The sequence below is a fragment of the Poecile atricapillus genome, chromosome W (genome assembly GCF_030490865.1).
Source record: "Poecile atricapillus isolate bPoeAtr1 chromosome W, bPoeAtr1.hap1, whole genome shotgun sequence".
Lineage (NCBI taxonomy): Eukaryota > Metazoa > Chordata > Aves > Passeriformes > Paridae > Poecile > Poecile atricapillus.
In genome coordinates, this window is record NC_081288.1 from 99744158 (window position 1) to 100731261 (window position 987104).

At 43.3% G+C, this 987104-nt stretch overlaps 2 protein-coding genes across 7 annotated transcripts in view; one reads left to right on the forward strand and one right to left on the reverse strand.

The window, feature by feature from the left end:
- LOC131591637 (splicing regulatory glutamine/lysine-rich protein 1-like) overlaps positions 1–48534 on the forward strand; it is a 73968-nt gene extending 25434 nt beyond the window's left edge. For 3 of the 6 annotated variants that reach the window (XM_058862540.1, XM_058862543.1, XM_058862544.1), the window contains exons 4-13: positions 3644–3808; positions 4787–4965; positions 5571–5701; positions 7161–7275; positions 18441–18560; positions 29355–29876; positions 44765–44797; positions 45605–45691; positions 46337–46466; positions 47840–48534. In XM_058862540.1, the coding sequence (XP_058718523.1) occupies positions 3644–3808; positions 4787–4965; positions 5571–5701; positions 7161–7275; positions 18441–18560; positions 29355–29876; positions 44765–44797; positions 45605–45691; positions 46337–46466; positions 47840–47992 (1635 nt within the window). In that variant the 3' untranslated portion in view covers positions 47993–48534. The remainder of the gene's footprint in view (positions 1–3643; positions 3809–4786; positions 4966–5570; positions 5702–7160; positions 7276–18440; positions 18561–29354; positions 29877–44764; positions 44798–45604; positions 45692–46336; positions 46467–47839) is intronic. The other 3 variants (XM_058862542.1, XM_058862541.1, XM_058862545.1) reach the window with 3 other exon arrangements.
- Positions 48535–248987: 200453 nt separating this feature from the next.
- LOC131591640 (BDNF/NT-3 growth factors receptor-like) lies at positions 248988–909071 on the reverse strand. Its single transcript, XM_058862552.1, has 18 exons — positions 906314–909071; positions 905822–906210; positions 858956–859030; positions 858669–858740; positions 838796–838864; positions 833175–833329; positions 785868–786004; positions 782749–782881; positions 781002–781301; positions 776421–776453; positions 759689–759789; positions 729873–729969; positions 540837–541025; positions 385549–385679; positions 296546–296718; positions 264496–264730; positions 250053–250211; positions 248988–249224 (listed from the first exon to the last, which is right to left on the reverse strand). Exons 2-18 carry the CDS (start codon positions 906142–906144, stop codon positions 249039–249041), a joined length of 2568 nt encoding a protein of 855 aa, XP_058718535.1. The 5' UTR covers positions 906145–906210; positions 906314–909071; the 3' UTR covers positions 248988–249038.
- Between the last annotated feature and the right edge of the window lie 78033 nt (positions 909072–987104).

Sequence of the window (987104 nt, forward strand, 5' to 3'; positions counted from 1 at the left end):
TCTTCCTTCCTTCCTTCCTTCCTTCCTTCCTTCCTTCCTTCCTCCTTCCCTCTCCTTCCTTCCTTCCTTCCTTCCTTCCTTCCTTCCTTCCCTTCCCTCCCCCTTTCCTTCCTTCCTTCCTTCCTTCCTTCCTTCCTTCCTTCCTTCCTTCCTTCCTTTCCTTCCTTCCTTCCTTCCTTCCTTCCTTCCTTCCTTCCTTCCTTCCTTCCTTCCTTCCTTCCTTCCTTCCTCCTTCCTTCCTTCTTTCCTTCCTTCCTTCCTTCCTTCCTTCCTTCCTTCCTTCCTTCCTTCCTTCCTTCCTTCCTTCCTTCCTCCTTCCTTCCTTCCTCCTTCCTTCCCCCTTTCCTTCCTTCCTTCCTTCCTTCCTTCCTTCCTTCCTTCCTTCCTTCCTTCCTTCCTTCCTTCCTTCCTTCCTTCCTTCCTTCTTCTTCCTTCCTTCCTTCCTTCCTTCCTTCCTTCCTTCCTTCCTTCCTTCCTTCTTCCTTCCTTCCTTCCTTCCTTCTTCCTTCCTTCCTTCCTCCTTCCTCCCTTCCTCCTTCCTTCCTTCCTCCCTTCCTTCCTCCCTACCTTCCTCCCTACCTTCCTCCCTACCTTCCTCCCTTCCCTCCTCCCTTCCCTCCTCCCTTCCCTCCTCCCTTCCTACCTTCCGTCCTCCCTTCCCTCCTCCCTTCCCTCCCCCCTTCCCACCCTCCTTCCCTCCATCCTTCCTTCCTTCCTTCCTTCCTTCCTTCCTTCCTTCCTTCCTCCCTTCCTTCCTTCCTTCCTCCCTTCCTTCCTCCCTTCCTTCCTCCCTACCTTCCTCCCTACCTTCCTCCCTTCCCTCTCCCTTTCCTCCTCCCTTCCCTCCTCCCTTCCCTCCTGCCTCCCTTCCTCCCTCCCTTCCTCCCTTCCCTCCACCCTTCCCTCCTCCCTTCCCTCCTCCCTTCCCTCCTCCCTTCCCTCCTCCCTTCCCTCCTTCCCTCCTCCCTTCCCTCCTCCCTTCTCTCCCCCCTTTTCTCCCTTTTTCCCCTCCTCCCCTTCTCTCCCCCCTTCCCTCCCTTTTTCCCTCCCTCCCTTCCCTCCTCCCTTCCCTCCTTCCTTCCCTCCTTCCTTCCTTCCTTCCTTCCTTCCTTCCTTCCTTCCTTCCTTCCTTCCTTCCTTCCGTCCTTCCTTCCTTCCTTCCTTCCTTCCTTCCTTCCTTCCTTCCTTCCTTCCTTCCTTCCTTCCTTCCTTCCTTCCTTCCTTCCTTCCTTCTTCCTTCCTTCCTTCCTTCCTTCCTTCCTTCCTTCCTTCCTTCCTTCCTTCCTTCCTTCCTTCCTTCCATTTGCCCTAAACCAGGACAGGTGACTATCCGTTTTAAAGGTTGTGGTCCAAGAGCTGTTTTAAAGTGTGCAAGTTATATAATACAACAGTGTATCGAAGTTGTCAGTTAGAGGTTTAGGCTATTTCTGTTTATGATTCATACTTGTCGTTGTATGAGAGAATCTGGATGACTTTGTAAATAATTTTTAGTTCACAAGAATTTTGGCATTTTTTTGTCTTAAAATATGTGAAGTAATAGTTTAGGTATTTCATTAAGAAACTGCGCCTCCTCAAGTTTCCACTGCATAATTGTTGGTAACAAACCCTAAATAATCCTGGAATCATTTAGTTTAGAAAAGATCTCAAAGATCATCAAGTTCAACTGTAATCTTAACACTGCCAAGTCCACCACTAAACCATGTCCCAAGTGTCATGTTTACACCTCTTTTACATAGCTCCACAGATGGTGACTCATCTGCTTCCCTGGGCAGCCTGTTCCATTGCTTGACAACCATTTGGTGAAGAAATGTTTTTTAATATCCAATCTAAACCTCCCCTGGTACAACTTGAGGCTGTTTCCTCTCATCCTATCACTTACTCGAGAGAAGTGACTGATACCCACTTCACTGTAACCTCCCTTCAGGTAGTTGTAGAGAGTGATAAGGGCCCCCCTGAGCCTCCTTTTCTCCAGGGTAAATAAACCAGTTCCCTCAGCCACTCCTCATAAAAGACTTGTGCTCCAGCCCCTTCACCAGCTCTGTTGCTCTTTTTTGGATGTACTCCAGCATCTCAGTGTCTTGTCATGACGGGCCTGAACCTGAACACAGTATTAGAGGTGTGGCCTCAACAGTGCCGAGTACAGGGGAAGAATCACTTCCTAGTCCTGCTGATCACACTATTGATGATACAAGCCAGGATGCCATTGGTCTTCTTAGCTACCTGGGCATGGGCTGGCTCATGTTCAGCCAGCTGTTGACTAACATCCCCAGATCCATTTTTGCCAGGCAGCTTTCCAGCCACCCTTCCTCAAGGCAGTAGTGTTTCATGTGGTTGTTGTGACCCAAGTGCAGTACTCCGCACTTCACCTTGATGAATCTCATACAGTTGGCCTTGGCCCATCAATCCAGCCTGTCCATATCCCTCTGTAGTATATTCCTACACTCCAGCAGATCAACACTCCCACCCATCTTGGTGTCGTCAAATTTGCTAAGGATGAACTTGATCCCCTCATCCAGAGCATTGATGAAGATTGATATATTAAACAGGACTGGTGTAATAGTGGTGTTTAGAGACATTTGTTTCTAAGCTAACCATATAAGGTAAATTCACTTTGTTTTTAAATACATATTTAATAAATTATCTGTGAATTTTAGAAAATCAAAGAGGAAGTCAAGCTGTAGAACATTAATGGGTTGACCTTGGCTGTGTGCCAGGTGCCCACCAAGCTGCTCTACCACTCCCCAGCTGTACAGGGGAGAGGAATTAAGAACTTGTAAGTTGAGATAAGGCAGTTTACTAAAGCAAAAGTGAAAGTTTGCATGTAAACAAGCAAAAAGAAAAAAAAATTATTCTCTACTTCCCATCAGTGAGCGATGTTCAGCTGCTTCCCAGAAAACAGGGCTCCAGAACATGTGGCAGTTGCTCTGGAAGGCAAACATTGTAAATAACAAATGCACCCCCTTCCTCCTCCTTTACTTAGCTTTATATCTGATCTGACATATGGTATGGAATATCCCTTTGGTTAATTTGGGTCAGCTGGCCTGGTTGTATCCTCTCACAAGATCTTGCCCACTCTCAGCCCATTGATGGGGGGAATGTTGAGAGACAGCATTGATACTGTGCCAGTGCTGCTCAGCAGTAGCCAAAACACTGGTGTGTTCTCAAAACCTTTCTAGCTACCAATGCAAAGCACAACACTGGGGGCTGCTATGAGAACATGAACTCCAGCTCAGCCACACCCAGTACAATAACCCTTTGTTTAATAATGAAAGGATGATTTCAAATAAAGATAGTAGTTTTGTTACATAAAAAACCAAAAAAAACTACTGGTGACTCGTTGAGAATTTCTAACACTTGTTAGAAACTTCATTTGCTGGAAAGGAAGTTGTTTTTTGGATGGAGAAAAAATTCAAACCAGCAACTCAGCAGACCAATTTAGTAATCATTTTAAAGTGACTTTTTTTTTATAATATTCCCCAGGAGAAATTTCAATTCCCAATTCAGGGACCTTACATTTTAAAGTCTTACCTATATTAATTAAGTTTATTTTTACAGAAATGCACAAGGAAGGCAAGTATTAAAAGGTGAAGTATCTCCTTCCTGTGCTTGGTTGCAAAGCATATCCTATTTTTATATTTTCCAGCTTGGTGTATCACTTGGCACTTTGGGGGCTATACCAGCAGCAGCACTGGACCCTAACATTACAACACTGGGAGAAATACCACAGCCACCAATTATGGGGAATGTGGACCCATCCAAGATTGATGAAATTAGAAGAACAGTCTACGTTGGAAACTTGAATTCACAGGTAGCTTTTTTTGGTTTTGTTTGCTATAATAATGGAAGATACAGAATTGTTAATTTGTGAATTACAATCTTACATTTTAAGAGTTTTCATTAGTTGATGCCAATAGAAGTTTACTAGAGATATTTCAAATTCTTGAATGTTCTTTTGCTAATCAGAGTAGACCGGACTGTTGACATCAATTCTAGCAGGAAACCAAAGAAATCACACTCTATCTGAATTCAAGAAACATTTATGATTGTGGGTGTTAATCAAATGTCCAGCTGGGTTATATTAGCTGAACAATGCCTCAGAATTTGTGAGAGGATGGTAGCTGTCCCCTATAACACTCTGCAGTTGCTTAAGTACAGTAAGAAGAAATTATTTGTCCTAGTAGAAGTTGCAAAATTAACATAAATATATTTGAGTTGCTCTGACAGGAAAGTTGGGGCTGTCAAAAATTTCTTTTTCAGCAATTGATTGAATTGATTGAAAAACAATTTGATTTTGACTGATGGAAATATAAGTATTTGATTTTTGTGGTTTTTGACTATCAAAGTAGCTACTAGAGTATAAAACTATTATTAATCACAATAAAATAAAACAAGCTTGAAACTAGTAGAAAAACAGATAAAAGTGAAGTCTTGTAATACTGCTTGGATTTTTTTTAGTTGATCAGAAATCACAATCAGTATCTTGAACATAGGTGTATCATTATTATTTCAAATAAGTTGTCTGAAACTGCAAAATCCTGTACAAGTGCTTTTTAACCTAGATGTAGGACTTCAGGGCTCATGGTTATACTATTTTAAATTGTAATATATTTTTTAGATTAATGGAAGAAAAAAATACCTTTCTCTCTTAAAGTGTAACATTACCAAATTCATGTCACTTGTGTAATGATATGTCTTTCCAAAATCTGTAGCTGTTCGATTATTTAATATGTTGAATAAGTGGTTTTCATTATGTGTTTTACTTCAGCTGAGCTCTTTGACTTTCTAGACTACAACAGCAGATCAGCTGCTTGAATTTTTTAAGCAAGTTGGAGAAGTCAAATTTGTGCGAATGGCAGGTGATGAGACACAACCAACACGATTTGCTTTTGTGGAATTTGCAGACCAAAATTCTGTACCTCGAGCTCTTGCTTTTAATGGAGTTATGTTTGGAGACAGGCCACTGAAGTAAGAAATTAATTATCCATATGAATATTGAATGAGAGATGTCTTAGTATCCTTATACATTTATGACTCTTATGTGCAGGAAACTGCTATGATTAATATTTTTTCAATGTAAAGACCTATTGTTAGTAAACTGGAATGTTTTTATGAATTCAAATTTCAAGGTTGGACATAACTTTGTTTCCAGGAAGAATATGGTTGGCACTGAATAAGATATTTCTACATACAATCTTGAATTGGTGAAAGCCATAACAGTGAGAGAATCTGCAAAGTCCTTTGTACTAATTAAGCTTTATATGTGATGTGTATGTAATTAGTAGGTATTAATGTAGAAATTTGATCTGAAATAGATTTATAGACTTCTACTAGAAAAAAATTTAACACAGAAATATTGTACCAAAATTATTTAAAAGTCATAGGATTTGAAAGCAATAAAAACCAGACATTTCAGATACTTAGAAAAGATGAGTGTTAGAGGAAAAATTTGTAGTTATGCTGAACTTTGAAGTTTTTAGTCATACATGGAAGCTGAGGTGCTTTCATTCTTTTTTTTATTTTTCCTTTTCAAGAGTTTGGAAGTTAAAGTTTTTATTTTTGTCTTAATTTAGAATAAATCACTCCAATAATGCAATAGTGAAGCCTCCTGAAATGACACCACAAGCTGCTGCCAAGGAACTGGAAGAAGTGATGAAGAGAGTAAGGGAAGCCCAATCTTTTATATCTGCTGCTATTGAGCCCGGTAGGTATATCATGTTCATTACCTAACAGACATGTTCTGTGTGTACCTTGACACGTGCTTTTAAGAGCACTTTCAAACACAGGAAAAGGGTACTCAAAGGTGAGCAACATGTATGTGGGAAAACAAAAGAAAATCAAAATTGTTTTCATGCAACAGTGGAATGAAGCTTTTTATTTCATCATGTCTTCTTTTCAGATACGTGCTCACTGAATGTTTAAAAAAATGCAAAGTCAATACTAAATTAATATTTAATGTTGGTGCTTTTAAAGTTCAAAGTACTTGCAAAGTTAAAAAATACTTTATATTTTGTTTTCTCTTCTAGCACCAATTAATACCATAGTTTCATGATCAGAGTGAGCTAGTGTGCTGCTGAAAGCAGCAATATTATGCTTTTCTTTGTCAGGTTAATTTTATCACTGTGCTATGCTCTTTTTCATACTGCCTTAAGACTATATGCATCCTCATAGCTAATGGGATCAGACAATGAATGTAGCATAAAACATAACATTGTAACAGACGTTTTTTCATTCGGTTTGGTTCCCTGATTCCTGTTAACACTGAAATGCCAGGTCAAGGAGGAAGGTGTCAGTGGCTTGAGTGGTTAAGCAGACACTTCAGTGCTGATTTATGCTGACTTAAAGTGATTGCAACACCACAATGTAAAAGATTCTAAACTTGTTAAACTTGCAGTTGAAATCCTCCTTTTTCTTTTCATCAGCAAGATTTTGTCTTTCTTCTTACTAAAAACCCCACACATTAGCTCATGTAGGTTAGATAGTGAAGGGTCTTGAGGTTTTTTTCAGGGGGGACAGGAATAGAATACTTTCTTTTTTGAGGGTCGTGAGAAAAATAGTTCTAACATTTTCTCAGTGTTAAGGAGCAGAATGATAATCTTTTAGAGTCTGAACCAAAGTCTGCAGAGGTCACTGGTAAGTTTTCTGTTGACTTCCTGGCCTTTGGATCAAACTTTTTACTCCTTTCTCTCCATCCCTTCCTCCCCAAAACAGCATTTGAGGAGTAGAACTTCAATATTTGTACAGTGGTTGGAATATTTAAAAGTATAAAAAGTACTAATTATTATTTGCATTTTATGCTTGTTTTCAAAACTGCCCTCTAAATTTATTCTTCTGATGTTATTTAAAATGTAAGTAAATTAAATAATATACCAGAGGACAACCTGTTGTAATCTTGTGCATTGTGGCAGCAACATAAATCCCATTCCTAACAGAGCTAGCTGTTTATAATTATCTGGTTTATGTGTACTGCTGCAGGGTGGCTGCACTCAACGAGTATATGCAATGACTTTATTGGATGTTTCTCAAGGATATTAGCAAAACAGGAAGATGTGCAAAGCATGGGCCCCTTGCACTATATGTGTGGTACATTACATTTGTGCCAGATTGTTGACTGGGATCTTTCAATGTTCTGAGCTTACATTGCAGTGTTTACTTCCTTTCAGAGTCTGGAAAGAGCAGTGAAAGAAAAGGTGGTCGATCTCGTTCCCATTCTCGTTCAGAATCCAGGTCTAGCTCAAAATCCCAATCTAGAAGGAAAAGATCTCACTCAAAACACAGGTAGGTATATTTATTATTTTGGACTAAGAATTCATACTGGGCTTTTTTTGAGTGGTGGTGGTTACTGAAATTTCCTACTGAGCTGTGAGACAAGTTTGCCTGTAGAGAAGATTAGTAACTTAAACTGACCTAGACAGAATTACTAGGAACTTCGTCTCTGAACAAATACTCTTTCCCTCTAAATGCTGCATGTTTTCAGTATTACTTTCAGGTAAAACACACTAGAAGGTACTTTTTGTGCCAGGTAGCAGAACCATTTTCATGATTTCATGGTACATTTTGTGCCATGTAGCATAATTTCATTTTGTAACCTTTGTATGTTAAAAAGAAATAGTTACCTCTGTTTTGTGGATGGAACATTTAGTTTACTGTTAATACCCTAAACAGACAGGCTGGCTGGTTTTGCTAGTAGAAAGTTGCTGCTGTCCTGAGCTTCTAAACATCTAGTTAACAAATGCTCTATTTTTATTAACTGTACTGTAAATGCAAAGCTGTATTTTTTAAAAGCCAGAAGAAAAAAGGCTTTAAGGGTAGATTTTAATTCTTCAGAATTTTTTTGTTTTGCTAATTTCTTAAGTTGTAAAACAGGCTTTGAAATATAAAAGAAATAAAATTACTAGATCATCCATAAAGTTTACCCATTAAGATTTTTTTCCAAGAATGAGACAGTCTTTCTATGTAAGATTTATAAACACTTCCTGAAATGGTACAATGTCAGGAATGTCTTTTGATCATTTACATAATCAGTCTAAAGATATTTGACTCCATTAAGTATAAAAAAACCCCAACAAAACCTCAGTGTATTTGATAGCTTGCACTCTAAAAAGGTGTTTTCAGTGTTGCAGCAACAGCACTATCCCATTCTTTCATCCATTGCTTTTTTAACAGGGCACCTAGAGTTCTTTCACATACAGAAAAGCTGGCCAGAGGGAATATACCACATCAGTTATACCACCAAACAAGATATAAGTGTGCAGGCTTCAGATTTCATAAAATCATAGAATAGTTTGGGTTGGAAGGGACCTTAGAGATCATCTAGTTCCAAACCCCCTGCCATGGGCAGGGACACCTTCCATTAGACCAGGTTCCTCAAAGCCCCATCCAACCTGGCCTTGAACACTTCCAGGGATGGGGCATCCACACCTTCTCTGGGGAACCTGTTTCAGTGCCTCACTGTCGCCCTGAGAATTAAGCCTTCTGATCTTGTTTTCATAGTTTCTAGCCACTTTCCTAGGAAAGTAACTGTAAACATAAATGTTTATACATTCCATTAAAGAAATGTCTTTTGATGGACGTTTCTCACAACCAGTGTGGTTGGGAAGGTGGTAACCGAACTATCCAATCCCTGGTCGTTGTCGAGAATCTATAAATACTGAAACGACAGAATAAATTGCTCTCTTTTTTCTATCACACATTGAGCTGTGTCTGTGTGAATCATTTCGTGTCCAACAGTGACACCTCACCACCCTCACAGTAAAGAATTTCTTCGTAATAGCTAATCTAAACCTACCTTCTTTCATTTTAAAGCCATTCCACCTTGTTCTATCACCATATGCCCTTGTAAAAAATTCCTCCCCAGCTTTCTTGTAGGCTCCCTTTAGGTACCAGAAGGCTGCTATAAGGTCACCCTGGAGACTTCTCTTTTGCAGGCTGAACAGCCCAGCCTCAGCTCTCTCAGCCTGTCTTCATAAGAGAGGTGTTCCAGTCCTCTGATCACCTTCATGGTCCTCCTCTGGACTGTCTTCAACAGGCCTATGTCCTTCCTCTGCTGGGGACCCCAGAGCTGGATGCAGTGCTCCAGGTGGGGTCTCACAAGAGCAGAGTAGAGGGGGAGAATCACCTCCCTCACCCTGCTGGCCATGCTCATTTTGATGCAGCCTTTGATGCAGATTATTTTTTATATGGTTGGCTGTCTGGGCTGCAAGCACACATTGCTGAGATGTGGTTTGACACTGGCCTAATGCCAGGCACCCACGAGAGTCACTCGCTTACACTCCCCTGCCACAGCTGGGCAGAGGAGGGAAAAAAAAATATCAAACACTTCATGAGGGAGATGGGGACCAGGAGAAATATTTCAAGGGCAAAACAGGCTCAACTCAAATTGCAAAGTGAATCTTATTACTAACAGAATCAGAAGAGGATAATGAGAAGTAAAATAAGCCCTTAAAACACCATTTCTCCCCCCAGCTCTTCCCTCCTTCACACTGACAGCACAGAGAAACAGGGCATGGGGGTTTTGGTCAATTCATCACTGAGATTTTCTTCTGCTGCTCTAGGAGAGGAGTCCTTCCCCTGTGAGACTGTGCGATCTCTCCCATGGGAGACAGTTCTCCATTAACTTCTCTGGCGTAGGTCCACTCTCAAGAGCAGCAGCCATACCACACCTGCTGCAACGTGAACCCCCCCCATGGGCAACCAGTCCTCCCAAAACTGCTGCAATGTGGCTCTCTTTCTATGGGATACAGTCCTTCAAGGACAGGCTGCTCCAGCCTGGAAGAAGGGGCTCTCTCTCTCCACCAGGTCTCCCACTGGATCACAGCCTCCTCTAGGCCTCCACCCACTCCTGCATGGGCACCTCCCCCATGAGCTGTAGGTGGATCTCTGCATCCCCCGGGGACCCATGAGCTGCAGGGGGACAACCTGCTTCACCATGGTCTTCACCACAGCCTGCAGAGGAATCTCGGCTCCGGTGCCTGGAGCACCTCCTCTCCCTTCTCCACTGACCTTGGTGTCTCCATGTTGTTTTCCCTCACATGTTCTCACCTCCTCCTCTAACTACAAGCAAAAACTTGTGACTTTTGTTTTGATTTTCTTCTTAAATATGTAATCACAGAGGCATTACCAACCTCTCTCATTGGCCCAGTTTTGGCCAGCAGCATGTCCATCTTCAGAGCCATCAGCCATTGGTTCTGTCAGATATGGTGGGAAGCTTCTAGCAGCTTCTCACAGGAGCCATCTTTGTGGCCCCCCTGCTGCCAAAAACCAGGCTGTGCCAAACAAATACAGACATATCAAGCTTCTTGTCCACCAACACCCCCAAGTCCTTCCCAGGGCTGCTCTCAATCCATTCTCCACTCAGCCTTTACTTGTGCTTGGGATTGTCCCAACCCAGGTGCAGGACCTTCCACTTGGCCTTGTTGAACTTAATGAGATTTTTACAAGGTCACCTCTCAAGCCTATCAAGGTCCCCCTGGCTGGCATCCCTTCCATCCAGTGTGTTGACTGCACCACACAGTTTGCTGTTGTCATCAAATTTGCTAAGGGTGCACTCGATCTCACTGTCCATGTCACCAACAAAGATGTTAAACAGTGCCAGTCCCAATACTGACTCCTGAGGATCACCACTGGTCACTGCTTTTCACTTGGACATTGAGCTGTTGACTGCAACTCTGAATGTGATCATCCAGCCAATTCCTTATCCATCAAGTGGTCCATCATCACATCACAGAATCACAAAATCACAGAATCTGCTGAGTTGGAAATGACCCACAAGGCAAAGATCACTGAGTCCAACTCCCAGCCCTGCACAGCACCATCTCCCAGAACCACACCATGTGCCTGAGAGTATTGTCCAAAAGCTTCTTGTCCAAACTCTGTCAGGCTTGGGGCTGTGACCACTTCCTTGGGGAACCTGTTCCAGTGTCCAACCACCCTTTGGGTGAAGAACCTTTTCCTAATATACAACCTAAACCTCCCCTGGCACAACTTCAAGCCATTCCCTTGGGTCCTGTCACTGGTCACCACAGAGGAGAGGGCAGTGTCTGCCCCTCCTCTTCCCCTCACAAGGAAGTTGTAGACTGTGATGAGATCGCCCCTCAGTCTTCTCCAGGCTGAACAGACCAAGTGACCTCAGCCACTCCTCATAGAGCTTCCCCACAAGTCCCTTCACTATCTTTGTTGCCCTTCTTTGGATGCTCTCTAATAGCTTAGTCTTTCTTGTATTGTGGTGACCAAAACTGCACACAATATTCAAGGTGAGGCCGCAGCAGTACTAAGCAGAGTGGGAAAATCACCTCCCTTGACTGGCTGGTGATGCTTTGCCTGATGCTCCCCAGGACACAGTTGGCCCTCCTGGCTGCCAGGGCACACTGCTGACATATTCAACTAAACGTTGACCAGGACCCCCAAGTCCCTATCCCTTGCACTGCTTTTCAGCATCTCATTCCCCAGTCTGTACATAAATCCAGGGTTGCCCCATCCCAGGTGCAGAATCCATCACTTTCCCTTGTTAAGCTTCATGCATTTGGTGATTGCTCAGTCCTTTAATTTGTCAAGGTCTCTCTGCAGGGCCTCCCCACCTTTGAAAGAGTCAACAACTCCTCCCAGTTTTGTATTATCTGCAAACTTACTTAGTATCCCTTTGAGTCCTGCTTTCAAGTAATTTATGAAGGTGCTGAAGAACATAGGGCTAAGATGGAGCCCTGAGGAATCCCACTAGTGAGAGGTTGCCAGTTTGATGTCACCCTATTCATTATAACTCTTTGTGCCCAACCTGTGAGACAGTTGCTCACCCATCACATGACGTATTTATCCAGCTGTGTGCTGGACATTTTTTCCAGAAGGAATCTGTGAGAGACAGTATCAAAAGCTCTACTGAAATCCAACAAGATTACATCAACTGGCTTCCCTTGATCAGTGAGGTGGGTTACCTTGTCAAAAAAGGAAATCAAGTTTGATAAGCAGGACTTTCCTGTCATGAGACCATGCTGTCTGTGACCAATGACTGCTTTGTCTTTTGGGTGTTTTTCAGTACCTCCCAGAATAATCTTCCTAACTTTACCAGTCACTGAAGTGAGACTAACAGGCCTGTAGTTTCTGTGGTCCTTCTTCTTGCCCTTGATAATTGGGACAATGTTCAGCAGCTTTCAGACAGCTGGGACCTCTCCAAATTCCCAAGACTACTCAAAAATCATTGAGAGAGGTTTTGTGATATCAGCCAGTTCCTTGAAGATTCTTGGATGAATCCCATCAGGCCCCATAGATTTGTAGGGATCCAGCTGGAGCAGCAGATTGCACGCAATTTCAGGGTTGACTAGGAGATCATTCTTGCACTCATGGTCCTCCAGCTCAGGACACTGAGACTCCCTTGGTCCATCATCTGTGTTGATGACATAGGCAAAGAATGCATTAAACACCTCTGCCTTGTCCATGTCCCTGTTTGTGAGGTGACCATTCTCATTGTGTAACAGGCTGATATTATTTTTACACTGCCTATTGCTATTATTATATTTGAAAAAACTCTTTTTATCATCCCCCACAGTTCTGGCAGCTTCAACTCCAGTTGAGCTTTACCATACAGATTTTTTCCTTACAGTGCTGAGCAGCATCTCTGTATTCTTCCCATGTCACTTGACCTTGCTTCCACCCAGCATACACCTTCCTTTTTTGCCTTATTTTCAAGAGAAGATTCCTGTTCAGCCAAGTTGCCCTTCTGTCTGGCCTGCTTGACTTCTGACATTTAGGAATTGCCTGCTCCTGTGACCTTAGGAGGTGATGTTTAAAAAGTGACCAGCACTGATGGACCCCAGCACCTACAAAAACATTTTCCCAAGGGACCTTTGCACAAGTCCAGGTAGATGACATCAGTCACTCTTCCTTCATCCACCACTGCTGTAACCCCATCGTAGAAGGCCACTAAATTTGTCAGGCACAATCTGCTCTGGCTGTCAGAAATCATCTCCTTATTTTCCAGTGCCTGTGTTTTGTAATAATGTTACACAGTAAGTGTTATATAATGACATTGAAACATTGGGTATCTTTGTAATGCAAGAAGAATAATTTGTTTAATTATTTATTGCTTGTTTATCTTCTCTAACTCAGGACATAACTGAAAAACAGTCTTTGTGTAATTGCAGTATATCAGTGCTATTTTGTACTGACGCAAATCTAATGATTTTTAGGAGATAAATTTAGATTTCTTTTTCTTGCAGAAAATCTGTGCTTTAAACAATTGTTCATAATTATATATATATATACACACATATATTTAAGTGATTTTACCACTGTTACTGTCAGTTTTGAGAACATGCTGTGTTGTGGTTTAACCCCAGGCAGCAACTAAGTACTATGCAACCACTTGTCCGCTTCTACCCCTCCCTCCCTGGTGGGATGGGGAGTAGAATCAGAAAAAGATAAAACCCATGGCTGAGATAAAAACAGTTTAATAAGAGAAAAATAAAAAAGTAAAATGTAATAATAATACTAACAAAACCAACAATAATTAAAAAATGTAATTACAATAAGAGGGAAGGAGACAGAGGAATAAAACCCAAGAGAAGTGATGCACAATACAATTGCTCACCAACTGCTGACTGATGCCCAGCCTGTCCCCAAGCACTGATTGGTGGCTCATGACCAACTCCCCCCAGTTTATATACTGAACATGATGTTCCATGGTATGGAAAATCCCTTTGGCCAGTTCAGGTCATCTGTCCCAGCTATGCTCCCTCATGGTTTATTGTGCACCTCCTCACTGGCAGAGCATGAGACACTGAAGAAGCCCTTGTCTTAGGGCAAGCACTACTTAGCAACAACCAAAACATCAGTGTGTTATCAACATTATTCTCATACTTAATCCAAACCACAGCACTGTACCAGCTACTGAGAAGAAAATTAACTCTGTCCCACCTGAAACCAGAACTGTATCAACCCCTTATTCCACACTATGTCATGCGAGGTCCCTGGTACAAATGGAGATTAGAGTTTAGACAAGTCCTGCCTTTGACTCAGATTTCTGGCAGTAGCTCTTTTTGAGGCAGCCTGCACCCCAAATGGTTCTCGCTCCCAAGTTCTTAAGAATGGCCAATTAAGTCTATTTTAAAATTAATTATTTATTGAATAGACACAAGATTAACAGTCTTAAGACTTTAAACAGACTACTTACTACACAGGATAAAACAAAAAGAACTACTAGTAGATAAAATACAGTGCGCAAAAAAAGGTACCTATATTACAGCTAGCGAAGAAATAGTATAGATTAGGAGTCAATGTAGCTTACCACCGAATTGATGATGGAGTACACATAGAATCCTTTCACTCAATTCCTGGGAAAGTAACCACAAAGTTTGCCTCCAAACTTCAGAGAGAAGTTCTACATGTTTCCAGGGTGTGTGTAGGTGACTTCTGACTTTGTGAAAGTTTGTGTAGCTTTTATAGTTTGTAAAGTGAATTGTCTGTCAGTCAAAAATTCCAGCTTATCTCCCTACATCCTGCTCTCAAGGCAAGATGTTTATTGTATCCCATCTGGTATCAGAGATAACTCCTTACTGGACAAGCCTGGGTTATCTTACCAATTCATGTGATGGGAGAATACCTGGAACTACTGCACCGGCTGATGGATAGAACATATAAACTCGTCTGTGGTAGGGGGGAAGACTTATGTACATTCAGGTTAATCAGGTGGTCATGAACCTGATCTTCTCTTACAGTGGGAGGGACTTTGCTCCCCCAGTCCCCATTCTGCTGTCCATCCACTCAAGAGGTGTGGGAAGAGAGTTTGCCATTGAAGACTGAGGCAAAGAAGTTGTCGAGTACCTCAGCCTTCTCCTCATCTGTTGTTACCAGTTTACCAGTGTTGTTTATCGGGGGGTTACACATTCTTTGACCTTCCTTTTCTGGTTGACATACCTGTAGAAGCCCTTTCTGTTGTTCTTTGTGTCCTTTGCCAGGTTCAGTTCCAGCTTCACCTTGGTCTTCCTCGCCCTATCCCTACACAACTGTACTTTGTCTCTATATTCTTCCCAGGTCACCTGTCCTAGCTTCAACTGTCTATGCATTTACTTCTTTCCCTTTAGTTAGACCAGCAGTTCCCCACTCAGCCATGCTGGTCTTTTGCCTTCCTTGCCTGACTTCTTTTTTCCTGGGGATAACTAGCTCTTGCACTCTATGGATGGCTTCTTTAAATGTCTGCCAGGTCTGTTCCACTCCCTTGTGCCTGAGGACAGTTTCCCAGGAGATCCCACTGACTCTCTCCCTGAAGAGCTGGAAGTTTGTTTTCCTAAAGTTCAGGGGCCTAACTGCTCCTTACCTGACCCATATTACTCAGGACTATGAACTCCACCAGTGCATGATCACTGAAGCCCTGGCTGCCTCTAATGTTGATATCCCCAATTAGCTCAGTTACACTGGTGACCAACAGATCCAGTATTGCATCCCCTCTGGTAGGGCTATTACCTGGCTCAAGAAGTTATCCTCCGTGCATTCCAGGAGTCTCCTGGATTGCCTACAGCTTGCTGTGCTACTTTCCCAGCAGATGTTGATGTCACAGGTGGAGTGGGAGCTTCAGACAAAGTTTACTAGAGAAGCCTTCGCACTGAGTCACAAGGTGCAGAAATGACCTCCTTGCTTTCTAAATTCTTTCTCAGAGAGGAGCCTGAGTGTGGCTAGATCCAATCTTAGCCCCAGACTTTGTCAACGGTTTAAGTCTAAAGAATTATAAAGGTGTAATTGAACCTGTGTACAACTTTATCCTGTGGGATTAAGGATGGCAAACCATATATATATATGAATGATTTATTATGATAAATGATTAGACAAAAAGATATTAATCAGAATTATTTACTACAGAGTATAGAAGCTAAAACTACTAGTATAGTATAGTGTACTGTATTGAAGCATTTATATTAATGCTACCAAACCCACCCAGTTTTTAAGTAGAGATTCATGTTACTCACACATACCAACAACTCTGGCCTCTTTCTTTCAGCCTCGAGGAGCAACCCTGAGGGGCGTCCTCACCCAAGGGCGGAATCTTCATACACACTCCAAGAAAGGGTGTGTTAGAAGAACCTGCCATTTGAAAGTGGGACTGAACTTTTTATACTATAAAAGTGATTGACTGTCAGTCATATGTCTCCAGGTAAACTGTGCCAGCTTAGCATTTTTAGCTAAGGATACTTTACCATATCTGCCACATCTTCACCTCCCTATCAGAATGTTTAACTTTGGGAATGATGAGTCAGATTGACTGTAGCATAATTCAACACCAAAAGCAGCATAATACCCCCTCTTAGTTCACCACTGATAGCTTTTCAAAATAGGGCATTGTTTGAGTTGTTTTACCTGCTCATGGCTGTCCTTCAGAGAGAACTCTTCACACTCAATCTGCTTCTTGATGTAGAAGCCAACCCATCTGCCTCTCCTTCCTTCCCTGTCTCTTCTGAACAGCCTTTAGCCATAGATAGCCGCACTCCAGTCATGGGATTCATCCTACCAAGATTCAGTAATGGCAACAAGGTCATAGCTTTCTGGCAGCATGGTGGCTTCTAATGCCTCATGTTTGTTGCCCATGCTGTGTTCATTGGTGTAGAGGCACCTCAGCTGGGCTGTTAGGTATGTTGCCTTCCTAGAGGAAGATCCCTTAATTAATTTGAGATAATTTTCTGGTGTTTCCCTCTTGGCTTTTATTAGCTTAGGAGTCCGTGGTTCATCCCTGTAAGACTGCAAGCGTGTTCCAGTGTGGCCAGCACACTTCAGAGCCAGGGAGGTCTAGATGCACTACAGCTGGGCTATTGATTTCACCAACACTTTCATGACACCCCTTAACTCATCTCTACCAAGCCTGTTTTTTTCCCTTCTCTCCTTCAAACCTAGTTTAAAGCCCTCTCAATCAGCCCTGCCAACTCACAGACTAGAACCCTTTTGCCCTTGCTAGACAGGTGATCCCCATCTGTTTCCAGCAGGCCTGGTTGTGGGAACTAACAATGATCAAATAAGAGATTTTTAAGCTCCAGGCATTAGCTTGAGCCTGTGTGAAACTAAGTCTCACTCTGGCCTGGGAAATCATAAGGAGGAATCCAAACAGTCCTTGGAGAAGGACAACAACCTTTGCAGGTGTTGTTTGGATCCTTGTTGTTTTCTTGAAAGAAAAGGTCAAGGGGTGGTGTACCAAATTGATCAATGATGGTGATGTGTTGGTTTAATGACCAATGAGAGTTTTGCCTCTCAGACATTCTCAGACCTGTCTATAAAAGAAGACCTGGAATAATAAAACTTGCTCTATTGTGCAACCCAGAAGACAGTCCGTGTCGTGCTTTGCCATTCCTAATATAGTGTGACACCTGGTGTTGTTTAAACCACCTCATGATTGAAAAAGATGAAATTCTACTGGTGGCACTGATCTTTGAGACACGCGTTGACCAAGTAGGTTCTCCTGTTCTTTGTCATTCTTCCCTGCTACTGAAGGAATTGAGGAAAACACCAACTGTGCTCCTGTCCCTTCAACCAGTTGCCCCAATGCTTTGAAGTCCTTTTTGATTGCCCTAGGACTTTTCTCATCAACCTCGTCGCTGCCAACCTGGGCAGCCAGCAGTGGGGAATAATCAGAGGGCTGAATCAGTCCAAGGAGTCTTCTGGTAATATCACTTACCTGGGCCCCAGGGAGGCAGTAAACTTCCCTGTGGGATAGGTCCAGTTGGCATACCAGGTCCTCAGTTCCCTTCAGAAGGGAGTTACTCACTACAGTTACCCTTCTTTCTTTCTTAACACCTGTAGTTGTGATCCATCTTGTTGACTGACATTCTGGTCAGCCCCCCAGATAGATCTTCATCTCCACTATCATCTGCCTGATCCTCGAGTTTCAGAGCCTCATACCTATTCTGTAAGGACACCTGGGAAGGCAAGGGAGGATGGAAGGGGATTCTCCTACTTCCTGAGCAGAGACCTGTTTCCATTCCCCCCCATCTTTTAGGTCTCCTTCTGCCTGATGGTGAGAGGGTCAGGGCTTCTCCAACTCTTGCTGAGCTTCCATCCACTGCATTTTTTCCAGGGATGGAAGGGTGTGACTCTACCAATCTATTTCTCTCTCACACTCCCTGATACTCTTCAGCCTCTCCACTTCCTCTTTAAGCTCTGCCACCAGGCTGAGCAGATCATCCACCTGGTCACATAGCACTTAGGTGTTGTCTCTGTTGTCATCGATATTATTACCAGGAGTACATGAGTATTACTTAAATGGTGCATTGTTTCAAAGGAGAGCATATGCACCTGGTGAAGCTTAAAGTATCCATTTTTACAAAAATGTTGATAGGCAGTATATTACTGAGGTGTAACTATATAATTTTATGTAGTGAGGCAAGATTTATGTGGGGTTTTTTTCCTTCTTGGTTGATCTAATTTTTATGAAGTCTCAATATTAAAGTATTTTTCTTCTGGCGTTATTCATATAGAAGTAGATCTGGCAATAGATCACTCTCAAGACATAAGGACAGACGCAGATCCAGAAGTCCCCTGAAAAAGCGGTCTAGATCTAGGGAAAGATGGAGATCAAGAAGTCGCTCTCATTCTCGGTGAGTTCCCTTCCTTAGAAATTATACTGTTCATCTTAGCACATAGTACAAAGTTTTTGAAAAAAATCTAGCAAACCTATGTGATGGCAAAGGATGGAATCTAAATGCTTTAGCCTGTCCCAAGGCTTTGTTTGTGGAACAAAAGAATAGAAAGTACAGGGTTTTTGTGCTCAGTGTACTGGTTTTGTCTGTGATATAGTTAATTTTTTTCATAGTAGTTCATATGGTGCCTACAGGGGTTAAACCAGAACCCTGAGGTACCTAAACTTTGATACCAAAGTCTAGTCTGCATTTATACCAACATCAAGCTGATTGAAAGTAGGTAACTTGACTGTCAGACTTTAACCAATGAATTAGGTATGTTCTGCGTAGCCTGTGCTACAAAAAAAGTGAATGATGCTTCTTCAACTTTGTGGACAGTTATACTTTGGATTCAAGCTGAACTTGATCCTGTATTCTGAGAACATGTATTAAGTTTTTGTGTACGAGATTTTATTTTTGCCTATGGCTATTTCATATTGGCCATACACTGCTGTAAGCACAAATGTATATGTCTATTATGTAACATATTTTCATTTCAGCATCTAACACACCTATATTTTGCCTAGTCCATTAATTTTTAAGTCTGATTATCTAATTATTGAACTGTGAAATTCCAACAAAATAATTCCTTTATCTCCTTGGATGATAATGTAACTTTCTGAGGGGTAAAATAGTGAATATTCACAAAACAAAAGTGACTGTAAAAGTAGCTTAATGAATAGAAGCCTTGGTACTTTTCTTTCTGTTTCATCTCCTTAATTCCCAACTCATTTAAAGGGAGCTTCATACTTAGGTTGTGCAGTTGTTTTCTGAGGAGAAAAGTTTTGTGGGAAATAGAACTGCAGATCTGTGGACCTCAGTGAGAACAGTTAGGAGGTAGGCTATATAGCTGGGCTTCATTGATGGATCCTTTTGACTCTGTTGCTGTTTTCTGGAGCTTCTTGAGATATATGCTCAGTGGAAGGTCCAAATCCAATGAAATCTCTGTGATAAATTACTAGAAGGTGCTTCTTGGATTATTGTGAAACCCCTTGCTATTGCTGGGACTGTGTGCTGTTTCATCTTTATGATCTTACATTTTGTTTGTGAGACCTCCAAACAGGTATTTGCCAAAACTTGATGGGAACCAAGGTCTTCAGGTCACAGACCATGAAACAAGCTTACTATTTATTAGTAGACAAACACTTGTTCCAATGAGAAAAGGTGGGGGCTGTATGTATAAATATCCTAGATGCAGGTCTAGGAGTCATGTGTTGCTGTTGGACACAAAATGATTCACATGGACACAGCTCGAGGTGTGGTGAAAGAAGGGTTTATTTGTTCTTTCAGTATTTATAGGTTTCCAACCACGACCAGGGATTGGATAGTCAGGTTACCACCTTCCCAACCGCACTGGCTGTGAGACACGTCCATCAAAAGGCATATCTTTAATGGAATGTATAAACACCTATGTTTATAGTTACTTTCTTGGGAAAGTGGCTAGAACTTGTGAAAAACAATATCAAAAGGCCTGATTCTCAGGGCGACATCTCACCCTGTCTTTTTTAAAATGAAAAAAAGAAAAGAAAAATGAACAGAGAAAATGAACAATATCTTAAACACTCAAAGAAAATTAACAGAGAAAGACAAACAATGTTCCAAACAATATCAGAAGGCTTTTAGATTCAGGGTGATATCTCACCCCTCTCGTTACAAAAAATGAAAACGTGTCTGGCATCAATATCTGTGGATGGGCCATCGCAGTGATCACTCACATCATCTGCATCTGAGTCATCATCCGATGGCCCATCCATCGGATGGCTTTCAATCTGGTCACAGTCTCCAACCCGCTCGTCAGCCAGATGCTGCCTTTGCGGTCGCAGGTCAGGGCAAATGCATTTTGCAGGTACCCAGTGTACCCCAGTATCTGTGGATACACACGCATACCCACGCCCCTAAGTGATATGGTCAAAAGGACCTTCCCACTGCTTGGTGACCAAATTCCTCACTCGAACCTTTGCTCGAGGCTGATGCAGCTCATCTGAAGCCCGCAATGAAAGGTCATGATTCAACATGACCGGGTTATCAGAGTCCTGTGGCACCGTGAGGTGATTGAGGGCATACAAAGCTTTTTCCAACTGACTGTGCGAGGTCCCACCCTGCATTCCCTATTTTTGCTTCTGTAGAACTTGTTTTAGTGTACCATGAGCATGTTCCACAATAGTCTGACCTGTCAGAGAATGAGGGATACCAAACTTGTGTGACACACCCCACAACTGCAGGTACTGCCACACCTTCTGAGAGGCGTAAGCAGGACCATTATCGGTCTTCACAGCAGAAGGTATGCCTAAAACAGTAAAAGCCTGCCTCCAATGGGCAATGACATCATGGGTCTTTTCTCCTGTGTGAGCAGAAGCCCACATTGGAGAGGAGAAAGTGTCCACACTGACGTGCACGTACCAGAGCCGACTGAACTCAGCAACTTGGGTGACATCTGTCTGCCAAAGCTCCAAGGCCCTTAGGCCCCTGGGGTTTACCCCTGCCGGCAAAGGCGCAGCAAGCGCATGACAGTCGTCACAGGACTCAACAACGTCATGGGCCTCAGCAGACATCAACTGAAACTGCTTCCTCAAAGTATATGCGTTCTGGTGGAAAAACCCATGCAATGCTTTAGCCTGCTGGAGCGTGTCAGGCTGAGGTGCAACCCATGCAGGGTTAGCTAACTTGTCAGCCCTCACGTTACCTTCTGCAATGAACCCTGGTAAATTGGTATGACTCCTCACATGCAGAACGTAGTATGGATGCACCCAGGCCTGAATGGCACACCACAGGGTCTTCAGTAAATGAAACAAGGCAGGATTGCTGACTCCCTTCAAAACCGAATGACCCAACCGCTGGGCTATGTCGGCCATATAGGCAGAATCCGTGACCAGATTGAAAGCTTCCTAGGAAAACTTCTGAAACGCCATGACGGCAGCCCATAATTCCACCAATTGGGCCGACCCATCCTCATGACTCTCCAGAACCTGCCACTCTATCCATCCTTCCAGGTAGCAATGGCCTTCCCAGTCCTCCCTGAACTGTCAGTAAAGATGGTGGGGCCTTGCACATGTTCCTGACTATTCTTGGGCTGCAAAGAAATTTCGGTGAATTTCACCACCTGCAGAAGCTGATGGCTGGGCAGATGATAAGTGATCTGCCTGGAAAAGTTCTCCAGAGCACTCTGCAGAGAAATACTGTTTGCAAAGCTCCAGTCAAAGTCCTCCCACGGTACCAGGAGCACAATCTTTGCGGGATCCTCACCTATCAATTGCAAACACCGTTGCCAGCATTTGACAACCAAGTGAGCTATCAGATCAAACAATGCAGTTGCCGTTTTCTGCGGCTGATGGGGCAGGAAGACCCATTCCAGGACATGCAAGGGATCGGACCATTCATCATTCCACTGGCCAATGATACCTGTGGGATGCAAATCTGGAGTGGTAATGAAAACAGCGACATCAATGGAAGGATCAATGTGATAAACCTGATGATCAGAAACTGCCTGCTGAATCTCCTCCAGCACCTGCTGTGCCTCCAGGGTCAGCGTCCGAGGTGACTTCGAATCAGAGTCTCCCTTCTGTTGCCACTGAAGATGAATAGATCACACGGATACAGGTCGAGGTGTGGTGAAAAGAAGAGAACGTTTATTTTTCCCCCCAGGATTTATAGGCTTTTGGCCATGGCCAGGGATTGGATGGCCAGAATAACACTTTCTTACTGCACTGGCCATGAGAGATGCCCATCACAAGAGGTGTAACAGAAAGGATGTACACATATCTATGTTTACAGTTACTGTCCTGGGAAAGTCTTTAGAAAACCATGTCAGCAAGCTCAGAAGCTGAGTTTTCAGGGCGACACCCTTCAACAGATCAAACAAGGGAGACAGCTGTGCTGTGGTCAGTTCCAAATAGGGATGCAACCAAGTGACGACACCCACCAACTTTTGGACATCATTCAGCGTCCTCACTGAATGCACAAACTGCACCTCTTGATGTTGGACTGTCTGCTCCAAAATTTTGACCCCCAAATGCTTCCAAGGAGGCTGGCGCTGAACCTTTTCTGGAGCCACTTGCAGCCCATGAGAATGCAGGGCACTGAGCAGCCGAGGCTGAATCTCCAGCAGTTCATCCTGTGTGGGCTCAGCCACCAAGATGTCATCCATATAATGATAGAGATGAGCATCAGGAAACTGCCGGTCAACTCCAGACAGGGATTGAGCCACATACCATTGGCAAATGGCAGGTGAATTCCGCATGCCCTGTGGCAAAACCTTCCATTGATATCTCTGTGTGGGCTCAGCATTGTTGACAGCTGGCACCGAGAAGGCAAATTTCAATCTGTCATCGGGATGCAAAGGAATTGTAAAGAAACAATCCTTCAGATCCACGATGAGGACTGGCCAACCAGCGGGAAGCATGGTGGGTGATGGCATACCAACCTGCAATGTCCCCATGCTTTCCATCACAGCATTAACTTTCTGGAGGTCTTGTAGCAACCTCCATTTCCCAGACTTCTTGATACAGAAAACAGGAGTGTTCCAGGGACTGGTCGAAGGCTTCAGATGACCCTGGTCCAACTGTTCTTGCACCAATTAACGGAGGGCGACTAGTTTATCATGAGGGAGGGGCCACTGATTCTCCCAAACAGGTTTTTCCACCAGCCAGCATATGGGAGACGTAGGACAGTCTGCACCCTTCAACACAGTGGCCCCTATCAAAAATCCGTCCTGATACGCACACCCCATGCAGCCAGAACATCCCTCCCCCAGAGAGTTATCCGTGAGTCCTTCATAATGTACAGCCAAACCATGGCTGTGTCTCCCTCGGGGTTCGTGATGAACATGGGCCTCCGGCTCACATAGCATTGTGCTGCTCCTGCCAACCCTGCAACAGACGTCCGCACCGGTTCCAAGGGCCACGCCAGGGGCCAGTCAGCAAACCTGACAATCGTGATATCTGCGCCAGTGTCAAGAAGCCCACGGAGGCTAACTTCTGAGGGTGTCTCACCAGGGATGGACAGGGTGCAGACCCGTTCAGGATGATCCTTGGCCATCAGGACAGCAGTCCAGTGAACCTGAGGAGGCCCAGTGGACCCGAAGTTGCCATCTCCTCGCAGCCGGTTCTCAGTTTTGCGAACACAAGATTTAAAGGGCACAAGTTGAGCAAGTCTGGTTCCCTCAGGGATAGTAACAGGGGGGTGAGCATGGAAACCATGGTGTAAATCCTCCCCATGAAGTCCGAATCAATGATTCCTAGGTGCACAATGATGCCCTGAGCAGTGGTACTAGACCTCCTCACAAGAAGAGCACTCATGCCCTCACCCACTGGGCCAAAAGCATCCAAAGGAACCCTGTACATCCTGCAAGAGTCCAAGACAACTGTGTCTGCTGAGCCAGAGGTGCTGGCTATGAACTGGCCAAGCAGACCTCCATCGGCTCCGGGGTGTGAAGAGAGGCTTGTGTCTGAGCACGTCTCCCCGTCGCCCTTGGTTTCCTGTTTCCTGAGCCCAGCAGAGGCTGACCTTTGGCATGGACCATTGGCTTGCACACATTCGCCACATGATTCGGCCTACCACACCGGGCACAGTAAAACAGAGGAGCCAAGACCCCCTGCACCTTTTTTTTCTGCTTCTTGCTGCCCTGAGCAGTCCCCCGTTGCCGCTGCCCACCCTGCGGCTTCACTCAAGTTGGCTGCAGAGCAGCAGCCACAGTAGGGGGCTCCTCAGCAGTGACACCTGCCTCTACACAAGCCTGTGCCATCTGCATCAGCGAGGGATCACCAGGGAGCATCCCAATGATACTTCGGCACACGGCATTACAATTCGACCTCGCGAGACTCTTGAGCACAAGCTGCCTCACCACACTATCTTGCACCTGCCTCTCCACAGAAGCAGACAGCCGATTCACAAAGTGCAGAAAAGACTTGTCAGCCCGCTGGACAACAGCCGCAAAAGGCTCCTTTGGGGCAGCCAGTTCTATGGTTCACACCAATGCTGCCATGCCCGTCTCCTTGCATTGCTCAAGCAGAGTAGGGTCAAGGCCAACCTGCCTACCAATGTCAGCAAAGCCGTCCTTGCCCAGCAGAGCATCAGAGCTGATCACCCGCCTGGGATCCTGTTGACCCAAGGCAGTATTCTGCTGCACCACTTGACAGGCTATCTGAGCCCATTCCACCTCAAAAATGCCATACTCCACCAGCTGAAAAAGAACACGGGCTATACTCCGGATATCATAAGGCACCAGGACACCACCCACAAGGCCCTGAAGGGCCTCCATAACCTCATTTGACCCTAACCCATGTTTTTCAGCCGTCTCCCAGAGATTTGCCAGGGCCTTCCAGGATAGCAGCTGATGAGTCCTCTGAGTCACATCCTGAAGCACAGGGAATGCCTGATACCCATCCAGAGGAGTGACCTCGCCTGCTATGTCCTGTCTCACAGAGTCCCCCAAGACAGGGCCAGGCACCTGGCCGGAAGACACCACAACAGCGTCCGGTGCCACAGCCATCGTAACACCAGCAGAACCAGAGGAGCCATCCCCGCTGTCTAGGGGGCTGCGCTCAGAATCATAGCCAGCTATCTCATCAGCCTTAGCTTTCACAGCGTCCCAAAATCGTGCCTGATCCTGCAGCCGCACAGTCATCTGGCAGGAGGGCAAAGTCCACAGGCCAGCCGAAGAAGCTCCGGCAGCCCGGGACCTCTTGCCCATGGGGGCCACCGGCTTCGCCCCAGCGGCATCACTACCCGAGCCAATAGTAAACAATGCAGGACCCCAATCTGCTGCGGCCGTAGGAGGTGGCAGGGGTGTCCCCTCTCCAGCCACAGGCTCGGGCAATGCCCAGGAACCCAAGGCGGGGCAGAGTGGAGCCAGCTTGGCTCGGCCCACCCTTAGCACTGGGGGGACCCAGGCGCAGGTAGAGACACGGCCCGTGGAGCTATGGCACCATCCCGCTCCGCTGCCAGGGTGCATCCCGGGCTTGCAGGAGAGGAAACTCTCACCAGAGAGCCGGCAGAAGCCGGCCTGGCATTCACATTACTTGCAGCACCCATCCCCACGCCCCACAAATCTGGCACGGGAGGAGCAGCACTCAGAATTGCCCCTAACAGCGTCTCCTTAGGGGCGCAAAACCCAAGAATCGGTGTCGGCTGCTCTGTGTGGAGTGGTGCCGGGCCCTCCATTGGAACAGGGTGCGCATGCACGGCCACCAGCGCGGAGCCTGGTCCCGTCCTGTCCCCCACCGCAGGTTAGGGCACAACCCAGCCGCAACAGGGACATGGGACCATTCCTGACGCCGCCCCCAGGGGTGGCACCACCCCCCGTTCAGGCAGCTCCCCGTCAGCCTGCGCCAGGAAGGCACACAAAGGAGGCAACCCTGCCCCAGGCTTATGCTGCTGGGGCGCCGGGCGAGGCAAGGTCATGCCCACCAGCTCCGCAGCGCCCCCGACGGCCCGCTGACAGGGACCCAACCTGCCAGGGGCCCCAGCAACCCCAGGGGAGTCGACCTCAAAACCCAAGACACAGCTGCCCCCCAGCTCCGCTTCACAGGGGAAAGAGGGAGAGCTCCACCCCGCTCCCACAACTGGAGTCAGAGCTGTCCCTCTCATCCAGGTCAGAGAAAGCAGCTACCGACCCGGCAGAAGAGGACGCGCAGCTGTTCAGAGTGCAGTCACACTGCTGCCAGATCAGCAGAAGCTGGACCAGGTGGCGATCGTATGCTACAGACATCGCCCAGATCAGGGAATTGCCTAATGTGTCCCAAGCCAGCTTCAAAAAAACCACCTAAACCACAGGAAAAACCCCTTCAGCTCTCCCATAAGCATACAACCACTGAAAGTCAGCATCTGAAACATCAATCCGGTTCTGATCAAAAACAGCTCTCCAAACCCCCACAACCAGGGCTTCCGTAGGAGAAAACCCAAAGGCAGCCATGGCCCCAGGGCTAGACAGTACCCTGCAACCATCACCTGCAATACACATCACGATCACCAGATGTCACTGTTGGACATGAAATGATTCACACGGACGCAGCTCGAGGTGTGGTGAAAGAAAAAGAAGCATTTATTTGTTTGTTCAGTATTTATAAGTTTCCAACCATGACCAGGGATTGGATAGTCAGGTTATCACCTTCCCAACCACACTGGCTGTGAGACACGTCCATCAAAAGGCATATCTTTAATGGAATGTATAAACACCTATGTTTATAGTTACTTTCTTGGGAAAGTGGCTAGAACTTGTGAAAAACAATATCAAAAGGCCTGATTCTCAGGGCAACAGTCATGTGTCTCCTTTGTTAGAAATATGGTTTAGGGTCTCATGCTTCCAAATAATACTTTATCAAAATGTAATCTTCCAGTGTCTTGGTTTGAAAGACAAGTGTCTGCCAAGGAAAGTGAGAACCTCCCTTGGAATGGAAAATATGACCCCCTTCCCTCCGAATTATTATAACTTTGAAATTAAGGGGCTTTCAGGCAAAGATATGGGAAAAGGAATAACAGTTCTTTACTAGTATGTGTATGTATAACAAGACAAACAACAGCAACAGCAGCAACAACAAACAAAACCAGAAATCCAGTAACCATCTTCTCTCAGCTGTTGAGCACTTTCCCCTTAGGTGTAGTTATGGTCACAGCCAGCAGGGACGCTGTTGGCTCCTGGCTGGGCAGGGCAGGTGTGAGGATTCCCTCGTGACTGCAGGGGGTGCTGTGGCGTGAGTTCAGCTGCATCTCTCACATGGTGATGGTGGGCATGCAGATGGTGAAATGGGCTGCAGCAGGAACCTCGAAGCAGCAGCTGGAACAGCAGGGGCTGCCTCACTCGGGGGTAGCAAGCAAAACGTAGCAGAGACTGAAACTGCGGGGTGTTCAGGTGTTGGTTTACAGTGTAGCAAGAAGTCTTGAAGCAGTGGCAGAGAGCAGCAGGACTGGGTGGGGGATCTCTCCCTTGGGTAGCTCACTGGACATGGCTGGTCCCTGGGTCAGACTGTGTGGGGGGGGGGGGGCAGCCCCCAGCAGGGAATGGGGTGATCCCGGGTCCCAGCTCCCAGCACGGCACGTACTGGCTCTGGGTTCCCAAACAGCAGAGAAGCAGAGAAGCAAGCCAGTAAGCTCCAGTCACAGTGCCAAAAGGAAAAGAAAAAAAAATGGGCAAAAGCCAAACAGCAACCGTATCTCTCCTCAGAGAGATCCCACCACGTGACATTGGAGACCAAATCACCCCACCAGAAGAGGAAGCAACTACCCCTCGCCCCCTACCCCCCCAACTCTTGCAGGAAATTCTGGGCTGGCTCTCACCCATCGTGATACTCCCGGAGCCGGGGTGTGGCAGCTACCACCCTGGATGCAAAACAAAAAACAAAATAAAAAATGGATATGGGATAAAACAAACATCCCCGAGACATCCAGCCAAAGCTGTGATCTAACTGTGTGCACTTTTGGGCTCCATAATGTAAAAATATATATAAACTTATTGGAGAGCATTCAAAGGAGGGCTATGAAGATGATGAAGGGTCTAGAGGGGAAGGCATACAAGGAGCAGCTGAGGTCATTTGGCTTGTTCAGCCTGGAGAAGAAGAGACTGAGGGAAGACTTCATCACAATCTACAGTTTGTTCACAAAGTGGAGGGGCAGGCACTGATCTTTTATCTCTGGTGACCTGTGACAGGACCCAAGGGAACAGCATGAAGCTGTGTCAGGGGAGGTTTAGGTTAGATATTAGGAAAATTTTCTTCACCCAGAGGGTGGTTGGGCACTGGAACAAGGTCCCCAGAGAAGTAGTCACAAGCACCAAGCCTGTCAGAGTTCAAGAAGCATTTGGACAATGCTCTCAGGCACATGGTGTGATTCTTGGGGATGGTGCTGTGCAGGGCCAGGAGCTGGATTATGATAATTCTTGTGGATCTCTTCCAACTCAACATATTCTATAATTTTATGATTAATAAATTTTTATTTGGCTTGTCTACTAGAACATCCAGTGGATTTTTTTCTCACTGTTTTCCAGTGGACTTTTTCTTGCTGTTATGAATAGGTATCATCCTGCCTATCACAAAGAAGCTGACTTGTTCTGTTACCTTGCTTCTGTTTTTATGGTCTTACTGATTTTTCAATAATTTTCTAATTCATAATGGCATTACAGATAGTTGAATTGTCTTGGTTGAGTTTTTACTTTACATTTACCTTTTGAGGGAATGTGGTGAAATTTTATCCCATTTTTTTTGTTTCTGTATATTAACTGATGTTGGATTTCCAAGCAGTTAAAAGATATTTATGTGAGAGAATACCATAGAATAAAGACTTCAGTGCAGTCAGTTGTCATTATTCACATGGGGGTAGTTAATCTGCAGTCCATTTTACATGTTTGCATATTTAGTAAAGAATGGATTTGCAAATTGTAGTTTGTCTCACTTCTGATAAAATGTAGAAAATTTATGTATATATGATAACATAGCTGTGAGGTGAAAAGACATTCTTTCAAAGTGTAATGATGTCACTTTGACAATCACATTTTTATGTGATTTTTGCCTCCTCTTCCCCAATTTGGTTTCCAAATTTTTCCCATCTATATAGCCTCTCCCACATGGTGAACAGGGGTGACAAATGAAAATTTTGAATTATTACTATTTTTCAACAGAAACATATATTTTGTCTTGAACAATTAATGTATGCTCAAGAGTTAGTTGTAATTTTTATTGGAAAGTTCAAATATTAATTAATGGATTTGTGTTTGGCTTTTCACAGGGACAAGAAAAGAGACAAAGAAAAGGTCAAGGAAAAAGAAAAAACCAAAGAAAAGGAGAGAGACCAAGACAAAGAGAAGGAGAGAAACCGGGACAGAGACAAAGAAAAAGAAAGAGAGCGAGATAAAGATAAAAACAGGGATAAGGACAAGGAGAAGGACCAGGAGAGAGAGAAAGAGCAGCATAAAGATCGAGAGAGAGTTAGAGACAAGGATAGGGATAGACACAGGGACAAAGACACGGAAAAGAACAAGGAGGAGAAGGAAGACAGAGAAGAGGTAGACCAGAAGAAGGAAAAAGATGATGTTATGAAAGAGAGGGAGAAGGATAGTGAGAAGATTAAGGACAAGGAGAGAGATAAGGACAGAGGGGAAAAAGAGGACAAAGAAAAGGAGAAAGATGAGAAGAAAGAGAAGGAGCAAGAAAGAGAAAAAGAGAGAGATGATAAAAAAAAGAAAGAGAAGAGATCCAGAACACCCCCAAGAAGCTATAGCTCTTCAAGAAGATCTTGTAGCTCCAGCAGGTTTGTTTAGAATTTTTTAATGCTTTTTTTGGACTTGTCAGTACAGTGATCCACCATGTAAAATGCACATCCTAATTTTTATGTATTGGTATCACCATGCCACTTACTAATTCAATTTGTATTCTTTCTGTTTTTTTAAATTTCCCTATAAAATAAAATCTATTACAAAGAGCTCTATATGATGCTTGATGGAAAATAGTTTCTTGCTGAGCAACTGATACTTGCCTTTCACATAACTGTATATTATAGTCCTTGAGGACAGTAAGTAGATGGTTCTTATGCCATTTCACTGTGTTGGAGCCATCCAAAAGTTATTATAGAGGGACTTTAAACACCATCTTTGTCCTAATGAAAGTTTGTGTCACGGGTACATAGTTTCTTCATTACTTACATACTGTACAGTGTTGGTCTGTAACAGAATTTGTTGGGTTTATTAACAGTTGGGTGGTAGTATTTGCTACTTGGCCACCTTAAGGATAGCAGTCAATGAATTTTCTTGGCTGGATGGCTGAAGAGCAGGAAGCAAGCATGCCATTTGGCTGACTAACCATTCAGAAAGTCAATGTATGTATCTTAGTTGAAAAATAAGGATACCTTGTTTAGTTGATTAAATGTCCAGATACAAGTAAAAATGAACACTTCTTAACCATGCTAATAGAAAATAAGAAAGCAGTCAAGGTTAATCTAGCTGTTGATTTTTCCTGTGAGGGAGGGTAAACTGGGTGGAAGTCTGGGTAAATTCAATCTAGCAAAAGGAGACTGTGAGATTTATTATAAGCTCTGTAACTGGACTAACTCAAGCATATTCAAAAGCATAGCAGCTAACTTATGTTCAGAAGCTTTCCAAATATCTCAGCAATTATGGAGTTCAATAATATCATGTGACAAATTTAGAAAGTTTTATTTGTTACCTTGAGCGAATGAAATGCTGGATGAGTTGGGAAAAGTTCTACATATAATAATCACTTCCCAGGACAAAAGCAAAATTTTCATAGCCCTCAAAATTCAGGAGTTCATGGTTCATATAATGCAGAAAAGGCTGTAATTGTTTCTGAACATTCTGTTTGGGTTATATGAAATGTCCATGATGTTCTGGAGGTTTATGGGCAAAATACTGTGGCTTCTTTAAACATATACAGCTTCCTATTTTAATGTATTGTTAACATTATTTCATGGGTTGAATACTTGCACAGAGTAGAGGTAGTTCTGTTAGCTTTGAAAACAACAATTTCTGCATGTATGTATCAGGAGTCCTGAATAAGATAATTAATTGTGCTAGATTGACCTAGGTTGAATGCCAGGTGCTCGCTAAGCAACTGTATTATTCCTTCTCCTCAGCTGAATGGGGAAGAAAAATACCATGAGTTGAGATAAAAAAGGGAAGAGATCACTCACCAATTACCATTATGGGTGTGGTGGATTGACCTTGGCTGGATGCCATGTGCCCACTAAGGTGCTCTGTCACTCCCCTTTCTAAGCTGGACAGGGGAGAGAGAATAAGATGGAAAACAACTCATAGGTTGAGACAAGGCAGTTTACTAAAGCAAAAGTGAAAGTATGTGTGTGTGCAAGCAAAGAGAAAAAAAATAATTTTATTCTCTACTTCCCATCCAGCCACTTCCTGGGAAGCAGGGCACATGTAGCGATTGCTCTGGAAGGCTGTCATGTGAAAAGGGGAGATTTCCTCAACCCTTGGTGTGGAGACATTTATTGTTTAATTTGTCTCTAAGTGCCCCAGGAAAGGTGAGACCCTGGTGCCCAACCAGTCTGTCAGCATCCTGTTAGGGGGACCCTTCACTGAACAGTCCAAGTGGATTGGAGGGTGACTCAGCTGACTTAGGGAAACACACCAACAGCATAAGGGAGACCCCTCAGCAGGTCTTCCCCTTTATTTGAGTATGTTACCCACTGCCAGTGCCCGTGAAGGACTCACACTAACAGTTTATGGAATAACACTATTAATATAAAATTGTGACAGGCTAAGGTTCAAGGATTGTCAGTGATAGTATCTAACTGCAAAAATATATTCAAAGCAATACACAGACAAGGTCTAATCCCCAATAAAAGTATTCAGCATGCAGAGTACAGTTCTTACCCAGTAGGTGTCCCTATAGGGAAGAAGACAGGTTCAGCCCGTTAACTGATCCCAACAATTACAATGGAGTCTTCCCTAACTTTTCTCCCATTCTCCACTTACTTTTACATTATTTCTTTATGTTTAGGTGAAGCTCAAGTTACTCTAGTCATACATACCTTTGTTACTGATTGGTGTAAAATTCTGTCACTTTGCTTTTAAAGATACAGTCAAAAAAATATAGAGCACATGCCCAGTGAGGTGTGGTTGTACCTTGGAGTCAGGTAGCTGTGGGATGACGGTACGCATTAATATTACAATTAGGCTATAATGAAGCAAGTTCATCTGAGGAGAGCAATTTCAACACAGTTGATGGCTCAGCAGCAGGACATCTATCTTCCTTGGTTGACATGTGCTATTTGGTTTATCAGCTGCAAAGTACCATTGAGTTCCCCTCCCTGTAAGGATTTCAACAGAACCTGGCTGCAGTGTCTCCATTCTGTTCCACCCTCTATTCCATCCCCTTTAGCAGGTGTTATGGTTGCAGATTGTGGGTGTAGGGAACTATTGTAGAATAGGTCTCGAACATGCCAACCACATTCTATCCAGGGAGTGGCAACTGTATTTTAGCCTATAATTTCCATACTGTTTATAACTTCTGTCAGGATGTGAATATAACTTCTCAGTTTCCTCTAATTTTATCCCCAGCCATCTTTCCACAAACATTGTAAATAAGGAATGTTCTCCCTTCTTCCCCATTTTCTTAGCTTTTATATCTGAGCTGATATCATATGATATGGAATATCCCTTTGGTCAATTCAGGTCAGCTGTCCTAGTTGTGTCCCCTCTGTCATGGTTTAGGAATGCTATTTCCCAATTTAGTGTTTCCACTGAAACACTCCAAACCACATGCTGCTTCCTCACTCCCCCCTCCCCCTCCCTCCTGCATCGGGCTGGAGAGTAGAACTGAAGGCACAAAAGGCAAAGATCATGTGTCTAGATAAGAACAGTTTACTGGAAACAGCAATGAGATAAGAAAACTAACAGTAACAGCAACAATACTAATAACAATGTACAAGAAAGAGGCAAATGAGATTCACTGATTCACTCTCAATTACTCACCATGGAACCCAGTAATAGGGGGAACCTCCACCATTATACCCTCTAAGGAGACCTCTTTCCCCTGCCCCTGGCAATGAGGTGGTATAAACTAACCACCCCTCCTGGCTACTGCAGAAATTAACCCTATCCTGGCTGGAATCAGGACATTATCCACCCCTTAATCTATACCATATACTCATGCCCAAATCCTATACCTTCTAACTATATATATATATATATATATATATATATATATATATATAAAATATACACAAGCACGAATATCATTTCCATAGTCAATGGCCATCCCTCCAAGATGTCTGTTGAGTTCATTTATCCATGACTGGGTTCTATTCATCCTAGATGTCTTCCAGGGCACGAGAACTGGTGTGCTGTTGGCTGATTGCAAGTTGCATCAGGAACTCATGACTGGTGTATCTGGAGCAGTCCATCCTTATTGTCCATGGTAGTTATGGCATACAGTAAAAGTGTCATTCAGCAACCAGCATTATACAGTTCAACATTACAGACTGTTCTCATCCAAAAATCAAATCCCCTTGAGGTATGCATCGTGTTTCTCCATCCCTCTGCATTACCCACAAGATACACCCAGATCCCTGAGCAAAAACAATCCCATGGATGGGTTTGCCTTTGCTTGAGGCAGGACTAATCCAAACTGTCTTCTCTAACACATTTCTCATATGCACCATGGGGACTTTAACTCCTACATTATGTGGAGGTTTTGATTGGGCAGGGCCAGCTTGATTGGTAGAGCCTTGGGTGTTAACTAACGTGGTTGCCTTCGCTAGATGTAGATCCCAATGTTTGAAGGTCCCACCACCCATTACTTTCAATGTGGTTTTTAACAGTCCATTGTGCCGTTAAATTTTCCCAGAGGCTGGTGCACAATAGGGAATATGATACACCCACTCAATACCATACTCTCTGGCCAAGGTGTCTATGAGGCTATTTTTGAAATAAGTCCCATCATCTGACTCAATTCTTTCTGAGGTGCCATGTCACCACAGGACTTGCTTTTCAAGGTCCAAGACGGTATTCCAGGCAGTGGCGTAAGTCACAGAGTATATCTCCAGTCATCCAATGGTTGTTTCCACCATTGTAAGCACATAGTGCTTGCTTTGATGGGTCTGTGGGACTGTGATGTAATCAATTTGCCAGGCCTCCCCATATTTTTATTTTGACCATTGTCCACCAGGGGCTTTACCTGCTTGGCCTGCTTGATCACAGCGCATGTTTCACAGTTATGGATAACCTGGGGGATAGTGTCCATGGTTAAGTCCACCCCTCGGTCATGAGCTCATCTGTATGTTGTATCTCTTCCCTGATGACCTGAGGTGTCATGGGCCCACCAAACCAGAAATAATTCACCCTTATGCTGCCAGTCCAGATCCACGTGAGATGCTTTAATCTTGGCAGCCTGATCACCTGTCCATTGCTGCAATGTTCTTCTGTAGCCTGACTCTTGGGTACGTGTGCATTTATATGATGTACTTTTACTGCCAACTCTCTATCCAGGCAGCAATGTCTTACCACAGTTCTGCAACCCAGATGGGTTTACCTCTGCACTGACAATTGGTCTTTTTCCATTGATCCAGCCACCCCTACAGAACATTTTTTACCATCCACAAGTCAGTGCAGAGGTAGAGTGCTGGCCATTTCTCTTATTCACTGATATCTAAAGCCAGATAGACATCTTTCATGTCTGCAACCTGACTTGATCCACCTTGTCCCTCAATAGCTTCCACAACTATGTGTAGGACTCCATATGGCAGCTTTCCATTTTTAACGTATCCCTGCAATATGGCAGGAACCGTCATTAAAGAGTGTATTGCTTTTCATTTTCTGATAGCTGATTATATGGTGGGGCCTGCTGATTTTGGGAATCGAGACTTGACAACCGAAATTTCAGAGATATGTTTTATTGCCAGCTGGGACACATGGAGAAATATCTCCTCCAAACCATGCATACTTGGTCAAGACAGGTTCTAGGTATAAATACACATTGATCCCACAAGCCCACACCTCCCTGCCTGCCTATTCTCCACCTTCTCTTGCTTTGTATTATAATTAGCTGCCATGCCTCCTGGTGGTCATGGGCTAGGGTCTTTGGGATGAAGGCTGTATCTCTTCCTCTGCTTCTGGGCAGGTGCAGTGGAGGTTTGGCTTTCCTTCAGGTCAGCTTGTCTCGCTCAACACCACCTGTCTGGTCCTGGCTGGTTTCTGGAGCCACAGGTTTCTGCTTTGTCAGATTTTCACAATACCTGGGTCTTGCTTTGCTAAGTCTTTGCAATATAGCTTATCTTAATGGTTTTTCCTAGCGACTAAGTTCCTATGCAGTTTGTTACAAACTGTTTCTGCTATGTGTTCTATTTCTCCTCCACCTGCATAAGCATATTATGGGGTTCTAAAATTCTGAATTTTCAAAACCATATATTGTTCTCTTTTTACTGCTCTGTACGTTTTACCTTCTTCTCCTTTTCTGATGATAGTCCCAAATTTTCATCTTTGGGCCAGTTCATGATGAATTACAAGATCCCTGGGTGATTGGGGTTTCCTATTCAAGCTCGCTGTGTCATCAGAGCAATCCACTTACTCCGGATAGCATCAGTGGCATGGTGTGTTGCAGGGACTTTGAGCATCCAGCCTAGAACTGGTAGTCAGGGTGTCAGGAGGAGCTGTGCTTCAATGCCAATCACTTATGAAGCAGCTCCAACCCCCTGCTGCCAGTATCTCTTTTTCAGCTGGGGTGTAACAGGCCTTGGATCCTTTGTGTCCTTGACTCCAAAACCCTAGGAGTCATCCTCAAGTCTTCTCAGGTACTTTTTTCTAAAGGCTTCAGGAAAGACCAGTCTCCCCAAATGCAGTGTAGAGCACATTTTTCACATCTTGTCCTGTCCTGACTGGCACAAGGGCTACTGCATGAACAATCTTGTTTAGTTTGTTCAAAAGCTTCTTGTTGTTCAGCACCCAACTTGTCAGAATGTAGAGAGGACTTACAGTCTGACTGTATTCTGGAATATGCATCCTCCAAAAACTCACAGTGCCTAGGAAAGCTTGTGTTTCCTTCTTGCTGGTTGGTAGGAACATTGCTGCTATTTTGTTGACCACATCCACTGGAGTCTGATGATGTCCATCTTGCCATTTTATTCCTTAAAACTGAATTTCCTGAGCAGGTCCCTTGGCCTTACTCTGCTTTATGGCAAAACTGGACTTCAGCAGAATCTGGAATATCTTCTCCCCTTTCTCAAAAACTTCTTTTGCTGTGTTGCCCCACATGGTGATATCATCAATGTGTTGCAAATGTTCTGGAGCCTCACCCTTTTCCAGTGCAGCTTGTATCAGTCCATGGCAAATGGAAGGGCTGTGTTTCCACCCCTGGGGAAGTTGATTTCGTGTGTACTGGACACCCTTCCAGGTGAATGCAAACTGTAACCTGCACTCTGCTGCCAGAGGAATGGAGAAAAACACATTAGTAATGTTGATGGTGACACCACTTTACTGCCTTGGAGTCCAGTTGATACTGCATGTCTGTCACAGCAGTACTCAGTGGTGGTGTGATTTTGTTCAGGCCACAATAGTCTACTGTCAGTCTTCATTCTCCATTAGACTTATGCACTGGCCATAGAGGACTATTAAAGGGTGAGTGAGTCTTGCTGACCACTCCCTGGCTTTCCAGTTCACGAATCATCTCATGGATGGGGCCATGGAGTCCCAGTTAGTGTGGTATTGCTGATGGTGCACTGTTGTGGTAGGGATCAGTACCTGTTATTCTTCAACCCTCATCAGTCCCACAGCAGAAGGGTCCTATGAGAGACCAGGCAAGGTGTTCAGCTGTTTAATTTCCACTGTCTCCACAGCAGCTATCCCAAAATCACAATGATGCCCTTTTGGATCATTGAAATACCCTCTCCTCAGGTAATCTGTGTGAGGGATGCACGGGGCCTCTGGACCAGTCACAATGGGGTGTTTTTGCCATTTGCTGTCAGGCTCACTTCAGCTACCAGTACAGTCAGCTGTTGGGATACCCCTGTCACCCCAGAAATAGAGATGGATTCTTCCCCTAAATATCTTGATGGCACCAGGGTACATTGTGCACCAATGTCAACTAATGCCTTATACTCTTGTGGGTGGGTCTGATGTGCCAGGCCATCAGATCCTTACAGTCTAATAGATTTAATTGTCCCTTTCCTCCACCTGGCTGGAGGCAGGGCCCCTCTAGTTCTGGTCATAGTACTCACATTGCTCACTTCTGGTAAATATGACCTGGAGATCCCTTCAAGAGTATCAGAAGTAATAACATCCCTTCTATTCTGTCTGAGGACTTGCTCACTGGAAACTAGAGCAACGTTTATCCTTGAAGAATTTCCTGCAGTAGTTGTCCTTCCTCTCAACTCACGTATCTGTGCTGCTAGGGCAGAGGTGGATTTTCCATCCCATTTCTTCATGTCCTCTCCATGGTCACACAAGTAAAATCACGTTACCTCGTGGTGTGTACTCTCTCTCAAGCAGGAGGGTGCTTGTTCCCAATAGCAGACTCTGGTCCATACTGGTGGGGCATGGGACATTTCCTCTCTGACTCTCTCAAGTCTTTCAAATCTGTCTGCTGTCTTGGACAGTCTTTCCACAGCAGAGGTACCACAACCATGCAAACAGACCAAGCAACATTGTGACCAGTGGCTCCATACCTAATATAACAAATGCTTGTGGATGCCCCACTTGACTCCCTACACAAAATCATAGACTCGTTAGGGTCGGAAGTGTTCTCTGGAGATCATCTAGTCCAACCCTCCTGCCAAAGCAGGGTGTATTGGATCTGACTGAGATAATTTTTCTTTAGCAGCCCTCATAGTGATGTGCTTAGCATTGGTAGCTGGAAGTGTGTTGATAACATACCAGTGTTTTAGCTACTGCTGAGCAGCGCTGTCCCTCAACATTCCTTCCCCCCATCAAGGGGCTGGGAGTGGGCAAGATCCTGGGAGGGGACACAACCAGGCCAGATGACCCAAATTAACCAGCAGGTATTCCACACCATATGATGTCAGCTCAGATATAAAAGCTAAGGGAGAGAGCAGGAATAGGGGGCATTTGTTATTCTACATTTGCCTTCCAGAGCAACCACTACTTGTGCTGAAGCCCTGCTTCCCGGGAAATGTCTGAATTTCACTCACTGATGGGAAGTAGAGGTTAACTTTCCCCTTTCCTTATGCACATGCAAACTTTTGCTTGTTTTTTTACTTTGCTTTAGTAAACTGCCTTATCTCAACCTGCTAGCTGTTTTCCATCTTATTGTCTCCCCTGTCCCACTGGGGAGTGATAGAGCAGCTTACTGGGCATCTGTCAGCCAGACAAGGTCAAACCACTACAGTCCTTTTGGCACCCAAATGTGGGATAGGATAAAGGCAGTTATACATACATATATATATATATATATTGCATGCTATAATAAATGGTAAATAGTAGTTATCAAGTAGCAAGCTCCTATGCGGGACACAGTGTTTGTCATCTGCACTACTTATCACTTTGTTTTGCTGAGTTTGGGAACATGTTAAGACAATGACCATGAGTGGATACAGCTCCTTCTCCCTGCTCAGGGTGGATGTGAATGTTTTTATACTGCAGACTTCCATGGTCTTTGCTCATCTTTATGTAAGCTGTTTAATACTATTAATAATATTAGCTAATGCTGTTGGTATGCTATGAAATTCATGCAATCTGTCATCATCCTGGTGTAAGAGAAAACAACCTTTAGGTGAGGAGCTATTGAAATTTGCCCTGAGGCATCCAGTTCCTGGGTGGCAGGGTTCCTGAAAGAATTTGGGCAGGCTCCTAGGGTAGTTATCACCTCCCATTGCCTGGGACTTTACACCCAAACAGGTAAACAACCCTAATGAACTGACCTGTCAACTGATAGAAGGGTGCCTTGTTTACCCTCACCAAAACCAACAGCTTCTTGTCCTGTACTAGAGCCTGGCCTGTGCCTACCGAGCCACTGTTCAATATTCTCACAGGACTATAGTTGAGGCAGGAATCCAAATTGCATTTGAGGACACTATGGTTGAGACAGGGACTCAAACCACAGCAACTAAAGTAATTGCCCCAGTAGTGAAAACAAAAAAAATGGACAAGGCAAGTTGCAGGCCCGTACTACTGATTAGTAAAGGAGGAAGAAGTAACAGTAGGAAAGGAGGGATTAGATCAAGAGGCAGGCCCTTCAACAAATAAATGGAAAGGAGTGAGGCAAATCAAATGGGAAACTGAAGTTACTTGGTCCCTGACCTCATCATAACTTCGAGACTTGCAAAAAGATTACAGCTTCCAGCAAGGTGAACAGATTTCTGCCTGGCTGCTTTGGTGCTGGGATAACAGGGTCAACAGTCAGTAGTTAGAAGGTCATAAAGTCAAACAGCTGGGATCCCTTGCTAAAGATCAGGAAATTGAAAGAGAAATTGTAAAGCAACTAGCAATTTGCAGCCTTTGGAAATGGCTTCTCTCAAATTTGAGGGCAAGATATCCATTTAAGGAAGATCTTGTGAACTCCCCAGGGAAGTGGACCACTACAGACAAAGGTATCCAGTACTTAAGAGAAGTGCTGGAAATTGTCTTTAGTGATCTAAAAAGTGACAGAGTCCCTAAAGATCCAGAGGATGTCCCTTGCACAATGGCCATCTGGAGGAAGGTGTTTCAAAGCGCCCCTGCATCATATTCCAGCAGCTTGGTGTTATAAATGGGATGGCAAAATGAGGTTAAATAAAAAACAATTTATTATAAAGCAATTTCAATAAAACAAACAACAAAAGGAAAAACCACAATAAAATATATCAGCGCAGCGCTGGGTGGACAGGGGTCTATACTCAAAGGTACAGATTTTCCCAAATCCACGCTGTATGTGTTGCAGTCTGGGGTTCTTATAGGGGTTTTGTGCCCTGAGGCCAAAACTCCGAGCAGTCACTGTTCAACAAAGAGTCTTGATGGTTGGTTGAATGGATTTCCTGGAACCAGCGAACTGAATCAATAGACAGTTGGGCAGAGTCTCTTTGCATGTAGAAAGGTTCTGAGTGTCTCTTGATTTCATCTTGGGTTGGGCTATCAGGACGGAGTGGTTGGGTCCGGGTTGGAGCCGATGAATATCTCGGCTGGGCTTCTCTCTTTGTCCAGTTTGATTGCTTCTCCAACTGTGGTTTGCAGGGTGGGGCGTTTAGGTCCGGTGATGGGTATCTCGTCCGGGCTCGTTTCTTTGTCCAGGGCTCATTTCTTTGTCCAGCCTGATGGCCCGTGTCCTGCTCATTCTCTTAGGTTGATGGGCGCCGGCTAGAGTCGTTATCTGAGTGCCGGCTAGAGTCTTTATCTCTTGAATGGGTATTTGCTGCTGGGTCTGGAGAGGAATCCTTGGGCCACACTATACTTTATATTTTCTTATATCATTATAAATACAGATATATTTATTTAGGCTTTCACGAATTTTTATTCATAGATACATTTATCACAGTGGTATCATTGTATTATCCACAAATGGATACACCAACTGTAGAGATGGCATCCTCCTGGCTCTGAAATGTAGAAGAAACTCTGGGTACTTCCTCATCCCTATAAGCCAGCACCCCAGCTTTTAGGGGCAGCCCAAGAGATCAGTCCTCTCCTGCTCTGGTCAGAGGGAAGGGAAATCCCAAGCTCAGGCCATGTGGTGAACTCTGGTTCTTTCTGCATGACCAGAGGGAGGGAATGAGGAAGTGGGATGGTGAACCCACCTTTAAGCTGGAAGGCCATGTCCATGAACTGAGAGGGAAGAGGGCTGTTAGGAAAGAGTCATCCAAAATGACTCTGTGTAGTTGCTGCAGAGAGACAAGAAGGCAATCAATGATCTCCCAGACATAAAAGAACTGAAAACACTTCCTTTAACCCCGGTGAGGACACTTCTGATATGACATCCCAAAGGTCAGACAGTGAATACCCTGACCAGGAACAGAGGGTCCCTGACTTCAGCCAGGAGGAAAGGGATGATGGGGTATACTGGACTGTGTGTATTCAATGGCCTGGCACATCAGATCCACAGAAATATAAAGCTTTAGTAGATACTGGTGCACAGTGTGCACTTATTCCATCAAGGTACAGGAGTATGGAATCTCTGGAGTGACAGGGGGAGGCCAGGAGTTGTCTGTATTAGAGGCTGAGGTGAGTTTAACAGGAGACAAATGGGAAAAGCACCCCATTGTGACTGGCCCTGAGGTGCCTTGTATCTTTGGCATCAACTACCTCAGGAGAGGGTACTTCAATGATCCAAAAGGGTATTTATGTGCTTTTGGTGTAGCTACTGTGAATACAGAAAAGATCAGTTATCCACCCTGCCTGGCCTCTCAGAAGATCCCTTCATTGTAAGATTGCTTCAGGTTGAAGACCAGCATATACCAATTGCTACCAGGACAGTGCATTGACAGCAATATCACACCAATCGAGACTCTGTAACTCCCATCCATGAACTAATTTGTTGACTGGAGAGCCAAGGAATGATCAGCAGCAGTCACTCACCCTTTAACAGCCCTATATGGCCAGTGTGTAAGTCTAATGGGGAATGGAGGCTGACAGTAGACTATTGTGGCCTGAATGAAGTCACACCACCTCTGCTGTACCAGATATGTTGGAACTTCAATATGAGCTGGAATCAAAAGCAGCCAAATGGTGCCACAATTGATATCACTAATGCATTTTCCTCAATCCCTTTGGTGGCAGAGTGCAGGCCACAGTTTGCTTTCACTTGGGGGGCGTCCAATACACCTGGAACCAACTGCCCCAGGGGTGGAAACACAGCCCCACAATCTGCTGTGGATTGATCTAGACTGCATTGGAACACAGGGTCACCTAGAGCAGGTTACACAGAAATATGTCCAGGTGAGTTTTGAATGTCTCCTGAGAGGGAGAATCCACAACCTCCCTGGGCAACCTGTTTCAGTGCTCTCCCACCCACAACATAGTTTTTCCTCATGTTGAGATGGAACTTCTTGTATTTTAGTTTATGGCCATTGCTCCTGGTTCTGTCACTGGGTACCACTGAAAAGAGTCTGGCACCATTCTCTTGGCACCCACCTTTGAGATCTTTATATGTAGTAATGATATCTTCTCTGAGTCTTCTCTTCTCTAGACTAGAGGCTCAGCTCCCACAGTATCTCCTCATAAGAGAGATGCTCCAGACCTCCCCATCATCTTAGTGTCCCTTCACTGGACCCACTCCAGTAACTCTTTGTCTTTCTTGTACTGAGGAGCCCAGAACTGGACACAGCACTCCAGATGTGGCTTCAGTGGGGCTGAATAGAGGGGGAAGATCACCTCCCTTGACCTGCTGACCACACTCTTCCCAATGCACCCCAGTATATCATTTGCCCTCCTGGCCACAAGGGCACACTGCTGGCTCATGGTCAACTTGTCATCCACCAAGACTTCCAGGTCCTTCTCTGCAGAGCTGCTTTCTAGTAGGTCAGCCCCAGCCTGTACTGGTCCTTGGGGTTATTCCTCCCCAGGTGCAGGACCCTACACTTACCCTTGTTGAACCTCATTAGGTTTCTGTCTGCCCAACTCTCCAACCTGTCAAGGTCTTGATGAATGGCAACAGCCTTCAGGTGTATCAGCCACTCCCCCCAGTTTTGTATTATCAGCTTACTGAGGGTACATTCTATCACTTTGTCCAGGTTGTTGATAAGCAAGTTTATTGTATTTTTTACACATCCCACTCTCATACGGTTTCGTTACTGGCTCAACCCCAGGTTTCCCATAGCAGTCTCAGACATCTGATTCCTTAAAACAATTTAGTCATGGTGCAGTAACACAGAAACAGCTCAAGCTGGTGCCTCCAAGGAGGGACCCTGAGCAACCGAATCGTTGGGCTTTTATATCCTTCCAATCTATCTGCACAATAGTCTGGGGTCTTCCTGCTGAGTCCTCAGCTCCTGCTGTGTCTCTGGCTGGTCACCTGGCTGGTGCTACAGGTCCCTGTGCTCTTTGTTGTGCAAAAAGTCAGTGCCAGTTTCCCACCACCCAGAGTTTAATCTGCAGCTCGCACTGCAGCTGCACACTGAGCTACCTGCACAGGATGTATTACTCAACACTGACGAGAGTGGAGTAGAGGGGGAGTTATTCCACACTACCACCATTCATCCAAGTACTACTAGTTGGAGACAGGTGTTGTGAAATGTCTCTGCCTCAAAGCTTCTGTCTCTCAGAATTCAAAAAATTCTAGCACCACTAGACCTGATGTTGGTCTAAGGCAAATCTTGGAGTGATTTCTAGTGAACTTTATTTAAATCAACAGGAAGTTGGCTCATCATTACCCTGTGAAATTTTTCCTTTGAGACAAGAATGTTACTTCTGTGTATGGTTTAGAGTCACAAAATCAATATCAAACTTTTCAAACTATTTTTCCTTAAATTTTGCTATGTTAGTTTTCCTTAAGAGTGTCAATAAAAACAGGCACATAAAAATCTTTTTACAGACAAATGTAACATAGAGGTAGAAATGGTGTCAGACACAGCTATAGTTCAACTTGAAATATGAAAAGCAGAAACTGAAAATTAGATTTAATGAATAAACAGTTTCTAGTTGGAACACAATTACTAGGGTGCTTACTTGGTTGCTCACAGATATGTATGCAGGAATGTGAGAATTCCAAACATAGAAAGCTCTCAAGATCTTGTAAATGCAAGCTTAGATATAGACTTGGACACAGGGTTTGACCTGAGACCTTGGAGAAAGCTTCCAATCATAAGTAAGAATATGAGTTTAAATAGAAAGACATTAGATTAAGTTGTAAGAAGTTTTAAGGTTTTAAAGTTAAGATATAGAAGTAATTATAAAAGTAATGGGAAGTTTACAGTATAACAAGTAGTTTTGTGTGTCACTATATGATTGGTTAAAAAAGTCCACACTGCAGTGGAGATGTATAAAACAAAATAATTGGTTATTGGTGTGAAAGTAAAAACATTCTTTTGTGGCATTAGTTTATTGGCTAAATAACCTTTAAAAGACCTTGTGACCTGTAGTCTTGTGACCACTGACCAAGAATATCCGTTGAATAAGATGAAGACGTACTTGCTCTTTCATGAGTCTGTAGAAGAAAAATAATAACTTATGCTTTGAAATGTCTTTAAGTGGTCCCATGTCTCTCGCAAAATCCCGATACAGGAAAACTAAATAAAGGGGATGTACTCAATGTAGACCAAGTGGGAGCACTGTCAGAACAATATATTAATTTCCAATGTCTCCATTTGAAAAAAGGTGATGATAAATGTGAGGATGTTCAAAATGACGTGCATGTTAACCAGTGAACAGCTGATCAATGATTGTGGGGGTTCTTTCCATGATTTTGAGGCCACTATATTTTTGTTTACCAAAAATTTAATCAAGAACTTGCTGGTAAAAAGTTATGAACTTTTGTCCTGTGCAGCATCAGATCAAGCTAGACGATACTATCAGAGTATGAATCCAAATAGTGATACTAGGTATATCTTAATATATGCTTTTGTAATTTATCTAATAACTGTTGTTTTCTTGGCCTTCCTAAATGTTGAAGAAAATCAGTGGGAATTGCAAAAGCTGGTACGCATAAGTGTAACTTTTATGTTGTATCTTAAAATGCCCTGGCAATTAATTTTTAACTTCCCTGTTGTCTTTGTTGGTTCTTCCTGTCTGCTTTTCCTGCCCTATGAAGAGGTGATAGGAAAGAGTCGTCTTTGACAGATAGGTAGTATGTTTATGTTGAATGAAGCTTTTACTTGCTCAATTTTTATTTTAACATGTGCCTCAGTATGTTTGCAACCAGTTATTTAATGTTCTGTTCTATTTGAGATCAAACTCCATAAGAGAACCTTCATCAAATTTCATACCTCTGTATAAAACAGCTGTTTTGTAAAATACTAAGAGCTCTTCAGTGTGTTATAGAATAACGCATAGGTTTGCTGAGCATGGACTGCTAGGAAAACAATAGATATTAACATTTTCATTTTGATTTTGACAACAGCTTGAGATTAATTTTGCACTGCTTGCTAATAAACCAATACAAATGCTAGCTTATGTATTCAGGAATTAAATTTCAATCATGCTGAACTGGAATTCCAGTGATCTTAAGCTTGAAATGTTAATTTTTGGAGTTTGTATTGCTCAAGTTTGTGCCTTTTGTCTTAATGTGTCTTTTCATTCAATTGTATTATTTTCCTAAGTGAAGAAACTTACTTAGTACAGGATTAGTGAATTCAGTGTTTCCATTGTTATCACATATAAGTACAATCATGTGAGGATAAGCATAAAACTAAAATCTGAAAGGAAGGGCACAACTTTTTTTTCCTCCTCACTTCCATTCTCTCCCATCAAATTGAAACATGATTTTTTTTTGTTTGTTTTTATGGTTCATATATTATTGGTCATAGATAATGTTAAATTCAGGGATATTTACTTAGTTGTGTCAGATCATTTTAAGAGCTTTCTGGTTTTATCCAGTTGCTGAGTTTATTATTTTTCTTCTTTGGTGATCTTCAATTTCTTGGTCCTCCAGAGAAAGGCGTAAAAGGAAGAGTAGAAGTCTCTCCACGTCTCCTAAAATGACCAAAAAAAAGTCTTCACAAACTCCTTCTCCAAGAAGGTCAGTTTTCCATAAACATAAAAGTTAATGAGCAGTAAAGGAGGAAGAAGTCATAGTATTTTTGTTAAATTGAAATGTGATATAGAGATCAGTGTTATGAAAGAAGCTAACTCAATTTGTGTTTCTTCTGGTTTTGGGTTTTTTTGTTGGGAAGAAGCTCTTTAGTAATTTTCATTTCTAAGGAAAAGGTCTATTTTTCAATAAACAGAACACTTGAAAGTAGATGCAGATACATATATTGAAAACAATTTGGGAAGTATTTTCATTGATTTACTGCCTTTTCATTAGTTATCTCAGATAATTTCAGTTGGTCAGTATGATTCAGTTCTAAGTTAAAACAGACCAAAAAGCCCTTTATGGATTTGATCATTGGTATGCTTTCAGCTGAAGAGTTTTAAATCTGTTAGCTCTTTGCAAATACAATGTATACTGAACACATGCATTCTTTAGCTCTCTTCCCTTGTCTTTGTGAAGGAATTTTTGTTATGTTTGAGTGACTGAACCTTTCTGAAAGAAAGAAAACCAGGATACCAACATTCATAGTTATTGTACAATTTACTGTACAGTACAGTCAGAGTATGCATTGGTAGTACATTTGTTGCTGTGGAATCAAATTCTGATTTGAGGAAAAATTTTCTTAAACAGAAACAAAAAAGAGAAAAAAAGAGAAAGAGATACAAATAATGAAAGAAGAGAAAGGGAATACTTCAAGAAAAAAATTAGTAAAGAAAAAGAGGGAAAAGAGAAAACTGACAAAAGCACCACTACTTTGAAGGTAAGCTGTGTGACCAGGTGATAAACAGAGTGGAGTGCTGCAAGTGGAATAATTATTGGAATTTCCTCCCTTCTTTAGCTTTCTTTTCCTCACCTTTTCCCCCTGTTTTCTTTATCAAGGTATTGCCACTTGATGGAGCTTGTGTGAATAGGTTACTGAAGCACTTTGTTTTGGTTTCTCTCTTTTCTGTTCTGTGCCACATGCTAGGAGTTGGCTGGCTGCCTATCTGTATGGGCAGGCATAAAGGAGATTGTATAACTAAGCAGCAGGGTTCAGGGTTAGTTTGCCTGTGTCGTGGTTTAACCCTGGCCAACAACTAAGCACCACACAGCTGCTCTCTCACCCACTCCTCTCTGATAGGATGAGAGAGAAAATCAGAAGACTAAAAGGGAGAAAACTCATGGGTTGAGATGAAAGATTAATAGGGAAAACAAATGCTGCACACACAAGCAAAGTAAAACAAGGAATTCATTCACCCCTTCCCATGGGCAGGCAGGTATTCAGCCATCTCCATGAGAGCAGGGCCCCATCATGTGTAGCAGTTACTTGGAAAGACAAACACCATTGCTCAGAATTCCCCCCCCTCCTCCTTTCCCCCTCTTTTAATTCCTATGAAGAAAAATAGCTCTATCCCAGACAAAGCCAGCACAGGCTTTTGATCTGAAAAGATTTTTAATAAACTTTCATTCTGCAGTTCAGCCTCTCCCTGGTTGCTTTGGTCCTGGACTGAATATTTGACTCTGCAGGAATAAAGCTGAAGATTTGAGGAAAGAGTAGTATAGGGTTTTTCCTTTGCAAAATAGAAAGTGGTGTGATTAAGAAAAACATGTTCAAATGTTTAATCTTATAATTTAAAACCCAGCATGCTTCTAAAGGGTAGTTTGTCGTACTCAGAATTATTCAACTGTTATAAAACAGCTGATTTAAGTGACTGTCCACATGCTTAAGTAATTGTCTTAGCCAAGAACTCTCTTAAAATTTATCAGGTACCTGACAAAAAATAGAAAAGAAAAATTGCAATTCTGTTTTACTTTTAAAATATGTCGAAGTCCTAATTTCTGGAGCTTTTTCTCATAGGTTCCATGATACTGCTTGTTCTGTATTAGCTGAATATTGATCATAAAGACAGATCCCTTTATGACAATGATTTCTTGGGTGCCAGCTTATTATGAGTGCCTAACTTCAGCCAATTAAAAAAAAATACTTAAAGAAATTTTTTAAATTTAAAAATTTTTAAAACCAATACCTCTATTCTGAAAATTGCTGAAAAAAGGCATGTAAAAATTGATGCAATCAAAATAGCAGTAATTGGTTGGAAGTCATATCTTGTAATGTTAAGAGAATTTTTTTTTTAACAATTTTATCTTTGGTAGGACAAAGATCACACTGAAGAGGATCAGAATTCAGAAACTGACAAGGAAGTAGTCAATAGAGATACAGAAAGGATTGGTGAAATCAAACTACAACAGAATGGGAACTGTCAACCAAATGATGAAAACCTCACAATTAAAATGGAAGAGGTTTAAAGCAAAAAATGGACCTCTGACTCAACTAAGGAATGAAAGCTGAAGCTTTTTATTTTCCAGAACAAGGAAGAAAATATCAAAGTAATCAACCTGAACATGGTGATAGTACTAGTAGCTCTTCCAATTCTACTGACAGCTTTGTCAATTTCTTGCTGTAAAGCAAGAGAGCACAGTCCAGTAGTTATACTCTGAAAAGGCAGATGCCATCAGAACTATTCATGTCTGAAAATCTATGGATCTCCATGATGGCTGTACTTTCTTGTAAAATGATTTATGTTAAGTTTTACCATTTTCTGTTACAAATAAGTAGAAACTGAAAGATATAAACCTGTACTATCAAAAAAAAAAAGCTGAATATATGCATCAGATTGTTTAAAGTTCTGCTTGTTCGTGAATCATGCATTGCTTTACTTTTTGGGTTAAAAATCCACAAAACCTTCAATGTGTACTGTTTGATGTGCTTCATAATGGTGCATAAATATACACATTTTCTTCTGTTATAAATGAAAATTATTTTAAAACATAAACATAATTTTATGGTTATGATAAATGCCCACTGGCTAGTTTGTTTTTCATTTGCTTACTGCTTGAAGTTCTTGAGTTTTATTTAAAACAATTTCTTACTGTTATGCTTAAAATAATTATTTCTTTTAAAGTACTTGAACAATGCATGATACTTTTCTGTTCCAAAAAGGAACATTGCTATGTTATAGATAATAGGTCAGCTTACTGGGTTATTTTGGAGTTGTTTTGGTTTTTTGATTATTTTTGTCCTTCCAGAAGTGAGCACATTTATATGATATTATTATAACTTACAGCTTTGTTTTGAACCGTACTTCAGTGCATCTGTTTAGTTGCAAATAGTACAGGTGCCATTATGAAAATATTTTTTTCTTATTTGTTAAAAAAATGATGGAAGCATGAGCAGACGCTTTAGTGCCTTCTTAAAATAATGTGGTATTTTCCAGAAATGATTGTGCTATTACTTATTTTCATCTAAATCTTACATTATCTCTATTGCTATTTGCCACCACTAATGGAAAACCGCTCAGACTACTCAGAGTCCTCATAGAGGTATAGTGAAGTTTGCTTTATTTCTATCTTTAACACACTTTTATAGGGTCCTTCAGGGTTCACGCGGCTTAACAAGCTACTATTGGTTAATACATTTTGTTTAACATTCTTTTTCTTAAAAACAATGCCATTGTTTTTCTTCATTCTCGCTGTTCCAGGAGAGCTTCAAGGACACTGTCCTTAGAATTGTCACCTGGATTGAAAGCTGGGTTGTGCAGACAGGCTTTGACTAAAATATCATGCCCTTGCTCTGTTAAAATGTTTTCCTACACACTACAATTCCCCCTTTTTCTTTTTGCACAACCGAGGCTCTGGACGCGATTCGTTTCAGACCTTTACAGATGCAGGATAACATGCAGCTTTTAATAACTACCTCTATTAATACTATAACAAGAATTTGTCTTTCTTCTAATACAGGAGATTTTAACTACTCAGTAATGTCTCAATTGGTTAACCAACTAATGGGGTTATCATCTTTTTTCAGGGCATGTAACCTGTTTTGCAGCTGTTTTAGTTGTTCATGGATAGAGACTGAGTGGTTAGAAAGATTTATACAACACATTCTTTCAAATCTTAAAACAGGGAATGACTGAAGAAAATTGGTAGAGACACAACATTATGATGATAACATAAGACTTCTGTTGGCAAACTGTCTGTAGTTTTGAGACATAACTGTGTCTTGACAGCTCCACTTCTGATCTTGTTTGGAGTATTAAGGCTGTACGCTGACTTCTCTGTTTACTGGGTCTCGTGTTTTCAGAGGCAGTCAGTCTGGTCAGACGAATAGGTGATCTTTTTGAACCTGTCAACAAAACATAGGCACTTTCCCATTGAAGTTAATGAATCATTTTAGCTTAGCTGTGGTACACTTAATTGTGAATTCAGATTATATGATATTTTCTAAATTTTTGATGTAAATATTTCATTATTCAAAATTAATTGTGGTCTAAATTTCTAATGCACATAGTACACTAATTGAATGCTTTCAGGGTACCAATTCTTTTTGTTTTTAAAAGTGAGATGTACTTTTATAATGCATATTAATATCAACACAAAACTATACACATAATAAATGAAAATCCTACAGAGGTCAGAAATCAGTCAGGTAATAAATATTATTAATAACATATATGATATAGAATTACTATTAACTACTAAAACACTGCACTAGCATCCCATAGTCTGCAAACACACAACAAAATCAGTGAAAGATTGGATAACTGATAGTAAAAGGTTTTAAAATCATAGAAAATTCGGGGACTTAGAAAGAAAGTTAAGCTTGGAAAGTCCTAGGAAAAGTAGGCCCTGGGAAATGTTAGGCCTTGTGCTTGCTAAAGATCAGGTGAAACTGCACCTGTGTAGTCAGCATATGATAAATGATACAATTGTTAGATGTGATTAGATATAATTATTGTTTAAAGAACATGAGGAACAACGTTAGGGGGTTGAGGGGGATCACGAGAAATCCATGCTTGGGTAAAAACAATGCATACAATAGAACAATGTAAGTTTAATAATTAATATGTAAGTTATATAACGATAGAGTATAAAAACATGTTCAACTCAAAACCAAGTCAGGTCAGATTTGGGTATGTGTACCCCTGACACCCAGAGCTCTTCAATAAAGCACCTTCATATAATCATTCATGATTATGTGTGTTCCTGAACGCTAACATTTTGGCGACCCAGATGGGACCTTGTGAGTGCTGCTGAGCGAGCTCGCGACCCGATCACACTCCATCCGGCACCAAGAGATTCTCGGGGAGCCCATCAGCCGCGACCGTCTCAGCTGCTCACAACGTCCCTGGGAGAGAAAGGTAAGGTGCTTTACTTTGGTTTTGGTGCCTGCAAATAAGACACAGCGAAAGCTGCGCTTGGTTGGGCTAAAGGAATTCCTGTTGGTATTGCCTAGGCGCCATCCGTCAGACTGTGAAAGCGTCGCAGGTTTGGCATTTGTGGTGTATTGTAGTTGTAATATGGAGAAGATTAAAGGGGTTTAGAGCAGCAATGCTCCCATACTGGGTACTTCTCCTTTGGGGTGCTTATTAGCACATTGGAAACAAAGTAACTTTGGGGTAGAATTACATAAGGCTAAATTAATTTCGGTGAGATCTCCCCACGGAAGAAAACCCCAGCGACCCCGTCTCGTCCATTGGTAGCTATAACCCCCCTCTTCTCTCTCTACTTTGTTTTCTTTATCTCTCCTTCTCTCTCTTCCTCTCCTCTATCGCATAACCCTTGTTGTTGGCACTAAAATAAAGATTCATTATTGTTGTTGTGATTTAAACTGAAATCCCTTTGTGTCCTTTTTGCACTCTGAGATCAAACAAACTTCTCACGGCTCCCACTCGCGTCAGTGAATTGTGACATTTAAACTGGAGTCATGGACAGGATTTCTGACAGACAGAAGGGGCTGCAGGTTTGTTGTGCAGTCTGTATTAGGGGAAGGACGTTTTGTTCCAGCCGCACCTAGCCTGACACTCCCAAAAGAGTGAGTGGTGTCTAGAAAGCAAGGAGGGTGACTCGAATTTCCCGCAAACTGCACACGCCAAGGTGAAAAGCACCCCACACTCGCTTGAGGGCTCTGTCTGCAGAATTTCACAAAAATCTCTTAGTGCAAAAGGCAGGGACTGTTGTTTTTTGTTGTTGTGTGTATGAACTTTGACTGCTTGGTGTAGCAGAGAGACAACCGGAATTTTAAAGTGAAAGAGTGCCTCCCAAGCAGATTTGGTCTTTTTACCCATACAGGGAAGCAAAAAGTTGTGTGTGTGTGTGTATAATTTGATACCTCCCTGTAGTAGTTTTCCTTTCGTAAAATGACATAAAACAGCAGTGCAGAAATTAAAGCTTCATTTTATGCTCTGTTAGCAAAACACAATGCCGGACCTTATTGAGAGACCGCCAGCTATTCACCACTCTTCACAGAAGTAATCGTGAACGCAGTTTATTTCTATATTTAGCACACCTTTTATAGGGTTTTAAAGGGTCTATGGGCAGAGCAAGCTACTATTGGCTAGCACACACAAGTTTACATTTTTTCCCTTGTACACAAGAATATTGTTTTGCTTTACTCTCTCTTCTGCAGGCAAGTTTCAAGGATTTTAGCCCTTAATATTACGACTTATTTCAAAGGCTGGTTTGTGCACACAGGCCTTTACTAATATATAAAATATATCAACAATTCCCCCTTTCTCTTTTTGCACAAACCAGGCTTTGGATGTGACTCTTTCTATACTCTTATGAAGACAAGATAACACACAACTTAGACTGTCATCCCGATTAACATTATAAGTAAAGTCCATCCCCCTTCTAGCACAAGAGACCTCAACCATCCAGTGATGCCCCAGCTGGCGAACCAACTTCTAATGGGGTCACTATCTTCTTTCAGGGCATGTAACACATCCTGTAGCTGTTGTAGTTGCTTATGGATGGAAGCTGAATGATCAGTAAGATCCAAGCAGCACATGCCTTCAAACTCCACACCACCATGGCCTTGTGCTAAGAGCAAAAAGTCAATTGCAGCTCGATTTTGTAATACTGCTAGACGTACACTACTCACATTGGCTGAAAGCTCACCTAACATTGTGGATGTTAAGTTTAATTCTTTCTTAGTCTAACAAGTGAGCCTTTTTGGAGTTGCTAGGCCTTAATTCATTTAGGCTTTGCTTTGACTGTTTGATACTTTTCATTTTGCTAGCTACATTCAGCAATTGGTCTAAACTTGGATGGAAACAAAGTAAGTTTCCCAAGGTAACAGGGTCTTCTATGTGGACTAGCAGGAATTTCATTCCATGCTCTATCTCCACAGATTAGGAATATGGAACTAGGTAATCTCTTCGGTAATTGTTCTGTGAGATTGCAGTGTGAGTAAAAAGCTTTACTCTCAGTGGCAGTAATGAGATCAACTATGGGGTTGACTGTAGCCCAGCGCTGTGTTACTTTGTCAGGATGACTTTTCGTCGGGGGCTCAAAAATCATCCATCCACCTGAGGTATTGGTGGAACTTAACAAATCTAATTCTTCTGAAGGCTGTATGGTAACATTGAGAACTTTGGTAATTTTTGCTTGCCAACAGGCTTCAAGTTGTCTTAATGTGAAGCCAACAGTGCGATTGCACTCTTGCAACATTGCCAATCGATTCAGTCAAGTCTCATTACTAATCAAACCCTTAAATGCTTGAGGATCCCATTCAGGGACTCCTATGAGACAGGTGCGAAAGGATCTCCAGGGGTGGCTAGGCTTAGACACATTGACCTTTGGCCAGCTCAGTGTGCCAGAGTGACCCATATGTTCTGTCACTTTTGATGTTAGTTAGCAGACAGTTGGTCACGACTATGCACAGCACAATTACTATAAGCAGTTTGTTCCATGTAAATGATACCATAATTGCAAACTCGCAGCTAAAACTTCAATTGTTAAATGAACTTTCAAAGATGCTTACACTAGCTCTTGAAGGGGGAATACTTATACTTTATACTAATATAACAATTACAACACAGGCTAAACTCTTTATCTTAAACTATTATCTAACCACCTTTAACACACGTGCTCTGGTATATATGCAGTCTAAGCGTGAAAGCAATTTGCTAAAAGGGTAAAAACACAACTACAATTTGCTTTATATACAGTTAGATGGAGTCTCTACACTTTTCTTAGATCTTCTACAGAATTTCTCTAACACGATTCAGTCCTGGAACGTTCACTACTCCCGTGATGTCAGCTGGCAGCTGATCGGTGACTGAGGGCTTTGATGTTCAAGTTGTTCTTCAGATCCTTCTAAATCTTAAAACAAAGGATAACTGAAAAATCGATAGAGACACAACATCATAATAACAACATAAAAGTTCTGTTGGTAAACTCTCTGTGTAGTGTTCAAATGCAACTGTGTCCTGACAGGTCCACTTTTGATCCATGTCTGGAGTACCAAGGCTGTGTGGTGACTTCTCTGTTCACTGGATCTCATGTGTTCAGAGGCACACAGTCTGGTCAGATGAACAGGTGACCTTTCTGAATCTGTCAACAAAACACAGGCACTTCTCTCCTTTAAGTTAATGAATTACACTAATTAAATGCTTGTGGGACATCCATTTTTCCCGTTTTTCTTAAAAAAAAATAAAAATGAGATGTACTTCTGTTATAAACATCCACACAAAACCATATACACAATGAATAAGAACCTATACCAGTTAAGAATGAATTAAATCATAAACATTATTAATAAGATATATAATATAAAACTACTATTAATTACTAAAACACTGCACCAGCATCCCATAGTTTGAAAACAAACAGAAACAAAAATTCATCAGTGAAGGACTGGGTAATCACCTCCGGAAATGATTCTCCAAGCTCACTTCAAAATTGATCCAGCTGTCGTGTTAATAGGGTCAGATTGCTGAGTCAAAAAGTGACTCAAATACTGATTTGGTACAGAAAACCTCTGGATCTGTTTGGCAAACGTTCCGTCCAGGTAAAGTCAGGGCTTGGCCAGGGCCTTAGACTTTAAACTGGAAAGATGCCTTTTAACATATTTCTGGAACAAGGTTCTCAATAGTAGCAGCTATGAGATGCTTACAGCACAGCAAACTGTTAAAATGCATTTGTACAAAGCAAATTATCAGGAGCCTCAGGTACCAGACCAATTAAATCATTCAGCAGTTGGTTTAATCTGAGGCCTCTCCCATTGCAGCTGATCCTCAGCAATGGTACATCTTCTTAAAATTCTGGAAACACTGAAAAATAAGAAACCTATAACAAACAAAAACTGCAGAGATTGCAGCAACCAATAGAACTCCTGATGAGGTCAAGGGTGTCACAGACTGCATTCACTTCTATCCACAGGCAGGTGTTTATCAGTGTTCTATCACAGCTGTCTCAGTTGTGGCTATCTTTATTTCTCTAGAAAAATAACTATACTTTGCAGTTTAAACAAGTGTCTCCAATAAAACATAAAACAATTTAAATTAAACAATATTTAAACCTAACAATAATTATTTATGACAAAAGGAAATAACAAACTTAACCTTAAAAGAATATCTAAGTTAGAAAACTTAACTTAAAAACATTCAAGCCTAAACATTATAAAACTTGACTAGCCTTAATTCTATTTACACTTAATCTATATTAAATAAAACCACAACTTAATCTTATTCTGTTACTACAAAAATCAACTAGAAGTTTGATATATACCTTTTAAACACAATATAACAGTAACATGGATTCACTATTAAGATTATAAAAATATAACAAATACATCAAAATTCTATGTCATCTAGCTTTGAGAATAACCCACAATAACTGCAAATGTTACTAAAAATACTCATTCATAACAGGAATTTGCCTAGTATATGCTTAAATTGGTTAGAATTTTAAAGTGCAGTATTTCTAGAGAAAAACCACAACAACACAGGATTTGGCAAGTTGCCATCCAGCTTTTGTAGCACTTTTCAGAAACATTACGTCCAATTTTTAAACTAAAATCCAAAATCCAAATTGGTATATATGCAGCTATATGTGTTTTATATAACAAAAGGACTCACATTGAAATTACCTTATTAAAATTGTGGAAAAAACAAGCAAATAGATAATATATGCTCTAACTTTGTCTTGTACGATAAAGTTCTCTTAACTAATTATTTTTTAAACCACAAATCTCTTCTGTAGATAACATTAATTGGAAGTTTTTCTTAAAAGCTGTAAATCATACCATGTTTTACCATGTTTTAACCTTAGGTTCTAAAACCAATTATTGCAAGGCAACTTCTGTTAAACACTTTTTCTCTTTTTTTTTTTTTTTTTTTTTTAACTTTCAAAAAACCACAATAATTTCTCCAGTAAAACTCTAAAAACTGCAATTGCATAAACTCATAATTACTTAAAACACAAACTTAAAAACATTTTGAAAACCCAATAAATTTTGACTTTGTTACAAACTGGGTATTATCCTAGTGCTTTTTCTTAGAGAGGGAGCGGGGGGGTGAGCTGCCCACTCTGCTGCTGCTGCAGCTCTGCTGTTATCTTTCTTCACATTCTCTACTTACTCTCGCAGAGAGGAAAAATGGAGAGAATGAAAAAAAACCTCACAAAGTTAACTTTAACAAATGCATTTTTTTCTCTCAATCTCTCTTGTTCTCCGATAGAGGAAAAAAGGGCATGATTTTACAAAAGCAGGCGATGTTACACGAAAAGTCTCTCACGGCCAGGTGCTAACAACGGTGATCATTGCAGCTTATCAGCTTGGCCTTGGAACTTTTCTTGCACTGCTTTTACCCCCAGGGTGCCTTTGTTCTCTGCGCCCCCCTCAGTGCTCCCCCATGTCCCCCTGGTTCGGGTGGAAACCAATCTAAATTTGGCTTCTTTTCTTCCAGGGTGGTAAAGATGGAACTTAAATAGAATTGTAGTGCTAAAAGTGACTCCAAAAATGAAGCAAATATTTCTGGATGTATCACATCCTGCCATAACTGAACAGATTCTGTTCGTTGTTTCAGCGTTCGCTGTGGAATTTCTTTCTTATTATTTTCTTCTCTCTGACTCTGCCTCCCTCTCTCCAAGGGCAGCATAGATAGGAGTGCTTGCCCAGCAGTGGGAGGTAAAGGCATCTGCCGCTGTGATGCAGGTAGAATTACGGGGCTCACAGCCTCAGCATATCCCGCTTTTCTGTTTTTTAAGGTATTAATTACAATCTGCCAAGTTCGACCGAGAGACACAGTGTCCTTGCTCTTTTCCGTAATTGCCGTTTCCCATATCAGAGCCGATATATCAGTCCATTCTTGCACCGCAAAAAGCAGTGAGGGCACTGCAAAATGCCCATGACAATTAGCCCATATAATGAGCATATCCAGGTCCTTTTCCCTGGCTGCTTCGCCTCGTTTAACGAGGATGCAGAGAAGCAGTTTATCCGCCGCCGCACATTCCGCTTCCATGCTAGCGGCAAACTGTGAGAGGGAAGGTTGCGACCCTTCTACTACGACCCTGCCTCTCGGTCCCCCCCAGCAGCCTGAATTTCCACATCCTACTACACCGCGTCTCACCGCACTCAGGCTGCCTATCCGGTACCGATCCAAGCCCGCGACATCTAACGCCCTGATCCACTCCGCTGACTCCAAAGCCCCTCTGCCCACAGGGGTGTCCCTGTTCCGGCGCCAGATCTTGAAGGACCCCCCAGCTATTCACCAGTCTTCACAGAAGTAATTGTGAAGGCTGTTTATTTCTATCTTTAGCACATCTTTTATAGCGTTCTACAGTGTCTGCAGGCAGAGCAAGCTACTATTGGCTAACACACACAGTTTACATTTTTTCTCCTACACACAAGGATATTGTTTTGCTTTACTCTCTCTTCTGCATGAAGGTTTCAAGGACTTTAGCCCTTAATATTACGACTTATTTCAAAGGCTGGTTTGTGCATACAGGCCTTTACTAATATATAAAATATAGCAACAGCCTTAGGCAACAGACCAATTAAACCATTTAGCAGTTGGTTTAGTCTGAAGTTTCTCTTGTGGCAGCTGACTTTCAGCAATGATACATTTGTTTTTGGAATTGTGGAAGCACTGAAAAATAATAAAGCTACACTGGATTAGACAAAAGCAATTCTTCTTAAGCAAAGGAAGGAGTAAAAAACCAAGAAAAACTCTGTATAGGAACAGCTATATAGCTTGTTTACAAAGCTGCATCTGTAGTTAAAAAACTAAAATATCTCAAATGACACATAAAAGGTAATTACACAGAGAGATGTTAAAATATATAAGAAGCCAGCTATAAATACGACACCCTATAGATAATGCTCATCATAAAAAATCCATAAATTCACATTATACAATGAATATGTCAGCAGTAAGTGTCTGAGAAAATGAAGATAATATTTTTAGAACATTCACGTCTTAATGACCAAAAATGAAATAAGGTAAAAAACTTCTAAATTTCCTAGTAAATAACAGTCACTATTCTTTTGTGTTACTTATTGAAAATAAAAACAACAGAGACTGTAACAAATAAATGAAACCTTTGATGAAATGAAGGATGCAACAAACTGTATCTTCTATCTATAAGCAGGTGTTTATCAGTGTTTCATCACAGCTGTTTCAGTCATAGTCATCTTCATCTCTCCAGGAAGATAACTATACTTTGCAGTTTAGACAAGTGTCTTTCAACAAAATGTGAGACAATTTAAATTAAGCAATATTCCAACCTGGTATAAATTAATTATTACAGAAGGAAATAAAAAAACTTAACCTCAAAAGAATACCAAAGTAATAAAACCTAACTTAAGAACACTCAGACTTAAACATAGTGAAACTTAACTTCACTTAATTCTATCAATACTTAATTTGTATCAAATGAAAACATAACTTCCTCTATTATTACAAAAAAAGGCATCTGAAAGTTTGGTATATACCTTTTGAACACAATAAAACAGCAACATGGATTTACTATAGAGATTATAAAGATGTAACAAATACATTATGATTTATATAATTTGGCTTTGGAAATAACTCAATAACTACAGATGTTACTGAAAATACTTATTTGTAGCAGGAATTTGCCTGGTGTATGCTTAAGTTTGTTAGGATTTTTAAAGTGCAGTTTTATTAGAGAAAAAACACAACAATGCAGGATTTGGCAAGTTGACATTCAGCTTTTGTAGCACTTTTTAGAAACATCAAGTCTAACTTTTAAATAAAATCTGAAGTCCAAATCGGTATATATGTTGTTACACCTGTTTTTTATAGCAAAAAGACTCATATTGAAATTGCCTTATTAAAATTGTGGAAAAAACAAGCAAATGGGTAATATATGGTTAACTTTGTCTTGTACAGTGAAGTTCCCATAGCTAATTATTTTTTAAACCATGAATATTTTCTGTAGATAACATTAATTGGAAGGTCGTTTTATTAGTAGCTGTAAATCATTCAATATTTTGACATTAGGTTCTAAAACTAATTATTGCAATGTAACTTTTTACTTCTGTTAATATTTACTCTAAACATTTCTAAAGAGGGGTTTTTTGAATTTTCTAAAGGGTCGCAATTATTTCTCCAGTAACTCTCTGTTGAGGGTTAGGTGGGAATTTTTACCCATTATGTGCTGGGAAGCCTAACTACCGGTACTTAAGGGTGCTCACGAAGGACAAAGAGTAGCCGGGCCCAGAGTGGCGGAGAAGGGGGCAGAAAAAGAGGGTGGGGACAGTTTTTGGCTGTCTTTTTTTCCTCGGCTTCGGGGAAGAAGGACGTTCGTGCGCTGGGTCGCGGAGCTGCTGCCTCTCCTTCTCCCCTCTTTAGTTGGTGGCCTCGCACCCCCTGTCCTGCCAGGCATCGCCGTGGAGCTGCTGATACACCTCATCCACCAGCCCAGGATCGCAGCTCGTCCCTGCTGTCCCAGCTGACTGTTTCCTCGGAGCCCTGCAGGAGCACCGGGACTGACTGCCCGAGGGGTTTGTGAAAACAAAGCCTCTCCTCCATCCCGTCTCAGCCGAGAAAGCTGTCCCGGGGTCCCTGGTTCTGTTTTCTTGTTATTGCTGTAGTTATTGTTTGTTTGTTTACCTGGTTATACTAGTAAAGAACTGTTATTCCTATCCCCAGATCGCTGCCTGAAAACCCTTTAATTTCAAAATTATAATAATTCGGAGGGAGGGGGTCTACATTCTTTCATCCCAAGGGAGGCTCCTGCTCTCCCTAGCAGACACCTGTCTTCTAGAACCAAGACACTCTCTAAAACTGCAAGAACTCATAATTAATTAAATACACAAAATTAACTCAAAAAGGGTATATAAAGACATTCTAAGAAAACAATGAATCATGACTTTTTAACCAACTGGGTACTATCCCAGCGCTTCTTCTTGGAAAGGGAGTGGGGAGGACGAATGCACCGCTCTGCTATCTCTAGAAGGTTTGAGTGAAGTCTTCATCATCCCTCACATACACTCGCAGAGGGGGAAAATGGAGAGAAAAAAACCGACAAAGTTAACTTTAACAAATGCAGTTCTTTCTCTCAATATTTCTCTCATTGTTCACAGACAGAGGGAAAAGGACATAATTTTACAAAAACAATGTTAGTCAAAGAACTTCTCAGGGCCAGGTGGTAGCAGCAGTGACCATTGCAACTTATCAACCTTTAATTACAGTAATGAATTTCAAACTAGATACCATATAGTTAGCAATTTTTTGACTATTTTGTCTCCCTTTGAAGCTGCTTGAGCTACCCTGGCTCTGCCCAACTGTTTCTGTAATTGCTGATATTTGTCCCACGTGGCCTTGGAGCTTCTTCTCCAGTGCCTCTGCCATGGGGCTGCCCTTGTTCTCTGCGCATGCTTCAGTGCTTCCCCATACCCCCCAGGGTCAGGTGGAAACCAATCTAAATCTGGCTTCTCTTCAAAGGCAGAGTTAATATTTTGCTCCTGTATGTCCACAACCACTTTAAAAACATTGGACACCTCCTTGTTTTTTTCTCTCTGACTCTCACCTCCTCTCTGCAAGGGCGTCACTGCCAAGAATGTTTGCCCAGCAGTGGGACATAAAGATGGCTGCTGCTGTGGGGCTGCTTTTTATTGGTGACGCTGAGCTCCACTTGTACTTAACGTCTGCTCAATACAAGTTTGCAGTTGTTGCACAAGTTTTCCTATTTGTTGTTGCCACTCTGATAGATCTTTTTTTGATGCATCATTACAATCTATTGGTTCTTCTCCTGCTGGTGGTCACCCGTCTTCCGAATGCATCCATACATAGTCTGGAGGGTGTTGGGGATTAGGTGCCCTTTTGGTTTTTTTTTAGTTCTAGCTTGCCCGTGGAATTTTTACCCATTAGTTGCAGGGACAACCTAACTGTGGGTACTTGGTGGCTGCTTGACAAAAGACAAAGAGTTCAGCCAGGCCCAGGGGGGGAAGGGGTCAGGAAAAAAGGAGGGTGGGGACAGTTTGGTGGGCTTCTTCAGCTCCAGAAAAGGACACTTTGGGCGCAGAGCTGTTGTGATGGGGAGAAGGGAATTTCGCCATCACCCAGACGGAGCTGCTGCTGCTGCTTCTTCTTCCCTCTTCGTTGGTGGCCTCGCACCCCCTGTCCTGCCTGGATGTGTGGCAGTACAGCCACCGCCGCGGAGCTGCTGATGCACCTCAGCCACTGGCCCAGGATCTCAGCTCATCCCTGCTGTTCCAGCCGACTGTTCCTCAGAGGCCTGCAGGAGCACCGGGACTGACTGCCCGAGGGAGTTTGTGAAGCAAAGCCTCTCCTCCATCCCTTCCCATCTCAGCCGAGAAAGCTTTCACGGGGCCCCTGGTTCTGTTTACTTGCTAATGCTGTAGTTGTTGTTTGTTTTCCTTGTTATAAATACTAGTAAAGAACTGTTATTCCTATCCCCAGATGTCTGCCTGAAAGCCCCTTGATTTCAGAATTATAATAATTTGGAGGGAGGGGGTCTACATTCTTTCATTTCACCGGAGGGTCCTGCCCTCCCTAGCAGACACCTGTCTTCTAAAACCGAGACAGAGGGAGAGGAACGTCTTGCGGTTTTCCCCAGTGAACAGAAGATAGCAGCGATGGATAGATTTTTGGCTTGCAATCAGGGGCTCTTATTTCCACTAACGTTCGGGGCTCCGCCTGGCTGAGGCTGGCACCGTCTCCTTCCAGAGACCCCACCATTTCTACATCCGCATTTGGTGGGGCAACTTCCCGGCTTGACTCCACCAGCGAGGACCCACCCATCCCGGTGCTTTTTTGAGTTTTTAAAAGTTTTGAGACTGAGCTACATTGCTTTCCTGTGAGCTCCTTTCCAATCTGAACATGCCCAACCGCAAAGAAAGCACCCAGACAGCTGATTAATGTCACAGCAGGTAACTGCAACACATTTTTCTCAGACCGAGTCATGGCTTGCAAAGCAGCAGCAGCGACAGGTAGACTCCACTTTCATGTCTTTTAAGGTATTTATTATAACCCGCCAGATCGGACCAAGAGACAGAGTGTCTTTGCTTTTCCCCTTAATGGATTTTTCCCACAACTGATCTCCTATGTCTTTCCATTCTTCCACTGCAAAAAGCAGTGGAAGCACTTTCAAGCACCCATTTTCTCTAGCCCATACAACGAGCTTTTCAAGGTCTTTATCCTTGACTGCTTCCCCTCATTTAACGATAATGCTTTGAAGCAGTTTTCGTGCTGCTGCAAACTCTATATCCATGCTAGCAGCCCAGGATGTGGGGAGGTTCATGACGACTCCTCCCTGAGTGCTGATGTGTACTTGCCTTCGGCCTTCTGTTTCAGGCCCCTCCGTCCCCGGTTTTCCCCAGCTTAGGTTCACTGTTCCACATCCAACCACTGCCTGAACCCGCCACTCAGCTCTGATCTGTGCTTTCCACGTCCAACCGCTGTGTGAATCTGCTCCCTCAGCCCCAATCCACTTTCCACGTCCAACTGCTGTGCAGACCTGCTGAGCTGGTACCCTTTGCCTGCAGAGGATCCCTGTTCAGAGCGCCAGGTAATGGAAAACCGCTCAGAATATTCACTGAGTCCTCATAGAAGTATAGTGAACTTTGCTTTATTTCTATCTTTAGCACACTTTTATAGGGTCCTACAGGGTTCACGTGGCTTAACAAGCTACTATTGGTTAATACATTTTGTTTAACATTCTTTTTCTTAAAAACAATGCCATTGTTTTTCTTCATTCTCTCTGTTCCAGGAGAGCTTCAAGGACACTGTCCTTAGAATTGTCGCCTGGATTGAAAGCTGGGTTGTGCAGACAGGCTTTGACTAAAATTGCTCTGTTAAAATGTTTTCCTACACACCACAATACTGTAGACAAGAATGCAAGTTATTTCTCAGAAGGATTTTTTGATTCACTTGTTTAAATACTAAAACTCTATTTTTACTTTTTTTTATTACTAGAAGAGATTTACAGGTAAAAGCAAAGATGCATTTTGGGTACCACCACTGTACAAAAGCAGTAGCTGAATACAAAGCATTTTCTGATCACCTGCATCAAAGACAGTTTTTTAGAAATTTAATCTACATTTTGATGGCCTTAATTGTTACCTCCCAATTGTCATCTCTCATACTTGTTGGGTGATATAAAAGGAATTGTATGCAAAGCTGAGGGGATAAATAATTTTGGAGAAAATTCTAATTTGCACAGGAGTTATACAGTAGAGACTTTTTTTTTCATTTTTTAAAGAAAAAGCATGTAGGAAGAGAATGACAAACCAAATATTTTTGTCAAGCTAGAACTCTGAGTACTTGAGTACCTTGAGTACTGTGTCCAGTTCTGGGCCCCTCAGTTTAGGAAGGACATTGAGACGCTTGAATGCGTCCAGAGGAGGGCAACAAGGCTAGTGAAGGGCTTGGAACACAAACCCTATGAAGAACTGAGACTGAGGGAGCTGGGGCTGTTTAGCCTGGAAAAAAGGAGGCTCAAGGGAGACCTTATCACTCTCTACAACTACCTGAAAGGTGGTTGTAGTCAGCTGGGGTTCAGTGTCTTCTTCCAGGCAGCCATTGCTACACAAAGGGAAGTTTAAGTTAGATGTTAGAGAAAAATTCTTCACTGAAAGAGTGATTATGCAATGGAGTTGTCTGCCCAGGGAGGCAGTGTATTACATTAGGGGTCATTGGTTGGAGACAGAGACGACGCGAACTCACGGAGGGTCCTCAACAAACAACATGTTTTATTGTTTGGAACTTTCTTATATAGTGCATTCAAAACACCCGGGTCTAGACAACTGATTGGTCAAGGTTTTAGCACCACTCAGCTCTTTGACCAGTGATATGTCTGCTTTCTGGATTGAACATGATTGGCTGAGGTCTCTGCTTGAGTTTGAATCCAACCCATCCCTGCCCCATCTGGGGATTTGTTTTACTTCTAGGCTGGTTGAGTTTGGAGGTCCAGTATGGCCAAATGTATTTGGAAGCTACAGGCTAGCTGCAACCATGACAGTGGTAGAGTCGCTGTTCCTGGGCGTGTTTAAAAAAAGACTGGACATGGCACTCAGTGCCATGGTTTAGTTGATGAGGAGGTGTTAGGCCATAGTTTGACTTGATCATTTCAAAGGTCTTTTCCAACCTAGTTCATTCTGTGTTTCCATGATTCTGTAACATGTCTTGTGCTCTCTGAACTAATTTAATCAGTTTCATCATTGTGAGATTTCTTAAGAGTCATACCTTTAAAATTTATGCCTAAAATCAAGTAGATTATTTTTAAAACAACTTAATACAATCAAATTACTTGCCTTACTTCATGGGAAGTTATTTCCTTCACTTAAAAGAAATACCATATTAACTATTTGCTTTCAATTTGTTATTTTTTTTGGCATAAGTAATTCTTATCACAAAAACAAAAAAAGAAAAAGAAAAGCATATTACAGAGAATGTAAAATAGCCCAATTTGATTGTAAGATGCTTAATCACTCTTTTTAAATAGTATTTTATGTTCTTAAGACTGTACATTTAAGACTATAGAAAATGCTTTACCATGTAAAGTATAAGCACTCATTTTTGTGATGTTTAAGCCACATGCTGTTGATTGGTAAGCATCTTATTTTGAGAAGAAAGAATGAGAAATCTGTATGCTTATAGAAAGATTGTGAAGGACTGTGTCTTACAACAACTGTCTTATTTATGATGTGTAAGTAGCATAGAGCAAAGAAATTCTTTGTATACTTGTCCTTGGTACCATTTCATTAATAAAATTAAGTATTTTATAGGGAAGTTTTTGCTTTTACATACATTCAGTTGATCTGATGCTGACTGGATGCCAGGCACCCACCAAAGCCTCTCTATGCCTCCCCTCCACAGCTGGACAGGGGAGAGAAAATATAACAAAGGGTTCATGGGTTGAGATAAGGATCAGGAGAGATCACTCATCAAATACCATCATGGGCAAAACAGGCTCAAATTAGAGATATGAATTGAATTTATTACTAACAAAATCAGAGAAGGATCATGAGAAGTAAAATAAAACCTTAAAAACACCTCCCTCCTTCCCAGCTCTACCTCCTACCACAGTGGTGCAGGGAGACAGGGAATGGGGGTTACAGTCAGTTCATGACACACAGTTTCTCCTGCTGCTCAGGGAGACGAGTCCTTCCCCTGTTCCAGTGTGGGGTCCTTCCTATGAGAAACAGTTCTCCATGAACTTCTCCAATTTAAGTCCAACTCACAAGCAACAGATCTCTGTGAACTGCTGCAACGGGAGTCCATTCCATGGGCAACAGTCCTCCCCAAACTGCTGCAATGTCGGTCACTTTTTCACGGGGTGCAATCCTCCAAGAACAGGCTGCTCAGGCATGAGGTCCTCTCTCCACAGGCTTCCCACGGGGTCACAGCCTCCTCCCAAGCATCCACCTGCTCCAGTGTGGGTCTCCTCCACAGGCTGCAGGTGGATCTACGCGTCCCCATGGATCTCCATGGGCTGCAGGGGAACAGCTTGCTTCACCATGGTCTTCACCATGGGCTGCAGAGGACTCTCAGTTCTGGTGCCTGGAGCACCTCCTCCCTGTCCTTCTCCACTGACTTTGGTGTCTGCAGAGTTGTCCTTTTCGCATATTCTCACCCTACTCTTCTCTAGCCACAATTACAACTGTGCCAGAACGTTTTGGGTTTTTTTCTTATTTTTAAATATGTTATCACGGAGGCATTACCACCATTTCTAATTGGCCGAGCCTTGACCAGTGTCACATCTGTCTTCGAAACTACCAAGGATTGGCTCTGCTGGACATTGAGAAAGCTTCTGGCAGCTTCTCACAGAAACCACCCTGGTGGCCCCCACGGTACCAAATCTTGGCCATGCAAACCCACTACATTCAGGCAGCTTCTCTGATTTGAAATGGGGATACAAATGAAAATAATGCCTTTGAAAAGCTAAGTTTCTCCTTTGGGAGAAATTAGAATTCTGGCAGTGTGTCACATTTCAGCTGAGATTAGTTTGATTTCCTGAGTTTTGTTATCATGAAATGGCATAGCTCTATTATATAGCAGTTACAGAATATGCAAAGGATTGTGTACAGTTAGCAAAGAAACATGCCTTTGAAAATTAATAGTTTTGGATGGAAGCCTTACTAGCTAATGCATCACATGTGTAAGTCAATATGCAGCACATTGTTATATCATATGTGAATTAATGGTTCCCTTACAAAAAGTTTTAGATTTTTTAATAAAAAAGGCAAACAAACAAAAACAAATCAGCCAAGCACATAAATTCCCTCCCGACCCAGGGTCATATTTTATTACAAATTCTATATTTTTTTCTTTTGCTTTGTAAATACTATGCAGATCTGTGAAGTAGTTAAGTTATATCTACTCCTATTAGGTGATTTTTGGTTCCCCTCTTCCTAAAAAGCCACCACTAGAGAGCTATTATTCTGTAAAATGCCTGTCTCTGCAGAAGGTAGCTAATTTTTTAAACCAGTAGCATAGCACAGTAATGAAGTTCCTGCTTTCTCTGCCAGGATTGTGTGCATCATCCATTAAACATGTACCTCTTCCACTGAAAGTTCATTGCCTTCATCTGTTGACACTTCAATGGGCATTCAAGGAGTTTTCCAGGTCTCAAGGAGACATGAGCAGTTGTTGGTTACTAGAAAGATATTTATTGAATAAAAGTATCAGCCTCAAACGTAAAGAGTTCAGAGAGTTAAAGTCCTTGCTAAAAGCTTTTGGCATAAAGTCCCGAATTCTGAGCAGCAGCTCTCTGGTGTAAAGTCCTGATGTCCTGGGCAGCAGCTTCTCAGTGTGAAGTTCTGTTGTCCTGGGCCACAGAAGCACTTAGTGATGACGATGGTGCTTCTGTTCTTCTTCTTTGGGTGTGTGTGTGAGTGTGCATGTGTCTGTGTGTGTCTGAGAGAGATCCCCAATACAGAGGATTAAATTTGTAAATCATCCAATCAGCTAAAAACACGATTCTAAAAAAAAACTTTCTACACCAATCCAAGCTTAATTCTAACATGCGAAAGCAGTGTTCTCTTTCCCTAAATCCTAGGTAGAGGGCATTATCTGTTTATGTGAATATTCCTATCTGTTCTACCTAGAAATGTAAGCTATATTTTCATTATGTCTAGAGCTAAGTTGAATCTGTGAAGGGTATTATCACTGAACTTTAAACTGGGTAATAAGGCTTTTCACTAGCTAACACAGACTCTTAAGACACTTCGGCTATATTTTTACCTACTTAAAACTAAAACTTACACTCTATATCTATGGCTTAATATATTTTAATTCTTTTCTCTCTCTGAGGGATTCAGAGAGGCTTTTATTTGGGATTCCAACATCCATCGTTAATATGTTTGCATGCTGCCTTGCCATGTCAGGTTATTTGCATTTGCACTTTATAAATGAGATGAAACTGGGTGGATGTCGCCCTGAAAACTCAGCTTCTGAGCTTGCTGACATGGTTTTCTAAGGACTTTCCCAGGACAGTAACTATAAACATAGATATGTGTACATCCTTTCTGTTACACCTCTTGTGATGGGCATCTCTCATGGCCAGTGCAGTGAGAAAGTGTTATCCTGACCATCCAATCCCTGGCCGTGGTAAGAAGCCTATAAATCCTGGGAGGAAAAATAAACTCTGCTCTTCTTTTCACCACACCTTGACCTATGTCCGTGTGATCTATTCATCTTCAGCGGTAACAGGTGGAGGTTTTGAGAACAGTGTAGGCCATTATAGTTGTATTGTTTTAAATGTAATTTCATTTGAATCAGCCTTTATTTGAAAATGTTGTGATTTGTAATTGCTCAGAAAACTGATGATATGCTGCTGTTTTGCTAAGATCAATGTAAAGCATTTATGTGGAAGCTCTCATTAGCGACCACAGTTATTTCACAATTGTGTTTCTGGAAAGCTGTCATTGTCGGACACAAAATGATTTACACAGACACCGCTCGAGGTGTGGTAGAGGAAGAAGCAACTTTATTCTGTCATTTCAGTATTTATAGATTCTCGACAATGACCATGGATTGGATAGTTAGGTTACCACCTTCCCAACCACACTGGTCGTAAGAAACATCCATCAAAAGACATATCTTTAATGGAATGTATAAACATCTATGTGATGTGCGGAATAAAAGGAACCCTATAACTCGCAGAGTAGTTATAAGAGCAGGTATGAATTTATTCAGCGCTGAGGTGCATGGGGATATCTCCTCCAAAAAGCATGCACACTTTTTTGATTGGGTTTTCCCTTTTTATCCTTTAAGACTAGGTTTACACGATACGCCTAATACATATTAATTTCCTAACCCCGCCTGTCTTCACTTCATATTACAATTAGCTCCGTGCCCCTTTCAGTCCTTTGGCCGCTTTTTTGGGACTTTAAATCCGTTTCTTCCAGCTTAGGGTTCGAGGAATCTCCTTTATCCTGTGGTGCCTTTGTCTTTGCATCTTGTTTGTGTATTCCAGCTCCTTATCTCATCTTGCAGTCTGACTCTTTTTCCTGTTCTTGTGGATTAGGGTGTCAGGGTCTGTTTTTTGTCAGACACCCCTTTTAGTCAAGCATTTTTTCTAATTCTTAATTTCTTTGTTTCATATGTTTATAGTTACTTTCCTAGGAAAGTGTTTAGAAACTATGAAAACAATGTCAGAAAACTTGATTTTCAGGGCAACAGAAAGCAGATAGGATTTTAATTTGGATTTTAAGAAGAAGGTAGCAGAAGACAACTGCTGGTGAATGAAGCAGGATTCCAAGATCAAAATAGAGGTGGCTATGGCTTAGATAAATTCATTGAAGTAAATGGTAAACCCAGATGTGACGGATGAAATTTTGTTTGCAAACACTGTTAGTAGTATGGTGTGCAAAAAAATCTTACTTTTCAGGTTTCAGAATCAGAACTAAGAGGGGAAAAAAGCACCTAAGTTGGAAACTAGAAACATTAGTGTGGTAGTGCACATTCCTGGACGTTCCTTAGTTTCTGTGTAAGCCCTCCCTGCAGCTGTGACGTGTTTTTCCCTTCCCCTCCCTGTCCCTGAAATGTTATTCTGTTGGTTGGTGTTATATGCCTCCACGCCCCTCTCCCGAGGTTTGAAAATACCTGGGAAATGTTTCCTCCTTCTCTTTTTTCCTCCTGGATCCCAGCCTGAATAAACATCCAACTTATCCCGGAGGGAAAAGCAGCCCTTTGGTCTTTTATCTTGGTCGTGAAGAACCTCCCTGCCCTCCCCTCGACATAGCTAGCCAGGATTAACCGGGAGGTACAAAGGGGGGTTACTTCACATTAGAACAATGCTTGAGAAACTGGTGACACATGAGTTATGCCTACTCATTATTTGCCTGCTAATTTCTTTGATTGCAATTTCAGATAGTTCAGTGTCTTGGTTCTAGAAGACAGGTGTCTGCTAGGGAGAGCAGGAGCCTCCCTTGGGATGAAAGAATGTAGACCCCCTCCCTCCGAATTATTATAATTTTGAAATCAAGGGGGCTTTCAGGCAGAGATCTGGGGATAGGAATAACAGTTCTTTACTAGTATAACCAGGTAAACAAACAAACAATAACTACAGCAATAACAAGAAAACAGAACCAGGGACCCCGGGACAGCTTTCTCGGCTGAGACGGGATGGAGGAGAGGCTTTGTTTTCACAAACCCCTCGGGCAGTCAGTCCCGGTGCTCCTGCAGGGCTCCGAGGAAACAGTCAGCTGGGACAGCAGGGACGAGCTGAGATCCTGGGCTGGTGGATGAGGTGTATCAGCAGCTCCGCGGCGATGCCTGGCAGGACAGGGGGTGCGAGGCCACCAACCAAGAGGGGAGAAGGAGAAGAAGCAGCTCCGCGACCCAGCGCACGAACGTCCTTCCCCAAAGCCGAGGAAAAAGCCAGCTAAAAACTGTCCCCACCCTCCTTTTTCTGCCCCCTTCCCCCCCCACCCTGGGCCCGGCCACTCTTTGTCCTTTGTGAGCACCCCTAAGTACCGGTAGTTAGGTTGTCCCAGCACATAATGGGTAAAAATTCCCACCTAACCCTCAACATTCAGATATATCTATCCTTAAATTATCTGTCTAGCAGTGGCAACCTTCATAAAGCTTGGACTCTGAAACAAGCTGACCATTTAAGTACATTTACTCTGCTGCTAAGAAGGTAAACTCTTCAGTCTGAAGCATGCTTGTATTGCTTGATAATATTCTCCAGCTCAGGTAAATCTAAGGCAATACCTGAAATTAATTTGAAGCTGCAAATCTATTTGTTACATGGTGGCTTATCTGTGTTGCCATTAGTTTGAACTAGTATTTTGTAATAGTTTGTAGATTTAGGGATTTCTATGTTTTTTCTTTTGGACTGAGGAAGAGATAGTAAGTAAAGGCTAGTTTATATGATAAAAATTCTTATATACTGCATACTTATCCTTCTTAAAAATGAGATTCACTTAATAAATTATAAAAAGAATTTAATACAAATAAAAAGACAATTAGGAGACAAAAGAAATAAAGCAAAGGGTTAAAATGGCCGGGTGCCCTGGCGAGTTGCCAGGAACACACCTGGTATCCCAGGAACACTCTTTTTATCCCCCCCTGCTGTGAGGGGTTAATGCATATCCAAAGCATGTCTCCTCCCTGGTTCTGCCTTTTTAGATCATGCTTTTGTACAATTTTTACTTTCTGCTGGTCAGCATATTTTTTGCTGGTCATCATTATTCTAGCTGGTCAGCATTATTTGAAGTTTGGTTTCCTTTCTTTTGCAAAATGGTCACTGTTGATAACCATCTGGGCCTCTCATCCTTCCTTTTGAGGGTAGCTGGGCTTCACATTTTCTGCTGATAACAGTTTGGGCTCTATTGTTCTTCTCCTGATAACAGCTTGGGCCCCACTGTCTTTGCCCTCTGGGGTTTCCTTGCCTTGTACCTAGGAAATTCTTTTAAGCTTAAGACTTGTTAGCAAGAAAAAGTACATACATAGCTAAAAAGTATTTAACATATAAGATTCAATATCACAATACAAATTTATAACATCCTTATTACTGTGACCAGTTATTTTTTTAATTCATGTGTAGGACTGTTGCAAGGAGTAATGACATAATGATGTCTTTATCTTCTACTATTCGGTCTGAAGAATCTCTGTTTCACTGTCATGTTAGTTTGTAATGAATTTTTTGTTATTAGTTTGGAAATTGCATTATAATGGTAAACCAAATAGTTTTAAATACGTGAATTCTAAACTATGAAGTATTGCAAATAGCATATTATGGGTCCCACCTGCCACTTGATACTTTCAGTTTTATAGAAGTGGATTATGGCCTTTGGTGTTGTCATAATTTTAAAAGTGAGAATTTGATTTAGTGAAACAAATGCTGGGATTTGCAAATAGTAAAAATAATGTAAATCAGTAGGGGCTCACTTCAAAGGGACATAGTTTTCTCACCAGAGAATGGAGTGTGGACAGTTGAAATTTGTAGTGTTATTACCTTGTTGGGGGTTAGGTGTCCTTTTTTGTTCTGGCTTGCCCGTGGAATTTTTACCCATTAGTTGCGGGGACAACCTAACTGTGGGTACTTAGTGGATGCTCGACAAAGGACAAAGAGTGGCCGGGTCCAGGGGGGGAAAGGGGCAGGAAAGGAGGGTGGGTGTCTCTTTACGGACTTTTTGATTTGGGTTCTTTTTCCCTTTGAACTGAAGATTGATGAGAGGGAGGCAAGTTTTTTCTCTCGTTCGGTCTCAGTTGTTTATTTTTTCTTATCAGCATTACAAGGTACAAGGAGCTATGTGCACTATGATAGAAAAGAGGTAAAATGGCTAACAAAGATCTTCTTCAAGGTCTTTTATATGTCCATTTACCTAATTAACAGATGCCAACTAAGCTATTTTTCTTAGTGACCCAATGACCTAACACCTGTGTGCTGCACTGTGACATTTTCTACCTAATCACTTATTACTACCCAAACACCCCTAGGAGAAGAACATGAAGGAGAAAGAAGAAGGACAAGAGACAACACCCTAAATCCTCCATCTTGTCTCCTGTTTTCTAAACTACTTTTTCACCCAGTGATTTAAGAAACTTTCTAATCTACACATTTACACATTTCCTATCTAACTTTAACATTTGTTTTCATGTATCACCATGAAAACATGCACATGAATTTCATATTATATGAAATTCAGTGTTTCTTTGAATCTTGGAACTAAATATTAAAAGCAAGGGCACACAGTCTGTATCTCAGACTCCAACATCTGCCCCTCTCTTTTTAAAAAAAAAATTAAAAAAAATCAACCTAAATCTTTCTTTGGATTACTTTTCAAGAAGGGTTATTTTTCCTTCACTCCTGTTTTAACAAATGAGGCTTTACAATATTAATTTTCCCACTTTTTCACTTGAAACCCAAAGTCCATTGTTCTTGCATGTGGGATCCAAGCTGTTCTGCTGTCAACTGTGGTCTTGATACAGTTCACATCAGCATGCTCGCTCTTCTGCTCTTTGGGCTGTCTGCTTGTCTCTGCAGCTGATGAGTTTCCAGGTTCTTCTCTAGGAAGTTACTTCTGCTTTAAACCTGTGAATACACAAACATAGACTTTCCTCCAAATTATTAATTGAAATGAATTTTTTAATCTTGTTTCTGAACTTTTGACTAGACGCAAAGAATTCTCTCTTAACTTTGCTTGAGTACTTGTTAGAACAATACCTGGTAATTGATGGAATTGGCTTTGTAAAAGACTTGTTTAAAAAGGACTGTTCAAGAATTATTTGCAATAGATATAAGATCTTTACACTTTTTCCAAAAATTTAAGATATATAAGGTTTTTATACTTCCGAGGCATAGCCTTGGTCCCCCCCTTTTTCTTTATATAATTAAGTAAGGTATTTGTTTTTTTGTTATGAAAATGAAAAACCATCAAATTAAAACACTTGCACATGTATACACATAGGAAATAACGCTTTTACAGAAATCAAAACTTATTAAGAAGATGCATAATTAATATTATGCGATATTAAACTTATCTAAATAATCTATAATATGAATTGCTGAATGTACTAAATATATACTCTCATCCCAGAGTCTGCCACAGCTGATAAATCAGTGGAAGATTGGAAAATCATGTCCGGATAACAATTTTCCAAGCTCACTGTAAAATCCAGCTGCTATATTAATTCACTAATTGCCAAGTCAAATTGACCTGAATATTGTTTTGATGCAGAAAACTTCTGGGTTTATTGGTAAATTCTCCATCCAGGTAAAGTCAAGGCTTGGCCAGAGCCTTAGGCTTCATCTGGAAAGATGTCTCCTAACTCATTTTCAAAGCAAGGGGTTTAAAAATAATAGCTATACGATGGTTAAAACACAGCAAACTTTTAAAAAGCATTTGTATAAAACAATGATCAGATGTCTTAGGCAATCGACCAATCAAACCATTCAGTAGTCAATTCAATCTGAAGTTTCTTTCATAACCCTTGACTTTCAACCATGACACATCTTCTTAGAATTTTGGAAACTAAAATAATAAAGATACATTGGATTAGGCAAATGCAAATCTTTTTAAACAAGGAAAAGAGTAAAAACCAAGACAAAAAAACTCTGTATAGAGCAGCTGCATAACTTATTTACCAAGATGCATCTGTAGTGAGAAAACAAAAAAATCTCAAATGACACGTGTCTAAAAGGCAATTACACAAAGATATATTAAAATATGTATAAAGCTGCCTGTAAATACAGTGACACTTTATACATAATGCTCATCATAGAAATCTATAAATTTACATTATAGAATGAATATGTCATCAGTGAGTGTCTGAGGAAATCAGGATAATAAATTGAAAATATTTGTAATTATCTTTATCTCGATAGGAAAATAACTATGCAGTTTAAACAAATGTCTTCAATAAGACATGAAGCAATTTAAATTTAAACCTGTTAGAAATTAATTATGATAAAAGGAAGTAATAAAACTTAACGTCAAAAAATACTAAAGTTATAACTTAAGTAAAAAACACTTAAACTTAAACATAGTGAAATTTAACTTTGCTTAATCTTATTAACACAATCTATATTAGATGAAAACACAACTTAATCTTACTCTGTTATTATAAAAAAAGGCAATTAAAAGTTTGGTATACACTTCTTTGAACACAATATAACAGGAATATTGATTCACTATAGAGATTATAGGGATGCAACAAATTTATCACCATTCTATGCTATCTGGTTTTGAGAATAACTTATAATAACTGCACATGTTATTAAAAATACCATTCGTAACAAGAATTTGCTTGGTATATGCTTAAATTTGTTAGGATTTTTAGAATGCAGTTTTACTAGAGAAAAAAATACAACACCACAGATTTGGTAATTTGCGATTCAGCTTTTGTAGTACTTTTCAGAAACATTAAGTTTAACTTTTTTAACTAAAATCTAAATTGGTATATATGCTGTTATACAGGTTTGGTTTTGGTTTTTTTTTTTGTTTTTTTTTTTTGTTTTTTTGTTTTTTTTTTTTATAACAAAAGGACTCACATTAAAATTTCTTTATTAAAACTGTAAAAAATACCAAGCAAATGGGTAATATATGGTTAATATAACTTTGAGATTACTGAAAACTGTATTGAACTAAATCTACAATACACTTATTCAGATGAAAGGTTAAAAATGAAAGAAACCTGTCATTAAATCCTTTTTCTGTAGGATTAATCATATGATTTTTCAACTTAATTTTAAAGAAATGCATCTTGTAGAAACTGACTGTAACTACAGTAATACTGCTTGATCACTCTATATCATACAATACTACATTATCAGTAGATATATAGAGAAGATAACATTTTCAAAGCTTTCATGTATTGAGAATACTGAAACTGAAGAAAAATCTTTTAAATTTCTTGGGATGCATAAATATCATGTTTTTCTACATTATTCTGTAAAAACAAAATCAACAGATATCATTAGAAATACAACATCCATATGCATTCTATTATGCAACATTTTTAAACTTTTTGATCCATTTTTGAAGGCACTTTAATAAGGGCTTCTTTCTGAAGCTTGTGACTGCTCTAATTTGCAGATCAGCCAGCAATGCATCTTACAATGCTTTTGATTTTTGCCTTTCGGCTATTTTTCTGAAACCATTCGAGAGATGCTGGACTTTGTATTGACATGTCCCGTAACCCTGTGTCCATGTCTGTGGGAGGATTTGTAGATTGAAAGAACTGTGCATTACCACGGCTATGCTCAAAAGACTCTTGGCTTTGTGTGGTGTCCAGTGAAACTATCTGCGGTGGTGAAGCTGTTGTTTTTTCCAGCTGTTGTTGCTCTGCCGCAGCTGTATTGTAAAGCGAATTCAATTTTAAAACTGCCGCTGCCGCGCTTGGTGCAGGCCGAGGCTCGGTTTCTCCACCCGCCTGTGCCCCGGCTCCGGGCTGGGCACGCAGGGACGGGACCACGCCTCCCTGTGACGTCATGGGCGCCCCTGATGGGGACTGGCCTGGGGGCGGTGCCGCAGGCGGGGTCTGGAGCTGCGGCTGTGGTTGCGTCACTGCTGACGTCACGCTGACTGACAGCTGTGGCTCCAAGCCCACCCCTGGCAGGCGGGGCACAGGGACCGCCGTGCCCGTGGAGGTCCCGGACCGCTCTGGGTCGGGCCGAACCCTCCCGTACCCTCCCAGGGGGGACAGGGCTGTGCCCTCCACCCCCCTAGGGCCGGAAAGGGACTCGGCTGCTGGCACACAGGCGGCCAAGGAAGTTTCCCCTCCCTCTTCTGCCGGCACCAGCATACCGGGTGCTGGAACAGCTCCAAGAGAACCCAGACACTCTTGCGAAAGCTCTAAGACCCCTTTTTGCAAATTCTGCCCGCATTTTTGAATTGCCTCCTCGTCTCTGTATAGTTGTTTCTCTGGGCTTTTGACAGGCTTAGACATTCCTGAGGTAGATTTCAGGAAGTCTAATACAGACTTTACAGCGTGCGGTAACAAGCATTCCGCATCTGGCTGAAACAAACCCTTCTGTTTTTCTGGACCCATAGTGTCCTTTGCCTGAGTTTCAGAGTCCCATATACTGGCGATGACTTCATAAGTCACTGCAGAAGCTGTTAGAAGTTCAGCTGCTACCTCGTCTCTAAGAGTGGTTTTTTCATATACTCTTACGTTTATCTTCTCCCACAGGCTTGGGGTAAAAATATTCTCTGAATTCACATTAGGGAATTCTACTCGTACCCAGGATAAAAGGCTTTTAAACTCATCCGTGGATACAGAGAGTGGGTGCTCCTTTACCATAGCTTCCAAGGTAGCCAAAACCTCCCCCTCAGGTTTGGACATGTTTCTCATATTTTTGCTCCCTTTTGACGGCTTACCTGACCTCAGGGTCAGCTTTGTCTCAGCTCCTCTATCCGTGATCCGTTCCACAGCTCACAGACGTCTGGCTTGGCTTGTCTGCTCTCACCAGCACCGGGATTACTGAGATCTTCTTTTTCCCCTTTCCAGGGAGTTTTCCAGCTTTCCGCTGTCTTCTCCTTTTTTCCAGCTTTTCGCTGTCTTCTCTTTTTTTTTGTTTGTTTGTTTGTTTTTTTTCTGAACAGGAGCCTTCAGTTCAAAGTGCCCCACGTTGGGCTCCATTTGTCTCTTTATGGACTTTTTGATTTGGGTTCTTTTTCCCTTTGAACTGAAGATTGATGAGAGGGAGGCAGGTTTTTTCTCTCATTCGGTCTCAGTTGTTTATTTTTTCTTATCAGCATTACAAGGTACAAGGAGCTATGTGCACTATGATAGAAAAGAGGTAAAATGGCTAACAAAGATCTTCTTCAAGGTCTTTTATATGTCCATTTACCTAATTAACAGATGCCAACTAAGCTATTTTTCTTAGTGACCCAATGACCTAACACCTGTGTGCTGCACTGTGACATTTTCTACCTAATCACTTATTACTACCCAAACACCCCTAGGAGAAGAACATGAAGGAGAAAGAAGAAGGACAAGAGACAACACCCTAAATCCTCCATCTTGTCTCCTGTTTTCTAAACTACTTTTTCACCCAGTGATTTAAGAAACTTTCTAATCTACACATTTACACATTTCCTATCTAACTTTAACATTTGTTTTCATGTATCACCATGAAAACATGCACATGAATTTCATATTATATGAAATTCAGTGTTTCTTTGAATCTTGGAACTAAATATTAAAAGCAAGGGCACACAGTCTGTATCTCAGACTCCAACAGGTGGGGACAGTTTTTGGTTGGCTTTCTTCGGCTCCAGGGAGAGGCATTCTTTTTTTTGGGGCGCGGAGCTGCTGCGGTAGAGAGAAGGGAATTTCGCCATCACCCAGGCGGAGCTGCTGCTTCTTCTCCTTCTTCCCTCTTCGTTGGTTGGCTTCACACCCCCTGTCCTGCCAGGACGTGTGGCAGTGCCAGGCACGGCCGCGGAGCTGCTGATACACCTCATCCACCAGCCCAGGATCTCAGCTCATCCTTGCTGTTCCAGCCGACTGTTCCTCAGAGCCCCGCAGGAGCACCGGGACTGACTGCCCGAGGGCTTTGTGAAAACAAAGCCTCTCCTTCATCCCGTCTCAGCCGAAAAAGCTGTCCCGGGGTCCCTGGTTCTGTTTTCTTGTTAATGCTGTAGTTATTGTTGTTTGTTTGCCTGGTTATACTAGTAAAGAACTGTTATTCCTATCCCCAGATCTCTGCCTGAGAACCCCTTGATTTCAAAATTATAATAATTTGGAGGGAGGGGGGCCTACATTCTTTCATCCCAAGGGAGGCTCCTGCCCTCCCTAGCAGACACCTGTCTTCTAGAACCAAGACATACCTAAAGAGAACTTAAAACTTAATTTTATTTACTATTATATGTTGAGAAATATAATTAAAATAATATTGAAAACTAAAAGCACTGTATAAAAGGGATTTTTTATTAATGTAAGAGAGATATGCTTTCAGTTCTGTTTAATTTTAAACTTCTAAAAATGTTTCTTCATGAGGTATTTATTTTTATTTCAAATTCAAGAATGATTCATTTGTAGGTAAGTCTTATTGCAGGATCTGAGCATGTTAGCAATGGGTTTTTTTCTGTATTCTCCTCAATATAGAACAGCTTAAACTTGTCTGATAATATGTGGAGGGAGCTGTTGCATATAGGTAAAACCTTATTTTATAAGGGCCTTGTCACCCTTGTAAAATCATGGCTCAGGCCTGCTACTTTGGCTAAGTAGCAGAGGACTATCGGAAAGTGACTCAGCTGAATTAGAGGTAGAAAAATAAATTATATAACCTTTATGTGGTTGATTGAATCACATTTGTTATTCTAAAATGGAATGTAGCTGATAACGGGCTAACTGCTTAAAAAGCCTGGTTGTTGCAATAAAGTGGCTCTCCTTTGCACCTGCCTGAGGACTCTGTGTTGCTCTTCTTTAACAGTTAGGTACTTTTCCCCTAGTTTGAGGAGGAGTAAAAGACAGAAGATTCTCTCATCTGTCTCACAACCATCTCAAGGACAGAGACTGCGACCCTGAATATCACAAGGGACTTGGTTTGGGGGTTTGGGCCTAGCTGAGGTGGATGTTTGCTAAGTGATTGTTTGCACATGGTTGCACGGTACACTGCTCTCATTCCTGCTGGTGAGCAGAGGCTTGTGCATGGTAACCTGCGCAATGGGTTTTCCACCACACATTGCCCTCATTCCTGCTGGTGAGCAAAGACTTGCAAGACGTGGTTTGCTCTGTACCCTACACCTGCCCCCCGCGCAGTGGAATTCATCACAGTGCTCATCAGTCTCCTCTGTTTTTGGCCCTGCGCCCCTCGCTTTGCAAAAGGCTATAAAATTATACCCCAAACTTACCTTCCTGTGAGATCTCCCGAACGGACAGAAGACTCTGCGTCATTGGACAGCTGAGTGGACTTTGACGTTGGTAGCTATAATCCCCTTACTCTCTTTTTTTTATGCTTTGCTTTCTCCTCTTTTCCCTCTATCGCATATTAGTGCTGATAAGCACTCAATAAAGTGTGTTTTGCTGTTTTAGTCCTTGGTTTGCTGATAATCTTTTGTACTCTAAGACCGACTAAAAGAACCACATCACGAATCCCACCTTGTGGATCGTGAAAGGAGGCAAAGCTATAACTTCAATTCTGTATTATTTAAGTAAAGAGTACAATTGAGAAGATATCTATGGACTTCAGTTTTCACAATGTTTTCTAAAACCATGAATTCTTACTACCCAAGAGGGAAAAAAAATTGTCATGACAGTTTTATGATTGTTGATGGTAATACAGGAGGACACTGACAACAAAAATGAAGTTTTACTGTTGATATATAATTTTCTGGAAAGTTCCATCTTACAGCTATTTTTTTATTAGCCGCATTGTTTCCATTAATCTAGTGCTAAATAACTGTTCACTAAACATTAGAGATGGTGATTGAAAATTGACTTAAAAAGTGACACTCTTTAAAAATAGTTGTTGCCCTGAAAACTCAGCTTCTGAGCTTGCTGACATGGTTTTCTAAGGACTTTCCCAGGACAGTAACTGTAAACATAGATATGTGTACATTCTTTCTGTTGCACGTCTTGTGATGGGCATCTCTCGTGGCCAGTGCAGTGAGAAAGTGTTATCCTGACCATCCAATCCCTGGCCGTGGTAAGAAGCCTATAAATCCTGGGAGGAAAAATAAACACTCTCTTCTTTTCACCACACCTCCACCTGTGTCCGTGTGATCTATTCATCTTCAGTGGCGACAAATAGTTTTGTTTTATTTTTTGCATACATGTCTTGTTTGCCAATGTATTTAAAAAAAACCAAGCAGACATGAGTGTTGGTATTAGTCTTTCCTTGATTATGCTGCTTCAGTTTCAGACCTGGAAAGACTCCATGCTTCTCCTTCTCATCTGTTGTTCTCTCTATAAATCTTACTTTTTTTTTTAAATTAAAGCCTTAAAAAAGCATTAATTTTAAAATAATATTTTAAAGCATTGATTCAAATTCCTGGATTTAGAAGTTCAAAGCAAATGTATAAGGATCTGCTTTTATCAGATTTCTGTATTATAGTGGAGACCAAGCATTTTCCATAACTGCTACTCTAGTTTGTTCAACTTTACGGAGATACTATTATTTTACTAAGACTCATTTAATAAATCTTTTGATCTGTTGTGTTTTAACCCCAGGCAATAACTAAGTGTCAGGATGTGACACTGGTGATTGGGTTCTTTTCCCCAGGACTGAGATTGACAAGAGAGAGGCTGCTTTCTATTGTTCGAACTTGGTAGTTTATTCTTTCCTTATCTATATTACATATATACAAAGTACAAGGAGCTACATACACTAAGATAGAGAGGTGAAAAATGGCTAATGAAGAAACTCTTCAAGGTCTTTTATATGTTAAATGTTAAATGCCAAGTAAATTATTTTTCTTAGTGACCCAATGACCCGACACCAGTGTGCTACTCTATGGCATTTTCTATCCAATCACTCATTATTACCCAAAACCCCTTAGAAGAAGATGAAGAAGGAGAAAGGGACAACACCCTAAGTCCTCCATCTTGTCTCTTGTTTTCTAAAATGGCTTAAACTCTCTCCCCCAGTGACTTAAGAAAACTCTAACCTACACACTCACATTCCCAGTTTCTCTACTTAACTTTAACAGTTGTCTCCATGGTGTTATGTGAAATTCAGTGCTGTCTTGGGTGTCAGAGCCAGGCACCACAGATAAGGGCCCATATTCTGTACCTCTGACCCCAACAAGTACTATGCAACCGCTTGTTCGCTTCTACCCCTCCTTCCCTGGTGGGATGGGGAGTAGAATCAGAAAAAGATAAAACCCATGGCTGAGATAAAAACAGTCTAATAAGATAAAAATAAAATTAAAATGTAATAATAATACTAACAAAACCAACAATAATTAAAAAATGTAATTACAATAAGAGGGAAGGAGACAGAGGAATAAAACCCAAGAGAAGTGATGCACAATACAATTGCTCACCAACTGCTGACTGATGCCCAGCCTGTCCCCAAGCACTGATTGGTGGCTCATGACCAACTCCCCCCAGTTTATATACTGAACATGATGTTCCATGGTATGGAAAATCCCTTTGGCCAGTTCAGGTCATCTGTCCCAGCTATGCTCCCTCATGGTTTATTGTGCACCTCCTCACTGGCAGAGCATGAGACACTGAAGAAGCCCTTGTCTTAGGGCAAGCATTACTTAGCAACAACCAAAACATCAGTGTGTTATCAACATTATTCTCATACTTAATCCAAACCACAGCACTGTACCAGCTACTGAGAAGAAAATTAACTCTGTCCCACTTGAAACCAGAACTGTATCAACCCCTTATTCCACACTATTTATGTCATGCCAGGTCCCCCACTTTCCAACACACCATCACCTTTCCTGTCTTTTGATAGATATACACACAGATATTGTTCCCTTAGTCTATGGACCATTTCTATAGAAGTCCATCGAGTTAATTTAGTCCACGACCTAGGTCTCCATCTGACATAACAGTCTTTCAGGGCAGGAAAGATGAAAGATGGTGTGTGGTGTTGTCACATGTTAAAGCCAGTTCAGATTTCATCACTGCTGTGCTTATCCAGTTTTATTGGAGTTCATTCTTCATTAATGTGGTGATCAAAGGGGAGTCGGATTCACATCCCCAAATCTGCAGTGGCAAAGATGGGCATTGCAAGATGCCAAATGTGGTGATGAGCATGTTATGAATGAGAGGGGAGAGCTTAGACGAGTCCCTGCCTTTGCCCAGGTTTCTGGAAGTAGACAGCAGTTTTATTGAGGCAGCCAGCACCCCAAAACCCACTCTTGCTCGCAAATCCTTAATAATGACCCACCAAGTCTGTCTCGGTTTTTGGAGACAGGTGTCTGCTAGGGACGGCAGGAGCCTACCTTGGAATAAAAAATGTAGACCCCCTCCCTCCAAATTATGATAATCCTGAAATCAAGGGGTTCTCAGGCAAAGATCTGGAGATAAGAATAACAGTTCTTTACTAATATTTATAATAAGGTAAACAAACAACAATAACTACAGCGTTAGCAAGAAAACAGAACCAGGGACCCCATGACAGCCTTCTCGGCTGAGACGGAAAGGGATGGAGGAGAGGCTTTGCTTCACAAACTCCTTTGGGCAGTCAGTCCTGGTGCTCCTGCAGGCCTCTGAGGAACAGCCGGCTGGAACAGCAGGGATGAGCTGAGATCCTGGGCCGGTGGCTGAGGTGTATCAGCAGCTCCGCGGTGGTGGCTGTACTGCCACACGTCCCGGCAGGACAGGGGATGCGAGGCCCAGAAACGAAGAGGGGAGAAGCAGCAGCAGCAGCTCCGTCTGGGTGATGGCGAGATTCCCTTCTCCCCACCGCAGCAGCTCTGCGCCCAAAGTGTTCTTTTCTGAAGCTGAAGAAGCCCTCTAAACTGTCCCCACCCTCCTTTTTTCCTGCCCCCTTACCCCCCTGGGCCCGGCTGAACTCTTTGTGCTTTCTCAAGCACCCACTAAGTACCTGCAGTTAGGTTCCCCCCCCCCCCCGCCGCAACAACTATTGGGTAAAAATTCCACAGGCAAGCCAGAACTAAAAGTCTATTACAACATGGATTATTTATTGAATAGACACAAGGAAAAGACAGACATGAGACTTTAACAGGTTTACTTACTACACAGGATAAACCAAAAGGAACTATTAGTAGAAAAAAAACCGCAGTGCACTATAATACAGGTACCTATGTTACAGCTAGCAAAGAAATAGTATAGATTAGGACCCAATGTCACCAACAAATGACAGTGGTGTGCAGTGTCCTAATTTATCTCAGTCCCCAGAGGAAGTAACTCAAGGTGAATATCCTTACTTTTGAGGAGTCCTCTCCACATATTCAGAGACTATGTAAGAGATTTCTGATTTTATGAAAATTATAGCCCTCTTTTATAGTTTGTAAAAGTGCTTGTCTGTCTGTCACAAATTTTTGCTTATCCTTTCCCATGCATTCAAGGCAGGATGTTTATTGCTGGCTGAGGATGTTTTCAGCCAAGATAATTCATCACAAGACAAACCATTCCAGCCTGACTTAGCAATATGGGCTGGAGAAATAAACTTTTGCTGTGTCAGGGAGTGAAACGTCCTGTCGCAGAATATACCCACCATGGAAGTGATCATACACAGTATTATATAGCAATTAGCATAATACAAATTTATTGATTGGCTACTCTCACCCAAAATGAAATCCCCTTGACGCACACGCTGGATTTCCTTATCCTCCTTCATTACCCACCAAGTACACCCAGGTCCTTGAGCAAAAGCAATTCCACAAATGGGTTTGCCTTTGCCTGAGGCAGGAATAACCCAGACTGTTCTTTCTAGTATATTTTTAATGTGCACTACAGAAACTTTATCCTCTTCTACAGGATATAAAAATTTTGATTGGGCAGGGCCAGCCCAATTGGCATATTCCTTGGTGTTAACTAAGCAGGTGGCCTTTGTTAAATGTGTATCCCAATGTTTGAAGGTCCTACCACACACTGTTCTCACTGTAGACCTTAACGAGCCATTGAATCATTCAATTTTTCTGGAGGCTGGTGCATGATAGGGTGTCACTGTTGGACACGAAATGATTCACACAGACACAGCTTGAAGTGTGATGAAAGAAGAAGAAAGTTTATTTTGTTCTTTCAGTATTTATAGGTTTTCGACAACGACCAGGGATTGTATAGTCAGGTTACCACCTTCCCAACCACACTGGCCATGAGAGACATCCATCAAAAGGCATATCTTTAATGGAATGTATAAACATCTATATTTATCTATATCTATAGTTACTTTCCTGGGAAAGTGGCTAGAAATTATGAAAACAATATCGAAAGGCCTGATTCTCAGGGCGACAATAGGGAATGTGATATACATACTCAATGTCATATTCTTTTGCACAAGAGTCTGAGGCTGCTCCAGAAATGACTCCTATTGTCTGATTCAATTATTTCTGGGGTGCAAGGCTCCATAAGACTTTCTTTTAGAGGTCTAGGATAGTATTCTGAGCAGTGGCTTGGAGCATGGAATATGTTTCTAGCCATTAGGTGGTTGTTTCAACTAATGTAAGCACATGGCGCTTGCCTTGGCAGATTTGTGGGAGTGTGATATAGTCAATCTTCCAAGCCTCCCCATGTAACGCAGCAGTTGTGGGTAGGGAGATTGTTGCAGTCAGCAACCTCAGGATCTTGTCCAGGGAAGCAGCAGGATTTTGGGGACCAGCATGAAACACCAACAAGACGGGCTCCCGGTTCATGAAACCATTTATTCAGCATGAGAACAAGCTCAGGTCCAGAACAGAGAGCCCTGAACAGAGGCACAGCAGGGGTTTTTGAGGGACAGAACCCCTGAGGGTTTCCACCTTTGAGGGTGGAGTTCAGGGTCAGGAACCATTAGAAACACACCAAGGGAGAACCCTCCAGGGACTCAAACCCAATCAGAACACCTGGGCCGCCCTTCACAAGGGGTTTGGGGTGGGACAGTGTTAACTCTTTGTCGTCCCTGAGGCACACTGCCACAGGAGATGAAAATCCACAACTCGTGCTCCGGGTGCTCATGAGACAAACAGCCTCATTTATTATTCAGAACTCAAATATTCAATTCAAATCTCCCTGGCTAGACAGCCTTTGGCTGAGATCTCTCTCCCTGCCCAGATTCCTGGCCACTGGTGTGCTTACTTCTCAGCTTGGATGGGGCTGGCCGAGGGTTCTCTGTAACTTATCCAGGGACATGTTCAGACGTGAACTAGGCTAGTTGAATTGGATTTGTGTTATGGTCAGATTTACTTTGTCCAGTCCTGGCCAGCTGTACTGTGACAATATTGTGACACTCCATATTTATATTTCAGCCATCATCCTCTATACCACAGAGGCTTTAACTCCTTGGTTTGCTTAATTGCAGTGCATGTTTCACATCCACAGTTAATCCGTGTTTTAATATGTGTGGTCAAGTCCACCCCTTGACCACAAGACTGCCTATATATTACATCTCTTCCTTGATGGACCAAGGTGCCATGGGCCCAACAAACTAGAAATAATTCACCCTTATGTTGCCAATCCATATCCCCCTCAGCTACTTCAATTCTAGCATCCTGATCCACCTGTTCTGATGTTCTTCAGTGGTCCAACTCTTGGGTACATGAACATCCGTGTGACTGTGTTGGTTTTCCATGGCCTAGTTTTTGGTGGGGGATGGGGGGGGCACAAAGGTGGCTTCTGTGAAAAGCTGCTAGAAGATTCCATCATGTTTGGCAGAGCCAATGGCTGATGGCTCTGAAGATGGACATCCTGCTGGCCAAGCCTGGGACAATTAGAGAGGCTGGTTAAAGGAAAACAGCTCAGAATATTCACGGAGTCCTCATAGAGGTAAAAGTGAACTTTGTTTATTGAATAACTCAGTACATTCTTATAGGGTTTTTTCCAGGGTTCACGCGGCGTAAGCAAAACTGCTATTGGCTAGTGCATCCTGCTTATCATCTTCTTCATTTACATTCTTCACAACGACTTCAAGGTCACTGTAAGCTGTAAGCTGGGCTGTAAGCTGTACCCTGGGTTGTACAAATGGGCTTTAAATAAAATATTGTGTCTACAGTTGGTAATGCCTCTGTGATTACATATTTAAGAAGAAAATCAAAACAAAGTGGACACATTTTTTTCTACACAGAGAAGAGAAGGAGGTGAAAAAGTGAGGGTAGCAACATGGAGACACTACGGTCAGTGGAGAAGGAAGGGGAGGAGGTGCTCCAGGCACTGGAGCCAAGATTCCTCTGCAGGCTGTGGTGAGGACCATGGTGAATAAGGTTGTCCCCCTGCAGCCCATGGTGCGTCAGAGGGGATGCAGAGATCCACCCGCAGCCAGTGGAGGAGGTGCTGACACCGGAGCAAGTGGATGACTGGAGGAGTCTGTGATCCAGTGGGAGACCCAGTGGAGAAAGAGTGACTTGTGGAAAGACTACAAAACTGTAGTGGTTTTAGAGTAGGTATGCTTTATTGGCAGGCCCGGGCACACAGGGGATTAGTCCTCCAAAAACATGCTCGAAAATCACAAGGTTTACGTTCTCTATTTATACTCTAAGTTATTACATATGCATAGGATTGCACAATTTTCTTCATGCATATTCATTTCTTGATCCCACCCATCCCCGCTTTGTATGGTAATCAGCTCCATGCCCCTCTGGTCATGTGCAGTTTATTCTGGTGGTCGCAGGTGGTCATCAGAGGATGAAGGTTTGAAATCCTCCATGCATTGAACTTTTCACTTGTTTCACGCATGCGCTGTCGTTCTTTGGTAACTGTCTAAACCACCAGACCAGCTCTATCTGGTTTAGGAGTCTGAGGGTCCCTCTTATCCAGGTCTTCTGCATTCCTGGCCCTATATGTTTAGGTTATTTTCTTTCCTTATCACACAAGAGGACAGGAAGCTTAAATTATTGCAAGCACAGTAGAAGCTTACATGGGGATAGTAAAAGGTTACAGACAGTATGTGATTTCTATTGAGCTTAATACATTCTAAAAGGCAATATACATTTTCAGGTTAACTATCTCCTTAATTAATTAAATCCTAAACCCTCTAAACCCCATGTCTCAAGGGAGCCCCAGCTTCCAGGCTAGAGCAGTCTGTCCTTGGAGGACTGCACCTGTGGAAGAGTGACCCATGCCACAGCAGTTTTGGGAGGACTGTGTGCCCATAGGAGGGACTCACATTGCAGCAGTTTTGGGAAGACTCTGCTCATGAGATTTGGAGCCATGCTGAAGAAGTTCACAGAGAACTGTCTCCCGTGGGAAGGACCCACAGTGAAGCAGGGTAAGGACTCGTCTCCCTGAGCAGCAGAAGAAAACCTCAGGTGATGAACTGACCAAAACCCCCATGCCCAGTCTGCCTGCACTTCCAGTGGGAAGGAGGGAGAGGCTGGGGGGAAGAAAAGGTGGTTTTGAGGGCCTATTTTACTTCTCATTATCCTCCTTTGATTCTGTTAGTAATACATTTACTTAGTACCTCTAAACTGAGTCTGTTTTGCCCTTGGAGTGTATTTTCCCGGTCCTTATCTCACCTCATGAACCCTTCGTTAATTTTTTCTCTCCTCTGCCCAACTGTGGCGGAGGGGGGGAGGGGGGAGGGAGTGGCTTTCGTGGGTGCCTGGTGTTATAAATCCATATTGTGATATTGGCTTTCGCAAGTATTAGGATGAATATTATATGTTAAATGCTTTTTGGCTATGTCTGTACTTTTTCTCTTGCTAGCAAGTTTTAGGAGTAGAAGAATTTTGAACTTAGAGTGATGTCCCTCTGTACAAAGCAAGAAAACCCCAGAGGGCGAAGACAGTGGGGCCCAAGCGGTTATCAGTGGAAAGACAATGGAGCCCAGACTGTTATCAGCAGCAGGGCATGGAGACCAGGTTGTTATCAGCAGCCAGGACCAGACCATTGACAGAAAAAGGACATGAAGCCCAGCTGTCATCAGCGGCAGGACGAGGGGCCCAGACCGGTATCAGCACTGACCGCTTGCAGAGAAAGGAAATCAAGCTCAAATAAAATGATGAGCAGCAAAAATAAAAACCGTACGGAGCATGCTCTAAAAAGGCGGAACCAGGGAGTGGCCATGCAAAATACTTCTTGAAAAAGTTTGAATATGCAATAAACCTTCACAGCAGGATGGGATAAAAAGGGTATTTCAAAGATACCAGGGGTGTTCCTGGCAACGCGCCAGGGCACGTGGCCGTTTTAACCCTTTGCTCTATTTTCTTTGTCTCCTAATTATCTTTTTGTTTATATTAAGCTTTTTATGATTTATTAAGAAAGTGAACCTCATTTTTCACAGTTTGAGGGCTCTGTCCAGGATAAGCAACTCACCACTAGGACCACCGTAGATCCAGAATGGGGAAACAGGCACGCCCCTGCTGAGTTCAGCAGACCCCGCTTCGTTTCTCCTAGAGTGGACCGGCGGCTGCAGGTGAAAACCCCGAGGACAAGAAGGAGAAAAATAAAGCAAAGGAAAGGGAAAAGGCTCCCTAAACCGCAGTATTTGGCTCCATAATACTTGTACACGAAGACCCAAAGAAGAAAAAGGATTGTAAATTGAAACATAAGTAATCTTTGGGGGAGCGGGAAGGGGGGTTGCAAGATACCCCTGGGGTTACTGGGACTGGGTCTCAGGGGAGGGGTTAGCCCCTCGGAAAAGGGAGCCGAAGGTTTTCCTGGCTCAATCCACTGGGAAAACAGGGTAAAATGTGGATTCTCTAAAACTTTGTCAAGTTGAGGATTAAATCCAAGAAATTTGGATTTAAAACAGCCAAATTGAGGAATAATCCAAGAAACCTGGAATATATGAGATATTACAATGCCCATGGGTGGATATTAACAAGTAACTAGGAAGTAAAGAGCACCTTATTGTCTTGCTCTGACTGAGTGAAGTTGAATGGAACAGATGTGAGAATGAGTTAATAGATATGTGTGATTGTTGCTTTAAAGTTTGTTTTCTGGGAAAAAGTGAATTGTATTGTGTTATTAAAGAGGAAAGATTTTCTGTGCTGTGCTGGAGTGAGAGTGAACACGAGTTGACTCTTCCACGAGGACTGCGTCATGGTGGGGACAAGTGGAGTGGTTATCTTCCTCCCTGCGAACTCCTGTCTTGGAGCCCTGGAGTGGCAAACCGGAGCTGGGACTTGTAGTCCAGGAGCTGCGGGAGTGTTGCTTCAAGTCGGTTCTCAGTGAAATAGCAGCTCTGGTCTCAGAGCAGAGTCAAGGTTGTCTTCAGTGGTGATACCCTTCCCCCCTGCACCTTTCCTCTCCCCCGGGCAACGGGAGCTGCTTGTGGGGGAGGGGTCGCTTTGGTGAGCTGCTATGTGACTCAGCGTTTGAAGATTTTTTTTAGGAGTTTTTTTTGCCCCACTGTGGCGGCGGTGAAAGGTTTTTTCTGGGAGATAGTGCTACCAGGGCTACTCTCTGTTGAGATATTGAGACTGAGTGGCAGGTCAGCCTCAGGAATCCAGGGGAACTCCTGGAAGCTCTGGCTAGCGGTGAGTCGGGCTGGACTCTGATGACGTCAGGGCACGGAGGGTGCCCGGGGGAATGAGTTCAGCTTGTCCCTCCTGAGTGGGGCAAGAGCAGGGGCTGTCTAGGTCTTGGTGCCCCTGGATTGTTTAAACTCATTTGGAGTTCTCTCAAGCAGCAGAGCTGTGTTTAAGTTGTTCCAGTGTCTGCAAGCAGGCTGGATTGAACCCTGGATGCTGCTCCGGGTTCCCTGCTCCAGGCGCAGGGGGATCAGAGGAGCTCTCAGTGACTCCTGGAACCTTCCTGAAGCTGTGAAACAGGCCGGGAACATGCCCAATGATGAGGGAATTGGGTCAGTCCCTCTAAGACCCAAGTTTTCTATGCCGGGGTCTTATGAAACCTCGGGCACATTAAGTTCTGTGATTCCAGGAATGAGGACTGGTGTGAGACTGTCTCAGAGACCTTTTTCTTAGCCAGATGTGTGAGTGAGATATGGAGCAGTACTGGCATTCGTTATCAGCTACAGACCGAGGGCTGCAGCTGCAAGCTCTTGTTTTCCCGGGTTCTGAGAGAATTCCCTATGTGATTGTGCTGTGGGCTTCTGCAGCAGTAGGCTGTGTCTGTGCTTAAAATTTGGGATTTCAGGAAGAGCAGCGAAGTTTGGAGAGGGGCTTGGAAGGATTCCAAGAAATGCATCCTGGGAGAAAGTGGAAAAAGAAGTAAGCTCTGTTTGTTTTTTCTTGAGTGAGTGCAATATTTGTTTTGTAGAGAAACAAACCCATTTCTCAGCATGCTTTCCAATTCCTTCACTTTAGTGAATATCATAGAATTCTGTGGTTGATTTTATATTTAGAGGCAGGTTACAGTACTCTGCATAGTAGTCACTCCTTGAAGTGAAAACTTATCAGTCTGTCAATAAGTGTTAGAGCTGTTAACCCCAATGTTGTTTGTATCACGTGCTGACAGGCACAGCCCATGGTTCTTAACATCAGAACCTGGTGCCAGCATGCTGTAATGCATTTAGAAAAGATGGTATGACTCAAAGAATGTACCCCCGAAAATGTAGAGTTGTAAGTTTCTTTCCCTTATCTCTTTGTCCCCAGTTCCCCTTATTGGTTGTGTGAATGTAATCCACCCTCTTCCCCCTGACTTCAAAAAGGGGCGCTTATCAATACCTCTTCCTCTTTCCCTCCTGCTCTTGTCCACAGGATCCTAAGAAATAAAGCTGCACTTCCATCTCAGCTAAGGGAAAGGGCCTCGTTTTTAAGTTCTTCTTTTCTATGCTATACTATCTCCCCTGTTTCCCTGGCTGCAGCTGGGTGGACAGTGGTAACAGAGAAACAGGGGACATAGAAATTATAGCAGTTGGTGCCCATAGGTGTGGCTCTAAGAGACCCCCAAAAGCAGCTGGAAGCACACGTGTGTGTTTCGCAAGCCTGGACACGTCAACTACCTTGAAAAGCTAAAATGCAAATATAGCCTACAGGGGAGAAATCGGTAGCTTTCTCAAGCCCAGAGAAAGTCAATTCACAAAGAAGAAGTTTTTACTGCTTGGCAACATAAGAGTAGTGAGTCACACCAGCCGGCGGCAGTGGGGAACGCGAAACCGGGGCAGAGCGGGTCCCCGGTGTCAGGGAACGCGAAACCGGGGCGAAGCGGGTCCCAGGCACGGCCTGCACAGCAGCGTGCACGAGCTGAGCCAGGATCAGCTGGGCGTGTGCCCGAGCCAGTGGCCGTGAGAACCACAGGCTGCGGGAACGGCAGGGGTGTCCCCGCGGGTGGCGGGGAATGGCCGGTGTAGCGAGCGCAGAGGCGGGGCGGAGTCACTGACGGCAGGGCCGGTGGCAGCGGCGATGGGGCTGCCCCAGACCATGTGATCAGTGGCCACAGCACGGAGGCCCTTCCCCGCGCGGCGAGGGGATCGAGCCGCGGGGTCCACGCGGAGCCAGCCGCAGCACGTTAGATGTGACAGCCACACAGCGCGGGCGCGCGGCAACCGCAGAACAGCTGAGCTTATCTTACCCCAGTGTGTGTGGGGGGGTGGCAAGCTGAGAGAAAAAGGAAAAAAAAAAAAAAAGCCTGCCTCTGCTTGCTTAGTTGCTTTTGCAGTAAAACAAGATAAAAACAAGTTGTGCTAACTCACTGTTAATAGCAGAAATGGGGTCCAAACTGTCTATACCCCAACCAAATTTAGAATTCAAATTGCAAGAATTTTTAAGTACTATAAATGTTAAAATTTCTAGAAAAAAGTTAAAACGCTTCATCTCATGGTTATCTCATAACATTCCACAGCTTGATTTGTCAGAAGTAAATTCTATCTCTGCATGGGATAAAATTGGCAATTTTTTAACACTTAAAGTAGAAAATGGAGACAAAAATGATTCAAAATATCTCCCAGTTTTTCTTATAATTTGAAAAGAAGTAATTAACAGAGAAAAAGACATAAAAAACCAGCCACTGCAGTTTCCATCAGTTTCTCTTACTTCTTCTTCCATACCCTCTGCCCCTGACCTGAAAAAGATACATGGAACACATCTAGAAACTCAGGAAATGTACTGTAATAATGCCATTTCTGGATCCACATGTCTCATTCAGCCCCCCATCTCTGAAAGTGTTGGGCAAGCTATCAGAGACCTTCCCCTGCACCTCCATATCCCGACTATTAAACCCCCCTACCCCCACGTGGCTGGATTCCAAGATGGAGCTGGCCATGTGCCAGATAGCCATGTGGAGAAACCACCCTTGTATCTCCCTCCCTCTTCCCATGACTCTTTCCACCCACCTCTCTCTGCCCAGTTCCCCTAGTCCTCCCATAACCCCTCCCCTCTCTCACACATTTCCCTTCCTCCTACCATACCCTGCCCAGGCATGACATCACCTTGCAACCCCACCTCCAAATGTTGCAACTTTGCTCTCCACGCCCCCGCCCCCTGTCCCCACGGGGAGGGGGGGAGTGAGAGGGGTGGCCCTACCCCCTGCTCCCATGGGAGGGTGGGGCAAGAGGTGTCCTGGCCCTGCCCCCGGGGGGGAGATGTGTCCCTGCCCAGCCCCTGTGGGGGTGTGGGTGGGTCCCTCCACCCACCCTGGGGTGAGGCAAGGCCCCCTGGGCTTGCTGCAGGCAGGGATGAGTTTCCTCATCCATCCTGTGGGGAAGCAAGGTCTCCAAGGCCTGGTGGGGGTGGGGCTAAACAGGGAAACCCCAGAGATACAGACTCTGGGGAAGATAGGGATATGCCCACAACTGAACCTGTGATATTTATTGGTAAAAAAAGAACTAATAGACAATATCAGCCTTTCTCTTACCATGATATCCGAGAAATATGCAAAATACAACGTGAATTTGGCAAAAATAGTGAAATACTAAAAAGAATGATTAAAGCTACTTTAAAATCTCAGGAATTAGTTCCTGCTGACCTCAAGGACTTCTTCAGGTGCCTCCTAACCCCCACTGAGTTTGATTTTTGCGAAAATTCCTGGAAAAGGTCATTAAAAGACCTCCTAGATGAACTCAAGCAAAGCATGCAGGATGCAAAAGATGCAGAAAATAATGAAATTACTTTTGAGCATTTCTGTGGAGAAGGGAGGTGGGCCAAGCGTGAAGATCAGGTGCAGGTTCTAACAAAACCTATTTTAGGTAAGATCTGTGATGTAGCAGAAAAAGCTTACAATAAAATACCTACACTTGAAACCCAAGTCAGTTATGTTAATATTAAACAATTTTCAACAGAAAGTTTTTTGCAGTTTGTCGACCGACTTAGAACACATGTACAACAACAGGTACAAGAACCAGTAGCACAAGCAGAACTGATTTACGAAATGGCTCAAAGAAATGCCAACGAAGCCTGCCGCAAAGTGATTTTAAATCTGCCCATCCATCCTCCACCCACCATAGAAGACATGATTCAAGCCTGTCCCAAGAAAGCAGATCTGTACAGTGCACACCACAAGAAACCAGGACCATTCAACCCAAGGACTGTAGCAGCAGTAACACCAGGGATGAACAAGCTACAGATGTCACCAGAACAGCTGCAGCACATCATCTGCTTCCAGTGCAAGAGGCCAAGACATTTTGCAAGGAACTGTCCTCAAAACCAGCAACAAGGGAAACACCAGAAAGAAGCTGTAACCAATTGACAAAAAAAACTGAAGTCAAAGCACTTTTCTGTCAAGTGCAGAGACACAAAAATGACAGATCTGAAACAGGATAAAGACTCTATTTTAATGAGAAAGGGGGAGGAAAGGGGAGCGGGGTGAGAGACTGCAGAAATATAATTGTGGGGAACGCATGCCTAATAAGATCTGGCAACAGCAAAAGCGATTCAGGCTTGTAACTGCTAAAGCTTTTTGTTTCAGATCTGATCGTTGGACTGTCATTGGAGTGGACCTGCAGGACAATTCACAAGACCTGGCTGGACTGGATAGTAGGTATTTTGTTACTGGAGACACAGCACACACCCCGATAGAGATTGAGGTAGCTCGCATGACAATTAAGGGAGACGTGACACACCTCATTCTCTTGGCAAGATGTCCTCAACCACCCTTCTATGTAACCAAAGGGCAGATAATAGCCCAAGTGATCCCTGTTCCAACAGAAGTCCCAGTAGATGACAAAGCACCAGGAGTCTACTGGGCGGAAGTGGTGGGTGAAGACAAACCCATTATGGGGTGTAACCTGACACATAAATCAGAACATCTTCATGTAGAAGGGTTGATTGACACTGGGGCAGATGCGAGTATCATACCTGAAACGGTGTAGCCTTCACATTGGGAACTGCAACCCGTGGCAGGCAAAATACAGGGTTTCGGAGGGGTGAAACCGGCGAAAATCTCTAAAGCTATTGTTCAGATTGAAGGCCCGGATGGAAGATTGGCTAGTATCTGTCCGTTTGTCACTGATTACAAGTGCCCCCTGTGGGGAAGAGACATCATGTCTCAGTGGGAAGTGAAATTAACAATTTCTGAGACCCCCCAGGATTTTTAGAAGAGGCCACTGTAGAGCGTCCTACCCAAAATCTAACTTGGCTAGATGATAATCCAATTTGGGTGAATCAGTGGCCTCTCAGCAAACAGAAACTTGGCACGCTAGAAAAATTGGTAAAAAAAGAATTGGTCAAGGGACACATAGTAGAAACAACCAGACCTTGTGTCCTGGGTTGATTATGATGTTAAATTGTATCCCCATTCGTCTACCTAGCTCAGACACAGGTTTTGTATTCTTAAAATTTCATCTAAGAGTAAAAGTGAGTGGAAAAGAAGCACCGAGTCTGTTTTCAGAGACTGTACTTCCTCCCCCCACATCCCGGGACGGGGTTTTGTCTACAACACAGACAGACAACAAGAGACAGATCGCCTTGGCTTTCCAACTAGCCGAAGCAGAGAGGTCTTCCTGGACTGTTTTCTTTCCCTTTTTTTTGAAACGAATCGAACCTGTTCTGGACTGGGGACTTGAGGGAGCACCGGGAGCTTGCACCCTTGGACTACCAGGAGCCCACCCTGGGCAGCAGCATTTTCCAGCGCCAGAGGGACTGATAACAGAGCGAACACCCACAGGAAAGAGACCCTCTGAATTTTGTCATCTCTCAAGATTGCCGAGAGGTTTTGTAATTTGATATTGTTCATTCTTGTGCTGGGTAGTTCTGTGCCGGTGAAATAAACAGGTTTTTTCCACTTCTTTCAGAGAAATCTCTTCCCGAACCGGTTGGGGGGTGGGAGAAAGGGGCCATGTGGGTTTGCTTCCCGGGGAGAGGACAGGCCCATTGGAGGTTTTCTCCCAAATTTGCCCTAAACCAGGACACCTTGGAATTCCCAGGTATTTGTAATAAAAAAGCCAGGGAAAGATAAGTGGCACCTCCTTCAGGATTTGAGAGAAATAAACAGAAAAATAGAGGACATGGGGTGTCTTCAACCAGGTATGTCATCCCCGACCATGTTACCACAAAATTGGCAATTACAAGTGCTAGATATTAAAGACTGTTTTTTCCAAATTCCCCTGCACCCAGAAGATACACCACGGTTTGCTTTTTCCATTCCCACAATTAACCGGGAAGCTCCAATGAAACGGTACCACCGGACGGTACTACCTCAGGGGATGAAAGCGAGCCCCTTCATTTGCCAGTACTATGTGGGGTCATTATTATCCCCTGTTTGCGCTGAAAAAAGAGAAGCCATCATCTTGCATTACATGGATGACACGTTAATGTGCTGTCACAATAACAACATGCTGCAATACACACTTGACCTAGTGGTTAAAGTTTTAACCTCTGCTGGATTCCAATTGCAGGAAGACAAAGTTCAAAAGATGCCACCTTGAAAATACCTGGGCCTGGAGATCACTGCATGGACTGTTGTTCGGCAAAAATTAGAAATCATGAGTAATCCTAAAACCCTAGCAGATCTTCACTCCCTGTGCGGGTCACTAAACTGGGTCAGACCCTGTCTAGGTCTCACTAATGAAGACCTGAGCCCCCTGCTCAATTTATTGAAAGGGGAGAGTGAGTTGCTGTCCCCCAGGGAGCTTACTCCAGAAGCAAAAACTGTGATTGAAAAGGCACAAAATGCCTAGACAGAAAGACAGGCGTATCGCTTCAAACCTGAGCTGCCTTTCAAATTTATTGTCCTGGGGAAACTACCACACTTATATGGGTTAATATTCCAGTGGGCCGAGGGGCAGACAGATGCACACTTAATCATAGAGTAGGTCTTCCTCTCCCATCAAAGACCCAAAACTATCACCAAGCCACAAGAGCTGATGGCTCACCTGATCCAAAAAGCCAGGGAAAGGCAGCTGGAACTGGCAGGTTGTTGAGGGTTTGGTGTCCTTTTTTGTTTTGTTTTGTTGTTCTGGCCTGCCCGTGGAATTTTTACCCATTAGCTGCAGAGACAACCTAACTGTGGGTATTTAGTGGGTGCTCGAGAAAGGACAAAGAGTGGCCGGGCCCAGGGGGGGAAGTGGGGCAGGAAAGGAGGGTGGGGACAGTTTTTGGTTGGTTTTTTTTCTTCGGCTTCGGGGAAAGACATTCGTTTGCTGGGTCGCGGAGCTGATGCGGTGAGAGAGAAGGGAATTTCGCCATCACCCAGGCGGAGCTGCTGCTTCTTCTCCTTCTTCCCTCTTCGTTGGTTGGCCTCACACCCCCTGTCCTGCCAGGACGTGTGGCAGTGCCAGGCACGGCCGCGGAGCTGCTGATACACCTCATCCACCAGCCCAGGATCTCAGCTCATCCTTGCTGTTCCAGCCGACTGTTCCTCAGAGCCCCGCAGGAGCACTGGGACTGCCCGCCCGAGGGGGTTTGTGAAAACAAAGCCTCTCCTTCATCCCGTCTCAGCCGAGAAAGCTGTCCCGGGGTCCCTGGTTCTGTTTTCTTGTTAATGCTGTAGTTATTGTTGTTTGTTTGCCTGGTTATACTAGTAAAGAACTGTTATTCCTATCCCCAGATCTCTGCCTGAAAGCCCCTTGATTTCAAAATTATAATAATTCGGAAGGAGGGGGGTCTACATTCTTTCATCTCAAGGGAAGCTCCTGCTCTCCCTAGCAGACACCTGTCTTCTAGAACCAAGACACAGGTGTAAGAGACGGTCCGAAGATTCCCTCATCTGTCTCACATCCATCTCAAGGACAGAAACTGAGACCCTGAATATCACAAGGGACTTGGTTTGGAGGCTTGGGCCTAGCTGAGGTGGATGTTTGCTAAGTGATTGTTTGCAGGTGGTTGCACGGTACACTGCTCTCCTTCCTGCTGGTGAGCAGAGGCTTGTGCGTGGTACCCTGTGCAACGGGTTTTCCATCACACATTGCCCTCGTTCCTGCTGGTGAGCAAAGACTTGCATGACATGGATCGCTCTGTACCCTACACCTGCCACCTGCGCAATGGAATTCATCACAATGATCATCAATCTCTGTTTTTGGCCCTGCACCCCTCGCTTTGCAAAAGACAATAAAATTATACCCCAAACTTACCTTCCTGTGAGATCTCCCCAACGGACAGAAGACTCTGCGTCATTGGACAGCTGAGTGGACTTTGACGTTGGTAGCTATAATCCCCTTACTCTCTTTTCCTTATGCTTTGTTTTTTCCTCTTTTCCCTCTATCGCATATTAGTGCTGATGAGCACTCAATAAAGTGTGTTTTGCTGTTTTAGTCCTTGGTTTGCTGATAATCTTTTATACTCTAAGACCGACTAAAAGAACCACATCACGAATCCCACCTTACGGATCGTGACATAAATTGGCGTCACGGACAGGATTCTGAGAGACGGAAGGGGTTGCAGGTTGTTGTGCACTCTGTATCAGGGGAAAGACATTTCGCTTCAGCCGTCCCTAGCCTGCCACGCTGGTGAGCAGTGTCTAGAAAGCAAGGGAGGCTACTCGAATTTCTCGCGAACTGCACACGCCCAGGTGAAAAGCACCCCTACACCCATTTGAGGGCTCTGTCTTCAGAATTTTACAAGGGATCTTTGAGTACAAAAGTTGGGACTTCCTGATTTTCTATATATATGTTGACTGCTTGGTGTAGTGGAGAGACAACCTGAATTTTAAGATAAAGGGGTGCCTCCCAAGCAGATTTGGTCTCTCCACCCACGGCAGGGGGGAACGCAGCGTTGGCTACGTCTGATGTAGTGTGACTGAGTTTTACCTCCCTGTAGTGGTTCTGTGTACTGTTATGTGTTTTTGATGAATTTTGACTGCTTGGTGTAGTGAAGAGACAACTTGAATTTTAAGATAAAGGGGTGCCTCCCAAGCAGATTTGGTCTCTTCATCCATACAGGGACGCGAAGGGTGACATGGCAAAGGCTGCATTTGTGCGTAACTTAAGTCTTACTTCCCTGTAGTGGTACTGGGCCCTTCACACACAAAGATGAGTGAACACTGAAAACTCTAGTATAAAAGATAAAGCTGCATTCATTGCTTTGTTAGCAAAACACAATGCTAAGCCCTCCCCAGCCGGGGAAGAATGGGCTCAAAATAATTGGTTCAACCTGGAAAATGTAACTGATAGAATTTGCTCCCTGCAACATGAGGCAAAGTTCAAATTTGGCCGTAATAAAACCATAATTTGTTCTGTATTGGGAGCTTGCCTTACGTCAGCTGTAGAGGCTCGCACGAGACGAAGGCAGGAAGAGAATGTAATTATACAATCCCTACAAAATTTAGTTGAAAGTTTGCAAAATGAAATTCATTTCTTACGAACTGCTCTGAGTGAGGAGTGTGCCAAAAATTCACAGTCTGCTGATTCCTTTAAGGAGTCACTGGAAAAAGAAACTCCTCAGATAAATCACATATATCCTCAAGCAGAGTTAGATTTGGTAAAAAATTGTGGTGAAAACTGTTGCTCCCAAATAAGACCTTTGATTAAAACAGAACATAACTATATCAATGATGAAGATCTTGATCCACATATAACCACTAAAGAAATCCCGTACACTGCTACTGAATTGGCTAAGTTAAAAAAGGAGTATGGGCGTCTCCCTCACAAGTCAGAGACAGAATACGTATTCCGAGTGTCTCTCACAGGGGGAGATCAAATTCGATTAACAGAACAAGAAGCAAGTGGTTACTGGGGACATGGTGTTTTCTTAACAACAGGAGATAACGCAACCCATGGTCCCTAACACAGCGAGCTGCATATTGGGCAGGGGGACTTAGCCCTCTGGAAAGGGGAGATCCTGTAGCTCTAACCAGCTCCCCAGACCAAATTCTAGAAAACATTCATAAGGCAGCTTGTCTACAACTGATTCATGAAAGAAAATTAATTGTTGGTTCTGAATGTTGTTACCCGTGAAGGCTGAAATTATGACCCCTTTAATTCGTGGCCTTCTGGAATCACTTAAACCCACTGCTATCCTTCTCCAGAAAATAATAGCTGCCATAAGCCAAATAGAATGACTAGACAGGCTCCTGTAAAACCCAAATAGTAAAAATAGATCTGTTGATCCTGGGTTTTCTCCGTACACGAATCCTTCACCACATACGAACTCACAACTCAATTTAGTTGCTGAAAATCACAAAATTTGGACATGGAGTGAAGTTGCAGAAGAGTTACTAAACTATAACAGAAAATATGGTCCTGTAAAAACCCCAGAGGAAAAGCTAGAAAGAACAAAGGATGTTAGGCACATTGCCCCTTCCAATATAAAAACAGAAAAGGGTAGGCAAATTTCTAGCCGACAGTATTGGTGGAACTTGGGGCTGAAAAAAGGAATACCGAAGGGGTTAATGGATAACCTACCATTTGAAAAATTAAGTAAACTGGTTTCTCAGTGGCAGGATTCCAGCCCCATTGTACCAAGCGCTCCACCTTCCCCTCAGCCTACTCCAGGCAGTGAGCCAACACTGCCTTATGCACAGTATCTGGGTAGTGGGCCAAAGCAACATCACTCACTGGTTCTGGACAGTGAGCAGAAACAATCACAGTTTCTGAGCAGTGGGTCAAAGCAAAATCACTCACAAGCTCTGGATAGGGAGCAGAAACAACCCCAAAGTTTAGCAATGGAATTGAAACATTTTCAGAGGCAGGGAAACTTGAACACCCGTCTCTAATTGAAGGTGAGCATAGAGATGGGGGGGGCAATTGGATATATCTTAGACAGCTCACCCGTAATCGACAAACTGGAGATTTATTAATAACAGCAATAGTTGGTCCCAAACGAACACTGGTCACTTTTGTAATAGACACTGGAGTCCAAATTTCTGCATTAACAAATACAACTGCCCAAAAATGTGGAATTGTTCCAATAAAGAAAAGGTATTGTGTCCTGAATGCTTTGGGAACTTCAGAAGCTATGAAAATAGCTTTTGTAAAAATTTTATTACCTGGAGAGGAAGAACAATTAACTATCAAAGTAGTGCTTGGAGATATCCCAAATGATTTGTTGGGCATGGATGTTTTGGCTGCAAGGTAGTGGGAAGATCAGGACGGCCTATTGTGGTCTTTTGGCACATCACGTCTTAACATTAACTTGCTCCAAGTAGCACCTTCCCTGCCGCACAGCAAAATCACTAATGTTAAACAATATCCTCTCCCTTCTGGTGCCAAGGAAGGTATCAAAACTGTAATTCAGGATTTACGAGATCAAGGGGTAATAGTTAACCTCATTCCCCTTTTAACTCTCCAGTGTGGCCAGTGCGGAAACCTAATGGAAAGTGGAGACTTACCATCGACTTTCGCAGGCTTAATGCCAACACAGATCCCCTCACTGCAGCGGTTCCAAACTTAGCTGAATTAATAATATCAATTCAAGAAAAGGCTCACCCATTCATGGCAACTATAGATGTCAAAGACATGTTCTTTATGATACCTATACAGCCAGAAAACATGAACCGTTTCGCTTTTACTTGGGACGGTCAGCAATACACCTTCACCAGATCACCACAAGGGTACAAACATTCTCCCACCTTAGCTCACCATGCTTTGGCACAAGAATTAGAAAAGATATCCAAACCTGAGGATATAGCTGTTTATCAATACATCGATGACATTCTTGTGGGGGGAGAAGAAAAGGAAGTAGTGGGGGAGGTTCAGCAAAAAATAATATCTCACCTAGAAAGCCTTGACCTACAAATCCCCTCAGAAAAAATTCAGAAACCATCACAAGAAGTGAAGTTTTTGGGAATCTGGTGGAAGGGAGGTATGACATGTATACCACCTGATACCCTAACCACTCTAGATCAGATTAAAATGCCTGAATCCAAGAAAGAACTACAACAAGCTTTAGGCTTGTTAGTGTTTTGGAGAAAACACATCCCAGATTTTTCAATAATTGCCAGACCCCTTTATGATTTGTTAAGAAAAGGGATGCAATGGGAATGGACCCCTTCCCAAGAAGAGGCATTGCAATTATTAATCTTTGAAGCAATAGCCTATCAAGCACTGGGCCCCATACATCCCACAGATCCTTTCCAAGTAGAATGGGGTTTTGCTGCTTCAGCGCTGTCAGTTCACATATGGCAACGGGGTCCAGAAGGCCCTACAAGACCTGTTGGGTTTTTCTCCTGTGGCTTTAAAGATGCTGAGAAGAGATACACCACCTGGGAAAAGGGACTGTTTGTGGTTAGCATAGCTCTCATAGAAGTGGAGAAAATTACATGACAACAACCCATAGTGCTGAGAGGCCCTTTTAAAGTTATAAAAACAGTCACTGCTGGGACTCCCCCCCCGACAGGGTGGCACAGAGGGCTTCAGTGAGAAAATGGTATGCCCAGATCAAGCATTTTTGTAACATCTTTTTAATAACTGAAGGAGCTATAAAAAATCTGGCCATACAAGAAACTGAGAGCTTGGCTGATGGCCACGAAAAACCTGTTTCTGTAATTAAGGTAGCCCCTCCTTTCTCCCCTGAAAAATCAACAAACTCTTGGTTCACTGATGCTTCTGCCAAGCGAGAAGGGAAGGTATGGAAGTACCGAGCAGTAGCTCTCCACACTTCCTCAGGTGAACAAATAGTTACTGAAGGAGAAGGTAGTGCTCAAGTGGGTGAATTAATAGCTGTTTGGAGCATTTTCAAACGTGAGGCACAGAATACCTCTGTAGTTTATATTTACACTGACTCCTATGCTGTGTTTAGGGGGTGTACAAAGTGGCTCTTTTTGGCAACAAAATGATTGGGAAGTAAATAGGATTCCAGTGTGGCAGAAGGAAAAATGGCAAGAAATTCTAATATTGCAACCCAAGGAAATTTTGCTGTAGGATGGGTGGCTTCACATCAAACAAATAGAGATTTAGCTGGTAACCTGAACAATGCAGTTGATGAACTAGCAAGAATAAGTCCTCTAAAGGAGGAACTTGTTACAGATGACTGGGATCACTTATTAGAGTGGCTGCATGTAAAAAGACAACACACAGGTGTAAAGGATTTGTATAAAGAAGCTTTTGCCCATGGGTGGCCTGTTACCAGAGAAATGTGCAAAACATGTATATCAGCCTGTGAGCAATGCCACAAACGGCTGGAAAGACACCCTCTGAAAGATGACTCTTTGCATTTAAGAACAGGCAAAGGACTTTGGGATGCATGGCAAGTCGATTATATCGGCCCTTTCAAACAGTCAAGAGGTAAACACTTTGTGCTGGTAGGGGTAGAAATTGTGTCCGGGTTAGTTCAGGCTGATGCTTTTAACAGAGCCACTGGTGACAACACTGTTAAAGCTTTGCAGGGATGGTTTGGAACTTTTCCAAAACCACAGGAAATTCAATCTGATAATGGTTCTCACTTCACTGCTAAAGCTGTGCAAGATTGGGCAAAGGGTGAGGGAATTAAATGGACCTTTCACACCCCTTACTACCCTCAAGCTAACGGGATTGTAGAAAGAACCAATGGTCTCCTTAAGCGACTCCTGAAACCACATGAAGGGAATTGGGATGTTCGATTATGGAAAGCTGTCAAAACTGTAAATGATAGATGGGGGGTGAATGGGTGTCTTAAAATCACTGCCTTTTGCCCAAAAGCTCCTAGCATCATCCCTGCATCATGGGGGCCAGATGATTCTAAGAATCCAGCACACTACCCTGGTCAGCCAGTTTTGGTGGACCTCCCCACAGTAGGGGAAGTGCCATTGATACTGAAAGTTCCCTTGAATAAGTATGTGTGGGTAGCATCTGATGCCCTGGAGAAGGAGCATCGGATAAACACACGCTGGATAATTCCTTCATTTTAATCTCCTGCCCCAATGTGGCAGAACCTGTTGTTTCTTTTACTTTCACAGAAGAACTCCGAGGGACATGAAAATTGAATAAACCATGATAACACTACTAATCCTTCTTTTCATCCTGCCACAATATCATGGCCAAAACTCGACTGAGTGGCCGTGGTCCGAAGCAGTCACCAGCAACTATGCCATAGGACATCACCCTGGAGACCATCAGCAAAATCTAGCAATTGTAGTACTGCGTAACTCTGAAGTGTATCGCCTGGGTGACTGGGAGTGGGATCAAAAGGATTGGGTTAGGATGCTAACAGGAACAATTGGTGAGGAAATTAAGATAGGATGTAGGAAAATAGAAAAATCTCGTTATGAGAAAGCCTCCACCATTACAATTGCCGGTAACCTTCTTGAACCGAATTTAACAAGCAGTTTGCACCCTAATATTTCAGCAGAACTTTGTTCCACAGAAGATTGGAAATGCGACAAATATGATCCCCTCATATTGTGTTGCCGCCAGAAAAACATTGGAAACTACACACTAGATCCTAGCACCAACAATGTTGAAAGCACGAAGCTCTGTAGAAGGGAACCCAATGACTGCTGGTACAATTTCACCTTAACCAGACCAGTTTATGTGACCTGCAATTGGCAAAATAACCCAGCTGGCCAATCAGGATTTACAGGTTTAATTCACAGGTTTAAGATAAATGCTGTGGCAAGGCCTATATTAAGTGTGATAATCACATACCATGGTGTGAATACTCTTTTTGTGCTGAATGGCAAAACTAACGTTTTCCCTTCTTTTCTGTTAACTCATGGTGATGATGTTTCAATACGCTGCAGACCAAGTATCAGATCCCACACTGAACCTGTACACAGTCATGTCACTGGATTTCATGGCCAGGTTATATCCTGTTGTCATGGGGAAGCTTTACCTTTAAGACAGCTTGGAAAAAGGGGAAGTTGAAGCTGCTGGTGGCTGATGGGAGTTTTTCCTCCTGACCAATTATCAGTCATTTCCAAGAATTGACAGCAGTTCTGACCATTAAAAAGTGAATTCAACTTGTAAACACCCCCTTAATGAGTACAGTCAGAGCTCTCTGGCCCTCTTTGGTTTCTGGCTTCTGACGAGGTAACAAGGCTCTGTCTTGGCCTTCCCTCCCTCCCCTTCCAGGCCGACAAGGCCGTGGGGGGGGGGGGGGGGAAGCAGAGCCGGTTAGCCGAGCTTGGTTTTCAGTTTCTGCTGCTAGACTGAAACCTGATACTATGAACTCTTGCAGCTTTCTAAAGCTTTTAATCATTTTACTACCTGAATAAATGTACAGACTACTCTTTTTTCTCAGAAAGACAGAGAAAGAGAGACAATCAACATGCAAAAAACATCATAAAACCACCAAAAACAGTGAGGGAAAGAGTTAAGTTTAAATAAGAAAGAGGGAATAAGAAGATGCTTAGACTGAAATCTCTTTCTATTACAGCTATGGAGATGGACAATAGTAGTTTAAAAGACTCCTTTAATTCATGACTAGAGTATGGGAGGAATAGAGTGTTCAAAGTGTGGACTTTGGAGAGGGAGAGAGAGTGGTTGTGATACTGTGGGTTGCTGGAAATGGGTAAAGTGAAGATTCTGAAGCCTTGAGGGGGCAAGAGGAAAGCTGTTTTCCAGGAAGGCTCACAGAAACAGATGAAGAGGACTTCTACCTTTGAATAACTTATCCTTAAAATAGCATCCCTAGACTCATTGACCCATGCACACCTCGGAGTAATGTGAAATGGGAGGAGTGAACTCTAAAAACTCCATGAATTAGCAGAAAGAGACTTCTGTTTCCCTGCAAGGACTGATGAAAAGACTCTAGCAAGGAATTAAGACTGTTTTTGACCACCAAGGTTCTAAAGTTTTTGTCTCTATGTTATCATGTGTGCAAAAAATGGTCAAGTAGTGAAAGATAAAAGGGTTTTCTGAAAGTTTATTCTTATGTTCTTATTCTTGTAGTTTGTTAATAAACTGTCTTTATTCCTTTTAAGTTTTAAGCCTGTTTTGCTCTTATTCTAATCCATATCTCACAGCAAAAAAATAAGCAATTTTTAGTTACTGGTTTAAAACCACGACACCTGTGAAACTTGGAATCAAGATTGTTGGCTGAATTTAACAGCTGTACAATTGTCCTCTAAAGTTGTGTATGGTAAAACAATACTAAAATACTGGGGAGAACTTGATGTTAATATTGTAACACCTATACCTATCACCACCCACCCACCGGTTATACTGAACCCAAAAATTTTTTGAAATTGGACCCTATACAATCAGGAAAACTGGCCAACAACAAATGCTATTTAATCCAGCATGGTCTGTCAAACAAGTCAAATTGCTAATGCAAAACAATGTCTCAGAGATTCAGCCAGCTTGTTCACCTTTTTTGCAAACTTCCTTTGAGGGGTGGACAACCTGGTTGCAAAAGCGAAATTCTTTTCACAAACGAATGACAAGAGATATAACCAGTGCTGTGGGATCAGGACTAGGAATTTTGAATAGTATTGATTCAGAAGTATTAATGAATAAATTGGCTGTTGCAACTAAAGATTTGACCAAAATACAACAACCACTGAGGTCATCTTTAACTGCTTTGGGAACCCAACAGTGGTTGCTATCAAAGATATTACCAAATTGGGAAATGGTAAATGTAAATGATCACAAATTAATTATTGATGCACTCAGTGCTACCCAAAACAATGTTTCTCTGTCTCTTAGCTGTATTCAGGCCCAATTGTGGATGCAGTCAGTTGCTGCATCAATTATCAGAGAGGGTGAAGAAGGCACCTTTCCCACTGAAATTCGGAAAATAGTCTGGGACAATGCCAATGATTTTGAAAAATAATTTCAGTCTTGGTGGAATTTGGTGAATTTCACCCACGATCCCACCACAAACACAGCCACAGCTTTTGTGTTGACAATACATAATGCTTCAGTACATTCAATCTTTCTTATCATTGCATTGGGGCTGAATCATGACGGAGCTGTTCTCTATCCTTTAGAGCATAGGGAATGGGTCCGTCAGATTGGTGGGAAATGGCAAACTGTTGGTTTAGAAAATTGTATTGTCCGGGAACAATGAGGGTTTATCTGTGAAAGTAATGCAATCAAAGCTCAAGACATTTGTTTAGACACAGAACAGAATATCTGTCATTTTGAAATCCATCCTAATGACACTTCTGAAACAGTGCTTGTGTATGTAGGCAATGGATGTGTATGCTTGAGAACTGCTTGTGATAGTATGCTTGTAGAAAACACAGTAGTGTGTCGCTCTATTAGGAACGGCTGGGAAGAATGACACAGACTGTCTATGGAGTCGATTAAGAGAATGTCTCGTAGTTTATTACTTCAGCTCTGTTTTATAGACTGATACGTGGAAAGTACAGAAAGGAAACTCTTATTGGTTAGCAAACTACTACATTACCATCATTGGTCAGTGGGGCACACACCCCCTGACCTCCTGCAAAGAAAACAAGGGACAGACAAACAGCACCTGGCAAGGCTGTTTTCTGTCTGTGAGGATTGTTTTAAATCCTCCTTAAAACTTCCCAGGCCACTTTCTCAGGCTGGACTGAGAAAGCTACGTGGCCTGCAATTTCTACAGGCTCTCTGCTGCCTGCTCCAGAGCTAGCATCCACAGTAGTGGATACTAAGAATCATTCAAATTTTTGTGTATGCAATTTTACTGAGATTATAGGATGTGACTTTTCTTATTTAGCTCCAGTTACTTCATATTATCTTTTGCAGTATAATTACACTTTGATTCATCATTTAGTGCCTGCTCCAATTAGAATGAACTTTACTCTGGTGAGGCAATTGTTGCTTCACCAGGATGTAATCGAAATTTTGGAAAAGATCAAAAAGGATGGACAAAAGACCTTAATTACGGTTCACCACAATGTGAAAGGAATACATCATGTTTTGGAAAGAGTAAAGAAAGATGCTGAACATGAGTGGTGGGACACTCTTTTTGGGTGGTCACCAACTGCTACAGGTGTTTTGAACAAATTGTGTCATCCCAACATCGTCCTCTTGGTTTTAGTTTTACTTGGTTTTGTTCTATCAGCAATCTTGTACATCCTGAATTGGAGAATGATGAAGCGGTTGACACAACTGACTTCCATAATGGATGCACACAACATGATTGGTACTTTACATGTTGCTGATACCCCTAAGGTTATCGATACTCGATGAATTATGCAGGCACTACAATAAATAATTTGCCATTGTGACTATGAGGTTAATCATTTTATCATGTTGTATTTTAGAATAAAATTTATTGTTTGTTTTAAGAAACCAATATGTAAGCCTTAGTTGAAATTATATATATGGATTAGTTTTTCTTTGAAATTAATATATTGATTTTCTTATTGTTTTGTTTTCTCTTTTTCCTTTTTCTGTCCCTTATCTTTTCCTTACTACCTGTCTCTGTTTTTTCCGGGATATGCTACCAACTGTAACGAGTCCTGAAGACTTCAACGAAGAATTCTGCAGCAGCACTACAACATCGTGCAGAAAGACCTCGACGATTGTGAGCCACGGGGTGGTGTAAGAGACGGTCCGAAGATTCCCTCATCTGTCTCACAACCGTCTCAAGGACAGAGACTGAGACCCTGAATATCACAAGGGACTTGGTTTGGAGGCTTGGGCCTAGCTGAGGTGGATGTTTGCTAAGTGATTGTTTGCAGGTGGTTGCACGGTACACTGCTCTCGTTCCTGCTGGTGAGCAGAGGCTTGGTAACCTGCGAAACAGGTTTTCCACGACTCATGGCTCTCGTTCCTGCTGGTGAGCAGAGGCTTGTGCGTGGTACCCTGTGCAATGGGTTTTCCACCACACATTGCCCTCATTCCTGCTGGTGAGCAAAGACTTGCATGACATGGATCGCTCTGTACCCTACACCTGCCACCTGCGCAATGGAATTCATCACGATGATCATCAATCTCTGTTTTTGGCCCTGCACCCCTCGCTTTGCAAAAGACAATAAAATTATACCCCAAACTTACCTTCCTGTGAGATCTCCCCAACGGACAGAAGACTCTGCGTCATTGGACAGCTGAGTGGACTTTGACGTTGGTAGCTATAATCCCCTTACTCTCTTTTCCTTATGCTTTGTTTTCTCCTCTTTTCCCTCTATCGCATATTAGTGCTGATGAGCACTCAATAAAGTGTGTTTTGCTGTTTTAGTCCTTGGTTTGCTGATAATCTTTTGTACTCTAAGACCGACTAAAAGAACCACATCACGAATCCCACCTTGTGGATCGTGACAGCAGGTTGTCACTTTGTGTGTATTCACCTTCCGGTCGAACTCTCTGGAAAAGGCAAAAACTCCCCTGAGAGACTGACCAAGGAGATGTTTGAGCACCTGCTGCAGAGCAATGCTAACCTCCAGTTAGCTCCAGACAGCTACAGTGGGCAAATATCGGTCCATGCACCGTCACACAAATTGTCTCATGAGGAATTCCACCTCATTCCTTGTGAGAAAAGGAGCTGAAGGCCACTCAAAGCTCTTACAGTGTTCACTGATGCATCTGGAACATCTCACAAGTTGGTAATGACTTGGAGAAACCACAGACTCAGCTTTGGGTAGCTGATGTTGAGTTTGTTGAGTTGTATCTGGGACCACCCCAGATAGCTGAACTGGCTGCAGCCGTAAGAGCCTTTGATAAGTTTTCAGAACTGATTAACTTGGTTACTGATTCAGCCTACGTAGCGGAATTGGTGTCCAGAGCAGAGCAGGCAGTTCTCAAGGACATTGAGAATGAACATCTCTTTAGATTGCTCTCAAAACTGATTTATTTGGTTTCAACTTGAGAACATCCTTTCTATGTGATGCACATAAGATTGCATACCGATTTACCAGGTGAAATCGCTGAGGGGAACCAGAAAGCTGATTCCCTTGCCGCTCCAGCTGAAAAGGAATGTCTCCCAAATGTGTTCCAACTAGCTAAATTAAGTCATCAGCAATACCATCAAAATGTGCTAGGACTGATCCGTCAGTTCCAGGTGACAAGGGGTCAGGCTAAAGACATTGTGGCCATCTGTCCCAATTCCCAGCTTCAGGCAGTGCCATCATTAGGCGTCAAGGTTGTCATGGGGTGACTTTACCTTTAAGATAGCTTTGGGAGCTAAGGAAGTTGAAGCTGCTGGTGGATGATGGGAGTTTTTTCTCCTGACCAATTATCGGTCATTTCTAAGAATTGACAGCAGTTTTGACCACTGAAAAGTGAGATCAACTTGTGAACCCCACCTTAAGATGTAAAGCCAGAGTTCTCTTGCTCTCTTTGGTTTCCGGCTTCTGAAAAGGTAACAAGGCTCTGTCTCGGCCTCCTCCCCCCGCCCCTACAGGCCAGACAAGGCCGCAGAGGGCGGAGGGGGGGGGAGAGGAACAGAGCCGGCCGGCCTGGCTTAGTTTGTAGTTTCTGGTGGTGGACTGAAACCTGACACCATGAACACTTGCGGCTTTTCCAAGACTTTAATTCTTTTACTACCTAGATAAAACATACAGATTACTCCTTTTTCCCAGAGAGACACAGAGAAAGAGACAATCAACATGAAGAAGACATCATAAAATCATCAAAGACAGTGAAGAAAAGAGTTAAGTTTTAGATGGAGAAGAGAGAATAAGGAGATGCTTTATAAGCTGAAATATTTTTCTGTTAAAGCTATGGAGATGGACAATAATGTTCTGAAAAAGCTCCTTTAATTCATGACAGAGTATATTGGGAGGAATGGAGTGTTCAAAGTGTGGATTTTGAGCAAACATGGGAGCAATTGTAATACAGTGAGGTGCTAGAACAGAAGGGGGAGAAGTAATAGTTGAACATTTGAGGCCGCTTGAGGCAAAGAGAAAACTTCTGTTTCCAGGGAGGCTCACAGTGATAGATGAAGAGAACTTTTGCCTTTGAATAACTCATCCTTAAAAATGACATCCCTAGACTCATTTGTCCTATAACACACCTCAGAGTGATATGAAATGGGAGGAGTGAACTGATGGCAGGATTTCGGGGCAGCTGGCATCAGAGAAATAGAAAGCTATAGCAGAAATAGTTTTCTTGTGAGAAACTCCATAGATTAGCAGAAGAAGACTTCTGTTTCTCTACAAAGACTGATGAAAAGACTCTAGTAGGAATTGGGACTGTTTTAAACACCAAAGTTCCAAAGTTTTTTGGTCTTTATGTTGTCATGTGAACAAGGGAATGGTGGGTAGTAGGGGATAAAAGGGTTTTCTGGAGGCTTATTCTGGTGTTTTTATTCTTGTAGTTTTGTAATAAATAAACTTTCTTTATTCCTTTTAAGTTTTAAGCCTGTTTTGCTCTTGTTCTAATCCATATCTCACAGCAAAAAATAAGTAAGTTTTCTAGTAATTTTTTTAGTTACTGCTTTAAAACCACGACATTTATTTGGTGCATTGGCTGGGAAAACAAAATTGGCAAATCTAAACCACTACAGGGTTAATCCCCGAGGCCTTGGAAGCTGTGAGGTGTGGCAAACAGATATCACTCACATTCCCAGTTTTGGTTGCCTTAAGTATGTACACGTGAGTATTGCTACATACTCAGGAGCAGTGTATGCCTATGCTCATGCGGGAGAGAAATCTGTACATGCCAAACAACACTTAGTACAAGCCTTTTCATTGCTGGGGACCCCTAGGCAAATTAAAACAGATAATGGCCCAGCATATAAATCCAAGGAATTCCTGGAATTTGTCCAGCACTAGGGAGTGGACCACAAAACTGGCATCCTCCACTTCCCCACAGGTCAAGCTGTCATTGAGCGTACCCACCAGACGCTCAAATGTTGATATATTTTATATATTAGTAAGGGCCTGTCTGCACAAACCAGTCTTTGAAATAAGTCGTGATATTAAATGCTAAAGTCCTTGAAATCTTCCTGCAGAAGAGAGAGTAAAGCAAAACAATATCCTTGTGTACAGGAGAAAAACTAAACCTGTGGGTATTAGCGAATGGTAATTTGCTTAGCCCGCAGACCCTGTAGAACCCTATAAAAGGTGTGCTAAAGATAGAAATAAACGGCGTTCACATTTACTTCTGTGAAGAGTGCTGAATAGCTGGCGGACTCTCAGTATTTGGCACTCGAACGGGACACCCTGCGGGCAGGGGGGCTTCAGTGGGTCCACGTACGGTGGGACGGAGCCTTGTACTGAGGTTGGTGGAGCTGATCTGAGCGCAGATAGACGCTGCCTTGGATCGGTACCGGATAGGCAACCTGAGCGGGGTGAGACGCGGTGCGGTTAGACATGGAAATTCAGGTTGCTGTGGGAGTTTGACGTGCGGGGGCGTAGTAGAGGGGTCACGACCTTCCCCCCCATCGTTTGCCGCTAGCATGGAAGTGGAATTTGCTGCGGTGAAAAAACTGCTTCTTTGTATTCTCGTTAAATGAGGCGAAGCAGCCTGGGAAAAAGACCTGGATATGCTCATTATATGTGTGGGTGTGGAGGAGCCCGCTGAGCCCGAGATCCTGGCTCTCTCCTGGAGACAAGATACTTCTCTGTAAGAGAGACACAATGTATCGCTCCCAGGGCTCTTTGAGTTAGTTATGTTAAACTGTTGTGCCCCGTTGGTGTTCCCCCCTGCTGTCCCACCCCGATACAGGTATCTCGGGCTCCCCCCCACTCCTCTCCTCCCCTATAAATATCCCAAGGTTTCCCCTGTTCGGGAGATTAGCTGTTGCTAGCTCCCTTCGCCAAAGCTCTGCCTGAATAAAGGTTTGTGCTTAGCGGAACGCTGGACCAGCTTTCTCGTCCCTGCTTCCCGTGTCGCCTGCCTGCCGCTGCTGAGCCGAGCTGGAATCACTCGCCTGCCCGAAGTCGCTCACACACGCTTCGGCCCAGCCCTTTTCAGGGCTGCTTCTCTAGAGAAGTCACGGCACTCCGGGCTTACTGTCACCGTGGCAACTGGCGTCTCAACGTGGGGCCTTTGAAGGAACCCTGAAGAAGCGTCCGCCTGCAGTTTTAACTGTGAGGCTCTCCGCCGCTCAAGCCACCACCCCTCGAAGAACCTTCCTTGCATTTTAGCAAGAGGCGATCGAAGAGGCTGCGACCGGGACCCTCGCTGACCATCTGGGGCAAGGACAAGAGCCCCTGAGGACCGGCCGCCCAGGTGACCACCCACCCAGCAGCTTTTCTTTGCCTGCCTGCATCTGCCGAAGAGAAATTATAAGTTGATCCCGTGAAGGGTTTTTTCGGGCTTTTTTCTTTTTCTTTGCTGTTTTACTGCTGGGCGGGGAGTGAAAAAGGATGGGGAACCAGTCCTCTGGATCGAGGCTGACCCCACCTGAGAGGGACTTTTATATCCAAGTTGTAAATACCCTAAAAGCGGGAAATTTTAAGTTTTCTAAAGGGGATTTAAAGAGATTTATTCATTGGGTTTTTAAACATTTTAAGATTAATTCAGATTCTCCTAGATCGGGAATTTTTTTGGGATAATGTGGGAAGAAAGTTATATACAGTTCAAGCTAAGGGAGATTTTTCTGTTGCAAAATTTTTCCTGTGTTTCAAAAGATTATTTTCTCATTGGAAAAAGAGGGAAAAAAAGAAGAGGGAGTTTTGGGTCCCCAGTTGAACCCCCCAACCCTTTCTACCTCTCCAAGTGTCCCTACACCCTCTTCCCTATCTGAGAGCCAGTTGGTGGGTGGATGTTGCCCCCGGGCACAGGGCTGCTGCCGTCTCCCTGACACCTCCCCACTGTCTCTCTACCCTTACCAGGGTGGCAATGGCCATGCCACTTTGGGTCTTTCCTCTAACCTTTCTCCCATGCCTTCACACCCGGTTGTGTCCCCCCCAGTTCCTAGTGTTAGCACAGATGGCGCCGGCAGTGTGGCCAGCCCCGCCATTTTGTCCCACTCCCACCCCGGTTTTCCCGCCCTCGATGCCCAAAATGGCTACTTTCCCGCCTGTACCCCTTCTCTTCCTGCCACATCCTGTTCCTCCTCCCCCACTGTGTCGTTGGGTGTAACCGCGTCAGGCCCCGCCCCATCCATCAAGAAACCACTCCCCGTCGCAAACCCCAGTCCTGCCTCTTTGTGCCAGGGCCCCGCCCCTGGCGGCACACCAGCTCCAGGGTCACAGTGCCCCGGAGGTCAGGACGGCTCCGGCCGCAGCAGGCCCATCTCAGCTTCCCCACCCGGCCACAAAAGGGCCAGCTCTAGGCACCCGAGTCGGCCCCGCGCTGTCACCAAGTGCCCCCTATCTCCACTAGGAGATGAGAGCAGTGAATCTTATTCAGATTCTGAGTATGAAGACCACTGGGCTGAGGTGCAGAGGGAAGCCACACGAGTGGGGAACTCATCTCTGTCCCTGAAAATACTTGCCTTTCCTGCAATAATGAGGAGAGACAGGGCAGGGGCACAAGTTGCCACATGGGAATCCCTTCACTATAGGGAACTGCAGGAACTTTGTAAAGCTGCCGAGGAACATGGCAGAGGTTCACATTTTTTTAAACACTTGCTGGAAGCCTCCTTCTCTGCCCACATCATGGTCCTGCATGACATCAAAAATATTAGGAACTGCCTTGTCTCCCCAGCAGAGTACATGTTATGGGAGAGGCAGTGGAAAAAACATTTAAAGCAATTGACCGATGTTTATGCTAAAGATGCTAACAGACCTAATTTTACTTTAGAGCAATTAGCAGGAGAAGATTTCCAAAAGCCCCGAGATCAGGCCCAGGATCTGCTTGAAGCAGCCTTACAGGATATAGCTAATGCTGCTAAGATATCTCTTTTTACCACCCCTGATGATAAAGTGCCAACACAGTGCTTCACCAATATTAAGCAAGGGGCAACTGAGTCTTTTATTAAGTATATTGATAAGTTAAAAGTGGCCATTGAAAAGCAGATAGAGAGCCCTCAGGAGCAAAAGGAATTATTAGTAAAAATAGCAATGGCCAATGCTAATCAGGAGTGCAAAGCAGTTTTGCCAGCCCTCCCTCTGGACCCCGAACCAACCATAGATCAGATGGTTGAAGGCTGCACCAAACACTCCTCCCCCTCAAGTGAGAATACAGTGGCACTTGCAGTGGCTAAGGGAGTGGCAGAAGGGATATCTGGAGCTTATGCTGCAGACCCCAATACAAGTCGTTTTAATTGTGGCGAGCCTGGACATTTTTTCAAAGACTGTCCGGAGGGACATTCTATACAACCACCTGCTCACCAACGGTTACCCAGACAAAACTGGCGTTCGGGAAACTTCAAGCAGAGCGCAGAACGGCCCTGAACTTCGACATCAAATCAAATGCCGCACTGCTCCACCCCTCCTGCCAAACCCACCATCCTGCCTCCACGGGGACCCCAATATCAAACCCAGCAGGTGGAGCGCTTCAGATGGGAACCCGGTGTCAACTGGTAACTAGACTCTCTTTACATATGAAGGGTGACTGTATTTACAAAATCCCCACAGGGAAATGTGGACCTCCAACATCTTAATACTTGGGGATCCAACCAACTCTCCAGGGTAAATTCATAGTGTTCCTGAGGTTCAGACTATATACCCTGGAGATGAAATTTCCATCTCTCTGACCTGCATAGACCCTCCTTATTATTTAAAGGAACAGACTCCCCTGGCACAGGCCTTTTTATTTCCTAGTGACTGCCCAGAACAGATTCCTCTCAACCCCAGCGCTATGTGGACTCAGGTTGTGGGCTCCAGCAAACCCATCATGGACTGCAGCCTGTTTTGTTATGGGGAAAGGATTCAGCGTCCAGGAATGATAGACACTGGAGCAGATGTTACCATCATCGCCCGCTCCCAGTAGACAGACAATTGGGAATTACAAACTGTGGCAAGCATGATTTCAGGAATTGGAGGGATGACAGCTTCCATGAGGACCAAACGGAATATTGTCACTGAAGGCACCGGAGGGACAAATGGCAACCATCAGGCCATTTGTGGTGAGAGCACCAATTACCCTCTGGGGACGGGATCTCCTGTCCCAATGGAGGGCTTCTCTGCGGATTCCCAGCAGAGATTTTTAGTCGGGGTCACTGAGAAGAGTGCCACGCCTACCATCTCCCAGCTCACCTGGAAACAGCACCATCCAGTGTGGGTTGATCAGTGGCCCCTATCTGAGACCAAACTGCGTGCCCTGGAGGCCCTCATAGAAGAGCAGCTTGCCAAGGGCCACATCACTGAGTCCAATAGCCCTTGGAACTCCCCTGTCTTTGTCCTACGCAAACCAGGCAAGGACAGGTGGAGACTCCTTCATGACCTCTGGAAGATCAACGATGTCATTGAAGACATGGGATCCTTCCAGCCTGGGATGCCCTCCCCTTCAATGCTCCCTCGGGATTGGAAGCTGGCTGTCATTGACATAAAGGACTGTTTTTTCAACATACCCCTCCATCCTCGGGACACCCCCAGATTTGCATTCTCAGTTCCTTCCCCAAACAGACAATCACCTTTAAAAAGATACCATTGGCTAGTCCTTCCCCAAGGGATGAAAAATTCTCCTACCATCTGCCAATGGTACATGGCCCGCATCCTGTCACCTGTGAGGACCCTGTTCCCAGATGCCGTCATCCTCCACTACATGGATGACATCCTGGTTTGTGCTGCTGACGACGACTATCTGCACCGGACTTTACAAAAAACTATCCAGACAATTGAGGACGCTGGATTTGAGATATGCGAAGACAAGATCCAGCACACCTGCCCTTGGACCTACCTAGGACTCCGGATCTGTCAGTGGACCATCGTGCCCCAGCAGCTGACCATCAGAGACGACCCCAAGACCCTGTGGGACTTACATCAGCTCTGCGGGTCCATCAACTGGATACGCCCTCTGCTTGGGGTAACGACGGAAGTCCTTGCGCCCCTCTTCAACCTGCTCCGTGGCAGCGAGGACCTCGATTCACCGCGCTCCCTCAAGCCGGAGGCCCAGGAATCCATCACCAAGGTCCAGGAGGCCCTGTCTTCACGGCAAGCCCACCGGTATGAACCCAGCCTGCCCTTCCAACTGGTTATCCTGGGTAAGGCCCCGTGCTTACACGTGCTCATTTTTCAATGGGACATGGCATTGAAAGATCCACTCCTTATCATTGAGTGGATTTTTGCACATAACCAGCCCACTAAGACTATTACCACTCCACAGGAAATCATGGCTGAACTCATTAAAAGAGCTAGAGTCCGTCTCCACACTCTTGCGGGGTGTGAGTTCACATGCATCTTCCTCCCATTAGCAACTGGAAGTTTGGAGCCTTTGCTCCAAACCAATGAGAGCCTTCAGTTCGCTCTCGATAGCTATTCAGGCCAAATTTCTATACACCCACCTGGCCACAGACTTTTCAAAACCACATTTAATTTGGTCCCCAAATCATTTCAGATCAAAACACCACTCAAGGCTCTGACAGTTTTCACAAATGGCTCAGGGAAATCCCACAAGTCAGTCATGACTTGGAAGGACCCCAAGACACAGAAATGGGAGTCTGATGTCCAAGTGGTAGAGGGATCACCACAGATTGCTGAATTAGCAGCCGTCGTCAGAGCTTTCGAGAAATTCCAAGAACCTTTCAATCTGGTGACTGATTTGGCTTATGTGGCTGGAATAGCTATGAGAGCAGAACATGCATTTCTGAAAGAGGTCTCTAACCCAAATTTATACAAATTGCTTTCTGAATTAGTATATCTTATCTCCCACAGAAAGCAACCTTACTATGTCATGCATGTGAGGGCGCACACTGACCTCCCAGGTGCCATTGCTGAAGGAAACAGGAGGGCAGACGCCTTAGCCATGCCTGCTGGAGCAGCCAATGTCCCTGACATTTTCGCACAAGCAAAATTGTCCCACCAGTTCTTCCACCAAAACGTGCTTGCACTGATGAGAATGTTCAGACTACCCAGAGACCAGGCTAGAGCAATAGTTGCCACCTGTCCTAATTGTCAATCTTTCCAAATACCGGTCGTTAACTCTGGGGTTAGCCCCCGAGGACTTAACAGCTGCCAGATATGGCAAACCGATGTCACTCACGTCCTGTCCTTCGGGAGAGTCAAATACGTACATGTCTCCGTAGAAACCTTCTCTGGTGCAGTGTTTGCCTCAGCCCATGCAGGAGAAAATGCCAAGCACACCATCCGACATTTTCTCCTTGCTTTTGCTACCCTGGGAGTCCCAGAACAAATTAAAACAGACAATGGACCTGCTTACACCTCTCACAAATTAAGACACTTTTTCAATGAGTGGGGAGTGAAACACACCACGGGCATTCCTCATTCCCCCTCAGGGCAATCAATAGTAGAGAGAACCCACCAAAACCTAAAAAGAGTCCTTGATCACCAGCGAGGAGGAACAGAAATTATTCCTCCCATTGAGTGGCTCTGTAAGGCTCTATATGTCATGAACTTTCTAAATTGCTCGTCTACAGAGCCTGACCCCCCTGTAATACGGCACTTCTCTATTTCAACCCATGCCAAATTCACAAAGAAGCCGCCGGTGCTGATCAAGGATCCTGAATCACAATGGACATCAGGACCTTTCCCGTTGATTACCTGGGGGAGAGGGTATGCGTGTGTGTCCACACCATCAGGACCTAAGTGGCTCCCGGGGAAAAATGTAAAACCTTATTTAGGCCCTACAAACCCTGCACCAGATTCAGAACTTTCAAAGTCTCCTGAGACCCACACAGGTCCAGAAAAACAGCAATCCACTGCAGCCTGGAAACGGAGACGTCGTCGGAGTCCACTGAACCGACCTGCCACCAGACCAACAACCAGACAGAGGCCAAACCGTCCTGCTACCAGGGCCGCAACGAGACGACTGCCAACGTCACGCCTGACACCGTGACAGTACACAAGTCTTCTTAACTCCCTTCCCCTTCCCCTTCTGGCCCTCGTTGCCTAGCCCAAATTGCCAGTTTACATCAAAATGCACGTCTGTGCTGCTGCTGGTGTCGGGTCATGTGTCCCCAATACACAGAATAACCTTGCTTATAATTGTTTTCTTTAAAGAGAGGAGAGACGGGAGAGAAAAGGAAAAAAGAAAATAGCCCCCCCCTCCAAAAATCAGAGCTAATTTTTTATGTCCTGTTATAGAAAATGGAGAGCAAAACTGTGATAAATAGTGACCCTTTTGTTCGCCTAAACATGTAGATACGATGCTTTGCAGAACTGTGCTTTGCGAAATCAGGATGAGGTTGAAGGCTGCTCTGCTGACGCTTGTATAATCATTTACGGCCTTGCGAGCTTTCTTGAATTCCAGGAAGTTACCAAGATAAGCCTTAAAAGGAAACAGTGAAGGAAGGTCAAAAGGATAGGACTGAGGAAGACTCTTGATCTTCATCCCGCGACCACCAGAAGGCAGAAAACGACCCCCTAGCAACTGGAGACACATGCGCAGAGACACCCGAGAAAGGACACGTAACCCGGAAGCCGAACCACTTAAAAGGGGGAACACAGAAATTAGAAGTGCGGCAGTTGGCGGAGCGGGGACTCTCCTGTCGCCCAGCGCTGATTTTTGCTTATTGCTTGCTTGCTGTAATTAATAAAATTTTCTTTGATTGAATCATATCACTCTCTTGAGTGCATTCATAACAAAAACCATCCTTGAGTTCCTGATGTTCCCAATTATCTGGATGCTTCTGAAAACATCAGCTGTAGAGGCCTGGCTAGTAGCACAGCCCCAGGAGAACGTGTGGATCACCCTCGCAAAGACGCTCCAACAAGAACACATGTGCTTGTCCATGGGCAGTGCCGCCAACCCTCTGTCATCCTGCCTGGTAGGGATTCCTTTAAAGCCCCATGGATATCCTTTCACAGGGAAAGAACCCAACCCCGTAGACATTTGGGATGAGTGGACAAAGATCTTGCCCCATGCACCAGAGGAATCCCAGGAATTGGAGCTTTTGGGATCCTCCAAATCTACCTATTGCATAAATTTTAATTATCACCCAGTAGCCAATGCATGGCCTGCCTCAAAATACCAAAGGGCAATTAAATCAAGGAAAAATGTGACTCCCAACAGTAAAATTTACAATCAGTCCAAATGGTGCAATTAAACCAGCAGCGCACGATCCATCTCCTCTCACTATCCCAGAGTGCTGCCCCGGGGAGTGTTCTTGATCTGTGGGGATAGAGTGTGGGCAGGAATCCCTTCCCAACTCTGGGGAGATCCTTGCACGCTTGGACAGCTTACCATCCTCACTCCAACTCTAATACATAATTGGCTGAAAAAGAATGAATTGGCCCGCCAAAAGAAAGATCTCACCCAATTATATGAAAATTGCGATAGCCAAATTAAAGATCAGTCCTACACAAAGAGGGTGGTGATGTCAGCATTTTTGCCGTGGGCAGCTGCTGCTAAAGCCCTTGGTGAGCCTTCTCACCTGGAGTGTTGGCTTGGTAAGCAGGCCAACCGGACCTCCTCTGTCCTGAGTGACCTCCTGACAGATGAAGAGACTGTTAGGCATGCCACGCTACAAAACCGAGCTGCCATAGACTTTTTGCTCCTGGCCCATGGACACGGCTGCCAGGAATTGGACGGTTTGTGCTGCTTTAACTTCTCCAGCCCCAGCGAAGGCATCCACGCCCGCATCCAGAGACTCCAGACTGAAAAAGAGCCCCAGTGGCTTGAAGACCTTTTTGTGAGCTGGGGACTCGAGAGATGGGTTGCCTCCCTCCTCAAAAATATTTTTTCGGTTTTCCTAATTGTTATTATCTTCCTAAGTATGTTTTCATGTTTTAAGAAGCTATTAGCTAACTCTCTAGGAGATGCCTTTTTGATAAGTAAAGAAGGGGGAGTTGTGGGTGCGGAGGAGCCCGCCGAGCCCGAGATCCTGGCTCTCCCCTGGAGACAAGATACTTCTCTGTAAGAGAGAGACAATGTATTGCTCCCAGGGGTCTTTGAGTTAGATATGTTAAACTGTTGTGCCCCGTTGGTGTTCCCCACTGCTGTCCCACCCCGATACAGGTATCTCAGGCTCCCCCTGGCCCCTCTCCTCCCCTATAAATATCCCTGGTTTTCTCCTGTTTGGGAGATTAGCTGTTGCTAGCTCCCTTCGCCAAAGCTCTCCCTGAATAAAGGTTTGTGCTTAGCGGAACGCTGGACCAGCTTTCTCGTCCCTGCTTCCCATGTCGCCTGCCTGCCACCGCTGAGCCGAGCTGGAATCACTCGCCTGCCCGAAGTCTCTCACACGCGCTTCGGCCCAGCCCTTTTCAGGGCTGCTTCTCTAGAGAAGTCACGGCGCTCCGGCCTTTCCGTTGCCACGGCATATATGGGCTAATTATCATGGGCATTTAGTAGTGCCACCACTGCTCTTTGCAGTGAAGGAACGGACGGATTTAAGGGCTCTGATATAGGAAACAGCAATCACGGAAAAGAGCAAGGACACTGTGTCTCTCGGTTGATCTTGGAAGATTGTAATTAATAACTTAAAAAATACCTTAAAAACCAGAAAAGCGGGATATGCTGAGGCTGTGAGCCCCGTAATTCTACCTGCGTCACAGCGGCAGAAGCCTTTACGTCCCACTGCTGGGCAAGCACTCCTATCTATGCTGCCCATGGAAAGAGGGAGGCAGAGTCAGAGAGAAGAAAATAATAAGAAAGAAATTCCACAGCAAACGCTGAAACAACTAGCAGAATCTGTTCGGTTACGGCAGGATGTGATACATCCGGAACTATTTGCTTCACTTTTGGAGTCACTCTTAACACTACTGTCCTGGTTTAGGGCAAATTTAGGAGAAAACCTCCAGTGGGGCTTCCCCCCCCGGGAAGCAAACTCACGTGGTTCTTTTCCCCCACTCCCCAACTGGTTCGGGAAGAGATTTCTCTGAGAGAAGTGGAAAAAACCTGTTTATTTCACAGGCACAGCACCACCCAGCACAAAAATGAATGATATCAAATTACAAAACCTCTCGCCGTTCAGAAGAGATGACAAACTTTAGAGGGTCTCTTTCCTGTGGGTGTTTGCTCTGTTATCAGTCTTTCTGGCACTGGAAAATGCCGCTGCCCAGGCTGGGCTCTCGGTAGTCTACGGGTGCAAGCTCCCGGTGCTCCCCCGAGTCTCCAGTCCAAAGCAGGTTCGATTTGTTTCAGAAAAAGGGAAAGAAAACAGTCCAGGAAGACCTCTCTGCTCCGGCTAGTTGGAAAGCCAAGGCGATCTGTCTCTTGTTGTCTGTCTGTGCTGTAGTCAAAACTCCCGATGTGGGGGGAGCAAGTACAGTCTCTGATAACAGACTCGGTGCTTCTTTTCCACTCACTTTTAGTCTCAGATGGAATTTTAAGAATATAAAACCTGTCTCTGGGTTAGGTGGACGAATGGGGATACAATTTAACATCATAATCAACCCAGGACAATCTTATTTAAGTTCCATCTTTACTACCCTGGAAGAAAAGAAGCCAAATTTAGACTGGTTTCCACCCAAACCAGGGGGACATGGGGGAGCACTAAGGTGTGCGCAGGGAACAAAGGCACCCTCGGGACAAAGGCATCCTGGCCGGAATGTTTGCCAACAGATCCAGATGTTTTCTGTACCAAATCAGTATTTGAGTCAACTTTTGACTCAGCAATTTGACCCTATTAATATGACAGCTGGATCAATTTTGAAGTGGGCTTGGAGAATCATTTCCAGAGGTGATTATCCAATCCTTCACTGATGATTTTTTCTTTCTGTTTGTTTGCAAACTATGGGATGCTGGTGCAGTGTTTTATTAATTAATAGTAGTTTTATATTACATATGTTATTAATAATGTTTATGATTTGATTGATTTTTAACTGCTATAGGTTCCTTTTGTGTATATGGTTTTGTGTTCATGTTGATGTTTATAACAGAAGTATATCTCATTTTTATTTTTTTTTTAAGAAAATGGGGGAAATTGATGCCCTAAAAGCATTTGATTAGTGTAATTCATTAACTTCTAGGGGAGAAGTGTCGGTGTTTTGTTGGCAGTTTCAAAAAGGTCACCTGTCCATCTGACCAGACTGTGTGCCTCTGAACACATGAGATCCAGTGAACAGAGAAGTCATCACACAGCCTTGGTACTTGTGGTTTTAAACCAGTAACTAAAAAATTACTTATTTCTTGCTGTGAGATATGGATTAGAACAAGAGCAAAACAGGCTTAAAACTTAAAAGGAATAATGACAGTTTATTAACAAACTACAAGAATAAGAACACCAGAATAAACTTCCAGAAAACCCTTTTATCTCTCACTACTTGACCATTTCTTTGTACACATGACAACATAGAGACAAAAAAACTTTAGAACTTTGGTGGTTAAAAACAGTCCCAATTCTTGCTACAGTCTTTTTATCAGTCTTTGTAGAGAAACAGAAGTCTCTTTCTGCTAACCTATGGAGTTTCTCACAAGAAAACTATTTCTGTTATAGTTTTCTATTGCTCTGATGTCAGCTGCCTGGAAATCTGTCATCAGTTCTTCTCCTCCCATTTCACATCACTCTAAGGTGTGTATGGGCCATGAGTTTAGGGATGTCATTTTAAGGATGTCATTCAAGGGCAAAAGTCTTCTTTATCTGTCTCTGTGAGCTTTCCTGGAAAACAGTTTTCTCATTGCCCCCAAGGCTTCAAAATCTTCGCTCTACTCAGTTCCAGCAACTCACTGTATAACAAGTACTCTCTCTTTTGCTCAAAATCCACACTTTGAGAACTCTATTCCTCCCAATACTCTGTCATGAATTAAAGGAGTCTTTTTAAACTACTATTGTCCATCTCCATAGCTTTAACAGAAAGATATTTCAGCTGTAAAGCATCTCCTTATTCTCTCTTTCCTTATTTAAAACTTAACTCTTTTCTTCACTGTTTTTGGTGGTTTTATGATGTCTCCTTCATGTTGATTGTCTCTCTCTTTCTCTGTCTTTCTGGGAAAAAGGAGTAATCTGTATGTTTTATGCAGGTAGTAAAAGAATTAAAAGCTTTAGAAAAGCTGCAAGAGTTCATGGTGTCAGGTTTCAGTCCAGCAGCAGCAGAAACTGAAAACTAAACCAGGCTGGGCAGCTCTGCTTTCTTTTCCTCACCCCCCCCCCCCCCCCCACCCCCGTCCTCTGCAGTTTTATCCTGCCTGGGGGGGGGGGGGGGGGGGGAAGAGGAGGCCACGACAGAGCCTTGTTACCTTCTCAAAAGCCGGAAACAAAAGAGGACCAGAGTGCTCTGACTTTACATCTTAAGGAGGTGTTCACAAGTTGATCCTACTTTCTAATGGTCAAAACTGCTGCCAATTCTCAGAAATGACGGACAATTGGTCAGGAGGAAAGACTCCCATCAGCCACCAGCAGTTTCAACTTCCTTAGCTCTCAAAGCTATCTTAAAGGTAAAGCCACCCCATGACAGTACTCCAGACATGGATCAGAAGTGGACCTGTGTCGTGGTTTTGAACCAGTAATTAACAAAAAGGGGAAAAAAGAATTATTTATTTCTTGCTGTGAGATATGGATTAAGATAAGAGCAAACCAGGTATAAAACTTAAAAGGAATAAAGAAAAGTTTATTGACAAACTACAAGAATAAGAACACCAGAATAAACTTTTAGAAAAACCTTTTCATTTCTCACTGCTCACTATTCTTTCGTTCACATGACAACAGAGACAAAACTTTATAATTTTGATGGTTTAAACAGTTCTAATTTTCTTATAGTCTTTTCCTCAGTTTCTGTAGAGAAACAGAAGTTCTTTTCTGTTAATTTATGGAGTTTGTCAGAAGAAAACTATTTTTGTTATAGCTTCTCGTTTCTCTGATATCAGCTGCTCAGAGCTACTGTTATTAAAGCCCACCCTTCCCATTCCACATCACTCTGAAAATGTGTTATGGGTCATGAGTTTGAAGATAGCATTTTTAAGGATAAGTTAGTCAAAGGCAAAAAAGTATTCTTCATCTGCTTCTGTGAGCTTCACTAAGAAACAGTTTTTCTCATTGCCTCTCAAGGCTTCAAATTTCTCAGCACTTCACTATACCACAATTACTTCACTTTTTACTCAAATTTACACTTTGAACACCTTATTCTTCTCTATACTCTATTATGAATTAAAGGGGTTTTTCTCAGGACTTCATTGTCCATCTCCATAGTTTTAACAGAAAGATATTTCAGCTTAATTAAAGCATCTCCTTAATTCTCTACCTTTCTTGAAGTCTCTTTTCTTTCTTGCCACTAGTAGTTTATAAAGTCTCTTTTCATGTTGATTACTCTCCTTTTCTCTCTCTGGATGAAAAGATTAATCCGCAAGTTTCATCTGGATAAGAAAGAGTTAAAATCTTGCCCAGGCTTTTGTAGATGGTTCTGTGATCTCTGCCGGAGCAGCAGCTGGAGCTGTCTTCGATAGAAGATTCTTCATGGCTGCTCTGCAGTGTGGTTGCTGTCTCAGCCTGCCGCAGGTCCAGAGCTTTTTTCCTTTCTTTACTCGGCAGTCTCTGGTGAATTCAGTCACAGCAAAAACTGCAGCCGAGCTAGGGACCGGCCCGGCCCGCCCAGAGCCCGGGACAAGCCCCGCAGGCCCCATCTCCCGGCCGGAAGCCGCTGGGCCCAGCCCAGCCCCCGCCTGGGCCGCATGGCCTGGGCAGGGAACGGGAGGCCAGCTGGAGCTCTGTTACCTTTCACAGCCAGGAAACAAAGAGCCACTACAGACTTCTGGGTGTACACTTTAAGGTGGGGTTCACAAGTTGATTCTACTTTTCAATGGCTAAAACTGCTGTCAATTCTCAGCAATGACCGATAATTGGTGAGGAGAAAAGACTCCCAGGAGACCCCAGCAACTTTAACTTTCTTAAAGGTAAAGGAACTCCATGACAACCTGTCAGGACACAGTTGTGTCTGAACACTACACAGACAGTTGCCAACAGAAATTTTAAGTTGTTATTATGATGTTGTGTCTCTACCAATTTTTCAGTTATTCTTCTGTTTTAAAATTTAAAAGGATGTGAAGAACAACTTGAACATCAAAGCCCTCAGTCACCGATCTGTCGCCCTGAAAACTCAGCTTCTGAGCTTGCTGACATGGTTTTCTAAGGACTTTCCCAGGACAGTAACTGTAAACATAGATATGTGTACATTCTTTCTGTTACACGTCTTGTGATGGACATCTCTCATGGCCAGTGCTGTGAGAAAGTGTTATCCTGACCACCCAATCCCTGGCTGTGGTCAGGAGCCTATAAATCCTGGAGGGAAAAATAAACCTCGCTCTTTCCTTCACCACACCTCGACCTGTGTCCGTGTGATCTGTTCATCTTCAGCGGCAACATCTGGTGAACCCCTACGTGTCTTGCACGTGTGTTACAGGGTACTGTCTAGCCTGTGGCTATGGATGGTTTTGGGCTTCCTCTTACGGAGGGCCTGGTTTTGGAGATATGGCGTGCAGTGCATGATCAGAGAGGAATTGATGTTTCCTATGCTGACTTTCAGCAATTGTGTGAGTATAGGAGAACTGAAGGGTTTTTCCCTGTGGTTGAAGCGATTTTTTCGCAGTCAGCTTGGGACGCTTTAGGCGATTCCCTGATCGAGGCTCTGCTGGTCGGTTATGAGCCCCGGCTGCTCCGGTTGCTGGGGATCTGGCGAAGGTGCGGCTATCTGAGGTCGGGTCCCGAGGTCGGCTCCCCTGGGATCGCTGGGGCCGGGTTGAACGGGGCTGCCGCGGGACCGGTGGGCGTGACCCCGCCTCGGCCGGTGCCCCGGCGGTGTAGGCCCGGGGCGGGGTTGGATCCCTGCCGGCAGGCTGTCCGGGGCGCCGCGGACCCCGGGGCTGTAACCCCTCCTCGGCCCGCGCCCCGGCGGTGTAGGCCTGAGGCGGGGTTGGATCCCTGCCGGCAGGCTGTCCGGGGAGCCGCGGACCCGGGGGGTGTAACGCGGCCTCGGCCCGCGCCGCGGCGGTGGAAGCCCGGGGCGGGGTCGCCGCCTCCGCGTGCCCTCCCGGCACAGACCGATGAGGGGGTGCTTGAACGGGGGGTGGCGCCGGCCCTGGGGGATGCCTCGGGGTCCGTCCCATGTCCCTGCTGCGGCTGGGCCGTGCCCTGCCCCGCGGTGGGGGACGGGCCGGGCCCGGGCCCCGTGCCGGATTCGTGGGGCGGGGGCACGAGTGCTGCGGGTGCTGCGGACGCCGGGCCGGGTTCTGCCGGCCCCGTGCTGCCGGATTTCTCCCCTGCGAGCCCGGATTGTCCCCTGGCAGCAGAGCAGGACAATGCCGCGGCTCTGCCGGCTGTGCCTTTACCAGCGCCCCGGTTCCCCCCCGCGCCGAGAGCGGGCTGTGCCGAACTGCCTCCAGCCCCCCCCGCCTCGGGTTCCCGGGCATGGCCCGAGCCTGCAGCTGGAGCCGGGCCTCCCCCGCCGCCTCCTGCGGCTGTGGCAGACCAAGGTCCTGCGCTGTTTACCACTGGCTCCAGTGGTGCTGCCGCGGGGGAGAAGCCGGTGGCCTTGACGGGCCAGGGGTCCCAGGCTGCTGGAGCCTTTTCGGCTGGCCTGTGGACCTTGTCCTCTTGTCAAATGACTGTGCAGCTGAGCATATCAGGCATTCCATGTGCTTCCAAATGCTTTGATCCAGTGGGTGAGGCCGTGAGTGCTCTTCTTGTGGCATGGTTGAACACCACTGCTCAGGGCACCATTGTTCACCTAGGGGATGTTGATTCAGATTTCCTGGGGTGCATTTCTGCCATGGGTTTCACACTCACCCCTCCTGTTCCTGGATTTGCTCACCTTGTGCCTTTTGAGTCTTGTGTTCGCAGCGCTGAGAACCAGCTGCGGGGAGATGGTGGCTTCGGGTTCCCTGGACCTCCCTGGGCTCACGGACTGCTGTTCTGACAGCCAGGGATCATCCTGAATGGGTCTGCACCCAGTCCATCCTTGGTGAGATGCTGTCAGAGATTAGCTTCTGTGGGTTTTGACACTGGCATGGACATCACGATTGTCTGGTTTGCTGATGGACCCTTGGACCCGATGCTGAGACATTCAACACAAAGAAGAACTTGAGACTGACTCTTTGTTCAGCAGATTCTGTTTTCTTTTCTCATGATAGACTAGTCACCCTCTGTGACTGATGCAAGAACAGTTGGATCACAGTGATCTGGAGTTTCAACCAGTCTCTGGGACATTCCTGTTTTCTGTATCAAGAAGAAGTCTGGGAAATGGAGGTTGCTACACCTCCAGAAAGTTACTGCTATGATGGAAAGCATGGGGATGTTGCAGGCTAGCATGCCTTCACCTGCCATGCTTCCTGCTGATTGGCTAGTCCTCATTGTGGATCTGAAGGATTGTTCTTTGCAATTCCTTTGCATCCCGATGACAGACCGAAATTTGTTTTTCTGGTGCCAGCTATCAATAATGCTGAGCCCACACAGAGATATCAATGGAGGTTTTGCCATTTCACGAGGCTTGTGAAAATTTGCCGGCATTTGCCGATGATATGGGGCTCTAGCCCTCTCTGGAGTTTGCAAGCAGTTTCCTGTTGCTCGTCTCTACAACCTCCCTGAAATTATTTGAGGGGTCAAAATAATTTTGGGACAAACAGTCCCGCATTTGGAGGTGCAATTATTTATTTTTTAATTCAGTGCAGACACTGCATGAATGATGTCCAAATATTAATGGACTTTTACATGGTTGTGTCCTTATATGGGACTGACCACGACACAACTGTCTCCCTTGTTTGGTCTATTAAAGGGGGACTCTGATTTTAAAGTCACCTCTGACACTGACCCCACAGGCACAGTAGGTGCTGGAGGAGGTTCTGTGAGCAGTTTCTGCTCCTCAAGTTTATTACATTAATCTTTGCTCCTCAAGTTTATTACATTAATCTTTCCATTGATGTCGCTGTTTTGTTTTTTGGTTTTTTTTTAGAGAGTCATGAGGCTGGATCAGCCCAATTGATGGAATTACAGGCTGCTGTCATAGCATTTCATAAGTTTTCCCAGGCACCTTTCAGTTTGGCCATGGCTTTTGCTTCCGTGACCAAATTGAGAGCCATCCACAAGCAGGTGTTGATGTTGGACATTTGTTTAATTTAATTTTTTTTGAGTTTTGTTGTTTTTCTGTTTTTTTTTTTTAAAAAAAAAAAAAAAAGAGTTTTTTTTTGTAATAACGAAAGGGTGAGATATCACCCTGAAATTACAGCCTTCTGATTGTATGGAGTATTGTATTTTTCTATTATTTATTATTTTGATTGTTTATAATGTTGCTAGTTTCTTTGTTCATTTTTCTTTTTTCTTTTTCTTTTATTAAACCGAAAAGGGTGAGATGTCACCCTGAAAACTCAGCTTCTGAGCTTGCTGACATGGTTTTCTAAGGACTTTCCCAGGACAGTAACTGTAAACATAGATATGTGTACATTCTTTCTGTTACACGTCTTGTGATGGACATCTCTCATGGCCAGTGCTGTGAGAAAGTGTTATCCTGACCACCCAATCCCTGGCTGTGGTCAGGAGCCTATAAATCCTGGAGGGAAAAATAAACCTCGCTCTTTCCTTCACCACACCTCGACCTGTGTCCGTGTGATCTGTTCATCTTCAGCGGCAACACTGATCAGCTGCCAGCTGACATCACGGGAGCAGTGAACGTTCCAAGACTGAATCGTGTTAAATCATAGTCTGTTTGTGAGGGAAATTCTGTAGAAGATCTATGAAAAGTGTAGAGACTCCATCTAACTGTATATAAAGCAAATTGTAGTTGTGTGCTTACCCTTTCAGCAAATTGCTTTCACGCTTAGACTGCATATAGACCAGACCACGTGTGTTAGAAGTGGCTAGATAATAGTTTAAGATAAAGAGTTTAGCCTGTGTAGTAATTGTTATATTAGTATAAAATATAAGTATTCCCTCTTCAAGAGGTAGTGTAAGCATCTTTGAAAGTTCATTTAACGTTAAAGTTTTAGCTGTGAGTTTGCAAGTATGGTGTCATTTACATGGTAAACTGCTTATGGTAATTGTGTTGTGTATAGTCCCGACCGTCTGCTAACTAACATCCAAAAGCAACAGAACATATGGGTCACTCCAGCACACTGAACTAGACAAAAATCAATGTGTCTGAGCCTAGCCACCCCTGGAGATCCTTTTAGCACCTGTCTCGTAGGAGTCCCTGAATGGGATCCTCAAGCATTTAAAAGTTTAGTTAGTAATGAGACTCGACTGAATCGAATGGCAATGTTGCAAGAGTGCAGTCGCACTGTTGGCTTCACATTAAGACAACTTGAAGCCTGCTGGCAAGCGAAAATTATCGAAGTTCTCAATGCTACCATAGAGCCCCCAGAAGAATTAGATTTGTTAAGTCCCACCAATACCTCAGGTGGATGGATAATGTTTGAACCCCCAACAAAAGCCATTCTAACAAAGTAATGCGGCACCGGGCTGCAGTCAACCCTATAGCTGATCTCGTTACTACCACTGTAAGTAAAGCCTTTATTCGTGGTGCAATCTCACAGGACAATTACCAAAGTGATTACCTAGTTCCATATTCCTAATCTGTGGAGACAGGGCATGGAATGAGATTTCTGCTAATCTACATAGAGGACCCTGTTATCTTGGGAAACTTACTTTGTATCCATCCAAGCTTACACCAATTGCTGAATGTAGCTGACAAAATAAAAAACATCAAACAGTCAAAGCAAAGCCTGAATGAATTAAGGCTTAGCAACTCTAAAAAGGCTCGCTTGTTAGACTAAGAAAGAATTGAACTTAATATCCACAATGTTAAGTGAGCTTTCAGCTGATGTGAGTAGTGTACATCATGCAGTTTTGCAAAATCAAGCTGCAATTGACTTTTTGCTCTTAGCACAAGGCCATGGTGGTGAGGAGTTTGAAGGCATGTGCTGCTTGGATCTTACTGATCATTCAGCTTTCATCCATAAGCAACTACAACAGCTACAGGATGGGTTACATGCCCTGAAAGAAGATAGTGACCCCATTAGAAGTTGGTTCGCCAGCTGGGGCATCACTGGATGGTTGAGGTCTCTTGTGCTAGAAGGGGGACGGACTTTACTTATAAAGTTAATTGGGATGACAGTTTAACTTGTATGTTATCTTGTCTTCATAAAAGCATAGAATGAGTCACATCCAAAGCCTGGTTTGTGCAAAAAGAGAAAGGGGGAATTGTTCATATATTTTATATATTAGTAAGGGCCTGTCTGCACAAACCAGTCTTTGAAATAAGTCGTGATATTAAAGGCTAAAGTCCTTGAAACCTTCCTGCAGAAGAGAGAGTTAAGCAAAACAATATCCTTGTGTACAGGAGAAAAAAATGTAAACCTGTGTGTATTAGTCAATGGTAATTTGCTTAGCCAGCAGACCCTGTAGAACCCTATAAAAGGTGTGCTAAAGATAGAAATAAACAGCGTTCACATTTACTTCTGTGAAGAGTGGTGAATAGCTGGCAGACTCTCAGTACTCAAACAAGTCCTAGCCAGGCAAAGTAGTGGGACAGTGTGGATGTCTCCACAACAAAAGCTTTTCAAAGCTATGTTTACCATGAAATTTCCTGAACTGTTCATTTGAAAACATGAATCCTCCAGTCACTCAGCATTTTAACAGTGGTGGTCAGTTTAAATTGTCACGGCATCCACCGGTTTTAATCAGGGACCGTGAAACTTGGCAAACCAAGGGCCCCTATGAACTTGTCACCTGGGGGCATGGTTACGTGTGTGTATCCACCCCTACAGGTCCCCAATGGATACCTCAAAAATGGATAAAGCCTTTTGTTCCCAAAAACCCAGCCCCAGCAGAAGAAGAGGAGAGACAAGTGGCAGTTGCTTCCAAAAGAAGACGCCGCCAGGAAAAACAAGAAGAAACCTTCCTAACCTCTGGTTACTCTCTGATCTGCACACATTGAACTACCTTAGAGATCAACCACATAGAACTAGTGGACCAGAAGCAATTTAATCCACCCGCCAATCACGAGTGGTGGACAAACTCGTGACCGGTATCAAGATAATCTCATAACCCTTCAAAAATTTTATATAATAAAAAAGGGTGAGATGTTGTAATGCATTTAGAAAAGATGGTATGACCCAAAGAATGTACCCCCGAAAATGTAGAGTTGTAAGTTTCTTTCCCTTATCTCTTTGTCCCCAGTTCCCCTTATTGGTTGTTTAATTGTGATCCACCCTCTTCCCCCTGACTTCAAAAAGGGGCGCTTATCGATACCTCTTCCTCTTTCCCTCCTGCTCTTGTCCACAGGATCCCAAGAAATAAAGCTGCACTTCCATCTCAGCTAAGGGAAAGGGCCTTGTTTTTAAGTTCTTCTTTTCTATGCTATACTATCTCCCCTGTTTCTCTGGCTGCAGCTGGGTGGACAGTGGTAACAGAGAAACAGGGGACATAGAAATTATAGTACCAGCATTAAAAGAAAAATCCTGTGGATTATTGTAAACCTCTTTACTGCTGCTGAAAATTATTGTGTCTCTCTTTTCACAATATGAAATACTGATCATCTCTGATGATTGCTAAAGAATTATTGTGATGGTGTGTTTAGCTGAGGATCATGCTCAGAACTGCCATGATTTCTTGTTCTCTTGAATTTGCCAAGAGAATGCACGTTTCTGAAAGTCCTTGTGTTGTTTTGTAGCTGTGCTTATTACAGAAGCAGAAGTGGACCCAGTTGAAAGATTAGAATTGGGATTGTTGATGTTTTGATTTGGGAACAGAATTGTGGAGACTCTAAACTTGGTCTATTTTAATAAATACATGTGTTCATTTAGAGATGAGTCTTACTTTGTGAGAGTTTGAAAACAGTTGTAGGGCTGGTTCTTGCTATAGATTGCTCATTGTATATAAGCTGCAAGTACTGTTGAAACATAAATGTATTGTCAGAAACTTGTCAATGTATCTAAATGCCTGTAAGAATAAAAGACTTGATCATATCTTGTCATGAGAAAAGTTACACTAGAGATCATTCAAGTTAGGCAGCTGTGTGAGGATGGACTCCTTTGTACTTGTAGAGGTAAAATTTGGAGAATAATGATGACTAACCTGTGTCTTCATTTCTAGCTTAACTAAGATTCTGTTCAAAAGAACGGAAATGTTAACTGCAGGTGTGTTTTGGTTAATAAAAGTAACTGACTGGTTAAGTAGTCTCTCCAGCCTTTCTGCAAGAATCATCTGCTCTACATTGAGTGAGAGTTGTATCTAGAGCCTTTAAAAACTTTGGGGGAAGGTGCCCAAAAGGAAATGTTAAAATTTGTATTTAATTCTGACGCAGAAAAATTTATGTGGTGGGGATTCTAGAAGGATGTGATGGTCACAGTGGCACAGTGAAGGTAGCAGGGAGAAGGAAGTTTGCAATCCCTTTAGTTGGAGCTGTGGAGGTTGGAGGAGGAGCAGGAGGTGTCTTGTTGACTCCAAGAACGGGCATTGGCTTGTGAGAAGAGAACTTTGAAATGCGGTTAGAGATGAAGGTTGTGCCGGAGAGGGAGGATATCGGGAATATCTGGAGATGCCGAGTTGAGAGTTGCTGGGTTTAGGAGTTGTTTGCTTTTGTACAGCACGGCTTTAGCAGGACCTGGTCCATGTGAGTGGCAGGCGGCAGGGCCTGGCGTGGCAGTTTCCGGTCCTCTCCCACCCGATGTGAAGGGTGCGGGGTGAGAATCGTGAGGGGCGCTGCTGGAGTGGGACCCGCCATGTCTGTGCCAGGGTCTCGAGGGGCGCCGGGTTGCCAGAAGCGCTTGCCAGCCCGGCAGCGGCACTGGGTGAGGTTTGCAACTGAGGAGTGAGCCAGCCCAGCAGCTGAGCCCCAGACCGGAGCACTGTGGTCTCCGGGTGCTGTAAGAGATGGTCCGAAGATTCTCCCGTCTGTCTCACGACTGCCACAAGGAAAGACCCTGAACATCACAAAGGACTCGGTACAGGGGCTCTGTCCTGGTTGAGGTGGATGCTTGCCAAGTGATTGTTTGCAGGTGTGCTTGCTGTGCTGCCATGGTACACTGCCCTCGTTCCTGCTGGCGAGTAGAGACTTGTACCCCACACCTGCCCCCCTGAGCAATGGGCCTCATCACAATGGTCATCAGTCTCCTCTGGTTTTGGCCTTGTGCCCCTCGCTTTGTAAAAGACTATAAAATACACCCCAAAACTTACTTTCATTTGAGATCTCCCTAATGGACAGAAGACTCTGCGTCATTGGACAGCTGAGTGGACTTCAACGCTGGTAGCTATAATCCCCTTACTCCCTTTTCCTTATGCTTTGCTTTCTCCTCTTTTCCCTCTATCGCATATTAGTGCTGATGAGCACTCAATAAAGTGTGTTTTGCTGTTTAAGTCCTTGGTTTGCTGATAATCTTTTGTACTCTAAGATCGAATAAAAGGACCACATCACGAATCCCACCTTGCGGATCGTGACATAAATTGGCATCACGAACAGGATTCTGAGAGACAGAAGGGGTTGCATGTTTGTTGTGCAGTCTGTATCAGGAGAAGGACATAGTGGGGACAAAGGGGGTTATCTGGAGGTTTGTTCTGGTGTTCTTATTCTTGTAGTTTTGTTAACAAACTTTGTTTATTCCTTTTAAGTTTTAAGCCTGTTTTGCTCTTGTTCTAATCCATAACACACAGCAAGAAATAAGTAAGTTTTCTAGTAATTTTTTTAGTTACTGCTTTAAAACCACAACAATTACATTTGGTAAAAAATTGTGGTGAAAACTGTTGCTCCCAAATAAGACGTTTGATTAAAACAGAATATAACTATATCAATGATGAAGATCTTGATCCACATATAACCACTAAAGAAATCCCGTACACTGCTACTGAATTGGCTAAGTTAAAAAAGAAGTATGGGCGTCTCCCTCATGAGTCAGGGACAGAATACATATTTCGAGTGTCTCTCACAGGGGGAGATCAAATTCGATTAACAGAACAAGAAGCAAGTGGTTATTGGGGACATGGTGTTTTCTTAACAACAGGAGATAACGCAACCCACGGTCCCTAACCCAGAGAGCTGTATATTGGGCAGGGGGACTTAACCCCCTGGAAAGGGGAGGTCCTGTAGCTCTGACCAGCTCCCCAGACCAAATTCTAGAAAATATTCATAAGGCAGCTTTTTTGCAACTGATTCAAGAAAGAAAATTAATTGCTGGTTATGAATCACCAATGTTGTTACATGTGAAAGCTAAAATTATGACCCCTTTAACTTCTGGTCTTCCAGAATTGCTTAAACCCACCACTATCCTTCTCCAGAAAACAATATCTGCCATGAGCCCAGTAGATAGACTAGATAGATTTTTGGGAAACCCAAATAATAGAAGTGGATCTGTTGATCCTGGTTTTTTTTCCGTACATAAATCCTTCACCACACGCACAACACAATTCAGTTGTTGGAGAACACAAAATTTGGACATGAAGTTGCAGAAGAATTACTAAATTATAATAGATAATATGGTCCTGTAAAAACCCCAGAAGCAAAACGAGAAAAAATAAAGGGTGTTAGGTACATTGCCCCTCCTAACATAAAACCAGAAAAGAGTAGGCAAATTTCTAGCCAACAGTATTGGTGGAACTTGGGGGTAAAGAAAAGGGTACCAAAGGGTTTAATAGATAAACTGTCGCTTGAAAAATTAAGTAAACTGGTCTCTCAGTGGCAGGATTCCAGCCCCATTGTACCAAGTGCTCCACCTCACTCTCAGCTGACTTTAGACTGTGGACCAAGCAACATCACTCACAGGTTCTGGACAGTGAGCAAAAACAGTCAGCAAATTCTTGTTTCGCTGATGCCTCTGCCAAACGAGAGGGAAAGGTGTGGAGATGCAGGGCAGTAGCCCTCCACCTTTCCTCTGGTGAAAGAATTATTACTGAGGGAGAAGGCAGCGCTCAGGCTGTGGAGCTGATAGCTGTTTGGAGTGTTTTCCAACATGAGGTACAGAATACCTCTCCTGTCTGTACCTACACTAACTCCTATGCTATGTTCAAGGGATATACCGAGTGGCTTCCTTTTTGGCAACAGAAGGATTGGGAAGTAAACAGAATTCCAGTATGTCAAAAGGAAGAGTGGCAAGAAATTCTATGCTTTGTGCTGGTAAGAGTGGGGATTATATTTTGGTTAGTCCAAGCTGAAGCTTTTAAGAGAACTACAGGAGAATATGTATGGGTAGCCTCCGATGCCTTGGGGAAAGAGCATCGGATAAACACCTGCTGGATAATTCCATCGTTTTAATCTCCTGCCCCTATGTGGCAGACTCTGTTTTGTTTATTTTCTACAGAAGAACACGGAGGGACATGAAGATCAGATAAACCATGAACTTATAGATTTAAAATAAATGCTGTAGCAAGGCCTATATTAAGTATAATAATCACATACCATGGTGTGAATACCCCTTTTTGTGCTAAATGACAAAACTAATGTTTTCCCTTCTTTTATGTTCGCCCAAGGTGATGATGTTTCAACACACTGCAGACTGAGTACCAGATCCCACACTGAACCTGTACAAAGTCATGTCACCGGATCTCATGGCCAGGTTATATCTTGTGAAACTCAAAATCAAGATTGTTGGCTGCATTTAACAGCTGTACAATTGTCCTCTAAAGTTGTGCATGGTGAAACAATACCAAAATACTGGGGAGAACTTGATTTTAATATTGTAACACCTATACCTATCACCACCCAACCACCAGTTATACTGAACCCAAAATTTTTTGAAATTGGACCCCATATAATCAGGAAAACTGGCCAACAACAAATGCTATTTAATCCAGCATGGTCTGTCAAACAAGTCAAATTGCTAATGCAAAACAATGTCTCAGAGATTCAGCCAGCTTGTTCACCTTTTTTGCAAACTTCTTTTGAGGGGTGGACAACCTGGTTGCAAAAGAGCAATTCTTTTCACAAACGGATGACAAGAGATATAACCAGCTGATAACAGTCTGAGACCCTCATTCTGCCACTGATGACAGCTAGACTTCGTGTCCTTCTGCTGTCAATGGTCTGGTCCCGGCTACTGATAACAGCCTGGTCTCCATGCCCTGCTGCTGATAGCAGTCTGGGCTCCATTGTCTTTCCACTGATAACCGCTTGGGCCCCACTGTTTCCACCCTCTGGGGTTTTCTTGCTTTGTACAGAGGGACATCACTCTAACATTCAAAATTCATCCACGCCTAAAACTTGCTATCAAAAGAAAAAGTACAGACATAGCCAAAAAGCATTTAACATATAATATTCATCCTAATACTTGCGAAAGCCAATATCACAATATGGATTTATAACAATTTCTCATCTTCTTTTTTTATACATCATTTGGCTTGAGCAATAATTCTTGTTTTCTAGCTTCTAGTACTTGTTCATTCTTTTCACAAATCAATTTAGCTTCTTTCTAAGGGTCTTACACATTATTTCATTTTCTTAATCCCATTAATTTTTTTTTTTTTTGTTTGTAGCCATTTGCTATGCCCTGAGCTATATTGGTGATTAGCCAAATTAAACAGGGGATTAAACAAGGATGAAATAGTAAACCAGCTGTAGCACATAGGGGAAGAAACCTAGCTGCTTCTACTATTCTATCCCCAATACGTTATCCCATCGGTTGGTGGTCATCACTGATTTTCATTTTTGGACCGGCACATGGGCTATTTTCTGATATTCTTGGCAATATCTTGTTGAAGGACCCCCGAGCTATTCACCAGTCTTCACAGAAGTAATCGTGAACGCCGTTTATTTCTATCTTTAGCACACCTTTTATAGGGTTTTACAGGGTTTGCAGGCAGACCAAGCTACTATTAGCTAACACACACAGGTTTACATTTTTTCTCCTACACACAAGGATATTGTTTTGCTTTACTCTCTCTTCTGCATGAAGGTTTCAAGGACTTTAGCCCTTAATATTACAACTTATGTCAAAGGCTGGTTTGTGCATACAGACCTTTACTAATATATAAAATATATCAACAATATCTAGAACAGCTTTTTCATTGTCATTGAAAACAACAATCTGATGTTTTAAATTTCTCACAGAATACCCCTTCTTTTAGCCAATAAATAGTCCTAAGCCAGCCTATTCTGATATATTGCAGCACTGGCTTTGCATCGCTGACTGGCTATTAATTCCATAGCCCCAGCTGTTTCATTGGTTATGATTTCTACAACAGCTTGGAGTCCCATAATGCGATTTAGCATGTAAATTGGGGTTCGATATCACCAACTTCCATCTTGTGCCCAAGTAGCTGGCCCATATGTTTCCAATATGCGTTCAGGGGCCATTCCTCATCTCCCCATTTCTGAGATCCTCCAAACCATTCCGTTTTATTTCTTTCTAGGTCCTCATAAACTGACACTCCCAATTTTCTAGGTCCTCATAAACTGACACTCCCAATTGATCTCTGTCTGGTCCTGACAAAAGGAAAAATCCTGGTTGAATCATTCCCAGAGTACAACTCCCTTCAGAACTCATTACAGTTGGTCGTATATCCTGTAAAAAACAGAGACAGGTAGTAGGTGTTGGAGTCTGGAATACAGAGTGTGTGCCCTTGTTTCTGATACTTAGTTATAAGATCCAGAAAAACACTAAATTTCATATAATATGAAATTCATGAGCATGTTTTCATGGTGATACATGAAAACAAATGTTGAAGTTAGATAGAAAAAGCTAAAAGTGTAAGTGTGTAGATTAGAAAGTTTTTTAAATCACTGGGCGAAAAAGTTAGTTTAGAGAACAGGAGACAACATGGAGGATTTAGGGTGTTGTCCCTTGTCCCTTCTTCTTTCTTCTTCATGTTCTTCTCCTAGAGGTTTTTGGGTAATAGTAAGTGATTGGATAGAAAATGCCACACTGCATCACAGAGGTGATGGGTCATTGGGTCATTACGAAAAATAATATATGTGTCTATTGTTAATTGGATAAAAATAGGTATAAAGATAAAAGAACTGCGTAGTTCGGGGCCATTTTGTGCATCAGACACGAAGTATGCCACAAGGCCTTGTTTGTACCATCAGAAGAAAGAAATGTGCCAAATTGCAAAGATTAACCTTGTGACCAGCCTGGAGAGATCTGTTAAGTTTTGTGACCACCTGTTAATAAACACGAGAAACAAGATTCTAATGAGCTCGGGAGTTTTCTTCTAATGAGAAGAACTGAGATAAGTGGGACTCCCCACGAAGCAGGATCCCAGAGGAATTCAGCCCAAAGGAGGCTGAGAGCCTAGAGAAAAGTTATATCCACAGAGAATTGAGCCCATAGGAGGCAAGGAGAGAGAAATTACAGCAGGGAAAAGATAAGGGACAGAAAAAAGGAAAAAGAAAAACAAAACAACAAGAAAATCAACACATTGATTTAGAAACAAAAGGAATCAATATACGTAATTTCAGTTAAGGCTTACATATTGATTTCTTATCACAAAGCAATCAATTTCATTCTAAAATACAACATAATAAAATAATTTACCTCATAATCACAATGGTCAATTACTTATTAATATAGTGCCTGCGTAGTTTGTCGAGTGTCAATAACCTTAGGGGCATCAATAACACGTGACACACTGACCATGTTATGTGCATTCATTATGCAAGTCAATTGTGTCAACCTCCTCATCATCCTCCAATTAATGATGTACAAAATTGATGATAAAACAAAACCAAGTAAAATTAAAACCAAGAGGACAATGATGGGATGACACAATTTGTTCAAAACACCAGTAGCAGTCGGTGGCCACCCAAAAAGAGTGTCCCACCATTTTGTTCAGCATCTTTCTTTACTCTTTCTAAAACATGATGTATTTCTTTCACATTGTGGTGAACTGTAACTAAGGTCTTTTGTCCATCCTTTTTGATCTTTTTCAACATTTCAATTAAATTCTGGTGAAGTAACAATTGCCTCACCAGAGTAAAGTTCATTCCAATTGGAGCAGGCACTAAATGATGAATCAAAGTGTAATTAAACTGCAAAAGATAATATGATATAACTAGAGCCAAATAAGAAAATTCACATCAAATAATTTCAGTAAAATTACATACACAAAAATTTGAATGATTTTTAGTATCCACCATGTTTTCTACAAGCATACTATCACACGCAGATCTCAAGCATGCACATCCATTGCCTACATACACAAGCACTGTTTCAGAAGTGTCATTAGGATGGATTTCAAAGTGACAGATGTTCTGTTCTGTGTCTAAACAAATGTCTTGAGTTTTGATTGCATTACTTTCACAGATAAACCCTCATTGTTCCCGGACAATACAATTTTCTAAACCAACAGTTTGCCATTTCCCACCAGCCTGACGGGCACATTCCCTATGCTCTAAAGGATAGAGAATAGCTCCGTCATGATTCAGCCCCAATGCAATGATAGGAAATATTGAATGTACTGAAGCATTACGTATTGTCAACACAAAAGCTGTGGCTGTATTTGTGGTGGGGTCATAGGTGAAATTCACCAAATTCCACCAAGATTGAAATTTTCTTTCAAAATCATTGACATTGTCCCAGACTATTTTCCGAATTTCAATGGGAAAGGTTCCTTCCTCGCCCTCTCTGATAATTGATGCAGCAACTGACTGCATCCACAATTGGGCTTGAACACAGCTAAGAGCCAGAGAGATGTTATTTTGTGTAGCACCAAGGGCGTCAGTTATCAGTTTGTGATCATTTACATTCACCATTACCCAATTTGGCAATATGTTTGACTGCAACCACTGTTGGGTTCTCAAAGCTGATAAGGATAACTGTAGTGGTTGTTGTATCTTGATCAAATCTTTAGTTGCAACAGCCAATTTATTCATTAATGCTTCTGAATCAATACTATTCAAAATTCCTAGTCCTAATCCCACAGCACTGGTTATATCTCTTGTCATCCGTTTGTGAAAAGAATTGCTCTTTCTCAACCAGGTTGTCCACCCCTCAATAGAAGTCTGCAAAAAAGGTGAACAAGCTGGCTGAATCTCTGAGACATTGTTTTGCATTAGCAATTTGACTTGTTTGAGAGACCATGCCGGATAAAATAATATCTTCTGTTGGCACGTTTTCCTGATTATATATGATCCAATCTTAAAAATCTTTGGTGCCAATTTAATCGGTGGTGGGGTAGTAGGTATTACAATATGAACAGTAAGCTCTACCCAGTGTTTGGTATTGTTTTTACCACACGCAACTTTAGAGGACAATTGTACAGCTGTCAAATTCAGCCAACAGTCTGAATGTGAAGAAAGATAAGAGCAGAGCTGCAGCAGCAGCAGAGTGGGCAGTCCACCCCCCCGCTCCCTCTCTAAGAAAAAGCACCAGGATAGTACCCAGTTTGTTAAAAAGTCATGATTTACTGGGTTTTCAAAATGTTTTTAATTTTTTGTTTTAAGTAATTATGAGTCTATGCAGTTGCAGTTTTTAGAGTTTTACTAGAGAAATTATTGTGATTCTTTGAAAGTTAAAAAAAAAAAAAAAAAGGTGTTTAAACTGTTTAACAGAAGTTGCCTTGCAATAATTGGTTTTAGAACCTAAGGTTAAAACATGGTGTGATTTACAGCTTGTAGGAAAACCTTCCAATTAATGTTATCTACAGAAGAGATTTGTGGTTTAAAAAATAATTAGTTAAGAGAACTTTACTATACAAGACAAAGTTAAGTTAGAGCATATATTATCTATTTGCTTGTTTTTTCCACAATTTTAATAAGGTAATTTTAATGTGAGTTCTTTTGTTATATAAAACACATATAACTGCATATATACCAATTTGGATTTTGGATTTTAGTTTAAGAATTGGACTTAATGTTTCTGAAAAAATGTAAATGCAGTACTTTTGAAAAGTGCTACAAAAGCTGGATGGCAACTTGACAAATCTTGTGTTGTTGTGGTTTTTCTTTAGAAAAATTGCACTTTAAAAATCCTAACCAATTTAAACATATACTAGGCAAATTCCTGTTATGAATAAGTATTTTTAGTAACATTTGCAGTTATTGTGGGTTATTTTCAAAGCTAGATGACATAGAATTGTATGGATTTGTTACATTTTTATAATCTCTATAGTGAATCCATGTTACTGTTATATTGTGTTTAAAAGGTGCATATCAAACTTTTAGTTGCTTTTTGTAGTAACAGAATAAGATTAAATTATGTTTTCATTTAATATAGATTAAGTGTTAATAGAATTAAGGATAGTCAAGTTTTATAATGTTTAGGCTTGAATGTTTTTAAGTTTTCTAACTTAGATATTCTTTTAAGGTTAAGTTTGTTATTTCCTTTTGTTATATACAATTATTGTTTGGTTTAGATATTGTTTGATTGAAATTGTTTTGTGTTTTGTTAGAGACACTTGTTTAAACTGCAAAGTATAGTTGTTTTCCTAGAGAGAGGAGGATGGCCACAGCTGAGACAGCTGTGATGGAACACTGGCGAACACCTGCTTGTGGATAGAAGTGAATGCAGTCTGTGACACCCTGGACTTCATCGGGAGTTCTACTGGTTGTTGCAATCTCTGCAGTTTTTGTTTGTTATAGCTTTCTTATTTTTCAGTGTTTCCAGAATTTTAAGAAGATGTGCCATTGCTGAGGATCAGCTGTCATAGGAGAGGCTTCAGATTAAACCAACTGCTGCATGGTTTAATTGGTCTGGTACCTGAGGCTTCTGGTCATTTGCTTTGCACAAATGCATTTTAACAGTTTGCTGTGCTGTAAGCATCTCATAGCTGCTACTATTGAGAACCTTGTTCTAGAAATATGTTAAGAGGCATCTTTCCAGTTTAAAGCCAGGCCCTGGCCTAGCCTTGACTTTACCTGGACAGAATGTTTGTCAACAGATCCAGATATTTTCTGTACCAAAAGAGTATTTGAGTCAGTTTTTGACTCAGCAATTCGGCCCTATTGATATGACAGCTGGATCAATTTTGAAGTGGCTTGGAGAATCATTTCCAGAGGTGATTTTCCAATCCTTCACTGATTTTTTTTTTTGTTTTGTTTCTGTTTGTTTACAAACTATGGGATGCTGGTGCAGTGTTTTAGTAATTATTAGTAGTTTTATATTACATATGTTATTAATAATGTCTATGATTTAATTGATTTTTAACTGGTATAAGTTCTTATTAATTGTGTATATGGTTTTGTGTTGATGTTGATGTTTATAACAGAAGTACATCTCATTTTATTTTTTTTTAGAAAAACGGGGGAAATGGATGCCCTACAAGCATTTAATTAGTGTAATTCATTAACTTCAAGGAGAGAAGTGTCTGTGTTTTGTTGGCAGGTTCAAAAAGGTCACCTGTCCATCTGACCAGACTGTGTGCCTCTGAACACACGAGATCCAGTGAACAGAGAAGTCACCACACAGCCTTGGTACTCCAGACACGGATCAGAAGTGGACCTGTCAGGACACAGTTGCGTCTGAACACTACACAGAGAGTTTACCAACAGAAATTTTATGTTGTTATTATGATGTTGTGTCTCTACCAATTTTTCAGGAATCCTTTGTTTTAAGATTTAGAAGGATCTGAAGAACAACTTGAACATCAAAGCCCTCAGTCACCGATCAGCTGCCAGTTGACATCACAGGAGCAGTGAACATTCCAGGACTGAATCGTGCTGGAGAAATTCTGTAGAAGACCTAAGAAAAGTGTAGAGACTCCATCTGACTGTATATAAAGCAAAGTGTAGTTGTGTGTTTACCCTTTCAGCAAATTGCTTTCACGCTTAGACTACATATATACCAGAGCACGTGTGTTAAAAGTAGTTAGATAATAGTTTAAGATAAAGTGTTTAGCCTGTGTAGTAATTGCTATGTTAGTATAGACTTTTTGCTCTTAGCACAAGGACATGGTTCTGAGGAGTTTGAAGGCATGTGCTGCTTAGATCTTACTGATCATTCAGCTTCCATCCATAAGCAACTACATCAGCTACAGGATGGGTTACATGCCCTGAAGGAGGATAGTGACCCCATTGGAAGTTGGTTCGCCAGCTGGGGCATCACTGGATGGTTGAGGTCTCTTGTGCTAGAAGGAGGACGGACTTTACTTATAGTGTTAATTGGGATGACAGTCTAAGTTGTATGTTATCTTATCCAAAGCCTGGTTTGTGCAAAAAGAGAAAGGGGGAATTGTTGATATATTTTATATATTAGTAAAGGTCTGTATGCACAAACCAGCCTTTGACATAAGTTGTAATATTAAGGGCTAAAGTCCTTGAAACCTTCATGCAGAAGAGAGAGTAAAGCAAAACAATATCCTTGTGTGTAGGAGAAAAAATGTAAACCTGTGTGTGTTAGCTAATAGTAGCTTGGTCTGCCTGCAAACCCTGTAAAACCCTATAAAAGGTGTGCTAAAGATAGAAATAAACGGCGTTCACAATTACTTCTGTGAAGACTGGTGAATAGCTCGGGGGTCCTTCAACAAGATATTGCCAAGAATATCAGAAAATAGCCCATGTGCCGGTCCAAAAATGAAAATCAGTGATGACCACCAACCGATGGGATAACGTATTGGGGATAGAATAGTAGAAGCAGCTAGGTTTCTTCCCCTATGTGCTACAGCTGGTTTACTATTTCATCCTTGTTTAATCCCCTGTTTAATTTGGCTAATCACCAATATAGCTCAGGGCATAGCAAATGGCTACAAACAAAAAAAAAAAAAATTAATGGGATTAAGAAAATGAAATAATGTGTAAGACCCTTAGAAAGAAGCTAAATTGATTTGTGAAAAGAATGAACAAGTACTAGAAGCTAGAAAACAAGAATTATTGCTCAAGCCAAATGATGTATAAAAAAAGAAGATGAGAAATTGTTATAAATCCATATTGTGATATTGGCTTTCGCAAGTATTAGGATGAATATTATATGTTAAATGCTTTTTGGCTATGTCTGTACTTTTTCTTTTGATAGCAAGTTTTAGGCGTGGATGAATTTTGAATGTTAGAGTGATGTCCCTCTGTACAAAGCAAGAAAACCCCAGAGGGTGGAAACAGTGGGGCCCAAGCGGTTATCAGTGGAAAGACAATGGAGCCCAGACTGCTATCAGCAGCAGGGCATGGAGACCAGGCTGTTATCAGTAGCCGGGACCAGACCATTGACAGCAGAAGGACACGAAGTCTAGCTGTCATCAGTGGCAGAATGAGGGTCTCAGACTGTTATCAGCACTGACTGCTTGAAGAGAAAGGAAATCAAGCTCAAATAAAATGATGATCAGCAAAAATAAAAACCGTACGGAGCATGCTCTAAAAAGGCGGAACCAGGGAGTGGCCATGCAAAATACTTCTTGAAAAAGTTTGAATATGCAATAAACCCTCACAGCAGGATGGGATAAAAAGGGTGTTTCAAAGATACCAGGGGTGTTCCTGGCAACGTGCCAGGGCACCCAGCCGTTTTAACCCTTTGCTCTATTTTCTTTGTCTCCTAATTGTCTTTTTGTTTATATTAAACTTTTTATAATTTATTAAGAAAGTGAACCTCTTTTTTCACACTGGCATTTGGCCAGTGTCAAACCACAACAGTGACATACCTGCACAACTAGGTTCTCCACCTGGGCAGCAATATCTTGCCACAGTTCAACAGCCCAGATGGGTTTACCCCTATACTGCCAGTTATTGTTTCCATTGCTGCAACCACCCTCACGGGACATTTTCTGCCATCCATGAATCAGTACAAAGTATTGGCCATTTCTCTCAGTCAGCAATGTCTAGAGAAAGATGGATGGATTTCACCTCTGCAAGTTGACTCAATTTGTGTTCTGTTTCAGCCGTTTCTGCAACTTTTAGAGGTGAAACAAAGGGCTGAAACAAGGGGTTTAAGACTACACAGCCATAGTCTGTGGGGTGAACATGCCTAATAATAACTCTGGCCAGCAGTTGGGGACATATGGGTATTTATTCACCAAGAATATCCAAGGAAACAGATTCACTATGTTGGAAGTTAGGATTTTTCATTTTTGTTTTTTCTTTCTCTCAGGGAATTTTGTCCCATTTGTTGCCTAAGAGGTGATAATGATGGGTAGGTAAGTTACAAAAGAAGTGACCAAGGAGGAGGGGAAGGGTACAACTGGCTACTCTCTTAGCTGGGGGGATTTTCTCTTGGGAAAGGAAGAGATACTGTGAGATTTTGGCTGGGGGGTGAGGAGCTAGGCTCAGCTCCTCACTCACTCACTCACTCACTCACTCACTCACTCACTCACTCACTCTCTCTCAGATCGTAAGGAAATGGTAGAGTTTGTTATAGATACATATTATATTATTGGCTTTTTGCAAATATTAAAATGAATGTTATATGTATAATGTTGAAAAACTTTGCTGTATTAATGTTTTATTTATTTTATTGAAAAAAAAACTTTAAAAATGATGTATAATACATATATATATTTTAGACTGTAGCATGATATTAAAATAAAGACTGTTTTTTTCATATAACCCAGAGACTGAAAAGATAGTCAGAAACATCCCCCCCGCCCCCCCCCCCCCCCCCCCCCCACATTCTTAGATTATCTTATCCAGATGAAGACAGCAGTGACCGAAAGCTCCAAAGGAAGAATTTATTGAACTTCTGTTATCTGGGAGTGTGAGACTCAACCGAGCCAAGATTGATCTATTGGGGAGGGGAGAGTTGAAGCTAAACAAAGGAACATCTAAAACTTAAGAGGACTGTTTGAATTATGCATAAGCATTTATGAATATGCAAAAGATTTCTCTTTTTTAAGGGACAATCCTTTGTGAGAGGAATGATGGATTTGTCCTTACAAACAAGCTGTGAGTCTGCAGATAGATGAAACTAGCACTGGGAGATGAAAGAAACAATGGGATGGATTCCACTGATTGATGAATGGAAAAAGATATTTGCCTTTACAAACAAACTGTAGGTTTGCTGATAAATGAAATTGGATATTGAAAGATGAAAGAGACAATGGGGAAACACCATAAATTCCATAAGAATTAAAAATTAAGAGGGAGGGTTATACATTAGAGGGGAATCTTAAGTATCAGGCACTCCGGGAAGTCTGTACCTCTCAAGTACCTCAGCCAATGGGGAAAGAGAGAGGGACATGCAGCCGGGAAATTAGGATAAAAAGGAGGCTGCATCCTCCAAAAATCGAGAGATGCCAGGGGAATGCCCCATGGCCTCTCCCTTTATTCAAATAAAGTAAAAGGACTCCTCTGTCTCCTTTTTGGACATAAACCTCTGGTGTTTGTCGATTAATTTTCCTGGCATTTATTAGGAAAGTATGTTCTTGGCTGAATGCTGAGGCACCTGGCCATATTTGTTCATTTTGCCTTATTTCTGTCTCCTACTTGTCTTTCTATTAAACTTTTTAAATTTCATATAAAAAAAAATGTGAACCTCATTTTTCACAAGTTGCTGCTTCTGTGGTGAGAATTTGCTGCCACCATGGAGTCCAACCCTTCACTGCTTTTTCTTTATTGTGGGTGACCCTTTGCTCCTTAGAGTGGCTGTTGAACTGGGACCTTATTAACACCCGATCACTCTGGAAAGGACCCTCACCATCTACTTGGGTGCCTTAGGGGAAAACCTGGGACCCCAAACCTCTCCCCCTTCCTGAAGGGCATCTCCTGGCTGCATGCAGCAGCTGCTTGCAGAAGCCCGGCTGAAGCTGCCAAGCCCCGCTGTCTTCTGCTGATGCTTCAGGGCTTCTTGCTACATTTTAACTCAACCCCCAGGCACCCTGCAACTTCTGGCATGGCCCCAGAGTTTCTGCTACATTTTGTTTGCCACCCTCAGGTGTGCCTGCCTCTGCCATTCCAGCTTCCTGCTTCTAAGATTCCTGCTACAGCCCATTTTGCCATTTAGAGGAGCACTGGGACTGGCTGCCCCTGTGGGTTTGTAAAGGAAGCCCCTTTTCTATCTCTTCCACTGGCTCGAATGCCATTACCATCATGCAAAAAGGCAGTGTCAGCCTATGGTTCATCATGTGCCAGTGCTGTTGTCTTGATGCTTCTTTCTGCCACCCAATGAACTCCACTGGTGTCAGTGCTGCTGTTTCTGAGCCGTTGGTGTGTTGGGGTGGAGAAAGTCTTCCCAACTGATATGCAGAAATAAAACTCTATAACCCACAGAGTAAATTATAAGAGTAGGTATGTATTTATTCAGCACTGAGGTGAATGGGAGATAGCTCCTCTAAAGACATGTACACCCTGGAGACTTGCCCCTCTCTTTTTATTCTCTACAAAGTAGCGTTACACAATACACCTAATACCTATTCATTTCTTAACACTGCCTGTCCCCGCTTCATATTAAAATTAGCTCCACGCCTCTTTGCGATTGTGCACTGCTCCTTGTTGGTCACTCTGGTGGTCGTCTGAGGGTCTTTGGAATGAAGTCAGCAATTTTCTTCTGAGTTGAACTTCTCGCCTTGTCTCCTTGCACATGCTCCTTTTAGTCCTTTGACCATCTTTCGGACTTCGATACCATTTCTCCTGGCTTAGGGAGCCAAAGAATCCCGTTATCCTGTGGTGCCTTTGTCTTTGCATCCTGTTTGCGCATTCTAGCTCTTTATCTTGTAGTCTTGTTCCTTTCCTGCTCTTGTGGGAGCAGTAAGCATTTCATATGGTTTTGTCAGCCCCCTATTTTAGTCAAAGCATTTCTTGATGCTTGATTCCCAATTCTTAATTTCTTTGTTTCACAGCCACTGAAAATGGCACCCCCTTGCCCCCATTGGCTCTGGCCCCTGTGCTGCCAACTGGTGTTGCAAAATGCATGCTGAAGCAGTTTCTTGAGTTGCTACTGTTGCAAGCCTGGAAACCCACCCGAAACAACCCCCTCTGGAGGCCAGAGAGAAGCAAAAAACCAAACTAAAACAGAACCATGAAGGGAAGCCTGTACTGCCTCAGCTCTACTGGAGAGAGACAGGGAAAGGCAAAAGTTAAGAGAGAAACAACAAAAAAAACCCCATGAAGCAGAATTTCTGACTTGAGCAAATGCCACGAGGGAAGAGTGGGTCTGCCTGAGAGACCCTTGACTTTTAAAAAGACCCTGGCAACCTCCAGCCCTGGGGGTTCCATTGCTGGCCACACTGCCAGGTCTTAAAGAGACAGTAACAATTTTTGGACACAAATAGATATGGAATACAATAACACTTTGTGGTACCCAGGATACCTATGCAGGTCTCTTGCACTTCCTTTGTTTTACTGCAAAACCATCTTTCAGAAGGATTTGGACTATTTTCTTCCATTTATCAAAAACTTCTGCTGTATTGCTCCACCCGATCATACCAATGTATTTCAGGCGTTCTGGAGCTTCACTCTGTTCCAGTGTAGTCTGGATCATTGTGAGTCAGGCAGGAGTAGGGTGGAGCTTTCTTCATTCATCATTGTTGAGTGCGTGATTATAAGAGGCCTCAGGGAGCATGGTGACCGGGAGTGCGGCAAACAGGGGCATGGCACATCTCTGTGGGTGTGGCACGGCAGTTTGCACAGCAGTTTGCACAGGCAGGGCAAGCAGGTAGGGCTGCAGGTTTTCTTTCTAGTAAGGTTCTTGATTTTTTGGGTTTTTTTTTGAGGTTGTTTTGTTTTTGTTTTTGTTTTTTTTTCTCTGTGCTTCTGTTGGTTGGTTGGTTTTGGGGTCTCTGTTAGTAATAGTTTTTACACGATCGAAAACTGTAGTTAGTACAGGTGTATGTAACCAAATGGAATCCTCCAAAAAGGATGCATCTGTAGAGACCCATTCCTGCCTGGAGTGTTTGAGCATATCAGTGGTGTCAGGGGGTGTTGCGGAGGAAACCTGCCTGTGGTGTGAACAGGTGAATGATATCCTTTCGCTGGTGGCTGAGCTGAGGGAGGAAGTTGAAAGATTAAGGAGTATTAGGGAAAGTGAAAAGGAAATAGACGTGTGGAGTTCAGCCCTTTCATCCTTGAGAGAGGTCCACCAAGAGTCAGAGGACTCCTATGCCTTCCCCTGTAAGGCAATAGAAGAGCACCTGGTAGATGAAGGGGAGTGGAAATGGGTCCCTGCTCAGGGATTGAATGTACTGAAGCATTACGTATTGTCAACACAAAAGCTGTGGCTGTGTTTGTGGTGGGATCATGGGTGAAATTCACCAAATTCCACCAAGACTGAAATTATTTTTCAAAATCATTGGCATTGTCCCAGACTATTTTCCGAATTTCAGTGGGAAAGGTGCCTTCTTCACCCTCTCTGATAATTGATGCAGCAACTGACTGCATCCACAATTGGGCCTGAATACAGCTAAGAGACAGAGAAACATTGTTTTGGGTAGCACTGAGTGCATCAATAATTAATTTGTGATCATTTACATTTACCATTTCCCAATTTGGTAATATCTTTGATAGCAACCACTGTTGGGTTCCCAAAGCAGTTAAAGATGACCTCAGTGGTTGTTGTATTTTGGTCAAATCTTTAGTTGCAACAGCCAATTTATTCATTAATACTTCTGAATCAATACTATTCAAAATTCCTAGTCCTGATCCCACAGCACTGGTTATATCTCTTGTCATCTGTTATAAATGCAAAGGCAATTTTGGGATAAAATCAAAGAGAAATTTATTAATAAACAACATAGAAAAAAACAGAGAGAAAAACCACAATAAAAATGATCAGCGCAGCGCTGGGTGGACAGGACCTACACCCGAGGTGTAGGTTTCCCAAGTCCACGTCTGAGCGCTCTCAGGCTTGGGGTTTTATAGGATTTTTAAGTCCTCAGGCTAAAATTCCAAGCAGGCTCTATTCACCAAGTGTTCTTGATTGTTTGGTGAATAGATTTCCTGGCTTGGAAGAATAGACCTAACTTGTGTCCGGACAGAGTCTCCTCATATGTAAAGAGACTCTGTATGTATTTTAATTTTGGGTTATCAAGGCAGAAGTGGTGTGATCCGGGGTTGGTGCCGATGGAAATCTCGGCGGAGTCTCCCCCTTTGTTTCCAGTGATTGTATCTCCAACACTGGTCTGGCAGGTGGGCGATTCAGGACTAGCAGCGGATACTTTTTCTGAGGCTTGTCTTTGTCGACTTTGATTGTTTCACAACCGAGGTCTGCAGAGACGTTGGTCAGGTCCGGAGTTGGGTTCCTCCCCCGAGCTAGTCCTTTTGTTGTCTTTGATGGCTCCCATCCTGCTTATTTTCCGAGTTAATGTTTCTTATCTGGGTGTTGGCTACAATCCTTTTTCTTTCGGAGAAGAGCTCCCAGCCAGGTTTGGGAGGAAAGTTTCTTTCTTTTTACATACACATCTTTGGTTTTTATTATTTTAACATATACATCTTATTTATATATTTTTACGAATTTTTATTTACACATAATTTATTACAGTCATCCGTTTGTGAAAAGAATTGCTCTTTTGCAACCAGGTTGTCCACCCCTCAAAAGAAGTTTGCAAAAAAGGTGAACAAGCTGGCTGAATCTCTGAGACATTGTTTTGCATTAGCAATTTGACTTGTTTGACAGACCATGCTGGATTAAATAGCATTTGTTGTTGGCCAGTTTTCCTGATTATATGGGGTCCAATTTCAAAAAATTTTGGGTTCAGTATAACTGGTGGTTGGGTGGTGATAGGTATAGGTGTTACAATATTAAAATCAAGTTCTCCCCAGTATTTTGGTATTGTTTCACCATGCACAACTTTAGAGGACAATTGTACAGCTGTTAAATGCAGCCAACAATCTTGATTTTGAGTTTCACAAGATATAACCTGGCCATGAGATCCGGTGACATGACTTTGTACAGGTTCAGTGTGGGATCTGGTACTCAGTCTGCAGTGTGTTGAAACATCATCACCTTGGGCGAACATAAAAGAAGGGAAAACATTAGTTTTGTCATTTAGCACAAAAAGGGGTATTCACACCATGGTATGTGATTATTATACTTAATATAGGCCTTGCTACAGCATTTATTTTAAATCTATAAGTTCATGGTTTATCTGATCTTCATGTCCCTCCGTGTTCTTCTGTAGAAAATAAACAAAACAGAGTCTGCCACATAGGGGCAGGAGATTAAAACGATGGAATTATCCAGCAGGTGTTTATCCGATGCTCTTTCCCCAAGGCATCGGAGGCTACCCATACATATTCTCCTGTAGTTCTCTTAAAAGCTTCAGCTTGGACTAACCAAAATATAATCCCCACTCTTACCAGCACAAAGCATAGAATTTCTTGCCACTCTTCCTTTTGACATACTGGAATTCTGTTTACTTCCCAATCCTTCTGTTGCCAAAAAGGAAGCCACTCGGTATATCCCTTGAACATAGCATAGGAGTTAGTGTAGGTACAGACAGGAGAGGTATTCTGTACCTCATGTTGGAAAACACTCCAAACAGCTATCAGCTCCACAGCCTGAGCGCTGCCTTCTCCCTCAGTAATAATTCTTTCACCAGAGGAAAGGTGGAGGGCTACTGCCCTGCATCTCCACACCTTTCCCTCTCGTTTGGCAGAGGCATCAGCGAAACAAGAATTTGCTGACTGTTTTTGCTCACTGTCCAGAACCTGTGAGTGATGTTGCTTGGTCCACAGTCTAAAGTCAGCTGAGAGTGAGGTGGAGCACTTGGTACAATGGGGCTGGAATCCTGCCACTGAGAGACCAGTTTACTTAATTTTTCAAGCGACAGTTTATCTATTAAACCCTTTGGTACCCTTTTCTTTACCCCCAAGTTCCACCAATACTGTTGGCTAGAAATTTGCCTACTCTTTTCTGGTTTTATGTTAGGAGGGGCAATGTACCTAACACCCTTTATTTTTTCTCGTTTTGCTTCTGGGGTTTTTACAGGACCATATTATCTATTATAATTTAGTAATTCTTCTGCAACTTCATGTCCAAATTTTGTGTTCTCCAACAACTGAATTGTGTTGTGCGTGTGGTGAAGGATTTATGTACGGAAAAAAAACCAGGATCAACAGATCCACTTCTATTATTTGGGTTTCCCAAAAATCTATCTAGTCTATCTACTGGGCTCATGGCAGATATTGTTTTCTGGAGAAGGATAGTGGTGGGTTTAAGCAATTCTGGAAGACCAGAAGTTAAAGGGGTCATAATTTTAGCTTTCACATGTAACAACATTGGTGATTCATAACCAGCAATTAATTTTCTTTCTTGAATCAGTTGCAAAAAAGCTGCCTTATGAATATTTTCTAGAATTTGGTCTGGGGAGCTGGTCAGAGCTACAGGACCTCCCCTTTCCAGGGGGTTAAGTCCCCCTGCCCAATATACAGCTCTCTGGGTTAGGGACCGTGGGTTGCGTTATCTCCTGTTGTTAAGAAAACACCATGTCCCCAATAACCACTTGCTTCTTGTTCTGTTAATCGAATTTGATCTCCCCCTGTGAGAGACACTCGAAATATGTATTCTGTCCCTGACTCATGAGGGAGACGCCCATACTCCTTTTTTAACTTAGCCAATTCAGTAGCAGTGTACGGGATTTCTTTAGTGGTTATATGTGGATCAAGATCTTCATCATTGATATAGTTATATTCTGTTTTAATCAAACGTCTTATTTGGGAGCAACAGTTTTCACCACAATTTTTTACCAAATGTAATTCTGCTTGAGAATATATGTGATTTATCTGAGAAGTTTCTTTTTCCAGCGACTCCTTAAAGGAATCAGCACACCGTGAATTTTTGGCACACTCCTCACTCAGAGCAATTAGTAAGAAATTAATTTCATTTTCCAAACTTTCAACTAAATTTTGTAGAAATTGTATAATTACATTCTCTTCCTGCCTTCGTCTCGTGCGAGCCTCTACAGCTGACGTAAGGCAAGCTCCCAATACAGAACAAATTATGGTTTTATTACGGCCAAATTTGAACTTTGCCTCATGTTGCAGGGAACAAATTCTATCAGTTACATTTTCCAGGTTGAACCAATTATTTTAAGCCCATTCTTCCCTGGCTGGGGAGGGCTTAGCATTGTGCTTTGTGTTGGAGTCTGGAATACAGAGTGTGTGCCCTTGTTTCTGATACTTAGTTATAAGATCTAGAAAAACACTAAATTTCATATAATATAAAATTCATGAGCATGTTTTCATGGTGATACATGAAAACAAATGTTAAAGTTAGATGAGAAAAAGCTAAAAGTGTAAGTGTGTAGATAAGAAAGTTTTTTTAAATCACTGGGTGAAAAAGTTAGTTTAGAGAACAGGAGACAACATGGAGGATTTAGGGTGTTGTCTCTTGTCCCTTCTTCTTTCTTCTTCATGTTCTTCTCCTAGAGGTTTTTGGGTAATAGTAAGTGATTGGACAGAAAATGTCACAGTGCAGCACATAGATGAAGGGTCATTGGGTCATTAAGAAAAATAATATATGTGTCTATTGTTAATTGGGTAAAAATAAGTATAAAGATAAAAGAACTGCATACTTCGAAGCCATTTTGTGCATCAGACATGAAGTGTGCCACAAGGCCTTGTTGTACCATCAGAAGAAAGAAATGTACCAGATTGCAAAGATTAACCTTGTGTAGCCAGCCTAGAAAGACCTGTGAAGTTTTGTGATGACCTTTTAATAAACACGAGAAACAAGATTCTAACGAGCTCAGGAGTTTTCTTCAAAATATAATAACTGAGATAAGCAGAGCTCTCCATGAGGAAGGATCCCAAAAGAATTCAGTCCAAAGGAGGCTGAGAAATCAAGGAAGAAAAAGAAAAATACAGAAGAGATGCAGCAGAAACAGAGACACAGAAAAAGGGTATTTTAGAGAAAAGTTACAGTCAGCTGCCATGGGAGAGGTTTCAGATTAAACCAACTGCTGAATTGTTTAATAGGTCTGTTACCTAAGGCTTCTGATCAATTGCTTTGTACAAATGTATTTCAACAGTTTGCTGTGCTTTAAGCATATCATAGCTGCTATTATTAAGAACCTTGTTTTAGAAATTAGTAAAGAGACATCTTTCCAGTTTAAAGCCTAAGGCCCTGTCCAAGCCTTGACTTTACCTGGACAGAATGTTTGCCAACAGATCCAGATATTTTCTCCACCAACTCAGAATTTGAGTCACCTTTTGACTTGGCAATTTGACCCTATTAATATGAAAACTGGATCAATTTTGAAGTGGGCTTGGAGAATCATTTCTGGAGGTGGTTATCCAATCCTTCACTGATTTTGTTGTGTGTTTGCAGACTATGGGATGCTGGTGCAGTGTTTTAGTAGTTAATAGCAGTTTTATATCACATATGTTATTAGTAATGGTTATTATTAGATTGATTTTTAACTGCTATAGGTTTTATATTCATTGTGTATATGGTTTTGTATTGATATTGATGTACATGACAGAAGTACATCTCATTTTTTAAAAACAGGGGGAAATTGATGCCCTAAAATCATTTGATTAGTGTAATATGTGTATTAGAAATTTAGATCACAATAATGAAATATTTACATCAAACATTTAAAAAGATCATATAAGCTGAATTTATAATTAAGTGTACCACAGCTAAGTCAAAATGATTTATTAACTTCAAGGGGAGAAGTGCCTGTGTTTTGTTGACAGGTTCAAAAAGGTCACTTATTCATCTGACCAGACTGTCTGTCTCTGAAAACACGAGACCCAGTGAACGGAGAAGTCACCACACAGCCTTAGTACTACAAACAAGAAGGATGTGAAGAACAATTCAAACATCGATGCCCTCATTCAGCCAATTATCGGCTGACATCACAGGAGCAGAGGATGTTCCAAGACTGAATCGTGTTAAATCATAGTCTGTTTCTAAGAAGAATTTTGTAGAAGATCTAAAAGAGTATAGAGACTCCATCTGACTGTATATAAAAGCAAAATTGTAACTGTATGTTTACCCTTTAAGCAAATTGCTTTCACACTTAAATTGCATAAATACCAGAGCATGTGTGTTAAAAGCAGTTAGATAATAGTTTAAGATAAAAAGTTTTAACTTGTGTGATAATTGTTATTTGTAGGTTATTGATAATTTAAGAGAAAATATTAGTATAAGGCGTAAGTATTCCCCGTTCAAGAGTTAAGGTGAGCATATTTGAAAGTTCATTTAACTTTAAACCTTAAAAGAATTAATTTAACAAATTACAAAAGCCTGATTAGCTGTGATTCTGAAAGCATGGTGTCATTTGTGTGGAACAAACTGCTTATAGAAATTGTGTTATATATAGTCCCGACCAACTCTCTGCTAACATCCAAAAGCAACAGAACATATGGGTCACTCTGGCACACTTGACAGGCCAAAAATCAATGTGCTTGAGCCTAGCCACATCTGGAGATCCTTTTCGCACCTGTCTCATAGGAGTCCCTGAATGGGATCCTCAAGCATTTAAAAGTTTAGTTAGCAATGAAACTCAACTGAATCAATTGGCAATGTTACAAGAGTGCAATCACATTGTTGGCTTCACATCAAGAACACTTGAAGCCTGCTAGCAAGCAAAAATTATCAAAGTTCTTAATGTTACCATAGGGCCCCCAGAAGAATTAGACTTGTTATGCTCCACCAATACCTCAGGTGGATAGATAATGTTTAAGCCCCTGTCAAAAAGACACTCCAACAAAGTGATGCAACACTGGGCTACAGTTAACCCTATAGTTGATTTTATCACTAACACTGAAAGTAAAGCTTTTTATTCACGGTGCAATCTCACAAGACGATTACCAAAGCGATTACCTAGTGCAATATTCTTAATCTGTGGAGACAGAACATGGAATGGGATTTCTGCTAGCCCACACAGAGGACCCTGTTACCTTCGGAAACTTACTTTGTTCCATCCAAATTTACACCAATTGCTGAATATATCTGGTAAAATAAAAAACATTAAACGGTCAAAGCGAAGCCTGAATTAATTACAATGTGATGATGTTAGAGACCCAGTCTTTTGGAGTCATGGTATAATATGGGCAGCCTCCTTTTTTACTCCAGGAGCAGCTGCTGCTAAAGGCTTGTCATCTCTAAAAAAGCTAGCTTGTTGGACCAGGAAAGAACTGAATTTGACATCAACAATGTTAAGTGAACTTTCAGCTGATGTAAGTAGTGTACGTCACACCATATTACAAAATCATGCTGCAATTCATTTCTTGCTCTTAGCACAAGGACATGGTTGTGAGGAGTTTAAAGGTATGTGCTGTTTGAATCTTACTAATCATTCAGTTTCCATCCATAAACAACTAGAACAGCTACAGGATGGGTTACATGCCTTGAAAGAAGATAGTGACCCCATTGGAAGTTGGTTCACCAGCTGGGGTATCACTGGATGGTTGAGGTCTCTTGTGCTAGAAGGGGGACAGATTTTACTTATAGTGTTAATTGGGATGGTGGTTTTAAGTTGTATGTTATCTTGTCTTCATAAAAGTGTAGAACGAGTCGCATCCAAAGCCTGGCTTGTGCAAAAAGAGAAAGGGGGAATTGTAGTAAAACATTTTAACAGAGTAAAATCACGACATTTTAGTAAAAGCCTGTCTGCACAAGACAGCCTTTAATCCAGGCGACAATATTAAAGGCAGTGTCCTTGAAACTCTCCTGGAGCAGCGAGAATAAAGAAAAACAATAGCCTTGTGTACTGGGGAAAATAATGTAAACCATATGTATTAACCAATAGTAACTTGCTAAGGCCATGTACCCTGTCGGAGGTATAAAAGTGTGCTAAAAATAGAAATAAACGACATTCACCATATTTCTGTGAAGACTCGGTGAATAGTTCTGAGAGGTCCGAAGATTCTCTCATCTGTCTCACAACCGTCTCAAGGACAGAGACTGAGACCCTGAATATAACAAGGGACTTGGTTTGGGGATTTGGGCCTAGCTGAGGTGGATGTTTGCTAAGTGATTGTTTGCACATGGTTGCACGGTACACTGCTCTCGTTCCTGCTGGTGAGCAGAGGCTTGTGTGTGGTACCCTGTGCAACGGGTTTTCCACGGCACATTGCCCTCATTCCTGCTGGTGAGCAAAGACTTGCAAGATGTGGTTTGCTCTGTACCCTACACCTGCCCCCCGTGCAATGGAATTCATCACAATGATCATCAATCTCCTCTATTTTTGGCCCTGCGCCCCTCGCTTTGCAAAAGGCTATAAAATTATACCCCAAACTTACCTTCTTTTGAGATCTCCCCAACGGAGAGAAGACTCTGCGTCGTTGGACGGCTGAGTGGACTTCGACGTTGGTAGCTATAATCCCCTTACTCTCTTTTCCTTATGCTTTGCTTTCTCCTCTTTTCCCTCTATCGCATATTAGTGCTGATGAGCACTCAATAAAGTGTGTTTTGCTGTTTAAGTCCTTGGTTTGCTGATAATCTTTTATACTCTAAGACCGACTAAAAGAACCACATCACGAATCCCACCTTGCGGATCGTGACAGAGGGACATTCTGCGGCTTTCCCCAGTGAACAGTAGATGGGGACTGGCAGTCTGGGGCTCTGATTTCTGCTGACGTGTGTGGCCCTGCCTGGCTAGGGCTGGCGCCATCTCCTTTTGGAGACACCGTCATTTCTACATCCGCATTTGGTGGAGTAACTTCGGCTTGGGCTCCGCTGACGCGGTCTCGCCTGCCCTGGCACACTCCTGAGTTCTTAAAAGTTCTGAGACCGAGCTACATTGCTTCCCCGTGAGCCCTTTCACTGGCCGAACGTGCCCAACTCCAAAGAAGGCACCCTGATGGCTGATTTTCTCCGTGATCGCTTTTTTCCACAACAAATCTCCTATGTCTTTCCATTCTTCCGCTGCAAGAGGCAGCAGCGGGACCTGGGGGCGCCCGCGCGTATTATCTCTAGCCCATAGAACGAGCTTTCCAAGGTCCATATCCTTGACTGCTTCACTTTGTTTAACAATAATGTTTAGAAGCAGTTTCCATGCTGCCGCAAACCCATGCATGTTAGCAGCCCTGGGCGGGCGGAGGGGAGCGACCCCTCCTCAACTCTTCCACCCCTGGTTTCCCCCAGCTGCCAGCGTCCACGTCTCCCCGCGCATGGACTCGCCTACCCGGTACTGATCCGCGACCGCATCTCCTCGCACACAGATCCGCTCCGCCGGCCTGCGTTCGCGTCTCTCCGCGTACGGACCTGCCTAATCCCTTTGCCCGCAAAAGGTTCCTGTTTGGAGCACCAGATATTGAAAAACCGCTCAGACTATTCACCAAGTCTTCACAGAAGTATGGCGAACGTCACTTATTTCTATCTTTAGCACACTTTTATAGCGTCCGACAGGGTCTGTGGGCTTATTAAGTTACTGTTGGTTAATACATATTGTTTACATTCTTTTTTCAATACACAAGGCTATTGCTTTTCTTTATTCTCGCTGCTCCAGGAGTTTCAAGGACACTGCCTTTAATATTGTCGCCTGGATTAAAGGCTGTCTTGTGCAGACAGGCTTTTACTAAAATGTCATGCTTTTACTCTGTTAAAATGTTTCTCTACAGGCAACTTTTATGGCATCTGCCCTACTAGAACCAGATGGGCTCCATCTCTCTGTTAAGGGCAAAAGATTTTTAGCTCATGAACTGGAAAACTTCGTTGAGAGGGCTTTAAACTAGGTTTGAAGGGGGAAGGGGATGCAGCTGGGCTGTCTGGAAGCAGGCCCAAGGGTGGTAATCCTGAGTTAGGGGTGAAATCAGTAGCCCAGCTGAGGTGCATGTATACCAATGCATGCTGCATGAGTAACAAACAAGAAGAGCTGGAGGCCATGATGCAACAGCAAAGCTATGATGTAGTTGCCATCACAGAAACGTGGTGGGAAGACTCACATAGCTGGAGCACTGCACTGGATGGCTTCAAGCTCTTCAGAAGAGACAGGAAAGAGAGAAGAGGTGGAGGGGTGGCCCTTCATATTAGGGAGGCTTTTGATGCCACAGGTATTGAAACTAGCGATGATGAAGTTGAATGTCTATGGGTAAGAATTCAGGGGAAGGCCAACAAGGCTGACATCCTACTAGGAGTCTGTTATCGTCCGCCCGATCAGGAAGAACTGGACAACTTATTCTATAAGCAGCTGGAGAATATCTCAGGATCACCAGCCCTTGTGCTTGTAGGTGACTTCAACCTGCCAGACTTCTGCTGGGAACTTAATGCAGCAGAAAAAAGGTAGTCCAGGAGATTTTAAGAGTGCATGGAGGACAATTTTTTTGTTGCAGCTGGTGGGTGAGCCCACCAGGGAAGGGGCTATGTTAGGTCTATTGTTTGGAAATAGAGATGGGGTAGTGGGAAAAGTGGTGGCTGGAGGTTGCTTGGGGCACAGTGATCATGAAATTACAGAATTCTTGATATTTAGTGAAATCAGGAGGAACATCAGTAAGACTTCTACACTGGACTTCGCGAGGGCAGACTTTGGCCTATTTGGGAGACTTATTCAGAGAGTTCCTTAGGAAGCAGCCCTTAAAAACAAAGGAGTCCAGGAAAGGTGGACGTGCTTCAAAACAGAGATCTTGAGGGCATAGGAACAGACTATCCCTGTATGTTGAAAGACAAGTTGACAAGGCAAACATCCAGCCTGGATGGGCAAGGAGATTTTGGAGTAACTTAGGAACAAAAAAGGATGTATCATCTTTGGAAGGAGGGCCAGATCTCTCAGAAAGTATTTAAGGGGGCTGCTAGAGCATGTAGGAAAAAAATTAGAGATGCCAAAGCTCAGTTTGAACTTAAAATGGCGACTTCTGTAAAAGACAATAAAAAATGCTTTTACAAATTTATTAATGGTAAAAGAAAGGGTAAGATCAACCTTTGTTCTTTACTGGATAAGGGAGGGAACTTAGTAACTGCAGATGGGGAGAAGGCAGAAGTGCTTAATGCCTTCTTTGCATCAGTCTTTAGTGGGAAAGCAACTTGCCTTCAGGACAACTGTCCTCCTGGGTTGGTAGATGGTGGCAGGGAGCAGAATGGTCCCCCTGTTATCCAAGAGGAGGCAGTCAGAGAACTGCTGAGTGGCTTGGATGTTCACAAATCTATGGGCCCAGATGGGATCTATCCCAGGGTGATGAGGGAACTGGCAGATGAGCTTGCAAAGCTGCTCTCCATCATTTACCAACAGTCCTGGCTCACTGGTGATGTTCCAGATGACTGGAAGCTGGCCAATGTGACACCCATTCACAAAAAGGGTGGGAAGGAGGATCCTAGTAATTCTAAGCCAGTCAGCCTAACCTCAGTACCTGGTAAGGTTATGGAACAGTTTATATTGAGTGTCATCATGTAGCATGTACTGGAAGGCCAGGGTATCAGACCCAGCCAGAATGGGTTTAGGAGGAGTAGGTTGTGTTTGAACAACCTGATCTCCTTTTATGACCAGGTGACTCACCTGGTGGATGCAGGAAAGGCTGTGGATGTTGTCTATTTGAACTTCAGCAAGGCCTTTGACACTGTCTCCCACAGCGTACTCCTGGAAAAGCTGGCAGCCCACAGCTTGGACGGGAGGACCTTGTGCTGGGTTAAGAGCTGGCTGGATGGTTGGGCCCAGAGTGGTGGTGAACGGTGCTGCATCCAGCTGGTGGCCAGTCACCAGTGGTGTCCCTCAGGGGTCTGGGCTGGGGCCAGTCCTGTTCAATATTTTTATTGATGACATGGATGAGGGTATTGAGTCTTTCATTAGTAAATTTGCAGACGACACTAAGCTGGGAGCGTGTGTCAATCTGTTGGAAGGGAGGAGGGCTCTGCAGAGAGACCTGGAACATTTACATGAATGGACAAAGTCCAATGGGATGAAGTTTAATAAGTCCAAGTGCCGAGTCCTGCATTTTGGCCACAATAACCTCCTGTAACATTATAGGCTGGGGACGGTGTGGCTGGACAGAGCCCAGGTGGAAAGGGAACTGGGGGTTACTGGTCAACAGCTGGCTGAACGAGCCAGCAGTGTGCCCTGGTGGCCAAGAAGGACAACAGCATCCTGGCCTATATCAGGAATAGTGTGGCCAGCAGGAGCAGGGAGGTCATTCTTCCCCTGTACTCGGCACTGGTGAAGCCACACCTGGAGTACTGTGTCCAGTTCAGGGCCCCTCAGTTTAGGAAGGACACAGATCCGGAAGAGGGCAATGAGGCTGGTGAGGAGCTTGGAACACAAGCCCTATGAAGAACAGATGAGGGAGCTGGGGTTGTTTAGCCTGGAGAAAAGGAGACTCAGAGGTGACCTTATCACTCTCTCCAACTTCCTGAAAGGAGGTTGCAGTCAGGTGGGGGTCAGTCTTTTTCACCAGGCATCAACTAACAGAACGAGAGGACACAGTCTCAAGCTGTGTGAAGGGAAATTTATGTTGGACATTAGGAAAAAGTTCTTCACGGAAAGAGTGATAAAATACTGGAATGGTCTGTCTGGGGAGGTGGTGGAGTCACCATCCCTGGACGTGTTTATAAAAAGACTGGATATGGCACTCAGTGCCAAGGTTTAGTTGAGGTGTTGGGGCATGGGTTGGACTCAATGATCTTGAAGGTCTCTTCCAACCTAGTCATTCTGTGATTCCATGGCAGATGGCAGGGCTGTGTTACTACCCCTGGAGCAGTCAATTCCAGGTGTACTGGATGGCTCTCCAGGTGCAAGTGCACTGTAGCCTGCACTCTGCTGCCAAAAGGATTGAGAAAAACTTATTAATGATGTCACTTGTGTCACCACCACTTGGCTGCCTTTGACTCCTGTTCATATTGAAGTTCCAACATGCTCTGCACAGCAGCACTCAGAGGTGGTGTGACTTAATCCAGGCCACAATAATTTACTGTTAGTCTCCATTCCCCATTAGACTTTCACATTGGCCATTTGGGACTACTAATGGGTAAGCAAGTCCTGCTGATCACTCCTTGGCTCTCCAGTTGATGAATCAGCTTATGGATGGGAATTGGGGCATCTCGGTTGATGCAATATTGCTGCTGGTGAACTTTGTGGTAGTGATTCCCACCGGTTGTTCTTTGATCTTCAGCATCTCATAACAGAAGGTTCTCCTGAGAGACTGGGAAAGGTAGACAGCTGCTTAATTTCCTCCATCTCCAAGGCAGTTAAACCGAAATCCCACCGGTACCCTTTTGGGTTTTTGAAATACCCTCTCCTGTTCTAGAATCATGCAGTATTCTGAGTTGGAAGGGACTCTCAAGGGTCATCAAGTCCAACTTCTGGCCCTGCACTGGACAACTCCAAGAATCACACCAATGATGAACAGAGCCTCTGGGCCAGTCACAATGGGGTGTTTTTGACACTCATTCCCAGTCAGGCTGATTTCAGCCTGCAATACAGTCAGCTCTTGTGATGCCTTTTTCTGAGCCCTAAAATCACAAGCCAAACATAGGTGATAAAATGTGGTTACCTTTTTTTGAAGGGTCCCTTCAGGTGCACAACATACCAAAATACACATCAAAAAATGTGCTGAATGTGCACATGACATAGAGTGTGTGCAATTTTATATGTTTAGCAAATTAGCATAATTGACAAGAATCCCCAATTAGAAACACAGGTGATGAGGTAATTCCTACTCTTGGTTCGACCCCCTTCTGAGGTCCCCCTTTTTGCTACTAGCTAAACTTTTTTTATAACAAAGTACCTCGAGAAGTTGGTTCAGCCTTGGATCTCAGAAGAAGGAAGATGGGATAGTGCTATATATCCCCTACTCCCACCCCGGGAAAGGTGCCCACCCACACTGCAGTCCACTGGCGGGGGGGGAGAGTTTTTAGCAAGGACAAGAGATAAAAGACAAGGAGGCTCTCTTCTTTCCAGGACAGTGTCCCAGCTTTAATCTGAACGGTTCCGGGTCAGAAAAGAGGAAGGGTCTGGATCACGCTGGTTTTTTGAATGGAAGGAAAGGAGGTGGGGAAAGGCAGGTTACAACCAATCAAGAGAAACCAAAGTGAAGGAGGCGGGGGGAAGGAACTAACACACCACAGATCAGAGGGGGAGCATCAGGAATAAACCATGTGACATAATGCAATACAACAGGATAGGGGTCTAGGAATGTGTTTTGTCTTCCTGTCTAACAGGGTAGGTGAAATGCTAGCTATGAATCTATATAGTTATATAATAATAGGCTAAAGAGCTACAAATATATATATGAAGAATATATAAAGAATATGTAAAAGGAAAAAAAAAAATCAAAAATCAGTTTGGCATCAAATGGGATCCCTCTTTCACTCCAGAAATATGAATGGGTTCTGTCCCTGCATAGCTTGATGGCATTATGGTACACTGTGCACCAGTATCTATGTCTTAATTTGAGACAATTTAAGGGGGCAGACACTCCAAAATGAGTAACCTCTCCTTTTAATTTTAATCACTCCCTTTTCACCAATGAGAGACAAATATGGGTAGATATAAGTAAAAGAATATCAGTTTATTAAAAAAAAACAGCAACAGGGAAAAAATTACAGTCATAATTACTAGTTACAGAGTTGCTGAGTCTTGCAGATTCCCCAGGAACAGAGAAACAAAATGGCAGAGAAACTCCTCCCCCAAGATGGTGCCCTCCCTTGATGGCATTGTGGTCCAAGAAACAAAGGGGAAATGGTGAGCAAGCCCTGTTGCAGTAGTATAATAGTGCAGCTGGTCTGGACTGGACAGGGTGGGTCTAGACATAACACGGATCTGGTCTAGCTATAACACAAATCTAATTTAGCTAGCCTAATTCATGTCTGAACCACTGCACACCACTGGCCAGGACACCGGGCAGGAAGAGAAGTATCAGCCAATGGCTGTCTAGCCCGAGAAATTTGAATTGAGTATTTAAGTGAGTTCTGAATAATAAACGAGGCTGTTTTGTCTGATGAGCACTAGAGCACGAGTTGTGGATCTTTGTCTCCCACCCACGACCGGCACGTTTACAAATGGTGACCCCGCGTGTGAAGACACAACCTTTCCTGTGAGTAGAGCAGGGGGGAAGACAGGGACAGAGCTTAAAAAGCCTGTCCAAGACAGCGAAAAGCTGGGAAAAGACAGGTAAAATAGCCTGAGATACAGCAAAAAGCTGGGAAAGTCAGAGGCGATTAGAGCCCAAAACTACAGCGAAAAGCTGAAGTAAGAGGCGGAAAAACCATACAAAAAATTTACAGCGAAGAAAGCTGTTTGCAGCAAAAAATCGCTAAAAATCCATAATAGTTTCTGGACATATCCATACAAATAGAAGAAAATACTCATCAGAGCTATGGGAGGCTGGATATCCATTCAACCACCTCCACTTCTGAAGGTGTGATCACTCTTTTTACAAGAAATGGGATTAGAATATGACAAAAAAGCATTATTAACTTTAATAACGTGGGCAAAGAACTGTCATGAATAAAATCTCTCAAGAAATTCACCTCGGTTAAAATACTGTGTTTAGTTATGTACAGTTAATGTTCTTATCCCATTTGTAAACCTTGTACCCCTTGTTTACTCCTGTTATAAATCTGTATTGAGATATTGGCTTTCGCAAGTATTAGGATGAATATTATATGTTAAATGCTTTTTGGCTATGTATGTACTTTTCCTCTTGCTAACAAGTTTTAAGCTTAAAGGAATTTCATAGTACAAGGCAAGATAACTCCAACAGGCAAGACAATGGGAGGACCAAGCTGTTTTCAAGTGGAAGGACAGTGGAAACCAGGCTGTTATCAGCAGCAGGAAATAGAGACCAAGCTGTTATCAGCAGCCAGGACCAGGCCGTTAGCAGCAGGGGAAGGATATGAAGCCCAGCTGCCCTCAGCGGAAGGATGAGAGGCCCAGACTATTATCAACACTGACCATTTGCAGAAGAAAGGAAACCAAACTCAAAAATAATGATGATCAGCAAAAATATTGATAATCAGCAAAAATAATGATGATCAGCAAAAATAAAAACCATACAGGGTATGTTCTAAATAGGTGGAACCAGGGAGGGGACATGCTAAATACTTCTTGAAAAAGTTTGAATATGCATTAAACCCTCACAGCAGGATGGGATAAAAAGGATGTTCCCAAGATACCAGGTGTGTTCCTGGCAATGCTCCAGGGCACCCAGCCGTTTTAACCCTTTGCTTTATTTCCTTTGTCTCCTAATTGTCTTTTTGTTTATATTAATTTTTTTTATAATTTATTAAGTGAATCTTGTTTTTCACACTCCGATGGTTATTAGTAATGTTAATTACTTACCAGTTTCTGAAGTGTTTTAAAGGTTCTTATGAGACATTCCTGTACCCTTTCCCTTACTTCCTTGCTACTATGTTACAAAGCTGCTCCCATGGGGGCTGGGTCACACTAACAATAGCTACCCATTAGAAAGGTATGCCACAGAACGAGGCAACTCCCATGGACCCTGTGCCACACTAGAACAGCTGTGCCACACTAGAACAAAGAAAGTCCCATGAAGCTGTGCAACCGAGTAATATGCAAACTAAGGCATGCAGGACACCAAAACAACGAGCTAACAGAGGAGTAAAAGGACAAGGAAACATTCCAGCAAGCTATGATGAAAGATCATTTCCCTACATCACCTAAGCCTGCTTAGAAACCATCTTCCTGCATCACCATGACCTAAAAAGGACTGGAAAGGACTGCCCCCCCTAGACAACGAGCCAGAACAACAGGCCTCCTGGCTACTCTCATGAGGACGGAAGCCCCAGCTCTGCAGTGTGTGCTGCAAAGCTGAATTGTGCCTCCTCCTTGGAGCTGCCAGTGTGGGAACAGCTGTGGTGCAAGCAACTCCTTGGGCCTACCGCAAGAGCTGAATCCTAATAAAGGCATCAAACAGGAGTCTTGTCCCATGGCCAATTTCTTTCAATTATTATTGATAAATTTGGCTCTATTGCATTTATAACATTGTTCTCTCTCTCTTAGCTTATTAGTGTGTTATTAGGTTGCTTCGCTTTATTTCTCTGATCTTTCCTGTTAATAAGCATAGACAATGGGCTGAAACTCAAATATCCAAAAATTCGCCTTTGAGCTTAGTATTAGAAAACTGGCAAAAACTGACTCGAAAACATCAATTCCTTAAAAAACCTGAACTGATTAGGCTATCTACACTAATATGGCCAATTTATAAATTAAACAACAATCAGAGGTGGCCTAGGTTTTAAAGCTTAGATGAAGAGTTAATATTGAATTTGATATCTTGCCTTTGTCAAGAACAGTTTCTTAGAACTTGACTATGTGAGGCTTTTATAGTTATATCACAGAATTAAAAGCTACAAAGACATAAGAAAGAACATATACAGCTTCTAAAGAAAAAAAAGGGAAAAGGATGTGTGAAAAACGAGATTCACTTAATAAATTATAAAAAAAATTAATATAAACAAAAAGACAATTAGGAGACAAAGGAAATAAAGCAAAGGGTTAAAACAGCCGGGTGCCCTGGAGCGTTGCCAGGAACACCCCTGGTATCTTGAGAACACCCTTTTTATCCCATCCTGCTGTGAGGGTTTAATGCATATTCAAACTTTTTCAAGAAATATTTAGCATGTCCCCTCCCTGGTTCTGCCTATTTAGAACATGCTCTGTATGGTTTTTATTTTTGCTGATCATCAATATTTTTGCTGATTATCAATATTTTTGTTGATCATCATTATTTTTGAGTTTGGTTTCCTTTCTTCTGCAAATGGTCAGTGTTGATAACAGTCTGGGCCCCTTCCCTCTGCCACCAGTGACAGCTGGGCTTCACGTCTGTCCTTCCCTTGCCAGCAGCCTGGTCCTAGCTGCTGATAACAGCCTGGTCTCCATTGTTCTTCCGCTGATGACAGCTTGGGCCCCACTGTCTTTGCCCTCTGGGGTTTCCTTGCTTTGTACTACAAAATTCCTTTAAGCTTAAAACTTGTTAGCAAGAAAAAAAGTACATACATAGCCAAAAAGTATTTAACATATAATATTCATCTTAATACTTGCGAAAGCCAATATCTCAATACAGATTTATAACAGATGGGAAGAGAGAGCCCACGTTAGATCCAATGTGGGGGGACAGGGAGGAGGCAGAGGTGGACCTAGTGGCCCCTGTTATAAATGCAAAGGCAATTTTGGGATAAAATCAAAGAGAAATTTATTAATAAACAATAATAAACAGAAACAGCGATAAAAACCCACAATAAAAAGAACAGCGCAGCGCTGGGTGGACAGGGGTCTACACCGGAGGTATAGGTTTCCCAAATCCACGTCTGAGCAGCCTCAGGATTGGGGTTTTATAGGATTTTTAAGTCCTCAGGCCAAAATTCCAGGCAAGTTCCATTCACCAAGTGTCCTTGATTGTCCAGTGAATGGATTTCCTGCCCTAGAATGATGATATTATTTTTGTGTCCGGCCAGAGTCTCCTCTCATGCAAAGGAGACTCTGTGTGTTGCAAAGTTAAAGTTTTCATGACAGGGTGGTGGAATCCGGGCTGGTGCCGATGAATATCTTGGCCGGGTTTCCTCCTTTGTTTTCCCTGATTGCTTCTTCGACACAGAGATGTTTGAGTCTGGCGAAGCTTTTCTTTTGGAACTTGTCTTTTTCGATTGATCAGTTTCTCTACCCACTGGAATCCGCAGGGCGTTGCTTGGATCCGGAGGTAGATAATTTCCCGAGCCAGTGTCATTGTTTTCCTGATGGTCCGTGTCCTGTGTGTTTGTTTGGGTTGATGGGCCAGTTTTGGTTAGTTATCTTGGGCGTTGCTGGTAATCAGCAACCTCTCGGCAGAAAGCCTCATCCCACTTGGGGGGAGAGGCTTTTCCATGCTTTATATTTAGTTTTGTTTCTACAAAACATATCTTTCTTATATACTCCGAATTTTTAATACAACCATAATTTATTACAGTCCCCCACCTAATAATTTATCACATTTAAAAATTCGTTATTTTTACACTCCTTTTAAAGAAAAGTATCCTTTTCTTATTCTTTTTCCATCATCATTTTTCTTTGTCTAATTGTCAATTTTGGTGGTCAGCATATGTTCGTTTTCAAATTTTTCTAAGGCCCTTAATGCCTTATTACTCTCTTTCTCTTCTTCTAAAACCAGCAATTTAGAAAGAAGGGCACTTTTATCTTGTGTTTTTTCTGGATCTATTGGGAGGGCGGCAATTTGCATTCCTTGCACTACAGATTGTATTAGCCTAATCAGGCAAGGAATTAAACAAGGTAAAAAGATGATTCCGGCTATTGAACATCCTATAAAGAATACTAGCTTTTTCCACCAAGCCCCTTGACCGAAAATTTGATCCCACCAAGAGGCTTGTAGAATAGAATTCCATTTTTGAACGGGCACATGTGCCACTTTCTTGATTTCTGCAGCTAGTCCCTTTATAGTTTCGCCATAATCATCTATTTCCATGCAACACTCCGATTCATTGAATCTCCCGCACACCCCTCCCTCCTCAGCTAGCAAGTAATCGAGGGCTAGTCTGTTCTGGTAAACAAAGGCCCTCATTTGAGAATGTTGCCTTGCTAGGAGTTCCAGGGCTTCTGAGGTGTGATTGGAAACTACCTCCATTACCGCTTGCAGTCGAATGAGCCGATTCAGAAGATAAATGGGGGTTCTATAACCCCAACTGCCATCATTCGCCCAGGTGGCCGGACCATAGTATTGTATGATTCTCTCGGCCGGCCATTCTTCCTCGTTCCATTTCTGGCTCCCTCCTGCTATCGGTAATATCTTTTTTAGATCCCTCTTTTGTCGGGCTAAAGTTTCAAAGAGGGGAGCCCCTAGGGATTTACTCTCATCTTTTGGTAGGGTGAAGAAAAACGGCCGAATTAGTCCCAGTGTGCATGACCCTTTCCACTTCCGAGGTAATTCACTGTATGCCTTTTTCCCGCATATCCAGTAAATTCCATCGGGAGCTTCCCAGTTTTTATTAGTTTTTGCCGGATCCTCCCAATAATCCCTCAGGCCTATGAAAACATGGAAGGGATTGGCCCCCGGTTTCTTGTTCCAACACAATCCAATAGTCTCTACCCATTCACAATTGTTTTCCCGATAGGAGATCCAATATCCTTCGGGCGATTCCGGGTGCCAGATTTTTGTTTTCTTTTCTGAGTTTACCGTGAGTGTATTTACACACGGAGTGTATCCTACCAAATCGGTAAACTCTTTTCCCTCCCGGCTAATGCAAAACGTTCCAATTATTCGGTCATCTATGACCCATCCCTCTGGCCTCCGGGTAGTTTTTGAGAATTTTAATTCTGTCCCTTTTAATATTTGTTCCGGGGTCAATCCCTCTCCTTTCCATGGCCACCTCTCTGCTGATTTTAAACCACCGCCTATCCAGCAGTTGGATATACCTAATTCAGTGGCTATTTCCTGCATTAAGTCAACAAACAAGTTTTGGTTAGGGCTGGGTAATTTCCAATTATCGTATTGTTTCTCTAATAATTCATATTGTTCGCTGAGAGAGTTTAACCTCTCTTGCTCCAGCCTTTTCTTTTTATTTTCCATTTCTTTCCGTTTTAGATCTATAGCTATTTGCTTTATTTTACTTTCTGGATCCAATCCCTTTTCATCCTTTGAAAAGCAAAACACTGGGTCGAATTGAAGACACGAGTTCTCATCGTCTGACTTCAATAATTCCAAAATTATAGGTTCATTATTGAATGTCAGCCTTGTCTCGTGTTTTACATTTTTCCCTTCCCAGTACAGCTTTCCCCCCATCATGCACGGTTTTAAGCTTGCTTCATTGTAGCAGGTAGGGTTAACTCGGTGGTATGCCAAAAACGTCGAATGCTTCTTTCCCCCAATCCAGACAGTCTTATTACACTGTCCACAGACCTCGATTGGGGGAATTCCCTTTATTTCTCTTTTGTTTCGGAAGTGGGTCTCAGCAGCCCCTATTCCTTCCAGGTTCCGAATAGGTTTTTCCTTGATACTTGCTCCCGAGTTTGAGCACCAGATTTTCCTTTCTGATTTACATAATTCAAGCTGAGTGCCGTTTAACCAACAAATACCTGCCTGTAGTTCCGAAGGGCACTTGGTCATGAGCTCGCTTTCTGGGGCAGTCTGACACTGCTCACACTTCCCCTGGGGAGCCTCCCCTAGGGGGGCCTCGGCCTCTATTTTCTTGATCGAGTACATGACTAGGCTCAGGGACATCAGGATTCCCCACAATTGCATCCCTCTGCCATTCCCTCCGCCCGTACAAAAGTATACGGCGGGGATAACCATCTTCCCGGCAGCAAGGACTGTCTTCAGGGGCCCTTGATGTCCTGATGGCAAACCTCCGCTTGAAGGTTGCCCACCGAGAGGCTTTAACTGGTTCAAATCTACAAGGTACTTTTATGGTCCTTCGGCACTCAATTTCCAAGGGGTCTGCTTTGCAATCAAGCTGACCCCTTAATCCTTTTTGGTAAAACAGGAACCACTCCGGAGAGTCAAGTTCCAAAAGGCCCGCTCGAGTCGCAAGTATCAGGAATCGATTGGTCTGGTCTAGCTCTTTTTCGTAGCACCTAGTGCACAATCCCCTTGGTTTATAACCCCTTATGCAATGAGTTACCCAAATCTGCTTACAATAAGCGCACTTAAAATGTATAAACGGGAAACAATAACAATCGTGGATATTACAACTTATCTTCTCGCTATTGTTCATTTGTTGTGCCTTCGGAGCTTGATTTTCAAATCTCCTGGCGGGGTGGTGATCTTCCACTCGGGGGCTTGGCAATCCGGAACCTTCTTGGCCCGAGAAAAGTGTGTCCACCCTTTCTCGGCCGTTCGTACAGCAGTGTCCGTGGTCAGGAGAACGAGGAAGGGACCTTCCCAATGCGGACTGAGGGGAAGTTCCCTCCACACTTTAATCAATACTTTGTCGCCCGGCTGGATTTTGTGAACTGGAAATCCCAATGTTGTGCTCTGAGGAATCAATCCCTTTTTCCGGAGTTCCTGTAGATTTTTATTTATAGAAATGAGATAAGGTTGTAATTGCACATCCTCTATTTGAGGGTGTGCCACCGGCATCCCATGCCTATATGGCATTCCATATAGCATTTCAAAAGGGGATAAACCGGTTTCAGAATGAGGCATGGTCCGGATGTTTAACAAAGCTAAAGGAAGACATCGGATCCAAGTCATTTTTGTTTCGATTATTAATTTGGATAATTGTGACTTTAAGGTTTGATTCATCCTCTCCACTTGTCCCGAGCTTTGAGGGTGCCAGGGGGTGTGATATTGCCATCTGATTCCCAATGCATCTGACAGTTGTTTGATGATTTTGGAAGTGAAGTGAGTCCCTTGATCAGAATCGATATGGTCTACTATCCCATATCTAGGAATTATTTCCTCTAGTAGAATTTTAGATACGGTTTGGGCCGTAGCCTTTGCTCTGGGAAATGCCTCGACCCAATGTGTCAGTTTATCCACTATTACTAATAAATATCTATTTCTCCCAATCTTCGGTAGTTCCGTGAAATCTACCTGGATTCTCTCGAATGGCCTATACGAAAGTGGCCGGCCACCCCAATTTGTTTGTTTTGAATTGGCACGATTTACTTTCTGGCATATCACGCACCCCTGTACCTCTTGCTTGGCAAGTTCAAAAATTCCTTTACATCCGAAAAATTTTAAAAATTGTTCAGCCAGTGCCCGGGTTCCCCAGTGGGTTTGTTCATGCAATCTCCTGAGTATTCCTCTCGCTATACTTTTTGGAACCAGCTCCCTCCCGTCTGGCAACCACCATTTATTTTCTTTAAAATATCCACCTACCTTCTGGAAATCTTCTTGCTCCTTCTCTGAAGGAAGCACGGACACTTCTGGGGTTTCTTTGGGACTGATCTCGGGAATACTTACCGCCAGTAACGCAGCTCGTTTCGCCTCTTTGTCCGCTAGATTGTTTCCCCTGGTGTGAAACCGCCACCCAGTTTGGTGTCCTTTTACATGGACTACTGATATCTCCTGGGGCTCCCTGATAGCTTCTAAGATTTGTTTAATTATTTCTCCATGTATTAATCTTTTTCCCTTGGTGTTTATTAAACCTCTTTCTTCCCATATTTTTCCAAAAGTATGCACTACCCCAAATGCATACTTCGAATCGGTGAAAATAGTTCCCCTTTTTCCCTTCAGGCCTTTGAGGGCTCTTAAGAGTGCAAACAGTTCACAGGCTTGAGCCGACCAACATGCTTGCAAAGGACCTGATTCTATGATTTGTCCGGTCTTACCATTTATGATGGCATAACCTGACTTTCTTTTTCCTTCTACCATTTTTGATGAACCATCAATAAACCATTTTTCTCCCCCCTCTAACTCTTGATCTTCCAGATCTGGTCTTACCTTAGTTTGCAATTCCACTGCTTCAATGCAATTATGCAACAGCTCACCTGTTGGTTCCCCAAACAAAAATTGCGCCGGGTTTTGGACAGTAGTTGTCCTCAACTCGAGGCCCGGCGAACTAATTAGCATGGCTTCATATTTCAGAAGCCTCGAATCAGTTAGCCATTTCTCGGCTTTTTGTTGTAAGATAGTTCTTACATCGTGTGGGGTGTAGACTGTCAAAGAGGCTCCAAAAGTTATCTTTTTTGCTTCCCCGACTAACAGAGCTACTGCAACAATTGCTTGCAAGCAAGTGGGCCACCCTCGACTGACTGGATCTAGGATTTTTGATAAAAATCCTATGGGCTTCTTCTTTTCTGCCCACTCCTGGGTCAGAACTCCTTGGGCTGTTTGTCCACTTACATCAACAAATAGCTGGAATTCTTTATTTGTGTCTGGCAAGGTTAGAACAGGAGCAGTTATAAGTGCAGTTTTCAATTCCTGAAACTTGCTTTCATCCTGTGTGGTCCATTTTACTCTATCTGTGTTTAATCTTTCATACAAAAATTTTACTTTTTCACTGTATCCTTCAATCCACTGTCTGCAATATCCCAGGAGCCCTAAAAATTGCCTGATTTGTCTTTTCGTTTTTGGGGCTGGGAGCACCAAAATCCCGGCCACTCTGTCAGGATCTAGCATCTTTTTCCCCTGAGAAATCCAATGTCCCAGATATTTTACCTCGGGCTCCGTGAACTGCAGTTTGGATTTTGATACTTTCAACCCCTTTTTCCCCAGAAAATTCAATAATGAAATTGTACTTTTTCTGACCTTTTCCTCCATGGTTCCAGCAATTAATAAATCATCTACATATTGTAAGAGCTTTGTCCCTTCTTCTGGAATGAATTCAGTAAGTAATTGTTCCAATGCCTGTCCAAATAAATTGGGTGATTCCACAAACCCCTGTGGGAGGACCGTCCACCTTAACTGTTGATTTCTGTTTGTGTCCGGATCCTCCCATTGAAAGGCAAAGAAGTTCCTACTCCCTTCATCCAAAGGACAAGTCCAAAATGCGTCTTTTAAATCAATTACACTGTACCATACATCCTCGGGTGAGAGTCTGTTAAGTAAAGTATAAGGATTTGCCACTACCGGAAACCTGGTTCGGGTCCTAGCATTTACTGCCCTGAGATCCTGCACCAGTCGGAAGCTCCCATCCGCTTTTTTCACTGCCAGGATGGGGGTGTTATGTTGAGACATGCAGGGTTCGAGGGTACCTCCTCTAAGGAGGTCATCAATTACTAGTTTCAGACCCCTTTTCCCTTCTATCGGGATGGGGTATTGTTTTACCCTTATCGGGTCCTCTGGGTTTTCTATTTCAATTTTGATGGGGGTAATATCTAATTTCCCCACCTCCCCTTTTGAATGCCACACTTTGGGATCGATTTCCTTTTCATCTTTTGGAGTCAAATGGAATATCTTTATTACTAATTCAGAATTCTTTACGACAATGTTTATACCCAATGAGACAATCATATCTCTACCTAACAAATTGTAATCGGCTTCTTCTACTAATAACAAATTTCCTAGGCATATTTTATTTTCAGACTCTATTTCCACATTTTTAATTACAGAAACTTTGAAGGGATCTCCCTTCGCACCGATTACCACTACCTTTTCCTTACTTACCACGCATCCCCGTGGTAATTTTTGCAGGGTGCTTCTCTCAGCTCCCGTGTCAACCAAAAATTCTATTTCCTCGCGATGGGGACCTACTTTTAATTTTATCAAGGGCTCTTTTGCTGTTATCATCCCCATCTGAAAGAGCCCAAGACCTCCCTAATCTTCTTGAAATACCTTTTCATCTTTCATTTTCTGGTGGCAATTCCTTTGTATGTGTCCTACTTTCTTACAGTAAAAACATTCTGGGGGATCTCTCCGCGGGGCGGAGCCATTCTTCTGTGGCTCCTGCGGCTTTTTCGGCGCTGTTTTAAACTTGCCGTGTGCCTGTTCTTGTTTCTGAGCTTCTTTTACTGCGGCCACCAGTATTTTGGCCTGAAGTTTCTGTTTCTCGTCTTCTCTCCTCATGTAAATCTTTTGAGCTTCCCTCAGAAGCTCTTGGAGACCTTTCTCCTGCCACCCTTCAATCTTTTCCAATTTCTTTCTAATATCCTCCCATGATTTCGCCACGAACTGTGTTTTAAGTAACACTTCTCCTACCGGAGAACTAGGGTCCGTCCCAGAATAGATCTGCAGACTTCGCCGTAATCTTTCCAACCACTCGGTGGGGGATTCCTCTTTCCCTTGACATTCCCCAAACACCTTACTAATATTTTGGCCCCGGGGAACCGCTTCCCTTATTCCTTGCACAATTATATTCCTTAAATCATTCATGCTCCTTCTACCATCCTCTGTTTGGGCGTTCCAACTCGGGCTTACGCTCGGCCACTTTTGAGTGCCTGGCGTTCCCTGAGGGTTTCGCCGCTCCCACTCCCTGATACCAGCTTGTTTAATCATTTCTCTTTCCTCTTGACTAAACAGAGATCTCAAGATAGCCATGAGATCTTCATAGGTATAAATGCTACTGCCTAAAAATTCATCCAACCTTTCTGCCACTCCAAACGGATCATCCAACAATCTTCCCATCTCTTTCTTAAATGCCCGCACATCCCCTGAATTTAGGGGTACATTCACAAATCCAATCACTCCTGGAGCAGTAGGCACTTCCCTGAGAGGGAACATTCTGTGCCTACTCTCATTCTCTTCCCATTCCTCACTCATCTGTCTAGACTTAAACCGAGTCCTGCTTGAGGGGGGGGAATAGGGGTTTTTGAGAGTTTGTTCCTTTATTGCTGATGAAAAATCAGTTGCCGCTAGGTTATTATGAAGGATCCCCCTTTCCAAAGTTGGGGGATCTGGCTGGGGCAACGGGACGGGCAATGGGGGATACGGAGATCCCCTATTTTGCGCTACCATGGTTTCTTGGGAAACCGCGGCGGTCGCGGTTCCCACAGGAGGAGCCAGGGGAGGGGCCACCGGAACCACTGCTGGCGCCGGTTCCCCTGTTCGCGATGTGTGTGCTTCACTTGGTTGTGCCAGCTGGCTCGTGGGAGCTGATGGCACCACTTGGTCCACCACGGGAGACCCTGCAGGCCCGTGGTATGGAGGAGGTAAATGATCCAGGGGCTCCCAGGTTTCTGTTTTTGTTTCATCTTTTAGTTTGATCGGAAATAGTCCTACTCTGGCCTTTAGCCAGAGTCGGGCATATTCCGGTTCCTCGGAGTCCGAGGGGACCTTGCTCTCTACATACGAGAGTAACTCATTGCACGTCCACTTTTCAAATGTTCCTAATATTGGCCAAGTGAGATGGGGCCTCAGTTTCTGTCCACCCCAAACCTCGGCACAATAGTAGATCATTTTTGCCTTGGACTTCCTTTTCCTTTCAGGGCAATTTTCCCACTCTTTTAACAACCAACCCAAAGGACTTTCTGGTGGGATGTCTAACAATTCCTTCGTTTCTATGGAAGGGTTTCTCGTGTCTACTGGTTTTTGCACTTTACTCTTTTTCTGTCCCATGGTGAAGGAAAAAAAACAAAAGTCTTACCTAGTATTCTGCGTTGTGTTTGTAGTTTGAGAGTCAAAAAGTCTGCTAATACTCACCTTCTCGGATTGCTGTTCCGGGGTTTTTCTTAGCGCTTTGATCTCTCCTCCGGACCTCTCCTGGGTCCTGATTGCTAGAAGAGTTTACTCTTTCCCGAGCTCTACTGGACGTCCTCTTCCTCTTCCAGCCCTTCGTGACCAGTCCCCCAGAGCACCCCTTTGGCCCCAGGCTTTACAAACGTGTAGAGAGAGTCCTCTCACCCCGACTCGCTTCCTCCGTGGCCGGCCAATTCCCTCGCGGGAGGATGGAACCGCGGCTTTGGAGTCCGCTCTCGCTCCGTGATCAGATCACGTCTCACACACGCTTGCCCAATCACTCCGCTCAACCTTGCAGTACTTACAGCAATTTTCCTGCGAGGATGTCTTCGTGCACAACTGACTTTTTATGAGCTACCAAGCCGCGGCTTCTTTTCCCGAGCTCTTCCTGGATCCGTATTTCTCTTTTATTGTGGTTTTTACCTCAGCCTAAATTTGGTTCGGGTGTCGGAGTGAACTGCGGAGGTTCTCGGCTTCCCAGGCCGCTGAAATCAGCGGGGGTACCCCCCTGGATAGCGAGGTTCTCCCACAGTTTTTCCGATCCGAGTCACGGCACCAATCTGTTATAAATGCAAAGGCAATTTTGGGATAAAATCAAAGAGAAATTTATTAATAAACAATAATAAACAGAAACAGCGATAAAAACCCACAATAAAAAGAACAGCGCAGCGCTGGGTGGACAGGGGTCTACACCGGAGGTATAGGTTTCCCAAATCCACGTCTGAGCAGCCTCAGGATTGGGGTTTTATAGGATTTTTAAGTCCTCAGGCCAAAATTCCAGGCAAGTTCCATTCACCAAGTGTCCTTGATTGTCCAGTGAATGGATTTCCTGCCCTAGAATGATGATATTATTTTTGTGTCCGGCCAGAGTCTCCTCTCATGCAAAGGAGACTCTGTGTGTTGCAAAGTTAAAGTTTTCATGACAGGGTGGTGGAATCCGGGCTGGTGCCGATGAATATCTTGGCCGGGTTTCCTCCTTTGTTTTCCCTGATTGCTTCTTCGACACAGAGATGTTTGAGTCTGGCGAAGCTTTTCTTTTGGAACTTGTCTTTTTCGATTGATCAGTTTCTCTACCCACTGGAATCCGCAGGGCGTTGCTTGGATCCGGAGGTAGATAATTTCTAGAGCCAGTGTCATTGTTTTCCTGATGGTCCGTGTCCTGTGTGTTTGTTTGGGTTGATGGGCCAGTTTTGGTTAGTTATCTTGGGCGTTGCTGGTAATCAGCAACCTCTCGGCAGAAAGCCTCATCCCACTTGGGGGGAGAGGCTTTTCCATGCTTTATATTTAGTTTTGTTTCTACAAAACATATCTTTCTTATATACTCCGAATTTTTAATACAACCATAATTTATTACACCCCCACTCTGAGACCTGGGCTGCCCACAGCTCCGGCTGTAGCTGCGTCCCCTCCCTCACCACTGCTGCCGCTGTAACCATGGGCAGGGACGGCTGGGGGGGGAGGAGGTGGCTTTGGCAAAGCCCCTGCCCATAAGAGAAGAAGGGGTGGCCAGGAGGGGGACGCATCTTTGGCAAAACCCGTGCCAATAAAAGAAAGGGGGGGAGGGGGAGGGCTGGCCCTGGTTGCCAGGGATGACGCAGGCATTCTCGTCAGCTTCCATTTGCACACACTTCCTGTTTCCATCACCCCGCCCTCCTCCAGACCCTTCCTGGTGGGGAGGAGTGAAGGAAGGAGACAGCCAGCTTGCGCAGCCAAGAGCACTACCCATAGAGGTGAAGCCGGAGGGCAGAGCCTTCCACTGAGAGGGAGGAGAGGGGACCTCACACCAAGGGAGTGTGGAAAAATGTTGGGGTTTAGGTGTCCTTTTAGTTCTGGCTCACCTGTAGAATTGTTACCCATTAATTGTGGGGAAAACCTGATTGCTGGTACTTAGTGGGTGCTTTAGAAAACACAAAGAGTTCGGCTGGGCCCTGGAGGGCAGGAAGAAAGGGAGGGCGGGGGCACTTTGCTGGTTTCTTCAGCTTCAGAGAAAGACACTTTGCTGGGAGCTGTTGCTGCAGAGAGAAGGGCATTCTCCATCACCCAGACAGAGCTGCTGCTTCTCCTTCTTCCTTCTTCGTTAGTGCACCTCGCACCCCTTGTCATGCTGGAACGTACCAGTGCTAGACTGCTGCGGAGCTGTTGATACACCTCAGCCACCAGCCCGGGATCTCTGCTCATTCCTGCCGTTCTGTCATGAATATAATCTCTCAAGAAATCCACCCTGCTTAAAATACTGTGTTTGGCTGTTTACAGTTAATGTTCTTGTCCCATTTGTAAACCTTGTTTGTTGTACCCCTTGTTTACCCCGATAGTTGTTAGTAATGTTAATTACTTACTGATTGTTGAAGTGTTTTAAGAGTTCTCTTATAAGATGTACCTCTACCCCCTTTCCCTTATGTGATAAATAGAGACCCTTTTGTTCGCCTAAACATGTAGATACGATGCTTTGCAAAACTGTGCTTTGTGGAATCAGGATGAGGTTGAAGGCTGCTGAGCTGCTGATGCTTGCATAATCATTAACGGCCTTGCGAGCTCTCTTGAATTCCAGGACGTTACCAAGATAAGCCTTAAAAGGAAACAGTGAAGGAAGGTCAAAAGGATAGGACTGAGGAAGACTCTTGATCTTCATCCCGCGACCACCAGAAAGCAGAAAACAACCCCCTAGCAACTGGAGACACATGCGCAGAGACACCCGAGAAAGGACACATAACCCGGAAGCCGCACCACTTAAAAGGGGGAACACGGAAATCAGAAGCGTGGCAGTTGGCAGAGCGGGGACTCCCCGACTCCCCTGTCGCCCAGCGCTGATTTTTTGCTTATTGCTTGCTTGCTGTAATTAATAAAATTTTCTTTGATTGAATCATATCACTCTCTTGAGTGCATTCATAACACCTTACTTCCCTGTTACTATGTAACAACTTTGCTCCCTACACTCCTACCTTCCTTCCCCCATCAGGAATCACTGCTGCTGCTCCCAGGGGGCTGTGCACCCCGAGTTATATGCAAACTAAGGCACGCCAGACACCAAAACAATGAGCTAACAAAGGAATAAAAGGTCAAAGAAACATATCCTAGCAAGCTACGATAGAAGACAGTCTTCCTGCATCACCTGAGCCTGCTTAAAAGTGGTCACCATGGCCTAAAGAGGACTGGAAAAGAGTGACCCCCCCTGGACAGTGAGCCAGAACAACAGGCCTCCTGGCAACTCCTGTGAGGACGGAAGCCCCAGCTCTGCAGTGTGTGCTGCAAAGCTGAATTGTGCCTCCTCCTTGGAGTCTGCCAGTGTGGGAGCAGCGGCGGTGCAAGAGACCCTTTGGGCCCCCACCCCAAGGCTAAGTCCTAATAAAGGCATAAAACAGGAGTCTGTCTCCCGACCAATTTATTTCAGTTCCAGCTAAGTGTTCCTCAGAGCCCTGCAGGAGCACCGGGACTGACTGCCCGAGGGGGTTTGTGAAGCAAAGCCTGTCCTTCATCCTTTTCCGTCTCGGCCAAGAAGGCTGTCACTGGGACGCTGGTTCTGTTTTGTTGTTAATGCTGTAGTTTTTCCCCCTGAAAACTCAGTTTTTCGATCTTGTTGACACAGTTTCTAAAAACTTTCCCAGGACAGTGACTGTAAACATAGATATGTATACATTCTTTCTGATACACGTCTTTTGATGGACGTCTCGCACGACCAATGAGATTGGAAAGGTGGCAACCTAACTATCCAATCCCTGGTCATTGCTGAAAATCTATAAACACTGAAGTTGTAAAAATAAAACCAGTTTTTTCCCTGTTATATGGGAGCTGTTTCTGTGTGTCATTGCGTGTCCTACAGCTACAGTAGTTATTGTTGTTTGTTTGCCTTGTTATACATACTAGTAAAGAACTGTTATTCCTATCCCCAAATCTCTGCCTGAGAGCCCCTTGATTTCAAAATTATAATTCAGAAAGAAGAGGTCTACATTTTCATTCCAAAAGAAGCTCTTGCCCTCCCTAGCAGACACCCGTCTTCCAAAACCAAGACAAAAAGACAAGAACTAGAAGGAGTTATTCTTCAAGATGTGGATGACATCTTGATTGCAGCTAAAACCAGAGATGACTGTATACAACTCATCATAAGTTTATTAAACTTTTTGGGGCTGAGTATGCAGAGAGTTTCTAAAAACAAGGCACAGATTGCCAAAGAAATAGTAGTTTATTTGGGGCACGAGATCTTTTGTGGATACTGACAGCTCAGCAAAGAATGGAAAGAAGCCATCTGCCGACTTCCAGAGCCCCATATCGTGAAAGAGATGCAAGCTTTCCTGGGAATGGTAGGTTGGTGTCATTTGTGGATAGCAAATTATGGACTGCTGGTAAAACATCTATATGGAGCACTAAAAGCAGCTGAAAAGAGGATTATCATATGGGCTGAGAGCACAAGGGCTGCTTTTAAACAGCTGAAACACTCTGTAATGTCAGCTCCAGCATTGGGATTGCCAGACTTAACTAAACCTTTTGAACTTTTCCTTCCCCAAATATCAATCACTGTCAAACTACCACACACATATAAGAGACTGATTGTGGCTTTGGGGGTACTAGCGCAGTGCCTTGGAAACCAATGGACGGCTGTGGCTTGCTTTTCCAAACAGCTAGATAATGTTGCCCAAGGCTGGCCAGGGTGATTGAAGGCCGTGGGGGCTACTGCCATTTTAATCCAAGAGGCCTTAAAACTCACCCTTGGGCAACACATTGTAGTGTATGTACCCCATGCCATAGCAGCTGTAGTCGAGCAAAAGGGAGAACATTGTCCAGAAACTGGATGCCTAAATACTAATCACTAGAACAGGATGATGTTACCTTGAAAACAGCTTCTGTTGTTAACCTTGCCATGTTTTTGTCCTCCACCTTAATTGACAATGAGCATGAACATGACTGTTTGAAGACAGTTGAAGAGGTCTATTCCAGCCAACCAGACCTGAAGGATGTATGTCCTAGAAATTCCAGATTGAGAGCTTTTTCACAGGTGGGAGAAGCTTCACAAGAAATGGTAAGCAGATGACAGTTATGCACTAACAATCCAGGACAAAGTGATTGAAGCAAAGACCCTGCCAGAAGATGTGTCATCACAGAAACCTGAACTGATTGCATTGACAAGGGCCCTAGACCTGAGTGAAGGAGAAGGTAAATATATAGACTGACACTAAATATGCATTTAGTATTGTCCATGCCCATGGAGCCATCTGGAAGGACAGAGGACTTCTGAACGCTCAAGTTAATCAAATCAAACATGCTGAATAGACACTCGCCCTTTTAGAGAGTATTAAAAAACCTGCAGAAGTAGCTATCATGCATTGTAGAGGTCACCAAAAAGAGAAAACCCTCCAGAACTGGGAAATTGCTTTGCTGATAAAGCAGCAAGAGGAATTGCAGAAAAAGGTATTCTTGCAGTAATTCCACAAAAAGAAATTGATTTGTCAGGTTTCACCCCAAAATATGACCAAGCAGACCACAAACAAATTAAATTTCTTGAAGCTGAAATCACAGAAAATGCATGGGCTGTTACACCAATGAATCAGGTTGTAGTCCCACTTCTGATCCTTCAGGAGCTAGATCAAAGAGAACATGAATGCTGATGCTTCAATGGGGATTTGAGGGATTTTCCAGGTCTCAAAGAGACATGAGCTGTTGATGGTTGCTAGAGAGGTATTTATTGTATAAAAGCATCAGTCTCAAAGGCAAAGAGTTCAGAGAGTTAAAGTCCTTGTTAAAAGCTTTTGGCATAATGTCCTGAATTCTGAGCAGCAGATTCTCAGCATGGTATTCTGTTGTCCTGGGCCACAGAAGCAGTTAGTGATGAGATGGTGCCGCTGTTCTTCTTTGGGTGTCTGTCTGCCTGTGATCCCCAATACAGGGGATTAAATCCATAAATCATCCAATCAACTAAAATCACGCTTCTAAAACAATACTTTCTACACCAATCTGAACTTAATTCCAACATACAAAAGCAATGTTCTTTTTACCTAAATCTTATGTATAGGGTATTATCTGATTACGTGAATAATCCTATCTGTTCTATCCAAGAATGCAAGCCATATTTTTATTGTCTAGAGCTTAGTTGGATCTGTGAAGGGTATTATCACTGAACTTTAAACTGAATAATAAGGCTTTTCACTAGCTAACACAGACTTTTAGGGCACTTAAGCTATATTTTTAACTACTTAAAACTAAAACCTACACTTTTACTGTATATCTATGTTTTAATATATTTTAATTATTTTCTCTCTAAGCAGCTCAGAGAGGCTTTTATTTTGGATTCCAACACATAAAAACACACATTTTGGGATTGAAAATTTTTTGAAACATCTAAAAAAGGTAGTAATAGGAAAGGGAATGACTGACATTGTACAATCAGTAGTGAGCAAATGTGAAATCTGCTGTATAAACAACCCTGACACAAGGAAAAGAGTTGTGTTAGGAGTAACAAAGGCAGGGGATCTTCCTGGATATTACCGGCAAATAGACTTTGTGGAGTTACCACGCAAAGAGGTATACAGGTACATACTAGTATTAGTTGACACCTTCACTGGATGGCTGGAGGCTTACCCCTGTCACACAAACACAGCCAAGGAAGTGGCGAAAGTTTTGCTCAATCATATAATTCCAAGGTTTGGGGTTCCCTTGGGGATATCATCACATAGGGGACCACACTTTGTTGCAACAGTGGTTAAGGAAGTTAGTCAGCTTTTGGGAATTACTTGGTATCTGCATACACCTTATAGACCCCAAGCGAGTGGTAAAGTTGAACTTATGAATGGAACCCTTAAAACACAAATTAGCAAATTTTGTCAAGAGACATCCATGACATGGTTTCAGGTCTTGCCTATAGCTTTACTGAGGATCTGTGTTGGAGTCTGAGATACAGACTGTGTGCCCTTGCTTCTAATAGTTCTAGGATTCAAAGAAACACTGAATTTCATATAATATGAAATTCATGTGCATGTTTTCATGGTGATACATGAAAACAAATGCTAAAGTTAGATAGGAAAAGTGTAAATGTGTAGATTAGAAAGTTTCTTAAATCACTGGGTGAAAAAGTAGTTTAGAGAACAGGAGACAAGATGGAGGATTAAGGGTGTTGTCTCTTGTCCTTCTTCTTTCTTCTTCATGTTCTTCTCCTAGGGGTGTTTGGGTAGTAGTAGGTGATTGGGTAGAAAATGTCGCAGTGCAGCACACAGGTGTTGGGTCATTGGGTCACTAAGAAAAATAGCTTAGTTGGCACCTGTTAATTGGGTAAATGGACATATAAAAGACCTTGAAGAAGATCTTTGTTAGCCATTTTACGCCTTTTCTATCATAGTGCACATAGCTCCTTGTACCTTGTAATACTGATAAGAAAAAATAAACAACTGAGACCGAATGAGAGAAAACAGCCTCCCTCTCATCAATCTTCAGTTCAAAGGGAAAAAGAACCCAAAGCCAAAAGTCCTTAATGAGACAGATCTGTGTTGAGAGACCGCCAGCTCTTCACCAGTCTTCACAGAAGTAATTGTGAATGCCAGTTTATTTCTATCTTTAGCACACTTTTATAGGGTTCTACAGGGTCTGCAGGCAGAACAAGCTACTATTGGCTAACACACACAGTTTACATTTTTTCTCTTACACACAGGGATATTGTTTTGCTTTACTCCCTCTTCTGCATGAAGGTTTCAAGGACTTTAGCCCTTAATATCACGACTTAGTTCAAAGGCTGGTTTGTGCACACAGGCCTTTACTAATATATAAAATATAGCAACAAATCCCCCTTTCTCTTTTTGCACAAACCAGGCTTTGGATAAGATAACATATAACTTAGACTGTCGTCCCAATTAACATTATAAGTAAAGTCCGTCCCCCTTCTAGCACAAGAGACCTCAACCATCCAGTGATGCCTCAGCTGGCGAACCAACTTCCAATGGGATCACTATCTTCCTTCAGGGCATGCAACCCATCCTGTAGCTGTTGTAGTTGCTTATGGATGGAAGCTGAATGATCATTAAGATCCAAGCAGCACATGCCTTCAAACTCTCCACAACCATGTCCTTGTGCTAAGAGCAAAAGGTCAATTGCAACTTGATTTCATAGTACTGCAAGATATACACTACTCACATCGGCTGAAAGCTCACTTAACATTGTGGATGTTAAGTTTAATTCTTTCCTAGTCCAGCAAGCGAGCCTTTTTAGAGTGGCTAAACTTTAATTCATTCAGGCTTCGCCTTGACTGTTTGATGTTCTTCATTTTGCTAGCTATATTCAACAATTGATGTAAGCTTGGGTGGAACAAAGTGAGTTTCCCAAGATAACAGGGTCTTCCATGTGGATTAGCAGGAATCTAATTCCATGCTCTATCTCCACAGATTAGGAATATGGAACTAGGTGATCGTTTTGGTAATTGTTCTGTGAGATTGCACCACAAATAAAGGCTTTATTTACAGTGGTAGTAACGAGATCAGCTATAGGGTTGACTGCAACCCAGTGCTGCATTACTTTGTTAGAATGACTTTTTGTCGGGGGTTCAAACATTATTCATCCACCTGAGGTATTGGTGGAACATAACAAATCCAATTCTTCTGAGGGTTGTAACATTAAGAACTTTGGTAATTTTTGCTTGCTAACAGGCTTCAGGTTGTCTTAATGTGAAGCCAGCAGTGTGACTGCACTCTTGCAACACTGCCAATCGATTCAGTCGAGTCTCATTACTAATTAAACTTTAAATGCTGGAGGATCCCATTCAGGGATTCCTACGAGACAGGTGCGAAAGGATCTCCAGGGGTGGCTAAGCTCAGACACATTGACCTTTGGCCAGTTCAATGTGCCAGAGTGACCCATATGTTCTGTCACTTTTGGATGTTAGTTAGCAGACAGTTGGTCAGGACTATACACAACACAATTACCATAAGCATTTTACCATGTAAATGACACCATATTTGCAAACTCACAGCTAGAACTTCAATCGTTAAATGAACTTTCAAAGATGCTTACACTACCTCTTGAAGAGGGAATACTTATACTTTATACTAACATAACAATTACTACACAAGCTAAACACTTAAACTATTGTCTAACTACCTTTAACACAGGTGCTCTGGTATATATGTAGTCTAAGCGTGAAAGCAATTTGCTGAAAGGGTAAACACACAACTACAGTTTGCTTTATATACAGTTAAATGGAGTCTCTACACTTCTTAGATCTTCTACAGAATTTCTCCAGAATGATTCAGTCCTGGAATGTTCACTGCTCCTGTGATGTCAGCTGGCAGTTGATCGGTGACTGAGGGCTTTGATGTTCAAGTTGTTCTTCAGATCCTTCTAAATCTTAAAACAAAGGATACCTGAAAATTGGTAGAGACACAACATCATAATAACAACACAAAATTTCTGTTGGCAACTGTCTATATAGTGTTCAGACACAACTGTGTCCTGACAGGTCCACTTCTGATCCATGTCTGGAGTACAACGGCTGTGTGGAGACTTCTCTGTTCACTGGATCTCGTGTGTTCAGAGGCACACAGTCTGGTCAGATGGACAGGTGACCTTTCTGAACCTGCCAACAAAACACAGACACTTCTCTCCTTGAAGTTACTAAATTACACTAATTAAATGCTTTTAGGGCATCCACCTCCCCCGTTTTCTTAAAAAAAATAAAAATGAGATGTACTTCTATTATAAACATCAACAACAACACAAAACCTTATGCACAATTAATAAGAACTTATACTAGTTAAAAATCAATTAAATCTTAAACATTATTAATAGGGTATATAATATAGAACTGCTATTAATTGCTAAAACACTGCACTAGCATCCCATAGTTAGCAAACAAACAGAAACAAAAATCAGTGAAGGACTGGGTAATCACCTCCGGAAATGATTCTCCAAGCCCACTTCAAAATTGATCCAGCTGTCATATTAATAGGGTCAAATTGCTGAGTCAAAAAGTGACTCAAATATTCTTTTGGTACAGAAAATATCTGGATCTGTTGGCAAACATTCTGTCCAGGTAAAGTCAAGGCTTGGCCAGGGCCTGGCTTTAAACTGGAAAGATGCCTCTTAACTCATTTCTAAAACAAGGTTCTCAATAGTAGCAGCTATGAGATGCTTACAGTACAGCAAACTGTTAAAATGCATTTGTACAAAGCAAATGATCAGGAGCCTCAGGTACCAGACCAATTAAACCATGCAGCAGTTGGTTTAATCTGAAGCCTCTCCCTATGGCATTTGACCTTCAGCAATGGTACATCTTCTTAAAATTCTGGAAACACTGAAAATAAGAAAGCTATGACAAACAAAACTGCAGAGATTGCAACAATCAATAGAACTCCTAATGGAGTCAAGGGTGTCACAGACTGCATTCACTTCTATCCACAAGCAGGTGTTCACCAGTGCTCCATCACAGCTGTCTCAGCTGTGGCCGTCCTCCTCTCTCTAGGAAAACAACTATACTTTGCAGTTTAAACAAGTGTCTCCAAGAAAACACAAAACAATTTCAATCAAACAATATCTAAACTCAACAATAATTATATATGACAAAAGGAAATAACAAACTTAACCTTAAAAGAATATCTAAGTTAGAAAACTTAACTTAAAAGCATTCAAGCCTAAACATTATGAAACTTGACTATCCTTAATTCTATTAACACTTAATCTATATTAAATGAAAACATAACTTAATCTTATTCTGTTACTACAAAAAAGCAGCTAAAAGCTTAATATATACCTTTTAAACACAATATAACAATAACATGGATCCACTATAAAGATTATAAAGATGTAGCAAACACATCACAATTCTATGTCATCTAGCTTTGAGAATAACCCACAATAACTGCAAATGTTACTAAAAATACTTATTCATAACAGGAATTTGCCTAGTATATGCTTAAATTGGTTAGGATGTTAAAGTGCAGTTTTTCTGAAGAAAAACCACCACAACAACATGGGATTTGGCAAGTTGCCATCCAGCTTTTGTAGCACTTTTCAAAAACATTAAGTCCAATTTTTAAACTAAAATCTGAAATCCAAATTGGTATATATGCAGTTATATGTGTTTTATAACAAAAAACTCACATTAAAATTCCCTTATTAAAATTGTGGAAAAAACAAGCAAATAGATAATATATAGTTTAACTTAGCTTTGTCTTATACAGTAAAATTCTCTTAACTAATTATTGTTTAAACCACAAATCTCTTCTGTAGATAACATTAATTGGAAGGTTTTCCTAGAAGTTGTAAATCACACCATATTTTAACCTTGGGTTCTAAAACCAATTATTGCAAGGCAACTTCTGTTAGTATTCACCTTAAACACTTTTCTTTTTTTTTTTTTTTTTTTTTTTTCTTAACTTTTAAAAAACCACAATAATTTCTATAGTAAAATCCTAAAAACTGCAATTGCATAAACTCATAATTACTTAAAACACAAAATTAACTCTACAATGGTATATAAAAACATTTTGAAAACCCAATAAATCACGACTCTGCAACAAACCAGGCACCATCCCAGTGCCCCCCCCCAGAGAGGGAGCGGGGGGGTGTGGACGAAAAACGGAGAGAAAGAAAAAAAAACCTCACAAAGTTAACTTTAACAAATGCAGTTTTTCTCTCAATCTCTCTTGTTGTTTGCTGATAGAGGAAAAAGGCATAATTTTGCAAAAGCAGATTTTACACGAAAAGTCTCTCACGGCCAGGTGCTAACAACGGTGATCATTGCAGTTTATCAGCTTCTAATTACAAGGATGAATTTTGAACTAGATACCATATAGTTTGAGATTTTTTTGACTAGTTTGTCTCTCTTTGAAGCTGTCTGAGCCACCTGTTTCTGTTCAGTTGTTTCTGTAATTGCTCAGAGTGGCCTTGGAACTTTTCTTGCGCTGCTTCTACCCCCAGGATGCCTTTGTTCTCTGCGCTCATCTCGCTGCTCCCCCATATCTTCCTGGTTCGGGTGGAAACCAGTCTAAATCTGGCTTCTTTTCTTCCAGGGCGGTAAAGATGGAACTTAAATAAGGTTGTAGTGCTAAAAGTGACTCCAAAAATGAAGCAAATAGTTCTGGATGTATCACATCCTGCCATAACTGAACAGATTCTGTTCGTTGTTTCAGCGTTTCCTGTGGAACTTTTTTTTCTCATTATTTTCTTCTCCCTAACTCTCCCTCCCTCTCTCCAAGGGCAGCACGATAGGAGTGCTTCCCCAGCAGTGGGAGGTAAAGGCATCTGCCGCTGTGACGCAGGTAGAATTACGGGCTCACAGCTTCAGCATATCTCATTTTTCTGTTTTTTAAGGTATTAATTACAATCTGCCAAGTTCGACCGAGAAACAGTGTCCTTGCTCTTTTCCGTAATTGCCGTTTCCCATATCAGAGCCGATATATCAGTCCGTTCTTGCCCCGCAAGAAGCAGTGAGCACTGCAAATGCCCAAGACAATTAGCCCATATAATGAGCATATTCAGGTCCTTTTCCCTGGCTGCTCCGCCTCGTTTAATGAGGATGCAGAGAAGCAGTTTTTCTGCCGCCCCAAATGCCATGCTAGCGGCTCGGCGGCAGGGGGGAAGGTTGCGAGCCTTCTACCGCGCCCCTGCCTTCGGACTCCCCCAGCGACTCACCCCCGTTGATTCGCAAGCCGCCTATCTGGTACCGATCCAAGGCAGCATCTATCTGCACTCAGATCCGCTCCACCAACCTCGGTCCAAGGCTCCGTCCCACCGTGTGTGGATCCACTGAAGCCCCCCTGCCCGCAGGGTGTCCCTGTTCGGGCGCCAAATGTTGAGAGACCGCCAGCTCTTCACCAGTCTTCACAGAAGTAATTGTGAATGCCAGTTTATTTCTATCTTTAGCACACTTTTATAGGGTTCTACAGGGTCTGCAGGCAGAACAAGCTACTATTGGCTAACACACACAGTTTACATTTTTTCTCTTACACACAGGGATATTGTTTTGCTTTACTCCCTCTTCTGCATGAAGGTTTCAAGGACTTTAGCCCTTAATATCACGACTTAGTTCAAAGGCTGGTTTGTGCACACAGGCCTTTACTAATATATAAAATATAGCAACAGATCTGCATACAACTGACACAGAAGGATAACATCAGTCCATATGAAACATTGCATGGCAGGCCAAATCAGATTCCACATGTTCCAGGTGAAATTCATATGAGGGGGAAACTTGATTTACAGAGATATCTAATGGCTTTGAGTTCCACTTTGCAGAAGCTCCAGAATTACACTGTGCTATCCAGACCCATAGGACTGGACACACCTGCACATCCCTTCCAACCTGGAGACTGAGTCTATGTTATATGGTGGGGCAGTGATCCTCTGCAAGTCAAGTGTAGAGGATGATTCCAAGTCCTGCTGACAACCCTCACTGCAGTCAAAGTCACTGTCAAAGGACCTTGGATTCACTACTCCAGTGTTAAGAAGGCTTCTGCTCCTGAATCAACTGGGAAACTGAGAATGATAGAAACAAGGTTAATGTGATTTAAATGGTTCTTCTTCTCTGCTTCAAGAACTGTTCATAATAGTGGCAATCAGAATTTTTTTTTGCATGATAGCCGACTGTATAAACACCACTGTTGTTAAATATATACTGCTGTTAGATACATATTGCAGTTAGATACATACTCCTTTTAGATACATACCATTAATAGATATTTAGAATAGAAACTCAACAAGGTAGAGGCCTTGTCAAGCCTCTAATGTAGCAGTGTATCTGAACAACTTAGGCCATAATGTGCTCCCAGCCAAACCGTCTGTAGAATTTCTTATCAGACCCTCTGGAATTTGTCAAGGTTGCTGAGACATAAATTGTTCTAAAATAAAAAAGGAGAGGCTGAGAAAGAGAAAAACAAGACCACAAGAACCAGATAACAGAGGGCGGTCTGTTGTATTGTATTAAGAAACATGGTATATCCCTGGGACCTACCCCCTGGTCTATAGAATGTTAGTTCCTTTCCCCCGCCAGACTCCTCCGTTTTAGTTTTTTCCTATTGGTTGTAACCTGTTCTCCCTTCCCCCTCACCCTCAGTTCAAAGATGAACTCAGGAAATGATTTTTCCTCTTTTCCTGCCCTGGACATCTGATTAAATCCAGGACTCCATCCCACCAGAAAAGAGCCTCAATGTATCCCTATTCCTTGCTATATTAACTCCCCCCTTCTCTGGACCACGGCTAGGCAGACTGCAGTCTCAGGGGAGCAGGGGGATTTTAAAATAAACGTTGGCGCTGAAAGCTGGGGCTTTTAGAGGCCCCCTCAAGAACGGCTGGAAGCCCATGTGTAGGTTTTGCAAGTCTTGAGGCCAGTCAACTACCTTGGGAGCCATACACTGTTTTCTACACAGCCGGAAAGCTCACAAGGGACGAGCCAGTAGCTCTTCTAAGCCCAGAAGAGTTGACTCCAGGACACAGGGATCTTCTTGCATCGCCCAAAACACCAGGGGACAAAGGAAATGGTGGGCAGCAGCGTGCAGATGCTGGCGAACGGGTCTGGGGCTGGAGCAGAGCGGCCCAGGACCATGCATGCAGGTGAATGGGGCCAGACCAGAGTGGTGCCAGGCACCCGGGCGGGTGGCTGTGCGTGGCGGTGACCTGCGCAGGCCGGAGCAGCTTGGGACTGCGCAAGCGCGGCTGGGGCCGAAGTGGAGCAGCCTGGGACCGCACATGAGGGAGAGCGAGGCCTGACCGGAGTGGTGCTGGGCGCCCAGGTGGGTGAATCTACGCTGCAGCAGCCCACTGGGGCCAAGGCACTCAAGCGCGTGAGTACGCAAGTGCCAGAGCCGAGGCAGGGCTGGCCTGAGTGCACGCCTGGGACGGTGGCAGCGGCGGCAATGCCCCACTGCGTGTCACAACCCGGTGGCCACGGTGTATGCGTTCCCGAAAGCCGTGGGTTGCCCGGCTTGATCGCAGCCACCATGGGAAAAACCCGGCCCGGTGCTGGGGAGGAGCGTTCCCCCCGCCCCCTGCGTGGCTGACAGCCGAAATTTAAAGGAACCACGAGTTTCTATCAGGCAGTTAAGACTGCTGCTGCTGGCTGTCCCCCTTTCCGCAGTCAAAGAAGATAGACGAGTTGTGCTAATAGCTTTTTTAATATCAAAAATGGGCTCACAGCTATCAACACCCCAGAGGAGTCTTAAATCCAAACTCCAGGACCTTTTAAGCACTACAAATGTTAAGACTTCCAGAAATAAGTTTAAACAGTTTGTCTCGTGGCCATCTCATCACCTACCCCAGCTTGACATGCTAGATGTAGATCCTGTCCCAGCATGGGACAGAATCAAAAACTTATCAACCCTTGAAGTAAAACAGGAAACAAATATGCTTCAAAATATCTCCCATTGTTCCTTTTAATTTGGAAAGAACTGGTTAACAGGGAAAAGGAGGAGAAGAGACAGCCACCGTAGTTTCCACCGGTTTCCCCTAACCCTCCTTCCAAACCCTCTGCTCCTGAGCTGAAAAAGATACATGGAACAACCCAAGAAATGCAGGAAACCCAGCTTGACAATGCCATTCCTGGTTCCATGTGTCTTCTTCAGCCCCCTATCTCTGATAGTGCTGCTCAGGCTAGCAGAGATCTTTCCCTGCACCCTCCTACTGAAGTAAGCCCCTTTTTGTCCCTCCCGAAATAATCCTGGCTAGCTATGTCGAGGGGAGGGCAGAGGGGATTCTTCATGACCAAGATAAAAGACCAAAGGGCTGCTTTTCCCTCTGGGATAACGTCAGATGTTTATTCAGGCTGGGATCCAGGAGGAAAAAAGAGAGAGAGGACACAACTCCCGGGCATTTTCAAACCTCGGGAGAGGGGCAGGGAGATATATAACACCAACCAATGGGATAACATTTCAGAGACAGGGAGGGGAAGGGAAGAACACGTCACAGCTGTGGGGAGGGCTTACACAGAAACCAAGTAACTCCCAGAAATGTGCACTACCACATCTCCCCTTATTTTGTTATATAATAATTAATGAAAGGCATCGAGCTTATATGACTTACTGACCTGAAGTGGCCCACCAATTCCCATTTGCTGGCCGGTGAGGGTTACTCTGGTCTGCCAACTCTATATGGTTGACATCAGAGGTAGCTGAGATTAGCTTAATTATGCTTTTGTACAGTATTCTGCTTAACACTCCGAACACTAACACCGTGTCCCAGGGAAATGCCCCGTCCCCACCAACTGGTCCGGGAAAGGTAGCTCAGCTTGCTCAGGTTCTTATCAGTCCCTCCGGCGCTGGAAAGTGCCGAGGCCCAGGCCCCGGTGGGGCCACAGGTGTGAGCTCTTGGGGTTTGACTGGGTGTTCAGTCCAGAGCAGGCTTGCACAGATCCAAGAAAAAAGGAAAAAAAACAAAGGTCCAGGGAACTCCTCTGCCTCAGCTAGCTAAAACTAACTAAAAACCAGAGAGAAGCTCTGTCCCGCTGTCTGTCCGTGCTGCAGACACCACAGTCCAGGAGCGAGATGTGTGGGAGTGATGTTTTTCTTTAACACAAACTGCGCGCTTCTTCTTCCTCTTTTCTTGCTTTCAAAGCCAGTCTTAAAGGTGCAGAACTTATATATAACATAAACCAGACGATTGGGGATACCAGTATCATAAAGTCACTCCAGGACACACCTTTAGCAAAATAATGACTAGCAGCAACAGAATAGTTTTCACTACTGAAGCCCACCACCCCGAGAGTCCCCAGTTTTTAAACAGTCCATTGAACCAGTCATCTGCTTCTTGCTTGACTTGTCCGATCATGCTTTTCATCTCTCGGAGTGTGGCATAGATGTTAGGAGCTTTCGATGTCAGATCCATGCAGCAGAGACCCTCGAACTCCTGGCACTCGTGCCCGTGGAGCAATAGGAGAAAGTCTATCACTGCATGATTTTAGAGTGTTGCCTGCCTGGTAACTTCCTCATCTTCTAGGAGGGCACTTATGGCGTTAGATGTTAAATTTGCTTGTTTTACCACCCAGCATTCTAGGTGTCCCAATTCACCTAGGGCCTTGGCTGCAGCCACCCAAGGAAGGAAAATGGATGCAGCAATTCTTTTTGATTTGGACCAATGGAAAATCTCTGAATCACAATTTTCATCTAAATTTGTAACACTTCTCTTTTGAATTTTTCTAGTCAAATTGTTTTTATGGGTCCATTTGCCAATTAATGTTTGATTGGGTGCTAACAGTGATAGATGCCCTATGGTACACGGCCCTCCGAGGAGACGGGATGGAATTCCTGCCCATGCATGGTCCCCACAAATGAGGAACAGTCCTTTGGGGAGGCTTTTGGGATGTGTATGAGCTGAGGAGTGCACTTTGATGTAGCTTAGCACACGGCACCACCTTTTTGCTGTGAATTATTCTCGATGTTGCACTATATTGTGGAAGGTATCTTTATGAATTGGAGGACTGACCCTAAAGTGTACACAGTATAATGCTGGAGAGGAACCCAGTAGCTCTAACTCCTGGGGTTCCTGGATTGCCTTAGGAAAATGTGTCAGCCACTCTTCAATGGGGATTTTTAACTCTGCTTCTATTTGAGTGCTGTGTAATTTATTACCTGGTTCAGGTGTCAGTGTATTAAAGCTGTGTGTGAATTCATCATGCTGCAAAGGGATTCCTACCAGGCAGGTAGACATAGGATTTTTTGCTGCTGCAGTAGATAGACATATGTTTTCTTGCTGAAGTGTTTGTGCCAGGGTCACCCAGATGTTCTGGCGTGGCTGTGGGACGATCCAGGCCACTGTCAGGCTGCTCAGTGTGAGCAGGATTGCAGCAGGGTTAAGGCTCATCTTGGATTTGAGTAAGAGGTAGGTTATTTCTAAAAAAAAAGGAAACAGACATTTTTAAAACATATTTACAGTTACAGTATTCAGGTCAGAGGCTAGAGAGGTTTCTTCTTGCTCTCTTCAGCGGCGTCTTCTCTTGGAAGTAACAGCCACTTGCTTCTCCTTTTTTCTTGCTGGTGCTGGATTCTTTGGAACAAAAGGTTTTACCCATTTCTGAGGAATCCATGGGGGGCCTGCAGGGGTGGATACACACCCGTAGCCACGCCCCCAGGTGAAAAGTTCATAGGGACCCTTGGTTTGCCAAGTTTCAGGGTCCCTGATTAAAACCGGTGGACGCTGTGACAATTTAAACTTATCACGACTGTTAAAATGCCGAGTCACAGGAGGATTCATGTTTTCAAATGAGCAGTTTAGGAAGTTAATGGTAAACAGAGCTTTACAGAGTTTCTGTTGTGGAGACATCCACACTGCTTCACTGCCTTGCCTGGCTAGAACTTGTTTGAGCGTCTGGTGGGTACGCTCGATTACAGCCTGACCTGTGGGGGAGTGGGGGATGCCAGTTTTATGTTCCACTCCCCACTGCTGGACAAATTCCAGGAACTCCTTGGATTTCTACGCTGGGCCATTATCTGTTTTAATTTCCCTAGGGATTCCCAATACAGAAAAGGCCTGTACTAAGTGTTGTTTGGCATGTACAGATTTTTCTCCTGCATGAGCAGAGGCATACACTGCTCCAGAGTATGTATCAATACTCACATGTACATACTTAAGGCGACCAAAACTGGGGATGAGAGTGATATCTGTTTGCCACACCTCACAGCTTCCAAGGCCTTGGGGATTAACCCCGATGCCTAATGATGGCACTGCCTGGAGATGACAATTGGGACAGGAAGCCACAATGGCTTTAGCCTGATCCCATGTCCGCTGGAACTGACAAATCAGTCCTGGCACATTTTGATGGTATTGCTGGTGACTTTGCCTGTTGGAACACATCTGGGAGACATACCTTTTCAGCTGGGGCAGCAAGGGAATCAGCCTTCCGGTTTCCCTCAGCAATTTCACCTGGCAACGGGGTATGTGATCTTATATGCATCACATAAAAAAGTTGTTCTCTATTTGAAACCAAGTAAATCAGTTTTGAAAGCAATCTAAGGAGATGTTCGTTCTCAATGTCCTTGAGAACTGCCTGCTCTGCTCTGGACACCACCCCTGACACATAGGCTGAGTAACCAAATTAATCAGTTCTGAAAACTTCTCAAAGGCTCTTACGACCGCAGCCTGATCAGCTATCTGGGGTAACCCCTCTACAAACTCAACATCAGCTTCCCAAAGCTGAGTCTGTGGATTTCTCCAAGTCATCACCGACTTGTGGGATGTCCCAGATGCACCAGTGAACACTGTGAGAGCTTTGAGTGGCCTTCGGCTCCTTTTCTCACCAGGAATGAGGTGGAATTCCTCATGAAACAATTTGTGTGATGGTGCATGAACTGAAATTTGCCCACTGTAGCTGTCTGGAGCTAACTGGAGGTTAGCATTGCTCTGCAGCAGATGCTCAAACATCTCTTTGGTCAGTCTCTCAGGGGAGTTTTTGCCTTTTCCAGAGAGCCTGACTGGGAGGTGAATACACATAAAGTCACAACCTGCCAGTTCCCACAGCCTTACCCTGGCCTTTTGGATCAGTTGAGCCATCAGCTCTTGTGGCTTGGTGATAATTTTGGGTCTTTGATGGGAGAGGAAAACCCATTCTATTATTGAGTGGATCTCTCAGACCCTCGGCCCACTGGAATATTAATCCATGTACATGTGGCAATTTCCCCAGGACAATAAATTTGAAAGGCAGCTCAGGTTTGAAGCGATGTGCCCGCCTTTCTGTCAAGGCCTTTTGTGCCTTTTCAATTACAGTTTTTGTTTTTGGAATCAGCTCCCTGGGAGACAGCAGCTCTCTCTCCCCTTTCAATAATTTGAGCAGGAGGCTCATGTCTTCATTAGTGAGACCTAGCCAGGGTCTGACCCAGTTTAGTGACCCACATAAGGAATGGAGATCTGCTAGTTTTAGGATTACCAATAATTTCCAATTTTTGTGGGACAACACTCTGTGCAGTAATTTCCAGGCCCAGGTATTTCCAAGGTGGCATAATTTGAACCTTGTCTTCCTGCAATTGTAATCCAGCAGAGGTTAAAACTTTAACCACTAGGTCAAGTGTGTCCTGCAGCATGTTGTTATTGGGACAGAATACTAACACATCATCCATGTAGTGCAAAATGATGGCATCTCTTTTTTCAGCATGCACTGAGGACAGCAATGACCCCACATACCACTGGCAGATGAAGGGGCTGGCTTTCATCCCCTGAGGTAGTACTGTCCAGTGGTACCGTTTCACTGGAGCTTCTCGGTTAATTGTGGGAATGGAAAAGGCAAATCTTAGTGCATCAGCTGGGTGCAGGGGAATTTGGAAAAACCAGTCTTTAATATCCAGCACTGCTAGTAGCCAATTTTGTGGTAACATAGTCGGGGATGGCATACCTGGTTGAAGAGACCCCATGTCCTCTATTTTTCTGTTTATTTCTCTCAAATCCTGAAGGAGGCGCCACTTATCCTTCCCTGGCTTTTTTATTACAAACACTGGGGAATTCTAAGGGCTGGTTGTTTCTACTATGTGTCCTTTGGCCAATTCTTCTTCTACTAATTTTTCTAGCGCCCCAAATTTTTGTCTGCTGAGAGGCCACTGGTTCACCCAAATTGGATTATTATCTACCCAAGATAGCTTTTGGACTGGACGCTCTACAGTGGCCTCCATCAAAAATCCTGGGGGGTCTCAGGAATTGTTAATTTCACTCCCCACTGGGACATGGCGTCTCTTCCCCACAGGGGGCACTTGTAGTCAATAACAAAAGGTCAGACACTAGCTATCCTACCCTCTGGACCTTCAATCTGGACAATATCTTTAGAGATTTTAGCCAGTTTCATTCCTCCAACACCCTGTATTTTTCCTGCCATGGGTTGCAGTTTCCAATGTGAGGGCCACACCCTTTCCGGTATGATAGTCACATCTGCCCCCATGTCAATCAACCCTTCCACATGGAGATTATCTGATCCATGGGTTAGGTTACATCCCATGATGGGTTTATCCTCACGAACCACTTCTGCCCAGTAGACTCCTGGTGCTTTGTCATCTACTGGGACCTCTGCTGGAACAGGGATCACGTGGGCTATGATTTCTCCCTTGGTCAAACAGAAGAGTGGCTGAGGACAACGCACCAAGAGAGTGAGGTGTGTTAGGTCTCCCTTAATTTTCATGGGAGCCACCTCAATCTCTATGGGTGTGTATGCTGTGTCTCCAATAACAAAATACCTACTATCCAGTCCTGCCATGTCTCATGAATTGTCCTGCCGGTCCACTCTAATGGCTGTCCAGCGAGTAGACCTGAAAAGAAAAGCTTTAGCAGTTACAAGTCTGAATCGCTTTTGCGGTTGCCAGACCTTATTAGGCAAACGTTTTTCACAATTATATTTCTGCAGTTTCCCACCTCGCTCCCCCTTTTTTATTAAAGGACAGAGATTGGTCCCCAGTTCATTTATGTCTGCGCACAGGGCGGGAAAGCGCTGTCACCCAAGTTTTTTGGCAAGCTGGTATCAGTGTGTTTCCATTGTTTTAAAGGACAGTTTTTAGCAAAATGTCCCGGTTTTCTGCAGTGAAAACAAACTCGCTGTTGCTGGTTAGACGTCATCTGTTCACTCCTTGTTTCAGATGAAACCGCAGCAACAGTTCTTTGGTTGGTCCAAGGAGGTCTCTTTTCCTGTGAAAACATCTCTGCTTTCCTCGCACAGGCTTCTGCCATCTGTGCAACTGTCGGAGGGGGATCCATTGGCAAGCCCAGAATGACCCTACGGCAAGACTCAGCATTTCTCTGAGAAATTTCTTTGATTAATTCTGCCTGCACAACGGGGTCTTTGTTCTACCTGCCAGGAGACTTGTTCTCTTAAGCAGTCTAAGAATTGCAGAAATCCTTCTGAAGGCACCTGTTTTACATTAATATAACTACCCTTAGTCTCAGCTGTTGGTAGCTAGGTAAAAGCTTTCTCTGCAGCTGCAGTGATTTTGTCTAGCACAGCTTGTGGTAAAGCCATTGTTTGGTCATCAGGTTTTTCCCATACTCCTTCACCACATAAATGATCAAAAGTAATAGCATTATTTAACAAATCAACATTTAGGTGATTGGTTTTTAATAATTCTACCAGTAGGTTTTTTAGAAACCATTTCCATGTTTTCTCCCATAAATCAAATTCAGAGGGTGCAAGCAAACACCTGAAAAGATCTTTAATATCTGTGGGAACTAAATCATTTGAAGTTAATGTCGTTTTAATTATGCTTTTAAATATTTCACTGTTACGACCGAATTCTCTTTGAACTTTGCAAATTTATTTTTTGTCCTGATATGAGAAGGGCTTGTAATGCCGATTTTGCCGTCTTGCTCCAGTAAAAATTACTGGTGCAACAGTAGGGAATGAAACTGTGTCCCAATTTCCAGGTTCCTCATTCCCGGGGGTTGTATTAAACCGGCAGGTGAGAGAGGCTTGTCCTGCCTGGGAACTGGGAAGGCTAGCATTTCCTCATCCCCCAGGGGCACCGCGTGACTCTACAGTGGGAGGAGGCTGAGGGGATCCACCCTCCCATCCCCCATGAAGGCCGAGCACAGCAGCACAACCACACCCGCCATTGGAATGTGGTGAGGAAATCTCACCTCCCTGCTCAGACCGAGGGAACTGGGAGGGGCTCCACCCCTCACCCCCAGCCTGGCCCAGCCCCCAGCCCGAACTCCCACCCCGTTCCCAGCCCCTGCCCTGTTCCCGCCCCCCGCTCCGACTCCCGACCCCTAAGAAGCAGGTAGTGGGGAGGGGTTATAGGGTGACATCACGCAGGGCAGGCACTCAGAGAGAGCAAGAACTTGAGGACGAGAGGGGTTATGGGCAGAAAGAGGCTTGGGGGTGGGAACTTGTGGGAGGAAGGGGTTATGAGATGGGTGGGGCAGGGGAGGAGAGCATGTGGTCGGCGCCATGATGGCCTGACACATGTTGCTGTGTAATTTCAGCCGTGCTTCTCCCTCCTTGCAGGGAGGATTTTAAGCTATGATTTTCAGGATTCTCTGCGGGGAGGGAAGGGTATGGGAAGGAGCTTTTGTCTGCCTGCACAAGGCAGATGGGGTCAGTACGCTCGGGGGAGTGTCCAAGCCCTGGGAGGCAAGCACTCGGAACTCCCACAGAATATGCCTCAGACATACCCTCTGACCGGGGAGCTGAGGGAGGGAGAGAAGGTAAGGGAACCAAGGATTTTTCTAGCCTTTTCTCGTGCCTTTGTAGAATTGCTTTCCGAATTAAAAGGAACAGTGGGATGTATTTACCAGCTGAGCCCTCTCTGTGTTCAATCTGCATAGTGAGTTTTTGTCCAATTTTGTCCCATTCAGAGACGGAATCAATATTTAAATCAGGAAAATGCAAAAATACCCATTTTGCAAATTTTTTCAGTTTATTTTTTGAGAAAGTGATATTTGCAGCCTTTAAGATATTCTTAATATGGGAATAGTTTAACCTTTGCTGTGTAGAAAAATGAAAACCCATGGCTGATATTAAGGCTTTGCTACACAGACTGGTCTATCCTTTTTTACCACCGACAAAAAGCAGAAAAAAGACCCAAACTGCGGTCAGAGTTTAAAAACTGCCACGGAGCCTGGGTTGCGCCACCGGTACCCCCTCCCAAACCGCGTGTGCTGCCACGTGGGCTCCCCCGGTCCCGATACCAGGGGAAGGCTCGTTTGGCACCGGCACCACCACCACCATGACCCACTAAACCCCGTTACAACCACCGGATCTCCTGTGCCCCCGCGCCCCCCCCAGTACCTGTTTCCTGAAGGACGCAGCGGTGTTTCAAAAAGGTTCTTGATCTGAGTTGACTCGTGTTCTCTGCGAGCTACCAACCCGGTCCCCTTCAGTAAGACGGCAGGGTAGATGATGTTCCCAAGGCTTATTAAAACACCAGTGGGGTGTTTTCCAGCCATCCCGTGGGGTCCTGAAACCCCCACGATGGGCGCCACCTGAAGCAAGCCCCCTTATGTCCCTCCCGAAGTAATCCTGGCTAGCTATGTCGAGGGGAGGGCAGGGAGGGTTCTTCATGACCAAGATAAAAGACCAAAGGGCTGCTTTTCCCTCCAGGATAACGTCGGATGTTTATTCAGGCTGGGATCCAGGAGGAAAAAAGAGAGAGAGGACACATCTCCCAGGCATTTTCAAACCTCGGGAGAGGGGCGGGGAGACATATAACACCAACCAATGGGATAACATTTCAGGGACAGGGAGGGGAAGGGAAAAACACATCACAGCTGCGGGGAGGGCTTACACAGAAACTAAGGAACGCCCAGGAATGCGCACTACCACATCCTACCCCAGTTGTTAAATGTAATGACTCCCCCTATCCCCATGTGGCTGGAGTCCAAGATCCACTGGCTATGTGCCAGCAGGCCACATGGTGGGACCCCATTGTACTCCCCTTCTCCTTCCCATAACCCCCTCCACCCACCTGTCCCTGCCCACAACCCTTACCCTGCCCACAACCTCTTCCTTCCCTCGCACATTCCCCCACCTCCACCATGCTTCCACCCTACACGATGTCACCCTGCGACCCTGCCTCCAAATATTGCAGTCCTGGTTCCCATGCCCCCTGCATCTGTACCCCTGTGGGAGGGTGGAGGTGAGGGAGATGGCTCTGCCCCCTTCTCCCGCAGGGGGACAGGGGGAGGGGTGTCCTGGCCCTGCCCCCCGGGGGGGAATGGGTCCCCGCTTTTTGGAGTCTGGGATACAGAGTGTGTGCCCTTGTTTCTGATACTTAGTTATAAGATCCAGAAAAACACTGAATTTCATGTAATATGAAATTCATGAGCATGTTTTCATGGTGATACATGAGAACAAATGTTAAAGTTAGATAGAAAAAGCTAAAAGTGTGTGTAGATTAGAGAGTTTTTTTAAATCACTGGGTGAAAAAGTTAGTTTAGAGAACAGAAGACAAGATGGAGGATTTAGGGTGTTGTCTCTTGTCCCTTCTTTCTTCTTCATGTTCTTCTCCTAGAGGTTTTTGGGTAATAGTAAGTGATTGGACAGAAAATGGTGCAGAGCAGCAGAGAGGTGATGAGTCATTGGGTCATTAAGAAAAATAATATACGTGTCTATTGTTAATTGGGTAAAAATAGGTATAAAGATAAAAGAACTGCGTAGTTCGGGGCCATTTTGTGCATCAGACACGAAGTGAGCCACAAGGCCTTGTTGTACCATCAGAAGAAAGAAATGAACCGGATTGCAAAGATATAACCTTGTGCAGTTAGTCTGGAGAGACCTGCCAAGTTTTGTGATGATCTTCTAATAAACATGAGAAACAAGATTCTAACGAGCCCGGGAGTTTTCTTCAAATCATAAACACTGAGATAAGCAGGGCTCCCCACAAGGGAGGATTCCAAAATAATTCAGTCCAAAGGAGGCTGAGAAATCCAGGAAGAGAAAGAAAAATAAAGAAGAAATGCAGCAGAATCAGAGAAAGAAAAAAAGGATATTTTAGAGAAAAGTTATACCCGCCCAGCTCCTGCTGGAGTGGGGCTGGGCCCCTCCCCTAACCCAGTGGTGGGGCGGGGCCCCCTGGCCCCAGTGGGGGTGGGGGTGGGCAGGGAAACCCAGGGGATACAGGCCCTGGGAAGGATGAAGATATGCTTTCAGCTGCTCCTGTAATATATATTGGTAAAAGAAGAATTAATAGACATTACCAACTCTTCTCTTACCAAAATATAAAAGAAATTTGCAAAGCCCAAAGAGAATTTCGTAGAGATAGTGAAGTACTGAAAGAAATGGTAAGGGCTACATTAAAATCTCTGAGTTAGTTCCTGCTGATCTCAAGACCTCTTCCGGTGTCTCCTAATCCCCTCCAAGTTTGATCTTTGGGAAAGCTCATGGAAAAGGTCCTTAAAAAACCTCCTGGTGGAGCTCAAGCAAAGCACCCAGGATGCAGAAGATGCAGAGAATAATGAAATCACTTTGGAACATCTATGCAAGGAGGGGGTGTGGGCTAAACCTGATGACCAGGCGCGGGTACTAAAAAAATCTATTTTAGATAAGATCTGTGGTGTAACAGAAAAGGTTTTTAACCAATTGCCAACAGTTGAAACCCAAGTCAGCTATGTTAATATTAAACAGTTTCCATCAGAAAGTTTTTTGCAGTTTGTCAACAGGATTAGAGTGCAAATACAAAGGCAGGTGGAAGGACCAGTGGCACAGGCAGAACTGATCAAGGAGATGGCTCAGAAAAATGCCAAGGAAGCCTGCCGCAGAGTGATACTGGGACTGCCCATTAATCCTCCACCCACTATAGCAGAGATGATAGAGGTGTGTACCAAGAAGGCAGAGCTGTCTGGTGCACAAGACAGGAGGCCGGGCCTGACAAACCCAAGGACTGTAGCAGCAGCAACACCAGGAATGAAAAAGCCACAAATGTCATTGGAGCAGCTCCAGCATATCATCTGCTTACACTGCCAAAGGCCAGGACTCTTTACCAGAGACTGTCCTCAAAGCCAGCACCAAACGAAACACCAAAAAGAAGCAGTAGCCAACCAACAAAAAAAATAGAACTAGACCGCAGCCCCGCCCAGTGCAAGGATATAAATGCAGCAGGCCCTAGAATGAAGAAAGCCTCTATTTTAATTGAAAAGGGGGAGAAGGGGAAGCAGGGTGTGGGACTGCGGAAAAGTAATTGTGGGGAACGCATGCCTAACAAAGTCTGGCAGCCTCAAAAGCGATCCAGACTTGTAACTGCTAAAGCTTTTCTTTTCAGGTCTACTCGCTGGACAGCCATTAGAGTGGACCGGCAGGACAATTCATGAGACATGGCAGGACTGGATAGTAGGTATTTTGTTATTGGAGACACAGCATACACACCCATAGAGATTGAGGTGGCTCCCATGAAAATTAAGGGAGACCTAACACACCTCACTCTCTTGGTGCGTTGTCCTCAGCCACTCTTCTGTTTGACCAAGGGAGAAATCATAGCCCACGTGATCCCTGTTCCAGCAGAGGTCCCAGTAGATGACAAAGCACCAGGAGTCTACTGGGCAGAAGTGGTTCGTGAGGATAAACCCATCATGGGATGTAACCTAACCCATGGATCAGATAATCTCCATGTGGAAGGGTTGATTGACATGGGGGCAGATGTGACTATCATACCGGAAAGGGTGTGGCCTTCACATTGGGACTTGCAACCTGTGGCAGGCAAGATACAATGTGTGGGAGGGGTAAATTTGGAAAAAGTCTCTAAGAGCATTGTTCAGATCCAGGGCCCGGATGGAAGACTGGCTAGTGTCTGTCCGTTTGTCACTGACTACAAGTGCCCCCTGCAGGAGAAAGACACCATGTCCCAATGGGGAGTCAAACTAACCATCCCTGAGATTTCCCAGGATTTTTAGAAGCGGCCACTGTTGAGCGCTCCACCCAAAAGTTAACGTGGCTGGATGATAATCCAGTCTGGGTAAATCAGTGGCCACTCAGTAAAGAAAATCACCGTGTTGCCCTGAAAACTCAGCTTCTGAGCTTGCTGACATGGTTTTATAAAGACTTTCCCAGGACAGTAGCTGTAAACATAGATATGTGTACATCCTTTCTGTTACACGTCTTGTGATGGGCATCTCTCATGGCCAGTGCAGTGAGAAAGTGTTATCCTGACCATCCAATCCCTGGCCGTGGTCAGAAGCCTATAAATCCTGGGAGGAAAAATAAACTCTCTCTTCTCTTCCTTTCACCACACCTCGACCTGTGTCCGTATGATCTATTCATCTTCAGCAGCAACATCACAGGGTGCTTGAAGAGCTTGTGGAGAAACAATTAGCCAAAGGCCACATAGAAGAAACAACTAGCCCTTGGAATTCCCCAGTCTTTGTAATAAAGAAGCCAGAAAATGATAAGTGGTGCCTCCTTCAGGATTTGAGGGAGATAAACAAAGTCATTGAGGACATGGGGTCACCCCAACCTGGCATGCCCTCGATGACAATGCTCCCACGAAATTGGCAATTGGCAGTGCTAGACATTAAAGACTGTTTCTTCCAAATTCCCCTACACCCAGCAGATGCAACACTGTTTGCTTTCTCTGTCCCCACGGTCAACTGAGAGGTCCCAATGAGACGGTACCACTGGACGGTACTACCACAGGGGATGAAATGCAGCCCTTCTATCTGCCAGTGGTATCTAGCTTCATTGCTGTCCCCTGTATGTGCTGAAAAAAGAGAAGCCATCATCTTACACTACATGGATGATGTGCTTGTGTGCAGCCACAGTGACACTATACTCCAACACACACTTGACCTAATGGTTAAAGTTTTAACCTCTGCTGGATTCCAACTGCAGAAAGACAAAGTTCAAAGGATACCACCTTGGAAGTACCTGGGCTTGGAGGTCACTGCACGGACCGTTGTTCTGCAGAAATTGGAAATTGTTTGTGATCCTAAAACCCGAGCGGATCTCCATTCCCTGTGTGGGTCTTTGAACTGGGTGAGATGCTGGCTGGGTCTCAGAAACGAGGACCTGGATCCCCTGCTCACTTTATTGGAGGGGGAGAGAAAGCTGCTTTCTCCCAGGGAACTGACCCCAGAGGCAAAAACCACAATTGAAAAAGCACAAAGGGCTTTAACAGAGAGACAGGCGCACCACTATAAGCCTGAGCTGCCTTTCAAATTCATTGTCCTAGGGAAACTACCACACTTAGATGGGTTGATATTCCAATGGGCTGAAGGGCAGAGAGATGCACTCTTAATCATAGAGTGGGTCATCCTCTCCCATCAAAGACTCAAAACCATCACCAAGCCACAAGAGCTGATGGCTCAGCTTATCCAAAAGGCCAGGGTGAGGCTGCGGGAACTGGCTGGTTGTGACTTTGTGTGTATTCAACTCCCAGTCAAACTTTCTGAGGAGGGAAAGCACTCTCCTGAGAAACTGACCAAGGAGATGTTTGAGCACCTACTGCAGAGCAATGCTAACCTCCAGTTTGCTCTGGACAGCTACATTGGACAAATATCTGTTCATGCACCATCACACAAATTGTTTCATGAGGAATTCCACCTCATTCCTCGTGAGAAAAGGAGCCGTAGGCCGCTCAAAGCTCTTACAGTGTTCACTGATGCATCCAGGGCATCCCAGAAGTCGGTGATGACTTGGAGAGATCCTCAGACTCAGCATTGGGAAGGTGATGTTGAGTTTGTGGAGGGGTCACTCCAGGTAGCCGAACTGGCTGTGGCCGTGAGATCCTTTGAGACGTTTTCAGAGTCAATCAATTTGGTTACCAACTCGGCCTACATAGCAGGGATGCTGTCCAGAGCAGAGCAGGCAGTTCTCAAAGACATCGAGAACGAGCATCTCATTAGGTTGCTCTCAAAACTTATTTATTTAGTTTCAACTTGACAGCATCCTTTCTATGTGATGCATGTGAGGTCACATACAGATTTGCCAGGCAAAATCGCAGAAGGGAACTGGAAAGCTAATTCCCTTGCCGCTCCAGCCGAAAAGGTTGAGCCACCGGCAATACCATCAAAATGTGCCAGGACTGATCCAACAGTTCCAGCTGACAAGGGGTCAGGCTAAAGCCATTGTGGCCACCTGTCCCAGTTGCCAGCTCCAGGCTGTGCCATCACTGGGTATCAGGGTTAACCCCCGAGGCCTTGGGAGCTGTGAAGTGTGGCGGACAGACATCACACTCATTCCCAATTTTGGTCACATCAAGTGTGTACATGTGAGCATTGACATATACTCAGGGGCAGTGTATGCCTCTGCTCCTTGAAAGATCCTTGAAAGAATACTTTTCCCTTCCACTTGACAGAAGTCACCTCCAGAAAATGAGTTTCTGTCCTCTTCCCAATCACTTTGTCAATGCCACCATTTCAGGACTAGGATCCCAGTTACTTGGCTTCACTACCATCTAGTTTCATGTCATGGGCTGCAATATCCCAGCATCAGTGCAGCCAAGTCACTAGGGGCTCACCTGACTGGCAGCTGAAATATTTTCACATATCTCACAGCTCACTTGGGGACAAGGATCAGATTATTATCTCTGGCCCTGCCTCTTCCTTCTGTTGTGAGGGCCCCGATTCCTCTTCATCCTTCACTATGTGAACTGATTTTGTCTTGGATTTCTTCTGTATATAGGCGACTGCTAACAGCATGGGTTGTTGCCCTGAAAACTAAGACTTTTGATCTTGTTTACATAATTTCTAAGAACTTTCCCAGGACAGTGACTGTAAACATAGATATGTATACATTCTTTTTGATACATATCTTTTGATGGACGTCTCGCACAACCAGTGTGATTGGAAAGGTGGTAACCTAACTATCCAATCCTTGGTCATTGCCGAGAATCGATAAATACTGAAGTTGTAAAAATAAAACCAGCTTTTTCCCTGTCATATGGGAGCCATGTCTGTGTGAATCATTGTGTGTCCTACAGTGAAAGGTTGTTCCTCTGGTTCAGCTGAAATTTGAGTGGCCACAGTGCCTGTTGGTCTGCTTTCATCCTCCTCCCCCTGAGGGTGCTGTCTAGTATTGAACTGTGTCTAGTAAAGAGCAGCCAAGACCCATCATACTGCAATAAGTTTCTCTTCTCTGGAGTTGCCACAGCATTCTCCTAGCAAATATTCTGCCACTTTATCAGGTTCATATAGTTGTTCAGGGGTGAACTTCCAAACCACTGAAGCAGAGAATATCCCCCCAAAATGGCCCATTTTCTCACACATTACATTCCACTCATGACTAACAACTCTTGGGGCAGATTGCTGAACGACCTTCCTAGAAATCTCTTTCTTGACTCTAAACATGATGTGGACTGCACTGAGGAGACCTGGCAGGTTTAGCAACAAGAACATGCGTTCCTTAACATCCAAAGGGAATTCAAAATTCTGAAAAGCTGTTGTTACACGCTGGAAGGAGGAAAAGGGGGTCAAGGACTAGGGAAAATCATCCTCCCCTGTTTCTCCCATAGACTGGATACAATTATTAATGGACTCCCAGAGGTAGCACTCAAGGTGAGGGCAGGACAGTGACACTGAATACACATCCCAAATGACTCTCATTTCCCTTGACATTATCATGTCATAAACTGCTTTCACACAGTACAGCAACAAAGCAATCTTAATCCCTCTCCCTCTGAAAAAGAGCAAAGAGCACATACTGATGTCCAAAAATGTTTGCTTTGTTGTAGTTAAGGCCTTGCGCTGCGGAAGAACTCGGGATGTAACGGGAAAGTTAGAAACCCACCCCTCTCTATTAGGATAGCAGGGCCCCCCTGCAATTAGCCAATAGCACCTAACTGTGAGGTAAGCAGATGGGAGTAACACAGTGAACCCAGGCTATAAAATGTCAAGTTTCCCTGCAATAAATCGCCATATTCGCCATCCATCACATTGATGTCGTGAGATGTGGACCGCGCGGCTGGGATAGCCACCTGTGCTGTAGCTGATCGGGGTGCTCTTCTTGCTCGAAACCCAACATCTGGTGCCGAAAACCCGGGAAGAAGAAATCCAAAAAGCAAGAATATCCTGAATCGGCTGGCAGCGGCCAAGATAGCTGGACTGTTCTTGGCGTGAGGATCCTGGGCCCAGAGGAAAATGGATTCACGTATAAAGGTCGTATCTGAATTATATAAGCAGTGGGAAGTAGATTGTAAATCTAAGGATTTTTTGCTTGCTGTCACACAGCTTTTACAGATGGGTGTTATAGAGCAGCCAGTGGATATTCTTTACCCTGAGGTGTGGGAGAAATGTACCAGAGCCCTGGCTAATGAAACTGTAGATTCTGGTAATATGAAATATTTTAAGTCATGGGGTAAAGTTCTTAAGGCTTTGAAAAAAGTTAGACAAAAGCAAGAAGCCTGGACGACAGCAAAAAGCTGTCTGTTGGTTAGCCCAAAACTAGAAATGAGTGCTACAACACCAACTTTAGAGCCTCCAAAAGAGAGCAACTCGGCTGAGCACAAGGGGACACAGGAGGGCGATATGCCTCCAAAAACCCCAAATCCTGAGCTGCCCTCAGAGGCACAACAGAAAGCAAGAGATTTTTGGAAAAATTTAACAGAAGAAGCTAAAAATGTAGCAAAGATAGTGAGAGGGAAAACATCCCCTGAGAGGCTTAAAGATGGCGCAGAGAAAAAAGTTATAGAGCGGGAAAAGTATGCCTCTAACAAAGAAAAAAAGCTGGCCTTGGAGGATGAGCATGGCTGGGGGGATGGGAAAGATAAGAAATGTGTGAAGGACAGCGGGGGATGGGTGAAGAATGAATGGAATGCAAATGGAGGGGAAGGAGCCGGGAGCAGAGAGCAGAGCGAAGTCCGGAGTGGGGGGCAGGATGGAAGGCGGAGTGGAGGGAGGAACGAAAGGCGTGGAGAGCCAAGGGGGAGGGAACAGCCCGCCCACAGGGGCGGTAGGAGGGGCCGGAGCCTAAGAAAAAGGCACGGCAAAGAGGAAGCAGCCAGCCAGTCGAGTTCCGGCTCTGATCGGGATACGAGTGACAAAGAGTCAGAACCCGACTCCTCTGAAGAGGAAACAATAAAGATAAACAAGAACACCCCCCCCCACATTAAAAAAGAACTGAGAGAGGACACCCCTCTCACAGACTGGGGACAAATAAGAGCAGAATGTGCCACCTGGGTTGCCCCAGATGCATTAGTATTCCCAGTCAGGGTGTCTGAGGGGGGGCAAAGGGTTTATTCACCAATAAATCCTAAAGAAGTTAAAACGCTTGTTAAAGCAGTTTCAGAAAAAGGGCTTAATTCAGCCATGGTCACCTCCCTTATTGATGGTCTTCTTGGAGGTGATGACCTGCTCCCTTTTGATATAAAGCACACTTGCAGAATGTTTTTTGATGGAGCAGGAATGATTGTTTTTAAACAAGAATGGGAAGACAATTGTGCCAGATACCTAGCCCAAGTGAATGGGGCAGATCATCCACTACACGGTTCCAGCCTGCCACGGTTAATGGGCACAGACCCAGCCATGGCTACCCCTCAGGCACAAGCCCAGGGTATGCGGGCCCATGAAGTTATGATAACCACTCGTGCGGCCAGAGAAGCTATTCGCACGGCCTCTAGAGTTATTGCCAAGCCATCACCGTGGGCTACCATAAAGCAAAAAGAGAGTGAGAGCTTTACACAATTTGTAGACCGCCTTCAGGCAGCTGTTGACTCCTCTTCCCTGCCCCCAGAGGCAAAAGGCCCAGTCATGGCAGACTGCTTGCGTCAGCAATGCAATTCAACAACCAAGGAAATCCTTCGATCACTACCGGCAGGGGCAAATATTGCAGAGATGATTAAACATGTGGCAAGAGAGGAACAGGCAGTTCCGATTCAAACTGCAATCTGTACAGCAGTTGCTAATGTGATGGCATGTTTCAAGTGTGGTCAGGCAGGTCATGTTGCTGTAAATTGCAGAAAAGGGGGAGCCTTGGCAGGGCCCACCTCACAGCAGAACCAGTCTAAAGGACCATGCTGGGCTTGTGGAAGAAGGGGGCACCTCGCTAGAGAATGCAGAACCAAGGTTCAGGGAAACGGGAGGGGGAGAGGACAGCAGGGCCGCATCCAGTTCTCTCCCACTTGGGATGCAAGGCGGCCCAGCTATGCCAGTCCAGCAAGAACCGAGCTGCTCCCGAATCCATTACCCCCCCGAGAGGCAACCACTTTCATAACTCAGCCGGTTGCTCAGCCAGCCCAGCCGTATCCGCCTCAGGGACAGCAGGGATCACACCTGGGGGACAGGACCCCAGGGTGGCCCTGGCAGTAAGGTGTGACAACCCGCCGGTCGTATGGGGGATCTGCACTCTTTATGACACCTCAGGTGATCAAAGTATCCCCTCCGGGTCCATCAGTGTTCCTTTTCTAATTGATACTGGGGCGGATGTCACAGTCATACCAGAAACAAATTGGCCTCCTCTCTGGAAATTAGAGGAAGCCCCCATGGTGGGCGGGGTTGGAGGGCTGTCACGAGCTCGGAGAAGCGCACAGCTAATAGCCATTACACTCCAAACGGAAAAAGGGCCAGAGAAAACTATTGCCCTCTTCCCGTATGTCATGACAGGAATCCCAGCATTGCTGGGGAGGGACGCCCTAGCCTTGCTAAAAGCCAGGGTGACAAATTTACCCTAAGGGCCGCTGCTGTGCACCCACTGCCACCAATCAAGCTTTCTTGGAAATCATCAGACCCGGTGTGGGTCGAGCAGTGGCCCTTGTCCAAGCCTCGATTGGATGCCCTCCTTGAGTTAGTTAACCGTGAATTACAACAAGGTCACATAGAGCCATCTACTAGCCCGTGGAATACTCCTGTTTTTGTAATCCCTAAGCGATCCAGAGAAGGGTTTCGCCTCCTCCATGATTTACGTGAAGTGAATAAGAAAATCCAACCCATGGGACCTGTTCAAACATTGTTACCTATGAACTCTATGGTGCCAGAGGGCCAACCCTGTGCTGTTCTTGATATCAAAGACTGTTTCTTTTCTATACCCTTACATGAAGAAGACAGGGAGCGGTTTGCTTTTTCAGTAGTGTTCCCAAACAGCCAACGCCCCAACCTACGCTTCCAGTGGAAAGTGCTGCCTCAGGGGATGGTCAACTCACCTACAATCTGCCAAATCACAGTCGATCGAGCGCTAGCACCGATCCGTCATAGCAACTCGACTGCGACCATCATCCAGTACATGGACGACATCCTGATTGCCGCACCCTCGGGTCTAAAAATCTTGGTACCTCCCAAGGGTAAAACTCACCTCTGGGTTGTGTAATGTTAGTTCCTACCTGAGAATCTTTCCCTTCCCCCTTCCCATTGGCTGTGACCTCCCTGCATCCCCTAATCACCCCTGCCCCCTGGTATAAGAGATAAGACCCTGGGCATTTCGGTCTCTCTCTTGCCCCAGATGGAACACGGACAATAAACCCGGGATTATTCCAGCAAGTTTGAGCCTCCTGTGTCTAGATACTTTGAGTCCGTGTTGTATCCACTCCAGGACCCCTCCCGCCGCCTGTGCCTTGAGACGAGCTGGCTCGCACCACGGGGGGTGGGACAGAGGGGTCCCACCGAGGAGAGGGATAGCAACAGAGTGGCGCCCAAACGGGGGCTGCACAAGCCCACGTAAAGGCTTATCGGAGCCAGGGTGAGCCGTTCTTTGGAGACTTTGGATGCGGTTTAAAACAGCAAAAAAAGTTTCCGAAAAGGAGTCGAAAATCCTCCAGCACCAGAGGACCGATTCCAGGGCAACAAGTGTCTTTCCACTGCCAGAAAACGACAGAAAAAGGTAAGATTGAACTCCGACACCGGGCTGGGAGGGGTGGAGAGTGAAACAGACCCCGGGGGTCTGTGTTCTGTGTAACTCCTTCCCAGCGGCAGCAGCCCCGAGCGTGTGGGGCTCCCCCAGCCGTGGGCAGAGACGGTGGGGGGGGGGGGGAGAGGGATTCTCCCCGCTGCCTGTATAGTGCGAGTTCAATTGTAAATCCTTTTGGTGCGACTTTGTTTTCTGTGGTAGGGAAAATAGACAGATTGTGTGCAGAGCTGCTGTGACCTCCAAAATGGGAGCCCGGCTATGCACACAAGAAAGGAGTCATACACAAAAAATACAGACATTTTTAAGAACCACAAATGTAAAAATTTCAAAACATAAGATAAAACAGTTTGTATCATATTTGACTCAGCAAAGTGAACAGATCGAATTGTTGAAATTAGATTCAGTAACTGCCTGGGATAAAATTGGAAATTTATTAACCTTAAAAAATAGAAGGAGGAGACAAATTGGCCCTAAAATTCCTCCCGGTTTTTCTTTTAATTCGAAAAGAATTAGTTAACAGAGAAATAAAAACGGAAGACAAACAAGCACCAAAGTATCCATCTAACTTCCCTAACTTTTCCCCCAAAACCTCTATTCCCCCAATAGAAAAGATACCCGAGACAAACAATACAAGTTCTAGTCCGGTGTGTCTCTCTCAGTCACCCAGTCCTGCCTCACAAGCCGTCAAGGCTCCCTCCCTATACCCTGTCAGTGTTACAGAAAATGTATCTTCCTCTCCCCACATGGCTGAGAGCCAAAATGGCACTGGCCACGTGTTACCTGGCCACATGGTGAATCCCCCTGTGTATTCCCTTTCTCCTACCCATGATCCCTCCCAGCCCTGCTTGGCCCCACCCTATGACCCTGCCCCCCGAGGCTGTAACCCTATACCCTATCCCTCCGGCCCCTGTCCCGTGGGGAGGAGGGGCGGGGAGGGAGGGAGTTACAACCCTTGCTCCTGCAGAGGGGCAGGGGGAGGGGTGTCCCGGCCCTGCCCGCCGATGATGGGGTGCCTGCCTGCCGAGCCTGGAGAGGTGGAGCATGGACACTCTCCCAGCTCCAGCGGGGGTGGGGCTGAGTCCCTCCACAAGCCCGATGAGGGAATGGGAACCCCGGGACGCGGTGGGGGGGGATCCGGACCCCCGGAGCCCGGCGTGAGGGGATTTGGACCCCCGGAGCCCGGCGGGGGTGGGGGCAGAGCCCCGGAGCCTGGTGTGCGGGGGGGCGGCCCCCCGCCCGGCTCCTGCGGGGAAGGAGCTGTGTCTCTCCACAGGTGTGGGGAAGGAACAGGCACCCCGGAGCCCGGCGAGGGCGAGCAAAAAAGCCCAGGGAATGGCAGCCCTGGAGAAAATGAAGTTATAGTAACAGCAGCCCCTGTTGTATACAATCACAACAGAGGAGCAATGAGATTACAACATCAGCCTTTCAATTACCAAGTAATCAAAGATATTTGTAAAATTAAAAATGATTTTGGTCGTGATAGTGAAATCTTAAGGGGAATGATAAGAACTACATTGAAATCACTGGATTTAATTCCTGCAGATATTAAAAATTTATTTCGGTGTTTGCTAACTCCCTCTGAATATGATCTTTGGGAAAGTTTATGGAAAAGATCGTTAACAAAACTCGCAGCTGAACTCAAACAAAGTAATCAAAATGCACATGATACAGAGAACAATGAAATCACTTTAGACCATTTATGTGGGGAGGGAAATTGGATCAACCCTGCCGATCAAGTGAGAATATTAACAAGGTTTGTTGCAGATAAAGTTTGTGATGTAGCTGAAAACATTTTTTACCAATTACCAACAGCTGATATTCAAGTCAATTATGTTAATATTAACCAGTTTCCATGTGAGAGTTTCTTACAGTTTGTAGATCGTCTGAGACTACAGATACAGAGACAAGTTAAAGAACCAGTGGCCCAGATGGAACTGCTTAAAGAAATAGCCCAAAGAAATGCCAACAAGGCTTGTCGTCAAGTAATTCTGAGTCTACCTATTAATCCTCCACCCACCATAGCAGATATGATTGAAGCGTGTGCCCAGAAAGCAGACTTGTACAGTGTACACGACAAGAAACCGGGCAACCCAGAGACAGTGGCAGCAGTGACAACAGGAATGAACAAGCCACAGATGCCACCAGGACAGCTACAGCACATCATCTGTTTCCAGTGCAAGAGGCCAGGACATTTTGCAAGGAACTGTCCTCAAACCCAGCAACAAGGGAAACAGCAGAAAAAGGACTCTGTTTTAATGGGAAAAGGGGAGGAAAGGGAGCGGGGTGGGAGACTGCAGAAATATAATTGTGAGGAATGTTTGCCTAATAAGGTCCGGCAACCACAAAAGCGATTCAGACTTGTAACTTCTAAAGCTTTTTGTTTCAGATCTGACCGCTGGGTTGTTGTTGAAGTAGATTTGCAGGAAAATTCACAAGACCTGGCTGGACTGGATAGTAGGTATTTTGTTATTGGAGACACAGCACACACACCAATAGAGATTGAGGTGGCTCCCATGACAATTATGGGAGACCTAACACATCTCATTCTCTTAGCTAGGTGCCCTCAACCACCTTTCTATATAGACAAAGGGCAGGTAATAGCCCAGGTGATCCCTGTTCCAACAGAAGTCCCAGCAGATGACAAAGCACCAGGAGTCTACTGGGCAGAAGTTGTGGGTGAAGATAAGCCCATTATGGGGTGTAATCTAACACATAAATCAGAACATCTCCATGTAGAAGGGTTAATTGATACTGGGGCAGATGTGACCATCATACCGGAGAAGGTGTGGCCCTCACATTGGGAATTACAACCGGTGGCAGGAAAAATACAAGGTGTTGGAGGAATGAAACTGGCAAAAGTTGCTAAAGATATTGTCCAGATCGAAGGTCCGGATGGTAGAATAGCTAGTGTCCGACCTTTTGTAATTGACTACAAGTGTCCCTTGTGGGGGAGAGATACCATGTCGCAATGGGGGGTCAAATTAACAATTCCTGAGACACCTCAGGATTTTTGATAGAGGCCACTGCAGAGCGTCCGGTCCAAAAGTTATCTTGGCTAGATAATGATCCAATTTGGGTGAACCAGTGGCCTCTCAGCAAACAAAAACTTGGGGCGCTAGAAAAATTAGTAGAAGAAGAATTGGCTAAAGGACACATAGTAGAAACAACCAGCCCTTGGAATTCCCCGGTGTTTGTAATAAAAAAGCCAGGGAAAGATAAATGGCGTCTCCTTCAAGATTTAAGAGAAATAAACAAAAAAATACAAGATATGGGATCTCTCCAACCAGGAATGCCATCTCCCACCATGCTACCACAGAATTGGCTACTAGCAGTAATTGATATTAAAGATTGTTTTTTTCAAATTCCCCTGCACCCAGAGGATGCACCAAGGTTTGCCTTTTCCATTCCTACAATTAACAGGGAAGCTCCAATGAAGCGGTACCACTGGACTGTATTACCTCAGGGGATGAAAGCCAGCCCCTTCATCTGCCAGTGGTATGTGGGGTCATTGCTGTCCTCAGTACGTGCTGAAAAGAGAGAAGCTATCATTTTGCATTACATGGATGATATTCTAATTTCATGTCCCAATAACAACATACTGAAAGACACCCTTGACCTAGTGGTTAAAGTTTTAACCTCTGCTGGATTTCAGTTGCAGGAAGACAAAGTTCAAAGGATGCCACCTTGGAAATACCTGGGCCTGGAAATTACTGCACGGACTGTTGTTCCACAAAAATTGGAAATTATTGGTAATCCTAAAACTCTAGCAGATCTCCATTCTCTATGTGGGTCACTAAACTGGGTCAGACCATGGCTAGGTCTCACAAATGAGGACCTGAGTCCCCTACTCAATTTATTGAAAGGGGAGAGAGAGTTACTGTCTCCCAGGGAGCTGACTCCAGAAGCAAAAACTGTAATTGAAAAGGCACAAAAGGCCTTGACAGAAAGACAGGCACACTGCTTCAAACCTGAGCTGCCTTTCAAATTTATTGTCCTGGGGAAGTTACCACACCTGCATGGGTTAATATTCCAGTGGGCCGAGGGGCAGAGAGATGCACTCTTAATCATAGAGTGGGTCTTCCTCTCTCATCAAAGGCCCAAAACTATCACCAAGCCACAAGAGCTGATGGCTCAGCTGATTCAAAAGGCCAGGGTAAGGCTGCGAGAACTAGCAGGTTGTGACTTTATGTGTATTCACCTCCCAGTCAGGCTCTCTGGAGAAGGCAAACATTCCCCTGAGAGACTGACCAAAGAGATGTTTGAGCATCTGCTGCAGAGCAATGCTAACCTCCAGTTAGCTCTGGACAGCTATAGTGGGCAGATTTCAGTTCATGCACCATCACACAAATTGTTTCATGAGGAATTCCATCTCATTCCTCGTGAGAAAAGGAGCCGAAGGCCACTCAAGGCGCTCACAGTGTTCACTGATGCATCTGGGACATCCCACAAGTCGGTGATGACTTGGAGAAATCCACAGACTCAGCTTTGGGAAGCTGATGTTGAGTTTGTAGAGGGGTCACCCCAGACAGCTGAACTAGCTGCAGTCGTGAGAGCCTTTGAGAAATTTTCAGAACCAATTAATTTAGTTACTGACTCAGCCTACATAGCAGGAGTGGTGTCCAGAGCGGAACAGGCAGTTCTCAAGGACATTGAGAACGAATATCTCTTTAGATTGCTTTCAAAACTGATTTACTTGGTCTCGAATAGAGAACAACCTTTCTATGTGATGCATATAAGGGCGCATACACCGTTGCCAGGTGAAATTGCTGAGGGAAACCGGAAGGCTGATTCCCTTGCTGCCCCAGCGGAGAAGGTATGTCTCCCTGATGTGTTTCAGCAGGCAAAAATAAGTCACCAGCAATACCATCAAAATGTGCCAGGACTGATTCATCAGTTCCAGCTGACACGGGATCAGGCTAAAGCCATCGTGGCTACCTGTCCCAATTGTCAGCTCCAAGCAATGCCATCATTAGGCATCGGGGGTTAATCCCCGAGGCCTTAAGAGCTGTGAGGTGTGGCAAACAGATATCACTCACGTCCCCAGTTTTGGCCGCCTTAAGTATGTACATGTGAGTATTGATACATACTCAGGAGCGGTGTATGCCTCTGCTCACGCAGGAGAAAAGTCTGTGCATGCTAAACAACATTTAGTACAGGCCTTTTCTGTATTGGGAATCCCTAAAGAAATTAAAACAGATAATGGCCCAGCGTATAAATCCAAGGAGTTCCTGGAATTTGTCCAGCAGTGGGGAGTGGAACATAAAACTGGCATCCCCCACTCCCCCACAGGTCAGGCTGTAATCGAGCGTACCCACCAGACGCTCAAACAAGTTCTAGCCAGGCAAGGCAGTGAAGCAGTGTGGATGTCTCCACAACAGAAACTCTGTAAAGCTCTGTTTACCATTAATTTCCTAAACTGCTCATTTGAAAACATGAATCCTCCTGTAACTCGGCATTTTAACAATGGTGGTCAGTTTAAATTGTCACAGCATCCACCGGTGTTAATCAGAGACCCTGAAACCAAGGGTCCCTATGAACTTGTCACCTGGGGGCGTGGTTACGCGTGTGTATCCACCCCCACAGGCCCCCGATGGATTCCTCAAAAATTTGTAAAACCTTTTGTTCCAAAGAATCCAGCACCAGCAAGAAAAAAGGAGAAGCAAGTGGCTGTTGCTTCCAAGAGAAGACGCCGCTGAAGAGAGCAAGAAGAAACCTCTCTAGCCTCTGACCTGCATACTTTAGCTGTGAATATGTTTTAAAAAATTTCTGTTCCTTTTTTTTTTTTTGTAGAAATAACCTACCTCTTACTCAAATCCATGTTTTTCATTTTTATATAACAGAAAAAGGTGAGGTGTTGTGGTGCATCTAAAAATCTTGGTACCTCCCAAGGGTAAAACTCACCTCTGGGTTGTGTAATGTTAGTTCCTACCTGAGAATCTTTCCCTTCCCCCTTCCCATTGGCTGTGACCTCCCTGCATCCCCTAATCACCCCTGCCCCCTGGTATAAGAGATAAGACCCTGGGCATTTCGGTCTCTCTCTTGCCCCGGATGGAACACAGACAATAAACCCGGGATTATTCCAGCAAGTTTGAGCCTCCTGTGTCTAGATACTTTGAGTCTGTGTTGTATCCACTCCAGGACCCCTCCCGCCACCTGTGCCTTGAGACGAGCTGGCTCGCACGACGGGGGGTGGGACAGAGGGGTCCCACCGAGGACAGGGATAGCAACACTCGGGAGGTCAGGTAGACCAGTTAGTGTCAACAATCACAGAGACTCTAAAAGCAAATGGCTTTGAAATCGCGAGTGCTAAAATAAAAAAGGGGCCATGTGTAACCTTTTTGGGGGTGGGGATCACAGACTCTTACATATCCCCTCCCCAGATAAAGATCCGTCGGGACATCAAAACGCTCCATGACGTGCAGCAGCTGGTGGGATCCCTGCAATGGCTCCGCAACATCGTCCTAATCCCACCCGAGAAGATGACCCCCCTGTATGATCTCCTGAGAGGGAAAAATCCATGGGAACACTAAGCCCTGACAGCAGAAGCAATGGACTCTCTTGACTTTATCGAACAGCAGGTATCTTTAAGTTCCCTCGCCAGGTGGAAACCCCAGGTTCCACTCGATCTGTATGTGCACTTCACAAAGGGAGGGGGAGTAGGAGCACTGGCTCAAGGCCCCCCAGAAAAAGCTCACCCAATACAGTGGATAGTCCTGGGAAAACAGACACATGCATTTTCCCCAGGAGCTGAATATATCAGCAGCCTCATTATGAAAGGCAGAAAGCTCGCCCTGAAATATCTTGGCATTGAACCAGCCAAAATATTTCTGCCTTTTCGCAAGCAACTCTCTACACAGTCAACAGTGATGTCAGAATACCTGGCGACAGCCCTGGTTGGATTCGGCGGAGAGATTCAGTATTCTGCAAAGCCCCCTTGGACTCAGATGCTAGCTGTTGTCGACATGGACCTACCACAAAAGGTCATGGATCGGCCCCAGCCAGGACCGACAGTCTTCACAGATGCATCCTCGACAACCTCCACTGCGGCTGCAGTGTGGCAATCAGAGGACGAGTGGCACTGTGTCAAAGCGACTGATCGTACACTCTCAGTCCAGCAACTGGAAGTAGCAGCTGTGGTACTGGCATGTGGACTGTTCCAAACAGAGCATCTTAACATTGTAACTGATTCAATGTTTGTAGCCAAGCTTTGCCTGGCTATGTCAGGACCCGGCATATCAACATCTACAGCAGCTCTGATGCTAGAAGAAGCGCTCTCCTCTCAAAAAGGTACCATATCAGTCATCCATGTTAACAGCCACAATCCGATCAAAGGGTTCTTCCAAGTTGGCAACGATAAAGCAGATGCCGCCGCGAAAGGATTGTGGACCCTACAAGAAGCTCGTCAGCTACACGAAACCCTGCACATCGGAGCCAAAGCACTAGCAAAGAGATGTGAAATCTCAGTTGCTGATGCAAAACATGTAGTAGCTTCCTGCCCCCACTGCCAAAAAGCACCGCTGTGGTCCTGTGGAATCAACCCCAGAGGCCTAAAAGCCTCAGAGATATGGCAAACAGACTTTACACTGTGCCAGCTGTTGAAACCCCGAGCATGGCTTGCAGTAACAGTAGACACGTACAGCGGAATGATTGTAGCCACGCAACACCTGAAAACCAACTCCAAAGCAACTATCCAACACTGGCTAACAGCTATGGCTTGGCTTGGCATTCCCAAGCAAATCAAAACGGACAATGGTACAAATTTTATCTCAAAGCCGAGCCAGGAATTTGCCTCCAAATGGGGTATCACGCTAGTGCAAGGCATCCCGTACAATAGCACAGGACAAGCCATCATTGACCTAGCAAACCAAACCTTGAAAGCCAAGCTAGAAGTGCTAGCAAAATCAGAAAGCTTTACCAATTCCATTCCCCAGGCAGACCAGGCGCGCTTGCTAGCAACTGCATTGTTAGCACTGAACCAATTCCCTAGGGGAGATGAAATAAACAGTCCCTCCCAAAAACACTGGGCCGCTCGAGCTCTAGAAGAGGGCCCACAGGTCATAATCAGAAATGAGTTAGGGGAGTGGGAGCAAGGTTGGAGATTAGTACTCTCAGGGAGAGGGTACGCTGCAGTGAAAAGAGATGGTAAAGTGGTGTCCACTTAAGTCAATAAAACCAGACCTTAAAAATGAAACTGACAAGAACTCTGAAGTTTTGTTTGCAGGACCTGATCATTGGGCGCCCACGTGATGCATATGCTCCACTGCCAGAAGGAGGCGATGAACTACCAGACAACCCGAAGGCGCCCAAAACTCCTGAGCCTGTGAAACCCAAGCGACAACAACTTTTGTGTGTAATCTTGCTTTTAGCACTTGTTAACAGCGAGCAGGTTGGTGCAGAATATAACCCCCATCAACCATTCAGGTGGATCTTACGCCGTGCCTCAAATGAAGTGATCAAAGAGTTAGTCACAGCAAGTACCCCAAGGTTCTCTGTGCTCATCCGAGACATTTTCCCTGGTATAGTAACTCATAACATCCACCCTCGCTTCGAGCTGTACCAGTCATACTGGTGCCCAGCCACCAACCCAGGCAAAGACTACTGCCACCAACCAGGGTATTGGTTCTGTGGCTACTGGGGATGCGAGACAGTAGTCCTGAGTAACAGATGGGCACCACCTAAAGCAGATGAGTTTCTGCAAGTAACCTGGGGTCCGGCAGGCTGTATGCGTCCTAGTTTCAACTCTATAGGGCAAGTGTTCTATGGCTTTCATGATGACCCATCTAAAGTTTGTCATCAAATGATCATGCAGGTTCTGCAGCCAGCAGATGTGGGTTGGACCACCGGGAGAATGTGGTCAGTATTCTTGCACAAGCCTGGTAAAAATCCCGGTGAAGTAGTACAAATTATCCGGCTCCCAGTTATAATGCCTGAAGCAGTTGGCCCCAACCTTGTAGTACAGGCTGAGAACCCACGATCTAGTAGTCTGTACCCGCTGCATAAGCAACAAGCTTCTCCCCAAAGATCTGAAGCCGCTGCTTTCGATTCGCTCTATCGAATGTTAGATGCCACTTTCCTACCCCTGAATCAATCCAACCCTAATGCCACAGAATCCTGCTGGCTGTGTTATGACACACAGCCCCCTTACTATGAGGCTGTGGCCCTTAATAACCGGCCACTGTGGGTCAATGCAGAAGCCCCAGTCCAGTGCCGCAGTGAGTCACCTTCTCACAGAATCACCATTAGCCACATGACAGGGCAAGGGTTTTGTGTGGGCGAAGCCACTGTTGTGGATAAAAAAGTCTGTGCGACCACCGTGCGAGTGGACCGGTCCAAGAGATGGGCAATTGCCCCTCTGTCTGGCACGTGGGTTTGCAACCGCAGTGGGCTAAGCCCTTGCATTTACACCCAAAGCTTTAATTCCTCTGTTGACTTTTGTGTGTTAGCCATTATCATCCCCAGAGTCCTATACCGCTCCAAAGAAGAAGTGAACCAGTACCTTGAACAAGCAGGCCGCCTTCAGAAAAGAGAGCTGTTGACAGGACTGTCAATAGCAATGCTGCTCGGCTTGGGAGCAACTGGAGCAGCCACGGGTGTCTCTGCTCTGGTAACTCAGAGTCAGAGTCTCTCTCAGCTACAGATGACTGTAGATGAAGATCTACAGAGAATTGAGAAATCCATATCCTTTCTAGAAAAGTCAGTCTCTTCACTCTCTGAAGTTGTTTTACAGAACAGGCGAGGTCTCGACCTTCTATTCATGCAGCAAGGAGGCCTCTGCATCGCCCTGAACGAAGAATGCTGCTTCTACGCTGACTACACCGGAATAGTGAGAGACACGATGGCAGAGCTACGAGACAGGCTGTCTCAACGGAAAGCAGAGAGAGAAGCTCAGCAAAACTGGTTCCAGTCCTGGTTTGACCAATCCCCGTGGCTGACCACCCTGGTGTCTACCCTGATTGGACCAGTTGTGATGATTTTACTTGTGTTAATCTTCGGGCCATGTATTTTGAATAGGCTCGTGTCCTTTGTTAAAAGCCGATTAGAAAAAGTTAACATCTTGTTTATAGAAAGGCAACAGATGCTTTAAAGCATATTTAGTTATTGCATGTGTCTTATATTTACCAATGGAAGTTGTAGTATCTATTTTGTAAGTTTTTAGTTTTTAGCTAAGTATAATGTATCCTATATTTTACTCAATTTTATATTACTCATTTTTTAAAAACTTTTATAATATAGATAAGTTAGATGAAGTGTTAAAAATACGTATATAACAAATAACATTAGAATTTTTGAGACTAATATACCTTATGTTTTAGCAAATTAGTTATTCATAGAGAGAGGGGATATGTTGTAGTTAAGGCCTTGCGCTGCGGAAGAACTCGGGATGTAACGGGAAAGTTAGAAACCCACCCCTCTCTATTAGGATAGCAGGGCCCCCCTGCAATTAGCCAATAGCACCTAACTGTGAGGTAAGCAGATGGGAGTAACACAGTGAACCCAGGCTATAAAATGTCAAGTTTCCCTGCAATAAATCGCCATATTCTTCATCCATCACATTGATGTCGTGAGATGTGGACCGCGCGGCCGGGATAGCCGCCTGTGCTGTAGCTGATCGGGGTGCTCTTTTTGCTCAAAACCCAACAGAAACTGAATGATCAGTAAGGTTCAAACAGCACATATCTTCAAATTCCTCACAACCATGTCCTTGCGCCAAGAGCAAGAAATCAATTGCAGCTCAATTTTGTAGTACTACATGACGTACACTGCTTACATCGGCTGAAAGTTCACTTAACATTGTTGATGTTAAGTTCAATTCTTTTCTAGTACAGCAAGCGAACCTTTTTAGAGTAGCTAAACTTTTAACGGCAGCTGCTCCTGGAATGAAAAAGGAGGTTGCCCATATTAGACCACAATTCAAAAAATCTGGGTTTCTAACATCATCACATTGTAATTCATTTAGGCTTTGCTTTGACCATCTGATATTTTTCATTTTGCTAGCTACATTTAGCAATTGATGTAAGCTTGGGTGGAACAAAGTAAGTTTCCCAAGATAACAGAGTCCTCCATGTGGACTAGCAGGAATTCCATTCCATGCTCTATCCCCACAGATTAGGAATATGGAACTAGGTAATCGCTTTGGTAATCGTCCTGTGAGATCACACTGTGAGTAAAAAGCTTTACTCTCAGTGGCAGTAAAGAGATCAAATATGGGGTTGACTGTAGCCCAGCGCTATGTTACTTTGTCAGGATGACTTTTTGTTGGGGGTTAAAATATCATCCATCCACCTGAGGTATTGGTGGAACTTAACAAATCTAATTCTTCTGGGGGCTCCATGGTAACATTAAGAACTTTGATAATTTTTGCTTGCCAGCAGGCTTCAAGCTGTCTAGATGTGAAGCCAATGGTGCGATTGCACTCTTGCAGCATTGCCAGTCAATTAAGTCAAGTCTCGTTACTAACTAAACCTTTAGATGCTTGAGGATCCCATTCAGGGACTCCTATGAGACAGGTGCAAAAAGGATCTCCAGGTGTGGCTAGGCTTAAACACATTGATTTTTGACCTGTGTGGTGTGCTAAAGTGACCCATATGTTCTGTTGCTTTTGGATGTTAGTCAGCAGACAGTTGATTGGGACTACACACAATACAATTACCATAAGCAGTTTGTTCCATGTAAATGACATCATACTTGCAAACTCACAGCTAAAACTTTAACGTTAAATGAACTTTCAAAGATGCTTACACTACCTCTTGAAGGGGGAATACTTATACTTTACACTAATATAACAATTACTACACAAGCTAAACTCTTTATCTTAAACTATTATCTAACTACTTTTAACACACGTGCTCTGGTATATATGTTGTCTAAGCATGAAAGCAATTTGCTGAAAGGGTAAACACACAACTACAATTTGTTTTGTATACAATTAGATGGAGTCTACACTTTTCTTAGATCTTCTACAGAATTTCTCTCACAAACAGACTATGACTTGACATGATTCAGTCTTGAAACTTCTGTTGCTCTTATGATGTCAGCTGGCAGCCGATCAGAGACTGACTGAGGGCATCAAGGTTCGATTGTTCTTCAGATCCTTTGTGGCTGGTTTGGTCCATCGGCTAGGCACCCATAGCAGTCCAGCATCTGTGGAAACACAACTGTAACCACGCCCGTTAAATAGCAATGGACTTGGTCCCTCCCAGATACCTGCCTTTGGGTCCTTATAATATAACTTAACTTCTGGAGTAGCTTGCATCTTTACTTGACTCTTATGAATTACCACAGGGGGTTGCTCTAAATCTCCAACTAAACTGAGGAAATTTAGAGTGAATAACACTTGTTGCAATCGAATGGTAGGGTCTAATTGTTCAGGTCTTTTTTGTTTACTTAAATACTCTTTTAGGGTCCTATGGGCTCTTTCTACAATGGCCTGTCCAGTTGACACATGGGGAATTCCAGTTACATGTTTGATTCCCCATTTTTGTAAGAACCGAGAAACTCGTTTTCCTACATATGCAGGCCCATTGTCTGTCTTTAGTTCTTTTGGAACTCCCATTACAGCAAAGCACGCTACCAAATGTCAGATTACATGTATGCTTTTTTCTCCAACTTGTTCAGTGGCCCAAACCATTTTTGAAAATGTATCTACTGTGACATGTACGTATTTGAGGCGACCAAATCAGGCACATATGTTACATCCATTTGCCAGATTTCACAGGCTTGAAGACCTCTAGGGTTAACACCAAAGCCTAGAGTGGTTCCATATTGACTGCATTGTGGACAGGATTTTACAATGCCTTGTGCATCTATTGAGCTGATATTAAATTGTCTCTGTAAGGCTTTTGCGGCTTGATGAAAGAGAGCATGACTCTCTCTTGCAGCTGCGAAAGAGTGTCTTGGTGCTGCAACAACAGGACTGACAAGCGTATCAGCTTTTGCATTGCCTTCTCCGAGACCTAATTCTGTTTGATGACTGCGAACGTGAATGATGCAACAGGGCTCGTTTCTGTCCTCTATAGCTCTTTTGATTTGAAAAAATAGTTGACAGTCTCTTATTAGCTGGTGGTTTGATGAGAGCATCTTCAATATGTTGTACCACTCCTACCACATACAATGAATCTGATACAATGTTCAGCTTACTGTCTCACCAATGAGACAGTGCCCATGCGACAGCTGTAAGTTCTAATGTCTGCTGTGAGTCATGTGCATCTCCATCTATGGTTTTGCTTCTCCAACTCGAGCCTTCTCGCCAGGTACAGGCTGCTTTTTTCTGCCGACTTCCTGCGTCAGTATATACTGTAAGGCCTTTTACTGGCTGCTTCACAACTTTGGGCTGTTAACCACCACTGCTTTAAGATGATCTGCAGGCGTGGATCTTTAGGTTGCCTGTTGCGTACAGTTCCTGGATAGTTGAGCAGCGCTAATTGAATTGGTTCTGTCTCAGCATCCACTCAAAGTTTTCTACTTTTATTGGTAGACTGATATGTTCCAGCTCAGCACCACTAATTTCCACAATTTGCATTCTCGCTTTTTTGATGAGATAAGCAATTGCTTCTGTCCTCTCCCAAATACTCAGTGGTGGCATATGCGGTGTAAAAATCCACTCAAGGGTCGCTAAAGGCTCTGCACATTTCTTCACTGATTGCACTAACTGTAGCTTCTTGGCAGGCTGCTTGGCATCTCGACTGCTCTCAGGTGGGCCTTCTCCCCCTTTCTCTTTTTGCCAAGCAGGCCACTGAAATATGATAGCACATGGGGCAATAGGGTGGTTACAAATCAGAAGTCCCAAAGGCACATCTGGCAATCTTCTGTCTGCTAGTGTTGAAAGCAGTTTCTTCCCTAGGTATTGGAGACATTTGCTCTGTCTAGCAGAAAGGGTAATTGGAGTTTGCAGGTCTGTGCCTTTTAAAAGGCTCATTAAAGGTGTCATCTCATCATTTCGGATACCAGTGATGGATCGTACCCATTGCAGATCTCAAATAAGTTTTTGTGCATCATTAAGGCTGCTGATCTCAGTGGTTAATTTCAGTTTTTGTGGGTGGACTGACGAAGATGTCAGAATCCACCCTAGATACTTCCATGGAGCTAGTTTTCAAATTTTTTCTGGGGCAGCCACTAAGCCTTTTGCTGCAAGCTGGGCGGTGATAAATGTGAGATCTTCATCTTGGAATGGATCACGTTGACAAAACAAGATGTCATCCATGTAGTGATAAATAATTGACTGGGAGAGCTTCGCACGCACAGGTGTCAGTGCCCAGTGCACAAACAGTTGGCACATTGTTGGAGAATTTTTCATCCCTCATGGAAGGACCACCTGTTACCTCTGAAGATGAATAGATCACACGGACATAGGTCGAGGTGTGGTGAAAGGAAGAGCAGTGTTTATTTTTCCTCCCAGGATTTATAGGCTTCTTACCACAGCCAGGGATTGGATGGTCAGGATAACACTTTCTCACTGCACTGGCCATGAGAGATGCCCATCACAAGACGTTGAAGGAAACCCTTCCTTAGCCCCTCGACGTAATCCAGGCCAGCTCTGTCGATGTAGGGGTTCAGGGGGTCCTTCGTGACCGAGAAAAAGACCCAAAGGAAGCTACTTTTTCCCCCCGGAGTATCGGGGGATGTTTATTCTGGCTGGGCTCCAGGGGAAAAAAGAGGCCGGGTTTCACCTTCCCGGGCTCTTTCAAACCTCGGGAGAGGGGCGGGGGGACATATAACACCAACCAATGGGATCATGTTTCAGGGACAGGGAGGGGAGGGGAAAAACACGTCACAGCTGCTTAGAAAGTCCATACAGAAACTAGGAAACACCCAGAAATATGCATTACCACAAGACGTGTAACAGAAAGAATGTACACATATCTATGTTTACAGTTGCTATCCTGGGAAAGTCCTTAGAAAACTATGTCAGCAAGCTCAGAAGCTGAGTTTTCAGGGTGACATCTCACCCTTTTTGGTTTAACAAAAAGAAAGGAAAAAAAAAATGAACAAAGAAACTAGCAACATTATAAACAATCAACAGGATAAATAATAGGAAAATACAATACTCCATACAATCAGAAGGCTGTAATTTCAGGGTGATATCTCACCCTTTCGTTATTACAAAAAAAACCAAAAAAACAAAAAAAAACCAGAAAAACAACAGAAACCCCAAAAAATAAATGAAACAAATGTCCAACATCAAGACCTGCTTGTGGATGGCTCTCAATTTGCTCACGGAGGCAGAATCCGTGGCCAAATTGAAAGGTGCCTGGGAAAACCTATGAGATGCTATGACAGCAGCCTGTAATTCCATCAATTGGGCTGATCCAGCCTCATGACTCTCTATGAAAATCCAAAAAAAAAACAAAACAGCGACATCAATGGAAAGATTAATGTAATAAACTTGAGGAGCAGAAACTGCTCGCAGAACCTCCTCCAGCATCTACTGTACCTGTGGGGTTAGTGTCAGAGGTGACTTTAAAATCAGAGTCCCCCTTTAATAGACCAAACAAGGGAGAAAGTTCTGTTGTGGTCAGTCCCATATAGGGACACAACCATGTGAAAGTCCAGTACAATCTGGACATCATTCATTTAGTGTCTGCACTGAATGCAAAAATAATAATTGCACCTCCAAATGTGGGACTGTTCGTCCCAAAAATTATTTTTGACCCTCAAATAATTTCGGGGAGGTTGTACAGATGAGCAGCAGGAAACTGCTTGCAAACTCCAGAGAGGACTAGAGCCCCATATCATCGGCAAATGCCGGAAAATTTTGCATGCCTTATGGCAAAATCTCCATTGATATCTCTCTGTGGGCTCAGCATTAATGATAGCTGGCACCAAAAGACAAATTTCGGTCTGTCATCGGGATGCAAAGGAATCGTAAAAAGCAATCCTTCAGATCCACGATGAGGAGTAGACAATCAGCAGGAAGCATGGCAGGTGAAGGCATGCTAGCCTGCCAAATCCCCATGCTTTCCATCATAGCAGTAACTTTCTGGAGGTGTTGTAGCAACCTCCATTTCCCAGACTTCTTCTTGATACAGAAAACAGGAATGTCCCAGGGACTGGTTGAAACTCCAGATCACTGTGATCCAACTGTTCTTGCATCAAGTCACGGAGGGTGACTAGTCTATCATGAGAGAGGACAACAGAAAATGATGAACAAAGAGTCAGTCTCAATTTCTTCTTTGCGTTGAATGTGTCAGCATTGGGTCCAAGGGTCACTCTGGGGCCCATCAGCAAACCTGACAATCGTGATGTCCATGCCAGTGTCAAGAACCCGTGGAAGCTAATCTCTGACAGCATCTCACCAAGGATGGACAGGGTGCAGACCCATTCAGGATGATCCCTGGCTGTCAGAACAGCAGTCCAGTGACCCAGGGAGGTCCAGGGAACCCGAAGCCACCATCTCCCCACAGCTGATTCTCAGCTCTGTGAACACAAGACTCAAAAGGCACAAGGTGAGCAAATCCAGGTCCCGCAGGGATAGGAACAGGAGGGGTGAGTGTTGCCGCTGAAGATTAATAGATCACACGGACATAGGTCGAGGTGTGGTGAAAGAAATAGAACGTTTATTTTTCCTCCCAGGATTTATAGGCTTCTGACCATGGCCAGGGATTGGATGGTCAGGATAACACTTTCTCACTGCACTGGCCATGAGAGATGTCCATCACAAGACGTGTAACAGAAAGAATGTACACATATCTATGTTTATAGTTACTGTCCTGGGAAAATCTTTAGAAAACCATGTCAGCAAGCTCAGAAGCTGAGTTTTCAGGGTGACATCTCACCCTTTTTGGTTCAATAAAAAGAAAGAAAAAAAGGAAAATGAACAAAAAAACTAACAACATTATAAACAATCAAAATAATAAATAACGGGAAAATACAATACTCCATACAATCAGAAGGCTGTAATTTCCGAGTGATAGGTGAGCGTGGAACCCATGGCCGAAATGCACCCCAGGAAATCTGAATCAACGTCTTCTAGGTAAGCAATGATGCCCTGAGCAGTGGAATTCAACCACGCCACAAGAAGAGCACTCATGCACTCACCCACCGGACCAAAGCATTCGGAAGCACATGGAATGCCTGATACGCTCAGCTGCACAGTCATTTGACAAGAGGACAAGGTCTATAGGCCAGACGAAGAAGCTCCAGCAGCCTGGGACCCCTGGCCTGTCAAGGCCACCGGCTTCTGTCCCACGGCAGCACCACTGGAGCCAGTGGTAAACAGCGCAGGACCTTGGTCTGCCGCGGCCGCAGGAGGCGACGGGGGAGGGCCGGCTCCAGCCACAGGCTCGGGCGATGCCCGGGAACCCGAGGCGGGGTGGGTCGGAGGCAGCTCGGCACGGCCCGCCTCCAGCGCCGGGAAGAACCGAGGTGCCGGTAGAGGGACAGACTGCGAATCCAGGGCACCGTCCTGCTCTGCCGCCAGGGAACAACCCGGGCTCCCAGGAGGGGAATCTAGCAGCATGGGGCCGGCAGAACTCACCCCCAAATCCGGCGCGGCGGGGGCAGCACTCGGAACCGCCCCTAACAGCGTTTCTCCAGGGGCAAAAGGTCCAAGTAGCGGTGTCGGCTGCTCCTGCACTGGAGCAGCGTGCGCGGCCCACCGCGGGGCTGGGCACGGCCCAGCCGCAGCAGGGACATCGGACCAACCCTGAGGTATCCCCCAGGGCTGGCGCTGCCCCCCGTTCAAGCCCCCCCCCATCGGTCTGTGCCGGGAGGGCACACAGAGGAGGCAACCCCGCCCCGGGCTTCCACCGCCAGTGCGCCGGCCAAGGCGGGGTTACACCCCCCGTTCCGCAGCGCCCGTGACGGCTCGCTGGCAAGGATCCAACCCCTCCTCAGGCCTACACCGTCGGGGCGCTGGCCCAGGCGGGGTCACGCCCACCGGTCCCGCGGCACCCCCATTCAACCCGCCGGGGGCCCCGGCGATCCTGGGGGAGCCGACCTCGGGACCCGACCTCAGAACACCACCGCAACTTCGCCAGATCCCCAGCAGCCAGAGCACCCGGGGCTCATAACTGACCAGCAGAGCCTCGATCAGGGAATCGCCTAAAGCTTCCCAAGCCGACTGAGAAAAAATCGCTTCAACCACAGGGAAAAACCCCTCCATTCTTCCATACTCACACAATCACTGAAAGTCAGCATACGAAACATCAATCCCTCTCTGATCATGCACCGCATGCCATATTTCCATAACCAGGCCCTCAGTAGGAAAGAGCCCAAAACCAGCCATAGCCACAGGCTAGATAGTACCCTGTAACAGTCACGTGCAAGACACGTCGGGATCCACCAGATGTTACCGCTGAAGATTAATAGATCACACGGACATAGGTCGAGGTGTGGTGAAAGGAAGAGCAGTGTTTATTTTTCCTCCCAGGATTTATAGGCTTCTGACCACGGCCAGGGATTGGATGGTCAGGATAACACTTTCTCACTGCACTAGCCATGAGAGATGCCCATCACAAGACGTGTAACAGAAAGAATGTACACATATCTATGTTTACAGTTACTATCCTGGGAAAGTCCTTAGAAAACTATGTTAGCAGGCTCAAAAGCTGAGTTTTCAGGGCAACAACCACCCACTCAAATCTCTAAGATGGACTTTCTTTGTTGATTGATGGTAAGGTGAAGGCAAATCGCACTGTGTCTTCTTTTTGCTGGGGTATTGTGAAGAAACAGTCTTTCAAATCTATAACTAGAAGATGCCATTCTTGTGGCAGCATTGTGGGAGAGGACATCCCTGGTTGTAATGCTCCCATTGCCCACATCTGGTCATTTACCTTGCGCAGATCATGCAGCAGTCGCCATTTCCCGGATTTCTTTGGGATGACAAGGATTGGAGTATTCCATGGGCTGAGAGATGGTTGGATATGCTTTGCTTGTAGCTGTTCCTTGACAAGTTCATGTGAAATTGCCAGCCGTTCATGAGAGAGAGGCCACTGCTCAACCCACACAAGCTCATTAGATTTCCACTGAATCCTTGGGGTTGGCGGCCTGTCAGCAGTGGTGACTACTGAAAAAGCGATTGATTGGGAAGAGTTAGTGTTGCCCCGAGCTGGCTTAGAACATCTCGACCAACGAGCCCTCCAAGGCTCCCAGGCAAAGGCATGACATATGGACATAAGGTGGTAGTCTGTCCTTCAGGAAATTGAAACTGAATTGGATGTACACTTCTCAGCAGCGTGGAGTATCCTCCTACACCTTGTACTGAGCTTAAGGGTCGTTGGAGAGGCCATACTCTTGGCCATCAAACTCGGCTAACGATGGTGACATCAGCTCCTGTGTCTAACATCATCTTGACTCTTTGCTGTTTTGATCTGTGGCACAGGGTGATTTCAACTACTGACCAATGGTTCATTTGTTGAACGAGATTCACCACTGTGTCTCCTGTTGACCCAAATCCTCTGGCTCCACGTCTAGGAGCACTTCAAAAAACGTCTTTCTCAGTTGCCACCTTTTGAAATAACACTAATTGAGCAATTCTTGTTCCTTTTTTGATTGTAAGTGGAGGAGCTAAGGTGTAGGCACAAACTTGGATTTCACCAGTATAATCAGCATCAGTGACTCCTGGGAGAACAATAAGTCCTGCAATTCCAGCAGATGATCTCCCAATTACCAAAGCACCAAGTGCACTGGTGACAGAATAAATAGGTCCTGTAACTCCAGTCGGGATCTTATGGATGGTGCTGTTGATGAGAGTGACATCTACTGAGGATGCCAAATCGATTCCCAGGCTTCCCCTGGTGGCTGGTGGGTTGAGCTGCTGAATAGAGTTGGGCCAGCAACTTGTGTCCCCGCGCGGTGGCTCTTCGCACTCTTGTACATGTTTTTTGTGAACTGGCAGGCAGCAGTGGCATGACTGTCTATTTGGCATTGGTCACACCACACAGGAACTCGACAGAATTTTCGAAAGTGTCCTTTGTCGCCACATCGGTAACAGATGATTGAAGGTGTGGTGGAAAGTTTGCGTCCACTTCCCAGTTTACTGACTGCAGCAGCAAGCAGGCTTGTAGTTGGCTTGATGGCTTCTGCAACTGCATTGGCTACTAGTTGTCCTTGTTGCGTCTGATTAACTCGCAGGGCAATAACTAGCATGTCTCCCACATCTGCTTGTTTTGGGAGTGTGGCAAGGATAGGCTTTATTTTTGAATTAGCATTCTCAAAAGCTAATAGCTTAAACATGCTCTGTTTTGCCTCCTCAGTCATTTCATTTTGAGCTTTCAGAGCTGCTGACAGAAGGTCGATGAAATGAAGATATGGTTCCGTAAGGCCTTGCCGTACTGTTGTGAAGGAAGGATGAGGTTTTGAATCAGGCACAGCATTGAAGGCTTGACAAGCGAGCTGTGCAGACAAATGATGCATTGCGAGAGGGTAGTTTAACTGTACAGCCATATGACTGTAAATTCCTGAACCAGTGAGCATGTCAGGATTAAGTCCATATAATACATCATTTTGATCTCGAGGTCGATTGGCTTCTAAAACTGCTAACCTTTTCCATTCCTTCTTCCACACCATAAGCTGTGATGGAGTTAAAAGCAGACATGCGAGATTTTGGCTGTCTATGGGACTATTAACATCAGAGGTGAACAACCAATCCAATGCAGTGTTTGCAGCTTCAGATTTAATGCCATGCTCAGTAACTGTCTTTTTGGCTTGCTGCAAGATCTTCCAGTCATGTTGTTCATAGCTTGGATTTTGCTGATCATATAAAATGGGACAAGCAACTGCCCCTGCTGCATGCCATTCTCCTTCAAGGATTGCATCTCAAATGATGCCAGACCACCTTTGCTGTGCTCTGTGCTTTCTGTTCTCTTCCTCCAAGGTGGTAGAGCTAGAACAAGGTTGTGGTGTTGACAGCATTTCCAAAGGTGGAGCAGATGGTTCAGAATGCAGCATATCCTGCAGTTGTTGAACTGACTCTGCCCGCTGTCTCGGTGTTTGCTGCAGAGCTGTTTTCTTCTGTTGAGGCTGTGCTCTGTTTGCACGTAGGGTTTGTTCAATCTGAGCTTGCAGCTGTTGCACGAGCTGCTCTATTTGTTGTTGCCATTCCAGTAGCTCTTTCTGGGATGTATCGTTGTCATTAATTGGCTCTGCTCCTGCTGGAGGCCGTCCGTCATCGGAGTGCATAGAGATATCATCATCGGAGGGGAGAGGGATGTCTTGCGGTCTTCCCCAGGGAACAGTAGATGGCATCAAAGGATAGATCTTTGGTTTGCACTCTGTGGCTCTTGTTTCTGCTGACATATCAGGCCCCGCCTGGCTGGAGCTGGAGCCCGCTCCTTCCGGGGGAGCCGTCATTTCTACATCCACGTTCAGCAGGGTAACTTCTGGCTTAGACTCTGCTGGTGCGGCCAGAGCCTGAGAGGGCTTCGCTGACACGGATGCAGCCACGTCGGAGCACCCCTGAGATTTTAAAAGTTTCGACACGGTGCTACACTGCCTCCCTGTGAGCCCCTTTGCTGGCCGAATGTGTCCAACCTTGAAAAATGCACCCAGATGGCTAATGGATTTGGCAGGAGGTGACTGCGGCGCATCTGTCTCAGGCAGCGCTATGGCTTCTAAAGCAGCGGCTGCTACCGAGGACTCTGCCTTCATATCCCTTAAGGTATTTAACACAATTTTCCATACTGAACCAAGCTCTATTATGATTTTACTCTTTCCAGTGATTGCCATTTCCCACATCAGATTCCCAATATCCGTCCATTCCTCTACCGCAAAGAGCAGTGAGGGCACTACTAAATGCCCGTGATTTCTCGCCCATATAATGAGCTTATCCAGGTCCTTTTCCCTGGCTGCTTCACCTCATTTAACGAGAATACTCAGAAGCAGGTTTTTAGCTGCTGCAAACTCCATTTCCATTTTCCACACGGCCGTGGGAGGGGGGGAGGGTCGTGACCCCTCACTTACTCCTCCACCTTTCTGACTCCCCCAGATACTCGCCCCCCTTTTTCCGTGGGTCGCCTATCCAGTACCGATCCAAGGCAGCGTCTATATGCGCTCAGATATGCTCCACCAACCTCAGTCCAAGGCCTCGTCCCAACGTGCGTGGATCTGCCGAAGCCCCCCTGTTCACAGGGTCCCTGTTCGGGCACCAGATATTGAGAGACCGCCAGCTATCCACAACCCTTCACAGAAGTAAACGTGAACGCCGTTTATTTCTATCTTTAACACACTTTTTATAGGGTTCTACAGGGTCCGTGGGAAAAGCAAGCTACTATTGACTAATACACACAAGTTTACATTTTTTCCCTTGTACACAATAATATTGTTTTGCTTTACTCTCTCTTCTGCAGGAAAGTTTCAAGGATTTTAGCCTTTAATATCACGACTTATTCCAGAGGCTGGTTTGTGCAGACAGGCTTTTACTAATATATCATGTCCACCTTCTGCTAAAAAACTCTCTATAGAAATCCCTTAGCTCCCAGCCCCGGGAAATTGCCTACTAGCTGCAGTCCACCGGGAGTGGGAAGCAGATTCAGCAAGGGCAAAAGTAAAAGACCAAGGAGGCTCTCTGTTCCTGAGACACTGTCCCCAGTTTATTCCAGAATGAACTCCAGGGAAAAAAAGAGACCAAGCAGGAAGTGGTGGTGACTTTTATACTGGGAGGAAGGGAACGGGGGAGAGTAGAATTACAACCAATGAGATAAGGCGTGGGGCGAGGGGAAGGAACCAATATCACAAAACTGAGAGGAGCACAGGGAAAAACCATTTTGGGTAAACATTTTTGTGCAACACAACAATAAATCTTTGCTGCAATAATTTTTAAGATACTGATAGCCCATACAGGTTTAATCAATAATGTGATTTTAAGAATAAAATATCAGCATGAAAGGTTTACCTTGAATTAACTGTGCCATTCAGTGCCTTCAATAATACCCCAAGGAACAGAATAGCCAGAAAGATGAACATAGAACCAATTGCACTTTGCTAACTTTTGCTCTTCTCACTTAATACCACCAGTGTATATAACAGCATTACTATCATTTCAAGGTACTGCTACAGACTGTCATTTTAAGCATTTTTGGTGTGTCCCTGGCTTGATTTCATAGTCCTATATGAGAATATCTAACCTATCTGCCCCCAATTCCCTTCTCATTATACCTGTTTCCCCAGCCAACCATAGATTTTGATCTCTGAAAAGCAAAACAACAGTAGCAGGGTTTGATCCCTGCAGCAAGGTCACAGGAGACATCCTGTGTCCCACAGTTTCAGCTCATTCAAGATTTATGAGCCTTACTGCGTCCAACTCTGCAGTTGTCTGCTACTAGTTTTTGTGAGGCCCTAGGGTGGGCTTATCAGTGCTTCAGACTTGAAAGTAAGAATTGTAATATGCATTCATTGAGTTTCCAGCTTTTAAACAAAACTTTGTTCAACATGTCTTGACAGCCACATTTGCTTCTGGCTCAAAAAAAACATTATTGAACCCTTTCCTGAGCCCCATTCACGAGTAGATGTTTTAGCATTACCTCTAGTTTGAAAGGAACCTCTAAGCAATACATAGGCTATTATGAAACTGCTAGAGGATTTTGCGCAACCTGGGAAAACAATGCTACCTGTGATTCATATTGCTAACTTCACCAATCCCTTCCTGGTTGCCTAACACTGAGGTCCATGACGTTGTATGAGCCAAAAAGAGCACTGGAACAGATTGCCAAGAGGTTAACTCTTGCTCAAGTAATTAGTCCCTGTCCTGGGGTGACTTTATGATGCTTGTATCCCCAATCGTCTGTTCTGTTTATGCTGGATATTAAGTTCTGCATCTTTAAGACTGGTTCCGAGAGCAAAGGGGGAGAAAGAAGAAGCGCACAGTTTGTTTTCAGGAACAGCACTCACTCCCCCTCATGCTTTGCCAGACTGTGTTGTCTGCAGCACAGACAGACAGGAGGACAGAGATCTCCTTTGCTTTTAGATACTTTTTAACTAGCTGAGGCAGAAAAATTCCCCAGACTGTTTTTTTTTTTTCCTTTTTTCTTAGATCTGTTCAAACTTGCTGTAGCCTGAAAACCCAGAGAAACACCGAGAGCTCATGCCTGTGGCCCACCGGGGCCTGGGCCTTGGCACTTTCCAGCACTGGAGGGACTGATAAGAGACTGAGTGAGCCAAACTACACCCCACGACAAAGACTTTCTAAATTTGCCATGTCTTCAACCAGCAAATAGTTTTATTGTAAATATTATTCAATTTTTATACTCGTAGATACTTTGCTTGTTAAAGAAACAGTTTTTTCCACTTTTCTCCAAGGAAATCTTTCTGAACCAGTTGGGGACGTGCTGCTTAAATTTGCTTTCTAGAAAAACCCCATTCAGAAGTTTTCTCCCAAATTTGCTCTAAATCAGAACAAATATATTTATTGGCACCCAATGTGTGAGAAATCAGGTTGTGATTCATGTCAATTGAATAGCACCCACCTATGTATGTGTGTCTGCAGGCAATGCAGACGTAGACCATGGGATTATTATAAAGAAAAGTTTTAAGAATCAGCCAAAGTAAGGCATGGAAGTAAGGTTTAACAAGGTAACTATATAACAGTAAACTTTCAGCTAACAGTTTGTTTTAAAAACAAAACTGTAATTATCTACAAGTAATTAATATAAGTTTCAAACTATCTTTTGTACAAGCTATAAATTAGGATTTTTTTTGAGTATAGAAGAATTTCTAATCACTTAAAAAGGAGAAGTAAGACTAACATGAGCTGAGAGGCTCTACAAAGGCATTTTTGAAACATGCTGACTTTAAGCTTTGTAATAACTGAGGAAGAGGCCCTATGAAGACATTTTTTAGACATGCTAGCTGTAAATTGTGAAATGTCTGAAAGAGGGCTTGCAAAATGTATGCTGACTAACAGAATATATATACTTGCCTAGACAAACTGTATAACCAAAATAATGCTAGTGGGAAAAAATATATTTAAAAAAAGTCTGGGAGGCTGGAGAGATATCAGAAGACCATCTTGGACCACCTCCCCAACAGATCTTCAAAAACCACAACTGCTGATTATGAAGAAAAGCAAGTAGAAAATAACTGAAAATTTGAGGAAGTGAAGTGCCTAGAATGGTATAAGAGACTACCGTTTGAGACCTGAATTTGTGTGTTGCTTAGGGTGGAGACCCTCAATGCACGCAGCGCGTTGTAAAATTTGCTGACCTTTTATTGAACAAATTAATAAATTGGCTATATCGCTTGATGTATTGGCAAGTCTAGCATTTCATTTATTGTAACTTTTCTCTAAAAAATTCTTTTTCTCTTTCTCTGATTCTGCTGCTCTTCTGTAATTTTCTTTCTCCTGGATTTCTCAGTCTCCTCTGAGCTGAGGTCCTTTCGGGATGCCCCCTCGTGGGGAGTCCCACTTATCTCTGTTCTCTAGATTTGAAGAAAACTCCCAAGCTTGTTAGAATCTTGTTTCTCATGTTTATTAGAAGGTCATTACAAAACCTGGCAGGTCTCTCCAGACTAGCTGCACAAACTTAATTCTTTGCAATCTGGTACATTTCTTTCTTCTGATGGTACAACAAGGCCTTGTGGCTCACTTTGTGTCTGAAAGCACAAAATGGCCCTGAACAATGCCGTTTATTTATCTTTATACTTATTCTTACCCAATTAACAATAGATACATATATTATTTTTCTTAATGACCCAATCTGTATGCTGCACTGAGGCATTTTCTGTCCAATCACTTACTATTATCCAAAAACCTCTAGAAGAAGATGAAGAAGAAAGAAGAAGGGACAAGAGACAACACCCTAAATCCTCCATCTTGTCTTCTGTTGTCTAAACTAACTTTCACCCAGTGACTTAAGAAAACTCTCTAATCTACACACTTACACTTTTAGCTTTTTCTATCTAACTTTAACAGTTTTTTCATGTATCACCATGAAAACATGGTCATGAATTCCATATTATATGAAATTCAGTGTTTTTTTGGATCTTAGAACTAAGTATCAGAAACAAGGGCACACACTCTGTGTCTCAGACTCCATAAGAGAATTTTATAGATTTTTAATATCCTTTGATGAGCCTTGAAACCAAACTGGTCTTTTTCTTCAGAGACAGCATGTTGTTGCATATGGTTCAGGTCTTCTTTAAGGTGAGACAAATAATTGAGAACATTACCCAGAGATCTTCCCAAAAGCCAGATAGTTTGGCATGATGGGGTGTGCATGTATGGGCAAGTACCGAGGGCAGTGGGTGTTGCACTATTGGGAACAGCGAGGCAGTATGACACGGACTCTCTTGTGAGTTGAACAGGAGAGCAAGGTTTATTACCTCAGATATTCTTTTATAAACGGATACATAAAAGTCCAGAAAAGTAAAACTCTTATTGGTCAGTGAACTAACACATCACCATCATTAGTCAGTGGGGTACACCACCCCTCGACCTTCTCTTGCAAGAAAACAAGAAACTGACAAACAACACCTGCAAGGCTGTCTTCTATCTCTGAGAATTGTTTTGATTCCTCCTTATGATTTCCCAGGCCGCTTTCTCAGGAGAGTCTGAGAAAGTTATGCGGCCTGCTTTTCCACAAGCACTGTGCTCCCTGCTTGATGCTCACATTTAGCATCCATAAGTGGGCACCTCCAATGTGTTTGTACCTCACCTCTGAACAAGCGCAGAACCCAAAAAAACTAGTGAAATATTTAAAAAATATGTATTTTTGCCCTGGCACCCCAGAGAGGACCCAAATCACTGCAACAAGCTGGGGCCTGGCCCAGGCCTATCAAACCCTGTCCAACACTTCTCAGTTCCCTCAGGGGAAAAGAAGGTCTCTGGATCTGACAATGAGACGACAACAGGCCCTGCAGCTGCTCCAACCACTGTGACAGACACTGTGGCTGCTCCAACCCTAGCAATAGGCACTGTCACTGAAACCACTGAAACAGAGAATAAACATGTGCTTGTGTCAGTGGCCCCTGTACAGAAGCAGAAGAAATGTACATTAAAGACACCCAGTAAAAAAAGCTTCACCAGCACAGTCATGGAGGACAAGGAGATCAGAGAAGGCAGAAAGGATGAAGGAGGACCATCACAAGGGACATTTTCAGTGCCATTATCAAGGCCATCACAGGGACTGGAAAAGGACATGAGACAACCATGACTCAATCGCTATCCTTGAGCGAGCTGCAGGAGATATGAAAAGATTTCAGCTGTCATCCATGTGAGTGTATTTTGTGTTTGTAAGAATACCGATTTCTTAAAGATTAGAAATGAAAGTACAAAGGCAGTTGGTATTCCTCTGTTGCCTTTGGTCTTATGTTCAAATTAGTAATATGAATCTTATTCTACAATTAATCCAGTCTTTTGTGAGAATACAACAAGGTTTTGGATTTTCCTTAACAGGTTGGTTCTGTAGCCTACTTCAAGTTGTGATATATGTTTTATCATAGTGATTTTGTGTATCACTTTGAGCTGTGTGAAACAATTGATTGTACACACAAGAACTGGAAGCTATAAAATGCTATTAAAAGACATAGTGAATCTTATGAGCCTTACCTAAATGGTAACACACATAAGTTTAAAGGCAGAAATGACATCTCAAAGCCCAGAAATAGCTAACAATTCACCTAGAGTTACAGAGAATGAGAAGAGGGTTGTGAAACAGGCCTCATAGCTTCAAAAGAAGGACCCTGAACAAAGGACCACCTTGACTTTTATACCCTTCATGGGTAGTCTGTGGTCTTCCTGCTGAGTCCTCGGCTCCTGTTGTGTCTCTTGTCACCTGGCTGGAGCCACAGATCCCCATGTCCTTTGTAATGCAAGGGATTGGAGCCAGTTTTTGTCTTGGGGATCCCACCACCCAGAGCTCAATCTGCAATTTGCACACTGAGCCAACTGGGTTTAAGGTAATTCTGGAAGTGGGAGATTGGGACCACTGACTCAAGAAGCCCACTGACTCAAAAGAAGAGAAAGATGGAGCATGTATGATATGCAGATAGAAAAAGAACTTTATAACTCACAGAATAGTTATGAGTAGGTATGAATTTATTCAGCGCTGAGGTGCATGGGGGATATCTCCTCCGAAAACCATGCACCCCTTTTTAGGTTTGCCTTTCTCTTTTTATCCTTTACAAACTAGGGTTGCACAATATGCCTAATACATATTCATTTCTTAACCCTGCCTGTCCTCACTTCATATTACAATTAGGTCCACGCCCCTTTGCAGCTGTGCACTGGTGGTTTTTGGTCAGTTCGGTGGTCGTCTGGGGGGGTCTTTGGGATGAGGTCAGCAATTTTCTCCTTAGCTTTTCTTTTTGTGCATGCCTCTTTCAGTCCTTTGACCACCTTTTGGGACTTTAAATCCGTTCCTTCCGGCTTAGGGGTCCAAGGAATCCCCCTTATCCTGTGGTGCCTTTGTCCTTGCATCTTGTTTGTGTATTCTAGCTCTTTATCTTATCTTGCAGTCTGACCCTTTTCCTGGTCTTGTGGAGAAGGGTATCAGGCTATATTTTTGTCAACCCCCCCTTTTTAGTCAAGGATTTCTTTATGTTTAATTCTGTTATAAATGCAAAGGCAAATTTGGGATAAAATCAAAGAGAAATTTATTAATAAACAACATAGAAAAAAAACAGAGAGAAAAACCACAATAAAAATGGTCAGCGCAGCGCTGGGTGGACAGGGTCTACACCCGAGGTGTAGGGTTCCCAAATCCACGTCTGAGCGCTCTCAGGCTTGGGGTTTTATAGGATTTTTAAGTCCTCAGGCTAAAATTCCGAGCAGGCTCCATTCACCAAGTGTTTCTGATTGTTTGGTGAATAGATTTCCTGGCTTGGAAGAATAGACCTAACTTGTGTCCGGACAGAGTCTCCTCATATGCAAAGAGACTCTGTATGTATTTTAATTCTGAGTTATCAAGAATGAAGTGATGTGATCCGGGGTTGGTGCCGATGGAAATCTCGGCGGAGTCTTCCCCTTTGTTTCCAATGATTGCTTTTGCAACACCGGGATGTTCAGGTCTGGCAAGGCCTATCTTTTGGAGCTTGTCTTTCTTTCGTCGATCAGATTGTTCCCTACAGGAATCTGCAGGGCGTTGCTTGGGTCCGGAGGCAGGTAATTTCCCCGAGCCAGCTCCATTGTCGTCTTGATGATCCGTGTCCTGTCTGTTTGTCCGAGTTGATGGGCCTGCCTGAGTTCGTTATCTGGGTGTTGGTGGCAATCAGTGGTTTTCCGGAGAGAATCCCGTTCCCCCCCCCCGCAAGGAGAGGCTTTTTACATTTCATATTTTTATGTCATTGCAAACACATTTGTCTTAGTTATAACCTTCGAATTTTTAATACAAACAATAATTTATTACAATTCCTAATTCTTAATTTCTCTGTTTCATGTGGACTAATTAGCATGAGAAGTCAGAGAATCATTCAACCAATAGAAGGCAGAATACTAATTAATAAGAGAACTAGGTAACTTATAGCAAATTAACCACGATTTATTTGTTTGCTAAAATGTATATAAATGTATATATAAATGTATATATAGTGTAAAATTCTGAGAATCGGTGTATGTGGTGGTGCCTTCCCCCCCTCCTCCTTTCTAGGCTGCAGTGTTGTAAAAAACGAGGTTCACTTGCCTGATAAATTTTCAAAGGTTTAATATAAACAAAAAGACAATAGGAGACAAAGATAATAAAGCAAAGGGTTAAAACGGCCGGGTGCTTGGCTCTCTGTCAAGACCACACCTGGTGCTTTGGAAACACCCTTTATATATCATTGGTACAGTATGGACAGTATACATATTCAAACTTTTCCAGGAACTGTTTTTCATGGCCATTCCTTGGGTCCACCTTTTAAAGTTTAATTTCCCTTTTATCATCTTTTTATTTGGGCTGGGGTTCTTTTTTCTACAGGAGGTCAGTGTTGATAGCAGCCTGGGCCCCATCATCTGTTCACTGGAGGTTATTTTGCTTTGTACAGGCAGGACCTAACCCTAATGTCCAAAATTCTTCTTGACCTATGCCTAAAACTTTTAGCTACTAGCAGGAGAAAAAGAAAAAGACGTAGCAAAAAGCTATTCTAACATATAACATATAATATTCATCTTAATACTTGTGAAAAGCCAATATCACAATATGTATTTATAACAGTGTGATCTGGGAAATGCTTGTGAGGCCTTGGCCTTGAAAACAGCACCTGGGTTTAGCTCTTCCCGAGCTTATCAGAAACAGTCTTGCTCCCAGGAACTGCTATTGTCTAACTAGCTTCTGTTTTTCTTATGACCACCCTTGGAAAATATTCCTTTTCCCTGAATGGCATAACATTCCTGTTCTCATAGTTTCAAAGAAAGTGCTAGCCCAAACTCTGGCCAGGGTGCAACATTGTTATGACTAAAGCCCACACTCTTGCAACCCTATAAATAGCTGTCAAAAATGAGACTGTTTTGAGCTCTCCTGGAACCACAGCCAATTTCGACCAAGTGTCCCTCTGAGTAGGATGCCTCTCAGAGCTAGAAAACTCTCAGGTTTGCTATACTTGGAGGATCACTGAAAAACTTGTCCTGGGCTGATACCCTCACTCTTTGAGGCCCAATCCTTCACCCATCAGGAGATGTAAAAGCATCCGAAAGTGAGTATTTCACTGACCTCTGAGTGGAATTTTTCACAGGTACCTTGCTTGAACTGTTTCCGTCTGTGTGCATGGAATAGCAAATTTGAGAGAAATACTGCTTTCTTAGATGTTTAAGTACCTTAAATACCTAAGTAAGTTAGTGTCATGGGTTAGCTTTACTTTTAAGACCGAGTAAAAAAAGGGGAAGTTAAAGCTACTGGTGACTGATGGGAGTTTTTCTTCCTGACCAATTATCAGTCATTTTCAAGAATTGACAGCAGATCTGACCATTAAAAAGTAAATTCAACTTGTAAACACCCCCTTAAGAAGTACACTCAGAGCTGTCTCGTTCTCTTTTTGTTTCCGGTTTTGGAGAGGTAACAAGCTCCGTCTTGGCTTTCCCCCCCCCCCCCCTCCCAGGCCCGGGACAAGGCTGCAGGGAGGGGGGGGAAGGAGAGAAAAGCAGTTTAGCAGTTTAGTTTAGTTTTCAAGGTCTGCTGCTAGACTGAAACCGGACACTATGAACTTTTGTAGCTTTCTTCTTTTAATTCCTTTACTACTTAAATAAACAACAGATTACTCCTTTTTCTTAGAACAGACAGAGAAAGAGAGACAATTAACATGTAAGACATCATAAAACTACCAAAAACAGTGAAGAAAAGAGTTAAGTTTAAATAAGAAAGAGAGAAAAAAGAAGATGCTTGTTGCTGAAAAGTCTTTCTGTTACAGCTATAGAGATGGACAGTAGTTTAAAGACTCCTTTAATTCATGACTAGAGTATGGGAGGAATAGAGTATTCAAAGTGTGGACTTTAAAGAAAAGGAGGATGGTTGTAATGCTGTGAGTTGCTGGAACTTGCGAGTAAAGTGAAGATTTTAAAGCCATAAAAGAGCCAAAGAGATGGCTGTTTTCCAGTAAGGCTCACAGAAACAACTGAAGAAGATTTTTACCTTTGAATCACTTATCCTTAAAAATAACATCCCTAGATTCAATTTAACCCATTGCACACCTCAGAATAGTGTGAGATGGGAGGAGTAGACTCTAGAAACTCCATGGATTAGCAGGAAGAGACTTCTGTTTCTCTACAGGGACTGATGAGAAAACTCTAGAAATTGAGACTGTTTTTGACCACCAAGATTGTAAAACTTTTTTTTTTTTTGTCTCTATGTTGTTATGTGTACAAAAAAATAGTCAATTAGTGAAAAGAAAAAGAGTTTTCTGAAAGTTTATTTTAGTATTCTTATTCTAATAGTTTGTTAATAAACTGTCTTTATTCCTTTTAAGTTTTAAGCCTGTTTTGCTCTTATTTTAATCCATATCTCACAACAGAAAATAAGTAATTTTTGTTACTAGTTTAAAACCACAACAGTTAGGCCTGTAAGGAAGGTTAAATTACCGTTATAAACTTACTTAAATGCTTCTGTGTTGTTCTTTTGCTAAGTTGTTAACCATAAGTTATAAGCTAAGTGTTGCTAAGTGTTGTTCTGCTGAGTTGCTAAGTATAACTATGAAGTTATGTTAGGTTAAATGTTAAGTGTTATTCCTGTTAGACTGTTAAAGTTAAGCTATAAACAAAGTTTAAGTTAAGTGTTTTTCCTATGTTAAATTGTTAGGCTTAAGGTATAATTTTAGTTAAAGTACTGTTGAGTGTTGTTAAACTTTCAGGTGGTGTTCCTTTTTATCCTTTCTTTCACTGTTTTTTGTCACACACACCTAAACACACACACACACACACACACACACCCCTAGATAGTTCAAAGTTAATTTCTGTTTTGATTGACTGGATTTTGTTTGGTTTGCTGTTGCTTGTTTTCCTTGTTGTGCCTTAGCTGTCCTGTAAGTAGTAGAGTGAATCTTGCCAACAAACATGTCATGCTTTGTCACTTAATATTAAATCTGACTTTTGCTCATAACCATGCCAGTGATTTTTTTAAGCAATCTCAAACACTCATTAGTAACAGTGTGCTAGCACCCATCTTTGTGCAAATATGAAATAAATATCTCGGCTCTGTGTGTGATTGGCTTACTGCACACTGGTTGACAAATCCCGCTTATAGGGACAACAGTCCTTCACAAACTTCCAGTGTGCATTCTTCAAGAACTGCTCCAGCATGGGTCATTTCCACAGGGTACAGTACTTCAGGAGTGGACTGCTTCAGGATGAGTATTGCAAGAGAACCTGCTTTTCACAGGCCAGTTCCTGACAGGAGCCTGCTCTGGCATGGGCTGTCCACAGGCTGCAGTGTGGATATCTCCTCCACCATTGTCCTCCACTGGCTGGTTCAGTGCCCAGAGCATGTCCTCCCCATCCTTCTTCACTGACCTTGCATACATGCAGGGTTGTTTTCTCACATTTCCTCACTTCTTTATGTCACAGCTGTTGCACAGCATTTTTTAAGCTTTCTTACATATATTAGCACAGAGGTACTACCAAAGTCACTGATTGGCTCAGCTTCGGCCAGTGGCAGGTGGGTCTTGGAGCTGGCTAAAACTGGGTCTGTCAGACATGGGGGCAGCTTCTGGTGTCTTCTCACAGAAACCACCCCTGGAGCCCTCCCCCCCATCCCCCTCCCCCTGCAAAAGCTTGCCATATAAACCCAACACACATAGTAATTAATTGGTTTGTATATGCACATATAAGCCAATTCCCAAAGCCAGAAGCATGCCTGTGAACTGAGGTATCAAAGGTAGGAGGGAATGGTTTTGCATCTCTTCACATGTTCCTGGCACCAGCCAACGTGGTTCCCTGAGATAAATGAGAGAAAGGTGATGTGAATGTCTATGTCTCCAAGAAGCATTTAAATAGTCTCTGGAACAATGCAGATTGACTCTTCTTTCATGAGAAGATTTAATCAGTGCAATAAACCCAGGACAGATATTTCAGTGTTTTAATTTCAAGATCATTAAAACAATAAAACTATGTCACTGGGTGAATTATTAGTTGCCACGTCAAGCAAAGGTTAGATGGTTTCTATCAGAGAGGAGGCAAGTGGCAGGGTCTAAGGGGGTTAAACCCAGTCCTGGCTCCTGTTACTAGGCCACCTGGCTGGGGACAAGATGAGCAGTTGCACAAGGCATCTGGAAAAGGGCCAAGAAGAAGATATGAGGCAGCCTAAACATCAGCCCTCTGGCTACCAAAGATGGGCTACTGGAAGCAGTGATGAGCTGCACCTACCAGAGAATGGATCCACCCACCCCATTAAAAAGACTTATTCATCACAAAATCAAATTTGAAAGTTTGTCGAGCCTTAGTAAAAGCAGGAGCAGGACTTGACTTGAATACCCTCTATGGGCCTTTTTAGTGTTTCATAGGTCTCTATGGATTTTATGCAAAAGATGCAGGAGAAGCTGATAGGGCTTTGTTATTAGACTGTAGAAGGCCCTGTTGTTGAATGGCAAAGGGGACTATGCTTGGATTGTGCAGGTTTTACACACTAAAGAAAAACCAAATGGCCTGAAACAAGCTATTTGTAAAGCCAGCTCTCCAAATGAACTGGTATTCAAATAGGACCTTCATTTTGGAGAAAAAAAAAATTAAAAAGCCAAATATTACATTAATATTAGACAGTTATTGTTATTATTATTATTATTATTATACTCTTCTTACCTAGGAATTCAGTGATCTCATTTTTATTCAGGGTTTTAGAGTGCAAATATATCACGCTTCTAAATATATTAAACTATATTATCCTTTTCAAAAGGAATGGAAGTAAACAAAGACATTAAAATTTAAGGTAAAAATTGCATATTTTTCTTTGGATGACACTTTATTGTAAGACATCAATTTTAATAAATACACTATATCACAAAAGACTACATGTCATGTTGAGACAAGCTGGTCACATGATTCACAAACAAAACTTTTAACACTGATATGTAGGTATTACTTTAAAATCAGCTTTGCTATAGCAAGCTGCAAAACAAGAGCCACTAAATATTTGCACAAAGAAATCACATTAAGAAAAGAAAAAAAAAAGAAAGATAACACATCAGTTTGGTGGCAGTATAGACATCTATATATGTAGATTATCTATCTATCTATCTCAAGTGACAAAGCAAGAGATCTAGAATTATATGTATTTACATAAACCATATGTGAGGAGCAGGACTGAGACAAATATTTTATAATGGCTTCTATCTCTACTGGTGATGCAATTAAACATCATTACTTAATTAAATTGCTTGTATATAAAACATTCTTAGCTGCTATTTTTTAAGTTACAAAATGATGCATATAAACTGCAAGATATAGACCTCTGTAAAGATTTATTTTGATCTCTGTTTTCTTACATATTTCTATCAAACAGCCCCACTACTAGCAGCCTCTATTATCCTTGCCCAAAATATTCAGTGCTAATAAAATACCAGCTGGTTGTCACTCATAGCCTTTTACAAGGAAAAAAAAAAGCCCACATAGACCTGGTCTAAAATGCACAGAAGGTAAAATAATGTACACAGAATTTCCTTTTTTTTCTGAGATATATGCTTTAAAGATGGCAAAATAGTCACTTTGTTGCTGTTGTGAAATTCAGTGTTTTCCCTGAAACATGCAAAATTTTTATTTTTTCTTCACATTTGTAATCAATTATAGTAACACCACCCTCCCACAAAAAACCCCAACTCACACATGTTTTAACTAAGGCTCTTCAAGGACCTCTTCATTCAAAGCATCACTTCATCCCAGCCCTGACAACAAAAAAATACAACCTTCCTTTTGCTATCAAAATCTTCATGTTTAATTGAAAACCCTGATGTGTTCCCCTGTCTTTCCCCACTTCCCTCTCTCACATTTTATTGCAGTATTTCAATTAATTGTCAGGCTGCAGCAACCCAGAGATAGCCTTGGTCTAACACATCCCCATTGTACCTTCTAATGAAACTGCTGTTATTCTAGGACAAAAACGCAACAGCACAAACCCAGAAATGACGGTTAATCAAACTGCTTTTGGACCTTAGTTCATTTCCTTGTGAGCAGTCAGCAAGATGAGAATGGAAGAAATGTTTTTAAGCACTCATTTGGGGGAAAAAGTGCACATTGTTCTATCTCTGGCATTCTAGAATTTCCTTTGCTGCATACCACTTAAGTTGAATTTCACAAACATAGAAAAACAAATATAAATAAAAAAATTTGTCACTCACCAGACTTTGTTAATTCCTTAATTGCACTAATTATAATTTGTGGTGATGTAGATGTACATAATTTTATACATATATATTACCTCTTCATGAAAAAATGTAAAATATGTATAACTACAGTTTGTCTACTCTATACCTTTTATGCATGATCAAGAAGAGTAATGATATAGCTTATGGTTATCCATACTGGTAGCTTTGTAGACCATTTGGTCTTTTAGAAGTTTAACATACTGCTATGGTAATGCACAATGCATTGCAACACTATCTGTTCTCCAAAATTGTCTTACTAGTATGTGGAGAGGGCCCACAGCGGGCTGAGGGTCAGACCAAAGAATTGACAGAAAGAAGAAGCCAGCAGGATTCCTGTGTGTCCATGAGAAGAAGAGAAAGAAGATAAAGGTAGAAGAAAACAAAGAACAGCTCTGCTGCGAAAAACACCATGGAAAAACAGGATTTATCTGTATTTTGGATTTTTGGAGATGCTTTCTCAAAACAGTGCTTCCACAAATGGATTTGAGGGGTGGTGTGATGAAGGACAATGGCATGGGGTGCACTATGGGGTCAGAAGGGTATAAAAATGCTATGTATGGGCACAATAAAAAAAACTTGGATAAAGTTTCTTAAGGATCTGCTTTGTGTCGTGTCTGCTCCAACAACGAAACTAGTAAATAAAAAATAAAATGACACTAAGTACAATTTCAGGAGTTTGGTCTGGTTTTTGTTGGGTTTTTTTGAAGGATACATTTTTTTCAGTGTTTAAAAAGATATGTGTTTGCTTTCAGGCTGGAGTCTGTTGCAACAGAAGCATCTCAGGTGCCTTTTTCTTAAGCTCATAAGAAACTAAGACAGAATAGAGCAGGCAGAAATTTAACACCTCCCTTCTACTGCCTGCAACCCTTTCCCACTGCACAGTATCAGCAGGCACTGACACCTTCCTTCTCCACTGCTGTTATGTCAAAAATTATTTGCAAATTCCTTTAAAACACTAAAATAAGATTTTCAAGAGAATGGGTTTCACTGGATGGTCAGGCTTTATCTAGCTTTATATGTGAATTTCTAAGACAGTCTAATAAAATTTTAAGGCACATTTTGCAGTAGTCTTCCTTAGACTTTTTGGGTGTTTCCAGTTCAGTACTGATTTAAGAAATAACATCTAGTTTGCTAAAGAAAAACCAGGTATGGCTTTATAGTTATATTCTCATGTTTATCTGTAATACTGCATTTTCAATGAGATTGAGAAGGGTAAAAATCCACCACTGTCCAGTGAAGTGTTTTCTTTTGAAAATGTTCAAAATATCTCTAAAAACTTTTGAAGAAAAAATCTGAAGTGCTTTAATAAATAATATATGCAAACAAATTATATATTAAGAATATTATGGGAACACTTGCAACTTCATGGCATGGAGCTGTATCAGGGAAGCTTTAGCTGGATATTAGGAAAAGGTTCTTCCTCCAGAGGGTGGTGGGGCACTGGAACAGGCTCCCCAGGGCAGTGGTCACAACACCAAGCCTGGCAGAGTTCAAGGAGTGTTTGGACAACCCTCTCAGGCACAATGTGGGATTGTTGGGGTGTCCTGTGCAGGGACAGGAGCTGGACTTAATGATCCTTGTGATTTCCTTCCAACTCAGGATATTCTATGATTCTCTAATTTTAAAAATAAAATGTTTAATTTATTAAATGCAATACTCCCAACACGAAGATGAAGGACTATTTTGATCTGACTCATGTCAATAAGAAAAAAAAAAGAAAAATAAAGGAAAAATCACTCTTTTTTTTGCAACAATGCCCCCTCATAGAGGGAGGCAAAAGTCTTGAAGACTAGGTAAGGTAGTTTTTAATTTGTAAGAATTCATATTAAAAATAATACTACCTTGTCTTGGGTTGCAAGACATACCACTAAATTTGAAATCTTCGACTTCTGATTTGAAAAACAACAGATATAGCCATGCATTCATCATCAACACAGTGGCCATGCAAATACTGTAGAGGTACAGTGCCTATCCAAATAATTTTTTAAAAAGTGGATGTTGGCAATGACAGCACTAGCATTGACATAAATGATTTTGTACAAGGGTGTACTATAAATTGAGAGATTGATTTCTGCACAAAGGACATTAATCAACAAACACCATGCACAGTTTTGATTGCACAGTTAAAAGAAAAAGCATTGAGGAATGAAGGAATATGGTGCTGGACAAGCACCGTATAAGATACATCTGTTCCAACATCTGTATCTTGCCCTATCTTAGCAAAATCCTTAGTTTTAACACTTGAGCCTGAAATTAATCCTGTACATTAATAAGCCTAGTTTCAGCCTTTATTGCCAAGGACTAGCTGAACATTTTTACCAGTGGCATGCCAATATCCTACAAGAAGAAAAAACAAGGGCATATGCTTTGTTCATAATTTGGCAACGTAGTTTTATGCAGCACTGACAATATCTTTTTCCCTTTTACCATAGCCTTTATCCTTTATCTCACAGTGAAAAATGCTGGCCATGCACCTCCTTAAACAATCCCTTTACTCCTCAAAAAGACTGTTGAAGGAAAGTGTTAAACCACCTCTTGCCTTCCATTAAACTCTCAGTGTTTTTAGTGGGGTTGGATGCCATCTGATCCCATAGTTCCTTCAGATAATGAAGCTGATAAGTGCTGTTTTCATTTCATCTAGCTTTGTCTCTGCAAGAAATATGGTATATATAGAGAACATTAGTCTTTTTCCACCTATATGCTGAAGCAAAAAATTTGAGGTGAATGCAAGATGACTCACAATATCTATACAGCAGAAATCACAAAGTACAAGTCAAATATATTTTTCCCTTTTTTCATCCATATGAAATGTACAAATACAACAAGACATTGTTAATTGTGGTGGGCAAACTGGAGAGTCTCCTGGTATAATAGATCAAGTTTTTAAGGCCTTTGTCTATGTAGACTTACAATAATGCAGAAGCCAAATAGATTAGAGAGAAAAAAATAAAGAAACTGAGGAAGAGCGAAGATGTGTTTCAGTAATATCTAAACAGTCAATATTGTGTCTATAAATGGAGAAGTACACATTGTTTGCCCTTTGAAAGCATCTCCATATCTTTCTCATTAATACTGTAAAGTTAAGAACACATTTTAATGGAGTTCAGTGGCAATTGAGCACATTCATTCATGCAGACCATAAGAAGAAATGATAGGATATTTAGCCTAGAATATCCAGGTAGTCTGGAGATGCTTTAGCCAAGTTCTGGAGGAGGGAATGGATTTCTTTGATGTTGAGCCTCATGTGAGGCTCCCTTTGCCAGCAGCCCAGCATCAGCTCATATATTTCCTTGGGGCACGTGCGAGGTCGCTGCAGCACTCGGCCCTGAGTGATGCACTCAATCACCTGCAAGAAATCACAAGCAAAGGATCAATATAGCCATTCCAATTAGGTAGACCTCACCCATGGAAGAGCTAGGTGTTAATAGCCACAGCAGTCTCATTGGGGGAAATCACCCGGCCACCTTTGCCAAAATGCTGCATTTCTAGGTAGGTGTATGGGCAGATATGATCCAGAAAAATGACTGTAATGTAGGATGCCTTGACTGATGCGATGTGATGTTAATCCATGTTATGCCTTCCATTCATGAGGGAATGGTGGTAGGGAAGCAATCCCATATCTCTCGTACCTATCAATCTCACCTTGTCTCAGAAGGAAGCTATTTCAATCATCTCACACAGAGCACCTCTCCCTCCCTCCTTACAATTTATGAGTACCACCATGGCTAATCTCTAAAAAGGGATTACTTTTGATTTCCCATGTATGAAGATATCTCCAGATTCCTTCCATCTATTAAAAAACTGTGTTAGGAGAACCACTTAATGACAATGACATTTCCTGATATGCAACTGAAATCACCCAGTGCCAGTCTGGGAGACAGGTAAGCTTCTTTTTATTGCCTCATGATCTTTCTTAACACCCAGAGCAGACTACCCTATATAAAGGAAGAAACTACATCCCAACTTGGTATAGTCCAACTTGGATAACTTCCATCCACCTTGGGGAGAAAAAGGTGAAAAAGAAAAACTTCAACCACAAAGTTGGTGACAATACCATAAATACACGATATCAAGGATATTGCTTTTATTAAATAAATTTGCTATTGTCATTTCCCCAGAGAAGCCATACCATCAGTCAAAATGCCACCCTCCTTTGAAAATATAATATACATACCTCATTGTTTGAGAGCTGATACCATGGCTGTTTGCCATAGGTAAAGATTTCCCACAATACAACTCCCAGGCTCCAGACATCACTTTCTGTGGTGAACTTCCTGTACATAATACTTTCTGGAGGCATCCAACGAATAGGCAGCATTGTGTGATCTCCAACCTGAGGAAAAAAGAAATGAAAGATTTAGAAATAATTCCTCTAGACCTCCAGAGGTCTGAGATGCTAAACTAGTGTCTTGGGGTGACTTTATGATACTGTATCCCCTATTGTCTGCTTTATGCCCAGACATGGGTCCTGTAACTTTAAGCTATGTCTGAGAGAGGGTGGGGGAGGAAGCCAAGGGAATTCTTTCGGAGCGGTTTTCACACATCCTCCTCCAGGTTCACTCAGCTGTGTATTCAGCACAGACAGAGGGAGTACATCTTTGCTTTTTAGCTAGCTTCTTGTTTGTTTGCTGAGGCAATAAGTTTTCCTGGGACTTTGTCTTCTTCTTCTGGAACTGTTCAGCTTTGGTCTGGTCCAAAAACCAGACCATCACCAGGAGCCCCATGCCGCAGCCTGGAGGGGGGGAAGCTTCAGGGATGCCACATCCCTGGCTCCGGACCTCGGGAGAAGCCAGCAGGAATCTAAAATCCAACAGTTTTTCTCCACAGTGAGAAGGTTTCATTATCTACTATTATTAATTCTTTTCCCCATGCCTGTGTGCACTCTACTTGTTAAATAAACAGTTTTTTTTGCACTTTCCTCCAAGAAATTATTTTTGAACCAGTGGGGGTGGAGAAGCTGCCAAAACCTACCTTTATTTAGAGGACACACCCTTTCAGGACATTTCCTCTTAATTTGTCTCAAACCAAGACACAGGGAAATCCACATTTTCTTTTTTCCCATCTGCTGTCATTCACTTTAAAGAGCTCATAAGAACTAGGGAGCTGTGATCCAATCTCCTCTCTCCTGAATCAAAAATTACTACCATGATAGATTTCTCAGAATCTCCAAAGAAATTGTTTCTGAAGTATAAATTCACCATCTACATCTATTTTGCAACCCCTATATAAAGGAATTGAATGATTTATAAAATTAAGAGTTAACTAAACCTATTAACCAATTATAAATTAGGCCAGTATTACTCTCCATTTTAAGACTGAGAAAACTGTAAAAGATTCATGCAATGAAATCTCAGATATCAACTGAGATCCATGAAGACAGTGACTGCATGACACAGAAGGATCAAGAGTATATGGTTTAATCAATCTATTATGAATGAATTAAAGCAACGCTAATGTCTGTGAATAGTTTCCAAAGTTAATGAATGCATCAAATAATTTTGTTTAAAAATTATCTATGAGGTTCTATACAGCTTTCCAAATTTTCAGTCCTTTGGTTATATACACTTGATAATAAATAACTTGCAAGCTATGGACTCTGTGTCCCAGATTTCCCAGGAATCTTTTCCTTAATTAATGCCTGTCTGAAAGCCTTTAACACATTTTTTGTTTTCCCCAAAATGCTATATATTTTTAAAACTGAGTTACTTAAGCTGAATGTAAATAATAAAAAAACCCTCTTGCTTTTTATTCTACTTTCCAAACAATTTACTGTTCATAATGTCAGACTGTGACTGGATCACATCAATGAATAAATCCATTCAAGTACTTTTAAAATAGCCTAACCAGATGAGTTTATTGGTTTTGCACAGCCTGGTTTTTGGCAGTTGGGGGGGGCTACAGGGGTGGCTTCTGTGAGAAGCTCCTAGATATTTCTTCCATGTCCAGCAGAGCCAATCCGTAGTGGCTCCAAAGATGGATGTACTGCTGGCCAAGGCTGGGACAATTAGAAATTATGTTAATGTCCCTGCAGTAACATATTTAAGAAGAAAGGTAAACAAAAAGTTGTTGCACAGTTTTAACTGCAGACCGTGAAGAGTCCACAGGGAAGGACCACTGAAAACCTCACCGGTGAGTAAAATGGGATCTTTGGGGGGCAAGCCTGGGAGGGCACCCAGGGAGGGTAGCACAGGCAAGCCTGGGAGGGCACCCATGGAGGGTAGCACAGGTCAAACAGGGCACCCATGGAGGGTTGCAAGGGTACAGCCGGGAAGGGGTCCTGGCAAAAGGGATGACGATCCCACAATACCCCCGGAGAGTCCCTTGGGGAGAATGCTGAGATCTTGGGACAGATTATGCATTCACCCAGAAGTAACTATGGAGATGATGGTAAAATATTGTTATTATGTATGGCCAGAGTATAAGTTGCCAAATGGACTTATATGGCCATCTTATGGAACAGATAGAATTCATTTGTGTCGAATTCTGTGGAGGTATCTAGAGGAGAATTGGAAAGGATGGATTGAAAGGGAATGTGGATTGATATGGTTTAAACAGGCAACAGGAGAAATCTATGTGTTAAGAAAAAAAGGAGAAGAAGAAAAAATGGGGGAAGAGGAAAACGGTGAAGACTGGGATGTTTTTCAGCACCTTCACCCGTCTTGTCCTCCGGTGTTACCAGCTGACCCAAGGCCAGCTGAAGATGCCCTGTATCCTCACCTTCCAGGGCAAAGGGATCAGGGAAATGCTGTTCCTACAGCTCCACCTGAGAATAACAATGGTGTGTGTGGGGGGGAGCAGCATATCATATCACCCCCTAGGACTAGAAGGGGAACTCAGTTTAGAGCATCAGAAGCCCCCCGGACCCAAGAGACAGGGGTACACCAAATGCCACTCCGCCAAGTCCCTTTGGGAGGTCAAGGCGGAGGATTTGGGTTTGTAATTGTACCACTTACTACCCAGGATATAAGAGGACTGAAAAAAGAATTACCCCCATACTTGGATGATCCCATAGGGGTGGGGGAAAAGATAGAAGAATATTTGGGAAATGCAGATTATACCTGGAAAGATTGGGATTTTCTTTTGGGGATTTTGTTTGGGCCATCAGAGAAACGAATGATTTTGCAAAAAGCTCGGCAGCTGTGGGAGGATGAACATCCACAAGCAGTGGGGGGGGCTGGACCTAATGTACCTATAGTGGATGATGCCATCCCACAGGTGGACCCCCAGTGGGATCCAAATAACCAGGCCAGCCTGGCTCGCTTCCGTGATTACCGTGCTTATTTGATTAGGGCAATCAAATCAGCAGCTCCTAGAACTAACAACATAGCTAAGGCTATGTCATTAGAACAGGAGAAGCATGAAAGCCCCTCTCATTGGCTAGAGAGAATTAGGGATGCCTTGCGTAAGCATGGGGGAATGGACCCTGAAGGGCAAGCCTTTGACACATTGTTGAAAGTACAATTTGTTACTAAGGCTTGGCCTGACATAAGGAAAGGAGTACAAAAAGATCAAGAGTGGCAGAATAAGCCTCTAGAAGAATTGGTGAGAAAAACACAGCAAATATATGTAAGAAGGGATGAAGAAAAAGTAAGAGCTAAGGCAAAGATGATGGCAGAGTTTTTGCAGCCACAAAAGAATAAACCACAAGGTCCAAGGGGTCCACCAGGGCAGAGGGGACGGGGTCGGCCACAAAGAGGTGTCCAGGGCATTCCCTCCTCGACAGGGGAGAACCGACCCAAACAGCGGCTGGGGAGGAACCAATGTGCCATCTGCAGGGAAGAAGGGCATTGGAAAAGGGAATGCCCACAGAAAGAGCTGGACCCACAAGAGGAAGAAGTCCAGAGGATAATGGAAATGGATTGTTAGGGATGTCAGGGGCTTCCATTATACCGGGGACCCACCACTGAGGAGCCCTTGATAACTTTTAAGGTGGGTCCGGATCGAGAGGAGGTGTGTTTTCTAGTAGACACAGGTGCCTCTCGATCCACCTTAAATTTTATACCTAAAGGAGGAAAACTGTCAAAAAGGTCATTGGTTATTCAAGGAGTAAGCGGAAAAGATGAGCGAGTGCATTTTATTCAACCGCTGTTAATAGATGTGGGGGACAAGTTTGAAATGCATGAGTTCCTGTTTGTTCCTAATTGTGATTGTAATTTACTGGGAAGAGATTTGATGGCAAAAATGGGAGTGCAAATCAGTATTATAAAAAATGACACTGAGTCCAGCACTGTAATATCTTTGTGTAAAATGTCTGAGAGAGCTTATGCTGAAATAGATCCGTAAGTGTGGGCAGCCCCGGGGAAATATGGAAAATTAGACATAGAGCCTCTCCAAATTACTTTGAAGCAACCAGGACAAGTTGTGTCAAAAAAACAATACCCTCTTTCAAGGGAGGGAAGGAAGGGGTTACAGCCTGTCATTGAGTCCCTGCTAAAGGCAGGTCTGTTGGAACTGTGCATGTCTCCTTATAACACCCCTATCCTGCTAGTTAAGAAACCAGATGGAACCTACAGAATGGTGCAAGATTTAAGAATAATAAATAAAATTGTCAAATCAAGGCATCCCACAGTTATGGATCCCTATACAATCCTGAACCAGGTCCCTTCCTCACACCAGTACTATTCAGTACTGGATTTAAAGGATGCTTTCTGGGGGTGTCCGATTACAGAAGAGAGTAAACAGTATTTTGCCTTTGAGTGGGAACAAGAGGAAGGAAGTAAAATGGTAAAGCTGCAATTGACTTGGACAGTCCTCCCACAGGGTTATACAGAGTCACCTGTTTTGTTTGGACAAGCTTTGCAAAAAATACTAAGAGAGTTTACTCCACCCTCTGGGGTTAAGTTGTTGCAGTATGTGGATGATTTGCTGTTATCAGGAGAACAGGAGGAGATGGTTGAAAGAGCTACTGTGAAACTGCTTAATTTTCTTGCTAAAAAAGGACTTAGAGTGTCTGAAAAGAAAGCAAAGTTGGTAGAGAAACAGGTCAAATATTTGGGGCATATTTTAACTGGAGGGTTACGGTGTATTGATCCAGAAAGAATACAAGGAATTCTACAAGTACCATTACCCCAAACAAAAAGGGAATTACGGCAGTTTTTAGGGTTGGTGGGATACTGCCGAGTGTGGATAGAAGACTTTTCTGTTGTGGCCAGACCTTTATATGGCTTTTTAACACAAGACAGTCCCAATGTTGTGGTATGGACACCAGAAGGAGAACAAAGTTTTAAAAAATTAAAAGACAAATTGGTTAATGCCCCAGTCCTAGCTCTTCCAGATACAGAAAAAGAATTTGAATTATATGTAGATATTAAACAGGGTCATGCAAAAGGAATTTTGGTTCAGGAGCATGGGGGAACACAGAGACCTGTTGCCTATTTTTCTAAAATGTTAGACCCGGTGGCCAGAGGCTGGCCCCATTGTCTGCAGAACTGTGCAGCCACAGCTCTGATGGTGGCTGAAGCCCGAAAGCTGACAAGGGGGGGTTATCTGATTGTTAAAGTTTCACACCAGATTAAAGCTTTGTTAACTGAAAGAACCTCTAAGTGGATGACCAGCTCTCGGCTGTTGCAATATGAGTCTTGTTTATTAGAACAGGAGGATTTAGAATTTAAAAGCAGGGAAGGTTTTAACCCAGCCTCCTGTTTCAATGGCCCTGAAGAGAGGAGCCAAGGCAAATTCCATGATTGTATTAAAGTAATAGATCTGTAAACTAGGGCAAAGAATGATTTGAGACATCCCATGGCCTGAGGGGGAAAACGTGTTTATTGATGGGTCTTCAAGGGTGATAGAAGGAAGATGATTTACAGGATACTCTGTCGTGAATGGAAAGCAATTAAAGGAAGGGGGGAGGTTACCGCCCACCTGGTCAGCTCAGACTGCCGAACTGTATGCACTTGTGAGAGCCTGCGAGTTATACCGAGACAAGACAGTAAATGTTTTTACTGATTCTAAATATACATATGGTGTGTTACATGCATTTGGGAAACTGTGGGAAGAGAGAAGTTTATTAACCTGCAGAGGAAAAACGTTGGCTCATGAGAACTTAATCTCCCGCCTATTAGAGGTGGTGAATTTACCAAAAAAGGTAGCAATAATACACATCAAGGGACACCAGGCAGGGTGCTCGGAAGAGGCAATAGGAAACAGACTGGCTGATGAAGAAGCTCGGAAAGCTGCATTGTTGCCAGAAATCTCTAAGTTACTTCCCTTGCTCCCAGTAACTGCCCCCTTGCCAGAGAAGCTGTCTTTTCCACTGGAAGACCTTGAGATAGTTGTGGAGAGTGGGGCAGAGGGAAAGGGAGGTGGTGAGTTTGCAAGGGATGGTGAGCGGATGCTGAGAGTTCTGACCTTGCAGTTGTTAAAGCAACTTCATGGGGGAGGTGCCGAGGCTCCCGAGGGATGGCAGAGACCTTCCTCAAAATGTATGCTGCTGTGAGTCTTTTTGCTCTAGCAAAACGAGCTGTTGAAAGTTGTTTGATTTGTGCTAAGACAAATAACAAAGTTACAAAGAAACTTGCCAGGGGGGGAAAGCCTTGGGCTGTACCTCCCTTCCAGAGATGCCAAGTGGATTTTACTGAGATGCCCCGGGTGAGGAAATTTAAATATCTTTTGGTAATAGTATGTCAGTTAACAGGGTGGCCAAAAGCATTCCCAGCTGTTCCTAACTACAGAGTCAGTTATTAAAGTATTTTTGGAACAAATAATTCCGAGATATGGAATGGTGGAAGCAATAGACTCAGATAGAGGAACTCATTTTACTAGAAAAATTCTTAGAGTAATGACTGCTTTAGGGATACAATGGAACCTCCACACTCCCTGGCATCCCCAAAGCTCAGGCCAGGTTGAAAGGATGAATGGAGAAATAAGAAAAACATCTTCTGAAGCTAGTGATAGAAACAAAAATGCCATGGCTGCGGCTCTTACCACTGGCTCTAGCAAGAATAAGGGCCAGACACAGGGAAGATATTCAACTATCTCCTTTTGAATTGATGTTTGGAATTCCTTATCCTTGTAATTCTCAGCCTGGGGCGGGGGTAGAGATAAGTGATGTATATCTAAAACAGTATGTGGCTCGGATACTGTCTCTTGTGAAATCTCTTCGACAGGAAACTCAGCTGGCACAGACCCTGCCTTTGAACAAGTGAGAACCAAGAGACTGAGTCCTAGTTAAAGAGTGGAAAGAAACACCACTGGTGGCTAAGTGGCGTGGACCTTTCCAGGTGTTGCTGACCACAGAAACAGCCATCAAGACAGCTGAACACGGGTGGACCCATCACACTCGAGTCAAGGTCTCTAAAGCTCCAGAGATTTGGACATCTCAACTGGAGGAGAAGGATGGGAAGCCGCGACTGACACTCCGCAGGAGTGGACTGGAGCAGTAGCTGGTGCGTCGACATCAGGGAAAGCCCTGAGTGCCTACCCACAGACTGCCTGCTGAAATAGTCTGTGTGAACTTCCCTACTCTCAAATCTCCAGACACTGAGAGCCAATCCATGCTGTCAATTCTTTCTTTATGCTAAGCTGTTTCTGTGCTTTCACTTGCCACAGGTGGTGTAGAAGACAACGTGAAATTGAAAATTAGAAATTAGATTATAACACTATTAGAATGTTTCTCTTAATAATTTTACCTTTATATTTTCAGTTAAGTTGGGGTCTAAAGTGGGAAAATAATTTTTTTACTTTAGGAAAACAAGTAGCAAAGACCTTTAACCTTAGGAACTGTTGGGTCTGCGGAGGGCCAGGAGAATCTGAAAGCTGGCCATGGGTGGCCAGACCGGTCGAGCCTAAATGGTGGGTTAGCACCCCGAGTGAAGTCCATAATGGAACAGGATTTTGGGACAAAGAAGGAAGTCCATGGCAGCTTCATTCTTCTGAAAGAGGCATTTATTGCCTAAACAGAACAGGAAGCACATATGTGGGAAAGAGCGTTTGTGACTGAACTTTATCTTTGGGTTTAGATTGTTGGACCCCCAACTGCCCTCCTTATGACTGTTCCAGATATCAAGGCAGATGGAATCAAACGCATGTTAAGCTCACTAATGGTAGCTGGGTAAGGTGTTCCTTCCATAATTACCAAAAAGATTTTGAAGGCTGTAAAGCAGTGGGGAAGGATAAGTTTTTTGACCCTTTATTTTTAAGCTGCCCCCGGGATAATTCCACAAGTCCGACACATGTTGTCCGAGACTATCAGTGGAAATGGCAACACCGGAATGGAACTCGAACCCTTTTCAGTAAGTTCTGGTCCAGATCTAATAAAACAGATCTGGGATGTAATTGCAAGTGGAAACCTCATGTAAGAGCTTAGAAATGTAAATATTGTGATTCTTATGGCGAGGCAACTATTGTTGGTGGACCACTAGGCCCTGGAAGCAAGCTGTATTTTGACCCACCAGTTGATGATGAAAATTGGAAAGGTCCCTTCGCTAATAGGACCTGGGCTCTAAAGGGGCATTACTGGATTTGTGGCCAAAATACTTACCGCAAGCTACCCCCAAACTGGTCAGGGATATGTTATGTGGGGTATATTAGACCATTGTTCTTTCTGCTACCACAAGTTCAAGGAAATCAGTTAGGAGTCAAAGTATATGATGATCTAATTAGAGAAAAGCGGTCCATTGATACATCCCTGGTTGGAAAGAGCACCCAAAAGTGAGGAAAAGATGAATGGCCACCTGAACGAATCATACAACACTATGGACCGGCTACCTGGAAACCAAATGAATTAATATCAGGTGCCAGAGAACCCATTTATAATCTAAATTGGATAATTAGGTTGCAAGCTGTCTTTGAAATAATAATCAACCAGACAGCTACAGCTCTTGATCTTCTTGCTGACCAGTCTACTCAGATGAGAAATACAATATTTCAACATTGGATGGTATTAGACTACTTATTAGCAGAAGAAGGGGGGGTGTGTGGAAAATTTAATGACTCAAACTGGTGTTTGCAAATAGATGACAATGGAAAAGTGGTAAAACAAATAACAAAAGGAATAAGAAAGTTAGCTCATGTACCGGTCCAAACATGGAAAGGATGGGAATGGGACATGTTTTCATGGTTACCTGGTGGCCTATGGGTCAAACATGCTTTTTTTCCTCTTATGTGTTGTAGCAACTCTAATCTTTTTACCATGCATTATCCCTTGCTTAACTCATTCAACATGTGATCAAAAGAATGCAGGTAGTAGCCGTGCCTACTGACCCAGAGATAGCTACAAAAGGGCAGAAAGCAATGCCACTGCAAATAGTTGCAAAGCTAAAAAGGACCCAAGAACAAGAAATTAAGTCAATGATAACTAAAGTTTGTAAAGACAATTACTAACAAAAATTAAAAGAGGAGGGATTGAGAGGAATGATGAGCTTGTCTTTACAAACAAGCTGTGGGTCAGTTGATAAGATGTAGCTATCAGTGAGAGACGACGGAAACAATGGGATGGATTCCAGTAGAAGATCAAAGAGGCACTGAAAGAACACTATGAATTCCATAAAAGTTAAGAAGGGATTATGCATTGGGGGTGGGGGGGGAAGGTATCGCCGCCGGTATCAGGCGTTCCGGGAAGCCTGTACCTCTCAAGTACTTCAGCCTATGGGGAAAGAGAGAAGGGACAAGCGGCCGGGAATTAGGATAAAAAGGAGGCTGCGCCCTCCAAAAATTTGAGAGACTCCAGGGGAATGCCCCATGGCCTCTCCCTTTATTCGAATAAAGTAAAAGGACTCCTCTGTCTCCTTTTTGGACATAAACCTCTGGTGTTTGTGGATTAATTTTCCTGACAGGATCAACTGCCCACAGGGGGTTTGTGAAACAAAGCCTCTCCTCCATCCTTTCCCATCTCGGCCGAGAAGGCTGTCATGGGGTCCCTGGATCTGTTTTGTTATTAATGCCATAGTTATTGTTGTTTGTTTGCCTTGTTATACATACTAGTAAAGAACTGCTATTCCTATCCCCATATCTTTGCCTGAGAGACCCTTAATTTCAAAATTATAAAAATTCAGAGGGAGGAGGTTTGCATTTTTCATTCCAAGGGAGGCTCCTGCCTTCCCTAGCAGACACCTGTCTTCCAAACCAAGACAGCCACTCTCCATCATATTTGAAAAGTCATGTCAGACCAAGTCCCCAGTGACTGGAGAAAGGGGAAATATCCTATTCATTTTAAAAGGGTAAAAAGGTGGACCCTAGGAGCTACCAATCTGTCAGCCTCACCTTCATGCCTGGTAAAATCATGGAGCAGATCCTCCTGGAAGACATGGAAACATGGAACACAGAGGGGTGATTAGAGACAGCCGACAGGGCTTCACCAAGGACTTTGACACAGTCCTCCACAACATTCTTGTCACTAAATCAGAGAGATATGTATTTGATGGCTGGACTGTTAGTTGAATAAGAATGGATGGCTGTGTCCAAAGAGTCAACAGCTCAATGTCCAAGTAGTAGCAATTAGGTCATAGCATTCTAGCTGCACAGTGGCTTCCAGCTCCTCCTGTTTGTTACCCATGTTGTGTGCATTGGTAGAGGCACTTCATCTGGTCTATTGACCATGATATCTTTTTAGAGGAACAACTTCAATTCCTTTAAAGCATTTCACATCTGCTTCCCTGTTGGTTCCTAATACATCAGCACTGCCTAGCTCTTCTCTGTTGCTCAAAATGCCATCCCTTTCCTTCCTGAATCTAGTTTAAAGCTCTCCTTATAATTCTGGCCAGCTTCTTGGCAAAGACACTCTTGCCTCACTTGGTCACGTGAATCCCATCAGCTCCCAATAGGCCTGGTTTCTCAAAAGTAGATCCATGGTCATAGAAGCCAAAACCTTGAGTATGTCATCAGCCATGAAGCCAGGTATTAGTCTATTCAATTTGTCTCCTTCCTGAAATCCTTCCTCTGATTGGGATGATAGAGGAGAATACTATTTGTGCTCCAGGTCCTTTTAATATTGCCCTGAGGGACATATAATCTTTTTTGATGGTTCTAAGTTGCCTCTTCGCAGTATCATTAGACCCTACCTGGAATAGTTGAGTGGATGATAATCTGTAGGGTTCACAAGGCTCAGCAGTCTCTCAGTGATGTCATGAATATGAGCTCCCATTAGGCAGCAGATTTCTCCAGAGAAATTGTCTGAACAGCAAATGGGTGACTTGGTACCTCTCAGTAAGCAATCTCCAATTACTAATATTCCACATACTTTTCTGGTGGCATTGGTTCTAATGCAGGTGGGTGACTGGATCAACTTTTCATGCATGTCTTCCCCTGGATTCTGTCCATTATTCATGTGCTTTTCATTCTTCACCCCCTGAGCACAGTATCTGTTACATAGAGGCACTTTATGGAAAGGGGGACGATTCTTCTGTTTGCCCTGAGCAGAGACAAGGGTCCAGTCTCCTTCATCTCCTTAGTTATTTGTGTCAGTCAGGTTGTTGTTGAAATCAGGTTTATCTTCTTGCATAACTGTAAAACAGGGTTGTCATTCAGCCTGAGACAGCACAATACCATGTATTGATCTTCCATTCACATTCCCAAATACTGCACTGCCTGTTGAGCTCCTCTTTCAACATAGTTACTTGTTTGTAGAATTCTTTTAGTTAGACATACTTGTTATGACAGCCATTGCTATGTTCAGGTGCCAAGGGGACTTCCAGGTGCTGTAGCTTCATGCAATCTAAGGTCTGGACAGCTATTTTAGTCCTTGGGAAGTTTGTTTGGGTGGAGATGTGACAACAGTCATAGGTAGGCTGTAGTGCTCCTGTTTGGGTTTCAGCCTCAGCCTTGCAGTTGCAGCAAGTGGATAATATTTTCTTTCAGCAGGTCACAGATTCCTTGTAATTCTCAGAAAAAAAAAATGGTTCACTTATAAAATGGTAATTCTTTTGAAAGATGCCATCTTTAATTCCAGTTCCCAGGAGACCTCAAGCTTCCAAGTAGTCTTGCACAGCCACCAGCTAGCTGGTCTGATCATTGTGAATGCAGTCTAATAAAGCAGGCAGCAGCCCAATAACTGACAGAGCATGCTTCCCTTCCCTTGCCATCAGTGTTCAAAATAGATACCACTCCTTTGGGCACCCTGTTCGCGGGTGCTTCTTAGAGGCAAATTATATGTGGCTTCTCTTGGTTTGAAGTGGCTGTGGGGAATGCTGGCACTGATCAACTCTCACCCATCCCTCTCACAAGATATGTTGTCTGCTGGCTGGTCCTTCCACACACACAGCCCAAGAGTGTCAGAGGCCTAGAAACCCCCTCAGACACCTCCTTGGGAACCTCACAAGCCTCACACTCCTCACAGCATGCAGCAACAACTGCTGCTGCTGTCACTGCTCAAAGTAATTTCAATGGTTTCCTGCAATTTATATCCCTATGTGGGACTATCTTTAAGAATTATATAGTTTTATGTATGTAATTTTTAAAGGACCTTTAAAGTTAGTGAACATCTGTGCTAAGAGTTTTTTTAACAGAAAAACTTGTGTCAGCTGTGGGTGATGTTGACTGCAGACTTCATGGTATTTTATATGCATGCATATGGAACCTAAGGCTCTTTAACCAAATTGGTTACAAATACTAGTAAATTATCAAAGGTTTTAACAGAAAAAGACAATAGGAAGAATTCTATTTTAAAATTTCCAAAAAGATTTTTAAGCTTTTGACTGAAGTATAATCAGAACTTTTAGCTATATTGTGGATCAATGAGAGGTCTGCATTTCCTAGCAGCTCTTTCTGGGTGCTGCTTCCATTCTGAAGGTGAACTGGCTTTTAGTGACTATTCTTGATATCCTTCATGAGAATCGTGTTGGTGTATGTCTTGTGGGGGAGTTTTTAAAAGGAATAAAACCACACCCAAATTCAATGGATTATCAAGTAATTGGTCACAGAAGCAAGTCCACTTTGCTCTAGATTTTGTTTTTACCCTAGTCATTAGATTTTCCCTTTCATCCCTCTACATAGTTTCTCATTTCACAGACTGAAGCTAAATGTGATCCAGACGCCAGAGCAGATATTCCCCTGCAGCCTGTGGAAGAGACCATGGTAGAACAAGTATTCCCCCTGTAGAAACAGCCATGCTGGAGCAGATATCCACACTCCATGGAGGGCCTCATGCTGGAACAGCTTTATCCTGAAGGACTGAAGCCTGTGAGAAGGACCCATGATGGAGTAGGGGAAAAGTATGAGAAGGAACAACTATAAGAGCAGAACTGGTATGTACTGACTACAACCACCCATTACCCACACCCCCTGCCCTGCTCAGGGTTTTGGGAGGAGGTAGAGGAATTGGAAATGAAGGAGTGAAGTTGAGCCTCAGAAAAAAAGGAGTGTAAGGAAGATTTTTTCATTTTTTGTCTTTCTTTCCTACAATCCTGATCTATTTTTACTTGTCAATAAATAAAATTAATTTTCCCCAAGTTGATTCTGTTTTACCCATGACTGTAATTGGTAAGGGACCTCCCTGTCTTTATTTTGAGCTGTAACCTTTTTCATCTTATTCTCTCCCTCATCCTGTTGAGAAAGGGGAGTGAGAGTGACTGTGTGGGTGTCTGACAGCTAGCCAAGGTCAACCCACCACAAAAGATGATCTCTTTTCAGGCATCACAGAAACACTGGTGCCAAGGGGACACTGTTCTTTGATAGACACAGCAGTCCAATTAAGATGGCTAAGGAATGGGCTTTATCTATAAGGAGTTCATTAGTAACAAGTGATGTGGGAAGCAGGTACAGAGAATGTGTTTAAAGATTCTGAATAGCTTATGTTACAGGATACAGCTCTAGCACTTATAAACTAATAGCTTGGTCATGGATTGCCTCCCCCATGCTACAAAAAACCTGATAGCTGCCACTATTACTCCAGTTCCAATCATGAAGATGGACACATGGTATCGAACAGCAAATACTGTAAACAACATGATTTGCCACATAGTACAAAGCAAACATTAGCAACAATAAGCAGTGTACACAATCCTATCTATCCCAGAGATCCTAGAAGCCCTTTGTAAATTGTACAGATCATTTTATGACAACTGAGCTCAGGGAAAATGGCCAGGGCCAGAATATGAACAAGCATCATGGTTTTACCCACTACTGAGTTACAGCCCTCACCAGAGTGACACAAACAGTGCCATAAACAGTAAGACTAAAGAATTGGCTTAAAGCAAGAGATGCTTACATTCAGCAAGTAAAATAACTGTTCTGTCCAGTGCTTCTGACTATTATATCTATTTAGGTAAACTGAAACATTAAACAATAATCAAATTACAATATATATTTGTTTTAGAAATTTGTAAGAAGATATTTTAAATCTGAGAGTTGAGAGAAATTTGAGTACCTTTTTTTCTCCTGCCTCTTTACTATAGCCAAACATGCCAAATTTCTGCCCAGAGACTGTTGTATGATTTATTAATAAAAAAGAAAACTAACACATAAACAACAGGATATGCCAATCTTATCCTGATTAACTCCAAATTTACCAAAACTAATACCAAACTGAGTTAAATACCATTGGTGTTTACTCAGAACCAGCTTCTTCATATGCCAGCCCCTAAATCATCTCATAGAGACTATCCAGTGTAGAAGTAGAATTAGTTACATGAATGCAGTAAAATGAACTAAATCTCCATTATTACTGATTATAGCAGTTCACTTACCCTATAGTAGTCTCTGCTGTACACATATCTAGACATCCCAAAATCCCCAATCTTCACTAGCAGGTTCTCAGCAACCAGACAATTCCTGGTAGCAAGATCCCGATGCACGAAGTGCTGTGATGCCAAGTAAACCATACCAGCTGCAATTTGCTGGGCAATGTGAATCATCTGAGATTGAGTCAGCTCAGCAGGATGGTGGCCTTCTGTCATCAGTACTGCATCTGGTCCATGTACCCTGCACCAAAATACAAGCCAATGAGGTAATAGGCCACTTGTAAGCTAGAAAAGTGAAAGGCATTAGTGGGCTCAAAAACCACAAAATTGTCTCACTCAAGTATAATGAGAATAAGGGCTATAAATTAATTGGTGAAATAGTGGAGAATTTTCCTCTTGAATTTTTTTCCTTTACTGTTTTCTTTCATGGTGTCCTGGGGTGACTTTATGATACTGGTATCCCCAGTTGTCTGGTTTATGTTATATATTAAGTTCTGCACCTTTAAGACTGGCTCTGAGAGCGAAAGCGGGGGGAAGAAGAAGCACGCAGTTTGTGTTGAAGAAAAACATCACTCCCACACATCTCGCTCCTGGACTGTGGTGTCTGCAGCACGGACAGACAACGGGACAGAGCTTCTCTCTGGCTTTTAGTTAGTTTTAGCTAGTTGAGGCAGAGAAGTTCCCTGGACTTTTGTTTTTTCTCTTTTTTCCTGGATCTGTGCAAACCTGCTCTGGACTGAACACCCAGACAAACCCCGGGAGCTCACGCCTGTGGCCCACCAGGGCCTGGGCCTCGGCACTTTCCAGCGCTGAAAGGACTGATAAGAACCTGAGTGAGCCGAGCTACACCACATGAAAAGGACTTTTCTTCCTAGATCCCATCGAACAGCGAGAGGTTTTATTATTTAATATTATTCAATTCCTGTTAAATAAACAGCTTTTTCCACTTCTCTCCAAGGAATTTTTTTTTCCTTTCCCGGACCAGTTGGGGGGGGGGGGAGGGGTCATTTGAATTTTTTTTTTTTTACCTGGGGAAACCCCCATTTGGAGTTTTTCTCCCAAATTTGCCCTAAACTAGGACACATGGTGAGAAAGACAGTTGATTTAAAAAATGTTACACAATGGGTAAAATTGCTTAGGAAAATAAGGCAAGTGGTTTATAACAATATATCTCCATCCTAAACCACCACCTTTCTCCTGTTCTGTTCCAGTAACTTCCTTCTCAGGTGCTGTACTAGTTTGAAAACAAACCAGTGGGAGATCACAAGTCAGATCTACAATTTCATAGGAAAATTAAAATAAAGGCAGAAAACACTGGCTTAAAATGACAGTCAGGATACAACCTGACATTCTGTCAGTCAGGGTGGTGGTAGCAGTCTGATTAAATGGTGGCTGCAGTCCTGTTGAAGTGATAGATGTGTTTCTGTTGAAGCAGTGATCCTGTAGAAAGGGTCTGGTCTTCCTCTGAAGGTCTAGTAGTGGTTATGTAGCTCTTGTCCTCTGGAAATCCAGCAGGTAAGACTGCTCCTGGTGTTCCAAAACCTCAGATTATATCCAGGTAGGAATGCTTGGTTCCTCCCCCTGGGTGGAGCATTTCACAATGGGATGATGTAATTTTATGAGTCATGCAGTGAGGCTTGATGGCCCATTAGCAGAAGATAGCCCCTGGAGATAGTTATCAGGGATGAGTCATGGAAGAGATAAAGAACATTGCCCTACCTGTTTTAAAAGCTTATATAGATGGTGTAGTGGTTTAGATTTGCCAATTTGAGTTTCCCAGCCAATGCACCAAATAATGTGGTGGGTTTTAGTGCTGGCTAAAATCACCAGGGCACTTAGTCATTTCTTGCTTTGAGATATTGATTAGGAGAAAGGAAAAACAGGCTTAAAACTTAAAAGGAATAAAGAAACTTTAATAGCAGGACTACAAGAATAAGAAACCAGAATAAAACCTCCAGAAACCTTTCCTCCCCTGCCCAACTTTTTCTTTTCCCAACTGACAACATAGAGACAAAACCTGGGATGTTAAAACAGCACCAACTATACAATAGTATTTCATCAGTCCTTGTAGGGAGAGGATATTTCTCTTGACATGCCATGGAGACTTCTCCACAAGAAACAGTTTTCTTGTGGCTTTTCATTTCCATGAATAGCAGCCACCCAGGCAAAAAGTTCTGCACTGTGAAATTCCTCCCATTTTCACAGCCTTCCTAGAGGTGTGTCCATTGGCCATGAACTCATGGGGTATTATTTTAAGGATGAGTTGTTCAAAGGCAAAGGTTCTCTTCATCTGTCTCTGTGATCATCTCTGGGAACAGAGGTTTTCTTCTTTTCCTGGGGGCAAAGGGTCTTCATCACTCTCATCTCTGTTCAAGCGTCTCATAGGATCACAGCTACTCTAACATCTGCTTTGCTTCATCAATGGATGCCTTTGCTCAGATCTACAGCTTGAATACTTCATTCCCCCAATACTCTTTCATGAATTAAAGGAGATATTTTCAGTATATCAATGTCCATCTCCACGGCCCTACCAAAAGAATATTTCAGCCCCATTCAGCATCTTCTCATTCCTCTTCCATCTGAGGCTTAACTCTTTCTTTTCTAACCTTGATGTTTTCATGTTGTCTTTCTACATGTCGATCACTCTTTTCTCTCCCTTGAGAGAGAAACAAGGTCTGCAGGTCTCATCTATGTAGTGAAAGGGTTAAATCTTGCCCAAGCCGTGGCAGTCACGGTGATGGATTTCAGGCTGTTCTGGTGCCTCCCTCAGCCCAGCAGCCGCTGGAAGGGGCAGGCGGTCCTCGGCCTGGAGCCATCCATGCGGGCCTGGGGGGAGGGGCATCCGTGAGATGTCACCAGCTATGGCCCAGCCCAGCCTGGGGCTGGGCACCCCCCCCCCCGACCTCCATCCCCGACCCGGGAGCTGCTGGGGTCTGGCCTGGCCCCCCTCCAGGCCACACAGGCTGCAGGGGAGCAGGGCAGTCCTCATCAGAGCTCTGCTACCTTTCAAGGCCAGAAACAAAAGAGGAAGAAGTTCCCAGACTTGTGGGTTTTAAAAGGTGCAATTCACAGAGGTGAACCTAATTTCTAAATGGTGAAAAATGCTGTCAGTTCTCAGAACTGGACAGCTATTGGCCTGTCTCAGGCACAGAGAAAGCTCACAGCAGCTTCTCTCAAATCACTTCTGTGGGTGTTTCTTACTTCTTTCCCTAAATATCAGTCAATGTCAAACTACCACAGATGGTAATAGAATACATATTTTTGGTTACATCTCACATTGTAAACTAAGGTAGGTGCCATCAGAGAAACAAGTGCAGTAATTTTAGATTTAGAAGTCTAATTTTCCATTCATATACACAGCACAACATTGTTTTACTGATTTTACTGCTGAGGACAAATTCTGTCCAACAGGATTTCTTGTCAATGGGAAGAAGACACAAAACAGTTGTTGGAAAACTAAAAATCTTCAAAAAGAGGAGTTTTTCAAGATTTAGCTGTCGCCCTGAAAACTCAGCTTCTGAGCTTGCTAACATAGTTTTCTAAAGACTTTCCCAGGACAGTAACTGTAAACATAGATATGTGTACATTCTTTCTGTTAGATGTCTTGTGATGGACATCTCTCATGGCCAGTGCAGTGAGAAAGTGTTATCCTGACCATCCAATCCCTGGCTGTGGTCAGGAGCCTATAAATCCTGGGGGGAAAAATAAACTTTTTCTTCTCTTCACCACACCTCGACCTGTGTCCGTGTGATCTATTCATCTTCAGCGGTAACATTTAGCAATCCCTTTAAAGAGATGCTCATCAACTGACTCATGAGAATTCTAGGGCAAAGGAAACCCTTCTGCATTTGTAAAACCCATCAAAGCACTATAACGTGCTTTATTTATCTTAACAGTATAACACCAATGACATTGATGTCTCACAACACTGTCACATACATATGTCACATCGTGGTACCTTGAGGGTACAGATATCAGCATGCCTATATGTACCATTTTATGACAAGCATTACTATCCAGTACTTAGCCAATTAAAGAGGTTATCTGATGGTTATTCCTCATTTGATACACCCTATAATATTCTGAATATCCCTTTTTATTCACTCTGTTCCTCTAATTTTACAGAAGCCTTTTTGTTTATTCCATTCCCACACACTAATTTTTCAGTGACCACCTCTGCATGAACTTTTAAAAATAAATATGCTAGAACTGATTTTTAATTTTTCTCAAAAGTCTTTTCTTCCTATAAAGAGGAGATTCAGAGTGCCTTTCGAATTAATTTCTGTAAAAATTATTTCCATGGGTGGCTTTTTCTCTCCTCACCAAATATCAATTAATACAAAACCAGCACACTAAGATATGATAACTACCAATACTTAAGAGACAAAAGAAATGGCCAAGGTGGGGGGAAGGGGGCAGCTGGCTAGTCTCCTACCTGAGGGGCTTTCTTTTGGGAATGAGAGGAATGACGGGTTTGTCTTTACAAACAAGTTGTGGGTCTGCTGATAAGATGCAGCTCTTAAAAACGAGATTCACTTAATAAATTATAAAAAGAATTTAATATAAATAAAAAGACAATTAGGAGACAAAAGAAATAAAGCAAAGGGTTAAAACGGCCGGGTGCCCTGGTGAGTTGCCAGGAACACACCTGGTATCTCAGGAACACTCTTTTTATCCCCCATGCTGTGAGGGGTTAATGCATATTCAAAGCGTGTCCCCTCCCTGGTTCTGCCTTCTTAGATCATGCTTTTGCACAACTTATTTTTCTGCTGGTCAGCACTATTTCTTGCTGATGAGCATTATTTTGGAGTTTGGTTTCCTTTTTCTTGCAAATGGTCATTGTTGATAACAGTGGACACCCGTCATCCTTCCTCTGAGGGTATCTGGGCTTCGTATCTTTCGCTGATAACAGTTTGGGCTCTATTGTTCTCCTGATAACAGCTTGGGCCCCACTGTCCTTGACCTCTGGGGTTTCCTTGCCTTGTACCTAGGAAATTCTTTTAAGCTTAAGACTTGTTAGTAAGAAAAAAGTACATACATAGCTAAAAGTATTTAACATATAAGATTCATCTGCGAAAGCCAATATCACAATACAAATTTATAACAAACCCCTCCTCTTCTTTTTTTTATAAATCATTTGGCTTGAGCAATAATTCTTGTTTTCTAGCTTCTAGCACTCATTCATTTTTTTTTTTCACAAATCAATTTAGCTTCTTCCAACGGATCTTTCACATTATTTTGTTTTCTTAATACCATGATTTTTTTGTTTTTGCCATTCCAGATGTAGCCAATTTCAAGTCTGTAGGCATTTGCTATGCCCTAAAATATACTGGTGATCAGCCAATTTAAACAGGGGATTAAACAAAGAAGAAATATTAAACCAGCTGTAGCACTGCTACAAGGGGAAGAAACTTAGCTTCTTCTACTACTTTATCCCCAATACATTATCTCACTAATTAGTGGTCATTACTGATTGTCATTTTTGGACTGGCACATGGGCCATTTTTCTGATACCCTTGGCGATATCTAGAATGGCATTTTTATTGTCATTGAAAACAACAATCTTATGTATTAATTTTCTCACAGAACACCCCTTCTTTTAGCCAATAAATAGTCTAAAGCCAGCTTACTCTGATATATTGCAGCTCTGGCTTTTCATCTCTGAATGGCTATTAGTTCCATAGCCCCAGCTGTTTTATTGGTTATGATTTCTGCAACAGCTTGGAGTTTCATAATGCAAAAATTGGGGTTCGATATCCCCAACTTCCATCTTGTGCCCAAGAATGTTTCCAATATGTGTTCAGGGGCCATTTCTCATCTCCCCATTTTTGAGGTGCTCAAAACCATTCTCTTTTATTTCTTTTTAGGACCTCAAAAACCAACACCCCCAATTGATTTGTCTCGTCCTGACAAAAGGAAAAATCCTGGTTGAATCATTCCCAGAGTACAATTCCCCTTCCATTGCGAAGGGAGCTTTGGGTATGCCCTTTTCTCACATATCCCAAAATAAGTCATCTGGTGCTTTCTAATGGTCATTTTTCTGTTGATTTTTATTTCCCCAAAATTTGGCTATTTCTGGGATTCCAGAGTAAGGATTTTTCCCTGTACTATTACACTGGGAGAATCTGGTTCTATTACCATGTACACAATTTTTTCTTTTACTTTCCTTTGGGTCTAATACAGAGTTGGTTTCTCTGGAACTTACTATGTACAAGTTTTATTACCAACTTTATAGTTTTTACCAGGAGTATTTCTCACTTCATGAAGAAATTTTCTCCATTTAATTGCTGTTTGAGCTTTGCTTACAGGTCCTGATATGAGGTTAATACAGGTCTAGGTTGCTGTGTTGGCTTTATCTTTTCACTTACCATTTGCTCTCTTACCAAATCTTGGTTATTTCTCCTGGCAACAACTGTGAAGCAAATCCATCTTTTTCTCCTTTTGGGCAGTTGTTTTCTAGTCTGTTACTACTTGTTCCTAGATTTTCTGTGGTCTAATATTTTCCCTTTTATTCGTACAGGTACTTAATTTGGATGGGTTATAGCAGTGATTATTGATACTGGTGTGGGTAATAAGAAAGAAACCCCGGTGTCTTTCCATGTAAAGCTTTCGATAGCATTTGTAACATGGCTTTGCTGGCGTCTCAAAAGGGAAAAGGATAAGTGACAGAAGAAGGAATAATAGGGGTCCAGTATGGCTTACACCCCCACCAATCCTGCCTATGAGGTTGCAGCTCACAGCAGGTGTTTATATTCTTCTCGGTGGCGAGTTGTAATGGTCAGTCTGGTCTTGCCCCCTATTTCCTTGTCACTTCCTCTTTTGTAATTTCCAAGCAAATTTCTTTTGACACCTTTTAACAGCAGTTTCCCACAGTTCCTCAGGTATTTCCTACAGTTCCTCAGGTATTTCCCACTGAACACGCACTAGTAATTTCCCATCTGTAAAAAAAAGTTATCATTTAAGTTATTTTTAACAGATTTGGCACCTAACACTTCCTGCAATGAGAGGCTTAACTTTGTGAATCACAATACCTATTATTCTTTAATTTAAACACTTATATTTAATCCAGATAGCATGTCTCGTATTGGGATGATTTAGACAAGGTATATGATGTGGTACTGATGGAAGTTGTGGTTCTCCCCCCTACTTTATACAAATCACAGGCAAAAGCAAAAATATATGAGGATTTCCCGACCAAAACAGCCCCAGTCCTCCTGTTTGGAGTGGGAGTTTTCCTCCCACCAAGGTGGATATCGAAAGTGTCCCAGAACTTGTCCAGGCAGCACTTGAAACTACTGATACAGGCTTGGTCTTACTTCCCAGTTAGGCGTGATTCTTAGCTCATTCCTTGGATTATTTGGATTGTCTCAGTTCATTACCACCGGCCTCTGCTCAAGAGTCCATTTGGTATCACTGGGTTTGGGTGTTACAGTCCAGACCTCAGGTCTTTTGATCTTATTGGTGTGAATCCAACTTCACTCTTTGGTCCAGATTGCAGCTTCTCTGCCTTAATTATCAGTAGTACCTGAAAACGATTTCTTAATAACACAGGGAGAGTGAAAACATCACATCAAAATTTTCCATCAGTATTCTTTAAAATTCTTGGGTTAAAATGAAATTTAACATTAAACTTAGGAGCAAATCTCTTTCTGTGCGTTCAAATTAGTTAAACAAGAAAGGCTAGGTTAGTCTTAACTTCAAATAAATTACATTTATTACCTTTTTATTCTTTGGTTAATATTTACTTGTTTAGCTTCACAAACTTTTTTTTTTTATCAGTTTCTTAGAACAAACCCCTTCTTTTTAACAACAAGAGTAAAAGAAAGGAAGGGAAAAAAATAAGAGAAAAAAAAAGAGATCTTATTTCAAGAAATTAAACACCTTGATGAGGTTTTCAGAACCTAACAAGCAAGACTGTTTTTGCTTTGGTCCTATCACACCGGTTTGTTTCTCGGCTTTTGTTCTGTTCCTTCTTTCTCATTTACAGCAGTTTTTCAGGCCATTTCTCTCCCCCTCTGCTGCCGCAGCTCTGGGCCGAGCAGGCTCTATTCAGCCGCTCGCTCTGCAGGGACCCACTTGCGTCCTTGCCAGTCACTTGCGTGCTGACCCTGGGGCAAAGCCCATGTCCCCTTTCCCCACTGCGCCGTCCCTTCACACACAGGACTGGCATGTTCAAACACACTCAGCTCTCACCACAGCCGAGGGGCAGAGCCCGGAGTCCACAGCGCTCTGGTGTGAGGCTCCTCTGCTGGGCCAGCTCGCTCCTCAGCAGCAATCCTCACCCAGCACCGCTGCTGGGCCGGCAAGCGCTGCTGGCACCCCGCACCCCTCGAGACCCCGGCACAGACACGGCGGGTCCCGCTCCAGCAGCGCCCCTCACGAACCGCGCTCTGCACCCTTCACATCGGGTGGGAGAGGACCGGGAACCATCGCTCCGGGCCCCGCTGTTCGCCACTCACAGGGACCGGGTCCTGCTACAGCCGCTTTACATAAAAGCAATAAAACAACACCTAAACCCAGCGCTCCAGATGCTCCTAACATCTTTTATTTCGAGCACAATTCTCACCTCTAATCGCACTTGAAAGTTTCTCTCCTCACAAGCCAGTGCTCACTCTTTGGAGCCAACAAGACACTTTTCGCTCTCTTTCTAAAAATCTTTATAACTCTAATGAAAGGGATCGCAGAGCTCTCTCTCTCTCTGCCACTATCATCTTGCCACTCTTTACTCCACATCCCTCCACAATCTCCACTACACAAATTACTCTGCTTCAGAATCAACTATAAATTCCAACACCTCCTTTTGGGGACCCTCCCCAAAGCCATCAAAGGCGCTAGACACAGAGACCAGTCAGCTAGCCAGCTACCTTTACTTACTAAAACAAACCTGCAGTTACTATTTCCATTCCCTTGAACTGATCTTCAGTCAAGCTAGAAATGAAGACACAGACATCATTCTTCTCTAAATTTTCTTCTACAAGTACAAAGGAGTCTATTCTCACACAGCTGCTTAATGTGAATAATCTCTAGTGTAACTTTTCTCATGACAAGATATGATCAGGTCTTTTATTTTTACAGGCATTTAGATACATTGACAAGTTTCTGACAATACCTTTATGTTTCAACAGTACTTGCAGCTTATATACTATGAACCATCTATAGCAAGAACCAGTCTTACAATTGTTTTCAAACTCTTCTTTCACAAAATAAGACTCATTTTTAAATTAACACATGTATTTATTAAAATAGACCAAGTTTAGAGTCTTTACAACTCTCTTCTCAATTCAAAACACCAACAATCTTAATTCTAATCTTTTAACTGGGTCTACTTCTGCTTCTGTAATAAGCACAGCTACAAAACAACACAAGAACTCCTAGAGACATGTGCACTCTCTTGGCAAATTCAAAAGAACAAGAAATCATGGCAGTTCTGAGCCTGATCTTCAACTAAACACACCATCACAAGAACTCTTTAGAAATCATCAGAGAGATGATCAGCATTTCATATTGTGAAAAGAGAGACAAAATAATTTTCAGCAGCAGTAAAAAGATTTACAACAACCTACAGGATTTTGCTTTTAGGCTGGCACCAGGTTCTGCTGTTAAGAACCATGGGCTGTGCCCATCAGCATGGGACACAAACAACATTAGGGTTAACAGCTCTAACACTTAATGACAAACTGGTAAGTTTCCACCTCAAGGAGTGAGTACTATGCAAATTACTGTAACTTGTCTTTAAAATTAAAATAAACCATGAAATTCTACGATATTCACTAAAGTAAAGAAATTGGAAGGCATACTAAGAAATGGGTTTGTTTCTCTACAAAATAAATATTGCAGTCACTCAAGAAAAAAACAAACAGAGCTTACTTCTTTTTCTATTTTCTCCCAGGATGCATTTCTTGGAATTCTTCTAAGCCCCCCTCCAAACGTCTCTGTTTTTCCTGAAATTTCAAATTTTAAGCACCGACACAGCTTACTGCTGTAGAAGCCCACCGCACAATCACACACGGAATTCTCTCAGAACCCGGGAAAACAAAGGCTTGCAACTTGCGGCTCCCTTGGTTTGGAGCTGATACCATACGCCAGTACTGCTCCATATCTCACTCACACATCTGGCTAAGAAAAAGCTCTCTGAGACAGTTTGACACCAGTTTTTACTCCCGGAATCACAGAACTTAATGTGCCCGAGGTCTCATAAGACCCCGGCCTAGAAAACCTGGGTCCCAGAGGGACTCACTCAGCTCTCTCACCATTGGGCATGTTCCCGGCCTGTTTCACAGCTTCAGGAGGTTCCAGGAGTCACTGAGAGCTCCTCCAATCCCCTTGTGCCTGGAGCAGGGAACCCGAACCAGCATCTGTGGTTCAATCCAGCCTGCCTGCAGTCACCAGAACAACCTAAACACAGCTCTGCGGCTTGAGAGCTCCAAAATAAGTTTAAACAATCCAGGGGCACCAAGACCTAGACGGCCTTTGCTCTTTCCTTACTCAAAAGGGACGAGCTGAACTCATCCCCTCAGAGCACCCTCCGTGCTCGGATCTTATCAGGGTTCGGCCCGACTCACTGCCGGCCGGAGCTGCAGGAGTTCCCCTGCACTCCTGAGGCTGACCCGCCACTCCGTCTCAATAGCTCGACGGGGAATAGCTCTGGGAGCACGGTCTCCCAGAAAAACCTTTCACCGCCGCCACAGTGGGGCAAAAAAAAAAAACTTCTCAAAAAAACCCCCAAAAAACCAAAAAACAAACAACTCCAAACGCTGAATCACATACCAGCTCACCAAAGCGACCTTCCCCCACAAGCAGCTCTTGTTGCCCAGGGGGAGGAAAGGCGCGGAGGGAACATCACCACTAAAGATAACCTTGGCTCTGCTCTGAGACCAGAGCCGCTATCCTGCTGAGAACAGATTTGATACAACACCCCCGCGGCCCCTGGGTTACAAGCCCCAGTTCTGGTTTGCCACCCTGGGGGCTCCAAGACAGGAGCTCGCAGGGAGGAAGCGAATCACTCCATGTGTCCCCACCGTGATCCAGTCCCTGTGGAAACATCGACTCGTGTTCACTCTTACTCCAGCACAGCACAGAAAACCTTTCCTCTTTAGCAACACAATTCCAAAAAAAAACCCCAAACTTTAACGCAACACTCACACCTATTTACGCATTCTCACATCTGTTCATTCAACTCCACCCAGTCACAGCAAGACAATAAGGTGCTCTGCTCTTCCCAGTTACTTGTTAATATCCACCCATGGGCACTGTAATATGTCAAATATCTCAAGTTTCTTGGATTATTCCTCAATTTGGCAGTTTTAAGTCCAAATTTCTTGGATTTAATCCTCAACTTGACAAAGTCTTAGAAAATCCACATTTTACTCTGTTTTCCCAGTGGATTGTGCCAGGAAAACCTTCGGCTCCCTTTCCCGAGGGGCTAACCCCTCCCCTGAGACCCAGTCCCAGTAACCCCAGGGGTATCTTGCAACCCCTGCTTCCCGCTCCCCCAAAGATTACTTACAATCCGTTTTCTTCTTTGAGTCTTCGTGCACAAGAATTATGGAGCAAAAATACCGCGGTTTAGGGAGCCTTTTCCCCTTTCCTTTGCTTTATTTCTTCTCCTTCTTGTCCTCGGGGTTTTGACCTGCAGCCGCCTGGCCCACGCTAGGAGAAACGGAGCGGGGTCTGCTGAACTCAGCAGGGGCGAGCCTGTTTCCCCGTTCTGGATCTCCGGTGGTCCTAGAGGTGAGGTACTTATCCCGGACGAGCCCCCAAAATTCTTAAAAACGAGATTCACTTAATAAATTATAAAAAGAATTTAATATAAATAAAAAGACAATTAGGAGACAAAAGAAATAAAGCAAAGGGTTAAAACGGCCGGGTGCCCTGGTGAGTTGCCAGGAACACACCTGGTATCTCAGGAACACTCTTTTTATCCCCCCATGCTGTGAGGGGTTAATGCATATTCAAAGCGTGTCCCCTCCCTGGTTCTGCCTTCTTAGATCATGCTTTTGCACAACTTATTTTTCTGCTGGTCAGCACTATTTCTTGCTGATGAGCATTATTTTGGAGTTTGGTTTCCTTTTTCTTGCAAATGGTCATTGTTGATAACAGTCCGACCCCCGTCATCCTTCCTCTGAGGGTATCTGGGCTTCATATCTTTCGCTGATAACAGTTTGGGCTCTATTGTTCTCCTGATAACAGCTTGGGCCCCACTGTCCTTGCCCTCTGGGGTTTCCTTGCCTTGTACCTAGGAAATTCTTTTAAGCTTAAGACTTGTTAGTAAGAAAAAAGTACATACATAGCTAAAAGTATTTAACATATAAGATTCATCTGCGAAAGCCAATATCACAATACAAATTTATAACACAGCTATCAGTGAGAGACAACAGAAACAATGGGATGGATTCCACTAAAATATCAAAGAGGCACTGAAAGAGTACCATGAATTCCACAAAAGTTAAGAATTAAGAAGGGATTATGCATTGGGGGTGGGGGGGAAGGTATCCCAGGTATCAGGTGTTCCGGGAAGCCTGTACCTCTCAAGTACCTCAGCCTATGGGGAAAGAGAGAAGGGACAAGCGGCCGGGAATTAGGATAAAAGGAGGCTGCGCCCTCCAAAAATTTGAGAGACCCCAGGGGAATGCCCCATGGCCTCTCCCTTTATTCGAATAAAGAAAAAAAGGACTCCTCTGTCTCCTTTTTGGACATAAACCTCTAGTGTTTGTGGATTAATTTTCCTGACAGGAAGGACAGAGATACTGCGAGATTTTGGCTGGGAGGTGAGGGGCTGGGATTAGCTGCTAGCTCTCTTGCTCTAGGGATGGGGGGAAACTCAAGCTGCTGTGTACCACTGGGAGAATTCACTGCCTCTGCAGAGTCCAGCCTTGTACTGCTTGTTCCTTACTGTGGGTGAGCCTTTGCTCATAAGAGCAGCCATTGCACTGGGACCTTATTTGTCGCACTATATTAGGAACGGCAAGAAGTACGACACGGACTCTCTTAGCTGTGTTGTCCAAGAGAGCTAAGTTTATTATCCCTGATCTTCATTTATAGACAGGTCCGAGAAAGTCCAAGAGATAAAACTCTTATTGGTCATTAAACTTACACATCACTATCATTGGTCAAGTGGAACACCACCCCTTGACTGTTTCTTGCAAGTAAACAACAAGCATCCTAAACAACACCTGCAGAGATTGTTGTCTTTCTCCAAGGACTGTTTGGATTCTTCCTTATGCTTTCTCAGGCCAGAGTGAGAAGCTTGTGTGACTTAGTTTCACACAGGCTCTGTGTTCCCTGCTTGCTTTTTACATTTAGCATCCACACATTAACACCCTATCTCACTGAAAAGGACCCTCACCACCTACTCAGGTGCCTCAGGGGAAAACTCGGTATCCCAAGCCCCTTGCCCTCCACGGAAGCCTCTCCTAGCTGTGTTTGGGAGCCTGGCTGCCACTTCCCAGCCTCGCTGTTTTTCTGGCACTTCGCTACACTGTAACCCAGGATCCTGTGCCTGCCGGGACACCCCGCAGATCCTGCTATGGCTACAGAGTTTTTGTTACATTTTGTTTGCCACTCTGCGGTCTGCTCATCTCTGCCGTACCTACTTGCTGGTTCTGAGGTTCCTCTACAGCTCATTTCTCTGTACCCACCATTACTCAAGTGAGCAAGGCAGGTGAGCTCACACCACAGTGCCCTCTGTCGCCATGGGGGAATCATCACAACTGCCTGTCTGGAAGCCAACAGCACCTCCCTTACACAACTGTCTATGGAACCCCCAACCCTGGGATGGCTACATCCATGGGACATTCATGTGAGAGGCAGCTGAGGGGGTGCTTTAATCCTTCAAAGGCCCACTGAAGTACCCCTAGAGTAATTCCTGAAGCCTTGTACTACGGGACTGCACGTGATGAAACAAACCCAGAGTCTGTTGTAAGAGACAGTGGCAAACTTCCCCCCCCCGCCCCCAGGAGGTACCTGGGTTTTCCTACATGGCCTAAGCATATATTAACCCATCCAATTCTATGCTTTTTGGGGGAAACCTTCACCACAAAGAAGACCAGATGGAGAGGATTAACAGAACATTGTTTGGATCCACGGAGTGGTGATATTTTCCTTATTCTATCCCTGTTTCTCTCTTTCTGCTCCCCCCCCCCCACGTATTTCCTATTTCTTTCTTTCTCTCTCTCTCCCCCATACTTACTATCAAATAAAACCCATACAATTATCACTGGCATATGGTCTCATTTGAACCTTAATTCGGGCAGGGGCATTTCTAAGAACCTTAGTAATCAGATCCTGACAAGGAGGATCTGTGCTTTGGTGTCGACCACTTCTGAAGCAGCTTGAACCCCTTCATAAGGTGCAAATATCTCTTTTTCAGTTGGGATGTGTGGTGGTTTGACGCTGGCCAAATGCCAGGCACCCATGAAAGCCACTCACTCACCCTTCCCTTCAACAGCTGGATAGAGGAGGGAAAAATTTAACAAAGGGTTCATGAGTTGAGATAAGGATTGAAAGAAAACACTCCAAGGGAAAACAGGCTCAACTTAGAGGTACAAAGTAAATTTATTACTGACAAAATCAAAGGAGGATATTGGAAAGTAAAACAAGCCCTTAAAACACTTTTTCTCCCCCAACCCCTCCCTCCTTCTCACTGACAATGCAGGAGACAGGGTGAGGGAGGTTTTGGTCAGTTTGTCACCTGAGGTTTTCTTCCACTGCTCAGGGAGAGGAGTCCTTGCCTGCTATACCGTGAGGTGTCTTCCCACTGGAGACAGTTCTCTGTGAACTTCTCCAGTGTGGTTCCAATCTCACCAGAAGCAGTCCTCCCAAAACTGCTGAAGTGTGGTTCACTCTTCCATGGGGCGCAGACCTCCAAGGACAGGCTGCTCCAGCCTGTAAACAGGGGCATCTCTCTCCACCAAGTCTCCCATTGGATAGCAGCTTCCTCCAGGCATCCACCCACTTCGACGTGGGCGCCTCCCCCATGGATTATCAGTGGATCTCTGCATCCCCTGTGGATCCCCATGAGCTGCAGGGGGACAGCCTGCTTCACCATGGTCCTCACCACGGCCTGCAGAGGAATCTTGGCTCCAGTGCCTGCCGCACCTCCTCCCCCTCCTTCTTTACTGACCTTGGTGTCTCCATGTTGTTTCCCTCACATGTTCTCACCTCTTCCTCTTCTCTAGCTGGAATTAAAACTGTGCACCCACCTTTGTTTTGACTTCTTAATAGTGTTATAACAGTGTGACATATTGTCGCCCTGAAAACACAGCTTCTGAGATTGCTGACATGGTTTTCTAAAGACTTTCCCAGGACAGTAACTATAAACATAGATATGTGTACATTCTTTCTGTTACACGTCTTGTGATGGGCATCTCTCATGGCCAGTGCAGTGAGAAAGTGTTATCCTGGCCATCCAATCCCTGGCCATGGTCAGAAGCCTATAAATCCTGGGGGGAAAAATAAACTCGCTTTTTCTCTCACCACACCTCGACCTATGTCCGTGTGATCTATTCATCTTCAGCGGCAACAACATATAGGTAAAACCTTATAAAAGAGAGGCATTGCAAAATCATGGTTCAGGCCTCACTGCTTCGGCTGGGTAGAGCTAACAGCTAGCTTGATAAGTTCCTGTGAGAAAAGAACTGTAAGAATCAATTTGCATATCAATCTATGTGGAGAGGGCCCACAGCGGGCTGAGGGTCAGATGAAAGAGTTAACAGAAAGAAGACAGCAATATTTCTGTGTGTCCATGAGAAGAGAGAGAAGATAAAGGTAGAGGAAAACAAAGAACATCTGTGCTGCAAAAAGCACCATGTAAAAACAAGATCTATTTGTATTTTGGATTTTTGGGGATACTTTCTCAAAACAGTGCTTCCACCAATGGACTTGAGGGGTGGTGTCATGATGGCCAATGAAATGGGGTGCACTATGGGGTCAGAAGGGTATAAAAATGCTATGTACAAGCACAATAAAATCTTGGATGAAGTTTCTTAGATCTGCTTTGTGTCGCGTCTGCTCTAACCGCGACATCTGGTGACCATTGACGTGAAGTGCAATAGACTGGTCAGGACGGACGGGGGAAGCAGAGCCCCACATGACTTAGAGAGTGGTGAGGGGAGCCGCCGAAGGGGTCCAGACCCGAAGAATTTGGCACCCGGAGTTGGTACTCCAGGTGAGCCGTGGGGAACATAGACCAGTGAAGCCTCTGACATCTGGAATATCAATCCAGGTGAGCCGTCGGTTAGAGGAAAATGGGGTCGAATTTATCAAGAGAAGACCACACGGTTTTCTCTATGTGGAAAACTTTGCTTCAAAGCAGAGATTAAAATTACAGACTATGCTCTTCGTAGCATGTTATTATGGGCTAAATCTCAGAATTTCAACATTGATGTAAATACGGCTTTTATGATTAGATCGTGGGAAGCCGTTGGGGATAGACTGTGGGATGTGATATCACAGGGGGACAAAGCAGCTGCAAATTTAGTTACGATGTGGAGACAACATTATGATGTTTTAAAAGAGTGGAGGATGGAACAGGATACAGAACGAGAGCCAGGGCAAAGCATGGGAGTTGCTGGGGAACAACAGATAGCTGAGGTTCAGTCTAGTGCTGTGCCACTCCCTGGGGGACAGCCTGCAGGAGTCGCTTCGGTGGAGGCTTTATCAGGGTCAGCTGATGTGGGGACCAAGCAGCCATGGAGTAATACCCCCCAATATTTGTCTCTGAAAGGCTATGTACAACTGGTGTATCCTTCTCCTGCACAGCAGGAGTTAAATGTGAGGTGCGAATACATTACTCCTGCCCAGCAGTTAGCAGAGCTGACCTTGAGAGTAACACAAGCCCAGCCGTCTGCCCCCCTGCTTTCTTCTGAGTCAGATGAAGGAGCGGAGTTGTTGAGAGTCTTTCCTCCATTACCTGATTCTGACAGTGAAGATGATGAATTTCCAGAGATGAGAAACTCTGACCAGGAGCATGTTGATATATTTTATATATTAGTAAAGGCCTGTCTGCACAAACCAGCCTTTGAAATAAATCGTGATATTAAAGGCTAAAGTCCTTGAAACCTTCCTGCAGAAGAGAGAGTAAAGTAAAATAATATCCTTGTGTGTAGGAGAAAAAATGTAAACCTATGTGCATTAGCCAATAGTAACTTGCTCTGCCCACGGACCCTGTAGAACCCTATAAAAGGTGTGATAAAGATAGAAATAAATGGCGTTCACAATTACTTCTGTGAAGGCTGGTGAATAAACTGGTGGACTCTCAATAGGAGCATGCATCTGTTTCTCATAAATATTGTAGTAGATCTAAGCTTGCTGCTCCCTGGACTTTACCTTCTTGTCCAGTGTCTGTGATGCCTTGCCAACCTGCCTGGTTTGGTGAACTTGTCAAGAAAAAGGCAATGGAGGTGGGTAATTGGGACTTAATAGAAAAAATAGGTCTGGCAGCAACGACTGATACGCCGAGTGCTGATACAGATGTTGTTAGTAATGATCTCATAGCCTTTCCTGTTCTCAAAGCAATTCCTAACACAGGACAGAATAATACGCATCAGGCATTTGCCTGGAGAATTGTTCAAGACCTTCAGGCAAAGGTCACTCAATTTGGTATTAATTCTTCTGAGGTAATGCAATTGATTTACGTTATTAATGCTGATACGCTTGCTCCGTATGATATAAGACACCTTGCTACGATTTTGTTTAAACCTATACAGAATGGTGTATTTCAAAACACGTGGAGGCATAGTTGTGAGAGTTGCCCTAAACAATATGCAACTCCCACAGCAAGACCCTTGTCATGCAGTGGGCATTGATGCCTTGATGGGCACTGGGCGTTTTAATAACCCAAAGCTACAGGCCAGGTGGGATCCTTTAGTTTTGGCACAGGCCCAACAAATAGGCATGAGTGCTTTAATTTAAACAATAGAGATGGCAGCTTCAAAACAGAAATATGTTACTATACAAGGGGCCAAGGAACCATTTTTACAATTTGTAGAAAAAATTGCTGCAGCCCTTGAGAATCAGGTAGATGATGAAAACTTGAGGCAGATTCTATGTAAGCAGCTGGCAACAGACAATGCAAATGAGGATTGTCGAAAGATTATCGAAGGGTTGCCATGAGACCCCTCATTACCTGACATTGTGACTGCTTGCTCAAATGTTGGCACAGTCGAGCACAAAGTGGCTCCTTTGGCAGCGACCCTAAAGCCTTCAGAGAAATGTTTTACTTGTGGAGAGCAAGGACATGGAATGGGCACAATGCCCAAAAAATAATGAGCAAAAGATGCTAAAACAAATTTGAGCTGTAACACTATTTGCAATCACTATGGTAAATCTGGACACTACATTAAGGAATGCAAATCAAAATATCATGCAAATGGACAGCCATTAACAGGGAATCTGAAAGAAGAGCACGAAGGGGTGAGTGGGGACACAAATACCCCAACAACCATGAGCCCTCCCAGCACTGCAAAGCTATACATTTGTGAACAATACTCAGAGGCCACAAGAGGCTCCACAGGGGTTGATATACCCACTGCCGACACAGTAACTATTATGACAAAGCAAATATTCAAAGTGCCTCTTGATGCCTATGGTCCCATAGGACACAAGCTGAGTGTTTTTTTAATAGGGAGATGAAGTAGTACTATTAAGGGTATTCATGTACATTTAAGTATTATTGATGCTGATTACCTGGGACAAATTCATGCTATGGTATCTGTTAGTGAACCCCCTGTTATGATTCCAAAAGGTACTTGCATTGTTCAACTTGTTCCCTTTGTGAGATGTGTTCCAAATACAGTGAACCGGTGTCGTGGCACAGGAGGTTGTGGATCTACAGGAGCACCTCAAGTATTTTGGACTCAGAAAGTGACAGAGAAATGTCTGGAAAGAACATGTGTCATCACAGCCAAGGGACATCATCCAGAGACTGTAACAATAACAAGTTTGATTGACACAGGAGCAGATGTAACTGTTGCATTGTGTTAAGATACATGGTATATCCCTGGAGGCTCTCCCGGTGATCTACAGCGTGTTTAGTTCCTTCTCCCCAGACTCCTCCCATGTAGTTTTCTCCTATTGGTTGTAACATGTATCCCTACCCCCTTTTCCCTTGGTTCAAAAGCCAACGCGGGACATGATTCTTCCTCTTTTCCTCTTTCCCTGCCCTGAACATCTTCTATTTAAAGCCTGGACTCCAGAAAAGAGCCTAGTTTTTTATCCCTAGTCCTTGCTATATATAAACTCCCCCCTCCTCTGGGCTGAGGCTGGGCAGACCGCAGTCTCAGGGGAGCAGGGGGATTTTAAAAATAGCATGCAACCATAATCTCACAGCTTTACTGGCCTCAGACATGGCCTCTTACACAAGCGGGTTTTGGGATTATTTGACTGGGTAGTTCAACTACAGGTGCTCTGTCTGCCATTGTGATTAATGTAAAACACCCTGATGGCCAACAAGCTAACATCAGACCTTATATTGCCAGCTCCCAACATAATTTGTGGGGGCGAGATTGTTTATCTCAGTGGGGTGTCAAAATCACTACAGATTTTTAGTAGGGGCCACTGATATGCAGGGCCTTGAACGTCCAGTAGTAGCCCTGACATGGTCGACAGACAAGCCTGTCTGGGCGAGTTAGTGGCCTCTCAGTATTGAAAAGCTTACTGCCCTGCAAGAATTGGTAGCAGAACACCTGCAAGCTGGACATATTGAAGAATCATTCAGCCCATGGAATACCCCTGTTTTGTCATAAAAAAGAAATCAGGGAAATGGAGACTTTTGCATGATTTGCAACAAGTAAATGCTGTAATGACTACAATGGGAGCTTTACAACCAGGCCTCCCAATGCCCACAATGATCCCACAGGGATGGGAAATAATAGTCATTGATTTAAAAGACTGGTTTTTTACTATTCCATTGGCTGAGCAGGACAAGGAAAAATTTGCTTTCACTGTACCTTCTTTAAATCATGCTGAACCTGACAAAATATATCAATGGACGACATATTGCCACAAGGCATGAAAAATTCACCGACTATTTGCCAATGATTTGTGGCACAAGCTCCATCAAAGGTGTAAGAGCAATTTTAATAATTGCTATTGCTATCATTATATGGATGATATCTTGTTGGCATCTGAAAATAAACAACAATTGTCAGCTCTTAAACAATGTGCTGTAGCAAATCTGGAAAATTTTGGTTTAGTCATTGCCACTGAGAAGGTGCAAAAACAGATGCCTTGGAAATATTTGGGATTGCTAGTGACCAATACTCAGATTGTGCCTCAACCTGTGAAACGGGATATTGATATCAAAACTGTTACTGATGTACAGAAACTTGTTGGTTCAATACGTTGGATTAGATCATATTCAGGGATCACTAACCATCAAATGCAACCTTTGTTTGAATTGTTATCAGGAATCACTTCCCCTACTGATGAGAGGCAATTGACACCTGCAGCAAAAAACGCCATAGAGGAAATTGAGTTAGCCCTGACCCACAAATTTGTTCATAGGATAGATATCTCTGTTGGCGTGCAATTGTTTCTTTTGAAGGATCATGAAATACCATGTGGAATATTATGTCAATGGAATGACATTGGGAAGACAAACTGCACATTTTGGAATGGATATTTTTATCTTTCAGATCTCAGAAAACATCTCCAGGACTTCATGAACTTTTTGCAGATATCATCATCAAAGGCCGTGAGTGTTGTCATAGAATTTTGGGCTGTGATCCTGTAACTATTGTGATACCTGTGCAGCAATGGTATTTTGAATGGTGTTTTCAAAATATTCATGAATTGTAATCTGCTTTGTCTCATTTTACAGGCCAAATAACATAACATTTACCTTCTCATCCTATCTTGACTTTGACCAGAGAGATTCCTTTTGAAGGGAAGCAAATTTGTTCCCTTGTCACAGTGGAAGGTGTTGCAGCGGCCTCAGGGAGACAAAGAGTTACATTGTCCCACCCCAAACCCCTTGTGAAGGGCGGCCCAGGAGTTCTGATTGGGTTTCAGTCCCTGGGGGGTTCTCCCTTGGTGTGTTTCTAATGGTCCCTGACCCTGAACTCCACCCTCAAAGGTGTAAACCCTCGGTTCTGTCCCTCAAAAACCCCTGCTGTGCCTCGGTTCGGGGCTCTCTGTTCTGGACCTGACTTTGTTCCTATGCTGAATAAATGGTTTCATGAACCGGGAGCCCGTCTCGTTGGTGTTTCATGCTGGTCCCCAGAACCCTGCTGCTTCCCTGGACGAGATCCTGAGGTTGCAGGCTGCAACAAATGGTGAGAGAATGCGGGCATCCAGTGAAGCACCAGGAGAACAGCAGGACCCGGCTCCATGGACACCTCGTAAGTCCCCGGCTGATGGCTTGAGAGCCGGCGAGACCCCCGCCTTGGAAAGGAGGACTCGAGAGTACCTGGCAGGGAGACTGGGTTGAGAGTGCCTCGGGCATGGGGAAAAAAAAGGGAGTACGGAGGTGTGGGAGCTGAGACCAGACGCTGGGACAAGCACCTAACATCACCCAACGAGACGTATTATGGACGATATCAAAATTATGGACGATTCTATCAACATTATGGACGATTATGGACGATATCAACATTATGGACGATTATATCAACATTATGGACGATTATGGACGGTATGGCTCTTCCGGTGGACTGTTTCTGTCTTCTGTGAAGTTCCTTTTTTTTTTTTTTGGTGTATACCTCCCTGTACCTTCCCCTTTCCTCTGTTCCTAAGGGCAGGACAAAGGGTGAAAAAAGCCAAGATGGCTCGGGGTTGCTGCCGTCTGCCCGCCGTTCCGTGTCCTCCTTCACCCCCTGTCTTTCCATATTCCCCGTTCCCTGTCCGGGAAAGTCCGTCCCGGACCCCCCCCCATCCCAAGATGGCGCCGGCCACGCGGTCTGGGATCCCTTGTTTCCCGCCTTGCTCCTTCTTTTCCGGTCCCGAACCTTCCCTTCCCGAACCTCCCAGTAACTCCTGCTTGGCCCCATCCCTTTGTTCGGTGCTCCACCCCTGGGGGCTGTGCCTGTACCATGGTGGGCAACACCTCCTCCGGGGAAATCGAAACTGTAACCGAGCTCCGAAAGCCAGTGTTTCACCGAGATCATCTAAAGGGCGACACCCACATGGGAGCCGGAGCCGAAGCTGGAGATCGAAGAATTCTGCCCCTCGTAAGAGGAGATCTAAGAGCTGCACCCTTCCTAACAGAGAATCCTAAAGTGGAAGAGACTGAACAAAAAAAAAAAAATTATGTTTGCATTAAGTACCATCACCGTTTAATTTGCCCGGCGTAGTCCGAGATTTAAGTGTTTGTTTTCAATTTTGTTTTTTCTGTTTGCTTAATGTGTTTTGTTATTGAGCTATTGGTGTCCCACAAAGCAAAGTGGGTGCTCTGTGGAAGAGGTGAGATTTTAAGGTGTATGTTTGGAAACATTTTAAGCTCCTAATTAAAATTTGAAAAAAAAAAAAAAAATAAATAAAAAAGGAGCAGATGTTGCAGCGGCCTCAGGGAGACAAAGAGTTACATTGTCCCACCCCAAACCCCTTGTGAAGGGCGGCCCAGGAGTTCTGATTGGATTTCAGTCCCTGGGGGGTTCTCCCTTGGTGTGTTTCTAATGGTCCCTGACCCTGAACTCCACCCTCAAAGGTGTAAACCCTCGGTTCTGTCCCTCAAAAACCCCTGCTGTGCCTCGGTTCGGGGCTCTCTGTTCTGGACCTGAGTTTGTTCTCATGCTGAATAAATGGTTTCATGAACGGGAGCCCGTCTCGTTGGTGTTTCATGCTGGTCCCCAGAATCCTGCTGCTTCCCTGGACGAGATCCTGAGGTTGCAGGCTGCAACAGAAGGTATGACAGTTTTTACAGATGGATCGGGGAAAATTGTAAAAGCAGCTGTGGCCTGGAAAAAAGATGATCACTGGGAATATGAAGTGATGACTCAGCAAGGTTGCCCTCAATTAGTTGAACTGTGTGCTGTGCTTTTGGCATTTACTTTGTTTCCTAATTCTGTAAATATAATTACTGACCCTGTTTATGTTGCTAATTTGGTTAAACATTTAGATCAGGCTGTGTTATACAATATTCAGGAGAAACCATTATTTACAATGCTATTGAAATTCTGAACTGTTATTTGTAGCAGAAAACATTCTTAATTCAATATGCATATTTGTAGCCATACGTTCATATCCATACATGGATTCTTTGTTGAAGGCAATGCCTATGTGGATTCTCTTGCAGCTGCTGCAGCAGTCAAAACTGTTCCTAATATGTTACAACAAGCAGTTTTGCCTCATCAATTTTTTCATCAGGGTGCTCAGGCATTGCAGCAGCAATTTAAATTATCACACAGTGAAGCAAAGTCAATTCTTACTTCTTGTCCTGACAGTCACATGACTCACATTCCTCAATATAATGGTACCAACCCCAGAGGTTTGTACTCTTTGCAGGAATGGCAAACTGATTTTACCAGAATACCTGAATTTGGTGGATTTAAGTATGTTCATGTCACAGTTGACACTTTCTCTCATGCAATGGCTGCATTGGCATTTACAGGGGAAACAGCTCATGATGCTATTCATCATTTTTGTCATGCTTTTTCTATTTCAGGAGTTACATTGTCAATAAAGGACATTAAATGATTTACACAATCGCCTCTCAGTGCTAGAACAGGAAAAGAACAACTTTATTCTCTGACTCCAGTATTTATAGATTCTTGACAATGACCGGGGATTGGATAATTAAGTTGCCACCTTCCCAAGCACACTGGTCATGCGAAACGTCCATCAAATAACATTTCTTAGAAAGAATGTGATAAACAACTTATGTTTATAGAACTTTCATGGCAAAGTAACTAAAACTATGAAAACATTATCAGAAGGTTTTAGGTTTCAGGGCGACATTCCATCACACATAAAGACAGATAATGGCCCGGCATATGCTTCACAAAAGCTGTAAATGTTTTTCCGTGCTCAGGGCATTGATCATTGTACTGGTATCCCCCATGCCTCTATGGGCCAAGCAATCGTTGAAAGAGCTCATGGCAGCTCAGGTCAGGAACCCCCTCAAGTGAGATTACATAAGGCAGTTTATGTCTTAAACTTTTTACATCCCTTGCCGAATTCACAGTTCTCCTATTTTCTATAATTTTTCGTCACTGAATTCTAAACAACCAGACTTTTATAGAAATATTAAGGTGTGGGTTAAAGATTTACTTACTGGAGTGTGGACTGGTCCTGTGGAAATAATAACTTGGGGAAGGGGATATGCTTGTGTTTACGCAAACAATGGCCCTCGTTGGGTTCCCACTCACTGTATTAAGCCTTACCTAGAGCGTGCAAAAAGGAACAGGATGGATGGTCCTGCAGCCGAAGCAGAGCATGTGGATGACACAGGCTAAGACTATTCATCAGGATATATTGTGTTTTGTTGTAATGCAGTTAGGAAAAATGGTATGACCCAAAAAATGTACCCCCAAAAATGTAGAATTGTAAGTTTCTTTCCCTTATCTTTTTCTCCCCAGTTCTCCTTATTGGTTGTGTAAGTGTAACCCACCCTTTCCCCTGCCTTCAAAAAGAGAGGCTTATCAATACCTCTTCCTCTTTCCCTCCTGCTCCTTCACTCTGTAGGATCCCAAGAAATAAAGCTCTAACTGCCATCTCAGCAAAGGGAAAAAGCCTTGTTTTTAGGTTCTTCTTTGATAAGCTAACATATCTCCCCTGTCTCCCTGGTTGCTACGGGGCAGACAGTGTTGACAGAGAGGCAGGGGACATTAGAAATTATAGCAGGTGGCATCCCTGGGTGGGCTAGACCCCCAAAAACCATCTGAAAATACATGTGTGTGTTTCATAAGCCTGGGCACGTCAACTACCTTGAAAAGCTAAACAAATATAGCTTACAAGGAATGAATCAGTAGCTTTCTCGAGCCCCGAGACAGTCGATTCACAAAGAAGTTTTTACTGCTCGGCAACATAAGAGTGGTGTGTCAGACCAGCCGGCCCGGCAGGGAATGTGAAAGCGGGGCGGAGCTGGTCCCAGACACGGCCCGCGCAGCAGCGTGCATGAGCCGAGCCAGGATCAGCTGGGTGCGTGCCCGAGCCGGCGGTGGTGACATGTCCCCGCAGGTGGCGGGGGACAGCTGCGCAGCAGACACAAGCAGCAGCAGGCGCGGCGGGCCGGCAGGAGTGGCAGCACAAGCGGGCCATGGCGGCATGGGCGGCGGCGGTGGCGCGAGGGGCCCGCAGTGGTGCGAGCGGTGGTGCGGGCCAGCGGCAGCGGCGGCTGGGCCACCCTGGACCATGTGATCAGTGGCTGCGGAGCGGAAGCCCTCCTCCGCGCAGCACGGGGACCGAGCCGCGGGCTCCGCGCGGATCCGGCCATAACATGTTTCGTGTGGCAGCTGTGCGGCAGGGCAGTGACAGCCGTGGGACAGCTTATCTTACCCCAGTGTGTGTGGGGGGGTGGCAAGCTGAGAGAAAAAGAAAAAAAAGCCTGCCTCTGCATCGCTTTGTTGCTTTTACAGTAAAACAAGATAAAAACAAGTTGTGAAAATGCAATTTTAATGACAGAAATGGGATCAACAATATCTATACCCCAACCAAATTTAGAATCCAAATTGCAAGAATTTTTAAGTACTATTAATGTTAAGATCTCTAGAAAAAAGTTAAAATGTTTCACATCGTGGTTATCTCATAACATTCCACAGCTTGATTTGTCAGAAGTAAATTCTATCTCTGCATGGGATCAAATTGGCAATATTCTCTGTCTAAAAATAGAGGAAGGAGACAAAAATGCTTAAAAATATCTCCCAGTTTTTCTTATAATTCGAAAAGAATTGATTAATGGAGGAAAAGACATAAAAAACCAGCCATTGCAGCTTTCATCAGTATCTCATACCCCTTTCCCCATATCTTCTGCTCCTGTGCTGAAAAAGATACATGGAACAAATCCAGAAACTCAAGAAATGCACTGTAATAATGCCATTTCTGGACCCATGTGTCTCATTCAGCTCCCCAGCTCTGATAGTGTTGTGAAAACTACCAGAGACTCTTCCCTATACCCCAATATTCCGACCATTAAATCCCCGTACCTCCACGTGCCTGGAATCCAAAATGGAGTTGGCCATGTGCTAGATACCCACGTGGAGGAACCCCCTTCATATCTACCTCCCCCTTCCCATGACTTTCTATCCACCACACTCGGCCCATTTCCCTTACTCTTCCCATAACCCCTCCCCTCCCTCCCACATCTCCCTCCCTCCTACTCTACCCTGCTCAAGCATGACATCACCTTGCAATCCCGCCTCCAAATGTTGCAATCTTTCCCTCCACGCCCCTGCCTCCTGTCCCCATGGGGAGATAGGGAGTGAGAGGAGTGGCCCTGCCCCCTGCTCCCATGGGGGGCCGGGGGAAGGGGTGTCCTGGCCCTGCCCCCCGGGGGGGGATATGTGTCCCTGCCTAGCCCCTGTGGCGCTGTGGGTGGGACCCTCCACCGACCCAGGGGTGAGGTGAGGCCCCCTGAGCCCACTGGGGGTGCAGATAAGTCCCTTCACTGACCCAGGGGTGAGGCAGGGTCCCCTGGGCCTGCTGGGGCTGTGGGTGGATCCCTCCACCAACCCGGGAGTGAGGCAGGGCCCCCATTGCCCGGTGGGGGTGGGGCTGGACAGGGAAACCCCAGAGTTATAAGCTCTGGGGAAGATAGGGATATGCCTACAGCTGCACCTGTGATATTTACTGGTAAAAAAAGAACTAATAGACAATATCAGCCTTTCTCTTACCATGATATCAGAGAGGTATGTAAAATACAACGTGAATTTGGCAAAAATAGTGAAATATTTAAAAGAATGATTAAAGCTACTTTAAAATCTCAGGAGTTAGTTCCTGCTGACATCAAAGATTTCTTCAGGTGCCTCCTAACACACACTGAATTTGATTTTTGGGAAAGTTCCTGGAAAAGGTCATTAAAAGACCTCCTAGATGAACTCAAGCAAAGCATACAGGATGCAAAAGATGCAGAAAATGATGAGATTACTTTTGAGCACCTCTATGGGGAAGGGAGGTGGGCTAAGCCTGAAGATCAGGCTCAAGTGCTAACAAAACCTATTTTAGATAAAATCTGTGAAGTAGCAGAAAAGGCTTACAATAAAATACCTACACTTGAAACCCAAGTCAGTTATGTTAATATTAATCCACTCCCATCCGAGAGTTTCTTGCAGTTTGTAGACCGCCTCAGACTGCAGATACAACAGCAAGTACAAGAACCAGCAGCGCAATCATAATTGATTAAAGAAATGTCTCAAAGAAATGCCAACGAGGTCTGCCATAAAGTGATTTAAAATCTGCCCATCCATCCTCCACCCACCATAACAGATATGATCCAGGCGTGCGCCAAGAAAGCAGATCTGTACAGTGCACACGACAAGAAACCAGGACCATTCAACCCAAGGACTGTAGCAGCTGTAACACCAGGGATGAACAAGCTACAGATGTCACCAGAACAGCTGCAGCACATCATCTGCTTCCCGTGGAAGAGGCCAGGACATTTCGCAAGGAACTGTCCTCAAACCCAGCAACAAGGGAAACACCAGAAAGAAGCTATAACCAATCAATAAAAAAACTGAAGTCAAAGCGCTCTCTTGTCGGGCGCAAGGACACAAATATGACAGACCTGAAACAAGAAAAAAGACTATTTTACTGAGAAAGGGGAGGAAAGGGAGTGGGGTGAGAGACTGCAGAAACAATTGTGGGAAACACTTGCCTAATAAGATCTGGCAACCGCAAAAGCGATTCAGACTTGTAACTGCTAAAGCTTTTTGTTTCAGATCAAATAATTGGACTGTCATTGGCGTGGACTTGCAGGACAATTCACAAGACCTGGCTGGACTGGATAGTAGTTTTTTTGTTATTGGAGACACAGCACACACACCAGTAGAGATTGAGGTGGCTCCCATGACAATTAAGGGAGACCTAACACACCTCATTCTCTTGGCAAGATGTTGTCAACCACCCTTCTATGTAGCCAAAGGGCAGATAATAGCCCAAGTGATCCCTGTTCCAACAGAAGTCCCAGTAGATGACAAAGCACCAGGGGTATACTGGGCGGAAGTGGTAGGTGAAGACAAACCAATTATGAGGTGTAACCTGATACATAAATCAGAACATCTCCATGTAGAAGGGTTAATTGACACTGGGGCAGATGCGAGTATCATACCTGAAACGGTGTAGCCTTCACATTGGGAACTGCAACCCGTGGCAGGCAAGATACAGGGTGTTGGAGGGGTGAAACTGGCAAAAATCTCTAAAGCTATTGTCCAGATTGAAGGCCCAGAGGGTAGATTAGCTAATGTCCATCCTTTTGTTACTGATTAAAAGTGCCCCCTGTGGGGAAGAGACATCATGTCCCAGTGGGGAGTGAAATTAACAATTCCTGAGACCCCCCAGGATTTTTAGAAGAGGCCACTGTTGAGCGTATTGTCCAAAAGCAAACTTGGCTAGATGATAATCCAATTTGGGTGAACAAGTGGCCTCTCAACAAACAGAAACTCGGGGCGCTAGAAAATTGGTGGAAAAAGAATTAGCCAAAGGACACATAGTAGAAACAATCAGCCCTTGGAATTCCCCAATATTTGTAATAAAAAAGCCAGGGAAAGATAAGTGGTGCCTCCTTCAGGATTTGAGAGAAATAAACAAAAAAATAGAGGACATGGGGTCTCTTCAACCAGGTATGCCATCCCCGACTATGTTACCACAAAATTGGCTATTAGCAGTGCTAGATATTAAAGACTGTTTTTTCCAAATTCCCCTTCACCCAAAAGATGAACCATGGTTTGCCTTTTCATTCCCACAATTAACTGAGAAGCACCAATGAAACGGTACCACTGGACAGTTCTACCTCAGGGGATGAAAGCCAGCCCCTTCATCTGCCAGTGGTATGTGGGGTCATTGCTGTCCCCAGTGTGTGCTGAAAAAAGAGAAGCCATCATCTTGCACTACATGGATGACGTGTTAGTATGCTGTCCCAATAACATGGTGCAGGACACACTTGACCTAGTGGTTAAAGTTTTAACCTCTGCTGGATTCCAATTGCAGGAAGACAAAGTTCAAAGGATGCCACCTTGGAAATACTTAGGCTTGGAGATCACTAAACGGACTGTTGTTCCACAGAAATTGGAAATCATTAGCAATCCTAAAACTCTAACACATCTCCATTCCCTATGTGGGTCACTAAACTGGGTCAGACCCTGGCTAGGTCTCACTAATGAAGACCTGAGCCCCCTGCTCAATTTATTGAAAGGGGAGAGTGAGTTGCTGTCTCCCAGGGAGGTGACTCCAGAAGCAAAATCTGCAATTGAAAAAGCACAAAGGGCCTTGACAGAAAGACAGGCACATCATTTTAAATTGGAGCTGCCTTTCAAATTTATTGTCCTGGGGAAATTACCACACTTACATGGGTTGATATTCCAGTGGGTCGAGGGGCAGAGAAATCCACTCTTAACCATAAAATGGGTCTTCCTCTCCCATCAACGACCCAAAACTATCACCAAGCCACAAGAGCTGATGGCTCAGCTGATCCAAAAAGCCAGGGTAAGGCTGCGAGAACTGGCAGGTTGTGACCTTATGTGTATTCACCTTCTGGTCAGACTGTCTGGAGAAGGCAAACACTCTCCTGAGAAACTGACCAAAGAGATGTTTGAGCATCTGCTGCAGAGCAATGCTAATCTCCAATTTTCTCTGGACAGCTACAGTGGACAAATATCGGTACATGCACCTTCACACAAATTGTTTCACGAGGAATTCCACCTCATTCCTTGTGAGAAAAGGAGCCGAAGGCCACTCAAAGCTCTTACAGTGTTCACTGATGCATCTGGGACATCCCACAAGTCGGTGATGACTTGGAGAAATCCACAGACTCAGCTTTGGGAAGCTGATGTTGAGTTTGTAGAAGGATCACCCCAGATAGGTGAACTGGCTGCAGCCATAAGAGCCTTTGAGAAGTTTTCAAAACCGATTAATTTGGTTACTGATTCAGCCTATGTAGCAGGAGTAGTGTCCAGAGCAGAGCAGGCAGTTCTCAAAGACATTGAGAACTAACATCTCTTTAGATTGCTCTCAAAACTTATTTATTTGATTTCAAGTAGAGAACATCCTTTCTGTGTGATGCATATAAGATCGCATTCCAATTTGCCAGGTGAAATTGCTGAGGGAAACTGGAAAGCTGATTCCCTAGCTGCCCCAGCTGAGAAGGTACGTCTCCCAGATGTATTCCAGCAGGCCAAGATAAGTCATCAGCAATACCATCAAAATGTGCCAGGACTGATGCATCAGTTCCAGCTGACACGGGGTCAGGCTAAAGCCATTGTGGCTACCTGTCCCAATTGTCAGCTCCAGGCAGTGCCATCATTAGGCATCGGGGTTAATCCCCGAGGCCTTGGAAGGTGTGAGGTGTGGCAAACAGATATCACTCACATTCCCAGTTTTGGTCGCCTTAAGTATGTACATGTGAGTATTGATACATACTCAGGAGCAGTGTATGCCTCTGCTCATGCAGGAGAAAAATCTGTACATGCCAAACAACACTTAGTACAGGCCTTTTCAGTGCTGGGGATCACTAAGTAAATTAAAACAGATAATGGCCCAGCATATAAATCCAAGGAGTTCCTGGAATTTGTCCAGCAGTGGGGAGCGGACCACAAAACTGGCATCCCCCACTCCTCCCAGGTCAAGCTGTGATTAAGCGTACCCACCAGACGCTCAAACAAGTCCTAGCCAGGCAAAGTAGTGGAACAGTGTGGATGTCTTCACAACAAAAGCATTGCAAAGCTATGTTTACTATCAATTTCCTGAACTGTTCATTTGAAAACATGAATCCTCCTGTGACTCGACATTTTAACAGTGGTGATCAGTTTAAATTGTCACAGCATCCACCGGTTTTAATCAGGGACCCTGAAACTTGGCAAACCAAGGGCCCCTATGAACTTGTCACCTGGGGGCATGGTTAAGCGTGTGTATCCACCCCTACAGGCCCCCGATGGATTCCTCAAAAATGGGTAAAGCCTTTTGTTCCCAAAAACCCAGCCCCAGCAGAAAAAGAAGAGAGACAAGTGGCAGTTGCTTCCAAAAGAAGACGCCGATGGGAAAAACAAGAAGAAACCTTCCTAACCTCTGGTTACTCTCTGACCTTCTCACATTGACTGTGAATATGTTTTAAAAATGTTTGTTTCTTTTCTTTTAGAAAAGAACTACCTCACACTCAAACCCATGATGAGCCTTACCTCAGCTATCCTCCTGCTTGCTCTGAGCAGCCTGACCACTGCCTGGATCGTCCCTCAGCCATGACAGAACATCTGGGTGACCCTGGCACACACACTTCAACAAGACAATATCTGCCTGTCCACTGCAGCAGCAAAAGACCCTATGTCCACCTGTCTGGTTGGAATCCCCCTGCAGGCTGAAGATTTTACAGCCAGCTTTAGTGATCCCAAGTTTAATACAATTCGTAAACACACACTGAGACCAACCACATGAAAATTGTAAACGGCGAGCTGTGGCAGTGAAAAATTCTATAGAAAAGTGGTTACCAGTACTGTAAATTACATTGCACTGAAATTTCCAAAGCTCAAAGTTTTCTTGCTGCAGATTAATGGTATCCTTTCAAAAAACTGAGAGAAGTAGATTCTCAAAAGCTTTTTGACATCTACAGACAGATACAGGTTGGCGAGTGGGATCTTCTCAAGTGCCACCAGAAAAGAGGCAAGGAAACCACTGTTACTGCAAGTTTTATAAGCAAACATTTCAGAATATGGTAAAATATACTGAAAACACTATTCCTTTGATTATCATTCTTTTGGTGGAAAGTGTAACAATTAACTTGAGTACTTCCAAATAGGTAAAGAAACAATAAGGCCCACATAACAGTACGTAAGATAAATCAGCAGTGTTGCACAGATTTTCACTCTTAGGTCTCTGCATTTTTCAGTGAGAACGGTTAATTTGACATTAAGTTCCAGTCATGCCTACCCTTCTCTGCCCACTTCTGTCTTTCCAACATGACACATATTGGTGGATTTACCTGAGGAATTTGTTAAGATCTCCATTTTTCATATACTCAAAGACCATGATGAGTGGATCACCCTCGACACAGACACCATAGAACTTGACGATGTGCTCATGTTGCAGGTTAATCAGCAGCTCTGCCTCACGGTAGAAGTCCCTGCAGGCATTCTCACTGGCATCCTTCAGTGTCTGGTGAAGGAAGGAAATATATAAGGAAGAGATGTTCGCAGAAAGGAACAAAAATGTGAGGAAACACTGTAAGATAAAGATACTACTGTGTAAAGGATGAATAAACTACATTCTTAGTAACTGTTTTAGCAATGTACATATGTGATGGAATTGTAATTAAATAATGGTGGTACGATTTTCATTTCCCTGTTGCACATCACTCCATTCAATGATTTATATTATAAGAGAATGTAGGAATACTCATGATTTTACTGTGCCAAGTGTTTTCCAAAAGCAGAACAAGGAACTTAATCTCATTTAAAAAACATCTGTCCTGTTTTAGGGCAAATTTGGGAGAGAACCTCCGAATGGGGGGTCCCCCCAGAAAATCAAATTCAAGCGGCCCTTCCTCCAACTGGTTTGGGAAAAAAAATTTCTTTGGAGCTTTAAGAAAAGTGGAAAAAAACTGTTTATTTATCAGAAATTGAATAATATTAAACAATAAAACCTCTCACTGTTTGATGAGATGGCAAATCCAGAAAAAGTCCTTTTCATGGGGTATAGCTCAGCTCGCTCAGGTTCTTATCAGTCCCTCCAGCACTAGAAAGTGCCGAGACCCAGGCCCTGGTGGGCCACAGGTGTGAGCTCCCACGGTTTGTCTGGGTTTTCAGTCCAGAGTAGGTTTGAACAGATCCAAGAAAAAAGGAAAAAACAACAGTCCAGGGAACTTCTCTGCCTCAGCTATCTAAAAACTAACTAAAAGCAAAAGAGAGCTGTCCCGCTGTCTGTCCATGCTGCAGACAACACAGTCCAGGAGCAGGATACGAGTGAGTGTGTGTTTTTCCTCAACACAAACTGCGCACTTCTTCTTCCCCCCCTTTGCTCTCAGAGCCAGTCTTAAAGGTGCAGAACTTAATATATAACATAAACAACACGATTGGGGATACAAGCATCATAAAGTCACCCCAGGACAACATACTTGTAAAGAGCTAATCTATGGCCTTTAGCATTTAACTCAAGCAAAACTCTGATATCCTATTGGCATTTTCCTTTGTTGCAAGTTCCTCAAGTAAAACTTTGCTTAAAATGTTTAGTGGGAATGTAAATGCATTTGTTATTTATTATTAAGGTTGTTGCTGATGTTGGCCTCTACAATGTGCTATACCTTAGATTTATAGAAGGATACATCCCTGGACAAGAATTTATAATCTGAGACCTCAGTCAAAAACTCCTTTGGAATTCAGTAAATCTATTCATATGTCTAAGATCAAGCATCTGCATAAGCAACTGGAGGATAATCTTAAGTTGAGAGGAAGTAGTTACAGAAAATAATTTTGGAGATGTATTGGGGTAACTTAATGATGCTAAATTGTATCCCCATTTGTCTGTTTAGCCCAGAAATAAGTTTTGCACCTTTAAAACTAGATCTGAGATTAAAGGGAGAGGGGAGAATGAGAAGCAGTGGAATGTCTGAGGCAACTGTATTCAGAAACAGAGAGAAGAGCTTCAGCTCTTTAGCTCTCTCACAGACTGTATTGTCTGCAGCACGGACAGCAGGAGAGAGCTCTCCTTTGCTTTTAGTTTTTTTGTTAGCTGAGGCAGAGAAGTTTCCTGGACTGTGCCTTTTTTTTTTTTCTTAGAACTGATCAGCCTTGCTTTGGACCAAAAACCCCAAAACATGCACCCATTGTGCCAGAGCAGCAGTGGGTCTTCCATCCCACTTTCTCATGCTTTCCCTACAATCATGCAAGAAGAACCACAGTGAATCAAGCCAACTTGCTAAACTCAAAGCCATTCAACTGGCCCTGAACATTGCTGAAAGAAAAAACTAGCCAAAACTCTACACTAATTCATGGATTTTGGACCTTATTTTTGAGCCTGTAAAGGTTTTCAGCCTGTCAGTGAAAATTTTTTTCCCAAGGGAAAGTCTCTTGAGAACATTTCTCTCTCAAGGACTATTTTTGTAGATAGTTTATGGTTCTCAAAACAATACTGTACAGCTGTGTTAAGTGTGTGTTTTCTCTTGTTCTACCAATGGGACTAGAGAGGTGTTGTTTCCTTTACCAATCATGTTAAACCTGTATCAGAACACCTTATAAAAAAGAGACAAAAGGTGAAAATAAAAGCCCTTCTGATGATCCTCTTTCTGCTGTGGAACTGAATTCACGCTCCTTATTTCGTGTCCAACAGCAACAATGGATAGCAGCCAATGCTCTGTAAGGATGACTGGAAAAGTAGAAAAAGCTAATTGACAATGTAAAAGAAAATCTATCTGGGATACTGAAGAATAGAAAGTCATCACTACCCAAATAAAAAAACTATCTGTGAAAGTCTGCCATGTAAATGCCCATGTCCCCAAAAATAAGGCTAATGAAAAGCACCAAAACAACAAACAAATCAAGCTACAAAAATAAAGGTGTCAAAAATACACTTATATTGGCAACACAAGGAAGAATTGTTCCTAGCTCAATAGACTCACAATGGCTCAACTCTTCAAGGTAAAGATGCCACCTATAAGTAGGCACAAAACCAAGGAGTGAATTTAACCACAGACAATATTTCATAAATTATCCATAACTGTGAAATGTGTGCTGCAATCAACCAAGCTAAGCAGGTGAAACTCCTGTAGTATAGTGGGCAGTGGTCCAAATATAAATATGGAAAAGCCTAGCAAATTGATTACATTATGTAACATGCCGGTCGTGGGTCGGGAGACGAAAATCCAAAACTCGTGCTCCGGGTGCTCATGAGACAACAGCCTCATTTATTATTCAGAGCTCACTTAAATACCCAATTCAAATATCCCAGGCTAGACAGCCATTGGCTGAGATCTCTCTCTCTGCCCAGCTTCCTGGCCAATGGTGTGCTTACTTCTCAGCTTGAATGGGGCTGGCTGAGGGTCCCCTCTTAACTTATCTGGGGACATGTTCAGGCATGAACTAGGCTAGCTGAACTGGATTTGTGTTATGGTCAGATTCACTTTGTCCAGTCCAGGCCAGCTGTACTGTGACAATACTGTGACAATTCACCATTTTTGGTTAAATTATAAAATATAAAATGCTCTCGGTTATCCTATCTGCAAGGGCCCTTTGCAGACAGGATGACAGGGACAGCATGGGTTTAATTTGAATGTAGTTTTCTAATTAATTTGACAAACCTAGTTCTCCTTGGCTAGAAACATGCTTTGTATACTAAACTGAGTTTGCAACACTCACGTCTAGGAGCTGGTAGGCAAGATCACAATCTTTCAAGTTAATATGCCACAGGTTAACTACTTATAGTTCCAAGTTACTGTAGAGAATATTTTAACAGAACAAGGGCATGATATTTTAGTAAAAGCCTGTCTGCACAAGCCAGCCTTTAGTCCAGGCGACAATATTAAAGGCAGTGTCCTTGAAACTCTCCTGGAGCAGCAAGAATAAAGAAAAACAATAGCCTTGTGTAATAAAAAATAATGTAAAACAATATGTATTAACCAATAGTAACTTGCTAAGCCCACAGACCCTGTCAAACCCTATACAAGTGTGCTAAAGATAGAAATAAATGACGTTTGCCATACTTCTGTGAAGACTCGGTGAATAGTCTGAGTTGTTTTTCAATATCTGGCGCTCCAACCAGGAACCTTTTGTGGGCAAAGGGATTCGTCGGGCCCGCATGCGGAGAGACGTGGAAGCGGGCCGGGGCCGACGGAGTGGATCTGCGTGCGGAGAGACGCGGGAGTGGATCGTTACCGGGTAGGCGGGCTTGCCACAAGCCTAGCTGAGGAAAACCAGGGGTGGAGGAGCTGGGGCGAAGACCGAAGGCGAGTGCGCATCAGCACCCAGGAGGAGGGGTCGCTCCCCTCCCCCCGCTCAGGGCCACTAGAATGGAAGTTGAGTTTGTGGCAGCACGGAAACTGCTTCTAAGCATTATCGTTAAACGAGGCGAAGCAGTCAAGGACAAGGACTTTGAAAAGCTCATTCTATGGGCTAGAGAAAACAGGCACCTGCAGGTACTGCCGCTGCTTTTTTGCAGCGGAAGAATGGAAAGACATAGGAGATTTGTTGTGGGAAAAAGCGATCATGGGGAAAAGCAAAGACGCAGTAAGGCTCAGTTCGATCTGGAGAGTTGTGTTAAATACCTTAAAAGACATGAAAGCAGAGTCCACAGTCGCGGCCACTGCCTTGAAAGCCATGGCTCAGTCCTAGACAGACGTGTCGCAGTCACCTCCTGCCACGTCAATCAGCCGTCTGGGTGCTTTCTTTGGGGTTGGGCACGTTCGTCCAGTGAAGGGGCTCACGGGGAAGCAATGTAGCTCGGTCTTGGAACTTTTAAAACCTCAGGGGTGTGCCGGAGCGGGCGAGATCGCGTCAGCGGAGCCCAAACCGGAAGTTACTCCACCAAATGTGGATGTAGAAATGACGGTGTCTCCGGAAGGAGACAGCGCCAGCCCCAGCCGGGTGGAGCCCCACACATCAGTGGAAGTAAGAGCCCTAGAGTGCAAGCCGAAAATCTAATCCTTCGCTGACATCTACTGTTCACTGGGGAAAACCACAGGACGTCCCTCTTCCCCAAGATGACAATGTATCAATGCATTCAGAAGACGGGAGACCACCGTAAGGAGAAGAACCAATAAATTGTAATGATGCATCGAAAAAAGAGCTAATAGAGTGGCAACAACAAATAGAACAACTTGTGCAACAGCTACAAGCTCGAACTGAGCAGACATTAAATACAAGTGGAGCTCAGCATCATCAAGAGAAAGCAGCTCCACAGCAAACGCTGAGACAACAAGCAGAATATGTTCAGCAACTACAAGATATGATACATTCTGAACCATTTGCTCCACCTTTAGAGACACTGTTAACACCACAATCTTGTTCCAGCTCTAATTCTACCCTAGAAGAAGAGAACAGAAAACAAAAATCGAGGCAAAGATGGACTGGCATCATTCGAGATGCAATCCTTGAAGAGGAATGGCAAGCAGCAGGAGCAATAGCTTGTCCCATTTTATATGACCAGCAAAATCCACGCTATGAACAACACGACTGGAAAATCTTGCAGCAAGCCAAAAAGACAGTTACTGAGCATGGAATTAAATCTGAAGCTGCAAACACTGCATTGGATTGGTTATTTACCTCTGATGTTAATAGTCCCATAGACAGCCAGAATTTAGCATGTCTGCTTTTACCTCCATCACAGCTTATAGTGTGGGAGAAGGAATGGAAAAGGTTAGCTATTTTAGAAGCCAATCGACCTCGAGATCAGAATGATGTACTGTATGGACTTAATCCTGACATGATCACCAGTTCAGGAGTTTACAGTCACATGGCTGTACAACTTAATTATCCCCTTGCAATGTACCACTTGTCAACGCAGCTTGCTCATCAAGCTTTCAATGCAGTGCCTGATTCCAAACCTCATCCTTCCATCACAACAGTACGGGAAGGCCTCACAGAACCATATCCTCATTTCATCAATCGTCTGTCAGCAGCCCTGAATGCTCAGAATGACATGACTGAGGAAGCAAAACAAAACATGTTTAAATTATTAGCTTTTGAGAATGCTAATGCCAAAATAAAGCCAATCCTTGCCACACTGCCTAAACAAGCAGATGTGGGGGACATGCTGGATATTGTTCTGAGAGTTAATCAGACACAACAAGGGCAACTTGTGGCCAATGCAGTTGCAGAAGCCATAAAACCAACTACAAACTTACTTGCTGCTGCAGTCAATAAGTTAGGAAATAAACGTAAACTTTTCACTGCCACTTCAAGTATTTGCTACTGATGTGGCAACAAAGGACACTTGCAAAAGTCCTGCCAAGCTACCGTGTGGTGTGATCAATGCCAGATGGATAATCATGCTACTGCTACCTGTCGTTTCACAAAAAACATGAACAAGAGCGTGAAGAGCCACTGCCCGGGGAAACAAGTAGCCGGCCCAACTCTATACAGCATCTCAACCCACCAGCAACCAGAGGAAGCCTGGGAATCGATCTGGCAGCATCAGTAAATGTCACTCTCATCGACAGCACCATCCATAAGATCCCCACTGGAGTCACAGGACCCATTTATTCTATCACCAGCGCACTTGGTGCTTTGCTAATTGGGAGATCATCTACTGGAGTTGCAGGACTCATTGTTCTCCCAGGAGTTATTGATGCTGATTACACAGGTGAAATTCAAATTTGTGCCTACACATTAGCCCCTCCACTCACGATTAAGAAAGGGACAAGAATCACTCAATTGGTGTTGTTTCAAAAGGTAGCAACTGAAAAAGAGATTTTTCGAAGTGCCCCTAAACATGGAGCCAGAGTATGTGGATCTACTGGAGATACAGTGGTGAATCTTGTTCAACAAATGAACCATCAAACAGTAGTTGAAATCACCCTGTGTCAGAAAATGAAGCAGCAAAAAGTTAAAATGATGTTAGATACAGGAGCTGATGTCACCATCGTCAGCCGAGTTTGGTGGCCAAGAGAGTGGCCTTAAACTCAGTACAAGGTGTAGGAGGATACTCCACGCTGCTGAGAAGTGTACATCCAATTCAGTTTCAATTTCCTGAAGGACAGACTACCACCTTATGTCCATATGTCATGCCTTTGCCTGGGAGCCTTGGAGGGCTCATTGGTCGAGATGTTCTAAGCCGGCTCGGAGCAACATTAACCTTTCCTGTCCAATCGCCTTTTCAGTAGTCGCCACTGCTGACAGGCCACCGACCCCAAGGATTCAATAGAAATCTAATGAGCCTGTGTGGGTAGAGCAGTGGCCTCCCTCTCAGGAGTGGCTGGCAATTGCACATGAACTTGTCAAAGAGCAACTGCAAGCAAGACACATACAACCATCGCTCAGCCCATGGAATACTCCAATCCTTGTCATCCCAAAGAAATCTGGAAAGTGGCTATTGCTGCATGATTTGCGCAAAGTGAATGACCAGATGTGGGCAATGGGAGCATTACAACCAGGGATGCCCTCTCCCACAATGCTGCCACAAGAATGGCATCTTCTAGTTATAGATTTGAAAGACTGTTTCTTCACAATACCCCTGCAAAAAGAAGACATCCTGCAATTTGCCTTCACCTTACCATCAATCAGTAAAGAAAGTCCATCGCAAAGATTTGAGGGGGTGGTCCTTCCACAGGGGATGAAAAATTCCCCAACAATATGCCAACTGTTTGTACATTGGGCACTGACACCTGTGCATGCAAAACTTTCTCAGACAATTATTTACCACTACATGGATGATATTTTGTTCTGTCAATGTGATCCATTTCAAGATGATGACCTTGCATATATCACCGCTCAACTCACTGCAAAAGGCTTGGTAATTGCCCCAAAGAAGATTCAAAAACAAGCCCCATGGAAGTATCTAGGGTGGATTTTAACATCTTCATCAGCCCACCCGCAGAAATTGGAATTGACTACTGAGATCAACACCCTCAATGACGCACAGAAACTTATTGGAGATCTGCAATGGGTAAGATCCATTGCTGGCATTAGAAATGATGAGATGGCACCTTTACTGAGCCTCTTGAAAGGCACAAATCCACCAACTCTTGTTACCCTTTCTGTAGACCAAAAGAAATGTCTCACATTCCTAAGGAAGAAACTACTTTCAATGCTAGTAAACAGAAGATTGCCAGATGTGCCTTTGGGACTTTTGATCTATAATCATCCCATTGCCCCATGTGCTATCATATTCCAGTGGCCTGCTTAGCAAAAAGAGAAAGGGGGAGAAGACCCATCTGAGAGCTGTCAAGATGCCAAGCAGCCTGTTGAGGAGGTACAGTCAGTTAGATTATCAACAAAATGTGCAGAACCTTTGACCATCATTGAGTGGATTTTTACACCACATACGCCACCAATGAGTATTTGGCAGAGAACAGAAGCAATTGCTTACCTCATCAAAAAGGTGAGTACGTGAATTATGGAAATTAGTGGTGCTGAACCAGAGCAGATTAGCCTCCTGATAAAAATAGAAAACCTTGAGTGGATGCTGAGACATTCAGAACTGATTCAATTAGAGCTGCTCAGTTATCCAGGAACTGTACATAACAGGCAACCTAAAGATCCACGCTTACAGATCATCTTAAAGCAACATTGGTTGTAACAGCACAAATATTTTGCAACAACCAGTGGAAGGCCTTACACTATATACTAATGCAGGAAATCAATGGAAAAAAGCAGCCTGAACCTGGCGAGAAGGCTCAAGTTGGAAAAGCAATACCATAGATGGAGATGCACATGACTCACTGCAGATGTTGGAACTTACAGCCATCTCATGGGCACTGTCTCGCTGGCGAGACAGAAAGCTGAACAGTGTATCGGACTCATTACATGTGGTAGGTGTGGTCTAACGTATTGAAGATGCTCTCATCAAGCCACCGAAAAATAAGCAATTGTGTCAACTATTCCTGCAAATTAAGAGAGCTACTGAAGATAGAAAATAATCTTGTTGCATCATTCACATTCGCAGTCATCAAACGGAGTTAGGTCTCGGAGAAGGCAATGCAAGAGCTGATACGCTTGTCAGTCCTGCTGTTGTAGCACCAAGAGACTTTTTCGCAGCTGCAAGAGAGAGTCACGCCCTCTTTCATCAAGCTGCAAAAGCCTTAATGAGACAATTTGATATCAGCTCAGTAGATGCACAAGGCATTGTAAAATCCTGTCCACAATGTAGTCAATATGGAACCACTCTAGGTTTAGGTGTTAACCCTAGAGGTCTTCAAGCCTGTGAAATCTGGCAAATGGATGTAACACATGTGCCTGAATTTGGTCGCCTCAAATATGTACATGTCACAGTAGATACCTTTTCAAAAATTATTTGGGCCACTGCACAAGTGGGAGAGCGAAGCATACATGTAATCCGACATTTAGTAGCTTGCTTTGCTGTGATGGGAGTGCCAAAAGAGCTGAAAACAGACAATGGGCCTGCATATGTAGGAACACGAGTTTCTCGGTTCTTACAAAAATGGGGAGTCAAACATGTAACTGGAATTCCCCATGTGTCAAATGGACAAGCCATTGTAGAAAGAGCCCATAAGACCTTAAAAGAGTATTTAAGTAAACAAAAAACACCAGAACAATCAGACCCTGTTATTCGATTGCAACAAGTACTATTTACTCTAAATTTTCTCAGTTTAGTTGGAGATTTAGAGCAGCCCCCAGCAGTAATTCATAATAGTCAGATAAAGATGCAAGCTACCCCAGAAATTAAACTATATTATAAGAATCCAAAAACAGGTATCTGGGAGGGACCAGATCAATTGCTGTTTAACAGGTGAGGTTACAGTTGTGTTTCCACAGATGCTGGACCACTATGGGTGCCTAGCCAATGGACCAAACCATCCACGAAGGATCTGAAGAATAATCCGAACATTGATGCCTTCAGTCAGTCACTGATCGGCTGCCAGCTGACGTCACACGAACAGCAGATGTTCCAAGACTGAATCGCATTAAATCATAGCCTGTTTGTGAGAAGAATTTTGTAGAAGATCGAAAATAGTATAGAGACTCCATCTGACTGTATATAAAAGCAAAATTGTAACTGTATTTTTACCCTTTCAGCAAATTCCTTTCACGCTTAGATTGCACAAATACCAGAGCAAGAGTGTTAAAAATAGTTAGATAATAGTTTAAGATAAAAAGTTTAGCTTGTGTGATAATTGTTATTTGTAGGTTATTGATAATCTTAGAGAAGATATTAGTATAAGGTGTAAGCAATCCCCCTTCAAGAGTTAAAGTGAGCATATTTGAAAGTTCATTTAACTTTAAACCTTAAAGGAATTCATTCAACAAATTACGAAAGCCTGATTAACTGTGATTCTGAAAGAATGGTGTCATTTGTGTGGAACAAACTACTCATAGTAATTGTGTTGTATATAGTCCCGACCAACTGTCTGCTAACTAACATCCAAAAGCGACAGAACATATGGGTCACTCTGGCACACTTAACGGGCCAAAAATCAATGTGTCTAAGCCTAACCACACCTGGAGATCCTTTTCACACCTGTCTCATAGGAGTCCCTGAATGGGATCCTCAAGCATTGAAAGGTTTAGTTAGCAATGAAACTCAACTGAATCAATTGGCAATGTTACAAGAGTGCAATCGCATTGTTGGCTTCACGTCAAGACAACTTGAAGCCTGCTAGCAAGCAAAAATTATCAAAGTTCTCAATGTTACCATAAGGCCCCCAAAAGAATTAGACTTGTTAGGCTCCACCAATACCTCAGATGGATGGATAATGTTTGAGCCCCCACAAAAAGCCACTCCAGCAAAGTGATGCAACACTGGCCTACAGTCAACCCTACAGTTAATCTTATTACTAACACCAAAAGTAAAGCCTTTTATTCACGGTGCAGTCTCACAGGACAATTTCCAAAGCAATTACCTAGTGCAATATTCGTAATCTGTGGAGCTAGAGCATGGAATGGAATTCCTGCTAGCCCACATGGAGGACCCTGTTACCTTGGAAAACTTACTTTGTTCCATCCAAACTTACATCACTTGCTGAATATAGCTGGTAAAATAAAAAACATCAAACAGTCAAAGTGAAGCCTGAATGAATTACAGTGTGATGATGTCAGAGACTCAGACTTTTGGGGTTGTGGTATAATATGGCTAGCCTCCCTTTTTACTCCAGGAGCAGCTGCTGCTAAAGGCTTGTCATCTCTAAAAAGGCTAGCTTGTTGGACCAGGAAAGAATTGAATTTGACATCAACAATGTTAAGTGAACTTTCAGCTGATGTAAGTAGTGTACATCACGCCGTATTGAAAAATTGAGCTGCAATTGATTTCTTGCTCTTGGCACAAGGACATGGTTGTGAGGAGTTTGAAGGTATATGCTGTTTGAACCTTACTGACTATTCAGTTTCAATCCACAAACAACTAAAACAGCTACAGAATGAGTTACATGCCCTGAAAGAAGATAGTGACCCCATTGGAAGTTGGTTAGCCAACTGGGGCATTACTGGATGGTTGAAGCTTCTTGTGCTGGAAAGGGGACAGATTTTACTTATGGTATTAATCGGGATAGTTGTTTTAAGTTGTATGTTATCATGTATCCGTAGAAGTGCAGAATGAATCACATCTAAAGCCTGGCTTGTGCAAAAAGAGAAAGGGGGGATTGTAGTAAAACATTTTAACAGAGTAAAAGCATGATATTTTAGTAAAAGCCTGCCTGCATAAGCCAGCCTTTAGTCCAGGCGACAATATTAAAGGCAGTGTCCTTGAAACTCTCCTGGAGCAGCGTGAATGAAAGAAAAACAATGGCCTTGTGTTCTGGGGAAAGAATGTTAGCAATATGTATTAACCAATAGTAGCTTGCTAAGCCCGCGAACCCTGTTGGACCCTATAAAACTGTGCTGAAGATAGAAATAAATGACATTCGCCATACTTCTGTGAAGACTCGGTGAATAGTCCTAGCGATTTTTCAGTAAATTACAACTTAACATTATAAAACAAAAAACTATTTAGAACTGAGATTATACCTTAACTCTATAAGCAAGAAACAAAAAGCATTCAACATTTAGAACCATAAGAAAAAAACAACTTAGCAGAAAAACAAATTGTAAACAAACAGTTTTTAAATGAACGGTCTTTTCAAGAGTATCTGATTTTCATGAGGTAGGTGAACAAGTTCTTCTGGTTACTCTTCTTCATTTTGTTCCATCACGTCCGTTGAGGTACTTTCAGGACGGTGTTGTTTGTGGCCCCTGGCAGGATGTAGGGCAGGATGGACACATCTGGCAGGTACCCATTGTGTTCCAGTGTCCGTGGAAACACAGGCATATCCCCTTCCCCAGGTAGTGGGGCTCCACAGGCCTTCCCACTTATTAGTGAGATCTTTCACCATTACCGTGGGCTTAGGCAACAGTTTATCTCCAGATGATTGTAATGATATAAACTGATTTTAAATGACTGGGTTCTGGGACCCTTCTGATACTGCTAAATAATTTAGTGTTTGAATAGTCTTAGCTACCTTGCCCTGTGGGGTCCCACTGTCGCCCTGAGAATCAGGCCCTCGATATTGTTTTTCCACAAGTTCTAGCCACTTTCCCAGGAAAGTAACTATAAACATAGGTGTTTATACATTCCATTGAAGATATGCCTTTTGATGGACATCTCTCACAGCCAGTGCGATTGGAAAGGTGTTAACCTGACTATCCAAACCCTGGTTATGTTCAGAAACCTATAAATACTGAGAGAAAAAATAAAGTTTTCTCTTTCCTTCACCACACCTCGAACTGCATCTGTGTGACTCATTTTGTGTCCAACAGCGACATCCCACCACACATTCCTCCCTTTTGTTTTTCAATAATGCGTTTTAAAGTCCCATGTGCTCTTTCCACACTGGCTTGTTTTACTGGTATTTGAGGAACACCAGTGTGGTGTGCTACACCCCAGAGCTGTAGGAAATGTCTTGTTTTTTGTGAGATGAATGCAGGGCCATTGTCTTTTTTGATGGTGTGAGAGATGCCCAAAACAGCAAAGGCTGACCGCCAATGTGCAACGGCATCCCGACCCTTTTCTCCTGTGTGCACCATAGCCCATATTGCTGATGAAAAGGTATCAATGGATAAGTGTACATATTTTAAACATCCCAATTCAGGTATGTGTGTGACATCAGTTTGCCAGATTTGTAAGGCACGCAGTCCACGAGGGTTTACCCCCATCTGCAGTGGTGCAGTGTGGCCTTGGCAGTCAGCACAGGTGCTAGCAATATTATGAGCCTCTGTGTTTGTCAGCTGGAATTGCCATTGTAGGGCCTGAACACCCTGATAGAAGAAATCGTGCAATGCCTTTGCTTGTGCCAGTGTGTCTGGCTGTGGTGCTGTCTTTTTTGGTTGATGAGGTAAAAAGGTCCACTCTAGGATGTGTATAGGGTCAGGCCACTGAGTGTTCCACTGCCTTATAATAGCAGTAGGGTGCAGATTTACAATGAGAACAATTATAGTGATACACACCTCTGTGCATATCTGGTGGACTTGTCTGTTTGAGATAGCTTGCTCCACTGTTTCAAGAGCAGCTTTTGCCTCTGGGGTTAATTTTCTAGAGGAAGTTAATTCTGGATCACCTGTTAGGAAGTCAAATAAAGGTGCTAATTGTGAGTTGGTCAATCCTAAGTAAGGTCTGACCCAGGTGATGGTATCCAATTTCTCCTTTTTGAGGGACCACTGTGGTACTCTCTGACTAATAATTCTTGTAGGATGCAAATTAACAATGATAATAAACTCTGTAATACAGATTAGAAGCTCTTATGCATATATATATAAAAGGTTTTGTTTCAAGTTCGAATACCTGTGAGTTAAAGTAGACAAGTTTGCATTTTTCATCAGGATTTGTAGTTTGAAGTTAACATGTGCTAGGATGGCATTTGATAGGAATAGTGCTGGAGCTGGTGTCAGGTGAAGACTGGTTCCTTCTGGAGATCCTGCACCTCCCTCTGCTGTGTGGTTGTTTGTGGCTGTGAATCCCTTGGTTGTAGCCATGGCGAAGCTGGAACTGCGCTGGGTGTGGGGCCGGGGCCAGGGTCCGGCGCCGGGATGCTTTTTCTTGCTTCTGGCCCACTTTTGGGTATGGATCCAGGCACTCCACGTGACGTCACCTCTGGACCCGCCCCCCAACAGCAGCGGCAGGCAGGCGTGGCCAGCGGAGGCAGGACCGTGGGCACAGCTGGGCTGAGCCAATCAGCTTTGGGCAGGGGCGGTCTGAGCGTTTCCATGGTGCCGAGAGGTGTGGGCGGCTCCAGTAGCTGAGGGGCGGTCCTAGGGGCAGCGTAGGGCTGAGGCATGGCCACGAGCTCCGGGGCCGAAGTGGCGGAGTTCTCCGACCCGGGATGGCTGCTCCGTGTGGCACAGCAGCTCAGGTCGGCCACTGGCCATTCTGGAATCGCACTGCAGCACATCCTCAGCACCGCCGCGGCTCTGCCACCTTCTGTGTTCCTTTCGGCTGCAGCAGTGCCGGTGCAGCTCGGAGGCCCGCCGTTTCTTCCTGCTCCCCCGCTCGGCAGGGTCCAGACATGAGGCAGGATTTTACAATTTGGCTGGGTATCGCATGTTGTGGTTTGTCTGCTAGCCGGGACACAGATAGTTGCTCTCCATCATGGCGAGGTTGTGGGAAATGGCTCACTATAAAACAGTTCTGGTGAGAGATGAGCATTCAAAGCGGCTCGGCTGTGCGGGGCAGCTGTTTGGTGGTGCCATTCCCCCCTTGGGCTTGGAAAGATGTTCCAAGCTTTCTCTGTCCCCTCTGGAGTCCTGTTCTCGCTCTCCAGCTCAGCATTTATCTGTTTCATTATGTCAAAAATAAATCTCCAAGACTTTAAAACTTTTATAGCATTTTCGTCCCCCTTTGAGGCTGCTTTGAGAATAAAATGTCCAGTTTGTTCCCATATATTTGGATCAAAGGCAGCTTCTTTGGTTGTGTCTAAACCGTGGTTCTTTGCCCACATTATTAAAGCTAATAATGCTTTTTAGTCATATTCTAATCCAAATTCTTGTAAAAAAAGCAACCATACCTTCAGAAATGGAGGTGGTTGAGTGGATATCCAGGCTTCCAAGGCTCTGATGAGTATTTTCTTCTATTTGTAGGGGTATGTCCAGAAAATATTCTGGACTTATAGCGATCTTTTCACCGCAGACAGCTCTCCTCGCTGTAATTTTTTGGATGGCTCTTCTGCCTCTTCAGCTTTTCGCTGTAGTTTTGGGCTCTTCTGGCCTCTGTCTTTCCCAGCTTTTTACTCTATCTCAGGCTGTTCCCGACTGTTTTTTTTTCCCAGCTTTTCACTGTATCTCAGGCTGATCCTGCCTGTTTTTTCCCAGCTTTTCACTGTTTTGGACAGGCTTTTTAGGCTCTGTCCCTGTCTTCCCCCTGCTCTACTCACGGGAAAGGCTGTGTCTTCACACGTGGGGTCACCACTTGTAATGTGCCAGTACTGGGTCGTGCCAGTACTGGGTTGGGAGATAAAAATCCACAGCTTGTGCTCCAGGTGCTCATGAGACAACAGCCTCATTTATTGTTCACAGCTCACTTAAATACCCAATTCAAATATCCCAGGCTAGACAGCCATTGGCTGAGATCTCTCTCCTGCCCAGCTTCCTGGCCAGTGAGTGATGTGCTTACTTCTCAGCTTGAATGGGGCTGGCTGAGGGTCCCCTCTTAACTTATCTGGGGACATGTTCAGGCATGAACTAGGCTAGCTGAACTGGATTTGTGTTATGGTCAGATTCACTTTGTCCAGTCCAGGCCAGCTGTACTGTGACAATACTGTGACAACATTACACTACCCCAGACACGCCAAGGTAAACACTATATACTCACAATGATAAAAGCTACCACTGGATAGTTGGAAACCTACCCTGTGCCTCACACTGTGACCCATAACACCATCCTAAACCTTGAAAAACAAATCTTTTAGAAGCACAGTACCCCTAAGAAGATTGAGTCAGACAAGAAGACTCATTTCAAAAACAGCCTTATTAGCTCCAGGGCTAGGGAACATGGCATTAAATGGGTATACCATATCCCCTACCATGCACCAACTGCAAACAAAGTAGAGATGTACAATGGACTGTTAAAAACCATTTTAAAAGCATTGGATGGAAGATCTTTCAAAAATTGAAAGCAACATCTAGCAAAGACCATCTAGTTAATTAACACCCAAAATTCCACCAACAAAGCATGCCCTGTCCAGTCTGATCCCCTACATACAGTAAATGGAGACAAGGTCCCAGTAGTACGTCAAAGGTCTATTAGGAAAGACTGTTTGGATCAATTCTGCCTCGAATACAGACAAATTCATCCATAAAATTGTCTTTACTCAAGGACCAGGGTGCACATGGTATATAATGCAAAAAGATGGAAAAGCACAATGTGTACCTCAAAGAAATCTCATTGTTGGGTAAAAACCATGTATAAATATCACTGTTTGCTGAATGTCACTGCCCTTGTCTATATATAGCTGTATACTGTATATATATATATAAATATAAATGTTTAAAGAGTTAAAATACATATTAGTTTTAGGAGTAAGCTGACGATATGGGGATTAGAGGTGGAATGTCCTAGGGTAACTTAATGATGCTGAATTGTATCCCCATTTGTCTGTTTAGCCCAGAAATAAGTTTTGCACCTTTAAAACTAGATCTGAGAGTAAAAGGAGGGGGGGGGGGGGGGGAGAAGGAGAAGCAGTGGAATGTCTGAGGCAGCTGTATTCAAAAACATGGAGATAAGAGCTTCAGCTCTCACTCTCAGGGACTGTATTGTCTGCAGCAAAGACAACGGGAGAGAGGAGAGCTCTCCTTTGCTTTTAGTTAGTTTTTTTGTTAGCTGAGGCAGAGAAGTTTCCCAGACTGTGGCTTTTCTTTCTCTTGGAACTGGTCAGCCGTGCTTTGGACCGAAAACCCAGAAAAACACCAGGAGTTCACATCTGTGGCCCACCAGGGCCTGGGACATGGCATTTTCCAGTGCAGGAGGGTCTGATAAGAGACTGAGTGAGCCAAACTACACCCCACAAAAAGGACCCTTTCTCTGAATTTGCCATCTCTTCAGAAAAACAAAAAGTTCCATTGTTTAATATTTTTCATTTTGTCATGTTTGTGAGTACTTTACTTGTTAAATAAAAAACTTTTTCCACTTCTCTCGAAGGAAGTTTGTCTCCCAAACTGATAAAGAAAAAAGTCAAATTTGCTTTCTAAAGGGACCCTATTCAGAGGTTTCCTCCCAAATTTGCCCTAAACCAAGACAGGGGGATTGATTTTAATTTTTCCACCTTTTTACAGCTTTAAAGTCCTGTGTATTTTGATTTAACGGGAAATATATCAATATGGGAATTCCAAGCACAGAAAATTCTCAAAATCTTGTGCATGCAGGCTCAATCACAGACATGAACACAGGGTTCAACCTGAGACCTTGGAAAAGGCTTCCAGATTTAGAGATCATGAGCAAGAATGTGGGTTTGTAGTTTAGATAGAAAGACATTAAGCTAGTTAGTGGGAAGTTTTAAGGTTTTAAAGTTAAGATACAGAAGTAGTTATAAAGTTAATAAGTTTTAAAGTGTAGCAAATAGTTTTGTGTGTCATTATATGATTGGTTAAGAAAGTCTGCACTGAGGCAAAGATGTATAAGACAAAATAATTAACTATTGGTGTGAAAGTAGAAACATTTTTTGTGGCAGTAGTTTATTGGCTAATTAACCTTTAAGAGACCTCGTAACCTGTGGTCTTGTGACCACTGACCATGAGCATCTAGCGAACATGATGAAGACGTTCTCACTCCTTCATGAGACTGTAGAAGAGGAATAATAAACCATGTTTTAAGACTTCTCCCAGTGGTCCTGTCTCTCTCAAAATCCCAAAATTCCAACACTGGATCAAATGAGAGGCTTAAATGTTGTATAATGAAAGAATGTTAATTTAATTCAACCACACAGGCAGTTTTAGATCCCTCCTCAAGAACTATGCTTCAAATCCAAGGAAATGTTGTCAAGCTCCAAAAACGTCCAATTCTGACACCAGTTGAGTAAAGAATAATCATAAATAGCAATAAACCACTGCTATGCTCTACCTTCAGAAGATACAGTGGGGAATGGTAACAGGTTGCCAATGGTCATAGCAAGTGAAGCCTGGGCTCTCTACCTCTGTAATTTACAGTTAGACTCAATGAGAAGGAAGATGAGGCAAAAAAGTAGTTGCTTTCCCTTAACTAAGGATGGCTTTCCCTGGTTATCTAGTCTCATTATTTTCTGTCCCAAATTTATATAGACATCATGGGACCTAACTACACTCATGAGAACAGACATGGAACAAGTTGATGCAATGCAACAGTTCTGCTAACAAACCCAGTTCTTAGCTGCAAGTCATGATTTGTTCAAGGTTTGTCTTCAATAGACACAATTTTATCCACTTTTCTAGTATTATATGCATCCACGTGCGAATGAAGAGCTAAAAGACAACTGTCAGAGAAAACACTTGCCTGTGCCTGATCACTACAGTCTGTCCTAAAATTTTATTTTGATATTTTCTTGTTAAATATTTTCTTAACTATATCTGTGCATACTCTCTCTATCCCATATGTGTATGTGCTTACAAAGACTAAGTGACAGCTCTCGTGAGACCTGTATGTGCATGTCCTAGTTCCAGCCAGGATAATATTAATATTTTACAGTAGCTGGGAAGGGGACATGTCCAGACCCTAATGTTATTCAAAATCCTTGCAAGGGAGGGAACAGTGGTACCTTGTAGCTGATAAGCTGCATAACAGCTGCCAATTAAGGGAGAAGAAAGCAGATGTCTTGCTGTTGAACCAGTAATTGTGGCAAGCTCACAGATGTAATATTGACACACACCTCCATCCCAAAGTTACTCACCTCTAAGGTATGGCCACCCCTCACAGAGCATTTATTTTATTGACTCTATCTTAGACTTTTACACCAATCAGTGACAAAGGTATGTATGACTAGAATCACTAAAGCTCCACCTAAATGTAAATAAAGAGCATAAAATTAAGTTAACAATGAGGAGAAGTAAGGAAGACTCCATCACAACTGCTGGGATCAGTTGATGGGTTGAACCTGTTTTTTCCCTGTTGGGGATTAGGTGTCCTTCCTTTTGTTCTGGCTCACCTATGGAATTTTTACCCATTAGTTTCGGGGAAAACCTGATTGCTGGTACTTAATGGGTGCTTGAGAAACACAAAGAGTTCGGCTGGGCCCAGGGGGGAAGGGGGACAGGTAAAAGGGGGGGGCAGGGGCAGCTGGAGGCTGGCTGGTTTCTTCAGCTTCAGAGAAGGACACTTGCTGGGAGCTGTTGCGGCGAGTAGAAGGGAATTCACCATCACCCAGATGGAGCTGCTGCTGCTTCTTCTTCTTCCTTCTTCTTTGGTGGGCCTCACACCCCCTGTCCTGCCGGAACGTGCCAGTGCCAGCCACCACCACGGAGCTACTGATACACCTCATTCACTGGCCTGGGATCTCTGCTCATTCCTGCCATTCCAGTTGCGTGTTCCTCAGTCTTTCAGGAGCACCAGGATTGACTTCCCAAGAGGGTTTGTGAAGCAAAGTCTCTCCTCCATCCTTTCCCGTCTCGGCTGAGAAGGCTGTCACAGGGTCTCTGGTTCTGTTTTGTTGTTAATGCTGTAGTTATTGTTGTTTGTTTGCCTGGTTATACATACTAGTAAAGAACTGTTATTCCTATCCCCAGATCTCTGCCTGAGAGCCCCTTGATTTCAAAACTATAATAATTACGAGGGAGGGGGTCTACATTTTTCATTCCAAGGGAGGCTCCTGCCCTCCCTAGCAGACACCTGTCTTCCAAAACCAAGACACTCCTGTAATAAATTATTGTTGTATTAAAAATTCGGAGTGTATATAAGAAAGATATGTTTTGTAGGAACAAAACAAAATATAAAGCATAGAAAAGCCTCTCCTCAAAGTAGGATGAGGCTTTTCTCCAAGGAGTTGCTGATTGCCAGCAACGCCCAAGATAACTAACCCAAACCGGCCCATCAACTCAAACAAACAGACAGGACACGGACCATCAAGAAGACAATGGAACTGGCTCGGGAAATTATCTACCTCCGGACCCAAGCAACGCCCTGCAGATTCCAGTGGGTACAGAAACTGATCAGTGAAAAAGACAAGTTCCAAAAAGAAAGACTTCGCCAGACTTAAACATTTCTGTGTTGAAAAAGCAATCAGGGGAGACAAAGGAGAAAACCCGGCCGAGATACCCATCGGCACCAGCCCGGATTCCACCACCCTGTCATGAAAAACCTAACATTGCAACACACACAGAAACTCCTTTACATATGAGGAGATTCTGGCCGGACAGTAGTTAATGTCTTTATTCTATGCCAGGAAATCCATTCACTGGACAATCAAGGACACTTGGTGAATGGAACCGGCCTGGAATTTTAGCCTGAGGACTTAAAAATCCTATAAAACCCCAAGCCTGAGAGCGCTCAGACGTGGACTTGGGAAACCTACACCTCGGGTGTAGGTCCTGTCCACCCAGCGCTGCGCTGATCATTTTTATTGTGGTTTTTCTCTCTGTTTTTTCCTATGTTGTTTATTAATAAATTTCTCTTTAATTTTATCCAAAAATTGCCTTTGCATTTATAACACTCCCTTACATGAATGCTTTTAGGGTAAGACCCATACTCTATGTTTGCCATAGAGTTATCTCAAGCCAGTTTTTGTTAGGGATTAGAGATTATCCATATACTGTTTTGAACGTGTTTTTGCAGCCAGATACTATCACCAACAATCCTCAAACCTGTCACAGTTTTCTATTATATAAATAAAGAGCATTATTCCATAAATTGTTAGCATGAGTCCTTCAAGGGTGTTGTGATCCCACTTCTGACACCAAAATAATGCTAGGATCCGATTATTAAGAGATGCCTCTGCCTGAATTAACGTGCAAAAGAGACCATATGCCAAAGTCAATAGTACAGATTTTATTTAACAGTAAGAGATGGAAATAGGAAGAGAGGGAGTTGAGGAAGAGAAAAAGATAGAGATTTAACAAAAGATTTGCCTGCAGCATCTTGCTGGCCATTCTTCTGGTCTTCTCAGTGGTGGAAGTCCTGAAGTGTTCTTCTGGAGGTACCACTTTTTATAGAGTCCAAGTCCCAGGTATCCACAGAGCATAGATGGTGTTCCTACAACTTGGGCTGACATGTGTAAGCAGCTGCTTCCTTTCCCACAGTTTGCCATGGTGGGGATTTTTGTATGGGTGGTAACCAAACCTTCACCTCTGTTAGGCCTGGAATTAGCTCCTTCCTGCTGTGCTGTCTGTACTTATCTCAAGTTCTGTTGTGGTGGTTTATCTTATGGGGACAGTGTTTTGAGACATGCAACTGCATTCTTTATGTCCTCACACCACCCTGTGGCTCACACACTGTCTTCCAGGGACCTTTCCTCAGTTCACTGGTTGTCCATGGGGGTGATGGAGATAGTGGATAATAGGAGAAAAGACAGAAACAACAGAAGCAATAATATGAGTAATCATACAGCATACAATAGGTATTCCAGTCATTAAAAGTACAAATCCAATTGCAATCAACAACCCAATACTCATTAGCTACCGACCCCATCCTGTGAGTCCCAAGGATTAGAATATAAACTTCAGCCAGGTAGTGGGGCTAACTCCTTGAAACCAATTTTTGGGTTTGAGTTCTGATGCTTGATTAACCATTTCTTAAATTTTATCTCAGGCTTTTTCAATTGGTGATGTTGCATTGTGAATGGTAATACAATATTCAGTTGGGTAAGATTTTACATTCCACATACCTTTTGTTCCTTTAATAATAACTTATCTAAGGCTAATTGATTTGTAAAGCCATTTTTGACACTTGTTGGATTTGCAAGTTAAGCTCTCTGAACACAGTCCAATTACTGAGGTCATGTTCCTGCCACATAATATTTTCCAAGGCCCATTGGTGTTGTGTGATAGGAGAACTTAGTTCCAGTTGTGTCCTTCCTGCCGATGAATAATGAAAGACATGATTCGGGTAAACGGATGGGAACCCTATCCCACACCTTAGACTAGCATGCAGTGTTAGGCTCAACCGTGAGTAAAACTTTCTATCAGAGCATCCTCAAGCTAATCTAAGTGGTGCACTATAGCAGCTTGCCTTTCAAGTCCAGGTGTTTATTAAGTAAATTTGGGGCTTGAAATAGCCATGGAATTACATAGCAGGTTTTGATTTTTGAATTGCATATAGGGGTATCCCAAACAAATACACATCACATATTAAGACACTTATTTTTTCAATCAGCCAAGACACAACAGGATCTCCAGGTCAAGTGTGGATTTGTTGAGGAGGTATGTTCATGTAAAATGGGGTTGTCTCTTGACCATGTTCACATATACTTGGAGGAATTTATAGGTAATGTTCTTGTCCCACTGGGTAATTCTACACAGTATGAAAAATTAACTTTTAGCACACATATGGTGCTTCATTGTCTTAATGAGTAGTAGATGTGAGGTATTTCACAATACTGTACCATTTGGATGTGGGCCCAATATGCAACTTTTAGTGTACAAAGTTCTCATACAAAATACAAAAAGGTTCTCATATAAGAGGTTTTCATATAAACACATCTTTACATCGTGTCTATATTCTCTGGGGATAGAGTACAGCTCCACTGTGATTTAATATTGACACAAAACAAAAACTGTGGCTTTACTGTTGGTGGGGTTATAAGTAAAACTACTTCCTTTTCAAATTAGTTGTATTATCCCAGGTTGCTTTTCTCTCTGTTTTTTTTTTTTTTCCCCAGTGGGCAAATTTCCCTCATCATATTGCTTTACAATTGCTTTATAGTAAATTGCAACTTCAACCAAGAGGTGTGCATGGTGCAGAATGTACTAGAGTTACCATATTGATTATCATAAATAAAAGAAGTGAGGTAAAGTTAAAATACTTTCTTAGGCCACATTGTAGGAAACTCAATAGTACATTAGATATGTTCATGTGAGTATATAAGTCTCTGATTTAATTTGGAATGTCTAATGATTGATAACATTTGGTCTCACAATAAATTGCTCTTGATGAAAACAAACAAATCACAAGAACCAACAAACTGATAATAAAAGCAATTATGGGGGCAGTTAAAAGTTCCATCAGTTTAATGCAACTCAATTTCATCTGTTAGCAGATTCCTATAAAAAGGAAAGATTCAGACTACTATAGACAGATCATTATTAAAAAGAAAAAGGAACAATCTATCGAGTGTTGGTTCAGTTCCTGTGTATAGCACAAAAATAACCAAAAGTTTAAAGAGCTTAAGAGAAAAGTGATTATCACATCTTTGCTGTCTATGAGTTTTCGCATGTAAATTTGCTGGCAGCCCATCCACTACAAATTCATTCCTTTGATTTTTGGAGGGAGGGTGTGTGTGAGGTGGAAGGGGATGTGCTGGCATTATTGGAAAAAGAAAACAACACAAAGCTACCCTATTTTTTCAGGGGGGTCTCCTCTGGTTAGCACAGCAGCAGTTAAAGGCAAAGTATTGTTATTTAATTGCTTATAATAAACAGGCCAGATAAGAGAATTCAAAGAGGAGAAGCGTAAGACCATTTCTTCATTGCTGACTGCAGCTGTTGGTATTTTGACTGATAGGTTTGCAATATTTAATACTGCAGCTGTTAGTAAAGCCAAATTAGCTATAACTTCAGAAATTTTATTTTGCATTGTAGTAAAAACCCAATATTGTGATATACTAGTGTTGCACTATATTAGGAATGGCGAAGCATGACAGACTTTCTTAGCTGGGTTGCCCAAGAGAGCAAGTTTTATTATTCCTGATCTTCATTTATAGACAGTTCTGAGAAGATCCGAGAGGTAAAATTCTCATTAGTCATTAAACCAACACATCATTATTATTGGACAATTAGGAACTACACCCTTTGACTGTTTCTTGCAAGTAGACAACAAGGATCCAAACAATACCTGAAAAGGTTATTGTCCTTCTCCAAGGACTGTTTGGATTCCTCCTTATGATTTCTCAGGCCAGAGTGAGAACCTTGTGTGACTTAGTTTCACACAGGCTCTGTGCTCCCTGCCTGCTTTCAGCATCCATATACTAGAATTAAGGAATTCTTTTAGTGTTAACAGATTTCCTCTTCTCATCTGGGAGCCATGGATAAACCTTGTCAGTTTCAAAGATAGCATTTGCTCTGTTTATTCCAGTAATTTTAACTCTTTTCAGTCCACCCACTTTCCTGGCATCCCACTGCATTAATATTGACTGGATTTCAATCTCACCTGATTTATGGCCAGACTTTAATATCCTACATGGCACCATATTAGTAGCAATTTGTTGACCTTGAAAATCATTTCAGGTTTCAATTGTAATTAAGGGTCATAATGCTACTTCCTTGTCATCAGATGCCAATGCAAACACCATTTCTTGCTCTTTATCAGAACAACAGATTTGCTCAGTCTCCCAACTTCTCCACCGAACACAACAAAAGGTCTGAGTTACAAGACTATGTCTGAGAATATTACTGAGAATAGTATGGGTTCTACATTCTACAATTTTTCCTGTAAAATTCTCTTCCATGTGCATTCCAAAGCTCCATTTGAAGCCTCCTAACACAACCACGCTGGGCAGCAGCAAGCAGCATCTCTATTTGCAGCTTTTTTGCAAGTTCAGCAGCAAGCATCACCTCTACCTGCATATTTTTTTCCTTTTCCTCATTTAACTGGTAGTACAATTCTTTCACTAAATCTTGTAAAGATAGTATTAATTTTCAGATTTTTGAGTAACCAATGGCTCATTATTCCAATTTTCTTCTGCCAACTCCACCCCAGGGGTAGAGGGTCAACTAAGAAATTTTCAAAGGAAAGACAGCAAAAATATTTTCTTTACAGTGGCCTCTCAGGATAGTAATTTTCTCCAAAATTTCCCACAGAGAGAATTATGAATTACCTCAGAGGCAATTAATAGCAAAGTTTCCAAAAGCTCCTACAGAAGGAACTACACAACCTCCTTCACAGAATTCCCTCAGAGGGAATGCTGTGGCGAAGTTTTCAGAAGTTAACATAAAAATTCCCTCAGAGGGACATGTAGTTTTGTCAAAGGCACTTCAGGTCAGAGAACAGCATCCCACATCTGACAGTAGGTCAGGGACTAATATACCAAATAAAACTTACTGATTGCTTGTGGATCCTCTGACTTTTGGCGTTCCTATTTGTAGTAAAACATTTTAACAGAGTAAAAACATGGTATTTTAGTAAAAGCCTGTCTGCACAAGCCAGCCTTTGGTATAAGCGACAATATTAAAGGTAGTGTCCATGAAACTCTTATGGAGCAGTGAGAATGAAAGAAAAACAATAGCCTTGTGTTCTGGGGAAAGAATGTAAACAATATGTCTTAACCAATAGTAGCTTGCTAAGCCCACGGACCCTGTCGGACCCTATCAAAGTGTGCTAAAGATACAAATAAACAACGTTCTCCATACTTCTGTGAAGACTCGGTGAATAGTCTGGCGGTTTCTCACTACTTGGCACCCGAACAGGGACCTTTTGCGGGCAGAAGGATTCGGTGGTAGAGCCGGTGGAGTGGATCCATGCGCAGGGAGACGCGGTCGCGGATCGGTACTGGGTAGGCAAGCCCGTGCGTGGGGGAGACACAGAGGTGGGCCGCTGGGGGAGACTGAGGTCTGAAGAGGTGAGGAGGGGTCGCTCCCCTCTGCCTGCCCGTGAGCTGCCGACATGGAAGTTGAGTTTGCGGCGGCCTAGAAACTGCTTCTAAACATTATCATTAAAAGAAGCGAAGCAGTCAAGGACAGTGACCTTGGAAAGCTCGTTCTATGGGCTAGAGATAATAGGCGTGGGAGCCTCCAGGTCCCGCTGCTGCCTTATGCAGCGGAAGAATGGAAAGACATAGGAGATTTGTTGTGGAAAAAAGCGATCATGGTGTAATAAATGTAGTTATGAATAAAAATTCGTAAAGACCTAAATAAATATATCTGTAGTTATAATAACATGAGAAAATATAAAATATAGTGTGGCCAAGGATTCCTCCCTAGGTCCAGCCGCAAACATCCATTTTAGAGATAACAATTCTAGCCGGCACCGGGATAACGATCCTAGCCGTCACCCATCAACCTAAAAGAATAAGCAGGACACGGGCCATCAGGCTGGACAAAAGAAACAAGCCCGGACAAGATACTCATCACCGGACCTGAACACCCCGCCTTGCAAGCTACAGTTGGGGAGCAATCAAACTAGACAAAGAAAGAAGCCCAGCCGAGATATTCATCGGCTCCAACCCCGGAGCCAACCACTCCGTCCTGATGGCCCAAACCAGGATGAAATCAAGGAACACCCAGGACCTTTTTACATATGAGGAGACTCTGCCCCACTGTCTATTGATTCAGTTCGCCGGTTCCAGGAAATCCATTCAACCAACCATCAAGACACTTTGTTGAACAGTGACTGCTCGGAGTTTTGGCCTCAGGGCACAAAACCCCTATAAGAACCCCGGACTGCAGCCCATACAGTGTGGATTTGGGAACACCTACACCTTTGGGTATAGACCCCTGTCTACCCAGCGCTGCGCTGACCTATTTATTGTGGTTTTTCTCTTTCGTTGCAGGTGCTTAAATTGTTTTATAATAAATTGCTTTTTATTGACCTTATTTTGCCATTGCATTTATAACAATGGGGAAAATCAGCCATCTGGGTGCTTTCTTTGGGGTTGGGCACATTCAGCCAGTGAAGTGGCTCATGGGGAGGCAGTGTAGCTCAGTCTCAGAACTTTTAAAAACACAGGAGTGTGTCAAGGCAGGCGAGACCACGTCAGCGGAGCCGAAGCCGGAAGTTACTCCACCAAATGCGGATGTAGAAATGACACGTCTCTGGAAGGAGACGGCACCAGTCCCAGCCAGGTGGAGCCCCAAATGTCAGCAGAAATCAGAGCCCCAGATTGCCAGCCCCCATCTACTGTTCACTGGGGAAAGCCGCAGGACGTCCCTCTCCCCCCCAGGCGCGTCGATGCATTCAGCAGACAGGCAACCACCAGCAGGAGAAAAATCAGTAAATTATAATGATGCATTGAAAAAAGATCTATTAGGGTGTTAACAACAAACAGAGAAACTTGTGCAACAACTACATGCTCATATTGAGCAGTCATTAAGTTCGAGTGGAGCTCGGCGACATCAAGAGAAAGCAACTCCACAGCAAACTGGAACAACGAACAGAATCTGTTCAGCAACAGCAGGATGTGATGCGTCCTGAACTACCTGCTCCACCTCTGGAGACACTTTTAACACCACAAATTTATTTAAGTTCCAGTTTTACTACCCTGGAAGAAGAGAAGCCAGATTTAGATTGGTTTCCACCCAAACCAGGGAGGCATAGGGGGAAAGCACTGAAGTGTGCGCAGAGAACAAACGCACCCCCAGATCAGAGGCACTGCAGAAAAAGTTCCAAAACCACGCAGGAAAAATATCAGCAATTACAGAAACGGTTGAGCAGAAACAGGTGTCTCAGACAGCTTCAAAGAGAGACAAAATTGCCAAAAAATCGCTAACTATATGGTATCTAGTTCGAAATTCATCACTGTAATTAAAAGTTGATAAGCTGCAATGGTCACCGTTGTTACCACCTGGCCCTGAGAGGCTCTTCGTGTAACATTGCCTGTTTTTGTAAAATCGTGCCCTTTTTCCTCTATCTGTGAACAATGAGAAAAATATTAAGAGAAAAAACTGCATTTGTTAAAGTTAACTTTGTGAGTTTGGGGTTTTTTTTTGTTTTTTTTCTCTCCGTTTTTCTCCTCTGCAAGAGTATGTGGGGAATGACGAAGACTTCACTCAAACCTTCTTGAGATAATAGCAGCAGAGCGGGCAATTCACCCCCCTGCTTCCTCTCTAAGAAATGGCACCGAGACAGTATCCAGTTTGTTAAAAAGTCATGATTCATTGTTTTCTTAGAATGTTTTTATATACCCTTTTAGAGTTATTTTTGTGTTTTAAGTAATTATGAGTTTATGCAGTTGCAGTTTTTTAGTTTTACTAGAGAATTTATTGTGAATTTTTGAGTTCAAAAAGCCCCTTTTTAAAAAGTGTTTAAGGTGAATATTAACAGAAGTAAAAGTTACCTTGTAATAATTAGTTTTAAAACCTAATGTTAAAATACTGAATGGTTTACAGCAACTAAGAAAACAACCTTCCAATTAATGTTGTCTACAGAAGATATTTATGCTTTAAAAAAAATAAAATAAATAATTAGCTAGGAGAACTTTACTGTACAAGACAAACTTAAGTTAAGCATATATTTCCCATTTGCTTGTTTTTTTCACAATTTTAATAAGGTAATTTCAATGTGAATCCTTTTGTTATAAAAAACACGCATAACAGCATATATACCAATTTGGACTTTGGAATTTAATTAAAAGTTAGACTTGATGTTTTTGAAAAGTGCTATAAAAGCTGAATGGCAACTTGCCAAGTCCTGTGTTGTAGTTTTTCTCTAGTAAAACTGCACTTTAAAATCTTAACCAACTTAAGCATATGTTAGGCAAATTCCTGTTATGAATAAGTATTTTTAATAACATTTGCAGTTATTGTGAGTTATTTTTAAAGCCAAATTACATGGAATTGTGATGTATTTGTTACATTTTTATAATCTTTATAGTGAATCCATGTTACTGTTATATTGTGTTTAAAAGGTATATATCAAACATTCAGTTGCCTTTTTGTAATAATAGAGTAAGATTAAGTTGTGCTTTTATTTGATATGGATTAAGTGTTAATAGAATTAAGCAAAGTTAAGTTTCATTATGTTTAGGTCTGAATGTTTTTAAGCTAAGTTTTATAACTTTGATTTTCTTTTAAAGTTAAGTTTTGTTATTTCCTTTTGTCATAATTAATTTGTATCAGGTTTAAATATTGTTTAATTTAAATTGTTTTATGTTTTATTGCAGGCACTTGTTTAAACTGCAAAGTATAGTTATTTTCCTAGAGAGATGAAGATGACTACAACTGAAACAGCTGTGATAGAACACTGATGAACACCTGCTTGTAGATAGAGGTGAACGCAGTCTGTGACACCCTTGACTTCATTGGAAGTTCTATTGTTTGTTGCAATCTCTGCAGTTTTTGGTTTTTTTTTATAGGTTTCTTATTTTTCAGTGTTTCCAGAATTTTAAGAAGATGTACCATTGCTGAGGATCAGCTGCCATGGGAGAGGCTTCTGATTGAGCCAACTGCTGAATGGTTTAATTGGTCAGGTACCTAAGGCTTCTCATAATTTGCTTTGTACAAATTCATTTTAACAGTTTGCTGTGCTGTAAGCATCTCATAGCTGCTACTATTGAAAACCTTGCTTTAAAAATGAGTTAAGAGGCATCTTTCCAGTTTAAAGCCTAAGGCCCTGGCCAAGCCTTGACTTTACCTGGATGGAATGTTTGCCAACAGATCCAGATGTTTTCTGTACCAAATCAGTATTTGAGTGGCCTTTTGGCTTAGCAATTTGACCCTATTAATATGACAGCTGGATCAATTTTGAAGTGAGCTTGGAGAATCATTTCCGGAGGTGGTTATCCAATCCTTCACTGATTTTGTTGTTTGTTTGCAAACTATGGGATGCTAGTGCAGTGTTTTATTAGTTAATAGTAATTCTATATTATATATTTTATCAATAATGTTTATGATTTGATTGATTTTTAACTGCTATAGGTTTTTATTCATTGTGTATATGGTTTTGTGTTGATATTGATGTATATAACAGAAGTACATCTCATTTTATTTAAAAAAAAAACAAAACGGGGGGAATTTATGCCCTAAAGGCATTTTATTAGTGTAATATGTGCATTAGAAATTTGGACCACAATAATGAAATATTTACATCAATTAGTTAGAAAGATTATATAAACTGAATTTACAATTAAGTGTACCACAGCTAAGTCAAAATTATTTATTAACTTCAAGGGGAAAAGTGCCTGTGTTTTGTTGACAGGTTCAAAAAGGTCACCTGTTTATCTGACCAGACTGTCTGCCTCTGAAAACATGGGATCCAGTGAACAGAGACGTCGCCACACAACCTTGGTAGTCCAGACATGGATCAGAAATGGAGTTGCAAGGACACAGTTCTGTCTGACAACTACACAGACAGTTTGCCAACAGAAATTTTATGTTGTTATTATGATGTTGTGTCTCTACCAATTTTTTTTTCTGTTAGTCTCTGTTTTAAGATTTGAAAGGATGTGAAGAACAACCCAAACTTTGATGCCCTCAGTCAGTCACTGATCGGCTGCCAGCTGACATCACCAGAGCAGCGGATGTTCCAAGACTGAATCGCGTTAAATCATAGTCTGTTTTTAAGAAGAATTCTGTAGAAGATCTAAAAGAGTGTGGAGACTCCATCTAACTGTATATAAAAGCAAATTGTAACTGAATTTTTACCCTTTAAGCAAATTGGTTTCACGCTTAGATTGCATGAATACCAGAGCACGTGTGTTAAAAGTAGTTAGATAATAGTTTAAGATAAAGAGTTTAGCTTGTTGTGATAATTGTTATTTGTAGGTTATTGATAATCTTAGAAAAGATATTAGTATAAGGTATAAATATTCCCCCTTCAAGAGTTAAAATGAGCATATTTGGAAGTTCATTTAACTTTAAAACCTTAGCTGTGATTCTGAAAGCATGGTATCATTTGCATGGAACAAACTGCTTATGGAAATTGAACTGTGTATAGTCCCAACCAACTGTCTGCTAGCTAACATCCAAAAGCAACAGAACATATGGGTCACTCTGGCACACTTAACAGACCAAAAAATCAATGTGTCTGAGCCTAGCCACACCTGGAGATCCTTTTCGCACCTGTCTCATAGGAGTCCCTGAATGGGATCCTCAAGAATTTAAAAGTTTAGTTAGCAATGAGACTTGACTGAATCAATTGGCAATGTTACGAGAGTGCAATCGCATTGTTGGCTTCACGTCAAGACAACTTGAAGCCTGCTAGCAAGCAAAAATTATTGAGGTTCTCAATGTTACCATAAGGCCTCCAAAAGAATTAGACTTGTTAGGCTCCACCAATACCTCAGGTGGATGGATAATGTTTGAGCCTTTTATTCACGGTGCAATCTCACAAGACAATCAGCAAGGCGATTACCTAGTTGAATATTCTTAATTTGTAGATAGGGCATGGAATGGAATTCCTGCTAGCCCACATGGAGGACCCTGTTACCTTGGAAAACTTACTTTGTTCCATCCAAACTTACACCACTTGCTGAATATAGCTGGTAAAATAAAAAACATCAAACAGTCAAAGTGAAGCCTGAATGAATTGCAATGTGATGTCAGAGACTCAGACTTTTGGGGTTGTGGTATAATATGGCTAGCCTCCCTTTTTACTCCAGGAGCAGCTGCTGCTAAAGGCTTGTCAACTCTAAAACAGCTAGCTTGTTAGACCAGAAAAGAATTGAATTTAACATCAACAATGCTAAGTGAACTTTCAGCTGATGTGAGTGGTGTACATCACGCCGTATTGGGGGGTCAAGCTGCAATTGATTTCTTGTTCTTAGCACAAAGACATAACTGTGAAGAGTTTGAAGGTATGTGCTGTTTGAACCTTACTGACCATTCAGTTTCAATCCACAAACAACTATAACAGCTACAGAATGGGTTACATGCCCTGAAAGAAGATAGTGACCCCATTGGAAGTTGGTTAGCCAACTGGAGCGTTGCTGGATGGTTGAAGTCTCTTGTGCTGGAAAGGGGACGGATTTTACTTATGGTATTATCAGGATAGTTGTTTTAAGTTGTATGGTATCTTGTATCCGTAGAAGTGCAGAATGAATCATGTCTAAAGCTTGGCTTGTGCAAAAAGAGAAAGGGGGGATTGTAGTAAAACATTTTAACAGAGTAAAAGCATGATATTTTAGTAAAAGCCTGTCTGCACAAGCCAGCCTTTGGTATAAGCGACAATATTAAAGGCAGTGTCCTTGAAACTCTCCTGGAGCAGCGTGAATGAAAGAAAAACAATGGCCTTGTGTTCTGGGGAAAGAATGTTAGCAATATGTATTAACCAATAGTAGCTTGCTAAGCCCGCAGACGTTGTCAGACCCTATAAAAGTGTGCTAAAGATAGAAATAAACGACATTTGCCATACTTCTGTGAAGACTCGGTGAATAGTCTGGCTGTTTCTCAATACCTTTTCACCAAGGGGCATCTGTGAATCTTAGCTTCTTCCTTCCCCTTAAGGGAGGGTCATCACATTTTTTGTGTCACTGACAGGATACCATGGTCAAAGGAGTCCCTTCAGGGTATCACCACTCTACCCGTGAATTCAGGGCAGGGAGTGTTGGGAAGTGATCCATTGGCTGTTAACAGCCAGGAGGGATCTGAGCAGGTGCAGGCCAAAACTGTTCACAAAATGTCAGTGTTTGGTCTTCAATTTTGGAAATGTTGAGAGACTATGACACCTTCCTGACTCCCCCAGGCATGGACTAGGCAAATGGAAATTGGTATAACCCTGAGGCTGTGATTAAAGAGATAAATGTGGTGTTAAGTGAACAAAAAGTATAGAGGGGGAAAAGCAAAGCAATTTTATGTGCAATTTTGGGAGCTGCTTTAACCACTTCTCAAAAGGAGAGGTATGCCAACAAGAAAATTAAGGAGCTGTTTGTTGATGACCACAATCACAAAAGGGAGAGCAGGCTGCAGGTAGAGGCATTTGCCACTGAACAGGATGAGAGGCTTCAGGCAAAGGAGCTGCTTGCAGCTCAGTGTGATTGTGAAAAGGAGAGTAAGCTGCAGGTGAAGGCATTCCTTGCTGCCAAGTGTGACTATTTTTAGGAGGCCTCAGGCAAAGCTTTGAGATGCGTATGAGAGAGAAAAATCTTATGGGACGAATTGCAGGTTTTAGAATCTGGACCATTTGCAGGAATATGGTCTCACAATTCTGACTTTGTATCCAATGAAGGCGTTGGAAGACAATACAGGGGTCTATTACTCTGACAAAAAGTGAGACACAGTGTCACTGTTGGATACGAAATGATTCACACAAACACAGCTAGAGGTGTGCTGAAAGAAGAAGAAAAGTTTATTTGTTTTCAGTATTTATAGGTTTTCGACAACAACCAGGGATTGGATAGTCAGGTTACCACCTTCTTGTTGGGAAGGTAGAATTAGAAAGAAATTATAAATATGACTCTTTAGCCAGAAAGGCTAAGGAAGAAATACAAATGAAAGCACGGTTTGAATAATTCAAAGAATCTGGTCTGGTATGCCAGAACACCTTCTTTCCCCCAGTAAAACTAAGCTAAGACCCCTCTCCCCAGCCTTATAAGGAAAGGTCTGAAGGACCCTGAGATAACTAAAAATATGCAAAAGCAGTGATTTCTATAGTTCGCACACAAATTTTACTGTATTAGTATACTTAGAAAGATTGGTTAGTGAAGGAATAGAATATTCAATGTATAAGTTATATAAGTAATTGTAAAAGAGAGTTCTCTTTCTTGGCTCTCTTGTTTCTCTTAGTCTCTCAGCCTTCTTGCCTCACGCTTTCTGCACTCTTGCTGCTCTTTTTCCTGATCTTTCCTGCTCTTCTTTATCCTCTTTTCCTGGGTCTCTCACTTCTGTTACTCTCTTCCTTAGCAATCTTAAATCTTGAACTCATGTATTCATATTTTACTCCCTTTTGTATTGTTTCCTCCGAGCCAGCTTTGAGCTCTATCTGCTGGCTCATAGCAGGCTCGCTCTCTCTCTCTCTCTCTCCCACGCCCTGAAATAAACTACTAACATCTAACTCGACTATAGAGGTCTCTGCCGTTTCTCGGACCGTCCACGCCCCGAAGCGTCTCTTACACCTTCTCAACCACACTGGCCATGAGAGACGTCCATCAAAAATCATATCTTTAATGGAACATATAAACACCTATGTTTATAGTTACTTTCCGGGGTAAATGGCTAGAAATTATGAAAACAATATTGAAAAGCCTAATTCTCAGGGCAACAACATGGCATTTGCATTATCATCTCATGATCATGTAACATTACAACTCCCAATTAAAGATGAAACCTTCGATGATGGTCAGGGTCTACAAACTGATACTAAAATGGTGCTATATATGGTGGATGAGATAGCAAAGTTCCAGAAGAAGTATAGCAGACTTCTATGGGAATCAGAAACTGAATATGTTTGGAGAGTGTCTCTAACTGGTGGTGATCAAATCATGTTACCTGAGGCAGAGGTCCAAGGATTCTGGGGCCCAAGAGTGTTTTTATCAGTGGATGACCAGAGAGAATCATGGTCTTTAATGCAGAGGCCTGCCTATTGGACAGGAGGTTTGGATCCATTGAAGAGGGGTGATCCCTGTAGGATTGAGACCCTAACTAGAGATCATGTGATGGAGAGTGTACAGAAGTCAGCAGGTTTGCAATTGATGAATAATAAATAGGTGGTTGGTTCCAGGACAGCCCTTACCTATGTCGCTGATTGCCTGTCCAAATATGATGGCTCTCATGATCAGAGGTTTGCCAGTCTGTCTTGGTTTGAAAGACAGGTATCTGCCAAGGAAGGTGGGAACCTCTCTTGGAATAGAAAATGTGATCCCCTTCCCTCCAAATTATTATAACTTTGAAATTACAGGGCTTTCACACAAAGATATGGGAAAATGAAATAATAGTTCTTTACTAGAATATATATATATATATATATAACAAGGCAAACAAACAACCACAATGGCAGCAACAAACAAAACCAGAAATCCTATAGCAGCCTTCTCTCAGCTGTCAAGCACGTCCCCTTTGGTGTAGTTATGGTCACAGCCGGCAGGGGCGCTGTTGGCTCATGGCCAGGCAAGGCAGGTGCACTGATTCCCCTGCGACTGCAGGAGGTGCTGTGGCGAAAGCTCAGCCACCTCTCTCCACATAGTCATGGCAGGCAAGCTGGTGAAAGAGATAGAAAAGGGCCTTCCTTTACAAACCCACAGGGGCAACTGGTCTCAGTGCCCCTCCAAATGGGAAAATGAGCTGTAGCAGGAATCTCGGAGAGGCGGCTGAAACGGCAGAGGTGGACACACCCGGGGTAGCAAACAAAAATGCAGCAGAAACTCTGGAGCCGTAGCAGGAATCACAGGGTGTCCTTGCAGGCACGGGGTGTTAGGTTATAGTGTAGTGAAAAAGCCCGAGGCAGCGGCAGCTGGGCTTCTGCGAGCAGCTGCCGCATGCAGCCGGAAGACGCGCCCTCCGGGCAGGGGGAGGGGATCGGGGTCCCGGGTTTTCCCCTGAGGCACCCGAGTAGATGGTGAGGGTTCTTTCCAGTCAGATTGGGTGTTAATAAGGTCCCAGTTCAATGGCTGTCCTTACAAGCAAAGGCTCACTTACAGTAAGGAAGAAGCAGTACAGAGGCTGGAGTCTGTGGTGACAGCGAATTCTCCCCACAGTACCAGCAACTCAACCGTTCTCCTCCAATCCGAGGGCGAGAGACTGAGCTCAGAGCTGAGCACAGCCCCTCACCTCCCAGCCAAAATATCGTGGTATCTCTGCCCTCCCCAAGGAAAAAAAAAACCAAACAGCTAAGAGAGTAGCCAGCTGCACCCTTCCCCTCCTTGGGTACTTTGTCTCTTAAGTACCGGTCGTTAGCATCTCTTAGGCAACAAAGGAGACAAAATTCCCTGACAGAAAGAAAAAAAAGAGGAAAAAACCCTAACCTTCAACACAGTCGCTTTAAAACACTATGCAGCAGAATTACAGGATGGCTTGAGGCGAGGGTTAACCCTTCAGGGATGAAGAGGAGCTAGTTAAAGGATCCAGGAAAGACCATTAACTTGGGGAGAGAGAGCTCCCGAGCTAATTAGCCATGGCAGAAGGATGGATTTTACCAGAACGGTTAGTAAACAGAGAACAGCAATCAGGAAATTGGAATCTCAGCGGGTAAGCATACTGCTCAAAAGGGAGCAGCAGGGTCCTAGTGCCCGACAGAATGTGTTGTGGGTGGAAGGTTTGCAGAAGGGAATTTCTCGGGAAGTGATGGATAAGTTATCTACTGCTGTTCTTGAGAAGGAAGTATGGTGCTCGAGGAACAGGAAAGTTTCATTCCCTTGTCACAAGCAGGATAAACAGGTTGATACGGAATTAGAACTTCACATCGGTGTCCTAAGAGATCTATCAATCCTATGGATACACAGACTAATGTTAATTGTGAGTTGGGAAACAACTCTCCCTGTCCTCAGTAAGATAGCTGAGGGATGGCAGTTGGAAACATTTAAGGAGGCTCATTAAAAATAAGACTGACACAGAAAATGTGGTATTAAAATTGTTATAAATAACTACGTAGTTGTTAGCTTTGACTATTATATATTAGCTTTTGCAAATTATTAATCACGATTTTGATGTAGTACAGTTTGTAATCACTTTTAACATAAAATAATATAATATAATTAATATAAAATAATTTGTCAACTTTTATGGCCAATGCCCTGGCCATGTGTAGCTTATATATATATATATTAGTGTCATGGGGTGGCTTTACCTTTAAGGTGGTTTTGGGAGCTAAGGAAGTTGAAGCTGATGGTGGCTGATGGGAGTCTTTTCTCCTGACCAATTATCGGTCATTTGTAAGAATTGACAGCAGTTTTGACCATTGAAAAGTGAAATCAACTTGTGAACACCCCCTTAAGATGTACAGTCAAAGCTCTCTTGTTCTCTTTGTGTTTCCCACTTCTGGAAAGGTAACAAGACTCTGTCTTGGCCTCCCCCCCCCCTCCAGGCTGGACAAGGCCGCAGAGGGGCGGGGGGGGAGGGGGGGGGAGAAAGGGAGCAGGCCAGCCGGGCTTAGTTTTCAGTTTCTGCTGCTGGACTGAAACCTGACACCATGAACTCTTGCAGCTTTTCTAAGGCTTTAATTCTTTTACTACCTGGATAAAAACGTACAGATTACTCCTTTTTCCCAGAGAGACAGAGAGAGAGACAATCAACATGAAGAAGACATAAAACCACCAAAAACAGTGAAGAAAAGAGTTAAGTTTTAGATGGGGAAGAGAGAATAAGGAGATGCTTTATAAGCTGAAATATCTTTCTGTTGAAGCTATGGAAATGGACAACAGTGTTTTGAAAAGACTCCTTTAATTCATGACAGAGTATATTAGAAAGAATAGTGTTCAAGGTGTGGATTTTGAGCAAAAGAGAGAGTAATTGTGATACAGTGAGGTGCTGGAACAGAGTGTAGTGAAGATTTGAGGCCTTGAGGGGCAATGAGAAAACTGTTTCCAGGGAAGCTCACAGAGACAGATGAAGAAGACTTTTGCCTTTGAATAACTCGTCCTTAAAATGACATCCCTAGACTCATGGCCCATACACACCTCGGAGTGATGTGAAATGGGAGGAGTGAACTGATGGCAGATTTCCGGGCAGCTGGCATCAGAAAAATAGAAAACTATAACAGAAATAGTTTTCTCGTGAGAAACTCCATAGATTAGCAGAAGAAGACTTCTGTTTCTCTACAAAGGCTGATGAAAAGACTCTAGCAGGAATTAGGACTGTTTTAACCACCAAAGTTCTAAAGTTTTTTTGTCTCTATGTTGTCATATGTACAAAAGAATGGTCAGGTAGTGGGGGATAAAAGAGTATTCTGGAAGTTTATTCTGGTGTTTTTATTCTTGTAGTTTTGTTAATAAACTTTCTTTATTCCTTTTAAGTTTTAAGCCTGTTTTGCTCTTGTTCTAATCCATATCTCACAGCAAGAAATAAGTAATTTTTTTAGTTACTGCTTTAAAACCACGACAATTAGTGTGATAAACATATAGTTTAGGCTTTCACAAAATATTAAAATAGAGACTACTATGTATTGTGCATTGTAATGGTAACTTCTGCAGGATGCCTTTATTTTTGTAACTAACTAACAATAGCGAAAATAACTCAGAAAAGTTTTTAAAAATAGCTAAAACTGTCTATATGATTAGATAACATTAAAAGAACCACACAAATAACATCAAAAGAAAAGATGTGAAGAAGACTCCTGCCACCTACCCTTCACCTATCAATAACCCCCCGTTTGTTGTTATAAAGAAATGGCATACATGTTGTGAAGAAATGGCATATACATTGTAAAGAAATAACATACACAACTCCCAGAAATCAAATCTACACTATTGCACAACAAGTCAGAGGTCAAACCAAGCTAAAGAACTCCCAGAACATGTAAAATCCTCAAAGGATTGTTTGAATATGTGCAGCCTTCATAAATATGCATTTGATCAATGCAATCAAAAAATATGAGTTTTTAGAGTAAACTGGGGTGCATCTAGCTATGGCTATGCACCCAGCACTGTAAAAGTCCCTTTTTATCCCTTATTAAACTTTTAAAATTTTAAAAATGTAAGTCCTGTTTCTCACAAAGTCATCATTGGCTTCTGAGAAGGAGACAAGAAAACTGAGAATACAAGGTGATAAATTTATGACTGAGAATAATTGTGGGAAATGGAAAAATGGAAAATTCTACAGATGCTGAAGGGTTCAATCTGCAGCCTTGGAAAGAGCTTGGGTTAATGTAATGACAAAGGTACACAAACATTAAGTAGAAAAATTATAAACTTATGTCCCTATAGTTATAAGTAAGAATATGTCTTGAGTAAGTAAAAAATTTATATAAGGTAAAATAGTTTGAGGTTTGAACTGTAATAATGTGATTTATAGAGTAAGCTAGGGATCTAGAAGCTATAATAGAGGTGTGTGTATGAGTACGTGACCTGTCAGCTTAGTGGCTAAGAGACAGACACAGTGCAGCAAAATTAAGCAAAGGTGATAGGTTAATAAGTAGAAAAAAGTTTCATGTCAACTATTGGACCAAAATGTTATATATTGCTGTGTGAAGAAAAAATGCGTGACTACCTTGAGCTATGGCTGACTTGATGCTTCTCTCTAAATCTCACACCTTCAGACTGATACCTTATCTGGCTTACTTGAGCAATAGATCATCTCAAAATATGGTGGTCCCATCCCTTGTTTTTCATCTCGACAAATAATAATCTTAAGACTCTACTTGCTTTGGCATAGTGTAAGGAAAGATAGTTATTGGAGAATTTGGTTAGGGAAAAGCATAGTAGAGAGAAACAAGAGCTGAGAGAGGAAATAGAAGGGAGGAAAGCAGATGAATTATTACTATCATTGAAAATTTAGCAGTTGCAAAAACAGAGGAATGTAGGAAAACATTTTAACAAAGCAAGGGCATGATATTTTAGTCAAAGCCTGTCTGCACAACTCAGCTTTCAATCCAGGTGACAATTCTAAGGACAGTGTCTTTGAAGCTCTCCTGGAACAGCGAGAATGAAGAAAAACAATGGCATTGTGTATAAGAAAAAGAATGTTAAACAAAATATATTAACCAGTAGTAGCTTGTTAAGCTGCGCAAACCCTGTAGGACCCTATAAAAGTGTGCTAAAAATAGAAATAAATGACGTTCACTATACCTTTATGAGGACTCAGTGAATAGTCTGAGTGGTTTTCCATTAGAGGAAGGAAAGGAGGATAAACAAAAATTAGAAGAAAAAGTAGAGGTAATATTTAAGCAAGCTGCCAGTTGACCCAGCATTGTACAGATTCCAATTCAGGTGGCTGATTTGCAAGAGCATTATGGCCATAAACCAGGCAATACTGAAATCCAGCAAGTGGAATCCCATCAATGCATACATAATGGCCCAAATATTTGGATTCCAGTTGATTCTTGTCAACAGTTAGTAACATTTTTAAAAGATACGGGAGCAGAACACTGCATTTTAGTGCAGCAGGATGCCAAGAACCTGACTGTATGACTCAGATGGCAAAGAGTTAAAACCATTGGAGTAAATGGAGCAAGTGTTATCTGCTGTGCTGCTAAGGTTAATTTATGGCTTCTGTGTGAGAAGTGGATGCCAGCTCCTTGCTTTGCAAACAAAGATCATAATGAAAATATTTTGGGTTTCAGTGTTCTGAACGATCAAATCTGGTGTCTTGACTGTATGCTTGACAGCAGTGTGTGGTCCTTCGGTTTGAACATTAACTCAAGCCCTAAAAGAAGTCCTGAGATTACAGTGCCTGCACTCCCTGATTCAAGGATTGCTGGTGTATCACAGTGTTGGATATTTGCTGTGGCATGGAGTGGAATTTCTGAAGTTCTGGCCAATTAACAGCTGTGGTACCCAATACTGCAAACCAAACAGCCACAATACAAGCAGCCGTGTGCTTGACAGGATGGCGACACTCACACTCCCCTTCTAATTCTCCTGTCTGGTGAAAGAGTCGAACAGACAGTCATGGTTTATGGTTTATTACAGGCAATTGAATGACAATACTGCACCTTTAACCGCTACTGTGCTAAATTTTGCAGAACTGATAACTCAAATTCAGTGAGAATCTCACCTATGGAAGACAACTCTAATTGCAACAGGGATTTCCCCCCCCCCCCCCCAAAAAAAGGTGGGAGAAGCAGCAATAGCGGTACAGCAAGTACATGAAGTAGAAGTTGAGATTCCACCTGAGGAATGTCAATGCTCAACTGGCCCCTGACAGACCAAAGAAATCTTCATTATTCAGCTCAACTGCATTTAAAGAGACAGAACAGAGATATTCTGAGTGGAGAAAAAGGACTCGTCATTAACCTGAGATGCTAAACAATTTGAGGCACTAAGGGGTAACCTGTCCCGACTAACCCCTCTAATACTTGTATTGTTTTCTCTTTTTTTTCTCCAGGAATGATACTGGGAATTATGTCAGCACACCCCAACAGAGGATCAAGTTAACCACTGAAGGATAGTTTATCCCTTTTTCAGGATCAATCATTGCCAGCATGAAGCAAATTTGGTTCACACATTGTCCTAGGGTGACTTTATAATGTTGTATTGTATCCTCTACCATCTGCTTTATGCCAGATATGAGTCCTCTGCCTTTAAGCACAAAGGGCAGGGAGAAGTGGTGGAATGCTTTAGGCGTGGATTTTGTATATCCTCCTCCAGGTTTGCTGCAGCTGCAGTCTCACATGTCTGCAGCATGGACAGAGGGAGGACAGCAGTGCTTTTTCATCTAGTTTCTCATCTGTGAGCTGAGGCAAAAGTTTTCCCAGGACTGTGGCTTCTTCTTCTGGATCTGTTCAGCTCTTCTCCAGTTGGGAACACCATCCCCAGGGCCCCTGCTCACACTGCAGCCTGGAGGGCCCACACTGCGTCCCAGCACCAGAGAGAGAGAGCAGAACTACACCCACAGAAAGGACTTTCTGATTTACCAGCTTTTCTTGCAGCGAGAGGTTTTATTATTTAGCATTATTATTTTTTTTTCTGCTTGTGAGTACTCTGCTTGTTAAATAAACATTTTTTTTCCCACTTTCTCCAAAGGATTTTCCTTCAAACCCGTGGGGGAGTGGTTATGAAAACCTACTCTTCATTAGAGAAGACAGCCTTTCAGGACATTTCCTCCTATATTTGTCTCAAACTGGAACACACATCAACAAGCTCAACCCACAAGGTGGAGACCATCACTTTTTTATTTATGCTAATCAATATGGTAACTTCTCTTGGGGTGATTGATGATGATAGTCTATTCCCTGATCCTCCACTTTATGCCCAAAATGGTTGCTGTATCTTTAAGGTGGTCAGAGGAGGGGGGAGCCTTGGGCTCTTTGACAGGCTTTTTCAAAGCCTCACTTCCCAGGGTGCAGTGCAGTCTGGGTTTTACTTGGCTAGCTTGGTTTTGTTAGCCCAGGCAAGAAGTTTTTGCCTTCCCTGGCCTTGGAGAAGCTGCAGCAGCAATCCTTCAGCAAGTTTTTGAGGTGAACTGGACAGCTTGTTAGTCCAAGACCAGAGAAAATGAGACCTGCAGGAGAGAGGCTTCTCCGTTTTGGCCCCAAACCTCAGGAAAGCCAAGCCGGGGAGAGAAAGCACACCCAGATGCTCCATCCCAGCTGCTTCATCTGCTGTGAAGAGGAGGTTGATGCCAGAGTTGCCAGATTTTCATCTGTTGCCTGAAATGCTGTGTGAAGCTCCTGTTTGTTTTTTTTTTCCCCAAGACCAATGCTGGCACCATCTTAGACCTCATGTCATGAGCCTGCATTTTACCTGGCATTTTGGGTTTTTGTGTGTGTGTGTGTGTGTGTGTCCTGGTTTAGGACAAATTTTGAGAGGAAACCTCCAAAGGGGTCTCCTCTAGAAACAGATTTCAGCAGCCCCTCTCCCAACTGCTTCGGGAGAATAATCTCCTCAGAGAAAAGTGGAAAAACTGTTTATTTAACAAGCAAAGTACTCACAAACATGGAAAAAAAAAAAAGAATAATATTAAACCATGGAACCTCTCTCTGTTCTCAAGAGATGGCAAATTCAGAAAGAGTCCTTCTGTGGGTGTGGCTCAGTTGCCATTTAAAACCACGACACTCAGTCTCTACAGGGCTCAGGTCTCTCTCCAGGGGCTCAGGTCTAGGTCCTGGCTGCAGTGTAGCTTGGAGACCCCCAGGTGATTTTGTCCTGGTGTTACCGAACTGAAAAATAGTGGAACAGTTAAAAAAAAACCTTCTGGCCTCAGCTAATGAGAGAAAAAACAGCAAAAACAGCAAGGAAAAACTCCCCGTCTGTCTGCAGAGCAAAGAACTCCGAGAGCACTGCTTATCTCTATGTTTTGAATACAACCACCAAAAATTCCACCCCTTTTCATTCTGCCCCCCTTTGCTCTCTCTGTCTCTCTGTGCCTAGCTTAAAGCTACAGGAGCATTTCTGAGCAGGAGAATAAAAGAAACCAGACAATAGGATACCAGATCGTACAGTCACCCCACGACAGGGGGTAAGGTCAGACAGTTTAATACCTAGCATTTATTTACCCTTTCCTCCCTTGCCTTGTGGGAATTCTATTTGGTGTGGAAAGATATTGGATAGAACTGAGTTGCAGGCTGGGGAATGTGACTACAGAGTGCCATGGCAGCACAGAGAAACTTGTCTCTGCCCTATTGAGAGGAGCCTGCAGGAAGCTGACAGACTCCTGAATAGTGTGTGATCACCCTGAGAGGAATGACGGGTTTGTCTTTACAAACAAGCTGTGGGTCTGCTGATAAGATGCAGCTATCAGTGAGAGACAACAGAAACAATAGGATAGGTTCCACTGAAAGATGAAAGAGGCACTGAAAGAGCACCATGAATTCCACAAGAGTTAAGAATTAAAAAGGGATTATGCGGGGGGGGGGGGGGGGGGGTGGGGGTGGGGTGGGGGGGGGGGAAGGTATCCCAGGTATCAGGCATTCCAGGAAGCCTGTACCTCTCAAGTACCTCAGCCTATGGGGAAAGAGAGAAGGGACAAGCGGCCGGGAATTAGGATAAAAAGGAGGCTGCGCCCTCCAAAAATTTGAGAGACCCCAGGGGAATGCCCCATGGCCTCTCCCTTTATTCGAATAAAGTAAAAGGACTCCTCTGTCTCCTTTTTGGACATAAACCTCTGGTGTTTGTGGATTAACTTTCCTGACAATTTTTGGGGGCTCGGTCCGGGATATTTCCACCGTCCGGGGCAGCGGGCAGCGAGCGGAGCTGAAGGAGCCCCTCACCCAGTTTCGGTGATCAGCTCCCCTTGGTGGTGGCCGGCACCGGGTGATCGATTGGGTTCCCGAGACTGTCCAGGAGACAGACGAGTGGCGGACCAGGGGGGTCCGTGAAGAGTCCACAGGGAAGGACCACTGAAAATCTCACCGGTGAGTAAAATGGGATCTTCGGGGAGCAAGCCTGGGAGGGCACCCATGGAGGGTAGCACAGGCTAAATAAACAGGGCACCCATGGAGGGTTGCAAGGGTACAGCCGGGAAGGGGTCTTAGCAAAAGGGATGACGATCCCATAATAGCCCCGGAGAGTCCCTTGGGGAGAATGCTGAGATCTTGGGACAGATTATGCATTCACACAGAGGTAACTATGGAGATGATGGTAAAATATTGTTATGATGTATAGCCAGAATATAAGTTGCCAAATGGACTTATATGGCCATCTTAGAAAACAGAATTCATTTGTGTTGAGTTCTGTGAAGGTATCTAGAGGAGAATTGGAAAAGATAGATTGAAAGGGAATGTAGATTGATATGGTTTAAACAAACAACAAGAGAAATCTATGTGTTAAGAAAAAAAAAAAAGAAGAGGAAAAAGGGGGGGAAGAAGAAAACAGTGAAGATTAAAATGTTTTTCAGCACCTTCCCCCGTCTTGTCCTCCAGTATTACCAGCTGACCCAGGGGCAGCTGCAGGTCCCTGTATCCTCACCTTCCAGAGCAAAGGGATCAGGGAAATGCTGTTCCTACAGTTCCACCTGAAAATAACAGTGGTGTAGGGGGAAGGGAGCAGCGTATCATATCACCCCCTAGAACTAGAAGGGATCTCGAGAATCCACACCCTGGGGGGGGCAATAAGGGTGTGGTGGTGCATATTTCTGGGAGTTACCTAGTTTCTGTGTGGACCTTCTAAGCAGCTGTGATGTGTTTTTTCCCCTCCCCTCCCTGTCCCTGAAACGTTATCCCATTGGTTGGTGTTATATGTCCCCCTGCCCCTCTCCTGAGGTTTGAAAAAGCCCGGGAAGGAGAAACCTGGTCTCTTTTTCCCCTGGGAACCAGCCAGAATAAACATCCTCCATTATTCCGGGGGGAGAAGCATCACTTTTGGTCTTTTTCTTGGTCTCGAAGGACCTCCCTGAACCCCTCCATCGACAGAGCTAGCTTGGATTACTTCGAGGGGCTAAGGAAGGATCTCTTCAGGTGGCGACCAACGTTGGGGCTTTAGATCCCCTCGGGACAGCTGGAAAACACCCCACGGGTGTTCTAACAAGCCTAGGTACCATCACCTACCCTGCAGTTTTTACTGACGGGGGTCGAGTTGATAGCTCGGTGGGTACATGAGTCAACTCGGACCGAGAACCTTTTTTTTTCTTTTCTTCGAACACCACGCGTCCTTCAGGATACAGGTACTAGGGGAGGCGCGGGGGGTGCGGGAGATCCGGTGGTTGTTGTGGGGTTTTGCGAGTCACGGTGGTGTGGTGGTGGTGCCGGTGCCAGAGCCTCTCCCCGGTATCGGGACCAGGGGAGTCCATGTGGCACTACACGTGGTGTGGGGGGGGTGCATAGGTAGCGCGTCCCGGGCTCCGCGGTGGTTTTTAAACCCTGACCGCAGTTTGGATCTTTTCTGCTTTTTCGGAGGTAAAAAAGGTTAGACCAGCCTGTGTAGTAAAGCCTTAAGATTGGCCATGGGTACTCTTTTATCTACACAGGAAAGGAATAAATATTCCCTTATTAAGAATATTTTACAGGCTGGAAATATCAATTTCTCAAAAAATAAGCTGAGGAAATTTGTAAAATGGGTTTTTTTGCATTTTCCGGATTTTAATGTTGATTCCCTGCCTGACTGGGAAAAAGTTGGGCAAACACTCACAGTGCAAGTTGAACTGGGGGAGAAAACAGCTGCCAAATACCTCCCACTGTTTCTTTTAATTCGGAAAGCCATTCTATAGAGGCAAAAGCCTCTGGCTCCCTCTTCCCCCCCCCTTCCCTCAGCCCCCCCGTTAGAGGGCTTGTCTGAAGCATTGCAGGCAGGCAAAAACTCCTCCCTGTGCCCTTCCCTCCCCGCAGAAAACCCCGAAAAACATAGCTTAAAATCCTCCTTGCAAGGAGGGGAGGGGTCAGCTGAACTTACTCAAGAACACATGGCTGAGAGCCAAGATGGCTCTCGGCCACGTGTTACCTGGCCACATGGTGAATCCCCCTGTGTATCCCCTTTCTCTTACCCATGATCCCTCCCACCCACCGGTTCCCACCCATAACCCTTATCACAACCCCTTTGTTCCTCCTGACATTCCACCCTGCTCCACCCCCCAGCCCTGCCTGGCTCCACCCTATTACCCTGCCCCCTGAGGCTGTAACCCTATTCCCTATCCCTCCGCCCCCTGTCCCGTGGGGAGGAGGGGCGGGGAGGGAGAGAGTTACACCCCTTGCTCCTGCAGAGGGGCAGGGGGAGGAGTGTCCTGGCCCTGCCCTCCGATGGGGGGGTGCCTGCCTACCGGGCCTGGAGTGGTGGGGCACGGGCCCTCTCCTGGCTCCTGCGGGGGTGGGGCTGCATCTCTCCACAAGCCCGATGAGGGAATGGGACCCCCAGGACCCGGTGTGGGGGTGGGTGGACCCCCGGGACCCAGCGTGAGGGGGGGCCACCCCCTGCCCGGCTCCTGCGGGGGAACAGGCACCCCGGAATCCAGCGTGGGGTGGAACCCCGGGACCTGGCGTGGGGGGATGCGGACCCCCGGAACCCGGCATGGGGGGGGGGCAGAACCCCAGAACCCGAGCGGGGGGTGAGGGGCGGAGCCCCTCACAGTTCCCACGGTCCGGGGGGTGGGCCCGGGACCGAGCCGGGAGGTGAGGTTGCCTCACCACATTCCAAAGGCAGGTGTGGTTGTGCTGCTGCAATATGCCCTGATGGCCCCGGGGGATGCCCTGGGGGATGGAAGGGTGAATCCTCTCAGCCTGCTCCCACTGTAGAGCCACGTGGTGCCCCTGGGGAATGGGGGAATGCGAGCCTTCCCGATACCTGGGCAGGGCAAACCTCTCCCCCCTGCCGGTTCAATACAACTCCCGGGAATGGGGAACAAAATGATTGGGACTCAGCTTTTTTCCCTACTGCTGCTCCGGTAACTTTTACTGGAACAAGACCACAGAATCGTACTTACAAGCTGTTCTCATACCAAGACAAAAAGGAAATTTGCAAAGTACAAAGAGAATTTGGTAGTAATAGTGAAATATTTAAAAGCATTGTTAAAACAACATTAACTTCAAATGATTTAGTTCCTACAGATATTAAAGATCTTTTTAGGTGTTTGCTTACACCATCTGAATTTGATTTATGGGAAAACACATAGAAACAATTTCTAAAAAACATACTGGTGGAATTATTAAAAACTAATAACCAAAATGCAGATTTATTAAATAATCCTATTACTTTAGAGCATTTATGTGGTGAAGGAGTATGGGAAAAACCTGAGGACCAAACTAGGGCATTGCCAAAAGCTGTGATAGATAAAATCACTACAGCTGCAGAAAAGGCTTTCACCCAGCTACCTACAGCTGACACTAAGGGCATTTATATTAATGTAAAACAAATGCCTTCAGAAGGATTCCTGCAATTCTTAGACCGATTAAGAGAACAAGTCTCCTGTCAGGTAGAAGACCCTGTGGTACAGGCAGAGTTAGTCAAGGAACTTGCTCAGAGAAATGCTAATGAATCTTGCCGTAGAATTATTTTAGGTTTACCTATGGATCCCCCTCCGACCCTTGCACAGATGTCAGCAGCCTGTGCAAGGAAAGCAGAGATGTTTTCGCAGGAAAAGAGACCTCCCTGGACCACCCAAAGACCTGTTGCTGCAGTTTCATCTGAGACAAGGAGTGAACAGATGACGTCTGACCAGCAACAGCGAATTTGTTTTCACTGCAGAAAACCGGGACATTTTGCTAAAAACTGTCCTTTAAAACAACAGAAACACACTGATACCAGCTTGCCAAAAAACTTACATCACAGCGCTTATTCATTCAGCGCGCAGACATAAATGAAGTGGAAACGAATCTCTGTCCTTTAATAAAAAGGGGGGAGGGGGTGAAAAACTGCAAAAATATAATTGTGAATAACGTTTGCCTAATAAGGTCTGGCAACCGCAAAAGCGATTCAGACTTGTAACTTCTAAAGCTTTTTGTTTCAGATCTGACCTCTGGGCTGTCGTTGGAGTAGATTTGCAGGATAATTCACAAGACCTGGCTGGACTGGATAGTAGGTATTTTGTTATTGGAGACACAGCAGACACACCAATAGAGATTGAGGTGGCTCCCATGACAATTATGGGAGACCTAACACATCTCATTCTCTTAGCTAGGTGCCCCCAACCACCTTTCTATATAGACAAAGGGCAGGTAATAGCCCAGGTAATCCCTGTTCCAACAGAAGTCCCAGTAGATGACAAAGCACCAGGAGTCTACTGGGCAGAAGTAGTGGGTGAAGATAAGCCCATTATGGGGTGTAATTTAACACATAAATCAGAACATCTCCATGTAGAAGGGTTAATCGATACTGGGGCAGATGTGGCCATCATACCGGAAAAGGTGTGGCCCTCACATTGTGAATTAAAACATGTGGCAGGAAAAATACAGGGTGTTGGAGGGATGAAACTGGCAAAAGTTGCAAAAGATATTGTCCAGATCGAAGGTCCGGATGGTAGAATAGCTAGTGTCCGACCTTTTGTAATTGACTACAAGTGCCCCTTGTGGGGGAGAGACACCATTTCGCAGTGGGGGGTGAAATTAACAATTCCTGAGACACCTCAGGATTTTTGAAAGAGGCCACTGTAGAGCGTCCAGTCCAAAAATTTTCTTGGCTAGATAATGATCCAATTTGGGTGAACCAGTGGCCTCTCAGCAAACAAAAACTTGGGGCGCTAGAAAAATTAGTGGAACATGAATTGGCTAAAGGACACATAGTAGAAACAACCAGCCCTTGGAATTCCCCGGTGTTTGTAATAAAAAAGCCAGGGAAAGATAAATGGCGTCTCCTTCAAGATTTAAGAGAAATAAACAAAAAAATACAAGACATGGGATCTCTCCAACCAGGAATGCCATCCCCAACCATGCTACCACAAGATTGGCTACTAGCAGTAGTAGATATTAAAGATTGCTTTTTTCAAATTCCCCTGCATCCAGAGGATGCACCAAGGTTTGCCTTTTCCATTCCTACAATTAACAGGGAAGCTCCAATGAAATGGTACCACTGGACAGTATTTCCTCAGGGGATGAAAGCCAGCCCCTTCATCTGCCAGTGGTATGTGAGGTCATTGCTGTCCTCAGTCCGTGCTGAAAAGAGAGAGGCTATCATTTTGCATTACATGGACGATATTTTAATATGCTGTCCCAATAACAACATACTGAAAGATACCCTTGACCTAGTGGTTAAAGTTTTAACCTCTGCTGGATTCCAGTTGCAGGAAGACAAAGTTAAAAGGATGCCACCTTGGAAATACCTGGGCCTGGAAATTACTGCACGGACTGTTGTTCCACAAAAATTGGAAATTATTGGTAATCCTAAAACTCTAGCAGATCTTCATTCTCTATGTGGGTCACTAAACTGGGTCAGACCATGGCTAGGTCTCACAAATGAGGACCTGAGTCCCCTACTAAATTTATTGAAAGGGGAGAGAGAGGTATTGTCTCCCAGGGAGCTGACTCCAGAAGCAAAAACTGTAATTGAAAAGGCACAAAAGGCCTTGACAGAAAGACAGGCACACCACTTCAAACCTGAGCTGCCTTTTAAATTTATTGTCCTGGGGAAATTGCCACATCTACATGGGTTAATATTCCAATGGGCCGAGGGGCAGAGAGATGCACTCTTAATCATAGAGTGGGTCTTCCTCTCCCATCAAAGACCCAAAACTATCACCAAGCCACAAGAGCTGATGGCTCAGCTGATTCAAAAGGCCAGGGTAAGGCTGTGGGAACTGGCAGGTTGTGACTTTATGTGTATTCACCTCTCAGTCAGGCTCTCTGAAGAAGGCAAAAACTCCCATGAGAGACTGACCAAAGAGATGTTTGAGCATCTGCTGCAGAGCAATGCTAACCTCCAGTTAGCTCTGGACAGCTATAGTGGGCAAATTTCAGTTCATGCACCATCACACAAATTGTTTCATGAGGAATTCCATCTCATTCCTCGTGAGAAAAGGAGCCGAAGGCCACTCAAAGCTCTCACAGTGTTCACTGATGCATCTGGGACATCCCACATGTCGGTGATGACTTGGAGAAATCCACAGACTCAGCTTTGGGAAGCTGATGTTGAGTTTGTAGAGGGGTCACCCCAGATAGCTGAACTAGCTGCGGTCGTGAGAGCCTTTGAGAAATTTTCAGAACCAATTAATTTAGTTACTTACTCAGCCTACGTAGCAGGAGTGGTGTCCAGAGCGGAACAGGCAGTTCTCAAGGACATTGAGAACGATCATCTCTTTAGATTGCTTTCAAAACTGATTTACTTGGTCTCAAATAGAGAACAACCTTTCTATGTGATGCATATAAGGGCGCATACCCCGTTGCCAGGTGAAATCGCTGAGGGGAACCGGAAAGCTGATTCCCTTGCTGCCCCAGCCGAAAAGGTATGTCTCCCTGATGTGTTTCAGCAGGCAAAAATAAGTAACCAGCAATACCATCAAAATGTGCCAGGACTGATGCATCAGTTCCAGCTGACACGGGGTCAGGCTAAAGCCATTGTGGCTACCTGTCCCAATTGTCAGCTCCAGGCAGTGCCATCATTAGGCATCGGAGTTAATCCCTGAGGCCTTAAGAGCTGTGAAGTGTGGCAAACAGATATCACTCACATTCCCAGTTTTGTTTGCCTTAAGTATGTACATGTGAGTATTGATACATACTCAGGAGCGGTGTATGCCTCTGCTCATGCAGGAGAAAAGTCTGTGCATGCTAAACAACATTTAGTACAGGCCTTTTCTGTATTGGGAATCCCTAAAGAAATTAAAACAGATAATGGCCCAGCGTATAAATCCAAGGAGTTCCTGGAATTTGTCCAGCAGTGGGGAGTGGAACATAAAACTGGCATCCCCCATTCCCCCACAGGTCAGGCTGTAATCGAGCGTACCCACCAGACGCTCAAACAAGTCCTAGCCAGACAAGGTAGTGAGGCAGTGTGGATGTCTCCCCAACAGAAACTCTGTAAAGCTCTGTTTACCATTAATTTCCTAAACTGCTCATTTGAAAACATGAATCCTCCTGTGACTCGGCATTTTAACAGTGGTGATCAGTTTAAATTGCCACAGCATCCACCGGTGTTAATCAGGGACCCTGAAACTTGGCAAACCAAGGGTCCCTATGAACTTGTCACCTGGGGGCATGGTTACGTGTGTGTATCCACCCCTTCAGGCCCCCGATGGATTCTTCAGAAATGGGTGAAACCTTTTATTCCAAAGAATCCAGCACCAGCAAGAAGAAAAGAGAAGCAAGTGGCTGTTGCTTCCAAGAGATGATGCTGCTGAAGAGAGCAAGAAGAAACCTCTCTAGCCTCTGACCTGCATATTGTAACTGTGAATATGTTTTAAAGAATGTCTGTTTCCTTTTTTTTTTAGAAATAACCTACCTCTTACTCAAACCCATGATGAGCCTTAACCCTTCTGTCATCCTACTCGCACTGAGCAGTCTGAGAGCAGCCTGGATTGTCCCACAGCCACGCCAGAACATCTGGGTGACCCTGGCACAAACACTCCAACAGGAAAACATATGTCTGTCAACTGCAGCAGCGAAAAATCCTATGTCTACCTGCCTGGTAGGAATTCCTTTGCAGCATGATGAATTCACACACAGCTTTAGTACACTGACTCCTGAAGCAGATAATACACTACACAGCCCTCATGTAGAAGCAGAGTTAAGAAACCCAGTAGAAGAGTGGCTACCCCATTTTCCTAAGGCAACCCAGGAACCCCAGGAGTTAGAGCTACTGGGTTCCTCCCCAGCATCATACTGTGTACACTTTAGGGTCAGTCCTCCAACTCATAAAGAAACATTCCACCATATAGTACAACATCGAGAAGAGTTCACAGCAAAAAGGTGGTGCCGTGTACTAAGCTACATCAAAGTGCACTCCTCAGCTCATACACATCCCAAAAACCTCCCCAAAGGACTGTTCCTCATTTGTGGGGACCGTGCATGGGCAGGAATTCCATCCCGTCTCCTCGGAGGGCCGTGTACCATAGGGCGTCTATCACGGTTAGCACCCAATCAAACATTAATTGGCGAGTGGACCCATAAAAACAATTTGACCAAAAAAATTCAAAAGAGAAGTGTTACAAAATTAGATGAAAATTGTGACTCAGAGATTTTCCATTGGTCCAAATCAAAAAGAATTGCTGCATCCATTTTCCTTCCTTGGGTGGCTGCAGCCAAAGCCCTAGGTGAATTGGGACACCTAGAATGCTGGGTAGTAAAACAAGCGAATTTAACATCTAATGCCATAAGTGCCCTCCTAGAAGATGAGGAAATTACCAGGCAGGCGACACTTCAAAACCGTGCTGCAATAGACTTTCTCCTATTGCTCCACGGGCACGAGTGCCAGGAGTTCGAGGGTCTCTGCTGCATGGATCTGACATCGAAAGCTCCTAACATCCATGCCACGCTCCGAGAGATGAAAAGCATGATCGGACAAGTCAAGCAAGAAGCAGATGACTGGTTTAATGGACTGTTTAAAAACTGGGGACTCTTGGGGTGGTGGGCTTCAGTAGTGAAAACCATTCTGTCACTGCTAGTCATTGTTTTGCTAACGGTGTTAGTGTTCAGAGTGCTAAGCAAAATACTGTACAGAAGCATAGTTAAACTAGTCTCAGCTACCTCAGATGTCAACCATATAGAGTTGGCAGACCGGAGTAACCCTCACCAGCCTGCAAATGGGGATTAGTGGGCCACTTCAGGTCAGTAAGTCGTATAAGCTCGTTACCTTTCATTTAATTACATATATCAAAGTAGGGGCAGATGTGGTGGTGCATATTTCTGGGAGTTACCTAGTTTCTGTGTGGACCTTCTAAGCAGCTGTGACGAAGGACCTCCCTGAACCCCTCCATCGACAGAACTAGCTTGGATTACTTCGAGGGGCTAAGGAAGGATCTCTTCATAAGGGGAGTCAAGAAAGAGTCTTTGACAGCAGGGGATGGATGGATTGTGTTGGTGTGCTGGAACAGAATTGGTTAATGAGGAGTGTAGAGAGATATGGTTGAAGCAGGGACCAGGAGTGGAGGTGCAGGACCAGGAGCACAGGCTGGGGGCCTGTGAGGCTGCTGGGACTCAGCACTGGGCAGTGCCTGACCCCACCAGCCCTGGGCAGGGGCAGCAGCAGCTGCCGGCCCTTTGAGGCTGCAGGACGCCCTGGCCGCCTGTGGTGCTGCCGGCCGTGCCCACCGGGAGTACTGGAGCGGGGAGGAGCTGTTTGGACAATGTGGCAGGACAGGGACTGGCTCTGGTATTCGGTGTGTGGTAAATAGAGTGAGAACAAGGAGGAAAGGCAAAGGTGATGGCCTTTTTCAGGCCAAAGAGGGAAAACCCGCAAGGTCCAAGGGTTCCCCCGGGACAGAGGGGACAGGATCGGCCACAAGGAAGTGGCAGAGGATTTCTCTCCCGAGCAGGGGAGACCCAAGCCAAACAGCAGTTGGGAAAGGATCAGTGTGCTGTCTGCAGGGCATAGGACACTGAAAACTGCCATGTCTGCAAAAAAGCCAAAAACAGCTGGATTGTCGAGAAAGTCCAGAAGATAAGAGAAATGGATTGTTGAATGTCAAAAGCTCTCATTATATCCACCAACTTAGAGCCGTTGTCAACTTTTAAAGTGGGTCTGGATCAAGGAGAGGTGTGTGTCTTAGTAAAAACAAAGACCTCTCGATTCACCTTAATTTTTATCCCCGAGGGGGAAAATTGTCTAAAGAATTTTTTTGATCGTTCAAAGGAGTTGTGAGAATTGTGGTTTCTTCTGTGGGCTCAGAAGTTTGAACACATCTTTCTCTGAAAGAATTGTAAAAATTGTGGTAAATTAATTTGGAGATTTAATTAATTTGTCTACATGAGGTTTTGTGCAGAGCTGAATAGCTCCAGTTTAAAGGAGACCACACCCCTCTGCTTTTTGTATGTTTTGTTGTAAAAAGCCAGAATTGGCAAATTTCAGTTATGAAGCCAATGCTGCAACTCATACCTTGTGGGAAACACCCCCACCAGTCTGTAGTTTGTTGTGGACCTAAAGCAAATTCTGTAGCTGCAACCTTGTGAAGATAGTGTCCTATGGAAGGCCTGGGTATTTGTCTTGCACTTCGTCTGTGGAAGTTATGGGAAAACTTTAAAGGAAAGTATTTTGTTTCTTTCCTTAATAAAAGTTTTAAATGTTAAAGGTTATAAAATGTTATAAATATTAGAGTTTCCTTAATGGAAGTTAATTTGTTAGTCACCTCCCTATGCCTAAGATGAACTTGATGCAAAAATTGAGATGGAGAGTGGCTAGTTGCTAAAAAAAAAATAAAGAAATGTATGCAATTAGCTTGAAGCAGTGGCATTACTTGCTGCTGAACTAAATCATGTTTATACAGTCACCTGTGTTATAAATTTGTATTGTAATATTGGCTTTCGCAGATGAATCTTATATGTTAAATACTTTTTAGCTATGTATGTACTTTTTCTTGCTAACAAGTCTTAAGCTTAAAAGAATTTCCTAGGTACAAGGCAAGGAAACCCCAGAGGGCAAAGACAGTGGGGCCCAAGCTGTTGTCAGAAGAACAATAGAGCCCAAACTGTTATCAGCAGAAGACGTGAAGCCCAGCTACCCTCAAAAGGAAGGATGAGAGGCCCAGATGGTTATCAACAGTGACCATTTTGCAAAAGAAAGGAAACCCAACTTCAAATAATGCTGACCAGTTAGAATAATGATGACCAGCAAAAAAATATGCTGACCAGCAGAAAGTAAAAATTGTACAAAAGCATGATCTAAGAAGGCAGAACCAGGGAGGGGACACGCTTTGAATATGCATTAACCCCTCACAGCAGGGGGGGATAAAAAGAATGTTCCTGGGATACCAGGTGTGTTCCTGGCAACTCGCCAGGGCACCCAGCCGTTTTAACCCTTTGCTTTATTCCTTTTGTCTCCTAATTGTCTTTTTATTTATATTAAATTCTTTTTATAATTTATTAAGTGAATCTCGTTTTTAAGACCTGTTTTGTTTGGGCAAACTTCGCAAAAGAAAAATGTTAAGAGAGTTTGCTCCACCCTCAGGGGTTGAGTTGTTGCAGTATGTGGATGATTTGCTGTTATCAAGGGAACAGGAGAAGAAGTCATGCAAAAGAAATTTTGTTTCACAAGCATGGGGGAACCCAGAGACCTGTTGCCTATTTTTCTAAAATGTTAGACCCGGTGGCCAAAGGCTGGCCCCATTGTCTGCAGAACTGTGCAGCCACAGCTCTGATGGTGGCTGAAGCCCGAAAGCTGACAAGGGGGGGTTATCCGATTGTTAAAGTTTCACACCAGATTAAAGCTTTGTTAACTGAAAGAACCTCTAAGTGGATGACCAGCTCTCGGTTGTTGCAATATGAGTCTTGTTTATTAGAACAAGAAGATTTAGAATTTAAAAGTGAAGAAGGTTTTAACGCAGCCTCCTATTTGAATGGCCCTGAAGAGGGGAGCCAAGGCAAATTCCATGATTGTATTCAAGTAATAGATCTGCAGACTAGAGCAAGGAATGATTTGCGAGACATTCCATGGCCTGAGGGGGAAAACGTGTTTATTGATGAGTCTTCAAGGGTGATAGAAGGAAGACGCAGAGCTGTATGCTCTTGTGAGTGCCTGTGAATTATACCGAGACAAGACAGTAAATTTTTTTACTGATTCTAAATATGTATATGAAGTGATACATGCATTTGAGAAACTGTGAGAAGAAAGAGGTTTATTAACCTGCAAAGGAAAGACGTTGGCTCGTGAGAATTTAATCTCCCGCCTATTGGAGGTGGTGAATTTGCCAAAAGAAGTAGCAATGATGCACATTAGAAGGCACCAGGCAGGGTGCTCAGAAGAGGCAAGGAGAAGCAGATGAAGAACGAAAAGTTGCATTGTTGCCGAAAGTTTCTAGGATATTTCCCTTGCTCCCAGCGGCTGCCCCCTTGCCAGAAAGGTTGTCTTTTCCACTGGAAGACCTTGAGATAGTTGTGGAGAGTGAGACAGAGGGAAAGGGAGGTGGTTAGTTTGCAAGGGATGGTGAGAGGATGCTGAGAGCTCTGACCTCGCAGTTGTTAAAGCAGCTTCATGGGGGAGGTGCCGAGGCTCCCGAGGGATGGCAGAGACCTTCCTCAAAATGTATGCTGCTGTGGGTCTTTTTGCTCTGGCAAAACGAGCTGTTGAAAGTTGTTTGATTTGTGCTAAGACAAATAACAGAGTTACAAAGAAACTTGCCAGGGGGGGAAGGCCTTGGGCTGTACCTCCCTTCCAGAGATGCCAAGCGGATTTTACTGAGATGCCCCGGGGGGGGGGAGATTTAAATATCTTTTGGTAATAGTATGTCAGTTAACAAGGTGGCCAGAAGCGTTCCCAGCTGTTTCAGCAACTACAGGGTCAGTTATTAAAGTATTTTTGGAACAAATAATTCCGAGATATGGAATGGTGGAAGCAATAGACTCAGATAAAGGAACTCATTTTACTGGAAAAATTCTTAAAGGAGTAATGACTCCTTTAGGGATACAATGGAACCTCCACACTCCCTGGCATCCCCAAAGCTCAGGCCAGGTTGAAAAGGATGAATGGAGAAATAAAAAAACATCTTCTAAAGCTGGTGATAGAAATGAAAATGCCATGGCTACGGCTCTTACCACTGGCTCTAGCAAGAATAAGGGCCAGACCCAGGGAAGATATTCAACTATCTCCTTTTGAATTGATGTTTGGAATTCCTTATCCTTGTAATTCTCAGCCTGGGGCGGGGGTAGAGATAAGTGATGTATATCTAAAACAGTATGTGGCTCGGATACTGTCTCTTGTGAAATCTCTTCGACAGGAAGCTCAGCTGACACAGACCCTGCCTTTGGACTTTGCTGTGCATAATATCCAACCAGGAGACTAGGTCCTAGTTAAGGAGTGGAAAGAAGCACCCCTGGTGCCTAAGTGGCATGGACCTTTCCAGGTGTTGCTGACCACAGAAACAGCCGTCAAGACAGCTGAACACGGGTGGGACACATCACACTTGGGTCAAGGTCTCTAAAGCTTCAGAGATTTGGACATCTCAGCTGGAGGAGAAGGATGGGAAGCCGCGACTGACACTCCAAAGGAGTGGACTGGAGCAGTAGCTGTGCGTCAACATCGGGGGAAGCCGTGAGTGCCTACCCACAGACTGCCTGCTGAAATAGTCTGTATGGGCATCCCTACTCTCAAATCTCCAGACACTGAGAGCCAATCCATGCAGTCATTGCTTTCTTTATGCTAAGCTGCTTCTGTGCCTTCACTTGCCACAGGTGGTGTAGAAGACAACGTGAAAGTGAAAATTAAGTTAGGAAATTAGATTATTACACTATTAGAATGTTTCTCTTAATAATTTTACCTCCATATTTTCAGTTAAGTTGGGGTCTAAAGTAGGAAAATAATTTTCTTAACCTTAGGAGAAGAAGTAGCAAAAAACCTTTAACCTTAGAAATTGTTGGGTCTGCAGAGGGCCACGGAGATCTGAAAACTGGCCATAAGTGGCCAGCCTGGTCAAACCTAAATGGTAAGTTAGCACCCTGAGTGAAGTCCATAATAGAGCAAAATTTTGGGACACAGAAAGAAGTCCATGGCAGCTTCATTCTTCTGAAAGAGGCATATATTGCCTAAATAGAACAGGAAGCACATATGTAGAAAAGAGCTTTTGTGACTAGACTTTAAGTTTAAATTGTTAGACCCCAACTGCCCTCCTTATGACTGTTCCGGTTGTAGCAACTCTAATCTTTTTACCATGCATGATCCCTTGCTTATTATTGTTTTTACCATGCATTATCCCTTGCTTAACTCATTCAACATGTAATCAAAAGAATGCAGGTAGTAGTCGTGCCTACTGACCCAGAGATGGCTACAAAAGGGCTGAGAGTGATGCCACTGCAAATAATTGCAAAGCCAAAAAAAAGACCCAAGAAAAAGAATTTAAGTCAATGATAACTAAAGTTTGTAAAGACAATTAACAAAAATTAAGAGGAGGGATTGAGAGGAATGATGGGTTTGTCTTTACAAACAAGCTGTGGGTTTGCTGATAAGATGCAGTTATCAGTGAGAGACAACAGAAACAATGGGATGGATTCCACTAAAAGATCAAAGAGGCACTGAAAGAGCACCATGAATTCCACACGAGTTAAGAATTAAGAAGGGATTATGCATTGGGAGGGGGTGGGGGGGGGAAGGTATCACAGGTATCAGGCATTCCAGGAAGCCTGTACCTCTCAAGTACCTCAGCCTATGGGGAAAGAGAGAAGGGACAAGCGGCTGGGAATTAGGATAAAAAGGAGGCTGCGCCCTCCAAAAATTTGAGAGACCCCAGGGGAATGCCCCATGGCCTCTCCCTTTATTCAAATAAAGTAAAAGGACTCCTCTGTCTCCTTTTTGGACATAAACCTCTGGTGTTTGTGGATTAATTTTCCTGACAACCCCATAAAAAGACATTAAGAAAGTGTGTTGCTGATGTGGTAATGTGTGATAGGTCACTTAGTGAGACACTATATAAGGAAATACTATGCCATAAAGAAGTGTATAAAACCAGCTAATTTCTTTGAATAAATTATTCCAATTCACTGCCAGTCTGCGTCCATGCCTCAGTCATTACAAATGGCACCCTGCATGAGGGACAAAGGCAACTAGCTGTTGCACTGGTAATGGCATTCAGCTGAACTTTACAGAGGGGATGAAATGAAGCCCGGGAGCTGAAAGGAAGTTCATGGTGCCAAGTGACCTTCCTGCAGGATGGAGGGTAGCAGCAAAGAGCTATGGGGGATGGTGTATCCCAGGAGCAAAAGAACGTCTCAGAGACATTGGAACAGATTTTGAAGAAACACGGCAGGAAAGTTGAATCTATGAATTTGAACAGACTCTTGTTCTGGGCAAAAGACTGTGATTCAACTTTAGATAGTAGCAATGTTGCTGACCATTGGACATGGGACACATTAGGAGACACTGTGGGACCGAGTTACGCAAGGTGATGCAGTGCTGGCAAAGTTTTTGTGTTCGTGGCAGACTGTGTGCGAGGCACTCATGGCGCATGCATCATGTGAAGACTAGATAAAAGAGGATGCTTATGGCACTGCGACAGCTGCGCTGGCTTTTCTGGTGCTTGCTCCTTCTGTGCCGCCGCAGAAAGAAACACAAGACGCTGACTGTAAGTCTGTCAGGGTTGTGGGAGGAGAACCAAATGGCCCCTGGTCCCCCAGTCTGTTGGATTTGGGGGGGGAAACCTGACAGTATCGTAGAAGAGCTCACTCCGCCCCACACCATGCAGCATCAGCTGGAGCTGTGTTGCAGTGAGTGGCTGGAACCTGGGGGGGCCTTCCTGGCAGCATATTCCCTCTCCTCCTGCCCTCTACAAGAGTGTAGCCATAGCAGCAAAGGCAGCAGGGGTGGGGTGTGAGGGGCCACAGCGGGGGGGGTGGGCTGTAGCAGCGGCAAGCACGTGTCAGCAAGCAGATGGCCGAGCTGGCAGCGGTGAGCATGTGGCACAGCCGGGGAACAGCGGTGGGCGCCACACCGGTGACACAGCGGGTTCAGTGGGGCGAGCACTACTCTCTGCATGTGGGCAGTGAGGAGGTGACCCAGGGAGCCTGACAGCACTGGCAGGGGCAGCACCACATTCCTGCTCCACCCATGCGGCAGCATTTGCCCATGGAGGTGCAGCTGTCCGACCCACGCTGCCCCGCTACAGCCAGGGTTCCCGTTTCCTGCAGACCCTCTTGAGCTGATACTGTGCTGGAGAAAGGACTTGGGTGTGGGGGACAGTGAGCCAACCAACAATATAGCCATCATTCCCTGGAGGGAAGAGGCTATCTAGGATACAGTTAGCCATTCTCCTTAGGGAAGAAACTTTAGATGGCTGCCCTCACAGGTGGGGTGAGGCACAAAGTCACCTGTCCAGCATGCTTTTCAGTTTCATGTTAATTCCATGCGTATTGGTTATTCCCTTTTTACCCACCCTGACCTGCAGGGCATAAAAGCTCAGTTTCTCTGTAAGCTCCTTGGCATTCGTTCATAGATTTCTTGGGGCAAAGAGCTGGATTAAAAGCCTCCAAGAGATCAGATACGAAGCCCTGTCTCTCTTACTCCGGTGTCGCTCTGACAAACTGAATTCACAACAGACTTGCTAAAGGCTAAGGGCAGAAATCACTATTGCAGCTGTAAGGTGTGGGGTCTCTGCATCCCACCACCACCCAGCGAAAGCAAAACTTGGGTGGACAGGTGTTGTGTTGCACTAAAAAAGTGTTTACCCTAAATGGTTTCTCCCTGTTGCTCCCCCCCCGGGTCTGTGGTATGTTGGTTCCTTCCCCCTCACACCTCCCCTTCAGTCTCACCCCGTTGGCTGTAATTCTACTCTTCCCCGCCCCCTTTCCCTCTGTATAAAAGTGCCCGCCACTGCCTGCTCAGTCTCTTTTTTTCCCTGGAATATTCTGGATTAAACTGGGACACTGTCCCGGGAGAAAAAAGCCTCCTTGTCTTTTACCTTTGTCCTTGCCATTCCCACCCCCTCGCCTCCTCCCCTCTCCCGGGTGGACTGGAGCTAGTTGGAAGATTTCCTGGGGATGGGAGCAAAGGGATTTTGGCAGTTGGCGTCCATCATGGGGGCTTGTCTCAGGAACAGAGCTCCCATGGACAACTGGAAATCCCCGTGTGGATTTTACACGCTTTGGATTGTCAACTACCTTAGGGCTACGAGTTGTTTTTTGCAGAGCCAAGCCTACAAGGGTGGGGTCAGCAGCTCTCCTAAGCCCAGGAGGGTTGATCCCCAGGACATTGAGGACTTCCTACACAGCCCAAAACCAGCTGAAGACCCAAGAAACGGTGAGTGTGAGCGGCACAGATTTGCCACGCGAGTTTGGCCAGGGAGGCACGCGGGCATTTGCTGAAAAGCCGTGGGGCATCGCAGCCATGAGTTCTTCGGCGCAGCATGCGGGCGACGCAGCACGCAGGCGTCCCGGGAGCCGCATGTTTTTCGGCTTTGACACATGGCAACGACGGGATGTTTTTCAGTGCTGTGGCTCAGTGACCGCTGCGCGGGCAGTGCTGTGCAGTTGTGGCCGGACCCGCAGTTTTCTCAGATGGCCGTGTGGCCCGCCCAGTGCCACGCAAGTGGCAGCTGCAAGTTTTTTTTTCTGCACACGGCTTCCCAGCACCACGGTGTGGCACGTGGCTCAGCGTCTGCCATGCGGGTGGCCCGGGAGCCGCAGCTGCTTGGCTTTGCTGCGGGGAGTTTTTTCGACAGCGCAGAGCGCGGTTTCTCCGCGCCGCGAGCGGGGCCACGTGGTTTCTGGAGGCATGGCTCATCTCGGTGCGGGGGAGGGGCTGCGGCAGTCCTGAGTGGCACCGGCCACGTGTTTTTAGTGGCTCGGTGTGTGTGGGGGGACAGAGCTGCTGCCCCCGCGCAGCTGCTGGCTGAGTTTAAAGGAACCGTGGTTTCCCTGGCAAGCAGTTTCGTCTCTTACCCCAGTGTGTCGGGGGGGAGAAACTGAGAGAAGCCTCCCAGTGCTGGCTGTGTTGTTTTTGCTGTGAAGGAAGGTAGACTGAAGTGTGCAAATAACCTTTAACATCAAAATGGGCTTACAGCTATCTGTACACGAAAGTTTATTTTCCCCAGTTTGGGAAATTTTAAGTGGTAGGAATGTGAAAATTTTTAGAACTAGGTTAAAACAGTTTGTCTGTTGGCTGTCTCAGCACTTTCCCCAGCTCACCCTGCTAGATGTGGATTCTGTCTCTTCCTGGGACAGAATCGGAAACTTGTTAACCCTTAAAGTAGAACAAGGAGACAAAGTTCCTTCAAAGTTGCTCCCGTTGTTCCTTTTAATTCAGAAAGAGCTGGTTAACAGGGAACTGAGGGGACAGTCACAGCAGATTCCTCTGGTTTCCCCTACTCCTTCTCCCAAACCCTGTGCTCCTGAGCTGAAGGAGATACATAGAGCAGCCCAAGAAATGCAGGACACCTGACTCAGCTGTTGCTGTCCTGGCTCCCTGCCTGCCTTTCAGGACCCTGTCTCTGGTGGCTGTGCACAAACTGATAGAGATCCCTCCCTGCACCCATTTACCCTGGTTGTTTCTCCTCAGTTACAGTGTTCTGTTACTTCTAAAAGTGATAAGCCCTCCTATCTCCATGTGGCCAAGGTCCAAGATGGCACCGACCACATGGTGGAACCTCCATCTTACTGAGAGGAATGATGGGTTTGTCTTTACAAACAAGCTGTGGGTATGCTGATAAGATGCAGCTATCAGTGAGAGACAACAGAAACAATGGGATGGATTCCACTAAAAGATCAAAGAGGCACTGAAAGAGCACCATGAATTCCACACGAGTTAAGAATTAAGAAGGGATTATGCATTGGGAGGGGGGGAAGGTATCGCGTTCCGGGAAGCCTGTACCTCTCAAGTACCTCAGCCTATGGGGAAAGAGAGAAGGGACAAGCGGCTGGGAATTAGGATAAAAAGGAGGCTGCGCCCTCCAAAAATTTGAGAGACCCCAGGGGAATGCCCCATGGCCTCTCCCTTTATTTGAATAAAGTAAAAGGACTCCTCTGTCTCCTTTTTGGACATAAACCTCTGGTGTTTGTGGATTAATTTTCCTGACATTACCCTCCTTCTCTTTCCCATAATCTCTTTCACCCACCTGTCCTCTCCCTCAAACCTTATCCTGCCCACAACCCCTTCCTTCCCTCAGACATCCCTCCTCCTTCCACCGTGTTCTTGCCCTGCATGACATCACCCTGAAACCCCACCCCCAGGTGTTGCAATCTTGGTTCCAACAGTGACCCCACCCCCTTTCCAGTCCCTGATTCCCACGCCCACTCCCCCTTTTCCCAAGGGGTGGGGGATGGGTCCCCACCCTGCTCCCATGGGGTGGGTGTATCCACGCCCTGTTCCCATGGGGGTGGGTCGGGTAGGGTGGGTGGCTCAACCCTCATTCCAGCAGGATGAGGGGTGGGTCCCCGTCCTGTCCCCACGGTGAGGGGGGTGGGTCTGCCCCCTGTCCCCACGAGGTGGGGGGGCAAGCCCCTGTTCCCACAGTGGGGGGGGCAGGTTTTCCCCCTGTTCCCGTGGTGGAGGGGGGGTGTGACTCCCTGCCTAGCTCCCGTGGGGGTAGGGCTGGGCCCCTCCCCAGTCCTGGTGACAGGGCTGAGACCCCCAGTCCCTGTGGGGGTGGGGGTGGGCAGGGGGACCCTGGGGATGATGAAGCTATACTCTCAGGTGCTCCTGTCATATATATTGGTAAAAGAAAGATAAATAGATATTATCAATCCTTCTCTTACCAAAATATAAAAGAAATTTGTAAAGCTCAAAGAGAGTTTGGTAGAAATAGTGAAATCCTTAAAGGAATGGTGAGAACTACTTTAACATCTCATGAGTTAGTTCCAGCTGATCTCAGAGACCTCTTCTGGTGTCTCCTAACCCCCTCAGAGTTCGAAGTTTGGGAAAACACATGGAAGAAGTCCTTAAAAAGTCTCCTGGTTGAGTGCAAGCAAAACACCCAGGATGCAAAAGATGCAGATGATAATGAGATTGTTGGAGTCTGAGATACAGACTGTGTGCCCTTGTTTTTAATATTTAGTTCTAAGATTCAAGAAAACACTGAATTTCATATAACATGAAAATCATGAGCATGTTTTCATAGTGATACATGAAAACAAATGCTAAAGTTAGGTAAGAAAGGTAGGTGTGTAGATTAGAAAGTTTCTTAAATCACTGGGTAAAAAAATAGTTTAGAGAACAGGAGACAAGATGGAAGATTTAGGGTGTTGTCCCTTGTCCTTTCTTCTTTCTTCTTCATGTTCTTCTCCTAGAGGTTTTTGGGTAATAGTTAGTGATTAGTTAGAAAATGCCGCAGTGCATCACAGAGGTGATGGGTCATTGGGTCATTAAGAAAAATAATATACGTGTCTATTGTTAATTGGGTAAAAATAGGTATAAAGATAAAAGAACTGCGTAGTTCGGGGCCATTTTGTGTATCAGACACAGAGTGTGCCACAAGGCCTTGTTTGTACCATCAGAAGAAAGAAATGTTCCAAATTGCAAAGATTAACCTTGTAACCAGCCTGAAGAGACCTGTTAAGTTTTGTAAGGATCCTTCAATAAACACGAGAAACAAGATTCTAACGAGCTCAGGAGTTTTCTTCGAATCATAAAGACTGAGATAAGTGGAACTCCCCACGAGGGAGGATCCCAGAAGAATTCAGCCCAAAGAAGGCTGAGAGACTAGAGAAAAGTTATATCCACAGAGAACTGAGCCAAAGGAGGCAAAGAAAAGAAAGAGAAATTACAAGTGGTGCCCCGTGTGAGGAGACAAAAACTCACAGAAGCTTCAATCAACACCTGCAGGATCACAGCAACCAGTTCCTGAAAGAAATCCGTCTGGAGAAAAACATCTGCTATCACATTCTGAAATTCCAAGGGCCCTGGACTCGGAACATTGGATTCTGCTGGTCAGTAATCTGAAGATAGCCAGGTCTGGTAAGCTGTATACAGTCTAGATAATGGGATTGAGTATTTATAAAGAGAGATTGTTTAAACCCAGGATATGGGGGAAAATATTAATATGATGTTTAAAGAGTTAGGAGCCCCGGGAATGTGGGGAGATGAACTGCCCTTTCTGAAAGCGCGGGAAACCCAGATAATTCCCCAGCGGCGTGGTGCCCCTGTCCCTGTCCCTTCAGAGAATGTGGGGGGACGAGGGAGGAATGCGAGGGAAAACTGAACACCAGGAAGCTTGCGTTACTTCAGAAAGCAGAGTGAGCAGTTTGTTATATTGTTCGAGGTTAAAAAATTGCATGGAGAGATATGATGGTTTATATAGAGTCTTTCTGGAATTATTGCAGTTAGAAGAAATCGCGGGGGGGGGGGGGGATGGAGAAAAAAAAAGTTCGAAAAGTTCCACGCTGTTTCTGAAACCACGCCTTTAGAACAGCCCCCTACCCTGCACCCTCCATGCACGTCAGAGGAGCCAGAGCGAGGGAGGGAGCTTACCCCGCCCTCTGACGAATTTAATAACACAGAGATGTTAGAAAAGGCTGGTGAAGGTGTGTCTGCCCAAGAGGGGACACGGAGGGGCGTGTTCGCTCAGCAGGCGACCCCGAAAATACCCGCCCATCAGGCAGAGTTAGAAGCTGCCCAAGAGGAGAGGCTTCAAAGAGCGGCGGGAGACGGCGGGATGGCCGCGCCGCAGAGTGACCCCGAGCAGAGGGGGGAGAGATTAGAAAAAAAAAATATTAGGACGCTGCCATAGACAGACAGTGAAAGAAAAGGGGCTGGCCAAAGCTACAAAGGCACACCCCGCAGGGAGACCAGTGCCGCGATCCATGACGAGGAGGACCCGGCCCTCCGGAGGGGAGATTGGCGGGGCCCCTGTCGAGCCGCGCATGCGCGTTTCGTTGCTGAAGCCGAACCTGTGAAGTTCGGGAAGTCAGCCCGGCTGGCTCAGACGGCAGAGCCTGAGACTCTTGATCTCAGGGTCGTGGGTCCGTTTTCTGGCACAAACAGCAGTCGCCCAAAAAGGGATTTATCTCCTGAAAAGGAGTTTCTCCCTAAATATAAGTTTTTAGAGTTTTTTCTCAGATTCAAAAGCAGCACATGGCAACACACAGCAGCTAGAAACGCTGTCGCCATGGCAACCACCGGTGAAACAACTCAAGCAACTTCGATGAAGCTACAGAAAGCAACAAAACAAAGGAGAAAGAACAGAAAGCTGGACATCTCAGAGAGGCATAAAAAAGAGAGAGTTTTGATTGGACAATTCAGAAATTAGAAGCTTTGCAAATTGTATTGTTGGTAAATCAGCGAATTGTTGTAATCATGATTGACATTTAAAAAGAAGTCTCTATTGAATGAAGTGCCTTCAAAAATAGATCAAAAAGTTTATAGATATTTTATAGTGAAATATATATAGATGTTTCTAATAATATCTGCTGGTTTTGTTTTTACAAAATAGCATGGAAAATTATATTTATACATCCCAAGAAATTTAAAAGATTTTTATTCTGTTTCAGTATTCCTAATACATGAAGGTTTTGAAAATGTTATCTTCATTATACATCTACTGATAATGTAATACTGTATCATATGGAGTAATCATCAAGCATTATTACTGTAGTTACAGTCAGTTTCTGCAAGAAGCATTTCTTTAAAATTGAGTTAAAAGATCATATGATTAACCCTACAGAAAAAGGATTGAATGACAAGTTTCTTTCATTTTTAACCTTTCATTTGAGTAACTGTATTGTGGAGTTAGTTCAATACAGTTTTCAGTAATTTCAAAATTATGTTAACCATATATTACCCATTTGCTTGGTATTTTTTTACAATTAGGCAATTTTAATGCGAGTCCTTTTGTTATAAAAAACATGTATAACAGCATATATACCAATTTGGATTTTGAATTTTAGTTAAAAAGTTAGACTTAATGTTTCTGAAAAGTACTACAAAAGCTGAATAGCAAATTACCAAATCTGTGGTGTTGTATTTTTTTTCTAGTGAAACTGCATTCTAAAAATCCTTACAAATGTAAGCATATACCAAGCAAATTCTTGTTATGAATGGGTATTTTTAATAACATCTACAGTTATCATGAGTTATTCTCAAAACCAGATAACACAGAATGATGATAAACTTGTTGCATCCCTATAATCTCTATAGTGAATCAATGTTCCTGTTATATTGTGTTCAAAGACGTGTATACCAAACTTTTAATTGCCTTTTTTTATAATGATAGAGTAAGATTAAGTTGTGTTGTCATCTAATACAGATTAAGTGTTAATAGAATTAATCAAAGTTAAATTTCACTTTGTTTAAGTTTGAGTGTTTTTAACTTAAGTTATAACTTTGGTATTTTTTGATGTTAAGTTTTGTTACTTCCTTTTATCATAATTAATTTCTAACAGGTTTAAATTTAAATTGTTTTATGTTTTATTGAAGATGTTTGCTTAAATTGCAAAGTATAGTTATTTTCCTAAAGAGATGAAGATGAACACCTGCTTGTAGACAGAAGTGAATGCAGTCTGTGACACCTTTGACTCCATTGGGAGTTCTATTGTTTGTTGTTATATTATTGTTATATTGTTATATTGTTGATATATTGTTATTGCTATTGTTATAGCTTTCTTATTTTTCAGTGTTTCCAAAATTTTAAGAAGATGTACCATTGCTGAAGATCAGCTGCCATGGGAAAGGCTTCAGATTAAATCAACTGCTGCATGGTTTAATTGGTCTGGTACCTAAGGCTTCTGGTCATTTGCTTTATATAAATGCCTTTTAAAGTTTGCTGTGTTTTAACCATCATATAGCTGTTATTTTTAAACCCCTTGCTTTGAAAATGACTTAAGAGACATCTTTCCAGATGAGGCCTAAGGCTCTGGCCAAGCCTTGACTTTACCTGGATGGAGAATTTACCAATAAACCCAGAAGTTTTCTGCATCAAAACAATATTCAGGTCAATTTGACTTGGCAATTAGTGAATTAATATAGCAGCTGGATTTTACATTGGGCTTGGAAAATTGTTATCCGGACATGATTTTCCAATCTTCCATTGATTTATCAGCTGTGGCAGACTCTGGGATGAGAGTATATATTTAGTACATTTAGTAATTCATATTACAGATTATTTAGATAAGTTTAATATCGCATAATATTACTTATGCATCTTCTTAATAAGTTTTTGATTTCTGTAAAAGTGTTATTTCCTATGTGTATACATGTGCAAGTGTTTTACTTTGATGGTTTTTCATTGTCATAACAAAAAAACAAATACCTTAATTACAAAAAAAAAAGGGGGGGAACCAAGGCTATGCCTCGGAAGTATAAAAACCTTATATATCTTAAATTTTTGGAAAAAGCGTAAAGATCTTATATCTATTGCAAACAATTATTGAATAGTCCTTTTTAAACAAGTCTTTTACGAAGCCAGTTCCATCAATTATCAGGTATTGTTCTAACAGTACTCAAGGAAAGTTGAGAGAGAATTCTTAAGTTCTGGTCAAAAGTTCAGAAGCAAGAAGATTAAAAAATCTATTTCAATTAATAATTTGGAGGAAAGTGTATGTTTGTGTATTCACAGGTTCAAAGCAAAAGTAACTTCCTAGCAAAGAACATGAAAACTCATCAGCTGCAGAGACAAGCAGACAGCCCAGGGAGCAGAAGAGCGAGCACGCAGATGTGAACTGTATCGAGACCACAGTTGACAGCGGAACAGCTTGGATCCAACATGCAAGAACAATGAACTTTAGGTTTCATGTGAAACAGTGGGAAAGTCGATATTTTAAAGCCTCATTTGTTAAAGCATGGTGTGAACTGTGTCAAGATTCAGAATCTTGCACGAGAGATAAAGTCCTTGAATATGAAGGTGAATCAGGTATCACCCTTGAGCTGTATCATTTTGTTGATCACCTTGTGATGCAATTTCACCTGCATCGCTTCTTTTAGTTAACAAAAGAAATTATACCTTATCTCAATGAAAATAGATTTTTGTACAATATCCAATTTTTCTGTGTTAAAACAGAATGAAGATAAGATAATGAATGTTACTCCAAATCATGCTCTATACAAAGAGGCAACATCTTAGTGTAACCTTCTATCCATCTTAGTTACACCTGATTGTGAAGAGTTTGACTTTTGAAATTTTAGATAGAGATTTATAACAACTCAGCTTTCAATTCAAGTAGCTTCAGCAGAAACTTTAGAGCAATTAGACAAATTAAGCTACTAGTCAAGTAAGCAACCTAGATCTATTTCTCTAGCTTTGGGTAGTTAGTTAACTAATGTTCAAAACTGGAGGTAGAGTGCTCTGTGGAACGGAGCAGCAGTTCTGTTGTTGATGCATAAGGCATGAGTGAAGGAAAAATAACCCGTCTTGAAAAGTAATCAAAGAAAAGCTTTGGGTTGATTTTTTTTATTTTTTTTTTTAAAGAGAGGGGCAGATGTTGGAGTCTGAGATACAGACTGTGTGCCCTTGTTTTTAATATTTACTTCTAAGATTCAAGAAAACACTGAATTTCATATAACATGAAAATCATGAGCATGTTTTCATAGTGATACATGAAAACAAATGCTAAAGTTAGATAAGAAAGGTAGGTGTGTAGATTAGAAAGTTTCTTAAATCACTGGGTGAAAAAAATAGTTTAGAGAACAGGAGACAAGATGGAAGATTTAGGGTGTTGTCCCTTGTCCTTTCTTCTTTCTTCTTCATGTTCTTCTCCTAGAGGTTTTTGGGTAATAGTTAGTGATTAGTTAGAAAATGCCGCAGTGCATCACAGAGGTGATGGGTCATTGGGTCATTAAGAAAAATAATATATGTGTCTATTGTTAATTGAGTAAAAATAGGTATAAAGATAAAAGAACTGCGTAGTTCGGGGCCATTTTGTGTATCAGACACAGAGTGTGCCACAAGGCCTTGTTTGTACCATCAGAAGAAAGAAATGTTCCAAATTGCAAAGATTAACCTTGTAACCAGCCTGAAGAGACCTGTTAAGTTTTGTAAGGATCCTTCAATAAACAGGACTGCAGAAAAATAAATTTGGGGCACGCGTGCCTAACAAAGTCTGGCAACCTCACAAGCGATCCAGACTTGTAACTGCCAAAGCTTTTCCTTTCAGGTCTACTTGCATGACAGTCATTGGAGTAGACCTGCTGGACAATTCACAAGACATGGCAGGACTGGATAGTAGGTATTTTGTTACTGGGGACACGGCACACGCACCCATGGAGACTGAGGTGGCTCCCATGACAATCAAGGGAGATTTAACACACCTTGCTCTCTTGGCGTGTTGCCTTCAGCCACCCTTCTATTTGGCCAAAAGGCAAATCATCGCCCAGGCCATTCCTGTTCCAGCAGAGGTCTCAGTAGATAACAAAATACCTGGCATCTACTGGGCAGAAATAGTTGGTGAGGATAAAATCATCATGGGATGCAACCTAATCCGTGGATCAGATCATCTCCATGTGAAAGGGTTGATTGACAGAGGGGCAGATGTGGCAATCATACCTGAAAGGGTGTGGCCTTCACATTGGGACTTGCAACCTGTGGCTGGCAAAATTCAAGGTGTAGGAGGAGTAAAACTGGAAAAGGTTTCTAAGAGCATTGTTCAAATTGAGGGAGAAGAAACCTTCCTGACATCTGGTTACTCTCCGGCAGACACCTACTGACTGTTAATATGCTTAAAAAATGTTTTTTTTTCCTTTTGATGGAAACCTACCTCCCAATCAACCTCATGATGAGCCCTATCCCAGTTATCATCCTGATCGTGTGGACTGGTTCAGTGAATTGGTCAAAGGATGGGGACTCACGGGGTGGTAGACTTCAATAGTTAAGCCCTTCTTTTAATTTTATATAATTAAAAAGGGCGAGATGTCATGTTGCACTAAAAAAGTGTTTACCCTAAATGGTTTCTCCCTGTTGCTCCCCTCCCCTGGGTCTGTGGTGTGTTGGTTCCTTCCCCCTCACCCCTCCCCTTCGGTTTCACCCCATTGGCTGTAATTCTACTCTCCTCCGCCCCCTTTCCCTCAGTATAAAAGTCCTCGCCACTTCCTGCTTAGTCTCTTTTTTCCCTGGAATATTCTGGATTAAACTGGGACACTGTCCCAGGAGACAAAAACCTCCTTGTCTTTTATCTTTGTCCTTGCTGTTTCCCCCCACTCCAGGTGGACTGGAGCTAGTTGGAAGATTTCCCGGGGCTGGGAGCAAAGGGATTTCGGCAGACAGGTGTCCCCTTCCTCGGAGGGGCTGTGGCATTGCGCTACCTTATGCGGGGGCAACTGCAGGCTTGGTATGTCGTTCCTGCAGCTGGTCAGTGGAACTCTCCTGTGTTTATTATTTAGATGGTGATTGCTGCATGATCTTGGGGGGTTGGTGATGTTGTTGTGCCTATGGAAGCCCTTCAGCCAGGGCTGCCATGTCCTGGGATGTTGCCACTATCCTGGACCCTCATTGTTAAGATTGCCTTTTTTTCCATACCACCCTGTGATCCCCTGTATTGTTCTGATTACTTTTTGTGTTAGATGCTCCTGTAATAGTTCTAATTTGTAGGCTATCCTTCCAAGCTGAAATTACACAAAACCAGTAACTCTTTTATATTTTGCATATTTTCAGTTTCTGCCCATAGGCAGAAACATTCCCTTGTAGTTTTGTTTCCCAAGGTTCTGTCTGTTTAATCACTGTCTCCATTCATGAGAAAGAGATGTGTGTTGTTACCAGTTATTTGGTGTTTTGAGCTATCCCCCTGTTCATGGGGAAGATAAGCTCTTATGAAGTCATGTTCTTAACCAATATGTTTTTTCAAAGCACCCTTTTTATTAATGAGGCTGAGTTGCACAAGTCTTGTCTCACTTGAAGAAACTGGAAGAACAGCTCCCACCTTGCTGCTTCCCTGATGTGGAAAAGGTTATCACTGGAGTGAAAGACAGTAACCCTCACCCTGCAGCAACTTCTGACTCAGGGCTTGTTTGCTTTTGAAACCACTTAGGGAGTTAATATAATTGTAATGTCCTAGTGTCCTGGGGTGATTTTATGATACTGGCATTCCCAATCTCCTGCTTTATATATATGTATTAAGTTCTGTACCTTTAAGATTAGCTTTGAGAGCTAGGGAAGTTGAAACTGCTGGAGGCTGATGGGAGTTTTTTCTCCTGACCAATAACTAGCCATTTCTAAGAACTGGCAGTGATTTTGACCATTGAAAAGTGAGATCAACCTGTGAACACCTACCTTAAGATGTAAGTCTGGGAATTTCTTGTTCCCTTTGGTTTCCGGCTTCTGATGAGGTAACAGGCTCCAGGCTCTGGCTTGGCCTCCCCCCCCCCCCCCCCCCCCCATGAGGATCTGCAGCTTGAGCAAGACTTTAACTCTTTTACTACCCGGATAAGACTTGCAGATGAATCCTTTTTTTTCCCAGAGAGAGAGAGGAAGAGAAAGAGGGGGAGTGATCAACATGTAAGGAGACACCATAAACCCATCAGACAGGGAAGAAAAGAATTAAGTTTAGAGGGGGAAGAGAAATAAGGAGATGCTTTAATAAGCTGAAATATTTTTCTGTTAAAGCTATGGAGATGGACAGTAGTGTTCTGAAAAAAATCTCCTTTAATTCATGACAGAGTATATTGGGAGGAATGGAGTGTTTCAAAGTGTGGATTTTGAGCAAAAGGTAAAGTGGTTGTGATACTGTGAGATGCTAGAACAGAGGGGGAGAAGTAATAGTTGAAGATTTGGGGCCTTTAAGAGGCAAAGAGAAAACATCTGTTTCCAGAGCGGCTCACAAAAACAGATGAAGAGAACTTTTGCCTTTGAATAACTTATCCTTAAAAATGACATCCCTAGACTCATTTGACCCATAATACACCTCAGAGTGATGTGAAATGGAAGGAGTGAACTGATGGAAGAATTTCCAGGCAGCTGGCATCAGAGAAATAGAAAGCTATAAAGGAAATAGTTTTCTTGTGAAAAACTCCATAAATTAGCAGAAGAAGACTTCTTTTTCTCTACAGAGACTGATGAAAGGACTATAGCAAGAATTGGGACTGTTTTAACCACCAAAGTTTTTTTGTCTCTATGTTGTCATGTGAACAAGGGAATGGTTGGGTAGTTGGGGGAAAAAAGGGTTTTCTGGAAGTTTTATTCTGGTTTCTTATTCTTGTAGTTTTTGTTAATAAACTTTCTTTGTTCCTTTTAAGCTTTAAGCCTGTTTTGCTCTTGTTCTAATCCATATCTCACAGCAAGAAATAAGTAAGTTTTCTAGTGATTTTTTTAGTTACTGCTTTAAAACCACAACATTTATTTGGTGCGTTGGCCGGGAAACGAAATTGGCCAATCTAAACGACTACACCTAGGCCTGGATTTATATACCTTCTGTGAAGGAAAATTAGAAAATGTAGGTATTGTTAAGTTTCCTGCAGATGATTTAATTGTTGCACTGATTCATAATTTTAGGCATAACTTTTGTAATAAATGTAGTTATGAATAAAAATTCGTAAAGACCTAAATAAATATATCTGTAGTTATAATAACATGAGAAAATATAAAATATAGTGTGGCCAAGGATTCCTCCCTAGGTCCAGCCGAAAACATCCATTTTAGAGATAACAATTCTACCGGCATCAGGATAATGATCCTAGCCAGCGCCCATCAACCTAAAAGAATAAGCAGGACACGGGCCATCAGGCTGGACAAAAGAAACAAGCCCGGACAAGATACTCATCACTGGACCTGAGCACCCCGCCTGACAAATTGCAGTTGGGGAGCAATCAAACTAGACAAAGAAAGAAGCCCAGCTGAGATATTCATCGGCCCCAACCCCGGAGCCAACCACTCCGTCCTGATGGCCCAAACCAGGATGAAATCAAGGAACATCCAGGACCTTTTGACATATGAGGAGACTCTGCCCCACTGTCTATTGATTCAGTTTGCCGGTTCCAGGAAATCCATTCAACCAACCATCAAGACACTGTTGAACAGTGACTGCTCGGAGTTTTGGCCTCAGGGCACAAAACCCCTATAAGAACCCCGGACTGCAGCCCATACAGTGTGGATTTGGGAACACCTATACCTTTGGGTATAGACCCCTGTCTACCCAGCGCTGCGCTGACCTATTTATTGTGGTTTTTCTCTTTCGTTGCAGGTGCTTAAATTGTTTTATAATAAATTGCTTTTTATTGACCTTATTTTGCCATTGCATTTATAACACTTTTGTGTCAAAGACAGCTGAAAAGCTTTTCTTTATGTGTCATTTCGTAAGTGAAGAGATAAATAATCTACACGGAGTCAGTATGTTTGCATTCCTTTTCATAGTTAAGAAAACTTGTTTCATTTTGGGCTTCTGACAAATACTTAATTTGCCCCAACCTTAGTGTCTTTACAAATGCAAATTATTCATGTTTAAAAAATAACATTTTTGGCTTTTGTTAAAATTAATTTTGTATTTTCACCAAGCTGTAGATTTTGACGTGACTGCTTATTAGAGAAATTTAAGGTTAACTCTGTGATTGTAGTATGTTTCTGGATCCAGACAGCATTAATACATAGAGTTTTTATAAAGTGATTTAGCTGTAAGATAATTATATGATGTTACTTATTTGCATTCCTTTGGTTGCTTGTAGGTTGTTCATGTTAAGAAACTTTCTCAACAGATATTAATAGAGGATTGTTTGTGGGATATGTTAAAGAAACCCTTCCAGTCAAGGTCTTGGCTCTGGCCAAGCCCTGACCCTGGATGGTTAGGGAAGTATACCACCAGACCCAGATGTTTCTGTGCTAAAAATGCAATCAAGTCACTTTGACTTGCTGATTTGGTCTTACAAAAGCTGGCCCAGCTTTTGAGGTAAACTTGGAAACCTTGTCTGGAAACAGTTTTCCAGGTCTTCATTGTGTAATGGGGCTCTCAGCAATTGCAGACTCTGGGTGATGGTAAAGTATTTAGGCAGTCAAAGATATTACCTTGCTTATTTTTGCTTGGTGTGTGCTTGTTTTATTAGATGTATTGTTTTACTGTTCATAGTAGGAGAACTGCATGGTATGTTAGACATTTTCCTGGATTTGGTAGCTTGAAATATGTTCATGTTACGATTAATACCTTTTCCACATGTATTTTTACTTCTGCTCATGCAGATAAATGTGCAAAATGAGCACATAGCACTCTTAAGTCCATGTTATTAAAACAAAAAAGAGGGAGCGCAGGGATGGGATATATCCCCCACTAAAGCCTTATATATTCCTAATTTTTTGAATGGCATTCAGAATGACCTAACCTGCATCCAATGGCATTTTTGTGAATCACAAGCTCACTTAACCTGGAGACAAAGATATGCTTGTGTTTCCACAGATTCCAGTCCATGATGGGTACCTACAATAGTCTGACTAGCCTTGGTTACTATGGCTTCATCATCAGCTCATGGGGAAACTGAGGGAGCAAGATGAATGGCGCTTGTTTGGTTCAGGAGGTGGGCCAAACATATTCTAATGTTGGAAGTGTTTTATTTTGTGGTTTTTGTTTGTATAAAACAAAAAAGTGGGAATTGTGAAAAGAGATAGGATAGAATTGAGTTGCAGGCTGGGGAATGTGCCTACAGAGTGCCATGGCAGCACAGAGAAGCTTGTCTCTGCCCTATGGAGAGGAGCCTGCAGGAAGCTGACAGACCCCTGAATAGTGTGTGATCACCTCATAAAAGGACATTAAGAAAGTGTGTTGCTGATGTGGCAATGTGTGATAGGTCACTTAGTGAGACTCACGATATAAGCAAATACTGTGCTTTAAAGAAGTGTATAAAACCAGCTCATTTATTTGAATAAATGATTCAGATTTGCTACTGTTCTGGGTCCATGCCTCAGTCATTACAGTTTGGTAATAAACTGTTGGGGTTTTTTCACTTTCATCCACTGGCATTCCTTTCCTAATGGTGGAAAAGGATTGTTGGAAACCTTTTAGAGGAGATGACTCATTCCTAAGTGTCTTCTCCTAAATTTGTCTCTAAACTGAGACATACCTATAGTACATTCCGTACCACACATGCTTCTCAGCTGTGGGTGCAATTCACTGTGGCAGCAATTATAAAGAAGGGGATTAAAGCAATTTGTCCACTGAAATTCAAAAGGTGACCTGGAATAATGCAAGTAAATTTGAAAGAAAATTCCATTCTTGGTGGTATCTAGTTAATTTCACCTATGACCCCACTGACAGTAAAGCCACATTTTTTGTTTTAACATTACACTGTGCTTTGGTATGTACTATATACCAAATCATTGTGTCAGGATTAAATCACTACAGATGTGTATTCTGTTCCCTGGAGCAGAGTAGAGGCCTGATGGAATGGATGTGCCTTGTGATTTTGTACTTGTAGACACCCTTTTTTGTAAATACAAGTAATCACTCTTATATTTGTGTCTGTAACATTGTTGAAATTATGTGATGCAATTTTAATTATTCAGCTCTGATTACCTCCTACTAGTTGTTGAAATCTGACTAGCATTTTCTTAGGTTACAGTGTAAAATGTAACCAAAAGTATGTATTCTATCACCATCTGTTAGAACTAGGTGGGGCAGTGTTCTTTATCTCTTCCATGACTCATCCCTGATAATTCCCTCTGGGAGCTATCTTCTGTTAATAGGCAATCAAGCCTCACTGCATGACTCATAAAATTACATCATTCCACTGTGAGATGTACTACCTAGGGGAAGGAACCAAGCATTCCTACCTGGATGTAATCTGAGGTTTGGAACACCACAAACAACCTTATCCACTGGATACCCAGAGGGAGACCAGACCCTTCTACACCACCACTGGACCTTCAGAGGAAGACCAGACCTTTCTACAGGATCATTGCTTCAACAGAACCACATCTATCACTCCAAGAGGACTGCAGCCACTATTTAATTGGACTGCTGCCAACACCCTGACCAACAGGGTTCAGGTTGTATTCTGACTGTCAATGTTTCTGTACTATTGCATTTACTTTAATTTTCCTATGAAATTGTAGTTCTGACTTGGAATCTCCCACTGGTTTCCTTTCAGACTAGTAAAACCTTGATCCCAGCCTTACAGCCTGTTCCTACTGGTATGAAACTTGCACTAGTAAAGGAGCTACTATAACATGAGATGATTGGTGAAGCAAGCACAAGACAATAGATAAAATACTTTGATTGTTGGAATCCAAAATAAAAGCCTCTCTGAGCTTCTCAGAAAGAAAATAATTAAAATATATTAAGCCATAGAGATAGAGTAAAAGTGTAAGTTTTAGTTTTAAGTAAGTAAAAATATAACTTAAGTGCCCTAAGAGTCTGTGATAACTAGTGAAAAGCCTTATTACCCAGTTTAAAGTTCAGTGATAATACCCTTCACAAATTCAACTTAGCTCTAGACATAATGAAAATATAGTTTGCATTAGATAAGAACAGATAGAATTACTCACATAAACAGATAATACCCTATATGTAAGATTTAGGTAAAAAAGAACACTGCTTTCGCATCTTAGAATTAAGTTCAGATTGGTGTAGAAAGTATTGTTTTAGAAACGTGTTTTTAGCTGATTGAATGATTTATGAATTTAATCCCCTGTACTGGGAATTGGAGAAGAATGATCGACAGAAGAAAAAAAAACATCTGAAGAAGAACAGCAGCACCATCATCATCACCAACTGCTTTTGCAGCCCAAGTCAACAGAACTCCATGTCGAGAAGCTGCTACCCTGAATATCGGGACCTTATGCCAGAGAGCTGCTGCTCAGAATTCGGGACTTTATGCTAAAAGCTTTTAGCAAATGCTTTAACTCTCTGAACTCTTTGCCTTTGAGACTGATGCTTTTATACAATAAAAACCTTTCTAGCAAACATCAACTGCTCATGTCTCTTTGAGACCTGGAAATATTATCAGAATCCCTGTTGAAACTTGACAATTACTGTTCACCATGATGTGGAAGCAATCCACTGAGGAATGGAACAAGTGAAGTTAGATGGGAAACACCATTGGCATGGCATTTTATTTGGATGATTGCCAACAGCAGTGGGAATTTTTAACAAAATGTTGCATTCTGTGATGGTTCTTTTAATATTAACCTTTCTGCTTTTCATTTGTGTAATCAGGTTGTACGCTACTGTGTGGAGAATTATAGAGATTACCCCTAAAACTTAGAGTTATCTTATAGAATGTATTTGTCCCTCTGTCCTTGTGTCCCTCTCCCTCTCTTTCTATTCTTTTCCCTTTTCCAGGGTTCACCAAATAAATATCAATGTTTGAGCCATGGGGTGGAGTGCAGAAGCCCAGAGAATCTGACTTTAGTCACAAGGTAGATTGTGGTGGCACATTTCCCCTCCCCACAGGCCACACTATAATTTAAGAAATGCTCATTAGGTCTCAGCCTTCATGAGGAGCACCTGGAATGAGCTCCTCTTGAGCTTATCAGAAACACTGTCTGCTCCTAGGAACTAACAGCTGTCTAATGAGCACCTGTTTTAACAAATAGCCGTGGAAATTTATTTTTCTTGCCTGAATATCAACCTGTCTTGGTTTAAAAGGCAAATGTCTGCCAAGGAAGGTGGGAACCTTCCCGAAATGGGAAGAAATACCCCTCCCCCCAAGTTATTGTAATTTTGAAATTATAGGGCTTTCAGACAAAAAATGTAGAAAAAGAAATAACAGTTCTTTACTAGAATATGTATATATATCAGGGCAGATCAAACAGCAATACAAGAACAGAAGCTTACACCTGTTAAGTACTATTTTTTCCCTTTGGTGTAGCTATGACCACAGCTGGTGTATTGGTTTTGCACAGCCTGGTTTTGTTTTTTTTTTGTTGTTGTTTTTTTTTGGGGGGGGGGGGAGGGGCAGAAAGGCAGCTTCTGTGAGAAGCTGCCAGAAGCTTCCACCATATCTGGCAGAGCCAACCCCCAGCTGCTCCAAAGATGAACGTGCCACTGGCCAAGGCTGGGCAGTAACACCTCTGTGATAACAGATTAAGGAGAAATCAAAAGATAGGTTTAATTTTGACTAGAGAAGAGTGGAGTGAAAGCATGTGAGGAGAACAACATGCAGACACTAAGGTCAGTAAAGAAGGAGGGGAAGGAGCTGCTCCAGGTGCCAAAGCTGATATTCTGCAGGCTGTGGTGAAGACAGTGGTGAAGTAGGCAGTCCCCATGCAACCCATGGAGGTCCACAGGGGATGCAGAGATCCACCTGCAGCCTGTGGAGGAGCACCCACACCAGAGAGGGTGGATGCCTAGAGGAGGCTGTGATCCTGTAGGGAGACCTGTGAAGAGAGGGGCCCTGCTCCCATGCTGGAGCAGCCTGTCCTTGAAGGACTGCACCCCGGGTAAGTGACCCATGCTGCAGAAGTTTGAGGGGTACTGTTCCCCATGGGATTGACTCAGGATGCAGCAGTTTGCAGACAGCTGTTGCTTGTGAGATGTATTCATGTCACTGAAGTTCATGAAGAAGTATCTCCTGTGGGAGGGATGCCATGGTGCATCAGGGGAATGACTCCTCTCCCTGAGCAGCAGAAGCCACGGGTGATGAACTGACCATAACCCCCATGCCCTGTCTCTTTGCGCTGCTGAGCTAGGAGGTAGATCTGGGAAGGAAGGAGGGATGGGGAGGGGGAAGGTGTTTTTTAAGGGCTTATTTTACTTCTCATTATCCTGATCTGATTTTGTTAGTAACAAATTCACTTTATATCTCTAAGTTGAGCCGGTTATGCCCTTAATGGTATTTAGTGAGCGATCTCTCCTAGTCCTTATCTCAACTCATGAACCTTTCATTAATTTTTTTCTCCCCTGTCCAGCTGCAGCAGGGGAGTGAGTGAGCAGCTTTCATGGGCGTCTGGCATCCAGCCAGCATCAACCCATGACAGCCGGCAAGGCAGAACGATGCAATGGCTTACTCACAGACGGCAGGGAGGGAAGGAAGGAAAATTGCTTCTTGTGCAAACTCATGGGCAGCGGTCGATCTCAGCACCACCACCAACAGCAGGCAGAAGTGGGAAAAGCAGGCAGGTCAAATCGATCGTAATGCCGAGTTGCAATATCCCAGGGCCAAGCACACACCCATCCACATAACTGATCTCCCCAGTCCCCACGTGGAAGGAAGGAAGGCAGGAAGGACCCACCCCCAGCAAAGTCTCAGTCAGAGCCCAGAACCTCTTGCGCAGTTGTTTGCCTGATCTCCTGAATGGTGAGGGGGAAGAAGGACTGCCTGGGCAGCTTTTAAAAACACTTGTGCTAAGGCAACATGCCCCCCCCCCCCCCCACCCCCCACCTGCCTCCACACACACAAGATCCCTCCTTGCAGTCTTAAAGATTCAGTAACAATTTTGGGGCCTGGGTGATCTGGAATAGCTTATCAATATGAATAAGCTTAGGACTTTCTACCCTTTATCCATATAATCTCATTAATACCCAAATTAATACATTTCAACAGTAAATGTACATATATATATATAACATAATTATATACAAATAAAATAATAAAATAATTTCAGTGGTTACTGACTATCCCCCAGGATATGGATAGAGTTCATTGGGTCCATGACCAATATGACTGGAACAGTCCATTCTCATTGTACATGGTAGTGAAAACATGCAATAGCAGTGACATCCAGCAAACAGTGGTATATAGGCATTCCAACATTACAGGCTGTTGTCACCCAAAATCAAATCCCCCTGAGGTACAAACCATGTTTCCTCATCCCTCTGCATTACCCACCAAGTGCAATCAGGTCCTTGACAAAGACAATCCCACAGGTGGGTTTGTCTTTGCTTGAGGCAGAATTAATCCAAAGCATCTTTCCCAACATATCTCTCATATGTACCACTGGAACTTTATCTCTGTCCACTGCATGCAGGGGTTCAGATTGGGTAGGGCCAGCTCAGTTAGTGGAACCTCTGGTGTTAATTATGTAGTCTTTGCTAGATACAGATCTCACTGATTGAAGGTCCCACCCCCCATTGCCTTCAATGTTGCTTTTAATAGTCCATTGCACTGTTCAACCTCAACTTTCCCAGAATCTGGTGCATGATAAGGAATATGGTATACCCACTCAATACCATGTTCTCTAGACCACATATTTAAAAGGCTATTCTTGAAATGAGTCTTGTTGTCTGACTCAGCTCTCTCAGGGAGACCACGTGTTGAAGACTGAAATTGTATGGTTTATGGCTTAAACATCTTTATGAAGGACTTTTGCCTATTTTAGCAAAACTGTGTAATGAAGCTGCATCACTGAAGCCCACCCTGGATTGGCGTCCTGACTAAAACTCTGAACTGTTGCGTATAGGTAAAACGTTATAAAATAAGGGCCTTGTTACCCTTGTAAAATCATGACTCAGGCCTGTTACTTTGGCTAAGTAGAAAAGGACTATAGAAACATGACTCAGCTGAATTAGAGGTAGAAAAACAAGTTATATAACCACTATGTTTTATACAACCATCGTGGTTTATGGTTATTGGTTGAATTACATGTTGTGCTTAAATCAAATGTAACTGATAATGGCCTAATTGCTTAAAAAGGCCTATTTTTTGCAATAAAGTGCTCTCTTGCACCTGTCTGGGGACTCTGCATCGCCCTGCTTCATAACACTGAACTGTGAGTTAAACCACTTAAGGCAACTTGAGATAAGGAAAGTAACACTATTGTTCAAAGCATCTGGAAAAGCATCCACGGGAGGGACCAAACCAGCACCTTAGGGGCAGAGGACACAGCCCCAGGTTTATCTGCTGCCAGGTTTGCGCAGACCCCCACACAGAAGAGGGGAGGAGGAGAGATTTTGGGTGTGTGTCATAGCCTTTGGTCAAAGGCAGTGAACGTCCATCCTCCATTGTGCAAACTAGTGCAGCTGTGGGGGTGTCATGAATAAAATCTCTCAAGAAATCCACCCCGGTTAAAATGCTGTGTTTAGTTATGTACAGTTAATGTTCTTATCCCATTTGTAAACCTTGTACCCCTTGTTTACTCCGATGGTTATTAGTAATGTTAATTACTTACCAGTTTCTGAAGTGTTTTAAAGGTTCTTATGAGACATTCCTGTACCCTTTCCCTTACTTCCTTGCTACTATGTAACAAAGCTGCTCCCATGGGGGCTGGGTCAGATTAACAAAAGCTACCCATTAGAAAGGTATGCCACAGAAGGAGGCAACTCCCATGGAAGGCTGTGCCACACTAGAACAAAGAAAGTCCCATGAAGCTGTGCAACTGAATAATATGCAAACTAAGGCATGCAAGACATCAAAACAATGAGCTAACAGAAGAATAAAAGGACAAGGAAACATATTCTAGCAAGCTATGATGAAAGATCATCTCCCTGCATCACCTAAGCCTGCTTAGAAACCATCTTCCTGCATCACCATGACCTAAAGAGGACTGGAAAGGACTGACCCCCCTGAACAACCAGCCAGAACAACAGGCCTCCTGGCTACTCTCATGAGGACCGAAGCCCCAGCTCTGCAGTGTGTGCTGCAAAACTGAATTGTGCCTCCTCCTTGGAGCTGCCAGTGTGGGTATGGCTGTGGTGCGGTGCAAGCAACTCCTTGGGCCTCCCACCCCAAGAGCTGAATCCTAATAAAGGCATCAAACAGGAGTCTTGTCTCCTGGCCAATTTCTTTCAGGGGGGCCCTCTACCCCTGAGAAAGCCACATCTATGGGACATCCACATGAGGGAAAACAGAGGGGGTGTCATAGCCCATCAAAGGGCCGCCTCCAAAGGGGTCTCCAGACCCTGTACCAGAGCACTGCACGTGATGCAAAATGATGCAACACATCCACAGTCTTGTAGGGGACAGTGTCAAACCTGCTTCCCTCGGGAGGCACCTGGGTGCTCTCACCTGCTCAAATGTATATTTATCCATTGGATCCTATACTTTTTGGCAGGGGGACCTTTACCACCAAGAAGACCAGATGGAGGGAAGCAACGAGATATTGCTGGGACCCACAGAGGGGTGATATGCTTCTACTCTGTCATTCTCTCTGTGTCTTTCTTTCTTTCTTTCTTTCTTTCTTTCTTTCTTTCTTTCTTTCTTTCTTTCTTTCTTTCTTTCTTTCTTTCTTTCTTTCTTTCTTTCTTTCTTTCTTTCTTTCTTTCTTTCTTTCTTTCTTTCTTTCTTTCTTTCTTTCTTTCTTTCTTTCTTTCTTTCTTTCTTTCTTTCTTTCTTTCTTTCTTTCTTCTTTCTTTCTTTCTTTCTTTCTTTTCTTTCTTTCTCTCTCTCTCTCTCTTTCTCTCTCTCTTTCTCTCTCTCTTTCTCTCTCTCTTTCTCTCTCTCTTTCTCTCTTTCTCTTTCTCTCTCTCTCTCTCTCTCTTTCTCTTTCTCTTTCTCTTTCTCTTTCTCTCTCTCTTTCTCTCTCTCTCTCTTTCTCTTTCTCTCTCTTTCTCTCTCTCTTTCTCTCTCTCTCTCTCTTTCTCTCTCTCTCTCTCTTTCTCTTTCTCTCTCTCTCTCTCTCTTTCTCTTTCTCTCTCTCTCTCTCTTTCTCTTTCTCTCTCTCTCTCTCTCTCTCTTCTCTTTCTCTTTCTCTCTCTCTCTCTTTCTCTCTCTCTCTTTCTCTCTCTCTTTCTCTCTCTTTTGCTATTAAATAAAATATATCAATACTTTGATATCAACATCAAACCTTGTTTGGTTTTAATCAAGTTTTCGGGGTATATTTCGAACCTCTCTGGGTTCAATCCATTTTATTCACAAAGAGTTAGCTCCCTTTACTCTTCTGCGTTTAGACCAGGTTACAACACCATGCCTCCAAAGGACTTGCTTTTCAAGGTCCAGGATGGTGTTCCCGGCAGTAGCATGAGGTTGTTGGGGTTAGGTGTCCTTCCTTTTGTTCTGGCTCACCTATGGAATTTTTACCCATCAGTGGTGGAGAAACCTGCTGGTACTTAGTGGGTGCTTGAGAAACACAAAGAATTCAGCTGGGCCCAGGGGGGAAGGGGGGCAGGAAAAAGAGGGGGCAGGAAAAAGGGGAAGGGGCAGCTGGAGGCTGGCTGGTTTCGTCTTCAGCTTCAGAGCAGAACACTCGCTGGGAGTTGTTGCAGCGGATAGAAGGGAATTCACCATCACACAGATGGAGCTGCTGCTTCTTCTTCTTCTTCCTTCTTCTTTGGTGGGTCTCGAACCCCCTGTTCTGCTGGAACGTGCGGCAGTATCAGCCACCACCGTGGAGCTGCCAGTACACCTCAGCCACCAGCCCGGGATCTCTGCTCATTCCTGCCATTCCAGCCGGCTGTTCCTCAGAGTCCTGCAGGAGCACCGGGATTGACTACCTGAGGGGCTTTGTGAAGTAAAGCCTCTCCTCCATCCTTTCCCGTCTCGGCCGAGAAGGCTGTCACGGGGTCCCCAGGTCTGTTTTGTTGTTAATGCTGTAGTTATTGTTGTTTGTTTGCCTGGTTATACATACTAGTAAAGAACTGTTATTCCTATCCCCAGATCTCTGCCTGAGAGCCCCTTGATTTCAAATTTGTAATAATTTGGAGGGAGAGGGTCTACATTTTTATTCCAAGGGAGGCTCCTGCCCTCCCTAGCAGACACCTGTCTTCCAAACCAAGACAAGGTACAAGGTAGGTCTCCAACCATCCAGTGGTTGCATCTACTATTGTGAGCATGTAACGCTTGCCTTGGCATGTTTGCAGCAGTGTGATGCAATCAGTCTGCCAGGTCTCCCCATACTTAGATCTGGACCACCTCCCCCCATACCACAGAGGCTTTACCCACTTGACCTACTTGATCGCAGTGCACATCTCACAATCATGGATAACCTGGGAGGTAGTATCCATGGTTAAATCCACCCCTCAGTCTTGTGCCCACTTATGGGTGGCATGTCTGTCCCAGTGTCCTGAGGCATCATGAGCTCATAGAGCTAGGAACAACTACCCCTTGTGTTGCCAATCCAAATCTATCTGTGACACCTTGATTTTTGCAGCCCGATCCACCTGTTTGTTGTTGCAGTGCTCCTCATAAGCCAAATCCTTGGGCACATGGGTATCCACATGGTGGATTTTCACAGGTAGCTTCTCTACCCAAGTAGCAATGTCTTGCCGTTCTTCAGCAGCCCAATTGGTTTTTGTCCATGCTGCCAGTTGGCCTTTTTCCACCTTTCCAGCAACCCCCACAGAGCATTAGTTACCATCCATTAGTCAGTGTAGAGGTAAATCTTTGGCCACTTCTCTCAGCAATGTTCAGGGCCAACTGGATGGGTCTGAGTTCTGAAAATTGACTAGATCCACCTTCTCCTTTGGTAGCTTCTGTGACTTGTTGTGTGAGGCTCCATACGGCTGCTTTCCATTTTGGTTTGTCCCTACAGTGCAACAGGAGCCATCACCGAAGAGTGTAGCGTGTTTCTTCTCTTGTCAGTTGATTATATGGGGGAGCTTCTTCAGCATGCATCACCTGTTTCTGTTCCTCTTAATCTGTCAGACCAAAGTTCTCACCTTCAGGCCAATTTGTGATTATTTCCAAGATCCCAGGGCAATTTGGGTTTCCAATACGGGCGTGCTGTGTAATCAAGGCAATCCACTTACTCCATGTAGCATCAGTGGAGTGATGTGTAGAGGGAACTTTTCCTTTGACCATCCACCCCAGCACCGGTAGTCGGGGTGCCAGAAGAAGTTGTACTTCTGTGCCAATCACCTCTGACGTGGCTTGGAGTCCTTAATAGGCTGCCAGGATCTCCTTCTCTGTAGGGGTGTAGTTGACTTCAGACCCTCTATAGCCTTGGCTCCAGAATCCCAGTGGTTGGCCTCAAGTCTCACCAGGCACCTTCTGCCAAAGGTTGCAGGACAGACCATGGCTTCTGGCTGCAGAATAGAGCATGTTCTTCACCTCAGGTCCTGTCCTGACTGGGCCAAGGGCTACCACATGAGCGATAGCCTGCTTGATTTGGGAAAAGGCTTGTTGCTGTTCAGGGCCCCAGTGGAAATCATTCTTCTTGTGGGTTACAAGGTAAAGAGGGCTTACAATCTGACTGTACTCAGAGATGTGCATTCTCCAGAAACCTATGGCACCTAGGAAAGCTTGTGTTTCCTTCTTGTTGGTGGATGGAGACATCGCTGTGATCTTGTTGATGACTTCAGTAGGTATCTGACATTGTCTGTCTTGGCACTTCACTCCCAGGAACTAGATCTTTCAGGCAGGTCCCTTGACCTTACTTTTTGATGACAAAACTGGCTTCAGGAGAATCTGGATGATTTTTTTCCTGTCTCAAAAACTTTTGCTGATGTGTTCCTCCACATGATGATGTCATCAATATACTGGAGATCTTCTGGAGCTTCACCTTTCTCTAGTGCAGCCTGGATCAGTCCATGACAGATGGTGGGACTGTGTTTCCACCCCTGGGACAATTGGTTCCACATGTACTGCATGTGTCTCCAGGTGAAAGCAAACTGTGGCTTACAGAGCTAAAGGGATGGAGAACTGTGGCCTACATTGATAAAGGGATGGAGAAGAATGCAATAGCAATGTCAATAGTAGCATACCACTTCACTGCCTTGGACTCCATACTGAAGCTCCAGCAAGTCTGGCAGAGCAGCACTCAGTGGTGGGGTAACTTCATTCAAGCCATGATAGTCTACTGTTAATCTCCATTCTCCATCAGACTTGTGCACAGGCCAAATGGGACTGTTGAAGGGTGAATGGGTCTTGCTGACCATTCCTTGGCTCTCCAGCTCACAGATCCTTTTGTGAATGGGGATCATAGCATCTCAATTTGCTCAGTACTGTCAGCAATGCACTGTTGAGATGGCAATTGGTACTTGTTTTCCTTTACCTTCAAGAGCCCTTCCACAGAAGGATTTTCTGACAGTCCAGGAAAGGTGTTCAATTGCTTACTTCTTTCTGTCTACACAGCAGCAATTCCAAAAGCCCATTGATATCCCTTTGGGTGTTTGAAGATGTTCTCACCCCAAATCAAATCCCCCTGAGGTAAACAGCATGTTTCTCCATCCCTCTGCATTACCCACCAAGTACAACCAGGTTTCTTAGGAATCTTCTGGACCCAATTGTGCCAGCTGTGTGGTGTTCCAGTTAATATTCAGCAATTCAAAGTCCCCCATAAGGACAAGGGCAGTTGATTTGCAGGTATCCCTTAGTTCCTTGAAGAATAATTAATTGGTGTCATTGTCCTGGTTAGATGGTCTATAGTAGATTCCCATAATGACATCTGCATTATTTGTTTGTCCCTTATTCCTTACCCAGAGGATCTCAACCATGCCGTTGCCAACTGTAAGCTCCATACATTCTAGCTCCTCCATTACATACAATGCCACTCCCCACCTCTTCTGTTCTGCCTGTCCCTCCTAAAGACCCTGTAACCATCTAACATAGCACTTCAGTCACAGGACTCATCCCATCATGCTTCACTCATGCCAATAATGTCAAATCTCTGGGACTATATGTAGGCACTGTTGAAAGCACTGCCTTATCTGTGACACTCTGTGACCGTCTGTGTCAGTATCCGCCGTGTGTGTGGATGTGTGTGCCTGTCTGTACGTCTGTGTGTGTCTTTGGAATACCTGTGAAGCTTTGTTGCTGGTTGAATCTGAAACTAGGAAAGCAGCAGCTGCTTCCCTCAGTCTGGATAGAGACCTCGAGTCCATGGGCACTGGGCTGGGCTCCAGGGACCAGGCAGGAGAAGTCCTGGGCTGGAGCAGTTGGAAAAGGCAGATGTACTTATTGCATTACTGAACAGGCATAACTTGTCTACAAGCATAATTCTTTCTTCTTATCCTTCCAGGGCTACATGCAAGTTGTTTATTAAGGACCCTGTAAAAATTGTATTTGAAAAAATATTCTGTTCCAGAAGAATTATGGATGTAATCTAAACTCATGGAGACATCTCTCCCTTTAAATTTGGAATGATCTTCATTGTGAATTACAGTGAGAAAGATGAGCATATAGTGAAGTTATAGTGTTTTACAGTAGATTAAGTGCTAAGCTCCATTTGGTCAGGATTTTCAGAGGGAGCAAGTGAATGGAAAGGCTTTTAGTTTGCTAACAAGAAGTTCTCTGTACAAATCCGTCCTCTTTTTGTGTTCTCTCACCGTCAGAGGCAAAACTCTTTCTTGTTTACAATTTCAAAAAGATGATCTGCTGGAATTCTTTTACTGTGTGGTGTGTTGGTTTGTCATGGCCTGGTTTTTGGTAGTGGGGGGGCACAGAGGTGGCTTCTGTGAGAAGCTGCTAGAAGCTTCCACCATGTCTGGCAAAGCCAATCCTTGATGGCTCTGAAGATGGACATGCTGCTGGCCAAAGCTGGGCCAATTAGAGAGGCTGGTAATGCCTCTGTGATAACATATTTAAGAAGAAAATCATAAAAAAGGGGTGCAGTTTTCTCTTCTAGTCAGAGAAGAGAAGGAAGTGAGAACATGTGAGGGAAACAACATGGAGACACCAAGGTCAGTGAAGAAGGAGGAGGAGGAGGTGGTCCAGGTGCCAGAGCCGAGATTCCTCTGCAGGCTGTGGTGATGACCATGGTGAAGCGTCTTTTCCCCTGCAGACCATGGAGATCCATGGGGGATGCAGAGATCCACCCACAGTCCGTGCGGGGGGTGCCCACGCTGGGGTGGGTGGATGCCTGCAGGAGGCTACAATCCAGTGGGAGACCCACTGGAGTGAGGGGCCCCTGCTTCCAGGCTGGAGCAGCCTGTCCTTGGAGGACTGCACTCCATGGACGAGTGAGCCATGCCACAGAAGTTTGGGGAGGACTGTTTGCCCATGGGATGGACTCATATTGCAGCAGTTTTGGGAGGACTGCTGCTCATGAGATTTGGAGCCATGGTGCAGCAGGGGAAGGACTCCTCTCCCTGAACAGTGGAAGAAAACCTTGGGTGATGAATTGACCAAAACCACCACGCCCTGTCTCCCTGTGCTGTCAGTGGGAAGGAGGGAGGGGCTAGGGGGAAAAATGTGTTTTAAGGGCTTATTTTACTTCTCAATATCCTCCTCTGATTTCGTTAGTAATAAATTCACTTTGTACTTCTAAGCTGAGCCTGTTTTGCCCTTGGAGTGTTTTCTACCAGTCTTTATCTCAACTCATGAAAGCTTCATTAATTTTTTTTCTCTCCTCTGCCCATCTGTGGCAGGGGAGGGTGAGTGAATGGCTTTTGTGAGTGCCTGGCATTTGGCCAGTGTCAAACCATGATATATGGTTTGATCCAAAATGTACACACAGGTTGCCTAATTTTGAATGGACAATTTTCTGATCTCTAAGCACAGCCTAGATTCTAAAATGTATATTCTTACTGCCCTAAATGAGATACTTAAAATGTTGAACACCTTGTTCAGCTTTCAACAGAACACATAGAGACAGGAGACTGTTGGCAGGGAGAATTGTCAAATTCTAGTTGAGTATTGTTTCATTGATATTGATTTCTAGTGTGCATGCATAGCTGAAGATGACAATTGACCTCAGTGATTCCATTTTGAGAAACAAAAGGCTTGGAATGGTGAAGCAAGTCTGGTGTGCAAGCTCTATGATCATGATGGAAATATTCTTACTTCTTGGTAGATTCCCAATGTACTATATAGTTTTTGTTCTTCTAGGCTTCCAAAGAAATCCTTTTTCCCCCCTCAGAAACATGAGAATTATTCTGAATATTGGTAAGTCCAAGGTTATGGTTGTTTTTACATTTGGGCTGCATTTTGGGAGGGCTGAATGGAGAATAATCAAGAATCATTCCTCATAGTCCAAAATATCATGACTTCTGGATTCCCACACAGCACATGACAATAATATCTAAAAGTTTTTTATAACATTCCTGGCAGCCATATTAATGACAATTACCCACAGATAATTCCAAAGGTTGGCAAAAGTATTGCATAGTTCATGGAAAAATAGGCCTTCTTTGCCTAGCAGATATACATACAGACTATTCACTTAACTAGTTATAGATTATTTTGTCTAGACAAAAAAATGTCACATGCATTTTTAATGACTTAAATGTTATTTTTCACTAATCATATCTCAGATCATAAAAAATTTTCCCCTTTGTGACACTCTCAGTTTCTTCCTTTTCCTTACAAAATTCAGATCTCATTTTATAATCCACAGCAAGATCAAATTTCATGTTCTCTTAATGCTCCATTAGCCTTGTGAACCCCTCCACATATATTAGAGGAGTTACATGGGGCTACAGAATCAGTAAACATGATGATTTACAAATACAATAGCATTAGCTGCAACCATGAATTAATAATGAAACCCTAGAGTCTTTTACCTTCACTGCCACCAAGATCTTGTCCTGCTTGGGAGAGAGGTTATAGCATTCAGCCAGAAAGACTTTCCCAAAGGCTCCTTCTCCAAGTTCTGTTTTAAGAACAATGTTGTGGCGCTTGATGTGCTGAACAACTGTGAACAGAACATAAAATGGAGGTCAAAAGTGAACTTCAAGGCCTTAACAGGTTGGTGTCTGTGCTTACAGTCACATGGAGACAGATTTGTCTGTACAGTGCAATGCATAGCATGAAAAGAATCAATGTTCCTATATGTCATTCATTAGCACTTTGTCCAAAAATGTGGGGGCAGAGGAACCCGCTGATCCAGAGATCCTGGCACTCCCCTGGAGGCAAGATACTTTTCTGTAAGAGAGAGAAAAGTAACCCTCCCAGAAAGCTTTGAGTTAGTTATGTTAAACTGTTACACTCCATTGGTGTTCTCCCCTGCCGTCCCACCCCAATACATGTATCCCAGTTTCCCCCCGCTTCTCTCCTCCCCTATAAATACCCTGAGTTTTCCCCTGTTCAGGAGACCAGCTGTCACCAGCTCCCTTTGCTAAGGGCTTTGCCTGAATAAAAGGCTAGTTCTAAGTGGAACGCCACACAGCGCTCTAGTCCCTTCTTCCGTGTCGCCTGCACTCTGCCGCTGAGCCGAGCCAAGCTGAAATCACTCGTCGAGCTGAGGACTTGCCTGCGCTCCTGGGCAGTCCTTTTCAGGACAGCTTCTTCAGGGAAGTCACGGCACGACCTCCATCACTGCGGCAAGTGGTGCCAAAATGTGGGGCATTCGAAGAAGCTCTGAAGAAGCGCCCACCTGCAGTTTTAACTGCGGAGCGTGCCACTGTTTGGAGCTCCCACCCCTTGAGGAAACCTTCTTGCATTGTAGCAAGAGGCTATCCAAGAGGCTGCGTCTGGGACCCTTGTCTACCATCTGGGGCAAGGAAGAGGAGCCCTTGAGGACCGGCCAACCAGGGGACCACCTGCCCACCAGCTTTTCTTTCGCCCACCGGCATCTGCCAAAGAGATAAGTCGATCCCGTGAAGGGTTTTTCAGGCTTTTTTCTTTTTCTTTGCTATTTTACTGCTGGGTGGAGAGTGAATAAGGATGGGGAATGAGTCCTTGAGATCAGGACTAACCCCTCCTGAGAGGGACTTTTACGTCCAAGTTGCGGGTACCCTAAAAGTGGGAAATTTTAAGTTTTTTAAAAGGGAATTAAAGAGGTTTATTCACTGGGTTTTTAAACATTTTAAGATCAATGCGGATTCTGCTAAATCGGGAAATTTTTGGGATAATGAGGGGGAAAAGTTATATACTGTTCAAGCAAAGGGAGATTTTTCTGTTGCCAAATTTTTTCCTGTGTTTCAAAATATTATTTTTTCATTGGAAAAAGAGGGGAAAAAAGAAGAGGGAGTTTCTGGTCCCCAGTTAAAACTCCTATCCCTGTCAACCTCGCTAAGTGTCCCTAAACCCTCATCCCTATCTGAGAGCTAGTTGGCTGGTGGACGTTGCCCCCAGGCACAGGGCTGCTGCCGTCTCCCTGACACCCCCGCCACCATCTCTCTACCCTTACCAGGGCAGCACTGGCCATGCCGCTTTGGGTCTTTCCTCTAACCTCTCCCCTATACCCTCACACCCGGTTGTGTCCCCCCCAGTTCCTAGCGTTAGCACAGATGGCACCGGCAGTGTGGCCAGCCCCGTCATTTTGTCCCACTCACACTCCAATTTTCCCACCCTCGAAGCCCAAAATGGCCACTTTCCCGCCTTCACCCCTTCTCTTCCTGCCGCGTCCTGTTCCTCCTCCCCCCCCACTGCGTCGATGGGTGTAACTGCATCGGGCCCCGCCCCATCCATTGGGAAACCCCTCCCCGTCCCAGACCCTGGTCCCACCCCTTCGTGCCGGGGCCCCGCCCCCAGCAACACACCCACTCCAGAGTCCCAAAACCCTGGGACCATGAATCACAAAAGGGCCAACCCTAGGCACCCGAGTCGGCCCCGCGCTGTCACCAAGTGCCCCCTATCTACACTAGGAGATGAGAGCAGTGAATCTTCCTATTCAGATTCTGAGTATGAAGACCCCTGGGCTGAGGTGCAGAGGGAAGCCACACGGGTGGGGAACTCAGCTCTGTCCCGGAAAATACTTGCCTTTCCGGTAGTAATGAGGGAAGACAGGGCAGGGGCACAAGTTGCCGCATGGGAGTCCCTCCACTACAGGGAACTGCAGGAACTTTGTAAGGCCGCTGAAGAACACGGCCAGGGCTCACATTTTTTTAAACACTTGCTGGAAGCCTTCTTTTCTGCCCACGTCATGGTCCCGCATGACATCAAAAATATTATGAACTGCCTTCTCTCCCCAGCAGAGTACATGTTATGGGAGAGGCAGTGGAAAAAACATTTAAAACAATTGGCAGATGTTTATGCTAAAGATGCCAACAGACCTAATTTTACTTTGGAGCAATTAGCAGGAGAAGGTGACTTCCAAAAGCCCCGAGATCAGGCCCAGGATCCCTGAAGCAGCCTTACAAGATATTGCCAATGCTGCTAAGATATCTCTTTTTACCACCCCTGATGATAAAGTGCCAACACAGTGCTTCACCAATATTAAGCAAGGGGCAAGTGAGTCCTTTATTAAGTATATTGATAAGTTAAAAGTGATCATTGAAAAGCAAATAGAGAGCCCTCAGGCGCAAAAGGAGTTATTAGTAAAAATAGCAATGGCCAATGCTAATCTGGAGTGCAAAGCAGTTTTGCGAGCCCTCCCACTGCACCCCGAACCAAACATAGATCAGATGGTTGAAGCCTGCACCAAGCACTCCTCTGCCTCAAGTGAGAATACAGTGGCACTTGCAGTGGCTAAAGGAGTGGCAGAGGGGATATCTGGAGCTTATGCTGCAGACCCCAACACAAGTCATTGTTTGAATTGTGGCGAGCCTGGACATTTCATCAAGGACTGTCCGGAGAGACATTCTATACAACCACCAGCCCACCAACGGTTACCCAGACCAAATTGGTGTTCGGGAAACTTCAGGCAGCGCGCAGAATGGTCCTGCACTTCAACATCAAATCAAATGCCGCACCGCTCCACCCCTCCTGCCAAACCCACCATCCTGCCTCCACAGGGACCCCGATATCAAGCCCAGCAGGCCCCTTAAACAAAAGGGTCTCTGTTTATCACATGGAGCACTTCAGATGGGAACGCGGCGTCAATTGGTAACTAGACTCTTTACATATGAAGGGTGACTGTATTTACAAAATCCCCACAGGGAAACGTGGACCACCAGGTGGTCCCTCCAACATCTTAATACTTGGGGATCCAACCAACTCTCCAGGACAAATTCATACCGTTCCTGAGGTTCAAACTATATACCCTGGAGATGAAATTTCCATCTCCCTGACCTGCATAGACCCTCTTTATTATTTAAAGGAACAGATCCCCGTGGCACAAGCCTTTTTGCTTCCTAGTGACTGCCCAGAACAGGTTCCCCTCAACCCCAGCGCTATGTGGACTCAGGTTGTGGGCTCCAGCAAACCCATCATAGACTGCAGCCTGTTTTGTTACGGGGAAAGGATTCATCGCCCAGGAATGCTGGACACCAGAGCGGATGTTAACGTCATCGCCCGCTCCAAGTGGCCAGACAATTGGGAATTACAACCTGCGGCAGGCATGATTTCAGGAATTGGAGGGATGACAGCTTCCATGAGGAGCAAACGGAATGTTGTCATCAAAGGACCCAAGGGGAAAATGGCAACCATCAGGCCATTTGTGGTGAGAGCACCGATCACCCTCTGGGGACGGGATCTCCTGTCCCAATGGGAGGCTTCTCTGAGGATTCCCAGCAGGGATTTTTAGTGGGGGTCACTGAGGAGTGCACCAAGCCTACCACCCCTCAACTCACCTGGAAACAGCACCATCCAGTGTGGGTTGATCAGTGGCCCCTATCTGAGACCAAACTGCGTGCACTGGAAGCCCTCGTGGAGGAGCAGCTTGCCAAGGGCCACATCACTGAGTCCAATAGCCCTTGGAACTCCCCTGTCTTTGTTCTACACAAACCAGGCAAGGACAGGTGGAGACTCCTTCATGACCTCCAGAAGATCAACGATGTCATCGAAGACATGGGATCCCTTCAGCCTGGTATGCCCACCCCTTCTATGCTCCCTCGGGATTGGAAGCTGGCCGTCATTGACATCAAGGACTGTTTTTTCCACATACCCTTCCATCCTTGAGACACCCCCAGGTTTGCATTCTCAGTTCCCTCCCCAAACAGACAAGCGCCTTTAAAGAGGTAGCATTGGCTAGTCCTTCCGCAAGGGATGACAAATTCACCCACCATCTGCCAATGGTACGTGGCCCACATCCTGTCACCTGTGAGGATCCTGTTCCCAGATGCCATCATCCTCCACTACATGGATGACATCCTGGTTTGTGCTGCTGACGACGACTATCTGCACCGGACTTTACAAAAAAACTATCCAGACAATTGAGGACGCTGGGTTTGAGATACGTGAAGACAAGGTCCAGCACACCTGCCCTTGGACCTACCTGGGACTCCAGATCCGTGAGCGGACCGTCGTGCCCCAGCAGCTGACCATCAGAGATGACCCCAAGACCCTGTGGGACCTACATCAGCTCTGCGGGTCCATCAACTGGGTACGCCCTCTGCTTGGGGTAATGACGGAAGTCCTTGCGCCCCTCTTCAACCTGCTCCGCGGCAGCGAGGACCTCGACTCACCGCGGTCCCTCATGCCAGAGGCCCGGGAATCCATCACCAAGGTCTAGGAGGCCCTGTCTTCGCGGCAAGCCCACTGCTACGAGCCCAGCTTTCCCTTCCAACTGGTTATCCTGGGTAAGGCCCCGCGCTTACATGCGCTCATTTTTCAATGGGACATGGCATTGAAGGATCCACTCCTTATCCTCGAGTGGATCTTTACACATAACCAACCTACTAAGACCATTACCACTCCGCAGGAAATCGTGGCTGAACTCATTAAAAGAGCTAGAGTCCGTCTCCGCACTCTTGCGGGTTGTGAGTTCACATGCATCTTCCTCCCATTGGCAACTGGAAGTTTGGAGCCTTTGCTCCAAACCAATGAGAGCCTTCAGTTCGCTCTCGATAGCTATTCAGGCCAAATTTCTATACATCCACCTGGCCACAGACTTTCCAAAACCACATTTAATTTGGTCCTCAAATTATTATAGAGAAAAACACCGCTTAAGGCTCTGACAGTTTTTATAGATGGTTCGGGGAAATCCCACAAGTCAGTCATGACTTGGAAGGACCCCAAGACACAGAAGTGGGAGTCTGATGTCCAAGTGGTAGAGGGATCACCACAGATTGCTGAATTAGCAGCCGTCGTCAGAGCTTTTGAGAAATTCCAAGAACCTTTAAATCTGGTGACTGATTCGGCTTATGTGGCTGGAATAGCTATGAGAGCAGAACATGCATTTCTGAAAGAGGTCTCTAACCCAAATTTATACAAATTGCTTTCTGAATTAACATATCTCCCACAGAAAGCAGCCATACTATGTCATGCATGTGAGGGCACATACTGACCTCCCAGGTGCCATTGCCGAAGGGAACAGGAGGGCAGACAGCCACGCCTGCTGGAGCAGCCAATGTCCCGGACATTTTCGCGCAAGCGAAATTGTCCCACCAGTTCTTCCACCAAAACGCGCCTGCACTGATTAGAATGTTCAAACTACCCAGAGACCAGGCTAGAGCAATAGTTGCCACCTGTCTCAATTGCCAATCATTCCAAATACCTGTTGTTAACTCCGGGGTTAACCCCCGAGGACTTAACAGCTGCCAGATATGGCAAACCGATGTCACTCACGTCCTGTCCTTTGGGAGAGTTAAATATGTACGCGTCTCAGTGGACACATTTTCTGGTGCAGTGTTTGCCTCAGCCCACGCAGGAGAAAATGCCAAGCATACCATCCGACATTTTCTCCTTGCGTTTGCTACCCTGGGAGTCCCAGAACAAATTAAAACAGACAATGGACCTGCTTACACTTCTCACAAATTAAGAGACTTTTTCAATCAGTGGGGAGTGAAACACACCACGGGCATTCCTTATTCTCCTACAGGCATTCAGTAGTGGAGAGGACACACCAAAACCTGAAAAGAGTCCTTGATCACCAGCGGGGAGGAACAGAGATCATTCCTCCCACTGAGAGGCTCTGTAAAGCTCTATATGTCATGAACTTTCTAAATTGTTCATCTACAGAGCCTGACCCCCCTGTAATACGGCACTTCTCTAATTCAACCCATGCCAAACTCATGGAGAAGCCGCCAGTGCTGATCAAGGATCCTGAATCACAACAGACATCAGGACCTTTCCCATTGATTATCTGGGGGAGAGGGTATGCGTGTGTGTCCACACCATTAGGACCTAAGTGGCTCCCGGAGAAAAATGTAAAACCTTATTTAGGCCCTACAAACCCTGCACCAGACTCAGAAATTTCAAAGTCTCCTGAGACCCACACAGGTCCAGAAAAACAACAGACCACTGCAGCCTGGAAACGGAGACATTGTCAGAGTCCACCAAACTGACCTGCCACCAGACCATCAGCCAGACAGAAGCCAAACCATCCTGCTACCAGGGCCGCAACAAGACGACAGCCAACGTCACGCCCAACACCATGACATTACACAAGTCTTCTTAACTCCCTCCCCCTCTCTTTTCCCTCTCTCCCTTCCCCTTCTTGCCCTCGTTGCCTAACCCAAATTGCCAGATTACACCAAAGTGCACCTCTGTGCTGTTGCTGGTGTCGGGTCATGTGTCCCCAATACACAGAATAACCCCGCCAACAACCAACTGCCTCATCCCTAATACGCGTTCCCCGCTTATAATTGTTTTTTTTTAAAGAGGAGGGAGACAGGTGAGGAAAGGGAAAAAGAAAATATCCCCTCCCCCCTCCAAAAGTCAGAGATAATCTTTTATGTCCTGTTATAGAAAATGGAGAGCAAAACCATCCTTAGGTTCCTGACATTCCTAACCATCTGGATGCTCCTGAAAACATCAGCTGTAGAGGCCTGGCTAGTAGCACAGCCCCAGGAGAACGTGTGGATCACCCTCGCAAAGACGCTCAAACAAGACTATATGTGCTTGTCCATGGGCAGTGCCACCAACCCTCTGTCATCCTGCCTGGTAGGGATTCCTTTGAAGCCCCACGAATACCCTTTCACAGGGAAAGAACCCAACCTGGTAGACATTTGGGACAAATGGACAAAGATCTTGCCCCATGCACCAGAGGAACCCCAGGTATTAGAACTTTTGGGATCCTCCAAAGCTACCTATTGCATAAATTTTGATTATCACCCAGTAGGCAATGCATGGCCTGCCTCAAAATACCACAGAGCAATTAAATCAAGGAAAAATGTGACTCCCAACAGTAAAATTTACAATCAGTCCAAATGGTGCAATTACACCAGCAGCACATGATCCGCCTCCTCTCACTGTCCTGGAGTGCTGCCCCGGGGAGTGTTCTTAATCTGTGGGGATAGAGTGTGGGCAGGAATCCCTTCCCGACTCCAGGGAGGTTCGTGCACGCTTAGACGGCTTACCATCCTCACTCCAAATTCAACTTTAATGCATGATTGGCTGAAAAAGAATGAATTGGCCCACCAAAAGAGAGATCTCACTCAATTAGATGAAAATTGCGTTAGCCAAATTGAAGATTGGTCATACACAAAGAGGGTGGTGATGTCGGCATTTTTGCTGTGGGTAGCTGCTGCTAAAGCCCTCGGTGAGCCTTCTCACCTGGAGTGTTGGCTTGGTAAGCAGGCCAACCAGACCTCCTCTGTCCTGAGTGACCTCTTGACAGATGAAGAGACTGTTAGGCATGCCACGCTACAAAACCGAGCTACCATAGACTTTTTGCTCCTGGCCCATGGACACGGCTGCGAGGAATTTGACGGACTGTGCTGCTTTAACCTCTCCAGCCCCAGTGAAGGCATCCACGCCCGCATCCAGAGACTCCAACACGCGGTCCAAGAACTCCAGACTGAAAAGGAGCCCCGGTGGCTTGAGGACCTTTTTAGAAGCTGGGGACTCAAAAGATGGGTTGCCTCCCTCCTCAAAAACATTTTTTGGGTTTTCCTAATTATTATTATTTCCCTATGTATGTTTTCATGTTTTAAGAGGTTATTAGCCAAATCTCTGGGAGATGCCTTTTTAACAAGTAAAGAAGGGGGAGTTGTGGGGGCGGAGGAACCCGCTGATCCAGAGATCCTGGCACTCCCCTGGAGGCAAGATACTTTTCTGTAAGAGAGAGAAAAGTAACCCTCCCAGAAAGCTTTGAGTTAGTTATGTTAAACTGTTACACTCCATTGGTGTTCTCCCCTGCCGTCCCACCCCAATACATGTATCCCAGTTTCCCCCCGCTTCTCTCCTCCCCTATAAATACCCTGAGTTTTCCCCTGTTCAGGAGACCAGCTGTCACCAGCTCCCTTTGCTAAGGGCTTTGCCTGAATAAAAGGCTAGTTCTAAGTGGAACGCCACACAGCGCTCTAGTCTCTTCTTCCGTGTCGCCTGCACGCTGCCGCTGAGCCGAGCTGAGCTGAAATCACTCGCCGAGCCGAGGACATGCCTGCTCTCCAGGGCAGTCCTTTTCAGGACAGCTTCTTCAGGGAAGTCGCGGCACAACCTCCACTGCCGCAGCACAAAAATAATGTGTTAATATATTTATATTTGAAATATAGTGCATTTTCTTGATAAGCCAAATTAGGCAATAGGAGGACACCCAGTGGATGAAGAGGAGTGGAAATGGGTTCCTATGCAGGGAGGTAATGGAAATTTGTCCCGACTCCCATCACCTACCCAGGTGCCACTTCAGAATAGGTATGAGGCCCTGGATCCAGAGGGTCAGCTAGATGACACTGAAGAAAATTATCTGCCCAGTGACCCTCCCAATTACACTTTGTCAGATGGATCACCATCTCTGGCATTAAAAAGAAAAGAAGGGTAGTTGTAGTAGGTGACTCCCTTCTGAGGGAAACAGAGGGCCCCATATGTCAACTGGACCCATCCCACAGTGAGGTCTGCTGCCTCCCTGGGGCCCGGGTATGGGATATTACTGAGAGACTCCCTGGGCTGATTCGGTCCTCTGATTATTACCCACTGCTGATACTCTAGGCTGGCAGTGATGAGATTGAAGAGTGCCAGGGCAATTAAAAGGGACTTCAGGGCACAGGGTCAAGTGGTTGATAGGGCAGGAGCACAGACAGTGTTTGCTCAGTCCCTTTGGTGGTAGACAGAAATGATGAAAGGAATAGGAGACCCCACATTATCAACAAGTGGCTCAAGGGTTGGTGTAATCAGCAGGATTTCGGGTTCTTTGATCATGGGGCAACTTCTGTGGCACCCAGCCTGCTGGAACCAGATGGGCTCCATCTCTCTGTTAAGGGCAAAAGGACTTTAGCCCATGAACTGGTGGAACTGAGAGGGCTTTAAACTAGGTTCAAAGGGGGAAGGGCATGTAACTGGGCTCTCCAGAAGCAGGCCCAAAGAGAGTAGGCCAGAATTAGAGGTGAAATCAGTAGCCCAGCTGAAGTGCATGTATACTAATGCACACAGCATGGGTAACAAACAAGAAGAGTTGGAAGCCGTGGTACACCAGCAAAGCTATGATGTAGTCTGTTGCCCTGAAAACTCAGCTTCTGAGCTTGCTGACATGGTTTTCTAAGGACTTTCCCAGGACAGTAACTGTAAACATAGATATGTGTACATTCCTTCTGTTATACGTCCTGTGATGGGCATCTCTCATGGCCAGTGCAGTGAGAAAGTGTTATCCTGACCATCCAATCCCTGGCCGTGGTCAGAAGCCTATAAATCCTGGGAGGAAAAATAAACTCTCTCTTTCTTTCACCACACCTCGACCTGTGTCTGTGTGATCTGTTCATCTTCAACAGCAACATCTGGTGAACCCCTACGTGTCTTGCACGTATGTTACAGGGTACTGTCTAGTCTGTGGCTATGGATGGTTTTGGGCTTTCTCTTACGGAGCGCCTGGTTTTCGAGATATGGCGTGCAGTGCATGATCAGAGAGGAACTGATGTTTTGTATGCTGACTTTCAGCAATTGTGTGAGTACGGGAAAACTGAGGGGTTTTTCCCTGTGGTTGAAGCAATTTTTTCTCAGTCGGCTTGGGAGGCTTTAGGCGATTCCCTGATCGAGGCTCTGCTGGTTGGTTATGAGCCCCGGGTGCTCCGACTGCTCGGGATCTGGCGAAGGTGCGGCTTTCTGAGGTCGGGTCCCGAGGTCGGCTCCCCCGGGATCGCCGGGGCCCCCGGCAGGTTGAACGGGGCCGCTGCGGGACCGGTGGGCGTGACCCCGCCTTGGCCGGTGCCCCGGCGGTGTAGGCCCGGGGCGGGGTTGGATCCCTGCCGGCAGGCTGTCCGGGGTGCCGCGGACCCCGGGGCTGTAACCCCTCCTCGGCCCGCGCCCCGGCGGTGTAAGCCCGGGGCAGGGTTGGATCCCTGCCGGCAGGCTGTCAGGGGCGCCGCGGACCCGGGGGGTGTAACTCCTCCTCGGCCCGCGCCGCGGCGGTGGAAGCCAGGGATGGGGTCGCCGCCTCCGCATGCCCTCCCGGCACAGACCGATGAGGGGCTGCCTGAACGGGGGGCGGCGCCGGCCCTGGGGCATGCCTCGGGGTCCGTCCCATGTCCCTGCTGCGGCTGGGCCGTGCCCTGCCCCGTGGTGGGGGACGGGCCGGGCCCGGGCCCCGTGCCGGATTCGTGGGGCGTGGGCACCGGTGCTGCGGGTGCTGCGGACGCCGGGCAAGGTTCTGCCGGCCCCATGCTGCCGGATTCCTGTCCTGGGAGCCCGGGTTGTCCCCTGGCAGCGGAGCGGGACGGTGCCGCGGCTTCCCCGACTGTGCCTCTACCAGCGCCCCGGTTCCCCCCCGCGCCGAGAGCGGGCTGTGCTGAACTGCCTCCAGCCCCCCCCGCCTCAGGTTCCCGGGCATCACCCGAGCCTGCGGCTGGAGCCGGGCCTCCCCCGTCGCCTCCTGCGGCTGTGGCAGGCCAAGGTCCTGAGCTGTTTACCACTGGCTCCGGTGGTGCTGCCGCGGGGGAGAAGCCGGTGGCCTTGACGGGCCAGGGGTCCCAGGCTGCTGGAGCCTCTTCAGCTGGCCTGTGGACCTTGTCCTCCTGTAAAATGACTGTGCAGCTGAGCATATCAGGCATTCCATGTGCTTCCGAATGCTTTGGTCCAGTGGATGAGGCCGTGAGTGCTCTTCTTGTGGCATAGTTGAACACCACTGCTCAAGGCATCATTGCTCACCTAGGGGACGTTGATTCGGATTTCCTGGGGTGCATTTCTGCCATGGGCTCCACACTCCTGCCTCCTGTTCCTATCCCTGTGAGACCTGGATTTGCTCACCTTGTGCCTTTTGAGTTTTATGTTCGCAGAGCTGAGAACCAGCTGCAGGGAGATGGTGGCTTCGGGTTCCCTGGACCTCCCTGGGTTCATGGACTGCTGTTCTGACAGCCAGGGATCATCCTGAACGGGTCTGCATCCTGTCCATCCTTGGTGAGATGCTGTCAGAGATTAGCTTCTATGGGTTTTGACACTGGCATGGACATCACGATTGTCTGGTTTGCTGATGGACCCTTGGACCCTATGCTGAGACATTCAACACAAGGAAGAACTTGAGACTGACTCTTTGTTCAGCAGATTCTGTCTTTCTTCTCTCATGATAGACTAGTCACCCTCTGTGACTGGATGCAAGAACAGTTGGATCACAGTGATCTGGAGTTTCGACCAGTCCCTGGGACATTCCTGTTTTCTGTATCAAGAAGAAGCCTGGGAAATGGAGGTTGCTATAACACCTCCAGAAAGTTCATGCTATGATGGAAAGCATGGGGATGTTGCAGGCTAGCATGCCTTCACCTGCCATGCTTCCTGCTGATTGGCTAGTCCTCATCGTGGATCTGAAGGATTGCTTTTTACAATTCCTTTGAATCCCGATGACAGACCGAAATTTGTCTTTTGGTGCCAGCTATCATTAATGCTGAGCCCACAGAGAGATATCAATGGAGATTTGCCATAAGGCATGCAAATTTGCTGGCATTTGCCAATGATATGGGGCTCTAGTCCTCTCTGGAGTTTGCAAGCAGTTTCCTGCTGCTCGTCTCTACAACCTCCCTGAAATTATTTGAGGGTCAAAAATGATTTTGGGACAAACAGTCCCGATTTGGAGGTGCAATTATTTTTTTTTGCATTCAGTGCAGACACTGCACGAATGCTGTCCAAATATTAATGGACTTTCACATGGTTGTGTCCCTATATGGGACTGACCACAACAGAACTATCTCCCTTATTTGGTCTATTAAAGGGGGACTCTGATTTTAAAGTCACCTCTGACACTGACCCCAGAGGCACAGTAGATGCTGGAGGAGGTTCTGCGAGTAGTTTCTGCTCCTCAACTTTATTACATTAATCATTCCATTGATGTCGCTGTTTTGTTTTTAGGTTTTTTTTTTAGAGAGTCATGAGGCTGGAACAGCCCAATTGATGGAATTACAGGCTGCTGTCATAGCATTTCATACATTTTCCCAGGCACCTTTCAGTTTGGCCATGGATTTTGCTTCTGTGACCAAATTGGGAGCCATCCACAAGCAGGTGTTGATGTTGGACATTTGTTTCATTTAATTTTTTTTGAGTTTTGTTGGTTTTCTGGTTTTTTAAAAAAAAAAAAAAAAAAATTTTTTTTTTGTAATAACGAAAGGGTGAGATATCACCCTGAAATTACAGCCTTCTGATTGTATGGAGTATTGTATTTTTCTATTATTTATTATTTTGATTGTTTATAATGTTGCTAGTTTCTTTGTTCATTTTTCTTTTTTCCTTTCTTTTTATTGAACCAAAAAGGGTGAGATGTCGCCCTGAAAACTCAGCTTCTGAGCTTGCTGACATGGTTTTCTAAGGACTTTCCCAGGACAGTAACTGTAAACATAGATATGTGTACATTCCTTCTGTTATACATCCTGTGATGGGCATCTCTCATGGCCAGTGCAGTGAGAAAGTGTTATCCTGACCATCCAATCCCTGGCCGTGGTCAGAAGCCTATAAATCCTGGGAGGAAAAATAAACTCTCTCTTTCTTTCACCACACCTCGACCTGTGTCCATGTGATCTGTTCATCTTCAACAGCAACAGTAGTCATCTGTCGCTGTAGGATACGAAATGATTCACACGGACACGGCTCAATTTATGATAGGGAAAAAGAAGGTTTATTTCTGTGACTCCAGTATTTATAGATTCTTGATAATGACCAGGGATTGGATAGTTAGGTTACCACCGTCCCAATCACACTGGTCGTGAGAAATGTCCATCAAAAGACGTATCTTTAAAGGAATGTGTAAACATCTATGTTTATAGTTACTTTCGTGGGAAAGTGGCTAGAAACTATGAAAACAAGATCAGAAGGTTTAATTCTCAGGGTGACATCTCACCCTTTTGTCTTTAAAAAAAAGAAAAAAAAGCAAAGAGAAATGAACAGAGAAAACGAACAATATTTTAAACAATCAAAAAGGAAAATAACAGAGAAAATAAGCAGTGTTCTAAACAATCAGAAGGCTTTAATTTCAGGGTTATATCTCACCCTTTCTCCATTACAAAAAATAAAAATGAAAATGTGTTTGGCATCAGTGTCTGCTTGTGGATGGGCCATTGGGGTGACCACTCACGTCATCTGCATCTGAGTCATCATCCAATGGCCCATCCATTGGATGACTTTCAATTTGGTCATGGCCTCCAACCCACTTGTTGGCTGGATGCAGCCTTTGCTGTCGCAGGTCAGGACGAACGCACTTTGCAGGTACCCAGCATACCCCAGTATCTGTGGATACACATGCATACCCACGCCCCTAAGCGATACAGTCAAAAGGACCTTCCCACTGCTTGGTGACCAAATTCCTCACTCGAACCTTTGCTCGAGGCTGATGCGTGTCATCCGAAGCCCACAATGAAATGTGATGGTTCAACATGACCGGGTTATTGGAGTTCTGCGGCACTGTGAGGTGATTGAGGGTATATAAAGCTTTTTCCAACCAACTGTGCAGGGTTTCACCCTGCATTCCCCATTTTTGCTTCTGTAGAACTCACTTTAGTGCACCATGAGCACGTTCTACGATAGCTTGACCTGTCAGAGAATGAGGGATACCAAACTTGTGTGACACACCCCACAACTGCAGGAACTGCTGCACCTTCTGAGAGGTGTAAGCAGGACCATTATCAGTCTTCACAGCAGAAGGTATGCCTAAAACAGCAAAGGCCTGCCTCCAGTGGGCAATGACATCGCAGGTCTTTTATCCTGTGTGAGCGGAAGCCCACATTGCAGAGGAGAAAGTGTCCACACTGACATGCACATACTGGAGCCGACCGAACTCAACAACTTGGTTGACATCCATCTGCCAAAGCTCCAAGGCCTGAAGGCCTCTGAGGTTTACCCCTGCTGGCAAAGGCGCAGCAAGTGCATGACAGTCGTCACAAGACTCAACAATGTCATGGGCCTCAGCTGATGTCAATTGGAACTGCTTCTGCAAAGTATGTGCGTTCTGGTGGAAAAACCCATGCGATTCCTTGGCCTGCTCAAGTATGTCAGGCTGAGGTGCAACCCACACTGGGTTAGCCAACTTGTCAGCCTTCTCATTACCTTCTGCAATGAACCCTGGTAAATTGGTATGACTCCTCACATGCAGAACGTAATATGGATGCACCCAGGCCTGAATGGCACTCCACAGGGTCTTCAGTAAATGAAACAAGGCAGGATTGCTGACTTCCTTCAAAACTGAATGACCTAACTGCTGGGCTATGTCAGCCACGTAGGTGGAATCCATGACCAGGTTGAAAGGTTTCTGGGAAAATTTCTGAAATGCTATGACAGCAGCCTGTAGTTCCACCAATTGGGCTGACCCATCCTCATGACTCTCGAAAACCTGCCACTCAGATCCATCCTTCCAGGTAGCAACGGCCTTTCCAGTCCTCTGCGAACCGTCAGTAGAGATGGTGGGTCCTTGAACAGGTTCCTGACTATTTTTGGGCTGCAAAGAAATTTCAGTGAATTTTGCGACTTGCAACAGCTGGTGGCTGGGCAGATGATAGGTGATCTGCCCAGAAAAGTTTTCCAGAGCACTTTGCAGGGAAATACTGTTCGCAAAGGTCCAGTCAAAGTCCGCCCACTGTATCGGGAGCACAATCTTTGCGGCATCCACACCCATCAATTGCAAACACCGTTACCTGCAACACACGTTGACTGTCACCAGATGTCGCTGTAGGATACGAAATTATTCACACGGACACGGCTCAATGTATGATAAGGAAAAAGAAGAAGGTTTATTTCTGTGACTCCAGTTGATAGTAAAAGGTCTTAAAATCTTAGAAAATCCAGGGACTTAGAAAGAAAGCTAGGTTTGCCAAGCCCTGGGAAAAGTAGGCCCTGGGAAATGTTAGGCCTTGTACTTGTTAAAGATCACGTCAAACTGCACTTGTGTAGTCAGTATATGATAAATGATACAATTGTTCGATGTGATTAGATATAAGTATTGTCTAAAGAACATGAGGAACAATGTTAGGGGGCTGGGGGGGATCACGAGAAATTCATGCTTGGGTAAAAACAATGCATACAATAGAACAATGTAAGTTAAATAATTAATATGTAAGTTGTACAACGATAGGGTATAAAACATGTTCAGTTCAAAACCAAGACGGGTCAGATTTGGGTATGTGTACCCCTGACACCCAGAGCTCTTTAATAAAGCACCTTCATATAATCATTCGTGATTATGTGTGTTCCTGAAAGCTAACACAGTATTTATAGATTCTTGACAATGACCAGGGATTGGATAGTTAGGTTACCACCTTCCCAATCACACTGGTCGTGAGAAACGTCCATCAAAAGATGTATCTTTAAAGGAATGTATGAACATCTATGTTTATAGTTACTTTCCTGGGAAAGTGGCTAGAAACTATGAAAACAAGATCAGAAGGTTTAATTCTCAGGCCGACAGTCATCATTGTAATGATTGTGTAAGTAGAGACCCTTTTGTTCGCCTAAACATACAAGATACGATCAAGATACGATGCTTTGCAAAGCTATGCTTTGTGGAATCAGGATGAGGTTGAAGGTTGCTTCTGACGGTTGCATAAATTACTAGTGCCCTTGCGAGCTTTCTTGAATTCCAGAAAGCAACCGAGATAAGCCTTAAAAAGAAAACAGTGAGAAAAGGTCAAAGGGGGAGGACTGAGGAAGACTCTGAATCTTCATACTGCGACCACCAGAAGGCAGAAAAAGACCCCCGAACAGCCGGAGACACATGCGCAGAGACACCTGAGAAAGGACACGTAACCCGGAAGCTGAATAGCTTAAAAGGGGGAACACGGAATCTGGCAGTGCGGCAGTTTCGCGGAGAGGGAACTCCCCCACTCCCCTGTCGCCCAGCGCTGATCTTTTGCTTATTGCTTGCTTGCTGTAATTAATAAAACTTTTCTTTAATTGAACCGTATCACTCTCTTGAGTGCATTCATAACAAATTTGGTCCCGTGACTCAGATGCAATCTGTAGGACGGATTCTCGGCACTACCAGGGGGGGTGCCCCGCTAATATTTAGCGGCCCGGAGGACCGGTTCCTGCCTCGGTTGCACCGACGAACCTAAATTTAAGGCAATAAGCAAAAGGGAGACCCCTTAAAATCTGTGCACAGAGTCTGGACGAAGACGCGGGACGTGTGAGTATTACGGGAGCCGTTCGGTCGGGGTCGGGATCCCGGAGTGTGGCGAAGTGTGTGTGTGTGTGAGAGGGGAACTGGCAGCCAGATTCCCCAAGCAAGAGCGGACCCTTCAGTAGTGCGGTTCCCATTAGCCCGCGAGGGTGTGGGCCATGAACAAGGGGAAGTGTAAGAGGCTGTGTGATTTGAAGGCACTCCAGAAGAATGGGGCAGGGGAGAAGCAAGCCCCCTGTACCTATTAAACTCCCACCGGTACCTAGAGATAGTCCGTTGGGTTTTATACTAGATAATTGGATGCATTTCCTGGGAACAGAAAATAAAGATAGGGCAAAAATGATTCACTATTGTGTAGAAATATGGGGAGGAAAGGAAATTTCAAAGAATGTATTTTGGCCTATATTTGGATCAACCGAAGATTGGGTTAAACAAAAGTTAAATTCCTGGGTAAAAACAAAGATCCCCTTTAGCCCAGAGGAAAGTGCTTATGCAGAGATCTGGGTAGTAAATCGCGAGGTTTTTATATTTAAGCTGACAGAGAATTCGGGGGAGGGGAAGGGAAAGAAAAAAAAACCCCGAAAAGAAGACACTTTGATAATCCCCCCCCCCTCCATTTGTACCACCACCACCACCATGAGCCCCTCCCCCTCCGAACCCCGAGGAGGAGGATTTAGACATGACAGAGGTGGGGCCTGTTACCAGGAATAGATCCAGAAGGAAACAGGAGAACCTAGTCCCATTAAGAGAGATGCCAATGGGTGGCCCCCAAGCTGGAATAGGGTTTATATCTGTCCCCCTTAGTTCGGGGGATGTCAGAGACTTCAAAAAGGAGATGGGGCATTTGCTGGAAGATCCATTGGGGGTTGCAGAAAGAGTTGATCAATTCTTAGGACCCAATATGTACACATGGGAGGAACTACAATCTATCCTGAATATTTTATTTACGGCAGAAGAGAAAAACATGATTAGGAGGGAAGGAATGCGCATTTGGGATGCTCAGCATGTCCAGGGACCACTGGCAGATGTAAAATGGCCCCTCCAAAATCCCCATTGGGATCACCAAAATCCAGCGCACAGAGTACATATACAGGATTTGAGGACTATTATAATTCAAGGAATTAGGGAGGCAGTCCCGAGGGGTCATAATATCAATAAAGCATTTAATGAGAGGCAAAAGAAAGATGAAACTCCTACGGAATGGTTGGAAAGGTTAAGAAAGAATTTTCAACTATATTCCGGAATGGATCCAGACACCCAATTGGGGCAAGCACTGCTTAAAGCACAATTTGTTGAAAAAGCCTGGGAGGATATTCGGAGGAAGATAGAAAAATTGGATGGGTGGCAAGACAGGGGTTTGGATGAGCTTTTGCAGGAGGCACAAAAAGTGTATGTTAGAAGAGAAGAGGAGGCTCAGAAGCGGCAAATTAAGATGATGGTGGCTGCTGAGAGAGAGTAGAGATCAAACCTGGAAAGGGAAACAACAGAGACCGATCAGAGATTCAAAGCAAAGACAGAACACTAAAGTTTGTTTTTACTGTGGAAAGAGAGGACACTTTAAGAGAGAATGTAGGGTGAGGATCCAGGATGAAAAGATGTTCAAAGAAGACTAGGGGAGTCCGGGGCTCTTTATTCTGGGGACCAAAAAACACCAGAAAGAGCCCTTGATAAAGTTAAAAGTGGGTCCCCAACAGCAAGAAATAACATTCTTGGTAGATACTGGAGCTGAGACATCAACCATTCAGTTTTTACCTAAAGGCTGTAGTATATCCAAAGAAACTGTCACGGTAGTGGGGGCAAAGGGGGAACCCTTTGAAGTGGGGGTTATTAAAGATGTGATGATAGAATCAGAGTCAAAAATCGGGTTGGGAAATTTTTTGTTAGTACCAGAAGCAGATTATAATTTGTTGGGACGGGATTTAATTATTGAATTGGGAATACATTTAGATATAGTTGATAAGGAGTGGAAAATAAAACTATGCCCTTTAAGAGTAGAAGATGAAGACAAAATAAACCCAGAAGTGTGGTATACACCTGAGAGTGTGGGACAGTTGAAGATAACCCCATTCTCGGTCACTATTAAAAACCCAGAAATCCCAGTCAGAATAAAACAATATCCCTTGTCACTTGAGGGACGAAGAGGGTTGAAACCAGAAATTGACGGATTGTTAAGTAAGGGACTATTAGAACCATGTATGTCACCTTTTAACACACCCATACTGCCAGTAAAGAAGCCAAATGGGACTTATCGTTTGGTACAAGATTTAAGAGAAATTAATAAACGCACAGTAGCACGGTTCCCCGTAGTTGCAAACCTGTACACGTTACTAAGCAAGCTGGGACCTGACAGTTTGTGGTACAGTGTTATAGATTTAAAAGATGCATTCTGGGCCTGTCCTCTTGATGAGACTAGCCGAGATTATTTTGCATTTGAATGGGAAGATCCAGATACAGGGAGGAGACAACAACTGAGATGGACAGTATTGCCCCAGGGATTCACAGAATCCCCCAATTTGATTGGGCAAGCATTGGAGCAGATTTTACAGGATTATCAGATCGACCCAGGAGTGACCCTGATACAATATGTGGATGACTTGCTTTTAGCTGGGAAAGAGGAAGAAGACGTAAGGAGAGAGAGTATTAAGCTGTTAAATTTCCTGGGTTTAAAGGGATTGAAAGTATCTAAGGCAAAGCTCCAATTTGTGGAAGAAGTAAAATATTTAGGCCATTACCTTAGAAAAGGGGAGAAAAAGATAGACCCTGAAAGGGTACAAGGAATTTTGTCACTACCGATTCCTAAAAATAAAAGACAGATACGTCAAATCTTGGGGTTAACAGGGTACTGTAGACAGTGGATTGAAAATTATAGCAGCAAAGTTAAATTTTTATATCATAAATTGACACAGGAGGGATTAATGAAATGGAGTTCAGAAGATACAGAAAAATTCCGGGAGCTACAAGAAAGTTTAATTCATGCTCCTGTCCTGAGTCTCCCGGATTTGAGAAGACCTTTTTATTTGTTTGTAAATGTGGAAAATGGAATTGCCTTCAAAGTCCTGACTCAGGAGTGGGCAGGGAGAAAGAAGCCGATAGGGTATCTATCAAAGATCTTGGACCCCGTAAGTAAGGGCTGGCCAACTTGTCTGCAAGTAGTAGCAGGATGTGCCCTACTGGTGGAGGAAGCTAGGAAAATCACCTTTAATAGTAATTTGAAGGTAATGTCCCCTCATAACATTCGGGGTGTGTTACAACAAAAGGCGGAAAAGTGGATTTCAGATGCTAGACTTTTAAAATATGAAGGAATTTTAGTTGAGGCCCCAAACTTAGTATTAGAAACCACTACTTTACAAAACCCGGCTGCATTTTTGTATGGAGAACCCGAAGGTGAACCTTTGACACATGACTGTATAACTACAATTGAGGAACAAACCAAAATTAGACCTGATTTGGAAGAAGAGGAATTAGAAAGCAGAGAAAAGCTGTTTGTGGATGGGTCCTCCAGAGTAATAGAAGGAAGGAGGAAAACAGGCTATGCCATCGTACGAGGACCTGATTTGCAAGTTCTAGAATCAGGTCCATTAGACAAATCTTGGTCAGCCCAAGCCTGCGAATTGTATGCAGTATTAAGGGCACTGAAACTATTAGAAGGAAAGGAGGGGACAATATATACAGATTCCAGATATAGTTATGGGGTGGTGCATACGTTTGGTAAACTGTGGGAAGAAAGAGGTTTAATAAACTCTCAAGGGAAAGATTTAGTTCATCAAAAACTCATAATTGCAGTATTAAAAGCCCTGAGAAGGCCCAAAAGGTTGGCAGTGGTTCATTTGAAAGGACACCAGAAGGGAATGGACTTGAGGAGTAGGGGAAATAATGCCGCCGATCAAGAGGCAAAACGGGCGGCATTACGAAAAATGGTCCTAAAAGAAAAAGGGGGGCATGAAGAAATTTTGGAACATAGGGATAGTGACTTAAGAAGTAGATTTACTAAAGAAGAGAGGTTAAAACTCCCAGAGACAGGAGCAATAGAAAACCCAGAGGGGAGATGGTTTCTCCCAGATGGCTGGGAAGTACTACCAAAAGCCATAGCTCAAAGAATATTAGAAAAAATACATCAAAGGACACATTGGGGAGCACAGGGATTAACAGACTATTTCGCTGCGAGGTATATGAGCACAGGTATCCGAGACTTAGCTAAGCAAATTACTAGAAGCTGCCTCCCATGTTTAAAAACGAATAGGAAAAATCTCAGAAAATTACCGTATGGAGGGAGACCCCTGGCAAAAAGACCCTTTGCAAATATTCAGATTGACTTCACAGAACTACCGAAGGTAGGGAGACTTAAATATCTCCTGGTCCTAGTAGATCATCTCCCCCATTTCGTAGAAGCTTTCCCAACATCTAGGGAAACTTCACGAACAGTTGCAAAGGTGTTATTGGAAGAAATAATCCCTAGATATGGAGTACCAGAGACAATAGACTCTGACAAAGGTCCCCACTTTACATCAAAAATAACTCAGGAGGTGTCAGAAGCATTAGGAATAAAGTGGGAACAGCACACCCATTGGCACCCTCAAAGTTCTGGGAGAGTAGAAAGGATGAATGGAGAAATAAAAAAGCAACTTACTAAGCTAGTGATGGAAACAAAACTATCATGGGTTAAATGTGTTCCACTAGCCCTTCTGAATATTCGAACCCAGCCAAGGGCAGATTTGGGAATTTCCCCTTTTGAGATGTTATATGGTATGCCCTATAATATAGAGGAAGTTCAAACACATCCAAACGTGAGTGATCAATACATCAATAAGTACTTAATAAAATTAATGAAATTCAAAAGGGCATTGTGGGAAAAAGGGATGCTAGCCCAAAGACCACCATTGGATTTTATATTACACCAGGTACAACCCGGAGAGTGGGTGCTGATAAGAAGTTGGAAAGAGAATCCCCTAACACCGAAGTGGGAGGGACCGTATCAAGTCCTACTAACAACTGACTCTGCGGTCCGAACAGCGGAGAAGGGATGGACGCATGCTAGTCGAATAAAAGGACCTGTGAAGCCACCAAAAGCTAATAACTGGGAAGTGGTTAGCCCGGCTGGGGACCTGAGACTTAAGATATCCCAAACAAAATAACATCCAAGAACTATTAACATGCTTAGAAACTTATGAATAGTAAACTCCATAAAGGTTTTTATATAGAATATAAGATACCTCCATCTAGTGGTGAGGAAATATATAATAGAAGTGTTAAAATAGGCTGTGCTTTATGCCAGGATTGTTACCCTTTTGTCTGTTTTAAATGTATAATATGTGAAGAACATTGGTGGACCCACTGTCATAGAGGCTACCCACCAAGAGGGGTGTGTAGATCTTGCTACACTGCCCAGAGGAGACTCACTGATTGGGCCCTAGTAACCAGAATACGAGCAGGAGAGTTTGAGACAGGATCAGAGGAGTGGTGGGCTATCTACTCAAAAGGAGTTAATCCCTTGTATTATTGTTACCATCCAAACGAACCTGCGCCTTTTGTAGCAAATATAGTAGCTGGGTTGTGCAGACAGTGGCTCCAGGAATTGAGGTGCAATACCCCTTTAGTAAAGCATAAAAGTTGGGAAAAATACATACAAAAAATCAATAAAAGAAGGAGTAATTTCCCTCCTGAAGAGTACTCTTGCTGCCGAGAAGATGGTACACCCCGTGTCCCGCGGCAACCAGGTCGACGATGGGAGAGGCAGAGGAGTAATAAACTGTGGAGGGAAACACTCCAATATACATGGGACCAAGAGGTCATGGTCCTGGAAATGCCACAAGAGTGGGAATGAGACAACCCAGCGCAATAATTTCTGGGGAATCCAAGTTGACACTTCACAAAAGAAAAGCCTCTATTATAGCAGGGGAAGCCAATGCTCATTAAAGAAGTCAGTAACGTTTATAATCTTAATTAGCACATTTAACATTTGCACAAGTAAGACTCACGAACCCTTCAATTGGTCCTTAATCCGATGGGAAGACCAGGTCATTATCCAATCACAGATCACCTCTGGAGCCCCTAGCTTTCAAGTTACACTGGACTCTCTCATTAAGTGGAAAGGTATTAGTTATATCCGGCCCGGGCGTAAGGTACTATATATGTGCCCAGCTTCTAATCCAGGCAGAGGATATTGTAATTATCCTGGGGAATTTTACTGTAGATATTGGGGCTGTGAGACAATTTCTATGGGGTGGAAGGTACAGAACCCAGATAAGTATCTAAAGGTTGAACGGGGTCCACACGGATGTATAAAGCCCTGGATAGGCCCCTCAGGGGAAATAACATATGTTGGAACTTGCAAATTTCACTACATCAATATCACACAATCCCAAGACCCTGGGTGGTTATTGGGACTAACCTGGGGTCTCAGAGTATGGGAACCCGGAAAAGATTGGGGAGTGCACATTCTTATAAAGAAAGAGGTGGTTCCCCATGATTCGGGATCTGTTGGACCAAATCCAGTGGTGTGGGGAGCAGAAGACCCCAAAGTAAGGGATCAGAATAACCATTCAGAAAAACTAGAAAATAGCACCCAAGTAACAACCATGGTAGGGACACCCCAAGAATATGGAAACGAGGCTCTTTGGAAAATTTTGCAAGCTACCTTTAAAGTGTTAAATGATACACACCCAAATTTAACTAGAGAATGTTGGTTATGCTATAACATTAACCCACCCTTTTATGAGGCCATAGGCTCCATAGCAGAACCAAAAAGAGTAAACGGCACCAATCCTGCTGCCTGCTTATGGAAATTGGGAAGGGAAGACACCCCAGGAATAACATTATCTTGAGTCACTGGAAAAGGGAAATGTGTGGGAAATGTGCCCCCAGATAAGAATCATTTATGTCAGACAAAAATACAGATTAATGACCCTCGCAAGCCAGCTCAGTGGCTGATTCCAGCACCTAATACTAAATGGGTTTGTAACACTTTAGGAGTAACCCCATGTGTTTCTATAACAGCCTTTAATGAAACTTACGAATTTTGCATACAGGTTATGATAGTTCCCCGGATTATTTATCATTCTGAAGAATATATGTATACACAATACCAAAACCCAGAACACCATTTGGTGAAGCGAGAACCCCTCACGGCACTAACAGTAGCCGTATCACTAGGCATAGGAGGGGCTGGATTAGGAACAGGTGTAGCGTCCTTAGTGAATCAGCACCAGGGATTCAGAGAACTTAGAATTTCAGTAGATGAGGATTTAAGAAGAATTGATAAGTCTATAAAAGACCTCACAGACTCCTTAGACTCGCTGGCTGAAGTGGCCTTGCAAAATAGAAGGGGATTAAATTTATTATTTTTACAGCAAGGAGGATTATGTGCTGCACTTAGAGAAGAATGCTGTGTATATGTAAACAAAAGTGGAGTAGTAAGAGAAACTATGGCCAAATTACAAGAAGGACTGGAAAAGAGAAAAAGGGAACAAGAATTGCAACAAAGTTGGTACGAATCATGGTTTAATTATTCTCCCTGGTTAACAACTCTGCTATCCATTATAGCAGGGCCGCTGATTTTACTAATCTTAGGACTTACCTTTGGCCCTTGCATTTTCAACAAAATCATTAGCATCATGAAAAGCAGGTTAGAGGCAGCTCACCTTATGTTAATACAAGCTAAATATGAAGCCTTAAATGGGGAAGTGACAGAAGATTATTTAGAATTAAGTAAAAGGGAATTACAAAGATTTAGCAACAAAAGTAAGGAATAGGAAAAGGGGGGATTGTAATGATTGTGTAAGTAGAGACCCTTTTGTTCGCCTAAACATACAAGATACGATCAAGATACGATGCTTTGCAAAGCTATGCTTTGTGGAATCAGGATGAGGTTGAAGGCTGCTTCTGACGGTTGCATAAATTACTAGTGCCCTTGCGAGCTTTCTTGAATTCCAGAAAGCAACCGAGATAAGCCTTAAAAAGAAAACAGTGAGAAAAGGTCAAAGGGGGAGGACTGAGGAAGACTCTGAATCTTCATACTGCGACCACCAGAAGGCAGAAAAAGACCCCCGAACAGCCGGAGACACATGCGCAGAGACACCTGAGAAAGGACACGTAACCCGGAAGCTGAATAGCTTAAAAGGGGGAACACGGAATCTGGCAGTGCGGCAGTTTCGCGGAGAGGGAACTCCCCCACTCCCCTGTCGCCCAGTGCTGATCTTTTGCTTATTGCTTGCTTGCTGTAATTAATAAAACTTTTCTTTAATTGAACCATATCACTCTCTTGAGTGCATTCATAACAATCATCACAGAAACATGGTGGGATGACTCACATAGCTGGAGTTCTGTGCTGGATGGCTACAAGCTGTTCAGAAGAGACAGGAAAGGGAGAAGAGGTGGAGGAGTGGCCCTTTATATTAGGGAGGCTTTTGATGCCATGGGTATTGAAACTAATGACGATGAAGTTGAATGCCTATGGGTAACAGTTAAAGGGAAGGCCAGCAAAGCTGACATCCTACTGGGAGTCTGTTATAGACCACCCAGCCAGGAAGAAGAGGTGGACAACTTATTCTATAAGCATTTGGAGAATGTTTCAGGATCACCAGCCCTTGTTCTTGTAGGTGACTTTAATCTACCAGACATCTGCTGGGAACTTAATACAGCAGATAAGAGGCAGTCCAGGAGGTTCTTAGAGTGTGTGGAGGACAATGTTTTGTCACAGCTGGTGAGTGAGCCCATCAGGGGAGGGACTATGTTAGACCTGTTGTTTGCAAACAGATGGGCTGGTGGGAGATATGGTGGTTGGAGGCTGTTTGGGGCATAGTGATCATGAAATTATAGAGTTCTTGATATTTGATGAAATAAGGAGGAGCATCCATAAAACACACTAGACTTCCAGAGGGCAGATTTTGGCCTATTTAGGAGACTTATTCAAAGATTTCTGTTGCTATATTTTATATATTAGTAAAGGCCTGTATGCACAAACCAGCCTTTGAAATAAGTCGTAATATTAAGGGCTAAAGTCCTTGAAACCTTCATGCAGAAGAGAGAGTAAAGCAAAACAATATCCCTGTGTGTAAGAGAAAAAATGTAAACTGTGTGTGTTAGCCAATAGTAGCTTGTTCTGCCTGCAGACCCTGTAGAACCCTATAAAAGTGTGCTAAAGATAGAAATAAACTGGCATTCACGATTACTTCTGTGAAGACTGGTGAACAGCTCGGGGGTCTTTCAATAGATTTCCTTGGGAAGCAGTCCTTAAAAAAAAAGGAGTTCAGGAAATGTGGGTGTGTTTCAAAACAGAGATCTTGAGGGCACAGGAACAGACTGTCACTTTGTACCAAAAGATGAGTCAACAAGGCAAATGTCCAGCCTGGATGGGCAAAGAGATTTTGAAGGAACTTAGGAATAAAAAGAGAATGCATCATCCTTGGAAGGAGGGTCAGGTCTCTCATGAAGTATTTAAGAGGGTTGCTAGGTGTCCTAGTTTAGGGCAAATTAGGGAGGAAAACTCCAAATGGGGATTTCTCCAGGGAAATGCCCCCTCCCCACCAACTGGTCCGGGAAAGGAAAAAAAAAAATTCCTTGGAGAGAAGTGGAAAAAGCTGTTTATTTAACAGAAAATTGAATAATATTAAATAATAAAACCTCTTGCTGTTCGATGGGATGGCAAGTCTAGGATTCCCAGGCTGGGGGATCAGAAAATTTCTTCAGAGTTCGGCCAATTCTCTCCCATTCTCTACACCACTCAGGATTTCTCACACCTGAGTCTACTTCTGGGACAGGGGTCTCGTTGGCTCCTCTGGATATCTCAGCCCTCATTCTAGAGAAGTTGCAGACCGTATAGAGGAAGCTTAACAGCTGAACTACCAGGAAAGTGGTATCCTTAACACTCAGGGGAAACTGGATATTCTCAAAGAGGGACATAACAGATTCAAAGGAGAAGAAGGAAAGAAAAGGCTGAAAAGCCTCATCCCCTGCTCTTCCTCTAACAAACTGGGTACAATTACCAATAAACTCCCAAAATGTGCTACTGGGACTGGGAGGCAGGGTCGGGCAAAGAAACCATAAGTCAAACATACCTGGCAGAAACTTCAGTAGTTCTATAAACTTCCTATAAATAATTATCACCAAGCCCAGCACAATAACCATTCTAATCCGTGCCCCTCTACTGTGAAAGAGGGAAAAGACAAGTATTAAAACCTCAAAAAATTCTAGGGACCAGATCCACATGAAGGCCTCCACCCCGAGAGATATTATGTATCCAAACAACATGGCTACTCTACTGACTGCTTTATCCCAATACAGAATAAATACAACCAAAAATACAACCAACAATCAGTACAGGTTTTTCCACTTTCTCTTGCCCCACACTGGGCACCAAAAACTCTATTTGTCCTAGTTTAGGGCAAATTAGGGAGGAAAACTCCAAATGGGGATTTCCCTAGGGAAATGCCCCCTCCCCACCAACTGGTCCGGTAAAGGAAAAAAAAAAAAAAAATTCCTTGGAGAGAAGTGGAAAAAGCTGTTTATTTAACAGAAATTGAATAATATTGAATAATAAAACCTCTTGCTGTTCGATGGGATGGCAAGTCTAGGAAGAAAAGTCCTTTTCATGTGGTGTAGCTCGGCTCGCTCAGGTTCTTATCAGTCCCTCTGGCGCTGGAAAGTGTTGAGGCCCAGGCCCCGGTGGGCCACAGGCGTGAGCTCCCGGGGTTTGGCTGGATGTTCAGTCCAGAGAAGGCTTGCACAGATCCAAGAAAAAAGGAAAAAAAAACAAAGGTCCAGGGAACTCCTCTGCCTCAGCTAGCTAAAACTAACTAAAAAACCAGAGAGAAGCTCTGTCCCGTTGTCTGTCCGTGCTGCAGACACCACAGTCCAGGGGCGAGATGTGTGGGAGTGATGTTTTTCTTTAACACAAACTGTGCGCTTCTTCTTCCCCCTCTCTTGCTCTCAAAGCCAGTCTTAAAGGTGCAGAACTTAATATATAACATAAACCAGACGATTGGGGATACCAGTATCATAAAGTCACCCCAGGACACTAGGGCATGTAGGAAAAATCAGAGTCCAAATTTCAGTTAGAATTTAATTTGGAAACTTGTTAAGGATAATAAAAAATGTTTTTATGAATATATTAACAGCAAAAGGAAGGTTAAGACCAACCTCAGTTGGATACAGGAGGAAATTTAATAACTGCAGATGGGGAGAAGACGGAGGTGTTTAACGCCTTCTTTGCTTTGGTCTTTAGTGGAAAGATGGCTTGTCCTCAGGACAACTGTCCTCCTGGGTTGGTAGATGGCATTAGGGAGCAGAACGGTCCCTCTGTTATCCAGGAGGAGGCAGTCAGAGAACTGCTGAGATGCTTGGATGTTCATAAATCTATGGGACTGAATGGGATCCATCCCAGGGTGATGAGGGCAGGTGAGCTGGCAGATGAGCTTGCAAAGCCTGTCTCCATCATTACTAACAGTCTCGGCTCACTGATGAGGTCCCAGATGACTGGAAGCTGGCCAATGTGACACCCATTCACAGGAAGGGTAGGAAGGAAGATCCTGGAAATTATGGGCCAGTTAGTCTGACTTCAGTACCCAGTAAGGTAATGGAACAGTTTATATTGAGTGTCATCACACAAGACTTTCAGGATGGCCAGGGCATCAGACCTAGCCAACATTGGTTTAGGAGGAGTAGGTCATGTTTTACCAACCTGATCTCCTTTTATGACCAGGTGACCCACCTGGTGGATGCGGGAAAGGCTGTGGATGTTGTCTATTTGGACTTCAGCAAGGCCTTTGATACTGTCTCCCACAGTATAGTCCTGGAAAAGGTGGCAGCCCACAACTTGGACAGGTGTGATGCCTTAAGTTTTAGCTTTCATATTTTCCAGATTCTGTACTGCATTAGTATATAACTCTGAACTTCATATAAAGTGTTAGCAAGTTCTCTTCACAGTTTAGTTAGACAGAACAATCCTTTTCCAGCCAGAGAACCAAAGACACTGTTGTAGCTTCAGGCCCCAAAAGTATAAACAACAGTGAATTGAGGAGAGCAATCTGGGACGATGGAACTTTATAACCTGAAGCTGTTATTGGACAATTAGCCCCAATATGTATGTAAATGGACCAGAACTTATAAAAGTGTAAAAACATGTGATCCATTGTCCACCTTGGGTGTAGCCTCGGCCGGGCTCTTGTGCTGCCCTGTTGGAATCTAAAATAAAAGCTTCTCTGAGTCCCTCAGAGAGAGAAAATAATTAAAATATATTAAACCACATAGGCATAAAGTAAGAGTGCAAGTTTTAGTTTTAAGTAGGTAAAAATATAGCTTAAGTGCCTTAAGAGTCTGTGTTAGATAATGAAAAGCCCTAATATCTAGTTTAAAGTTCAGTGATGATACCCTTCACAGATTCAACTTAGCTCCAGACATAATGAAAACATAGGTAAGAACATAGCTTACATTTCTAGATAGAACAGATAGAACCATATATATAAACAGATAATGCTTTGTACATAAAATTAGGTAAAACTAAGACTGCTTTTGCAGATTAAGAATTAAACTTAGATTGGTGTAGAAAAAATGTTTTACAATTGTGTTTTTAGCTGACTGGATGATGTACGAATTTAATCCCCTGTTGGGGATCACACACACACACCTGAAGAAGAACAACAGCAGCATCATCACCATCAGCATTAAGAAGACAAATAACTACTGCAACTGCTTCTGCAGCCCGGAACTGCTTCTGTGGTCCGGACCAATGAAACTGCACAGGGAAGCTGCTGCTCAGAATTCAGGATTTTATGCCAAAAGCTTTTAGCACGGACTTTAACTCTCTGAATTCTTTGCCTTCGAGATTGATGCATTCATATAATAAACATCTTTACAGCAACCAACTGCTCATGTCTCCTTGAGACCTGGTGTTGAGGGTTAGGTGGGAATTTTTACCCATTATGTGCTGGGAAACCTAACTACCGGTACTTAAGGGTGCTCACAAAGGACAAAGAGTAGCCGGGCCCAGGGTGGCGGGGGAAGGGGGCAGAAAAAGGAGGGTGGGGACAGTTTTTAGCGGGCTTTTTTTTTCCTCGGCTTCGGGGAAGAAAGACGTTCGTGCGCTGGGTCGCGGAGCCGCTTCTTCTCCTTCTCTCCTCTTAGTTGGTGGCCTCGCACCCGCTGTCCTGCCAGGCATCGCCGTGGAGCTGCAGATACACTTCATCCACCAGCCCAGGATCTCAGCTCATCCCTGCTGTTCCAGCTGACTGTTTCCTCGGAGCCCTGCAGGAGCACCGGGACTGACTGCCCGAGGGGTTTGTGAAAACAAAGCCTCTCCTCCATCCCGTCTCAGCCGAGAAAGCTGTCCCGGGGTCCCTGGTTCTGTTTTCTTGTTATTGCTGTGGTTATTGTTTGTTTGTTTACCTGGTTATACTAGTAAAGAACTGTTATTCCTATCCCCAGATCTCTGCCTGAAAGCCCCTTGATTTCAAAATTATAATAATTCGGAGGGAGGGGGTCTACATTCTTTCATCCCAAGGAAGGCTCCTGCTCTCCCTAGCAGACACCTGTCTTCTAGAACCAAGACACCTGGTAATCCCCATTGAAAACTCAACACTGCCCAAGGTGTATCCTTTGAAGGCCTTTTTAATAAATATCTCCTTTATTCCTTTAACACTGTCTAGATTCTGTTCAAGGCATCAGTTTTTGGTGAACTCTGTTGTGATGGCAAGGCATCTGGAAAACCCCTGAACCAGAGGAACACCCAGCTCCTGCCTCCCACTCTAGCCGGCACCCCCAGGGGCCCCCAGCTGTGGTCCAGAGGGTATTAGAGCCCAAGAATCCTCAGATCTGACAGAGGCTCGTGAGTAACTGAATAAAGGTGGTATTTTGTTTGTTTTAGCACATTAGTTAGATGTTAAGAGATCTCTTATAGTTTAGTTTAGTGTGGAAGGATCCCAGTGGGTCCAGACGGAGCTGCTTTTATGTTCATTTGTCACTCTCTGTCTCATCCACTAGTGGTAGGAGGGGAACGCCCTCTGAAAGAGCAGAGATTTAGCACTGTAGTGATAAGCTTTGGCCTGGGGCCAATGGTGGCACAGTGGGTTAGCTCCTATGCTGCCACTCCCAAAGTCTTGAGTTCTATACCCCTATCTTACTTGTTCTTTCTCTCTCTCTGGTTATTTTGATTTCTGTGGATTTTCTTACTCAAAAGTATTAAGACATGGGGTGTGTATTCTCCTGTGCGAATGATAATAATATCCTGAAAGATAGCCCTTAAGATCTAATATTGAAAAACTGGCGGGAGCTAACTGGCAGAAAGTCATCACTTTTAAAACCTGAACTTATCAAATTCTCAGAAAAAATGTGGCCAACTTATGAATTAGATAACAATGACACGTGGCCTGAATTCAGTATGATGCCTTAAGTATTAGCTTTCATATTTTTCAGATTCTGTGCTGCCTAGGTATGTAGGTCTGAGCTTCATATTAAGTGTCAGTAAACTCTCTTCACAGTGTTATAAGTGCATATTATATTATTGGCTTTTCATAAATATTAAAATGAATGTTATATGTATAATGTTAGAAAACTTTGCTGTATTAATATAGGTTCTTCTATTTTTGTTATTGATAAAACTTAGAAAGAGTGGTATAAAATACATTAGGCTGTAGAATGTTATTAAAGCAAAAACTAATTTTGTTTATATAACCCAGAGCCTGAAAAAAAGATAGTCAGAAACCCCCCCCTGCATTCTTAGATTATCTTATCCAGATGAAGACAGCAGTCCTCCAAGTCCTCCAAGGGAGGAATTTATTGCACCTCTGTAATCAGGGAGTGTAAAATCCAGGGACACCAAGAAGACTGATCTATTGGGAAGGGGGTGAGTTAAAAACTAAACAAAGGAACACCTAAAACTTAAAAGGAATGTTTGAATTATGTATGAGAATTTATGAATATGTAGTAGGGTTCTGTTTTTAAGGGACAATCCTTTGTTAGTAAAGTGTGCTCTCTTGGCTGAATGCTGAGGCACCTGGCCGTATCTGTACATTTTACTTTATTTCTATCTCCTAATTGTCTTTCTATTAAACTTTTAAAATTCTATATAAAAAAATATGTGAACCTCATTTTTCACAACAGAGTAGGTAGACAAAACAATTCCTTTTCCAGCTTGATACCAAGGACAATTGTTACATGTTTTAGGCCCAAAAGCATAAACAACGGTGGACTGAAGAGAGAAAACAAGAAGGATGTGACTTCATAATCTGAAGCTATAATTGGACAATTAACTCCAATATGCAGATGGACCAAAACTTATAAAAATGTGTGACCTTGTGACCAGTCATCCGTTTTGTGACCATTTTTAGATCCATCTTGGGTGTAACCCTGGCCAGGCTCTTGTACTGACCAAGGTGTATCCTTTAAGGCCTTTCAATAAATACCTACTTTATTCTTAACTTTGTCTAGCCTCTGTTCTAGGTCAGCCTTCTCAAGGCATCAGGTAGCTTAGATAAGAAATGAATATCAAACTTGATGTCTCACATACACGAAGACAGGTATTTTGAAGAATTAGAGTATATTAGACTTTTTATGCTTCTATCATGTCATCAAAACCCATCAGCACCTAAAAAAGAACATGTACTGCTTTTAAGGAAAAAAGACAAGAAAAGTAAAAAAGAACAGTCAATATTAAATAGCGGATATGAAAACAAGGAGGAGGTGGAGTTAGATCTAGTGGCTCCTGCTTTGATAACTGGGCCAGTCCTGGGTACGGCCCCTCCATTCCCTCGCGTGCCCTTGCTGATTCCCAGATGCATGTCGTCTCTACCTCCCCCTCCTCCACCAGCCGCGGCTTCAGCCGCCGCGGTCGCAGCCGTGCCGTTCCTGCCGCCGCCATAGCTATGGGGGAAGGTGACGGCTGGGGGAGACGTGTCTCTGGCGAAGTCCCTGCCGGTGAAGGAGGAGGGAGGTGGGTTTCGGCAGCCATGGACACCGCCAACACCTGTGCTCTCCCCCCTCCGGCCACAACTTCAGCCACTGCAGTCCCGGCTCCCCCGCCACAGCCACCACTGCTGCAACCATGGACATCTGCTCCAGCTGCGCTCCCCCCCTCACATCCCCCGCTCACTCTTGGGTGGGCAGGGGCGGAGGGAGGGGACAGCCAGTGTGTGCAGCCAATGGCACCGCCCCTAGGGGTGGAGCTGGGGGGCAGAGCCTTCTACTGAGAGGGCGGAGAGGGGACCTCCCATGGAGGGAGTGGTGCCTCTCCTACTCTCAGGCCCGTGAGTTTCCATAGCAACATCGCACGCCGCGGAGCTGCCTAAGGAGATGACATCATCGAAGCGAGCAGGCCCCCATCCCGGCTCCCACAGCAGTGTAAGTCGTGCTTGGCAATTTCTAGTACTGAGATTGGTCAAAGCAGATCTACCACAGCAGACTCAACAGAATAAGACAGCACTTTCTCAGGTAGCTCTTCCGAAGAGGAAGATGAAATCACAGCTGCCCTGAGCAGACGAAAGAAGGGAAAGATAGCCAGAAGGGCCATTAGAGAATGCAGCCCAATAGCCAGACTTTCTAGGTCAAAAAAAGAAACAAGAGATGAACCAGTTCTGCAAGCCCCGTTACAGCAAGCAGTCAGAAAACAGGGGCCAATATATGTAAAGATTCCATACTTCCTTATTGACTTGGAACAGTGGAAAACTACTGTGGGGAAATATAAAGAGAACCCAGATAAAGTGCCCACATTAGAAGAAAGAGCAATTAACTCACAAAACCCTGACTGGGCTGATTTGAACTCTATGTTAGACATATTACTTGATCCCACTGAGAGACAAATAGTTAATAAAACTATTACAAAGTCGGTAGAGGCAAGTATAGCAAATGGGTTGATCCAAGACACAGTTACAGAGGTATTCCCATTAGAAAACCTGGGATGGGATGTGAATCTTGCAGAACATATGGCAAAAGGATATCAAAATCTTGTAGTATATGGGTTAAAACATGATGTCCCTAAAGCTCTAAACTGGTCAAAGCTTTATAAAGTAAAGCAAAATAATGATGAATAACCCACTGATTTTTTAAATAGGTTAAGAGAAACTGACATCAAATATACAGATCTAGATCCTGAGTCACCTCATGGGAAAGCACATCTAGTTCTCTTGTTTATGGGTCAAGTTACAAATGATATAAAAAGAAAACTGCAAAAACTAGACTGAGTTTGAGACAGATAGATTGCTAGAAGTGGCCTGGAAGGTATTTCGAGACGGGTTCAAATGAAAGAGTTAGACACCAACCTAGTAAGAAGGTGACTCAGGAAAAGTTGTCCAAGGAAACTTCCCCCATGGAGAAAGATTAATGTGCCTATTGTAAAAAATATGGACATTGGAAGAATGACTGTCCAGTGTTGAAACAAAAATCCTCGCTTCCCCATCTCCCAGTAGAACAAATCTCATGCTCAGAATGATGGGGACTGAAGGCTTCTCCCCCAGCAGAGCCTTCAGTTATAGCTAAGCTAGAGAAAGATAACATTGAATTTTTAATAAATACTGGAGCAGCATATTCTGTAATAAATACCTTAAAAGAAAAACTAAGTCAAGATACTGTACATGTTGTTGGGGTAACCGGGGTAAGCAAAACACGGCCTTTCTTCCAACCTTTAAAATTAAAACTGGGGAAGCACTGGGTAACCCATCAATTCCTTTATATGCCTATTTCCCCATAACCATTGCTGGGGAGGGATTTGTTATAGAAATTGGAAACAGAACTTAAATTTAAAAAAGGAAAGAGTGTATGAGTTGTAATTCCTGAATCTAAATTTGTTGAAGTTGCTGAACTTTTTATACAGGACAAATGTGGTGAAATCCCCATTGAAGTTGAAAATGCAGTCAATCCAATAGTGTGGGCCAGTGATATCCCAGGAAGATCCAAACAGGCAGAACCAGTGAGTATTGCACTCAAACTAGGAGCCACACCGATAAGAAAAAACCAATATCCTTTGAAATTAGAGACCTGTAAGGGATTGGTATCTGTAATTGAAAAATTCCTCCAACATGTTTTTTTGGTGCAGTGTGAGTCCAAATTCAACACCCTTATATTAGCTGTTCAGAAAGAGATAATAAGAATTATCTATTAGTACAGGATTTAAGAGCAATTAACAAAATTACGGAAGACATACACCCAGTGGTAGCCAATCCCTACACCCCTTTTGTTGTAACGCATTAAAGAACATGCTATGATCCAGAGAGATATACCCACTGAGCTGCAGAGTGGTTAGCCCCTTCCCTTGACTCCTCCCTTGTAATGTTTTCCTATTGGTTGTAATCTGTAACCCTTCGCCCTTTCCCCTCCCTTCAAAAAGCAGCCCCGGGCCACTGTCTTCCTCTTTTCTGCTTCAGATCCCCTGAATAAAGTCAGGACCTCATCCCAGGAAGAGAAGAGAAGAGCCTTTATTTTACCTCTAATCCTTGCTATTTAGATATAACTCTCCCTTCCTGTGGACCGTGGCTGAGCGGAACCCGGCCCCGGGGGAACAGGGGGACTAAAATAGCACCCTTTGACCACACTGACAGACGAATTAGGGTGGTTTGCTGTTGTAGACCTGAACGGTGCCTTTTTCTGCATTCCTGTGCACAAAAACAGCCAAGAGTTCTTTGCTTTTGAGTGGGAAAATCCCAAAACAGGGAGGAAAAGCCAACTTACTTGGACAGTTTTACCCCAAGGTTTCAAAAATAGCCCAACAATATTTGGAAATCAGCTAGCAAAGGAATTAGAAGACTGGAAAAGACAAGAGCCAGAGGGAGTTATTCCTCAATATGTGGATGACATCCTGATTACAGCTAGAACCAGGGATGACTGTATTAAATTTACCATAAGTCTATTAAACTTCTTGGGACTGAGTGGATACAGAGTCTCTAAAGATAAGGCACAAATTGCTAAAGAATCAGTAGTTTACTTGGGACTTGAGATCTTCCGTGGACACTGACAGTTCAGCAAAGAATGGAAAGAAGCCATCTGTCGATTCCCACAGCCCCATACCATGAGAGAGATGCAAGCTTTCCTGGGAATGGTAGGTTGGTGTTGTTTGTGGACAGCAAATTATGGACTGCTGATAAAACCCCTATATGGAGCATTAAAAGCAGCCAAAAAAGGAATTATCATATGAACTGAAAACACTAGAACAGCTTTTAAACAGCTGAAACACTCTCTAATGTCAGCTCCAGCACTGGACTGCCAGACTTAACCTTTTGAATGTTTTACATATGAGAGACTGAATGTAGCTTTGGGGGTACTAGCACAGCGCCTCAGGAACCAACGGAGGGCTGTGGCTTACTTTTCACAACAGCTAACAATGTTGCCCAAGGCTGGCCAGGGTGCCTGAAGGCCATGACGGCCACTGTTATCTTGATCCAGGAGGCCCAAAAACACTCTTGGGCGACAGATTGTCGAGTATGTACCTGATGCCATAGCAGTTGTACTCAAACAAAAGGGGAGACATTGGCTGTCTTGTAACCGGATGCTTAAATACCAATTACTGTTATTAGAACAGGATGATGTTACCTTGAAAACAACTTCTGTTGTTAACCCTGCCGTGTTTCTGTCCTCCACCTTAATGATGTGCCTGAGCATGACTGTTTGCAGACAATTGAAGAGGTCTATTCCAGCTGACCAGACCTGAAAGATGTTCCCTTAGAAAATCCAGATTGGGAGCTTTTTAGAGATGGAAGCAGCTTCATGAGAAATGGTAAGCGGATGACAGACTATGCAGTGACCATGTGGGACAAGGTGATTGAGGCAAAGGCCCAGCCAGCAGATGTATCATCACAGAAAGCTGAACTGATTGTATTGACAAGAGCCTTAGACCTGAGTGAAGGAAAGAAGGTAAATATATGGACTGACTCTAAATATGCATTTAGTGTTGTCCATGCCCATGGAGCCATCTGGAAGGAGTGAGGACTGCTGAACATGCTGAACAAATATTTGCCCTCTTAGAGAGCATTAAAAAACCCGCAGAAGTAGCTATCATGCATTGTAAAGGTCACCAGAAAGCAAAAACCTCTCCAGAATTGGGAAATCACTTTGCTGATAAAACAGCAAGAGGAATTGCAGAAAAAGGATTTTGTGAATTACTTGGGATATTGTGATAGATTGGCATTTAAGAAAAAAAGTAAGAAACACCTACAGAAGTTAAGGCTGCTGGAGGCTGATGGGAGTTTTTTTCTCCTGGGCAATAACTGGCCATTTCTGAGAATTGGCAGTAGTTTTGACCATTGAAAAGTGAGATCAACCTGTGAACACCACCCTTTAAAACCTAAGCTTGGGAATTTCTGTTTCTCTTTGGTTTCCGGCTGTAAGAGGTAACAGAACTCTGGTTCAGCCCCCTCTCCCCAGGCCAGACAAGGCCACGGGGGGAGCGGGGGGTAGCCAGAGTTCTGCGGCTCCCGGGCGGGGGGTGGAGACTGTGAAGTGACAAGAGCCCCTTCCCAGAGGGGCTGAGCCCCTCGGGAAGCCCCCTGAGCCCTGTGCAGTGGAGCTGCTGTGCCAGGCCGGTTCCTGGCTCGTCTAGAATTTCTGCCGCTGCTAGGTTTCACCGGAGACTGCCGAGTAAAGGGAAGAGAAGCCATCGGTCTACGACGTACTGCTTCTGAGTGATAGCCTGGCTGCTGAAATACTCGCCACCCTCCCCCAGCACAGCCACCAAAAATCTATTGCAAACAGCCCCAGCCGCTGCCCCGTCAGAGATCACGTGACCATCCACAATACTTGGATGAGATTTTAACTTTTTCACTACCCAGATGAGACCTGCAGATTTAATCCTTTTTCCAGAGAAAAGAAAGCAAAAGTGATCAACATGTAGAGAGACAACATGAACTATCAGAGTTAGTGAAAAAAGAATTAAGCTTCAGATGAGAAAAGAAAAAGGAGATGCCTTAATAAGCTGAAATATTATTTTGTTAAAGCTATAGAGATGGACAATAATGTTCTGAAAAAACTCCTTTAATTCATGAAAGAGTATTTTGGGGGGAATGAAGTATTTCAAAGTGTGGATCTGAGCAAAAGTAATTCATTGCTGAAGCTGAGCAGATAGTGTAGTAGTTGTGATCTCATGAAATGCTGGAACAGAAAAAAAGAAGTAAGAGTTAATAGAGATACTTGGCCCCTAAGAAAAAACAAGAAAACCTCTGTTCCCAGAAATGATCACAGAGATATATGAAGAGAACTTTTGCCTTTGAATAACTCATCCTTAAAATGACACCACTTGAATTCATGGCCCATGAACACACCTCAGAGTAGTGTGAACTGGGAGGAGAGGACTGATGGCAGAGTTTTCCGGGCAGTTGGCATCAGAAAAATAGAAAATCATGAAAAAATGGTTTTCTTGTGAAAAACTCTCTATAGAATGACAAAAAAGAACTTCTTTTTTCTGCACAAAGACTGATGAAAAGGCTACTATATAGTTGGGACTGCTTTAACCACCAAGTTTTGTCTCTATGTTGTCAATTAGACAAGAGAATGGTTGAGTAGTAGGGAAAAAGAGTTTCTGGAAGTTTTATTCTGATTTCTTATCTTTGTAGTTTTATTAATAAACTTTCTTTATTACTTTTAAGTTTTAATCCTGTTTTGCCCTTTTCCTAATCCATATCTCACAGCAAAAAATAAGTTTTCTAGTGATTTTTTAACTAGTGCTTTAAAACCACGACAGATCTGCATACACCTTATAGACCCCAAGCCAGTGGTAAAGTTGAATGTATGAATGGAACCCTTAAAAGAAATTAGCAAAATTTGTCAGGAAACATCCATGACATGGGTTCAAGCATTGCCTATAGCTTTACTGAGAATCTGCATACAGGCAAGGTGGAGGGATAATATCAGTCCTTATGTAATATTGTATGGCAGTCCAGATCAGATTCTGCATATCCCAGGTGAAATTCACATGAAGGGGAAACTTGATTTGCAGAGGTATCTAATGTCTTTAAGTCCCACTTTGCAGACGCTCCAGAATTACATCGTGCTATCCAGACCTGTGGGAAACGGAAAAATAGAAACTTCCACAGATGCTGAAGGGTTCAATCTGAAGCCTTGGAAAGAGCTTGGGTTAATGTAATGGTAAAGGTATACAAACATTAAGTAGAAAAATTATAAACTTATGTTCCTATAATTGTAAGTAGGAATATGTCTTGAGTAAGTAAGAAATTATATTAGGTAAAATAGTGAGAGGTTTAAGCTGCAATAATGTGACTTATAGAGTAGGCTAAGGATCTAGAAGCTATAATAGATGTGTGTGGGTACATGACCTATCAGTTTACTGGCTAAAAGACAGACGTAGTGTGGCAGAATTAGGCAAAGGTGATTGGTTATTAAGTAGAAACAAGTTTTGTGTTAACTGTCTATTGGACCAAAATGTTATATATTGCCATGTAAAGAAGAAACGCGTGACTACCTTGAGCTATGGCTGACTTGTTTCTCTCTAAATCTCACGCCTTCGAGACCTATATCTTATCTGGTTTACTTGAGCAATAAATAATCTTAAATAGCATGATGGTCCCATCCCTTGTTTTTCATCTCGACACAGACCCATAGGACTGGACACACCTGCACATCCATTTCAACCTGGAGACTGGGTCTATGTTAAGTGGTGGAACAGTGATCCTCTACAAGCCAAGTGGAAAGGACCATTCCAAGTCCTGCTGACTACCTTCACTGCAGTCAAAGTCACTGGCAAAAGACCCTGGATTCACTCCTCCAGAGTTAAGAAGGCTTCTACTCCTGAAACAACTGAAAAAACAAAGATTGATGCAGACAAAAACATGTTTTAAATGATTCCTCTTCTGTGCCTAAAGAACTGTTCATAATAATCATTATTCTTCTTTGCATGATAGCTAACCGTGGAAAACATTACTACTGTTGGATATTTACTATTAGATATTTACTATTGTTAGATATTTAGTTTTGTTAGATATTTATCTATTATGAAATACCTATTATTAGTAGATATTTAGAACAGACTTGACAAGATCAAGACCTTGACAAGCCTCTAAAGGGAGGGAATGATGCCTTAAGTTTTAGCTTTCATATTTTCCAGATTCTGTGCTGCATTAGTATATAACTCTGAACTTCATATAAAGTGTTAGCAAGTTCTCTTCACAGTGTAGTTAGACAAAACAATCTTTTTCCAGCCCAAGAACCAAGGACACTGTTGCAACCTCAGGCCCAAAAAGTATAAACAATGGCGAATTGAGGAGAGAAATCTGGGACGATGGGACTTCATAACCTGAAGTTGTAATTGGACAATTAACCCAAATATATAAATGGACCAAAACTTATAAAAGTGTGAAAATGTGTGACCAATCGTCCATTTTGGGTGTAGCCTCATCCAGGCTCTTATGCTGCCCAAGGTATATCCCTTGCAGGCCTTTTTAGTAAATACCTACTTTATTCTTTTAACACTGTCTTGCCTCTATTCTAGGTAGCCTCTAAAGGCATCAGGTGCACTCTTTGCTGGGTTAAGAACTGTCTGGATGGCCGTGCCCAGAAAGTGGTGGTGAATGGTGCTGCAGCCAGCTGGTGGCTAGTCACTAGTGGAGTCCCTCAGAGGTCTGTGCTGGGGACAGTTCTGTTTAATATTTTTGTTGATGACATGGATGAGGATATTGAGTCCATCATTAGTAAATTTGCAGATGACACTAAGCTGGGAGCATGTGTCAATCTGTTGGAAGGTAGGAGGGCTCTGCAGAGAGACCTGGAATAGTTGGATGGATGGGCAGAGTCCAATTAGATGAAGTTTAATAAGTCCAGGTGCCAAGTCCTGCATTTTGGCCACAATAATCCCCTGCAACAATATAGGCTGGGGACAGTGTGCCTGGACAGTGTCCAGGTGGAAAGGGACCTGGGTGTACTGATTGACAGCTGTCTGAACATGAGCCAGCAGTGTGCCCTGGTGGCCAAGAAGGTCAATGGCATCCTGGCCTGTATCAGGAATAGTGTGGCCAGCAGCAGAAGGGAGGTCATTCTTCTCCTATACTTGGCACTGCTGAGGCTGCACCTTGAGTACTGTGTCCAGTTCTGGGTCCCACAGTTAAGGAAGGATGTTGAGACACTTGAACACGTCCAGAGGAGGGCAACAAGGCTGGTGAGGGGCTTGGAACATAAGCCCTATGAGGAACGACTGAGGGAGCTGGGGTTGTTTAGCCTGGAGGAAAGGAGACTCAGAGGTGACCTTATCACTCTTTACAGCTACCTGAAAGGTGGTTGTAGTCAGGTGGGGGTTGGTCTCTTTTTCCAGGCAGCAACTGATAGAACAAGAGGACAGTCTTAGGCTGTGCCAAGGGAAATTTAGGTTGGATGTTAGGAAATTTTTTTTTTTACTGAAAGGGTGATAAAGTACAGGAGTGGTCTGCCTGGGGAGGTGGTAGAGTCACCATTCTTGGATGTGTTTAAAAAAAGATTGTATGTGTCACTCGATGCCATGGTTTAGTTGAGGTGTTAAGGCATGGGTTGGACTCAATGATCTTGAAGGTCTCTTCCAACCTAGTGGTTCTGTGATTCTGTGAACTGTCATCTAGAAAAAGTTATTTATCACTGTGCTTGAATGAGTGCTGTAGAGAATACATAACAGTGAATGCTGTTGGATAAACAATCCAGAATTTGGGATATATTCCGATGTGGAACAACTGCAGGCTCCATGCTTGATCACATGCTTGTTCCAAATTGTGTCCTTTTACTTAGAAACTACCTTATCTCCATCACTAAATATTGTAAAAAGGGGTGCTGCTATTAACAGCTGTGGAGGGAGATGACACAGCCTATACCCCTTGCTATCACCAACTTTGGGGAAAGGGGTCACAGTCTATGAAGGGAAAACACATACATTCAAAATCATAAGTCTATGAAGATGTGTCCTAGTTTAGGGCAAATTAGGGAGGAAAACTCCAAATGGGGATTTCCCCAGGGAAATGCCCCTCCTCACTTTCTGGTCCGGGAAAAGAAAGAAAAAAAAATTCTTTGGAGAGAAGTGGAAAAAGCTGTTTATTTAACAGAAATTGAGTAATATTAAATAATAATAAAACCTCTTGCTGTTCGATGAGATGGCAAGTCTAGGAAGAAAAGTCCTTTTCATGTGGTGAACGGCTCGCTCAGTTTCTTATCAGTCCCTCCGGCACTGGAAAGTGCCAAAGCCCAGGCCCCGGTGGGCCACAGGCGTGAGCTCCCGGGGTTTGGCTGGGTGTTCAGTCCAGAGCAGGCTTGCACAGATCCAGGAAAAAAGGGAAAAAACAAAGGTCCAGGGAACTCCTCTGCCTCAGCTAGCTAAAACTAACTAAAAGCCAGGGAGAAGCTCTGTCCCGCTGTCTGTCTGGGCTGCAGACACCACAGTCCAGGAGCGAGATGTGTGGGAGTTATGTTTTCTTTAACACAAACTGCGGCTTCTTCTACTCTCCCTCTTGCTCTCAGAGCCAGTCTTAAAGGTGCAGAACTTAATATATAACATAAACCAGACGATTGAAGATACCAGTATCATAAAGTCACCCCAAGACAAGATGCAACCTCAGAACACTGTATATATACTTAATAACGTGCTGGAATAAACTAGAAGACTGTCTTGGTTTAAGACAATTTAAAAGAACTCTCATAAATGAGTTGCTTCCCTTTATAGGTTTAACCAATCCCTTTCCACAAATAAGAAATTAATACAAGTAGATGTAAGTGAAAAGATAACTGTTTACTAACAAAACAGAACAGCAACAACCAAAAAATAACAGTAAATAACTGCTGGGTACCAAACTTCTAAATCTCACAAAACCCATGGGAACAAAGAGAGACCCGAAATACTGGAAATACCCTTCCCAAGATGGCACCAGGCAGGGGCGACCATGTGTCTTGAAAGGGAAATGGGAAGATGACGTCACACCCTTCCCTTCAAAGATGGTGCCCTCCAGGTGAGTGTGTGGTCCTGGGAACAGAGACAAGATGGTGGCAACGCATTCTGAAAAGGCAGAAGCCTACAGAGCAGTTTGAGTGGCAGATTGTATTGGGTTTACAAGGCCTGGTTTTGGTATCTGGTGTACTACAGGGGTGGCTTCTGTGAGAAGCTGCCAGAGGCTTCTTCCACATCCAGCAGAGCAAATTCCTAGCGACTCCAAAGAATTGGCCAAGGTTGGGCCAATCAGAAATGGTGGTAACACCTCTGTGATAACATACTGCGATAGATTGCCATTTAACAAAAAAAAAAAAAAAAAGGGAAACAGCTAAGGAAGTTAAGGCTGCTGGATGCTGATGGGAGTTTTTCTCTTGGCCAATAACTGGCCATTTCTGAGAATTGACAGTAGGTTTGACCATTGAAAAGTGAGACCAACCTGTGAACACCACCCTTTAAAACCTAAGCCCGGGAATTTCTCTTTCTCTTTGGTTTCCAGCTTTGAAGAGGTAACAGGGCTCTGGTTCAGCCTACTCCTCCCCCCAGGCTGGACAAGGCTACAGGGGGAGCGGGGCTGGCCAGAGTTCTGCGGTTCCCGGGCTGGGGATGGAGACTGTGAAGTGACAGAATCCCCTTCCCAGAGGGGCTGAACCCCTCGGAGGGCTCGTTGAGCCTTGTACAGCTGGGCTGCTGTGCCAGGCCAGACCCTGGCTCAGCTGCAGTTTCTGCTGCTGCTGGGTTTCACCAGAGACTGCCGAGTAAGGGGAGGGAAAGCTATTGGCCTGCAGCATGCTGAGATAGTGGCCACACTCCCCCAAAGCAGCCACGGAAAATTTTCCATTGCAGACAGCTCTAGCTACTGCCCCAGCAGAAATCACAGGACCATCCACAAGGCCTGGGGAAGATTGTAACCCTTTCACTACCCAGATGAGACTTGCAGATTAATCCTTTTTCCAGAGAGAAGGGAAGAGAGAGTGATCAACATGTAAAGAGACAACATAAACTATCAAAGACAGTGAAGAAAGGAATTAAGCTTCAGATGGGGAGAGAAATAAGGAGATGCCTTAATAAGCTGAAATATTCTTTTGTTAAAGCTATGGAGATGTACAATAATGTTCTGAAAAAACTCCTTTAATTCATGAAAGAGTATTTTGGGGGGAAATGGAGTATTTCAAAGAGTGGATCTGAGCAAAAGTAATTCATTGATAAAGCTGGGTAAATGGTGAAGTAGTTGTGTTCCTATGAGATGCTGGAACAGAAACGGAGAAGTGACAGTTGTTGAATATTTGTGGCCCTTAAGGGACAAAGAGAAAACTTCTTTTTCCAGAGATGCTCACAGAGGCAGATGAAGAGAACTTTTGCCTTTGAATAACTCATCCTTAAAATGACACCCCTTGAATCATGGCCCACGAACACACCTCAGAGTGGTGTGAAATGGGAGGAAAGGACTGATGGCAGAGTTTTCCGGGCAGCTGGCATCAGAGAAATAGGAAGCCATGAGAAAATGGTTTTCTTGTGAAAGTCTCTATAGATTGATAAAAGAAAACTTCTTTTTCTCTACAAAGACTGATGAAAAGACTACAGCAAAGTTGGGACTTGTAGAGAAACATTTTAATAGAGTAAAAGCATGATATTTTAGTAAAAGCCTGTCTGCACAAGCCAGCCTTTAATCCAGGCGACAATATTAAAGGCAGTGTCCTTGAAACTCTCCTGGAAGAGCGAGAATAAAGAAAAACAATAGCCTTGTGTATTGAGAAAAGAATGTAAACAGTATGTATTAACCAATAGTAGCTTGTTAAGCCCCGCGAACCCTGTCAGACCCTATAAAAGTGTGCTAAAGATAGAAATAAACTACGTTCACCATACTTCTGTGAAGACTCGGTGAATAGTCTGAGCGGTTTTCCGATAGGGACTGTTTTAACCACCAGGTTGTTTTTTCTCTCTATGTTGTCAGTTAAACAAAGGAATGGTTGGGTGGTAGGTAAAAAGGGTTTCTGGAGGTTTTATTCTGGTTTCTTATTCTTGTAGTTTTGTTAATAAACTTTCTTTATTCCTTTTAAGTTTTAAGCCTGTTTTGCCCTTCTCCTAATCCATATCTCACAGCAAGAAATTAGTAAGTTTTCTAGTGATTTTTTATCTAATGCTTTAAAGCAACGACACATACTTAGGAAGAAAGAAAAACAACGTTACTGCGCAGTTGTATTTGCAGCCAGAGAAGAGCGGGGTGAGAACATGTGAGAACAACTATGCAGACACCATGGTCAGTGAAGAAGGAGGGGGAAGAGGTCCTCTGTGTGTGGGAGTCGAGATTCCTCTGCCGGCTGTGGTGAAGGCCATGGTAAAGCAGCTGTCCCTCTGCAGCCCATGGAGAGCCATGGGGATGCAGAGATGCACCTGCAGCCCATGGAGGAGACCCACGCTGGAGCGGGTGGATGCCTGAGAGGTGCAGGAGGTCAGAACTTCTGATCAATGAACCAATATGACTTTACAGAAGCCGTTTATTGTATACATTATGCACTTATTTATAGATTCTAAAACTACTGTTCACGTGATCATGCATTACTTGATTGGTGCCTCTATACTGTCCACGCACTGAGCATGCACTCCTCAGGTTTTGTGATTGGTTACAGTCCAGGTGTTCAACAGCCTTCTGTTATCTGGTTCTTGTGGTCTTGTTTTTCTCTTTCTCAGCTTCTTCTTTCTTATTTTAGAACAATTTGTGTTTCAGCAACCTTGAGGAATTCCAGAGGGTCTGATAAGAAATTCTACAGACAGTTTGGGACACACTATGGCCGAAGTTGTTCAGATACATTGCTAAAGAGAGGAGTCTGTGACCCCATGGGAGACCCATGGAGAGAAGAGCACCTGCTGGAGCAGCCTGTCCTTGGAGGACTTGCCCATGGAAGAATGACTCACACTGCAGCAGTTTTGGGAGGACTGTTGCCCATGGGATGGACTCACACTGGAGAAGTTCTCAGAGATCTGTCTTCTGTGGGAGAGACCCCACTTTGGAGCAGGGCAACAACTTCTCTCCCTGAGCAGTTGGAGAAACCACCGGTGATGATCTGACCATAATCCCCATTCCCTGTCTCCTTGCACCACTGAGGTAGGAAATAGAGCTGGGAAGGAGGGAGGGGTGCGGAGGGAGAAGGTGTTTTTAAGGGTTTATTTTACTTCTCATTGTCCTGCTCTGATTTTGTTAGTAATAAATTCAATTCATATCCCTAATTTGAGCCTGTTTTGCCCATGACAGTATTTGATGAGTGATCTCTTCCTGTCCTCATCTCAACCTATGAACCCTTTGTTATATTTTCTCTCCTCTGTCCAGCTGTGGAAGGGAGTGAGTGAGAGGCTTTGGTGGGTGCCTGGCATCCAGCCAGAATCAACCCATTATAGAGATGAAGATTTGCCAACTCGTGTGGGGTCCATGCCACTGCTTGCCCCTTTCTCCTGCTGTTTGCTGAGCTCTGCCACTGATGCTGCTGTGCTCTGCACCGTGGCTGTGGAGTGGGGGGGTTGACCGGATCGTCAGTAATGGCATGGGGTGGCCCAACCCCAGGAACTCACTTGCTTTTTCCTTGCTGTCAGCAGAGTTTGCAAAGTTTACTTCAAAACAGTTTCTAACTATGAAATGCAGTCTTTACAAGTGGCTACGGGTGTAAACACAAAACAACCACCTTTGAAGCAGAGCTCCTGCCTTCAGCAAAAGCTGCCACGAAAGAGACAGCCTCCTCTTCTGTAGTATTCCCTCCTTGGTTGGGCACTGCTGATGAGCTTCCAGTGACTTGGACTGGAGCTGTGTGGATGCTAAATGCAAAAAGCAGGGAACAGAACCTGTGTGAAACTAAGTCACAGGCTTCTCATTCTGGCCTGAGAAAGCATAAGAAAGAATCCAAACAATCCTTAGTAAAGGACAACAATCTGCAGGTTTTGTTTAGTCAAGGGGCAGTGTTCCACTTAACCAATGATGGTGGATGTGTTGCTTTAATGACCAATGAGAGTTTTACCTCTCAGGCTTTCTCGAATATGTCTATAAAAGAAGATCAAGAATAATAAACTTTGCTCTCTTGGACAATGAAGCTAAGAGAGTCAGTGTTGTGCTTCCTAGCTGTTCCTAATCTAGTGCGACAGAGCTGAGCTGCTCCGCTACTCTTGGTGCGATGCCTCGACTGAGGACAGGCACCTGCAAAATTTCCCCTAAGGTAGCCCAAACCCCCTAACCGCACTCTCTCCAAGATGGAAAAAAACCTGAAAGAGTACCCAAAAAGGGAAAAGCTTCTGCTTAAGCAAAGACCAAGCAGCTAGTGAAGCAAAAACCATGAGGGAAAAGAGCACAAGCTGCTTGCTCCAGCAGACTTTAAAAGTGCCAGCGATAGCACCTCGCTTCAGGATTTTTTCCTGCTGCAGGGTCTTAAAAAGACAATAATAATTTTGGGCAGATAGATATGGAATATATTAGCATCACGTATTACCCCAGGACATTATTCACCCTTCATTCCATATCTTGTGCTTAAAGACCAAATTAATACATTTAAACTGTAAACACACATATCTATATCTATTTATGTATATATATATATATAAATACATATAACTATATACAAATGCAATTACTTCAGTGGGAATGACCACTGCCCAGGATATGGATTGAGTTCATTGGGTCCATGACTGAAATAACTGGAGCAGTCCATTCTCATTGTCCATGGTAGCTGAAATATGCAGTGGCAGTGACATTCCACAAACAGTGGCACACAGGCATTCCTATATTACAGGCTGTTCTCATCACACGTCAAATCCCCCTGGGGTATGCAACGTGTTTCCCCATCCCTCAGCACTATCCACCAAATATAAGCAGGTCCTTGAGCAAAGACAATCCCACAGATGGGTTTGCCTTTGCTTGAAGCAGGATTAATCCAGACTGTTTTTTTCTAGCATACCTCTCATATGCACCACGGGGACTTGATCTCTGTCTGCTGCATGTAGGGGTTTGGACTGGGCAGGGGTAGAGTGTAGAGGTAGAGTGTTGGCCACTTCTCTTGATCAATGATGTCCAAAGCCAGCTGGACTGCTTTACACTGTGCAATCTGACTCAATCCATCTTGTCCATTGGTAGCTTCTGCAACTCACCATGTAGGGCTCCATACGGCTGCTTTCCATTTCCTATTGGTCCCTATGATATGGCAGGATCCATCAGTGAAGATATTGTACCTCCTCTCACTCTCCAGTAGCTGGTTGTATGGTGGGGCCTGCTCAGCATGTGTCACTTGTTCTTCTTCCTCTTTTGATGATAGTCCAAAACTACCACCTTCCGGCCAGTTTGTGATCACTTCCAAAATCCCAGGGTGATTTGGAATTCCAATTCAAACTTGCTGTGTAATGAGGGTGTCATGGTTTGAAACTGGCTAAATGCCAGGCACCCACAAAAGTCACTAATTCACCCTCCCCTGCCACAGCTGGGCAGAGGAGAGAAAAATTAATGAAGGGTTCATGAGTTGAGATAAGGAACAGGAAAAAACACTTCAAGGGAAAAACAAGCTCAACTTAGAAGTACATAGTAAATTTATTACTAACAAAATCAGAGGAGAATATTGAGAAGTAAAATAAGTCCTTAAAACACCTTCACCCCCCAGCCCCTCCTTCCTTCCCACCAACAGCACAGGGAGACAGGGCATGTGGGTTTTGGTCAGTTTGTCACCTGAGTTCTTCTGCTGCACAGGGAGAGGAGTCCTTTCCCTGCTGCACCATGGGTTCTCTGTGAACTTCTCCAGTGTGTTTCCAATCTCACAAGCAGCAGTCCTCCCAAAACTGCTGCAACATGACTCCCTCCCATGGACAGACAGTCCTCCCAAAACTGCTGCGGCATGGATCACTCTTCCACAGGGTACAGTCCTCCAAGGACAGGCTGCTCCAACATGGGAGCAGGGGTCCCTCTCTCCACTGGGTCTCCCACTGTATTACAGCCTCCTCCAGGCGTCTGCCTTCTTTGGCATGGGCACCTCCCCCACGGGTTGCGGGTGGATATCTGCATCCCCCGTGGATCTCCATGGGCTGCAGGGGGACTGTTGGAGTCTGAGGCACAGAGTGTGTGCCCTTATCTCTGATACCTGGCTCTGACATCCAAGAAAACACTAAATTTCATATAACACCATGAAAACAACTGTTAAAGTTAAATAGAAAAACTAAAAGTGTGAGTGTGTAAATTAGAGAGTTTTCTTAAGTCACTGGGTGAAAAAGTTAGTTTAGAGCTTAAACTAGTTTAGAGAACAAAAGACAAGATGGAGGATTTAGGGTGTTGTCTCTTGTCCTTTCTCCTTCATCATCTTCTTCTAGAGGTTTTTAGGTAGTAATAAGCGATTGGATAGAGAATGCTGCAGTGCAGCACACAGGTGTTAGGTCATTGGGTCGCTAAGAAAAATAAATTACGTCTCTATTGTTAATTGGGTGAAAATGAGTATAAAGATAAAAGAGCTGCATATTTCGAGGCCATTTTGTGCCTTTCAAGGCAATTTGCACCAAGCGATGGTGAGTTGAACTTGAGCAGAAACTCTGAGGAAGACATGCCAAATCTTTTGATAATATATGAATAAACATGAAAAACAAGAGCCTAACGAGCCTTTGGAGTATCCTTCCTGACACAGAACCAAGATAAGCAAAAATCCCCATGAGGGAGTATCCCAGAAGAACTCAGCTCTGAAAAGACCGAGGTCGAGCGACAGGGGACAACCTGCTTCACCATGGTCCTCATTACGGCCTACATAGGAACCTTGGCTCTGGTACCTGGACCACCTCCTCCCCCTCCTTCTTCACTGACCTTGGTGTCTCCATGTTGTTTCCCTCATATGTTCTCACCTCCATTTCTCTGCCTAGAAGAAAAAGCTGCACCCCTTTGTTTTGATTTTCTTCTTAAATATGTTATCACAGGGGCGTTACCAACTTCTTTAATTGGCCTAGCTTTGGCCAGCAGCATGTCCATCTTCAGAGTCATCAAGGATTGGCTCTGCTGGACATGGTGGAAGCTTCTAGCAGCCTCTCACAGAAGCCACCTTTTTGCCCCCCCCCCCCCCCCCCACTTCCAAGAACCAGGCCGTGCAAAACCAACACACTGGGAAATACAATTAATCTAGACAGCATTGGTGGCATGTTATGTGGAAGGGAGTTTTCCTTTAAACATCCAAGCCAGCATTAGTAGTCAGGATTCCAGAAGAAGCTGTGTTTTGGTGCCAGTGAGTTCTGAGGCAGCTTGAACTCCTCCATAAGGTGCAAGGATCTCTTTCTCAATTGGGGTGTAGCTGGTCTCAGATCCTCTGCATGCCTGACTCCAGAACCACAGAGGTTGTCCTCAAGTCTCTCCAGGTACCTTCTGCCAGAGGGTCCAGGAAGAACCATTCTTCCTAGCTTCGGTGTAGAGCATATTCCTCATGTCCTGCCTTGTCCTGACTGGCCCAAGGGCTACTGTGTGGGCAATCTCTTGTTTGATCTGGTCAAAGGCTTGTTGTTTCTTGGGGTCCCACTTGAAATCATTCTGCTTCTGCATCAAAAAGTACAGAGGATTTACAATCTGGCTGAACTCTGGGATTTCATTCTACAAAAACCCAGAGTGTCTAGGAAACCCTGTGTTTCTTTCTGCTTGGTGGGGACATAGCAGTTATCCCATTAATCACTCTTTTGGAATCTGTCAGTGTCCATCTTGCCACCTCATGCCTAGGAACTGAATTTCCTGGGCAAGTCCCTTTACTTTGTTTAATGACAGAACCCACTTGCAAGAGGATCTGAATTATTTTCTCTCCTTTCTCAAATACCTCCTATGCCATGTTCCCCCACATGCTGATGTCACTGATGTACTGTAAGTTTTCTAGAGCCTCACCCTTTTCCAGTGCAGCCTGGATCAGTCCATGGCAAATGGTGGGACTGTGCTTCCACGCTTGGGGCAGTTGTTTCCAGGTGTACTGCATGTCCCTCTGGGTGAAAGCACACTGTGGCCTACACTCCGCTGATAGAGGAATGGAGAAAAAAAGCATTATCAATAGCAGCATCATTTTGCTGCCTTGTACTCCAGTTCATACTGAAGTTCCAACATGTCCAGCATGACAGCATTCAGTGATGGAGTAACTTCATTCAGGCCACGATAGTCCATTGTCAGTCTCCATTCCCTATTAGACTTACACACAGGCCCTATGGGGCTATTAAATGGTGAGTGAGTCTTAGTGACCGTTCCCTGGCTCTCCAGTTTATGAGTCATCTTATAAATGGGCATCACGGAGTCTTGGTTAGTGCGGTATTGACAGCAATGTACTGTCATGGTGGTGATCAGTACCTGTTTTTCTTCCACCCTAAGGAGTTCTACTGCAGAAGGGTCCACTGCCACGGTGGTGGAAACACAGACCCGCTACTTGTTCATGGACTGATCCCAGACTGCACTGGAAAAGGACGAGGCTCTAGAGCACTTGCAACACATTGATGATATCATCATGTAGAGCAAGACAGCAGTGGAAGTTTTGAGAAAGGAGAGAAGATAATCCAGATCCTCCTGAAGGCCAGTTTGCCATAAAGCAAAGTCAAGGGGCCTGCCCAGGAAATTCAGTTCCTAGGAGTGAAGTGGCAAGATGGATGCAGATAGATTCCAATAGAGGTGATTAATAAGATAACTGCTATGTCCCTACCCACCAGCAAGAAAGAGACACAGGCTTTCCTAGGCACCATGGGTTTTTGGAGGATGCACATCCCAGAGTACAGCCAGATTGTAAGTATAATGGCGGGATGGATGTTGTCAGATTCCAATGGATGTGGTCAACAAAATAGGAGCTATGTCCCCATCAACCAGCAAGAAGGAAACACAAGCTTTCCTAAGCAATGTGAGTTTTTGGAGGATGCATATCCTAGATTACAGTCAGATTGTAAATCCTCTCTATTGTGTGATGCAGAAGAATGATTTCAAGTGGGGTCCTGAACAACAACAAGCTTTTAAACAAATTAAAGAGGAGATTGCTCATGCAGTAGCCTTTGGTCCAGTCAGGACATGGCAAGATCGTGAAAAATGTGCTGTACTCTGTAGCCAGGGAAAATGTTCCTTCCTAGAGTTGAAACAGAGAAATTAAGAATTAGGAATCAAGCATATAGAAATGCTTTGACTAGAAGGGGGGGAGCTGACAAAAAACCTTATACTGTTCCCACAAGAGCAGAAAGGGAGTGAGACTAGAAGATAAGATAAAGAGCTAGAATACACAAACAGGATGCAAAGACAAAGGCACCACAGGATAAGGGGATTCTTTGGACCCCTAAGGCAGAAGAAATGGTATCAAAGTCCAAAAGGTGGTCAAAAGACTAAAAGGAGCATGTGCAAGAAGACAAGGTGAAAAGTTCAACTGAGGAGAAAATCGCAGATTTTCATCCCAGAGATCCCCAGATGACCACCAAAGTGACCAACAACAAGCAGTGAGCAGTTGCAAAGGAGCATGGATGGAGCTAATTTTAATTAAAGCGGGGGGGGGGGGGGGGGGGGGGGGGGGGGACGGGTTAGGAAATGAATATGTATTAGGCGTATTGTGTAACCCTAGTTTGTAAAGAATCAAAGGAGAAAGCCAACTCTCCAAAGGGTGCATGTCTTTGGAAGAAAGATCCCCCATCCACTTCAGTACTGAATAAATGCATACCTACTCTTATAACTTACTCTATGGGTTATAGAGTTTTCTTTCCGCAAATCAGAGTCTCTGGCAGAAAGTACCTGGGGAGACTTGGGGATGAGCCCTGGGGCTCTGGAGTCAGGGATACAAAGGATCTGAGGCCTGTTCCACTCCAAATGAAAAAGAGATGCTGGTAGCTAATGAAGGATTTCAAGATGCTTCAGAAGTGACTGACACAGAAGCACAGCTCCTCCTGCCAACCCTGACTGCCAGTGCTGGGCTGGATGTTCAGAGGGAAAGTCCCTTCCATACAACATGCCACTGATGCTACATGTAGAAAATAGATTGTTCTGACCACACAGTGAGCTTGAATAGGAAACCCCAATCATCCCAAGATACTGCTGCAACCACCACTTCCTCCCTCCTCCCCCAGAGTAATTTCAATGGAATTCCAAGATGTCCAGCTAGGTCTTTTGTCTCTTAAGTACTGTCTTTTCATCATCTCTGGGGCAACAACTGGGAAGAAAATTCCTTGAGAGAAAGAAAACAAAATAAAAATAAAAAGCCTAACCCCTAACAGGAGGCCTGGCAGATCAATTACATCACACTGCCACAAACCCGCCAAGGCAAGTGCTGCATGCTGACAATGGTGGAAAAAAACACTGGATAGCTTGAGACATTCCCTGTGCCTCACACTACTGTCTGGAACACCATCTTTGGCCTTGAAAAGCAAGTACAGTGGTGACATGGCACCCCAGAAAGAATTGAGTCAGACAATGGGACTCATTTCAAAAATGGTGTCATAGACACCTGCACCAGAGAGCAGGGGGTTGAGTGGGTGTATCATATTCCCTATCATGCACCAACCTCTGGGAAAGTTGAATGGTACAACAGACTATTAAAAACCACATTCAATGCAATGGGTGGTGGGATATTCAAACATTGGGATCTTCATTTAGCAAAGGCCACCTGATTAGTTAACACAAGAGGTTCCTCCAACTGAGCTGGCCCTGCTCAATCAAAACCTCCACATACTGTAGAAGGGGTTAAATTTCCTGTGGTGGATATGAGGAATCTGTGAGGAAAGACAGTTTGGATTAATCCTGCCTCAAGAAAAGACAAACCCATCCATGGGATTGTTTTTGCTCAAGAACCCCAGTGCACTTGGTGAGTAATGCAGAGGGATGGGGAAACATGACATGTACCTCAAGAGGATTTGATTTTTGAGTGAGAACCATCTGTATTGTTGAATTGTGTAATATTGTTTTCTGAATGCCACTGCTACTTTATGTCATAACTCCCATGGACAATGAGGGTGGATTGCTCCAGATACACCAGTCATGAGCTCTTGATGCAGTTTGCAACCAGCAGTGCACCAGCCCTCGTTCCCTGGAAGACATCTAGGATAGATAGAACCTACAGCCATGGACTAAATTAACTCAATAGCTCTCTTGGAGGGATGGCCATTGACTATGGAAATTATTTCCATGCTTATGTGTATATGTATATATATATATATATATATATATATAGTTGAAAGTTGTAGGAACTGGGCATGAAGTAGGTGGTATAGAGTAAGGGGTGGATAATGTCCTGGTTCCAGGCAGGACAGGGTTAATTTTTGCATTATCCAGGGGGGGCATGGCTAGCACCCAGAGGTTATTCTATACCACCTTATGTCATTTTCTGGGAACGGGGGGAAGTACTCTCTTCTGGGTCAGGGGAGCATGGCACAGTTGGGTCAGGCTCTGCAGTGAGCATTTTGCACTTGAATCACTCTCTTTTTTACACTTTTATTATTAATATTTTTGCTGCTGTTCATTTTCTTATCCCATTGCTGTTTCCAGTAAATTGTCCTTTTCTCAAGCTGTGGCCTTCACCTTTTGTGACTCCAATTCTACTCTGTAGCCCTCTGCAGAGGAGAGGAAAGTGAGCAAGCAGCACATGCAAGGAAATCCTTTTGAATCAGAAATAACAATTTTAGATTATATAGTCTCATGGGGATTGTGGCAGATGACTGGGTCCAAAAGTTGAAAAAGTTTATAGGATTTTGGTCCAAGGCATTTCAAAACTCCACTAGCTATATGTTATACCCTGATAGAAAAACAGATTCAAGCTGTAGTTTGGGCACTGCAAGAAACTGAAAGAGTTGCAGGCCAAAATACTGTGACTGTATGCCTCTAGTACAAAACATGGGTGAAGACTGAAATTCTTCCACATGGTATCTCTCCCAAAATATTAGCCACAGGGGAAATGGAATTGTTTATATGAATGGATTGCATGGCACAACCACCACCTGTTAATCTAGATGTGACCATTCATATAATAACCTGTAGTAGTGCATATTTCTGGGAGCTACTTAGTTTCTATGTAAACCCTCCCTGCAGCTGTGACGTGTTTTTCCCCTCCCCTCCCTGTCTCTGAAATGTTATTCCGTTGGTTGGTGTTATATGTCTCCCCGCCCCTCTCCCGAGGTTTGAAAGAGTCTGGGAAATGTATCCCCGGCCTCTTCTCCCCCCTGGAAGCCAGCCACAATAAACATCCTCCATTACCCCGGAGGGAGAGGCAGCCCTTTGGTCTATTTTCTTGGTCGTGAAGAGCCTCCCTGACCCCCCCCCCCCCCCCCCCCCCCCCCGACAGAGCTAGCCAGGATTACTTCGGGGGGCAAAGGGAGGTTACTTCAATAACCTCTGACAATACAGTATGGTTCTGTACTCCAACCTCCCCCCTTATTCTACATCCTCTGTTAATATATTATTGAGTTCTTGTATTTCAGGTATCTCCAGCAATTTTCTGTGCCTTATCTAGGGGGGATAGCATTGGAAATGTTGATGTTACAAACCCAAGATCAAATTTAAGTTCGATCTGAAAAAGCACAAGCTCTTCAATCTGTGTAGGCAATTACCCCATGTCAAGTTACCAAGCCTGGAGTAATACTGGCTAAAGGAGCTGGGATAACAACATATGTATTACTGTGAGAAGACACTCCTATTTTCCTTCCTTATCACAGTTTGGCTTTGTAGGCTTGCACTACAAGCACATACCATGAATACATTTCTGCAAGATCAATAAGTAAATACTTGTGTGTGGTTGGTTTTTACTGTGACTAACTTCTTATTCTTTCCAAGTAGCAAATATAGAGCACCTGGTGTGTGCCCACGTAGACATCCAAGGCAATTGTTGCCTTAAATTTGGAAGTAACTGCTATACTCCTTACAACACTGATTACTGATGAACTACCTAACTCTTCAGCATCATAAATTCTGTTTTGAATTTGAAAGCATGTGCTGCTTTGACCTGACTGCAGAATCAGCTGGCATGGAGGATGACATTCAGCATCCTCAGGATTTAATACACCAAATAGCACAATTTATCAGTGGTGCCTGGCTAGCTGAGCAGTTTATTTGCTTGACAAGAGGGGTGGGATTCGAGGTGCCCCCCACCCAGGGAGGCAAACATTTAGTTTCAGATAAGCATTGTTAAAGTGAGAGGCGTGGCTTTAAAGCCCGGGAAGTGTGAATTCCATTCCTCTGCCTCAGGGGATGGGCCCTGTGAGCCCAGGTAGAATTTCTCCACCCCGGACCCCTCGTGGGGTGTCAGCCCAGGGAATTCTGATTGGGTTTGAGCCCCTGGAGTTTCTCCCTTACTGTGTTCCTGTTGGACCCCGACCTTAAACTCCACCTTGGTTCTGCCCCACAAAACCCATCACCCTGCCTCTGTTCAGTGCTGTCTCTGGATCTAAGCAGAGTTTCTTCCTGTGCTGAATAAATGGTTTCCTGAGCAGAAGCCTGTCTCGTTGAGTCCCTCGTCAGTCACTAGTAACTGTAGCCTGCCTGGACATGATCCTGCAGCCCTGGAACACAACAGTGGGACACTTAATTCAGAGCATTATATGTTTAATTGTTTATTCCCTTTTCTATATGCTTTATTAAGTCCCACTGTAAATCCCACATTTCCAGCCTCAGTTGCAGTGGTCTCTTGAGCAAAGGGGTGGAATGTTGGGAGGAATGGTTTAAAAAAAAGACTGTAGAGGAGAATTATAAATATGCTCAGATGACCTTGCAGCTGGGAATAATCCTTGATAAAACAGTGTGAACAGCAGGCCAATGATCCTCTAGCACGGACTGAGTTTAGTGGTGCCTGTGTCTCTACTTGTGTACCTCTGCCTGGGTGGTGCTTCAGGGATCCCCTAGTTCGCGAGGTAATAGAAATAAATTTACTCTTTGCATTTTAGCCATAGGTTGTGGTTGTTCTGAATGCCTACCTGTGCTGACACACACATCTTGGTAAGGCAAAGAGATGGAAGCCCCTCCCTGTGTGTTCAGTTGACCTTGACTAGACACCAGATGCCCACCAAAGCTGCACTATCACTCCCCTCCTCAGCTGTACAGGGGAGAGAATAGATAACAAAAGGCTCATGGGTAGAGATAAGGCCAGGGAGAGATCACTCAGCAATTACCATCACAGGTGTAATAGATAAACTTATGTATAAAAATTCGTAAAGGTCAAAATAAATATATTTGTAATAATATAAAATAAAACAGTGTGGCAAAAAGTCCTTCCCCAGATCTAGTTGCGAATTCCCATTCAGGAGAAAAACAAAGCTAGCCTGCGCCCATCAACCGAAAAGAATAAGCAGGACACGAGCCATTAGGCTAACAAAGGAATGAGCTCGGAGGAGATATCCATCGCCAGACCTGAACACGCCCTGCAGACCACTGTTGGGGAAGCAATCAGGCTGACAAAGGAACATGCTCGGAGGAGATATTCATCGCCAGACCTGAACACCCCACCTGGCAGACCGCTGTTGGGGAAGCAATCAGACTGGACAAAGGGAAAAAGCCCAGCCGAGATATCCATTGGCTCCAACCCGGATCCCACCACTCCATCCTGATGGCCCGAACCAAAATTGAAATCAGGGAACATTAAAAACCTCTTTACATATGAGGAGACTCTGCCCGGACATCTACTAACTCTATTCTCCAATGCCAGGAAATCCATTCATCCAACAATCAAGGACCTTTGGTGAATGGTGCCTGCTTGGAATTTAGCCTCAGGACACAAAATCCCTATAAAAACCCAGACCAGAGAACCCTCAAGCGTGGATTTGGGAACACCTATACCTTTGGTATAGACCCTGTCCACCCAGCGCTGCGCTGCCCATTTTATTGTGGTTTTTTCTCGTTGTTTGTTCTTTATTGTTTTATAATAAATTTCTCTCTTTTTTTAACCTGAATTTGCCTTTGCATTTATAACAGATTGGTGCTGTGACTCGGATCGGAGAAACTGCGGGAGAATCTATCTGTCCAGGACGGGTACCCCCTCTGATTTTGGCGGCCTGGTGAGTCGAGAGTCTCCGCAGTTCGTTCCGACATCCGAACCAAATTTAGGCTAAGGCAAAAACCACAATAAAAAGAGAGACGGATCCAGAGAGCTCGGGAAGGCATGGAGCCTTCGAGAAAGCCGCGGCTTGGTAGCTCGTAAAAAGTCGACAGTGCACGAAGACGCCCTCGCAGGAAATAGCTGTAAGTACTGTGGGGTTGAGCGGGTGATTGGGCGAGTGTGCGTGAGACGTGATCTGATCACGGAGCGAGTGCGGACTTCAAGGCCGCGGTTCCATCCTCCCGCGAGGGAATTGGCCGGCAGCGAAGGAAGCGATTCTGTGTGGGAAAGTTCTCTCTCTACACGCTTGTAAAAACCTGGGACGAAAGGGAGTCCCGGGGGACTGATCACAAGGGGCTGAAAGGGGAAGGGGACGTCCCATCGAGCTCGGGAATTGGTAAACCCTTTCAGTTAACGGACCTAGGCAAAGGTCCAAAGGAGAATCGAAGTGCTGAATACAAAAGACCCCAGTGCAGCTAACTGAGAGGTGAGTATTAGCAAACTTTGATTTCTCTGGCAAAGGTGGAACGAACACAACGCAGGAAAGGTAAGATATATTTTTTATTAATATGGGACAAAGAAAAAGTAAAATGCAGAAGAAGGGTAATGAAAAGGGTCCCTCCGAGAAAGCGAAGGGATTGCTGGACATCCTACCGGAAAGTCCCTTGGGATGGATGTTAAAATATTGGGAAAATTGTCCCGAGAGAAAAAAGAAATCTAAGGCAAAAATGATCCAGTATTGTGCCGAGGTCTGGGGAGGGCAAGAACTGAGAAACCATCTCACTTGGCCTGTGTTGGGCACATTTGAAAGGTGGACATGTAACGAGTTGCTCTCTTATGTGGAGAGCAAGGTTTCCTCAGACCCCGAGGAGAAGGAATATGCCAAGCTCTGGTTAACTGCCAGAGTAGGGTTATTCCCGGTGAAACAAAAATATGGATCAAGGGCCGAAACCTGGGAACCCCTTGATCATTTACCACCTCCATACCACGGGCCGGCAGAGCCTTCTGCGGTGGATCAAGTGGTGCCGTCAGCACCCGCAGGCTCCCCAGAGCAACCTGCTGAGATATTCACATCTCGAGCGGGGGAGTCGGCATCGGCAGTCGTGCCGGCAACACTCCCTTTGCCCCCGCCTGTGGAAACCCCAGCCGCCACAACCTCTCCAGAGTCCATGTTAGTGCAAGGCTGGGGAACACACTACCCACAATTGCCAGTCCGGCCGCCACAGCCGGGACCCTCACACTTAACTGAAAAGGTCCCTCCCGGTAACCGGGTGGCGGCGGAGTTCCCGCAAACAATAAAGGAAAAAACCCCCACAAACCCCAGTTCCCCTCCTGCGAGTAGAACTCGTTTGAAAGCAAAAATGGTGGGTGAAGAGTGGGGAGAGAATGAGAATGGACACCGAATGTTCCCTCTCAAGGAAGTACCAACCGCCCCTGGAGTAATTGGGTTTGTGAATGTTCCCCTTAATTCAGGGGATGTGCGAGCATTTAAAAAAGAGATGGGGCGGTTGCTGGATGATCCGTTTGGTGTGGCTGAAAGGTTGGATGACTTCTTAGGAAGCAGTATTTATACGTATGATGATCTTATGGCAATCCTGAGATCGCTGTTTAATCAGGAGGAGAGAGAGATGATTAAACAAGCCGGTATCAGGGACTGGGACCGACGCAACCCACAGGGGACACCAGGCGACCAAAAGTGGCCTAGTGTAAGCCCGAGTTGGAACGCCCAGACGGAAGAAGGCAGGCGGAGCATGATAGATTTAAGAAATATAATTGTGCAGGGAATTAGAGAGGCGGTTCCCCGAGGTCAAAACATTAGTAAAGTGTTCGGGGAATGCCAAGGGAAGGAGGAATCGCCCACAGAATGGGTGGAGAGGCTACGGCGGAGTCTTCAGATATACTCTGGGACTGACCCGAACTCTCCCGTGGGAGAGGTCCTACTCAAGACACAATTCGTAGCAAAGTCTTGGGAGGATATTAAGAAGAAACTAGAGAAAATCAACGGATGGCAGGATAAAAGCCTCCAAGAGCTTCTGAGGGAAGCTCAAAAGATATACATGAGAAGGGAGGATGAAAAACAAAGGCTACAGGCTAAGGTGTTAGTAGCCGCAGTCAAAGAGGTTCAAAAGCAGGAGCAAACGCATGGTAAGTTTAAAACTTCACCCAGAAAACAGAAAGGCTCTCACAAGGCAGCCCCTACCCCACGGAGAGAGCTTCCCGAATGTTACTATTGTAAAAAGGTAGGACACATTCAGCGGGACTGTAGAAAAAGGATAAAAGATGAAAAAATCTTTCAAGAGGATTAGGGATGTCTTGGGCTCCTTAATTTGGAGACCAGAACATCCAAAGAGCCCTTGATAAAACTGAGAGTGGGTCCCCAACGGCAGGAGGTAAGCTTCCTGGTAGATACCGGGGCAGAGAGGAGAACTCTGCAAAAACTACCAGAGGGGTGTGTGGCAAGCAGGGAAAAGGTTTTTGTAATTGGAGCCAAGGGAGATCCTTTTAAAGTGTCTGTAATAAAAGATGTGGAAATAGAATTGAAAAATAAAATTTGCCTAGGAAATTTGTTACTTGTAGAAGAGGCGGATTATAATTTATTAGGAAGAGACATGATTGTTGCGTTGGGTATCAATATTATTGTTAAAAATTCTGAATTGGTGGTGAAGATATTCAAATTGACTCCAAAGGATGAAGAGGAAATTAATCCCAGAGTGTGGCACTCAAAAGGGGAAGTGGGAAAACTAAATATTAAGCCTATTAAAATTGAAATAGAGGACCCCGATGACCCGATAAGGGTCAAACAATATCCCATCCTGATGGAAGGGAGGAGGGGATTGAAGCAGGTAATTGATGATCTTCTCAAAGGGGGTACCCTCGAACCCTGCATGTCTCAACATAACACCCCCATCCTGGCCGTAAAGAAAACGGATGGGAGTTTCCGACTGGTTCAGGATCTTAGAGCGGTAAACGCTAGAACCCGAACCAGGTTCCCGGTGGTGGCAAACCCTTATACTTTACTAAACAGACTCTCACCTGAGGATGTGTGGTACAGTGTAATTGACTTAAAGGATGCCTTTTGGACTTGTCCTTTGGATGAGAAGAGTAGGAATTACTTCGCCTTTCAGTGGGAGGACCCTGACACAAACCGAAAACAACAGCTAAGGTGGACGGTCCTTCCTCAAGGATTTGTGGAATCTCCAAATCTATTCGGACAGGCTTTGGAGCAATTGCTAACCCAATTCGTTCCTGAGGATGGGACAAAACTGTTACAATATGTAGATGACCTGTTGATTGCCGGGACAACTGAAGAAAAGGTGAAAAGGAGTACGATTGCTTTGTTAAATTTTTTGGGACAGAAGGGGTTAAAGGTATCCAAATCCAAACTGCAATTCACAGAGCCCGAGGTTAACTATCTTGGTCATTGGATATCTCAAGGGAAAAAGAAATTGGACCCTGAAAGAGTGGCAGGGATCCTCGCACTCCCTGCCCCAAAAACAAAAAGACAAATTAGACAATTTTTAGGGCTTCTGGGATATTGCAGGCAATGGATTGAAGGTTTTAGTGAAAAAGTAAAGTTTCTGTATGAGAGACTAAACACTGACAGACTGAAATGGACTGAGCAAGATGGAATTAAATTCCAGGAGTTAAAGAATGCCCTCATAACCGCCCCCGTACTAACCTTGCCGGACACCAATAAAGAATTTCAGCTGTTCGTGGACGTGAGTGCGCAAACAGCACAAGGGGTTCTGACCCAGGAATGGGCAGAAAAAAGGAAACCCATAGGATTTTTGTCAAAAATCCTAGATCCGGTTAGTAGGGGCTGGCCTACTTGCTTGCAAGCAATCGTGGCAGTAGCTCTGTTGGTTGGGGAAGCAAAAAAGATAACTTTTGGAGCTTCCTTGATAGTTTATACCCCACATGATGTAAGAAATATCTTACAACAAAAAGCAGAAAAATGGTTAACTGATTCAAGGCTTCTGAAATATGAAGCTATCTTAATCAGCTCACCGGGCCTGGAATTAAGAACAACTACTGCACAGAATCCTGCGCAGTTCCTGTTTGGGGAACCAACAGAAAAACTACTCCACAATTGCATTGAAACTGTGAAATTGCAAACAAAGGTTAGGCCTGACTTGGAAGACCAAGAATTAGAAGGAGGAGAAAAATGGTTTATAGATGGTTCTTCGAAAGTTGTTGAAGGAAAACGAAAATCAGGATATGCAATAATAAATGGCATGTCAGGAGAGGTTGTAGAGTCGGGACCCCTAAAAGCAAGTTGGTCGGCCCAAGCTTGCGAGCTATATGCTCTCCTAAAAGCCCTTCGGGGATTGAAAGGAAAAAGTGGGACCATTTTTACAGACTCAAGATATGCATTCGGAGTGGTACATACCTTCGGGAAAATATGGGAAGAGAGGGGTTTGATAAATACCAAAGGAAAAGGATTAATCCATGGGGAAATAATCAGACAAATTCTAGAAGCAGTCAGAGAGCCACAAGAAATATCAGTGGTCCATGCAAAAGGACACCAAACAGGGTGGCAATTCCACACGCGGGGAAACAACCTGGCAGACAAAGAGGCGAAAAGAGCAGCTTTGTTAACGGTAAGTATTCCCGAAGTAATCCCAGAGGAATCACCAGAGGTTTCCATGCTCCCTTCGGAAAGGGAGATAGAAGAATTCAAAAAGGTAGGAGGTAACTTCGAAAAGGGAAAATGGTGGTTACCAGACGGGAGGGAATTAGTCCCAAAGGGAATGGCAAGGGGAATACTACGGAGACTACATGAACAAACTCATTGGGGAACTCGAGCATTAGCAGAGCAATTTCTTAATTTTTTTGGGTGCAAAGGAATCTTTGAACTCGCCAAACAAGAGGTGCAAGGATGTGTGATATGCCAGAAAATAAATCGATCAAAATTTAAGCAATCAGCCTGGGGAGGTCGCCCTCTGTCATACAGGCCGTTTGAAAGAATCCAGGTGGATTTCACTGAGCTACCAAAAATCGGTAGATACAAATTCTTATTAGTAATAGTAGATAAATTGACACATTGGGTGGAAGCTTTTCCCAGAGCAAGGGCCACAGCTCAAACGGTGTAAAAAATTTTATTGGAAGAAATTATTCCCAAATATGGGATAATAGATTATATCGATTCGGATCAAGGCACACACTTTACATCCAAAATTATCAGACAACTATCAGAAGCATTAGGCATAAGATGGCAATATCACACCCCTTGGCATCCTCAGAGTTCGGGACAAGTAGAAAGAATGAATCAAACATTAAAATCACAGCTAGCCAAACTTATGATTGAAACCAAAATGTCATGGATCAAATGTCTTCCCCTTGCATTACTAAATATAAGAACCATGACGCACTCTGAGACAGGTCTGTCCCCCTTTGAAATGTTATATGGGATGCCATATAAACATGGAATGCCAGTGGCACATCCTCAGGTGGAGGATGTGCAGATTCAACCGTATCTTATTTCCATAAACAAAAATTTACAGGAGCTGAGGAAAAGAGGACTGATTCCCCAAAGTGCAACATTGAGATTTCCAATCCACCAGATACAGCCTGGGGATAAAGTTCTGATCAAGGCGTGGAAGGAGCATCCCCTCAGCCCTCACTGGGAGGGACCATTTCTCGTCCTCCTGACAACAGATACCGCGGTTCGGACTGCCGAAAGGGGCTGGACACACTCATCTCGGGCGAAGAAAGTAACAGATTACAATTCCTCCGAGTGGAAAGTCACCACCCCTCCGGGAGAGTTGAAAATTAAACTCCGGCGTCACCACAAATGACAAGTGAAGGGCAGATAAGTTGTATTAATCCTGATTGTTATTGTTTTCCATTTGTCCATTTCAAGTGTGCTTATTGTGACCAGATTTGGGTGGCTCACTGTTTGGGAGGGTACAAACCCAAGGGGTTGTGCACCAAGTGTCTAGAAAAAGAACAAGAGCAAACTAACCTTTTCCTAATACTTGCCACCCGGGCGGGGATTTTGGAACTCGACTCTCCCAAGTGGTTCCTGTTTTTCCAAAAGGGGTTGAGAGGCAAACTAGATTGTAAAGCAGAACCTTTAGTAATCGAGTGTCGTAGAACGATAAAAGTACCGTGTAAGACAGATACGATCAAAGCGTCTCGGTGGGCTGCCTTTAAGAGAAGGTACGCCATAAGGACTTCAAGGGCCCCTGAAGACAGTCCTTGCTGCCGAGAAGATGGCAATCCCTGCCGTATGTTCTTATACGGGCGAAGGGCGAGGCAGAGGGATGCAATGGTGGGGAATCCTGACAGTCCTGAGTCTAGCCATGTGCTTGGCCGAGGGAACGAGTCCCGAGGCACCTCTGGGGGAGCGTCCTCTGGGGAAGTGTGAGCAGTGTCGGACTGCCACAGTAACCGAACGAATGATCAACTGTCCTCCGGAACTACGAGCGGGGTTATGCTGGTCTAATGGCACTCAGTATAATCTGCATAAATTGGAGGGGGAGGTTTGGTGTTCCCGCCCAGGGGCAAGTTTTAAGGACAGGCAGTTTCAAACTCTGGAAGAACAAAAGACCCAAACAACCCACTTCAGAAACAAAAGGGAGGTGGGGGGAGTCCCTCCGATCGCAATTTACGGTCAATGTAATAAAACCGTTTGGATTGGAGGTAAAAGGCAATCTACCTTCATCGCATACTACCAAATCAACCCTCTGTGTTATAATAAAGCAAACTTGAAAATGTGTACTATGGGTGGAAAAATGTATTGAGAAGGAAGAAATTTGAAACATGAAGCAAAAGCTTCCTTCAACAATGAACCCATAATTCTAGATTTGTTAAAAAATGATGACGACCGGGTGTGTTTGCAATTCGACCAGGTATTCTGTTTTTCTAGAGATGAGGAAGGGTTAGATCCAGAAAGCAAAATCAAACAACTAACCCTAGAATTAAAAAGACGAGAAATAGAGAATAAAAGAAAGAGGCTGGAACAAGAGAGACTAAACTCTCTCAGTGAACATTATGAGCAATTGGAAAAACAATATAGTAGCTGGGGATTACCAAGCCCCAACCAAAACCTATTCATAGACCTGATGCAAGAAATTGCCACCGAATTAGGTCTATCAAATTGTTGGATATGTGGTGGCTTGAAATCGGCCGAGAGATGGCCATGGAAGGGAGAAGGACTAACCCCAGAACAACTCTTAAAATGGAAAGGCCTAAAATTATCTAAAACTACACGAAGACCAGAGGGATGGGTAATAGATCAGAGAATAATTGGAACTTTCTGCATTAGCAGACAAGAAAAGGAATTCACCGATTTGGTAGGTTATACCCCGTGTATAAACACCCTCACGGTGAATTCCAACAGCAAAACAAAAGTCTGGCAACCTGAACCACCCGAGGGTTATTGGAGTCACTCTCGGGATAATAACTGTGAATGGATAGAAATAATTAGACTTTGTTGGTATAAAAATTCTGGAGCCAATCCCTTCCATGCGTTAATAAGCCTGAGAGAATATTGAGATGATCCAGCAAAATTGAACAAGGGTTGGGAAGCACCGGATGGCATATATTGGATATGTGGAAAGAAGGCATACAGTGAATTACCTAGAAGGTGGAAAGAATCCTGCACACTCGGAATAATTCGGCCCTTTTTCTTTACCTTGCCCAAAGATGAGAGTAAGTCTTTGGGAGCTCCCCTCTTTGAAACCTTAGCCAGGCAAAAGAGGGAATTAAAACGGGAATTACCAATGGAGGGAGGCAACCAGAAGTGGAAAGAGGAAAAATGGCCTGCCGAAAGGATTATTCAATATTATGGGCCCGCTACTTGGGCAAATGACGGCAGCTGGGGTTACAGAACCCCCATTTATCTCCTCAACAGACTTATCAGGTTGCAAGCGGTGGTAGAGGTAGTCTCAAATCACACTTCAGAAGCCCTGGAACTCCTAGCAAAACAACATTCACAAATGAGAGCTTTTGTGTATCAAAACAGATTAGCTCTCGATTACCTGCTAGCCGAGGAGGGGGGAGTGTGCGGCAGATACAATGAATCCGAGTGCTGTATGGAAATAGATGATTACGGGGAAACAATAAAAGGATTAGCGGCTGAAAAAAAAAAGGTAGCACATGTACCAGTCCAAAAATGGAACTCAGTCCTACAAGCCTCCTGGTGAGACCAAATATTCGGGCAAAGGGCTTGGTGGAAGAAGCTAGTATTCTTCATAGTCTGTTCGATTGCTGGAATCATTTTTCTTCCCTGCCTAATTCCTTGCTTCATCAGACTAATTCAGTCTGTTGTGCAAGGAATGCAAATTGCCACCCTTCCAATAGATCCTGAAAGAGCACAAGGAAAACCTACTTCTCTCTCTAAATTAATGAAATTAGAAGAAGAAAAGGAAAATAAAAATGCAATTAAAGCTTTAGAAAATTTTGAAAATAAATATAACCGGTTTCAAGAAGATTGTGGGAATTCGCTAACTGACTGGGAGGAAAATGAATGTGATTAAAAATTACATACAATCCTTCCCCCGTAAAATTGAATAAAATAACACATATTTTTAATGTGATGAATTATTAGGCGGGGGACTGTAATAGATAAACTTATGTATAAAAATTCGTAAAGGTCAAAATAAATATATTTGTAATAATATAAAATAAAACAGTGTGGCAAAAAGTCCTTCCCCAGATCTAGTTGCGAATTCCCATTCAGGAGAAAAACAATGCTAGCCTGCGCCCATCAACCGAAAAGAATAAGCAGGACACGAGCCATCAGGCTAACAAAGGAACGAGCTCGGAGGAGATATTCATCGCCAGACCTGAACACCCCACCTGGCAGACCGCTGTTGGGGAAGCAATCAGACTGGACAAAGGGAAAAAGCCCAGCCGAGATATCCATTGGCTCCAACCCGGATCCCACCACTCCATCCTGATGGCCCGAACCAAAATTGAAATCAGGGAACATTAAAAACCTCTTTACATATGAGGAGACTCTGCCCGGACATCTACTAACTCTATTCTCCAATGCCAGGAAATCCATTCATCCAACAATCAAGGACCTTTGGTGAATGGTGCCTGCTTGGAATTTAGCCTCAGGACACAAAATCCCTATAAAAACCCAGACCAGAGAACCCTCAAGCGTGGATTTGGGAACACCTATACCTTTGGTATAGACCCTGTCCACCCAGCGCTGCGCTGCCCATTTTATTGTGGTTTTTTCTCGTTGTTTGTTCTTTATTGTTTTATAATAAATTTCTCTTTTTTTTAACCTGAATTTGCCTTTGCATTTATAACACAGGCAAAAAGACTTAATTTGGGGAAAATGAGTTTATTACCAATCAAATCATCAATCCCCTCACTACTGCCTTCTTTCTGGCTTAATTTTATTCCAGATCCTCTACCTTCTCCCCACAGTAGTGCAGGGGGACAGGGAATCTGAGTTGTGATAATTTCATCTCATGTTGTCTTTGCCACTGCTTCCTTCTCAGGGGGAGGACTCCTTCCTCTGCTCCAGTGTGGGGTCCCTCCCACAGAAGACAGTCTTCCATTAACTTTTGCAACATGTGTCCTTCCCACAGGCTACAGTTCTTCATTAACTTCTCTAGCATGGGTCCCTTCCACACGGTCACAAATCGTGCCAGCAAACATACTCCAGTACAGGCTTTCCACAGGATCATGGCCTCTTTTGGGCTTCCACCTGCTCCAGCATGGGGTCCTTCACCGGCTGCAGGTGAATCTCTACACCACTGTTAACTTCCGTGGGCTACAGTGGGGCATCCTGCCTCACTATGGTCTCCACAGGCTGCAGGGGAATCTCTGCTCCAGCACCTGGAGCACCTCCTCCTCTTCCTTCACTGACCGTGATGTCTACCAAGTAGTTTCTCTCACGTTTTCACTCCTCTCTGGCTGCAATTTACTTCCATGCAACAACTTTTTCCCCCCTGTCTTAGTTTAGGGCAAATTAGGGAGGAAAACTCTGAATGGGGGTTTCCCCAGGGAAATGACTCCTCTCCACTAACTGGTCCAGGAAAGGAAAAAATTCCTGGGAGAGAAGTGGAAAAAGCTGTTTATTTAACAGAAATTGAATAATATTAAATAATAAAACCTCTCGCTGTTCGATGGGATGGCAAATCTAGGAAGAAAAGTCCTTTTCATGTGGTGTAGCTCGGCTCGCTCAGGTTTTTATCAGTCCTTTCGGTGCTGGAAAGTGCCGAGGCCCAGGCCCCGGTGGGCCAAAGGCGTGAGCTCTCGGGGGTTCGGCTGGGTGTTCAGTCCAGAGCAGGTTTGCACAGATCCAAGAAAAAGAAAAAGGGAAAAAACAAAGGTCCAGGGAACTCCTCTGCCTCAGCTAGCTAAAGCTAACTAAAAACCAGAGAGAAGCTCTGTCCCGCTGTCTGTCTGTGCTGCAGACACCACAGTCCAGAAGTGGGATGTGTGGGAGTGATGTTTTCCCTTAACACAAACTGCGCGCTTCTTCTTCCCCTTACTCTCACTCTCAGAGCCAATCTTAAAGGTGAAGAATTTAATATATAACATAAACCAGACGATTTGGGATACCAGTATCATAAAGTCACCCCAGGACACCCCCCTTCTTAAATATGTTATCACAGAGGCAATCATAGCTGATTGTCTTGGCCATGGCCAGCAGCAGGACCTTGCTGGCATTGGCTCTGCTGGACATGGGGGAAGCTTCAAGCAACTTCTCAGAAAAGCCACCCCTGTATCCCCTTGCTACCAAAATCTTGCCATGCAAACCCAATACAGGGTTTTCTCCAGTTTGCCAGTCATTTTTATGGTTCTTTTGTGTGAAAATTGGCAATATCCTTTAGAACATAGTTGTTTCCAGGTTTTTTTTCCAACTGGAAGTCACATTTTATATTATTCTCCACAAGGCTGTAATACAAATATAAAATCAGCCCTCTACTTCTCTGCGCATCCAAAGATCACACCTGTCCTTTTAAGGGTATGTTTCCTAAAGAGCGTGAAAATTATGTGTGGGAAACCGAAAAATGGAAACTCCTACTGACACTGAAGGGTTTGATTTAAAGATGTGCATGTACTTGATCTATCAGTTTATTAGCTGAAAGACAGACACAGTGTCGTGGTTTTAAACTAGTAACAAAAAATTACTTCTTTCTTGCTAGAGATATGGATTAAAATAAGAGCAAAACAGGCTTAAAACTTAAAAGGAATAAAGACAGTTTATTAACAAACTACTAGAATAAGAATACCAGAATAAACTTTCAGAAAACCCTTTTACTTCTCACTACTTGACTATTTCTTTGTACACATAACAACATAGAGACAAAAAAATAATAATTTTACAATCTTGGTCGTCAAAAACAGTCTCAATTTCTAGAGTCTTCTCATCAGTCCCCGTAGAGAAACAGAAGTCTCTTTCTGCCAATCTATGGAGTTTTTAGAGTTCACTCCTCCCATCTCACACTACTCCGAGGTGTGCATGGGTCAAATGAGTCCAGGGATGCTATTTTTAAGGATAAGTTATTCAAACGTAGAAATCTTCTTCATTTGTTTCTGTGAGCCTTCCTGGAAAACAGCCATCTCTTTGGCCCCTTTAAAGCTTTAAAATCTTCACTTCACGCGTAAGTTCCAGCAACTCACAGTATCACAACCACTCTCTCTTTTCTCTAAAGTCCACACTTTGAATACTCTATTCCTCCCATACTCTAGTCATGAATTAAAGGAGTTTTTTAAACTATTGTCCATCTCCATAGCTGTAACAGAAAGATATTTCAGCTATAAACCATCTTCTTATTTCCTCTTTCTTATTTAAACTTAACTCTTTTCCTCACTGTTTTTAGTAGTTCTATGATGTCTTTTGCATGTTGATTGTCTCTCTTTCTTTGTCTTTCTGAGAAAAAAAGAGTAATCTGTACGTCTATCAGGTAGTAAAAAGATTAAAGCCTTAGAAAAGCTGCAAGAGTTCATGGTGTCAGGTTTCAGTCCAGCAGCAGAAACTGAAAACCAAGCTCGGCTGACCAGCTCTGCTTCTTCCCCCCCCCCCCTTCCTGCGGCCTTGTCCGGCCTGGAGGGGGGGGAAAGGCCAAGACAGAGCCTGTTACCTGATCAGCAGTCGGAAATCAAAGAGAGCGAGACAGCTTGGAATGTACTTCTTAAGGAGGCGTTTACAAGTTGAATTCACTTTTTAATGGTCAGATCTGCTGTCAATTCTTGGAAATGACTGATAATTGGTCAGGAGGAAAAACTCCCATCAGCCACCAGTAGCTTCAACTTCCCCTCTTTTTACTCTGTCTTAAAGGTGAAGCTACCCTGTGGCAAAATTAGGCAAAGGTGATTGGTTATTAAGTAGAAACAAGTTTCGTGTCAACTGTCTATTGGACCAATATGTTATATATTGCGATGTGAAGAAGAAACTCATGACTACCTTGAGCTATGGCTGACTTGTTGCTCCTCTAAATCTCACGCCTTTGAGACTGATATCTTATCTGATTTACTTGAGCAATAAATCATCTTAAATAGCAGGGTGGTCCCATCCCTTGCTTTTCATCTCAACAATGTGGTGCCTCCGTGAGGTCGAACGCTGGGAATTGGAAGTCATGAAAGCCCCAGTGGACGCTATCCTGGGAATTAAGCTTTAGTCTGAAAGGAAGACTCCAACGACCACCAAGGAAAGGCTGAAAAGAAGCCTACGCAGTCTCTCACTGGACAAGGGCGGAAGGAGTGCTCGTTTACATCATCTGACAAGGAGAAGTCAGGTGAGGACTGGGGAACTTTGGATGGGTCACGAAATTTCAAAGCAAAAGAGGGATATTTATTATAAATTAAAGAAGTTGATAAGATGTAATTATCTTACTAAACAAGAGTTAAGAGACTTTCTCATTTAGATGCAGTGGAATTGGCTTGATATGGGCCTTGAGTCTGCCTTTAAAAAGTTTCTCTGGAATGCTGTAGGAGTTCAGCTACCTTTGCTGCTTTTTCCGTGCTTTTTGTTAATTAGGATCATTAACGAGCAATCTACACAGGCTGTGAATCCTGTAATCCTACCTGCATCACAGCAGCAGCCATCTTTACTTCCCACTACTGAACGAGCGTTCCTGGTTATGCCACCCTTAGAAAGAGGGAAGGAGAGTCAGAGAGACGAAAAAAAGGAGATATCTGATACTTTTAAATCAGTCACAGAAATACAGGGGCAAGATATTAAATCTACCTTTGAAGAGGAGGCAGATTTAGATCGGTTTCCACCCAACCCAAGGGGGCATGGTGGGGAGCATTGGAGAATGCACAGAGACCAGAAGCACCCCCATGGCGGAGCTGCTGCAGAAGAAGCTCCAGGGCCATGCTGGAGAAATATCAGCAATTGCAGAAATATTTGGGCAAAGCCATGGTGGCTCAGGCAGCTTCAAAGGGAGACAAAAAAAAGCAAAAAAATCGCTAACTACATGGCATCTAGTTCAAAACTTATTACTGCAATTAAAAGTTAATAAAGAAACTGCAATGGCTGCCACTGCTACCACCTGGCTTATAGAGGCCCTCCACTTATCATCGCCGGTTTTATAAAATTATTCCTTTTCCCCCTGTCCATGAACAACAAGAGATAAGACTATATTGAGAGAAAGAACTGTTTGTTAAAGTTAACTTTGTGGGTTTTTTTCTCTTCGTTTTTCCCCACTGCAAGAGTGTGTGGGGGATGGTGATGAAGTTTTTAGAGATAACAGCAGCAGCGGCGGAGTGGGGCCGTTCAGCCCCCCCACTCCCTCTTCAAGAAGGAGCACTGGGATAGTACCCAATTTGCTAAAAAGTCATGATTCATTATTTTCTTAGAATGTCTTTATATACCTATACTTTATAGACCAGTGCCAGAAGACTGGCTTTGCAGCTCTGATGAAAACCATTGAGCTGTCAGCTCCAAAACAAAAGTTTTCTATGACAGTCCAAGGGGCTAAGGAACCATACAGACAGTTTGTTGAAAAACTCTCTGCATCTTTGGAGAAGCAGGTGGACGAACCTGAATTGAGACACCTACTGCTCACACAGTTGGAGAGAAGCAATGCCAATGATGACTGTAGGAAGGTAATAGAGGCCCTCCCAGGTGATCCATCTGTGGCACAGATGGCTCAGGCTTGTGCAAACATAGGCACTTCAGATTGCAAGATAGCTGCCTTGGCTACTGCCTTACCAGCCTCCTCAAAAGGGCCAAAAGGTAAGCAGCAGAAGCAGGAGACAGCACAAGCCACTGAAAAGCAGGGGAAACAGAAGCAGAAAGGAAAAACCCCCTCGTTTCTGTGTGCTCAATGGTTGCAGAGGCTTGCAGGACGAAATTTGATGCCAAGGGCCGGCCTTGGCCAGATCAGGGAAATGTGAAGCTGAGCACGTTGGGGAAATGCGCTCAGACATAAGCAGTTCCCCAGGTCCCGAAGCTGATGCAGTCTTACTCAGCCAGCTCATGTCCAGCACCTCTGGCTCTGCCGGACTTGATGTCTGCACAGCAGCAACGGTAGTCCTCAATTCTTCCGAAGTGCATAGAGTTCCTTTGGATGCCTATGGACCCCTGGGGGAGGGTAAGAGTACTTTCCTAATGGGAAGATTGAGTGCTACCCTCCAGGGTATCATTGTGCATCTGGGATTTATTGATGCTGTTTATTCAGGACGAATTTGTGCTGTGGTTTCCCCTCACCATCTACGAGAAAACATGCATTGCTCAACTTGTGCCACAGTTTCTAGGGCTGCGAACCGGTGTCAAGGGGACGGTTCCTTTGGATTGACTGGACCACCTCAGGTGCACTGGACTGCAACCTTGACTGACAAAAGGCCTGAGATGTGGTGTACCCTGTGCCTCCCTGGTGCAACCCTGCTGGAGATCCACCTGCAAGGCCTGATTGACATGGGTGCTGATGTCATCATCCTGTCCTCCTCTGTGTGACCTCCACAGTGGCCTCTGGATCCTGTGGAGTCTCCTGGTGCAGGGTTGGGTGGAATGGCCTAATGCTTCATCATCCAGCAGCCTGTGCAGATCACGAACTCAGAGGAATGATTTGCTATGCTTCAGGTTTATGTTACCATGGCTATGGCTAACCTCTGGGGGTGGGATGTACTGGCGGTTTGGGGGTTCAGATCGGGATGAATTTTTAATGGGGACCACTGCAATGAAGGGCGCACCGTGCCCCATGCCTCCCTTAAGGGAGGGAAAATGTTGTCACCCTTCCAGATTTGGTTCAAGAGCAAGGTAAAAGCTATGCCAGTATGCTAAGTTCCATAGCAGAAGGTAATGCCAGGGCTGAAAAGTGGGATAACCCTGCATGGGTAGCACCTCAGCCTCATGTACTAGCACAGGCCAGAGCATCGCATGAATTCTTTCATCAAAATGCACATACATTGCAAAAGCAGTTTCAGTTGACTCCAACTAAGGCTGGTGACATTGTCAATTCCTGTGATGACTGCCATGCACTTGCTGCGCCTTTACTGGTGGACGTAAACCCTAGAGGTCTCAAGGCCTTGGAAATTTGGCAAACGGATATTAGCCAAATTGCCAAATTCAGAAGGGTCAAGTATGCGCATGAGTCTATTGACACTTTCTCCTCTGCAATGTGGGCTTCTGCTCACACTGGGGAAAAAACTCGCAATGCCATCGCCCATTGGAGGCAGGCTTCTGCCGCGCTAGGGATACCTTCTACTGTGAAAACCAATAATGGCCCTGCTTACGCCTCACAGAAAGTGCAGCAGTTTATGCAGTTGTGGGGTGTCTCACACAAATTTGGCATTCCACATTTTCCAACTGGCCAAGCCATTGTTGAACATGTGCATGGTACTCTGAAGCAGGTTCTTCAAAAACAAAAACGGGGAATGCAGGGTGAAACCCTGCAAAGTCTATTGGCAAAAGCTTTGTACACAATAAATCACCTTACGGTGCTGCAGAATTCAAATAACCCAGTCATCTTGAACTATCACCTTTTATTGCAGGCTTCAGGCGAGACACATCATCCCCAAGTGAAGGTTCGGGTGCGAAATTTAACCACGACGCAGTGGGAAGGCCCATTTGAACTTATCACTTTGCGTTGTGGGTATGCATGTGTATCCACAGATTCTGGGGTGCACTGGGTACCCTTAAAGTGTATCTGCTCTGACCTGCAATCACAGGCAAAACCGAGCCAACAGGCAAACCACAGGCCATGACCAGGATGATGGTCATCAAGTAGAGGAACCTCTGAGTGATGACACAGATGCAGAAGATGCAAATGATCACTCAGATGGTCCCTCTATGGGAAGGCATTGAAATATCTTGCCAATTTTTTTTTTTTTTTTTTTTTAATAGAAAGAAAAGGGTGGCTTATACACAGGATTTCTGAGACTGAGAGAGTTTTCAGTCTGTCAGGGGTTCATCTGTTCCAAGGGGAAAAGTTCCTGGGAATAGTTTCTCTCCAGGATTGTGTTATTGTACACAGATAATATTTCTCAAAACAATACTGAACAGATATCCTTGGTGTGTTTTCTCTGGTCCCACCAATGGGACCAAAGGGGGTGTTGTTCCTTCTACCAATCAGGGTAACCTGGTTGGAAAAACTATATAAGGGTTGAGAAACCCTGCAATAAAGGCTTTTCAGTCACATGAAAAACTGGTTGCATGTGGTGTTCTAACTTGGACCTTTGCCCAGTACTTCATGTCCTCTAGTGACAGCTTTGTTTAGGTCTGAGTGGTGTTTGGGATTTCTTTCTGTCAAGTTTCATTCATGTCAAGTTTGGGTGTTGTTTGGTCTGGATTGTTTCAAGTTTTGTTAAAGGATGCTTTTTTTAATTGCAAAGTATAGGTTTTTTTTAGAGATACGTTGACTATGACTGCGACAGGTGTGATAAAACTCATAAACATCTGCTTAAGAATGGAAGAAGATGCAGTCTGTTACACCCTTGATTTCATCAAAGGTTCTATTATTTGTTACAATCTCTACTGGTTTTGTTTTCTATAGGTAACACAAAAGAATAGTGACTGTTATCAATACGAAGAAGTTTAAAAGTTTTTTTTTTCATTTCTTGCCATTGAGACATGAATGTTTTAAAAATATTATCTTAACTACCTCAGACATTTATTGCTGATTTATTCATTGTATAATGTGAATTTATAGATTTTTTATGATGAGCATTATTCATAAGGTATTATTACTGTATTTATAGTGAACTTCTCATATGCTTTACAATTTTTGTGCAAGTAATTTTAAAATGTGTCATTTGAGATCTTTTTGTTTTCTAACTGCAGATGCATTTCCATAAACAAGTTATACAGATGTTCCTGTACAAGGTTTTTCTTGCTCTTTAACTCCTTCCCTTGTTTAAGAAGGCTTGCTATTGCTTGATCCAGTGTAGCTTTATTGTTTTTCAGTGCTTCCAGAATTCCAGAAAAATATATCATTGCTGAAAGCTAGTTACCATGAGAGAAATTTCAGATTAAACCATCTGCTAGATAGTTCTATTGGTCTGTTGCCTAAGACTTCTAATCATTTGCTTTACACAAAGGCACTTCAACAGTTTACTATGCTTTAAGCATCTCATAACTGCTATTATTGACAGCCTTGTTTTAAAAATTAGTTAAGAGACATCTTTCCAGTTTAAAGCCTAGGCCCTGTACAGGCCTTGACTTTACCTGGATGGAGGGTTTGCCAGCAATTCAGATGTTTTCTGTATCAAATCAATATTCAAGTCGCTTTTGACTTGGTGATTGGACCCTATCAATATGAAAGCAGGATCAATTTTGAAGTGGGCTTGGAGAATCATTTTCTGGAGGTGGTTATCCAATCCTTCACTGATATGAGGTTTATCAGCTGTTTGCAGACTCTAAGGTGCTGGTACAGTGTTTTAGTGGTTAATAGTAATTCTGTATCACATATGTTATTAATAATATTTATTATCTAATTAATTTCTAACTACTGTTTTTGTTCGTTATGTGTATAGTTTTGTGTTGATATTCATGTACATGATAAAACAAGTACATCTCACTTAAAAGCAAAAGGAATCAATGCTCAAAGAGCATTCAATTAATGTAGTATGTACATTAGAAATTTAGACCACAATTCATTTTGAATAATTAAATATTTACATCAAAAATTTAGAAAAGATCATAAAATCTGAATTCACAATTAAGTGTACCACAGCTAAGCCTAAATGATTCATTAACTTAAAGGGAAGAAGTGCCTATGTTTTGCTGACAGGTACAAAAGAGTCACCTATTCGTCTGACTAGACACTGACTGCCTCCAAAAACATGAGACCCAGTAAACAGAGAAGTCACCATACAGCTTTTGTAGTCAGAACAAGAACAGAAGTAGGACTGCCAAGATACAGTTGTGTCTGAAAACTAGAGAGATAGTTTGCCAACAGAAGTTTTATGTTATCATCATAATGTTGTGTCTTTACTAATTTTCTTCACTTATTCCCTGTTTCAGGATTTGAAAGAACATTCAATGATGTTAAGGATCAACATTTTCAGCTGATGGGCTTCCGTATGCATAAACAACCTATCTGGAGTCACAACTATTTGGACCTTAAAACAATAGTAATTTTTTCATTTCCCTGGAACATGTTGGACATTATTTTTGTTCCATTTGTAAAGCTGTGAACCTTGGGTTTTATATCAATGTAAAGGGTGTAAAAACCAGGAGTATTGTAAAGCTCTTTTGGCAAAAGCGTGGTATTAGCCCTTGCCTTCCTATTCTTGAAGAAGAATATAAGAAAGAATTTGCAAAAGAATCAGATGTCCAAATTTAACAAAAAAAAAAAAAAAAGAATGTGCACAGAATGACTTTGTATCTTATCCTTGGTTAGTCCATGAACAAGATTAGGAAGAAACAAAAAACAAAAAAAAAAGAATGTGCTGAAAAAATTACTTTAAAATTAAAATTTGAGAAAGGAAACTTTTGTCAAAAGTTAACTTTAGTGAAACACGATGTTCAATCAAATGTTAAGTTTATATTTTTCTTTGTTTGCTTTGTTTGCTTTTAGTAGTGTAGCTTTTCCAGTTAGCCAGTGTCGTGGTTTTAAAGCAGTAACTAAAAAAATTACTTACTTCTTGCTGTGAGATATGGATTAGAACAAGAGCAAAACAGGCTTAAAACTTAAAAGGAATAAAGAAAGTTTATTAACAAAACTACAAGAATAAAAACACCAGAATAAACTTCCAGAAAACCCTTTTATCCCTTACTACTCACTATTCCCTTGTTCACATGACAACATAGAGACAAAAAACTTTGGAACTCTGGTGTTTAAAACAGTCCCAATTCCTGCTAGAGTCTTTTCATCAGCCTTTGTAGAGAAACAGAAGTCTTCTTCTGCTAATCTATGGAGTTTCTCATGAGAAAACTATTTCTGTTATTGTTTTCCATTTCTCTGATGCCAGCTGCCCGGAAATCCTGCCATCAGTTCACTCCTCCCATTTCACATCACTCTGAGGTGTGTATGGGTCAATGAGTCTAGAGATGTCATTTTTTAAGGATGAGTTATTCAACGGCAAAAGTCCTCTTTATCTCTCTCTGTGAGCTTCTCTGGAGAACAGTTTTCTCATTGCCTCAAATGGCCTCAAATCTTCGCCTCACTCTGTTTCAGCACCTCACTGTATCACAATTACTCTCTCCCTTTTGCTCAAAATCCACACTTTGAACACTCCATTCCTCCCAATATACTCTGTCATGAATTAAAGGAGTTTTTTCAGAACACTATTGTCCATCTCCATAGCTTTAACAGAAAGATATTTCAGCTTATAAAGCATCTCCTTATTCTCTCTTCCCCATCTAAAACTTAACTCTTTTCTTCACTGTCTTTGATGGTTTTATGATGTCTTCTTCATGTTGATTGTCTCTCTCTCTCTCTGTCTCTCTGAGAAAAAAGAGTAATCTGTATGTTTTATCCAGGTAGTGAAAGAATTAAAGTCTTGGAAAAGCTGCAAGTGTTCATGGTGTCAAGTTTCAGTCCGGCAGCAGAAACTGAAAACTAAGCCAGGCCGGCCGGCTCCGTTTCTCTTCCCCCCCCCCCTCCCCCCCCTCTGCGGCCTTGTCTGGCCTGGAGGGGGGGGAGGAAGCCAAGACAGAGACTTGTTACCTTGTCAGAAGACGGAAACACAAAGAGAACAAGAGAGCTTTGGTTTTACATCTTAAGGTGGTGTTCACAAGTTGATCTCACTTTCTAATGGTCAAAACTGCTGTCAATTCTTAGAAATGACCGATAATTGGTCAGGAGAAAAGACTCCCATCAGCCACTAGCAGCTTCAACTTCCTTAGCTCTCAAAGCTATCTTAAAGGTAAAGTCACCCCATGACAACCAGCCTAGAACCAATGTTTGGATAACTTTAGCTAATGCTTTGGGTTTAGATACCATATGCTTATTCACTATCACTCCAGAAAATCCATTAATGGAATTTTTTAGTGCAGACAGAGAGGGGAGATGTGGGAAACAGAAAAATGAAAACTCCTACTGACACTAAAGGGTTTGATTGACAGATGTGTGTGTGTGTACATGATCTATCAGTTTATTGGCTGAAAGACAGATGCAGCATGGCAAAAGTAGGCAAAGGTGATTGGTTATTAAGTAGAAACAAGTTTCATGTCAACTGTCTATTGGACCAAAATGTTATATATTGCTGTGTGAAGAGAAAACCCGTGACTACCTTTGAGCCATGGCTGACTTATTGCTTCTCTCCGAATCTCATGCTTTCGAGACTGATATGTGGCTTACTTGAGCAATAAATCATCTTAAACAGCAGTGTGGTCCTATCCCTCGTTTTTCATCTTGACAATTATGCAATTGTGTATGGGTCTTAACACCTCACCTTATTACAATATTGCATATACTTTATGAACACAGCAAAGCAGAGAAGCTCTCCTTATGGATTGGCTGCAGCAGGGGCTCGCTGCTTGATGAACAGTGAGAGCCACAGAAAACAGGCTCTGTCAGCACTACTCACTGAATTACTAACGCTAGAGATGTTAATGGATGACTTGAAGAAGGTGCTTTCATGTGCAGTTGTTACCAGATGATAAATTATCTGCACCTGGTGAGCTGACACAATGCTTGTTCTCCGAAAAATTCTGGCCTATGTAATTGCACAATACAGGTTGTGTGACAACTGAAAGTTCACCAGCCCCAGTGCCCTGCCAGCTCAGCCAGGTTGACTGGAACATTGGGATCTACAACCACCAGGGACCACCAGAGAGACTCCCACAACAGAAGATCGCATGTGTAAAAGGGAAGGAAAATACGTTAATGATTTCAGGGAAAAGACTATCATATGTATGTTTAGTCTGGGACAATCAATGATTATGTATTTAAAATGTAGTATATAAACAGAAACTTTCCTGTACTCAGCATGCATGACTTTGGGAGGAGCTATTCCTCCATGCATCTGGCCAAATAAAGAATGCCTGCTTCTTAATGGTACATTGGTGTTAAGGAATTTTTTATTTTACCCAATTTTTTGGTAACACATTTTTCTTCCCAGAAGGAGAACTGGAGACACCTATGAGAAGAAAACCCGTAGAAATTTACTAGTTGTTAAGAACTACATCTTATGATAAATCTGATGAATTTGTGTTGTTATAGCTAAACCTTTCAGATGCTTTGTTTGCAGCTGAAATGCTCACAGGATCTATATTTTATACTGAAAAATTTTCATTGCCTTGACTGAGAATTAGACTTCCCTCTGTGATATAGTGCTGCAACTCCTGGGAGGGTGCCCAGATGACAGTCCTTTTGCCCCACAATAGTGGGGACATTGCAACTCTTGCCCAGTGTAAATTAATTTTACTCTATCTAGATTGACACCTCTCTAGCTGAAATTCAATTTTTGCTGTCTTTTAAATTTTATATTTGATTTCTGGTGAGGGGTATTATGTCATGTTTTTGCTACAGTAACTTTTATATTTTTTTTGGCCAAGATCCTTTCAATGTGACTACAGATAGGCATATTGTCATGCTCTGTTAGATCCGTAAAATCAAAGAGTAACTGCTTAATAATAAATTAGAAAAATAATGCTATTATTTTTTTAAATGCATGAGCATTATGAGCTAAATTCATCTTTCAGAAAAACAAGAATACTAAATTTGACTTTTTTTTCAGGATTGAATTTGACCTTGCATAAGAAAATTGAGGTACCCAAAGCCCTCGAGCCTGAGTAACTTGAAATTGCTTTGATTTCAGTGATGTTGTAATGCAGTTAGGAAAAATGGTATGACCCAAAGAATGTACCCCCGAAAATGTAGAATTGTAAGTTTCTTTCCCTTATCTTTTTCTCCCCAGTTCTCCTTATTGGTTGTGTAAGTGTAACCCACCCTTTCCCCTGCCTTCAAAAAGGAGTGCTTATCGATACCTCTCTCTCTTTCCCTCCTGCTCCCTCACTCCATAGGATCCCAAGAAATAAAGCTGTAACTGCCATCTCAGCAAAGGGAAAGAGCCTCGTTTTTAGGTTCTTTGCTAAGCTAATCTATCTCCCCTGTCTCCCTGGCTGCTGCTGGGCAGACAGTGGTGACAGAGAGGCAGGGGAGGTTAGAAATTATAGCACAGTGACAAATATGTATTAAATGTAGGTTTGATGTATTATGTGCTAAAATAACTGGGATATATCAGAAAAATAGAAAGCTAAATTTGGCTCTCTATTTCAAAATAAATGGCAGACATGCAGTCTGTATTTTCTCTCTTTGCTGCTTCCAGCCCACAACCAGCTTTCCAAGATAGTGTGATAAATCAACTGTAAGCAGAAAACTGTGCTCAAGTTTTGACCATCCTTTGCCTTTGCAATTACTTCATAAATGTGAATCTCAATGTGCTTCTTTGAAAAGATTAGTGGTTGTAGAATTTTAAGGCTATTGGATGTGACTTGCTATAGAAAATGCCTGCTGATGTTATTTTATTGTGGGCCCTCTTCCATGTTTAAGATAACTGGAGACAATGGTCTCACCAGCACCTTTCAGCACCTAACTCAGAAAAGAAAATTCTTTCCCTCAGCACAATATTAATCTTTTGGAATATTCTATGCTGCAGAAACAGAAGAACTCAGCAAAGGATGGGAAAATGCTGTCATGTATCTCCTAGGATAGATGCTTGAGGGGGGAGAAGGGCCAATAAACATACTGGCTACAAAGTATTAACTCTTTTCTGCCTTTGTTTTCAGAAACAGGCATAGTCTGAAAAGCATCTCAGAATCCCAGTTTGAGAAGCGGGACTTGTGGGAAACTTGATACATTCAGAAACTTAGCCATAGTCAAATGAACTTGATAGTGGGAACAGCAGGACTTCCCCAGATAATTTCCCTTGCAAAAAATGTGACAAATTTTCTCTTCTCTCTTCTTGGATTTGCATGTATGTTCATATAACACTGGTAAATCTAGCAGAGAATATGATAAATCTCCTTCCATTCAGTTGATAGTGTTAACTTTCAGCTGATATTGAGTGAAAATAGAAACATTTAATGCCTTCTTTGCTTCTGTCTTTAATAGCAGTGATGGGCCTGGGTTGGAAAACCATGACTGGGGTTATGGATAAGCTTCCAGCTGACTTTGAACTTGTATGGGATTTGCTGCTGCAATTGAATGCAAATAAGTCTATGAGGTGCAATGGGATTGATCCCAGGGTACTGAAAGAGTTGCCTGATGTTATTGCAAGGCCTCTGACAGTTATTTATCAACAGTTTTGGGAATATTGTGAGGCCCCAGTTAACTGAAAGCTAGCAAATGTCATTCCAGTTTTTAAGAAGGTCAAGAAAGAAGACCCTGGTAACTATAGACCTGTCAGTCTCACCTTCTTGCCTGTTGAAATCATGGAGATTATCAGGGGAGTTATTGAAAAATACCTGCAGGACAATGTAGTCATCAGTCAAAGCCATCATGGGTTCATGAAGAGAAAGTTATAACTTACTAACTTAATATCTTTTTATGACAAGCTTACCCACCTAGTGGGTGAAGGGAAGGCAGTGAATGTGGATTTTTTTTTTCATTTTGGCAATGCTTTTGATAAAGTCTCTCACATGATCTTTCTGGAAAAAATGCCCTGCACATAGCTAGCCATGTACACAATATGATGGGTGAACAATTGGTTGAAGGGTCAGGTTCAAAGTTGTAGTAGATAGGGTAAGATCTGACTGGAGGCCAGTCACTAGTGGTGCTCCCCAGGGCTCAATTTCAGGGCCAATTCTCTTCAGCGTTTTGATCAATGACATGAATACAGGAGATGATTGCACACCAAGTTAATTTGACAATGCTACTAAATTAGGAGGAGCTATTGATTCCCTCAAGAGTAGAGAGGCTTGCAGAGACATTGTGATAGAGTGCTGGGTAATCACCAATCGTATGAAGTTTAACAAGGACAAATGCTGGATTCTGCACCTGGGACAGTGTAATCTTGGATGTACATATATACTGGGGGGTCAAGAGGCTAGAGTGCAGACCTGCAGAAAGGGATCTAGGGGGTTTGGTTGATGGTAGGCTCAATATGAGTCAACAGTATGTTCTGGCGGCCAAAAGGGCCAACTGCATCCTGGGGTGCGTTAGGCACAGTATATCTAACTGGTATGGCATCACCTTAAGTACTCTGTGCAGTTTTGGGCTTCACAATATAAGAAGGATGTAGAAATATTGGAATGTGTCCAAAGGAGGGCAACAAAGATAGTGAAAGGAATAGACTTATGAGGAGTGACTGAGGATACTTAGTTTGTTCATCTTAGAAAAAATAAGGCTGAGGAGTGCCCTCATTGCTATCTGCAACTTCCTCATGGGAGGAAGCAGAAAGGGAGGTGGTGATCTCTTCTCTCTGGTGTCCAGTGATAGGACATGAAGGAATGGCTTAAAGCTGGGTCAGAGGAAGTTCACATTGAATGTTAGGAAATAAGTCTTCACTGAGAGGATGGTCAAGCACTGGAACAAGCTCCCCAGGGAAGTGGTCATTGCTCTGAGCCTGTCAGTGCTCAAGAAGTATTTGGACAATGCTTTTAGATATATGATTTAACATTTAGGTTGCCCTGTGTAGAGTCAGGAGTTGGACTTGATGATCCTTGTGAAACAGAGAAATTAAGAATTAGGAATCAAGCATAAAGAAATGCTTTGACTAGCAGAGGGGCCTGCCAAACCCTATGGAATGCTTACTGCTCCCACAAGAGCAGGAAGGAAGCGAGACTAGAAGATAAGATAAAGAGCTAGAATACACAAACAGGATGCAAAGACAAAGGCACCACAGGATAAGAAGATTCTTTGGACCCCTAAGGCAGAAGAAATGGCATCAAAGTCCGAAAAGTGGTCAAAGGACTAAAAGGAGCATGTGCAAGGAAGCGAGGTGAAAAGTTCAGTGTCGCCCTGAAAACTCAGATTTTCGATCTTGTTTACATAATTTCTAAAAACTTTCCCAGGACAGTGACTGTAAACATAGATATGTATACATTCTTTCTGATTCTCGTCTTTTGATGGACGTCTCGCATGACCAGTGTGATTGGAAAGGTGGTAACCTAACTATCCAATTCCTGGTCATTGACAAGAATCTATAAATACTGAAGTTGTAAGAATAAAACCAGTTTTTTCCCTGTCATATGGGAGCTGTGTCTGTGTGAATCATTGCGTGTCCTACAGTGACAGTTCAACTAAGGAGAAAATTGCTGATTTCATCCCAAAGACCCCCAGACAACCACCAAAGTGACCAACAATGACCAGCGTGCAGCCACAGAGGCGTGGAGCTAATTTTAATATGAAGCGGGGGCAGGCGGGGTTAGGAAATGAATATGTATTAGGTGTATTGTGCAACCCTAGTTTGTAAAGACTAAGAGGAGAGGGGCAAGTCTTCAGGGGGTGCATGTCTTTGGAGGAGCTCTCTCCCATGCACCTCAGCACTGAATAAATTCATACCTAAACTTATAACTTACTCTGTAAGTTATGGAGTGTTATAAATACATATTGTGATATTGGCTTTTCGCAAGTATTAAGATGAATGTTATATGTATAATGTTAGAATAGCTTTTGCTGTGTGAATGCAGTCTTTTTCTTTTTCTCCTGCTATTAGCTAGAATTTAAGTGTAGGTCAGAAGAATTTTAGATGTAACAGGCAGGATAACCTCCAGTAAACAGATGATGGGGCTGTCATGGGGTTACTTTACCTTTAAGGAAGTTAAAGTTGCTGGGGACTGAAAGGAGTCTCTTCTCCTGACCAATTATTGGTCATTACTGGGGATTGACAGCAATTTTAGCCATTGGAAAGGGAGATCAACTTGTGAACACTACCTTAAGATGTAAAGTCAGGGCACTTAAGCTCTCTTTGTTTCCTGGCTGTGAAAGGTAACAGAGCTCCGGCCTCTCGCTCTCTGCCCGGCCATCCGGCCGGGCGGGGGCTGGGCTGGGCCTGCCGCATCTCCCGGCTGGGAGATGGGGGGGGGCCTGCGGGGCTTGCCCTGGGCTCTGGCCGGCCAGGCCGGTCCCTGGCTCCACTGCAATTTTTGCCGTGATGGAATTCACCAGAAACTGCTGAGTGAAGGAGAGAGGCTCTGGACCTGCAGCGGGTTGGGGCGGCGACTACACTCTCCAGAGCAGCCATGAGGAACTTTCCATTGCAGACGGCTCCAGCTCCTGCACCGGCCACAGAACTATCTACAAAAGCCTGGGCAGGATTTTAACTCTTTCATTACCCAGATGAGACTTGTGGATTAATCTTTTTATCCAGAGAGAGAAAAAGAGAGTGATCAACATGAAAAGAGACTTTATAAACTACCAGTGACAGGAAAGAAAAGAAGCTTCAGAAAAGGTACAGAATAAGGAGATGCTTTAATTAAGCTGAAATATCTTTCTGTTAAAACTATGGAGATGGACAATGAAGTCCTGAAAAGAACTCCTTTAATTCATGACGGAGTATGGGGAGGAATAGAGTGTTCAAAGTGTAAAATTTGAGTAAAAAGTAGAGTAATTGTGATATAGTGAAGTGCTGGAAACAGTAAAGCGAAAATTGGAAGCCTTGGGGGGGCAATGAGAAAAACTGTTTTCTGGTGAAGCTCACAGAAACAGATGAAGAAGACTTTTGCTTTTGAATAACTCATCCTTAAAAATGCCATCCCTAAACTCATAACCCATACACACCTCAGAGTGATGTGGAATGGGAGGAGTGGGCTCTGATAACAGCAGCTCTGGGCAGCTGATATCAGGGAAAAGGAAAACTATAACAAAAATAGTTTTCTTGTGAGAAACTCCATAAATTAACAGAAAGAAACTTCTGTTTCTCTATAAAGACTGATGAAAAGACTGTAGAAGGAATTGGGACTGTTTAAACCATCAAAGTTCTAAAGTTTTTGTCTCTGTTGTCATGTGAACAAAGGAATGGTGGGTAGTAAGAGATGAAAAGGTTTTTCTGGAAGTTTATTCTGGTGTTCTTATTATTGTAGTTTGTTAATAAACTTTCTTTATTCCTTTTGAGTTTTGTGCCTGTTTTGCTCTTGTTCTAATCCATATCTCACAGCAAGAAGTAAGTAATTTTTTTGTTAGTTACTGGTTTAAAACCACGACAGGGGCCCAGGCTGCTCAACACTGCTATCAACGCTCACCGCCTGTGGAAGAAGGAGCCAAAGACCAAATTAAAAGATAAGAGAGGAATTAAAACTGCAAAGCCAAGAAATGTGCATGCTTTAAAAAGGCGGATCCAAGGAGTGGCCATGCGAAACAGTTCCTGGAGAAGTTTGAATATGCATGAACTCCATGTAGAAGAAATGGTATATAAAGGGTGTTTCCAAGACACGAGGTGTGCTTTTGGCAGAGCACCAAGGCACCTGGCTGTTGCCGCTGAAGATGAATAGATCACACGGACATAGGTCGAGGTGTGGTGAAAGAAAGAGAAAATTTATTTTTCCCCCCAGGATTTATAGGCTTCTGACCACGGCCAGGGATTGGATGGTCAGGATAACACTTTCTCACTGCACTGGCCATGAGAGATGTCCATCACAAGACGTGTAACAGAAAGAATGTACACATATCTATGTTTATAGTTACTGTCCTGGGAAAGTCCTTAGAAAACCATGTCAGCAAGCTCAGAAGCTGAGTTTTCAGGGCGACACCCGGCCATTATTCTTTGCTTTATTTTCTGCCTCTTATTGTCTTTATTAAACCTTTCAAAATTTATCAGGAGAGTGAACCTCATTTTTCACATAGGGTTTTCTTTCCGCATATCACTTGTAGGTCTTGTCTTGGTTTAAGACAATTTAAAGATTAAATTAAATGCTAAAATGAGTTACCTGCCCTTAGTTTTAACCAATCCCTTTCCACCAATAAAGAATGAACGTGAGTAGATAGAAGTGAAAAAATAACAGCTTACTAACAAACAAAACAGAAACAGGGAAAAAACCCCACCCAAAATAGTGAATGGTCACTAGATACAAATTTTCTAGCTCTCTCAAAGTCCTTGAGAACAAAGAGACACCCAAAATGGCAGACTACCTCTCCCTTCCAAGATGACAGCCCCCAGAGATAACCATGTGTAGGGAAAAAGGTGTCAGTTCTCTCTCCCAAGATGGCACCCTCCAGTCCACCACACAGTCTGAGGGACAAAAGGAAAAAGATGGCAGACAAAAGAAACTTTCCTCAGAAGGTAGGAGCTTAAGAAACAATTCTAGCAGCAGAAGAGAAGTGCTGGTGTGTGTGAGGTCAGCACCATTACCTGCTGCTTCCTCCTGCCACCAGCTGGACTCTGCTGGTGTTGGTGATGCTGTATTTCAAGCCACTTATGGGCTGGGGCGGGGGGAGAAACTGTCTCTGCATGGACACCGGGGTGGCCCAGACTGGAGCAAAGCGGCTCCATTTCTTCCCTTGAGCAATGCTGTGGCCACAGCCTGACACTCGTGAAACTCACCCCGAAGCAGTCCAGGACTGGGAATGCAAGCCGAGGAGAAAAAAAACCTGTTTCGAGCAACCTCTTCCAAAAAGAAACAAAAGAGAACCCAAAAGGGAAGCCTCCACCCGTGATTCCTCAGCTCCATGGCAAGAAAACCAAGAGCCAAGCCAAGCCAAGCAGCCAGAGAGAGATTCTGCCTGAGTGCCTTGACTTTTAAAGAGCCTAGGGGACTCTGCTTCCCCAGGTTCCATTTTCTGGCTGCAGGGTCTTAAAGCAACAGTAACAATTTTGGGCACAGATAGACATGGAATACAATATTTTGGGTTACCCATGATAACCTCTTTCAATTCAGGATAGATTCCAGGACTATGTTTTTCTACATTTCAGACAAATAAGAAAGAGGCCTCCTTCTTTGTTATTTTATTTTATTTTATTTTATTTTATTTTATTTTATTTTATTTTATTTTATTTTATTTTATTTTATTTTATTTCATTTTATTTCATTTTATTTCATTTTATTTCATTTCATGCATAGAGGGTTTTAAAGATATTATTACATTTTGAGACACTGAATGTATATTTTACATATACTGAGAATGTCTACAGTATTACATTGTAGCAGTGTGTTGGGACAAATTGGCTGAAAGTGGAAGATTGGTGAGGAGGACTGTAAATATGCTCAGGTGACCTTGCAGCTGGGAATAACCCTTGATTAACCAGTGTGCAGGCCAGTGATCCTCTAGCATGGACTGAATTTAACAGTGCCTGCATCACCATTTGTATAACTCTGTCCCGGTGTTGCTTCAGGGATCCCCCCGTTATCAAGGTAACGGAAATTTTCTCTTTGCATTTTAGATATGGGTTTGTGGTTGTCCCGGCTGCTTGCTTGTGCTGACACACACAGAGTCTAAGACATAGCAGGTTTCTATAAAGCTATATGCCCATCTCTTTCTGTGATATTTTAGATTGTTTCTTTGAACAGTACAGAAGGTTCCAATGCAATATAAAATCAGGCATACAAAATAAGTGACTATGTGCCATGGGGTAGCTTTACCTTTAAGACAGCTTTGAGAGCTAAGGAAGTTGAAGCTGCTGGTGGCTGATGGGAGTTTTTCCTCTTGACCAATTATCAGTCATTTCTAAAACTGACAGCAGTCTTGACCATTAAAAAGTTAAGTCAACTTGGAAACACCCCCTTAAGATGTACAGTCAGAGGTCTCTTGCCCTCTTTGGTTTCCGGCTTCTGACAAGGTAACAAGGCTCTGTCTTGGCCTTCCCCCCCCCCCAGGCCGGACGACGCCGCAGGGAGGGGGGGGGGGGGGGAGAAGCAGAGCCGGCCAGCCAAGCTTAGTTTTCAGTTTCTGCTGCTGGACTGAAACCTGACACCATGAACTCTTGCAGCTTTTCTAAAGCTTTTAATTCTTTTACTACTTGGATAAACGTACAGATTACTCCTTTTTCCCAGAAAGACAGAGAAAGAGAGACAATCAACATGAAGAAGACATCATAGAACCACCAAAAACAGTGACGAAAAGAGTTAAGTTTAATTAAGAAAGAGGGAATAAGGAGATGCTTTACAGCTGAAATATCTTTCTGTTGAAGCTATAGAGATGGACAACAGTAGTTTAAAAAAGACTCCTTTAATTCATGATAGAGTATTGCGAGGAATAGAGTATTCAAAGTGTAGATTTTGAGCAAAGGAGAGAGTACTTGTGATACTGTGAGTTGCTGGAATTGAGTAGAGTGAAGATTTTGAGGCCTTGAGGGCAAAGAGAAAAATGTTTTTCCAGGAAAGCTCACAGAGACAAATGAAGAAGACTTTTGCCTTTGAATGACTTATCCTTAAAATGACATCCCTAAACTCATGGCCCATACACACCTCAGAGTGATGTGAAATGGGAGGAGAAGAACTGATGACAGATTTCCGGGCAGCTGACATCAGAGCCATAGAAAACTATAATAGAAATAGTTTTCTTGTGAGAAACTCCATAAGTTAGCAGAAAGAGACTTCTGTTTCTCTACAAAGACTGATGAAAAGACTCTTAACAAGAATTGGGACTGTTTTTAACCACCAAAGTTCTAAAGTTTTTTGTCTCTATGTTGTCATGTGTACAAAGAAATGGTCAAGTAATGAGAGATAAAAGGGTTTTCTGGAAGTTTATTCTAGTGTTCTTATTCTTGTAGTTTACTAATAAACTGTCTCTATTCCTTTTAAGTTTTAAGCCTGTTTTGCTCTTGTTCTAATCCATATCTCACAGCAAGAAGTAAGTAATTTTTTAGTTACTGGTTTAAAACCACGACACTATGCCACTGGAAGTTTTAGGATTCTGTCCTGGTTTTTGGCTCGGATAGAGTTAAATTTTTTTTTACAGTAGCCATGAGGGGGCGGAGCTTGGAGCTGCGTGGGCATGTCTGTTGTTATTCTATACTACCTTATGTCACTGCCGAGGGTGGAAGAAAGGGATTCTCGATTTTGGGAAGAAGGTGGGAACACTTAAGGTAGGGTGGAAAAATGTGGGCATGGAGGGTCCATCCAAAATAGTTTTTCGTTGTCCTGGGCTTGCTGAGCATTTTTGCATGTAAATCACCCTCTTTTGTACCCTTTTGTTACTAATATTGTTGGTGTTAATGTTTGTTTCCTTCTCTCATTTCTGTTTCCAGTAAATTGTCCTTATTTAAACTTGTAATGTCTGCCTTCTGTCGTCCACCAGAGAGGGAGGGGGTGTAGGAACAGCTTGTGGTTTGGAGTGCTATTCCTAAGCCACAACAGATTCCTAAAGTGGAGAAGCTTATATAATGGCACTGCATATCTTTCCCTTTTTGAGTTTATTGGACAATGTCAAATAAGTTTGACAAGGGAATAATAGTATAAACAACATACAGCCCTGGTCTGCACTAAATAGAGCCCAGTGCCACTTGCCCCTTAACAGATCAGAGGCACTGATGCACGGCTTCCAAATAGATAAGTTTTGTTTAACGTCTCAGCTATTGCAGCCTAAATAACTGCAGCTATAGAAAAAGAATAGAAAAAAGAAACTTGAGATAACTCATCAACTGAAACCAGACATTACCGAATGCTTAACCAATGAACCAATGACACTTGGTGAAACAACCAAGATAAGGCCAGATTACAAGGAACAAAAAAAAGGCCCACTAACCAAACTAGGCAAAGGGTTATTCCAGAAGGGGGAGATCATAACTACCAACTCACAGCCCACTGACCCAAGAAACCCATCAACTCAAAGAAGACTGAGCATGTGGACTAATTAGCCTAATGTCTTAGGGTGACTTTATGATGCTCATATCCCAAATCGTCTCTTCTGTTTATGCTGGATATTAAGTTCTTCACATTTAAGTGATTCTGAGAGCAAAGAGGGGGGGAAAAAGAAGTGCACAATTTGTTTTCAGAAACTGCACTTTCTCCCCCACATTCCTTCTCACAGACTGTGTTGTCTGCATCATGGACAGCAGGAGTGAGCTCTCCTTTGCTTTTAGTTCTGATAAGACTGAGTGAGCCAAGCTACACCCCACGAAAAGGACTTTCTGAATTTGACATCTCTTCAGAACAGCAAGGTTTTATTGCTTAATATTATTCATTTTGTCATGTTTATGGATACTTTGCTTGATAAATAAACACTTTGTTCCACTTTTATCCAAGGAAATCTTTTCCCAAACCAGTTGGGGGAGGGGCCAGTTGAATCTGCTTTCTAGAAGGACCCCATTCATAAGTTTCCTCCCAAATTTTCCCTAAATCAGGACACCTAAGAAGTAAGACAATCATTTAACCAATAGAAGATAGAATACCAATTAATGAGAGAACTTTGTAACTTGTAGACAATTAACATTAATGCCTTTTTTTGCTAAAATGTATAGTGAAAAGTTTTGATAGTTGGGCCAGCTTTGTGGATTTTCCACCCAGCACCCTTTTCTGTGCAGAACTGTGAGTAAATCAGATACCTTGACTCTGTGTGTTGATCAGCCTCTTGCACAACAGGTGAAAGAAGCTGTTTCAGGACAACAGCACCACCATGCCACCATGGCTGCAGACCACCAGGCACCAGCCATCTAATTAGCACATAGCCTGTCTGTTCAGCTAGCAAGCTAAACACAGGTAATCAGGGGACATAAAATAGGAGCAAAGCAATCCTCAGTTCCACAGGAGACAATTGAAATCTAGGTCTGCTGCTCAGAAAATTTCCCTTCAGACATTTGTTAAAATTTTGTATTGTTTGAAATTTTATATTATTTGAAAGTAGTTAAGTGGTCATTTGACATAAGTAGCTAGAATTGTTAGGCTGCAATTTGAACTTTATCTGAACTACATGACTATGTTATAGAAGTCAAAGATGGATTATAGTGAAACCTGGAACTAATAATCTGATAATTTATAATAGTAAAGATGTATTGTAGTGAAACTTGAAGGTAACAACCTGAATATTAATAATAGAATAGACAAAGCTAGCAGCTTAAATATTATTAATAAATAATACCTACACATTAAAAGGGACTGATCAGTGGTTTGCAGTATTGGACTTGAAAGATGCTTTCTTTTGTATCACACTGGACACCAGAAGTCAGGAGCTATTTGCATTTGAATGTGAGAATTCATAACCAGAGCGAAAGACTTGATTATGCTGGACTCTTTTACCACAGGGATTTAAGCACAGCCCTATGATTTTTGGAAAATATAAAGCTGTGTATCCTTTGGATTGGAATGGCAGGCATCACAAAAAGTATAGTGAAGAAATGTGAACTGTGTCCACAGATCTAGCCTTGGCTTCCCCCAGGACAAAACAAAATGAACATACCAAGAAATTACTGGCCAATAGATTTCTCTGAATTAGCACAGCAAAATGGGTATCAATACTTATTGGTACTAATGGACGCATTTTCTGGGTGGACTGAAGCTTTTCCTTGTCAAACCAACCAGGCTAAAGAGGTAAGCAAGGTACTATTGAAAGAGGTCATTCCTAGGTATGGATACCTATAGGTATGTTATCAGACAGGACACCTCATTTTGTAGCCAATGTTATAAAAGAACTATCCAGAACATTGTAAATCAAATGGGATTTACACTGAACGGAATGAAGGACTTGCCTTTACAAACAAACTGTGGGTCTGCTGGTAGATAAAACTAACACTGAGAGATAAAAGAAACAATGGGAGATATTCCACTGATTGATAAATGGAATGAGGGAGATTTGTCTTTACAAACAAACTGTACATCTGTTGATAAATAAAATTGGATACTGAGAGATGAAAGAAACAATGGGAAGAACCATAAATTCCATATAGAATTTCACTGAGTGACACAAGGAAAAGACAAAGGGGGAGTATACATTAAAGGGGAATCTTAGGTGTTTTGGGAAGTCTGCACCTCTCAAGTACCTCAGCCAATGGGGAAAGAGAGAGGGACATGTGGCCGGGAAATTAGCATAAAAAGGAGACTGCATCCTCCAAAAATTTGAGAGACGCCAGGGGAAATGCCCCATAGCTTCTTCCTTTATTCAAATAATGTTATAGGACTCCTCTGTCTCCTTTTTGGACATAAACCTCTGGTGTTTGCAGATTAATTTTCCTGACAACACAAACCATGGAGACCTCAGTCTAGTGGAAAGGTAGAGCGAATTAATCAATCCATAAAAAGACAACTCAGTAAAATTTGCCAGGAGACTCAAATGAAGTGGCCCAAAATGTGCCCACTAGCACTGCTGAGAGTCAGAATAACACCCAGACCAGGGATAAACTTAGTCCATTTCAAATCTTATATTGGTAGACCTTAGCAGGCAATCACGTACAAACCACATTCTGCAAATATCTTGGGCTGAGAATATTGTGTAATTATGTTATCTCTCTAGGGAACGTTCTGTCCTCTATCAACAGGTGCCTTTGTCTTGGTTTTAAAAACCTTAAAAAGGAAATTAAGGCCACTCAAGCTGCCCCCTTTCCATAACGGAGAAATAAATACTAAGGGAGACTAAAGTCAGTCACAATTTACTAAAGAGACTCGCAATAAACAAAACAATATAATAAACAATTGCACAAAAAGAGAATGGTTTGATCAACAAAGGTGATATGAAGACTGACCCTCTGGGAGATAAACGAGATGGCTTCTCTTCCCCCACCAGACCACTATGTGGGTCCCCTGAGAACAAAGGCAATATGGCAGAGGGCTCCATGGTTTAATACCCCCACCCCCAGCCAGGAAAAAAAAAACCAATAAACAATGACAAAACAACTCTCCATGTAATAAATGTATTAGAGTCTTGGCTTTTTCAATTGTTAGAGTGAATACTATGTGGTTTATAATGTTGACTTTTGTAAGAGAAGTTTTGCTAAAGTTTGCAGTTCTTTTAATGTGAATGTTGTGTTGTGATACCAATCTTGAAGAGTTGTTGTAATCTTAACATTTAACCAATGAAGGAATTGAAACCTGCTGATGGTGTTAAAAAGTAACAAATGACCATGACTAGGACAACTGCACATGCTCCAAAAAGGCAGGATGGAGGAGGAACTATGTTAAAATGTTTGACTATATGACCATTTATAAATATGTATTTGTCTGATGCAATACCCAGAGTATATAAAGGGTGTTGTTGTGTTGACTGGTGTGTCTCTGGCTGTGGCTAAGCACCCAGAGCTGTTCCTTTTTGCTTTATTGACTTTGTCCCCTATTGTCCCTTACTAAATTTTCTTTTAATTTTAACTGAGTAGTAGGGTTCATTTCTCATAACTGGGGAATCATCTGGGATGGGTGCCTTGTCTCTGTGGCCCTAGGAGATTTCAAGCGAGAGGTGGGCTCTGCTGATTTTGGCGTCTCGATAAGCTTCTTCATGTGTCATTGGTGATTGCAGGCTGACCCCCCCGTGGACAAGAAGGGACTCATAAAACAAAGGAAAGGGGGAAGGATAAAGGCTCTCTAAGAAACTGTGGTAACTGGCCCACAATTCTTCCGCACGAAGACCCAGACAGGAAAAGGGACTGTAAGTACTGTGCAGGGGGCTGTGTATGGGGGATTGACTGGTGTGTGTGTGAGACATGGACTGGACAGTCCAGATCTGCGAAATGAATGCGGAGTCTTTCTAGCTATGGTTATATATCTCCGCAAGGAGACCAACTGGCGAAGAGACGAAGCAAAAGGCAAAGACTGAATGATCCCCAAGGGTATCTGGGACTGGGTCCCAGGCAGGGGTTGGACCCCTAATATAGAGACAGGAGAGAGAGTAATTTCCTAGGCAGTCCACTAGGAAATAGGAGATGGGAGTAAGGGGCCCCAGTTTTGAAAAGTTTGCCACATTGAGGGTTGGGGTCCATGAAGGCTAGGAAAATTCCTACAGATGGGAAGTGTGGATTTGAAGGTTAGGAAAACATCTTAAGGATCTGTAGATAACATTTTATATATTAGTAAAGGCTTGTCTGCACAAACCAGTCTTTGAAATAAGTCATGATATTAAAGGCTAAAGTCCTTGGAACTTTCCTGCAGAAGAGAGAGTAAAGCAAAGCAATATCCTTGTGTACAGGAGAAAAAATGTAAACCTGTGTGTATTAGCCAATAGTAACTTGCTTAGCCCACGGACTGTCATGGGGTGACTTTACCTTTAAGATAGTTTTGAGAGCTAAGGAAGTTGAAGCTGCTGGTGACTGATGGGAGTCTTTTCTCCTGACCAATTATCGGTCATTTCTAAGAATTGACAGCAGTTTTGACCATTAAAAAGTGAGATCAACTTGTGAACACCACCTTAAGATGTAAAGCCAGAGCTCTCTGGTTCTCTTTGGGTTTCCGTCTTCTGACAAGGTAACAAGGCTCTGTCTCGGCCTCCTCCCCCCCCTCCAGGCTGGACAAGGCCGCAGAGGGCGGGGAGGGAGAAACAGAGCCAGCCAGCCTGGTTTAGTTTGTAGTTTCTGCTGCTAGACTGAAAGCTGACACCATGAACACTTGCGGCTTTTCCAAGACTTTAATTCTTTTACTACCTAGATAAAACATACAGATTACTCCTTTTTCCCAGAGACACAGAGACATTCAACATGAAGAAGACATCATAAAACCATCAAAGACAGTGCAGAAAAGAGTTAAGTTTTAGATGGGGAAGAGAGAATAAGGAGATGCTTTATAAGCTGAAATATTTTTCTGTTAAAGCTATGGAGGTGGACAATAGTGTTCTGAAAAAAAAAACAACTCCTTTAATTCATGACAGAGTATATTGAGAGGAATAGAGTGTTCAAAGTGTGGATTTTGAGCAAAAAGTAGAGTAATTGTGATACAGTGAGGTGCTGGAACAGAGTGAAGCGAAGATTTGAGGCCTTGAGGGCAATGAGAAAACTGTTTTCCAGAGAAGCTCACAGAGAGAGATAAAGAGGACTTTTGCCGTTGAATAACTCATCCTTAAAAAATGACATCTCTAGACTCATTGACCCATACACACCTCAGAGTGATGTGAAATGGGAGGAGTGAACTGATGGCAGGATTTCCGGGCAGCTGGCATCAGAGAAATGGAAAACAATAACAGAAATAGTTTTCTCATGAGAAACTCCATAGATTAGCAGAAGAAGAATTCTGTTTCTCTACAAAGGCTGATGAAAAGACTCTAGCAGGAATTGGGACTGTTTTAAACACCAGAGTTCCAAAGTTTTTTGTCTCTATGTTGTCATGTGAACAAGGGAATAGTGAGTAGTAAGGGATAAAAGGGTTTTCTGGAAGTTTATTCTGGTGTTTTTATTCTTGTAGTTTTGTTAATAAACTTTCTTTATTCCTTTTAAGTTTTAAGCCTGTTTTGCTCTTGTTCTAATCCATATCTCACAGCAAAAAATAAGTAAGTTTTCTAGTAATTTTTTAGTTACTGCCTTAAAACCATGACACGGACCCTGTAGAATCCTATAAAAGGTGTCCTAAGGATAGTAATAAACGGCGTTCACTATTACTTCTGTGAAGACTCGTGAATAGCTGGAGGTCTCTCAATATCTGGCACTCCAAACGGGACCCTGCGGGCAGCGGGGCTTTGGCATCGGTGGAGCAGATCTGAGCGTGGATAGATGCTACCTCAGATCAGTACCAAATAGGCAACCTGAGCGCGGTGAGACGCGGCGCGGTGAGATGCAGAAATAGGAGTCAGGTTTGCTGGGGGAGACTGAGTGCAGAGGAGGAAGTGAGGGGTCGCGACCATCCCCCCACCGTGTGCCGCCAGCATGGAGGTTCAATTTGCAGCAGTAAAAAAACTGCTTCTGAGTATTTTTGTTAAACGAGGCGAAGCAGTCAAGGAAAAGGACCTGGAAAAGCTTGTTGTATGGGCTAAAAATCATGGACGCTTAACGGTGCCCCCACTGCAAGCAGTTGAAAAATGGACAGATATAAGGGCTCTGATGTGGGACACGGCAATCACGGAAAAGAGTAAAGTCGCAGTAGCGCTTGGTTCGATATGGAAAATTGTGTTGACTACCTTAAAAGATATGACGGCTGAGTCCAGGGTTGCAGCCACCACTTTAGAAGCCATGGCTCAGCCTGAGACGGACTTGCCGCAGCAGTCACCTCCTGCCACATCGATGGGGGAAAGCACTGAGGTGTGCACAGAGAACAAAGGCACCCCCAGGGAAGAGGCAGTGCAGAAAAAGTTCCAAGGCCATGCTGAACAATTACAGAAGCAGTTGAGCAGAAACAGGTGGCTCAGACAGCTTCAAAGAGAGACAAAATAGCCAAAAAATCGCTAACTATATGGTATCTAGTTCGAAATTCATCACTGTAATTAAAAATTGATAAGCTGCAATGATCACTGTTGTTACCACCTGGCCCTGAGAGACTTTTCATGGAACATTGCCTGTTTTTGTAAAATCATGCCCTTTTCCCTCTATCTGTGAACGAGAGATTGAGAGAAAAAACTGTATGTGTTAAAGTTAACTGTGTGAGGTTTTTTTCTTTCTCTCCGTTTTTCCTCTCTGCGAGAGTATGTGGGGGATGGCGAAGAAAGATAACTGCAGCAGAGCGGGCAGCTCCCCCCCCTGCTCCCTCTCTAAGAAAAAGCACCGGGACAGTACCCAGTTTGTGAAAAAGTCACGATACATTGATTTTTTAAAATGTTTTTATATACCCTTTTAGAGTTAATTTTGTGTTTTACGTAATTATGAATTTATACAGTTGAAGTTTTTTAGAGTTTTACTAAAGAAATTATTGTGATTCCTCGAGAGTTCAAAAAGCCACTTTTTAAAAAAAAAAAAAGTGTTTAAAGTGAATATTTACAGAAGCTACCTTGCAATAATTAGTTTTAAAACCTAATGTTAAAATATTGTATGACTTACAGCTACTAAGAAAACAACCTTCCAATTAATGTTATCTACAAAAGAGATTTATGGTTTAGAAAATAATTAGCTAGGAGAACTTTACTGTACAAGACAAAGTTAAGTTAAAGCATATATTACCCATTTGCTTGTTTTTTCCAAAATTTTAATAAGGTAATTTCAATGTGAGTTCTTTTGTTATATAAAACACATATAACTGCATATATACCAATTTAGATTTTGGATTTCAATTAAGAATTGGACTTGATGTTTCTGAAAAGTGCTGCAAAAGCTGAATGGCAACTTGCCAAATCCTGTGTTGTTGTGGTTTTTCTCTAGAAAAACTGCACTTTAAAATCCTAACCAATTTAAGCATATACTAGGCAAATTACTGTTATGAATAAGTATTTTTAGTAACATTTGCAGTTATTGTGAGTTATTCTCAAAGCTAGATGACATAGAATTGTGATGTATTTGTTACATTTTATAATCTTTACAGTGAATACCTGCTATTGTTATATTGTGTTTAAAAGGTATATATCAAACTTTTAGTTGCCTTTTTGTAGTAACAGAATAAGATTGAGTTATGTTTTTATTTAATATAGATTAAGTGGTAATAGAATGAAGAATAGTCAAGTTTTATTATGTTTAGGCTTGAATGTTTTTAAGTTAAGTTTTATAACTTAGATATTCTTTTGAGGTTAATTTTTGTTATTTCCTTTTGTTATAATTAATTTTTATTAGGTTTAAATATTGTTTAATTTAAATTGTTTTATGTTTTATTTGAGACACTTGTCTAAACTGCAAAGTATAGTTATTTTCCTAGAGAGATGAAGATAACTACAACTAAAACAGCTGTGATAGAACACTGATGAACACCTGCTTTGAATAGAAGTGAATGCAGTCTGTGACACCCTTGACTTCATTGGAAGTTCTATTGTTTGTTGCAATCTCTGCAGTTTTTGTTTGTTATAGGTTTCTTATTTTTCAGTGTTTCCAGAATTTCAAGAAGATGTACCATTGCTGAGGGTCAGCTGCCATGGGAGAGGCTTCAGATTAAACCAACTGCTGAATGGTTTAATTGGTCGGTTACCTAAGGCTTCTGGTCATTTGCTTTGTACAAATGCATTTCAACAGTTTGCTGTGCTGTAAGCATCTCATAGATGCTACTATTGAGAACCTTGCTTTAAAAATGAGTTAAGAGGCATCTTTCCAGTTTAAAGCCTAAGGCCCTGGCCAAGCCTTGACTTTACATGGACAGAATGTTTGCCAACAGATCCAGATGTTTTTTGCACCAAATCAGTATTTGAGTCACTTTTTGACTCAGCAGTTTGACCCTATTAATATGACAACTGGATCAATTTTGAAGTGGGCTTGGAGAATCATTTCCGGAGGTGGTTATCCAATCCTTCACTGATTTTTTTGTTGTTTCTGTTTGTTTGCAGACTATAAGATGCTAGTGCAGTGTTTTAGTGGTTAATAGTAGTTTTATATTATATATGTTATTAATAATGTTTATGATTTGATTGATTTTTAACTGCTATAGGTTTTTATTCATTGTCTATATGGTTTTGTGTTATTGTTGATGTGTATAACAGAAGTACATCTCATTTTTATTTTATTTTAAAAAACGGGGGAAATTGATGCCTTAGAAGCATTTGATTAGTGTAATTCCTTAACTTCAAGGGGAGAAGTGCCTGTGTTTTGTTGGCAGGTTCAAAAAGGTCACCTGTTCATCTGACCAGACTGTCTGCCTCTGAACGCATGAGATCCAGTGAACAGAGAATTCGCCACAGAACCTTGGTTCTCCAGCAGGACACAGTTCTGTCTGAAAACTACACAGACAGTTTGCCAACAGAAATTTTAAGTTGTTATTATGATGTTGTGTCTGTACCAATTTTTTGCAGTTATTCTCTGTTTTAAGATTTAAAAGGATGTGAAGAACAACCTGAACATCGAAGCCCTCAGTCACCGATCAGCTGCTAGCTGACATCACGGGAGCAGCGGATGTTCCAAGACTGAATCGCGTTAAATCATTGTTTCTAAGAGGAATTTTATGGAAGATCAAAAGAGTGTAGAAACTCCATCTAACTGTATATAAAACAAATTGTAGTTGTGTGTTTACCCTTTCAGCAAATTGCTTTCACGCTTAGTTTGCATGAATACCAGAGCACGTGTGTTAAAAGTAGTTAGATAATAGTTTAAGATAAAGAGTTTAGCCTGTGTAGTAGTTGTTATATTGATAGTAAAAGGTCTTAAAATCTTAGAAAATTCAGGGACTTAGGTTTGGAAAGCCCTGGGAAAAGCAGGCCCTGGGAAATGTTGGGCCTTGTGCTTGCTAAAGACCAGGTCAAGCTGCACCTGTGTAGTCAGTATATGATAAATGATAGAATTGTTAGATGTGATTAGATATAATTATTGTTTAGAGAACATGGGGAACCATGTTAGGGGGCTAAGGGGGGATCACAAGAAATTCATGCTTGGGTAAAAACAATGCATACAATAGAACAATGTAAGTTTAATAATTAATATGTAAGTTGCATAACGATAGAGTATAAAATATGTTCAACTCGAAAACCAAATTGGGTCAGATTTGGGTATGTGTACCCCTGACACCCAGAGCTCTTTAAATAAAGCACCTTCATATAACCATTCGTGGTTGTGTGTGATCCTGAACGCTAATAATATTAGTATAAAGTATAAGTATTCCCCCTTCAAGAGTTAGTATAAGCATATTTGAAAGTTCATTTAACATTAAAGTTTTAGCTGTGAGTTTGCAAGTATGGCGTCATTTGCATGGAACAAACTGCTTACGGTAATTGTGCTGTGTATAGTCCCAGTCCACTGTCTGCTAACTAACATCCAAAAGCAACAGAACATATGGGTCACTCTGGCACACTTGACAGGCCAAAAATCAATGTGCTTGAGCCTAGCCACATCTGGAGATCCTTTTCGCACCTGTCTCATAGGAGTCCCTGAATGGAATCCTCAAGCATTTAAAGGTTTGGTTAGAAACGAGACTCGACTGAATCGATTGGCAATGTTGCAAGAGTGCAATCGCACTATTGGCCTCACATCAAGACAACTTGAAGCCTGCTGGCAAGCAAAAATTATCAAAGTTCTCAATGTTACCATAGAGCCCCCAGAAGAATTAGATTTATTAGGTTCCACCAATACCTCAGGTGGATGGATAATGTTTGAACCCCCGACAAAAAGCCATTCTAACAAAGTAATGCAGCACTGGGCTGCAGTCAACCCTGTAGTTGATCTCGTTACTCACACTGAAAGTAAAGCTTTTTATTCACAGTGCAATCTCACAGGATGATTACCAAAGCAATCACCTAGTTCAATATTCCTAATCTGTGGAGATAGAACATGGAATGGAATTCCTGCTAATCCACATAGAGGACCCTGTTATCTTGGGAAACTTACTTTGTTCCATCCAAGCTTACACCAATTGCTGAATGTAGCTGATGAAATAAAAAACATCAAACAGTCAATGTGAAGCCTGAATGAATTAAGGCTTAGCGACTCTAAAAAGGCTCTCCTGCTGGACTAAGAAAGAATTGAACTTGACATCAACTATGTTAAGTGAACTTTCAGCTGATGTGAGTAGTGTACGTCATGCAGTATTACAAAATCGAGCTGCAATTGACTTTTTGCTCTTAGCACAAGGACATGGTTGTGAGGAGTTTGAAAGCATGTGCTGTTTGAATCTTACTGATCATTCAGTTTCCATCCATAAGCAACTACAACAGCTACAGGATGGGTTACATGCCCTGAAAGAAGATAGTGACTGTTGGAGTCTGAGATACAGTGTGTGCCCTTGTTTCTAATACTTAGTTCTAGGATTCAAAGAAACACTGAATTTCATATAATATGAAATTCATGAGCATGTTTTCACAGTGATACATGAAAACAAATGTTAAAGTTAGATAGGAAAAGTGTAAGTGTGTAGATTAGAAAGTTTCTTAAATCACTGGGTGAAAAAGTAGTTTAGAGAACAGGAGACAAGATGGAGGATTTAGGGTGTTGTCCCTTGTCCCTTCTTCTTTCTTCTTCATGTTCTTCTCCTAGGGGTTTTTGGGTAGTAGTAAGTGATTGGATAGAAAATACCATAGTGCATCACAGAGGTGTTGGGTCATTGGGTCACTCAGAAAAATAATTTAGTTGGCATCTGTTAATTGGGTAAATGGACATATAAAAGACCTTGAAGAAGATCTTAGTTAGCCATTTTACCCCTTTTCTATCATAGTGCACATAGCTCCTTGTACCCTGTAATGCTGATAAGAAAAAAATAAACAACTGAGACCGAACAAGAGAAAATAGCCTCCTTCTCGTTAATCTTCAGTTCAAAGGGAAAAAGAACCTAACCCAAAAGTCCTTAACGAGACAAGTGACCCCATTGGAAGTTGGTTCGCCAGCTGGGGTATCACTGAATGGTTGAAGTCTCTTGTGCTAGAAGGGGGATTGATTTTAATTATAGTGTTAATTGGGATGATAGTTTTAATTTGTGTGTAAAAGTATAGAAGGAGTCGCATCCAAAGCCTGGTTTGTGCAAAAAGAGAAAGGGGGAATTGTAGTGAATATTTTATATATTAGTAAAGGCCTTTCTGCATAAACCAGCCTTTGGAATAAGTTGTGATACTAAAGGCTAAAGTCCTTGGAACTTTCCTGCAGAAGAGAGAGTAAAGCAAAACAATATCCTTGTGTACAGGAGAAAAAATGTAAACCTGTGTGTATTAGCCAATAGTAACTTGCTTAGCCTGCGGATCCTGGCAAACCCTATAAAAGGTGTGCTAAAGATAGAAATAAACGGCGTTCACTCTAACTTCTGTGAAGACTCGTGAATAGCTGGCCGTCTCTCAATAAGGATCCTATATCCAAGAGCATCTGGGGTTGACCAATAACATTTGATATTTTGATCATATGCCCCAAATTAGAGAATTTTTTATTTGATAAATAATACCCAAGGTCAACAAGTGATTTGAAACTAAAGGTACCTTATTTTTGTGTTGTCATTCTGTTATTATAGTGGAGTGAGTGGGAGACAGCAAGACGTGTTGTGGACACGGGCAGAGTGCAGGGCAGATGCCGGGCTCTGTCTGCATTCTGTGGCCCAACAATGGGAATGGCCAGAAAGGCGCAGGGCAAGTGACTGTGAGTGAATGAGTGTAGGTTATATCAGTAGTTGGTCTGGAGTTCAGCCTCATTGTCTAGAGAGAGGTGGATTGTGTTGCTGGAGAGATTTTTTGTGCTTAGTGTGGGAAACAACTGTGGGGAGTGGGTGGTGTCCAAGCTGCCAGAGGAGTGAACTAGAGCAAAGAAATAGAAATAAGGGATGGGCAGGTCAGTTCCAAGGAAGATGGGACAAGGAACAAGCAAGTCAGGTCTGAGGAGGAAGTGGAGCAAAAAGGTGCTGGCAGATATACCCCAGGACAGTCCCCTAGGAATTAAGTTAGGTAACTGGGATAGTAATCCATGTACAAAAAGAAAATATAAAGTCAAAATGATATGGTATTGCATGATAGAGAGGACGAAAAAGGAAATAAGATGCAGTCATATCTATTGGCCTAGGTACAGGTCTTTTGAGGGTTGGATTTGTCAAGCTTTAAACATATTTGTAAACACAAAAGAACCTCACGATTCTGAGGAAAGTGAATATGCCTCCTGCTGGACTGGAGAAATTTGGCCCCAGGGAGTAAATGTTTTTAAGGTATCAGAAGCCTCAGAGACAGAGTGAGCAGAAAGAAAGAAGGAAAAGAAGTAGGAACCGCTAGAGGTATTACCCCCTCCATACTCTCCCGCTGCTCCAGCAGCCCCTGCTGCTCGAGTGGCCCCCGCTGCTTTGCCAGCTCCCCCTCCCACCGGTGGAGGACCATACCAAAACCCTATAAGAAGTTCAGTAAAAACTCGAGGGCTGCTCGATAAGTCTTCCCGTGCCACCACTCCACAGCAAGGGAGAAAGGTCCTTCCTAAGGTCATGATGATTGAGGAACAGAAAGGCTGGTCTGATTTGGAAAGTGATCAAGACGTCAGCTTATTTCCTTTAAGGGAAGTGCCTATGGGAGGGGTTCAAGGGGGGGATATGATTTGTAAATGATTGTTTGACCTCTTCAGAAGTGAAGAATTTTAAAAGGGAAGTAAAAGGGTTATTAGAAGATCCCACAGGTTTAGCTAAACAATTAGACCAATTTTTAGGCCCCAACATTTTTACTTGGGAACAAATTCAGTTAATAATGGGTATTATATTTTCCCAAGAGGAGAGGCAGAAGATTAGGGCTGCTGGAATGAAAATTTGGGAAAGAGAAAACCAACAGGGCCTACCAGGGGACCAGAAAATGCCAATAGCCTCTCCTAAGTGGAATCACAATGATACAGCAGGACAAGGAAATATGAATTATTATCATAATCTGATAATCAAAGGGATAAAAGAGGCAGCACCCTGAGGGCAAAATCTTAGCAAAGCTTTTGATGGGCAGCAAGGAAAGGAAGAAACTCCAACTGAATGGCTAGAGAGGCTCTGAAAAAACATGTGGCAGTACTCCAGGATAGACCCTGATAGTATGGCGGGGCAAGCCTTATTAAATGTTCACTTTGTCACCCATGCCTGGCCACATATTAGGAAAAAGTTGGAAAAGATTGAGGAATGGCAAGGTACGGGGTTAAATGAATTATTGAGAGAAGCCCAAAGTTTATGTGTGGAGGGATGAAGAAAAGCCAAAGCAAAATCTAAAATTATGGTAGCCACCATGCGAGGAATTAACCCCTCAAAGAATCCATTGCCCCCAGGTACTATTTCCAGATATTCACACTCTAGAGATAAGGAAAGGGCAGGAAACAGGGCCCCTGTATGATCAAGGTTTCAGGAGCAAACTAGAAATATCTGGTTTTATTGTGGAAAAGAGGGACACTATAAGAGAGATTGTCCTCACCAGAACAAGGACCTGAAAGTATTCAAAGACATACACTCAGAAGAATTAGCAGATTAAGGATATCAGGGGCTCTATTTCCTGGGGGATAAATGCCATCTAAAGCCTTTGATAACTTTAAAAGTAGGCCCCCAGGGAGAGGCATTAGAATTTATAGTTGATACTGGGTCAGAGAGAACTTGTGTAGTTACTTTTCTGAAGGGGTGTAATGTAAGCAATGACTATAAAAGTAACGGGAGCTAAAGGAGGAGGGTTTAAAATTCCTATTATCAAAAAGGTAGTAATTGAAGGGGAAACTAGAATAGGGATCGGAGGTGTCTTACTAGTTCCTGCAGCAGGTTGCAATTTATTGGAGACTTACAGGTGCAATTAGGAATAGGGGTTATACATGAAGAAGGGAAAATGGTAGCCAAAGTGCTAGAACTCTGCCAAGAAGATGAGGAAAATATTAACAAAGAAGTTTGGGCTGGGGAAAGAAATAGGGGATGACTGAATATTGACCCCCATAAGGGTAACAATTGAGAAAGAGAAATGTCCCATATGTGTGCATCAGGATCCTATATCATTAGAAGGAAGAGAAGGCTTAAAGACAGTAATAGAATTGATAAAGGATGGGACATTGGAACACTGTATGTCTCCTCATGATACCCCTGTTCTCCCAATAAAGAAGCTGGATGGGACTTATGGGACTTATAGATTACTACAAGATTTAAGGAAAGTTAACAAGAGAACCCGGACCCACTACCCAGTGGTACCTAATCCCTATACCCTTTTAAGCAAAGTCCCACCTCAACATCAGTGGTTTAGTGTGGTGGATCTTAAAGATGCATTTTAGGCTTGTCTGTTAGCAAAAGATAGTCAAAATATTTTTTGCCTTTGAATGGGAGGATCCAGGTACTGGGCGAAAACAGCAACTAAGGTGGAAAAAACTGTCACAGGGGTTTACTGAATCTACAAATTTATTTGGGCAAGCTTTAGAAGAAATATTACAGACCTTCCCCACTTCTCCTGGAATACAGATTACCCAATGTGTAGATGACCTTTTATTATCAGGAGAAACTGAGGTTATATGGTGGAGTTTAGTGCTGGCTAAAATCACATGGGCACTTACTCATTTCTTCCTGTGAGATATGGATTAGGAGAAGGGCAAAACAAGCTTAAAACTTAAAAGGTATAAAGAAACTTTATTAACAGGACTACAAGAATAAGAAACATCAGAATAAAACTTCCAGAACACCTTTCCTCCCCCTACCCAACTTTTTTCCTTTCCCAACTGACCACATAGAAACAAAACCTGGGATGGTAAAGCAGTACCAACTATACAATAGTGTTTCATCAGTTCTTGTAGGGAGAGGAGTTTTCTCTTGTCATGCCATGGAGACTTATCCACAAGAAACAGTTTTCTCATGGCTTTTCATTTTCATGAATAGCAGCCGCCCAGGCAAAAAGTTCTGCATCGTGACATTCCTCCCATTTTCACAGCCCTCCTAGAGGTGTGTCCATGGGCCATGAACTCATGGGGTATTATTTTAAGGATGATTGTTCAAAGGCAAAGGTTCTCTTCATCTGATGATCTCTGGGAACAGAGGTTTTCTTTTTCTCTCCCTTGGGGAAAAGGGTCTTCATCGCTCTCATCTCTCTGTTCAAGCTTCTCATGGGAATCACAGCTACTCTAACATGTTTGACTTCATCAATGGATGCCTCTGCTCAGGTCTACAGTTTGAATACTTCATTCCCCCAATACTCTTTTGTGAATTAAAGGAGATATTTCAGTATATCATTGTCCATCTCCATGGTACTACCAAAAGAATTTTCAGCCCCATTCAGCATCTCCTCATTCTCCTTCCATCTGAAGAATGACTCTTTCTTTACTGACCTTGGTGTTTTCATGTTGTCTTTCTACATGCGATCACTCTTTTTCTCTCCCTGGAGAGAGGAACAAGGTCTGCTGTGGACAGGATTTCTGAGCCTGAGAGAGTTTCGGCCTCTCAGGGGCTCATCTGTTCCCAGGGAATAGTTCCTGTGAACAGTTTCTCTCCAGAATTGTGTTATTGTAAAGAGATAATATTTTCCAAAACAATATTGAGCAGATGTCCTTGATGTGTTTTCTCTGGTCCCACCAATGGGACCAAAGGGGGTGTTGTTCTTTCTACCAATCAGGTTAACCTGGTTGGAAAAGCTATATAAGGTTAGAAAACCTCGCAATAAAGAGGCTTTTGCCTCACAAAAGTGGCTGCGGTGTGGATGATTTCTGAGGACCCTCGTTCAATACTTCGTGTCCTCTAGCGACATCTGGTGGCCCAACATGAGTTCAGCATCGGCACTGCAACTGGAGAAAGTAATAGACTTCCATCCTTTCCCCCACCCACCCGCCCGGGAAAACTGAGTTTTTCAGTCGAGACTGTGGGGTTTTTTGCCTGCCGTTTTTCTTTCTGCTGGAGACCTTTTCCCAGTGAGCTGACAGCATGATAATCACGGTGTTAGCTCGTGAGGAAGAGCTTGTGTTAGAACTTTTGTTTGATATCCTGCACAGGCATGATTTGGACATCCCTGAAGCAGATATTAATGCTTTGTATTTATGGGGGAAGGAACATGGATTTTTTTCCAACTGCTGCGGATGCACTGCTGAAGGACCACTGGCGAAGCGTAGGTAATGCCTTGTATCAGGTGGTGCTGTCTGGCGGCGAGGAAGAGGCGAAACTCCTCCTCCCGTGGAAGAAATTCATGAATGTGATCGAAACCGCGAGCTCCAGAGCGTCTTCCCGAGACGTCTCAGTCGCAGGCTCTGACGGAGAAGACTGCTCTGATACGGAACACGTTCTCCTGGACCGTGACACACGGGAAACTGCAGCAGAGGTGGTCCAGGACTGTTTAGAAAAGATCTTTTCCCCAGCCCTATCCCTTAGTGGCTCGAGCCCGGGAGTGGGTACCCTTTATTCCGAGTCCCCCGGGGCGAGTGAACACGGAGAGGGGGATGCGGGAGATTCAGACCTCGGCGGCCCCTCCCCTCCCGCTCAGCGGAAGTCGCCCTGCCCTGGGTTCGGGACACCGCGGTAAGAAGGGGAATAAAGCATTCCTCTGGCGTTTCCTGCGGTGGAGGGGACTGTCGCTGCCCGCTCGGCCCCTTTTGCCTCGGCTAGCTGTGGCCGATGTCAGCGGCAGGAGTGGGGAACCAGGCAAGCACTGCGAGGCTCAACCTGGAACCTCCAGAGCTCCTCTGCGCTCTGGCGTTGTGGCTCACAGGGCGACACGGCTTGTGGCGAAGGGAGAAAGAGTGCTCAGGCTCTCCCGATTTCCCAGGAACAAGTTTATTCCAACAGGTGCAGGGCTGGGATTACAGGGGAGAGGTCTGAGCCGAGACCCTGGGCACCCCCATGCGCCAGGTTTTAAGGACCGTGGGCGGCTCATATGGTGACCAATGGGACAACAGCAACGGAGGGGTTATGGGTGGGGATTACAGTATGCAGGACCAATGGTAAGGACCCGGGGGAGGGAAAGCAACTGTACAATCAATGGGGCGTCGAGGAAGGGATGATAGGCAAGGAAAGAACTGGAACAAAAGGTGGGGGTTCACATAGATTGATAGGGCTTAGGGGCAGGATTGGGGTGATGGATGGGGAACAATCTGGAAAAATGGGAAGGGTTTACAATGATGGGCAACTGGGGACAAACCATTCTTTATGACAGGGGAGCAACTGGGGTAAACCACCTCTGAACTTAATAAAACCAAGCAAATGGGCGGCAACAGGAGACAAAACAGGCTCTCCCCCCCCCCCCCCGCCCGCAGGGCCGACGGAGCTGTTTCGACCCCTCTCCATGGTATGTATGAATTGCGAAGTGGTGGAACTAATTCCCTTCCCGCAGCCGGACACCGCGGGCGAAGGGTCAGGCTGGGTCCCATCCGATCCGCAGAGCCCCGCTGGGAGCGGCCGCTCTGCGCGCGTGCCGGCTCCGGCCGGCGCCCTTGGTTCACTGATAGATTTAACGACCGAACAGGACAGGGTGGGCCCCACTCTCGGCACGGGCAGTGGCGCGAATTTCGCCACTGCAGAGATCGCGGGCGGCGGTGCCGGTAGCTCTGCGCCACGAGCGGAGGGAGCCGCGGGGTCCGCCGCTGCTACTGCTGCTACGGGGACCGATGGGAACAGCCCTGTTCACATCGGCACGGGCAGAAAAGCGGCTGGCCCCGTGCCAACCGCGAACGCTGCGCCAACTCGGCAGAAACCGCTCCGAAACCCCGCAAGCCCCCCCCGCCTTGGGGGACACAAGCGGACCAAGATGAGGGGGCGGCCGCGCCGTCCCCCCGGACGGCGCTGAGGCAGCGGGACTGCGAAAGCTGGCGCCGCCCAGGGAGGTGGTGCTACGGCTTCTGAGAGCCCTGCCGGGACCGTCTCGGCGCTGGGAACGGCGCCGAGTGGGGGCAGGGGCGCCTCTCGGGTGACACCGCCTTCTCCCCCCGGCAAGCAAGGCTCGCCTGCCGGCCCGGCTTCGGGGCCGGCAGGGAACGCCTCCCTGGTTGCCGCAGGTGCCGGGGCAGGAGCACACGAGTCTCCCTTGTTTACCATAGGCACTCGCAGTGACTCTGGATTGTCGGGGCGAGTGTCTGCTCAGAGTGGAGGACACAGAGAAGGCCCCCACTTGAGTACTCACTGGACTCTTCCCCCTTGCCAAGTCACAGTACGCCCCAGAGATCCCAGGAGGTTTTGGGACAAAGTCAAAGAAAAAGCCATGGAAATGAGAGACTGGGAACTCATGGAAAGATTCAAGGGAACTGGAGACAGTTTCCTTGATTTTTCAGATTCTGCCAGGAATAGACAGTCTGGTACAGGAGAGGCAAGCTCCAGCCAGGTGCCTGTCTCTGCTCCTGTGACACCCAAGGGGCAGAATCACAGACATGTTGTGACCTCTCAGGGAGGTCTTCAGGCTTTCCCTGTCATCAAGGGAAATCCTGGAACAGGCCTGCCTAACACACACCGAGTCCTATCCACGAAAACTGTGATGGGCATTAAGGACAAGGTTGCACAGCATGGCCTGGGGTCTCACGAGGTAATGCAAATGATTCGTGTTCTTAATTCTGAGCCACTTGTACCAATATGACATTAAGCACCTTACTCAGGTGTTGTTTCAGCCTGTTCAATTTGAGATTTTTGAAGCCAATTGGAGTCAGCTGGCCACAAAAGGTAGCCAGAAGAAATAGTCAGTGTCCTCAACAGCACCCTAGGTATGGAGTTGGACCTGATGTGTTGACAGGGATTGGGAATTGTTTTAACCCTGATTTCCAGGTTACATTCCACCCGCTGATGTAAGATCAGTGCCAAAAGACTGGCTTTGCAGCTCTGATGAAAGCAATTGAACTGTCTGCTCCAAAACAAAAGTTTTCTGCCATAGTCCAAAGGGCTATGGAGTCATATATGCAGTTTGTTGAGAAACTCTCTGCATCTTTGGAGAAGCAGGTGGATGACCCAAAACTGAGACGGCTACTGCTTACACAGTTGGAGAGAAGCAATGCCAATGATGACTGTAGGAGGGTAATAGAGGCCCTCCCAGGTGATCCATCTGTGGCACAGATGGCTCAGGTTTGTGCAAACATAGGCACCTCAAATTACAAGATAGCTGCCTTGGCTACTGCCTTACCAGCCTCCTCAAAAGGGCCAAAAGGTAAGCAGCAGAAGCAGGAGACAACACAAGCCACCAAAACGCAGGGGAAACAGAAGCAGAAAGGGAAAGCTCCCTCGTTTCTGTGTGCTTGGTGTGGAAAACCAAATGTAATAAATTAATCTGTAAATAAAAATTCGTAAAGGTATAAATAAGATGTATATGTGTTGAAATAATATAAAATCCAAAAATGTACATAAACCCTTTCTCCAAGCCTGGCCGGAAGTTTCCTCCAAAGGTAACGGATTGCAGCCAACACCCAGATAACGAACATTAGCTCGGAAAATAGACAGGACGAGGGCCATCAGGAAAACAAAAGAACTAGCTCGGAGGAGACACCCATCTCCGGACCTGACCAACGTCCCTGCAGATCTCTGTTGGGAAACAATCAAGGTCGACAAAAGACAAGCCTCAGAAAAAGTATCCGTCGCTAGACCCGAACGCCCCACCTGTCAAACCAGTGTTGGAGATGCAATCAATGGAAACAAAAGGAAAGACCCTGCCGAGATACCCATCGGCACCAATCCCGGATCACACCACTTTTGCCTTGATAACCCAAATTGAAATACATACAGAGTCTCTTTACATATGAGGAGACTCTGTCCGGACACTGGTTAGGTCTATTTTTCCAAGCCAGGAAATCCATTCACCGGACAATCAAGAACACTTGGTGAATGGAGCCTGCTTGGAATTTTAGCCTGAGGACTTAAAATCTCTATAAAACCCCAAGCCTGAGAACACTCAGACGAGGATTTGGGAACCCTACACCTCCGGTGTAGACCCTGTCCACCCAGCGCTGCGCTGACCATTTTTATTGTGTTTTTTTTCTCGTTGTTTGTTCTTTGTTGTTTATTAATAAATTTCTCTTTTTGATTTTATCCCAAAATTGCCTTTGCATTTATAACAGATTGGTGCCGTGACTCGGATCGGGAAAACTGTGGGAGAACCTCGCTGTCCAGGTCGGGTACCCCCGCTGATTTTGGCGGCCTGGGGAGCCGAGAGCCTCCGCAGTTCGCTCCGATATCCGAACCAAATTTAGGCTGGGGTAAAAACCACAATAAAAGAGAAAAATGGATCCAGAGGAGCTCGGGAAGGCACGGAGCCTTCGAGGAAAGCCGCGGCTTGGTAGCTCATAAAAAGTCGACAGTGCACGAAGACACCCTCGCAAGAAAATTGCTGTAAGTATTGTGAGGTTGAGCGGGTGATTGGGCAAGCGTGTGTGAGACGTGATCCGATCACGGAGCGAGTGCGGACTCCAAGGCCGCGTTTCCATCCTCCCGCGAGGGAATTGGCCGGCCACAGAGGAAGCGATTCGGTGTGAGAAAGACTCTCTCTTCGCGTTTGTAAAACCTGGGACTAAAGGGAGTCCCGGGGGACCGATCACAAGGGGCTGAAAGGGGAAGAGGACGTCCAGTTGAGCTCGGGAATTAGTAAACCCTTTCAGCCATCGGACCTAGGAGAAGGTCCAGAGGAAAATCGAGACAGAGGACCCCAGTGCAGCTAACCAAGAGGTGAGTATTAGCAGACCTTGATTTTCCTGGAAAAAGCGGAACGAACACAACGCAGGACAGGTAAGATTTTTGTTTAAAATATGGGGCAGAGAAAAAGTAAACTACAAAAGAGAGGTGAGGAAAAGAGTCCTTTCGAAAAAGCGAAGGAATTGTTAGACATCCCACCAGAAAGTCCCTTGGGATGGATGTTGAAATATTGGGAAAATTGCCCTGAAAGGAAAAAGAAATCCAAAGCAAAGATGATCTATTATTGTGCCGAGGTTTGGGGTGGGCAGGAACTGAGAACCCATCTCACTTGGCCAATACTAGGAACATTTGAAAGGTGGACATGCAACGAATTACTCTCTTATGTGGAGAGTAAGGTTCCCTCGGACTCCGAGGAGAAGGAATATGCCAAGCTCTGGTTAACGGCCAGAGTAGGACTATTCCCAATGAAACTAAAAGGTGGATCAAAGACAGAAACCTGGGAACCCCTTGATCATTTACCCCCTCCATACCACGGGCCGGCAGAGCCTTCTGCGGTGGATCAAGTGGTGCCGTCAGCACCCACGGGTTCCCCAGGGCAACCGGGTGAAGCACACACATCGCGAACAAGGGAGTCGGCACCAGCAGTGGTTCCGGCAGCCCCCCCTTTGTCCCCGCCTGTGGAAACCGCAGCCGCCACAGCCTCTCCAGAGTCTATGGTGGTGCAAGGCCGGGGATCACCCTATCCACAATTGCCCGTCCGACTGCCGCAGCCAGGTCCCTCAAATTTAGCAGAGGGAGTTCCTCACGGTAACCTGGTGGCAACGGACTTTTCACAAATAATAAAAGAACAGACCCTCAAAAACCCCAGTTCCCCTCCTGCGAGTAGGACTCGTTTTAAATCAAAACTGATGAGTGAGGAGTGGGAGGAGAATGAGAATGGACACCGAATGTTTCCTCTCAGGGAAGTGCCAACTGCCCCTGGAGTAATTGGGTTCGTGAATGTACCCCTTAACTCAGGGGATGTGCGAGCGTTTAAGAAAGAGATGGGGCGATTGCTAGACGATCCGTTTGGAGTGGCTGAAAGATTGGATGAGTTTTTAGGTAGTAGTATTTATACATATGAAGATCTCATAGCCATCCTGAGATCACTGTTTAGTCAAGAGGAGAGAGAAATGATTAAACAAGCTGGTATCAGAGACTGGGAGTGGCGAAACCCGCAGGGGACGCCAGGCGATCAGAAATGGCCTAGCGTGAGCCCGAGCTGGAACGCCCAGACGGAGGAGGGTAGGAGAAGCATGACTGATTTAAGAAATATCATTGTGCAAGGAATAAGGGAGGCGGTTCCCCGAGGTCAAAATATCAGTAAGGTATTTGGGGAATGCCAGGGAAAGGAGGAATCACCCACCGAATGGTTAGAGAGATTGCGACGAAGTCTGCAGATTTACTCTGGGACTGATCCTAGCTCTCCGGTGGGGGAAGTCTTGCTCAAAACCCAATTTGTGGCAAAATCATGGGAAGATATCAGAAGGAAACTAGAAAAGATTGATGGGTGGCAGGAGAAAAGTCTCCAAGAGCTTCTGAGGGAAGCTCAAAAGATTTACATGAGGAGAGAGGATGAGAAACAGAAACTCCAGGCCAAAATATTAGTGGCCGCAGTAAAAGAGGCCCAAAAACAAGAACAGGCACAGGGCAAGTTTAAAACAGTACCGAAAAAGCAACAAGGGTCTCAAAAGGGCGGTTCCGCTCCACGAAAGGACCCTCCGGAGTGTTTTTACTGTAAGAAGGTAGGACACATCCAACGGGACTGTCGACAAAAATTAAAAGATGAAAAAGTATTTCAAGAAGACTAGGGAAGTCTTGGGCTCTTTCAGGTGGGGACGGTAACAGCAAAGGAGCCCTTGATAAAATTGAAAGTGGGTCCCCATCGCCAGGAAATAGAATTCCTGGTTGACACGGGAGCTGAAAGAAGCACCCTGCAGAAATTACCCAGGGGATGTGACAAGTAAAGAAAAGGTGGTTGTAATTGGTGCTAAGGGAGATCCCTTCAAGGTCTCTGTAATCAAAGATGTGGAAATTGAATCACAAAATAAAATATGCTTAGGAAATTTATTATTATTAGAAGAAGCTGATTACAATTTATTAGGAAGAGATATGATTGTTGCATTAAGTATAAATATTGTTGTGAGGAATTCCGAATTGGTAATAAAGATATTCCATTTGACTCCAAAAGATGAAAGGGAAATTGATCCCAGAGTGTGGCATTCGAAAGGGGAGGTGGGGAAGTTAAATATTACTCCCATCAAAATTGAAATAGAGAACCCAGTGGATCCGATAAGGATCAAGCAATATCCCATCCCGATAGAAGGGAGAAGGGGTTTGAAATTAGTAATCGATGACCTTCTCAGAGGGGGTACCCTCGAACCCTGCATGTCCCAACATAACACCCCCATCCTGGCAGTAAAGAAAGCGGATGGGAGCTTCCGACTGGTTCAAGATCTTAGAGCAGTAAATGCTAGAACCCGAACCAGGTTTCCGGTGGTGGCAAATCCTTATACTTTACTAAACAGACTCTCACCGGAGGATGTATGGTATAGTGTAATTGATTTGAAAGACGCTTTCTGGACCTGCCCTTTAGATGAAAAGAGTAGGAACTTCTTCGCCTTCCAGTGGGAAGATCCGGACACCAACAGAAAGCAACAACTAAGGTGGACTGTCCTCCCACAGGGATTTGTAGAATCTCCAAACCTGTTTGGACAGGCTCTGGAGCAACTACTCACCGAATTTATTCCAGAGGAGGGGACAAAATTACTGCAATATGTAGATGATTTATTGATTGCCGGGGCATTGGAAGAGAAGGTGAAAAAAAGTACGATTTCTTTATTGAATTTTCTGGGACAGAAAGGATTGAAGGTATCAAAATCCAAGCTGCAATTCACAGAGCCCGAGGTAAAATATCTTGGACATTGGATATCTCAGGGGAAAAAGAAATTAGACCCTGAGAGAGTGGCGGGAATTCTCGTGCTCCCTGCCCCAAAAACAAAAAGACAGATTAGACAATTTTTAGGGCTCCTGGGATATTGCAGACAGTGGATTGAAGGATTCAGTGAGAAGGTAAAATTTCTGTATGAAAGATTAAACACTGACAGATTGAAATGGACAGTACAAGATGAAACTAAATTTCAAGAATTAAAGAATGCCCTCATAACTGCCCCGGTACTAACCTTACCGGACACAAATAAAGAGTTTCAGCTGTTTGTAGACGTAAGTGGACAAACAGCACAGGGAGTTCTGACCCAGGAATGGGCAGGAAAGAAAAAGCCTATAGGATTTTTGTCAAAAATTCTAGATCCAGTCAGTCGAGGCTGGCCTACTTGCCTGCAGGCAATTGTGGCGGTAGCCTTGCTGGTCGGGGAAGCTAAAAAAAGTAACTTTTGGAGCTCCTTTGATAGTTTTCACCCCACATGATGTAAGGAATATCTTACAACAGAAAGCAGAAAAATGGTTAACTGATTCAAGGCTTCTGAAATACAAAGCCATGCTAATCAGCTCACCAGACTTGGAACTAAAAACAACTGCTGCGCAAAACCCGGCGCAATTTTTGTTTGGAGAACCAACAGGTAAGCTGCTTCATAATTGCATTGAGACAGTAGAACTGCAAACAAAGGTGAGGCCTGACTTGGAGGATCAGGAATTGGAAGGAGGAGAAAAATGGTTCATTGATGGCTCCTCAAGAATGGTGGAAGGAAAACGAAAATCAGGATATGCCATCATAAATGGCATGACAGGACAAACCATAGAATCGGGTCCCCTGAAAGCAAGTTGGTCGGCCCAGGCTTGTGAGCTATTTGCTCTCCTAAGAGCACTTCAGGGCTTGAAAGGAAAAAGGGGAACCATTTACACTGACTCAAGGTATGCATTTGGAGTAGTGCATACTTTTGGAAAAATATGGGAAGAGAGGGGGTTGATTAACACAAAAGGAAAAGATTTAATACACGAAGAAATAATCAGACAGATTTTAGAAGCAGTCAGAGAGCCACAGGAGATATCGGTTGTTCATGTAAAAGGACACCAAACGGGGTGGCAATTCCACACAAGGGGGAACAATTTAGCAGACAAAGAAGCCAAACGAGCGGCTTTGTTGACGGTAAGTATTCCTGAGATAGTCCCGAGGGAACCACCAGAAGTTTCCTTGCTTCCGTCAGAGAAGGAGCTGGAAGATTTCAAAAAGGTAGGAGGCTACCTGAAAGAAGGAAAATGGTGGTTACCAGACGGGAGGGAGCTAGTCCCAAAGGGAATAGCAAAGGGAATACTCAGAAGGTTGCACGAACAGACGCATTGGGGAACCAGGGCATTGGCCGAACAATTTTTAAAGTTCTTTGGTTGTAAAGGAATCTTCGAGCTTGCAAAACAAGAGGTGCAAGGATGTGTGATATGCCAAAAAGTAAATTGATCAAATTTTAAGCAATCAAACTGGGGAGGCCGGCCACTCTCGTACCGGCTGTTTGAAAGAATCCAAGTGGATTTCACAGAATTACCAAAAATTGGTAGAAATAAATTTTTACTAGTAATAGTAGATAAACTGACACATTGGGTAGAAGCTTTTCCCAGAGCGAAAGCGACAGCCCAAACAGTGTCTAAAATTCTACTAGAGGAAATAATTTCAAGATATGGGATAGTGGACCATATTGATTCGGATCAAGGCACTCATTTCACTTCAAAAATTATTAGACAATTATCGGAAGCATTAGGGATAAGATGGCAATATCACACCCCCTGGCATCCTCAGAGCTCGGGACAAGTAGAAAGGATGAATCAGACATTAAAATCGCAACTGTCCAAACTAATAATTGAAACAAAAATGTCCTGGATCAAATGTCTCCCCTTGGCACTGTTGAATATTAGAACCATGCCACATTCTGAAACCGGCTTGTCCCCCTTTGAAATGCTATATGGAATGCCATATAAGCATGGAATGCCGGTGGCACATCCCCAAGTTGAGGATGTGCAACTACAACCATATCTCATTTCTATAAATAAAAACTTGCAGGAACTGAGGAGAAGAGGATTGATTCCTCAAAGTACCACACTGGGATTTCCCATTCATCAAATTCGACCAGGAGATAAAGTCCTGATCAAAGTGTGGAAAGAGCTTCCCCTGAGCCCTCACTGGGAAGGCCCATTCCTCGTCCTCCTGACCACGGATACAGCGGTTCGAACTGCAGAGAAGGGCTGGACACACTCCTCTCGAGTAAAGAAAGTTACAAACTACAATTCCTCAGAGTGGAAAGTTAATACCCCTCCGGGAGAATTGAAGATCAAACTTCGGCGGCAACACAAATGAGTGAAGAACGGATAAGTTGTACAAATTTTGATTGTTACTGCTTTCCTTTTATTCACTTCAAGTGCGTTTATTGTAAGCAAATTTGGGTGGCTCACTGTTTAAGAGGGCGTAAACCAAGGGGTTTATGTACTAAGTGTTTTGAAAAAGAATTAGACCAGACCAACCGATTCCTAATACTTGCTACCCGAGCGGGCCTGCTGGAACTTGACTCTCCTGAGTGGTTCCTGTTTTATCGAAAGGGATTGAGGGGTCAGCTTGACTGCAAGGCGGAACCTTTGGTAGTCGAGTGCCGCCGAACAATAAAAGTACCGTGCAGATTTGACACGGTCAAGGCGTCTCGGTGGGCAACCTTTAAGAGAAGGTTTGCCATCAGGACTTCAAGGGCCCCTGAAGACAGTCCCTGCTGCCGAGAAGATGGCTTTCCCCGCCATATGCTCATATACGGGCGAAGGGCGAGGCAGAGGGATGCAGTGGTGGGGAATCCTGATGATCCTGAGCCTAGCCATGTGCTTGGCCGAGGGGATGAACCCCGAGGCGCCCCCGGGGGTGAGCCCCACGGGGAAGTGTGAGCAGTGCCGAACTGCCACAAAAACCGAGCCATTGATCGTTTGTCCTCCAGAACTGCACGCAGGGGTATGCTGGTCAAATGATACCCAATTGAATTTGTGCAAATTAAAGGGGAAGATTTGGTGCTCCAACCCAGGAGCAAGTATTACGGAAAAGCAATTTCGGAACTCGGGAGAACAAAAGATTCAAACAACTCACCTCCGAACCAAAAGGGAGTTGAGGGGGGTTCCCCCAATTTCGGTCTGTGGACAGTGTAACAAGACTGTCTGGATTGGGGGAAGGAGGCAATCCACTTTCATAGCTTATTACCAAGTCAACCCTATTTGCTACAATAAAGCAAACTTAAAGCCGTGCACAATGGGTGGAAAAATGTATTGGGAGGGGAAAAATTTAAAACATGAAACTAAAACGTCATTTAATAATGAACCTATAATTTTAGATTTGTTAAAGAATGATGATGATCAAGTGTGTTTGCAGTTTGACCAAGTATTCTGTTTTTCGAAAGACAATGAAGGGTTAGACCCGGAAAATAAAATAAAACAACTAACCCTGGAGTTAAAGAGACGGGAAATGGAAACCAAGAAAAAGAGATTAGAACAGGAAAGGCTAAATTCCCTCAGTGAACAATATGAACAGTTAGAAAAACAATACAACAGCTGGAATTTACCTAGCCCCAACCAAAATTTATTTATAGATCTAATGCAGGAAATTGCCACCGAATTAGGCTTATCCAATTGTTGGATATGTGGTGGTCTGAAATCGGCCGAAAGATGGCCATGGAAAAGAGAGGGATTAACCCCAGAACAATTACTAAAATGGACAGGATTGAAATTATCTAAAACGACACGGAGACCCGAGGGTTGGGTAATTGACAAGAGAATAATTGGAACATTTTGCATTAGTCGGGAGGGAAAAGAATTTACCGATTTAGTGGGATACACCCCATGTGTGAACACTCTCACGGTAAATTCAGATAAAAAAACGAAGGTCTGGCAACCAGAACCACCCAAGGGTTATTGGAGCCACTCTCGGGAAAATAACTGTGAATGGGTAGACATAATTGGACTCTGTTGGAATAAAAACTATGGGGCAAATCCCTTCCATGCATTTATAGGCCTGAGGGACTATTGGGAGGACCCGGCAAAATCAAACAAAGGTTGGGAGGCACCAGACGGGATTTACTGGATATGCGGAAAGAAAGCATACAGTGAATTGCCAAAGAAATGGAAAGGATCCTGCACGCTTGGGATAATTCGGCCGTTTTTCTTTACATTGCCTAAAGACGAAAGTAAGTATTTAGGTGCTCCTCTCTTTGAAACATTGGCCCGGCAAAAGAGGGAATTGAAACGAGAACTACCGATGGCAGGAGGTAACCAAAAGTGGAAAGAGGAGGAGTGGCCTGCCAAAAGAATCATTCAATATTATGGGCCCGCTACCTGGGCAAATGACGGCAGCTGGGGTTACCGAACCCCCATTTATCTCCTCAATCGGCTTATTAGGTTGCAGGCTGTAGTAGAGGTAGTCTCGAACCACACTTCAGAAGCCCTAGAACTCCTAGCGAAACAACATTCACAGATGAGAGCTTTTGTATATCAAAATAGATTAGCTCTCGACTATTTGCTAGCTGAGGAGGGAGGAGTGTGTGGTAGATATAATGAATCCGAGTGTTGCATGGAGATTGACGACTATGGAGAAACTATAAAAGGATTAGCTGCTGAAATAAAAAAGGTGGCACATGTGCCAGTCCAAAAGTGGAATTCCATTTTACAAGCCTCCTGGTGGGATCAAATTTTCCGACAAGGGGCTTGGTGGAAAAAGCTAGTCTTCTTTATAGGATGTTCGGTTGCCGGAGTAGTCTTCCTACCTTGTTTGATTCCTTGTTTGATCAGATTGATACATTCTGTAGTACAAGGAATGCAGATTGCCACCCTCCCAATAGACCCGGAAAAAGCACAAGGGCAAACTACCCTTCTTTCTAAACTAATGAAGTTAGAAGAAGAGAAAGAAAGTAAAAATGCAATCAAAGCCTTAGAGGAATTTGAAACCAAACACATGTTGACTCAAGAAAATAGGGAAAATACACTAACAAACTGGGAAGAAAGATGAGAGTAAGAGGAATACTAGTATTCCTCTTCCAGTAATGGTTGAATACGAATTTTTAATAGGATGAATTATTAGGCAGGGGACTGTAATAAATTAATCTGTAAATAAAAATTCGTAAAGGTATAAATAAGATGTATATGTGTTGAAATAATATAAAATCCAAAAATGTACATAAACCCTTTCTCCAAGCCTGGCCGGGAGTTTCCTCCAAAGGCAACGGATTGCAGCCAACACCCAGATAACGAACATTAGCTCGGAAAATAGACAGGACGAGGGCCATCAGGAAAACAAAAGAACTAGCTCGGAGGAGACACCCATCTCCGGACCTGACCAACGTCCCTGCAGATCTCTGTTGGGAAACAATCAAGGTCGACAAAAGACAAGCCTCAGAAAAAGTATCCGTCGCTAGACCCGAACGCCCCACCTGTCAAACCAGTGTTGGAGATGCAATCAATGGAAACAAAAGGAAAGACCCTGCCGAGATACCCATCGGCACCAATCCCGGATCACACCACTTTTGCCTTGATAACCCAAATTGAAATACATACAGAGTCTCTTTACATATGAGGAGACTCTGTCCGGACACTGGTTAGGTCTATTTTTCCAAGCCAGGAAATCCATTCACCGGACAATCAAGAACACTTGGTGAATGGAGCCTGCTTGGAATTTTAGCCTGAGGACTTAAAATCTCTATAAAACCCCAAGCCTGAGAACACTCAGACGTGGATTTGGGAACCCTACACCTCCGGTGTAGACCCTGTCCACCCAGCGCTGCGCTGACCATTTTTATTGTGGTTTTTTTTCTCGTTGTTTGTTCTTTGTTGTTTATTAATAAATTTCTCTTTTTGATTTTATCCCAAAATTGCCTTTGCATTTATAACACAAACCACATTGCAGAGGCTTGCACGGCGAAATATGATGCCAAGGGCCGGCCTTGGCCAGATCAGGGAAACGTGAAGCTGAGCACGTTGGGGAAGCGCACTCAGACATAAGCAGTTCCCCAGGTCCCGAATCTGATGCAGTCATACTCAGCCAGCTCATGGCCAGTACCTCTGGCTCAGCTGGACTTGATGTCTGCACAGCAGCAATGGTAGTCTTGAACTCTTGCACATTGCATAGTGTTCCTTTGGATACCTATGGACCCTTGGGGGAAGGTAAAAGTGCTCTCCTAATGGGAAGGTCGAGTGCCACTCTCCAGGGTGTCATTGTGCATCTGGGGCTTATTGGTGCTGATTATTCGGGACAAATCTGTGCTATGGTTTCCACACCTACTCCTCCCCTCACCTTCCCCAAGAAAACACGCATTGTTCATCTTGTGCCTTTCATGTCCTCACTTTCTAGGGCTGCAAGCTGGTGTTGAGGGGAAGGTTCCTTTGGATCAAGAGGACCACCTCAGGTGCACTGGACTTCAACCTTGACTGACAAAAGGCCTGAGATGTGGTGTACCCTGTGCCTCCCTGGTGCCACCCTGCTGGAGATCCACCTGCAAGGCCTGATCGACACGGGTGCCAACGTCAGCATCCTGGCCTCCTCTGTGTGGCCTCTGCAGTGGCCTCTGGATCCTGTGGAGTCGCCTGTCACAAGGCTGGGTGGAACGGCCAAATGCTTCATCATCCAGCAGCCTGTGCAGATCACGAACTCAGAGGGACAATTTGCTATGGTTTGGATTTATGTTCCCATGGCTATGGCTAACCTTTGGTGGTGGGATGTACTGGTGGTTTGGGGGGTTCGGATCAGGACGGATTTTTAATAGGGGCCACTGTGACAAAGGGCGCACAGTGTTCCACACCTCCTTTACAGTGGCTGGTGGACGAACCCATCTGGGAAAATCAGTGGCCCCTCCCGAAGGAGAAATTAGTCGCCCTTTGAGAACTGGTTCAGGAGCAAGTGGACCAGGGGCATCTTGAGCCTTCAACCAGTCCCTGTAACACTCCTGTCTTCTGTATCAAAAAGAAATCTGGGAAACAGAGGTTATTACAAGACCTCCGGAAAATGAATGCCATGATTGAAAGCATGGAGGTACTGCAACTGGGTATGCCATCGCCCACTATGCTTCCTGCAGACTGGCTGGTTCTCATCATTGATTTGAAGGATTGTTTCTTTACAATTCCTTTGCATCCTGATGATAAACCTAAGTTTGTTTTCACAGTGCCAGCAGTTAACAATGCTGAGCCCGCTTGGAGGTATCAATGGAGAGTTTTGCCACAAGGCATGAACAATTTCCTGGCCATTTGCCAACGGTATGTGGTCCTGGCCTTGTCGGGAGTTCGCAAGCAATTTTCTGATGCCCATTTTTACCATTATATGGATGATATCCTGGTGGTGGCATCCACTCAGGATGAGCTGCTGAGGATATAGCCTCAGTTCCTTGATACTTTGCACTCTCACAGGCTGCAGGTGGCTCTTGAGAAGGTTCAGCAGCAGCCTCATTGGAGGTATCTGGGGGTGAAAATTCTGGAACAAAATATTTGACACCAAGAGGTGAAATTTGTGCAGTCGGTTAAGACTCTGAATGATGCACAGAAATTGGTGGGTGTCATTACTTGGTTACGTCCATATTTGGGACTGACCATGACACAACTATCTCCATTGTATGATCTATTAACGGGGACTCTGATTTGAAGTCGCCTCACAAGTTGACCCCTGAGGCGTGACGAGCGCTGGAGGAGGTACACTGAGCCATCTCTGATTGCCAAGTCTATTGCATTGATCCCTCTGTTGATGTCACTGTCTTCATCACTGCTCCAGACTTGCCTCCTACAGGCATCATCGGCCAGTGGTGTGACAAATGGTCTGATTCCTCACATGTTTTGGAATGGGTTTTTTTGCCCCATGAGCCACAAAAAATGGCTATGATGTTGCTTGAATTGATCACTCGCCTGATAATCAAATGCCGACAACAGTGTTTGCAATTGATGGGAGCGGATCCTGCAAAGGTCATACTCCCTGTACAGCAGGAGGAATCTGACTGGGGCTTTGCAAACAGTGTTTCCTTGCAGATTGCTCTGGAAAACTTTACAGGGCAGGTCGCTTACCATCTGCCCAGCCACAAGCTACTGAAGGTGACAACAACAATTAGTTTTTCTTTGCGGCCAAGATGTAGTCGGGACCCCGTGCAAGGACCCTCCATCTTTACTGATGGTTCGGGGAAAACAGGAAAGGTCATTGTCACTTGGCAGGATGGGTCTAAATGGCAGGAGCTGGAAGGTCATGAGACCGGCTCAGCCCAATTGGTTGAATTGAGGGCTGCTGTCATGGCATTCCAAAGATTTTCCCACATACCTTTCAATCTGGTCACGGATTCTGCCTATGTGGCAGACATAGCACAACGGTTAGGTTATTCACTGTTGAACAAAGTTGGCAACGCTACTTTGTCTCATTTGTTGAAGACCTTGTGGTGTGCTATTGAGACTCGAGTTCATCTGTACTACGTTCTGCACATTAGAAGCCATACCAGTCTGCCAGGTTTCATAGCAGAAGGTAATGCCAGGGGTGACAAATTGGCTAACCCTGCATAGGTAGCACCTCAGCCTGATGTACTAGCACATACCAGAGCATCGCATGCATTCTTTCATCAAAGTACACATACAAAAGCAGTTTCAGTTGACTCCAACTAAGGCTGGTGACATTGCCAATTCCTGTGATGACTGCCATGCACTTGCTCTGCCTTTACTGGTGGGCGTAAACCCTAGAGGTCTCAAGGCCTTGGAAATTTGGCAAACAGATGTTATCCAAATTGCCGAATTCAGAAGGGTCAAGTATGCGCATGAGTCTATTGACACTTTCTCCTCTGCAATGTGGGCTTCTGCTCACACTGGGGAAAAAACTTGCAATGCCATCGCCCATTGGAGGCAGGCTTCTGCCGCGCTAGGGATACCTTCTACTGTGAAAACCAATAATGGCCCTGCTTACGCCTCACAGAAAGTGCGGCAGTTTATGCAGTTGTGGGGTGTCTCACACAAATTTGGCATTCCACATTTTCCAACTGGCCAAGCCATTGTTGAACATGCTCATGGTACTCTGAAGCAGGTTCTTCAAAAACAAAAATGGGGAATGCAGGGTGAAACCCTGCAAAGTCTATTGGCAAAAGCTTTGTACACAATAAATTACCTTACGGTGCTGCAGAATTCAAATAACCCAGTCATCTTGAACTATCACCTTTTATTGCAGGCTTCAGGCAAGACACGTCAGCCCGAGCGAAGGTTTGGGTGCGAAATTTAACCACCAAGCAGTGGGAAGATGTCGTTCTATTTGGAACAGTGAAAAGCACGACACGGACTCTCTTGTGAGTTGAACAGGAGAGCGAGGTTTATTACCTCAGATCTTCTTTTATAGACCGATACATGAAAGTACAGAAAGGTAAAACTCTTATTGGTTACTGAACTAACACATTACTATCATTGGTCAATGGGGTACTGTTGCTATATTTTATATATTAGTAAAGGCCTGTATGCACAAACCAGCCTTTGAAATAAGTCGTGATATTAAGGGCTAAAATCCTTGAAACTTACCTGCAGAAAGTAAAACAATGTTCTTGTGTAATAAGACAAGAATGTAAACTTGTGTGTGTTAACCAATAGTAGCTCGCTCTGCCTGCAAACCCTGTAGAGCCCTATAAAAGTGTGCTGATAATAGAAATAAACTGGCATTCACGATTACTTCTGTGAAGACTGGTGAATTGCTCGGGGGTTCTTCAATAGGGTACACCACCCCTCGACCTTCTCTTGCAAGAAAACAAGAAACTGACAAACAGCACCTGCAAGGCTGTCTTCTATCTCTGAGGATTGTTTTAATTCCTTCTTATGATTTCCCAGGCGACTTTGTCAGGCGAGACTGAGAAAGTTATGCGGTCTGCCATTCCACAGGCACTGTGCTCCCTGCTTTTGCTCATATTTAGCATCCATAGCAAGGCCCGTTTGAACTTATCGCTTCAGGTCATGGGTATGCATGTGTATCCACAGATACTGGGGTGCACTGGGTACCTACAAAGTGTGTCCACCCTGACCTGCAATCACAAAGGCAAAACCGAGCCAACAGGCAAACCACAGGCCGTGACCAGGATGATGGTCATCAAGTAGAGGAACCTCTGAGTGATGACACAGATGCAGAAGATGTGAGTGATCACTCAGATGGTCCCTCTACAAGCAGGTGTTGAAACATCTTGCTCATTTTTTTTCTTCTTTTTTATAAAAAGGAAAGGGTGAGATGTCGACAGGATTTCTGAGCCTGAGAGAGTTTCAGCCTGTCAGGGGCTCATCTGTTCCCAGGGAATAGTTCCTGTGAACAGTTTCTCTCCAGAATTGTGTTATTTTAAAGAGATAATATTTTCCAAAACAATATTGAGCAGATGTCCTTGGTGTGTTTTCTCTGGTCCCACCAATGGGACCAAAAGGGGTATTGTTCCTTCTACCAATCAGGTTAACCTGGTTGGAAAAGCTATATAAGGTTAGAAAACCTCGCAATAAAGAGGCTTTTGCCTCACAAAAGCGGCTGCGGTGTAGATGATTTCTAGAGACCCTCGCTCAATACTTCGTGTCCTCTAGTGATAGTCTGCAGGTCTCATCTGTGTAGTGAAAAGGTTAATATCTCGCCCATTGTTCACAGCAGTCACAATGTTGGATTTCAGGCCCTGCTGGGCGCCTCCCTCTGCCCGGCAGCCGCTGGGGGGGGCTGTCCTGGCTCTGCCTGGAGCTGTCGGTGGGGGGTGGGGGGAGGGAGGGGGGGGCGGGGCGTGTTTAGTGTCGGCAAGATGTCAGCAGCTGTGGCCTGGCCCAGCCTGGGCCAGAACCCACAACCTCCATCCCCCACCTGGGAGCTGCTGTGGTCCCACCTGGCCTCCTCCAGGCCACTCAGGCTCACTAGAGCTCCGTTCCCTTCTGAGGCCGGAAGCAAAGAGAGAGAGTTCCTGGGTTTGTGGTTTTTAAAATGTGTAATTCACAGAGTCAGATCTAATTTCTATATGGTGCAAAATGTCAGTTTTCAGAACTAGCCAACTATTGGCCTTTCCTAGGCACAGAGGAAGCTCCCAGCAGCTTCTCTTAAAGGAATCACTTCTGTGGGTGGTTTCTTACTCCTTTCCCCAAATGTCAATCAATGTGAAACCACCACAGGTTGAAGTTAGGGCGGTCACTATAAAACTTTTGAATTTTCTTGGGGGAAAAAGGATTGAGGGTATGAAAAGGAAAACTACAATTTGTGGAGTTAGAGGTGAAGTATATTGGTCACTTAATCAGTAAAGGTAGCTGAAAACTAAATCCTTAAAGGATTGCTGGGATTTTATCTCTTCCCCCCCTTCAAAGAAGGAAGTTAGAAAACTGCTTGTGTTATTGGGGTATTGTAGTCTGTGGATTGAAGGATATAGTCAGGCAGTGAAGTTTTTATATGAAAAATTGAGAGGAAGACAAGGTAAAGGGGACTAGAGAAGATGATCGTAAATTAGAGGAAGTAAAGTTTAAACTAGCCTCAGTACCAGCTCTGAGTTTACCCTCATTAGGAAAGCTCTTTTATCTGTATGTGAATGTGGAACATGAAGTAGCTCATGGAGTTTTAGTCCAGGAATAGGTAGGAGTGAAGAGACCAGTAGCCTTTTTATCTAAATTGCTTGATCCAGTGAGCCGTGGCTGGCCAATATGTATTCAAGCCATAGCCACTACTGCCATCCTAGTAGAGGAGAGCCGTAAACTTACTTTTGGAAGTAAACTAATTGTGTACAACTCATGCAGTCCAAAATGTGTTAAATCAAAAAGCTGAAAAATGGTTAACAGATTCCAGGATGTTAAAATATGAAGCAATTTTGATAAACAGTGATGATTTGCCATTGGAGTTAGACAAAAGCTCAATTTTTATATGGAGAACCCTAAGAGTGACTTAACACATAATTGTTTAGAAGTTATAGAGTACCAATCTAAAGTTTGAGAGGATTTAGTGCAACAGACCCTCCTGGAAGGGGAAAGAATATATGTTGATGGTTCATCTAGATGCTTACATGGAAAAAGAAAGTCAGGATATACTTTAGTCAGTGGGAAAAATATGCAAACCATTGAGAAAGGGAAATTACCTTCTAATTGGTCTGCTCAATCTTGTGAGTTATATGCTCTAAAGAGAACATTTGAATATTTAACACATAAGAAAGGAACCATATACACTGTTTTGAAATATACCTTTGGGATAGTGCACACTTTCATAAAAATTTGGGAAGAGGGTGGGTTACTAAATTCAAAAGGAAGAGGGCTAATTCATGAGGCACTCATTCTAGAGGTTTTAGAAGCATTAAAATTGCCCAAAGAAATAGCTGTAGTACATGTTAAAGGACACCAAAAGGGAATGACCCCAGAAGTAACGGAATAATTTGGCAGACCAAGAGGCTCAAGATGCAGATGAAAATGGGAGCAAGAAGGTTATGTTAATTTTGGCTACAAGCAAGGAAGAATTGGAAATTCCAAATTTTAATGAAACAGAAGAGAAAGAGTTAAGTAAGATAGGGAGAGAGCGAGACCAATCTGGAAAATGGAAACTCCCTGATGGGAGGCAAATACTTAATAAGCCCCTTACTAGGAAAATATTAGAAGACATACATCAGAAGACTTATTGGGGTACTCAGGCTTTGTGTGGTCTCTTTTTAAGGAATTACAGGTGTATTGGGATCTTTGTATTAGCAAAGCAAGTAACTGAGAGATGTATAACTTGCCAAAAGGTAAATGAAAAGGTAATGAGAAAAACAACATTAGGAGGTCATGAATTAGCTATGTAACCATTTCAAAGCATCCAAGTGGATTTTACTGAACTTCCCCAAGTGCAGAGGTAGAAGTTTTTATTAGTAATAATAGACCATTTAACTCATTGGATAGAGGCTGTCCCAGCTGTTAGAGCTACAGCTAATGTGGTATGTAAAACTCTTTTAGAACAAATTATTCCCAGGTATGGAACGGCTAAGAAAATAGACCTAGATAGAGGAACACATTTTACGTCCAGAGTCTTAGAACAAATAACTCAAGCCCTGGGAATAGGACTGGAATTACATACCCCGTGGCACCCACAGAGTTCAGGATGGGTAGAGAGGATGAACCGAAGTTTAAAAAGGACTCTAACTAAATTGATGATTGAAACTCAGATGTCATGGGTATAGTGTTCGCCTCTGGTATTACTGAGGGTCCTGACATAACCCAGATCAGACCTGGGAGTGTCACCCTATGAAATGATGTTTGGATTGCCCTTTTTGACCACCCAACATGAAACGGCTACTTACGAAGAAGGGGAAGTGAGTGTTAGAAAATATGTCACCACAATTGCACGAATTCTAGAAGATTTACAGTTAAAAGGGCTAATACCTCAAACCACACCCTTAGATTTCAAGATCCATAATGTTCACCTGGGAGAATGGGTATTGGTTAAAACATGGAAAGAACAATCTTTGACTCCACAATGGGAAGGTCCTTTTCAGGTACTACTGATGACTGAAGCTGCAATCCGAATCAAGGAAAGAGGGTGGATCCACGCCAGCAGAATCAAAGGACCTGTGGAGAAACCTAAGGAATGGACCATAACATCTAGACTGGGTGATACAACACTGACTCTTAAATGACGACTGGGAGGTAATGAACTGACATGACCAGAATCATCCAAGGAATGTTCCAAGGATCACAGACAATTGGGAAATAAGGCCAAGTTCATATCAGTGGTTTCAAGTACTGTCTGGACAAGTTTTGAGAAACCTCCAGTACCCCTCTGGGGAGGGACACTTCTGCTCCAAGCAGGAGGATCAGGACTGTATTGGTCAGGGGGTCTTAATGTACTGGCATTAGCATGTGATTTGTACTAATATAATTATCTTACTTTGTGGATGGGAACTACTAGTGTCTGTTGAATGGGAAGTACCTGAAAAACAATGGAAAAACCATAATACAGAAGTGCAAAAAATGATTTACCTGGAAACTAGTAAAAAGACAGTGACAAGGAAATAGAGGGCAAGACTGGGTTGGCCACTGTACTCACTGCCAAGAAGATCATACACACCTGTTATGGGCTGGCAACCCCATAGGCATGGAAGGTGGGGTATAAGCCATACTGGACCTCTGTTATTCGTTTTTTGTCTGTTACTCCTTTTTTGTCTTTTCCCTTTTGGAATTCAAGCAAATCCGTGTCATAAGTGCTACTAATTACTTTACTTAGGAAAAACCCAAGGTTCTTTTTTCACTGCTCACACCCACATCAACAGATACTGTTATGACTCATCCAAATGAGAAACCTGTACACAGAAAGAGCAGATATTCTGGGTTGCAGAAAACTTAGGACAAGATGGTCAAAGGCTGGGAAGTAGATGTCCAAAGGGGGAAAGATGGGTTTGCTTTAAAATTGCTCTCAGGGGTGGAATCCAGGACTTGGTAAAAGAACAAGATGACAAAGCTAACACAGCAATCTAACCTGGGGTCAACCCCACATGAAGATTTGTATACAAAACTCGAACAACAATTGGAAAAGTAAATAGAAATCCCTAGATTAGGGAAAAACCTGTTTGTGGATTTTGGGGAAAGAATAAGTAGAGAACTAAATGTAACCAACGGTTGGGTTTGGGGGGGAGGGGGGCATAATGACAGAGGAATGGCCATGGAAAGGCAGTAGCCTAGGTCCTGTTGAACTCCTTAAATGGAACCGACCAAATATAAGAGGGGAGAACCAACCAGAAGGGTGGATCTTGAGTCCAACAGTGATAGGAGAAGAATGCCTCTGGTGCACTGGGAAGAATTTTTTTACTAGAGTAGGAAGTACCCCCTGTAAGAGATATAAAATTATTAATGAGACATTTACATGGTGGGTCCCCGAAGAACCAATGGGGTACTGGGACCAGAGAAAAACTAATAAAAATTGTGAATATAATAATGAAACTGGAATTTTTCTGTGTAATGGTACAGGCAAAAATGCCTGTTCTGAAATCCCAGAGATATCCAAGTTTTGGGAAAATATAAATCAACAGAGTAACGATTATTGGAGAGCAGCAGATGGCCTATTCTGGATATGTGGGAAAAAAGCTTACCCAAAACTCCTTCCCCCGCAGTGGAAAGGAAGGTGTACTCTGGGAATTATACAGCCAGATTTTTTCTTTTACCAGGGCAGGATGGGAATGACTTAGGGGTACCAGTTTATGAAGCCTTGAAAAGAAATAAAAGGGAATTAATCAGAAGATCTCAAAAATGGAGGAATGAAGAATGGCCTCCTGAATGAATATTGGAAATGTATGGGCCAGCCACATGGGCACAAGAATGGAGATACCAAACCCCAATTTATATGCTAAACTGTATTATAAGACTCCAAGCAGTTGTAGAAATAATAACTAACAAAACAACCCTGGCACTGGAATTAATATCAAACCAACAAAGTCAAACAAGAGCTGCAGTGTATTGTTGCTATATTTTATATATTAGTAAAGGCCTGTATGCACAAACCAGCCTTTGAACTAAGTCGTAATATTAAGGGCTAAAGTCCTTGAAACCTTCATGCAGAAGAGAGAGTAAAGTAAAACAATATCCTTGTGTGTAAGAGAAAAAATGTAAACTGTGTGTGTTAGCCAATAGTAGCTTGTTCTGCCTGCAGACCCTGTAGAACCCTATAAAAGTGTGCTAAAGATAGAAATAAACTGGCATTCACAATTACTTCTGTGAAGACTGGTGAAGAGCTGGCGGTCTCTCAATACTTGGCGCTCTGAACGGGACACCCTGCAGGCAGGGGGGCTTCAGTGGATCCACGCACGGTGGGACGGAGCCTTGGACCGAGGTTGGTGGAGCGGATCTGAGTGCAGATAGATGCTGCCTTGGATCGGTACCAGATAGGCGGCTTGCCAATCAACGGGGGTGAGTCGCTGGGGGAGTCCGAAGGCAGGGGCGCGGTAGAAGGCTCGCAACCTTCCCCCCTGCCGCCGAGCCGCTAGCATGGAATTTGGGGCGGCAGATAAACTGCTTCTCTGCATCCTCGTTAAACGAGGCGGAGCAGCCAGGGAAAAGGACCTGAATATGCTCATTATATGGGCTAATTGTCATGAGCATTTGCAGTGCTCACTGCTTCTTGCGGTGCAAGAACGGACTGATATATCGGCTCTGATATGGGAAACGGCAATTACGGAAAAGAGCAAGGACACTGTGTTTCTCGGTCGAACTTGGCAGATTGTAATTAATACCTTAAAAAACAGAAAAGTGAGATATGCTGAGGATGGGAGCCCTGTAATTCTACCTGCGTCACAGCGGCAGATGCCTTTTCCTCCCACTGCTGGGCAAACACTCCTATCTATATTGCCCATGGAGAGAGGGAGGGAGAGTTAGGGAGAAGAAAATAATGAGAAAAAAAAAAAGTTCCACAGGGAACGCTGAAACAACAAACAGAATCTGTTCAGTTATGGCAGGATGTGATACATCCAGAAATATTTGCTTCATTTTTGGAGTCACTTTTAGCACTACAACCTTATTTAAGTTCCATCTTTACCACCCTGGAAGAAAAGAAGCCAAATTTAAATTGGTTTCCACCCGAACCAGAGGGACATGAGGGAGCGAGGTAGGCGCAGAGAACAAAGGCACCCTGGGGGTAGAAGCAGCGCAAGAAAAGTTCCAAGGCCACTCTGAACAATTACAGAAACAACTGAGCAGAAACAGGTGGCTCAGACAGCTTCAAAGAGAGACAAACTAGCCAAAAAATCTCAAACTATATGGTATCTAGTTCAAAATTCATCCTTGTAATTAGAAGCTGATAAACTGCAATGATCACCGTTGTTAGCACCTGGCCGTGAGAGACTTTTCATGTAAAATCGCCTGCTTTTGCAAAATCATGCCTTTCTTCCTCTATCAGCGAACGACAAGAGAGATTGAGAGAAAAAGAACTGCATTTGTTAAAGTTAACTTTGTGAGGCTTTTTTTTTTCTTTCTCTCCGTTTTTCCTCGCTGCGAGAGTATGTGGAGAATGTGAAGAAAGATAAGAGCAGAGCTGCAGCAGCGGCGGGGCGGGCGGTCGACCCCCCCGCTCCCTCTCTGGGGGGGGGCACTGGGATGGTGCCTGGTTTGTTGCAGGGTCGTGATTTATTGGGTTTTCGGAGTGTTTTTGTATACCCTTTTGGAGTTAATTTTGTGTTTTAAATAATTATGAGTTTATGCAATTGCAGTTTTTAGAGTTTTATTAGAGAAGTTATTGTGGTTCTTTGAAGGTTTGAAAAAAAAAAAAAAAAAAAAGGAAAAAAGTGCTTAACAGAAGTTGCCTTGCAATAATTGGTTTTAGAACCCAAGGTTAAAATATGGTGTGATTTACAGCTTCTAAGAAAACCTTCTTCCAATTAATGTTATCTACAGAAGAGATTTGTGGTTTAAAAAATAATTAGTCAAGAGAATTTTACTGTATAAGACAAAGTTAAGTTAAGGTATATATTATCTATTTGCTTGTTTTTTCCACAATTTTAATAAGGGAATTTTAATGTAAGTTTTTTTTGTTATAAAACACATATAACTGCATATATACTAATTTGGATTTTAGATTTTAGTTTAAAAATTGGACTTAATGTTTTTGAAAAGTGCTACAAAAGCTGGATGGCAACTTGCCAAATCCCATGTTGTTGTTGTGGTTTTTTTTAGAAAAACTGCACTTTAACATCCTAACCAATTTAAGCATATACTAGGCAAATTCCTGTTATGAATAAGTATTTTTAGTAACATTTGCAGTTATTGTGGGTTATTCTCAAAGCTAGATGACATAGAATTGTGATGTGTTTGCTACATTTTTATAATCTTTATAGTGAATCCATGTTACTGTTATATTGTGTTTAAAAGGTATATATTAAACTTTTAGTTGCTCTTTTGTAGTAACAGAATAAGATTAAGTTATGTTTTCATTTAATATAGATTAAGTGCCAATAGAATTAAGGATAGTCAAGTTTTATAATGTTTAGGCTTGAATGCTTTTAAGTTAGGTTTTCTAACTTAGATATTCTTTTAAGGTTAAGTTTGTTATTTCCTTTTGTCATATATAATTATTGTTGGGTTTAGATATTGTTTAATTGAAATTGTTTTGTGTTTTGTTGGAGACACTTGTTTAAACTGCAAAGTATAGTTGTTTTCCTAGAGAGAGGAGGACGGCCACAGCTGAGACAGCTGTGATGGAACACTGATGAACACCTGCTTGTGGATAGAAGTGAATGCAGTTTGTGACACCCTTGACTTCATCAGGAGTTCTATTGGTTGTTGCAATCTCTGCAGTTTTGTTTGTTATAGTTTTCTTATTTTTTAGTGTTTCCAGAATTTTGAGAAGATATGCCATTGCTGAGGATCAGCTGCCATTGGGGAGGCTTCAGATTAAACCAACTGCTGCATGGTTTAATTGGTCTGGTACCTGAGGCTCCTGATCATTTGCTTTGTACAAATGCATTTTAACAGTTTGCTATGCTGTAAGCATCTCATACCTGCTACTATTGAGAACCTTGTTTTAGAAATGAGTTAAGAGGCATCTTTCCAGTTTAAAGTAAGGCCCTGGCCAAGCCTTGACTTTACCTGGACAGAATGTTTGCCAACAGATCCAGATATTTTCTGTCCCAAATCAGTATTTGAGTCACTTTTTGACTCAGCAATTTGACCCTATTAATATGACAGCTGGATCAATTTTGAAGTGGGCTTGGAGAATCATTTCCGGAGGTGGTTATCCAATCCTTCACTGATTTTTGTTTCTGTTTGTTTGCTAACTATGAGATGCTAGTGCAGTGTTTTAGTAATTAATAGCAGTTTTATATTATATACCCTATTAATAATGTTTAAGATTTAATTGCTTTTTAACTAGTATAAGTTCTTATTAATTGTGTATATGGTTTTATGTTGATGTTGATGTTTATAACAGAAGTACATCTCATTTTTATTTTTTTTAAGAAAAACGGGGGAAATGGATGCCCCACAAGCATTTAGTGTAATTCATTAACTTCAAGGAGAGAAGTGTCTGTGTTTTGTTGGCAGGTTCAGAAAGGTCACCTGTCCATCTGACCAGACTGTGTGCCTCTGAACACACGAGATCCAGTGAACAGAGATGTCATCACACAGCCTTGGTACTCCAGACATGGATCAGAAGTGGACCTGTCAGGACACAGTTGTGTCTGAACACTATATAGACAGTTGCCAACAGAAATTTTATGTTGTTATTATGATGTTGTGTCTCTACCAATTTTTCAGGTATCCTTTGTTTTAAGATTTAGAAGGATCTGAAGAACAACTTGAACATCAAAGCCCTCAGTCACCGATCAACTGCCAGCTGACATCACAGGAGCAGTGAACATTCCAGGACTGAATCGTGCTGGAGAAATTCTGTAGAAGACCTAAGAAAAGTGTAGAGACTCTATCTAATTGTATATAAAGCAAATTTTAGTTATGTGTTTACCCTTTTAGCAAATTGCTTTCACGCTTAGACTACACATATACCAGAGCACCTGTGTTAAAAGTAGTTAGATAATAGTTTAAGTGTTTAGCTTGTGTAGTAATTGTTATGTCAGTATAAAGTATAAGTATTCCCTCTTCAAGAGGTAGTGTAAGCATCTTCGAAAGTTCATTTAACGATTGAAGTTCTAGCTGTGAGTTTGCAAATATGGTGTCATTTACATGGTAAAATGCTTATGGTAATTGTGTTGTGTATAGTCATGACCAACTGTCTGCTAACTAACATCCAAAAGTGACAGAACATATGGGTCACTCTGGCACATTGAACTGGCCAAAGGTCAATGTGTTTGAGCCTAGCCACACCTGGAGATCCTTTCGCACCTGTCTCGTAGGAGTCCCTGAATGGGATCCTCCAGCATTTAAAGGTTTAATTAGTAATGAGACTCGACTGAATCGATTGGCAATGTTGCAAGAGTGCAGTCACACTGTTGGCTTCACATTAAGACAACTTGAAGCCTGTTGGCAAGCAAAAATTACCAAAGTTCTTAATGTTACAACCCTCAGAAGAATTAAATTTGTTAAGTTCCACCAATACCTCAGGTGGATGGATAATGTTTGAACCCCCGACAAAAAGTCATTCTAACAAAGTAATGCAGCACTGGGTTGCAGTCAACCCTATAGCTGATCTCGTTACTACCACTTTAAGTAAAGCCTTTATTCATGGTGCAATCTCACAGGACAATTACCAAAATGATCACCTAGTTCCATATTCCTAATCTGTGGAGATAGAGCATGGAATTAGATTCTTGCTAATCCACATGGAAGACCCTGTTATCTTGGGAAACTCACTTTGTTCCACCCAAGCTTACATCAATTGTTGAATATAGTTAGCAAAGTGAAGAACATCAAACAGTCAAAGCGAAGCCTGAATGAATTAAGGCCTAGCAACTCTAAAAAGGCTCGCTTGTTAGACTAAGGAAGAATTGAACTTAACATCCACAATGTTAAGTTAGCTTTCAGCCGATGTGAGTAGTGTATGTCATGCAGTACTATGAAATTAAGTTGCAATTGACCTTTTGCTCTTAGCACAAGGACATGGTTGTGGAGAGCTTGAAGGCATGTGCTGCTTGGATCTTGCTGATCATTCAGCTTCCATCCATGAGCAACTACAACAGCTACAGGATGGGTTACATGCCCTGAAAGAAGATAGTGATCCCATTGGAAGTTGGTTCGCCAGCTGGGGCATCACTGGATGGTTGAAGTGTCTTATGCTAGAAGGGGGACGGACTTTACTTATAATGTTAATTGGGATGACAGTCTAAGTTGTATGTTATCTTATCCAAAGCCTGGTTTGTGCAAAAAGAGAAAGGGGGATTTGTTGCTATATTTTATATATTAGTAAAGGCCTGTATGCACAAACCAGCCTTTGAACTAAGTCGTAATATTAAGGGCTAAAGTCCTTGAAACCTTCATGCAGAAGAGAGAGTAAAGTAAAACAATATCCTTGTGTGTAAGAGAAAAAATGTAAACTGTGTGTGTTAGCCAATAGTAGCTTGTTCTGCCTGCAGACCCTGTAGAACCCTATAAAAGTGTGCTAAAGATAGAAATAAACTGGCATTCACAATTACTTCTGTGAAGACTGGTGAAGAGCTGGCGGTCTCTCAATAGTGTATCAGAATAGGTTGGCTTTAGACTACTTATTAGCAGAAGAAGGGGGTGTCTGTGTGTCCTGGGGTGACTTTATGATGCTTGTATTCCCAATTGTCTGTTCTGTTTATGCTACATATTAAGTTCTGCACCTTTAAGACTGGTTTCGAAAGCAAAGGGGGGAAAAGAAGAAGTGTGCAGTTTGTTTTCAAAAACGGCACTCACTCCTCAGCATTCTGCTCTTGGACTGTGCTGTCTGCAGCACAGACAGTGGGACAGAGCTCTCCTTTGCTTTTAGTTAGTTTTCAGATAGCTGGGGCAAAGAAGTTCCCCGGACTGTGTTTTTTTCCTTTTTCTTGGATCTGGTCAAACCTGCTCTGGACTGAAAACCCAGACAAACACCGGGAGCTCACGCCTGTGGCCCACCAGGGCCTGGGCCTCGGCACTTTCTAGCGCCGGAGGGACTGATAAGAGACTGAGAGAGTCAAGCTACACCCCATGAAAAGGACTTTTCTGGATTTGCCATCTCATCAAACATTGAGAGGTTTTATTGTTTAATATTCAATTTCTGTTAAATAAACAGTTTTTTCCACTTTTTTACAAGGAAATTTTTTCCAGAACCAGTTGGGGGAGGGCCGTTTGAATTTGCTTTCTGGAGGGACTCCATTCAGAATTTTTCTCCCAAATTTTCCCTAAACCAGGACAGAGAGATAAACTCAAGGCAAGAACGAGAAGTGAAGATACCACGTCTGACTGCTCTGGTGCAAGTGGATGCCACCAAGGACACTTGGCGCAAGGCGATGATAGCGAAGACTTGAGAACGGAAAAGATTATGTTGCTAAGAGAACAAGGTCAAGGGGATGTAAGTGGAAAATTTTGTGTAGAAGTTAGAGAACTATAAATACTGGTGATTAGTGTAATAAACTGGCTTTGCTTGCACAGCATGGTCCATCTCTCTCAATCGCCGCAAATGGTGCCCTGTGTGAGGAATGACAATTTGCCTAACTGGCGTCCAGCGGCAAACCCCACAGGACTTAAGTGTTCCTGAAAGGAAGCAGGAGCCCATCTGGCATCAAACCCTTTGGATTTTGAAAGTGAACTGTGGGGAACATGGGCAGTAATATGTCCTCAGAAGAAAAACATGGTTTTGAACTTCTGTCTAAATTTTTAGAGAGACGCGACAAATCAGTTGCATCTCACACTCTTAAGCTGATCTTACACTGAGTGGAATCACATGTCAAAGAGTTAAACGCCAGCACTGCTTTTACAGTGGAGTTTTGGGATGAAGTGGGGGTGAAACTCTGGGATTGAGCAACTCAGGCTGACAAAATAGCAGCTGGCTTGTTACCTCTTTGACAAGCTATTTTAGAAACCCTTAAAGCCCGGGAACGTGCCGGAGAAAAATCATCTGCCGCTGCCCCTTTGGCAACATCAGCCCTTGCCAAGGCGCTGCAGATTAGTCCTTAATGCTCTCTGTGCCTCTGCTTTCTGCAAAAGCACAAGCTTCTGATATCCGGATAAGGGCCCCTGATATGCAATTTACTGCTTGCAATTTACCACTTTTGATGGGGATTTGGAATTTGAGGACGATCCCTTTGATCCCGGACCTGTTGACACAGAGAATGACCCTAATTTATATCCCCCTAATCCGCATAACAATTGGTGCCGACTTTGGCAGCAAGCATTAAAAGCAGGTAATTTAGACATTGCACAAGCTATTGTCACTCCAATGATTTTTCATGGTCAACGACCCATCACCTGAGAAGGCTTGCCTTTCTCAGTCATTAAAGAGTTGCGTGCACTGTGATGGAATATGGCATCACTTCTTATTCTACTAATATGCTTCCCACTGTTCTCAATTCCTATACTATTACTCCCCAGGATTTAAAATCACCTTCCCAACTGCTGCTTTCACTGACACAATATGTGCTGTGGGAAACAGAGTGGAAAAAGCTTTTAGAAGCAAGACTTTTAACCTATGCGGGAAATGCAAATCATCAACTTACTGCCTTAACCATTAATCATCTCATGGGAATGGGTCAACATTCTCAGCCAGATAATCAAGCGTGGGATATCCCGTGGGAGGCCCTGGACGATATTAGAGATGATGCATATCGAGCTTTTATGAAACTCCCTAATGCCGGTAAACCGCAAAAGGCTTTCACATCCATAACTCAAGGGGCAAAAGAACCTTATATGCAATTTATTGATCGCCTTTGAGAAGCATTACACAAACAAGTTGCTCATCAAGAAGCTCATGATGTTATTCTTTTAAAATTAACAGTAGAAAATGCTAACAGTGACTGTCAAAAGGTTCTTAGGCCACTTAATCCCACAATTATAGAAATGGTTGAAGCCTGTAATCATATCAGAGCAGTTGAACACAAGTTTAAAACCATGACTGCAGCTTTTGCTGCACTTAAGGTAACCCCTAGTTCTGCAGAACAGACTTGTTTAGGTTGTGGAAAACCAGGCCACCTTAAGAAAGATTGCTATGCCTTAAAAGGACCAAAACCCCAAAAAAATGTCTGGAGTTTGCCCACAATGCTGCAAAGGATGACACTACACTAACCAGTGTCACTCTAAATATGATACTGAAAGCAAACAGATTTTGGGAAACGAATCAGAGAATGGGGCAGCACTGCACTCAGACACAAATCCCTCATCCGAGCTCTGCAGGGGGAATGTTGCCGCCTTACAGCCAACCTCCAGTGGCAGAGCCAGCGTGGATCTGGCAACCACCTGCACAGTAACTATTTTATATTCCTCTGTCCATCTGATCCTGTCGTGGTTTTAAAGCACTAGCTATAAAAATCACTAGAAAACTTATTTTTTGCTGTGAGATATGGATTGGGAGAAGGGCAAAACAAGCTTAACACTTAAAAGGAATAAAGAAAGTTTATTAACAAAACTACAAGGATAAGAAACTAGAATAAAACGTCCAGAATCCATTTTTCCCCACTACTCAACTATTCTTTTGTCTAACTGACAACATAGAGACAAAACCTGGTGGTTAAAGCAGTCTCAACTTTGTTATAGTCTTTTCATCAGTTTTTGTAGAGAAAAGGAGTCTTCTTTTGTCATTCTATGGAGAGTTCTCCACAAGAAAACAATTTTCTTATGTATTTTCATTCTCCTGATGCCAGCCACCCAGAAAACACTGTCATCAGACTCTTCTTCCATTTTACAGTGCTCTGAGGTGTGTTCATGGACCATGAACTTAAGGGGTGTCATTTTAAGAATGAGTTATTCAAAGGAAAAGTTCTCTTCATCTGTTTCTGTGATCATTTCTGGGAACAGAAGTTTTTTCTTTTTCTCTCTGCGGAGCCACGAGTCTTTAACAACTCTCACTTTTTTTTTTTTTTTTTTTTGTTCCAGCATCTCATGAGATCATAACTACTTCACTATTTGCTCAGCTTCATCAATGGATTACTTTTGCTCAGATCTACACTTTGAAATACTTCTTTCCCCCTAAAATTTTTTTTTATGAATTAAAGGTGTTTTTTCAGAACATTATTGTCCATCTCTATAGCTTTAACAAAAGAAAAAATAATATTTCAGTTTATTAAAGCATCTCCTCTTCTTTTCCTATCTGAGGCTTAATTTCTTTCCTCACTGGCTTTGATAGTTTATGTTCTTTTTACATGTTGATCACTCTCGCTTTTTTTTTTCTCTAGAAAAAGGATTAAATCTGCAGGTCTTATCAGGGAAGTGAAAGGGTTAAAATATGGCTCAAGCAGTAACAGGTATTCATGGCCCTGGATTTCAGCTCAGCAGCGCTGGAAAAGCAGCAGACTGTTTTTTCAGCCTGCGGCTGTCTGTGCAAGCTGTTGAGGCGAGCAGCTGTGGCCCGCTCCAGCCCAGGGCTGGGGTCTACGGCAGAGCCCGGCCCCGGCCCGAGCAGAGGGAAATCTCCACATGCTCCATCCCTACCCCGGGAACTATGGCAGGCCAGCCCAGCCCCTGCCGGGCCGCATGGCCTGGGGGGGGGGGGTATGGAGGAGCCAGCTGGAGTTCTGTTACCTTTCAAAGCCAGAAAACAAAGAGGCAGAAATTCCCAGGTTTAGGTTTTTAAACAGTGGTGCTCACAGGTTGATCTCACCTTTCAATGGTCAATACTACTGTCAATTTTCAGAAATGGACAGTTATTGGCCAGGAGAAAGAACTCCCATCAGCCTCCAGCAGCCTTAACTTCCTTAGGTGTCCCTTACTTTCTTTTTCTTAAATGCCAATCCATCACAGATCCCCACAGGGGTTAATGGACAGGGATGGAGTGCATTGCTTTTGGGGCATTCCTCAACTACTTTAACAGGATTGTTTTTGCTCCCAGGAGTAATAGATGCAGACTTTTTAGGAGAAATTAAAATAATGGTCTGGACTCTCTTCTCCCCATGTCCTGTGTAATAAATGTAGTTATGAATAAAAATTCGTAAAGACCTAAATAGATATATCTGTAGTATAATAACATGAGAAAATATAAAATATAGTGTGGCCAAGGATTCCACCAATGGGATGAGAGTGGTGTTGTTCCTTCTACCATTCAGGGTGACTTGGTTGGAGAAGCTTAAATAAGGGTTGAGAAAACCCCACAATAAAGGTGTTTTGCCTCACAAAAGTGGCTGTGTGTCTGATTATCTGGGGAACCCTCGCAATACTTCGTGTCCTCAAGTGACACTCACTGGCATTGGGGGGAGCAGGACTACCTTTCAAAGCAAAAATTTTATCCAAATTGTAGGTCCTGAGGGACATACTGATACCATTAAGCCTTTTGTTTTGCAAATTCCCATGGTATTATGGAGCCATGACATGCTCTCACAGATGAGAGTCAGAATTGGATCTGATTTTTCATAGGGGTCACTGATTTGTGCACTACACTAAAACTGACCTGGAAAACTAGGGAACCGGTAGGGGCAGATCAGTGGCCCCTGCAAACTAAAAAATTGAATGCCTTACAAAACTTAATTAAAGAACAATTGCAAGTGGGACGTGTTGTCCCCTCCACAAACCCATGGAACTCTCCTGTATTTGTCATTCAGAAAAGGAGTGGTAAGTAGCATTTGCTTCATCATCTCAGAGAAAAAAAATTGCAACCATGGAAAATATGTGAGCCCTGCAGTCAGGACTCCCATCACCTACCACAATTCCTCGAAATTGGCACTTGACAATTATTGATTTGAAAGATTGTTTTTTTACAATTCCTCTGCACACAGAGGACACACCAAAATTTGCCTTCTCAGTGCCCAGTTTAAATATGCAAGAACCTTTGCAAAGATTCCACTGGGTGGTTTTACCCCAAGGAATGAAAAACAATCTCACAATTTGTCAGTGGTTTGTCACATGGGCTCTTAGCCCAGTATGACAGGCAAAGCTTCATGTGTTACTATATCACTATATGGATGATATTCTCATTGCAGCTGAAAAACAAGATGACATGAAGGAAACCTTAGCCCACACCACAGAAGCTGTAAAATGTGCAGGATTGCAAATAACTCAGGACAAAATTTAACAAATGCCCGCATGACAATATTTAGGTTGGCATATTAGATCCCTGTCGTGGTTTCAAGCTAGTAATAAAAACTTATTTATTTTTTGCTAGAGATATGGATTAAAATAAGAGCAAAACAGGCTTAAAACTTAAAGGAATAAAGACAGTTTATTAACAAACTACTAGAATAAAAATACCAAAATAAACTTTCAGAGAACCCTTTTACTTTTCACTACTTGATTATTTCTTTGTACACATAACAACATAGAGACAAAAAAAGTTTTACAATCTTGGTGGTCAAAAACAGTTTCAATTTTAGAGTCTTTTCATCAGTCCCCGCAGAGAAACAGAAGTCTCTTTCTGCTAATCCATGGAGTTTCTAGAGTCCACTCCTCCCATCTCACACCACTCTGAGGTGTGCAATGGGTCAAATTGAATCTAGGGATGCTATTTTTAAGGATAAGTGATTCAAAGCAGAAATCTTTTTCAGTTGTCCCTGTGAGCCCTCCTGGAAAACAGCCATCTCCCTGGCTCCTTTAAGGCTTTAAAATCTTCACTTCACTCGCAAGTTCCAGCAACTCACAGGATCATAATCATTTTTCTTTTCTTTAAAGTCCACACTTTGAATACTCTATTCCTCCCATACTCTAGCCATGAATTAAAGGAGTCTTTAAACTACTGTCCATCTCCATAGCTGCAACAGAAAGACTTTTCAGCAACAAGCATCTTCTTTTTCTCTCTTTCTTATTTAAACTTAACTCTTTTCTTCACTGTTTCTGGTAGGTTTATGATGCCTTACATGTTAATTGTCTCTCTTTCTCTGTCTGTTCTAAGAAAAAAGAGTAATCTGTTGTTTATCTAGGTAATAAAGGAGTTAAAAGAAGAAAGCTACAAAAGTTCATAGTGTCCGGTTTCAGTCTAGCAACAAACTTTGAAAACTAAACAAAACTGCTAAACTGCTTTTCTCTCCTCCCCCCCCTCCCTGCGGCCTTGTCCCGGGCCTGGGAGGGGGGGGAAAAGCCAAGATGGAGCTTGTTACCTCTCCAGAGCCGGAAACAAAAAGAGAACGAGACAGCTCTGAGTGTACTTCTTAAGGGAGTGTTTACAAGTTGAATTCACTTTTTAATGGTCAGATCTGCTGTCAATTCTTGAAATGACTGATAATTGGTCAAGAAGAAAAACTCCCATCAGTCACTAGTAGCTTCAACTTCCTCTTTTTTTTCACTCGGTTTTAAAGGTGAAGTTAACCCATGATAATCCCAAACCGTACAGTCACAGCAATTACAAATTCAAAACAAAATTTCTACTTTACATGAGGCACAAAAGTTGCTAGGGACCATTAATTGGCTAAGACCCTTACTGGGAATCACAAAATCAGATTTAGCTCCCCTTTTTGCATTGTTAAAAGGAGATTCAGATTTCTCTTCCCCAAGATATTTGAATCACAAAACACAATTGACCTTGCAAAAGGTGACAGATGCCATTGCCCATAGGCAAGCCTCACAATGGGAGCCTGATCTCCCATTCTTACTAATCTTTTTAAATCCTTCATGATAACCACATGCTTTGTTGTACCAATGGGATTCTAGTATGGCCAACCGTTTAGTTATCATCGAATGGATTTTTTTACCTCAGCAAATGACAAAGGCCATTGTTACTCAATATGAAATGTTTGCACAACTTATTATTAAGGCAGAACAAAAATTACAAATGTTAGCAGGTTGTGATTTTGAACAAATTCATATACCTATAACTACTGTTTACCTGCAATGGCTTTTGCAGACATCAGGACCTTTTCAGACTACACTTGCTAATTTTTCAGGTCAGATTACTCTCCATTCACCACCTCATAAATTGTTAACAGCTAACTTTAATATTGTTTTAAAACCCAAGTGCAGTGAAATTCCTTTACAAGCTCTTACAGTATTTACTAACAACTCTGGACAATCCCATAAATCTCTTTTACTTTGGAGGGATAATGACACTGGTACAGGGACCTCCAATGTAACTGTAATTCCTGAGTCCCCACAAATTGTGGAATTAACTACAGTTGTTCATGCTTTTCAAAAATGACCTACATCTTTTAATTTAATAGCAGATTCTGCTTATGTTGCAGGTATTGTTAAAATAACTGAAGCTGCTGTTTTGAAAGAAGTTTCTAATGCCAATCTTTTCCAGTGGTTAAAACAATTAATTTTCCTTTTAGGTGCCAGACAACACCCTTATTTTGTTATGCATGTTATCTGGCTTTATAGCAGAAGGAAACTGACAGGCTGATTTACTTACTTTACCTGTTCAGGTACTCCCTGATCATTTTGCACAAACCAAATTTAACCATTCCTTTTTTCACCAGAATGCTGCAGCTCTTTGTTGCACATTTGCTTTAAAGAACCAACAAGTGAAAGACATTATTGCTGCTTGCTCTAATTTTCAGTGCCATAATTTTGTGACAGGCTCACTAGGAATTAACCCCCATGGGCCTACAAAGCCTCCAAGTATGACAAACTGATGTCACCCACTACCCTGAATTTGGTCGCCTCAGATATGTTCACTCATCCATTGACACCTTTTCAGGTGCATTATTTTCATCATGCCACACAGGAGAAACTGCCAAAAAATGTTTGCCTCCATTTTTTGGCTGCTTTTGCAACTTTAGGGACACCTCAACAGATTAAAACTGATAGTGGTCTGGCTTACACTTCTCAATGACTTGCCTCCTGTATATGTTTTAGTTTAGGGCAAATTAGGGAGGAAAACTCTAAATGGGGATTTCCTCAGGGAAATGCCCCTCCTCACTAACCGGTCCGGGAAAGGGAAAAAATTTCCTTGGAGAGAAGTGGAAAAAGCTGTTTATTTAACAGAAAATTGAATAATATTAAATAATAAAACTTCTTGCTGTTCGATGGGATGGCAAATTTAGGAAGAAAAGTTCTTTTTATGTGGTGTAGCTCGGCTCGCTCAGTTTCTTATCAGTCCTTCCGGCGCTGGAAAATGCCAAGGCCCAGGCCCCGGTGGGCCACAGGCGTGAGCTCCCGGGGTTTGGCTGGGTGTTCAGTCCAGAGCAGGCTTGCACAGATCCAAGAAAAAGGAAAAAAAACAAAGGTCCAGGGAACTCTTCTGCCTCAGCTAGCTGAAACTAACTAAAAGCTAGAGAGAAGCTCTGTCCCCCTGTCTGTCCATGCTGCAGACACCACAGTCCAGGAGCGAGCTGTGTGGGAGTGATGTTTTTCTTTAACACAAACTGCGTGCTTCTTCTTCCCCCTCTCTTGCTCTCAGAGCCAGTCTTAAAGGTGCAGAACTTAATATATAACATAAACCAGACGATTGGGGATACCAGTATCATAAAGTCACCTCAGGACACCTCCTTTTTCACCTTATGGGAGATCTCTCATATTACTGGCATCCCTCACTCCCCCACAGGACAAGCAATTATTGAACTTGCTCATTCAATGCTTAAGTCTTAACAGAAAGGAAGAATGCAGGGATATACATCAATGGAACGGCTACACAAAGCACAGTGTGTTTTCAATTTTTTAAATTGCTATGCTGATAGCAAAGTTCCCCCTATAATAAAACACTTTTCTACTTCTAAGGAAACATTATTAGACATAGGGCAAAAAGCACGAGTCCTTGTAAAAGACACAGAAAGTGGAAGAATCATAGGCCCATTTCCCCTCATTACATGGGGAAGGGGTTATTCTTGTGTTTCCACAGATACCGGTCCTCGTTGGGTTCTAGCCAAGAACATCAAGCCCTTCATCGAACAACCAGCTGATCAAAATACAGAAAAGGATTAGTGCCCTTGAAGAAGTGGTTTGGGTTTCCTAGAGGCATCAAAGTAATAAAAGATAAATCTTCCATCGTCTGGGAACTAGTCGATCATACATCCAGAGGTGGTCAGTACTGTGCTCCCTTTCATTTTGATGACACTTTTCTTGCTTTAGACTGACAACACCCAGATGCCAGCCAGTTTGTAACCTCTTTTGAACGTGAGCTTTCTGCAGATCTGTTAATTTCCTGTCCCTACTTGGCCTGTCACAGAGGGGTTCAAGCGTGAATTCTGTGTGTCAAAGGTGTGGGTGCCTTTGGTATTGTGCATCTCTGATGGATTAGCATTTAAGAAAACAAAGAGAAACACCTAAAGAAGTTGAGGCTGCTAGAGGCTGATGGGAGTTTCTCTCTTGGCCAATAAATGGCCACTTCTGAAAATTGACAGTAGTTTTGACCATTGAAAAGTGAGATCAACCTGTGAACACCACCTTAAGACCTAAGCCTAGGAATTTCTTTGTCTCTTTGTTTCTGACTGTGAAAAGTAACAGAGATCCAGCTGGCCCCCTGTCCCCTGCCCAGGCCATGTGGCCCGGGCAGGGGCTGGGCTGGGCCTGCCATAGCTCCCAGCCAGGAGATGGAGCCTGCAGGGCTTCTCCCGGGCCCAGCTCTGCTGCAGCTTCCCTAGAAGCCTCCGGGGTGGCTGAAACCTTTCTCAAGGGACTCTCAGTTCTGAGTGCCACTGAGCTGAAACCTGGCACCATGATCACCTGCGGCTTGAGCAAGATTTTAACCCTTTCACTACCCAGATGAGACTTGCAGATTTAATCTTTTTTTACAAGAAAAGGGCAAAAGAAAGTGATCAACAGGTAAAGAAACAACATAAACTATCAAAGACAGTGAAGAAAGAAGCTTCAGATGAGAAGAGAAATAAGGAGATGCTTTAATAAGCTGAAATATTCTTTTGCTAAAACTATAGAGATAGACAATAGTGTTCTGAAAAACTCCTTTAATTCATGAAAGAGTATTTGGGGAGGAATAGAGTATTTCAAAGTGTGGATTTAAGCAAATGGTGAAGTAGTAGGGATCTTATGTTATGCTGGAACAGAAATGAAGAAGTAAGTTGTTGAAAATTTGTGGCCCATAAGAGTCAAAGAGAAAACTTCTGTTTCCAGAAATGATCACAGAAACAGATAAAGAAAACTTTTGCCTTTGAATAACTCATCCTTAAAATGACACCCCTGCCCCATGAACCATAACACACCTCAGAGTGATGTGAAATGAGAAGAAAGAACTGATGACAGAGTTTTCTGGGTGGCTGGCATCAGAGAAATAGAAAACCATAAAAAAATTGTTTTCTTGTGAAAAACTCCATAAATTAACCGAAGAAAACTTCTTTTTCTCTACAAAGACTGATGAAAAAACTATAGCAAAGTTAAGACTGTTTTAACCACCAAGGTTTTTTTATCTCTATGTTGTCATGTGAACAAGAGAATGGTTGAGTAGTAAGAAAAAAAGAGTTCTGGAAGTTTTATTCTAGTTTCTTATTCTTGTAGTTTTGTTAATAAACTTTCTTTGTTCCTTTTAAATTTTAAGCTGGTTTTACTCTTGTTCTAATCCATATCTCACAGCAAGAAATAAGTAAGTTTTCTAGTAATTTTTTAGCTAATGCTTTAAAACCACAACAATCTCATAAAAGAAGAGCTGATTGTCGACATTGTGACCCTTTAAGGTGTAGTCAAAGTAATATACAAATTAAATACCTGGTGTGTGGGCATCCATATGGTTTGCCCAAACATCAGGAATTATCAAGCAAGCAATGGCTTGCCATTGTTAATAAGTTTTGTAGCATTGGTTTTAACTCCTCCCACAGCATCAATAGGGAGCCCTCTATTGCCATTGCCTCAAGGTAATATTCGGCTTATGCTAGCAAAAACTTTTTTAGTATTAGTGCTTCTTCCTGTTACTTTTACTTAACCTGTTAATCCACCAAAAACAAATGTATGGATAACTTTAGCCAATTTAACAGGACAAGATTCTTTATACTTTGCTATGGCTTCTCCTGAAAACCCATTTTCTACTTGTCTCGTTGGTTTACCTTTAGATATGTGGCCACAACCCCCTTCAGCTCATGTTCTTCATTTTGAGAATCATGCTGATATTTGGGACCAATGGTTCCCATATCTCCCTCATGCAGTCCTTGAGCCCCAGGACCAAAAACTTTTGGTATCTGTAAAAATAGACCTTTGTGTTTAATTATTCTGGGACCAACCAAACTAAAGCATGGGATGTCTCTCTGAGCCAACTGATATTCAAAAATAAAAGTGCCTGGTGTAATTACACTTCCACTAATATCTCTTGCTTTACTAATGCTCCATTATCATTACCAACAGGAAAGTTTTTTATTTGTGGAAACAGAGCTTGTGCTGCGATTCCATTGCATATTAAGGGAGGTCCCTGCAGTTTAGGGCAACTCTCAGTGTTGACACCCAACACATGCATGATTTTACAACATAGATTTCTGTGGAGAAGGAAGTGCAGTATTCATGCATTTGCCCCTGATTGTGACAATAACCTTGACTTTAATCACTACAACAGCTTTGGGCTGCCTCCTTTTTTGCTCCAGGAGTAGCAGCTGGAAAGGCACTGGGATTGTTAAACAAACTAGGCTGTTATCTCGACAAGCTAATGCTACTTTGCTTGCTTTAGCAGGATTGTTAACCAATGTTGATTCAATTAGACATACTACACTGCATAATCAAACCACTATTGATTTTTTGTTTTTAGCACATGGACATGGATGGGAAGATTTTGATGGAATGTGTTGTATGAACCTTTCTGATCACTCAATCTACTCATGCAAGTATTAAAGCTTTAGAAGATAATGTACCCAAATTAGAAATAGTAAATGGAGCTGATTGGTTTAACAGCCTTTTTGGAGACTGGGAGTGTCACTGGATGGGTCAAGAATTTAATTAAGATGGGAATGTTTATATTGGTGACGCTATTAATTATAGCAATATGACTGCCTTGCTTGATTCAATGTATTCAGAGATTGATTAATAAATCAATAAAACAAATAATGATTGTTGAACAGAAAAGGGGAGATGTGGAAGATCAGACAGCTTCAGAAGCTGAGCTGGGTAGAACCACAGACCTCCTGGTCCTGGTACAGTGGAAGCCGTGGGAGAGATAAGGCAAGAACAAGAATTGAAGACACCACGTCTGACTGCTCTGGTGCAAGCAGATACCAGCAAGGACACTGCTGGCACTAAGGGGATGTTAGCAAGGACTTGATAACCGAAAAGATTATGTTGCAAAGGGAACAAGGGCAAGGGGATGTGAGTGGAAAATTTTGTGTGGAAGTTAGAGAACTATAAATACAGGTGATTAGTGTAATAAACTGGCTTTGCTTGCACAGCATGGTCTATCTCTCTCAATCACCACACCTTGCACTAGTAAAGAAACTGCTACAACATAAAAATTTGCAAAAGTTGTTAAAAGAAGCTAAAGAGAGTGGCAGAAAAATTCTGATTATTGTCATAACACTGAAGAAATTAATCACCAAAGAAATTCATAAGATAATGGAAAGAGTAAAGAAAGATGGGAATCACCCTTGTGGGATATTTTATTCAGATAGTCTCCAACCGCAATGAGAATTCTTAATAAAATGCCACATATGCCACAACCTGTAATTGTTTTGTTAATACTAATCTGTTTGCTTTTTATTTTAGTGCTAGGATTGTATATCAAAATGTGGAGAATCATGAAATGGCTACCTCCAAGGTTTAAATATAATTGGGACAAGAGTAGTCAAAAGGAATATGGAAGTGTTAATAATATATTTCCAAAACTTCCAAAGGGGGTAGTTGATGTCTTTAAGCAGAATCTTCTGTATTTAAGTATAATTCTCTGTATCTTTAAGCTCTGAGTCTTTAAGGAAAATTCACTGTCCCTTCCTTTGATATCTGTTGCAGATGGAACGTGATGGTATCATTCTCACTTTTAACCACTCTTTTGAATGTAAAAAGATTCTATCAGGTGTGTTAAGCAGATGTTTGTCAATGTTTATGGAAAGCTTTTGTATTTTACCACCTGCTTGGCAATTGTCTGAGATGATGTGGTGCTGAGTTACAGATCACATCTTCCTTGGATCTCAACCTGGGGTTCTTCACATCCTGAACTGAACTTTGCTGAAAACTAAGGGGAACCTCCCCAAATGACCACCAGAGACCTCTGAATAGGTTCATGCAGGTGCAGTGACACGTATTGCATAAGGTTGTGCAAGTCAAACAATTATGCAATAGCTAGATGGGTTTATGTAGATTTCAATGTATAAATTCTCTCACTTTTTATTCCTTTGTGTGCTCAGTTTGTGGAACTCTTCCAATTTGCACCCTGCAAAGAATAAACAATATCTCCATTCTAAACTTAACTCTGTCTGTGTTTAGAGTTCCAAAAATTCAGCAACAAGACCAGTGGATATTGCCTACCTTGACTTCAGGAAAGCCTTTGACACTGTCTCCCATAAGATCATTATGGAGAAGCTGTTGATGTATATGGGTTGGTTGGATGAGCAGACAGTGGGGTGGATCAAAAGCTGGATGAACAGCTGGGCGCAGAGGGAGGTGATCAGTGGAACAAAGTCTAGTTGGAGGCCAGTGACTAACAGTGGACCCCAGGGGTCAATAGTGGGTCCAGTCCTGTTTAACATCTTCATTAATGGTCTGGATGATGGGGCAGAGTGGGCCTTCATCAAGTTTGCTGATGACACCAAACTGCAATGAGTGGATAGTATTCCAGAGGGTTGTGCTGTCATCCAGAGGGACCTTGACAGGCTGCAGAAATGGGCTGACAGAAGTTTTGTTTAATCTTAACAAGGAGAAATGCAAAGTCCTGCACCTCAGGAGGAACAGCTCCATACACAAGTACATGCTGGGGGCCTCCCAGATGAAAAGTTGCTTTTCAGAAAAAGTACTGGTGGTCCTGGTGGGTACCAAGTTGAACATGGACCAGCATTGTGCCCTTGCCACAAAGAAGTCTAGTGGTATCTGGGACTGCATTAGGCCTAGAGAAGGCTTGAGGGGTGGGAGATGGGGGTATCTTATTGATGTATATAAATACCTCAAAGGAAGGTGCAAAGAAGATGGAGCCAGGCTCTTTTCAGTGGTGCCCACTGACAGGACCAGAGGCAATGGGCACAAACTGAATCACAGGAGGTTCTGTCTGAACATCGGAATATAAGAAAAATGGTGACAAATATTTTTATCAGGGTCTGTTGTGCTAGGACAAAGGATAATGGTTTTAAACTGAAGGTGAGTCAATTTAGATCAGATATAAGAAAGAAGACTTTTTACAATGAGGGGGGTAATACACTGAAACAGGTTGCCCAGAGAGGTGGTAGATACCCCATTTCTGGAAACATTCAAAGCCAAGTTGAACAGGGCTCTGAGCAACCTGATCTAGTTGAAGATGTCCCTGCTCATTGCAGGGGTGTTGGACTAAATGACCTTTAAAAGATCCCTTTCCACACAAACTATTCTATGATTCTATGATCAGGGTATAGTTTTTTACTGTGAGGGTGACTGATCTCTGGAACATGTTGCACAGAGAGCTTGTGGATTCTCTCTCCTTGAAGACATTCAAAATTCTTCTGGACATAGTCCTGGGAAACCAGATCTAGGTGACCCTGCTTGAGCAGGAAAGTTGGACCAAATGACCTCCAGAGCTCTTTTCCAACCTCAGTCATTCTATGACTGTGAAAAGTACTGGTTTATTGATACATTGATGGAATTTCAAATGGAAATGATTGTAATAATTTTTACATTTCTTTCTAAACAGATGCATTTCAAATCCTTTGCAATTAAACCTGAAATACTATATTCAGATACAGATATCTGGTAAGAGGTCAAGAGGAAAAGTGCCTGCAAAACTTCAGTCCTGGACATGAGGAAAGCAGACTTCAGGTTGCTCAGGTAACTAGCTAGCAAAGTCCTCTGGGACAACGCTTTGGAAGGTGCTGAGGTACATTAGTGCTGGGGTACATCAGTGCTGGTCACTTTTTAAGCATCACTGCCTAAGGGCACAGGAGCAGGCAATTCCCAAATGTTGTAAGTTAAGCAGGTGAGGCAGAAGTACATCTTGGATCCTTTTGGAGCTAAGGCAAAAAAAGATGATGTATGTTGAGTGGAAGCAAAGTCAGGTGGCATGGGAGAAATATAGAGATGCTGCTTGTCATTGTAGGGAGAAAATTTATGTGGCCAAAACTCAATTGAAGTTACAAGAACTGTGGGGGACAATAAAAAGAGTTTTTAAAAATATGCCAATAGGAAAAGTCAGACAGTAAACAATATTGACCTGTGACTTGATGAGAATGGTCACCTCACAAGTCCCAGTCACCCCTGAACTTGTGCAGGATGTGCTGCTCCAGCTGGATCCCTATAAGTCTATAGGGGCTGATGGGATTCATCCAAAAGTGCTCAAAAAGTTGACTGATGTAATTGTGAGACCTCTCTCAATGAGTTTTGAATGGTCCTGGGAATCTGGAGAGGTCCAAGTCAACTGAAAACTGGCAAAGGCCCCAGTTTTCAAGAAGGGCAAGAAGGATGACCCTGGTAACTGCAAGCCTCTCACCTGAAGGACAACGCAGTCATCGGTCACAGCACAGCTTCATGAGGGGAGGGTCCTGCTTGACAAACTTAGCTTCCTTTTATGACAAGGTAACTCACCTAGTTGATCAAGGGAAGCAAGTTGATGTGATCTTTTTGGATTTCAGTAAAGCTTTTGATACTGTCACAGGATCCTTCTGAACAAAATGTCCAGCACAGAGATGGATAAACACATGATGTGATGGGTGAGCAACTGGCTCACAGGTTGGACACAAAGGGTTATAGTGAATAGGATAAGTCTGGCAATCGGTCACTGGTGGGATTCCACAGGGCTCTGTCTTAGGCCCTTCTACCTTAGGCTGTCTATCTTAGGGCTTTTCAACATTCTTCATGTTGGGGAGGATGAAACAGGGAAACCTTATGAATGTGATTGTTTGGCAGAAGATTCTGAAAATATGAAGCCTAGAATCGAAGTAGAAATGAAAGCCTGCTTTGAGTCATGATGCTGAGTACTAGTTACCATATGACCAAAGAACAATAGCCTAGCCAGCTAAAGGAGAATCCCTGGTTGATAAAACAATGTCCTTCTGCCGATAGGAAGTCCAAAGGTCAAGAAGCAAGGAAAGAACTTGTAAAACTTTTAGAGTTTAAAATGCAACACTGTATGTTAATATGGGGATGCTCATAGTCTGTATGTAAAATCTGTAGTGGGTGTATCTTGTAGTGATTGGTTACTAAGAATTAGAATATTCACTATAGAAAAAGATGTATCGTAACAAGAACTTTGCTCTCTTTGCTCTTACTTCTTACCCCTTTGCCCCCCTCTCAGCCCTTATCCCTTTCCCCACCTTGTAGTAGTGCATATTTCTGGGAGTTACTTAGTTTCTATGTAAACCCTCCCTGCAGCTGTGATGTGTTTTTCCCCTCCCCTCCCTGTCTCTGAAATGTTATTCCATTGGTTGGTGTTATATGTCTCCCCGCCCCTCTCCCGAGGTTTGAAAGAGTTTGGGAATTGTATCCTCGGCCTCTTCTCCCCCCTGGAAGCCAGCCAGAATAAACACCCTCTGTTACCCCGGAGGGAGAAGCAGCCCTTTGGTCTTTTTTCTTGGTCGTGAAGAGCCTCCCTGACCCCTCCCTCGACAGAGCTAGCCAGGATTACTTCGGGGGCAAAGGGAGGTTACTTCACCACCTCATAGCTTTTCCCTACTCACAGCTCTTGGCCTTTCCTTACCCCGCTCTCCTAGCCGTTCCCTTTCCCTACCCCTCTCTTAGCTCTTATTTCTTACCCCTCTCTCAGCTCTTAGCCTTTCCCCTCTCTTACCCCTCTCTTGCCCTCCCCCTCTCTCCTAAGCCTCCCTGGTTTCCCTCGCTCTCCCTCTGTTGCTCTTGTTTCCTCCCTCACCATCTCCAACCTCTCCTCTTCTGCTCTCCCCACACTCTCTCTCCTCCCCCCGGACCACGTGAACGCCGAGGCTGGTGGCGGACACAGGTCTCTCCCTCTCTTTACCCTTATAATAAATTGCTTATACCTGAACAGGTTGACCCAGGAGAAGTCTCTCACCGTGAGTGAGCATTTTGAACACCAATGCTTCATAAACAATTTGGATGCAGGATTGGAAGATATACTAAGTAATTTTGCTGACAGCACTAAATTGGGAGGAGATCCTGACTCCCTTGAAGGCAGGGACGCCCTGCCGAGACCTTGACAAATTAGAGGTCTGAGCAATCATCAACTGTGGGAAGTTTAACAAGGACAAGTGACAGATTCTGCACCTGGAACAAGGCAACCTTGGATGTAGGGACAGACTGGGGAATGAGATGCTGGAAAGCAGAGCTGTGGAAAAGTACCTGGGGATTCTGGTCAACAGCAAGGTGAATATGGGTTAACAATGTGTTCTGGCAGCCAGGAGGGTCAACTGTGTCCTGGGGGGCATCAGGCCCAGCATCACCAGCCAGTCAAGGGAGGTGATTGTCCCATTCTGCTCTGCACTGGTGCAGCCTCACCTTGAATATTGTAAACAATTTTGGGTGTCACAATATTAGAAGGATATAAAGCTATTAGAAAACATCATAAGGAGGGCTGTGAAGGTGGTGAAGAGTCTAGAGAGAAAGCCGCATGAAGAGTGGCTAAGGTCACTTGGTCTGTTCAACCTGGAGACTGAGGGGAGACCTCATAGTTGTCTACAGCTTCCTCACAAGGGGAAGCAGAGGGGCAGACACCGATCTCTTCTCTGTGGTGTCCAGTGACAGGATCCGAGGGAATGGCCTGAAGCTGTGTCAGTGGAGGGTTAGGTTGCCTACTAGGAAAAGGTTCTTCCCCCAGAGGGTGGTCGGGCACTGGAACAGGCTCCCTAGGGAAGTGGTAACAGCATCAAGCCATCCAGAGTTCAAGAAGCAATTGGACAATGCTCTCAGGCACATGGTAGGGTTCTTGGGGTTGTCCTGTGCAAGGCTGGGAGTTAGACTTGTTGACCCTTGTAGGTCCCTTCAAACTCAGCATATTCTATGATTCTATCATGTAAGAGACAAAGAAAGTATGTGAAGCTATTTATGAGAAGACCTTTTTTTTTGTCCTAGACAAATGTCCTTTATTGGACAGATTCTGTGTGGCAGAAGACATCTGCCTCAATTTTTATAGTACTGCCAATTACCTGATTCTCACAAAGATTTGGACCACCATGGCAATGTAGTAGAATGCAGAACATCAGCTCTGCATATCTCCCAGGAGCACTATAGTGAAGTCTCAAGCCTGCATACTGCAAACATTTATGCATAAGCTGAATTTATATACTGTGATTATTTTCCTTGACACCTTCTGGACTTCATTGCAGCACACAAAACCAAACAAAGGCTTATATATTTTCAGGATAAGGACCTAGTTACCACTAGTCAGCTGTGAGTTAATGCTTCTTTAGTTAATATGCAGCTTACTAAATGTGGGAGAATCTCATGTTTGGTACAGTTTGGGGTGTCATTTTTTGTTTAATTTTTCACACAACACCATGTATGTTGTTTCAGCATTAATGGTGAAAGTGAAGTACTGTGTAGTCACTGATGTTTACTTGTTTATATTTAATGTAGCTCAGAGTAGAGGGCCCCATTTAAAAGCATGTCCTTTTATATAACAATGGAAAGCTCTAGTGGGCATGTTTCCCTTATGTGACTCCTTATTGTCTTCTGTTTTTCACAGGAATTAATGTATCTATATAGCAACTTTATTGTGCTAATCAAGTATCAGCAATTTGGTGAGTATATAATGCATTCCATTACTTATGCTATGCCAGATTATTCAAGCGCCCTCTGGTAGAAGACATTAGGAATTATTTCTAATTACAAAATAGCGCCCCACAACAAAATTATGTTAAACAAGAACATCAGGAATGTATAATAAAAATGCAGGAAAATGCCTCCTGTTGCACTGCAGGAAGATCCTTATGTGGTTTAGTGTAAATATCAAACTGTGAATTATTGTTAATGTTCACAAGAAAATGTAGCCTGGCATCAGTCTTTATACTCTTTGAAGTCCTACCCATGCATATGCATGCATGCACCAATGTACAAATCTAGGAAGGCACCTATTATAGTATTTAAGCTATGCAAAGCAAGGCAAAGGTTTCTGACCTATATCTATTCCCTTAAACTACAGTTTGTGCTGTGAAACTAAATCAGTCAGGATACAGATACGGATATCACTTAGGTGCACATCCAACACTCACCAACTACACTGGCAATCTTTAGTATGACTCCTCAGACAAACTGATCAGGCTTCCAGCAACACTTGTGTATGAAACATAGTAAGTAGTGCAGTTACATATTATTTAGAATTTTTTTTCAGTTATTTACTGCAGGGTTGATTACTGTTTCAAAAATCTGTTTCATATTGTGGTGTGTTAAACCCAGCCAACAGACATTTGCTTATTCCTGGGACAGGGAGAAAATAGAAGGATGGCAAGAAAACTCATGGATAGAGAAAATAAGATTTTAAAAGGGAAAGCAAAAAACTGTGTGTGCAAGCAAAACAAAAAGAGGAATTCATTCATTGCTACCCATCAGCAGGTGTTTAGCCACTTCCTGGGAGCCAGGGACTCAGCATGCATAGCAGTTTCTTGAGAAGACAGGCACCATAACCACAAGTATTCTTTATTTTTCCTCCTTTCATTGAGTTTTTATTGTTGAGCATAATGTCATATGGTATGAAATGTCCCTTTGGTCAATTCAGGTCAGCCTTTTGTCCACTTCCAACCTACTTGCTGAGGAAATGGGGGAAGGAACAAGCACTGTTCAGCAATAGCCAAAACACTGTTGTGTTATCAACCCTGTTTTAGCCAGAAATACAAAAATTGACTTCTGGTTCTGATCCAGGATGTGTTTTACCCCAAGAATACATTAGGTGCACAGGACTGGCCAAAAACCACTGAAATTAGTGAAAAGACTACTGGTGATTGATGGAATACAGATTGGGCTTTGAGACTAACACTGCTGAGTTCATCGATTCATCACAAGGGCTGAATTTAGTTTTGACAAATGTAAAGCAGTTCATCCCATGTACCAAAATACTCCTTAACAAATTGCGTACATTTTAACTCCACCCTTCTACTCCCAGGAATTTACACCATTTTTCTATTAGCACTGCTAAGGAGCCCAGTCCTTACACCCTTCCCCCCAAAAAAGGACTGAATTACATACTACATATAAGCATTTGTACTTACAGTTGTCTGTCTTGAGCTGACTTTTGGCAATTCCAAAGTACTGGGGATCTTCAATTATGGGAATCTTTGTCATCCCAATGATGACTGCATCAGGACCCCCCTCAGAAGAAGATGGAGTGTTACTGCCATTTGAGATGTGATGGAGGGGACTTGCCAAATCATCAGCATTGCTGATAACTGAAGAAGGACCTAGAGTTAGAAAAAAAGATCCTGTAACTCAGAACATTTTCCTTCCCTCAGACAATTTTTCTGGTTTTTTGGGGGGTTTTTTGGACCAATTTGTTTTCCATCCCATTAGTCAAGAGCTCTCTTTATGTCCCTTGCTGATCTTACCTCATGAATTTTATATGCCTGGCTTTTAGGAGTGGGAATGTCATATCGATTTTTGTACTGGAGATCATGTAGGCTAAATACACCAGGGTCTAGTATACTGTGTCACTGGGAACGATCTCCAAATTTGATGAACTCCTATAATTTTCAGAAATAATCTATGAAATACACACATTAACTTTGCCTTATGCTCTACTCTGACCACACTGCAATAATACATTTTCAAAAAAATCTGGCAAACATCCACTTTCCATTTGAGGTGTCATTATAACATGACAACAGATGTGGAGGAGATGGGGTCATTGTAACATGGGAAGCTGTATGATTTCTGAAGGACAGAATGGCTAAATTGGCTTGAATTGCTTCAAGTCCTTGTTCCCAGAGAAACAAAGACCAGTTTGTGCAGAAACATGGTAATAGTGCTGTGGGAAAATGACGAGGGACCCTGTGGACAGGTAACTGGGGATACAATTAGAAGAAACTGAAGAGTTGTATTGGTATCTTAAGAGGAGTTATAACAGTACTGAAATGATAGGGTAAATCACAGTTGCTGCTTCCTGGATGGAATGTAGTGGGCAGGACTTGAAACTTATTCCATGCTGATTCCCCATCCACACACATCTGCTGAGGGGGCTGGAATGGAAAGTGGCACAGTGCAGGGAAGGGAGCTCAATGGTAATTTGCAGCTGATAAACCACACAGTATCTGTCAACCAGATGTCCTACTGCTGACCCAGCAACTGTGGCAAAATCCCTCTCCTTAGATGAACTTGCTTCATTAAAGCCTAATAATAATATTAACACACCCCTCCATCCTAAAGTCACTCACCCCCAAGGTACAGCCACCCCTCACTGATCATGTGCTCTGTGTTCTTATTGACTGTGTCTTTAAAAGCAATCAGTAACAAAGGTATGTATGACTAGAGTCACTCAAACCACCTAAACATGAAGAAATAGTATAAAAGTAAGTATAAAAGTATATAGTATAAAAGTAAGTCAAGAATGGGGGAAAAGTTAGGGAAGACTACATGGCAACTGCTGTGATCAGTTGATGGGCTGAACCTGTCTTCTCCCGCATAGGGATGCCTATTGGGTAAGAACAATACACACTGAATATTTTACTAGGGATTAGAGCTTGTCTGTATATTCCTTCAAGTAAATTTTTGCAGTCAGACACTATGACCAACAACCTTTGAACCTTAACCTGTCACAATTTTATATAAATGACAAGTGTTATTCCATAAACTGTTAGTGTGAATCCTTTGTGGACACTGCAGTCACTGGCAGCAAGGAATGTACTCAAAGGGGAAGACCTGCTGAGGGGTCTCCCTTATGCTCTTGGTGTGTTTCCCTAAATCAGTCAAACACCCTCCAGTCCAGTAGGACTGATCAGTAAAGGTCCCCCTAATAGGATGCTGACAGACTGGTTGAGCACAAGAGTCTTGACTTTCCTGGAACACTTACAGACAAATTAAACACTAAGGGCTGAGTAAATCTCCCCAGACTAAAGGTTGAGGAAGCCTCACCTATTCACGTGACAGGCCTACCATCAGTCAAAAACAGAACAGTGCATGCACATCACCAGTCAGCATTAGCTCTGTTGGATTTTGAGTTCATACTGAATCTTCTCTCTTTTTCCTTTTCAGATGGATGTATTTATTTTTACTAGTTAAGTATGTTGTTCTCAAAAAGCGCTTACATGTGACTTCTTTCCCCATGAGATTCCCATATTTGCCATAGATTCCAAGAACTTATTTTTTTTTCTGCATGATTAAAAGGCAAGTTTTATACTTCATCAAGAACAGAAACTCAAAATTTCTTGTTATAAAGCTGAGATTCAAGTTTCTTAATGGAATATACATCTTTGTTTTAGCTCATCTTTTGAATCCCTGCCTATCTTCCACTTCCTCTAGAAGAAAACTCATCAGCCATGGCATGACACATTTTTTTCTGACTTTTAGCATCTCACTACAAGCTTTATTTTGAATGCTCTTTTATATTTATATTAAATTCAACAACTATAGGCAACTCTGATGGCTAGACATAGTTAGAATATATGTAGATATGGCAGATCATGGAGAATTTCTCCCTGATATTTAACTTACATTTTGTGAATGCTAAATGCAAGAAACAAGCAGGAAGCACAGTGCTGTGTGAAACTAAGTCACACAAGCTTCTCATTCTGGCCTGAGAAAGCATAAGAAAGAATCCAATCAGTCCTTGGTGTTAAAGATACATATATTGTTGCTTTTTGCAAATATTAAAATGAATGTTATGTGTATAAGAATGGAAATTTTTGTTGTATTGATATAGTTTTCTTTATTTCTGCTATTGATGAAACTTAGAAATAGTGGTATAATACATATGTGTTAAGCTATGACATAGCATTAAAACAAAAACTACTTTTGTCTGTATAACCCAAAGACCAAAAAAGATAGCTGGAGACTCTTTCTTTTTCCTTTTGTAAACTATCTTATCCAGATGAAGGCAGCAGTGACCAGAACTCTGGGGGGAGGAATTTATTGCATTTCTGGTATCAGGGAATGTAAATCTCGATGGCGCCAAGAAGATTGATCTATTGGGAAGGGGGCAAGAGAAAACTAAACAGAAGAACACCAAAGATTCTAAGAAAAATGTATGAATATGTATGAGAGTGTATGAATATGTATGAGAATTTATGGATATGTAGTAGGGTTCTGTTTTTAAGGGACAATCCTTTGTTAGTAAGGTGTGCTTTCTTGGCTGAATGCAGAGACACCCGGCCGTATTTGTATACTTTATTTTTTTCTCCTAATTGTCTTTTTTTATTAAACTTTTAAATTCTATAAAAATTATGTGAACCTCGTTTTTCACAGGTATGTGCACCCCTGATGCCCAGAGCTCTTTAATAAAGCACCTTCATCTAATCATTCCATGATTATGTGCTCCTGAACGCTAACAAGATTTGAAGAAGGAAAGGGAGCTGTGAAACAAAGAAATTAAGAATTAGAAAAAATGCTTGACTAAAAGGGGTGTCTGACAAAAACCAGACCCTGACACCCTAATCCACAATGTTATAAATTTGTATTGTGATATTGGCTTTTGCAGATGAATCTTATATGATAAATACTTTTTAGCTATGTATGTACTTTTTTCTTGCTAACAAGTCTTAAGCTTAAAAGAATTTCCTAGGTACAAGGCAAGGAAACCCCAGAGGGCAAGGACAGTGAAGCCCAAGCTGCTTATCAGGAGAACAATAGAGCCCAAACTGTTATCAGCAGAAGATATGAAGCCCAGCTGCCCTCAAAAGGAAGGATGAGAGGCCCAGATGGTTATCAACAGTGACCATTTGCAAAAGAAAAGAAACCAAACTTCAAATAATGCTGACCAGCTAGAATAATGATGACCAGCAAAAAATATGCTGACCAGCAGAAAGTAAAAATGTTCTAAATAGGTGGAACCAGGGAGGGGACATGCTAAATACTTCTTGAAAAAGTTTGAATATGCATGAAATCCTCAAAGCATGAGGGGATAAAAAGAGTGTTCCCAAGATACTAGGTGTGTTCCTGGCAACCTGCCAGGGCACCTGGCCGTTTTAACCCTTTGCTTTATTTCTTTTGTCTCCTAATTGTCTTTTTGTTTATATTAAATTCCTTTTTTATAATTTATTAAGTGAATCTCGTTTTTAAGAACAAGAACAGGAAAAAGAGTCAGACTGCAAGATGAGATAAGGAGCTGAAATACACAAACAAGATGCAAAGACAAAGGCACCACAGGATAAAGGAGATTCCTCGAACCCTAAGTCGGAAGAAACGGATTTAAAGTCCCAAAAAAGCAGCCAAAGGACTGAAAGGGGCACGGAGCTAATTGTAATATGAAGTGAAGACAGGCAGGGTTAGGAAATTAATATGTATTAGGCGTATCGTGTAAACCTGGTCTGTAAAGGATAAAAAGGGAAAACCCAATCAAAAAAGTGTGCATGCTTTTTGGAGGAGATATCCCCATGCACCTCAGCGCTGAATAAATTCATACCTGCTCTTATAACTACTCTGCGAGTTATAGGGTTCCTTTTATTCCGCAAATCAGCTGGATGGACTGTTTGAAAAAATATCCCTGCCAATACATCTTCAGATCAAAGATACAGAATTGCCTCATGTTATAAATAGCTCATCACAATCATGTTGGTCAATCAATAAGGCAATTTCTTAATTCGTTGATAAGGGACAAGCAAGCAGCGCAGGGGACGTGGGGAGTCTCTGCTCCACCAACATGTCTGCCTTACCCTTGGTCTCTGCCTCTTTTATAGACAGTTTCTTGTTGGGCTGTGTCATGCCTTCTGTGCTGGGGTACAAGTCTGGGCAAGCCCGAACATGTTGGCTATCTCCCAAGCAGCAGTGGCTGGGAGCCCCCACCAGGTCTGGACAAAGCTCCAACATGCTGCCAGGTTACACTCTTAGCAAGCAAGTAAAAGCAGTCACACATTTTTAAATGTTCGCACAAGCCTGCTGTTTCTTTATACATAAAGAGTGGGTACAATTCATGTGATATATAAATGTATAATTCGGTTTTATTCTCTGTATATATAAGTAAATAAAAAACTGGTCATACATGTTGAGCGAGCAGGGCTTGCAACAGTGACAGCTTGCAGCCAGAGGAAACGGACAATCTGCAAAGAAACAAAGTGGCACCGGGAAATCAAGGCCCACCCTGGAGAGATCGGTGTACTAACGACACAGTGATTCGCACCTGATATCAGATTGACGTCCCGGACCATGCATCTCAAAACCCAGTTCCAGTAGTTCCCTTCACTTAGTTTCACAAACCAAACACGGAATATCTCCAGATCATGCATTTCAAAAACTCAGTTCCTGTAAAATCACTCAAACCCTTGCCTCCCTTCTTGTAAATCTAATTAACAAACTTACAATAAATAAGAATATGCAACAGACTCGGAGAGAAAGAACTGTGCAACCCCAGGCTATAGAAACCGTATAAAAAACCCATTCCTACAGAAGATCGGCAGTGAACTTGGTGGAGTCAGGACGGTAATGACTGATTCAGAGTACACCCAGTGTCGATTCCCGAGCTCGACACTTTAGCCTAAAACTGTGATTGTGATTGTTCATTTTTTTTCTTTTTGACAAATTTTTCACAAATTGTTAATAAATGTATTATTAATAAATGTAATAAATTATGTGTAAATAAAAATTCGTAAAGATATATAAATAAGATGTATATGTTAAAATAATAAAAACCAAAGATGTGTATGTAAAAAGAAAGAAACCTTCCTCCCAAACCTGGCTGGGAGCTCTTCTCCGAAAGAAAAAGGATTGTAGCCAACACCCAGATAAGAAACATTAACTCGGAAAATAGGCAGGATGGGAGCCATCAAAGACAACAAAAGGACTAGCTCGGGGGAGGAACCCAACTCCGGACCTGACCAACGTCTCTGCAGACCTCGGTTGTGAAACAATCAAAGTCGACAAAGACAAGCCTCAGAAAAAGTATCCGCTGCTAGTCCTGAATCACCCACCTGTCAGACCAGTGTTGGAGATACAATCACTGGAAACAAAGGGGGAGACTCCGCCGAGATTTCCATCGGCACCAACCCCGGATCACACCACTTCTGCCTTGATAACCCAAAATTAAAATACATACAGAGTCTCTTTACATATGAGGAGACTCTGTCCGGACACAAGTTAGGTCTATTCTTCCAAGCCAGGAAATCTATTCACCAAACAATCAAGAACACTTGGTGAATGGAGCCTGCTTGGAATTTTAGCCTGAGGACTTAAAAATCCTATAAAACCCCAAGCCTGAGAGCGCTCAGACGTGGACTTGGGAAACCTACACCTCGGGTGTAGGTCCTGTCCACCCAGCGCTGCGCTGATCATTTTTATTGTGGTTTTTTCTCTCTGTTTTTTTTCTATGTTGTTTATTAATAAATTTCTCTTTGATTTTATCCCAAAATTGCCTTTGCATTTATAACAGATTGGTGCCGTGACTCGGATCGGAAAACTGTGGGAGAACCTCGCTGTCCAGGGGGGTACCCCCGCTGATTTCAGCGGCCTGGGAAGCCGAGAACCTCCGCAGTTCACTCCGACATCCGAACCAAATTTAGGCTGAGGTAAAAACCACAATAAAAGGGAACACGGATCCAAAAGGAGCTCGGGAAGAGAAGCCGCGGCTTGGTAGCTCATAAAAAGTCAGTCGTGCACGAAGACATCCTCGCAAGAAAATTGCTGTAAGTACTGCGAGGTTGAGCGGGTGATTGGGCGAGCGTGTGTGAGACGTGATCTGATCACGAAGCGAGTGCGGACTCCAAAGCCGCGGTTCCATCCTCCCGCGAGGGAATTGGCCGGCCACGGAGGAAGCGAGTCGGTGTGAGAGGACTCTCTCTACACGTTTGTAAAGCCTGGGGCCAAAGGGGTGCTCTGGGGGACCGATCACAAGGGGCTGGAAGAGGAAGAGGACGTCCAGTTGAGCTCGGGAATTAGTAAACTCTTCCAGCAACAAGGACCCAAAGGGAGGTCCGGAGGAGAGATCGAAGCGCTAAGAAAGACCCCGGTACAGCAAACCGCGAAGGTGAGTATTAGCAGACTTTTGACTCTCCAAATACGAACACAACGCAGAAAAACAGGTAAGACTCCCTTTTCACCATGGGACAGAGAAAGAGTAAAGTACAAAAGCCAGTTGATAAGAAAAACCTTCCAAAACAACGAAGGAATTGCTAGACATCCCACCAGAAAGTCCTTTAGGTTGGTTGTTAAAATATTGGGAAAATTGCCCTGAAAGAAAAAAGAAGTCCAAGGCAAAAATGATCTACTATTGTGCCGAGGTTTGGGGTGGGCAAGAATTGGGACCCCATCTCATTTGGCCAATATTAGGAACATTTGAAAAGTAGACGTGTAGTGAATTACTCTCTTATGTAGAGAGCAGAGTCTCCTCGGACTCCGAGGAAAAGGAATATGCCAAACTCTGGCTAAAGGCCAGAGTAGGGCTATTTCCAATGAAACTAAAAAGTGAAACAAAAACAGAAACCTGGGAGCCCCTTGATCATTTACCCCCTCCATACCACGGGCCGGCAGGGTCTCCCGTGGTGGATCAAGTGGTGCCATCAGCTCCCACGGGCTCGCCGGCACAACCAGGTGAAGCACACACATCGCGAACAGGGGAGCTGGCGCCAGCAGTGGTTCCGGTGGCCCCCCCTCTGGCTCCTCCTGTGGGGACCGCAGCCGCCGCCGCTTCTCCAGAATCTATGGTGGTGTGAGGTCGGGGATCTCCATATCCCCCATTGCCCGTCCCACTGCCACAGCCAGGCCCCTCGAATTTGGCAGAGGGAATCCTTCATAGTAACCTGGTGGCAACAGGTTACATCAATAATAAAGGAGCAGACTCTCAAAAACCCCAATTCCCCCCCCGCAAGCAGGACTCGTTTTAAGTCTAGACAGATGAGTAAAGGATGGGAAGAGAATGAGAGTAGGCACAGAATGTTCCCTCTCAGGGAGGTGCCTACCGCTCCAGGAGTGATTGGGTTTGTGAATGTACCCCTAAACTCAGGGGATGTGCGAGCGTTTAAGAAAGAGATGAGACGATTGTTAGATGACCCGTTTGAGGTAGCTGAGAGGTTGGATGATTTTTTTTGGAAGTAGTATTTATATGTATGAGGATCTCATGGCTATCCTGAGATCGCTGTTCAGTCAGGAAGAGAGAGATGATTAAGCAAGTTGGTATCAGGGATTGGGAACGGCGTAACCCACAGGGGATGCCAGGCAGCCAAAAATGGCCTAGCGTGAACCCGAGCTGGAACGGCCAGACAGAAGAAGGTAAGAGAAGCATGGTGAATCTAAAGAATATGATTGTACAAAGAATAAGGGAAGCAGTCCCCCGAGGACAGAATATTAGCAAAGTATTTGGGGAATGCCAAGGAAAAGAGGAATCACCCACTGAGTGGTTAGAGAGATTAAGGCAAAGTCTGCAGATATATTCTGGGACTGATCCTAGCCCTTCAGTGGGGGAAGTTTTGCTCAAAAACCAATTTGGGGCAAAGTCATGGGAGGATATTAGAAAGAAATTAGAAAAGATTGAAGGGTGGCAAGAGAAAAGTCTCCAAGAGCTTCTAAGGGAAGCTCAAAAGATTTACATGAGGAGAGAGGATGAGAAACAGAAACTCCAGGCCAAAATACTAGTGGCCGCAGTAAAAGAGGCTCAGAAACAAGAACAGGCACAGGGCAAAGTTAAAACAGCGCCGAAAAAGCCGCAAGAGTCTCAAAAGGACGGCTCCGCCCCGCGAAAAGATCCTCCAGAGTGTTTTTACTGTGAGAAAGTAGGACACATTCAGCGGAACTGCCGTCAGAAATTAAAAGATGAACAAGTATTTCAAGAAGATTAGGGAAGTCTTGGGCTCTTTCAGATGGAGATGGTAACAGCAAAAGAGCCCTCGATAAAATTAAAAGTAGGTCCCCATCGCCAAGAAATAGAATTTTTGGTTGACACGGGAGCTGAGAGAAGCACCCTGCAGAAATTACCCAGGGGATGCGTGGCAAGTAAAGAAAAAGTAGTGGTAATCGATGCTAAGGGAGATCCCTTCAAAGTTTCTGTAACAAAAGATGTAGAAATTGAGTCTTAAAATAAGATATGTCTAGGAAATTTATTATTAGTAGAAGAAGCTGATTACAATTTATTGGGAAGAGATATGATTGTTGCATTAGGTATAAACATTGTTGTAAAGAATTCTGAATTAGTAATAAAGATATTCCATTTGACTCCAAAAGATGAAAGGGAAATTGATCCCAAAGTATGGCATTCGAAAGGGGAGGTGGGGAAATTAGATATTACCCCCATCAAAATTGAAATAGAAAACCCAGAGGATCCGATAAGGATCAAACAATATCCCATCCCGATAGAAGGGAGAAGAGGTTTGAAATTAGTAATTGAGGACCTCCTTAGAGGGGGTACCCTCGAACCCTGCATGTCCCAACATAACACCCCCATCCTGGCAGTAAAGAAAGCGGATGGGAGCTTCCGACTGGTTCAGGATCTCAGGGCAGTAAATGCTAGAACCCGAACCAGGTTTCCGGTGGTGGCAAATCCTTATACTTTACTTAACAGACTCTCACCTGAGGATGTATGGTACAGTGTAATTGATCTAAAAGATGCATTCTGGACTTGTCCTTTGAATGAAGGGAGTAGGAATTTCTTTGCCTTTCAGTGGGAGGATCCTGACACGAACAGAAATCAACAGTTAAGGTGGACGGTCCTCCCCCAGGGATTCGTAGAATCACCAAATTTATTCGGACAGGCATTGGAGCAATTACTTACTGAATTCATTCCAGAGGAAGGGACAAAGCTATTACAATACGTAGATGATTTATTAATTGCCGGAACAACAGAAGAACAGGTTAAAAAGAGTACAATTTCGTTGTTGAATTTTCTGGGAAAAAAGGGTTTGAAGGTATCAAAATCCAAACTGCAATTCACAGAGCCCGAGGTAAAATACCCTGGACATTGGATTTCTCAAGGGAAAAAGAGGTTAGACCCTGACAGAGTGGCTGGGATCCTCGTGCTCCCAGCCCCAAAAACAAAAAGACAAATCAGGCAATTTTTAGGGCTCCTGGGATATTGCAGACAGTGGATTGAAGGGTTCAGTGAAAAAGTAAAGTTTTTGTATGAAAGATTAAACACTGACAGATTGAAATGGACAATGCAAGATGAAACAAAATTTCAAGAATTAAAGAATGCCCTCATAACAGCTCCGGTATTAACCTTACCGGACACAAATAAAGAATTTCAGCTGTTTGTGGATGTAAGCGGACAAACAGCAAAGGGAGTCCTGACCCAGGAATGGGCAGGGAAAAGAAAGCCTATAGGATTTTTGTCAAAAATCCTAGACCCAGTCAGTCGAGGTTGGCCTACTTGCCTGCAAGCAATTGTGGCAGTAGCCTTACTGGTTAGTAAAGCCAAAAAGGTAACTTTTGGAGCCCCTGTGACAGTATTTACCCCACATGATGTAAGAAATATCTTACAACAAAAAGCAGAAAAATGGTTAACTGATTCCAGGCTTCTGAAGTATGAAGCCATGTTAATCAGTTCACCAGACTTGGAACTGAAAACAACTGCTGCACAGAACCCAGCACAATTTCTGTTTGGGGAACCCACAGGAGAATTACTTCATAATTGTATTGAGACAGTAGAACTGCAAACGAAAGTAAGGCCTGATCTGGAGGATCAGGAACTGGAAGGAGGAGAAAAATGGTTCATTGATGGCTCCTCAAGAATGGTGGAGGGAAAACGAAAATCAGGTTATGCTATTATAGATGGCATAACAGGACAAATTATAGAATCAGGCCCTCTGAAAGCAAACTGGTCGGCTCAGGCCTGCGAGCTGTTTGCTCTCTTAAGAGCACTTCAGGGCCTGAAAGGGAGAAGGGGGACCATTTTCACAGACTCAAGGTATGCATTTGGAGTAGTGCATACCTTTGGAAAAATATGGGAAGAAAGGGGGTTGATCAACACAAAAGGAAAAGATCTAATACATGAAGAAATAATCAGGCAAATTCTAGAAGCAGTCAGAGAGCCAAAAGAAATATCAGTTGTTCATGTAAGGGGACACCAAACGGGGTGGCAGTTCCATACAAGGGGAAACAATTTAGCGGACAAAGAAGCTAAACGAGCTGCTTTGTTGATGGTAAGTATTCCTGAGATGACTCCGGGAAAACCACCAGAAGTCTCCCTGCTTCCGTCCGAGAAGGAGCTGGAAGATTTCAGAAAGGTAAGAGGTTACCAGAGAGAAGGGAAATGGTGGTTACCCGACGGGAGGGAGCTAGTCCCGAAGGGGGTAGCAAAGGGAATACTTAAAAGGCTACACGAACAAACGCATTGGGGGACCAGGGCATTGGCGGAACAATTTTTAAAATTTTCCGGGTGTAAAGGAATTTTCGAACTCGCAAAACAAGAGGTGCAGGGCTGTGTGATATGCCAGAAAGTAAATCGATCAAATTTTAAACAATCAAATTGGGGAGGTCGGCCACTCTCGTACCGACCGTTCGAAAGAATTCAAGTAGACTTCACGGAATTGCCAAAAATCGGTAGGAATAAATTCTTATTAGTGATAGTGGATAAGCTGACACATTGGGTGGAAGCTTTTCCCAGGACAAAAGCAACGGCTCAAACAGTATCTAAGATTCTACTTGAAGAAATAATTCCAAGATATGGGATCGTAGACCATATCGACTCTGATCAAGGTACTCATTTTACCTCAAAAATTATTAAACAATTATCGGAAGCATTAGGAATTAGGTGGCAATATCACACTCCCTGGCATCCTCAAAGTTCAGGACAGGTAGAAAGAATGAATCAGACTCTAAAATCACAACTATCAAAATTAATTATTGAAACAAAAATGCCCTGGACCAAATGTCTCCCCTTGGCATTGCTGAATATCAGAACGATGCCACATTCTGAAACAGGCTTGTCCCCGTTCGAGATGCTATATGGAATGCCATATAAGCACGGGATGCCGGTGGCACATCCCCGAATTGAGGATGTGCAACTGCAACCCTATCTCATTTCTATAAATAAAAACTCACAGGAATTAAAGAAAAGAGGACTGATTCCTCAGAGCACCCCTCTCGGATTCCCCATCCACAAAATCCAACCAGGAGATCGGGTCCTGATCAAGACGTGGAGGGAGATTCCCCTGAACCCTCATTGGGAAGGCCCGTTCCTCGTCCTCCTGACAACGGACACCGCTGTGCGAACGGCCGAGAAAGGTTGGACTCACTCCTCTCGAGTGAAGAAAATCACAGATCACGGTTCAACTGAGTGGGAAGTTACTACCCCCCCAGGAGATTTGAAGATCAAACTCCGGCGACAACACAAATGAGTGGAGATCGGATAAGTTGTGTCAATGTTGATTGTTATTGCTTTCCTTTTATCCATTTTAAATGTGCTTATTGTAAGCAAATTTGGGTTGCTCACTGTTTGATGGGACGTAAACCAAGAGGTTTATGTACAAAGTGTTTTGAAAAGGAATTACAGCAGACAGACAGATTCTTAATACTTGCTGCCGAGGTGAGCCTGCTGGAACCTGACTCTCCTGAGTGGCTCCTGTTTTACCGAAACGGTCTAGGGGGTCAGCTTGACTGCAAGGCAGAACCCTTAGTAGTCGAGTGCCGGCAAACAATAAAAGTTCCGTGCAGATTTGACACGGTTAAAACGTCCCGGTGGGCGGTCTTTAAGCGAAGATTTGCCATCAGAATATCAAGGGCCCCTGAAGATAGTCTCTGCTGCCGAGAAGATGGTTTACCCCGCCGTATGCTTATATACGGGCGAAGGGCAAGGCAGAGAGATGAAGTGGTGGGGAATCCTGATGTTCCTGAGCCTAGTCATGTGCTCGACCAAGGGGTTAGACCCCGCGGTGCCCCCGGGGATGAACCCAACGGGGAAGTGTGAGCAGTGTCAAACTGCCACAAGAACCGAGACACTAGCCGTTTGTCCTCCAGAACTGCACGGAGAAATATGCTGGCTAAATGACACCCGATTAAAATTGTACAAATTAGAAGAGAAAATTTAGTGTTCCAATTCGGGAGCAAGTATTACAGAAAATCAAATTCGGAACTGGGAGGAACAAAAAGTTAAATTTATCACCTCCGACCAAAAAGAGAACTAAAAGGGGTTCCCTCAATCTCAGTCTGCGGGCAGTGTAATAAGGCTGTCTGGATTGGGGGAAGGAGACAATCCATTTTTGTAGCATATCATCGAGTTAACCCTATTTGTTACAATAAAGCAACTGTAAAGCCGTGTTCCGTGGGGGAGAAAATGTACTGGGAGGGAAGAGACATAAAACATGAAACTAAAGTGCCATTGAATAATAATCCTATAATTCTAATTTGAGACCAGGCACATGTTAGCACAAGAAAATAAAGAAAGTACGGAGGAATACTAGTATTCCTCTCCAAATAATAATAAAATACGAATTTTTAATGGGATAAATTATTAGGTGGGGGACTGTAATAAATTATGTGTAAATAAAAATTCGTAAAGATATATAAATAAGATGTATATGTTAAAATAATAAAAACCAAAGATGTGTATGTAAAAAGAAAGAAACCTTCCTCCCAAACCTGGCTGGGAGCTCTTCTCCGAAAGAAAAAGGATTGTAGCCAACACCCAGATAAGAAACATTAACTCGGAAAATAGGCAGGATGGGAGCCATCAAAGACAACAAAAGGACTAGCTCGGGGGAGGAACCCAACTCCGGACCTGACCAACGTCTCTGCAGACCTCGGTTGTGAAACAATCAAAGTCGACAAAGACAAGCCTCAGAAAAAGTATCCGCTGCTAGTCCTGAATCACCCACCTGTCAGACCAGTGTTGGAGATACAATCACTGGAAACAAAGGGGGAGACTCCGCCGAGATTTCCATCGGCACCAACCCCGGATCACACCACTTCTGCCTTGATAACCCAAAATTAAAATACATACAGAGTCTCTTTACATATGAGGAGACTCTGTCCGGACACAAGTTAGGTCTATTCTTCCAAGCCAGGAAATCTATTCACCAAACAATCAAGAACACTTGGTGAATAGAGCCTGCTTGGAATTTTAGCCTGAGGACTTAAAAATCCTATAAAACCCCAAGCCTGAGAGCGCTCAGATGTGGACTTGGGAAACCTACACCTCGGGTGTAGGTCCTGTCCACCCAGCGCTGCGCTGATCATTTTTATTGTGGTTTTTTCTCTCTGTTTTTTTTCTATGTTGTTTATTAATAAATTTCTCTTTGATTTTATCCCAAAATTGCCTTTGCATTTATAACAATAAATTTGGCTATATTTCATTTATAACAATTCATAATTAAAGCAATTACACGGTGGCAAAAATACATAACAGCAAAAGCTAGCAATTCACAGAAAAGAGATTTAAACAAAAATAATGAAATCATTATGTTGCCCTGAAAACTCAGCTTCTGATCTTGCTGACATAGTTTTCTAAAGACTTTCCCATGACAGTAACTGTAAACATAGAGATGTGTACATTCTTTCTGATACATGTCTTGTGATGGACATCTCTCACAGCCAGTGTGGTTGGGAAAGTGGTATCCTGACTATCCAATCCCTGGCTGTGGTCAGAAACCTATAAATCCTGGGAGAAGAAATAAACGCTCTCTTCCTTTCACCACACCTCGAGCTGTGTTTGTGTGACCTATTCATCTCCAGCAGCAACATCATTATATTTTCCTTTGTCTCATGTCCATGTTTTACTTTAAGATCAGTGTTCCTGTTTATACTGATTCCATGGTCTGTTTCCATGACACAAATCACTATGCAACATCTCACACTCAGAACAGCACACTTCTTTCCCAAGCCTATTCCTAAAGCAGTGAAGCCTCAAATACTCAAAATCCTCTTTAAATGTAGACCTAAAAATTACTGCAGCAAAGGGCAATTGTGAATAGAAGGGCATCACTTCAAATTTCAGCATGTCCCAGCAGTGTCACTCACAAGCTCTAAGATTAACTACACAAGTTGTCTGATTTGCCTCCAGATGTTGGTCCTCTACAGGTGTTCACAGCCACCTCCTCCTCCCTGTCACATGATGCCTCATCTCCTGGAGATGTCATCCTGCCACCTGTCTTCTCCAGCTTTCCTTGCAATCATCTTCATAGCAAGCATGAAAATGCCCTAGACAAAATGCTGCTTACACCATACCAGGCAGGTCAGTCATCCTGGAGATAGTCACACTACAAATCAAGCTCTGAAAGTTTTGCCACAGCAGATTTGAAAATGGATGAATTTATTATTGAGAGGAATCACAGGTTTGTCTTTACAAACAAGCTGTGGGTCTGCTGATAAGATGAAGCTACCACTGAGAGATAACAGAAACAATGGGATGGATTCCACTGATTGAGTGAAAGATGCAAGGGACACTGGGGAAACACCATAAAATTCCACAAGAGTTAAGAATTAAGAGGGGGGTTATACATTAGGGGGAAAATCTTAGGTAGTAGGCATTCTGGGAAGTCTGTACCTCTCAAGTACCTCAGCCTATGGGGAAAGAGAGAAGGGACATGTGGGCGGGAAATTAGGATAAAAAGGAGGCTGTGTCCTCCAGAAATTTGAGAGACCCCAGGGGAATACCTCATGGCCTCTCCCTTTATTCAAATAACGTAAAAGGACTCCGCTGTCTCCTTTTTCAGACATAAACCTCTAGTGTTTGTGGATTAATTTTCCTGACATTATGAAACCGGTCACAAAATTACAATGGTGTTTTGCTAAATCATTGTTTCAATTTTGCAGGATTCTAAGTAAAGCAATGTTTCAGTTTTTTCAAGATGATGTATGAACTCTTCATAAATAATTTTGATATTGTGTTGGGGGTTAGGTGTCCTTTTAGTTCTGGCTTGCCTGTAGAATTTTTACCCATTTGTTGCGGGGGGGAAAACCTAACTGCGGGCACTTGGTGGATATTTGAAGAACACAAAGAGTTTGGCTGGGCCCAGAGGGGGAAGGGGGCAGGAAAAGGGGAGGGCGGGGACAGTTTGGCGGGCTTCTTCAGCTTCGGAGAAGGACACTTTGGGCGCAGAGCTCTTGCGGTAATGAGAAGGGAATTTCGCCATCACCCAGACAGAGCTGCTGCTTCTTCTTCTCCTTCTTCCCTCTTCGTTGGTGGCCTCGCACCCCCTGTCCTGCCGGGACATGTGGCAGTGCCAGCCACTGCCGCGGAGCTGCTGATACACCTCAGCCACCAGCCCCGGATCTCTGCTCATCCCTGCTGTTCCAGCTGAGTGTTCCTCAGAGCCCTGCAAGAGCACCGGGACTGCCCCACCTGAGGGGGTGGGGTCCCTGGTTCTGTTTTGTTGTTAATGCTGTAGTTATTGTTGTTGTTTGCCTTGTTATAAATACTAGTAAAGAACTGTTATTCCTATCCCCAGATCTCTGCCTGAGAGCCCCTTGATTTCAGAATTATAATAATTCTGAGGGAGGGGGTCTACATTTTTCATTCCAAGGGAGGCTCCTGCCCTCCCTAGCAGACACCTGTCTTCTAAAACCAAGACACATTGCTTGAGACCTTTATTGAGTGTTCTCACTTGACTTTTTATCTGATGTGTCTCTTCTGCTTATTTACTACCTTCTTATTGTTATAAATTTGTATTGTGATATTGGCTTTTCACAGTTATTCTGATAAATATATACTATATGCTTTCGCTATATTCTTTTCTCTCTTAGCAAGTTATAGGCTTAGATAGGAATTCTAAATGGTAAGGATATGTTTCATCCGGACAAGGCAAGATAACTCCAACAGGCAAGACAATGGGAGGATCAAGATGTTTTTCCAACAGAAGGACAGTGGAAAACAGGCTATTATCAGCAGCAGGAAATGGAGAGCAAACTGTTATAAAAAAGCCGGTACCAGGACATTGGCAGGGGGGAAGATATTAAGCCCAGCTGCCCTCAAAGGAAGGATCAACAGTGACCATTTGCAGAAGAAAGGAAACCAAACTTCAAATAATGCTGACCAGCTAGAATAATGATGACCAGCAAAAAAATATGCTGACCAGCAGAAAATTGTGCAAAAGCATATTCTAAGAAGGTGGAACCAGGGAGGGGACATGTTTTGAATATGCATTAACCCCTCACAGCAGGAGGGGATAAAAAGAGTGTTCCCAAGATACCAGGTGTGTTCCTGGCAACCCGCCAGGGCACCCGGCCGTTTTAACCCTTTGCTTTATTTCCTTTGTCTCCTAATTGTCTTTTTATTTATATTAAACTTTTTTATAATTTATTAAGTGAATCTCGTTTTTAATATTATTTTCTGAAGAGTGTTGCCTCTCCTTAATAACTTCTCTCTTGATCACTTCTGGCTTGTTTACCCTTTCTTTTTCCTACATCTCCTTGGATTTGCAAGACCTAGTGCATTCAGGTCACAATTCTGGGCTTGGCTTCTTGTGATGCTGCAATTTATAGATTCACATTATGCAGCATTAGTACTTGTTGTACTCAAGTATTTTAGGGTGACACTAATTTGTTTTCATAGTGTCTTTGTCTTTTACAAAAAATTCAGTCACGGCTGCTTCTCAGTAACAACTTTATTAGAACAGACTTACATGGAAATCAAATAGTCTCAACAAGGAACTGCTAAAGGAAGCTGATAATACAGCTTTATTCCTGGCCATTAGAGGCAAATACTATAAGGCAGAGTATAAGTTTTGCAATGCTATATGAATCTAAAGAACACATGCAGAACATTAGCTCTGACTCATGAGAAACACTCTTTTCTAATTAGTGTATATCTGAGTTGATCTTAAAGAATAATCTTGTCTTAAAACTGCAAACCGAAACAAAGAGTATTCAGCCACCATTCTCTTGCGCTGAACTGAATTCAAAACTGGAGTCTGCATGTCACATACAAATGGCTCACAAAGGACTAGACTGTGAAAAGCAGACATGCACTTCCCACATGCACAAAAAAATACCCATACTAAATATACAGTGCAGGAACATAGCCACTTAGTACTCCCTACTCTGGGATGCACACATTTGTATTACAATTTCAATAAATTGAAAGTTTTCCATTTTCACAGTCTTTAGAAAGGACTCATTTTCTCTAAAGATTTTTCTACTGCTTACTCATTTTTTCAGATGAGATTTTTCAGGGGTTTTTTTGTTTTGTTTGGCTTTGTTGATTTGTTGGGGTTTTTTTAATGCCAGAAGAGTGTGGTGAGCTCCAACTAGTAAGTCAATAAAAAATACAAATGAAATCATATTTGGGGATGGGGTGAAAAAGTTAAACAAAATTTGAAGCATGAAATCCTATGAACAGAAAACATGAAACACCAATACTAGGAGTCTAATTCTCTTAATCTTAATGTCAATTGAGAAATTATTAAATTCATAATGGTGCAAACTCCCTATAAAGACAGTGGAATCATAGAATCATAGAATGGTTTGGGTTGGAAGGCACCTTAAAGATCATCTAGTTCCAACTCCCCTGTCATGGTCAAGGACACCTTCCACTAGACCAGGTTGCTCCAAGCCCAGTTCAACCTGGCCATGAACATTTCCAGGGATGGGGCATCCGCAACTTCTCTGGGAAAGCTGTGCCAGGGCCTTACCACACTCTGGATAAAGAACTTCTTCCTAACATCTAATCTAAATCTATTTTAGTTTAAAACTGTTCCCCTTTGTCTTCTCACTATCTGCCTGTGTAAAAAGGGGTTCTTTCTCTTTTTTATAAGCCCCCTTTAAGTGCTGGAAGGTTGCAATGTGTCCTCACAGCCTTCTCTTCTCCAGACTGAACAACCCCAGCTGTCTCAGCCTGTCTGCATAGGAGAGGTGCTCCAGGCCTCTGATCATCTTCGTGGCCTCCTCTGGACTTTCTAACAGGTTCATGTTTTTCTTGTTCTGAGGACCCCAGAGCTGGATGCAGGACTCCAGGTGGGGTCTCATGAAGGCAGAATAGAGGGTAAAAATCTCTTCCCTCAACCTGCTAGCTGCACCTCTGTCCTGGTTTAGGGTAAATTTGGGAGGAAAACTCCGAATGGGGTCCTTCTAGAAAGCATATTCAAGTGTCCCCTCCCCCCACCTGTTCGGGAGACATAAACTTCCTTCGAGAGAAATGGAAAAAACTGTTTATTTAACAGGCAAAGTGCTCACAAACATGACAAAATTAATACTATTAAACAATGGAACCTCTCGTTATTCTAAAGAGATGGAAAATTCAGAGAGTCTTTTTCGTGGGGTGTAGCTTGGCTCGCTCAGTCTCTATCAGTCCCTCCTGCACTGGAAAATGCTGCATCCCAGGCCCCAGTGGGCCACAGGCGTGAACTCCTGGTGTTTTCTGGGTTTTCAGTCCAAGGCAAGGCTGATCAGTTCCAAGAAAAAGAAACACCACAGTCCAGGGAACTTCTCTGCCTCAGCTAGCAAAAAAGAACTAACTAAAAGCAAAGGAGAGCTCTTTCCCGCTGTCCATGCTGCAGACAACACAGACCATGAGCAAGAATGCAGGGGAGCTGTCGCCCTGAAAACTCAGCTTCTGAGCTTGCTAACATAGTTTTCTAAAGACTTTCCCAGGACAGTAACTATAAACACAGATATGTGTACATTCTTTCTGTTACATGTCTTGTGATGGGCATCTCTCATGGCCAGTGCAGTGAGAAAGTGTTATCCTGACCATCCAATCCCTGGCCGTGGTCAGAAGCCTATAAATCCTGGGGGGAAAAATAAACTCTTTCTTTCTCTCACCACACCTCGACCTGTGTCCGTGTGATCTGTTCATCTTCAGCGGCAACATCTGGTGAACCCCTACGTGTCTTGAACGTGTGTTACAGGGTACTGTCTAGCCTGTGGCTATGGATGGTTTTGGGCTTCCTCTTACGGAGGGCCTGGTTTTGGAGATATGGCGTGCAGTGCATGATCAGAGAAGAATTGATGTTTCGTATGCTGACTTTCAGCAATTGTGTGAGTACGGGAAAACTGAGGGGTTTTTCCCTGTGGTTGAAGCAATTTTTTCTCAGTCGGCTTGGGACGCTGTAGGCGATTCCCTGATCGAGGCTCTGCTGGTCGGTTATGAGCCCCGGGTGCTCCGGCTGCTCGGGATCTGGCGAAGGTGCGGCTTTCTGAGGTCGGGTCCCGAGGTCGCCTCCCCCGGGATCGCTGAGGCCCCCGGCGGGTTGAACGGGGCCGCCGCTGGACCGTTGGGCGTGACCCCGCCTCGGCCCGTGCCCCGGCGGTGTAGGCCCGGGGCGGGGTTGGATCCCTGCCGGCAGGCTGTCCGGGGCGCCGCGGACCCCGGGGGTGTAACTCCTCCTCGGCCCGCGCCCCGGCGGTGGAAGCCCGGGGCGGGGTCGCCGCCTCCGCGTGCCCTCCCGGCACAGACCGATGAGGGGGTGCCTGAACGGGGGGCGGCGCCGGCCCTGGGGGATGCCTCGGAGTCCGTCCCATGTCCGTGCTGCGGCTGGGCCGTGCCCTGCCCCGCGGTGGGGGACGGGCCGGGCCCGGGCCCCGTGCCGGATTCGTGGGGCGGGGGCACGGGTGCTGCGGGTGCTGCGGACGCGGGGCTGGGTTCTGCCGGCCCCGTGCTGCCGGATTCCCGTCCTGCGAGCCCGGGTTGTCCCCTGGCAGCGGAGCCAGGCCTCCCCCGTCGCCTCCTGTGGCTGTGGCAGACCAAGGTCCTGAGCTGTTTACCACTGGCTCCGGTGGTGCCGCGGGGGAGAAGCCGGTGGCCTTGACGGGCCAGGGGTCCCAGGCTGCTGGAGCCTCTTCAGCTGGCCTGTGGACCTTGTCCTCCTGTAAAATGACTGTGCAGCTGAGCATATCAGGCATTCCATGTGCTTCCAAATGCTTTGGTCCAGTGGGTGAGGCCGTGAGTGATCTTGTGGCATGGTTGAACACCACTGCTCAAGGCACCATTGTTCACCTAGGGGACGTTGATTCAAATTTCCTGGGGTGCATTTCTGCCATGGGTTCCACACTCCTGCCTCCTGTTCCTATCCCTGCGGGACCTGGATTTGCTCACCTTGTGCCTTTTGAGTTTTATGTTCGCAGAGCTGAGAACCAGCTGCGGGGAGATGGTGGCTTCGGGTTCCCTGGACCTCCCTGGGTCACTGGACTGCTGTTCTGCAGCCAGGGATCATCCTGAATGGGTCTGCACCCTGTCCATCCTTGGTGAGATGCTGTCAGAGATTAGCCTCCGCGGGCTTCTTGACACTGGCATGGACATCACGATTGTCTGGTTTGCTGATGGACCCTTGGACCTGATGCTGACATTCAACACAAAGAAGAACTTGAGACTGACTCTTTGTTCAGCAGATTCTGTTGTTCCTCTCTCATGATAGACTAGTCACCCTCCGTGACCTGATGCAAGAACAGTTGGATCACAGTGATCTGGAGTTTCAACCAGTCCCTGGGACATTCCTGTTTTCTGTATCAAGAAGTCTGGGAAATGGAGGTTGCTACAACACCTCCAGAAAGTTACTGCTATGATGGAAAGCATGGGGATGTTGCAGGCTAGCATACCTTCACCTGCCATGTTTCCTGTTGATTTGCTAGTCCTCATTGTGTATCTGAAGGATTGTTCTTTGCAATTCCTTTGCATCCCGATGACAGACCAAAATTTGTCTTTTGGTGCCAGCTATCATTAATGCTGAGCCCACACAGAGATATCAATGGAGATTTTGCCATAAGGCATGCAAAATTTGCCGGCATTTGCCGATGATATGGGGCTCTAGCCCACTCTGGAGTTTGCAAGCAGTTTCCTGCTGCTCGTCTCTACAACCTCCCTGAAATTATTTGAGGGTCAAAAATAATTTTGGGACAAACAGTCCCACATTTGGAGGTGCAATTATTTTTTTTGCATTCAGTGCAGATACTGCATGAATGATGTCCAAATATTAATGGACTTTTACATGGTTGTGTCCTTATATGGGACTGACCACGACACAACTGTCTCCCTTGTTTGGTCTATTAAAGGGGGACTCTGATTTAAAGTCACCTCTGACACTGACCCCACAGGCACAGTAGATGCTGGAGGAGGTTCTGCGAGCAGTTTCTGCTCCTCAAGTTTATAACAATCTTTCCATTGATGTCACTGTTTTGTTTGTTGGTTTTTTTTTTTAGAGAGTCATGAGGTTAGATCAGCCCAATTGATGGAATCACATACTGCTGTCATAGCATTTCATACATTTTCCCAGGCACCTTTCAGTTTGGCCATGGCTTTTGCTTCCGTGACCAAACTGAGAGCCATCCACAAGCAGGTGGTGATGTTGGACATTTGTTTCATTTTTTTTTTTTTGAGTTTTGTTGGTTTTTTTATGGTTTTTAAAAAAAAAAAAAAAAAAAAAGTTTTTTTTAATAATAACGAAAGGGTGAGATATCACCCTGAAATTACAGCCTTCTGATTGTATGGAGTATTGTATTTTTTCCTGTTATTTATCTTTTGATTGTTTATAATGTTGCTAGTTTCTTTGTTCATTTTTCTTTTTTCTTTTCTTTTTATTAAACCGAAAAGGGTGAGATGTCGCCCTGAAAACTCAGCTTCTGAGCTTGCTAACATAGTTTTCTAAAGACTTTCCCAGGACAGTAACTATAAACACAGATATGTGTACATTCTTTCTGTTACACGTCTTGTGATGGGCATCTCTCATGGCCAGTGCAGTGAGAAAGTGTTATCCTGACCATCCAATCCCTGGCCGTGGTCAGAAGCCTATAAATCCTGGGGGGAAAAATAAACTCTTTCTCTCACCACACCTCGACCTGTGTCCATGTGATCTGTTCATCTTCAGCGGCAACAGGGAGCAAGTGCTGTTTCTGCAAACAAACTGCGTGCTTCTTTTCCCCCCCCACCCTTCGCTCTTGGTCTTAAAGTCTTAAAGGTGCAGAAGTTAATATCCTAAACCAAGACATCAGCATAAACAGAACAGACAATTTGGGATACAAGCATCATAAAGTCACCCTAGGACAACCTCTTTTGAATCAGCCCAGGATGTGTTTTGGCCTTTGGGGCTGCAAGTGCACATTGGTGGCTCATTGTTAGAATCAGGACTCCTGTCTTTGTATTAAGAATGATGACATCCTTTTTGAGAAGTGAAGTTTTGAGCTACTGTAGCACTTAGTTCTGTCACTGGAAGGCAGTATCTCTAATATATAGTTACATATGAATTATATTAAGAATGGGTTAAAGGAATAAATCCATACTATTTCCAAGATCCATTGCCAAAAAGATAATGGCCCTTATTCATATGTTATAGAAAGTGTGAGTATTAGGTGGTTCTAATGGTTAACTGAAAATCTATAAAATCTATTTCTCTTTCTTGTTGAGAAATTACTATAGGACCAAAACTTGAAATGCTTATTCTGATCATGCACAGACAAAACTCTCATTGAATTCAATGGAATTTTTGCCAGGGAGAGGATTAAAGACTGTACAATTATTTGCATTCTACCACAGCTGTAAAAGCTATCTAGCTAGCTTTTTATGGCAGTGCTGCTAAGGATATTAAAATTAGCACAAATTTTATCTTTTAACCTTTCGCTCATGCAATCTTGCAGAAGAGGAATGGATGTGATGGTGACAAGCTAGCATGCCAGACATTGCTTATTGCTGGGCTGGGAGCCAGCAGAGGTGACTTTTTCTTGCAGTATTGTAGTAGGATGTTCTGCTTAAGTGGGGGTAAAACAGCTCAAACCTTACCGTATAAGAAAAAGTTATCAGTGACTGATGGAGAAGGGGGATCATGCTGCTTTTGGTGTCAAAGAATGCTGAGACCATTCTGATACAATAATTCCAAAGTTAAATATTCTGAAGGTGTGAAAAAGAATGTTTTCTCACAGAAACTAGCACCAGTGAGGATGTGGCAAAGTTCCTGATAAAGGAACAAACAAGTGACAGTGCTGATAACTTATCTAAAGCTGCTGAGCTGATACAGCTGGTCCAGAAACATGACTGACAGTCAAACACTTTATGCTATAAAAGCCCAGTCCCACTTTTTAATGGCAGGTACTTTTAACACACCCCTTCCAGGAGCGTGCACGAAGATCCCTCCCTTGGGAGGGGACATCCCTCAAGGTCACTCCTCGAGGCTGATCAAAACAGATTTGCCCATGGCCATTGGTATGGGTAAGATAAATCTATGCTTAATAAGTATTAAGCTTGTTTTGAAATTATTGATTTAATACATGGTGCACTATACTAGTAATTATAGCTATCTATACTATGCAGGAAATAATTATGATTAAAGTTTTTTAGTCTAATCATTATCATCATCAATTTAAATTAATAATTTATTTTATTCATATAAATATGCTTGGTTTTCCATCCTTTATCCTGTGGAACAAAGTTATATAAAGGCTCGATTACACCTGTATAATCCTTTAGACATAAAACTTGACTAAGTCTGGGACTGCACCCAGACTCCTCTCCAAGTTTAGAAAACAAGGGGATTCTTTCTGAACCCTGTGACTCAATGGAAGGGTCTTCCTTATAAACCTTGTTCAAAGCTTCCATTCTGCCTGTGACAAGTATCTTCTTTCCCTTCTTCTCTTTAGGGCCCAAAAATGTTGGAAACCAAAAAATAGAAACTTCTATAGATGCTGAAGGGTTCAATCTGCAGCCTTGGAAAGAGCTTGAATTGATGTAGTGATGAAGGTGCACAGACATTGGGTAGAGAAATTATAAACTTATGTCCCTATAATTATAAGTAAGAATATGTCTTAAGTAAGTAAGAAATTATATTAGGTAAAATAGTTTGAAGTTTAAGCTGTGACTTAGAGAGTAGGTTAGAGATCTAGAAACTATAACAGAGGTGTGTATGAGTACGTGACCTGACAGCTTATTGGCTAAGAGAGAGATGCAGTGCAGCAAGATTAAGCAAAAGTGATAGGTTAATAAGTGAAAACAAGTTTTGTGTCAACTGCCTATTGGGCTAAAATGTTATATATTGCTGTGCAAAGAAGAAACTCATGACTTCCTCGAGCTATGACTGAGTTGTTGCTTCTAAATCTCATGCCTTGAGACTGATATCTTATCTGGCTACTTGAGCAATAAATCATTTCAAAGCAAGGTGGTCCCATCCCTCGTTCTTCATCTTGACACAAAAAGAAGCAGGAAAGAGGTAATCCCATATCTTTGGAAAATCAGCCCTAAGTGGAGACAGGGCAGCATGATCATCATCACAAAAATCTGCTGAAGCCATCCATCATATCTGTGCCTCTGAAGCATTGTGCTCTGTATCAACAGAGATAAGACACCTCAGAAAAGAGATGGCAGGAACGATCAATGTGTGACAGCATCATTTGGCTTTTGCCATGATGGCAGGGCCCCACAGGTAACCAGAGGTAGTGGGTATCTCAAGGGAAATACCAGGCTCTGCAGGGATGGGACATCCCATAGCCTTTGGGGTCCTTGGGTTTTGCAGGCTGCTTCCTCTGCTCTGTCATGTTGATACCAAAAAGGTTAATTCAATTTCTGTAACTGTGAGCTTTTAGTAAAAAGACACTGTGACTGTGATATGCGGAATAGAAAGGACTCTTATAACTCGCAGAGTAGTTATAAGAGTAGGTATGAATTTATTCAGTGCTGGGGTGCATGGGGATATCTCCTCCAAAGGCATGCACACCTTGGAGACTTATTTCTCCCTTTTTATTCTCTGCAAAGTAGGATTACACAGTACACCTAATACATATTCATTTGCTAACCCCTCCTGTCCCTGCTTAGTATTAAAATTAGTTCCACGCCTATTTGCAGCTGCACACTGCTCCTTGTTGGTCACTCTGGTGGTCTTCTGGGGGTCTTTGGGGCTGAAGTCAGCATTTTTCCTTTGGCTGAACTTTTTAACTTGTCTCCTTGCACAGGCTCCCTTTAGTTCTTTTGACCCCCCTCTTTCCATTTCCTCTGGCTTAGGGGTCCAAAAGAATCCAAGGAAACCCCTCATCCTATGGTGCATTTAGGCTTGTATCCTGTTTACATATTCCAGCTCCTTACCTCATCCTATAGTCTTTATTCTCTTCCTGCTATTATGGGAACAGTTAGTATTTCACACGGGTTTTGTAGCCCCTTCTTTTATGCAAAGCAATTTTACAAATGATTCCTAATTCTTAATTTCTCTGTTTCAACTGTTAATTTGTAGCAGGGAAGACACCGTGTCTGTGGACCTTTAGCAGAGAAATAACACATGAAGAAATTACTCCTCTGTTGTAATGCATTTAGAAAAATGGTATGACTTGAGAATGCACCCCCGAAATGTAGAATGTAAGCTTCTTTCCCTTATCTCTTTCTCCTCAGTTCTCCTTATTGGCTGTGTGAATGTAATCCACCCTCTTCCCCCTGCCTTCAAAAAGACACGCATTATCAATATTATTCCTCTTTCCCTCCTGCTCTCTTTCTCCATGGGATCCCAAGCACAAGAATAAAGCTAAACTTCCATCTCAGCAAGGGAAAGAGCCTTGGTTTAGTTCCTCTGTTCCATACTTAATTTCTTCCCTGCCCCCCTGGCTACTGCAGGGCAGACGGTGGCTATAGAGAGGCAGAGATCGTATAGAATTACAGCAGTCCCCATGCAAGGATGTTAGAAGATAAAGAGGAGGCATCTGGCTCAGGAATGCAGCTGCAGCCAAAACAAAGACTGAGTCTGGCAACTTGGGGAACATGGGGAGGGTTTTTATCGTAATAGGCAAATTATAATATGCATGTAGTGACTGTATATTAGCAACACGCTTGTAGAAATCTGTGGGCATGTTAAGAAGAGTGATCCCCCATGCCTTCCAGGTGCCTAAATAAATTATGCCCTCTTTAACACAGAAAAATTGGTGTTAAGGAGTCTTATTCCAGTTTTCAGAGATTTGGTAAGTTACCTTTGGTGGGTACAAAAACCTAATTTAAAAAATATGCAGTTCATTGGGTGAGTGGCTTGAATGTTTTTTGTTGCTATATTTTATATATTAGTAAAGGCCTGTCTGCACAAACCAGTCTTTGAAATAAGTCATGATATTAAAGGCTAAAGTCCTTGAAACCTTCCTGCAGAAGAGAAAGTAAAGCAAAACAATATCCTTGTGTACAGGAGAAAAAATGTAAACCTATGTGCATTAGCCAATGGTAACTTGCTTAGCCCGCAGACCCTGTAAAACCCCATATAAGTGTGCTAAAGATAGAAATAAACGGCGTTCACGTTTACTTCTGTGAAGGGTTGTGACTAGCTGGCGGAGCTCTCAATATCTGGCGCCCGAACAGGGACCCTGTGGGCAGGGGGGCTTCGACAGGTCCACGCACGATGGGACAAGGCCTTGGACCGAGGCTGGTGGAGCGGATCTGAGCGCAGATAGACACTGCCTTGGATTGGTACCGGATAGACAACCCGCAGAAAAAGGGGGCAGGTCGCTGGGGGAGTCCGAAGGAGGAAGAGTAAGTGAGGGGTCGCGACCCTCCCCCCGCCGTGGCTGCATGAAAAATGGATGTGGAGTCTGCGGCAGCTAAAAAACTGCTTCTGAGTATTCTCGTTAAACGAGGTGAAGCAGCCAGGGAAAAGGACCTGTATAAGCTCATTATAGGGCTAAAAATCACGGGCATTTAGCAGTGCCCCCACTGCTCTTTGCAGTGAAGGAATGGACGGATATAAGGGATCTGATATGGGAAACGGCAATCATGGAAAAGAGCAAGGACACTCTGTCTCTCGGTCCAACTTGGCAGATTGTAATTAATACCTTAAAAAACAGAAAAGCGAGATATGCTGAGGCTGTGAGCCCCGTAATTCTACCTGCATCACAGCAGAAGACACCTTTACCTCCCACTGCTGGGAAAACATTCCTGTCTATGCTGCCCTTGGAAAGAGGGCGGGAGAGTCATAGAGAAGAAAATAATGAGAAAGAAATTCCACAGCAAACACTGAAACAATGAACAGAATCTGTTCAGCAACGGCAGGATGTGATATGTCCTGAACTATTTCCTTCGCTTTTGGAGATGCTTTTAACACTACAATCTTATTTAAGTTCCAGCTTTACTACCCTGGAAGAAATGAAGCCAAATTTAGATTGATTTCTACCCGAACCAGGGGAACATGGGGGAGCACTGAGGTGTGCGCAGAGAACGAAGGCAGCCCCAGGGAAGAGGCAGTGCAGAAAAAGTTCCAAGGCCACGCTGAACAATTACAGAAGCAGTTGAGCAGAAACAGGTGGCTCAGACAGCTTCAAAGAGAGACAAAATAGCCAAAAAATCGCTAACTATATGGTATCTAGTTTGAAATTCATCACTGTAATTAGAAGTTAATAAGCTGCAATGGTCACCGTTGTTAGCACCTGGCCGTGAGAGACTTTTCGTGCAACATCGCCTGCTTTTGTAAAATCATGCCCTTTTCCCTCTATCTGCAAACAACGAGAGAGAAATTGAGAGAAACAACTGCACTTGTTAAAGTTAACTTTGTGAGGTTTTTTTTTTTTTTTTACTTTCTCTCCATTTTTCCTCTCTGCGAGAATATGTGGGAGATGGGAAGAAAGATAGCAGCAGAGAGCAGCAGCAGGGTAGGCAGTCCACCCCCCCCCCACTCCCTCTCTAAGAAAAAGCACCGAGATAGTACCCAGTTTGTCAAAAAGTCATGATTCATTGGTTTTTGAAATGTTTTTATATACCCTTTTAGAGTTAATTTTGTGTTTTAAGTAATTATGAGTTTATGCAGTTGCAGTTTTTAGAGTTTTACTAGAGAAATTATTGTGATTCTTTGAAAGTTTAAAAAGGCCCCTTTTCAAAAAAGGGTGTTTAAGGTGAATATTAACAGAAGTTACCTTGCAATAATTAGCCTTAAAACGTAAGGTTAAAATCTGGTATGATTTACAGCTTCTAAGGAAACCTTCCAATTAATGTTATCTACAGAAGAGATTTGTGGTTTAAAAAATAATTAGTTAAGAGAACTTTACTGTACAAGACAAAGTTAAGTTAAAGCATATATTCTCTATTTGCTTGTTTTCTCCACAATTTTAAAAAGGTAATTTCAATGTGAGTCCTTTTGTTATATAAAACACATATAACTGCATATATACCAATTTGGATTTTAGATTTCAATTAAGAATTGCAATTGATGTTCCTGAAAAATTCTACAAAAGCTGAATGGCAACTTGCCAAATCCTGTGTTGTTGTGGTTTTTCTCTAGGAAAACTGCACTTTAAAATCCTAACCAACTTAAGCATATACTAGGCAAATTCCTATTATGAATAAGTATTTTTAGTAACATTTGCAGTTATTGTGAGTTATTCTCAAAGCTAGATGGCATAGAATTGTGATGTATTTGTTACATTTTTATAATCTTTATAGTGAATCCATGTTACTGTTATATTGTGTTTAAAAGGTATATATCAAACTTTTAGCTGCCTTTTTGTAGTAACAGAATAAGATTGAGTTATGTTTTTATTTAATATAGATTAAGTGTTAAAAGAATTAAGAATAGTCAAGTTGTATTATGTTTAGGCTTGAATGTTTTTAAGTTAAGTTTTATAACTTAGATATTCTTTTGAGGTTAATTTTTGTTATTTCCTTTTGTTATAATTAATTTTTATTAGGTTTAAATATTGTTTAATTTAAATTGTTTTATGTTTTATTGGAGACACTTGTTTGAACTGCAAAGTATAGTTATTTTCCTAGAGAAATGAAGATAACTACAACTAAAACAGCTGTGATAGAACACTGATGAACACCTGCTTTGAATAGAAGTGAATGCAGTCTGTGACACCCTTGACTTCATTGGAAGTTCTATTGTTTGTTGCAATCTCTGCAGTTTTTGTTTGTTATAGGTTTCTTATTTTTCAGTGTTTCCAGAATTTCAAGAAGATGTACCATTGCTGAGGGTCAGCTGCCATGGGAGAGGCTTCAGATTAAACCAACTGCTGAATGGTTTAATTGGTCGGTTACCTAAGGCTTCTGGTCATTTGCTTTGTACAAATGCATTTCAACAGTTTGCTGTGCTGTAAGCATCTCATAGATGCTACTATTGAGAACCTTGTTTTAGAAATGAGTTAAGAGGCATCTTTCCAGTTTAAAGCCTAAGGCCCTGGCCAAGCCTTGACTTTACCTGGACAGAATGTTTGCCAACAGATCCAGATGTTTTTTGCACCAAATCAGTATTTGAGTCACTTTTTGACTCAGCAATTTGACCCTATTAATATGACAGCTGGATCAATTTTGAAGTGGGCTTGGAGAATCATTTCCGGAGGTGGTTATCCAATCCTTCACTGATTTTTTTGTTGTTTCTGTTTGTTTGCAAACTATGGGATGCTGGTGCAGTGTTTTAGTAGCTAATAGTAGTTTTATATTACATATGTTATTAATAATGTTTATGATTTAATTGATTTTTAACTGCTATAAGTTCTTATTCATTCTGTATATGGTTTTGTGTTAATGTTGATGTTTATAACAGAAGTACATCACATTTTAAAAAAAAAAACAAACGGGGGAAATTGATGCCTTAGAAGCATTTGATTAGTGTAATTCCTTAACTTCAAGGGGAGAAGTGCCTGTGTTTTGTTGGCAGGTTCAAAAAGGTCACCTGTTCATCTGACCAGACTGTCTGCTGCTGAACACATGAGATCCAGTGAACAGAGATGTCATCACACAGCCTTGGTACTCCAGACATGGATCAGAAGTGGACCTGTCAGGACACAGTTGTGACTGAACACTACACAGACAATTGCCAACAGAAATTTTATGTTGTTATTATGATGTGTCTCTACCAATTTTTTTCAGTTATCTTCTGTTTAAAGATTTAGAAGGATGTGAAGAACAACCTAAACATCAAAACCCTCAGTCACCGATCAGCTGCCAGCTGACATCATGGGAGCAGTGAACGTTCCAAGACTGAATCGTGTTAAATCATAGTCTGTGAGTGAAATTCTGTAGAAGATTTAAAAGAGTGTAGAGACTCCATCTAACTGTATATAAAGCTAATTGTAGTTGTGTGTTTACCCTTTCAACAAATTGCCTTCACGCTTAGACTACATATATACCAGAGCACGTGTGTTAAAAGTAGTTAGATAATAGTTTAAGATAAAGAGTTTAGCCTGTATAGTAATTGTTATGTTAGCATAAAGTATAAGTATTCCCCCTTCAAGAGCTAGTGTAAGCATCTTTGAAAGTTCATTTAACATTAAAGTTTTAGCTGTGAGTTTGCAAGTATGGTGTCATTTGCATGGAACAAACTGCTTATGGTAATTGTGTTGTGTATAGTCCCGACCAACTGTCTGCTAACTAACATCCAAAAGCAACAGAACATATGGGTCACTCTAGCACACTTGACAGGCCAAAAATCAATGTGCTTGAGCCTAGCCACACCTGGAGATCCTTTTCGCACCTGTCTCGTAGGAGTCCCTCAATGGGATCCTCAAGCATTTAAAGGTTTAGTTAGTAATGAGACTCGACTGAATCAATTGGCAATGTTGCAAGAGTGCATTCGCACTGTTGGCTTCACATTAAGACAACTTGAAGCCTGTTGGCAAGCAAAAATTACCAAAGTTCTTAATATTACCATAGGGCCCCCAGAAAAATTTGACTTGTTAGGTTCCACCAATACCTCAGGTGGATAGATAATGTTTGAACCCCCGACAAAAAGTCATTCTAACAAAGTAATGCAGCACTGGGCTGCAGTCAACCCTATAGCTGATCTCGTTACTACCACTGAAAGTAAAGCCTTTATTCGTGGTGCAATCTCACAGGACAATTACCAAAGCAATTACCTAGTTCCATATTCCTAAGCTGTGGAGACAGAGCACGGAATGAGATTCCTGCTAATCCACATAGAGGACCCTGTTATCTTGGGAAACTTACTTTGTTTCCATCCAAGCTTGCACCAATTGCTGAATGTAGCTAGCAAAATGAAAAGCATCAAATAGTCAAAGTGAAGCCTGAACGAATTAAGCTTTAGCAACTCTAAAAAGGCTCACTCGTTAGACTAAGAAAGAATTGAACTTAACATCCACAATGTTAAGTGAATTTTCAGCTGATGTGAGTAGTGTACGTCATGCAGTATTACAAAATCGAGCTGCAATTGATTTCTTGCTCTTAGCACAAGGACATGGTTGTGAGGAGTTTGAAGGCATGTGCTGCTTGAATCTTACTGATCATTCAGTTTCCGTCCATGGGCAACTACAACAGCTACAGGATGGGTTACACGCCCTGAAAGAACATAGTGACCCCATTAGAAGTTGGTTCACCAGCTGGGGTTTCACTGGATGGTTGAGGTCTCTTGTGCTAGAAGGGGGATGGATTTTAATTATAGTGTTAATTGGGATGATAGTTTTAAGTTGTATGTTATCTTGTCTTCATAAAAGTATAGAATGTGTCACATCCAAAGGCTGGTTTGTGCAAAAACAGAAAGGGGGAATTGTTGCTATATTTTATATATTAGTAAAGGCCTGTCTGCACAAACCAGTCTTTGAAATAAGTCATGATATTAAAGGCTAAAGTCCTTGAAACCTTCCTGCAGAAGAGAGAGGAAGGCAAAACAATATCCTTGTGTACAAGAGAAAAAATGTAAACCTGTGTGTATTAGCCAATGGTAACTTGCTTAGCCCGCAGACCCTGTAAAACCCCATATAAGTGTGCTAAAGATAGAAATAAATGGCGTTCACGTTTACTTCTGTGAAGGGTTGTGAATAGCTGGCGGTCTCTCAATAGTTTTTGTTCTTCAATACAACTTCCAGGAGCTTTAGAATGTTGTTTGATAAGACAATAACAGTATTTCTTACTTTACAAGCCACTTCATGTTTTGATGATGTAGGCCCAAAACCTATGGAATGCAGATATGATGACTTAAAACAGCTAAGTTATCTAACCAAATTGATCTGTTAAAGTTTTACGGTCACATGGCATGGATATAAATGCACTGCAAGAAGAAAGACATAGAAGAATCAGTCTATGTGAGTTGTGCACATGCAATTGCAAAATGTAGGCAAATAAAGACAGGAAGATTCAGATTGCTAAATAACAACAACTACATATTATTCAGGGACAACTTAATGTTGTACACAATCAGCCATCACTAGATTCCTGAAACATAGAAAATGACTTTATAAGAAAGGGATGTAAGTTCAGGCAGGACAAGTCTTTAATTTAAAACTGAGCCATAATTTCATACGTAAAATTGAGCTCAGTAACACCCCTGTAAGTTGCTGCCCCTAGGTTCTATAAGGATTGCCTTATTTGAAATGAAACCAGTTTGGCTCACTATTGCCTGTGACTCTACTCCAGACACGGATGTGTTTATCTACCACACAGTTCTTGCAGGTGCAAAAATATATGTAAAATCACTGAAGAGTGCTATTAGCTGTCAATAAAATTCGAAGGAAATTTTATGTCCATATCAAAAAAATATTTACCCTAATGTAGACTCTTTCAATCTATATTTTTGATGAATGGCTAAATTTCTGAAAGTGTTTTCTAATGTGAATATTTTCTAATATAAATATCTTCTAATATGAATATCTTCGAGTTAACCTTGAGGTTTTGTTAAAAGACAGAAACATCTTTTACAAATCTGATCATACAATGTTGGAGTAACAGGTGTTGGTGTAAGGAAAGAGTTAAAAAAAGACCAGCACCAGCAGCAGCACTGGCAGCAGCAGCAGCTGTCTCTCTAGACAGCATGTACCTGAGACAGAACTGGACGAACAAATTTCTACTTCAACATAGAACAGTATACTCATGCTCTACTGGCCATGGCTTTGGAGAGAACAGTAGAAGATGTCAAGAGGACAGATTTATTGTAGAACTGTAATTAAGCCTGTAAGTTGTAGCTAAAATAGCCCTTTAGGTTTAGAGATACATATACTGAGCACTTCCAAATAAATTCAGGTTCAGCCACCTTTCTGTTGGTGTCTCTCATTCCTTCATGTATTGCAATACAATTCAGATGTTTGTGTAACAAAATAGCTATATCTACTTCCAATTACTGAATCTATTTTTATTTTCATAGCAGATTGTATTTATACACACAAGAACAAGTGGAAGCCAGCTTCAAAGTTTCAGCACACATGTTTCTATTGAAATGGAACAGTGGCAGTGCAATGTGTGGAATACATAGCATCAATGTTCTCTGTATTGTATTTATAGTTCTCAGCACTTCCAATGATCCATAAATGCTTGCTTCAGAGAGCCAATGACTAAATCTGGCACAATGTGGGCCTACATTTTACTCTGGAATATCTTACACCATCACATAACCATGGCAAAGCCCTTCAGAAAAGCAGGTTCAGAGACCCTGTAGATTTGTACCCTATGGGGAATAGAGCTTACAGCAAATCAGGAAAGAGAGTGTTGAAGTCATTCAAAAACAGAAGAGAAGGAAAGACAAATCAACTGAAAATTTGAAAGATGAGAAGAAGCTGGAAAATGGTGAGGAACAAGAGGAAAGGAAAGGAAAGGAAAGGAAAGGAAAGGAAAGGAAAGGAAAGGAAAGGAAAGGAAAGGAAAGGAAAGGAAAGGAAAGGAAAGGAAAGGAAAGGAAAGGAAAGGAAAGGAAAGGAAAGGAAAGGAAAGGAAAGGAAAGGAAAGGAAAGGAAAGGAAAGGAAAGGAAAGGAAAGGAAAGGAAAGGAAAGGAAAGGAAAGGAAAGGAAAGGAAAGGAAAGGAAAGGAAAGGAAAGGAAAGGAAAGGAAAGGAAAGGAAAGGAAAGGAAAGGAAAGGAAAGGAAAGGGTTTCAGGTAGGCTTTCAAGGTATTTTTTCCAAATTATCCTAAACTAAATATTTATCTCCTCCATCCATGAGTAATTTTCAAATCATTCTAATTCTTAAATATACAACTGAAAAAGGACAGCTGAATTAGAAAGGTTTCAGAAATAATACATTTTTCATTTGTCTGATAATGGCTTTCAACAAACCATTTTAATCTGCCTGTCAAACTTCTCAGCATCTTGTCTCAGTTCTTCTCTTAATATATTAAACCTCACTTTAAAGTAAATTCTAGCATAAATAACCCCATTCTAGTAGAACATTAGAAATATGCATTTATTTTAGTTTAATGTCTGACAAACTAAAAAAACCCCTCTGCCTTTAGACATTTCATAGAGTTCTTTACTGCTCAGTGAAACAATATAAAAACTTTTTAATATAAAAACTTGGATACTCATAGACTTTTACTGTGTTAATGATTCTTAGTTTGAGTCTCATGTTATTTTAGAGAGAAATTAATAATTGAGTGCTTTGTAAACCAACATCATTTGGGAAGATCAGAAACTCTACAGTTATAAGCAATGTCATTTACAATCAATCTAAAAAGCAGAAGCTAGTGGGTAATTTAATCTCCATGTTAAAATTTAGCTCCATTAGCTTTAAGAAGCTCTGTCCACATACTGAAAAAAAACATTTTAAGAACACATAGTCTTCTTCCATTGAGCATTAAACATCTGCATTGAGACATAATTAGTAACAAATCATGTGCTGTCATCCATAAGGTTCTCTGAATATTTGCATTAAGTAATAATGCCCTGAATGTCTAATATAAAAAGATATAGTACAAAACTGTAAGAAGGATTTTCTATTATGCATACATATATATATATATATATATATTCATTTTAGTGGTCCATAAGTCAGTTGTGCTTTATTAAATTTTCCTCCGTGATTACATAAAATCCAAAATACTGTGTCAGTACATGCTAAATTATTGGAAGGTCAAACCTACTTAGTTATGTACCATAAAGGTGAACTGAAAAATGCAACAAAATTAATTCAAAAAATCGTGTAAAAATCCCAAATCAGTAACTGTGAACATTAGTACATGTAAACATGAATCAGAAAGAACTACCATATAAAATTAAATTAAATATTTCAAAAATCATCTGCAAAATTCCAACTCTGCAAGCTTCTCTTTTCACATCTAAATAAAAATGAATACATAACTGAAATATGTTGACTTTGTCTCAGCATAACATGAGACTGGAATCTGGGCTACTATGTCAAGCTCTGGTCAGGGTCAAACTTATGCTTGATGTACTTTCACTGACTTTACTTCACATATTGCTTATTTAAATGATTCATTATTGATTTAGAACCAGCCCAGTGGCATTGGAAGTTATTTAAAGAGGGGGAGAGATAAAAAGAACAAGAATTAGGACAGGAGAAAAAAACAGATACTATATACAGTACTGTATAAAGAGAAGGACAGTTTATGCTGAAAAAAAAATCACTGCAAAAAAGTAAAAGATGAGAATCTTTCAATGGAAGAGTCGAAATGGATGAAATTTTTATTGGGTCTGGCTGACATGGCGTTAACTTTCCCCATAGCAGCCCTCATAGTGCTGTACTTTGCATTGGTAGCTAGGAAGGTGCTGAGAACACGCCAGTGTTTTGGCTACTGTTGAGTAGTGCTCAGTATTTCAGCCTACTAAAGATTTGTATGCTTACCCAAAAGTATGGACTGTATTGAGCAAGTGCTGCCTAACTAAAATGTATAAGTGATGACAGTGGTTCAAAACCCAAAAGTACTAATACACAGTATTGCCCCTTTTACGTATATAATTCATACTCTCTGTAATGTTTCTGGTAAAGTCAGTAGAGCCACATAAATAAGATTTGCAGGGCAAACTCTACAATTTTCTGTTTTAGGATTTAATGACATTCTGAAAATATAAAAAGTTAACGGTAGGTATGACAACATTTACATTGAATTCAATGTAATTACATGCACATATTCAAATAAAACGTGTAGACTTTTCCAGGGCCACTAATGTAATAAAATAAAAGTTTATAAAAACCAACATTTTTCCAGTTAAATTCAAATAGAAAAAATATTTGTCAGAGTAAACAATGTAATATAATTCCTTCTTAATGTAATTTTGAAGAGACAGTAAGAACAAGGCAATAGACAAGAGTGTGATAGCTTATTTTTGAACTTTCTTGAGTTTTATACCTGCATCAGGGATTGTCTCTGCCATGCTGTTGTAAAAACAGCTACTGATTTGAATGTACTTCTAGATTTCTCCAAACACAACCAATGTCTAAATGAGATGTTCAAGGGAGGTGGCACTTCATTGGGTAAGAACACTATTCACTTCTGTCCTAGTGTGACTTTATGATGCTTGTATTCCCAATCGCCTGTTCTGTTTATGATGGATATTAAGTTCCGCACCTTTTAAGACTGATTCCAAGAGCAAAGGGGGGCAAAACTTTTCCTGAACCAGTAGGGGGAGAGGCCGCTTGAATCTGCTTTCTAGAGGGACCCCTTTGGAAGTTTCCTCCCAAATTTGCCCTAAACCAGGACAACTTCTTAGTGTGCAGAACATTCAACTTCCACAAATAAGCTCAACAGCCCTTCTCTCATATTTTCTTTATTTCATTTACCCATTCAGTGGAATCCTATGAAATAAAACAAAACCTAAAAGAAAAAAAATAATATATGAGAAATCATGCTTAATAAAAATATAAAAGAAAAAATAATACATAGGTCCAAATACAAATACTTGACAATCAAACATAAGAGACATTCAATGCATACATAAAATGTTAAATAAAAACTGTACATGAATTTATAAACCTGAAAACATTTGTTTTAGCTTGTGGCCAAGAATTCACAAAATTCACAGAATTCACAGAATGACTAGGTTGGAAGAGACCTTCAAGATCAAGTCTAACCCATGCCCTAACACCTCAACTAGATCGTGGCACTGAGTGCCACATCCAGTCCTTTTTTAAACACATCCAGGGATGGTGACTCCGCCTCCCTGGGCAGATCATTCCAGTACTTTATCATTCTTTCAGTGAAATTTTTTTTCCTAATATCCAACCTATATTTCCCTTGATGCAGCTTGAAACTGTGTCCTCTTGTTCTGTTAGTTGCTGCCTGGAGAAAGAGACCAACCCCCACCTGACTACAACCATTTTTCAGGAAGTTGTAGAGAGTGATAAGGTCACCCCTGAGTCCCCTTTTCTCCAGGATGAACAACCCCAGGTCCATCAGTTATTCCTCACAGGGCTTGTATTCCAAGCCTTTCATCAGCCTTGTTGCCTTCCTCTGGACGTGTTCAAGTGTCTCAACATCCTTCCTTAACTGTGGAGCCCAGAACTGGACACAGTACTCAAGATGCGGCCTCACCAGTGCCAAGTACAGGGGGAGAATGACCTCCCTTCTCCTGCTAGCCACACTATTCCTGATACAGGCCAGGATGCCATTGGCTTTCTTGGCCACCCGGGCACACTGCTGGCTCATGTTCAGTTGGCTGTCAACCAGTAACCCCTGATCCCTTTCCGCCTGGGCACTGTCCAGCCACACTGTCCAGCCACACTGTCCCCAGCCTTTAACGTTGCAAGAGGTTATTGTGACCAAAATGCAGGACCTGGCACTTGGACTTATTAAACTTCATCTTGTTGGACTCTGCCCATCCATCCAACTGTTCCAGGTCTCTCTGCAGAGCCCTCCTACCTTCCAACAGATCGACACATTCTCCCAGCTTAGTGTCGTCTTCAAATTTACTAATGAAAGACTCAATACCCTCATTCATGTCGTCAATAAAAATATAGGACAGACCTGGCCCCAGCAGAGACCCCTGAGGAACACCACTGGTGACTGGCCACCAGCTGGATGCAGCACCATTCACCACCACTCTTTGGGCCCAGCCATGCAGCCAGTTCTTAACCCAGCAAAGAGTGCTCCTGTCCAAGCATTTGGAATTGTATTAATTAATATTAGTTCTTGGTTTTAACCTTGGTTCAGTGTGGTGACGTGCCTTGGGAAAGACAAAGAGTTACATTGTCCCACCCCCAAACCCCTTGTGAAAGACGGCCCAGGTGTTCTGATTGGGTTTGAGTCCCTGGGAAGTTTGTCCCTTACTGTGTTTCTAGTGGTCCCTGACCCTGAAATCCACCCTCAAGGGTGGAGACCCTTGGGAGTTCTGTCCCTCAAAAACCCCGGCTCTGCCTTTGTTCGGGGCTCTCTGTTCTGGATCTGAGTTTGTTCCCATGCTGAATAAATGGTTTCGTGAACCTGAAGCCCGTCTCGTTGGTGTTCCATGCTGGTCCCCAGAATCCTGCAGCTTCCCTGGACGAGATCCTGAGGTTGCGGACTGCAACAGTTCAGTATGTTCACAATGTTTATAAAAAGCTGAAAGCTCATCTGTATTTCACATCAAACTGAAGAATCTAAGATTTAACCCTCCTTACCCTCTAAGATACCCTTACCCTGGGTATGGTAGATGAATCACATACTGAGATAGAGGATGAAACTATGCAAAAGTCTTGCCAAGAGACCAACCCCTCACAACAAAACCTGCATTAGGACTGGTTCTGAGAAGAAACTGGTAAATTATGGTCATAGGTGGCTCCCTTCTGTGCAGAATAAAAGCATGCATTTGCAGACCAGACTCGGTTCAGGGAAGTTTGCTGCTTTCCTGGGGCCTAAATTAGGGACATGTCCTGGGGTGACTTTATGATACTGGTATCCCAAATCATCTGGTTTATGTTATATATTAAGTTCTGCACCTTTAAGACTGGCTTTGAGAGCAAGAGAGGGGGGAAGAAGAAGTGTGCAGTTTGTGTTAAGGAAAAACATCACTCCCACACATCCCGCTCCTGGACTGTGGTGTCTGCAGCATGGACAGACAGCGGGACAGAGCTTCTCTCTGGCTTTTAGTTAGTTTTAGCTAGCTGAAGCAGAGGAGTTCCCTGGACCTTTGTTTTTTTTCCAATTTTCTTGAATCTGTGCAAGCCTGCTCTGGACTGAACACCCAGCCAAACCCCAGGAGCTCATGCCTGTGGCCCACCGGGGCCTGGGCCTCGACACTTTCCAGCGCTGGAGGGACTGATAAGAACCTGAGCGAGCTGAGCTACACTACATGAAAAGGACTTTTTCTTCCTAGATTTGCCATCCCATCGAACAGCAAGAAGTTTTATTATTTAATATTACTCAATTTCTGTTAAATAAACAGCTTTTTCCACTTCTCTGCAAGGAATTTTTTTTTTCCTTTTCCCGGACCAGTTGGTGGGGAGGGGCATTTCCCTGGGGAAATCCCCATTTGAAGTTTTCCTTCCTAATTTGCCCTAAACTAGGACAAATACAGTTTTTTGGCGCCCAACGTGGGGCAAGAGAAAGTGGAAAAACCTGTACTGATTGTTGGTTGTATTTATTCTGTATTGGGATAAAGCAGTCAGTAGCCATGTTGTTTGGATACATAATATCTCTCGGGGTGGAAGCCTTCATGTGGATCTGGTCCCTAAAAGTTTTTGAGGTTTTAATACCTGTCTTTGCCGTCTTTCCCAGTAGAGGGGCACGGATTAGAATGGTATTGTGCTGGGCTCGGTGATAATGATTTATAAGAAGTTTATAGAACTACTGAAGTTTCTGTCAGGTATGTTTGGCTTATGGTTTCTTCGCCCGACCCTGCCTCCCAGTCCCAGTAGCACATTTTGGGAGTTTATTGGTAATTGCACCCAGTTTGTTAGAGGAAGAACAGGGGATGAGGCTTTTCAGCCTTTTCTTTCCTTCTTCTCCTTTGAATCTGTTATGTCCCTCTTTGAGAATATCCAGTTTCCCCTGAGTGTTAAGGATACCACATTCCTGGTCATTTTCCTGGTAGTTCAGCTGTTAAGCTTCCTCTATACGGTCTGCAACTTCTCTAGAATGAGGGCTGAGATATCCAGAGGAGCCAATGAGACCCCTGTCTCAGAAGTAGACTCAGGTGTGAGAAATTCTGAGTGGTGTAGAGAATGGGAGAGAATTGGCCGAACTCTGAAGGAATTTTCTGATCCCCCAGCCTGGGAATTTTCACGTGAACAAATTCAGAACCCAGATGAAGTAGGGAAATATCTGAAAGAGAATTGCTGTGATTATTCTAAGAAGAAAAATATCATTGCAATAAGCTGGGCCCTAGCGTATGCTTATCGCATGGTGCTAGATACTGTAGGGCAGGCAGATAAATCAGCAGCTACCCCAGTCACTCAGGCTGCAGCCAAGCCAGCAGCCAAACCAGACAGTGAGCCTAAGCCAGCAGCCAAACCAGACAGTGAGCCTAAGCCAGTGTCTGTTGCTCCTGCCACGAGAGGCATGAAATTCAAAACCAAAACCGATCGGCCAGTAGATGATGATAATGGTGATGCGGGGGAAGGACCCTCAAGACCAGCAACTGATCAAAAATCAGAAGGCACTGGTGAACCTTTCTCCCTGAAGGGCCTTCGTGGCCTGAGAAAAGATTACACTCGACGACCTGATGAATCTATAATTTGTTGATTAGTCCGTCTGTGGGATGCTGCAGGTGAGGCTACAGTTCTGGATGGCACTGAAGCGAGGCATCTGGGATCCCTGTCACACGATCCGGTTATTGACGAGGAGATGATGAGGGGGGCTGACCCTTATAGTCTCTGGGAAGGGGTCCTAAGAAGTGTGGCACAAAGATATCTGTGTGCAGATGATCTCTATATACAGCAAACTCGTTGGAAAACCATAGAACAAGGGATTCAGCGCTTGAGAGAAATGGCAATAGTAGAGATTGTCTTCGTGGGTGACTTAGGTACTAGAAATCCAGACTTGGTGCCATGTACATCTGTGATGTGGTGAAAACTTGTTCGATTTGGGCCACAAGAATATGCTTCTGCTTTAGCAACAATGAAGCGGGATGACCGGGAAGAGACTGTGCTGGATATAGCGAAGAAGCTTTGAGCATATGCAGATACCGTGCATGGCCCCATACAGACAAAAATCTCAGCTATGGAAACACGTATGCAAAACTTCCAAGACAAAATGGAGGAGAATTTCAAGAAACTCAGGGAAGACCTTCTTCCAGTCTCGGCAGTACAGACCAGGAGCCCTGGTACTCAACACAGAAGTTCCCCAGATAGAGAGAAAAGGCTATGAGCTGAGCTGTGGTTTTTCCTACGTGACTGTGGAGAAAACATGAAAAGATGGGATAGAAAATCTACTGCTGCTCTGGAAAAACTGGTGCATGAATTGGAAGACAGCAAGACTCAGGGGGGCTACTCCACCAAAAAGAAAGCCGCTCCAGTAGCCTGTAGTCAAACTGACAAGTATGATGATGACATGTCTGATTCCCTTGAAGGAACCTCCAAGACAAAGGATAACCAGGCTTAGAGGGGCCCTGCCTCTAGCCAGGTAGGGGCTAGGGAAAACCATGTCTTTTGGACTGTGTGGATTCGTTGGCCTGGCACATCAGAACCACGAAAATATGAGGCCTTGGTTGACACTGGTGCACAGTGCACCCTAATCCCATCAAGATATGTAGAGGCAGAATCTGTTTCTATTGCTGGTGTGACAGGAGAATCACAGGACTTTACTTTAGTGGAAGCTGATGTGAGCCTGACTAGAAATGAGTAGAAGAAACACCCCATTGTGACCGGCCCAGAGGCCCCGTGCATTTTGGCATAGACTACCTCCGAAGTGGGTATTTTAAGGAACCAAACAGGCTTAGGTGGGCATTTGAGATAGCACCTGTAGAGACAGAGGGCATCAAGCAATTGAACACTTTGCCTGGACTGTCAGAGAACCCATCTGCAGTAGGACTCCTAAAAGTGGAAGAACAGCGAGTGCCAATTGCCACCTCAACGGTGCACCGCAGACAATATAGAACAACTCAAGATGCTGTGATCCCCATCGACAAGATAATCCGAGAACTAGAGTCAAGGGGTGGTCAGCAAAACCCACTCACCCTTCAACAGCCCCATCTGGCCTGTGCGTAAATCTGAAGGAGAATGGAGATTGACTGTGGACTATCGTGCATTGAATGAAGGGACTCCACCTCTGAGCGCTGCTGTGCCAGATATGCTGGAGCTCCAGTACGAGCTGGAGTCCAAGGCAGCGAAGTGGTATGCCACTATTGACATTGCCAATACATTTTTCTCCATTCCCCTGGCAGCAGAATGCAGGCCTCAGTTTGCCTTCACCTGGAAGGGAGTGCAGTACACCTGGAACCGACTGCCCCAGGGGTGGAAGCACAGCCCCACCATCTGCCATGGACTGATCCAGGCTGCCCTGGAAAAAAGTGAGGCTCCAGAACATCTGCAGTACATTGATGACATCATTGTTTGGGGAAAGACGGCTGAAGAGGTCTTTGAGAAAGGAGAGAAAATCATCCAGGTCCTCCTGAAAGCCGGTTTTGCCATCAAGAAGAGCAAAGTTAAGGGACCAGCTCGTGAAATTCAGTTCCTGGGGGTAAAGTGGCAAGATGGACAGCGTCAGATTCCTACTGATGCCATCAACAAGATCACAGCAATGTCTCCACCAGCCAACAAGAAGGAAACACAAGCTTTCCTAGGTGCCATAGGTTTTTGGAGGATGCACATTCCTGAGTACAGTCAGATTGTGAGCCCTCTTTACCTGGTCACCCGCAAAAAGAACACTTTCCAGTGGAGCCCTGAACAGCAGCAAGCCTTTGCTCAGATCAAGCAGGAGATCGCCCATGCAGTAGCCCTTGGCCCAGTCAGAACAGGACCAGACGTGAAGAACGTGCTCTACTCTGCAGCCGGGAGCCACGGTCTGTCCTGGAGCCCTTGGCAGAAAGTGCCTGGGGAGACTCGAAGCCAACCACTGGGATTCTGGAGCCGAAGCTACAGAAGGTCCGAAGCCAACTACACTCCCACAGAGAAGGAAATCTTAGCTGCCTATGAAGGAGTTCAAGCCGCCTCAGAAGTGATTGGCACAGAAGCACAACTCCTCCTGGCACCCCAACTGCCAGTGCTGGGATAGATGTTCAAAGCAAAAGTTCCTGCTACTCACCACGCCACCGATGCTACATGGAGCAAGTGGATCGCCCTCATCACGCAGCGCGCCCGTATTGGAAACCCAAATCACCCTGGGATTTTGGAGATAATTACAAACTGGCCGGAAGGTGAAAACTTTAGTCTCACTGATGAAGAGGAGCAGGAACAAGTGAAACGAGCTGAAGAAGCACCACCATACAACCAACTGCCAGCAGAAGAAACATGCTACGCTCTGTTCACTGATGGTTCCTGTCGCATTGTAGGTATGAACCGGAAGTAGAAAGCAGCCATATGGAGCCCCACACGACAGGTCACAGAGGCCACTGAAGGAGAAAGTGGATCAAGCCAGCTTGCGGAACTCAAAGCTGTTCAACTGGCCCTGGACATTGCTGAAAGAGAGAAGTGGCCAAAACTCTATCTCTACACTGATTCATGGATGGTAGCCAATGCTCTGTGGGGATGGCTGGAAAGGTGGAAAAGGGCCGACTGGCAACGCAGAGGAAAGCCAATCTGGGCTGCTGATGAGTGGAAAGACATCACCACCAGGGTAGAGAAACTGTCTGTGAGGGTCCGTCATGTAGATGCCCATGTCCCCAAGAGTAGGGCTAATGAAGAGCACCGAAACAATAAGCAGGTGGATCAAGCTGCAAAGATAGAGGTGTCAAAGACAGACTTAGATTGGCAACACAAGGGAGAGTTGTTCCTAGCTCGATGAGCCCATGATGCCTCAGGTCATCAGGGTAGAGATGCCACCTATAAGTGGGCACGAGACCGAGGGGTAGATCTAACCATGGACAGTATTTCCCAAGTTATCCATGACTGTGAGACGTGTGCCACGATCAAGCAGGCCAAGCGGTTGAAGCCCCTCTGGTACAGTGGGTGCTGGTCCAAATATAGCTATGAGGAAGCCTGGCAGATTGACTACATCACACTGCCCCAAACCCGCCAAGGAAAGCGCTATGTGCTCACACTAGTAGAAGCCACCACTGGATGGTTAAAAACCTACCCTGTGCCTCATGCTACAGCCCGTAACACCATCCTGGGACTTGAAAAGCAGGTCCTTTGGAGGCATGGTACCCCTGAGAAGATTGAGTCAAACAATGGGACTCATTTCAAGAATAACCTTATAAACAGCTGGGCTAAGGAACATGGCATTGAGTGGGTGTACCATATCCCCTACCATGCACCTGCTGCGGGAAAAGTGGAGAGGTACAATGGACTGTTAAAGACTACCTTAAAAGCGTTGGGTGGGGGATCTTTCAAAAATTGGGAGCAGCATCTAGCAAAGGCCACCTAGATAGTTAACACCCGAGATTCCACCAATCGAGCAGGCCCAGCCCAATCCGAGCCCCTGCATATAGTAGACGGAGATGAAGTCCCAGCAGTACATCTCAGAGGTTTTTTAAAAAAGACAGTTTGGATCAATTCTACTTCGAGTACAGACAAACCCATTCGTAGAGTTGTTTTTGCTCAAGGACCGGGTTGCACATGGTAGATAATGCAGAAAGATAGAACAACACAATGTGTACCTCAGGGAAATCTGATGGGTGAGTGAAGATCATGAATGAATGCCCTTGTCTGTATATAATGTTTGTGTTGTAGGGCTAAAATATATATATATTAATTTTGATAATAAGTTGACGATATAGAGATAAGGGGTGGAATGTCCTGGGGTGACTTTATGATACTGGTATCCCCAATCGTCTAGTTTATGTTATATATTAAGTTCTGCACCTTTAAGACTGGCTCTGAGAGCAAGAGAGGGGGAAGAAGAAGCGCGCAGTTTGTGTTAAAGAAAAACATCACTCCCACACATCTCGCCCCTGGACTGTGGTGTCTGCAGCACGGACAGACAGCGGGACAGAGCTTCTCTCTGGCTTTTAGTTAGTTTTAGCTAGCTGAAGCAGAGGAGTTCCCTGGACCTTTGTTTTTTTTCCAATTTTCTTGAATCTGTGCAAGCCTGCTCTGGACTGAACACCCAGCCAAACCCCAGGAGCTCATGCCTGTGGCCCACCGGGGCCTGGGCCTCGACACTTTCCAGCGCTGGAGGGACTGATAAGAACCTGAGCGAGCTGAGCTACACTACATGAAAAGGACTTTTTCTTCCTAGATTTGCCATCCCATCGAACAGCAAGAAGTTTTATTATTTAATATTACTCAATTTCTGTTAAATAAACAGCTTTTTCCACTTCTCTGCAAGGAATTTTTTTTTTCCTTTTCCTGGACCAGTTGGTGGGGAGGGGCGTTTCCCTGGGGAAATCCCCATTTGAAGTTTTCCTTCCTAATTTGCCCTAAACTAGGACAGGACATGACCACAAGACTGAAGGGCTTAGTACAACCTTCAGGCTACTACCCATTCCTGTTCTTTCACTTGGGTACTAATGATATGGCATCAAAAAGTCTAAGGTTGATCAAAAGATTGCAGATCCCTGGGAAGAATGCTAAAAAATTCAGAAGCACCAGTAGTGTTTTCCTCAATTCTTCCAGTAATGGGGGAAGACTTTGGAAGAAATGGGCATATCCAAGACATCCATACCTGGCTCAAAGACTGATGCATCAGCCAAAACTTTGGGGTTTTAAACCATGGAAGGGTCTTAGAGGCATAAGGTATGCCAGGGCCTGGTGGGATCCACCTGTCTTAATGGGGACATCTTTGGGTGTAAGCTGGAGGGGCTTTAAACTAGAATTGATGGGGGAAGGCAATACCACCAGGAGGTAAGACAAGGATGTACATGCAATTGCTTGAGGGTAGCCATGGTATTTGGAACATTAACACTGATCCCGGGCTCAGAATATGTGAAATGCTTGTACACCAATGCATGTGGTATGAGAAACAAGCAGGATGAACTGTAAACTGGTTAGTTCCCAGAACTATGATGTCATTAGTACTAGTGAGACTTGTTGGAATGAGTCCCATGATTGGAGTGCTACTGTTGCATTTCAGGGCTGCAGGATCATGTCCAGGGAGGCTACAGTTACCAGTGACTGACATGGGACTCCAACGAGACAGGCTTCTGCTCAGGAAACAATTTATTCAACACAGGAACAAACTAAGATCCAGAGACAGAGAGCACTGAACAGAGGCAGGGTGATGGGGCTTGTGGGACAGAACCAGGGTGGAGTTTAGGGTTGGGGACTAATAGGAACACAGCAAGGGAGAAACCCCAGGGGTTCAAACCCAATCAGAACTCCCTCGACTACCAACCCACAAGGGTCCAGGGTAGCACAAGTCTTCCCGGAGTTGAAAGCCACGCCTCTCACTTTAACAATGCTTATCTGAAACTAAATCTTTGCCTCGATGGGCGGGGGGCACCTCACATGCTAGGATGGAGGGCTAGCGGCTATTCAGGAGGGATAGGCAGAGCAGTTGAGGTGGAGGTGTTGCACTATACATAAGGGAGAGGCTTGACTGTACAGCCCTTACAGTTAGGGATGATGTGTTTGAGACCCTCTGGGTGAGGATTGGGGGGATGGAAAACAAAGCTAAATATCATGGTGGGTATCAACTATCAGTTACCCAGCCAGGATGATAGCACTAATGAGTTATTTTATAGGCAATTAGGAGAAATGTCTGGATTGTTAGCCCTTCTCCTTATGTGTGATTTCAACTTCCCAGGGATCAACTGGGAATATCATACTGCTGTGATGAGCAGGTGTGCTTTTAGAAGCACAGGAGCAGGGAATTACATTGTGCCATAAGTCAAGCAAGTGGGGTAAAAACCAGCTTGGCTGAACAGGGAACTCCTTATGGAACTCAAGAAGAAAAAGAAATTGTATGATCTCTGGAAGCAAGGTCAGGCTTTGCGGGATGACCACAGAGCTGTGGTTTGTATATGCAGGAAGAAGATATGCAAAGCCAAAGCTCAACTGGAATTGAAACTGGCCAATGTTCTTTCAGATAACAAGAAGGGCTTTTTGAAAGAATGTTAATAGCAAGAGGAAATCTAAATAAAACATTGGACTGATACTTGTTGAAGATGGTCATCTGACTAATAGGGATGAAGAAAAATAGGTGTTCAGTGCTATTTTTGCTTCAGTCTTTAATAATATTGATAGACCTTGGGCTGCTCAGTCCTTTAAGGTGGAGGACCACAAGTGTGGGAACAGTGACTTGTGCACTGTGATTTGTGCACACTGAAATTTTAAGGGATCACCTGTATCAGTTGAATGTTCATAAGTGTGGGTGCGGAGGAGCCCGCTGAGCCTGAGATCCTGGCTCTCCCCTGGAGACAAGATACTTCTCTGTAAGAGAGACACAATGTATCGCTCGCAGGGATCTTTGAGTTAGATATGTTAAACTGTTGTGCCCCATTGGTGTTCCCCCCTGCTGTCCCACCCCGATACAGGTATCTCGGGCTCCCCCCCGCCCCTCTCCTTCCGCATAAATACCCCGGCTTTTCCCCTGTTTGAGAGATTCGCTGTTGCCGGCACCCTTCGCCGAAGCTCTGCCTGAATAAAGGTTTGTGCTTTAGCGGAACGCTTGACCAGCTTTCTCGTCCCTGCTTCCCGTGTCGCCTGCCTGCCACCGCTGAGCTGAGCTGGAATCACTCGACTGCCTGAAGCTGCTCGCATGCGCTTCGGCCCAGCCCTTTTCAGGGCTGCTTCTCTAGAGAAGTCGCGGTGCTCCGGGCTTTCCATCACCGTGGCAACTGGCGCCAACCACGGGGCATTCAAAGGATCCCTGAAGAAGCGTCTGCCTGCAGTTTTAGCTGTGAGGCCCGCCGCCGTTCCAGCCGCCGCCCCTTGAGGAAGCTTGCTTGCATTTTAGCAAGAGGCGATCCAAGAGGCTGTGACCGGGACCCTCGTCTGACCATCTGGGGCAAGGAAAAACCCCTGAGGACTGGCCGCCAGGTGACCACCCACCCAGCAGCCTTTTTTTTTGCCCACCGGCATCTGCCGAAGAGAAATTGTAAGTCGATCCCGTGAAGGGTTTTTTCGGGCTTTTTTCTTTTTCTTTGCTGTTTTACTGCTGGGCAGGGAGTGAAAAAGGATGGGGAACCAGTCCTCTGGATCGAGGCTGACCCTACCTGAGAGGGACTTTTATATCCAAGTTGTAAGCACCCTAAAAGCGGGAAATTTTAAGTTTTCTAAAGGGGATTTAAAAAGATTTATTCATTGGGTTTTTAAACATTTTAAGATTAATTCAGATTCTGCTAAATCGGTAATTTTTTGGGATAATGTGGGAAGAAAGTTATATACAGTTCAAGCAAAGGGAGATTTTTCTGTTGCAAAGTTTTTTCCTGTGTTTCAAAATATTATTTTCTCATTGGAAAAAGAGGGAAAAAAAGAAGAGGGAGTTTTGGGTCCCCAGTTAAACCCCCAACCCTGTCAACCTCTCCAAGTGTCCCCAAACCCTCATCCCTATCTGAGAGCCAGTTGGCGGGTGGACACTGCCCCCGGGCACAGGGCTGCTGCCGTCTCCCTGACACCCCCCCACCGTCTCTCTACCTATACCAGGGCGGCAATGGCCATGCCGCTCTGGGTCTTTCCTCTAACCTCTCTCCCATGCCCTCACACCCGGTTGTGTCCCCCCCAGTTCCTAGCGTTAGCACAGATGGCACCGGCAGTGTGGCCAGCCCCGCCATTTTGTCCCACTCCCACCGCGGTTTTCCCACCCTCGATGCCCAAAATGGACACTTTCCCGCCTTCACCCCTTCTCTTCCTGCCACGTCCTGTTCCTCCTCCCCCCGCACTGCGTCGTTGGGTGTAACCGCTTTGGGCCCAGCCCCATCCATCAGGAAACCCTTCCCCGTCGCAGACCCCGGTCCCGCCCCTTCGTGCCGAGGCCCTGCCCCCGGCGGCGCGCTCGCTCCAGGGTCCCAGTGCCCCGGAGGTCGGGATGGCTCCGGCCGGAGCGGGGCCATCTCGGCTTCCCCACCCGGCCACAAAAGGGCCAGCTCTAGGCACCCGAGTCGGCCCCACGCTGCCACCAAGTGCCCCCTATCTCCACTAGGAGATGAGAGCAGTGAATCTTCTTATTCAGATTCTGAGTATGAAGACCACTGGGCTGAGGTGCAGAGGGAAGCCACACGAGCGGGGAACTCAGCTCTGTCCCAGAAAATACTTGCCTTTCCTGTAATAATGAGGAGAGACAGGGCAGGGGCACAAGTTGCCGCATGGGAATCCCTCCACTATAGGGAACTGCAGGAACTTTGTAAAGCTGCCGAGAAACATGGCAGGAGTTCACATTTTTTTAAACACTTGCTGGAAGCCTCCTTTTCTGCCCACGTCATGGTCCCGCATGACATCAAAAATATGAACTGCCTTCTCTCCCCAGCAGAGTACATGTTGTGGGAGAGGCAGTGGAAAAAAAATCTAAAGCAATTGGCAGATGTTTATGCTAAAGATGCTAACAGACCTAATTTTACTTTAGAGCAATTAGCAGGAGAAGGAGATTTCCAAAAGCCCCGAGATCAGGCCCAGGATATGCCTGAAGCAGCCTTATAAGATATTGCCAATGCTGCTAAGATATCTCTTTTTACCACCCCTGATGATAAAGTGCCAATGCAGTGCTTCACCAATATTAAGCAAGGGGCAACTGAGTCTTTTATTAAGTATATTGATAAGTTAAAAGTGGCCATTGAAAAGCAGATAGAGAGCCCTCAGGCGCAAAAGAAATTATTAGTAAAAATAGCAACGGCCAATGCTAATCCAGAGTGCAAAGCAGTTTTGCGAGCCCTCCCTCTGGACCCCGAACCAACCATAGATCAGATGATTGAAGCCTGCACCAAACACTCCTCTGCCTCAAGTGAGAATACAGTGGCACTTGCAGTGGCTAAAGGAGTGGCAGAGGGGATATCTGGAGCTTATGCTGCAGACCCCAATACAAGTCATTGTTTTAATTGTGGCGAGCCTGGACATTTTTTCAAAGACTGTCCAGAGAGACATTCCATACAACTGCCAGCCCACCAACGGTTAGCCAGACAAAACTGGCATTTGGGAAACTTCAAGCAGAGCACGGAACTGCCCTGTGCTTCGACATCAAATCAAATGCCGCACTGCTCCACCCCTCCTGCCAAACCCACCATCCTGCCTCCACAGGGACCCCAATATCAAGCCCAGCAGGTGAAGCGCTTCAGATGGGAACTCGGCGTCAACTGGTAACTAGACTCTCTTTAGACATGAAGGGTGACTGTATTTACAAAATCCCCACAGGGAAACGTGGACCACCAGGCGGTCCCTCCAACATCTTAATACTTGGGGATTCATACTGTTCCTGAGGTTCAGACTATATACCCTGGAGATGAAATTTCCATCTCCCTGACCTGCATAGACCCTCCTTATTATTTAAAGGAACAGACTCCTGTGGCACAGGCCTTTTTACTTCCTAGTGACTGTCCAGATCAGGTTCCCCTCAACCCCAGCGCTATGTGGACTTAGGTTGTGGGCTCCAGCAAACCCATCGTGGACTGCAGCCTGTTTTGTTATGGAGAAAAGATTCAGCGCCCAGGAATGCTAGACACTGGAGCAGATGTTACCATCATCGCTTGCTCCGAGTGGCCAGACAATTGGGAATTACAACCTGTGGCAAGCATGATTTCAGGAATTGGAGGGATGACAGCTTCCATGAGGAGCAAACAAAATATTGTCATCGAAGGACCTGAGGGAAAAATGGCAACCATCAGGCCATTTGTGGTGAGAGCACCAATTACCCTCTGGGGACAGGATCTCCTGTCCCAATGGGGGGCTTTTCTGCGGATTCCCAGCAGGGATTTTTAGTCGGGGTCACTGAGAAGCGCGCCACACCTACCATCCCCCAACTCACCTGGAAACAGCACCATCCAGTGTGGGTTGATCAGTGGCCCCTATCTGAGACCAAACTGCGTGCACTGGAAGCCCTTGTGGAGGATCAGCTTGCCAAGGGCCACATCACTGAGACCAATAGCCCTTGGAACTCCCCTGTTTTTGTCCTACGCAAACCAGGCAAGGACAGGTGGAGACTTCTTCATGACCTCCGGAAGATCAACGATGTCATCGAAGACGTGGGATCCCTCCAGCCTGGCATGCCCTCCCCTTCAATGCTCCCTCGGGATTGGAAGCTGGCTGTCATTGACATAAAGGACTGTTTCTTCAACATACCCCTCCATCCTCGGGATGCCCCCAGATTTGCATTCTCGGTTCCTTCTCCAAACAGACAAGCACCTTTAAAAAGATACCATTGGCTAGTCCTCCCCCAAGGGATGAAAAATTCTCCTACCATCTGCCAATGGTACGTGGCCCACATTCTGTCACCTGTGAGGACCCTGTTCCCAGATGCCGTCATCCTCCACTACATGGATGACATCCTGGTTTGTGCTGCTGACGATGACTATCTGCACCGGACTTTACAAAAAACTATCCAGACAATTGAGGACACTGGATTTGAGATATGCAAAGACAAGGTCCAGCACACCTGCCCTTGGACCTACCTAGGACTCCGGATCCGCGAGAGGACCATCATGCCCCAGCAGCTGACCATCAAATACGATGCCAAGACCCTGCGGGACTTGCATCAGCTCTGCGGGTCCATCAACTGGATACACCCTCTGCTTGGGGTAACGACGGAAGTCCTTGCGCTCCTCTTCAACCTGCTCCGTGGCAGCGAGGCCCTCAATTCACCACGCTCCCTCACGCCGGAGGCCCGGGAATCCATCACCAAGGTCCAGGAGGCCCTGTCTTCACGGCAAGCCCACCGGTATTAGCCCAGCCTGCACTTCCAACTGGTTGTCCTGGGTAAGGCCCTGCGCTTACACGCGCTCATTTTTCAATGGGACATGGCATTGAAGGATCCTCTCCTTATCATCGAGTGGATTTTTACACATAACCAACCCACTAAAACTATTACCACTCCACAGGAAATCATGGCTGAACTCATTAAAAGAGCTAGAGTCCGTCTCTGCACTCTTGCAGCCTGTGAGTTCACATGCATCTTCCTTCCATTGGCAACTGGAAGTTTGGAGCCTTTGCTCCAAACCAATGAGAGCCTTCAGTTCGCTCTCAATAGCTATTCAGGCAAAATTTCTATACACCCACCTAGCCCAAATTTCCAGTTTACACCAAAATGCACCTTTGTGCTGCTGCTGGTGTCGAGTCATTTGTCCCCAATACACAGAATAACCTTGCTTATAATTGTTTTGTTTTTTTTTTAAAGAGGGGGGAGACGGGAGAGGAAGGGGAAAAAGAAAATAGCTCCCCCCCCCTCCAAAAATCAGAGCTAATCTTTTATGTCCTGTTATAGAAAATGGAGAGCAAAACCATCCTTGAGTTCCTGACGTTCCTAACAGTCTGGATGCTCCTGAAAACATCAGCTGTGGAGGCCTGGCTAGTAGCACAGCCCCAGGAGAACGTGTGGATCACCCTCGCAAAGACGCTCAAACAAGACCACATGTGCTTGTCCATGGGCAGCGCCACCAGCCCTCTAGACCTTTTGCTCCTGGCCCATGGACACAGCTGCAAGGAAATTAACGGACTGTGCTGCTTTGACCTCTCCAGTCCCAATGAAGGCATCCATGCCCACATCCAGAGACTCCAACATGCAGTCCAAGAACTCCAGACTGAAAAAGAGCCCCAGTGGCTTGAAGACCTTTTTGTGAGCTGGGGACTCGAGAGATGGGTTGCCTCCCTCCTCAAAAACTTTTTTTTTGGGTTTTCCTAATTGTTATTATCTTCCTAAGTATGTTTTCATGTTTTAAGAAGCTATTAGCTAACTCTCTAGGAGATGCCTTTTTAATAAGTAAAGAAGAGGGAGTTGTGGGTGCGGAGGAGCCCGCTGAGCCTGAGATGCTGGCTCTCCCCTGGAGACAAGATACTTCTCTGGAAGAGAGACACAATGTATCGCTCCTAGGGATCTTTGAGTTAGATATTTTAAACTGTTGTGCCCCATTGGTGTTCCCCCCTGCTGTCCCACCCCAATACATGTATCTCGGGCTCCCCCCCGCCCCTCTCCTCCCCTATAAATATCCTGGGTTTTCCCCTGTTCGGGAGATTAGCTGTTGCTAGCTCCCTTTGCCAAAGCTCTGCCTGAATAAAAGTTTGTGCTTTAGCGGAACGCTGGACCAGCTTTCTCGTCCCTTCTTCCCGTGTCGCCTGCCCGCCACCGCTGAGCTGAGCTGGAATCACTCGACTGCCCGAAGCTGCTTGCACGTGCTTCGGCCCAGCCCTTTTCAGGGCTGCTTCTCTAGAGAAGTCGCGGTGCTCCGGGCTTTCCATCGCCACGGCACATAAGTCCATGGGGCCTGATAGGATTAATCCAAGAGTACTGAAAGAGCTAGTGGATGTTACAGCAGGACCCCTCTCAATCATCTACCAAAGATCTTGGTAGTCTGGGGAAGTCCCTGCTGGCTATCACCCACCTAGTGAAACAAGGGAATGTGGTAGATGTTTTTCTGGATTTTAGGAAGGCTTTTGATACTTGTCCCTCACAGACTCTTCTGGACAGGTTGTCTGACTGTGGTATGAACAGGTTCACAGTGTGTTGGGTGAAGAACTGGATAAACGTCAAGGCTCAAAGGGTTGTAATGAATGGGGTTTCATCTGGTTGGCAACCAGCCACAAGACGTGTAAGGGCTCAATTTTAGGGCCAGTTCTGTTCAATACATTTATCAGTTATCTGGATTCGGGAGTTGAATGCACAATTGGCAAGTGTGTTGGTGATACTAAATTGGGAGGTGCTGGTGACTCTTGAGGGACAAGACACCTTGCAGGGGGATCTAGATAGACTGGAGCATTGGGCAATCATCAATGGCATGAAATTTAACAAGTGAAAATGCCAGAGTTTTGTCTTGGTTTTAAAGCACTAGCTAAAAAATCACTAGAAAACGTACTTATTTCTTGCTGTGAGAGATGGGTTAGAAGGGCAAAACAGGCTTAAAACTTAAAAGGAATAAAGAAAGTTTATTAACAAAACCACAAGAAACCAGAATAAAACTTCTAGAAAACCCCTTTTTCCTACCACCCAACCATTTCCTTGTCTAACTGATAACATAGATACAAAACTTGGTGGTTAAAATAGTCTTAATGTTGTTATAGTCTTTTTATCAGTCTTTTAGAGAAAAAGAAGTTATATTTTGTCATTTTATGAAGACTTTTTTACAAGAAAACTAATTTTTCATGTATTTTTTATTTCTCTGATGCAAGCCGCCTGGATAATTCTGCCATCAGTCCTTTCTTCTCATTTCACACTACTCTGAAGTGTGTTCGTGGGCCATGATTCAAAGGGTGTCATTTTAAGAATGAGTTATTTAAAGGCAAAAGTTCTCTTCATCTGTATTTGTCCAAGCTTAGGGCAAATTTAGGAGAAAAATGCCAAATGGGGCCCTGGAAAGTGTAGAGGCCCAGGCCCCAGTGGGCCACAGGTGTGAGCTCCCAGGGTTTGGCTGGGTGTTTTTCAGTCCAAAGCAGGTTTGCACAGATCCAGGAAAAAAAAGAAAAAAAGAGGTCCAGGGAACTCCTCTGCCTCAGCTAGCTAAAACTAACTAAAAGCCAGAGAGAAGCTCTGTCCTGCAGTGTGTCCATTCTGCAGACACCACAGTCCAGAAGCAGGATGTGAGGGAGTTGTGATAAACAGAGACCCTTTTGTTCGACTAAACATGCAGATATGATACTCTGTAATGCTATGTTCTGTAAAATCAAGATTATATTGAAGGTTGTTACTGACGCTTGTATAATTATTATGGCCTTGCTAAGATTCCTTGAATTCCAGAAAGTTACTGAGCTAAGCCTTTAAAGAGAACAGTGAAGAAAGGTTAAGAAGATAAGGTAGAGAAAGACCCCCTAAACCAATGGAGACGCATGCACAGAAACACCCGAGAAAGGACACGTCATCGGAGAGCCGGACCGATTAAAGGAGGACACGCGGAAAACGGAAGCACGGCATCGGCGAAGCAGGATCGCTTCCCAGCCGTCCAGCGCTGTTATTTTTGCTTATTGCTCGCTTGCTATAATTAATAAACTCTTTCTTAATTAAGTCATATCACTCTCTTTGAGTGAATTTATTACAATTTGGTGCCCGTGACTCGGATGCAATCTGTAGGACGGATCGGCACTTCTGGGAGGCGCCCCGCTAAGATTTAGCGGCCCGGGGGGGGGCCGGTTCCTGCCTCGATTGCACCGACAAACCTAAAATTAAGGCAATAAGCAAAAGGGAGACCGGTCGACCCCTTAAATTCTGTGCACAGAGTCCGGACGAAGACGCGGGACGTGGGACGCGTGAGTATAACGGGGATCCGTCCGGTCAGGGTCGGGATCCCGGAGTGTGGCGAAGTGTGTGTGTGTCTGAGAGGGGAACCGGTAGCCGGATTCCCCAAGCGAGAGCGGACCCTCTATCAGTGCGGCTCCCATTGACCCGCGAGGGCTTGGGCCACGAATGAGGGGAAGCGAAAGGAATTGTGTGATTGAAGGCACTCCTGAAGAATGGGACAGGGGAAGAGCAAGCCTCCTGTACCTGTTAAACTCCAACCGGTACCTAAAGATAGTTCGTTGGGTTTTATACTAGATAATTGGGAACATTACCCGGGGACAGAAAATAAAGATAGGGCAAAAATGATTCATTATTGTGTAGTAATATGGGGAGGAAAGGAAATTTCAAAGAATGTATTTTGGCCTATATTTGGATCATCTGAAGAGTGGGTTAAACAAAAGTTAAATTCCTGGGTAAAAACAAAGATCCCCTTTAACCCAGAGGAGAGTGCTTATGCAAAAATCTGGGTAGAAAATCCCTAGGTTTTTTTATTTAAATTGACAGAAAATTCGGGGGAGGGGAAGGGAAAGAAAAAGAAAGCCCGAAAAGAAGACACTTTGATAATCCACCCCGCTCCATTTGTACCACCACCACCACCACGAGCCCCTCCCCCTCCCCCTCGAGCCCCTCCCTCTCCCCCTCCGAATCCCGAGGAGGAGGATTTAGACATGCTAGACATGCCAGAAGTGGAGCCTGTCACCAGGAATAGAGCCAGAAGGAAACAGGAACACCTATTCCCATTAAGAGAAATGCCAATGGGTGGCCCCCAAGCTGGAATAGGGTTTATATCTGTCCCTCTTAGCTCAGGGGATGTCAGAGACTTCAAAAAGGAGATGGGGCATTTACTGGAAGATCCATTGGGGGTTGCAGAAAGAGTTGATCAATTTTTAGGACCCAATATATACACATGGGAGGAATTACAATCTATCCTGAATATTTTATTTACGGCAGAAGAGAGAAACATGATTAGAAGGGAAGGCATGCGTATCTGGGATGCTCAGCATGCTCAGGGACCACTGGCAGATGTAAAATGGCCCCTCCAGAATCCCCATTGGGATCATCAGAATCCAGCTCACAGAGTACACATGCAGGATTTGAGGACTATTATAATTCAAGGAATTAGGGAGGCAGTCCCAAGGGGTCATAATATCAATAAAGCATTCAATGAGAGGCAAAAGAAAGATGAAACTCCTACGTAATGGTTGGAAAGGTTAAGAAAAAATTTTCAACTATATTCTGGAATGGATCCAGACACCCAATTGGGGCAAGCACTGCTTAAAGCACAATTTGTAGCAAAATCCTCGGAGGATATTCAGAGAAAGATAGAAAAATTGGATGGGTGGCAAGACAGGGGTTTGGATGAGCTTTTGCGGGAGGCACAAAAAGTGTATGTTAGGAGAGAAGAAGAGGCTCAGAAGCGGCAATTTAAGATGATGGTGGCTGCTGTAAGAGAGGGTAGAGATCAAACATGGAAAGAGAAACAACAGAGACCGATTAGAGATTCAAAGGAAAGACAGAACACTAAAGCTTGTTTTTACTGTGGAAAGAAAGGACACTTTAAGAGGGAATGTAGGGTGAGGATCCAGGATGAAAAGATGTTTAAAGAAGACTAGGGGAGTCAGGGGCTCTTTTTTATAGGGACCAAAAAACACCAGAAAGAGCCCTTGATAAAGTTAAAAGTGGGTCCCCAGCACCAAGAAATAACATTCTTGGTAGATACTGGAGCTGAAAGATCAACTATTCAGTTTTTACCTAAAGGATGTAGTATATCCAAAGAAACTGCCACAGTAGTGGGGGCAAAGGGAGAACCCTTTGAAGTGGGGGTTATTAAAGATGTGATGATAGAATCAGAGTCAAAAATCGGGTTGGGAAATTTTTTGTTAGTACCAGAAGCAGATTATAATTTGTTAGGACGGGATTTAATTATTGAATTGGGAATACATTTAGATATAGTTGATAAGGAGTGGAAAATAAAACTATGCCCTTTAAGAGTAGAAGATGAAGACAAAATAAACCCAGAAGTGTGGTATACACCTGAGAGTGTGGGGCAGTTGAAGATAACCCCATTCTCGGTCACTATTAAAAACCCAGAAATCCCAGTCAGAATAAAACAGTATCCCTTGTCACTTGAGGGACGAAGAGGGTTGAAACCAGAAATTGATAGATTGTTAAGTAAGGGACTATTAGAACCATGTATGTCACCTTTTAACACACCCATACTGCCGGTAAAGAAGCCAGATGGGACTTATCGTTTGGTACAAGATTTAAGAGAAATTAACAAACGTACAGTGGCACGGTTCCCCGTAGTTGCAAATCCGTATACATTATTAAGCAAACTGGGACCTGACAGTCTGTGGTACAGTGTTATAGATTTAAAGGATGCATTCTGGGCCTGCCCTCTTGATGAGGCTAGTCGAGATTATTTTGCATTTGAATGGGAAGATCCAGACACAGGGAGGAGACAACAACTGAGATGGACAGTACTGCCCCAGGGGTTTACAGAATCTCCCAATTTGTTTGGGCAAGCATTAGAACAGATTTTACAGGATTATCAGACAGACCCAGGAGTGACCTTGATACAATACGTGGATGATTTGCTTTTAGCTGGGAAAGAGGAAGAAGATGTAAGGAGAGAGAGTATTAAATGGTTAAATTTCCTGGGTCTAAAGGGATTGAAAGTATCTAAGGCAAAGCTCCAATTTGTGGAAGAAGAAGTAAAATATTTAGGCCATTACATTAGAAAAGGGGAGAAAAAAATAGTCCCTGAAAGAGTACAAGGAATTTTGTCACTACCGATTCCTAAAAATAAAAGACAGATATGTCAAATCTTGGGATTAACAGGGTATTGTAGACAGTGGATTGAAAATTATAGCAGTAAAGTTAAATTTTTATATCAAAAATTGACACAGGAGGGACTAATAAAATGGAGTTCAGAAGATACAGAAAAACTCTGGGAACTACAAGAAAGTTTAATTCATGCTCCTGTTTTGAGTCTCCCAGATTTGAGGAGACCCTTTTACTTGTTTGTAAATGTAGAAAATGGGATTGCCTTTGGAGTCCTAACTCAGGAGTGGGCAGGGAGAAAGAAGCCAATAGGGTATTTATCAAAGATCTTAGACCCTGTGAGTAAAGGCTGGCCAGCCTGTCTACAAGTAGTAGCAGGATGTGCCCTACTGGTGGAGGAAGCTAGGAAAATCACCTTTAATAGCAATTTGAAGGTAATGTCCCCCCATAACATTCGGGGTGTGCTACAACAAAAAGCGGAAAAATAGATTTCAGATGCTAGACTTTTAAAATATGAAGGAATTTTAATTGAAGCCCCAAACTTAATATTAGAAACCACAACTGTACAAAACCCGGCTGCATTTTTGTATGGAGAACCTGAAGGTGAATCTTTGACACATGACTGTATAACTACAATTGAGGAACAAACCAAAATTAGACCTGATCTGGAAGAAGAGGAATTAGAAAGCGGAGAAAAGCTGTTTGTGGATGGGTCCTCCGGAGTGATAGAAGGAAAGAGGAAAACAGGCTATGCTATAATACGAGGACCTGATATGCAAGTTCTAGAATCAGGTCCATTAGACAAATCTTGGTCAGCCCAAGCCTGTGAATTGTATGCAGTATTAAGAGCATTGAAATTACTAGAAGGAAAGGAGGGGACAATATATACAGATTCCAGATATAGTTATGGGGTGGTGCATACATTTGGTAAACTGTGGGAAGAAAGAGGTTTAATAAACTCTCAAGGGAAAGATTTAGTTCATCAAAAACTTATAATTGCAGTATTAAAGGCCCTGAGAAGGCCCAAGAGGTTAGCAGTGGTTTATTTGAAAGGACACCAGAAAGCAATAGACTTAAGGAGTAGAGGAAATAATGCTGCTGATCAGGAGGCAAAACAGGCAGCATTACGAACAATGGTCCTAAAAGAAAAAGGGGGGCAGGAAGAAACTCTAGAACATAAGGATAGTGCCTTAAGAAGTAGATTTACTGAGGAAGAGAGGTTAAAACTCCCAGAGACAGGAGCAATAGAAAACTCAGAGGGGAGATGGTTTCTCCCAGATGGCCGGGAAGTACTACCAAAAGCCATAGCTCAAAGAATATTAGAAAAAATACATCAAAAAACACATTGGGGAGCACAGGGATTAATAGACTATTTTGCAGCAAAGTATATGAGCACAGGTATTCGAGACTTAGCTAAGCAAATTACTAGAAGCTGCCTCCCATGTTTAAAAACGAATAGGAAAAATCTCAGAAAATTACCGTATGGAGGGAGACCCCTGGCAAAAAGACCCTTTGCAAATATTCAAATTGACTTCACAGAACTACCAAAGGTAGGGAGATTTAAATACCTCCTGGTCCTAGTGGATCATCTCACTCACTTCGTAGAAGCTTTCCCAACAACTAGGGAAACTTCACGAACAGTTGTAAAAGTGCTATTGGAAGAAATAATTCCCAGATATGGGGTACCAGAGACAATAGACGCTGATAAAGGTCCCCATTTTACATCAAAAATAACTCAAGAAGTGTCAGAAGCATTAGGAATAAAGTGGGAACAACATACCCCTTGGCACCCTCAAAGTTCTGGGAGAGTAGAAAGGATGAATGGAGAAATAAAAAAGCAACTTACTAAGCTAGTGATGGAAACAAAACTATCATGGGTTAAATGTGTTCCACTAGCCCTTCTGAATATTCGAACCCAGCCAAGGGCAGATTTAGGAATTTCCCCTTTTGAGATGTTATATGGTATGCCCTATAATATAGAGGAAGTTCAAACACATCCAAACGTGAGTGATCAATACATCAATAAGTACTTAATAAAATTAATGCAATTCAAAAAAGCCTTGTGGGAAAAAGGGATGCTAGCTCAAAGACCACCATTGGATTTTATATTACACCAGGTACAACCCGGAGAGTGGGTGCTGATAAGAAGCTGGAAAGAAAATCCCCTAACACCGAAGTGGGAGGGGCCGTACCAAGTCTTAGTAACAACTGACTCTGCAGTTCGAACAGCTGAGAAGGGGTGGACACATGCCAGTCGTATAAAGGGACCTGTGAAGCCACCAAAGACTAATAACTGGGAAGTGGTTAGCCCGGCTGGGGACCTGAGACTTAAGATATCCCAAACAAAGTAACATCCAAGGACTATTAACCGGCTTAGAAACTTATGAATAGTAAATTACATAAAGGTTTTTATATAGAATATAAAATACCCCCATCTAGTGGTAAAGAAATATATAATAGAAGTGTTAAAATAGGCTGTGCTTTATGTCAGAATTGTTATCCTTTTGTTTGTTTTAAATGTATAATATGTGAAGAACATTGGTGGACCCACTGTCATAGAGGCTACCCACCAAGAGGGGTGTGTAGATCTTGCTACACTGCCCAGAGGAGACTCACTGATTGGGCCTTAATAACTAGAATACGAGCAGGAGAATTTGAGACAGAATCAGAGGAGTGGTGGACTATTTATGCAAGAGGAGTTAACCCCTTGTATTATTGTTACCATCCAAACGAACCTGCACCTTTTGTAGCAAATATAGTAGCTGGGTTGTGCAGACAGTGGCTCCAGGAATTGAGGTGTAATACCCCTTTAATAAAGCATAAAAGTTGGGAAAAATACATACAAAGAATTAATAAGAGAAGGAGTAATTTCCCTCCCGAAGAATACTCTTGCTGCCGAGAAGATGGTACACCCCGTGTCCCGTGGCAACCGGGTCGACAACGGGAGAGGCAGAGGAGTAATAAACTGTGGAGGGAAACACTCCAATATATATGGGACCAAAAGGTCATGGACCTGGAAATGCCACAAGAATGGGAATGATACAACCCAGCGAAATAATATCTGGGGAATCCAAACTGACACTATACAAAAGAAAAGCCTCTATTATAGCAGGGGAAGCCAATGCTCATTTAAGAAGTTAATAACATTTACAATCTTAATTAGCACATTTAACATTTGTATAAGTAAGACTCACGAACCCTTTAATTGGTCTTTAATCCAATGGGAAGACCAGGCTATTATCCAATCACAGATCACCTCTGGAGCCCCTAGCTTTCAAGTTACACTAGATTCTCTTATTAAGTGGAAGGGTACTAGTAGTATCCCGCTCGGGCGTAAGGTACTATATATGTGCCCAGCTTCTAATCCAGGCAGAGGATATTGTAATTACCCTGGGGAATTTTACTGTAGATATTGGGGCTGTGAGACATTTTCCATGGGGTGGAAAGTACAGAACCCAGATAAGTATCTAAAAGTTGAACGGGGTCCACATGGATGTATAAAGCCCTGGATAGGCCCCTCAGGGGAAGTAACATATATTGGGACTTGCAAATTTCACTACATCAATATTACACAATCCCAAGACCCTGGGTGGTTATTGGGACTAACCTGGGGTCTCAGAGTATGGGAACCCGGAAAGGATCAGGGAGTGCACATTCTTATAAAGAAAGAGAGGGTTCCCCATGATTCGGGATCTGTTGGACCAAATCCAGTGGTGTGGGGAGCAATAGATCCCAAAGTAAGGGATCAGAATAACCATTCAGAAAAATTAGAAAATAGCACCCAAGTAACAACCACAGTAGAGACACCCCAAGAATATGGAAATGAAGCTCTTTGGAAAATTTTGCAAGCTACCTTTAAAGTATTAAATGATACACACCCAAATTTAACTAGAGAATGTTGGTTATGCTATAACATTAACCCACCCTTTTATGAGGCCATAGGCTCCATAGCAGAACCAAAAAGAGTAAACGGCACTAATCCTGCTGCCTGTTTATGGAAATCGGGAAGGGAAGACACTCCAGGAATAACATTATCTAGAGTCACTGGAAAAGGGAAATGTGTGGGAAATGTGCCCCCAGATAAGAATCATTTATGTCAGACAAAAATACAGATTAATGACCCTCGCAAGCCAGCTCAGTGGCTGATTCCAGCACCTAATACTAAATGGGTTTGTAACACTTTAGGAGTAACCCCATGTGTTTCTGTAACAGCCTTTAATGAAACCTATGAATTTTGCGTACAAGTTATAATAGTTCCCCGGATTATTTATCATTCTGAAGAATATATGTATACACAATACCAAAACCCAGAACACCATTTGGTGAAGCGAGAACCCCTCACAGCACTAACAGTAGCCGTATTACTAGGCATAGGAGGGGCTGGATTAGGAACAGGTGTAGCATCCTTAGTGAATCAGCACCAGGGATTCAGAGAGCTTAGAATTTCAGTAGATGAGGATTTAAGAAGAATTGATAAGTCTATAAAAGACCTCACAGACTCAGACTCACTGGCTGAAGTGGCCTTGCAAAATAGAAGGGGATTAAATTTATTATTTTTACAACAAGGAGGCCTGTGTGCTGCACTTAAAGAAGAATGTTGTGTATATGTAAATAAAAGCAGGATAGTAAGAGAAACCATGGCCAAATTACAAGAAGGACTGGAAAAGAGAAAGAGAGAACAAGAAATGCAACAGAGTTGGTACGAATCCTGGTTTAATTATTCTCCCTGGCAAACAACTTTACTATCTACCATAGCAGGGCCGCTAATTTTACTAATCTTAGGACTTACTTTTGGCCCTTGCATTCTTAATAAAGTTATTAACATTGTAAAAAGCAGGTTAGAAGCAGCTCACCTTATGTTAATACAAACCAAATATGAAGCCTTAAATGGGGAAGAAACCGAAGATTATTTAGAACTAAGTAAAAAGGAATTGCAAAGATTTAGCGAACAAAAGTAGGGAATAGAAAAAGGGGGGGGTTGTGATAAACAGAGACCCTTTTGTTCGACTAAACATGCAGATATGATACTCTGTAATGCTATGTTCTGTAAAATCAAGATTATATTGAAGGTTGTTACTGACGCTTGTATAATTATTATGGCCTTGCTAAGATTCCTTGAATTCCAGAAAGTTACTGAGCTAAGCCTTTAAAGAGAACAGTGAAGAAAGGTTAAGAAGATAAGGTAGAGAAAGACCCCCTAAACCAATGGAGACGCATGCACAGAAACACCCGAGAAAGGACACGTCATCGGAGAGCCGGACCGATTAAAGGAGGACACGCGGAAAACGGAAGCACGGCATCAGCGAAGCGGGATTGCTTCCCGGCCGTCCAGCGCTGTTATTTTTGCTTATTGCTCGCTTGCTATAATTAATAAACTCCTTCTTAATTAAGTCATATCACTCTCTTTTAGTGAATTTATTACAGGAGTGATGTTTTTCTTTAACAGAAACTGTATGCTTCTTCTTCCCCCCCCGCCCCTTCGCTCTCAGAGCTAGTCTTAAAGGTGCAGAACTTAATATATGACATAAACCAGATGATTGGGGATACCAGTATCATAAAGTCACCCCAGGACAGTCTCTGTGATCATTTTTGGAAACAGAAGGGTTTTTTTTGTCTTTTAAGGGCCACAAATTTTCAACAACTCTCATTTCTCTTTTTTTGTCCCAGCATTTCATAAGATCACAACTACTTCACTATTTGCTCAGCTTTATTAATGAATTACTTTTGTATAGATCTACACTTTAAAATACTCTATTCTTCCTAAAATATTCTTTCATAAATTAAAGGAGCTTTTTCAGAACATTATTGTCTATCTTTATAACTTTAACAAAAGAATATTTCAGCTTATTAAGGCATCTCCTTATTCTCTTTCTATCTGAAACTTAATTCCTTTCTTCACTGTCTTTGATAGTTTATGTTGTCTCTTTACATGTTGATCACTCTCTCTTCCCCTCTTCCTGGAAAAAAGATTAATGTGCAAGTCTCATCTGGGTAGTGAAAGAGTTAAAACCTTGCCCAAGCCTTGTGGATAGTCACGGTATCTCTGCCAGAGCAGCGGCTGAAGCTGTCTGTGATAGAAAATTTTCAGTGGCTGCTCTAAGAGAGTGACTACTATTTTAGCATGCCGCAGATTATTAGCTTTCCCTCCCATTACTCGTCAGTTTCTGGTGAAACTCAGCAGCAGCAGACACTGCAGCTGAGCTGGCGACTGGCCTGGCCTGGCAGGCTGGCTGTACAAGGCTCAGCAAGCCCCCCGAGGTCTCAGCCTCTCTGAGAAGGGGCTCTTGTGACTTCACAGTCTTGATTCCCGCCCCCCCCCCCTCAGAACCGCAGAACTCTGACCTTTGCCATACTGTGGGTCCACAAAATTCCCAACAGGAGAATTCAAAACCATACCACTGAAAAGCCAGGTCATCACACAAAATATTAACACCTCAGCCCTAAACGTCTACTTTTTTCACAGTGAAACCAAAATGTTGTATTTAAAGTGACTTACGAATTTTCATTTCAGAAGCATTTAACTAATGAACTTCTATTAAGTGTACAGCAATATGCAAAGTATGGGGAGATAATAGATCTGCTTATATTCTTAGTTACGTCATCATGCATATTAGTTACTTTACTAGCCAACAGCAATGTCTAAAACAAGTATGGCAAGAGAATCAGATCTAGGACCTGAGTAGTCTATAAGAGTCAACAAAACCACAAGGGAGTCCTGCAATTCCTATTAAAGTAATGAGAATTAATCCAAATAAATACATCTTTATTCACACATTAAAGTGTTCATTGACACACACAAAAATCCCCCAACTTATCTATTCAACTGTAACATGGAAATAAAAGTGGCAGGACATTTCACATACCAATAATTTACTTTTTTCCAGCCGGGATCAGTATAACTGGAACAACTTTTTTGGCAACTTGTTAATTTGCTAAAAATGTAGGTAAACTCTAATTCAAATCCTGAAAATTTCAGGTCAAATTTAATGAATGCTTTCCAGTGGAAGCCTATCTTCAAGGCCAAATTTGCAAAGACAGAAGAGTTGCTGCACTTGTACTAAATGTCCAGTGACTAGGATGCGCATCCAAGATGTAAGAGACCATTTTGATTTCCTTTTAAGTGCCCCAAGCACAGTTGCTTAAAAATCCAGGAATTTTATGCATCTGGCTTTTTAAATTTCTTTTGCCTTACTTATGTGTGGGTTTAATGAAGCATTCTGTGGAGACTGAAGTTTCAGGCATATATTTCGGTCTCGAAAACAAAACAAAACAAAACAAAAAACCCTCAACTCATTTATTTTCATATTAGCATATTTTGGTTCGATGTATAACCTGCACAGAAATAACCGCTAGTCATTACTTACAGAAGTCAAGTCTACAACTTCCTCATGAGGGGAAGAGCAGGGGCAGACACTAATCTCTTCTCCCTGGTCTCCAGTGGCAGGACTTCAGAGAATGGCCTGAACTTGTGTCAGGGGAGATTTAGGTTGGATATTAGGAAAGGTTCTTCTCCCAGAGGGTGGTTGCGTGTTGGAACCCTGGACACAGAGAATTTTATGCTTTCTGTGCTGACAGGCACAGACCCACAATAGAGCACTGTTTGACCTGAGGCCATGGAAAAGACTTCCAAAATTAATAGAACTGACACTGTGAGTGTGTAGTTTAAACAGAAGTGTGTTATATCACTCGATGGAAAATTTAGACTTTAAGGTTTTAGAATATGTATGCAATAAGATGGAGGGTTTAGGGTGTTAACCTCCCTTGTTCTTTCACCTTCTTCTTCATGGATTTTAGTAATATTGTGTGATTGGATAGAAAAAGCCACAGTGCAAAACATGGGTGTTTGGTTATTGGGTTATAAGTAAAAATAAGTTAGTTGGCAATTTATAATTGGGTAGTTGACACTTAAAAGGCCTTGGAGAGAGATACCTGGGACTCCATTTTCTAGACTGTTAGCACAGTGTGCAGACTAACTCACTCTCTGTGAGTATGTAATATAGATAAGAAAAAATAAACAACTGAGTCCGAACATGAAAATTGTCTCTCTCCCGCTCATTAATCCCGACCTTGAGGAAAAGAACCCTGAGACTTTCCGCAGCTGGGCACTGGAACAGGCTCCCCAGGGCAGTGGTCACAACACCAAGCCTGACAGAGTTCAAGAAGCATTTGAACAATGCTTTCAGGCACATGGTGTGACTCTTGGGGATGGTCCTGTGCAGGGCCAGGAGTTGGACTCGATCCTTGTGGATCCCTTCCAACTCAGGATGCTCTGTGATTCTGTGATTCTGTGAAGTAAGTAAATAAATAAATAAATAGGGTATTGACTATCCACTAGATCATAGAAAGCAACCAAGTAAAGGATGTAAAAAAGAAAAGGCCACCAACATGCAGAAAAATTAGGTGGGGGAAAGGTTATTACAGGAGAAAGGTGAAATAGCAAGGAAAAATGACTGAAACATGAAGATGCAGAAACAAAAAATGAATGCTTTAGAAAAAAATTATTCCAGGGAATTTAAAAAAAAAAAAAGCTACAAACCCATTAAGCAGCAGGCAATCTGAATTTACTTTGAATATTAACTCTCTGACTACTTTGAGTAATTGAGCTAATATAGCCAGAACATTATGGGGACTGGGTAGTTAGAAAATTATTTGATGTGTTTTTTAACAGCCAATTCTCATTTGGCTTCTCAAAGTTCAAAAGGAGTCAGTTTGGCAAGCTGAGGCAAAAAATGGTTTTGGTTTGTGTTGCTGCCAGGGTACCAGATTCTGAGTTTAACAGTATTTTTTAAAAATCCCACAAACACTACTCTTATGTAAGCTGTCATTCATGCTTGCAGAAGAAAGTGCAGTGAGGAATAAAAAAAAAAAAGCCTTAAAATAAATGTGGTGATGAGAAAAAAGCTATCCATCCCTGTGGAGGGAGGCCAGTCTTCTGAAAAGCTTCCGCCTTGGAGATCTGTTCCCTAGGATAAAACAAAGCTACTTAGTCATGGTGACTAAGCTGTGGATCCCTTCCTGCTTTGGGACCCCATGTTATTTCCTTGTAAACTATTGGTCATTTTACCCTGGTCTTAAACAATTAGTCCTTTTCCCAATTCTCCCCTTCCCTATAAAAACCCCAGCTTTTGCCCAGTTCAGTAGATGTGGCCGTCACTGGCCCCCTTCGCAGAAGCCTGCTAATAAAGGACTCTGTGGAATGCTACACAGCCTCTAGTCTCTCGTCCGTGCATCAGCTGAGGTAACCCATGAGCTGAGCTGAGCTGATCACTATAAGAGCTGGAATCACATATAAAAGAGCTAATCACTTGAAGCCACAGGCTGAACTCACATGGGTTACCCCCAGCTGGAAAGTGCCTGAGACCCCTGGATGGCTGTTCCTCATGGGACGCCTATCAGGGAAGTCTGCAGCAGCCGGGGGTCTGAGAGACTCCTGCATCGGGTGCAACAAGTGGTGCTCTGGACAACCTGCGTAGGACCCTTGCAAGCAGCATGGTCCCGGGAGAGACTGGTATCCTTTGGGACTGTTCTGCCTTCACCTCACCATTCCCTCAGCAGATAGCCTCTGTGTTTTAGCAGAACTATCTCAAGAGGCAGTCCGAACACCCTCCATAATCGACATCTGGGAGAACATATTCCTGAAGGATTCAGACCACGGCCTGACCACCACCCAGCAGCTTTTCTTTTGACCCTCATTGGCTTAAGGATTGTAAGTTAAGATATTCAGACTTTTTCTGCACGCTTTCTTGTTTTCTTGGGGTCTTTTTCCTTTTTTATCTTTTTTTTTCTGCTGGGCTGGGGCCTGGACTACCAGTATGGGATTAAAGCTAGGAAAATCTCAGCTATCCCATACTGAGACATATATTCCCAAATTCTAGAAACCCTATCTGCTAGCAATTTTTCTTTCTCTAAAGGGAATCTATAGAAAACTAATTTAAAAAACTTTATGTGCTGGATTCATATACAGTTTCCTATCTCTGACACACACTGTGTTTCCCTTGATTTGTTCTGGGATAATGTGGGAACTCAAATTTATTCTTTGCAAGCTGTCCTGGGGTGACTCTACCTTTAAGATAGCTTTGGGAGCTGGGGGGAAGTAGAAGCTGTGAGAGGCTGATGGGAGTTTTTTCTCTTGACCAATTATTAGTCATTTCTGAGAATTGGCGGTGGTTTTAACCATTGAGAAGTGAGATCAACTTGTGAACACCACCTTAAGATGTAAAGCCAGGGCTCTTTTGTTCTTTTTGGTTTCCGGCTTCTGATGAGGTAACAGGGCTCTATATCAGCCTCCTCCCCCACCACCAGGCCGGACAAGGCCGCGGAGGGTGGGGGGGGAGAAACGAAGCCAGCCAGCCTTAGTTTGCAGTTTCTGCCCCTGAACTGAAACCTGACACCATGAACATCTGCAGCTTTCCAAGACTTTAACTTTTTTATTACCTGGATGACACTTTCAGATTACTCCTTTTTTCCCAGAGAGAGGGAAAGAGAGAGAGAGGGATAATCAACATGAAGAAGACATCATAAAACCATTAAAGACAGTGAAGAAAAGAGTTAAGTTTTAGGTGGGGAAGAGAGAATAAGGACATGCTTTAATAAGCTGAAAATATTTTTCTGTTAAAGCTATGGAGATGGACAATAGTGTTCTGAAAAAAACTCCTTTAATTCATGACAGAGTATATTGGGAGGAATAGAGTGTTCAAAGTGTGGATTTTGAGCAAAAAGTGGAGTAGTTGTGATGCAGTGAGGTGCTGGAACAGAGGGGGGAGAAGTAATAGTTGAAGATTTGGAGCTGTTGAGAGGCAAAGAGAAAACTTCTGTTTCCAGGGAGGCTCACAAAGACAGATGAAAAGAACTTTTGCCTTTGAATAACTCATCCTTAAAAATGACATCCCTAGACTCATTTGACCCATAACACACCTCAGAGTGATGTGAAATGAGAGGAGACGACTGATAGCAGATTTTCGAGCAGCTGACATCAGAGAAATAAAAAGCTATTAAGAAAATTAGTTTTCTTGTGAGAAACTCTAGATTAGCAGAATCTGTTTCTCTACAAAGGCTGATGAAAAGACTCTAGCAAGAATTGGGACTGTTTTAAACACCAAAGTTCCAAAGGTTTTTTGTCTCTATGTTGTCATGTGAACAAGGGAATGGTTAAGTAGTGGGGGAAAAAAGGGTTTTCTGGAGGTTTTATTCTGGTTTTCTTATTCTTGTAGTTTTTTTAATAAACTTTCTTTATTCCTTTTAAGTTTTAAGCCTGTTTTGCTCTTGTTCTAATCCATATCTCACAGCAAGAAATAAGTAAGTTTTCTAGTAATTGCCACTTTACCCCCAGGAACTGAATTTTACGAGTTGGTCTTTTAACTTTGTTTTTTTTGATGGTAAAACTAGCTTCTAGGAGGATTTGGATGATTTTTTTTCTTTTCTCAAACATTTTTGCTGCTGTGTTCTCTCACACAATGATGTCATTTATGTACTGTAGATGTTTTGGAGCTTCACTTTTTTTTAGGGCAGCTTGGATCAGTTCATGGCAGATGGTGGGGCTGTGCTTCCACCCCTGGGGCAGTCGGTTCTAGGTGTACTGCACTCCCCTCCACGTGAAAGCAAACTGAGGCCTGCATTCTGCTGCCAGGGGAATGGAGAAAAATGCATTAGCAATGTTAATAGTGGCATACTACTTTGCTGTTTTGGACTTTAGTTTGTACTGGAGCTCTAGCATATCTGGCACAGCAGCGCTCAGCGGTGGAGTTACTTTATTTAATGTACGATAGTTTACAATTAATTTCTATTTTTTTCAGATTTATGCACAGGCTAGATGGGGTTGTTGAAGGGTGAGTGGGTTTTGTTGACTACTTCTTGGTTTTTTAGCTTTTTGATTATTTTGTGGATGGGGATTACAGCATTTTGAGTTGTTCTATATTGTCGGTGGTGTACCGTCGAGGTGGCAATTGGTATTTGCTGTTTTTTTACTTTTAGAAGTTTTATTGTAGATGGATTTTTAGACAGTTTAGGCAAGGTGTTCAGTTGTTGGACACCTTTTGTCTTTACAGTTGTTATTTTAAATGTTCACTTGAATTTTTTTTGGTTTTTGAAATACTCACTTCGGAGGTAGTTTATGCTTAAAATGCATGGGGCTTTTGGGCTTGTTATAATAGGGTGTTTCACTCATTTTTAGTTAGGCTCACGTTTGCTTTTACTAAGGTAAAATCTTGTGATCTTGTTACGCTAGCAATAGAAGCAGATTTTGCTTTTGCATGTTTTGTTGGGATTAGCATGTACTGTGTATTAGTGTTAACTAAGGCCTCATATCTCTGTGGTTTTGATGTGTTAGGCTAACGAATTTACACAGTCTAAAAAACATGATTTTCTCTAGCCTTTACTTGGCTAGAGGCAGGACTTTTTTAAGCTTGGTTATCTTTTTTTTTTTTGGTATATGTTTTGGATGTTTTTTTAAGGGGATCCGACATGTCATCATCATCATACTTGGCAGTTCGGTTATGGGCAACTGGAGTTGCTTTCTTTTTGGTGGAACTTCTTTGGTGACTTTTTTCTTTTTTTAATTCACGCACTCGTTGTGTTAGAGCTGCAGTAGATTTTCTATTCTATTTCTTCATGTTTTTTCGCAATTATGCAGGAAGAACTACAGCTCAATTTGTGGGGTATACTTTTTCTTTTGATCTGGGTAACGTTTGCATTGAGTGCTAGGACTTTTGATTTGTACTGTTGAGATTTGGAGAAGGTCTTTTTAAATTTTATTTCTAAGTTTCTTGTGATTTTTTTTATTTTATTTTTTAATTTTTGTAGACGTGTTTTTACAGATGTGATTTTTGCATGTGTGGGGCTATGCACGGCATTTGCGTATGCTCGAAGCTTCTTTGCTATATTTAGCACGGTCTCTTCTTTTTCATTTCGTTTCATCATTGCTAAAGTAGATGTATATTCTTGTGGTTCAAGCTGTACTAATTTTCGCTACATCACGGATGTACATGGCACTAAGTTTGGATTTTTAGTTGGTATGTTATTTGAAAAAACAATTTTTGTCACTGCTATTTTTTTTAGGCGTTGGATCTCTTGTTTGATGGTTTTTCACTGTGTTTGTTGCATGTAGAGATTATTTACACACAGATATTTTTGGGCTACACTTTCAAGGACTTGTGCTCAGAGAGTGTGAGGGTTAGCTCTTCTCATTATTTCTTGGTCAATAATTGGATCATGTGACAGGGATTTCAGATGCTTGGCTTCAGTGCTGTCTAGAACTGTAGCTTTACTTGCGGCGTTTTACAGACGGACTAACTAACTAATTACAGATTTATTAGGTCGTTGAGTGTAGTTCTTTTTCAGGCTACAAAGATTTTTCAGGGAAAAGAACTCAATATTAGCTTCTGATCTTGTGCTAGTTGTTTTGACTTTTGGTTTTACATCAGGAGGCGTTGAGGGTTTTTTTTCTTGGATCATCATTATTATTATCTATTGGTTGATTGGTTTTGTTTGTGCACTTTCCACTTCTCGTGCTAGTAGCAACAGCTATTGGTTGAGGTTTGTTGTTTGGTTTAGTTACTAGCTTTGTAATTGGGAGGTTGGTTGTAGCTTGAGTAATTGGGGTAACTGTTTTTTGTTGTTTTTTTTTTTGTTTGCTGCCTTACAGTATCTAGCAATGTACGATAAGCATATGCTAGGGCTCAGCTTACTGCAATGAACTTTTTTTTTTTTGGACTCGACACTTTTTTTTAGGTATTTTTCTACTTCAGCTGGATTTAGAATTTGTTCATGCGGAAAGTCTCAAACTATAGGGTCAGAAAATTCTTTCAGGATTTGGCTTATATCTTCTAATTTTCTACTTTACTCAGGATCTTCTATGTTTGGTTTAGGGGTTTTATTAGTCTTTTTAGAAATTTCAGCTTTTATTTTAGAAAGGCTGAAGACTGTATAGAGGAAACTTACTAGATTAAATATTAGAAAGATGGTTTCTTTAACATTTAGGGGGAATTGAATACTCTTTAATAGTGATGTAACTGATTCAGAGGAGAAGAAGGAAAGGAAAGGTTGAAAAGCTTTATTTCTTGCTTCTCTTTTAACAAACTGGGTGCATAACTATACTCATGAATCTTTTATATTTGGAACAGACTCTAGTAGTTGAATAAATTTCTTAGAAATCATAATTACTAGGCTCAGCTTAATAGCTATTTTAATCCATGCCCCTCTACTGTAAAAGCTATGTGTTAGGGATAATACTGGGGCTAGTTGTGGATAAGAAAATAAACTAAGGGACTATAAAGGTATTAAAACTTTAAAAAAGCTTAGCGACTAGAAACACATGAAGGCTTGCACTTCAAAAGACATTATTAATTTAAGTAGCATGGCTGGATGGTTAGGGACTGCTTTATCTTATTTTAATACAAAGTAATTGTTACTTCAGTACAATCAGTACAGGGTTTTTCTACTTTCTCGTGCCCCACGTTGAGCACCAAATAATGTATTTGTCTTGGTTTAGGGTAAATTTGGGAGAAAACTTCCAGTGGGGCTCCCCCCGGGAAGCAAATTCACATGGGTTTTTTTTCCCACCCCCCAACCGGTTTGGGAAGAGATTTTTCTGAGAGAAGTGGAAAAAACTTGTTTATTTCACAGGCACAGCACTACTCAGCACAAAAATGAATGATATTAAATTACAAAACTTCTCGCCGTTCAGAAAGGATGACAAACTTCAGAGGGTCTTTTTTCTGTGGGTGTTCTCTCTGTTATCAGTCCTTCTGGTGCTGGAAAAATGCCACTGCCCAGGCTGGGCTTTTGGTAGTTTATGGGTGCAAGCTCCCGGTGCTCCCCCGAGTCCCCAGTCCAGAGCAGGTTTGATTCGTTTCAGAAAAAGGGAAAGAAAACAGTCCAGGAAGACCTCTCTGCTCCGGCTAGTTGGAAAGCTAAGGCTATCTGTTTCTTGTTGTCTGTCTGTGTTGTAGTCAAAACTCTTGATGCGGGGGGAGCAAGTACAGTCTCTGATAACAGACTCGGTGTTTTTTTTCTACTCACTTTTACTCTTAGATGAAATTTTAGGAATACAAAACTTGTGTCTGGGTTAGGTGGATGAATGGGGATATAATTTAACATTATAATTAACCTAGGACATTTATAAAGTCTCTTTACTTGTTGATTACTCTCTCTTTCTCTCTCTGGAAAAAAAGGGTTAATATGCAAGTTTTATCTGAGTAATGAAAGGGTTAAAATTTTGCCTAGGCTTTGTAGCTGGTTCTGTTATCTCTGCCGGAGCGGCGGCTGGAGCTGTCTGCGATGACTTTTTTCTTTACTCAGCAGTCTCTGATAAACACAGTAGCGGCAGAAAACTGCAGCCGAGCCGGGAGGACCGGCCTGACCCGGCCTGGGCTAGCTCACCTCCCACCCCCTGCCCCCCTCCACGGCCTTGTCCGGCCTGGTGGAGGGGGGGAGGCGGGGAAAGCAGAGCTGGAGCCTTGTTACCTATTCAAAAGCTGGAAACTAAAGAGAACAAGAGAGCTCTGGCTTTACATTTTGAGGTGGTGTTCACAAGTTGATCTCACTTCTCAATGGTTAAAACTGCCGCCAATTCTCAGAAATGCACAATAATTGGTCAAGAGAAAAAATTCCCATCAGCTTCCAGCAGCTTCAACTTCCTTAGCTCCCAAAGCTATCTTAAAGGTAAAGTCACCCCAGGACACTGGAGAAGGTGATCTACAAAAACCCTCAGACCAAGTCAACACTTTACCTGAGGATTCACTGCAAGACATATCTATTACAGCAAAAACATCATTATTCCTTACACCAGCTGACTCTACTCCTACCCTACATTTCGCTAATATCAAACAAGGGGTAGATGAGAGTTTTATTAAATTTGTGGATAAACTGAAGGATGCCTTGGAAAAACAGATAGGGAGTATAGAGGCATGAAAGGAACTTTTGAGTAAACTAGCTATAAAGAATACTAACGAACAATGTAAAACTATTCTGAGGGCTTTACCCTTGGACACGGAACCTACCATTGAACAAATGGTGGAAAGCTGTACATGCCATTTGTCCACTGAAAACACAGTTTCCCAAGCAGTTGCTAAAGGCATCGCTGAAGGGGTTTCTGGTACATTCACAGTGGTGGCCTCCAAAAATAATGCCTGCTGTTTCAACTGTGGGGAATTTGAGCACTTTATAAAGGACTGTCCAGAGAGGTCACCCACCCAAGAGCCCCGCACCACCTACCAAAAACCCCAGAAACAGCAGCGGTACCAGCAGAACTCAGGAAATTTCCAGTGCAGTGTGGTAAGGTGCTGCGCAAAGACAACAAATAAAAGCCATCTGGCTCCATCCCGACTGTGAGATTCACATCGGACAGCTGGGACCAGGAAGATGGGAAGCATCACAGTGCATCATCCCAGGAGGTCCCAAGTCACACAAGGAAGATCCAACACACAGAAAGATACAGATGGGAAGCCGGTGCCAGCTGGTAACTGCACTGTCCATTAATTTTACAGATGAAAGTGTTTACCATGTTCCCACAGGAAAGCATGGACCGAAAAATAGTCCCTGGGACATCCTAATTACGGGGGACACTTTCCATGGTCCAAAGGAAATTTTTGGTTTTCCAGAAGTGCAAACAGTATACCCCAGGTCAAGAAATCTTTGTCCAGCTGTGCTGCATGGACCTACTCTTTTATCTTTCACAAGGAACCCTGATTGCACAAGCCTTTCTACTCCCACCAAACTGCATGGAATGGCTTCCCCTCAATCCCACAATCATGTGAGCACAGATCATAGGCTCAAGTAAGCTAACCATTGAGTGCGGTCTATTCTGTAAGGGAGAGAAGATCCACTGGCCAGGGATGCTGGACACTGGCACAGATGTGACCATCATTGCCCACTCAGAGTGGCCAGCAAACCGGGAACTGCAACCGGTAGCAGGCATGATTTCAGGGATCAGTGAAATCACAGGGTGTATGCGCAGCAAGCAGAATGTCATTGTCGAAGGACCTGAAGGCAAGCTGGCAACCATCTGGCCATTCATGGTAAGGGCACCCAACACCCTCTGGGGCCAAGATGTTCTATCTCAATGGGGAGCTTCCTTACACATTCCCAGTTGAGATTTTTGACTGGGGCCATTGAGGAATGTGCGCTGCCATCTACCCCTTGGCTCACCTGGAAATGTGAGGACCCAGTCTGGGTTGAGCAGTGGCCTGTCTCAAAGGTAAAGTTGTGTGCACTGGAAGCCCTAGTTGAAGAGCAGCTTGCCAAGGGCCACATCATCGAGACCACCAGCCCCTGGAATTCCCCAGTCTTTGTGATGAAAAAGCCTGGAAAGGACAGATGAAGACTCTTCCACGATCTTCACAAGATGAATGACGTCATTTAGGACATGGGTGTAGATAATATTTTAAAAGAAGGTGGGCATGAAAGGCCTGTCTGTGCAAACCAGCCTCTGGAATAAGTTGTGATATTAAAGACTAAATTCCTTGAAACTTTCTTGCAGGAGAGAGAATAAAGCAAAACAATATCCTTGTGTACAGGAGAAAAAATGTAAACCTGTGTGTATTAGCCAATAGTAACTTGCTTAGCCCGCGGACCCTGTAAAACCCTATAAAAGGTGTGCTAAAGATAGAAATAAATGGCGTTCACTCTTACTTCTGTGAAGACTCGTGAATAGCTGGCGATCTTTCAATACATGGGTCTCCTCCAGCCTGGCCTGCCCTCACCATCAATGCTGCCTCGAGACTGGACTCTTGCCATCACAGATATTAAAGACTGTTTCTTCAGCATCCCATTGCACCCCCAAGATAACCCCTGCTTTGCCTTCTCCATCCCCTCTCTTAGCAGAGAGGCTCCATTCAAAAGATATCATTGGTTTTATCTTCCTCAAGGTGTCAAGAACAGTTCAACTATATGCCAGTAGTACGTTGCTCCCATTCTGTCCCCCACGCAGAAGCTATTCCCAGATGCAATCATCCACCACTATATGGATGATATCCTGGTCTGTGTGCCAGAAAAAAATTACTTGGACAAAGCAGTTAAAAAGACCATTGAAACCATAAAGAAAGCAGGATTCAAGATTAGTGAGGACAAAGTGCAGTACACCAGACCATGGACTTATCTTGGCCTCCAGATCCATGAAAGAACCATCTTACCTCAGCAGCTCGCCATCTGAGACTACCCAATAACCCTGAGAGACTTACACAGTCTGTGCAGATCCATTAATTGGGTATGTCTCCTGCTAGGAATTACAACGGATGACTTCGTCCCCCTCTTCAATCTTCTCCGTGGTAGCGGAGACCTGGACTCTCCATGCATTCTCACATCAGAAGCCTGAGATACCATCACCAAAGTCCAAGGAGCCTTGTCTTCATGCCAAGTCCATCACTTCGAGCCCAGCCTGCCTTTCTAGTTTGTCATTCTGGGAAAGGCCCCCCGTTTCCATGGATTGATTTTCCAATGGGACCCTCAACTCAGAGACCCTCTATTGATACTTGAATGGATCTTTACAAACAATCAACCTACAAAAACAATTAACACCTTTCAAGAAACCATGGCACATCTAATTAAAAAGGCCAGAACTCACCTCTGCTCTCTTGCAGGGTGTGAGTTCACATGCATATACCTGCCACTGACTACTGGAGACCTGGAACATTTGCTCCAGAGTAATGAAAACATCCAATTCGCCCTAGATAGCTATACAAGCCAAATTTCCATCCACATGCCAATACATAAACTTTTTAATGTGGCCTTTAAGCTGACCCCAAAATTAGTCCAAAGTAGGACACCTCTCAAAGCTCTAACTATTTTTATAATGGCTCAGGGTCATCCCACAAGTCTGTGATTACCTGTAAAGACCCCAAGACCCAAAAGTGGGAATCTGATGTCCAAATAGTGGAGGGATCTCTACAAATTGCTGAGTTAGTAACTGTTGTCAGAGCCTTTGAGAAATTCAAAGACAAATGCTTTAATTTGGTCACAGATTCAGCTTATGCTGCCGGTATAGGTATGAGGGCAGAACACGCTTTTCTCAAAGACGTTTCCAATCCAAAATTACTCCAAATGATCTCTGCATTAACTCATTTAATATCCCACAGAAAGCAACCTTACCATATCATGCACGTGAGGTCACACACTGACCTCCCAGGTGTCATCACAGAAGGGATCAAGAAGGTGGACACATTGGCCATATCAGTAGAAACTGCTAATGTCCCTGACATCTTTGCTCAAGCAAAGTTGTCACATGCATCTTATCATCAAAATATACCTGCCTTCATCAGAATGTTCAAGCTCTCAAAAGATCAATTAAATGTTATTATTGCAATGTGCCTGAACTGCCAAAATTACCAGATACCGTCTATGGGTACTGGGGTCAATCCCCGGGGCCTGAACAGCTGTCAGTTGTGGCAGACTGAAGTGACCCACTTCGCACCTTTTGGAAGGTCTAAATATGTGCACATGTCGGTCAACACATTTTCTGGAGCAATATTTGCATCAGCTCAAACAGGAGAGACTGTAAAGCATCCCATTAAGCATTTTCTTCTTGCATTTGCTACTCTGGGAGTCCCAAAAAATATCAAAACAGACAATGGACCTGCCTGTGCCTCTCATAGGTTAAGAGTTCTTTAGCGAGTGGGGAATAGAACACAATAAAGGCATACCTGCAAATTCCACAGGGCAATCCATCATTGAAAGGACCCATCAAACCCTCAGAAGACTCCTCCGTTAACAACGGAGAGAAGCAGAAATTATATCCCCTGTTGAGAGACTCTGCAAGGCTCCCCACGTCATGAACTTCCTAAATTGTACAGCATCTGAGCCTGACCCCCCAATTCTCTGCCACTTCTCAAATTCAACCCAAGCTAAGCTCACTGAGAGACCACCAGTGCTAATAAAAGACCCAGAGACACATCAGGTTTTTGGGCCTTTCCCATGGATTATCTGGGGAAGGGGCTATGCCTGTGTTTCACTACCATCTGACCTAAGATGGTTTCCAGGAAAAAACATAAAACCATATCTAGGCACTGCAAACACTGCCCCCACAGACACTAACAAGAATTCTCCTGAGTCAATGTCCTAGTCAAATATAATGTCAAATACAAGACGTCCACAAAACCAGATCAGCTCTGCATGGAGACGAAGGCGTCGCTGAGCATCCACATACCAGGAAAAGACCGTCCCGTCGCACAACAGCAGCCAAAACAGAAAATGGAACAACATTCTGCTTCATCAGTCAAGCCATAGGCCAGACACAGCCTGGCCACAAATTGATCTCTGGTTTACATGTTGTTACCCCTTTTTCCCTAGAAAACCCTATTGTTCCCCTCCTTCAACCCTTGCCAAAATCCCCTAACCTCATATCCACTCCCCACTCCCCCAAAAAAAACCAACAAAAAAACACCAGGGGGGTGGGAGAAGGAACAGAGGAAAGGGACGAGGTAGAAAACCCTAAACCTCCCCTCCCACCATAAAGATAATAAATTTTTCTTATATTCCCTATCAGAAGCCACATCCCTGTCCAAAGATTAAAATTATCTCTATTGGTGCTGTCCTCACTGTTGCCTGGACGCTCTTCGCTATGCCACATGCCTTTGGCTGGATTAGCCCACAGCCTAACCATAATGTTTGGGTGACCTTAGCAAGGACACTGAAACGATAACATGTGCCTATCCATGGGTAGTGTTGATAACCCACTTTCCATGTGTCTGGTAGGGATTCCCTTGGTAGCAGATGACTGGCCCATCTATAATTCAGAGCTCCTCTGCACCACAGGTAAGAGGCCTAATCTGGTAGATACTTGGGATGAGTGGACAAAAATGTTACCAAATGCTCCAGAGGAACCCCAAAAATTGGACCTGCTGGGATCTTCCAAAGCAATACACTGTATCAAATTTTACTTTAAACATCCAAAACATAATTGGCCAGAGATTGACCAGACAAAAAGCACATACAGAAAAGATATATCAGCAATTAACAAAGCCTATAATTATCCAGATTGGTGTAATTACACCAGTTGTATACTTTCTGTGTCATCTCTTCACCTCAATGGGTTGCCCTGGGGAATGTTTCTTATCTGTGGTGACCGAGTATGGCTGGGATCCCCTCATGCCTCCAGGGGGGTCCTTGTAGCCTTGGCAAACTTTCTACCTGTCGCCCTAAGAATCAGACCTTTTGATATTGTTTTCATAATTTCTAGCCACTTTCCCAGGAAAGTAACTGTAAACATGGGTGTTTATACATTCCATTAAAGATATGCCTTTTGATGGGTTCTCTCAGGACCAGTGTGGTTGGGAAGGTGGTAACCTGACTATCCAATCCCTGGTCGTTGTCAGAAACCTATAAATACTGAAAGAACAAATAAACCTCCTTCTCCTTTCATCACACTTAGAGCTGCAGTTGTATGAATCATTTCATGTCCGACAGTGACATCTACCTTCACTCCAAATTTCACCTTATTACATAATTGGAAACAAGAAAGCGAATTAAAAAGTCAAAACAGATTCTACACTGAATTTGATGAAAATTGTGATCCTAAATTGTACAATTGGAACAAACCAAGGAGAGCTACTGTTTCCCTATTCTTACTATGGGTAGCTGCAGTTAAAGCCCTTGGTGAGATAAATCACCTGGGGTGTTGGCTTAGCAAACAGGCTAACGTGACATTTGCTGTCCTTAGAAATCTTTTAAAGGATGAGGAAACCACAAGACATGCATCCCTACAAAATCAAGCGGAGATTGACTTCTTACTACTTGCCCTTGGACATGGCTGCCAAGACTTTGAAGGGATGTGCTGCTTCAACCTCTCTTCAAGCTCAAAATCCATCCATACAAACATCTAAAAACTGAAGGAACTAGAGAAAGATTTAAAAGTGGAAAACAGCCTAGACTGGGTTAATTACCCTCTTGATCAATGGTAACTAACGAGATGAGTGTCATCTTTAGTTAAGGGAATTTTGTGGATTTTTATTGTGATTGTTATTGTATTAGTTATGTTCTCATGCCCTCTCCATTGCTTTAAAAGAGCTATTGGATATCCCTTTTTACTAAATACAGAGAGGGGAGTTTTGGAGGGAGGCCAGTCCTCTGAAAGGCTTCTGCCTTGGAGATCTGTTCCCTAGGATAAAACAAAACTACTTAGTCATGGTGACTAAGCTGTGGACCCCTTCCTGCTTTGGGACCCCATGTTATCTCCTTGTAAACTATTGGTCATTTTACCCCGGTCTTAAACCATTAGTCCTTTTCCCAATTCTCCCCTTCCCTATAAAAACCCCAGCTTTTGTCCAGTTCAGTGGATGTGGCCGTCACTGGCCCCCTTCGCAGAAGCCTGCCAATAAAGGACTCTGTGGAATGCTGTACAGCCTCCCGTTGGCTGAGGTAACTCATGAGCTGAGCTGAGCTGATCACTATAAGAGCTGGAATCACATATAAAAAAGCTAATCACTTGAAGCTTCAGGCCACAACACATCCCTGTACAAGGAATGACAAAACTTCTTTCATTCTCTAAGGGAACATTATATATCTATCTGTCAGATGCAAAGAGAATGTGCTAGCTAAAGTATAAAATTAATTGTGTTATTAATATGAATCCAGCTGAGCAAACAGAGATGTTTTTGTGTTTTGTTGTTTGGGGTTTTTTTTAAATTCTTAAAATTTGCTTTCTGGAAGGATCACAGCTGACCTTAACATTTGCAGTTCTGTATCTCACTTAGTAGATAACCTGTAACTTCCTACAGTTTTATTCCCATTAGGAGATGGATAAAATGCTTTTGAGACCAATTCCTTTCAACCTTCTTATTTACTGCATTACTTTTAATACTCACATGGTTCACAAAAAGAAAAGCATAAAAGCAAAAAATTCCATCTAATTCTACATACTGAACTAATTCTGAAAGAAGACCCTACCCTAAATATCATTCTTGTTATATGTGAAGAAGCCATTTTCTCCTCTTTCAAATAGCACACAGTGTACATCTGGTTAGTTAATGGCATGATAATACATGATGAATTTCATTGCCAGATTTGAAAGCATCATTGGTATAGGGATAGTCAAATATCCATGGGTTCAATTTCTGCCAGTCCTAAACAATCTTCATCACATCCCTTCTCATAGGCCAGATCCTCTATGAGCCTCCACCCAAGTCATTCAGGAAGGAAAATGGCCTTCTTATGAACTTTTTCATGAAGTGAGAAAATAAATTTTAGTTGTCTGAGATCCTTTTTACTACAAAAATATATTAAATAATATATTCCTATGATTTGTACATAAATTGGAGGTCTACAGGTGAATTTTCTTGGTCATTACAAATCTCATGTAAACTCTACCAGAGAAAATAAGTTCCCTGTAACAATGACTTAAGTGAATTCAGAATTAGGTCTTCATATATGTAGAGGGTTGATCATTGGCCACTTCTCTCTTTTTCATATTGTGCTCTTCAAATATGTTTTGAAATGCCTGAAGACTTGTAAAAATTCAGAGATCACATGTGTAAATCCAAACATTTAAGGGTGTCCTGGGGTGACTTTATGATGTTTGTATCCCCAATCACCTTGTTTATGTTACATATTAAATTCTGCACCTTTAAGACTGGCTCTGAGAGTGAAGAGGGGGAAAGAAGAAGCGCGCAGTTTGTGTCGAGGAAAAACATCACTCCCCCACATCTTGCTCCTGGGCTGTGGTGTCTGCAGCATGGACAGACAGCAGGACAGAGCTCTCTTTTGCTTTTAGTTAGCTTTTAGCTAGCTGAGGCAGAGAAGTTTCTCTGGACTTTTTTTTTACTTTTTCTTGGATCTGTTCAAACCTGGTCTGGACTGAAAAAAACCAGACAAGCCCTGGGAGCTCACGCCTGTGGCCCTCTGGGGCCTGGGTCTTGGCACTTTCCAGCGCCGGAGGGACTGATAAGAACCTGAGTGAGCCGAGCCACACCACATGAAAAGGACTTCTCTTTTTCCTGGATTTGCCATCTCATCAAACAGTGAGAGGTTTTATTTTTAAAATTATTCAATTTCTGCTAAATAAACAGTTTTTTCCATTTTTTTCCAAGGGAATCTTTTTCCCGAACCAGTTGGGGGGAGGGGCCACTTGAATTTGCTTTTCTGGGGGGACCCCCAATTGGAGGTTCTCTCCCAGATTTGCCCTAAACCAGGACAAAGAGAAAGCACAAACAAAATAAATGTTCAGCAATAAAAGTTTCAAAGACGTTATGCCTCATCTTTTTTTTGTCACCAAGAATATATGGTTTATCCTAAACAGTGTTACTTGGGGCTTTGATCCAAACATAGCATTCTGAAACAAAAATCAGCATGCATTTTTGCTTCTTCCAAGTTGGAGGCAATCAAGTCTTGTAATTCAGTTAGGAAAAATGGTATGACCCAAAAAATGTACTCCCGAAAATGTACAATTGTAAGTTTCTTTCCCTTATATTGTTCTCCCCAGTTCCCCTTATTGGTTGTGTGAATTCCTCGACCCCTTTCCCCCCTGTCTTCAAAAAGGACTGCTTATCGATACCTCTTCCTCTTTCCCTCCTGCTACCTCACCCTGAAGGATCCCAAGAAATAAAGCTATAACGGCCATCTCAGCAAGGGAAAGAGCTCGTTTTTAGGTTCTTCTTTGACAAGCTAATCTATCTCCCCTGTCTTCCTGGCTGCTGCGGGGTGGACAGTAGTGGCAGAGAGGCAGGGGACCTTAGAAATTATAGCAGGTGGTGCCCCTGGATGGGCTAGACCCCCTAAAACTGGCTGGAAACACACGTGTGTGTTTCGCAAGCCTGGGCGCGTCAGCTACCTTGAAAAGCTAAAATATAGTTTACAAAAAAAGAATTGATAGCTTTCTCATGCCCAAAGAGAATCAATTCACAAAGAAGAGGTTTCTACTGCTTGGCAACGTAAGAGTGGTGAGTCAGCTGGCTGGCAATGGCGGGCCATGCGAGCGGCTGGTGGCATGGCTGCGCGGGTGGTGCGGGCCAGGCCGGCGGGCAGCGCAGCGGGGTGGCATGGGCAGTGCGGGCCGAGCAGTCAAGTGCAGGGAGGCAGCACGGGCGAGCCGCGCTCCGGGGTGGCAGCACAAGCACCGCGGGAACCCTCCCCTGCGCGGCGTGGGGACTGAACAACGGTTTCCGTAACACGTTTCATGTGGCAGCCATGTGGCAGGGCAGCGACAGCTGCAGGACAGCTTATCTCAACCCAGTGTGTGTAGGGGGGTGGCAAGCTGAGAAAAAAAACCCGCCTGCCTCTGCACCGCTTTGTTGCTCTTACAGTAAAACAAGATAAAAATGAGTTGTGAAAACACTATTTTAATAACAGGAATGGGATCTACAATATCTACACCCCAACCAAATTTGGAATCCAAATGGCAAGAATTTTTAAGTACTATTAATGTTAAAATCACTAGAAAAAAGTTAAAATGTTTCACATCGTGGTTATCTCATTCCACAACTTGATTTGTCAGAAGTAAATTCTATCTCTGCATGGGATCAAATTGGCAATATTCTCGGTCTAAAAATAGAGGAAGGAGACAAAAATGCTTCAAAATATCTCCCAATTTTTCTTATAATTCGAAAAGAATTGATCAACAGAGAAAAAGACATAAAAAACCAGCCATTGCAGCTTTCAGCAGTATCTCATACCTTTTTACCCACACCTTCTGCTCCTGTCCTGAAAAAGATACATGGAACAAATCCAGAAACTCAAGAAATGCACTGTAATAATGCCATTTCTGGATCCACGTGTCTCATTCAGGCCCCCAGCTCTGATAGTGTTGCGCAAACTACCAGAGACTTTCCCCTATACCCCAATATTATGACCATTAAATCCCCGTACCTCCGCGTGGCTGGAGTCCAAAATGGAATTGGCCATGTGCTAGATACCCACGTGGAGGAACCCCCTTCCTATCCCCCTCCCCCTTCCCATGTCTCTTTCTATCCACCTCACTCTGCCTATTTCCCTTACTCTTCCCATAACCCCTCCCCTCCCTCCCTCCCACATCTCCCTCCCTTCTACTATACCCTGCTCAAGCATGACATCATCTTGCCGCCTCCAAATGTTGCAATATTTCTCTCCACATCCCTGCCTCTTGTCCCCACGGGGAGGGGGGGTGTTACCGCTGAAGATGAATAGATCACACGGACACAGGTCGAGGTGTGGTGAAGAGAAGAGTTTATTTTTCCCTCCAGGATTTATAGGTTTCTGACCACGGCCAGAGATTGGATGGTCAGGATAACACTTTCTCACAGCACTGGCCATGAGAGATGTCCATCACAAGACGTGTAACAGAAAGAATGTACACATATCTATGTTTACAGTTACTGTCCTGGGAAAGTCTTTAGAAAACTATGTTAGCAAGCTCAGAAGCTGAGTTTTCAGGGCGACAGGGGGGAGTGAGAGGAGTGGCCCTGCCCCCTGCTCCTGTGGGGGGGCAGGGGAAGGAGTGTCCTGGCTCTGCTCCTCGGGGGGGGAGATGTGTCCCTGCCCAGCCCTTGTGGGGCTGTGGGTGGGACCCTCCACCCATCAGGGGGTGAGGCAAGGCCCTCTGAGCCCACAGGGGGTGCAGAAAAGTCCCTTCTCCGAACCAGGAGTCAGGCAGAGCCCCCATTGCCCGGTGCGGGTGGGGCTGAGCATGGAAACCCTGGAGATACAGGCTCTAGGGAAAATAAAGATATACCTACAGCAGCACCTGTAATATTTACTGGTAAAAAAAGAACTAATAGACAATATCAGCCTTTCTCTTACCATGATATCAGAGAGGTATGTAAAATACAACGTGAATTTGGCAAAAATAGTGAAATATTTAAAAGAATGATTAAAGCTACTTTAAAATCTCAGGAGTTAGTTCCTGCTGACATCAAAGATTTCTTCAGGTGCCTCCTAACACACACTGAATTTGATTTTTGGGAAAGTTCCTGGAAAAGGTCATTAAAAGACCTCCTAGATGAACTCAAGCAAAGCATACAGGATGCAAAAGATGCAGAAAATAATAAGATTACTTTTGAGCACCTCTGTGGGGAAGGGATGTGGGCTAAGCCTGAAGATCAGGCTCAGGTGCTAACAAAACCTATTTTAGATAAAATCTGTGAAGTAGCGGAAAAAGCTTACAATAAAATACCTACACTAGAAACCCAAGTTGATAGTAAAAGGTCTTAAAATCTTAGAAAATTCTGGGAGTTAGAAAGAAAGTTAGGTTTGGAAAGCCCTGGGAAAAGTAGGCCCTGAGAAATGTTAGGCCTTGTGCTTGCTAAAGACCAGGTGAAACTGCACCTATGTAGTCAGTATATGATAAATGGTACAATTGTTAGATGTGATTAGATATAATTATTGTTTAAAGAACATGAGGAACAATGTTAGGGGTTTGGGGGGGATCATGAGAAATCCATGCTTGGGTAAAAAAATGCATATAATAGAACAATGTAAGTTTAATAATTAATATGTAAGTTGTATAACAACAGAGTATAAAACATGTTCAACTCAAAACCAAATCGGGTCAGATTTGGGTATGTGTACCCCTGACACACAGAGCTCTTCAATAAAGCACCTTCATATAATCATTCCGTGATTATGTGTGTTCCTGAACGCTAACAAAGTCAGTTATGTTAATATTAATCAACTCCCATCCGAGAGTTTCTTGCAGTTTGTGGACCGCCTCAGATTGCAGATACAACAGCAAGTGCAAGAACCAGCAGCACAAGCAGAATTGATTAAAGAAATGGCACAAATGCCAACAAGGCCTGCCGTAAAGTGATTTTAAATCTGCCCATCTATCCTCCACCTACCATAGCAGATATGATCCAAGCGTGCGCCAAGAAAGCAGATGTGTACAGTGCACATGACAAGAAACCAGGACCATTCACCCCAAGGAATGTAGCAGCTGTAACACCCGGGATGAACAAGTCACAGATGTCACCAGAACAGCTGCAGCACATTATCTGCTTCCAGTGCAAAAAGCCAGGACATTTCGCAAGGAACTGTCCTCAAACCCAGCAACAAGGGAAACTCCAGAAAGAAGCTGTAGCAAATCAACAAAAAACCCGAATTTAAAGTGCCATGCTGCCAGGCGTGAGAACATAAATATGACAGACCTGAAACAGGAAAAAGACTCTATTTTAATGGGAAAAGGGGAGGAAAGGGAGCAGGGTGAGAGACTGCAGAAACATAATTCTGGGGAACTGTCGCCCTGAAAACTCAGCTTCTGAGCTTGCTAACATAGTTTTCTAAAGACTTTCCCAGGACAGTAACTGTAAACATAGATATGTGTACATTCTTGCTGTTACACATCTTGTGATGGGCATCCCTCATGGCCAGTGCAGTGGGAAAGTGTTATCCTGACCATCCAATCCCTGTCCGTGGTCAGAAACCTATAAATCCTGGGAGGAAAAATAAACTCTCTTCTTTTCACCACACCTCGACCTGTGTCAGTGTGATCTATTCAACTTCAGCGGCAACATCTGGTGAACCTCCAACGTGTGTTGCAGGTGACGGTTACAGGGTACTATCTAGCCTGTGGCTATGGCTGTTTTTGGGCTCTCCTACGGAGGGCCTGGTTATGGAACTATGGCGTGCAGTGTTTGATCAGAGAGGGATTGATGTTTCGTATGCTGACTTGCAGCGACTGTGTGAGTATGGGAGAATTGAGGGGTTTGTCCCTGTGGTTGAGGCGATTTTTTCTCAGTCGGCTTGGGACGCTTTAAGCGATTCCCTGCTCGAGGCTCTGCTGGTCAATTATGAGCCCCGGCTGGTCCGGCTGCTGGGGATCTGGCGAAGGTGCGGCAGCATTCTGAGGAGCTGTGCGTCCTCTTCTGCCAGATCGAGAGCTGCTTCCTCTGCTCTGGATGAGGGCTCTGGCTCCGGCTCTGGCTGTGGGAGCAGGGCGGGGCTCTCCCTCTCCCCCGGTGACACGGAGCTGGGGGGCAGCTGTGTCTCGGGTCCCAAGGTCAGCTCCCCCGGGATTGAATGGGGGCGCCACGGACCCAGTGGGCGTGACCCCGCCTCAGCTGGCACCCCGGAGGCATAGGCCTGAGGCAAGGTTGGATCCTTGCCAGAGAACCGTCAGGGGCGCCGCGGAACCGGGGGGCATAACGCCACCTCGGCCAGCGCCCCGACGGTGTAAGCCCGAGGCAGGGTCGCCTCCTTTGTGTGCCCTCCCGGCGCAGACCGATGAGGGGCTGCCTGAACAGGGGGCAGCGCTGGCCCTGGGGGATACCTCAGGGTCAGTCCCATGTCCCTGCTGCGGCTGGGCCGTGCCTTACCCCACGGTGGGGGACGGGACGGGCCCAGGCCCCGCGCCGGCAGCCGCGCACACTGTTCCAGTGGAGGAGCAGCTGGGGATGCTTCTTGGACCTTTCACCCCTGAAGAAACGCTGTTAGGGGTGATTCCGAGTGCTGCCCCCCCCCCCCCGCGCCAGATTTGTGGGGCGTGGGGATGGGTGCTGCAAGTGGTGAGGACACCGGGTTGGGTTTTGCCGGCCCCATGCTGCGGGTTTCCCCTCCTGCAAGCCCGGGTTGTCCCCTGGCAGCAGAGCAGGACAATGCCGCGGCTTTGCGGGCTATGCCCCTACCTATGCCTCGGTCCCCACCGGCACCGGAGGTGGGCCGTGCCGAGCTGGCTCCAACCCCCCCCGCCTTGGGTTCCTGGGCATCGCCGGAGCCTGCAGCTGGAGGCGGCCCTCACCCATCGCCTCCTGTGGCTGCGGCAGACCAAGGTCCTTTGCTGTTTACCATTGGCACTGGTGGTGCTGCCTCGGAGGTGAAGCCGGTGGCCTCCATGGACAAAGGGTCCCAGGCTGCTGGAGCCCCTTCAGCTGGCCTGTGGACTTTGTCCTCCTGTCAGATGGCTGTGCAGCTAAGCGTATCAGGCATTCCATATGCTTCCGAATGCTTTCGTCCGGTGGGTCAGGGCATGAGTGCTCTTCTTGTGGTGTGGTTGAATACCACTGCTCAAGGCATCATTGTTCACCTAGGGGAAGTTGATTTGGAATTCCTGGGGTGCATTTCTGCCATGGGTTCCACACTCACCCCTCCTGTTCCTATCCCTGCAGGACCCAGATTTGCTCACCTTGTGCCTTTTGAGTTTTATGTTCACAGAGCTGAGAACCAGCTGCGGGGAGATGGTGGCTTCGGGTTCCCTGGACCTCCCTGGGTCACTGGACTGCTGTTCTGACAGCCAGGGATCATCCTGAATGGGTCTGCACCCTGTCCATCCTTGGTGAGATGCTGTCAGAGATTAGCCTCCGTGGGTTTTTGACACTGGAAGCAGGCCTTTGCTGTTTTGGGCGTGCCTTCTGCTGTGAAGACTGATAATGGTCCAGCTTACGCCTCTCAGAAGGTGCGGCAGTTCCTGCAGTTGTGGGGTGTGTCACATAAGTTTGGTATCCCTCATTCTCCGACAGGTCAGGCTATAGTAAAACGCGCTCACGGTACACTGAAGCGAGTTCTGCAGAAGCAGAAACGGAGAATGCAGGGTGAGACCCCACATAGTCGGTTGGGGAAAGCTTTATATACCCTCAATCACCTCACAGTGACGCAGAACTCCAGTAACCCCATCATGTTGAACCATCACCTTTCTTTGTGGGCTTCGGATGAGACGCCTCAGCCTCGGGCAAAGGTTAGAGTGAGGAATCTAGTTACAAAACAGTGGGAGGGTCCCTATGACCTCATTGCTTCGGGGCGAGGGTATGCTTGTGTATCCACAGATACTGGGGTACGCTGGGTACCTGCGAAGTGTGGTCATCCTGACCTGCAACCGCAGAGGCAGCATTCGACCGGTGAGCGGGCTGGAGGCCATGACCAAATTGGAAGTCATCGGATGGGTGGGCCAACATATGAGGACTCAGATGCAGATGATGTGCGTGCTCACCCCGATGGCCCATCCACAAGCAGGTGTTGGTGTTGGATATTTGTTTCTTTTTTTTTTTTGAGTTTTGTTGTTTTTCTGTTTTTTTTGGGTTTTTTTTGTAATAACGAAAGGGTGAGATATCACCCTGAAATTACAGCCTTCTGATTGTATGGAGTATTGTATTTTCCTATTATTTATCCTTTTTGATTGTTTATAATGATGCTAGCTTCTTTGTTCATTTTTTTTTTCCTTTCTTTTTGTTAAACTAAAAAGGGTGAGATGTTGCCCTGAAAACTCAGCTTCTGAGCTTGCTGACATAGTTTTCTAAAGACTTTCCCATGACAGTAACTGTAAACATAGATATGTGTACATTCTTGCTGTTACATGTTTTGTGATGGGCATCCCTCATGGCCAGTGCAGTGGGAAAGTGTTATCCTGACCATCCAATCCCTGTCCGTGGTCAGAAACCTATAAATCCTGGGAGGAAAAATAAACTCTCTCTTCTTTTCACCACACCTCGACCTGTGTCAGTGTGATCTATTCATCTTCAGTGGCAACAGGGAACACATACCTAATAAGGTCTGGCAACCACAAAAGCGATTCAGACCTGTAACTGCAAAAGCTTTTTGTTTCAGATCTAATTGTTGGACTGTCATTGGAGTGGACTTGCAGGACAATTCACAAGACCTGGCTGGACTGGATAAGTAGGTATTTTGTTATTGGAGACACAGCACACACACCGATAGAGATTGAGGTGGCTCCCATGACAATTAAGGGAGACCTAACACAACTCACTCTCTTGGCTAGGTGTCCTCAACCACCCTTCTATGTAGCCAAAGGGCAGATAATAGCCCAAGTGATCCCTGTTCAAACAGAAGTCCCAGTAGATGACAAAGCACCAGGGGTACACTGGGCAGAAGTGGTGGGTGAAGACAAACCCATTATGGGGTGTAACCTAGCACATAAATCAGAACATCTTCATGTAGAAGGGTTGATTGACACTGGGACAGATGTGACTATCATACCTGAAACGGTGTGGCCTCCACATTGGGAACTGCAACCCGTGGCAGGCAAGGTACAGGGTGTTGGAGGGGTGAAACTGGCAAAAATCTCTAAAGCTATTGTCCAGATTGAAGGCCCAGAGGGTAGGTTAGCTAATGTCCGACCTTTTGTTACTGATTAAAAGTACCCCCTGTGGGGAAGAGACACCATGTCCCAGTGGGGGGTGGAATTAACAATTCCTGAGACACCTCAGGATTTTTAGAAGAGGCCACTGTAGAGCGTCCTGTCTGAAAGTTATCTTGGGTAGATAATAATCCAATTTGGGTGAACCAGTGGCCTCTTAGCAGACAGAAACTCCGGGCGCTAGAAAAATTGGTGGAAGAAGAATTGGCCAAGGGACACATAGTAGAAACAACCAGCCCTTGGAATTCCCTGGTGTTTGTAATAAAAAAGCCAGGAAAGGATAAGTGGCACCTCCTTCAGGATTTGAGAGAAATAAACAAAAAAATAGAGGACATGGGGTCTCTTCAACAGGGTATGCCATCCCCGACTTTGTTACCACAAAATTGGCTACTAGCAGTGCAAGATATTAAAGACTGCTTTTTCCAAATTCCCCTACACCCAGCTGATGCACCAAGGTTTGCCTGTTCCATTCCCACAATTAACCGAGAAGCCCGAATGAAACGGTACCGCTGGACAGTACTACCTCAGGGGATGAAAGTGAGCCCTTTCATCTGCCAGTGGTATGTGGGGTCATTGCTGTCCCCAGTGTGTGCTGAAAAAAGAGAAACCATCATCTTGCACTACATGGATGATGTGTTAGTGTGCTGTCCCAATAACAACATGCTGCAAGACACCCTTGACTGAGTGGTTAAAGTTATAACCTCTGCTGGATTCCAATTGCAGGAAGACAAAGTTCAAATGATGCCACCGTGGAAATACTTGGGCCAGGAGATCACTAAACAGACTGTTGTTCCACAGAAATTAGAAATCATTAGCAATCCTAAAACTCTAGCACATCTCCATTCCCTATGTGGGTCACTAAACTGGGTCAGACCATGGCTAGGTCTCACTAATGAAGACCTGAGCCTCCTGCTCAATTTATTGAAAGGGGAGAGAGAGTTCCTGTCTCTCAGGGACCTGACTCCAGAAGCAAAAACTGTACTTCAAAAGGCACAAAAGGCCTTGACAGAAAGACAGGCAAATCATTTTAAATCGGTACCTTTCAAATTTATTGTCCTGGGGAAATTACCACACTTACATGGGTTGATATTCCAGTGGGCCGAGGGGCAGAGAGATCCACTCTTAATAACAGAATGAGTCTTCCTCTCCCATCAATGACCCAAAACTATCACCAAGCCACAAGAGCTGATGGCTCAGCTGATTCAAAAGGCCAGGGTAAGGCTGCGGGAACTGGCAGGTTGTGACTTTGTGTGTATTCACCTCCCGGTCAGACTGTCTGGAGAAGGCAAACACTCCCCTGAGAAACTGACCAAAGAGATGTTTGAGCATCTGCTGCAGAGCAATGCTAACCTCCAGTTTGCCCTGGACAGCTATAGTGGGAAAATTTCGGTCCATATGCCATCACACAAATTGTTTCATGAGGAATTCCACCTCATTCCTTGTGAGAAAAGGAGCCAAAGGCCACTCAAAGCTCTCACAGTGTTCACTGATGCATCTGGAACCTCTCACAAGTCAGTGATGACTTGGAGAAATCCACAGACTCAGCTTTGGGAAGCTGATGTTGAGTTTGTAGAGGGGTCACCCCAGATAGGTGAACTAGCTGCAGCCGTGAAAGCCTTTGAGAAGTTTTCAGAACCGATTCATTTGGTTACTGATTCAGCCTATGTAGCAGGAGTGGTGTCCAGAGCAGAACAGGCAGTGCTCAAGGACATTGAGAACAAACATCTCTTTAGACTGCTTTCAAAACTGATTTATTTGGTTTCAAATAGAGAGCATCCTTTCTATATGATGCATGTAAGGTCGCATACCCCGTTGCCAGGTGAAATCGCTGAGGGGAACCGGAAAGCTGATTCCCTCGCTACCCCCGCCGAAAAGGTACGTCTTCCAGATGTATTCCAGCAGGCCAAGATAAGTCACCAGCAATACCATCAAAATGTGCCAGGAATGATTCGTCAGTTCCAGCTGACACAGGATCAGGCTAAAGCCATTGTGGATACCTGTCCCAATTGCCAGCTCCAAGTTGTGCCATCCCTGGGTGTCGGGGTTAATCCCTGAGGAATTGAAAGCTGCGAAGTGTGGCAAACAGACATTACTCATATCCCCAGTTTTGGTTGCCTTAAGTATGTACATGTGAGCATTGATACATACTCAGGAGCTGTGTATGCCTCTGCCCATGCAGGAGAAAAATCTGTACATGCCAAACAACACTTAGTACAGGCCTTTTCTGTATTGGGAATCCCTAAAGAAATTAAAACAGATAATGGCCCAGCGTATCAATCCAAAGAGTTCCTGGAATTTGTCCAGCAGTGGGGAGTGGAACATAAAACTGGCATCCCCCACTCCCCCACAGGTCAAGCGGTAATTGAGCGTACACACCAGATGCTCAAACAAGTCCTAGCCAGGGAAGGTAGCGAGGCAGTGTGGATGTCTCCACAACAGAAACTCTGTAAAGCTCGGTTTGCCATTAATTTCCTAAACTGCTCATTTGAAAACATGAATCCTCCTGTGACTCGGCATTTTAACAGTGGAGATCAGTTTAAATTGTCACAGCGTCCACTGGTTTTAATCAGGGACCTTGAAACTTGGCAAACCAAAGGCCCCTATGGACTTGTCACCTGGGGGCATGGCTACGCGTGTGTATATACTCTTACAAGCTCCCGATGGATACCTCAGAAATGGGTAAAACCTTTTGTTCCAAAAAATCCAGCCCCAGCAGAAAGAGAAGAGAAGCAAGTGGCTGTTGCTTCCAAGAGAAGACGCTGATGGAGAGAGCAAGAAGAAACCTTTCTAGCCTCTGACCTACATACTTTGGCTGTGAATATGTTTTAAAAATATGTCTGTTTCCTTTTTTTTTTAGAAATAACCTACTGTAGTGGTTTAGATATGCCAATTTTGTTTTCCCTGCCAATGCACCAAATAAATGTCGTGTTTTTAAAGCAGTAACTAAAAAAATTACTAGAAAACTTACTTATTTCTTGCTGTGAGATATGGATTAGAACAAGAGCAAAACAGGCTTAAAACTTAAAAGGAATAAAGAAAGTTTATTAACAAAACTACAAGAATAAGAACACCAGAATAAACCTCCAGAAAACCCTTTTATCCCCCACTACCCAATCATTCCCTTGTACACGTGACAATATAGAGACAAAAAAAACCTTTGGAACTTTGGTGTTTAAAACAGTCCCAATTCTTGCTAGTCTTTTCATCAGCTTTTGTAGAGAAACAGAAGTCTTCTTCTGCTAATCTATGGAGTTTCTCATGAGAAAACTATTTCTGTTATAGTTTTCTATTTCTCTGATGCCAGCTGCCTGGAAATCTGCCATCAGTTCACTCCTCCCATTTCACATCACTCTGAGGTGTGTACGGATCAATGAGTCTAGAGATGTCATTTTTTAAGGATGAGTTATTCAAAGGCAAAAGTCCTCTTTATCTGTCTCTGTGAGCTTTGCTGGAAAACAGTTTTCTCATTGCCCTCAAGGCCTCAAATCTTCGCTTCACTCTGTTCCAGCACCTCACTGTATCACAATTACTCTACTTTTTGCTCAAAATCCACACTTTGAACGCTCTATTCCTCTCAATATACTCTGTCATGAATTAAAGGAGTTTTTTTTTTTTCAGAACACTATTGTCCACCTCCATAGCTTTAACAGAAAAATATTTCAGCTTATAAAGCATCTCCTTATTCTCTCTTCCCCATCTAAAATTTAACTCCTTTCTTCACTGTCTTCTTCATGTTGATTGTCTCTCTCTCTCTCTGTCTCTCTGGGAAAAAGGAGTAATCTGTATGTTTTATCCAGGTAGTAAAAGAATTAAAGTCTTGGAAAAGCTGCAAGTGTTCATAGTGTCAGGTTTCAGTCCAGCAGCAGAAACTACAAACTAAACCAAGCTGGCCGGCTCCATTTCTCTTCCCCCCCTGCCCCCCTCCGTCCTCTGCGGCCTTGTCTGGCATGGAGGGGGGGGAAGGCTGAGACAGAGCCTTGTTACCTTTTCAGAAGCCAGAAACCAAAAAGAGAGCAAGAGAACTCTGGCTTTACATCTTAAGGTGGTGTTCACAAGTTGATCTCACTTTTCAATGGTCAAAACTGCTGTCAATTCTTAGAAATGACCGATAATTGGTCAGGAGAAAAGACTCCCATCAGCCACCAGCAGCTTCAACTTCCTTAGCTCTCAAAGCTATCTTAAAGGTAAAGTCACCCCATGACACCTACCTCTCACTCAAATCCATGATGAGCCTTAACCCTGCTGTCATCCTGCTTGCACTGAGTAGCCTGACAGTGGCCTGGATCGTCCCTCAGCCACAACAGAACATCTGGGTGACCCTGGCACAAACACTCCAACAAGAGAGCATCTTCCTGTCCACTGCAGCAGCAAAAGACCCTATGTCCACCTGTCTGGTAGGAATCCCACTGCAGGCTGAAGAATTTTCAGCCAGGTTTAGTGATCCCGTGTTCAATACAGATCCCAAAACACACAGCACCCAGCCACTCGAAAATCGTAAGCGGAGAACGGTAACAGTTAAAAACCCTGTAGAAAGTGGCTACCAAAATTGCCCAGAGCAGAAAAGGAACCCCAAGAATTAGAGCTATTAGGTTCTGCTCCTGCACCCTTTTGTATCCACCTTATGTATAACATACTGACAGACCCTAAATTATATCACCACGTAGTACAATATCGAAACGAATTTAAGGCAAGGCAATGGTGTAGTGTGTGGAGTCATGTCACAGCAGATAATCCTCTCCGTTCACATCCAAGAACCATCCCTAAAAGCATATTTCTGATTTGCGGAGATAAAGCGTGGCCAGGGATCCCATCTCGCCTTCGAGGAGGACCGTGTACCTTTGGGAGGCTGTCCCTGTAAGCACCTAACCAAACCCAAATTAAAAAAATGGATTCGAAAAGAAAATTCAACCCACAAAATTTACAAAAGGAACACTGACATTTTAGATCCAAATTGTGATTCTGAAATTTTCCATTCGGCAAAATCAAAAATAATTGCTGTATCCATATTTTTCCATGGGTTGCAGCTGCCCAGGCATTAGGTGAATTAGGACAGTTAGAGTGCTGGGTAGTGAAACAGGCCAACTTAACATCCACTGCCCTCAGCTCCCTCCTCGAAGACGAAGAAATCACCAGAGAAGCTACCCTCCAGAACAGGGTGGCTATAGATTTTCTTTTGCTTCTGCATGGACATGAATGCCAGGAGTTTGAAGGACTTTGCTGTTTGAACTTGACCTTGAAAGCTCCCAACATCCATGGAGCTCTCCGAGAGATGAAAAACTTGATTGGACAAGTGAAACAAGAATCAGAGGACTGGTTTAGTGAGCTGTTCAAAGGCTGGGGACTCACAGGATGGTGGACTTCAATAATCAAAACAAACTTGTTGTTTTTTGTTGTTTTGTTTTTGATTGTGTGAGCATTTGGAATTGTCCATTGCTTAATTTTAAAGGCCCTTAGTAGTGTAATTTTTGCTACCTCAGATGCTAACCACATGGAACTAGCTGACAGAAACTAATCTAGTCCGCCCACCAATTGTGAGTGGTGGGCAAGCTCACAGTAAAAGACAAAATAAGCTAAAGTTTTTTTTCTTTCTCATTTTTGTATAACAGAAAAGGGTGAGGTGTTGCAGTGCATCTAAAAATCATGCTATATCCCAAGGGTAAAACTCACCCTCAGTCTGTGTAATGTTAGTTCGTACCTGAAAACCTTTTCCCTTTCCCCTGTCCCATTGGCTGTAACTTCCCTGTGTCCCCTGATCACCCCCGCCCCCTAGTATAAGAGATAAGACCCAGGGCATTTTGGCCTCTTTCTTGCCCAGGATGGACGACAGACAATAAACCCGGGATCATTCCAAGCAAGTCTGAGCCTCCTGTGTCTAGATACTTTTAGTCCAAGTTGTATCCACTCCAGGACCTCTCCCATGCCCGTGTTCCATGAAGAGCAGGACTCTCACCACGGGGGTAGAACAGAGGGGTCCCCCGGGAGCAGATTGCAACAGTAAGGTGCTTTTATTTTGGTTTGGGTGCCTGACAATAAAACGCAGGGAAAGCTATGCTTGGTTGGGCTAAAGGCATTCCTGGTGGTATTACCTAGGTGCCGTCAGTCAGATGACTGCAAAAGAATCACAGGTTCAGCATTGTCGTGGTTTTGAACCAGTAATTAACAAACAAGGGGAAAAAAAAGAATTATTATTTTTCTGCTGTGAGATATGGATTAAAATAAGAGCAAACTAGGCATAAAACTTAAAAGGAATAAAGAGAAGTTTATTGACAAACTACAAGAATAAGAACACCAGAATAAACTTTTAGAAAAACCTTTTCATTTCTTACTGCTCACTATTCTTTTTGTTCACATGACAACAGAGACAAAAACTTTATAATTTTGATGGTTTAAACAGTTCTAATTCTTTTTATAGTCTTTTCCTCAGTTTCTGTAGAGAAACAGAAGTTCCTTTCTGTTAATTTATGGAGTTTTTCACAAGAAAACTATTTTGTTATAGTTTCTCGTTCTTCTGATATCAGCTGCTCAGAGCTGTTATTATTAGAGCCCACCCCTCCTATTCCACATCACTCTGAAATGTTATAGGTCATTAGTTTGGGGATAGTATTTTTAAGGATAAGTGAGTCAAAGGCAAAAAGGTATTCTTCATCTGCTCCTGTGAGCTTCACTAGAAAAACAGTTTTCTCATTGCCTCTCAAGGCTTCAAATCTCCCAGCACTTCACTATACCACAATTACTCCACTTTTTACTCAAATTTACACTTTGAACACTTTATTCCTCCCCATACTCTATTATGAATTAAAGGAGTTCTTTTCAGGACTTCATTGTCTATTTCCATAGTTTTAACAGAAAGATATTTCAGCTTAATTAAAGCATCTTCTTAATTCTCTACCTTTCTTGAAGTTTTCTTTTCTTTCTTACCACTAGTAGTTTATCAAGTCTCTTTTCATGTGGATCACTCTCCTTTTCTCTTTCTGGACGAAAAGATTAATCCGCAAGTTTCATCTGGATAAGAAAGAGTTAAAATCTTGCCCAGGCTTTTGTAGATGGTTCTGTGATCTCTGCCGGAGCAGCAGCTGGAGCTGTCTTTGATAGAAGATTCTTCATGGCTGCTCTGCAGTGTGGTTGCTGTCTCAGCCTGCCGCAGGTCCAAAGCTTTTCTTCTTTACTCGGCAGTTTTCTGGTAAATTCTATCACAGCAAAACCTGCAGCTAAGCCAGGAACCGGCCTGGCCCGGCTCAGCCCGGGGCAAGCCCCCGCCGGCCCCCATCTCCCGGGCGGGAGAACGGCAGGCCCAGCTCGGCCCCCTACCCAGGCCGCATGGCCTGGGCAGAGAACGGGAGGCCAGCCGGAGCTCCGCCACTCTTCACAGCCAGGAAACAAAGAAAGCCCTACAGACTTCTGGGTGTACACTTTAAGGTGGGGTTCACAAGTTGATTCTACTTTTCAATGGCTAAAACTGCTGTCAATTCTCAGCAATGACCGATAATTGGTCAAGAGAAAAGACTCCCAGGAGACCCCAGCAACTTTAACTTTCTTAAAGGTAAAGGAACTCTATGACAAGCATTTGTGGTATATTGTAGTTGTAATATGGAGAAGATTAAAGGGGTTTTGGGCAGCAATGCTCCCATACCAGGTACTTCTCCTTTGGGGTGCTTATTAGCACATTAGAAACAAGGTAACTTTGGCGAAGAATTAGATAAGGCTAAGTTAATTTTGGCGAGATCTCCCCACGGAAGAAAACCCCAGCGACCCTGTCTCATCCATTGGTAGCTATAACCCCACTCTTCTATCTTTCTTTACTTCATTTTCTTTATCTCTACCTCTCTCTCTCCCTCTCCTCTATCACATAACCCTTGTTGTTGGAACTAAAATAAAGGTACATTATTGCTGTTGTGATTTAAACTGAAATCCCTTTGTATCCTTTTTGCACTCTGAGATCAAACGAACCTCTCACGACTCCCGCTTGCATTAGTGAATCGTGACATTTAAACTGGAGTCACAGACAGGATTTCTGAAAGACAGAAGGGGCTGCAGGTTTGTTGTGCAGTCTGTATTAGGGGAAGGACGTTTTGCTCCAGCCACACCTAGCCCAACACTCCCAAAAGAGTGAGCGGTGTCTAGAAAGCAAGGAAGGCAACTCAAATTTCCTGCAAACTGCACATGCCAAGGTGAAAAGCACCCCAGGCTCACTTGAGGGCTCTGTCTGCAGAATTTCACAAAAGATCTCTTAGTGCAAAAGGGCGTGACTGTTTTTTGTTGTTGTGTGTATGAATTTTGACTGCTTGGTGTAGCAAAGAGACAACCAGAATTTTAAAGTGAAAGAGTGCCTCCCAAGCAGATTTGGTCTTTTCACCCATACAAGGAAGCAAAAAGATGTGTGTGTGTGCATAACTTAAGTTTATACCTCCCTGTAGTGGTTTTCCCTTCGTAAAAATGACTGAAAATGGCAGTGCAGAAGTTAAAGCTGCATTTCATGCTCTGTTAGCAAAACACAATGCTAGACCTTCTCTGAGAGGGGAAGAGTGGAAGCGTAATAATTGGTTTAATTTGGAAAATGTGATTGATAGAGTATGTTATTTACAACATGAAACAAAATTTTAACTGGGAAAAAATAAAACTATACTCTGCTCAGTTTTGGGAGCTTGTCTTACAGCAGCTATAGAAACTCGCTTTAAGCGAAGAAGTGAAGAAAGAACTATAATAGACTCCCTTGAAAACCTAGTTGAAATTTTGCAAAAACAATTGGATGAAGAAAGGAGTAAGATCAATCTGTTGCGAGCAGCCCTCCATGATAACAATTCAAAAAATGCTGACTTGCTAAAAGAAACAGAAGAGAGGGAAACCCCTCTCATTAATCAAATTTACCCTCAAAAGGAGCTAACTTGGGTAAAATTGTGGGGGACACTGCTGTCCTAGTTTGAAACCTCTAATTAAAACACAATATAATTATAACAGTGATGAAGATCTTGATCCTCATATAACCACTAAAAAAAAACCCTCCCATACACTGCTACTGAACTGGCTAAGTTAAAAAGGAGTATGGGCATCTCCCTCACGAGTCAGAGACAGAATACGTATTCCGAGTGTCTCTCACCGGAGGTGATCAGATTTGATTGAGAGAACGGGAAGCCAGTGAGTACTGGGGACATGAAGTCTTCTTAACAACAGGACGAAGATGTAACCCAGGGTCCCTAACTCAGTGTGCAGCTTATTGGGCAAAAGGGCTTAATCCCTTGGAAAGGGGGGACTCCATAGCTATAGTTGGTGCCCCTGACCAACTACTGGAAAACATTCACAAAGCTGCTTGCTTGCAAATGATGCACGACAGAAAATCAACTGCTGACTGTGAATTGCCAATGCAGTTACCTGTGAAGCCTGAAAGTATGACTCCTTCAATACAAGGCCTTCCAGAATCACTTAAACCTACAGCAATTCTCCTCCAAAAAAAACCCAAAACCAAACCATAGCAACTATAACCCCTGTGGATAGACTAGATAGATTTCTTGGGAACTGGATCGATGGACCTGGTTCCACTGGTCCTGGGTTTACTCCCTTCACCACCCCCTCTCAGCCGACAGGTTCACAATTGCGTTCTTCTGCTAGAAACCATAAAATTTGGATATGGAGCGAAGTTGCAAAAGAGCTAATTAATTACAGTAGAAATTATGGACCTGTAAAAATCCCAGAAGAAAAATCAGAAAAAGCAAAGAGTGTTAGATACATTGCTTCTCTTAAAGAAAACCCAGAAAAGAGAAAACAAATCTCTAACCGCCAGTATTGGTGATCGCTAGAAATAAAGAAGGGGGTCCCCAGAAATGCAATGAATGGCTTATCACTTAAAAGTTGAGTAAAGTAGTCTCTAATTGGCACTGTCCCAAGTTCATTGTATCGAATTCCCCCACTGTACAACCTAGCACACCTTCACAGGCTCTGGGCTGTGAGCCAAAGCAGTTTCCTTCTCAGCCTCTGGGAGTAGAGCCCAAACAGCCTCAGAATCAGGGAAACTGGTAACTCTGCCTCTCATGGGTGAGCAGAGAGGTGGAGGTTGGTTGTATTTAAAATGCTCACTAGAAATAACAAAACAGGAGACATATTGATTATAGCAATAGTGGGTCCTAAACATGCACCTATTGCTTTTGTAGTTAACACTAGAGCCCAAATTTCTGTGTTGACCAATACAGACTAGTACAGGATTTGAGAGCAATAAATGGAATAACTAAAGATATTACCCAGTGGTAGCTAATCCTTGCACATTGTTAACATCCATAAAAGAGAAATATAAATGGTTTACTGTAATTGATTTTAAAAAGATGCCTTTTTCTGCAAACCCCTTGACAAAGAAAGTAGGAAACTGTTTGCCTTTGAATGGGAAAGTCCAGAAAATGGAAGGAAAACTAAGCTCACCTGAACACGACTCCCACAAGGATACAAGAACAGTCCAACCCTATTTGGAAGCCAGCTGGATAAGGAGCTGGAGATTTGGACCAAGAACAGGCAAGTACCAAGAGAATAATATCTGCTGTTACAGTATGTTGATGATATACTGATAGCTACAGAGGAAAAGACGATCTGCATAAAGGTAACAATTGAAATTTTAAATCAGCTGGGAATGGGAGGATATAAGGTGTCTGAATAAAAGGCACAAATTGCCCAACAGACTGTGATTTACCTGGGCTATGAAATCTCACAAGGGCAATGAAAGCTGGGTACTGATCATATTCAAGCTATTTGTGCCATTCCAGAATCCTAGAACCTATATGAGATATAAGTTTTCCTTGGGATGACAGAGTGGTGCCGTGGATCATGAACTATGGACTAATTGCAAAACCCCTGTATGAAGCCCAGAAGACGCAGCCATTTACCTGGGGCAAACCACAGAAGGATGCCTTCCTCAAACTAAAGGAGGCATTTACAACTGCTCCAGCATTAGGATTTCCTGATTTGTCCAAAGATTTTCACCTGTTTGTGCATGAAAGACTACACCTAGCACTGAGAGTACTGACCCAACTTTTGGGAAGCTGGAAAAGGCTGGTAGGCTGCTTTTCCAAACAACTTGACAATTTGAGTGCTGGATGGCCTTCATGTCTGTGGGCAGTTGCAGTCACTGTGATGCTGATACAAGAAGCTAAAAAATTCACTATGGGTAGACACATAAATGTCTACATGCCACATATGGTAACCACTGTTTTAGAACAAAAGGGGGGGCATTGGTTATCTCCAAGCAGGATGATGAAATTCCAGGTAATCCTGACTGAGCAGGATTATGTCACACTAAAGACAACTAACCTCTTGAATCTAGCTTTGTTCCTAGGTACCACAACTGAAGAAGGACCATTAGAGCATGACTGTGTAGAAGTAATAGAGTACACCTATTCAGCAAGAGAAGACCTGAAAGGCATCCCACTAGAGCAACCAGAGTGGGAGCTATTCACAGATGGAAGCAGCTTAGTGGAGAACGGGGACCAGATATGCTGGATATGTGGTAACAACAGTCAGTACAATAGTGGAGGCAAAAGCATTATCACCAAATACATCTGCCCAGAGAGCAGAACTGGTTACCTTAACCAGAGCACTAGAATTGAGTAAGGGAAAAGGGTAAATATATGGACTGACTCAAAGTATGTTTTTGGAGTAGTACATGTACACGGAGCACTGTGGAAAGAAAGAAGACTACTGTCTTCTCAAGGGACACCCATTAAACATCAAGATACAGTCCTGAAATTGATAAAAGCAATACAAAAACCTGAACAAGTGGCAATTATACACTGTAAAGCACACCAGTCAGGAAACTCCAAAATTTGCGAGGGGAATCGAAAAGCAGACTGGACAGCCTGACAAGCTGCTTAAAAAGTGCAAACTGCAATGGCATTGATACCTTTAAAGACTAATAATCAATTCAATTTGCCTCCAAAACCAAAATATTCCATAGAAGATGAGAAATTTGGACATTTGTTAAATCCACAAAAGAATTCAGAATGGTGGTATGTAACTGCACAAAGACAAATAGTGCTACCCCCCCCTTGATAATGAGAGAAGTTCTACAAATTAAACATAACAAATGTCATTGGGGTGCAGAGGCATTGGTAAAATTGCTAAAACAAAAATTAATCTCGGTACGGATGCTAACAATGGCAAAATCAGTAATGTCAAAATGTGAGATATGCTTGAAAAACAACCCAGTGGCTAAACAACAGGCACAGCTAGGGAGAATTAGGATAGGAATAGAATCAGGATGACACTTGGAAAGAACCCTCTAGTAGAGTGAAATTTGGGTGAGCCCTAGAGTCTTTGCTTGGTCCTATAACAACCTATCAGAATAACAAAATGCTGTACAAACTTACAGGTCAGGTAGATAGACTGGCAAGAGTCACCCAGGAAGGGTTTAAAGAAGTAAACGTACAATTACAAGCCACCACAAAAATGACTTTTTAAAATCGATTTGCCTTAGATTTGCTCCTCCTGAAAGAGCATGGAGTGTGTGGGTTTTTAAAAAGATGGATTGATCATTGCTGTATCCACATCCCAAATGTAACTGCAGATGTAGAATATGACATCAATCAGTTGCAACAAATAGATCATGAAGCACAGGAAGAGCAAAAGGATTTGACTACAAGTTGGTTAGGCAAAATCTTCAAAGAGTTAGGGTGGAATGTGAGTTCATGGATTAAATCTGTCATTGAGAGTGTGATAATCTTACTAATTGTATTCTTAGCAATTTGGTTAGTTTATAGCATCTTAAAGGGAGAAATACAGAAGAAAATGTCCTGGAACAAGAAAATAAAAGCACTGACACGAGATCTACACCCACCATCTTCTGGTTCTCAAGTTCATGACAGCATCCAGGACATCACTTACATCAATCAAGGATTCAAAGAACATCAAGTAGAAACAAAGGACTGTATCAAGTGAAAACATTTGCACTTTTAGTGAAGTGAAAATGCTTTCAAAGGGGGAATGATAGTAAAAGGTCTTAAAATCATAGGAAAATTTGGGGAGTTAGAAAGAAAGTTAGGCTTGGCAAGCCCTGGGAAAAGTGTTAAAAGTAGGCCCTGGGAAATGTTAGACCTCATGCTTGCTAAGATCATGTGAAACTGCACCTGTGTAGTCAGTATATGATAAATGATACAATTGTTAGATGTGATTAGATATAATTATTGTTTAAAGAATCATGAGAAACTATGTTAGGGGTTTGAGGAGAATCACGAGAAATCCATGCTTGGGTAAAATCAATGCATTGAGAACAATGTAAGTTTAATAATTAATATGTAAGTTATATAATGATAGAGTATAAAAAAATGTTCAGCTCAAAACCAAGTTGGGTCACATTTGGGTATGTGTACCCCTGACACCCAGAGCTCCTAATAAAGCACCTTTGTCTAATCATTCTGTGATTATGTGTTCCTGAACACTAACACTCTCACTGAGCACCAGAAGAAAACCTTGGGTGATGAACTGACCAAAACCCCCATGACCCTGTCCTCTGCATTGTCAGTAAGAAGGAGGGAGGGGTTGGGGGAAGAAAAGGTGTTTTAAGGGCTTATTTTACTTCTCATTATCCTCCTCTGATTTTATTAGTAATAAATTCACTTTGTACCTTTAGGCTGAACCTGTTTTTCCCTTGAAGTGCTTTGTCTCAGTCCTTATGTCAACTCATGAACCCTTAGTTAATTTATTTCTCTCCTCTGCCCAGCTGTGGCAGGGCAGGGTGAGTGAGTGACTCCTGGGTGCCTGGCATTTGTCCAGTGTCAAACCATGATACCTATATAGCTTTTCTTGGTGTAAAGACCAAGACATCGTAAAACTTGACATCTCTACTCAGCATTTCACAGGCCAAAAATATTTTGGGTTAACAGTCCCCTAACCTGACAACAATGAGCATTTAATATCTTAATCTGTTTTTCCTTAATCTGATTTCTTTTGTTTTGATTTATTTCCTGGCACGATATATTGGAAGGTGTGCTTGTTTTCCAAGCAGGCAGCAGAAACTGAAACATCTGTGCTCAGCATTCTTGACAAGAGTATAATGCACCTTTCTCAAGAAGAGTTATTACCCTCATGTCTTCCAGTACCACAACCAGCAGATGTTCCCTTTCACAGTACTGCTGCTGATGCTTTACTTGTTCTGCTTGCTAGTGATTAATTGGTCAAGGACATTAAAACCTGAAGCTCAAACCACCAGCTGTCAGAACTTGTGAGTGCACAGCTTCTAGTTCAGGGGCAGGTTAAAGTAAATGGACAGAGTACAAATAAGCAATTGCTCAGACTCAGAAATAGAAACTGCAGAAACAGTAGCTCCTCATAGAAACACAAAAAATCCACATTGATAGAAACACAGTTCACAGGAAAGGCCATAACAATTACTATGCACACACATTTTAAAATCTGGATGTCTGTAGGTTATTCCAAACTTCATTTACATGAAGCACAATTTACCTGAGATCAATCAGTAGTTCAAAGAATGTTTTCTCAATGCTTTCTGTGAATCCTTGAAAAGTCAAAGCTATTAAAACAAAAGCTGTTTACTGTCACACAATATTAGGAAGGGCGAAGCAGTACGACATGACTCCCTCAGCTGCATTGTCTAAGAGAGTCATGTCGTACTGCTTAGCCATTCCTAATATAGTGCGATATATGGTGGACCCCGATGTGACATTTGTTGCAGCCACGAGCCAAAGAACATCTGGTGACCCCTTGACGTTCGTTGCAGCCACAAGCTGAAGGACATTAGAGTCCCCCTCCTCCTTCTTTGAGAGGTAAGGAGTTTTTCCCCATGAGCTCCTGGAGAGCTACAGGTCTGAGTGACCTTGGAGAGGAGGCCCTGCCAGTGAGCGGGCCTGGAACAGCAATCTCGACGAAGCTAGAGCTTGACTCCTGGGATAAGCCACTGCGTTTGCATATTGCATTTGTGGGCCATCAGGATACCGGTATTACTGCAAAAGGAAACTGAAAGTTCTGCAAAGGAACGACTCATCCTTTCTCTGAATTGGATGTAAACAGCATAAGATTCACTGTATCAGAAGGCTTTGAAAGTGTTACAGCTGTGGCCATCTGGGGACGAGATGATTCGGCTGCTGGAACCCCATATGTTGCACTGTATTAGGAACGGCGAGGAGTACGACATGACTCTCTTAGCTGCATTGTCCAAGAGACCAAAGTTTATTATTCTTGATCTTCTTTTATACACATGTTCGAGAAGGTCTGAGAGGTAAAACTCTCATTGGTCATTAAAGCAACACATCACCATAAGTGGAACACCACCCCTTGACTAAACAACACCTGCAGATTGTTGTCCTTTACCAAGGACTGTTTAGATTCTTTCTCATGCTTTCTCAGGCCAGAATGAGAAGCCTGTGTGACTTAGTTTCACACAGGCTCTGTTCCCTGCTTGCTTTTTGCATTTAGCATCCACAGTTTACTTTACAACATCCCTAGCATTTGTGCTTAATACACTCATTAATATGCATGTAAATATAGAAATGCTACTATACAGATATACTTCTGACAAGTGTTAGTTTACAGCCAAAGAAAAGATCAGAACACATAAAGGACAGAATATATTTATTTATAATTATGTCTCATCCCTTTGAAAAACAGAATCACTGTCAACTTGAAAACTGCTCCATCTCTCTTTATCTGAATATTGAAGCCAGCTCTACTATGACTTTAACCAGAAGGAAATTATTACTGGTTGGTTTTTTTTTTCACTTTCTCCAGCCTCACCTTAGTAGGGCACCAAGTTTGTGTCTCAGTTTGAGAAAAATTAGGAGGAAATATCCTGAAAGGGTGACTCCTCTAAACAGAGGTAGGTTTCAGCAGCCTCTCCCCCACAGGTTTGAAAGGAATTTCTTGGTCAAAAGTGAAAAAAAAAAACTTGTTTATTTAACAAGCAGAGTGCACACAGGCACAGGAAAAAAGAACATAAAGCACATAAAGCAGATGATAGGGGATACAGAATCATAAATATCACCCCAGGACATTCCACCCCTTATTCCATATCATCAGCTTAGTGCCCAAACTAATATAATTCTTACTCTACACACACACACACACACATACATACATACATACATACATACATATATATATACACATATAGCTATATACAGATAGTGGCAGTGACATTCAGCAAATAGCGGTATTTATACATGGTTCTTACTCAACATCATGTCTCCCCATGGTACACGTGTTTCTCCATCTCTCTGCATTATCCACCATGTGAACCTGGTCCCTGAGCAGACAACTTCGCAGATGGGGTTTTCTTTATTTGAGGCAGAATTAATTGAAATAGTTTTTTTTTAACAGTCCTCTGACGTATACTACTGGGACCTTGTCTTCATCTACCATATGCAGTGGTTCAGATTGGGCAGGGCCTGATCGGTTGGTGGAACTTCAGATGTTAACCAGCCAGGTGGCTTTTGCTAAATGCAGCTCCTAACTTTTGAAAGATCCCCCACCCAGTGCCTTCAAGGTGTTTTTTAACAATGTATTGTACTGCTCTACTTTGCCTGCAGCTGGTGCATGGTAAGGAATATGGCACACCTATTTGATGCCATGTTCTCTAGCCCAGGTGTTTTTAAGGCTAATCTTGAAATGAGTCCCGTTGTCTGACTCACTTCTCTTGGGGGTACTGTGACTCTAAAGGACTTGCTTTTCAAGGCCTAGGATGGTGTTCCAGCCTCTAGTGTGCTGCACAGGGTAGGTTTCCAGCCATCCAATGGCGGCTTCTACCATTAGGAACACATAGCACTTGCCTTGGCAGGTTTGAAGCAGTGTGATGAAATCAATCTGTCAGTCCTCCCCATATTTATATTTGGACCACCACCTACCATATTCCAGGGGTTTCACCCACTTGGCCTGCTTCATTGCAGCATACATCTCATAATCATGGATAACTTGGGAGATATTGTCCATGGTTAGATCTACCCATTGGTCTCGTGCCCACTTATAGGTGGCATTTCTGCTGTGATGGCTTGAGGCATCATGGGCTCATCGAGCTAGGAAGAATTCCCCCTTGTGTTGCCAATCCAAGTCTATCTGCAACATCTCTATTTTTGTAACCTGATCTACTTGCTCATTGTTTCAGTGCTCTTCATTAACTCTACTCTTGGGGACATGGGCATCTACATGGCAGACCTTCACAGGTAGCTTTTCTACCCAGGCAGCGATGCCTTTCCACTCATCAGCAGCACAGATTGATTTTCCCTTGCACTACCAATTAGCCTTTTTCTACTTTTTCAACCAACCCCACAGAGCATTGGCTACCATCCATGAATCAGTGTAAAGGCAGAGCTTTAGACACTTCTCTCTATCACCAATGTCTAGGGCCAGCTGAATGGCTTTGAGTTCAGAGAGTTGACTTGATCGACCTTCTCTTTCAGTAGCTTCTGTGACCTGTCATGTGGGGCTCCATATGTCTGCTTTCCACTTCGCTTCATCTCTATGATTTGACAGGAAGTGTCAGTGAAAAGAGCATATCATGATTATTCTGCTGGCAGTTGGTTGTATGGTGGAGCTTCTTCAGCCTGTGTCACTTGTTCCTGCTTTTCTTCATCAGTGAGACCAAAGTGTTGTAGATTAAGGTCTGGCGGTTTGGAAAATTTCGGGATGTAACGGAAAGTTAGCAGACCCCCCTCTCTGTTAGGATAGTAAAGCCTTCTGCAATTAGCCAATAGCACCTAAGTGTGATGAAAGCAGAATGGGAGTAACATAATGACCCTAGGTTATAAAATGTTAAATTCCCCTGCAATAAACACCATTTTCGCCATCCATCACATTGATGTCTTGTGGGTAAATGGTCCGTGTGGCAAGGAGGGCCACCGTTTCTGGCTTCTAATTCAGGGTGCTTGCCTTGCTTGAAAACCTACACCAAAGTTTTCATCTTCAGGCCAATTTGTAATTATTTCCAAGATCCCAGGGAGATTCAATTTGCTGATGGGGGCATGCTGTGTGGTGACAGAAATTCATGGTGGGTAGAGGGAACTTTTGCTTTGAACATCCACCCTAGCACCAGTAGTCAGGGTGCCAGGAGGAGTTGTGCTTCAGTGCCTATTACCTCTGAGGTGGCTTGGACTCTTTCATAGGCTGCCAAGATTTCTTTCTCTGTTGAAGTGTAGGTGGCTTCGGCCCCTCTGTAACATCGGCTCCAGAATCCCAGTGGTTGGCCTTGAGTCTCACCAGGCACCTTCTGCCAAAGGCTCCAGGACAGACCGTGGCTCCCTGCTGCAGAGTATAGCACATTCTTCATTTCTGGTCCTGTCTTGACTGGGCCAAGGGTTACCACATGAGCAATCTCCTGCTTGATCTGGCCGAAGGCTTGTTGCTGTTCAGGGCCCCATTGAAAAGTGTTCTTTCAGGTAACCAGGTAGAGAGGGCTCACAGTCTGGTTGTACTCAGGAATATGCATTCTCCAAAAGCCAATGGCACCTAGGAAAGCTTGTGTTTCTTTCTTGTTGGTTGGTGGAGACATTGCTGTGATCCTATTGATGACATTAGTGGGAATCTGACACCTTTCGTTTTGCCACTTCACTCCCAGGAACTGGATCTCTCAGGCAGGTCCCTTGACTTTGCTCTTCTTGATGGCAAAACTGGCCTCCAGGAGAATCTGGATGATTTTCTCTCCTTTCTCAAACATTTCTGCTGCCATGTTCCCCCACACAATGAAGTCTTCAATGTATTGCAGATGTTCTGGAGCCTCATTCTTTCCCAGTGCAGTCTGGATCAGCCCATGGCAGATGGTTGTCGCACTATATTAGGAACGGCGAGAAGCATGACGCTGACTATCCTAGCTGCATTGTCCAAGAGACCAAAGTTTATTATTCTTGATCTTCTTTTATAGACATGTTTGAGAAGTTCCAAGAGATAAAACTCTCATTGGTCATTAAAGCAACACATCACCATCATTGGTTAAGTGGAACACCCCCCTTTGACTGTTTCCTAAACAACACCTGCAAAGATTGTTGTCCTTCACCAAGGACTGTTTGGATTCTTTCTTATGTTTTCTCAGTCCAGAGTGAGAAGTCTATGTGACTTAGTTTCATACAGGCTCTCTTCCCTGCTTGCTTTTTGCATTTAGCATCCACAGATGGTGGGACTATGCTTCCACCCCTGTGCCAGTCAGTTCCAGATGTGCTGAACTGCCCTCCACATGAAGGCAAGCTGTGGCCTGCATTCTGCTGCCAGAGGAATGGAGAAAAATACATTGGCAATGTCAATAGTGGCGTACCACTTTGCTCCCTTGGACTCCATATTGTACTGGAGCTCCAACATGTCCAGCACAGCAGCACTCAATGGTGGAGTCACTTCATTCAAGGCACGATAGTCCACAGTCAATCTCCATTCTACTTCAGATTTGTGCACAGGACAAATGTGGCCGTTAAAGGGCAAGTGGGCCTTGCTGACCACCCCTTGGCTCTCTAACTCACGGATCATCTTGTGGATGTGAATCACAGCATCTCAATTTGTCCGGTACTGATGACAGTGCACTGTCAGGGTGGCAATTGGTACTCGTTGCTCTTCCCCCTTCAGAAGGCCTACTGCAGATTGGTTCTCTGATAGTCCAGGCAAGGTGTTCAATTGCTTAATGCCCTCTGTCTCCACATCAGTTATTCCAAATTTCCACCTGAGTCCCTTTGGGTCTTTGAAATATTCACTTTGGAGGAAGTCTATGCCTAGAATGTATGGGGCCTCTGGGTCCAATCACAATGGGATGTTTTTTCCACTCATTTCCAGTCAGGCTCACCTCAGCTTCCACCAGGGTCAACTCCTGTGATCCCCCTGTCACACAAGCAATAGAAACAGGTTCTGCCCCCACATGTCACAGTAGGATTAGCATGCACTGTGCACCAGTGTCGACCAAGGCCTCATATTTTTCTGTTTCTGATGTGCCAGGCCAAAGAATCTACACAGTCCAAAAGACATGTTTTTCCCTGGCTTCTACATGGCTAGAGTCAGGGCCCCTCTGGTCCTGGTTATCCTTTCCTCCCTGGGCATACATTTTAGACATTCCTTCAAGGGGATCGGACATGTCATTTTCTCTTCCATCATGCCTGGCAGTTCGGCTACGGGCAACTGGAGCTACTTCCTTTCTGGTGGAACTTCCTCTCTGAGTCTTGCCCTTCTTCAGTTCATGCACCCGTGATGCCAGGGCAGCGGTGGGTTTTCCATGCCACCTTCTCATGTTTTTCACACTGGAAGAACCACAGCTCAGCTTGGGAGGTGTACCCTCTCTCCCTAGCTGGGGGATGTCTGCATATGGTAACAGGGTCTCTAGTCTGTACTGAAAAGATTTGGAGAAGGTCCTCTTTAAGCTCCTTCTTGAGTTTCTGGTGATTTTCCTCCATCCTATCTTCCATTTTCTGTATGTGCTCTGACAGACATGTTTCCACAGCTGAGATTCTTGTATGTATTGATCCATGCATAGCATCTGCATATGCCCGGAGCTGCTTCTTCACTGTAATAAGCACGGTCTCATCCCCCTCATTCCACTTCATCATTGCTAAAGCAGAAGTATATTCTTGTGGCCCAAGTCATACGAGTTTTAGCCACATTACTGGTGTACATTTTACCATGTCTGGACTCTTGTTTGGTCAGCTGAGAAAACAATCTCTACCACCGCCAATTTTCTCAGACGTTGAATCCCTTGTTTTATGGTCTTCCACGGGGTTTGCTGCACATGGAGACCTTCTGGGCACAGGTATCTTTCCTTCACACTTCTTAAGAGCTGTGTCCAGAGACTAAGAGCTTCAGGCCCCCTTGTTATTCCTTGGTCAATACCCAGATCATGTGACAAGTATCACAAATACCTCACTTCAATACTGTATTATCACCTGCAGTGTCCCAGATGTGGACCAACCAACTTAATACAGATTCATCAGATCGTTGGGTTGTTGCATATAGGTAAAAATCTTATAAAAGAAAGTCCTTATAAAGTCATGGCTTAGGCCTGGTACTTCAGCTAAGTGCAGCTGACAACTAGTTTGTTAAGTTCCCATGAGAAAGAATTATGAGAATGAAAATCAGTTAGCATAACAATCTATTCTTGTAAGAAAAATACGTTGCACCTGCATAGACAAGAAGTCTATCCCATTAGAATTCATGAAGAAAAAAATGTAAACTGTCTAGAAATAGAACGGTTTGGTAGACATGTACACTAGCCTTTATGGACCAATGGACTGAGTTTCAGTGTATTGTTAACCAATTGGATTTGCCTTCTGATATTCCTATAAAAATATTAACTATGCAATAAAGATTTGGCTTTTCTACATGAAGAAACTAGGGTCCCATCTGTTTATCTTTGTGACAATTGGTGACCTCCGAGGTGATCATGAAAGGAAGACTGCAGCTGTACATGGGATCGGTGTTGCGAGACAGGACTCAGCGGCGAATACACAAAGTCGCGAAAGGACATGGCCATGGCCTGGCCGAGGAAGAAACACAAAAAGAAGCAAGTCAGCTTTATGAGCATGGCAGTGAAACTAATCTCCTGGGAAGGTGCCACCCAGTGACCAAGTGGTCCAGAACTGTGAAACACAAACACAGTCATTGAGTCATGGGGGGGCGATCACTGAATCACAGAACAAAAACAAGGTTGCTGAGCCATGGAAAACAGTGGTCTTGAACTGCAGGATGGTGGTCTGGAACCGCGGAATAGAATCATGACGTGGAATGACACACGGAAAGCAGACATTGTGAGAAGATACGCCGTGAAACAGGAATGCACACGTGGAAGACATGCAGTCATCAGCTGTGGAAGGGATACACATGCGGAAAACTTGCGGTACGGAACGCACACGTGTGAACAGACGCATGGTCGGGGGAGGTAGACCGGTCTACAATTTAAAGAGGAAAAACATTGGGAAAACATGGGACTGTTGATATTGAGTGAGAAGAAAGTGCTAGTATATGTATGGACACTTATAATTGGCAAACAAGGGATAAAACACAATAAAAAGAAACTGCAAACTGTTGCTATGGTGTAAAAAAAATTATATGAAAGTAGATGCACAAAATGCCTTTTTTGTCGAAACTTGAGACAAAATGGGGCAGGCATTGTGGGCAACTGCCACAAAGGAAGACAAAATAGCCACAAAAACGCTACCTACATGGTATTTAATTTGAAATTCATTAAAGCAATTAAAATCTGATAGAGAAAACTCTGCTGCTGCTGCAGCTGCCTCCACTCAGTTTATGGAGACCTTCTGTTTGGCACAGCCTGTTTCTGTAGGACCATTCCTTTTCCTTCTGCCTACGAGAAACGGAAAAACTACTTTTTGAGTCTGTTTCTCTTTGTGGCCATTTTGAGACTGTTTTTTGGACATTTTGAGATTATTAAAGGCAGAATGATGTAAAAAATACTAACTGAAGCATCAGACCATGTTAGGCACATGGGGAACAAAGGAGAACCATGAAGTGGAACCGGAATTTATCTGTGTGCATCTGTGAAGCACAGAATTCTTGTGTGCACTGTGTTTGTGCAGTGTATCGTGGTTCCCCTGGGCGCTGTGCCGCTTCTTCCCAAGCCCTGGGTGGCGCAGCACTGTTCTTTGTGAAAGTGCTCCATGTCATCTGCCAGCTCCTCAGGGCCGGCATGGCCGCCAGGCACTTCAGTGGGATTATCAGTGGGCTCAGCTCGTGGCTGCAGGATGGTGCCGTGCTGGGTCCGCATGGCTCCCACCACCACCACCACCCAGCCATTCCAGATTCAGGAATCTGAATCCTGCGGATATGGATACGGCATAGTGTGATTCCCCCGTGTGGTTTTTCCTCCCCCGGTGGGGCTCAGCCCTCCTGCACAGGGGTGCAAGTTTCCACCCCTCCCAGGCATCTGCCAGAGGCTCTCAGCTCCATTTTTTAAAGCCATGATGCACCGTTTTTTGGAATGCCTTAAAGACGTATTTAAATGCTTTTTTAAGGTTAACCTTGTGTTTTTAGTGAATTGTGATTTTTTACAATTTTGCAGTCTGTTTACTGGAGGAATTAAAACCTATCTGTGTGTGCTATAGCAAAATTATATTGGTGATAGCTTTTACAGCAGTTCTTTGAAGTTTAGAAATAATTGGCTCATGAAAATATCACTGCACAGATGGACAAAGTCATATTAACCCTGATTTGCCTGTTTGCTCACTTTTTACCAACTAATTTGGTAAGGTCATTTCATTGTGAATTCTTTACCCTAAAGACACATGTGACAGTATTCTAATTTAGTGCTTGTTACAAATACATATTATAATATTGGCTTTTTGCAAAATATTGAAATACATACTATATGTATAATGTTAAAGTTAAAGTAACTTTTGCTATAGTTTTTTTCTGCTAAACTTAGGTGTAGTAGCTGACATAGTTATACTTGTGGTAATTGAACTGCCTGCTTGGTTGGGATAACATCCAATGAACGTATGATGAAGACTCCTGCTACTGATACGCCAACTGTCAGCACTTACTGTCTGAAGAAAGTATGGACCAAAACCCAAGCTGGAGGTGATAATATGAACAGACTAAAACCACAACCAAGAAATGCACATGCTTTAAAAAGGCAGTCCCAAGGAGGAGCCATGTTAAACTGTTCTTGGAACATTTAATCTAGTTTGAAGAAAAGTTTAAATATGTATAATTGTTTATGAATATGCAATAGGCTGATGCAATAGAAAAGGTATATAAAGAGTGTCTCCAAAATATCAGGCGTGCTCTTGGCTGAATGCCAAGCACCTGTCCACTAAACTTTGCTTTATTATCTTTTTCGCTTATTATCCTTTATTAAACTTTTAAATTTTACCAGGAGAGTGAACCTCATTTTTCACAGTGCTTCAAGTTTTAATTAAAATTGGGCTTGATATCAATGCAGTTTGGCTAAGCTGATAGACCACAGCTGCAGAAAACAATAACTCCTTTTAATATAATCTGAAACCCTAACTTTGGACCAAGTTGCTTGTGTAAAACTCATGGCACTATTATTATTATTGGTTCCTTACTGTTTGGACCTTGAATATTTATATTCCATTACCTTTATTAAGCCAAACTCAATTCTGTTGTACAATTTCGAGAAGCTGCCAGTTTATTAGGCAGTTTGCTGAATTTTACACTATTGTCAGTTTTCTGAGTAAAGCTGTACTTTGAAAAACCCTAGCAAGAGCTATACTTAATAGTCACCCTTTTAATTCCTCCAGTAAATCCATGCTGCTGTTATTTTGTTCATAGATTGTTCAAATTTTCAGTAACCTTTTGTAATGATAAGGTAAAAAAAAGTTTTAGCTGATATTAATTTTCAGTTCTCTTATGTTTTATTTAATGCAAATTCACTGTTAATTAGATTGAGCAATGCTTCAGTATTTTTAGGTCTGAGTAATGTTAAGCTATGTTCTATTAATTTGAAATCCTGTTGAGGCTAAGTTCTATTGAGTTAATTTTATTAAGGTTAATTTCTGTCAAAATTACTTTCTACCAAGTTTAAGTGTGGTTTAGTCTAAGTTACTTTAGGTTTTGTTAAAATAAGCTTGTCTAAATTGTGAGATATAGTTATTTTCTTCTACAGATAAGACAGAGTTGACTGAAACAGCTGTGATGAAACATTGATAAACACCTGCTTATGGATATAAGAAGATACAGTCTGTTAAACCGTTGATTTCATTGAAGATTCTATGAATGTCAATGCTTTGCACTAGTTAACATGATCATTTGTTGCAATCTGCTGTTTTTATCTTCTGTAGGTAACACTGAAGAATGGTGGCTGTTATTAATAGTAAGCTGTTCAGTGTTTTACTTTGATTCATTTTACTCTCATGGATACATGAATGTTTGGAAAAATATTATCTCAACTTCCTGAGACAGTTACTGCTGATATATTGATTACATAATGTGAATTCACTGATTTTTATAACAGGCATTATTAATAACATATAATTTTCCTTGTAGCCTTCCATTTTGTAAACTTTAACATATTTTTGCATAATTATCTACAAGACGTGTTATTTCAGGATCTCTTCTTTGTTCTCTAGCTGCACATGCATCTCCTTGATTATTAAGGGACTTGTTTTTAAGATCTGTTAGGGAGACCCTCCCAGTTAAGGCCTGGGCTTTGGACAAGCCCTGGCTCTACTTGATTCGGAAATATGCTAAATAAACCCAGGTGTTTTCTGCATCAAAACTATATTCAAGTCACTTTGACTTGGCAATTTGACCCTATAACAATATGACAGCTGGACCTATTTTAAGGTGAAATTGGAAACCTTTCCCGGGAATGATTATCCAGGTCCTCACTGAAATGAGGCTTGTCAGCTGTTGCAGACTCTGGGTGATGGTACAGTATTTAAGATATTGATAATGCATTGTTTTCAAATATCACTCTATTTCACATGTGTTCCTAATTACATGCATTACCTGACGTTGTGAATTCATATTGTGATATTGTATTAGGATAAATGTTATATGCTTTTTGCTATATTTTTTCTCTCTTAGCAAGTTTTAGGCGTAGAAGAATTTCAAACGTTAGGGCTATGTCTCATCTGGACAAGGCAAGATAATCCCAGCGGGCAAGACAATGGGGGGCCAGGCTATTCTCAGCAGCAGGGCATGGGGACCAGGCTGTTAACAGTGGAAGAACATGAAGCCCAGGCTGTCATCAGTGGCAGGATGAGGGGGCCCAGCCTGTTATCAGCACTGACTGCTTGGAGAGAAAGGAAATCCAGCCCAAATAAAATGATGATCAGAAGAAATAAAAACTTATGGAGCATGCTCTAAAAAGGCGGAGCCAGGGAGTGGCCATGCTAAATACTTCTTGGAAAAGTTTGAATATGCATTAAACCCTCACAGCAGGATGGGATAAAAAGAGTGTTCCAAAGATACCAGGTGTGCTCTTGGCAGAGCACCAAGGCACCTGGCCATTACTCTTTGCTTTATTTTATGTCTCTTATTGTCTTTATTAAACCTTTTAAAATTTAACAGGAGAGTGAACTTTGTTTCATACCTGACTTATTCCTGCTTGGTGTGGGTTTCTTGTTTTATTACATGTATTGTTTTGCTTTAATGTTCCTTTCATGTTTCTAACAAGAAACATGCATCCTTTTTAAAAACAAAAAGAAAGGGGAAATTCCTCTTAAAGAAAGTTTAAATAATGCAATATTTACATTAGAAATTTCGAAAGAAAAAATCATCAAATCTGATCCCAGGCAGAGTGATGCTGCTCTGAAAATTTTTTTTACATGTGTAGACCCAATTTTGAAAAGCTCTTACATAAGGATTCCCAACTGAGTGTGCAATGTCAAAGCCTAGCTGATTTACTAACCTAGGGAGAAGGCATGCATGTGTTTTATCACCAATATGTCTAATGTAGTTACCTGTTCATCTAGACAAACATCGATCACCTCCAAGAAAATGAGGCTCAGAGAGAAGAAAAAATGATCTAATCTGTTGCTATATTTTATATATTAGTAAAGGCCTGTATGCACAAACCAGCCTTTGAAATAAGTCGTGATATTAAGGGCTAAAGTCCTTGAAACCTTCATGCAGAAGAGAGAGTAAAGCAAAACAATATCCCTGTGTGTAAGAGAAAAAATGTAAACTGTGTGTGTTAGCCAATAGTAGCTTGTTCTGCCTGCAGACCCTGTAGAACCCTATAAAAGTGTGCTAAAGATAGAAATAAATGGGCATTCACAATTACTTCTGTGAAGACTGGTGAAGAGCTGGCGGTCTCTCAATATTTGGCGCTCTGAACGGGACACCCTGCGGGCAGGGGGGCTTCAGTGGATCCACACACGGTGGGACGGAGCCTTGGACCGAGGTTGGTGGAGCGGATCTGAGTGCAGATAGATGCTGCCTTGGATCGGTACCAGATAGGCGGCTTGCGAATCAACGGGGGTGAGTCGCTGGGGGAGTCCGAAGGCAGGGGCGCGGAAGAAGGCTCGCAACCTTCCCCCCTGCCACCGAGCCGCTAGCATGGAATTTGGGGCGGCAGATATACTGCTTCTCTGCATCCTCGTTAAACGAGGCGGAGCAGCCAGGGAAAAGGACCTGAATATGCTCATTATATGGGCTAATTGTCATGAGCATTTGCAGTGCTCACTGCTTCTTGCGGTGTAAGAACGGACTGATATCTCGGCTCTGATATGGGAAACGGCAATTACGGAAAAGAGCAAGGACACTGTGTTTCTCGGTCGAACTTGGCAGATTGTAATTAATACCTTAAAAAACAGAAAAGTGAGATATGCTGAGGATGTGAGCCCTGTAATTCTACCTGCGTCACAGCGGCAGATGCCTTTTCCTCCCACTGCTGGGCAAACACTCCTATCTATATTGCCCATGGAGAGAGGGAGGGAGAGTTAGGGAGAAGAAAATAATGAGAAAAAAAAAAAGTTCCACAGGGAACGCTGAAACAACAAACAGAATCTGTTCAGTTATGGCAGGATGTGATACATCCAGAACTATTTGCTTCATTTTTGGAGTCACTTTTAGCACTACAACCTTATTTAAGTTCCATCTTTACCACCCTGGAAGAAAAGAAGCCAAATTTAAATTGGTTTCCACCCGAACCAGAGGGACATGAGGGAGCGAGGTAGGCGCAGAGAACAAAGGCACCCTGGGGGTAGAAGCAGCGCAAGAAAAGTTCCAAGGCCACTCTGAACAATTACAGAAACAACTGAGCAGAAACAGGTGGCTCAGACAGCTTCAAAGAGAGACAAACTAGCCAAAAAATCTCAAACTATATGGTATCTAGTTCAAAATTCATCCTTGTAATTAGAAGCTGATAAACTGCAATGATCACCGTTGTTAGCACCTGGCCGTGAGAGACTTTTCGTGTAAAATCGCCTGCTTTTGCAAAAGTATGCCTTTTTCCTCTATCAGCGAACAACAAGAGAGATTGAGAGAAAAACTGCATTTGTTAAAGTTAACTTTGTGAGGCTTTTTTTTTCTTTCTCTCCGTTTTTCCTCGCTGCGAGAGTATGTAGAGAATGTGAAGAAAGATAAGAGCAGAGCTGCAGCAGCGGCGGGGCGGGCGGTCGACCCCCCCGCTCCCTCTCTGGGGGGGGGCACTGGGATGGTGCCTGGTTTGTTGCAGGGTCGTGATTTATTGGGTTTTCAAAATGTTTTTATATACCATTGTAGAGTTAATTTTGTGTTTTAAGTAATTATGAGTTTATGCAATTGCAGTTTTTAGAGTTTTACTAGAGAAATTATTGTGGTTCTTTGAAGGTTTGAAAAAAAAAAAAAAAAAAAAAAAAGGAAAAAGGTGCTTAACAGAAGTTGCCTTGCAATAATTGGTTTTAGAATCCAAGGTTAAAACATGGTGTGATTTATAGCTTTTAGGAAAACCTTCTTCCAATTAGTGTTATCTACAGAAGAGATTTGTGGTTTAAAAAATAATTAGTCAAGAGAATTTTACTGTATAAGATAAAGTTAAGTTAAGGTATATATTATCTATTTGCTTGTTTTTTCCACAATTTTAATAAGGGAATTTTAATGTAAGTTTTTTTTGTTATATAAAACACATATAACTGTATATATACCAATTTGGATTTTGGGTTTTAGTTTAAAAATTGGACTTAATGTTTTTGAAAAGTGCTACAAAAGCTGGATGGCAACTTGCCAAATCCCATGTTGTTGTTGTGGTTTTTTTTAGAAAAACTGCACTTTAACATCCTAACCAATTTAAACATATACTAGGCAAATTTTTATTATGAATAAGTATTTTTAGTAACATTTGCAGTTATTGTGGGTTATTTTCAAAGCTAGATGACATAGAATTGTGATGTGTTTGCTATATCTTTATAATCTTTATAGTGAATTTATGTTATTGTTATATTGTGTTTAAAAGGTATATATTAAACTTTTAGCTGCTTTTTTGTAGTAACAGAATAAGATTAAGTTATGTTTTCATTTAATATAGATTAAGTGTTAATAGAATTAAGGATAGTCAAGTTTTATAATGTTTAGGCTTGAATGCTTTTAAGTTAAGTTTTCTAACTTAGATATTCTTTTAAGGTTAAGTTTGTTATTTCCTTTTGTCATATATAATTATTGTTGGGTTTAGATATTGTTTAATTGAAATTGTTTTATGTTTTCTTGGAGACACGTGTTTAAACTGCAAAGTATAGTTGTTTTCCTAGAGAGAGGAGGACGGCCACAGCTGAGACAGCTGTGATGGAGCACTGGTGAACACCTGCTTGTGGATAGAAGTAAATGCAGTCTGTGACACCCTTGACTTCATTGGGAGTTCTATTGGTTGTTGCAATCTCTGCAGTTTTTGTTTGTTATAGTTTTCTTATTTTCCAGTGTTTCCAGAATTTTAAGAAGGTGTGCCATTGCTGAGGATCGGCTGCCATGGGAGAGGCTTCAGATTAAACCAACTGCTGCATGGTTTAATTGGTCTGGTACCTAAGGCTCCTGATCATTTGCTTTGTAAAAATGCATCTTAACAGTTTGCTATGCTGTAAGCACCTCATAGCTGCTACTATTGAGAACCTTGTTTTAGAAATGAGTTAAGAGGCATCTTTCCAGCTTAAAGCCTAAGGCCCTGGCCAAGCCTTGACTTTACCTGGACAGAATGTTTGCCAGCAGATCCAGATGTTTTCTGTCCCAAAAGAATATTTGAGTCACTTTTTGACTCAGCAATTTGACCCTATTAATATGACAGCTGGATCAATTTTGAAGTGGGCTTGGAGAGTCATTTTCCGGAGGTGATGATCCAATCCTTCACTGATTTTTGTTTCTGTTTGTTTGCTAACTATGAGATGCTAGTGCAGTGTTTTAGTAATTAATAGTAGTTTTATATTATATATGTTATTAATAATGTTTAAGATTTAATTGATTTTTAACTAGTATAAGTTCTTATTAATTGTGCATAAGGTTTTGTGTTGATGTTGTTGCTTATAACAGAAGTACATCTCATTTTTATTTTTTTTTAAGAAGACGGGGGAGATTGATGCCCTAAAAGCATTTAATTAGTGTAATTCATTAACTTCAAGGAAAGAAGTGTCTGTGTTTTGTTGGCAGGTTCAAAAAGGTCACCTGTCCATCTGACCAGACTGTGTGCCTCTGAACACATGAGATCCAGTGAACAGAGAAGTCATCACACAGCCGTGGTACTCCAGACATGGATCAGAAGTGGACCTGTCAGGACACAGTTGTGTCTGAACCTTATATAGACAGTTGCCAACAGAAATTTTATGTTGTTATTATGATGTTGTGTCTCTACCAATTTTTCAGGTATCCTTTGTTTTAAGATTTAGAAGGATCTGAAGAACAACTTGAACATCAAAGCCCTCAGTCACCGATCAACTGCCAGCTGACATCACAGGAGCAGTGAACGTTCCAGGACTGAATCGTGCTGGAGAAATTCTGTAGAAGATCTAAGAAGTGTAGAGACTCTATTTAATTGTATATAAAGCAAATTGTAGTTGTGTGTTTACCCTTTCAGCAAATTGCTTTCACGCTTAGACTACATATATACCAGAGCACGTGTGTTAAAAGTAGTTAGACAATAGTTTAAGTGTTTAGCTTGTGTAGTAATTGTTATGTTAGTATAAAGTATAAGCATTCCCCCTTCAAGAGGTAGTTTAAGCATCTTTGAAAGTTCATTTAACGATTGAAGTTCTAGCTATGAGTTTGCAAATATGGTGTCATTTACATGGTAAAATGCTTATGGTAATTGTGTTGTGTATAGTCATGACCAACTGTCTGCTAACTAACATCCAAAAGTGATAGAACATATGGGTCACTCTGGCACATTGAACTGGCCAAAGGTCAATGTGTTTGAGCCTAGCCACCCCTGGAGATCCTTTCGCACCTGTCTCATAGGAGTCCCTGAATGGGATCCTCCGGCATTTAAAAGTTTAATTAGTAATGAGACTCGACTGAATCAATTGGCAATGTTGCAAGAGTGCAGTCGCACTGTTGGCTTCACATTAAGACAACTTGAAGCCTGTTGGCAAGCAAAAATTACCAAAGTTCTTAATGTTACCATAGAACCCTCAGAAGAATTAGATTTGTTAAGTTCCACCAATACCTCAGGTGGATGGATAATGTTTGAACCCCCGACAAAAAGTCATTCTAACAAAGTAATGCAGCACTGGGTTGCAGTCAACCCTATAGCTGATCTCGTTACTACCACTGTAAATAAAGCCTTTATTTGTGGTGCAATCTCACAGGACAATTGCCAAAGCGATTACCTAGTTCCATATTCCTAATCTGTGGAGATAGAGCATGGAATTAGATTCCTGCTAATCCACATGGAAGACCCTGTTATCTTGGGAAACTCACTTTGTTCCACCCAAGCTTACATCAATTGTTGAATGTAGCTAGCAAAATGAAGAACATCAAACAGTCAAAGCGAAGCCTGAATGAATTAAGGCTTAGCAACTCTAAAAAGGCTCTCTTGCTAGACTAAGGAAGGATTGAACTTAACATCCACAATGTTAAGTGAGCTTTCAGCCGATGTGAGTAGTGTATATCACGCAGTACTATGAAATTAAGTTGCAATTGACCTTTTGCTCTTAGCACAAGGACATGGTTGTGGAGAGTTTGAAGGCATGTGCTGCTTGGATCTTACTGATCATTCAGCTTCCATCCATGAGCAACTACAACAGCTACAGGATGGGTTACATGCCCTGAAAGAAGATAGTGATCCCATTGGAAGTTGGTTCGCCAGCTGGGGCATCACTGGATGGTTGAAGTCTCTTATGCTAGAAGGGGGACGGACTTTACTTATAATGTTAATTGGGATGACAGTCTAAGTTGTATGTTATCTTATCCAAAGCCTGGTTTGTGCAAAAAGAGAAAGGGGGATTTGTTGCTATATTTTATATATTAGTAAAGACCTGTATGCACAAACCAGCCTTTGAAATAAGTCGTGATATTAAGGGCTAAAGTCCTTGAAACCTTCATGCAGAAGAGAGAGTAAAGCAAAACAATATCCCTGTGTGTAAGAGAAAAAATGTAAACTGTGTGTGTTAGCCAATAGTAGCTTGTTCTGCCTGCAGACCCTGTAGAACCCTATAAAAGTGTGCTAAAGATAGAAATAAACGGGCATTCACAATTACTTCTGTGAAGACTGGTGAAGAGCTGGCAGTCTCTCAATACTAATCACCATCCAGCTCTCATGACCAAGGCAGGAACAGAAGTAGGACTGCCAGAACATGGCTATGTCTGGAGACTTACAGAGGCAGCCTGCCAATATAGGCCTTATGTCATCATCATGGTATTGTGTTCCTACTAACCTTCAGTTATTCCCTGTTCCAGGCTTACAGAAAGACATTCAGAGATGTCAACATTTCCAGCTAATGGACTTCCTCCTGCCTAAACAGCACAACTCCTGAGTTCCAACCATATGGACTTTAGAACAATAGTAATTAATTTTCATTCCCTAAGAGACATTGGACATTTTCTTTTTATTTTCCTATGCTGCAAGTCTCTTTGTCAGTGACATGATTGAATTTGATAAGTCTTGCTGATTGTAATCTCTATTTCATGTATCTTTTCTCATATCTAATAGATAACCAGTAATAACCTTAATAAGATAATAACTTCACAGGACCGAACTGTTCTAACATCAGAATACATAAGTTGTTGGTTTTTTTTTTTAACAAAAAGAAGGGGGAACTATTGCATATATGCAAAAATCTTATAAAATAAAGGCCTTACAAAATCATGGCTTAGGCCTGCTACTTCTGCTTGTGAGGTGCCCCCACCCAGGGAGGCAAAGATTTAGTTTCAGATAAGCATTATTAAAGTGAGAGGTGTGGCTTTAAAGCCCAGCAAGAGGGAATTCCATCCTCTGCCTCAGGGGATGGGCCCTGTGAGCCTGGGAAGAAACTCCACTTTGAAACCCTCGTGGGGTGGCAGCCCAGGGGTTCTGATTGGGCTTGAGCCCCTGGGGTTTCACCCTTGCTCTGTCCCTATTAGTCCTTGACCTTAAACTCCACCGTGGTTCTGTCCCACAAAACCCATCACCCTGCCTCTGTTTGGTGCTCTCTGTTTCTGGATCTAAGCTGAGTTTGTTCCTGTGTTGAATAAATGGTTTCCTGAGCAGAAGCCAGTCTCGTTGGAGTCCCATGTCAGTCACTGGTAACTGTAGCCTGCCTAGACATGATCCTGCAGCCCTGGAACGCTACATTGGCTAAGTGCAGCTGACAGCTAGTTTGTTAAGTTCCCATGAGAAAGAATTATGAGAATGAAAATCAGTTAGCATAACAATCTATTCTTGTAAGAAAAATACATTGCACCTGCATAGACAAGAAGTCTATCCCATGATGATTTCTGTTACCGAGTCCTCTCCTAGTTGTGAGGGTCCTGCCTCCTCCCCATCATCATCCACTGGGTGAATGGATTTGGTTTTGTGTTTTCTTCTCTGGACAGGAGAAATTGCCATTGGCTTAGGCTCCCTGTCTAGTTTAGCTGTAGCTGGAGTGACTGGGGTGTCTGCTGATTTATCATCCTGCCCCTCTGGCTGTATCTGCTGCCCGACAGTGTCTAGCAGTGTGTGATAAGCATATGGCAGGTCTCAGCATATTGCAATGAGCATTAGAGTTGTACTTGGACTTCTCTTTCAGATATTCCCCCACCTCAGCTGGGTTCTGAATTTGTTCAGGGGGGAAGTTCCAAGCTATCGGGGCAGAGAATTCCTTCAGGCTTTGGCCTATGTCTTCCCATTCCCCACGCCACTCAGAATTTTCAACACATGGGGCAGGTGTCTGGTCAGCCCCTCTGGAAATTTCAACCCTCATTCTAGACAAGCTGCAGACAGTATAGAGGAAACCTACCAGATAAAACACCAGGAAGCTGGTATCTTTAGCTTCCAGGGGAAACCGAACATTCTCAAAAGGTGATGTATTATATTTAAAGGGGAAGAAGGATATGAAAGGCTGGGAAACATCATCCCCTGCTTCTCCTCTAATAGACTGGGTGTAATTACTAATAAACCCCCAAAGCAGGTCACTGAGACTAGGACAGAGAAACAACAGACCATACAAATTTTAAATAGCACTCAGTAACTGTTAACCTTCTATAAATCATCACCACCAAGCACAGCAATACAGCAAGCCTGATTTATACTCCTGCTCTATAAAAGTTACATGTCAGGGACAAAATTGTCCCTATCTGTGGATAGGAAAATATGCCCAGGGACCAGAGAGACATTATTACATCAAACCACATGGTGACTACTGATTGTTGTACCCCAATATAAAGTTTAAAACCAGAATGAAATTATCACTGGGTTTTTTTCACTTTCTCCAGCCCCACCTTAGTAGGGAACCAAGTTTGTGTCTCAGTTTGAGACAAATTAGGAGGAAATGTCCTGAAAAGATGTCTCATCTAAATAGAGGTAGGTTTCAGCAGCCTCTCCCCCATAGGTTCAAAAGGAATTTCTTGGAGGAAAGTGAAAAAAACTAGTTTATTTAACAAGCAGAGTGTACGCAGGCACAGGAAAAAAGATTGAACAATGTTAGATAATAAACCTTTTCATTGTGGAGAAAGCTGGTGGATTTTTAGAGTCCTGCTCAGCTTCTCCCAAGGTCCGGAGCTGGGATGCGGCTTCCCTAAAGCCTCCCCCTGCTGGGCAGCTCTGTGGGGATCCCGGCGATGGTTTGGTTTTTCAGACCAGAGCAAAGCTGAACAGTTCCAGAAGAAGAAGCCAGAGTCCTAGGAAAACTTCTTGACTCAGCTAACAAACAAGAAGCTAGCTAAAAGCAAAGACACAATTGTCCCAGCCACACAGCAGAGAGAACTGTGGGAGTCTGTGAGAACTGAAAGCAAACTGCACCGAGGAATTCCCCCAGCTTACCTGTCTTTGAGCTTAAAGTTACAGGACCCATGTTGGCATAAAGCAGATGATAGGGGATACAGTATCATAACATCACCCCAGGAGAACATCCTTTTTAAATTGTGGGGCCCACAACTGCACACAGTACTCAGTACTTCATTAATGTCAAGTATTTCCTTTTACAGCCATTATTATTCAAGCACTTCTAGCTGGAAATTATTGATCTTCCTTAAATGTTGATCTATGTTGGACAAATGTTATTGAGAAGTACTGTCAACTGTGACTAGGATAATGGACTGACAGCAAGTGACCAGAAGTCAAATCTAAGCTATCCCAGTCACTGATTTGCTTCATGAACACAAGTACAACAATTCTGTGTCTTTTCCTCCCTCCTGTGCAGACTTTAAACCTCCTGGCTCATTGCCATATTTTGATACAATCTTGGTTCAGGTGTTTCACCCAGCCAATTCTCTCCTGCTAGAATAATAAAGACATAAGTTCAGAACAAAAAAATAAAATACCCCTCAAATTTAGTTATGTCTTAGTATAAATCCTACTGTCGCAGCACAAGGAAGAAACAAACCTATAGTTGACTTTCACTGAACCATATCCAAAGAAGTCCTCCTCCACAACACCACATGGGCTTTGAGAGAAAAGGATGAGGCAGAGGGTGTCTCTTCATGAACCTCATGGTCAGGATTTATACTTCTAAAAAGCCATCCTATAGCCTAGCACATTTTCAGGGAGCTTGGGGTGTATACATTAAGGTCCTGCATCTTCAAAGGCTCCAGGGACTTTAATCTTTTCCCAAGTGGAATCACTCCAAAGACATTGTAAAAAAAAAAAAGATGATCAACACTATTTTAAAGGAAAAAATATTGCACGGCTCGGTATTGAATAAAATAGCACAGCTGCTTGTAGCTCAAGTAAAAAGAATGCTGTTTTGGTTTAAGACAATTTATGGGGTGGACACTCCAAAATTAGTTACCCCCCCTTTAGTTTTAATCCCTCCTCTTTCACCAATGAGAGATGAATGTGAGAAGCTATAAGTGGAAAAAATAACAGTTTACTAAAAAAAAAAACAGCATCAGGCAAAAAAACCAGTAAACAATCAATAGATACAAAGGTGCTGAATCCTGTGGACTCCCCAGGAGCAAAGAAAACAAGGTGGAGAACCCCTCCTCCAAAATGGCAGCCCCTTTAGCCAACCACATGGTCCAGGGTCAAAGACAAAATGACAGAGAAGTCCCCTTCTCCTGACCACATAGTAGAGAGAGAGAACAAAGGAAATAAAAATAACACAACTGAACCTCTACAATTACAAAATTCACTCTTTCCTCAAACAACCAACAGGGAACAAGAACAAAACAAAAGAAACCTGGAGAACTATTCCTGTCCAAACATAGTCAAATGCTGCCGAGCTGTTTGCTCTACACCACCTGATAGGGTCTCTCCTGGCAGTGGCAGCTCTGTCAACAGTGGTAGCTGGAACTTGTGGAGGGACTTGGATGACTCCTCAAAAGAAGCAGGCACTGGGGCAGCAGCTGGAATTCACAAAAAGAGAGAGCTGTTCCACTTTTCCCGGTATGATTGCCCTGAGTGACAGAAGCAGAGGAAATAAAAAAGGTCTGAAGAAAACATCCTCCCTGGCCCAGAGACAGGTGTAGCAGGACATCTCACCCTCCACAAGAGCTTATCTATTGTTTGTTAACTGGTCATATAATTCAGACAGGACAAGCTGTCTTGTAGTGAGTTATTTTGGTGCCATGGGATTAACATGGGTCTGGCATCTCCCAACTGCCAATAAACATGTTACTGTTAAAGTGAGATCTGACAAGATTAGCTGGATTTCTGACTGACAGATGCCTCACTTTACAACTATAAAAGCCACAACAAACTTTCACAAAGCAGAAATCTTCTATACATTTTCCTGGAAACATGTGGAGCTTCTCCCATGAGTAGGGATGCCTGCTTTGTGGTTACTCCCCAAGGGTTAAGTGAAGGAGTCTGTGTACATTATTATCATTTTGGTGGTGTGGTAAGACTTTCCCCCTACCACAGAAGAGCTTATCTTCCCCCTCACATAAATTGGTGAGATAACCCTGACTGGACATCTGACAGGTAGTGAGTTATCTCTGGTGACAGAGAGGTAGAATCTTCAGCTGACAATAAACATCTGGTCTTGAGAACAAGATGTAGGGAGATAAGCTGCTGGAATTTCTGACTGACAAGACACTTCACTTTACAAAGTATAAAAGCTACGCAAACTTTCACGGTCAGAAGTCTTCTGCACACTAACGTGTAGGGCTTTCCCCCAAAGTTTGAATGCAAACGTCTTAGTTACTTTCCCAGGAATTGAGTGAAAGGGCTTTATGTGTACTCCATCATCAATTCGGTGGTCACATTGGCTATCTATACTATTTCTTCCCTAGCTATAATATAGGTACCTCTATCATGCACTGTATTTGTATCTACTAGTAGTTCTTTTTTGTTTATCTTGTGTAGTATGTCTGTTTGAAGTCTTCTGTCTCTTAATATTGTGCCTATTCAATAAATAATTAATTTTGTAATAGACCTAATCGGATATTCTTAAGAACTTGTGAGTGAGAGCCATTTGGGGTGCAGGCTGCCTCAAACAGAGCTACTACCAGTGTTTTGGGGTGATTTTATGATGATACTCTATTCCCTAATCATCTGCTTTATGCCCAGAAATGGCTGCTGGAGCTTTAAGGTGGGTCTGGGGGAAGGGCGGGAGCCTTGGGGCTCTTGCGCGGGCTTTGTTCAAATCCTCGCTCCCAGGCATGCTCGGTGCGGTGCAGACAGGTTGTTACTTTGTTGCTTAACTAGTTTGTTGTTTTTTTTTTGCTAGCTTAAGTGAAGCACAAACCTTAAAAAGTTTTGGATTTTAGAAAAGTCAGAGTTTTAATTGGGTCCTAGCATTACTGGAATTTCTAACTAAAACAAACAGAGGGACCATGCTAAAACCAAGGGCAAATGGAGAGGCCTTATCAAGGCTAGAAGATGAAGACACTGACTCAGTTGGGCTTAAGAAAGAAAATAGAAAACCTGATAAAGGCAATAGTAAATCAAAAAAGCTCACTAAAACAAGAAACTAAGAGCCCAGACAGACGCCCATCTGGCCCATTTGTCATCTTACCCTGAAAGGTAGGAAGGTCAAGATGCATTCCTTTCTCCCTTTCAGGACCCCTACTCATAAAAAGACCATGGACTTATTTCAAAGAACAAACCATGCATAATGTCATGGGGTGACTTTACCTTTAAGATAGCTTTGAGAGCTAAGGAAGTTGAAGCTGCTGGTGGCTGATGGGAGTCTTTTCTCCTGACCAATTATCGGTCATTTCTAAGAATTGACAGCAGTTTTGACCATTGAAAAGTGAGATCAACTTGTGAACACCACCTTAAGATGTAAAGCCAGAGTTCTCTTGCTTTCTTTTTGGTTTCCGGCTTCTGAAAAGGTAACAAGGCTCTGTCTCAGCCTTCCCCCCCCCTCCAGGCCGGACAAGGCCGCAGAGGGCGGGGGGAAGGGGGGGAGAGAAATGGAGCCGGCCAGCTTTGTTTAGTTTGTAGTTTCTGCTGCTGGACTGAAACCTGACACTATGAACACTTGCAGCTTTTCCAAGACTTTAATTCTTTTAGTACCTGAATAAAACGTACAGATTACTCCTTTTTCCCAGAGAGACAGAGAGAGAGACACACAATCAACATGAAGAAGACAGTGAAGAAAGGAGTTAAATTTTAGATGGGGAAGAGATAATAAGGAGATGCTTTATAAGCTGAAATATTTTTCTGTTAAAGCTATGGAGATGGACAATAGTGTTCTGAAAAAAACTCCTTTAATTCATGACAGAGTATATTGAGAGGAATAGAGTGTTCAAAGTGTGGATTTTGAGCAAAAAGTAGAGTAATTGTGATACAGTGAGGTGCTGGAACAGAGTGAAACGAAGATTTGAGGCCTTGAGGGCAATGAGAAAACTGTTTTCCAGAGAAGCTCACAGAGACAGATAAAGAGGACTTTTGCCATTGAATAACTCATCCTTAAAAAATGACATCTCCAGACTCATTGACCCGTACACACCTCAGAGTGATGTGAAATGGGAGGAGTGAACTGATGGCAGGATTTCTGGGCAGCTGGCATCAAAGAAATAGAAAACTATAACAGAAATAGTTTTCTCGTGAGAAACTCCATAGATTAGCAGAAGAAGACTTCTGTTTCTCTACAAAGGCTGATGAAAAGACTCTAGCAGGAATTGGGACTGTTTTAAATACCAAAGTTCCCAAGTTTTTTGTCTCTATATTGTCATGTGAACAAGAGAATGGTTAGGTAGTGAGGGATAAAAGAGTTTTCTGGAAGTTTATTCTGGTTTTGTTATTCTTGTAGTTTTGTTAATAAACTTTCTTTATTCCTTTTAAGTTTTAAGCCTGTTTTGCTCTTGTTCTAATCCATATCTCACAGCAAGAAATAAGTAAGTTTTCTAGTAATTTTTTTAGCTACTGCCTTAAAACCACAACATTTATTTGGTGCGTTGGCCAGGAAACCAAAATTAGCAAATCTAAACGACTACACATGCTTAATTGCCTTTTTCCTCATTAGCATGAGAAGCAGAGAGTGGGTGGTAGCTGAGTTATGAATATGTATTTGTATTCAATACTTTTGTAAATAAAAGCCTGTAATCACCTGTACTCGGGGCCGCATGCATATTAGGGATGACCCAGAACCGGTCCAGCACTGATTAAACATACCCTTTCTAATTAAAACAATTAGAGAATCTTTGTTCGTCATTGTTGGATACTGATGCTAGATCATATCCATATTTTGATAAATCATAAGCAAGAAGTTTCTTTTTCCCCTTTCCCTGGCCTGGAGAGATTGCAGCAGCAATTCTTCAGTGGCTTTTGTTTTTTCTTGAACTGTTCGGCTTGGTTTTGGTCCAAGATCAGACACTCAGTGGGAGACAGTTGGCTGGGATCACAGGAGCTGCTCTGCCCAACCCAAGATCTCGGGAAAAGCTGAACCAACAGGAGAAAGGACACCAAAATCCACCAGCTTCATCTGCTGTGAGGAGGAGACCAATGCCAGAGGTTCAACAGGTTCCCATCTGTTTTGCCTGAGCTGCTGAGTGAACTTTTTTTTCCTTTCCCTGAGACAAAACTCAGGTGCCATTTTGTTCCCCTTTGCCATGTGGCCAGTTTCTCCCCCTGGTATTTTGGGGTTTTTTGTTCTGCTGTGAGTGGGGGTATGTGGGGTACGGTTCTGACAGTTCAATATCTAGCATTTATTCATTTTTTCCCCATGCCATCCAGGTACTTTGGTTGTCAATAAACAGTTGGGGTTTTTTTCACTTTTACCCACTGGTATTCATTTTCTAACGAGCAGATAAGGGATTGCTGAAGCCCTTTTTCTTTAGAGGAAACACTCATTACAGAGCATTTTCTCCTAAATTTGTCTCTAAACTGAGACAGCCAGAAATCTGAGTCAAAGGCAGGACTTGTCTAAGCTCTGACTCCATTCGTAACAGGTGGTAAGTTACATATGACTCCTAATCAATACTAGTTCTTTTGCTAGCTGTCCTGGTTTGGGACAGATTCGGGAGGAAACCTCTGAAGGGGTATCCTCTAGAAAGCAGATTTTCAGTAGCCCCTCCCTCAACCAGTTTGGGAGAAAAATCTCCTTGGAGAAAAAGTGGAAAAAACTGATTATTTAACAAGCAAAGTACTCACACACATGAAAAAAAAAATAAAATTAAACCATAGAACCTTGTTGCTCTTGTTATAGATGAGCAATGCGATAGTTAGCTCTCACAATTAAAGGATGACTATTATGTGTATGTTAAGAGAAGTTTTATTGATATATAGTTATGTTATTGTGATATGTCCTCCCATAGTCGTCTTTCCCTCCCCCTTGTATTGTCATGGGATGGCCTTGGTAGTTGGGGCATTTGGGGAGGGCTGGCTTGTTACTACAGCAACATCTGACCTCCAATCAAGATGTAAGACAGTGATCTCCACCAATAGATGACAAAGAAGGAGTTGACTGACAAGACTTTGGGAGGGGCTAAGAGTATAAAAGGCAAAGCAACCATTTTGTAGAGGAGCACATGGCAGATAGTCATATGCTTCTGGTGCTGTGTCTCTCCTTATTCAGTCCTTCTGTTGTATTTTGTTAAGGTTTAATAAACCTTTGAAATTTTAAAAGGTGAGTGTCGTTACTCATACTCTGAAGAGATGGTAGATTCAGAGAGTCCTTTTCCTGGGTGTGTCTTGGCCCTGCTCTCTCTCAGTCCCTCTGGGGCTCGGGTCCAGTGTACCAGCTGCAGTGCAGCTTGGGGGACCCTGGACGATAGTCCTGGTGTTCCTGGACTGAACAATAACTGAACAGTTAAAGAACCCAAACTTCTGGCCTCAGCTAACTAGAAAAAAAGCCTAACTAAAAGCAAAGGAGAGGTCCCTCCCACTGTCTGTGCTGCAGACAACACAGTCCATGAGAAAAGAATTATAGAGGAGTAAAGTGAAGCTTCTGCATGCAAACTGTGCATCACTTCTCCCCGCCTCACTCTCTCTGTATCTCTGGGCCTAGCTTAAAGCTACAAGACTAATTTCTGAGCAAAAGGACAGATGATGGGGATACCAGCATCATAAAGTCACCCCAGGACACTAGCTTTAATATAGGTACCTTGATATAGTGCACTGTTTTACATTATGCTACAATCTACTAGTAGATCTTTAGTTTTATACTGTAATTCTGATTAAGATCTTTCACCTATTATGTCTTGTCTGTTTAATAAATAATTAATTTTTATAAATAGATATGATTTACCATCATTAGAACTTGCCAGCCAGAGTGATTTCTTAAATTTAAACTTGCCAAAATCTGATGCTAAGGTAGGGCTTGTCTGAAGCTTCCACTTGTCCCACAACAGGCAGTTACCCCTGGCAACTGTGGCCAACCAAAATGGTGGTGTCAACTGCTCCAAAGCCTGGGAAAAACAAAGGAGAGCTTCTGCCTTGCACTCCCTCAGCTTCTCAGTAGCCCAGAGAGAGCAAAAAAGAGCTCGCACCTATGTGTTTCATGTTTTTAAAGGGAACTCAAGCCAACTGCCTCCGTGAACCTGGGGTAAAACACCCTGTTTCTGTTTCTGGCCCCTGCATGTTAAAGGAACAGTGATAATCTTGGGCAGACTGGAGTAGAAAAAATATGGAATACAATAAACATTTTTTGTGTCACCCAGGACAAATATGCACTTACTCCAGTTCAGCTTTGGTTTGCTTTATTCTGGTCTCAGGTTTATAGACAAATGGGCACAAAATGGTTCTCCATTCAAAGGAGCAGTCTTCAAAGGGTAAAGAAAGGAATGGAGGAGAATGGTATTGCAAGCATGTTTTGGGGAAAAGAGAAGCTCCCAATCTTAATATTTATAAATACTACTGTGGCAGGACCTTTCACCCTCTGATACAGTAGAAGCTTATCTCCCCATCACATATGGCTAAAATGAGGCTTGGTTTGTCATGTGATGCATTATCTCAGCTGAAAATCTCCTTAGCCAGCAATAAACACCCTCTTAAATGGTGAGAAAGAATAAACCAAAATGAGTGACTACAGACACAGCACTTTTTACAACTATAAAAGATCACTCTGATTATCATGAAATCAGAAATCTCTTATACACTCTAAGTGTGTGGAGAGTTCTTCTTGGCATGGAGATGTTCACGTCAAGGTACTTCCCTGGGGATTGAGAGGGATTAGGAGATCCTCTGCACACCACTATCACTCATTGGTAAATGACATTGGCTCCTAATCTATACTATTTCTTTGCTAGCTGTAGCATAGGTACCTTTATTATTATGCACTCTATTTTATCTACTAGTAGTGTTTCTTTTGTTTATCCTGTGTAATAAGTAAGCCTGTTTAAAGCCTTATGTCTGTTTTCCTTGGCCTGTTCAATAAACAATTTATGTTGTAATAGGCCTGATTGGTCATTATTAAGAACTCACGAGCGAGAGTGGGTTTAGGGGTGCTGGCTGCCTCAATAAAGCTTCTGTCTACTGCCAGAAACCTGTCAAAGCAGGGACTTGTCTAAGCTGTCCCATATCACCTTTGTAACAACTACCTCTTACAGAATCTTTTTGACAAAACTAAACATATACTACACCTAACAGGCTAATTACATCTAAATTACAGCCAAAAAGCCCTATCTGAAGGCTCAGTGACTTCTTTATGTGCAAAAACCACAATCAGGGGTGAAATCAGGAGCCCAGCTGAAGTGCATGTACACTAATGCACACAGCATGGGTAAGAAACAAGAGGAGATGAAAGCCACTGTACAGAAGGAAAGCTATCATGGAAACGTGGTGGGATGATTCACATGACTGGAGTGGTAGAATGGATGTCTACATGCTCTTCAGAAGAGACAGGTGAGGGAAAAGAGGTGGAAGGACAGCTGCATGGGGCTTGGTTGCCAGCTGGTGATATGGGAAACATGTATGCTTATGAAAATTCAGAATTTTAGAAACATATAAAGTCCTTAAGCAGGTGAAAGGAAACAGAAATATAGCTTATTTTAAAAGTAGAAATAACTTGCACCAACAACACATAGGAATTTAGTTTCTAGGTAAAGTCCATAAAGATAAGATGTATATTGTGAAAACTCAGTAAAGCAAGACTTAGGTATTGTGAAAACCCAATAAAGCAGAACCTGTGATTTAAGAAGCCAGCAAAAACCAGGCTCCTGGTTTTAGCCAGGGCAAACTGACCTGGGAGAAAGCCAAACCTCCACTGCGCTTGCCCAGAGATGGGGGTCCATCAGCGAACACTGAGAAAGATGTCTTTACTTCATCAGACACTCTCTCTGCAACCACGAGGAGGTGTAGCACCACAGAAGACTCATTATAATAAAAAGCGCAAAGAGGCAGAGAATGGGCGGGGAATGGGTGGGCAGGGAGGTGTGGGCTTTTGGGATCAATGTGTATCAAAACCTGAAACCTGTCTTGATCAGGTACACATGTATGATGGAGGATCCCCGATGTGTCGCAGCTGGAAATAAAGCATATCACTTTACAATTTTAATTGTAAAGTCCTTATTCCTATACAACACAGTTTTGGTGCTGTGACTCGGACTTCTTCGTCTGGCTGCAGGATTGACCGGGAGGTGGACAATCCTTGCCACGGCCTAGGTCTTTCCAGAGGACCTCCGCTCCCTGGCTGCTCGCTACAGAGGCAAACAAGAACCTTCTATACGGCAGATAAGGTATGCTTTATTGGAATTAAGAGGGCCCAAAATACGCCTATAAGACACTGGGGATGCCAGTGCTTGGTGGAGGCAGCATGTTGGATACGTCTGACATATAGCACTGACCTTTGGGAAAAGGTACTGGAAAGCCAGCAAAAAGGGGGGGGGGGGGGGGGGGGTTTGCTGACCACACAGGGTAGCCACTAGCAAGTTTAGGGGTAACTCAAGCAAAACCCGAAGTATTATCAGTATTTGCTATTATTCTGCTACTATAACTCTTACTGCCCTAAATGTCCTGTATAAGTTGTGTTTAACAGTCATTGTATTCATTTTTGTGGTAACATTGCCCTCTTGTGTCAAAAGGTATAAATACACCAGATCAGTAGTTCTGAGTTATCAAAAGTGACTATAGTGTTAAAATTAGAACAGGTTGTTTTCTGAGTTATCAAAGGTGACCAAAGCCCAGGCCCAAAGCTAAAGAGCCCGACCAACCAGGATGGCTCTTTCTAGATAGATTCAGCTTGAACTGGGCGAGGTTTTGAATGATGAGGGACAGTGGACCCTTGTATGGCAAGAGGATGGAACAGTGAGTCAGGTGTATTTAGGAGGAATATACTCAGACTCAGCAGGTGGTTGTCTGACTTTTGACTGGGAACCACCTCCAGTTGAGAAAGAGCTTAGCAATCCCATTATACAGGGACAAAGAGGAGTAATCCCGTTTTGTGTGTGGATAACAAACCTTCATCAGGGATTAGGATGGCATCCAGCCTGGGTTCTCCTCCAATGTGAACAGTGTAAAAATAAGTGGTATTGTATATCTAATAGGCGAATGCCTAAATGCTCAGGGTGTAGCCCGGAAGGGTTGCAATATTATAGCTGGGAATTAATTCATGCTAAATGTGAAATAGTGAACTTCATCTCTGGAAAAAATAATTTGGTCCCTGAGACTTGGGATGTTTTCGAAGATGATTGGGAAAAGGTAAAAGATCAGTGTAAGCAGAGGTTTGGGTGGAAGTTAAAGAAAGGAAGGAGGACAAATAAGAAGGCAGACAGTGGGAAGCCAGCAGAGTAAGGAAGTCCCCAAAAGAAGTCCTCTAGGATGCATACTAGCCCATTGGAAGGAGATTGTGGGGCCGGGACAAATGGAGAGTAAAAGGGTTCTGATTAAATATAGTAATCAGTGGTGGCCTCTGTATAAATTAGATGATGGGGCAAAATCGCCATTGAATGGGACAATTAATTCTAACACCATGTTGCAGTTAAAGTTATTTTTGAGGCAGGAAAGAAAATGGGATGAAGCATCATATGCAGATATGTTTTTCACCTTGTGAAACCACCCAGATTGGCAAAGGAACTGTTGTATTAACTCACCTCAGGATCCAATGGTCCTAGCATTGGAAAGGGAGAACAGAAGGGTCCCACATAAATTAAAATTATGCTGCTCAGCCTGTAGTATTGGTCAGCAGTGCACTAAAAATGACAAGGTATATAAGGAAGAAGACTGATCTGGATGATCTATACAGACCCCCTCTTCAATCACTGGAGTTGGGTGGGAACCCAGGGGGGGCACCAGATTGAGCACCAACACCTCCAAGAAGCCCAGTGTCATCCCATACAAGGACAAGAACTAGGGAACAACCAGCAGTCTTGCAAGCACCCCTTAGAGAAGCAGTGGGACCAGATGGAACAATGATGTTACTAAAGGTTCCTTTCAATACCACAGATTTGGAAATATGGAAAAGGAATGTAAAGGATTACAGAAAGGACCCTATAAGTATAGCTGGACACTTCTGCTTCATAATAAAACAACATAATCCTGATTAGAATTATATACAGTTACTGCTGCATGCAATGACAGAAACAGAGAAACAGCTGATTCTAAAGGTAGCAGGGGATTTGGCCAAGAAGCACTATAAGACATGGGGAATGGATGTGAAGGAATTCTTTCCCCTCTGGGATCCAAAGTGGGATGTGAATGGAGCAGCAGAAAGGCAGAAACTGCAAGAATATCAGGAGTGGATTGCAAAGGGAATAGAGGGCCATCCCCAAATTCATTAATTGGTCAACTTTGTATGCTGTCAAACAAGGTCCCTCTGAGTCTCCATCTGAGTTCTTAGGTTAGGAGATACCAAGTGTTGTAGTACACCCTTGGACCCAGAATCAGACATAGGAATACAGCAGTTGGTGTAATTATTTTTAGGCCAATCTACCAGCGATATAAGATGTAAACTTCAGAAATTAAGACCCATGGAAGGAAGAAACTTAGCAATATTATTGGATGAGGCCAGGAGAGTGTTCAGTAATCATGAAGAAGGGAATAAAGGGAAACAGGGAAAGATGATTGCAGTAGTGTGCTGGTTTTGCATTGATTGACATTTGGGGAAGAATTAAGAAACCACCCACAGAAGTGATTGCTCTGAGAGAAGCTGCTGGGAGCTTCCTCTGTGCCTAGAAAAGGCCAGTAGCTGGCTAGTTCTGAAAACTGTCAACATTTTAAACCATTTAGAAATTAGATCCGGCCCTGTGAATTCCACACTTTAAAAACTGCAAGCACGGGAAATCACTCTCTTTGCTTCCGGCCTCGAAAGGTAACAGAGCTCTGATGGGGCCGGGCCCACTCCCCCATGGTCTGTGAAGCCTGGGAGGGGACTGGGCTGGACCCCAGCAACTCTCGGGAGGGGGATGGAGGCTGCAGGAGCCCGACCCCAGGCTGGGCCAGACCATGGCTGCTGACATCTTGCTGACACTACCCCCACTCCCCCCCAGCCCGTACCGACAGCTCTTTAACCCTTTCACTACACAGATGAGACCTGCAGACCTTGATCCTCTCTCCAGGGAGAGAAAAGGGAGTGATAACACGTAAAAAAAACAACATGAAAACACCAAAGTCAGTAAGAGGAGTCAAGCCTCAGATGGAAGGAGAATGAGGAGATGCTGAAGGGGGCTGAAATATTCTTTTGATAAGGCCATGGAGATGGACAATGATACACTGAAATATCCCTTTGTCCTGGTATAGGGCAAATTTGGGAGAAAACTTTTAATGGGGCTCCCTCCAGGAAGGAAACTCACATGGCCCCTTCCCCCCCCAACTGGTTTGGGAAGAGATTTTTCCGAGAGAAGTGGAAAAAACTTGTTTATTTAACAGGCAAAGCACTACCTAGCACAAAAATGAACAATACCAAATTACAAAACCTCTTGCCACTCTGAAGAAATGACAAATTCAGAAGGTCTTCCTCCTGTGGGTGTTTGCTCTGTTATCAATCACTCTGGCGCTGGAAAATGCCTCTGCCCAGGCTAGGTCCCCAGTAGTCTACAGGCGCAAGCTCCCGGTGCTCCCCCGAGTCCCCAGTCCAGAGCAGGTTTGAACCATTCCAAGAAAAGGGAAAGAAAAACAGTCCAGGAAGACCTCTCTGCTTCGGCTAGCTGGAAAGCAAAGGTGATCTCTCTCTCATTGTCTGTCTGTGCTGTAGTCAAAACCCTGTCCCGGGATGTGGAGGGAGCAAGTACAGTCTGTGATAACAGACTTGGTGCTTCTTCTCTACTCACTTTTACTCTCAGATGAAGTTTTAAACATACAAAACTTATTTCAGGGCTAGGCAGATGAATGGGGATACAATTTAACATCACAGTCACCCCAGGACACTCCACTCTTTATCCTCATATCGTCAGCTTACTGCCAAAATTAATGTATTCTAACTCTGCATACATATACATATTCATGTAAAAACTTCCACCTGTTCTACCTAAAAAAAAATAAAATTAAAGCAACACCCATCATGCCCCTGTTACATCCCACACCAAGCTACTGAATCCAGGCCCCAGTCTGCAGAGCTGCAGGATTCCCCATTCTCTCATTTTACTCACTCAAAACTCCATCTTTCACTTGCTTATACTTTCAACACTTACACATTTCCTTCTATTTCATGTCTGCATGGTTTAATGTACAGGCAATGGCAGTAACATTTCACCCAATGATCAGATTTCCCTGAGGTACACATAGTGTTGTTCCATCTCTTTGCAGTATCCATCATGTGCAACCTGGTCCTTGAGCAAAGACAACCCCACAAATGGGTTTGTTTGTATTCAGGGCAGAATTGACCCAAACTGTCTTTTTTAACAGACCTCTGACATGCACTACTGGGATTTTGTCTCTATCTACTACATGCAAAGACTCAGATTGGGCAGGATTTGTTCTGTTGGTGGAAATTCTGGTGTTGACTAACTAGGTGGCTTTTGCTAGATGCTGCTCTCAGTTTTTAAAAGATCCCCCACCCAGTGCCTTTAAGGTGGTTTTTAACAGTCCATTGTACCTCTCCACTTTCCCAGCTGCTGGTGCATGGTAGGGGATATGGTACACCCACTCAGTGCCATGTTTCCTAGCCCAGGTGTTTATAAGGTTATTCTTGAAATGAGTCTCATTGTCAGACTCAATCTTTTCAGGGGTACCATGCTTCCAAAGGACCTGTTTTTCAAGTCTTAGGATGGTGTTACGGGCTGTAGCATGAGGCACAGGGTAGTTTTCTAACCATTTTGTGGTGGCTTCTACCATTGTGAGCACGTAGTGCTTGCCTTGGTGGGTTTGAGGCAGTGTGATGTAGTCAATCTGCCAGGCTTCTTCATACTTGTATCTGGGCCGCCGCCCAGCATACCAGAGGGGCTTCAGTTTCTTGGCCTGCTTGATTGCAGCACACATCTTACAGTCATGGATAACTTGAGAAATACTATCTATGGTTAAATCTACTCTTTGGTCCCGTGTTCACTTAGAGGTGGCATCTCTACCCTGATGGCCTGAGGCATCATGGGCCCATCGAGATAGGAAAAATTTTTCTTTGTGTTCTCAATCTAAATCTATTTTTGACACCTCTATCTTTGCAGCTTGATCTTATTGCTTATTGTTTTGGTGTTCTTCATTAGCTCTATTCTTGGGGACATGGGCATCTACGTGGGGGACTTTTACTGGTAGTCTCCTTACCCTGGTAGCAATATTTTTCCACTCTTTAGCAGCTCAAATCTATTTTCTTTTACGCTGCTAATTAGCTTCTTTCCACCTCTCTAGCTATCTCTACAGAGCATTGGCTACCATCTATGAATCTGTGTAGAGATAGAGGTTTGGCCACTTTTTTCTTTCAGCAATATCTAAAGCCAGTTGAACAGCTTTGAGTTCAGCAAGTTGGCTTGATCCATTTTCTCTTTCAGTGTCTTCTGCAACTTGTCGTGTGGGGCTCCATATGGCTGCTTTTCACTTTCGGTTCATCATATGATGCGACAGGAACCATCAGTGAAAAGAGAGTATTGTGTTTCTTCTGCTGGCAGTTGGTTATATAGTGGAGCTTCTTCAGACTGTGTCACTTGCTCTTGTTCTTCATCTTTGAGACCAAAATTTTCACCTTCAGGCCAATTTGTAATTATTTCCCAAATTCCAGGGCAATTCAGTTTTCCAATACAGGCACATTGTGCAATGAGAGCAATCTACTTGTTCCATGTGGCACTGGTAGCATGGTGGGTGGAGGGAACCTTTCTTTTAAACATCTACCCTAGCACCGGTAGTCAGGGTGCTAGGAGGAGTTGTGCTTCTATACTAATTACTTCTGAGGTGGCTTGGACTCTCATAGGCTGCTAAAATTTCTTTTTCTGTTGGGGTTTTAGACCCTTTGTAGCTTCGACTCCAAAATCTTAGTGGTCGGCCTTGAGTCTTACTAGGCACTTTCTGCCATAGGCTTCAGGACAGACTATGGCTCCTGGCTGCAGAGTAGAGCACGTTCTTCACATTTGTTTCTGTCTTGATTGGGCTATAGGTTACCACATGAGCAATTTCCTGCTTGATCTGGCCAAAGGCTTGTTGCTGTTCAGGGCCCCAGTGGAAATTGTTCTTCTTTCGGGTGACCAGGTAAAGAGGGTTCATGATTTGACTGTACTCAGGAATATGCATTTTCTAAAAGCCTATGGCACTTAAGAAAGCTTGTGTTTCTTTCTTATTGGTTGGTGGAGACATTGCTGTGATCTTGTTGATGACATCAGTAGGAATCTGACACCATCTATCTTGCCACTTTACTCCCAGGAACTGGATCTCACGAGTTGGTCTTTTAACTTTGCTCTTGATGGCAAAACCAGCTTCCAGGAGGATCTGGATGATTTTCTCTCTTTTCTCAGACACTTCTGCTGCCATGTTCCCCCACACAATGATGTCATCGATATACTGTAGATGTTTTGGAGCTTCATCCTTTTCCAGTGCAGTCTGGATCAGTCTATGGCAGATGGTGGGACTGTGCTTCCACCCCTGGGGCAGTCGGTTCTAGGTATACTGCACTCTTCTATGTGAAGGTAAACTGAGGCCTGCATTCTGCTGCCAAAAGGATGGAGAAAAATACATTGGCAATGTCAATAGTGGCGTACCACTTCGCTGCTTTGGACTCCAGCTCATACTGGAGCTCTAACATGTTTGGCATGGCAGCGCTTAGTGGTGGAGTCACTTCATTCAATGCATGATAGTCTACAATCAATCTCTATTTTCTTTCAGATTTACGCACAGGCCAAATGGGGTTTTTGAAGGGTGAGTGGATTTTACTGACCACCCCTTGGCTTTCTAGCTCTTGGATCATTTTATGGATGGGGATCACAGTATCTCGAGTTGTTCTATACTGTCTGCGATGCACTGTTGAAGTGGCAATTGGTACTCGTTGCTCTTCCACCTTCAGGAGTCTTACTGTAAATGGATTTTTGGACAGTCCAGGCAAGGGGTTCAGTTGTTGGACACCTGTCACTACAGCTGCTATCTCAAATGCCTACTTGAGTTCTTTTGGGTCTTTGAAATACCTACTTTGGAGGTAGTCTATGCCTAAAATGCATGGGTCAGGATCAGATTTGCTTCTACCAAGGTAAAATCTTGCGATCTCCTTGTCATGCTAGTGATAGAAACAGATTCTGTCCCCACATGTTTTGATGGGATTAATGCACACTGCACACCAGTATCGACTAAAGCCTTATATTTTTTTGGTTTAGAAGTGCTAGGCCAACAAATCTACACAGTCTAAAAGACATGATTTTCCCTAGCCTGTACCTGGCTAGAGGCAGGGCCCCTCTAAGCTTGGTTATCTTTTTTTTCTTTGGGTATATGTTTTGGAGGTTCTTTCAAGGGGATCAGACATGTCATCATCATCATACTTGGCAGTTTGGTTATTGTCCTAGTTTAGGGCAAATTAGGGAGGAAAACTCCAAATGGGGATTTCCCCAGGGAAATGCCCCCTCCCCACCAACTGGTCTGGGAAACGGAAAAAAATTCCTTAAAGAGAAGTGGAAAAAGCTGTTTATTTAACAGAAATTGTATAATATTAAATAATAAAACCTTTTGCTGTTCGATGGGATGGCAAGTCTAGGAAGAAAAGTCTTTTTCATGTGGTGTAGCTCGGCTTACTCAGGTTCTTATCAGTCTCTCCGGCGCTGGAAAGTGCCGAGGCCCAGGCCCCGGTGGGCTAAAGGCGTGAGCTCCCGGGGTTTGGCTGGGTGTTCAGTCCAAAGCAGGCTTGCACAGATCCAAGAAAAAAGGGAAAAAACAAAGGTCTAGGGAACTCCTCTGCCTCAGCTAGCTAAAACTAACTAAAAGCCAGAGAGAAGCTCTGTCCCGCTGTCTGTCCGTGCTGCAGACACCACAGTCCAGGAGCGGGATGTGTGGGAGTGATGTTTTTCTTTAACACAAACTGCGTGCTTCTTCTTTTCCCTTTCTTGCTCTCAAAGCCAGTTTTAAAGGTGCAGAACTTAATATATAACATAAACTAGACGATTAGGGATACCAGTATCATAAAGTCACCCCAGGACATTCCACCCCTTATACCCATATCATCAACTTATTATCAAAATTAATATATATATATATTTTAACTCTACAACACATACATTATATACAGACAAGGGTATTTATTCATGATCTTTACTTAATTATCAGATTTCTTTGAGGTACACATTGTGTTGTTCCATTTTTTTGCATTATCTACTATGTGTAACTCAGTCTTTGAGCAAAAACAACTTCACAAATGGGTTTGTCTGCACTTGAAGTAGAATTGATTTAAACTGTTTTTCTTAACAAACTTCTGAGATGTACTGCTGGGACTTTGTCTTCGTCTACTTTATGTAGGGGCTCGGATTGGGCTGGGCCTGCTTGGTTGGTGGAACTTCGGGTGTTAACTATCTAGGTGGCTTTTGCTAGATGCTGCTCTCAATATTTGAAAGATTCCTCACTCAACGCTTTTAAGGTAGTCTTTAACAGTCCATTGTACTTCTCCACTTTCCCCGCAGCAGGTGCATGGCAGGGGATATGGTACACTCACTTAATGCCATGTTTCCTAGCCCAGGTGTTTATAAGGTTATTCTTGAAATGAGTCTCATTGTCAGACTCAATCTTTTCAGGGGTACCATGCTTCCAAAGGACCTGTTTTTCAAGTCCTAGGATGGTGTTACGGGCTGCAGCATGAGGCACAGGGTAGGTTTTTAACCATCTAGTGGTGGCTTCTACCATTGTGAGCACATAGCGCTTGCCTTGGCGGGTTTGGGGCAGTGTGATGTAGTCAATCTGCCAGGCTTCTTCATACTTATATTTGGACTAACGCTCACCGTACCATAGCGGCTTCAACCGCTTGGCTTGCTTGATCGTGGCACACGTGTTACAGTCATGAATAACTTGAGAAATACAGTCTATAGTTAGATTCACACCTTGGTTTTGTGCTCACTTATAGGTGGCATCTTTACTCTGATGACCTGAGGCATCATGGGCCCATCGAGCTAGGAACAACTCGCTCTTGTGTTGCTAATCTAAGTTTACCTTTGACACTTCTATCTTTGCAGCCTGATCCACCTGCTCATTGTTTCAGTGCTCTTCATTAGCCCTACTCTTGGGGACATGGGCATCTACATGACGGACCCTCACAGTTTCTCTACTCTGGTGGTGATGTCTTTCTACTCATCAGCAGCCCAGATTGGCTTTCCTCGGAGTTGCTAGTTGGCTTTTTTCTACTTTTCTAGCTATCTCTACAGAGCATTGGCTACTATCTATGAATCAGTGTAGAGGTAGAGTTTTAGCCACTTTTTTCTTTCAGCAATATCCAGGGCCAGTTGAACAGCTTTGAGTTCATCAACTTGGCTTGATCTACTTTCTTCTTCAGTGGCCTCTGCAACCTGTCGTGTGGGGCTCTATACAGCTGCTTTCCACTTTCAGTTCATCTCTACGATGCGACAGGAACTATCAGTGAATAGAGCATAGCGTGTTTTTTCTGCTGGCAGTTGGTTGTACGGTGGGGCTTTTTCAGCTCGTGCCACTTGTTCTTGCTCTTCTTCATCAGTGAGACCAAAGTTTTTACTTTCCGGCCCGTTTGTAATTATCTTCAAAATCTCACCGTGATTTGGGTTTTTAATACGGGCGCGCTTGCGTGATGAGAGCAATCTACTTGCTCCATGTGGCATTGGTGGCATGGTGGATAGAGGGAACCTTTGCTTTGAACATCCACCCCAGCACTGGCAGTCAGGGTGCCAGGAGGAGTTGTGCTTCTGTGCCAATCACTTCTGAGGCGGCTTGAACTCTTTCATAGGCAGCTAAGATTTCTTTCTCTGTGGGAGTGTAGTTGGCTTCGGATCTTCTGTAACTTCGGCTGCAGAATCCCAGTGGTTGGCTTCGAGTCTCCCCAGGCACTTTCTGCCAAAGGCTCCAGGACAGACCATGGCTCCCGGCTGCAGAGTAGAACACGTTCTTCACATCTGGTCCTGTCCTGACTGGGCCAAGGGCTACTGCATGAGCGATCTCCTGCTTGATCTGAGCAAAGACTTGTTGTTGTTCAGGGCTCCACTGGAAAGTGTTTTTTTTGCGGGTGACTAGGTAAAGAGGGCTCACAATCTGACTGTACTCAGGAATGTGCATTCTCTAAAAACTTATGGCACCTAGGAAAGCTTGAGTTTCTTTTTTGTTGGCTGGTGGAGACATTGCTGTGATTTTGTTGATGACGTCAGTAGGAATCTGACGCTGTCTATCTTGCCACTTTACTCTCAGGACCTGGATCTTTCGAGCAGGTCTCTTAACTTTGCTCTTTTTGATGGCAAAACCAGCTTTCAGGAGAACCTGGATGATTTTCTCTCTTTTCTCAAAGACCTCTTCAGCTGTCTTTCCTTAAACAATGATGTCATTAATGTACTGCAGATGTTCTGGAGCTTCACTCTTTTCCATGGCAGCCTGGATTAGTCCATGGCAGATGGTGGGGCTGTGCTTTTACCCCTGGGGCAGTCGGTTCCAGGTGTACTGCACGCCTTTCCACGTGAAGGTAAACTGAGGCCTGCATTCTGCTGCCAGGGGAATGGAGAAAAATGTATTGGCAATGTCAGTTGTGGCATACCACTTCGCTGCCTTGGACTCCAGCTCGTACTGGAGCTCCAGTATGTCTGGCACAGCAGCGCTCAGTGGTGGAGTCACTTCATTCAATGCATGATAGTCTACAGTCAATCTCCATTTTCTTTCAGATTTACGCACAGGCCAGATGGGGCTGTTGAAGGGTGAGTGGGTTTTTCTGACTACTCTTTGACTCTCTAGTTCTCGGATTATCTTGTGGATGGGGATCACAGCATCTCGAGTTGTTCTATATTGTCGGCGGTGCACCGTTGAGGTGGCAATTGGTACTTGCTGTTCTTCTACTTTTAGGAGTCTTACTGCAGATGGGTTCTCTGATAGTCCAGGTAAGGTGTTCAATTGCTTGATGCCCTCTGTCTCTACAGCTGCTATCTTAAATGCTCACTTAAGCTCCTTTGGGTATTTAAAATACCAACTTCGGAGGTAGTCTATGCCCAAAATGCATGGGGCCTCTGGGCCTGTCACAATGGGGTGTTTCTTCTACTTATTTTTAGTCAGGCTCACATCAGCTTCTACTAAAGTCCTGTGATTCTCCTGTCACACCAGCAATAGAAACAGATTCTGCCCTTACATATCTTGATGGGATTAGGGTGCACTGTGCACCAGTGTCAACCAAGACTTCATATTTTCGTGGTTCTGATGTGCCAGGCTAACAAATCTACACAGTCCAAAAGACACGGTTTTTCCTAGCCTCTACCTGGCTAGAGGCAGGGCCCCTCTAAGCTTGGTTATTCTTCTTTCTTTGGGTATATGTCTTGGAGGTTTTTTCAAGGGAATCAGACATGTCATTATCATCATCATACTTGTCAGTTTGACTACAGGTTACTGGAGCGGCTTTCTTTTTGGTGGAGTATCTCCTCTGAGTCTTGCTGTCTTCTAATTCATGCACCCATTTTGCCAGAGCAGCAGTAGATTTTTCATTTTATCTTTTCATGTTTTCTTCACAGTCACGTAGGAAAAACTACAGATCAGCTCGTAGCTTTTTCTCTCTATCTGGAGAACTTCTACGATGAGTACCAGGGCTCCTGGTCTGTACTGTTGAGACTGGAAGAAGGTCTTCTCTGAGTTTCTTGAAATTCTCTTCTATTCTGTCTTGGAAGTTTTGCATATCTGTTCTCACAGTTGCAATTGTTGCCTGTATGGGGCCATGCACGGTATCTGCATATGCTCGAAGCTTTTTCGCTGTATCCAGCACAGTTTCCTCCTGGTCATTCCGCTTTATTGTTGCTAAAGCAGAAGCGTATTCTTGTGGCTCAAGTCGAACAAGTTTTCACCACATCACAGATGTACATGGCACCAAGTCTGGATTTTTAGTACCTAAGTCACCTACAAAGACAATCTCTACTATTGCCTGTTGATATATTTTATATATTAGTAAAGGCCTGTATGCACAAACCAGCCTTTGAAATAAGTCGTGATATTAAAGGCTAAAGTCCTTGAAACCTTCATGCAGAAAAGAGAGTAAAGCAAAACAATATCCTTGTGCGTAGGAGAAAAAATGTAAACTGTGTGTGTTAGCCAATAGTAGCTTGCTCTACCCGCGGACCCTGTAGAACCCTATAAAAGGTGTGCTAGAGATAGAAATAAACGGCGTTCACAATTACTTCTGTGAAGACTGGTGAATAAGCTGGCGGTCTCTCAATATTTGGCGCTCGAACAGGACACCTTGTGGGCAGGGGGGCTTCAGTGGGTCCATGCACAGTGGGACGGAGCCTTGGACTGAGGTTGGTGGAGCAGATCTGAGAGCAGATAGATGCTGCCTTGGATCGGTACCAGATAGGCAGCCTGAGCGCGGTGAGACGCGGTGCGGTAGGACCTGAAAATTCAGGTTGCTGGGGGAGACCGAGGGGCAAGAGCGTAGTAGAAGGGTTGCAACCTTCCCTCTCGCGGTTTGCCGCTAGCATGGAAGCGGAATGTGCAGCGGCGGAAAAACTGCTTCTCAGCATCCTCGTTAAACAAGGCGAAGCAGCCTGGGAAAACAACCTGGATATGCTCATTATATGGGCTAATTGTCATGGGCATTTGCAGTACTCACACTGCTTTTTGCGGTGCAAGAACGGACTGATATAAGGGTTCTGATATGGGAAACGGCAATCACGAAAAAGAGCAAGGACACTCTGTCTCTCGGTCGAACTTGGCAGATTGTAATTAATACCTTAAAAAACAGAAAAGCGAGATATGCTGAGGCTGTGAGCACCGTAATTCTACCTGCGTCACAGCGGCAGATGCCTTTACCTCCCACTGCTGGGTAAGCACTCCTATCTATGCTGCCCTTGGAGAGAGGGAGGGAGAGTCAGAGAGAAGAAAATAATGAGAAAAAAGTTCCACAGCGAACGCTGAAACAACGAACAGAATCTGTTCAGTTATGGCAGGATGTGATGCATCCAGAAATATTTGCTTCATTTTTGGAGTCACTTTTAACACTACAGTCTTATTTAAGTTCCATCTTTACCACCCTGGAAGAAAAGAAGCCAAATTTAGATTGGTTTCCGCCCAAACCAGGGAGACATGGGGGAGCACTGAGGTGGGCGCAGAGAACAAAGGCACCCTGGGGGTAGAAGCAGCGCAAGAAAAGTTCCAAGGCCATGCTGATAAGCTGCAATGATAGCTGTTGTTAGCACCTGGCCGTGAGAGACTTTTCGTGTAACATCGCCTGCTTTTGTAAAATCATGCCCTTTTTTCCTCTATCGGCGAACAACAAGAGAGATTGAGAGAAAAAAACCCCTGCATTTGTTAAAGTTAACTTTGTGAGGTTTTTTTTCCTTTCTCTCCGTTTTACCTCTCTTCGAGAGTACGTGGAGGATGTGAAAGAAGATAACAGCAGCAGAGAGCAGCAGTAGAAGCGGGCAGTCCACCCCCGCGCTCCCTCTCTAAGAAAAAGCACCAGGATAGTACCCAGTTTGTTACGAAGTCATGATTTATTGGGTTTTCAAAATGTTTTTATATACCCTTTTAGAGTTAATTTTGTGTTTTAAGTAATTATGAGTTTATGCAGTTGCAGTTTTTAGAGTTTTACTAGAGAAATTATTGAGATTCTTTAAAAGTCAAAAAAAAAAAAAGTGTTTAAAGTGTTTAACAGAAGTTGCCTTGCAATAATTGGTTTTAGAACCTAAGGTTAAAACATGGTATGATTTATAGCTTCTAAGAAAACCTTCCAATTAATGTTATCTACAGAAGAGATTTGTAGTTTAAAAAATAATTAGTTAAGAGAACTTTACTGTACAAGACAAAGTTAAGTTAGAGCATATTTTACCTATTTGCTTATTTTTTCCACAATTTTAAAAAGGTAATTTCAATGTGAGTCCTTTTGTTATATAAAACACATATAACTGCATATATACCAATTTGGATTTTGGATTTTAGTTTAAAAATTGGACTTGATGTTTCTGAAAAGTGCTACAAAAGCTGGATGGCAACTTGCCAAATCCTGTGTTGTTGTGGTTTTTCTCTAGAAAAACTGCACTTTAAAATCCTAAATAATTTAAGCATATACTAGGTAAATTCCTGTTATGAATAAGTATTTTTAGTAACATTTGCAGTTATTGTGGGTTATTCTCAAAGCTAGATGACATAGAATTATGATGTATTTGTTACATTTTTATAATCTTTATAGTGAATCCATGTTATTGTTATATTGTGTTTAAAAGGTATATATCAAACTTTTAGCTGTTTTTTGTAGTAACAGAATAAGATTAAGTTATGTTTTCATTTAGTATAGATTAAGTGTTAATAAAATTAAGAATAGTCAAGTTTTATAATGTTTAGGCTTGAATGTTTTTAAGTTAAGTTTTATAACTTAGATATTTTTTAAGGTTAAGTTTTGTTATTTCCTTTTGTCATAAATAATTATTGTTAGGTTTAAATATTGTTTAATTTAAATTGTTTTATGTTTTATTGGAGACGCTTGTTTAAACTGCAAAGTATAGTTATTTTCCTAGAGAAATGAAGATAGCCACAACTGAAACAGCTGTGAGAGAACACTGATGAACACCTGCTTGTGGATAGAAGTGAATGCAGTCTGTGACACCCCTGACTTCACCGGGTATTCTATTATTTGTTGCAATCTCTGCAGTTTTTGTTTGTTATAGCCTTCTTATTTTTCAGTGTTTCCAGAATTTTAAGAAGATGTACCATTGCTGAGGATCAGCTGCCATGAGAGAGGCCTCAGATTAAACCCACTGCTGCATGGTTTAATTGGTCTAGTACCTGAGGCTTCTGGTCATTTGATTTATACAAATGCATTTTAACAGTTTGCTGTGCTGTAAGCATCTCCTAGCTGCCACTATTGAGAACCTTGTTTTAGAAATGAGTTAAGAGGCATCTTTCCAGTTTAAAGCCTAGGCCCTGGCCAAGCCTTGACTTTACCTGGATGGAATGTTTGCCAACAGATCCAGATGTTTTCTGTACCAAATCAGTATTTGAGTCAGTTTTTGACTCAGCAATTTGACCCTATTAATATGACAGCTGGATCAATTTTGAAGTGGGCTTGGAGAATCATTTCTGGAGGTGATTATCCAATCCTTCACTGATGAATTTTTGTTTCTGTTTATTTGCTAAGTATGGGATGCTGGTGCAGTGTTTTAGTAATTAATAGTAGTTTTATATTACATATGTTATAAATAATGTTTATGATTTAATTGATTTTTAACTGGTATAAGTTCTTATTAATTGTGTATATGGTTTTATGTTGATGTTGATGTTTATAACAGAAGTACATCTCATTTTTATTTTTTTTTAAAGAAAACGGGGCAGATTGATGCCCTAAAAGCATTTAATTAGTGTAATTCATTAACTTCAAGGAGAGAAGTGTCTGTGTTTTGTTGGCAGTTTCAAAAAGGTCACCTGTCCATCTGACCAGACTGTCTGCCTCTGAACACATGAGATCCAGTGAACAGAGAAGTCATCACACAGCCTTGGTACTTCAGACATGGATCAGAAGTGGACCTGTGAGGACACAGTTGTGTCTGAACACTACACAGACAGTTGCCAACAGAAATTTTATGTTGTTATTATGATGTTGTGTCTCTACCAATTTTTAAGTTATCCTTTGTTTTAAGATTTAGAAGGATCTGAAGAACAACTTGAACATCAAAGCCCTCAGTCACCGATCAACTGCCAGCTGACATCACAGGAGCAGTGAACATTCGAAGACTGAATCGTGTTAAATCATAGTCTGTTTGTGAGAGAAATTCTGTAGAAGATCTAAGAAAAGTGTAGAGACTCCATCTAACTGTATATAAAGCAAATTGTAGTTGTGTGTTTACCCTTTCAGCAAATTGCTTTCACGTTTAGACTACATATATACCAGAGCACGTGTGTTAAAAGTAGTTAGATAATAGTTAAGATAAGGAGTTTAGCTTGTGTAGTGATTATTATATTAGTAGAAGGTATAAGTATTCCCCCTTCAAGAGGTAGTGTAAACATCTTTGAAAGTTCATTTAACGTTAAAGTTTTAGCTGTGAGTTTGCAAGTATGGTGTCATTTACATGGTAAAATGCTTATGGTAATTGTGTTGTGTATAGTCATGACCAACTGTCTGCTAACTAACATCCAAAAGCGACAGAACATATGGGTCACTCTGGCACATTGAGCTGGCCAAAGGTCAATGTGTCTAAGCCTAGCCACACCTGGAGATCCTTTCGCACCTGTCTCGTAGGAGTCCCTGAATGGGATCCTCCAGCATTTAAAGGTTTAATTAGTAATGAGACTCGACTGAATCGATTGGCAATGTTGCAAGAGTGCAGTCGCACTGTTGGCTTCACATTAAGACAACTTGAAGCCTGTTGGCAAGCAAAAATTACCAAAGTTCTCAGTGTTACAACCCTCAGAAGAATTAGATTTGTTAAGTTCCATCAATACCTCAGGTGGATGGATAATGTTTGAACCCCCGACAAAAAGCCATTCTAACAAAATAATGTGGCACTGAGCTGCAGTCAGCCCTATAGCTGATCTCATTACTACCATTGAAAGTAAAGCCTTTATTCACGGTGCAATCTCACAAGACAATTACCAAAGCGATTACCTAGTTCCATATTCCTAATCTGTGGAGATAGAGCATGGAATTAGATTCCTGCTAGTCCACATAGAAGACCCTGTTATCTTGGGAAACTTAACTTTGTTCCACCCAAGCTTACATCAATTGTTGAATATAGCTAGCAAAATGAAGAACATCAAACAGTCAAAGCGAAGCCTGAATGAATTAAGGCTTAGCAACTCTAAAAAGGCTCTCTTGCTAGACTAAGGAAGGATTGAACTTAACATCCACAATGTTAAGTGAGCTTTCAGCTGATGTGAGTAGTGTATGTCATGCAGTATTATGAAATCGAGCTGCAATTGACTTTTTGCTCTTAGCACAAGGACATGGTTGTGGAGAGTTTGAAGGCATGTGCTGTCTGAATCTTACTGATCATTCAGCTTCCATCCACAAGCAACTAAACCAGCTACAGAATGGGTTACATGCCCTGAAAGAAGGTAGTGACCCCATTAGAAGTTGGTTTGCCAGCTAGAGCATCACTACTCGGGATTTTCCACGCCTGGGTCAGGGGTCTCATCAGTCCTTCTAGAAATCTCAGCCCTCATTCTAGAGAAGCTGCAGACTGTATAGAAGAAACTTACCGGATTAAATACCAGAAAGATGGTGTCTAACATTGAGGGGGAAATGAACATTCTCTAATAGTGATGTAACAGATTCAGAGGAGAAGAAGGAAAGGAAAGGCTGAAAAGCCTCATCCCCTGCTCCTCTTCCAGCAAACTGGGGTGTATAACCATAACCATGAACCATTCATACCTGGAACAGACTCCAGCACTTTATTAAACTTCTTACAAATCATTATCACTAGGTCCAGCTCAATAGCTATTCTAATCTGCTCCCTTTTGTCGCCCTGAAAACTCAGCTTCTGAGCTTGCTAACAGTTTTCTAAAGACTTTCCCAGGACAGTAACTGTAAACATAGATATGTGTACATTCTTTCTGTTACACGTCTTGTGATGGACATCTCTCATGGCCAGTGCAGTGTGAAAGTGTTATCCTGACCATCCAATCCCTGGCTGTGGTCATAAGCCTATAAATCCTGGGGGGAAAAATAAATGTTCTCTTCACCACACCTCGACCTGTGTCCGTGTGATCTATTCATCTTCAGCGGCAACATCTGGTGAACCCCGCCGTGTCTTGCACGTGACGGTTACAGGGTACTGTCTAGCCTGTGGCTATGGCTCTTTTTGGGCTCTCTCCTACAGAGGGCCTGGTTTTGGAGATATGGTATGCGGTGTTGGATCACAGAGGGATTGACGTTTCGAATGCTGAGTTTCAGCGATTGTGTGAGTATGGCATTTTTGAGGGGGTATGGGCTGAGATAGCTTGTCAAGTGGTACTGCAGAATGCTGCCTTGGGTCAGCGAGATCCCAGGCGGGTGGCCGGCTCAGATGTTTTGCTGGGTAAGGATGTCTTTGCTGATGTTAATAGGCAGGTTAACCTTGACCCTCTAGTACTTGAGCAGTGTAAGGAGACTGGCGTGGCGGCGTTGGTGCGGACCTTAGAACTGGCCGCCCCCAAGGAGCCTTTTGCAACTGTTGTCCAGTGAGATGGCGAGTCTTTTCTGGATTTTGCGAATCAGCTTACTGCTTCTGTGGAGCGGCAGGTGCAGGATAGTATGGCGAGGCAGGTGATGCTTAAGACTCTCGCGAAGACTAACTGTAATGCCGCATGTCGGAGGGTCATTAGTGCGATCCCTGGTGATCCTTCGCTGCCGCAGATGGTGCGAGCCTGTGTAGAGGCCGGTGTCGATGTTGGAGAGACCCCTACTGTGGCTGCTGCGCAGCGGCCACCTTGGGTGAAGCCGCCGGGTGGGCAGCAACAACGGGGGACCGCTCAGGCAGGCAAGAAGTAGAAAAAGAAGGTGCAGGGAGCCTTGGCTCCTCTGTATTACTGCGCCCGGTGTGGTAGGGCCAATCATGGGGCGGATGTGTGCAGGGCGACGGTCCATGTCAATGGTAAGTCTTTGTCAGGCTCGGGAAATGAGAAGCCGAGCGCGACGGGGAGACGCGCTCAGACACAAGTCTCTCTTCACACTCCGGAGCCAATGGAGGTCTGCTCAGCCAGCTTGTAGCCAGCACCTCCGGCTCTGCAGGCCTTGATGTCTGCACAGCAGACATGGTTGTCTTGGACTCTTGTAGGATGTACAGGATTCCTTTGGATGCCTCGGGCCCAGTGGGTGGAGGCATGAGTGCTCTTCTTGTGGGGAGATCTAGTGCCACTGCTCAGGGCATCATTGTGCACCTGGGAATCATTGATTCAGACTTCACGGGGCGGATTTACGCCATGGTTTCCACACTCACCCCTCCTGTTACTATCCCTGCGGGAACCAGCCTTGCTCAACTTGTGCCCTTTAAGTCTTGTATTCGCAGGGCGGAAGGTCGGCAGCGGGGAACTGGCGGCTTCGGATCCACGGGGCCACCTCAGGTTCACTGGACTGCAGTCCTGGCAGCCAAGGATTGTCCTGAGCGGCTCTGCATCCTGTCCAACCCTGGTGAGACACCATCAGAAGTCAGTCTTCGTGGGCTTCTTGACACTGGCGCAGATGTTACAATCATCGGGTCTGCCGACTGGCCCTCGGGATGGCCCTTGGACCCGGTGCAGACGTCAGTTGTGGGGTTGGCAGGAGCCGCGCAATGCTATGTGAGCCGAAGGCCTGTGTTCGTCATGAACCCCAAGGGGGACACGGCCATGGTTTGGCCATATGTCACGAAAGACTCTCAGTTAACACTCTGGGGGAGGGACGTTCTGGCTGCATGGGGGGTGCGTATGGGGATGGATTTTTGATGGGGGCCACTGTGTTGGAGGGTGCAGATTGTCCTACACCTCTCATACGTTGGTTGGTGGACAAACCCGTTTGGGAAAATCAGTGGCCCCTCTCTCAAGATAAGTTAGTCGCCCTCTGTGAATTGGTGCAGGAACAGTTGGACCAGGGTCATCTGGAGCCTTCAACCAGTTCCTGGAACACTCCTGTTTTCTGCATCAAGAAGAAGTCTGGGAAATGGAGGTTACTGCAAGACCTCTGGAAAGTTAATGCCGTGATGGAAAGCATGGGAGCATTGCAGGTTGGAATGCCATCACCCACCATGCTTCCTGCTGATTGGTCCATTCTCATTGTGGATCTGAAGGATTGTTTTTTCACAATTCCTTTGCATCCCAATGACAGACCGAAATTTGCTTTCTCAGTGCCAGCTATCAATAATGCTGAGCCTGCACAGAGATATCAATGGAGGGTTTTGCCGCAAGGCATGAGAAATTCACCGGCCCTTTGCCAATGGTATGTGGCTCGAGCCCTGTCTGGAGTTCGCGAACAGTTTCCTGATGCTCATATTTATCATTATATGGATGACATCTTGGTGGCTGCGCCCACCCAGGATGAGCTGCTGAGGATATGGCCTCAGCTGCTCACTGCTTTGCATTCTTATGGGCTGCAAGTGGCTCCAGAAAAGGTTCAGCAACAACCTCCTTGGAAGTACTTAGGGATGAAAATTTTGGAACGGACAGTCCAACACCAGGAGGTGCAATTTGTGCATTCGGTGAAGACACTGAATGATGTTCAGAAATTGGTGGGTGTCGTTACTTGGTTGCGTCCCTACTTGGGACTGACCACGACACAATTATCCCCCTTGTTTGGTCTATTGAAAGGGGACTCTGATTTAAAGTCACCTTGGACACTGATCCCGGAGGCACAGCAGGCGCTGGAGGAGGTTCAGCGAGCGGTTTCCGTTCGTCAGGTTCATCGCATTGACCCTTCCATTGATGTCGCTGTGTTCATTGTTACTCCAGATTTGCATCCTGCGGGTATCATTGGCCAGTGGAATGATGAGTGGTCTGATCCCTTGCATGTCCTAGAATGGATTTTCTTGCCCCATCAGCTGCAGAAGACGGCAACAGCGATGTTTGAGCTGATAGCTCGTTTGATAATTAAATGCCGACAAAGGTGTTTACAATTGATGGGTGCAGATCATGCAAAGATTGTGCTCCCAGTACCGCGGGAGGACTTTGATCGGAGCTTTGCAAACAGTATTTCCATGCAAAGTGCTCTGGAGAATTTTTCTGGGCACATCACTTACCATCTGCCCAGTCATAAGTTGCTGCAAGTGGCAAACTTCACAAAACTTTCTTTGCGGCCCAAACATAGTCAGGAGCCTGTGCAAGGCCCCACTGTCTTTACTGATGGTTCGGGGAGGACTGGAAAGTCCATTGCTACCTGGAAGGAAGGATCTGAGTGGCAAGTCTTGGAGAGTCGTGAGACTGGGTCAGCCCAATTGGTGGAATTACAGGCTGCCGTCATGGCATTTCAGAAGTTTTCCCAGGAACCTTTCAATTTGGTCACGGACTCCGCCTACGTGGCCGGTATAGCCCAGTGGTTGGGTCATTCAGTCATGAAAGAGGTCAGCAATCCTGCCTTGTTTCATTTACTGAAGGCCCTGTGGAGTGCCATTCAGGCCCGGGTGCATCCATATTACGTTCTGCATGTGCGGAGTCACACCAATTTGCCAGGGTTTATTGCAGAGGGTAACGCAAGGGCTGACAAGTTGGCTAACCCTGCCTGGGTTGCGCCTCTGCCTGATACGCTCAGCCAGGCCAAGGCGTCGCATGGATTCTTCCATCAGAATGCACATACTTTGCAGAAACAGTTTCAGCTGACGTCAGCTGATGCCCATGACATCGTTGAGTCTTGTGACGATTGTCATGCACTTCCTGCACCTCTGCTGGCAGGGGTAAACCCCAGGGGCCTTCGGGCCTTGGAGCTTTGGCAGACAGATGTCACTCAGGTTGCCGAGTTCGGCCGTCTTCGGTATGTGCACATCAGTGTGGACACTTTCTCCTCTGCCATGTGGGCTTCTGCTCACATGGGAGAAAAAACCTGCGATGTCATTGCCCACTGGAAGTAGGCCTTTGCTGTTTTGGGCGTGCCTTCTGCTGTGAAGACCGATAATGGTCCTGCTTACACCTCTCAGAAGGTGCGGCAGTTCCTGCAGTTGTGGGGTGTGTCACACAAGTTTGGTATCCCTCATTCTCCGACAGGTCAGGCTATCGTAGAACGCTCTTACGGTACGCTGAAGCGAGTTCTGCAGAAGCAGAAACGGGGAATGCAGGGCGAGACCCCGCACGGTCGGTTGGGGAAAGCTTTATATACCCTCAATCACCTCACGGTGCCGCAGAACTCCAGTAACCCGGTCATGTTGAACCATCACCTTTCTTTGCGGGCTTCGGATGAGACGCCTCAGCCTCAGGCAAAGGTTAGAGTGAGGAATCTGGTCACAAAGCAGTGGGAGGGTCCCTATGACCTCATTGCTTCGGGGCGAGGGTATGCTTGTGTATCCACAGATACTGGGGTACGCTGGGTACCTGCGAAGTGTGTTTGTCCTGACCTGCAACTGCAGAGGCAGCATTCGACCAGCGAGCGGGCTGGAGACCGTGACCAAATTGGAAGTCAGCGGATGGGTGGGCCAACATATGAGGACTCAGATGCAGATGACGTGCATGCTCACCCCGATGGCCCATCCACGAGCAGGTGTTGATGTTGGACGATTGTGTCATTTATTTTTGAGTTTTGTTGTTTTTTCTGGTTCTTGTTTCTTGGGTTTTTGTTTTGTTTTCGTTTTTTTTAATATAATAACGAAAGGGTGAGATATCACCCTGAAATTACAGCCTTCTGATTGTATGGAGTATTGTATTTTTCCCTGTTATTTATCTTTTGATTGTTTATAATGTTGCTAGTTTCTTTGTTCATTTTTCTTTTTCTTTTCTTTTTATTAAACCGAAAAGGGTGAGATGTCGCCCTGAAAACTCAGCTTCTGAGCTTGCTAACATATTTTTTTAAAGACTTTCCCAGGACAGTAACTGTAAACATAGATATGTGTACATTCTTTCTGTTACACGTCTTGTGATGGACATCTCTCATTGCCAGTGCAGTGAGAAAGTGTTATCCTGACCATCTAATCCCTGGCTGTGGTCAAAAGCCTATAAATCCTGGGGGGAAAAATAAACGTTCTCTTCTTTTCACCACACCTCGACCTGAGTCCGTGTGATCTATTCATCTTCAGCGGCAACACCCTTCTACTGTAAAAACTATGTGTTAGGGACAATACCAGAGCTATTTCTGGATAAGAAAATAAACTGAGGGACTATAAAGGTATTAAAACTTAAAAAAACCCTAGGGACTAGAAACACATGAAGTCCTCTACCTCAGAAGACATTATTAATTCAAACAACATGGTTACAGACTGCTTTATCTTATCCCAATACAGAGTAATTGCCACTTAAATACAATCAGTACAGGGTTTTTCCACTCTCTCAAGCCCCACGTTGGGTGCAAAGTTAATGTATTTGTCCTGGTTTAGGGCAAATTTGGGAGAAAAACTCCAGGAAGCAAACTGAGATGGCCCCTCCCCCCCCCCCCTCCCCCCCCGCCACCTGTTCAGAAATAGATTTCTCGGAGGAAGTGGAAAAAACTTGTTTATTTAACAGGCAAAGCACTACCTATCACAAAAATGAACAATACCAAATTACAAAACCTCTTGCCACTTTGAAGAGATGACAAATTCAGAGGGTCTTCCTCCTGTGGGTGTTCGCTCTGTTATCAATCACTCTGGCACTGGAAAATGCCTCTGCCCAGGCTAGGCCCCCAGTAGTCTACAGGTGCAAGCTACCGGTGCTCCCCCAAGTCCCCAGTCCAGAGCAGGTTTGAACCGTTCCAAGAAAAGGGAAAGAAAAACAGTCCAGGAAGACCTCTCTGCTTCGGCTAGCTGGAAAGCAAAGGTGATCTCTCTCTCATTGTCTGTCTGTGCTGTAGTCAAAACCGTGTCCCGGGATGTGGAGGGAGCAAGTACAGTCTGTGATAACAGACTTGGTGCTTCTTCTCTACTCACTTTTACTCTCAGATGAGGTTTTAAACATACAAAACTTATTTCAGGGCTAGGCAGATGAATGGGGATACAATTTAACATCACCGTCACCCCAAGACAGCCTTTTAAATCATGAGAGAGTATGGGGGGATGATGTATTCAAACTATAGATCTGAGCAGAGGGATCCATTGATAAAGCCAAGCAGATGTTGGAGTAGCTGTGATTTCATGAGAAGCTTGAACAGAGAGAGAGATGAGCGTGATGAAGACTCATTGCCCCCAGGGAGAGAAGAAGAAAATTTCTGTTTCCACAGATGATCACGGAGACAGATGAAGAGAACCTTTGCCTTTGAATAACTCATTTTTTAAATAATACCCCTTGAGTTCATGGCCCATGGACACACCTCTAGGAGGGCTGTGAAAATGGGAGGAATTTCACGATGCAGAACTTTTCCCAGGCAGCTGCTATTTGTGGAAATGAAAAGCCACAGAGAACTGTTTCTTGTGAAGTCTCCATGGCATAACAAGAGAAAACTCCTCTCCCTACAAGAACTGATGAAAGACTTGTATAGTTGGTACTGATTTAACATCCCAGGTTTTGTCTCTACATTGTCAGTTGGGAAAGGAAAGAAGTTAGGCAGGAGGAGGAAAGGTGTTTTAGAGGTTTTATTCGGATGCTTCTTATTCTTGTAGTCCTGTTAATAAAGTTTCTTTATAACTTTTAAGTTTTGAGCCTCTTTTGCCCTTCTCCTGATCCATATCTCACAGCAAGAAATAAGTGCACTGATGATTTTAGCCAGCACTAAACCCACCACATTATTTGGTGCATTGGCCGGGAAACTCAAATTGGTGAATCTAAACCACTGCAAGTAGTTAAAAAGGAAAACAAAGATTCTAAAAAGGGGAAGGAAAGAAACCGATGTGCTAGATGCAAAAAATTAAGCCACTGGAAAAATGAGTGCCCAGAATGCTGGGAAAAGGGAAATAAAGGGGCACGGGTGGTGGCAAATGTGAATGAAGACTGACGGGAACCAGGGAGATCTTCCCTAGCGGATCCACTGGTTATAGTGAAGCTAGGGGAGGGGAAGGAGCAAAACCATGTGAAGTTTCTAGTTGATACAGTTTTGGGGAGGATGAAACAGGGAAACCTTATGAATGTGATTGTTTGGCAGAAGATTCTGAAAATATGAAGCCTAGAATCGAAGTAGAAATGAAAGCTTGCTTTGAGTCATAAGATGCTGAGTACTAGTTACTATATGACCAAAGAACAATAGCCTAGCCAGCTAAAAGAGAATCCCTGTTGATGAAACAATGTCCTTCTGCTGATAGAGAATCCAAAGGTCAAGAAGCAAGGGAAGAATTTTTAAAGCTTTTAGTTTAAAATGCAACACTGTATGTTAATATGGTGACGCTTATAGGCTGTATATAAATTCTTTAGTGGGTGTATCTGGTAGTGATTGGTTACTGGGAATTAGAATATTCACTATAGGAAAGCATATAATGCATTGTAACAAGAACTTTGCCATCTTAGCCTTTCCCTATCCCGCTCTCTCAGCTCTTCCCTGCTCCTACCCCTCTTTTAGTTCCTACCCCGCTCTCTCTTGCTTTCCCTGCTCCTACCCCTCTCTTGTTTTTCCCTCCTTCCCCCTCTTACCCCTCTCTTGTCCTCCCCCTCTCTCCTAAGCCTCCCTAGTTTTTCCCCGCTCTCCCTCTGTTGCTCTTGGTGCCTCCCTCCCCATCTTCAAACTCTCCTCTCCTGCTCTGCCCACACTCTCTCCCCTCCCCCTGACCACGTGGACGCCGAGGCTGGCGGAGGACATGGGTCTCTCCCTCTCTTTACCCTTATAATAAATTGCTTATACCTGAACAGTTTGACCCAGGAGAAGTCTCTCACTGCGAGTGAGTGTTTTGAACAGCAATAATACAGAAGCAACATATTCAGTCTTAAACAAAGCTCTAACTCCTGTAGGAGAAGATTATATTATGGTTAAAGGAGCCACTGGCCAAGCTGAAAAGGCTTATTTTTGTGAACCATTAAAATACAAATTGGGAAAGCAAATAGGTATACACAAATTCTTATATATGCCTAACTCACCACATGCACTCCTGGGAAGAGATCTACTTCAACAAATAAATGCAATGATCAGATTTGAAAAAGGGGAAATTTCTCTGGAGGTAGATGCTCAACAGTACATTCAAATAATGAGTTTATTTTTAGTTGATGTTCCCATAGAAGGAGAAATTGGTGAAGACATCATAGCCCAAATGTACCCTGGAGTGTGGGCCACTGAGAAGCCAGGAAGAGCTAAAAGTGCATCACTGGTAGAGGTAAAGCTTAAAGAGGAACAATGACAGGTAAGAATAAAACAATATCCCTTAAAGAAAGAAGATAGGGAAGAAATCCAAATGGTAGTAGAAAAATTTTTGCAATGGGGCCTGCTAAGAGAATGTGAATATTATTTGAATACTTCCATATTAACAGTCCAGAAACCTGATGGAATATATGGAGTGATCCAGGATTTGAGAGCTGTCAATAAGATAGTAGAGGATTTATATCCCGTAGTAGCAAATCCATATACTTTGTTAACAGTATTAACACCAGAATTAACTTGATTTTTAGATTTGAAAGATGCTTTTGCCTCCCTCTCCATGAAGCTAGCCAAAAGATATTTGCCTTTCAAGGGGAAAATCTTAAAAGTGGATGAAGAACTCAACTCACCTGGACTGTGCTGCCTCAAGGATTCAAGAATTCCCCCACCATATTTGATAACCAACTTGCCAAGGACCTTGAGTCTTGGGAAAACCCACCTGGGAAGGGGAGATTGTTACAATACGTGGACAACATCCTGATTGCCACTGAAACAGAAGATACTTGCATGGCTTGGATGGTGAGTCTCTGACTTTTTAGGGCTCCAAGGGTACTGAGTGTCTAAGAAGAAAGCCCAGGTAATGCAGCAAGAAGTCATTTACTTGAGTTATGAGATTAGTGCTGGGAAGAGGACCCTGGGACAAGCCCAGAAGACTATATGCCAAACACCAAAGCCACAGACTGTAAAAGAGCTGAAAACGTTTCTTGGGATAACCGGGTGGTGTCGCCTCTATAATTATGGACTACTTGTTAAGCCCCTGTATGCAGTAATCAACACCGAGCAGAAACATCTTCAGTGGGATAAGCAAGCCACACAGGGCTTTGAACAACTGAAAAAGGCCTTGATGTCAGCTCCAGCCCTGGGACTCCCTGACATGAGTAAGCCTTTCTTTTTTTTTCTTATGAGAAACAGGGAATCACCCTAGGAATATTGGCACAAGATCTGGGTCCATACCATAGGGCAGTTGCCTACATTTCCAAGCAATTGGATGCAGCTGCAAAAGGATGCCCAGGGTGCTCACATGCAGTAGCAGTCATGGTGCTCAACATCCAGGAAGCTCGAAAAGTCACCTTGGGACAGAAAATGTGCTTGTGTCCCATACATCATCTGCAGTATTAGAAGAGAAAGGCGGGAATTGGCTTTCTCCACAGAGATTCCTTAAGTACCAAGCCATAATGGCAGAACAGGATGATGTGGAGATTGTGGTCACTAACATTGTCAATACAGCTTCTTTCCTCAGTGGAAACACAGGGGAACCAGTGCACCATGACTTCTTGGAAACCATTGAAGCAATGTACTCAAGCTGCCTGGATCTGAAGGATGCTCCTATGGACGATGCCAAGGACTGGTTCACGGACAGAAGCAGCTGTGTCTTGAATGGCAGAAGGTATGCAGGATATGCCATCATCACTTGCCATGAGGTAACAGAGTAGGAGACATTGCTCGTCAATTCCTCTGCACAAAAGACAGAGATAATCGCCTTGACCCAAGCCTTGGAATTGGCCCAAGGTAAGAATGTGAACATATATACAGATTCAAAGTATGCTTTTAGAGTTGTACATGCCCACAGGCCAATCTGGAAGGAAAGGGGGTTATTGAACTCCCAAGGGAAAAGCATTAGACATGCAGAAGAAATTCTAAAATTATTAGAGGCAGTACAGCTCCCAAAGAAAATAGCAATCATGCACATCAGAGCACATCAAAAAGTAAACTCGGAATTAGAAAAAGGAAACAAACTGGTGGACAGAGAGGCAAAAGAAGCAGGAAGGACAGAGGTAAAAATATAAAGATCCTTAATTCTGGACAGAAAGATTTCCTTTGAGGGTAAGCCAAACTATGACAAAGAGGATCAAAAGCTCCTCACACTTAGAGGAGACATACAATGAACAAGGGTGGGCCCACACTCCAGAAGGAAAGGTAATCATACCTAGCTATCTAATATGGTCTGTAGTAAGGGAGGAGCATAGGAAAAGACATTGTGGAGCAGAGGCCCTGTATGAGCACTCAATTCAGAACATCATAGCTAGAAAATTATGCACTACAGTAAGGGAGGTAACCTGACAATGTGATCTCTGAGTCCAGACTCATCCCAAAAACACTCCAAAGCTAGAAATGGGTCAAATTGGGAGAGGGAATGGACCTGGCCAACAATGGCAAATTGATTTTTCAGAACTCCCAAGAAAAGGGGGGTTTTGTTATTTACTGGTGTTAACTGATACCTTTTCAAGATGGCCTGAGGCTTTTTCCACCAGAACCACTAAGGCTCGAGAGGTGGTCAAGGTATTGATCAAAGAAATAATACCACAATTTAGGGTTCCAGCTGTCACTTCCTCAGAAAGAAGACCCCATTTTATTTCAAAGGTGGTACAACAGGTTAGCAATACTCTGGGTATAGATTGGCAATTACATACCCCATATCATCCCCAATCAAGCGGACAAGTAGAAAAGATGAACCATCTGATCAAGCAGAAAATTGTGAAATTAGGACAGGAGGTCAATCTACCTTGGCCTCAGTCTCTTCCTCTAGCTCTCTTACATATACAAATGAAGCCAAGGGCAAAGGAAGGACTGAGTCCCTTTGAAATCCTGTATGGGTGACCCTATGAGATGCAGAAGGAAACATCAGCACAAGTAGGGGAAGAAACTATAACAGAATATATGGTAGACCTAGGGAAACAACTCAATTATATTAAGAAACATGTATTAGGAACCTGGTGTAGAGGATTGGATAGGCCAGTACATAATGTGCAACCTGGAGATTATGTCTATGTAAAGTTTATTGCAGAAAATACTTTGGAACCACAGTGGGAAGGACCATTCCAGGTGCTCCTCACCTCTTTCACTGCAATCAAGATCACAGCAAGCCGCATGGATACATCACACGAGGATCAAAAAGGCTTCATAGTCACTATGGAGAATCAAGCAGGTGCAACCAGGAAAGCTGCGGCTGTCACGATCATAGTCATGGCTACAACAGATGTCAATGTAAGGCCACCTGTATATAATGTGACTACCATGTATGTTTGTCAAGGAAAAGCTTATGACTTCAACTCTCATGAGTCTATGTGGCAGGTGTTACAAATTCAACTTTTTGGACAGGGAAAAATGTCCCAGGATGTAAAGCAAAGTTTATCCAGGAAGGACTACACTGGGGCCCTATAAAACCCATTCAAATTGGTACCAAGTTTTGTGACAAATGCTTAACCAACTGTTCTGAATCCAGGATTGTAGTATCGGGATGTGAAAATGCAGGGTTCAAGGTTGATTATAATATAACTCAAATTTGTATAACATCAAATGATAACCCTTGGAATAGAAAGACTAGAACAACTCCACAAACCCTGACACCAGGAGAAACCATAGTCACCTGGGCCACACCCATTCAAACCCCGAAAGAAACCATTCAGCCTTTAATCACCAAAATAGGACCTTATGCTATTAAAAAGACAGGGATCCAAAGGTTATTGCTCAATCCAGGATGGTCCCTGAAGCGAGTAGAGATGGCAATGCAGGTAAATGCTTCTGCCATTCAGTGTACTCCATTCCTCAATACTTCTTTTATGGAATGGGCTACTTGGTTACAGAAGCATACACAGTTAAATGGAAAATCTTACAGGAATATTAGGAATGGGACTGGGGGTCTAAACACGATGGATTCAGAGGTATTAATTAATAAATTGACTGCAACTGGTAATGATATAGTCAAATTGCAACAACCCTTACAATCATCTTTATTAGCACTAGGCACTAGTCAGTGGAAATTGTCCAAGGTATTACCAAAATGGGAAAACATAGAAGAACAAGACCATGAATTGATAACCAACACTCTGGGAACAGCTAGTGAAAACATTTCTCTAGCCTTTGGTTGTATACAAGCACAATTGTGGATGCAATTGGTAGCCGCCTCAATTATTAAGAAAGGTCAAGGCACCTTCCCTACTGAGATTCACAAGATTATTTGGGATAATGCTTCTGACCCATAAAGAGAACTCCAGTCCTGATGGGTTTTGGTTAATCTCACCTATGACCCTGTAACGAGTGTAGTGACTGCTTTTGTTTTAACTATACACAATGCATCAGTAAGTATGATACACCTAATAATTGCTTTAGGATTAAACCACAAGGGAGATGTGCTGTATCCTTCTGAACATAGAACATGGGCATGAGAAATTGAAGGGAAGTGGCAGACTATTAATATAGAGTCATGTGCCATGAGAAGACAACTAGGGTTTATATGTGAGGGAAATTTAAATTATGACAAAGATATTTGCCTGGACACAGAACAGAGCATTTGTCACTTTGAAATCCACACAATTAACCAGACAACTTTCTGTATATAGGTCAGGGTTGTGTATGTCTCAGAACAGCATGCCCCATTATAGCAGTGGATGGGCTCCCTATAAATGACACACAATTTAATTTGTGCATTTGTAACTTTACCAAAATTGAAGGATGTGACTTTTCCTATCAGGCACCCGTGGTATCACATCAATATATAAAGGCAAAGTTGACCACTGTGCAAGACATATCACCTGTGCCTATAGGGATGAATCTTACTTTGGTCAAACAGTTATTAAAACACAAAGGCCTTAAAGAAATTCTTAAAGAAATTAAAAACATAGGCAAGAAGACCTTGATTACAATACACCATGACACAGAGACTATAAGGAGAGTTTTTAGAGGGATGAAGGAAGACACATCTCACCACCAGTGGGATTGTACTTTTTGGATAGTCTCCTACTGCAACAGGGTTTCTAAACCGATTGTGTCATCCTGTAATAGTTAATTCTGGATGGTTTAAGTTTTGTTTTTAGTTATGATTCTTTGGAATTTAAAACTGTCAAGAAGGATGACTACAATGTCTATCGTATTATCTAATCAACTAGTCAAAGATAGTCAAAGAGAATATGATAGGTACCTTGGGAAGCAAAATAATTTGCATCACTTAGAAAAAAAGGGAGGAATTGATATGGGAAACATGTATGCTTATGAAAATTCAGTATTTTAGAAACATATAAAGTGCTTAAGCAGGTGGAGGGAAACAGAACTATAGTTTATTTTAAAGGTAGAAACAGCTTGTAACAATAACACATAGGAATGTAACTTGTTAGGTAGAAACAATTTGTAACAGAACACATTGGAATTTAGTTTCTAGGTAAAGTCCATAAAGATAAGATGTATATTGTGAAAACTCAGTAAAGCAAGACTTAGGTATTGTGAAAACCCAATAAAGCAGAACCTGTGGTTTAAGAAGCCAGCAAAAACCAGGCTCCTGGTTTTAGCCAGGGCAAACTGACCTGGGAGAAAGCCAAACCTCCACTGCGCTTGCCCAGAGATGGGGGTCCATCAGCGAACACTGAGGAAGATGTCTTTACTTCATCAGACACTCTCTCTGCAACCACGAGGAGGCGTAGCACCACAAAAGACTCATTATAATAAAAAGCACAAAGAGGCAGAGAATGGGTGGGGAATGGGTGGGCAGGGAGGTGTGGGCTAGTGGAATCTATGTGTATTTAAACCTGAAACCTGTCTTGATCAGGTACACATGTATGATGGAGGATCCCCGATGTGTCGCAGCTGGAAATAAAGCATATAACTTTACAATTTTAATTGTAAAGTCCTTATTCTGCAACACACTGGGGTTAAACCACAACATAAGTGAATAAGATAATTTTCTTCTCTGAAACTCTATTCCTGCAACTGGAGCTTCTGGGTTTCTCATCCACATGTTCTGGCACACTGTATACTATATGTGCTCTTCAGATCCTATTTGTCTGCTACTACTGATGCACCATGAATGTAACTTTCCGAGCTGTGTGAAGAGCATTAGAAATAACCTTTTCCCATTTTCATACATGTTAGCTAAGCTTCACCTGAAAAAACTCTCTTTGAAAGATGTCCTACATAACTTTGTAGGGACAGAACCTAGAAAGAGGTGGTGCTATTGCTCAGTTATTCCTGTAGCATTGAAGAGCTGTGCCTCCTGAATTTCTCCGTTTCCATAGGAAGAGTGGTCTTGGAGTGATGAAAGTACTGCTTAAGAAACCCAGCATCTTCAGCCTTCACAGTCATTACAAATCCCCCTGCCTTTTCAACAAAGCCAAATAGATATGCCTTCAGTCAGGCAACTAAAATAACTGCCTACCTTTGGGCTCTGGGGACCAAACAGCTCCCAGCCTGAAGCAACCATGAAGGAAGAGTTCCTTTGGGTGTAGAATCCCTGGAACCCATCAGTGCTTCAGCCATGCTGCTGCAGGAATTGGTCAAGGTGGTGCTCTGGCTACATGTGCTACTGTCACTGCAGAAAGAATAGGCAACAGGGCTTAGACCTGCCCTCCTTTTGAATCCTGATTTTTGAAGAATTAAAATTTTAGCTAAGAGTTAGAAGCAACTTGTAATGATCGAGATGCAAGTCATATAAGCAAATGGTAGGTTAATGATTATTAGATGCTTAAGACACAGCTAATTGTCATATTGTTTGCTATTATGAGCTCATTTATAAAAGAAAGTGGAGTAAGTGAACTGTTATAAGAACAGATTGAAACCAGTGAGAACAATGACCAGCACCTGGACTCTACACCAATCAATCACCAAGCATGGGGGGGTCTTGGATCATGCCAGAGGGTCACAGAGACCTGATGAAGACATCCCTGACTTCATCCTTTGAAGACCATGACCCAATTCAAGACTGTCGCTCTATTAAGGAACGTCCAAAAAGAGACGACACAGACTCTCGTGAAGTCAGAACAGGAGAATTCCTTAGTTTATTGCTTCAGCCTTGTTTTATAGACTGGTTCGTGGAAAGTACAGAAAGGAAACTCTTATTGGTTAGTAAATCACTACATCACCATCATTGGTCAGTGATGTACAACACCCTCTGACTTTCTCTTGCCAAGAAAACACAGGACAGACAAACAGCACCTGGCGCAGCTGTTTTCTGTCTGTGAGGATTGTTTTCAAATCCTCCCATGAATTTCTCAGGCTAGCTCTCCAGAGCTAGCATCTATACAAGACCACCGACCCAATTTGAGAGAAGAACTGCGCACACGTGAAGGACTAATAGCCTCATTTTAATACTGAATGGGGATGGGAGGTACTGAAGTTACGCATATGTATTGTATGTAAGATTTTGGGAAATAAATAGAGGGAAGAGAACCTTGTTCGGCACAGTCATGCCTTTTGGGGATGATCCCTGTGTCACCCACCGGTGAATAAACATACCACTTTCTAACTTTAATTAGTTAGAGGGTCTTTGTCTGTGATCATACAGTTTTTTTTAACGATTCACTTGCATGAGATGGGGTTCCCATCTCCTCCCCTTTCATGAGCCAGGTGCGATGTCTTTGTGCTTAATAGCTGTACCACTCAAACTCACAGCTCCTGGGGAGTGGACAGGTAATAGACACTGTATTGCTCACCTGGCTCACAACCTGCTCTCTGCCTGCACTCTAAGGACCATTGGGGTATACTTTACCCAAGGCAGATTGCATGAATAATTATGATGGTGGCAGCAGAATGGCCTATATTAATATTTCCCCAAATCATGCAGGGGAAAATCAGTGCAAAAGTGTAAGAACCCAGAAATGGAGAAACATTTCTCTGTTTGTCCTATTCTCCAAAAAAGTATTAATCCTATTTGCCACTGACAGAAAAACTTCCAAATATCCCTGGGTAAACCAGGATTTATAAAAAATTAAGTAGAAGGTAGTAGAATGTTTAGTATACCACTGAGGTAAAAAATATAGGTTTTAGAGAGTTTAATACATGGAGTAAAGATGGAAGAAAAAAAGTGTGGTTTTTAGCTCTTCTTCCTTCTTCTCCATGATTCTGCAGTTTTTAAAAGCACAAAGAGTGATTGGTTGAAAGTTAGTCGCAGTTTTAATTATGTAAGTAGATATAAAAAACTTATTTGTTAAAATATAAAAACAATACACATGTCCATAGTTAATAAGACAAAAATAGATATAAAGATGAGGCGGCGGCGTAGTTCAGAGCCATTTTGTACCATCAGAGCAAAATGAGCCAAGTTGCGGTGAATTGAACTTGTGCAGATAGTCTAGAGAGACCTGCCAAGTTTTGTAATAACATCCTAATAAACACAAGAAACAAAATTCTAACAAACTTGGGAGTTTTCTTCAAACACAGAGAACTGAGATAAGCGGGACTCCCCATGAGGGGGTATCCCAAAAGAGCTCAGCCCAAAGGAGACTGAGAAATCCAGGAATAAAGAAAAGTACAGAAGAAGTGCAGCAGAATCGAGAGAAGAAAAAATAAAATTGAAAAGTTACAGAAAAGGAGCTTCAATGCACAAGCTTCAGTCACCATGGGAAAGAGTTACATCACCAGCCTAGTTATAAACTGGCACTCAGAAGCATGGGAAGAAGGAAATGCAGAAGGAGAAACTATCAACTGCTCTCCAAAGAGAATTAAAGATGTGAGAGCTCGTGGACAACCCACTAATATGATGGCACTGGCCAGAAAAACATAGATAATGGTATCTTGAAAACACAGAAGTTGATTTCATGTTTTAATTTTACCCTCAAGCAGCTATAGTGCAAGAGATGTTCAAAAAACATCTGGATCTGAGCCAGCTGAAGAATTAAACATTGGTTTCTGTTTTGGATTACAATGTAAGATGTAACTAAAAGTATGTATTCTATTACCATCTACATAAGCTGTTAAAATAGGTGGGGCAGAGTTCTTTATGTTCCTCATGACTCCGCCCTGATAACTCCCTCCAGGGAAGCAGCAGCCACTCTGTGGGGGCTATTTCCGCTAGTGGGCCATCAAGGCATCACAGAATGAATCACAGAATTACATCATCCCATCCTGAGATGCCCTGCCCTAGGAGGAGGAACGGAATATTCCTACCTGTATATAATCTGAGGTTTTGGAACACCATGATAGCACTACCACTGGATTCCCAGAGAAAAAGAGCTCAATAACCACCACTAGGCCTCCAGAGAAAGACCAGACCCTTCTACAAAATCACTGCTTCAACAGGACCACATCCATCACTCCAACAGGACTGCAACCACCATTTAATCAGACTGCTACCCTGACCAACAGGGTGATAGGTTGTATTCTGACTGTCAGTTTAGGCCAGTGTTTCTGTACTATTGCCTTTATATTAATTTTCCTATTAAATTGTAATTCTGACTTGGAATCTCCGGCTGGCTTGCTTTCAGACTAGTACAGTTTCTTTTAGAATATATCTCCACATATACCGGGAAAAGGATGGATAACAGGGGAGCTCTAGAGGTTGTAGGAGAAAACTTTAAGAGAACATTACAATAGCCCTCTCCAAATATATTAAAGAAAACCTAAATATTCTGCTTCAGACAGTGTAGAAAAGGAAACATTTCTGTGGGAGGAATTCCTGCTGCTTATTGTTACAAATCACAGAAATGTAACTTTTCGAAAGGACACAAACATAGAGGGTCTAGGCCACAACACTTCCATGGAAGGCCTTGGGTATCACAGCTTTCAGCCACAGCCATCAGCTCATATGTCTGAGCACTCGTAAGGACTTAAAGAGCACAATTACCTTTCTCAAAACACTGTCAAGGCCACAGAAGGAACTTGCCATAAAGTAGGCCACAACAGCAGGAACTTGAGATAAGCACAGAAGGGAGGAATTTGCAACAGGAAGGTGCTAATTCCAGGCCTAGAAGAGGTGAGATCTGGTTAGCACTTCCTGATTAACACTTCTAGACAAAAATTCCCACTGTGGCAAACCATGGGAAAGGAAGCAATTGTTCATATACATATCATCCCAAACTATGGGAACATCTGTGACCACCCTGTGGATACCCCGAACTTGAACTATATAAAGGCGGTACCCCCCAGAAAAACAACTCCGGGACCCTGACCACCAAGAGGTCCAGGGTGAAGAAGGACCAACAGGATGCCTCTGGATCCACGGGTGATGACTATCTTCTGCTTGATGTATCTCTCTCTCCCCTCCACCTCTTTTCTATTTCTTTCTCTCTCTTTGTCTGCCTCACATTTACTTTTAAATAAAATCCATATTATTGACTTGGGCATATAGTCTCGTTTGCACCTTAATTCAGGCAGAGGCATCTCTCACTAATCGGATCATAACAGCACTCTCAGGTGAAAGAGGGCTCTAATAAATCAATTCACTGATTTTAAGACTATTTATCTCCAAAGTTCAATTACTGACAATGGCTTCTGACAGGAATAAAAGTAAAAATTTCTCCTCCTTTAAAGAAGCCATATAGGGTGTGTGTCCATACAGGGGCTGGCCCTATCAAATCTGTGAATATGTGTTGGGTCTATGAATATAGGCATTCCTCACTAGTGTTATGAATGAGCTCTAGTTGCAGAAGTTTCCACATACTCTCTGCAGGCATTTATATATGTCATGGTTTTAAAGCATTAGCTAAAAAATCACTAGAAAACTTACTCATTTCTTGCTGTGAGATATGGATTAGGAGAAGGGCAAAACAGGCTTAAAACTTAAAAGGAATAAAGAAAGTTTTTTTAATAAACTACAAGAACAAGAAACCAGAATAAAACTTCCAGAAACCCTTTTCTCCCACCACCCAATTATTCCCTTGTTTAATTGACAGCATAGAGACAAAAACCTGGTGGTTAAAACAGTCCAAACTTTGCTATAGTCTCTTCATCAGTCTTTGTAGAGAAAAAGAAGTTCTCTTTTGTCAATCTATGGAGTTTTTCCACAAGAAAACCATTTTCTCATGGCTTTCTATTTTTCTGATGCCAGCCGCCCGGAAAACTCTGCCATCTGTCCCTTCCTCTCATTTCACACCACTCTGAGGTGTGCTCGTGGGCCATGATTCAAATGGGTGTCACTTTAAGGATGAGTTATTCAAAGGCAAAAGTTCTCTTCATCTGTCTCTGTGATCATCTCTGGAAACAGAAGTTTTCTCTTTTTCTCTTAATTCCTTAATTCCTTTCTTTATTCCTTTTAAGATTTAAGCCTGTTTTCCTCTTGTTCTAATCCATATCTCACAGCAAAAATAAGCAAGTTTTCTAGTAATTTTTTAGTTACTGCTTTAAAACCACAACAGGGCCACACATCTTCAACAACTCTCACTTCCCCTTTTCTGTTCCAGCATTTCATAGGTTCACAACTACTTCACTATTTACTCAGCTTTATCAGTGAATTACTTTTGCTCAGATCTACACTTTGAAATACTCCATTCCCCCCAAAATACTCTTTCATGAATTAAAGGAGTTTTTTTTCAGAACATTATTGTCCATCTCCACAGCTTTAAGAAAAGAATATTTCAGCTTATTAAGGCATCTCCTTATTTCTCTCCCCCATCTGAAGCTTAATTCCTTTCTTCACTATCTTTGATAGTTTATGTTATCTCTTTACCTGTTGACCACTCTCTCTTGCCCTCTTCTTGGAAAAAGGATTAAATCTGCAAGTCTCATCTGGGTGGTAAAAGTGTTAAAATCTTGCTCAAGCTGCAGGTGTTCATGATGCCAGGTTTCAGCTGAGCGGCGCTCAGAGCCAGGCCCCTCCCCCCCACTCAGGAAAAACTTCAGCCACCCCGGAGGCTTCCCGGGAGGCTGCAGCAGAGCCTGGCCCTGGCCTGGGGAAGCCCCGCAGTCCCCATCTCCTGCCTGGGGACCGCGGCAGGCCCGGCCCAGCCCCCGCCCAGGCCACATGGCCTGCGGAGGGGATGGGAGCCAGCTGGAGTTCTGCTACCTTTCAAAGCCGGAAACCAAAGAGAAAGAAAAATTCCCGGGCTTAGGTTTTAAGGTGGTGTTCACAGGTTGATCTCACTTTTCAGTGGTCAAAACTACTGTCAGTTCTCAGAAATGGCCAGTTATTGGCCAGGAGAAAAACTCCCATCAGCCTCCAGCAGCCTTAACTTCCTTAGCTGTTTCCCTTTGTTTCTTAAATGCCAATCTATCACAATATGCAATCTATCTGACTTCCAAATTTGCAACTAGCTGTACCATTAAGTATTATTTACACCACTCACCACAGCCTCTGAGCACCTCACAGTTGCAGCAGTATTATAAGGCTAAGCAATTAACAGAAAGCAAAATGCTATTGTTTATTTTCCAGTGATAGGGAAACTGACGCATTGAACAAGTAAAAGGTCTGTGATTTTGCACCATGAAAAGTTATGGCAGTGTAAAGATTTGGCCCAGCTGAGCTAAGTGCCACAACCATGGCTATCTTCTACCCTCCTGGTACTTCATGACAATGATGCATTTAAAATACAAAAACAATATGAGGGGAAATATTGCAAAGTACTTTCTGTGAAAGTACTTTTGACCTGATTAGCATAAGAGATTTGATAATCAGGATGCCTTGGGAAGAACAAAGAGAGCTTTGAAGATTGCAAGAAGATTGGATCAGCTTGGCGATGGGGAAGATTGAATCAAATAGAAGAGATGTTGCAAAAATGTATAAGTTTGTTTGCATGATGTTTAACCCAATCATTGTAGTAAAAAATTACTAGCCTTCCTAGAATGGTATATAAGCATATGTAGCCCACAGTAAATTCGGATCCTGATCACCACTCAGTTGTCCCCGTCTCACTCAATCGCTGATAGGGAAAGGTTCAATTCTGAGTTCTCAGAGGTGCCACCTCTGTATTACTATACAAATAATGTTCAAAGTAGGCAAGAAGGAAAGGTGCTGATGGGAGGGGGAGAAAAAAGCTGCTTCCCAGGTTGTAGGGAGATGATAAATGTGTATCAGCGTGTATGAAAAAGAGGGGCCATTCATTCAAATAAAACAATGTTATTTGAATTTTTGACCAAAATTGAAACAAAATCAGAAGTGTTCTTTTTATAAGACATTGAAACAGCTCGGCTACCTTTGGGCTTCATTTATTCTTACTTCCTGTAAAATTTTGTACTTCCCAATTTCTTCCTAAGCAAGAACAGCACTGCTACTGCAAAAATGGCTTTACAGCTTTTCTTGTTCATTCAGGGAAAAAAAATAAAAGCATCATAGAACCTGCAAGGAAAAAAAGGCTATTTTTTTATGTTCTCTTCCAAACATCAAGATCTGAGGAGTGTAATGTAAGAATGTAATACTATGAAAACAAAGGCATTTTCATATGTATTAAAGGAAACTCTTGATAAAAGCCTATTAATGGGTGTCATAGAAAGAAGACAATGGGGGTATGTGAACTCTGTGAAAGTCTCTGCAGTTCTTGAGCTGCAGAGCACGTGCTTTCAGGTATGCCCAACTAATATAGAATAATTCAGACCAAAACTACCTGGTCCACATCTCTTTCTGGGGACACTAGTTACTTTCAGTTCTGAACTCCAACCATGCTCAAGCTCTAAGCACAGAAGGAAAGTTTCACAGAATCACAGATTATGCTGAGTCAGAAGACACCCACAAGGATCATCGAGGCCAACTCCTAGCCCTGAACAGGACCATCCCCAAGAGTCAGACCGTGTGTCCGAGAGTATTGTCCAAATGCTTCTTGAACTCTGTCAGGCTTGGTGCTGTGACCACTTCCCTGGGAAGCCTGTTCCAATGCCCAAGCACCCTCTGGGGGAAGAACCTCTTTCTAATATCCAACCTAAACCTTGCCTGACACAAGTCCAAGCCATTCCCTCGGGTCTTGCCACTGGACACCAGAGACAATAGATCAGTGTCTGCCCCTTCTCTTCCTCTCACAAGGGAGTTGTAGACTGCAATGAGGTCTCCCCTCAGTCTCCTCCAGGCTGAACAGACCAAGTGACCTCAGCTGCATTCGTCTCAAGGCTTTTCACCATCTTCACAGCCTTCCTTTGGATGCCCTCTAATAGTTTAATGTCTTTCTTGTATTGTGGTGACCAAAACTGCTCACAGTATTCAAGGTGAGGTCGCAACAGTGCAGAGCAGGCAATCCCCTCCCTTGATCAGCTGGCAGTGCTGGGCCCGATTCCCCCCAGGACATGGTTGGCCCTCCTGGCTGCCAGGGCACTGCTGACTCATATTCAACTTGCCATTGAGCAGGACCTCCACATCCTTTTCTGTGGCACTGCTTTCCAGCATCCCATTCCCCAGTCTGTCTGTACTTTCAGGGTTGCTCCGTCCCAGGTGCAGAATCCATCACTTTCCCTTGTTAATCTTCATATGGTTGGTGATTGTCCAGCCCTCTAATTTGTCGAGGTTTCTCTGCAGGGCTTCTCTGCCTTTGAGGGAGTCAACAGCTCCTCCCAGTTTTGTATCATCTGCAACCTTGCTTAGTATTCTTTCCAGTCCTGTGTCCAAGTCATTTATGAAGATGTTGAAGAGCACAGGGCCTAAAATGGAGCCCTGTGGAACCCCACTAATGACAGGTCACCAGTCTGATGTCACCCCATTTACTATAACCCTTTGCACCTGACCTGTGAGCCAGTTGCTCACCCTTGACATGATGTGTTTATCCAGCTGTGTGCTGCACATTTTGTCCAGAAGGATACTATGAGATACAGTATCGAAAGCTTTAGTGAAATCCAAAAAGATTACATCAACTGGCTTCCCTTGATCAACTAGGTGAGTTACCTTGTCATGAAAGGACATTAATTTTGCAGGGTCTGAAATTAAGCTTGAATGGTCTAAAAAGAAGTAATGAAAAATTCTGTCTCCAAAAGGAACTAATTTCTGCAATTTCTATAGACAGCCATGCAATGGTTTTGCCAAGAAGTATAACAAATTCTAGACTTTTTAGCCTTATTTATCCATGTCACAACTGGAGTTGTGAATTTGGAGTAATTAAGGAAACACTCTGCACTACAAAGTGTTGCACAAAGTAAGCACTAAATCACTTCAACAAAGATCAAAGGTGGTAATTTCAAAAAGGAAAAAGAAAATCCAGAAATAAAAAGGAATATTGTTGTCATCAGAACAAGATCTTCCAGGCTGTGATTCACTTGCACAACTCACAGCACACATTTCAACTGAATTTACCAGTCAACTGAATTACGGTACTCATGCATCAGGACCTTTGCAAACAGCTCAGATTCAAAATCTTTATGTATACAACAGTGTCATGGTTTAGGATTGGTATTCCCCCATTTAGTTTGTCCTCCCACTGAGACTCCAAAACCATACCCTGCTCACTCACGCCCCCTCCCCTCAGAGGTTGATGGAGAGAAAATTGGAGGCACAAAAGGCAAAGATCACAGGTTGAGATAAGAACAATTTACTGGAAACAGCAATGAGTTAATAAATCTAACAGTAATAGCTACAATATTAAAAACAAAAGTGTACAAAGAAGAGAGTGCAGAGCTTGGCCTGACTGTAGCCATGCTACCCAAATGTCTCCCTCCAGTTGGGACCAGTGTTACCTGCACCACTCCATCTGCCACACTTCATCCACCAGAAAAGGACGCCCTTTTCAGAAGCAAAAGTCCCTTTCCTCCACTCCTGGAAATTATATAAGATGGTATCGATTAACATCTGGGTCTTGGCCATGCCCACATGGCTCCAGGCTCCACCCTCTCACAGGTACTGCAAAAAAAATTAACCCCATCCTTGGCCAAACACAGGACATCATCCACCCTTTATTCTATACCATTTAGTTCATGCTCAGATTCTACACCTTACAGCAATATATATATATATATATATATATGTATATATATACAAACACAGGTATAATTTCCATAGTCACTGACTATCCCTCCAAGATGTCTGTTGAGTTCATTTAGTCCATGACTATGGGTTCTATCCATCCCAGATGTCTTCCAGGGTGGGAGGGCTCATGTGCTGTTGGCTGGTTGCAAGCTGCATCAGAAGCGCACAACTGGTGTATCTGGAGCAGTCCATCCTTATTGTCCATGGGAGTTATGGCACACAGCGGCAGTGTCATTGAGCAACCAATATTATACAATTCAACATTACAGGTTGTTCTCACCCAAAAATCAAATCTCCTTAAGGTACACATCATGTTTCCCCGTCACTCTGCATTACCCACCAAGTGCACACAGGTCCTTGAGCAAAAACAATCCCACGGATGGGTTTTCCCTTGCTTGAAACAGGACTAATCCAAACTGTCTTCCCTAAAATGTTTCTCATATGTGCCACTGAGACTTTATCCCCTTCTGTGGGACATGGAGGTTTTGATTGGGCAGGGCCAGTTCGACTGGTGGAGCCTCTAGTCTTAAGTAACCAGGTGGCCTTCACTAAATGTAGATCCCAATGTTTGAAGGTCCCACTTCCTCATGTCCTCTCTGTGGTCATGAAGGTAAAACCCCAGGTTACCTTGTGGTATGGACCCTCTCTCTCAAGGAGGGAGGTGCTTGCTCCCAATAGCAGAGACTCTAGTCTGTACTGGCAGGGAATGGGAACATTTGCCTCTCTAGCTTGCTCAAGTTTTTCAAATCTGTCCACAGTCTTGGACAGTCTTTCCACAGCTGAGGTACAGGTCAGTAAGGAGGAAAAAAGATGATCTTCATATTGCCAGAGTGGGGTAGTCACCTGAAGCACTCTTCATTCTCCTTCTTTCATTGACACCAATGCCAGTGGGATGGTGTATGGTGATGGTGCACTCTGTACAAACTTTTGCTACATGGATTGTCTACACCGGACCTCTAGATCTATAGGGGACTGTTCCTTATTTGAACCCCTACAGAGAACCTCCAGCACAGCTCATTCTCTCATGTACTGGATACATTGCTCCATGCTGTTCCACCTGCTTCGGGAAACTATTAGATCATCCTTAAAAGAATACCTTCCCCTCACACTTGACACGAGTCACCTGCAGAGGCTGAGTTTCTGTCCTCTTCCCAATCTCCTTGTCCATGCCCACATCCCAGAAGAGGAATCCCAGTTGCTTGGCTCCATTACCATCTAGTTTCATATCATGGGCCATGATATCCCAGCATTGGAGAAGCCAGGTCACCAGGGGCTCACCCGACTGGTGGCTGAAATCTTTTCACATCTCTCAGCTCACACGGGGATATTAATTGGGTGAGTATCTCTGTCCCTGCCTCTTCCTCCTGTTGTGAGGGCCCCGCTTCTTCTCCATCCCTCACTAGGCTAACTGATTTGATCTTGAATTTTTTTTTTCTGTATAGGGGCAACTGCTACCAGCATGGGTTATTCTTCTGGTTCAGCTGCAGTTTGAGTGGCCACAGTGGCAGTTGCTCTGCTTTCCTCCTCCTCTCCCTGAGAGTGTTGTCTAGTGATGATCAGTGTTTGGTAAATAGTAGCCAGGGCCCAGCACACTGCAGTAAGTTGTTCCTCTCTGGAGTTGCCACAGCATTCTCCTTGCAAATATTCTGTCATTTTTTCAGGGTCCTATAGTTGTTCAGGGGTGTACTTTCAAACCACTGGAGCAGAGAATTTCCTCAAAATTGGGTCCATTTTTTCCCACATTCCATGCCATTCATGACTATCCAGTCTTGAGGCAGATCTCTGAATGATCTTCCTAGAAATCTCTTGACTCTAAACATGGTGCAGACTGCACTGAGGAGACCTGGCAGACTTAGCAACAAGAGCATGCTTTCCTTAACATTCAATGGGAATTCAAAATTCTTAAAAGTAGTTGTAACAGGCCTGAAGGAGGAAAAGGGGATGAAAAGCTGGGGAAAACTATCCTCCCCTATTCCCCCCACAGACTGAGCACTATTATTAATGGACTCCCAGAGGTTGCACCCAAGGTAAGGGTAGGAGAGCAACACTGAATACACATCTCAAACTACCTGCCTTGATGTTGATATTATCATGTCATAAATTGACATCTCACAGTACAACAAAGCAATCCTGAACCGTCTCCCTGCTCTGAAAAAGAGCATTGCAAAGAGCACATAGTGCATATTTGTGTGTATATAACGGGTTAGGTATCACAACCACATGAACAGACCAAGCAACATTGTGACCAGTGGCTCTGTACCTAATGCAAGATATGCTTAGATCAAATTTGTTTCCAACCCGATCTGGGCAGATCTGTTGTTATTTCAACCCAACACAAATGTCTACAAAAAAGAGAGTACGGAGCTCGACCTGACTGCAACCATACAACCCAGACCACTCCCTTTGGGGCCAATGCTACCCCACTGCTCTACTCCACTGTAAAGAAATGCCTGAGAGAGTCCCTTTCTTCCACTGGTGGCAATGACTTAAGATGTTTTTTGTAGCAGGACTCTTTGCCCTTGGAATGTGGTCAAACAACACAAACAATGCCCTAGTTTGCAAGCTATCAGTGGTGGGCTGAGTGGGGATGTAATGTGCTGCTTTTGGTGTTGAATTATTCTAAAAGCAGTCTGGCTCATCATCCCCGAATTAACATCCTGATAATGAGGCAAAGATTTGGCAGATAAGCTGCCAAGCTGACCTGGAGACATATGACTGGCAGCCATATCACATTACACTATAAAAGTTCAGTCCACTTTCATATGGTAGGTTCTTCTAACATATTCATTCTTGGAGTGTGTGTACGAAGTTTCTTCCCTTGAAGGAGGGATGCCCCTTCAAGGATACTCTTCAAGGTTGAGTGAAAGAGATCTACCCATGAGTGTTGTTGGTATGGTGAGTTACATCAATCTCTACTTAATAATTGTTTCTTTTTGCTAGCTTTAATAGAATTGCTTCAATATAATTGCTTTGATATAAGGCACTATACTATACTATACTATACTATATTATACTATACTATACTATACTATACTATACTATACTATACTATACTAGTAGTTTTAGCTTTTATACTGTGTTGTAAATAATTCTGAAGATCTTTTCTCTAATCATTAGTCATAATACATAATTCATTTAATATAAATATATCTGATTTGCCATCTTTAATCCTGCGGTGTCACACTATATTAGGAACGGCAAAGTACGACACAGACTCTTAGCTGGGTTGCCCAAGAGAGCAAGTTTTACTATTCCAGATCATCTTTTATAGACAGGTCTGAGAGGTAAAACTCATTGGTCATTAAAGCAACACATCACCATCATTGGTCAATTGGGTAGTACACCCCTTGACTGTTTCTTGCAAGTAAACAACAAGGATCCTAAACAACGCCTGCAAAGGTTGTTGTCCTTCTCCAAGGACTGTTTGGATTCTTCCTTATGCTTTCTCAGGCCAGAGTGAGAACCTCGTGTGACTTAGTTTCACACAGGCTCTGTGCTCCCTGCCTGCTTTCTTGCATTTAGCATCCATAGAGGAGAAACTATGAATTAATATTTCTAAGCACTTAAAGCCAAACTGATGCTTGAAATGCACATTTGCTTAGGTTTAATGACATGGAATCAGAGTATTACCATTTAAATTGGCCATTTTGTCCAAATAAAAGTACTCCAAACAGGACACAGCTTCTGCTGGAAGCTAAAGGGTGTTTTGGCTGTGTTGATTGAGATGTACTTTCATACTCAGCAGAAGTATAGCAGAACTACTATGTAAAACTAGCCAGTTGTTATTCAGTTTGCAGCTTCTATTATAATGCACACTGGCTTTCAATAGGCACAGCCTAAAATATTTTACCTAACTAAAGAAATAACTTGAACACTGTGTCATCAAATCTTCTCTCAGATATCACTAAGTTGATGTTCTGCTTATGCAAGAATAAAGGAAGGTACAAATGAAAGGACAGAGAAACAATACCTACAGGTGTATTCAGTTCGCATGGCCAGATTTTGGTAGTGGGAGGGGGCTTCTTCTGTAAGAAACTGCTGGAAGTTTCCCCTATGTCCAACAGAGCCAATGCCAGCTGGCTCCAAGAAAGACCCACCACTGGCCAAGGCTGAGGCAGTCAGAGATGGTGGTAGCACCTCTGTGATAGCATATTTAAGAAGGGGAAAAAAAACAACAGCAACTTCAGCCAGAGTGAGAATATGTGAAAGTGTCATGGGGTGACTTTACCTTTAAGGTGGTTTTGGGAGCTAAGGAAGTTGAAGCTGCTGGTGGCTGATGGGAGTCTTTCCTCCTGACCAATTATCAGTCATTTCTAAGAATTGACAGCAGTTTTGACCATTGAAAAGTGAAATCAACTTGTGAACACACCCTTAAGATCTAAAGTCAGAGCTCTCTTGCTCTCTTTGGTTTCCAGCTTCTGACAAGGTAACAGGCTCTGTCTTGGCCTCCTCCCCCCCCTCCAGGCCGGACAAGGCCACAGAGGGTGGGGGAGGGGGGGGGGGGGGAGAAGCAGAGCCGGCCAGCCTGGCTTAGTTTTCAGTTTCTGCTGCTGGACTGAAACTTGACACTATGAACTCTTGCAGCTTTTCTAAGACTTTAATTCTTTTACTACCTGGATAAAACGTACAGATTACTCCTTTTTCCCAGAGAGGCAGAGAGAGAGACAATCAACATGAAGAAGACATCATAAAACCACCAAAAACAGTGAGGAAAAGAGTTAAGTTTTAGATGGGGAAGAGAGAATAAGGAGATGCTTTATAAGCTGAAATATCTTTCTGTTAAAGCTATGGAGATGGACAATAGTGTTTTGAAAAGACTCCTTTAATTCATGACAGAGTATATTGGGAGGAATAGAGTGTTCAAAGTGTGGATTTTGAGTAAAAGAGAGAGAGTAATTGTGATACAGTGAGGTGCTGGAACAGAGTGAGGCAAAGATTTGAAGCCGTTTGAGACAATGAGAAAACTGTTTCCAGGGAAGCTCACAGAGACAGATGAAGAAGACTTTTGCCTTTGAATAACTCGTCCTTAAAATGACATCCCTAGACTCATGGCCCATACACACCTCAGAGTGATGTGAAATGGGAGGAGTGAACTCTGATGACAGATTTCCGGGCAGCTGGCATCGGGGAAATAGAAAACAAAAACAAAAATAGTTTTCTCGTGAGAAACTCCATAGATTAGCAGAAGAAGACTTCTGTTTCTCTACAAAGGCTGATGAAAAGACTCTAGCAGGAATTGAGACTGTTTTAACCACCAAAGTTCCAAAGTTTTTTTTTGTCTCTATGTTGTCACGTGTACAAAAGAATGGTTAGGTAGTGAGGGATAAAAGAGTTTTCTGGAAGTTTATTCTGGTGTTTTTATTCTTGTAGTTTTGTTAATAAACTTACTTTATTCCTTTTAAGTTTTAAGCCTGTTTTGCTCTTGTTCTAATCCATATCTCACAGCAAGAAATAAGTAATTTTTTAGTTACTGCTTTAAAACCACGACAGAAAGAAACACCTGTGAAGACCAATACATCAGTGCAGAAGGAGGGGCAGGAGGTGCTCTAGGTGCTGGAGCTGAGTTTCCCCTGCAACCTGTGGTGAAGACCATGGTGAGGCAGCTGTGCCCCTGCAGCCCATGGAGGTCCACAGTGGAGCACAGATCCACCTGCAGCCTGTGAAGGATGCCATGCCAGAATAGGTAAATGCCCAAATGAGGCTGTGACCCTGTGGGAAGCTGGCACTGGAGCAGGATCCTGAAAGGACCTGTGTACCCATGAAGAGAGGAACTCACACTGGAGCAGGTTTGCTGGTAGGACTTGTGACCCTGTGGGGGACCCAGGCTGGAGCAGCCTGTTCCTGAAGGACTGCACCCCATGGAAAGGACCCATGCTGGAGTAGGGAGAGAATGTGGAGTCCTCACCCTAAGGAGGAAGGACTGGCAGAAACCATATGGGATGAACTGACTGCAACCCCTGTTCCATTCAGGGGGGAGGAGGTAGAGAACTTGTGAGTAAAGTTAAGCCCTGGAATGAAAGGGGGGGTTGATATGAGAAACATATTGTCATGGGGTTACTTTACCTTTAAGAAAGTTAAAGTTGCTGGGGACTGAAAGGAGTCTTTTCTCCTGACCAATTATTGGTCATTACTGGGGATTGACAGCAATTTTAACCATTGAAAAGGGAGATCAACTTGTGAACCCTACTTTAAGATGTAAAGTCAGGGCACTTAGGTTCTCTTTGTTTCCTGGCTGTGAAAGGTAGCAGAGCTCCGGCCTCTCGCTCTCTGCCCGGCCATGCGGCCGGGCAGGGGCTGGGCTGGGCCTGCCATGTCTCCCGGCTGGGAGATGGGGCCTGCGGGGGGCTTGTCCCGGGCCCTGGCCGGGCCAGGCCGGTCCCTGGCTCCGCTGCAGTTTTTGCCGTGATGGAATTCACTAGAAACTGCCAAGTGATGAAGGAGAGAGGCTCTGGGCCTGCAGCAAGCAGAGACACCGACCACGCTCTCCAGAGCAGCTATGAAGAACCTTCCATCGCAGACGGCTCCAGCTCTTGTTCAGCAGAGATCACCGAACCATCTACAAAAGCTTGGGCAGGATTTTAACTCTTTCATTACCCAGATGAGACTTGCGGATTAATCTTTTTATTCAGAGAGAGAAAAGGAGAGTGATCAACATGAAAAGAGACTTTAGAAACTACCAATGACAGGAAAGAAAAGAAGCTTCAAGAAAGGTAGAGAATTAAGAAGATGCTTTAATTAAGCTGAAATATCTTTCTGTTAAAACTATGGGGATGGACAATGAAGTCCTGAAAAGAACTCCTTTAATTCATGATGGAGTATGGGGAGGAATAGAGTGTTCAAAGTGTAAATTTGAGTAAAAAGTAGAGTAATTATGGTATAGTGAAGTGCTGGGAGATTTGAAGCCTTGAGAGGCAATGAGAAAACTGTTTTCTAGTGAAGCTCACAGAAACAGATGAAGAATACTTTTTGCCTTTGAATAACTTATCCTTAAAAATGCTATCCCTCAACTCATGACCCATAACACATTTCAGAGTGATGTGGAATGGGAGGGGTGGGCTCTGATAACAGCAGCTCTGGGCAGCTGATATCAGGGAAACGGAAAACTATAACAAAAATAGTTTTCTTGTGAGAAACTCCATAAATTAACAGAAAAGAACTTCTGTTTCTCTACAGAGACTGGTGAAGGGACTGTAGAAGGAATTAGGACTGTTTAAACCATCAAAGTTCTAAAGTTTCTGTCTCTGTTGTCATGTGAACAAAAGAATGGTAGGCAGTAAGAAATGAAAAGGTTTTTCTGGAAGTTTATTCTGGTGTTCTTATTATTATAGTTTGTCAATAAACTTTCTTTATTCCTTTTAAGTTTTATGCCTGTTTTGCTCTTGTTTTAATCCATATCTCACAACAAGAAATAAGTAATATTTTTTCCCCTTTTGTTAATTACTGGTTTAAAACCACAACAAGAAACCAGCAGGAACCAGGCTCCTGGTTTTGGCCAGGAGAAACTGACCTGGGAGTTAGCCAAACCTCCGCTGTGCCTGCCCAGAGACAGATGTCAAAAGGTGAACATCTGAGGATGTTCCAGCCCTCTAATTTGTTGAGGTTTCTCTGCAGGGCTTCTCTGTTTTTGAGGGAGTCAACAGCTCCTCCCAGTTTTGTATCATCTGCAACCTTGCTTAGTATTCTTTCCAGTCCTGTGTCCAAGTCATTTATGAAGATGTTGAAGAGCACAGGGCCTAAAATGGAGCCCTGTGGAACCCCACTAATGACAGGTCACCAGTCTGATGTCACCCCATTTACTATAACCCTTTGCACCTGACCTGTGAGCCAGTTGCTCACCCTTGACATGATGTGTTTATCCAGCTGTGTGCTGCACATTTTGTCCAGAAGGATACTATGCACAATAACATGAAAAATAGTATTGAGTGCCAGCTTTACTGTTCCAGTTATCAAGTGACTACTGTGTCTTTTTCTAAACTACTCTTTGCAGAAGAGTGGGAGGATATTTAATGATAGAGTATCTGATCTTGTGTTTTCACATGATAACTGAAAAATGAAGCACAACCTTTTGTGCATCTTTGTCCTATGTAACTGAGGACATTCCTTCTCATGAATGCCAGTCATTCACTTTTTTGGGGAAGATTTTATTTACCTTGTTTTATAAGTATTTTCAATGGCATTTTAGATATTTTATTCCCTCTGACTTCCCTACTAAGAGCATATGCTAAGATGAACCTACTAGAAAATGATGTTTGTATGCTGTGTTGAGGCTAATTTTACTCTCACTAAACTCCATGAGAAACCACTCTTAGCGTTCACAGGTGGTTGATTTGATTTTTTACCCAGAATTTCCAAGATACACATTTTAAACGTTTTATACTGACCAGTATTGACTGTAAAAATTTTTCTTGACCCTTGCCTTATTTTCAACATGCTCAACTATCCCAGGTTATTTATCTTCATTTGTTATTTCTCATTATATGCTTATGTTGCCAGCTCTTCAGAGCAGGCATTCTTTTATCATCAGTCTGATTGTTACACATCAATATGGTGTTCTAATCTCAAGTCTTTAAGTATTGCTTTAAAATAAATTCAATAATGCTGTTGATGATAAATTGTGAAAGTGTTTCTGGGACTTTGGATTATGGATGGATTATAGATAGGCCAACATTGCAAAGGTCATGCATGACTGTAAACTTTGGAGAAGTTTGAGGTTCACTTCAGGGACAACTGAATATCATTCCTTTCTGATGAAACATTCAGGCTATATTTGTAGCTCACAGTGACATTTCACCATTATCATACATACCATGCCAATGATAAGTTTTTCAAAGGGTGTAATTGAACAGTGAAGTCATTTTACTGTTTTTGCTAATCATCACTGGTCAAATTATCAGGAAATAAATAAACCACAGATGCAGTTGCTGCTTTTTCATAATTTCAAATATTATTCCCCCAAAAATATATCCTTACTCAAAGATAATCTGGCTAATTCTCCGACAGAAAACTTCTCAAGTCAAACACTGATAATGCAAGACCATTATTTTGTGAGAGTAGTTCTAATTGAAGATACTGAAAAACAACCACCATGTGAGCAGCTACCCAGAAGGTAGTTTATTATACTGCCATGCAAAATACCATTTTGTTCATTCTCCCTTAGATAGAGTTGACTTCCTAGTTCTTTTAACAATGCTGTCTTGAAATGTGTAACACAAATTATCAAAAACCTAACAAGTGTTCATCTTTAAAGACCAAACACCAGAAAGTTCCTATCACTGCTTTCATTCAGCTTCATTTTCTCCAGGTCTTTAAATGCAATTCAGAAATCATCAGCCAAAAATAAAATTTCTACTGAGACACTGTTCAGTTCTAGACAGTCTTTTTTAGTCTTTGACCAAAACTCTCCATTTCTATCCCACAGGCTCCATGTTCTTTTTCAGGACATTTCACAATGCTTGTTCTCTTTAAATGCTACCCCAAAACCCAGAAACTGTGTCATATCAAAAGAAGATGAGAGAAAAGGAGGTTACCATCCTAGCAAACTAATCTGTGCTACTATCTACATTTCTATTCTGTTCATCTCTCATATCTTCTAGGAACTGTGAGAGACTGAACTGGTTAATGGTTTAAACATTGCTAAAATAATCAAAGGACTTGCTCACTATAGCAAACTGCAAAGAAACAGCTGTTCATCTTTGACCACCGAAGCCCACCCCTCCCTAAATATGCCTACTAACTGGAGATTGGACTGTGATGGGAACTTGAGATGGATAAAGGGGGTATTATTGTCCAGTCATCCCAGGTCTGGGGAAAAGAATGTATCCACAAGTGATACTGGAAGAGAGATTGGAATGCTTGATGGCCCAAACAATTAGGGGGCAAGCTACCAATGTGCAAAGTAACCACCCAGGTGCAGAGGGTGTGTACACCTGCCACCTCAGCCTACAGCTGGGTGTTGAAGGAGATAAGGAAAGAGGTAAACCCTGTGAGGCAGGTACTGTCTCTTTGTCCCTACTCAAGTGAACTCAGCTGTGATAACTCCCCTGCTGGGAAAACATGGGAAACAGAAAAATGGAAACTCCTACTGACACTGAAGGGTTTGATTTACAGATGCATGTGTATGTGATCTATCAGTTTATTAGCTGAAAGACAGATGCAGTGTGGCAAAATTAGGAAAAGGTGATAGGTTATTAAGTAGAAACAAGTTTTATCTTAACTGTCTATTGGACCAATATGTTATATATTGCTGTGTGAAGAAAAAACCCGTGACTACCTTTGCGCTATGGCTGACTTGTTGCTTCTCTCCAAATCTCATGCCTTTGAGACTGATATCTGGCTTACTTGAGAAATAAATCATCTTAAATAGCACAGTGGTCCCATCCCTCAGCAGGGAAGTATCAGGGTCATTCACATTTAGCCTGGAGGTATTCATCTTTGCTGATGGGCCATAATAGACTCAACTGCTCTGATGTAATAAGCAGCCTATCATCCTCGAAAGTGTCGGAAACTCCCAAAGTGTCCTGTGATCCACAACATTACATCATCCATTTGAAACTCCCTGCCCCAGGGGAGGTACCTAGGTGTTCCTAAATCTGAGTGAATGTAAACCCAACAGAGGCTGTGTTTTGGGGATTTCTCCCCATCCCTTCTTTGGGATTTCCACCACCACCTGGAAAATTTACAACCACCACTGCAACGAAGGCTGAGATTATCACTTTGACCAACAAACACTCAAATTGTAACAACCAAGTCTCATTGTGAGGCCTACAAGTGGTGAGATCTTTCTACTCTTATACTTTCCTTCTCTTTCTTATACATTTTCTTAAGTGATATTTTTATGTTTTTATATTGCCATATTACTATAGTTAACAACCAAAATGGCTGCATATCTGCTTTCCTGTGCAACCAAATTATTCTACAATAAACCCTACATATGTATATTTACAAACACTGATCATTTGGTATCATTTCACTCTAATCTCCCTTAAAGGATCTATTAACAAGAACCTGGGTCACCCTCGCCTTCTAGGGCAGGTTGTAACAGGAACTCTCTTCTACACAGAATATATACAAATACCAAATATATAGTAGATATCTCTGAAAAGAGCATGGTCAAGATCAAGTCAAAATCATCAAAATATACTACTATGGAGAAAAAAATTGTGTAGTACCATATCATAAGCACAAGAGGAAGGACAGATTAACAGGAACCTACCAAAAAAACCCCTTACTGTGATAAACAGAGACCCTTTTGTTCGACTAGACATGCAGATATGATACTCTGTAATGCTATGTTCTGTAAAATCAAGATTGTTACTGATGTTTGTATAATTATCATGGCCTTGCTAAGATTCCTTGAATTCCAGAAAGTTACTGAGCTAAGCCTTTACAGAGAACAGTGAAGAAAGGTTAAAGGAAGATAAGGTAAAGAACGAACCCCTAGACCGATGAAGACGCATGCGCAGAAATACCCGAGAAAGGACACGTCACCGGAGAGCCCGGAGAGCCGGACTGATTAAAAAGAGGCACACGGAAAACGGAAGCACGGCCGCGGCGAAGCGGGATCGCTTCCCGGCTGTCCAGCGCTGTATTTTGCTTATTGCTTGCTTGCTATAATTAATAAAACTTCCCTTTATTAAACTTTAACACTCTCTCGAGTGTATTTATAACACTTACCACTCTCTCCACAGATCTTCAGGTACACATCTTCAGATCAAAAGCTCATCTCCTTTACCACACAGAAATGCACATTCTGGGCCTCTCAACAAGATAACTGTGTGTGTGTGTGTGTGTGTGTGTGTTTTTCTTTTGGGTTGGGATGGAAGGCTGTTTGTTTTCTAACATACAATTTCATCAATGTCTCTAGACACAGACTGACAACATCAGTACAATAATACCATACTGTAGTTAGGACAAGTACCTCTGTGTTTCCTGTGTCTCCGTCTGGCTGTAAATTTAATTAATTAATTAATTAACAGCTGTTAGTTCCCTTTCCATAAGGGCTTGAGCATTTGCTAGTCTTTCCACCTGCCATTTCCCAAGACAAATACATAAACTCAAGAAAATGTATCCATGAGAAAGCACTGCAAGTGCATGGTCCCCTCTTGGCAAAGTTTGGGTAGTGAAGGAGGATGCAGGGATGACTTCTGTGAAACACATTTAAAAATTATCATTAAAATATACATTCATTGCCCAATCTAAAATCTTCACAAGCTTCAGTTATATCAACAGAAAGAATTTCCTACACCAAAATCAGAAGAACATCATTACAACATTGACAAAAGTGGACAATTTACAGACACTCCACTCCTTGTCCCCTTATCACATTTACAAAAAAAAAATTCTCCACAATTACTCCCTGCTTTGCCACTGTCCAGTCCATGTTTTGCCCATTACTTCTCACAATTACTGTCCCTGTCTTGAATGTCTGCATCTCCAGAACATGTCGTGGATTAATGTTGGCAGGCTGTCAGGTGCCCACCAAGCTGCTATACCAACTTAGCTTGGGGAAGATTGCCAATTAATAACAGGAGAGTGAAAAATAAAAAAAAAACTGAAAACATCTTTTTCCCCCTGCCCCCTTGCTTCCCAGGCTCAACTTCACTCATGAATCTTCTATACTATCTCTCCCCAGCCCCCGGGCAGCACAGGGGGATGGGGAATGTGTTATGGTCATTCACAATACTTCATCTCTGCTGATCCTTCCTCCTCCTTTCTCTTGGCTTTTGTTGATGAGCACAACATAATATGGTATGGAATATCCCTGTGACCAGTTTGGGTCAGTTAACCTGGTTATGTTCCTCCAATCCTCTTGCCCACCCCGAGCCTGATGGCCTTTTGGGCAGGGATTGGAGAGAGAGTGCTGATGCTGTGCCAGTGTGGCTCAGCAGTAGCCAAAACACTGGTGTGTTCTCAACATCTTTCTAGCTACAAATACAAAACACAGCACTCTAAGGGCTGCTATGGAGAAAGTTAAACCCATCACAGCCAGACCAAATACAATTTATCACATCAAGGCAGCATTTATAGGATTGTCTGAAGTACCTCTAGCATAGATTGTTACCAAACATTTTTAATCAAAATCTTATCAGAATAATTTTAATTTATTATCTTCTACTTCCCTACAGTGACTCAAGTGACATTTTATTCCAGGAAGTGTTGCATGGGGCTGTGCAGCTGAAGAGAAAGAAATAGGATTTGTGATAAGAAAAAACAGAGAAGTAGACTATTCCAAACAAAACTTATATTCTTATCTACATCTGTCTCTGATCTTAGCTGACAAATAAATGAAACACAAAATGTGATGGCACTTTATCTAGTCATCTTGACTGTTATGACATAAACTTGCACAGCCCGTAACAATTACAGGAAATATAAAAAATTACCCTACTTACCTTTCATCCCAAACTTAAAATATCTTCCAAACTTCAGAATAAGTGTTATTACTAAGCCTGTGCACACCAGTGCTGCACTTCCCATCATAATATACACCTAAAAAAGAGGACACAAATAGATATTTTCATTAATCATCTTCAAACATATTCCACATACATTCAGATTTACCCATTACGCCAACCTCATGAAGTTCAACAAGGCCAACTGCAAGGTGCTGCATCTGTGTTGGGGCAATCCCCAATATTGATACAGACTAGGAGATGAATGAATTGAGGGCAGCTCTGCAGAGAAGGACACTTGGGGATACTGGTGGATGAAAAAGTGGATGTGAACTGGCAATGTGTGCTCACAGCCCAGAAAGGCAACCATATCCTGGGATGCATCAAAAGCAGGGAGACCAGCAGGTCAAGTAAGGTGATGCCCCATTTCTACTCCATTCTCAGGACACCACACCAGGAGTACTGTGTCCACTTCTGGTGCCCCCAGTACAAGAAAGACATGGAGTTAGAGCAAGTCCAGAAGAGGGCCACGAAAATTATTAGAGGGCTGAAGCACCTCTTCTATGAAGAAAGGCTGGAAGAGTTGATGTTGTTCAACCTGGGGAAGAGAAGGCTCCAGGGGAGACCTTATTGAGGCTTTTCAATACTTAAAGGGGGCTTCAGAATGACAGACTTTTTACTAGGGCCTGCAGTAACAGGAGAAGGGGAAATGGCTTTAAACTGAAGGAAGGTAGGTTTATATTAGATATTAGGAAGAAATTCTTTACTCTGAGTGTCACTGTTGGACATGAAATAAAGAGTGTGGATTCAATGCAACAGGCAGAGCGAGGATCATCAGAAGGGTTTATTTCCGAACTTCTCAGCTTCTTTATAGGGTGTTATGATACAGGTTTAACATGACTGGTAAAGGCAACAGCACCACTCTTGTCCCATTGGTGGAACAAGAGAAAAACACACTCATCACAGCTGTACAATATTGTTTTGAAAGCTATAAATTATTTAGAAAAATAGTCCTTGAGCGAGAGATGTTCTCAAGGGATTTTCCCTTGGGAACAGATCAGCCACTGACAGGCTGGAAACTCTCTCAGACTCAGAAAATCAGGTCCACATCTCACCCTTTCTTTCTACAAAGAAAGAAAAAAAAAGAAAAAAATCAGCAAGATGTTCAACGTCTGCTTGTAGAGGGACCATCCAAGTGATCACTCGCATCTTCTGCATCTGTGTCATCACTTGAAGGTTCCTCCACTTGATGACCTTCCTCCTGGTCACGGTCTGTAGTTTGCCTGTTGGCTCGGTTCTGCCTTTGGGATTGCAGGTCAGGGCAGACACATTTTGTAGGTACCCAGTGCACCCCAGTATCTGTGGATACACATTCATACCCACGACCCGAAGCGATAAGTTTGAATGGGCCTTCCCACTGCTTGGTGGTTAAATTTCGCACCCAAACTTTCACTCGGGGCTGCTGTGTCTAGCCTGAAACCTGCAAAGAAAGGTGATAGTTCAAGACGACTGGGTTATTTGAATTCCGCAGCACTGTAAGGCGATTAATTGTGTACAAAGCTTTTGCCAATCGACTTTGCAGGGTTTCACCCTGCATTCCCCGTTTTTGTTTTTGAAGAACCTGCTTCAGAGTACCATGAGCACGTTCAACAATGGCTTGGCCAGTTGGAAAATGTGGAATGCCGAATTTGTGTGAGACACCCCACAACTGCATAAACTGCCACACCTTCTGTGAGGCGTAAGCAGGACCATTATCGGTTTTTACAGTAGAAGGTATCCCTAGCACGGTAAAAGTCTGCCTCCAATGGGTGATGGCATTGCGTGTTTTTTCTCCAGTGTGAGCAGAAGCCCACATTGCAGAGGAGAAAGTGTCAATAGACTCATGCACATACTTGACCCTTCTGAATTTGGCAATTTGGGTAACATCTGTTTGCCAAATTTCCAAGGCCTTGAGACCTCTAGGGTTTACACCCACCAGTAAAGGTGAAGCAAGTGCATGACAGTGACCACAGGAATTGACAATGTCACTAGCTTCAGTTGGAGTCAACTGAAACTGCTTTTGCAATGTATGCGCATTTTGATGAAAGAATTCATGCGATGCTCTGGCCTGTGCTAGTACATCAGGCTGAGGTGCTACCCATGCAGGGTTAGCCAATTTTTCAGCCCTGACATTACCTTCTGCCATGAAACCTGGCAAATTGGTATGGCTTCTAACTTGCAGAACATAGAACGGATGAACTCGAGCCTCAATAGCACACCACAAGGTCTTCAACAAATGAAACAAAGTAGCATTGCCAACTTTGTTCAACAGTGAATAACCTAACCGTTGTGCTATGTCTGCCACATAGGCAGAATCCGTGACCAGATTGAAAGGTATGTGGGAAAATCTTTGGAATGCCATGACAGCAGCCCTCAATTCAACCAATTGAGCTGAGCCAGTCTCATGACCTTCCAGCTCCTGACATTTAGACCCATCCTGCCAAGTGACAATGACCTTTCCTGTTTTCCCTGAACCGTCAGTAAAGATGGTGGGTCCTTGCACTGGCTCTCAACTACATCTTGGCCGCAAAGAAAAGTTAATTGTTGTTGTCACCTTCAGTAGCTTGTGGCTGGGCAGATGGTAAGCGACCTGCCCTGTAAAGTTTTCCAGAGCAATCTGCAAGGAAACACTTTTTGCAAAGCCCCAGTCAAATTTCTCCTACTGTACCGGGAGTACGACCTTTGCAGGATCCACTCCTATCAATTGCAAACACTGTTGTCAGCATTTGATTATCAGGTGAACTATAAATTCAAGCAACGTCATGGCTGTTTTTTGTGGCTTATGGGGCAATAAAACCCATTCCAAAACATGTGAGGAATCAGACCATTTGTCACACCACTGGCCGATGATGCCTGTAGGAGGCAAGTCTGGAGCAGTGATGAAGACAGGGACATCAACAGAGGGATCAATGCAATAGACTTGGCAATCAGAGATGGCTCAGTGTACCTCATCCAGTGCTCATCACGCCTCAGGGGTCAACTTGCGAGGTGACTTCAAATCAAAGTCCCCCGTTAATAGATCATACAGTGGAGACAGTTGTGTCATGGTCAGTCCCAAATATGGATGTAACCAAGTAATGACACCCACCAATTTCTGTGCATCATTCAGAGTCTTAACAGACTTTACAAATTGCACCTCTTGGTGTCAAATTGTTTGCTCCAGAATTTTCACCCCCAGATACCTCCAAGGAGGCTGCTGCTGAACCTTCTCAAGAGCCACCTGCAGCCTGTGAGAGTGCAAAGCATCGAGCAACTGAGGCTATATCCTCAGCAGCTCATCCTGAGTGGATGCCACCACCAGGATGTCATCCATATAATGGTAAAAACGGGCATCAGAAAATTGCTTGCGAACTCCCAACAAGGCCAGGACCACATACTGTTGGCAAATGGCCGGGGAATTGCTCATGCCTTGTGGCAAAACTCTCCATTGATACCTCTGAGCAGGCTCAGCATTGTTAATTGCTGGCACTGTGAAAACAAACTTAGGTGTATCATCAGGATGCAAAAGAATTGTAAAGAAACAATCCTTCAAATCAATGATGAGAACCAGCCAGTCTGCAGGAAGCATAGTGGGCGATGGCATACCCGGTTGCAGCACCCCCATGCTCTCAATCACAGCATTAATTTTCCGGAGGTCTTGTAATAACCTCTGTTTCCCAGATTTCTTTTTGATACAGAAGACATGAGTGTTCCAGGGACTGGTTGAAGGCTCAAGATGCCCTGGTCCACTTGCTCCTGAACCAGTTCTCAAAGGGCGACTAATTTCTCCTTCGGGAGGGGCCACTGATTCTCCCAGATGGGTTCGTCCACCAGCCACTGTAAAGGAGGTGTGGAACACTGTGCGCCCTTTGTCACAGTGGCCCCTATTAAAAATCTGTCCCGATCCAAACCCCCGAAACCGCCAGTACATCCCACCACCAGAGGTTAGCCATAGCCATGGGAACATAAACCCGAACCATAGCAAATTGTCCCTCTGAGTTCGTGATCTGCACCAGCCGCTGGCTGGTAAAGCATCCGGTCGTTCCACCCAACCCTGCAACAGGCAACTCCACAGGATCCAGAGGCCACTGCAGGGACCACGCAGAGAAGGCCAGGATGGTGACATCAGCACCCGTGTCGATCAGGCCTTGCAGGTGGATCTCCGGCAGGGTGGCACCAGGGAGGCACAGGGAGCACCACATCTCAGGCCTTTTGTCAGTCAAGGTTGCAGTCCAGTGCACCTGAGGTGGTCCTGTTGATCCAAAGGAACCGTCCCCTCAACACCGTCTCACAGCCCTAGAAACTGAGGACTTGAAAGGCACAAGTTGAGCAATGCGTGCTTTTTTTGGGAATGGTGAAGGGAGGGGTAGGTGTGGAAACCATAGCACAGATTTGTCCCGAATAATCAGCATCAATAAGCCCCAGATGCACAATGATACCCTGGAGGATGGCACTCAACCTTCCCATTAGGAATGCACTTTTACCCTCCCCCAGGGGTCCATAGGTATCCAAAGGAACTCTATGAACTTCGCAAGAGTTCAGGACTACTGTTGCTGCTGTGCAGACATCAAGTCCGGCTGAGCCAGACGTGCTGGCCTCAAGCTGGCTGAGTAAGCCCGCATCAGCTTCGGGACCTGGGGAAAAGCTTATGTCCGAGCGCATTTCCCCTTCGTGCTCAGCTTTGCGTTTCCCTGATCTGGCAAAGGCCGGCCCTTGACATCATATTTTGCCATGCATGCCTCTGCCATGTGGTTTGGCCTTCCACACTGAGCACACAGAAACAAGGGAGCTTTCCCTTTCTGCTTCTGTTTCCCCTGCTTTTTGGTGGCTTGTGCTGTCTCCTGCTTCTGATGCTTACCTTTTGGCCCTTTTGAGGACCCTGGCAAGGCAGTAGCCAAGGCAGCCATCTTGCAATATGGGGTGCCTATGTTTGCACAAGCCTGAGCCATCTGGGCCACAGATGGATCACCTGGGAGGGCCTCTATTACCCTCCTACAGTCATCATTGGCATTGCTTCTTGCCAACTGTGTGCGCAGCAGGTGTCTCAGTTCTGGTTTGTCTACTTGCTTCTCTAAAGATGCAGAGAGTTTCTCAACAAACTGCATATAAGGTTCCCTAGTCCCCTGGACTATGGTAGCAAACTTTTGCTTTGGAGCAGACAGCTCAATTGTTTTCATCAGAGCTGCAAAGCAAGTCTTCTGACACTGATCTAACATCAGCAGGTGGAACGTGACCTGGAAATCAGGGTTAGAGAAATTTCCAATCCCTGTCAATAGGTCAGGTCCAACTCCATATCTAGGGTCCTGTTGAGGCAATTGACTATTTCGTCCAGCTACCTTTGTGGCCATCTGAATCCACTTGTCTTCAAAAATTTCGAATTGAACAAGCTGAAACAACACCTGAGCAAGGTGCCTAATGTCATATGATACCAGTGGCTCAGAATTAAGAACACGAATCATCTTCATTATCTCCTGAGACACCAGTCCATGCTGTGCGACCTTGTCCCTAATGCCCATCACAGTTTTTGTGGTCAGGGCCTGGTGTGTGTTAGGCTGTCTTGTTCCAGGATTTCCTTTTATTACAGGGAAAGCCTGAAGACCCCCCTGCGAGGTCACAGCATGTCTGTGATCCTGCCCCTTAGGCGTCACAGGAGCAGAGACAGGCACCTGGCTGGAGCTTGCCTCTCCTGTACCAGACTGTCTATTCCTGGCAGAATCTGAAAAATCAAGGAAACCATCTCCAGTTCCCCTGAATCTTTCCATGAGTTCCCAGTCTCCCGTTTCCATGGCTTTTTGTGGTAGTGCATATTTCTGGGAGTTACTTAGTTCTGTGTAAACCCTCCCTGCAGCTGTGACGTGTTTTTCCCCTCCCCTCCCTGTCTCTGAAATGTTATCCCATTGGTTGGTGTTATATGTCTCCCCGCCCCTCTCCCGAGGTTTGAAAGAGTCCGGGAAAGGGATCCCCAGTCTCTTCTCCCCCCTGGAAGCCAGCCAGAATAAACATCCTCCGTTACCCCGGAGGGAGAAGCAGCCCTTTTTGGGCTTTTTCTTGGTCGTGAAGAATCTCCCTGACCCCCCCTCTTGACAGAGCTAGCCAGGATTACTTTGGGGGGCAAAGGGAGGATTACTTCAGGTGACGCCCATTGTGGGGGCTTCAGAACCCCTCGGGACGGCTGGAAAACACCCCACTGGTGTTTTAACAAGCCTAGGGAACGTCACCTACCCCGCAGTCTTTACTGACAGGGATCAGGTTGGTAGCTCAGTGAGAACACGAGTCAACTCTGACCGAGAACTCTTTTTTTGTTCGAACACCGCGCGTCCTTCAGGAAACAGGTACTGGGGGTGCGCGGGGGGGTGCGGGAGATCCGGCGGTTGTTGTGGGGTTTAGCGAGTCACGGTGGTGGTGGTGGTGCCGGTGCCAGATGAGTTCCCTCCCGGTATCAGGACCGGGGGAGTCCACGTGGCACTACACATGGCATGTGGGAGGGGTGCACCAGCGGCGCGTCCCAGGCTCCGCAGTGGTTTTTAAACCCTGACCGCAGTTTGGATCTTTTCTGCTTTTCTTGGTGGTAAAAAAAGTTAGACCAGTCTGTGTAGTAAAGCCTTATTATTGGCCATGGGTTCTCATTTTTCTATACAGCAAAGGAATAAATATTCCCATATTAAGAATATTTTAAAGGCTGGAAATATCAATTTCTCAAAAAATAAGCTGAGGAAATTTGTAAATTGGGTTTTTTTGCATTTTCCGGATTTGAATATTGATTCCCTGCCTGACTGGGAAAAGGTTGGACAAACACTCACTGCGCAAGTTGAATTGGGGGATAACACATCTGAAAATACATCCCATTCTTCCTTTTAGTTCGGAAAGCAATTCTACAAAGACATGAGAAAAGGCTAGAAAAATCTTTGGCTCCCTCTTCCCCCCCCTTCCCTCAGCTCCCCGGTCAGAGGGTGCATCTGAAGCATATTCTGTGAGAGTTCCAGATGCTTGCCTCTTGGGGCTCAGACAATCCCCAGACTGTACTGACCCCGTCTGCCTTGTGCAGGCAGACGAAAACTCCTTCCCATATCCCTTCCTCCCCGCAGAAAACCCCGAAAAGCATAGCTTAAAATCCTCCCTGCAAGGAGGGGGGGGGCTCGGCTGAACTTACTCAAAAACATGTGCCGAGCAATAATGGCGCTGACCACGTGCTCTCCTTCCCCCCCCCTACCTTTCCCATAACCCCTTCCTCCCACAGGTTCCTGCCCCCAAGCCTCTCCCCGCCCATAACCCCTCCCCTCTGCCTGCTTCTAACAGACGGGGGGTGGGGCGGGGGGCATGGATGGGGCGGGAGTTGGGGCGGGGGCTGGAAATGGGGCGGGAGCCAGGGGCAGGGCTAAGGGCTAGGCCGGGCCGGGGGTGAGGGGTGGAGCCCCTCCCAGTTCCCACGGTCCGGGGGGCGGGCCCAAGAGTAAGCAGAGAGGTAAGGTTGTCTCACCACATTCCAAAGGCAGGTGTGGTTGTGCTGCTGCAATATGCCCTCATGGCCCCGGGGGAAGCCCCGGGGAATGGGAGGGTGGATCCCCTCAGCCTGCTCCCCCTGTAGAGCCACGCAGTGCCCCTGGGGGATGGGGAAATGCGAGCCTTCCCAGTTCCTAGGAAGGACAAGCCTCTCTCACCTGCCAGTTCAATACAACCCCTGGGAATGGGGAACCTAAAAATTTGGACTCAGCTTTTTTCCCTACTGCTGCTCCAGTAACTTTTACTGGAACAAGACCTCAGAACCGGCATTACAAGCCCTTCTCATACCAAGACAAAAAAGAAATTTGCAAAGTTCAAAGAGAATTTGGCCGTAATAGTGAAATATTTAAAAACATTGTTAAAACAACATTAACCTCAAATGATTTAGTTCCTACAGATATTAAAGATCTTTTTAGGTGTTTGCTTACACCATCTGAATTTGATTTATGGGAAAACACATGGAAACGATTTCTAAAAAACATACTGGTTGAATTATTAAAAACCAATCACCAAAATGTAGATTTATTAAATAATCCTATTACTTTTGAGCATTTATGTGGTGAAGGAGTATGGGAAAAACCTGAGGACCAAACTATGGCCTTGCCAAAAGCTGTGATAGATAAAATCACTGCAGCTGCAAAAAAAGCTTTTACCCAGCTACCAACAGCTGAGACTAAGGGTAGTTATATTAATGTAAAACAAATGCCTTCAGAAGGATTCCTACAATTCTTAGACCGATTGAGAGAACAAGTCTCCCATCAGGTAGAAGACCCCGTGGTACAGGCAGATTTAATCAAGGAAATTGCTCAGAGAAATGCTAATGAGTCTTGCCGTAGAGTCATTCTAGGTTTGCCAATGGAACCACCTCCGACACTCGCACAGATGGCAGAAGCCTGTGCGAGGAAAGCAGAGATGTTTCCGCAGGAAAAGAGACCTCCTTGGACCACCCAAAGACCTGTTGCTGCAGTTTCATCTGAGACAAGGAGTGAACAGATGACGTCTGACCAGCCACAGCGAATTTGTTTTCACTGAAGAAAACCGGGACATTTTGCTAAAACCTGTCCTTTAAAACAACAGAAACACACTGATACCAGCTTGCCAAAAAACTCAGGTCTCAGCGCTTACCTGCTCGGCGCGCAGACATAAATGAAGAGGAGACAAGTCTCTGTCCTTTAATAAAAAGGGGGGAGGGGGGTGAAAAACTGCAGAAATATAATTGTGAAAAACGTTTGCCTAATAAGGTCTGGCAACCGCAAAAGAGATTCGGACTTGTAACTTCTAAAGCTTTTTGTTTCAGATCTGATCGTTGGACTGTCGTTGGATTAGACTTGCAGGATAATTGACAAGACCTGGCTGGACTGGATAGTAGGTATTTTGTTATTGGAGACACAGCACACACACCAATAGAGATTGAGGTAGCTCCCATGACAATTAAGGGAGACCTAACACATCTCATTCTCTTACCTAGGTGCCCTCAACCACCTTTCTATATAGACAAAGGGCAGGTAATAGCCCAGGTAATCCCGATTCCAACAGAAGTCCCAGTAGATGACAAAGCACCATGAGTCTACGGGGCAGAAGTAGTGGGTGAAGATCAAGCCCATTATGGGATGCAATTTAACACATAAATCAGAACATCTCCATGTAGAAGGGTTAATTGATACTGGGGCAGATGTGACTATCATACCGGAGAAGGTGTGGCCCTCATATTGGGAACTACAACCAGTGGCAGGAAAAATACAGGGTGTTGGAGGGATGAAACTGGCTAAAATTGCTAAAGATATCGTCCAGATTGAAGGCCCTGACGGTAGGATAGCTAGTGTCCGACCTTTTGTTATTGACTACAAGTGCCCCCTGTGGGGAAGAGACACCATGTCCCAGTGGGGGGTGGAATTAACAATTCCTGAGACACCTCAGGATTTTTGATAGAGGCCACTGTAGAACGTCCTGTCCAGAAGTTATCTTGGGTAGATAATAATCTAATTTGGGTGAATCAGTGGCCCCTCAGCAAACAAAAACTCGGGGCACTAGAAAAATTGGTGGAAGAAGAATTAGCCAAGGGACACATAGTAGAAACAACCAGCCCTTGGAATTCCCCAGTGTTTGTAATAAAAAAGCCAGGGATAGATAAATGGCGCCTCCTTCAAGATTTGAGGGAAATAAACAAAAAAATACAAGACATGGAGTCTCTCCAACCAGGTATGCCATCCCCGACTATGTTACCACAAAATTGGCTATTAGCAGTACTGGATATTAAAGATTGTTTTTTTCAAATTCCCCTGCATCCAGCTGATGCACCAAGGTTTGCCTTCTCCATTCCTACAATTAACCGGGAATCTCCAATGAAACAGTACCACTGGACAGTTCTACCTCAGGGGATGAAAGCCAGCCCCTTCATCTGCCAGTGGTATGTGGGGTCATTGCTGTCCTCAGTGCATGCTGAAAAGAGAGAGGCCATCATTTTGCATTACATGGACAATATTTTAATATGCTGTCCCAATAACAACATACTGAAAGACACCCTTGACCTAGTGGTTCAAGTTTTAACCTCTGCTAGATTCCAATTGCAGGAAGACAAAGTTCTAATGATGCCACCTTGGAAATACCTGGGCCTGGAAATTACTGCACGGACTGTTGTTCCACAAAAATTGGAAATCATTGGTAATCCTAAAACTCTAGCAGATCTCCATTCCCTATGCGGGTCACTAAACTGGGTCAGACCATGGCTAGGACTCACAAATGAAGACCTGAGTCCCCTACTCAATTTATTGAAAGGGGAGAGAGAGTTACTGTCTCCCAGGGAGCTGACTCCAGAAGCAAAAACTGTACTTGAAAACGCACAAAAGGCCTTGACAGAAAGACAGGCACACCGCTTCAAACTGGAGCTGCCTTTCAAATTTATTGTCCTGGGGAAATTGCCACATCTACATGGGTTAATATTCCAATGGGCCGAGGGGCAGAGAGATGCACTCTTAATCATAGAATGGATTTTCCTCTCCCATCAAAGACCCAAAACTATCACCAAGCCACAAGAGCTGATGGCTCAGCTGATTCAAAAGGCCAGGGTAAGGCTGTGGGAACTGGCAGGTTGTGACTTTATGTGTATTCACCTCCCAGTCAGGCTCTCTGGAGAAGGCAGAAACTCCCCTGAGAGACTGACCAAAGAGATGTTTGAGCATCTGCTGCAGAGCAATGCTAACCTCCAGTTAACTCTGGACAGCTATAGTGGGCAAATTTCAGTTCATGCACCATCACACAAATTGTTTCATGAGGAATTCCATCTCATTCCTCGTGAGAAAAGGAGCTGAAGGCCACTCAAAGCTCTCACAGTGTTCACTGATGCATCTGGGACATCCCACAAGTCGGTGATGACTTGGAGAAATCCACAGACTCAGCTTTGGGAAGCTGATGTTGAGTTTGTAGAGAGGTCACCCCAGATAGGTGAACTGGCTGCGGTCGTGAGAGCCTTTGAGAAGTTTTCAGAACCGATTAATTTGGTTACTGACTCAGCCTACGTAGCAGGAGTGGTGTCCAGAGCGGAACAGGCAGTTCTCAAGGATATTGAGAATGAACATCTCTTTAGATTGCTTTCAAAACTGATTTACGTGGTTTCGAATAGAGAACAACCTTTCTATGTGATGCATATAAGGTCGCATACCCCATTGCCAGGTGAAATTGCTGAGGGGAACCAGAAGGCGGATTCCCTTGCTGCCCCAGCCGAAAAGGTACGTCTCCCAGATGTGTTTCAACAGGCAAAGATAAGTCACCAGCAATACCATCAAAATGTGCCAGGAATGATTCGTCAGTTCCAGCTGACACAGGATCAGGCTAAAGCCATTGTGGATACCTGTCCCAATTGTCAGCTCCAGGCAGTGCCATCATTAGGCATCGGGGTTAATCCCCGAGGCCTTAAGAGCTGTGAGGTGTGGCAAACAGATATCACTCACATCCCCAGTTTTGGTCGCCTTAAGTATGTCCATGTGAGCATTGATATATACTCAGGAGCAGTGTATGCCTCTGCTCATGCTGGAGAAAAGTCTGTACATGCTAAACAACACTTAGTACAGGCCTTTTCTGTATTGGGAATCCCTAAAGAAATTAAAACAGATAATGGCCTGTCGCCCTGAAAACTCAGCTTCTGAGCTTGCTAACATAGTTTTCTAAAGACTTTCCCAGGACAGTAACTGTAAACATAGATATGTGTACATTCTTTCTGTTACACGTCCTGTGATGGACATCTCTCATGGCCAGTGCTGTGAGAAAGTGTTATCCTGACCATCCAATCCCTGGCTGTGGTCAGGAGCCTATAAATCCTAGAGAGAAAAATAAACCTCTCTCTTTCTCTCACTACACCTCGACCTGTGTCCGTGTGATCTGTTCATCTTCAGCAGCAACAATGGCCCAGTGTATAAATCCAAGGAGTTCCTGGAATTTGTCCAGCAGTGGGGAGTTATGGATGCTAACTCTGAAGTAGAGAGCACGGTGCCTGTGAAAATTGCAGGCCGCATAGCTTTCTCAGTCTTGCCTGAGAAAGTGGCCTGGGAAATCATGGGGAGGAATTAAAACAATCCTCAGAGACAGAAAACAGCCTTGCAGGTGCTGCTTGTCTGTTCCTTGTTTTCTTGCAAGAAAAGGTCAAGGGGTGGTGTACCCCACTGACCAATAATGGTGATGTGTTAGTTTACTAACCAATATGAGTTTCTTTTCTGTACTTTTCACGTATCGGTCTATAAAAAAGATCTGAAGCAATAAACTGAGAGAAATTCTCCTGATCGACTCCCAAGAGAGTCTGTGTCATTCTTCCAGCCGTTCCTAATAGAGCGACAGGGAGTGGAACATAAAACTGGCATCCCCCATTCCCCCACAGGTCAGGCTGTAATCAAGCGTACACATCAGACGCTCAAACAAGTCCTAGCGAGGCAAGGTAGCGAGACAGTGTGGATGCCTCCACAACAGAAACTCTGTAAAGCTCCATTTACCATTAACTTCCTAAACTGCTCATTTGAAAACATGAATCCTCCTGTGACTCGGCATTTTAACAGTGGTGATCAGTTTTAATTGTCACAGCATCCACCGGTTTTAATCAGGGACCCTGAAACTTGGCAAACCAAGGGCCCCTATGAACTTGGCACCTGGGGGCGTGACTACGCATGTGTATCCACCCCTGCAGGCCCCCAATGGATTCCTCAGAAATGGGTAAAACCTTTTGTTCCAAAGAATCCAGCACCAGCAAGAAGAGAAGAGAAGCAAGTGGCTGTTGCTTCCAAGAGAAGTCGCCGCTGGAGAGAGCAAGAAGAAACCTTTCTAGCCTCTGACCTGCATACTTTAACTGTGAATATGTTTTAAAAAATGTCTGTTTCCTTTTTTTTAGAAATAACCTACCTCTTACTCAAATCCATGATGAGCCTTAACCCTGCTGTCATCCTTCTCACACTGAGCAGCCTGACAGCGGCCTGGATCGTCCCACAGCCACGCCAGAACATTTGGGTGACCCTTGCACAAACACTCCAGGAAGAAAACATATGTCTATCTACTGCAGCAGCGAAAAATCCTATGTCTACCTGCCTGGTAGGAATTCCTTTGCAGCATGATGAATTCACACACAGCTTTAGTACACTGACTCTTGAAGCAGGTAATAAACTACACAGCACTCATGTAGAAGCAGAGTTAAGAAACCCCTTTGAAGAGTGGCTGCCACATTTTCCTAAGGCAATCCAGGAACCCCAGGAGTTAGAGCTACTGGGTTCCTCTCCAGCATTATACTGTGTACACTTTAGGGTCAGTCCTCCAACTCATAAAGAAACATTCCACCATATAGTACAACATCGAGAAGAATTCACAGCAAAAAGGTGGTGCCGTGTGCTAAGCTACATCAAAGTGCACTCCTCAGCTCATACACATCCCAAAAGCCTCCCCAAAGGACTGTTCCTCATTTGTGGGGATTGTGCATGGGCAGGAATTCTATCCCGTCTTCTCAGAGGGCTGTGTACCATAGGGCGTCTATTACTGTTAGCACCCAATCAAACGTTAATTGGCGAGTGGACCTGTTGTAGTTTAGGGCATAGCAGAGCGGAAGACACCGGGATGTAACGGGAAGCTACTAGACCCCCCTCTGTTAGGATAGCTAGGCCTTTTGTAATTAGCCAATAGCACCCAGGTGTGATGTATTGTCTTAGTTTAGGGCAAATTAGGAAGGAAAACTCCAAATGGGGATTTCCCCAGGGAAATGCCCCTCCTCACTTTCTGGTCCGGGAAAAGAAAAAAAAAAATTCTTTGGAGAGAAGTGGAAAAAGCTGTTTATTTAACAGAAATTGAGTAATATTAAATAATAAAACCTCTTGTTGTTCAATGAGATGGCAAATCTAGGAAGAAAAGTCCTTTTCATGTGGTGAATGGCTCGCTCAGTTTCTTATCAGTCCCTCCGGCGCTGGAAAGTGCCGAGGCCCAGGCCCCGGTGGGCCACAGGCGTGAGCTCCCGGGGTTTGGCTGGGTGTTCAGTCCAGAGCAGGCTTGCACAGATCCAAGAAAATTGGAAAAAAAACAAAAGGTCCAGGGAACTCGTCTGCCTCAGCTAGCTAAAACTAACTAAAAACCAGAGAGAAGCTCTGTCCCGCTGTCTGTCCGTGCTGCAGACACCACAGTCCAGGAGCGAGATGTGTGGGAGTGATGTTTTTCTTTAACACAAACTGCGCGCTTCTTCTTCCCCCTCTCTTGCTCTCAGAGCCAGTCTTAAAGGTGCAGAACTTAATATATAACATAAACCAGACGATTGGGGATACCAGTATCATAAAGTCACCCCAGGACAGGGACGAAGAGGGTTGAAACCAGAAATTGACAGATTGTTAAGTAAGGGACTATTAGAACCATGTATGTCACCTTTTAACACACCCATACTGCCAGTAAAGAAGCCAAATGGGACTTATCGTTTGGTACAAGATTTAAGAGAAATTAACAAATGCACAGTAGCACGGTTCCCCATAGTTGCAAACCCATACACGTTACTAAGCAAGCTGGGACCTGACAGTTTGTGGTACAGTGTTATAGATTTAAAAGATGCATTCTGGGCCTGTCCTCTTGATGAGACTAGCCGAGATTATTTTGCATTTGAATGGGAAGATCCAGATACGGGGAGGAGACAACAACTGAGATGGACAGTATTGCCCCAGGGATTCACAGAATCCCCCAATTTGATTGGGCAAGCATTGGAGCAGATTTTACAGGATTATCAGATAGACCCAGGAGTGACCCTGATACAATATGTGGATGACTTGCTTTTAGCTGGGAAAGAGGAAGAAGACGTAAGGAGAGAGAGTATTAAGCTGTTAAATTTCCTGGGTTTAAAGGGATTGAAAGTATCCAAGGCAAAGCTCCAATTTGTGGAAGAAGAAGTAAAATATTTAGGCCATTACCTTAGAAAAGGGGAGAAAAAGATAGACCCTGAAAGAGTACAAGGAATTTTGTCACTACCGATTCCTAAAAATAAAAGACAGATACGTCAAATCTTGGGGTTAACAGGGTACTGTAGACAGTGGATTGAAAATTATAGCAGCAAAGTTAAATTTTTATATCATAAATTGACACAAGAGGGATTAATGAAATGGAGTTCAGAAGATACAGAAAAATTCCGGGAGCTACAAGAAAGTTTAATTCATGCTCCTGTCCTGAGTCTCCCAGATTTGAGAAGACCTTTTTATTTGTTTGTAAATGTGGAAAATGGAATTGCCTTCAAAGTCCTGACTCAGGAGTGGGCAGGGAGAAAGAAGCCGATAGGGTATCTAACAAAGATCTTGGACCCCGTAAGTAAGGGCTGGCCAACTTGTCTGCAAGTAGTAGCAGGATGTGCCCTACTGGTGGAGGAAGCTAGGAAAATCACCTTTAATAGCAATTTGAAGGTAATGTCCCCCCATAACATTCGGGGTGTGTTACAACAAAAGGCGGAAAAGTGGATTTCAGATGCTAGACTTCTAAAATATGAAGGAATTTTAGTTGAGGCCCCGAACTTAATATTAGAAACCACTACTTTACAAAACCCGGCTGCATTTTTGTATGGAGAACCCGAAGGTGAACCTTTGACACATGACTGTATAACTACAATTGAGGAACAAACCAAAATTAGACCTGATCTGGAAGAAGAGGAATTAGAAAGCGGAGAAAAGCTGTTTGTGGATGGGTCCTCCAGAGTAATAGAAGGAAGGAGGAAAACAGGCTATGCCATCGTAAGAGGACCTGATTTGCAAGTTCTAGAATCAGGTCCATTAGACAAATCTTGGTCAGCCCAAGCCTGCGAATTGTATGCAGTATTAAGGGCATTGAAACTATTAGAAGGAAAGGAGGAGACAATATATACAGATTCCAGATATAGTTATGGGGTGGTGCATATGTTTGGTAAACTGTGGGAAGAAAGAGGTTTAATAAACTCTCAAGGGAAAGATTTAGTTCATCAAAAACTCATAATTGCAGTATTAAAAGCCCTGAGAAGGCCCAAAAGGTTGGCAGTGGTTCATTTGAAAGGACACCAGAAGGGAATGGACTTGAGGAGTAGGGGAAATAATGCCGCCGATCAGGAGGCAAAACAGGCGGCATTACGAACAATGGTCCTAAAAGAAAAAGGGGGGCATGAAGAAATTTTGGAACATAGGGATAGTGACTTAAGAAGTAGATTTACTGAAGAAGAGAGGTTAAAACTCCCAGAGACAGGAGCAATAGAAAACCCAGAGGGGAGATGGTTTCTCCCAGATGGCCGGGAAGTATTACCAAAAGCCATAGCTCAAAGAATATTAGAAAAAATACATCAAAGGACACATTGGGGAGCACAGGGATTAATAGACTATTTCGCTGCGAGGTATATGAGCACAGGTATCCGAGACTTAGCTAAGCAAATTACTAGAAGCTGCCTCCCATGTTTAAAAACGAATAGGAAAAATCTCAGAAAATTACCGTATGGAGGGAGACCCCTGGCAAAAAGACCCTTTGCAAATATTCAGATTGACTTCACAGAACTACCGAAGGTAGGGAGACTTAAATATCTCCTGATCCTAGTAGATCATCTCTCCCATTTCGTAGAAGCTTTCCCAACATCTAGGGAAACTTCATGAAGTTGTAAAGGTGCTATTGGAAGAAATAATCCCTAGATATGGGGTACCAGAGACAATAGACTCTGACAAAGGTCCCCACTTTACATCAAAAATAACTCAGGAGGTGTCAGAAGCATTAGGAATCAAGTGGGAACAACACACCCCTTGGCACCCTCAAAGTTCTGGGAGAGTAGAAAGGATGAATGGAGAAATAAAGAAGCAACTTACTAAACTAGTGATGGAAACAAAACTATCATGGGTTAAGTGTGTTCCACTAGCCCTTCTGAATATTCGAACCCAGCCAAGGGCAGATTTGGGAATTTCCCCTTTTGAGATGTTATACGGTATGCCCTATAATATAGAGGAAGTTCAAACACATCCAAACGTGAGTGATCAATACATCAATAAGTACTTAATAAAATTAATGAAGTTCAAAAGGGCATTGTGGGAAAAAGGAATGCTAGCTCAAAGACCACCATTGGATTTTATATTACATCAGGTACAACCCAGAGAGTGGGTGCTGATAAGAAGTTGGAAAGAGAATCCCCTAACACCGAAGTGGGAGGGACCGTATCAAGTCCTACTAACAACTGACTCTGCGGTCCGAACAGCGGAGAAGGGATGGACGCATGCTAGTCAAATGAAAGGACCTGTGAAGCCACCAAAAGCTAATAACTGGGAAGTGGTTAGCCCAGCTGGGGACCTGAGACTTAAGATATCCCAAACAAAATAACATCCAAGAACTATTAACATGCTTAGAAACTTATGAATAGTAAACTCCATAAAGGCTTCTATATAGAATATAAGATACCTCCATCTAGTGGTGAGGAAATATATAATAGAAGTGTTAAAATAGGCTGTGCTTTATGCCAGAATTGTTACCCTTTTGTCTGTTTTAAATGTATAATATGTGAAGAACACTGGTGGACCCACTGTCATAGAGGCTACCCACCAAGAGGGGTGTGTAGATCTTGCTACACGGCCCAGAGGAGACTCACTGATTGGGCCCTAGTTACCAGAATACAAGCAGGAGAGTTTGAGACAGGATCAGAGAAGTGGTGGGCTATCTACTCAAAGGGAGTCAATCCCTTGTATTATTGTTACCATCCAAACGAACCTGCGCCTTTTGTAGCAAATATAGTAGCTGGGTTGTGCAGACAGTGGCTCCAGGAACTGAGGTGCAATACCCCTTAAGTAAAGCATAAAAGTTGGGAAAAATACATACAAAGAATCAATAAAAGAAGGAGTAATTTCCCTCCTGAAGAGTACTCTTGCTGCCGAGAAGATGGTACACCCCGTGTCCCGCGGCAACTGGGTCGACGACGGGAGAGGCAGAGGAGTAATAAACTGTGGAGGGAACACTCCAATATACATGGGACCAAAGGGTCATGGTCCTGGAAATGCCACAAGAGTGGGAATGAGACAACCCAGCGAAATAATTTCTGGGGAATCCAAATTGACACTTCACAAAAGAAAAGCCTCTATTATAGCAGGGGAAGCCAATGCTCATTAAAGAAGCCAGTAACTTTTATAATCTTAATTAGCACATTTAACAATTGCACAAGCAAGACTCACGAACCCTTCGATTGGTCCATAATCCGATGGGAAGACCAGGTCATTATCCAATCATAGATCACCTCTGGAGCCCCTAGCTTTCAAGTTACACTGGACTCTCTCATTAAGTGGAAAGGTATTAGTTATATCCGGCCAGGGCGTAAGGTACTATATATGTGCCCAGCTTCTAATCCAGGCAGAGGATATTGTAATTATCCTGGGGAATTTTACTGTAGATATTGGGGCTGTGAGACAATTTCCATGTGGTGGAAAGTACAGAACCCAGATAAGTATCTAAAGGTTGAACGGGGTCCACACGGATGTATAAAGCCCTGGATAGGCCCCTCAGGGGAAGTAACATATGTTGGAACTTGCAAATTTCACTACATCAATATCACACAATCCCAAGACCCTGGGTGGTTATTGGGACTAACCTGGGGTCTCAGAGTATGGGAACCCGGAAAAGATTGGGGAGTGCACATTCTTATAAAGAAAGAGGTGGTTCCCCATGATTCAGGATATGTTGGACCAAATCCAGTGGTATGGGGAGCAGAAGAACCCAAAGTAAGGGATCAGAATAACCATTCAGAAAAACTAGAAAATAGCACCCAAGTATCAACCACGGTAGGGACACCCCAAGAATATGGAAACGAGGCTCTTTGGAAAATTTTGCAAGCTACCTTTAAAGTGTTAAATGATACACACCCAAATTTAACTAGAGAATGTTGGTTATGCTATAACATTAACCCACCCTTTTATGAGGCCATAGGCTCCATAGCAGAACCAAAAAGAGTAAACGGCACCAATCCTGCTGCCTGCTTATGGAAATCGGGAAGGGAAGACACCCCAGGAATAACATTATCTAGAGTCACTGGAAAAGGGAAATGTGTGGGAAATGTGCCCCCAGATAAGAATCATTTATGTCAGACAAAAATACAGATTAATGACCCTCGCAAGCCAGCTCAGTGGCTGATTCCAGCACCTAATACTAAATGGGTTTGTAACACTTTAGGAGTAACCCCATGTGTTTCTATAACAGCCTTTAATGAAACTTACGAATTTTGCATACAGGTTATAATAGTTCCCCGGATTATTTATCATTCTGAAGAATATATGTATACACAATACCAAAACCCAGAACACCATTTGGTGAAGCGAGAACCCCTCACAGCACTAACAGTAGCCGTATTGCTAGGCATAGGAGGGGCTGGATTAGGAACAGGTGTAGCATCCTTAGTGAATCAGCACCAGGGATTCAGAGAGCTTAGAATTTCAGTAGATGAGGATTTAAGAAGAATTGATAAGTCTATAAAAGACCTCACAGACTCAGACTCACTGGCTGAAGTGGCCTTGCAAAATAGAAGGAGATTAAATTTATTATTTTTACAGCAAGGAGGATTATGTGCTGCACTTAGAGAACAATGCTGTGTATATGTAAACAAAAGTGGAGTAGTAAGAGAAACTATGGCCAAATTACGAGAAGGACTGGAAAAGAGAAAAAGGGAACAAGAAATGCAACAAAGTTGGTACGAATCATGGTTTATTTATTCTCCCTGGTTAACAACTCTGCTATCCACTATAGCAGGGCCGCTGATTTTACTAATCTTAGGACTTACCTTTGGCCCTTGCATTTTCAACAAAATCATTAGCATCATGAAAAGCAGGTTAGAGGCAGCTCACCTTATGTTAATACAAGCTAAATATGAAGCCTTAAATGGGCAAGAGACAGAAGATTATTTAGAATTAAGTAAAAGGGAATTACAAAGATTTAGCGAACAAAAGTAAAGAATAGAAAAAGGGGGGATTTGTAATGATTGTGTAAGTAGAGACCCTTTTGTTCGCCTAAACATACAAGATACGATCAAGATACGATGCTTTGCAAAGCATTGCTTTGTGGAATCAGGATGAGGTTGAAGGTTGCTTCTGACGGTTGCATAAATTATTAGTGCCCTTGCGAGCTTTCTTGAATTCCAGAAAGCAACCGAGATAAGCCTTTAAAAGAAAAACAGTGAGAAAAGGTCAAAGGGAGGACTGAGGAAGACTCTGGATCTTCATATCGCGACCACCAGGAGGCTGGGAAAGACCCCCGAACAGCCGGAGACACATGCGCAGAGACATCCAAGAAAGGACACGTAACCCGGAAGCTGGATAGCTTAAAAGGGGGAATACCGAAACTAGCGGCGCGGCAGTTTCGCGGAGACGGAACTCCCCTGCTCCTCTGTCGCCCAGCGCTGATCTATTGCTTATTGCTTGCTTGCTGTAATTAATAAAACTTTTCTTTGATTGAACCATATCATTCTCTTGAGTGTATTCATAACATGGTCCTGTGGAATCAACCCCAGAAGCCTAAAAGCCTCAGAGATATGGCAAACAGACTTTACATTGTGCCAGCTGTTAAAACCCCGAGCATGGCTTGCAGTAACAGTAGATACGTACAGCGGAATGATTGTAGCCACGCAGCACCTGAAAACCAACTCCAAAGCAACTATCCAGCATTGGCTAACAGCCATGGCTTGGCTCAGCATCCCCAATCAAATCAAAACGGACAATGGTGCAAATTTTATCTCAAAGCCGAGCCAGGAATTTGCCTCCAAATGGGGTATCACGCTAGTGCAAGGCATCCTGTACAATAGCACAGGACAAGCCATCATTGAGCGAGCAAACCAAACCTTGAAAGCCAAGCTAGAAGTGTTAGCAAAGTCAGAAAGCTTTAACAATTCCATTCCCCAGGCAGACCAGGCGCACTTGCTAGCAACTGCACTGTTAGCACTGAACCAATTCCCTAGAGGAGATGAAATAAACAGTCCCTCCCAAAAACACTGGGCCACTCGAGCTCTAGAAGAGGGCCCGCAGGTCATAATCAGAAATGAGTTAGGGGAGTGAGAGCAAGGTTGGAGATTAGTACTCTCAGGGCGAGGGTATGGTGCAGTGAAAAGAGATGGTAAAGTGGTGTCCACTTAAGTCAATAAAACCAGACCTTAAAAATGAAACTGACAAGAACTCTGAAGTTTTGTTTGCAGGACCTGATCATTGGGCACCCGTGTGATGCATATGCTCCACTGCCAGAAGGAGGCGACGAACTACCAGACAACCCGAAGGCGCCCAAAACTCCTGAGCCTGTGAAACCCAAGCGACAACAACTTTTGTGTGTAATCTTGCTTTTAGCACTTGTTAACAGCCAGCAGGTTGGTGCAGAATATAACCCCCATCAACCATTCAGGTGGATCTTACGCTGTGCCTCGAATGAAGTGATCGAAGAGGTAGTCACAGCAGGCACCCCAAGGTTCTCTGTGCTCATCCGAGACATTTTCCCTGGTATAGTATCTCATAACATCCACCCTCACTTTGAGCTGTACCAGTCATACTGGTGCCCAGCCACCAACCCAGGCAAAGACTACTGCCACCAACCAGGGTATTGGTTCTGTGGTTATTGGGGATGCGAAACAATAGTCCTGAGTAACAGGTGGGCACCACCTAAAGCAGACGAGTTTCTGCAAGTAACCTGGGGTCCGGCAGGCTGTATGCGTCCCAGTTTCAACTCTATAGGGCAAGTGTTTTATGGCTTTTATGATGACCAATCTAAAGTTTGTCATCAAATGACCATGCAGGTTCTGCAGCCAGCAGATGTGGGCTGGACCACTGGAAGAATGTGGTCGGTATTCTTGCACAAGCCTGGTAAAAATCCTGGTGAAGTAGTACAAATTATCCGGCTCCCAGTTATAATGCCTGAAGCAGTTGGCCCCAACCTTGTAGTACAGGCTGAGAACCCACGATCTAATAGTCTGTACCCACTGCATAAGCAAGAAGCTTCTCCCCAAAAATCTGAAGCCGCTGCTTTCAATTCACTCTATCCAATGTTAGATGCCACTTTTTTACCCCTGAATCAATCCAACCCTAATGCCACAGAATCCTGCTGGCTGTGTTATGACACACAGCCCCCTTACTATGAGGCTGTGGCCCTTAATAACCGGCCACTGTGGGTCAATGCAGAAGCCCCAGTCCAGTGCCGCAGTGAGTCACCTTCTCGCAGAATCACCATTAGCCACATGACAGGGCAAGGGTTTTGCGTAGGCGAAGCCACTGTTGTTGATTAAAAAGTTTGTGCGACCACCGTGTGAGTGGACAAGTCCAAGAGATGGGCAATCGCTCCCCTGTCTGGCACGTGGGTTTGCAACCGCAGTGGGCTAAGCCCTTGCATTTACACCCAAAGCTTTAATTCCTCTGTTGACTTTTGTGTATTAGCTATTATCATCCCCAGGGTCCTATACCACTCCAAAGAAGAAGTGAACCAGTACCTTGAGCGAGCAGGCCACCTTCAGAAAAGAGAGCTGTTGACAGGACTGTCAATAGCAATGCTGCTTGGCTTGGGAGCAACCGGAGCAGCCACGGGTGTCTCCGCTCTGGTAACCCAGAGTCAGAGTCTCTCTCAGCTACAGATGACTGTAGATGAAGATCTACAGAGAATTGAGAAATCCATATCCTTTTTAGAAAAGTCAGTCTCCTCACTCTCTGAGGTTGTTTTGCAGAACAGGCGAGGTCTTGACCTTCTATTCATGCAGCAAGGAGGCCTCTGCATTGCCCTGAATGAAGAATGCTGCTTCTATGCAGACCACACCGGAGTAGTGAGAGACACCATGGCAGAGCTACGAGACAGGCTGTCTCAACGGAAGGCAGAGAGAGAAGCCCAGCAAAACTGGTTCCAGTCATGGTTCGATCAATCTCCATGGCTGACCACCCTGGTGTCTACCCTGATTGGACCAGTTGTGATGATTTTACTTGTGCTGATCTCTGGACCATGTATTTTAAATAAGATCGTGTCTTTTGTTAAGAGCCGACTAGAAAAAGTTAACATTTTGTTTATAGAAAGGCAACAGATGTTTTAAAATATATTTAGTTATTGCATGTGCTTTATATTTATCAATGAAAGCTGTAGTATCTATTTTATAAGCTTTTAGTTTTTAGCTAAGTATAATGCATCCTATATTTTATTCAATTTTATATTATCCATTTTTAAAACTTTTATAATATAGATAAGTTAGATGAAGTGTTTAGAAATACGTATATAAAAAAATAACATTAGAATTTTTAAGACTAATATACCTTATTGTCATGAAGTTACTTTACCTTTAAGGAAAGTTAGAGTGGCTGGGGACTGCCTGGAGTCTTTCTCATGACCAATTATCGGTCATTGCTGAGAATTGACAGCAGTTTTAGCCATTGAAAAGTGGGATCAACTTGTGAACCCCACCTTAAAGTAAAAAACCAGAACTCTCTTGCGCTCTCTTTGTTTCTTGGCTGTGAAAGGTAGCAGACCTCCGGCTGGCCTCCGGTTCCCTGCACAGGCCACGCGGCCAGGCGGGGGCCGGGCTGGGCCTGCCGTTCTCCCGGCCGGGAGATGGGGCCTGCGGGGGCTTGCCCCGAGCCAAGCCGGGCCGGGCCGATTCCTGGCTTGGCTGCAGGTTTTGCTGTGATGGAATTTACCAGAAACTGCCGAGTAAAGAAGGAGAGAAGCTCTGGGCCTGCTGCAAGCAGAGACAGTGACCACGCTCTCCAGAGCAGCTATGAAGAACTTTCCATCGCAGACAGCTCCAGCTCCTGTTCAGCAGAGATCACCGAACCATCTACAAAAGCTTGGGCAGGATTTTAACTCTTTCTTATCCAGATGAGACTTGCGGATTAATCTTTTTATTCAGAGAGAGAAAAGGAGAGTGATCAACATGAAAAGAGACTTTATAAACTACTAGTGGCAAGAAAGAAAAGAAGCTTCAAGGAAAGTAGAGAATTATGGAGATGCTTTAATTAAGCTGAAATATCTTTCTGTTAAAACTATGGGGATGGACAATGAAGTCCTGAAAAGAACTCCTTTAATTCATGATAGAGTATGGGGAGGAATAGAGTGTTCAAAGTGTAAATTTGAGTAAAAAGTAGAGTAATTATGGTATAGTGAAGTGCTGAGAGATTTGAAGCCTTGAGAGGCAATGAGAAAACTGTTTTCTAGTGAAGCTCACAGAAACAGATGAAGAATACTTTTTGCCTTTGAATAACTTATCCTTAAAAATGCTATCCCCAAACTCATGGCCCATAACACATTTCAGAGTGATGTGGAATGGGAGGGGTGGGCTCTGATAACAGCAGCTCTGGGCAGCTGATATCAGAGAAACGGAAAACTATAACAAAAATAGTTTTCTTCTGAGAAACTCCATAAATTAACAGAAATGAACTTCTGTTTCTCTACCGAGACTGATGAAAAGACTGTAGAAGGAATTGGGACTGTTTAAACCATCGAAGTTCTAAAGTTTCTGTCTCTGTTGTCATGTGAACAAAAGAATAGTGAGCAGTAAGAAATGGTTTTTCTGAAAGTTTATTCTGGTGTTCTTATTATTGTAGTTTGTCAATAAACTTTCTTTGTTCCTTTTAAAAATTTTATGCCTGGTTTGCTCTTGTTTTAATCCATATCTCACAGCAAGAAATAAGTAATTCTTTTTCCCCCTTTTTTGTTAATTACTGGTTTAAAACCATGACACTTATATTTTAGCAAATTAGTTATTTATAGAGAGGGGGGAATATGTTGTAGTTTAGGGCATAGCAGAGCGGAAGCTACCGGGATGTAACGGGAAGCTACTAGACCCCGCTCTGTTAGGACAGCTAGGCCTTTTGTAATTAGCCAATAGCACCCAGGTGTGATGTATGTAGATGGGAGTAACACGGTGGACCCAGGCTATAAAATGTTAAGTTTCCCTGCAATAAAGCGCCATATTTTGCCATCCATCACATTGGTGCTGTGGAGTATGGACCGAGCGGACGTGAGTGACCGCCGTGCTGGAGCTGATAGGGGTGCTTTTCTTGCTTGAAACCCAACATGGACCCATAAAAACAATTTGACTAAAAAAATTCAAAAGAGAAGTGTTGCAAAATTAGATGTAAATTGTGACTCAGAGATTTTCCATTGGTCCAAATTAAAAAGAATTGCTGCATCCATTTTCCTTCCTTGAGTGGCTGCAGCCAAAGCCCTAGGTGAATTGGGACACCTAGAATGCTGGGTGGTAAAACAAGCGAATTTAACATCTAATGCCATAAGTGCCCTCCTAGAAGATGAGGAAGTTACCAGGCAGGCGACACTCCAAAATCGTGCAGCAATAGACTTTCTCCTATTGCTCCATGGGCACAAGTGCCAGGAGTTCGAGGGTCTCTGCAGCATGAATCTGACATCGAAAGCTCCTAACATCCATGCCACGCTCCGAGAGATGAAAAGCATGGTCGGAAAAGTCAAGCAAGAAGCAGATGACTGGTTCAATGGACTGTTTAAAAACTGGGGACTCTCGGGGTGGTGGGCTTCGGTAGTGAAGACTATTCTGTCGCTGCTAGTCATTGTTTTGCTTACGGTGTTAGTGTTCGGAGTGCTAAGCAAAATACTGTACAGAAGCATAATTAAGCTAATCTCAGCTACCTCAGATGTCAACCATATAGAGTTGGCAGACCGGAGTAACCCTCACCGGCCCGCAAATGGGAATTGGTGGCCCACTTCAGGTCAGTAAGTCGTATAAGCTCGTTACCTTTCATTTAATTATATATATCAAAATAGGGGCAGATGTGGTAGTGCATATTTCTGGGAGTTACTTAGTTTCTGTGTAAACCCTCCCTGCAACTGTGACGTGTTTTTCCCCTCCCCTCCCTGTCTCTGAAATGTTATCCCATTGGTTGGTGTTATATTTCTCCCCGCCCCTCTCCCGAGGTTTGAAAGAGTCCGGGAAAGGGAACCCCGGTCTCTTCTCCCCCCTGGAAGCCAGCCAAATAAACATCCTCCGTTACCCCGGAGGGAGAAGCAGCCTTTTTTGGTCTTTTTCTTGGTCGTGAAGAATCTCCCTGACCCCCCCATTGACAGAGCTAGCCAGGATTACTTCGGGGGGCAAAGGGAGGATTACTTCAGCTTTTTCTTTGACTTTGTCCCAAAACCTCCTGGGATCTCTGGGGCGTACTGTGACTTGGCAAGGGGGAAGAGTCCAGTGAGTACTCAAGTGGGGGCCTTCTCTCTGTCTTCCAGTCCAAGCAGACACTCGGCCCGACAATCCAGAGTCACTGCGAGTCCCTATGGCAAACAATGGAGACTCGTGTGCCCCTGGCCCGGCAGCAGTGGCAGCCAAGGAGGGGTTCCCTGCCGGCCCCGAAGCCGAGCCAGCCGGCAAGACTTGCCCGCCAGGAGGGGGAAAGATGGTGCCGCCTGAGGGCCACTTCTGCCCCCTCCCAGTGCCGTTCCCAGTGCTGGGACGGCCCCGGCTGGGCTCTAAGAAGCGGTGACACCACCTCCATGGGCTGCGCCAGCCTTGCAGTCCTCGCCCCCTCCACGCCGGTTGGGAAAGTGGCGCAGCTTCCCGCGTTGTTTCTTCCACTTGTGTGCCCCACGGCAACGCTCGCGCCTTCCTCCCTTCCCACCGTGGGGTTTTACAGCGGCACTCGACGAGCCGACGCGGCGGTTATGGCTGACCCAGCGCCAGCCGCATCCCCGCCCGTGCCACTGTGAGCGCAGCTATTTCCATTGGTCCCCGCGGCCGCCGCAGTAGCGGCGGCGGACCCTGCACCTCCGCCGTCCCGTGGTGTGGAGCCGCCAGGACCGGCGTCCACGCCTGTGGCGGTGGCGGGATCCGCTCCCCTTCCCATGCTGAGAGCGGAGCCCACCGCATCCTGCTCAGTCGTCAGGTCTATCAGCGGACCCACAGCTCCGGCCAGGGCTGGCTCAAGCGCAGAGAGGCTGCTCCCTACGGGACCCCCTGGTGCGGCGGGTGCCGACTGCGGAAAGGGAATCAGGGCCACCACTCTGCAGTTCATACACACCATGGACAGAGTCCGAAATGGCTCTGTCTGCCCCACCGGGGCGGTGGGGGGGGGGGGGGAGTGCCTGTTTCAAACCCTCCACCGCGGGGAACGCCACAGGAATGCTTTGTTCCCCATCTTTCCGTGTTTCCCTGAGCCCCAGACGGGGCGACTCCCACCGAGTGGGAGGGGAGGGGCCGCGACCCGAATCTCCCCTTTCTCCCTCCCCGTGGTCACTCACCCCAGAGGACTCAGGGTAAAGGGCACCCACCCCCACGCCCGAGTCACTAAAGGATAGTTCTGGGGAAATGCTTCCCTGCAAACAGCCCTGGACCACTCCCACTGTGATTTCTCGTGTGTCTTGGTCCAGGGAAACATCTTTCTCATCCGACCAGTCTCCTGTATCGGAACCTGCATCTGAGATGTCTCGTGAAGATGCTCTGGAGCTGGCAGTTTCTATCACATCCATGAATTTCCTCCATGGAAAGAGGAGTTTCGCTTCTTCCCCTCCCCCCCCTCCCCGACAGCACCAGTTGATACAAGGCATCGCCTACACTTTGCCAGTGGTCCTTCAGCAGTGCATCCACAGCAGTTGGAAAGAAGCCTTGCTCCTTTCCCCATAAATACAAGGCATTAATATCTGCTTCAGGAATGTTCAAGTCATGCCTGTGCAGGATATCAAACCATAACTCCAGGACCAGTTCCTCCTCCCGATTTAATATGGTAATTATCATGCTGTCAGCTCACTGGGAAAGGATCTCCAGCAAAAATGGCAGGCAAAAACCCACAGTCTCGACTGAAAAACTCAGTTTTCCTGGGCGGCTGGGCGGGGGATGGGGAAAGGCTTTTACCTTCTCGCCAGTTGCTGCAATACCACCTTGGGTGCCAGATGCCGCTGTTGGACATGAAATAAAGAGCGTGGATTCAATGCAACAGGCAGAGCGAGGATCATCAGAAGGGTTTATTTCCGAACTTCTCAGCTTCTTTATAGGGTGTTATGATACAGGTTTAACATGACTGGTAAAAGGAACAACACCACTCTTGTCCCATTGGTGGAACAAGAGAAAAACACACTCATCACAGCTGTACAATATTGTTTTGAGAGCTATAAATTATTTAGAAAAATAGTCCTTGAGCGAGAGATGTTCTCAAGGGATTTTCCCTTGGGAACAGATCAGCCACTGACAGGCTGGAAACTCTCTCAGACTCAGAAAATTCAGGTCCACACTGTGAGGGTGGTGAAACACTGGAACAGGTTTCCCAGAGAAGTTTTGGATGCCCCATCACTGGAAGTGTTTGAGGGCAGGTTGGACAGGGTTTTAAGCAACCTTCTCTAGTGAAAAATATCCCTGCCCATGGCAGGAGGGTTTGGACTAGATGATCTTTAAAGGTCCCTTCCAACCCAAACCATCTATGATATTATGATGTAGGTAGACATTCATTTCAAATAGGAAACATTTGCACCCAGATCAGAGTACAGAAATGAGTCATTTCCTGAGTTTTTTTTCTATCCTGCAGAGAATAGAGACTGACACTTCTGAGAACCACTTTCTCGACATCCCATACATTGAAATCAAGTGGAAAGGAATGCACATCATCCCTTTCCCTTCTAGCAGAATGTCATGCTTTGAGAAAACACATAAGAAAGGCACATAAGGGAACACTTGTTTTTACTCTGAGGGTAGTTGAATACTGGCAAAGGTTGTGGAAATTGGAAATATTTATCCTTGGAGATACTCAAAGCATGACTAGATACAGTCCTGGACAACCTCCTGTATCTGGCTCTGCTTTGAGCAGGGAACTTAGACTAGATGATGTCCAGAGATACTTTCCAGTCTCAGCTATTCTGTGATTCCGTTGTCAGAAAAGATGAGACTGTCCGGGATCTTCTGGATTTTTAGCAAAGTATATCTCCATGAAGCAACCACTGTCAATGTGAGGGACTGGGAGCTATCAAAGTTAATGCTCCTACTGCACTTAACAAATGGAAACAGAAAAAACCTTGAAGTTTTAGGAACCTTCCTCTCTGCCCTTATTCTTATAACTTTTCACTTCCCAATCACTAGCACTGGAAAGAGCCCCTGGGTAACCTTTCTCCCATCAACACAAGACAGATTCCTCTGTCATCACTTTCAGATGTATTGAGACAAAACTTAGTTTTCATAGTCTCCTTTTTCACTCTCTCCAAACTCACAATTTATGACAAATGTGTGCATTGCCTTGCAGACTGATCAATGCCTGCATCAGAGAGGCAGCATTACTAACCAGACTGGCTGCCTGCTACCAGTTTCCAACAATTAATGACATTTAATATTTAGTTTCCAGCATCATGATAGGTGAGGCAGCAAAGGAGTAGACCCACCAATTCAGCTGCCTGTACTAAGATCCACGCCAAATTATCTTATCAAAAAGCTACATGAAATCACACATTAAAACCATAGAATTTGGAAGTTCATTACACCATATCCTCTTTGTAAGGAGTAGATGACTTCGGGACTGGAATAAAAGCAACAGTCTAAGTTACCTTTAATGCTGTTATTTTGTAAAAAAAAAAAACAAAAGAGTTGCTCTCCTCATCTAAAATTAGAAACAAAGTCTTAGGCTAACAAATTACAGGTCGTTGCTCAAAAAAGCATGAAACAAATTAGCAACCTTGGAAAGAAAAGTCATCCACTCAGAAAACAGGTTGAGGGAAGCGAGGTCTGCATTGATATTTTTTCCCTCTTGAATTTCATCACTACATATTAATAGCTCTTGTGTTCTGGTATCTTAGAATCCCATTACAATCTTCGCAGTTTGTTTAGTTGTATAGTCAAAAAACTCTGACAAGATTACAGATAGGGAAACAATGTATATACTTACAGTGATGCTATCTTCATTCTCTTTGTTGGAAACATCTGCAGAAGTGATTCGATTACTAGTATTCATGGTGTCTCCAAGATCATTAGGCATGGTTTCATACTCTTAGGAAAGGAGGGGAAAGGGTTGTCTTTATTATTTCAGCTTTGTTATACCATGACAGTAATATCAGAATTCTGATCACTTAAAAAATTATACATTATTTATATTGTACCTGATATTTATCCAGGAACCTTGTGACAGATAATTTTGAAAGAATGTGGTGTGACTGAAAGACTTGAAAAAATAAGTTGCTTCTTTGCTCAGCTTTATAAAGGAAGAATCTATATCACAATATGTATGTCTATTAGAAAAAATAGAGTTAAATAAGAACTCAATCCATAAAGTTATTTTTATATGCTTCTGACTTCCCTTTAAAAGTTAAAGACTCCCCTCAACAATGAACTTCCCTAGCCGTGTATTCAGCCAAATATAGGACTGACTTAGAAATTAGCTTGGGGACTTCTTGTTTATCTGTGAAGAATTTGACAATGAGCTTTTACAAGGTTGATTGATATAATGTGAAATAACTGGCTTTCCTAGGTAAAAAAAATAAAATAAAAAAAAATATAAGAAAAGTAAAATACTGTTCAGAGATCACAGAATAATCTGAGTTGGAAGCAACCAACAAGGATCATCAAGTCCAACTCTTAAGTGAATGCCCCATATGGCCATTGAACCCACAGTTTTGGTGTTCTTAGCACAATGTGTACAAAGAGGTTACTGACTAACATGCTAAATTAATATATAGGTAAATTTTAAAAAATTCAACTGCCAGAGATGGAGTGAAGAATTATGAATTATCAAAACAATGCTACTTGTAGGACTGCAGGGGTGAATCCAGGACCATACCACTGAAATAATTAATATATTTAATTATTTATAATTATTTAAGAATGAAACACAGATATATACACACAATGATTTTCTGTCAAAATTATGGTCTTGGATTACAATGTAAGATGTAACTAAAAGTATGTATTCTATTACCATCTACATAAGCTGTTAAAATAGGTGGGGCAGAGTTCTTTATGTTCCTCATGACTCCGCCCTGATAACTCCCTCCAGGGAAGCAGCAGCCACTCTGTGGGGGCTATTTCCGCTAGTGGGCCATCAAGGCATCACAGAATGAATCACAGAATTACATCATCCCATCCTGAGATGCCCTGCCCTAGGAGGAGGAACGGAATATTCCTACCTGTATATAATCTGAGGTTTTGGAACACCATGATAGCACTACCACTGGATTCCCAGAGAAAAAGAGCTCAATAACCACCACTAGGCCTCCAGAGAAAGACCAGACCCTTCTACAAAATCACTGCTTCAACAGGACCACATCCATCACTCCAACAGGACTGCAACCACCATTTAATCAGACTGCTACCCTGACCAACAGGGTGATAGGTTGTATTCTGACTGTCAGTTTAGGCCAGTGTTTCTGTACTATTGCCTTTATATTAATTTTCCTATTAAATTGTAATTCTGACTTGGAATCTCCGGCTGGCTTGCTTTCAGACTAGTACAGTTTCTTTTAGAATATATCTCCACATATACCGGGAAAAGGATGGATAACAGGGGAGCTCTAGAGGTTGTAGGAGAAAACTTTAAGAGAACATTACAATAGCCCTCTCCAAATATATTAAAGAAAACCTAAATATTCTGCTTCAGACAGTGTAGAAAAGGAAACATTTCTGTGGGAGGAATTCCTGCTGCTTATTGTTACAAATCACAGAAATGTAACTTTTCGAAAGGACACAAACATAGAGGGTCTAGGCCACAACACTTCCATGGAAGGCCTTGGGTATCACAGCTTTCAGCCACAGCCATCAGCTCATATGTCTGAGCACTCGTAAGGACTTAAAGAGCACAATTACCTTTCTCAAAACACTTTCAAGGCCACAGAAGGAACTTGCCATAAAGTAGGCCACAACAGCAGGAACTTGAGATAAGCACAGAAGGGAGGAATTTGCAACAGGAAGGTGCTAATTCCAGGCCTAGAAGAGGTGAGATCTGGTTAGCACTTCCTGATTAACACTTCTAGACAAAAATTCCCACTGTGGCAAACCATGGGAAAGGAAGCAATTGTTCATATACATATCATCCCAAACTATGGGAACATCTGTGACCACCCTGTGGATACCCCGAACTTGAACTATATAAAGGCGGTACCCCCCAGAAAAACAACTCCGGGACCCTGACCACCAAGAGGTCCAGGGTGAAGAAGGACCAACAGGATGCCTCTGGATCCACGGGTGATGACTATCTTCTGCTTGATGTATCTCTCTCTCCCCTCCACCTCTTTTCTATTTCTTTCTCTCTCTTTGTCTGCCTCACATTTACTTTTAAATAAAATCCATATTATTGACTTGGGCATATAGTCTCGTTTGCACCTTAATTCAGGCAGAGGCATCTCTCACTAATCGGATCATAACAGCACTCTCAGGTGAAAGAGGGCTCTAATAAATCAATTCACTGATTTTAAGACTATTTATCTCCAAAGTTCAATTACTGACAATGGCTTCTGACAGGAATAAAAGTAAAAATTTCTCCTCCTTTAAAGAAGCCATATAGGGTGTGTGTCCATACAGGGGCTGGCCCTATCAAATCTGTGAATATGTGTTGGGTCTATGAATATAGGCATTCCTCACTAGTGTTATGAATGAGCTCTAGTTGCAGAAGTTTCCACATACTCTCTGCAGGCATTTATATATGTCATGGTTTTAAAGCATTAGCTAAAAAATCACTAGAAAACTTACTCATTTCTTGCTGTGAGATATGGATTAGGAGAAGGGCAAAACAGGCTTAAAACTTAAAAGGAATAAAGAAAGTTTTTTTAATAAACTACAAGAACAAGAAACCAGAATAAAACTTCCAGAAACCCTTTTCTCCCACCACCCAATTATTCCCTTGTTTAATTGACAGCATAGAGACAAAAACCTGGTGGTTAAAACAGTCCAAACTTTGCTATAGTCTCTTCATCAGTCTTTGTAGAGAAAAAGAAGTTCTCTTTTGTCAATCTATGGATTGACCATTTTCTCATGGCTTTCTATTTTTCTGATGCCAGCCGCCCGGAAAACTCTGCCATCTGTCCCTTCCTCTCATTTCACACCACTCTGAGGTGTGCTCGTGGGCCATGATTCAAATGGGTGTCACTTTAAGGATGAGTTATTCAAAGGCAAAAGTTCTCTTCATCTGTCTCTGTGATCATCTCTGGAAACAGAAGTTTTCTCTTTTTCTCTTAATTCCTTAATTCCTTTCTTTATTCCTTTTAAGATTTAAGCCTGTTTTCCTCTTGTTCTAATCCATATCTCACAGCAAAAATAAGCAAGTTTTCTAGTAATTTTTTAGTTACTGCTTTAAAACCACAACAGGGCCACACATCTTCAACAACTCTCACTTCCCCTTTTCTGTTCCAGCATTTCATAGGTTCACAACTACTTCACTATTTACTCAGCTTTATCAGTGAATTACTTTTGCTCAGATCTACACTTTGAAATACTCCATTCCCCCCAAAATACTCTTTCATGAATTAAAGGAGTTTTTTTTCAGAACATTATTGTCCATCTCCACAGCTTTAAGAAAAGAATATTTCAGCTTATTAAGGCATCTCCTTATTTCTCTCCCCCATCTGAAGCTTAATTCCTTTCTTCACTATCTTTGATAGTTTATGTTATCTCTTTACCTGTTGACCACTCTCTCTTGCCCTCTTCTTGGAAAAAGGATTAAATCTGCAAGTCTCATCTGGGTGGTAAAAGTGTTAAAATCTTGCTCAAGCCGCAGGTGTTCATGATGCCAGGTTTCAGCTGAGCGGCGCTCAGAGCCAGGCCCCTCCCCCCCACTCAGGAAAAACTTCAGCCACCCCGGAGGCTTCCCGGGAGGCTGCAGCAGAGCCTGGCCCTGGCCTGGGGAAGCCCCGCAGTCCCCATCTCCTGCCTGGGGACCGCGGCAGGCCCGGCCCAGCCCCCGCCCAGGCCACATGGCCTGCGGAGGGGATGGGAGCCAGCTGGAGTTCTGCTACCTTTCAAAGCCGGAAACCAAAGAGAAAGAAAAATTCCCGGGCTTAGGTTTTAAGGTGGTGTTCACAGGTTGATCTCACTTTTCAGTGGTCAAAACTACTGTCAGTTCTCAGAAATGGCCAGTTATTGGCCAGGAGAAAAACTCCCATCAGCCTCCAGCAGCCTTAACTTCCTTAGCTGTTTCCCTTTGTTTCTTAAATGCCAATCTATCACAATATGCAATCTATCTGACTTCCAAATTTGCAACTAGCTGTACCATTAAGTATTATTTACACCACTCACCACAGCCTCTGAGCACCTCACAGTTGCAGCAGTATTATAAGGCTAAGCAATTAACAGAAAGCAAAATGCTATTGTTTATTTTCCAGTGATAGGGAAACTGACGCATTGAACAAGTAAAAGGTCTGTGATTTTGCACCATGAAAAGTTATGGCAGTGTAAAGATTTGGCCCAGCTGAGCTAAGTGCCACAACCATGGCTATCTTCTACCCTCCTGGTACTTCATGACAATGATGCATTTAAAATACAAAAACAATATGAGGGGAAATATTGCAAAGTACTTTCTGTGAAAGTACTTTTGACCTGATTAGCATAAGAGATTTGATAATCAGGATGCCTTGGGAAGAACAAAGAGAGCTTTGAAGATTGCAAGAAGATTGGATCAGCTTGGCGATGGGGAAGATTGAATCAAATAGAAGAGATGTTGCAAAAATGTATAAGTTTGTTTGCATGATGTTTAACCCAATCATTGTAGTAAAAAATTACTAGCCTTCCTAGAATGGTATATAAGCATATGTAGCCCACAGTAAATTCGGATCCTGATCACCACTCAGTTGTCCCCGTCTCACTCAATCGCTGATAGGGAAAGGTTCAATTCTGAGTTCTCAGAGGTGCCACCTCTGTATTACTATACAAATAATGTTCAAAGTAGGCAAGAAGGAAAGGTGCTGATGGGAGGGGGAGAAAAAAGCTGCTTCCCAGGTTGTAGGGAGATGATAAATGTGTATCAGCGTGTATGAAAAAGAGGGGCCATTCATTCAAATAAAACAATGTTATTTGAATTTTTGACCAAAATTGAAACAAAATCAGAAGTGTTCTTTTTATAAGACATTGAAACAGCTCGGCTACCTTTGGGCTTCATTTATTCTTACTTCCTGTAAAATTTTGTACTTCCCAATTTCTTCCTAAGCAAGAACAGCACTGCTACTGCAAAAATGGCTTTACAGCTTTTCTTGTTCATTCAGGGAAAAAAAATAAAAGCATCATAGAACCTGCAAGGAAAAAAAGGCTATTTTTTTATGTTCTCTTCCAAACATCAAGATCTGAGGAGTGTAATGTAAGAATGTAATACTATGAAAACAAAGGCATTTTCATATGTATTAAAGGAAACTCTTGATAAAAGCCTATTAATGGGTGTCATAGAAAGAAGACAATGGGGGTATGTGAACTCTGTGAAAGTCTCTGCAGTTCTTGAGCTGCAGAGCACGTGCTTTCAGGTATGCCCAACTAATATAGAATAATTCAGACCAAAACTACCTGGTCCACATCTCTTTCTGGGGACACTAGTTACTTTCAGTTCTGAACTCCAACCATGCTCAAGCTCTAAGCACAGAAGGAAAGTTTCACAGAATCACAGATTATGCTGAGTCAGAAGACACCCACAAGGATCATCGAGGCCAACTCCTAGCCCTGAACAGGACCATCCCCAAGAGTCAGACCGTGTGTCCGAGAGTATTGTCCAAATGCTTCTTGAACTCTGTCAGGCTTGGTGCTGTGACCACTTCCCTGGGAAGCCTGTTCCAATGCCCAAGCACCCTCTGGGGGAAGAACCTCTTTCTAATATCCAACCTAAACCTTGCCTGACACAAGTCCAAGCCATTCCCTCGGGTCTTGCCACTGGACACCAGAGACAATAGATCAGTGTCTGCCCCTTCTCTTCCTCTCACAAGGGAGTTGTAGACTGCAATGAGGTCTCCCCTCAGTCTCCTCCAGGCTGAACAGACCAAGTGACCTCAGCTGCATTCGTCTCAAGGCTTTTCACCATCTTCACAGCCTTCCTTTGGATGCCCTCTAATAGTTTAATGTCTTTCTTGTATTGTGGTGACCAAAACTGCTCACAGTATTCAAGGTGAGGTCGCAACAGTGCAGAGCAGGCAATCCCCTCCCTTGATCAGCTGGCAGTGCTGGGCCCGATTCCCCCCAGGACATGGTTGGCCCTCCTGGCTGCCAGGGCACTGCTGACTCATATTCAACTTGCCATTGAGCAGGACCTCCACATCCTTTTCTGTGGCACTGCTTTCCAGCATCCCATTCCCCAGTCTGTCTGTACTTTCAGGGTTGCTCCGTCCCAGGTGCAGAATCCATCACTTTCCCTTGTTAATCTTCATATGGTTGGTGATTGTCCAGCCCTCTAATTTGTCGAGGTTTCTCTGCAGGGCTTCTCTGCCTTTGAGGGAGTCAACAGCTCCTCCCAGTTTTGTATCATCTGCAACCTTGCTTAGTATTCTTTCCAGTCCTGTGTCCAAGTCATTTATGAAGATGTTGAAGAGCACAGGGCCTAAAATGGAGCCCTGTGGAACCCCACTAATGACAGGTCACCAGTCTGATGTCACCCCATTTACTATAACCCTTTGCACCTGACCTGTGAGCCAGTTGCTCACCCTTGACATGATGTGTTTATCCAGCTGTGTGCTGCACATTTTGTCCAGAAGGATACTATGAGATACAGTATCGAAAGCTTTAGTGAAATCCAAAAAGATTACATCAACTGGCTTCCCTTGATCAACTAGGTGAGTTACCTTGTCATGAAAGGACATTAATTTTGCAGGGTCTGAAATTAAGCTTGAATGGTCTAAAAAGAAGTAATGAAAAATTCTGTCTCCAAAAGGAACTAATTTCTGCAATTTCTATAGACAGCCATGCAATGGTTTTGCCAAGAAGTATAACAAATTCTAGACTTTTTAGCCTTATTTATCCATGTCACAACTGGAGTTGTGAATTTGGAGTAATTAAGGAAACACTCTGCACTACAAAGTGTTGCACAAAGTAAGCACTAAATCACTTCAACAAAGATCAAAGGTGGTAATTTCAAAAAGGAAAAAGAAAATCCAGAAATAAAAAGGAATATTGTTGTCATCAGAACAAGATCTTCCAGGCTGTGATTCACTTGCACAACTCACAGCACACATTTCAACTGAATTTACCAGTCAACTGAATTACGGTACTCATGCATCAGGACCTTTGCAAACAGCTCAGATTCAAAATCTTTATGTATACAACAGTGTCATGGTTTAGGATTGGTATTCCCCCATTTAGTTTGTCCTCCCACTGAGACTCCAAAACCATACCCTGCTCACTCACGCCCCCTCCCCTCAGAGGTTGATGGAGAGAAAATTGGAGGCACAAAAGGCAAAGATCACAGGTTGAGATAAGAACAATTTACTGGAAACAGCAATGAGTTAATAAATCTAACAGTAATAGCTACAATATTAAAAACAAAAGTGTACAAAGAAGAGAGTGCAGAGCTTGGCCTGACTGTAGCCATGCTACCCAAATGTCTCCCTCCAGTTGGGACCAGTGTTACCTGCACCACTCCATCTGCCACACTTCATCCACCAGAAAAGGACGCCCTTTTCAGAAGCAAAAGTCCCTTTCCTCCACTCCTGGAAATTATATAAGATGGTATCGATTAACATCTGGGTCTTGGCCATGCCCACATGGCTCCAGGCTCCACCCTCTCACAGGTACTGCAAAAAAAATTAACCCCATCCTTGGCCAAACACAGGACATCATCCACCCTTTATTCTATACCATTTAGTTCATGCTCAGATTCTACACCTTACAGCAATATATATATATATATATATATATGTATATATATACAAACACAGGTATAATTTCCATAGTCACTGACTATCCCTCCAAGATGTCTGTTGAGTTCATTTAGTCCATGACTATGGGTTCTATCCATCCCAGATGTCTTCCAGGGTGGGAGGGCTCATGTGCTGTTGGCTGGTTGCAAGCTGCATCAGAAGCGCACAACTGGTGTATCTGGAGCAGTCCATCCTTATTGTCCATGGGAGTTATGGCACACAGCGGCAGTGTCATTGAGCAACCAATATTATACAATTCAACATTACAGGTTGTTCTCACCCAAAAATCAAATCTCCTTAAGGTACACATCATGTTTCCCCGTCACTCTGCATTACCCACCAAGTGCACACAGGTCCTTGAGCAAAAACAATCCCACGGATGGGTTTTCCCTTGCTTGAAACAGGACTAATCCAAACTGTCTTCCCTAAAATGTTTCTCATATGTGCCACTGAGACTTTATCCCCTTCTGTGGGACATGGAGGTTTTGATTGGGCAGGGCCAGTTCGACTGGTGGAGCCTCTAGTCTTAAGTAACCAGGTGGCCTTCACTAAATGTAGATCCCAATGTTTGAAGGTCCCACTTCCTCATGTCCTCTCTGTGGTCATGAAGGTAAAACCCCAGGTTACCTTGTGGTATGGACCCTCTCTCTCAAGGAGGGAGGTGCTTGCTCCCAATAGCAGAGACTCTAGTCTGTACTGGCAGGGAATGGGAACATTTGCCTCTCTAGCTTGCTCAAGTTTTTCAAATCTGTCCACAGTCTTGGACAGTCTTTCCACAGCTGAGGTACAGGTCAGTAAGGAGGAAAAAAGATGATCTTCATATTGCCAGAGTGGGGTAGTCACCTGAAGCACTCTTCATTCTCCTTCTTTCATTGACACCAATGCCAGTGGGATGGTGTATGGTGATGGTGCACTCTGTACAAACTTTTGCTACATGGATTGTCTACACCGGACCTCTAGATCTATAGGGGACTGTTCCTTATTTGAACCCCTACAGAGAACCTCCAGCACAGCTCATTCTCTCATGTACTGGATACATTGCTCCATGCTGTTCCACCTGCTTCGGGAAACTATTAGATCATCCTTAAAAGAATACCTTCCCCTCACACTTGACACGAGTCACCTGCAGAGGCTGAGTTTCTGTCCTCTTCCCAATCTCCTTGTCCATGCCCACATCCCAGAAGAGGAATCCCAGTTGCTTGGCTCCATTACCATCTAGTTTCATATCATGGGCCATGATATCCCAGCATTGGAGAAGCCAGGTCACCAGGGGCTCACCCGACTGGTGGCTGAAATCTTTTCACATCTCTCAGCTCACACGGGGATATTAATTGGGTGAGTATCTCTGTCCCTGCCTCTTCCTCCTGTTGTGAGGGCCCCGCTTCTTCTCCATCCCTCACTAGGCTAACTGATTTGATCTTGAATTTTTTTTTTCTGTATAGGGGCAACTGCTACCAGCATGGGTTATTCTTCTGGTTCAGCTGCAGTTTGAGTGGCCACAGTGGCAGTTGCTCTGCTTTCCTCCTCCTCTCCCTGAGAGTGTTGTCTAGTGATGATCAGTGTTTGGTAAATAGTAGCCAGGGCCCAGCACACTGCAGTAAGTTGTTCCTCTCTGGAGTTGCCACAGCATTCTCCTTGCAAATATTCTGTCATTTTTTCAGGGTCCTATAGTTGTTCAGGGGTGTACTTTCAAACCACTGGAGCAGAGAATTTCCTCAAAATTGGGTCCATTTTTTCCCACATTCCATGCCATTCATGACTATCCAGTCTTGAGGCAGATCTCTGAATGATCTTCCTAGAAATCTCTTGACTCTAAACATGGTGCAGACTGCACTGAGGAGACCTGGCAGACTTAGCAACAAGAGCATGCTTTCCTTAACATTCAATGGGAATTCAAAATTCTTAAAAGTAGTTGTAACAGGCCTGAAGGAGGAAAAGGGGATGAAAAGCTGGGGAAAACTATCCTCCCCTATTCCCCCCACAGACTGAGCACTATTATTAATGGACTCCCAGAGGTTGCACCCAAGGTAAGGGTAGGAGAGCAACACTGAATACACATCTCAAACTACCTGCCTTGATGTTGATATTATCATGTCATAAATTGACATCTCACAGTACAACAAAGCAATCCTGAACCGTCTCCCTGCTCTGAAAAAGAGCATTGCAAAGAGCACATAGTGCATATTTGTGTGTATATAACGGGTTAGGTATCACAACCACATGAACAGACCAAGCAACATTGTGACCAGTGGCTCTGTACCTAATGCAAGATATGCTTAGATCAAATTTGTTTCCAACCCGATCTGGGCAGATCTGTTGTTATTTCAACCCAACACAAATGTCTACAAAAAAGAGAGTACGGAGCTCGACCTGACTGCAACCATACAACCCAGACCACTCCCTTTGGGGCCAATGCTACCCCACTGCTCTACTCCACTGTAAAGAAATGCCTGAGAGAGTCCCTTTCTTCCACTGGTGGCAATGACTTAAGATGTTTTTTGTAGCAGGACTCTTTGCCCTTGGAATGTGGTCAAACAACACAAACAATGCCCTAGTTTGCAAGCTATCAGTGGTGGGCTGAGTGGGGATGTAATGTGCTGCTTTTGGTGTTGAATTATTCTAAAAGCAGTCTGGCTCATCATCCCCGAATTAACATCCTGATAATGAGGCAAAGATTTGGCAGATAAGCTGCCAAGCTGACCTGGAGACATATGACTGGCAGCCATATCACATTACACTATAAAAGTTCAGTCCACTTTCATATGGTAGGTTCTTCTAACATATTCATTCTTGGAGTGTGTGTACGAAGTTTCTTCCCTTGAAGGAGGGATGCCCCTTCAAGGATACTCTTCAAGGTTGAGTGAAAGAGATCTACCCATGAGTGTTGTTGGTATGGTGAGTTACATCAATCTCTACTTAATAATTGTTTCTTTTTGCTAGCTTTAATAGAATTGCTTCAATATAATTGCTTTGATATAAGGCACTATACTATACTATACTATACTATATTATACTATACTATACTATACTATACTATACTATACTAGTAGTTTTAGCTTTTATACTGTGTTGTAAATAATTCTGAAGATCTTTTCTCTAATCATTAGTCATAATACATAATTCATTTAATATAAATATATCTGATTTGCCATCTTTAATCCTGCGGTGTCACACTATATTAGGAACGGCAAAGTACGACACAGACTCTTAGCTGGGTTGCCCAAGAGAGCAAGTTTTACTATTCCAGATCATCTTTTATAGACAGGTCTGAGAGGTAAAACTCATTGGTCATTAAAGCAACACATCACCATCATTGGTCAATTGGGTAGTACACCCCTTGACTGTTTCTTGCAAGTAAACAACAAGGATCCTAAACAACGCCTGCAAAGGTTGTTGTCCTTCTCCAAGGACTGTTTGGATTCTTCCTTATGCTTTCTCAGGCCAGAGTGAGAACCTCGTGTGACTTAGTTTCACACAGGCTCTGTGCTCCCTGCCTGCTTTCTTGCATTTAGCATCCATAGAGGAGAAACTATGAATTAATATTTCTAAGCACTTAAAGCCAAACTGATGCTTGAAATGCACATTTGCTTAGGTTTAATGACATGGAATCAGAGTATTACCATTTAAATTGGCCATTTTGTCCAAATAAAAGTACTCCAAACAGGACACAGCTTCTGCTGGAAGCTAAAGGGTGTTTTGGCTGTGTTGATTGAGATGTACTTTCATACTCAGCAGAAGTATAGCAGAACTACTATGTAAAACTAGCCAGTTGTTATTCAGTTTGCAGCTTCTATTATAATGCACACTGGCTTTCAATAGGCACAGCCTAAAATATTTTACCTAACTAAAGAAATAACTTGAACACTGTGTCATCAAATCTTCTCTCAGATATCACTAAGTTGATGTTCTGCTTATGCAAGAATAAAGGAAGGTACAAATGAAAGGACAGAGAAACAATACCTACAGGTGTATTCAGTTCGCATGGCCAGATTTTGGTAGTGGGAGGGGGCTTCTTCTGTAAGAAACTGCTGGAAGTTTCCCCTATGTCCAACAGAGCCAATGCCAGCTGGCTCCAAGAAAGACCCACCACTGGCCAAGGCTGAGGCAGTCAGAGATGGTGGTAGCACCTCTGTGATAGCATATTTAAGAAGGGGAAAAAAAACAACAGCAACTTCAGCCAGAGTGAGAATATGTGAAAGTGTCATGGGGTGACTTTACCTTTAAGGTGGTTTTGGGAGCTAAGGAAGTTGAAGCTGCTGGTGGCTGATGGGAGTCTTTCCTCCTGACCAATTATCAGTCATTTCTAAGAATTGACAGCAGTTTTGACCATTGAAAAGTGAAATCAACTTGTGAACACACCCTTAAGATCTAAAGTCAGAGCTCTCTTGTTCTCTTTGGTTTCCAGCTTCTGACAAGGTAACAGGCTCTGTCTTGGCCTCCTCCCCCCCCTCCAGGCCGGACAAGGCCACAGAGGGTGGGGGAGGGGGGGGGGGGGGAGAAGCAGAGCCGGCCAGCCTGGCTTAGTTTTCAGTTTCTGCTGCTGGACTGAAACTTGACACTATGAACTCTTGCAGCTTTTCTAAGACTTTAATTCTTTTACTACCTGGATAAAACGTACAGATTACTCCTTTTTCCCAGAGAGGCAGAGAGAGAGACAATCAACATGAAGAAGACATCATAAAACCACCAAAAACAGTGAGGAAAAGAGTTAAGTTTTAGATGGGGAAGAGAGAATAAGGAGATGCTTTATAAGCTGAAATATCTTTCTGTTAAAGCTATGGAGATGGACAATAGTGTTTTGAAAAGACTCCTTTAATTCATGACAGAGTATATTGGGAGGAATAGAGTGTTCAAAGTGTGGATTTTGAGTAAAAGAGAGAGAGTAATTGTGATACAGTGAGGTGCTGGAACAGAGTGAGGCAAAGATTTGAAGCCGTTTGAGACAATGAGAAAACTGTTTCCAGGGAAGCTCACAGAGACAGATGAAGAAGACTTTTGCCTTTGAATAACTCGTCCTTAAAATGACATCCCTAGACTCATGGCCCATACACACCTCAGAGTGATGTGAAATGGGAGGAGTGAACTCTGATGACAGATTTCCGGGCAGCTGGCATCGGGGAAATAGAAAACAAAAACAAAAATAGTTTTCTCGTGAGAAACTCCATAGATTAGCAGAAGAAGACTTCTGTTTCTCTACAAAGGCTGATGAAAAGACTCTAGCAGGAATTGAGACTGTTTTAACCACCAAAGTTCCAAAGTTTTTTTTTGTCTCTATGTTGTCACGTGTACAAAAGAATGGTTAGGTAGTGAGGGATAAAAGAGTTTTCTGGAAGTTTATTCTGGTGTTTTTATTCTTGTAGTTTTGTTAATAAACTTACTTTATTCCTTTTAAGTTTTAAGCCTGTTTTGCTCTTGTTCTAATCCATATCTCACAGCAAGAAATAAGTAATTTTTTAGTTACTGCTTTAAAACCACGACAGAAAGAAACACCTGTGAAGACCAATACATCAGTGCAGAAGGAGGGGCAGGAGGTGCTCTAGGTGCTGGAGCTGAGTTTCCCCTGCAACCTGTGGTGAAGACCATGGTGAGGCAGCTGTGCCCCTGCAGCCCATGGAGGTCCACAGTGGAGCACAGATCCACCTGCAGCCTGTGAAGGATGCCATGCCAGAATAGGTAAATGCCCAAATGAGGCTGTGACCCTGTGGGAAGCTGGCACTGGAGCAGGATCCTGAAAGGACCTGTGTACCCATGAAGAGAGGAACTCACACTGGAGCAGGTTTGCTGGTAGGACTTGTGACCCTGTGGGGGACCCAGGCTGGAGCAGCCTGTTCCTGAAGGACTGCACCCCATGGAAAGGACCCATGCTGGAGTAGGGAGAGAATGTGGAGTCCTCACCCTAAGGAGGAAGGACTGGCAGAAACCATATGGGATGAACTGACTGCAACCCCTGTTCCATTCAGGGGGGAGGAGGTAGAGAACTTGTGAGTAAAGTTAAGCCCTGGAATGAAAGGGGGGGTTGATATGAGAAACATATTGTCATGGGGTTACTTTACCTTTAAGAAAGTTAAAGTTGCTGGGGACTGAAAGGAGTCTTTTCTCCTGACCAATTATTGGTCATTACTGGGGATTGACAGCAATTTTAACCATTGAAAAGGGAGATCAACTTGTGAACCCTACTTTAAGATGTAAAGTCAGGGCACTTAGGTTCTCTTTGTTTCCTGGCTGTGAAAGGTAGCAGAGCTCCGGCCTCTCGCTCTCTGCCCGGCCATGCGGCCGGGCAGGGGCTGGGCTGGGCCTGCCATGTCTCCCGGCTGGGAGATGGGGCCTGCGGGGGGCTTGTCCCGGGCCCTGGCCGGGCCAGGCCGGTCCCTGGCTCCGCTGCAGTTTTTGCCGTGATGGAATTCACTAGAAACTGCCAAGTGATGAAGGAGAGAGGCTCTGGGCCTGCAGCAAGCAGAGACACCGACCACGCTCTCCAGAGCAGCTATGAAGAACCTTCCATCGCAGACGGCTCCAGCTCTTGTTCAGCAGAGATCACTGAACCATCTACAAAAGCTTGGGCAGGATTTTAACTCTTTCATTACCCAGATGAGACTTGCGGATTAATCTTTTTATTCAGAGAGAGAAAAGGAGAGTGATCAACATGAAAAGAGACTTTAGAAACTACCAATGACAGGAAAGAAAAGAAGCTTCAGAAAAGGTACAGAAAAAGGAGATGCTTTAATTAAGCTGAAATATCTTTCTGTTAAAACTATGGGGATGGACAATGAAGTCCTGAAAAGAACTCCTTTAATTCATGACAGTATGGGGAGGAATAGAGTGTTCAAGGTGTAAAATTTGAGTAAAAAATAGAACAATTGTGATTTAGTGAAGTGCTGGAAAATTTAAAGCCTTGAGAGGCAATGAGAAAACTGTTTTCTAGTGAAGCTCACAGAAACAAATGAAGAGGACTTTTGCTTTTGAATAACTCATCCTTAAAAATGCCATCCCTAAACTCATGACCCATACACACCTCAGAGTGATGTGAGATGGGAGGAGTGGGCTCTGATAACAGCAGCTCTGTGCAGCTAATATCAGGGAAAAGGAAAACTATAACAAAAATAGTTTTCTTGTGAGAAACTCCATAAATTAACAGAAAGAAACTTCTGTTTCTCTACAAAGACTGGTGAAAAGACTGTAGAAAGAATTGGGACTGTTTAAAACATCAAAGTTGTAACTTTTTTTGTCTCTGTTGTCATGTGAACAAAAGAATGGTGGGTAGTAAGAGATGAAAAGATTTTTCTGGAAGTTTATTCTGGTGTTCTTATTGTAGTTTGCTAATAAACTTTCTTTATTCCTTTTAAGTTTTGTGCTTGTTTTGCTCTTGTTCTAATCCATATCTCATGGCAAGAAATAAGCAATTTTTTTGTTAGTTACTGGTTTAGAACCACGACACATATATATATGAAAATTCTGAATTTTAGAAGCATATAATGTGCTTAAGCAGGTGGAGGGGAAACAGAAATATATAGCTTATTTAACAATTTTGTAAAAGTAGAAAAACAACTTGTAACAGAGCACATAAGAATGTAACGTGTTAGGGAGAAACAATTTGTAACAGAACACACTGGAATTTAGTTGATAGGTAAAGGCCATAAAGATAAGATGGATATTGTGAAAACTCAGTAAAGCGGGACTTAGATATTTTGAAAACCCGATAAAGCAGAACTTGTGGCTTAAGAAACCAGCAGGAACCAGGCTCCTGGTTTTGGCCAGGAGAAACTGACCTGGGAGTTAGCCAAACCTCGGGTGTGCCTGCCCAGAGACAGAGGTCAAAAGGTGAACATCTGAGGAAGATCTCTTCATCAGAAGACTCTGCCTGCAACCACCAGGAGGCATGGCACCACAGAAGACTAATTATAATATGAAGCACAAGGAGGCGGAGAGTGGGTGGGGAATGGATGGGCATGGAGGTGTGGATTTTTGGGATCTATGTCTATTTAAACCTGAAACCTGTCTTGACCAGGCACGCATGTATGGTGGAAAATCCCCCATGCATCCCAGCTGGAAATAAAACATACCTGCTTTACAATTTTAATTGTAAGTCCTTATTCCGCAACACACGGTGGGGGAAGGTATTTTTAACATTTGGCTTTATTTCTTATCATCCTACTCTGATTTCATTGGTAATAAATTAAACTAATTTTTCCAGGTTGAGTCTGTTTTGGCCATGACACTAATTACTTAATGATCTCTCCCTCTCCTTATCTCTACCCATTAACCCTTTTTTATTTCTCTCTTGCCCTGTTCATTTGTGGAGGGGAGTGATACGGCAGCTTTGGTGAGTGCTTGTCATCCAGCCAAGGTCAAACCACCAGAACAGGAAATCTCATGTCTGCCAAATTCATTTTTAAAGGGAATTTAAGGGTACATTTTTGGAGGCAAAACAAATATGGAATCATTCTTGGAAAAAAAAAAGTTATATAAGGGAAATAATGAACTCGCTTTTCTCTGGGAAATGCTAAATGCTTCTGGAAGGTTCGCAAAATCTCATGCCTGTCTGCTACATCCAACAATTTTCACCCTACAGTACCAATTGTAAGAATAAGTAGGAGTGGATTTATGCTAATCTGAATCAAAAGAAGCAGCATAAATAAAAATTGCCCTCATTTATCTTAAATAATGTCAGGAAAAGAACCAACAATACACGGGGCCTTTTAGAATTACGTTATACGCCATTTCACTTTAACTGGGACTGACATTCAGTCTTTTAGTGGTTTGAGTTTCTTTATTTCTATCATTAAAAGAAATAAAAAAGTAGATATATACCATAAACATCCGGATCCACAATTAGGCCACTACCTGTGCATGGAAAGACAAAAGGAGGGAAAAAGAAAAAACAGAAAAAAAAAGCCTTTGTAAATACATTTCAAATGCAAGAAGAATAAGAACTTCTTTAAGATATTTTTAAGAGCTTACATGTTATTTGCAAAAACATTGGTCAATACCTACACAATTTCAAAGCAGCATCAATATATTGCATTGTAATTTACAATTATTTTAGAATTATCCCAAATATTAACACTTTGCTTTGTGTGAAACAGATAATGTGCAAGGCATTTGTTGTAGTAAAAGCAGGCAGATTTACCAAATGGGTAAAATTCTGCTCTCTGCTGCTAATGTATATCTGGAATAAGTGCAACAGTAATTGTTCTCATTGAAAATCAATGGTAAAATTCTCCCTGACATTATGCAGAATCAGACTTCAGTGGGAGTTACAACAACCGACTTTTACCTGGTTAGAAAATTTGCAGTTAAATCACTGAGACAGAAATCTGGTTTAGAGCTGCAGCACTGTGGCAAATTAAATTATAGAGGATGCTGTTAAGAGGATGCTCCCAAGAAGCTAGCTGCACACCTGATCCACAGACAGAACTCTTACTGAAAATAATAAGATTTCCTATATGCAAAGAAACCAGAGATGCCAGACTTTGCACAAGCAAAGTGGATACCTGTCTAGTACATATTTTTCTACATTTTACTAGTTCCAGTTTGCAGTTTTTTCCAATTACTGCACATATGTAAGGCTAAGTACATGTGTGAGTATAACACACACTGAAGTTAGTATACTATTAGTCTACTCATGCTTTGAAAGATACTTGTGTTATTATAGAATCATAGAATATCCTGAGTTGTCGAAGATCCACAAGGATCATCAAAGTCCAACATATTTCAATATTCCCATTCATCCTAGTCTATAATGTATTTATAACATGCCTTATATATGGTTTTGTTGTTGTTGTTGGTTTATTAATAAAATTAATAGTTAGAACCTTTAAAGGTGACTCAAACTTTAAAAAACATAATTCCGTTTATAGTACCTTGCAGTAATTCCATAGCACTGACATTACACTGGAATAAAGTCACTGTGAAGTGTTGGAGTCTGAAATACAAACTGTGTGCCCTTGTTTTTAATTTTTAGTTCTAAAATTCAAGAAAACATTGAATTTCATATTATATGAAATTCATGAGCATGTTTTCATAGTGATACATGAAAACAAATGCTAAAGTTAGATAAGAAAGGTAGGTGTGTAGATTAGAAAGTTTCTTAAATCACAGGGTGAAAAAAGTAGTTTAGAGAACAGGAGACAATATGGAGGATTTAGGGTGTTGTCCCTTGTCCTTTCTTCTTTCTTCTTCATGTTCTTCTCCTAGAGGTTTTTGGGTAATAGTGAGTGATTGGATAGAAAATGCCGCAGTGCATCACAGAGGTGATGGGTCATTGGGTCATTAAGAAAAATAATATACGTGTCTATTGTTAATTGGATAAAAATAAGTATAAAGATAAAAGAACTGCATAGTTCGGGGCCATTTTGTGTATCAGACACGAAGTGTGCCACAAGGCCTTGTTTGTACCATCAGAAGAAAGAAATGTACCAAATTGCAAAGATTAACCTTGTAACCAGCCTAGAGAGACCTGTTAAGTTTTGTAAGGATCCTTCAATAAACACGAGAAACAAGATTCTAACGAGCTCGAGAGTTTACTTCAAATAATGAGGACTGAGATAAGCGGAACTCCCCACGAGGGAGGATCCCAGAAGAATTCAGCCCAGAGAAGGCTGGGAAACTAGAGAAAAGCTGTATCTACAGAGAATTCAGCCCAAAGAAGGCTGGGAGACTAGAGAAAAGCTGTATCCACAGAGAATTGAGCCCAAAGGAGGCAAAGAAAAGAGAGAGAGAAGTAACAGTGGAGCATGACCAGAACATAGTTGTTTCTGCTTATTCAACAGCATGAGAATCTGTGCTGAATATGAGTTGCAACCTATTTGCAAAATGGCAGCAGACAATAAGGTTAATTTTTAAATACATTTGATGATATTCTAGTACCCAGAGATATAAAGAGGCCCCATGAGAATGGTCATATCAATCTGCAGAAATTTATAACAAGTTAAGTAAATGTGTGCTACTATCTGTCCTCAAGCAAGTTCTGAGCAGGGTTTTTTGTCCATAAACCTTGTGGAGATTCAGTTTTTCCAGTATAAAACATTCATCTAATGAAAAAAACAGTTTACCTTCTGTATGAGTCCTACTTCTCTTAATCTGAAGAAAAAAATACCCAAACAAAATTCCTAGGCCTTTACCCTGGAGTTAAATGACAACATTTTTATTACTCTCTACTGGAAATGGGATCACAGAATCAGACTGATTTAACCTGTAATTCCTGCCAGGGGTATATAAAACAGGAAGCCATCTATTCCATTCAAATATCTTTTATAAAACTAAATACTTCACTTGAAATAAAGTTGAAAAAATCAAGAAGTTGGACCAACCCCAAATTTCTGTGTAGTATTTCATACATAAAAACATCATCAAAATGTTGGTTGAATCTATTTCAGTGTTAAAGTTTACCACAGTAATTTTGTGTGTTTACATGCAATTATTTTAATGCAAAGAACAGCATTGTTGTTTGGTCCCTGTTAGAACAGGGTGTTGTGCAAATAGAATATTACAGACATATCCTATTTACTCATCTTTATAAACTGCTTCAACTACATTTGGTTTGCTTGCTTCTCTCTTTATAAAGTTGACATTTAAAAAAAAAAAGCAGCAGCAAAATACTCAAGTCCCAAAAATACTTGTGCAACACAGTCACATGTTAGTAAAACCAAGGCTGAGGAAGCTAACTAGTTAAGTAATTTCTCCTGCTCTTAATTTCTAAGACTGGTTTGGTGCCATTCCCACATATGAACTGATTTTTAATGCAGTTACTTCCAGGATATATGTAGTCCAGTTTGAAAACAACATAGATTATTTTGGAGACTCATAATGCACATGCTTATAAAAAGGAAGGAACAAATAAATAATGGTGTCTTTATAATTGGGAGGATATCTTTAATTTAAAAGGCCAGAACTGGAAAAATTTTTCAGCTTACAGGGGACAAGCATTAAAAAAAGGAACATTAAAGGAGAAAAACAATAAATTAATATAAATGTATTAGAGGAACTGCTATTCTCTTAAGAAAATTAAGCCAGATTCATATTCAATCATCAGAGTGCAAGAAAACTTCCATTGTATGCAGATTATCTACATGGTTAACTGTTTGATTGTAGCATTAAAGGATGCCAGTAGCTGAAACCATGACCTGTTTCTGTAATTGGTCTATTTAAGGAAGGACTGTAGAGAAAAAAGAAGAGAGAAGCTACTAAGAACAGGAGGAGAAAATAGAGCCTGATTATATCAGCTCTTCACCTTGTCTTTCTAAGGGTGGGAAAGAGAAAGACTTACCATCTCTCTCCCTGTAGCAGGCTGAGTTGATAGGAACAAATGTTAAATACAAACCATATTTTTAACCATATTTTTACTGTCTGTAGCCTACAATGTAGGAGAAGGAATTTAAATATTCAGATTTTCTCTATCACATAACACTGGCACTGCATATTGCTCTTTCAAAAAAGAGGGAGGCTATTTCTATCCAATGGTTAAAAAGCCAAAGATATACACATGCTCGTATTTTCAGATATGATTTCAAAATTATTTGCACAAAACTACATCTGTATTTCCACTCATGGTCCACTCAGTTTTTTCGCATACAACGATGCCTTCATATTCTTACAATCACTTCAAATATGGTTTTGAAGATGTGGGAAAAGATCAAACCACAATGTAAATTAACTACTTACAGTAGTCACTTCAGTTCAGTGAATTAATTCACCTTTGAGACTGCTCACATAAGCATTTAGGAGGTCTGACCTGGAGTCTTTAGAGCAGCATAAAATGCATACATTTGAAGATAACCATCCTGAGCACAGGTATTCCTAGGCATGCAGATTCCCAACCTCCACCAAAATGAATGGGAATTGGATGTCTAAATGCATGTGAGGACCTGAGAGCTGGTCCATCCTGCCTTGGCATTACTTGTTTTCTGTCCAGCTCCCTCTAGTGTCCTACACAATATATTATCATCATCTCACTGGACTTCATTAGTGATTTCACATCAATGCACTAGATGCTACATAGGCATATTTGCTGTGTGTTTGGATACACTCCGTACTTGTACACAGTGTAGAAAACTTGCAGTGACTGAATTGGTACTCAGTGCTTTCCAGGATCAGAACTGAAGCTAAAGAAAACACTTCAGAAACAGCAATATTTTACTAGCCTTAACTGGCATCGAGCATGGTCACTCAAAGGGAGGATTTAAAGAGCACTAGCTTGGCATCCCATAAAAAGCAATAAAAAAGAAGAATTTTTTTTAAAAAAATTATTGTTTTGCAACTAATCTTGAAGACATTCATTCAGAGAAAAGACATGTATAAGACGCTTCCTCCAAAATAACTAATCAGGCCAGGAGCACTGTCTCCACATTTTTGCCAGTTTGCAATTACTAGCATAAAAAAAGTTTTACTCACCGTCTCCAGGCACTGACATGAAATGAGCATTAACCTGTTTTTCATCCTCTCCATACTCATTCTTTGCTAGTAAGGTATAAGCACCGTTGTTCAGATGGGTAGGGTTGTCCAGCTGAAGGCAGCCATGGTATTCACTTTGATTGATAACATGTATTTTAGTGCAGATGTATTCAGACTCATTCAGTATAGCTCCTTCATAGAACCACTGCAATGTGGGCTTAGGCTTCCCTTTCACAGTGAATGGAATACACCAGTGGTGGTCTGGAGTTGGAGATTCAATAAATGTGATATTTGGTGCAACTGTATTGGGGAAAAAAGAGTGAAGAACATCAGAATATCCCCAAAGTATTTTTTTTTCCTCTGGTTATCAGTGCTAAAAAATACTACTTGAAGGAATTATATCTATTTGGAAGATACACAGAAAGCCTACCTGTTCTGCCTTGGGTACTGTGCTCACAACTGAAATTAAGCCATTCTTTAGAAAGAAACAAAACAAACTAGTTTCAGACAAAGTGTGAACCCCCATTAAATCACTTACTTTGCAAGGTGTGGAAAGTTCAGTTACCAGATCACTGAGAAGGAAGATAGGGAAATTTTAGCTTTAGCGTGTTGAAAAAAATCACACAGAGGAGCGTTGAAGGAACAAAGCAGTATTAAAAATATTTAAGATTCAGCAAAAAGTAAGTACACTGGAAATATATTCAGCTAGGAATCTAAACTTTCAGGTGACTTCTTTAAAACAAAGCAAGAACAGCTCATTTCATTCCCTGGATTTTTCTGTCACGGATGGACCATTTTCTGCTATACATTTTCATTCTTTGTTCAAATGTGCTAAATGCCTCAAGTTGACAGACTTCTGTTTCCCTCAGTAGACTATTCCAACACCTTGCATGTTATTTTGCTGTTAGGAAATTTTCCTTGATATTTATTCTTAACTGTATCCAATTTCATCTAATTATGCTCCCTTTTATCACTCAACAGTCCCAATCTCAAAATCTCCTTTACACTGTTCAAACATTTCTAGTTTATGTCCTTTTTTATGGCTATTACATATCTAATTCCCAGCTACAAAACATTTTAAGTGCTTCTAGAGTGATTTCTCAAGTTTGCTGTCATGAGCACATGCTGAAAAAAATGTCCACCTACAAAGTGTTCCATTCCCATCTTCAATTAAGCAACATATTTCATAGAAAATGAATTCAAGTTGGAATCTCAGGTCTAAGAAGCTAATGCTTGTATACTACATGTCCTTTCCCCCTTCCTTGGCCCTGACAAATAATTATTCAAAGCTATGACAAATAAATTTACATCTGACAGAACAAATGAAGGAAGTGCGCCAATTTTTGAACAAAGCAATTGCCGGTTTAGTTGTTTTAAAAAATAAAATTTGTAGTTTATTATAAATAATTTCTATGACTTGATACATACATGTTTCTTAATTCCTAAGATAGTATGTATGTATATGCACACCATTACAAACCTGTTTACACCAACAGTACCACTGAGTACTTGGGGTTTCAGACATTTACTTACAGATTGCTCAGACTGGAAGGAACATAGCATTTAGAAACAATTTTTGCTGAAGAAGTCAGAGCAAAAACAGGTAAAAATAACAACTGGTTATTGGGCTATTCCCATAATGAACTGCAATAGATAGTTCACATGCCTAAAGTGTGTTTCTACTTCAACAACCTGTGTGTCCAACCCAAAATAGCTATCTCAAATGTGGTTTAGTCTGCTTACGTACAGAATACTGTGAGCTCAGCAGAGGCTTGGTCCTCTCCCACAATATTCTCTGCTATGCAAGAAATCCACAGTCCGTTGTCCACAGATGAAACGTTCTTTATGGTTAGTGAGGCAGGATTCTTACTTGTGTCACTCTACAAATGATCAAAAAATATGGATGTGCTAAATATGGTATAAAGAAACTATGAAGAGAGGGGGAACCCTTGGCCACAGTTACCCAGAATTTTCCATTTTTTCTTCCTTTTAGCTGTATCAGATTGTAAATAATCAAAACATTACTTTGGTATTTTATCCAAACAGATACAAAACACCTACAGAACAAATTGTAATCATTGGTAGGGATGGATTCAAAGCTCCAAAGCTTCTACCATGCCATTTTCTGTTTCTCCCTTCTTTTGACATCTCTTTCCCTCTACATAAATGTTGTTATTCTGCATCCATTCCCTTGCTTATCCCTCTCTTCAGTTTCATTATCAATTTCTATGGTCCATTGTTAATGTCTTTAATCTTTTTAGTCCCTCCTCTATTCTGTTCAGTCCTCACTTTTCTTTTTATCTCTTTCATTTACACTTAGCTTGACGTCTCTTCTACTACTGCCTTTTGAGCTCTACTGCACCTTGATAATATCTTGCCTCTCCTCCTTAGCCAAACGTCTCTTGAAAGCTTCTTGCTATCATGGAACCTTCCACAAGAAAATATGTCCCTTCTACTAACTGAACTACTGCCCAAGTGCTGTTTTACTGTGCTCGAACACAGGCTAATTGAGGTAAGAATTATGATTTACAGAAAGTTCCATGCATTAAATGCTGTATTAAATACACAGCAATGCTACACTGCATAAAGCAATTTGCAAAAAAATAAAAAAATAAAAAAAAAAATTACAAAATCAAAGCAAAAAGCAATTACAAAGATTTTTTTTTTTAAATTATACCAGCTAGCAAAGCTAGATATTAAAGCCTCTTTATCTCAAATGAAGTCCTTAAAATGACAGCCAAATAATTACTATTTTCATACTTCAATTTTTCTCATAAAATGCAGGATTGTTAAAAAGGAAAGGAACCAAACATTTAGAAAGTAAGGAAGAATTAAGATGACTTTTTTTAAAAAAGCCTTTTGGGGTACTTATTGTACACATGTTTTGATGCTACACAGAACACAAGCAAATACCAACACTGAGATTAGCTCAGTTGGTTGGAGCATGGTGCTAATATTGCCAAGGTTGCAGGTTTGATCTCCATATGGGCCATTCACTTAAGAGTTGGACCTGATGATCCTTGTGAGTTCCTTCCAACTCAGAATATTCTGTGATTCTGTGAAATGATATGCTACACCTGTAAAATTACAGACTTCCAGTGGTAGACAATGGGGACATGTGAGAACACTATTGCATACAGGATTGCAGGACCAGAATTCTAAACATTGAGATGACACCTTAAATCCACTTAAATGTCCCATTGGGGCAGGAGGAGGGGAAAAGCCAACACTTCGATGCATGTCTCTACATATTCAACTTTCAGAGGTGAACAGTCCTCAAAGCAGGAATTAAATCACAGCGCTTCAAATTGGAGGCTCAGGCTGCAGGAAGTCTAACTGACATTAACCAGCTTATACAGCAGCATGAAAGCTGAGCATGTGGTTAATGTTGAAGGACTGAGGGTTGGTTTTCACTTTTCTAACATTTCTCTTTGCAAAACAGGCAAGCAAAACAGGCAGAAGCAGCATAGGAAGTTAAGACAAGGGAGGCAGAAACAAAAATTTGAAAGTGAGAAAAAGGAAACCAAAACCAACACTCACAGAAAAAGAAAATTTTAAATGGTAAATGAGGTTTTAAAGGCACTCATTCTTCTGCTACTGAAAAGACTACTGTGCTCCAGAGCTATACTGTAACCCCCTCTCACAAAATTATGTCTGGATAAAAAAACTTTTCAGGAAAGCTCAAAGAAAACTGAGCATGGCATTTGAGAGATGGGAAGGCTAAAAATTGAAGTGATCTTACCTTTTGAACAGTATCCCAAATTTGTCATGTTGCTTGACTCAAACCCCCCCCCACACCACAACTGCATAAATTCCTCAAACTGTTTTAAGTTTTTGCTGATAACTGATGCATTTTTACACATTAGAGAAAAGTTTAAAAATAACACTAGTGCTCTGCAAAGCTCTTAAGAAAGTTGAAAGACATGCTAGTCAAATTCTACATAAGCCTAATGTAATGACCTCAGTGAAGAAAATGCAGAATTTAAGAGGCCTTGTCTCTTCCATACTGCAGCAACATATTTGGAAGTACACATCAAATGCTTTGTACAGACCCAAAAGCTTTTAGGTAGTCTGCACTCTCATGAATGCAGGGGAGCCAGTACCATAAAATTGTAAAAAAATGAAGGGTCTTGCACATTGTAAATAACAGAAGTCAACAGCTCCATGTTGAAGACCTGCTTAAATGCTTCTCCTTATCAACATCTTTAGCAGAAAGAATCAGTATATCTCCAATGCATACACAGCCTAAGGCAGGTGCACAGAATACCAGGATCTCAGGAAACAAAATTCCCCCTCTATATGGGTTTATTGAGAAAACATTTTCATAATTCATAAGAAAATTTTGCAATAGTAAAACCTTGACTTTGACTTTCATGACTCGTATAATTTTGTTTTCCTAAAGGAAAATGAAACAAATCACAAAGTAATTAATATTTACAACTAACATTTCAGCACACCAAGCTTTTGGCCTAAAACTATAATAAAATTAAAGACAAGGTTTTTCTCACAATTAGAGTAGATTGAACTTGCTCTCTCTATGCAGGTATTTGTGATAAGAAAGTACTTAAGCTTCAGTATCCTGATTCACTACATTACTTGCATGAAATTACAGCACTCTCATTTACAAAAGAACATCCAAAAAACTTAGGTGCAAATCAGTTTCTCAAGGAATAAATGTTTACCATTTTCCAAAAGCACCGCAGCAGTCACCATGTATTGAAGGTAATTAGAAATAAATGTAATCCATAACATTAATTTACTATTTCATATTTTTTATTAAAAGTTAAAGTTAGAGAAAAGGCTTTATTTCATTCTTTGGTAGATTTCTTGTCTCTGAATTGCCACGTATTTTAATATGAAACTTACCTCATGGTTTGAAACAAGATTAGTGAGCACCCAGGATACATTAGGGGGCGGCCCTCCAGTAGTATCACAGTACAATGTGATGCTCTTTCCTTCCACCACGGTGATGTTGTAATTGCTTAAGTTTGCTGAGGGCAAGTCTATGACACAAGCAAAGAAAAAGAAACAAAAACACACCCAAAAAAAACCAAAAAAAAAAAACCCACGTGGATATTTGTCTTTGCCAGAAATAGATATTGCTCAATCCTATGGGAAATGTATGAATTAAACGAAGAACACTGCTTACTTAAAATTCACTGTGGTCACTTATTGCTCAGGAAGCGGGTACAAACAGAATGGTTGGAGATATATGAATATAATCCTTAAGCTGCTACATAAAATTTTTGTGCCTCCTTCATTTCACATTCAAAGGAAACATTCTAGCATGTGGAAATACATAAAGCTAATTATAGAGGAAAATGTTTCAGGTGGGCAAATAGTAGTTATTTTAACTTCAGGTTTTAACTTCCAAAAAAAAAATCCCGTAATTTTTTAACAAAGTAGATTTAATCTCTCTGTTGTAGCAGTTGCAATTAAATCTCTATTTTTCAGGGACTAATTCACATTGTGGTATTCCCACTATTCTCCATTACATTTAACATGAAAAACTTATTAACCAATGGTATCACATAAGAGATTGAAACCCTTCCTCATAGACAGGAGAGAAAAACCTAGATCTTCAAGTACAAAGTGCACAAGAGGGATACAGAGCCCTGAAGAGATCAAATCAGTTGTCCTGGTTGCAGAGAGGGGGCAGAGCTTAGTGCTGTGTGGGCATGGATGTTATTCTATACCAATTGTGTCATCACTGGAGGGCATGGTTTCAGGAGGAAACACTAGCCACAGGAGCCCCTCACCATCTTGCCTTTGTTCCCAATGGCCACATAGTGTTGCCATCTTATCTTTGTCTAGGGAAGCCACATAGATGTGAACTCTGGGGATGGTCCACCATCTTGGTTTTGTTCCCAATGCTGAACACCATTTTGTGGGTAAAACACCATCTTTTTTTGTATACTTTTGCTATTATTATTGCAATTGCTATTGTGCATTTCTTAGTCCATTGCTTTGTTCTTTCAGTAAATTGTTATTTCAAGCCATAGTCTCTGCTTTTGTTCCTCCCTTACCAGAAGGGGCAGAGGAAAGGGAGTGGTTTATTGTCACAGTTGCAGCTAGCTCATAGCTGCCAAATAAATTTGGCTATATCAGACCCCCAAATTCAACCTGCCTAGAAGTAAAACAAGTCCCCAGATGGGGCAGGGCAGGGATGGGTTAGATTCAAACCCAAGCAGGGACCTCAGCCAGTCACATTCAATCTAGAAAGCAGACATATCACTGGTCAAGGAGCTGGGGTGGTGTAAAGACCCAGACCAATCAGTTGTCTGAGCCCGGGAGTTTTAAACCCCCTATATAAGCAAGCTTCCATAATAAACCATTGCTGTTTGTCTTATGATCAAGAGGACTTGAGTCATGATTTCTTTCTCCAACCTATGACCGCACATAACACATGGTGCCCCCGTGTGAGGATACAGCCATCCCATGAGGAGAGCGGGGGCAGACAGAACAGCCCATTAGGCTGTAAAAAATATGGTGAGCGACAAGAGCCAACCAAAATGGTCTGTAGAGCTGACCAAAAATCCAGATTTCCCTTTGTAAATACCCCTTGTAAATAGAAAACGGCACTGAAGAAATGGGAGGATGGTTTACACTAGAAGAAAACCTCATCATCAAGGTATGGATTTTCCTTTGACCTAAAAGGGGAGTAAAGTATATACAGTAGGCATTGCTAGCCTTGCTGGTGTGGTCTGGGAACCACAGACTGAACATCATAAAGCTCTGGAAAATTGTTTTGGACTTGCTGAGGTGGTTGGAAGCCGAGCAGGACATGGGGACAGCAGTGGAGATGAGGCAGATACCACCTGCCGAAATGCCTGCCAAGGACACAGAGCAGGGCAGAGCGGCAGGTGAAAAAACGAGGGGGGAGCGGCTGTTATTTGCCGAAGTGGTGCTGGTGCCAGCGGTGACTGCATCGTGCACGAGTTTGCCTGTGCTGCTGTCATAAATAAAATCTCTCAAGAAATCCATCCCGGTTAAAATACTGTAAGTGTTTGGTTGTGTATAGTTAATGTTCTTGTCCCATTTGTAAACCTTGTTTGTTGTACCCCCTGTTTACCCTGATAATTGTTAGTAATGTTAATTACTTACTGGTTGTTGAAGTGTTTTAAGAGTTCTCTTATAAGATGTACCTCTACCCCCCTTTCCCTTACTTCCCTGTTACTATGTAACAACCTTGCTCCCTACATTCCTACCTCCCTTCTCCCGCCGGGAATCAGTGCTGCTGCTCCCAGGGGGCTGTGCACCCCAAGTCATATGCAAACTAAGGCACACCAGACATCAAAACAACAAGCTAACAAGGGAATAAAAGGTCAAAGAGACATATCCTAGCAAGCTATGCTGGAAGACCGTCTTCCTGCATCACTTGAGCCTGCTTAAAAGTGGTCACCATGGCCTAAAGAGGACTGGAAAAGAGTGACCCCCCCCCCCCGGACAATGAGCCAGAACAACAGGCCTCTTGGCTACTCCCGTGAGGATGGAAACCCCAGCTCTGTAGTGTGTGCTGCAAAGCTGAATTGTGCCTCCTCTTTGAAGTCTGCCAGTGCGGGAGCAGCGGCGGTGCGAGCGACCCCTCGGGCCCCCACCCCAAGGCTGAGTCCTAATAAAAGCATAAAACAGAAGTCCGTCTCCAGACCAATTTATTTCACTGTAACCCCCCGAGCCGCTGCCACCGGGTGCATCCTCAGAATGCCCGGGGAACCCATGCCCCAGCTACAAGGATCATCTTTAGGCTCCACACCCCGTAATGCGCCACAGAAACAGCCTGCCGAAAAACCCCAACATGGCGGATGCCACATGGAGCCGGAGTCACTCAAGATGGCAGAGAGCACATAGCACTGGAGTCAATCATCCAAGATGGCAGAACGTGAGAGACAGCCCCCAGGGGGGAGAGATACTGTGCCAGCCAAGTGGGGTCAGTGGCCGCAATCGCCCCCGTTGTGCCGCCCAGGATTCCATCTGGTGTGCCCACCAGATCCCAGAAGCATAGCAATGCCAGAAAATGGAAAAAAAGCTGGCAGTTCCACTGCTGGAGCCCTTCCGGTGCTGCCCATGCCATGCGTAGAGCCGCTGGCACCGGCAGCGTTTGTATCACGCTTGAGTTCGGCCATGCTGCAAGCGCCAGAAGTCCCTACACAGCACGCAAGCTCGCTCACACTACGGCTTGTGCAAAAAGGAAATGGGGGAATTATAGAGAGCTTTTTAGCAGATGGGGGACATGATATATTAGTAAAGGCCTGTCTGCACAAACCAGCCTCTGGGATAAGTCGCAATATTAAGGGCTAAAATCCTTGAAACTTACCTGCAGAAAGTAAAACAATGTTCTTGTGTAACAAGACAAGAATGTAAACTTGTGTGTGTTAACCAATAGTAGCTCACTCTGCCCGCAAACCCTGTAGAACCCTATAAAAGTGTGCTGAAAATAGAAATAAACTGGCATTCACAATTACTTCTGTGAAGACTGGTGAATTGCTCGGGGGTCCTCCAACATTTGGCGCTCCGACCAGAGACACCCCTGTGGGCAGAGGGGCTTTGGAGTCATCGGAGTGGATCTGGGCATTAATCGTCGCGGGCTCGGATCGGCACCAGATAGGCAGCCTGAGCGCGGTGAGACGCGGAGCGGTTAGACGTGGAAGTAGGGCTGCTGGGGGGGGCCCAGGAGGCAAGTGCGTGTGAGAGGGATTGCGACCTTCCGCCTTGCGGGGAGCCGTTGGCATGGAGACAGAATTCGCGGCGGCTAAAAAACTGCTTCTCGGTATCCTCGTCAAACGAAGTGAAGCAGCCAGGGAAAAAGACCTGGATAAGCTCATTATATGGGCGAAAAATCGTGGGCATTTTGCAGTGCCCTCACTGCTTTTCGCAGTGGAAGAGTGGACGGATGTCGGGAATTTGATGTGGGACACGGCCATTACGGGAAAGAGTAAAGAGGTAGTAGCCCTCGGTTCAGTTTGGAAACTTGTGCTAAATGCCATACGGGATATGAAAGCAGAGTCATCAGTAGCAGCAGCTGCAATAGATGCCATGGCGCAGCCCGACACAGACGTGCCGCAATCACCCCCCGCCGAGTCCGCGAATCGTTTGAGTGCATTTTTCGGGGTGGGGCATGTCCGGCCAGCAAAGGGGCTTACCGGGAGACAGTGTAGCACCGTGGCGGAACTTTTAAAATCCCAGGGGTGCGCCAATGCGGCTTCGGCCTCGCCGGCGGAGCACTCCGCGGTTCCGGCCGCGCCGGCGGAACACGCTGCCGCTTCAGCCGCGCCAGCAGAGCCTAAGCCGGAAGTTACTCTGCCGAATGCGGATGTAAAAATGACGGCTCCCCCGGAAGGAGCGGGCGCCAGCTCCAGCCAGGCGGAGCCTGATACGTCAGCAGAAACAAGAGCCGCAAAGTGCAAACCGAAGATCTACCCTTCGATGCCATCTACCGTTCACTGGAGAAAACCGCAGGACATCCCTCTCCCCTCCGATGATGACATCTCTATACATTCTGATGACAGCTGGCTTGCAGCGGGAGCCGAGCCAAGTGATGACAGCGCAGCGACACAGAAAGAGCTACTGGGATGGCAACATCAAATGGAGCAGCTCGTGCAGCAGCTCCAAGCTCAAATTGAGCAAAACCTATGTATAAATAAAGCGCAGCCTCAGCAAGAGAAAACAGCTCTGCAGCAAACACCGAGACAACGAGCAGAGTCAGTCCAACAGCTACAGGATATGCTGCGCCCTAAACCATCTGCTCCACCTTTGGAGACACTGTCAACACCACAGCCTTGTTCTAGCTCTATCACCATGGAGGAAGAGAACAGAAAGCACAGAGCACAGCAGAGGTGGTCCGGCATCATTCGAGATGCAGTTCTCGAAGGAGAGTGGCAAGCAGCAGGGACAGTTGCTTGTCCCATTTTGTATGACCAGCAGAATCCACGCTATGAACAGCATGACTGGAAGATCTTGCAGCAAGCCAAGAAGACAGTCACCGAGAATGGCATCAAATCTGAAGCTGCAAACACTGCATTGGACTGTCTGTTCACTTCTGATGTGAACAGTCCCATAGACAGCCAGAATCTCGCTCGTCTGCTTTTAACCCCATCACAGCTTATGGTGTGGGAGAAGGAATGGAAGAGGTTAGCAATCCTAGAAGCTAATCGACCTCGAGATCCAAATGATGTATTGCATGGACTTAATCCTGACATGCTCACCGGTTCAGGAGTTTACAGTCATATGACTGTACAACTAAACTACCCTCTTGCAATGCATCACTTGTCTGCACAGCTCGCTCGACAAGCCTTTAATGCTGTGCCTGATTCCAAACCTCATCCTTCCTTCACAACAATACGGCAAGGTCTCACAGAACCATATTCTCACTTCATCGATCGTCTGTCAGCAGCCCTTAAAGCTCAGAATGACATGACTGAGGAGGCAAAGCAGAACATGTTTAAGCTGCTGGCTTTTGAGAACGCCAACTCGAAGATAAAGCCTATCCTTGCCACACTCCCAAAGCAAGCAGACGTGGGAGACATGCTAGATATTGCCCTGCGAGTAAATCAAACGCAGCAAGGACAGCTAGTAGCCAATGCTGTTGCAGAAGCCATCAAACCAACCACAAATCTGATTGCTGCCGCTGTTGGCAAGCTAGGGAGTGGAGGCAAACCCTTCCTCACACCTGCAGCCATCTGTTTTCGATGTGGCAGCAGAGGGCACTTGCGAAAATCTTGCCCAGCTACTGTGTGGTGTGATCACTGCCAGAACAGCAAGCATGCTACCTCGGTATGTCGCTTTGCAAAAAACATGAGCAAGAGCGCGGAGAGCCGCCGCGCGAAGACACAAGTTGCCGGCCCAACTCTATTCAACAGCTCAATCCACCAGCAACCCGAGGGAGCCTGGGACTCGATCTGGCAGCAGCAGTAGACGTCACATTCATCGACACCAGTGTCCGCAAAATTCCAACCGGAGTTACAGGACCTGTTTACTCTGCTACCAGTGCGCTTGGTGCTTTGTTGATTGGAAGATCATCTGCTGGAATGGCAGGACTTATTGTTCTCCCAGGAGTCATCGATGCTGATTACACGGGTGAAATCCAAGTGTGTGCCTACACTCTGGCTCCTCCACTTACAATCAAAAAGGGAACAAGAATTGCTCAATTGGTGTTGCTTCAAAAGGTGGCAACTGAAAAAGACATTTTTCGAAGTGCTCCTGCACATGGAGCCAAAGGTTTTGGATCAACAGGAGACACCGTGGTGAACCTTGTTCAACAGATGAGTCATCGACCGGTAATTGAAATCACCCTGTGCCACGGATCAAAGCAACAAAGAGTCAAGATGATGCTAGACACGGGAGCTGATGTTACCATCGTCAGCCGAGTCTGGTGGCCAAGAGAATGGCCTCTCCACAGAGCCTTAAGCTCGGTACAAGGTGTAGGAGGATACTCCACGCCACTGAGAAGTGTACACCCAATTCAGTTTCGATTTCCTGAAGGACAGACTACCACCTTATGTCCATACGTCATGCCTTTACCTGGAACCCTTGGAGGGCTCGTTGGTCGAGATGTTCTCAGCCAGCTCGGAGCAACGCTAACTCTCCCCAATCAGTCGCCTTTTTAGTAGTCGCCACTGCTGACAGGCCGCCAACCCCAAGGATTCAGTGGAAGTCTAATGAGCCTGTGTGGGTTGAGCAGTGGCCTCTATCCCAGAAGCGGCTGGCAATTGCACATAAGCTTGTCAAGGAACAGCTACAAGCAAAGCATATCCAACCATCTCTCAGCCCATGGAATACTCCAATTTTTGTCATCCCAAAAAAGTCCGGAAAATGGCGATTGCTGCATGATCTACGCAAGGTCAATGACCAAATGTGGGCAATGGGCGCGTTACAGCCAGGGATGCCCTCTCCCACAATGCTGCCACAAGAATGGCATCTTCTAATCATAGATTTGAAACTGTTTCTTCACAATACACCTGCAAAAGGAAGACACAGTGAGATTCGCCTTCACTTTGCCGTCAATCAACAAAGAAAGTCCATCTCAGAGATTTGAATGGGTGGTTCTTCCACAGGGGATGAAAAATTCTCCAACAATGTGCCAACTGTTTGTGCACTGGGCACTGACACCTGTGCGGGCCAAGCTCTCCCAGACAATTATTTATCACTACATGGATGACATCTTGTTTTGTCAACATGATCCATTTCAAGATGAAGATCTCACATTTATCACCACCCAGCTCGCAGCAAAAGGCTTGGTGGTTGCCCCAGAAAAAATCCAGAAACAAGCCCCCTGGAAGTACCTAGGGTGGATTCTGACATCCTCATCAGTCCACCCGCAAAAATTAGAATTAACTACCAAGATCAACACTCTCAACGATGCACAAAAACTTATTGGAGATCTGCAATGGGTCCGATCTATTGCCGGTATCCGAAATGATGAGATAGCACCCTTAATGAGCCTTTTGAAAGGTACAGACCCGCAAGCCCCAATTACTCTTTCAGCAGATCAAAAGAACTGTCTCATTTATCTGGGAAAGAAACTACTTTCAACACTAGCAGATAGAAGATTGCCAGATGTGCCTTTGGGACTTTTGGTTTGTAACCTCTCTGTTGCACCATGTGCCATCATATTTCAGTGGCCTGCTTGGCAAAAAGAGAAAGGGGGAGAAAGCCCATCTAAGAAGAGCCGTCGAAGTGCCAAGCAGCCTGCCAAGAAGCCAATGTTAGTGCAATTAGCGAGGAAAAGTGCAGAACCTTTAGTGATCCTTGAGTGGATCTTTACACCACATACGCCGCCGATGAGTATCTGGCAGAGGACAGAAGCAATTGCTTATCTCATCAAAAAAGCAAGAACACGAATAGTGGAGATTAGTGGTGCTGAACCAGAACATATCAGTCTACCAATAACAATAGAGAATCTTGAGTGGATGCTGAGACACTCAGAACCAATTCAATTAGCGCTGCTCAACTATCCAGGAACTGTACACAACAAGCAACCTAGCGACCCGCGCCTGCAAATTGTTCTAAAACAGCGGTGGTTACAACAGCCTAAAGTTGTGAAGCAGCCAGTGAAAGGCCCTACAGTGTATACGGATGCAGGAAGTCGGCGGAAGAAAGCAGCCTGTACCTGGCAAGAAGACTCGAGCTGGAGAAGTAAAGTTATAGATGGAGATGCACACGACTCACTGCAGACATTAGAACTTACAGCTGTCGCATGGGCACTGTCTCATTGGCGAGACAGTAAGCTAAACATTGTATCAGATTCATTGTACGTGGTAGGAGTGGTACAACGCATTGAAGATGCCCTCATCAAACCGCCAGATAATAAGCGATTGTGTCAACTATTTTTTCAGATCAAAAGAGCTATAGAGGACAGAAATGAGCCCTGTTGCATCATTCACATTCGCAGTCATCAAACAGAATTCGGTCTCGGAGAAGGCAATGCAAAAGCTGACACGCTTGTCAGTCCTGTTGTAGCAGCACCAAGAGACTCTTTCGCAGCTGCAAGAGAGAGTCATACTCTCTTTCATCAAGCCGCAAAAGCCTTGCAGAGACAATTTAACATCAGCTTAAAAGATGCACAAGGCATTGTAAAATCCTGTCCACAATGCAGTCAATATGGAACCACTCTAGGCTTAGGTGTTAACCCTAGGGGTCTTCAAGCCTGTGAAATTTGGCAAATGGACGTAACACACGTACCTGAATTTGGTCGCCTCAAATACGTACATGTTACAGTAGATACCTTTTCAAAAATGGTTTGGGCCACTGCACAAGTAGGGGAAAAAAGCATACATGTAATTCGGCATTTAGTAGCATGCTTTGCCGTAATGGGGGTTCCAAAAGAAATAAAAACAGACAATGGGCCTGCATATGTAGGAACACGAGTTTCTCACTTCTTACAAAAATGGGGAGTCAAACATGTAACTGGAATTCCCCACGTGTCAACTGGACAAGCCATTGTAGAGAGAGCCCACAGAACTCTAAAAGAGTACTTGAATAAGCAAAAAACACCAGAACAGTTAGACCCTACCATTCGATTGCAGCAGGTGTTATTCACCCTAAATTTCCTCAGCTTAGTTGGAGATTTAGAGCAGCCCCCAGTGGTCATTCACAATAGCCAAATAAAGATGCAAGCTACCCCAGAGATTAAGTTATACTACAAAAACCCAAAAACAGGTATCTGGGAGGGACCGAGTCCATTGCTATTTAACGGGCGTGGTTACAGTTGTGTTTCCACAGATACTGGACCGCTGTGGGTGCCTAGCCGATGGACCAAACCAGCCACGAAAGATCTGAAGAACAATCAAAACGTTGATGCCCTCAGTCAATCCCTGATCGGCTGTCAGCTGACACCACGAGAACAACAAATGTTTCAAGACTGAGCTGTGTCAAATCGTAGTCTGTTCGTGAGAAATTCCTGTGAAGATCTGAGAAGAGTGCAGAGACTCTATCTAGTTGTGCACAAAACAAATTTTAGTTGTGTGTGTTGCAGTCTGCAACCTCAGGATCTCGTCCAGGGAAGCAGCAGGGTTCTGGGGACCAGCATGAAACACCAACGAGACGGGCTCCCGGTTCATGAAACCATTTATTCAGCATAGGAACAAAGTCAGGTCCAGAACAGAGAGCCCGTCTCGTTGGTGTTTCATGCTGGTCCCCAGAACCCTGCTGCTTCCCTGGACGAGATCCTGAGGTTGCTGACTGCAACAAATGGTGGAGAATGCGTGGCATCCAGTGAAGCACCAGGAGAACAGCAGGACCCGGCTCCATGGACACCTCGTAAGTCCCCGGCTGATGGCTTGAGAGCCGGCGAGACCCCCGCCTTGGAAAGGAGGACTCGAGAGTACCTGGCAGGGAGACTGGGTTGGGAGTGCCTCGGGCATGGGGGAAGAAAAGGGATTACGGAGGTGGGGGAGCCGAGACCAGACGCTGGGACAAGCACCTAACATCACCCAACGAGACGTATTATGGACGATATCAACATTATGGACGATTATGGACGATATCAACACTATGGACGATATCAACATTATGGACGATTAACATTATGGACGATTATGTACGGTATGGCTCTTCCAGTGGACTGTTTTTGTCTTCTGTGGAGTTCCTTTTTTGGTGTATACCTTCCTGTACCTTCCCCTTTCCTCTGTTCCTAAGGGCAGGACAAAGGGTGAAAAAAGCTAAGATGGCTCGGGGTTGCTGCCGACTCCCCGTCACCCCGGTGTCTCTGCCATCCCATCCCCTGTTTTCCTGAAGGCAGGCAAGGGACGGAGAACATCCAGAGTGATGCGGGTCTGCTGCCGTCTGCCCGCCGTTCCGTGTCCTCCTTCACCCCCTGTCTTTCCATATTCCCGTTCCCTGGCTGGGAAAGTCCATCCCGGCCTCCCCCCCCATCCCAAGATGGCGCCGGCCACGCGGTCTGGGATCCCTTGTTTCCCGCCTTGCTCCTTCTTTTCCGGTCCCAAACCTTCCCTTCCCGAACCTCCCAGTAACTCCTGCTTCGCTCCCAGCCCTTTGTTCGGTGCTCCACCCCTGGGGGCTGTGCTTTGCCATCGTGGGCAACACCTCCTCCGGGGAAATCAAAACTGTAACCGAGCTCCGAAAGCCAGTGTTTCACCGAGATCATCTAAAGAGGCGACGCCCACATGGGAGCCAGAGCCGAAGCTGGAGATCGAAGAATTCTGCCCCTCGTAAGAGGAGATCTAAGAGCTGCACCCTTCCTAACAGAGAATCCTAAAGTGGAAGAGACTGAACAAAAAAAAAAAATTATGTTTGCATTAAGTACCATCACCGTTTAATTTGCCCGGCGTAGTCCGAGATTTAAGTGTTTGTTTTCAATTTTGTTTTTTCTGTTTGCTTAATGTGTTTTGTTATTGAGCTATTGGTGTCCCACAAAGCAAAGTGGGTGCTCTGTGGAAGAGGTGAGATTTTAAGGTGTATGTTTGGAAACATTTTAAGCTCCTAATTAAAATTTGAAAAAAAAAAAAAAAAAAAAAAAATAAAAAAGGAGCAGATGTGGCAGCGGCCTCAGGGAGACAAAGAGTTAACATTGTTCCACCCCAAACCCCTTGTGAAGGGCGGCCCAGGAGTTCTGATTGGGTTTGAGTCCCTGGGGGGTTCTCCCTTGGTGTGTTTCTAATGGTCCCTGACCCTGAACTCCACCCTCAAAGGTGTAAACCCTGGGTTCTGTCCCTCAAAAACCCCTGCTGTGCCTCTGTTTGGGGCTCTCTGTTCTGTACCTGACTTTGTTCCCATGCTGAATAAATGGTTTCATGAACGGGAGCCCGTCTCGTTGGTGTTTCATGCTGGTCCCCAGAACCCTGCTGCTTCCCTGGACAAGATCCTGAGGTTGCAGACTGCAACAGTGTGTTTATCCTTTTGCAAATTGCTTTCACGCTTAGATTATATATATATATCAAAGCACGTGTGTTAAAGTAGATAAGAGTTAAGATAAGAAGTTTAGTGTGTGTAGTAATTACTATATTAGTATAAGGTATAAGCATTCCCCCTTCAAAAGCTAGCGTAAGCATCTTTGAAAGTTCACTTAACGATCAAAGTTTTAGCCGTGAATTTGCAAACATGACGCCACTTGCATGGGACAAACTGCTTATGGTAATTGTGCTGTGTGTAGCCCCAACCAGTTGTCTGCTGACTGGTATCCAAAAGCGACAAAACATATGGGTCACCTTAGCACACCTGACTGGTCAAAAATCGATGTGTTTGAGCCTAGCTACCCCTGGAGATCCTTTTCGCACCTGTCTCGTAGGAGTCCCTGAATGGGATCCTCCAGCCTTTAAAGGTTTAGTTAGCAACGAGACTCGACTAAATCGATCGATAATGCTGCAGGAGTGCAACCGCACCATTGGCCTTACATCTAGGCAACTTGATGCCTGCTGGCAAGCGAAAATTGTTGAGGTTCTCAATGTCACCATGAGACCCCCAGAAGAGTTAGATCTGCTAGGTTCTACCAATACCTCAGGTGGGTGGATGATGTTTGAGCCCCCAACAAAAAATCGTTTTGACAAAACAACACAGCACTGGGCTACAGTTAACCCCATAGTTGATCTCGTTACTGACACTGAGAATAAAGCCTTTTATTCACGATGCAATCTCACAGGACGATTACCAAAGCGCTTGCCTAGTTCCATCTTCCTAGTCTGTGGGGATAGGGCATGGAATGGAATTCCTGCTAGTCCACATGGAGGGCCGTGTTATCTTGGGAAACTTACCTTGTTCCATCCAAGCCTACATCAATTGATGAATGTGGCTAACAAAATGAAAATCAATAGACGGTCCAAGCGAAGCCTAAATGAGTTACAGTGTGATGATGTTAAAAACCCAGACTTTTGGAATCGAGGTGTAATCTAGGCAACCTCCTTCTTCGTTCCAGGAGCAGCTGCAGCCAGGAGTCTAGCCACCCTAAAAAGGCTCGCTTGCTGGACTAGGAAAAAATTAAATTTAACATCCACAATGTTAAGTGAGCTTTCAGCCGATGTGAGTAGTGTACGTCATGCAGTATTACAAAACCGAGCTGCAATTGACTTTTTGCTTCTAGCGCAAGGGCATGGTTGTGAAGAGTTTGAAGGCATGTGCTGCTTAAATCTTACTGATCATTCAGTTTCCATCCATAAGCAGCTTCGCCAACTACAAGATGGGTTACATGCTCTGAAAGAAGATAGTAACCCCATTGAGAGTTGGTTCGCCAGCTGGGGCATTACTGGATGGTTGAAGTCTCTTGTGCTAGAAGGGGGACGAATGCTATTTATAGGGATAATGGTAATAATGCTATTGAGTTGTATGCTATCTTGTGTTCGTAGAAGTGTAGCACGAGCTGTATCCAAAGTCTGGCTTGTGCAAAAAGGAAATGGGGGAATTATAGAGAGCTTTTTAGCAGATGGGGGACATGATATATTAGTAAAGGCCTGTCTGCACAAACCAGCCTCTGGGATAAGTCGCAATATTAAGGGCTAAAATCCTTGAAACTGACCTGCAGAAAGTAAAACAATGTTCTTGTGTAACAAGACAAGAATGTAAACTTGTGTGTGTTAACCAATAGTAGCTCACTCTGCCCGCAAACCCTGTAGAACCCTATAAAAGTGTGCTGAAAATAGAAATAAACTGGCGTTCACAATTACTTCTGTGAAGACTGGTGAATTGCTCGGGGGTCCTCCAACAACCAACACAGTGGCCGGAATCACCCCCGACACAGCGTGTGGGACTAACCCTGCAAGAACCATGCAAACTTTCTTCCACACTCTGTTTCTCCACAACGTGCATTGCCATGGAAATTCTCAACCTGTCCCTGCCTACAGCTAATTGGAGAAACAACAGACCAATGCTGCCAGCCCAGCCACTGCTTGACACACCCACCCGTGGCGACGCTGAGCCTCTGGGGAAACTCAGAGGAGCGCCAAATTGTGGAGGCCAGGTGACTCCTCAACCCAGGGGCATTGGTGAGAGCCCGCCGAGCCCTGGAGCCATCCCGGCCCTGCACACAGCCCACAGCTCCCCAGTGACGGCGGCACCGGCACCCCCAGCAGCGACCTGAGAGCTCCGGAGCTCAACACAGCACTCTGAACCAACCCTGGCTGCACTGAGATCCACCATCCCGGGAGGGGAGCCCAAGCGGCCATTCCCACACCAGGACTGGGGAACAGGGCATGGGCAGAATAGCCATGGAGGAGCAGCGGGCGTCCACCCGGCTGCCGCAGTCTACCGTAGCACACTCGCCGTGGCAGATGCCCAGCATGCAAGGAAAACCCAGAAAAGTCTATCCATGGAACTGAGACACATTAAAAAAGTTCTTTTGGTGGTAAGTTTTTCAAAAATCGAACATGACAAATGATTACTATAAAGCAAGCACTCATTCTAATGTTGGTTTCTAGGTACCTTCAACAGATTCAGCCCTCATGCTATGATAGACAATACTGTTATAGATACATATATTGTTGGCTTTTCGCAAATATTAAAATGAATGTTATGTGTATAAGAATGGAAATTTTTGTTGTATTAATATAGTTTTCTTTATTTCTGTTATTAATGAAATTTAGAAATAGTAGTATAATACATATATGTTAGGCTATGGCATAGTATTAAAATAAAAACTGCTTTTGTTTGTATAACCCAAAGACTGAGGAAAAAAAAATAGCTAGAGAACTCCTGCATTTGTAAACTATCTTATCCAGATGACAGCAGTGACCAGAACTCTGGGGGAGGAATTTATTGCATTTCTGGTATCAGGGAATGTAAATCTCGATGGCGCCAAGAAGATTGATCTATTGGGAAGGGGGCAAGAGAAAACTAAACAGAAGAACACCAAAGATCCTAAGAAGAATGTATGAATATGTATGAGAATGTATGGATATGTATGAGAATTTATGGATATGTATGAGAATTTATGGATATGTAGTAGGGTTCTGTTTTTAAGGGACAATCCTTTGTTAGTAAGGTGTGCTCTCTTGGCTGAATGCAGAGACACCCGGCTGCATTTGTATACTTTATTTTTTTCTCCTAATTGTCTTTTTTATTAAACTTTTAAATTCTACAAAAATTATGTGAACCTCGTTTTTCACAATACTGAACTCTTTTTAAATGTGCATTGAAGTTTCAATATAATACTGTGCAATAATTAAAGATTTTAGTTTAACTTAATATTTTTCTTCTATATAAAACTCACAGTAATTTTCCAGGCTGTTTTTACCCTCCTACCATACCACCTTGTCACCCCTTGCATTGCTTTAAATGCTTTTTGTGAATAGATGCTCCTGTGATAATTCTAATTTGTAAAGCTATCCTTTCAAAGAGAAATTAACTGATGTTTCTTCAAGGTACCAGTCTCTAGAAAACCAGCTTCCACTTTGCAACTTCCCTTATAAAAGAAAAGGTTACCACTGACATAAAACACTTAACCCTCTTTCATCTTAAAGCAAAATACTAAAGATGCTTAAACTCTTCTGTTAAACGTACTGTCCTTAAAATATGTACTATATTTAATAACCTAAAAGTTTCCATTAACTCCACAGTGTGGGAAATGGAAAAATGGAAAATTCTACAGATGCTGAAGGGTTCAATCTGCAACCTTGGAAAGAGCTTGGGTTAATGTAATGATAAAGGTATACAAACATGAAGTAAAAAAATTATAAACTTATGTTCCTATAGTTATAAGTAAGAATATGTCTTGAATAAGTAAGAAATTGTATTAGGTAAAATACTGTGAGGTTTGAACTGCAATAATGTGACATAGAGTAGGTTAGGGATCTAGAAGCTATAATAGAGGTGTGTGTATGAGTACATGACCTGTCAGCTTATTGGCTGAGACAGATGCAGTGTGGAAAAATTAAGCAAAGGTGATAGGTTATTAAGTAGAAACAAGTTTTATGTCAACTGTCTATTGGACTAAAATGTTATATATTGCGGTGTGAAGAAGAAACTCGTGACTACCTTGAGCTATGGCTGACTTGTTGCTCCTCTCTAAATCTCATGCCTTTGAGACTGCTATCTTATCGGGCTTACTTGAGCAATAAATCATCTCAAATAGCATGGTGGTCCCATCCCTTGTTTTTCATCTCGACACCACAGCTTTAAATTAACTATTTCATTAGCAGGTTTCAGTTGCAGTTTTCTAACTGAGTACTTGCCTCCTGTCACTGTTTACAATGTCTACAAAAGCATTTTCATGCTAAAAAACCACTAACAACTACTTTTCATATTTCACTCATGCCAACTTCTGTTGAAGTCAATAGCAAATTTCTGAATATAGCAGGTCTGTCACTGTTATCCCTAAAATACTAATTTACATGTTTCCTTATTTTTGAACCAAAATATAAACATGACTTTTAATGTTCTGTTTTTGCAACTAAGTATACAAATACAATAATCACAAAATTAGTCATTAAGATTACAGAAAAGTTAAAAACTATAAATGAGAAGGTAAGAACAGAAACTTCTAAATTAACAAAATTAGTTTGCCTTGCAGCCTTAAGGTCATGTTTTTATACCTTTCCTGAAGAAAACATATTATTCAAAGATACATAATCATCCCAAAAACATGTTTAAATTCATTGAAATTGTTGTCAATTTCAAAACTCTTAACAAAAGAAAAAGGTTCATTATCTACACTACTGCCATTAAGCAATATTGTTAAGTATACTAATGATAATACAATAGCTGTATAAGAGTAAATTAATTCCTTCCAACTTCAAAAAACAACTTTATAAGTGTCCTTAGATAACAAAATGATTCTCTGTTCTGTAATGCTACAAACTATATATTTATAGAGACAGACAACCCAACTGATTTTATACTGTTTTTGATATTGTGACTTTACAGAGATTCTACAATACAACTAAATTATGTTATTAACATTGTATCTACCCATCAAATAATAACGTAAGGTCACAACCAAGTGAAAAAGCCTTTGCAAGAGAAATCCAAAAGCTCCAAATATACACCTTAAACCATCTATGAGACATTACTAACACAAAGATGTGTCATTTTTTATTATATACCAAGATGTAACCTGTAAGACCTAATTGAAACAAAGAAAAGTTTCCTTTGGTAGTTTTGAATTGCTTTGTTTATAACAAAAAGGTAAATAGTACTTTCAAAGGGGTTGCATATATATGTGCATAAAGTTATAGTTATTTACAAGTTATTTCTATATCATTTGTTATTTAGCTAAGGATAGATAACAAAGCCAGCAGTTCTATGAGTTATTACTGAAAGATTTCTTTTAAAGATATGATAGGGACGCCTTCCCAGTCTAGGTCTTAGTTCTGGCCAAACTGTGACCTTAACTGGGAAGGAACATATACTATCAAACCCGGGTGTTTCTCTGCTAAAGATGAAAGCAAGTCACTTTGACGAGCTGATAATGGCTTTGCAAAAGCTGAACCCCTTTCCTTTGAGATAAACACTGAGGCTTCACCCAAAAGAAGCCTTTCAACTCCTCATTGAAAAAAGGAGGGTCCTCACCAATGGCAGACACTGGGTGATAGTAAAGCATATATGCAGTTAAAAGTTTAAGTTTATTAATTTTGTTCAAATGTCCATGTTTTGTTCCTGTTGTGGTTGTTGAAACAAAGAAGGGGGAGGAGGTGTGGGGTGGATGTACACCCCCCCTCAAAAGTCTTTGATGCTCTCATGTTCTCATGTTTTTTTCATGTTTTTCAATAAATTCACAACATAACATAGGAAGCCACCAGCTTGTCAGAAACAGAAGATTGATAATGGTGGGATGTTGTAATGCAGTTAGGAAAAATGGTATGACCCAAAAAATGTACTCCTGAAAATGTAGAATTGTAAGTTTCTTTCCCTTATCTTGTTCTCCCCAGTTCCCTTTATTGGTTGTGTGAATTCCTCCACCCCTTTCCCCCCTGTCTTCAAAAAGGACTGCTTATCGATACCTCTTCCTCTTTCCCTCCTGCCATCTCACCCCGAAGGATCCCAAGAAATAAAGCTGTAACTGCCATCTCAGCTAAAGGAAAGCTTGTTTTTAGGATCTTCTTTGGCAAGCTAATCTAACTCCCCTGTCTCCCTGGCTACTGCGGGGCGGACATTGGTAGAAGAGAGGCAGGGGACCTTAGAAATTATAGCAGTGGGACAGTCTGCTCATCACCCTACTCGAAGTCCAAAACTCAAATATCTAGAAGACATCTGTGGTAGAAATACGTGTTTTTACTTGAAATAGTTTTGAGTTGAATTTTTTATTGTTTATAGTGTTAAGTTGTAATTTTGTTACTTCTAAGCTGTTAACCTGTGACATGCTAGCCTGAAGAATTGTGATATTGGTGGTTTTTGCCTAATAGCTCCTAGATGTGAATGCTGCAGATGCAGTGATACATGGAACACACCGCTGGCTAGAGGAGCTAGGTTTGTCAAATTGAGTGGAAAACCTCAGTCAAATAAAAATCATGCTGTCTTTGTTGCCTTATCTGCAAGGTGCCTGCAGAAGATAACAAAAGAACACTTTTACATATTTTTTTTTTTAAATAAAACCAAAAGGGTGATTTGTCACAGTTGCAGCTAGCTTGCAGCTACCAAATAAATTTGGCTATATCAGACCCCCAAATTCAACCAGCCTAGAAGTAAAACAAGTCCCCAGATGGGGCAGGGCAGGGATGGGTTAGATTCAAACCCAAGCAGGGACCTCAGCCAGTCACATTCAATCCAGAAAGCAGACATATCACTGGTCAAGGAGCTGGGGTGGTGTAAAGACCCAGACCAATCAGTTGTCTGAGCCCGGGAGTTTTAAACCCCCTATATAAGCAAGCTTTCATAATAAACCATTGCTGTTTGTCTCATGATCAAAGGACTTGAGTTGTGATTTCTGTCTCCAACCTACAACTGCACGTAACAGCTTATTTGGAGTTTAATTTACTGCTGCTTTTCACCACACTGGAGGAAAGGACAGAAAAGAGGATCAGTGACTGCTCAGAGCTGCTATACAGGACACTTAAGTAGACTTAGCTGTCACCCTCACAAAAGAAAGAAAGAAGAAAAGTTGAGAGATGGTACCACTCACCAGTAAGTCAGCCTAACTTTTGCAAGAGCCATGACTATTTCCACCATCTCACAAAGGTATGAACTACTTCATATCTCATTATTCTCATTTTTCAGTGCCCAAAACAATGAAAACTTTCAAAAGAGTAACACACTGATATTCTGAGTGCTTCAAAAATCCAACACATAGACTACTTTGGAGCTGACCCTCTTCAAAAATATTCCCAGGAATGTCAAAAAACTTTAGGTATGCAAGAACTCAGAGCATAATAATTACATAACATGCTGGATATTTCTTCAGACATACCGTACCATCATTTGGAACTTCTACTGTTGTGGTTCTGTCCAGGACGGGGTTAATTTTTGCAGTAGCCAGAAGGGGGCATGGCCAGGACCTTAGGTTATTCTATAGCACCTCACTGTCATTGTTTGGGGTGGGGGGGAAGGGACTCTCTTCCAAGGAGAAGGGGATCCTTCCAGGTCAGTGTAGTGTAGTGGAGGAAGAGTTCATGTATTGTTGTTTCCAGGTGAATCATTCGCCTCTTTCTTGTACCCTCTGTCATTAATATTGTTGCTGTTACTGTGCATTTTCTTATCTCATTGCTACTTCCAGTAAATTGTTCTTATCCCGACCAATGGTCTTTATCTTTTGTGCCTCCAATTCTCTCCAGTCACCGCAGAGGAGGGGGAGAGGGGGGAGTGAGCGAGCAGCATGTGGTTTCAGTGGGAGCACTAACTTGGAGAATACCATTCCTAAACCACAACACCTACACATTGTAAGAATTCTTACCCCCAATTATGAGGCATTTCTCATCAACAACTACAGGCAAGTTTGATTTTCAATTTATTCTCACAATTAGAAGAACTTATTTGCTTAATGGATGTGTATGTATGTATTGGGTTTGAAAAGCTTTGGTATTGGGAGACTATAGAGGTGAGTTTTGGGAGAAGACGCCAGAAGCTGCCCCCATGTCAGACATGTCAGATGGACCTGCTCCTGGCCAAAGCTGAGCCAAGTAGTGACATTGGTGATGCCTCCATGATAACATATTTAAGAAAAGGGTAAAAAAAAGCTGTGCAGCAACTGTGAGAGAGGACTGAGAAAAAAAAAAAAGCGAGAGAAACAACCCTGCAGACAACAAGGTCAGTGAAGAAGGAAGAGGAAGAGGTGCTCCAGGCACCAGAACAGATTCCCATGCAGTCCATAGTGAAGACCATGGTGATGCAGGTTGTCCCCTGCAGCTCATGGAGGACCATGGTGAAGCACATATACACCTACAGCCCATGGAGGACCCCACACTGGAGCAGGTGTTCTTGCAGGTATGCCCTGAAGTAAGCTTTAGCCCATGAAGAGGAGCCCACATCAGAGCAGGTTTTCTTGGAGGACCTGTGGCCCCATGGCAGACCCATGCTGGAACAGTCCACTCCTGAAGGACTGCACCCTGTGGAAAGGACCCATGCTGGACCAGTTCTTGAAGAACTGCAGTCCGTGGGAAGGACCCTGTTGAAGATTAGGTGTCCTTTTTTTTTGTTTGTTTTGTCGTTCTGGCCTGCCCGTGGAATTTTTACCCATTAGCTGCGGAGACAACCTAACTGTGGGTACTTGGTAGGTGCTCAAGAAAGGACAAAGAGTGGCCGGGACCAGGGGGGGAAGGGGGCAGGAAAGGAGGGTGGGGACAGTTTTTGGCTGGCTTTCTTCGGCTTCGGGGAAAGACATTCGTTTGCTGGGTCGCGGAGCTGCTGCGGTGGGGAGAAGGGAATTTTCGCCATCACCCAGACGGAGCTGCTGCTTCTTCTCCTTCTTCCCTCTTCGTTGGTGGCCTCGCACCCCCTGTCCTGCCAGGCACTGCTGCGGAGCTGCTGATCCACCTCATCCAGCAGCCCAGGATCTCAGCTCGTCCCTGCTGTTCCAGCCGACTGTTCCTCAGAGCCCTGCAGGAGCACCGGGACTGCCCGCCCGAGGGGGTTTGTGAAACAAGCCTCTCCTTCATCCCGTCTCAGCCGAGAAGGCTGTCCCTGAGCCCCTGGTTCTGTTTTCTTGTTGATGCTGTAGTTATTGTTGTTTGTTTGCCTGGTTATACTAGTAAAGAACTGTTATTCCAATCCCCAGATCTCTGCCTGAAAGCCCCTTGATTTCAAAATTATAATAATTCGGAGGGAGGGGGTTTACATTCTTTCATCCCAAGGGAGGCTCCTGCTCTCCCTAGCAGACACCTGTCTTCTAGAACCAAGACAGACCCACACTAGAGAAGTTCATGAAGGACTGCCTCTCTTGGGAGTGCTGGAGTGGGAAAAGCATGAGGAGGAAGGAGGAGCAAAGACAATGGGTAATGAACTGACTGCAAACCCCATTCCCCATGCCCCTCTGCCACTTGTAGGGAGGAGGTAGAGAAGTGGGGAGTGAAATTGAGCCTGGAGAGAAGGGAGGGGTGATGGGAAGGGATTTTTTAGATATTTTTTTATTTCTCATTCTCCTACTCTCATATGATTGGCAATAAATTAAACTAATTTCCCCAAGTCAAGCCCATTTTGCCCATGATGGTAACTGCAGAGTGATCTCCCTCTCCTTATCTCAACCCACAAGCTTTTTCATTGTATTTTTTCTCTTTGTCCTGTTGAGGAGTAGGAGTGATAAAGTGATTTGGTGGGCACCTGGCAGCCACCCAAGGTCAACTCACCACAATCCTTTGTGGCACTCAACCTCAAGCATGAGGAATTCAAGATAAGGAGAATGATTGGGAGAGGTAATGGGAAAAACATGGACTAAACAGTTAGAGAGTAGAATAATTGTGGGAAATTTTTGTTGTTGTAATTATGGTAAAGGGACAAGTGCTAGGGTATGAGAAAATTGTCCACGTCTGTCTGTAATGTGATGATATTATTTTGATTTTGGTGTGGGGAATTATTTTAATTGATGTAAGTGAAGTTCATGAAGATTGCAGATTGTGTGATAATGTATATTTTAATGATAATTCTTAAGTATATGATTCACAGAAGTGAGGGGTGGAATTTATTTGGTTTATGCGGCAAGGTTTTGGCAGTGTGTCAACCTTGGTTGGCCAACAGGTGCCCACCAAGCTACTCTACCATTCCCCCTCCTCAGCAGGACAGGGGGGAGAAAATAAGATGAAAAACTCATGGGTCAAGATAAAGGCAGTTAAATAAAGAAAAGCAAAGGCTGAATGTAAAAGCAAAGGAAAAGAAACAAAAATAAATATTGTCTACTTCTCATCAGCAGGCAATGTCGAGCCATTTCCTGGGAAGTAGGGCCTTGCTACATGTAATAAATTAATCTATGAATAAAAATTCGTAAAAGGTATAAATAAGATATATATATGTTTGTAATGATATAAAATACAAAATGAAAAAAATCCTTCTCCGGGTCTGGTCGTGATTCCCCTCCGAGAGGCAACAGATTGCAACCAACACCCAGATAACGAACACAAGCAGGCACATCAGCCCAGAAAAATAGACAAGACGAGGGCCATCAAGAGGACAAAGGAACTGGCTCGGAGAAGATATCCATCGCCGGACCTGAGCAACGCCCTGCAGATCTCTGTTGGGAAACAATCAGGTCAACAAAAAGACAAGCCCCGAGAAGATAGTCATCGCCAGACCTGAACACCCCACCTGTCAAACCGTTGTTGGAAAAGCAATCAAAAGGGACAAAAGGAAAAGCACTGCCGAGATATCCATCGGCTCCGGCCCGGATCCCACCACTCTGCCCTGATGACACAAATTGAAATAAAATCAAGAAACATACAGAATCTCTTTACATATGAGGAGATTCTGTCCGGACACTTGTTAACTCTATTTTTCCATGCCAGGAAATCCATTCACCCGACAATCAAGGACACTTGGTGAATAGAGCCTGCTTGGAATTCTAGCCTGGAGACACAAAATCTCTATAAAAACCTAGGCTTGAGAACCCTCAAGCGTGGATTTGGGAACTCCTATACCTTTGGTGTAGACCCTGTCCACCCAGCGCTGCGCTGCCCATTTTATTGTAGTTTTTCTCGCTGTTTGTTCTTTGTTGTTTTATAATAAATTTCTCTTTTTATTTTATCCTGAATTTGCCTTTGCATTTATAACACTACATGTAGCAGTTGCATTGGAAGACAAGTGTCTTAATAACTAATTCACTCTCCCCCTTCTTTCTTTTATCTTTTATTACTGAGCATGACATCATATGGTATGAAATATCCCTTTAGCCAGTTTGAGTCAGCTATGGTCTTGGCTATGTCCCCTTTGAACCTCTTTCCCACCCTGAGCCTACTGGCCTTTGGGTGGGGGGAGGGAGGTTGGAGAGACAGCACTGATGCTGTGCCAGCACTGCTCAGCAGTATCCACAACACTGGTGTGTTATCAACATCCTTTCTAGCTACAAATGCAAAGCACAGCACTGTATAGGCTACTATCCTGAAGTTAACTCCATTCCAGACAGATGCAATACAAACTGGAAAAAATTAGTCTCATGTACTTTTTTGCTACTTTGGCCAGTATATTTAGCTAGCATATATGACCAATGACAAGATGGAGAACAGCTGCAGAAACAATACATGAAAAATAACTATACAAAGCTGGGGGGATAAACAAAACTGAAAGCCAGATCAAACACCACACCAAAATACACAAAACAGCTTATGGGATTAATTAAATTTACTAGATTGACTACATTTACTAGCATTACTAGACTGAGATGCGCAGCAACAAAAAAAATCCACACAGGGTTTCAGAGATAACTGGAGAAGACAGGTTTTTCCCAAAAATACCAGAAGAAAAAGATATCCATTTCAATGAGTTCAATGATAGCAGCTCAGTGATCAAATGCTTATCAGAGGTAGAAACTAGTAACTCAATAGAACCTGTCCCAAAGAAACGGATTGTGAGAGACTGAAATGTGTGGAAATATTGAACATTGTCTCTACATGTTGATTTGGGAAACAGGGTGGTGACAGAAGGAAAAGGGAGTGTCCAGGTGGGGGAATTAATAGCAGTATGGAGTGTATTTACCAGGGAATCAGACATTGAGGAAGACATACATTTACAGATTCTTATGCAGTGTTATAAGTAACTGTAGAATTATTTGCTTTCACAGTTATGTGTTACTTTTGCAAATTATTATTAATCACAACAATTTTGATGTAGTACTATTTGTACTCCTTTTAACTACTTCAATATAGTATAATCTGTCAGCTTTTGTATGCATATAAATAGTAGTATGATATATATATATATTAGTTTAGGTTTTTGCAAAATATGTTAACTTCTGCAGGATGCTTTTATTTTGTAACTATCTGACAATAGTAAGAATAACTTAGAAATAGCTAAAACTGTCTGTATGATTAGATAACATTGAAGGAACCACACAGATAACATCAGAAAAAGGATGTGAAAAAAATCCTGCTCCTAACCTTGTGGCCATCAATAATCCCCTGTCTGTCATTATGAGGAAATGGCATATACATTGTGAGGAAATGACATACATGACTCCCAAAAATCACTATTGTACACAGGTCAAGGGTCGAACAAAGCTAAAAGAATTCCGAGAACAAATAAAAGAACTCATAGAAATGTTTGAATATGTATAACCTTATGAATATATATGTAACCAGTGTAATGAAAAATGTATATAAGAAAATTGTTTTAAGCTAACAGTGTGCTTCTGGCAGTCTGACAGGCACCCCAGTACTAGATACTGTTCCTTTTACCCCTTATTAAACCTTTAAAAATTTTAAAGAGTGAAGTTAGATTCTCACATGCAGTATTCAAAGAGTGACTCCCTTTTGGGAACAGAATCAATGGAAAGTAAATTGAATATCAGTGCACCAATGTGAAAAATTGAAGGAGATCCTAAATATTGCCAAACAAAAAACATTCCTTGTGGGGTGGGTTGCTGCACACCAGACAGGGAATAACCCCACATACCTGTTGAATAATCAAGTAGATTCACTGACATGATTAACTAAAATAACAATAGGCGGATGTGATGGTACCCCCACCTCCCTTTTTCCAGGCTGCACTGCGATCTGAGAAATGTTTGTTAGCCCTCAGCCTTGATGAGTAGCACCTGGGCTCAGCTCTTCTTGAGCTTATCAGAATCACTGTCTGCTCCCAGAAACTGGTGCTGTTTAATGAGCTCCTGTTTTCTTTATGAACAACCTTGACTAATTTTCTTCCCTGAATGACATAACATCCCTGCTCTCACACTTTCAAAGAAAGTGCTGACCCAAACTGTGGCCAGGATGAAGCATTGTTATGACTAAAGCCCACTCTCTTGCAACCATATAAACAACGGTCCAAAATGAGACCCTTGGAGCTCTTCTGGACCACAGCAGGCTGTGACAGCAACCTCTCTCTGAGTGGGATGCCTTTCAGAGCCAGTGAGCTCTCAAGTTTGCTATACTCAGAGGATTGCTGAACAATGACGAGTCCTGGGCTGACACCCCCACTCCTTGAGGCTCAACCCTTTGCTTGTTGAAGAGATGCAAAGGCATACAAAGTGAGTAGTTCAGTTACCTTTGAGGGGAATTTTTCACAGGTACCTTTCTTGCACTGACTCTGTGTCCATAAATGTGTGCACATGCTATAGCAAATCTGGGAGAAATGTTGCTTTCTTAGATGTTTAAGTACCTTAGATATCTAAGTTAGGCCTGGAAGTAAGGTTAAATCATAAGTTATAAACGAAGTTAAATTCTGCTAAGTGTTGTTTTTTAACTAAGTTGCTAAATTTATCTTCGAAGTTATAAGTTAGGTTAAATGCTATTAAGTGTTAGTCCTCTATTAAATTGTTAATATTAAGTTATAAGTTAAGTTAGGTATAAGTTAAATGTTGTTCCTTTGTTAAATTGTTAGGTTTAAGGTATAAGTTAAAATACTGTTAAGTTTGAGTGCTGCTAAGCTTTTAGGCCATATTCCTTTTTATGCTTGCCCTCTGTCATGGTTACAGGAGAACGAGTGCCAATATGGGTGTAACCAAATGGGATATTCTACTCCCATCTACGTAATTTCTGATGAACTGTTAATGATGGGTTGTCGCCCTGAAACTTAAAGCCTTCTGATAATGTTTTCATAGTTTTAGTTACTTTCCCATGAAAGATCTATAAACATAAGTTGTTTATCACATTCCTTCTAAGAAACGTCTTTTGATGGATGTTTTGAATGACCAGTGTGCTTGGGAAGGTGGTAACTTAATTATCCAATCCCTGGTCATTGTCGAGAATCTATAAATACTGGAGTCAGAGAATAAAGTTGCCTTTTTCCTGTTCTAACACTGAGAGACGTTCGTGTGAATCATTTCATGTCCTTTAGCGACAATGGATCATTCACAGTAGCTGCCCAGTGCACACCCGAGACCTCAGGCTACAATGAGGCCACTCAGGTGTTAAACAAGAGGAGGCAAGCCTTTTGAGGTGTGGTAGTGTTTATCTTCACAAATGACTCAGCCTTGAGAACTCCCTCCAGGGAAGTACCAACACAGATACTGATCCATCATGAGGGGGTCATCTCTGCTAATGGTCAATAATGGCCCAACTGCACCAGCATAATAGGCAACTGTAACAACCTAGGACATCAAGGACTCATAAAAATATCCTATGGCTCATAGGATTACATCATCCCATTGTGAAACTCCCCACCCTGGGGGACGTACTGAACATTCCTGCCTGGACCTGACTGTATATAATGGAGGACTTGAGACACCACCATCATTACTTGACAAAACCACAGGAGGACCAGAACCCAGAGGACCAGAACCCAGAGGACCAGACCTTCCACAGAACCACCACTTTTGACAAGACTGCAACCAACACTTCAACAGGACTGCAACAACTGCTTAATTAGACTGCAACCACCATCCTGACCAACAGTGTGCCAGACTGTACTCTGACTTTGTGACTTTAGGCCAGTTCTTCTGTATTGTTGCATTTATTGCAATCTTTCTGTTAAGTTGTAACTCTGACCTGAAATCTCTCTCAAAGTATTTGTGTGGGGGTCATTTCTCCCACTGGTTTGCTTTCAAACCAACACACCCTCACTATCCTTTTGCCACACGCACCTAAACACACACATCCCCACACACACCCACCCCAGATAGTTCTCAGTAAATTTCTGTTTTGATTGCCTGTAGTAGTGCATATTTCTGGGAGTTACTTAGTTTCTGTGTAAACCCTCCCTGCAGCTGTGATGTGTTTTTCCCCTCCCCTCCCTGTCACTGAAATGTTATCCCATTGGTTGGTGTTATATGTCTCCCCCGCCCCTCTCCCGAGGTTTGAAAGAGTCCGGGAAAGGGAACCCCGGTCTCTTCTCCCCCCTGGAAGCCAGCCAGAATAAACATCCTCTGTTACCCCGGAGGGAGAGGCAGCCCTTTGGTCTTTTTCTTGGTCGTGAAGAACCTCCCTGACTCCCCCTCTTGACAGAGCTAGCCAGGATTACTTCGGGGGGCAAAGGGAGGTTACTTCAGGTGGCGCCCATTGTGGAGGCTTCAGAACCCCTCGGGACGGCTGGAAAACACCCCACTGGTGTTTTAATAAGCCTAGGAAATGTCACCTACCCCGCAGTCTTTACTGACGGGGGTCGAGTTCGTAGCTCGCTGAGAACACAAGTCAACCCATACCGAGAACCTTTTTTTTTTGGAACACCGCCGTGTCCTTCAGGAAACAGGTACCGGGGGGGGGGCACGGGAGGTGCGGGAGATCCGGCGGTTGTTGTGGGGTTTAGCGAGTCACGGTGGTGGTGGTGGTGCCGGTGCCAGACAAGCCTCTCCCCGGTATCGGGATCAGGGGAGCCCACATGGCACTACACGTGGTGTGTGGGGGGGGAATTACTGGCGGCACGTCCTGGGCTCCGTGGTGTTTTTTAAACTCTGACCGCAGTTTGGATCTTTTCTGCTTTTCTCGGTGATAAAAAAGGTTAGACCAGTCTGTGTAGTAAAGCCTTAATATCGGCCATGGGTTCTCGTTTTTCTACACAGCAAAGGAATAAATATTCCCATATTAAGAATATTTTAAAGGCTGGAAATATCACTTTCTCAAAAAATAAGCTGAAGAAATTAATAAAATGGGTTTTTTTGCATTTTCCGGATTTGAATATTGATTCCCTGCCTGACTGGGAAAAGGTTGGACAAACACTCACTATGCAAGTTGAACTGGGGGAGAGCACAGCTGGTAAAAACCTCCCACTGTTCCTTTTAATTCGTAAAGCAATTTTACAAAAACACGAGAAAAGGCTAGAAAAGTCTTTGGCTCCTTCCCCTCCCCCCCCCTTCCCTCAGCTCCCCAGTCAGAGGGTGTGTCTGAAGCATATTCTGTGAAAGTTCCAGATGCTTGTCTCTCAGGGCTCAGACAATCCCTGGACTGTACTGACCCCATCTGCCTTGTGCAGGCAGATGAAAACTCCTTCCCATATCCCTTCCTCCCCGCAGAAAACCCCGAAAAGCATAGCTTAAAATCCTCCCTGCAAGGAGGGGGGGGGCTCAACTGAACTTACTCAGAAACATGTGCCAGGCCATCATGGCGCTGACCATGTGCTCTCCTTCCCCCTCCCCCACCCCTCCCATAACCCCTTCCTCCCACAGGTCCCCGCCCCCAAGCCTCTCCCTGCCCATAACCCCTCCCCTCTGCCTGCTTCTAACGGGACGGGGGCGGGGCGAGGGGCATGGACGGGGCGGGGGGCTGGAAATGGGGCGGGAGCCAGGGGCGGGGCTGGGGGCTACGCCGGGCCAGGGGTGAGGGGTGGAGCCCCTCCCAGTTCCCACGGTCCGGGGGGCGGGGCCGAGACCGAGCAGGGAGGTGAGGTTGCCTCACCACATTCCAAAGGCAGGTGTGGTTGTGCTGCTGCAATCTGCCCTCATGGCCCCAGGGGACGCCCTGGGGGATGGGAGGGTGGATCCCCTCAGCCTGCTCCCCCTGTAGAGCCACCCGGTGCCCCTGGGGGATGGGGGAATGCTAGCCTTCCCGGTTCCCAGGCAGGACAAACCTCTCTCGCCTGCTGGTTCAATACAATTCCCGGGAATGGGGAACCAGGAAACTGAGACTCAGCCTTTTTCCCTACTGCTGCTCCAGTAACTTTTACTGGAACAAGACCACAGAACCGGCATTACAAGCCCTTCTCATACCAAGACAAAAAAGAAATTTGCAAAGTTCAAAGAGAATTTGGCCGTAATAGTGAAATATTTAAAAACATTGTTAAAACAACATTAACCTCAAATGATTTAGTTCCTACAGATATTAAAGATCTTTTTAGGTGTTTGCTTACACCATCTGAATTTGATTTATGGGAAAACACATGGAAACGATTTCTAAAAAGCCTACTAGTTGAATTATTAAAAACCAATCACCAAAATGTAGATTTATTAAATAATCCTATTACTTTTGAGCATTTATGTGGTGAAGGAGTATGGGAAAAACCTGAGGACCAAACTATGTCCTTGCCAAGGCCGTGCTAGATAAAATCACTGCAGCTGCAGAAAAAGCTTTTACCCAGCTACCAACAGCTGAGACTAAGGGTAGTTATATTAATGTAAAACAAATGCCTTCAGAAGGATTCCTACAATTCTTAGACCGATTAAGAGAACAAGTCTCCCATCAGGTAGAAGACCCCGTGGTACAGGCAGAATTAATCAAGGAAATTGCTCAGAGAAATGCTAATGAGTCTTGCCATAGAGTCATTCTAGGTTTGCCAATGGAACTACCTCCGACACTCGCACAGATGGCAGAAGCCTGTGCGAGGAAAGCAGAGATGTTTTCGCAGGAAAAGAGACCTCCTTGGACCACCCAAAGACCTGTTGCTGCAGTTTCATCTGAGACAAGGAGTGAACAGATGACGTCTGACCAGCAACAGCGAATTTGTTTTCACTGCAGAAAACCGGGACATTTTGCTAAAACCTGTCCCTTAAAACAACAGAAACACACTGATACCAGCTTGCCAAAAAACTTAGGTCTCAGCGCTTACCCGCTCGGCGCGCAGACATAAATGAAGCGGAGACCAATCTCTGTCCTTTAATAAAAAGGGGGGAGGGGGATGAAAAACTGCAGAAATATAGTTGTGAAAAACGTTTCCTTAATAAGGTCTGGCAACCGCAAAAGTGTTTCAGACTTGTAACTTCTAAAGCTTTTTGTTTCAGATCTGATAGTTGGACTGTCATTGGAGTAGATTTGCAGGATAATTTACAAGACCTGGCTGGACTGGATAGTAGGTATTTTGTTATTGGAGACACAGCACACACACCAATAGAGATTGAGGTGGCTTCCAAGACAATTAAGGGAGACCTAACACATCTCACTCTCTTAGCTAGCTGCCCCCAACCACCTTACTATATAGACAAAGGGCAGGTAATAGCCCAGGTGATCCCTGTTCCAACAGAAGTCCCAGTAGATGACAAAGCACCATGAGTCTACGGGGCAGAAGTAGTGGGTGAAGATAAGCCCATTATGGGATGTAATTTAACACATACATCAGAACATCTCCATGTAGAAGGGTTAATTGATACTGGGGCAGATGTGACTATCATACTGGAGAAGGTGTGGCCCTCACATTGGGAACCACAACCGGTGGCAGGAAAAATATAGGGTGTTGGAGGGATGAAACTGGCTAAAATTGCTAAAGATATCATCCAGATTGAAGGCCCGGATGGAAGATTGGCTAGTGTCCGACCTTTTGTTATTGACTACAAGTGCCCCCCGTGGGGAAGAGACACCATGTCCCAGTGGGGGGTGAAATTAACAATTCCTGAAACACCTCAGGATTTTTGATAGAGGCCACTGTAGAGAGTCCTGTCCAAAAGCTATCTTGGGTAGATAATAATCCAATTTGGGTGAATCAGTGGCCTCGCAGCAAACAAAAACTCGGGGCGCTAGAAAAATTGGTGGATAAAGAATTAGCCAAGGGACACATAGTAGAAACAACCAGCCCTTGGAATTCCCCAGTGTTTGTAATAAAAAAGCCAGGGATAGATAAATGGCGCCTCCTTCAAGATTTGAGAGAAATAAACAAAAAAATACTTGACATGGAGTCTCTCCAACGAGGTATGCCATCCCCAACTATGTTACCACAAAATTGGCTATTAGCAGTACTGGATATTAAAGATTGTTTTTTTCAAATTCCCCTGCATCCAGCTGATGCACCAAGGTTTGCCTTCTCCATTCCTACAATTAACCGGGAAGCTCCAATGAAACGGTACCACTGGACAGTTCTACCTCAGGGGATGAAAACCAGCCCCTTCATCTGCCAGTGGTATGTGGGGTCATTGCTGTCCTCAGTGCGTGCTGAAAAGAGAGAGGCCATCATTTTGCATTACATGGACAATATTTTAATATGCTGTCCCAATAACAACATACTGAAAGACACCCTTGACCTAGTGGTTAAAGTTTTAACCTCTGCTAGATTCCAATTGCAGGAAGACAAAGTTCAAATGATGCCACCTTGGAAATACCTGGGCCTGGAAATTACTGCACGGACTGTTGTTCCACAAAAATTGGAAATCATTGGTAATCCTAAAACTCTAGCAGATCTCCATTCCCTATGCAGGTCACTAAACTGGGTCAGACCATGGCTAGGACTCACAAATGAAGACCTGAGTCCCCTACTCAATTTATTGAAAGGGGAGAGAGAGTTACTGTCTCCCAGGGAGCTGACTCCAGAAGCAAAAACTGTACTTGAAAAGGCACAAAAGGCCTTGACAGAAAGACAGGCACACCGCTTCAAACTGGAGCTGCCTTTCAAATTTATTGTCTTGAGGAAATTGCCACATCTACATGGGTTAATATTCCAATGGGCCGAGGGGCAGAGAGATTCACTCTTAATAATAGAATGGATTTTCCTCTCCCATCAAAGACCCAAAACTATCACCAAGCCACAAGAGCTGATGGCTCAGCTGATTCAAAAGGCCAGGGTAAGGCTGTGGGAACTGGCAGGTTGTGACTTTATGTGTATTCACCTCCCAGTCAGGCTCTCTGGAGAAGGCAGAAACTCCCCTGAGAGACTGACCAAAGAGATGTCTGAGCATCTGCTGCAGAGCAATGCTAACCTCCAGTTAACTCTGGACAGCTATAGTGGGCAAATTTCAGTTCATGCACCATCACACAAATTGTTTCATGAGGAATTTGATCTCATTCCTCATGAGAAAAGGAGCCGAAGGCCACTCAAAGCTCTCACAGTGTTCACTGATGCATCTGGGACATCCCACAAGTCGGTGATGACTTGGAGAAATCCACAGACTCAGCTTTGGGAAGCTGATGTTGAGTTTGTAGAGGGGTCACCCCAGATACGTGAACTGGCTGCGGTTGTGAGAGCCTTTGAGAAATTTTCAGAACCGATTAATTTGGTTACTGACTCAGCCTACGTAGCAGGAGTGGTGTCCAGAGCGGAACAGGCAGTTCTCAAGGACATTGAGAATGAACATCTCTTTAGATTGCTCTCAAAACTGATTTACGTGGTTTCGAATAGAGACCAACCTTTCTATGTGATGCATATAAGGTTGCATACCCCATTGCCAGGTGAAATCGCTGAGGGGAACCTGAAGGCGGACTCCCTTGCTGCCCCAGCCGAAAAGGTACGTCTCCCAGATGTGTTCCAACAGGCAAAAATAAGTCACCAGCAATACCATCAAAATGTGCCAGGACTGATTCGTCAGTTCCAGCTGACACGGGATCAGGCTAAAGCCATTGTGGATACCTGTCCCAATTGTCAGCTCTAGGCAGTGCCATCATTAGGCATCGGAGTTAATCCCCGAGGCCTTAAGAGCTGTGAGGTGTGGCAAACAGATATCACTCACATCCCCAGTTTTGGTCGCCTTAAGTATGTACATGTGAGCATTGATACATACTCAGGAGCAGTGTATGCCTCTGCTCATGCTGGAGAAAAGTCTGTACATGCTAAACAACACTTAGTACAGGCCTTTTCCATATTGGGAATCCCTAAAGAAATTAAAACAGATAATGGCCCAGCGTATAAATCCAAGGAGTTCCTGGAATTTGTCCAGCAGCGGGGAGTGGAACATAAAACTGGCATCCCCCATTCCCCCACAGGTCAGGCTGTAATCGAGTGTACACATCAGACGCTCAAAGAAGTCCTAGCCAGGCAAGGTAGCGAGACAGTGTGGATGCCCTCACAACAGAAACTCTGTAAAGCTCTGTTTACCATTAACTTCCTAAACTGTTCATTTGAAAACATGAATCCTCCTGTGGCTCGGCATTTTAACAGTGGTGATCAGTTTTAATTGTCACAGCATCCACCGGTTTTAATCAGGGACCCTGAAACTTGGCAAACCAAGGGCCCCTATGATCTTGACACCTGGGGGCGTGGCTACGCGTGTGTATCCACCCCTTCAGGCCCCCGATGGATTCCTCAGAAATGGGTAAAACTCTTTGTTCCAATGAATCCAGCACCAGTGTTGATATATTTTATATATTAGTAAAGGCCTGTCTGCACAAACCAGCCTCTGGAATAAGTCGTGATATTAAAGGCTAAAGTCCTTGAAACCTTCCTGCAGAAGACAGAGTAAAGCAAAACAATATCCTTGTGTGTAAGAGAAAAAATGTAAACCTGTGTGTGTTATCCAATAGTAGCTTGCTCTGCCCGCGGACCCTGTAAAACCCTATTAAAGGTGTGCTAAAGATTGAAATAAACGGCGTTCACGATTACTTCTGTGAAGACTGGTGAATAGCTGGCGGAGCTCTCAATACACCAGCAAGAAGAGAAGAGAAGCAAGTGGCTGTTGCTTCCAAGAGAAGACACCGCTGGAGAGAGCAAGAAGAAACCTTTCTAGCCTCTGACCTGCATACTTTAACTGTGAATATGTTCTAAAAAATGTCTGTTTCCTTTTTTTTTTAGAAATAACCTACCTCTTACTCAAATCCATGATGAGCCTTAACCCTGCTGTCATCCTGCTCACACTGAGCAGCCTGACAGCGGCCTGGATTGTCCCACAGCCATGCTAGAACATTTGGGTGACCCTGGCACAAACACTCCAGCAAGAAAACATATGTCTATCTACTGCAGCAGCGAAAAATCCTATGTCTACCTGCCTGGTAGGAATTCCTTTGCAGCATGATGAATTCACACACAGCTTTAGTACACTGACTCTTGAAGCAGGTAATAAACTACACAGCACTCATGTAGAAGCAGAGTTAAGAAACCCCTTTGAAGAGTGGCTGCCACATTTTCCTAAGGCAATCCAGGAACCCCAGGAGTTAGAGCTACTGGGTTCCTCTCCAGCATTATACTGTGTACACTTTAGGGTCAGTCCTCCAACTCATAAAGAAACATTCCACCATATAGTACAACATCGAGAAGAATTCACAGCAAAAAGGTGGTGCCGTGTGCTAAGCTACATCAAAGTGCACTCCTCAGCTCATACACATCCCAAAAGCCTCCCCAAAGGACTGTTCCTCATTTGTGGGGACCGTGCATGGGCAGGAATTCCATCCCGTCTTCTCAGAGGGCTGTGTACCATAGGGCGTCTATTACTGTTAGCACCCAATCAAACGTTAATTGGCTAGAGGACCCATAAAAACAATTTGACTAAAAAAATTCAAAAGAGAAGTGTTGCAAAATTAGATGTAAATTGTGACTCAGAGATTTTCCATTGGTCCAAATTAAAAAGAATTGCTGCATCCATTTTCCTTCCTTGGGTAGCTGCAGCCAAAGCCCTAGGTGAATTGGGACACCTAGAATGCTGGGTGGTAAAACAAGCGAATTTAACATCTAATGCCATAAGTTCCCTCATGGAAGATGAGGAAGTTACCAGGCAGGCGACACTCCAAAAATGTGCAGCAATAGACTTTCTCCTATTGCTCCATGGGCACAAGTGCCAGGAGTTCGAGGGTCTCTGCTGCATGAATCTGACATCGAAAGCTCCTAACATCCATGTCACGCTCCGAGAGATGAAAAGCATGATCGGACAAGTCAAGCAAGAAGCAGATGACTGGTTCAATGGACTGTTTAAAAACTGGGGACTCTTGGGGTGGTGGGCTTCAGTAGTGAAAACTATTCTGTAGCTGCTAGCCATTGTTTTGCTTACGGTGTTAGTGTTCGGAGTGCTAAGCAAAATACTGTACAGAAGCATAATTAAGCTAATCTCAGCTACCTCAGATGTCAACCATATAGAGTTGGCAGACCGGAGTAACCCTCACCGGCCCGCAAATGGGAATTGGTGGGCCACTTCAGGTCGGTAAGCCATATAAACTCGTTACCATTCATTTAATTTTATATTACAAAATAGGTGGAGATGTAGTAGTGCATATTTCTGGGAATTACTTAGTTTCTGTGTAAACCCTCCCTGCAGCTGTGTCGTGTTTTTCCCCTCCCCTCCCTGTCTCTGAAATGTTATTCCATTGGTTGGTGTTATATGTCTCCTCGCCCCTCTGCCGAGGTTTGAAAGAGTCCAGGAAAGGGATTCCCGGTCTCTTCTCCCCCCTGAAAGCCAGCCAGAATAAACATCCTCCGTTACCCCGGAGGGAGAGGCAGCCCTTTGGTCTTTTTCTTGGTCGTGAAGAACCTCCCTGACCCCCCCCTCGACAGAGCTAGCCAGGATTACTTTGGGGGGCAAAGGGAGATTACTTCAATTGCCTGGATTTTGTTTGTTTTGTTGTTGCTTGTTTTTCCTTGTTGTGCCCTAATTGTTGTGGTGGTTTCACACTGATTGATATTTGGGGAAGAAATTAAGAAACCACCCACAGAAGTGACTTCTTTAAGAGAAGCTGCTGGGAGCTTCCTCTGTGCCTAGGACATGCCAATAGCTGGCTAGTTCTGAGAACTAACAACGTTTTGCACCATTTAGAAATTAGATCCGCCTCTGTGATGTCCACATTTTAAAAACCCCAAACCCAGGAACTCTCTCTCTTTGCTTCTGGCCTCAGAAGGTAATGGAGCTGGCCCCCCTCCCCCCTGTGGCCTGTGTGGCCTGGGGGAGGCTGGGTTGGACCCCAGTGGCTCCCAGGTAGGGGATGGAGGCTCTGGGGCCCTGGCCCCAGGCTGGGCCAGGCCACGGCTGCTGACAGCTTGCCAACACTAAGCTTCCCCCCCCCCCCCCCCCCCCGCCCAGCCCACACTAACGGCTCCAGGCCGTGCCCCCCCTCCAAGCAGCTGCTGGATAGAGGGAGAGGCCCAGCACAGCCTGAAATCCAATACTGTGACTGCTGTGGCCACTGGGCAAGATATTAAACCTTTCACTACACAGATGAGACCTGCAGACCTTGTTCCTCTCTCCAGAGAGAGAAAAAGAGTGACGACATGTAGAAAGACAACATGAAAACACCAAGGTCCATAAAGAAAGAGTCATGCCTCAGATGTGTCCTGGGGTGAGTGTGATGTTAAATTGTATCCCCATTCATCCACCTAGCCCAGAAATAGGTTTTATATCCCTAAAACTTCATCTAAGAGTAAAAGTGAGTAGAGAAGAAGCACTGAGTCTGTTATCAGAGACTGTACTTGCTCCCCCTGCACCCCGGGATGGGGTTTTGACTACAGCACAGACAGACAAGGGACAGATCGCCTTGGCTTTCCAACTAGCTGAAGCAGAGAGGTCTTCCTGGACTGTTTTCTTTCCCTTTTCCTTGAAACAGATCAAACCTGCTCTGGACTGGCGAGCACTGGGAGCTTGCACCCGTGGACTACCGGGAGCCCAGCCTGGGCAGCGGCATTTTCCAGCGCCAGAAAGATTGATAACAGAGTGAACACCCACAGGAAAGAGACCCTCTGAAGTTTGTCATCTCTTCAGAGCGGCGAGAGGTTTTGTAATTTGATATTGTTCATTCTTGTGCTGGGTAGTGCTGTGCCTGTTAAATAAACAGGTTTTTTCCACTTCTCCCAGAGAAATCTCTTCCCAAACTGGTTGGGGGGTGGGAGAAAAGGGCCACGTGGGTTTGCTTCCCGGGGAGAGCCCCACTGGAGGTTTTCTCCCAAATTTGCCCTAAACCAGGACAGATGGAAGGAGAATGAGGAGATGCTGAATGGGGCTGAAATATTCTTTTGGTAGGGCTGTGGAGATGGACAATGATATACTGAAATATCTCCTTTAATTCTTGAGACAGTATGGGGGGGATGAAGTATTCAAACTAGATCTGAGCAGAGGCATCCATTGATGAAGTCAAGCAGATGTTAGAGTAGCTGTGATCCCATGAGATGCTTGAACAGAGAGAGAGATGAGAGCGATGAAGACTCTTTACCCCCAGGGAGAGAAGAAGAAAACCTCTGTTTCCAGAGATGATCAGAGGGATGAAGAGAACCTTTGCCTTTGAACAGCTCATCCTTAAAATAATACCCCATGAGTTCATGGCCCATGGACACATCTCTAGGAGGGCTGTGAAAATGGGAGGAAATTTCATGATGCAGACCTTTTTGCCCAGGTGGCTGCTATTCGTGGAAATGAAAAGCCATGAGAAAACTGTTTCTTGTGGAGAAGTCTCGATGGCATGACAAGAGAAAACTCCTCTCCCTACAAGAACTGATGAAAGACTATTGTATAGTTGGTACTGCTTTACCATCCCAGGTTTTGTCTCTATGTGGTCAGTTGGGAAAGGAAAAAAGTTGAGTAGGGGGAGGAAAGGTGTTTTGGAAGTTTTATTCTTATGCTTCTTATTCTTGTAGTCCTGTTAATAAAGTTTCTTTATACCTTTTAAGTTTTAAGCCTGTTTTACCCTTCTCCTAATCCATATCTCACAGCAAGAAATAAGTGCACTGGTGATTTTAGCCAGCGCTGAAATCCACCACAAGTGTCTAGTTAGTAGTAGAGTGAATCTTGCCAACAAACTTGGCTGTGCTGTCATTTAATATTAAATCTGGTTTTTGCTGATACCTCTGCTGGTGATTTTTTAAGTGATCTTAAACACTTGTTCATAACAGGGGAGAAGAGGAAAAGTGGGAGCATGTGTTGGAATGGTTACATGTAAAAAGAGGCTACTCAGGAAACGGAGATCTATTTAAAGACCAGTCAGTAGAGGGCGACCAGTGAACTATGCAACACAGTGACCTCTGCTTGTACCCTGTGCCACACTCAGCTGACATCATGATCCACTGAAGGATCCACCACTACAACTGAGAGATAACAAGGAATTGTACAATACCTGGCAGGTAGACTACATCGGTCCCATCCAAATTTCTGGTGGAAAACAATATGTACTGGTTGGGGATAAGGTAATATCAGGAGTAACTCTGGCTGAAGCAGTGCAATGAGTTATGGGAAAAAATACTGTAAAAACCCTAATTATGGTTCAGTTGCCTGTTCCAACTGAAGTCTATCCAATCAGACAATCAAAGCCATTTCACTGCTGAGGTGGTAGAGCAGTGAGCTCAGGAGGAAGGAATTCACACTCCATGTTATCCATAAGCAATTTGTATTGTGGAATGCACCAATGGGCTCGTAAAGCAAACCATAAGGCCTCATAACTCTGGATGGGCCTCCCGAGTCTCTGATGCAGTCACCAAAATTAATATTTGGTGGGGAATAAATGGTGGTCCCTGAATTACAGCATTCTGCCCTGAATATCCCACTATTCTACTAGACAAAAGGGAAGATAAAATTCCTGCAAACCCACTCCATTATCCAGGCCAACCTGTATTAGTGAACCTACCCTCTTGTGGGACAGGTGCAACTCACTCTAAAAACCCTGGTCAACTGTAATGCATTGGTAGCTACTTGTCATGGAAAGGCCCATTGAAGCAACACTTGTGGGATTTTTTCTTCTTTTTAATAATCGGTCAGAAGTGGGCTAAATTTTCTTTTATTTTTACACGAACTGACTAACAGCTGAGATGAAGTTGCGTGGGACCAATCAAACTTTTAATTGCCCTCATAATTGCTTGTATTATTTGTTTATTAATACTTGTGATTTCTGGTTTTATCACAAGGGACTTGTTGGAACACCAAATTTAATCAAATCATTTTATGCATTGTTGATTTTTGCCAAGTTTATTTTGTCTTTTTACTAAAAAAGAATTATGTGGAAAAAAAAATTTATGTATGTATAATTCTGTCTCAACCAATTGAGAATCAAGGAACTCAACTAAATTTAGCCTGGGAGTTAGTACAAGAATTTATGCATATTTAGAATCATACAAATATGTATTATATGTATTAACCTTCCATGTTCTGTCTTGGAAGGCTTTAAATTTATGATAATTTGGCTAAATTTCTCAAAGATATTAACAGGTGAACTAAATAATCTGGACAAAACAAAGAAAAATGTCACAATAAGAGAATAAAAGAAAGCTTTTTACCAGCTCCCATGTAACTACCTGCTACCAAACATGTTCACTTATGACCTCACCAAGAGTAAAGCCATAATTTTTGGTTTGTGTCAAAATTATATCCTGATTTCTGTGTTTGTTACTTTGCAAATATTGAGGGATGTAATTTTAGCTATTCAGATTATGTTGTATCCCATCAATCACACCCTGTGATTATTCACTTGATGCTTACTGTTTTACTTTTCATTTTGGTAATCAGATTCTATTGGACAATGATTGGCACCAACTCTCTTTCTTTTTCTTCTCTCTTTTCTCCTGTCCACTATATGAAAACCACCATCTGTGAAGAAGAATTGGAATGAGCAGCAGAAGATAAATTATTGATTCTTTAAGCAGCAGGGCAGTGTGAAGGACTGAAATGATTAACGACTTAAACATTGCTAAAATAATCAAAGGACTTTTGCCCACTATAGCAAAGAAACAGCTGTTCATCTTTGACCACAAAAGCCTACCCTTCCCTAAATATGCCTACTAACTGGAGATTGGACTGTGATGGGAACTTGAGATGGATAAAGGGGGTATTATTGTCCAGTCATCCCAGGTCTGGGGAAAAGAATGTATCCACAAGTGATACTGGAAGAGAGATTGGAATGCTTGATGGCCCAAACAATTAGGGGGCAAGCTACCAATGTGCAAAGTAACCACCCAAGTGCAGAGTGTGTGCACACCTGCCACCTCAGCCTACAGCTGGGTGTTGAAGGAGATAAGGAAAGAGAGAAAGTCTGAGAGGCAGGTACTGTCTCTTTGTCCTTACTCAATTGAACCCAGCTGTGATAACTCCCCTGCTTCGGAAGTATCAGGGACATTCACATGTAGCCTGAAGGTATTCATCTCTGCTGATGGGCTATAATGGGTCATAATGGACTCAAGGCAGCTGTAACTGCTTACACTTAGGGTGTAAAACTCCCTGCCCTAGAGGAGGTACTGGGTATTCTCACATGAATTTTAGCATATAGAACTCATGAAATGGCTGAGTTCTGTGAATTCCCCCCACCTCTGATGGATTGAGATCACTTTGACAGGACTGTGACCTTCACTTTGATCAACAGACATCAAAATTGCAACAATCAAGTCTTGTTGCTAGATCCAGTGGGTGGTGACTATGTTTCTACATTCATCCTTTCTTTTCCTTATACATTTTGTTGTGTTATTTTATACTTTTATATTGCTATATTACTATATATAGTAACAACCAAAATGGTTGCATACTTGTTTTCCTGTGCAACCAAATTGTTCTAAAATAAACTCTATATATATATATGTAAATATATATGTATATATATATATAAAAATACTAATCATTCAGTGTCATTTTGCTCTAATCTGCCCCAAGGCATCTATTAAGAACCTGGGTTACCCTCACCATCTGGGGCTGGTTGTAACACTGATACCCGGGATTAAGTGAGCCCCAGGTGATCTCCAGAAGACTAATGGACTTCAGAGTGACCTTACCCCAAACATAGGATATGACTTGCTTTCAGGAATTTCACGCCAGTGGCACTTGTAGCCATTACCTACAGAAATAGTAATGAGAACAAAGTATTTACTTCTCTTTCTTAATTTTCTAATGCTATTTACGAGCCAGAAACAAGGAGGAAGGTCTAGGCAGACACACTTGTTATAAATCTGTATTGTGATATTGGCTTTTGCAAGTATTAGGATGAATATTATATGTTAAATACTTTTTGGCTATGTATGTACTTTTTTTCTTGCTAACAAGTTTTAAGCTTAAAGTAATCTCCTAGTACAAAGCAAGGAAACCCCAGAGGGCAAAGACAGTGGGGCCCAAGCTGTTATCAGCGGAAGAACAATAGAGGCCAAGCTGTTATCAGCTGCCAGGACCAGGCCAGTGGCAGCAGTGGAAGGATGTGCTGTGAAGCCCAGCTGTCACCAAGGCAGGATGAGAGGCCCAGACTGTTATCAACAGTGACCATTTGCAGAAGAGAGGAAACCAAACTCAAAATAATGCTCATCAGCAAGAATAATGATGACCAGCAAAAATAGTGCTGAACAGCAGAAATAAAAACCATACAGAGCATGTTCTAAATAGGCGGAACCAGGGAGGGGACATGCTAAATACTTCTTGAAAAAGTTAGAATATGCATTAAACCCTCACAGCAGGAGGGGATAAAAAGAGTGTTCCCGAGATACCAGGTGTGTTCCTGGCAACCCACCAGGGCACCCGGCCGTTTTAACCCTTTGCTTTATTTCCTTTGTCTTCTAATTGTCTTTTTGTTTATATTAAACTTTTTATAATTTATTAAGTGAATCTCGTTTTTCACACACTATATGAATGACCAGGAAATGTGAAAATGGCAAAAGAAAAGCACATAATTTCTCTATGCAGAAGGCTCTACTAATACTACTGTGGTATATGCAACTTAAAAAACCTTTGACATAGTAATTAAGTTTAATTTTAAAATTAAAAAGAATCCAGCAATTTTCATCATACATAAATACATTCCAAATGCATTTGGAAAAAATAGTGCTTCAAACATCATAACATAAGACAGGAGAACTAGTAATAATGGATGGGGAGAAGGCTGAGGTACTCAACAAATTTTTTACCACAGTTTTCACAGGTAATCTCTTTCCACATCTCTCAAATACCTAAACTTCAAGGCAATTATAGAGGAATTAAGTTACTCCCATTATAGGAGAAGATAAGGTCTGAGACTACCTGAGGAACCTGAACATACAGAAATCTATGGGACAGAATAACATGCATCCCAAGGTCCTGAAGAAATTGGCTGATTTAGTTGCTAATCCATTTTCCATCATATTTGAAAAGTCATTGAAACAGAGAAATTAAGAATTAGAAAGAAATGCTTAACTAAAAGAAGTGTTTGACAAAAACCATACCCTGACAAGAACAGGAAAAGGGTCAGACTGCAAGATAAGATAAGGAGCTGGAATACACAAACAAGATGCAAAGACAAAGGCACCACAGGATAAAGGAGATTCCTCGGACCCTAAGCCAGAAAGAATGAATTTAAAGTCCCAAAAGGTGGCCAAAAGACTGAAAGGGGCACGGAGCTAATTGTAATATGAAGTGAAGACAGGCGGAGTTAAGAAATGAATATGTATTAGGCGTATCGAGTAAACCTAGTCTGTAAAAGATAAAAAGAGAAAACCAAATCAAAAAGGTGTGCATGCTTTTTGGAGGAGATATCCCCATGCACCTCAACGCTGAATAAATTCATACCTGCTCTTATAACTACTCTGCTAGTTATAGAGTCTCTTTATTCCACATATCATCATGGTAGTCAGGAAAATTCCCCAGTGACTGGAAAAAGGGAAACATTATGCCCATTTTTAAAAGGGTAAAAATGAGGACCTTGGGAACTCCCAAACAGTCAGCCTCACCTTTGTGCCTGGTAAGATCATGGAGTAGATCCTCCTGAAAGTTATGTCAAGACACATGGAAGGCAGGGAGGTGATTAGAGACAGCCAACAGGGCTTCACCGAGTGCAAGTCATGCCTGACTAATCTAGTGGCCTTCTATGGTGAAGTGACTGCATCAGTGGACAAGGAAAAAGGTATTGATATAATCTACCTAGATTGGTATAAGACCTTTGTTATGGTCCTGCCCACAGTCTTCTAGTCACTAATTCAGAAAGATATGGATATGACAGATGAACTATTAGATGGATGAGGAATTGCCTGGATAGCTGCATCCAAAAAGTTACAGTCAGTGGCTCAATGTTCAAGTAGAAACCAGTAGCAAGTTCTGTCCCTCAAGGGTTGGTACTGGGAGGAATATTATTTCATACTTTATCAATGAAAAACTGTTGGATTGAGTGCACCCTCAGCAAATTTGTGGATGACACCAAGATGATTTGTGCAGTTGATTCACTAGAGGGAAGGGATACCATCCAGAGGTGTATCAGGATGCTCTGCCTTGGAATGTGGTCAAGCCACTTGGACAATGCCCTATTTTGCAAGGCTATCAGTAGTAGATCAAGAGGGGGAAGTCATGTGCTGTTTTGGTGTTGAATTTTGATAAAACCAGTCTGCTCACCAACCCCAAATTAACAAATTAACCTGACAGTGAGGCAATTTGAGATGTGACTGACAGTCAGTCACTTTATATGCTAAAAGTCCAGTCCACTCTCATACGGTAAGTTCTTCTAACATATTCCTTCTTGAAGTGTGTTGAGATTCCTCCTTTGGGTAGGGGACAGCCCCAAGGATACTCCTCAAGGTTGAATGAAACAGATCTGTCCATGAGTGTTGGTATGGTGAGTTTCATCAATCTCTACTTAATAATTGTTTCTTTTTGCTAGCTTTAATATAATTGCTTTGCTATAGTGCACTATACTATACACTACTAGTAGTTTTAGCTTTTATACTGTGTTGTAAATAATTCTGATTAAGCTCTTTTGTCTAATCATTAGTCATAATAAATAATTCATTTAATATAAATATATCTGGTTTGACATCTTTAATCCTGTGGGACAAAGTTCTTAAACCATTGTTAGTCTGGGGCTAAGACTGGATTCAGCCACACCCAGACTCCTCTCTGAAAAGGAGTTTAGAAAGCAAGAGGGTCCTTTGTTCACCTAATGGCTCAAGTGTTGATATATTTTATATATTAGTAAAGGCCTGTCTGCACAAACCAGCCTCTGGAATAAGTCATGATATTAAAGGCTAAAGTCCTTGAAACCTTCCTGCAGAAGAGAGAGTAAAGCAAAACAATATCCTTGTGTGTAGGAGAAAAAAAATGTGAACCTGTGTGTGTTAGCCAATAGTAGCTTGCTCTGCCCGTGGACCCTGTAAAACCCTATAAAAGGTGTGCTAAAGATAGAAATAAACGGTGTTCACGATTACTTCTGTGAAGGCTGGTGAATAAACTGGTGGTCTCTCAATACTCAACAGCAGTGCTTCTCTAATAAACTTTGTCTGAAGCTTCCACTCTCACCTACGACAAGAAGCATCTTGACAAGTGCCCCAGTCTTTTTAAAGTCAGAGCATGCAGGGAAACCTCTCTCTTACCTCATGGCTTTTACTCAAGGCAGAGGCTCTGCTTAGGTTTTTCTTGTTTTCCTCTTGGCTTTTGCCTTTCCCTGTTGCTCTCCCAGAGAGCTGAGATAGTGTGGATGGAGGCTCCCCTTCATGCTCTTTTCTAGTGGCAACAGTAGCAACTTGAGAAGCTGCATTTCACAATCAAAAACTGTTTCTGAATGAATTTTACAACACCTGTTGGCAGTGCAAAGCCAGAGTTGGTTGGGGCCGGAGGGGGGGGGGTGCCATTTTTGGTGCTTGGGGAAACAGTTTCTACCCCCTAAAACACCAATAGTTTAGAAACAGCAGCACCACCAACACCACTGGAATCCAGTGATTGGCAGGAGGCAGCAGTGAGCAGCAGCACTGACCGCACACATGCTGGTAATTCCCATTTGCCACCAGAACTGCTTCATAAGCTTCTACCTTCCTGGGGTTGTTTTTGTTCCAGGGGGAAGGTTGAGATTAGTGGGGTTTGTCCATCATCTCCCTTTTGTATCCAAGACTGCATGGTCACCTGGGACCTGGGTCACATCTTGGGGAAAGGGGTCACTCCATTTTGAGTTTGTTCCTGGGGATTCTGCAAGATTTCAGCAACTTTGTGACTATTAGTCTTATTTTTTGCCTGTTGCTATTTAGCTTTTTAATAAACTGTTATTTTTTTCACTTATATCTACTCATATTAATTTTTCCTTATTGGTGGAAAGGGATTGGTTAAAACTAAAGAGGAGGTAATTAATTTTAGAGTGTTTGCCTCTTAATATTGTCTTAAACTAAGACAATACTGCATCCAGTTCTTAGGTCTCCAGCAGAAGATAGACCTGTTAGAGCAGCTACAAACAAGGGTCACAAAAATGATCAGAGGGCTGGAACACCTTTTCTATGAAGAAAGACTGACAGAGTTGGGGTTGTTCAGCCTAGAGAAGTCTCTAGGGAAGATCATATTGTGGCCTTTCAATACTTAAAGGGGCTGTAGAAATACAGACTTTTTACCAGGGCTTGTAGTGACAAGACAAGGGACAAAGGTTTTAAACTAAAAAAGAGTAGATTAAGATTGTTCGTAAAGAAGAAATTCTTTACAATGAGGTTATGAGACACTGGAACAAGTTGCCCAGAGAAGTTGTCAATGTCCCATCATTGGAAGTGTTCAAGGTCTGGTTGGATGGGGTTTTAAACAGCCTGGTCTAGTGAAAGATCTCTGCTCATTGCAGGGGGGGTTATAAAGAGTAATTAAATTATCTTCCTAATTTTCACATTAATTATCTACAAAACAGAGCCTTATGACAAAGAAACCACAGTGGTCTCTTCCAGCTTCATAGGAAGAGATTTATTAATGAGGTGTCCTATCATCAAGACTTTTACCACATAATATACTGGCTACTTACTACATTATGAAGAAAAGAAAAAAGAGTATGTTTGCTTAGTTCCTAAAAAAAAAAATTAAATTAAAAAAACCAACAAATCAGACATGGGATTGACTATTTAATCTGAAGAGAAAATTAGAAAATGTTTCATTAATAAAATTCACAAAGACCTGCATGCCTAAAACTTCTCGTGACATCCAAAGGAGCTAAAATGGGTTTCATCCTCAATTTCAGTTCTACTTACTAGCCTCTCAGACCATGCTAGAAATTAAATTAACCAACTGCATTGGTGCTTTTTTTGGAAACTGTCTTGTGCTTTTAAATAAAGAAAATATGTACAGAAGTGCTGAAAGCAACAGCTAATACCAGCCATGCATTGGATCATAGAATGGCTTAGGTTTGAAAGGATGTTAAAGATCTAGTTCCAACTCCCCTGCCATGGACAAGGATGTCACCCACTAGATATCTTCCAGAACACAAGCTGTGTTCATTCCTCATATGCAAAATTCCACATTCTGATACTTCAGTATGAATGTCATATATGTTCAGAGTCAAGGGCACCTTTCCTCGTCCTCTTCCCCCTCTAGTTTGAAGTGCCACCTTCCTGACTCATGACAAATATTTTTATGTCCACAGAATGTACACATGTACACATATGCATGTACATAGCATCAAGAAGTCAGAAACAAATGTGCTGGGGCTGCAGATTCTAAAAAGTTTGAGAGAGAAATAATGTCTCACACATTTAGTTCTGGGAATTTAACACTGAGAGTTTTCAAAGGAAAATCCTAGTTACCTAGTAGTTTCTAGACATGCCAGGCAAGGACATTAAGAGAGGCTATGCTGCCACTCCAATTTTGTATCAATTGATTTCAATCCACCAGGAGACCTTTCAACACCTGGCAGATGAATCTACCTTCTAGTCCATTCAGCCAGAACAGCTGGTCAGGTCAATTTAGCTCAACTCAGTATAATCTCTCATTTCAGGTAGATCAGACCCTGCAGTACATAAGACCACCAAAACAGGTTATGTATTAGTGTCATTAAATGCAGCACATATTGGATCCACAGCAGGTCCCCTCTATGGCTCTAACCTGCCGGTGGCTGCAATCAGCATTGCACCCTCCATATAGCCAGTGGAGAGAAGGGTGCTCTGTAGGCAATGATGGAAGGAAGAAAAGTAAAATTTTCTTGTTCCTCCTGACATCCACCTTTGCTCACAGCTTTTCCAATCCAAATCAGTCCTCCACAAGGAAACCCTACTCTTCTTATCTGCCTACTGCTGAACACCCAATCATCCCATCCCACTAAAAAAAAACTCCAGACTTTGATAGACTTTACATCATATCAGAAACACCTGAGCTCTGCCCCCACCCACAGAGGAACAGGATCTCTTCAAGTATCAGGTGAAATATTTTACTAGTTGTCCCAGAACTACATACAGTAATCAAAGTTGCATATAAAACCCAAAGGGTATGGCCTTATTGTTGGCTATATTGAACGTTTTTCCACCATTTCCAAATCCTTATAAGATAACTGAAAATAATATCCTGCAAAATGCTACAAACTTAAGCTTGCAATGTCTCTTTTGCATAGGCTATGCAAAGAGTTTTATCTGTGTGAAAACCAGATATTTGTTCACTTTTTCAGTTGGTGTGTTTTTTTCTGTATTTCTTTCCTGCAGTCCTAGCAGTAGAGTTTGTATTTTTGAAGGAAAAGAAGGATTTCATTAACCTTAGATATCTGAAAAAAATAAAAGTAAGAAAAATCTTGTGTCCGTTCAGCTTGGAAGTACTATTTTGTTAAATAAAGGCACATGCCTTTTATATAATTCTTGTGTGTTGTCTGTAATTGATTTTCTGTTTTCCTGCATTTGAATATGTTTTTAAACGTTCAAGGAAAAAAAAAAGGCTTTATGTAAAGTTCTCAAAATTATTCCTTGTGTCATAAAAGACCAGTGAATGGTTAATATTTGCCCCCCCAAACCTTTTCCTTTAGCAGCACTGTTGTTATCTTGTCAAAAGGCATGCTTATTTTTCCTTTTTCATATTATCTTAGTAATGACTTTATGTTTAAAGAGTATTACCGCAATTTGGAACCTTCATATCCAGCAAGGATATCCTCTTGGTGGTGTCATCTATGCAATATAAATCCAGAGTTTCTCTGTAGAATTTGGTCTCTTGAAATTTCTTGATCCACATAATTTCACAGGAACACTTGAATGGATTGCCCAGCAATATCCTACAGCAAAGATCAAATGATTTCTTAAGAACATATTATGCATATTAAAAAAAAGTTTCAAAGCACTTGTGGGTAAAACTAAAAGTTGAACTCTAAAAAGGTATGGATCAAAGACCTCAGTGCAGTGCAAACTGTAAGTAGTGTTTTTTGTAGAAAATTAAACCCTATCCACATTGAGAATCCATCCTGCCACAGATGAGAGAGATCACACAGGGGACTCAATTCTAGTCTCCCATTCATGGGGGTAAATCAGTAATGCCTTGAGAAATGGGCTTTCCTTTAAGATCCCTTTTATTTTATGGCAGCCAAACACATCAGAAATTCTTTTCTTGTATGATAAACTCTGCAGCTATCTCAGAAATACCACTCCAGAAAAGGTTTTATTGCTGTTAAGTGGATAAATTCTTTATAGAGCTAAACAGTCATAGATTATAAGCAAATTGTCCTGGGTTTGCCTGGGATAGTGTTAATTTTCTTCTCTGTAGCTGGTACAGTGCTGCATTTTGGATTTAGGATGAGAATAATGTTGATAACACAATGATGTTTTAGTTGTTGCTAAGCAGTGTTTACCCCGTCTCACAATTTTCAGTGTCTCCTGCTCTGCCAGTGGGGAGGGAGCATGGTTGGGACAGCTGATCTGAACTGGCCAAAGGGATATTCCATATCCTAGAACATTATGCCCAGTATATAAACTGAGGGGAGTTGGCTGGGAGGGGCAGATCATTGCTCTGGGATGGGCTGGGTATCGGTCAGTAGGTGGTGAGCAATTGTGTTGCGCATCACTTGTTTCTTGCATTTTATTCTTCTCTCTCCCAGCAGGCAGCAGTAGTAGTAGCAGAGGTGACTGAGGTAAATCTGGGGGTCAGGGTTAGATTGAACTGTACGGGGGAGTTCTCAAGCTCAGGGACATCCAGGCAGCAGCCTTGAACCCTGTCAGGACCCAGAAGCCCTCAGAAACCAATCAGACAGATGGAGCATTGCTGGAAGCAGTGCAGGAGATTTAAATGTCTCTTAAGGAGAGTGCCAAACAGGAGTGGGCAAACAGGTGTGGCACAGCAGTTTGCAGGGCAGTTTGCACAGGCAGGGCAAGCAGAAAGGGCTTCTGTCCAACTATCTGGGAGCAGCAAATAGAGGCAGCAGACAGACACAATAGCTGGTGAAAAAGAGCACAAACAGATCTTTTCATCCCCAGTCTTATTAGTGTACTAGGGTAAGCTTCTTCACTTGAGTTGTAAACACACCATAGAGCTCATTCCCCTGCAGCTGTGGGAATCACTGAACCAGCTGTGTCAGAGGCCTCCAGCCAGCCAGACCTATTGATGGTGCATGCAGCTATCCAGGCCACAGATTGCCAGAAGTGTCTGATGCCTCTCCATGAGGCTAGAGCTAACAAAGAGTTTTTACAGGTGTGTTGTGGTTGAGGAGCTGTGTCACCAGATGAAGGAACTACAGGAGAAAGTCAATAGGCTACATAGTATCTGAGCAAATAAGCAAGAGATTGACCAGGTATTTTCAGAGATGCTACAGTCTCAAGACTCAGGAGTCTTGAACCTCCATTCAACCCTGGACACGAGGAAAGCTGACTTCAGGATGGTCAGGGAATTAGTGAGCAAGGTCTCCTGGGAAAATGTTTTTGCAGGTCTTGGGGTCCATCAGTGCTGGTCACTTTTTAAACATCCCTTCTTAAGGGCACAGGAACAGGCAATTCCCAAATATTGGAAGTCAAGCAGATGAGGCAGAAGGCTGGCTTGGCTGAACAAGGTTTTTCTCCTGGAAATAAGGCTAAAAAGGAAGGTGTATGCCCAGTGGAAGCAAGGTCAGATTACATGGGAAGAATACAGAGATGCTGCTTGCCACTGTAGGGACAAAGCTCAACTAGAGTTGAAGCTGCCAGAACTGTGGGGAACAATAAAAAGAGTTTAAAATACATTAATGGCAAAAGGCAGTGTAGAAATAACACCAGCCCATTGCAGGATGAGGATGGTCACCTCACAAACAGGAACATAGACAAGGCAGATGTGTTTATTGCATTCATTGCCTCTGTCTTCAACACTGGTGATGGACCAGGGTGGCCTCAGTGTCCTGAGCTAGATGACCATGCCTGTGAAAATGAAAAAACTCCCAGTTGATCCTGAACTTGTGAAGGATCATAAACCCATGCTGGCTGATCCCCCATTTGTCCTGCATGTGCTGTGATCATACTCAATATGATCTGCTCCATGACCTTCCTGGCACCGAGGTCAGGCTGACAGGCCTGTAGTTCCCTGAATCCTCCTTCCTGCCCTTCTTGTAGATGGGCATCACATTGACCAACCTCCAGTCATCTGAGACCTCCCTGCTTAACCAGGACTGCTGATAAATGGTGGAGAGTGGCTTGGTGAGCTCTTCTGCCAGCTCCCACAGCACCCTTGGGTGGATTCTCAGACTTGTGTGTTTAAGTGGAGCAGCAGGTCACTGTTTCCTCCTGTATTATGGGGGCTTCATTCTGCCTCATCTCTGTCTTCCAGCTCAGGAGTATGAGTACCCCAAGAACAACTGGTCTGACTATTAAAAACTGAGGCAAAGAATGCATTAAGTACCTCAGCCTTTTCCTCATCCTTTGTGGCATTCAATAAAGATGGAGATTCTCCTTGGTCCTCCTTTTGTTGTTAATATATTTGCAAGAAACCTTTTTTTATCTCTTATAGCAGTGGCCAAATTATGTTCTAGCTGGGCTTTTGCCTTTTTAACTTTCTCCCTGCATAACCTCATGACATCCCTGTAGTGCCCCTGAGTTGTCTGTTCTTTCTTCCAAAGGTCATAAACTTTCTTGCTGAGTTTCAGCCAAAGCTCTCTGTTCAGCTAGGCCATTCTTCCTCCCCGCTGGCTTATCTTTTGTCACATGGGGACAGCCTGCTCCTGCACCTTTAAGATTTCCTTTTTGAACAATGTCCAACCTTCCTGGAGTCTTTTGCCCTTCGGGACTGCCTCTCAGGACTGCCTCTCAAGGGACTCTGTCAGCCAGTCTCCTAAACAGGCTAAAGTCTACCTTCTGTAAATCCAAGGAAGCAATTTTGCTGACCCATTTCCTGACTTCCCCAAGAATAAAAACTAATTTTGTGATCGCTGTGCCCAAGACAGCCTCTGACCACTACATCACCCACCAGTCTTTCTCTGTTCACAAACAGCACGTCCAGTGGGGCACCTCCCTGATTGGCTCACTCATCAACTGCATCAGGAAGTTCTCTTCCACACACTCTAGGAACCTTCTAGACTGTCTCTTCTCCAGTGTGTTGTGTTTCCAGCAGATGTGGTAAGTTAAAGTCCCCCAGGAGAGCAAGGGCCAGCAATCATGAGATTTCTCCCAGCCACTTGTAAAATCTTTCATCTGCCTCTTCATCCTGGTTGGGTGGTTCATAACAGACTTTCACGATATCTGCCTCTTTGGCCTTCCCCATGATCTTTATCCATAAACATTCAACCTTATCACTACCATCATCAAGCTCCAGAAAATCAAGATACTCCCTAACATACAGGGCTACCTCACTGCCTCTCCTTCCTTGCCTTTCCCTTCTGAAGAGTTTATAGCCATCCATTGCAGCACTCCAGTCATGAGGGTTATCCCACCATGTTTCTGTGATGGCAACAGTCATAGTTTTCCTGTTGCACAATGGCTTCCAGTTCCTCCTCTTTGTTGCCCATGCTGTGGATATTGGCATAGATGAGCCTCATTTGGGCTTTTGATCTTGCCTTCAATACTTGTGTGCTGCCCCCAGGCTTATCTCTAGAAAGTTTAGTTTTTTCCCTTTCCCCTTCTGAATCTAGTTTAAAGCTCTCTCAGTGAGCCCTACTAACTCCCGTGCAAAGATCCTTTTCCCCTTTTGAGACAGGTGAACCCCGTCTGTCACCAGCAGGCCTGGTGCCATGTAAACTAACCCACGATCATGACCCCAAAATTCTTTCCATGACACCAGACTCGGAGCCAGGTGTGATCTGTGTGATCTTCCCATTGCTTCCACCATCATTCCCTGCAATGGGCAGGATAGAAGAAAATGCTACTTGTGCTTCAGATCCCTAAACCAGTCACCCCAAAGCCCTGAGTTCTCTCGTGACTGACTTCCTGTTGTTGTGACTTTGTCATTGCCCACCTGAAAAACCAGTAACAGATAATGATAATCATCATCATCATCATCATCATCACCATCATCCAGCCATGCCAGACTAGAGAGTTTTCTAGGGACATCTCTTCCCTGGGTCCCAGGGAGGCAGCAGACTTCCTTATGGGTTGGGTCTGGTCAGCATATTGGGCCCTCTGTTCCTCTCAGAGTGGAGTCACCAATGAAAACCACTACTCTTTTTTTCTTAGCAGAGGCAGTCATGATGCATGAGGTTGACTGACTCACACTAGGCAACCCCTCCAACCTGGATGGACCTTCATCCACATCGTGATTGTCCTAGCCCTCAAGTTACAGAGCTTCATATGGGGTACCTGGGAAGGTGAGGTAGGCCAGAAGGCAATTTGACTGCTTCCCCAAGCAGGGACCTGTTTCCATTCTTCCCTGTCTCTTAGGTCCCCATCTGCTGCCTGGTGGCAAGGGGATATGGGATGCTCTGCTTCTTATGATGTGCCCATTTTTCTCAGGGATGGTAGAGAGTGGCTCTACCAGTCCATCTCCCTCTCACACTCCCTGATAATCCTTAACCTCTCTACTTCCTCTTTCAGCTCTGCCACCAGGCAGATCATCCATCTGGTTGCACCTCATACACAAGTGTTGTGTCTGCTGCCCTTGGATACCAATGACAGGCTCTGGCACTCCCTTCAGCCTGAGACCTGGACAGCTGCATGTTTATGTGAGAGCTCTGTATGGGTCTCCATATGCTTTCTGGCAATGGCTTTGTGGCAAGTGGAAAACTTAGCTTTGTTTCTTCTGAGACCATTAATTGAGCTTGCCTCTTGAGATGGTAGGGTGATTGTGCCACAAGTTGCTGCTGCGTTGTGCCATTTGTCCGCTCTCGTTGCCTGAGGGCTACTTTTGTGTGGGAGTTGGCTGCCTTCACTCCTGGCCCTGACTATGCTGAGTCAGAGCTGCTGATTGTCAGGGTGTCAACACTTCATGCTTTGGGCAGAGGCTGGGACACCCTCACTCTGCACTAGCTTCGCAGGTTTGCCAGTTTTCAGAAAGCTCTCTGAGCAATTTTCCACTTCAGAGCACATCTACCAGAGCAGTTTGCCTTGGAGACTTCACTGAAATGGTGATGGAACTGGTTTTTAAACTGCTGTTAAAACATACACTTGATCTTTTCCAAACACCTGGAATTAAAATCTCTCTGCACTTATGTCACTGGCAGCATATTTGCTGCCTTTTGTGGATCAGAATTTAATTTCTAATATTTGATGGACCTGTAGCTTCAAAGGAACAAACTTTCAAGTCCTGTTCCTTCACTTCTAGCCACAAATAAACTTTATTTAAAAAAATTACAACTTACAGATCAGACAAACCCAGATGGCGAAAAGGCTTCTTGGACAAACTAGAGAGCTTGTTTCTGGATAAATTGCTATGGAAAACCAGAAAATTGTATTAATTAGGGATGCTTCTTCTTAGACTCACAATACAGTTCGTGTCTCTCAAAAAAAAAAAAAGAATACCCCAAACCATCTCTAAAAGACTATTATTCCTTTAACTTCAGCAGGAAAGGGATAGTGCCCAGTCTCTTTTTACAGTTTGATGGGTTTGAAGGATTTGAATTCAACCTCTGTCTAAATGCATTCTTTAAAATAAAATTCAACAAGGGGCCAATATTTTCACTTAAAGCACTTGTGTTCATTAAAAAAAAGCAGTAGATTTAATTGTTTTCCACAAGTATTATGTAAAGTCCAGGTCTTAATTATATGCTTAATTTATTCGTAAGTGAAATGATTGCATTCCTTTCTTTGATACTGCACCAAACTCCATACTCATATAACAGCAGACATTCATATCAGAGGCTTTTAGTTATTGTGTTCAAATTAAATGTGCAATATGCATCCAGAGGAAAGATAAAAAGCAAAAATTTAAAATGCCTGTATATGGCTTTTTTTTTATGTCAATTAAGCATTTGCAGTTTCCACTGGCAATTAAGTGAAAAATCCTCTCCTGTTATACAGAGCAAAGAAATGCTCATCTGAATCATAAATGCTCCCCTTCCCAAGACTACAAAAATGCTTTCTCCAAATCAAAATAATGATTGTTTTCTATGGGTTTTTGAGTCCACAAATTAAAAATAGTGAGAGCAGTAAACAGTAAAACTGCCAGTATTGTAGTGCAAACCAGCATTATGAGCCAAAATACCACGAGTTTTATGTGATATTATAGATGTGCCATAGGGGCTCCATTTTTGAAGTTACATAGTATTTAAAACAGGGAGTAAATCTCTTCTCCCTACCCTCTGACTAAAACCCACAATATTTAGTCCCCCTAGTTTCCACCCTTGATCTCTGAGTACAAGATAATTTCTGAAGAAATTATGGGGAAAAAGTTTCCTCTTTTATTAGGCATTTAAGAATAGAATCACAGAATCACAGAATATGCCAAGTTGGAAGGGACCCCCGAGGATCATCAAAGTCCAAGTCCTGGCCCTGCACAGGACACACCAACAATCCCACCATGTGCCTGAGAGTGTTGTCCAAATGCTTCTTGAACTCTGTCAGGCTTGGTGCTGTGACCACTTCCCTAGGGAGCCCATTCCAATGCCCAACCACCTTTTGGGGGAAGAACCTTTTCCTAATATCCAACCTAACCCTCCCCTGTCACAACTTCAGGCCATTCCCCTGGGTCCTGTCACCACAGAGAAGAGATCAGTGTCTGCTCCTCCTCTTCCTGTCACGAGGAAGTTGTAGACTTCAATGAGGTCTTCCCTTAGTCTCTTCTTCTCTAGGCTGAACAGACCAAGTGACCTCAGACACTCCTCATACAGTGTCCCCTCAAGGCCCTTTACCATTTTCATTGCCCTCCTTTGGATGCCCTCTAATAATTTAAAAACTTTCTTATATTGTGGTGACCAAAACTGCTCACAGTATTCAAGGTGAGGCCGCATCAGTGCAGAGCAGAGCGGGACAATCCCTGTTGGGGAGGATGAAACAGGGAAACCTTATGAATATGATTGTTTAGCAAAAGATTCTGAAAATATGAAGCCTAGAATCGAAGTAGAAATGAGAGCTAGCTTTGAGTCATGGGATACTGAGTGCTAGTTAATAAATATCCAAAGAACAATAGCCTTGACAGCTAAAAGAGAATCCCTGTTGATGAAACAATGTCCTTCTGCTGATAGAGAATCCAAAGGTCAAGCAGCAAGGGAAGAATTTGTAAAGCTTTTAGAGTTTGAAATGTAACACTGTATGGTAATATAGTAGTTCCTAAAGGCTATATGTAAATTCTTTAGTGGGTGTGTCTCATAGTGATTGGTTACTGGGAATTAGAATATTCACTATAGAAAAAGATGTATTGTAACAGGAACTTTGCTCTCTTACTCTTCCCACCCTCTTAACCCTCTTGATTCTTCCCACCCTCTCGTTTTCTCCCCTCTCTCTCCCCACTCTCTCTCTCTCTCTCCCCACTCTCTTGTTTCCCCCTCTCTCCTAAGCCTCCCTTGTTCTCCCCGCTCTCCCTCTCTTGCTCTTGTTTTCCTCCCTCTCTCTCTTTAACCTCTCTTCTCCCTTCCCCTGTTCCACTCTCTCTCCCTCCCTGACCACATGTGTGCTGTGGCTGGCAGCGGATATGGGTCTCTGCCTCCCTGACCACATGGATGCTGAGGCTGGCGGCGGACACAGGTCTCTCCCTCTCTTTACCCATATAATAAATTCCTTATACCTGAACAGATTGACCCTGGAGAAGTCTCTCACTGCGAGCGTTTTGTACAAGAATAAATCCCCTCCCTTGGCCAGCTGGTGATGCTGGGCCTGATGCTCCCCAGGACATGGTTGGCCCTCCTGGCTGCCAGGGCACTGCTGACTCATTTTCAACTTGCCATTGACCAGGAACCCCAGGTCCCTTTCTGTGGCATTGCTTTCCAGCATCTCATTCCCCAGTCTGTCTGTATATTTAGAGTTGCCCTGTCGCAGTCTGGCACTTGCCTTTGTTTAACTTCATGCAGTTGGAAATTGCCCAGTCCTCTAATTTGTTGAGGTAATCTCTATGAGATTTTGTTTACTGTATTTCTGTTGATTCATTCTAGAAAGCACTAGGCCTGAAGTTTGCAAACTGACCGGTCCTCATGTGTGAGAACAAAATGGATGAGCTACTGTTTCATTACTCCAGTCAACTGATCTGTCCTGCAGTAGATACGGGTGGAAAGATCTCATGTAGATCCCGATGGTGAAAATTCAAGTACAATGTGCATGCAGGACTGAAGTGGTTAAGTAAAAACCAGTTGATATGTTAACTATGATATTTTGCCTAATATTCACAAACAAGAGCTTGAGAGGTTGAAAGAAAAGTTAAATCCTCCTATGGAATTTGGCTTTTCTCTCCATCAGTGAAACAACACAATACACCTCAAATCTTATTCCTTTAGAGGTGATGCTCACTCATAAAAAAAAGTCCATATAGTCCTGAAACTCCTGAACAGCACACACAGATGCCCCCATGGTATTCCCAAATGAGGCAAATGCCTGCTTCTCTTACCCCTACAGTGACTAAATCCAATGTTTTTTGAAAGGCAACAAAATATACAATGGGTGCTATTTGCAGATAGGTACCCATACCACTTACTAGTCTAGTGGAAGGCAACATATTCCACATCATGGGAGAACAAGATTTAAATCTTGGTTTCTGCACAGCGCAGGATCCCACTATTCCATACCAGGACTCCTTAACCATCAAATGATAGGTCCCTCAGGGAAATCTCTCCAGCTGAAATTGTTCCATTTAATGTGATCTTCCCTGACACCCTACAAGGGAAAGCCTAGACTCAAGCTCTGACTCCAGACCAAGTCAAATAGAAGGGGCTTTAAAAATCACCCCTCTCCCACTTTCTAAAACTAAAGTATCAAAATGCAGGTCTGAAAATGAGCCTCAAACATTTTATGTAAGAGCCTCAGACATCCTATGAGATGGCATTTCTCTCTTTTTCTCTTAAGAAGATAAAATATTAAAAATATTTTTTTTAAGGATAAAAAAAAAAGTAAAAATACTGACTTCAGGAATTTTTTGTTGTTGTTGTTGTTGGTAAGCTGGAATGAATATAAAAGCCTAACTACTTGTAGTGGTTTAGATTTGCCAGTTTCATTTCCCGGCCAATGCACCAAATAAATGTCGTGGTTTTAAAGCAGCAACTAAAAAATCTTACTAGAAAACTTACTTATTTCTTGCTCTGAGATATGGATTAGAACAAGAGCAAAAACAGGCTTAAAACTTAAAAGGAATAAAAAAAGTTTATTAACAAAACTACAAGAATAAGAAAACCAGAATCAAACTTCCAGAAAACCTTTTTCTCCCCCACTACTCAACCGTTTCCTTGTTCACATGACAACATAGAGACAAAAAAACTGGTGTTTAAAACACTCCCAGTTCTTGCTAGAGTCTTCTCATCAGTCTTTGTAGAGAAACAGAAGTCTTTTTCTGCTAATCTATGGAGTTTCTCACAAGAAAACTAATTTTCTTCATAGCTTCCTATTTCTATGATGCCAGCTGCCCAAAAATCTATCATCAGTTGTCTCCTCCCATTTCACATCACTCTGAAGTGTGTTATGGGTCAAATGAGTCTAGGGATGTCATTTTTAAGGATGAGTTATTCAAAGGCAAAAGTTCTCTTTATCTGTCTCTGTGAGCCCCCCTGGAACCAGAAGTTTTCTCTTTGCCTCTACAAAGCTACAAATCTTCAACTATTACTTCTCTCCCCTCTGTTCCAGCACCTCACTGTATCACAACTACTTCACTTTTTGCTCAAAATCCACACTTTGAACTACTCCATTCCTCCCAATATACTCTGTCATGAATTAAAGGAGATTTTTTTCAGAACACTATTGTACATCTCCATAGCTTTAACAGAAAAATATTTCAGCGTACTAAAGCGTCTCCTTATTCTCTACCTTTTCTGAAGCTTAATTCCTTTCTTCACTGTTTCTGATAATTTATAAAGTCTCTTTACATATTCATTACTCTCTCTTTCTCTCTCTGGAAAAAAGGATTAATCTGCAAGTCTCATCTGGGTAATGAAAGGGTTAAAATCTTGCCCAGGCTTTGTAGATGGTTCTGTGATATCTGCTGGAGCAGCAGCTGGATCTGTCTGCGATGGAAGATTCTTCATGGCTGCTCTGGAGAGTGTGGTCACTGTCTCAGCCCACCGCAGGTCAAGAGCTTTTTTCTTTCCTTACTCAGCAGTCTCTGGTGAATTCAGTCACGGCAAAAACTGCAGCCGAGCCAGGGACCGGCCTGGCCCGGCCAGAGCCCGGGGAGAAGCCCCACAGGCCCCATCTCCCAGCCAGGAGCCACGGCAGGCCCAGCCCAGCCCCTGCCTGGGCTGCATGGCCCGGGCAGGGGAACGGGAGGCCAGCTGGAGCTCTATTACCTTTCACAGCCAGGAAACAAAGAGACAAAGAAATTCCCAGGCTTAGGTCTTAAGGTGGTGTTCACAGGTTGATCTCACTTTTCAATGGTCAAAACTGCTGTCAGTTCTTAGAAATGTCCAGTTGTTGGCTGGGACAAAAACTCCCACCAGCCTCCAGCAGTTTTAACTTCTTTAGGTGTTTCTCTTTGTTTTCTTAAATGCCAATCTATCACACTACTTCACAACCAGGACTAAACAGGACTGAAGTCCCATTTTTCCTACAGATTTCCTGCTGGCTGATTATGTGCTTCCTTGATTAACTCACTAATGGTCATCTAATTCTGCATTTCTCCGTGAGGACATGAGCTACTTCATGCAGAGATGAACTCTACTAAACAAATGACTGTTAAATGTTGTTGCCATAATTGTATTTGGTTGTCACTTAGCTTCAGGCTACTCATCACTTTTGGAGAATTATTACAACTCCCTAGGCGTAAGAATAGCTCTTATTTCAATTCCTAATCCAGACTTACTGTCCAAATATCAGTGAATATGTTACTTTCTGAACCTTTCATGCAGGTTTAAATGACTGCATGAGACAGTGAGGAACTGAAACTATTAATTCAAGCAAAATTAGAAAAAGAAAAAATAATTATTATTTTAACAAATCCAGTTGTGAAAAACCAAAAGTAACTCAATAGGTTTAATCATCTTTTCAGATTTTTACCAGTTGTGCTTGTTATATACCAGACAAAGAAAGTAAGAAGTAGTAAACATATTAACAAAAAAATCTTTTTCCTATATTCTTGGTCATGGGTTGACACATTTAATACTTTATGTCTGTAGCCTTTTCCTCCATGTAGTTTAGCACCTTAAGTTTTTTCAAGTTGACTAGTAATTCAACAGATATTTTTCAGATCACTGTTATGGATTTACTACCTTAAACTATACTTTGACAGTAAATTTACTGTTATATAGGTTTTTAATAAATTGAGCACTTTATAGTGATTATAGAGATGGCTGCTATGGTGTCTTTAATCCATATTAAGTGAAAAAAGATGGACTAAATTATTACAGATTAGGCAATGATGACTCATCCACTTCCATGGAAAAATAATCTAAATTAGTTCACCAATTCAATAACACACACATGCATAGGCACGTGCACACACACATGCACAAAGATTGTGGTGGGCAGCTCAAAGACAATTCATCTGGGCTTCAAAAGCCTTTTGGGGGGTCTGGGGGATTTTTTTGTTTCTTTTTATTTTTAAAAAAAAGGTGTGGAGTACAGAGTCTGGCTCCGGAGCTATACCCTAAGAACAGCATGCAATCAAAAACGCAACTATATTTTACATACAAATATCAAGCTCACTTTAAGTATCTAGATGTAATACAGCTAAAAGCATACCTGTGGCAACAGGGAGCACAAGAGTGGCCTAAGCAACTGCATAAATATTCACATAGCAACACAGGTGCAGCTTTCCATTGAAATGTTACTCTACTGTGTCTGGATGGAATGCAGTTAATTTTCTTCATTTTGATCAGGAACTGTCTGGGCATCAGTCTATCTGTAGGAGGCAGCAAGTGATTGCCTTTATATCACTTGTTTTGTTTTCTGTCTTCTTCCACTTCTCCTTCACATATTAAACTATTTTTATCTCTACCACAAAGTTTTCTTGCTTTTCCTTTCCTCTTCCCCCATCCCGCTGGGTGTGGTGGTGGGGGAGTGAGTGGCTGTGTGGTACTTACCTGCCTACTGGGGTTAACCTACAACAGTCACTATGCCACTATATTCTTACACTGCTCCTGGCAAGGAGAGGCAAGAAGGAAAGGGAGGGAACAGATCTAAAGAGAATGGGAGGAAAGAGTTGAAGAAATGGTCATGCTATGTTCAGTCTCCCTCTACAGGCTTTCCTCTACCTACGGCTGGAGACAGCCCTATATTGAATGTACACATAAGAGGGAAAATTGGCATCAAGGCCTCAACTAGTTACATTTGGCTACCTTTCCTAAACCAAATCAGCCTAGAGATATGAATGCATTCTAATACCTAGAGCTGTAAGTATACAATGTATACAGATCTATGATTCAGCGATGCAATTACACACAGTCTGGTACATAGCAATAACTATTTTTTAATATTTGTCGTGGTTTAAACTAGTAATTAACAAAAAGGGGAAAAAAAGGAATTATTTATTTCTTGCTGTGAGATATGGATTAAAATAAGAGCAAACCAGGCATAAAACTTAAAAGGAATAAAGAAGAGTTTATTGACAAACTACAAGAACACCAGAATAAACTTTTAGAAAAACCTTTTCATTTCTCACTGCTCACTATTCTTTTGTTTACATGACGAGACAAAAACTGTATAATTTTGATGGTTTAAACAGTTCTAATTCTTTCCATAGTCTTTTCCTCAATTTCTGTAGAGAAACAGAAGTTCCTTTCTGTTAATTTATGGAGTTTGTCACAAGAAAACTATTTTTGTTATAGTTTCTCGTTTCTCTGATATCAGCTGCTCAGAGCTACTGTTATTAAAGCCCACCCCTCCCATTCCACATCACTCTGAAAATGTGTTATGGGTCATGAGTTTGAAGATAGCATTTTTAAGGATAAGTTAGTCAAAGGCAAAAAAGTATTCTTCATCTGCTTCTGTGAGCTTCACTAAGAAACAGTTTTTCTCATTGCCTCTCAAGGCTTCAAATTTCTCAGCACTTCACTATACCACAATTACTTCACTTATTACTTAAATTTACACTTTGAACACCTTATTCCTCTCCATACTCTATTATGAATTAAAGGGGTTTTTCTCAAGACTTCATTGTCCATTTCCATAGTTTTAACAGAAAGATATTTCAGCTTAATTAAAGCATCTCCTTAATTCTCTACCTTTCTTGAAGTCTCTTTTCTTTCTTGCCACTAGTAGTTTATAAAGTCTCTTTTCATGTTGATTACTTTCCTTTTCTCTCTCTGGATGAAAAGATTAATCTGCAAGTTTCATCTGGATAAGAAAGAGTTAAAATCTTGCTCAGGCTTTGTAGATAGTTCTGTGATTTCTGCCGGAGCAGCAGCTGAAGCTGTCTTTGATAGAAGATTCTTCATGGCTGCTCTGCAGTGTAGGTGCTGTCTCAGCCTGCCGCAGGTCCAGAGCTTTTCTTCTTTACTCGGCAGTTTCCTAGTAAATTCTATTACAGCAAAACCTGCAGCTAAGCCAGGAACCGGCCTGGCCCGGCTCAGCCCGGGGCAAGCCCCCGCCGGTCCCCATCTCCCGGCCGGGAGAACGGCAGGCCCAGCCCGGCTCCCCACCCAGGCCGCATGGCCTGGGCAGAGAACGAGAAGCCAGCCGGAGCTCCGCCACTCTTCACAACCAGGAAACAAAGAAGCACTACAGACTTCTGGGTGTACACTTTAAGGTGGGGTTCACAAGTTGATTCTACTTTTCAATGGCTAAAACTGCTGTCAATTCTCAGCAATGACCGATAATTGGTCAAGAGAAAAGACTCCCAGGAGACCCCAGCAACTTTAACTTTCTTAAAGGTAAAGGAACTTTATGACAATATTTTAGGAGTGCTTTATACCCTCTTGCTGTGAAATTTATTTCTGCATTTAAAGGTATTGACAGAATACCATGCATGTGTATTACTCAGATCTATTAAAAACATTTTTAGCAGCAAATGATCTTATAACTTACAGCATGACTAAATTAGGACTGTGTGGCAATAGTGAATCAGGCGACATCAGGCTGGTGACCTGTCACTAGTGGGGTTCCACAGGGCTCCATTTTGGGCCCTGTGCTCTTCAACATCTTCATAAATTACTTGGACAAGGGACTGGAAAGGATACTAAGCAAGGTTGTAGACAATACAAAACTGGGAGAAGCTGTTGACTCCCTCAAAGGCAGAGAGGCCCTGCAGAAAGACCTCAACAAATTAAAGGGCTGGGCAATCACCAACCATATGAACATCAACGAGGGAAAGTGTCGGATTCTACAGCTGGGATGGGACAACCCTGAATGTATGGACAGACTGGGGAATGAGATGCTGGAAAGCAATGCCACAGAAAGGGACCTGGGGGTCCTAGTCAATGGTAAGTTGAAAATGAGTCAGCAGTGCCCTGGCAGCCAGGAGGGCCAACCATGTCCTGGGGAGCATCAGGCCCAGCATCACCAGCTGGCCAAGGGAGGGGATTGTCCCGCTCTGCTCTGCACTGGTGCGGCCTCACCTTGAATACTGTGAGCAGTTTTGGTCACCACAATATAAGAAAGTTTTTAAATTATTAGAGGGCATCCAAAGAAGGGCAATGAAAATGGTAAAGGGCCTTGAGGGGACACTGTATGAGGAGTGTCTGAGGTCACTTGGTCTGTTCAGCCTAGAGAAGAAGAGACTAAGGGAAGACCTCATTGAAGTCTACAACTTCCTCGTGACAGGAAGAGGAGGAGCAGACACTGATCTCTTCTCTGTGGTGACAGGACCCAGGGGAATGGCCTGAAGTTGTGACAGGGGAGGGTTAGGTTGGATATTAGGAAAAGGTTCTTCCCCCAAAAGGTGGTTGGGCATTGGAATGGGCTCCCTAGGGAAGTGGTCACAGCACCAAGCCTGACAGAGTTCAAGAAGCATTTGGACAACACTCTCAGGCACATGGTGGGATTGTTGGTGTGTCCTGTGCAGGGCCAGGACTTGGACTTTGATGATCCTCGGGGGTCCCTTCCAACTCGGCATATTCTGTGATTCTGTGAATAGCTTGCTAAATGTGGCTGTTTATAATTTGAGTCTGAAGTCAATAAGAATAACAGATAAAAATGGTTATTAATTACATTTAAGTTGTAGATATTGGAACATTTATCTTTCTATTTTTTATATTTTATTTGTGTCATCATAACTGTAGAAATATATTTGGGCTACAGAAGTTTGAATGAAAAAAGAGTAATGACAAAGTCTAAAGGAAATACGTGTTAATAAGTTTGTTATAATTCTACATTATTATATGATTCATAAAATAAATGTTATATTTTTATAATAAAGCTTTTTAACTACATTAAAAGACTTCTTATGTAGAAAAAAGAAAACTATAGTTGTATCACTAGCAAAATTAAAGCTCATACAGTTACATCAGTTCTCAGAAAAGTGGCTGGAGTTTCTGGTTTTTTTATGAAGCAATGACAAAATTATGTTTTAAAATAAAATGTAAGACTTTTCAAGGTCCTGTGCTCAGAAATCACTCTTGCAAAGCAAGATTATTTTAGCTTTTAATAGTTTTCACTATCGCAACCACAACTGCATCTGCATTTCATTCCCATTGCAGTCAACAGTTTTATTGCTGATAACAACAAGCAATGATTCACCAGGATTTCCAGAAAAATTTTAACATGCATGAAGGCTTCCCAGTGAGAACAAAGAAATGCATTCTTTAATGGGATAATAGATTAGCCTAGACAAAGCATAGCTTTATACTAACTGCTTTGACATGTAGATATAGATGTGGTAGTTTGGCATTTAAGGAAAAAAAGTGGAAAACACCCATGGAAGTAATTTCTCTGAGAGAGGCTGCTGGGAGTTTCTTCTCTGATTGAGACCTGGCCAATACCTGGTCAGTTCTGAGAACTGACAGCATTTTGCACCACTGAACAGTAAGTTCACCTTTGTGAATATCCCTTTTTAAAAACCCAAGCCGGAGAACTTAATTCTCTTTCTTTCTGGCCTTGAAAGGTAGTAGAACTCTGGTGCAACTGGTCAGCTCCCCCACCACCTGTGTGGCCTGGTGGGTTGGGCCGGAGCCCAGCAGCTGCCATGCAGAGGATGGAGACTGCAGGGGCCCGGCCCCAGGCCGGGCCAGGCTGTGCTGCAGCACTGGCTTCTCCCAAGAAGACCTCTGGGTCATGTTCGGGCAGGGTGGCCAAAGCTCTTCCCAAGGGGGCCCCCAGACGGCTGTTGACACTTGCCGACACCCCCCCACACACACACACATACAGATGGTTCCAGGCTAAAAACCATCCACTCTCTCCCAGCAGCTGCCAAGCTGAGAGAGGCACCAGCGACACCTGAAATCCGACACCATGAATGCCTGCTGAGGCTTAGGCCAGATTTAACACTTTCACTACACAGATGAGACCTGCAGACTTTAATCCCATCTCCAGAGAGGAAAGCGGGAGCGATCTACATGTAAAAGACAACATGAAACATCAAGGTCAGTAAAAGAAAGAGTCAAGCCTCAGATGGAAGGAGAATGAAGAGATGTGTTGCTATATTTTATATATTAGTAAAGGCCTGTCTGCACAAACCAGTCTTTGAAATAAGTTGTGATATTAAAGGCTAAAGTCCTTGAAACTTTCCTGCAGAAGAGAGTAAAGCAAAACAATATCCTTGTGTACAGGAGCAAAAATGTAAACCTATGTGAATTAGCCAATAGTGGCTTGCTTAGCCCGAGGACCCTGTCAAACCCTGTAAAAGATGTGCTAAAGATAGAAATAAACGGCGTACACTTTTACTTCTGTGAAGAGTGGTGAAAAAGCTGGCGGTCTCTCAATATCTGGCACTTCGAACAGGGACCCCCTGCAGGCAGGGGGCTTTGGAGCCGACAGAGTGGATGGGGGTGTGGGAAGCCACAGACGCGGATCGGTACCGGATAGGCAACCTGAGTGCGGTGAGACGAGGTGTGGTTAGACGTGGAATTAGAATTCAGGTTGCTGGGGGAGATCGAGGTACAGAGGAGTAAGTGAGGGGTCATGCCCCTCCCCCCGCCGTGTGCCGCCAGCATGGAAGTTGAATTTGCAGCGCGAAAAAACTGCTTCGGAGTATTCTCGTTAAATGAGGCGAAGCAGCCAGGGAAAAGGACCTGGATAAGCTCATTATATGGGCTGATAAAAATCACGGGCATTTAGCAGTGCCCCCACTGCTCTTTGCAGTGAAGGAATGGACGGATATAAGGGATCTGATATGGGAAACGGCAATCACGGAAAAGAGCAAGGACACTCTGTCTCTCGGTCGAACTTGGCAGATTGTAATTAATACCTTAAAAAACAGAAAAGCGAGATATGCTGAGGCTGTGAGCCCTATAATTCTACCTGCATCACAGCAGCAGACGCCTTTACCTCCCACTGCTGGGCAAGCACTCCTATCTATGCTGCCCATGGAAAAAGGGAGGGAGAGTCAGAGAGAAGAAAATAATGAGAAAGAAATTCTACAGCAAACGCTGAAACAATGAACAGAATCTGTTCAACAACGGCAGGATGTGATACGTCCTGAACTATTTGCTTCACTTTTGGAGTCACTCTTAACACTACAATCTTACTTAAGTTCCAACTTTACTACCCTGGAAGAAAAGAAGCCAAATTTAGATTGGTTTCTACCTGAACCAGGGGGACATGGGGGAAAGCACTGAGGTGTGCGCAGAGAACAAAGGCACCCCCAGGGCAGAGGCAGTGCAGAAAAAGTTCCAAGGTCACTCTGAACAATTACAGAAGCAGTTGAGCAGAAACAGGTGGCTCAGACAGCTTCAAAGAGAGACAAAATAGCCAAAAAATCACAAACTATATGGTATCTAGTTCAAAATTCATCACTGTAATTAAAAGTTCATAAACTGCAATGATCACCGTGGTTAGCACCTGGCCATGAGAGACTTTTCGTGAAACATTGCCTGCTTTTGTAAAATTGTGCCCTTTTTCCTCTATCTGCAAACGAGAGAGAAATTGAAAGAAAAAACTGCATTTGTTAAAGTTAACTTTGTGAGGGATTTTTTTTTTCTTTCTCTCCGTTTTTCGTCCCTGTGAGAGTATGTGGGGGATGTGAAGAAAGATAGCAGCAGCAGAGAGCAGCAACAGAGCAGGCAGTCCACCCCGCCGTCCCGCTCCCTCTCTAAGAAAAAGCACCGGGATAGTACCCAGTTTGTTAAAAAGTCATGATTCATTGGTTTTTTAAAATGTTTTTATATACCCTTTTAGAGTTAATTTTGTGTTTTAAGTAATTATGAGTTTATACAATTGCAGTTTTTAGAGTTTTACTAGAGAAATTATTGTGATTCTTTGAAAGTTTAAAAAGGCCCCTTTTCTAAAAAAGGTTTTTAAGGTGAATATTAACAGAACTTGCCTTGCAATAATTAGTTTTAAAACCTAAGGTTAAAATGTGGTATGATTTACAGCTATTAAGAAAACAACATTCCAATTAATGCTATCTACAAAAGAGATTTATGGTTTAAAAAATAATTAGTTAAAAGAACTTTACTGTACAAGACAAAGTTAAGTTAAAGCATATATTATCTATTTGCTTGTTTTCTCACCAATCTTAATAAGGTAATTAGAATGTGAGTCCTTTTGTTATATAAAACATATAACTGCATATATACCAATTTGGATTTTGGATTTCAATTAAGAATTGGACATTATGTTTCTGAAAAGTGCTACAAAAGCTGAATGGCAACTTGCCAAATCCTGTGTTGTTGTTTTTCACTAGAAAAACTGCACTTTAAAATCCTAACCAATTTAAACATATACTAGGAAAATTTCTGTTATGAAGAAGTATTTTTAGTAACATTTGCAGTTATTGTGAGTTATTCTCAAAGCTAGATGGCATAGAATTGTGATGTATTTGTTACATTTTTATAATCCTTATAGTGAATACATGTTATTGCTATATGGTGTTTAAAAGGTATATATCAAACTTTTAATTGCCTCTTTATAGTAACAGAATAAGATTAAGTTATGTTTTTATCTAATATAGATTAAGTGTTAATAGAATTAAGAAAAGTCAAGTTTTATTACGTTTAGGCTTCAATGTTTTTAAGTTAAGTTTTATAACTTGGATATTCTTTTAAGGTTGTTTTGTTATTTCCTTTTGTCATAAATAATTATTATTAGGTTTAAATATTGTTTAATTTAAATTGTTTTATGTTTTATTTGAGACACTTGTCTAAACTGAGAAGTATAGTTATTTTCCTAGAGAGATGAAGATAGCTACAAGTGAAACAGCTGTGATAGAACACTGATGAACACCTGCTTGTGGATAGAAGTGAATGCAGTCTGTGACACCCTTGAATTCATCAGGAGTTCTATTGTTTGTTGCAATCTCTGCAGTTTTTGTTTGTTATAGCCTTCTTATTTTTCAGTATTCCCAGAATTTTAAGAAGATGTACCATTGCTGAGGGTCAGCTGCCATGGGAGAGGCTTCAGATTAAACCAACTGCTGCATGGTTTAATTGGTCTGGTACCTAAGGCTTCTGGTCATTTGCTTTGTACAAATGCATTTTAACAGTTTGCTGTGCTGTAAGCATCTCATAGCTGCTACTATTGAGAACCTTGTTTTAAAAATGAGTTAAGAAGCATCTTTCCAGTTTAAAGCCTAAGGCCCTGGCCAAGCCTTGACTTTACCTGGACAGAATGTTTGCCAACAGATCCAGATGTTTTCTGTACCAAATCAGTATTTGAGTGGCATTTTGGCTTAGCAATTTGACCCTATTAATATGACAGCTGGATCAGTTTTGAAGTGGGCTTGGAGAATCATTTCCAGAGGTGGTTATCCAATCCTTCACTGATTTTTTTTGTTGTTTCTGTTTGTTTGCAGACTATGGAATGCTGGTGCAGTGTTTTTGTAGTTAGTGGTAGTTTTATATTATATATGCTATTAATAATGTTTATAATTTGATTGATTTTTAACTGCTATAGGTTCTTATTCATTGTGTATATGGTTTAGTGTTAATGTTGATGTGTATAACAGAAGTACATCTCATTTTTATTTTTTTTTTAAAAATGGGGGAAATTGATGCCATAAAAGCATTTGATTAGTGTAATTCATTAACTTCAAGGGGAGAAGTGTCTGTGTTTTGTTGGCAGTTTCAAAAAGGTCACCTGTCCATCTGACCAGACTGTCTGCCTCTGAACACAAGAGATCCAGTGAACGGAGAATTCACCACATAGCCTTAGTACTCCAGACATGGATCAGAAGTGGACCTGTCAGGACACAGTTGTGTCTGAACACTACACAGACAGTTGCCAACAGAAATTTTATGTTGTTATTATGATGTTGTGTTTCTACCAATTTTTTTCAGTTATCTTCTGTTTTAAGATTTAGAAAGATGTGAAGAACAACCTGAACATCAAAGCCCTCAGTCACCGATCAACTGCCAGCTGACATCACGGGAGCAGTGAATGTTCCAAGCCTCAATCGTGTTAAATCATAGTCTGTTTGTGAGAGAAATTCTGTAGAAGATCTAAGAAAAGTGTAGAGACTCCATCTAATTGTATATAAAGCAAATTGTAGTTGTGTGTTTACCCTTTCAGCAAATTGCTTTCACGCTTAGACTACATATATACCAGAGCACCTGTGTTAAAAGTAGTTAGATAATAGTTTAAGTGTTTAGCCTGTATAGTAATTGCTATGTTAGTATAAAGTATAAGTATTCCCCCTTCAAGAGGTAGTGTAAGCATCTTTGAAAGTTCATTTAACAATAAAGTTTTAGCTGTGAGTTTGCAAGTATGGTGTCATTTGCATGAAACAAACTGCTTATGGTAATTGTGTTGTGTATAGTCCCGACCAACTGTCTGCTAACTAACATCCAAAAGTGACAGAACATATGGGTCACTCTGGCACATTGAACTGGCCAAAGGTCAATGTGTCTAAGCCTAGCCACACCTGGAGATCCTTTTCGCACCTGTCTCATAGGAGTCCCTGAATGGGATCTTCAAGCATTTAAAGGTTTAGTTAGTAATGAGACTCGACTGAATCGATTGGCAATGTTGCAAGAGTGCAGTCGCACTGTTGGCTTCACATTAAGACAGCTTGAAGCCTGCTGGCAAGCAAAAATTATTGAAGTTCTCAATGTTACCATAGGGCCCCCAGAAGAATTGGACTTGTTAGGTTCCACCAATACCTCAGGTGGATGGATAATGTTTGAGCCCCCAACAAAAAGCCATTCCAACAAAGTAATGCAGCACTGGGCTGCAGTCAACCCTATAGTTGATCTCGTTACTCACACTGAAAGTAAAGCTTTTACTCACGGTGCAATCTCACAGGACAATTACCAAAGCGATTACCTACTTCCATATTCCTAATCTGTAAAAATAGAGCATGGAATGGAATTCCTGCTAATCCACATAGAAGACCCTGTTATCTTGGGAAACTTACTTTGTTCCATCCAAGCTTACACCAATTGCTGAATGTAGCTGATAAAATAAAAAACATCAAACAGTCAAAGTGAAGCCTGAATGAATTAAGGCTTAGCAACTCTAAAAAGGCTCGCTTGTTAGACTAAGAAAGAATTGAACTTAACATCCACTATGTTAAGTGAACTTTCAGCCGATGTGAGTAGTGTACGTCATGCAGTATTACAAAATCAAGCTGCAATTGATTTCTTGCTCTTAGCACAAGGACATGGTTGTGAGGAGTTTGAAGGCATGTGCTGCTTGAATCTTACTGATCATTCAGTTTCCATCCATGGACAACTACAACAGCTACAGGATGGGTTACATGCCCTGAAAGAAGATAGTGACCCCATTGGAAGTTGGTTCGCCAGCTGGGGTATCACTGGATGGTTGAGGTCTCTTGTGCTAGAAGGAGGATGAACTTATAGTGTTAATCGGGATGACACTTTAAGTTGTATGTTATCTTGTCTTCATAAAAGTATAGAATGAGTCACATCCAAAGGCTGGTTTGTGCAAAAAGAGAAAGGGGGAATTGTTGCTATATTTTATATATTAGTAAAGGCCTGTCTGCATAAACCAGCCTTTGAAATAAGTCGTGATATTAAAGGCTAAAGTCCTTGAAACTTTAGAGAGAGTAAAGCAAAACAATATCCTTGTGTACAGGAGGATAAATGTAAACCTATGTGCATTAGCCAATGGTAACTTGCTTAGCCCACGGACCGTGTAAAACCCTATATAAGTGTGCTAAAGATAGAAATAAATGGCATTCACTCTTACTTCTGTGAAGAGTGGTGAAAAAGCTGGCGGTCTCTCAATAGAGATGCTCTAATAAACTGAAATATTCTTTTGGTAGGGCCATGGAGATGGACAATAATGGTCTGAAAAATAACTCCTTTAATTCATGAAAGAGTATTGGGGGGAATGAAGTATTCAAACTAAATCTGAGCAAAGGCATCCATTGATGGAGCTAAGCAGATGGTGGAGTAGCTGTGATCCCATGAGATGCTTGAACAGAGAGATGAGAGCTGATGAAGACCCTTCGCCCTCAGGGAGAGAAGAAAACCTCTGTTCCCAGAGATGATCACAGAGACAGATGAAGAGAACCTTTGCCTTTGAATAACTCATTTTTAAATAATACCCCTTGAGTTCATGGTCCATGGACACACCTTTAGAAGGGCTGTGAAAATGGGAGGAGATGGCAGAGTTTTTTCCCGGGTGGCTGCCAGTCATAGAAATGAAAAACTACAAGAAAACTGTTTCTTGTGGAGAACTCTCCATGGCATAACAAGAGAAAACTCCTCTCCCTACAAGAACTTGTGAAAGACTATTGTATAGTTGGTACTGATTTAACATCCCAGGTTTTGTCTCTACATTGTCAGTTGGGAAAAGAAAGGTTGGGTGGGGGGAGAAAAGGTTTCTGGAGGTTTTATTCTGGTTTCTTATTCTTGTAGTCCTGTTGATAAAGTTTCTTTATTTCTTTTAAGTTTTAAGCCTGTTTTGCCCTTCTCCTAATCCATATCTCACAGGAAGAAATGAGTAAGTACTCTGGTGATTTTAGCCAATGCTAAAACCTGCCACATTATTGAAGGTGGCACCATTTACTATTTTCAGTCTTATTTGGGTTATCCTGTGTCTGCTAAGATTACTAATTCTCCAACAAAGAAACCACAGTGTCAGACTGAACAAGCTCCTACTCCATAACCTTCTTCTGAATCAGAACTGCATGTACAGCAACATAACAGATGTCAGCTTAATTTGTTTCTAACAAGCAGTTTCATGAACTAGAGTTCTAATAAACTCTGCATACCAACAGATATGTATTCCATGTTTTATTGTGTGCTCCAGTTGAAGCTTTTCCTATAACTTAAATATTTTAAAGACATCTTGTCTACATGGATTGTCTAGTTCCCAACAGGACATATAAGCACAATTATATTTTTCCCTTAATTAGGATGCCAAATATGATCTCTATGTTCTGCCTAATGGCAAATTTTCACAAAACCTATTCACCTATATCAATTTTGGTTGTAATCAACCACTGGGGACAAAGACACTTTCTGACTGCATGAGCCTCATTTTCTTAAAGAAAGAGGCAAAAAATGACTATGAAGAGGATCCAAGCAACTCTTACAGTTATTTGTTGCAGTGTCTACTTGCCCATACAGCTGGGAAGGTTTTCCAAATGTCTGTCTTCCTTGTTACAAATTAAAAATCATTGTTTCCTATCCTCATCATCATGGAGAAAACTGGTTGTTCTCTTCATAATCACCTTCCTTTTAAAAATATGAAGATGTATATTCTTTTTCACTCTTCTTTACTAAATTGAACAAACTCAGACTTCTCATCCTATTCTGAAATTATTTTCTTTACAAACTCCTTATTGCTCTGTTGCTCTTCTTAAATATCTTTCTAGATGAGTAGATTTGGTCTCCTAATCTGTATACAGTATTTCAATGATGCCTTACCAGCAGCTAAAGTAATAGTAAATAGTAATAGTAAAGATGTAAAAGTCTAACACAAAATTACTTCTGATCATAGAATTTGCTTTGTTCTGCTGCATCATGCTGAGATTCTGTTTCAATATAGCCACTAAACATTTCTCTGCAACTGTGCCACTTAGACAATAATTTCTCATTGTACATTTTCACAGTGCATATGCACTTCACTTTATGGAATTTCATCTTATACAATCATAATTCACTGGGAAATTGACACACAAGTAGACACACAAACGTTCTGGAAGATACTTCCCTTACTCACCAACTGCAATTCACCAAAGCAATTTACTTTATTAAGGTGTACCTGAAGTAAAACCTTCATAGGCCAGCAAGATATGGTTCATACTCTTCCAGTGTTTGTTCCACATTAAGGACAGCAATTACTGTGTAGGCAAATTCACATATTCATGTCCACTTCTTTGCATAAACTAATTGCTACTTCTTGGAAAACACAGATACAGAAAGTCAGTCCATTTAATTTACAAAGTAATAACTCCTAAGCCAAATTTAACAATTCTTCCATATTACAAGAAAGCATTTAGGCATCTTACAAGACTGAGGCTTGGCCTTACATCTTCTTGATCTCATTAGAATTTTATTAAAAGCAAGGACTTAATTAAATGATAAATGTGTCTAATAAAGATGGGTGGACTTAAACACACTCGAATACTTGTCTAAAGCAGTGAGCCCTACACATGATCTCAGTGTTTTCTAGGACTGGAACCATAATTTTCTATATGAGTAGCAGGAATGAGTGTGAACTTGTCAAAATATATTCGATGTACTCCATGCATGGACCAAATGCACTTCTAGCTGCTAAAACATGTTCAGCCCACTAAATCAGACTAAAGCTAATCCAAAGTCAAACCCATATCACTGAGCATGATGCATTTAGTGTGGACATCATACTCTCACCACCAAATTACTCAGTAGAGAGATGCAGTCTTTTGTGCTCTGCTAGTTACTGAAACAGACACAGCCAGTGACCACTGTTAGAGGCAGGATAATAAACTGAATGGGTCTTTTTGCCATTCCACGTTATGTTATGATCTACCAATTCCTTACCATACATGTCCTATTTCATGCTCATAATGACAGAAGGCCATAAGAAGTTAAAACATTTTATATTAAGGAAACGGGAAAAGAGAGAAAGGAGTTAACAACGTTTGGACAGTTTTAACTTAGAAGGCAAGCTATCCTTACTCACATATATTGTAGATTGATGTTTTTCACAAATGCCTGATGGGACACAAACCTTAAGCCTGAATCCACCACAGTCCTGTGAAAATACATAAAACTTAGAATAGTTAATTTAAAATGCAATGAAAAATATAACCATAATTTTTAAAATAAGAATGTGGATGAAATAACTAAGCTGAAATGCAAGCTCTACAGATATCTTCTGTAATGCAAAATGTTAGCCCTACTCTTTCATGAGGTATGTAAATGTTTCTGACTGAGAAATAAAGAAATATAATTATTCCATATACTCACAGATTTTTAAGTCCAACATAAAATCCAGCTTCATTGTCATTGATACTTTCTAATTTCTCCTGGTTTGCAATGTAACTGTTGAAAAAGACCAAAAAAAAATATATATTAAGGAAGTTGTTCCTTCCAGGGCTTTGATTGATGAGAAGTCAGCTATGAAGTCTGAAAGCCAGAAGTGGTTGTTGATCTATTAAACTATGTTTGGTTTACATGACAAGTTTTGGTAGCAGGAGGGGCAGCATGGGTGGCTTATGTGTAGAGATGCCAGAAACTTCCCCCATGTTGAACAGAGCCAATTCCAGACAGCTCCAAGACAGACTCACCTCTGGCCAAAGCTGAGCAGATCAGTCATACTGATTGCAACACTGTGATAACATATTTAAGAAAGAGCAAAAACTGCTGCACAACAGCAGCTGGGAGAGACAAGCAAGAAAAATGTGAGAAAAACAACTCTGCAGACACTAAGGCCAGAGAAGGAGGGAGAGGAGGTATTCCAGGTGCCAGAGCAGAGATTCCTCTGCAGCACATGGTGAAGACCATTGTTGCCAGATGAAGAATTGTTTGCACCTGGTGGGTTAATACAATGCTTGTTCTTCAAAAACCACTGACTTATGGAACTGCACAATGCTTATTCTGTAGGATCATGTTAAACATTGACCAAAAAGAACTGGAGAGTAACCAGCCCAGTTATGCCAACTTTTCACCAGTTCACCAGGTGGTCAAGTATGAATGTGGTTGCTGACCACCAGGGACCACCAAAGAGACCCCCGTGACAGAATGCATGCGCCAATGGGAGGGAACACGTTCATAATTTTGGGGAAATTATTATCATATGTATGTTTATTCTGGGAAAATCAATGAATATGCATGCAAAATATGGTATATAAACAGAAGCTTTTTCTGTACTCAGCATGCACAATATTTTGGAGGAGATATCCCCTCCTGCGTTCAGCTAAATAAAGTATGCCTGCTTCTTAATGCTATATTGGTGTTAAGGAGTTTTATTTTTACCAATTTTTGGTAACACCATGATGAAGCAGGTTGTTCCTCCTGCAGCCCATGAAAGACCCCACTCTGGAGCAGGTGGATGTTTCCTGAAGGAAAATGTGACCCTGTGGAGAGCCTATGTAGGAGCAGGTCTTCTGGCAGGACCTGCGACCCTGAAGAGTATCTATGCTGGAGCAGCCCATTCTTGAAGGACTGTACCCTGTGGAAATGACCCATGATGGACCAGTTCACGAAGGACTGTATCTTATGGAAGGGACCCCATGCTGGAGCAGGGGAAGAGCATGAGGAGGGACAAAGGGTTATGAATTGACCCTAACCCTCACTCCCCATCCTCGTGCACCACTGAGGGGGAGGAGGTAGACAAATGGGGAGTGAAATTTACCTGGGAAGAAGGGAGAGGTCTAGGGAATCTGTATTTTAGATTTGGATTTATTTCTAATTATCCTATACTGATATTATAGGCAATAATTTTAATTAATTTCCCAAAGTCAGGCCTGTTTTGCCAATGGCAGTAATTGCTGGGTGATCTCCCTGTACTTAGCTTGACCCATGAACTGTGACAGCTATAGTTGGTCTATAAGCTGCACAGATAATTTGGCTTAACAGATACCAGCTCAACCAGCCTAGCTCATTAAGAGAAACAAGTCCCCGGGCACAATAATGATAGGTCAGATTCAATTCCAGAGGACCTCAGCCAATCCCTTTGAAGCACAGATGCACCCATATCATTGGCCAGTGAGCTGGGTGGACTTGAGACCCTTGACCAATCATGTCTGTAAGCGAGGGAAATTTGAAAGCTCTATAAAAGGAGCTGCACCACAATAAACTTGGACTGTTACTGCATGAACCCAGTGTGTGCTTGTCGCTTCTCCTGTCTCCAACATCAGTGTAACAGTAAACTTTTCATCATACTTTTTCTCCTTGTCCAGCTGAGGAGATGGAGTAATAGAGCAGCTTGGTGTGCATCTAACAGCCAGCCAAGGTCAACCTACCACATGCAATTAACCCTGAGCTCTAGTTAAAGCACCTGCAAAACAAATGTGCTCATAAAAATCTTCTCTTTTATTATTGTAGTATGGAGCTGTTGGAGGATAAATTGAGTTTTGCACATGGAAAATTAACTCATTAAGGAAAGAAGTCACCCTGAAGACAATAAAGATGCATCACGATGTTTTCAGGACATTGCTTCATGGGTTTTACAACAGGAAAAGGGCCAACTTTCATGGTAGTAGTACAGTTGCTCACATTTACATTTGGGGCAGGCTGTCCTAGTCTTATTTCCCTCATGTTGTTCTTAACTTAATCACTTGTTAAATTAATTTTCTTCCTTTCCCAAAGTAGTTGCATGTTTGTTTTTTAAGGTGTGGCAATAGGAAAACAGAAAAAAGGGAGGCTACACTTCATTATATTACATACACAGATGGAATTAAGAGAAGATAAACTGTCATAATAGACCAAAGTACTGTCAGCCCTCTCACATATTGTGAATTTGTTTGAACCCCAAAAAGATGTGGGAATGCAAGCTAATATTTTGCATGATGACCATGTGAGATCTATGAATGACCAGTGATATCCCACAGATTTGAAATGAAAATGCTGTACAGATAATACAGGGGATTGTACACATGATTTCTGAGCCTGAAAAAGTTTCAGCCTGTCAGGAACTCATCTGTTTCCCAGGGGAAAAAAGTTCCTAGGAACAGTTTTCTCTCAAGGATTGCTTTATAGTAAATAGATTGTATTTCTCAAAGCAATACTGAACAGATGTTCTTGGTGAGTTTTCTCTAGTCCCACCAATGGGACCAAAGGGGGTGTTAGCTTATTGTCCAATCATGTAACCTAGACCAAAACACCTTATAAAAGGGGTTGAGAACCCCTGAAATAAAAGCTTCTTTGCCTCACAAAGCAGCTGGTGTGTGTCCAGTTATCTGGGGAACCGTCAATACTTTATGTCCTTCAAAGACAGGGGATGATACATAGCTTCTCTGTTTTGCAGACAGAAAAAAGTTTCACAGTACAAACCATGCTGTCTGGGAAGAAGGAATCACAGGAAAGTGCAATTCAACTGACATTATGAGCAGAAACAATTCTGATGTGGGAAATCACCCTGTCAAAGAGTTCATGCATTTCACAAGATAACTCCAGTCACAGACAAATTGAAACTGAGATTCATTTGTATTTTCATAAGTATCCAGAATTAAGCAAAGCTACAATACAGTACGTTTTCATAAACAGAAGTATTTACTTTCCTAGAATAAAACTTATTTTCACTTTAAGTGTTTCTTGTATTTAAAGGAACTGATGAATTGGAGAAGTGTTTTGCTTCCCCAAAGACAATAAACTCCACCATAGCTGCTGTTTCAGAGAAACGTTTTGTGTGCCCATGTCTGGATGAGCTGGATTTCATTTCCCCACAGCAGCTTTCCCAGAACTCTGCTTTGCATTGGGAGCTAGAAAGGTGTTGTGAACACAGCAGTGTTTTGGCTACTGCTGAACAGTGCTGGAACAGCATCAGCACTGTCTCTCCAACATTTGCCCCCATCAATAGGCTTGGGGAGAGAAAGATCTTGGGAGGAGACAAACAGGACAGCTGATCCAGACTAACCAAAGGGATATTCCATGCCATATGACATCTGCTCAGATATAAAAGCTAAGAGAAGGAGGAGGAAATGGGGGGTATTTGTTATTAACAATGTTTTCCTTACGGAACAACCACTACACATGCTGAAGCCCTGCTTCCTGGGAAGTGGCTGAACATCGCTTGCTGATGGAAAGTAAAGAACAAACCTTTTTTTTCTCTTTGCTTGTGTGCGTACAACCTTTTGCTTTTGCTTTAGTAAACTGCCTTATCTCAACCCACAAGTCATTCTCCATCTTATTATCTCTCCCTTGTCCAGATGGGAAGGAGAGTGATAGAGCAACGTGGTGGGCACCTGATGTCTAACCAAGATTGTAATATATGTTGGTATAATTCATGTTTTATTGTACACATATAAAATCACGTATAAAAGCATGTTTTATGTAAAAAAAAAACACAAGCAACTTGAGATTGCAAAAACAGCTGCTGGAAAACCAAGAATTTGCAAGAAAATGACCCAGCAATTAAGATAACACCAAGAAGAGGTGGGTCCACCGAAGCAAGATAAGCGCTCTAACGACCCGGTAATTAACACCTGATACCGACCTGATCTGATTCTCCAAGACCATGCATCTCAATGTCGATTTCCCAGTTTCCCGAAAAAATTACTCGGACTCCCTCTCCTTCTGAGAAAAAAACTCACCACAATTCTACATCTCAAAGCCTGCTTCCTGAAAAAACCACTCCAACTGCATCTCCTTCTCAGAAAACTCATCAGCAGTAACTGCATAGCCTCAAGCTGAAAAAACTCTATAAAACTCAGCTCTCCAAAAGACAATTTGTGAACTTGGAGGAATCAGTGCAACAGAGCCTGATTCAGAGTTCACCCAGAGTCGACCCCGGGCTCAACTCTGACAGTGATTGTAGTTGTTTCCAAAATTCGATTTTGCAAATTTTTCAAAAAAATTCTTATTGATAAATTTGGCTGTATTTCATTTATAACAAAGATCAACCCACAACAGCCTACTTCTCAACAGAAGTTTGAGAATCCTAAGCAGCTGGACTTTCCTGTACACTGCAAAGATAAGTTAGGCTGCAGTCTTGCAAAGCACCAGGAAAAGCAAAAAAATTCACCAAATGGGATTCATTGCCTCTTGGAAAAATAAAGGTAGACAAAAGACACAGTACTGGACAGAACACGTTACCACAGTGTCATGGTTTAACATAGGTTTGGTTTATAGTTGGGGAGGGAGTCCATGACCCATGGAAGTGGTTCCCTGTAGGGACCTGGCAGAACCAATCAGCTGGGTAGTTTTGAAGATTGACACCCAGTTAAACCACTTAAAAGAGCTGGATACGCCTCTATGAAAACACATTTAAGGATGGGCAAGCCCCTGAAAAGCTCTCTTGCTTCTGGCCTTTGGACAGGTAACTGGGCGCTGGCCGGGCCAGCCCCACACAGCCTGGCAGGGCCGGGACAGGCTCTGCTGTGGAACTGTCCTTGTCCCAGGAAGCCTGACAGGCCCTGTCCCAGCGGGGAGACTGGGGCCCCTTCCCAGCAGGGCTGGGCCCCTTCCTGGCGGAGCCCACCTGTCCTTTCTTTTTCTGGCAGTGTCACCAGGATGCCAGGAGCAACCATGTGGCCAGAAGCAGTGCTGGTGAAACAGAGAAATTAAGAATTAGGAATGAAGCATCAAAAATGCTTCAACTAAAAGAGAGGGGGCTGACAAAACCATATGAAATGCTTACTGCTCCCACAAGAGCAGGAAGAGAGCAAGACTACAAGATAAGATAAAGAGCTAGAATGTGCAAACAGGATGCAAGGCCAAAGGCACAAATGGTATCAAAGTTTGAAAGGTGGTCAAAGGACTAAAAGGAGCATGCACAAGGAGACGAGGTGGGAAGTTCAACCAAGAGGAAGATGGCTTATTTCATCCCAAAGACCCCCAGACAACCACCAGTGACCAACAAGGAGCAGTGCGCAGTTGCAAAAAGGTGTGGAGCTAATTTTAATATGAAGCGGAGACAGGTGGGGTTAGGAAATGAATATGTATTAGGCATATTGTGTAACCCTAGTTTGTGGAAAATAAAAAGAGAGAGGCAAGTCTCCAGGGTGTGCATGTCTTTGGAGGATCTATCCCCCATGCACCTCAGCGCTGAATAAATACATACCTACTCTTATAACTTACTCTGTGAGTTACAGAGTTTTCTTTCCGCATATCACCAGGAATGGCCCTGTGGCCAGTGTTGGAGGCGGCCCCATGGCCGGGAGCGGCCATATGGCTGGGACTGCTTGGCTGAAATTGGTGCAGCTGGGGCAGTGCTGTGTGGCCATGGCTATCTCAGCATGGCTTGAAATGAACTTTGTTTGCTCAGCCACTTTTAGCCAGACATGCTGTGGACAGGAAAAAAGCAGCGGCAGCAGCTTTTCCTTTTTTTTCGGTGTCCCGTATGAAGAGAAGGCACGGGGTGGTGCCAGCAGCCGGCGCGACTCGCACGGTGTCGGTGGAGACCACGTGACCAACAGAGAGGCACGGTGAGCAATTTTTCTGATGCAGACCCTGAATGAGATCAACCTTTCAGCACTGCAGAAGTCTATAAAAAACTGTTTCAATTGATAAAGCTTGAGAACAAATGAACCTATGAACACCAATTCTCTCCCAAATCAGGAAAAAGGAAAGGGTGAAAACACATAAAGAAAACAACATGGGACATTGAGGTCAGTGAAGGAGGAGTCAAATTCTAGATGGGAGATTGAGGAGATGTCTTATTTTTTGCCTGAAATTCTCTTGTAAGGCTATGGTGAATATATGATTGATACATCAGACTCTTTTCCCTGTAACTCATGGAATGCATTGGGGGGATGTAGCGTACTAACCACAGCCATGAACAGAGGCACCAGTGCTGAAGTGAGCAGATGTTGAAGTAACTGTGATCCAATGCGAAGTTTGAACAGAGAGAAATGAGTGAGATGAGAAACCTTGCCCCAGGAATAGAAGAAGACCCTTGTTTCCCAGAGATGGATGAAGAGAACTTTTACTTTCTATGCAAGAACAGCTCATCCTTAAAATAGTACCCTATGAGTTGACATGGCCCATGAAAGCAGCTATGGGAAAGCTGCAATGGATGGGAGAGACTTGCACACTGCGAACAGACTTTCCTTTCCCGGCAGCTGATTTGCTGTGACCTTGAAGCCATGAGAGAACTGTTTGTTTTGGAAAAGTCTCCATGGCATGGCAAGAGCGATTCCTCTCCCTAAGACAACTGAAGAAAGACTATTTTGGAGGTGGTAAACTGGATGAAAGTCCCGGGTTTTGTCTCTTTACATTGTCAGTGGGAAAGAAAAGCAAAGGTGGCAGAAGTGTTCTGAAGGTTTTATTCTGATTTCCTGTTATTTTTTCTTTTAATTCTGTTAATAAAGTTTTCTTTATACCCTTTAAAATTTTGAGCCTGCTTTCTTCTCCTTTTAATCATTATCTCACAGCAGAAAATGAGTAAAAAGGTTTTAGTGGGTGCACTGACATTTGGCCAGTGCTAGACCCACTACATTAATTGGTGTTTCTGCCCAGTTTCTGAAACTGCTACACACAGTATCATATTGTTGCCAGATGAAAAATCGTCTACACCTGGTGGGCTACCATGATTCTTATTCTTCAAAATTCACTGACCTATGGAACTGCACAATGTCCATTCCGTAAGTAAAAGAACTGGAAAGCAACCAGCCCAGTTGTGCCAACTTTTACCAGTTCACCTGGTGGTCAGGTATGATCTTGAGGTCACTGACCATGAGGGACTACCAAAGAGACCCCCCATGACAGAAGAACGCATGCATAAAATATGGAAAATATGGAAAACATGGTGTCATGAGGTGACTTTACCTTTAAGGTGGTTTTGGGAGCTAAGGAAGTTGAAGCTGCTGGTGGCTGATGGGAGTCTTTCCTCCTGACCAATTATCAGTCATTTCTAAGAATTGACAGCAGTTTTGACCATTAAAAAGTGGAGTCAACTTGTGAACACCCCCTTAGGATGTACAGTCAAAGCTCTCTTGTCCTCTTTTGTTTCCGGCTTCTGGAAAGGTAACAAGGCTCTGTCTTGGCCTCCTTCTCCCCCCTCCAGGCCGGACAAGGCCGCAGAAGGGGGGGGGGGGGGGGGGGTGTGTGAAGCAGAGCCGGCCAGCCTGGCTTAGTTTTCAGTTTCTGCTGCTGGACTGAAACCTGACACCATGAACTCTTGCAGCTTTTTCTAAGACTTTAATTCTTTTACTACTTGGATAAAACGCACAGATTACTCCTTTTTCACAGAGAGACAGAGAGAGAGACAATCAATATGAAGAAGACATCATAAAACCACCAATAACAGTGAGGAAAAGAGTTAAGGTTTAGATGGGGAGAGAATAAGGAGATGCTTTATAAGCTGAAAATATCTTTCTGTTAAATCTATGGAGATGGACAATAGTGGTTTAAAAAGACTCCTTTAATTCATGACAGAGTATATTGGGAGGAATGGAGTGTTCAAAGTGTGGATTTTGAGTAAAAGAGAGAGAGTAATTGTGATACAGTGAGGTGCTGGAACAGAATGAGGCGAAGATTTGAGGCCTTGAGAGAAATGAGAAAACTGTTTCCAGAGAAGCTCACAGAAACAGATGACGAGGACTTTTGCCTTTGAATAACTCATCCTTAAAATGACATCCCTAGACTCATGGCCCATACACACCTCAGAGTGATGTGAAATGGGAGGAGTGAACTGATGGCAGATTTCCGGGCAGCTGGCATCGGGGAAATAGAAAACTATAACAAAAATTGTTTTCTCGTGAGAAACTCCATAGATTAGCAGAAGAAAACTTCTGTTTCTCTACAAAGACTGTTGAAAAGACTGTAGCAGGAATTGAGACTGTTTTAACCACCCAAGTTCTAAAGTTTTTTGTCTCTATGTTGTCACGTGTACAAAAGAATAGTCAGGTAGTGGGGGATAAAAGAGTTTTCTGGAAGTTTATTCTGGTGTTTTTATTCTTGTAGTTTTGTTAATAAACTTTCTTTATTCCTTTTAAGTTTTAAGCCTGTTTTGCTCTTGTTCTAATCCATATCTCACAGCAAGAAATAAGTAATTTTTTAGTTACTGTTTTAAAACCACGACATATGGAAAATATGTGTCATGGAGTTACTTTACCTTTAAGGAAAGTTGGAGTTGCTGGGGACTGCCTGGAGTCTTTTCTCCTGACCAATTATCGGTCATTGCTGAGAATTGACAGCAGTTTTAGCCGTTGAAAAGTGGGATCAACTTGTGAACCCCACCTTAAAGTAAAAAACCAGAACTCTCTTGTTCTCTTTGTTTCTTGGCTGTGAAAGGTAGCAGACCTCCGGCTGGCCTCCGGTTCCCTGCCCAGGCCATGCGGCCGGGGGGGGGGGGCCGGGCTGGGCCTGCCGTTCTCCCAGCCGGGAGATGGGGCCTGCGGGGGCTTGCCCCGAGACAAGCCGGGCCAGGCCGGTTCCTGGCTTGGCTGCAGGTTTTGCTGGGATGGAATTCACCAGAAACTGCCGAGTAAAGAAAGAGAGAAGCTCTGGGCCTGCAGCAAGCAGAGACGGTGACCACGCTCTCCAGAGCAGCTATGAAGAACTTTCCATCGCAGACAGCTCCAGCTCCTGTTCAGCAGAGATCACCGAACCATCTACAAAAGCTTGAGCAGGATTTTAACTCTTTCTTATCCAGATGAGACTTGCAGATTAATCTTTTTATCCAGAGAGAGAAAAAAGAGAGTGATCAACATGAAAAGAGACTTTATAAACTACTAGTGGCAAGAAAGAAAAGAAGCTTCAAGAAAGGTAGAGAATTAAGAAGATGCTTTAATTAAGCTGAAATATCTTTCTGTTAAAACTATGGGGATGGACAATGAAGTCCTGAAAAGAACTCCTTTAATTCATGATGAAGTATGGGGAGGAATAGAGTGTTCAAAGTGTAAATTTGAGTAAAAAGTAGAGTAATTATGGTATAGTGAAGTGCTGGGAGATTTGAAGCCTTGAGAGGCAATGAGAAAACTGTTTTCTAGTGAAGCTCACAGAAACAGATGAAGAATACTTTTTGCCTTTGAATAACTTATCCTTAAAAATGCTATCCCTAAACATCATGACCCATACACACCTCAGAGTGATGTGGAATGGGAGGGGTGGGCTCTGATAACAGCAGCTCTGAGCAGCTGATATCAGAGAAACGGAAAACTATAACAAAAATAGTTTTCTTGTGAGAAACTCCATAAATTAACAGAAAGGAACTTCTGTTTCTCTACAGAGACTGATGAAAAGACTATAGAAAGAATTGGAACTGTTTAAACCATCAAAGTTCTAAAGTTTCTGTCTCTGTTGTCATGTGAACAAAAGAATGGTAGGCAGTAAGAAATGAAAAGGTTTTTTCTGGAAGTTTATTCTGGTGTTCTTATTATTGTAGTTTGTCAATAAACTTTCTTTATTCCTTTTAAGTTTTACGCCTGTTTTGCTCTTGTTTTAATCCATATCTCACAACAAAAAATAAGTAATTTTTTTTCCCCTTTTTATTAATTACTGGTTTAAAACCACGACAATATGTTAATGATTTCAGGGAGATGATTATTGCATGTATGTTTATTCTTGGAAAATCAATGAAACTGTAAGTAAAATATAGTATATAATCAGTAGCTTTTCTGTATTCAGCATGCATGATATTTCAGAGGGAATATCCCCTCATGCATGTGGCCAAATAAAGAATGCCTGCTTCTTAATGCTGCATTGCAATTAAAGAGTTTTTTATTTTTACCTATTTTTGGTAAAAATATGATCAATATTTGCTCTTCAGAGTTTCTTAGGATAAGATTAACATGATGCACCCATTGCAAGATGTTTCCTATATATCTTGTGCCCTTTTGGGGATTTTTAAATGAATCTGATTTTATCCCTTGGGGTTTATTAATCTATTTTTCATTTGTTGGTTGATTTATGCATTTTTCCAATTACAAACTATGAAAAGTCTAGTAAAGGCTATCAGTCCTTCCATTTGAGAGTCCTGTAAGTAGATGATCTTACTGCCTCTGAATTTTCCTTGAAAAAGAACAGAGGATTTAATTCTCATTTTATGAGACTCAAGACTCAGAACTTAAGACTCAGCCTTAAGACTTAGACCTCATCACAATAAAAGCAGGAAATATCAAATGTATCTTCCTCAATCTCTTCTCAACATTGAATAAACAAGCACCCTATAAGACCAGGAGACAGGGCAAATGCAGAACAGCAGAAATGAAAGAAAATGGACAGAAACAGAGGGAGAAGGGACTCAGAAGAGTAAAAGAAGAAACTGAGCAACAGTTTTCTGACAGGATCTACCATAACCCAGTTCCATCACTTAAACACATTTATCACAAATCCAGATCTGACATTGCAATTTTTTTTTTTTAATCATAAAAACATTTAACCAGAATCTCCAGCTATGAGAAACTACAAAACTTACATGAGTTACAGTGTCACTGAAATATATCTGTGCTTTACATTCTGTGGTAAGCCGATGTCTTTAACTAAGGCAACTTAAGGGGGCAGATACTCCAAAATGAGTTACCTCCCCTTTAGTTTTAACCAATCTCTTTCCACCAATAAGGAGAAACAAATACAAGTGGATACAAGTGAAAACATACCAGTTTATTTAAAAAAAACAAAAACTAAATAGCAACAGGCAAGAAAAAACACAGTAATAATCACTGGTTACAAAGTTGCTGAGGTCTTGCAGATTCGCCAGGAACAAAGAGAAACTTAAAATGGTGGAGAAACCCTTCCCCTAAGATGGTTCCCTCCGCAGATGACCATGTGGCTCAAAAGACAAAGGGAAAATGGCAGACAAGCCCTCCCCCCAAGATGCTGCACTCTGCAGACAACCACATGTTCCAAGAGACAAAGGAAAAATAGTTCAATCCCCACCCACAAATATGGATGAGGTCCCCCTAATTGTCCTGGGCAGCACAGACAAAAATGGTGAAAAATCCCCTCTCTAGACCACACAGCCGAGAGAGAGAACAAAGAGAAACAACACGGCAAAACAGCCTCCACAGTTCCAAAACTCCCTTCCCCCAAAAAAAGAAACAATGGGAGCCAGGGAAAACAAAATCTGGAAAAACTATTTCTGTCCAAAAAGAGTCAATGCTGATGGGGAGCTGATGCAGGCTCTCATGTGGTGGCTCAGCAGGCTTCCTCTCTCTTCCTCTCTGCCTTTTCCTTGGCCAGCTGAATCCAAACAGTGTCAGTGTTGCAGCTTCCAAGCCACTGGTGTCGGTGCTGCTGTCTCAAGTCCCTGTTCTGATTGGGGGAGGAAGAAAATGGACTCCCGTACACCAAAGAACAGTGGCCTAACCCCAACTGTCTTTGGTTTCGCACTGCAGACAGGTGTTGCCAAATTGACTCTGAAACAGTTTTGGATTGCGAAATGCAGCTTCTTGGGTTGCTACTCTTGCCATTCCAGAGAGCAGCCTGAAGCAACCCACTCCAGAGCCCAGAGAGAAATGAAAGGTTTCTGCCTTGTGCTGCCTCAGCCCTCTCCCTGCAAGAATGAAAGGGAAAAGAGCAGGAGCCAAGAGGCAAGCGAGCTCTGCCTGAGTGGCCTGACCTTAAAAAGACCGGTGCTCCCCCAGCCCCAGATTTCCGTTTCTGGATGCGCTACCAGGTCTTAAAGAGACAGTAACAATTTTGGGCACACATAGTGTCCTTGGGTGACTTTATGATGCTTATATCCCAAATCATCTGTTCTGTTTATGCTGGATATTAAGTTCTGCATCTTTAAGACTGGTTTCAAGAGTGAAGGGGGGAAAGAAGAAGTGCGCAGTTTGTTTGCAGAAATGGCGCTCACTCCCCTGCATGCTTCTCCTGTCTGTGTTGTCTGTAGCATGGACAGACAGTGGGACAGAGCTCTCCTTTGCTTTTAGTTAGTTTTTAGCTAGCTGACGTAGAGAAGTTCCCTGGACTGTTTTTTTCCTTTTTTCTTGGATCTGTTCAAACCTGCTCTGGACTGAAAACCCAGATAAACACCAGGAGCTCATGCCTGTGGCCCACCAGGGCCTGGGCCTCGGCACTTTCCAGCACCAAAGGGACTGATAAAAGACTGAGCCAACCAAGCTACACCCCATGAAAAGGACTTTTCTGGATTTGCCAGCTCTTCAAACATTGGGAGGTTTTATTGTTTAACATTATTCAATTTCTGTTAAATAAACAGGTTTTTCCACTTCTCTCCAAAGAAATCTCATTGTCCGGAACCAGTTAGGGGGTGGGGCCACTTGAATTTGCTTTCTGAAGGGAACCCATTCAGAGGTTTTCTCCCAAATTTGCCCTAAACCAGGACAATAGATATGGAATACAATACCATTTTTGGTTACCCAGGACAGCCTAAAGCAGTGTAAAAGAGCTCAGCTCCACTGAAATTAATGAAGCAACCATAATTTGCACCAGATTAAGATATGAGTGGGAGCAAAGCATCTATTAAAAAAAATAAAAAATCAGTATTCATTCACTAGGGAACAAACAAACAAAAGGAATTTGGAATGATGAAGCAACATAAATTGATAATCTTTTTTTCCCCATCTTTCTCTTACTGCATCCCTTAAGAAACAATTTTAAAAAAGTTTCACACTTTACTCTGACCTGGTACTAGGCTGTCTATGCTGAATGATTTCTGACTTTCCATAATTGTACTTCAAATAGGGAGTCAGAAGAAATTTTGTCTAAGTGCAAATACAAATTACTCAAAATAATAACTGTTATTCAATACATTTGTATACCACCCACTTAGTATAGAACATGACAGTAAAGGAAATTTTACAGTTGGAAATCCCTGAAGAGTAGACAGATGTAAATTACCACAAGCAAGTCAAGTTCTCCTATGATTCCTTACTTGCTTAAAAAATCTTTTTTAAAGGTAAATCTTTGCTGCTATTTCACATCAGTGAGAAAGAAGTACAATGAATGTGGATGTACACTTCAAAGGAAATCTGTTCTTTTGTTTACTTAGAGTGGAGTGGTTTGAAATAAAAAATCTTGTCTAAGTGAAGTCTGTTTTTACCTTCTTCAAAACTACTCTACCTTCATGTTATTTATCATCAAACATTAATACTCTAAAAGCTCAAACTTGCAGTGGGTGATGCTAAATGCAATTTATATGCCTGTCCTTAAGAATATCCAGCTTGTTCTTTAATTGAACATTTTTTAACTGTAGCACAGAAGAAAAACATCCTGACTCATGTCTGGCTGAAGTCACATGAGGAGCTCCCACTACACACCACAAAGTGCAGCACCGCTGAAATCTGTCAGGATATCACCCAATCAAATCACATTTATTAGCTCACAAATACCAGTTATTGCCTCTAACCCAAACCCTCAGCTGTCTACAATACTATTCACTTGATTATTCTATAGCACTTTGTGTCTCCTTCAATGAGTAATCAGAAAACTTTTTTCATGTCTTTAATATCCCCTCCAAAAACTACTGTGCAGGGCAGTGCAGTGAGTCCCTCGTGGCTGCAGAGGGCGCTGTGGTGCAAGCTCAGTCGAATCTCTCTCACATGGGCAATTGTGGGCACAGCTGGTGGAAGAGATAGAAAAGGGCTTTCCTTTAAAACCTCACAGGGGCAGCCGATCCCTGTGCCCGTCCAGATGGTGAGATGGGCTTTAGCAGGAACCTCAGGGCAGTGGCTGGAATGGCAGAGGCAGGCACACAAGGGGTAGCAAGCAAAAGGTAGCAGAAACTCTGCAGCTGTGGCAGAAGCCATGGTGTGTCCCAGCAGGCAGGAGGTGTAGGGTTACAGTGTAGGGAAAAACTCAGAGCAGTGGCAGAGAAACGTCAGGTCTGGGAAGCAGCAGCTGGGCTCCCAAACACAACTGGGAGAGGCTCCCTCGGATGGGGGGAGGGGCTTGGGGTCCTGGGTTTTCCCCTGAAGCACCCAAGTAGATGCTGAGGCTCCTTTTCTAGTGAGGTAGGGTGTTAAGCGAGCAATGGTGGTGAATTCTCCCCACAGAGACCACAGCCAGTCTCCCTCTGATGCCGAGAGTGAGAGAGAGCTCCGAGCTGTGCCCAGACCCTTCCCCCATCTCAAATCTCGCAGTATCTCTGCCCCCTCCAAGAGAAACCCCTCAGCTGAGAGAGTACACCCTTCCCCTGAACCACGGCCACTTCTTTTATCTCTCTTAACTACCGGTTGTTATTGCCTCTTAGCAACAGATGTGAGAAAATTCCCTGAGAAAAAGAAAACAAAAGGAGCAATCCTAACCTCCAACATTGAGGAAGATGAGGTTAGTGACCATAAATCAGCAGTGTGCCCTTGTGGCCAAAAAAGAGACTGAAATATTGTTGCCCTGAAAACTAAGATTTTTGATCTTGTTTACATAATTTCTAAGAACTTTCCCAGGACAGTGACTGTAAACATAGATATGTATACATTCTTTCTGATACATGTCTTTTGATGGACATCTTGTACGATCAGTGTGATTGGAAAGGTGGTAACCTAACTATCCATTCCATGGTAATTGACAAGAATCTATAAATACTGAAGTTGTAAGAATAAAACGAGTTTTTTCCCTGTCATATGGGAACCGTGTCTGTGTGAATCATTGTGTGTCCTACAGCGACAAAATATAGTTTATGACTTAAGCATTTTCATGAAGGGCTTTTGCCAATTATAGCAAAACTGTATTACAAAGGCTGCAGAGACCACCACACCCTGAATGGGGCCCTGACTGAGGCCCTACCACCACTCACTGATGAAGATAAGATAAAGTAACAACTCAGGTCTGGGCTGGGGTAGAAGAATACATTCACAGAGCTCAAGCTTATCACCTTCAGAGTGGAGACCCCAGCCCCAGGGTTATGAGATGCCAGGTTTGAACAGACACTCACACCAAAGGGTGGGGGGAAAGAGGATTTGGGTGTGTGCTGAACAAGCCTCTGGTGAGAGGCAGTGAATGTCCATCCTCTGCTGTGCAGACCAGCTCAATTGTGGGGCCCCTTCACCCTGGGAGAAGCTGCATCCACATGAAGGACCCCCTCCCCCCAAAGGGGTCCCCAGACCCTGCACCAGAGCACTACACATGATGCAACAGATCCGCAGTGTTGAAAGAGACAGTCAAACTGGCCCCCTGCAAGGGAGGCACATGGCATTTCCATCTGTCCCAAAACGCATATTAATCCACTGGATTCTATACTTTCTGGAGGAGCAGTGGCGGTGGAGGACCCTCACCACCAGAAGACCAGATAGAGGTCTTATAAATACATATTATAATATTGGCTTCTTGCAAGTATTAAGATGAATGCTATATGTATAATGCTAAAATGACTGCTGTATTAATATAGTTTTTATTTCTGCTATTAGCAAAAATTTAGGCATAGTGATAATAGTTGATATAGTATATTTGAACCATCTGCTTGGTTGGGATAACATCCAATGAACAGATGATCGGACTCTGCTGCTGACATGCCAGTTATCAACACTCACCATCTGTGGAAAAAAGGAGCCAAGGCCCAAATTAAAAGGTGATAAGAAGAGGATTAAAACCACAAGCCAAGAAACACGCATGCTCTAAAAAGGCAGACCCAAGCAGTGGCCATGCTAAACAGTTCCTGGAAAATGTAAACTAGAGAGTGGAAAAGTTTGAATATACATGAAGGTCTATGAATATGCAAAAGGCTGGTGTAATGGAAAAGGTATTTAAGGAGTTCCTCCAAGATAGTAGGTGTGCTCTTGACATAATGCCAAGGACCCGGCCGTTAATCTTTGTTTTATTATCTTTGTCTCTGATTGTCTTTTATTAAACTTTGGGATTTTACCAGGAGAGTGAACCTCGTTTTTCACAGAGGGGAGCAATGAGACGTCATACATCAAAGAGCCTGGGACATAGTGACATGAAATTATAGAGTTCTCAATATTTGATGATATCAGGAGGAACATCAGTAAGACTTTTACATTAGACTTCCAGAGGGCAGACTTTGGCCTATTTAGGAGACTTATTCAAAGAGTTCCTTGGGAAGCAGCCCTTAAAAACAAAGGAGTCCAGGAAAGGTGGGTGTGCTTCAAAACAGAGATCTTGAGGGCACAGGAACAGACTGTCCCTGTGTGCTGAAAGATGAGTCGCCAAGGCAAATATCCAGCCTGGATGGACAAAGAGGTTTTGAAGGAACTTAAGAATAAAAAGAAAATGTATCATCTTTGGAAGGAGGGTCAGGTTTCTCAGGAAGTATTTAAGAGGGTTGCTAGGGTGTGTAGGTGTCATGGGGTGACTTTACCTTTAAGATACCTTCGGGAGCTGGGAGGAAGTTGAAGCTTCGAAAGGCTGATGGGAGTCTTTTCTTGTGACCATTTATAGGTCATTTCTAAGAATTGACAGGAGTTTTGACCATTGAAAAGTGAGATCAACTTGTGAACACCACCTTAAGCTGTAAAGCCAGGGTTCTCTTGATCTCTTTGATTTACAGCTTCTGATGAGGTAACAAGGCTCTGTCTCAGCTTCCCCCCCGCTCCAGGCTGGACAAGGCCGCGGGGGGGGGGGGGGAGAAATGGAGCCGGCCGGCTTGACTTAGTTTGTAGTTTCTGCTGCTGAACTGAAACCTGACACCATGAACATCTGCAGTTTTTTCCAAGACTTTAACTCTTTTACTACCTGGATAAAACTTACAGATTACTTATTTTTTGAGAGAGAGAGAGAGAGAGAAGGATGAGAGAGAGATAACATGAAAGAGACATCATAAAACTATCAGACAGTGAAGAAAAGAGTTAAGTTTTAGATGGAGAAGAGAGAATAGGGAGATGCATTATAAACTGAAATATTTTTTCTGTTAAAGCTATGGAGATGGACAATAGTGTCCTGAAAAAACTCCTTTAATTCATGACAGAGTATATTGGGAGGAATGGAGTGTTCAAAGTGTGGATTTTGAGCAAAAGGTAGAGTAACTGTGATACAGTGAGGTGCTGGAACAGAGGGGGGAAAAGTAATAGTTGAAGATTTGAGGCCTTGAGAGGCAATGAGAAAACTGTTTCCAGAGAAACTCACAGAGACAGATGAAGAGAACTTTTGCCTTTGAATAACTCATCCTTAAAAATGACATCCCTAGACTCATTGACCCATACACACCTCAGAGTGATGTGAAATGGGAGGAGTGAACTGATGGCAGGATTTCCGGGCAGCTGGCATCAGAAAAAGAGAAAACTATAACAGAAATAGTTTTCTTGTGAGAAACTCCATAGATTAGCGGAAGAAGACTTCTGTTTCTCTACAAAGGCTGATGAAAAGACTCTAGCAGGAATTGGGACTGTTTTAAATACCAAAGTTACAAAGTTTTTTGTCTCTATGTTGTCATGTGAACAAGGGAATGGTGCATAGTGGAGGATAAAAGAGTTTTCTGGAAGTTTATTCTGGTGTTCTTATTCTTGTAGTTTTGTTAATAAACTTTCTTTATTCCTTTTAAGTTTTAAGCCTGTTTTGCTCTTGTTCTAATCCATATCTCACATCAAGAAATAAGTAAGTTTTCTAGTAATTTTTTTAGTTACTGCTTTAAACCCACGACAGTAAGAAAAAAATTAGGGAGGCCAAAGCTCAGTTCAAACTTAATTTGGCAACTTTTGTTAAGGATAATAAATAATGTTTTTACAAATATATTAATGGTAAACGGAAGGGTAAGACCAACCTTTGTTCTCTATTGGATGCAGGAGGAAACTTAGTAACGGCAGACAAGGAGAAGACAGAGGTGCTTAACGCCTTCTTTGCCTCAGTCTTTAGTGGGAAGACAGTTTGTCCTCAGGACAACTGTCCTGTTGGGATAGTAGATCATGTCAGGGAGAAGAATGGTCCCCCTGTTATCCAGGAGGAGGCAGTCAGAGAACTGCTGAGACGCTTGGATGTTAATCTATGGGCCCAGATGGGATCCACCCCAGGGTAATGAGGGATCTGGCAGATGAGCTTGCGAAACCACTGTCCATCATTTACCAACAGTCCTGGCTCACTGATGAGGCTCCGCCCAGGGGGAAAGGGACCTGGTGTACTGGTTGACAGCTAACTGAACATGAGCCAGCTGTGTGCCCTGGTGGCCAAGAAGGCCAATGGCATCATAGCCTGTATCAGGAATAGTGTGGCCAGCAGAACCAGGGAAGTCATTCTTCCCCTGTACTTGGCACTGGTAAAGCTGCATCTTGCGTAGTGTGTCCAGTTCTGGGCCCCTCAGTTTAGGAAGGATGTTGAGATGCTTGAGCGCATCCAGAGGAGGGCAACAGGGATGGTGAGGGGCTTGAAACACAAGCCCTATGAGGAACGACTGAGGGAACTGTGGTTGTTTGGCCTGGAGAAAAGGAGACTCAGGGGTGACCTTATCACTCTCTACAGATTCCTGAAAAGTGGTTGTAGTCAGGTGGGGGTTGGTCTCTTTCTCCAGGCAGCAACTGACAGAACGAGAGGACACAGTCTTAAACTGTGCCAAGGGAAATATAGGTTGGATATTAGGAAAAGCTTTTTTACAGAAAGGGTGATAAAGTATTGGAATGGTTTGCCTGGGGAGGTGGTAGAGTCACCATCTCTAGATGTGTTTAAAAAAAGACTGGATGTGGCCCTTGGTGCCATGGTCTAGTTGAGGTGATAGGGTTGGGTTGGACTCGATGATCTCAAAGGTCTCTTCCAACCTAGTGATTCTGTGATTCTGTGATTCTGTCATTGGGACACAGAAGGGTAATATGTTTCTACCTAACCCCTGTCACTCTCTCCCTGTTTCCCCACCCACCATGCACACTTCTTTCTCTATTTCTTTCTTTCCTCTTTGCCTCTTATACTATTAAATAAAATACATTGATTTTTTGGCACCAACATCTAACCTCATTTGGATTTTGTCCTAGAGTGACTTTATGATACTGGTATTCGCAATCACCTGGTTTATGTTACATATTAAGTTCTGCACTTTTAAGACTGGCTCTGAGAGCAAAAGGGGGGAAGAAGAAGTGCGCGGTTTGTGTTGAAGAAAAGCATCACTCCCTCGCATCCTGCTCCTGGACTGTGGTGTCTGCAGCACGGACAGACAGCGAGACAGAGCTTCTCTTTGGCTTTTAGTTAGTTTTAGCTAGCTGAAGCAGAAGAGTTCCCTAGACTGTTTTTTCCTTTTTTCTTGGATCTGTTCAAACCTGCTCTGGACTGAAGAACACCCAGCCAAACCCCAGGAGCTCATGCCTGTGGCCCACCGGGGCCTGGGCCTCGGCACTTTCCGGCACCAGAGAGACTGATAAGAACCTGAGCGGGCCGAGCTACACCACATAAAAAAACCTTTTCTTCCTAAATTTACCGTATCATCAAGCAACAACAAGTTTTGTTGTTTAATATTATTCAATTTCTGTTAAACAAACAGTTTTTTCCACTTCTCCCCAAAGAAATCTCTTTTCCCCAAACCAGTTAAAAAGAAAAAAAGTTTAAATTTTACTTTTCAAAAAAAAAACCCATTTAAAAGTTCTCTCCTAAATTTACCCTAAACTAAAAGAAAGACAGGTTTTAATCATGTTTTTTTGGGTACATTTTGAACCTTTCTGGACTTGATCTACTTTATTAGAAAACACTTAGTTTCCTCTGTTCTCCTGTGTTTAAACGGGATTGTAAGAGAAGGCCAATGGGATCCTGGGGTGCATTAGGAAAAGCATTACCAGAAGGTTGAGGGAGGTGATCCTGCCCCTCTACTCAGCCCTGGTGAGGCATCATTCATGAAGGCACCTGTAGTAAAACATTTTAACAGAGTAAAAGCATGACATTTTAGTACAAGTCTGTCTGCACAAGCCAGCCTTTGGGACCCTTTGCGGGCAGAGGGATTTGGCGGTCTGTGCACGGAGAGACACAGACGCGGGCCGGTGGAGCGGATCCGTACTGGGAAGCCGAGGGCGGAGGAGCTGGGGTGAAGACCGAGGGCGAGTGCGCATCAGCACCCAGGAGGAGGGGTTGCTCCCCTCCCCGCACCCGTGGCCGCAAGACTGGATGGGTTTGCGGCAGCACAAACTGCTTCTAAACATTATCGTTAAACTAAGCAAAGCAGTCAAGGATATGGACCTTGGAAAGCTCATTTTATGGGCTAGAGGTAATAGGCACGGGTGCCTTCAGGTCCCGCTGCTGCCTTTTGCAGCGGAAGAATGGAAAGACATAGGAGATCTGTTTTGGAAGAAAACTATTACAGGGAAAAGCAAGGACACTGTCTCTTGGTCCAAGTTGGCAGATTGTAATTAATACCTTAAAAAACAAGAAAGCAAGATATGCTCAGGCTGCGAGCACCGGAATTCTACGTGTGTCAAAGCAGCAGTCTTTACCTCCCACTGCTGGGCGTGCATTCCTGTCTATGCCGCCCTTGGAGAGAGGGAGGGAAAGACAGAGAGAAGAAAATAAGGAGAAAGCAGCTCCACAACAAACACCGAAACAACAAACAGAATCTGTTCAGCAATGGAAGGATGTGGTATATCCTGAACTATTTGCTCCACCTTTGGAGACACTTTTAACACTACAATCAGATTATCTAAGTTCCAACTTTACTACCCTGGAAGAAGAGAAGCCAAATTTAGATTGGTTTCTACCTGAACCAGGGGGACATGGGGGAAAGCACTGAGGTGTGCGCAGAGAACAAAGGCACCCCCAGGGCAGAGGCAGTGCAGAAAAAGCTCCAAGGCCACGCTGGACAAATATCAGCAATTACAGAAACAGTTGAGCAGAAACAGATGGCTCAGACAGCTTCAAAGAGAGACAAAATAGCCAAAAATTTGCCAACTATATGGTATCTAGCTCGAAATTCATCACTGTAATTAAAAGTTGATAAGTTGCAATGATCACTGTTGTTACCACCTGGCCCTGAGAGGCTTTTTGTGTAACATCGCCAGTTTTTGTAAAATCGTGCCCTTTTCCCTCTATCTGTGAACAACAAGATAAATATTGAGAGAAAGAACTGCATTTGTTAACTTTAACTTTGTGAGGTTTTTTTTCTTTCTCTCTGTTTTTCCCCTCTGCGAGAGTATGTGGGGGATGTAAAGAAAGATAACAGCAGAGCAGCAGCAGCAGCAGAGTGGGCAGTTCACCCCCCCCACTCCCTCTCTAAGAAAAAGCACTGGGATAATATCCAGTTTGTTAAAAAGTCATGATTCATTGGTTTTTTACATGTTTTTATATACCCTTTTAGAGTTAATTTTGTGTTTTAAATAGTTGTGAGTTTGTGCAGTTGAGTTTTTTTTGAGTTTTACTAGAGAAATTATTGTGATTCTTTGAAAGTTCAAAAAGCCCCTTTTAAAAAAGTGTTTAAGTTGAATATTAACAGAAGTAAAAGTTACCTTGCAATAATTCGTTTTAAAACTTAATGTTAAAATACTGAATGATGTACAGCTACTAAGAAAACAACCTTCCAATTAATGTTATCTACAAAAGATACTTACGGTTTAAAAAATAATCAGTTAGGAGAACTTTACTGTAAAAGACAAAGTTAAGTTAAAGCATATATTACCCATTTGCTTGTTTTTTCCACAATTTTAAAAAGGTAATTTCAATGTGATTCCTTTTGTTAAAAAAACATGTATAATAGCATATATATACCAATTTGGACTTTGGATTTTAATTAAAAGTTAGACTTGATGTTTTTGAAAAGTGCTACAAAAGCTGAATGGCAACTTGCCAAATCCTGTGTTGTTGTGGTTTTTCTCTAGTAAAAGTGCACTTTAAAATCCTAACCAATTTTAGTATATACTAGGCAAATTCCTGTTATGAATGAGTATTTTTAATAACATTTGCAATTATTGTGAGTTATTTTTAAAGCCAAATGACATAAAATTGTGATGTATTTGTTACATTTTTATAATCTTTATAATGAATACATGTTACTGTTATATTGTGTTTAAAAGTATATATCAGACTTTCAGTTGCCTTTTTGTAATAATAGAATAAGTTATGCTTTTATCTAATATAGATTAAGTGTTAATAGAATTAAGAATAGTCAACTTTCATTATGTTTAAGTTTGAATGTTTTTAAGTTAAGTTTTATAACTTGGATATTCTTTTAAGGTTGTTTTGTTATTTCCTTTTGTCATAAATAATTATTATTAGGTTTAAATATTGTTTAATTTAAATTGTTTTATGTTTTATTGGAGACACTTGTCTAAACTGCAAAGTATAGTTATTTTCCTAGAGAGATGAAGATGACTACGACTGAAACAGTTGTGATAGAACACTGATGAACACCTGCTTGTGGATAGAAGTGAATGCAGTCTGTGACACCCTTGAATTCATCAGGAGTTCTATTGTTTGTTGCAATCTCTGCAGTTTTTGTTTGTTATAGCCTTCTTATTTTTCAGTATTCCCAGAATTTTAAGAAGATGTACCATTGCTGAGGGTCAGCTGCCATGGGAGAGGCTTCAGATTAAACCAACTGCTGCATGGTTTAATTGGTCTGGTACCTAAGGCTTCTGGTCATTTGCTTTGTACAAATGCATTTTAACAGATTGCTGTGCTGTAAGCATCTCATAGCTGCTACTATTGAGAACCTTGTTTTAAAAATGAGTTAAGAAGCATCTTTCCAGTTTAAAGCCTAAGGCCCTGGCCAAGCCTTGACTTTACCTGGACAGAATGTTTGCCAACAGATCCAGATGTTTTCTGTACCAAATCAGTATTTGAGTGGCATTTTGGCTTAGCAATTTGACCCTATTAATATGACAGCTGGATCAATTTTGAAGTGGGCTTGGAGAATCATTTCCAGAGGTGGTTATCCAATCCTTCACTGATTTTGTTGTGTGTTTGCAGACTATGAGATGCTGGTGCAGTGTTTTAGTAGTTAATAGTAATTTTATATCACATGTTATTGATAATGTTTATTATTTGATTAATTTTTAACTGTTATAAGATTTTATTCATTGTGTATGTAGTTTTGTGTTGATTTTGATGTGTATGACAGAAGTACATCTCATTTTATTTTTTTTTTAAAAAAATGGGGGGAATTGATGCCCTAAAAGCATTTGATTAGTGTAATATGTGCATTAGAAATTTGGACCACAATAATGAAATATTTATATTGAAAGTTTAGAAAGATCATATAATCTAAATTTACAATTGGGTGTACCACAGCTAAGCCAAAATGATTCATTGACTTCAAGGGGAAAAGTGCCTGTGTTTTGTTAACAGGTTCAAAAAGGTCACCTATTCATCTGCCCGGACTGTCTGCCTCTGAAAACATGAGACCCAGTAAACAGAGAAGTCACCACACAGCCTTAGAACTCCAGAAAAGATCAGAAGTGAAGCCGCCAGGACACAGTTGTGTGTGAAAACTATACAAACCGTTTGCCAAGAAAAAATTTATGTTGTTATGATGTTGTGTCTCTACCAATTTTTTCAGTTATCTTCTGTTTTAAGATTTAGAAGGATGTGAAGAACAACCTGAACATTGATGCCCTCAGTCAGTCACTGATCAGCTGCCAGCTGAAGTCACCAGAGCAGCAGATGTTCCAAGACTGAATCGCATTAAATCATAGTCTGTTTGTAAGAATAATTTTGTAGAAGATTTAAAAGAGTATGGAGACTCCATCTAACTGTATATAAAAGCAAACTGTAACTGTATTTTACCCTTTATACAAATTGCTTTCACGCTTAGATTGAATAAATACCAGAGCACATGTGTTAAAAGTAGTTAGATAATAGTTTAGGATACAGAGTTTAGCTTGTGTTATAATTGTTATTTATAGGTTATTGATAAGTTTAGAAAATATATTAGTATAAAGTATAAATATTCCCCCTTCAAGAGTAAAGTGAGCATATTTGAAAATTCGTTTAACCTTAAAACCTAGCCGTGATTCTGAAAGCATGGTGCCATTTGCATGGAACAAACTGCTTGTAGTAACTGTAATGTGTATAGTCCCAACTGTCTGCTAACTAACATCCAAAAGCGACAGAACATATGGGTCACTCTGGCACAATTAAGAGGCCAAAAATCAATGCGTTTAAGCCTAGCCACACCTGGAGATCCTTTTCGCACCTGTCTCATAGGAGTCCCTGAATGGGATCCTCAAGCATTTAAAGGTTTAGTTAGCAATGAAACTCAACTGAATCAATTGGCAATGTTACGAGAGTGTAATTGCACTGTTGACTTCATGTCAAGACAACTTGAAGCCTGCTAGCAAGCAAAAATTATTGAAATTCTCAATGTTACCATACGGCCCTGTCGTGGTTTTAAAGCAGTAATTAAAGAATTACTAGAAAACTTACTTATTTCCTGATGTGAGATATGGATTAGAACAAGAGCAAAACAGGCTTTAAACTTAAAAGGAATAAAGTAAGTTTATTAGCAAAACTACAAGAATACGAAAACCAGAATAAACTTCCAAAAAACCCTTTTATCCCCCACTACTCAACTATTCCCTTGTTCACATGACAACATAGAGACAAAAAAACCTTTGGTATCTTGGTGTTTTAAACAGTCCCAATTCCTGCTAGAGTCTTTTCATCAGCCTTTGTAGAGAAACAGAAGTCTTCTTCCACTAATCTATGGAGTTTCTCACAAGAAAACTATTTCTGTTATAGTTTTCTCTTTTTCTGATGCCAGCTGCCCGGAAATCCTGCCATCGGTTCACTCCTCCCATTTCACATCACTCTGAGGTGTGTATGGGTCAATGAGTCTAGGGATGTCATTTTTAAGGATGAGTTATTCAAAGGCAAAAGTTCTCTTCATCTGTCTCTGTGAGCTTCTCTGGAAACAGTTTTCTCATTGCCTCTCAAGGCCTCAAATCTTCAACTATTACTTTTCCCCCCTCTGTTCCAGCACCTCACTGTATCACAGTTACTCTACCTTTTGCTCAAAATACACACTTTGAACACTCCATTCCTCCCAATATACTCTGTCATGAATTAAAGGAGTTTTTTCAGAACATTATTGTCCACCTCTATAGCTTTAACAGAAAAATATTTCAGCATAATTAAAGCATCTCCTTATTTTCTACCTTTTCTGAAGCTTAATTCTTTTCTTTACTGTCTCTGATAGTTTATAAAGTCTCTTTACATGATGATTACTCTTTTTCTTTCTCTGGAGAAAAGGATTAATCTGCAAGTCTCATCTGGGTTATGAAAGGGTTAAAATCTTGCCCAGGCTTTGTAGATGGTTCTGTGATCTCTGCCGGAGTAGCAGCTGGAGTTGTCTGCAATGGAAGATTCTTCATGGCTACTCTGGAGAGTGTAGTCATGTCGTTCTAATTGGGAACGGCGGACAGAACGACACCGACTCTCAAGGGAGTCTGAACAGGAGAGAATCTCTAGTTTATTGTTACAGTCATGTTATATAGACTAGTTCGTGAAGAGTACAGAAAGGAAACTCTTATTGGTTAGTAAAGTGCTACATTACCATCATTGGTCAGTGGGGTTCACCACCCCCTGACTTTCTCCTGAAAGGAAAACACGGGGACAGACAAACAGCACCTGCAGGCTGTTTTGTGTCTTTGAGGATTGTTTTGAATCCTCCCATGAATTTCCCAGGCTAGCTTCTCAGGCAGGCCTGGCAGGCCATGGGGCCTGCAGCTTGCTCCAAAGCTAGCCTCCACAACTCACCCTTTTGATTTAGGAAAAAAAATTAAAAAATGTACAGTGTTTGTAACATCCTGCTGGGCCCTTGCAGGAGGGAGAACAAACACGGCACAAGTGGTTTCTTTTACTAGATATTGGAATGGATATTAATTTGGAATTTTGGTTTATGATGATGTTTAAAGATTGTTTTCCTTGCAAGGATTTGACGGTTGAGTCAAATATCCTTAATTCAGTGAACTAATACAAAACATTGTTAGTCTGTTCAAACTGACAGTCTAACTTGTCAATATAGTAGTTTAAAAGAACACTAAAGTGGTACAAAGTGAGCAAATTTGGGTCTTGCAGGGATTGCAGGACTTTGGTGCGGTTCACCCCCTGCAAGGCGGGGGGGAACACGTGCTGGCCGGGGCACTGCTCGAGCCCCGGCACCGTCTCGCGGGGCGGCTCGGGTTCGCAGGAGAACCTGGTAGCACAAGGCTGGCAGAACCTGGCTCGGCGCCCGTAGCACGGTCCGCGCGCGCGCGGGCCGCACTGACGGGCGCGAGGGGGAGCGAAGTTCGCTCCCCGTCCTCCCCGCCGCTTCCCCGCTGGAGCGCGGGCGAGCGCGGGGCAGCGGGGGTGTTGTGCAGGTCCCGCGGCTCCGCGCCGACCCTCGCGGCTCGCTCCGCGTGGGGCGCACACGCGCGGGGGGAGCAGGGGCGTCCGCGCGGGCTCCGCGGTTTCGCGCCGCTTCCCGCGGCACAGAAGAAAGGAGCCCATAGGGCGCGCGCGCGCGAGCGAAAGGGGGGCTTGGGCTCTCCCCCCCCCTCCCCCGCCGCTTTTCGGCCGGCACTTTGGATGGGTGTGGGGGGGGGAATGCTCGCCACGGCTCCGGCCCCGGCTCCAGATCCGGGCTTCGGCTCGGCTTTTACGGGGTTTTTGCAGCCGACCGGAGCTAGGGGGCCCGGCTGGCCGCCCGGCCCGCGGCCGGTGGCGGCGGGCGGCGTCCTGAGTTAGCTTTTTCTTCCTTCTTTTCCACCTTTTCTCTCGTTTTTTTCTCGCCGCTGCTGCTGCCGCTGTGGGGACTCGGGGCACCGGCGGAGGCTCCACGGCGGCCGCTGGCAGCAGTGCTCGCAGCGCTGGTCCTGGAGGGGCCGGCGGAGGCTCCGCGGAGGGTGCAGGCAGAGGCGGCTCTGGCTGCGCTGGCGATGGCGGCGCTTGCGGGTGCGGTAAAGGCAGAGCCGAGCGATTTTCGCTCTTCTGTTGTTTTTCTGCTGGCAAAACTTGCGCGCTGAGCTCTGTGAATGGCGGGCGCTCAAATTTTTCTGGAGAGGGAGATCTCTGGCTCACGGACTGCTCCTGTCCGCTGCTGAAGTTCTCTAAGGGTCCGGGCAGAGCTGAAGGACTGCTACACAGTTCGGTTTCACTGTTTTTAGGCTGGCACTGTTTCAGTGCCTTAAAAATCACTCCCTAAGTTGCTGCTAAGCTGCACGCACTGGTATCTCCCACAGCTAGCTTAGTCTACAGGTGGTCTCCCACTGACCACCAAATCTCAAGGTTAAACACATCATTCACAGTCACAGCAAACTCCTGCGCTTTCACCCAGTGGAACAAAGCGCGTATATCTTCTTCAGGAATACAGAGTCCCATGCTCAGCAAGGCGTCTTGCCATGCAAAGCTGACAAGTTGCTCATCAGCTAAATCACAGTTCTCCATTATGAAAAAATTTTTTATCTTGGCGGCTCTGCGAATGCAATTATGCAAACGCTATCGGCTTGGACCCGGGATTTCAAGCTCTGCTTCACCAAGATAGGCCGTTCCAAGCCCGCTCTCTGGCAGGCTCCACTATCCCGTTGGTTAGAAACCAGCTTCCTCTTGGAAAGCCCGGGAGAATTCCACTTTCCCCTCTAGGGGGAAGGGCTGGTATTTTTCCCGCTCGCTGCTTACCCTCAGGGGATTAGCAGATGTCTTCACGTAGGTTGCTTTCTGACCTCGGGGGTCGGCTGCACATCACGTCGGATTACCAGACCTCGGAGGGTCGGTCCATCATCACGCGGGGTCACCAGATGTCGTTCTAATTAGGAACGGCGGAAAGAACGACACGGACTCTCAAAGGAGTCCGAACAGGAGAGAATCTCTAGTTTATTGTTACAGTCATGTTATATAGACTAGTTCGTGAAGAGTACAGAAAGGAAACTCTTATTGGTTAGTAAAGTGCTACATTACCATCATTGGTCAGTGGGGTTCACCACCCCCTGAGTTTCTCCTGCAAGGAAAACACGGGGACAGACAAACAGCACCTGGCAGGCTGTTTTGTGTCTTTGAGGATTGTTTTGAATCCTCCCATGAATTTCCCAGGCTAGCTTCTCAGGCAGGCCTGGCAGGCCATGGGGCCTGCAGCTTGCTCCAAAGCTAGCCTCCACATAGTCACTGTCTCAGCACACCGCAGGTCAAGAGCTTTGTTCTTTCTTTACTTGGCAGTCTCTGGTGAATTCAGTCACAGCAAAAACTGAAGCCGAGCCAGAGACCGGCCTGGGCCGGCCAGAGCCCGGGGTAAGCCCCCCAGGCCCCATCTCCCATCCAGGAGCCATGGCAAGCCCAGCCCAGCCCCTGCCCGGGCCGCATGGCCCGGGCAGGGGACCGGAAGCCAGCTGAAGCTCAGTTACCTTTCACAGCCAGGAAACAAAGAGACAAAGAAATTCCCAGGCTTAGGTCTTAAGGTGGTGTTCACAGGTTGATCTCACTTTTTCAATGGTTAAAACTGCTGTCAATTCTTAGAAATGTCCAGCTGTTGTCTAGGAGACAAACTGCCATCAACCTCCAGCAGTTTTAACTTCCTTAGGTGTTTCTCTTTGTTTTCTTAAATGCCAATCTATCACAGGCCCCCAGAAAAATTAGACTTCTTATGTTCCACCAATACCTCAGGTGGATGGATAATGCTTAAGCCCCTATCAAAAAGCCACTCCAACAAAGTGATGCAACACTGGGCTACAGTTAACCTTATAGTTGATCTCATTACTAACACAAAGCCTTTTATTCACGGTGCAATCTCACAAGACGATCACCAAGGCGATTACCTAGTTCAATATTCTTAATCTGTGGAGATAGAGCATGGAATGGAATTCCTGCTAGCCCACACGGAAGACCCTGTTACCTTGGGAAACTTACTTTGTTCCATCCAAATTTACACCAATTGTTGAATACAGCTGGTAAAATAAAAAACATCAAACGGTCAAAGCAAAGCCTGAATAAATTACAATGTGATGATGTTAGAGACCCAGACTTTTGGGGTCATGGTATAATATGGCTGGCCTCGTTTTTTACTCCAGGAGCAGCTGCTGCTAAAGGCTTATCAGCTCTAAAAAAGCTAGCTTATTAGACCGGGAAAGAACTGAATTTAACATCAACAATGTTAAGTGAACTTTCAGCTGATGTGAGTGGTGTATGCCACACTGTATTGCAAAATCAAACTGCAATTGATTTCTTGCTTTTAGCACAAGAACATAGTTGTGAAGAGTTTAAAGGTATGTGCTGTTTAAACCTTACTGATCATTCAGTTTCAATCCACAAACAACTAAAACAGTTACAGAATGAGTTACATGCCCTGAAAGAAGATAATGACCCCACTGCAAGTTGGTTAGCCAACTGAGGCATTACTGGATGGTTGAAGTCTCTTGTGCTGAAAGGGGGATGAATTTTACTTATGGTATTAATAGAGATAGTGGTTTTAAGTTGTATGTTATCTTGTATCTGTAGAAGTGTAAAATGAATCGCGTCTAAAGCCTGGCTTGTGCAAAAAGAACAAGGGGGAATTGTAGTAAAACATTTTAACAGAGTAAAAGCATGACATTTCAGTAAAAGCCTGTCTGCACAAGCCAGCCTTTAGTATAAGCGATGATATTAAAGGTTGTGTCCTTGAAACTCTCCTGAAGCAGTGAGAATGAAAGAAAAACAATAGCCTTGTGTATTAGGGAAAGAATGTAAACCATATGTATTAACCAGTAGTAAGTTGCTAAGCCTGCGGACCCTGTCAGACCCTATAGAAGTGTGCTAAAGATAGAAATAAACGACGTTCACCATACTTCTGTGAAGACTTGGCTGAATAGTCTGAGCAGTTTCTCAATAGGCACCATTGATACAGCCAGGAGCAGTATGAGCAACGTTAAGGATTACAGAGGCATGGGAGCAGCAATAAAGGACTGAAGTGCACACAGTTTTTTCATCAGTCCTCCCAGTCAAAGAGAAGGAGTTTTAAAGGGCCAGTTGAACCTGGAGAATCAGCAACTGGTTAAAGGGCTGGTGCCACATCCAGGAATTCAGCTTCTTAGACCATGGTATTTACTTGGAGAAACATGGTCTACTAGAGGCTGACGAGGCCTGTTGAGGAAGGTGAAACAGGGAAACCTTATGAATGTGATTGTTTGGCAGAAGATTCTAAAAATATGAAGGCTAGAATCGAAGTAGCAATGAAAGCCTGCTTTGAGTCATAGGATACTGAGTACTGGTTAACCAAAGAACAATAGCTTAGCCAGCTAGAGGAGAATCCCTGTTGATAAAACAATGTCCTTCTGCTGATAGAGAATGCAAAGGTCAAGAAGCAAGGAAAGAACTTGTAAGGTTTTGTAGAATCTAAAATGCAACACTGTATGTTAATAGAGGGAAGCGCATAGGCTGTATGTAAATTCTTTAGTAGGTGTGTCTCATGGTGATTGGTTTCTAAGAATTAGAATATTCACGATAGAAAAAGATATATTGGATTGTAACAAGAACTTTGCTCTCTTAACTCTTAACTCAACTCTGACCCCTTCCCTCTCACCCCTTAGCCTTTCCCTCTTACCCCTTTACTCCTCTCCTCCACTCCTAACTCTCAGCCCCCTCTCCCTGCTCCTACCCCTCTCGTCTTCCCTGCTCTCTCCCTCTGCTTTTTCCCTCTTTCCCTCTGCTCTCTTACTCCCTCCCTCCTCCATCCAACCTCACCTCCCCTGCTCTACCTGTTCTCTCTCCCCTCCACCGGACCACGTGGACGCCGAGGCTGGTGGCGGACACTGGTGTCCCCTCCTTTTACCCTTATAATAAATTGCTTATACTTGAACAGCTTGACCCTGGAGAAGTCTCTCACCGCGAGCGAGCGTTTTTTACACCCCAATAGAGGCCCATCTGTTAGAGAAGGGGAAAAGCATCTTTGGTCATAAGCTTGCCAAACTGGTGAAGAGGGCTTTAAACTAAAGTTGCTGGGGGAGAGGAACCTCAATCTATCCCACTCGTACCAGTTAGATGCCAGAACCATCAAGAGATGTCCAGAGCCTGGAAAGGGATCACAGGTCAGAAGGACAGCACCTGAAGGGCCTCACAAAGGAATTCCAGACACTCCAGACAGAAAGTCAGCTTCATTGGGGGCCTAACTTAAATGCCTATGTGCAAACACATGCATCATGGGGGATAAACGGGGAACTAGAGACATGCAAAAACCTGCAGGGCTGTGACCATATTGGCATTATGGAAACATGGTGGGATGACTCCTATGACTGGAGTGTTGGAATGGAAAGATACAGGCTCTTTAGGAAGGACAGGCAGGGAAGATGAGAAGGCAGTGTTGCCCTCTGGTGTCAAGCACCATCTTGAGTGCATGAGTCTCTGTCTGGGAATGGTCAAGTAGTCAACCAAGAGCTTATGGGTCAGGGGGCAGGTGTTGCAGTCAGCAACCTCAGGATCTCATCCAGGGAAGCTGCAGGATTCTGGGGACCAGCATGAAACACCAACGAGGCGGGCTCCCCGTTCATGAAACCATTTATTCAGCATGGGAACAAACTCAGGTCCAGAACAGAGAGCCCCAAACAGAGGCACAGCAGGGGTTTTTGAGAGACAGAACTCCTGAGGGTCTCCACCCTTGAGGGTGGAGTTCAGGGTCAGGGACCACTAGAAACACAACAAGGGAGAACCCCCCAGGGACTCAAACCCAATCAGAACACCTGGGCCGCCCTTCACAAGAGGTTTGGGGTGGGACAATGTAACTCTTTGTCTCCTCTGAGGCACGCTGCCACATCTGGCAGGGACAGGTGACATTATAGTAGAAGTGTGCTACAGGCCACCCAACCAGGAAGACCAAGCCAATGAGGCCCTCTATAGACAGACAGGAGCGGCCTCACATTCACAAGCCCTAGTTCTTATGGGAGACTTCGACCACCCCAACATCTGTTGGAAGGACAACACAGGAGAGCGCTGGCAAGCCAGAAGTTTCCTATAATGTGTTAATGGCAACTTCATCCTCTAAGTGATAGAGAAGCCAACAAGGAGAGGTGCTATGCTGGACCTTGTTTTCACCAACAAGGAGGGGCTGGTGGAGTATGTAAAGCTCAAGGGCAGCCTGGGCTACAGTGACCATGAAATGGTGGGGTTTGAGAACCTTAGGGCAGTGAGGAGGGCACACAGCAAACTCACTACCCTGGACTTCAGGAGAGCAGACTTTTGTCTCTTCAGTGATCTGCTTGGTAGAGTACCATGGAATAAAGCCCTGGAAGGAAGAAGGACCCAAGAAAGCTGGTTGATATTCAAGGATCCTCCAAACTGAGGAGCAATGCATCCCAATGAAGAGGGAATCAAGCAAAAATGCCATGAAGCCTGCATGGATCAACAAGGAGCTCCTGGATAAACTCAAATACAAAAAGGAAGTTTACAGAAAGTTAAAACAGGGGCAGGTAGCCTGGGAGGAATATAGAGAGATTGCCCAAGCAGACAAGGGTCAGGTTAGGAAAGCTAAAGCTGTGATAAAATTAAACCTAGCCAGGGATGTCAAGGGCAACAAGAAAAGCTTCTATAGGTAAATTGGTGATAAAAGGAAGACTAAGAAAAATGGAAGACATTATTACCAAGGACATAGAGAAGGCTGAAATACTCAATGACTTCACTGGCAAGTGATCCCGCCATACTGCCTGAATTGCAGAAGGCAAAGGCAGAGACTATGAGAATGTAGAACCAGCTGCAGTAGGAGATCAGGTTTGAGACCATTTATGGAACCTGAAGGTGCACAAGTTGATGGGACCTGATGAGATAGATTCATGGGTCCTGAGGGAACTGGTTGTGGAAGTGGCTAGGCCACTATCCATCATATTTGAGAAGTGGAAATATAACTCCCATTTTTAAAAAGATATATAAGGAGGACCCAGGGAACTGTAGGTGTGTCAGTCTCACCTCAGTGCCTGGAAAACTCACAGATCAGATCCTCCTGAAAACTATGCTAAGGCACAAGGAAAATGAGGTAATTTGTGACAGCCAACATGGCTTCACTAGGCAAATTAGGCCTGACAAATTTGGTGGCCTTCTATGACAGGCTTTACAGATGTAGTAGATGAGAGAAGAGCAACTGACATCATCTACCTGGACCTGAGCAAAGCATTTGACACTGTCCTGCATGACAACTTTCTCTAAAATGGAGAGATATGGATTTGATGGGTGAACCACACAGTGCATAAGGAATTGGCTAGACAGTCAACCTCAAAGAGTTGCAGTCAAGGGCTCAATGCCAAAATGGAGACCAGTGGCCAGTGGTGTTCCTTAGAGGTCAGTATTGGGACCAGTATTGTTTAACATTTTTGTTAGTGACATGGACAGAGGGATTGAGTGCACCCTCAGCAAGTTTCCTGATGAGACCAAGCTGTGTGGTGCAGTTGACACGCTGGAAAGAAAGAATGCCATCCAGAGGGACACTGACAGGTGAGCCCATGTAAACCTCATGAATTTCAACAAGTCCAAGTGCAAGGTTCATCACCTGGGTCAGGGAAATCCCATGCACAAATACAAGCTGGGTGGAGAATGGATTGAGAGCAGCTCTGAGAGGATTTGATGGGTGTTGGATGAAAAAATGAATATGAGCCAGCAATGTGCACTCACAGCCCTAAAACCCAATTATATCCTGGGCTGCATCAAAAGCAGCATGACCAGCAGGTCAAGGAAGGTGATTCTGCCCCTCTAATCCACTCTTGTGAGATCCCACCTGAAGTACTGCATCCAGCTCTGGAGACCCCAACATAGGAAGGATGTGGACCTGATGGAGTGAGTCCAAAGGAGGCCTTGAAGATAATCAGAGGGCTAGAGCATTTCTCCTATGAAGACAGGCTGAGAGAGTGTCAGCCTGAAAATTGAACATTCTGATCTTGTTTTCATAGTTTCTAGTCACTTTCCCAGGAAAGTAACTATAAACATAGATGTTTGTACATTCTTTCTAAGAAATGTCTTTTGATGGACGTTTCGCACGACCAGTGTGATTGGGAAGGTAGTAACCTAACTATCCAATCCCTGGTCATTGTTGAGAATCTATAAATACTGGAATCAGAAAAATAAAAGTACTTTTTTCCTCTCATACATTGAACCGTGTCCGTGTGAATCATTGCGTGTCCTATAGCGACAAGAGAGTTGGGGCTGTTCAGCCAAGAGGAGGCTCTAAGGAGACCTAGTAGCAGCCTTCCAGTACCTGAAGGGAGCCTACAAGAAAGATGGAAAGACACTATTTACAAAAGCATGACGTGACAGGACAAGGGGGAATGGCTGCACACTGACAGAGAGGTTTAGACTGACTATTAGGAAGAAGTTATTTCCTGTGAGGGTGGTGAGGCACTAGAACAGGTTGCCCAGAGAAGGTGTGTGCCTCATCCCTGGAAGTGTTTAATGTGAGGTACCCCCCACCCAAGGAGGCAAAGACTTAGTTTCAGATCAGCATTGTTAAAGTGAGAGGCATGGCTTTAAAGCCCGGGAAGAGTGGATTCCATCCCTCTGCCTTGGGGGATGGGCCCTGTGAGCCCTGGAAGAATTGCCCCACCCCAGACCCTCGTGGGGTGGCAGCCCAGGGGTTCTGACTGGTTCTGTACCCCTAAGGTTTCTCCCTTGCTGTGTTCCTATTAGACCCAGACCTTAAACTCCACCCTGGTTCTGTTCAGGGCTCTCTGTCTCTGGATCTAAGCTGAGTTTGTTTCTGTGTTGAATAAATGGTTTCCTGAGCAGAAGCCCATCTCATTGGAGTCCCATGTCGGTCACTGGTAACTGTAGCCTCCCTGGACATGATCTTGCAGCCCCGGAACGCAACAGTTTGAGGCCAGGCTGGATGGAACTCTGATCAACCTGTTCTAGTGGAAGGTGTCCCTGCCCATGGCAGAAGGGGTAGAACTAGGTGATCTTTAAGGCCCCTTCCAATCCAAACCATTCTATTCTATGACTTTGTTGTTATTCTTTATGAATATTTTACTCTTTTGTAAATGTTCATTTTCCAGTTTGACATAATTTTAAATCTTTGACCATCTTCTCTAATGATTTCCTTTCAAACTTTGTTCTCATTGTGCATGTACCTCTTTTACAAAGTATTATTTGATATAATTGTGGGAACAGTGCCAAACACCTGGCATCTTAACTAAGATCAGAACAAGAGAATGCTGACCCTAAGGGCTCTGCTAATCTGTGTGTTTGCTGAGGGTTCTGTGAGAAATCATTTCAGTGGAAAACCACTGTATGTGTGTATGATTTACAGTGATTGAAAACAGACACATGAATGGAATGTTTGAGGCATGTTTTGTGTCATAAACTAGCAGAGATCCTGGGGGTCTAATTAGAGAGTGGTCATTTATCTGTAATGGACAATAATAAAAGGGAGCTCACACGAGAAAAAAAGAGGAGAAGAAAAAAACAAAACCTCCGGAGCTCAAAAACCACAACACTGTACTAGTGTGTTTTCATTGGCGACATTTAGATTTTTTCTTTACTTTTGGTTTCATCGTGAACATTAATGATATTCAAACTTTTTCACTATTTCTGCAAAAGTTTCCTTCTCCTTACCCACCACAATTTTCATGTCACTCTTCATTTACATTTACAGCTTTTGTCTCTGCCGCTGCTTAAGAGCAGATTAATATTTTTCTCATCCTCCAGCCTATCTAACCTTATGGTTTTCCTAATTAATGTAACACTGTTGCACACACCTTCCAGAATTCCTCCAATCTACACACCTTCCAGCATTGCCCCAACCCTCAGGGATGGGTGTCCACCTGCAATTACATCAGATCGAGCTGCTAGTTCAGTGATAAATACAACTCTTTAGAGTTGTCATCTCCTAAACCTTTCACTTTATATACCACCTGCCGAGACCAAAATTGTTTCAAGATAAACTGTTTAATAAAAATCATAACAAGATGCAAAGTGCTGTACAGCAGGCAAAACCTGCACATATAAGCATACCAAAGAGGAGGGAATGACTGCTCTGTCTCCATGCAGACATGAATGTCATAGAGAGTTGCAATAAATGTTCAGGGCAGGGAAGATCAAAACAATCTTTCTTCCACCACCTCCCATCTCCAGAACAAGTAGTAACTATTTCTGTAGCTATGCCACCTAGGTCCATGCCCCCCAAAAATCATGGGCTTTGGGTAACAAGACAACCACTGCATACAAACACAATACAGAATCTGCAGTGATGTCTAGTGCCAAAAAAATCCCAAAAATTCTATCCAACACTAATATTTTTCCACTTTATGCCACATATGTATTTGTGCCAATTCAAAATGTTTGTAAATCCATATGAACCTAAGGTGAAAAGTTAAAACTTTTGTGTACACATATAAATACAGGAGACATATATAGTATTCAAAATATATTTACATTGCTACCATCCTAAAATTGAAAATACTTTGGCATATACTTAAGTATACTGCATAATTAGCCGCATAAAAGTTAACAGAACTGCTCCTAGTAGGAGGGTTTAATATATATGTTTACAAGCTGAAGGTCACTACATGCATATTGTATTCTAAATATATTTTTTTTAAAAATTAGGAAAAGACAAGACTAGAAGAGGGAATAAGAAATTACAAAACAACAGATTATTTAACTCCCTAGCCACAAAGGGAATTTGACTTTCTTTAAACAGACCCATATTCACCAAAAATATTCAGATGGAAAAAAAAAGGAAGAAAAAAAAAGTGAGGTAGAAGACCACAGTTTAAGGGAAATGTTGAAAATAATTTTCAACTACTATCCAGGAATATCAGGTTCAAATCTTCCATTCTCCTGAAGGAATGTAATCCTAGTCTCCCAAAACATTTCATACTACAAAGCAATCAGAGATGACCCTCATCCTTACTGTCTTAGTTTAGGGTAAATTTGGGAGAAAACTTCTAAATGGGGTTCCTCTAGAAAAGCAAAATTCAAACGGCCCCTCCCCCCAAGTGGTTCGGGAAAAAGAGATTTCTTTGGAGAGAAGTGGAAAAAACTGTTTGTTTAACAGAAATTAAATAATATTAAACAATAAAACTTCTCACTGTTCTATGGGATGGCAAATCCAGGAAGAAAAGTCTTTTTCATGTGGTGTAGCTCGGCCCACTCAGGTTCTTATCAGTCCTTTCGGGCGCTGGAAAGTGCCTAGGCCCAGGCCCCGGTGGGCCACAGGCATGAGTTCCTGGGGTTTGTCTGTGTGTTTTTCAGTCTAAAGCAGGTTTGAACAGATCCAAGAAAAAAAAGAAAAAAAAGTCCAGGGACTTCTTCTGCCTCAGCTAGCTAAAACTAACTAAAAGCCAAAGAGAAGCTCTGTCTCGCTGTCTGTCCGTGCTGCAGACACCACAGTCCAGGAGCAGGATGTGAGGGAGTGATGTTTTCTTTCAACACAAACTGTGCGCTTTTTCTTCTCCCCCTTTGCTCTCAGAGCCAGTTTTAAAGGTGCAGAACTTAATATGTAACATAAACTAGGCAATTTGGGATACTAGTATCATAAAGTCACTCCAAGACACTTACCTGTTCATGTTGCTATATTTTTTGTCATAACTGAACATTCAGTGGAGCAGGAACAATATTCTGCTGTCTCACTATACAAATAAGTATCACAGACACTTAGCTAAACAGATAGTTCTGCTCTCTGTCCCAAAAGCATGTTTAAGTATTCCACATTAACTTAGGCAATACTGACAGGAAGAATCAAGACAAATCCACATCTGTATGCCATATTCGATGGTAGTTAAGATGCCAACATGCAAGACCTTGGTTCAAACCCATGCTCTGAATCAAACAAAGCAACCCTGTAATGATGCCTTAAGTTTTAGCTTTTATATTTCCAGATTCTGTACTGCCTTAGTGTGTGACTCTGAAGTTCATATAAAGTGTTAGCAAGTTCTCTTTACAGGGTAGTTAGACAAAACAATCTTTTTCCAGCCTGAAAACCAAGGGACATTGTGGCAGCTTCAGGCCCAAAAAGCATAAACAACAGCGAATTGAAGAGAGCGAACCAGGAGGATGGGACTTCATAACCTGAAGCTGTAGTTGGACAATTAACCCCAATATGTAAATGGACCAAAAGTTATAAAAGCATGAAAACTCGTGACCAGTCATCCATCTTGCGTCCACCTTGGGCAGAGCCACGGACAGGCTCTTGTACTGCCCAAGGTGTACCCTTTGAAGGCCTTTTAATAAATACCTACTTTATTCCTCTAATTTTGTCTAGCCTCTGTTCCAGGTCAGCTTCTTTAGGCATCAGTACAACACTCTGATGAAATTATTTGGTTTGGACCTGTCCTTCTTACTCCATCTTACTCCACAGCATGATTCTGTTTTCTAGGAGGTCTTGCTTTTTCCACTCAGTGAACTAAGTCCTCAAAGTTTTCTTATAGTCAGTGGAGAGAGAAGGGAATGCTTACATAAGACAAGTAAGTAGATTTGCAGTACAAATCTAATTTAGGCCTTCTGAATCTCTTCCTGGAAGAGGCAGATTCCATTGCTGGCAGAAGAGCAGCCAACTAAGTTAAGTGTCTTTCCTATGTAGTTCACAGAGACTTGACAGATTTTAAATGCTGAAGTCTGGGATAGTCACAGACATGCTTAGCAAGTCTAGCATATGACACTAACAGCATATCCTGTGAAAAGTCCCCCATACATGTCCAATAAGTCTGACATGCCCAGTATGCACACATACTTTATCTACATGTTTCCTGTGCAGTCTGGCACTTGGAAAATCAGTTACTGCAGAAGTATTGGGAAAATTCACATCTTATATGCTCTTCATACAGAATATAGCATTTGACTGTTATATAGGCATATTGGATCTGACTGAGGTAAAGTTCACAGTTCTCACAGTGCTGTGCTTTGCATTAATAGCTGTTTTGGGGTGATTTTATGATGATACTCTATTCCCTAAACATCTTCTTTATGCCCAGAAATGGCTGCTGTAGCTGCCATGGTGTGCTTGGGTGCTGTGGAGATCAGTGGTTACTTTGTTGCTTAACTAAGTTGGGTTTTTTGGTAGCTTATGCAAGAATTTTTTTTTGGTTGTTTTCTTTTTCCCTGGAATGCAGCAGAGATCCTTCAGGGTTTTGTTTTTGCTTTTGTTTTGTTTTCCTTGAACTGTTTAGGCTTGGGTTTTTTTTGTTTTTCTTTTCATATCAGATAATTGCCAAAGCGGTAGACCAAGAGCCTGCGGGAATGGGGGGGCGGGGGAGCGGGGGAGGGGGGGCATGTGTTTTGCCCAATGTTATAAATCCATATTGTGATATTGGCTTTCGCAAGTATTAGGATGAATATTATATGTTAAATGCTTTTTGGCTATGTCTGTACTTTTTCTCTTGCTAGCAAGTTTTAGGCGTAGAAGAATTTCAAATGTTAGGGCTATGTCTCATCTGGACAAGGCAAGATAACCCCAGCGGGCAAGACAATGGGGGGACCAGGCTGTTATCAGCAGCAGGACATGGAGACCAGGCCGTCATCAGCGGCAGGACGAGGGGCCCAGACAGTTATCAGCACTGACTGCTTGCAGAGAAAGGAAATCAAGCTCAAATAAAATGATGATCAGCAAAAATAAAAACCGTATGGAGCATGGTCTAAAAAGGCGGAACCAGGGAGTGGCCATGCAGAACACTTCTTGAAAAAGTTTGAATATGCAATAAACCCTCACAGCAGGATGGGATAAAAAGGGTGTTCCAAAGATACCAGGTGTGTTCCTGGCAACGTGCCAGAGCACCTGGCCATTTTAACCCTTTGATTTATTTTCTTTGTCTCCTAATTGTCTTTTTGTTTATATTAAACTTTTTATAATTTATTAAGAGAGTGAACCTCATTTTTCACACCAAGCTGCTACGTGAACTCTTTTTTTCCGTTGCCTGAGACAAAGGGGCCAGATGCCATTTTTTACTTCCCTGCCACGTGGCCAGCCAGCGGTTTTTTTTTTATTCCTCGGGCATTTTGGAGTTTCTTTTTTTGTATTCTGCTGTGGGTGGGTGTGTTGGGGGGTGTGAGGTAAGGTTCTGAAAGTTCAATATATAGCATTTATTCAATCTTTTTCTGTGCCTTGCGGGCACCCCTTTTTTGTGTAAATAAACAGTTTTGGTTTTTTTCACTTTCACTCACTGGTATTCATTTCTTTCATTGGCAAAAAGGGATTACTGGAGCCCTTCTCTTTAGAGAAAACACTCATTCCAGAGAATTTTCTCCCAGATTTGTCTCCAAACAGGCAGTAGCTGGAGAGGTGCTGATAACAGACCAATGTTTTGGCTGCTGGTGAGCAGTGCTGTCCCTCTGACATTCCTTCCCCCATGTCTTGGGTTGCAATGCAAGATGTAACTAAAAATATGTATTCTATTACTATGTTGAAAGCAGGTGGAGCAGTTTTCTTTTTCTCTTTCATGACCCATCCATCATAACTGTGGGATATCTTCTATTAATGGGCCATTGAGTCTCATTACATGACTAATAAAATTACATCACCCCATTGTGAGATACTCCACCCAGGGGGAGGAGCTAAGCATCTAAACCTATATATCTTTAGAAACTCAGAACACCACAGCAGCCTTTCTCCACTGAATTCCCACAAGAAAGAGACTAGACCTATCTACATCACTGGACCTTCAGAGGGATACTATGCCCTTCTACAAGATCATTACTTCAACAGAACCACGTCTGTCACTCCAGGAGGACTGCAGCCACCATTTAATCAGACTGCTACAAACACCCTGACTAACAGGGCATCAGGTTATATTCTGACTCTATCAGTGAGTTGGGTTTTTTTTTGTTAGTTTTCTCTTTTGTATTACTGCATTTTAATTTTAATTTTCCTAGTAAAAAACTGTTATTCCTATATCTTTGCCTGAAAGCCCCTTGATCTCAAGATTATAATAATTCAGAGGGGGGGAGATGGGTGGTTTACATTTTTCCATTTCAAGGGAAGTTTCTGCCTTTCTTAGCAGACACCTGTCTTTTCAAACCAAGACATCCCATCAAAGCTATGGGAGTGGGCAAGATCCTGGGAGGGGAACACAACCAGGCCAGCTGACCCAAATTAACCAAAGGGATATTCCATACCATATAACATCAACGCAGATATAAAAGCTAAGGGAGAGAGGAGGAAGGGGGGGGGGAATTTGTGATTCTTTAATGTTTGCCTCCCAGAGGAACCATTACGCATGCTGATGCCCTGCTTCCCAGGAAGTGTCCAAACATCTCTCGCCGATGGGAAGTAGAGATTGTCTTTTTTTCCCTTCACTTATAAGTGCACAGACTCTCACTTATTTCTTTCTTTTGCTGTAATAAAACTGCCTTATCTCACCTGCTGGTTGTTCTCCATCTTATCCTCTCCCCTGTCCCATTGGGAAAGTGTGGAAGATCAGACAGTTACAGAAGCTGAGTTGGGTAGTGTCATCAATTTCTTGGTTTTGGTACAGTGGAAACCGTGGGAGAGAAACTCGAGGCAAGAACAAAAGTGAAGACATCATATCTGGTCACTCTGACCGCTCTGATGAGAGAAAATGTAACAAGGACATTGCTGATGCAATGAATGCACCAAGAATGCAAGAATGTAACAAGTACTTGATAACCAAAAAGATTGTGTTACTAAGGGAACAAGGGCAAAGGAATCAGAGTGGAAAACTTTGTACAGAACTTAGAGAACTATAAATACGGGTGATTAGTGTAATAAACTAGCTTTACTTGCATAACATGGTCCATGTCCTCTCAATCCCCACAGGGAAGGGAGTGATAGACCAGCTTAGTGGCACCTGGTATTCAGCCAAGGTCAACCCACTACAAGAGGATATCTGCTTAATACAGTACTAATTATTTTTAATGTATGGTTCAGAAATGAAAAAGATAATTATTTTGTTTAAATCTAAATGCAAAAGATTTCTGTTGTCTTAACTGCCAAACCAAGATGAAAAATAAATAAATTGTCCAGCCCAAATTAGTGGTCTATTAAGAGATTCTCCCATAAGAAGCTTAGAAGTACTACCATTTCACTGTGTTTTGGCAATGGACAAACTTTGATTAATTGCTTGTCCTTCTTTATACATTGAACAAATGTATATAGTGAACTAACAAATCTTGTACAAGCTTCTGTAGCAAGTGCAACTTCCATTGTTTTGCTCATGAAATTACTGTGCAGGTTCATTTAAATATGGTATTTGAAAATTTGTCAAGCACCCCTCTAAAATACTCAATCTCTACTTCCTCTTGCCTCAATATATTCAGTCTTTACACAGTAGGGAAACACTTGGGATCCAAGAAACCCCCATCCAAAAATAAGTCACATTGGACTAATAAGCTTCAAGAATATCCCTTACGAATTTATTTAAAATTTCTCTCTTCAAAATTTATTAAAAGCAAAAAAAAAATGCTTGAACAGAAGTTCTTTTCATCCTTAGCATATGCCCTCTAAACTACTCTACACTGTTGAAATGTTTCAATTCCATTGATGTTTTGATACCAATTTTAACAAGGCCAGAATCTGAGCCATGGCTTCCCTTTATAATAAAAGGCATCTATGTATCTGGTTGGATCAGGACCAGTAGGCTTAGCAAAAAGCTGGTTCAAATTATACCATTTAGACATTACAGTCTTTTAAACTGCTTTTCAAATGTCTTATGTCTTGTGTCTGCCTTGTTCTACTTTGTCTTAGTTTTATAGAAAAAGAATTCTTCAGGCCCTGCTTATAACAAAGGAATATTGATCTGAAATCTGATCTTCAAGAATATAAAAAACAAAAGTAGCTGACCTGGTATTAAATATATTTAATAATTTCTGCTATATCAGCTGCTGATAATCATCAGTCAATACAGGTCATTTTCTTCCAGGAAAAAAATTAAAAATATATATATTCACAAAAGAATTTTCATGGCATAGCTCCTTTGCCACAAGTGCATTATGATTCTGTAATGTTATGGTGTATTTGGTTTGCATGGCAATGTTTTGGGTAGCAACAGGGGCTACAGGGGTGGCTTCTGTAAGAAGTTGCTGAAAGGTTCCCCTGCATCTGACAGAGCCAATGCCCAGCAGCACCAGGATGGACCCACTGCTGGCCAAGTCCAAGCCAATCAACACAGTAGTAATGCTTATGTGATATTTAAGAAGGAAAAAAAGGTATTGGGAAGAAGCAAATTGCAGCCAAAGGAGTAAGAATATGTAAGAGAAACACTTATGCAGACACCAAGGTCAATGGAGGAGGGGTAGGAGGTGCTCCAGGCACTGGAGATTTCCCTGCAGCCTGTGGTGAAGACCATGGTGAGGCAGCTGTGTCCCTGCAGCCCATGGAGGATCGTGGGGGTGCAGAGATCCTCCTGTAGCCTGTGGAGGGTCCCACACTGGAACAGGGGAAGGAGTCCTCCCCATGAGAAGAAAGCAGTGGCAGAAACATGATGAACTGACCATGACCCAAATTCCCATCTCCCTGCACTGCTGAGGGAGGAGGTAGAGAACCAGGAATGAAGTTAAGCCCAGGAAGGAGGGAGAAGCAGGGGAAGGGTTTTTTTTTATTTGGGTTTACTTCTCATTATCCTGCTCTGATATGATTGGTAATAAATGCAATAAATATTTCCAAGTCAAGCCTGTTTTGCCTGTGACGGTAATTGGTTAATGACCTCTCCTTGTTGTTATCTCAACTCATGAGCCTTTCATTCTATTTTCTCTTCCCTGTCCAGCTGAGGAGGGGAGTGATAAAGCAGCTTTGGTGGGCACCTGGCATCCAACCAAGGTAAAACCACCACATATGTTTAATAGTAACTATATAAGAAACAAGATCTCTATATGTATATTTCAGGGGATGTTAGTTCGGTTTGCTTGGTTTTATGCAGTTTCCAAAAACTTAGGCTCACAATCAAAAAAAATTAAGGTGCATCCCCAGTATATTTCATTTCAATAGCAGCTATGTGTCTACATACATTTATATAAGTAGATCTTTGCAAATGCAAACAATGCCCAGTAATAGATTATATTTTCATCCCATGCAGCATAGGCATATGGCTTTCAAGCCTCTAAGAATTTATTTCTCCATTTTAAATTCACATAAATGATAACTTAGGAGTGTTTCAATTTCTAAAGAATAGTTTTCAAAGAGAGATTTTCAAAACATAACAAGCTAAAGATACATTTATCAATAACATATTGATAGGGTTTTTGAAGTTCTCTGCTTTTTTTTTTCATAGTTTTAATATTCACTACTTACTGTACTCATCCAACCTGGGAAAAGAAATTCTACTAGCCACCTGTATTGACATGTTAGGTGTTGCTGTAGTAACAGTTGACAAACACTGAAGAGAGAGAGAACTGCAATCCAAAAAGTACATTATTTTTCCCCTCTTATTTTAAAACTTAATTCAAAATGGAGAAATAAAACCTTTATTTACTTATGAAAAAGCTTTTGTTTTAGAATGATTTGAGATCTTATATTTTCAACATAAAAATCATAAAGGAAAAATAGAATCTAAAAATTCTGTTAAATGTTTTCTAAAGATATTGGAAGTTGGACTCCTGGGCCTTCTCTTTTCTCATTTGTATGGAAAGAAGGGGAAGCTTCATGAAAACATTGTCTAGACGAAGGCCTCAAATTTATGCAAATTACTTTCATTTTAGTATATAATCCCAAACTCTCTTAAAACTCGAGTGACTGAGGACATAGAACTAAATGTAGTATCTTGCTAGCTCAATCCTGCACAACACTGAACACCTGAAGAATGCTGCCATCCTCCAGCAAAGTTCAGCTTGTACTTTCTCAGCATGCCAGAGACAACCCCAGATAAGTTCCCAAGGACCCCCTCACTGACTGGAAGAACGAGGTTTAAAACAAGGGATGCAAAAGGTTACCTGAGAGCAAAAAAACCCCCAGAATATATTAAACCCTATGGTTTGTGATATTTGGGGTATCTTTGGAGCCTGGAAATTGCAAAACTGATTTTCATAATGCTTACTTTCAACTCACCATAAGCAAGAATTTTAAAATATGAAAAAATAGTGATAGGTTACTGAGATATTATATCTCAGCTGCTCAAAATCCCTTCAATAGTTTTAAGCCAAATGCTTTGCATTGTACTGTATCATTTCAAAATGCCAGAAATAAACATCAAGCCAAGCCATGCCATCCTTCACAGCCAAAAGTATTTTTCTTACAGGCTCATGACTTGTTAAATAATTGCCTCTATAAATTGAACATACTGGATAACAAGGCTAGCAAAGCTTATAAAAATGAGCAATCATGCATAACAATTTTTTTTTCATTAAGCAATTCACAGAATATTAAACAAAATCTGAAATAATAACTGTTGCAACAACTTAGAAATATTACTTCACTCTCTTAGGTCCTAAAAATTTACCCAAGGTAGGCCCTATATGAGTAGAAGAAATTAATGTCTCCAGCTTTTCCCCATGCATACATAAAGAAATGCAGTAAACTGACTATAAGAAACTGCAGAAAGGTAGCCAAGAGCTAGAATTAATCTTAAGTCCCACCAAATTTAATGGCATTTTCACATTGTTTCTAAAGGAAACTGAAAAAAAAAGGAGAAAGAAAGAAAGAGAAGGAAAAGTTAGAAATCTGAATATATTTTGGAGGGAATTATTATGTTATCTTTTTTTTTTTTAAAATGTCATAGGAAATAATGCAGAAACAGCAGGTGCTGGGGAAGATGAAAATGGACAAAACAGGGTGGTTTTTTTTCACCATATCTATCATCTACAAATATCGTATCCAAAATGTTTGCTTAGCAAGTCTCTGCAGCTTTTCTCAGGCAATGTATGTAGATTTCACAGATCTCTAAAGAGGATGCAGAACTGAACACACAAAGCTACTGGATTCCTTTACTGATATCATTTGCAGTCAAACAAAATAATGACACATGGGTAAAAGGGGAAAAACCAAACAATAAAAAACCCCTTCCACTTTCTTCACTATTAAGGAGGGTTTCCTAATACTCCAACACTTGCTGAGAGACAGCGCAATGCGCATTCTGTAGAGTCTTTTCTCCTCTCAGCGACTTTATGGGGAAGGGCAAAGAAGGTTAGGTTCACATGCCTATGGACAGGGCCACTATACTCTCCATTCACAGGAATAAACGGAGGGGACAAACATTTTAGAAAGATAAATGAAAAACCTTTCCAAAACTTCCGCCGACGCAGAAACGAGTTTTGGATGATACACACTTCACCCACACACACACCCCGCCCCAGCTGATACAAGAGCCGGGGACGACAGCTTGACTGCGTGCTTTTGCAATCCCAGGTATTTCCGCGGACCCGCGACCTCCACGCCGACTTTCCCAGGAAATCGTACCGCGGGCAACTAGCATTATCATCTAAATGGGTTCGAAATTATATATCTGGGAAGTCAAGTCCTAATTAAATCACATCGGACTTTTAAGCTTCCAGCTAGAACAGTTCGCGGAGCAAGTGTATTTCAGTGCAGGGAACTTCCCCTCTGCCGGCTGTCCCCACGTCGCTCCAGCGGCTCCATCCCCGCCACCCACTCTCCCGGGGCTGGGGCCGAGTTGTACTCACATTTCGGTGACATTTAAGCTCTCAGCGCTCCGTTGGGGGACAGGGAAGGAGATAATGCCTGGCGCCGGCTCCGTGCACCAGATCCGAAAGGAGCTGCAGCGGCAGGACACGGGGCAGCTCAGCGCGCCCCACCAGGAGCCCAGCACCAGGCAGCACAAGCCCCACAGCCAGGCCAAGTCGGTCCCCGGCCGTCTTCGCTGCCAGGACGCCATGCCGCCCCCACTCATTCCAGCGCTGCCTCGACGTCCTCCACCTACCGCCACTGTCGAAGAGCACGATTGGAGGGTGCGCAGCCTTCGGAACCGCGGACGAGTACCCCGCATCCAGGGTTCACGTGGACGCACCGCAGCCGCCTGGGAGGCTTTGCGGGGACGCAGGATCAGGCGCTTCTGTGGGACAGAGACAGAAAAGGGTGATGAGAGGCCAGAGTGAACGCCGGCACGGCACGGCACGGCACGGCACGGCACGGCACAGCACGGCCAGCCCTAGTACCTGCCCTGGTCCCGCTGGCAGGCAGCGACGGCGCCTGACTCGTGGCGGTTCCTGATGATGCTGCAAAACGCGCGGAGTGGCCGAGACAGGTGGCAGAGGCAACGCTTCTATCTGCGGGGGCTCAGCCGACCGCTGTCCGCGGTAGAGAAGGAATGGAAGAAACAACGCAAGTCACGGCGGAAGCGGAAGACAGGGAGCTGTGCTTGTCGCTTTACGCACAACGTATCCTCCTCCCTCCAGATGACAACAAGGAGACAAAGAGGAATAGAGACCAGGAGAGACACAGGAGCAGAAAGGGGGAGAATAGAGGGGGGAATAGACGGGGAAAGAGAAAGTGAAACAGGGAAGGCAATGACAGAGAGACAGACCTAGACATCGCGCGAGAGAGATGGGGACAGAGCCTGAGGAGAACAGATGTGAGTCAGGGAGAGATGGAGGCAGAGATGAGGAGTAAGAAAGAGTTATCTTTTATGTGAAAGAGCTGCTGGAATGCATGGAATTCTGTCTAGGGATGGATGATGAACCAACTGAGAATTTATGGCTAAGGGTTAAAAAGCAAATCAATACAGTCAATATTGTAGTGGATGTCTGCTTTAGACTGACTGATCAGTAAGAACAAGTAGATGAGCCCTTCTACAAACAACTAGAAGTAGCCTCATATTTTCAGGCCCTGTTCCTCATGAGGAATTTCAGCCACCCCAATATCTGCTGGTGTTCTACACTGGGGGAGGGTGAGAGAAAGATGGTGAGGAGTTCTTTCTGTGTCTCAATAAGAAAGTCCCAACAATAAATGGCTTAATAAAATAATTCTTTAAATAAGACAAAATAAGAAGAGGAATATAAATAACACATGGAACTCCATGTTAATGCATAGTTGGACAGACTCTGGATTAATTTCTCCCATGACATGGGCAAATTCAGTCCATGGAGAGAGGTTCCTCCTTTTTGGTCATTCCAGTTATTATATAATTTCTTTAACAAGAAAAGAACTCTATTCGTAAAAGAATGTTTGCATGATAACTTCTTACTGCACTTTTAGATAAACAAAACCATGCATGTAGTGCAATTACCAGTACCAAGTGGAAGCTCACTGAAGGCTTCTCTGTTAAAACAAACTGGCTATGTTTGTCATTTGGCCAAGGAATCTATAGAATAATGCAGGCCTGATGGCCACACTATACATGCAGCACAGCACAGGCCTGGGCCTATTCAGTTTAACTGTTATGAGGATCATTAACTCCTCCATGTACAGTGGTCTCCCAGTCAGGATCCCTAAAAGTGAAGGGACAGCACAACAGGGCAGAAGCAATCATGGAGGTTCCTGAAGAGCATCAGTGACAATACCCTGACACAAATGATAGAAGGGTCAAGGTAGAGAGGTGCTCTGCAGGACTTCCTAATGGCAAAAAATAAGGGGCTCATTGAGAATTTGAAGGCTGAAAGCAGCCTTGCTGCAGTTTCCATGAGGTGGTGGAGTTTAGGATCCTGATAGGAAGAACCAGGGTAAAAAGCAGGCTCACAACCTGAGGGTGGAAGCAGGGAGAGGTAACCTAAGAGGAATACAGAGATGTTGTCCAATCCTCTAGGTATGAAGTCAAGAAAGTTAAAGCCAAAATGGAATCTAATATGGCCAGGGATGTCAAAGAAAACAAGAAAGGCTTGTCTAATGTTACATGTCCTGGTTATACAGGATATGGAAAGGTTGAAGTACTGAATCCCTACTTTGCCCTCAGTCTTTACTAGCAAGACCAGCCTTCAGGAATACCAGGCCCCTGAGACCAGGGTGTGAAAAATGAGGTTCACTCTCCTGGAAAAATTTAAAAGGTTTAATAAAGACAATAAGAGACACAGATAATAAAGCAAAGTATAGCAGCCGGGTGCTTGGCACTCTGCCAAGAGCACGCTTGGTGTTTCAGGAACACCCTTTATATATGCCATTTCTATTGCATCACCTTCATACATATTCATAGACTTTATGCATATTCAAACTTTTCCATTGACTAGTTTACATCTTACAGGAACTATTTTGCATGGCCACTCCTTGGATCTGCCTTTTTAGAGCACGCGCATTTCTTGGCTTGCGGTTTTAATTCCTTTCTTATCATCTTTTCATTTGGGCTTTGGCTCCTTCTTCCCACAGGTGGTGAATGTTGATAGCAGCCAGGTCCCCATCATCTGTTCACTGGAGGTTATCCTGACCGGCAGGCAGTTCAAGCATACTATATTGACTATTACCAATTATGCCTAAATTTTTGCTAATGGCAGGAGAGGAAAAAAAGCAAACTAAATTCACACAACAAAGTCATTCTAACATACATAAAACATTCATCTTAATACTTGTGAAAAGCCAATATTATATGTATTTATAACAGTCCCCCCTCTTCTGTCTTATAAATCATTTGGCTTGAGCAATAATTCTTGTTTTCTGACCTCTATCATTCGCTCATTTTTTTTCACAAATCAATTTAGCTTCTTCAAAAGGGTCTTCCATATTACTTTGTTTCTTTAATACCATGATCTTTTGTGCCGCTCCAGATGTAGACAATTTTGGGTCTATAGGCATTGTTACCACTTGCATGCTTTGGACTACGCTGGTGATTAGCCAAATTAAACAGGGGATCAAGCAAGGAAGAAATATTAAACCAGCTGTAGCACATAAGATAAAAAAAACTAGCTTCTTCCACCATTCTATTCCAAATACATTATCCCACCAGCTAGTGGTCAGCATTGATTCTCATTTTTTGACCAGTACATGGGCTATTTTTCTGAGATTCTTGGCAATATCTAGAACGGCATCCCTGTTGACATTGATTTTCAAACAACAATCTGATGTATTAAACTTCCCACAAACACCCCCTTCTTCAGCCAATAAATAGTCTAAAGCCAACCCATTTTGATATATTGCAGCTCTGGCTTGGCATTGCTGACTATTAATTCCATGGCGCCGGCTGTTTCATTGGTTATGATTTCTACAACAGCTTGGAGTCTTACGATGCAATTTAGCATGTAAATTTGGGTTCAATACCCCCAACTCCCATCTTGTGCCCAGGTAGCTGGCCCATATATTTCCAATATGTGTTCAGGGGACCATTCCTCATCCCCTCATTTTTGAAATCCTCCAATCAATTCCCTTATATTTCTTTTTAGGTCCTCATAAACTGGTGCTCCTAATTGATCTCCATCTGGTCCTGGTAAAAAGAAAAACCCTGGTTGAATGATTCCCAGCGTACAACTCCCTTTCCACCGTGAATGGAGTCTTGGGTATGCCCTTTTCCCACATATCCAAAATAAGCCATCTGGTGCTTTCCAATAATAATTTTTCTGTTGATTTATATTTTCCCAAAATTTAGATATTTCTGGGATTCCAAAATAAGGATTTTTCCCTGTATCATTACATTGGAAGAGTCTGGTTTTGTTAGCATTCAGGAACACATAATCACAGAATGATAATATGAAGGTGCTTTATGGAAGAGCTCTGGGTGTCAGGGGTACACATACCCAAATCTGACCTGCCTTGGTTTTGAGCTGAACATGTTTTTATACTCTATCATTATATAACTTACATATTAATTATTAAACTTACATTGTTCTATTGTATGCATTGTTTTTACCCAAGCATGAATTTCTCATGATCCCCTCTCAACCCCCTAACATTGTTTCTCATGCTCTTTAAACAATAATTATATCTAATCACATCTAACAATTGTATCATTTATCATATACTGATTACACAGGTGCAGTTTCACCTGATCTTTAGCAAGTACAAGGCCTAACATTTCCCAGGGCCTACTTTTCCCAGGGCTTGCCAAGCCTAACTTTCTTTCTAAGTCCCCAAATTTTCTATGATTTTAAAACCTTTTACTATCAGTTTGATTATCATACACACAATTATTTTCTTTTGTCTTTCTCTGAGTCCAATACAGAGTTGCTTCCTCTGGGATCCACCATGTAGAAGTTCCATTACTAACTTTATACCTTTTACAGGGATTATTTCCCACTTCATTAAGAAAAATTTTCCCAGTGCGCCAGAGACATTCTTCCCTTATCACTGTTGAACTTGGAACTTACCCTTCTGGTCAGGTCCCCCCTCTTATATTTGTCCTGTTCCACTTAAGGAGTTCCACCAGGGCTATGCTACTACCTTTCCATGGCCATTCCTCTGTCATCAAAGCCCCTCCACAGACTCAACAGTTGGTTATGTTAAGGTCCTTGCTTATCCTTTCCCCTAATTCCACAAATGGGTTTTTTTCCCAGTCTTGAGATATCTATTTCCCCATTTAACTGCTGTTTAAGTTTTGCATACAGGTCTTGACGTGAGGTTAATACAGGGCTAGATTGCTGTGCTGGCTTTGTCTTTTTGACTACCATTTGTTCCTTTACCAAATCTTGGACTTTTCCCCTGATGGCAAATGCGAAACAAATCAATATCTCTCCTTTTGGACATTCGTTTCCCAATCTGTTACCACTTGTTCCTAGGTTTTCTGTAATCCAATATTTTTTTCCCATTTTGCATACAAGTACCTAATTTGGATGGGTCATAACAGCGACTGTTGACATGGGTCTGAGTAATGAGGAGCCCCAGTGTTTTTCATGTCAAGCTTTCGGTAGCATTTGTAACATGGCCTTGCTGGTGTGTCAAAGGGAAAAGGCAAAGGATAAGTGACAGAAGAAGGAGTAACAGGTCCGGTATGTCTTATACCCCCCACCTCCCCTGCCTATGGGGTTGCAGCCCATAGCAGGTGTATATGATCTTCTTGGTGACGAGTACAGCGGACAACCCGATCTTGCCCTCTATTTCCTTGTCACTTCCTTTTTTGCAATTTCCAGGCCAATCATTTTTGACACCTATTAACTGTAGTCTCTCACTGTTCCTCAGGTATTTCCAATTCAACAGGCACTTAATAATTCCCATCTACAAAGCAAAGTTTTTATTTAAGTTGTTCTTTATAGATTTGGCATACAACACTTCATGCAATGAGAGGCTTAACTTTGTGAACTACCAATTTTTCCACAATTTAAACACTTATATTTAACTCAGCCAGTATGTCCAGTATTGGCAGTATTCAGACAGGGTATATGGTATGGCACTGATGGAAGTTTTAATTTCCCCCCTTCTTCATACAAGTCACAAGCTAAAGCCAGAACATGAGGATCTCTTCACCGAAACAGTCTTGATCCTCCTGTTTGAAGTGGAAGTATTCCTCCCCGAGGTGGGTATCAAAGGTGTCTCAGAACTTGTCCAGGCGGCACTTAAAACCACTGATATAAGCTTGGCCTTACTTCCCAGATGGAGTGATTCTTTGTACATTCCTTGGATCATTTGGATTGTCCCAGTTCATTACCACCCAGTCCCTGCTTAAGAGTCAATTTGGTATCACCTGGTTTAGATGTTACAGTCCACTCCTCAGGTTCCTTTACCAGTCCTTTGATTTTACTGGCATGGATCCACCCTCTTTCCTTGGTTCGGATTGCTGCCTCAGTTTTCAGTAGTACCTGAAAAGGACTTCTTAATAGCACAGGGAGAGTGAAATCATCACATCAGGATTTTCCATCAGGATTCTCCAAAACTTTTGGTTTTAAAAAAAAAGCTTAACAGTAAATGTAGAGGCAAATTTTTATTTTTGTGAGCTATAATTAGTTAAACAAGAAAGGCCAGGATAGTCTTGACATGAGATGGATCACATCTATTACCTTTTTACCCTCTGGGTAATATCGAACTGTTTAGATTCACAGACTTCTTCTAACAGTTTCTTAGAACAAAAAAAACCCTTCCTCTTAACAACAAAAAGAAGAAAGGAAGACAGGAAAGAGAAAATAAAATCTTGCTTTAAGAAATCAAAATTAAACAACTTGGTGGAGTTTGAAGAACCAGCAAGAGATTAAGACTACCTTTGCCTTGGTCTTATCACCCACTACTCTTTTTATTCACTGCAGCTCTTTCAGGCTGTCCCTCGCTCCTCCCCCACTGCTGCAGCCGCTTTGGCCAGGGCAGGCCCTTTTTTAGCAGCTCGCTCTGTGGGCAGGGGGACCTGTAGACAGCCCCCTACGTGGGGACTCTGGGGGAAAAGCCCGTGCCCTGCCTCCCTCTTCTGCATTGTCCCCCCACACACAGGACTGGTATGCTCAGTACACCCAGCCCCCACCACAGCCGGGGCAGCACCTCCCGGAAAGCACAGCGCTGGGCATCAGAACTCAGGTCTGGGGGCTCTGCCACCGGGCCAGCCCACTCCTCAGCAGCAAACCACACGAACTGCATCCAGTGCTGCTGCCGGGCCAGCAACCCTGCGCCCCTCAAGACCCTCGTACAGCCGAGCCAGGTCCCAACCCCAGCAGTGCCCAAGGCAAACCGCACCCCGTGCCACCTCGACTGGGTAGGCGAGAACAGGAAGCCACGACGCCAGGTCCCGCTGGCTGCCACTCACACAGACCGGGCCCCACTGCAGCCCCCGAGATCCCACCACTTGCATAAAAGCAGTCAAACAACCCCCAAACTTGGCAACCCCCAACCCGGCGTCCCCAGGTGATTTGCGGAATAAAAGGAACCCTATAACTCGCAGAGAAGTTATAAGAGCAGGTATGAATTTATTCAGCGCTGAGGTGCATGGGGATATCTCCTCCAAAAAGCATGCACACCTTTTTGATTGGGTTTTCCCTTTTTATCCTTTACAGACTAGGTTTACACGATACGCCTAATACATATTAATTTCCTAACCCCGCCTGTCTTCATATTACAATTAGCCCCGTGCCCCTTTCAGTCCTTTGGCTGCTTTTTTTTTTTTTTTTTGGGACTTCAAATCCGTTTCTTCCGGCTTAGGGTCCGAGGAATCTCCTTTATCCTGTGGTGCCTTTGTCTTTGCATCTTGTTTGTGTATTCCAGCTCCTTATCTCATCTTGCAGTCTGACTCTTTTTCCTGTTCTTGTGGATTAGGGTGTCAGGGTCTGGTTTTTGTCAGACACCCCTTTTAGTCAAGCATTTCTTCTTAATTCTTAATTTCTCTGTTTCACAGGTGTTCCAAATATCTTCCTTCCCTGGCACAACCCCCATTCCTAATTGTATTTGCAAGTCCCTTCCCAACAAGTTGATGTCTGCTCCAGGAACTAATAAGACATCTCCTGTTCCTATTCTGGTTTCTCCTCCAATTTCTACAGCTCCAATGACAGGAATCTCAAACCCTTCTCCCCTTGCTACCTCTACCGTGTCACCACTTACACCACATCCTTCTGGAATCTTTAACACATAAGTTCTTTCTGCTTCAGAATCAACTACAAATTCTAATACTTCTTCTTGGGGGCCTACCCCCAAAGTTATCAAAGGCTTCAGACAGCACTCATCCCACAAAAAACAAAGCTTACTTCCTCCCCACTCTCTCCCTGGATGCATCCCCCATGTAATAAATTTTTATTATTTGTTAATCAAATTTAATATTATTACTAAAATAAAATATGATTGCTAAGGTTGTTTTAAAAAGCTAACATTGCAGAAACGCCTAACCACAATGACCACACATCTGGCTGTGAAGGCAAGAAGCTGAAACTGCAGAGCTGAAGCTGCAGGATGGTATCTGGCTGTACAAAGGGGAAGTAGAACATCTTATTCATGAGAATTGCCTACCCACGACCACCAAGAGGCAGAAGAAGACCCCCTAGCAATAGGAGGCACAGGCGCTGATGCAATCCAGGAAGACACAGATGCAGGGACTGTATAAAAAAGGGAACCTCCTCAGCCAAGGCGCGTGCTGTGTGTGGAACACTTAAGAGGAAGTGTCCTCCGGCTCGCCCCCAGCTGGGGTTTTGCTTGTTTACTGCTTGCTGAATTAATAAAATTGACTTTCATGAATGATTTTTTAAATTGTCCTTTCTATTTTGTCACGCCAATTTATAACAATTTGGTGCCATGACTCGGATCCTGGGATCCGTGGTTTAGGGGTTCCCCCTCCAGTGAGGCGCCCTATCCCTATCTTCGGATAGCCCTGGTGTGGAGGATCTCTATTCCCCAGACCTGGCATTCCAGACCCCCAAATTTGGTAAGCAAGCAAAAGCAAACCACGTAACCCCTTAAATTTTGTGTGCATGAAGACCAAGTGAAGACCCCGGACGGGGTAAGTATAGGATTGGGATACCATTTGGTTGGGGTTGGTGTTCCCAGAGCCTGGTGTCTGAGAGGTCTCCTGGAGGCCAAGTGAGAGTGGACCTTTCATTAGTGCGGTTCCCACAGTCCGCAAGGACCTGGGCCACGAACAAGGGGAGCGTGTGTGGGTGTGACTGAGGGGGCTCTGGAAGATGGGACAGAAGGGGAGCAAGCCTTCTGGGCCCATGGGAGGGAATAAAGGGAAGTTGCCCAAGATCCCTCCCAACAGCCCGTTAGGGCTAATGTTGAAATATTGGGATAAATCACCCCGGAGAAAAGAAAAAAGTAGAGAAAAGATGATTTATTATAATATTGAGGTATGGGGAGGAAAAGCAATTCATGGACCAGGAGTAACATGGCCCCCATTTGGCTCTTTTGATGAGTGGGTCCAACAGGACTTGAACCTCTGGGTAAACAGTAAGACCCCCATGAACCCAGAGGAAAGCGAGTATGCCTCCCTTTGGCTTCCAAGGGACACACACAAGACTGATAGAAATGTCTCCTTGTATCCACTAAAAGATAAAAAGGAAAAAAGAAAAGGGGAGAGTGATGAATTATTATACCCACCTCCCTATGCCCCCCCTGAGGAAGAAGATGAAGAAGCACAAGGGGAAGTACAAGCACAAGCACCACCATTACCACAAGCACAAGCACCACTGTTACTACAGGAACCACAGAGACCATTTACCCAGAGTCAGGCTAGGCAGAACCTATGTCCCTTGAGGGAGGTGCCGATGCCGGGTGGGAACAACCAGGGCATTGGGTATGTGTCGGTTCCCCTTAATACCACGGATGTCAGGGATTTTAAGAAGGAAATGGGTAACCTACTAGAGGATCCTTTGGGGGTGGCTGAACGTTTAGATCAGTTTGTGGGCCCCAACATATACACCTGGGAAGAACTCCAGGCCATCCTTGCCATATTATTTATGGCAGAGGAACGAGACATGATACACAGGGCAGGGATGCGGGTTTGGGATCTAACATATCAGGCCGGACCTGCCGCAGACACTAAGTGGCCCATGCAAAATACTCATTGGAATCATCAAGAACAGGCAGGGTGTAATAACATGGGTGATTTAAGGGCCATAATAATCCAAGGGGTAAAGGAATCTGTCCCGAGGGGACAAAATATTAATAAAGCATTTAGAGAGGAGTATAAGAAGGATGAGACCCCAACAGATTGGTTGGAACGTCTCCGAAAATGCATGCAATTATACTCAGGCATTGATTCCACTACACCTGTGGGACAAACCCTCCTTAAAACCCAATTTGTGGCTAAATCTTGGCCGGATATAAGGAAAAAGTTGGAAAAAACTGAGGATTGGCAGGAAAAACCCCTGGATGAGTTGCTGAGAGAGGCTCAGAAAGTGTATGTAAGGAGGGAGGAGTTTCAGAAAAGGCAGACTAAGTTGCTGGTGGCTGCAGTACGGGAGGGGGTTCGTAATCCAAGAGAAAGAGGGTTTATTAAGGGACCCCAAGGGCCTGGAAAACCTGTTGGGGAAAGGGATTTGAGTGAAGTTGAATGTTTTTATTGTCACAAGAAAGGGCATTTGAAGAGGAATTGTAGACAGAGGATTCAAGAGGAGAAGGTATTTGAACAGGATTAGAGAAGTCAGGGGCTCTATTTATTGGGGACCCATATAAAATTGTCAGAGCCCTTGATAAAGTTGAAAGTGGGTCCTCAGCAAGAGGTACTCGAATTTTTAGTAGACTCTGGGGCAGAGCAGTCCACTGTCCAATGAGTACCTAAAGGATGTAAATCTTCATTAAACCATATCCAAGTAGTAGGGGCCAGTGGAAAACCCTTTTCGGCTCCCATAATTGAAAATGTACAATTAGAATCAGAATGTAAATTTGGAGTTGGGCCATTGTTATTAGTTCCAGAAGCAGATTGTAATTTGCTGGGACGGGATTTAATGATAGAATTAAATATAAGCTTGGAAATAAAAGATAAACAATTGGCAGTAAAATTATGTCCTTTAAGGACACAAGATGAGGAGAAGATTAATCCAGAAGTATGGTATACTCCTAAAACTGTAGGAAAATTGAATATTGAACCTTTTGAAGTAATAATTAAAAACCCTGAAATCCCTGTAAAAATAAAACAATACCCCATTTCCCAAGAAAGGAGAAGAGGGTTGATGCCTGAAATCGAGAGGCTGCTACAAAGAGGTCTCAGAACCTTGCATGTTGCCCTACAATACCCCAATTTTACCAGTTAAAAAGCCAGATGGCAGCTACAGATTAGTGCATGATTTGCGGGAAATAAATAAACGAACTGTGACCCGCTTCCCCGTGGTTGCAAATCCACATACATTGTTAAGTCAACTAAACCCCGAATATCAGTGGTACTCGGTAATAGACTTAAAAGATGCATTTTGGGCATGTCCTCTTAAGGAGGAGTACAGAGATTATTTTGCTTTTGAGTGGGAAGATCCAGATACCCATAGAAAACAGCAGTTAAGATGGACTGTACTCCCTCAAGGATTTACCGAGTCACCTAATTTGTTTGGTCAGGTTTTGGAACAAATTCTCCGGGATTATGAATTACGGATGGGGGTGGTTTTATTACAATATGTGGATGATTTATTAATTGCAGGGGAAAGTGAAGAAAGTGTTAGAGCAGAAAGCATTAAATTGTTAAACTTTTTAAGTATACAGGGGCTTAAAGTGTCCAAATCGAAATTGCAATTCATGGAGGAGGAAGTAAAATATCTGGGACATTGGATTATGAAAGGGTGTAAGAAGTTAGATCCCGAACGGGTAAAAGGTATTTTAGCTTTAGAACTCCCTAAAAGTAAGAGGTAAATTAGACAAGTGTTGGGATTAATGGGATATTGTAGACAGTAGATTGAAGGCTTTAGCGGAAAAGTGAAATTTTTGTATCAGAAGTTAGTGGGAGAAGGAGTGTAATAGACAGAAACTCTTTTGTTCGCCTAAACATATAGATATGATGCTTTGCAAAATTGTGCTTTGTGAAATCGGGAGGAGGTTGAAGGCCGCTAAACCGCTGAGGCTCGCATAATAATTAACGGCCTGGCAGAGATTTCTGGAATGCCAGGACAAGATAAGCCTTAAAGGGAAAACAGTGAGAAAAGGTCAGCAGAGTAAGATTGAGGAAGACTTGGAACCTTCATCCCACGACCACCAGAGAGCAGAAACGACCCCCTAGTAACTAGAGACGCATGCGCAGAGACGCCGGAGAAAGGACACATAACCCGGAAGTCGAGTCACTTAAAAGGAGAAACACAAAAGCAGGAAGCGCGGCAGTTTCACGGAGAAGAAATTTTTCTTCTCTCCTGTCGCCCAGTGCTGACTTTTGCTTATTGCTGGCTTGCTGTAATTAATAAAACCTTTCTTAGATTGAACCTTATATCTCTCTCTTGAGTGCATTCATAACAAATTTTGGTCCCATGACTCGGATGCAATCTGCAGGACGGATTCTTGGCACTACCGGGGAGGCGCCCCGCTCTAATATTTAGGGGCCCGGAGGACCGGTTCCTGCCTCAGTTGCACCGACGAACCTAAAATTAAGGCAATAAGCAAAAGGGAGACCCGTTAAAATCTGTGCACAGAGTCCGGACGAAGACGCGGGACGCATGAGTATTACAGGGAACCGTTCGGTCGGGGTCGGGATCCCGGAGTGTGGCGAAGTGTGTGTGTGTGTGAGAGGGGAACTGGCAGCCAGATTCCCCAAGCAAGAGCGGACCCTTCGGTAGTGCGGTTTCCATTGGCCCGTGAGGGCGTGGGCCACGAAAAAGGGGAAGTGTAAGAGGCTGTGTGATTGAAGGCACTCTGGAAGAATGGGGCAGGGGAGAAGCAAGCCCCCTGTATCTATTAAACTCCTACCGGTACCTAGAGTTAGTCCGTTGGGTTTTATATTAGATAATTGGGAGCATTTCCCGAGAACAGAAAATAAAGATAAGGCAAAAATTATTCACTATTGTGTAGAAATATGGGGAGGAAAGGAAATTTCAAAGAATGTATTTTGGCCTATATTTGGATCAACTGAAGAGTGGGTTAAACAAAAGTTAAATTCCTGGGTAAAAACAAAGACCCCCTTTAGCCCAGAGGAAAGTGCTTATGCAGAGATCTGGGTAGTAAATCCCGAGGTTTTTATATTTAAGCTGACCAAGAATTCGGGGGAGGGGAAGGGAAAGAAAAAGAAACCCCGAAAAGAAGACACTTTGATAATCCCCCTCCTTCCATTTGTACCACCACCACCACGAGCCCCTTCCCCTCCCCCTCCGAATCCCAAGGAGGAGGATTTAGACATGCCAGAGGTGGGGCCTGTTACCAGGAATAGATCCAGAAGGAAGCACGAGAACCTATTCCCATTAAGAGAGATGCCAATGGGTGGCCCCCAAGCTGGAATAGGGTTTATATCTGTCCCCCTTAGTTCGGGGGATGTCAGAGACTTCAAAAAGGAGATGGGGCATTTGCTGGAAGATCCATTGGGGGTTGCAGAAAGAGTTGATCAATTCTTAGGACCCAATATGTACACATGGGAGGAATTACAATCTATCCTGAATATTTCATTTACGGCAGAAGAGAAAAACATGATTAGAAGGGAAGGCATGCTCATCTGGGATGCTCAGCATGTCCAGGGACCACTGGCAGATGTAAAATGGCCCCTCCAAAATCCCCATTGGGATCATCAAAATCCAGTGCACAGAGTACATATGCAGGATTTGAGGACTATTATATTTCAAGGAATTAGGGAGGCAGTCCCAAGGGGTCATAATATCAATAAAGCATTTAATGAGAGGCAAAAGAAAGATGAAACTCCTACGGAATGGTTGGAAAGGCTAAGAAAGAATTTTAAACTATATTCTGGAATGGATCCAGACACCCAATTGGGACAAGCACTGCTTAAAGCACAATTTGTAGCAAAATCCTCGGAGGATATTCAGAGAAAGATAGAAAAATTGGATGGGTGGCAAGACAGGGGTTTGGATGAGCTTTTGAGGGAGGCCCAAAAAGTGTATGTTAGAAGAGAAGAGGAGGCTCAGAAGCGGCAAATTAAAACGATGGTGGCTGCTGTGAGAGAAAGTAGAGATCAAACCTGGAAAGGGAAACAACAGAGACCGATCAGAGACTCAAAGGAAAGACAGAACACTAAAGTTTTTTTTTACTGTGGAAAGAGAGGACACTTTAAGAGAGAATGTAGGGTGAGGATCCAGGATGAAAAGATGTTCAAAGAAGACTAGGGGTGTCAGGGGCTCTTTATTTTGGGGACAAAAAAAACACCAGAAAGAGCCCTTGATAAAGTTAAAAGTGGGTCCCCAGCACCAAGAAATAACATTCTTGGTAGATACTGGAGCTGAGAGATCAACCATTCAGTTTTTACCTAAAGGATGTAGTATATCCAAAGAAACTGCCACGGTAGTGGGGGCAAAGGGGGAACTCTTTGAAGTGGGGGTTATTAAAGATGTGATGATAGAATCAGAGTCAAAAATCGGGTTGGGAAATTTTTTGTTAGTACCAGAAGCAGATTATAATTTGTTGGGACGGGATTTAATTATTGAATTGGGAATACATTTAGATATAGTTGATAAGGAGTGGAGGATAAGACTATGCCCTTTAAGAGTAGAAGATGAAGACAAAATAAACCCAGAAGTGTGGTATACACCTGAGAGTGTGGGACAGTTGAAGATAACCCCATTCTCGGTCACTATTAAAAACCCAGAAATCCCAGTCAGAATAAAACAATATCCCTTGTCACTTGAGGGACGAAGAGAGTTGAAACCAGAAATTGACAGATTGTTAAGTAAGGGACTATTAGAACCATGTATGTCACCTTTTAACACACCCATACTGCCAGTAAAGAAGCTAAATGGGACTTATCGTTTGGTACAAGATTTAAGAGAAATTAACAAATGCACAGTGGCACGGTTCCCCGTAGTTGCAAACCCGTACACGTTACTAAGCAAGCTGGGACCTGACAGTTTGTGGTACAGTGTTATAGATTTAAAGGATGCATTTTGGGCCTGTCCTCTTGATGAGACTAGTCGAGATTATTTCACATTTGAATGGGAAGATCCAGATACGGGGAGGAGACAACAACTGAGATGGACAGTATTGCCCCAGGGATTCACAGAATCTCCCAATTTGATTGGGCAAGCATTAGAGCAGATTTTACAGGATTATCAGACAGACCCAGGAGTGACCCTGATACAATATGTGGATGACTTGCTTTTAGCTGGGAAAAAGGAAGAAGATGTAAGGAGAGAGAGTATTAAGCTGTTAAATTTCCTGGGTTTAAAGGGATTGAAAGTATCCAAGGCAAAGCTCCAATTTGTGGAAGAAGAAGTAAAATATTTAGGCCATTACCTTAGAAAAGGGGAGAAAAAGATAGACCCTGAAAGAGTACAAGGAATTTTGTCACTACCAATTCCTAAAAATAAAAGACAGATACGTCAAATCTTGGGGTTAACAGGGTACTGTAGACAGTGGATTGAAAATTATAGCAGCAAAGTTAAATTTTTATATCATAAATTGACACAAGAGGGATTAATGAAATGGAGTTCAGAAGATACAGAAAAATTCCGAAAACTACAAGAGAGTTTAATTCATGCTCCTGTCCTGAGTCTCCCGGATTTGAGAAGACCTTTTTATTTGTTTGTAAATGTGGAAAATGGAATTGCCTTCGGAGTCCTGACTCAGGAGTGGGCAGGGAGAAAGAAGCCGATAGGGTATCTATCAAAGATCTTGGACCCCGTAAGTAAGGGCTGGCCAACTTGTCTGCAAGTAGTAGCAGGATGTGCCCTACTGGTGGAGGAAGCTAGGAAAATCACCTTTAATAGCAATTTGAAGGTAATGTCCCCCCATAACATTCGGGGTGTGTTACAACAAAAGGCGGAAAAGTGGATTTCAGATGCTAGACTTCTAAAATATGAAGGAATTTTAGTTGAGGCCCCAAACTTAATATTAGAAACCACTACTTTACAAAACCCGGCTGCATTTTTGTACGGAGAACCCGAAGGTGAACCTTTGACACATGACTGTATAACTACAATTGAGGAACAAACCAAAATTAGACCTGATCTGGAAGAAGAGGAATTAGAAAGCGGAGAAAAGCTGTTTGTGGATGGGTCCTCCAGAGTAATAGAAGGAAAGAGGAAAACAGGCTATGCCATCGTACGAGGACCTGATTTGCAAGTTCTAGAATCAGGTCCATTAGACAAATCTTGGTCTGCCCAAGCCTGTGAATTGTATGCAGTATTAAGAGCATTGAAACTATTAGAAGGAAAGGAGGGGACAATATATACAGATTCCAGATATAGTTATGGGGTGGTGCATACGTTTGGTAAACTGTGGGAAGAAAGGGGTTTAATAAACTCTCAAGGGAAAGATTTAGTTCATCAAAAACTCATAATTGCAGTATTAAAAGCCCTGAGAAGGCCCAAAAGGTTGGCAGTGGTTCATTTGAAAGGACACCAGAAGGGAATGGACTTGAGGAGTAGGGGAAATAATGCCGCCGATCAGGAGGCAAAACGGGCAGCATTACAAACAATGGTCCTAAAAGAAAAAGGGGGGCATGAAGAAATTCTGGAACATAAGGATAGTGATTTAAGAAGTAGATTTACTAAGGAAGAGAGGTTAAAACTCCCAGAGACAGGAGCAATAGAAAACTTAGAGGGGAGATGGTTCCTTCCAGACGGTCGGGAAGTATTACCAAAAGCCATAGCTCAAAGAATATTAGAAAAAATACATCAAAGGACACATTGGGGAGCACAGGGACTAATAGACTATTTTGCGGCAAAGTATATGAGCACAGGTATTCGAGACTTAGCTAAGCAAATTACTAGAAGCTGCCTCCCATTTTTAAAAACAAATAGGAAAAATCTCAGAAAATTACCGTATGGAGGGAGACCCTTGGCAAAAAGACCCTTTGCAAATATTCAGGTTGACTTCACAGAACTACCGAAGGTAGGGAGACTTAAATATCTCCTGGTCCTAGTGGATCATCTCCCCCATTTCGTAGAAGCTTTCCCAACATCTAGGGAAACTTCACACACAGTTGTAAAGGATCTATTGGAAGAAATAATTCTCAGATATGGGGTACCAGAGACAATAGACTCTGACAAAGGTCCCCATTTTACATCAAAAATAACTCAGGAGGTGTCGGAAGCATTAGGAATCAAGTGGGAACAACACACCCCTTGGCACCCTCAAAGTTCTGGGAGAGTAGAAAGGATGAATGGAGAAATAAAAAAGCAACTTACTAAGCTAGTGATGGAAACAAAACTATCATGGGTTAAGTGTGTTCCACTAGCCCTTCTGAATATTTGAACCCAGCCAAGGGCAGATTTGGGAATTTCCCCTTTTGAGATGTTATATGGTATGCCCTATAATATAGAGGAAGTTCAAACACATCCAAACGTGAGTGATCAATACATCAATAAGTACTTAATAAAATTAATGAAGTTCAAGAAGGCATTGTGGGAAAAAGGAATGCTCGCTCAAAGACCACCATTGGATTTTATATTACATCAGGTACAACCCAGAGAGTGGGTGCTGATAAGAAGTTGGAAAGAGAATCCCCTAACACCGAAGTGGGAGGGACCGTATCAAGTCCTACTAACAACTGACTCTGCGGTCCGAACAGCGGAGAAGGGATGGACGCATGCCAGTCAGATAAAGGGACCTGTGGAGCCACCAAAAACTAATAAGTGGGAAGTGGTTAGCCCGGCTGGGGACCTGAGACTTAAGATATCCTGAACAAAATAACATCCAAGAACTATTAACCTGCTTAGAAATTTATGAATAGTAAACTCCATAAAGGTTTTTATATAGAATATAAGATACCCCCATCTAGTGGTAAGGAAATATATAATAGAAGTGTTAAAATAGGCTGTGCTCTATGTCAGAATTGTTATCTTTTTGTCTGTTTAAAATGTATAATATGTGAAGAACACTGGTGGACCCACTGTCATAGAGGCTACCCATCAAGAGGGGTGTGTAGATTTTGCTACACTACCCAGAGGAGACTCACTGATTGGGCCCTAGTAACCAGAATACGAGCACGAGAGTTTGAGACAGGATCAGAGAAGTGGTGGACTATCTACTCAAAAGGAGTTAACCCCTTGTATTATTGTTACCATCCAAACGAACCTGTGCCTTTTGTAGCAAATATAGTAGCTGGGTTGTGCAGACGGTGGCTCCAGGAACTGAGGTGCAATACCCCTTAAGTAAAGCATAAAAGTTGGGAAAAATACATACAAAGAATCAATAAAAGAAGGAGTAATCTCCCTCCTGAAGAGTACTCTTGCTGCCGAGAAGATGGTACACCCCGTGTCCCGCGGCAACCGGGTCGACAACGGGAGAGGCAGAGGAGTAATATACTGTGGAGGGAAACACTCAAATATACATGGGACCAAAAGGTCATGGTCCTGGAAATGCCACAAGAATGGGAATGAGACAACCCAACGAAATAATTTCTGGGGAATCCAAATTGACACTTCACAAAAGAAAAGCCTCTGTTATAGCAAGGGAAGCCAATGCTCATTAAAGAAGTCAGTAACATTTATAATCTTAATTAGCACATTTAACATTTGCACAAGTAAGACTCACGAACCTTTCAATTGGTCTTTAATCCGATGGGAAGACCAGGTCATTATCCAATCACAGATCACCTCTGGAGCCCCTAGCTTTCAAGTTACACTGGACTCTCTCATTAAGTGGAAGGGTATTAGTTATATCCCGCCCGGGCATAAAGTACTATATATGTGCCCAGATTCTAATCCAGGCAGAGGGTATTGTAACTATCCAGGCGAATTTTACTGTAGATATTGGGGCTGTGAGACAATTTCCATGGGGTGGAAAGTACAGAACCCAGATAAGTATCTAAAGGTTGAACGGGGTCCACATGGATGTGTAAAGCCCTGGATAGGCCCCTCAGGGGAAGTAACATATATTGGAACTTGCAAATTTCACTACATTAATATCACACAATCCCAAGACCCTGGGTGATTATTGGGAAGAACCTGGGGTCTCAGAGTATGAGAACCCAGAAGGGATCAGGGAGTGCACATACTCATAAAGAAAGAGGTGGTTCCCCATGATTCGGGATCTGTTGGACCAAATCCAGTGGTGTGGGGAGCAGAAGACCCCAAAGTAAGGGATCAGAATAACCATTCAGAAAAACTAGAAAATAGCACCCAAGTATTAACCACGGTAGAGACACCCCAAGAATATGGAAACGAGGCTCTTTGGAAAATTTTGCAAGCTACCTTTAAAGTGTTAAATGATACACACCCAAATTTAACTAGAGAATGTTGGTTATGCTATAACATTAACCCACCCTTTTATGAGGCCGTAGGCTCCATAGCAGAACCAAACAGAGTAAACGCCACCAATCCTGCTGCCTGCTTATGGAAATTGGGAAGGGAAGACACCCCAGGAATAACATTATCTCGAGTCACTGGAAAAGGGAAATGTGTGGGAAATGTGCCCCCAGATAAGAATCATTTATGTCAGACAAAAATACAGATTAATGACCCTCGCAAGCCAGCTCAGTGGCTGATTCCAGCACCTAATACTAAATGGGTTTGTAACACTTTAGGAGTAACCCCATGTGTTTCTATAACAGCCTTTAATGAAACCTATGAATTCTGCATACAGGTTATAATAGTTCCCAGGATTATTTATCATTCTGAAGAATATATGTATACACAATACCAAAACCCAGAACACCATTTAGTGAAGCGAGAACCCCTCACGGCACTAACAGTAGCCATATTGCTAGGCATAAGAGGGGCTGGATTAGGAACAGGTGTAGCATCCTTAGTGAATCAGCACCAGGGGCTCAGAGAGCTTAGAATTTCAGTAGATGAGGATTTAAGAAGAATTGATAAATCTATAAAAGACCTCACAGACTCCCTAGACTCACTGGCTGAAGTGGCCTTGCAAAATAGAAGGGGATTAAATCTATTATTTTTACGACAAGGAGGCCTCTGTGCTGCACTTAAAGAAGAATGCTGTGTATATGTAAATAAAAGTGGAATAGTAAGAGAAACCATGGCCAAATTACAGGAAGGACTGGAAAAGAGAAAGAGAGAACAAGAAATGCAACAGAGTTGGTATGAATCTTGGTTTAGTTACTCCCCCTGGTTAACTACTTTGTTATCCACCATAGTGGGGCCGCTAATTTTACTAATTTTAGTACTTACTTTAGGCCCTTGCATTCTCAATAAAATTATTAACATCGCAAAAAACAGGTTAGAAGCAGCTCACCTTATGTTAATACAAGCTAAATTGTCGCTGCCCGCTCGGCCCCTTTTGCCTCGGCTAGCTGTGGCCGATGTCAGCGGCAGGAGTGGGGAACCAGGCAAGCACTGCGAGGCTCAACCTGGAACCTCCAGAGCTCCTCTGCGCTCTGGCGTTGTGGCTCACAGGGCGACACGGGTTGTGGCGAAGGGAGAAAGAGTGCTCAGGCTCTCCCGATTTCCCAGGAACAAGTTTATTCCAACAGGTGCAGGGCTGGGATTACAGGGGAGAGGTCTGAGCCGAGACCCTGGGCACCCCCATGCGCCAGGTTTTAAGGACCGTGGGCGGCTCATATGGTGACCAATGGGACAACAGCAACGGAGGGGTTATGGGTGGGGATTACAATATGCAGGACCAATGGTAAGGACCCGGGGGAGGGAAAGCAACTGTACAATCAATGGGGCGTCGAGGAAGGGATGATAGGCAAGGAAAGAACTGGAACAAAAGGTGGGGGTTCACATAGATTGATAGGGCTTAGGGGCAGGATTGGGGTGATGGATGGGGAACAATCTGGAAAAATGGGAAGGGTTTACAATGATGGGCAACTGGGGACAAACCATTCTTTATGACAGGGGAGCAACTGGGGTAAACCACCTCTGAACTTAATAAAACCAAGCAAATGGGCGGCAACATCTCCCCCTTTCTTTTTAAGAAACAGAGGAAGGCGTGGGGTCTAGGGGAGCAGAGGGTACAGCAAACTATTCGGGAGCGGGAGAGGGAAGAGGAGGAGGAGGGGAAAGAGGGTTTACATCAACATAGTTAACTTGCTGTGGGGGGGATAACAAAGAAAGGATGGATTTAATTAAACACTTCCGCAACACCGCGAATGCACCTAAAATAATAAAAATTACAAAAACAATCCATAATATGGTCCTTATAACAGAAGAGAGCCATCTGGAGACACCCCATCCTGCAGGAGTACGGTGGCCAGTGCGACGTTCGGGGTGGTCATCCTTCTGATGGCTCTCTGAAAATAAAGGAAAACAAATACTTCAGTTAACATAAAGGGAGAGCAAAAAATCAATAGAGAAAAGGGGTTCGAGACATTCCTCCTCCTCGTCGCCCTCGGGGGTTACTGGGGCGGCCTGCACGGACGCAGCGACATCCTCTTGCTCATCTGGTGGCCTGGTAGGATGTTTTGGGACATAAGGTTTCACCCACTTTTGTGGGATCCACCTTAGTCCCTGGGGCGAGGAGACGCAAGCGTAACCTCGCCCCCAGGTCACCAGATCGAATGGACCCAGGATCTTTTGGGTTTCTGGGTCCCGGACCAGCACTGGAGGGCGATGTTGGAGCTCGTAGTTGCTGGTGGAGTTAAAGTGCAGTGCCACTGGAGGATTGGGATTAGTATCAGTACAGTTCAGAAAATTGATAGTAAACAGCGCCTTTGATAGCCTATCCTGAGGGGCGCAACCTTTCATTGAATCCCATTGACGTTTTAGGACGCGTTTGAGCGACTGGTGGGCTCGCTCCACAATCGCTTGGCCGGTGGGGGAGTGTGGGATGCCTCTCTTATGTGTCACTCCCCAACTCTGCAGGAATTCTTCCAGTTTCCTGGAAGTGTATGCTGGGCCATTATCTGTCTTTAGCTCTTTGGGGACCCCCAGCACAGAGAAAGCCTGCATGAGGTGTTTGCAGGCATGCTCGGCTTTCTCTCCTGTATGGGCAGAAGCAAAGACTGCCCCTGAGAAAGTGTCTGTGGATACATGTACGAACTTCAGCCCGCCAAATTCGGGAATGTGAGTTATATCCATCTGCCACGCCTCACAGCTCCCCAGGCCTCGAGGGTTCACCCCCGCCCCTAGAGAGGGCATGACGGTGGTCTGGCAATGGGGGCATGTGGCCACAATGGCTCTGGCCTGATCCCGCCGCAGGTGGAATTGGCGGACCAGGCCAGGCACATTCTGATGGAACATTTGGTGGCTCAGCTTAGCTTGTTGGAACCGATCGGGGAGCTGAGCCATGGAAACAGGGGCAGCGAGGGAATCAGCCATCTGGTTTCCCTCGGCTACTGGGCCGGGGAGATCTGTGTGCGACCTCACATGCATCACGAGAAATGGTTGCTTCCTGTGGGAAACAGTATATATTAATTTAGAAAGCAACTCGAACAATTTTGGGTTAGAGACCTCCTTCAGGGCAGCGTGTTCTGCTCTGGCAACCACCCCTGCAACATAGGCCGAATCAGTGACTAAATTGAAAGGTTCAGAGAACCTCTCAAAGGCCCTGACGACTGCATCCAACTCAGCAACCTGTGGAGATCCCTCCACATATTGAACATCTGCTTCCCACTGCTGAGTCTCAGGATTTCTCCAAGTCACCACAGACTTGTGAGATGCCCCGGATGCGTCAGTGAACACAGTCAGGGCTTTGAGGGGCTTCCTGCTCCGTACTTCTTTTGGAATTGGTTCGAATTTGGAATTGAAAAATTTGTGGGCAGGGGCATGAACAGAGACTTGGCCCTCAAAACTATCTAAAGCAATCTGGAGTGTCTCATTTTCCCGAAGTAACTGATTAAACATCTCTTTTGTCAGCTTATCTGGGGACTCTTTGTCCCGAGACAAGCTGACTGGTACCCGAATGCATGCAAAGTCGCACCCAGCCATCTCCCGAAGCCTGGCCCGAGCTCTCCCGATGAGCTGAGCCATCAGCTCCTGTGGCCGGGTGACACTTTTGGACCTTTGATGGCTCAAGAAAACCCACTCTATGATCAAGAGGGGATCCTTTGAGCCCTGGTCCCACTGAAAAATCAGCCCACTGAGGTGTGGCATTCTCCCGAGCACAATAAACTCAAAAGGCAGGGTCGGTTCGTACCGATGCGCCTGTCTTTCGACAAGCGCCTCTTCTACTTTCTCCAGGGCTTTCCTCGCTTCTGGGGTCAGGGTCCTGGGAGAACTCAGCTCCTTCTCCCCCTTCAAAAGTGTGAAGAGGGGGGCTAGGTCTTCAGTGGAAAGGCCCAGCCAAGGCCTGACCCAGTTTAAGGTCCCACACAGCGAGTGAAGGTCTGACAAGGTTTTCGGATTGCTGTTAATTGCCAATTTTTGAGGCACAACAGTCCTCTCAGCAATCCGCAGACCCAGATATTTCCAGGGTGGCATCCGTTGAACTTTATCCTCCTGGAGTTGAAAGCCTGCAGCTGTTAAAACTTTAACCACTCGGTCAAGTGATCGGGTGAGTAGATCGTCATGGGGGGCGCACACTAGGACATCATCCATATAGTGATGGATGATGACCTCCCCCATCTCTTTGCGCACGGGAGACAGCAATGAGGAGACATACCACTGGCAGATGGTGGGTGAATTTTTCATGCCTTGTGGCAACACCCGCCAGTGGAATCTCCTCATTGGGGCTTCTCGGTTGAGGGTGGGCACCGAGAAGGCAAACCGTGGGGCGTCATCAGGGTGCAAGGGAATTTGAAAGAAGCAGTCTTTTATATCAATTACGGCCAGATCCCAATTTCGGGGGAGCATAGTTGGAGTAGGCATCCCTGGTTGGAGGGGCCCCATGTCAACAATGATCTTATTGATGGCACGAAGGTCGTGAAGGAGCCGCCACTTGTCTTTCCCCGGCTTCCGGATAACAAATACCGGGGAGTTCCAAGGGCTGGTAGTCTCTACAATATTACCTTTTAATAATTGCTCCTCCACGAGCTCGTTGAGCGCTCTTAATTTGTCTTTTCGAAGCGGCCACTGATCAATCCAGATTGCTTCATCAGTGGCCCAATCAAGTTTCTGGAAGGGGCGCTCCACAGTGGCCGCTATTAAAAATCCCGAGGGGTTTTCGGGATTTCGATCTTTACCCCCCATTGTGACATAAGGTCTCTCCCCCACAAGGGAACCTGAAAATCCGCAACAAATGGGCGCAGGTTTGCCAATTGCCCATCCGGCCCCACAATTTGCACTACGCTCCTTGATACCTGCGCCAATTGAGTACCCCCTATACCCTGAATTTTCCCTGCCACAGGTTGCAGCTCCCAATGTGACGGCCATCTCCTCTGGGGGATGATCGTCACATCTGCCCCCGTATCAAGCAGACCCTTCAGATGGACAGATTCCGCACCCTGCTTGATGCTGCAATCGACGATGGGTTTGTCTTCACCCAGTACTTCTGCCCAGTAGACGCCTGGTGCGTGGTCGTCCACTGGGACTCCCTCTGGGACAGGAATGTATTGGGCTATGATTTGCCCCTTCGGGAGAAAATATGGTGGGTGAATGCAGCGCGCTAAGAGGATGAGATCTTCCGGACCCTCTGGGAAGGTGATCGGGGAGATCTCAATCTCTGGGGGTGTGTGTTTAGTGTCCCCGATGGCGATGTACTTACAGTCACATCCAGTATTTTTCTTGCCTCCCTCCAGTGGATCCACAGCAACTACTGTCCAGTGCTGGGTCCGAAAGAGGATGTCCTTGGTGGTGGTTAGATGTCGCGTCCGGTTGGGTGTCCAAGCCTGATGTAAAAAGCCCCCCTCCCCCGCGAGACCTGCCCCATTTATCGCTTCGCGCGGGGCAGGCTCGCGCCGTTCCCCTAGTTTTTTTTTTATTATTGTATTGCTTGCCCTCGCCCCCGCACTGCTCCCTTGGCTAGGATGCCCTGCCGGGCAGTCCCTAGCTAGATGTCCAGGTTGCCTGCAGCGGAAACACAGTGGTTGACGCGCTGGTGATGGTGGAAACTGCGTCACTGCTGCAGTCGGCGCTCGTCTCAACTGTTGCGGTGGGATGGCTCTGGACATCCCCATCATCGGCACCTTCTTGGAGCAGGCTTCGATGAGGATGTCTAGTGTCGGGGTTGGGTAGAGAGGCAAACTGAAAATTATCTGTTTACAAATGTCATTGGCATTGGCTTTCGCCACTTCTAATACAAGCTGTTCTTGTAGATTTGCCTCTTCTACTTGTCTCTCTGCCTGGGCTTGCAATCTATTGATAAACTTATTAAAAGGTTCATTAGGGAGCTGGAAAATACTCATTAAATTTACCTGGGGTCCCTCCTCAGGTAATGTATTGAAAACCTTTTCTGCGGCCTCCATGACTTTAATCAGGACAGGCCGGGGTAATACCCTGGCCTGCTCCTCTGGCTTGTCCCAATTTCCCTCACCGCACAAGTGATCTAAAGTCAGAGGGACTCCATCTATACATCCATCAATACTGTGCAAGAGGCTTGGAAGGATGGTCTCCAATGATCTCTTCCACCCCTGTTTCCACAACCTGAAGTCAGCTGTGGAAAGGAGGCAGGAAAACAACTCCTTCAGATCACTGGGCACCATTTCGTTCGCAGAAAAGGTAGCTTTTAATAGACCTTTAAAATATTCGCTACCCCTCCCGAACTCCTTCTGTGCCTTGCACAGCTCCCTCTTAGTTTGGAAGGAGAGGGCTTCCCATTCCCGGGACCGCCCACCCCTTCCACGAAAAGTCACCGGTGCAGCAAGGGGGATTTCTACCTGTTCCGGGTTCTGGCTTCCAGGCTTACCACCTCCAGCTCCCAAAGCATGGGAACCGGATGTGGGACCGTGGGAACCGGAAGAAAGGGCGTGGGAACCAGGAGCCGGAAGGGGCGGGACTGGAGGACCGACTGAGGAGGAGGGCAAGGGGGAGGAGCGGCAATCAGAAAAGGCGGGGTTTAGGTGCATGACTTCAGAGGGGCCCGCCCCTGAGGAGGAGGAGGTTTTCGAGGGGAACTGGGTAGAGTTAGGGTAGGGAGAAAGGGTGGAGCTAGGGAGGAAAGGGTTGTTCATGGGGGTCTGAAAGGGATTATGGGGAGAAGAAGCACAAGGGAAGGTCCCAGCCATGTGGGGAGAAGAAGCACAAGGGAAGGCCTCAGCTATGTGGTCCCCGCCATCTTGTGCCCTCCGGGAGCCATTTTGAGGGTTAGGAGAGGGGTAGGGGAACACAGGGGAACATTGGAAACTGGGGGAAACTGAGGCATGGGGATCTGAGGGTGAAAACTGGGGACTTGCAACCTGGGAAACATTTAGCTGAGGGTTTGCAACTGGGGAGACGGGGGAATGGGAAAGTGCTCTGGTAGGTTGGCCAGGGCTACCAGGGCAGGGGTTCTGGGAGAGACGTGGGGAGCCAGGGATCCTGTTGCCCTTGGGGGAACCCTGAACAGGACAACTTGCACTGCAGGTCGCTCCGCAGGTCTCCCTCAACTCGGGATCAGGAGGAGAGGAACACGGGGATGGGAAAACTGGGGAAACTGGGGCAGTTTGTGGCTGTTGCTCCTGCATTTTTTTTTCTTTTATTATGGCAGACTGAATTAAGATAAACAATGTTACAAATTTGTCAGCCGATGTATCTCCTTCATTCACTAACTCTGTTAACTTTGTTCCGACTTCATTCCAAAACTCTACGGTGTTTGCTCTGTCTGGGGTGAAATTGGGGAAATGCAGGAACAGCCATCTCACAAACTGTTTCACCCTCCCACGAGAAAACCGTCTACTCCCTCCCTCAAGGGTACCCACAACTTGGTAGAAAACTCTTTTTTGCTGTGCTGACAGACGTGCGCCCATCTTTCTAACCCCAGCACAGCAGTTCCCACCACCCCCTGCAGCTAAAGGCAAACGTAACAAAGTAAAAGTAAGGGTCCAACCGGGCTACCCCACACTCCCTCCCCGAGGGATTCTCAACACACAGCAGGGGGAGCTGCACACCAACACACAGCAGGGGGAGCTGCACACACTTGCACACCCCCTCGTCCCCCACGTGGGGGCTACTCACCCAAGTCCGGACAGGTGCTGCAGGAAACGTCCACAACCCCGAGGCGATCGTCGGCACGTCGACGGTTGCCGCCTCGACCCCCGGGAGCGCTACTCGACAGAAATGAGTCTGCTCTACCGGGGTAGCTGCCGCTCACAGTCTTTTGTAAAATCCACACAAGTGCGTAGATTCACCGACCTCTCCGGGGGTCTCCACGCCTCACGAGAGGCCCCGCGTTTGGGCGTCAGCTGTCGCTGCCCGCTCGGCCCCTTTTGCCTCGGCTAGCTGTGGCCGATGTCAGTGGCAGGAGTGGGGAACCAGGCAAGCACTGCGAGGCTCAACCTGGAACCTCCAGAGCTCCTCTGCGCTCTGGCGTTGTGGCTCACAGGGCGACACGGGTTGTGGCGAAGGGAGAAAGAGTGCTCAGGTTCTCCCGATTTCCCAGGAACAAGTTTATTCCAACAGGTGCAGGGCTGGGATTACAGGGGAGAGGTCTGAGCCGAGACCCTGGGCACCCCCATGCGCCAGGTTTTAAGGACCGTGGGCGGCTCATATGGTGACCAATGGGACAACAGCAACGGAGGGGTTATGGGTGGGGATTACAATATGCAGGACCAATGGTAAGGACCCGGGGGAGGGAAAGCAACTGTACAATCAATGGGGCGTCGAGGAAGGGATGATAGGCAAGGAAAGAACTGGAACAAAAGGTGGGGGTTCACATAGATTGATAGGGCTTAGGGGCAGGATTGGGGTGATGGATGGGGAACAATCTGGAAAAATGGGAAGGGTTTACAATGATGGGCAACTGGGGACAAACCATTCTTTATGACAGGGGAGCAACTGGGGTAAACCACCTCTGAACTTAATAAAACCAAGCAAATGGGCGGCAACACTAAATATGAAGCCTTAAAAGGAGAAGAAACAGAAAATTATTTAGAATTAAGTAAAAGGGAATTACAAAGATTCAGCGAACAAAAGTAAGGAATAGAAAAAGGGGGGGTTGTAATAGACAGAAACTCTTTTGTTCGCCTAAACATATAGATATGATGCTTTGCAAAATTGTGCTTTGTGAAATCGGGAGGAGGTTGAAGGCCGCTAAACTGCTGAGGCTCGCATAATAATTAACGGCCTGGCAGAGATTTCTGGAATGCCAGGACAAGATAAGCCTTAAAGGGAAAACAGTGAGAAAAGGTCAGCAGAGTAAGATTGAGGAAGACTTGGAACCTTCATCCCACGACCACCAGAGAGCAGAAACGACCCCCTAGTAACTAGAGACGCATGTGCAGAGACGCCGGAGAAAGGACACATAACCCGGAAGTCGAGTCACTTAAAAGGAGAAACACAAAAGCGGGAAGCACGGCAGTTTCACGGAGAAGAAATTTTTCTTCTCTCCTGTCGCCCAGCGCTGACTTTTGCTTATTTCTGCCTTGCTGTAATTAATAAAACCTTTCTTAGGTTGAACCTTATATCTCTCTCTTGAGTGCATTCATAACAAGGAGCAATAAAATAGAGTGAAGAGGATTATCAGGTTTTTGAGAACTTGAAGGAAGATTTGATTCAGGCTCCAGTGCTCAGCCTCCCTGACATTAGGAGACCTTTTTATTTGTTTGTGGATAGTCGGGAGGGAACTGCTTATGGAGTATTGACCCAAGAGTGGGCAAAGAAAAAGAAGCCTGTGGGATAGCTTTCTAAATTGCTAGACCCCATAAGCCAAGGATGGCCCTCATGTTTACAAGCAATTGTGGCAGTAGCCTTGTTAGTAGAGGAAGCTTACAAACTTACTTTTGGGAGTAAATTGAAGGCATTAACTCCACATAATGTTAGGGGAATTTTACAACAAAAAGCTGAAAAATGGATTACAGATGCACGGTTATTAAAATATGAAGGAATTTTGATTCAGTCCCCCAACTTGGAAATAGAAACAACCTCTTTACAGAATGCAGCGCAATTTTTGTATGGGGAATTTGAAAAAGACATATCTCATTATTGTATTCAGTGCATAGAACAGCAAACCAAGATTAGAGAAGATTTGGAAGATAGTGGGCTGGAAGAGGGGGAGAAAATTTTTGTAGATGGGTCTTCTAGAGTAGCAGATGGAGAAAGGAGGTCAGGGTATGCATTAGTTGGTGGAAAGACCTTTGAAGTGATTGAATCAGGTCTGTTAAGTCGGGCCTGGTCTTCACAGGCATGTGAATTATATGCAGTATTACAGGCATTAAAACTATTAAAAGGGAAAAAGGGAACTATATATACAGACTCAAAATATGCTTTTGGGGTGGTACATACATTTGGAAAAATTTTGGAAGAGAGAGGACTTATTAAATCCCAAGGGAAAGGATTGGTGCATGGGGAGTTAATTAGGCAAAATTTAGAGGCCTTAAGAGGACCCATGGCAATTGCAGTGGTCCATGTGAGAGGACACCAGAGGGGAGTAACTACTGAAATTAGAGGTAACAATTTGGTAGATGAAGAAGCAAAAAAAGTGGCAATAATGGTTTTTAAACAGCCAGAAAATAAAAATCGATCCTTAAATGTGAACGCTTATCCGTTTAATTTGTCCTTTACTAAACAGGAGGAAGAAATATTTAAGAAAGAAGGATCCATTAATAAGGGAAATCAGTGGTTCCTCCCTGATGGTAGAGAAGTCCTCCCAAAAGGACTTGCTTGGAAAATACTCAGGGATATTCACTATAAAACACACACTCATTGGTTGGTAAGAGCATTAGTGGATCAGTTTACCAATAAATACATGTGTATGGGTACTTATAATTTGGCCAAACAATTAGTAGGGGCTTGTATGACATGTCAAAAAGTGAACAAACAGCACCTGAGAGACAAAGTACTGGGAGGACGAGAGCGAGCAATCAGACCCTTTGCCCGAGTACAAGTGGATTTTACCGAACTCCCCAAAGTAGAAAGATATGGCTATTTTGTTAGTCATAGTTGATTATCTCACCCACTATGTAGAAGCAGTTCCCATGGCCCGTGCAACTGCACAGACAGTGGTAAAAGCTTTTTTAGAACAAATAATTCCCCGATATGGGATAGTGGTGGTTATAGATTCAGATCGGGGACCACATTTTACTTCAAAAATAATAAAACAAACTTTGGAGCCTTTAGGCATAAAATAGGATTATCATACTCCTTATCATCCCCAAAGCTCTGGAATGGTAGAGAGAGTGAATGGGGAAATAAAGAAGCAACTAACCAAGCTAATGCTAGAAACCCGACTATCCTGGGTAAGGTTTGTGCCATTAGCTCTTTTAAATATCCGCACTCACCCCAGGACTGATATGGGAATTTCACCCTTTGAAATGTTATTTGGAATGCCATATGACATGGAAATACTCCCAGACTACCCGGTATTAGAAAACCAGCTGTTGAATGAATATATTTTAAATCTAATGAAAAGAAGGAATGAGCTGAGAAAACAAGGACTGATTACCCAGAGATCTCCCCTGAATGCACCTATTCACCGTGTACAACCTGGAGATTCTGTCCTCATTAAAACTTGGAAAGAAACCTCTCTCACCCCTAAATGGGAAGGTCCTTTTCTTGTTTTGCTCACCACAGATACAGCTGTACGGACTGCTGAAAGAGGATGGACGTATGCCAGTCGGATAAAGGGGCCAGTTGCTGATGCATGGGAAGTGATTCCCCAACCTGATGAACTGAAAATCCGGTTAAAACGTAAAACTAATGAGTGAAGTTGTGTTTTGCCCTGAACTTGATTGTATTTGTTATCCTTTTATTTGTTTTAGGTGTAAGTTGTGTAAGGATAATTGGTGGGGACATTGTAGAACAGGGTATCCCCCTAGAAAAATTTGTGGAGAATGTTACAACTATGAGAGGTTATTAACTTCAATCTATTTAGAGCAAGCGGTGAACACTGGGCAACTCAAAAAGGGGTCCCCCGAGTGGTGGAAAATGGACGCACACGGAATCCATCCAGAAAAAGCATGTGCATATCCTAATTCATCTGGAAGCACACTTAATATATTAGGGGAATTGGAAATCATCGAGGTGGTGTGTAGGAAACGCATACCCTGGGTACCATGCTCAGCACCACGGGTAAAGAGTAAAAGTTGGGAAGTGTATGTGGCCCAGTGTAAAGCCAAAGGGAGAGCCCCTGAAGAATATGACTGCTGCCGAGAAGATAGGATACCTCGCTGCTCCAAGCAAAGGAGTAGGCAGAGGAGGCAGAGACGTACAGAAACTGTGGGGAACCAATACTCCCAGAGCAGTGATCTGGGAAGTTCCCAAACCTGTGTCATACCTGTGTTAGCGTTCAGGAGCACACATAATCACAGACTGATTATATGCAGGTGCTTTATTGAAGCGTCCGGGAACTAGGGGTATCAGCAACCCAAATCTAGCTCCATCGTCTTTGTCCAAAGTGCACATATTTATACAATTTCAGCTGTAGCAGTAATCACTATAACAACTTTATCAATATTGCTTCATTAATAAATCTTCATTAACTTTATCGATATTGCTTCATGAGAGTTAGCTCATCCTTGTACAAACATGTACGGATCTTATCTTTGGGTGGGTATCTTGGAGACCCCAAGTACCAGCTCCCTTTACCGTAAAAATTTCAACTTGCTAGACCATCCCTAATACCAAGCATTCTTGAGGCCTACCTCTACAAGATTTTAAAGAAACATTTTCAGAAACTAATTTAACCCCATAGTAACACCTGCGTCCCTCTAAAACACCACCTCGATTCCCTACTGCAGAGGTAGAACACCGCATTATCGCTCCCTGCTGGTACCCACCAATTCACCTGGGATGTATTTTGTAGATTTGTTGTCCGACAGTTGTAATCGCTCAGCATGCCCACCAGCCTTTTAAATGGTCTCTTATTAGATGGAATGATCAAACTGTGCTCCAAAGTTATGTCACAGCGGGACCTCCCTCCTTCACACCGCAATTGTGCCAGCTGGGGGTGTGAGACTATAGCATCTAACTGGAAAACAGTAGGGGATAAATTTCTAACTGTGGGGTGGGGGCCAGCTGGATGCAAGCCTCCCCGGCCAGATCCCTCCAGGGGCATGCAATTGGGCTGCCGGCAAGTGGTATTTCCGGATGGAACTTGCACACACCTTTATCTTAATGTAACCAATCCTGAGGACAGAGGATGGGCTGTGGGAAAAACATGGGGGATGAGATATTGGGAATCAGGAACAGACAGGGGAGGTCTCATTATTATTAAAAAGGAACCTGCTTTAGAAGACCCTCAGCCAGTGGGTCCCAATCCTGTGATTAGAAACAGTCCTAATCCTGTTATCAAACTGGTTATCAAAAACAAACCCAATCCTGCTACCAAGAACAATCCTCGCAAAAGAAAAAAGCAGACACCAACCGAGGGGTCCTCTAGAACCATAACACCTCCAGTATAATGGGCAGAAACCCCAACTCCAGAGCAAGGCTTGATAGATCCTTTATGGAAAATTATGAAGGCTAGCTACGCCTTTTTAAATGCTACCCATTTTGAGCTGACCCGGCACTGTTTGTTATTCTATGATGTCAAGCCTTCTTACTATGAAGCTATCGGGACCCCAGAACCATTTAATCGAAGCAATAAAAGTAATCCAACACAATGCAATTGGAGAGACTGGAAGGTAGGACTTACTTTACAAAATGTAAAGGGAGCAGGAACATGTGTGGGAAACATACCAAAGAGAATAAAAGGATTGTGTAAAACTACTCTAAAGGAACCTGAAAAGGTCCAAGGGAAATGGCTTATTCCTGTCGGTGGAGCAAAGTAGATTTGTTCTAAGGTAGGCCTTAAACCCTGTTTATCTTTGGATGTATTTAATGGTTCCAGGGAATACTGCATACAGGTAATAATTATGCCACGAGTACTATACCACTCAGAGAAAGAGGTCCTTGACAGAATCGAAAATAACAATCATAGAATACAAAAGAGGGAACTCTTGACTGCAATAACAATTGCTACACTTTTTGGGGTTGGAGCAGTAGGGGCAGGAACTGGGATTGCATCCTTAGTGAATCAACAGCAAGGGTTAACTAGCCTTCAGGCAGCAGTAGATGAGGATTTAGAAAGAGTTGGAAAGTCTATTACAGCTTTAGAAAGATCTCTTACATCATTATCTGAAGTGGTACTTCAAAATCAGAGAGGAATGGATTTGTTGTTCCTACAACAAGGAGGATTATGTGTAGCCCTTGGAGAGGAATGTTGTGTCTGTGCAGACCACACAGGAGTAGCAAAAGACACCATGACAAAACTGCGGGAAGGGTTAGAAAAAAGACACAAAGAAAGGGAACAGCAAAAAAAGTTGGTATGAGGTTTTCCCAGTCACTCTGGTTAACGACTCTGCTATCCACTCTGATGGGTCCAGTGATTGTAATACTGCTAAGCCTCACTTTTGGCCCCTGTATAATCAATCGGGTAATATCAATAGTGAAAAGAAGATTGGAAGCAGTCCATCTGTTACTAATTCACCAACAACCTGAAAGGGAAGAACTTGAAAGTGAAGTGATATTAAATAAAGCAAGAGAGGTATTAAGAAAATTTGATAAACAAAATGGAAAATAGAAAAGGGGGGATTGTAATAAATTTTTATTATTTGTTAATCAAATTTAATATTATTACTAAAATAAAACATGATTGCTAAGGTTATTTTAAAAAGCTAACATTGCAGAAATGCCTAACCACAATGACCACATATCCGGCTGTGAAGGCAAGAAGCTGAAACTGCAGAGCTGAAGCTGCAGGATGGTATCCGGCTGTACAAAGGGGAAGTAGAACATCTCCTTATTCATGAGAATTGCCTACCCACGACCACCAAGAAGCAGAGGAAGACCCTACCTACGACCACCAAGAGGCAGAAGAAAACCCCCTAGCAACAGGAGGCGCAGGCGCTGATGCGATCCAGGAAGACACAGATGCAGGGACTGTATAAAAAAGGGAACCTCCTCAGCCAAGGCGTGCACCGTGTGCAGGACACTTAAGAGGAAGTGTCCTCCGGCTCACCCCCAGCTGGGTTTTTGCTTGCTTTACTGCTTGCTGAATTAATAAAATTGACTTTCATGAATGATTTTTTAAATTGTCCCATCTATTTTGTCACGTCAATTTATAACACCCTGGAATCCTTCCAAGCCCCTCTCCAAACTTCACAGCTCTTCCCGAAATCCCAGACTTGAAGCAGAGACACAGCCCACTGCTGCAGAAGCCCACAGCACAAGCACACAGGGAATTGTCGTGGGACCCAGGAAAATAAGAGCTGCAGCCACAGAGTGCCCCTGGATTGGAGCTGATGCCACACACCAGCACCACTTTGCATCCCACTCGCACATGTGGTCAAGAAAGAGCTCTCTGAGATAGTCCCACATTATATCCCAGCTCCCAGAATCACAGAACCAAATGTGCCAGAGGATCTACAAGACCTTGACATGGAAAATTTGGGTCCCAGAGGAACCCCCCCAACTCCTTCACCATTTGAAGTAGGTGCTGGGAACAACCCACTCCACAGCATGTTCCCAGCCCGTTTCACAGCTTCAGGAGGTTCTTAGGAGCTGTTGAGACACCCCCCCCCCCCCCCCCCAATCTCCGTGCACTTGGAGTGGGGAGCGGAACACAGGGAGCCCAGACCAGCATCTGGGGCTCAACCAGCCCACCTGAAGCCACTGGAACAACCCGAGCAGGGCTCCATGGGCTGGGAAGAGCCCTAAATTAGTCTAAACAATCCATGGGCACCAAGATCCAGATGGCCCCCACCCTTACCTCACCCAAGAGGGAACAGTTGAATCCACTCCCAGGGCACCCTCTGTGCCCTGACCTCTGACCTCATCGCCTGGTCACACTGAAGGACCTGCAAATCCGACCCGACCCACCGCCGGCCGGGGCTCCAAGAGTCCCACTCCACTCCTGAAGCTGATCCACCACTCCCAGTGCTGCAGCAGGCCACAGCTCCACAGGGAGTAGCTCCGGGGGCACCCTCCCACAGGAAAAGCCTTTCACTACTGCCACCGCAGCCCTAGTGGGGCAAAAAAAAAACCTTCCAAAAAAACCCTCAAACGCTTCTGCTTCTCCTCCCCAAGGCCCCACCCGAGCCTCATGCCAGCCCACAGCACACAGGAGCAACTTCTCCCCAGAGGCTTCAGTTGCCCAAGGGAAAGTGGAAAGTGCTGGAAGGAGGGAATCACCTCTAAAAATAACCTTGAATCTGCTCTGGAACCAGAGCTGTCATCCTGGGGCACAGTCTCACTGAAAACCAATTTGGGGCAAAACCCTTGCGGCTCATGGACCACAAGTCCCAGCTCTGGTTTGCCTTCCGAGACTCCAAGACAGGAGCCCGCAGGGAGGAAGGGAATCACACCAAGTGTCCCCACCGTGACCCAGCCCCAGCCAGTTCCCATGGTGGCATCGCCCCACCCTGACTCTAACCCCCCACAGCACAGAAAATCTTTCCTTCTCAACAACAAAATACAATCCACTTCCTTCCAGAAAACAAAGTCAAACTTGAAATCAACAACCACACACATTTATTTACCTGTACTCATTCACATCTGTCTTACTCACCCTCACTCATTCTTACTCATGAGACATAAACTTTGAAGAATTTAAGGTTTTAGAGAAGCTGAGGCTTTAATTAAAAATAAGCCTTGCTAAATCTAATTAAAAAAATAGATGGGCCTTGCTAAAATTAAAGGTAGAGAGGCTTTGCTAAAATTAGAGGTTAATCATTGGCTAATAACTAATTTTCTGTCAACCTTATGCTTGTTCAGCTGGGCTTATAATGAGAAACAAAGAATCTGGTAAGGAACTTCAAGAACATGACAATTGCAAATCAGAAACCTGTTGAAGACATGAAACTAGGAGCCCAGCCAAGGGTCCATTTGTCACTTTGCATTGAAAAGGTAGAAAGGTCAGAACAAGGAAGAGCCATATCCCTTTCTCCCTTTTGTGACCCCTACTCATAATAGGACCACCGACCAATTTCAAGGAACAAACTACGCACGCTTAATTGCTTTTTTCCTAATTAGCATAGGAAGTGGAGAGTGGGTAGCAACTGGGTTATGAATATGCATTTGTATTCAATATTTCTGTAAATAAAAAGCCTGTATTCACCTGTATTCGGGGCCGTGTGTATTAAGGGGCAACCCGACACATCGGTCCAGCACTGCTAATAAACATACGCTTGGTAACCCTAAAACAGTTAAAGAATTTTTTGTCCGTCTCAGTTGGATATTGATACTAGATCATATCCATATTTTGGTAAATCAACAAGACAATAATAGGGTACCTTTTACTTTCAAGTCACTTGTTAATATCCACCCATGGGTATTGTAAAAAAAAACGTTCCAGTTTTCTTGGATTAATCCTCAATTTGGTTGCTTTAAGCCCAAATTCCTTGGATTTAATCCTCAATCTGGTAAAGTTTCGGGGATCCTCATTTTTATCCTGTTTTCCCAGTGGATTGTGCCAGGAAAATCTTCGGCTCGCTTTCTCCCAAGGGGTCCAACCCCTCCCCTGAGACCCAGTCCCAGACAACCTGGGGGCTGTCTTGCACCTCCCCTTCCTGCTCCCCCGAAAAAGACTTTTTTCTTCTTTGGATCTTCATGCACAAGAATTATGGAGCTAAATTCTGCGGTTTAGGGAGCCTTTCCCCTTTCTTTTGCTTTATTTGTCTCCTTGTCCACAGGGTATATACCTGCAGCTGCTGATTCATGCCAGAAGAAACGGAGCAGGGTCTGCCGAACTAGTCAGGGCACGCCTTTTACCCACTCAGGATCTCCTGGTGGTCTCAGAGGTGAAGTGTTTATTCTGGAGTGAGCCCCCAGTTGTGAAAAACAACGGTCACTTTCCTGGTAAATTTTTAAAAAGCTTAATAAAAAAGACAATAGGAGACAAAGACAATAAAGCAAAGGGTTAAAATGGCTGTGTGCTTGGCACTCTGCCAAGAGCACACCTGGTGTTTTGGAAACACCCTTTATATACTATTTCTATTGCATCAACATGATGCATATTTATAGATTTTATGCATATTCAAACTTTTCTATTAACTAGTTTGCATTTTCCAGGAACTTTTTTGCATGGCCACTCCTTGGCTCTACCTTTTTAGAGCATGCATGTTTCTTGGCTTGTGGTTTTAATCCTCTTCTTATCACCTTTTATTTTGGGCCTTGGCTCTTTCCACAGACAGTGAGTGTTGATAATCAGCAGGGTCCCCATCATCTGTTCATTGAATGTTATCCTACCTAAGCAGACAGTTCAAACATACTATATTGACTACTACAGCAAAGCCATTCTAACATTATACATATAGCATTCATCTTAATACTTGTGAAAAGCCAATATTATAATATGTATTTATAACAGTTGTATCCATCCTAGGTGTCTTCCAGGACAGGAGGGCTCATGTGCTGTCAGCTGGTTGCAAGCTGCATCAGGAGCACACAACCGGAGTATCTAGAACAGTCTATCCTCATTGTCCATGGGAGTTATGGCACACAGTGACAGTGTTATTCAGCAACCAATATTAGATAATTCAACATAACAGGCTGTTCTCACTGATGCCCAAACTAGGCAAGGAAATAAAACTCTATAATCAGGTGGCTACAGTGCAGGTATTTGTTTATGCAGTGCTGGGAGTGAGGGCAATCTCTCTACCACAAAACTCACTCAATCTTCTTTAGCCTTCAAGATACATTTTAAAAGTCCTTCCATGCAATGTCATGATTACAACATATCGTTAGCATACTTGTGTCGCTCTATTAGGAACGGCGAGAAGAACGACACAGACTCTCTCAGGAGTCGATCAGGAGAATTTCTCTCAGTTTATTGCTTCAGCTCTTTCTTATAGACTGATATGTGAAAAGTACAGAAAAGAAACTCTTATTGGCTAGTAAACTAACACATCACCATCATTGGTCAGTGGGTTACACCACCCCTCGACCTTTTCTTGCAAGAAAACAAGGAACAGACAAACAGCACCTCCAAGGCTGTTTTCTGTCTCTGAGAATTGTTTTAATTCCTCCCCATGAATTCCCAGGCCACTTTCTCAGGCAAGACTGAGAAAGCTATGCGGCCTGCAATTTTCACAGGCACTGTGCTCCTTGTTTCACAGTTAGCATCCATAATTCCCCCTTTTTGTTTTAAAATAAAAAAGCAGTGTTTGTAATCTCCTACTGGGCTCTTGCAGGAAAGAGAACAAACACAGCACGAGGTCTTTTTTAACAGAGCTTTGAATGGATACTGATTTAGAATGTTTTGGCTTATGTTTTTGATGTTTAAGGATTGCTTTCTTTGCAAGGAATTGATGGTTGACTCTAATACAACTAGTTCAGTGAACTAACACACACAGTACATAAAACATCGTTAGTCTGCTCAAACTGACAGTCTAACTTGTTAACAGGTAAGAATGTTCACTCTCTGCTTGTAGAAGGACCATCTGAATGACGATCGGTATCTTGATCATCATCCGAGGGTCACCTGTTGGCTGCTTTCTGCTCTTGGTGTCGCAGATCAGGGCGAACGCACCTTGCAGGTATCTACTGTATCTTAGCATCTGTGGAAACACATGCATACTCATGACCCCAAGCGATGAGCTCACATGGGCCTTGCCACTTGTTAGTGGTTAGGTCTCTCACCTAAACTTTCACTCGAGGCAGGTGCACCTCACCTGAGGACTGCAATGAAAGGAAATGATTCAAAATGACAGGGTTATCAGAATTCTTTTGCACTGTGGGATGATTGATTGTATACAAAGTTTTCTCTAACCGACTGTGTGGAGTTTCTCTAATTATCCCGTTTTTTTGTTTTTCTAGAACATGTTTTAGGGTACTATGAGCGTGTTTGACAATAGCTTGCTCAGTGGGAGAATGTGGGATACTGAATATGTGTGAAACTCCTCACAACTGTAAAAACCGTCGTGTCTTCTGTGAGGCGTAGGCAGGACCATTGTCTGTTTTCACAGAAGAAGGTATGCCCAAGACTGCAAATGCAATTTTCCAATGGGCAATAACATCACGACTTTTTTCCTCGGTGTGAGCAGATGCCCACATAGCAGATGAGAAGGTGTCAACAGACACATGCACATACTTAAGTCTGCCAAATTCAGCAATGTGAGTGACATCTGTCTGCCAAAGCTGCAGGGCTTTTGACCCTCTGGGGTTCACCCCCGCTGGCAGAGGTGCAGCAAGTCCATGACAGTCAGCCAAGAACTGACAATGTCACGAGCTTCAGTCGGTGTTAAGTGAAACTGTTTTTGCAAAGTATGTGCACTTTGGTGGAAAAAATCATGCGATGCTTTAGCTTGCGCAATTTTGTCAGGCTGAGGTGCTACCCATGCATGGTTAGCTAACCTATCAGCCCTGGCATTACTTTCTGCTATGAAACCTGGTAAATTGGTATGACTCCGAATATGCAGAATGTAATATGGGTGAACTCGAGCTTGGATTACACACCACAAAGACTTCAGCAGCTGAAATAGATGCTCGTTATCAACTTCTTTTAGGAGCACACAATCTAAACGCTTAGTGAGATCTGCTACATAAGCAGAATCAGTAACTAAATTCAGTGGTACCTGAGAAAACTGCTGGAATGCCATGGTTGCGGCCCTTAGTTAGACTAACTGGGCTGAGTCTGACTCATGGCCTTCCAGCACTTGTCACTCAGATTCATCCTTCTATGTAATAATGGCTTTCTCCGTTCTTTCTGAACTGTCAGTGAAAATGGTGGGTCTTTGCACCGGCACTCGACTACTTTTTTGCTGAAAGGACAATTCAGCTGACCTTGTTAATTGCAACAATTAGTGGCTGGGCAGATGATAAGCAATCTGCCCTGAAAAGTTTTGCAGCGCACTCTGTAAGGAGGCACTGTTGGTCAGACTATTCAAATTCCTCTCGCCGTATTGGGAGGATAATTTTTCCAGGGTCAGCTGCCATTAACTGCAAACACCGCTGACAGCATTTAATTATTAATTGAGCAACCAATTCAAATAATGTGGGGGCCGTCTTTTTCGGTTGATGGGGCAGAAAGACCCATTCTAAAATGTGTAAAGGATCAGACCATTGTTCACTCCATTGGCCAATGATACCTGTAGGATGAGACCCTGGACAAGTAATAAAAACAGTGATATCAATGGATGGATCCACCTGGTAAACTTGCCGAACAGAGACAGCTTGTTGAACATTCTCCAGCGCTTGCTGAGCTTCAGGAGTTAGCTCCCGAGGCGAATTCAGATCAGGGTTCCCCTTCAAAAGATTGAACAATGGGGACAGCTGTGCTGTGGTCAGCCCCAAGTAATGACGTAACCACGTGATGATACCTATCAATTTTTGGGCATCATTCAGAGTCTTGATAGAATTCATGAATTGCACCTCTTGATGGCAAATGGTTCGATCTAAGATTTTGACTCCTAGGTATTTCCAAGAAGGATGCTGCTGAACCTTTTCTGGAGCTACTTGCAGGCCATAAGAACGCAGAGCTCCGAACAGCTGGGGCTGTATCCTCAGCAGTTCATCCTGGGTGGATGCTGCCACCAGGATGTCATCTATGTAATGATAACAATAAGCTTCAGGGAACTGCTCACGGACTCTAGATAAGGTCTGAGTCACATACCACTGACAAATAGTCAGGCTGTTCTTGCAGCCCTGTGGCAAAACTTTTTATTGATACTTCTGTACGGGCTCAGCATTGCTGATCGTAGGTACTGTGAAAGCAAACTTGCATTTGTCATCAGGATGCAAAGGAATAGTAAAAAAACAATCTTTTAAATCAAGGATCAGAATTTTCCACCTCATAGGAAGCATGGTAGGTGAAGGCATGCCAGGCTGCACTGCCCCCATGCTTTCCATGACTGCATTGATCTTGCAGAGATCCTGCAGCAATTTCCACTTTCCAGATTTTTTCTTGACCACAAAAACGGAACTGTTCCAGGGACTGGTGGAAGGCTCAATGTGTCCCTGCTGTAACTGTTTTTGGACTAATTCACGAAGGGCAACCAACTTCTCTTTTGCTTGGGGCCACAGGTTTTCCCAGATGGGTTTGTGTTGCAGCCTGCAACCTCAGGATCTTGTCCAGGGAAGCAGCAGGGTTCTGGGGACCAGCATGAAACACCAACGAGACGGGCTCCCGTTCATGAAACCATTTATTCAGCATGAGAACAAACTCAGGTCCAGAACAGAGAGCCCCGAACAGAGGCACAGCAGGGGTTTTTGAGGGACAGAACCGAGGGTTTCCACCTTTGAGGGTGGAGTTCAGGGTCAGGGACCATTAGAAACACAGCAAGGGAGAACCCCCCAGGGACTCAAACCCAATCAGAACTCCTGGGCCGCCCTTCACAAGGGGTTTGGGGTGGGACAATGTAACTCTTTGTCTCCCTGAGGCCGCTGCAACATCTGCTCCTTTTTTTTTTTTTTTTTTTTTTCAAATTTTAATTAGGAGCTTAAAACGTTTCCAAACATACACCTTAAAATCTCACCTCTTCCACAGAGCACCCACTTTGCTTTGTGGGACACCAATAGCTCAATAACAAAACACATTAAGCAAACAGAAAAAACAAAATTGAAAACAAACACTTAAATCTCGGACTACGCCGGGCAAATTAAACGGTGATGGTACTTAATACAAACATAATTTTTTTTTTTTTTGTTCAGTCTCTTCCACTTTAGGATTCTCTGTTAGGAAGGGTGCAGCTCTTAGATCTCCTCTCACGAGGGGCAGAATTCTTCGATCTCCAGCTTCGGCTCCGGCTCCCATGTGGGCGTCGCCTCTTTAGATGATCTGGGTGTAACACTGGCTTTCGGAGCTCGGTTACAGTTTCGATTTCCCCGGAGGAGGTGTTGCCCACGATGGAGAAGGCACAGCCCCCAGGGGTGGAGCACCGAACAAAGGGATGGAGCCAAGCAGGAGTTACTGGGAGGTTCGGGAAGGGAAGGTTCGGGACCGGAAAAGAAGGAGCAAGGCGGGAAACAAAGGATCCCAGACCGCGTGGCCGGCGCCATCTTGGGATGGGGGGGGGAGGCCAGGACGGACTTTCCCGGACAGGGAACGGGGAATATGGAGGGACAGGGGGTGAAGGAGGACACGGAACGGCGGGCAGACGGCAGCAACCCCGAGCCATCTTAGCTTTTTTCACCCTTTGTCCTGCCCTTAGGAACAGAGGAAAGGGGAAGGTACAGGGAGGTATACACCAAAAAAAAAAAAAAAAAAGGAACTTCACAGAAGACAGAAACAGTCCACCGGAAGATCCATACCGTCCATAATCGTCCATAATGTTAATCGTCCATAATGTTGGTATCGTCCATAGTGTTGATATCGTCCATAATCGTCCATAATGTTGATATCGTCCATAATACGTCTCGTTGGGTGATGTTAGGTGCTTGTCCCAGCGTCTGGTCTCGGCTCCCACACCTCCGTAATCCCTTTACTTCCCCCATGCCCGAGGCACTCCCAACCCAGTCTCCCTGCCAGGTACTCTCGAGTCCTCCTTTCCAAGGCGGGGGTCTCGCCGGCTCTCAAGCCATCAGCCGGGGACTTACGAGGTGTCCATGGAGCCGCTCCTGCTGTTCTCCTGGATGCCACGCATTCTCTCACCATTTGTTGCAGCCTGCAACCTCAGGATCTTGTCCAGGGAAGCAGCAGGGTTCTGGGGACCAGCATGAAACACCAACGAGACGGGCTCCCGTTCATGAAACCATTTATTCAGCATGAGAACAAACTCAGGTCCAGAACAGAGAGCCCCGAACAGAGGCACAGCAGGGGTTTTTGAGGGACAGAACCGAGGGTTTCCACCTTTGAGGGTGGAGTTCAGGGTCAGGGACCATTAGAAACACAGCAAGGGAGAACCCCCCAGGGACTCAAACCCAATCAGAACTCCTGGGCCGCCCTTCACAAGGGGTTTGGGGTGGGACAATGTAACTCTTTGTCTCCCTGAGGCCGCTGCAACAGGTTTGGTCACCAGCTACCGTAAAGGTAGTGTGGAAAGCTGTGTGCCTTTCGCCACAGTGGCCCCTATCAAAAATGTGTCCCAGTCTGCACCCCCCATGCTGCCAAAACATCTCTCTCCCAGAGGTTAAGTGGAGCTGCAGTGATATAAGGCTGGACCGTAGCTGTTTGCCCTTCTGGGTTTTTGATCAGCACGGGCTGCTGGCTCACAAATGTCTGCGCGGTACCTCCCAGTCCCTCAATGGCCGAACCCATAGGAGTCAAGGGCCAGGAAGGAGGCCACGCAGAGGAGACGATCGTCACATCTGACCCGGTGTCGATGAGACCTCGAAGCTGAATTTGAGGCGGGCTGGCAGTTGGCAGACTCAGGGTACACATCATTTGAGGCCGCTGAGTGGAGATACAGGCAGACCAAAGGACTTGAGGCAGTCCAGTAGATTCAAAGCCACCATCCCCGAGAGTCTGGTCAACAGTCCTAGGAACACAGGACTTAAAAGGCACAAGTTGAGCAATGCAAGTTTTTTCAGGGATGGTAACAGGGGGGGAAGGAGTAGAAACCAGGGCACAAATCTGTCCCATAAAGTCAGCATCAATGACTCCTGGGTGTACAAAAATCCCCTGTAGGGTTGCACTAGATCTTCCCACAAGCAGTGCACTCAAGCCTTGACCCAGAGGACCAAAAGCATCCAGGGGAACCTTATATACATGACCAGAATCTAATGTAACTGTTGTCGCGGTGTATACATCCACTCCTGCAGCCCCTTGGGTGCTGCCTCTAAGCTGGCTGAGTAGGCCTGTGGGGGGGCTGTGCCCTGGGAACTCATTTGTGTCAGAGCGCAGTTCCCCTGTGCGCTCTTGTACACGCTTTCAGAATCCATCAAAAGCTGACCATTGGCATGATATCTAGATTTACATTGATCAGCAAAATGACCTGGCTTGTGACATCTAGCACACAAGAACTTTCTCTTTCCTTTTTTATTCTGCTGCACCTGCCAAGCCTTACCCTGAGCATCCTTTTGCTTCTGGGAACTACCCTGGCAGCCTGGTTGATTTGATGCTAGTGCAGCGGCTAGAGCAGACATTTTGTGCCTCACAGAGCTCACTTTGGCACAGGCTCGGACCATCTCTGGTATCGAGGGGTCTCCTGGAAGAGCCTCTATGATCTTCCTACAATCTTCATTAGCATTATTCCTTGTTAGTTGTTTACACAAGAGCTGTCTCAGGTTATCATCTTCAACTTGTTTCTCCATGGCTGCTGCAATTTTTTCAACAAATGGTAAGAAGGGCTCCTTTAAACTTTGAGTGATTGTCACATATCGTGCCCTGGGAGTAGCTGTTTCTATAGTCTTCAGCAATGCTCTAATACCAATTTTTTGCCCTTGCTCAAGGACTCTAGGGTCCCAACGGGCCTGGAGATCAGGATTGGAAAATTCGCCCACACCTGTAAGGGCTTTTAATCTGACTCCACATCTGGGATCATGCACAGGCAGACGCATATTCTCGTCTGCAGCCCTCTGAGCTATCTGTCTCCAATTATCTTCAAAAACTTTAAATTGCACAGGCTGGAACAAGACTTGAGCCAGGTGCCTAATATCAAATGGAGCAAGCAGATCAGTGTCTATCACCCTAATGATCTGCATAACCTTGGGAGATCCGAGCCTGTACTGTGCTACCTTACTCTGTATATCCTGTACTACTTTCCATGCCATCACATCATGCCTGTCGGTCTGTCCCGTATTTGGGGCAGCCTTAAACACAGGGAAGGTTTGGGCTGCCCCTTGGGGTGCACCTTCAACTTCTTAATCCAGCCGGACTCAGTCATCAGAAGCCGAAGCGGCTTCCGGTCCTCCCTCCGTCTCCCCCGCCCCAGCACCCACGGTGTTAAAAATTCCGGTCTCGGTTGTTCCTAGCTTCTCGAGCAACTCTCAATCCTCTATTTCTAAAGCTCGCTGTTTCACCACGTCCCAAAAACGCCCCCGACGCTTCGGATACGCGGCCACCAGACAGGGTGGGGACGGCCCGAGATGGTCCCAGGGTGGGCTGGCTGCTTCAGGCGGTGTAGATTGTCGCTCGGAAACCAAAGCAGGTACGGTGGCAGGACAGCTGCAGCGGGCCTGGGAAAGGGGTGGCACCGGCACAGGCATGGGCCCCGCGGAGGGCAGCGGGGGGGCAGAAGAACCCCTCGCAGCAGTGCTCGCAGCGCCGGTGAAGGCACCGCGGAGGGCGTAGGCAGAGGCGGGCGGTCGCCATTCCCCTGCCGCCTCTCTGTTGACGAAGATTGCGCCCTCAACTCCACAGGCGACAGGTTCTCGGTCTTACCCCCCAGTCTCTCATGGTGTACAAAAGAGGCACCCCTGGCTTCCGAATCTTCCATTCCGGCCTTACTGTCCCCAGACTGGCACCGCTCCAACGCTTTAAAGAGCGCGCCCCAGGTGGCTGCCAGGCTGCACACGCTGGTATCCCCTTCAGTTAATTCAGACCATAGGCAGTCTCCCACTGACAGCCAAATCTCGAGGTTAAACGCATTATCAACAGTCACAGTAAAACCTTGCGCTTTTACCCACTGGAACAAAGAGCGCATAGGTTCTTCAGAAATACTGAGTCCCATGCGCGGCAAGGCGTCCTGCCACGCAGAGAAGACAAGTTGATTATTAGTTGAGTTGCAGTTCCCCATTGTGAGAACCGTCTATCTTGACGGCCCGCGAATGCAATGGTGCAGATGCAGTGGCTTAGCCCGGGACTTTAAGCTCTAGCTTCGTCAAGATAAGCCGTTCCAAGCCCGCTAACTGGCAGGGCTCCACTATCCCGCTGGTCTGAAAACTAGCTCCCTCCAGGAGACCCCGGGAGATTCTCACTTACCCCTCTGTGGGGGAAGCGGCTGGTTAGTTGTCCGATGGTTGCACTGAACTCCGGGGGTCATCAGATGCACATCACGTCGGTGGTCACCAGATGTCGCTCTATTAGGAACGGCGAGAAGAACGACACAGACTCTCTCAGGAGTTGATCAGGAGAATTTCTCTCAGTTTATTGCTTCAGCTCTTTTTTATAGACTGATACGTGAAAAGTACAGAAAAGAAACTCTTATTGGCTAGTAAACTAACACATCACCATCATTGGTCAGTGGGTTACACCACCCCTCGACCTTTTCTTGCAAGAAAACAAGGAACAGACAAACAGCACCTCCAAGGCTGTTTTCTGTCTCTGAGAATTGTTTTAATTCCTCCCCATGAATTCCCAGGCCACTTTCTCAGGCAAGACTGAGAAAGCTATGCGGCCTACAATTTTCACAGGCACTGTGCTCCTTGTTTCACAGTTAACATCCATATACTTGTGGTAGTGCATATTTCTGGGAGTTACCTTGTTTCTGTGTAAACCCTCTAGGCAGCTGTGACGTGTTTTTCCCCTCCCCTCCCTGTCCCTGAAATGTTATCCCTTTGGTTGGTGTTATATGTCTCCCCGCCCCTCTCCTGAGGTTTGAAAGAGTCCGGGAAAGAGATCCCCGGCCTCTTCTCCCCCCTGGAAGCCAGCCAGAATAAACATCCTCCATTACCCCGGAGGGAGAAGCAGCCCTTTGGTCTATTTTCTTGGTCGTGAAGAACCTCCCTGACCCCCCCCTCGACAGAGCTAGCCTGGATTACTTTGGGGGGCAAAGGGAGGATTACTTCACATACTCATATTTACATAAAGCTGTGTCATGGTTTTACAACAGTTTGTTGCTTTTGCACATGCATCAGTTCCTTCTGTGGTGGTCATCACTCTTCTGCTGGTCTTTTGATGAAGGATTCTGTAGTCTTCCTCATGTTTGAATTTTTTACCTCTATTTAAGAGCATGCCTGATGCTTCTTGTTTTTCAGTGTAACTTGTTTTTAGCTAATTTTGCAGTTTGAAAGTTCCATTAAAACTTGCTATCTTTCTTTTGATGGCGCTTGTTATCTCCCTTGCTCTATCTTGCTTTACCCGCACATCATGTTACACTATTACTTGTGGTTAACCTTTTGTTACATACCACTTAGATTTCACACCCAAAAATAAAATCCCCTAGAGGTACACATCCTGCTTCCCTGTCCCTCTGCATTCCCTATGAGGTGCACCTGGGTCCTTGAGCAAAAACAATCCCACAGATGGGTTTGCCTTTGCTTGAGGCAGGACTGATCCAAACTGTCTTCTCTAACACATTCTTCATATTCACCAAAGGAACTTTATCCCCTTCTATGGGGCTTGTTTGATTTGATTGGGTGGGGCCAGCTCAATTAGTGTTAATTCTAGTTAACTAACCGGGTGGCCTATTTGGGACTGACCACAGCACAGCTGTCTCCCTTGTTTGATCTGTTGAAGGGAGACTCTGACTTGAAGTTGCCTCAGACGCTGACCCCAGGGGCACAACAGGTGCTGGAGGACATCCAGTGAGCAGTTTCTGCTCATCAGGTTTATCGCATTGATCCTTCCATTGATGTCGCTATTTTCATTACTACTCCAGATTTGAATCCCACAGGTATCATTGGCCAATGGAAGGACGAATGGTCCGATCCCTTGCATGTCCTGGAATGGGTCTTCCTGCCCCATCAGCTGCAGAAGATGACAACTGCATTGTTTGAGCTGATAGCTCACTTGATTGTCAAATGACGGCAACGGTGTTTGCAATTGATGGGTGCGGATCCCGCAAAGATTGTGCTCCCGGTACTGAGGGAGGACTTTGACTGGAGTTTTGTGAACAGTATTTCCCTGCAAAGTGCTCTGGAAAACTTTTCTGGGCAGATCACCTATCATCTGCCCAGCCATCAGCTGTTGCAGGTGGCAAAATTCACTGAAATTTCTTTGTGGCCCAAAAATAGTCAGGAACCTGTGCAAGGACCCACCGTCTTTACTGTCAGTTAGGGGAGGACTGGGAAGGCCATTGCTACCTGGAAGGACGTATCTGAGTGGCAGCTTTTGGAGAGTCATGAGGATGGGTCAGCCCAATTGGTGGAATTACGGGCTGCTGTCATGGCATTTCAGAAATTTTCCCAGGAACCTTTCAATCTGGTCATGGATTCCGCCTATGTGGCCTACATAGCCCAGTGGTTGGGTCATTCGGTTTTGAAGGAGGTCAGTAATCCTGCCTTGTTTCATTTACTGAAGACCCTGTGGTGTGCCATTCAGGCCTGGATGCATCCATACTACGTCCTGCATGTGAGGAGTCATACCAATTTACCAGGCTTCATTGCAGAAGGTAACGTGAGGGCTGACAAGTTGGCTAACCCAGCATGGGTTGCACCTCAGCCTAGCACGCTCAAGCAGGCCAAATCATCGCATGGTTGTTTCCACCAGAACGCACATACATTGCAGAAGCAGTTCCAGCTGACGTCAGCTGAGGCCCATGACATTGTTGAGTCTTGTGACGATTGTCATGCGCTTGCTGTGCCTTTGCCCGCAGGGGTGAACCCCAGGGGCCTTAGGGCCTTGGAGCTTTGGCAGACAGATGTCGCTCAAGTTGCCGAATTCAGTCGGCTCCGGTATGTGCACGTCAGTGTGGACACTTTCTCCTCTGCAATGTGGGCTTCAGCTCACACAGGAGAGAAGACCCACAATGTCATTGCCCACTGGAGGCAGGCTTTTGTCATTTTAGGCATACCTTCTGCTGTGAAGACTGATAATGGTCCTGCTTACACCTCTCAGATGGTGTGGCAGTTCCTGCAGTTGTGGGGTGTGTCACACAAGATTGGTATCCCTCATTCTCTGACAGGTCAGACTATTGTGGAACATGCTCATGGTACACTAAAACAAGTTCTACAGAAGCAAAAATAGGGAATGCAGGGTGAAACCCTGCACAGTTGGTTGGAAAAAGCTTTGTAAAATCTCAATCACCTCAGTGCCGCAGAACTCCAATAACCCGGTCATGTTGAACCATAACCTTTCTTTGCAGGCTTCGGATGAGCCGCATCAGCCTCATTAAATTCTCCATCCAGGTAAAGTCAAGGCTTGGCCAGAGCCTTAGGCTTTAAACTGGAAAGATGTTTCTTAAGTCATTTTCAAAACAAGGTTTTTTTAAAAATAGCAGCTATAAGATGCTTAAAACACAGCAAACTTTTAAAAGGCATTTGTATAAAACAAATGAGCAGATGTCTTAGGTAATTGACTAATTAAACCATCTAGCAGTTAGTTTAATGTAAAGTCTCTTCTATAACATCTAACTCTCAACAATGATACATCTTCCTAGAATCCCAGAAACAAAAATAATAAAGCTACATTGGATTAGGTGTCGAGGTCAAAGCAAGGCTGGTACCCTGGCTGGAACTAGCACGGGCGGCTATCCTCAGCCGCGCGGTCCACATCCCACTGCATCAATGTGATGGATGGCAAATATGGCGATTTATTGCAGGGGAATTTGACAATTTATAACCTAGGGTCATTGTGTTACTCCCATCTACATACGTCACACCTAAGTGCTATTGGCTAATTGCAGGAGGTTTTACTATCCTAACAGAGAGGGGTCGGATAACTTTCCGTAACATCCCGAATTCTTCCGCATCGCCAGGCCCTAACTACAACATATTCCCCTCTCCCTATGAATAATTAATTTGCTAAAATATAAAAGTATTGAAAATGGATAATATAAAATTGAGTCCAAAGATTAACACAAGTAAAATCATCACAACTGGTCTAATCAGGATAGACACTAGGGTGGTTAGCCATGGAGATTGATCGAACCAGGATTGGAACCAGTTTTGCTGAGCTTCTCTTTCTGCTTTTCGCTGAGACAGCCTATCTTGTAGTTCTGCCATGGTGTCTCTCACTACTCCGGTGTGGTCAGCGTAGAAGCAGCATTCTTCTTTCAGGGCGATGCAGAGGCCTCTGCTGCATGAACACAAGTTTGAGACCTCACTTGTTCTGCAAAACAACTTCAGAGAGTGAGGAGACTGATTTTTCTAGAAAGGATATGAATTTCTCAATTCTCTGTAGATCTTTATCTACAGTCATCTGTAGCTAAAGCAGTCTCTGTTGTTGGGTCACGATGGCAGAGACACCTGTGGCAGCACCTGTTGCTCTCAGGTTAAGCAGCATCGCTATGGTTACACCTGTCACCAGTTCTCTTTTCTGAAGTCGGGTGAGTCTCTCCACTTGCAGGCTCAACTCTTCATCCAGGTGGTATAGGACTCTGGGGATGATAACAGCTAATACACAGAAGTCAACAGAGGAGTTAAAGCTTGGGTATAAAGGGCTATACAAGGGCTAGACTATTAGATCATGGGCTCTCAGCTTGTACCACAAAATTGGGGCTCACTGCTTCAGGTGTTATGACTATAAATAGCACAATTACTATAAACAGTTTACCATGTAAATGACACCATACTTACAAACTTACAGCTAAAACTTTAACGTTAAATGAACCTTCAAAGATACTTACACTACCTCTTAAAGGAAAATACTTATATTTTATACTAACATAACAATTACTACACAGACTAAACACTTTACCTTAATCTATTTTCTAACTACTTTTAACATACGTGTTCTGGTATATATGTAGTCTAAGCGTGAAAACAATTTGCTAAAAGGATAAACACACAATTACAATTTACTTTATATATAGTTAGATGGAGTCTCTACACCTCCCAAATCTTCTACAGAATTTCTCCAACACGATTCAGTCCTGGAATGTTCACTGCTCCTGTGATGTCAGCTGGTAGCTGATCGGTGACTGAGGGCTTTGATGTTCAAGTTGTTCTTCAAACCCCTTTAAATCTTAAAACAAAGGATAACTGAAAAATCATAATAACACATATAATCATCATAATAACAGTATAAAATTTCTGTTGGCAGCTGTCTGTATAGTGTTCAGACACAACTGTGTCCTGACAGGTCCACTTCTGATCCATGTCTGGAGTACCAAGACTGTGTGATGACTTCTCTGTTCACTGGATCTCATGTGTTCAGAGGCACACAGTCTGGTCAGATGAACAGGTGACCTTTCTGAATCTGTCAACAAAACACAGGCACTTCTCTCCTTGAAGTTAATGAATTACACTAATCAAATTGCTTTTAGGGTATCAATTTCCCCCGTTTTCTAAAAAATAAAAATGAGATGTATTTCTGTTCAACATTAACACAAAACCTTATATACAATTAGTAAGAACCTATAACAGTTAAAAATCAATTAATATGAAGGTACTGTTAATTATTAAAACACTGCACCAGCATCCCATAGTTAATAAACAAACAAAACCAAAAATCATCAGTGAAGGATTGGTTCATCATCTCCGGAAATGATTCTCCAAGCCCACTTTAAAATTGATCCAGCTGTCGTACTAATAGGGTCAAATTGTTGAGTTAAAAAGCAACTCAAATACTGATTTGGTACAAGAACATCTGGATCTGTTGATAAACATTCTGTCCAGGTAAAGTTAAGACTTGGCCAGGGCCTTAGACTTTAAACTGGAAAGATGCCTCTTAACTCATTTTTAAAACAAGGTTTTCAATAGCAACAGCTATGAGATGCTTACAGTACAGCAAACTGTTAAAATGCATTTGTACAAAGCAAATAATTAAAAACCTTAGGTACCAGACTAATTAAATCATTCAGCAGTTGGTTTAATTTGAAGCTTCTTTTATGGCAGCTGATTTTCAGCAATGGTACATCTTTTTAAAATTCTGGAAACACTAAAAAATAAAAAAGTTATAGCAAACGAAACTGCAAAAATTGCAACAACTGAATAGAACTCTCAATGAAGTCTAGGGTGTCACAGTCTGCATTCATTTCTGTCCACAAGCAGGTGTTCATCAGTGGTTTATCACAGTTGCTTCAGTTGTAGCTGTCTTCATATTTCTAGAAAAATAACTACACTTTGCAATTCAAACAAGTGTCTTCAATAAAACATAAAACAATTCAAATTAAACAAAAATTTAAACTTAACAATAATTATTTATAACAAAAGGAAATAACAAAACCTAACTTTAAAAAAATATCCAAGTTATACAGCTTAACTTAAAAACATTCAAGCCAACGGTAACATGGATTCACTATAAAAATTATAAAAATGTAACAAATACATCACAATTCTATGTTATCTAGCTTTGAGAATAACCCACAATAACTGCAAATGTTACTGAAAACACTCATTCACAACACAAATTTGCCTAGTATATGCTCAAATTAGCTAAGATTCCAAAGTGCAGCCTCTCTAAAAAAAAAAGCCACAACACAGGATTGGGCAAGTTGTCATTTAGCTTTTGCAGCACTTCTCAAAAATATCAAGTCCAATTTTTAAACTAAAATCCAAAATCTAAAATCCAAATTAATATATATGCAATTATATGTGTTTTATATAACAAAAATATTCACATTAAAATTTCCTTATTAAAATTGTCAAAAACTCAGCAAATGGGTAATATATGATTAACATAACTTTGAAATTACTGAAACAAAACAAGAATCTTTTAAGTTTCTTGGGATGCAAAAATACAACATTTAAACCTTTTAATCTATTTTTAAAGGCACTTAATTCAATAGAAAATTATTTTTAAATCTCAATTTTAATTACAACAATTTGCTAATTTATAAACAATACAATTTACAAAGCTTCTAATTTTTAAATTGTCTAATTAAAACTCTCTCTTTTTCTTATCCTTCTCAAAAATGTCCAGCTTTCTGTTGTTTTTGTTGTTTTATTGCTTTACTTTCCGCGGTTCCATTGAAGTAACTGTTACTTGTTTCACCGGTGGTTGCCATGGCGACAGCGTTCTGCCGTGTGTTTTCCTGAACTCGGCCGTGCCAGGCTACTTTTTAAATCTGAGAAAAACTCTGAAAACTCCAACTGCATAAACTCATAATTACTTAAAACACAAAATTAACTCCAAAAGGGTACATAAACACTTTTTAAAAACTCAGTAAATTATGACTTTGTAACAAACTCAGTATTGTCCTGCCGCTTCTCAGAGAGGGAGTGGGGGGGGGTGTGTGTGTGTGTGTGTGTGAACCGCTCGTGTCTCGGTTAGAGTCAAAACTGGTTGGTTACTTCCTGTTTGCCGTGCCTTTTCTTGGGCCCCGGCCTCGCTACCACCCCCGTGGGCAGGCTGTTCCCTCCCCCCTGGTTCCACTCCGCCTCCATCCCACCTTTCCTTACACCTTCTGCTCCCCCCTCTCTCCTCTCCTGCATTCCAATCCCTGTGCCTCCCGCGTCTTATCTCTTTCACATTCCTTATCTTTCTTCTTCACATTCTTTTTCTTTCCCATCCCCCCCGACCACGTTCCTCTTTCTTTGTTAGAGACATATTTTTCCCGCGCTACAACTTCTTTCTCTGTGCCATCTTTATGTCTTTGGAGGGATGTTTTCTTCTTATTTTTTCTGCCACACCTCTGGCTATTTCTGTTAACTTTTTCCAAAAATCTTCTGCTCTTCGCTGTTTCTCTGAGAGCAGATAAGAATTTAGGGACTGAGGGGACTCCCGGCCCCCCTCCCAGCTCAGTTGAGCTTCTCCCGTCTGGGGGCTGTAAAAGCTCTAACCCTGAATTTCAGGGTAACCAGCATACCGTTCCTTGTTGTTCCCCAGATCTCTTTGGCAAGCATTTTAGTACATCTGTCCCACACCTTAGGGTGGATAAACCTTACAAGCCGATTTACGACTTCAACAACCCAAAGCCTTGTAATAACAAGCGAATTAGGTTTACAACTTAATTAATTTACAACTTACAATCTAACCTTTTTTGATGATTCCATCATCCTTCTGGGCCCAGGCTCTCCCATCAAGAATAGACTCACTATCTTGACCGCTGCTCCTTGACTCAGGGTATCCTTGCTTTCTTCTTGTCCCACTTTTCTTCTTCCCGGGTTTCGGCACCATATATCGAGGTCAAAGCAAGGCTGGTACCCTGGCTGGAACTAGCACGGGCGGCTATCCTCAGCCGCGCGGTCCACATCCCACTGCATCAATGTGATGGATGGCAAATATGGCGATTTATTGCAGGGGAATTTGACAATTTATAACCTAGGGTCATTGTGTTACTCCCATCTACATACGTCACACCTAAGTGCTATTGGCTAATTGCAGGAGGTTTTACTATCCTAACAGAGAGGGGTCGGATAACTTTCCGTAACATCCCGAATTCTTCCGCATCGCCAGGCCCTAACTACAACAATTAGGCAAATGCAAATCTTCTCAAACAAGGAAAAGAGTAAAAACCCAAGAAAACTCTGTATAGGGACAGCTATATAGCTTGTTTACCAAAATGCATCTGTAGTTAGAAAACAAAAAAATCTCAAATGACACATGTCTAAAAGGTAATTACACAAAGATAGGTTAAAATATGTAAAAAAGCTGGCTGTAAATACAACGACACTTTATAGATAATGCTCATCATAGAAATCTATAAATTTACATTATACAATGAATATGTCAGCAGTGTTGAAAAAATCAAGATAATATTTTTAAAACATTCATGTCTTAATGACTAAAAATGAAATAAGGTAAAAAACTTCTAAATTTTTTAGTAAATAACAATCACTATTCTTTTGTGTTACCTATAGAAAACAAAAACTGCAGAGATTATAACAAAGAATAAACTTTCCAATGAGGTCAAAGGTGTTACAAATTGCATTCACTTCTATTCACAAGCAGGTGTTCACCAGTGGTCTACCACAGCTGTCCCAGCTGTAGTCATCTTCATCTTTCCAGGAAAACAACTATACTTTGCAGTTTAAACAAATGTCTTCAATAAAACATGAAGCAATTTAAATTTAACAATATTTAAACCTGTTAAAAATGAATTATGATAAAAGGAAGTAACAAAATTTAACATCAAAAAAATACCAAAGTTATAACTTAACTTAAAAACACTCAAACTTAAACACAGTGAAACTTAACTTTGCTTAGTTCTATTAATACTTAATCTATCTCAGATGAAAGCACAACTCCATCTTACTCTATTATTATAAAAAAGGCAACTAAAAATTTGGTATATGCTTTTTGAACACAGTATAACAGGAATATTGATTCACTATAGAGATTATAAGGATGCAACAAATATATCACAATTCCATGTTATCTGGCTTTGAGAACAACTCACAATAACTGCAGATGTTACTAAAAATACCCATTCGTAACAAGAATTTGCTTGGCATATGCTTAAATTGATTAGGATTTTTAAAGTGCAGTTTTACTAGAGAAAAAAATACAACAACACAGATTTGGCAAGTTGCTATTCAGCTTTTGTAGCAATTTTCAGAAACATTGTCTAACTTTTTAACTAAAATCCAAAATCCAAATTGGTATATATTCTGTTATACATATTTTTTTTTAATAACAAAAGGACTCACATTAAAATTACCTTATTAAAATTGTAAAAGAAACCTAAGCAAATGGGTAATATATGGTTAACGTAACTTTGAGATTACTGAAAACTGTGTGAACCAAATCCACAATACACTTACTCAAATGAAAGGAAAGGTTAAAAATGAAAGAAACCTGTCATTCAATCCTTTTTCTGTAGGGTTGACTATATGATCTTTCAATTCAATTTTAAAGAAATGCATCTTGCAGAAATTGACTGTAACTACAGTAATAATATTTGATGATCACTCCATATCATACAATGTTACATTATCAGTAGATGTATAGAGAAGATAACATTTTCAAAACCTTCATGTATTGGGAATACTGAAACAGAACAAAAATCTTTTAAATTTCTTGGGATGCATAACGATAATCATTTTCCATGTTATTTGTAAAAGCAAAACCATCAAATATCATTAGAAATGCAGCATCCATATATATTTTTCACTATAAAATATCTATAAACTTTTTGATCTATTTTGAAGGCATTTCTTTCAATAGAGACTTCTTTTTAAAACTCAGTCTTGACTACCACAATTTGCAGATTTACCAACAATGCAATTTACAAAGCTTCTAATTTTTGAATTGTTCAATTAAAACTCTCTCTTTATTCTCCCTCTCCGAGATGTCCAGCTTTCCAGCTTTCTGTTGTTTCGCTGAAGTTACTGTTACTTGTTTCACCGGTGGTTGCCATGGTGACAGCGTCTCTGGCTGCTGTGTGCTGCCGTGTGCTGCCGTGTGTGTGCATTGTCAGCCCCGTCTCCATCGGGCTGGTTTTGAATCTGAGAAAAAACTCTAAAAACTTATATTTAGGGAGAAACTCCTTTTCAGGAGATAAATCCCTTTTTGGGCGACTGCCGCTTGTGTCAGAAACCGGACCCCAAACGAAAATCGCAACTTTTTGTCCCATGCTCTACTGACTGAGATAGCTGGGCCGACTTCCCGAACTTTGCCGGCTTGGCTCAGTGCCGAAACGCGCATGGGCGGCTTGACAGGGGGCCCCGCCAATCTCCCCTCCGGAGGGCTGGGTCCTCCTTGTCATGGATCGCGTTACGGATGTGTCTGCGGGGCGTGCCTCTGTAACTTTGGCCAGCCCCTTTTCTTTCACTGCCTGTTTAAGGCGGCACTTTTGTATTGCTCAGAATTTCTTCCCCCTTTGCTCGGGGTCACTCCGCGGCGCGGCCATCCTGCCATATCCCGCCGCACCTTGTGGCTCCTCCTCTTGGGCAGCTTCTGATTCCGCCTGCTGGGCGGGCATTTTTGGGGTCGCCTGCTGAGTGAATACCCCCGTGTCCCCCTCTTGGGTGGACACACCTTCACCAGCCTTTTCTAACATCACCTTTAGGTGGTTAGATTCGTCAGAGGGCGGGGTCGGCTCGCTCCCTCGCTCTGGCTCCTCTGACCTGCATGGAGGGTGCAGGGTAGGGGGCTGTTCTAAAGGCATGGTTTCAGAAACAGTGTGGACCTTCTCTAACTTTTTCTCCACCCCCCTCCCCCGCGATTTCTTCTGACTGCAATAATTCCAAAAATACTCTATATAACCCCTCATATCTCTCCATGCAATTTTTTAACCTCCAACAGTGTAACAAACTGCTCACTCTGCTTTCTGAAGCAATGGCGAAAGCTTCCCGGTGTTTAAATTTCCCCTGCATTCCGCCTTCCTCCCTCACACACTCTGAAGGGACGGGGGCAGGGGTGACCACACCGCTGGGTAATTTTCTGGGTTCCCCGCGCTTTCAGAAAGGGCAGTTCATCCCCCCACATTCCCGGGGTTCCTAACTCTTTAAACCTCATATTTATCTTTTCCCCATATCTTGAGTTGAAACAATTTCTCTTTAGAAATACTCAGTCGCATTATCTAGACTCAATACAGCTTACCAGACCTGGCTATCTTCAGATTACTGACCAGCAGAATCCGATATTCCGGAGCCCAGGGCCCTTGGAACTCTGGAATGTGATAGCAGATGTTTTTCTCCAGACGGATTTCTTTCAGGAACTGGCTGCTGTGAAGCTTCAAAGCTTTTGTGAGTTATCTGTAGCACACTCACGAGGCACCGTTTGTAACTTTTCTCTTAAAAAAATCCTTTTTCTCTTTCTCTGATTCTGCTGCACTTCTTCTGTATTTTTCTTTCTCTTCCTGGATTTCTCAGCCTCCTTTGGACTGAATTATTTTGGGATCCTCCCTGGTGGGGAGCCCTGCTTATCTCAGTTCTCTAGTTTTGAAGAAAACTCCTGAGCTCATTAGAATCTTGTTTCTCGTGTATATTAGAAGGTCATCACAAAACTTGGCAGGTCTCTCCAGACTGGCTGCACAAGCTTAAATCACTATAATCTGGTACATTTCTTTCTTCTGATGGTTCAAAAAGGCCTTGTGGCTCACCCTGTGCCCGATAGCACAAAATGGGCCCGAACAATGCAGCTCTTTTCTCTTTATACTTATTTTTACCCAATTAACAATAGACACGTATATTATTTTTCTTAATGACCCAATGACCCATCACTTCTGTGCTACACTGCAGCGTTTTCTAACCAATCACTTACTATTACCCAAAAACCTCTAGGAGAAGAACATGAAGAAGAAAGAGGAAGGGACAAGAGACAACACCCTAAATCCTCCATCTTGTCTTCTGCTCTCTAAACGAACTTTTTCACCCAGTGACTTAAGAAAACTTTCTAATCTACACACACTTTTAGCTATTTCTATCTAACTTTAACAGTTGTTTTCATGTATCACCATGAAAACATGCTCATGAATTTCATGTTATATGAAATTCAGTGTTTTTCTGGATCTTAGAACTAAGTATCAGAAACAAGGGCACACACTCTGTATCCCAGACTCCAACAAAGACGTCCAACTGCTCCATATAAGAAAAGAACCCTGATAGGTTTGACGAACTTTTTATACAGTGGGGGTTGACAAGATGGGTTTCATCTTTTGTTAAAGGAATTTTGTGGTTTGGAATCATCATTTTTATTGTTCTACTTATGTTCTCCTGTTTAGTTAAGCGTCTGCATAAATCCATTGGAGAAGCCTTTTTAATAAAATAAAACAGGGGAGTTGAGGAAGCCCTTGAGCCTACTAGGGGAATTCCTGGGCATATGCCCTGGAAGAGTCTGCCACAGGCTTCAAGAAAGCCTGACTGCTTAGGATGAGACAAAATGCTTCTCGCTTAGTGCTATGCAACACTAGGTAAATTTACTTCATCCCCTATAGGTTAGTGACCTTTGCCTTGCCCTTGTGCCCCTAGACTATTGGATCCTGACCCTATACTTAACCTGAGACACTGCAGGAAATCTTGGTCTTTCTGTCACTGGATCCCTTCAGTGGGGTTGCAATAAACCTCTCTTGAATACCATACAGGAGATCCTTTCCATCTTTCTTCACTGACCTATCTGTGGTGTGTGTGTGTGAGTTTTGGATACAGTGACGGACTGTGCCAACCCGAGCGGCTTTCTCAGGAGACGCTTTGGACTGGTAGCAGAAACAATATCCATTTGCCACAGTGCTACAGTGGTTTTTATCAGTCCATTGTACTGTTCAATTTTCCCAGAGGCTGGTACACGATAAGGAATAGGAAACACCCACTCCATGCCCAGCTCTCTGGCCCAGGTGTCTATGAGGCCATTTTTGAAATGAGTCATGTTGTCCGACTCGATTATTTCAGTGGTGCCATGTCACCACAGGACATATTTTTCAAGGCCCAAGATGATTCTGCAGACAATGACATGAGGCACAGGGCATGTCTTCAGCCACTGATTGGTTGTTTTCCAACATTGCCAGCACGTGGCGCTTGCCTTGGCATGTTTGTCGCAGTGTGATGTAATTGATCTGACAGGCCTCCTCATATTTATATTTTGACCATCATCCCCCATTCCACAGAGGTTTTACTCGCTTGACCTGGTTGATCACAGCACATTTCACAGCTATGGATAATCTGGGACATTGTGTCAATGGTAAAGTCCACACCTCAATCATAGGCCTATCTGTTTGTCACATCTCTTCTCTAATGACCTGAAGTATCATGGGCCCAGCAAGCCAGAAATAATTCACCCTTATGTTGCCAGTCCAGATCCACCTGAGACACTTTAATCTTGGCAGCCAAATCCACCTGTTCATTGTTGCACTGTTCTTCACTAGCCTGACTCTTGGGTATGTGGGCATCTACATGATGTATTTCTACAGCCAACTTCTCTACCTGGGCAGTGATGTCTTGCCAGAATTCAGCAGCCCAGATGAGTTCCCCTCTGTGCTGCCATTTGGTTGTTTTCTGTCAGTTCAGCCACCTCCACAGAGCATTTGCCACCATCCACGAGTCAGTGTAAAGGTAGAGTGCTGGTCATTTCTCTCATTCAGTAATATCTAAAGCCAGCTGGATGGCTTTCAGCTTTGCAACCTAACTTGATCACCCTTGTTCCTCAATAGCTTCTGCAACTCGCTGCGTAGCTTTCCTTTCTTGATGTATCCCTACAATATGGCAGGAATTGTCAGTGAACAGACCATGTCACTTTTCATTTTCTAGTAGTTGATTATATGGTGGGACCCCTTCAGCGTGTCACCTTCTCCTCTTTTGATGATAGTCTGAAATTTTTACCTTTGGGCAATTTCATGATGACTTTCAAGATCCCTGGGCAATTGGGGTTTTCTATTCGAGCTCACTGTATGATCAGAGCAATCCACTTGCTTCACATAGCATCAGTGGCATGATGTGTAGTGAAGGAGCTCAGGATTTCTGATCAACGAACCAATATGATTTCACAGAAGCTGTTTACTGTTTACATTATACACTTATTTATAGATTCTAAAACTACTGTTCATGAGATCACGCATTACTTGATTGGTGCCTCTATCTTGTCCATGCGCTGAGCACGCACTCCTCAGGTTTTGTGATTGGTTACAGTCCAGGTGTTTAAACATCCTCTGTTATCGGGTTCTTGTGGTCTTGTTTTACTGCTTCTCAGCCTCTTCTTTCTTATTTTAGAACAGTTTATGTCTCAGCATCTGTAGTGGTTTAGATTCACCAATTTGAGTTTCCCGGCCAATACACCAAATAATGTGGTGGGTTTAGAGCTGGCTAAAATAACCAGGGCACTTACTCATTTCTTCCTGTGAGATATGGATTAGGAGAAGGGCAAAACAGGCTTAAAACTTAAAAGGAATAAAGAAACTTTATTAACAGCACTAAAAGAATAAGAAACATCAGAATAAAACCTCCAGAACACCTTTCCTCCCCTGGCCCAAGTTTTTCCTTTCCCAGCTGACTACGTAGAGACAAAACCTGGGATGTTAAAGCAGTACCCACTATACAATAGTCTTTCATCAGTTCTTGTAGGGAGAGGAGATTTCTCTTGTCATGCCATGGAGACTTCTCCACAAGAAACAGTTTTCTCGTGGCTTTTCATTTCCATGAATAGCAGCCGCCTGGGCAAAAATTCTGCATCATGACATTCCTCCCATTTTCACACCACTCAGAGGTGTGTCCATGGGCCATGAACTCATGGGGTATTACTTTAAGGATGAGCTGTTCAAAGGCAAAGGTTCTCTTCATCTGTCTGTGTGATCATCTCTAGAAAGAGAGGGTTTCTTCTTCTCTCCCTGGGGGCAAAGAGTCTTCATCAACTCTCATCTCTCTCTCTGTTCAAACTTCTCATGAGGTCACAGCTACTCTAACATGTGCTTGGCTTCATCAATGGATGTCTCTGCTCAGATCTACAGTTTGAATACTTCATCCCCCCATACTGTCTCATGAATTAAAGGAGATATTTCAGTATATCATTGTCCATCTCCATAGTACTACCAAAAGAATATTTCATCCCCATTAGGCATCCCCTCATTCTCCTTCCATCTGAGGCTTGACTCTTTCTTTACTGACCTTGGTGTTTTCATGTTGTCTTTCTACATGTCGTCACTCCCTTTTCTCTCCCTGGAGAGAGGAACAAGGTCTGCAGGTCTTATCTGTGTAGTGAAAGGGTTAAATCTCACCCAGTGCCACAGCAGTCATGGTGTTTGATTTCAGGCTTTGCTGGGTGCCTCCCTCTGTCCGACAGCTGCTGGGAGGGGGGCTGGAGGGGGGAGGATTTTGGTGTCAACGAGATTTCAGCAGCCATGGCCCAGCCTCAGCCTGGGGCTGGTGCCCGCAGCCTCCATCCCCCCACCTGGGAGCTGCTGGGGTCCGGCCCGGTCCTCTCCCAGGCCACACAGGCCGTGGGGGAGCAGGGCTGGCCTCACCAGAGCTCCACTGCCTTCTGGGTCCAGAAGCAAAGAGGGCCAGTTCCTGGGCTTGTGGTTTTTTAAAATGTGGATCATCACAGAGGTGGATCTAATTTCTAAATGGTGCAAAATGTTGTCAGTTCTCAGAACTAGCCAGCTATTGGCCTGTCTCAGGCACAGAGGAAGCTCCCAGCAGCTTCTCTCAAAGAAATCACTTTTGTGGGTGGTTCTTACTTCTTTCGCTAAATGTCAATTAATGTCAAACTACCATAGCAACCTTGACAAATTCCAGAGGGTCCGATAAGAAATTCTACAGACAGTTTGACTGGGGTATGCTATGGCCTAAGTTTTTCAGATGCATTGCTACATTTCCCCCTTCTTCTTGCACCAGCCAAACCCTCTTTACTACATTTTTTACCAAGTGAAGCACCAATTTTCATTATGCATGGAATAATACAAAGCAATATAATAATGACTAATAGTAATAACAAAGCTCCCTAGAGAGGTTCATACAACACATTCCTTCAAAATCCTCACACCTGTGTCTATGTGCTAAGAGCAAAAAATCTGTAGCAGCTCTATTTTGCAGTGTGTTGCATCTAATGCTATCTACATTAGTAAGCATTGGATTTAAAACAGCTGAAGCTATGTTTAATTGCTTTACTGTCTAGCATCTTAACATTTTTAAGCGTAGTCAAACCTTGAGCAGCAGTAACACTTGGAGTAAGGAATGATGCTATTGTTCGTACTGGAGTGCCCTAAAACTATGTTATTGTTACAGTTAGATCTTAAGCTTGTGATTGCTTTCTTAGTTTTCTTGCTATGTCTTATTGAGAGACCGCCAGACTGTTCACTGAGTCTTCGCAGAAGTATAGTGAACACCGTTTATTTCTATCTTTAGCACACCTTTTATAGGGTTTGACAGGGTCCGTGGGCTAAGCAAGTTACTACTGGCTAATACACATAGGTTTACATTTTTTCACTCGTACACAAGGATATTGTTTTCCTTCATTCTGTCTGCTTCAGGAGAGTTTCAAAGACATTAGCCTTTAATATCGCCACTTATACCAAAGGCTGGCTTGTGCAGACAGGCTTTTACTAAAATATAATGCCCACCTTCTGTTAAAATATTCTCTACAATGTCTCACTCTCTAAATAGTTTGATTCAGTATCTTGTGCATGCTAGAGGCAAACATGGTCAATTTTCCTAAAGAACAAGGTCTACCAAACGAATTACTCGGAATTGAGGGCCATGCCCTATTCTCACAGATTAGGAAGATACTTGGTGGAAACTTTTTTACAGTCGTATTTACACCAGCACTCCCAGGGTAAGTCCAGTTGTGGCAATATTTAGTCATGTTCTTATACCATGGAGAACTGGGATTAGGAATGATACTATTATTTTTGGGACATGGGACTAAAACATTGCTTATATCAGTTTGCCGTAACTGCAAGGGTTCCAGGCTACAAGGCTAACTCTAGGAACCAATCTGCTAATCATGCCCTGGCATTGTGGACAAGTTGTGGTAATTTTTTGAGCATCCTGCAATGAAATTCTAAGTTGTTTGTGTAAAACCTTTGCACTTTGGTGAAAAAAACCAAATCGTGAGTTCTTCTGGCTTGTCCAAACTTATCAATGTTGGGTGGCACAGTATGTCCTGGGGCCCCTGCCCCCAAACCGCCAGAGATGGCCAGATCCTCAACCCAGAAGGAGAATAAATCAATCTAAACTCCACACTAAACCAGCCTGGCTCAACTCCACACCCAAATCAACACTAGTCTGACCTAGAGAAGCACTCAGCACTCTGACCTCCAAAGCTGACCAGCATGAAAAGACTAGCTCCAGTAAGGAGGCAAAACCACGACCTCTCCCACCAAACTAGTTGGAATCTGAAAACCAAAACAGAAGTAAAAAGAGACAGCACTGACAAACTTAAAGCTGAGAAGAAAAAGAAAGGAAAAAAAAAACTTATGAGGAGGAAAATGAGTGTTAATGAGGCCCGGAAGTGAAAAATAGGCTTTGATATGAAAAAAAAAAAAAATTGATTAGTTTTGTTTTGCAAAACTGTATAGAGCTATGTGAAATAACTACGTAAGTTGTCATTATTAGCATTTTTTGATTATGAGTATGAGGAAACATTAGAACAAAACAATACATGCAGTGAAAAGGAAACCGACAGCAATTAAAAATTAATCAGATAATAAGCACAATCAATGACACATGTGAAATTATATAATTACTAAGCACTATAATACTAAACGGTCATCCCAGAATCTGCAACAGCTGATAAACTTCAGATCAGTAGAGAATTAGAAAATCACGTCTGAATAAGCATTTTCCAAGCTCAATTCAAAAGTAGTTTCAGCTGTCATATCAATAAGGTCAAATTGCCAAGCCAAAATGACTTGAATCTAGTTTTGATGCAGAAAACATCTGGGTTTGTTGGCAATTTTCCCATCCATGTAGAGCTAGGGCCTGGCCACAGCCCAAACTCTGATGGATATCACTTAACACATCTTAAAGCTCTAAAAAATTGCAGTTATGAGTAAAACCTTAGGGTTAAAGACTAATCAAACCATCTAGTAATTGCATCCCTCCGAAGTTTCCTTCAGGATAGAGATGCTTCAAACACAGCAAAACTCTTCTTCAAAAATCCAGCAGAAAACTCAGGAAAAGAAGTTAATATTGCAGCTGGACTTTCTGCTGGAGTGCTTTTATAATAATAACTGAAGGAAGCCACAAATCTAGCAGTCTGGAAGAGGCTTTCGATGAAGCTCAAATATATTTTCTGGGAACTCCATTGAAACAATAGGCTAGAGAAGTAGTCTGGATAAAAAAGACATGTAAGCAACTAGAGAACAAAAAGGAAAGGATCCTGAAGAGACACGAGTCTGGTAGGTGATCACACAAAGAAATGGTAAAGCATATAAAAGCCAGCTGTAATTACTATAACAATACCTTATAAATAATTCTTATCACAAAAATCAGTGAATTCACATAAAACAATTAATATATCTGCAGTAAGTGTTTGAGGAAGTTAAAACATTTTTTAAACATTCATGTAATATTAAATAACAGTCACTATTTATTGGTGTTAGGTATAGAAAACAAAAATAACAGAGGTTATAAGCTCACTATTAGTAAATCCTAAAACTTTGAATCATTAGGGAAAAAGGAAACAGCTGATGATTTTACGGCTAGGATCTGATCAAAGTTCCCCAAGCGTTCTGTCTTCGGAGAAATTTTGGATGGTTGCTAACACTATTAGCTGTATCTTCACATAGTGGTTTTACTCGGTGGGAAACACTTTTCCCAATAAAAGATTTCCATGTATGTAATATTTAAATTGCAACTGATTTATATAGTGTCTTCCCTTTTTTCATCTAAGACAAGAATTAGGTTGCTTTATATTTTTTATGGGCTCTGAGCAATATTTACTTATATGTCCAGGCTTCCCACATTTGAAGCATGATTTGATGGCTTCTGTTCGCATTGCGGCAATGGCTTGTGTGAGGCGATCTATGGATAAAATGAATGGCTCATATATCCCTTGTCTTGTTTCTGTATATGTGCCCTCTGGGCTTCCTGCTGGTTGGGCTTGCAGGATTGCTTTTTCTGAAGGAACACTTGATTTAAAATTTGAAAACTCTCTGGTATCGGAAGGAAATAAATTTGGCTCTTTCTTTAGATATGGTTGAGTTGTATTCTGTAGATTTGTTTCTTCTGCTTGTGTTTTGGTATAGAACTTTTTATCTTCCCCTTTCCTTGCAATAATAGAAGTGGCCAAAGGTGGAGCTGTAGTGGGAGGTTGGCAATCTCAATGGTTACAAAATGGCGCCTGCAGCAATGCACATGCATGGCACTGGGGGCCGCCATCTTGTTTCGCAGCAACTTCCTGTAGGGCTCTTCCATTTTGTTCTAAGGGAGAATGCTCAGTAGTGATGTAAGAGATCTTGGCACAGCCCCCCCTCCCCACCTCAGGGCAGGGTTACCCTCCCTCTCCTCTGGTGTATTATTACAAGCGACCGAAGGTGGCATGAGCTCGGCAGTGAGGGTCAAAGCTAGCACTTGCTGTTGCACAGGAGAAATTCCTAAGATAAAATTGCTAGCTATGCAGTTCGACAAGATGTCATTAATTACACGGCACGTTCAAAGGAAAACAGCTGCAACCCTATGTCACCCAATAAAAAGATTAAAAAGCTGAACATCAACAGAGCCCCAAAGTTCAGAAAAGTTCTCAATAACCTAGAATAGTAAATCTTTGAATCAGGAATTTAATCTTATCAGAGTCATTAGTTTAGTAAAAACATCTCTTTGTTCTAACACATCTCTCCTTTTTGGTTCGGCCAAATTTGGCTTTTTCTCTTTCCTTTATTTGTCGATTTATCAAAGTTCTGAGTTTAACTAAGTGTATCTTCTGCCGCCTGCATTCTTCTTTCTTAAAGTGGCAGGAAATTTTTGCATTTGAATAGCTGTGCTCTGCATTTGTATGCCCACCACAGGCATGCAGAGGCAAATTAGTCGAGGAAGGGGGAAGAGGGGAAAGACTCTCCCCCCTACTACTATTGTTAACTCTTCAGGGGATACCACTGGGCATTTTGTGGGTAATCCCAGCACTTTGCTCTCTCTGCTATTAACTGCCTTAGCACTGTAAGCGTTGACTTCCACACTGTGCTAAGTCCCTTGGTTTCTTTTAACTCATTGCTCATGGCATCCCAGAGGAACGCTTACAGCCTTTCCCACTTGATGGTGTCGAAAACACTCTTGGGGGTGGCAAAAAACGCTCTCTCCTGACCCCATTTTAGCAGTCTTTTTAAGACTTCTGGGTCATATTTAGTTGTTCTCTTAGAGAATATGTTAGGCATTTCGATATTGTTTTCATAATTTCTATCCACTTTCCCAGGAAAGTAACTGTAAACATAGGTGTTTATACATTCCATTAAAGATACGCCTTTTGATGGACGTCACTCATGGCCAGTGTGGTTGGGAAGGTGGTAACCTGACTATCCAATCCCTGGTCGTTGTCGAAAACCTATAAATACTGAAAGAACAAATAAACGTTCTTCTTCTTTCATCACACTTTGAGCTGTGTCTGTGTGAATCATTTCGTGTCCGACAGTGACACCTTACTCTGTATGGAGCCGTCTTCCGATTCCCCCTGACACGGTCCAGCCGTGTCAGTCTCCGGTCAGGCCTCCCACCTTTTCACTCCGCAGGAGCCCCTTCAAAGTTTAAAGGGTTGTGGCACTGAAACAGAGAGATTAAGAACTAGGAATCAAGCATAAAAAAATGCTTTGACTAGAAGAGGGGGCTGCCAAACCCTATGGAATGCTTACTGCTCCCACAAGAGCAGAAAGGGAGCGAGACTACAAGATAAGATAAAGAGCTAGAACACAAACAAGATGCAAGGACAAAGGCATCACAGGATAAGGGGATTCTTTAGACCCCTAAGGCAGAAGAAATGGTATCAAAGTCTGAAAGGTGGTCAAAGGACTAAAAGGAGCATGCACAAGGAGATGAGGTGAAAAGTTCAGCTGAGGAGAAAATCGCTGATTTCATCCCAAAGACCCCCAGATGACCACCAAAGTGACCAACAACAAGCAGTGCGCAGCCACAAAGAGGCGTGGAGCTAATTTTAATATGAAGCGGGGACAGGCAGGGTTAGGAAATGAATATGTATTAGGCGTATTGTGCAACCCTAGTTTGTAAAGAATAAAAAGAGAGAGGCAATGTTGCTGCTGGAGATGAATAGGTCACACGAACACAGCTCGAGGTGTGGTGAAAGGAAGAGAGAGTTTATTTCTTCTCCCAGGATTTATAGGTTTCTGACCACGGCCAGGGATTGGATGGTCAAGATAACACTTTCCCAACTGCACTGGCCGTGAGAGATGTCCATCACAAGACGTGTATCAGAAAGAATGTACACATCTCTATGTTTACAGTTACTGTCATGGGAAAGTCTTTAGAAAACTATGTCAGCAAGATCAGAAGCTGAGTTTTCAGGGTGACAGGGCAAGTCTTCAGGGGGTGCGTGTCTTTGGAGGAGCTATCTCCCATGCACCTAGGCGCTGAATAAATTCATACCTGCTCTTATAACTTACTCTGTGAGTTACGGAGTTTTCTTTCCACATATCAGCTCCTGCTTCATATCACAGTGCTATCTTCACGTCGTGTTCCCTCGGACCACGTCATTAGAATCACGTTGATAGGTTTACCAATATGCAGCAGCTCAGGAGTTCTGATCAATGAACCAATATGATTTCTCAGAAGCCATTTATTGTTTACATTATGCACTTATTTATAGATTTTAAAACTACTGTTCACGTGATCACGCATTACTTGATTAGTGCCTCTATCTTGTCCACGTGCTGAGCACGCACTCCTCAGATTTTGTGATTGGTTACAGTCCAGGTGTTCAACTGTCCTCTGTTATCGGATTCTTATGGTCTTGTTTTCTTGCTTCTCAGCCTCTTCTTTCTTATTTTAGAACAGTTTATGTCTAGCAACCTTGACAAATTCCAGAGGGTCTGATAAGAAATTCTACAGACAGTTTGGCTGGGGCACACTATGGTCTAAATTGTTCAGATGCATTGCTACAGTGTAGAACAGACTTTGCCTTTTACCATCCAGCCCAGCACTGGCAGTCGGGGTGCCAGGAGGAGTTGTACTTCAGTGACAATCACTTCTGAAGCACCTCAAACCCCTTTATAAGGTGCCAGTATCTTTTTCTCAGTTGGGGTGTTGTTCTGCTTTCCTCCTCCTCCCCCTGAGGGCGCTGTCTAGTGATGAGAAGTGTCTGATAAATATTAGCGAGGGCCCAGCACACTGCAATAAGTTGCTCCTTTCTGGAGCTGCGACAGCATTCTCCTAGAAAAATTTTCTGTCACTTTTTTATGGTCCTGTAGTTGTTCAGGGGTAAACCTCCAAACCATTGGAGCAGAGAATTTCTCCTAAAACTGGCCCACTTTCTCCCACATTCCATGACACTCATGTGATGCCAAACTGATTTTTGCTTTTATATATTCTTCACATATATTTGTAGCTCTGTAGCCTATTATTGTATAACTATATAGATTTGTAGCTAGCATTTTGCCTACTCTGTTAGACAGAAAGACAAAACACATTCGTAGGCCCCAATCCTAATCTTGCTTCTTCTGAGAACCAAGCTTGAACCATCTTCTCGAGACACTCTCCCATAAACAAAGTTTATCTAGCATATAAGGGGGGGGGGGGGGGGGGGGGATATAGAAGAGGGTGGAGCCAAAAGGGGGAATTACAGAATCACCTGTGTTTCTAATTGGGGATTCTTGTAAATTATGCTTATTTGCTAAACTTATAAAACTGTGCTTGCTCTATATCACATGTGCATCTTCAGCACATTTCAGCACGTATTTTGGCATGTTGTGCACCTGAAGGACCCCTCATAAAAGGTAGCCACATTTTATCACCTAACTGTTCTGACTCATGATTTTAGGGGCCAGAGAAAGCCATCACATGATTATCCACCCTTGAGGCAGATCTCTGAATGACCTTCCTAAAAATCTCTTTCTTGCCTCTAAACATGGTGTGGACTGCATTGAGAAGACCTGGCAAACCTATCAACAAGAACATACTTTCCTTAACATCCTAAGGGAATTCAAAATTCTCAAAAGCTGTTGTAACAGGCCTGAAGTAGGAAAAGGGTGTGAAAAGCTGGGGAAAATCATCCTTTCCTGTTCCCTACACAGGCTGGGTGCAATTACTAATGAATTCCCAGAGGTAGCCCCTGAGGTAAGGGTAGGAGAGCAACACTGAATATACATCCCAAATGACCCTCATTGCCTTTGATGTTAGCATGTCATAAACTAATATCCTACAGTACAGCAGCAAAGCAATCCTGGACCCTCTCCCTACTCTGAAAAATATCATAGTGAAGAGCACATACGGGAATATATACAGGGGTAAGTACCACACCCACATGAACAGGCCAAGTGACATTGTGACCAGTGGCTCTGTACCTAATACAAGAAATTCTTAGATCAAATTTGTTTCAAATACACTCTGGGGATATCTGTTGTTATCTCAACCCTTCTTTCCTCATGTTGAGTGCCAGTTAAGGTTGTTATGGTTTAGAAATGGTACTCCCCAATTCAGTGCCCTCACTGAGACTCCAAACTATGTGACACTCTCTCCTCCACTTTCGCTTCCCCCTCCCCTGTGTCAGGCTGGAGAGGAGAACTGGAGGCACAAAAGGTAAAGATCATGTGTTGAGATAAAAACAATTTCCTGGAAACAGCAATGAGATAAGAAAAATAAGAGCAATTTTATGGTCTCACGGCCAGCAATTCTATATCATAAGTCAGTGTTACAAAGTACAACATGGTAATATTATCCCAGTTCCCACAGGTGATAAACAGCATAACAGGGAACCTATACTGCAAGTAAGGTATTACATGACGCAACTTTGAAGAACAAGTGCACCAACCTTAAAAGCAAATCAATATCACAGCCAACAACTATTAAACTAATATAATGCATGCTTATAAAAAAATTGTTCTAATGTGCTCTGGTCAGATCTGTCATTATCTCAACCCTTTGTGCCACACACTGAACGCCAATATAGCCTGTCTTATATAGAACTGCTCACTCACTCCCCTCACCCCTCAGTGGGATGGGAAGAAGAATCGAAAAATGTTAAGATAAGAACAACTTAATAATTGAAATAAATTAAAATATAATAAAAATAGTAACAACAATAATAATAATTGTAATGAAAAGGGAGATAAGAAAAAGAGAGAGAAATTAAACTCAAGAAACACAAGTGATGCACAAAATTGCTCACCACCTGCTGACCCATGCCCACCCAGTCCCCAAGCAGCAATCCTGGCCAACTGCCCCCAGTTTATATACTGAACATGAATTGTATGGTATGGAATATCCCTTTGGCCAGTTCAGATCAGCTATCCTGGCCATGCTCCATCCTGGCTTCTTGTGCAGTTCCTCCCTGGCAGAGCATGAGACACTGAAAAGTCCATGACTTAGGGTAAACACTGCTCAGCAACAATCAAAACATCAATGTTTTATCAATATTATTCTCATCCTAAATACAAAACACAGCACTGTAACAGCTACTAGGAAGAAAATTAACTCTATCCCATCTGAAACAAGGACAACATTTGAAGGTAATCAGATAAATTAGTTGTAGTTGGCCTACAACATGCAGCTCAAACTCTACAGTTGACTTGTGTCGCCCTGAAAACTCAGCTTCTGAGCTTGCTGACATGGTTTTCTAAAGACTTTCCCAGGACAGTAACTATAAACATAGATATGTGTACATTCTTTCTGTTACACGTCTTGTGATGGGCATCTCTCATGGCCAGTGCAGTGAGAAAGTGTTATCCTGACCATCCAATCCCTGGCTGTGGTCAGGAGCCTATAAATCCTGGGAGGAAAAATAAACTCTCTCTTCTCTTCACCACACCTCGACCTGTGTCCGTGTGATCTATTCATCTTCAGTGGTAACAGACTTGTTAGCCTTTTGAATGCTGAGGGCTACACTAAGTACAGATCTTTGTGAAAGAATGCATAATTCTCAAAATACAACCTTTTCTAATTGGGACATGGAGGAAATTCTGGAACTTATATTTAAGGAGAGTTTATTATTAATGTGATTCTTTTGGTATCTACGAAATTATAAAAGCAATTATGAGGTCTTCTCCCTGTTGAATAGAAGAGTTTGCTTCATTCTGCATGGAATGAGGATTAGTGACATTGCTGACATCAACCAAGCAGCTTCTTCTGTAACTTTTCCCTTTAAAAATTATTTTTCGTTTCTTTTTTCTCTTTCTCTGATTCTGCTGCACTTCTTCTGTACTTTTTTTTCCTCTCCTGGATTTCTCAGTCTCCTCTGAGCTGAGCTCCTTTGGGATCTTCCCTCGTGGGGAGTCCCGCTGTCGTGGTTTTAAAACAGTAACTAAAAAAATTACTTATTTCTTGCTGTGAGATATGGATTAGAGCAAGAGCAAAACAGGCTTAAAACTTAAAAAGGAATAAAGAAAGTTTATTAACAAACTACAAGAATAAGAACACCAGAATAAACTTCCAGAAAACCCTTTTTATCCCCTACTACCCACCATTCCCTTGTTCACATGACAACATAGAGACAGAAAAACTTTAGAACTTTGGTGGTTAAAACAGTCCCAATTCCTGCTACAGTCTTTTCATCAGTCTTTGTAGAGAAACAGAAGTCTCCTTCTGTTAATCTATGGAGTTTCTCACAAGAAAACTATTTCTATTATAGCTTTCTATTTTTCTGATGCCAGATACCCGGAAATCTTGTTATCAGTTCACTCCTCCCATTTCACATCACTCTGAGGTGTGTATGGGCCATGAGTCTAGGGATGTCATTTTTAGGATGAGTTACTCAAAGGCAAAAGTTCTCTTCATCTGTCTCTGTGAGCTCTACTGGAAAACAGTTTTCTCATTGCCCCCCAAGGCTTCAAATCTTTGCTTCACTCTGTTCCAGCACTTCACTGTATCACAATTACTCTACTTTTTACTCAAAATCCACACTTTGAAGACTCCATTCCTCCCAATATACTCTGTCATGAATTAAAGGAGTTTTTTTCAAGACCTTATTGTCCATCTCCATAGCTTTAACAGAAAAATATTTCAGCTTATAAAGCATCTCCTTATTCTCTACCTTTTCTGAAGCTTAATTCTTTTCTTTACTGTCTCTGATAGTTTATAAAGTCTCTTTACATGTTGATTACTCTCTTTTTCTCTCTCTGGATAAAAGGATTAATCTGCAAGTCTCATCTGGGTAATGAAAGGGTTAAAATCTTGCCCAGGCTTTTGTAGATGGTTCTGTGATCTCTGACGGAGCAGGAGCTGGAGCTGTCTTCAATAGAAGATTCTTCATGGCTGCTCTGGAGAGTGTGGTCGCTGTCTCAGCCTGCCGCAGGTCAAGAGCTTTTTTTTCCTTTCTTTACTCGGCAGTCTCTAGTGAATTCCGTCACGGCAAAAACTGCAGCCGAGTCAGGGACCGGCCTGGCCCGGCCAGAGCCCGGGGCAAGCCCCGCAGGCCCCCATCTCCTGGCCGGGAGCCGCTGGGCCCAGCCCACCCCCCGCCCGGGCCGCATGGCCCGGGCAGGGAACGGGAGGCCAGCCGGAGCTCTGTTACCTTTTCACAGCCAGGAAAACAAAGAGAACAAGAGTGCTCTGACTTTACATCTTAAGGAGGTGTTTACAAGTTGACTTCACTTTTTTAATGGTCAAAACTGCTGTCAGTTCTTAGAAATGACTGATAATTGGTCAGGAGTAAAGACTCCCATCAGCCACCAGCAGCTTCAATTTCCTTAGCTCTCAAAACTATCTTAAAGGTAAAGTCATCCCATGACACCCGCTTATCTCAGTTCTTTAGGTTTGAAGAAAACTCCTGAGCTTGTTAGAATCTTGTTTCTCGTGTTTATTAGCATGTTATCACAAAACTTGGCAGGTCTCTCCAGACTAGCTGCACAAGCTTAATTCACTGCAATCTGGCTTATTTTCTTCTGATGTTACAGAATGGCTTGGTGGCTCACTTTGTGTTTGAAAGCACAAAATGGCTCCGAACTACGCAGTTCTTTTATCTTTATACTTATTCTTATCCAATTAACAATAGACACATATATTATTTTTCTTAATGACCCAATGACCCATCACCTGTGTGCTGCACTGCGGCATTTTTTAACCAATCACTTGCTATTACTGTTTAGGTTTTAGAAGACAGGTGTCTGCTAGGGAGGGCAGGAGCCTCCCTTGGAATGAAATAATGTAGACCCCCTCCTTCCGAATTATTATAATTCTGAAATCAAGGTGTTGGAGTCTGGGGTGCAGACTGTGTGCCCTTGTTTTTAGTGTTTAGTTCTAAGATTCAAGAAAACACTGAATTTCATATAATATGAAATTCATGAGCATGTTTTCATGGTGATACATGAAAACAAATGTTAAAGTTAGATAGAAAAAGCTAAAAGTGTAGGTGTGTAGATTAGAAAGTTTCTTAAATCACTGGGTGAAAAAGTAGTTTAGAGAACAGGAGACAAGATGGAGAATTTAGGGTGTTGTCCCTTGTCCTTCTTCTTTCTTCTTCATGTTCTTCTCCTAGAGGTTTTTGGGTAATAGTGAGTGATTGGATAGAAAATGCCGCAGTGCATCACAGAGGTGATGGGTCATTGGGTCATTAAGAAAAATAATATACGTGTCTATTGTTAATTGGGTAAAAATAGGTATAAAGATAAAAGAACTGCGTAGTTCGGGGCCATTTTGTGTATCAGACACGAAGTGTGCCACAAGGCCTTGTTTGTACCATCAGAAGAAAGAAATGTACCAGATTGCAAAGATTAACCTTGTAACCAGCCTGGAGAGACCTGTTAAGTTTTGTAAGGATCCTTCAATAAACACGAGAAACAAGATTCTAACGAGCTCGAGAGTTTACTTCGAATCATAAAGACTGAGATAAGTGGAACTCCCCACGAGGGAGGATCCCAGAAGAATTCAGCCCAGAGAAGGCTGGGAAACTAGAGAAAAGCTGTATCTACAGAGAATTCAGCCCAGAGAAGGCTGGGAAACTAGAGAAAAGCTGTATCTACAAAGAATTCAGCCCAAAGAAGGCTGAGAGACTAGAGAAAAGCTGTATTCACAGAGAATTGAGCCCAAAGGAGGCAAAGAAAAGAAAGAGAAATTACACAAGGGGCTTTCAGGCAGAGATTTGGGGATAGGAATAACAGTTCTTTACTGGTATAACCAGGCAAACAGACAACAATAACTACAGCATTAGCAAGAACACAGAACCAGGGGCCCCGTGACAGCTTTCTCGGCTGAGACGGGAAGGGATGGAGGAGAGGCTTTGCTTCACAAACCCCCTCGGGCGGGCAGTCCCGGTGCTCCTGCAGGGCTCTGAGGAACAGTCGGCTGGAACAGCAGAGATGAGCTGAGATCTTGGGCTGATGGTTGAGGTGTATCAGCAGCTCCGCGGCGGTGGCTGGCACTGCCACACGTCCCGGCAGGACAGGGGGTGCGAGGCCACCAACGAAGAGGGAAGAAGGAGAAGAAAGCAGCAGCTCCCTCTGGGTGATGGCGAAATTCCCTTCTCCCCACCGCATCAGCTCCGCGCTCACAGTGTCCTTCTCCGAAGCTGAAGAAAGCCCACCAAACTGTCCCCACTCTCCTTTTTTCCTTCCTCCTTTCCCTCCTGGGCCCAGCCTAACTCTTTGTGTTCTTCAAGCACCTACCAAGTACCCACAGTTAGGTTGTCCCCGCAACTGATGGGTAAAAATTCCACGGGCAAGCCAGAAGTAAAAAAAACAAAAACGGACACCTAACCCCCAACATTATCCACCCCGAATTTTTTCTCATACCAAAATGTTACATCAAATATTAAACCTTTAAATTATACACAAACACACACTACTTTAACTATATACATGTGTACATGCAGATACAGATGCAAGCACAGTGTCATGGGTAGTTCACCCTAAAACAAGGTCCCCTTGAGGTATGCACCGGGTCCCTCATTCCTTTTGCATCACTCACTAAGTGTAACACGGTCTCTGAACAAAGACAACCCCACGGATTGGGTTGTCTTTGCTGGAGGCAGAATTAACTCAAACAGGTTTTTTCAGCATAACTCTCATATGTACTACTGGAACTTTGTCTCCATCTGTTGTTTTAAAGGGCTCAAATTGGGCAGGGCCTGCTCGGTTAGTGGAACCTTGGGTGTTCACTAACCATGTGGCTTTTGCTAAGTTAATTTTCCAGTTCTTGAAAGTTCCCCCCACCCAGTGCCTTCAAGCTGGTTTTAAGTAGGTCATTGCACCATTCAGCTTCTCTAGCAGCAGGTGCATGGTAGGGGATATGATACACCCACTCAATGCCATGTTCCCTAGCCCAGGTGTTTATTATAAGGCTGTTCTTGAAATGAGTCCTATTGTCTGACTCAATCCTCTCAGGGGTACCATGCCTCCAAAGGACCTGCTTTTCAAGTCTCAGGATGGTGTTCCGGGCAGTGGCATGAGGCACAGGGTAAGTTTCCAACTATCCAGTGGTGGCTTCTACCATTGTGAGCACATAGCGCTTGCCTTGGCGGGTTTGGGGCAGTGTGATGTAGTCAATCTGCCAGGCTTCCCCATACCTATATTTGGACCAACGCCCACTGTACCATAGCGGCTTCAGCCACTTGGCCTGCTTGATCGTGGCACATGTCTCACAGTCATGAATAACCTGAGAAATACTGTACATGGATAGGTCCACTCCTCGGTCTCATGCCCACTTATAGGTGGCATCTCTACCCTGATGACCTGAGGCGTCATGGGCCCATTGAGCTAGGAACAGCTCTCCCTTGTGTTGCCAATCTAAGTCTACCTTTGACACCTCTATCTTTGCAGCCTGATCCACCTGCTCATTGTTTCGGTGCTCTTCATTAGCTTTACTCTTGGGGACATGGGCATCTACATGACGGACCCTCACAGACAGTTTCTCTACTCTGGTGGCAATGTCTTTCCACTCATCAGCAGCCCAGATTGGCTTTCCCCTATGCTGCCAATTTGCCCTTTTCCACCTTTCCAGCTATCCTCACAGAGCATCGGCTACCATCCATGAATCAGTGTAGAGGTAGAGCTTTGGCCACTTCTCTCTTTCAGCAATGTCCAGGGCCAGTTGAACAGCTTTGAGTTCAGCAAGTTGGCTTGATCCACCCTCTCTTTCAGTGGCCTCTGCGACCTGTCGTGTGGGGCTCCATACGGCTGCTTTCCACTTCTGGTTCATCCTTACGATACGACAGGAACCATCAGTGAACAGAGCATAGCATGTTTTTTCTGCTGTCAGTTGGTTGTATGGTGGAGCTTCTTCAGCCCGTGTCACTTGTTCCTGCTCTTCTTCATCAGTGAGACCAAAGTTTTCACCTTCTGGCCAGTTTGTAATTATCTCTAAAATCTCAGGGCGATTCGGGTTTCTAATACGGGCGTGCTGCGTGATGAGGGCAATCCACTTGCTCCATGTAGCGTCGGTGGCGTGGTGGGTAGCAGGAACCATTAAAGGAACCTTTCCTTTAAACATCTACCCCAGCACCGATAGTCGGGGTGCCAGGAGGAGTTGTGCTTCTGTGCCAATCACCTCTGAGGCAGCTTGAACTCCTTCATAGGCAGCTAAGACTTCTTTCTCTGTGAGAGTGTAGTTGGCTTCGGACCTTCTTGTAGCTTTGGCTCCAGAATCCCAGTGGTCAGCCTCGAGTCTCACCAGGCACTTTCTGCCAAAGGCTCCAGGACAAGCCATTGTTCCCGGCTGCAGAGTAGAGCACATTCTTCACATCTGGTCCTGTTCTGACTGAGCCAAGGACTACTGCATGAGCGATCTCCTGCTTGATTTGGGCAAAGGCTTGTTGCTGTTCAGGGCCCCAGTGGAAATCATTCTTTTTTTGGGTAACCAGGTAGAGAGGGCTCACGATCTGGCTGTACTCAGGAATGTGCATCCTCCAAAAACCTATGGCACCTAGGAAAGCTTGCGTTTCTTTCTTGCTGGTCGGTGGAGACATTGCTGCGATCTTATTGACGACTTCAGTGGGAATCTGACGCCATCCGTCTTGCCACTTTACCCCTAGGAACTGGATCTCTCGAGCAGGTCCTTTGACTTTCTTCTTGATGGTGAAGCTGGCTTCTAGCAGAATCTGGATGATCTTTTCTCCTTTCTCAAATACTTCCACTGCCGTGTTCCCCCACACAATGATGTCATCAATGTACTGCAGATGTTCTGGAGACTCACCCTTTTCCAGGGCAGCCTGGATCAGTCCATGGCAGATGGTGGGTCTGTGCTTCCACCCCTGGGGAAGTCGGTTCCAAGTGTACTGCACTCCCCTCCACGTGAAGGCAAACTGAAGCCTGCATTCTGCTGCCAGGGGAATGGAGAAAAATGTATTGGCAATGTCAGTAGTGGCATACCACTTGGCTGCCTTGGACTCCAGCTCGTACTGGAGCTCCAGCATGTCCGGCACGGCAGCGCTCAGAGGTGGAGTCACTTCATTCAATGCATGATAGTCCACAGTCAATCTCCATTTTCTGTCAGACTTGCACACAGGCCAAATGGGGCTGTTGAAGGGTGAGTGGGTTTTGCTGACCACCCCTTGACTCTCTAGTTCTCGGATTATCTTGTGGATGGGGATCACAGAATCTCAATTTGTCTTATACTGCCAGCGGTGCACCATCGAGGTGGCAATCGGTACTCGCTGTTCTTTTACTTTCAGGAGTCTTACTGCAGATGGGTTTTCTGATAGTCCAGGTAAGGTGTTCAATTGCTTAATGTTCTCTGCCTCCACAGCAGCTATTCCAAAAGCCCACCTGAGTCCTTTTGGGTCTTTGTAATAGCCATTCCGAAGGAAGTCTATGCCCAGAATACACGGGGCCTCTGGGCCAGTCACAATGGGATGTTTCTGCTACTCTTTCTCAGTCAGGCTCAAGTCGGCTTCCAACAGAGTCAATTGCTGCGATCCCCCCGTCACCCCAGCAATGGAAACAGGTTCTGCCCCCACATGTCCTGATGGCATTAGGGTACACTGTGCACCAGTATCAACTAAAGCTTCATATTTTTGTGGCTCTGATGTGCCAGGCCATTGGATCCACACTGTCCAAAAGACTCGGTTTTCCCATGCCTCTTCTTGGCTAGAGGCAGGGCCCCTCTGGCACTGGTCATCCTCTCTTTCCTGGGCATACATGCTAGAGGTTCCTTCAAGGGGATCATCCTCTTTTCTGTAATATCTGGCAGTTTGGTCACAGGAGGTTGAGGCTACCTACACTTTAGTGGAACCTTTCTGGTTAATGGTTCCCTCCCTGAGTTGACGCACTCATGCTGCCAGGGCAGAAGTGGGTTTCCCATCTCACTTTCCCATGTCTTCCCCATGGTCACGTAGAAAGAACCACAGCTCAGCTCGTGGGGTGTACCCTCTCTCTCTAGCTGTGGGACGTTGGGCTTGGAGTTTTGGGCTTGTGACTCGCACTGGTGCCATATGGGAACTGCTCTTCCTCATCTCTTCCCTCATTTCCCTCATCTCCTCTTTGAGTTCCTTAATCACAGCGGAAACCCGAGCCTGCTGCGGGCCATGGACCATACTCTCGAAATTTCTAAGCCTGGTGGCGACAGAACCCACCCTCTCTCCGTTGTTATCGGCATTAATCGTTGCAATATAGGTGGCGTATTCACGTGGCCGTAGATTTGCCAGACTCCACAATATCTGCCCAGTGCACCTGACTTTGTCGGGGTCATTATCATGCTGTCCACCCCTCCCAAAAAGGACCTCTAATACCGCCACTTCTCTCAGCTGTTGGATCTCTTCCTCAATGGTTTTCCAGCCTCTTCTATGATAGTGCTCTTCCATTCTCTCTCTGTGGACAAACCTCTCTCTTACACTCATCAAAAGCCACTCCCAGAGGGAAAGGGGCCCTGGCTCCCTGATGAATACCTGATTCACACCTGAGTCCTGGGTCAAGGGTCCCACATTCCTTGCCTCACCACCATCCAGTTGCACGTCTGTACCCCTAAGGTCCCAGACCCAAAGTAACCCGGTTGTATAAGCCTCACGCCCCCGCCTCACAATGTCTTTTTGCAAATTACGGAGACAGTCATATGTCAGAGATTATGTAATGATTTCAACTTCTGGCTCCCCTGTGGGTTGTGAGGGCTCTCTTTTCTTATCCTTATCAACAGGGTGCTGTGATTTCATCTTAGACTTCCTTGTTTCCACAGGGGCAACTGCTGCTGGCTGTGACTGCCCTTGTGGTTCAGCTGGAACCTGGACGGTTGTAACGTCTGTGGGTTTCACTGCTGCACCATCAGACTCTCCCTCTTCGAGGCAGGGGGAGGGTTTCCCAGCAGCTGAGGAAATGCACTTTTTTAGCATCTGGCCCATCTCATGCATCTCTCTCACCAGAACCTCCACCCACTCTGGGTGGCTCATTTCTGAGGTGGGCTGTGGGGAAGGGGCAGGCTCTGGATCAGCACTCCCTGTCTCTGGGGTTGTGCCAGGTTCTGGAGCAGCACCCCCTGTCTCTGGGGCTGTGCCAGGTTCTGGAGCAGCACCCCCTGTCTCTTTTGCTTTGTCTCTGAATGCTAAGTAGAACAGGCCTATCAGCAACACCAGCTACTGTATGATGTCATTAGCATTCAGAGATTTTAACCCTTCAAAAACTGGTGGGGTAGGCCCAAGGAACTGGGTGAAAGGTTGGGAGAAAATTTCTCCAGCTGTCTTTTTTTCCCAGTAGGTACCATTATTAAAGCAACCCCAAAACCATCCAGTTACTGTGTGATAGCTCTGAATCCATGAGCCCGCCATCCAGAGGACGTTAAACATCTATGAATTCCTCACCTTATCAACTCACAAAACAAACTGGATAATAGCCACAGTAGCCTTAGTTATAGGACCTATATTTAAGTAAGGTGCAGCAAATGGGAGAAATATAGCCGTGACCACATGTCACCTGAACCTGGGTAAGCTAAACAACATGGTTCTACCTAACAAGGTTTCAATATTCAGCACACAAAAGTTAGGTTATTTAAGAACTGTTATTCCTTTTTTGCCCTTTTTCTCTCAGTGCCCCACATTGGGCGCCAAAATCTGTCTCGGTTTTAGAAAACAGGTGTCTGCTAGGGAGGGCAGGAGCCTCCCTTGGAATGAAATAATGTAGACCCCCTCCCTCCGAATTATTATAATTCTGAAATCAAGGGGCTTTCAGGCAGAGATTTGGGGATAGGAATAACAGTTCTTTACTGGTATAACCAGGCAAACAGACAACAATAACTACAGCATTAGCAAGAACACAGAACCAGGGGCCCCGTGACAGCTTTCTCGGCTGAGACGGGAAGGGATGGAGGAGAGGCTTTGCTTCACAAACCCCCTCGGGCGGGCAGTCCCGGTGCTCCTGCAGGGCTCTGAGGAACAGTCGGCTGGAACAGCAGAGATGAGCTGAGATCTTGGGCTGATGGTTGAGGTGTATCAGCAGCTCCGCGGCGGTGGCTGGCACTGCCACACGTCCCGGCAGGACAGGGGGTGCGAGGCCACCAACGAAGAGGGAAGAAGGAGAAGAAAGCAGCAGCTCCCTCTGGGTGATGGCGAAATTCCCTTCTCCCCACCGCATCAGCTCCGCGCTCACAGTGTCCTTCTCCGAAGCTGAAGAAAGCCCACCAAACTGTCCCCACTCTCCTTTTTTCCTTCCTCCTTTCCCTCCTGGGCCCAGCCTAACTCTTTGTGTTCTTCAAGCACCTACCAAGTACCCACAGTTAGGTTGTCCCCGCAACTAATGGGTAAAAATTCCACGGGCAATCCAGAACCAAAAAAAGAAAAGGACACCTAACCCCCAACAATTACCCAAAAACCTCGAGAAGAAGAATGTGAAGAAAAAAGAAGAAGGAAAAGAAACAGCATTCTAAATACTCCATCTTGCTTTCTGCCTTCTAAGCTAACTTAGACTTGAAACTTTTTCACCCAGTGACTTAAGAAAACTCTAATCTACACACTCACTCTTTTAGCTTTTCTAACGTTAACAGTTGTTTTCATGTATCGCCATGAAAACATGCTCATGAATTTCATGTTATATGAAATTCAGTGTTTTTCTGGGTCTTAGAGTTAAGTATCAGAAACAAGGGCACACACTCTGTGTCTCAGACTCCAACATCTTCGTTTCTGATGGATAATTTTTATTATAATGCTTTGTGGAGCAATTAATTTTTAAATTTAAACACTTGTGGTCAAATGTATTTATGTGACTATTATGAAGTACTTGACATTAATATTTTATATTTTATTTTACTAATATATTAATATGAAAGTGAGAGCTTTTTTCACAAACCTATGTCATTCCTAAACAGTATCAGCATGCCCTGTAGAGTGGTTGCAACATAGAAAACTGAAAAATTTATAACAAAAAAATCTAATTTAAATTCTCAACTACAAACACTTCTCATGGATCCATGCTTTCACTTACAACTGGGACTCTTTGGACACTTTATTTTCAATGTTCTTTCATGAAATTTAATGAGCAGAGATACTTTTTTATTTATTTTCTGAACTCTGCATAGCTTGCTGTGGATGATTAAATTCTTAAGATTCTGCATTTACAGAAATTATATAGGATTTTAAAAGTTGGGCAATCCAATTGTGGTGGTGGTGGTGGTTTGTAATACCAATAAATATTCTGAAAATGCCAAACTTTCCCTTCAGTTCTTATGTCTTATTTGGAATTTCCTTCTTGTTTGAAATTTTAATTTTCAATATATA

Excerpts from the sequence above, each read along its gene's own strand:
- LOC131591640 (XM_058862552.1), bottom strand. The coding sequence starts at position 906,144 with ATGCGGGGTACTCGTCCGCGGTTCCGAAGGCTGCGCACCCTCCAATCG. Across the intron at positions 776,454-781,001 it reads CATGTCAGTGCCTGGAGACG|GTAGTGGCCTAATTGTGGAT; the intron begins GTGAGTAAAACT and ends TTCCATGCACAG. Across the intron at positions 249,225-250,052 it reads ATCAGCTCTCAAACAATGAG|GTGATTGAGTGCATCACTCA; the intron begins GTATGTATATTA and ends GATTTCTTGCAG.